At 43.8% G+C, this 1,153,433-nt stretch overlaps 6 protein-coding genes, 2 long non-coding RNA genes and 1 pseudogene across 42 annotated transcripts; 7 read left to right on the top strand and 2 right to left on the bottom strand.

The window, feature by feature from the left end:
• Window positions 1–78,129: 78,129 nt before the first annotated feature.
• LARP1 (La ribonucleoprotein 1, translational regulator) lies at window positions 78,130–157,091 on the top strand. Of its 4 annotated transcripts, none has more exons than XM_043490777.1 (19): window positions 78,130–78,803; window positions 125,302–125,363; window positions 129,250–129,315; window positions 134,011–134,179; window positions 135,976–136,140; window positions 136,739–136,891; window positions 139,080–139,242; window positions 140,185–140,329; window positions 140,712–140,886; window positions 141,462–141,631; window positions 142,198–142,551; window positions 145,804–145,927; window positions 147,422–147,627; window positions 147,780–147,886; window positions 148,554–148,705; window positions 149,486–149,630; window positions 149,988–150,097; window positions 150,913–151,040; window positions 152,771–157,091. In XM_043490777.1, the coding sequence occupies exons 1-19, from the start codon at window positions 78,314–78,316 to the stop codon at window positions 152,990–152,992; spliced, it is 3,306 nt and encodes a 1,101-aa protein (XP_043346712.1). In that variant the 5' UTR covers window positions 78,130–78,313; the 3' UTR covers window positions 152,993–157,091. The 4 variants fall into 4 exon arrangements, with proteins under 4 accessions (XP_043346712.1, XP_043346711.1, XP_038269336.1 ...); XM_043490776.1 differs by having other exon boundaries at window positions 78,131–78,803; window positions 134,008–134,179; XM_038413408.2 differs by having other exon boundaries at window positions 78,132–78,803; window positions 136,009–136,140.
• A 312-nt stretch (window positions 157,092–157,403) lies between these two features.
• On the bottom strand, window positions 157,404–183,552 carry FAXDC2 (fatty acid hydroxylase domain containing 2). 11 transcript variants are annotated; one of them, XM_043490778.1, is made up of 14 exons: window positions 183,363–183,552; window positions 178,921–179,032; window positions 177,956–178,215; window positions 177,526–177,606; window positions 175,280–175,437; window positions 172,235–172,300; window positions 170,805–170,852; window positions 168,350–168,441; window positions 168,125–168,228; window positions 166,276–166,397; window positions 163,674–163,879; window positions 162,773–162,878; window positions 161,935–162,101; window positions 157,404–160,541 (listed from the first exon to the last, which is right to left on the bottom strand). In XM_043490778.1, the coding sequence occupies exons 5-14, from the start codon at window positions 175,388–175,390 to the stop codon at window positions 160,385–160,387; spliced, it is 1,179 nt and encodes a 392-aa protein (XP_043346713.1). In that variant the 5' UTR covers window positions 175,391–175,437; window positions 177,526–177,606; window positions 177,956–178,215; window positions 178,921–179,032; window positions 183,363–183,552; the 3' UTR covers window positions 157,404–160,384. The 11 variants fall into 11 exon arrangements, with proteins under 11 accessions (XP_043346713.1, XP_043346715.1, XP_043346714.1 ...); XM_043490780.1 differs by lacking the exon at window positions 177,956–178,215; XM_043490779.1 differs by lacking the exons at window positions 177,956–178,215; window positions 178,921–179,032.
• A 99-nt stretch (window positions 183,553–183,651) lies between these two features.
• Window positions 183,652–195,149, top strand: CNOT8 (CCR4-NOT transcription complex subunit 8). 13 transcript variants are annotated; one of them, XM_043490786.1, is made up of 8 exons: window positions 183,652–183,760; window positions 185,161–185,262; window positions 186,196–186,322; window positions 189,403–189,596; window positions 191,191–191,352; window positions 192,225–192,369; window positions 193,331–193,441; window positions 193,748–195,149. In XM_043490786.1, the coding sequence occupies exons 3-8, from the start codon at window positions 186,206–186,208 to the stop codon at window positions 193,895–193,897; spliced, it is 879 nt and encodes a 292-aa protein (XP_043346721.1). In that variant the 5' UTR covers window positions 183,652–183,760; window positions 185,161–185,262; window positions 186,196–186,205; the 3' UTR covers window positions 193,898–195,149. The 13 variants fall into 13 exon arrangements, with proteins under 13 accessions (XP_043346721.1, XP_043346725.1, XP_038269356.1 ...); XM_038413424.2 differs by lacking the exon at window positions 183,652–183,760 and adding an exon at window positions 183,802–183,936; XM_043490787.1 differs by lacking the exon at window positions 183,652–183,760 and adding an exon at window positions 183,802–183,936 and having other exon boundaries at window positions 186,181–186,322.
• Window positions 195,150–196,589: 1,440 nt separating this feature from the next.
• GEMIN5 (gem nuclear organelle associated protein 5) lies at window positions 196,590–230,858 on the bottom strand. Its single transcript, XM_038412258.2, has 28 exons — window positions 230,714–230,858; window positions 229,650–229,804; window positions 224,423–224,604; window positions 223,236–223,387; window positions 222,876–222,992; window positions 222,145–222,277; window positions 220,601–220,763; window positions 219,748–219,960; window positions 218,061–218,146; window positions 217,239–217,333; window positions 216,558–216,694; window positions 214,964–215,037; window positions 214,207–214,388; window positions 213,169–213,308; window positions 210,482–210,653; window positions 209,990–210,208; window positions 209,466–209,579; window positions 208,838–208,966; window positions 207,874–207,969; window positions 207,446–207,583; window positions 206,777–206,924; window positions 205,778–205,897; window positions 204,900–205,110; window positions 203,869–204,126; window positions 202,812–202,974; window positions 201,675–202,239; window positions 201,088–201,184; window positions 196,590–197,254 (listed from the first exon to the last, which is right to left on the bottom strand). The coding sequence occupies exons 1-28, from the start codon at window positions 230,856–230,858 to the stop codon at window positions 197,087–197,089; spliced, it is 4,572 nt and encodes a 1,523-aa protein (XP_038268186.1). The 3' UTR covers window positions 196,590–197,086.
• Window positions 230,859–230,912: 54 nt separating this feature from the next.
• On the top strand, window positions 230,913–266,371 carry MRPL22 (mitochondrial ribosomal protein L22). 6 transcript variants are annotated; one of them, XR_006273738.1, is made up of 11 exons: window positions 230,968–231,072; window positions 231,158–231,203; window positions 231,839–231,974; window positions 235,094–235,159; window positions 235,625–235,702; window positions 237,580–237,649; window positions 246,399–246,455; window positions 249,899–249,971; window positions 261,061–261,102; window positions 263,679–264,961; window positions 265,521–266,371. XR_006273738.1 is itself a non-coding variant. In XM_043490796.1 (9 exons), the coding sequence occupies exons 1-8, from the start codon at window positions 231,045–231,047 to the stop codon at window positions 249,958–249,960; spliced, it is 543 nt and encodes a 180-aa protein (XP_043346731.1). In that variant the 5' UTR covers window positions 230,968–231,044; the 3' UTR covers window positions 249,961–249,971; window positions 263,679–265,484. The 6 variants fall into 6 exon arrangements, 3 of the variants coding, with proteins under 3 accessions (XP_038268190.1, XP_043346731.1, XP_038268191.1); XR_006273739.1 differs by lacking the exon at window positions 265,521–266,371 and having other exon boundaries at window positions 263,679–263,835; window positions 264,912–265,484; XR_006273737.1 differs by lacking the exon at window positions 265,521–266,371 and having other exon boundaries at window positions 263,679–265,484.
• Window positions 266,372–285,907: 19,536 nt separating this feature from the next.
• Window positions 285,908–368,358, top strand: LOC119860304. 2 transcript variants are annotated; one of them, XR_006273798.1, is made up of 4 exons: window positions 285,908–286,376; window positions 291,874–292,036; window positions 357,286–357,522; window positions 367,377–368,358. It is a non-coding gene; the product is annotated as an uncharacterized LOC119860304 (long non-coding RNA). The 2 variants fall into 2 exon arrangements; XR_006273799.1 differs by lacking the exons at window positions 357,286–357,522; window positions 367,377–368,358 and adding an exon at window positions 302,135–302,332.
• Window positions 368,359–411,130: 42,772 nt separating this feature from the next.
• On the top strand, window positions 411,131–423,701 carry LOC119860303. Its single transcript, XR_005294487.1, has 2 exons — window positions 411,131–411,522; window positions 422,445–423,701. It is a non-coding gene; the product is annotated as an uncharacterized LOC119860303 (long non-coding RNA).
• A 162,433-nt stretch (window positions 423,702–586,134) lies between these two features.
• On the top strand, window positions 586,135–1,118,245 carry SGCD (sarcoglycan delta). Of its 4 annotated transcripts, XM_038414953.2 has the most exons (9): window positions 586,135–586,469; window positions 795,587–795,759; window positions 915,528–915,713; window positions 999,621–999,722; window positions 1,031,952–1,032,039; window positions 1,035,209–1,035,328; window positions 1,051,844–1,051,916; window positions 1,116,899–1,117,022; window positions 1,117,923–1,118,245. In XM_038414953.2, exons 3-9 carry the CDS (start codon window positions 915,528–915,530, stop codon window positions 1,118,094–1,118,096), a joined length of 867 nt encoding a protein of 288 aa, XP_038270881.1. In that variant the 5' UTR covers window positions 586,135–586,469; window positions 795,587–795,759; the 3' UTR covers window positions 1,118,097–1,118,245. The 4 variants fall into 4 exon arrangements, with proteins under 4 accessions (XP_038270881.1, XP_043376208.1, XP_043376210.1 ...); XM_043520273.1 differs by lacking the exons at window positions 586,135–586,469; window positions 795,587–795,759 and adding an exon at window positions 850,703–850,893; XM_043520275.1 differs by lacking the exons at window positions 586,135–586,469; window positions 795,587–795,759 and adding an exon at window positions 902,502–902,764 and having other exon boundaries at window positions 915,528–915,584.
• Window positions 763,354–763,749, top strand: LOC119859898 (annotated as a pseudogene).
• Window positions 1,118,246–1,153,433: the final 35,188 nt, after the last annotated feature.

Genomic DNA, 1,153,433 nt, shown 5'->3' with positions numbered 1-1,153,433 from the left:
GTGATTAAAAGAAGCAATCCAATCAATAAGTCTTTAACCAGCGACGAGTGACCCGCGGTTATTTGAAGAGAGACTTGATTCTGTAAATGGGATGTTTTTAATTGAAAATGACATCAGATCTCTCATTTGCATGTACAGTTACTGCTACTGCATACACAGGAGGGGTGATTGCTCATGCAAATGGCAGGTTCTGCATCTATCGAACTTACTGTTTGCATGAGTTTTCCCAAGCTTTTCTTTTGGCCACACAATCTAGACATTTTGGGGTGCATTTTGTGCATATAATGGTTGGAAAATTAGGCAGTAACAGTCCGTGAAAAGAAGGATGGTCTCATGATTAAGATACTGGGCTGGGACTCAGAAGAGATCTGGATTGCATCCCTGGCTTTGACACTGATTTCTTGTGTGACCTTAGACATGTCACTTAGCACCTGATCCAAATCCTATTGAAGTCTATGCAAAGACTTCCACTGACGTTAATGGGTTTTGGATCAGGCTCTGTGTATCTCAGTTTCCCCGTCTCTACAATGGGAATATTAATCCTTTCCAACCTCGCAGGAGTGTTGTGAGTATTGACTCATTAATATTTTCTTGCTATTCAGATACTACGTGACTTTACATAAATAAATGAGCTTTCAAACTGAGAATTCAGGAGGGTGAAACATAAGAGTTCCAACATTGAGAAGCCACCTGTGGCTGTAGATCTAGCCAAGAAAGAGTGGAGATACCCTGCTGAAGGCTGTGGTTTGACTTTCTCCAATCCCTCTTGTCACAGCAGGTCTGCCTGAGTCATTCTCCTAGACTGTTTATTTTATTTTTCTCCCAGAAATCCCAAGGACACTGTTAGAAACATGAAGGGAAAAAACCCAAACCTGTAGTCCTTTAACCACTTCATCTAAGAGAATGCTACTCTTTTGTGAAGTCTGGGTCACTGTAGCACATGGAAAATGCATCCATTTAGCAGTTCTATTTCTTTAACAGGTCTGCTTTCATTACCTTTTAGTGCAACCAAGATTTATTCACTTCCCAGGTATTTTTAAAAGTTTTTTCCCTTATAACAGGGCTGTTCCTGCTTAGGAGAGATTAGGAGATCCTATTTTGTGGCTTCTCTTGGATTCCCATTCTAAGGCTCTAATGAACTATGGATGAGTGGGTGCAGTAATCCACTTTGTGCAGGAGCTCATTAAAGTCACTGATTCCATTGTCATAATGAGCTACATATGGTCAGATTGCTTCTTTAAATCACTGATTACTGTAACATAGTAGGGCTTGATCATGCACCCAGAAGGTCAATGGGAGATTTGCTATTGACCTCAATGGGAGCCAGGCAGAGTCCTGCTTTCTCAGAATGGGATGCTAATAAGGAACAATTTGAGCATTTCAGGCCAAAAAGTAACACGATTTCCTCTCGTTTGCTTGTCTCGGCAATTGCTGCCCAGCACGTGAGGCAGCTGTCCGAGTGCTATGGGAACTGGCTAAGCACTGGTTGCTAAGGAATTATCCAGTGAATTTAGCCCTTTAAAATACATACATATATATATAAGTAGGTGAATCATTCACAAACTGATCCTCATTCCTGCAAACATTTCCATTGTTCACAGAGATTTTCCAAGAAGTTTGTGCAAACCAATTTCAGCCTGTGGCATGTTCCCAAGCTGGTCACTTCAACAGTTCACTGTTCAGCTCAGTCACACTGATGGGAGAGTGGGTGCAAGATGGTGCTGGTTGCTGCCTGCATTTTAAGCTCCAGGTCACGCAGACCTGCTGTGAGCGGGGTCGGACACTGCCCTGCTTAAAACCTTAGCCTCTGCCTAGAGCCCAGCCTTTGCTATTCTTTATTAATTGGGTAACAAATGGCACCCAGAGGCCCCAGCCAAGACTGTGACTCTATTGTGCAGGGTACTGTATGTGCAGAGAATGAGAGTTAGTCCCTGCTCTGCAGAGCTTACAGGCTACACACACAAAGTCTGGGCGGGGAAACTGAGGCACAGAGAATTACAGTGATTGGCCCATGGTCACACAGTCATCAGTGATGGAGCCAGAAATAGAAACCCCAGTCTCCTGAGTCCCTGTCTCCTGACCTATGCGCTAGGCCACACCACCGCTGTGAGACCATCGTACCTCTCCTATACTAGCATTCCCACTGGTGAAGCTGACACAGGGGGAGCAACAATGGAAAATTTGGGATCTTGTGCAAAGCCCTGATCCTGCACTGGAGTCAATAGGTCTCTGCATGAGCTCCAGGAACTGGGTGCAGGATTAGGCCCAAGATATTTAACCTCTCTGCACATGGGTGTGCCCGAGGGCTTTGATTCTTGCAACGAGAAGTGCTCTAGAAGTGCAAAAATATTGTTTGTGTGCTTCCTACTTGAAGTCAGCTGCCAGCACTTATGAAATAGGCCCTGACCCTCACCAAATCATCAGCCCACAGAGAAAATAGCTTAACTTCTACGCCCCTGCTCCCGCACAGCCATGAGCATACTCATTTCTATCCACAATTCATTCATTATCGAAAAGCAGCAGCCACAGCAAGCCGTTCAGTTAATTCCAGAGGTAAGAAAGGCCCTTTCTGCAGCCAGCTCCAGCCACAAACACACACACAGAGAAATGTGTCTTTGTCTAGGGAAGCTTCAGAGAATGAAATTCCCTTTGGGGATAGAATTGTGTTGGTAAGATTTTAACCTCCCTCCCCACAAATCTGGACAATAACAGCTTCTGTCTAAGAGAATCATTCCCCTAAGGTACCAGCTGAGTCTGGAGTATTGTACTTTAGTACAGTAATTAGCGTTCTGCTGCTGATAAGGATGCTGACCTAAGCCACTTTCTGCTATGGACAGGCCAGTGAACTGAGTGTGCATTACCTTCTGCTTCTAACAGGACTCCCAGCTGCATCGTAATAGAAAGAAATGTAAACAACTGGAGATCTGTTGCTGAGGGAGCAGGAGACTGGGCAGTGGATGGTAGGTGGCACAATAACATACAGTTGGTAGTAGGCCTGATTCTGCTATTGGAGTAAATGGGAACTTTGCCTTTGACTTAAATGGGTACAGGATCGGACTGTAAATTAAGAACATAAGAACGGCCATAATGGGTCAGACCAAAGGTCCATCTAGCCCAGTATTCTGTCTTCTGACAGCGGCCAATGCCAGGAGCCCCAGAGGGAAGGAACAGACCAGGGAATCATCAGGTGACCCATCCCCATCACCCATTTCCAGCTTCTGGCAAACAGAGGCTAGGGACACCATCCCTGCCCATCCTGGCTAATAGCCATTGATGGACCTGTCCTCCATGAATTTATCTAGTTTTTTTTTTAACCCTGTTATAGTCTTGGCCTTCACAACATCCTCTGGCAAGGAGTTCTACAGATTGACTGTGCATTGTGTGAAAAAAAATACTTCCTTTTGTTTGTTTTAAACCTGCTGCCTATTAATTTCATATGGTGGCCCCTAGTTCTTGTGTTATGAGAAGGAGTAAATAACACTCCCTTATTTACTTTCTCCACACCAGTCATGATTTTATAGACCTCTGTCATAGCCCTTAATCATCTCTTTTACAAGCTGAAAAGTTCCAGTCTTATTAATCTCTCCTCCTTGCTCTCAAACTACTAGCTGTTTTCTGCAAGCAGCTCACATTCCAATCTGATTTAGGAGCGGGATGAAGCGAGTTTCGCTCATCTCAGCCTCATCTGCTGCACCAAAACCAGCCACGACACTGGCTCAGCAGCAGGTCTGGATCGAGGTGTGTTGATAGCGCTGGGTTGGGGGAGCCCATGCTCTGTTTGACTCCAGCCAGCACTCTGAGGTCTTAACTTTCAGAACCATCACATTCACCCAAACACATTCAAAGAAAAGACCCAACATTTTCTTTACCCTGTCCCAGCTGCTGGTTTGCCAAAAACAGTTGTCTGCCTTCTGCTCCATAGTGCTTTGCATCATAGCAAACTGTGCAGTTGTCCTCAATCCCTTCAGCAGTTGCAAAGGTTTTAATATTAGTGTAGCCTGGGGTTATAGGAGAGAGTTGCTGCAGAGAACTGCAAGGAAATAATTCCAAAAGGGACTTCTGATGATCTCATTAACCCATGAGAGCAGAGGAAAATAATTGCTTGTGGGTCAATGCAGTCCATCTGTAGGGGATTTTCTAAATAATAGGGGCCTAGAACATGGTTTTTAAGTTTCCAAACATTATAAACAACTTAAAACATTTATTAGAGCTGCAGCCTTGTCAGAAATCATTTTCGGCTACTAGCGTAGTAAAATAAAGGGATTTAAAGCATCTCAGATTGCCATTTCAACAGAGTTCAGGTGACCTACAGTCCCCAGAATGATTGAAGCAACAGAATAGTGTAATAAGGTCATGCCCCCTCTGAGAGCATGAGAATATGGCCCTTTAAATGCACTGAGCTTTGCTGTACTTTTGTCATATTGTTTAAAAAAAAATCATTTCAGGCCACCAAAACTCAGGAAATTGACTTAAAAATCATGAGATTTAAAAAAATTAATAATAAATTACTTTTTAAAAAATGAAAGTGGAGGTTCTCTCATAATCACATGAGTCCAGGAGCTGGGGATTTAGGAAAAACACCAAATATTGGGGAGTTGTGATAAAATCAGGAGCATTGGCAATACTGTCATTTAGAAAGCTAAATGGCAAACTGTAACAGTCTCCCTGGAATAAAAAACTTCACAGGCATCTTGAAAACACACACACACACACTCTCGCTCGCTCGCTTGCTCTCATTAAAAACAATGTTATTAAAGCAATGCTATAACCCCTGCAAACCTACGTCCTAACAATTTCCCAATGGAGTGAAACTCTTGTCATTTGTTGCGGCTTTGCCACGCCATCCTCCTTGGAGGAATCCTGAGAAGAAAGCAGCAGTAAAGAGACCATTTAAGGGCCTCATCCTGATCAGCGCCACTGAGCATCAAGTCCCTGCACGGTGGCTTTGGATGCCAATGGGAGCTGCTGGTGCTCAGCGCCACTCAGGATCAGCCCCTGAGCCTGTGACTGTGAGATATCCTATCTGGTAATTAGGGTGGGGGGAATACCTTCCTACACCCTTATCAGGCTGTACATTTAATCTTTCGCTTAAGAGGCACCTACTTAATTACTCCCTTTTCCAGTTGTATTGTTTAAACCCGGCTTTGAAAAAGCGATTCCTACTGTGATCATTATCAAGTTCTCTCCCCCCCGCCTGCTCGCCCCCTCCCCCTCCTTTCCTAATCACCAGGCTGGTGCCAGGGCCTCCTTCGCTAGCCTGCCAAGGGATCTGGTAGGAGCCAGCCATTGGGCCGCCGTGCTCAGCGTCCCCCGTTCCCCAGCCTTCCCCTGTCGTTCCCACTCCAGAGCTCCATCCCTGAGAAAAAACAGACCCCCCGGCCCTGTTCTCCAAAGCTAACTGCTGTCACACTGACCTCCACCCCGCCTCCCCGGCTGGAAGGAAACACTGTGCTCAGCCAGAGGGAGCAGGAGCGGGCGCAAAGGAGGCCATTTCAGTACAGCTGTGGCTGCCTCCTCCCTGCCCATCTTGCTGGGGCTTGCAGCATTATGGTTAGCGCCAACAGGCCAGTTAAGCCAATGCCTCTGTAAGGGACCAAGGCATGTGACATTGGCCAAGCCGATGTCACGCTGCTGACATGTCCCAGTATCACACAGGTATACACAGCCGGGGCTGGCCGTGCCCCTGAAAGCACTGGCATTTAACGAAGCCCAAAGGCGCTGCCAGCGGCTGAGTGGGAGGAGCTGCGTACATTGGGATTTGGCTGAGTTACAATCAGCTATTTCGGGAAGTCCTGTCGTTTTCTGGGCAGCTCTTCAAAACAAAACAGAGCCAGAGTCTGAGCTCCTTTACACCAGGACAATGCGGAGTAGCTGTATGCACTGCGGTGGAAGTACTCTGGAGTTAGACCTATGGAACTGTGCAACCAGAATCTGGTCCAAAGCATTTAAAATATGCTTCACGCCTTGTTCAAGTGCTGAGCCTTCCTTAAGTGGGCAGGCGTTTTAAACACAAAGCTTCCATTGGGCTTAATCAGAATGGCCCAGGTCTTTCCACCCTCTATTTATAGGAGAGAGTCTTTAATTTTGCTTCAACAGACTGGTTACTAGTTGTTAAAAACATAATAGTAACTAGTCATATATTACCTCATTTGCTCAGCCTCAATATATTTTAACAATTAGTTGCTAATGGGGTGGTTGGAAATTGTCACTTTTTTTAATGGAAAATGTTGATTTTTTTTTCTTCAAAATGAAATGCTTTCCATTTTCCCCAACCAAAACCAAATTTTTCGGTTCAAACTGCCGAAACAACAGCAACAACAAACTGATTTGCAATGAGAAATAAAAATATTTCAAGGAAAGTCGGTGCTCTCCATAAACATTTTAATTTACTCAAAAGTGCGATTTGCCATCAAAATTGATGGAAAACTTTTGACCAGCCCTAGTTGTTATTTCGTTGCCATACCTAAGCTTTCACAAAATGTAGTGCTATCATTAGTTCATAGATTCATATATTTTTAGGACCACAAGGGACTACTGTGAGCATCTAGTCTGAACTCCTGTATCATATGGGCCAGAGAATTTTACCTAATAATTCTTGCATCAAGTCCAATAACTTGTGGGGGAGCTAGAGTGTATCATCTAGAAAGAGCCATCCAATCTTACATCAAGTGATAGAAAATGTACCACTTCCCTTTGTGAGTTGTGCCAGTGGTTAATAACCTTTATTGTTAAAAATGTCTGTAATTTCCTATTTGAATTTTACTGACTTCAACTGCCGGCCTCTGGATCTTGTTATTCTTTTTTCTGCTACAGTAAAGTGCCCTCTGGCATGAAAGACATTCTCCTATGTGGAGGCACTTGTAGACTATGATCAAGTTCCCTCTTAACCTTCTCTTTGATTAAGCCAAATAGCCTGAGTTCCTTGGTTCCAACAGTGGCCACAGAGTTTGTTACTATAAATATCAGCGTGACTTTTAGAAAACATTCAGCTTCGGCATTGTTCTTCCAAATGTTTTCCCGTTTTTGTTTTTTTGTCACCGTTAGTTTTGATTGGCCAGGCAAAACACATAGTGTTTTTTGTTGCTGTTTTTCAAACTAGAAAATTTCCAATTTCAGCGATCCATCCAGAATTTCAGTAAACAAACAAACAAACAAACAAAATCAACCCATTGCAAAACACAACAGAGTGGAAAAACCACTTCTGAATTCCTAGGAGTCGTTTTCTATTTTTCCATGAGCTGTAGTTACACCCCTGCTGCCAGGAGCTTTGGAAAAAACAGAAAGACTCAAGCTTGAAGAGATACAGTCATGCCTCTTTAATTACACTTCACTGATACTTTATAACTGAATACAACTGTGGCTAAAGACAGTTACAGATGCTTGCTGACAAGCGCCGTGCTGTGTAGGAAAAAGAGTCTGCCTCACCAAAGCAGAGCTCAGCAACTCTCAAACAGAGGCTCAGCTACAGTATGTGATAAATCAGTGGGTGACATCTTTCTGAGTGAATTTCATAAGCGAAGGGAAAGCAGAGGTATTGTCATCAGCAGTAACAATAAACAACAAATCATGGCACACTGTGCACATACTGTACCGTTCAACGGATTAGGGATACACTAAGGCATGTAATTAGCAATGATCCTACAACTACATAGAACAGTCATCAGTTCCTTCGAACAAGGAACAGTCAGATCAGCAGATAGTACTTGTGGTGAACACGACAAGGCTCTTAAAACATTCTGAGTCAGGACACTGTCTGAACATACCATTTGGGTTCTTGATTCTTGAAGTCAGTGTGATTACCCATGCAAGTAAGGACCACTTACCTAAGGGATTGCAAGCCTAGACCCTTTTTATATATCCTCAGTGTGCTGGCTGTCCACACCTATCCAAGAAGATACAAAAGACAAGTACCCTGGCCCTATGGCTTTTGAGTTAGCTGTGTATGAAAAAACGTGGCAGAGCTTTTGTCTGATAGGCCCATGAGCTGATGGCTCTGTGGTTTGTTTTTCCCCAGCCTCAGATAGCTCAAAAATGGTTGATCAGATTTTGATCAAAAATTTTTAAAAATCGCTTTACAGCTGAGGTGAAAAAAAGGGCCATATTGGTCCAAAAGGAATGTTTCAGAGAAAGTGATAGATGATTGAAAGTTGGGATTCTCACTAAAGCTGTCAGCTTTAACCCTCACTATAATGTGGAGTAAACTGGAATAAATACCCGAGAGGAACATTTTCACATATTGTTTGTGTTTATGACCATAGCACCTAGGGGCCCTGGCTATGAAGCTGGAGGCCCCCATGGTGCTAGGCACTGTACAGACACAGAATAGACATCTATGTCAATCACTTTGTAAATGACTTTGGAGCTGAAGTCCTACGGCCTTTGAGCACACTTAGGTTCCTAAGCACCTGAATTGCTTTTTAAAATGGCTCCGAAATCACTTAGGCCCTTTTGAAAATGTTTCCCTGCCACTTAGCTGTGACTCTGCTATGCAGGAATAATGTGGCCTTCTCAAAGTCACGGCCAAAAACATGTGTAGCTCCCCAACACCACCAAATAGTCTGCATGTAACAGACCAAATGAATCCCTGGCATAACCCCAGTGGGGTATGGAAGAGAGGAATTTGCATTCCATTCTGTGTTGTGTGAACGGAAGTTGAGTGGCGTAGGCCCGAGTGCTAGTGTGGCGAAGTCTTGTGATGGGGTTGAGTTCATGCATGGAGTCTGGTATTGTGTTGGGTACCACTGCTGAGCATAAGAACACAAGGCCAGCCATCCTGGGTCAGACTGATGGTCCAGCTAGCCCAGTATCCTGTCTTCCGACAGTTGCCTTAATTTATAATCCCTTTGCTCCTCAGTGTTTGTGCTGTGAGGAAATACACTGGAACAACTTTAACTCTCAAGTTTTTTGAGTGGGAATTGGATATTATACAGGCCAATGTAATGATTCTCTATACCTGTATGTCTATTCAGCGGGGTGACATGCAGGATTATCACATGTCTGAACTTCACACCTAGCATCGCTACACCCATGTGCGTTTTTTTGTTTGTCCATGAGCAATATATGCCATTGGCGTTTTAGTTTTGGCTAATGTCCTTTCACCGCTTATTATATAAATAATATAAATAACTCATCCTCTGATTTCAAACATGCCACTTCAGATGTATGGCGGGAGATTACAGAGTTTGTTAAAGCTCATGTCTTCAATCATCTAGGCATCTTAGAGGCTGTTCACTAAAATAGAGATCAATGCTTCAATTTTATGGGAGGCCTGTCCCATGTGACCAGACCCAAATCCCTTATTTTATGGCTTGCTTATGCATTCCTGGTGAAAAATGGTTTACATTTTGGGCCCCGGGAGCTCTCCTAAATCAGCTGCCAGGTTTTTGCAGCTGGTAGTAGAGGGAAGCGCTGTCATCGGGCTGCCCGGAGGTGAACAAACGAGCCGAGATGTGTGTAAGTGACGGCCTTAGCAGGGGTGCTGAGCGTGCTCCCCCCGGTGCATGGAGCTGCTACCACGCTGAGCTGAGAGCGCTGTGGTTCCACGAAGGGGATTGCTGTCTGACTTACAGGGTATTGCCAGGCCCTTCCACCCCGAGCCATCACTCAACCTCCTGCGCATCAGAGAGCGGCACTAGTGAAGGCCAGAAAGGGATGAGCCTGAGCAGCGTTACTGTCTGCAGGCTGTTTATCACCCCTGCTGCTGCTTACCTTGCACCGGTGACTCCCTGACAGCAGCTTCTTGGGCTTCTGATCGAGGCAGATGAAAGGGTTAAGGAATGGCAGAGAAGCACGAAAGGACAGTAAGGTAGGAATGCAACTAGGATAACCCATCGCTACTAATATTGCTCCTACTGCTCATTCCTGATGGCTCTGTTGCAGAGATGGATCTGGACCTAAACTAGAACTGTGGTTTCAACTCCCACCAAGCTTTGGAAAGGTTCGGATACTGCTCCTGACCTCATGCCTCTCTCTACCAAAGGCTCAACTGGAACGCTGAATCCAACCCAGCTTCAGAGACATTGGGATTCTGGCTCCAAACTTCACAACTCACATCAGACCATTGTGAGGTAAATCAGAATTATTATCCCCGCTGGGGAAACTGAGGCACGGGGTGATTAACTGACCGGCCCAAGGCCATGAGGGTGAGCAGTCTGTGGTGGAACTGGATGGAACCAAGGAATCACGATTTCCAGGCCTCGGCATTAATCACCAGAGCATGATTCATCTTCCTATCTGGGATGGAGAACAATGAATGTTTGATTTATTAAGTATCCACCAGCAGCGCATGGTTCCCTGAGTAATGATGAGAATGGATTAAGACACAATAAAGACGTAGCATCACAGATGTTCTTCCAGAGTCAGCCAGAGAGACACACATTTAGGATACCTTGGTGTCACTCTCCTCTAGTGGAATCTGGGGATTGGGTATCTGTTGGAGTCACCCAACCCGTTCCTACCCAGTGGGGTTCAGTAAGATCCCTGCTCTCTGTTAGCAGTTTCCAGTTATGGTGGAATTTGGAGTTATCCTCTCAAGCTGTGAGATTGCAACACTGCACTGTAAGGGGTGTATTTCTAAAGGCTGCCCTTTGCTTGTCTGCATGTGTGACTCCTCACATGGGGTTCTTAGCAGGAAGGGGATCCAGTGCCTGGAGCACAAAGCCCAGACCCTGACTATATGAACTAACAGGAACTTCATTAGCTGGTAGCAGTAGTAGGTTTTTATCCTCTTAAGTGGGTCAGATACTGGGTGAGGGGAAATGTAACACATACTAAGTTAAACATGCCGATGTGTACATGCATCACATTGAGTCACACCTGGTAGATGCAAAAACCAGTATGTCTTACTAGCCGCTCCCCACAGCCTACCGAGGACAAGATATCAGAGATACTTCAGTCTTGGAATGGTCAGGGAAATTGCATCAGGGTATTTGAGTGCGTCTGTGGTGGTGAAGTGCATAAGTGGTGACTCGGTGGGTATTCCTCTGGGGCTGGAGAACCCAGGGGGAAAAAATAGTGAGTGCGCAGCACCCACTGGCAGCTCCTCCCCATCCCCGCCCCCTCAGTACCCCTTGCCTGCTGGTGGCCCCACCGATCAGCTCCTTCCCCTCCCTCCTAGCGCCTCCTGTCCACCACGGATCAGCTGTTCAGCGGCGTGCAGGAGGTGCTGGGGAGGGAGAGGGAGGAGCAAAGGTGGGGTGCACTTGAGGGAGGGGGCAGAATGGGGTGGAAAGAGGCAGGGCGGGGGTAGGGCTTGGGGGAAGGGGTGGAGTGGGGGCAGGGCCTGGGGCGGAGCACCCCCCGGCATCTCAGAAAGACAGCGCCTCCAGAAAGTAGGAGCTCCTTCTTGTCTTTAATGTCTAGAGACACCTGGAAAGTGCAACCCTACCCTTGCAAATTAAATCTATTTCTCTTATTTTAATGGGCGCCATAAGTGTATATCTTTTTCCATAAGAGAACTGCAAGCAAAGCCCTTGAAGTGAAGAGAAACAAAATCCGCTCATAAACCCAGTGTTGTTGGCTACCACCTAGTCCAGGGAGTTTAGACTTTGAATTATTGCCGTTGTGACTCTTTCCTGCTAAGCAAAGTGCAGAGTTGGTAGCAAGCAATAAACATAACTCCTCTGCAATGTACAAACACCTCCCCCCACCATGCACCCGTCTCCTTCCTGACTGTGCTGTGACAGAAAACAGCTGCTCCACTGGAAAGAAGCACCTCCAGAATGTGGGCAAGGAGAAAGGGGGACTTGACTAAGAACACATAAGGCAGTGGGATTAGTAAATGCACCTCTTCCCCACCCTCCACCTCCCACTGCATGGAAAAATTCCACCACCAGGGCTAAGACATTATTTATCATGGTGTCTCCAGGTGACAGCGCGTGCTGCCTGTATTTGCAGGGAGCGCCACCATTAGTAACTTTTAAGGATTGTAATCATCTGCCGGGATGGAACATAGCAAAGCTGCAGCCAGAGAGAGGAACAGCAAAGTGAAAGCAAGCTACATAACAGGTCGTCTGTGCCCTTTGCTGTTGTTTTGGGTTATGTGTTGATGGGTTTGTAAACTCTTAAAGCAATGAGCGATTCTATTGGGGTCTTACACTGGAAATAGCCTCACTCCCCTCTCTCGGTGCAAGCCCCTGCTGTGATCAAGGGAAGGCCTGGCTAGTAGCCTGCCTACTGGAACCCTGCCTCCAGTTTACAGATTCAGTGATTCCAAGGCCAGAGGGGACCGCCATCGAAGGAGGGCAGTGTGACATAGTAGACTGAGCACTGGACTGGGACCTGGGTTCTATTCCCAGCTCTGTCGCTGGCCAGCTGGGTGACCCTGAGCGAGTCACAGCACTGCTCCATGCCTCAGTTTCCCCAGCTGCAAACTGGTGATGATGCTGTTGACCTCCTTTCTGCAGCACTTGTGGGTGAAAAGTGCTATGTCAGTGTTTGAAAGGTAAAAGCAGGCGTTTTAGTGAAGGCACGTGGGTGGGAGTTTATCTCAAGAATCAGACCGTCCACAGATAATTAAACCCACCTGTTAAACCAGATACTGAATCTGCTAGAGCTGCTTTCTCTTCAGATACAATCTTCAGTGTTTGACATGACACACAGACAGAGACTTGATTGTACACAATGACCATTAGAAAAGGGCTGGTGGTGTGATATCTGGCTGGGCCCAGCACCTTCAGGGACTGCCAAAATACCCACAGGGAAGACGAGACTCTTGCCTTCAGCTGTCCTGTACCCAAAAATAACCCTATCCAAAGTAGAGCTGAACCCTGAAAAGGGAGCCGTGACAGAGCATCAGGAAGCCCATCAAGGACTTTGCTGTTGATTTTATTTGAAAGGTGCTCGGCTGCCACAATGATGGGCAGCTGAATAAAATCCTCCCAAACAATCCTCCTTAAACTTTCCACTGCAAAAGGTGAAACAGTGAGTGAATCAACGAACAAATGAACACGCAGACAGGAGCAACCTTTCAGCCAGGGAGCAGGGCCCCAATGCACCAGGCGTTGCACAAACACATGACAAAAAGACTGTCCCTGCCCCAAAGAGCTTCCAATCTAAGAATAAGGCAAGAAACAGCAGATGGATACAGACAGACCGATGAGGGAATACAAGGAGGCAATATTGCTCAGTATGACAGTGATCTCAGCACACCAGCATCACTGTCCTTCCATTGCTTCAGCCTCATAGCTGCATGATAACCTTCCTCAGTACCACCTTTTAAATACTGTTTACTGGCCCGACTCTCTCTGCTGTTACCAGGACCAAAATACCTGACATGAAGGCATCCGAGACACACACACTAGGGGGGTGGTGAAGCACTGGAATGGGTTACCTAGGGAGGTGGTGGAATCTCCATCCTTAGAGGTTTTTAAGGCCCAGCTTGACAAAGCCCTGGCTGGGATGACTTAGTTGGGGCTGGTCCTGCTTTGAGCAGGGGGTTGGACTAGATGACCTCCTGAGGTCCCTTCCAACCCTGATCTTCTATGATTCTCTGGTCTGAGAAGTTATGGCTTTGAGCCACAGGAGAGGGTTGGTGCAGGAAGGTTTGGCCTGGAGGGAGAGGAGGAAGCCAGGGCTTTTTACTGGCCGTAATAGCAAGCAACAGTGGGAGGGTGCAGAGAGGAGCAAGCAGAGGCTGGGGTCTTGGGGGGAAGAGGTAGCGTGGGAGCAGGGCCTCGGGCAAGAAGTGAGGCATGGGGGGCAGGGCCATGGCTCGGGTGCCTGTGGGCCCCCCAACACACACTTTTAGGGCACTTCCACTGCTCCGGGGAGAAGCATCCAGGAGTGGGTAAAGAATCTAGAGAGAAGGGGGCACTTTAAAGGAAAAGTAGAGGGGAGGTCTAGAAGAGAAGGAAGCAGGGTGTTGGAGAGAAAAAGAGAGCATTTAGAGAACGTGAAAGAGAGAATTTGGAAGAGAGGAAGGGACTACAGAAGAAGAAGCCTGATTCAGCAAACCACCCCTGTTCAGCAGAGAACTTAAGGACGTAGAAAAGTTCCATTGGCTTTAATGGGACTCAGGACCTGATCCAATACCCATTGAATACAAAACTTCTCATTGACTTCCAGGGGCTTTGGATTGGACCCAAAGCCGCTGAATTGGGGCCAAAGAGAGAGCTTGCCAGAGGTGAGAGAGGGAGTCGGCCAGGAAGGAAGAAGGGACTAAAAAGAAAAGCAAATGCTGCTAGAGCTTCACAGTTGGATAGAGAAACTGGACACATAGTGAGTGAAATCCTGGCCCATTGAGATCAGTGGCAAACCTCCCACTGACTTCCTGCGCGCTTAGTGATTTCATCCAAAATCACTGGACTTGGGTGCTGATCAGTGCAGTGGCTAAAGTGCTGTGTGTGGTTGGAGACCTGCTCCTCAGGAAAAAATAGGTGATTTTACTGGGGTCAGCGTTCAGTTTCAGGGAAAGCAGGCAGCATTGCTCACTCATATTTACTGGGCCTTCTCTTTGCTCTTTTGCAAACCTGTAGCTTTTTAAAATGGCTTAGTTCATTGAAAACGTAATAAATAAATTCCTTGCCAGGGATACCCTGCCCCCTTATTCATGTGGTTGCCTATTGCCGGGGTTAATTTGAGACAACAGGCAAGTTGTGGGGGATCAAGCTTCTTTATTGCTACACTTTAGTCTGGAGAGAATGTTTACAGCTTATAAAGAGAAGGATTGATCCTGAACTCAAGCAGCTTGCACTGAGCAAACGGTGCTGCTGTAATATTTAAAACACAGCATTTGGGTGGAAAATATAGAATCCACATGTTTTTCCATGTGAGTACTGCTGCTTAGGGCTTGATTAGGGGCAAGGCAGACAGCTGTTTTTATTTGTTCGGGGGTGGGGGGGGTGCTTCTCTTTGGGTTGTTGTGCTCTAAGTAACCATGATGCTGCTCAGACTGACAGACCTGGAGTCGGGCTTTTTTGATTCAGGTCCAATGCGGGCTGGACATGCTTTGCCATCACTGCCCAACTCGTGTCGCTGGAAGGGCCCTGGTAGAGGCAAGAGGTTTGGTCAGTCTCTAGGACCCTGCCAGACCCTGGCCACTCTGCTGAGACCACCACCCCAAGGACCACCCAGTGCTGCTGCTGCTTCTGTAATGCAGACATCTGCCCATTAGGGGCTGGACTCAGACTTCAAGCCAATAGCCCATCAGTCCCCAGGTGATAATGACTTCCAGTCACTGTAGACCAGGACAGGTTAGACTCAGAATTGAAAGGTTTCAGAGTAGCAGCCGTGTTAGTCTGTATTCGCAAAAAGAAAAGGAGTACTTGTGGCACCTTAGAGACTAACAAATTTATTAGAGCATAAGCTTTCGTGAGCTACAGCTCACTTCATCATCAATCTCAGAGATTGATGATGAAGTGAGCTGTAGCTCACGAAAGCTTATGCTCTAATAAATTTGTTAGTCTCTAAGGTGCCACAAGTACTCCTTTTCTTTTTTCAGAATTGAAAGACACCCAACTCCATTATCCTGGGCCTGTCCCAAGCCTTGATTTCCTAATTATGGGCATGATCTGGGGTGTCCTTTGGGTGAGCAAATCACACAGGGCAGTAGGGCTTATACAGCCACGATAGCTTTCTCTAACTATGCTTGTTTAATAAAAAGAAGAGATTCCCGGTTTTCAGCTCAGGTTTTCTTTCAGCACACACCTCGCCAGCCAGTGCAGTGGTATGTTCCATTGAAAGCTGAACTGAAAACCCAACTGAAAGCCCACACCCTGAATTCAGCTGCTTCTCCATTAGCCATGCAACAGCTGTTAGTCTCTCAGACACCCACAAACACTGAGTGGGGCGGTAGTTTCTTGCACGTGTCCTCATGTGACTCTAGGCACTTTGGCAACACCATTACAGGGGAAGCCCAGAGTCTGGACTTCAAGTCTTGCCAGCAAAAAGGGCTGGATCCTGCCCCCGTACCAATAGAAAATTCAAAATGTTGATGAAATTTCAAAATTTTGGGGGGACCCCAATACTCTGGAAACGTTCAATGAAATCTTCACCATATCCCCAAACATTTTTTAGCCAATGGCCAAGCTGGTTGGAACTTTTCAAATTTGGGGCATTCAATTTGATTATGAATTTTGAAATTCAGGGGGAAAATGGGAAATCAAGTCCAAAGCATATTTTGTAAATTTCTCTTCCTGCTTTTCCAGCAGTTCTACTTACTGGTACTTACATTGAGTAGCACTGTGCAAGTAGCCCCTCTGTTTTCAATGGGGCCACTTGCAGAATAAGACACAACCCTCAGAGTGGGTATAAGAGACACAGAACCTTAATATAATTTTGAGGCTTACATTGGGGATGGGGGAACCAATTTGATCTAATTTTGAACCCTCTCAAAACATTGTTGGTTTTAAATTTTCAACACAAGCTTGAATCTTACTGGGTGGGTGCTCTGCCAAAGAGAGACAATGATAAAAGGCATCACGAGGGGGGGGGGGGGAGAAAGGAAAGAACAGTGGGAAAAGGAGAGATACTGGGGTAAATCCTGGCCCACTGAAGTCAGTGGTGCAATTCCCATAACAAACGGGGCAGGATTTCACTCACAGAATATTAAAACTGGTTGAAAAATGGAGAATACAATTTCATGAAGAATTTTGAAATTTCAAAGTTGTTTCCATTTCACAACATTCAAAATGGACCCATTTTCCATTTTTTGCTAAATTTTCTATTATTTTTTTAACCAAAGTCATTTTCAGTAGTGTGATCAACATTTACTGTTTACCAAAAGTTAAGTTTTCTATAAGAAAACACAGTTTGGGGTAAATAAAAAAAGTTGATAATGATTTTGATAAAAAGGATATTCTGGAGAATTTAGGGAGGGAAATGGGAAAATGTCTAATGTTGACCATGTTTAGCACAAATATTTTGTTTTGTTTTATTTACAAGGTCATTTTTCTACTATGCAAAACATTTTTGATCTGCTTTACAGAATATATACTGCCTGCAGGCCAACTGCATGGTGCTAATGTGAGCTCAGGGTGGTGAATATAGGAGCTACTTCTAGAACCAATGTGACAGACACTTTCTTGTGTGTATGGTGCCTAAATACGGTGCTGATGGCTACTGTAGAAATGGAGAAAGACAGACAAGAGATCGGGGTTCTGCCCTGGATAGGGATACCCACATGGTTCAGAACTTTAGCTGACCAATCAGGCTTCTCCTTTTACCCAGCCTACTGCACGGATTGAGGACCTGCTTCCTGTGTGGCTGAAACGTGCAAATTTGCTTTGCAGAGCTGTCTATTCTCTGGTGCTCTGAAATAAATTACTAAGTATAAACAATGAGCAATAAACCAGGTCCTTCACGGCACAGACCTTTTGCCACCCATGATCCACCCTGCGCTAACCCTTTTCATGGTCAGCAGCCTACCGCATGATTTTCCCCCGTCTCCTGGAGCAGGGTTAGGACCTTTTCCTACCTTTTCCTATGATAGAGAGAGCTGGCATGACTCCAGCATGGACACTGCTGTGACACAATCCTTCCCCGAAAGATGAATGGCCGGCCAGTTTTCTTAATCCAGCCACTTTGGAAAAATTGTTTGTTCTCATCCTGTTTGAAACAGCTTCAAAGTGGCTTCAGTCTAGACTGTGCCAAGATAAATTACAAACCCAAAGAGCTGATATAAACCACAGGGGGAGCAAGTCATTTGCTTTAATGTAATTAAAACAAGATATAATAATGTATGTATGTATGTATGTATGTATATGTGCATGCACACTCTTGTCTAGCTGGAAGGTTGGGGAGGAAGACAAAAGCTCTGCTGGAAAGCTTTTGTTTTGCTCGCCCCGTGAAGGCTGAGATTTCTCCAGTGGAACCGAATTTTCTGGGGTTTGAGAAACACTGTCCCTTTAAGACTGGCAGGGTGGAGACCCAAGTTGATCCTTTCCCCTCCCACAGCTTCAGCCAGCCAATTAGGTTGTAGCAGGTGGGCTAGGCTGCATGGCAACAGGTATAAAAGGAGTAGGGCTATAAGAAAAATAGCAGGGGGTCATTGGTGATGTTGGGATGGGTGGGAGATACATTGTACTTTGACACAATCCCGGCAGCTAAGAATGAGGGAGTGGCATGATTTGGAAAGCGGAATATAGGACTGTAACAGGGTGATAGAGGCCCAAGGCCCTAGAAACAATAAGAGAGAACAACGGAAGATGAGAGAAGGAGAGAAATGGTGCCCTGCCCTTGGTGTGAAAACCAACGTAGAGCAAGACCAGATAGGGCCAATCATCACTAACAGCTCTCACCTTAGAGCATGCTTTTGATACCATATAATCCAATGTGACTTTTAGGCTCTGTGCAGACACAAAGACACAGTCTGTGCCACTGTAACTCATCTATTTGGGTATAGGGTCCAACTTTCTGGTTTGGTTTTCACGCTTGAAGCTTTAGACAGATGTAGATCTAAACATAATCTCAAAGACATAGTCTGTGTTTAAAAAAGAATAGCTTAAAAAGAACGAAGTTACTTTTACCATTATTCATCAGATCTTTCTGTTTATGTTGCACAAGCTGACGGAGACAATATTATTCACCAGAAGTACTGTACAAACTCAGAAATATAGCTCTATTAGCAGTAGATAAGGCAAAAGTGTTCTGAGTATGTCATCTGGGTCAGAGTTATGGCTGATTCTGAAACACAAAAGGTCAGCTGTTACATGTCAATAGTGTCATTAACTAATTTTGCTACACGAGCTGCTGGAATAATGGAAAATATCTGACGTTATTTCCTTTCTTTTGAATGTTTAAAGGGTAGATGTTGCTGCCTTTACTCACATGGTGTATCACCTTGCTCCACAAGGGGTCCCACTGATTTTATTGGGACTACTCAAGGGTTAGGTGCTACTCAGTATATGTAAGGATATTACACTCTGTCCCTTATTAGCCAGTTAGAATAAGGGTTAATCATTGGAGCAACTTTAACCTGACAGCTTTTCATGGGGTTGGTATTTATCAATATAAGTGTCAGCAAATCAGTTTTCAAAACTAGGTTCTGGAGCGGATCTCATTCTGTGAAGAGGATTGCACATGTAGAATAAATGGGCATTATTATTTCTAACAAACCATTCAGGGGTAATTCTCATATGAGGCTTTGATTATCTCAGTCCAAATATATCTTGATTAAACAGCACAAGAACTGACATACTCAGGCCAATACTCCATCTAATCTAGGTACCTGCCTCTGATACCACAAGTTTAAAAGGCAGGAAAAAATAAAAACCTAGCCTTCAGCTGGAAATTGTTCAGCATTCAACTGAATTTTCATCCTGACCCTTAGGAACAATCAGCCTGTGCCCTGAAGCATGAGGAGAGATAGTAACACCTGTCATTTTTGTATCCTTGCTAGTGTATCTGCCATTGCCATTCTTAGTCAAATCTGCTTAATCATTGCTTCTAAAATATTTGCCTCAGAACCATTTTTAATCTCTCTCTTTTTTCTTCTATGGAGAACAAGCTGAAATCTGCTCAGATAACTTTAAGCTTAAAATATATGGTTCCAGTTATTGTTGGGTTTGTTTTTCAACAAGCCACAGTTGAATCAAGAGGTGATGGTGAGAAACTAATAGCTTGTCTACACGAGGAAGCTGTATGGCTTTCGCTGTTGATATAGGTACAGCAGTAAAATCCTCCTAGTGTGAGCGCAATACTGTCAGTGTAAAGGGGTTTTATACCACTATAACTATTCCCATATGGGACGGGAATAACTCTATTGATATATGGTATAACTGTGTCCATACTAGGGGATGTACCAGCATAACTAGAAAATCACATCCCTAAGTGACATAGTTGTATTAGAAAAACTGCCAAGTGTAGACTAGGCCTAAGGAACAGCTGGGAGATGGCCTATACCATTGCTGCAAAAGGCTGGGGAGGGTTATTGTACTGCCTGTAAACTAGTAAGTGAACTAGCACTGGCTTTCATTTGCATGCCATTAACAGTGAGGATCTCTCTAGCTCTGGGTGGGGTTGCTCACCAACCCTGTGTTTGCAGGTGTCCTTTCTTCCCCATGCAAATCCTTTACCCTAAGTCAGGCTCTCTTTCCAAACGTGACATTATCTTCAATTAAAAACAAAGACAAACTGAATAGCAGGTGCTGACTTGTCCAGGCTACAATCAGCAGCATCAGCTGTGTGACTTATTTGGGGGAGAGGTCAGGGTTTTTTCTTGTTTTTTCTCCCTCTGTTTATTTCTGCTCCTGTATTTTCCAAATTGTATCTGCACAGGTGAATGGCAAACAAACTTTGCTCAGCTCAGGATGCGGGCAGCGCCCAGTTTGCATCCGACGGAGAAGGCCTTAGCCTGCCTCTTCTAGGACAGGAGCCTGCGTGTCTCCTCAGCTATCACTGATTGCAAGTGACGGAGCCCTAAAGCAGTAGTGCAGCCTGGCTGAGATGACAGGTCCCATTGCACGCCTTGATCCAAGCAGCCTCTAAGATGGAGAAGGCCACAGCCCCATGCTAGTGGTCAGGGTGAATGTGTGCCGCAGTGTAGACCCCCTGCGATTTCAGGACGCATTTTTGGGGCACTCCTGTTTTTGGCTCATTGTGCTGCTGTTTTTCATGGAGCTGTTTGAGAGCACAAAGCACTGCAATCCCCTTGGCTCAGAGAGAGTGAGCAGGATTAATCCTTCACACAGTGAAATGCATTCCCACTGGGTGATTGCTGTGTGCGAGCTTATGCAAATGCATTCTGGGAGGGATTTTTATCTCTTTCCTCTGAAGCAGCAGGGCCTGCTGTGGCTGGAGATGGGATGCTGGGTGGGGTGGGCCAAGGCTCTGAGGTGGTACCGGGCATCCTCTCTCTCAGGGGCTTGGCTGGCTGGTTCTTGTTCCCAAGCTCAGGGTCTCACCGATCACCATATTCAGGGTTGGGAAGGAATTTCCCCCAGGTCACATTGGCAGCGATCTTGGGGGTTTTCACTTTCCTCTGCAGCGTGTGTGCGGGACGCTTGCCAGGATTATCAGGGTACATCTCACTTAGCCGTTTCCCTGCCCTGGTGCACCTCAGGCCCTCCTGTTCTCTGCTTGTGGCACATCAAAGCCAAGCCTCCTGTGGGCTGTCATACTTGGGTCTATTTCAGTTGTTGGGTTTAGTGTGAGGGCGCTGGGTGGAGTTGGTGGCGTGTGCTCTATATAGGACGTCACTGGATGATCTGGTGGCTTTAAACTCTATCACTCTACGCCCATATTGCCTGCCACGTGTACCTATAGAATCCCTGCATTCCCAGCAACTTGTCTTATGGAGCAGGTCAGGACCTTGGGATTAGCTACTGCGCTGGTCAAAAAGTGCTGGGGGAACTTTAAAATTCTGCCTGGATGACCTACCCCCGCAGTGACAGAGGGAAGAGACCTCAATATAATGTTTCAACCAAAGGGCACCTCTGGCTCCTCTCAGCATGGCACGGGCAGTTTCAGTGTTGGGTATATGCCCAGGTTCTCTGGTGGGAGTTGGAGTGGGGGGTATTTGTGTCTAAATAAAATAACTTCTTCTGGCCCAGGCCGGGCAGGAGTCACTACTGCACTTGCCGGAGGAGTGGCTGCCAGACAGCAGCGTGGCCAATTCATTGCTTTGCAATGTACGTAAGAGTCCCCGGGGTAGATACAGAACCAGCTCTCTGGAGCCCCATTCTGTTCCATTTGCTTAATGATTTAAGCCTGCAAACCCCTGCAAACCTGCAACCTCCACGTCAGTATCGATGCGGGCTCAAGCATTCTTCAGCCACATAAATTTCAGGTCCGGGTGCTTTGAAGTTTCCAATGAGGACAGTTGTTTTTGTTTGTAGTGTTGCTTATCACTTTAATGCCCCCTCCCTGTCTCCACGCGGGCTGCACTCTCAATCTAGCCCCATCCTTCTGTCCATGCAGGCCCTGCTGCCAGGGACCGCAGTGCTGCCAGAGACCACTGATAAGGATGATGGATGGGGAGAAGGCTGGCTCCACCATGGCCCAGTGGCTTCCTGGGAGCTCGAGACAGTCTAGCTGTTCCAAAGCCCATTGGAATGCTTGTTTAGAAGCTGGAAAGCAGCTGGGGAGGGGGAAGAAAGGGGCAGAAAACACTGCCTCCATCCCCCGTCCCAGATGAATCCCAGATGAACCCTCAGCCTGGCTGCGATAGCAGATTTCAGCACCCTTCCGCTGCAATGATTTGCTCCCATGTTGACAAGGTTCCCTTTCAGCATCTAGCCCACCCTGTGATCCCGTTCTTCCAGGCCAGCCACGCAGTACGCGGTGGCTCTGCTTCACCCAGACGCTGGTGGAGGCAGCCAAAGCAAACCAAGGGATATAGCAGGGCCCAATTCACCACCACTTTCCCACTGCTGCAGCCAGCCCTCACCGTGCAAAGGGAGCACTCAGGAGTGCCAAACGTCAGCAGCTGTCTCAGTGATGGGAGAGTCCTGATTTGCTAGCATTTTGCACCCCCTTTGCACAGGTGTAAGTGACCAAAGCGTGGCCCAGGCAGGGGAGAATTAGGCCCACAGTTTAAAAAAAAATCTGATTCATTCCTGACTGGATTTCCTTGGGTTTTCCTTGGGTTTGGATCAGGCTCTTGTTGCCAAAGCTGGTCAGCGTCTGACAGCTGGTTTTTGTCCTCACAAACCCAGTGTTGTTTAAAACACACACACAACTTTAGTTCCCCTGCTCTCTGCCCTCTGGGATGAAACCGTTGTTGGGGGTGGGGAAATAACACCTCTTCCCTTTGACTGCAGGGCCAGCTGGGAGTGACTCTGGATCGGAGCAGGCTTCTTTCAGTGGAATGAGTGAGGTCGGTGGCTTTCGTCAACAGCTGCCTGTGATACGTTGCTGGAGTCTAGGTGTGTAGCTGGGGGTGGTGATGTGTCGGCCCTGCACTGATTGTCATTCTGTCTGATAGCATAAGAGAGTGCAGGGCTATGTGCAGAGAGACCTGCGGGAGGAGGATCCTGCCTTGTCAGGCCATGGACCAGGAAGGGGCTCTCATGTTTCAAATTGGCTTCCAGTGGCTACAGTCCAGTGTCTCCATATTTCAAGTTGAGTTGGCTTAACACCCATGGCTGCTTGCCAGCTGCCTTTGATACGGTGCCAGAGGGGTACAGCATACATCTGTGATCCAATGAGTGTTTCCACCTTCCACACTCAGGCTTTTTCCTTCTGCATGACCCTTGTGAGAAAGCCGAATCCTGTGGTTAGAGCACTGCAGCCCGTTGTCCTGGAGATGATGCTTATTGTCCTGGTGATGATGCTGATATCATGAACACAGCATGATGACTTTACAGCAGAGTTTGGAAGGAGGAGACAGCTATTTTCTCAGCAAAATGACCAGGGGACCATGACAGACAGTACAGGAAAGATTTCCTCCCCAACTGGGAAAGTCTCCTTTAAGAAGAACTTTGGTCCTCCAATTCCATGAAAGACCCACTAATGTCTCATGGGAAATCCTGGAAAGCATTGTTTAGATTAGACACATTTCTGCTTGCATCCATTTCCATTATTTCTCTTTTCTCCTCCTCCCTTTATTCAGAAGGAGGTCTGTGTCCAAACAGGGCCACAGAGGGTAGGATAGGCTGCTTGAGCATGGCCACCTTTGCTATACCCGGGCATTCCACTGGATTGCTGAGCAATGCAGATAGGGGTGAGGTGTGGCTCCCCGGAAAAGAAAGGGTTGACGAGCTGCAGGTGACTGCAGGGAAAATTTTGACCAAAGAATCTATTTAGGAAAGGGATTGATTATTATTCTTTTATGAATTCTATGTGCCCAGAAATGTGCTAGATCCTTCACAAAGGAAAGACAAGTCCAGACAAGCTTTCCGCCCCAGGAAGCTTCCAGCCTCCATTCTCCTGCATGACACAGCAAATGCGAGTCAGAAGGATAAAAAGCAGGATGGGGAGAGGACAACTCAAGGTGACCATGGTAAGATCAGCAGCTCAGCATTTTCTGCCTAGCACCTTTCATCCGAGGACCCCCAAAGCACGTTACAGACCTTCCTTAGGCCTCGCAGCATGCCTACAATGAAGGGCATTCTAAGAACTCTCCTTTTGTTGATCAAAGTTTAGGCTCCTCTGATTTGTGGAGCCCAATCTGAAACCCCCTTTGGGCCAGATTTTCAGAGGTGCAGAGCACCCGCACCTCCTATCAGGCCAGATCAGTTGGCATAAATTGGTATAGCCCCTTCCATGGAGCAAACACTGATTTACACCAGCTGGGGATCTGACCCCTTGACATCGACGGTTTTCCATGTGGCTTCAGCAGCTCGTTAACCCCTTCATGGCTGCAGAGCTGTGCCTGGTTTTATCTCAGCAGCAGGGCATGTGGACGGTTCGTGCACAAGGATGGAATGCCAGGACCTGACAACGGTGGTCGTGAGCAAGCAGCACATCCTAAACAGCCTGAGTGAGCAAAAAGCAGCAAGGAAAGCATTATGTGGAGGGCATCATACGTACCAAACTCCTGCTGAGTGCCAGTGACTTTGTCTGTACTTGGCATTTGCCCAGCAACTGCTGTAGCTCCCCCCAAGCGTAGAGAAGCAGGGATAAGCTCAACCAATGCAAATCATGGCTTTCCTTGTCTGCCCTTGGCATTCACCTTGGGCAGCTCCACAGCTCCATGGCCACTGATGCTGGAATCCCAAGAACTGAGCAAGCCAAAGAAAATGCTGCCCAAAGGCTATTCCCAGATCCAATATTTACTGTTCCTCCCCACCTTTTTCCTTCGCTGTTTGTCTCTGGCCTGCATTGTGGAGAGCTCAGCTCCTCCCGTCCCAGCTTCTCCCTGCACGAAAAAGGCTCCAGGAATCTCGAGCCCACTGGAGGAGTCTGGCTTCAGTCTCCTATAACGGGTAACTTAGCTGGCTGCTGTGACCCCAGGCAGAGTTTATGGATTACTTTGGCAATACCACTCAGCTGTTCTCCCAAAGCAGCACCAACCAATTCTTGCCAAATGCAAACACCTGATCAACTTGCTAATTGCAGCATCTCTGTCGGACAATGAAAAAGCTGGATGCGTTTCCACACCAGCCTTATTAGAAAGGTTTCTTAAATAGAGGTTGTGCTTGTAATTAAATAACTGCATCTTGTCTCTCCGAAACAGGAGGAAAGGGCAATTTAAAGATGTATTAAACCAAGTTTTTGGCAGGCCTCCTGGACTAAAAACAATTTGTGGATTTAAAGTGTTCTGTTTCAAATGTGGGACCTGGCTTTAAATACAATTAAATAAAGATGTGCAAGGCGGAGGGAAGGCAGAGCCTTCCTGGATGCTTTCCCCCCTTAGAATAGTGACGGAGGATTTAGTAATGTTGGATTCCAGGAACAAACTTTGAACTACCGTCTTTTCTCTGAGTGGTGGATGCGTGTGTGGATGCATCCACGCTACTAAGGTAAAGGCCGATTTTTCCAGCGTCTTCAGCTTGGCTTCTGCTCTTGCATTTTTGCACTCACGATCTTTTGCACACTCAAGTTAAAGGCTTGGCACATGCAAGTACCAGAATGCTCAGAGAAACACAGACCACTGACGTGATTATCTGAGGAAAATTACAGGCTCCTTTTCTCTGGCTCTGCTTTAACACATTGCACTTCTGTCCCTTTAAAGATCTTCTTCTGTGAAGCAAACAGAGAAAAATGCATTGAAATAGGATGGAAAAAAAAATGTAGTGGAAGAATCCAGCCATTTGCACGTTAAGTTCCAGAAGGTAAGATCAATATCCTTGTGATACAAGATCCATATGAACAGAGACAAAAATACATGTTGACTATTTGTGAAACATAATACATTTTCTACAGAAGATAACAATCTTCATTTAGCTTTAGACAGGGACATTTGTAGGACTCAGGTTTATATCTGCCCTAGTGACAGGATTTCTCACTAAAACTTTTATACATTCTAGGGTGCAGTGTCTGAATATATAGATCCCTTACAGAAAATGTATTTACTCTTCTGAAACAATAACCAGAATATGAAACTCATCCTCTTTGGAAAGTGCTTGGAGATCTATGGATAGATGGATGGAAAGCACTATGGAAGTGCTAAGCATTTATTATTAGTAATTATTTTAAACATAGCTTCCAATCTTTTTTTCATGGCAGAAACCTGGCATATGTCAGTCAGTTGTTCTCAGATTCTTTGTATTTGGCTTAATGCATTTCAGACACTGAGCATGCTCCAGTGCCAACCTCAGGGAGATTTATGGATGTATTTGTATTTGTATTCTCCAAATATAGGGGATAATCAGATAATCAGTCTGGGTCCCAGCAAAGCCAATGGCAACTGCCCTCTTCAGAGGCCTTGGGCACAGGAATCCTTACTCACAGGGGTTAGATGTGTCCTCGTGGAAACCAGTTAAATCTGCCCTGTGCTGTCTCAGCAGCACGCCTAGCCCACACCTCTCATTGTAGCCTACATGTTAGAAATCAAGTCAGGATTCACGGAATGGTTATTGTGCAATAATCTGATAAGCACTTAGTGACCTTAGCTTTTAGGCATGAACCCTCTGAATGATCTGAATTTGTGGTCAAATTCTCTCACAGTGTAAGTCCATTGACGGGAATGAGTTGTGCCAGCTGAGAATTTGGCCCCACTACCTGGTTACCTAGAATTGAGTGTGTGCGAGCGGGTAGCTGAGTGGTGAATTGTGAGGTGTCCTACTCAGATAAGACGGATAACAGGGTAGCATTTGGATCCCAGCCCAGATTCTGCTCCTGGTGGTTTGGGGAGATGTATTTAAGCCATCAGTTGTTGGCCAGTGGGGGTGGGGAAGGGCAAACCAACCAAAAAGGGGCTCTAAAGTGCACTACTTCTGTGGTTAAAGGTCCTTGGGTTGGTCCATAAATCCAGCCTGAGTTCTGTTTATTCTGTTTACTGCAGTTACCTAACCTGTGAGCCTCAGTGTAAATCATGGGAAGTTGTGATTTATAGAGAACCACATCTCCCCATGGAGTGTGCTCAGTGTCCCCGGCACAGAGCCTTTATGGAAACCTTACTCCTCCGGGAGAAAGGAGATAAGAGCAACAGAAGCCATATATCTATCCACACGGCTACTACTGCTTCATATTTCAGCATGATCAAGCATGTCATCAGCTGATGGGCACAGCAAGCCCAGCTTGATTTTTTTAGGTAGCCCCAAACTGAACTGACAAGAAGCTGGAGACTGGAACGGATTGTTTCTTCTGCCCAAGCCACCACAGTGAGCTTTGACGGTGCTGGTGCCCTCCAGAGTGATCATAACCCAACCAGTGCCTCAGGCAAACCCAGCGCCCCACAGCATAGCAATGGCTCAGAGAGAGGAGAGGAAAGAATGGGACTGCCTAGCCTGGGGATTTGACCTCAAGCATGTTATTTATGGAGACTCTTCTAATGAGCCAAGGAAGATGCAGCAGGAAGGATGTGTGTGTTATATACACCCTCGTCCACACAGATGTCGGTAAGAGCAAGTGAATGTAGATAGAGAAAATGGAAGGAGGCTTCTCAGCTTATTATCCCAATCTTGCAAATGGGAAACTGAGGCACGGAGTGTGTATGTGTCTTGCTTGAAGCCACGCAGCAAGCCAGTGGTGGATCCATAATGGGAACTCAGGAGTTCCAGGGTCTGAGCCCCTGTGCACCCTCCACAAAGCATTGCTGCCGTCAGAGCCCGTGCCTCAATGGGATACTGGTCCTGATATCTGATGTTGCTCTTCCAGACAACAAGGTGACCAGTGAGATAACACCTCCTGCTATTCCCCTGTTGATGGCAAACAAACCATCCTCACCTGAGAGGTGCTGATTCCTCATGAGTTGAAACTGGCAGTCAGATAAGAGAGTCCCTTCCAGATGACAGCAACCAGCTGTTCCTTAGGAGCCCCTAGCAGCACGCAGACTGACGGGTGGAAGTAACCCATATTATCTAGCAAAAGACACAGCCAGGAGTGGTAATCAGGATGACTCAGGTAATCACAGCAACAGGTGTTCAAAGAGTAAACGTCCCCCTTTTATCACCCACCTGGCTATGGTGCACCGCAGCCAAGGGGAACCCACAGCTGCGTGCGACGGGAGGAGAGACGTTCTGGACACTGTTTGGCCCTGGCAGAAGCATAGGCGGCTCATTGGAAGCTCTGCCCACGGACAGCATACCTTAACGCAGCAAATCCCTGGCAAACTGAAACCTGCCAAGTGGCAGACAGGAAGGAAGGAATGCCAGGGACTCCCCCATCGACAGCGCCCAGGGAACTTTCCACGACCACTGCCCGAGGCAATGCCAGCCACCACCAAGGTGAGCGGGAGGGGAACGCTCAGCCAGCGTAAGGATTCTTGGACATTTCATACCTAGCGCGGTGAGTGCTTCCCTCTCTTGGGTCTGCCTGGCTTCGCTTGGACCAGACAGGCTGCTCCCCTCCCTGCGCCCCTGTTCCCAATCAAGCCGCCTGATGAGTCCCCCGGCCCTTCCCGTTATGACTTTGCTGCCAGTTTTGATGCTAACCATTGCGCCCACCAAAACTCCTGTTTTAAGCAAGACGCAGGAGCGCCATGGTGCTGATTTCTCCTAGATAGCCTGAGCTGTCTGCACTGCAGGGCTTGTCTCACCAGGGGGGAGAATGAGAGAGAGATCAGGCTGGGTCCCCGCTGTTTAGTCTACCAATCAGATTGGTGACAAGGAGTCTAGCAGCTGGCAGAAAGCACTTTTACAATTGCTCTGATGCCTGTTTCAGACTGTTTGGCTGGTGGCTCTTTCTTTCTTTCTTTCTTTCTTTCTTTCTTTCTTTCTTTCTTTCTTTCTTTCTTTCTTTCTTTCTTTCTTTCTTTCTTAATCACTGAGAATGTAGGAGGGCAGGAAGAGTTACAGTGGAGAGGCAAAGCATCTCAACCCCCAATATTCATATCAAGGAAATGGAACCCAGCTTTCGTGGCACTGCTGACCCCAACCCCAAAGGTATTAACACAACCGAACCACTGGGGAAAACACAACAAACCAGCCGCGGAGCTGGCTTTTGTTTGTGGGTCAGCTCCTTGGCGCCAGGGGAAGGGACTGCTGGGGATCTAATGTTAGCTCCTCTTGCCTCCATGCTGGAACTCCCCGGGCCGACGGGGATGGACACGCTTCTTGGTAGTCCAGCCCTGAGTGTGGCTGGGTGTGTAAGCCTACTCCCGAGTCACTTTCTAAAGAAGAACATGTGGGATGGGGGTGGGGATGGAAGAGGTCTTAATTGCCAGAGCCTGTCCAAGTCTGCCCAGTGCAACGTCTCTTTACCTTCTGTTTTCATCAGTTGGCTGATGACAAAAGGGAAAAGAAAAATCACATCCACCGTGTTAATGCCCTGTTCACTCAAACAGGGGAAAGAGAAGCACCAGCATTTTAACAGGCCTCACAAAGCTACATTAAAATCCATTAAAGTCCTGGTCCAGTGCAGCTCCGAAGACACCCATTGACTTCCCATGTTAATGTTCACAGATATTAAGACCAGCAGGGACTACTGTGATCCTCTCGCCTGACCTCCTGCATAGCGTGGCCCAGACATCATCATCCTGCGAGCCTGCATGAAGCCCAACTGGAGTGTATCTTTGAGAAGGGGATGGCCAATCTTGATTTAAAGACTTTGTAATGGAGAAGCTGCCACATCCCCAACGTTTCGTGACCCTGACTGTTAAAAATCTGCACCTTATTTCTAAGTGACCTTAAGTGCTTTGCTACATCAGATATGAGATATGATTGCTCTCTATAAATATATCAGAGGGATAAATACAGGAGAGGGAGAGGAATTATTTCAGCTCAGCACCAATGTGGACACAAGAACAAATGGGTATAAACTGGTCATCAGGAAGTTTAGACTTTAAATTAGACGAAGGTTTCTAACCATCAGAGGAGTGAAGTTTTGGAATAGCCTTCCAAGGGAAGCAGTGGGGGCAAAAGATCTATCTGGTTTTAAGATTCTACTCGATAAGTTTATGGAGGAGATGGTATGATGGGATAATGGGATTTTGGTAAGTAATTGATCTTTAAATATTCAGGGTAAATAGGCCAAATCCCCTGAGATGGGATATTAGATGGATGGGATCTGAGTTACCCAGGAAAGAATTTTCTGTAGTATCTGGCTGGTGAATCTTGCCCATATGCTCAGGGTTTAGCTGATTGCCATATCTGGGGTCGGGAAGGAATTTTCCTCCAGGGCAGATTGGAGAGGCCCTGGAGGTTTTTCGCCTTCCTCTGTAGCAAGGGGCATGGTTGAATTGAGGGAGGCTTCTCTGCTCCTTGAAGTCTTTAAACCATGATTTAAGGACTTCAATAGCTCAGACATAGGTGAGGTTTTTCATAGGAGTGGGTGGGTGAGATTCTGTGGCCTGCGCTGTGCAGGAGGTCAGACTAGATGATCAGAATGGTCCCTTCTGACCTTAGTATCTATGAATCTATGAATCTATGAATCAGGGCCAAGGCTGCAAAGAAAAGCACTCAGAAAAACAATATTAACGGCCCTGACCTAGCAAAATATTTAAGCATGTGCTTAACTTTATCCCTGTGAGTCGTTCCACAGACTTCAGTGGAGCAATTCCCAGGCCTAAAGTTAAGCATGCACTTAAGTACAAGTTGCCCACACGAGAGTTTTTAAAATTAAATCTTTACTATGCTTTAAAAAAGATAAACTATAACAAAGAAATTCCCTAATGTGGCAATATTTGGAAGAAGCATTAAATCATTCTGGCGGCCATGCAGGGTGCAGACAGCTGTCCTTTTGTGTGGGGGGAAATTTCACCCTGAAAGGTTTTTGGTTTTTTTTTTAAATTGAACTAACTTGTCTCCAGTTGCTCTTTTCTTTTCCCTCTCACCTCACTGAGCTTAACCAATGGAACTCGGCTTGACTGTTTCTCTTCACTGTTTATAGTCAATTTCACTTCCTGCTTCTCATGCCGCATTAGGATGATGTTGAGTTTGGGCTTCGCATGCTGCAAAGGAGCTTTGAAGCAAAACCACAAAGCAGGAGCACTTTTCTCTTCTGTTTTGCAAATGCCGTCTACTTCCCATCTTATTTTTGGCAGCCTGCACTGTGGAACGACTTGACCATGTCCCTGTAATTTTTCATGCTTCATGACAGGTTTGTAAACTGCTCCGAGGTTCATCCTGTTGAGGACCAATAAGCTCATCAGACGTGCAGCCAGATACCACGGTGGTGGGGCACGATATAAGGACCTGAATAGACCAGTCTCTTAGCCGTGCCGCCAGAACAGCTCAGGAGGTGGCCTTTCTAATTCCAAGAGCGGGACGCTCGGAGGCATTTAGAAACTTACAAGCTCTTTTATAGGAATTTTCTAAAACTCATTTTGGGCTTGGTGCCTCTTGGCATTTTAAAGAGAGAAATTAAAAAGGGGCTGAGAGTCATTAAAGTCAGAAACTCAACCATTCCTGCAAAAGCAACCCTTCTTGTCCCAGCCGGGGTTTTATGACTGTTCAGCGTATGCAATCAAACCTTGCTGAGGCTGGCACTAAGGATGTATGGCTGGGGCAGCAGTCCAAACCGCATGTTCACGGGTGTGTTATTGATTTGCTGAAGTGCTCTTTGAGTTTGGAAACATTTAATTGAAACAAAAAGGGGGAAATCCTAGCTTCTTTGGTAGTTTGATGGGTCTCTTTATTTGAAATTAGATCTTCAATTAATAATAATAATTCATAATAATAAAGATCATTTCTGTAAATAAATAGAAAGGCACCTCCTCCCCAGACATTTTATAAAGCTAGCTGAGTCATCAAGAAAGCTAATTTCAGACTCCCTGGTGTCTTCTCGCAAAATTCGAATCAAAATCCAGATTTCAAATTCAAACTCAGGTGTGTTTAGAGCTTTGGCTTGCGATCACCTTCTTGCTGCTAATAACACACCGTTGGGAGACTGCACTGAAATGTGTCAGTGTTAATGACCTTACTCCTCAATTGCATGCACTGGGTTTGTATTGCAGAACTGTCCATGAAGGCAGGACACTGGCTGCTTCTCCTGCTCTAATCCAGGGGGCAGTCCAAAGAGCTTCATCACATCCTTTATTTTCCCACTCGGTCACCCATGCAGCTCCATCGTTGGGCCACAGAGAGGTCACCTGTGGGCACGGCAGAGGAGCTGTGTCCCAATGATTGCATGTCAAACCAGAATTCAGAAGTGAGTAAATTACCTGGTTTGGAGTGATCCGTTGTCACCCCAGCCATCACCACACAGAACCGCAAACGCGTCCGGAGAGCTGCAGACTCATGTCCTAATTTGGATCTCTCATACGCTGGCCCTTTGCTCTTTAACGCCATCGGGCCAATTTGTCTCTGTGCTGGTGCTTACGCGGGAATAGCGGGGAGGCAGCTCCCACTCACGCTGTTCAGGGATGGCTAGGGGCTAGCCTGGATCCAGTGAGGCCTCCAGTGGTCCCTATGGCGCTTTGCTGGAATGCGGAGTTGCGGGGGGCCAGTTCTGCCCTGGCCATGCCGCTTCCTGTCCAGCCGAGGCCCGCTCCTTCCTCTGGTCTCCCCCACCCCAGCCCAGAAAGTCCCCTGTGCCTTGAAGAGGTGCGGAGGGGAGCCAGAGCTGATGGTGCCAGGGGTAGTGGTGCCCTGTTCCTGGGGTATCCTGCCCTACAATCCCATCGTACCAGCCAAATTGGCACGAAGGGGCCCAAGAGCAACAGTGGATGGGGCCCACTGATTCCAGTGGGGTCACTCTTCATTTACACCTGGGTCAGGCCCTAAAATCTCAGCGCCCCCTAAAGTGATTGTGTCCCTCTCAGGAATTCTTCCTGGCCAGCTGCGGGGGTGATTTCCCAATCCGGGGACTGTAACGAGGAAGAGGGACCGGTCTGCTCAGAGTCAAACGCTTCCTGCCACCCCACAAACGGAAGCCAGCCACTGCCAGGAGCTGGGATTCGGATTCTTTCCACCCTCGCGCTGACTCCAGATGTGGCCGGGAATCCTTTCCCCGTCCCGCTGAGCCCCAGCAGCACGCGCCCTCTGCCTCGCCTCACGCATGACCTTCAGGGTGCATTTCACGGCCGAGGCAGCAAACCCAGCGCTTTGCAATGACCTTGGGGCAGATGGATCCTTGAGCCACTCAGCGGGATCAGGTGCTCTGCTGAAGGCTGGGAGGGGGGCAAAGGCTGGTTTCTCTCGCCATCTGGTGGCTGTTTCGCAGAGTGGCAATAAGAGGCTCCGCACCCTTCACCCAGGCCAGGCTGGGGATCAGCGCAAGACCGTCACTTGAACTCAGGGCCTCTGCACGTCAGCACGCGCTGCGCTCCCTCAGCGCAAACCAAACCTGCAGCTAAGGCCGGCTCGAGCTCCTCCGCCCCCTCTCGCCCTCCCTCGGGCTGCCTTGTTTTTCAGCAGTTTCGTTAACGTGCTACAGGACACCAGAAAATCAAAGCCAGAGGGCAGGAAAGATTGTGGTGCCAGGACAGAGAGACACAGCTCTGTGCTTGGGGTATAAGGCAGACCCAGCATGGGGCATAGGGGAGCTGAGTGGCTCCGTCCATGGGGCGTTGGGGACAGGGGCCCCGGGCAGCTCCGTCTGTAGGGCGTTGGGGACAGGGGGCACTATGGATCCTGGAGAGATCAAATGAAAAGCAGCTTTTTCAAATGAAATGTGTGTTATAAGGGTTTTATTTTTCTACAGCTGCCGTGGGTGGATCAGATCAGCGGCGACCCAGATGGGTCTGCCCAGCTCAGCCCTCCCTTGGCTCCCTGGCAGGATGGTAGGAAGTCGCTTGGGACCCAAGGTAAAACTGACATCACCAGCCTCTGCCAGGAGTGGGATGCTCTCCACGCCTGAGCCAGAGGAAGGCCAGGGGAGGTCGATCCCACCAACATAACGTGTCTGCTGGTGACGGGACCCCAGCTGCGGTTCTGTTCCAGGGCTGCTCCGTCTCTCTCCCCTCCCCTGCCTTGTTTTATGGCCCTGTTGCATGGCTGCATACACAGAATACACACGCAGACACACACACACATGCACATCTGGTTTCCATCCCCGTAGTGAGCCCTAATTGCCGACGATTCTTTTGAAGCGTTTCTCTATTGTAAAAAGGAAAGCGAGCCCTGTAAAGGGGGCAGCCTGCCGTGACAAACCCAGCAGGTCAATGATTTTATGAACTCACTGGCTGTAAATTTCTTCCCAAACAAATCACAAGCTTTCTATGCCCCACTCCGCCTCCTTTCCTTTCTTTCCCCCTTTGTTGCTGGCACTTGCATTCCTTGCTGCTGGGTGTGTGTGTGTGTGTTTTATATGCTGATCAATGCAATTCAAACCAAGGCTCAAGAATGTAACGCTGCACCCGTCTTTTCCTGGTGTGTGTAGATGTCCAGGCAATTTTTCAACAACACAAGGAGCTGTTTAGCGCCTGGGCTGGTATTTATAAGCTCTTAACCCCTTGACGCCCTGTTGCGGAGAAATCACTGCCCTTGCAGTGCGGGACTAATGACCCAAATGAAAGCCATAATGCACAGTCGTGTACAGGGTCTATGAGGCTTATTCCTGCAGAGAAAGCATGAGTGCCTTTCTTTTTTCCAACACCTGCCCCTCCCTCCTTCCTTATGCCCTTAGGGCCAAATTCTGCCCTGATTTACACCCTGTGTAAATCTCTGTTAAATCAGGGGAGGGGGAGGTCGCCCAGGGTGTAAATCAGGAGGTCACCGTCTGGCCCACAGTGGTGGTAATGCAGCAGGGTTTCTGCAGCGCCCAGAAGCTGTACCTTTAAACTAGCACAAGGTGGCGCTGTCTGAGAGCAGCTGATGGCGGTGCCAGTTTTGCCCATGGCACGCTCGGGCCAGCAGCGGGGTAAGAAATTAAAATAAGAACATCAAAGTCAAATCCCTGGCCCAACGGTCTGTTCCAGAGACACCCTAGCGTGTTCCCTGTATGTATATATCTCTTCTTACTATATGTTCCATTCTATGCATCCGATGAATCGGGCTGTAGCCCACGAAAGCTTATGCTCCAATAAATTTGTTAGTTTCTAAAGTGCCACAAGTTCTCCTGTTCTTTTTCTGGATACAGATTAACATGGCTACTACTCTGAAACCTAGCAGGGCGGGTGCCAAAACACCAGCATCAGGGGAAGGCATCCAAACTTCAGCGAACCGACACCACTCGGTCAGCGAGGCCCTGTGCAGCAAAGGGGGGGTCCTGAGCCCTGCTGAGGAGGTGGACCATTGGGCGGGCAGGCAGGTGAGCTGTTTCTAAACGAAGAGAGCATTTGGGTGTTTGGACAGAGAGCCAAGGGAGTTAGTTACAGGGAGAAGTGTTGGAGATTGACCAGAGCAGGAATAATAATACTTGATTATTATTTCTTAGGTGTATTATGGTGGAGCTTAGGAGCCACAGCCATGGACCAAGACCCCATTGTGCCAGGTGCTGTACATTATTTATTAGGTGTATTACGGTAGCACTAGGAGGCCCATTCACAGCCCAGGACCCCACTCCGTTAGGCGCTGTACAAACAGAACAAAAAGCCATGCCTGCCCCAGGAGCTCACACCGTCAGACCAGTGATGACATGCAGACACTGACAGATTGACGGGGCAGCCCAAAGAACCAACAAGACAATAGCGACCAGCACGGAGGCTGCGATCTCTGCATTTTGCACTGATAGCAACTTGCAGCCTAGGACCCCAAAGCAAAGCCACAGCTGGGGGGACAGGCAGGCAGTGGCCAAGGAGGAGCTCTACAAGGGTGATTAGTGATTTTTGGGGTGTAACTTGAGTTCTCTGCAAGGGGCCTGATTTTTACCCAGTCTCTGTAAATCAGGCCCCTTTAAGCTGTCACAAGTTTGGTCCCCACAATCACCAGCAGCTTTTGAAAACCTTGGCCTAGGTGGTTTATTCGGGGCTGTGCAGTGAAGCCAGCAGCAAAGCTGCAGCCTCATTCGGATCTGCCATCCCTGTAAATCGACAGTAACTCCACTGATATCGCCCAAGTGGCATTGGGAGGAGATGGTGCAAGACTCCGGCCAGGCCGGTATGTCTCCAGGTCCCTATTCTCCAGCTGTCCCCCAGCTTACATTCTGCACTGCGCCTCGCTTCAGAGAGGCACCCGGACTCCTGCAGGATGGCACTTGGTTGAATGTGCTGCACGGAGCTGGAGAAAAGGAGAAGGAACGGGACTGGCTAAGGAGGGTTCTCAGTCCACATGGATTCCTGCTGTAACTTCGCAGACCAGGACTCAATGGCCAGGATGCCTGTGACAAAAGCTTTCCTTCTTGTTATTTAATATTTATATTGAAGGACACTTAAAGGCCCCAACCTGCTTCATGAAGGGAAATCACAACAATATCCATCCATCAGTCTGGCTATCCATTCCCAGACATTATCTATCTATCTATCTATCTCCATACACCCCCTGTATCTATCTAGCTGTCCCCATACATCCCCTCTATCTATTTGTCCCTACACCCCCTGTATCTATCTATCTAGCCATCTATCATCATGGTATCTAGCTGATAGTATTTGGACTAGGTGTCCCACTTCTCAATGCACCCAAGGCCTTTGATATCCTGGTGAAGCCTCATCCTTTGTCATGTGCTATTGTTAATATACCAGGCAGGAATGTCATTTTGCCAGAGGCCCATCCCCCAGACTAGAGCTTCCCCCACCTCCAGACTTGGCCTTGCTCAGAGGCACCTCCCTGCCTGTGTCCCGGATGGCCCCATGTGTTGTTTTCCATCTTCTGCTCCCCCACATTCCCCTAGAAAGTCCCTGCTCCTGTGCACGTTGGTTTGTTGCTGGGTAGGGTTCTGATGAGCCCTGGGCCATTCACACTGGTTTGTTATTATAGGGTCACTCATAAGCCCTGGGCTGTGCTCGCTGGGTTGTTATTGAAGAGTCATTCATGAGCCCTGGGCTGCGCTCATGGATTTGTGATTGTAGGGTCACTCATGAGTGCTGCACTCATTGGGTCGTTGTTGACATAATAATGTATTGTTGATCGTATGTCCAGGGCTACAGAAAATGGTCTGTTGTTATGTGGTTGCCTGTGCGTGGTCCTTTGTTATTGTAGGGTTACTGACTTCCGGGGGGCATTGCGCAGCTTAATTCATTCACAGCTGTAAAGTGCCTAGAGACACCCCTGCCCCCCCCCATGGACAGGTGTGATAGAAGCACGATGTATCCTTGCAAAAACCAGTGAGGTGAGGCTCCATCCTGCCAGGCTGCTCTGTAAACCCAGCACCAAGTCATCTCCTGTGCTCTGCAAGCCAATGGGATTCCTGCCGCTTGTCCTGTCTGAAGAGCAGCCAAGGTGCAAAGCCGTCGGCACCACCCATAAAAAATCAATACAAAATCAAACCCTCAATACCTAATAGCAAACAGAGGTTGGGCCGGCAGGCTCCACAACTCTCTGCATTGGCCACAGCTTTAGCCAATTAACATTCCTGTGAGGTTTCAGGGCCAGCGCTGGGCCCGCCCCTTCACTCGCACCTAGTAAATGTCAGATGCAGCAGTCCAAGCAAGCCGTTCCTGTCGGGGTAATCCCATCAGAACCGCCTCCGTCGCCCTGGCGACAGCACCCACACTCCGCTCTGCACCTGGCAAGCCTGCTTGGGACGGAGGGGAGGAACACAGGCTCGGAGAGGCGGCAAGCCAACCCTCGAAACCCTAGATCCTCTCCTCCTTAGCTAAGAACCATGGTGCAACTCATTTCTGTATGTCTGTTTACCTCGTTTAACCTTGCAGACCACACTCATTTCTTTTCCTTAGGGCTTATCTACATGTACAGCTTCCCCACTGCAGCACATCTGGTGGAGATGCTCTATGCTGACAGGAGAGAGCTCGCCCATCGGTATAATAAAACCACCTTTGCAAGGGGCAGTAGCCATGTTGGCGGGAGAAGCTCTCCTGCCAACATAGCACTGTCCATACTGGCACTTATGTCAGTGTAACTTATGTCACTCAAGGGGGTGGTTGCCAACATAAGCTGTAGTGTAGACATGGCCACAGTTAATAAATAGTTAGTTTACTATGCAATTGGCTATAAGCGTTGTCTTTGGTGTGAGATCTAAGGTGCAAATTAACCTGGGGTCAGTGACTGGCCTTTTGGGACTGGGAGTAACCTGAATCTTTTGTGATCTTTGGTGTAAAGTGACCATCTATAACTCAGGCCGACTTGCCTGTGTGGCGAGATGCATCGGAATGCCCAAGGGGACTGTCTCTGACGCCTTGGTAAGGCTGTAGCCTCCTGGAGGAGTTTACACTTGTTTCTTGGCTGGTGAAACCAAAGTGTAGAACACACAGACAATTTGGGGCTTGTGCCCTGTTCCTGGACAATCTGCCCTGAGGTGGCACGCATGCTCCTAAGCCACTCCAGACAGTGTGACAGGTACATCTACACGGCAATAAAAAACCCACGGCACCGAGCCTCACAGCCTGGGCCAAATGACTCCAGTTCCCAGGGCTCAGCTTACAGCAGTGTATATGATTGGGATTCGGCTGGAGCCTGGGATCTGAGATCCACCTCCATCATGAGGTTTCAGAGCCCAGCTCCAGCCTGAGCCCAAATATCTACACTGAATCCCAAGCCCCAAGAGTCCGAGTCAGCTGACCCGGGCCAGTTGTGGCTGCGTGGTGGGTCTTTTGTTGCAGTGTAGCTGTACATCAAGGCTACTTGCTTTGGCATTGTTTCTTAGCAACCCTGGAGTGACTATTAGAAAGGGCATCCTCTCTCTTTCCATGGATGGGCTGGTTCTGCTATCCAGACAGAGCCCAAGGGGGAAATGTCCATTCCCACTCATGGGACAGAGACACCCACCTGTGTCAGATCCAGATACAATATTATTAACGAGTTCCCAGGTGTCACAGGGCACGTGGGACACGGCTTGAAGTTTTATGCCCCAACTATGAGAGCTAGAAATGTCTTTCTTTTTTTTTTTTTTTTTTTAGTGAAAGAGGAAATTTTAATGAAATCACGACTCCAGGACTGGGGCTTCAAGAAAAATCACCAAATAGTGTGAGCCTCAGGATGAAATCATGAGAGTTGGCAATGCTGTAATGTTTGCTTGCGGCATCTCTCAGGGAGACGTTTCCAGCACTGACAGCTCTTTAGAAGGAATTCCCTGTCTGGTTATGTTATGGCACTGGAGTTCCACACCTCCATTAGCTGGCAAGGAGCTGGCCGTGGATGCTCACCAGCCGCGGAGGTGCCCTCCTAGATGGGCATGGAAGCAGCTGGGAGCCAGAGGGCCTCCTGTGAGGATAGGGCGAGTTGAAATGCAGCCGTTTTTACCTGCTGGGTGGTGAGGGGGATTTGCCAACTGTTGGGATTCACTCCTCACAGGCCTGCAAGCCATCCTCACCAATCAGAAGATCCAGCATCTCATAACTAAATTCAGCGGCTTGGCCAAGCTGTGCCCAGGATTGAGGGGCATTGGCAGAGCTGGGGACTGGAGGACTGAGAATGTAGGGCGGGGGAAGGGAGATGCCACCTCAATCTGTAAATCATCCCAAACTCGCTCCCAACTTGTCTCAGGCTCCCGCTAAAGCCTGGGGAACCTGGTATGGATTTAAGGTTGATAACCTGAAACAGAATGAGATTCCCCCAGGCCTCTGTTGCGTTGTCTGTATTTTCACCCAGCTCTAGTTACAATCCAGATACAGAGAAGCAATAGCTGCCTCCCTTTGAGCCCTACCTCCCTCTCCCTCTCCCTCTCCGGTTTCCCCTTTGTGTTATGCACACTAGACCAGGCTCTCCCTCAGGAAGAAAGCACCTGGGGTTCCAGATCAACACAATGAAATGGTCCTGAACCAAACCTGGCATCCCATCGCACCCAAGGCCCGGTTCTGCACCGTCTTTCAGGCGGGTTGCACTAGTGTCCAGCTATCACCATGCCATGGAGAATCAAGCCCTCAAACTTTGGGAAGTTCTGGTATGATTGGCTGGCTCCAGTGTCACCAGGGCACCTTGGGTGAGCTCAAGAGGGCTGCAAGGAGAAGACAGTCATTGTGTCTCACCTGAGGGTGAGATGCTTCAGGACTTAGCTGACTCCAGTCAGAAGGGCCCTCACCCTGTGAGTGCTCTGAAATTTTGTTACTCATCCACGAGTGCTTCACATAAAACTCCCCATCCGCAGCCTCACTGCATCCCTCCATGATCCACCCTGCATGGAGTAGCATCGTCACTGTGCTGCCAAGCAAGTGGCAGAATTGGCTGCATGCTCTCCGGTGCTATATTAAAGAGGAGCACTAGTGACCCCGTAGTTAAGACTGAGCCGAGCGCTTGCATTAAGGGCTGATGTTTCAAATCGCTCTGAAATCTACGTGCATTCTCAGATTGTCTTGACCAAGGACTGAAGAGGGCTGGCGCGATCGCTGACCTTCAGGTGACTGCAGGAAGGGTCATGGACAGGGTGTAGGGCCATTCTGCACCCCAAGAAACCTAGTCACCTGCGTTGACAGGCTGCAGAGATCTTCTTGTCTCCTAGTTCCCAGCAGCAGTAGTTTGGGCGGGGGAGGCAGGAAGGGGGTAATGTCCCTTGTGGACCATGTATACATCTCCAGCAGCCTCAGCTGATCCAGCGTTAAAGAAGTGACCCTTTCCAGGGACTGTAGCTTGTGCTTTTCCTATGCATATTCCTTCACAGCTCTGTGTTCATTCCACCACCCTGTGCCAACACCCCTGGACTGGGCTACCATGGCTCTCAAAGCACTGGCCCCTTCTGCTGCCACTCACACTGATCGTGGATGGGTCCTTGCTGCCTATAGTTATGAATCATCAACAGCCCAAGTAAAAAACACTGCAGTCCCCAGGAATGCGAGTGTCCAAAGGGGAAAGCTTGTTGGTTACTATGGTCCCAGCTGCAGGGCAGCCGAGAAAGGGAAATGTACCTTGTCACTGCAGTTTGCTGCTCCCAGGATTTATGTGTCTGCTGCAATTCACTAGCACCGGGGAAAGTAATCGAGCTTCTGTGACTCGTTACTTCATAGAAAGGCCCTTTGACTGGGGCAGGGCCTGGTACTCTCAGGGCCCCAAGTAAATCTATTTCTGGAGAGCTAATGAAAAGAATAGAAGCAGGTGAAGAAAGCGAGCGAAGGCTGCAAGGAGCAATGTAACCCTTCATGCAGGCGCATGAAAAATCCCTCACTAGGGGAAGGGGCTTGCAAAGCTGGGAGGAGCTGGGATGTAGCCCTTGGAGCTCTGGATCACTAACTGATCAAAGCAGGAGCTAGCAGAGGCTGGGGGTGGTAAGTACCATTTCCAGGCTCAGCTGGGCTGCTACCTACCTGTAAAGCAGAAAGCAAGTTCTGGATGCCAACCCCTGGAATACGGCCCTGGGGAACTGCAGTGAACTTCATTGATGGAGAGAGGTGTCTGCTGCGCAGCAGGGAAACCTCCCTCCCCCGGCAAACATCTGTCCCGTCTTGTGCCAGGCCAACCAATGAATGCAATGGGTGTGCCTGGGTGGTGAGTCAGAGCCCAATGTGAGCCAGTGGACCAAAGCCTGCTGGCTTTATCCAGACCGAGGAGCCCGGTGACTTCACTGTCCACTTGGGGAAGGGGAGCATCATGTGGCGGTTTGAACGTTTGTGTGTCTAGACAGGAACGATCGGTTTGGGGGAAAATGTCAGCACAATATGTGTGGGTATGCCGTGGGGGAGGGGCGATCTGGAGTGGCCACGGGTCAGAGCTACGGGGGAGCCAAGCCTGGAAGAGATCAGGGTTGAGCGGGAGAGCGATAAAGGGGCTCCGGACGGGAAGAGCCGAGGTACTGCAGGTTGGCGCTCTGGACATTCACGGAGCTACGCTGGGAGGCCAGGTTGAGAAGCAGCAGGGGGAGAGGAGGCGTGAGCAAGGCTCAGACACTTGGCAAATGTCTGGAAGCAAAAGGGGGTTGTCCCTCGGTTGGTGGAGAGCATGACCCAGGAGGAACCAAATACCCCAGCTAGTGGATCTTCAGTGAGCAGCTCCAGGCTCCAAGATTGGGTGTCGTAAACGTAAACTCCCGTAGAGAACGGGCCCTCGGGTTTGGCCTGGAAAGCCACCACCACAGCTCGCATGCCCGGCTTCTCGGCCACCTCGGCCACTTTCTTCTAGAACGGGGAAGGCTACTGGAGCGGCAGGTTCTGGAGGCACTACCTGGTCCTTGGTGTATAAGGGGTTAACCTCAACTCAGCTGCCCCCTTCCTGTGGGCAGAGGCTCAGGGGAAGGGCTCGAAATTGGCACCCGTGGGGCAGTTGAGCTCCCACTGGGCTGAACTACAGCCTGGAGGGGAGAAATGTCTCGGACTCTTTTTTCCTTTGGCTCCTGTATGTGTGTTTTGATTTCTGGAGCTATGTCGGGTCCCTGGGGGGGAACCCTGGCTGTTGCACCTGGGCTCCCTTCTGCCGAGTCACCCCACCAGCTCCCAGCTGGGCTGAAGCCCTGGACATACGATCAACCACTTACCCTGTGCAGCGGAGCTGAGCCATTACAGACCCAATGCACCGGAGCCATGCTCATCAGCCTGGCTAGCATCCAGCGGGTTCAGAAGCCGGGGCGCTGGGTCTGGCCACGCGGCTCTTTGCATCAGACCCAGTGCTGGGGAAATGAGGCTGTGAGCCACCATTCTGCTTCCCTGGTCCTAGGGCTACCCTGGGACTGAGCTGACCCCTGGCGTAACTTAGAGCAGCCTCGGGGACTAGAACAAGACTCAGGACCCTGGAACAGCAGGAGCCTAAATAAGGATTGAAGGGGGGAAAGGGGGAAAATTTTCAGAAGTTCTTAAGTGGTTTAGGAGCACATGCTCCACTGAAAATAAAAGGGACTCCCGTTCCTAAGTGATCTAGGTACTTTTGAAAATTTCACCACGCCCCAGAGTTGAGTTTTAGGCGCCTGCCTTTGAAAACCTTGGCCCCAGTGTCAGCAAGTGTTTCCGATCATCTGGGCAGGGGAGGAGAGGGAGAGATCCCACCATCTGGGCTGGCAGTCTGAGATGAGATATCCACAGGCAAGTAACTGATCCTCTTCCCAAACACTAATGGGGGTTCTGAAGTTGTGACCTTGGCAGCACCAAGGGGGATTTGCTCCCACGTTCAGTTAGTCTCTGGCTCCCATTTACCTTTATCCATGGCTGATTTACCTTGCACTTCACTGGGCCACAGACTCAGTCCTGGGGCTCGCAGCAGCCCCAGCTACAGCCAAAATACACAACTGTCCGCGATGAAGACCTGCTGAGCTAGGGGAGTCTGTTCAGCCAGCTCACCGCAGGCTTCCTGTGCCACCCAGTGGACACCTGTGTAAATGAGTGGAAGAAATTGCAGGGTCAGCGCAGGAAAGGCTCAGGGTATCTTAGTTATTCATTGTGTGTCTTTACAGCAGGGCTGTCAGGCAGGTGACCCCCATGGGAATCAAGACTAGTGCCTGATTCACCCGTCACCAGCATCCGTGTAACTCAAGTGACGTCAGTAGAGTCCCTCCTGATTCTCATCAGTGAAGGTGAGAGGAGAGGCAGGCCCCTGGTATACAGAGGACTGGTAAGTCGACAATTCCATTTACTAGCCTTGTTCTGCAGGTGGCACCTGACCCGAAACTTGCAAGCCAGAACCACCCTTCATTGGTCTGTCCCCTATCATGTGATCCCAGGGTTAACTCTCAGAATCATGGCCCGGTGTCAGGGTGTGATGATGCCACACAAATGCTACTGTATGAGGACATCACGAGACCAGGTCTCAGGTCATTGATCTGACCCTTCCAAGAGAGAGGATTCAAGCATGATGACGTGGCATTACAGCCCCAGCAGTGTGGCTGAATGCCAATGGATTCACTTGATCCTTTCGTCTTTAAACGGTGAGCTGTGTGTTCTGTACTGTCTTTATCCAAACCCAAGCTCTGTGCGTGCCAGGAACATGGATGTGTGCCAGCATTAGAGGTAGAGACGGAGCTCACTGCCCTCCCGAGCCAGACTTGACCAGAGGTTCCCCAAAGCCCTCATGTGTCTTCCCATCTCCTCACCTGGTGATCCATCTCCTGTTCTCCATCTGCCATCCCTTCTTTACGTAACATGGGCAATCCATTGCCTCATTATCTTCTTCAGAGGCCTGTGTGTTGGTCTAGTCTCTTCATTTTTGATTGGTGTCTTCTTTCCCTGTACAATACCAACATACGTCCTCCCATACTTCCCTGTCCAAACTTTGGAGCCCCATAATTTGCCACGGATGGTTCTGCCTTCTCAGAAGAAGCTTATGGCACCATTGAAGGAGGTGTTGCAGAGCAGGGCTCAGGGATGCTGGTGGAGTTGGGGGGCAGGGAGATCAGGTCTATAATAGCAGAGGGAGCTTTGGCTCAGGAATCTGAGTTGTGGTGAGCAGTGGGCCTTTAAAGGTGTTGGCTTATAAGGTCTGCAGAAGGGGAGCTCTGCTCTGACAGATCTCAAGAGGCCCGCCCAAGTGGGACCCCACCCTCTGGGAGACATTAGCAAGTCCATAAGAGGTGTGTGTCTGTCTACATGGTTGTTACATCTATCCCAGGCAAACAATGGCTGAGATACCCTCTTATACAAAAGGCTGCAGGCATAAAGCGTTCATGAAAACGCAAAATCATCCAGAATGCAACGACACTGCAAATGAAATTAACCAGTGTCATGTTCTGCGTGGTCGTGCAGTCAGAGGCACCAACCAAGGATCAAGACCCTGTTGAGCCAGACCCTGTGCAGATGAGCCGCGTAAAGACAGCCCCTACAAAGTGCTGGTGCCTTCTAACAGAGTTATCACATCCTTCACAGGACCCCACACTCCCCTAGCGGGCAAAGCAGAGTTAATGGCTTAGCCAGCCCTCTCCCAAGGGAAAACAGCTTTGTTCCTGTGGGATGAATAAGCAAGTGTCCCATGATGAGCTCTGGGGTCTCACTGCCTGCACCCCATCCCGGCCTGCGTTCCCATAACAATGGCACTGTCTGTGGCTGCTCATGGGCTCAGTCCAGTGCAGTGACTGAATCTGCCGGCATGTCCCTTGGAGTGCGTTTGCTGGGCAGCGGTGCTGGAGTGGGGCTCATTGTCAAAGAGATCTTGGAGGTGCCATTCTCCTGCTCACATAGCTCCGAGATGGCTTGGCAAGGGGCACTCTTGGGCACCACAGGCCTGAAATGTGGGGAGCTAAACCCCCCGCTCTAGGATCTCATGACCACCAATCCCTGTTCAGCAGCAAAGTAGCTGCTGCAGCTCTCCCATGCCATGGGTGAGGGAAGTGACGTGGGGGAAGCGGTATCCCCCTGGACATTGCTCTTTAAGGGACATGTGAAAGCTGAGTCAGACAGTGGGGCCTGGTAGTAACCATTGGGGATCCTGAGCTGGGTAGGGAGCAGGATATACAGCCTGCTGCAGGGTTGTCCAGCATTTAAAAATCATGAGTCAGGCCCCAAAAATCATGTGATTGGCCTTAAAAATCATCATCATTATTATTTTAAAAAATAAATATTGGGTGGTTCCTTTTCTTTGCTCTCTGGTTTATGAGCCTTTAGGGTATATGCTCATCCAGGTCACATTTTCAAAGGTTTATCTGAATTCTAAGGGTTAGAAACTTACTTTGGTTAATGACAGGTTTCAGAGTAGCAGCTGAGATTCCCACCTAATCCCTTCTCTCCAGGGGCTGGGCTTGAAGAAAAATAATATATATTGAAATCTAGCAATAAAATCATGAGAGGTTGTAACGCTGGTGCTGCTATCCCTAGGCTTTTGTATTTTCTTTGGCTTAATTTGAATTTCTGATTTAAATGCCCCACTGATAAGGTTTGCTGCATTATATTAGCGCAGCAGTTCTTAAACTGTGTGGTTGCGACCCCAAAGTGGCCAGGGCTGGCTTAGATTTGCTGGGGCCTGGGCTCGAAGCCAAAAACCCAAGCCTAAGGGCTTCAGCCCTGGGTGGCAGGGCTCAGGTTACAGGTCCCCTGCCTGGGGCTGAAGCCCTCCGGCTTTGGCTTTGCGCCCCTTGCCCAGGGCAGTGGGGCTGAGGCTTTGGCCCCTCTACCCAGGGTGGTGGGTTCGGGCGGGCTCAGGCTTCAGCACCCCCTCCTGGGGTCATGTAATAATTTTTGTTGTCCGAAGGGGGTCGCGGTGCAGTAAAGTTTGTGAACCCCTGGTCTAGTGCATGAGAGCCATAGTGTGAAACTGACCAGTCTGGTCTTGTCTGAAATGAATCAAGTGCAAAATGTACATTCAAACATGCATTCTCTCTCTCTCTCTCTCTCTCTCTCTCTCTGTGTTGAGGGGAAGGATTGTCCAGTGGTTAGGACACTGGCCAAGTATTTGGATCAAGTCCTTGCTCTGCCAGTTACATCCTGTGTGACCTTAGTCAAGTCACTCAGCCTCTGTGCTACAGGTCCCCATCTGTAAAATGGAGCAATAACCCTGCTTTTCCTCACCGGATGTTGTAAGGATAAATACATTACAGATTGGGAGAAGGTCAAATACTCTGGCGCTGGGGGCCACCTTAGAGCGAAGGGCTGTCTCTTGGCAGATGTATGAGCTACAGACCCCTAGGGCACTGACAAACTACCTGGTGGTGCTTATTTGGGATTCAAGCCTTGACCTGTGTTTGAGACTTCGGACACTTCAGAGACTTAGAAGCAATTTCCTGCGTGCCTTATCAGCTTTGTCAAAATCACCCCAAAAGGGACAGTTTTAGCTGCAGTTTTTTCTGAACGCCACATCAGGTAGTTTGGGCCAGCAGGGGAGTTCGCAGAGATGAAAGTAGGGTGGGTGGGTGGGAGGAGGAGGGGACAGAATAGCTTGTGCAGGAAACATGGCAACAAAAAATGACTTAATGTTTCCCTTTCCATGAACCCAATGAAAAGGTTGATTTATTTGTTTATTCTCCCTTTCCTGCGGGGGCTGGGATGTTTTGCCCAGCTGTGAGTGCTGTACTGGACAGAACCAGGGCGTTTCAACCTGTACTGTGCAGGTAAATACATTACTTGGGACAGGTTGCAAATGTCCTGGTGTGTTTCTTAGGAGATCCCTGAGCTTTGTTTCTGGATGGAAGCCAGGCTGGGGACTTTGTGCACTCAGATTGCGGGCCCTGTTGTGAATGGAGATTGTTCACCTGCATTGGACTGGCTGGCTTTCAAATGAACCTTTTGGCTTTGCCAACAAATTTCTTGCACGTCCAGAGAGGAAAGGGCTTGTTTTAGCTGAGGAGACCAAAGACCAGCTCCAAACTGAGAAAATCTCCTTGTCTCTCTGAGCCTTTCTGTGCAGAGAGCATAAGGACAGGTTTCAGAGTAGCAGCCGTGTTAGTCTGTATTCGCAAAAAGAAAAGGAGTACTTGTGGCACCTTAGAGACTAACAAATTTATTTGAGCATAAGCTTTCGTGAGCTACAGTATCTGATGAAGTGAGCTGTAGCTCATGATAGCTTATGCTCAAATAAATTTGTTAGTCTCTAAGGTGCCACAAGTCCTCCTTTTCTTTTTGTGCAGAGAGCAGTTTCACAATGGGAGGAGTTGGCTCTTTGCAAACGGCTTTGCTCCCTCTGGACAGCAGGGGGCAGCAAATCCAGGCTAATCCCTGAGTCGCCCCTACTTTATCCAGAGGTTTTAATTTGCCTTTTACAATTTTAATCCCAGGGTAACTCCACTGATTTCAGTGGCATTACTCCTGATTGACATGGTGTGAGTAAGAGGAGACTCGGCCCATAGTTTCTAGCATGGTGGAGGCAGTATCTTTGTATAGGCAGATTTTGATTTCATCGAGATTTTACAGAAGTCATGGATCTCATCTCTGTGGTGATCTGCAGAGACGTCCACATAGCACTGCACTCGCCCTCATCAGCAGAGGTGTAGCCCTGGACATATGATCAACTATACAATATTGTTATTGTTGACATCAGACCAGTGTGCGCTTCCTTGGGCTTGTCAGCAACCCTACAATAACAAACCAGAGTGCGCAGCCCAGGGCTCGTGCGTAGTCTCCTGCTCCTAGACCACAGAGCTTGCGTTTGATCCTCCTGACGCCCCGGCCCAGGAGCATGGGGACGTGAAGATCTCAGCACATGTCACCTGACTGCGAGGTAGCTACGATTGTCTGTTGATGGCGAGCCAGGAGCACCGAGGGGTGAAATGACTTACCCAGGGGTCCTTGGCGGGCTGGGTGAATACAGGAAAGGAGCCCTGCCACCCAGTTCTGCACTACACCCGCTGGGCAAGGTTTCCACCCCATTACTGGGTGCCTATAGTGACCCCCAGCTGCATGTTGGAGAGAAGCTGGAAAACCCCCTACTCTGTCCCCCTCGCGCCAACGTACACTGGTCTTCCCTGAGTCTCTTTCTTTCTCCAGCCTGCTCTGCATTACTGGCGGCAGGGAGTTGTCTCTCACCATTGCTAATGCTGCATTAGCTCTCCCTATGGTAGCAATGGGGAAGGGGCTAGCACAGACGCCCACAGCAGCTAGCATTTAGAACATCACATTGTCTGACCCTGCTAAGAGCTGGCAGTGGAGGGAGCCTTGTCTACACTAGGGGTTTCAACCCTCTTCCTCCCAGAGCTTCACCAGTGTTAGCATCAGTGGGAAATTTGCCCTGCTTTATATGCAGCCTCTCTCTGCCTGTGTTTTAGGGCTCCAAGTTATCTCTGGTACATTGGCTGTTCGGTGTCTCTGCCGCCCCACCCAGCCTGGGCAGATGCAGTTAACAACTGTGGCTGCCACACATTGATTACGCGCTCCGGTCCTGCAGCATGCAGAGCTGGCTTTATCGTGGGCAGAGCGCTGCTGGCTCATTCATTCTCTTTGGCCGTGTCCTCCACGGAGCCCTGAGCGGACACGCTGACTGTGCTATCTCCCCAGGTCACGGGAACAGAGCTATTTGCAGCCTTCCTATCACACAGGCAGCACTGAGCGCTAGGCGGGGTCACTGGAGTGTGCCCTGGGAGCAAATGGGCCTTTTCATAGAATCATAGAATATCAGGGTTGGAAGGGACCTCAGGAGGTCATCTAGTCCAACCCCTGCTCAAAGCAGGACCAATCCCCAACTAAATCATCCCAGCCAGGGCTTTGTCAAGCCTGACCTGAAAAACTTCTAAGGAAGGAGATTCCACCACCTCCCTAGGTAATGCATTCCAGTGCTTCACCACCCTCCTAGTGAAAATTTTTTTCTTAATATCCAACCTTAACCTCCCCCACTGCAACTTGAGACCATTACTCTTTGTTCTGTCATCTGCTACCACTGAGAACAGTCTAGATCCATCCTCTTTGGAACCCCCTTTCAGGTAGTTGAAAGCAGCTATCAAATCCCCCCTCATTCTTCTCTTCCGCAGACTAAACAATCCCAGTTCCCTCAGCCTCTCCTCATAAGTCATTTGTTCCAGTCCCCTAATCATTTTGTTGCCCTCCGCTGGACGTTTTCCAATTTTTCCACATCCTTCTTGTAGTGTGGGACCCAAAACTGGACACAGTACTCCAGATGAGGCCTCACCAATGTCAAATAGAGGGGAACGATCACTTCCCTCGATCTGCAGGCAATGCCCCTACTTATACCTCCCAAAATGCCATTGGCCTTCTTGGCAACAAGGGCACACTGTTGACTCATATCCAGCTTCTCGTCCACTGTAACCCTTAGGTCCTTTTCTTCAGAACTGCTGCCTAGCCATTCAGTCCCTAGTCTGTAGCGGTGCATGGGATTCTTCCGTCCTAAGTGCAGGACTCTGCACTTGTCCTTGTTGAACCTCATCCGATTTCTTTTGGCCCAATCCTCTACTTTGTCTAGGTCCCTCTGTATCCTATCCCTACCCTCCAGCGTATCTACCTCTCCTCCCAGTTTAGTGTCATCTGCAAACTTGCTGAGGGTGCAATCTACACCATACTCCAGATCATTTATGAAGATATTGAACAAAACCGGCCCGAGTACCGACCCTTGGGGCACTTCACTTGATACCGGCTGTTACCAGTTACCAGTTATACATGGAACCATTAATCACTACCCGTTGAGCCCAACAATCTAGCCAACTTTCTATCCACCTTATAGTGCATTCATCCAGCCCATACTTCTTTAAGTTGCTGGCAAGAATACTGTGGGAGACCGTGTCAAAAGCTTTGATAAAGTCAAGGAACAACACATCCACTGCGTTCCCCTCATCCACAGAGCCAGTTATCTCGTCATAGAAGGCAATTAGATTAGTCAGGTATGACTTGCCCTTGGTGAATCCATGCTGACTGTTCCTGATCATTTTCCTCTCCTCTAAGTGCTTCAGAATTGATTCCTTGAGGACCTGCTCCATGATTTTTCCAGGCACTGAGGTGAGGCTGACTGGTCTGTAGTTCCCAGGATCCTCCTCCTTCCCTTTTTTAAAGATGGGCACTACATTAGCCTTTTTCCAGTCATCCGGGACTTCCCCCGATCACCATGAGTTTTCAAAGATAATGGCCAATGGCTTTGCAATCACATCTGCCAACTCCTTTAGCACTCTCGGATGCAGCACATCCGGCCCCATGGACTTGTGCTCATCCAACTTTTCTAAATAGTCCCGAACCACTTCTTTCTCCACAAAGGGTTGGTCACCTCCTCCCCATGCTGTGCTGCCCACTGCAGTAGTCTGGGAGTTGACTTTGTTCGTGAAGGCAGAGGCAAAAAAAGCATTGAGTACATTAGCCTTTTACACATCCTCTGTCACTAGGTTGCCTCCCTCATTCAGTAAGGGGCCCACATTTTCCTTGATGTTCTTCTTGTTACTAACATACCTGAAGAAACCCTTCTTGTTACTCTTAACATCTCTTGCTAGCCGCAACTCCAGGTGTGATTTGGCCTTCCTGATTTCACTCCTGCATGCCCGAGCAATATTTTTATACTCTTCCCTGGTCATTTGTCCAATCTTCCACTTCTTGTAAGCTTCTTTTTTGTGTTTAAGATCAGCAAGGATTTCACTGTGAAGCCAAGCTGGTCGCCTGCCATATTTACTATTCTTTCTACACATCGGGATGGTTTGTCCCTGTAACCTCAGTAAGGATTCTTTAAAATACAGCCAGCTCTCCTGGACTCCTTTCCCCCTCATGTTATTCTCCCAGGGGATCCTGCCCATCAGTTCCTGAGGGAGTCAAAGTCTGCTTTTCTGAATTCCAGGGTCTGTATTCCGCGGCTCTCCTTTCTTCCCTGTGTCAGGATCCTCAACTCGACCATCTCATGGTCACTGCCTCCCAGGTTCCCATCCACTTTTGCTTCCTCTACTAATTCTTTCCAGTTTGTGAGCAGCAGGTCAAGAAGAGCTCTGCCCCTAGTTGGTTCCTCCAGCACTTGCACCAGGAAATTGTCTCCTACACTTTCCAAAAACTTCCTGGATTGTCTGTGCACAGCTGTATTGCTCTCCCAGCAGATATCAGGAGATTGAAGTCTCCCATGAGAACCAGGGCCTGTGATCTAGTAACTTCTGTGAGTTGCCGGAAGAAAGCCTCGTCCACCTCATCTCCCTGGTCCGGTGGTCTATAGCAGACTCCCACCATGACATCACCCTTGTTGCTCACACTGCTAAACTTAATCCAGAGACTCTCAGGTTTTTCTGCAGTTTCATACCGGAGCTCTGAGCAGTCATACTGCTCCCTTACATACAATGCAACTCCCCCACCTTTTCTGCCCTGCCTGTCCTTCCTGAACAGTTTATATCTATCCATGACAGTGCTCCAGTCATGTGAATTATCCCACCAAGTCTCTGTTATTCCAATCACATCATAATTCCTTGACTGTGCCAGGACTTCCAGTTCTCCCTGCTTGTTTCCCAGGCTTCTTGCATTTGTGTATCGGCACTTGAGATAACTCGCTGATCGTCCCTCTTCCTCAGTGTGAGGCAGGAGCCCTCCCCTCTCGCGCTCTCCTGCTCGTGCTTCCTTCCGGTGTCCCACGTCCCCTCTTACCTCAGGGCTTTGGTCTCCTTCCCCCCCAATGAACCTAGTTTAAAGCCCTCCTCACTAGGTTAGCCAGCCTGCTTGCGAAGATGCTCAAGCTGCTGGGGGACTGGTGCTGCCCAAGTGGGTTGGGCCAGCAGTGACAGGGCTTGGCCCTGAGCTCATTTGTGCCACTTGTCACTGAGGGAGCCCCACTGACCTCAGCGGACGACCTCTGACTTCAACTGGCCTGAGACGAGAATCAGGCTCCTAGGCCGGCACCGTTGACTTGATTGGGAGCCGGAGCAGGCCATAAATGAGGACGCCGTCATGGAAACTGAAAGGTCTGGCTCTCCGTTATCCTGTCCCTTAAACCTGCCCAGAGCGAACGCAGAATGCCGCTAACTCGGGATGGCAGCATTTCACGCCCGCTTGGCATGGGTGTCAATGGCTGCACAATGGGCCGGGCACTGGGAGTCAGGCCCAAAGGCTCCCAGGACTGAGGGCTTTCCTCTCACTGGGCGTGCGGCTGCCCATCGCTGCTCTCCGGAGAGAGGCTTATCAAGCAGCAAGGTGCAGACGTGGGGCCACACCTGTCTGGGGTTGGGCCTGTCTCTTTTTCTAACTATGGAGCCCTTTCACCTCCGAACGGAGCCATCATCCCAGGTGTTGCCCTTGGACACCTCCGGCTGAATCCCTAGTGACGCCAAAGGGCAGCTCCTGACATCTCCTTTATTACCCTCTCATTAGACTTAGACCCTGTCTACGCTAATTTGGTTACACTGGAAGAAGCTCCGTGGGGCCACGACCGCCCTAGGAAAGACCGTGTGTCTTTGCTGCATGTTAAAAATCCTAGGCCCGACCTACACTAAAAACTTATGTCAACCCAACTATGTCGCTCAGGGGTGTGACAAATCCACACCCTGATCAACATAGTTAAGCTGATGACCTAAGCTGTCCAGTGTAGACAGGACACTACCATTGACATAGCTCAGGGAGGTGGATGAACTACAGCACCAGGAGAACCCTCAGAGAACTACTCTGAAGTGCTCCAGTGGTGCAACAGCAGTGTGTGAGTGTAGACATAGCCTTAGTCAGGACAAGGCAAGCTGCAGTTTAACATAGTCAAGGTGGGGGGAACCTAAGATTTACCTTGACCAGCTAACTCATGTTAAAACTGCAAGTTAGCCTTGTCCCCACCTTAGGATTTTCACCTCTTTGCTAACATTCAGTTAAAAAAACCCAAATCAAACCAGCTTTTTTCGTAGAGCATCCACCCCCTAAGCTTCAATCAATTTCTTCCTGACTTGAGCTAAACCACTGTGAGGCACTCTTAGTGTTTAATAACATCAGCACACAAACTTGTCTCCGTTTGGCAAAACCAATTGAAAACCACACTCTTTGTTAAAATGGTGCCAGTCTGTGTGCAGACTCGGCTGTCACTGCCTCGTGGAAGGCTTGTTATCGCCAAAGCGGGTTAGAACTTTTCCATCAGAACTTTTTTCGGTTAAAAATGGGCTTTTTGGGGGAAATTTTTTTTTTGGGGGGGAGAGGTTAATTAAAAAACAAACAGACCGTAGCATGAAGAAAATTTGGTTTGCAAATAACCAATTTTTTCCCAGCTTTTCATTGAAAAACAATTTGCAAATTAAAAAGAAAAAAAACAGATATTTTTTGTTCTCTCAAACTTTTTCTCAGAAACACTTTTCATTCTCTGACCAGTTCTTATTATCCCACGTCTCACCTCCTGACTGGTGCCTTAGCTTACTCCTGGGGCCATGTCTGTACTCTGGGGCCCATGGTGGTTTTTTTACTTCCTCCCCAGGGTGAGTCCAAGAAGAAAGAGAAGATGAAAAATAAGAGCCAGGTTTAGGAGCATCAACTCACAAATGCAGGGGAAGTTGCGTAAAAGTTACAGGGCAAGGACTGGGAGTGGGGAGACCTTGGCAAAGGATTTGACTTTTTTGGGACTTGTGCACATGCGTGAATGGGATGCAATGATCAGGTCCTTGCGGTCTATTCCCAGCTCTGACATGGTGATTCTGTGACTCAGTTTCCCCATCTATAAAATGGGGCTATTAATACCAATTCCACGAGGGGTCTTACAAGCATGAATGAATGAATGTATATAAAATGCACTGATTTCCCTGGATGAAAGGTGCCTAACCCTGTTTTATTCATTATTAAAATACAGCGCAGCTGTCAGTACAGGATTGTTATCTCCTGCCCTGATCTCTCAGCTCTACCTCAGGGACTTCCAAGGCTGCTATCCTCACAGTGAGTCAGCACATTTGGGAGGGCTGGGAGCTGTGACTTTGCCCCAGTTTTGTGTCCCTTTGGGGCCCTAGCCCTTGGCAGCGATAGCAGCGTTAAACTTGAATCTCAGTCATTTCAGCTAAGCTGAGCATTGTCTGATCCAGCCAGCTGGGGGAGGGAAGAGCGAGGTGGATGGCTGAGCAGGCAAGGCAGGGAGGTGCCTGGTTTCAAGGTGGATGGGCCTCAATCTGGGGGGCAACAGAGAGCTTGAACGCCGCCCAGGAGACACATTTACCTGTATGGTGCTTTTCAGTGGGAAAGTGGCAGAGCTTCACATGGCTGGACTGAGTGAGACAGCAGAACCTACCTACAAGCCAAGCACAAACCTGGCTCTGTTCCCCTGGCTTGTCCCTGAGAAGCCAAACCCGAGAAGCTGCCTCTGCGTGTATTGCCCTCATGCGGGTCAGGCCCGAGACTGGAGATATTAAAGGGGCAGCCCTCCATAAACCAGTGCTTGCTGTAATTTATTTTGGACTCTGATGACTTGGCTGGTGGCATCTGGTCCCATTCCCTGGGGGAATTGGCCTCTCCAGCCTAGGACATCACCAAGGAGGACAGCAGGACACAGCTACCAACCTCAGGAGCCAGAGAATGGGCAATCTGCAGAGTCCAACTGCAGCAGTAGTGGGCAGGATTTTCAAAAGTACCTAAGGGCTTGTCTACAAGGGAGATTTACTGGCAGAACTACACTGGAGTGGATGTGTCATTATACAAAGTAAAACTATTTCCTCATGTTTATTTTTCCCCCTACTGTTTCTCACATGTTTCTGTTTGTCAACTGCTGGAAATGGCCAACCTTGATTATCATTACAAAAGGGTATTTTTGTTTGTTCCCCCCCTACCCCCCACTGATAATAGCTCACCTGATCACTCTGGTTACAGTGTGTATGGTAACACCCATTGTTTCATGTTCTCTGTGTATATAAAATCCCCCGACTGTATTTTCCACGGCATGCATGCGATAAAGTGAGCTGTAGCTCATGAAAGCTTATGCTCAAATAAATTTGTAAGTCTCTAAGGTGCCACAAGTGCTCCTTTTCTTTTTACACTACTATAGTTATTCATAGATTCATAGATATTAAGGTCAGAAGGGACCATTATGATCATCTAGTCTGACCTCCTGCACAATGCAGGCCACAGAATCTCACCCACCCACTCCTGGTGATAAACCTCTCACCTATGTCTGAGCTATTGAAGTCCTCAAATCATGGTTTAAAGACTTCAAGGAGCAGAGAATCCTCCAGCAAGTGACCCGTGCCCCATGCTGCAGAGGAAAGTGAAAAACCTCCAGGGCCTCTTCCAATCTGCCCTGGAGGAAAATTCCTTCCCAACCCCAAATATGGCGATCAGTTGAACCCTGAGCATATGGGCAAGATTCACCAGCCAAATACCCAGGAAAGAATTCTCTGTAGTAACTGAGATCCCACCCCATCTAACCTCCCATCACAGGCCATTGGGCCTATTTACCATGAATATTTAAAGATCAATTAATTGCCAAAATCATATTATCCCTTCATATCATCTCCTCCATAAACTTACCGAGTTTAATCTTAAAGCCAGATAGGTCTTTTGCCCCCACTGCTTCCCTTGGAAGGCTATTCCAAAACTTCACTCCTCTGATGGTTAGAAACCTTCGTCTAATTTAAAGTCTAAACTTCCTGATGACCAGTTTATACCCATTTGTTCTTGTGTCCACATTGGTACTGAGCTTAAATAATTCCTCTCCTTCTCTGATATTTATCCCTCTGATATATTTATAGAGAGCAATCATATCTCCCCTCAACCTTCTTTTGGTTAGGCTAAACAAGCCAAGCTCCTTGAGTCTCCTTTCATAAGACAGGTTTTTCATTCCTCGAATCATACTAGTAGCCCTTCTCTGTACCTGTTCCAGTTTGAATTCCTCCTTCTTAAACATGGGAGACCAGAACTGCACACAGTATTCCAGGTGAGGTCTCACCAGTGCCTTGTATAATGGTACTAAAACCTCCTTATCTCTACTGGAAATACCTCGCCTAATGCATCCCAAGATCGCATTAGCTTTTTTCACGGCCATATCACATTGGCGGCTCATAGTCATCCTGTGATCAACCAATACTCCAAGGTCCTTCTCCTCCTCCGTTACTTCTAATTGATGCGTCCCCAGCTTATAACTAAAATTCTTGTTATTAATCCCTAAATGCGTGACCGTACACTTCTCACTATTAAATTTCATCCTATTACTATTACTCCAGTTTACAAGGTCATCCAGATCTTCCTGTAGGATATCCCAATCTCTCTCTGAATTGGCAATACCTCCCAGCTTTGTATCATCCGGAAACTTTATTAGCACACTCCCACTTTTTGTGCCGAGGTCAGTAAAAAAGATTAAATAAGATTGGTCCCAAAACCAATCCCTGAGGAACTCCACTGGTAACCTCCCTCCAGCCTGACAGCTCACCTTTCAGTAGGACCCTCTGTAGTCTCCCTGTTCATAGAATATCAGGGTTGGAAGGGACCTCAGAAGATCATCTAGTCCAACCCCTTGCTCAAAGAAGGACCAATCCCCAATTTTTGCCCCAGATCCCTAAATGGCCCCCTCAAGGATTGATCTCACAACCCTGGGTTTAGCAGGCCAACGCTCAAACCACTGAGCTATCCCTCCCCTGCCTGATTAACCAATTCCTTACCCACCTTTCAATTTTCATATTGATCCCCATCTTTTCCAATTTAACTAATAATTCCCCATGTGGCACAGTATCAAACGCCTTACTGAAATCTAGGTAAATTAGATCCACTGCGTTTCCTTTGTCTAAAAAATCTGTTACTTTCTCAAAGAAGGAGATCAGGTTGGTTTGGCACGATCTACCTTTTATAAAACCATGTTGTATTTTGTCCCATTTACCATTGACCTCAATATCCTTAACTACTTTTTTCTTCAAAATTTTTTCCAAGACCTTGCATACTACAGATGTCAAACTAACAGGCCTGTAGTTACCCGGATCACTTTTTTTTCCTTTCTTAAAAATAGGAACTATGTTAGCAATTCTCCAATCATACGATACAACCCCTGAGTTTACAGATTCATTAAAAATTCTTGCTAATGGGCTTGCAATTTCATGTGCCAATTCCTTTAATATTCTTGGATGAAGATTATCTGGGCCCGCCGATTTAGTCCCATTAAGCTGTTTGAGTTTCGCTTCTACCTCAGATATGGTAATATCTACCTCCATATCCTCATTCCCGTTTGTCATGCTACCGTTATCCCTAAGATCCTCATTAGCCTTATTGAAGACTGAGGCAAAGTATTTGTTTAGATATTGGGCCATGCCTAGATTATCCTTTACCTCCACTCCATCCTCAGTGTTTAGAGGTCCCACTTCTCTCTTAGTTTTCTTCTTATTTATATGGCTATAGAACCTTTTACTATTGGTTTTAATTCCCTTTGCAAGGTCCAACTCTACTTGACTTTTAGCCTGTCTCACTTTATCCCTACATGTTCTGACCTCAATAAGGTAGCTTTCCTTGCTGATCCCTCCCATCTTCCACTCCCTGTATGCTTTCTGCTTCTTCTTAATCACCTCTCTGAGATGCTTACTCATCCAGCTTGGTCTACAACTCCTGCCTATGAGCTTTTTCTCCTTTCTTGGGATACAGGCTTCCGATAGCTTCTGCAGCTTTGATTTAAAGTAATCCCAGGCCTCCTCTGCCTTTAGATCCGTAAATTCTTCAGTCCAGTCCACTTCCCTAACTAATTTCCTTAATTTTTGAAAGTTTGAAATCAGAAACCCTAGTCACAGATTTATTTTTGTTTATGCTTCCGTTCAGTTTGAACTGAATTAGCTCATGATCACTTGAACCAAGATTGTCCCCTATAACCATTTCTTCTATTAGGTCCTCACTACTCACCAAAACCAAATCTAAAATGGCATCCCCTCTAGTCGGTTCAGCAACTACTTGATGAAGGAATCCATCAGCTATCGCATCTAGGAAAATCTGAGCCCTATTATTATTACTAGCACTGGTCCTCCAGTCTATATCTGGGAAGTTAAAGTCTCCCATGATCACGCAGTTTCCATTAGTATTTACTTCATTAAAAACATTAAAGAGGGCTCTATCCATATCCAAATTAGATCCCAGCGGTCTATAGCACACCCCAAGCACTATCCCAGGGGAGGCTCTAGTAGTTTTCTTTCCCAATGTGATTTTTGCCCAGACGGACTCTGTCTTATCCATTCCATCGCTTCTTATTTCTTTATATTCTACTTCATCATTGATATACAATGCTACTCCACCACCTTTGCCTTTATTTCGGTCTTTCCTAAACAGCACATACTTTTCAATACCTGTAGTCCAGTCATGACTACTATTCCACCATGTTTCTGTTATTCCGATAATATCTGGTTTCACTTTCTGCACCAGTAGCTCTAGTTCCTCCATTTTGTTACCTAGGCTCCTCGCGTTGGTGTACTAACATCTTAATTTTTGCTGTTTGGCCTCGCTCACGTTCTGTACCCGATTAGGCACGGCCATTCTACAGCCAGTATGACCTATTAGACTGGTATCCACACTGCCCTTCCTCCTTATGTCCATTCTCCTACCCACGGCTGTATCCTTTCTTACTTTGTTTTCTTCCTTCTCAATGCTAAAATCCTGCGTGGAGATTACCTGGACATCTCCCAACCATCTCCCCCAGATCCCTAGTTTAAAGCTCTCTTAATCAGTTGTGCCAACATCCATGCTAGAAATCTATTTCCTTCCCTACTCAGATGAAGTCCATCCCGAGAGAACTGTCCTCTGTCCATGAACGTCTCCCAGTGGCCATACATCCCAAAGCCCTCCTTATAGCACCACTGCCTAAGCCATCCAGTACGGCTCCCCATGTGGACGCACTGATTCAGGAATCTGAGTGCTGTTTTCTTTTTTTGCTTATGTCACTTTGAAAGCGGTGTAATTATTACAGCTGGGAGAAAATTTTTAAATGGAACTTTTTGGGGGGAGTGAAAAATGGGGATTTGGTGCCACGGAAACATTTTGTGACGGCGTGTCAATTTTGTTCAATTGTTTCAGTTGAAGCTAAAATTAAAACAAACAAAAATTCTGAAAAAATCCTAGTGTTTTGTTTCGACACATCCAGAATGAAGCGTGTTTCGATTTTTCGATTTGAAATGACGTTTTGTTTCAAAATTTCCTTTAGTTTTATTTTTAAGAAATTAAAATCATTAAAAAATGCTCGACATCTGAACAAAAGGCTTCATTTGGGCTTGAAATGAAACATTTTGTTGGACCTGAAGTTAATTTTTTTTTAACTTTTCAATTTGCCAGAATGCTCCGAAAATTTCTTTCTGGTTCAATCAGAAACAATTGTATTTTTCAGTTTTAAGCCTTGCCAGAGAACCAAAAATATTGGCTATTCACTCAGCTCTAATAATTAAAGTGGGAAAAGGCACTTTTAATCTGGAATAAAAGCATCCATGTGGCAAGTTATGTCAATATAACTGGAGTGGTATAATTATACTGGTCTAGTTCTGCCGCTAACTTTTCCCCATATAGACAAGGCCTAAATGATTCAGGAGCACAAGGGCCGTGGATGTTTCTGAGACTGGTACTTCTGAGTCACATGAGCATGTTTGCAAATTCTGTCCTTAGGTGCACCGGCACTAAGGGAAAGTTCAATCACTGGGGAGAAGTGAAGGCTGAAAAGTGGTCATAGGGGAGAGGGATTCAGCCAGCCAGCTGCAAAATCTCTCAACCTACAATGTGGGAACCAAGGGAGGGGGCGAGTATTGACTAGCCAGCCTTGAACAATCACTGTGATAAACACTGGAACAATAGAGGCAAACAGTAAAGTGGGGAAGGCTGAGTAATGAGGCTGCGTTCTGGTGGAGAAGGGGAGCCCAGAGAGTTACACCAGGGATGAATTTGGCCTGGATGGGTTGTGTAGTGGGTGAGCCAGAGGAATAAAGCCCGGTGGAGGGAATCTCTGGCGAAAGCTTCTTGGGAAGCTGAGTCCATGTTCTTTTAGAGATTAATTTGGGGGGAGGGATAGCTCAGTGGTTTGAGCTTTGGCCTGCTAAATCCAGGGTTGTGAGTTCAATCCTTGAGGGGGCCATTTAGGGATCTGGGGCAAAAATTGGGGATTGGTCCTGCTTTGAGCAGGGGGTTGGACTAGGTAGATGACCTCCTGAGGTCCCTTCTAACCCTCATATTCTATGATTAACCTAAAGATGCTGCCAGACACCACTTTGTCAGCCTGTGCACCATTACAGTGCTGGGAACCTCTGAGATTATTGATGACAAAAATGTTTGTCGCCACATGCACAAAGTCGTCTGGATGCCTTAACAAGGCCTAATAAACAAAATTATTAAATTTACAATTAAGGCAATAAAGCCCAATGGATGACCAGGGATGGAACACTAATCACACTATTGCAGAGGACTATTTTTGTATCCTCGGGGGAACTTGCCTAACAAAAGCCTTCAAACCCACTGCAATAAGAATCATAGACTCAGGGACTTTAAGGGCAGAAAGGACCATCATGATCATCAAGTCTGACCGGCATGTCGCAGGCCACAAAATGGAGTTACTGAAGTCCTCAAATCATGAGTTAAAGACGTCAAGTTACAGAGACTCCACCAGAGACTTGATGATCTACTGGGCTTGTGAAGGTTCAATATACATAGTGTGTGTGTATGTGTGTGAGAGAAAAATTCTTCCCAGGAGCTGTGCAGATGGTTAGTGAGACATCATAACTAGCCATGCCCAGTGCAATATATGCTCTGGAGTGGACAGTGACCATAAGAGAAGCAGAAAAAAACAAAAGGATAGTTGCCATGTGATGCACATGCCTGAATGTGTTTGAAGCAAAGCAAGTGCTAGCACCAATGTATGATTCTTAGAGCATCAGTCTTCCATGCTTCCCAGCTATTGCAGCTGTTCAGAACAGCCCAATGAATGTGGTATGTTTTGACCATGTCAGAGCCCTGGAGCGGTGTGGGGTATGCTGGGGGACTGGTAAGGGCACGCCTGCTTTTACTATAAGCAAAGAAAGGAGAAGATGGTTTACCCTTCCCAGCTTTGGTGCACTGGTTGTGAGAGGCCAGGATGATGCTGTCAGACCCTACTGTGAAGGAAACATGGTGGTCTGGGGTCAGAGGCCGGTTCGATGACCCAGTGCAGACCAACAAGCTCCCTGTCCACAGCCAAGAAGGAATAGCCACAGTGGGGCAAGCCAGCTGTGCTAGCCACTGAGTAAAAGTCAGTACTCCAGCTTAATTTAACTCTGGGGGACGTGTGAGGAGGCCCTGGAGAGTTCAGGGTGACCCAGAGGTGTTCCAATAACCATTCGCCTATAACACAAATAGCACTAGCATTTTGCAGCTTTAATGATAACATGGCACTTCTGTCGCCCCTTCCCTCCAAAAGCCTCGGTCCTATTACAAACCCTTGGCCCTCAGCGGTAGGTAAATCCTGGAACGACCTCTGTGCATGCAGGGCTGAATTAAGGCATCGCAGGGCCCTCGCCACACCACAACACTCCCCACCCCTGCCCCTTCTCTTGTGTGGTTCCTCTCCCCAACCTGACTCACGCATGGGATTGGCAATACTGTCTCTCCCAGGAAGCCCATGGCAAAGATGCTGAATGAGCCCAGGAGCCACAGCCCCGCAGGCCAATCTTCCTCCACTTGTGCTCTGAGCCCAGGCTCCTCTATAGATGCTCCCCACCCCCACAAGTATGAAACACACACAGCGCCTGTTGCAACCTGGCCAGCAGGGCTTTTAAATTAGAAGCCAGCTCACATGACTGTTCACTTAGCAGGCACCTCACAGAGTCTTCTACTTCCTTAAGTTCAGATCAGTGGTTCTCAACCAGAGGTACGTGTTCCCCTGGGGTTCACAGACGTCTTCCAGGGGGTACATCACCTCATCTAGGTATTTGCCTAGTTTTACAACAGGCTACATAAAAAGCACTAGGGAAGCCTGTACAATTCCAGACTACAATTCCATACAGACACTCACTTGTTTATACTGCTCTATAGACTATACACTGAAATGTAAGTACAGTATTTATATTCCAATTGATTTATTGTATAATGATATGGTAATGAGGAGAAAGGAAGCCATATTTCAGTAACAATGTGCTGGGGCACTTTTGTATTTTTATGTCTGATTTTGTAAAGCAAGTAGTGTTTAAGTGAAGTGAAACTTGAAGGTGCACAGGACAAATCAGGCTCCTGAAAAGACATGAACATTCACTGTCTACAGCACAGATTTCTGTCCCCAGCTTTAAGTTAACGCCAGCTGTACTTGGGTCTTCCCTCGAAAAGACTTTCCTTTCCCCTCCAGCCCTTTTGGCTGGTTCATTTCAGTTCTCCTGGGCTTCCCTGCAGGTTGTACAGCTCTTCTGAGCTCAAAAGACCCAGGGATGTAACAGTGTGATCAAGGCTTTGGTGCATGTGCAGGAGAGGGAAGAAAAAAGACAATAAACCCACACTTGAAAAGCAGTGCTGCTTCACACCTGTTCTTCTTTAAGAACAAATATCTCACAAGATCTGCAGGCTATGAGGAAGGTGGCCCCTTCCCCTCAGTCCATGGGAGTACACTTCATTTTTTGGTTTAATGTGTCAACGCTTTAGGACAGAGACTGTGTTTGGAAAGCCCCTACCATAGTCTGGTTGTTACTGTAATCTAAACAATCAATACTAGTTGGCTGGCAGTACTGATACCCAGAGAAAGGGGTTTTTTGTGACAGCAAAAATGTAAAGGTAATCTACAAAGCCTGCAGTGGAGATAGGTTTGCGCCTTTTTCTCCTTTTCTCTGGTGCATAAGGAAGGCTTGAAAGCTGCTGGTCCGGTCTGCTAGTTTTTATGTTGTGGCTTTGGCTGCCTGGGATCACTCTGGGGTCTGGAGGACTAGTGGGGTTATGACATCTCAAGAAATGGGAAGCTGAGGAATGGAGATTTTCTTCGGACTGTATAGAACTTTGTGTTCGCTTCATTTTGATTTACCTTAAAAGTATCAACCAATTTGGAGGAAGGAGCTCTTTGTTAAAGAGACAGTCCCCCCTCGCGCTTCAATTAAAAGGACGCTCCCAGACCACACATCAGACCCCAAGAAGTCCTGCAGCAAAATCAGGGAAGAGCAGCCTTCAAATCATGAGATTTCTAAGGTTAAAAAGAAAGTAGAAAAACACACACGCAAACAACCTGCACCACTCTTGTATAAGCTGGGGGTGCCCAACCTACAGCCCATGGGCCACATGCGGCCCATCGGAGCGTTTCATAAAGCCAATGGCCTGCTTCAACACAACATACTAACAGCCAATTCATTAGTGTATTGTTGTTGTGTTTATATCATTTTAGTTTACACAAGCGTGTAAATAGTCAATACTGTACATAGAAACAATCTATCTAAATACATACGAAACGAGCTGAACTTAAAAGCTAAATCAATACAGGTGACTTTATATCTTATTAAAATACGTAGACTCTGTTTGGCCCACCCAAGGTTGTGCTTAGATTTACGTGGCCCTCCTCTGTAATAAGGCTGGGCACCACTGGTGTAAGCAATGCTGCTTCAGGCATCAAAATTGCACAAAAAGTCTTTCACGAGTCCTCTTTAAGCTGCTTCTTTATACTGTGACATACTGTAAGCATATATGGTGCTCTACAGGAAATTTGAAACACAAGATCTCTGCTCAAAGGGGCCCTGTTTTGTACAGCATCGATAATCCTGTAGCAGGAGAGAGAGTGTCCCCAAGTAGAGAGGCGATGAAACAGATGGCCAGCGGAGAAGAGAATAAAAAGTCAGAGTCGCACGCACCTAGCCCATGGGTAGGTCCCCACATTTTCATTTTTCTTAATTTGATTCCTACCCTAATATAAAATTAATACTAGCAAAAGAAACAGCCAAAAATAACTTCCAGGGAAATACGTGTGCTGGAAAATAGTGCATCTGCAGGGGGAGTTGTGTATGTGTGGGAAGTGCCACCTCAACGAGTGGGAGAAGTGTCTGCTTTCTCGTGGGCCTCTCTGTGGCTTTACAGAGACAAGTAGAGATGGCTACAGGAGATGCTTAATGGCTCAATTTGCATTTGTCTCTCTCTCAGACCGGGATATAAGGCTGTAGATTACATAAGGTGGGTGTAGTCTGTTAGCTAGGCACTGCTTTTTCAGATCTGACTGCACTGCATTATGGAAATCCTTGCCGTGGGGTTTTAGAGCTAGAGATGGGACAAGCCAGAACCTTCTGCCCTGGCTTTGATTATTCTAGCATTAAAATGCAGCTTTTCTGCCCGAGGCTCCTGCAATAGCAGTGGAATGATTAAGTGAGTGATACCCTGGCAAGCAACCCATGTCCACATGCTGCAGTGGAAGAGGAAAGCCCCTGAGATCACTGCCCATCCGAGCTGGGGGAAAATTCCTTCCTGACCCCACATATGGCGACCAGTTAGACCCTGAGCATGTGAGCAAGAACCAGCCAGCCAAGCCCCTGAGAGAGAGAATGCGTGGTGACCTGGCCCACCTTATCCATCACTCATCTCTAGTTGGGCCCATTCCTGATGCTTCAGAGAAACAACAATAATATGCAAAGACAGTGGAGGTCCATAGCACTGAGTGTCAGAGATCACAATGTGTGACTTTAATCCAGGCGTCTACGAGTTCCACAGGATTATTACTGATCTGGTGCAACCAAGTTATTAATCACAGGCAACCGCATGACTGCTGCCAGTCTGTGGCTGGGCAGTGAGTGACCCCTTCTGACCTCAAAGTCTGATCTGCAGGGCTTGATGTGTGGGGACTTTGTCTCCAAGGTGGGCAACAAGAGCAAAAACGCCCAGCCAGCGGTGGTCGGTGATGACTGCAGTCCTCTCAAGGCCAGTTCTCAATGATACATCCCTGTCACTAATAAAGTCAAACCATCTTATACCTAGTAGTCAGCGCTGGCAACGCATTTGAAATGCCTCCAGCCACCTGATGTCTTGTCTAAGCAAAGTCCATGTTTCAGAGCCTTATAAGAGGATCAGAAGTACACAGGTTTGATAAATGTGTATTTGTGTATATAGCTTCACCTTCTTTTGGCTTCTGACCCTGTTCAGGTCCTTCATGGCTGAGGCTGCTAAACTCATTCTCCTTAGGATGTCTGGCGGGGTGCGTCCATTTGATGACCATTTACTTCCTAGGCAGATAAAGTCATCCACTACTTCCATGGTTTGTCCAGCAGCACAGATGTCTTGTATCACAACTTTTGCATTGACACTCTGGATGTTTGTTTTTGCCCAAGAAATCCCTAGCCCCAGAGCCACTGCCTCATGCTGGAAGCTCTCTAGTGCTCCTCTGAGATCGTTTGCATCCTGCCTGCAGAGGACAACATCATCTGCATGATCCAGGTTGGTGACAGAAGTGGAATTGACCGTTATACCGATATTTGTGGAGATATTCAAGGAGCCAGTCCACTGCACGACGGAGCAGGGCTGAGGCCAGCACACGTCCTGCTTCACCCTGGAACTAGTGTGAAACTTGACAGGCCTATAGGTGCCGCACTGAACTCGTATCCCTGGACCACTTTGTAGGTCTTGAATTAGCCTCAGGAGGATGTTGGGAACACTGGTGCTTCGTAGGGCCTTTCACAAGATAGCCCTGTTGACTGAATGCAAGGTTGCCTTTACATCTACGTGTGCTGGTGTCAAAGGCCAGTTGACTTCACGATGGATCTCAGATAACAGACAGAGAGCAAGTGGAGCATCTATTGTAGATCACCCTACTTGCTCAGGGCGAGGACATTTCACAAGGAGAGAGTGGAGCGGAGTGAAGACAAGTGTGAGGATTTTTCCAGGAACAGAGAGCAAGAGTTGTTGGCCTACAGTTACTGCACTCATTGCGTGAGCCTTTCCCTGCATAGTGTGGGATAATGATCCCTTTCTCCTGCTCTACTGGTACCTTCCTAGTAGACCAATCCAAAACAAACAAATGCTGCACTGATGGAATCCTGCCTTCGGGTCCAGCAGCACACCTGTGTTGCAGTTTCAGAGGAAGGAGATTTAAAAGAAAAACCCATGGGGAGCTTTTGAAAGAAGACACCCATCTTGGGTGTGGTGATGGGTAACAGTACCTACCCCTCGCTTCATCTGTGGATCTCACAGCACTTTACAAAGGAGGTCAGCATCATTGTTCCCATTTTACAAGGAAACTGAGGCTCAGAGAGGTGAAATGACTTGCCTAAGGTCACTAGCAGAACAGTGGTTGAGCCAGGAATAGAACCCAGGTCTTCTGAGTCCTAGGCCAGTGTTCTAGCCACTAGGCCATCCTGCAGTGGGCATAGAGCCCATTATTATTTTATTTCATTTCACAGTAGTGCTTAGGTGCTGCAGCCATGGAGCAGGACCCCATTGTGCTAAGCGCTGAATAAACACAACAAAAATACTGTCCCTGCCTGAAGGAGCTTGCAATGTACCAGTAAGACGAGACAACAGATGGATACAGACAAACCAATGGGGGAGTACAAGGAAACAATGAGATCATACTGGTCAGCATGGCAGGCAGTTGTCTCAAGTTTGTCATTATTAGTTACTCCTACAGTGAACAAGCGTTGTCTGTAGCATCTTATTCCCGATGCCTTGTTTTTATCTCCCCCAGAATCTTTTCTAGTACTTCTCCATTACCATATGTATCAGCACCATCCATAACTCTTTTAGCATCATACAAGTGGCTTGCCTAGTATTGTGCAGAAACTTTTCCCCAAACTACGGTTAGCCCATGAGAAACTGAGAGTAAACTTTGGGTCCAAAACTGTGCTTTGTCCGGATGAAGTGTTCTCTGATTGGCTGGAGCGCACAAGCCCCAATCAGAATGCAGCTACTGAATAATGGTACAGTAACTCACCGCTGCAGAGCTGATTGTGTCCGTTATTTAACATGCATTACTAAAAATAAACTGCTTGCACTAGACTACAGTCCCAGCATCGCTTTTTCCAGCATTGAAAATAACCTTCTCGGCCTTACCTGGGTATTTAGTCAGCTGCTGGGGAATGCCATCCTGTGACCATGTTAATTTCCACCAACACATCTCTGAACCAGAGGAAGTCCCCGCAGTAGTTTATTCTCAAAGATATGACCATTCCTCGGTTTGCTGTCAGGTCCCAGGGGCTGGGAAAGTGTAGAGGCAGAGGGGTGACAAAGTCATCTTCAGTTGCATTAACCCTTGGTACATCTCCGATAATAATAATAACAACATAAACAGGGCCTCTGAATGCACAGAAAAGCCTTTTCCTTCACCATCCTGATGCCGATTCTGTATGAAAGCTGAGTCAGAGCTGTATCCAGTGGGTTTGCCGCTGTATGCTAGTTTGTGTGCCCTAAACTTGTTTGCCTCTTGAAGCTCTAGAAGTTTGCACACTACAATGAGGTGTTAACTACAAATACCCTGGTTTGTGCTTTTGTGGCTACTGTGCTTGGCATTTCTCTGATGCAGGGACAATTTTCGGGTGGCTACAGCAGCGCTTAAACGCATTCACTAAATAGTTGCTTTTCTCTGCAGACAGGCTGGATTCTGGAGCTGTTTAAGTATCCATGTATAGCCAGGACATTGCTTACATTTTTTCAGGTGCTGTGTCATTGTTCTAAACCCAGAGTCCATGGCTGGAATCTTCTCTTACTAAATGTTCATGCTGTGATAGACATGAACAATGGGACCCTGAAATTATGGAACGACTGTATATCACATTAGCTAGCATGGCCTAAAATGGGATGAGCTAAACATTTCATAGGGGACACACACTGTTCAGTTGTATTCCTAGGGAGGAAGGCAGGTCCGGGCGTTAGGGTCTCTTTCCTCTTCTCCATTCCAGTTGCGTTATAGCTTTCAACTTCCCAGCAGAGGTTGACTGGGCAGGGCTTGTTGTTGAAGCTATTCAGTCTAGTCGCTCCTCAGCTGTTCTTCTGTATGGCAATGCAGAGTGCTGCATTAGGCCTCCAAGCCAAGTCAGCAAAGCAAAGCCTGCTACCTCTGTGCAGTTTATTAAAGGGGGCTGCCAGAGTGCAACTGAAGGTGGCAGAATTTGGTTTTGTACGTTTCTGAGACCGTGACCCCAGTTAAGTACACAGGGCCAAATTCTGCTCTGGTTGATCCCAGGCAGCACCACTGACTCCTTCAGAGGGGTTGCATGGGTGTTGGGCCAGGCAAAATCTGGCCTACTGGGGCTTATTCTTTGGAGGGGGAAGTTTTTGGTGCAGGCTGGACAAGTTGGCTTACACTGTACCTCTGTGCTGGCTTCCCCCTGGATGGTTCCCCCCAATGAGCCCCTCCCCCCATGCCAGGCCAGGGTTCTTGCCATCCCATGGGGCAGTGGGTGGGGCTAAAATGGAGTTACTCACTGTGTGCCAACCTGCTCCGAGCTCGATTTTTATCACAGATGACTTAATTGGGGATAATGCATCAACGCAAACCCTTTCCACTGCAATGTTTATGTATACAGGCACGCTGTTGACATAGATCTCTTAATCCCTGCTCTGTGTACCATAGCCTGTGCTTATACAATAGTAGCCCATGGCCTGTTGCTGGCACTGCATTTTACTTCATTACTGAAACCCTTTTACCTCTGATTCACTGACCAGTTGCTGACAGGGTGTTATTGCAAGGCTGGAGTTGTTTAGCTTGGCATGCCACAGTGTCATAAGGGTCAGAGGGGGGGACACTTAGCTTAGTGGATCTTCAACTTCAGGAACTGGGGGGGGAGAAGGGAAGAGGGGGCATGGATCAGCTCACACTTCAGTGATCTGATGGCTTCGATGATGCAGGAGCTTAATGTCTGGGAAAGCAAATTAATTGCCTGTGAGGCTGGAGTAGCTTGTCTCCCACCCAAACCTCCTTGATCCCTCCAGCCGAACTGCAGGACACTTCCATTTAGAGCCCAAAAAGCCATAGTGGCTTGACATGTTTTTAGAGCTGCATCTGATCTCCTTTCCCCTGCTTTCTTACTGAAATATCCCTAGCAGCTAAACTGCAGCAGAGAGATGCTGCATGTTCAGCCCAAAGAGAGTGGCTGAGAGCATGCAGCAAGGACTCAGTGATATCTCAGTGAGGGGAAAGCTAGCTGAAGTGGGAGTGTCCCTTTCCCTTCTCCCCCACATGTCCTCCTCAGTCCAGCTCCTGGGTGAGCGGCCCCAGAGGTCTGTTATAAGAAAAAGCTGGAAAACTGAGCTCAGTGCAGCACCTCTGGAGCACAGACGGGAGAATATTGGTGTATAGTGAATAAAAACCCCACCCACACGTCAGAGCTCCAGGAGCTTCCTGAACTGCAATCTCCATCCATATGACACTTAAAAAGCCTACACTAAAAGAATGTTATGGTTGCAAAGCCAGCACTCAAAAGTTAATACCAGTCTTCAGGTTGCCTGAGCCAGCTTAATTCAGCCCCCTTGGCATACACCTGATACCATCTTTGATGACATGATCACATGCTACTTTTCCACAAGTCCCCAGGCTCATCCGGTGCATCCTTTGGCTCCCTAAGTGTAGGGTAACCATTTTGCACCCACCACCCCTAACCATTCAGGGCTCAGAGAGGGATATAGCATCATCTGGTGCCAAACTGATGGATTAAACTACACCTTTATTATGGGTTTGCACTGGCACAGCTACGCTGGTGGCCAACATCCTAGTGTAAACCTATGTCACGCTTCCCCCAACCCCAGGTATAAACTGGGCAGGAATACATTTTGACTGGAAATTGGAAGGTTTCTAACCAGTAGAGGAGGGAGGTTCTGGAACAGTATTTCCAATGGGACTACTGGTGAGGGGGGGAACCAAACTAGTTTTCAGATGGAACTTGGTAAATTTATTAACAGGATGATATTAGGGGGTTGCCTGTGATAGCAGAGGACTGAACTCAATGACCCAGGAGGGCCCTTCCAGTCCCTTGTTCCCCAGTCCAGTTACAGCAAAATAATGGCAAAGATTACACAGCAGCTTTCCAATACAGAAAGCTGTATTGGATGCTCACTGACTGCTGTCCTGGTGACTCCTTCTTAGTGGCAGGGAAAACATCTGCAAGCTGCAGTGGATCCTCCCACTTCTCTCCCTGGGGAAGGAGGTTGTTTACAACACTTGTTTCTAGCTGCGTGTAAATGGCCTGTTGAACTGTAGCCATGTGTGCACTTGTTGAGCGAGGGGAAGTGTGAGCGGGTCTGTTGAATAGTGCACGTGCAACACATCTACATATTGGCCTGGAAGACTCAGACTGCGAAGTTGAGAACCTGGCCCATGGTGTCCCCCTCAGCAAAAGCCCATCTATGGGAATACAAAAGGATTCATTTGCAGTGATCCTCTTATTCCATGGATCAAAAATTACTTTCCCAAAGCCATTTATTGGTCTGGATATGGTTGCCCTTCAAGCTGATCAGAGGGGTTTTGAGTTATAAGGATCTGCATGGAAGCAATGACAGGTTTCAGAGTAGCAGCCGTGTTAGTCTGTATTCGCAAAAAGAAAAGGAGGAGGACTTGTGGCACCTTAGAGACTCACAAATTTATTTGCGCATCAGCTTTCGTGAGCTACAACTCACTTCATCGGATACTCCATGGAAGCAATGTTATTTATCTCATAGGTAAGAATTTTACACCTTTCTGAGAATCACATGGCTGCAGGTAAAGAATTTTATGGGAGTGCCAGTTATAATCTGCCTGTTGTGTGTTGGTGTTAAAATGCAGAACAGGACTTGTGTGCATGCTTGGCTGCCGATTTTGCTTTTGTGCATGGCTGTGTCTGGACTAGAAACATGAACTGTTGGGAAACTAACTGATGGAACTGCACAAATGAAAGCACAGTGCTGCTGCAGAAACATTAGCCATCCTGATTTCAGTGGCCACAGTGCGTTGCAGCCACTCATGGCGCTCCCTGGTAGCATTATGGGGCCCATGGATTGTTTCACCTATTCCACAATGCCTGGCGCAGCTCCCTGGAGCATGGCACAGTGTCTGAGGTTGACATCTACTTGCACCTGCTTGTATTTTTTAGAGCTGATAAAAAATTTGGAATTTCTGTCCTACAGGAAATTCTGATATTTTGGCATTGTGTCTTCATCCTGATTTGGGACACAAATTTGAAATATCAAAATATTTTCTGGAACAAAATGCTGTGAAATTTTTCTATTTGGAGTTGGCAAAACCTTTCATTTTGGGCCAGTTCAATATTAATCTGCATCTGATCGGTGGCCTCACGTCCCTATTCTCTCCTGCTAGACTACATCAGCTGCGTCATTCCAGCCAGAGCAGAGACTGCAGTGCATCATGGGAGATGTAGTCCAGCCAGAGAGCCTGGCTCACAGGGAAGAATGAGGCATATGAGACAACTGAAATACATCTTCCATCATGCACCGTTGCAGCTTGGCCGTTGAACATCAAACTAACTCAAAATGAAAGGTTCAGTGTGGTTCAACACTCAAAAAGTTTTGATTTGGGTCTTCCTGAGCCAAAGGGAAATATTTTTGTTTAGATTTTCCCTAGAGAAAATTGTAAATTTTTGGCAAAATTTGGAGGGGGAAAAAAAGAAACCACCAGACACATTGTTACTTTGTTCCCTAGTCTAGTCAAGGCCCTAAGGTTGACCATGACCAGCTGACAAGAGTTAAACACTGTCCACACAAGATGAGAACACTTTTAAAAACAACACTTGTGTTAATTAAAACTTGGTAGCCAAGTGGTGTTTTAAAAAGGTGTTAGTATCTAATGTAGACAACATTTAACAGATGCGTGGTCAACCCTAGAATCTAGGTGTTTTCTAGACTCTAGACTAGGAAAAAACAGGGTTTGGGGGATTTTTTAATGCAATTATCTAACAATTTAGAACACCAGATAGCACCTAGTGGAGACACCATTTAATTCCTTAAAAAAATCTGTGTTAATGGTCGACTCTGAGAGGAGAGGGACTGGGCTAGGCTACACCATCACCAACTAACATGATTGTAAAGGTGTTTAAACTGCGTCTATACTGAGCATCCAGAGGTGTTTCAAGTCATCTTAGCTAACTTGATTTTAAAAAAATACCTTTTTTTTAACTCTAAACAAGGCCTAAGTGATAACATGTTTTTAAATACTGTTTAATTAAAACGTGTTAGCTGGGGTTTTAAGAAAAACACTGCATCTCATGAGACTCCCAATAAAATTTTGAGATGGCAACACTGCTCTCCCTAATGCAGCTGCGCTGGACCAGGGCAAATTGGGATTTACCCCAGTGCAGCCTCATTTAGTAATTTACCAAAGTAAGCTCCTATATGGACTAAGATATCTGGAGACAATGGAAACCACCATCCAAGGCAGTAGGCCACATGCAAGGCTGGCAACTGATTGCAAATACAGTGGCTCAGCCTTGGTCTTCTGTGTGCCAGAGGCAGAAAGAAAGGCAAAAAGCCAGCAGACAGTGAGAGAAGCAGTTGTGAACATGGCCCTGAGAAGGAGCACAGACAGGAGCTCCTTGGGGCACAGGAGTGGCTTGAAAATCATGAGCAAGGAAACTGCCTGCTGTGGTCTGTCTCTCCTGTGCTCAGGGAAACAGGGCTTTGGTGCATTCTTTGTAATGAAACAGGATTGTACCAAAGAAGTACCTGACTCATCGGAACATCACTTTCCCCTCGTATGGGAAACAACCTGACAAAGCCCCAAATATTGGCTGGCCACTCAGGCCGAAGGAGTAGTATTATTGTAGCCATTCCATACACCTTGCCACAGTGCTGCTGTGGGGAGCTGGGCTTCTGGCATATGCCCCAGGCCTACTGGGTTTGCTAACGGACTGAGCCTAGTTTGGTTCCATTGTAGCACAGTCAGTGAGATACCTAGTAGTTCAATAAGTCTTCCCTGCTGGGTAGTGGGGGATGGAGGAGAGGAACTCAACTAGCATCTGCGAGGTGAGGAAGTAGAGATAGGACTGGAGTATAGGCAGGTTGCTAGGAGTCTGTTTACACTAAACTTAGTCTTTGCCTGCTCTGAACACAGCTCACCTGCAGAGATAGAAGGAACTCTCCTCAACCAATGGGCTCAGAACATTCCTCCCTTAAAGAACAGTGATGCTTGAGAGAAGACCAGCAAAGCACAGTAATTGGACCAAGGCCATGTATCAACTTCATAGGTATGTAAAAGTGGCTCCCAAGGAAGAATGTTGTCTCTCTCTCTCACACACACACACACACACACACACACACACACACACACACACACACACACACACACACACACACACAAAACACCTGTTGAACTATATTGAGATACATTTTCAAAGCATCACATGGGTGTTTAGCGATGTTGCCAATTAAAATCAATAGGAATTGCATAGCATGCCAGACTAGGCTCTCAAGAATTCAGATGCCCTGCACATCAAAATTTTGTCCAGCAAAAATGAGAATTGTGGTTTTTTTAGCCAGAAATGGGGCAAACCAAATCCCATATATGAACATCCTCGAACCTTGGGAGAAGCTCAGATTGGATACTCCGACATTTGCCTGGGCCTGTCTATCTAGTTGTAACTAACTTTTGTGATTTACTTCCTGGTTTCTTAAAGCTATCCCAGAATGTGACACATACTATCAGAAGTCTCATTGCAATCCACAAGGCTGCATCATACTGTGACCTCACAGATCTGGAAAACCCTCAGGGACTCAAGAAGGAGCAAGAGAATCTCAGAGAGGGGAAAAAATGATTTTAAAAAGTTAGGTAAAACATGCCTGTGTGCTGAATGGCCCACACAGCCTGGTTCATGGAGTCATTTAGTACTTAAATCTAGCCTTCATTTTTCATTGCTTTACAGTTCATCCTTAAGGCCAAATTCTGAAATATGGGTGCCAAAATTGCATTAACTCACACATGATAACAGGTAACTGAGAGTACTATTACGGGTTCTGAATGTACAACTTGAGCACCACTGTTTGCAAATTTGGCCCTAAAAATATCAGTGTAATCGGCAGATAAACTCTCTAAAGCCCGGCACTTCCGAGGGAATGCTACCATTCTGTGTGCATTCTGTGCTGAAATACAGCAAAGAAAGCACAGCTTCTAGTTCTTCAAACTTCATCTTTCCATTCCATGTGGTGAGGCAAGTGCATTTCAGTGATATTGATGGTATGTTCCCCATCTCAGTAATCGCTGTTGAGCATTAAGATGTTAGCCGCTCTCTCTCCCCGCGCCATTCCGCTTGTCCTCACAAAGCCTCACTAAGATTTAATTTAACAAACCTTATTTAAGTTTTTCTTGGAGCAATCTCATAATGCTGCTTTACAGGGACTCAGAGGTGATCACTCGCAGAACCATGAAGACAAGAGCAGCTGTTTGGCTGGTCCATATGGGTTATAGCAATACAATTTGTCATAGACCGTCTCCTCCTATTAATGTAAGCACTAGAACAGGCTGGTAAAAGACCTAAGTGCCAATAACATAGACACAGAAGGTGCTCTGTAAATAATATACTCTCTGTAAATAATGATAGGTTTCAGAGTAGCAGCCGTATTAGTCTGTATTCGCAAAAAGAAAAGGAGTACTTGTGGCACCTTAGAGACTAACCCTAATAAATTTGTTAGTCTCTAAGGTGCCACAAATACTCCTTTTCTTTTCTCTGTAAATAGACACAGGTTGTACAGGGCAAAACTTAGGCTAAATGTTTTCAGATCTTTATACTCTTACCATAGAAACTCCATAAAGCGAAAACCCAGCCATGTTAGTCCAAATTAAAAAAACCTGCTGAATAACTAACCTGCTGAAAACCAAAGTTTGCAATGGAAATGACAGCTTAAAATATAGAGGTGCTGCTTGGGTGGTAACCTTCCATCTTCTGAACATCCCGCTAAAGGAGGAAGAGACTGAAATAAAATGTGTGCAAGTATTGTGCATACTCGTGTGTGTGTGCATGCCAATGCAGACTTAGTTGTGTGTTTCTGTATACTGTTTTTGTGCATAATGTATGTTTGAGTGTGTCTGTCCTATATTTATTATTTGTTATTACTGTAGTGCCTACAGCCCTAGTTATGGGCAAGGACCCCAGCATGTGTGTCAACATGCTCCTCCTTTTCTGGGCCTGAAAGCATAATCAAAAACATATCATCTTTTGGTATCCAGGCATTAGTTTTGCAGACTAAATATAGAAACAGCTGTTCCCAAAAAACACTGACAGGTAAGTATTACATAAGCAGAAACGAGGCGGTGGTAGCGGCAGCAGTATTCTCGTTTCTTTTAGCACACACGGAACAAGCTCCTGAGATGCCTATCTGTCACTTGCACCGCGCCCTGGAAATAGTCACATCCGAATGGCACCCTTTCCCTGAGGGTGGGTTTGAATGACTGTACAGTGCAGAGCAGACAGATTGTTACTGTGACAAGCTTAGGTGTGGCATGGACATGACAAATATTTCACAGGGGACTATAATGTGGCTGGAATTAAGGAAGGGTAAATAGGATCAGTTGCAGTGGCTATAGGCATTCCTTGCAATTTTGTAGCTATAATTTGACTGATGCTTCTACCTGGACAGTCACATAGACAGTCAGGTTTTTACATGTGAGCTCTCTATATGTGACATCATCAGGAAGGCATCACTTGTCAGGTTCTTGAGGATGGTGGTGGGTAAGGATTCATTTCCCTTCTCCCCCAGCCCCAATGGCTTTCTCATGTGGGACCCCATATGGTTGCATTTTGTCACCCCCCCCTCCTGATTATTGTTTGTTTGAAGCAGCTAGAGCAGACTGAGAAATTTTCAGTGCTGGTGACACTCACATCTGTGTCCTTTTCATCAGATCCAGACTTGGCAGTTTCCTTGCTTTTCCAGTGCCTGGCCTAGGACTTCAATAAGAATGAACTGGCTGAGACTCCATCCACATAAGAGAGAGGTGATGATGATCAAATGGGGGGGAGAGGGTGAGGGAGGAAAAGCAAAGAAATTGACAGGGTTTTGTAATGACTCCATCTCTTGCTGGAGTTTGCCCGCTCTGTGCCAAAGACGCTCACAATCTTGGGGCACTTCTGTGCCTCTTGCTTGTCCAACCACCCAAGTGGTCTTGGATTCCTAGATGGCAACAGTGGTTGGTCCCACATTCTTTTCCATTTGCAGCTAGCTGGGAGGTTGCCACTTTTTCTTACTGATGTGGACCTCACCACAATCATGCACAACTTTGGCACCGCTAGGTTGTACTGCTACAGTGAACTTTACTTAGGGCTGACCCTTAAGATAACTGGGAACCTTTAGCTAGCGGGGAAAATGCAGCTGATCCCCATGAGCATGTTATCTCTGTGCTCCACACACTGCATAGCTTCCGGTTTGGTTTTAAACACTATTGAAGTTGTTGGTTTTAATCTATAATGCCCTATTTGTCTTAGAGACCACAAACCAGACTCTCCCCTGGGTTCTGATTCTTTTGTGCCTCTTTGGCAGCACAGAGGGGGCAGAAATCATCTAGCTTTGGTCAGCTGCAAATTCCCCCAATGTGTGTGTGTGTGTGGGGGGGGGGGGCAGAGCCAGCATAGCTGGGTCCTGCACTATTTCCACATCCAGCTCTAGGATGGTGGGAGCACAGTGCACTCTGACAATTGCCAGCTAAGGTAGGTTAGAGGAACCCCTAGGACTGTTCTCTTGCCTCATGGGCCACTATGGTATCTGAACTGCTCCTGACAACAGCACCTAAGCGTCTCTCTTTGACAAACACTACATGGGGAATTGAATTGGAGACCTGCATAGCTGAAAGCACGTCTCTACAGCTTGAGCTAAGAGCCAGGTTCTGAACTGGAGGCTATAATGGACTTGCATGCTCTGTGGGTTGGGCACAGAAGAGGACATAATGACCAATGAGTTACAAGTACTGTTGAGGGCCGGAGGCAAGACATTCTCCGTGGAGGGTTCTTGACTATTTGAAACTCCTGCTGGGGGTCTGTTAGAACTTTAACCCCTATTGTCTTTCATAAAAGGTGCAAAGTTCATCTCTTCATCCAAGACTTTGTCTAATGTCTTTTCTTTCCTATTTTTGTTTCATTATTTTTCTTTCATTTTCTTCTTTCTTCCTAACAGCTAACTTTAAAACCCCCCTCTTCCCTTTTTTTCATGCACCACTACCTTGAAGCTAAGTTGTTGCTGCAACTTGTCATGCTTTCAATATTCCTAGGGGTGTCTCGACTCTGTGAGCGCAGATTCTATTATACATTAAATACCAGTTCTTCTAGATGAAAGGTAGCGCTGGAGAGAAGTAAAGCATTGCCTTATCTATTAAATATAGAATACGGGATTGCATGAGGCTTGTCATGGATATAGGATGCCTTGACTGAGAATCACTGCGGTATTAGAGCGGTCTTGTCGGCTGCAGCAATAAAAAGGAGACAGCCCCCCACGCCATCCTTTTTCTTAGGGGTTTTTTGGTTTGAAGTCCTACTCCCCCCTGTGAACTACATTAAATCGGATGGAAACAATGCGAGTTTGGGAAGATCATGGTGACAACCACCAATAACAGTTAAATTATACAGTGGTTTGAAATGTCTGGTATGGAAAATACTGCAGATTAGTTGATAATTAGCAGAACCTCCTCAAATGTATGTACCTGTACACAAGGGAGAATACTAAAGTAGGATGACAAGCTATTCAAATCCCATGCTGTATTTCCCATTCCTGCCCCTAAAAGCGTCCCCAGGGGCCATGCCCAGGGCCGTGCTGGGAATAGGGAGACAGCTGTGGGCTGGGGAGCGCGGGGGCCAGGAGGGAGGGTGACCAGACAGCAAGTGTGAAAAATCGGGGCAGGGGGGTGAGGGGTAATAGGAGCCTATACAAGAAAAAGACCCCAAAATCGGGACACCGGGTCACCGGGGGGGGGGGGAATCCTGGGGAGCAGCCAGGGGCCTGCACAGAGGGGAGCAGGTGCAGAGCTGGGGGGGGGAGAAGAAAGGGGGGAGCAAGCAACCCAGCCTAGCAGCCAGGGTGCCCGCAGACGCAGGCTGCCCCGCACCCCCGGGCTCCTCCCCCTCCCGCAGGCGCTGCCCCTTTAAGGAGCTCCTCCAGCCGCCGCGAATTGCATCAGGCGCGTGCGCGCCGCCGGCCCGGGCCGTCCCCCTTCGGCGTGCGCGCTCCCCCGGCCGCAGCGGGAGGCAGCGAGGAGGGGGGGTGTGCGCGCGCGCGCGCGCGCGCTCCCGTGCCAGTCGCGTGGTCTCCGTGCTTCTCCATATTGCTGCGGCTGGAGGGGTGCCGCGGGAGGGGGAGCTGGTGCAGGGAGCCCCCCCACTTGCTCCGGGCGGCGTGCGGCTGAGCAGGGCCCCGCCCGGCGGGGGGCAGCGCCTGGAGCAGGAGCCCGGGGGGGGGGGGACGCAGATGGCGACCCAGGTGGAGGCTCTCCTGCCCGGCAACCGCCTACTGCCCGCCGAGGAGCACGGGCTGCTCATCAAGAAGCCCCAGGAAGGGGCCCGGGAGAAGGGCGAGCCCCTCATGCCCCACGGGGAGAAGGCCACCGCCGAGGAGGGTAGCGGGGGCGTCCCGGACAGCGGCCCCAAGGCGGGCGGCGGCGGCGGCGGCGGCGTGGCGGGGGAGCAGCCCCGGCGGAGCGCGGCGCCCAAGCCCCCCAGCATCAAGCAGCAGAAGGAGGAGAGCAACAACCAGGAGAAGGAGAACCTGCTGCAGCAGCGCGGAGGGGCCGAGAACCGGCTGCCGGTGGGCGAGGCGGGGGGCAGCGGCGGCGAGGAGGGCGGCGAGCCGGGAGGAGGCGGGCGCAAGGAATTCATCGAGGCCCCCCCGCCCAAGGTGAACCCTTGGACTAAAAACGCCCCGGTGGCCGTGGTCACAGTCAACGGACAGTCCCCCCCAGGTGGGTCCGGGGGTGACCCCGGGGCGGGGTGCGGTGCGGTGCGGGGGGCGGGATCTCTGGTCTGCAGTACGGTGACTCTGGGATTTTTTTTTTTTTCTTGGTCCTCCAACCCCACCCTGCTCGGCTCCGTCGCTGTTTCATCTACCCCCTGCCTCGGGGTCCCGTCCCCGATCAGCCCCCAACGCACGAGCTGGGGGGGTGAGCTCGGGTGGGGTGCGAGGGACTGGGGGCGGCCGGAGGGAAGCGTGATCGCAAGGCCTCGGGCTCACACACACACTCGTCCAGGGCACACGGCAGCTGCCTTTTTTTTTATGAAAGGTTCCCCCACCCCCACCCCCCCGGGCCATAATACAAATGCTGAGAAGGGGGCCCCTCGTGTGTGTAAGGGGGGGTGGTTCGGAATAGATCATAGATCCCCCCCACCCCACCCCCGTTTAGCGTTGCCGTATTTCCCACATTGTAAATGTTTAGTGAGTCTGTTTGGCGTGGAGCAGGAGCAGAAAGCGCCCTCCGTGCCCTCGCCAGCTGGCTGGATTCGGGTGCCAAAGTTTGCCCGGCTGCTAAGAATATCGGGACTCGCTGACGGCAACCCGGCGTGGGGAGAACTAAACGTGTCATGTGGCCGTGGAGGGGGAGCCGATCGCACGCCGCCGCTCTCGGCCTTAATCCTCGCCGGGCGCACGTTTGGAGGGGAAGCGTGCCCGGGAGGGGGGGGGGGGCTCATCGGGGGAACGTGGGTTTATGATTTCTGAAGCAGCCCGGGCTCTCTGGGAAAAGGGGAGGCTTGGAGCCTGCGGGAGCCATGAGGGCGGAGAGCGTGTGTGTGTGTGTGTGTGTGCGGGGGGGAGCGGCGCCCAGGCGGAGCGGCCCGGCCATGCGGCGCTGGGGCCGGGGCAGGAGGCGAGGGCTGCTTTCGTGCCCAGGGTTCCCCGGCGCTGTTGCAACGTTCCAGGCCGCGGTGCGGACGTTCCACGGCGGCGGACTGAGCGTTCGATCTGGGCAGCGCGCGCGCGGGGTGTGGGGTGGGGGGCTGCGCCCGGAGCTTCCTCCCCTTCCCGGCATTCCACTGCAGCAGTAAAGACAACGTGGTTTCTTCGGCTGAGCGCGTGTGATTCTCTTCTCCCTTCCCCCCCCCCCCTCACCGCGGGGCCTTCTCCTCTCCCCCCCCTCCCCCTTTCCCGGCACGGATCGCCCCCTCTCCCGCCGATTTGCGCCCCAGCAAGAATCTGCAAAGCCTTAGAGGGTGACAGACAAGCTGTGCTACGGTGCGGGGGGGGGACCGCGAAGGGGAGGGGATCTGCCAGCCCTCGCCCATCCCCCACTCCCTACCCTGCCTCTCATGGGTCTGATCCAGTGCACCATTGATCGGAGCACGCTCTATCTTTTTTTTTTTTTGGGGGGGGGGGAGGGAATTCCCCTTATCCCCCACGTGTTCTCCGTTCTCACAGCGGCCCTGCGGTGTGTGGGGAAAGGGAGTCCTCTTCCCCACGTGTGCGTATTCTTCTGTAGCTTAATGCGGCTGGGCCCTTGACTCCTGTCTCCCTTACTTTGCTGGCACAGTGACATGTAGGCCTCAGTCCTTCATTTCTGTGCAGTTCCATAGCTAGAGTGCGTAACCCTCCCTTCCCAGCATTGAATCTGTGTGGAGGATGGGAAAGGGAGGGTGAATATGCTGGACAAACAACACTCCCTACCCCCCTTTTTGGAATAAATCCTTGGCCCAAAGGAAATTCAGAGTAGCTTTCTGGTAATTGTGCATGTTGCAATGCTGATTCTGTGGTGTAACTTCAGCCCCTTTTCCCCCAAAAGTCATTGGCGGGAGGGAGGGGTGGTTCAGTTGTAGTTTAGTAACAACTGCCTTTTTACATTGTGCGTTCTTCCTCCCACCATTCTTTTTAGGCCAAGATTGGAAATGCTGAACACTTTGCATTTCCTTGCACATTGTAATAGATATTACCTCCATCAGGAGAAATAAACTGTTTTAGCATAAAGGGAATCCCTGCCAGGAGAAAATATTGAGAATTTTAAATGGATCTCTCATTTATGAGGGCTTTTTAATTTTTCACACTTCCCTTGCAAACTTTAAATTACGTTCCCAGCTATGACATCTGGTTTCTCATCAGTGCACATGCCATCATTTTGCAAAAGTTGGTACCATCGAACATGATGAATCGTCATAGTTATTGATCTTTGGAAGATGGACAACTCTGCAATATCTGCTTGGAATACTTTTTTTAGTGGGAAAGAGCATATAGGAGATAACTTAATGGTGCACAGCAAAAATCTCCGTGGAGGCAAACTGCTCTAGTCTGTGAAACCATGGAGTGGTATAAGAATGACTTGTCTTAACAAAATTTTGACTCTTTTTTGCTGCCTCAGTTTACTACTTGTTGTATGACCTAAAGCTGATCTCCTCACATCTTCATGCAGCGGTGAGGATTCATAATGCTGCTTTGATGGGCCATATTCTGTAATAACCATTCTCTAGAGTTTAGCACTTGTAGCATTTTCAAAGTGCAGTACAAATATTTTGTGATTCAGGAGGCTGATCCAGTTAGTTGTGATGTAAGCAGAACAGAAAAGACTTTGTGCATATCATCTATGTAGAGCTTTGTGAATTACAATATTTATCCTAAACTCTAAAGCTATAGGACTACATACTTGCGGTGAGAATGGATTAAAAGTATACCCAAGATCTGCAATAAATGTCTTTTGACTTGCCTTCATCTCTTATGAATTAATATTTCAGGTTTTAAAGGACAAAAGACAGCATATTTTGGTATTGGTCCTGTTATCAGCATGGGAAAAAGTTTGTTTTTTCAAAGAAAAAATAATGTACTTCAAGAAAGATACAACCAGTGTTCAGCACTTGAATTGCAACACTACTAAGTTTTTTCTGGAGGGGGGGGAGAGAATCTCCACAACTTGTTCTTGTGAGGAAAATTTAGTTATTGAAAGGAAATAATATTGTAACAACCTGAATTCTGTTCCACTCAGGGTCAGAGTATTCCTTAAGGTGTTAAACAGTGAAATTGACTAGTAGGGCATTTTCTGGAGCTTGACAGTCCTATCTATAGTTCACACAATACAGGCCTTGTCAATATTTTGCTCTTGGGCATTGTTTCTTTTGCTGCCCATTAATTAACAGGAGGAAAAAAGATGTTTATTTTACAAACATGGTTGTCATAAACTACCCCAATGGACAAATTCATGGCTGAGAACTGCCTGATGGGCTCCATCTTGAATATATTTCCTTCATTTGTAGGTTTCAGTCACAGCGAGAAAAGTTCTTTAACTACTTATGGTAGAGGGTTTCTTACACTCACCAAAAGCTCCTGGAAAGTTGCAAAGCTTGTATGCCCATTTCATAGATACATGTGCTGGTTAGGTAAAGTTTTAGGTTGCATGTTAGAACAGTCTTTAAAGGTCTTCCAAGAAAATTGATTTTTGCACATGTTTAATGGTGGCGTTCTGAAGCTCAAATATTTGAGGCAGTTTAAAGTTATTTTTCAGAATACCCAGAATGACTAAGAACTTACTGTAGAACTGCTTTCAAAGCTGCATTTAAGTTCTAGAAGTGTAAAGTATCCTAGACCTGCTCCCTGCAAGCTAGTCTGCTTGGGTGTGAGCCCTTGTGGAGACCTGTGGACATCAGCAGAGCTCTGCAGAGGTACAAGGCTCCTTCCACATAGTTGCCTTTGCAGACTTGGGATCTTAAATAGTTAATTAAACTCCATCATGCATAGGCTATAAGCCAGTAGAACAGAATTAAGTGACTAAAGATGCTCTTTAGGCAAAGGCCTCTGCTCAGAATCTGAGTTTTTAGACACCATTCTGTGCTGATGGTATTTGAATTCAGACTTGCAGTACCCCTACAATTCCAGTTCTGGGCATTCCCCACACACAGTTGGTTAATTGTCTCGTGTTGTATAGTGGCTTTGAGAGGTGTGTGTACTGGGATTCTTGTGGGATACTGTAAAGCAGGATTTACAGCAGGATCTCCAAAGGTGAAGGGCTACTGCACCTGCTGAGGTGGCATAGAAGAAGTTGCAGAGAATTTGCTCAGATTCCGTTAGTATCCTATGCTCAAAGTCCCTCTGCCTAAAATTTTGACTAGTTATGCATTCGGGGAGTGACTCAGGGTATAAGGAAGCCGGGGAAATATTTAGTTGGACTTTTAAAGAGTAGCACAATGGTAATTTTAGGTTTCAGAGTAGCAGCCGTGTTAGTCTGTATTCGCAAAAAGAAAAGGAGTACTTGTGGCACCTTAGAGACTAACAAATTTATTAGAGCATAAGCTTTCGTGAGCTGTAGCTCACGAAAGCTTATGCTCTAATAAATTTGTTAGTCTCTAAGGTGCCACAAGTACTCCTTTTCTTTTCACAATGGTAATGTTTGTCAAATGCAGTAAGACTTGTATCTGAATAGTCTCGTAACTTACAGAGATTCTGGCAAGACTGGTAATGATTTCTTTTCTTTTTCTCCTTATTACGGTCTTGTAACAAGATCCAGGTAATTGTAGCCCCTTGGTACACAACTTACTATGTGTTCACTGTTATAGTCTAAATGAGCAAAGTCAGTAGCTTATCTTGCATAGACAACTCTATAATAATAGAGTGTATACAGAAGAAAGGAAAAATATCTTGAAAAGAAAAAGGGTAGTGCTTTTGTTTCCAGAGGTGGCTCTACACCAATTTTAATATATAAATTTCGAAAACAATGTATCAAGATATTCTTTTTCTAGGTAATTTTTTGGAGAAAAGGAATAATACCCGAGGAGAAGCCTTTAACAAATCTCCTCCTAAAATATTTTGTGTAAATCTTCCCCCAATTGTGCAGCTGCATTGGTGTTTGCAATGATGTATGCACTAGTGTGGACAGAGTTCATGTGTTTCTAGCACCCAGTTGTGGAAAAACTGCTGTACTTGCTTAAATAAACATTGTATCAAGGCACTTACTGCTCTTTAAGCACTACTATATTTTACGGCCTCTGTTGGAACCAAGACCTGCTGGGTTTTCATGACAGTGCCAAAAATGGCTGAGTTCTGTCTACATTAGCTCTTAGGCTATTACTTGCATTGGTGCAAGCGCACTGTTGCTGGAAAATCTGTACAGCATTTTCTAGTGTAGACATAGCATGTAGTGGTCTTTTTTGTTTGTTTTTTTTTCTTAATGCAGTTTCTAGCTCACTGTCTGGTGTATGATCTCTTTCTAGCTGATCTTGAAGGCCAAGTAAAGCTTTCCAAAAGACACCTCTTAGCTCCTTGGAGCAAGCATCAGTGCCCGCTGACTCCTGTTTGGAAAGGGCATAAAATAATGTGTGGGTAAGCACAGCTGAGGCTAACTTGCCAGATGAGAGGTGCTGTGTGGGAAGAGGAAGCGTAACCCTACACTGCAATTACACTCCCTTTCATCCCTTCCTCACTGTCCATGGGTATGCATCCCACAAAGGTGTGGGGAGAAGCACTTGGAACCAGCTCCCACCAGCGAGACGAGACACAAGTGAGAAAATTGCTTAGCTGTTGGCACATTTTCATCTAGGTAACTTTTCGTTAGTCACTGCTATTGTGCCGAGTAGCCAATGCTTGGTAATCCAGCATGCGCTGATCTCCAAGGTGTTGGGCAACTCTTATTCTGTTAAGGCATGTAGCTTTGTAGTGCTGTTGGCTTTGTTGCAACCAAGACCTAACGTCACAGCAAGAGCTCTGTTCCTCTTGATTTCATTTCTTCTGAAATGGCCTTTAGTCCTGATCCCACAACTCAGGTTTGAGTAACTTTTTGTGTGAGGGGACTGGAACTTCCTGCCCTGAAAGGTTAAAGGGATTTTTCTCCTCCCCCACACACCTATGCCCTTCAGCTTTATTCTGGACCTTTGCTCTGTTCGGCACTGTTTGTTTCAGGGAAGGTTGGGGAATGCAGTGTATTCAGTGAGAGCTGATTCGTAACCCCTTGTTGCTGGGAGTCGAAGTCCCTGATATGATGCTAAGCTCTAGATGTCCAGTACTAAGGAATTAATTCAGGTGATTCTTATCAATCTTTGCTTTAAACCCTTCAAGCTTTTTTTGGCATCACATCTGTGGTACGTGCAGATTGTGAAACTAGTGATCATTAAGGCTGAGATTAGCCTTGGACGCCTAACTCCTTTAGGCCCATTTGAAAATCCTACCCAGTAATATTTCTGATATCCACACACACAAATGAATTGAGCACAGACATGTCCGCAACACTAAATGGGCAACGGGTTGTAGGGTTCTGCCACCCGTTCCCTATTATGATCCTTAACCCTTTGGCATTCCAGTAAGTAATGTGAAATTGTATTTGGGGCACACCAAATACCACCCTAGACAGGGTGCAGTTACAGAGCTAAATAGCGGAAATATAGGGCTGCCTTTATTGAATCATTTTTGTTAAATGTGTCAAGTCTATATCCCTTCTCCAGCTCCACCAGAACTTGTTATAAGGGCAGATCAGGTGTTTGCACTTTACTGTAAAAATTTTTTAAAGGGCACAGCCACCATATTTCCAGCTGCAGATAATGCCCGCATCTGTAAATAGGGTGACTTTTTAGAAAGATCTGAACCGTAGTGAAAAATTAAACCTAGTTTAACCTAATTAAACTTGCATAACTCAAGACGCTAGAGGATCTTTAGGGTAGGCTTTATAAACACAAACTTAAGCCTCATAATATTCCTGTGGGATAAGTATTACCCCCATTTTACTGACAGGTAAACTGAGGCATGGATGTTGTCTTGATGAGGGCCATGCATTTAACCTCTGAGAGAACTAGGAAGAGAATAAGGTCTCCCAATTCTGTGTTCTTTTTAAACCTCAAGACCTCAATGAATCAGGATACTTGGGTTCTAATCCATTCCTAGCTCTGACATACACTTCTGTTGTGGCCATGGGGGACACTCCTGCTTCCCCCCCCCCCCCATTTTAATATTACAGGCTCTCATGCCCAAGGCTGTATGACCAGTTGCTGGGTGCTTAATGATTGCCATGTTTGCTCACCTATATGTTGGTTTCACTCTCTGCAGCTCTAATTCCTACTTTGGTATGCAACTGAGGCTGTCTTGGGTATGGAAGGTGTGCTGTAAAACCATATTCGTGAATCCCCTGGGCAGGCTAAGCAGTTACCGTAGAGCTGAAATCTTCTGTCGTTGATGTGCTAGGATATCTCGTTGTTATGCTGGTAGCATCAAGACTCCAATATTCCCAGACATCTTCTGTGCTGTTACCTGGCCTAAAGTAGAGATGTGGATGCCTTGTACAAATGTGTGGTCTTCCACTTCTTCGTGTTTCCATCTGCTTTTGCTGTGTGCTTCACTTCAGATCAGTGTTTTGGTCCCAACTTGTGTTCTCTGAATCCAAGGGTTAAAATTCTACTGAAAAACTATGCAGAGCTTTGTACTTGGTGAGCGTATTCCCAACCGTAAATCTGGGGAAGCTATTGAAGTAGTTGAAGTAAAATCCGGTAGTCAGTGATGGTCTCATGACCGCTTAGCAGGTAAGCGAGGGGGAGAGTGCAGATGAAAACGGTCTGTAACAAGTTAATGTGACACAGCAAGAGTTTATTTAAAACAGCTGTTTGTGTGTTTGAACATCTCTGGTCAGAACAAATGGGAGCTGAATGTGGCTGTTGAATAAGCTGGTTAGCAGGGTTCTTTGCAGAGGGAGTTTTGCAGAGAAAGGTCTGTGTGTGTCAGAATGTGTCAGAAAATTGGGATTAGCCTTTTGGAGAACTGAGTCTACTGGTGGCTGTACTGAGACTGTGCGGGGTGTATGGCTTCCTATGCCTGGCTTGGTAGGTATGGTTGTGGAGGCTGGTTTGTGGCCACATTCAGTGTCAACATGTTTCTAAACACATGGCTCATCCTTTAATTGCAAGTTTTTCAGAAAATGTCACTACCGTGTTTTTCTGAAATCCTAGCTGGGGTTTCCTCTTAATTTGCAAAGAGCACATCGTTTTCACTGTGATGGGATGGCTTGTGGAGGACTAGTGTGGACCGATGCCTGCATGGGCCCCTTCCCAAGCAGGTGAATGTCTGCTCTAGGGGCTGGAAGGCTGCAGCATGCCAGTTCCAAGACAGCTCCGAGCTGTTGAGGGTTATAATGTATAAAAACTAAAAGGGTCTGTTCTTCCCTACCCAGCCCTTCATTGTATTTTGATTAGTGCCCGTCATGTGGAGTAAGAACTCTGCATGCAGTGCTGACTGGGTTAGGAACTCAGTTCCCTCTAAACTGCATGGCCACGCACCAGCCTATTATGTGCTGCGCGGGCACTCAGGCTACAACACGGAGAGGTGCCTCGCCCAGCCCAGCCCCGGACCTGCTGCGGCTGGGGGAGAGGCGCCCTTCTCCCAGCCCCAACCCAGCCCTGACTCAGACCTGCCGCAACCAGGGGAGAGGTGTCTAGCCCCAGCCCCGGAGCTGCTGTGGCGGGAAGAGGCGCTCCCCTCTCCCCCCCCCCCCCCCCAGCCCAGGTGCTGCTGGGAGAAATCCTCTCTCCCTGCCGTTTGGAAGCCTGCACCCCCAAACCCCTCATCTCCAGCCCTGAGCCCCTCATCCCAGGCTTCACTCTTCTGCCCCGACCCTGAGCCCCCTGCCACACTCCGAACCCCTTGGCCCCAGCCCCGCCACTTGAGTTTTGTTATGTGCACCAGTATGGAGGTAATGTGTCACATACCATGTCCATATTGGTGCACATGACGAAATTCTTTCCGCACGTGTCGGGGGGGAACTACTGGAATCCTGGCTAGGGGTATTCTGTTATGCAAGGAGAGGGAGGGCAGCTGAGAATTAGTGACCTTGGTCTCAGACCTGTACCTTACCTCCAGATTAGTAGCTGATTAATACGGCTTTGTTCCAGAAGTTCATTGCAGTGGGAATTTCTCCAAAGCTTTCTTGCATTTGGGGTGCTGTCAGATGACAATATGGCTGGCTGCTGAGTGTACTTAAAATGCAGATGATTTTCTGTCATCACTTTTCTGATCCTTTTTGATCTCCACTTGGAAATGATGAAGAGCAGCCGCCACTGCAAGACCTCCCTATGGCTTTGGGCGCTTTTGGACTGGGTGATCTAATAGAATCAAATCAGTTAGAAGTGGAAAAGACCCCTTTAATGCAGTAGTTCCTGTGCCCTGGGATTTGGTGGGGAGCATGAGCTGATGCTGTCAATGTCAGCAGTTGCCGTAGTTAGACTAATTCCATTGATTTAGAAACATGGGGTCTGTTTTTCTTTTTTCAGCCTTTCAGTAGGTATGCTTTGTGTGTGTTGAATGCCAGTATTGCTAACTTTGCATGTGCTTTTGGGTATGCACATTCAAGTCCCTGATTTGCACATCTCTATAGTATCTGAATTGTGGTGGATGGTGCAGTGTTTTAAAAAGATGTAGCTGGTGTGATTACTCTCCATAGCCATGTGGGCCTACTTACCTTCCTAGCTGCTTGTCCTGCGGTGATGGAGTGCTGGTAATCGGTAGAGGCAGGAGACTTTCTGTGTGGGGAAACTTGGGTTACTGTCAGTTTCCCGCTCCCCTGGGATGAAGGTCATGGAGGGGAAATTTTGATCTGTTGCTCAACAGTTACCCTTCCAGTCAAATACAATGGTGTTGGCTGGCTCTGAAAAGAGTCCGGTATAGGATGGGCAGGATGCTGATTGCTCGGTATGGGCTTGGGGCTGTACACAAAGAGAAGTTTGAACTCTAATGGCATCTGTAGAAAGTGCTGGGAAGAGGTTTGACCTTCATGCCAATTGTAGACTTTTATCTGCTGCACTTTGGTTTGCCAGCCGGGTATCTTGGGGTTAAAGCATCAGACTTAACTTTTGGAGGGTTGGGGAAAGACGAGGTCTGGGTCAAGGGTACATTTGGAGCACACTTTTTCCAGCTGAGCAGTGATGTGTGCCCCTCTCTTAGTCACTTCACAGTCCTCAGTGCATTGGCAGAGGACCTGTGCAACAGAATAGTATATTTACTAATAAACAGTTGTGGAACCCCTTCTCCTTCCCAAGTTGGTGTAAAGACCCAGCAGATTCTCTTCTGTCCTCCCTGCCCACCACCTTCCCAATAGTAGTAGAGGTTTTTTTGAACTCGCTGTCTAGTATCTGTATGAATGTAACATGTTTTTTAATACTAGATACGTTAGGCTGTAATTTAATTCTGTTAATTAAAACTTGGAGCTATTCTAAAAGGTTAAAAGGCGAGTGTGGAGAACATCAAGGTTCTTACTGTGCCCATTAAGCATGTTAGGAGACACAGTTACAAAATTCTCAAAAACCTAGAGGAGAAGAGGAATGAGTCAGGTTGTTGGTGATAGCTACTAGGTGGAGTTGGCTGTGATAGGATGTTGGAGAAAGGGGACTAGGTGGAGTTGCGTGCTGTAAGAGGGGCAAAGTTTGCTAAACTAAAGCTATGGGAATGTGGGTAGGACATATGATGATGTGATTCTATACAAAACTGGCTAGTTCACTATTGATTTTTTTCTCCCCCTTCCCCCCCCCCCCCAAAGTCTTCAGTGTTTGAATTCACCACACGGGGTTCTCATTCCAACTGTAGTAAATGTGAAATGTGCTGGTCAATACTGCAAAAGGGTAATTAGTGATTACCAAACATAAATGTTACACTAATCTGGCTCACTATGCCTAAAGGTGAAGAAGTTGAAACAAACAAGTGATTCAGTGGAGTGAAGTAACGAAAACTGATTTATAGTTTTAAGTAAAATTCAAGATGTTAAGTAATGAGATGAAGGGATTCATGCTCATCTCTAAGTGCAGAAAAATCAACTGCTTCAGATTCTTCATGGTCAAATGTAACATTAGCTATGGAATTGGAAGAACAGGAACATCAAATTTGTTCCTGCAATCCAGACACTTTTTATACCACCATGCTAGAAAGGAAGCCATGATTGTATCTTCAAGTCCCTGTTCCAGGCCTTCCAGCTTCTCATAAAAATTAGCTTAATTCAGAAGCAACGTCTGCTCGTCTTTGACTCCCCCAACAGGAAAAAGATAAAGTATTGTAAAAGCTACTGAAAAGTAAAGACTTGAACTTGATCAGAAAGTTGCAACTTTCTTCTTCTGTGATAACATTGCCATCAGTGTAGCACAAGATGAAGTTTTAAGACGTGGCTGATGCACTTTGAACCTGTCTGGAGCAGTATGTCCAGGGAAAACTCAAGTTGTGTTCAAGTTACTGCAAGTGAAGAAATGGCAGAAAAATTAAAGCAAAGAACCAAAAGCATAAAGGATGACGTCAATGGAAGATAGTTGAACATGAGAAATGACCTAGTAGTGGCCACCATCAATACGGGGCCGGGGGAGGAAACGCATTCCAACTTAAAGCTGTTCCTTTTATCTGAAAAGGAAATGGCAGAATATTGTGCACAAGTTGCCTTCTTTGCTAGAAAGGCAGAGAAAAGTTAGATCAGGGATTTCTTTGTAATTTGCACAGACAATGAAAATAAAAACCCTGTAACTTTTCACAGGTGCAGTCATTCTGAGTTGCTTAGGTGTGGGTGCCCCGCATGCTGTCTAAACCTTGATAGAGAAATAATACATCAAAGTTCTTAAACCATGTTGTGAAAGTTCAGAAATTCCACCTTGGCCTCATGGTTGGTTGTGTGAAAAGAGGATTGATGCGCCGGCTTCCCAACAACCTTTGCAATCACACATGGGAAGATTGTGTATGTTTTTCATTTGCATCAAAGTGCAATACTTGTGTTGACATTTGAACTGATGGCAAGAAGGAACTTGATGCAAACGTGGCCCATATTTTAAGCAAGGGACTAAATTTACAAAAGCAATTTGAAGGAGGTTTCAGAGGGACTTGACAGCTTATAGGTTGATAACCCTGCAGTTGAAGTCTCAGTGGAAATCTGGCTTGATCTAATTAACAACAACAGAACTGGAACCACACAAGGACAAAATGGAGAAATAATTCAGAGATACTACAGAACTTGGTTTAAAGCCGAACCAGAAATTGCACACGAGGGAGGGTTATCTGAGTCCTTGTCTCGACCTGAAACTTAGGTCGACCTCGCTACATTGCTTCACGCTCCTGAGAGACGGCGTTGAGCTGACCCAAGCTTTGGTTATAGATGCTTGCTAGGCCAACAGAAGATTTCTCACCTCTGGGGTGGTGGTGGGTGAGATTTACTACAGCAATGAAAAAGCACCTTCTGTTGCTGTAGCAAGTGTTTCCAATGCTACAGTGGTGTTGTAGCACTTTGGGGTATCAGTAAAAACAAGCACAAGTGGTGGTTGTAGATGAAGGTTGCTTGGTTGCCTTGCCCGCCTGAAAGCCCCTTGACTTTCCCACTCCCCAGTTGTTTTGAGAAGGTGGTCTTTTCACGGGTAGTGAAATGAGCTCTGCCCTTTCCGGCTCCTGGGCAGGTCACTGGCAGAATGCTAACTGTCTACTAGGGATGTTTGGAAATATGGTCTGATGCTAGCAGTACCAGCGGGTGTCACAGACTGTCCTAGGCCATGAGATGACCATGGCACTTTGGTTTTGGGTAATTGGCTGTGCTTATGAACAGATCTTAACTCTATTTGGATGTTGGAAATCTAGCCACAGGGATTTGAGCAGTGACGTAGCCAGGTGGAGAAAACGGGGAGTGGAGATGGTTTAAAAGAAGCCCCACCCGCTTGTACTCACCTGGCGGTGCTCTGGGTCTTCGGCGGCACTTCGGCGTCGGGTCCTTCACTCGCTCTGGTCTTCAGTGCCACTGAAGGACACTCCCCCCCCCCCCCCCCCCGCCGAAATGTTGCTGAAGACTCGGAGCGCCTCCAGGTGAGTAAAAATTAGAAAGGTGCCAAAAAATGGAGAAGGTGCCACTTCTGCTCGGTGGGAGAGTGGCCGCTGCCCCCTAGCTACGCTACTGGATTTGAGATTGGAAGATTCCCTTCCATTCAGCCCCATTTTTTCTCCCCCTAGTTTTCTAGCTGTCTCCTTGGCAAGCCTTCCTTTGGCATCAGAGGGTGGGATAAATCTCCAGAGTTTACCCGCCACTGATGCCCTGAAAACCGCTGGATTGGTCCTAAATTGTCCCTTTTTATTGGGAATATCCGTGGCGGCCTCGTTATTTGGTTTCCTTTTTAATATGTAGTAGTATGACCAATATGGCACTTTTTTTTTTTTTTTTTAAAGGCAAAGTGTTATTCCCCCTTAGGCATCCCTCTCCCCAACTTCCATATAGGCTCCTGCTGACCAGCTGGATGGCTGCATGTTTCAAAGGGTATCACTTCAGGCTTATGGGTGATTAAAGGACTGAGGCAGGGAGCCGGGTCACCAGCTGCTTCATGGCAATGATAATCGGACATTACTTTTCTCTTGCTCTTTCCTCTAAGCTGCCTTATACTTTCCCTGCAGCTTTTCAGCTCCTGTCTTGATAGAGGGGCACTCTGTCTTTGTGGCATAGGCAGCAGGGTTTTACTGCTTATCCAGTTTGCCAGGTCTTACCGGCCCTGGATTAGGGGAGGGGTTAACTCTGGGAACATCCAGTGTCAGTACGCTCCAGTACAAGAACTGATAAATGGCTGGGAGAAAAAGCAGCCGTGACCGTACCATTACTTTCTCTTGGGCATGTGCTGGAATTGCAGGGTTATCTGTTGGGAGACCCCTTTTATTTTATTGGTCCGATGGAATCAACGCAGCCCTGAGAATGCAGTGGAAAAACCTTTTTGCTTTGCTTTGCCTTTTCCTCGTCAAGGCTTTTATAATTCACTTCTCCGAAGCTTGAGGTGCATAGTGCGCTATGGGTGAACACCTTTTATACTGCTTGCCAGAATTGCAACTAGCCCCATTAACAAATGGTCCTAAGTAAACATCCACCCCTGCACTGTGGTTTCCCTCCTGGAGTGGCTTTGAAAAGATCACCAGCAGGGGCAGTAAGGGCTAAGGTGACCAGACAGCAAGTGTGAAAAATTGGGACAGGGTGGGGGTAATAGAAGCCTATATAAGAGAAACCCCAAAATTGGGACTGTCCCTATAAAATCGGGATATCTGGTCACCCTAGTAAGGGCTTGTCTCCGCTTAAAAGTTGATTCAGATTAAGGTGGAGGGTGAGTTTAAAGCACAATAGCTATTCTTGAGTCATTCCATATGTGGACTCTCATTCTGGAATCCCAATGGGCTAAGCTAAACAGGATTCTGGAATAAGAGTGACCACAGGTAGAGTTGTTCCAGAATAGCTGTTCCTGAATAACGCCATGTGTAGGTAACACCTCCATTTCAGAGGTGAGACCTCTCCTGCCTAGGCATATACTCCTATTTAAATGTCTGACTTTGGTTTGAGTACCTCAGCTGTTCTTGGCTCTCGGGAAGTGGACTCAGGGAAAGAGGTAATGCTGAGGAATGCAGGACTGACACTACAAAGTCCTTTCTAGATTAAAAACGTGTCCAGTGGATTTGATTCTTTTCTCTCCTACTCCTGCATTGTCAATAGGAAATTGGTAACGGTACCTGTGCGCTGGTATACTTTCTTCTAATGGCATGAATGACCACGTTGGCTTTGAACGTGGGGCTGACAACTTGAGAATTTGCATGTGTGAGAGTTAATCCTCCTTTCGAGAAGGCCAGGAAATAAGTGGGGGGGCTCTAGCAGTTCCCTGCAAGTTCTGACAGACAATGAGGAAGGAAAGGGGAGAGATTTGGGAGCAGCTGGGAGGTTTGCGTGGTTTTAATTCTAGTGCGGACACTGCCTTCACTGTTTCAGTCTTGGTTTCCAGTCCAAGATGGTGGCCCTACCGTGACTGAGCAGAGGGCTGAGGCTATTTATTCAGGCTGCTTTTCACCTCAGGGCCATAATCTGAATTTCAACTGCCAACTAAGAGTCAAATATACTGTGTTTTAACATCCTCTCAAAATTTTAAAATACTTTGTGAAGGTCCTCTTCTCCCCCCCCAACACATAAGACTCTTCAAAATTAGGCAAGGTTCCATCCAATTCATCCCTTTCTGTGCCTTAAATCAACCCTGCCCAAGACTGCATGGCAGGCGAGTCTCAGACATGATGGAGGGGAGTGGGAAACTGACAGGGAATCCAAAAGGAAATGAGTGAGTCATGCTAACCTTTATGATTTGGGTTTCCTGCTTTGCCTTCTGCCAGGCCCTGCCCCCCGTCGATTGGGCACTGTTCTGAAGAGGTTGTAACATGCAGGCACGAACCACACTGCTGAAGTGATTAGGGATGTAAATGTAGTTTAAACAGGTACTTTTAAAAACAATTAAAATTATATCCGTTAACTATTTAATCGTTAACGTGACGGGGGTCGGGGTAAAGGGCTGCAGCCTGGCCCCATGCAGTCAGGGTTTGGGGTCAGGGGCTGCTGCCAATTTGTTTTAAATGTTAACTGCAATATATTAACAGTAAGATTAATACTTGTCAGTTAACCATTTAATATTTTACATCCTAGCAGCAATGATGTTTGTCTGTTCCTGGCTCTCTAGGAGAAGCAAAGTGGTATTTATCCAAGCTGAAGTGGTACCCTGAAAAATACTGATGCTTACTGCCTATTTGTAGAGGGAGAGTTTATTTGTAACTTGAAGCTTCTCTGTAACTGCATTGTTGAAGGTTGTCTTCACGGCCATAAGGAGTAGGAACAAAATCAAATTTAAATGCAGTCTATTCTGCAGAAAATAATGGTCTGGGTCATCACCTTTGCCAGGGTGCTTTCCACCACTCCATAGGATTTTACTTCCAAGTCCCTGTCCCAGTAAGGCAGTGCAGTCCAAAGGAGGTGCTTTTCTGTGTCTTCCTTTTTCTGCAAAATGTGGGTGGTGATTTAGTTACCAACTCCACAGGTAGATAGTGAGGACAAATTAGGTGGTGTGACGATGTAAAGTGTGTAAATGCGAAATACTTAAACTCTCATCCTTATGGTAGCTGACACTTGAAATGTGTGTGGGTCTCTGTCGCACTCTTGTATGATGCGGGGATCTTATAGCCGTGCCACCTGCATGAGGTGTTGCTATGCTGATGTTATGGCATGCCCCAGGTATCACCAGGTGCGTGTGCCTTCTAGCGGGGACACCCAGGTGAGATAAGGTGTGTTAAGATTTTCTGTCCTATGGGGTGGAAAGGTAACCTCAAGTCTGGGGGCCTATGTAGTGTACAGAACTAGCCTGTCTCTTCCCTTAGCGTAGTTTATGGCAATGTTGACCAGGATGACTGTTACAATCGTGGATTGCAGTAATAATGAGTTGGTGTGTTCCTCTTGCATCAGGCCTAATGAGCTTCTCTTCAGCCACTCCCATCCCCCAGTTTCTTCTTCAGAGAAGTGGGATCCATTTGAGAGAGAACATGGATTCCAGGCAGAAGGGAAGGAGGAGGACAGACACCAGGTGATTCAGGCCCATTGTACTATAGCTCTTACCTTTCGGCTAATGTGAGTGGAAAGCAGACTCCAAACAAGGGTGTCTGAATTTGGCACCAAGGTCCCAATGGAGAATAGTGACTGTTCTGAACAAGCCTGATGGGCAGCTTGCTTCTGCAGTAAGGAGGGGAGTAATGCACAGAATATGCCTGCCTCTTGTAACGCACTTCTGCAGATTGGGTGTCCTTCTGGACTTGTCAGCTTCTTCTGGAGTCCAGAGAGCAGCACTGGCAAAGGGCCTTTTTGACTCCATTTATTTTGTTTTCAATGCCCTATTGCCCTAGGTCTCATACAAGGTCTTCCTATTTATATTTAAAAAAAAAAAAGGCAAAAACCAAAACCTGCAGACAACAATTAGGAATCAGTGCCCTCCCCTTCCCCCACCCCACACAAAAAAGTAAAGATCTTCCTAGATTGCTTACATTTTATAGCATTCCCATCAGCCCCAGCCAGGGTCTCTGGTGTTGACCACTGGAGGTGTGGCCAGTTTTGGTGCTGTATACAAACATTAACAGATACAAAATGCATTTGTACACGCATGTCCACACATTTATACATCAGTCTTGTAAGTGATGTGTAGTGCCCTTCCTAAGCTCTTGCTAGTTACAGTGCTGGCTTTCCATCATTGATAACTAATCCCTAGTTTATGAGCTATCCTACACTCCTATCGTAGAGGCAAGCAAATAGATAACTGCATTGGTTGGTGCAGTATAAGACCCTGAATAGGGTAGGATATTAGTTTGCTTGGCATCTTTGAATACTCACTTTGGCTTGGCTGTTGTTACTTTAAAGGCATCCTTGGTGCCTGCAATGATGTAATTCTTCTTTTTGAAAGCCAGCACTTGGGCTCTTGTGGCCCCTAGTTGAAAAATCCAGTGCAGGTGCAGAGGAAGAGGAAGGAAATGTGAGGCTGAAATTTCCTGGTGCTTCCTCATTTTGCAGGCGTTGGGATGTTGTCCACCCACTGCTTGCTGATTATTTGTCCTGGATTGATGTGGTGTGGCACAAGCGTGTTGATCAGGATTGCGGACATCTAATTGTATCAAGGAAAAAAAATGATGGATAGGGAGCCTGTCTGGGTCAAACATCTTGGTAAGGCCCTTGCAGTTTTAGATTGATGTGAACACCTGGAGTTGTCTCTGTATTTTTGTGCTTCATGTTTTTAATCTACCTTGTGTGTGTTGGGAGGGGTGGGCTGGCAAGGGGAAGTCTGACTCTCCCAGAAACCTCGGTTTGGAAATCTGCTAAGCATGTTCCTCGGAGAGCAGCCTCTGTCTTCATCTTTGACCTAGCAGCCACCTGCATTTGTGCTTTCCTCCCCTTGTGGCAGGTGTGGAAAAAGAAAGTGTTGCCTGATTTAGACTCCTCTGGGTGCATGAGCTGCTGTTCCTAATTGGCAGGCTAATTTCTAATCTTGTCAGTTGTGCTTGAAGGAAGGAGCTGGGGAAGGTGCATCCCAGAGGGATATCCTGCCAGGCAGCTTTTGGCTTCCCATGTCTCAGGATTGCAGTTGTCCTCCATGCAGGTTGCTGTTCAGCTTTGCAAATAAACAAGTGCAGTTGACTAATAGTTCTGTAGCTGTTCGCTACTGTGGGCAGGAGGGAGATGCTGTTTGTGTTCAAAGACTGGCTCTTAGCTTTAGGAAGCTGAGTTCAAGGCTGCCTTTTAGTCACAGGTGAAATGAGTTTGGTGTTCCCAGCCTTCCTACAGATGAATGGCTGCAAATCAAGGGGTACTGAGAACTGGAAAATGAGGAAGTGCTGCTGCACAGATGCCATTGCTTTGACAGAGTTGTGCCAGGACAAATGTGAGCGACATCTGCCTTTGGCCATTGCAAAGAGCCCTTATTCTGAAGGGGCATAAACTGTTGGGCAGTTCTTGCCACCCACCTGCTCAGCCAGCCATATAGCAGATCGGATTTAAAATCAAATGGCCTAAATAGTGACCAATATGGCAGTTTTCTAGCAGGACCTTTGAACTTCCTTCAAGTGCAGAAGTGGGACTGTGGGGGGGAAATCACTGCAAAATAAGCACGACTTTTCACATCCTCTGAACAGTGGTGACTACGGCAGTGGTGGCTTACCTAGTTTCTTGTTGGTTCCAGTCTGTTCAGTCCTCCAACATCTAGTTCAGAAATCAGGTTTGCAGGTAACTTAAGCGTTCAACTGTGCACCTCATAGGATTGCAGGTGTGAATTGGGTGATTGGACACATGGACAGTTCTGGTCCCTTTATACTCTCAGTTCTCAGATTTGCATGAGCACTGTTAGTAATTGTGCATGCAAATTTGATGTATATTTTGCAAATCCATGGTTTTAAAACTCTGTCCCCCAGGTGCCTTTTGATAGGGGGAAGGACAAGGTGCCTCCCTTGATCCTGGATTTGTCAGTGTACAGTAATGTGTTCATTTAAAGACAACCAAAACCCATACACAAATAGTAGCACCAAGCCGGGCTTTCTGCTGCTCTGCTCTGGGTGGTACCTACAAAGAGGAATGAATGGTGCTGCTTAAATCGTTTTGTTGTTCTACTTAGTGGGTCGGTCTGTCCTGTCCCTTTCTCTGTCAAGGGTTTCGGTCTACCGTGGGCTGGTAGAGCACCCTATTTAAAGACACTGAGCCTACAACTGAAGAGACAAATTGCTGCTTGAACCAAGGTGGCAGCCTGCGGGTTTCTACACACTCTGGGCTTTGAGGGCATGTCTTGGTCTACTGCCATGAATGCATTTTCATGCACACCACCTGCTAGAAACTTAAGATTTGGAGCCAGTGGTTCCCTGCCCATCCTTATCCCCAGTGCTGAAGTTCCCTCCTGCCAACTCTCTGGGATTACGAGTACTTCCACCAGGAATCTCCTTTGGCTCTACCTGATTGAGCAGCGAGAACTCAGCTGATTGACCAGCATGCAGCTGGCCACTTGGATGAGGAACCCGAAGGGCAATCCCCTGAGATCCCGTGCAGGCTTTGCCACTAGTGTGGCATGTGCCAGTGATCCAGCAGCAGCTATGGTTGCCAAGGCCTGGAGTCCCCAGCTGGTGTGTGAAGGAATTAATTGCAAGCACCTAAATGGCCTGGATTCTGCACTCCAGTGCAGACTGGCTGGGCCAGCATTCTCCTGACCTACCATAAAGGGGGTTTAATTAAACTGCCCCAGATGGGCCTAATGGCCTCAGCCAAGCAAAGAAGTGGAGTGTTCTTCTCTCAGCTGGAACCTGTTACCCAGGTAATGGGTGCTTTTGTTCACCTGTGGGAGCCTGACCTTTGTGCTTAAATGTTGCAGCAAGATGAGCTATAGAAGACCTTAAATAAATCCGTAGCAGGTCTCTTCACTTCCTTAACCCTGGTGATCTCAAAGACCTGCAGAGGATCGCAGATTCTCCCCCAGCTCTGTGTGGGTGCAGACTGGCCCAGGAGGCTGTTCATTTCCAGAGATGCTGCTCTCACTAAATCAACCCTTCCTGTGACCCTAACCCCATGTAAAGGCAGGGGGGATTCTGGCATGAGGGTGACTTCCTCCTGCTGTGTGCAGTTGCGGGGCATCTCTTCCATGTGCTTGAATATGGGGTGCCTTCAGGGTGTGCTTCAAGGATAGAAAACTAAAACCTGTTTGGTACATTCTTGCTGTCTTTCAGATGGGCTTGGGGACAAGCCAGTGTGTGGGCTCTTTTAAGGGATAATAACCCAACTGCAGCACTCTTGTGGCTTTCCAGCTGAAGTAAGTGTGTGTGTCCCAGGAGAACCTTGACTTGATGTGCCCCCACCTGTATTATTTTGAAGTACCTAAGGAGAGTTTGAAAGGGCCCTTGCCTTTCAAAATGCCTTTTTTGGTAGCTATGTATTTAGCCAGAGCCTCCAGCTTTTTCAGACAGGGATCCATGCCTCCTCTCTTAGGGAAGAGTGAATGATTTATCTGTACCTTTCCACTGTACCTCGGGAAACTTTTTTTTTTTTCTGTCCTGCCCTTCAAAGTCATTAAGGGTCTTCATGTGTTGTGTGAAGAAGGCTTTTTGTCTGTGACTGAAAAGGGCCTGGGTATTCATGGGAGGAGGGGAAGAAGGGATTGGGTGACCTGGTTGTCTCAGAGTGGCCTAGCAGGCTCTGAAGACTTCAGAAGCTCAGTTGGAAGGACCCTGCAAAGAGGCTGCTTTTTATCCCTTTCTTGAACTGGGAAAGGGACTGCTCCCCCTCCAGGGCTCAGCAAAGTGTACCAGGGCGTCAGTCGGATGTGGCGTGGTACACGTTGGATGCTGCCTTCTATTAGCAGGTTGTTCGTGCTGACGTCTGCCGGTTTTCCAGATGCCCATTGTACGTTGCTGTTGGGACTGGGGCTGGCTTTTGCTGACCCCAGTGTCTCTGCAGATGGAGGGCTGCTGGAAAATGCAAGTTCCGTTTTGTTTTGGTTTCCTCAAGTCCCTCCATGTCATCCCATACATAACCAACAGAACCAAGCTCGGGTGGAGTTAGAACAGTTCTCAAACTTTCCGGGCAGATTTTAGTTTAATACAACTTGTAGTGCTTGGCAGGTCTGAATAGGCTCCCTCCACCTGCTCCCTGCACCGAGGGAGAGAAATTGCAAGTGTATTTTTCTCTTCCCGCTGTCTGCTGGTACAAAAAGGACTTGTCCCCACTACCTGTGTTTGTAGAAGCCAGGTTTAAAAAGTAAGAAATGATGACTGTGTCCAACCAATACAGGCTTGTGTGTTAATTCCCTTTCTTTAATTATTTTTGCCCCCTGCCCCCTCCCCCCCAAAAAATACCCCAACAATCCTGCTTTCATATGAAAAGTGATTGAACCGATGAAGGGTTCTAGCCAGTGACACAGTGACATCAATTTCCACTTGGCAGCGCGAAGAAAGGACTTCCTCTCTTTTAGTTTTAAGAAAACCCAAATAAATCCAAAACCTTCTAACTATAATTCAGACCCCAGCTGTATCCTAGATTCCTTTTTCACAGGTACCTCTCCTAGCTGTAGCTCATTCTGGTGTGTATACACTAGACCAGCTGCACTGTTGGGGGGGGGCCACACCCCAAAACGACACTTCTAAAGGTTGATTACAATTGTAGGCTGACTCAGCAAAAATGTATACACTTCCACTACATCAGCATTTGTGGGTGGCTTTTTAAAAAGGAGAAAAAGAAAAGCTCTAATTTCTGACTCTCTCCCCTTTAATACACAATCTGTATATATTACTGACATGTTCAAACCCCTCTGTATAATCCTAATAAAGGCCAGGTTGCCCCCCTTGAAACCACCGTAGCATGGCAAATCTTAGGATCCAGGTTGAAAGAAGCTTTCCAATGTAACAGTTTTGGGTGTGTAGTGGGTTTTTTTTTATTATTATTATTTTAAACATAATTCAACGCGTTACTTTAAAGTTTAAACGTAAAAATATAGCTCAGAGAACTTTATACTATGCAGTTATTTTCACTTGTCCAACACGAATGTTATTAGATATCTAGGTACATGAATCTGTATATTTGATCTCGTAGTTCCTTTTTTAAAAAAAAAAGTGAAATTCCTTGTTTCAATTATTTAAGTTTTTAACTGATTTGTTTGCAATAAAAACTTGCTATTTCCAATGTACATATATTAATAATGGCATGGGTATTTGCCTTGCCGTGCACATCACTTGACAGAACACATGAAAGCGAAACTCACCTGGCCCAAAGAACATACACAGTATAACTAGACAAATGTGATTGAGAGTGGCTCAGGCTAGAGAGAGCTATGAGGACTTCTTAGTAAGTAGTGAGGAGAGCAGTGTAGGCAGGCTTTGGCAAGAAAGCAATTTTGAGGAAGTGTGGAGACGCATTCCACTCTTGGAAGTGAGAGGCTGTAATCATCAGGGCAAGAGAGAGTGTGTGTTTTTTTTTTTTTTTTTTTGTTTTTGTTTTGTTTTTAAAGATACGTCTTAGTTCTTGCATCTTCACAATTGCTGGAGGCTTTTGCTCCATCGTGGTATCTCTGGCGAGCAAAGACTGGTCTTCTGCTAGAAATACCAAATACAGCCACTGAAATCTGGATGTTGGCGAGAGGCTGACATTAGGGTGGCCTTGTGGTTAAGGCACGAGAACAGGACACAGGAGACCTATGGTCAATTCCCAGTTTAGCCACCAAGTCCCTGTGTGATTTTTGAGCTGGTCACTTAATCTATCCTATGCCTTTAGTCTTCATCTGTAAAATGGGGATAATAGCACTTTCCTATCTCACTGGGGGTGTGTGGATAAAATCCGTTAATGATTGTGAAGCTCTGTTGCAGTGATGAGGGCTATATAAGTACTGGATAGACCCCAGTGTGTAAAAATAAAAGTGATTTTTAGTGAAATAACCCAAGTTTATTTTTTTCGAGGTTTGTATCACTAACATTCGGGGCAAATTTATTGTTGGCTTCATCAAAAGAAGAAAATGAGAAGTTGTTTTTCTCTTCTGCAGTGCTCCAGCGAGGATAAGTTGCTGCAGGGTATCACGGATCCTGCTTATGTTTTACAAAAACTGGTCTTGGCACTGGGATGTAAACCTCGGCGTTGTAGGTTTTTTCGCCCCAACCCATTTTCCTTTGCTTTCAGAATGTGCTGGAGACTGAGAACTTTGTAAACTGTGCTGCTGGAGGTGGTGATTAGCACATTTGATCACTGGTCCAGATCTGGAATGTTGGGTGTTACCACTACGTAAATAATAATGCATCTGACAACGTTAGAAGGAAATGATTTCCATAGGATTCTCCTCCAGGGCATGATCAAGACCTCAGTTTGTTTATTGGACTGGTGCTAGTGCAAATCATCGAGGGTGCACAGATTAGCTGAGCTGCTTTGCTAGACATTCCGTTCTTTCTGCTCTAGTAGCCTGCAACATAATGTATCAGAGACCCTATAGAGTGTGGGGTGGGGCAGCAGTACATATTTGCAGTAAATAATAGTAATATGTGCTTGTCAGTAAATGGAACTTATCTGACAAAGTAGTGTTGCCTAAAATGCAACCTATGGTTAAGTTGTTTTTTTTTTTTTTTTTAAACACACACACACACACCTTTTTTTTTTTTTTTTTTTTTTTTTAAACCGTGAATAGGGAAAAGGTTGATCTGTCAGCCCTAAAACACTGCTACTTTTGTGTCTGGCCATGTCTTTCGCTCTCTGGGCAGCCAGTCCGGGACCTACACAAAGCCATTGTTCAGAAAGTCCTTAAAGACAGCAGCTGTACTTTCTCTGTGTGTTAAGTCTATCTTGAAACTCTGCTATCTTCAAACTCCCAGAACTGTAAATGCAGCAAGTTCAAAAGGAGAACCTCTGGCTGTGGGGAAAGGGTCTCCTTGCTTACTGTGTAAGCCTAATACTGGTGGAATTTTTATTTTGTGTGTTGGGGGGTGGTGGGCGGAATGGGGACATGGGTGTTAGTTTGGCTCAGACTGTCCTGGTTAGTCTCTCATTGCTGGGGTTAGTCCAGGGGATTAACTCCATAAAGGCCACTAGCCATGATACCATGGCACTAAATGTCTCTTTAAAATGTATTGGTGCCCGTCTTCAAGGATAATTCTGTGTCCAGGAGTTCCTCGCTATCTAGGATTCACACTCTGGTTTAGGCTGAGGAGCCTGTCTGATTTGGCTAACAAGAATTCTGAACTCTTATAATCAAGACCCATAATCCACATGGGTTTGGAACTTGAGCCAAAATATTAAAATAGTCATTTTATAGGCACAACAACATACTATGTTCCCGTGTGTGTGCTTGATAATATATGGGTTCTGGAGACGTTCTGCCCTGTACCTAGTGTCACAAGCACAATAGAGGTGGGTGGGTGGTGGTGCCCATATCCTGGTTGTTTAATAATAGTGCTTGGAAATAAAACTGCTCTAAAGTTCCAGGGGAAATACTTCATGTGCTGGTGGAGTATTTTTCCTCCCACTTTATTCCATTTTGTGCCATATCTCTAGCTTTTTCTTCTGTGGAGAGAGCCTTTCCCATAGCCACTGGTGTCCATGTTTGAGGTGGGTGGAATCTTTGAGTTGAAGTGGCCCCTCCTGAAATGTAAACCTGGTAGGTTTGGGTTCAGTTTTTGGTACTCTAGGGGTATGTCTGCACTGCAATTTAAATACCCTGTGGCACCAAATCTGGGAGTTCAGGTCAGCTGACTCAGTCTTGTGGGGCGAAAAATAGCAATGTAGACATTGGGCCCGAGCCCATGCTTTGAAATCCACCCTCCTTACAGGATGTCAGAGCCCAGGCTCTAGCCTGAGCCCAAACATCTACACTGCAACTTTACAGTTTCATGAGTCGGAGCCAGCTGCGGCCATGCTGCAGGTCTTTTATAGCAATGTAGACATAGGGTATGTGCTACTTGAGCATTAGTTCTGTGGTCCCCAAACTGTGGGGCACGTCCCCAAACTGTGGGTGCAGAGGAATGTTCAGGAGGGGCCCTTGCCAGCACCCATGGAGGGTGGGGTGGGAGTGCCCCACTTTGCCCCCAGCCCCACTATGCCCTCATTCCCTCTCTGTCCCAGCCCAATCCCCAGCTCACCTTTAGCCCAAGCTCCGCTGTGAGGAAGCCTTGGCTGTGTAGAAATGGGCATGGACAGATTTGGTTAATGGTGAGGCAGGGCACGACTGGGAAAGTTTGCGCACCACTGCATTAGTCTGCCAGAACAGGAGGGGTGGGATTTTCCCTTTACTAACATATTGATGATGATATTGCAGTGAGTAACCAGTTAGCTTCGTGCTCTGGAGTTAGTGGAAGACTTTTCTGTATATGGACATGTGGGTGGTGGCCGCCTTGCAAGAAAGGATTAGCATGATATTCTTCATGCTTTGTAAAGTTCTGTCTTTATTTAAACTGTCCTCCCCTCTTTAAATTCCTGTAATTCTGATAATGGCTTGTAGTGTGTGTTTGCAAGAGATGGGGAAATGCACCTATATTTTTAGGGTTTGTTGACATGAGGGGTTTGAGCGTATGCTTGATGACAGTAAGATGGCAATGAAACCCAGGGGAGCGCCTACCCTGAGAGAATGTTGCTGTATTAGCGTATTCTTTTCTTTTAAAAAAAATCCTTAAATTTCCCTGTCGTTGGCTTAGTCTGCAAAAGGGTGGAACAGCTCCCAGGTGCAACACTGGGACTCTTGCAAGACATGTTGCTGTATTCACCAGCAGGAGAAAGTCCCAGTGCTACTTCCTTTTAAATCCTGCAATTACTGGCCTAAAGATGAGTGTTTTAACCCATTTTGGGAAGAGCACCTTGTTTACCTGGGTGGCCTAGTTCAGGGAGATGTACTAAACTTCCAGCAGGTTCTTTGTAGGTGAGTCAGACATTAACCCTTCCCCGTCCTTCCCTCTGTTGTGCTCACCCAAAATGCACTGAATCGCATTAGGTGTTGCTGACCCCGGGGTCAGTGGTGGGTGTTACTGTCGACCCCTCTGTGTCTCCAGGCAAATTCAGTAGCTTAACCTGCTAAGGATAAGAGGAAACTTTTGTTCAGAGGCTGCATGCATAGAATAGTTGGCATTTCCTTTGAAGGAACAAAGATTTTGGGTAAGAGGAAGAAGAAGGCAGAGGTTCTTAACTGTCTTATCTGGGAGGCCATGCCTAAGAGAGACCTTGCATTTTAGGCTGGAAATTCAAAAGGGAATGAAGGTGGGATTTGGGTGCAGGACTATGTACAGTGAAGTAAATTTTAACATGGTTTGAGTGACCTGAAGTGAAGTATAGATCCCTCCTACCTACTGCATTACTGGTCTATATCCTTTGTCCTGCTCACTATGACACTCTTGATCTTGACGGTTTCAGAAATCCTGAACCATCTCTTCCTGAGTGCAAGCTGTGTCAGAAAAACTTCCTTTGCCACTATGGTCACTAGCATGGCTGTGACTTAGCTACAGGTGTCAATGGCCTCGGAACTCTTGCTGCAAGATATATAGGGTTGAAAAGGTTAGATTTTTAGGGACAAGTGTCGGTAAAGATCAATTCCACTGTACGCACAGAGACCAATGGAAAAATATTTCATTGATCGTAATCGAAGTAAGAAAAATGCTTCTTCGGAACTTCTTAGAGACCCACCTTAATGTGTATAAAACAAGTTGCAATGGGTGCAGCATAAAGCACATATTTACAGCTCTGCTAAAACAGTTGGCTCCGGCAGTCACAAACCTGGAGCTGCAGATGTTTATGATGCAGCTTTTAGAAAGCTTTAACGTTTTGAATCTCAGCGTCTTCTGTTAATAGTTATTGTTTGACCCCCCTTATAATTTCCCACAGCAGTGAACGTTTAAATTGAACATGCTAATGGTTATTATTTTTCTATCTGTGGAAATTATTTAAAAAAAAATCGAATTCTGCCAAGTCTGCATGCTGTGGAGGCAGCTCACAGTGATTAAAGAATCCAGACCAATTTTGCGGCTGCAGGTGGTTCTTAGCAGTGATAATAAAAACCTGGAACAGTTTTTGAAAGCTTTTTCTTTTTAAAAGAGCCGTAAAGTAGCTTCTCCATTTCAACTGCCAATGGGCAATAGGCTATTGCTTCATTTTCTCTAAAGCAATCTGAGAGATTAGTGGGCACCTTCGAACCATGGAATAGACTAAATAATCTCTCTCCCTGTCCTTGCTGGATTGTTCCTCATGGCACATTTATTAATAATCAATTCCCTTCCCTCCCACCAGCTCTTTAATAAGAATCTTTATTTTTATCTTTACAATATTTTACAATTTTCTCCTCCTCCTCCTCCTCCCTTCCCCCCCCGCCGCAAACTCTGTGGTCCTTGTCTGCCTGCCAGTCGCTGCCCCAGCTCAGAACTGTACCTATTCCACTTCCTTGCTGGAAAGTGACTGATGACTATCTGCAGGAAGGACTAAGTGGCAAATAAATGTTGGTTGTACAGCACATCCTTTCCTGCATGCGAGTTAACACATTGTGTAGTAACTTTGCATTTCCCATGCTCTTCTCCCTCAAGCCGCTTCTGTCCCCAAACAGGATTTTCAAGAAGCTGGAAAACCAAAGCTGCCAGTCGGTTGGAGAGACTGCAGAGAAAATGTTCCAGCTATATTTTTAGGGTGTCTGGTAATGCCTGTGTCAGAAAATTCTGCTCCCCAGAGCCAGGAAGTTGCATAACAATGTCCCAATAGATTAACGGCTGAAGAACAAATAACTGAAGCTCCTGCCCCTATGGGGATCTAGTTTCGCTTCAGCAGCAAGACACACTGCCTTGAATGATACAGTGTGGTGGTGCATGTTGATGCCATTGTGCTCCATGAAACTGATTTTGAAGTGTCACATCGTCCAGCAGCCTATCATGAGGCAGCCAGGACTTAAGTTCATATCACAGCCTGTACAGAAATTTCATTAGGACTCTTTCAGTCTTTTTTCAAAAGAGGATTTTTAGTTGCACTGGAGTGCCAAGGAAGCCACTCGAACAGAGACAGAATATTAATGAAGTATGACTACAATTACACAAGTCTGCTCCCAACCTTATGTAAGCCTGTCTTCACTAAGGAGTTAGCACCAGTTTAACTAAATTGGTGTAGTCATACAGCTTTCATAAAGGCAGTGAAAAGGGCCTTTGTGAATGCTCTTAAACCAGGTTTATATCTGTTTGAGAGTTCATGAAGGAGTCTGCACTGGTTTAATTCTATTTTAAAATGATTTTTGGTGCTGGTTTTTTGTGTGACAAGCTCATAAATCACTCTTAGAGTAACCCCCTCCCCCCAAAATACACAGGGGAGGACAAAAGAGAGCAGGTTCTCCAGAAATTATTCTAGTCTAGATTGGGGGAGGTGGGCAGATAGTTCTTTCCCACTTCAATTTAAACATGACTTTTCATGAGTTACTTCATGCCCCCTAGTTAGAAATCAGTGCTTTGGGATCCACCTTAAAAAGGACAGGAGTTAAGGAGAGGCAGTCATATGTTCATAGCTTGGCTGGTTAATGGTCTTGGACCTTTTTATAATGATCACTGGCCCCTTGGTCTATCTATATTTATTTCTGGACAAGAGTCAAGTCCTGGGTGTTGGATGGGTGTAAAATTATTCAGACCCAGATATGAGAGCATGTGCTATTTTTGTGTAAGTATATGCTTACCGCACAATCCAGTTTTGTCTTAAATTAGTGAAACAAATATATCTACTAGTAATCTGTGATTGTGCAGCCGAATCCTGAATGTAGAAGATGTAGGGCATGACTTTCAGAAAGTGGCCTCCTTTTTTGTGCTTGCATAGGTATTAGTGCTGGAAAAGTAGGGGCACTTATTGAAGGGGGTAGAGTTGAAGCCCTTCTTTAGAAATCCCTTTTCTGGGGAGAATCCCGCTTCTTTACACCTTTTTGCTTTCTTTTTCTGGCTGGTGATGGAATAAATGTCAAAGTCGCACCATCTAATTCAGAAAAGTCTAGAGCTGCAGAATTGAAGGTTCCAAGAGCAACTTGAAGTGGTTGTGCCGCTCGCGTGGGGCGTGTTCCATTTCTATCTGAAATGTGTCGGTGGTTAAATACTTAACAGTGAAAGGTGGGATGCTTCAGAACAAGGTTTTGTCGGATTGCAAGTTCCCTATTGTAGCAGCAGAGGAGGTCGGACAGCCATTAAAGGGATTGAATTCATGTCGCGCTCCGGGCTTGGCTGTGTGATATGTTGACCGCTTGACACGTAGCTTCTGGGCAACACTGGCTGTGCTGTGTCCCATCAGCTGCAGTGGAATGCGGGCTGAGAATACCCATCTTGTGGCGTCAAGAGATTAATAATATCCGGGTCGGAGTCTTTATTTCTTTGAAGCATGCTCCTGGGGGGGAAAATTATGATAGTCCCTTTGGCAGCAGCAGAACTAGCTTTTATTGTTACGCACCTTGGGCATCCTTTAGGTAATTCTGTAGTGCACAGATGACCTCTGCACAGCTCCCTGGACTTTCCCTCCTTTCTCAGAGCTACCACCTTTCTATACGAGGGTCTGCTCTGAGTGGGTACAAGATTGGCAAATGCCCACACAAAGCATCTGAGAAGAAGAATCTGAGCCAGAGGGTGGGCACAGCCTGGTCTCTGGCAGGAGTGAATTCCCCAGTACTGAGTGCTTTGTCACTGCAAGCCCCCTGCATGTTGGGGTCCAGAAACCAAAGCATCTTTGAATACAGCTGCTGCAGCAGGTCACAGAGGGGAGAGTGGGTCACGGTAGCAGAGGCCCGGGAGCTTGGGTTGGGCTCATAATTTAAGTGCCACCTGTTGTGCCCCTTAGTCTCCCCTGCTTAGAAGGTGACCTGCTGCACGATTCCTTGCCACAGCCCACTTTCAGTCTCACTTTCTATTTCCACGTTCTGGGCAATGGAATGGCGTAGCCTTGTGTAGCAGAAACCACACCCTAGCTCTTGTCAGTCATGTAACAAAACTGCCATTCTCTGCACCTAACTCCGCTTGGGCTGATTAACTTTGCACATGGAGTGGCACGATCTTGATGAGACAGTAGCTTGACTCTTCACTTGGGGGTGGTCCTGTCAGGTCATCGTTTTTAGAACTAAATATAGTTGACATAAGACAAGGATTTTAAGTCAGGTGACTCTTTATCCTCTCCTGGGCGTCAGTCTGCGCTGGGATCGGGTATCTGAATGGGTAATAATTAACTGTTAACTAGCTTTGCATTAGTGTTTGGCAGACACCAGCAGTGTGGACTTTTGCAGAGGTAGGCAAGAGTGGAGGAGACTGTCTCCCCTCGACCCCCTAGAGTGTGGAGGCAGAGTGTTCGGTCATATCCCCTTTTCCCCCCTACCCCCCCTTTTTTTTTTTAAATTAAAAACCTTTGTAAATTGGCTGCTCTCTGTGTGGCAGGGAGGCCTGGAGTAGTGTGATCTTGTGCACATGTCCTGCCCTTGGCTGGGGGTTTGCTGGCTCACGCTGCTCACTTGGGTTGTGAACAGTCAGCTAGGAGGAAGATTTGACCCTTAGACTTTCCAGTGACTTTGCCCTCTGTATAGCCCTCCCCCCCCCCCCCCTCAGCTCTCTCCCTGAGCCTTGCTGGAGTGCCGAGGGGAGAACTCCCCTGGGGTGGGGGTTTATTCTTTTCTGGGTAGGATCTTCTCCTGGAATTCCCCCCCCCCCCACCCCACTCACACAATCCCTGTCTTGAGCTATGCTGTGGCTGTGTCCTGGTTCCTCGGCTCCCTGAGTGACAGCTGAAAAAACACTGGGCTTTTCCCAGGAGCCCCAGCACACCTCCTGTTAGATGGCCGCAGGTGGGAGGGCTAATGTGGCATTCAGCTGGGAGCAAAGCCCTCTTCCAGGGGCGACAAGAACCATCCAACTTCTGCCCCACCACCACTTTCATTAACTCTTCGTTTGGCAGGAGAGCTTTTCCAGGTACCTTCCAAGGCATCAGGCCCACGGGTGTTGGTGTGTCTTGATCCCTTGCCTGACATGGTAGCAGAGGAACCTGCCGGTTGCACAACTTGCTGACCAGAGATTCATCTGTGTTTGTAAAGTCCAGGCCGCCATTGACTGCTGCTGGACCTTCTGTCCTTCACATGCTCGAATTGCCCACTCAGACTCGTCCCACAAGAGCCACCCGGTCCCCTTCCCAAAGCAGTTGCTGTGGTGTGCTGGTTCAGAGTGACTGGGGTGCAGTGTGGGTCCCCAGTGCCGATAGAGCCTGTGCTGAGCCATTGACTTCCTGGATGATCGGGGGGAAAGTCAGCGACAGCATTGTCTCTTGAGTCACACCCAGCGGGAAACTTGCTGGGGACCAGACACTGCAGCTGATGTGAGCTTTCCTGGAAAAACATTGATTTATTTAAATTGGGATGGGGGGGGGAACGTCTTCCAGGAGCCAGAGTTTCTCTGACACCTCTCGCCCCGGGTGATGGCAGTGCCGCAGGGATTGGCGCAGGAGGGACACAGTGGCGGGCACGTGCTGTGTGTATCTTTGAGTAAAGATTCATAGAAATCCTGGTTGGTGAAGAGCTTAGTTGTAGAATGGGGTGGTGGAGGAAGGGGGAATTTAAGGTTTTTTCCAGATTGCTGCAGTGAAAAAATAATTCTTGTCCCCTTCCCCCTCCTACATGTGCACAGACTAATTCTTAGCCGTGCTTTTGGTAGCACAGCAGCTATGGGAACCTGTCAGCATTTCTTATTCTTAGCCCACATATTTAGGGTTTATAATGTGCCTGTAACTTCATCGGATTCTGTCCTGAGCTGAAGATAACTTGATTTTTTTTTTTTTTTTAAATGCGTCTTCAGTACAATTGAGGTAGTCTTCCCTGCCCCTCGGCTCCCCACCAGAAAGCAGAGAAAACAGAAATTACACCCTGGCTCACAAGGCATTTGATTCTTATTGGCATTTGGACAGGTTTTTGGCTCATAATGTGAGATCAGGCGTGTGTGTGTGTGTGTGTAAAGTGCTACAGTAGTTAAGTTACTTGCATTTTAAAAACTCTGCGTGTAAGCACTTTGAGGCAGGCGCTGTGTTAATGCGTGTGTTGTACAATGCCAGTGCCTAGCACAATGGGCCCCCAATCCTGACTGGGGTGTGGGGGTACTACTAGGTAAAAAATGAGCATATTATATGTGCATGCGACTCTCTTGTGCACTCCTTTTCCCCTGTCATTCCTCCCCCCCTCCCCTCCCCAAATGCATTTTGAAATCTTGTCCATATGATCCTTGTGAATTACCCATAGGATGAATAGGTTTTAGGTAGGGGGTTCTCTTTACTAGCGTGTTAAAGTAGCTGTTGATACAGTTAATATCTCTTTGGGACCAGTACTTTGCTGATTTGAGAAGTACCTACTTACCGAATTATTTAATGCACCTTAAAGATATCAGAATTCATGGATGGGTCTCTGCAGAGTAAATAGGGTAAAGGTGGAATTGCAGATCCCGGTTGGTTTCCTGCCTCCGCTGGTTTACCTGATACCTCTGCTGTTGTACCAAGCGCACACACAGTCTTTCTGCTAGCTGTGCCATGTATTTCCCCTGCTCTGAGAGAGGCACCAGGGATGTGTGCAGAGGTGGGAATGAACAAGGAGTCTTAATCAAGGAGAAGTCTATGGCAGAGGAGCTAAGGACAGAAAGGAGGTGTTTTTAAAATATATTTTGAATAAAAAGAATCCTAATGTTGGTATTGGTCCTTTACTGGATGGAAATGGTAGAATTTTCAATAATGCAGAAAAGGCAGATGTGTTCAATACATTTCTGTTCTATTTTGAGGGGGGATTATGTAGTTTTTTAAATCAGCAAGTCCTGATAACTCGCATCCAAGAGTTTTAAAAGACTTGGCCTAGGAACTTGCTAGACCATCAGTGTTAATTTTTAATAAGTCTTGTAATACTGGGGAAGTTCCAGAAGACTGGAAGAAATCTAATGTTGTGCCGATTTTATTTAAAAAGGGTAAATGAGATAACCTGGGTAATTATAGGCCTCTCAGTCTGACTTCGGTCCTGGGCAAGATAATGGAGCAGCTGATATGGGACTCGACAGAGTTAAAGAAGGGTAATGTAATTAATGCCAATCAACATGGGTTTATGGAAAATAGATCCTGTCAAATTAATTTGACAGGATCTTTTTTTTTGTTGCTATTACAAGATTGGTTGATGAAGGTAATAGTGTTGATGTAATATACTTAGATTTCTGTAAGGCATTTGACTTGGTACTGCATGACATTTTGATTTAAAAAAAACAAACAAAACAAACCCCTAGAAAGATATAAAATTAACATGACATACGTTAAATGGATTAAAAATTGGCTTACTGTTAGGTCTCAAAATGTAATTATAAACAGGGAATCACTCATTCAGTGGGTACGTTTTGAGTGAGGTCCTGCAAGGATTGATTCGTGGCTCTATGCCTATTAAACATTTTTTATTTAATGGTTTGGAAGAAAATGTAAAATCATAGTTTGCAGATGATACACATTGTGGGAATGATCAATAATGAAGTGGACAGATCATGGACACAGCAATCTGGATCGCTTTGTAAGCTGGACTCAAGCAAACAATAGGCATTTTTATACGGCTAAATGTAAACATATACATTTAGGAACAAGGAATGTAGGCCATGCTTCCAGAAGTTCGAGAGCTGTGCTCCGGCAGGCATGCCCCGCAGAGCTGAAGCCCTGAGACCTCCCCTCCCTGCTGGACAGAACCAGAGGTGATGGGGTGGGGTACATGTAGGGTCACCTGCGAGCTGCAAGGTGGGGCTGCTGAGGGTGGGGGGGCATGCCTGGGGAGGAGGTCATGACTCAAGTGTTGGGAGGGATGAATCTTTAAGTTATGCCCCCCACTCTCAGTAGGCACCAGCCATACCTGGCAGAAGCCCCTAGCCCCACCACCCTGCCGTAGGGCAGAAGCACCAAGCTTCCCCCCCCCCCCCCCCAATCTGGAAGGTGGAGATTGAGGGCCTGGGGAGGCCTCTGCGAGCTGCATTTTAACTGCAAGCCACGGTTTGGCCACCCTTGATCTATGCTATGGCGCTACAGGGCCACCAGGGTAGGCAAGCCCTTACTTAGCCTGCCCAGCAAGAAAGGGGTGCAGTCGGGCTTTAAAGTGCCTTCCCCAAGACCATTCAGAGAGTCTGTTGCAGAGCTGAGGATAGAGCTGCGGTGGCCTGCTCCCAGCCCCTGGGTCTGATCATTGCACTGTATTCGGAACTTCAATTCCACCGTGTTGTCATGGCGCTTAAGATCTCTGAGCTCCAGGGTGCTGAGATAGGAGACCTCCCATATGCTCCCTGCGTGTCTGTCAGATACCCTTTCTGAAGTTATTTTTAGAAAGTGATCCTTGCAGCAGTTGCATAATTTAAATTGTACATTGTAGAGAGGTGCAGGCAGCTCCTGGCTTATTTTGCTGTTGCAAAATATTTCGCAAGTAGGACTTGCGAGAGGGATCTGTCTCCCTTGGAGTTGCAGCAAATCGGTTTTAATGCTGTGAGCTTCCAGCGCCTGCAGCATGTCTTGCTGCTGCTGAACAGTTGTTCTACAAGCCTTGATTGTGCTGTTCCGCTCTGATGCTTAGGGCAAAGCCTTTTCTTGGGTCTGACACACAGGGGTTTGTGTGTCGCATGTACAGGAAGCCACAAGCATTGCAGGTGGTGCCGGACTGCATGCCACAATGCAGCACTTAGCCTTTGGAAATTGGCCCAAATGATCGGCTTCCCACAGGAGGGTTGATCACTGAGACGCAGGTGCTTTTGGGGTTCAGAAAGCTCTTGTATAATCGGGGGGTGGGGGGAGAGGCAACCATGCTCCCTGCAGATGTCTCCCAGCGGCTCTCCTGTTAATGTCCCTGTGTCTGCTTCTTTACATAGCAGTTGCCAGACTGGATCAGACCAGGTGTGCATCATGTCCACTATCCTGTCCCTGACAGTGGCTGCCTCCTGATGCTTCAGAGGGTGGTGCAAGAAATTCTGTAAGGGATCGTTCTGGACTAACCTGCCTGTAGGGAAGGGAGCCTGTGTCCACTGTTGATGTATGCGTTTAATCGGAAGGCTGTATACGCCTTGCTTTTATTTTTTTTTTTTTTTTTTAATCCTAGGAGTGTAACTGGGGATGTTCTCCTAAGCCATATCTTGTGACTCCCAAGCTTTGTAGGCCTTCTGTTTCCCCTTTGGATGAGTATCTCTGGGAGACAGTGGCATTGCCATCGTAAGGTCTCCTGGCACATTGCTGCTTTTCTTTCTTTGAATGAAAACAGGTTTTTTTGTTTGCGATTGAGAGCCTTTCCACTGCCAAGCAGGGTCTGTTTGCAGCCAAACAAGGGCAACCTCCTCACCCGCATGAGGTGTTAACTTGCAAACCTTGGCTGGAGGAACTGAGTGCTATTTGAGAGCAGGCAGCCAGGAAACCAAGCCTGGTTGGAGCTGGCACTTGTCTTTCCGCCTTGCCCCACAATCCCCTTCCTCAGCACAGAGCCAGACTTGCAGCCAAATCACAGGCTGATGAGAATGAGATTCTCTCTGGCCCGTTAGGCTTACCGGACTTTCTGCAGCCCAGTGTGAGCATTCGCCACCGCTGTATCCGGCGCTAATGAGCGACCAAGCTGGTTGGTGGGCACAAAGGAGAGGTGACAGGTCCCTCCCCTCTGGAGGTAGGTAGTAGGGCAGCCTGCACTACCATACTGGGTCAGACCAATGGTCCATCTAGCCCAGTATCCTGGCTTCTGACTGTGGCCAGTGCCAGGTGCTTCAGGGGGAATGAACAGAACAGGGCAATTGCGAGTGATCCATCCCCTGTTGTCCAGTCCCACCACCTGGGTTTAGGGACACCCAGAGCATGGGGTTGTCTCTGAGCGTTTTGGCTAATGGCTGTTGATGGGCCTATCCTCCTCCAGGAACTTACTAGTTCTTTTTCAAACCCCCCATTATACTTTTTGTCCTTCACAACATGCCCTGGCCATGAGTTCCACAGGTTGACTGTGTTGTGTGAAGAGATGCTTCCTTTTGTTTGTTTTTAAACCTGCTGCCTATTAACTTCATTGAGTGACCCCAGGTTCTTGTGTTATGTGAAGGGGTAAATAATACTGCCTTATGTGTTTTCCCCACACTAGTCATGATTTTATAGACCTCTATCATATCATCCTTGAGTCATCTCTTTAAAAACTCAGGATTGTTCAGCTTAGAAATCTCTTCTCATGTTCCATACCTCCTATCATTTTTGTTGCCCTTTTCTGTACTACTTCCAGTTCTTTATATATATATTTATATTTGAGATGGGGTGTCCAGAACTGTGTGCAGTATTCAAGGCATGGGTGTACCATGGATTTATACAGTGAAAATATATTTTCTGTCTTGTCTATCCGTTTCCTCATGATTCCTAACAGTGTTATCTTTTTTTGACTGCTGCTGCACATTGAGCAGATGTCAGAGAACTATCCTGTGACACGAAGATCTTTGAGTGGTAACCGCTATTTTACTTCCCATCATTTTGTCAGTGTAGTTGGGATTATGTTTTCCAGTGTGCATTGCGTTGTGAATTCCATTTGCCGTCTTGTTGCCCAGTCACCCAGTTTTGTGAGATCCCTTTGTAATTTTTCACAGTCAGCTTTGGTCTTACAAAAAACTTGGCCACCTCACTGTTTTTACCCCTTTTCCAGATCATTTCAGTGCATGTTGAAAAGCACTAGTCCCAGTGCTGACTTTGGGAGACCCTACTATTTACCCCTCTCTCCGTTCTGAAAACTGACTGTTGATTCCAACCCTTTGATTCCTATCTTTTAACCGGTTACTGATCCTATGAGAGGACCTTCCCTCTTATTCCATGGCTGTCCACTTTGCTTAAGAGCCTTTGGTGAATGACTTTGTCAGAGGCTTTCTGAAACTCCAAGTACACTGTGTCCACTGGCTCACCCTTGTCCACATGTTTGTCCCCCTTCAAAGAATTCTAATAGCTTGATGAGGCATGATTTCCCTTTACAAAAACCATGTTGACTCTTTCCCCCCCCCCCCCCCCCCCAACAAATTGTGTTTGTCATTGTGTCTGATAATTCTGTTCTTTACAACAGTTTCAACCAATCTGCCTGGTACTGAAGTTAGGCCTACTAGCCTGTAATTGCCAGGATTACCTCTGGAGGCTTTTAAAAAAATTAGCATTACGTTACCTATCCTCCAGTCATCTGATACAGAGGCTGATTTAGACGATAGTTAGCTAGTTCTGTATTTGTGCAGTATCTGATGTGTGAATGAATAGGCAGCTTCATTCTCTAGGACTGTCGCACCTCATTTACTGGGGATTTCTGACAGCGGAGTGGCTGCACTGGTGCAATTTGCTAGTGTAGATGGGCCAGGCCACAGTTTGTGTTGGTGCAGTTTGCCGCTCCTATGAAACTAAGCTACGTTGCACTTGAGCAAATAACTGCAACTTTGCTTTTCTGTCCTAAGGGTTTGCACTGATGGCTGTAACTGGGGCAAATTGGCAGTTTAAAGAAGGTTTCAATTCTGACTTTGTGCTTTAAAGAATTTTTAAACCTTGGGGCTCTGACTATATATTTTGTTAGTTTTTAGAATGTATAAAGCTGACATAAGACTCTGAAAAAAATATTTGTTACTTATCTTTTAGAAATATCCCAAGTGTGGGATTGGTTCTTCCTTGCATGTCCAGGAGTCTTGCCGGCAATACCTGGATTGCAAAGATGGAGGGCGGGAGGGAAGCCTCGCCTAACTTTTAACAAAGATGTCCTTTCTCCAAAGTGTTCCTTGGTTGTTGAAGTAAAGTAGACAGTGCCACAAACAAAACCACCAGCAATAAACAGGCTGATTCTTAATGCGCCTAAAAAAGCGTGCACACAAAAAAAGGTGCAAGTTCCACGCCCCACACGCTCCCATCAAGCATTGGTGCATGAATTGCCTGGCAAGGGTGGGTGTTGAGTCAGTGCAAAGCCCAGTACTTGTCTAACCAGAATATCTAGCGTTGCCTCTAGTCCACTGTCCTGCATCTGGTAGCTGCTTTCAGGGATTCTTGCATCGTCCTCTGAATAGAGAGTTAAGAAATAAGCTGTCCATAGAGAGAGTCTCCTCCCCTCTTCCCCCCCCCCCCCCCGTTGGTTGCTTTCTTGTGCCCTGACACATGAGGATTTATGTATTGTATTATAGGGGAGAGCTGATTTGACCTAGGTTTAGGTTGTCTAACACTTTCCATTATAAAGGATTCTTCAAGAAGCTCTTGCACCTCCACTGTTTGCAGCAGGCTTGCGGTATTCTCTAGCCCAAGGAGCCTTCCTGCCGTGAAGTGCCTCTTCTTTCTCCAATTAAATTCCGCTCAGATTTGGCTGAGAGATGAACTGTTAAAAATCACCATTTCCTTCCTTAGGACAGCCTTGGCAGACTGCCAGAATCCCTGATGATCTCTGGCTGGGCTGACCATGCTGTTGCAGTAGCACATTACTGCATGGGGGACGCCAGGGCAGCTGGGCTTTTTGGGGGAGGGAGCTGAGCCCTGTAGCCCCCCCAGGCTCGGCACCAGTGGCTCATGTACACGTGAGTGCACTCGCCGCGGGGATACTCCGTGGAGTAAGTGCTCCCTGAAGCCCTGGGCAGTTGTGGCGATGGGATGGTCTCTGTCCATTTAAATGTCTGGGTTTTAGAAATCTTGTTAAGCATCTAAAGTGCTGGTCTTCTCAAAGGAGACTAAGGGAGTTAGGTGTGCAAGGTGCCCAACTCCTGTTGGAATTCAGTGGGCTAAGAACACCTATCTATCTTAGGCTCCTTTTGAAATGCCCAGTCCCAGCAGATATCTTGGTGGCGGTGGTGGCCCTTTTCCACACTGTCGGAATAGTTTGCCAGGAACTGCCTGGCAATGTGCCGTTATCTAGCCGGGCAGCCTGGGCGATGGTACCGGGTGTGCCTCGCGGATTGATTCGACCCCTTAGAAAGCAGTCGTGAGCTGCTTGGAGAAGAAGCCAGGCTGGCTAAAGCTCTGTTTTTGATTTCCTCAAGCAGGTAATAAGCAAACATGTCTCCTAGCCTGAGCGTAATACTTCACCATTCCATAGCACAGTTCATCTTCAAAGCGTGTTGCGAACGCTGATGAGCCTGAGTTGAGCTGTGTTGCCGCATTGTCCTTGGTACCTGTTTCAGTGGCTGTCTTAACACATTCAGTTGAAAGGCGTTCATTAACCCGAAAGCCTGGGTGGACTATCCCACTTGTGGTGTCTGCCCATGACAATGCTACTTTCTCCTCAAACCATTTAGGGAAGCCAGACCAGTTGTCATTCTCACCCACCCAGCCCACTGAAATGACCAGCTGGCAAAACAGCAAGACCCAGAAATGGTGAGGCTGTATTGTGATCTGAAATTCCCCAGGAGTGAGACAGTGTGGGGGCGTAGATAACACCGTGGGCTGCGGCTTGAGGCCTGAGTTCTATTCCTTGCTCTGCCACTGACTTGTTCTGTGGCCTTGAGCAAAATCTCTGGCCCTGAGCTTCCCTTCCCATCCTTTGTCTTGTCTTGACTCTTCTGGGTGGGGACTCTCTCAAGTAAGTGTTTTGTACAGCACCTAACACAATGGGGCCCTAGCTCCATTCTGGCCTCTAGTTCTGGGAACACCAGTAATAAATACTAAGCAGGTACATGGTAATACACACAGATATTGCCCACATACACTTGGAAAGGAGTTGTGGCTTTGAGGTCACATGCAATAATTGAGTCTAGTGCGACTTCAGCCGAGTCCATTTGGTGCAAATGACAGGGCTCCCGGAAAGCTGCATTTCTGCTCTACCCTCACCGGAGAGCTGTCGTCTTGCTGCCAGAAGTCTCCTGACTTCTTAAATCAGGTTTGCAGTCGCATTACTTTGGTTCCTCCCTGTCCCCCGGTACCTGTCTCCAGTCCAGCCGCGAGACAGTTTGTGCTGGCATCTATCTGAGGTGTCTTCCTCCCTAAAGATCCCACACTCCACCCTCTCCTCAGTGTGCGAGCTGCCCTATCAATGCCTGCAGTGTACCAAGTTTGGGCTGGGTAGGTTTCTGCAGGGCTGGCTTGGCCCGGGTGGGGTCTGCCATCCTCTGGCATTTTTTGCTGTGCTGGTTTTCTTTCTCCCTGCACGTACTGTAGCGTAATGGAGCTGGACAAAGTACAGTGACGCGAGTGTTCCTAGGGGGTTCTAGCATTCCTTGGGCATATGATGAAGGCACAGAAAGGGCCGTGTGCAAGGGAGTGATTCAAACGGGTTTAATTTGGAATTCACGAGTGGCTCTGTTAGCAGGCCCTTTATACCATTTGCAAAATAAGGGACTGCTTATGGGTGGTGCAGGGACAGCGTAGACAACTGCAGCAGTCTTTATGTGCCCAGGAATAAGCTGGGGACATTCATCGAGTCAGCGCTGAGAGAGGGACGCTAGAGCGTGGGCTACACTAGGCTTAGATGACACCTGGAGCCCTATGTACACCAGCACCCCCACCCAGAACAACTGGGTGGGTAAAGTACCAAAAAAAAAAGCTTGGCTTAGTGCAGACGCATCCAGGCTGGTGATATCTGTCAGGCCAGTGTCGTGGGTTCTTTACTATGCGTGGGTGCAGGCAGGAAAGACCTCACTGGAATGTCTTCTCCAAAAAGCTTTATGGTACATAGTTCTCCATATGCATTGGTTTAAAAAGTATTAATTTCTGCTGAAGCTTTTGCAATAAGCTGAGTAAATCAGCCATAACAAGCGAATGAGTAAAATATCCGGCACAAATGCCTGTTCCTGGTGGCACATAGGATCCGCCAGGCTGACTTAAACGAGCCGAGGATGGTGAAGTGTGCAGCTGCTCATACTCTCAGCACTAGCTTATCCCTGTAGTGGCTCGGCAGGCTCCCCGGCTGCTGCATGTGTGTGTGTAGATAATTGTGATATGCAACAGTTGGCTGGGTCATGCTCCCTCTGTGTTCTCGTTTGTTGGAAGGGGCTCCGTGCGATCCACTCAGGTCTTGCCTGTGCCAAATGGAACTCGTGCTCGATCCCTTTGTCTCTCTTGTCGTCCTGTGTATTCTCTCCATTTGGATTTTAGTGGAACAGAGTGCTCAAAACTCTTATGGTAAGACCGTGCTTGGCATATTCTGTTTTTCAAGGGCCCCACAAACATCGTTCCTCTAAGCACCTCCATATGATACGGGAGTAGTATTCCTGTCTTCCAGATGAGCAAATGACAGGTTTAAATGATGGCTCTCAAGGCAGCCAGAATAGCTGAGTTCCTGGCTCCCAGTGCTGTGTTCGTTCCTTTCGACCATGCCTCCCTCTCCTGCTAGTTGGGGAAGAGGGCCTTGCTTCATGGTGTCCTCATCCGTGCTGCTGGGCATCCCTGAGGACATACCTATGAAATTGGTGGACCAGATTTGTCTTGGGGTGTCTCACTGAGTTGTAGGTGCAGGATTGCAGTGTGGGGGGAGAGCTGAAGTCTGGGGGGAGGGCTGAATGGATTATATTTGTTACAGTGGCAGCAGGAAGGGGATGGGGAAGAGGGGTCCCCCTCTCCCTCGGACACGCCCGCTAACAGTGTAAATTGAAGACACTGTGCCGTATAGTTAATTGGATGTGTTAGTGTCTTGACTTTTTTCAGAGGGGTCGAACATTCACCGCTACCGTTGAAGTCAGCGAGAGCTCCAGATGTTGTTGAAAAGCAGGCCCTGGATTTCTGTTGCATCTCTAGGTGCCTTTTTGAAGCTATATTTAGCCTGTGCCATCTGTGGGCGTGGAGTGGGGAATTCAGGGGCTGTTTGGAAATTGTTCTGCTTCCTACACTAAGCCTAATGGTGAGCATTGCTCCACCGAGCGGGTACGTGTGCTGCAGGCTCCACTTTCTGGCATCACCATCTGTGGGAGGACGGTGGATGAGTGCCAGCTAGCAAGGAGAATTCCAGAACCAGGGAGCTGCTGTCTATGCGAAATCCCACTCGGGAACTCTCTGAAGGGGGAATTGACAGGGCGAACTCTGCTTTGCCACTGCTTCTTCTGGCTCATTGGCACTTCAATGTGCACAGCTCGGCGTCCTGGCCCCACTCTTGGGCTTTAAGGCCTGAAAAGGACCATTTTGGTCGCCTGGTTTTGAGCGCCTGTGTAACGCAGGCTGGCTCCAAGGAGCAGTGAGCGTCCAGAGGTAACCAGGCAGGGTGTTGTGACGCAGCACGGCTCCCGCGGCGTGGCCCCAGCCACTTCTAATCTGCAGTTGCCTGGGGCTGCTAATGGGATATTTGTGCTCCTCCAGCCCCCTCTCTTACTGCCCTTCCTCGTGTTGAAATAAAGCCACTGAGCCAGTGTTGCAGGGGTACCAGTGCCCATCATCCTGTGGGCTCATCTCCGGCATGGTTGGTGCTGAGTGCACAGTACCTTTCGCTTTCCCCTCACTCGGCAGAGGATGGTTCCTGGGGATGGGGGGGATGGGGGTCTGCTGGCTGTCTCATGGATGTGCAGGCCTGCTATTTGCAGAGCTGATTCTGGTCTGAGTGAACTCTTACCTGCTTGGGAAGCTGCTATGGAGCTTGCAGGCTGGTAAAACTGAATTAAGGGGTTACCTTCATTTTCATCCCTGGCTGTCTGCAGCGCGTGGTACCAGGAGTGTGCTGCAGAGAGGTGGGGAGAAGTATCAGCAGGCGAGAGGGGTGCATATAGTTGAAGTGCATTTGTAGTCAAGCGCACATATGTGCCACATATGAGCCATCCCACTTTTAGCACAAAATCCATTGGGAGCAGGCGGGGGGGAAGGGAAGGGAAATAACCCCCCTAAGGGAAACCAGCTTCAAAATTTCAGGAGTTAAGTCATTTAAAAAAAAAATTATTTCGGTTTAGACACCCTATGTACAATATAACATGGTTGCGAGCATAAATGAAGTCCCGTATGTGACTCCCTGCTTTTAAAGCCACCTTCTCTGAACCAGCTCGCATCAAACCTTGTAAAACAATTTCACAACTAAAATTCCAGCCAGATGTTACAACCGCGGCATTGTGCTCCCCCTGGCCCAGGCTTTACTCAGAGGTGTTGAATCGTTTTCAAACAGTTTTAAAAACATTCTTCAAGTGCTGGGTCATGAGCCTTCCTCTGGGCAGAACAGTTAGTGCCCGGGAGGAAGTGCAGGTATAGTTCTTTGGACTTGGCGGATGAAAATCATCTAGGGGTGAAATGTTGGGACCCGCACCCGCGAAAGGTGAGGGGTGGAGCTGGAGTTAAGCCCAGGTATATTTTCGGGGTGGCTGTAGTAAACCTGCTGCGGGGTCAGTGGCACAGAGAAACTGGAGCTGAAAAACCCCACCCCAGTGCTGTCCTCCTACTATCTAGCAGTCATAAAAATGCAGGCCATTCCAGGGCATCTTCTGGATGTTAGAGGGGGACAGGGTTTTTTCCCTGCGGGGGAATGGGGAATGCCAAGTGTAGGTGAGAGGAAAAACATTTAATTCCCCCTATGGTCTCTTCTGCCACCCTCGCTCACTCCTGTGCAGCTATTTGTCGTCATTATACTAGTGCCCAGAGGTGCCAGGCTCCCACAGTGCTGGGAGACGGTCCCTGCCCCAAAGTGTTTGCAGTCAAAATAGACAAAGGGTGGGAGAAACATAAACAATTGGGACCCGATTGTGCTAGGTGCTGTACATATAAACACAAGTTGTATTGTCACCATTTTACAGCTGGTGATTGATGTCAGATGGGGAACTGAGGCACACAGAAATTGTGACTTGCCCAAGGGTACGCAGGCAGGCTGTGGCAGACCCAGGATCTGAACCCAGATCTGAACCCCCGTCAAGTGCCTTATCCACAAGCCCATCCTTCCTCGCCTGTGCAGTGGGTCATGGATGCTGGTCTGTCCTTCTGTGACCTTTTTTAATGAATGGAGACCATAGTTATCCTACTGGCACCGTGAAATGAATGGTGGCAACCATGACACATGGCAGTGCTCACCCGGCTTGCCTTGAGAGAGGCTATGGCTGAACCTCTTCCCTTCTCAGCCAGCCCCAAAAGAGTCTTGTGATTGCAATACTGCAGCTTCTGTGTGCAGCGGATGCATCTGCATGCTCGTCTTTACACGGCTGCGCCGTGGGTCCAGGCATGCAGTGTGGTGCCAGGAATCCCCCACAGAGCCGTGCTGCAGTCCGCCCAGTGGGGCAGCTATTTGAAACTGTGCAGTCCCAATCCAAATGGTCATGGCCATGGCCAGTCCAGGGCAGCTGATTCCCTCTGCCCACCTGCTAGGGGAGGGGACGGAAGCAGGGCCGGTGGAGACAGTTTGGCAGGTGGAGGAGCAGCCTCAGCTGCTCCCTTCCTGTGGAGCTCGGTCTCTCCAGTTGCTGCCTAGCAGAGGGCGCTCGCACAGCTGCTGCCTTTTGCTGGGACTGTGAGATCAGAGCAGTTGCAAGGAGCCGGGCGCACATGCAACATGCCGGGCAGCAAGAGCCACGTGTCCCTCATTAAAAGCGCTCCACCACCCTCTCGGGGAAAAGCCAAGCTCATCAAGCCTCGTTGGTGCCCAGCTGCTCAAGGGTAAGCTTGTTTTGCTGCTTACGCAGCAGATTTAAGTTTGCGTGGCACTTTACAGAACAAGCGGCACTTAACGGCCCCTCCTCCAAAGAGCAGCATCCAAGTTGAGCAAGCTGTCAGTCATGCTGAGCGTGGGAGGGGCTGTGTGTTGAGGACAGGTCTCCCAGCTGGTCTCCATCCCAGAAACAGTCCTGCTGCAGAAGCTAATTGCAGCAGGATAATTCCCCCTGCCGCCAACACAGCCAGTGGTGTGCCGTCCTGCAGCGTAGATCAGATCAAACCACCATGTGCTCGTGTCCGCTAACCATGCGAACAAGCTTTGTAGCTGTAGCCTAGGTTGTGGAGGGGTTTGCAGATGGATGACAGAACCTGGCTGAATCCTGTTTTGTACTGTAAGAGAGACTCTAGCACATCCCTGCGTATAGTTTAACAGGGTCCCCTAGCTTCCTTGTTCAGGTGGGCCCTTGTGTGGAGGCTTCAAACTCTGCAGATTGGAATATAGGCATAGCTGTGCAGTCAGGGGTGCGATCCGTGACCAGCAGAGACGAGACAGCAAATGTCTCTAGTGTGGATACAGCTATACTGACACAACCGTGCACTCATACCGGTATAGTTTTTTTTTCATTTGGGAGGTGAGGGAGGTTTATTGCACCGGTACAAAGCCAGTTTCTCTGCGTTCACACTAGGAGCGCTTTGCTGGTACCATAAAACCCTCCAAATTGAGTTGCCGTTGTTCCTTCGCTTCCTGGTCATCGTTCCTGTCAGCCCTGCCATGCTGGGTGTAATTCTGCCTCGTTTCCGGTCCTGGCATTCACTCCCTCAGTAATATCCATTGCAGGCATGTCAGTATTTGCTAGCCTTTTGAAGGGGGGGTAGCATTGGGCCTTTGTCCCTCCATGTTAACTTGAAGGGCCCTGACTGACCCCCCTGCAGTAATGTTGCTGTCTTTGGTTTGTGTGCTCACACTTCCTAGATGTCTGTGTTAAATCCCATCTCCCCTCCCCCCCCTCCCCCCGATTCCCAGCTGTCCTGTTCTGCTTGTGAATTCAGGTGAGACACGAGGCTGCAGGTGGCCAAGGGCTAGTGTCCCTGGCTCCTTTCCCACCTCTCGATTGGGCTGACCAGGCTGGGGCAGGACTGGGCACCCCGTTAGTGAGCAAAGCTGCACTCGTGAGACTGACCCCGATTCGTGCATTGCAGGGAGAGATCCTGTTATGTAAACAGAGCCCTCTTGAAATGGGGTGTGCAGTGCAGAGGTGGAGAACAGTGTGTTGGCCTGTAGGAAACACTGGCTGTCAGTCGGAGCGTAACTCTCCCTGCCTGCGGAGCTGGGTGATGAGTGGATTGGGGAAGGGTAGGTGGTGCTGGAAATTGGACCATGGTCTGCAGCCTCCATGACCATGGCTGTGGCAGGTGAAGTCTTTAAAGTCTGTGGCTCAACATCTGTAGTGGTTTGGCCCCCAGAGGTGAAATGGGGACTCAGTTTGAGTGATTTGGGTCGAAGCAGAGAAGGGTGGACTCCAGAGCGAATAGTTAGAGAGACACTGCACTCCGCCAATCCAGCAGAGAGTGGGCGCGCTCCTTTCAGAATCATGTTCTGGGGCAGATCAGTCCAACCTGTCCCATTTATAACACTTCCTCCTGGAATCTCCTCCTCTCCCACGAAAGGGGTTGGGAGCTTCCAGATGTGGCCACGTAGGGTTTGCTTGTGCTGTGTGCTAAGCCCAGGACACTGGGACCTGGGCGTGTGGACTCGGTGTTTCCAAGGCTGTGGTTGAGTTTCTGTCTGCACTGCATTGGTAACCTGGGTTTACAGTGGCTGGATCTGGTCTCACAGCTGTGCTAACGTGTCCATACTGCAGTGTGTAGATGCAGCTGGCCCTGCTTCAGCATTGCAAAATGCCAGGGCTTCTACCCAAATCACAGTGGCTCTGACCCACCCCGGAGCAGGGTCCTAAGATCCAGGGCTTGCTGACCTGAGTCGGGTTGATTGATGTGTGGATGGAAGTGGGGCTTGGGCCCAGTGCGGACATACCCATCCAGCCCTTAGAAAGGAGGAGAGGAAGGGTAGCTCACCTGGGTGCACTGTGGGGAAGAGAAGGGTCATTGGGAAGATCTAAGAGGGACTCTGGCCCAGGTAGGGAAAGAACTAAACCAGTGCCAGCATGTGGCCTGCTAACCTCAGTGGACAGTGGAGAGAACGCTCTAGCAATCCTTGGTGTTGCGTATTAACGCCTCTGTTCTATTTTTACAGAACATACGACTCCAGCCAAAGTGGTGAGGGCTGCAAACCCCAGGCAGCGGAAAGGAAGCAAGGTATGTCTGCCTCTACATCTTGCTGTTTCTGGTGGTGTATTACCTGGCTCCTGCTGCTTGTCTTCTGTATTGCAGCAGAGCACCTAGAGGCCCAGCCGAGATTCAACCCAGTGTGCTGGGTGCTGTATATACACATAGGGAGACACAGTCCCTGCCCCCAAGAGCTTATAGCCGCAACAGACAAGACAGGCAAAGCATTGGAGAGGAAGTGACTTGCCCAAGGTCACCTGACAGCTCAGTGACAGAGCTGGTACTAGAACCCAGGTCTCCTGGACTCCCAGGTCACCGCTCTGTCCCCTAGATCACGCTGCCTCCCATGCCACTTAAGGCAGTATTTTTGTTACATCACCGGGGAGCAAACTTGGCTCTCTGAGTAGGGTATGCATTTCCACTCCATAGCAGCTGGGGATGACTCTTTACACCCACACACCCTGCAGTTGTCCACAGCCTCCAGTTATGGGTGGCTGCCGGAAACTTTAGCGTGCCTCCAGCAGCATGTGGTGCTTCCATGGCAGTGCCCAGCTCTGGCCATGGCAGTGCTGCAGAGGGCATCTTTCTCCCAGCTGCTGTGTTTACAAGGGCACCTTCCTAGCTCCTGTCATCAGAGCATCTCCTAGGGCTCTACCACAGCGGAGCTTTTCAGCACCCGGAGAGGCAGGGTTCATGCCCATCTTGTGCCTCGATGCCACAGTGACAGGAACAACTTCAATTGGTGCCCTCCGCCTACCTGTGTGTTGGGTGCAATATCCGCTTGCCTCGCGGGGGTGGGTGAGAGCCCACGTGCATGTGCGGTTGGGTCGATGTCGGTGATGTGGATGGACAATGCACAGCGCCGTGTGGGTGCCTAGAACAACCACCATTCCCCACCCGCTTGGACCTGCTCCATGCTGTCCATTGGAGGCCATTGTTTCTTCTTCGAGAGCTTGCTCACGTCCATTCCATATTAGGTGCGTGTGCTCGCTGCATGCACCGGTGCCAGAAGCTTTTTCCTTAGCAGTATCCGTATGGGACCGGCTCTGGCGCCTCCTGGAGTGGCGTCCGCATGGCGCGGTATACGGGGCGCCACCGGCTCCCCCCACCCTCGGTTCCTTCTTGCCGTCAGTGACGGTGTGGGAACGTCTGCTGCTTCAGCCAGCTTTCACTTAGTTCAGTGTGTCTCAGGAGCGTTTCTTTGTAAAATAGTTGTATATAGTTCAGTATTTACCCTTCGTATTAGTTCTCGTTCGTTGGTCCTGGATGGGACTCCCCCTAGAGACAGGGCATTAGGGTGACCAGAGAGCAAGTGTGAAAAATCGGTACGGGGTGGGGGGTAATAGAGGCCTATATAAGAAGAGAAAGACCCAAAAATCAGGACTGTCTCTATAAAATCGGGACATCTGGTCAACCTATGGGGCATGCCCCAGGGATCCCCAGGCTTTAAACCATGTGATAGTTGTAAACAGCCCTTGCCCATCAGCAACCTGCACATTGGCTGTTTTAAGGTGCCTAGGAGAAGGACACAAGTGACAACTGTCACATCTGTAAGTCGTTCATACCCAGAACGAAAAAGGAGAGGGAGACATCCATCTCGCAACATTCCTGATGGAGTCTGCGTCGACCCCAGCACTGGAGCAGAAAGCTGAGTCGGCCCCGAGCACCGGAGTGTTGGTCCAGAGTGCCCCGCCTGTGCCATCTGCGAGCTGGCACCGATCCCCCTCCCCGGCCCTGGCCAAGAAGCCCAAGAGGTCTGCGAGGGGAAGATCCCCTACTTCCCATAAGGGAAAGGAGAGGGCCAGAGGAGAAGCCAGACCCGTGCTGGGCAGCTCAATGCCTCCGTCAGGGAGTCGGGCCCTAGCTCATGTCGAGTGGTCGAGCCCTGCCCTTACTAAGCTTGCCACGCCAGACAGTGACGAGGGCCTCCATCAACTCAAAGTCCTGTCAATGCCTGAGATCCTTCAGGCAGGGCAGGAGATCCTGACGCTATCGGTGCTGCCCACCTGTGAGCTAAGGTGGCACAGCCCTTGGGTAGCAGGTTTGAAATCCCCCCTGGCCTGGGGGAGTGGGCTGGGATCTGCTGAATGCAGGAATGGGCTGTTGAAGTGAATGGTGTGGTGGCAGAGAAGCTGGACCATGCCACTCGACTCTCCTTTTAAACCAACCAACCAATACAAATCCTCTGCAGAAAATTGCGCTGCGAGCAGAATAGCATAATGTCTTGTGTGACTCTCCCCCTGAGAACGCCGGGGACCTGCACTCATCACTGGCTGCTCCTCTTCAAAGGGCAACTGTGCTTTCCCCAGAGCACGATCTTCTGGTCCTCTTTCTTGAGTGTTAATGTTCCTCCCCTGCTTGTTTGGGAAGCGACATCCAAGCCCTGCCTTTTTCCTCCTGGAAACACCTCTCGTTCTCAAAGAATCAGGTTTGAAAACTAGATCAAGTGGAGACACCAATAAATGGTATAACTGCCCTGCAAACCAAACAGCTTCGCCGGCAAGCCTCACAAGGGAAGGCGCATGAATGGTGTGTTGTGAGGGGCCTTCGAGCTGCTCTGGGTGGATTGAATTGAAACCAGATGCCTATTCTTGCCGTCAATCGAGCACAGAGCTCTGCTGCTCTGTGCTGCTGCTGGCTCGTGTAATTGGCAGCACTTGATTGCAGTTGTGCTGTTTAATGTGAGTGAGCCCTGCAGTCATCTGCCACCAGGTGGCATGAGCTTTTAGAATGAATTTGAAAGTGAATTTGATATCCCAGCTGGATTAACAGCACTGAAGGCCCTGGTGCTCTTTCTGCTCCTCTTTCAGGGGAACTGGGGCTGTGCTGAAACCCCGCGGAGCCTTGCAGTTGTGGTCTGACCCCACCAGGCGGCACCAGGATCACAGAATCTCAGGGTTGGAAGGGACCTCAGGAGGTCATCTAGTCCAACCAACTGCAGGACTAATCCCCCACTAAATCATCCTACCAAGTACCATCCCTTATTTTTGCCCGAGATTCCTAAATGGCCCTCCAAGGATGGATTGAACTCACAACCCTGGGTTTAGTAGGCCAATGCGCAAACCACTGGGCGTGTAGGAGTTCAGCTCCAGACACTTGATTGCAGAAATAGAGGGGATTTAGAGACAATGAAATTACCTGGGGGTCTAGACCGAGCCTAGGGAAGAGATGATCGTTCCACACAGTAGTGACGCTTATGAAGAGGGGTGTCGGCAGCTGCTATTTCTGTTTTTTATTACCCTGCTCATCTGTGTGAGCTGTTGGCCACAGGGCTTGAACCTGACCCTTGTGGCTCTGAATACATGACAGTCTTTTGTCTGAGCTGAAAGACCCAGAGCTAAAAGCAGGATCATCAAACTGTCTGTGGCCAGCTAGCAGTCGGAAGGTACAGTGAACCGCCCAGAGTGGGTCTGGGATGCACTCATCCATCACTCAAGAATAGGGGGATATTCAACTAAATCCAAGGCAGTACATTTAAAACCACCGGGCAATAATGTTTATGCTGTGTATAACTCGCCCGTGAAACTTGTTGCCCATCAGGTCTTTGAGATCAAGCGCTTAACAGGATTTTAAAGAGGGTGACGCTTCATGTGGATAATCATTATCTACGCTTCTTAGACAGGATTTTAAGGCTATGCACCCTGAGGCTTCGGGCATAAACCAACCTCGGATCCCCCTGGAGTAAGCAGCAAACACCCCTTTAGGCATGTTAGTCCATAGCTGTCCACGAGGCTGTTTCTTGTCTTTCTCTGAAGCATCTGGTACTGCTGTCGAATGGGGTGAGAGGCTGTTAGTCTGATCCTCTAGCTCTGGAAGGGGAAGAAGGGATATGGGCCTATTGAATGTGAGGAAGCAGCCTTTCAGAACCAGCGCTTGAGATCACTGTACTAATGAGATCTGTGTTTTTTTAATAAAGGTGGGTGACTTTGGTGATGCCACGAACTGGCCGACCCCTGGAGAAATAGCCCACAAGAGCATCCAGGTAAGAAGCACGACCCTGCAAACAAAACACTCTACCATGCGGCAACATCCGAGCTTTCCCTGGCGAATGAGCGATGTCCCCTCTTCTCTCTGAAGGCAGAGAGCTCTAGAAAAGTTGACTGCTCAAGACCAAGATGTCCTGTGGGCTTTTCCTTTGGAAGCGAGCTCTCCTGAGGGCTTCTCTGTCCCTAAAACAGCTGAAATAGACACTGTCAGCTGAAATCTTCCTTTATCACATTTCAGTGCCTATTTTACCAATAACACCACAGATTATTATAGCAGGGTTTGGAAAAGTTACCTGAGATCTGCTAGTTGATGGACTAGTCCTGCTAGCCACAGTGGACAGAGCTAGGCTGCTACTCCCTGGAATACAAGCAATAAACACTATGTACTGTTTGTGTGTGTGTGTATCTTAACTGTCGCTCTCTGGGCAGATTCTAATGCCTTTACAATGTAAGTTTTTGTGTGAGTTGCTTTCTTTGTTCCCTTCGCTTTTCTTTTCTCACAGCAGGCCAGTGTATATTTCCCTGTGCTGTTTTCAGTGTCTGTTTTTCTCTGGTTCTTCTTCATACTGTTCTCTACCACCTGCCCCATAATCCTTCAGCTTCTGCTCTGTTTCCCTTCTATCTCCACCCCCGTTAAGTCTCTGTGTACTTCACTCACCTTTAATGGGTCCCCTCTGTCTTCCTTATACACCCTCTGGTTCTTAAAAAGAAAAGGAGTACTTGTGGCACCTTAGAGACTAACAAATTTATTAGAGCATAAGCTTTCGTGAGCTACAGCTCACTTCATCGGATGCATTTGGTGGAAAAAACAGAGGAGAGATTCACACACACACACACACACACACACACACACACACACACACACACACACACACACACACACACACACACACACACACACACACACACACACACACACACACACACACACACACACACACACACACACACACACACACACACACACACACACACACACACACACACACACACACACACAGAGAGAGAGAGAGAACATGAAACAATGGGTTTATCATACACACTGTAAGGAGAGTGATCACTTAAGGCAAGCCATCACCAGCAGCGGGGGGGGGGAAAAGGAGGAAAACCTTTCATGGTGTCAAGCAAGGTAGGCTAATTCCAGCAGTTAACAAGAATATCAGAGGAACAGTGGGGGGTGGGGTGGGAGGGAGAAATACCATGGGGAAATAGTTTTACTTTGTGTAATGACTCATCCATTCCCAGTCTCTATTCGAGCCTAAGTTAATTGTATCCAGTTTGCAAATTAATTCCAATTCAGCAGTCTCTCGTTGGAGTCTGGTTTTGAAGCTTTTTTGTTGAAGTATAGCCACTCTTAGGTCTGTGATCGAGTGACCAGAGAGATTGAAGTGTTCTCCAACTGGTTTTTGAATGTTATAATTCTTGATGTCTGATTTGTGTCCATTCATTCTTTTACGTAGAGACTGTCCAGTTTGGCCAATGTACATGGCAGAGGGGCATTGCTGGCACATGATGGCATATATCACATTGGTAGATGTGCAGGTGAACGAGCCTCTGATAGTGTGGCTGATGTGATTAGGCCCTATGATGGTATCCCCTGAATAGATATGTGGACAGAGTTGGCAACGGGCTTTGTTGCAAGGATAGGTTCCTGGGTTAGTGGTTCTGTTGTGTGGTGTGTGGTTGCTGGTGAGTATTTGCTTCAGATTGGGGAGCTGTCTGTAAGCAAGGACTGGTCTGTCTCCCAAGATCTGAGAGAGCGATGGCTCGTCCTTCAGGATAGGTTGTAGATCCTTGATGATGCGTTGGAGGGGTTTTAGTTGGGGGCTGAAGGTGATGGCTAGTGGCGTTCTGTTGTTTTCTTTGTTGGGCCTGTCCTGTAGTAGGTGACTTCTGGGTACTCTTCTGGCTCTGTCAATCTGTTTCTTCACTTCAGCAGGTGGGTACTGTAGTTGTAGGAATGCATGATAGAGATCTTGTAGGTGTTTGTCTCTGTCTGAGGGGTTGGAGCAAATGCGGTTATATTGTAGCGCTTGGCTGTAGTTCTTGACAAATTCGGCAGCCTCCAGTAACCAGAGAATCAAACGTACTAAAAGGCTCAGCTACCCTCAGGCAGCACTCAAGCCCAACCTCCCTCACCAGCTCTTGTTTAGCTTCCCGCCAAGGTGATGCCTCTGGACCCTGCTTGGAGCATGGTCTATCATTTTGTAGTCTCCTGCTAGTGGGTTCCTGAGTTTGAAGCCCCCTCTGCTTACTGGAGAGGAGCAGCGGTGTTGTGTGCTAAATTTAGCCTCCTTTCTTATAAAGACCTTTTACCCAGTGAAGAGCACTGGTGCACGTCTCAGCTGCTCGTTGCTTTTTCCAGCAGCAACATGAAATTGGCCGTTATTGGCAGTTTCCTTGTAACCCAGGGGGGTTCTGAATTGTTGCCATGAAATTGACCCAAACGCTTATTCATTTCAGGCTGCTGCTGTTGAGCAAAGCTCTGAGCAGCAGTGGCGGTGCTGAGGCTGCGGGCAGACTCACCAAGATGGCATTGCATCAGGTTTAAGCTAGAGTGATGTTTAAAGGTGATCCCTGCAACCGTAAGAACTAGAATCTCCTCTGAAAAATAAATAGCTAAAGCATAGATCATGCAGATCTTTTTCACTTACATTCCTAGATGGTTTTGCGTTCCAGTTCTGGAGGCTGCCGTGTTTGGGTTGGAAGAGCAGGGGAATGGATATTTTAAACCTCTGTTTGTCAGAATTGCAGAGCCTGGGTGTGTTGCTTAGGTTGGGTAAAAGATTGCTTTTACAAGTCCAGTCTCAAATCTGAACCATGGATTGTCCCTTTAATAATAATAAAAAGCTAAAGGAGCAGGTTGAGCAGTCAGTGAGGAACATTCTGTGCAAAGTATGAGTTGGAAGCACTTTCATCTACCCACTGAGAAGACGCTTGGCTGTTCAGAATACCCTAACTCAGCACAATTAAAGTGACCTTTGTGCCCGGGGGGGGGGGTGGATGCTGCTTTCTAAACCCAGCTTCCCAACATACCAGCTCCTGCAGCCTTCTCAAGCGAGGGAGGAATGAAGCCGGATGCCCTCAGCTTATGCGGCTGTTCTGAAGTTGGTATCACAACATGCTGCTTCCTGAAGTGAAGCTGAAATGGCATCTCTCCTCTAGCCCAGCTCCTCTTTCAGCCTGGAGTTCCTCCCCTTCCCTGACCCCGCCCACCCCCCCAAATTCTGCACTGTTGTCCTCTAGAATTAACCTTTGAGCTGAAAGTGTGTGTTTGTTTGTTTGTTCCTTCCTATGTTCCCTCTGCCCACTACTCTCAGAAACAGATAGAGATTGGGAGCTTTGCAGGCCAGAAGGATGTGATCCAGTTGTGAAGCTGGTGACCACATGCTGGTTAAAACTGCATTTTCATGACTGCCTTAACCAGCCCCCTCTGCGGTGTGTCAGCACAGATATTTCTTCTGCTGGGAGAAGGGCCTGACCAGAGCTCCCCGCAAAGCTTGCATCTAGTCACTGGAGCTGCCAGTGTGCCAGGAAGGCTCACGCCCTCCAGGTTGCTCCCTTACCACTTCCATACACGAGCAGCCCCTGGCTGGCTGTAATCCACATATGTTCTCCATGTGTTAGCGCGTGTTGGACAGTATGTTATGTGGGAGAGCCTCTCTGTGCACTGCTCATCTCGGGAGTAGGAGGCCCCAGGGGAATCTCAGCCAAGAGCATTCATCGGTGTTGTTTTCTTGTGTGTGTGTGTGTGTCAGAGCTGGAGTTCAGGTTATGGCCCTGTAGGCACTGCCTCACTCCTGTTGTAGCACTGGAAGCTCCAGCTGAGCGACTCTTTGGGGTGCTGGCCATCGGCTCCGGAGGCAGCCAGGAATAGCTTGCTGTGGTCCCGGGTGCGGAGGATTTCCTTTTAGGGATTCCCTGCATGTTGGGCTCCCTCGCTCAGCGGTGCTATTCTGGGACGGGGAGCCTGGATCCTGTTCTGAACCCTGGGCGCAGCAAGATGGGCAGGGAAGTTCAGTAAGCTGGCTCTCTGGTGCAGGGGTCGAGTTACCCAGGTGAAAACGGAGAGCTCCTGGCTGAGCAGTGGAACGGCCCATGGCTTGGTGCCTGCTAACGCTGGCCCTCATGAGGGGCATGGCCCCGTGCTGCTGCAGCCCAGATGCGGGAGCTGTCAAAGCCATTCTATTTTTGGGCACCTTCCTTTCAGCCTTAGTTTCCTGGCCATGCAATAGCTGCTGTTGGTCAGTGCCCCGTTGCTACCCAGCTTCTCCCCTCTGTGGTGAGAATCTTCACCAGATCCAGCATCCTAATGCAACAGGCACCTGTGAGCATCCCTTATGTCCCCTCCCTGATTTTAGGAATCCTCTCCCCACTGTTGCTCCCCCTTCAGAGGAACTCTTGTTGGTGCCGTGCCCAAGTGTGCGCTGGGGATGACGAGAGAGCATGCAAAGCTCACTCAGACTTGTCTTCAAGCCCTTGCTAGCTGAGCTCCTCTTTACTGGGACCTGTCTCCCCAGGGTGAGATGCTGGGATCCCATCCCCAGACTAGTGACAGTCCTTCTCGCTTCCCCTCTGTGAGGCTATATGGACATGGCCCTGGCAGGTGGATCTGACCAGCTCTGCATCTTCTGTCCTGAGCCCGCTCCCACCACTCTTTGTCTCACCTGCCTGGCTCTTGTCTCCAGCAGCCACCCAAACCCCAACCCCTCCGGAAGCTGCCCCTCAAGAAAGACATGAAAGAACAGGAGAAAGGGGACGGGGGCGATGGCAAAGAGAACCTGAAAACCAAATCAGACGAGTCCGGGGAGGAGAAGAACGGGGACGACGACAACCAGAAGTTGGCCCAAAAGAAGAGAGGTGAGAATGGGGGTGGGGTGGGCGAGATTCCAGGGGGCTGCTGGAAGATGGGGGATTTCGTTCTGGCCGAGCCAGCTTCTATGACGTCATGACCTTTGATGTCATGCTGCCCTGACTGTCCCCGTTCTCTGGCCACCGCCAGACAGGCAGTTGTAACCTGCGTCCCTCGGGCTGCATCTGAAATCCATTCACAAGCTGGTGCAGAAGCAAGGGGTGGCGCCTGCTAAGCAGAGAGTCCTGCTGTTTCGCCATCTGCCCTGGCTGCCCTTTGGGCTTCTGGATAGAATTACTGTTGATTTGCTTTTGGCCTATGAAGCCTTAAATGGCCTGGCACTTGCCAACCTGAGACTCCCACCACCGATTCTCTTCCCCTCTCCTCCTCCCCCCCCCCCTGCAGCCACAGCTACTGAGTGGGGTGCTGGATCCGCATCAGTTGTTTGCAGGGGTGTTTCCCATGAGTGTCCCTCTGCTCTGGGATTCGCTCCCCTACTCTGCTTGATCTAAAATAGTCCAGCTCGGTTGATCTCCAGGGGAAGTTTCTCCTTTTCTACAGCCTCTGGGGAGAGGGCATTAGCTCATCACTGCTGTTAGGGATCAGCTGGCGAGCTGGGTCTATTGCTGGGCGATGTTAGAGGCACGTGGAACCCGGTCTAGGCTCTACTGTAGCTGCTTGTAAACAAGAGATAATGGACAGGCATGAAAGGGAGTGAGGCTTTGTCCCTGGATCTGAGGCAGCAGCCGGTGCCGGGCCTGGAATCTGTGCATCAGCCACCTCTGCCTTCCAGGAGTCTTGGCATCTCTCCTGTTCCATCTCAGGGTAGCTGGGGTAGCAAAGAGTCGGGGGACGTCTGCACTTATACTGCTATAGCGACGCAGCTGCAGCACTCAGCATAGAGACTCCCTGTGGCGACGGGTGGGGTTCTCCCATTAACATAGTTAATCCACCTCCCTGAGAGAATTCATCCGTCAACCTAGCACTCTCTGCATGGGGACTAGGTCACCAGAGCTCTGTGTGTCAGGGGAGTGGATTTTTCACAGGCCTGTGAGATGTAGCTATGCCCGTGTAAGTTCCCCAGGTTGCAAAAAGCATCAGAACTAGAAAATCAGGAGCGTGACAATGCCGCCCCTCATCCCGTGGGTACAGGGACCCCTGGATTCAGTGCTTTCTTTAGACCTTGATGAGTTCTGGGAAAACCATAGCCTGCCTCTCGGATGGATGGATTGGCCCTATTCATCATCTTTCCTGGGGCGGTGCTGGCTGTGCATTGGGAGACGTCAGTTGCACTTGACCCCAAGAGATGGCTTTCCAGGGGCTTCGATCCCAGGGCGCAACAGGAAATCCAGCCATGAGCGGAGTGCGCACAATGGCAAGAACAGTCTCGGTCTCCTCTTTGTGCTTTGAAGTTCACCAGGTCAGGTCCGAGGTCTACGAGTGACTTTGGGGCCATGTGGAAGCGCCAAACGCATGGGGCAGAGAGCTTTGAAGTCCAGTGGTTCTAGCAGCAGCCCCATGGCCCTGAGCTCCCCAGAGCAGCAGAATCTGTGGGGAAGGGAGCAGCTCTGATAAGCCAGAGGGGAGCCACACACAGCCCTCCTGTGCTATGGTTCTGCAGCCTCCCTGAGGCTGTTTTCAGGGCATTGGGCCAGCAGGAGCCACACAGAGGGGGATCTGTGTGAGAGGCCCAAGCGCGTTCTGGCCTGGAATTGGATGCATCCTAGATTTTTGTCCCTGCTTGAACATGCAGGGAGAAGGGGAGGGTGGAGGTGGAAGCAAATATTTGTTCTTCCCTTTAAAGCTGTGTCATACCCAAATCCTGTCCCTCGTTCAGGCAACAAGCACAAGTGGGTCCCTCTGCAAATAGACGTGAAGGCGGAGGCGCCCAGGGACAAAACAGCCTCTCGGAACAACCGGCAGAACGAGCCACACAGGCACGCCTCCAGCAACCGTGGTGAATTGAAAGGTGGGCGGGCCAGGCTGGGCTGGGCATGGGGGGCAGGGTCAGATGGCAGCTCCTCCCCTTCCTCCCCCCCCTTGGCACCTGGTGGCACTGCTGCTGCAGCACTCCCGGCCTACCTGGGGTTCCCCTGCGGCATTTCCACAGCCATCACCTGGGTTGGAGGCTGCCTGATCTGAGCGCTTGCAAGGGGCGGGGAGTGGCGCCTGGACGCTGCGGTCAAGGGCATGCTATGAATGACATCCAGAGGGAAGCTCTCAGGACCGTGTCAGTCATGGTACGATAATGCCAGATGGGCCCTTTCCCAGCCACTCTCCTCCAACGCAGAAGGGGGTCGGGGAAAACCCGGACTCTGAAGCGTTTGCCCCCGAGGTAAAGAGCTCATCTGGGCGCAGAGCAGAGAAGGGCTTTAGCTGTGTCACTTGTTCAGGGAGCATTACGAAGAGGATGTAATTGCTTTAGATGCTAGACTCCTTCCAGGGACTCTGGTACCTGCCGAAGGACGGAGAGCAATGGGGGTGCAATCCGCAGGCCTAATTGCACATCGGAGCCAGCAGAGGCTGGCTTTCACCTCACCTCTAGTGTCCCCATTGCTCCTCCGCAGGCTGGCACCCGGATAACAAGCACGAGCGGAACTGGCCTGATCACGACGAAACCTCCAGTGTCAAGAGCGAGGGAGGAGCAGTGCGAGGAGCCTTCCGGGGCCGGGGTCGGGGCCGGGGTCGGGGCCGGAGCCGAGGAAGAGGAGGCACTCGCTGTACGTATAGCCCTGCTCTGGGTGTCTGTAAGTGGGCATGATGCAGTCAGCAGTGGACTGCACCTCGTTCTCGGAGCCCTTTTGTAAGGGGCCAGTGACTGACTGGCTGATGGAGTGAGCGGGGCTTGGAGCTGGTTTGTCCTTCAAGAAAGGATTTGCGGGTGGTGGTGGTGGAGTGCTCGTGGGAACAGTCAGGCATATCGCATTCCTCGCAGCCCTGTGTCTTCATGTTACCTGTGGTGCAAGCATTCACCACAGGCCACAAACCACCCGCTAGAAAATACCGTAACTCCATCCTGTGGAATGGTAGATGTGGCAGCTGATGAACAGCCCTAGTTTGGTACAGGTCAGCCACGGAAATGGATCATGCACAGACGGAGAAAAGTATCGTCCGTGCTCTGGGTACCTCGGCGTTTCTCCAGACAGACTTGGGTCCTGGCAGTTCAGGGACTGTTGGTTAGTGCAGCACCGGGGCAGGATCATGAGTAACTCTCCCCCTCGGACGCGGCTTTGGATGTGGAGGGCACGTTGGCCAGGATACCAGGGCTACCTGGTGTTTTGAAGTGTCGTGGGATCCATAAGTCATGTCTGGATGAGCATCCCGGGTGATGGTTAAGGACTGGCCCTTCTGAAGCGTTTATACGGTGCCCATTGCAGTAACGCCTGAGCACTCACAATCGGGGATGCATACACTAACGCCCAGGTGATCCTCCTCTGTAAGTGGGGAGCTGAGGCCCAGGGAGACTGTGACCTACCCAAGGTCACACAAGAAGCCTGGCAGAGTAGGGACTTGAACCCGGTACTGGTGAAACCCAGACCGGCATTGGATCACCTGTCTCCTCTCAGCAGGAGGCTAGCTCCTCCATCAGCGCATGGCTGGATCTGCTTTGAATATGAGCCTAAGCACTAGTTTGGTTAAATTTTCCTCCCATCGTCCTCAGGCCCTGAGATACAGCGCTGTGAACTTGCCATGATCCCCTGCATTTCTGGCTGCCAGAGCACTGCCCCGTTCAGAGAAATGAGAGTTCCTCACCAGCCCCTGGCTGGGTGCCAGTCTGTGTCCATGAGCATGACAGAATAGCTGAGGGGTCAGTGAGGGGTCTCTTGGGGGCGTGGGTGGGGAGGAGACAGCTGCTCTGGAGGAGCCAGCCGTGCCCATTCCAGCAAGAGGCTCCAAACCCCTGGCAGGCCTGCTGGGCCAGGGAGTGCAGAAGACGGGGTGTGAAAGGAAAAGGTGGCGAGGTGCCCCTTATTACAGAGCTGCCGTGAGTTGTGCTGTTGAGAGCTTCAGCCCAGAGCTGCAGCTGCTCCTAGGCTTGGTAGTCACCCCCTTGGGGTTTCTCTGTGTGAATGCAGCCTAAGCCCAGATGATGCCTGGCTGCACTTGTCTTAATATGAACATTTAGTTGTTTGTTTGGGTTTTTTTTCACATCCACTGTTTGCACCTGATTTCACCTCACCTCCTTTGTATTCCCCCCCGCACGGAGGGGGTGGGGTCGGGGGTCAGGAATGCTCAGGATTTCTTGGCTCTCGCTTCTCAGTCCTCTTCCTTGTGTTTGTCATGGGGAGAGAGGATTCCTGGTTAATGGACAGGCTCCAGGGGATGGGGCTGTTAGTTCATGTGGTGGTGATTTGTCGTTTGCTGGGCCCACGAAAATCCAGCTGACTTCGCTGTGACAATGGCCAGTGCTTTGTTCACCCGAAAGGCTCAGCATTCCAGCCGAATCAGAACGCTCTCCTGATGGCTAAAGCAAGGCAGGCGGGGGGTTTTCAAGCTCCCCATGCTGTCTGGGTCCCTGGTCTTGCTCTTTAAGGAGACAGCTGGTAGCAGCAGGGGCTTTTCAAAGCTGGAGGTGTCTTTACTGGAATTGCAGCAGTGTCTGGACACCTGTCATTAGCCCTTCTCCGGTTTGCCATGGTATTTACAGAGTTAGGGAACTGCTTCGGGGCAGGAATCCGTATTGGAGTGGCCCCCTTGTTGGTTCCTGTGCAGTTCTCTCTTGTGACTGTCCAGAGTGCTGCTGTGTTCTGGGCCCTAAGCTGGGATTGTTGGTAGAGCGCTGCTGTTTGTATGGTGGTAATGCCTGGGTTGTATCACAATGCCACACTCTCAGGAAGATCATGAAGACCCAGGGACAATAGATGTCACGTGTCCCCTGAAAGGCCTGCCTTTCTTCCTCTCTCTCAGCGCACTTTGACTACCAGTACGGCTACCGGAAATTTGACAGCTCGGACGGCTCGCGCACCCAGAAGTACGCCAGTAACATCACCTACTACTTCGATAACGTCAGCAGCACAGAGCTGTACAGCGTGGATCAGGAGCTGCTCAAGGACTACATCAAGCGGCAGATGTAAGTGCTGCCCTTTCCCTGGAGGCCGGGGGCGTCCCTAGCCAGCAGAGCCGGGGACTGGGATTTGTCCCCTCTTGACGTGGTGCTGTGGCGTAACATGGGGCAGCGAAGCTCCGTGAGCCTGCACTGGGGGCTGAAATCGGCTCAAAATGTGGCACCCAACTTACCTGGGCTACTCAACAGACGTAGTCTCGGGAGGGGCCACAGCCTGGGAGTCGATGCTTCCGTCTGCCATGGAGTTACCGAAACCAGAAGGGATGGGCTTGTGGCTAGGCCATGGGACTGACTCCAGACCTGGGCTCAGTTCCCTGCTTTGCCAGAGACTCCCTTGAACAAGGCTCTTGACTCTCTGCCCCTCAGTTCCCCACCTGTAAACTGGGTCTCTTGCCCACCCGTAGTCTTTGTTTAGATGATAAACTCTGTGGGATAGGGACTCTGTGTGGAGAACAGAGTCTGACGGGACCCCTGGCTGAGCTGGGGCCTTCAGGTACCCTGGGATGCAAGTAAGAGCTAACAGTCTGGCTGTGAGCAGCCGGGTTGCAGGTGTAGAATTCTGGCTGTAGAGGTGAGGGGGCAGAGAAGTAGAGGGGTGGTGCCTCTCCTGGGGTCCAGCCTTCTTTTGGAGAGATCATGAACTGATAGGCGCCCTCAGAGCTGAGCCACTACCAGAGAATCACGTAACTTCCCTGGCAGGGATTGCGCTTGAGCTCCTCTTAGCCCAGCACCGCTAACGAGCTGCTCCTCGTGCAGGTGGCGGCTGTGCAGGGCTGGCTTCCAGCATCTCTGCGGTTTCAGGGCCTGGCCTGAGCTCCTAGGGCGCCCGCTGTCACAGGAAAGGCTGAAGATCCCAGCGGGGGTGGGCCTGGCTCGTGGGGTCTGTGGTACCTGAGCAAGGTGGTGATAGTCTGTATCTCCCTCATTCATTGCCGGTGCTCCATGCAGAGAGTACTACTTCAGCGTGGACAACCTGGAGCGGGACTTCTTCCTGCGGCGCAAGATGGACACTGAAGGCTTCCTCCCCATCACCTTGATCGCCAGCTTCCACCGGGTGCAGGCCCTGACCACGGATGTTAGCCTCATCGTCAAGGTGAGGGCTCCTGATGGGGTCGCCTCTGGGAACAGGCTGGTCCATGCAGCTGCTGGGCAAAGCTCAGCTCAAGCCGCTCCCCTCCTGTCCGGTCCCCGATTCTCTCAAATCCGACTTTCCCGCTGACTTCCGGGAAGATGCTGCGGCAGTTGGGGGACTTGCCCAAGGTGAGGCCAAGCAAGTCAGACTTCCTGCCTTGCTCCACTGGTGAAACCTCAGGATACATGAGCCACTGGGAGCACGTTGCTCCCTCCCCGGTGCAGACGCCAGGGTTCTGTCTCCACCTCCCTGCAAAGGCAACCTTAGCCTCCAGGCTGGGGTTCACAGCCACCCCTTGAGGGGCATCTCTGAATTAACACTGCTCGGGGGGCTTGGTCTCCAGGCTCTGAAGGACAGCAAGGTGGTAGAGATTCTGGACCAGAAGATCAGGAGAAAGGAGCAGCCAGAAAAATGGCCTCTCCCCGGCCCCCCCATGGCAGATTACACACAGACTGACTTCTCTCAGCTCATCAACTGCCCCGAGTTCGTCCCCCGGCAGAGCTTCCAAAAGGAGACAGGTAAGAGGGGAGTGTCGGGGTGAGGTGGGTGTGTGTAACCGGGGAGAGTGTGGGAGGTGAAGCTATCTAGTGCTGTCACGAATTTATGGCATTAATAGCAGGTGGATGGATTTTTGGGGGTCAGTTTGTCCCGTAGCGACCCTGACTCTCCTGCTGAGGATGGAGTGGGGGCCCAAGCACCCAAGACCCTTTGGGCTGAGACTTCTCAGGGCTGCGTAAATTCAGTGGGTGTCCAGATCCCCTGAGTGGCGTTGCAAATCTCAGCCTTTCAATCTAGGCATGGCAAACTATGGAGAATACGACACATGTAGCAATCCGGCATTGGCAAGTTGGGTTCCCCTTAGCAGCCCTCTCCTTGCTGCAAGGCCTTTCCCTTCTCTGGACTTGGTGTTTGCTGTTGTGGCGGTAGCGTTCTCTGGGACTTTCCTTCCAGGTTTTTGAGAATAAGACCCTTGAATGTGCACAGACTCATGCTACTTGCCCTGGGGCCATCCTTACCTGCGTGGGTGGGTGGGTGGATGTGCAACACTTACATGCCATGTATAAAACCCTTGTCTGTCCCGAAATGTATCTAGAATCTGCCCCCGGCTCTCCCCGCTCTGCCAGCCCTGTGCCAACTAAGACTGAGGAGGTCAGTAACCTGAAGACGATGCCCAAAGGCCTGTCTGCCAGTTTACCGGACTTGGATTCAGAGACGTGGATTGAAGTGAAGAAGAGGCCTCGGCCTTCCCCAGCCAGACCCAAGGTACTTTGCAGCGTGTGGTGCTCTCCTCACGTAGCAGGCTGAACTGAGAAACGCCACGGGGTGGGAACGGCGCTGGGCAGTGTCTCGGAAATGGCTGGGTTTTGCTGGCAGTTGTCTGGCCAGCTCCAGCAATGAGGCAGGAGCAGGTTTAGTACTTGACTGGCTTCTGGGGCATGACTCCCGTGGGTGGCTTCCCTGTTTTCTCTTGTCCCCGTCCCGTTCAGACTTGAGGGTGTGGCGTCACTGCCTGATGTGAGACCTTCCTGGTTGAACGTGGGCTGTCGGCTTCGTGTGGTCTAGAGGGGAAAAGCAGTAAGCTGAAGGTGAACCTGTTCTTTCAGCAGCACAGAACCAGCTGCCTTTGGGACAGCGGGGTCATACCATGTGTTGTGCTGAGTCAGCACCAGGGTCTTGCTGGAGCAGTATTAACTCGCCAGGGCAGAAATGTGCAGTTCTCCCTGGCTCCTGACCTGAAAACCCAGCGGGTCTCGCGGTGACTGTTCTGCTGGAGCCCTAGCTGCATCCCCCAGGGCCTCCAACTCATCCTCTCCTCCGTCTGCTTTTAGAAAGTGGAGGAGTCGAAAGCACCGCAGAAACAGAAGGACCAAGACGAGCCTGAGGAGTTGGACTTCCTGTTTGACGAGGAAATGGAGCAGATAGACGGCCGTAAGAACACCTTCACCGACTGGTCAGATGAGGATTCGGACTACGAGATTGACGACAGGGACGTGAACAAGATCCTGATTGTGACGCAGACGCCCCCTTATCTGCGCCGGCACCCCGGGGGGGATCGCACAGGCAATCACACCTCCAGGGCAAAAATGAGCTCTGAGTTAGCCAAGGTCATCAATGACGGGCTGTACTACTATGAGCAGGACCTGTGGACGGAGCAGTTTGAGCCTGAATACTCACAGATCAAGGTGAGAGCTAGAGCCTGTGTCCCAACGTGTGACCCTACCCCTGGCTTAGTTAATCCAGTGCGAACCATACATGGGGGGCGCTCTCATTTCAGTTTGAGTAGCTGGCGTATTTCACTTGGATTTAAAACCTCTTCCTAACCAGGTTATGCTAAACGAAATAAACCTGGTTCAGACTGCAACCGCCGCGACTGTACTGTCTCTTGCACGGGTTGAAAATCACAGATGAGCCATGAGACAGGAGTGGGTGAGGGCATCACACGGTGCTCGTGAAAGTTGTCCAGCCGACAGTGCTGGATCTGGGACTCCTACCCGCCGAACAGGGTCACAGGTAGCAGCATGGCTAGCTTTGCCCCCAGCCCCGAGTTTGCCCTAGAGAGCTGCTCCCACTGTCTGCTTGTGCATCTCTGTTCATGCTGCATTCTATACTTGACAGTCGCTCCTTAAAACTCACTCTTTCCATCCCCCGTTCTGTCTTCCTCCTCACACGCCAGTGGCCTGCACCTTGGAGTCTGTTTCAGGCCTTGTAGAGCATCACATCATCTCTGGTGGTGTGTAAGCCTTTCTAGGGCTTGCCCTCCAGGCATGGCTAGGGGCCCGGTGCTCAGAACTCTGGGCCGTGGAAACCAGACTGGAAGCGGACGTGACAATACTGCCTGCAAGCTGCAGCTGGAAAAGTCAGGGTGACATTGCTGAGGGAGAGGCAGCTAGATGCTGAGAAGGGAGGGACTGAGGAGAGCAAGCTGCAAAGTGCTTCTGCTTCTCTGTGAAGTCGGAGGAGCTGACCCCTATTCAGGGAAGCAGGTGCAGTACCGTTAGCTGTCAGAGACCACCCCACACTCGTCTCTCCATGCACACGGGAGTCGGGTTAGGATCATTCCGCCCCCCAAAACATTCCTGCCTGGAGGGTGCACTGTTCAGAAGTCAGGAGGTGCCAGTTTAAAGCATCCCCTTACGCCTATGTATTGCGGGGTCGCTTTTATTTTCGGTATCCTATCGCGTCTCTGGTAATACAATCCTGGTTACAATTCTTTCCAGTGACCCATCCCCCTGACAGTAGCCCCTGCTCTGTTGCTGGGTCCTTGCTCTGTTTTCATTGCCACAATGACCTGTCGTATCTCCAGAGACTCCAGCATTTTGTAGGTGGTCTCAGGTCTCTCTGAAGTGCCACGTTGTGGGCAGTCGATTCCAAGAGTTTCTCTTCAACCCAGCGAGCAGTGCAACCGTTCAGGGAGCTAGTTGGGCTGCGAAGACTGGTAGCCAGCATATGCCATCAGTGGGGTTGCTACTGCACTGGGGGGGGTATGTGTCTCACTCGGGCTAGCTAACTGGGGTTAAAATAGCAGGGAAGACCCAGGAACTTGGCTTTTAACTCAAGTCAGGCCTTGTCTCGACGACAAAATTAAGTCGACTTAAGTTAGTACAGTCACTGTGGTGATTATGTCCACACTACACCCTCTCTGGTGGTGGTGCACGATAGCACTTCCACTGACTTAACTGTGTGGGGCACTGACAGCTGGAGCCTCCCTGCCCCCGGGGCTGACAGCCAACAGGCGATGTAAGCAACACAGTGTCTACATGGACACTGCCTCGCCCAAACGACATCACCCTAAGCAGGACCCCTCTTGTAGGTGGAGTTACCAGGTCGGTGTAGTGGGCGACTGACATCGGCGGGAGCAATGGCGCAGTGTAGTCACTGATAGGTTGATATAAGCTGCTTTCCGTCGACCTGACTCTGTAGTGGAGACCAGGCCATAGCCATTCATGTTCAACCCAGGCTCCCCTGTGGGCTTGACTTGGAGTTAGAAGCCAAGGTACCGTGTCTTCGCTGCTGTTTTAAACCCAGGTTACCTCACTCGGGATAAGAATACGCTTTCCCTCGCCCCCGAGAAGGCCGTAGTCTGCAGTGTGTTGCAGAAGAACGGTTTTACTGAGTAATGCTCACAGAAATGACTGCCATGGACTTCAGTGATGGTTCCCCGGGCGTACTCAGGGCCGTGCTTGGGACTACACTGTGAGAGGAAATAGAGCTGTGCCACGGGGAGCAAATTGAAGCTAAGAATGGGCAGGTGGAAGTGGGCAGGGGTGAGGAGCAGAGGGTCCGAGGGAGGTGCTGTTCGGGCAGCCCTGGGCAGAATCGCATAGTAAGAGGGTGGCGCGTGGTGTGTGCAATCTAGTGGGGCACCTGGGCACTTGCTGGGAGCATGCTGAGCCTGTATTAGTACCTCGAGAGAGGAGAGGGGCTGAAGAAGGTGCTGGAGGCCTGGGGGGAGGCTGGTCCCTGAGTGGCCTTGGAACCCAAGGGAGCTGTAAGACCTTCTGGAGGTAACTGGAGTGGGTGAGTGTGAAAGGAGCAGGAAGGGGGTGGTAACACCAGTGTCTTCTAGCGCTTTCATATATTTATCCTCACATCAATCCCAAGAGGGTAGGGAAGCGTTGTTACGGTCCCCATTGTACTGAGGCACAGAGAGGCTTAAGTGCCTTGCCCAAGGTCAGCAGGAAGTGACTGGAGCTGGGAATTGAACCTGGGTCTCCCACGGCCTAGGCTTATGCCCTGGCACCGGGCCATCGTTCCTAGAGATGAGTATGGCGCTGCTATGGAAGAGCTCTTCCAGGTTGGATTGAGAATTGGGCTGGCTAAGAGCAATAAGACGGAGTGCGGGTGACTGCCCCATCCCTGCAGAACATTGTCATGGGAGGGTTTCCCTTTTCTGGAGATGGGAAAGCGTAGCTGGGACAGCAGAAGTGCTAGAGATGCCAGGGAGCTGCTCTAGCCGAAGGCGATGGGTGCACATGGACATTGGTGTCACATGCACCACAAATCGCTCCTGTAGGGAGAGAATGGAAGGGTTCACTCGTCCTGTCCATGGTGCAGGGGGGTGAGCCATGCCCCTCGGCGCTCAGAGCTGGCACTTCCATGACTGGCACCGCTGCCACTAGCACAAAAGGGTGGGGCCCCTTTAAAAGCAAGTCCTAGACTAAGTCAGATTCCCTCTCCTAGTCTAAATGGGCTGGTGCTACAGTACTGACCTCTCACCAGAGTTACCTGCAGGGAGAGGGCAGTGGTGAGGGCATGTCCAGGCTGTGCTGGCAACGGGAGGGAACAGCTTGATTTGGGGTGAGCCACAGATGAAGTGTCTGCTCAGGGCCAGCGCAGAACCCCAGAGGAGGCTCTCAGCTGAATCAGGATGAACCATCCTGTCGTGGGCAGGGCAGCTGTGCTGGCTACTCCATTCTCTTTATCTTTAAATGCAGCAAGAAGTTGAGAACTTCAAGAAGGTGAATATGATTAGCCGGGAGCAGTTTGATACTCTGACCCCGGAGCCGCCCGTCGATCCAAACCAGGAAGTCCCGCCTGGACCCCCCAGATTCCAGCAAGGTAAGAGACGCGGTATTAAGGACGTATTTGTGTCACTTACTTCTAACTCTAGAGAATAAAACTGGCTGTTCCTGCTCCAGGTCCTGAAATCTGGAGAGAGGGTGCCGGTGGCATTGTGCTGCCATTAGCACGTTTGCCGAATGTGCGTTACCTGATGTACCCAAGTGATGGGAAGTGTTCCCATAGCTGGAGCCTAATCTGCCTGCGGAGAGCCTGGTCTCTTTGACCTGGCAGCTGTCCCTGGAGTGACTCCGCTGAGCAGCTGCAGGCTCCATAGCAGCTGATGAGAAGTGGGCAGGGGAGGCAGGGTGTCTTGGTGCTGTGGGTAACGAGCTGTGCTTATTGGGACCCATCCCCTGCTGGCCGGCCAGCTGGAACATCTTGAACGGGGGCCTCAGTCATGCTGGGGCTGGCATGCTGCTGAGCTGGGGATCAGGATAAGGACCTAGCATAGTGCTCCAGTGACCCCACTGCGGGGGGTGTGTGTCTTGGGGCGGGGGGAGGGGTTGCTCACCAACCATCCTGCCCGGGAACCTCTGAACCAGAGGGGGCCACTGCCCCACCGCCCCGCACTAGTCATCCCACCCGTCACGTCTGCAGTACAAGATGGGTCCCTCCACGGGTACCAGCCGCCCAACTCCTCAGGCTGGAGCTGCTCCCTCAACCAGGAGCAAAGTGTCCTGTCCCCTCTGGTTCCCCTCTCCCTGTTTCCACTGGGACAGAGGCGGTGCATGCTGCAGAATCCTTCCAGGAATCTCCCCGTAGAGGTGTGGCCTAGCTTGCCCTGGGAAACAGAGCAGAGCACTCGGGGTCCCAGGAGAAGGAGGAGCCCAAATTCAGGGGTCTCCCAGGCAATGTAGGAGATTCTTAATGGGTCTTGCCTGCGGGTCATGCTGCCAGGTGACATCTGTTGCACTGAGGGAGAGGTGATTTTCACAGTCGGATCTACTGACTGTGTCTTTCCTATGAATGAAATGAAGGGATCTGCATGTAGGACCAGGTTGGTGGTGCAGCTGGTCCAGTGTTCTGGCCGGGGAAGTGGTAGATGGGGTCGTCTCCTCCTCTTCTCCCTCTTCCCCCCCGTGTGGGTGTGTGTAGGGACGGGGTTCTCATTGGGAAGGAGTTTCTCCCCGGTCTGCAGTAGGAGACTGGCAGAACCACAGAGCCCTAGTCCCATAACTCTTCTTAGCCCCACTTAGCTGTTCTTCCCAGCTCTCTACCCGAGGCAGCTGCAGCTTCGTGGGAGCAGCCTCCTCCCTGGTGCTTGGCGTTGTCTTTCTGGAGGCCCTCGGAGAAAGGTCTGAGCTGCAGGCTGCTCCTCCAGGAGCAGGGGACAGCCGATTGCATGTCTGGTCCATCTCCTGAACAGGCTTTGGAGAGAGAGATCTCCATTATGCGGTTCCAAGTGCAACCAATGGGGCCCCTTCCCCTCAGCCAGAGCTTGGTATGAGCTGGTTTTTGGGGGCTGTTCCCATCCCCCTCTCCTTCCTGCAGTTCCCACCGACGCTTTGGCCAATAAGCTATTTGGAGTCCCGGAGCCTTCAACCATCGCCCGATCTTTGCCAACCACTGTGCCAGAATCACCCAACTATCGCAATGCCAGGACCCCCCGGACCCCTCGCACGCCTCAGCTGAAAGACCCAATGCAGACGCCCCGGTTCTACCCAGTGGTGAAGGAGGGCAGGACGATAGATGCCAAGGTGAGAGTTCCCGGGGGTTCGGGCTGCCTGTGCGGTTGACGATGCTTTCAGCTACCCGGGAGGTGTGTGGGACTCTTGCTTCCTGTCTGGGGCGGCCACGGGAGGAGGGGCCAACCCAGGAGAAAAGACGCTCACGCCGCTGTCCCTTGCAGACCCCCCGGAAGAGGAAGACGAGGCACAGTTCAAACCCCCCCCTGGAATGCCACGTTGGCTGGGTGATGGATTCCCGGGAGCACAGACCTCGCACTGCCTCCATCAGGTATTCAGAAGGGCCGAGGAGGATGGGGAGGGGCCCGTAGAGCTGACCACCAAGGAGCAGTGCAGTGGGAAGAGGCTGTCTGGCCCTGGTGCAGCACCAGCGCCCTCTGGCCCGAGAAGCCCGGCGGTCAGCGGGGTTAAAGGGCTCTTCCCTCTGTAGCACGCTCGCTCAGCGGAGCTGCCTCCTGCGAGGACGGTTGGTGACAGGGTTGGGGCTCCATTTAAAGGGAAGGAAAAGAATTGTCCCCCGTCTGTGCGAGACGCATCAGAGCAGCTAAATGCATGTGGGAAGCTAAACCAATGTGCACTCGTGTCAGAGGGTCCTGTTCACGTGGCCTGCGGCTCCGAATGGTGTCTGATTTCTGGAGCGTTCTGGGTGTGTACAAGGCTATAGACCGAAGACAGGGAGGGCCCTGGCCTGAGGCGTTCGTGCACCAGCCCCTTTCCATGCCATCCCCCATATGGTCAGGTAGCAGGATGCTGCAGGCCACTGTGCAAACCACGTGAACCTTGCTTTTCTCCTGCTGAGCTGGCTTGCCTCTGGGGTGCTCCCTCTCTCGCTCTGCTGCAGCCTCTCATCCCACGAGTGATGCTGCGGCTCGGGTTTGCACCTGGTGGTGCCCGAAGGAAGCAAAGGTGGGTTTGATTGGTGTCTCTTTTGTGCTCAGCTCCAGCCCCTCGGAAAGCACCCCGGCCATCGGGAGCTACGGCTGCACCCCCCAGTCGCTGCCCAAGTTCCAGCATCCTTCCCACGAGCTGCTCAAGGAGAACGGCTTCACGCAACATGTGTATCACAAGTACCGTCGGCGCTGCCTTAATGGTGGGTTGGGGGAGGCCCCGCTGAGCTCGCACCAGGGCTGCTGGAGCTCTCGCTTCCTCTAGCAGAGGATGAGGGCACCCCCTATGCAGCAACACACCTTAGCTACACGGGTGACGCATCGTCCTGCTGCCGTGCTCTCTGCACTGGCCCAACAGACGCTGCTGCTGTTGCTGTCTAAACCAGGGCAGGGACATGGATCGGACAAGCCAAACCTAACCCTCCTTCACCTTGCATTGTAGACTAAAGAGGGCACCGGGTTACTGGTAGCTAGCATCCCATCTCCATGCACGCAGAGAGAACTGACTTTGTGGAACTTATACCAACTGGCAGCACAGTCAACCTGTGGAACTCCTTGCCATGGGATATTGTGAAGACCAAAACTATAACAGGGCTCAAAAAAGAACTTGATAAATTCATGGAAGAGAGGTCCATCACTGGCTATTAGCCAAGATGGGCAGGGATGGTGTCCCTAGCCTCTGTTTGCCAGAAGCTGGGAATGAGTGACAGGAACTGGATCACTTGATGATTCCCTGTTCTGTTCATTCCCTCTGGGGCACCTGGCACTGGCTACTGTCGGAAGACAGGACACTGGGCTAGATGAACCGATGGTCTGACCCATTGTGGCTATTCCTAAGTGGTGGGTTACATTTAGGGCTGGATGCCCTTGTAAGCTTCTCCAGGGCATCTTCCCACTTCCTCCCTATGCCGCTGCTCCTGGCAGGGGTAGTCTACCCATCAGGCTGGAACCCAGAGTCACTGCTTTCCTTCCCCTCCCAACAGAACGGAAACGTCTGGGCATCGGTCAGTCCCAGGAGATGAACACGCTCTTCCGGTTCTGGTCGTTTTTTCTCCGAGATCATTTTAACAAGAAAATGTATGAGGAATTCAAGCAGCTGGCCTTGGAAGATGGCAAGGAGGGATACAGGTAGGGCATGGTCACCTGTGCTGTGAGTTGGGATGGGAGGCTGCATTCAGGTTACAGGGATGAGAGCGCCTGAGTGGGGTGGGGAGTAAAATGCCGGCGGGTCTTAGAGCAAGGAAGCGGGTGCAACCCTGGGGAAGGAACGGGAGAGGCTTAAGCTCCACCTCACACAGAAGCAGGGTATTAGCTGTGGTGTGTCCCCCTTGGGAGTGTTCCCAGCCCTGGGAGATGGCGTCATTCCCTGTTGACACGGGGCTGGGCCCAGGAGTCCGGGGCTAGTGTAGGCTTCTCACACGGCTGCGCTGAGCTCGTGTCTGCATGTGGTGCTCACAAGCTGGTGGCTGCTGCCATGTTCTGCAGGTACGGCCTGGAGTGCCTTTTCAGATACTACAGCTACGGGCTGGAGAAGAAATTCCGGCCGGACATATTTAAGGATTTCCAAGAAGAAACCATTAAGGATTATGAAGCTGGTAGGTGGTTCCTTCGGCCGCTCTTGAATCTTGTCATCCCGCCCTGCTCTCTGTGACTGGCTGTCCAGGGGCTTCCTCTGGGAAGTCCAGCCATGCTCTGTGTTCACTGTGGGAATGGTGACCGGGGAACAGCGCTGGCTATAACCGTCCAAGGGCTGTGTGGAGTAGAGCACATGGGAACCCTCAGCGACTCCGGGCCTAAAGGGACATCTGACTGTTTGGGACACAGAGTGGCTGGGGGCCTGGCACTGGGAAGGTTAATGGAAATAGGCTGTAGTAGATGTTCTCCAGATTCACCCTTTGTGGGACCAGGTCCTCCAGGGTTTCTCTGAGGGCTTGCAGTGACCCAACCCTCTGACTAAACAGGACCCCCTGTACCCAGAGCTAATCTCTGTCTCCCAGAGTGGGGGACCCAGTAGTGAGAGGTGTCCGGTCCTCTCCTCTCCCATGGTTCAGTCATGCTGCTGTGCTGTGGTCACGGCCCCTGCTGACCTAAGGAGTGACAGGCCAAGGCGGTCTCCATGTGTGGAAAGCAGACAGCCCCTCCTCTGCGACTTCACCTCAAGATACGCTCTTGGTGCCACGCGGTCGTTGTGCCGGGCCCAAAGGGTTTATTGAGGAGTCTCTGCACCCGATGGGTGGGTGCCATGTGGTTACAGGCAATCCCGGGTGCCCTTGGCGGAAGTCCAGGGTATCGCAGTGAGCCTGAGAGGCCCCTTCGCATGGTGTCTGTGTTCGGGTGGAGGGTGCTTGTTAGGCTCTCGGGAGCCCTTCATGGACAGCTCTGAAGACTGTAGCTTTGTGTCTCGTAACAGGGCAGCTCTATGGGCTGGAAAAGTTTTGGGCCTACTTAAAATATTCCAAAGCCAAAAACCTGGACATTGATCGCAAGCTGCAAGAATACCTCAGCAAGTTCAGGCGCCTCGAGGACTTCCGAGTGGACGTGAGTCGGCGCTGCAGCTGATCGCTCTTCCCATTGCTCTCCCCCCCCCCCCCCCAGTTCTCTGCTCTTCATCTTTCTTCTTCCCCACCTCTTCTCTCCCCGTCCCCCCCAAATCCCTATCCCTGACTGCTTCTCCCAGGGCAGGGGCGGTGGCTGGAAATTGTCAGAATTGGGGCCAGGTTTAACTCAGCAGCGACCCCTAGTGTGGTGTTCAGGTCATTGCAGCTGGGTGGGGGAATAAAGACATTCCCCTTGTTTCTGTGACCAAGGGCCCCCTGAGTACAGGGCTGTTCCTTGGCTACTCGGTCTCCATGGGAATAATATTTAGTTTTGTTTTGCTTCCCCGGCTCTGGACAGCTGTGAATTGCTTCCCTGCTGGAGAGAGGCATGGGCCCACGTGCTCTTTTGAAGCCAGGCTGTGTGTGTGGGAGGCCGGGGGATGCTCCCCCACACATTGTGAATGGGGTTAAGGTTCATTTTCTCCCTAGATCTCTGACGATGAGTCAGTGACTTTCAGAGCAGCTGATGTACAGCTCCGCAGCGCCTAAGGGCCGGCAGCACGGGCGTGCGAACGTCAGGGGCAGGAGATAGGAGAGAGAATTTCAGATGAACTTTGAAATAAAGTGGGGGGCTGGGCAGGAGGCTGCCACACAGATAGCATATGGGTGTTGGAGGTGGGGCAGGACAGAAGAACAGTCAGTGTTAGATAAGGAGAGAGAGAGAGGGGCCTGCCTGGTATGGTGGAGCCAGGAAAGCTAACCCTGCCCTGCTGGCATGTTGCTCAGCTTTCGGGGTTATCGCGGGCCTCTCCAATAGGAGGAGTTTTGCGTTGGATCAATTACCCTTCTGTACCTGCCAGCCCGTTTCCCCCATGCCCAGCCCTCATGAGGGTGCCACTGGGTTTGCATATTGGGAGCCAGGTTAAGCCTGTTTTTACAAACATTTACCCTATTAACCTCCCCGTCCCCAGGGAGACGGGTATGTATTTCTCCTCCCCATTGTGTCCACGAGAAAAACACAGCGCCCAGTTAGCTGGCTTGCTTGGTGCAGCCAGGTTTGGTAGTCAGAGCTGGTTCCTCGTCCTGCACTGGACTGCTGGACCGTACTGCTCTGCTGAGAGGCTGGGCAGAGAGGGGGAACCTGCAAAGCTGAGCAGCCCCGGCATTGCTGCATCTTCGCTGGAGGCCCCGATGCCGTACCTGCACGCGATTAGGGGATGAATCCTGGTGATGGTAGGTTGGCACCATCAGAGTGTTTAGAGCAGGCCGCATCCCAGGGGGACCTTGTGTCAGGAAGCGCGAATGATTTGCCTGCTGTCATGACTCAGCAGGAAGCAAAAGCAGCTCGAGCTGCTGCCTCCTGGGGAGAGGAATTGGGATTATAACAAGAAAGGGAGACCAAAAACAGCCCCAGGCCGAGGATTGGCCTAGGCCTGAAGCCAGTTTGCCCCAAAAGAATTCTTCTCTCTGGCTCCCTAATGCAGCCAGCGTGCAGCCCCTCCCCCTGAGCACTTGCGTGAGCAGATGGGGAGGCTGAGCTAAGGTTAGCTCCCCGGTCCCCCTTGTTCCCTGGGATCCAGGGAGGGCTCTTGTACCTGTCGATGGGGCTTCGCAGGTGACAGGTGCAGAATATGGATACGAGGGGGTGGTGGAGGCAAGACTGCGGCAGTGTGCGTGGGGGTGACTTGCTTTGAGATGGCTGCTCTGATGCCAAGGATCTTTCTCTTTCAGCCACCCATGGGAGAGGAAGGTGGTCACAAGAGATTTCCATCGACGCTGGGAGGAGATGGAAGGAAGCGCTACCCCTCCCAGTCTTCCAGCAAACCGGTCAGCCAGTCCCCATCCAGCCAAGCCCATGCCTTGTCCAGCCAGCCTGTGAGAGAGGATGCCAAAAACCTGAGCCACCATGCCCTTGCCACAGCAGCTGTGGAATCTCAAACACTGGGGAAGTAGAGAAGCTGGAGCTTCTGCTTCCTATTGGGGAAGGGGTGGGTTGGTGGGGAATTTGACCGGGGGAGGGGAGAAGTGCAGTGGGGAGGGACAGAAAGGGAGTCGGAACGTGGGTGTCCAAGAATAGGCTGCTGGGGGAAACTTCAACGCACACAACCTCTCTTGTGGCTGGAAAACAAGATGATCCCAATCCAAAAAGGATCCTTTGCTTGCTGTCTGTCACTGACTGAAGCCGGACCCCCTCCGCCCCCACTTTCATGTCTTAGCTTCTTTCTGGGTGGGTTGGGAAGGGGGAGATATTTTTTTTATTATATATATATCAAGTTTTAAATTATTGATAGAAGTTCGTCTGGATTTACCAAAATCACTCTGTGCTACGCAGCCCCTCCCTCCCCTCCCCCCCCCAACACGCACCCCTTCGGGTCAGCTATGCAGCCTGCTTGCAAAGCTATGAGGCTCTACGTCGAGTCGGCCTGCGGAACCACCAATGTTCCTGACCCGGCTGACTTCACCCATTCCGGATACAAGGATGCGTTTTAAAAACAAAAACCCAGCCAATACAGAAAGACTTGATTGTATTTGTCGCTCCTCCCGCCAGCTCCATTTCCTAGGGTGGATTCTCCCTCCACCCAACTAGCCCTTCCATCATGGACAATTGGAAGTCAACCAAAGGACCTTGACCAGACATCGCAATGGGTTCGTTCAACCCTTCTGTGCGACGACGGGATCTGCAGGCTCGTGCAGGAATGCTGACTGCACTAGAAGCAGGAGCTTTCTCTTCCTCCCCCTTTGAAAACCACAAAAAAAACAAAACAAAAAACCTGCAAACCCTCTTCACAGACTGCTCTCCCTTGGCTTTCTTCCTTGAAAATAATTGTTCAAAAAAAAAAAAAGTTGCCTTATTGTGGAGTGGGAGTTCTGTGACCCGCCTGACTTCCTCACGTGGCCTCGGGGCATGGTGTCTGCGTGGGACAAGAGCCCCTTCTTAGCCGCCTCCCTGTGGGACTCCTGCGGGGAACGGCTGGTGATCTCCCGGGCAACCCGGTTGCATTGACACAGACACCGGAGCTGCTTCCTGCAGCCGAGAGGGACGTTGTAGGAACCACGCTGGACAATCCCATTTCCCCCTTTGCTTGGAGGTGGGCTGTGGGCTCCGCTCTGGAGAGGATGTGGTGCTGACGCAGCTTAATCTAAGACTTAGCCTACGTAGTTGAAGCCGATGTAATGTATATACTGTTGTAGTGTCCTTCCTGCTACAGCAACTGTCCGTGCTATTGCCTCACTCAGACTTACAGGTGCACTGTCATTTTCTTTCTTCCTCCGCCCGTCCAACAAGTAGGGGCAGCGCTGGGGGGGGAGGGGGGTTGGTTATCGGCCTGCTGGGAGGGTAGGAGGCTAGCAGGAAGGGGGGACAGCCCCAGTGGCCGGATTTCTCAGTGCTAAGGGGGGGCGTGGAGCCGAGAGAAACGTGACTGTCCCGGAGTACATTCATGCTACGGCATGGCAGCCAAGGAAAGCGGATACCGAGAACCCATCTTGGACAAGCGCTGACCCCAGGGGCTGGCCAGGTGGGGGTGGTCTCAATTCAGGAGGCTGCCTGCGAAATGTGGTCTCAGTGCGGGTTTCCCTGTTACAGACTGGTGCATTCAAACCTCCTCTTTTCCCCCCGTTAGGGTGCACGGCAGGCACCACACTGCAGCTGTCGCGAAGCCCTGGGTTTTGTTTGCCTGACCACAGCACCACTGGGGCATTTATCAGACTCAGCGGTGCAGCGCAGGAGCCAGCTTCAGGGAGCAACTCATCCCCCAGCGCGTGCGTTCGGACTCTCCAGAACACAAGCTGAGCCTGGTGGGGTTTGCCCGGGGTGGGGAGCAGACGGGGCTGAGATGGCACAGAAGAAAGTTGCGGCTCACAAGGTGTTCTGCATCTCAGCAACGAGGCAGTGTGGAATTCAGGCCTGAAGGCGGAGGTGGATCCCCTGGGAGGGGAAGGGGTACTTCCCTTGCTGGTAATATGCTCTGCCTCCATGTGCTTCCACGTGTGCTTTGCTGGGTTCTGTGCTTTATCTCCTGCGTGTGCTGGCCTTGCAAGCCAGGGAAGAACTTGTTCGACAAGTATTGGAAACAATGTCTGTGTGCAGATGCTGCTGCCTTGGCCCACTGCTGTCTGGGCAGTGGGGGGGAACCCTCCCCCCCCAGCCCCTTGTTGCCCCGTCAGCTTTCAGTGCAATGACATGTCACTTCTGAGCATCCCGCTGATTTAGGGCTGCGTCACATACTAGGGCACCATGCCTGGCAAAGGGGGGTGTCTCTAGAGCTCACATGCTGCTTAGTAGCTGGGAACCCTGCCCTGTACCTACAGGAGGCCCAGCGGTGCTGAGGGAGGGGGGCTGGAGGGCAGCAGTTCAGAGCAAAGTTCAGTACAGCAAGCTGGGTGGATCAGCTGGAGTTTGTCACTGTTGGGTATCGGCATTGCCAGAGGCGGGTAATGAGAGGCCCATGAGCTGCTAATGTGCCCTGTCCAGCGAAAGCAACCAGCTTCTCAGAGTTGCACTGCTTAAAACAGGCTGCTGTGGGGAGTGGGGGCAGAGATGCTGGTTGTTTCAGAGCAGCTTTGGGTGACTCTACAGCCGGGCTGCTGTCGCTAGCTAGAGCCTAGCCAAGGGAACTGAGTGGCTGGTACTTGGTGTTCCCTCAAATCAAGATCTTGGTATATTCCATAACTAAAGCCTGCTAATGATTTAAACACAGAGGCCTGCCCCAGTGTCCTTGCCTTATTCTGCTGTCTGGGATAGCACAGAGTGCCCAGTTGGCCATGTGAGCCCCAACATGCAGGTGCAGTGCGATCGCATGTCAGCCTTGACTTTGAATTTCCCTTGTCTTGTGAGCTGGAGCCAAACCCTCACTCTTGCAGGTGTACTGGGATTTAGATGGGGGTGATAGGGAAGAGCCTGGAGGATATTGAGGAATGACTGCAGACGCAGAGCTCTCTGTTGTTGGGGGCGGGGGGCGTGGTCTCTGTTACCAGTTGTTTGCATCTGAACAACTCACACCTGAAATTAGGAGAAATGGGCTCTCCTTGAGGAGTGGTTGCTTGTGAAATCCAACAGGCTAAAGGAGCCATTGGATGGCAGAAGTGCCCAGGAACATCCCAGAGAGCTTCAGAGATCCAAACTGATTGATTAGCTGTTCTTTGTTTGTGTGACGCCCTCTCAAATTTCAGCCCAGAGCAGTTTGTTTCCCATTTTAGTCAGTGGTTTGTCATTTGTCGTCCGTGTGAACGAGGCCTGTCTAGAAAGAAGTCTCTGCAGGAGAAGCTTGCCCAGAAGAGAGATCCCAGCAGTTGTGCCACAGGCCAGGATTGACATGCTGTTGAATTGTAGCAGATTACAATAGGGTCAAGTGTGAGCTGTGTTTGCATGTTGCTGTGTGAGGCAGGCCCAGATCACTGGGAGAGGGAGAGGAGATGTGGAAATGAACCCGAGAGAGGCGGCTGCATTGTGTCATGTGTGTGGTCCTGAAGACTGAAATAAATCAAGGCAGCAAGGTCTTGTTTCACCCTCTGCTCTAGGGGGAGAGGAGACTTTTGCTGTTTACTCCCCGCAGTGTACAATGTATGCCACTTTCCAAAGAGGGGAGGACGATCTAGTATTTGGTGGCACCAGGAGTTACGAGTCTCTGGCAGCATTGCTCAGATGAGGGCTGACCCCATAGGGTTCTAGCCTGTGTCCACCGCCACAGAGCCCCACAGCCTGCTTAGCGGGCACCAGGTCTGAGGGGCGACTGAATGCTACAGTTGACCTCAGAGAGGTCTGCCATGCCTCATGGAGCACACAGGGTGAGTCTCCAGACGCACCTTCCCAAAGCTAAGTGAGACCCCTCTGCTATATAGAATATATATCTACAGCTAGAGGATTGCATGTGGCTGAACGCCCCTCTGAGGAGGGGAGGCGGCTGTTTAAATATGTTTCCCTTCTAGAGAAGAGCAGATGTTCTGACATTTGCATTGGCCTGATTTCCTTCCCCCACCACCGCTTTCCCGAGAGGAACTTGAACTCCCTTCTAGCCAGGGATGGTCCATCTTGACTATCCCACCTCCTTTTTAAAAAAAAAAAAAAAAAAAAAAAAACCAAAATAAAAAAAATTGGTTCTCTCACGTGCTGATCGGTTCTGTAGCTTGCAGTTGCCATGTCTGCGGTGGAGGGAGTCAGAGGCAGCTGTTAATGCAGAGCCAAGTCTGCCCCACAACCCCCAAGTAGGGGTGCAGTTGGTCTTGCCATTCCAGGTGGAAGAAATGTCTGTTAAATCATGTGCATCTCCTCTCTCGGACCCTGCACGTTGGATGTCCATCTTACAGACAGGTAGCTGTGGCAGGATCCAAAACACTGGTTTAGGGCTTGCACAGAGGTGGGGTGGTTTTGGGGTTTTTGTGGAAAACGTGTGTAGGTGCTGCTGCTCTGTCTGCTCCTCGTGGCTTGTTTCCCCCTCCTGGTGGTTATCTGTAATTGTTGGATTCTGCCCAGGTTCACTCACTCTGCTTCTGATTGGTTGACTGTACTGTAACAAATGACATTAACCTCAATACTCTGCCATACTTCTGTACATGTAGAATACGACAATGCGGAGGGGAGCCTTTTAGCTGTTAATGCCTTTCTGATCTATACTTTGTTTATCAAGCAAACACACACACACCCCCTGTATATGTAGACTGTTTGCACACACACCCACACCCACCCACCCCCGTATATGTAGCAGATTGTTTGCAACACTCTATATCCTCTGTGTGTGTCTTCTCCGAGACCTTGGGTTGTCAGCTCGCTTTCTTTTGGAATCAACGTTAGGCTCTTAATAAGGAGAGGGTTGCTACACTTGATGTTAAATGCCTCACTGACTTTTTAGTTTTAATTTCCAATTCCTATAATAATAGAGGAGAGTGGGTGTGGGTTTTGGTTTGGGGTTTTTTTTTTGTTTGTTCTTGTTTTTTGAAAACAGTTTCATCTCTGATGTGGATTGGGTGGAGTGACTTAAAAAAATTCTAGGGGTAACGTTTCAAAGAGTCGTTTACATCTTCAGTTTCTGAAGACACTTGAACATAGGACCGATGTATCTGTGACAAGCACACCCTATTGTTGGAAGCTCTCTGAGCGTGAAAGGGCATGGGCTTAAACCTATCCATTTTGGTTTTTATAGACACTTTTTTCATGTCAAAAGTCAGATGTATTTCAACTAACACCCCAACCCCTCCTCTTTATTCCTCAGTGGAACATTCCCACTTCTCATCACCTCCAGAATATCAGTCTTGTACAATAGGTTGGCTTGTACCAATGATATCCCTGGGAGACAGGGGCTTGGTATCATTTCATCCATTGGAGTCTTCCTGGCATAGTGTTGTGTGCCTGGGGGAAAGGATGGCTGAACTCTCTTCCCTTGCCAACCCCAGCCTTGGTTGGTCCCTGTGGAATGTACTATCATTGGGGTTGGAACCCCAGCCCATGGATTCCGACTTGGAAATTGACACTGAGTTTAACTGGTGGTGGTTGGGGCAGGGTGGGTTTTCCAGTGGTTTTTGTCTAGATGCTCAATCACTCAGCCAGAACAAAAGGGGATATTAGTTTGATCTGGCTACCCTTTCCAACCAGGCTCTGTCTCTGTCCCAACCGCATCCCTCTACTCCCAAAAACAAAAGAGAAAAAGTGTTTTGCAACCTTCTTTAGCTGCGTTTTATTGTAGAGACAAATTTAAAATGACTTCTCAGACCACTCATCACTGGGGAGGAAAATCTTGTTAATACAACCTACTCTGTGATCCATCTTCTGTTAATAGTACGTAATCTTAACTCGTGTGCCAGGATCATCATCCCATTTAAAAGGAAAAGAAAAAACAACAACAAAAAAAATGTAAAATACTTGAATGAGAGCTTGTATTATAACATTAATATTATTCAGAGTATCTGCTTTCTAGGCTGATGTGATTCATTATTCTAGTAATGCTTTAGTCCTTTGTAATTTGTGGTAATTATGCTTTTTCCTTTTTAATACAAAAAAATGTATAAAAATAAAAACCTCAAAAGACAGTGTGGTATGGACTCTCCTGTCCCTACAAACTTCCTTGCTCTTCTCAGTCTTGCTCTGGGGTCACAGGGTCTGAGCTACAGATCAGACACGTCTCATGTGGAATGAATACTGTGAAGGTGAGACGCTGATGGCACCTGACAAGTACACTGCAGCTGGGCACTATACCAAGGTCTCTGCAGAAGAGCTCTTGTAGGACTGCTTAGTCTCAATCCAGTGTACTCTTCCCTTGCTTGTTCCTGTCCCAAGCCCCCATACTGCTCTGCCAACACACCCAGTCCTGGCTTTCAGCACTCGCTGCTCTGGGTGCTTTGTGATACTTTCAGTTGTGTAGTGGTTTTCTGACAGGGAGGCCATTTTGTTTAAGGGTTTTGCAGCTCTCCCTACCAAACAGCTCAGGAGAACAGTGATGGCGGGGAGCTCGTCCATCATGTATAACTTTATGCAATCCTAGGGGTTTCCCTCTGCCTGCTTTGTTGTGTTGGAAGTGAGGTGAGTCCCTGTGGGATGGGGCAGTCAGCCCCTACTAGCTGTGCTAATGAGACTTCAGCCCCAGAGCCACCCTCCTAGAAAGTTCCCTTAGTGACTTGCATTTTGGCTTCATCCTCAGCATTGTTAAAAGGATAAAACCTATGTAGTGCTCCCAGTAATGCAGCGCTGGACTGTGTGGGGGTAGCATCTGCCTGACCCTTGCCGGTGATTAGTGACCATTTGACGTTTGAAGCCCTTATTTCATAGGTATGGGGAGTAACCGTACTGTGGGAAGTTGAGCTTTCAGGGCTGATGGTGCTGGTGAAGTGGTTACAAAGGGCCACATTGCCCCAATAAGCATGTTTCCATGGGGTGTTCAGGATGATTCTCCCAGGCCCAGAGTGCTGGGATGAGATCAGGCCAGGCTGAATGCCTGGAGTGCAGTGCTCTTGAATTCCCCTGTGACTCCCCATGCAATGCAGGTGAGATTTCGTCCTGGGTCCAAAAGCCTCAAGCAGGAAATGGGAGATCTGAACAGCAGCCATTTCTGTGGGGCTGGAAGGAAACCTGCACAGGGCAGTCTGTGGGCAGCTTGATCCAGGGGACTAAAAAAACCCTACACTCGCTTCAGGAGGCTCCCCAGCTGTAGGACTGCTGCCTGGAGCTGAGCTCTGCACTCCGGGCTAGTGGGGACTGAAGGGAAGCAAGTTCAAATGTCACCAGCAAGGGGTTACGGTTCCGCTTTGTCTTCGACACTTAGGATGAACAATAACCTGCTCATTAGAAAATTACTTGGCATAATCATGGTTCCTAGCTCTCATGATTCCCCTGTGCAAGCCGCAGGGGAGGCGGGTTCACTTGGCTTTCTTGGGTGAGTCGGGAATGCTCTCCGTGAGAGGGGTAAGGCTCAACAGGATGACATGCCTCTCGTAGGCCTTGGTTCGCTTGAAGAGCGTGTCCGTTCCATGCAGGCGGTCCAGCACCCCCAGGACTCCGTAGCACTGATTGAACCTGGCAGCCAAGCAGAAAAAGGGACCACACAGGGAACTGGAGGTTACGGTCGAGAAACAAGGTAGGCCATGCAGATCTCTTCCCTTTCACCCCCTCCCATAGCCTGTGTCCCTATCGGAGCCCTGCCAATCCTGCTGTACATTCTTGGTCTCTTCCAGCCTTTTGCTCTGTAGCCTGCGGAGGACTGTATGGGCTTTAGCCCAGAACCTGCCCGTTCTGCTACCTAGTCATCTAGGAAAGGTGTTGAGCCAGGGGTGTTCTCCATCCCCAGGCACTGCAGGCTGCCTTTGCAGCCATCACCAGCCAGGGAGCGAGAGAGTCGGACTCTGCCATACAGCCACAACTCCAAGCTCCTGGGGCCCCAGGAAGACCAGACTGCCTGTACACACACCTATGGCAAAGGAAGCTATGAGCTGGCCCTACAGCATTGCTCAATGCCATAGGGTCTGATGTCCCTGGTGATTCATGCTCCTGGAATACAGCATGATCAGCGTCATGGGGTGATATGCACTGGTTGATACGTCAGGTATCACCCCATCCTTAGGCTGGAACTGAACTGTCACCCCCATTCCTGCAGGAAAGGGGAAGCAGTGCTCAGGAAGCGATGCTAGCCAGGGAGCCTGGTCAGGAACCTGAGCACAACCCTGGGAACCAGGACCTCCCTTGGGACTCTACCTGCAGGCCTAACACTGCTTTGCTCTGCTACCTTTGTAAAAAGGTGCTAGTACTTCACTTCCACTGGGAGTCGGGGGTTAGTAATCATGTGCGCACAGCACTTTGACCAGGCGAAGCCAGGTTCCTGCTGTGTCAGGCTTTTCAGCCATGAGAACTCCATTGCTGCCTTTGGACAGAGAAGGAATTCAGCAGCCAGAAAGATGCTCCACAGAGCATTGTCCATGATGCCCTAGATCACTGCTAGGGAAGCCCAGGCTATGCCTGCTTCTCTGGACCCTACACATTTCCTCTGTCTAATCCACCTAAGAAACCTGAGCTCAGATTCAGCCTTTGGTTTTCTGCTTTGTAGCCAGTTTTCCAGCTCCGCGGACCGTGAAACAGAAAGGAAAAGGTCAGTGACTTGTCTGGAGGCTGCATGGTAGGTTAGTGGCTGAGCTGAGGGTAAGAAAGCAGGAACTGTCCAAGGCCCAGTCCTCTGCTCTGACCTCTCTGCTTCCTGTTTACAAAGGGTGAGGAGGCTGGATACATTCAAGCTGCCGTCAGGTGAACCAGACTGAGGTGGGGCAGATGAGTCCCAGAGTAGAGATTGACTAGTAGTCATGTCGGACTGTTTGGCCCTCACAAATGGGCTATGTCCCATCCCCGCCACTGATGACTGACCCAGTCTACAGACCATGGGGGGAGGGGCAGCTATATGGATAGTGTCCAGTGACCTTACTTGAGGTGGTGGAAGTCGTGGAATTCCGGCGAGGGGAGGAAAGGCAGGTGATAGCCGCAGTGCGAGATGGATGAAGCCAGAATAGCAAGGCAGAGCCACACCATGATGGAAGCAACATGGGATCCCAGGATTATCGGACCCACCAGCAAAGGCAACATGTTGGAAAACTGGAATTCAGACACAAGCCCTGCCTCATTAACATGCACACCCAAACCTTCTGTTCATAAGGCCGCAACCGGCATCTCCTCTTGTTGCTTGTGCTATGGGAGCACCTAGAAGCTAGTGCAGCCTGGTGCTGCTGTTGCTGAACGTGGCACTTGATTGAAGTGGAATAGTGAGAGTTGAGCGCCTTGTGGAGGTGTGATAAGTGAGCTAGTGCTGCTATGGGAGACTCATTGCAGAGTCCCTGGGCGTGTTCTGCCAATGCACTTAAGAGACTGGGATAAAGGAGATGACAGAGGCCAACTCCCACTGTAACTCAGTCTATGCAGCAATATCTTCCACCAGGTTCAAGGAGGCCCCATTCCATCATGCTCAAACCTGCTGGAGGCCCTGGCTCCCAAAAAGTTAAGTCTTGACAGTAGATTGACCTTGTTGTACCTGGCTCTACCCTAAGAGCTTGTAGTCCCAGTGCAAGAAGCCACAAGACGCTTCTACTACAGCAGCTTTTTGGAGATGCCACAAATCCCAGCTTCATCTCCCAACAGGAAGGGTCTGAAGTGCAGCTACTCTTCTCCCTTCCCACAAATCCTCACCCAGTGGAAATGCAAAGCCCACAGCAACGGGTTGGGTTTACTTGATAGGCTGCTGGGCAGTGACCCCAAGAGTGCCTGCTTACCAGGTGCTCGACCGGATGAGCATAGAGGGAGACTACACCAATGGGAGCGGTCCATTCATGGTGCTTCTTGTGTATGCGCTTGTACAGAAGCGGGTGATGAACAAGCCTGCATGGAGAGAATCAGAATGAAGACTTCAAGTCCAGTCAACCCTGAGACCAATGTCACTCCGGGTGCATCCTCAGTACTTTTCTAACGTATAGATTTTTAGAGCAGCCAAGTGGCCTAGTGAATTAAAGACCAGGGCTAGCCGTCAGGACTCCATGAGTCAAGGCAGAACCAGAAATAGAACCCAGGTGTCCTTGGGCAATTCACCCAGCCTGCGTGTATTCCTGCAATTGCTTTGTTTGCTGTTGAACTGCCTCTCTTTTTATGAGGTAGGCGCTTTTTTTTTCTTTGACTTTACTCTGCATCTTTTTGTGTGTGTGTAATAGTAGTGCTCAGAAGAGCTGGAGAGTCGGGAGCTGGGCCCCATCGTGCCAGGTGCTGTACATGTGTATAGAAGATCATGGTCCTTGACCAGGGAGTTCATGATCTTTTTGGTCTACACTCTTTCTAGATTTTCTTTGTCTGGTGTATAGTTCCTCCTATAAGCAATAGTTACAGCCTCCTCCCCCCAGCTCCAGTGCCTTTTCATCAACTTGCCTTTTCCATCCCTTAGCCTGTGGGCTAGTCCATCTCAATCCTCTTACTTTCATAATCTCTGGTTAAACACGGCCCCTGGTAGTGTTACACCACCAAGAGCTCCTAAAGGAAAGGCTGATGCCACTGACTGGCCAAGGTTAATGGAGGTGTTTTGTTGAGGGCACAGTCATAATTCAGGACAGAGCAGTTCACATTTCTTAGGGAGCTTAAAGGAGGAAGAAGCAGCTGCAGGACAGACTATTCTCTTGCCCAACTCACCGGTGTGAATAGTAGAAGAGAATTTCCTCCACCAGGGTAAAAATGGACAACTCCAGCAGGAACCAGTGAAAGGTGGGTAGTTCCTCACTGCAGGGCTGTCCCCGCCATTTCATGATGGGAAGCATGAGCATCATCATTGGGAGAGAGATGAAAACCTGATTAAACAGCACTGTTTGAACAGCCTGCTGCAGCTTCGCTGGGTCCACCTGCAAGAGAGGAGACTGCTAAGGCCTAACCATGGAGCCATGCAGCTCTGGGCTCCAGGGAGAGGGAACCTTTCCAGGACTCAGGCCTTGGATGTTGGTAAGTTGTTGGGTTTTTTTTGTTTTTTTGTTTTTCTTTTGGGGACCAAGTTTCACAAGTAGGCAAATAACCAAGAAACTGATCTGCCTAAAGTTCAGCGCCCTCATTTTTTGTGGCGCTGGCAGCCGAGTGCCTGGCTCTGCTGTGGGCAAAGCAGAGAACTGGAGGAGAGGGGCGAGAGGTAGGACTGACAGAAACATGTTTTCGGTACCCAGCAGCAGATCAACCTTTGCTGTCTAAGCAGGATACTTCCCTATGCCAGCCTGAGCAGCTCCAAGGCTGGAATTAAGTGAGCTCCTGTGCTTATGGCTCAGTAGGGCCACGCTGATGTAAGGCACCACTATTATTTCAAGGCTTCGTCTTCACTACAAAAAAGGTGGGTGTTTTATAATGAGTCAGTGATCTCTCTGTAAAGACACCTTTTGGCAGTGGAAGATAATGACTCTTGTACCCAAGCACAGCCCCCGGGGTGTGTTGCTCCACCTCGCTTCAAGGAGGAGCAATAAAAAAAAGCCAGGTGCCCTTCTCAGGGTTGTCTCCCTCCAGCTTTCCCCGTGACTTGCTGATCCTGCTTGCTCTCCCTGGACAAACAGCTGAATGGCTGTGGCTGAAATTTTCCTTTCTATAATCTTAATCTTTATTAAAGACCTTAGTGTACAATTTGAGGTCATATGCCAGGGCCAGGAGTCAGTCTGGTGCTACAGGAATATGTCTCCGCTCGCCTGCACAAAAGCTGTAACATGCTTTAACCTGCAGCCCCACGGCTCTAGGAAAGGGGTAGAACCCTTCCCTGCATCTGGCGGTGATTTCTCTGATGACTTGGTTCCCCATGCCCTGTTGATCACTGTGGCCAGGGCTTTGTGCACAGTGCAGTTATGCAGCTGTGTGACTGTAAATTGCTTTAAAGTGCTGCCTAACTACAGTCCAGCAATTGAAATGACATTGAAAGAACTCTTTAGCCCACACAGTTATGAAGAAACCTTCCAAATGTGATATGAATAGCAGCCAGCTGCTGTTTGCCTGAACCTGGCAGTGCACCGAGGTATGAAACTTTTCCCATTTACCAAACTGGGGTGTTAACGCTGAAGTCTGACAACATACGCTGTTCAGTTTAGCAATCAACTCACTCTGACATAGTTGCCCCAATGCCCCTGTATTTTTCACTGCATGCAAAAAAGGCAAGCACCTGATTGCTTGCTGTCAAAGGCAGGGGGAGAGGAGGAGTTAGTTAGCCATGGTCTATGCTTAATACCACAACTGTGTAAGTTAGAGGTGTGTGTATGTTGGGGAAACATACCCTAGCAATGTGGACAAAACCCCTAGTGTAGATGTAGCTTCTGGTGCCTTGGCTCATGGTTTTCAGTGACCTAGTGCAGGCTGCCAACAGAGCTATGCTGCCCATGGGCTCAAGCTCTCTCTACTCTATGGAGACTATCTACTGGCAAGGCAACACCAGCATAGCCCCGTAGTGTTGCTGTAGCCTATACTGATGGGAAGGGGTGTTTTTAATGGGGTAAGAACACAGCCTTGCCAAGAGACATTAGCTACATGGACAGACACATTCTGCTGTTACCCTAGCTATGTTGACAGTGGGGACTAGGTCACCATAGTGATGTCTGTCAGGAGCTGGGTTTTTCACACCCCTGGCTATGTGGCCCCAAGCCCTGCTGTCCATGCAGCTAGGTTAATGGAAGAGTGCTTCTGTCTACCTAGGTACTGTTACTCAGGGAGGTCGATTACCTATATCAACCGGAAAACCCCTCCTGTCACTGGAGGAAGCATATCTGCTACAGCTCATGCTTCCAAATGCCTCTTGGAGCACATGCAGCCGTGCTTCTAACTGGCATCTCCCCTTAGCTAGCTTAGGAAGCACCCCTTTCCCCCAACCCCACTAGCTTTTGTGGATCACAGACTAAGGTGCCTCACTCAGGCTTAGGACATCGTAGTCAGTTTTCTCGGCACGTAGTTAGTGTGACACCTAACATTAACTGCTTGGGGGGCACTGAGGCCTAAAAAATTTGCCCAAGGGCATCTGTGCCATGGCTGGGAACAGATCGTAGCTGGCCTGCATCCTAAGCCTTGCCCTAACCACAACCAGCCATCCGCTGTACATTGGCATGCCATGTAGAATTCTTGCCTTGATTCTACTCTGCCAGCCCACACTGTGGAAGAGCATGAAGTTTTGGGAGGGTGGGGGGAAGGAGATTAACAGCTCTGCCTCCCCCTCCCTTCCCCCCTTCCTCTAAGAAAACGCAGGTGGTATTCGTCCAGCTTGGCAGGCATGGCAAGAAATACCTACAGGGTCGTTTTTGCCCAACTGAATTCGGTACCGGGTGATGAAATTGGGCTTTCCGGTCCCATCTGCCACCATCAGGAGTCCATTGAAGCACCAGAAAACAAGGCTTGGAACTAAGGCCGTGCCTGTGGTAGAAAGAGAGAGATGGGCAGAGACAGCTTGTCAGGGTTCCTTCCCCACTCTGAACTCTGGGGTACAGATGTGGGGACCCACATGAAAGACCCCCTAAGTTTATTCTTACTAGCTTATGTTAAAACTTCCCCAAGGCACAGATTCCTTTCTTGCCTTGGGATCACTGCCGCCACCACGTGATTTAACAAACAATCAGGGAAAGGTCCATTTGGAGTCCTATTCCCCCAAACCTCCACCCCCTTTCCTGGGGAAGGTTTGAACATATATCCTCACCAATTGGTTACAAAGGGACTACGGCCCCAAGCCCCTGGGTCTTAGAACAATGGAAAAATCAGTCGGGTTCTTAAAAAGAAGGATTTTATTTAAAGAGAAAAGGGTAAAAGAATCACCTCTGTAAACTCAGGCTGGTAGTTAACCTTCCAGAGTAGCAGAAAATTCAAAGAGCACAGAGGAACCCCCTCTAGCCTTAGTTTCAAAGTTACAACAAAACAGAGATAAATCTTCTTCTAGCCAAGGGAAAATTCACAAGTTGAGAAGACAAAGATAAACTAATATGCCTTGCCTGGCTGTTGCTTACAAGTTTGAAATAAGAGAGAGTTGTTCAGAAAGATTTGGAGAACGTGGATTGACGTCCGGTCCCTCTTTGTCCCAAGAGCGAACTGGCCACACAAACAAAGAACCCAAAACAAAACTTCTCCCCACCTAGATTTGAAATCATTTGTCCCCATTGGTTCCTTTGGTCAGGTGCCAATCAGGTTACTTGAGCTTCTTAACCCCTTACAGGTTTCAGAGTAGCAGCCGTGTTAGTCTATATTCGCAAAAAGAAAAAGAGTACTTGTGGCACCTTAGAGACTAACAAATTTATTAGAGCATAAGCTTTCGTGAGCTACAGCTCACTTCATCGGATGCATTTGGTGGAAAAAAAAAACCCACCAAATGCATCCGATGAAGTGAGCTGTAGCTCACGAAAGCTTATGCTCTAATAAATGTGTTAGTCTCTAAGGTGCCACAAGTCCTCCTTTTCTTTTAACCCCTTACAGGTAAGGAGGAATTTAGGCTACCCCTATGGTTATGACACAACTGAAAAAAGGGGAGCCTTTGTCCATCAGAAATGATTGATATTGCAGTGGTGCCTGGAGGACACAGACAGAGACCAGGGCCCTGGTGGGCTAGGTACTGTCCAGAAATGAGAGTCTCCGGGCATAAGGTTTTCAGAGCAAAGACACAGCTCCTGAATGGGATAAAAGGATAGAGTGGGGATGAGATTACAGTAATACAGGCCTGCTCTCAGGCTGTAGGGACAAGGCACCTTGCCCCCTACCACCAAGTCATTATCACCAGGCTGTGTTCTGTCGACACTACTACAGGAGGAAACCTAGCTGCAATACAGGTACCACCCATCTAGAATATTACTAAAGTGTGTAGCTTTACAATAAAGTCAGTTCTATCCTTTTGGCAATAATTACTCCAGTGAGACCTGGGGTGTAATTTCATTTTAGCCCAATGAGGGACGTGATGGTTGGCTATGTCGGTCCTGGATGGTTTGGCAGTTACAAATACTTGCAGGGGAAAGGGTGGTCCCAAAATGTTAGCTGGACCCTGACCATTGGGGAGGCATGGCATGGATTTGGCAGCAATGCATGCCATTGGTACACAGAGCTCTGGGAGAGCTGGAATCTGGCTTTCCTGCAGCCGAGCTTTAGCATTCAAAAGAACTCACCTAGAAAGAAAATTGCCCATTGGTTTCCTCCAAGCAGGTGGAGCACTTTCTCCCATTGTGCCTGCCAGAAATTGCCCGAAGCCCCCCAGAACTTCTGCAAGTGCCTGGGGAGAAGGGCCCAAGAATTACACGCAGGGTTTAGCTTTTCATTGCAAAAATTACATCCGTCTTATCTCCCCACCCACTGAAATGTTGCTTCTCAAGCTATCAGGTGAGTGGTCTTACCAGGTGACGGAGTTCCTGAAGGCAGCAAACAGCAGCAGACCAGTGCCCAGTATGAAGCCAGTTGTCTTCATAGAGTCCCAGAGCTTCCCTGCCTGAGAGCAGGAAACAGAAGTTATTACACCTATGTCATGGAGTAGCCTCTGTTTTAGATCCAGTTCTAGGATCCCTTGTTTTCTGTCGCTAGCACTCTACAGAACTGAGTGGAGCCAAGTTGTTATCCACCCTGTCCACAGATGCTAGGCGGGTCAGGATGAGACTCTCTGAATATATATTACAGTCTGTATCTGTATGGTAAAATACACGTTTAAACTGGATCCAGATAGCAATCAGTCTGTGATTTCCTCCCTTCTCTTGTGTAACAGGTCATTATGATGAACAGAAAAAATAGCTCAAAACAGCAAAAAGAAAAGGAGGACTTGTGGCACCTTGGAGACTAACAAATTTATCTGAGCATAAGCTTTCGTGAACTACAGCCCACTTCATTCACTGGGCTTGCATAATTAAATAACATTAGTTTCCCTACTTGTCTGGTCCTGTGGCATTGCTAAGAGACAGGCAACAACAAGAGAAGTTTAATCCCTTACAACGGGATGAATGCAGATGTGTGGTGTAAAGTAACAGCCCCGAGTCCCCCTTCCTCAGCAGCCTTCAGTGCAATGCACCTGGCTGTCACTCCAACAGAAATAGACAACATCAGCCTCTCTAATGCTCCTGCTCCAGGATGCTTAGGAAATGATTATCTGGAATTGGATAGAATTTAGGTCATTTGCACTGAAGACTCCCAAGTGAAGTGGTGTTAGCCCTTTTCGGTCCAAGCGGCTAGTCAAAGTTTGAGGCCTTGTAGGTGGTTGCGGCTGGGTGTAGAAATTGATGATTGCACCTGGTATTTTCTTTGACACAATCTTGTTTATTTGCTAGGAATCTATAGTGTCCTGCTTCTGTGAACAGAGGAGGAACCAAGAACAAAAGGAGCAGTTTCTTTGCTTACAGGCCTAAGCTTCTCTCAGCTTACACCCTTGACCCTGAGCCTTTCTCTAAGCTTCTCCCAAGGCTGCACCATGCACAATTTTCTTGCAGTCTGCTTTGCTCTGGGTCTCTGGGGCTTGGTTGCACCTCCCCCCCCCAACAATACCCAGGGGAACCCTCCATTCGCAGGGTGCTAATTTCTGGGCAGACTCCATTATGTATTGGTTTAGGTGTGGCCCTTAATTCTCCTTACGCTGTATCTTAAAATGAAGGGAGCATTCACACCCATCAATTTCAATGAGGTTTTAACTAACCTATACCAAGGTTTAACCCAGCTCCTAACAGTATCAAACTACCAATCAGTCTGTTCTCGAGGACTTGAGAGAAGATTCTTTAAAGAAGTCCTGCTGTGAGTTTTCAAAATATCAGAACCCTACGATCTCGTATCAAAAATCAATGCCCTTGGCTCTCAGCACTAACGTTCAATTGTCCTTAACTATAGAAAAGTAGAGGTTGGTGGAACAGGCACTGTGTGGATCTGGATTAGATTTACTCAAGATTGTGGGTTTGAGGCAAATGGGTCAGTTTTTGATCTCTCGGCTTGTTTGTTTAGTAACTCCATTAATTCCCGTGGAGCATCACCCCATATATGCGTGTGTGAGAGCAATTGGTGAGGGCTACATTCTGCAACACCACCCCATCCTAGTTAACACTGCATATGCTTTAGAAGATGGTTATGGTACCCAGTACAGATTTAAAGCATTTTAACATGTTGGTAATCTGGCTTCATTTTAGACAAAAGATGAATTTACATAGCAGCTGGCTGAAAAACTTAGCTGAAGCCAACCTCCTCCAAGGAACTGACTCCAGTACAGTGTAAGCTTGGAGCTAGACAGAACAATACTTCAGTTTTCCTGTATGCCTTCCAGTTACTGATCTTAAAAAGTTCCCAACGCTATTGTATAAACCCTCACAACATCCCCTCCAGGTTAGAGCTGAGGTATAGAAAGTGTATGTGATTTGCCAAGGTTATGCTGCAAGCCTGGGACTGATCTACAAACGTAACCTTTCTTGTACAGCTCCCACTCCTGGGCTTCAGTCACATAGATTCAGCAATTTGTATATCTGTATTAAGATGCTTTTGACTAGAAATGGCCTTGTTTAATGGCTGTCTCTTTCTCACGCATATCAAAGGAGACACCAATTAAATTTAACAGAACCACTCCACAGTACAAGCGTAGAGCTGCATCAGCTATGGAATCTGTGAAGCTGCCATTGTGGGAAAGATTTCTTTGTTCATCTAATCCATCTCTGCACCAGGTTATTCCTTCCGCTAAGTTCTCTAGTGCTTTGCCCTGTCCAGGGGTAAATGACTGAAGCCACAGGGCAGAGACTGTTCACTTAGCATCACCAAGAGCCAATCAGGAAGCTTCCTGGCACCCAGCCACCATATAACATTTCAGTTGAGACGACAGCTTTGAGTCTTTACCTGCTTCTGCCGTGAGCCCACCGTGGAATATGCAGCATCTCCCTTCATCTGAAATAATAAATGATGCGAGTGAGCGAATGGGGAGCTGTAAAGAAAAAGGGGAGGGGGAGGAAAAGAGGATGGGAAAGCAGCCCCAAAGGAAGTTTTCACATGTTAGGATACAGTTGTCTCCTGGTGGCCTGACTGGTCTGGAATGTGCTGTGTTCAGTGACTGTCCCAGGCCTTCGGGACAAAAAAATCTGGTATAGCAGAGTAAATCACGGGGGCAAGGGATTAAAATTATAGATCACCTTGTGCCCTTAAATTACAGCCCCTATGGCCCTGTGCACCAAACATTGGTAACATGATAAGGGAGATTTTCACCTTTAGGTCACTGCTTTAGATCCACCCCAGGGGCCAATGACTGAAAATCGTTACCATCTGCTGGCTCTTCAAATACGAGCTGGGCAGGTGTCAGCATCATAACCAGCCTGGCCCTTGGCTCTAACCAGCCCCCTTGCTGACAGGCTCAGCAGAGAGGCCAAGGATTGAATAGAGAGAGAAAGCCTGAACTACCTTGCGCTCCTAGAGGTCAGGTGCTAGCGGGAGGAACCTTGTACTTCTGGTGCTTGTGCAGTGTCTACAGCAGGGCTAAGCTGGGGAGTTTTCATTTCCTAGATGGCCAACCTTTCCCAGCAACAAATTTGCTTAACAAAATAGTCTTTACAATTAATCTCACCTCAGCTTCACTGAATCTTCTTCAATGTTCAAATAAAAGACACTATAACAACCAGTACACAGACACCATGAGCCAGATTCTGCCCTTCGTTAAACCCTGGCCACCCCAGGGATATTAATGGGATTGCATGGCTGGAACAAAGGGCAGAATTTGACTCCTTGTGCTTTTAGAACTAAAGCAATGTAGCCAAGAAAAAGGCCTTCTTTTTACTAGGTCTTCTGGTGTACCCTCCATTCTTTACTGTGGTAGAACCCCACTGCAGCCAAGTCCATGGGACCTGCAAGATTAGGGTCTGAGTGCACAGTAAACTCTCTAAACTGCATTCTCCAGAATACCAACAGAAGCCACTAAAAAAGAAAGAACAGAATAGCTTTGTCTATTTATGAGGCAAGAACAGCCAGTGCCTCAGTAAAAGATGCAACCGTTAGTCTGCGTTCAGGGCCCAGCTGAAGTCACTGGTTTAGTACAGACGGTTCTGTAGAGCTCCTTAGCTCAATGCCGTTGTTCCTAGATCTGGCCATCCAAGTCCCATTAGCATAAGCTAGAGCAATGCCCACACCCCCGAGATCTGCAGGGAGAGCTCTTAAGAGGGGAGTTCATCTGGAATGGTCTGTGACACACTGACTCCTTTATAGTAGGAGCAAACAGGCTATATTACACAGAGCACAAAGTACTGACAAAATAAATAATTCAGAAGGTGATGGTGCATTACCTTTATGATGCTAATATTCCCTCTGGTGGGAGCTGCTTTTGTAGAGTTTCCTGGCAAAGGACCACACTGGCAACAAGCACAAAAATCAACCAGTTAACTTGGTGACAACATTTCCGTTTTGAAATTGTAAAACTTTAATGCCCTTTTTTTTGCGCCCCCTTAAAGCTTGTTAGTGTTTAAGCTCTGATGGTTTATAGTCCAAAATCAGACCCACTTCTCTGTCTGGGGTGTTATTTACCGACAGGTTAAAAAGGAAAGGTCTGATTCTCAGAGCTGCTACATGCTCACAGCTCCTAATTACTTCAGTGGGAGCTACAGGCACACAACAGCACTGAAATCTGGCCCTAAATGACTTGCCCAGTGACTGTAGTGGGGGTGGGACCAGAATCCAGCAGTTCTACCTCTCAGCCTCTTAGCTGGAGCACAAGGGCATGAGCTACCTGTGCTCAGTATTAACCGTGGGGAGCCAGCCTTTTCTAAACTCAGAATTGCAAATGGATTGAGTTAGCTCTGACGCGCTGACCCAAAAGAGCTATTGAAAGAGGCATCGTAAGAGGAAGCTGTTTAGATTTTAAACTAGTGTCTTCATCCCGTTTGCTAGCCTCTTCCTCCTGAATTCAAACTCCCCACTCCCTCCTGGGCCATGGGATGCTATTCTTTCCAATCTCTAAAATCTTCGACACACTGTTTGTTTCCAACCTGGCAGCCTAGTTTGCTAGCTAGGGCTCTTCTGAAAAAAGAAAATGACTTTTGATTCTAATGGTTCGTATCTCAGACTACCAAGCAGAAGGATCCTGCTGTCTGGAGAATAACTAGTGTAAATATCTTTGTTGCAGGCTCAAATTATCTGATTTTGCAAAAGGCCTTTTGCCCTCTGTAATGTACTTATCAAGCCACATTGTGATGTAATGCACCATCCAAATATAACCCCATTATCTCTGCGATGTTATCTATCTGTACAGCTGCACACACTGGCCTTAGTGAAACAGCTTGTACAATAAATAGCTTATGCTTAAAAAGCAATTTCTTTCTGAGACTTCACTTCATCTCAGTGCTGTTCATACAAGAAAATGGTCAAAAACCAAACCCTTTCGAAATGGATGCTCCATGAAGAACATATTAATTGAAACCGTTTTACTAGGACAGTATAGTATTAGCCCAATGGCCTTTTGTGACTGAGTAGAGTCTTTCCTTAGAGATGCTATGGGGATGGCAATGTTATAAGGTCCTAGATAGCTAGGTGTATAAAAGGGAAAGCCTCACTGCTCTGACCTGATACACAACAGCCTGCTTGGTAGCTGGTGCTTGAGAACATATCTTCTATATTGATCCAGTAGCTCAAATGCCCTCGAAACTGTGTCTCCAACAAGTCGGAAGGCTGGGAAGATTGCAAATTGGCTTTGAGTCCTCAGGAGGAGGCAGCAGGATTGCCCAATGTCATCTCATCTCTTGAGCTTTGGGGGAACTGTTAAAAGAACCACTGGTATGCCTCACTGGTATGCCGGGTCCCCTCCTGCCCTGTAATCAAAGTGCAGCATTCCTCTTTGACTTAAGGGTACTACGAGATCCACTATCACATTTAAAGGCAAAAGCCAAATTTAGCTAGATCCTGTTTTGCTCCCAGCACCACACAACACAGCATTTTTGCTGAGATGGCCCAGGACGCACCTACTAAACAGTGACATATGCCACTGAGCTGGGGCTATTCCACTAAACAGAGAAATAATGACGCCACCAGCCACTGAATTTGCACTGGCATATAAACCAGACAGTAGTCAATCAAACAAACATTAGCCCTCTCAGTGGGCTTCAGTTATAGCAGAGGCTGACATGAAATGAGATGCCGGAACTGACGCTGGTTTATTTTTTTAAATCCGCCTTTTAAAGTAATTTTTACAAAGCGTGTGAGACTGCTATTAAAACCAAGCCAATCCCAGCCAAAGTCCTTAACCCCTGAAGTAAAATACTGGCACAGCCAGGGCTTAATTTCAGCTAGAGCTGTCTGGAGCAGAGCTCCAGTAAGTATTTTCAAATATGCAGAACAGAAGCCATTGTGCCGCCTCCGCATGGGGCTAAAGCTCCAGACCCGCTCCCTGCAGCAGATGCCGCTAGCCCCACCATCCTGCCATGGGGCAGAAGCCCTGAGCTCCTGCCCACACAGGCTTTTAGACAGAGCGTACAGGGGGAGGCCCTCTGGGAAATATACTATGAGCATTTAAGCCATAGGCATGTCTAATGATCACATGTCAAACTTAAAAAAAAAAGTCTATAAAACATTAAATAATCTGAATAATTATTCCTGCAAAGTGGGTCTGGATTTCTACGACAGTCATTTATGGACCAACAAGTCCATATTCACAGAATTTACCATTCCAGCCACTGAAAGAGGCCCATGCATCCAGTTTATGTATTAAAAGTGATACTATGGTGTGATTCTTTGCAGGCACATGGACACTCAGGAGAATTTCCTGGCCTGGAATTGCAGCGGGTCTTTTGGCAGCAGAATGACGTGCTTGGCTTTGCCTTCTAGTCTGTGCTTTAGATGCTCATACTGCACCACCTCTGGGGCATCTGAGCACCTGCTTGCCCACAGCAGCCCCCTAAGTCTTTGCTCACAACCCTTTTGAAACACATCTCGCTTCCACTCCTCTTGCATTGGCTGTGGAAGGAAGCAGACAAAGAGAGAAAAGTGGGTCCCTCTCAATGGGGCGGGGGAATGAGAAGGGACAGCCCCGCCCCCAAATGATAGTCCTCTAAGGGTCAGCCAGACTCAGATTTGCAGTTCAAGGGCCCAGCCCTGATCAGCAGCTTAACTTCATTTTGCAAGACCTTGCAAAGATCACCACAGAAGGCAAAGGGCAGCTGTTATTAGTCAGCTGAGCTCAGCAGATACTGCAGCACTGGTTAGCCAAATCCAAACCCACTGCAGTGAAACCCACAGTAAACTCAAGCCAAGACTTAAATACACTGCAGATTTCCTGAGCTCAACAAAGTGCACAGAGACAGCTCCAGAGCTGGCTAGCTTTCTTCTCACACCATACACACAATTTTGGTCCAGTCTTCATACGCCACTGGCCGGCACTGCCACAGCAAAAAGCATCTCCGGTGGGCGGGGGTGCTTCCAGAGACACTCTTTAGTTGAAAGCTAATTCCCATGTTCGTGATAAGTGTTAGCAAAGAGACCGTTGTCGAGGTGACAGCAGCTGCGCCAGAGGGAAATTCTTTAGTAAATTTCCCCAGTGCAGATATTGCCAGAGGCGGGTACCAATGTCCCCACACCAGCCTCGCATATCACAGCTCCTCCCATCTGCTCTCGGGGCTAGACTCAGGTGAGACCCAAGACAAGAAATAAGTAGGCCAGGAAATAACTCCATGAGATTCATTAGGCAGGACATTCCTAGCTCCTAAATCCCATGAAGCTAGATTTGCAATACCAATACAATCAGAGCAAAGAAAAGTGAGTGCACATCAGGTTGGCGAGACAGCGGGACCAGTCTGTTTGGGTGGAAAGCGAAGCAGAGAGGCATCGGGCCTAGCAAAACAGGATCAGCTCTCCTCATCTCTGTGTGCAACTTGCATCCATCAGGTGGCAGGGTAGGTGGGTTGGGGACAGAGAAGTCAGTGCTTGGAGGGCTGGAGGAGTTAGTGTGCATACGGCATCAGTTATGGGCAATGGGGCATGTGTTGTTCACTAAACATATCCTGCCCCCCCCCGCCACATCTGAGCCTCATTCCCTCCTGGGCACAGGCCCCCTGTGTCATGTCTGCGCAACACAAGAAAAAAGCTGGGGACTGGGCTCGCAGAGCTGCAGCCACTCCTGCAGCTGGAGGCAGCCATGGCGGAGAAGAGAGGGTGGGGGGTGCCATCCCTCATTTGGACTATCAGTCAGATGTGCAGGTGCCAGCCCAGGGAAGGGGCAGCTCCCAGGGAGCCCAAGACAGAATGTATCATTCTTGTTTAATTTAGCAGAACCTTTGCAGAGCCCAGCTGGCAGCGCACCGAGGGAGGCCCGGGAAGTGCCTTGATGTGGAAAGGCGCTCCCAGAAAGTCAATGCTGTGCATTTAATACTCTTACATGCTGAGCTAAAGAATCAGACTCCCCTCCCAGCCAGTGACACCGATGGCTCAGCCAGGGGGACCAGATGTCTCTATCCAGTGGAACTGTCTCTCTTAACCCAATAGCCAACTCTCCAGCTGTTGAGGCTCCCTCCCGTTGGCAGGGCACACACTGCTGCTCTCCCCAGGACACCCTTCAGGAGTGGATTCTTGGCATTCCCATCTCCAGATTCAAACCGGCTTATGCCTTTTCTTCCATCATACCCACCCACATTCACAACAGAACTGCCCCCAACTGCAGACTATGTTACTTTTGCCTAGTCTCTGGGCATAGACCCAACGCTGAAATCATGCCAGGCAAAAAGATGCCCAGCTGGCTCTTGATGTCTGGTCACCTCAACTGCACTGCCAAGTTCTGGTGTACAGGGAGTAGCCCTCAACCACTGATTAATTCAGTCTTCATGACAGCTGGACTCAGCCCCTTATCTTCGCAGACAGTTGGCTTTTCTTCCCTGTACATCTGTCAAACCATCTTGAACACAGTGACCTATGCTCAGCCCTAGAGAGAGTGCAGCAAGGACGTTTCCCAGCAAGGACGATCTCTGGTATGTATTTATGTGGTGGTTTGAGGGCCTCCATCAGCTGGGTGTTGTGATGCATCAACTTGTTCCCCAGTTTGCCCTTCATATACCCCATTATCTCAGCAAGCTGGGCAGTCAGGGTATAGCTCTGCAGACAAGCTGCAGGATTGTCCATCACAGATATCCCTGATTCCATCCAGCAGATCACAAGGAAATACTAGATGTTCTTCACACAGTGCATCTGGATCACGCTCCCCCTGGCACTTAGCCTTGATGTGCTAGCACTCAAATGGCTGCTTCCTCTTGGGGTTGCCAGCTGGCACCAAAGTAATGCTCACTTCCCCAGGTGGGGAAGAGCTGGGCAGCCAGGAAGCCATGGCAGGCCAGGCACAGGCTCAGTGACACCGGCCAGCAAAACTTTTAAAAGCTATAGCATCAGTGACGCTTCTTCAAAAACTTATTTTATCAGTTTGATCCCCACCCCAACTTACTGTTATCCAACCTGAGGTCGAACAGCAGCCCTCTTCTAATTACACTGAGCCTGCCGTTCAGCTCTCTTTGCAGACACCAACTGGAGACCCAGCTGCTGCTGGCAGGTGCAGGAGCTGAATAACTGGGCATGTCTGTGGCAATCGATTCACTCCGTTACACACCTCCTTTCCCTTAGCCCTTCTCTCCTGATCCCTCTGGCATCAACACAGGCCGAGAGTCAGCTGCTGGAACAACAATCTCACCTGCGAAAAGAGACGATGACTATCTGTGACACCATAGGATGCAGCTATAGACTGGCCACCTCGGGGAATCACATACCTTAAAAGGTGCTCAGTAGACACCCTCTCTCTAAGGGTAAGCACAGAACTACCTTATGTGCTTCTGGTGACGCTATGTGCCAGACACTGCCCAAACAAGACGGCAGACACAGTCCCCACTCTGAAAAGCCTAAAATATATATTTTTTTTTAATAAATACATTCATAAAACAACAGGCTGTAAGTCTCTTAATGGAGTTGCCATCCCTAGAGTTTCCATCAAGTACCTCTAAACCACTGTGCCCCAGGGTGCTGGTTGCTCCCTCTTTGCTCACCTTCTGCCGGCTGCAGCCTAGAAGGGGGCCCTGGGTTGCTGGCCAGAGACCAATCCAGAACTCAATTCCCTGCCTTTCACCGCTGCTGTCGGTCCCTTTATCACATCCTCAGGCAAAGGAAGAGGGAGGTGTGCCTATAATTGTCTCCTCCCAGGCAGATCATGTGAAGCCAGCATTAGGTCATTACTGGTGCTGGCAACTGTTATGCCCTTTCAATCAGACAGTTTAAAGAGAAAGAGAGAAACAGTGTGTGCACGTGACTGAAAGAGAGAGAGAGAAAGTGTGTGTGTGTGTGATTGAGAGGAGCACATTCTTCAAGGAGTTTATTTTTGCTATAAAAGTAATTTAGCGATATCATTAAAAATCTTTTCACTTTTGTTTTCATAAGTTACACATAAATAAGTTTGCAGATTATGCATATTGCCCCCACCCAGTGCCCTAAACACAAATATTTAAAACCAGTGCAATTCAAGAGGTCAAAAGTGTATTTATTGGGACCAGGGAGAGTTACTGGGCAACGCTGCTTAAGTCCTTGGCCCTCTGTCTTGGCCCCCAAGTCTGACTTGTAGGGCAGGGATGGTGTCCCCAGCCTCTGTTTGCCAGAAGCTAGGAATGAGTGACAAGGGATGAATCAGTTAATGATTACCTGTTCTGTTCATTCCCTCTGGGGCACCTGGCATTGGCCACTGTCAGAAGACAGGATACTGGGCTAGATGGACCTTTGATCTGACCCAGTATGGCTGTTTTTATGTTCTTATGACTGTTCGCTCACATTGCATAAGCAGGACTAGAGAACAATGACTTAAAAGGGTTATAGCATGATATCGGCCCTATCTGTGTAGAAAAGATTAAATTGGCATTTCTTCATCCTTAACCACAGTATTTACACATAGTGAAGTCTGTAGCGTACATGAGAGCACTGGGTACTGCAGGTCTGGTAAAAAGTCACTTGTGGCAACCCTCACTTTTAGTATGCAGGTGTGGTCCCAGAAAATGCGACTTATTCCAGTAGATAGTGTGGCAGCTGATCCAAGCTCTAGGAGAGGTGCTGTTATCCATCACCACTTTCTGGCTTTACTATATGAGGAAGAAACAGAGACACCACAACACATGTCCACTTAGCCCTGCCAGGTCTGCAAGGAAGTAAACAGCATCTCAGTTAATGATGGCTAGAGCTCAGAGAGATCCACAAGTATGAGAATCACAAATGTCCCATAATCTGTGGCTAACACACGGTACTCATAACCACACAGAACTTTTCACCAAGCCATGTTCGGGGGGGGGGGGGGAGGTGCGTAAGAGAACGACGACACGACACCTCTTCAAACTCCATTCCCACATTCCCCCTAGAGGGCCACTTGGTACCTCAGCCACTTGCTGTGACTTTATTTCAGAGCTAAACTGCTGTTACATTTCAAAAACATTTTTGATTGACTGACACTAACTTCTGCATGGTGGGACGGGGCTCTTTCCTTTTTGTTGTTTTCTGTAGCCTCATAGACTCAAGGAGAAGTGATGCTGCATTTCACAAGTGGAAACACAGCACAGAGAATGGAAATACACAGCCTGAGTGAGAACAGGGTCGCTGAGCTTCATTATGACTGGTTCTTGTAGTGGGAGGGTTATCCTGCATACATGAAAAAGTAGGTGAAAGGCCATTGGAATCTCACCAAATTCCAGACTCTGGTGTTTTCCTTTAACTGTCACTTAAAGAAGAAACTGTTTTTAAATGAATCACTCTCCCAACTGAGGACTGGATAGTACAGGGGGTTGGTAATGGGCTAGATAAAGACTTTTCACTTTCTAAGTTGCTAGTTTGAATCCAATCCAGGTTGACAGTAACCAAAAGCATCTCCTATTTATTGGCTATTCAGTGTCCCATCTGAAATTAGTTTGGTTCCCAGTGGAGGGGTATCCAAATCACAAAAAATCGCCATTGCTACTGACAAACTCTGGACCCATGTAGGAAACTATCTGCATGAAAAGATTGGTTGACTTATGTCCTTGCAATGGTTTAATACAGCCATACAGACACTCAGTACTGCTTCTAACGGTTCTGTTTTGGCAGGACCTATTCCTGCGGGAATTCTGTGCCATTGCGTACGCACAGAATTCATGTGCCCTGCAGAGTTTTTTTCTCCGCAGAAAATACGTTCTACTGGAGAGGTGCTGCAATTATGCCTTTCACCCACCAGGGACTGCTGTGGTGCCAGAACAGAAGACAGCCAGCTCACAGGCCAGAGCATCCAACCATGGATAGGGAGGACAGTCTGTGTTCTTCACAGCACCTTGCCCATGGGGCCAGGAGAGGAGGCACAGGATATGGGATGGGGGGGGGGGGGGAATAGACAGAACAGGTCACACAGGGCTGCTGGGAGGGGGTCACATAGACTGGGGTTCAAAAGAGCTAGTGGGAGGACACACTGGGGTGATGGCTGAATGGGAGTGGGGATGCAGTGCCACTTGGAGACTGGGGGTAGGGAGTGGCTAAATGGAGGTGTAGGGACACATGGGGACAGGGGTAGATGTGTCAGATTGAATGGGAGAGGCTAGGAGTCAGCCAGGGTCTGCATGGGAGAGGCTCCCCAACTCCCTAACAATCGCCCCACCCCAAAAAAAACCTGTGCCACACTTCTCCCACCCACACCCAGGCTCCTTCCCAGCAATTACTTCCCTCTCCCTCAGTACCCCCGACTCCCCCAAGCCTTTGCACTGCTTCTGAGGGGTGAAGGATATAAAGTTCTGTATTGTAGTTCAAATGAATTATTACTCAAAGTTCTGTGTTAATATGCCTAATAAGGAATCTATTTGTCACAAAACATTTTCTGAATCTTTTTTTTTTGTCTGTATTGTTACAGACATACGCGACAGGTATTTTGAAATAAATTACCAAAATAATTGAAATTGGTGTGATCATACTAAGTTATATTGACAAATAAAATATGCAGAATTGTAAAATATGTGCAGAATTCTTAGTTTTTTGACACAGAATTCCCCCAGGAGTACATAGTGCATGTAATGTATAACTCATGCAATTCAAAGGCTATATACTGCAGATGGGAAAGCAAAAAGGGAATGAAAAACAACTAATCTGGAAGATAAGCTTTGAATCCCTAACAACCTCAAAGATCAAGTTCAATAAATACTGAGTTATAAAAGCTCCATTTCTTTGCTTGAGATAGACACCATGAGAATATGCTGACATGGAAGAGGTTGCTTGCCAGAAGGTGATAGTTAAATAAATTGCTTTCATAGTGCTTGAAGAGATGTCTGTGTGAAGGGGTCAATGTTAGGACTGGGATATTGAAATAAAACTGACGTGAAAGGAAACACATTCCAGAAACTTGTCCAAGTAACAGAGTAGCAGCCGTGTTAGTCTGTATCCGCAAAAAGGAGTACTTGTGGCACCTTAGAGACTAACAAATTTATTTGAGCATAAGCTTTCATGAGCTACAGCTTACAGAGTAGCTCACGAAAGCTTATGTTTAAATTTGTTAGTCTCTAAGGTACCACAAGTACTCCTTTTCTTTTTGTCCAAGTAAGGCACTGATCTGAAATTCAGTGGGAGAAAAGAAGCCACCTAACCCTGAATTGTGGGAAGAGAACAGCAACTGCTGTTATGTTTTGTAACAACCGTGGGACCCATGCATCCCGTCATTCAAGGGCCTCTGCTCCTTCAGTAAAGCCAGATGCAGAGAGGCTGTCTCCAAGTGAGATACCTGACTCAAGTGTAATCCAATTTAGAGCAGCAAAACCAGAGGCAAAATGGAGAGCACAGTCCTCTCGGACAGGAATTATGCTTTGGCAGCTAGATCTCGAGGGGACTTTTGTCTGCTGCTCACCTGTTTCATGAGGACAAGATCAGAGGCCTAAACTATATAAAGGAGTGATTCAGAGATTCACGGGGGTGCTTGTTCTGAGTTAAAAACCTGTGACCACAGAAAATCCCCGTGGCAAGGTTTGAAAGACTGATTACCTGCGAGAGCCCTTACAGGTGCTCTCTGGTAAGCTGCTTATCATGTGTGTAGATTCTTATTTCAGTATATTTTCAGTGTGATACTTTTCACCGTAAGAATAAATGTACTTCCTTAGAGAAACATCTACAGGGGCGTTTTGGCATAAGCCTAGGTGAGCTGATCTTGGCTCTTGAGACTCGCTGCCCATGAGGGTTTTTTCTTGTACGGACATCCCCTGGCTTGCTTGGGAATTGAGTGTAGACAAGGCACTGCGCACCCTGGACACCCGTCAGGACAGAGAGCGACACGGGTCTGTGCTCAAGAGAAGTGATGGCTGCAGGCTGGAAGCATAGTGTGGGTACCCTCATGTGGGGCCATTGCCCCAAGGGCCCCAGCTAACATCCAGAGGAAGGGGAGAACTGGGTCCTGTCACCCCCAGAGCCCCAGCTGGGAGCTAACAATGTTGAGAATGAGTACGTGTGGCACCTTAGAGACTAACAAATTTATTAGAGCATAAGCTTTCGTGAGCTACAGCTCACTTGCATCCGATGAAGTGAGCTGTAGCTCACGAAAGCTTATGCTCTAATAAATTTGTTAGTCTCTAAGGTGCCACACGTACTCCTTTTCTTTTTGCGAATACAGACTAACACGGCTGCTACTCTGAAAAATGTTGAGAATCTTTAAGAGAGGAATAGATAAGACAGAAAATATCATATTGCCTCTATATAAATCCATGGTACACCCACACCTTGAATATTGTGTGCAGATATGGTCACTTCATCTCAAAAAAGATATATTGGAATTGGAAAAGGTTCAGAAAAGGGCAACAAAAATGATGAGGGGTATGGAACGGCTTCTGTATGAGGAGAAATTAATAAGAAGAGGACTTTTCAGCTTGGAAAAGAGATGACTAAGGGAGATATGATAGACGTCTATAAAATCACAACCTGTGCGGAGAAAGTAAATAAGGACGCCTTATTTACTCCTCATAACGTAAGTAGTAGGCGGGTCACCAAATGAAATGATTAGGCAGCAGGTTTAAAACAAAGAAAAGGACGTATTTATTCACACAGCGCCCAGTCAACCTGTGGAACTCCTTGCCAGAGGATGTTGTGAAGGCCGAGACTATAACAGGGTTCAAAAAAAGAACTAGGTAACTCCACGGAGGACAGCAGCTATGAGCCAGGCTGGGCAGGGATGGTGTCCCTGGCCTCTGTTGGCCAGAAGCTGGGAATGGGCGACGGGGGATGGATCACCTGAGGATTCCCGTTCTGTTCACTCCCTCCGGGGCTCCCGGCATTGGCCGCTGTCGGCAGACAGGACGCAGGGCTGGACGGACCCTTGGTCTGAGCCAGTAGGGCTGTTCCTATGTTCTTCACAGGGCACGGGGTCCCCAGAGCCCGTTGGAAGCTGTGGGGAGTGGGCCCTGGGGCCCCCAGGGGTCCACCTACCTGGGATCCGGCCCCGTGGCCTCCCTCTGGGCCGGGCCGGGCCGGGCCGCCCACTCGCTATGGCAGCAGCGCGCGCCCAGCCCAAGCGTTTGGCTGTAGGCGCCGCCCTGCTCTGCCCCGCGCCGAGCGCCGAGCAGGGGCCCAGGCCCACTGAGGAACTCGACTACCGGACGTTGCGGCGGCCTTGCGCACGCGCACTTCGAACAAGACGCTCCGCTCCCCGCCACGCCCTTGCGCACGCGCATTCGGGCGGCCTATTGCCGCCCTACCAATCGCTTGACGAAGCTCGCGCCGCCGTTGGAACGAGCGGCGCGCCTCCTTCCCCTCCCCCCGACCTAGCCTCAACTCTCGCGAGAAATTCTGACGCGGCCCGGCGCTAGCGCAGCTGCGCAGGCGAGGTCCGCCCGCCTCGGGGGGAGGGGGGTGGTGGTAAGGGAAGGAGCAGACAAGCTAAGGCCGAGCGAGCGGCTAGAGCGGCCGGCGGGAAGTGGCGGCTCCGGGCCCAGCTTCCCTTCCCTAGCCCGCGCTCCCTGTCTGCGCGCCTGTGAGGAGACGGCCCTGGCGGAGAGAGCAGGTGCCGTGGGGGGAGGCCCCGGTAGACGCTCGCTGCGGGGGGAGAGGGACGGAGGAGGATGAGGGGGAGGGGGAAGAAAAGGCGGGGCTGGGGAAGAGGTGGGGGGGCTGCCAGGGTGAAAGGGGTGGGGGGGTAGGAGGGGGAAGAAAAGGCGGGGCTGGGGAAGAGGTGGGGGGGCTGCCAGGGTGAAAGGGGTGGGGGGGTAGGAGGGGGAAGAAAAGGCGGGGCTGGGGAAGAGGTGGGGGGGGCTGCCAGGGTGAAAGGGGTGGGGGGGTAGGAGGGGGAAGAAAAGGCGGGGCTGGGGAAGAGGTGGGGGGGCTGCCAGGGTGAAAGGGGTGGGGGGGTAGGAGGGGGAAGAAAAGGCAGGGCTGGGGAAGAGGTGGGGGGGGCTGCCAGGGTGAAAGGGGTGGGGGGGTAGGAGGGGAAGAAAAGGCGGGGCTGGGGAAGAGGTGGGGGGGCTGCCAGGGTGAAAGGGGTGGGGGGGTAGGAGGGGGAAGAAAAGGCGGGGCTGGGGAAGAGGTGGGGGGGGCTGCCAGGGTGAAAGGGGTGGGGGGGTAGGAAAGGATGCAACGGGGAGCAGAGCCCCCCGGCCATTGCCCCCCTTGGCTAGCGATGGGTGCTGCCAGGGGGGCTGTCAGCAGCTGGGGAACGGTGCCTCTGGATTATTTTTGCGCCTTTTTATTTCCCTTGTGAGAAGCGCAACTTCCTCTTTTTGAAAGAACGTGGAAGGTCGTTGGGGGCTATTTCGCTGCCCTCCCGCAGCCTGATTTAGCCCCGCTTCTTAGAGGGGATTTACATGCCCCTTCCTGAGCCAGTCCCAGGCAAAGAGCGTCTCCTGTTTGCCGCTAGATCATTTGGTGGAGGCCTGGTCCCAGATCACAAGGGTGCCCTCTTCTCGGGAACAGCAAACATAGTGCTTCTGACTGGTGGCAGATTGTGCTGGAAGCAGCAGATGCAAGCTTCCCCTTTGGCTGTGTACCCCATTCCTGAGCTGCCCACAAATCCTTGGAGGCTTGGCTGAGGCTGCCAATAGGTATGCCATTTACGTGGAGACCTGCCCACTAATAATGAGGCTAAGGTGACCATATGTCCTGATTTAAAAGGGCAGAACTGATATTCAGGGCTTTTTCATATATAGGTGCCTATTACCCCCCCCACAAGATTTTTCATTCTTGCTATCTGGGCACCCTAAACGAGGCACAGATAGTATCTCATCTCTTATAGGCTGCCAAAAAGCCAAAGATGGTAACAGCATAATCTCAAGGGTGGTGTGTTTCCTCTTCTATTTGTCATGGCAGTAAGGACATTCTGGAAAAACTAGAATTGGTAAGAACCAAAAGGCCTACATTGATGATATTAAACTTAACAAAAGTTTAATTCCTTGGCAGGTAAAACAATATTGATCAGTATGTGCTTTCATAAAGTTTCTGGTGGACTGTTTAGTTTCACTCTAGCTTCTGTAAATAACTCTAGATGCCTTTCATGTTGTAACTTGCTATAATCTTGGTGCTTGTCTACATGTGGTTTTTATACTGCTTTAACTATCAGCACAGTCCCCTAATGTGAGTGCAGTTATACCCACGTGTTTAGCCTCATAAATGTATCAGAATAATCTTTACTGTTCTAACTGTCCGCACTAGAGGTTGTACTGATGTAACTATATCCACATAAAAGCTCACTCCTTACTGGAATAAACTTTACTGGAATTAAACTTCTACAAAATCTTTGTAGAACAGGCCTTGGGGAATTCAAACAGAGCAGCACACATCTTTCAATAACACTGCAGTAGGGAGCTATTTACTCTTACTTTCTAGCCCTAACAGAACAACACTGTTGCAAAAGCTGTACAGAATTAAGGTATTAGTTCCCTTTAGGCTTGTAGAAATAGGCCTTACACTTGGAGTGCGGACCTAAAAAAGGAGAGACACTCACTTGTATCAATTGGACTTAGTGGTCCTAGATACCTTCTGCCAATTTAAAACAGGTTTTGCTTCTTTCTCTTACTGCGTATTGCAAGAATATTCTAAAATCAGAAAAGAATTTAGTTTAATAACTCAAATATGCCATCTGAAGCTGATACCCCAAACTAAGAACATGCCATTCTAACTTTGTTGTTGGGATCTGATTTGTCGAGATGTATTAATATAAAGTAATGTGTTTGTGTGTGCTGACTGCACTGTGCTGATTAGATTACACAGCTTGCGGTTCTACACTACCCTACTTACCATCCAACTTTGACATCAAGTGTTTCTACTCCAGTTCCTGCAAGATGCCAGCAGCAATTGTGGAGAACAGTCAGGTGATCTGTGAAGTATGGGCAAACAATCTGGAAGAAGAAATGAGGAAAATTCGAGAAATAGTTCTCAGCTACAGCTACATCGCAATGGTAAGTATGCTGTACTTCAATGATCACCTACCTGACTAAACTGAGGAATTTCAGTGTGGGTAACTTCATTGCTTGTATGTAAATATAAGTGTATTCTAATGTCAATTTAAGCTGAATAGTAAGTGGGGGAACGGGTTGGAAAGCTGCTTGGTATTTAAAATTTTATTTTTATTTTTTTATTTTTTTTTTAATATATGGTATTCCTCCAATATCTTGCTTGGCATTTATGTAGATTCTCTGTGAAATCACATAAGTATACAGTGAGGCTTGAGGCCACGTTGAGCAGCTGAGATCTGTTAATACTTAACAAGTAGGAATGTGATATTTTGTTCATTTGATAGAGTTTAAAATTAATTAAGATGCCTAGTTAGTTATAAGCTGTTTAATGTAGCTAGCATATTTTTCTTTTGAATGGCTAGTTCATATTGGCTTCATGCTGGTATATGGCAACAGGCACACAAGTCACAACTTGTTAGCTAATAGGATTGCTCACCTTTTATAACTGCTGCCTTATAGGAAAGGAAATGATTTGGGCTTGAATTTCACGTTACTGTTTTTTGTTCAGATAAATTTGTTTAAAAGGCCCAAGAATCTTGTTGAGAAACTGTTTCAGGAGGGGCGTTTTGTAGGGGGAACTTTCAGACCTTAACCCCTCCCTCCCCCCAGCTGTATGTTTTACTTCATGACATATGTCATAGTTACAGTATTTACAAAAAAAAACCCTTTATCTTCACTTAGTGTCTCTAAAACCCAATGTATCCAAATTCCTTTAGGAAAGCACACTTCAATTCTGAGTACAGTAGTAGCCATTTAAAAATGGGATACTTACCATCAATAGCCATATTTGCCTTTTGAAGGTAGAGAGCTCCATATATGCAGTGGTACAGAAAAGAGACAATTTTTAATGACACCCACTGTGCAAGTGTGTAAATATGAATCAGTTCCTTTACCACTGAAATGCACACGTCTGGATGGATTGTAAAGGTGCTGAAGCAGGAGCTTCCTCACTTCCTATTTATAACCTCTTCCTTTTTGAGCTTTCAAAGTTGAAATTTAAGTTGAATTTGTTACATGACAATTCCATGGCCACACTGGTGTCTCTGCTGCATTTTTGCCATTGTAGAATCAGGCAGAAGGGAGATGTTTGGCTGTGGAAGAGACTGTCAAATACATAAGGTTGAATTCTTCTTTTGTATACATTTCCGTTTCCCATTAAATTAGACTATAGAAGATGCATGAGGATATCTGTGGGTGGAATTTACCCCACAAATCTGAAATAATAGTAGAGAACACAAAAACATTACTGGCCAGATAAACTGTTTTTCATATATTATATTTTTTCTCCATTATTAATGTCCCTCTTTCTTTACATTTTGTTCATACAGAAGTTTCTGATCAGTTTAGGGCACCTGGGGTGTTGTCTAGTAGTGTCTCCCAAAAGCAATCATTATCTGCCACAGCATGGGTGATCACACAACAAATAACCACTGTGCTGATTTTTTAAAGTGTTTTGAGGACAATATGCAGTCCACCGATATAAAATAGGTTTTAGCAGATATTGGGGAGATGATAAAGGATTTATTCCAGGAGGGGAAAAAAAGTCTCTAGATATATGCAGCAACATTATAAACTGAAAGAAAGGGCGCCATTAATAAGTGAATAGTATTAGGAGCTAACAAACTGTATCGCCACAGAAAGATTATTTTTTAATGAAGGCCTGTGAATGAAATAGAAATTGTCTAAAATTGCAGTTTCTATTAGCATTCTTTAAACTTTTTGTTCACTTAATTCATTTTTATTCTAGTTATTCAAAGGGTATGAATTGTCCATCAGGTGTTCTAGTTGTTAAATATAATTGGGGGATTTGACTTTAAAACTGAGCAGACTAGCCTTGTGGCTGGGAAGTAAAAGTAAAACGGCAACTCTCCCTGAGAAGTACCTAAACTATTCAGAGAGGGGTATTTAATTTTTTGTACTTTTCCTTTACAAGTGTTTAAATCAGTAGCAGTATAGTGTGTGGTGCTGGTTTCAAAAACATAGCAAAGAAAAGAAAAATTCTTCATTAGGAAATGAGTGTAAACCTATTAAGTATATTTTTCCTGAATTTATCTCCCAGCTTCCTGACTTCCAAACCAAAAAAAAAGATTTTTGCTTATTATTAATGAAGAGACAGATTAGAAACAGAAATACGGAGTGACTGTTGCATTGTCAGTGTATTGTATGCGTTGGCCTGAGTGTTACCATTCCATACTGAAAGTTTTGTTATGGACGGGAATGCCTGTAAAATTCTGAGATTAAATGCTTGAAATAGACATGAACAATTTAGCTGTGGGCATCCTGTGGTTTATCAGCTACATCATCCACCCCCCAAATTTTAATATGGGTGTATACAGTCAATGAATAATATCCCATTTTGGTAGTACAAGAGTCATGGGAATAGTTGGATCATGTGATGTATAATATCACTTTGAGTAGTGTGCCCAGAATAGATTAAGGGCCCTGTTTTTCGGTCTGTGTATGTATCTTTGTGTTGATGGGAGAAGTGTGCACACACAACCCCCTAGGATTTCTAAAGTGTGCTGTAAAAGCTGTTCAGCTCACGTATTCTTTACCTCCCTCATACAAATGTTTAATCTTTGTTTAATGTGAGGAATCATTAACACTTACTAATTTGTAAAAGCAGGTAAATCTTAAGGGTAGGCAAAACTTCTTATGTGGAGCTATCGTTCTAGGTTCAGGGTGGCTGAATTATGGGGAAGTTTTCTTTACCTTACTCTCTCATCCTGTCTGAATTTACATTTTGGTTCTAAATATTATAAGATCTTATGTATTAGTATTCCTTCCTGCTCACTGTACTGCATCTGTATTGCTAAGGGGGCCAAGTATGGATTTCATGGTTTCTGTATAGGGGTTTAAGGTTGTGTAGCAAACAGCGCTGAGAAAAAGCTGGCAAAGCAAATACTTTAATTTTGTACACGTATATAAAGAACGGGAAGTTTAGTATTGAGAACTGCTAGTGTCAGACTGAATGTGCAACTTACTACTATAGCAAGGTTTAACTTTTCATGCTCCTTTCCTAGGACACAGAGTTTCCAGGAGTCGTAGTAAGGCCAATTGGTGAATTCCGCAGCTCCATAGATTATCAGTATCAACTTCTTCGGTGTAATGTTGATCTCCTGAAAATCATCCAGCTGGGCCTAACTTTCACGAATGAAAAGGGGGAATATCCTTCTGGAATCAACACCTGGCAGTTTAACTTCAAATTCAACCTTACGTAAGTCTTCTGAGTCAGAGAACAATCCACTACTCCCTGCTCTTCCCATTATACTTCGACCAGGTGACAGCATGTTTCAGCGTGTCCATTGCCAGCAATTGAGGCTGCACCAGGAAAATTCAGATCTCAGCACAAAAGGACTAAGTTGTGAGCCTTTCTGACACCATGGAAGATGTTTGACTTTCAGGAGTATTACAAGTCTTGTTAAAATATTGCTCTTGAACCAAGCTTTGTAACATGTTGTTTGCTTGATGGTACCGCCAGATAATTTAAGTCCAGACCTTGAGGTACCTTACATCTGCTTTTTGGAATCTGAAGGACTCTTCCAGGTTATGATTTTCTTTAAACTCCTTCTCGATTGTCCAGAAATAACAGATCTGCTCTCTCTTCTGGTTCTGCAACACTTAAAATCTATGCCTTTTCCCAGAGCTGTGCTGGAGTATTAGATGTGACCTAAGCCAAGAAATATTAACCAAACTCCATTAGCTATCCAGCAGCACTAATCTTGTCAAATGGAACAGGGCAGTGGTTCTCAATATTCTCCATATCATGACTCCATGTAACAGCTGAAATAAGTTTCAGGACCCTTTCACATCTAGCCATAAAGAAAGGGTGGGTGTGCACGATAGTAGAACTGGCTGGAAATTTTGTGACAGAATGTTTTTCTGTCAGAAAATGGCAATTTGTCAAGAGCTAAACGGCATGAATTCCAACAAAATTTCATTTTGAACAAAACAGAAAAATCCTGTCAGTAATGTCAAAATGTTCTGGTTTGTCCCTTTTGGAATGGAATGTTTCAGTATTTTTTTTTAAACTGCTTTTTGTTTTGATATTTCTTTAATATTAACAGTTTTTAAAATTATAAATGTCCATATGGATGAAACATTTTGATTGACCCAAAACAAATTTGTTTTGAGATTTCATTTTGTGGGAAACTTCAAAATCTTTGTTCTCGTTCTGTTTCAGAAGGGGGCAAAAAATTAACTTGTGAAACAGAAAATCCTGTTCCTGCCGAGCTCTATGTGATACATCCCTTCTCTCCCTTCCCGGTCCTGTTTGAGAGGCCACAGAATAGGCAATAATTAGGAGTGGAAAAAATACAATTTGATTTCTCAAATGGCATTGGAGATGAAGGAAAGTAATACATGCAGAGATGTGCAATGGCCTTTACTATAACACTCTCCTGACTCTAGTTGAGCCACATCTGCACACTTCTGAGACAAAAATCTGGTTTTTGCTAGCTAGCAGAGGCAACAATGCTCAGAAACTGTCAGCCAACACAGTAAAGGTGGGTTCTTCTGGCTTGGACATCAGCAGTGGAATTAATAACCAAGTTACAATTGCAGAATCGCTATTGTTGGGGCTGCACAAGCCAGAAAGATGGTAGGTGGCAGTTGCAGCACCAGCAGTTTAGAGAACATTTTTACCTGTAATCTGAATTGATATGAAGTTCCAGGAGACATAAAAAACAGTCCAGTGATGCCATTGTCAGTCACTATTAGTGTTTTGAACTGAAGTATTTGGAGAATCTTTCTTTTTAGCTATGAGCCTGCCAGATCAGCACATCTAATGCAAAGCTGCCTTTCTCTTTTAGGGAGGACATGTACTCACAGGATTCCATAGACCTCCTTGCAAACTCTGGGCTGCAGTTCCAGAAGCATGAGGATGAAGGGATTGATACCTTGCACTTTGCAGAGTTGCTCATGACCTCAGGGGTGGTCCTCTGCGAGAATGTGAAATGGCTCTCATTTCACAGGTTGGTGCAAGAGGAATTGAAAGTGCGTTGCTTATCAGAGAATATTGAAGCAGCAAAATGAATAATCTTCTTGTCAGATTCACTCCCACCTTTGATCTTAATGAATAAAACACAGATTTTAAGGAGATGAATTTATAACTAACACTCTAATTTCAGTTTTTCAGGTATGTAAACCTGATTGTAGCCAGTGCTGGCAAACTCTGGACTTTTAAAACTTTCCCCTTTGAAGGCAGGAGTTATTAACAGAAAACTGAAATAAAAGAATAAGGAACTGTTTATTAAACTCCGAACTCGTGCATTGTAAACTAAAGGTTTTGTTTTCTCTGACCCTACCACAGTACGGCTTTCTCTCTCTTAGGAGCATCGTTAGTATGTATGTTTACTGGACAGGGGAAGAGGTCTGTGTAGCTGAATTGCCCCTCTTGTAATTGGCCTCTTGAACTACTTAACTGCACAGCCACTTTCTAATCTGTCACTCATCCAAGTATCCCTTCTGGAGGCGAGGATGCAAGGCATGAGACCCTAGGCTTTATGCCTTCTCTTCTTACCTATTGCACATTGGCCTCAGTGGCTGGAGCAAGTTTACACGAGGAAAAAGGGTGTTTTTCTTCCAACAATATAGCTTTTTTGTGTGTTTCTCTCATTGTACAATCCTAGTGTAGACAAGGCAAGTGGTAGGGGGTCCTACCTTATGGTTGGTGGTTGAGGTGAGCCCTGCGCTTCCACGTGGGGAAGTTAGTGAAGTTTTATAAGCAGCTGAGATGTTGGGGTCTGAATGATATGCAATAGAGAGCCATCGCTGTGAGGAAGGGGATATTGCTTTTGGTTGTGGCTGCTGCTGACTTACCAAATTTTGCACAATTCTCTCTCAGTGGCTATGACTTTGGCTACATGGTGAAACTGCTAACGGACTCCAGGCTTCCAGAGGAGGAACACGAGTTCTTCCATATTTTGAACCTTTTCTTCCCATCCATCTATGATGTCAAGTACCTAATGAAGAGCTGCAAAAACCTTAAGGTATTTAGTTCCTATCAGTAACTGTGCTTAGCTTAGAACGTATTGGGATTTGCCTTGTTTATAACATTCTATACATAAGTGTGTAATAAGCCAAAACGGGTTGGTTGCAGATGTAAAGTATTTTAAAATGTAGTGGTGAGGGGTAATTCCTCTGGCTATAGCTATGTGTAGCCATGTAATGGCACTATGTACATACGACAGAAAGATTTGTTCTACCTCCTCTGCTTCTTTGACTAATCAGTTAGGGAATAGTTCACAGGATTCATAGGGTACTTATTTCTGAAGCCTGCTTCGACTGGGCATACTTGTCCTCTCTTTGAAAAGATGTGGATCAGCATTTTCCTTTTAAATGAATTACTGCATGACTTGGATAACTGCTAAAAGCTGAAATCCGTTCAACTTCTAAGCACTGTTTGGATTACCAGTCCCAGAGTTTTTCCCTTCTCCAGAACTGAGTTGTTGTTTCCTGTGATATGTCATCTGAGCACTGGCGTGCCCAAGTTCTCACCCCAACTCTGACAATGTGGCTTTAGGCAAATATTTATAAAAGGGAAATCCAATTGCTTCGCCAGGCTGTTTAAATCACTATAATATAAAACTAGAGCCTCTCTCTGCCTCACTTCCCTTGTCTACAAAATGGGAAGAACATGTACTTACTTCCCAGCTGCATTGAGGTTGTATTAGTGTTTGCAAAGCGCTTGGAATAGCCCCAAAGTTGCTAAATATTACTCTTTCTATGCTGTTGAACTGAGAACTCGGGCATTCCGGTGCTCAGATGACCTAGTATTTGTCACTCAGTTCAGGCTCTTTTTTTTTTTTTTTAATCAATATTGGTACATCAGCTGTGATTAACTCTAAAGGCAGCCATTAACCTTCACGTCTATAGAAAGCATGGTATGTGGTAGCACTGGGAGAGGAGAGATTCCAGGTTATTAAATCAGTGTTTTTTCTCTCATTGTAGGGAGGCCTTCAAGAAGTTGCAGATCAGCTGGATTTGCAACGAATTGGACGACAGCATCAGGCAGGATCAGATTCTCTGCTCACAGGAATGGCATTCTTCCGAATGAAAGAGGTATCCCTGGGTCCCTCTCCTTCCAACAGCAAGATGAGGGGGAACATGGTTTATGGCCTGACTTTTCCATGCCTGCATGCACTCCCTGGCATTTTCATTTTTGGATCCTTATTGTCAGTCCTTTAGGCCTTAGACTAGCCGTCGTGAGACTCGGTAATGTTGGCAAAAATTTCTTCTCCACCTATCCCCTCCTCGTGGGTATGCTGATTGCAGTCATTTCTGGGATGGAGGGTGGCATTTAATAGAGCTGAACTTTGGGGTCAAAGGCACTGTAAGAAATGGAGAAATATTATTTTCCCCCTACAGTTGTTCTTTGAGGACACGATTGATGATGCAAAGTACTGTGGGCGTTTATATGGCCTTGGCACAGGAGTGGCACAGAAACAGAATGAGGATGTGGACACAGCCCCAGAGAAGATGAGCATCTTGGCTATTATCAACAACTTGCAGCAGTGATAACTGGGTACCACTCAGCAAGATATGGTCCCAGAGTGGCAGCTGCAGTCCTAATCTGTTTCCAGCAGTCTCTCTCATACAAATGACGTTTAACAGTATGCATTTGGCATGAGGACTAGAGGTTTGCTGAAGACAAAAGATGCTCTTCATTTTGATTCAAACTTAGAAGAGGGGAGTTTATAACAATGCCAGCATTGATGACTTGCCATCTTTTTAGTACCAAGGACAGGAGAGACACAATTAACGTATATACCTCTGTTTTCTTCCTTTTAAAATGTACTGAATCTGCAAGGAAGACTTTACTCCAGAACATTCAGCAGAACTGAGGTTCTGAAATGCCAGTGAAATCAGACACACAAACGCATTTGCAGATTGTGCTTTAAGAAGCTTATTTTAAATTTTTTTTGTTGGCTGTAAGGTTGACATCTGCTCCTCACCCTTTCCTTGTTTTTATCTTTGGTATTCTGTAGAAATGACCCACTCGTTCATGGCAGAGTTTTGGGATAGGGTAATGTAAGAGACTTTCCCTGGAGCTAAAACATTCAAATAGTTGTGTCTTGGTAACAGTCAGACATGGTATATTTGGAGCTGAGGTGACCACCTTCGTAACTCCTAATTTTGTAAAATTTCCCACTTTCTTTAGGACTGTTGTGCCAGAGAGGTGTCCCACCTGTAAAACTAATCTATCTTCTCATAGATATTAATACAATAAACTGTTCTGCAATAGTTTAAAATGGCCTAGAAGTTTGCCTTTTCTAGAAGAGATTTGTAACAGTTTGGACCAAAATTGATGCTGACTTCAGCTACTTGGTATTACCTGATAACGTGGAAGATTTTACCCTTTTCATTACAGCATGAGCAAGTTTAGTAGGTGCATAAATGTGTAAAAAGTGGCTCTAGTTTTATATTTTAGTGATTTAACAGCCTGGCGAAGCAATTGGATTTCCCTTTTATAGAGATAATATCCCAAGGGTGGGAGGCTCACAATTCTGACTTTTTTTAAAATTAGATATTCTAAAAGTACATGCCTATATTTTTGAACAGCTTGGAAATGTTTAAAAAAAAAAAAAAACCCGAAACTTTTGCCCAGAGCAAATTAAAACTATTTCTGAGTCTTGCATTTTAACAAGCTTATAAAAATTCTTGATTTTTTTGCAATGATTAAAATGTTATAAGCTGGTATTTAAAATGCATGTAAATACTATTGATGTTTTTAATTTTGTAAAATAAAGATTTTTTTTTTTTAACCAGTTATAGCTTTTGGTTTTTCTACTTCGTTCTAACACTTACTGAAATTATTGAACTTGCAGCAGCACCTCATGGGGAGCAACCAACAGTTCTACCTTAATCTCTCTCTAAATTCTCTACAGGTAAATGCAGCAGGATGAGCATGGCAGCACTGACCAGACAGACTAATAATGCAACTGTGCTTCATCCAACAATTAATGGATCTTTACCTGCTGCACATTGCCAGTTCTGGGATACCCATTAACCAACTCCAGACAGCTAGCTTGTATCTTGAGACAGATTATGTTGGGAGGATTCTTCAGTTCAGAAAAGGGAATGAACACATGATTAGAGGGTAGCTCTACCCCAGCTCTAAATACTTAAGCAAGAGCTTGGTTGTTAATGGCAGCTGAAGTAGTTTGGCTGTTGGCTCCCAGGTCTGTTGAGGTGAGAAACAGTTTTCTTATGCTGTGTTCTCTTGGAGCTTTGCCAGCATGTAAGGCCAGTTTGCAATGGAAGGCGTCTGTTTCCCTTTTATATCATGTCTTATGATGATGGCAGCAGCTTCCTCCATGCATGGCTATTCCTTCCTTGGCAGAGGGTGAAGGGGACTTCCTTATGGAGCAATAGCACCCTCTTCTGGTTTCCAGGTGTCTTGCTTTGCACACAAGGAACACGTTTCAAGGGTTACCTACTTTGTGGACCACGTACAAGGGTTCATCAGATCACCTTTTGGGACTTCAATTCTATAAATTTTTTCCATAGTATAATGAATATGCAGCTACCTATCTCTGCTCTGCCAAAGCAGCTTTAATACTCTTCTATTCAGCTTTCCCTTTAAGTCAAGCTTACATGTTGGACCAGAACAAGTGGTGCATTCCCTGTGCTCCAGCTTTACTCATCTTGAATTTCCTTGCCCTAGCTGCTCCCTGTATGGAAATCCATCCCTCTGAACACTAGCTGGTCTCAATTACAGGGGTTACCTGAGTTGCATGCAGTGCTCTTACTCAGCAAAACTTGCTTATGCTGGGCTTCGAGGGAAGAACTGACGTTTCAAATTAAACAAGCAAAGCCTTATATGAATCCTGAGGCTAGCTGTACAGGAAATATTACAGGTCAAGTTACTTGGTTCACCTTTAACACTTACTGATTACACATACCAAAGGCCTTGATCTTTTACTGCCCACCTGAACTACTGTTAGGGCCAAATATACCATCTGTAGTAGCAGGAGAAAGCTACTTTCCTCTTCAGCAAACATTCACAAAAGGTTGCCGCTCCTACCTTCCCCTAAGATGACGAGACTTTGTTTAGTCTTGAAAAATTTATCGTTTAACAGAACTGAACCTAAAGTAGCATATGGTACAATGTGAATAGAACCTGACTGTCAGCTAAATACTAATACACTTCAAAAAAATAACCTCTGGTTCCTTTCTCCCCAACCACCTTTCAATTGAAACTCAAAGCTCAAAAGGTAAGACTTTTATTCAGAGAGGAAGCAAAACACTCTCCCCCTTAAAAAAAAAAAAACAAAACAAAAAAACCATGTGCCCAAGACAAACTGGGTTAAATAGTAAGTTGCTTAAAATTAAATCAAGTTACTGCTCTTTAATTAGATGGCAACTACAACCTTTTTACTGCCAAAATGTTGGTCTAATTTAGTTACAAGTGTTATGTAAATTCAAGGGCTTCTCTGGCATAATTTCCCCTCCCCAAAAGTTTAAGGGCCATAGCTTTCCACTTTTACAAGCACAGTATCAATTATGGAGCTGTAAAGGGCTGCTAGTAACTGAGTTAGTGGGAGTCTGTATATAAACTTGATATTTTGGTACTCCATTTTCTAGAACAAAGCATCCTCCAAAGTATGGTGACCACAGCGACAGCCCTTCACTTCAAAAAGAACAGTACAGCCCTAGCTTGGAGTAGCTGCTGGTAACTCAGGCTGCCCAGGCTTGAATATAACTTCACGTTAAGAACTTTCTGCTGATCTTTTCATAAACTTGAGCTCTGCTGTATTTTCTAACCAGGTCCAAGGCCTGTTGCTGCAGTTCTGGACTCAGCTCTGTGGGGCACTGGGATCCAATGTGAAGTAGCACAAGGCCACACTCCAGCACATCTGGGAAAGGGAAGACCTGCAAAGAGAATCATAGATGTTAGCTGCTCTTTAAACAGGGTGGTACTAGCATGTAAAGTAATTCAGGGAGAGGGAAACTATCTGGGGAAATATTGCTGACAGTGACACAAAGTGGAAGAGCACTTGGGAAAAACAAATCTTTTGCTGCAGTTTTATGCACTTCCCTTTTCTAATACAGAATATATGTGTGTAGCCAAGTTTGTTTCCTCCTTCTTGAGCTTGTATTCAGGATCAGAATGGCTACCTTCTACTTTTTACTACAGAATCCAGAAGGGTAGGGGATGGGTTTATATTGATTTTTTTAAAAAAATATCACCTTAATTCATCATCTAATTTTAGCTGTTAGTGCTGGGCTAGGAAGAAGTGTTTATTTACACACGGTGAATTACCTGCCACGTACAAAGGTGCAGACCTCTTGAGACATCTATACAGACTTATGTGTAGTGCTGGGGAGGAGCCACTGGTCATGATACACATAGGAACCAGTGACATAGGGCAAAGGTTGGGGAGAGAGTCCTTGAGGCCGCTGCTAGGTAAGAGATTGAAGTCCAGGATCTCCATGGTAGCATTCTCTGAAATGCTGCCAGTTCCATGTGTGGGGCCTGTTAGACAAACAGAACTGCAGGGTTTCAAGGCATGGATGAGACGATGGTGTTCAGAGGAGGGATTTAGGTTTATTAGGAATGGAGGAGTCTAGATGGAAAGGATGGGCTCCACCTAAACCAAAAGAGAATCAGAGTGCTGGCATGTAAAATTAAAAAAGGTCAGAAGTTTTAAAAACTAAAGTGTAGGGGAAAGCTCACAGGTGTGGAAGACAGACATACTTTAGGGGAGGATTTATTAAGGAGGATACTTTATATCCTACAAAAGCAGAGGATAGAAGCTGATAAAAAGTACAGATGGGAGCTGAAAAGGAACAGTCAAATGAAAGAGTTCCATTCAATTACATCAAATGAAGGCAGACTTTGACAGATTTTATAAGTGCTTGTCTACAAATGCAAGAAGTCTAAATACAAAGATGGGTGAACTCAAGTTCTTTGTACTAAATGAAGATATTGACAGAACAGGCATCACAGAAACGTGGTAGAATGATGATGATTAATAGGACATGGTAATACCAGGGTACCAAATATACAGGAATGAGAGTAGGTCGTGCTTGTGGGGAAGGGCACTATCTGTGAAAGAGTCAAATATAGTAAAAATCTTAAATGAATCAAGCAGTACCATAGAATCTCTGTGGATGGAAATTCCTTGGTTGAATAGAAAGAACATAGCAGGTTGGTAATGATTGTGAAATGCTCAGGGAGATTAGAGAAGCTTTTTTTTAAAATCAGCGCTACATTCACTATCGGCCAGTCACAGAAGCTGATTTAAGCAATAGGAGACATACTCCAGTTAGTAGTTCTGAAGGATCTCAAATATGAAATTGCAGAACTATTAAGTGAATACCATCTGGTCCTGGTGACGTACTGCTGTTCAATTTATCGATTTGTTCCAGAACGACTTCTATTGATACCTCACTCTGATAGATTTGTCACCTAAAAAGACTGGTTCAGGTGTGGGAATCTCTCTCATATCCTCTGCAGTGAAGACGGATGCAGAAAAGCTAAATGAATTATCTGCAATGACCTTGTCTTCCTTGAGTGCTCTGTTAGCACCTCAATTGTCTAGTGGTCCCATTGATTGTTTTAAAAAAAGGCTCCAGAGGTGATCCTGGCAATTACAGGCTGGTAAGCCTAACTTCAGTACCAGGGAAACTGGCTGAAACTAAAGAAGAGAACAGAATTATCAGACACCTAGATGAACACGGTATCAGCACGGCTTTTGTAAAGGGAAACCATGTCTATTAGAATTCTCTGAGGGTATCAACAAATGTGATCCCGTGGATATAGTGTACCTGGACTTTCAAAAAGCCTTTGACAAGGTCCGTCACCAAATGCTCTTAAGCAAAATAAGCTGCCAAGGGATGACAGGAAGGTCCTCTCAATGGATCTGTAACTAGTTAAAAAGATAAACAAATGGGTAGGAATAAATTATCAGTTCTCAGAGTGGAGAGAGGTAAATAGTAGAGTCCCTGAAAGATCTGAACTGGGACCAGTGCTGTCCAGCATACTCAGAAATGATCTGGAAAACAGGGTAAACAGTGAGGTAGCAAAGTTTTCAGACAAAACAAAATTACTCAAGATAGTTAAGTCCAAAGCTGACTGCAAAGACGTAAAAAGGGATCTCACAATACTGGGTGACAAAACGGCAGATGAAATTCAGTGTTGCTAAATGCGAAGTAATGCACATCGGAAAAATATAATCCCAACTATACATACAAAACGATGAGGTGTACATGAGCTGTCAACTCAAGAAAGAGCTCTTGGAGTCATTGGGGATAGTTCTCTGAAAACATCTGCTCAATGTGCAGTGGCAGTCAAAAATGCTAACGGAATGTTAGGAACCATTAGGAAGGGCATAGATAATAAGACAAAAAACATCATGCCTCCACATATATTCATGGTACATCCACACCTTGAATACTGCATGTGGTTCTGATCACTCCATCTGAAAATAGATACATTAGAATTGGGAAAAGTACAGAGAAGAGCAACAAAAAAGATTGGGGGTATAGAACAGCTTTCATGTGAGGAGAGATTAAAAAGAGTGGGACTGTTCAACTTAGTAAAAAAGACAAATATGGGGGGCTATGATAGAGGTCTTAAAATTATGAATGGCATGGAGAAAGTAAGTAAGTGTTATTTACTCTTTCACATAACACAAGAACCTGGAATCACCCAATGAAGTCAATAGATAGCAGGTTTAAAACAAACAAAAGGAAATACTTTTTCCACACATCACCCAGTCAACACCTTGCCAGGGAATGTTGTGAAGGCCAGAAGTATAACTGGGTTCAAAAGAAAAAAAAATACATTCATGGAAGATCAGTCCATCAAGAGCTATTAGCCAACATGGTCAGGGACACAACCCCATGCTCTGGTTGTCCCTAAACCTCTGACTGTCAGAAGCTGGGGCTAGACAACAGGGAATGGATCACTCAATAATTGCCCTGTTCTGTTCATTCCCTCTGAAGCATCTGGCACAGGCCTCTGTCAAAGACAGGATACTGGGCTAGACAGACCATTCCTCTGACTCAGTATGGCTGGTCGTATGTTCTTACATAATCACCATAACTAGTAAGGAATATTTTAAAAAGTACATGAAAGATTCATACAGGAGTGTAGTTCAAAATTCTAGCTAGCGAGAAGACTCCTCAAAGTCCTTCTAACTATACTGAAGAAGTCACATTCGAGGAGGAAATTACATCACAATAGTCTACAACACCTCACCCAACTAGGGAAGCTACTCATGTTGTGTGGCCCAGGAAACTTTTCTCAGTTTTAGTGCAAATAGTCTAACCAAGGAGATGATGACTGTAACCAACCAAACTCTCTCAATGCAACTTTTGTGTTGTGACTAGAGCCAATGGCAAGCTGCCATGTGTCTATTATTCATTTTTGGACTGCAGTGAAGTGGTTTCTCCTGTCCAGACATGATGGGGTACTTGTCTCTTTAAAGTGGCACAAACAAGTATATCCAGGCAAAAAGCAGCACTTGGCCCCTCTACCTACATCAGGTAGTGCAGTGATGAAACACTTGGGCAAGCCTAAATCTAGGCTGCTGCTTCCCTGGTGCATAAAAGTCAGAGGCCATTAACTTGCAGAACTGGAGAGCGCAATGGTAGCATAGCACTTGAAGTGCTATTTTCTTTGGCCAAGAAACTACCTTATTAGCAAGCACCAAAGACTGTCATCTTATTGACCAGTACTACCCCATTTTAAACCTTACCTTTAAACTCTCCGGAAATTCTGCCAGTTTCTGGTTTGCCTCTGTAAGCTGTTCCATCAGCTCCGGCAGGGAAACTGGTTCTTTTGCTGCTTCTTTACTGTCAAGAGAATACAACATGTTACAATAACTGCTTTACCCAAGTGTACTGTCCCCACCTTCAAAGCAGGGGAGACGGATGAACTAAACCAAACATGGCCACGTACAACTCTTGAATGACAAAGGCCAAACAAATCATGCACCAAAAGAGACAGAAATTCTTCTATCCAGCATGCCCTTTCCATTCTCCTGCCCTCCTAATGCATTGCTTAAGCTAAGCAGCATTAAGGCATTTTATATTTTAAGGGCATTTACTCATCTACAGTAAGCTTGGGAGTGTGGCAGTTCAGTTCAGAGTTCTCCGACAATCCTTTGCCATTGGACGTGAATTCTCATTTGTTCAAGTTTTTGAAACGGCCTGTGAACAGCTTCAGTTATTTTAGTTTCTCAGGATTGGTAGAGTGAGTGAATTAAGCTGGAGGCCAGAGCAAACGGCAAACTGAGAAAGCAGAATCTGATCTCACTCAGCAGCACGCTGTTTTGAAACCTACCACTGGCTCTGGCTGCTTGGGGACACCAGCCTGTCCGATTCAATCTCGGAGCTCGCATGCATCTTGCTTTCCTGTGCGCCGTCTTTTACGCTTTCCTGGAGGTTGTTCCTCTGGTGCTGGCGGATCATGTCTGCCAACGTCTGCTGGACCTCAGATACATCCTTCTGGGTGCTCTGCAAAGCAGCATGCACTTCGGAAAGGAGCATTTTATAGCCATTCAATTTCAACTGCCTCTCCTCCAAATCACTTAAGCTAGCTGTTGTGTTGCTTTCTGTCCTACTGTTATGGTCTGCACTGGGTAGGTTTCCTTCCATCTCGGCTGCAGTTTGATTAGCAGTTTCTTCGGGGGAAGAGACAGCTGTGAGATGGCTCTGGTCAACAGCTGTCTGCTCACTAGGACATGGCACAGAATCCAGCACAGCCTGTACTGAGACAAGGGAATCCTTGGGTAGGTTCCACCAAAGATCATACAGCAGCCCATAAGCCACAAAGCCCTCTAAACTTCTGTAAGCCGCCATGCTCTGAGTGTTTGTGCTGTCCAGATTGCGTCTCAGGTGATCACAACCTGAAAGGGGATTGGAAAAAAGCCATGTTAAAAGGGTTTCTCCAAAACTATACAGTTCTATACACAGAACTGCCCAATGCACATATTTTGCAAAGCTATACAGGGGTCCAGATTCACTCTGGAGTTAGCTTCGAAGTGAAGTGAGCAGATAGCGACAGCTTCCTAACATTTACAGAGACCCCACAACTTCCAGTGTTTTGGAAGCTAATTTATACAATAGGCATTGCCATTGTAGATAAACCCTGGGGTCCATTTAGCCAGTATCCTGCTCAGGCAGTACCAGAGCTTCAGAGGAAGATGTAAGTAACTCTGCAGAGGACAATGATTGATTAACCAGGTCATAGGGGAAGTTTCTTCCTAACTCTATGCAGTTAGTGGTTGGTTTACATCTTACATCTCCCTTACATAATGTTTTAACCTAACTAGTGTGAGCGTGTATGTGCTGATGGGAATGCCTCATTCTTTGCTAGATCTTAGTAGAACTCTAAAGCCCATTGCATGGACTGGAGTTTATGGAGATCCCGCACTGAAGAGCTGCTCACAACGTCAGAAAAATGAAGGAGGAGATTTACCTTTGGGAAGGAGGAGATTGCAGATTTCTTGCATAAGAATAAAATTCCCGGCATCATAGCTGCGGGTCACAGCTCCAAGAAGAGCCTTCACAGCTTCATCCCATGAAGCTATCTCATGGCTCAGCACTGCTAGGGTCAGATCGTGAGAGATATGGAACAGGAGCTAGAGCAAGCAACAGAGTCCTTGTTAAGAGTTTTGTTGCAAGCCACAGAAGTGCAGCCATATGCAAGGCTTGCAGGTTGTTTTCATTGTGAAAGGAAGCCAATAGAGTCCCTCAAAACAAATCACTTAACCCCAGCCAACTTTAACATGTGCCCCACTTAACTCTGCTACAATTTACATATCTTCTTTCAGCTGAGGAGGTCAAAGCACTTCCGAGTGGCAAGCAGGACTATGGGCTTTACAATGGCAAGCATGCACCCTATTCTACAGCTGGGGAAACAGGAGTATAGAAAGGTTAAGTAACTCATCCAAAGTCACACGGAGCCTGGAGCATAGCTGGACACTGAACTGAGATCTGGGTTTCAGTCTAGTACTTCAACCCTAAGAGCACTCTTCCGCTCCTAGCATCTCTTTATACAGTCTTGAACCATCAACCTGGTCGTGGGAACCAATCCAGTCTGCCACACAGTGAATGATCAGTGTTGTTGTGACCCCAGCTCTATAGTTAAAGTTGTGTTTGCATTATAGTAGAACCCCTATTTTCCCTACTGGAGATTTTTCGATTTTTATGAAATCCTCACTTAATAAAAAGGAACATCTCAAAATTACAGTAGGTCTGTTGCACAAGGTGCAGTACGGGGCACTGCCTCACTTTCTTCTTGCCCTTCACACCACAGCAATGAAGGCACCAGAACAGGAAGACTTGTTCTTCACAGACAGCATTTTCATTGTGTGATTCTTCCCTCCCTCCCTCCCCCCTTGGGAAAAATGGTTTGTATCACTGCTCGATCATAAGATCAGCATTTGTAAAACCAAGGTGCTATTCTATTACCTCATCCTGTCCCCATTTTCAGAGGTGTGAGTGCTAGTACACACAGATTCTAGATAAATTACCTGTTTGGGATGTGTGTTGCTGGTGGCAGGAGGATACTCAATACTGTGCAGCTGCTCAAATACAGTCTTGGCCTGTTCAGTGGTATTCACACCAAAAATGCTCCGCCACACCTCGCTCACCATCTCCAGGAAAGGGTCCTGGTTCCTCACAACCCAGCTGTGGTAGCAGGGCAGGGAGCAGCTTTTCCGTTCAGTTGGGTTCCTTTCGCTAAGGCATTTGCACAGCAACTCGTTAAGGCAGAAAACTAGTCTTTGTCCCTGCAAGCAAAATGGAAGAATGCGCTGAACGGTTGCTAAATCTGAGGATTAAGAAAAATCTTCAACGATACGAGAGCAGATTGAATAAACTCCCTTGGCAAGTAAGTTCAGTGAAATCTTATTTCACAAGTTCCGTGCTCCAGACATAGCTACTGTGGGATGATATTTATAGGCCAGAAGGGGACCCTTATGATCATATAGTCTGCCCTCCTCCAGAACTCAGGCCAGAGAATTTCGCCCACTAATTCCTGTATTAAGGCTTGGCTTGAGCTACTGTGCATCTTTTACGAAGATATTGAGCTACATATTCTTCCCACTGCTGACCTCTACTTTGGTAGAGTGACCCCACTGCAGCACCTGATCTTAGCTGTATATTTTTTTTTTAAAAAAGTCACAGGACAATTCAACAATGGTAATGCATTATTTAAAAAGACAAAAATGCTCTCCCAGGGTCCAGTTCTTCCCCCTCCGTGTGTTTTGGCATCTCTCTCCCTTTCACTCCTCCATGTTAAGATATCCTCATGCATACCTATCTAACTTAGATTGCAAACCATCTATGACAGGGTTCCTTTGCTTATGTCTGCAAAATGTCACATACACAGTGCTATAGAAATAAACCTCAGGCAAAACCTTTCCGTCAGGAAGAATCCCAAAGGGAGTTTTCAGCTGGATCATAGCAGTATCTGGAGGCTGTTCTAATGCAAGGCGAGTGTGGTTGCTAAATGGGTCTGTATCCGTAAGGAGCCTGTTGCTATAGGGGCAAGCAAACTCACCAATAAGCTTTCCTGTTGCTGAAGGACCTCCTGTGCCCCCACCCAATTCCTGGCCGATAGCAGCTCCTGAGCACATCTGAAAGAAAATGTTGTCGCCAGATCCTTTTCTCCAACTATCTGAGCCAGCTCCGCAGCCGTTTTAAGGGATGCCACATCCCCCTTTTTTGCCAGCACTTTAACTGCATCATAGGGAGAGGCAGCCCCCAAGTAACTAAAGAGAGAGATGAAAATTAATTAGCTGCAGGTTAGTATTAAGATGTCATTTTCCCACTACTTATTGCAGCAGCCCCAACCTGCGCTGTACGAGTAGTGCCTCAGTTCCTCATTTGTAAAATGGAGTTAACAGCACTTCCCTACCTCAAAGGGGTGTTGTGAGGATACAGACTGAGGTGCTCAGATACTAAGGTAATCAGGGCTGTGTAATTAGTCACCGGAAACCATGGCCTCAACAGAGACACTGGATTTATGGCTCATTACAAGTCTGTAACCCACTTATGCCCTATGACTGCAAAATGCCAACTTTTTTTTTTTTCCTGAATGGTCTCTTGCAACACGTTAACTCCTGATGTTTAACAATCTCTTCCACCTTGTATTTAGCTGTGACTCTTCCAGTACTTTCCCCTGACCTGAAGAAGAGCTCTGTGGAGCTCGAACGCCTGTCTTTTTCACCAACAGAAGTTGGTCCAATAAAGATATTACCTCACCTACCTTATCTCTCATTCCTCTCTCTGAAAATCTTAAGATGGGGCCATCAAAACCAACAGTCAATTTCTCAAAAATCTCAGCAATTATGTTTAGAACAGTCTCTCAAGAAGATCTAGGAATGTTCTCTCTTTTAGCCAGTAAGACAATGTTGTTCCATTCTTGCTGGCACCTACCATTTGGCTGCTGTGGAATAATGACCATCTTTTTCCAGTATTGCTGCCCAGCAGGTGTAGAGATCCTTCAGGACTGGATCTTCTGGACGCAACCTGGCCTTGGCTATTACAATCGCTTCCCTGAGGCAAACAAGAGAAACTCTTATGAGAGAATCCAGTTTAAAATATTACCTGCATACAAGACCACACACTTAGGCCCACTCCTTTCACCGCAGCAGTCTCCCTGAGGTTTCAAAAGGAAACTGGCTCAAGTATTTTAGGCCCAAGATGTAGGAGAGAATTCTCTCAATGGATCAAGCTATTGGTTCAATTAATTATGGGATTCCACCTCCTGTAGCTGCAAATACCTGATGCTTCTGAGGAAACCAAAAAATGCTAACACACCTGGCTAGCTATGCAATGCAGTATGCCTAGGGGGAAGTTTATTTAAAAATATGTATCCTGTTTACAGTAACTAATGGTAATGAGAATGTTTCCACTCATTGTTATTTCACTGCACCCTATTTAATTTAAAAAAGGAACACCAATTTGAAATCCAGTAAACTAAAGTAATAATGAGCTAACAGTATTTTCACATACAAAACCTGCCCAAGTCCCCTTGCCCACTAAGTATTATGATTTTGTCTTTTTCTCTATTTTGTAAAATGTTTTCTCAGTCAAGCAAACAAAAGAAAAAAACTGACTGGCTATACCAGGGAAAAAGTGTGACTGATTGAAAGCAAAGCACTGCCAAATTCACAAAAGAAAGAAATTAATATATATTTTTTCTAACCCTTTTCAGTTACATTGATCTTATGAGTTACCTGTAGCAGTAGTTAAATAAATTCAGACAGAAGTCTGATTTTAAGTTGACTAGTTCCTTTGAAATAGTCCACTGCAATGTCTGTGATTCAGATATTACAGTACCATACTAGTACCTCAGAGCCAAGAAGTGAAATTGACACCAGTCAGACCATTCCATTTGCATTAAAAACAGTCAAAAGGGTCCAGGGTAGTGACCTGTAAAAATGGTTCGTTTTCAGTAGCTCCACAGCATCGTACACTTTGTGAATGGAGAGGAGATGGGAGGCAGCCTTGACATACTGTTCTTGAAAGCACAGCTGTTTTGCGAAAACTTCTACTGTCCACACCCAGGCCTGATAGCCAGCTGCAATGCAGAAGGTAGCATAGCTAACGACAAGGACTTACACTTAGGAAGGATTCCCTGTAAAACTGACTTCTAAATTCAGAGACTTCTGCACATAACCCCTTTCTGCCTTAGGATAGCTCATTATGTTTTAAGCCTTCTAAATTGAGTCATCTAAACAATGGGACAAGAACAGGTTTGGAAGTGACCAAGGGGCTAGATGATACCAGGATCAGTTCTTACAAGTTTATTTAAACAAAAATCAAATGACTGAAAGGACCATCACATGTCAGAGGACAATTTGGTTTTGTGCTTGGAAATAAGATGATTGCTCTGTCTGGGAACCCAGAAGGAATTTACTGGGCATTCTTCCCTCCTCCCCTAATCCCAGAGGTTGTCTATGTGGATTTCTGTCTGTCTGTTTTGTATCCAGGTATTGTTAGCAGAGTGTTATAGACAAGACCTGCTTCTGGTCCTGCACAACTAACACTACGATACCCTTAAGAGCTAAACCCATTTGCTTACATGTTAGTAGAACATACCCATGGGTGACATTGCTACCAGCTGGTCTGTCAACTCTCCCCGTTCAGCAGCTGACTGGAGGATGCCGTTCAGATCTCCTTTCCACAACATGAGCTGCTGAAACAACTCCGAGTGCCCATTCTCCAAGTGGCTTTTTCCTATTTGAAACAAACATGCCTCTTGGTTCGATACCAGCATGACTGCAATAGTGCTATGCTGCACAGGGGAAAGTGCGTTCACCCAGGGCTAAAACAGAGATCTGCATTTGAGAGAAGCAAGCACAGTGCCTTCATCCAGGCACCATGTCTGGCTCCAGCCAGTGCTCTTGCACCCTTGTTTTAATGGACATTAAATTCACAAATTAAACAAGATTCAGGTCTCTCTCTATACCTGGAGGATAATGGAAACAATCAGAAATGATTCAAACCTGATTCATTACCCCACTTACCTTCCACCTCCATCATCCTGTACAGTGCAGCTCTATCTGTAAACATCCCCAAATGAACGTGATCCCCTGAGTCTGGGCCCAAACCCTCACTCAGGCCTACCAGAGAGAAAATAAAGAGAGAGTAAGAGCTATCTACATGCAGTGAATATACCAGGAGCAACCGCGGAACAGGGGGCGGAAAGGAGAAAGAGACCTTTAAATCCATTGTATAAATTACACTCCACTTTACCTTCAAAAATACTTATAGCAGATAGCTTCTGCTCCCTGTCCTGTATACAAAACAGATCAAATTGGTTCTCATATGCATATCATGTCTATATCTAATTTAAAGGACCTTCAGGGTGGAGCAAGAATATTTATCCAAATCCAAGTTCAGGTAGTATTTTGATTTGTGCCCTTTGCATCTAAGGAAATCATTGTGTGAACAGAGACATCTCCCTCACAGCCCAACTTCGCCTGCAATGAAGTCATAGTCTTGTGTTTGACACTAATCCATTGCTATGAATCAATAAATATTTGAGTTTGCTATAAATAATAAAATCTGTAACACAAACACAGACTAGGCTAAGGGGGAAAGCCAAAGTCATGAATTTTCATGCCTACAGGTATAAAGTTTTATCCCACCTGCACTGTTTAGACCCCAGATTAGAATGTGCGCAGTACTGGTAAGGGTATTCCAATCCCCCAGCCACAAAAAGTGGCCACAATGGCAGAAGAATGATGCATTATGGGAAAGATAAAACAAGATTTGTTCACCCATTCCTATGTAATGGCCAAGATTTTCACAAGGCGATGCTTAAAGTTCATCTCCAAAAGCCATATTTAGATGCCTCGATATGGATCCAGGAGCCCCATCTTTGACACCCATTTGTGAAAATCTTGTCCGCAATGCTTTTGGGGTGGGGTGAGGTAGGGGGATGCCCTAGCTGAGCAGGAAGAGGAAGCTGCAGCTTGTCTCCTGTACCTTTGGATCTTAGACGTGTAGCCAGCCTCAAGCAGTCCTGATGCAAGTCGTCTTTCGACCTCTGGTCCATAGATGTGCTGAGAGGTAGGATAGACCGAGGTTTTCTCTTCTTCACAGAGGCATCAGGGACTGGAACGAAGTTAGTCACATTTTAGTCATTGTTGCATAGTTTCAACACTAGCCATAACCAGTTTCTCCCTCCCACAAAAGAAACCAACTTATGACACAGTAAGAAATGGAAACTTAGGGTGCTCTAGAAACTGTGTCTAAACACCACAGACCCTGTTTTAGGTTATTTCTGCCTTATGAATACTAATCACTATGCACAAACCAAATGTTTTTCTGCCTCCTGGTTTATACTGAAGATAGCAACTATATGTACTGAGACATTCACATATCACACTAAACTTAGCCATTTTTCCTGCTTGGCGGGTCAGTTAAACCAAAAGTAGTTTGAACTAACACAATGAAAAGTTCTGAGAGCTCTCTCTCCAGACATTGCTTAGCTGATGTAACATTAATATGGGATGCTGCTCTTTTACAGGAAACAAGCCTCAAAGTGTGGTGGCTCTGTCTGGTCCCTGAAACCCAATCTGTGTCATGACACTTGTGCATGAAATGTACCAACCTGGTTTCTCTTTAGGGTGATCCTTTTTCACAGGAGTGGTTTTATGGTTCATGAAAGGTTTTGGCAGGTCAGACACAGAACAAACACGTGGATGCAAAGGGAGCTCCTTGGAAACTGTGGAATTAAATGAATGAAAGAAACAAGAAGCTATGGACAAGCCAAAGACATTAAAAGATGTAATGTCAAGGTTTAATGTAGTGTCAGTGATAGGTTGAGCAGCTTTTGTTCCAATGTAGGTTTAACTTCCTGTAGCTTGAAGTATTAACTGAAATCAGTAATCTGGAAGGAATCTGCAAAAGCTGCTCCAAGTTTGGTCAAGGGACAAACCAGAACTTGGCTGATTCCAGGATCATTTGAGAGGGGCATGAATGTGGCACAAAGCCACCTTCTCTTCTTCAGCTGTCCTAGGCACATCCAAGAATCTGGTCCATAGGCATGCTATTTCATGACTATGATCTGAATTGAGCTCTCCAGGCTACTAAGCCTCTTCCATTAACTAAGACAATCTTGGGACTGGTAATTACCTGCCAGGGAGACCTTGTCAGAGAACTCCTGCGCTTCCTTTTCTTCCTCATGGTCCGATATCCCATTCTCATCTAACAAATTGTCTACAAGCTCTTCTCCATTCACTGTGTCGCTCACATCCTGCTTTGCTGGAACCTTCCCCACGGGCTTTTTCTTCTTCTTAGCTTTGAATTTGGGTTGAGAGATCCTTTTTTTCTCCAAGTCTGTGCTCTTTTTGCCTGGAAAAGATTGCAATAATTATGTCTAAGAGAGAGCAATCTGCTTAGTTATTAGCATGTCACCTCTGGAGGTCAGAGCTCCCATTTTGGCTTAACTTCCTAAACTATAACACTGGAGGTCTCATCTACAGCTCCACGTGATCTTGGACACTGAGGATCTCCCTAAGAACTAAAGGGCAGATTTGAATTTAGAACAAACGTTACCACTGTCTATTTCATTACTCATATCACCACACCTCCCCAGTACAGAATCCTCTGCTCAGGTGTACTGACCTTGAGGGGGCCGGGTATACTCCTGCTTTGAGGTTAGCCATTTATGAACACAAAAGTCATCTGCTCCTGTATAAACAGAATCTGGATCCACTGGTGACCACTGAACACAAAGCAGCCGGCCCCGGTGCCCTCGATAATTGCACAGTGGCTCCTCCTTCAGAACATCCCACACCTAAAAACAAAAGCCCTTTTTTAGAGAAACCAAATATCTAAACAAGTCTGATACTCCTCTAATGTTCTGTATCCTCATCTTCACCCATCACCAACAGCTTTACACTGAGAGGTCTCCATAGTAGTCTAGTATGTTTCAAGAACCAGCAACCCAAACCCAACACATAGAAGCAGTTGCTGAATAGTCCCTTTTGTTGCTACTGATAACAATTGTACATTCATGTAACATCTTTCATCCTGAAAGATCCAAAAGTGCTGATGAAAGACCCAATTAACTGAAGCTGTGAATCAGTTTACCATTACTGAAATGCAGTCACTTATGGCTTTAAAACACAGCAACTATTAAGCAGTGTCCAGAAACACTGTACAACAGAATATTCTTTAATAGCTATGAAAAAGACCCCATAAAGAACCTTAGAGCTAAGGAGTTCTCCAATAGGATTAAGTGATTGAGTCTAATAATTCAAAACACACACATCTGAAAAGCTTCAGTGTCAAAACTGACGATACCTTCAGAAGGCTGGATGGCAAATTAAGAGGCCTTTATTTGTTAGAGATGTCTCACTCTATGCAAAGCATTGCAGACTTGAAACTGGATGTGTTTTGAAATTTAAGATCAAAGCTTGTTATCCACAGGGTAAACTCAGATTGACTACATGATCAGACTACAAAAACCCATTCCCTTGCTATCAGGCCAGGATTCTGCACTTTCCTTCTGTTGAGAGATGTGATCACCTACATCTAAAACAGAGATGGTTCTGTGCATGCATGTCTCTGTCTCTCTCTTTCCTCTTTAGGTCCAAAATCTGGCAAGTAAGTGAAAGGGAGATGATGTTCAAATATTTGATTCTAAAATAGGAATGTTTGTAAACAAAATCTTTTCTTCATCACATGGGCACTAAGATGTTTTAGTTAATCTTTAAGGCATCATGGTGGTGATTTTCTTACTGTAGAATCAGTGTAGTGTGAATATTTTCCCATAAGTAAGTTGCGCAGTACTGATCGATAAGAAGATAGCGCCAAGTTCTGCATTTCCGTTGCAGAACTTCTATAGAGTTGGATGGGAACTGTCCAATGAATATTTTTTTATAGTGGAAAATGCAGTTCCCATTTAGTTAAAATTTTTCATAAAAAAATTCAGGTTTTGCCAGAAATGTTTGAAAATTTAAACAAAATATTCCACTTGGGGTCAGGTTGAACAAATCGAAACATTTTGGTTTAACTTCGTCTGACATTTATCATGCAATCCACAGCAGTCTCCCCTCTGCTCAAACTGCCATGATGCATCATGGAAGATGTAATTCAGCAAGGGAGTGTAGCCCAGAGGAGCCTGGGCACATGTAGGCACTGGAACTACAATTCCCAAAAAGGCACAGCAGCAGCTCATGAGAACTAGATTAATATTGATTCAAGACAAAAATAAATGTTTCAATTCAGTTCAACAAACTGAAATAAAATATTCTGATTCTGGAATGTTGAAATGTCTAGTTTCTACATTTCTCAATCAATATTTTTAGAAATTTTCACTCCACAGAAAATTTTGATATTTTGACTGTTCCAACTTGTGAAGAAAATAAATTTTAAAGTATCAATTTCCAACCAGTTCTAGATGTCTACTTTCTCCAAAATGTTGAGTGCAGTTCTCTGCATTTTCATTCTACACAATTATTTCAGCGCCAGAGGCATCATTACTACTTGTACTGTTTCATTTTCTCCTCCAACCAAAAACACACATAAGAACAGCCATACTGAGTCAGACCTACGGTCCATTTAGCCCAGTATCCAACAGTTGCTGGTGCCAGATGCTTCAGAGGAAATTAACAGAAAAGGGAATTTAGCAAGTGATCCATTTCCTGTCATCCAGTCCCAGCTTCTGGCAGTCAGAAGTTTACAGACACCCAGAGTACAGGTTTGCATCCATGACTATATTTTGGCTAATAGCCATTGCTGGACCTATCCTCCATGAATGTATCTAATTCTTTTTGAATCCCGGTATATTTTTGGCCTTCACAATATCCCCTGGCAATGAGTTCCACAAGTTGACTGTGAGTTGTGTTAAGAAGTACTTCCTTCTGTTTGGTTTTTAAAACTGCTGCCTATTAATTTTTTCATTGGGTGACCATGGTCCTTGTGTTATTTATCCCTTTACATAACATTTCCTTATATACTTTCTCCACACCATTCATCTCTGGTGCTGCTAAAGAAGCAAAAGGAGTCTATCACTTTACAATTTTATCCTGCAGACTCCTGCATTCCCAGTAATGGTTTCATCTCTCACTCTGCAAAAACAGGAGGTGGTTACTGTTTGGAAACAGGTACTAACAGAAAGGTAGGGGAAAATCATGCTGTCCTTTTCGGCAGATTTCTATCGCAGAGAAGTTTTCAGCAATACCAGTTTATCTGGCAAAGGAGTGATCCCCAAATACTCTGCTGTCAACTCAGATTTTAAAAAATTGCAGAGGAAGGAGGATTTGAAAACAAAAGAAATGTAATAATAAGTGGTTCCACAACTATACCTGTGCCGTGCCATCATAGCAAGCAGATACTAATCTCCCCTCATGGTGCGGGCTCCATGCCAGACTGGTGATTTTAGCAGTGTGCCCCACCAGAGTTCGAAAAGGCTCTGTTAGCGTCGCAGGAGTTTTTGAAGAGCTCTCTGAAAGCAAACAATGGAGGTCAGGTAAGGCTGGGAGGACAAGTCACTCCGATGGAAATTGTCACATCAGGCCACATTCACAGTTGGCAAGGAGCCCTGGGGCACATCTTTCTTTGTCTGAACAAAGCAGTGGACAAAACTGCATGTTCAAATGTAGGTGAATCACATGCACATGCACCCAAACCATGTGTACTGAAAGCTTGGCTTACAATGTTCAACAATGCTGCATGCCGTTTTATTAATTACCTCTGTCAAGAGTTTTGGGAGAGGGTGTGCACGAAGGACTAAGCAAAATAAAATTGCCTTCTATTGGCTGCATTCATACCATAATCACACTAATTCACTTCTCCCCATATTGCAACTCACATTTTTTCTCGCATTACGTGCACGTTGGAAACTAACAGCACTGTGAAATATGCAAGCTCTTTTTAAACTGAGATTTCTCACAGTTCAATATGTCTCAGATTTCTCTACCTTTTTTTCATGTATTTCAAGACACAAGCAATAGGCAACTTTTTCAGAGAACTGAAACAAGTGAGCCCCCCTACCATAGGAATCTTGTTGCCAGCTGCCGAGCAATTCTGCTCCTTACGCAGGCCTCGGAAGGATCCCTGATGAGATACAAGGTGCCTCTCCTCATTCAGGGGTTATGCATGCAATCACTGCCAACAGTCCCAAATCCTGCTGCCTTGGGAAGCGAACATGAGAATGGGACCCCAAAACAACTAATTGTTGTTAAAAAGGTGAGGAAAAGGACAAAATCAACTCCCTTTGGAGTCAAGGAGTGAAACTCAGTCACAGAGCCCCCTAGGGAGTGTAAGGAAAGGAAAATACTGAAGAGGGAGGGCAGGAAAATCACATTCCTGCAACATCTGAAAGTATAAGTCCAGGCAGTTACCTATGACACTCTTTAGGTTATGCACATAAATGATGGCATTGATTGAGCCTGATGCTATCATGTAGCTCAGCTCTGGCTGGGTCCCGTGCTCATGATGCCAGCGAATAGCATTAATCAGTTTATGATGTTGCTGGATGGTGCAGAGCAATTTTAAGGTAGGAGCCTGAAATATTTCAATTGATCTGAAATTAAAACAAACAAAAAACACAACAACATGAGAAATTAGTGAAAACTGGGATTTGCTAAAGGATATATGTTTCATCCCTAATGTGAATATTCTGTTGTTATTGCACATTAACAGGGTATAATGACAGAATGTGGCTTGGAGTAGTTCAAGAAATTAATGAGATTTTCACCTCCATAAACTTAGCTCAAATCCTGGCTTAAGTCACAGGTGAAAACAAGTGTCCTGAACCTTATCAGTCACTTGTAAAAATCAACATACACTGTGGAATGATGGGTTGTGTGCGCTCATGAGATACCCAGCTCTGGGACGGTAGAGAATATTACCAATCAGGACTGAGGTGCACGAGCAGTGCCATGCTGGAAGCACCTGTCCTCCAGCATAACTGGTTCTAGGTAGAGCTGTTTCACTGACATGAAAACAAGAAATTCCTCCTCCCTCAGATACACGGACAGAGCTGAAGGTCAGAGATAAATCAGAGCAGTCACTATGCTGCTCTAGATGAATTGACGTAATCAGCTGTTAATTGCATATATGACATTGACATTAACCTAGGCCTTAAAGAAAACATACCCATCTTCGTTACCAAGAGCCAACATTTTGCCATCTGGTTTCCAGCTGATCTCAGTGCGTGCAGGCAATTTGTACTGAAGAAAGAAAACATACCAAAGAAAAAAACACAGAGCTGTTAGCAGTAACTGCTGCAAAGCCTACATTCTTTCCTTCCATGAAATTCAAGAGAATTAAACCAGTAGTCAAACTGGGAGTTTGCAATTAGAAAAAGACCATAAAAAGAGAATCCCCAGTGTTTGATTTCCAGAGCACATTTTGTAAGAGATGCATGCTTGAGTGATGATAAAATAGGTCCTATTCATAGCAGGACTAATTGCTGCAGGAAATGGTGACTCAGAGTTATCAATTCAGACTCTTAAAATCTCAAAGGAAGTTTCTCTGGGATCCAGTGGGATCTGGGCACCTAACCCCACTGAAAATCCTAGCCTTTGTGAACAAACTCATAACTTCTATTTCGAGTTTATAAAGAATTTTAACTATTGTTATAATTCCCCCAGTCAGACCTACATTATTGGTAATTCTCAATTTAAGATGATTTTTGTTTCCCGTTAGGCACGGATTTCCCCCCTTTTATCTCTAATGATGCTTTTGGTCAGAAAGACTAGACGAGAGCCTCAGCTGGTGTATGTCAGCAACGCTCCAAGTTGTCAATGGAGCTTTGCTGATTTATACCAAGTGAGGAACTAGCCCACTGTGTTTACTTCTTTGTTTTGCCAAGGCATAATTAACCACCCCTCTTCCCAGCTCTGATCACTTACAATAGCCTACTCTGCTCCTGCTGCAGTATGGTGTGAGATGAACTTCTCCACAGTACTTAGTAACCTTATTGCAACAGCATTTCATTAAAAAAAAAATTAGTAAACTGCACTCAGAGAGGTAGTGATCTAATAGGTCCAATGATGAGAGCAAAGGACTAGGAGCATTTTGAGTTCTCAGGTGGCTGACCCACTTTCATTCACTATGTGATCTCAGCCAAGATATTTAGGGGAGATTTTCAGATGTTCGAGTCTTAAATGCCATTTGTGCCTCTGCAAAACTCTCCCTCAGTGCACAAGGAAGTTGAATACAAAAATGAGACTGAGGTGTGGTCTGAGTACAGGACCTAGAGCTAAAAGCTTCACATTTTAAATCGCAGAGCTGTGCTTCAAGTGCTTTGCCTTGGTTTCCTGATCTGTAGAACAGTGTTAAGGATACTTGTTTGCCAACTTCAGAGGGGCATTGTGGATTTGAATTAATGTCTCAAATCTTTGAAGATGAAAAGCGCTAAAAACCAAGTATTAATTGTAGAAAGCCAAGTACTTCTCTGAAAACAAGAAATAAATTACAAAAACAGAAAAACAATTAGCGATAGCTTTATTGTGAGAGAAGATCTGCTGTCTTGCCTTAATGAAAGAGAAAGAACTCCTTCAGGGGCAAAAGTGTATGTATTTAGATGCGTTAAATGTCTTTGAAATGCATCTAGGAAGATTAAGAATGTCAGATGCTTTATTTTATTTGCTATAGATTCATCAGCAGGACAGAAAAGAAAAAACAGGGATGGAATGTTAACATGCAAGTAATTTCTACTCCATGACCCATAAAGAATTATACTCACTTTGATTGAATTAGTGTCTCTGATGACTTTATTGATGTCATTTGCCTCTCCACTAAGCTTCCAAGGATTGTGCTGTAAGACAATACCTTCCCCTGCACAGCTGTATAATGTTACAGAGGGCCTGTCACCATCGCCTCCTATACAACAGAGATAAAAACTAAATACAGCCTTTTCCTACACAGGCCTAAGTGGGGTAATTGCTCCCAGCAAAAATACAACCTCTGATTGAAAGAGTCATATGTGATTTGCAGTAAAAGATTCTCCTGCTATAACTCATTAAAAGGGCCACTTTCAATACTAGATATTTACACCTCTTAACACACTGACTATGCATGGGGTTTACCTCCCTCTAGTGGCCATCCCTGAGCAACATTAAGAGCTTGTTATTTAACAAGGGTCAACTCAGTTGCTCGTCTAGCTCAAGTGGTATGGGGTGGTGAGTTTGGTGCTAAAGGTCTCAGGTTTGATCCTCAGTGATGACTGCAAGGTCTATGTGTATATGTCACTACTAGTTCATTTCTTCTTGAGAATGAATTCATTAAAAAAATCTCCAAGGGCATAGGCGGCATACCCAGTGCACACCGACTCAGCAGGAGGGCTGACACCCCATCTCCACAGTATCCACATCCTCTACAAGTGGAAGGACTTCCTGTTTGCTATAGTATGGGCTCCAAGACTCACCAAAAGAAAGAGGGGGAATCGGAGGACCCCAGGCTAACGTATACACAGTCTTCTTGTGATAGGTGCTGGAGATCTGAGGAGGCCTATTTTTGATGCTGGATAGGGAGAAGAGCAGGGAAGAGCAAAATAAGTCACATTTCAGAGAGGTGGTGTAGTGAACATCCCCAGACAAATCTCACATACAGAGAAAGCTCAAAGCACAATGGCCATGAGTGAAAATGGACAAGCAGCTATTCAACTGCCCAAAAAGCAGAAATGCAACCAGCAGCACACCTCACAATTGCATCCTCAGGTACACTGCTTGTTACAGTTAAGGTTATAGCAGGACTTTTCTTGTACGCCACATTTGCACATGCTCCTAGTTCCCTGGAAAGTTCTGGCTGAAATTTTCTATGCCTGGTCTGCACCCATAGGTGATATTTGGTTGGGCAATTGGAGCAAACTTACACCAGGAGCTACTAGGCACAGCAGGGAGATACTGGCAAGATGGACACACCTCAAATCCAACCAACTATGCTACTTGTAATTTAATCCTACTCTCTGAGCAATAGCTTGCCTAAGCTAAGGATGCTGCAACAGAGACGAAGGTCACTGAGTAGGAAAGGCCTGAGTTTCAGCCTTGGCAGTGATACTGATTATCTTTATCTAATGCTATTGAATGCATGCAATGGAAAATCATCACTAGAAGCATCACAATAAGTGAGAAGTTAAAGTGTCACTTCAAACTGCCCATGAGTTTAAGAAGGTTCCATTATTCCCATCACCGTAGCAACTATAATTTGCTCATCAAAACACCGATCAACTTGAAAACTAATTTCTTACTTGCTGGAGTAGGTGTCGTACATGCCAACCTTTCCATCATCCGTTCCAAAGGCTAAGCAGCCTTCTTTCGTCGGATGCCAGGATAACTGCAAACAAAATAGTAATAAAAGGTCAAACAACCATACAGGCATATGGCTAATTCCTATCCCCTACTGCAATTTTTCCAGGGATTATATAGGAAAAAAAAGGAAAATCTTGAAATTGGGGAGGTAGCACCATCCTTAATAGATCAACCGCTTGCTACCAGGCCCACCAGCTAGATGCTTAAACTGAGCTCTTGTTGAGAATATGCAAGGCTCCCTCTCCGTTTATTGTGGGTTGGGAGAAACAGAGCTGGAGGCATCAGAATACTCAGAGTGGCAAAAGCAGTTTCTACTGAAGACATATACTGTTGTCTTGCCATCAGTGACCCTAACACTCACCACAGAGCAGGAACCTTTTGCTAAGCTGTGGTTGAACTATAACCGCAGTTAACTATGCCTTAGCACCCTGCTGCGAAAGGAAAGCCTAGCGACAGAGTTAGAAGATGAGAATGGGGAAAAAACGGCCAGAAATAGAATGCTATATAAATGGACCTGTGTCAGTTTTTCCCTACATCTCACACAAGCACCTGTAGCTGCATCAGTGTCTAGAATTCTGTCTCTAGACATGAAGAAATATGCTGCTTGCAAATGAATCCACACATGTGAGAACATGGGCAATATAAAGGTTTTATGTATCTATTAGCTAGATAAAACATTTTCCAGAAGGGAGGGATAAATGAATAAGTGAGACAGATATGGGCAATTTCCAGCAATAGACTTGAAAGACCATTTTATATTAAGCTTATGTATTATTGTGGGCCAGGATTGTATGTAACCCCTCGGGGTGGGGGGGAGATATGACAGATATAAAACCTGAGAGTTCAAAAGACTATACTGAAAACGTGCCAGACAAGTATGGACTTTTGGGACAGTAAGTGTGAAGTAGATTTCATGGGGAATCCCCAGGGAGATGTTAATGCAAATTCCCCAACTCTGGTTATGCAAAAACCCAGTCTTTTGAAGCTATGCCCAGAGGAGAGGGTAGTTATCTGCTGTTTAGCTGTTACAGAAGGCAAAAATCAAAGGCCCTGAGCTGTATAAAGAAATGGTTGATTTGCCCAGTCTCTGTTCTGGTTCTGGATCTAAGACAGATGAACTTATAACCACAGGGAAAACCCAGTTATGGGTTTTGATGGACTAAAACCTACCAGAGCCTGAGGTTGGAAATGGGGATGACCTCTGATAAGCTTTCTAGCAAGTGTGTAGGCCCTTTTATTGTTGTAATATGTTTTCTATATAATGGCTTTTACCGTACCAATACATGTACTTGATTAGAAGGAGCTGTGGGTTAACTTATACCTGCAGGCAACACATTGGTCACAGCCCTCTGAAAGAAAGCAAAGCACAGACACTTTCCTTTTTAAGCTGTCTAGCTTGCTGGGGACAGCCTAGTGTAGGCAGGAAGCAATGCAGCCTTAAAATCCCTAATCAGGAGGGAGTGAGATGTGGGTCTCTGCTCAAGAGAGGTGATGGCTAGGAGCTGGAAGCTTAAAGTGGGTGTCCTTGCTGGACCACAAAGGGAGAATACAGCTGCAATTGCCCTGAACTGTAACAAACAGCAGGAAACAAAATGCAAGAGAAAAGAGAACTAGAAGTGCACTCACAGCTGTGACCTTGGATTTGATGCCTTGCCAGAATGTTTTCACATCGTAAGTATTGCTCAAAGACAAGGTGTTCCACACCCGGATCATGCTGTCCCCAACACCTATGGCAAGGCAGCCTGTGTCCACAGGGGAGAAGGCCAGGCTGTAGACAAAGCCCCCAAGAGAAGGCAGAGTCCAGCAGCAATCTAAAGTCATCAGGTCCCAACACTTTACCTGGAGAAAGTTGGGAAACAAGAAACACCGAGGCTATGAGTTAGTAATGTAATGGCAATAAAAAGAACAAGAGCAAGACAGATACTGAAAGGGTCAAATTTAAGACTATACCAAGGATGCCTGGTCCCCCCTTCTGAGGAGTACACAACAGAGGGACGTCTCTGTATCATGTGGGAGAGTGCCCATTCATTAAAGGTGAGCAGTCCATAAGGATAAATTAACTCATCCTCATGGCCCTTCTCCAAAAATAACAGACTTCTTAGCTCCTTTAAGAAAGGCACCCCTCAAGACAGCGCTTTAAAATTATCTAGGCTCTACAAGCCACATATTACAGTGCTAATATATGTGATTTTAACAGGGAAACTGGGTCTTGTTAAAACAAGGAGACAAATGTATATATAAAGAGAAAAAATTGACATGTCCCACCGTTAAACATTTCTCCCTCAAGCCCAGAGGGAGAGCGAGATTCATCAATCTCATTGTTATAAAAGTCTGAGCTCGCAAGTCAACAACATAAATACATACAACCTGCCCCAGCTCAATCCAATTCTTAGGAGCAAAATTTGGGATATTCAGATTTAGCTGAAGTGAATGGTCTCAGATATTGTTATGCTATTGTAAGATGACAAGTGGTTCTTACATCCCTGTCCATTGAAATGGAAAGGAGTAGCTCTCTGCCGTGCGCCTGCACTGAACATAAATTGAACACAATCCTTGTGTGATTTTGCCCTTCTGAAGAAGATCCCAGAAGCGTCCACTTGCGTTTCCCAGATTGGGTCAAATCCCATAGCAGCAGCTCACCTCTGTGAAAGGAAAGTGCACACTTTATTTTCCATTGCACAAGAAATAGCTCTGTGCATATATGTACACCCACCGACCTGTGACAAACCAAAGTTAGAGTGAGTCACACAGCTTTCTCCCTCAGAGATCTCATGGACAAATATGTATCATTAGCAGTGATCTTTGGACAAGTCCCAGGAAACACAGAAGTTACAGTCTTGTAAAAAGAAAAGGAGTACTAGTGGCACCTTAGAGACTAACAAATTTATTTGAGCATAAGCTTTTGTGAGCTACAGCTCACTTCATCGGATGCATTCAGTGGAAAATACAGTGGGGAGATTTATATACATAGAGAACATGAAACAATGGGTGTTACCATACACACTGTAATGAGAGTGATCACTTAAGGTGAGTTATTACCAGCAGGAGAGCAGGGAGGGCGGGGGAACCTTTTACGTAGAGACTGTCCAGTTTGACCAACGTACATGGCAGAGGGGCATTGCTGGCACATGATGGCATATATCACATTGGTAGATGTGCAGGTGAACGAGCCTCTGATAGTGTGGCTGATGTGATTAGGCCCTACGATGGTGTCCCCTGAATAGATATGTGGACAGAGTTGGCAACGCGCTTTGTTGCAAGGATAGGTTCCTGGGTTAGTGGTTCTGTTGTGTGGTTGCTGGTGAGTATTTGCTTCAGGTTGGGGGGCTGTCTGTAAGCAAGGACTGGCCTGTCTCCCAAGATCCGTGAGAGTGATGGGTCGTCCTTCAGGATAGGCTGTAGATCCTTGATGATGCATTGGAGAGGTTTTAGTTGGGGGCACGATGGCTAGTGGCGTTCTGTTATTTTCTTTGTTGGTCCTGTCCTGTAGCAGGTGACTTCTGGGTACTCTTTTGGCTCTGTCAGTCTGTTTCTTCACTTCAGCAGGTGGGTACTGTAGTTGTAGGAATGCATGATAGAGATCTTGTAGGTGATTGTCTCTGTCTGAGGGGTTGGAGAAAATGCGGTTGTATCGTAGAGCTTGGCTGTAGACAATGGATTGTGTGGTGTGGTCTGGATGAAAGCTGGAGGCATGTAGGTAGGAATAGCCATCTGTAGGTTTCCAGCATAGGGTGGTGTTTATGTGACCATCGCTTATTAGCACCGTAGTGTCCAATATGTATGCTCAAATAAATTTGTTAGTCTCTAAGGTGCCACAGTACTCCTTTTCTACTCTGCTACTCTGAAACCAGTCTTATAAAAGTTAACCCACACGATAAGGCCAAAATCCTGTCCCCACACTAGTTCCAATATCACTTCTTCCCCAGCACACAGGAGGCAGGGTTTCCTACTCAATGCTTTCTTGGTTAGCAACTAAAATGTCCAAAGCTGTAAAACGTGTCCAAGCTGGTAAAACCTGCTCACCCAAAGCAGCTGGATACAATCTCTGTGGGATGGTCACAGGGCCAGTGAACAGTTAGCCAAATGCGCTCTTTAATAGCTGGGTCAACACCTCCACTTCTTCTCTTCAGAGTGGGCAACTTCAGAGTCATCACCCCTACAGTATCAAGAGATTAATTAGAATCTGGCACTGAGCACAAGGCAGTCCTCTGAGAGGCTGCCAGGCCTTGCTAACATGAAGCCTCAGACTAAAGCCCTAAGTGCATCCCCATGTCCTTTCAACTGATTTTTAACAATTTCCCAGTATGTCAGTGCCTGTCCCCCTGCTTTTAAAATCTACAATGTACTGTGAGAGTTCCTCAGAGCGGAGTCCTCTGCACTCTAGATTCAATTCGTGGAATCCCTCAAATGATGGTCAGAGCCACCATTCCCCACAACTGGTCAGGATTTCTTTACTTTCAGTAAAACATGTTTTGTGAGGTGGAGGAGGGTGCCCCTTCCGCCACTTACTCCAGCCCTGGGTGGCCTAGGAAAATAAGTATCTAGGGTGACAACAAAACCTGGGATTTGGTACACTAGGGGCAGAGCATATTACAGCACAATGGGGCCCTGATCACATTTGAGGATCTAGACACTATTAACATACAAATGAATCATCATCACATTGCTGAACTAGCAGGCTAGCAGACAGAGAGTGGACTTATCATGCCACACGCACTGGCATTATTTCTGCTAGAAAAGTCCATTGGACTTACCTCTGCCTCTAGCACAGCTCCAGATTCGGATGGTCTGATCTTTGCTTCCTGATGCCAGGTAACAGCCTTTAGTTACAGCTGCCTCCTGCATTAGCTCTCCATTTAGAACCTCGCCTTCTTCCAAGGGGAACATTAAATGGTGTTGAAATGATAGCACAGCATTTGAAAAACATATGGCGCTGTAAATATTAACAACTGCAATTACACTGCCCTGTGTCAGATAAACTTTATTTTTAACTCTTTGGCTGCCTTAGATCAGCTAGTGCATTTTTATTAATGAAATAAGGAACTTATCTGGCTACTAGCTGGATAGCCATATGAACTACAAGATACTTTGAAAGCACCTAACCGTTTATTTACCTTGAAGCTCTTCTTGCCGACTGTATAACACTTCTTCACCAAGCACAGGACACCATGCCAGAGAGTGAATTTCATCATCATGGCCTCTCAGTCTATGAACAACTTCTCTTTTCCTGCTGATGTCGATTATAACCACCATACCATCTTTATAGCTAAAGACAAATATTTAAAGTCATGGAGAAATATTTGGATTCTCAAATAAACACACAGGACAGACTCTTAGCTGGTGTAAACCAGCACAGCTCCACTAACTTCAAAGAAGCTACACCAAATGAGGATCTGGGCCCCAGGGCTGATGCTGCTGAGACACTGGCAGACCAGGTGCCAGCTCATGCCAAGGCTCAGAGCATCACTGAACACTGACAAATGCACAGCTGGAAACCAATCTGGCTTGCCTGTGGGTTAGTATAGTTAAAACAGATATTAGTGACACAAGAATGTTTGTAGCGTCAAAAGACTGAGACTTTGTTGATTGCATACCTCATTCCCTCCAGGAAGAAGAGGCCTATGCATGAACTCATCAGCTTGAATTCTAGAGTGAACGGGATAAAAATCCCTTACAAGGATAAACTGGGCCTTTATGCTGTCTGGACTCTGAGAGGCAAAGATTCCTAAACAAAAGCAAGAGATTTTCATGCTGCTTGGCATGGGTCACCCCTAAAGGACATATAGAGCTGCTTATTATAGAAGCTTATATTACCTTTTTAAATCTAACACTAACTCCTTTGTGTGTGTGTATGTTTCCCGTTTTAACCTTGTAAATAATTCATTTCTTTTCTTAGTTAATAATTTCCTCAGTTAGTTTATTACAGCCCACCCATCCCCCTAGACTTCAGAGGCCAAGTTCCAGCCCAAGCCCGAACATCCACACAGCTATTTTTCGCCCCATAGCATGAACCAGAGTCTGTAGACCTGTGGTCTGAGAATCACTGCCGCAGGATCCCGCTTGCTGTGTAGACATACCGTAAATGTCATTTCGGGTTGTTAGAAGCCACTATGTCATATACCAGGTCAATAAAATACTTAAAAAACAACTAGAATAACAGAAAAAATCCTTTAAGGTGTACTGGCCAAATCCTCAAACTACTGAAACTTCTGAAAGAATAAGCTTAGAATTGTATTACAGGCAAAACACACAATATCTACCTTGCAAAATGAAAGGGAGACACAATGTAACTAGTACTTACCCGATGGCCACCAAGTTCTCATGATGCGGGGAACAAGCCAGACAGAATATAGTTCTGGGCTCTGGGAAGAACTGCTGGCTGTCATTTCTGTTATACCAGTAACAAATGACTGTGCCTTTTTCATCACCGGACACAACCAAATCTTTCACGTGGGATGACCAATGCAAGGCTGAGATTGTATTCTGAAAAAATAGAATGCAGACTGATCAAGGGTGCCTACTGAAGCCTTGTCTTTAGGCTTGTTCTGTAGGCCCTTCGTCTAAAGGAATAATTTACAAACACACAATAGCAGGAAGCACATGGATAAATCTGTTTAAGCAGCTAGAAGGGAGCAGAAGCAGTAGACCAGAGTTTTCAACCTCGGGTCTGCAGATCCCTCTGAGTCCACAGACTATGTCTAAGATTTCCAAAAGGGTCCATACATTCATTTGAAAATTTTTACGGGTCCACAAATGAAAAAAGGTTGAAAACCACCGACATCAACTATTGTAGACAACACCGTGAGAGGATGATCCTTTCATGGGGCCACCTCCCCTACAGCCCCACTGTTTGGTTCACAAGTGTTTTGTTTGAGAGATGGCCAGGAAAGACCCCATGGATCAAACTGGAAGGGCATATAGAGTGGGGTCCTGCAGGGATCAGTTCTGGGTCTAATTCTATTCAATAGCTTCATCAATGATTTAGATAATGGCATAGAGAGTACACTTATAAAGTTTGCGGACAATACCGAGTTGGGAGGGGTTTAAAATGCTTTGGACAATAGGATTAAAATTCAGAATGATCTGAACAAGCTGGAGAAATGGTCTGAAGTAAACAGGATGAAATTCAATAAGGACAAATGCAAAGTACTCCACTTAGGAAGGAACAATCAATCGCACACATACAAAACGGGAAATGACTACCTAGGAAGGAGTACTGCAGAAAGGGATCGGGGGGTCATAGTGGATCGCAAGCTAAATATGAGTCAACAGTGTAACACTGTTGCAAAAAAAGCAAACATCATTCTGGGACTATTTAGAAAAGCTGGACGAGCACAAGTCCATGGGGCCGGCTGCGCTGCATCCGAGAGTGCTAAAGGAGTTGGCGGATGTGATTGCAGAGCCATTAGCCATTATCTTTGAAAACTCATGGTGATTGGGGGAAGTCCTGGACGACTGGAAAAAAGGCTAATGTAGTGCCCATCTTTAAAAAAGGGAAGAAGGAGGATCCTGGGAACTACAGGCCAGTCAGCCTCACCTCAGTGCCTGGAAAAATCATGGTGCAGGTCCTCAAGGAATCAATTCTGAAGCACTTAGAGGAGAGGAAAGTGATCAGGAACAGTCAGCATGGATTCACCAAGGGCAAGTCATGCCTGACTAATCTAATTGCCTTCTACGATGAGATAACTGGCTCTGTGAATGAGGGGAAAGCAGTGGATGTGTTGTTCCTTGACTTTAGCAAAGCTTTTGACACGGTCTCCCACAGTATTCTTGCCAGCAACTTAAAGAAGTATGGGCTGGATGAATGGACTATAAGGTGGATAGAAAGTTGGCTAGATTGTTGGGCTCAACGGGTAGTGATCAATGGCTCCATGTCTAGTTGGCAGCCGGTATCAACTGGAGTGCCCTAAGAGTCGATCCTCAGGCCAGTTTCGTTCAATATCTTCATAAATGATCTGGAGAATGGTGTGGATTGCACCTTCAGCAAGTTTGCAGATGACACTAAACTGGGAGGAGAGGTAGATACGCTGGAGGGTAGGGATAGGATACAGAGGGACCGAGACAAAGTAGAGGATTGGGCCAAAAGAAATCGGATGAGGTTCAACAAGGACAAGTGCAGAGTCCTGCACATAGGACGGAAGAATTCCATGCACCGCTACAGACTAGGGACCGAATGGCTCGGCAGCAGTTCTGCAGAAAAGGACCTAGGGGTTACACTGGACGAGAAGCTGGATACGAGTCAACGGTGTGCCCTTGTTGCCAAGAAAGCCAATGGCATTTTGGGATGTATAAGTAGGGGCACTGCCAGGAGATCAAGGGATGTGATCGTTCCCCTCTATTCGACATTGGTGAGGCCTCATCTGGAGTACTGTGTCCAGTTTTGGGCCCCACACTACAAGAAGGATGTGAAAAAATTGGAAAGAGTCCAGCAGAGGGCAACAAAAATGATTAGGGGACTGGAACGCATGACTTATGAGGAGAGGCTGAGGGAACTGGGATTGTTTAGTCTGCGGAAGAGAAGAATGAGGGGGGATTTGATAGCTGCTTTCAACTACCTGAAAGGGGGTTCCAAAGAGGATGGATCTAGACTGTTGTCAGTGGTAGCAGATGACAGAACAAGGAGTCACAGTCTCAAGTTGCAGTGGGGAAGGTTTAGGTTGTATGTTAGGAAAAACTTTTTCACTCGGAGGGTGGTGGAACACTGGGAAGCGTTACCTAGGGAGGTGGTGGAATCTCCTTCCTTAGAAGTTTTTAAGGTCAGGCTTGACAAAGCCCTGGCTGGGATGATTTAGTTGGGGATTGGACCTGCTTTGAGCAGGGGGTTGGACTAGATGACCTCCTGAGGTCCCTTCCCTTCCAACCCTGATATTCTATGATTCTATGCATTAGCAGGAGTGTTGTAAGTAAGACACCAGAAGTAATTCTTCCACTCTGCTCCAGTTAGGCCTCAACTGGAGTATTGTATGCAGTTCTGGGCGCCACATTTCAGGAAAGATGTGACAAACCGAAGAAAGTCCAGAGAAAAGCAACAAAAATGATTAAAGGTCTAGAAAACATGACCTATGAGCAATGTTCCCTCTTATTTTTGACAGGCTGCGTGCGCAAAAATTTCCTCTGTGCAAATTGTTGTGCGTGCGGCGTTTCGCCGTGTGCACGGGGTTTAGGATGTGTGCGCGTGCACACAGCTTAGAGGGAACAGTGCCCATGAGGGAAGACTTCAAAAATTGGGTTTTAGTCTGGAGAAGAGAAGACCGAGGGGGGTCATGATAACAGTTTTCAAGTACATAAAAGGCTGCTACAAGGAGGAAGAAAAAATGTTCTCTTTTAACCTCTGAGGATAGGACAAGAAGAAATGGGCTTAAATTGCAGCAAAGCCGGTTTAGGTTGGACATTAGGAAAAGGTTCCTAACTGTAACAGTGGTTAAGCCCTGGAAGAAATTGCTCAGAGAGACTGTGGAATCTCCATCACTGGAGATTAAGAGCAGGTTAGATAAACACCTGTCAGGGATGGCCTAGATAATACTTAATCCTGCCATGAGTGCAGGGGACTGGACTAGATGACCTCCCTTCCAGTCCTACGACCGTATAATGACAATACGAGAACCACTTCGCTGTGGCCTCTGTGAAGTCAAGGATGTAATATATATAATCTTCCTAGCAGGTGAAAGCCTGATGTCATACTTATGTGGCAGTTGGGCCAAGAAATCCACCATATATGCAGTCTCCTTCATACAACCAATGAAACTCTCGCATGAAATTAATATAAGGTGGATGTACAAGTGGTTGAAAGAAGAGTTCTTTCATACTCAAAGAAGAGTTATCAATGGTTCACTGTCAACCTGGAAGGGTATATCTAATGGAGTCTCGCAGGGGTCAGTTCTGGGTCTGGTACTATTCAAAATTTTCATTAAAAACTTGGATAATGAAGCGGAAAACATGTTTATTATATATATTACACCAAGCTGGCGGGGGTTGCAAGCACTTTGGAGGATAGGATTAGAATTCAAAACAAATATGACAATTTAGAGAACTGGTTTGAAATCAACAAGATGAAATTCAATAAAAACAAGTGTGAAGTATTTCACCTAGGATTAGGAAGGAAAAATCAAATGCACAACTACAAAATGGGGAATAATTGGATAGGTAGTAGTACTGCTGGAAAGATACTCACCATCTTGGGGGCGCGGGGGGGCAAGGCCGGGAACGAGTCATTGTGCACCGCAAATTGAATACGAGTGAACAATATGAAAAAGGTGTGAAAAAAGGCTAATATCCTTCTGGGTATTAACAGAAGTGCTGTATATAAGACACACGACAGACAATTGTCCTGCTTTACTAGTCAACGGTGAGTACCTCAGCTGGAGTACCATGTTCAATTCTGGGCGCCACCCTTAGGAGAGGTGTAGACAAACTGGAGAAAGTCCAGAGGAGAGCAACAAAAATGATAAAAGGTTTAGAACACCAGACCTATGAGGAAAGGTAGGGGAGGAAACCAAAAACAGGCATATTTACTCATGATAAAAGATGACTGAGAGGGGACCAGATAACAGTCTTCAAATATGTTAAGGACTGTTATAAAGAGGATGGTGATCAACTGTTTTCCATGTACTTCTTGTCTTACGTTAATGGAATGGCTTAATCTGCAGCAAGGGAAAAAACTTTCAAACTATAAGGGTAGTTAAGTTCTGGAATAGGCTTCCTAGAGAAGTTGTGGAATCCCCGTCACCGTAAGAGTTTAAAACCAGGACCGACAAACATCTAACAGCGATGGTCTAGGTTTACTTAGTCCTGCCTAAGTGCAAGGAGCTAGACCTGATGACCTCTCAAGGTCCCTCCCAATCCAACACTTCTATGATTCTGTGCAAATTAGCTGTAGAGTAAGGGTGGCTGAGTTATCTCTGATATCCCAATGGCCTAGGATTCTTGGCATGAGATAGATACATGCCTTACTGCACAGGTGTAATTTGTAAAGTCAAGATGGCCAAGAACTTAAATACTGGATAACAGACTGCGATTCCCAGTGATAATTAAACCAGGTGAAATTATAAACAAAAGATGCTTTCAAACATGCTTGTAGCGGTTTCATTACTTCACACTGACTCAGCAGACATTCTAGGCTTTGGTGTGACACACAAAGTGACAATCCTGGAATCTTACTACTATATATACACATTTTTTTGAAAATCTACCTAGAAATCAGAATTAGAGAGACCTCTTGATTTTGATTTCAGGTTATTTCACAGACTGAAGTACAGTTACAGATACACCAAAACATACATCTCTTCTACTGCTTCCAGCAGGAAAGGCAAATGATGTTATTTAAATGAGTTTCTAAACAAATGCAACTTTCAAAGTTCTGTTCTACAGTTTCTGTTTCCAAACTGGACCATGGACCTCATCTGGTTTGCAGCTGTCTGACAGGCATTGAGAAATTGGTGCAACTCTGTCTTTGCCTAAGAAAAGAAAAGATTTTGGAACCTTGTTTTAGAGTTTTTCCACAGGCAATGTAGGGGAATAGGCTACTATACCTGATGCAGCGTATGCTCAGTCACGACAGTCAGCGTCTGAGTATCCCAGATTTTCACAGTTCCATCATCAGAGCTGCTGGCGCAGAAGTTGCTCTGACCAGGATAGTGACAAAACGCGAAACCAGAAACCCTTTCAGTATGGCCTACAAGTTCCCCTAGGATTGCAAAAGCAAAAGACATACACAAAATAAATTCCAGCTTCAGAAACACAACTGTTCTTCTAAATTTAGACAACGATATTTTCAATATAGCTTCTAAACGTCACAAAGTCAAAACATCATTCATTGCAACATCCACTGATTACTGCTGCGAAAGCTGTTTAAAGCAGGATGATTATGAGAACACCACAACAGATCCCAAATTTGTTGGGGAGCTCAAATGTGGGCAGGTTTCTCAAGCCCAGGTGACATCCAATGTGCTAGGAAAACCTACATGAATTAAAAAACATTCTCTGGCGCGGGCCAGCTGATTTGGGCTTGTGGGGCTCAGGCTGTGGGACAATTTAATTGCAGTATAGACGTCTGGGCTCTAGCACCCCATGAGCCGGGACCCTTCCTGAGCAACTCCACGTGTGGACACTCTCGCTCTGGATTAAGCTGAACAGGAGCAAGTTACTCTGGAATAAGAGCGCCCACAAAAAGAGCTAGGCAGAAATACCGCCTGCGCTTTACACTCACACCCTACTGCGTTTCAAGAGCAGATAAGCCCTTAGGGTGCATGCAACTGCACAGCCGCCCTGTCTCGCACGTGCCCCGGAGAGAAGGACGGAGGGGGAGGGTGGGGGGGGCGCTGCTAGTGCCAGAGCCTCAGCGAAAGGCCGGGCTGGGGGGTAAGGTCCATGAAGGGGATCACTGCGAGCTCACTGGGCCCGGGGTCCCCAGCGCCCCCCACACGGCCCCGGGCTGAGGGGTCCAAAGCTCCCTCGGTCGCAGACCCCGGGGTAGGTTTGTGCGGACGCCAAAGCGGGGCGGGGCGGGTCCCCCCGCGCAGGGTGAGGGAGGAGGCGGGTGACCCCCGAGGGGAGGGGGGACGCGGGTCCCCGCCCCGCGAGGGGCAGAAGCTACCGTGGAAGGCGGGCGCGGCGCCGATCTCCAGCAGGTAGACGCTGTTCCTGGCCCCGAAGCCGAAGAGGCGGCCGGCCCCGCAGGTGTCGCAGCAGCGGCTGCAGTACCAGTTGGGGGAGGCGGGCAGCACCCGCTCCGCCGCCATCTCCCCCGGCGGCGCGGCCGGCCTCAGGGGCCCTCCCTTCTCCCGTTGCCAGGCGCTGCCGCAAAGCGCCGCTCGCGCGCTGTCGCACCACGACCCCTGACCTCCCGGCGCACGACCGCCGGGCTGGGGCCACGGGCGGCGCTGCGCATGCGTGGAGAGCAGCTGCTGTAAGGCGAGCCGGAGAAGATGGCGGCGCCGGGGGTGGTCGGAGCTGGTGGGTGTGAGGGGATGTGAGACGGGGGGGGGGGAGGGGCGTTTATCCGCCACTTCCTCACTAATTCTCCGCTTCGCCGTTGTAGGGGCTGCCTGGGCGCGGAACCTGCTCAGCTGGGCCCGGCCGCAGAGGTAAGCCTGACCCCTTCCCCCCCCTTCTCTCTGCAGGCAGGGTCGGACCTCCCGGGCTGAGGCTCTAGAGGCTCCTCGGGAGGGGGTGCCCCGGTTTGGGGGGGTGCCCCGCCTCTCGGGAGGGTGTGTGCCGGGGGGGGGGGGCGCTATAAGGTCAATAGCTAAAAAGCGGGCAAGAACTAGTTAAATTGCAGAGGTTAGTGTCTCCTTGCCAGATGATAGGATCCTTTCAGGCGAGTTCATTTTTATATGCAGGGACAAATGGATGGATTAAGTCTTTAAATCTGGAATGAGGTGTGCTGGCTGTGGTATTGACTGAAGTACTTTGGCAGCATTGATGGGCATTTAAGTTTGGAATAGCTGTACTCACTGCTCATCTCCGTGAGTTCCAAATTTCTCATATACACAGGAGAAATGCCCTTGGCATAAAGGCATATCTCTTATAACTTCCTTTTGCCAGTTGCTAATGTTTAAATATACATGTAAATTTACCAAACTGTTTTTTCTTTGCTGTTTAAACTCCTCTGGTACAGTCCAATGTTTCAGTGACTAGTTTACAGTCAGTTTCAGTTATCTGGATAGGGTCACACTGCACTGGTCCAGCAGCAAAACAATTAAAATATAGTTTCTTGCAGGTTACTAGCATCTTGCAGTATTTCTCTTTTGTCAAATATCCAAACAAGAACATATCGGCAGAATGTTGGGAGATGGGAGAAGAAGAACAGAATAGTTTACCCTCCGCAGCTGCCAGGAGAGCCTCGAAGACCAGCAGTAAGAATTCACCTGTGAAATCTCTCTACCTACTTATATGTAGCAAATAGTTGCTTCCAAGTAAACTGTTGCCTATCTCTGGTTAATTCCACAAGGCAATCACATATAACTAATTAGCAGACTCAGTCCAAGATTTGGGTATTTTAGGCATCTCTTAGTCATAACTGTATCAGCAAAGGAGGTTCATTTAATCTTAGAATTTAGAAATGGGAAAGAGCTACTGAATCCTCAAGTCTCAGCTTGGACCTCAGTTACTGTTTAATTTGATTGCCCAACTAATTTACGTGTTTTGCATAATACAAAGCTACAGTTTAAATAAGCCTTATTGTTGGTCACTCTGCCAAACTAACTAAATGCTGAGCCTTGAACTGACTGAGAAGAGCAACGTGAGAATCCTTTCTCTAATTATTTCCTTAATATTGCCTTCCTCTGCTGCTCGCTCAAGATTGTGTGGGAAAAGCTAGCTTAATTATGTGCATGCTGAGTCAAATTCACTTGGTAGAAAAATAGAATAATGTTTTATGTAGTTGAGTTCACATAATAAGCTTATTTTTCAAGATTTGAAATTAATTAATTGTGATTACATTACTAATTAACTAGTAAGGTAAGCTTACTTCTTTTGGCACTTAAGAGCTGGAAATCAGAGTGGATAAAAATCAATGATTTAAAAAAAATTTTTTTTATTTAAATAGGTTTTTTCCCCTCAAAAAAGCATTTTATCAAAAAATCCAATCTACAGATAGATGTATTATAGCTCAAAGATATCTTATCATGGAATAAGGATTATAAATTCTTATTTCTATAGTATGAGCCAATATATTCATGTAAAGTTTTATAAATGAGTCCCAGTAGTTCATGGGTTAGGGACCCAATCTTATGAGGTTCCAGGGGCTTCTGTATAGATTATTTAGGTTAATCTTTCTGTCTGCCCAATGGGGACTCAGTGCTCAGTCTAGAAGATACCATCAGAGATGCTTAGTTTGGCAGTTCTCAAACTGTGGATTTGTGTTTCCAGAGATAACATGCTTGTTAACAGCAAAATTGTTTTAAAATAAATACATAATATATAGGAGGTGAGAAATAACAGACTTCAACCCTACTGTCCCTCTGCAAATTTGTGTACAGGGAATCAATCCCTTACCTCTCTCTAAAAGTGAAAAGTTTCAAAAAGTTCAATGAATAGAAGATTATTGGGGGCAGAATAGGTCTGGACTGGGGGAAGAAGTCTGGAGATAAATGTGAGAAGGGAGGGACAGGCAATAGAAACAAAAGTGAAACTGTTTGAGCAGCATATTCCAGAAGTCTTGAGCTCTTTCTGAGTGTAGCCTTCATTGATTTGAGATCTATCATACCATTCTCTCACTAGAAGGGAAAACCTATAATGTCAGCAGGCCGTAAAAGAGACCCAGTTTTGAAATAAGAACTATTCAAGAAGTATATGTTTGCTGCTGATTTTTTTTTTTTTTTAAAGAAAGTCACACCAGTGAACTGGTGGAAGTCACTTAAGCACTTGGATTCAGAGACTGTTGAAGTGATGATCTCACTTTAAACAGCAGTAGCTTCTTCTGCAGATGTAGAAATAATATTTTCTTCCTTTGGACTAATTCATTCCAAATTGAGAAATCATTTGGAACCTGAAAAAGCAAGAAAGCTTGTTTTTTCTTTTTCAGATTATGAACAAACAGGAAAATGAAGGTGAAGACAACTGAGTTAGCTGCAGAAGCCAATATTTTAAGTTTCTCATGTTGACCTGGCTGACATAGTCGATTTTAATTTTTTTAAATATTTCATTTAACTGTTTTAGTTAAAAACCATTTTAACAAAAACAAACCTGATTTTTAAAAAATTGAATGTTTAACTAAATTCAAAAATTCATATGCTTGTTTTGTTAAAATATTATGTTTGCTGTTGAAGAAAAAAATCCAGAATATATAACGTTGTTGTTTTAGTTAAATAAAACTATTTAAATATCTGTCTGGTGATGTTCTCCTCATAGAGCATGCCAAGAAAATTCTCCAAATATTAATGATTAACCTGTTGAATTGGAGATAGATCACCTCCCAGTGACTTCATAAATATTTGCTTCAGTTACCTTTGGTAAATGAAATAACCAAACAATCATTCATTTTCTGATATATCTGTAAAAAGAATCTGAAAAGTTTTCAAAATCACTTAAAAATGTATAGTGTGTACCTTCTAAAATTGAAACCTACATCTATTTCTGAGTTGTGAAGAATATGTATTAAGGTTATAACAACCAACAAGAATGCACATTTAAATCAAATCCACCCTGCTGGAAATGTAGTTAGATATGCTAGGGTTTTTTTTTTCTGTCGGCTTGTGTTTAATGTATAACTAGATAAAAAACTAAATATTGAAAGGCTGGGAACTGGAAGAAGAAGTAATGCTACCTTTAAGATCTCAAAATTAGCAGCCTGCACTGAGATGTATGGGAAATTTTGGAAGGTTCATTTTAAAATTCTTCCAAGTATTCCACTTGGAACTAAAAATTGTAGTCCTGCATTTTTATAACTCTTCACCTAAAAGTAATGAATTTAGTATCGAGTGTTTGGATTGTTGCTCAGCAAAGCTTAAATGAAAAGCACTTGCATCTCAAAAGAATAGTAGATTTAAAAAAAAAAATGCACTTTATTTTGTGTGGGACAGGAACTTTTGATCTTAAGCCTTAAGAATATGTGCAGTGAGTAATGAAATGAATGAAACGTTAATTATATAATTTATTAAAATATAAATCTTCTTTTATTTAAAATTTTGCACTGATGTGTTAAATTCCACTTTGCTGTTTCTAGCCCTTGTTGGTGCAGCAGTGGTGTTCAATTGGCTCTTTGGAGACAGCTTTTCTTATCAATCACTGATTGAGAAGCCATCCTGCTTCTGAAGGATTAATTAGGTTCATTATAGCACCAGTGTGTAAAGCATTAATAAAATGCTTTGACCAGATATGTTTGACCTGGAGTTCTTGTAGTGTAGTAGCAGAAGTGGTCAGCTTGCCTTGTAAGATTATTTTTTCTTCTCAAGACATTATGAACATTCCATCTTCTCACTTTTACAGCCAAATCACCAGTATTCTAGCTTTAAAAAAAATCTCTTTTCCCTAGGAAATATTCCACTGTCGAAGGGACATAAAATACAGTAAGGACAAGATGTGGTATTTGGCAAAACTGGTAAGAGAAAATTTTAACTTTGTGCAATGTACTTGGTAGGAAAGTGTAAATATTTTTAATTCCTATATTTCAACTTATTGCTTTGGATAAGCAGAAGCCTGATTCAGCCAGTTTGTTCAGCTTTTGCATTGTAAAATCTCTGGAAAACTCTTCCCATGGTTTTGTATAAGCTTGCTTCATCTAGTGCAGATGACTAATATTTTGCATTTCTGTAGAGCCAACTAACTGCTGTTCAGCAGCGGATGGTGGTCAAGGACCATCCTTCCCTTAGGAAAAATTGTATGGCAATTGACTGATAAAACTTTTGCGCTAAAGGTTTTATTGTGTGGTGGTTGGGAATGGGGTGCTAAAATCTTTGAAATTTAACTACAATATTAGCATTGTTCCTGGCACTGCAATCTTAACATTTTTTTTCTCTTTTGTTCAGAAGAGTTTAATTTTTCTGTTAACTTTTCCTAATTCCAGATAAAAGGAATGTCAATTGATCAGGCTCTTGCTCAGCTGGAATTCAATGACAAGAAGGGCGCAAAGGTGATCAAAGAGGTATATTGTGCAATTCTTTAGCACTTCAGGGTCCAGACTTTTTCAAACTCAGACCTATATCAGAGTTTCAAGAGACTTTCCATTAAGCCCACCTGGAATATTTTGATCAAATTGTATTGGCTACACTAATTAATTTATTCTGCCCTAATTTGTCCAGGCATTAATGACCTCTGCATACAATATTTTAGTAACTAGTGGTAGTACAGTGCGTGAGTGTTCTCTGTTCATAATGACCAGCCTTCAAAAACATTTAAACTCATGTCTCTAAGATTATAGCTTAACACATGTTTTGAATTTATAAACTGTAGGGTACAAAAAGGGAGAACAGCTGAGTCTTTTATGAAAATCTCTGTTATTGGCTTTATGTTGCAAATGTCATAGGCCTCTTAAACAGGTTACCCACTTGCTCACTAGAGGAGGCATCAGTTTTCAGTACAAAAGTACTGAAGTAAGCATGTCCCTTTTCACCTTGAAACAGTGAACTGCAGTGCTTAATCCTGCATAACCTCAGAAATTGCATTTCTAGTCTAGAGTGTGACCCTTCATGAAGATGAACATAAGAACAGCCATATTGGGTCAGACCAATGGTCTGTCTAGTCCAGTATCCTGTCTTCAGGCAGTGGCCAGTGCCAGGTGTTTAGAGGGAATGAACAGAATAGGGCAATTTTCAAGTGATCCAACCCTGTCATCCGCTCCTTCTGGCAGTTAAAGGCTTAGGACACCGAAAGCATCAGGTTGTATCTCAGGTCTATCAGTGGCTCTTAGCCAAGATGATCAGTCTTCCATAAACTTGTCTAATTCTTTTTTGAACCCAGTTATAGCTTTGGCCTTCACAACATCCCCTGGCAACGGGTTCCATAGGTTGACTGTGCATTGTGTGAGGAATTACTTTTTTTTGTTTTTAAATCTGCTGCCTATTAATTTCATTAGGTGACCCCTGTTTCTTGTGTTGTGTGAAGGGGTTAAAAAAAGAAAAGATTTAAAGCTGGCACTTGCTGGAAAAACCTAGACTAAAATGAAGATTTATTTTCGGCAAATCCTTGTCTCCATTTAGCATAGAAGTTGGTCACCATCAGTTTGTGCCCCATATTTAACATCCCTCTAAATTGTTACTTCTAGGGGAAGTGCACAATATTGTAAATATTTAACTGTTTTTGTGAATCTCTTAAGCCCAGATTTTTAAACATATTTAAACATTGCAGCCCCTTTTGAAAATGAGATCGAGGCTCCTAAATCAGTTAGGCTTTGCAACACTGAGTGGTGCAATGCTTAAGTACCTTTTAAAAAAAAAAAAATCTGGGCTTAAATCACTTAAGAACTCTTAAACACTTTTGTGGCACCCATATGTTACATCATGCTACAGAGAGGGTTGTTGCTTATGTATGATCATCCTGCTAGTAACAGCATTAGAATGAACAGCGAAAAAGTATCCCATGAAGCAATCTTTAACTTTTAAATTAAATTTTATATCTCAATTTCTTACTGACATTTCCCTTTAGATAAAATACATCTGTGTTTAATTTGTTAAAACTGAACCTGCATCCAAATATGTAGGAAAAGAACCCCCTTCTAGAGTACAGGTCAAATTCATCACTGGCATAAGCATGCACAACTCCACTGATGCTAATGGAGATGACCACTTCCACCAGTGGTGAGTTTAGTCCTACATCTGTACCTGTATCACAACTACACCAGAGACCATCCCTGCCATTTTCAAAGCTTCTCTGAAAGAAATAGGCCCCCTGCTTGTAGTCTCATCCTTTTAGAATCCGTTTCTACTACTGATTTAAAAATGGAAACAATTACAGGTATCTTTACGGAGATGAGAAATTGCATTGCTTTAATTCATGTTCAACATTTCTTTTCTTTTGCTATAGGTTCTTCTGGAAGCTCAAGAAATGGCAGTGAGAAATCACAACGTAGAATTCAAATCAAATTTATATATAGGTAAAATTGTTTCTTATTTTTTTAAAATGGCTTCTGCCACCGGGGGGCAAGCAGAGCAGCTGCTGCTGGAGCCTAGAGGAGCACTCAGTGGCTGCTCTGGCAAGAGAGGTAGCAGTGACTCCCCACTCCTGCCCTGAGCACAGCTCCCCCTCCTCTCCCCTTCCCTCCCTCAGAGCATGGCTACCCCCTGTCCTGCCCCACTCACCACCCTGCCCTGGCTCCCGGGGGGGGGGGGGGTGGAGGAGAGGCACAGACTGGTAAGGAGGGGGTGACATTGAAAAAGTTTGGGAACCATGGTGCTACAGGATTGCAGCCTACTCCAGACACAATCCTCCTGCCTCAAGCTCCAGGCAGCTACTGACTTTGCTCTTCCCTGAGGCTCTTTTTATATGGGCCTGCTGGGCACTGATTGGCTTCTCCTCACAGCCCCTCTCCCATTGGCTGCTTCTCCTGCTGCATCCCTAGGGTTCTGTTAAGCCTGGGGTGGGCAAACTTTTTCACCGGAGGGCCTCATTGGGGTGTGAAACTGTATGGAGGGCCGGGTACGGAAGGCTGTACCTCCCCAAACAGCCTGGCCCCTTCCCCCTATCCACTTCCCGTCCCTTGACTGCCCCCCTCAGAATCCCCAACCCATCCAATCCCCATCCTCCTTGTCCCCTGACTGCACCCCCGGGACCCCACCCCATCCAACTGCTCCCTGTTCCCTTATCCAACCCCCCTGCCCCTCCCCCCTCCCCCCTTGCCATGCAGCTGGAGCCAGCTGCGCTGCCCGTGCAGCAGTGTGGCTGTGGGGGGAGGGGGGACAGAAGGGGAAGGGAGGGGAGCTAGCCTCCCCGGCCAGGAGCTGAAGCACTGGGCAGGACGGTCCCACGGGCCATAGTTTGCCCACCTCTATGTTAAGCCCTTACAGGCCAGCATGAGGCCAACACCATCGCAACTACAAATTTTATTCTTTAGCAAAATGCTAATGTTAATAACCAGAGAACCTCAGTACTCCATCTTCCAAGAGCAGCTAAGAATTAGGCAATCAAGCCTTTAGTCAGTACTTGCAGTTACCAGCACTTTCTGTAGCATTTAACACCATTTTTAGTAAGAGAGACATACATCCATCAAAATACCAGATAGAATCTCTACTAGCTGTATACGAATGGACAGTCTCATTTGGAGGAGGAGGCTTGACTTTAGCAAATAAGAAGAGAACTCAGTCTTACTTACTGGTACTGTTTCAGTGCTACCAGGTAGCTTTGACGATTCTGGATGAGTAGAGAGCAGGTTTCCATTCACCTTCAGTATTAATGCTAACACCTATGTCTGTAATCTACCAAATAAATTAATTTTAACTTGCCTTAGAAGCATCCCATTCAAGAGCAGGCACATTTTTAAGGTGTGGACCACATCTTAAGACTACTTGTGGAACACCTCCTTTTCCATGTACAATCACATAACAGGCCTAGGGAAACTACAGCAATGGCTTACATGGGATAATACTAGGAAAATATTTATATACCCTTAATTGTCTTTTCTGCAAAATAACATGTTTATTTAAAAACATTTATCGCATTGTCTCTCCAACTCTTTGTGCCATCTCTGCCTCTGATCCAGTCCCGTCTCTTCCTCAGTTTTTTTTCTGTTGCTTGGTGTCCTTCTCCTTTGCATGTGCTGTCTAGTCAGCTGGTGCCCTTCCCTCTGGATATTTTGCACACAAACACCTCCCCCCCCCCCCAAAAAAAAACCCAGAAAAATTCAGTTGTCCTCTGAAGAGTTATTGAATTAAATATGGAGACTGAATTTGGTAGTGTGAAATAACCAGATTTTTATCCCACTTTAAGTGCAAATCTGAACCCCCCCCAGCTGTGGAATTGTAACTGTTTCTAATGGGACACTGCCCTACAATACTTACCAATGATGGTGTCGTGTGTAGTAATGTGTGGGGTTTTTTTCTGTGTATGACTGCAGTAGTGTCACGTTTTCAAGGATCTATCCCTTCCGATAGTGTGTAACTTACATTTTAGATGAGGAATACTAGCCAATGGTTCTCTTACTTTTGAGTAGCTGAAATTCTGTCAACCTCTCATTAAGGTGAAAAAGATTCTAAATGAAGTGCTTTTAGACACAGCCTTACATGCAGTCTTCTCATTTGTCCCCTGTCAAATTTCTGCCATTACCTCTCACGGCATGATCAGTGCCATGGAAAGTTCATTTTGCTTTTGAACTTAGAAGCCAATTCTATTGCCTTTTTTCATCATTCTAACAAGGGGAAAAATAGAATCATAGAAGATTAGGGTTGGAAGATACCTCAGGAGGTCATCTAGTCCAACCCGTTGCTCAGGGCAGGACCAACCCCAACTAAATCATCCCAGCCAGGGCTTGTCAAGCCGGGCCTTAAAAACCTCTAAGGATAGAGATTCCACCACCTCCCTAGCATGTCACTTCATAATATTCATGATCTCTGAAGTGGACAGTTTGGGAGAAAGTGACTGAACTGATTGGTGAGTAACCCTCCCCCAGAAAGGAGTAAAAGAAAGGTGTCTTGTAATATTAAAGTTTTAAGGGAAAAATTTAACTGAAATGCTTGTTAATGGAGTACTAATGGGCAAGACAAGCTGTTTTAAAACTAAAGGAGTACTTGTGGCACCTTAGAGACTAACAAATTTATTTGAGCATAAGCTTTTGTGAGCTACAGCTCACTTCATCGGATGCATTCAGTGGAAAATACAGTGGGGTGATTTATAGACACAGAGAACATGAAACAATGGATGTTACCATACACACTGTAACAAGAGCGATCAGGTAAGGTGAGCTATTATCACAGGAGAGCGGGGTGGGGGCAGGAGAACCTTTTGTAGTGATGATCAAGGTGGGACATTTCCAGCAATTGATAAGAACGTCTGAGGAACAATGGAGGGGAGATAAACATGGGGAAATAGTTTTACTTAGTGTAATGACCCATCCACTCCCAGTTTTTATTCAGGCCTAAGTTAATTGTATCCAGTTTGCAAATTAATTCCAATTCAGCAGTATCTCGTTGGAGTCTATTTTTTGAAGTTCTTTTTGTTGAAGAATTGCCACTTTTAGGTCTGTAATCGAGTAACCAAAGAGATTGAAGTGTTCTCCGACTGGTTTTTGAATGTTATAATTCTTGACGTCTGATTTGTGTCCATTTATTCTTTTACGTAGAGACTGTCCAGTTTGGCCAATGTACATGGCAGAGGGGCATTGCTGGCACATGATGGAATATATCACATTGGTAGATGTGCAGGTGAACGAGCCTCTGATAGTGTGGCTGATATGATTAGGCCCTACGATGGTGTCCCCTGAATAGATGTGTGGATACAGTTGGCAACGGGCTTTGTTCCTGGGTTAGTGGTTCTGTTGTGTAGTGTGTGGTTGCTGGTGAGTATTTGCTTCAGATTGGGGGGCTGTCTGTAAGCAAGGACTGGCCTGTCTCCCAAGATCTGTGAGAATGATGGGTCGTCCTTCAGGATAGGCTGTAGATCCTTGATGATGCGTTGGAGAGGTTTTAGTTGGGGGCTGAAGGTGATGGCTAGTGGTGTTCTGTTATTTTCTTTGTTGGGTCTGTCCTGTAGTAGGTGACTTCTGGGTACTCTTTTGGCTCTGTCAATCTGTTTCTTCACTTCAGCAGGTGGGTATTATAGTTGTAAGTTGTAGTTGATAGAGATCTTATAGGTGTTTCTCTGCCTGAGGGGTTGGAGCAAATGCGGTTGTATCGTAGAGCTTGGCTGTAGACAGTGGATCGTGTGGTGTGGTCTGGCGGAAAGCTGGAGGCATGTAGGTAGGAATAGCGGTCAGTAGGATTCCGGTATATGGTGGTGTTTATGTGACCATCGCGTATTAGCACCGTAGTGTCCAGGAAGTGGATCTCTTGTGTGGACTGGGTCAGGCTGAGGTTGATGGTGGGATGGAAATTGTTGAAATCATGGTGGAATTCCTCAACAGTTCTTTTCCATGGGTCCAGATGATGATGTCCTCAGTGTAGTGCAAGTAGAGTAGGCGCTTTAGGGGACAAGAGCTGAGGAAGCGTTGTTCTAAGTCAGCCATAAAACTGTTGGTATACTGTGGGGCCATGCGGGTACCCATGGCAGTGCCGCTGATTTGAAGGTATACATCGTCATCAAATGTGAAATAGTTATGAGTGAGGACAAAGTCACAAAGTTCAGCCACCAGGTTTGCCATGACATTATCGGGGATACTGTTCCTGATGGCTTGTAGTCCATCTTTGTGTGGAATGTTGGTGTAGAGGGCTTCCACATCCATAGTGGCTAGGATAGGAAGATCACCGATGGATTGTAGTTTCCTCAGGAAGTCAGTGGTTTCTCGAAGATAGCTGGGAGTGCTGGTAACATAGGGCCTGAGGAGGGAGTCTACATAGCCAGACAATCCTGCTGTCAGGGTGCCAATGCCTGAGGTGATAGGGCATCCAGGATTTCCAGGTTTATGGATCTTGGGTAGCAGATAGAATACCCCAGGTCGGGGTTCCAGGGGGGTGTCTGTGCGGATTTGTTCTTGTGCTTTTTCAGGGAGTTTCTTGAGCAAATGGTGTAGTTTCTTTTGGTAACCCTCAGTGGGATCAGAGGGTAATGGCTTGTAGAAAGTGGTGTTGGAGAGCTGCCTAGCAGCCTCTTATTCATATTCCGACCTATTCATGATGACGACAGCACCTCCTTTGTCAGCCTTTTTGATTATGATGTCAGAGTTGTTTCTGAGGCTGTGGATGGCATTGTGTTCTGCACGGCTGAGGTTATGGGGCAAGTGATGCTGCTTTTGCACAATTTCAGCCCCGTGCACGTCAGCAGAAGCACTCTATGTAGAAGTCCAGTCTGTTGTTTTGACCTTCAGGAGGAGTCCACCCAGAATCCTTCTTTTTGTAGTCTTGGTAGGAAGGTCTCTGTGGATCAGTATGTTGGTCAGAGGTGTGTTGGAAATATTCCTAGAGTCCGAGACGTCGAAAATAGGATTCTGAGTCACCACAGAACTGTATCATGTTCATGGGGGTGGAGGGGCAGAAGGGGCACTAATTACACTACTCCTGAGATAGGGCAGATTCTTCTGCTGGGCTAAGAGTATAGTTGGATAGATTAACAATATTGCTGGTGGGTTAAGGGAACCACTGTTGTGGTCCCTTGTGGCATGTAGTAGTTTAGATAGTTTAGTGTCCTTTTTCTTTTGTAGAGAAGCAAAGTGTGTGTTGTAAATGGCTTGTCTAGTTTTTGTAAAGTCCAGCCATGAGGAAGTTTGTGTGAAAGGTTGGTTTTTTTTATGAGTGTCCAGTTTTGGGTGCTCATTCTTAATCTTTCCCTGTTTGCTGCAGAGGATGTTGATCAGGTGGTTCTGCAGTTTCTTTGAGAGTGTGTGGCACAAGCTGTCAGCATAGTCTGTGTGGTATGTAGATTGTAATGGATTTTTTACCTTCAGTCCTTTTGGTATGATGTCCATCTGTTTGCATTTGGAAAGGGAGATAATGTCTGTCTGTATCTGTACAAGTTTTTTCATGAAGTCGATAGATTTCCACTCCATAGGGGCTAAATTCAATGCCTTGCACAATGACAGGTTTTAGAGTAGCAGCCGTGATAGTCTGATCTTCAAAAAGAAAAGGAGGAGGACTTGTGGCACCTTAGAGACTAACAAATTTATTTGAGCATAGGCTTTCCTGAGCTACAGCTCACTTCATCGGGTGCATTCAGTGGAAAATACAGTGGGGAGATTTATATACACAGAGAACATGAAACAATGGGTATATAAATCTCCCCACTGTGTTTTCCACTGCATGCACCCGATGAAGTGAGCTGTAGCTCAGGAAGGCTTATGCCCAAATAAATTTGTTAGTCTCTAAGGTGCCACAAGTACTCCTCCTTTTCTTTTTGCGGATACAGACTAACATGCTGCTACTCTGAAACCTGTTTTAAAACTGTATTCCACCTTAGTTTCTTTATTGCCCAGTGACGCAGGTCCTGCTTACTACTCAATCACTTCATAAGGTGCTACATTGTGTTCCCTTATATACCCGTTGAGCTCCTTAAGGAAAAAATCTATGGCAAAGTAAATCAAGAATGAGATAAAAGCACAGATGTTCTGGGCCAATCCTGAAGCTGTGGCTTTAGCACACCTCTAGCCAGATGTAGCAAACAGCATATTCTACTTCAGATCATGCAGTTTGTTTGCAGTATCAGGCTGGTCCGGTTTGGCAAAGCTGGTACTCAGGAGCAGAAGTGCTAAAAAGCTGAGTGGAATTTGAGCAAAATCGGCTTTTGTTGTTGCTAGTGCAGTGTGTTGTGGGATTTTGTTTGCATCACAGCTCCGCCTTATTCCTGCATGTGCTACTTGGCAGCAAGGTAAAACACCAGAAGTAAAAAGTAGGGCTGTGGATTAATCTCAGTTAACTCATGTGATTAACTAAAGAAAATTTAATTGTGATTAAAAAAATTAATCACAGTTTTAATCACACTGTTAAATTTCAGTTGAGATTCTATTGTTTGTTAAATATTTTTGGATGTTTTTCTTCATTTCAAGTATATTGATTTCAGTTACAACACAATACACAGTGTACATGCTCACTTTATATTTATGTGTTATTACAAATATTGGCACTATAAAATGATAAACAAAAAATAGTATTTTTCAGTTCCCCCATTACAAGTACTGTAGTACAATGGGGGACTTGAAAAATACTATTTTTGTTTTTTACAATGCAAATATTTGTAATAAATATAAAGTGAGCACTGTATTCTGTTGTCATTTAAATGAATATATTTGAAAATGTAGAAAAATCCAAAAATATTTAAATAAATGGTGTTCTATTATTGTTTAGCGACACAATTAATTGTGATTACTTTTTTCAGTTGCCTGATAGCCATAGTAAAAAGCATTGTGTCGGGCCAAATGTCAGAAAGTACTCCAAATCCTACAAATGACACATTAGAAGCCCAGCACTCTGTTGCCGACAGAGCTGTGTATATCTTCTGCTGTAGCCCTCGAGGACATTTGCAGGTCTCATAACTGAATAAGTTACTTTCTAATGACAGGCCTTATTGCTTTGTGGTTAGTGCATTACACAGCGATCCAAGATCTCTCCTCTAAGCAACTCTTAGTCCTTGGACTGAAGGTGCTGTAGAGGGAATGTCATAAGATCTTCCTCGTGTTACCTTAAATGACCTTAGTTGCATAGCAGATAGGCTCTAAAGAGTCCCAGCCAGGCCACCGAGGTCAAGAAGAGTCAATGATTTAGATAATGGCAGAGAAAATACACTCAAAGTTTGCAGATAATACCAGGCTGGGAGGAGTTGCAAGTGTTTTGGAGGATAGGATTAAAATTCAAAATGATCTGGACAAACTGGAGAAATGGCTTGAAATAAATAAGATGAAATTCCATAAGAACAAAAGCAAAGAACTCCACTTCGGAACAATCAGTGGCACACATACAAAATGGAAAATGACTGTCTAGGAAGGAGTACTGTGGAAAGGGATCTGGGGGTCATAGTGGATCACAGGCTAAATATGAGTTAACAGTGTAACACTTGTAAAAATAGTAAAGATCATTCTGGGATATATCAGTAGGAGTATTGTAAGCAAGACACAAGAAATAATTCTTCCGCTCTACTCTGCACTGATTAGGCCTCAACTGGAGTATTGCATCCAGTTCTGGGTGCCAAATTTGACAAATTGGAGAAAGTCCAGAGAAGAGTAACAAAAATAATTAAAGGTTTAAATAACATGACCTTTGAGGGATAAAATTTTTTCTCTTTAACTTCTGAGGATAGGTCAAGCAGCAATGGACTTAAATTGCAGCAAGGGAGGTTTAGGTCAGACATTAGAAAAAACTTTCTAGCTGTCAGGGTGGTTAAGCACTGGAATAAATTGCCAAGGGAGATTGTAGAATCTCTGTCATTGGAGATTTTTAAGGGCATGTTAGACAAACACCTTTCAGGAATGGTCTAGACAATACGTAGTCCTGCAATGAGTGCAGGGAACTGGACTAGATGACCTCTTGAGGTCCCTTCCAGTTCTACAATTCTATGAGTGTGTGGTTGGGTGTTCAAGTAATGAAAATATCTGGTAAATTCAGTGAGTGCTGTGGGCAGAGGAGATATGACAAAATGGAATCTGTTAAGTCTCCACAAAGAATGGAGGAGACAGGAATCTGTTATCTTGTGTTAATAAAAAAGAAAGTACTTGTGGCACCTTTAGAGACTAACAAATTTATTTGAGCATAAGTTTTTGTGAGCTACAGCTCACTTCACTGAATGCATCCGATGAAGTGAGCTGTAGCTCATGAAAGCTTATGCTCAAATAAATTTGTTAGTCTCTAAGGTGCCACAAGTACTCCTTTTCTTTTTGCAAATACAGACTAACATGGCTGCTACTCTGAAACTTGTGTTAATAATTACTGATGAGAAGTTGGAGCAGTCATTAAAGGGACACTGTAAAATCTGGTAGGCCACAAATTAGCTTCTCTTTTTTTGGTGTTTTCATTCACTTTGTGCAAAGTGAATAAATTACATGTGCATGCTTTTTATAATCAACATTATAGTGGTCTTAAGGAATTCTCTCAGTCATGAGCTAATCTATAACAATTCATTATGCATGCAGTAAAATGGGAAAAAATGTCTGGAGGGAAAGGAATTTGAGGGTGTTTATTTAAAAAAAAAAAAAAAAATACCCTGCCAATGTCCAGTTAAAGGTTCCAGTAGCTCATTCACTCTGAGACTCTCCCATTTTTTTTCTCTTCTTCTAGCTGACTCCTTTTCTGGAAAAGGCCACTATCTGAAACGGATTCGCTACCATGGCCGAGGCATGTTTGGCATCATGGAGAAAGTCAAATGCCATTACTTTGTGAAGCTTGTAGAAGGCCCACCTCCCCCTCCGGAAACACCACAGACTGGATTTGACCAAGCTAAGGAATATGTGCAGCAGCTCCGAAACAGAACCATTATTCATACATTATGACACTCTAATCTAGCTGCATATATATTTTTCATAGTCTGAAAATATGTAAATAAAAATAAGATTGTAAGACAGTTTGTATTGTTTGGTTCTCAGTTTGCTATTGGCTTATGCAAGATCCACTGCATGATGCAAGGAGGCTCACAAGCTTATTTTTTACTGTTTAATTATAGCACCATAGATGTGTGTAACCCTTGGAAAGGCAATGAGTATCCCTTCTCCTGAGAAGTTGGCAGTCACACAATACTTTCTTTAAACATGTTTTTGGTATCTGTCTTACCAATTTTTCTCAGCCTTTAAATTGCCAGTTCTGTTCTCTGAATTTTATCCTGAAAATGGAAGAATTAAATCAGAAAATTCAGTTGTCTGTCCTTAAATGATCCACTAGTGCCTTGTATAGTAGCTGTTTTTAGCTCTCATGCTGTAAGTACATCTGCATGGGTACAAGGAACTTCTGGTGCAGGTCTAGTGCGCTCAGGGCCTTAATTAGTGAAATGTACATAAAGTTTTTAATTGGCATAGGTACAACAATGTGACTAAAGTGTAGAGTCAGAATCATGCTCATAATTTCAGACATGCTCATAATTTCAGTCTCAGATCTTCCATTTTATTTACTTTTAATAATCTGTTTGTTTAGCTTCTGACACACAGGAAAGCTCTGTAGAAGATAGTCTCAACTATGCACCTTAAGTGGATTTGTTGATTGTTGGGTGTCCCTTACTCTGAAGCATCTTTGACAAATCCTAAAGCACATCTTTAAGATAATTGATGGGATTGTTGTCCCTTTAGTTGTACTGGATGCTTATGTCCCTGTACATAATGACTTCTGTCATTAAGTCTCCAAAAGAGATTAGAGGAGGGAGAATGTTGAGATACTTAATCCAGGAGTTCTCTGGCAGGGAATTGCAGTTTCATTAGTGCCCTGAATATCAGTGCCTCATACACATTATAGAAAGAAGGGATATAATTTTTAGAGCCTGTTTCAGATCAGCTGCCACTGAGTAAAATAAGTCAAACTTCAGTTTGGGAGCTTTAAATTGAGTCAGTAGGTGGCACTGTCTAGTTTGTGAGTGGTAGGACGATGCTGAAAACTTGTAGTGTGTTAAAGCTCATTCTTTAGCCATCATGATGGTATTAACGGATACATGCACAGAATTCCAGCTGATCTCATTGGAAGCTTTGTACTGGTAGCAAGAGTACAAAATGGAACAAAGTTTTTGTGCTTTGTTGGTCACTAGGAGGAAACTAGTTTTTCTATATCATGCTTCAGACCAAATAGTGCCTTTGAGAGAGTTTGTGATACTGAGGCAAAGGAAATGCTCTGACCTTAATGGAGAATAATTTATTATATTATACAATCCATAGAGTGACTGTTATAAAACTCCATCTTGTTGCTGTTGTGTCTCACTTCTGTCTTTGAGAGAAAACATCAGGGTCTGCTTTATAGATGAGGATATTTCCTCCCTACTAGGCAATAGAAGTTTCTCCTCACTACCTGATGCTTTGAACATGAAAGATCAAATACAGGGTGAGTTTCTATGTGAGTCCAATACCTTAACACGAGGTAGGGATGGGGGGAATGATCTGTAGCATGTCATCCATGAATGTCTGTATTCCTGACCTTCCTTCCACCTCTGGAAGCTACCCAGTGTGAATGGAAGAGATTCAATTTCAGTTCTTATACTGCACCCATCACACAAGATTCTTCCCCTGCCTGGCTTAAGTTTCTATAACAATTGGATGATAAAGATTGCTATGTGGATACAAACAAACTGCAATTTTTATACAACTCCTGGATAGGTTTTTATAATCTTGAATATCTCAAGTAAAGCATAGCATCATTCTGCCATGAGGTGTGGTACATAGCATGTCTTGGGTGCTAAAATTTAAGCAATATGAGGTGCTAGGGGTCCTGAACAAATAGGAAATGTATTCCCAAACCGGTACCATCAATGAGTGCTTTTGTCCACTGGTTAACACTGTCTTGCATTCATGCAATAGGAGCAGCATATCTGTGATGTGGGGGTCACTCATGTAGTGAGTGCCTCCTCATGGCTGGGTGTGGTACTGCAGGCCTTTCCTCCCCCTACCTGGGGTAAGCTGTCAACCTCACTTGATGGCTCTTGAGCCACTCAATCAAAAATAAACAAACCCCTTCCCGGGTAGAAAAAAGTTAAATGATCTGCCTGCCCTTCTCCTAGGCTTCCCAACAGAGCCTTATCCTCTTCTCAGAGCTTAGGCCACTTTGCTGGTAGGACGGCAGATGGGAGGCCTGGGCTCACTCGCTACTCTGGGTCCCTGCACACAGCAGCCATGTACTACTACCTTCAGTTTGCTGTTCCCTGGGCATTTTCCCATGTAACCCCTTCTCTTCACCCTGACCTTAAGGCTGAAATTCTCAAATCCTTTTCCTTGCTGAAAGCAAGTATCACCAGAACCCATTTTCTGGTTCTCTTGGGCTCCTGTAACCAGCAACAAGCCCCCTTTCATGCTTTGGTCCCAGCCAGGAACTGATCTGTTCATGCCCTGCAGCTCCTTTTATCTGAGCCTGCTGGGCTCTGATTGGCTGCTTCCACAAGGCTCCTCTAGACATGCCTGGAGGACCCAACTCTGCTGCTTCTTCCTGGGGCGGGGTGTAGAAGGACCACAGGGCCTCCCCCATGGGGCCTCAAAGGGCCTGGTGCATCCCATCACAGTATCATCAATGTGATTCCATTTTAGTTTTTCCTGAATGGTACAACTCTAATAAAACAGGAAAGGCACACTCCTCTGCAAATCTCTGATGCACACTGGAGAAGCCCTTCCTCAAAGTAGCTGCATGCTGTTAGCAGCAGCGGCCGTTAACCAATCCAGGTGAAGTGACAAAACTCTTTTTTTTTTTAAATTCCTGTAGCATCCCACTGAATCTTTTATAGGGTAAATTAACACATTCAGGTGACTTAATCTGTTTGGGGTCACTTTTGTCTGGGGAGGGAAGATCATTGAACTACAGTGTACACCCCTCCAAATTAAACACCAGTTGTCATTTATTAAGCACTGTAATAAGTCTGCTCCCAGATACCCTTTCAAGTTAACTGTCTCTCTTGTGCACTAAAGGTTGTCCTCAACTTGCCCTTCAGATGTACACCTGACCTCCATACAAGGTTGTTTCCTTATATGAATATCATTGTTTTACTTAAATGCGATCTGCAAACCGAGGGGCAGTGTTGTTTATATTCTTTTAAGCTTTTTTTTATCATGCACTGCAGCCCAAAAGCTTAAACCAAATCCTCCTTTTTTATTTCCCATTAGAAATGCTGTTTGCGCTTGGCCTGGAATGCTTTGTGATAAATGGGGAACTACTGAAATGGTGACACTGCAAAAGGCAAGTCTGAACTACAGAAAGGAATTTCAAGTCATGGTCTAAAACTTTTAGGTAGGGGTGTTAGCATCAGGAACTAACCTTTGGGGTAAACATCTTTGTTAGAGTCAATGTTCCTGTCCTTTTTATTAAGGTGTGGGCTGCTCACAACGCACATGCTTTGCACCGTGCAGCAGACCCAGGAAAGAACATTCTCGTTTTTCTTCTTAGCAAAAGAAGACCATGAAAGAAATATCAAGCAGGAAAAACTCTATCAGAAAGGAGCACGAGCCCAATATCCTAAAAATCCTTCACAGGTTACCTTTCATTTCCATAACACCAGGTCATTGTACTCTCAGCTGATCAGATGCACCAAGAGCATAGTAGACATTGCAATGTCCACCGTAGAATGCGATAAAAAGGATAATTTGGGGGAAAGAATGAGCCTGGATTAGTGTGGCTGGCTGCTATCTTTCCACCAATAATAGGAGAGAAATGGCTCAGCAGTGAATTGGTTTTGTTAAATTGGTGCATAAGAGCTTTAATGCAGGAGTTAATCTGAATCAGCTGTGGTAAATTCACTACATCTCTAATGCTACAAAATTTTATGCTGTCAAGTCATATATATAAAAATAAAGTTTTGGAGTACTTTTTTTTTAAACTTTCTACTGTGCTTTCCCAGTCAATAATCTGAATTTCAGTTAAGTTGTTCTGAGACAGGTCTAGACAGAAAATCCTGTACTAAGTACTGTAACAAGCCTTTGGCAGAAGGTGATCATTGACAGTGACCTCCAATTAAATAATAGAATAGACTTGAATAGAGTCCTACCTTGAGATCAATACATGGTCCTCTACTAATTGTATTAATGAAACATAGGACAATATAAACTCAGCATTATGTACATCTATTGATACAGGTATTGGAGAGCAAGCAAGCATGCATGAAGGAAGAGGGACCTGGAGAGATTAGAAGTTAGAGCTGTACTCAGTGACATGGGATTTAATGGAAGGAAATTTGAAGCACAGTGAAACCTTTGCTCAGATCCTTCTCCAATAAGCAAACCTTTCAAACTGTCCCTGGGTTTTCTAGTGCACTGAAAAATTGAAGGTTCTCTATCCTTCAGTCAAACTTAACACCCTTCAGTGTAGATTCAATTTCAGGCAAACATCTGCTCAGCTAAGTGAGCAGCCTTTTGATTTTAAATAGTCACCATCAAGAGAGCTCACCGCAATAATTGTGGGAAGTCATAATCAGTTTAGATGCAAGGTCAGGGGATCAGGCTGCTATTTTGTAAGATAGAAGACAAAGCAATTTGAAGGTGATAAATGATAAACTAGATATGATCTTGCAATATACCTCTATGATAGTGGCCAATGCCATTCTTAGTCTTGGCTGTATATAAGATACACAGCCACAGATTTACTTTTGGCTGAGTTTGGCAAGCCTGGTGGCCATGCAGATGTTCCTGTTGGACTCCCCAGCTACAGCTGTTGCTTGTAGGGTCACATGGTGGAGAACATGCACATGGCAGAACTATCTTGGGAATGAGGTGACTCTATAAAATAGTTGCCTTTGGCTGCTCTAGTGGCTGGTCAGTGTCTGGTTGCTGACTGCCATTAGCCAACGTTCATGGGCATTATTCTGCTGGAATGAAATAGTTTTAGTGTAGATCAAGCATTGCCCATAATCCTGTCTGTCTAGTCAGGAGAGCAAAGGCAACTAGGAGGGGCCTGGTTTTTAATCCTTATTGAGTTGCCCAATGTGGTCTGGGGTTAATTAGGTACTGGGAGTTGCTACTCCTGAGTTCTATTGCAATATGGGAGTTAGTACCCCTGATCATTGTTGTTGTATCCGGCACTGACTCACTGCATGACGTTGGTCGCTCTCTAAACTTCTGAATGCTTCACATTTACCCACCTATATGAGGTACATAATCCCATCTACATCACAGGCATGACGAGATCAGTTTATAAAGCACTTGGAGATCCTTGGATTAAAGGGGCAAGAGAAATAAAAAGTGGTGTTTAGTTTCTGCCAGCCCATATGAAAAGCAGCCAGCGGGGATGATGAGAAAGTCCTATGCGAGCAGAACTCTATCTTTTCAATAGAACTAAGGTTAAGCCTAATATCCTTGATGAACAACAAAAATAAAGTGTGACGTCCTTTACCATATGTTCTCTAGACCTTGCTGAAAATACCCCTATAATTCTGGCTCTCTAGAGAACAGGCCATTGATTGCTGAGCGACATCTAGCCAGCTGCAGTTCAGCCATGTAATTTAAAATAATTACTAATTAAACAAAAATAAAAGAGTCTATAATAACAATAATCAACTCAGCATTGGTTATTAGCCAAGTTACTTTTTGCTGGAGTGTTACCTAGGGAAAATAACTTAAAAGGGGGAGTGGGGGGGGGAGATCTCTTAAACGGAAGGGGATGGAATGATTTCTGGAACTGCAGCCAGAGACTGACTTCTTGAGCATTAAGGCTCTAGTAAGAAATGGAGGGGATCTCCAGGGTGCACTTGGCAACCAAAGAGCTAATTTTGTATTCTATCGCTAACATCAACATTCTCTTCTTGTTTCAAGAAACTCGTACATTAACACAGAGGGCAGGCTGCCATTGAAAAGAGCAGGCCAAGGACAGCTTCATAGTTCTGTTCAGTTGGGCTAACATAGCCCACCTTGGAGTATTAGTTGAGAATCTGAGTTGGTGAGGTTCATTCTTTGCCCATTCTTCTCCCCTGCTGATTTCAAGAGTAGAGCATTCTTGCAACCAATGGGAAGATTGTGTGGCCAGAATGCGTGGCTGGCCAGTATGAATGTTCATGTATGCCGCTATAGACTGCAAGCTATGTGTCTTATTATGATATGAGGTGGCATTTTTATACAAAGGTTTCTAGTTTTTGGGAAAAAACCACCAGAGCATTAGAATTGATCTTGTGTTGTTTGTACATGATGCTAGAACACCCTCCAACCCCAGCTAAAATATAGGTCTGAAATAGATACCATCTGGATGTAATTTGTTACGGTTGAGTATCAACAAGAAAGGGTTAAAAATTAAATTCAGAAATATAGATGTGTGAAGTATAAATGCTTTATAGAAAACAAGCATGCAACATATTGGGGGTAGTTAGAAAGATATCACTAATGGGCAGGGGTAATACCCAAGTTATATGCCATGCATCTTTTCTGTTCATGGGCTATTTCTATCTGAAGCAATTTGTCGGATGACTATGGATGGCACAAAATCTCCCTCTATGAAAGCAGTCTCACTGCTGGGAATGGAACATAAACAGTAAATCTGAGAAGTTGCTCTCCTGTTAATAATCCAAGAACGTGGCTCATGTAGCTTAAAAGAGTGCCACAGTCAAAAGGTTCTGGTGATTATTATTTCTATACACTTGGACTACTTGCTCAATTTCTTTTAAAGTTCAGCTAAATATAGATGCATTTGGAAAATAAGGGTCTGATTCTCCCCTTGCTTACGTCATTTCAACTCTATTGACTTTCATGGAGTAACTCCAGGGTTATACCAATGTGAGATCATAATCAGGCCCAAAGAATTTCACAAGAGTGGAATTACAAACGGATTATTGAACCCTGGCACACACAATCCCTGTTATAGAGGGGGACCAGAGCAGTGAACTTCAGAGCCAGATGCAGATCTGGGGGGGGGTTTCTCCAGAGCTTCAATCCCTGACTTTGGATCCTGCATTCCAGCATTGATTCCTCTTTTCAGTGCAATAATTGAGGACTCTTCTGTCACCACTAAATTATTGGGTGGTTTGGATTATCTTCTCCTTTTATTCCTTTTAATGGGAGGATGCAAAACAGTTTTCTGTCCTGAGTTATTAATCAAAACCATAGAGTGGCCAAGAGTGGAATGAAGGCATTTATACATGTTACTAAAATAAGACTGCATCAGCATGAGCAGCTAATAAGCACGAAATGAGTCCATATATCACCTATTGATTATCGCCTGCAGAAGAAGGCAAACAGAAGCCCTTATTGTATGCTGTCCATGTAAACGAAAGCTTTAATTAGATGAAAACAGAATGGATGGCGAGATGGGCTGTACCCAGCCATTAAAGGGTTGTTATTCATAATTAGCTATTTTAGATATCTCCAGTTCTTGGGTCTTTTCCCCCCACGCGCTTTAAAAATTCCCAAATGCATTAAGATGAACACAGTAGTTAGTAAATTTCCCCCTGTGTATTGTACAAGCTCAAGGTTATGAGCGAGAACTCGTACTGTCATGTCATAAATCAGGTATAATGAAACAGCTTGAGAGCAAGCACAGGCGAGTCTTGCTTCCCTCATGCTGTGCATATCTTAAAGCTCTTAAGGTGGAGTCGGCAGTGAGACTACTTAAAGCACTAAGGATAAAGGGCCCGATTCTACCACACTTACTGGCCCGGAGTAGAACTTTATTCCATGGGTGGTTGCAGTGGATACAAGGTATGATTCATGCTGTGCAAGGGTGGCAGAATCCATCTAACTACTTAGATAGCCCCCCATTATTGTAGTATCTGAGAACCTCACGATCTGTAATGTATGTATCCTAATAACACCCTGGTGAGGAAGGGCAGGGCATTTGTCTCCATTGTACAGATGATGCCAATTTTTAAAAAGGGCTCCAGAGGTGACCCTGGCAATTACAGGCCAGTAAGCCTGACTTCAGTACCAGGCAAACTGGTTGAAACTATAGTAAAGAACAAAGTTGTCAGACACATAGATGAACACAATTTGTTGGGGAAGAGGCAACATGGTTTTTGTAAAGGGAAATCATGCCTCACCAATCTACTAGAACTCTTTGAGGGGGTCAGCAAGCATGTGGACAAGGGGAATCCAGTGGATACTGTGTAATTAGATTTTCAGAAAGCCTTTGATAAAGTCCCTCATCAAAGGCTCTTAAGCAAAGTAAGCTGTCATGGGATAAGAGGGAAGGTCCTCTCATGGATCAGTAACTGGTTAAAAGATAGGAAACAAAGGGTAGGAATAAGTGGTCAGTTTTCAGAATGGAGAAAGGTAAATAGTGGTGTCCTCCAGGGATCTGTTCTGGGCCCAGTCCTATTCAACATATTCATAAATGATCTGGAAAAAGGGGTAAACAGTGAGGAGGCAAAATTTGCAGAAGATAAAAACAACTCAAGATAGTTAACTCCCAAGCAGACTGCGAAGAGCTACAAAAGGATCTCAGAAAACTGAGTGACTGGGCAGCAAAATGGCAGATGAAATTCAATGTTGATAAATGCAAAGTAGTGCACATTGGAAAACATCATCCCAACTATACATATAAAATGATGGGGTCTAAATTAGCTGTTACCACTCAAGAAAGAGATCTTGGAGTCATTGTGGCTAGTTCTCTGAAAACATCCACTAAATGTGCAGCGGCTGTCAAAACAGCGAACAGAATGTTGGGAATCATTAAGAAAGGGATAGAGAATAAGACAGAAAATACCATGTTTCAGAGTAGCAGCCGTGTTAGTCTGTATTTGCAAAAAGAAAATTTGTTAGTCTCTAAGGTGCCACAAGTACTCCTTTTCTTTTTTAGAAAATACCATGTTGCCTCTATATAATTCCATGGAACGCCCACATCTTGAATACTGTGTGCAGATGTAGTCGCCCCATCTCAAAAAAGATGTATTGGAATTGGAAAAGGTTCAGAAAAGGGCAACAAAAATGATGAGGGGTATGAAATGGCTTCTGTATGAGGAGAGATTAATAAAATTGGGACTTTTCAGCTTTGAAAAGAGACGACTAAGGGGGGATATGATGGAGGTCTATAAAATCATGACTGGTGTAGAGAAAGTAAATAAGGGAGTGTTATTTACTCCTTCTCATAACACAAGAACTAGGGGTCACCAAATGAAATGAATAGGCAGCAGGTTTAAAACAAACAAAAGGAAGTATTTTTTTCACACAACGCACAGTCAGCCTGTTGAACTCTTTGCCAAAGGATGTTGTGAAGCAAGACTCTAGCAGGGTTCAAAAAAGAACTAGATACATTCCTGGAGGATAGGTCCATCAATGGCTACTAGCCAGGATGGGCAGGGATGGTGTCCCTAGCCTCTGTTTGCCAGAAGCTGGGAATGGGCGACACGGGATGGATTGCTTGATAATTCCCTGTTCTGTTCATTCCCTCTGGGGCTCCTGGCATTGGCCACTGTCGGAAGACAGGATACAGGGCTAGACGGACCTTTGGTCTGACCCAGTATGGCCGTTTCTATGTTCTTATGACTGAGGCACAGGGAGAGGAAGTGACTTGCCCATGGTCACACAGGTGGTATGTGGCAGAGCAGGGATTGTGCCTAGACATGCCAAGTCCTAGCCTTAACCCGTAACCACTGCGCGATCCTTCAACCCCTAGCTAAGCAGCTTGCAATTATAGAGGCTGGACTCTGTCTCCATGTCCCATGTTGAGTGGCACTTTACTCAGAGAGCAGCTCTAGTGAGACAACTCACGTGAGTAGCAAGAGGTTCAAAGCCCAGCCCTAGTGCAGTAGCAGCTGTTGTGTTGACCAACCCAATTTCTTTCTCGTGAATAACTCTGTGCAAAGTTTAATTCTCATGAACAGTACCAAGCAGCTGTTCACGTGTGTCTGGAAATCAGAGGTGAGGTGTTCTGAGGGATGGAGAAAATCATCTCTTTAAGGAACTTTTTCACCTCTAGTTGGATATTAGTGCCCTACCAGATACATCCTAGAGTTGGGACTTTTTTTGATACAGCTGAAAATTGATATATATGTAGGGGGCCAGATCCTCACCTGGTGTAAGCTGACATTGCTTCAACTGACATCAAAGAAGCCACATCAAAGTTGTGGAGAAATTGGAGAAAGTCCAGAGAAGAGCAACAAAAATGATTAAGGTCTAGAAACATGACCTATGAGGAAAGATTGAGAAAACTGGGTTTGTTTAGTCTGGAGAAGAGAAGACTGAGACAGGGCATGATAACAGTTTTCAAGTACATAAAAGGTTGTTACAAGGAGGAGGGTGAAAAATGGTTCTCATTAACCTCTGAGGGTAGGACATGAAGCAATGGGCTTAAACTGCAGCAAGGATAGTTTAGGTTGGACATTAGGAAAACTTCCTAACTATCAGAGTAGTTAAGCACTGGAACAAATTGCCTAGGGAGGTTGTGAAATCTCCATCATTGAAGGTTTTTAAGAGCAAGTTAGACAAATACCTGTCAGGAATAGTCTAATTATCATATAGTCCTGCCTGGAGTGCTGGGGACTGGACTATTGAGGTCCCTTCCAGTCCTACACTTCTATGATTCTCTGATGATTTACACTGCTGAGAATCTGGTCCAAAGTATTTGAGTCTAAGCATTTTATTGTCAAACTATTGTTGCTGTATTCTTTAAACAGAGTAACTTATCACTTGAAATAAACTTTAAAAAGCTACTGATCACAAACTTCTGTGAGGTAGAGAAATATGATTATCTGCATTTTACCAGTGAAGAAACTGAGGCAGAGAAAGTGAGGGATTTGCCCAGATTCAGAGAAAGACCCCATGGAAGAGCCAGTAGAACTGAAGAGTTCCTGCTTCTTATGAATAGTAGGATTACTCAAGAACAGACCTACAATGTGCTATGGTATGCTCTAGAACATGGATCTACCCCTGTTCCTACCATTTTGGACAGCTCCAAAAGTGGGAAAGGGTTTACTTAGCAGTTCTGTTGCAGATACAGCTAAAAACTCATGAGAATAGATGATCATAGATCCACAGATTTCAAGGCCAGAAGGAACCATTAGATCATCTAATTTGACTTTCTGCGTAATACATACAGGCCATAGAATTTCACCCAGTTACCCCTACACTGAGCCCAAGGGCCTACTTTTGACTACAGCAAATCCTTTCAGAAAGGCATCCAGGCTTGATTTGAAGTCTTCAAGAGATGGAGAATCTACCACTTCCCTTGGTCATTTGTTCCAATGGTTAAGCAACCTCACTGTTTAAAAAAAAATCCTTCTTTCTAATTTTAATTTCTCTGGCTTTAATTTAAGCCATTGGTTTTTGTTATGCTTTTTTACTCTAGGTTAAAGAGCCCATTTGGGCCTCATATTTGCTCCCTATTAAAGTACTAATACACAACGGATCTGCTCTAGTTTGAGCTGGCTAACAGTCTGCCCTTCTTTAAACAGAGCTTGCAAAGCTCTAGCCCTGTTTCCAGGGATTTTCCCTTCTGTTATAGCTATTATAAAACTATACAATTCATACTGTATTCTACCTGTGGCTAGTCTGCAGCCTGGATAGAAAAATGTCTCTGTCTACATGTTTCAGAGTAGCAGCCGTGTTAGTCTGTATTCAAAAAAAGAAAAGGAGTACTTGTGGCACCTGAGAGACTAACAAATTTATTTGAGCATAAGCTTCCGTGAGCTACAGCTCACTTCATTGGATGCATTCAGTGGAAAATACAGTGGGGAGATTTATATACATAGAGAACATGAAACAATGGGTGTTACCATACACACTGTAACAAGAGTGATCACTTAAGGTGAGCTATGGTTCATGAAAGCCATGTCAGAACACTGCTAGTAGCAACCATGTTTAAACACATCTGTGCTAACAGCTTCCTCTTTAGTATAGACAGGGCCTAAGGCAAATGTGCAGTTTGACTATAGAAATTTGGACAGGAAAAACGTGGCACCTTCTTTAACACTTTTCCTATTTTGATTGAAACTTACTTGCCAAAATAAAGACCATTCTACCCTATGCAAAACATTTGGGATTGCAGCATTCTTAGAGAGGAAGTGTGTTTGCCAAAGCTAATTTCTAAAGGCAATGAGGTCTGGGAGTCGGACTAGTGGAAATGACAGAACTCACCCCAGCTCAGACTCGGGTGAGTGTCCTAAGGGAAAGTATCTGGCATGGCTGCATCTCAGCTGCATCTGAGTTGCTGACTGAGTTAATACCAGGCTGGACTCCTGATTTACACAGGTTGCAGAGTAGCAGCCATTTTAGTCTTGTGGCACCTTAGAGACTAACAAATTTATTTGAGCATAAGCTTTTGTGGGCTACAGACCACTTCATCGGATGTTTTTCACAGCCACAGTTGTCTGCTTTTGTCTTCAGAGTGTTACATTTAAAATTGGGGATTTCCCCCTGTGCCCATCAGTTCTTAGATGTCTGTTATTTGCTTTTATTTTGCTTGTTTTGTGGAGTATATATGTGTTGTTTTGGGCCCGTGCTTGCTGCTTTTGTAGGGATGGATGGTTTTGAACCAATTATTTAGCTTGTCTTTCCCCATCTGTTCTTATGTTGGATATTTGTTTCTTTGGGGGCCTTTTGTGTCTGTGTTGGGAATGCATTTCTCTTTGCAATGTTAAGAGAGATTTATATTTTAATGGGTATTTGTTTTATCTATCACATTCTGGATTTATTCATTTGATAGACTTAATCTCTCAGCAATTCATGCAGTTTTTCTCGGTCCTGATCTAGCATGCAGGGATTTTATTCATTTAGTAGTTGGGCTTTTCAATCAGATAGCGATTAGGGCTTGATCCTGAGCGATGCTGACTGTGTTCGACTTCATAAGGAGTTGGAGGCGCTCAGCAATTTGCAGAAGGCACACAGCACCTTGCAGTTTTGGGCCCTAAAAAGATTTGTCTGCGTACAAATCATCTGCATAAGTTAGCGTATAATACACATCTTTCCAAGCTAGGTCAGATCCTTCATCAAATATTACTGAAGAAGATTTCCCTCTGGTAAACTGGATTGATTCATAAGCGAGGGATTGAAAACAAAGAAACAAAAATGTCCCCTTGAGCTGGATTAACCCCTTTTGGGGGCTCTGATTTGAGGCTTGTTTGAGCTTTATCCCCAGCCCTCTGGGGATCTAAGGAAAGACAGCTTTGTTTTGCAGGAAGTCCTCAAAGGAGAGCTGGTTGGAAATAGGATTTTTTTTCCTGTGGAAAATTTTAGACCAGAGCAAAATAAAAGAAGTTTTCATGTCAATTTTTCAGTTTCAGTTCTGACTTTGTCAGGACAAACTGATACTGTTGTCCTTGCAATTTACATCTGCAACTCATACACATCTCTCAACTTCTGCTTAGTTTTCTCGCAGTTTAAATCCCTTTGTCTGAGGCAGTGCTATAAACATCTGCATTTTTTTTTAAAAGTAAACCTGCATATGAAATCTTGTTCAGATATTACATCTATACCTTCAAGGTGAAATGCAGCAGCATCCCACAATTGGTAGTTCCTTTGGCACAGCTACTGTTTTGGTGGACTAGCATAATCCATAGCATTGACAGCATAAACATTTTGTGGCAGCTTTGCAAAGTTCTGCAGGCAGCCAGTTATTTACTAATGATCTCCATCTCAGGACTCTCCTCCTCCTTCCTCAGCTCTAGATAGGAAAATGTTTCAGTTTTATTTGGTCTTCTTGGACAGCGGACTAGATGGATTCTGGCTTCCAATATGCAATAACAGCAATGCCACCATAGGTATTTTTGATGTTGAGTCAGCCCTATGCTAATCACATTCCTCCTTTTAGTTCCCTCATTACCCAGGCTTCACTTGCAGATCTTGTTTACGTTTACAGTGACCTGAAGGGGGGATGCTTTGCAACTCTGATTACATCCAACCAGAGAAAGCACCCCCCTCAATAGCTCTCTTCTAACAAAGGAAATAGAAGAGCATGTTCTTCCAGAGTATTTCCAACAATTTGCCTCCCCAGACCTAATTTGTCAGGTGCTAGGACCCTGCACAAAAACGCAGTGTTCTTCTGCTGACTCACTCTGACAGCCAGACCAGATGGATGCTATTAGCTCCAGCTGAAGTATACGAAAAGTCCCTGTGCCTCTGAGGTAGGATAGGGAAAGAAAAGTCCTGCAGGGTGCAAGTCTAGAACCAGCTAAGCCCAGGAGGAAGCTTAGGGCTATGTTATGTTTTGGTTAATGAAAAGGCACATTCTAGGAAGGGGTAAGTTTAGAGCAGCTGCATAGTGTGTGTAAGGCGCAGAGTGGGAATGCCACTTGCTTACAGGTATATATATGTTCTTGATTTAGTGACTAGACATTTAGCTGCAATTTTCTAAATAAGAGCAGCACAGCTAAAACCCCAAGAACTAACCAGAGACTTTCTTTTTTCATCCAAATCCATAGAGGGCATGCATGTATCTATTTGGCGCATCCTGGAGGTTACAGGTAGGTGTGTTTCAGAGTAGCAGCCGTGTTAGTCTGTATTCGCAAAAAAGAAAAGGAGTACTTGTGGCACCTTAGAGACTAACAAATTTATTTGAGCATAAGCTTTCGTGAACTACAGCTCACTTCATCGGCTGTGTAGTGCTGCTTAGCTTAGAGGAAAGCACACAGCTTTTGAACCAGAGCCCTTCCAGAAATAGTTCCTGGCTTCTTTAGCAGAGTCCTCTGAAATTTTCCTTCTTAAACAATGACAGCAGTTCTTTATTGAGAGGCCTTTGAAACCATGACACCACACAGACATAATTCTCTAGACTCCATGTGACTTGACTCAGATAATCCATTCTCCCTTCGCTTGGTAAGGAGAGGGGTATCGCTTCCTAACTGATGACTATCCTGCAGCTCTACAGTGCCGTCAGCGACGGAATCCAATATAGAATTTTCAGCCAGTGACAGTGATGAAGTGGTTATTAAATGTAATAGAAATCACTCAGGCCTCTTTTCATTAAAAGCTTCATTCTTATCGCTGGCTCTCAACATTCCTAGGAACAGAGGTGGCTAGAATTACACAACTAATGAGAAAATCCTGCATTATCAATAATTTTACACACACACACACACTCTCTCTCTCTCTCTTTAAGCAATAGATTGACACATCATCTGCTAAATCTTAATCTTGAAAGCCTGCAGCCCCTCTCTCCAGCTTGTCACTGGGCCTTTGAACGATGATTGGAGTGGACTAAACTGTGTATAATTTTCGTCTTTTGGGTATTCATCATGGAGCAAAGCACCGGGGATTTGAACAATAATCATTCCATTTCACAGAGTGCATGCCCGAGAAAGAGAGAGTGGGAAAATGTCAGAGCCCCAAACATTATCCAGCTCTTTTGAATCTGAACATAAAGTATTAATTTAAATCAACTGAAACACATTAAAAACTTTATGTTCTCTCTTTGCCCCAGAAGTACGCTACTGATAAGAAATGAATTAAAAATGCAAGGTCTTCAAATAGCGGAAATGCTCTGTATTTCAAATGAAGCTGGTCTTTTTATGTGTGGTGGTTTGGACTAAAAAAAATTAAATGTACATAAATATGATTACTGTAAATGGTGGAAACATCAAAGTTTGGCATCAAAGTTAATTGAAAGCACCTGGAATTCTGTTTATTTGATCTGTGTATAAATAAACTTTAAAGAAAGCAGGGACCCCTTTGCAGAGTCAATGCTGGGTAGCAAGTCCACCCCCACCCCCAGCACTCCCAAGAGTACTCCTAAACTAGGTTGGAACATCAAATAAGGTCATTAGTTGGCAACTAAAAACAGGGACTTAAAGTGGAAATGCTTTGGTAACCTTAGCTACAGTTGTTGCTACCTCTCCAGCTAGAATGAAAATGGACTATTGTTGGGAATAGCACTTAGGAAGGGAATGCCATGTTCTTCTGTCTTGTTCTCACAGTGCAGAGAGAATGGGAGGACTTGTGGCATCTTAGAGACTAACAAATTTATTAGAGCATAAGCTTTCGTGGGCTACAGCCCGATTCATCGGATGCATAGAATGGAACATATAGTAAGATAGATAGATAGATATACAGATAAGTTGGAAGTTACCATACAAACTGTGAGAGGCTAATTAGTTAAGATGAGCTATAATCAGCAGGAGAAAAAAGCTTTTGTAGTGATAATCAAGATGTCTAAACGGACAGTTGACAAGAAGGTGTGAGGATACTTAACTTAAACTCTGAAACCTGTTAACGTAAGCTGTAGCCCACGAAAGCTTATGCTCTAATAAATTCGTTAGTCTCTAAGCTGCCACAAGTCCTCCTGTTCTTTTTGTGGATACAGACTAACACGGCTGCTACTCTGAAACCAGTCAGTGCAGAGAGAGTGCACTTGCTGCTGCTACTCCACCTTGGTCTTTGTTTCATTGCACTGGAGTTAAACATTTTGTCTCTCGGAGGGACGGACAGCCTGGGAGAAAGCACATCAGAACTATGCAGAGCAAGAAGGCAATGCCTATGGTTACAGCTACTTCAAGGCTTCTTCTGGGAGTTTGGTATGAGATCGCCTCAGAGCACTCAGTGGGGGAAGAGTTCTTTGAAAATTCAGCCTCAACCTCTGTGTGCGCACAGGGGTCTGTTTTTTCCGGCTGAGAAAACAGAAAATGTCTCCTTCTCCTGTCCTCTCCCATCAAACAGTTCCCAGGGTCATTATGCCTGGAAAATAGTTAACCAAAAACCCCACAAAAATTAGGTTATCATAATGCTCCCTCAGCAAAACACTGTAAGGCGGGATATAAAGATACTAGATCACTTCTGGTTTCCCGTTTTCTTCCAGTGAATATTGGGGAGGGAGGGGTGCACTTAATCAAAACTGCTGGCCTTTTAGTTAGACAAATAACACTAAGGAAAACACTCCCACCGGGAATGGAAACAAGCAGTCTCCTCAGCCAAGCTCCTGGAATTGGTCTGGTTAGAATAAGTCTGCCCTGTATTCAGATTTAGAACCAAACTCGACCTTTTCCAGGAATCCGTACTGTTTAAACTAATGTTTGTATTGTTTAATTTTCTTGCTTTGATCTTCTAGCCAGAACTGGAACCTTCAACACCACAAGGCTGAGCAGCAGCTGAACAGAAAATCTCAGGAAGAAATTTGTCTTTGGGGGATTATCAGTGCAGTTTTGCTGACTCATGTATTTTTGCAGAATGTGTGGTAATCTCCAGTTAGCATCTGATTAAAAGAGGTAACGTGGTGTAGTGGATTGGGTACTAGACTGGGAACCTGCTGATCTGATTTCCATTCCTGGCTCTGCCACTAAACAGCTGGGTGCCTTTGGGCAAGTCACTTCATTTCTGTGTGCCTATGTTTCCCTTCGGTCTGTCTTGTCCATTTAGATTGTTGGTTCTTGGTGGCCATGTGTTACCCTTACTATGTGTTCGAACAGCACAATGCAGCCCTGATCTCAGCTAGGGACTCTAGACACCTGTTGTAATATAGATCATAATCATTATTAATACTCAGGATTAAATCTCACGAAACACCCATTGACATCACTGGGAGCTTTGTCTGAGTAAAGACTGGGTAATAAGAAAGGGCCAAATTTGGCTTGGCTTGCAAGGCTGAGCATGGGTCTGTAAGGCCAGATCGCAGGTAGGAGCATTGTGCGGGGGAGAAGCGCCCAAGGGTCTGCTACATATCCACCTTGTGCAAGTGGGCATGAGCAGGTATGATAAGGCAGGGAGTGGTCTCCACCCCGCCAATATACCAACTAGCATAGTAATGCTGGGGGATTGCACTGCACCAGGCCTGCAGGATGCTTCCTCCATGGAGTAGGGGAAAACCAGAAGGCTGCTTGTGCTTCTCAGAGCCGCAGGCAGCTTCCTGAGGTACTTGTGGGGCGGTATGGTAATTGGCTGCCCCTTCCTTGGGGTTCATGGCAAAGCAACAGCTGAGCTCTGAGCACAGTAAGGAATTCTGGGGTTGGTCCAGGCTGAAGGGCAGTGATGTTGCCAAGAGTCTGCTAGGGTATCAGGATGAGATCGCCGGAGTATTTTCCTCTGGAGATGTAAGCCAGGATTTAAAAGTGAGCCCTTTGTGGTAGAAAAGTAATGTGCATCTGAACCCCCACACATGTATTAAAATAACTGGATTTTTTTTTTATTTTTTGTACCAGCTCCCACATTCTCTGCTGTTTCCATGTAGTGCTAAATTGAACTCCAGGTGCGATTGTAAAGCATTCTAAGAAAGGCTTGCATGAAAGGGGCTACAGAAATGGAAGACATTGTTGTGTCTCCGTATTGTAAATAAAATCTATTTCAGGTAGCCCAGCATTCAGTTATAGTCTATCTGCAGAACAACTCATCTTTCAGGTATGAAATTCACATGTTTGTGCTTCATGGACAATAGGTCCATAGGCAGGAGGGCTGGATGTTGTCATCTACATCTCGAACATGTCCTTGGTCGTCTGAAAGAGAGAGATGCTATAGATGTGCAATCAATCTCTTTTCCCTATGAGTTTAATTGACTTTTTGAACAATCTCATTTCAATGCCCCTTTGTTCTATAATGGAGTCCAGGCTGAGCTAGTTGCTCTGTAAAAGCTTTTTCAACATATGAATTAAGGATTTATCTTGACTGAGTATTCAGTCCAATTAAAACCAGTGTCTTCTGCTAAAGCAAGTGCAAAGGGAGCAATGGTGAATGATTTCATGAAAATCAGACAAACAATAAAAGCAAGAGGAGGGCACTGTATTATTCATGCATATTCTTAGAGTAATAATTGTACTTCCCCCTCCTAAAAAGCCTCTGCTCTTAGAGAAAATGATTCTAAATGCTTGTTTATCAAACTTGCCGTAACTGGAGTCCAGTGTGAATTATTAAAATGTATATGAAGTGCAGGCAGTTTGGTTGTTTCTTTTCCTTTTGACAGCTGTCTGTGAGAAATAAAATTAAAAGGAGAAAATTCAGCAAAGATGGTGATGCAGTGACTGGAGGAAAAGAGCTGGACTCTGGATCCAAGGTTGCGAAAGGCTGATGAAAATGATGAGTTACGTAATTATGAGACCTGTTGCCTGCATGGGTGGGAACTCTGGGAAGGAAGGTGGGGCAGTGGGAGGTAGGGTTGTAGGAAGTGACCAGAATGGAGGAAGGGTGAATGATATGGGGAGGGCGCTGTGGCAGTGGTGGGGGAGTTACGTCTTTCTCTATTTATATCTATAGCACCCATCACCATAGTTTCTAAGTGCTAGATAACAATGGCGAATGTGTGCCAGGGATTTCAGGGTGCACTAGGAATGGGCCAGTGGCGAGTAGCAGTGAGAAAGGGGAAATCCGGAGCAGTCAAACCAGATTCAGCCTTATAAGCAGATCATAGTCTAGACAAGAAAAAAGGTGACAAGAAATGAGGTGAGGACCACGTGACAGTTCGACATATGTTGGCTGTGATGTAATAAACATGAGGTTCTTTTGATTTGTCTCAGAGTCTTTTCACGTTTTCAATCTTTTCTCCCCAGCCATGAGGGTTAGATAACTACCTTTCACAAAAAGAAAACAGCACACGGAGCTTCTCCGGTCACCACCTGACTCTGGGGCCTGGGGTGAAAAAAAAAGTCACCAAAATATTGCAAGTCTTGCAATAAAACCATGATTCTCCAGCATGAATTTCTCTCAAGGATTGCTGGGTTCAGAAATAGGACAGATGAGCCCAAGAGATACCATGTAGATTCCTTGACTTCAGCCTGACCTTCTCTTTCATTAAGTCCATGAATTCAGGGGAAGGCCCTGAACCAGCAAAGCACTTAAGTACATGCTAACCTTTAAGCACAAAAAGAAAAGGAGTACTTGTGGCACCTTAGAGACTAACAAATTTATTAGAGCATAAGCTTTCGTGAGCTACAGCTCACTTCATCGGATGCATTTGGTGGAAAAAACAGAGGAGAGATTTATATACACACACACAGAGTAAAGTAAGTAAAACTATTTCCCCATGGTATTTCTCCCCCCCACCCCACCCCCACTGTTCCTCTGATATTCTTGTTAACTGCTGGAATTAGCCTACCTGCTTGTCACCATGGAAGGTTTTCCTCCTTTCCCCCCCCTGCTGTGGGTGATGGCTTATCTTAAGTGATCACTCTCCTTACAGTGTGTATGATAAACCCATTGTTTCATGTTCTCTGTGTGTGTGTGTGTATATAAATCTCTCCTCTGTTTTTTCCACCAAATGCATCCGATGAAGTGAGCTGTAGCTCACGAAAGCTTATGCTCAAATAAACTTGTTAGTCTCTAAGGTGCCACAAGTACTCCTTTTCTTTTTGCGAATACAGACTAACACGGCTGCTACTCTGAAACCTGTCTTTAAGCACAAATAATCCCATTGATTTCAATGGAACAACTCAGGTGCTTAAAGTGAAGCACCTTCCTGGATTAGAGCCGCTATGTATGCTGTTACTGTGTCCGCCAGTCTTTTCCCTTCATAGTTCCTGTTGTATGGAATCTAGATTTGTACAAGTGAGGAGGATGTTTGGCAAATAACTATTCCTAAAGTGTGTGTCATGTACAACTGTGGTGCTGCACATAGGCACCAACTCCATGGGTGCTCCAGGGCTCACGCACCCACTGGAAAGAAAAGGGGGTGCTCAGCACCTACAGGGCCAGATGAATCTTTTGTGGGCCCCAGTGCCCAGACCGTGGCCTCATCCCCCTTCCACCCGACCTCTGCCTAAGGCCCCACACCTGCTTGGCCTCTTCCCCCAAAGCCCCTCCTTGTTTGGCTCTGCAGCCCCGCCCCCACTCAGCCTCTTCCCCCAAGGCCCCACCTCTACTTGGCCTCTTCCCCCGAGGCCCCCGCCCATGCCTTGTACAGAGGGAGGGGACGGAGAGGAGTACTCACCGGCAAAAGCAAAAAGTCAGTGCCTGTGGTGCTGTGTGTGTACTCCTGAATGCTCATAATGTACCTGAGATCAGGCAGGCTTGTGTGCTGTCTTGACCCAAGTGCACATGAGTAGCATTGCTTTCATCGAAGTCCCTGGTAGAAAAATATGTCTGTGTATTGTTTCCTTCCCCACTATCACATCCTTAACATTTATAATTGAATCCTTTTAAAAAAGAAGTAAGAATTTCTCTTCTCCAAAGCAAAGGACAAAATGACTCTTGGTTAATTGTTCTTTCTTGGTCGCTTGCCTTGTAGGCATATAATAGCATGAGGCTTTTAGTGCAGTGGGCCAAAAAAACCAAACAAAGAAACCATCATTGTACTGACTGGTACAATTCCCTGACCAAAAAATTGCGAAAAAGGGGAATGTTTCTATCTATTTTTATCTGCTCTGAAGTCATTAACAGACACACTGGGAATTCTACAAAGCAACAGCTCAGAAAACAAACAGAATTGCTTAGGGCTGAATATGATTCTTAAAACATCTATGCTTTTAGAGAGCTGTACAGCTGGAATAATTCAGTCTGGGTTTTTCTCTTTCCCCTGTTGGCTCTCATTTTGGAATATGGTCAGGTCCTGAGAGTTTGGTTTTTGCATAATTGAAGCACCAGAACATATTAAATCGAGGGCTAATGGTGATGGGGTTTTTCTTCCAGTCTGAGGGATCAATTATGCATTAGCAGGCAATCAACGATCAAAGGGATTCTATTTTCTCAATTGAATTTGAGGATTTTGGAATTGGAACGGATGAAATGTAGCTAATGAGTCATTTCAGGAGGGAAGAGACAGGATCCTGGTGCCTTCGGCATACAGCACTGGGCCTGACTGCTTTGCAGAATGTTTTACTATGTCTGCGCGATGTACACATGTGTCCCCTGCCGCTCCAAGAGGGACAAAGGAGGGTGGGGAATGGGGAAACCTGTCCAAAGGTTACCAGACAATGAGCACTGTGAACTAGAGTCTTCTGCCCGGCAGTCCTCCTGACATTTGAAATAATAACAAGTCAAGCAACTGGAGCTGGCCCTGCCTCTTGTACCTGTAACAAATAACAATCATAATAGTTAATGATAATTACAATGACCAGAAAATACACAAGATTCTGACATGGGATTTTGCTGCTAGGAAGCACTTCACCTGAGCGGGACAGAGTCAATATAATTTTTGTTGTGTGTATATTGTCAGAGGTAGTTGATTGGCACTGTTTTGTTATGTGATTGACATGGCGAGCTCCATTTTCAAGCTAAGTAGCCCGCATTTTGATACAGAGTCCCACAGGTTAGCGCTCAGATCAGCCATTAAAAACTTGAAATGGGCATTTGGGCATCTCATTTCCAATCTCCGGCCTCAGCTCCACAAGGTACTTCATCAGGTTCCTAACTGCAAGCTCATGGGTAGTGCGACTGCCTTCAGTGCACTGCTCCCAGGCTTCAAGTTAGGCATGGGCTTAAATCGGGTGAAAGTAAGTCGAGTGACTTACCGGTACTCTGGGGCTAGCTCTGGCCCCTGGAAGGGGTGGGCCTAGGGCGGAAGGGGCTGGGTTGAGGGGGTCAGAGCCAGCCCCAGCCCACCCTGTAAGATAAGTGCCCCCCACCAGGGTAGCAGCAGCAGCCCAAGGCTCCAGGGGCTATTTAAAGGGCCCAGGGCTCCCCTCTTCTACTGCCCTGGCCCTTTAAATAGCTGCTGGAGCCCTGGGGAAGTGGCGGGGCTCCAGCAGCTATTTAAAGGACAGGGGTGGAAGAGGCAGCTGGAGCCCTGGCCCTTTAAATAGCCCCTGGAGCCTCCACTACCCCAGGGCTCTGGGGGCTATTTAAAGGGCCAGGGTGGTAGAAGAGGGGAGCCCTGGAGCTGTGGCGGCGGAGCTCCAGTGGCTGTTTAAAGGGCCCGGGCGGTAGAAGCAGGGGAGCCCCAGGCCCTTTAAATAGCTGCTGGAGCCCTGCAGCTGCTACCCCAGGGCTCCAGCAGCGGGGTTCTGGAGGCAATGTAAAGGTCCTGGGGCTCCAGCCACTGCTGGGAGCCCCAGGCCCTTTAAATTGCACCCTGGGGAAGCTGGGCTGCCCCAATACGGTGCACTGGCTCTTGCTGGTACGCTGTACTGGGGCGTACTGGCTTACTTTCACCTCTGGCTTAAGTATGCTGCGGAGCAGTGTCTAAGTACCCAAATGCACAACTGGGCACCTAAATGAAGGCACCCAAATTTGCAGATTGTATCCTTTGGTCGAGATCCCCAATTGGAATGTGACAGATGTGGGGAGGCTATGTCATCATTTTATAAATACTATATATGACGTTACTCAGAGAGACTGTGTAACTATCTTCAGGTAAGTGGAATAGTTGTTATACACCTATCTTGCTTTAATTCAGTCTGGGCTGTCTTCAAGAAGACAAAAGCTCCTAGAGAAGAACATCCCAACATCAGGGAAAGTTATTAGCCTCAAGGATCCTACATGCTGTCTCCAATGAAGTTGCAAGCCTTATTTTGCCAGTGCTGGGATTTTGCCATTCAAAGGTAAACAGCTAAAATGTGACTTGGACTGTATGAATGGGGATGATCAAAAGACTGAGCAGGATTTAAGGACACACTCCCTGAAGCAACAGGAACTGGTTTGTGAGTTAAGGGAGCAGATTATGCCAGTCAGACCCTAGAGGCATTGGGGTGTTACTCGGAAGTTTAGGCCTAGCAGAATCTACTTATGCAAGATGGATAGACACCTGGCAAGCGAGACGTGTATAAGCGGTTTATTGATTTCAGACATTTTCTCGTAAATGTTTCAGTTCTAAGTAAACAATACTTTGCTTAAGAAGACTGTCTGGTGACTGAATACCACTGGTCACAGCCCCCAGAAGGGAGAGAACTGCAGGTACTGAACCCTAGTCAGACCTGCTGAGGTAATCCGGGGGACTGCAGTGCAGGGCCAGGTCTGTGGGAGATTTGTGTGATTCCACTCTGAGGAAGTGACAGCTTGAGACCTGAGACTTGAGAGGGGTGCACTCTGCTGAGACCAGGTGGGATCAGACATGCAGTTAGCCCCATAACTGTGACATTGAAGAATTAAGTTCTCCTTAAAATGCGTTCAGTATTCTGTCCTACCTATTGTTTTGAATGTAGACAGAAATCTGTCTGTCTAGCGCATTCACTGTGGTGTCTGGGTTTCTGATAGAAGTGATCCTTTTTTACAAATACAGAAAATAGGCAATTATGACACACACAAAAAATCAAACTTTTTTGCCTTAAAACTCACCATTTTAATAGGATTTTAAATGAATTCCATGCTCATTGTTTCTTATTTTGTTTGGATCATGCCTTATAATAAGCGCTGTGAAATTAATGTGAACCTATTACTAAATTATAATGGAACCATTATGGAAATAATGAATTTATTATCACTAGTGCTAGTAGCATGAATATCAAAGCAAGCTCTAATGACCAGACTCTCTGTAGCCTTTATTAATATATCTATAGCAGAAAAACTGCTTGGGCTTTACATTAAAGATGGGCTCAGCCAAAACCCCAGACCCAAATATTTTCAAACTTAGGAGATACTTTGATCTCTAAAAAAAGAAAAGGAGGACTTGTGGCACCTTAGAGACTAACACATTTATTTGAGCATAAGCTTTTGTGAGCTACAGCTCACTTCATCAGATGCATTCAGTGGAAAATACAGTGGGAAGATTTATATACATAGAGAACATGAAACAATGGGTGTTACCATACACACTGTAATCAGAGTGATCACTTAAGGTGAGCTATTACCAGCAGGAGCGTGGGGCGGGGGGAGAGGGGGAGAAGCGGGAACCTTTTGTAGTGAAAATCAAGCTGGGCCATTTCCAGCAGTTAACAAGAATGTCTGAGGAACAGTGGGGGGTGGGGCTGGGGATAAACATGGGGAAATAGTTTTACTTTGTGTAATGACCCATCCACTCCCAGTCTCTATTCTACCAATGTGATATATGCCATCATGTGCCAACAATGCCCCTCTGCCATGTACATTGGCCAAACTGGACAGTCTCTACGTAAAAGAATGAATGGACACAAATCAGACGTCAAGAATTATAACATTCAAAAACCAGTCGGAGAACACTTCAATCTCTCTGGTCACTTGATTACAGACCTAAGAGTGGCTATACTTCAACAAAAAAACTTCAAAAACAGACTCCAACGAGAGATTGCTGAATTGGAATTAATTTGCAAACTGGATACAATTAACTTAGGCTTGAATAGAGACTGGGAGTGGATGGGTCATTACACAAAGTAAAACTATTTCCCCATGTTTATCCCCCCACTACCCTCCCCCCCCCTCCACTGTTCCTCAGACGTTCTTGTCAACTGCTGGAAATGGCCCACCTTGATTATCACTACAAAAGATTCCCCCCACCCCCACTCTCCTGCTGGTAATAGCTCACCTTAAGTGATCACTCTGATTACAGTGTGTATGGTAACACCCATTGTTTCATGTTCTCTATGTACATAAATCTCCCCACTGTATTTTCCACTGAATGCATCCGATGAAGTGAGCTGTAGCTCACGAAAGCTTATGCTCAAATAAATTTGTGAGTCTCTAAGGTGCCGCAAGTCCTCCTTTTCTTTCTATGGATACAGACTAACACAGCTGCTACTCTGAAACCTTTGATCTCTAGCAGACTTTTGTTTAATTCTAACTTCTAGTGGCTGCTTTCTGTCTATTACAGAACTTTATTGGCCTATCAAAACAAGTTAATTCTGAAGGTAAAAATAATAGAGCTGTTCAAAAATGGCAAAGGGCGTTTTCCAAATATTCTGAAAAAATTCTAAATATTGTTCATTCTGCAGGTTTTGAAACAGCATAATTTTTAATTTATATTTTTAAATTTATAATTCAAAATGTGGGGGAGGGTGTGTGTGTTAATTCCCCCTCTTTCTCTCCTTTTTGCCCCCTTTTGCCATTTTGCCAGATGGGGGGGAGGAGAAGGGAGGGAAAAACTGAAAACTAAAAGCTTTTCATCTTAGGGTTTCATCAGTGACAAAAACGGAACCTTTTGAAATTAATTAATTTCTTAATGAAAATTTGAGTTTTTGCAAAAAGACCATTTTCGATGAACAAAGTTTCATTCAGAAAATTTCAGCCAGCTCTCTCAAAATACTTAGCATCCTCTTTTGGAGTAAACAGGATTTCACTTACAGAAGGAGAGTGATTCTATAGCCAATATAATCAGTTTTATGGATTACCTCATTTCCAAGTTCTGAAGTCATTTCAGAAAACAGTACTGGATCAAATAAGCATTGGCAGGCCACTGCACTGCTGCTGAGCCTTCTTCATGATTGTGGGGCTCTTTAGGATGCCAGAGTCTACTTGCATGGATCTGAATGCAGGATTGAAGCCATAGAGCAGGGGTGTCCAAACTGTGGTTTGCGAGCCACATGTGGCTCTTTTACTATTAAAGTGTGGCTTGCAAGCCTCCCATGTTGCCCTTCTTCTCCACCTACCAGACTGGGAAGGAGGCACTCAAGACCTTTGCCTCGCAGTGGGGTCGTGGGGTAGGGCTTTAGCCCTGCAGGGCGCACCTGACACGGCTCGGGGCTTCAGCTGGAGTGGGGCTGAAGCCCCGAGCCCTGGCTCTCAAACTTCTGAAGATTGTCGTATGCGGCTCAGAGGCCCTGCCATAGAGTGTAATTGAAAAATATTGTTATGGCAGGTGTCACCAGGTGGCACTATTACATGTAGTCTTCCATGTTGTTTTCCTTAGCAGGTGAGCGAGTTTTGACTCTTTGGGAGACATGCTGTGTTGTTAAGGATTATACAAGGTTTGTGTGTAGAGGCAGATGTGTGAGCAGCAGGCGAGTTTGTTCTCTGCTTTGGGCTCTGATTAGAATCAATTCTTGAGGCAGAGCTGCCCCCAGGGAATCAGGTATTGGTGTTGGGCTGAGATCCCTGGAAGAAGGGATTGCCTTCCATGCTATTTGACCATCTACATCACTGTTTTCCCCTGCACTGGGATGCTGCCCTGCAAGGCCTTGGACATCTGCTACCACTTGGCAAAGGGGCAATGCTGATGTCTGAAAAGGACTCTGGAGTCAGAAGAAGGCCAAGGCTATCTTCAGTCTCTAAGTGGTAATAATAAGCCCAGGTGAAATGGTCCAATTAAGAGCAGTTATTTTATTCTGTCTCTTTAAAGTGTCTGTTTTCTTGTGCACTCTCCATCCATATTTTTGGTGCTCATGTTTCTTGGAGCCATGGATTGTGGTGCTTTCTGCTGGGTTTATGTAGGAAATGTTTGTGATGACCAACTCCAGGAGATCAGAACTCATCCCCTGCAACACACAAATGCACCAACTGTAAAGCATTATTTTAACAATCCCTTTACTGGCTGTGGGTTATTACCTGTGGCTGGATGTGTGTGTGTGTGTGTTTGAGAGTAGCAGCCATGTTAGTCTGAATTCGCAAATACAAAAGGAGTACTTGTGGCACCTTAGAGACTAACAAATTTATTTGAGCATAAGCTTTCGTGAGCTACAGCTCACTTCATCAGATGCATTTGGTGGAAAATACAGTGGGGAGATTTATATACACACACAGAGAACATGAAACAATGGGTTTTATCATACACACTGTAAGGAGAGTGATCACTTAAGATGAGCCATCACCAGCAGCAGGGGAGGGAAAGGAGGAAAACCTTTCATGGTGACAAGCAAGGTAGGCTATTTCCATCAGTTAACAAGAACATCTGAGGGACAGTGGGGGGTGGGATGGGGAGGAGAAATAACATGGGGAAATAGTTTTACTTTGTGTAATGACTCATCCATTCCCAGTCTCTATTCAAGCCTAAGTTAATTGTATCCAGTTTGCAAATTAATTCCAGTTCAGCAGTTTCTTGTTGGAGTCTGTTTTTGAAGTTTTTTTGTTGAAGGATAGTCACCCTCAGGTCTGTAATCGAGTGACCAGAGAGATTGAAGTGTTCTCCGACTGGTTTTTGAATGTTATAATTCCTGATGTCTGATTTATGTCCATTTATTCTTTTACGTAGAGACTGTCCAGTTTGATCAATGTACATGGCAGAGGGGCATTGCTGGCACATGATGGCATATATCACATTGGTAGATGCGCAGGTGAACGAGCCTCTGATAGTGTGGCTGATGTGATTAGGCCCTATGATGGTGTCCCCTGAATAGATATGTGGACAGAGTTGGCAACGGGCTTTGTTGCAAGGATAGGTTCCTGGGTTAGTGGTTCTGTTGTGTGGTGTGTGGTTGCTGGTGAGTATTTGCCACAGATCTTGGGAGACAGGCCAGTCCTTGCTTACAGACAGCCCCCCAACCTGAAGCAAATACTCACCAGCAACCACACACCACACAACAGAACCACTAACCTGGTGGCTGAACTTTGTGACTTTGTCCTCACCCATAACTATTTCACATTTGGGGACAATGTATACCTTCAAATCAGTGGCACTGCGATGGGTACCCGCATGGCCCCACAGTATGCCAACATTTTTATGGCTGACTTAGAACAACGCTTCCTCAGCTCTCGTCACCTAAAGCCCCTACTCTACTTGCGCTACATTGATGACATCTTCATCATCTGGACCCATGGAAAAGAAGCCCTTGAGAAATTCCACCATGATTTCAACAATTTCCATCCCACCATCAACCTCAGCCTGGACCAGTCCACACAAGAGATCCACTTCCTGGACACTATGGTGCTAATAAGCGATGGTCACATAAACACCACCCTATATCGGAAACCTACTGACCGTTATTCCTACCTACATGCCTCTAGCTTTCATCCAGATCACACCACATGATCCATTGTCTGCAGCCAAGCTCTACGATACAACCGCATTTGCTCCAACCCCTCAGACAGAGACAAACACCTATAAGATCTCTATCATGCATTCCTACAACTACAATACCCACCTGTTGAAGTGAAGAAACAGATTGACAGAGTCAAAAGAGTACCCAGAAGTCACCTACTACAGGACAGGCCGAACAAAGAAAATAACAGAATGCCACTAGCCATCACCTTCAGCCCCCAACTAAAACCTCTCCAATGCATCATCAAGGATCTACAACCTATCCTGAAGGACAACCCATCACTCTCACAGATCTTGGGAGACAGGCCAGTCCTTGCTTACAGACAGCCCCCCAACCTGAAGCAAATACTCACCAGCAACCACACACCACACAACAGAACCACTAACCCAGGAACCTATCCTTGCAACAAAGCGCGTTGCCAACTCTGTCCACATATCTATTCAGGGGACACCATCATAGGGCCTAATCACATCAGCCACACTATCAGAGGCTCGTTCACCGGCGCATCTACCAATGTGATATATGCCATCATGTGCCAGCAATGCCCCTCTGCCATGTACATTGGTCAAACTGGACAGTCTCTACTTTGTTTGCACACCCTTCAAAGGAAGTTTCTCCATTTCCTTTCAACAGGCTTTTTATCTTTTATTTTGTAACTTGAAAATCAGAGTGAAAAACAATAGAAGGAAGCATGTCCCAGGCATGGCATTTTATAGAACAATGATGACATAAAAAGGGTATTTATTTTCAGAAGAAAACAAATACAAAATCCACCTTTAAATTAAATGTAGTTGCAAAGAGCCACTGACCCCTCATGAAAAACTTTGAGCCAGATTCATTGTTAATGTAACTCCGTTGTCTTCAGACCATAGAATTGTCACATTAGTCATTTTCAAAAAATCATTTTGAGGAAACCAAAATGTTTCTTGAGAAGACATCCATCTGCTCCATATTTCATCTGGAAATGAGTACTTACTGGTGCACTGAAAATGGTGACTATAATAACTTCCACACTCCTGCTTTGCTCCTCATCTGATGAGTTCAGTTTAGTCCAGGGATGAATTTTGCACTTTTTTTTTTTTTTTTAGAGGCAAGTTGGCTTTCTTATATTTTCTGAATTTCTCTTTGGTGGGTCTGTATTAACTAGGGCCAAATTTTTGGCAGCTGGATGTTTCACCCTTAAGCATAGGTGCTGGAACTAAGGGTGCGGGGGGTGCTGCAACACCCCCTATCTTGAAGTGGTTTCCATTATATACAGAGTTCACAGTTTGGTTCAATGGTTCTCAGCACCCCCATTATACAAATTGTTCCAGCACCCCTGCCCTTAAGAGATCATTATCTCCTGTTACTTATTCCACACCTAGTGTTGTTAAGGGGCCCAATCCTCCATGTGCTGAATTGAAATGCCATACTATCCATTGCTCTGAAATGCCACTCGTGTTTGGATGATTTGCTGAAGTACTGGGTGGTGCCATTTTACCAGCCCCAGAAATACCTCTGCTAACAGTAGTTCTACTCCATGGCTCTATAGACCCTCACCTCTGTCAAAGGCACATTTTTCTTTTAGGTCTTGCTTAATATTGTCCCTCCATATTCTTGGTTGGCCACAAGATTGTACTCCAGAAGTGGACTTGTAGAAATGATACCACAGTGCCAGTCACTCAGATTTTCCGATACTGCTACCTCATTCCTTCCTTCACGGCTGTGTTTAGAGTAGATGTGGGGAATGCTTGCCTGCAATCTGCCCCAGATGGATAGGGGAAGTGTAGCAAGACACTCAGGAATCTTACCTGAGGGAGGGAGGTACCTAGGGGAGTGGGGAAGGCCAGGAGGTATGGAAGTGGCTCAGGGAAAGGCAAGAAGGTGCAGGGAACGGACCTTGGCTGCTGTGTAGATCCTTGAGATCCAGGTTTCCCTGCCAGTCACGGTGGGAATGGCACATGGGGCAGTGAAGTGGGAGACTGCCTGAGACAGCTGGGGAGCAGGAACTTTGATTAACCCCCATTCCCAGAAAGGGAAACCATTGGACTGACCCGGCCAGAGGGCTGAGTTGTGAAGAGGACTCTCTGGCTTCCTGGAGTGAGAGAGGGTCTACAGAGGAGAAACTGACAGGGTATAATCACTGGCAGGAGCGTTGCCTGACCGAGCTAATCCCCAGAACCGCATCATCCAGCAGTGAGCAGAGCTATCCGTCAAAGGCACAAAGTGGGACGTGTAACACTCACAAACCCTAGCCAGTAGATTGCAGGGGCATGAGCTGCTCCTCTGTGGTTAAAATCCCCTTCTTAATTCCCCCTTTCCTGGCTCTTTCCCTGTGGGGCTGCGGCGCTCAGCAGTGCCATTCCTTCCTCCACGCAGCAGCCACGGGAGATGGAGGGTCCATCTCCTCTGTTTGCCTGGGTTTTATTTGGTGCATGGTTAACCTTTAGTCAGTGCACTTATTTACTTTGGGTTTTAATAGTGTGAGAAGGTCACAACAAATTTAGACTCAGGCATTTTAAGCTCTTAGAGCAATAAATCACAATGTGTGGCACCCCAGCACCATCTCCCCAGAACCAGAGAAATCCAATTTGGTCCCTAATATAAAGGCAAGCTCAGTACCGTGGTGAGAGGGTTTTGACGTATGGTTCTGAAAGAACCTACCCATTTCTCCTCTATAAATTAACAATTCTTCCGCAGAGCTGACAAGTAACTCATATTCTTGGCACTGGTCCTGCTTTGGTTTTGTTCCCAATCACCCCTCATTCCAGCCTCTTGATCTTTCTGAAAATCCACAAGGAGGAAAGACATACCAGCCCCTAAGCTGGGTATTGAAACACTAGTGACGTTAGCAGAGCTCCTGGGTTCAATGAATGTGCTGCTTATGCACTGAATGCCAGAATCTCAGGCACTTGTCTCAGCAGGCCTTTATTCCTATCCCATAACACACTGAAAATTTCCTCCTTCCTAGACCTGACTCAGGACACCTTCCCCAGGTAGGGGATCAGAGCATCCTCTCTACTCTAGTGCATAGACAAAACACTGGAGAATATGCCCAAGGAAACTAAACTGCATTGGTCTAGATGGGCTGGATAACCTAACATATATGTCCCTCTCTGAATTCTATGGCCCTGGTTGCATTACTTCTCGTGTCTTGCTTTCAACACTCTTGCTAATACATCCCAGAATGATGTTTGCTTGTGGTCCACAATGTCCCCCAGATCCCTTTCCGCAGTACTCCTTCCTAGGCAGTCATTTCCCATTTTGAATGTGTGCAACTGATTGTTCCTTCCTAAGTGGAGTACTTTGCATTTGTCCTTATTGAATTTCATCCTATTTACTTCAGACCATTTCTCCAATTTGTCCAGATCATTTTGAATTTTAATCCTGTCCTCCAAAGCACTTGCAACCCCTCCCAGCTTGGTATCATCTGCAAACTTTATAAACTTTGTGATGTTTTGTGTGTTTCTTAAACCTCCAGCTCCTGGAGCCATATGACTCCATGAGAATCTTGCTTTCATCTTCACAGAAGAGTTTTTGGTCCTGATGCTTGGCCTCTGCCTAGGACTGCATATTGTCTTCCAGTGTTTTGTTTTAAATACCAGTAGTGTTACACATACCAATGACTGGGCACCACTGCCCCCTGTACCCTGCCTGGAGAATAGTCTCCTTCAGAATTCCAGGCATAGCTGTTTTTACCATCCTCTTTTTGCTCTCTAAATATGCCCATAATTTCTTCTTTCCAGTGAAAATCTAGTTATGGTGTTGCTGTAAAGCCAAGCTTCCCTTCCAACAAGCCTGTTCCTAAAAGAGGCATTTGTTCAAGAGGGAGATGGGCTTTGATTTGTGAAACAGAAAATGTTTTCGCTTAACAGAACCAGTCATGCGACGGGCCAATATTTTACCCTTTTTTGTGCAGTAAAAGTTTATTCTTATAATAGGTTTATCCCTTTTCAGCTATCCACTTCCCAAGGACTCACCTGACTGCCACGGCTGTGGGCTAGTGCACAGAAAATTAATTCTTTTTATAGCAGTCTATTCCTTTCACAAGCCCTCGTTTCAAGTGCAGTTTGACTGTATTACACATAACAGTGTGTGCTCCTAGCAGGAGCACCCAGACTCTAATTTAATCTTACACTGGGTGCTTTATAATGTCAGCACAGCAGAGCCAAACTTCTATTTGAGCTTTCCTTTACATCCCAAAGGGAATTCTACATGGCTCTATGTGTAAGGTACAATGATGCCACCAATTTGTTACCCCCTGTCACTGACTGGGGGCTTCGCTTTCCTCGGGTTTCATATTTTCTGGTATGAGCCTTCATTAATAAAAGCAAATGTCCACAATGAACACTTCACTTTAAGTATGAACTGGGAAAGAATTGACAGCAAAAATTATCAGTGATAGTTGGAGTTTTACACTGAGATATTATGCCCTGTAAAGCACAAAGTCTCATGTGAATATCATAAGCTTCCTTTGCCGACATATAACACGCTTACCAGTGATTCCATTTTGTGGGCCAGACTCTCAGCTGATGTAAATGGGTGCAATTCTATTGACATCCAGGGAACTACACAAATGCAAGAAGCCTGGGAAACAAGCAGGGAGAACCGGAAGTCCTGGCACAGTCAAGGAATTATGATGTAATTGGAATAACAGAGACTTGGTGGGATAACTCACATGACTGGAGCACTGTCATGGATGTATATAAACTGTTCAGGAAGGACAGGCAGGGCAGAAAAGGTGGGGGACTTGCATTGTATGTAAGGGAGCAGTATGACTGCTCAGACCCCCGGTATGAAACTGCAGAAAAACCTGAGAGTCTCTGGATTAAGTTTAGAAATGTGAGCAACAAGGGTGATGTCATGGTGGGAGTCTGCTATAGACCACCGGACCAGGGGGATGAGGTGGACGATGCTTTCTTCCGGCAACTCACAGAAGTTACTAGATCGCAGGCCCTGGTTCTCATGGGAGACTTCAATCACCCTGATATCTGCTGGGAGAGCAATACAGAGATGCACAGAGAATCCAGGAAGTTTTTGGAAAGTGTAGGAAACAATTTCCTGGTGCAAGTGCTGGAGGAACAACTAGGGGCAGAGCTCTTCTTGACCTGCTGCTCACAAACCAGGAAGAATCAGTAGGGGAAGCAAAAGTGGATGGAAACCTGGGAGGCAGTGACCATGAGATGGTCGAGTTGAGGATCCTGACACAGGGAAGAAAGGAGAGCAGCAGAATACGGACCCTGGACTTCAGAAAAGCAGACTTTGACTCCCTCAGGGAACTGATGGGCAGGATCCCCTGGGAGAATAACATGAGGGAGAAAGGAGTCCAGGAGAGCTGGCTGTATTTTAAAGAATCCTTACTGAGGTTACAGGGACAAACCATCCCGATGTGTAGAAAGAATAGTAAATATGGCAGGTGACCAGCTTGGCTTAACAGTGTAATCCTTGCTGATCTTAAACACAAAAAAGAAGCTCACAAGAAGTGGAAGACTGGACAAATGACCAGGGAAGAATATAAAAATATTGTTCAGCCATGCAGGAGTGAAATCAGGAAGGCCAAATCACACCTGGAGTTGCAGCTAGCAAGAGATGTTAAGAGTAAAAAGAAGGGTTTCTTCAGGTATGTTAGCAACAAGAAGAAAGTCAAGGAAAGTGTGGGCCCCTTACTGAATGAGGGAGGCAACCTAGTGACAGAGGATGTGTAAAAGGCTAATGTACTCAATGCTTTTTTTGCCTCTGTCTTCACAAACAAGGTCAGCTCCCAGACTACTGCAGTGGGCAGCACAGCATGGGGAGAAGGTGACCAGCCCTCTGTGGAGAAAGAAGTGATTCAGGACTATTTAGAAAAGTTGGACGAGCACAAGTCCATGGAGCTGGATGTGCTGCATCCAAGAGTGCTAAAGGAGCTGGCGGATGTGATTGCAGAGCCATTGGCCATTATCTTTGAAAACTCATGGCGATCGGGGGAAGTCCCGGACGACTGGAAAAAGGCTAATGTAGTGCCCATCTTTAAAAAAGGGAAGAAGGAGGATCCTGGGAACTACAGGCCAGTCAGCCTCACCTCAGTGCCTGGAAAAATCATGGAGCAGGTCCTCAAGGAATCAATTCTGAAGCACTTAGAGGAGAGGAAAGTGATCAGGAACAGTCAGCATGGATTCACCAAGGGCAAGTCATGCCTGACTAATCTAATTGCCTTCTACGATGAGATAACTGGCTCTGTGAATGAGGGGAAAGCAGTGGATGTGTTGTTCCTTGACTTTAGCAAAGCTTTTGACACGGTCTCCCACAGTATTCTCGCCAGCAACTTAAAGAAGTATGGGCTGGATGAATGGACTATAAGGTGGATAGAAAGTTGGCTAGATTGTTGGGCTCAACAGGTAGTGATCAATGGCTCCATGTCTAGTTGGCAGCCGGTATCAAGTGGAGTGCCCCAAGAGTCGATCCTCAGGCCAGTTTTGTTCAATATCTTCATAAATGATCTGGAGAATGATGTGGATTGCACCTTCAGCAAGTTTGCGGATGATACTAAACTGGGAGGAGAGGTAGATACACTGGAGGGTAGGGATAGGATACAGAGGGACCTAGACAAATTAGAGGATTGGGCCAAAAGAAATCTGATGAGCTTCAACAAGGACAAGTACAGGGTCCTGCACTTAGGACAGAAGAATCCCCTGCACCGCTACAGACTAGGGACCGAATGGCTCGGCGGCAGTTCTGCAGAAAAGGACCTAGGGATTACACTGGACGAGAAGCTGGATATGAGTGAACAGTGTGCCCTTGTTGCCAAGAAAGCCAATGGCATTTTGGGATGTATAAGTAGGGGCATTGCCAGCAGATCGAGGGATGTGATCATTTCCCTCTATTTGACATTGGTGAGGCCTCATCTGGAGTAGTGTGTCCAGTTTTGGCCCCACACTACAAGAAGGATGTGGAAAAATTGGAAAGAGTCCAGCGGAGGGCAACAAAAATGATTAGGGGATTGGAACACATGATTTATGAGGAGAGGCTGAGGGAACTGGGATTGTTTAATCTGCAGAAGAGAAGAATGAGGGGGGATTTGATAGCTGCTTTCAACTACCTGAAAGGGAATTCCAAAGAGGATGGATCTAGACTGTTGTCAGTGGTCATTGTGACAGAACAAGGAGTAATAGTCTCAAGTTGCAGTGGGGTAGGTTTAATTGGATATTAGGAAAAACTTTTTTACTAGGAGGGTGGTGAAACACTGGAATGCTTTACCTAGTGAGTGGTGGAATCTCCTTCCTTAGAAGTTTTTCAGGTTAGGCTTGACAAAGCCTTGGCTGGGATGATTTAGTTGGGGATTGGTCCTGCTTTGAGCAGGGGGTTGGACTAGATGACATCCTGAGGTCCCTTCCAACCCTGATATTCTATGATTCTATGATACACTCTATTACACCAACTGAGGAGCTGGTGCTAAGTCTCAGAAAAGGATCAGTTCTTGTTTCCCAAAGCCAAACCAGGATACAACACAGCCTGTGATGTTCCAGTTCCCAACAATTCCTGTATGGAAAAGTCTTGTAGAATGTAATAGGGATGAAACCTATCTGATTTAATAGCAGTAGAATAGGTTTCTATGGAAACTACAAATTCTACAGAATTTAATATAAAATAACCATTCTATAGGTGGCTTTTTTTTAAAAATCTATTCAATGGAATTCTAAGGCTGGGATAGAATTCTCAGTCAATTGCATTTGACAGGGTGGCTCAAAGGACCTAGAGGAAGTCTCTTTATTATATTGTAAAAGTCTGTTCCATACGGCTTTCCTAAATTTACGTGTCTGTAATCTTCCCTGGCTAGATCATCCCCTCTCCATACGTGAAATGATGTAACCCAGTTCTAGTGCCTCTGTCCGGGGGAAAGAAGGAGGTCTCTTGCCTTTGTGACGTAGACTCTAGATACTCCCCTTACCAATGTAAACTAGTCATGGTTTAGAGCTCAGTGAATTCTCATAATTTCTGGTGCTATAAGTTGCTTGGACCCTTGAGGATGGACCTGAGACTTTGAGATGCACCTTTACTACCTTGTTGCATGTCTTGTGAACTCAAGGGCCAGAGAGGGCTTTTCTGGGCTGTAAGAATTAGGTGACATTTTTCATCTGGCTTCAAAACACTGAAAAGGCCCCAGGTATTAGGGTATGACAGGCTCAGTTTTCATTACTGTTACACTTAGGGTTGCCACCTTTCTAATGGCTGTTAACTGGATCCCAAGGCCCCACCCCCGATCAACCTCTTCCCTTGAGGCCATGTCTCCTTCTCTGCCTCTTCTTGCCAGATTTTTTTTAAAAAATGACATCAGGGCTTGTCAATTGTCACTCTGATACACAAGTCAAAACCTAGACTGCCTGGGTGAAAACCGGAGAGGTGGCAACCCTAGTTACACTAGTGCCTCAAGGCCCCAACCAAAATCAGGGCCCCATTGTGCTAGGTGCTGCACATACACATAGTGAGCAACAGTCTCTGGCCTGTAGAGCTTGCAATGTAACTATACAAGATAGACAGAGGGTGGGAGAACAGTGTTGTTATTCCCCTTTTAAAGGTGGGAAGCTGAGGCAGAGAAATCCAGGGTCAGATTTTCAAAAGAGCTCAGTATGGTGGGTATTGAACTCTTTTGAAAATCTTGCCCTAAGTGGTTTGCCCAAGGTCACACAAGAAGTCTGGGGCAGAGCAGAAACTGAACCCAGAACTGCTGAGTGCCAGCCCAGTGCCTTAGGAGCAAGTCTGCTCTCTCTTTCTCTTTTCAGGTAACTGAATGTACCTGACTGAACGACACAGACTAGGCATGCACTACTGGCTCACCAGTGCACACACCCCTGGTGCTGCATTCCCTGCATCACCTACATAGCAGACAGCTACATTCAGATTCCAGAATCTTTATGGTGTTAGTGAGTGGCAGTAAGTAGACCGAGAATCTTTTCAGATGCTTTGGTTGCTCTTGTGTCGCTGGCATTTAGGGGAACTCTGACCTGATTTATAAACTGGATGTGACACTCACTGTGAAATGATAATCATGTAAATGCAAAGTATGATTCTGTGCTCACTTTTGTGACTGTCCCTCAACTCTACAGGGATGGTGCAGAAATCTAGCCTCTCTGATTATCTGGTTGCATTCCCGTGGCCTGTTGTAAAGGGAGCTTGTTTGCCGTGGCAAAAATAAAGAAATCAGAATTCTCCAAAACTGTAAATCACTCACAGCTCTCAGTGACAAAAAGGACTTCCCCCCCGCAAGGTGACTTTATTAATCTGGGCTTTATTCTCTAATACATCACGAAGGGAGGTGGAGAGAAATCAGTGATTGTGCGTGGCCCTGTCCGTGGGAGGAACAGGCAGCAGCTGTCTGTGAAATTGAGCACTTCCCATCAAAAATTAATTAAATTAGCTCAGATTCCATCAATAATGTAGCTGGATCCCCCTGCACCTCCCAAGAGAAGCTAGCTCTAAGCTGAGTGCACCAGGAGACTGTTTGTGGAAATTAGGTAATTATTAGTTTATCAAATTAATTTTACAGCATCAGAAAATGGCAAACATTAGAGGAGGAGCTAATGTGTGGCATGTGAAATGCTTTGGATTCCCTGAGGCCAGAGCCCAGAAGGGACTGGCAAGAGGGTCTGCATTTTGCATTGTTCACATATGCAATTTACACAACGAATCTTTCTGACCAGAAGCTGATATATTTATTTCCCCTTTTCTGTTTGATTCTGGATGGGTTCTTATGCCACCTTCAGCACCATAGTATCTGAGCACCTCCCAGGAGTGCCCTGAGCCACGCAGCTAACATCTGTCATGTGTAGTTAGTTTTTTCACCTTCGTGGAATAGTTTGTTTCAGCAGGATTATTATTTTTTTAATGCCCACCCAGCTCTGTAGTTTATAGGAGAGAAGGCCAGCTGAGGAAGTGCTCCTGGCACTTGGGGTGGGAGCGGGTGAGGTTTGTGATGGCCCCTTGTGCCTGGGGAAGTTGGTCCCGCTGTCTGGGACCAGCCCCGGAGAGAGCTCTAGCTCCTGCACCAATGAGCTTTTGCCTTGTAGTGGAAAGTTCCTTGTGCCTAAGGAACCTTATTTGTTCTCCCTTTCCCCCCATCACTTTAATTCAGCCTGTCTTAGTTGCTGCACGGTTACTCCTTCCCAGGGAGTAACATTCATCCATAGAGGTAGAAGAATATTTATCTGACTCTAGAGTATGGGTTGGTGTCTTCAGACAGTTTGCAAATGTAACCCACACACCTTCTGGGTGTGGTGTTCTGTCCCATCTAGTGGCACCGAGACCACTTTGCGAGCGAGAGATTGTCTGCTCTACAGCCTTAGCTAAGAGCCATATGGCTTTTAGTTCATGCAGTAGAGGCTCATGCATTTAGCTCCAGAGGTCCCAGATTCCATCCCGAAAACTGGGGGCTGTCAGCGTTACACAAACATTCAGGTGCAATTCCTGGGTTAAGGCCCTGATCCTGCAAAGCACTTAAGCACATGCCTCCTGTGACACTGTGTGCTCCCCACACCAGCTCTGAGAGGGCTGAAGTAGGCCAGGTGGGCCCAATCAGTCAATTAAGCAGCAACTGAGGGAGCTCACCTGTGAAGGAAGAGGAGGGGCCTGTATGAAGCTCAGGAACTCAGAGCAGCTAGGGGCTGGGAAAGGCTGCAGTTGCTCTCTGGGAGGAAGGAATTGGTGAACCCAGAGAGGGGGAAGTGCTAGATGGTAAGGAAAGGGCTCAGGGAAAGTAAGGTCTAGAAGTAAAAGGGCATTGGCTGCTGTGTAGAGAGGTGGGCTTGGTTTTCCTGTGAGCCCTGAGGATGTGACGTCATGGGGCAGTGAGTGGGAAGCCTGACTAAGACTGAGGATGTGGCGCCATGAGGCAGTGCATGGGAAGACTACCAAAGATTGCTGAGGAAAGACTTTGATACCCCCTAAAGGGGAAAACATGTTTTGTGACCTGGCCAGAGGGCCGAATCCATGAAGAGATAGCAGCAAGAGAGGAGCTGGAGACCGAGAGAGGGACAGAGAGATGGCGTGTGTGGGTAGGGATGTTGACATCGTGAAGCTAATCCCCAGAATGGGCAGGAGGCGGCGCCATCCAAGCGGTGAGTAGAGTTGTTCCATTGACATCACTAGGTCTCCTCACATGCTTAAAAGATAAACATGGGCTGAAGTGCTTTGCAGGATTGAGGCCCAAATCTTTGTTTCTGGTTGCCAAATATCGCCTTGGTGTCATATGATCTTCTCTTCTCTAATTCTGTGGGAAGAAAGCAGCAGTCCTTTTTCTCCTTAGAGCAGTGTGAAATCACATTTGGAGGGAAGTTCATCTCAGCATCTAAAATACAAACATGCAAACTGTGGCTCCAAATACACTTTACAATGTCAAACAGTGGCATTGCAGGGATTTCAGTTAGTGTCACCCACTTGCTGCAAAGTTACTGCATTTGTGATCCTGGCAGCAAGAAAGACCAAGGTCAAGACAGTACAAAAGTTACTATCTGATTATACTGGATCAATATCAATTTTTTTACATTCATTAGAACAATAAGGGGAGGCAAACTTGTTTTGACTAATATCAAGCTCACAAGTGCTGTGGGGTTCAACTCCAGATCCAATGTAATTGTGTTTGCATGGTTATTTATGTAGTTACAGGCAGGCCCAATGAGAGACATTTGGGGCTCTGGTATGTTGTGTTTCCTGGGGTCCCAACTCCTCCCACTTCTGTATTTACCAGACCTTTACAGATGTTTTGGGGGCCCCTGAGCTTGTGGCCATGGTACAACTGTTCCCCCTCTTCCCTCCCTCTTGTTAGCCCTGGTTACAGGGCATGTGTGAAATAAGACCTGTGCAGTCATCCTTTGGGATCTGTCTCTGTTTACGGAGACGCATAAAGCTACCTCTTTATTATTATTACTATTTGCAATTTTTCCTGGTTTGTTCTAAGGTTCATTTATTTTTAGAAATCAGAACTGGGTTTATATACTCTGCTTCCTTTAAAATGTATACAGCTGGTTCGTTTTAATCAGTTATGCTTTTTAAATTTATTTACTTACCATAAATTAACTTGCAGAGCACAAGTATTTGGAAAAAGGGACTCCTCTTGGTCGAAATTCCCTCTGCGCAGAGGGCAAACCCAAAACTGATGCACTGATTAAGTCTTCAAAATGAGGTTTATGTAGGACTTAAGTTGTGCCCAGTCCTTGAGCTGTCTCTCTGTATATAGTGGTGAATTTCATATTTTTGTTATTTCTTTGACCATGACGTGTCAATTACTTGACACATACAATTTTCACTTGAGAAAACCCTCTTTGTACATTTTGAATACTGCAGCCAAAACAGCTTGTGAGTCTTAGTGATTGACCAAAGAAACCATTTTTGCTTCACTGGTGCTTTATGAAAAGAAAAGGAGTACTTGTGGCACCTTAGAGACTAACAAATTTATTTGAGCATAAGCTTTCGTGAGCTACAGCTCACTTCATCGGATGCATTTATGGTTTCAACTGAGGAAAACCATAAGCTTTCCTCCACAATTCCATGCACGGGTTAGATCTGGGAATAGGGCTTGTTCCGTAGACAGAGGGGACACCATGACCTCAGTGGATTTTGAAAATGATTAGGTAACCTTAGCTGCCTGTCACCTCTATCCATGCTCGAAGTGAAAAGAGACACAAGGGAGCAGTTGGCAGGTAAATATTTAGTGCAGAATGCAGGGGATTGAGCTGTCCACATGACTGCTATTAATGCTAATGATAGTTGTGCAGCTAAATCCTCATGCACCATGTTGCAGAATTACCCCTTTAGGGCAACTGGGGATTCCTTGGAGACTCCCTGCTAACGTCTTCGCCCTCAGAAAGCTTGCTCTCCTGTGGAATCTGCTTCGCTGCTCTCCTGTAACCACCTTTCATCAAGTGGCATTCGGTCAGTGTCTACGGTCAGAGTCTGTAAATCAAATCAACAGTGGCTGAAACTGGAGGGGGACAAATAAGGAATCTCAATAAAATAGCTTCAGGTTTCCCAGTATATAGCAGGGAAGTATCACAGTTCTGATGCTGCATCTGAGTTCAGGGCAAAGGCAGTAAGAGCCTAAGCAAAATACTGTAGATTAAGGCCTCATTCATCCTAAAATAGATCACCAGAACCCTTTCATCATTACTATGTCTGATGCATATGTTATACCTCAGAGAAATGTGGATTATGAAAGAGCATGTTTTCACCAGAACTTAAGGAGCAGGGAAAAATGTTGAATGTTTCATAAGAGCTCTGCATACATTGGCTGAAAACTGATTTTGGGGGGAGGGAAGGAATGCAAAACACGGAAATATCAGACAGGCTGGTTATTGGCTTAACGATTACGAACTTTTCACAGCAGCTATAACTGAAGAGATATTTAACTCTCACCAGTTCAGACTGTTTTGCTATTTGAATAGTTGTGGTTAAACAGCAAAACCTAGAGCAACTTGACAAACTTGGAAAACCTGAAACCAGCTTAGAAACAGTAAACCGACACCTGAGTGTTAAAAGTAGTTGCCATCAAACCCCTGAGAGCGGGAGAGAGAACTTCCAGGCTAAGGGGGACAAATTCCAGCCTGTGTGCACAAGGTGTGGGAAAAAGTCCGATCCCAAGAGCTGATGCATGTCCAGCTGGAGACACGCAGTGCAATGTATGGACATTTTGCAGCTGTTTGCTGCACAAAAGCAGTCAGGGAGTTGACTTGTATTGCACACAGTCAGGAGTCAGTTTCTTGTGATGGCATGAATACTCAGTTTAACTCTCCAGGCATGTTCTGTGTCAAGACAACTGACTTTAAAATTCACTCAGGAGTGGGTTAGAGAGACAAGGTGGGTGAAGTACTATCTTTTATTTGACCAACTCCTGTTGGTGAGAGAGACAAGCTTTCAAGCTACACAGAGCTCTTTGTCGGGTCTGGGAAAGGTACTCTGATTGTCACCGCTAAACATAGGCGCCAACTCCATGGGTGGTCCGGGGCTGGAGCACCCAGGGGGAAAAATTAGTGGGTGCTCTGCACCCACCGGCAGCCAATCTCCCCCCGCCCCACTACCTCCTCTCCCCCTGAGTGCGCCACGTCCCTGCTCCTCCGCCTGCCTCCCAGCATTTCCTGCCTGGCCTCCACCAAACAGCTGTTTGGCAGCATGAGCATGCTCTAGGAGGGAGAGGGAGGAGCAGGAATGTGGCATGCTCAGGGGAAGAGGCGGGGCCGGGGCAGGGATTTGGAGGAGGGGTAGGAGTGGGGCCTCATGGAAGGGGTGGAGTGGGGGGGCGGGACTAGGGACAGAGGCGGGGTCGAGCACCCATGGGAAGGAGGGGAAGTTGGTGCTATGCCACTAAATACAAGATCGAACAAATAATTTAGCCATAAAGCAGTTAGCACATATTCTAAGGGCCCATTCAAGGTGAAGTGGCCCATTGATGGTAAGCCTACACTGCAAAGGAAAAACTGCAGTTGCCAGCTCAGGCTCACGCTGCAGGGCTGTTTCATTGCTGTGTAGACATCCGGGCTCTGGGTCCTGTGCCTCAGGACAATGGGTCATGCATAAAATAAATATTCTAAACCTTTTGGGCAAATTTTCCTTTGCTTTGTTTTCTGTGTTTTCTCTCTCTGCCATTTTGCCCTGCACTATCAATCGGACTCTAATATCATGGAATATGTCCCTTTAAGGTCACTGGTGATGTCCTGACCCCTGCTAGTGTGGTGGCTATCTGTATAGCTCCAGTGAGAGTCCAGAGCTACCAACTAGCTATTGCCCCAGCAACTGAGGGGCTGATTCTTCACTGCACTAGATGCGATGCTGGGCTCTAAGAAGGTTGTTTTGATATAGGAGACATTATAAATTGGCCTTAATTCTGCTTTGTGCTGCCAAAGGGGGACACAGCAGCCATCACAGACCAGAGGATCTTGAGTGATCTTTGACCCTTTCGGCAAACCTGAGCTGAATCCAGTGTGGACCAAAACCTGAAAGCAGATGAGTTTCATGTTCTGCTGCAGACACTTTATAGCGCCTTGCTTTAGAAATGGTAGGGACATTCTTTCTATAGGAAATGGTGATACCAAGCACCTCATCCTGCTTTCCAGATCCACAAGACTAGCTTAATACGGACCTGCCTCATTGAAGAGCCTGAAGGCTAAATTATCTTTGGTGTAATGCCACTGAATTCACCAGCATTACATCACAGATGAATTTGATCCCTAATGCTATTTTCTTACCCACTTAAGCATGTTTACTTATCTCTGCCAAAAAGATGCTGTGTGAAAATTGCTTTTATTACCAGAAAGAGAAGTTTGCAATGAAACCTGGTTCCTTGGATGCACTAATTCCATTTAATGAAGGAGGAACATATTGTTTTAATTAATCATATGAATGCAAAATTAGCATGATTATGTGAAAGGTGCTGTAAATCATTCTGATCCACATCACTGAACAAAGAGCATTTAGTTATTCTAGAGTTGTTAAAGATTTTTATCTACCCAAGTGAAAATTCAATTAGCACAAGCCAGTCTCATATAAAACTAAGGATTCTGACTGCAGGAAAAAATGCCTTGTGTGTGAATACTACCTTGTGCCAGTTTGATAAATTACTATAATTAACAGTATCCCACGCAAGCTAAACAAAATTTACAGAACTGTTGTACAAAAGGAATATCTTCTCTCTTGCTCTTATGGAGATTACTCTAATTTCTACATAATATTGCTCCAAGCATTACTTTTAAAATCGGGGTAAAAAATAACAAACCCAGATGATTCTAATACACATTATTTTATATCTTCCTCTCCATGCAATGGACACAGTCACAGCACTTAACATGTTTAAATTAAACAACATGAATTTAATTAGTTAACTCAGGAGACATTACTAGCAATAGGTAAACACACACACAAAGAGCTCTGTTTCATGTCTATGGGCCAGCAGAGAGAGAGACAAGGGTGCAATGCAATTTAAACAGAGAAGGCAGAAATATTGGTCATGGCAAACTATCTAAAAATACATATTTTTAAAGAGGGAAAATAAGTAGGTGAATTTCTCAGCTACATGGTTCCTCACTGGCTAATTTAGCCATCAAAGTCTAGACCCAGTCCTGCTGCAGCGGAAGTCAATGGCAAAACTCCCATTGACTTTAATGTATGCCAGGATCAGGCTCTTTTTAAGCAGAGGCTCTAAAGAGATTTATGATGATGTGGTTTATGAAGACCACTGCTGAGTGGAATAATAATTGGCCTGATTCTATCACCCTTATTCATGTTACATCATATATATATTGAACATTGAAATGAAGGGCTATTATCAGGGCCAGGGTGGTGGGATCAAACCCTATAATAATCTGTCATGCTCTTGCTTCAAAAGACTAACCCAAAGTTGCTTTACAGATTTCTGTATATTGAGGGTGAGAGAGTGTGCTGTATCAGGTAGTAAAATGCAGCTGCCTCTGGGATGGAATACAGACTGTTTATCAGCTCCAAAAACACAGCACAAGAATTGAGAGCAGGCAGTGAAGAAAACAGTGTAATTTACAGTAAGCAGCTCAGGTGGTAAATATAAAACTTGGCCAGGATACTGGAGGTAACTGACCCAATTCTTCTCAAAAGGCATATTGTCCACTTCTTGACCAAGAGTTGGTCTGGTCCTTGCTTCATCTCTGAGACAGACTCTAGCAACAAAGTTCCTCCTAATGAGTACCATGAAAAAGGTCTGTAATGAAATCCAAGACCTGAAAAATTTCAAGGGGGGAAGAGCTTCCCAAGCATTCAGGTATGGAGTGGTTCTTCTCCCTTCTTGTTAGGGGGTACATGGTGGTTTTGTCCGATTTTCACATTGAGTTTAGTGGGTTTGTTAAACTTGGGCCAGGTTTAAACTAAAAAGTTGGGTCAACCAAAGTGTGTCTCTCGGGGTGCAAAAAATCCATACTCTGGAGTGGTGCAGTTAAGCCAATCTAACCCCAGTATAGACGGCTCTAGGTCAAAGACAGAATTCTTCCATCAACTTAACTACCGCCTCTTCAGGAGGTGGATTAACTATAGAGATTGGAGAACCTGTCATGTCGCTATAGCCGAATGTCTCCACTGAAACACTGCAGTGACGCTGCTGTAATGGTTTAAGTGTAGACCTAGTGTCACAACCAGAGAGAGGCCTGAGCCTTGATTCTCACCCTCTTCAAATGTCAAGGAGCTTAGATTTGACTATCTAGATTCAAACCCATCCCTAGGGCTTGGGTTCTAGGAAAGCTCCAAACCCACAAAGAAGCAGTTTCCCTCTTTATGAGACTCAAGCTTCTGAAATGTTGCAAGAACAGCTAATCTTGTGACACTTCAGCCCCTTGGAGTTGAAAACTTCTGAGCTCTCAACATGGCCAAATCTAAATCCAAACTTTGAGTCAGCCTCAAACAGTCTGTATTGAGCTCCCTCCACTACCTTTTGCCCTGCACTCAAGCCTCAAGGCAGATTTGGTGGTGTGAATTCATCTATGTGAAATGAGGGGAAAGGTTTGTTGGACCAGATCCCTCTGCATGAAACCCATCAAGTTTTGCATATCTCCATCCTTAACATTGGCTCATGACTGATTCAGAGAGAAGAACACTAGCTACGGAATTACTAGCACCACTCTTATGCAGCACCCGGGTGTTTCTTGGAGGCATCACAAGAACGTATTGACCTGACCCGATCCAGCTTTCATCACCGCCCGAGTTTGATGGCCAAGCACAAAAAGTTCTGAGGCCAGCACCTCTGCCAGACTAAAATGAGCATTGCTCCAGCTGAGGTCTCTGAAGCTGTGCCATGTTATCCCAGCTTATGATCTGGCTCTCAATTTTTAAAGTAAAACATGGGCACATTTTAGCACTAGCTGAAGGGAGAAGAGGGATGCAATTGGCTGTAGAGAGAGGCAAGATGAGTATGAGCTTGGCATGGGGAGTGAAGGGGGAGAGGATGATAGCAAACATTTTAAGCAGCTGTCACTGTAATTTAGATCCAAGTGAAAATGTTTACCCAGAACAGGAGTAAAAGGTCTAGCTGTGCAGCTGAACATTACATTGGGGGATGTTCACTTGGACAGATGAGGGAGGGAATTCTTTTTCCATATATATATAATTTATTTTTTTAAATGGTTGGCTGGGGTATTGTTTGATTTAACTGCTGCCTTGGGTGGTAACTTTCCCTCCAGACTTGTGGAAGTTCCCCTTTCTGTCTTATAAACTTTCCCTCCTCATCATTAATTTTGCATGATGCCGCTGTGTGAACTGTGCTGCACTTCTGGTATTCAGTGAACTGAAGGATTCATCCTTTGTTTCCTTCTCCCTCCCCTGTTACAAAATGATCACTTGCACTCAGAGCTGTCACTCAGAAGGCACTGCATGTTTTACTGGTGACCAGTCTGTCCATACTGCACCAATGCACAGTGTGGTTATACTTACTGCCAGATTAGCAACGCTGTTCCCTGCTGGGTGAGTAAACAAGGGTCACTGGTATTTTCACTTGATTTTTTTACTCTGGTAAAAGAGACCCTGAAGCTGCACTGAGGATTGTGTAGCTCCAATAAACTCAGAATTTCTTTGTTGTACCGGATTCCATTTGATACCAGGGTGATAGGTTCCTTAGAACTACCTAAAATGAGTAGATTACCCAAGTAAGGCCCGGAAGAGAAGATGCATAGGTATAAAGTGAATGGGAATTTTGCCTGAATAAGGTTTGTAGAAGTGAGCGGCTAATCTACTGGCTTTATCATTTCATTTCTTAATTAGGGGCCACAGTTGGACCTTGTAGAATGGTGAAGCCCCCCTACTCACACCCAGCCTGCCTTTAAATATTACAGTCCTGAGGGGAATCTCTTCTGGGGTTTTTAAACATTAATTGGGATAAAATTCCCAACACTGGCCTCAACCTCTGTGGTTTTTTTGCCTGTAATTTGTAGCTCAAATAATATAATAATTATAGCTGAAACTTTATTTTAAGTCACTTGGAGGCTGCATGAGCAGTAAAATCAGATGTTCTTAAATATAAATTTCACTTCCAGAACTATGGCTGGAAAAAAAAAAATCTGGCTCAGCTAAAACCAAGGGGCTAATCTGGCCTGTTTAAATTCACCGCTGTCATCATGATTTTTGTTTTAAGGCACTTCTTTGTGCTGTTGCTTATAGCCCTGTATTGCATTAGTCTCTGCACGGATACACAGGCTAGTCCTCATTTGAGCGGGGAGGTGTTTCCCAGCTCACACAGGTAGCGCCTCGGGCAAGCCAGCCAATTACCTACGTGGGGGTTGGGGCAGGTTTGTGCTTGGCTGGCTAGCCCAAGCTACCCGGCTGTTTGTAAGTCTGCCAGCTGGAGCAGAGCTTACGAGCGTTGCTCTGTGCAAGCTGGGAATCGCCCGTCCTAGCTCCAATGTAGACATAGCCATAGTGAGAATCCCTGCCCCCAAGAGCTTGCAGTCTAACTAGATACAAGGTGTGAGGGGGAAGAGTAGCCTGGATAAGGTCACCCAGAGGCCAGCAGCAGAGCCCAGATCTCCTGACTCCCGGGCCAGTGCTCTTGCTGCTAAGCCACGCTGCCCCATGTGTTGCTTCTGCCTAGGAGCTTAAATGGCCTGATTTGAAGAGCCGGAGGGACGCTAGATGGCATCTCCATGACTATGGCTGCCCTAGTTAGGGCCCATATGGTTAGGAAGTGTCTAGACCCAACCAAGAGGAACCCAACCAGTGTCTTGTCCCCTACTCCCCCGTGCCCGTAGGCTGAGAGCTCTGTCTAGACTGACATTGGCTAATGGCAAGAAAGCCACAAGCAGGGGGGGCAGCCAAAGTTCCCTAAAGCCAGGGGACGAGAAGCAAGGATGGCCTTAGCTAGGGGCTAGGAGCCTAGCCACAGCATCTTTCGGCCAATGACTGGAAATGGCTAGACCCTCTCCCTGCACAGGGCAAGTGGCCAGCAACCCAAACACAGCCCTCCATTCAGCCCAGGACAAGGAATAACCATAGGCAGTCTCGGAGACCAGACCAGGAACATGCTAGAGGCAGCAAGCAGGAGAACGCTTCCTGCATTCTAAAGCTCATTCCATGCAGTCAGGTTTAAGTTCTGGTGAGCAGACATTTGCTCTCACTTGTGCTAACAAGGCAATGTGTCTTTGACCAATGCACAAATTAGCCCATAATAACATTTTGCATAACAATTCTAGATTTCTTTACCGTCCCCTGGCGCATACCCTAAACGTGGCTTGGAGCACGCTCAGCTGGATCTGCACTGGCTGGTCAGGTAATGGACCAAAGCTATTTGCAGAGCAGTGCTGACATCAGAAGTGATGATGATGCAGGAAAAAAAATGGAAACATTTCAAGCAAACTAACTCCTGCATTGGTTAGAAGCAAAACATTGCTGCAGAGTGCCTGGGACTTTGTGAGTGAAATGAAATGGAACCCAATTACAAACAAAAGCAAAATTGATCAGTCTGGTTACAATCAAACTAAGAAATGCAAATACAGACAAACTGCATAAAGAGTGAAACATAAGTTGGATTTTAAAAAAACATTCAGTTTGATAATCAAATGTGGTGTATGTGCTTTTCTTTTTGTTATCTTGGCAGCTCTTGACACCTTGTCGTTATTTGTACCTGTTTAAAGTGAGCATAAAACATGACTATACTGATCTGATAGCATTTCACATCTGCTTTGCACAGATGTAAATGACTCCGGAAGGTGCACTACAGGGCAGAATCAGCCCATATAGCAACATAACACATGGCAAACTTCTACATCTAACAGCTGAATTGTATAGCTCTTCCATAGCTATTCCTTACATTATCTGGGTGTCTTTTGTGAGATCTTAGCGCATGACTGTTTGTGTTTTTTTGTTTTTTTTTTTTAAATGCTCTGTGTTCCCAAAAGCATGTCTATCAGGTTCTTGGTTATCTAACTGAATACAGAATTACACCAAAAGGACATTGTTTTCCTAAATATGATTTTTAACCTGATATTACATATTAGGGGGCTTATTCCTTCATCCACTTACTTCCTGGTCCTTCTCGCATGAACAGAGCAACAATACCCAAAGTCCAAAGGTGCAAACAATTCAATGTTTGTTGGGGTGAACTTCCAGCAAGCATGATTCCAGTTTCCTTCCTTAGTGTCCCCCTTCCCAGCTCTGACACCACAGAGCCTTACACCTGTGTCCCTGTTCCATTCCTGTCCTTAGCCAAATATGATTCCAATTTCCCCCCCCTTTCCCATTTTTCCCCCCCACTCACTTCCTGACTGACTGCAGACTATCTAGTGAAACTTGAGTTCTGCTTAGCTATACTTTAACCAATCATTTTACTGAAATTCAAGTAACTAATCCTAACATTGTAACACGATTATGTAACCAATTAAATCCCACCACCTTAATTAGTTTACACCCAGCAAAATTAATTATACAGCAGACAGGAACAATCACAGAACCAGACAGATTATACAGACAAACAATAGCAAAGTGGGAACTATAATGACAAAAAGATACAGAAGTGAAGATTTCACATCCCAGCTATTGATAAGTGAGTTCTTGCCAGACAGGATGCTATCAAACGAAGTTTCCTTTTACATATTCTAGACACTTCCCTTTCTCTGGAAGCGATGGGCATCATCAGAACAGGATTGTATCCTAACAGCCCCATAGCACCTGATTTCAATGTGACTAGGTTGGAATGTGAGGAGGTGACCGGTCACTTCGCAGCTTATGGCTGCCTCTGTTGCTTAGCCAAAGGCCTCAGCCTAAGCACAGGGCCTCAGACTGTCGCAGTGAGAGAAGGCCCTTACACCGGCAGACAGTGACTTTGATTCTTTCTTTTATACCTCTATAACTAGCCAAGTGATAAGAATACACCTAAATTCTTAGAGTATAGGCCTTTATATACAGGCCTGAATATCTATATCCTAACATTACACCTTTAACAAAGTTCTTTTAATTCCAGTAACTCTGCTGGTTTCAGAGACCTCTCTGAAATGCTGCTGATCTGTGAATGAGGTGGAATTGCAGCAAGGGCAGCTTAGTCTGGACATTAGGAAAAACTTCCTAATTGTCAGATTGGTTAAGCACTGGAATAAATTGCCCAGGGATGTTGTGGAAAATCCACCATTGGAGATTTTGAAGAGCAGGTTAGACAAAACAGCTGTCAGAGATGGTCTGATAAGCCTTAGTCCTGCTATGAGTGCAGGGGACTGGACTAGATCTCTCAAGGTCCGTTCCAGTCCTACGATTCTAGAATAGAGGATAAGATGGGGATATTTGCTTATTTGTGTGAGATAGGAAAGGACACTTTTGTGATGAGAAAACTTGCAGCAAATTGAGTATAAACAAACAGCCCTAGTTTTTCCCGGTTCAGTGGTTTGCTGAATCCAATATATATATGTAAACCCTCATTTCTACCTGTGTCTACCAGTGTGTGCATCACCACTGGCAGGGGGGCTAGCCAAGTGTGTGCAAAACAGTGCACACTTTTCATGTGTATAACAGTCTCTAACAAAGGCACAATGGTCTGCCTCTAATGGCTTGTCCACAAGTTGAGGACTGTGCTATCCTGCCTGAGGTCATGGGTTCAAACCCTCATGATGGCTGGTTGAGAAGGGGTGTTACTTTTTTGCCAATTCCCTGCCAAGCAGTGCCCATTGGGTAGAAGGAGCCAACAAGTTTCCCCTTTCCCTCCATCCCACTTTCCTCCTTGTGTTGGTGCTTCTGGAAATCAATTATTTATTAAAAATTTTTCATTTCCCCCACACACTGTCTGTTTTCCCAGCTAACATTCACTTGTTTAATTTTACGGGCTGACAGGCTGTTGTGGAATTTGTTTGGCAAGTCACTTTCTGTTTTCCAAAATTAATTAGATAGGGATGTATTTAAGTGGCTGTGGAAGCCAACAATAAAACATTATGTTCTCATTAGCTGAAATAACACTGTTGCTTCTTGCCTAATCTAAACCATCTCAAATATGTAAATGAGATGTGAGAGTTGCAAGAGGAAACTTTTACGATGGCCTTTCCGCTGAGGGAAGAGAGCAGGGGACAGGCAGCTATAGCATGATGCCTTCGTGAAACAGGGCCTCTTTCTCAGCCAGAATTACATTGCCCATCAAGAAGAGGGTTCCCTGCACAAGTCAGAGTAGATCTAGAGCTATACTCAGTGTTTCTGAGCAGGCCTCTGAAATGTTGGAGTATCTTTTGCCCAACCCTAGCACTGCTACTCAAAAATTTGCCACCACTGTTGCCCTGGCAGCTCAGCCATTGTGTTTCTGCTGTGTAAGGAAGGATGAGGGTCGGGACTGCCCTGGGTTTGCCACGTTACAGAACTGTGCACCAGCTGCATACCATGGAATTTCCCCCTGAGAGGGCTTCCTGCAAGGCTCTGTACAGGGAGGGGCAGGACCAGAAAAGCCACGCCTGCTTGCATCCTTTGTTTTGTTGTCGGCTGAAGTATTCCCTCTGCTGTAGTCCCAGAGACACACTGCAGCCCGAGGGAAGGATTCCTTCATCTCCACAGTAATCTAGCACAGCCAGTTGAGCTTCCGCCAACATGGGGCTTTACTCCTTGTAAACTGTAGGCATTGCCAGCCTGGGATATATATTGCTTTAGAGGCTGAAAACTTGTCCTCAACGATGTATATCTAGTGATTAAGGTTTCCACATGTGGTATCGGTTTTCCAGTCATATCCTTGCCACCTGATCTATATGAATATCCCATGTAACCTTCCAAAAGCCTGATATCCAACTCTATTGTAACTCCAATACTTTGTAAGACTTCAATCTTGATTCCCACAAAAAATCAAAGCCAATGCATTGAGTAGCATCTAGGTTGTTTGCTTTTTTGGGGGGGTGGGGGAGAAGAGACAGCAAACCTATGACAAAAGGAGCAAGTTATTTGGGTGTAGCAATGGGTGAATTTGTTCCAGTGTGTTCAACACTGAAGGAGAACATCGTGGGTTCAAAAGATCAATGCTAATGTGTTGTGTTAGGAGAGGATGTGTATCGAAAGAATCGGGTGAAAACCAGTGGAGAGTGGGCAGAGCAGAAGAACCAAATAGAAGAAAGATACAAAATATAATACATACAGTAAATGGGACAATGTCATGTGTGTGGTCATTGTATCTTCAATACCTATCACTCACAACTTCTTAACTGTAAGAATAATGCATTGTTTTTTCAAATTGAGCTCCTATGGGGGTGGGGGACGGGGGAAGGCAACAGTTTAAATGACAGGAAGGTAGGATTGCAATCTCTCACTAGGCTGGAAAACCTTGCGTAGCTTGAGAGGGTCTTAATAACCCAGGTTTACCAGGTTGGTGCATTCTCCCTTTGGTGGAGAATGCAGATTTCACCGGTGGGAAGACATAATCCAGTGGAGAGGAGTGAGACCTGTGAAGATCAGATCTCTATTCTCTGAATAGAAACGAGATGAGGTGATAAACTTTATCAGAGATACTCATCTGGAGTGGGCACTCAGTACATAGCTGAGGGCAACTGTGTTCAGAAAAAGAAAAGGAGTACTTGTGGCACCTTAGAGACTAACTACTTCAGGGTAAATAGGCCTAATCCCCTGAGATGGGATATTAGATGGATGGGATCTGAGTTACCCAGGAAAGAATTTTCTGTAGTCATCTGGCTGGTGAATCTTGCCCATATGCTCAGGGTTTAGCTGATCGCCATATTTGGGGTCGGGAAGGAATGTTCCTCCAGGGCAGATTGGAGAGGCCCTGGAGGTTTTTCACCTTCCTCTATAGCATGGGGCACGGTCACCTGAGGGAGGATTCTCTGCTCCTTGACGTCTTTAAACCACGATTTGAGGACTTCAATAGCTCAGACATAGGTGAGGTTTTTCATAGGAGTGGGTGGGTGAGATTCTGTGGCCTGCGTTGTGCAGGAGGTCAGACTAGATGATCAGAATGGTCCCTTCTGACCTTAGTATCTATGAAACAAATTTGAGCATAAGCTTTCAGTGAATGCATCCGATGAAGTGAGCTGTAGCTCACGAAAGCTTACGCTCTAATAAATTTGTTAGTCTCTAAGGTGCCACAAGTACTCCTTTTCTTTTTGCGAATTCAGACTAACACGGCTGCTACTCTGAAACCTGTGTTCAGAAAGACTTGGAAAGCAGGAGTCAAGGGGTAGATGAGTGGCTTATGCAAATCACTGCAAAGGAATGTAGAGTACAGAAATGGTGCCAAGGAAAAAAATACATGGCCAGGGAATATACTGAAAGTGAATCGTACAGTGAAAAACACAAACCAGAGCAGCAATGGCTCTGGGGTTTTAGAGGATAATGGTGTGTTTTTGTTGTGTTTTTTCCTTGCAGAGTGTTCTGTATCAAAGACATTCTTTGAAAGTTCTTGTTTAAACTATGGGTCTAATGGAACTCCTACTGTAGCCAATGGGATTCTTTCCACTGACTTTAATGAGAGTTGGATTGGGCCATAAGGGCCAGATTCTGATCCTCCTCATTCATACTGAGCAGTAGCTTACTCCACTCAGGGAGTGGTCCCATTGATTCAGTGGGACTCTGAGAGCAGTAAGGTACAATTCATTGGGAATAAGGGTATCTGACTCTGGCACAAAATATAGTGATCTCTCTGCCTACCAAAGTGCTGCCACTTCTGGTGAAATTTGGCATTATGCTCGAGCACAGGATAGGAAATTGAAATCGCAGGAAGAATCTAGGCATGTAGAATGACAGGTTTCAGAGTAGCAGCCGTGTTAGTCTGTATTCGCAAAAAGAAAAGGAGGAGGACTTGTGGCACCTTAGAGACTAACAAATTTATTTGAGCATAAGCTTTCGTGAGCTACAACTCACTTCATCGGATGCATTCAGTGGAAAATGTAATTACCAAACTGGAATTTGACTAGGACTCTGGGATTAACCCACCTACTCTTAAAAATCCCATTCCACTCTTTCTAATGCTCACCATGGGTCTTCATATGGCATCTACATTATGGTAGTACCAGGGCACTGGCTGGTAATTGTCTCAGAGCTATGTGATGTATTGAAGTTCCAACACCACTCCTTGCAGCTCCTGGGTTTTCCTCTTACATCTTCCTTGAAGTGACTGACCCTGTCTAGCTCTCTTTAGCTTAAGCTCTGACAAGATCACAGTCTGAGGTGGTAGGGTTGCGGGATAGAATGTAAATCAGGAAAAGGCTCTGGGGGTATAGTTTATTGTAGAGAGACCGCAAGACTAATAGTAGTGGATCTGAGAAGGAGCTGTGGCCCAGAGTAGATAGGGCACTAAATGCAAAATATATTTTCATAATCAGGAAAAATAAATGAATTCTGGACTGTATGATTGGAGCTAATGAACACATGTGGGAGAACCACTGGAGCCTTGTGGCTCTTATCTGTGAATTCCAGGAGATCAAATGGGCTGCATTAGGAACACTGTGTGCTGTTCTGGATTCCTGTCTCTGGAAAGAATATTAGAGTGAAAAGAAGGACAGGCAAGCTGACTGAGAGGTGCACAAGTGAGGCCTGTATCCTTGGCAAAAGCAGAAATGCCAACTACACCTCCCTGAGCGCTTCACATATCTGATGGGAATAAAAATGAAAGATGTTCCCAGGTTCTTTGAAGTGGTATCAAAAACAATCTAGGGAGCATGAACTAAAGCTAAGGAATTGTTGCACCCTGAAAGAGTCAGGCCAGAGTTTCTTTGTCTGGGGATTGCAGTACAGTACAAGAAGTTGAGTAACTGAAGGCATCCATATATGAAAATACAAATACAACAAAAAAAAAATTGAGATTTGTGTTTGGAAAACAGTATTGCAAGGTTTAAATCCTAATTCAACACAAGGAATCAAATCTGTAATGGTTCCTGGATCATATTCCATCCTAATGATTTCCTGTGATTCCTCAAAGGTGTCCCATGGAGATGCCGAAGTATGACACTTGACCAAATAGGCCACAAAATGTTGAGACAAGAAGCTTTTCTACCAACCAATTGATGCGATAAAAAGCTAAGACTCCATTATAATAGATCAGAGAGCAGGCAAGATAGCTGAAGCATGAAAAGAGCAGTTTTTTCACATGCCTCTGCAGTTTCTCATGGATTCCCCACCATATGGACAAGTAACTTATATATGTCAATAAAGCATTTTGGAATTATTAAGAATGAAAAGTGCTTATCCACTCCAGCAGGGGCAGTGCCTCCACTTTCCCAGGATTTGGGGGCTGGAATGGGGGCTTATACGAGATCAAGCTGATTACCAAACTCATTCCTGATGAGATAGAAGTGATGCTCATTTGAGTGGGGGACCATTCTGGGTGTATGGGGGCAATGGTGTCTGCCCCATGTTTTCTGGGTCTTGCTGAAACCAGGAAGTAAAGAGACATTCAAGCCATGATCCAGCAAACACTTGACTCCAGTAAGGCTACTAGCATCCTTAAATGCTTTGCTAAATCAGAGGCTCACTGAACTTTTCTAAACCTCTGAAAGGTTTGGTTTGAATATGGGACAGTTATTTCATTCACACCTCTTGACCCTTCCCCAATTTCCTTGTATCTGCCTTCATCCCGCCTCTGAATCTCTTTGCTCTGTCCAACTAAGTAGTGTCAGCAAAGTGTGGTGTTGCTCCTAATGTTTGACAAAAGAGAGGGCATTTGTCCTCTTGCCTAGCAATGGGATAAGACAATGGCAAATCCACTGCCAGTCATTTGTATGCAGAGTGGACTATTTCATTAAGATGGGTTTCAGAGCAGCAGCCGTGTTAGTCTGTATCCTCAAAAAGAAAAGGAGTACTTGTGGCACTTTAGAGATTAACAAATTTGAGCATAATCTTTCGTGAGCTACAGCTCACTTCATCGGATGCATCACAAGTACTCTTTTTCATTAAGATGTAATGTTTAATGTTTCCTGGAAAAAATGAGGTTTTGAGTTGTTCAATTATATCATTAAAGTCAGAGAATTAGGCGAAGATTGCAAGCCGCTTGCATAATGCGGGCAAGTTTAATGGTAAAACTTGTAAATAAGCTCAAAGGAAATGAGCTTTGGTATCTTGTCTTTGTTTCCATGTTGCTTGCCTTGAACAGAATCTGCCTCATGCTAGAAGGTGAGGAATATGGAAAATGGCAGATGGAGAGTTAACAGGCTTTGACAGTGGAATGCATTTGTAGGTAGGGCTCATTTATCTCGGAGTTCAATAACAAGTGACAGCTGACCTGATAAAACACAGAGAATGCTCCTGGAAAACCAGCCTGCTGAGCAAACTCTGGAAGTGGGATCACTGGGAATAATACCTTGTGGAGACACAGATTTAAGAAGATGTCTTCTACTTTATTTAGCACAGCACTAGGTTCCAGTGGCATTGGCGTCAGGAGGTTGCAAACTCGCTTTGATTTGTTCCCTGTGATATCAGGCCTTTGTTCCTCCAGGTGCAGAGTTTCACTGCAGCCTGCGCCTTTTTCCAGGGCAGAGAGCTATCCACTGTTCTCTTATATACAGTACTCATGGACTTAACTGAAAACCAATAAAACATTAAGGGAGGGAAAGGGCACATTCTACTCGTTTGCAGGATGATTGTCAGTTTTAATTTAGTCCTTCTAGTATGAAATCAAGGTATAGAAGATGGTATTTCTCTGGTCCTGAACTCAAGAGAATTGGTGCCAATTAGAAAAGGGATCCTTTTGTCTATACAATGCAACCCTAGTTAACACAAGTCCCAGTTAACCAAGGTTCTGTTATCTTCCCCTTGGTCACATTGTACCTGCTCAGTACTGCCTGGTTAAGCCCACTTGGCTTGGTAGCATTCTCGCTGTGCTGTGGGTTTCCTAGAAGCTATACACAGAGCTACACGCTCCAACAACCTGCCAGCATCCCTCACTGCTTCTGGATTCCCTTGCCATAAACACCCAGGTGTCTAGTCAAGTTTGGCATTTGATAAGTTGTTTGGGTAATCAAGACACTCTGTGCCCCTTTCTGCTAGGGGTTACGGGCTCCATTTGGCTTTTCCAGCAACAGTGTGAATCTTCTCATATCATCTTGTTACTCGTGCCAAAACAGAACATAAAGTGAATTTATTAGGATGAATTCCCAGCAGAAGCTCAAGCAACAAAACACCTTTTAAAAAATAAACTGACCTGACAATACTGCATCAATAAATCATGTTAGATGCGTCTTGATTTTAGTGCCTTATACACTTTACTCCCAGTGGATAACCATTTCAGATGAACCACTATTCTTTATATCCAGGAAAATAAAAATCCTAAACTTGCATACTTGATCTAGACAAAATAAGTATAATATCTGTCTGGGGATTTTTTTTGGATGCACTTTTCTGTATTGTGTTTTATTCATGATTTAACAGCTTGTTGAAAGTTGTCCAGTGCACTAATGTTTCATATGGGCAAATAATTCATCCTGATTAATTTATTCAGCACAGTTTGCCTCTCCCAGCTTGTGAATGGCTCACAAATGGATTATCTTTTCTTGAGTTCATTCATTGCTCTAAATTATTTAATTTTGGCAAATAAATCTTGGTTTGTGGACTAGATGTGAACATTTCAGGGTGAATGTTTAATATTAAAAATCTAAATCAGTTTGGATTAGACATTCAGGTCACATGGTATATTTCTGTTGCTTGACTAGAGGATCAAAAGGGCTTGATTATCTAATCATTTTTCTTAACCTTCTGTGGCCAAATTTATTTCTGTTATATCATTTTTTTTGAAAAGGGGTGTCCAGAACTGAATACAGTATTCAAGGGAAGGACATCGTATGTGGGGGAGAGGGGATGAGAGAGAGAGAGAGGCATTACAATGTTTTCAGGCAATCTTTTTTTAAATGCAAATTAACACTGTTTGCTTTTTTTTTTTTGACCACCTTTCTGCATCCACCTGACACTTTCATTGCATTGTCAAGAACAATGCATAGGTCTTTCCTTTCCATTCCATATTATACTATACATGTAAATCTCATTTTTCCTTTCTGCCCAAGAAGTATTTGACTAGAACCCAGGAATGAATGGACTAATTATTGGAAGACCCTTGAGACTAATACTAGGTCAATATAAATTTGTAACACCAATATGCTGAACAAAAAGGAGGTAATTAACTAATTGAATGGGAAATGAGCAATTCAATCCATTAAAGTATCTATTTGTATTTTGGACTGGCTAGGAATTAAATTTTCCCTATGTATGTTGCCCATTGCCTTGTCTCACCGATATCTTCAATACTGCTTTTCAAATGTTGTCTATTGATAGGGACATCATTCTCTTCTGGAGTTTCCTAATGGAGCCTGTCCTTGACTTTTTGGGTATGAATTTATCGGTCCTTCTGAACTAGCACTTTCTGACACAATTTTACAGGTGACAGAATAAATGAATTCTACCATGGACTCCGATGAAGTGAGCTGTAGCTCACGAAAGCTTATGCTCAAATTTGTTAGTCTCTAAGGTGCCACAAGTACTCCTTTTCTTGTTGCGAATACAGACTAACATGGCTGGTACTCTGAAACTATGGACTTTGTGGGTGTATCTGTGATCTCTTGATAGATATGCCAAAAAATCACCATTGTTCCTCAAAAATAGATTACTTATTTATGTGTGTTGAGGTAGCACACAAGATCCCTAGTCCTGGACCAGGACTCCATTGTGCTCAGCACTGTGCAAACAGAAAACAAAAAGTTTACAATCTAAGTACAAGACAAGAGACAACAGGTGGAGGAAGACAGAGTGGGAGGGGAGGGCACAAGGAAACAGTGAGACATTTAAATAAACCTTTCATTGAGAGTCTTGTGTTCATTATTTATCCCGTCATTTTGGCCCTGATTCAGGAAAGACCTTGAGCAGGTGTTTAGCTTTAATCCCATTAGCTTCAGGGGACAAAGTTAAACATGCACATGGGTGCTGTGTTGAATGAGGGTCTGAGTCGTATTCTCTACCATCAGTCAGTGCCCTACCTAGATCTAGGACTGCACTGCAGAAAGTTACTCACCAACAGATGTTGTGGTCAAACCCACAGCCCATCTTAGTCCCTTTCTGTGAGCATTTGTACAAAGAAGCTTGTTTGCAGAAATGCCTTTGGAAAGTGTCAGGAACACACACGTGTGTGAACATTCATGGCATCTGCCTGAAAGCTCTGTGGGCTCAGTCGGGAAGCAGCAGGCTTGGATGGGTCTATGCAGTTGGAGGGGAAACTTCCCAAGACGCCATCAAGCAGCGGCAGACTAAGCACAAATCACACTAATCTGTGGATATGAGCCAGGCTGGCAGGGGACTAGAATCCAAAAGAATTACATATACAGATCCATGAGGAGAGGGCATGAACCACCTCTCCCCCAGACCATGCTGGGAGACCTCCCATCTCTCCTTTCCCTGGAGGCCTTTGCTTCCCCAGTCTTATGCAGGAAAGCCGAAATAATACCATGTGATGTAGATGGCCAACCACGCAGCCTAAACAGCAGATCAAGAAGAGCAAATATGTCACTGTCAACCACCTCCCACACACTCCTTTGTGGCCCGGGGTGGTTTTGCATCACCTGGCCTCAGTTTCCCCTCTTGGTTCCTCAGTAAACACAAAGGCTTTCACAAGTTCAATAACAGCCCTTCTTGGGGTCTGGTTTTATTAAGACAAAGTTCAAAACACACGGGGAAAATTTTTCCACGCAACCAAAAGCTGAGCACAGCTGAAAGCTTCCTCACAGAGGCACTGTCTCTCTTCCTCTGTGTGCTGGAGAAGACATGAGACCTGTCCAGCCTTCTCCTGAAAAGGAAACACAACTTCCAGCTGGATCTCTACCTAACCTCCTCAACCTTTTTCAAGGATCACTGCAGGAGACTGTCTCCCCCTGCAGCTTCACACTGCAGTTCCTACTTTTTGACTGTCCACAGACTTCCGATTTTCTACCCCCACCACAAGACTGGATGTCATATGACTTGCTGCATTCTCTCTACCTTAGGAGGCATATCAGCTGTGTCACAGGTGGGCTGAGACCCTATCTCCCTTTGGAAGGGCCAGCCCCCTGTGACAGTCACATGCCCTGAAACTCACCAACATTACAGAGTTGCATGGCCCCCTCTGTGCTAGGCTTTTAGCTGAGCTTTGGAACTACCGTTGCACCGTCCTACAACAGATGAAACTTCTACAGCCTGTTACATACTCACCCAGGTGTACCCATGCTGCAACAAACCCCTGCCTTTAAATACACTTGAAAAAACACTTAAAGTATGGTTACAGTTAAAATGGTTTCTACCACTTTATCTGTTTATAACTGTTAGCTGGGCTTAAATTGAGCTAAGGATGCACTGTAAAAAGATTCTTAGCCATGCAGCTCATTAAAATCAGAACTGGATAATTATCTCCCATGCAACTCTTTGAATATGTCTAAACCATTTTCTAGCTCAATCGTCTGCTTAGCCTTGGTTAAACTCAAGCCAAATGTGGTATTTACAACCTTGAGAGGCAACACATGTCATAAAAATGACTAGATTTATAGGATCCTCTTGGGCAATCCTCAGGCAGTATTACAGAGGGGAATTGTATTGTCTAGCAAATACAAAGGGAGATCTGGAGTGACTCTGTAGGTCTGTTTAGCTATCCCCAGATGAGACATTTGCAAGTAAATAATGCTATTTTTAAAATTACAAAATTAAGTCAAAGGTGGGATTAAGAAAAGAGTGCCTATTATAGTTCATTTCCCATCATCTTTGCATATTCAGAATGAGTGTGAATGAATCTTGCTTCCCAGAAAGCAGCCTGGGGAAACAGCATGAAAGATTTTGCTCTGTTACTACTAAGCCATTGAGAACATTTGGACTGATGGGGAAGTTCGATGGGCATCAAGTAGAACATTTTAAAAAAGTGCATGAGACCAGCTTTGTGTGGGATTCATTTTCCATCTTGAGCACGTTCCATATTGGAGGCAGGTTGGGAGTTTTAAAGGGACAAACCAGAATTTCTGTGGTAGAAGGCTTTGAAAACTCCAGTGAACAGCCCTTACAAAATGGACATCTCTGGATTTTTCTTGAAGAGTTAGTGGTTACGTGTCTATTGCTGCAAGGACCTAGGTGTGGCTGACAGCAAGAAGGGGACAATCAAATGAATGAACAAAAATGAATTTACTCTGGCATGGAGGCAACAAAGTTGTTCCAAGGTCATGTCACACCAGGGACAGGCTGGCCTTCGCCTCATTTTTATGCCCACGCATAAAGAGACGCTCTTCCGGCTGATATTTATGGAGAAGTCCTACAGTCATTTTAATTATGCACAACATACAATGCCTGCTTCACTGATCATAATTGCAACTTTGACCTGTTTTGTTTTTGTGATGTAGATGCCTTCTCTCAAGTGCCGCTCTGGGGGATGATTTACAGTGATGGGTAGGAGAAGCAAGAAGATGGCCATTTGCAATGCAGCTTCAGTAGTTAGGCTAAAATATGCTCTCTGGCTGTAGATTTAAGATGATGATGGTGGCACAAAGGGAGACAGACAGTATAACTTTAAGCTTCCATGCTGTGCCGGGAGGAGTTGAGAGGAGCGAGATACCAGTACGAGTCCCTGGGGGGGGGAAGAGCTGGCGGTTGCTTCTCTACCACCCTTACAGTTCACTGGCCACTCTCCCCTCAACTAGCTTCTTTTTGAGAGCAGTTGCCCACACTACCTAGATTGTGGTTGGTTCCTATGCAGGGGGCAGGCCCAAGAGATGTGGAAAGCACCTTGTATACCCACAACCCAACCCTCTGCACCATATCACTGGTAAAGCAGTGGAGTTTGAATCTTTCTCCTGTCACATTAAAGATTCAAGAACCAGAGAAATCCATTTCTTGTAAAACAAGGAAATCTGGGGCCATGGTATCTCATGAACAGCGGCGCTGCCTGCCTATGTCTCATAGTAAAAGCACCTCCAGGGAATGTCTGGCATAATTTAATTTTCTTAATGCCTTGTCATGCCATTATGTCACACTTTCATTTACTTGCAGAGGTGTCAAAAGACAAGTCCCATGGGCCTTCTGCCAGGTTTGGCACCACAGCATTTGTCACCTGTTAATTTTAAGTGGTTATCGAGGGGGAAGGCATGGGTGTCTGACAGAGAAGATGACATGTCTGTTTCTTTAAGAACATTCTCCCTGACAGAGCTTTGCACAGCAGGGTTTTATACAAATGTAATAAAAGCAAAAGACAGCAGGTTCTACAGAGATGCTCCCCCATGGAGCGTTGGTCTATAGAGCTTAATTTCTTCCACTTAATTTCCTCTTGGGTTCCCCTACCAGCCACTGGGAAGTGGCACAGGAGCGTTGGAGATGCCAGCCAGACAGCTGGTCCCAAGAGGCTTTGTTACTGTGGAAGGGAAGGCCTATATAATGATCTGGCTGGAAGGTTGAGTCATGAAGAGGGAGCACCCTGAGTTGTGAAGAGACGGGGGGAGGGGTGGTCACTGCTTGAATAACTGAGAGAAGAGGGCACCAGACAGGCCAAGAGCTGATCCCCAGAGCAGGCACAAGGAGGAACCACCTGTGGTGTGTGAACCCTGTCATAATCTGCCTTTCATCTTGGCTCTGGTGAACTTTTAGAAAAATACCCCCTCCCTAGACATGCACCCACCATTCCCCAGCCTGCTCTTGGGCTCAGGTCACCACGGTCATCTCATAGAAGATTAGGTTGGAAGGGACTTCAGGAGGTCATCTAGTCCAACCCCCTGCTCAAAGCAGGACTAACCCCAACTAAATCATCCCAGCCAGGGCTTTGTCAAGCCAGGCCTTCAAAATCTCTAAGAATAGAGATTCCACCACCTCCCTAGCTAACCCATTCCAGTGCTTCACCACCCTCCTAATGAAATAGTTTTTCATAATATCCAACCTGGACCTCCCGCACTGGAACTTGAGACCATTGCTCCTTGTTCTGTCATCTGCCACCACTGAGAACTGCCGAGCTCCATCCTCTTTGGAACCCCCCTTCGGGTAGTTGAAGGCAGCTATCAAATCCCCACTCACTCTTTTCTTCTGCAGACTAAATGAGCCCAGTTCCCTCAGCCTCTCCTCGTAAGTCATGTGCCCCAGCCCCCTAATTTTCATTGCCCTCTGCTGGACTCAATACTCCAGATGTGGCCTCACCACTGCCAAATAGAGGGGAATATTCACTTCCCTCAATCTGCTGTCAGTGATCCTACTAATGCAGCCCAATATGCCATTAGCCTTCTTGGCAACAAAGGGACACTGCTGACTCATATCCAGCTTCTCATCCACTCTAATCTCCGGGTCCTTATCTCCAGAACTGCCATTAGCCATTCAGTCCCCAGCCTATAGCAGTGCATGGGTTTCTTCTGTCCTAAGTGCAGGACTCTGCACTTGTCCTTGTTGAACCTCATCAGATTTCTTTTGCCCCAATCCTCCAATTTTTCTAGGTCACTCTGGACCCTATCCCTACCCTCCAGCTTATCTACCTTTCCCCCCAGTTTAGTGTCATCCATAAATTTGCTTAGTGTGTAATCCATCCCATCATCCAGATCATTAATGAAGATGTTAAACAAAACCAGCCCCAGGACCTACCCCTGGGGAACTCCGCTTGATCCTGGCTGCCAGCTAGACATTGAGCCGTTGATCACTACCCGTTGAGCCCGATCTAGCCAACTTTCTATCCACCTTATAGTCCATTCGTCCAATCCATACTACTTTAACTTGCTGGCAAACTGTGGGACACTATCAAAATCTTACTAAAGTCAAGATATATCGCATCCACTGCTTTCTCCATATCCACAGAGCCAATTATGTCATCATAGAAGGCAATCCGGTTGGTCAGGCATGACTTGCCCTTGGTAAATCCATGTTGACTGTTCCTGATCACCACCTTCTCCAAGTGCTTCAAAATGGATTTCTTGAGAACCTGGTCCATGATTTTTTGGGGGACAGAGGTGAGACTGACCAGTCTGTAGTTTCCCAGATTCTTCTTCTTCCCTTTTTTAAGATGGGGACTATATTTGCCTTTTTCCAATCATCCAGGACCTCCCCTGATCGCCACGAGTTTTCAAAGATAACGGCCAATGGCTCTGCAATCACATCAGCCAACTCCCTCAGCACCCTCAGATGCATTAGATCTGGACCCATGGACTTGTGCGTGTCCAGCTTTTCTAAATAGCCCATAACCTGTTCTTTCACCGCTGAGGGCTGCTCACCTCCTCCCCATACTGTGCTGCCCAGTGCAGCAGTCTGGAAGCTGTCTGGTTTGGCCAGCTACCCTTTGGATTGTAGCTGTGTCACTGTGGCCTGTCCCACTAAAATCTTTATAACCTGAAAATTTCAGCAAGGCAAAACTGTTGAATCTGTGATCCACTGATTGTGTACACCCACTGGTGCAACAGAGAACCACAAAGCTCCAGGTATGTACTCACTGCTTGCATGTGGTCAGCAAATATAGAATCTAACCCATTAGCCGTGCTACGGAGACTGTCTAGCATGAATCAAACTATACTATAGAATCTCTAGGGACAGAAATTCCATGCTTGAATTATAAGAGTATAGTAGTAGGACGATACTACTGACCAGGATGCTGATGGTGATAGTGAAATGGTCGGAGACTAGAGGCTACAAAAATAGAAAACTCAATTAATAATCCTGAATAGTGAGGTATTCCAACTATCCCCATATTGACTGGAACATGTTGCCTCAGGATGGGATGCAGAGATAAAATTTCTAGACCCCCATTAGTGACTGCTTCTTGGAGCATCTAGTCCTGGAACCCATAAGAGGAGAGGGAGTTTGTGATTTAGTTCTAAGTGGCACACAGGAACTGGTCCAACAGGCAAATATAATTGACCCATTCAGTAATAGCGACCATAACGTAATTACATTTAACATCTTTGTAAGCAGGGGGAATGCCAGAGAAACCCAGCACAGTAGCATTTAACTTCAAAAAGGGGAACTGCACAAAAATGAGGAAGCCATTTAAATGGAAATTAATAGGAACAGTCACATCCAATGAAGTGGGCTGTAGCTCATGAAAGCTTATGCTCAAATAAATGTTAGTCTCTAAGGTGCCACAAGTACTCCTTTTCTTTTAGTCACAAGAGTGAAATACCTGCAAGCCGCATGGAAACTTTTGAAAAAACACCATAATAGAGGCTCAAACTGAAAGTGTATCCCAAATTTATATTAAAAACAAAAGACACTAAGAAGATCAAAAAAGTGCCACCAGGGCTAAAAGGAGTAAAAGAGATGGTTAAGTCAAATCCTAGTGATGAAAATAGAAAGGAGCATAAACTCTAGCAAGTCAAGAATAAAAGTGTAATTAGGCAGGCAAAAATAAAATAAAATTGAAGAGTAGCTAGCAAGACACACAAATGATTAGGGAGGAGGAGAGAATAAAAATACTGGGAAGGGTCAACTTAGAAGAGAGACAACTACGTGGAGATATGATAGCGGTATATAAACCATAAATGGTGTGGAGAGAGTAAATAAGGAAGTGTTGTTTACATATCATCCAAGAACCATAGGTCTTCTAATGATATTAATAGGTAGCAGGTTTAAAGCTGACATAAGGAAGTCCTCCTTCACGCAAGCTACAGTCAACCTGTGGAACTCCTTGCCAGGGGATGTTGTGAAGGCCAAAAATATAACTGGGTTCAAAAAAGAATGACAAGGTCATGGAGGACAGGTCCATCAATGGCTATTAGCCAAGAGAGTCAAGAATGCAACCCCATGCTCTGTGTTCCCTAAGTCTCCAATGGCTAGAACTGGGACTGGACAACGGGGGATGGATCACTCAATAATTGCAGTGTTCTGTTCATTCCCTCTGAAGCATCTGGTACCGGTTGCTGTTGAAGGATAGGCTACTGGGCTAGCTGGACTGTTGTTCTGACCCAGTATGGCAGTTCTTATAACTTTCATCTGTTGATTTGCCAGGATAAACGCTTCAATCACTCACTATGTTGCATTGCTGAACAGGGCTTGGAATCCACAGCTGGTGGTGCCATCCTTAGCTTTGCAGCTCACCTCTCTCATGTTACATCTGTGGGCACGGTGCATTTACCTTTTATAGAAACAAACCATCACTTATTTTCGTTCTCGGCTCCTTTCCAATAGCCTGAGCAATCTTTGACCTAATGTTTCCCTCTTCCCTTTGTATGAAGAGTCTCTGTTGTAAAATGAGCCCTGACATGGCTTAAATATTTAAAGCAGAGCTACAGGAGAAGCAAATGATGCCGCATAATGAACACTTTAATTGCTGCAGAAATGCTCAACGAGAGGGACCTGATAGCCCATGGGAAGGGTAAAAGGATCTGGAACTTCTCACCTCTGGGTCATGGGTTTGAATCACAGATGGCTACTATGAAAATGACTATGAAGTCACATATTGATGGTTGTAACCCCACTTTGGGTAATAAGTTGTAGTAGAAGATGAATTTTTAAGAAACCAGGTGCATACAGGGAAGCATCCTTAATGCTAAAGAACAAGAGAACAGAAATGCAGAAAATATGGCCCCAATCTTGAAGAGAGCGATGCTGATTCAGATATACTCCTGCCTGGGCAGCAGCAGTTAAACACAATTCTCTACTGCCCCATCAAGCTTCAGTCATGACCTGGAGGGACCCCCTTGCTCAGTCTTGGTTTCCCTGGCCCAGTTGGTGCTGGGTCTGACTTAGGGGTCTCAATTCAGTTCCGATTATCCACATCTAATTCATTTCATAGGGGCCACCAAACTGACATTGGATCATAATGGTCAGTCACCATGATTGACCTCACCTGAATGCACATCCATAAAGTATGAGCAGAAAACTCCATGTTGCTTCATTTACTATCTCACTTATGCTACTTGGAGCCATCTTGCCCAACCATACAGCTACTTAGAAGTTGCAGTTGCTATAAGTACTGTCAGGGATTGTGGGTTTTGAACTCTGGTTTATAGAGCACTTAGATGCTTGTACATGCCAAACTGCTACCCAGTTACCTGCCAATAATTGTCTCAATAGAATCTGAACTCTGACAGACTCCAGTCTTGGGATCTGATTGGCAGAAAGTAGAAGGTCTTGATTGGTTCCTAGCTTCTATTTAAACTAGAACAGGAAGTTGCCCATGTAACTGGGTAACCCCCTGCTTAGGACTGCTTTCCTAGCAATATCTGCTCCTACTGCCCCTCGCCTGGTAATCTGGCCCTGCTTGCCTCCTGGTTTGCCCTCTAACCTCAGTGTCTGATCTCCTGGTATCGGACCGGGTCTGACTCCAGCTCTGACCACTAGGTCAGATGGCACACCTCCTGGTCGTGACAAGTATCTCAAGCAGCAGCTTTGCCTAGTGGCACGCTGAATAGCAAAACTTTTATTGTAAGTTTCACAAGGGTGAATGCAAGCACGGTACAGCTTTTCAAACCAGACTAGGTTTCCCTGGTGATTAGTAAAAATATCACAAGTTCTGAGCAAGCAGTAGTTGTGGCATCCCAAGGACTGGAACTTCCATCTCCCTGTGGAAGACATGTCCTGCACTAAAGACCTGAGATGGCTGCTTCAAGTGGGCTGCAGCTCCAAATTGTATGTATTGAATTGTTTGTTTGCAGAAGCGAATGTTCCTCAAGCTATCTCCCAAAAAGGAACAGCTCTTCCTTCTCTTCTTTCTAGTAGGGTGGCTAGAACTGCTGTTAAAAGGCAACACTGTAAAACTAAACCAAGTTTCCAATGGCCAGACTGTTTATGCAGTGTGACATGAGAGCATTTACATCTTTCTTTTTCTCCCTCTTTCCATTTGCCAACCGGCCTCCTCGGCCCACATGGACGCAACAAGTCCGCAGTCTCTGTTCCCAAAAGCAAACTCGTCACTAAGTGCAGCTGAAATCAAATGATAGCACCAATGGTGGCAGGTTCTTAAAGCAAATGTGACAGGTACAATAGGGGACATCACACAGATGGTGCCATCAAACCAAATGTGACAGTTACAATGCATTCCAGGTCCCAGTAATATGCGTAAGAGCCCCTGAGAACACCTCAGTGCAAACTAGGTTATGAATGATTGATTGGTAAGTGGATGAATGCTGCACAGATCACTACATGCCAGACTTACTAAATTCAATAATATCCCATCCAGCCTACCCTGGATCACAAAATGTGCAAAGGGAGAGGTGCTACCTGGTGGCTGTGGCCAGAGCAATATTGGGGGAGGCGGGGCTGGAGTCTCAGACATAGGTTTTTCGTAGGAGAGGGTGGGTGAGATTCTGTGACCTGCGCTGTGCAGGAGGTCGGACTAGATGATCAGAATGGTTCCTTCTGACCTTAGTATCTATGAATCTATGGAGTTCTGCCTCTCCACCCTCAGTGTCAGGGGCCTATTTCAGAAGTGTGTTCTGCAGCACCCAGATGCTGAGTCCAGAGTAAAGCTGCCGTTCTCACACTATGCAGAATATTGTACTTGATAAAATGGGTGCTATGGGCAGAAAGTAAATGATGATCCTGGAAATAAAACCCTTCATAATATGGTATCCATCGCCTCCTTACTCGTGCTACCTCACTCAGCGTATTGGCTGCTAACTCAATCACAGGTTTCAGAGTAGCAGCCGTGTTAGTCTGTATTCGCAAAAAGAAAAGGAGGACTTGTGGCACCTTAGAGACTAACAAATTTATTAGAGCATAAGCTTTCGTGAGCTACAGCTCACTTCATCAGATGCATTTGGTGGAAAAAACAGGAGAGATTTATACACACACACACACACACACACACACACACACACACACACACACACAGAACATGAAACAATGGGTTTATCATACACACTGTAAGGAGAGTGATCACTTAAGATAAGCCATCACCAGCAGCAGGGGGGGGAAAGGAGGAAAACCTTTCATGGTGACAAGCAGGTAGGCTAATTCCAGCAGTTAACAAGAATATCAGAGGAACAGTGGGGGGTGGGGTGGGAGGGAGAAATACCATGGGGAAATAGTTTTACTTTGTGTAATGACTCATCCATTCCCAGTCTCTATTCAAGCCTAAGTTAATTGTATCCAGTTCGCTTATTCCATGGTGGAATTCCACCATGACTTCAACAATTTCCATCCCACCATCAACCTCAGCCTGGACCAGTCCACACAAGAGATCCACTTCCTGGACACTACGGTGCTAATAAGCGATGGTCACATAAACACCACCCTATATCGGAAACCTACTGACCGCTATTCCTACCTACATGCCTCTAGCTTTCATCCAGATCATACCACTCGATCCATTGTCTACAGCCAAGCGCTACGATATAACCGCATTTGCTCCAACCCCTCAGACAGAGACAAACACCTACAAGATCTCTATCATGCATTCCTACAACTACAATACCCACCTGCTGAAGTGAAGAAACAGATTGACAGAGCCAGAAGAGTACCCAGAAGTCACCTACTACAGGACAGGCCCAACAAAGAAAACAACAGAACGCCACTAGCCATCACCTTCAGCCCCCAACTAAAACCTCTCCAACGCATCATCAAGGATCTACAACCTATCCTGAAGGACGAGCCATCGCTCTCTCTCAGATCTTGGGAGACAGACCAGTCCTTGCTTACAGACAGCCCCCCAACCTGAAGCAAATACTCACCAGCAACCACACACCACACAACAGAACCACCAACCCAGGAACCTATCCTTGCAACAAAGCCCGTTGCCAACTCTGTCCACATCTATTCAGGGGATACCATCATAGGGCCTAATCACATCAGCCACACTATCAGAGGCTCGTTCACCTGCGCATCTACCAATGTGATATATGCCATCATGTGCCAGCAATGCCCCTCTGCCATGTACATTGGCCAAACTGGACAGTCTCTACGTAAAAGAATGAATGGACACAAATCAGACGTCAAGAATTATAACATCCAAAAACCAGTTGGAGAACACTTCAATCTCTCTGGTCACTCGATCACAGATCTTAGAGTGGCTATCCTTCAACAAAAAAGCTTCAAAAACAGACTCCAACGAGAGACTGCTGAATTGGAATTAATTTGCAAACTGGATACAATTAACTTAGGCTTGAATAGAGACTGGGAATGGATGAGTCATTACACAAAGTAAAACTATTTCCCCATGGTATTTCTCCCTCCCACCCCACCCCCCACTGTTCCTCTGATGTTCTTGTTAACTGCTGGAATTAGCCTACCTTGCTTGTCACCATGAAAGGTTTTCCTCCTTTCCCCCCCCTGCTGCTGGTGATGGCTCATCTTAAGTGATCACTCTCCTTACAGTGTGTATGATAAACCCATTGTTTCATGTTCTCTGTATGTGTATATATAAATCTCTCCTCTGTTTTTTCCACCAAATGCATCCGATGAAGTGAGCTGTAGCTCACGAAAGCTTATGCTCTAATAAATTTGTTAGTCTCTAAGGTGCCACAAGTACTCCTTTTCTTCTGGCTGCTAACTGGCACTCTTTCCAGAGGCTGCCAAGCAAAAACTGTTTTGATGTAAAAGTCAACTAGCTTCTCCTATCCCTTCCGTTCCTCTAAGAATAAACCCGCAAGGGACCACTGGCACCCTGAATTGTCAATGTACAATGGGGGTCTCAACACTCAGAACATCCCTTAATTTAACTTAAAGAAAGAGATAAAACATCTGGGCAATGTATCTTCTGACTGTGTATCTACAATACAGTAATCATCTCAGGAGGATAGGCTAATAGTCTGGATAGATGTCTCTAGCAGAGTAAAAAGAAGGATGAACCTAATGCGCCAATGGGTATTTTCCATCTTGTATTTGCATGCCTCAGAAGAATGTTGGTGGTATGTATATCTCCTGCTTTTTATGGATGCTTCTTTTTCACTCTTAGCCTTTTGAGGTTAGCCAGTCAAATTAGGTTAGCAAAGTAGAGGCAGAAGGCAATTGATTAACCGTGGCACTTTATCACAATACAACTAGTACAAAATTCTCTGCTGCTGTCACCTTAACAGTTTCCTGATCTTAAATTCCCTAAAACTTTCAGGCACTCACTGCAAACAATCCTGTATTAAGAGAACTTTTTTGAGAAACAATGCCTTCCAGCCCTATTGGCAAATCTTCCTCCTCCCTTAGAATCCACTGTGATTCTCACATCTTCCGAAGTTGCAAAGCCACGTGGGCCCTAGATTTGACAAACACATCCTTTGGTATTTCCCCAGCTCTGATGTCCTGTTTGCAGGTTCTACATTTAAACCAGTTTCTTTGAAAATCACTTTGATAATATGGCAGAAGAGTGGCAGTAAATGCTGACAGAGCATGTTTCCCCTGGGACAGGGTTGCTATCATTCCTTTCGTTTTAAGATGCACCCATCTGTTGGCAGCAAGGAGAGCAGTGAACAGTGATGCAATCACTTGATAAAAGCTGGGGAGGGCCAGGGGTGAGAATTCATCTGTGTTCCATCTGCCCAGAGGGAGATATCCCCCAGTTAATAAAAGTTTAAGGATTCGTGTTCTCCCTCATTCCTGGCAGTGAATGCACCTATGAGCTAAAGAACAGGAGATGTTTGTTGATTAACACTATCAGTGAGCACTAGATGCTGAATTGAAGCATTAGCACCAGAACAGAGAATTCAGCTTTAGCACCCCGAAATGGGCGTTCCACAAAGCTGCAAGTAGGGGTATAACAGTCAATGAATTAGGCCATTTCTGTTGCATCACATACTACTGCTAGAGCATCTATGTGCTAAAGGGGGGTTGGCCCACCAGCACATCCAGCCAGCAGTCCCGATGCATTATGGATACTATTTTTAAGTCATCTGGAAGGTAAAACTCGTCAGCCGCCAAAGCTGAGATTTGTGGATTGAGTGCCGCACCTTGAGAAGGGGTCAGTCATCCTGAAGACCCCTGACAAGGGGTGGTGGTTTGAATTCACAGCCATTAAGATGGATCTGTTCTCTACCGGAAAGCAGGCTTGGACTGTCATAATTGTATAACAGTCAGCTAGAGAGGAGGAGGGGAATAGTGGCAGGGGAGAGGAACAAGCCCGTTCTTTTTGCTCAATGAGATGTGAGCTGTCCGCTGTCTAGAATAATCCCCTCAGAACTTGTTTCAGAGCCTTGTGCTTCCCTTGTCCATTCGGGGCTAGATCTACAGTGGGAGTAAATTGACAGTGGAGGTAAATGAAATCAATGGAGCTATGCTGATTTACAGCAGTTGGGGATCTTGTCCCAAGAGCCTCCCTCTGATTGTGCATTTGGGTCCTCCTTAACCTGTGTAACTGATGCGTAACTGTTTGGCTGGTCGTTAGAGGCACAACTGCAAACTCTCCTCCTCCTGAGTGCCATAAGAGCTCTTGGTTATGAACTCCATAGAGGCTTGTCCAGTGGTGAAGAAGAAATGGGGGGACGGCCAGGCAAGGATACTGAGGCCCTCATTATCATTCAGTGTATTTAGGTTGCTTAGGTGATCAGCAGCTTAGTACAGTGGTTGGACATGTGTCAGGATGAGTTCCAGACTAAATTTTTATTAGATGCTAAAATGTTTTCATTGCTCCTCTGTTGTGGACAAAATTTGAAGCTCTTTGGAGAAATCGGAGGAAGAAGCAGAAGGGAAATGTTTGTGGAAGCCTAGCTTGCTTGAGAGGAGCTAATCCCATCTCTGCAAAGAAGTTTTCCTCCTGACCATCATGCTCTTTAAGCATATCGCTCTCAGCACAAACTGTGGAGATGTAATGACATACTTATTGCAGTCACTGGTGCAAAAAACATCCATAGCTCCCCAACTGAAGCTTATCTCTAACCTGCTCTGTCATGAAATAAGTGGCAACTTGATGTACTCAAATAAGAGTACGAAAATAACAGCTTAAGAGGAACTTAAAAACTAGACCAGAATGTCAACTCTTCCAGTTGGAAAGAAGCCTCTGCTGTGGTGGCATCTGTGAAATATGATTTGGTGCAATATTTTCATGGATACAGTGCTCTCTGCTTAAAGTGGGTAAGAGATTTGATTTTTCTGACTCATATCCAGATAAGTGGCAAGAAGAACATCAGAGCAGCCATACTGGGTCAGACCAAAGGTCCATCTAGTCCAGTATCCTCTCTTCTGACAGTGGCCAGTCTTCTCATGTGGCTACACAAATGTTCCCCAGCTGGCAATAACAGCTGAATGAGTCACAGGTGGGGCTTAGACCCCTTACCTCTTAAAGGGCCAGTCACCCTGTGACGCTGTCTCACCGTGCGCAGGTGAAGGGGCAGCTTAGTATTTTATAAAATGCTAACTAATTGGCCAAAGTCAGCAGAGGGCAATGTGAGGGGTCTGCTAAGAGTGATTGCTGCTCCTCTCCGAGATCCTGAGGGGTGTGAGAGGTTCTGTGCCAGTTGGGAAGACCCCGACAAAGGTAGCTCTTCTTGTGGGGACTGAGCTGGGGTGTTCTGCAGCGGGTTGTGTGTGGCTGGGTCTATCTTGATTTTTAGAATAGCAGGACTCCCGTACATAGTGTAGATTAAAAAAATTACACCCTCTCTGACTCGGTGACATTGACAGTGGAAGCTGACCAGCTTCCATGCTCTGGAATTGGCCACCGCTCAACCCGACAGTCACCTACTGCCAAGCAGAGTAAATCACCTGGAGGATAATGAGGAGATAGGAGAGCCGTCTACATTTGTTTTCCACTGTAACCATGAAAGGCTTGAGTTTATCTAAGAGTCTCATTGTCAAATCAGCGGGTGTGATGCTGTTGTTGAAAAGCCAGATTGAATTTTCCAAGTGCCAGTTGAGTTATAGCTGCAGCGTTGACGTTGACGGCGGGGGTGGGAGGCGTGAGTAAACAATGGTCACCCAGGGAGAGGTTGGAATTGTCATTTCACTCTTTAACGGGAGACAAGAAAGGTAATTAACAGCCAGTGTTGTGTACAGATTTGTATTTCATGGGGGAGGTGACTCACTTTGGCTTCAAGCAGACGTGAGAACAAAATTAAACCAGTGCCTAGTGTCATGCCAGCAAGCAGCTCTGGCCTGTTAAGAATATCTTCCCCGCAGGTCCCAGTAGTGAGAGGACCATATTTTTAAAATCACTGCAAGCTGTACTTCAGGGGGTGGGGAACAGAAGTTCCCTAGGCCCTTATGTGGGTGAAACAGGAACATAAAGGGTATATTCCCACCTATAGCCAGGTTAATTTGCATACTAATCTTTTTAGCTCCTTCAATAGGTAAAAGGGGAGAGCTGAGTGGATGTCTCTACACCTGGCAGCGGAGTTTGCGGGTGCTTCAGCATTGCTTCACAAAGTGCTTGAAGGTGCACTATTTTTTGATTTTCTTTATGGGACATTTTTGTGGTAAGATTATTTATGGCCACACAATATTCAAGCACTCGGCGTTCTGGCTCCTTTCTTTGGTCTGCTCCACCTCTGTTAGGCCTTGTCCACGCTTGGAAATTCACTGCAATAACTATTCCGGAATAATAAATGTCCACGTCTAGACAAATCCTTAGAAAAGCCTCTCCTGGAGTGGAGGCATAGATCAAAGAAAAGCGGAGCTCCATGTTTTTCCTCCTCAGTCCTTCCCTTGCTTTCTCCCCCCCCCCCCCCCTTGGCTTTCACAGCCTCAGAGAAGAAGAAAGTGAGTTACAGAGGGACTGCCAGGGACTCACCCCATCCCTCTCCTAAGGGGCCAGAGCAGAGCTTTTGCAGTGACTAGCCTGGGTCACCAACTCATTGGACTTGTATTTCAGTGTTGTCACTTGACAAGTTCTGACCAGCTCTGGCTGGGCACATAGCCTGCTGTGAAACACCCACACACACACACAGGCTCCGGGACGAGAGTGGGGGGGGGAAGGGAGGTACAAAACATTTGATCTGTGCAGCAATATGACCTGAATAGACATGTTGTGGTTATCTCTATATAAAGGGAATCTATTAATTGATGAAATGGAAAAAAACAAACACAAAACATTTCAACAACGTCACCAACACAGACCTGGCCCAGGAAAATGGGCCTATGATCTCTTTATCTGGCAGTAGCCCTGATTGCTCACTGTGCTACTCCGGTTTTACACTGGAGTAACTCCTCTGAAATTGATGGAGCTACACTGGATGCAGTGATTGCTCAGGCCCAGAGTGTGTCAGTGTAATGTTTATTCACACTCCCTCAGGGCAAGTCTACGCTGCAGCTAGAGCATGCTTCTCAGCATGGGTAGACAGACGTGCTAGCAAACTAAGAATAGCAGTGTAGCCAAGGTAGCATGGGTAGCCGCTCAGGCTAGTCACCTGAGTACAAGCTCACCTGGACCCCCTGGCTACATACTCGGATGGCTAGCCTCAGTCGCTGCCCCGGCTACTCCCAGCTGCTCTGCTATTTTTAGTGTGGTTACACAAGTAGAGTCCGTGCATGTCTGTCTGTCTACGCTGGGAAGCACCCTCCCAGCTGCAGTGTAGATGTACTCTGCTTCATAGAGTTGCACGCTAAAATAGGCAAAATCAGTATCTGATTAGGAGGGAGTTTGCTTCGCCCCACTATAGTTGGTACAACTGGGTCAAAACCAGGGGTCCTGCTTATTGGAATGGCCAGTGTAACAAGAAAAAGGTCTCTGCCTATTCTGTAAGCAGGGAGATGATGTCGTAACCAAGCTTTTCACAGATAGAAGCAGAAGTCCTGGGGACTGTTCTACCTTGAAGTGACCTGGCTGCATGGAGTGAAATCCGTCTGTCAGCATGGCCGGTTGTCATCTTTTCCCACCACCAAAGTCAGTACTGGGAATCCTGTTTTATTTCACTGGGTCATGTCAAATTATAGCATGCCCCAAAACACACCAGGCAATTGCAAATGAAAGCCTTTCACCTAGGTGGAAACTCTGAAGATGGCTAACTTTTTAAATAACGTCTAGTGTTGGGGAGGAAAGAATCAGTAGCTCATTTCACTCATGTCATCAGAATGTGTAAGTTTGGTGATCCTGGGTATTCAGATCCCATGGCAAGTGTTGTCAGAGTTGGGAAAGATGCGGAAGAAGAATGTTTTGTTCGTTCCTTGTACGTTGTGCTTGCTACTTGGATCTTGTAGCAATGTTGCCAATAAATGGGTGGAAGCTGTTATTTATAATTTCAGTTGTGCCTAGGGGACCCAACCAAGATCAGGGCCAAATTGTTCCAAGGACTGTACCCCCCCCCACAAGCACGAGACAGTCCCTGCCCCAAATCACTTACACTCTAAATAGGCAAGACAGTGAAGGAAGTGGTGGTGTTCCTGTTTTACAGAGGGGGAAGTGAAGTGGAAAAAATTAAGACACTTCCCTGAGATCACACAGAAAACTGTAGCAGATCAGGGACTTGAACCTCCGAAGGCCTAGGCCAAGGTACTAATCATCCTTCCTCTCTAAAGGCAATGGGTTGTTCTTCAGTTTCTCCATGGGTCCTTGGTCTCCATTACGGTGCAGCCTCCAGGTTCAGTTTTTCTCTCCAGCTGCAAAGAAGCTGTCACTATACTAGTGAACAGTGAAATAGCTAGGCTTGGAAGGGTTAGATTTTTTTTTTTTACTGGTAAATGTTGATTTCACCACACACAAACAACAAAAACATATTTCCATCAATAATTGAAGTTGACACAGGCAAAATAAGAGAAATGCTGCTTGAGAACTTATTAGTTTTGTTCTAAGGATATTTACTTTGCATATTTTGACATGTGACATTGACCATTTGTATTTTAATGGTTGAAAAGCTTTAATGTGTTGATCATCAACGGTCATTAAATTGTCTGAGCTCCCCTATTGTCTGAAAAAGTAAATCAATAAACATAATGTATAAACCCATTAATTTTGCACAAATGAGAATTTAAGTAGTTAAAAATGAAAAAAAAAATGCTTAAAAATAAACATCGGTGTTGAGGAGATTTAAAAAAAAAAAAATCAAATTCTGCCAAGCCTAGAAATAGCCTAAGAATCAGTATTTCTAGACTCCGAGTAAGAAGCTCCAATACATAGAGTATATATTGGATGGAGATGCCATGAGGGAAAAGAGATTATGACAAATATTTATAGCAACATATTCATTCAGTGACATGAATTTACTCCATTTATTATCCTTGATGGGAAATGACAGCTGACAAAGCTCTCCCGTTAGAACTGCCCCATTCTCAGCTCAAAGCCATTTTTCTATGACTCTGCTCACTCTAAATGCTCTTTCCTTCTTTTCCCTGAACAATACATTTATTCTCTAATCTGTTCTTCTTCCTAACTTTTATGTCTGCCAACTGGCAGCCAGACACTGGAGCCAACATCACCAATTAGCAGAGCTGCTAACCGGCAACTCAGCTTGCTAAGTATGTGTGCTGTATACCACCATGGCCAAGAATTGAGCTGGGACCCTTTAGCTTGTAGGCTGCAGGAGAGCCAAAAGGGAGCTGCCTTCTAGCTGAGCTATTAGAAGCTTTGATAAAACTGTCTCAGCTGGAACCCTGCTGCTTTTTGCAGTCCTCCTACTAATGTATTTCCTAAGGTATTTCCATAGGCCTTGCTGTGGTATAGTTAAATGGAAAGCAGATTCTCCATTGTCCTGCACCTAATGTAATCATTTACACAAGTACAAAGTGGGTATAAAATACTAGCAAAGCAGAATGGCAGTGTTTTTATATTTGCACTGGTGTAAATGACTTCATAAGGTGCAGGTTAGTGGAAAATCAGGCCAGGCACAGTTTTGGAAACATCCTAATATAACCCGCCATTATAGTTCCATTGTGAATTCCTAGTAAAAGGCAAGTCCTCATAGGTAGGGAGAAAGTAATCTGGTAACGGGAGATGGCTTCCATAAATAAACCTTATTGACTGAATGAAAAAAAACCAGACACAGTCTTACTGCAGCAGGAATAGAATTAGGATAATGAGGGCAGAAGGCCAGGAGGGAAAGGTTACAGAACAAAGCTAAGGGAGCTAAATATAGAGAAGGAAGAGCTAACAGGTGGCCAGAGACAAAGAGTGGAGGGAGACTTTTGAGACAGTGAATAGAAATGTGATTGCATTTGTTAGGAGGCTTTTGTAATAGAGGAAAGTGTTTTGGGTGTAAAACAAATCCTATAAAGAATGATTTTAAATGTATTGTTTGCAGAAACCTGTCATCAATCTGACGCTCGGAAAGGGCTATTGCAATTATTGGGCTTTTCTCCCTTGCGCTCGTCGCAAAATCAGTTTTAAGAAATAGGGTAGAGGATGGCAGCAGATACTGGACTTGGCTTCTGATATGTTAAATGACTTTCAAGTCTCAACTGCATGTTGCACACAACCATTTCCTTCATTTTACTACCTGTTCTGACCTTTCTTTGTCTAATGGTTCATCCTGGGATTACAACACAAGGATCCAAGTACCTTCCAGAACTCTGCTGTGTCCCATATCTCCAGGGCAGGTTGCTTTTTTTGCATCAAAGCCAACTCTTATCAAAAGAGGTGTAAAGAAAGGAACTGGGCTCTGATGCAGAGGCATGAAAGTACCTACTGTTTTCACTTAGCATGATTGCAATTAACTCATGGAACAAGCAAAAGTTCTAGCTCTACCTCCCATGAATGGCATTAACAGAGCATTTAGGGGACTGACTCTGACTGAGATCTATCCAACCAAGGTGGAAAAGATTGGCCCAGTTTTGTGGTGTCACATATTTGGGTGCAGCTCTCAGTGAAGTCTGTGGGGGAGTATCCTCCATATCCCTGAAAGCCAAATTTGGTTCACAGTCAGTGATTTATCCTGGTGACTAACTCTGTTCTTGGTTTCATATAGGGGAATACTGATGCTGTCTCTGTATTTCTCTTTACAGGAATCCTGTAGAGAGAATTCCATATCTTATCCAGAAAATCTACCATGATTGGTCATCCGATAGGAAGGATGGTATTGTGCTTAAGGGAACAGATTGGGACTCGAGATCGGTGTTTAATTTCTAATTTAGTTATAGACTCCTGGGTTACCTTGAGCAAATCATTTAATCTCTCTGTATCTCAGGTCCCCAGCTATAAAATAACAGGTAACAGTACTTCCCATGCTTGTAAGATTTCTGAAAATAAATCCATTAATATTTCTTTGGTGCTCAACTAATATACTATGTGGTGATTGCCATAGAAAAGCATATAAACACTTGTCTTTAATCTGGGCAAAATTCTGGTCCCACTGAAATTAATGGGAGTTTTCCCATTGACTGACTCCAAAGAAGCAAGTCAGAGCCTTGGACAATAAACTGTGATCAGTTTTTCACTGAGTGGAAATACATTAAAGGTTATGCCCTCTCTTCTTGGGGAGATTGACTACCAGATTAAGGATGTATATTCTATACTAATTACTAGACTCTAATTCAGATTACCAGTCCATTGCATTCTAGTGAGTAAGTCTGAACGTGGGTTACTGTCTCTATCTTGATCAATTGTATGTACATCAGGATGAGGGTTATTACTTCATTATTCAGACAGTTTCCTGTGACTGAGATTCCAACCCACAGCATTCATCTGAAGACTACATTTTGGGCTCTCTAATTTAGGGATTTTCCCTTTTAATTTTTTCTTTATCATAATGGAGATTGCTGCGCTTTTTCAAAATATTGATTCTGAATGAGGCCATTTAATAGCCCAGACAATGACACAGACATTATTACATGGACAGTAACAGGGTTTTGTGCTTTTTTTTTTATATTATTCCTTAGCAAGATGAGTACCTCACGGTCATCTTTAGAAAAGAGACTGCACATAAAGCACCTGGTTTGTTGTTGTTTTTCTTTGTTTTGTTTTTTTTTCAGGGGAAACGCTTTAATTTTGGTCATCCTCTTATTCCAGAGATTGACCCTGTCTGAGTCTGCCCTTCCTTCTAATGCTGTACTGCCTTTGATTGATGCTATCTATTTTGGGGAATGACTAATTAAGGCCATTCTATCTAAAATCAGTTAACCTTTTAAAAAAAAAAAATCAAGCAAAGCTATCTTAAGTCTGGCATGAATCTGGGCAGTCCCATTGTACAACTTCAAGTTGTTTTTAATCAGGGCTACAAATAATCCAGATTAAAGCTACCAGTCTATTGTATTTTAGAATTTGCCCCCGATTCACTCTACTGTATATTTGTATTTAATCAAACCACTCTGTTTTCCAGTTACTGCTTTGGTAATTATACTATTGCTAACCTCTTTCTTTCATTTGATTCTTGTTAAAGAATTGTTAACTACTGACTAGAAATCCCTCGGTGAGAGAATGCAAAGAATATCCTTGAGAATACAATCTGGAACCCATTACCAGGTCAGCTTACTTTGGAGGTGTTCTTGGAGATCATTATAGTTTTGTCAGGAGCATTTTAATTCTCTGCCATCTTTATGTTTGTTGTTGTTGTGGATTGTCAAGAGACTAGAGTGAGTTAATTCTGTCCAGTTTCCTCTTGGTGTATTGTCCCTTATCTCCGGAATGAAGGCACATGAGAGAGGGACTGTACAGAAAATTAAACTTGCAGTGATGAGTCATTCTTGTGACCAAGATTTTATGGAGCATGGAAAAAGGCCTGAAACACCTTTGTGCACTCAGTCAGAATGATATATGAAGTTGTGTAAAAGGGAACTTACTTGTGCCAGTTGCGACCTCTCCCACTGCCTGTCACGTTTATGGCCAGATTGTCCATGGCATGCACTTACACATGCATAGGACAAGGGGCATGCAAGAAGCTGCCCCTGCCTCCTGGTGCTGCTACTCCTGGGCAGACACAATAGCAACCCCTGCTCTCTGAAGAACACAAGGACAAAACATGCCTGCCTGCCTCCCTCCCCCAACCCAGGCAGAAAGGTGGCTGAAAGGGGCTAGGAAGAGACAAGACCACAAACATAGAAGATTAGGGTTGGAAGAGACCTCAGGAGGTCATCTAGTCCAAGCCCCTGCTCAAAGCAGGACCGATCCCCAACTAAATCATCCCAGCCAGGGCTTTGTCAAGCTGGGCCTTAAAAACCTCTAAGGATGGAGATTCCACCATCTCCCTGGGTAACCCATTCCAGTGCTTCACTACCCTCCTGGTGAAATAGTGTTTCCTAATATCCAACCTAGACCTCCCCCATTGCTCCTGGTTCTGTCATCTGCTACCACCGAGAGCAGTTGAGCTCCATCCTCTCTCGAACTCCCCTTCAGGTTGTTTAAGGCTTCTATCAAATCCCCCCTCACTCTTCTCTTCTGCAGACTAAACAAGCGCAGTTCCATCACCCTCTCCTCGTAAGTCATGTGCCCCCTAATCATTTTCATTGCCCTCTGTTGGACTCTCTCCAATTTGTCCACATCCTTTCTGTAGTGCAGGGCCCATAACTGGACTCAGTACTCCATATGTGTCCTCACCAGTGCTGAATAGAGGGGAATCATCACTTTCCTCAATCTGCTGGCAATGCTCCTACTAGTGCAGCCAAATATGCCATTAGCCTTCTTGGCAACAAGGGCACACTGTTGACTCGTATCCAGCTTCTCATCCACTGTAATCCCCAGGTCCTACCCAAGTTGTGGGGTGGAGCAGGGGGAGGGAAGCATTCTACGCAATAACGAGCAGCAGATATATCTCACCAGTTCTTCCCTCAGGGAGACTCAGCTCTGAACTGCCTCCTGCCCTGGCTAACTGCCCATACTCCAACCCTGTATGACTCATAATGGAATTACTGTCTGTCAAGTGTGACAGTAAAAGTGATGGGCCTACAGCTAGCCACTTGGGCACTGCAGAACTTCAAGGGAGCAATGCAAAAAGGAATCCAAAGATTCTACCCAAGGTACTGTACCAGGCTGTTTATTGCAAGTGGTGCTTAAGATAGGCATAGCTGTATACAATTAACTACTCATGAAGGGCATTAAAATGATATATTGTTTTGTTACAGTGCAAGCAGATGATGTTACTGCCCTGTTCCCCCAAAGAAAGGCCCTTCGCTCTGTAAAGGGTCAAACCTCACCTTTCCTGGGTTTATTGTCAAGGCAGTTCAGAATAAATTCAAACTCCAGGCCAAGGCTTCTCGCTAGGCTTGACTACTCCTAGGGTCCTCCCTCCCTTTAGAACTTCTCAACCCCAGACTCCAACCTTCTCTGACCAAGGGACAAAGGAAATGGGACAGATACAATGTTACAATCACCATTTGCAGTAAGACTGGCTAGTTGAGCCATTGTTTATACTGGTGCATATGGGCTCAATCCAACGAAGCAGTTAAGCATGTGCTTAAAATTAATCATATGCTTAAATCTCATGTACTTCATTAGGACAGAAGTACATGCTTAAAGATAAGCAGAAGCTTAAGGGCTAGCATATTCATCACCATGAAAGTTGTGGCCTAGTGGACGGACCCCAAGACTAGGACTCAGGAAACTTGCGGTCAAGTCTTAACTCTGCTACTGGGAGTCCTTGGACAAGTCACTTCTCCTTTCTATGCCTCAAGTTCTGCCATATGAAAATGGGGATAATCATCCATTCTTCCTTTGTAACGTTCTTAGGGATCTGCTAGTAAAAAGTGCTATGTAAGCGGTAGGTCTTATTATTAAAGAAGAACATTTAGGTACTAACTAGGATATCATCCCCAGTATCTGGGTGGTTTGATTGGTGGTTTGTTTGAAGAACAGCTCATGTAGACATAGGAAAGTCAAAATATTATTGCAAGCAGAACAAATTTTCCCAAGTCAGTGTGATGGAGTATGCTCCCCACACTAGCCCTGCAAGAGCTGGATTAGGCCAAGTGGGCCCAATTAGCTAATTAAGCTGCAAATAATTTAGGCTGGAGGCAGCTAATTAGAGAAGCTTGCTGGCGAGGGACAGGTGGGGCTTCTGCAAAAGCCAGGAAGCAGGTAACAGAAGGGGTGGCTGGGAAAGGCTGCAGCTAATCCCTGGGATTTTTGGAGGACTGCAGAGACAAGTGGCCTAAAGTTACTCCTTGGGCGGGTACAGCCAGAGGAGTGAGGAAGGTCAGGAGGTATGGAAGTGGTTCAGAGAAAGGCAGCAAGATGCAGGGAACGGACCCTGGCTGCTGTTTAGAGGGTCCCTGAACCAGAACCCGGAGTAGAGCGTGGGCCTGGGTTCTCCTGCCAGCCACTGCAGGAGTAGCCCTGTGGGGCAGTGAAGCAGAAGACTGCCTGAGACTGCTAGAGAGAAGGAATCTTGTGTACACCCCCATAAGGGGAAACCACAATAGTGACCTGGCCGGAGGGCACAGTCACAAAGTGGATGCTGTGGCTCCTGAGAGTGAGAGAGGGGCTGTAGAGGAGAAACTGACAGGGTGTAACCACTGGAAGGGGCGTTGGCATGACTGAGCGAATCCCCAGAACCGCCAGGAGGTGGCATCATCCAGCAGTGAGTGCAGAGACCTGCCACAGTCCAGACACCCCTAAAAACACAAGCATTGCCATCAAGCCTTAAAATCTGGCTTTTTGCATTCAGCAGCAGGCAGGACCATGTGTTATTACTGTATTTTGACAACGTCACTCTGGATAATACTGACCTGCAGACAAGGATTGCTTTAAAAGCAGGCCCTTGTCTCTCAGTATTTCCTCAACACATTTATTGTTTGGCTAAGCTCCAAGAACTTTCCAAACACAAACAAGCATTTATGGTACTAAGCCTCTTTATCAGGTTATGCTCCAGCTGAACTTGGATATGGGCAGCCTTTCTAATACAGTGTATGCAGAAAGAAAAGGAGTACTTGTGGCACCTTAGAGACTAACAAATTTATTAGAGCATAAGCTTTCGTGAGCTACAGCTCACTTCATCGGATGAATTTGTTAAGGGCTTTCCCATCAGCCCTTGTAATACAACAGTGAAATATAAAAAATACTACAGCGTTTCTAGGTCTAAATCACCTGTGTTCCCAGATACTTCCAGATGTTCCAAATACCTAATAATTATCCTGTTCTTTTTATTTTAGGTTTTCATTGCGCTAAACTTATTCTTCTCTTCCCCTTCCCCCACCCCGCTGCCACCAATAAATGGATTTTTTGTGTGTAGAGAAAATATAAATTTCATCTTTAAATTGAAATGTAAGCTGTGTTGCTCGTGACCGATAGTGCCGTATAAAGTATTTAACCTCAGGGGCAGGAGTTCTACTCCCCTCTTTATTGGCAAGGACTCTATGGGGCTGAGGCTGTGCAATATCATATGACCTGTATGTCCAATTGTAATTTTTATTTATATACACACACAACAGATGGATCCCTCAGAATGGGCTCAAGTGACATGGGCAGGCCAGGGGGAGGAAGCTTGCATCGCTGCTGCTGCTGCTGCTCATAGTATACTTGTTGTGAGCTGTTCCACTGGCATCCTTTACATGAGCTAAATTCAGTACATTTTTAAAACAAATGTGTATTTTTTAAAACTGAGGACTTAAGGCAAAATATCGCTTAATCCTGTGTCCAGTGACTGACCCTCTTTATTATCAGTAAGGTACTACTCAGCATGAATAAGCTGGCAAAATCTGGCCTCGGATAATTCCTACCAGTCCTGTTCCATTGTTGGATGGTTTGCAGGCAGTTCTTTGAGTAGTCAAGATTTTGAGTTGTGCTGAGTTGCATGGACTGGACATATAGGTCACATGGTATTCTTCTGTTCCCTGATCAGATGGATATAACTCTCATCCTTAGATTTCCAGTCAGAATACTGCTGTGCACATTCAAAATTCACACTCTGAATAGTCTCTCTAATATCTGAAAATCTGTTTCTGTAAATTTTCCACAAAGAGGTCTCCATCCTGCAAGTAGAACCACGAAGGTGGCCCCTCCCCCGTGTGTAGCTTCATGGAAGTCAGTGGGGTCCGCCTATGCATTGTAACTTGCGGAATTGGGACCATAGCATTTTATGCTGCATGACAGTCTTCTCAGAGAAACTGGGGGATTCTCATCCTCAGAGTAATTGAGAAGGGGAGTGTAGAGAATCATCCTGCACTATGTTTAGCAAAATTATGCATTTAAGCTCCCAAAACTTTGCAATACACTAAAATTATGGACTGAATAGAGGCACTGGATTTAGGCTTATTACAACAATCTATAACCCACTAAACCTGCCCCCCACCATCTCCCCCTCCCATGACTGGAGAGGTGTTAATGGGCTACTACACCTTGAATGGTCCCTTGAAATATGCTAACTACTTATGATATACAATCTGTTCCACCCGGATTTAGCTGTCACTGTGAGGCCAGATACTACAGATCTATATCTGTATAACTTCGTGGTTCAGAGGTGTGAAAAATCCATCCCCCTGAGCGACATAGTTATACTGACCTAACCCGCAATAGCTTCTCCCATGGATATAGCTACTGCTTTTTGGGAGGTGGATTACTGCGCTGATGGGAGAAACTCTCCCATCAAATGCTACGGCATTACAGCTGCACCACTGTAGCACTGTACATGAAGACAAGCCCTTAGTACGTTTCCCGGACCTGAGGAAGAGCTCTGTGTATGCTCAAAAGTTTCTCGCGCACTCTCTCTCTCCAACACAATTTGGTGTAATAAAAGGTATCTCACCCACCTTGTTTCTCTAATATCGTGGTACCACCATGGCTACAACAACACTGCATACATTCTCTGATTCTTGTCCCATGAGAGAATCTTACAGGAGCTGCACTGCATTTACACAAGTAGAGTAACATCCTGGATGAACTGTGGCTTCTAGAGGTCTTTGAGATACAACACTGCCACTGAAAACCAAATATTTGAGTTCAACCACAGTTCATCTCCAAACCTGCAAGTTGGCCTGCGCTGTGCAGGAGGTCGGACTAGATGATCAGAATGGTCCCTTCTGACCTTAGTATCTATGAATCTATGTTGGAGGTCCCTGTTCCTTTCCTTTCAGGAATATTTATTTTTCTCACCCATGTCTTGTCAGCCCCTGTTGGTGAGCAGCTGTTCCTGTGTTTAAAGATGGAAAAAAACTGCATGTAAGTGAAAAGGGGATAAAAATATCAGCTGGGAATGAAGCCAGCATTGTCTTCCTCACAAACAACTCACTTCACCTTCTTGTGAAGTGTAAGTGCTTAGAAAACCGAGCAAATTGTGTGTGTATTCTTTACTCCAACCCAAGAAGGCAGTGGAATAAGTGTCTTTTATTTTGGAGTGGGGCGGGGGTGGAGAGAGAAGCAGAAATCACACACATCTCTTTATTACACTTCTCCTTTGGCGTGGGAGAGAGATGTTTCAGCTAGTTGATCTGTGGGACAGAGAAACTGTGGTTTGTAGACCATGGGTCACATAAAACAGTAATTCCCTTACATATGCTCTGGACAGTCATTCTTGTTGTAAGGTGTGGGGTGTTAGGTGGGAGAGCCCTTTCTATCTCTTATTGCCTTGAAAGGTTTTCTGCGGCTGCTTGGGATAGCTTTAGATCTGCTCTGGGCCGCGTCTGTCTCACAGGAGTGCAGATTTCTACAGCCACTGACTATGAAGAGGAAAAAATAACCCTGAGCCGGCTCTTCCCACATCCCAGCACTAGGGGCCTTCCTAGGTTGTGTTGGAGACAGGCAGAGGGTGGGCATCCCAGGGGTACAAGAGGATGTAGCTGTGGCAGGCCTATGCTCTGGATGTTTCCTAGCAGCCACAAGGCCCACAGAGACTATGGGCAGCTGTGCACAAATTGAGGGCAGTGCTCAGGGCTGCCCTAACCTACACTGGGGGCCGAAGTTTCCTCTACCCAGTAGATAAGAAAGTAAGGGACTGCCGACACCAGCCACCATGAAACAAAAAACAAATCAAAGTTAGTATTGCTGCTGTTTTCCCCCAGGTTGGCACAGTTCTGCATATCTGGCACTCTGTGGGAGGCTATACATTACGGTATACCAAGGCTTGCTCACATGGCTTCCCCTTCTAAGAGGGATTGCTGGCTTCTACATCCAGAAGGCTAAGGCCGTCTCTCCCCATAGGTAACAGTGCCTATGTCTCTCTGCCACTTCGTCAGTATAAGGGCGGGGGAATGGAGGATGCCTCTGCTGTAGTTTTCTTGTTCTCCCTCTCTCCTGTTATAGCAGCTCTTATGCCTTGCAAGGATCCCCTGAATTGGGGCAATTCCCCTATGGTCAGCAAGGCTGGCCGAAGGGCATCTTTGCATCAGCAGAACCCTAATGCAAGGAAAAGAATTGGAACCTAATTTTGTAAAATTGATCCAGGTCACACTGGGACAAGCACTAGTGCAAGCTGCTGATATTGCTCATTTTATAACTGTTGCCTTTGTTTCTGGACATGCCTGGGTTTTTTGGGGCGGGGGCGGAGATAGTGGGGGAGGAATATGGGAATAGCTGCCTGGTGTACCTGATATCTTCTGAGTCATCTTTCTAACTCTGATTATGTAGTCAAGCTGCTAAGGCCAAAGGTAGAGGCCCTATAATCTGGTGATTACAGAAAAGGGCTTAGAGCCAGTGAGATCTTCCAAGGCTTAGTCCCTAATACACTGTGTGACTTTAAGCAAGCCATGTCACTTCTCTTGTGTCAGTAAGCACGCGGGGATCTCTCTGAAAACCACTGCATCTTGGCATGAGCCATCTTGTGGCATGTAAGCTAGCTATATCGAATGCTATTTGCAGTTGTATGGTTAATGAAATGTTACCAAGCAATAGCTCTGTTGCAGTTTCCATATATGGAAAACTAGCCTTAAGTACCATTCCTCCCAAGATGTTTAGCTTTTTGTTGTTGTTGCCACTGCCGAAGGATAAAATGGATCCCTCCAGAAAAGCCGCCTCTTTCTCCAGCAGAGCTGGCTGTCACCTGTGATGGCTGGGAGCATCACTCATGGAGCATCTCAGTAATTGGACTTTGCTGGGAAAGAAGTAAATAAAGCTTTCCCTGTGAGGATTGCTCCTATCTCATGGATTTTCACAAATTGAAAACATATTGGCTTCTGATAGCTCAGGTCTTCTATAGACAAAACACCTACATTCCCATGAGTCCTGTGCTTAAAGTTTAAACCTTTCCCTCTACGATGAAGTCTTAATGCATTTAAGGAGGGGACAGAGCCTGATTTCCACTGCCTTTCACCTTGGGTCATCATTTACACCTGGATAAAATGGATTTAAAATGCTCCCAGTCTGACTTGGCAGTGTTTCATACTTACTTGGCATGGTATACATGACTCCTCAAGGGGCAAGGCAATGTGGGATCATGCCCCCAGACAAGGCTTCTGACAGAAGAACCGTGAAATGGGAATATTCTCTGGAAGTCAACAGAAGAGTCCTGTTTTCTTCTTTTCCGTGCTCTCTGCTGCATCCATCATAATGGCTGCTTGCAGTGACTGTCGGTTATGCTATTCCATGCATGCGCAATACCTGCCTTTGTGTATCCTGAGGACCAAAAATCCCCTGATTGACTTCTCAATGGGGTTATTTGTCTGAGTCTTGGGCTGAATGTCACTGACAGGTGGTGGGATCTGTGCTTTGATTTAGGTAAAAGCAGAGTAGGAGAATTACTTGGTGGTTACTGTCTCTTAACATCACTTTCCATATGAGAGGCAAGACTCATTGCTTTGTGCCACTTAGGCACTTTATAGTTGCGCTGAATTAGAAGGTGCTTTGTATCACATGGTGAATTTGGCTCATGGATTTTCCAGTAAATCACAGGAAAACTATTTATAGCTTGTCCTTCTTTGCATGTCTTCTGCTTCCCCTGTTATCTTATTCTCACTTTTGGCATAGCTAGTGGAAAATGTGGCAGCAAGGCAAATCTATGCTCCCTGTCTTTGTATAAATTGGGTTCATTTTTTGCTAGCCCCTGCCAGCAATAGCAAGCTGTAGGAGTAGGTGCAAGGTCATCCCATTAATGAGCAAGGTTATCAAAACCGATGGAGAACAAAAGACAATGTCAGATTAGCAGGCAAGAAAAAACTCACTAGGCTCCAGCAGTGGGTTTTTTGGTCTAGATCCTACAAGCTGCTGAATGGAGTAAAAGGATTGGGCTATTACTTACATTGTCTGTCAGTTAAAATTCTTTCTGCATGGACACAACTTGCACTTCAAGAGGTGACACCTAAGAGGAGGTGCCGCTTGCGAAGCGAGGTGGAGTCAGGATGTTGAGTGACAGACATTGTGCTGAGAATGTAGGGGGCTCTGAAAGACTAGTCACGTAGCGGACGGAGCCACTTCTGAGACTTGGGAATAATCTGAATCCTCCAAATTCCTCACGTTCAGAGTTTTAACCCAAACCCAGTCTAACTTGTCCTCATTCTAGTTGCCGAAGGAATGGTATGGATGGAATTAGATACCCTCCAAATAGCTGAGTGATATAGTGAAAATATTTATATCCCTCTAACCTTTCCTACTCAGCCTGTCCTGAAGAGAAGTAGATGTATTATGGGGCTTTAAAAGAACAGATACAGAATGCAGCGATGACTTTGAAATCAGGAAAGCAGCAAAGCTAGTTTCTTATGCCTACAACAGCGTAAATGCTTCATTTAGAGTAGTCAGTTATTATTCTAGGACCCAGAGATATTCATTTTAAAGTTTTTAGTTTAAATATTATATTTAAAGAACTATAGCCCTGATCATGCAATGAACTTCTTTCCAATCCCTGTGAGTGGTTACCTTGACAAGGAAATGTGAGGACACTGGTATTGCTGTTGATGTACAGTGCAACACCTCCTCCCTTTTTTCCCTGGCTGCCCTTCCTGAATAAGCTCTATACCACTATTCCAGTCATGAGATTTATCCCACTAATCTGTGATGCCAGTTATGTCACTTTTGCTTGTGTACTAAGACTTCCAGTTCTGCCTGTTAATTCCCCATATTCTTTGAATTTGTGTATGGCCATCTAAGACGTTGAGCTGATTCCCTTACAGTTTTCCCTCTTGTTACACCTGTGACCTTATTGTAGTTTTCCCCAACCATCAGCTCACTATGAGGGTCACCTTTTTTTTTTATATACTTACCTGTGAGCTATTGTCACCTGCCCCCTTTGAACAGTTTGACTCACTGACCTAGTGAGAAGGGCTTCAATGTCCCAAGATGCTCTTCCCCTTCTTTGTCAGGTGAACTCCATCCACAGCAGTCATCCTCCTTTGAACAGCATCCCATAGTCGAAGAAGCCAATGCCTTCCTGTTGACACCATCTACGCAGACATGCATTCATCTTCAGGATATGTTCATGCTGAAATACTTCTGAGTGCTCTTGCATTGCTGTGCTTTCACTCTTCCCAAGTTACCTGTAGGCCCTGCTCCACCAGCGGTCTGGAGAGCCTCCTTTGGCTGGAGATTGGGTCCTGGTCTGGGAGCTGATGGGCCAACGGGTGTGGGGAGTAGAGATATCTCCCAGCAGAGGTAACTGCTTCTGTGGGAACAGAGAAGATTAGTTCCCCTATTTCTACAGGAGTGAATCGGGTCCAGTGAGCTAACACATTTGGGGGTGGGGGAATCTAAAATTTTTTTTAAAATCCTATCAGTTTAAGCCTTCCTGTACTTCAGTTCTCTCTCTTCCCGCCTACTCCTGTTTCAGGATTTCAGGGGTTAGAAGGAGGCTGCATAGGCAGAAACAGCATTAAGATTGTGGAACGCATTCCTTTATCCAGAAAGCAGCTGTTGATTGAACCGGCCTTTACCAATCCATCACTGTGGAGTTGCTCAAATTACTATGATCTTCCTTCATCTGCCAGCTGGAGCCAAGTCTCGTGGGTAAAATGCCAGCAGTCAAAAGGTTAATAGTAATGGGACTGCAATTCAAGCTTGTCCAGATAAATGAGGGTATTGTGCAGGGGTGAGAGGGACAGAAGATTCTGTTACAATTTCAGAGCATTCTCATTTTGTTCTGAGGTCAAAAAGGAGATGAGAGGCAGACCATTTGAAAGCCTCTGGCTGAAGATAAAAGAGGGGTGGAAACAGGTGTGATATCATGGTATGGGTCTACTATAGATCACCAAATCAGGAGGAGGAAGAGGTGGACGAGGCATTTCTAGAACAAATAAGAGTATCCAAAATACAAAACCTGGTAGTAATGGGGGGGCAGGGGCTTTTACTACCCAGACACCTGTTGGAAAAGTAATCCAGCAAATGAAAAAATGTCCAGTAAACCTTGGAACATACTGGGAACAATTCCTTGTTTCAGATGGTAGAGAAAGTAACCTGGGAGGGGGGGCAGCCATGATCCTGACTAACAAGAAGGAACTGGTTGCAAATTTGAAGGGGGAAGGCAATTTGGGTGAAACTGATCATGAAATGATAGTTCATCATTCTAAGGCAAAGTAGGAGTGAGAGCAATACTAAGGACAATGGAGTTCAAAAAAAGCTGACTTCAGCAAACTCAGAGAGCTAATAGGTAATGTCCCAAGGGGGAAAAATCGAAGGGAAAAAGGAGTTCAGGAGATCTTGCAGTTTCTCATAAAGACAATATTACAGGTACAACAGCAAACTATCCCAGTGCTAAAGAAAGATGGGAAGAATAGTAACAGGTCAAGATGGCTGCATCAGGAGCACTCCAATGACCTGAAAATCAAAAAGTGTGCCTACAAAAAGTGGAATCCTAGACAAATTGCCAAGGGTGAGTTTGAAAGAATAACGCAAATTAGCATGTAGGGACAAAAATGAGAGAGGCAAAGGCACAGAATGAGTTACACCGAGCAAATGATCGAAAAGGCAATAAGCAGAGGTTCTGTAAATACATGGGGATCATAAGAAAGCTGAAGGAAAGGGTAGGTTCCATACTTAGGGCTTGTCTACACTGACCCTCTAAATTGGTGCCACTGCAATCAGTGCAGCGGCATCGATTTAGTGGGTCTGGTGAGGATGCGATAAGTCGATGGCAGAGTGCTCTGCCATCGACTTCAGTAGTCCACCTCCCCGAGAGGTGGAAGCTGTGTCAAAGGGCGAGCGTCTCCCACCGACTTAGCACAGTGTAGACACCGCGTTAGGTCGATGTAAGCGACGTCGCTCTGAAGTGATTTTTTTCACACCCCTGAGCAACGTAACTTATTTGACTTAAGCAGCAGTGCAGACCAGGCCTTAGTGGGGAAGGAGAGTTAATAATGGATGACATCAAGAAGGGTGAAATGTTTCTTGCTTATTTTGCTTCAGTCTTCTCTAAAGTTAATTGTGACTGAATGCTTAACACAATTAATATTAAACACAAAAGGGCATAAACCAGAATAGGTTAAAGAATATGTAAATAATTTAGATGTATTTAAGTCAGAAAGGCCTGATTAAATTCACCCTGGGCTACTTAATGAACTAGCTGAAGCAGTCTTGGAAACATTAGCAATCATCTTTGAGAACTCATGGAGGATGGGTAAGGTCCCAATGGACTGGAGAAAGGCAAACCTAGCACCTGTCTTTAAGAAGGGGAACAAAGACGACCTGGTGAATTATATACCGGTCAGTCTAACTTCAGTACCTGGAAAGATACTGGAACAAATTATTAAACAATCAATTTGTAAGCACCTAGAGGATAATAGGACTATCCGGCATAGCCGACATGGATATGTCAAGAACTAATAATCAAACCAAGCTAATCTCCATCTTTGACAGAGTTACTGGCCTAGTAGATTGTGGGGAAGCAGCAGATGTGATTTATGTGGATTTTAGTAAAGCTTTTGACAGTCCCGCATGACATTCTCATAAGCAAACTAGGGAAATGTGGTCTAGATTAAATCACAATAAGGTGGATGTATAACTGGTTGAAAGACTATACTCAGTCTTGGTTTGCTGTCAACCTGGGAGGGCATATCTAGTGGGGAAGTGCAAGGGTCAGTCCTCAGTCCAGTCCATCTTCATTAATAACTTGGTTCATGCAGTGGAGAGTATACATATAAAATTCATGGATGACACCAAACTAGGAGTGTTTGCAAGCACTCTTGGAAGACAGTATTGGCATTCAAAGTGGCCTTCAAATTGGAGATTTGGTCTGAAATCGGCAAGATGAAATTCAATAAAGACAAGTGCAAAGTTTTGCACTGAGAAAGAAAAAATCAAATGCATAACTACAAAATGGGGAATAACTGAATAGGCAGTACTGCAGAAGAGGGTCTAGGGATTATGAGCCAACAATGGAAGCAGTTGTGAAAAAAGCTAATATCGTTCTGGGATGTATTAACAGAAGTGTTGTATGTAAGGCATGGGAGATAATTGTCCTGCTCTATTCAGCACTGCTGAGGTCTCAGCTGTAGTTTTGTGTCTAATTCTGGGAGCCACAGTTTAAGAAAGATGTGGACAAATTGTAGAGAATCAAGAGGAAGGCAATGAAAAATTATTAAAGATTTAGAAAACCTGTCTTGTGCAGAAATGTTTTAAAAAAGGGATATATTTACTGTTGATAAAAGAGTGACTGCAGGGGTGGACTTTAAATATATTAAGAGGACAGTGATCAGTTGTTCTCCATTTCCACTATAGTAATGGGTTTAATCTGCAGCAAGGGAGATTGACATTGGATATTAGGAAAACTTTCTAACTAGAAGGATAGTTAAACTCTAACATAAGCTCCCAAGGGAGGTTGTGGAATGCCCATCATTGGAAGTTTTTTAAAAACAGGCTAGACAAACACCTGTCAGGGATGGTCTAGGTATACTTGGTCTTGCCTCAATGACCTCCCAAGGTTCCTTCCTGCCTTATTTTTCTATGATTCTAAGATCTCGAATGCTTATTTGCCAATCAGTCCTGTGTAGGGGAGAGAACTTTCTGCAGTGGCTTTCTATGGCCTGTCAATGAAGAGCACCTCTTGAGGTCAGGAGTGCTGGAAGCTCCCTAGAAGTGAGCAGGACACTGGTGCCCAAACCATGGCCCTGCCCCCACTCCTCCTCTTCCCCTGAGGCCCCGCCCTACGCTCACTTCTCTTTATTCCCTATCACTCACCCTTAAGGCAGGTAAAAGTGGAAGACCTCCGCCTTTTAAAAGTGATGGGGCCATGGCTCCCTGGCCCCTGCATTCTGGCACCCCTGCATGAGATACCCTAAAACATTAAGATGTGATGAGGCCTGGTCAGATTGCTTGGCAGGGGAAGTCGTACTTTCTTCCAAAGGTCTCTCCCCTATGAACTGTTGGCAGATCGGTCCGGTATCAGCCATCACATTATCAACCTACTGGGCTCTCACAGACAAACTGAATCATAGAATATCAGGGTTGAAAGGGACCTCAAGAGGTCCAACCCCCTGCTCAAAGCAGGACCAATCCCCAACTGAGCTCAAACCACCTACATTCAGATACATTATTCTTTTGTACATGCAAGATAAATGTCAGCACTGGCTCGGTGACTACTTTCTGAAGAGAGGGCCTGGCTTTCAAAGGAGCCACTTATTGTCCTCCCTGAAAATTTGAAAATGCATCACTTTTGCATGTCCACATGGAAGGATTGTGCAAGAAAATACATGCACGGGTAAGTATTGTGGGCAACGCTTATTATTCATTCTTCATCGCCGACGGTTATTATTTATTAAACACATTGGCAATAATAAAGTATTTATATTGCAATTTATTATTTATGTAGGGCTGAAACAGTACTAGATGCCTTAGGAGACTCATCTGAAAGAGAACAGTTTAGGAAGGAAGAGGGAAAGGTGCCCTTGTGGATAGGGGGACTGGGGAACTCTGGGTTTAATTCCTTTCTCTGCCATAGACTCCCTGTATGACCTTAGGCAAATGACTTAGAGCCAGATTTTCAGAAGAACTCTGCTTGCATTTACACAGCTAATAAAGAAGTTTGATTTTTTTCAAAAGCACCTGGCGCCTGAGAGGACTTTTGGAGAAGAGCCTAAATTAGGAGCTGAGCTGTCTTGAAAATCTGACATTAATCTCTCTCAGCCTGTTTCCCATCTGTGAAATGGGGATAACTGTAACTTCCTTTTTCCCACCCTTTTGTCTGTCTTGGCACATTCTAACCTCTGCCAGGAAGAGACAGTCTCTTTTTTTCATGTACTTACAGCGCCTAGCGGGGATAGGGGCTGATCTGCTGTAATTCTTCTTCTACCACAATTACAAAGTAATGATAAAGAAGTTCCTTTGAATGGGTGGGATCTCGGGTCATACATTGGACTTTGCACCATCAGATGATATTGTTTGAGTGGGCTATGAGTAGATTGATTGACCAGAGTTCAGATCACTTGAGAGAGTGATTTTTCTTCTGTTACTCACATTTGCGGAGAAACTGGGGCGAAAAGCACCTTTAGATTTAATTGGAGGGAAGGATTTGTGTATGCAGCCCCAAATACAAGTTGGCCCTTTTCTCCATTAAACTGTGTTTGATTTGACATCAGTTGATATGCCTGATAATTTCTTCTGGGAACTAAGAAACAAGAAAAGTCCATCCAGGTAACAAATCCCAAGATTTCAATTTGAAACGAGTAATTGCGTGGGCATACTGAGGTTCTGAGTAAATGCCTACTCTGCTGACCTCTGAAAATGAGCTAGGCCCTCTCAAGAGGCATTGGCCTGATAAAATGTTTTGTTGTTGCATGCTTTCTCTCTCATTGTTTCATCATTAGGAATTCATGCGGGCTCTCTGCAGATCATGGCCGCAGGCTGGAGTCCTCTGTGTGCTGTGGTCATTAGATTGTGGGGTAATGAGCGCTTGGATTGAAAGCCCTTCTACTGCCAATTTTTTAATATCCGGTTATGCTCTGAAGAAGAGCAGTCAGAGATGTTTTTTTCTCTCCTCTCCTCGATCTGGTTTGTCAGAAGGAGGGTGAGTGAAAGAGACACAGCCTCAGTCAAGGAAATCTGCTAATATCAGCTTCTCTGGTACAATGTTTTGTGCCTCTTTTCAATATGAGCTCAGGAATCAGCATCTTGATAGTCCAGACTCTTGGCTTTCCTCCCCCACGTGAAGAGCTACAAACTTTGCATCAGCCTAACCACATTGGTGCACTTAGACTGACGCAGACTTCGAACGAAGACATGCTGCACGGATGGGATGATCCATGTAGTTATGTGGTGCAAATTTCGGCAATGAAGTTCAGCCCTCCAAGGGGTTTTGATACAGTTTTTTCTCACGTGGGTTAGATCTAAATTTCACAATCCCCTTTCTAACTAGAGTTTTAAATGTCTGTGTGGATTTAGTGCTTGTGAAAGTGAAGGGCTGGCTGTGTGGGCAGGTGATGGTGCAAGTGTCCGCTACACATACACCGCAATCTAGACCATGTCCCACTCAGACAATGGACCCCCACATTGCCAGCTCTAAGTCCCCAAACACTTCTGTCTCTGCCTTTGAATCCTGGCTTTCCCTTTGTTGTCCCATTCCTGGGTGTGTTCTTTTGGAGTGAGTCTGCCCCGCATGGTGGTTCTGCAGTGTGGGTTGTCGTGACAGAGACTGGGCATCTTTCTTGAATGTGTTAAAACATGTTTCTAAGATCAGATTTAAGACCATTATGCCCAATGAGCTCTGTACGGGCAGTGCCCTGTTGAAGTGAAAGGGGCTTCATGCTAGGGCAAGGGTTCTGCATGGAGCTCATTGCAGGGTCAAGGCCCAAGTTTGGAAATGTCTTGGGTTTGTCTAATACAGAAAACTAAGACAGAGTGACCTTCCCATCCTTTCAGAAAAGACACCTTTTCCCCCAAGCCCATTGCTTCTTGATATTGGATGTGGGCAATAGCTCTGGTTTTATGCATTCCACCTCTCTTTTAGGTTTCAAATGTTTAAAAGTAATTTTATTTCATATTGAGCAGAAAGCAAGAAATCTACTTTATTTGCTAGTCTGTTAAAAGCCACATGTTTTCTTGCTGCTGTTCAAAATCACTTGCGTCCGTATCATGCCAAATTCAGGCCAAAAGGAATTACCAAGTTCAACATGAAACAACGGGCTGACCCAGTGGTTTAGCTGTAGCCCTTATAATCATGGGAGAAACCTGGGTCGATCCATTGTCCTGGTCTCTTGCTCCAAGAGACTGCATCTCTCCTCTCCCTGTGTTAAGCATGTTGTCTAGGCAGTGCTCCTTCTTTTTGGGAGAGGTATAAGCTAAATGTTGAATGGCATAAAAGAGAGAGAGAGTTGTCCTCGAAACTAAATAAGCCCTGACATCAGGGTACAGAAATGAATTGCCAGATGAAGCACGGTGGAGGTCAAAGTCCTTGATTTACATCCAAAATAGGCAGTCAGTGAGAATACCCTAATGCCACCCTGTCAGTGTCTCATCCCTAACCAGGAGGGACAACCGACAGACACGACAGGGCAGTTCAGACTGCATGCTGGTTCACTATTTGACTTTTGCTCAAAATAAGGCCACTTACCAGTAGATAGTCGCTGCCGCAATCGGTGCAGTGGGTGTCGATTCAGCACATCTAGTGAAAGCCCACTAAACTGACAGCAGAGCGCTCTCCGGTCGACTGCTGTACTCCTCCAGAAAGAGAAGAGTAAGTCGACGGGAGAGCATCTCCCATCGATGCAGCATGGTATAGACACTGCAGTAAGTTGACCTAAGCTACATAGTGTAATTTAGGTTGACTTACCGGGGTAGTGTAGAGGCTATTTAGTGCCAGTTGTGATAGTGGGTGGGTCTTTTTTTTTTTTTTTTTTTTAAGTGATGGGGACAACTATCCACTAAGAAACCAGAAATATGGAGACCTCACTTGCTTATTTCAGATGTCAACAGTTTTCTAAACACTATCAAGCCAGGCCAGATTTGAATCGGTGAAGGAGGTTCTCATTGCCAATCTCTGAATTCCCCTAGATGGATTTTTAATTTCTACTATGTGAGCTTTATCAGCATGGACCTCTTCTGTCTGATTCTTATGTGCTTTCAGAGCGTGTTCCCTTTAAAAAGTCAGACTCTCTGGCTGCTGCCTCTGTTTTAATATTCTATCCATGTCTACTAGTGGTTTTTGTGTCAATGTTGGACAAGCAGCAGTTTATTTTCATTCAAATTACGGACATGGGCTCTCCTAAGGAACCAGTTCTCCCTCCCCACCCCGTGGAATCATTTCCTGCTCAAGTCTAAAAGGTCAGCAAACCAGTAATTTCTTGGGGCTGCTGTTTTTCAGGTCCTTGCTTATACCAGGATGAACTGTAGACCAATGCGACCTTTTCATGTTTCAAGATAGTATCAGTCTTTTCCCCTTTTCTTTGGATTCATGACCAAAAGCAAATATAAGACCTGAGTGAAACTCTTGGAGAGCCAGCTTGCCCTGCAGGAAATGGGGAAAATAAATTCTTTCCTTTGGGGTGTCTGCAGAGGTGACAATCATCCTCTGAGAAAGATGCCAATGGCAGAGAAACAGGGTGAGGAGATGGCAACACATAGATATACTAAGAAACACCCAGTCTACCCTTCTGATCTCTTGTAAGCATGAGGTGTGGATGAGCAGAGGCTCCTGGTTAGAGCCGTGGGCCAAGAATCAAGACACCTGGGTTCTGTCTCTGGATCTGCATCTGACTTGCATCATGACCTTGGGCAAGCCACTTAAGCTCTGTGCTTCAGTTTGACCACCTGTAAAATAAGGCTGCTAATGCTTCCCTCCCAGAGGTATGTGAGGTTTAAAGGTCGATAAAGCACTTTGAGATCCTTGAACAGAAAGTCCAATGTACGTGCTAAACATTATTGCTGTATGAGCTTGGCTGCTCATTTGGATCAACAGAAGCTGGTTTACTGGAATGTCCATGGTATCAACTAAAATATCTCATGTTTGGGGTTAGGAGATATCTGCTCCACCAAGCCTCTGCTGAGGCTCCAGGTGCCACTTCACACTCTGTAATTCAGCTAAAGGAAAAGCTACTGGGAGGGTTTTCTCGAAAATTCTGTTCTCAGCAAAGCCACAAACGGGAAGATTTGGGGAATTTAGTATCATGGTGTATCACCCAATGGATAACTTTTTCTGACAATTTTCAGGCATGGGGCAAAAAAATCTCAACTATGTGCCACGTTTCCTGAACCCTTCTCTGTGGTTCATTTGCTGTCCTGAAAAGCCAGCTGCGTTATGCTTTGATCCGTTACTTGAGGAAGGAATGATTCCAATGTCATTAAGTTATATCTAGATGTATGTTCCATAGGATTATCCTAGGAATCCACCCCAGACCCAATTTCCTATTCAACACTGACTGCAACAATTGGAAAGAAGCAAAGTGTGATAGAAATTTGTGGTTAAGTGTCAATCAAGAATACTATGGGAGACGGTATCAAAAGCTTTGCTAAAGTCAAGATATATCACATCCAGTGCTTTCCCCATATCCACAGAGCCAGTAATCTCATCATAGAAGGCAACCAGGTTGGTCAGGTATGTCATCCATGTTGACCATTCCTGATCACCTTCCTCTCCTCCAAGTGCTTCAAAATGGATTCCTTGAGGACCTGCTCCATGATTTTTCCAGGGACTGAGGTGAGGCTGACCAGTCTGTAGTTCCCTGGATTCTCCTCCTTACCTTTTTTAAAGATGGGCACTATATTTGTCTTTTTCCAATCATCCAGGATTTCCCTCTATAGCCATTATCTTTGAAAACTAGTGGCAAATGGCTCTCTAATCACATCAGCCAACTCCCTCAGATGCATTAGATCCGGACCTATGGATTTGTGCATGTCCAGCTTTTCTAAATAATCCTTAACCTGTTCTTTCACCACGGAGTGCTGCTCACCTCCTCCCCATACTGTGATGTTCCAATGCAGCAGTCTGGGAGCTGACCATGTCTGTGAAGACCGAGGCAAAAAAAGCATTAAGTACTACAGCTTTTTTCACATCATCTGTCACTTGGTTGCCCCCCGCCCCATTCAGTAAGTGTCCCACACTTTCCTTGACCACTTCCCTTGTTGCTAACTTACACGTAGAAACTATGCTTGTTACCCTTCACATCCCTTGCTAGCTGCAACTCCAGTTGTGGTTTTGGCCTTCCTGATTACACCCCTGCATGCTCAAGCAATATTTTTATACTCGTTCCTAGTCACCTGTCCACATTTCCAATTCTTGTAAGCTTCCTTTTTGTGTATAAGCTCACAGAAGATTTTGCTGTTAAGCCAAGGTGGTCGCCTGCCATATTTGCTATTCTTTCTGCACATTGGGATGGTTTGTTCCTGCACCCTCAGTAAGGCTTCTTTAAAATACAGCCAGCTCTCCTGGACTCCTTTCCCCCTCATGTTATTCTCCCAGGGGATCCTCCCCATCAGTTTCCTGAGAGAGTTCAAAGTCTGCTTTTCTGAAGACCGGGGTTCATATTATGCTGCTCTCCTTTCTTCCATTTGCCAGGGTCCTGAACTCGACTATCTCATGGTCACTGCTGCCCAGGTTGCCACCCACTTCTACTTCCCCTTCCAGTTCTACCCTGTTTGTGAGCAGCAGGTCAAGAGAAGCATGGCCCCTATTTGGTTCCTCCAGCACTTGCACCAGGAAGGTGTCCCCAACACTCTCCAAAAACTTCCTGGATTGTCTGCGCACCGCTGTATTGCTCTGCCAGCAGATGTCAGGGTGATTGAAGTCCCCCATGAGAACCAGGGTCTGTGATTTGGAAACTTCTGTTTAGTTGTCTGAAGAAAGCCTTGTTTACCTCATCCTCCTGGTCTGGTGATCTATAGCAGATGTCCACCACGACCTCACCCTTGTTGCTTTGGCCTCTAAATTTAATCCAAAGACTCTCAATAGGCTTTTCTCCAGTTTCATATTGGAGCTCTGAGCAGTCATACCTCTCTCTTACATACAGTGCAACTCCCCTACCTTTTCTCCCCCGTCTGTCCTTCCTGAACAGTTTATACCCATCCATGACAGTGCTCCAGTCATGTGAGTTTTCTCACCAAGTCTGTTGTTCCAATCACATCATAGTTCCTTGACTGTGCCACGACTTTCAATTCTTCCTGCTTGTTTCCCAGGCTCCTTGCATTTGCGTACAGGCACCTAAAATAACTAGCCAATTTGGATTGGCTTCCACCTAGTCTACACTACAGAGTTAGGTTGACATAAAACTCAGTAAGCGTCCACACTAAAATGTAGTTCCCGCTGTTGTAACTTGCCCACTGCACCAACTTAATAACTCCACCTCTGTGAGAGGTGCTTAGGTTGATGTACTTGCTTATATTTACTGTTGCTGCCTTTCAGAAGCTGTCCCACAATGCCCCACACTGACAGTTAAATCGGTGCAAGCACTCCTGCACCACGGACAGAGGGAGTGTAGTGTGGACATGCCAAAGCGATTTAATTACTGCAGTGACTGTATGTCGATGTAATTTAGCAAAAAGAAAAGGAGTACTTGTGGCACCTTAGAGACTAACAAATTTATTTGCGCATAAGCTTTTGTGAGCTACAGCTCACTTCATCGGATGCATTCAGTGGAAAATACAGTGGGGAGATTTATACACACACACACACACACACACACACACACACACACACACACACACACACACACACACACACACACACACACACACACACACACAGAGAGAGAGAGAACACACACGAACGAACACAATGGGTTTTATCATACACACTGTAAGGAGAGTGATCACTTAATCAACTGCTGGAAATGGCCCACCTTGATTATCACCACAAGGTTTTCTTCCTTCCCCACTGCCCCCTCCCCTACCTGCTGGTAATAGCTCATCTTAAGTGTGTGTGTGTGTGATAAAACCCATTGTTTCATGTTCTCTGTGTGTGTGTATATAAATCTCCCCACTGTATTTTCCACTGAATGCATCCGATGAAGTGAGCTGTAGCTCACGAAAGCTTATGCTCAAATAAATGTGTTAGTCTCTAAGGTGCCACAAGTACTCCTTTTCTTTTTGCGAATACAGACTAACACAGCTGCTACTCTGAAAGATGTAATTTAGGTCCATTTAATTTGATAATGTAGACTTGCCTTTATTCAGTGCTTGAATCATAACATTACCAGCACCAGGGACTTGCCCTCACCGATGCTTCAGTTTTGCAGCTCCTCTGTGGCAGAGAGATGAGTGGAAATAAACAAGGGTGTGCAAATGGACAGGCAAATTAGTGTATGTGTGTCCTTTTTACATGCTCTGAGACCTTTGCCTCCCTGGGTTTTAGGCATCAATTATTGCCTCTTGTGTGGTGAAAGGTCCCTGGGATCCCCAGTTCCCCTGAGCATCACTTATTGCGGATGGTATTTACACTTGGGTAAACCATCGAACATCTTTGACCTTTATTTATAGATTTAGTGATTTATTATTTTTGGAGTTTAAGAATATTTTTTCAACTCTTCATCACATTATCCTTAAGTGTGGTGGTGTTTTTTGTTAAAGGGTGAGTCATTTCCCACAAGAAATAATTTCCTTGGAAACATGGTTATTTAAAACTTCATTTTCCTACTTAAAAACCTGGACCCTTTCTTCGGTGTGGGTGAGAGGGATGCAGATGTTGGCAGGCACATGGGAACTGTTGAACTGTTAGTTTAAAAATATTTAGCTATTTGCACATTCTGTTCTGAGGTATGTAAAATAAATAGAATCATAAATCATCCCGTAAATATCCTACTCAGTGCTGGGTGACTAAAAATAACAGATGGATGCTTACGAGCGGGATTTAATGTTACCATAAGTTAGAGATGGTTTGGAAATTGGAACACTGGATCTGAGCCCCTTAAAGCTGTGGAGCTATTTGCATCTGTCTTAGGTATGCCTGACTCACAAAGTTCCCATCTGAGACGGGTACTAAGAACTGTAATCCTCGGTCAGGACCTCCTTGAACTTTGATGGAGTTCGAATAGGGAGGCTCATGTCCATTTCTATTTCAAACAAATTGTCATGACCGTCTGATCTATTCCTATAGCAAAGATGTTATCTCTGGGCCTCAGCTGAAAATTCACAGTGAGCCCAAACCACTGGAGAGAGGAGGAGGGCCAGATCCTTGGCTATGGCCAAACTGCACCTTGTGTAAATGAGGCAGGAACAGATGCAAAGGAGGTGTGAAGCTCACCTTTGCACTGCCCTGATCTTGCGGATGCTGTGGGCAGGCTGTCCCTTTGCACTGAGGTATAGCAGCTTGAATGGTGGCTTCTAATGCCTCAGAGACTGGAAATCAAGCCAGAGATCCGCATGATGTAGAAGCCCCATTTAACACCCACACTGCTGTGCTACCAGCAGGGAGGTGGGGAGTGGCTTAAGATCTTCTTTGTCAGCAGCTCCATGCCACCTAAGGGGTCACTTTTACACTAGGGTGATTCTCATGGGGACAGGATATATCTGCCTTAGGGTAAAATACACCTGAGACATGGTGCAAAGCAGAGAAACGACCCCCGAAGTTTTTCTGTCTAGATTGAAGTTAACCTAGAACTAGAATTATACCCAGCACTCATCTGTTAATTTTAAATAAAGGTTAATCTGCAGGCAACGAGTAGGGACCCGTCTCCCAGAAGCACATTTCTAAGTGAGTAATGGGAACACATCTTGCAGGAATTTGGACTGCTGTGCAGGCAAGAGTCTTTCAGTTGACCCTTGTGTATCTGTGGGAGCATATTTGTGTGTCAAATATGCGGACAAACACAGCACTGTTGATTGGGGTACTAAAATCACTACATTTTCAAATTTGCAACATCAGTGTCATAGAATTTTTCCATTGTGCTGGGTGTATGTTGTATGTCTTGTATGCCTCCATGTGTCCTGCTGTTAGGACACAGTTTGTGGTAATACAGAAACCACAATAAATAGGTATAGAACTGCAATAGATCCTGGAGATAATCAGAAATAGTGGCTTTAAAGAAATCCACCCGCAGGATATGCACCAGAATCAGTTCATTAATTTCTAGTGTTGTTACACTAGGGATGATTTGGCCCAACATTGTTTGTGTATTCACATTTGAACGGCTTTTAAGTGTCATTCCCTTACAGTTAAGGTTATTATGCAGCTTTTAAAAAGATCCAAGGGTGGTTGTTTGAGATGTAGATTTGTCACATGGAAGGAAGGGGTGGGACTATGCATCTTCTGTGATCGATGTGTGTGGTGGGGGTAGGGTAGATGCAAAACTCACATCAGCCAATGGGAAAGTTCATTTACATTATGCACTGTCATCGGTGTTAGCGCTATCTCTTCTGCAGCATCTAGCCAGTGTGTTGTGTTTGGGGCATGCCTTTCAGCCTCAACTGAGCAGGTTTCCACTAATATATCTGGCAACAGCATCATCTGCTAACCCTTCCTCATTCAATTCCCTGTTTTGGTTTTATGTTAGTAATGGGTAGGGCACAGGTTTAAAAAAAAAAAAAAAGTGTCATGGATAAAGTAGTGAATTTCACAGTGTCGACCTTTACCCCTGACCTGATCTTGGAGGACCACAACTCGGGTCAAACTATAATCTATATGTTAGGAAAAACTAAGTTGTTTAAGGACATATTAATAACATCCATTAAAGTTATAATGCAAATAGGGGAAAATAAGATGTAAAAGTATTTGGAACAGGCATTACAATAAGCTTGAGGCCTAACGGGGCCTAGCAGTTAGCATAAAATTTGAATAATTAGGCTCAGTGCTTGTCCTAGGGTTATAAGATTTAGCAATCGGTATCTTGTAATAAACATAGAAACTACAAAATAACAGTTGGAGATTTACATAGATTTATTTTAGAAGCTTTTTGGTAGCCATGAAGCAACCGCATTTACATATTGAAATGGTTGGGAAACGTATTGCTGCAAATAGTTTTACATTAGCAGTTAGAACGCTAATTATGGTCCGCTGGAATGACAAACATGGGCAAGAGGCTGAGACCTAAGCAGATATGGTCCCAGGGATGTGGGAATGTAAGGAAAATGGTTGTAATAAAAGATTGTCAGACCAACTTCTAGTTGGGACATTGGGATGGAAACCTAATCATAATTCACACTTATGGTGCTTCTCCACTTCATATTCTTTGCATCTTTTCTCTTCTGATGGTCTCCATAAGGTTTTGAGTATGAGCAATGAAGGAGGCCGTTTTGCTATATTTATCCATCTTTTCTATGGTTTCAAGTGGTGAGTCAGGTACTTAGAGACATGGTGACTTTATTTACTACCAAAATATAGTCTTCATGTCTCTATGTATGTCTCACCAGTTTCATTTCCTATAACAAATCTCAAGTAGCTGCCTGAGGAAAAGACCCTGGTATTAGTGACACGTGCATTTTTGCAACCTCAATTCATCAAAGGCCACAATGGGATATGTATGGGATGCAGTTAGTGAAAGGTCACCGCTGCATTCCTTGCATAAAACTGGCTGCTGAGTTGTCTCCCAACTGCTGCAATTTTTTCCAGCGGCGAAGAGCCAGTGCACCAATCTCATGCTTAGGCCTGGTCTACATTACGAGTTTAGGTTGAATTTAGCAGCGTTACCTCGATTTAACCCTGCACCTGGTCCACACGATGAAGCCCTTTTTCGACTTAAAGGGCTCTTAAAATCGATTTCTTTACTCCACCCCCGACGAGGTGATTAGTGCTGAAATCGGCCTTGCTGGGTCAAATTTGGGGTAGTGTGGATGCAATTCGACGGTATTGGCCTTCGGGAGCTATCCCAGAATGCTCAATTGTGACCGCTCTGGACAGAGTCTCAACTCAGATGCACCGGCCAGGTAGACAGGAAAAGGCCTGCAAACTTTTGAATTTCATTTCCTGTTTGGCCAGTGTGACCAGCTCACCTGCACAGGTCACCATGCATAGTCCCATCAGCACAGGAAACCATGCAGTCCCAGAATCGCCGAAGAGCTCCAGCATGGACTGAATGGGAGGTACGGGATCTGATCGCTGTATGGGGAGATGAATCCATTCTGGCAGAACTCCATTTGAAAAGACGAAATGCCAAAATATTTGAAAAAATCTCCAATTGCATGAAGGACAGAGGCTATAACAGGGACCCGCAGCAGTGCCGTGTGAAAATTAAGGCGTTCAGGCAAGTCTACCAAAAAACCAGAGAGGCAAACAGCTGCTCCGGTTCAGAGCCCCAGACATGCCGCTTCTATGATGAGCTGCATGCCATTTTAGGGGGTGCAGCCACCACTACCCCAACCCTGTCCTTTGACTCCGTCCAAGGAGTGAGAGGCAACATGGAAGCAGGTTTTGGGGGCAAGGAAGATGATAGCTCACAGCAAGGAAGTGGAGAAACCGATTTCCCCAACAGCCAGGATCTGTTTATCACCCTGGACCTGGAGCCAGTACCCCCCGAACTCACCCAAGGCGGGCTCCCGGACCCTGAAGGTGGAGAAGGGACCTCCCATGAGTATACCTTTGTAAATATTATACATGGTTTAAAAGCAAGTGTGTTCAATGCTTAATTTGCCCTGGCATTCGCAGCCAGTACAGCTACTGGAAAAGTCTGTTAGTGTGTCTGGGGACGGAGTGGAAATCCTCCAGGGACATCTCCATAAAGCTCTCCTGGATGTACTCCCAAAGCCTTTGCAAAAGGTTTCTGGGGAGGGCAGCCTTATTCTGCCCCCATGGTAGGACACTTTAACACGCCAGGCCAGTAGCATGTAGTTGGGAATCATTGCAGAACAAAGCATTGCAGTGTTTGGTCTCGGTGTTTGCTGGCATTCAAACAACATCTGTTCTTTATCTCTCTGTGTTACCCTCAGGAGAGTGATATCATTCATGGTCACCTAGTTGAAATAGGGTTGTTTTAGTAAGCGGACATTCAGAGGTGCCAATTCCTGCTGGGCTGTTTGCCTGTGGCTGAGCAGAAATCTTCCCCACTGTTAGCCACGCGGCGAGGGGAAGGGTGAAGCCATCATCCCAGAGAATTGGGTGTGTGTGTATGTGGGGGAGGTGGAAGGGGGGTTAGTTGAGTTTCTGCTACATGTTAACCCGGAAACCGCAGCCCCTCCTTTTAAATTGCCAACCCATTTAAAATGGTCAACCCAACAGTTACTTCATATGGGAAATGAGCGCTGCTGTTTGAAACCATTCCCACATGTTATGAAGGTTAAAAGAAGCCAAAAGACTCTGACTTACCAGGCTGCCTGCAAGCCGAATTCTGCTGCCCAGCCCTGCATGAGTGATCTCTCACACCAAACCGGCATACCCTCGATAAGAGGCAAAATGCGACCTTGTGCGATCTCAGAGTTCAGGAAAACTCAATATGACCACAAGGAGAGGTGGCGGGCTGAAGATGGTAGGTGGCATCAGCTTGTTGAAAGAAGGCAGGAGTCAATGCTCAGGCTGCTGGAGGATCAAACTCGTATGCTCCTGTGTATGGTTGAGCTGCAGGAAAGGCAGCAGGATCACAGACCACTGCTACAGCCCCTGTGTACCCAACCACCCTTCTCCCCAAGTTCCATAGCCTCCTCACCTAGACGCCCAAGAACACAGTGGGGGGGCCTCTGGCCACCCAGCCACTCCACCCCAGAGGATTGACCAAGCAACAGAAGGCTGGCATTCAATAAGTTTTAAAGATTTAAAGTGCTGTGTGGCCTTGCCCTTCCCTCCTCCACCAGTCCTGCTGGGCTACCTTGGCAGTTATCTCTCTATTTGTGCGATGAATAAATAAAGAATGCATGAATGTGAAGCAATAATTACTTTATTGGCTCTGCGAGCGGTGATCGAAGGGAGGAGGGGAGAGTGCTTAGCTTACTGGAAAATAGAGTGAACCCGGGGGCAGGGGGTGTTTCCATCAAGGAGAAACAAACAGAACTTTCACACCGTAGCCTGGCCAGTCCTGAAACTGGATTTCAAAGCTCCTCTGATGCGCACCGCACCCTCCTGTGCTCTTCTAACCGCCCTGGTGTCTGGCTGGGCGTAATCAGCAGCCAGGCAATTTGCCTCAATCTCCCACCCCGCCATAAACATCTCCCCCTTACTCTCACAGATATTGTGGAGCGTACAGCAAGCAGTAATAACAATGGGAATATTGGTTTCGCTGAGGTCTGAATGACTCCGTAAACTGTGCCAGCGCACTTTTTAATGCACATTCTACCACCATTCTGCACTTGCTCAGCCTGTAGTTGAACAGCTCCTGACTACCGTCCAGGCTGCCTGTGTATGGCTTCATGAATCATGGTATTAAGGGGTAGGCTGGGTCCCCAAGGATAACTATAGGCATTTCAACATCCCCAACGGTTATTTTCTGGTCTGGAAAGAAAGTCCCTTGCTGCAGCTATTGAAACAGACCAGAGTTCCTGAAAATGCAAGCGTCATGTACCTTTCCCGGCCATCCCACGTTGATGTTGGTGAAACGTCCCTTGTGATCCACCAATGCTTGCAGCACCATTGAAAAGTATCCCTTTTGGTTTATGTACTTGCTGCCTTGGTGCTCTGATGCCAAGATAGGGATACAGGTTCGGTCTATGGCCCCACCACAGTTAGGGAATCCCATTGCAGTAAAGCCATCCACTATGACCTGCACATTTCCCAGAGTCACTACCCTTGATATCAGCAGCTCAGTGATTGCGTTGGCTACTTGCATCACAGCAGCCCCCACAGTAGATTTGCCCACTCCAAATTGATTCCTGACTGACCAGTAGCCGTCTGGCTTTGCAAGCTTCTACAGGGCTATCACCACTCGCTTCTCAACTGTGAGGGCTGCTCTCATCTTGATATTCTTGTGCTTCAGAGCAGGGGAAAGCAAGTCACAAAGTTCCATGAAAGTGCCCTTACGCATGCGACCGTTTCACAGCCACTGGGAATCATCCCAGACCCGCAACACTATGCGGTCCCACCAGTCTGTGCTTGTTTCCCGGGCCCAGAATCGGCGTTCCACAGCATGAACCTGCCCAGTTGACACCATGATGTGCACATTGCAGGGGCCTGTACTTTGTGAGAAGTCTATGTCCATGTCCTCATCACTCTTGTCACCGCGCTGCAGTCACCGCCTCCTTGCCTGCTTTCGCTTTTCTTGCAGGTTCTGGTTCTTCATATCCTGTTGGTTAACGCGCGTGGTGTTTATAGTGCTCATAATTGCCGCGGTGATCTGAGCAGGCTCCATGTTCCCAGTGCTATGGTGTCTGCGCTGAAATAAGGCACGAAACGATTGTCTGCCGTTGCTCTGATGGAGGGAGGGGCAACCGACAACATGTCTTACAGGGAATTAAAATCAACAAAGGGGGTAGCTTTGCATTAAGGAGAAACAGAATGGCCCCCTCAAGGATAGAACTCAAAACCCTGGGTTTAGCAGGCCGTTGATTTCATGGAGGGAGGGGGGAGAAAATGAATACAAAACAAATCTGGTCTATTTCTTGATGCACTTCATCTATCTTTATACATCTTAGCTGGCAGCAGATGGTGCAGTATGACTGCTAGCCATCGTCGTCATCTGGGTGCTCGGCAGAAGACGGTGCAGTATGACTGCCGGCAGGACTAAATCTCCATGAGATGAAACTTAAAAAGGGAAATGACCTGGCTGAGTCACTCCCATGTCTACCCAGGTGCCCCTGACCGACCTCACCGAGGTTGGCTAAAAGAGCACCCAGGAGTACGGCAACGATGGCTATCAGTCATACTGCCTTTTGGCAGCAGACAGTGCAATGAGCTGCTGCTGTGTAGCAATGCGGTACCGCGTATGCCAGCACCCAGGAGACGTAGAGTGATGGTGAGCTGAACAGGCTCCATGCTTGCCATAGTATGGCGTCTGCACGGGTAACCCAGGAAAAAAAGGCGCGAAACGATTGTCTGCCATTGTGGACGGAGGGAGGGAGGGAAGGGGAAGCCTGACAATATGTACCCACGACAATGGACCACACACGACAATGTTTTTGCCCCGTCAGGCATTGGGATTTCAACCCAGAATTCAAATGGGCGGCAGAGACTGTGGGAACTGTGGGATAGCTACCCACAGTGCAACGCTCCGGAAGTCGACGGTTGCCTCGGTACTGTGGACGCACTCCGCCGACTAAATGCACTTAGAGCATTTGTGTGGGGAGACACACAATCGACTGTATAAAAACATTTTCTACAAAACTGACTTCTATAAATTCAACCTAATTTCATAGTGTAGGCATCCCCTAAGTGTGTCTCATAATCCATGGCAGCATCATGGCAGAGCAGCAGTTTTTTTGGTGGTGGCAGGGGGGCTACTAGCTGCACTGGATTTGTGCACAGAGATGCCTGGTTCTGCCCCCTCACTGTTGGAAAAATCATGGTATTGGGCTAATTTGGCAATTTCTGCTCAGTCTATGAAATCATGATCCGCTATGCCCCCCCCGCCCCCTGGGCTCTAGTAATGAGAATCCTGGTAATGTTGCTGCTTATGTTGCAAAATCTGTCATTGATTTCATAGCAAAGGTGGTTTCCTCTCTCATCTTCCTTGCCACTGTCCCATTTCAGTACACATTTTTAGTATTTCTTTTAGCTCAAGGTGAAAGAGCTTCTCCAGTAGTAATCCTGCAGAGCCCAAAGTGCTCACTTGATCTTCCCTGCTGTGTCCTCAAGGCCAGCTCAGTGGCATTTGGCTTGCAAACCTCTCTACATTCTTTTACAGTTCAGCGTTGGCTGTGAGAATGCATCATCAGAATACCACAGTCATTAACAAAAACTTGCAGATACAGGAGAGATGGAGCAACATTGCTGATGTCAATTTCCAGACCTAGTACTCTTGGCCTGATGAGTAAACTGGATTTCTAATAGCACTGATGGTTTCACTCGCATTCCCTGGAGAAAAGTTATCGAGCATCCTCAAACTCTCTTGGGGATCAGTTATGAAGAATGGTATTTACAAGTCTCTAAGGTGCCACAAGTACTCCTTTTCTTTTTGTGAATACAGACTAACATGGCTGCTACTCTGAAACCTGAAATTTACAAGCGAGTAAACCATAAATCTTTAAGTCTTTTAGTTAGAGGCATTTAAAGATGCATTATTCTTCCTGGAGACAAGGCTTTGATAAAACTGTCAGCTAACTTAAATAATCCATGGACAACTGATTCCTTCACCAGAGAAGAGCAAAAATGACTTTTAGTTGATTTTTTTTAAGGTGATTGAAAGATAAATGTACTAGGCACTATAAAAGACATTTACAGAATGCAGAAGGCCTTTTAAGTCACTGTTGTATTCCCTTCTGATCATCTTGTCAGACTGGTGGTAGTAACGGGACTGTGGAGAGTTAAACAAGGGAATCTGTCTTTCAGCTTGTTATATGTTTGATATCTGCTGCCATATTTTCACCAATTTAACATCCCGCCTGCACTCAGACACACAATAGATTAGTGCATAGTATTTTGCTGACTAACTTTGATAACATCCCTGTTAAATTATTTAAAGAGACATTGTCATGTATTTTAGATTTTTGTTTGTTTTTTACTTTCCTTTAGTTACCTTTTTAAGTAGCTTGAAACTAACTTTGTTCTCTTTAAAGTGGTCTTAAACACTGTCATTTCTTGTCATTTGAGATTCGTTAGTTCATTAACAATTTTTTTTAACAGCTTGGCTCTCTAATTTAAATAGAATTTCAATACTATTGCTTCCTTTGAAGAGGTAAGAAAGTGTCTTAGGTCAAGATTTTCATATTGGCCTGGTCTACACACACATTTTGTACGGCTACATAGGTGAGGAATGTGATTTTTACCAAAACAGTTATACTAGTAAAACCCCTAATGTGGATATAGTTATCAGCATAAAGATGCCTCTAGGCTATTGGCTGCCTTGGAGTGGGTATTAATAATCGAATAGTCATGGGAGTAGGCACTGGAACCCCGGTGTCCCCCATCCTATCCCCCCACAGGTGAGCACCTTACGGGGGAGGGATAGTTCAGTGGTTTGACTATTGGCCTGCTAACCCCAGGGTTGTGAGTTCAATCCTTGAGGGGGCCATTGAAGGATCTGGGGCAAAAATTGGGGATTGGTCCTGCTTTGAGCAGGGGGTTGGACTAGATGACCTCCTGAGATCCCTTCCAACCCTGATATTCTATGCTTCTCACCAGACAACAGAGTCATATTCTCTCTCTCTCTCTCTCTCTCCAGCCTCCCAAAAAATATGTAATTATTTATACAAAGTGGCATCGCTCCAGCAGGAAGGATTGAGAGTGACCCATCCCAGAAAAGCCAATAGCCTGGTGGTTCAGGCACTCACTGAGGCCAAGATGGGGCACCACTGCCAACACCACTTCCATTTTGTGGAGTTAGCCCTTCATTTCCAAAATTTCCTTTGCTTTTATGTAAAACGAAACAGAACAAAACAAACAGTTAAAAATACCTGAAAATGAAACATTTCATTTGACCCAAAACACACTGCGGGGGGGGGGGGGGAATTTTTCATAACTGCCAGTGAAATGAAAAATCAGTTAATGGCAGTGTGACCGTAACTGCATCCCAGTGCAAGAGAATCACTGATGTCAGGCCAGCTGAAACTTATGACCGGCTCAGTTCTGTGTACCCCAATTCACTAATGTCATAATTTGTATCGAAAAGGTGTCACGTGAGATATCAGTAGAAAGCTAATAACATGGATCATTACTATTATTACCGGGTGTATATATGGAGGACAAAGTCAAAATGACAGACACTGGAAATTGTTATCAGAGCAAGTCTGCCAGGCAGTGCTAAAGTTACTCCACCCTAGAAAAAAGACTGTGGTTCTGCTGTCGCCAGTGAATTTCCAAAGTACTTTGAGACAATGGGAGTGCAAATTACATAGAAGGTAAACAGGACCAGCAACGAGAGAGGAGGCTGCAGGAAACAGATCAATTTGCATTTTAGCAAACACCAGTAGAAGAAGAAACCAGCATGAAACTCCATGGGTCACCTTCCTCACAGCTTGAATGAACTTTGTTTTTGGGAGTACCTCTCAGAAGAATTCATGTCAGCGGTTCACTGGACTATGCAGAGAGGGGCAGAGAACCCCAACTTACCTTTCACCCAAGAAGACAAAGGAACTGAGCCTTTCGGACTTTATGGGAGAGCCTGACCAGAAGGATTGGTCAGCCATCTTGCTGGATGGTAGATAGTTTCCTTATCAATCTTGAAAAAAGGCTGTAGCTTGTTCTGTTAAGTCTTGGCCTAGAATGCATTGTTTACTTTGATTTGCTGAAAGCTGTTTCTAACTCTATCCTTTGTACCTGAACTTGTTTAAAATCCTCTCTCCTTTTGTTAATAAACTTGTTTTGCTTTTAGCTAAGCCAGCTCAGTGCTGTGTTTGATTTAAAGTGAATGCTAACTCCAGGTAATGTGGCAAGCTGCTGAGTATTGTATCTTTAAAGGAACAAACAAACCTTAATATCTCTCTGGTCCAGGAGAGGTCAGGATACTGCAGAGCACACAGCTTTGGGAAAATTTGGGACTGGAAGTCTGTTGAGGTGCCCCTGCAGAAGGTAACTCGGTGACCAAGACTAGAGCGGGGTGATTGTGTTGCAGGCAGGCTGCTGGGGTCAGAGCATTGCACCAGGGCTGCATAGTACAGACACACTCAGGATACTGCCGGCTTGTCTGCTGGCTGGAAGCATCCAGGCAAGAGAACCACAGCAGCAGGGCATTTTGAGACACTTAGGGTTACAGGCCAGCCGATGAAGCAACCCCTCCCTGGTTTGGATTGCACCCCAGAATGTGACAGGCACATTCTAGTATAAACCACCTTTATATTAGTAAAACTGCAGGCACCCTAGCGGATTGTACTGTTTTAATTACACTGATATAGTTAAAACGGTGCAGCCTTTGTATGTAGAAAAGCCCTTAGGCTCCTAATAAGTGACCTGATTTTCCAAAGTGCTGGCCACCCTTGGCTCATACTGATGTCCAGGGGAACTGCAGTGTGCTCAGCATTCTTCCATACTAGATAGTTGAAGCGGCGTGGATACCACGGTCCAACCAGAGTGCATATGGTATCCACTCTATTGGGCCTGACTTAGAGGCCAGTCCAGGTCAGGCCCAGGGTGGCAACCCAGCAGCACTCGGTGTGCTTCTTGCCAAATGGCAAAGAGCTGTTGGATTCAAAAATCGCAAGAGGAAACAGAATATAAACCCATGAGCTTTACTTCCAATCTGAAGTGCACAGAAGCAGCAGTCTCGGTGCATGTGCTCCTGTGCCCAGCACCTTCGTTCTGGCACAGCACTGTTACTGGTAGAGGAAAACGCGCAAGAAGATGCCCCAGAGGTAGGGATGACAGATGCTGTTTAATCAAGGAGCTCTGCTTTGGACTTGGCCAAGTCATAGAGACATAGACTTTAAGATCAGAAGGGACCATTATGATCATCTAGTCTGATCTCCTGCATAACGCAGGCCACAGAATCTCACCCACCCACTCCTGCGAAAAACCTCTCACCTATGTCTGAGCTATTGAAGTCCTCAAATCATGGTTTAAAGTCTTCAAGGTGCAGAGAATCCTCCAGCAAGTGACCTGTGCCCTATGCGACAGGAAGGCGAAAAACCCCCAGGGCCTCTGCCAATCTGCCCTGGAGGAAAATTCGTTCCCGACCCCAAATATGGCGATCAGCTAAACCCTGAACATGTGGGCAAGACTCACCAGCCAGACACCCAGGAAAGAATTCTCCATAGTAACTCAGATCCCACCCCATCTAACATCCCATCACAGGCCATGACCCCGGCTCTTCTGCTACCTGGTTTTCTTTCCTCCTCCTCCTCCCCTTGCACATACTTCCCTGTTACCTTGTCATCCTCTTCCTCCTCTCCCTTTGTATATTCCTTTGCCATTTGGTTCACTTTCCCCCAGATACACTGAGCTGTTCCCTTCTCCTTTGGACAGGCCTATGCTGCTTGTGGCTGGCAGTTGCATTCCCACTGATGGCTCTGATCCCTCAAGAAGGTTTATTTCCTCCACTTTTCCTTATGTAGCAACATCCCCAGTACACGTAAGTAGGCTGACACATCCTTTAATTTAAGTTTAATTGTACCTTTTGTCCCATCACAGTCACAGGAAGTGCATGTGTGCACGCACAGTCCTAGATGTGAAGATGTGCTCAGATCCCGATCTGACTTGTCTCTGCCAAGCGAGGAGTTCTGGGAACCCTGTCTCTGTGCAGTGTCAAGCACTCTCCTATCTTGTACGAATCATGCTCAAATATTTGAGCATGAAAGCTTAACATTTGCTTTCTGAGAAACATTTATGCGAGATAAACTCAGTTCCTTTAAACAATGGTGGAAAATACATGTGGGGAGTGAGGGGGGAGAACACAGTTGAAACAAAGTCATTGAAGCTCTGACAATACAGTGGAATCAGTACAAGAGGCCCCACTTAGCATGAGACAATCTGGTCATAAGAGACCATGCCAAAGTATCCCCAGACATACTGTACAAGGTGTTCGGGGCTGACCTTCATTTTGTGGATGACATTTTGCATCTGCAAAATGTGGCTATAGAGAGAGAGTGTGTGTGTGTGAATATATACAGAAATACACTTTGTAAAGGAAAATAAAAGCTTGCAGACAAAAGCTCAGGTAACCTTGGAAATTCTCTCTTGCACATGTAAATGTGTGGCTCACATCATGAGGCTGAGCAGTTTTGAAGCACAATTATATTGTGTCTCACATTTCAGGAACCTAACAGGAGAAATTTTGCATCCATATTTTTTTTGTCTGAATTTTTTTAAACCTGTAATTAATTGTGGCAGCAAATAGTAGTTAGATGTCTAAATACCTGTGCAAATCGAATAAGGTTTAACTACTACTAATTGCTCCAATTACAAGTGCAGATATTTAGGGAGACACAAGCAGAGACAGGGCAGAGCCACCTCATCTAGTACAATCCTCCTCCACCTTTAGTAGGAAACCCATCTCCAATAAGCAGCAGATTTTTTGTTGCTCTAGTTGCTTGAGGCAGGTTTCTCTGTCAGTTTGTAGTGGGACAGCATCCAGCCTTTCGGTGTCCCTGGAGCCGAGATAATTGATTTTTTTCAGGTCTTTGATTGGGTGACTCACCTCTTTGTCTATAGAGGTTTGTGTTCTCACAGGTCACCATCTGCTTAATTCGCTGATGCTGTCATGGTGGCATTCCTACCATTGCCATGCCAAAAGCCTGCGATGATGAAAACACAGATTATGACTTCACTGCAAGAACAGCTGGGGATGAAGGAAAAACGCTTATTAGAACAGAACTACCCATTCAGAATACAAGCAGGACTAAGACACTCCGTGATGTGCTCTTCTTTTAATTTTTTTTACCCGAGTATAAAATTAATTTGCAGGTACCTGAACATTTATTTATAGACCAGAGGCTGGTTTGCAATACCCTCCCTTTTAAAATGGGCCCACAACACTCCTTACAGACTTAGGCTCATTTGGTGTCTCTCTCCATTTTTTGCTCATCACTTTAATGGGAATGCATTATGGTTTTGTTTTTATTGTATGTTTGTAAACTAGAGAGTCAGTTTTCCAAAGGACTGAGACTCAGCTACTGTTCTTGTGCCCACAATTTTGCATCCACAGGGTGATTTGCATAGGTAAATTGTAACACTTCTGCCTCCAAATATCTGACTTGTACTGTCAGTTGGGTAGTTAGAGAGACAGGACCCCACCTGCCAGTGCACAGGTATCATGAGTGCAGCTTGCACCCACAAAAGGAGGCTGATTGGAAAAATTGGTTCAAAATGTCAGGGACACATGCATTCTCAGTCAGTGAGGTAGTTCATATGATTTGGTTTTTAGTAGATGGGCAAGTGGATAAGGTTGCTTTAAATGCTTGTGCCTAGTGAGGTGAATTAGATATTTTAATCTTCCTTGCACATCTACTATGAAATGTGTCTATATAAATACACTTTATCAAGAAAAGCCTGCAGAAGAAAGCTCAGGTAACCTTGGAAATTCTCTCTTGCATGTGTAACTGTGTGCCTCACATCATGAGGCTGAGATGTCTGATGAGTAATTATGTTGTGTGTCACACTTCAGGAACAAATCCGCACAGATACACCCCTAGAACCCCGACCTGGGGTATTCTATCTGCTACCCAAGATCCATAAACCTGGAAATCCTGGACGCCCCATCATCTCAGGCATTGGCACCCTGTCAGCAGGATTGTCTGGCTATGTAGACTCCCTCCTCAGGCCCTACGTTACCAGCACTCCCAGCTATCTTCGAGACACCACTGACTTCCTGAGGAAACTACAGTCCATTGGTGATCTTCCTAAAAACACCATCCTAGCCACTATGGATGTAGAAGCCTCTACACCAACATTCCACACAAAGATGGACTACAAGCCGTCAAGAACAGTATCCCCGATACTGTCACGGCTAACCTGGTGGCTGAACTTTGTGACTTTGTCCTCACCCATAACTATTTCACATTTGCGGACAATGTATACCTTCAAATCAGCGGCACTGCGATGGGTACCCGCATGGCCCCACAGTAAGCCAACATTTTTATGGCTGACTTAGAACAACGCTTCCTCAGCTCTCATCTCCTAATGCCCCTACTCTACTTGCGCTACATTGATGACATCTTCATCATCTGGACCCATGGAAAAGAAGCTCTTGAGGAATTCCACCATGATTTCAACAATTTCCATCCCACCATCAACCTCAGCCTGGACCAGTCCACACAAGAGATCCACTTCCTGGACACTACGGTGCTAATAAGCGATGGTCACATAAACACCACCCTATATCGGAAACCTACTGACTGCTATTCCTACCTACATGCCTCTAGCTTTCATCCAGATCATACCACACGATCCATTGTCTACAGCCAAGCTCTACGATATAACCGCATTTGCTCCAACCCCTCAGACAGAGACAAACACCTACAAGATCTCTATCATGCATTCCTACAACTACAATACCCACCTGCTGAAGTGAAGAAACAGATTGACAGAGCCAGAAGAGTACCCAGAAGTCACCTACTCCAGGACAGGCCCAACAAAGAAAACAGAACGCCACTAGCCATCACCTTCAGCCCCCAACTAAAACCTCTCCAACGCATCATCAAGGATCTACAACCTATCCTGAAGGACGACCCATCACTCTCACAGATCTTGGGAGACAGGCCAGTCCTTGCTTACAGACAGCCCCCCAACCTGAAGCAAATACTCACCAGCAACCACACACCACACAACAGAACCACCAACCCAGGAACCTATCCTTGCAACAAAGCCCGTTGCCAACTCTGTCCACATATCTATTCAGGGGACACCATCATAGGGCCTAATCACATCAGCCACACTATCAGAGGCTTGTTCACCTGCGCATCTACCAATGTGTTATATGCCATCAGGTGCCAGCAATGCCCCTCTGCCATGTACATTGGTCAAACTGGACAGTCTCTACGTAAAAGAATGAATGGACACAAATCAGACGTCAAGAATTATAACATTCAAAAACCAGTTGGAGAACACTTCAATCTCTCTGGTCACTCGATTACAGACCTAAGAGTGGCTATCCTTCAACAAAAAAAGCTTCATAAACAGACTCCAACGAGAGACTGCTGAATTGGAATTAATTTGCAAACTGGATACAATTAACTTAGGCTTGAATAGAGACTGGGAATGGATGAGTCATTACACAATGTAAAACTATTTCCCCATGTTATTTCTCCCCCCCACCCCCCACTGTTCCTCAGATATTCTTGTTAACTGCTGGAATAGCCTACCTTGCTTGTCACTATGAAAGGTTTTCCTCCTTCCCCCCCTCTGCTGCTGGTGATGGCTTATCTTAAGTGACCACTCTCCTTACAGTAGCAGCCGTGTTAGTCTCTAAGGTGCCACAATTACTCCTTTTCTTTCTCCTTACAGTGTGTATGATAAACCCATTGTTTCATGTTCTCTGTGTGTGTATATCAATCTCTCCTCTGTTTTTTCCACCAAATGCATCCGATGAAGTGAGCTGTAGCTCACGAAAGCTTATGCTCTAATAAATTTGTTTGTCTCTAAGGTGCCACAAGTACTCCTTTTCTTTTTTGCGAATACAGACTAACACGGCTGCTACTCTGAAACTTCAGGAACCTAACAGGAGAAATTGTGTGCTAACGCTCCAGTTAGTTGAGATTACCCAAGGGGAGATTCTGCCACCTCCTGGCCATGTGGCAGTCCCTGAATGGAGTGCTCCTGTTGCATGTGGATTGGGATGATCTCCTCATAACCTAAAAGAGAGGACCTTTTAGGAGGCAAGACAAGGATGGGCCAGAGGACGGATATTGTCTGTGGACCCACGATTACGTAGCTCCATCAGCTAATCCTGACGTCGAACTCCAATCTCCAACATATCCCCACTGTAGCTGAATTGTCCTCTTCTTTGTGAGTGCATAACTAGGCACAGAGCCAACCTAACCTTTTCATCGTAGCTACTGGTTGGTTGTGGGTTTACAAATAAAGCTTTCTGGGTTTAAGGAGGAAATATTCTCTCGAGATGTTTGCTGTGACACCTGGAATAATCATTTATGATTCTCAAGCATTGTGCAGTAATATATCAAATCAAAATGGCATGGAGTAAACTACTAATGCTGATGGTTTAATAATAATGGGTATGCATTGGATATGGTTGCTAGGATCTCAAAGCTCTCTCTGCCCTTTACTTTAAAATTGAGAAACAGATGGCCCATTGGAGCTGCTTACTTTATTTCCCCTCCTCCCCCCCCCCCCCGAGTAAAAGCAGCCATAAGTGCTTATTTTATGCTCAAAGCAACTATCTGCTTGCTATTGCTGATCTATACCTGTTTAAAATAAATACAATAGAGTGGAAACCTACTCGGCATGTGACCTTGATGCTGGGAACATCACGCACCTATGTTTTCATTCTCCTTTTGGCACGTGTTTCTGCTGTTACATAGAAATGCATATTTAATAGCCTAACTGTGCAGCTAAATAGCCTGGAGCGGGTGCTGCAATATTACTGCATATATTTTGTTGTAACCTAGGGGAAAGTGCCTGTCTCTAATAGATATCTCACTGTGTCACTTTGCACAGTACAGCTGTGTTTCTCTTCTTTAGTTCTAAATATACCTAGCAGTACTCTTTTCCGCTCTCTGCCTTGTCCAGGAGTGTAACTGATTTGCCTGAAAATCATTAAATATGAATGGAAGAGCTATGTCTCACATTTTACTGGGCAATTTTCTCATTTAGAGAAGTGCCATACATAAGGCTTCAGAGGGCTAAAAGTGACATCTCGTTATTTCACACCGTTTTCCCCATCTGAGTCCTGAAGATTTCTCTTGGCTTTCTCACCCTCTTGCATGGCTCTGTGTGATGTATGCCAGGCTTTTGACCCAGGAGTTCTAAACGGGACACTCTCCAGGGTGACTCAGTTTGGTACCATCTCTAAAATACACTGGGCTATGTTGTCAGAATCTCCGGGCCATGTTGTCAGAATCTTCCTGTCATATTGTGGGGGCAATGTGATCCAACCACAGCTGTGTCCATGCAATTTTTCATGCCCAGTTGTCTCTTGGACCAATCATTCTGATGGTGAGCACTGGCCCGCTTTGTAAACAGATGCAGCATGTGCTTCTAAATTCAGGCTTTTGCCTGGGCGAAAGCATGACATACTCTGCGAGCAAAAACGTAGGTGCACAAAATAGAGCCTGGAGCATTAGAAGTTGACTTGGGGCCCATTTGAAAATGGCCTGTTGGGCTAAATTTACCCTAGATGTTAAATCGTGTAAGTGAGTGATGGATTTAACTGGCTGTGTTTAACATTTCCAGAGAAATTCTTGAGTAGAATAGATGGGCCCTATGAAGCAGTGTGTACTGACACCCCCACAGAAGTTGGGCACCATTTTTCTCGTGGAGGGAAATAATTGATCAGCAATAGCTTCCTTCACTACAGAAGACTTTAGTGCACTGACAGACAAATCCCTTCCCCGCCTCCACCCACTGATGTGTGCTCTCTCTCACAATGAAGCTTCTCCGAGTAAAGAGCGACTATAAAATAACAAGGACTGCTGTCCATCAATTCTTAGCGGCAGGTCAGGAGAGAGGTGAGCTTGCAGCATTCGGATAAAATCTTTTCAGAGAGAAATCGTAATGGGGGTGAAGTTCAATAAATAAAAAATGAAGACAGGCAACACAATGGAAAGGGAGCATAACAAAAAGGGAATAAAATCAATGAGGTGAATATAGCTGAGCCACTCAGTAATAGTGACCATAATGTCATTACATTTATAATCCGGGGGCGGGGGGGAATAAAAAACAGCAACCCCTGCAGTAGCATTTAACTTGGAAAAGGGAAACCACACAAAAATGAGGAAGCTAGTTAAACAAAAAATAAAAGGAACAGTCATGAATGAAAGGCCTGCAAGCTGCATGAAAACTTTACAAAAAAGTAATAGAGGGTGAAACTAATATATATCATCTACCCCTGCAAAAAAAACCTCAAAACAGTAAGAGGACCAAAAAAAAAAAAAAAATTGCCACCATGGCTAAAAATCAGTAAAAGTGGCAGAGACAAAAAGACATCTTTTAAAAATTGGAAGTCAAACTCTGAGGAAAACAGAAAGGAACATAAACTCTGGCAAGTTAAGAGTAAAAGTAAAATTAGGCCAATAATCAGGCATAAAGGATCCTTAAATTGCTTGCCCATCTCCTGACTTCTCCCGTTTGCTAGGTATAATGTCCTTCATGAGAGAGGGTTAGTAGTGCACTCCAGAGTTAATGTCACAACTCTCATCTATTCCAATCTTTCTGTGCTGGCAGATGAGAGAAGGGTTTGTGGTCTGTGCAGTCTGGTGCTCCCATCCTGACACTGTAACTGACTCCCTTTGTAGGAGCAGGTAAGTCGCTTTCCAGTCTGAGTTTAATCCATCTACAAAATGGGAGTGCTGCTGCTTGTCTGTATGACAGGGCATTTTGTGGGGTTGAATTAATGGCTTTGAAGATGGAATGTGCGGAGTGCTTTTACTATTATTTATTTGGGAGTGGCCACCAGAGCCCAGCAAAAGGTCACTATAGTGTGACTGTTTTGTTTGTTTCCTTATAGTGGATGAAGGTGACTTTCACTCCTTACACCTGATGTGCCATAAATGAATGCAGTGGAAAAAATTGGGTTATTTTCATTTAGGGCTTACAAAACTCAGTGGGGGAAAAGCAGATTTGTGTTTGTCCCTCATAAAGACTAGGCCCTCCTGTACACATCCACATATTTCTTACTACTGGAGTCAGAGCACTAATAAACCTAACACCAGCCCCTCCCATGCTGGCCAGGAACTGGAAGGGAGAAGGTGGTGGTGGGAAAATCACCTCATGCATTTTATAAATAAATCTTTTGCTTTAGCAAACGTAACAGTAATGAGATGCAAACAACAATAAACAAAACTTAATCTACTTCTTTCAGCAGGAGACAGCAGTTTTGTAGGTCAAACAATATAGACCAGTCACCCAGGCTACATACATGTATCCACTGCCCCTCCTCCCACCATATCCCCAGTCACTTTGCATACACCCACATCCCTCTTCTGTTTCTCCTTTCTCCATCTGTTCAGGAATGCAAAACCCACCCATTTAAAACTGTCTTACGGCGAAAGCAACAGGCAACTCTTTCCCTAGCTAATTTCTTGTGGCAGGGTGGATCTCTGGAGATCACTCAGGACCAGATTTTTGGCTCCTCTTCTGGCCTGATGTTGGTACCTCTAACAGGTAGCCCCCAAACACCCTTTGCCAGGACCTTCAAAGGGTGTGTCTTCACTAGGAAACAAGGTGTGTTCTTAATTCAAGTTAGCTAGCACAAGTAAAGTCCTAATGAGGACAAGGCAGTTGCTAGTTTTCATGTGAATTAATAGGTCAAATTAAAGACTATGAGGTAACCTAGGGTTTACCCTGATCTTGTTAACTCATGGAAAACTACAAACTGCCTTGTCTTCACTGGGACTTTACCTCATACTAGATAACTTAAGTTAAGAACACACTTCCTTTTCTGGTGAAGACCCTGGCAAAGGCCTGTCACAGTGGCTAATGATGCATCACAAAGGCCTGTTGAAATCAGTTTCTAGGGCACCAAGAATAGCTTCACTCTGACAATGGCAGGTTCAAGCCATTACCAGGTTCCCCACCATGATAGAGGCAAAAGGTGGCCTTCAGGTGATTATGATGATCTCCCTGCAGTCACATGGGATAGCAACAATTTCAACTATCCGGATTGTGTCACCACAATCATGTGGTCCCATACCTTGCTCTTAATGTCTGAGCTCAAAGACTAATACGCTTCTGAGTATGGCTGTTTCAACTGCTAGGAATCACCTGCAGTGGTAGCAGGTTGCACGAGACACACCCACATTATCCTGGGTCACATAGACTGTATTGGGAAAACCTGCCACTGCCAGTACACCTACACAGCAGGGAAGGATTAAAAATACCTATATTTAATATATCCACATACCCCGTTAATAAAGAATGCAGAAAACAATACAATACTCCAGAGGTGAATCTGCATCCAAAAAGATGCAACCGAATCTCAACAAATTAATCACTCTGGAAGATTTAATTAGTGACTGATAAACAGATTAAATCTCTTCAGTGCTGCTAGAGAGAGGCACAAAACATCAGCCTGGAATTTACCTGTGACTGTCGGAGGTGAAAAGTGCTTGCTAATGAATTATTTGAAATGAATTAAACAATGTGAATGTTGGACTATGTGCCTCTCCCTGCCTGTCACTAGTATGGGCTTTGTTAGCTAATTCTTTCCTTTGTGACGGAGTGAAGTCCTGGACTGGACTTCTATGTCGACTTCCCTGCAGTGGTGATATTCCACTCATAACCTTCTTCCCCCATATAGAATTCTGAAAGCTATGTTCCTCTGGTAAAGAGCACATGCCATTTGACAGTCTGTGTACTTGGTTGTACCCATTGTGTCTTTAGACTGTTTGTTCCTTGGGGCAGGTGCTTGCTGGTTTGTTTTGGCACTGTTTGGATACTATAAAGAGTCGTGCATGCTGGTAGCCTTGACATAGGTAGCCAAAAGGCATTTATAAAGCCAAAGGATGCAGAATCGTGCTGCTGGTTTGGTGTAGTGGAGAACTAGCACCCTCACGGGGTTATAGCTGCACCATTGTTCTCCTCTAGTGACTTGAGGAACCAGTGTGAATATTTTGTCTATAGTAGAATAATTCTACCACCTTTTTTTATACAGCCAATGAATACAGCCTAATCAACTTAGCCATGCAATACCTGTCTGTTTAACTCACGTTCTGATTATGCACTCATCACCATGGTGGCTCAGTGGCTGTGCCTATTCCTTGTGAGGTTGGGTTTTTGATTATTGGTCAGAAGCCTAAATGTGCTGCAAAGATGGCTGTTTTGGGGGTAAATCCAGCCTCCCTGGAACACAGAGTGCTACCAGTCCTGTGCGAGAGCTCCTTCTTGTGTTATTCCAGCCAATACTGCAGGCTTCAGAAGGATTAAAGCATCCCTACTCATGCAAATGGGATTTTTGAACATTTTGAGGTTTGCCCATCCCTGATTACAAGTGCTGTGGGGTGCTGATGGGGCATTATGATGATGTGTTCACAGGGTCACACGTCACTACAGTACAAAACAACTCCATTTTTGAAAACAAAGCAACACACTGAATTGAAAAGCTATATTCCATGATTGAAGCACCTTCAGCTTACACTCATTTCAACAATAGACTGCGTGGCTGCTGTTAAGTGGCTTCCAGTTTCCCTTTAAGAAAACAGGCTTTATTTACTGTCGGTATTCTATGAACAACATCATTTACTGCATTCCATTCAACGTATATTATTTATAAGATCAGTATTTTAAATAGAAACTTCCTTAGTTTGTGTATCATGCACAGTGAATTATATCTCAGATTTCTGGAATCCACTGAGCTAAAAATTCTTTTAGGGGGATCTCACAGACTAACAAATTTGTTTTAGTTTTTAGAGGACATAAATAAGGAGCTCTATTTATGATGCATTTGGCACTAATGTGCAGAATACCAGATTAGCCATTTCACAAGGTTGCATTGGTCATTTTTGCCTCAGTGGCAGAGAAACTCTTGGCTATTTCAACTATAAGGACATTTGACCAGATTGTCACAGTTGGGTCAACTTCTGTATAAACATCTTCACGACATAAACGTACTGATCACGGAAGGCCCAAAGAACACCAGATTGACATCTTTGATTCTCATTGTCCTTGTCAGCAGCTCCATATTAAGTAGCAGGACAAGATCAGAAATTAGGATATTCAAAGCTAAACCCAGCAACTGTGTCCATCAGTGTTTAGTTCAGTTTTGGCAGCTTTCTTGGTATAGACATACTAATAGAATGGAAGATGAATGAATTGTGAAGCGTTTGTACCAAGGTGTGCTTCTACGTGGCCGGCGATCATTTAGGCGCCAAAAGCTTCAGTTGCACAGTAAGACTGCCAGTGATGGACAGAAACTGAATATCCAGCCAGACCAACTTTGGGTGGCACTCAATCTGCAAGGATGCCACGTCCCTTTGGGATTTACCATGATGATGATAATGATCTGTGATGCATTGCTCTGCAGCCCTCTCAGCTCTCTGCTATAACTCCTACTGTATCAAAATTTGGCCTGTCCATATATGGAGCTCCTGAGAAAAGGCTTGAGCAGTATGCTTATCTAGGCATGATCTCTTCTGCAGCATAGACTAGGAATGAATCAAGCTAACATAGTCAGAAAGAAATGATTGTTCAGACATGAGCCAATCCTGAGCTATATCTGTACAATATCTGGGTACAAAGCAGATTACCTTGCATAGCAGTGCAAGATAGTGCCTTCCAGTGAAGAGGAGCTTTGCATCGCTCCCACTGGCTTGGTTGGTTCCTTACCTCTTAGAACTGTTGCCTTTAGATCACATGGGTCATGGTTCAGGTGCTGTAATGTGCAAGAATGTCCAAATATGATAAGCCTGGCAGCTTGACGGGAGACTCTTGTAATATGTTGTTTGCTCTGGGGTCCAGCTAACAGCTGGGGAACCTCACACATTGGCAGTTCTAAGCCAAGACACGAGTGCAGTAAGAGAAATCCTTCAGTACTTTTCCTTTGTACTGAACTGATACTTTGGTTTATTACTTCCCAAAAGGTCAGCTATCTCTGTGGGAAGTTTTTTGGTTTAATTAAAGAATGAGTCAGTCAAGTGATGTAGCTAGTCCTTGCAGCAACTAGTTGTGACTGGTTCCCCCTGGGATGCCACCTGGAACTGGGGTACCACTGAGGCCCCTGACTCACCAGTCTGGGTTCCCTCTCACACTGTGTTGCTGTGACAAGCCACATAGCCCTTCCGCCTGCACTTTCACCAGCATACATATAGGTAGGGATACACCTAGCTGTAGTTACATGCAGGCTTTCTGACCAGCTCCTCGGGCATGCACCCCCTATGGAGAATAAACCCAAAATTATACTGTCTTATGCTGCACAGGGAACTGTACAGCATAAGCTCATAAAATTCACCCCCTCCCTCAATGTGGAGAGGAAGATGCAACAGCCTTTTGCCCCTGAGCTAAGATTCCCATACACTTCATTCCAACTCACTGGTTTACATAAAGCAAAAAAAGTTTATTAACTACAAAAGATTTGTAAGTGATTATAAGTGATAGCAAACAGATCAAAGCAGATTACCTTGCAAATAAACAAAAAATGCACACTAAGATTAATATGTTAATCTAATTAAATAGACTGTATATGAATAGCAGATTCACACCCTAAGAGATGATACAAGCAGGCTGCAGATTCTTAAGGGGCAAGCTGCACTTGCTTGATAGCTTGGAATTTCCAGGTATTTCATTGACAGGCTAAAACTCCCTTTAGCCTGGAACCAGCACTTCCCCCAGGTCAGTCTTTGTTCCTCAAGTGTTTCCAGGAGTTGTCTTGTGTGGGGAGTGAAGAACCCCAGATGATGTCACTCCCTGCCTTATATAGCTTTTGCAAATGGTGGGAACCCTTTGTTCCCAAAGCTTGGTCCCCAGACCAGTCTGTGGAAAAAACCTGACATCCCAAGATGGAGTCTAGAAACATGGTCTCATCACATGTCCTTGTACAGTATAGCAGCCTTTACTCCAGAGGCTGTCTGTAGCATTCTGAGGAAGGCTCCCCAGGTGGGAGATAAGCTTCTCCTAAGGCCTGTTTTTTTTCTTAATGCCAATTGCCCTGGAGGGACCCTGCCCCACCTACTATCTAGACTGAAAGCATCTTGTCAAGTGGGTGTTACCCAGGTGTAACTACATTTGAAATACAGATACATAGTCAATATTCATAACTTCGGATACAAAAATGATACATGTATACAAATAGAATAATATTCAGCAAATAATAATTTTTCCAATGACACCTCACTTCACTTGTCTTGCATAAAATACATCCAGAGCCGTCCTTACCCATATGCAAAGTACGCAGCTGCGTAGGGCACCAGGAAATTTGGAGCACCACATTTCCTGGTGCCCTGTGCAGCTGCGTGCTGCTCCAGGCCCTGCTCCGGCTCTTCCCCATGACCCCCACCCCTGCTCTGGCCCTGCCATGCCCCCACTCCCCTGAGGACTCCAGAAGTGATTCGGCCTGCACTCATCGGTAAGTAGAGTGACCTGGCCCCCGCCTGCTCCACTCCCCTGGCTCCCAGCCGTGCCGACGACGAGTGCTGGGGGGCGGTTCCCCTCTGCCCCCAAGCCTGAGAACCAGGGGAGCAGAACAGGCTGGGGCTGGGTCACTCCACTTCCCGCGGGAAGTGGCTAGCCCCCCTTCCCCATCCCCCATGGAGGCCTGGGACCAGCCCCCCTCCTCCCGTTCCCCCTGTGGAGGCCTGGGGCCTCACACAGCCCTCCTGCGGGCGGTAGGGGGGGCTGCGTAGGGCACCAAAATAGCTAGGAACGGCCCTGAATACATCATTATTATATCATAATAATATCACTAAAAGAATACGGGGTCCAGTGTCACACTAGTAACTGAGCTTTGGTACATTAGTTTTAACTTTGGAGGATCAGCAAATGCATGTACAGTCATACATGGTACATTAGCCCAAGCCGATTAACACTTGAATAAACAGAGTGGACTTAACTGAATAAGATATAATTCACTGGGTTCTCTTGGGCTTTCTTGTGTTCACTTGTCTTCACTGTTTTTCTGAGACAACCAGTATTTCCTCTTGCTTCACTAAAGCTGGCGAGGGACTTTCTTGTCATGAAGAACATACTGAACACATTGAAGAAGAATGCATCCCAACCCTGCAGTACAACCCGAGTCTTCCTCCAAAGAAAGGTAAAGCCCCCTGGTAGTATATATGGAATTAAATTGGTACATATACTGGTTCAAGCTATAGTTAATTCAGGAGGCTTAGGTTGGTTTCACAGTTAACCTGAACCAGATATTAATGGACAATTTAACATAAAATGGCACGACCAGATAATGGTAACATAAATGGGTGATAGATAGTAGCAGCAACACTCCTGTGCTCCACTTTGAGTGTTCTCTCAGCAATGTGTGTCCAGACATTTGGTATCTGCATTTCCCTAGGCATGTAAAGATGGGCACTTAACAGAGGTGGGTATTTAACTAGCTATTTAAAGGGGTTGGAAATGGGTAGCAGAGGCTTTCAAACCTAGGCCACAAGCTGGAGTTCAGTTGTGATGAGACATCTTTTCCAGCTGGCTACACTTTGGTGACACAAAACAGTGTTCACAGTCTTACCTCTGATGAGCAGGGCTCTACATTAAAAAAAAACCCTACACTGTCCCTGTGAGCGCTCAATGGGATGCTTGATAGCAATGGCAGCTGAGAGGCCGAGGGATGGGGATGGATACTGAACTAACTTCTTACTCCTTCCAGGATAACTCCTACCAAGATGGTTTCTTGATATCATCTTTTGTTTTCTCAAAGGTTAATCCTCTTAGTTACCCTGTGACATCTGGCCTCCCTCAGCTGGGTCTCGAATGGATGACTTATAACTGCAGGAGGCAAACATCCTATCTGTTGATTTGTCAAATAGAATATCCCTTTGTTTAAATGTTAGCTGGAGCTGTGTTATTGCTCTCGGAGACAATAATCTAGAGGGGAATTAATTTTAAGAAGAGGTCTTCTGTCTTGTTAAAGGGACATTGGTTGGATGAATCACCTGCCTAATACCACCCCCAGGTAGTTTATTTCTTTATTTGTTCATTCATCTATTTGATTCTCTTATCTATTCCAAGGACCAGCGTTTGAGTCTTTCAACTGAGGTTTGGAAATCCTTGTGTACAATGAATGAAGGGGTTGTTCAGAGTAAGTGGTGCTATATTTATATGCCTGGGGCCTTTAGTGTATAATGCCAATGAACAGAGCCAATACCAGCAGACAAAGACAAGTTATAACTGGGTACCTGCTTCTCCTCTGGTTGCTTGCAGTGGCAGTTTTAGAAGCAAGTTTACTGAACATTGTGCATAGAAAAGAGGAGCTTACTCAGCCACAACCCGCACTAAAAGGCCTGAACCTGTTAGTGTGTAGAATTCAGGAAACTGCTGTTGTATAGCACTGATCTTTGTTTGTTGTCCAGGAATCCAGGACAATGTCAAGAAACGTGCTCTTCTCCTGAAACACTATCATACGTTATACCTTCTGGTGGTGGATTGAGCACATGGATCTTAATAGAATAAAAATCCCTTTGTTCATGTAAAACTGACTGAAAATAAAAAGGAACAAAAGTCACTCCAGTATCTGAGAATTTCCAAGGAAAGTGGTGGTGAGCTAATATTGACAGGGAATGGGTTTCCCAGCTGGCTGTTAGTTTTGCTTAGGTAGAAAATGAATAATTCAGGAATTTTTATCATTTTCTACCCTATAGCTCAAGCAAAATCCTTGACTTGACTTGATCCTTTATTAAGTATGCAGCTAGAAATTTAACTAACGATGGTAGAAATGTTACAGTATTACTACTTGTATACTACACCTCCAATGTCTCATCCTTCTTTCCTCCCTACCATTAAAAATAGCTGTTGATTACTGAAGGTTCTAAGATCTTTAGGGTATGGACTGTTTCTTCCTATAGATTTGTACAGAGTAGGACCCAGATCCTGACTGGGGCCTCTGGTCACTGCAGCAATATAAACATTCACAAATCATTGCTTCCCAAGAATGCTACAAAGGCGAAAGTAGCAAATTTCTTCATTTGATTGCAGCCTTATGAAGAAATGCAGGGACCCAGGCAAACAAACCCGTTCTAAAGATAATTGATTAGTTAATCACTTTAGGGTATTCATTATGTAAAACCTCTGAATGTGGCTGCTTTTGTTCACGACAACTTGTTCAACGTCTTTCTCATATAAAACCAGTCTGCTCATGGATTATTTGCGCAGATTTAGTCAAGCCAGGCATGTGACGTGGCTTTTCGGAACAAGTTTAAAAGCAGGAAGGTCATGTTAGACATTGAAATGATATTTCTTTAGGCTAGATCCACTAATACAGGCTTTATTTATCCATTTTAATTGGGACCTACGCATTGACACAGACATAAGAGAAATCTTCAGTGCTTTGTTCTGCTTGTGATTGTTGAAGGCTGATGTGTTCATTTAGAAATTATTGTGGTAACCTACGCCTATTTGAGCGGTATTAGAATACCGAAGGAAGATGCTGAATTATGAGTGTTGTGAGTAAAGCTTAAAGGTAGACAGATATGTTCTGTCCTCTCCTCCCTCAGACAAAAAATTCCCACAGGAAAACTCTATTAGAAGATACTGCCTACCTGAGCATAAACTATTAGACTTCCACAGTCATTTACCTGATTTTTTTTGTCCATTTCAGCTATGACTGGCATGTTCCATCATGCACTTACAACCTCTGTTGTAGCAAAGATTCCATCTTTGGAGATGATAAGAGTCTGGTTTTATTTAATAGTTAGTCTTCTCAGGGTTTCTTCCTCCAAAAATATTTTTTATTTTGATACTAGGCAAACTACCTCTTCCTACTGTTTGTAAACTCCAGTGAGATATACCCTGTGGCATTGCTTCGTCAGACCTCACTGCAAAGAGAACTTCTTACAAATCTACCTGTTAGATATGGCATGCTATATGAACTAGACAGATTAGAGGCCTGGTTTGCCCTGGAAAATGATTCATTGAAACCCCTGGTGGGACCTTAAACCCTAACCATAAAAGATTACGCCTTGTTCACCTCAGCAAGTAGCAAGTCATTAGGGATAGATTCACTTTGTATGGAGATTTCAGAGTAGCAGCCGTGTTAGTCTGTATTCGCAAAAAGAAAAGGAGTACTTGTGGCACCTTAGAGACTAACAAATTTATTAGAGCATAAGCTTTCGTGAGCTACAGCTCACTTCATCGGATGCATTTGGTGGAAAAAACAGAGGAGAGATTTATATACACACACACACACAGAGAACATGAAACAATGGGTTTATCATACACACTGTAAGGAGAGTGATCACTTAAGATAAGCCATCACCCACAGCAGGGGGGGGAAAGGAGGAAAACCTTCCATGGTGACAAGCAGGTAGGCTAATTCCAGCAGTTAACAAGAATATCAGAGGAACAGTGGGGGGTGGGGTGGGGGGGAGGAATACCATGGGGAAATAGTTTTACTTTGTGTAATGACTATGATAAACCCATTGTTTCATGTTCTCTCTGTGTGTGTGTGTATATAAATCTCTCCTCTGTTTTTTCCACCAAATGCATCCGATGAAGTGAGCTGTAGCTCACGAAAGCTTATGCTCTAATAAATTTGTTAGTCTCTAAGGTGCCACAAGTACTCCTTTTCTTTTTGTATGGAGAGTTTTCAGTTATTAAAAATTATACTGCTAAATGTTGCAACAGAAAGAAAAACCTCTGGTAAACTCAAAACTTCTCAATAGCCACAGGGACTCAATTGTTTCCACCTTTAGAGCAAATGCCTATCACAAGGCTTGTCATAGGATCCATGTTTTCTTTTAAATCCAAGCTGTTGTGGTCAATTAAGCAATCACAACACTTGAACTTGTGTTATTAGTGGCAACAGAAGTTAGAGAAGGATCTAGGGTTTCATGGGAGGGTTTTTACTTTTGTTAAGAGATAGTGTGATGCGTGTGCTGTTGCAACCCTTTTCCCATCTCAGAAAAAGCTTAACATAGCTTTTGCAGGTTTCAGAGTAGCTTTTGCAGGCTCAGCCAGAAGGATGCTTTCCTTTATCTTAAATGGCAAAGTAGCTGTGCCTGTAGACTAGAAAGATGCTAGTTTGAGTGTCACCTGCTGTGTGGTGTGTTAGTAGTTCGGTTCTTCTAAGCAATATTGTCATAGCATGTCCAGCATGGTAGATGGAGAACTTCACTGGTTAGTTAATTCAAGTACACATATCTGTCACTGCCTAGAAAATGCAGCAAAGATGATTTAGCCCTTAGTAATCTAGGGTTAATAATGGTGCAGCTCTATATGCAAAATCACTGTCATCATCCATTCTCCCAACACTATTGCACGCAAAAAGGGTGGGAGTGTTTGCTGGTGTCACCCTGCCAGAAACACTAGCCAATTATTTTTTATGCATTTCCTAATTTAAAAGGAGGCTTTCAAGGTTTAAAAAAATCAAACCAAAAACATTTGGAAATAATTTTTATGTCATTTTTTGCTTTTAAATAATCTCTTGGATGATAGATACTGAACATCAGTGTGGCACCACAGACCAGGCTGAAGTATGGTTTGTAATTTGGATGCCACATTATTGGAGGGATATTGAAGAAATAGAACACCAACCCCCCCCCCCCCCGCCCCCCCAGAAGAGGTTGGTAAAAGACTAAGAAGTTACAGCTGTCTGGAAAAGTTAGAGAAATTAAGCTGCTTTAATTAAACAAAGTTGATGCAGAGAGGCCTGAAATGCCCATAGAAATTAGATGTCACTCAAACTGTCTCACAGAGCAACAGGCTCAAAAGCAAGGAAGTGCACACGGTAGCTAAGAAAGCACTGGGCATGAAGGGAGTTTAAGAGAAATAAGTCTGCATAAAGGATAAGGGATGAGTGGAGCAGACTCCCAAGGGCAAGGTCCAAAAGTGATTGATGCTGACTCCTGTCTGTTGGCTACATAAGGATTGCAAGACAGCTTCTGGAAAGATGGGGATCATGGGACTAGAAGTAGTAAGAACATGTAATTCACTATTGTCATGCTGTTTGGAGAAGCTCATGACCATGAGTGCCAACTTCAGGGCAGACTGTCAAGAAGCATGGCAGGGACCCCAAACTGATCATATGTTCTGTAATTGAGTTTCCCCAACCCAGTAACAAGTGTGAACTCCTAAAGCACTTAATAGTCTTACCACTTTCCGCAAACTGGACACCATCAAATTAGGCCTGAAGAAAGACTGGGAGTGGATGGGTTTACACAATACACATTACACAAACTAAAACCTATTTCCCCATGCTAACTTTTCCCCCTACAGTTACTCACACCTTCTTGTCAACTGTTTGAAATGGGCCATGCTGATTACCACTACAAAAGAGATTTTTCCTCCTGCTGATAATTGCCCACTTTAATTGAATTTTCTCGTTAGAATTGGTAAGGCAACCCCCATCTTTTCATGTTCTCTGTATATATATCTTCCTAGTGTATTTTCCACTCCATGCAGCTGATGAAGTGGGTTTTAGCCCATGAAAGTTTATGCCCAAATACATTTGTTAGTCTCTAAGGTGCCACAAGGACTCCTTGTTGTTTTTGCTGATACAAACTAACATGACTACCACTCTAAAACCAGTCTTACCATGGAGTCACAGACAGGCCTCTTGGGCATTCCAGTTTATCTTGCCACTCAGGCAAACTGGACTTAGTGATAGATGGTTGCTATACACCAAAGATCACAAAATATTCAGGTTACTCCCAGTTCCAAAGGACCAGTCATTGACCCCAGGCCAATTTGTACCTTAGATCTCATACCAAAGAGAACTCTTGCAGCCAGTCCAATGATAACCTATCTAAGGATTTATTAACTAAGAAAGGAAATGAGACTTATTACAAGGTTAAAGCAGACACACACACACACACACACACACCATATGAGTTACAGTCTATGGTTTTAAAAGGTGACGGAGTTGTAATAATGTGTCAGCTCTGAATGTCTTTTAGGGCTAACCCAGGGGTTGATCCTGGGGGCATCTCTACTTCTGTTTTGTAGTTTCATCCCTTTGAGAGTCCAAGCAGCTATTTTTATTTCCTTCTTCCAGAATTCATGGGACGAGCCCTTTTGCACATAGTCTATGCGTGCGCGTAAGGGGGAAATTAACAGTCTTTGTATTGTGATGTCCCACAATGGCCCTTTTAGATTTGATAGGCCTGCTTGATGGGCAGGAGATGATCCCTCCTGACTGGGTTCACGGTTTCAGAGCAAAACATATATTTTATAGTTATAGAGCAAAAACTTAAATGTTACCTTATAGGAGGTGATAAAGAAATTATCACTGAAATTAACTCATGCAGCAATTTACAAGCATTTTGTAAAGTCTAAGCACTAACCACATTGTTATAAGTCCAATACCCATCTTAGCCATACTAGGACATGGGTGAAACAGACTGATTTACAGCAATGAATTTGTCAGTGCTCAGCTGAGGCCTAAAGACTTTGCAAGAACTGGCACCTGGTCTGCCAGCATCACAACCATCACCACCATTAGCCCAGTAGCTATAAGTGGACGTACAAGATAGATTCCCATGGCCTCCTTCCTTCCCAAATGCTAGTAACACATCCTGGGGAATAAATCGTAGTTTGGCTAATCTATAGGATTGAATCCTGACATCCTTCCTCAGCTTTTACTCAGGCAAAGCTCCCATTGAAGTTGATGAGTTTTGCCTGAATAAGGACTGATTTAAAAACTCAGGATTCAGGATTTGACCCATAACCTTCCTCCATCTAATTCTGATCAAGCAATATAGACTTAATAATTGAGAAGAATGAAAGGTCTGGCCAGATGGTCATGATCTCTGTGACTGAAAGAGGGTCAGGGAAATAGTGAAGCCAAAGGACTCTTGGGTAGAGTGTCAAATATTACAGTGGTGTGGCTGCGTTTTCACACTGCTGTTTGGCTTTTCCCTCATCCCAAAGGGCTCATAAAAGTGAGTTACTTGAGCTATAAATACAATTAAAGTTAGCAAAACACCTCTCTTAGATTTTTGCCCTCTTTTGTTTGTGCTCTAGGCCAGGCCCACCGACAAGAATTCCGGATCCAGGACAGTCTCTAGGAGTGTGCAGGGCCTGGGGCGGAAGTGACAAATCCGTCGCTTCCGGCGCCGACCACACTGGCCAATTGCGCCGGCCCATGGGGCCAAAGCGCGGGGCACGGAGCGGTTGCAGCCCCGCGCGCACCTAGGAGCCGGCAGTCAGAGCATCCCAGAGCCTTTTAAATCGCCCAGGGCCCTGGGCAGTTGCCCCCTTTGCCCCCTCTGCCCCCCCATCAGTGGGTCTGCTCTAGGCATTATGCTGTAGGCAGTCACTAAAATAAGACCTAATCCATTAAACAGCCCAAAGGCCCTGACTGAGCAGTCTATTTTATGTTACTAAGGAAAGGGTGAGCTATCAACACTTTATACCAGAGTAGTCAATAGGCAGACCACGGGCCAAATCCAACCCGCCAGATGCTTTTGAACGGACTGCAAAATCTTTTTATTTATTTACTATCATTATCGCTTTTGTAGTGTGTAAAATGTTTCTCTGGAGTCTGCACCTTGACTATACTTTGATCAAGAAATTTGGATCTTGACCAAAAATAATTGACGACTCCCTATATTGATGCCTGCTCAGCAGGGATAATGTGCTGATGATACTTGTGTTCAACCCAAAACCTCTTCCATATCTAGAAAGAAAGCAAGAGGATTAGAGCCCAGTTTGAACTGAGAGAATGCTTGCCCAGAATATAGAATAGATTGTATCTGGAGACTTTAGAGGACCTGCTTTTCCAAAACTTCAAAAGCCCAGACTCATGGATTAAAAAGATCTCTGTGTATGCCTAATTTGTATGCACAGTTCTGGTGGGTTGTATGTGTATGCATCATTTTTATATAGTCTTGAGCTTGGGCTATCTTTGGATACAAATTAAAATGTAAAAAATTGTAACCATTTAATGGGCAAACAAACCCTCCTGTTTTCCAGTTACACATTGTCAGTCTCCCTGATCCTACTGTATTTTTAGCTCATGTTTTAAACATGGACTTCGCATTTTCACGTTTGCCTTTGCTGATTTATGGTCATATGATTCAGGGTATAATCTTCTCAAGCAGGCCAATTTGCAGCTTTTTTTTTTTTTTTTTTTTTACAGCTAGCTGTTTCAAGCTATGCCCGCTCACTGCCTTAGACTGTAAGACATTAACTACCGGAGCTTCACAAAGACTGAATTTCTGGAGCTTCTAACTGGAAATGAAATGTTTCCAATAAAATCTTTTGTTTCTCTGCCCTCACCCAATGGTGAGCCAGAATCTACCTCATGTGCTCACAGTGGGTAGTACTTCACTCCATGAATAGTCCCACTTGAAACTCTCTAAGTATGGCTCAACATACATTTGGACAACAAAATCGGAATTCCAGTATGTAACAGCCCTGTTATATATCACTGTGGTAATAAATAGTTGATACACTTGTTCTTTTCAATTACCAGCAGCAATCATAGTTTGAAAGGATGGTAGCAGAGACCCTTAATTGTGGGAAGTGTTTAAAAAATAAGCATACTGGTTATATAATCGAACCTGCAACGATTTGGAAGACAAATATGATGGGTAGGATAGAAACAGTTAAGGTACAAGAAAGCAAGGAGGTTGGTTAGGATGTAGCCTTTGATTTTTTTATTATTTTCCTTTTATAATATTTAATACATAATTTTTCAGTGGTTTACTTTATTCTGTAATTCGATGCAGCAGTTAGAATATTTTTGATGTTACGTGGCAGTTTTCCTTTAAGAAATTCAAAGATCAGATGTTTTTAAGACTGGCTTTTCCTAGAAACATTTAAGTAATTACACCTTTAATGCCACTATTAATAATCCTATCATGGCTGCAGGGGAGCCCTCCTGTAGGCCTGGCACTGGCACTCAGCTGCATTGCTGTTAGGTTTATTTCCTTAGCAGCTATTAATTGGGGAGGCCTTCACTGTGCACGCGTAATCTGAATAAATGTCAACCCTGTGAACAGTTCCCATTGTACCGTGCGAGTAGACACACTAGAATGAGGATAATCATTTTGGGTCTGATCCAAAGCCCTCTGTAGTCAAGTGCAAGACCCCCATTGACTTCAATGGGCTTTGAAGACAGAAAAAGCCATGTGTGTTTACTGTTGTTACTGGGCCATATCCTGAAGACATTCTAGATCCTGGAGTGCGACACCAATATAGGCACCAACATTTAGTGGAAGCATTAAACTGACAATCTTTCATCTCTTATAGATGTCCAGGTAGGATTTGAAGAGTAAGAGAGAGCATTCTGTCTCTCTCTAACACACGTTCTTATGTCTAAGGCTACATAATGGTTACTACGTTTGTCTACACAGTGAATTTCCAGTCTCTAACTCATTACTCTACAAAACACCGTTTTAGCTATCTCTGCCTTGAATATGAAATGCGTTGTATAAGACCAAAATCCATTGCACTCTAATATCTATCTTACTAATCAACTCACTGGCTGGTATTTATGAACTTATAGCTGGAGGAATTTTTCTGTCATGCTCTAGGTCTTTCTCATATCAAGTGGCTGAAGTCTTTGTATGCATCAGTACAGTAAGAATATTCTCTGATGGTTGCTTTATGTTCTTCCGAAAATAGTCCTCTTTCATCATAGCTATTCTGCGACTGCCACTCAATACGTGGAAACAATCTCTTTAGTCCCTGCCTGCAGTATGTTGAAGTGTCCGTTCAGCAGGCCCTTGTACGTGGTTATGTGCCTAAGACCAGCATTACTTCTACTAATCACTTCTGTATCCTCCTCCAAAGTCTTCAGGAGCGAGAGGCAATTCCATTGCACATCTTGCTGCTGCATCATTTCTACGTTCTGGGATTTGCTTAAGAAATTCTACACCTGTTTGGCATGAGCCTATTGTCAGTAGAGGAAGGGACTGGGAGTCAAGATTCCTCCCTTCTAGTCCTAGCTCTGCCACCAGCTTTTGTAACCCTGAGCAAGTCATGTAGATCAACACTTCAGACTTGGTTGTCTAAAGTTAGAGCCCTTATATTCATAGTGATGCACCTTAATCTCAGGGGCCTGGTTACCAGAGGTTATTTCATAGTTGTCCACCTAGGGGTTTCTTACACCTTCCTCTGACATATCTAGTGTCGGCCATTGTCAGAAACAAGTTACTAGACTAAATGGTCCCTTGTGGCAATGCGTATGTTCCCAGATTGTGGCATGAGGCATTGTAGAGAAGGTTCAGTGGCCTGTTTAAGTGGTGCTCTGAGTTTCCCCTATCCCCTTCCTCCTGGAGCCCCATACCGGAAGTGTCTGGATCAGCTTCCACCTGGCATCATGTCAAGTAGGGTCCCATAACAGTTTTGTCCTGTAGCACATAGACACCAAAACATCAGAAATGATACGGCCTCATAAAATGAAATGCCAAGTTGTTGTTTATAACTCATCGGCAGTTATTGCAGGTGCATTCACATAAAGAATGAGGTATCTAATTCTAAACTACTTCATTGAACCTATTAAAGTCCTTCACAGTGAAATGTGCAACCCTGAAAATCAATGCGTGGCTGGTGCCAGGTTCCAACTCACTGGCAATCTGAATGCAGTGTAAATTATTGATCATGTATCTGGGCATGTCTCTATAGTGTGTTCCATAATGGCAAACACTGGGGACAACTACCCCTCAAGCTTAAGGAGAATTCTTGAAGCTTTGTGTTTCTGGTGTAATTTAGAACAGGCAGAGTGCGCAATGCAGAGTCTGGCCCCTAATGTAAGTACTGTCAGTAGTGTCTGTCTGTTTGGAGTGTCCTTTTAGACCCTCAAATGATCACTTCTGGTTGCTGCTGCCACTATTTACCCACGTTGTCACTTGCTTTCCCCTCATGGTTCCTCTATCATCTCCCTCCTCTGAATAGGAATGATGTCCCAAAAGGAACTGATTTTCCTTGCTTCCTGGGATGCCCCTACACTTTTAAGGGGCATCCCATTTCTACAGAGCTGTTCCTATTTATGAATCCACTACTCAGAAGCCTCTGTTTGAGATAAACCCAGATTATCATAACATTGGGGTCAAGTTGCAGGTCAGATATGAGACTTGCTATCTTGCTATATGCTAATCCAGGAGGAAATAGCTTGCGTGGTAGAAGATACTATTTGGCCAGATTTTCAAAAACACTCCACACCTAACAGCTCTCATGGTAAAAAGAAAAGGAGTACTTGTGGCACCTTAGAGACTAACAAATTTACTTGAGCATAAGCTTTCCTGAGCTACAGCTCACTTCATCGGATGCACCGATGAAGTGAGCTGTAGCTCACGAAAGCTTATGCTCAAATAAATTTGTTAGTCTCTAAGGTGCCACAAGTACTCCTTTTCTTTTTGCGAATACAGACTAACACGGCTGCTACTCTGAAAGCTCTCATGGTGACATTTACTTTGGAGCTTCACTGGGAGCTGAGGTCTTGAAATCTTGCACCCAGTTGTGGGGTCTGAGTTTATTTTGAAAATCCATAGGGCTCATCCTTCAACCCGTGAGGAGCTAGTCGGAATTCCCAGCTGATCATTCATTCAGACATTCAGAATCCTCAGCTGCTTAGGTATCTTTGTAGATCAGCAGCATAATGTGGTGGCATTTATCCAAGGGGGATAATGCAGTTTGCTTGGAGTCCAGACCCTGGCCAGCTCCCTGTCTCCTTTGTGAGCATGTCTCTGTCTTGCCTCTGTGGCACTGCTGATGAAGTGCTTCCTCCTTAGCCTAATGACGACTACTTTATTTTCAAGCAGCATCTCAGTGAAGTTGTCATGAGGGACTCTCTCCTTCACTCCATCCTAGCGAGGAAAGTTTGCTTTCCAAGATCACCCATAAATGCATGCATTGTCCCTGCTACCAAGCAAATCAGGCAAGGTGCAATAAAATGAACTAGCCCATCAACCAGCCAGAGACTTGCAAAGTTAGTAGGGCAGAGTTCTACAAAGCAAGGGAATGTAATTCAAAATACTTGCAATTCTTTACATGTCTCTTCTTCAGAATAAATAATGGTCTTTTAACATTAAAAAGAAAGTAAGGGGCAGTCCCCAAACTCTCCTTCTCAACAACCCTACTATAACTACATGGTGCAGATGGCCCCGCACGCCTGGGCAACCCTACAATAAAATCAGTGGTGTGTTTGAAAGGACGGAAAATCAGGTTCAGTCAGGAAACAGATTTCAATTTTAAGCTTGCAAGAGATTATTGTAAACCACCTTGAGAAAGAATGTATTTATTTTGTTAAACTCCTTGGAGTATGTTCTTTTACTGTCCCAAATCACCCTGTCTTTCCCAGCATTTCTGTGCTTTGGTTCTGGAATGTGAAGTTTAAATTGTCACAAAATTTTCTTGACTGTTACAAGAAACTTCCCTTTTCCTGCCTTTTGGTAAGCAGCAGATTGACCCATCTCCAATATTGATTTGCTCCAAAAGCCTGGAGACTTTTAGTGCTGTTTGAAAACTTCTCTTTTCCATGAGGCCCAAGGAGCTATCTATGGATTCACAGCTGGTTTTTAATCCTTTCCTGAGTGTCACAACTGATGCATGTTTTCTTTTTATAATATAATCCCTGCCACCCTTCCCAACCACAACTCAGCTCCCTTCCTTTCCCCAAGAGATAGGCATTTGAGATAGGCATAACAATAACCCACAGCACTGAATTCTCCTGTCCTGTGGCATTTTCACCTGTTGCTTTTTTGTTACCAGATGCATGTCTCTGATTGACAGAATTACTAATCCATTATAATCATATTTTCATAATTAGTCCCACCGAGCCTCAGATGATTGCGCTTGTACATAGGTAAACTACAGCCTGCCACAATAAATTTTTGCTTTCTGACAGCTCAGTGTAAAGGAAGTGTCTGTCTCGCACCCACAGTGGCTCTGAGTCACCTTTGTTTTTTCTTTCACTCTTCCTTTTGTTCTTCGCTGCAATTGTGAACTCTTTTTTGATTAAAGTTGCTGTTATCAACTCTTGATCCTCAAGAATACCAGGAAATGCCAAATTTTTTTATACCACCGCCATGGGGGATCAGAAACCTCAAAGGCACATTTGAATAAAGTAACACAAGGAAGTGCATCAATTATTCACCAGGTAATGCTTGAGCAGACACAGGTGCCTATGCCTGTTTCTGAATGATGGAGGATAGATGCCAGAGCTTTGGGATTTGACTTTCTACATCTTGCACATCCGCTCTTTTCAGTGGTGCTCTAAGTACTGTGAGCCCCTGCATCACATTCAGCCTCTCTCTGGCTTGGATAATGATGAGGCTGGATGGTCCCTCTGATATCACAATGACATTAAAGATTACATGGGAATCAAAAGGAGATCATTAAAAGCAGAGGGACTGTGCTGGACTCCTCACTCCTGGCTAGTTGCCACCTTGTTTGATCTCTGGAGCCATGAAGGTGGGCTCTGCAGCCAGAGTCCCCAGGAAGAGATCTGGCTGAGGCAGACAGAATTCCTCCCAAGGTCTCCCAGCCAGTGAATGTTGACTCACCTGTTGCACCCTGTTGCTACTTCCATGCTCAGCCATTTCTCCTGATGGGTGCAAAAAGGGGTGGGCCTACATCAGGAACCAGGGCCTGCAGCAAAGCAGGCTAATCTCCAGGCAGCCTCATCAGTACAGCTGGCCCCCACAGGCTGCCTGATTGGCCACCCCGCCTGACTGGCTGCAGGGGCCAGCAGGCCAGCACCCAGCTCTTAAGCCAGCAGCAGCTCCTTGGCTTCTCAATGCTCATGTTCACCACTGTGCCTGCTCCTACCTTACCTTGTTCCTGCTGCTCCTGCCTTGCATCCACCCTTGCACCCTCTGGCCTGCCCTTGCCTTGCACCCCTTCTTGCCTGTTACTCTGCTTGCTCCAGTTCCTGACCTCTGGCTTGACCCGTGTCTTTGGCTTCTGACCTCTGGCTCTGACCTAGTCCTTGGTTCCCCAATGCCTGCTCTGACTGCTAGGCTAGACCACCCTCATCCCAGTCGGCTGACGCTATGGCCTTGCTTCTCTGTGCACCCTTTCAGGGACCTAGTGTGAGGAAGGAGAAAGAGTAACGCTTCCCATCAGGATTCTGGCCACTCCCTGCACAAAGGCACAAGAGCTGGAATTGCTCCCTTATATGCCCCTACGTAGGCTGGCCAGGATCTGGCCTTCAGTTTTTCCTCCACTTGCTGAATATGGATTAAGTAAAGCCCTCAACGCTTGGCCCAAGATGCTTTGCTTCATTTTCTCCAGTAGCCTCTCTCCATTCAAATGCCACTAATCACCTTAATCCTAAAATCAGGGGCTTCAGTTAGGTCATGCGAGATAACATACCTAAGGGAAACCGGTCAGTGTCCTGCCCAGGATAGAGTGGTTAGCATAACTAGTATAGTTTGCACCAGGATCTTATGAGAAGCAGAGGACTATTATAAATTACCTCCTGTGTCTGCCTGCCTGTGTCTCATACCACACTCATCTCCATAGCATCTGATTATTATGTGCAGAACTGGCCTGGGGCAGGGGGGGTATGACTCCAAGGTGACTTTGGGGATTAAAGCTACAAATAGAGGAGGAGAAAATTGGGGTTTCTGTCACTTACCTGGGACTGGAATTGGCATTTTGAGAGATCGCCTTTCCCTCCACAACCAGGAGCTGGCTGTGGGGAGACAGCAGGAGGTCAGGGTCTCTCCCAGAAGGCTGGTAATGAAAGTTTCTTGGGGTACCCAGGGGCGGGGCAGAGTTTAAGGCAGTCCTGCAAGTAGGGGAGGTGGGCACAGTTTGGGAACAGGCCAGACAACCTCTCCATTATTTAGGTCCCGGGGCTGGAATTCACAGAGGAAGGAGGGTGTGAACTTCCCTTTGTCTCTTAGGGATCCCTGAGGGCTGTTGCTGTGAGAACCTGGAAGAAAGCAATGGCAGATCCTTGAGAGAAGGCAATGGCCCTGAGAGCTTAGTGAAGCATGGCTACTGGGACTGTTACCCTGATAGTTTTAGGTTTGGCCAGAGGGCTAAACTATCCAGGGAGCGAGGGAAACTGAGGCAATAGATGCACTTGATGATGGAAACGTAAGCCACAGGTACTGTAATAAGTGGGCTGATTATCAGAAATGCTGAGGACCTCTGTAGGAGCTGCAGGGACTCAGCTGGTTTTTACAGCTGCTGTTTTCTTTAGGTGCCATCTACCGTTAGACACCCAGGTGTTCATTTTGGTCAAACAGTGAATCAGTGGCACAGGAGGGAATATTACCCAGGAGGCCTGATAGCTGATCCTCTGTCCAGTTAGCAGACACATTGCCTCTTGGTTGCAGACACAGTTTTCTGTAAAAAGAAAAGGTGTACTTGTGGCACCTTAGAGACTAACAAATTTATTAGAGCATAAGCTTTCGTGAGCTACAGCTCACTTCATCGGATGCATTGAAGTGAGCTGTAGCTCACGAAAGCTTATGCTCTAATAAATTTGTTAGTCTCTAAGGTGCCACAAGTACTCCTTTTCTTTTTGCGAATACAGACTAACACGGCTGCTACTCTGAAACAGTTTTCTGTAGTGTCTTTATTTTTCCCTCTCCACAACCAAAAGGTTAAAAGTTTCCATTTTAGTCAGTGACTTCAGCTTTCTTTGGTATTTACAGCGGCGTTAAGGTGTCCTGTGTGCTCTGTTAATCCTCTCCGGGAGTGGGGAGGGAGCAGGATGCTAAATTCTCAAATATCTAAAACGTACACTAAACCAGCTAAGAACTCACAAGAGACTTTACCTGCGGCCGCCACTGCTTACTCTGTAGCTGAGCTCAGTTTCTGCAGTAGTAAAACATACACAGATCAAACACGCTCGGCAAGACTCGCCCGTGGGCTTTTTAAACAGGGCCAAGGGAGACTCTACTTTCTGCCCTCTGTCACCTCCTGTTCTATTCTGCAGCACTGGCTATGAAGTCTTCCATTGCACGTGGCCATCTAAGGAACTTTACGAGCTTTAAAGTGAACACATGCAGCAGTGGGGTGAAAACTGGACTAGTAAGTGCAATCTTCTGTTGAATTGAGGAAATCTGCACACAGTGGAATCCTTGTCAACTCTTAAACTCATCTCCAGTAAGACGCAGGGGACTTCAAGTGAGACAAATCCTTCTGCTGCAAAATCTTCCAATACTAATCCACCAGCCATAGACTGGTCTTTTGGTTTTGTTCTGTTTATTTAAGTCATACTGCTTTGAAATTGGCCTTTTTGTCTAGTTACCCAGTGCCCTATGTGTCTAATTGGGAATATAAGCTGCTTTGAGCAGTGGCTACAGCTGCCTTTGTGTCTTGTAGAGTGACTAACGCTGCCAGCATTTACTGAAACAAATCATACCACCTCCCACTGAGCAGCATGGCATTTTCAAGATTTCAGAAATTTTCCTGTTCCACACTGGGATGAAACCGAGACCTCTTGAATTTTTTGTGGAAAATGAGAAAAAGAGAGACACATGTCTCAGACTGTCCAGGTAGTTATAACGCTCACCTGGGATGTGACCCTTTTCCGTGAAAAGTTGCGGTTTCAACAACAAATTGGTATTTTCCATTGAAAAGCCATTTATAAAAACCCCGACCAGCTCTACTAGTGGGTTTTCCCCATCTCTACTTTCTAGGACTCTGCAACCTGTAGGTACAGCAACCTCATCTCATAGAAACTCTCTTGCTCTTGTTGTCACATCCTGTGCGTATGCCCCTCCCCAGGGGCCTAGTGCAACACTGACCTTACAGTCAACTATACCCATGAGCTTTGCTGACTCCTAGACTTCTGTGTCCCCAGTTATGGGGTTTGCACCAGTTCCCATGGGGAGGTGGTTCTGCAGCTTAACTGATCTCACCCATCATTATTATTAAGTACCACCAATATGCTAGACACTGTACTCTGACAGTCCTCGGTGCTCACACACAAACATAGGAATTCCCAGATTGGATCAGGCCTTTGGTCCACCAGCTCTAGTATCCTGTCTCTGACAGTGGTTGGCATGAGGTGCTTCAGAGGAAGGTGCAAGAAGCCTTTTTGTCCCTGGTAGTTAGAGCCCTGGAGTATGAGGTTTAATATCTCTTCCAAAACTTGTTAACATTAACTTTTATAGCTCTGGGTATTCTTGAATACTGAGATGGGCTGAAATACATAAGCTCTTTTGCATCCCACTTAATGTACAATGAAGCATCCATCTCGAAGGGAGAAAAGCCAGACTCTCCTGGAAATCTGCTAAGGACTTTGCTATTGCCAATATAATCAATAGGGATGATGTGTTTGGATGCCACACCTGGATGCAGTACAAAACTAAGGCAGAGAGACAGGAAGAAAGGTGGTTAATAATGGTAAAGTAGCATTTTGACTTTTCTCGTGTAAGACACAGGTGAGTGTTGGTTAATGAAGCCTGTGCTCGTGTTTGATCGAAAACTCATCCCTTTTAAATGTTGTCTGAATAATTCATTAGCAAACCCTTTAAAAAGTCTAATTCAGTTTTCCTTCCCATTGCCCCCAAAATGGACTCTAGCAGTATCCTTGGTTAGCACAAAGCCATTTATAACGAGTAGGGAGGGCAGATTCTTCTAGCTAGAATCCATCATTTGCTGTGGATGAGACACCAGGCTGCAGATTCAGATAAGTCTATGTTAAGGGATGGTTGCTTCCTGCATCAGTGCTCTTTCTTTCGAGCTCACTGGTTGCACTCCCTGGTTCTAGATGAAGGCCCAAAGCAACATTAAGATTCAAGGTTTGTCTGTATAGCAGTGCTGCTCTTCTGCGGCTTGTGTTCCCCCCCACCATCAAGTGCTCTAATTCTGACGACATGTTAATGTGGACAGACACCAACTGAGGCAGAAGGTTCATCTTGAGAGACATTGTCACGCTATTGCAAGATACCTCTGGTGCTCAGGGGCAGGAATTTTCAGATGTGATGGGCTAGCTTATTTTGTGTGGATGCGTATAATCAATCTCCGTTGTCTACATGTCCAGGGCACTAAAAAAACCATTAAGGAAGATTACAGCTTGCAGAAAATACTGTACAAGACAACAGATCAGTATGTGATTTGATACATAACTCATTTCTGTGGCTGTGTGTGTATATTTAGCGATGCCAACTCCTTTGTTCTACCACAGCAGTAAATCTCTCCATCCACGATGGAAAACCCCGTTGGCATATGGCAGGCTCATGGATGGACAATCTGTTGCATAGAATTCACTTCCAAGGTTCTATCTGCAGATCTGTTAGATGCTCAGTAATGTGCCCTGGCAGCAACACCTCAGCCAAGGACACCTGTGACATTTATGTGCATCGTGTCTCTTCTCATCCCCTGTCATAGATCGGGAAGGCTGAAAATCCCTCTAGTGTTTCGAGTGGTTGGTCATTGATAAAATGGTGCCTTTTGGAGGTGAAGTGGCTAAGCCAGTTACATCAAATATCCTCAGAGAAACAAACCAATATTGCACCTAGTATGTCACATGAAGCAATGGAAGGGGGCACATTGGGAGATAAAGCAATGTGGCAGGATATACACTGGTGTATCACAGGGTTTTGACAAACACCTGTCAGTGCAGGGAAGGTTCTATGTGAAATGGGCTTGGGTAGCTGCAGACATAATGGAGTCAGAGATGGGATGCTAAATGCAACAGAGAGAATAGTTTCTATGACTAGTCAATTCACACATTGGCTTTGGGATGGGGCTAGGGTCCAGAAGTATCCGATAGCCTTTTTTGGAGGGATTGGGATGAATAATTTTGTTCTGAAGGTGGAAAACTCACCTAATAAAAGAAAAATAGCAATAGCTGAAATACAGAAATCCCTTGTTCCCTCCCACCGGCAATCAGTGCTTATTAGTTCCTCGGATATTTCCTAGTACTTTGCCTAAGTTATTTAAATTGAGAAAGCACAATGAGATTTCTGTGAGCTCATTGATGAGTCCTGCTCTTGATTAAATAATTCAGAGATCTGGATGTTATAAAAAGGGCAATTTGTTGACCAAAACCAAACAAAAATCTTCTAACAGTCCACAGACAAACTTCAAGGAATGCAGATTTTCACAAACTTACCATGGCATGGAGGAGTCGAAACCCCTGGTCCAGAGTCTGTGCTTAGACCAAGTGACTCACCTCCGGACATCCTGCTAAGGTTACCTCGCCTTTGGATGGCTGTCCATCTCAGCAGTCTGTGTGCCAGGCATCACTTCCCCAATGTGAGGATAGATTTCTACAAGAAGAGGTGTCCCGCAAATTCTTCACATGTAGAGAGGAGAAATGGAAAGGGGAGCTCCTGCCCATGTAATAAAAGTAGCTCTGTTCTCAAGGATACTTAAATTGCAGCACTAAGACAGATTCCCAGCTGCCTGCCTCAAACTGACCTCCTGACAACTTTTCTTTTCCTGCTTCCCACAATTGTTTCTTTAATTCAGCCCTTCAGGAGGGTCTCCAGGTGGGATTAAGTACTTCTCTTTGCACAGCTTCCACCACTTTCTGAAGGAGACTATTTCCCAGTCTACTATGTCTCACTCCTAGACAGTTCGTCCTGATATGCAAGCTAAATTTCTCCATTCTCAATTTCATCCCATTAGTCTTTGTATTTCCAAGCACCCCTCCCTTCTCCCCTTCTCTTCCATGAGTTCCTAGTGCCTGAACTTCCTCCGGATGATTTGGCAGAATCTCTGGTTTGCATTGGTCACCATTGCAAACACTATTAAGTTCCACTGATTCCTGATAATGGATGGATTCGTTGTGATGGTACCCATTCCATCCACCTACTAGTTACAGCCCTGAATGGGAATCAGTCCAGCCAATCAGCTCCTCTGGCTGCTGTTGTTGGCCAAATTCTAAACCGGATCTGTATTTCAGAAAGGATCATACATGCTGGCACATTCAGCACAGTTGTTTGGCGAACCTAGGGTGAACAGATGTCCCGATTTTATAGGGACAGTCCCGATTTTGGGGCCTTTTTCTTATATAGGTTCCTATTACCCCCCACCCTCTGTCCCAATTTTTCACATTTGCTGTCTGGTCACTCTAGGCAAACCCTACAGGAGAATGCTTTACGTGGGCAGCAGGGGAGTTTTCTCAGTTATTGTATAGAGGAGAATAACACCAGGCTACTTAGTCACTCGTGATGGTCGATGCAAAATGAACAATCCACAGTCCAACAGTATAAAGGTGATTTTTTTTTTAATCAAATGAACAGCAGTATAAATAGGCTTCTGGACACTAAAGAAACCAGCCAGCCACAAGTTTTAAACATCTGTCAAGCCATCGCACACCCTCCATAATTTGCAGGAATTATGCAAGTAATGGTAACAGCAAAAGCCATCAAATTAGTTGCTTCAATTCACCCAAATTATCCTTTGGGGGAATATTTTTGTTTGTACCTGTCTGCATTGACACAGGGCTGCTGAAGGAATGGAGCAGCACAGTCGTCAGCCTGAGGCAACGTCCACAACCCAAGACTGCAAGGGAGGGTAACAAAGGGGGGGCCAAACACTTGTGTGGAAGAGAGACAGGTCATCGAATTCATGGATTCCCAGGCCAGAAGGGACCACTGTGATAGTCTAGTCTGACCTTCTGTAGGCCACAGGCCTTGGGACTTCCCCGAAATAATTCCTAGTGCAGAGCTTTTAGAAAAAACATCCAGTGGTCAATGATGGAGAATTTCCATGACGGGCCTCAGGATGCTATTTTTTAATAGTATATCCAGGTTTTGATACTGTATCTGTCTGAGAGGGGGCATCTCTTTGGTGCCAGCTGGTTATTCTATGCTAACTATGGTAGCAGGAACACAAACTAAAGCCTTTCTTTCAGACAGCACCTTACCTCAGAGCAGAAACCGCCAGTCACGCAGAACTGTGTGCATTTGTGATGTGTACAAAGGGACTATAGAACAAGATGACCAAGCTTGTTTTCACCTGTGCCTCAAACTTCAGAGGTGAAAGACTAGTGCATTAACCCATGTGCATATCACATACCTTCTTTGAAAAAACCCTTTCCTCCCCAGGTGCTCCCCAGGCAAATGAAAAAAGATGTCGAACACCAAGTTATAACTGGACAACTCTTCAGAGTGGGGAAAAATACCCACAGCAGGAATTTTCAAAAAGTCTTCTGCCATCCAGTAACTTTCCAAACAATTTCAGTTATGTGAAATTACCACCAGACAAATGTCTCCATGCATAAACAGTGTGAACGTTCTGTTACCAGCTATATTTACAATGAGATTCTCCTGGGTAGCTTTTGAATGCTTGCATGCTGCACTAGCATCTCCGCTTTAAACATTGGCATTTTATTGCTTTACTCATCGAAAGGAGCAACACAAATTATTCTTTAATTAGATGGACTTAATGGTGTTGGTTATGCAATGTTATCTCCCCTAGCGAGACAAAACTCAGAGGTCTTTCTGGCCTTGGTATGCATAATTTATTTCATCCATTCCCTGGGGGCTCTGGGTGTTACCTCATCATCCACTAAAAGCATGGGAAAAAATTGTAACTCAGAGACACTAATGCTGTTTGAGTGACAGGGAGTCCAAAAGAAGAGGATATTGCAGTATGGTGCAGGCAGGTTAGGTCACAGATGGCAGTTTGGGACATCATTACTGAAAGGGGCGAGAACATGAGAATGAAAAGCATGTCATTATCCAAACACAACAGTGCAACATGAGGAAGTGGAGTAAATTTATCTTTAAGTAGCAGGCTGACCTTATTCAGAACTGTAATTTAAATGTAAGGCTAACCTTTGAAAATAGATCAAGTGGTATAAATTATTAGAGAACAGACATTTGTCAGATAGATGGTCTCTTTTAGTAATTTTATGCATGAATGGTTACCTTGTGCAGTAGAGCTGATGTCTGGAAAGAAAAAAGCTGAAGAACGAGGTTATCCTTTACCGACATAAGTCTGTCTTTTAATCCATATTTTGCCTATCAGATCCAACGCAGAGACTGAATTCGGGTTTACTGTCTCCCTACTCAATATGGTGCCACAGTTGAAATTCTTTCCCAGCACAGAATCACTTGTGCTGCTGTTGTTGATGTGCCTGAAAAATGCCCCAGCCATTTTAGAGCTTGGCTAGATTGACCGTTTATCTTGTAATCTCAGCTGCTGCTCTCTGTGTACATTACTGAACTGTGGAGAACATCCGTTAAAGAACAGCTGACACCTCCTGGGTAAACTTGGGCAAAGGTCCCTGGCTGAGGGAGAGCGTCATCTCTTTGTTATGCAGGCTCACAGCTTTGGAGTTCTGTTAAGTTCTAGGCTGCCTCTGGTGGGCTGCAAAGCAGCTGCCACTGGGAGCAGATTTTCCCCCAGAAGGATGTGAGAACAACTGGTCAAACATGTGAAATTTATAATTGTGATGGACTTTTTTTTATCAATTTTTGCATTTGGAGGTGAAAATGTTGTCTTGTATTTTAACCAGTCCTACTTATCTCCTTTTGGATGCAAGCTGCATATCCAGACCTCTGTAACGTTGAGCTCACACCATCACAACAAACTCCACATCAGGGGACCTTTGGGAAGCCAATGTCTTCACAAACTGCAGCTGCCAGCCTATTGGCCCTGACTCTCCATTCCTCGGTTCCTGCGCTTGGCCTGATTTCTTGTGGGGGGAGGGAAAAGTGGATTTCAGCTTTGTATTTACAGCCTGGTCACTAGTGTTGGCTGGAGCAGCTTTGGTCCTCTTCCCTGTTCATCTCTGCTCCCTTTAGGGTATTGTGCATGCCCAAGCATGGATGCTGCTTTGTAGTTGGCCCTTGTGTGGGATGGGCAGACGGGGAGGATCCTGGAGCCCTTCCACCCTCCCCTGCACCCAGTTGGAGCCTGTAATATGCATGGTTTCAGAGTAGCAGCCGTGTTAGTCTGGGTTCACAAAAAGAAAAGGAGTACTTGTGGCACCTTAGAGACTAACAAACGTATTTGAGCATAAGCTTTCGTGAGCTACAGCTCACTTCATCCAAGTGAAGTACTCCTTTTCTACGCCACAAGTACTCCTTTTCTTTTTGTAATATGCATGGATATGTTCCAGGTACCATTTAAATTCACAGGGATTGGTTTCCTTCACTGCTGGTGCTAAATCCAATGTCTAAGGTAAAGTTTCCCAGCACTTTTCTTTTTCCACCATGACTCTTAGCCATTTCCCACAAGACCGGGGAAGCAAAATGTGCATTGTACGTGTAGCATAGCGCACAGTAGCCAATCTCTTCTGACACTTTTATTCACTCGAGAGGCAAGAGGGGAAGAATCGACAACATTTGGTCTCTGCAAATTCCCTTCAACCCCAGCAGACAACATAACCAATCATATCACAGTGTGCAAGGATTTCATCTAAGCAATTCCACAAGGGAGAGCTGGCTTCAAATGTTGCCTCTGTGTGTGGGCTTGACTGTCCATCCCAACAGGAACTCTCAATTTCTCCCTCTCTGGATGTCATTCCCAGCCACTCTCCTATCTCTGGATTAATAGTAAGCTTCCCTACCTATGGAATTACTAATTGATGGCTCTGTGGAGGAAATACCAGCTGAGAGAAGATAGATTCATAGATACTAAGGTCAGAAGGGACCATTCTGATCATCTAGTCCGACCTCTAGCCAAGCTCCTTAAGTCTCCTTCCCGTGTTTAAAAAGGATGAATTCAAACTGGAGCAGGTAGTAGAGAAGGGCTACTACGATGATCCGAGGAATGGAAAACTTGTCTTATGAAAGGAGACTTAAGGAGCTTGGCTTGTTTAGCCTAACTAAAAGAAGGTTGAGGGGAGATGTGATTGCCCTCTATAAATATATCAGAGGGATAAATACAGGAGAGGGAGAGGAATTATTTCAGCTCAGCACCAATGTGGACACAAGAACAAATGGGTATAAACTGGCCACCAGGAAGTTTAGACTTGAAATCAGACAAAGGTTTTTAACCATCAGAGGAGTGAAGTTTTGGAATAGCCTTCCAAGGGAAGCAGTGGGGGCAAAAGATCTATCTGGTTTTAAGATTCTACTTGATAAGTTTTTTGGAGGAGATGGTATGATGGGATAATGGGATTTTGGTAAGTAATTGAACTTCAAATATTCAGGGTAAATAGGCCAAATCCCCTGAGATGGGATATTAGATGGATGGGATCTGAGTTACCCAGGAAAGAATTTTCTGTAGTATCTGGCTGGTGAATCTTGCCCATATGCCAGGGTTTAGCTGATTGCCATATTTGGGGTCGGGAAGGAATTTTCCTCCAGGGCAGATTGCAGAGGCCCTGGAGGTTTTTCGCCTTCCTCTGTAGCATGGGGCATGGTTGACTTGAGGGAGGCTTCTCTGCTCCTTGAAGTCTTTAAACCATGATTTAAGGACTTCAATAGCTCAGACATGGGTGAGGTTTTTCATAAGAGTGGGTGGGTGAGATTCTGTGGCCTGCGCTGTGCAGGAGATCGGACTAGATGATCAGAATGGTCCCTTCTGACCTTAGTATCTATGAATCTATAAGACAAGTTTTCCATTCCTCAGATCAGCCTAGTAGCCCTTCTCTGTACCTGCTCCAGTTTGAATTCATCCTTTTTAAACATGGGAGACCAGAACTGCACACAGTATTCTAGGTGAGGTCTCACCAGTGCCTTGTATAATGGTACTAAAACCTCCTTATCCCTACTGGAAATGCCTCTCCTGATGCATCCCAAAACCGCATTAGCTTTTTTCACAGCCATATCACATTGGCGGCTCATAGTCATCCTATGATCAACCAATACTCCAAGGTCCTTCTCCTCTTCCGTTACTTCTAATTGATGCGTCCCCAACTTATAACTAAAATTCTTGTTATTAATCCCTAAATGCATAACCTTACACTTCACTATTAAATTTCATCCTATTACTATTACTCTAGTTTACAAGGTCATCCAGATCCTCCTGTATAATATCCCGATCCTTCTCTGAATTGGAATACCTCCCAGCTTTGTATCATCTGCAAACTTTATTAGCACACTCCCACTTTTTGTGCCGAGGTCAGTAATAAAAAGATTAAATAAGATTGGTCCCAAAACCGATCCCTGAGGAACTCCACTGGTAACCTCCCTCCAACCTGACATTTTGCCTTTCAGTAGGACCCGTTGCAGTCTCCCCTTTAACCAATTCCTTATCCACCTTTTGATGTTCATATTGATCCCCATCTTCTCCAATTTAACTAATAATTCCCCATGTGGCACGGTAATATTTATTCTCCTGTACATTTGTGAAGCAACTGTCAGTGCAGCAGTTGGAAATACATGCATTACTCCAGCACCTAGGAATGTTACAAACCTCCCTCATCCGCCTCTCTTCCTGTCTTCATTCTTCACCTGGTTGATTTCATGCGAGGGCAGATTCATGGCGTCTTGTTAGGGCTCTGGAAAGCTGAGTTTAATTTCAAGCTGTGTCACAGCTGTGAGATCTTTGGCAAGTTATTTAATCTCTTGGTGCCTCAATTCCCCATTTTGTAAACTGTCCATGTAGGGCTTGTCCACACTGAAAAATTATACTGTGTCAGAACTAAGTAACTAGTACCATACAAAACAGCGAGGGCCTGATTCTCATTTACACTATGGCCCCTTTACACCACTTTAAATTGCTAGAATGGTGTAAAGGGGCCTTAGTGTAAATGAGAATCAGGCCCTGGAGTGTCGTGCTTGTCATGGTTAACCCTAGATCCACCCTAAAATTAATACAGATGCTCCTCGGGTTACGCAAGGCCCGACTTATGCAAATCTGCACTTACGGAAAAATTTCCATAAGCTAGAAATAGGAGAGGTTTTTTTGCTTTGCTTTGTTTTGTTTTGTTTTGTTTTGGTGTAATGGTCGGGTATACGTTTCTGGCTTACGCAAAATTTGAGTTACGCAAGCGTTCCAGAACGGAACGATTGCGTAAGTTGGGGAGCGTCTGTACAGCAAATTGACATGATGTTAACTATGACCATCCTTGCCAGCACTGAGTGCTGAATCATATTTACCATAGTAGTTAATATGTTCTTACATGATGTAATTTTCCTGTACAGATAAGACCTTGGATTATTTTCAAGGCAGGAACTGTGTCTTAATAAGCCTATGTAAAATGCCTAGCACTTAGGGCCCTGAACTCAGCTGGTATGCCCAAATGCTGCTGGAATCCACAAGAATAAGCAGTCAAAGCTTCTCCATTCAAAGTCCTATCTGGAATGATAAATTTCCTGCTGATTAGAATTAGATCAAGACTGGAAAGTTTTATTCAGCACCCCTTCCCATGCTTCTGGCCTTTGCTGGTTCCGATAAAATGAAATTTGGCCCTAAGCCGTCCTTGGCTTTGGTTTTGCAAAACCCAAACCTTGGCCTCCTTGACTCATCTCTAATAATTCTAGTAGCCTTTCCAGAACTCTGTGGGACAGACTTCTCCCTTGTTCTAAATTTTGGGCTCTCTTCTCCCTTTGATCTGTAATACTGCTTCTTGTCACTCCCTCATCCCCATGCATCTGTTGGAGAACAGACCATATTTCTCACACACAGTACACCTATGGTAGGCTTTTCTTACACAAACAAATTGACTTTGCAAGTCTTACTCTGAAATCGAATCCTTAGTTTTCAAAGCAATCCCCAGAGTTTTAGATGCTAGAATCCCATTGAGCTTAATTGTAGTTACACAGCTTCATAGAAGCTTTCAAGATATTCCTATGGCCTTGCTCCCTCCTCTTACTTAGTTACATTTGTTAAGATATTATGGGCCAAAAGTTTTAAAGGAACCTCAACCTGTCCTCCAGTTTCTATGGGTGCAAATTTGTGCCTGCAATTAATTGTGGATGCAGATGTTAGCATTTAGACACTGAGCTACCTTATTTGCATGCCTAATCTAGTCGGTAGACATCAGGTTGGTGGCATGTGTGCTGTCAGTTAATTGTGGATGCAAAAACAGAGCCCATTTAACAAAAAATAAAAAATCAGGCCCTGCAGTTTTAGGCCCTTTCCTTTATTGTTTGCAGTCCTAGCATCTTAAATTTCCCGTGCTGCAGGAAGAGGTTGCATTTTTGTTCCCTTGTTTGTGTTTACAGGAATTCAGTGGTCTTCTGTGCACTGCAGGACAATTGGAACGTTAAAGTTCCAGGTCTGCTCCCTCCCTGTTTGTTGCATCCACTTGTTGTCTCTCATCTTACCTGGGCAAGGTAAGCTCTTTGGGGCAAGGATCGTTTTTTTGTTACATGTTTGTAGCATAACAGGGCTGTGGCCCCCAGGCACTACTTCAATACAGCTTACTATAGCTATGCATGGTGCGTTACAGACACATAAGAAGATGGGTAACGGCCAGAGAGGGCAAGATGCTCTTTGGGCAATTTACCCAGAGGATTATGGTCTGTTTCTACACTCTGGCTCAAATTTATATCCCTGGAAGATTATTTTAAAGCATCTCCGCTTCTGAAATTGGCTTATGTGAGCAGGACTCAGGACTCGTGGATTCTCTTCTTCCTTCTACTGACTGGCTGGGTGGCCATCGGCAGATTAACCTTTCTCTTTATCTGTTCCCCCTTCAGAAAAGCGGCCATAATAGGATTCGCAAAAAGAAAAGGAGTATTTGTGGCACCTTAGAGACTAACAAATTTATTAGAGCATAAGCTTTCGTGAGCTACAGCTCACTTCAATGCATCCGATGAAGTGAGCTGTAGCTCACTAAAGCTTATGCTCTAATAGAATCATAGAATCATAGAATATCAGGGTTGGAAGGGACCCCAGAAGGTCATCTAGTCCAACCCCCTGCTCAAAGCAGGACCAAGTCCCAGTTAAATCATCCCAGCCAGGGCTTTGTCAAGCCTGACCTTAAAAACCTCTAAGGAAGGAGATTCTACCACCTCCCTAGGTAACGCATTCCAGTGTTTCACCACCCTCTTAGTGAAAAAGTTTTTCCTAATATCCAATCTAAACCTCCCCCATTGCAACTTGAGACCATTACTCCTCGTTCTGTCATCTGCTACCATTGAGAACAGTCTAGAGCCATCCTCTTTGAAACCCCCTTTCAGGTAGTTGAAAGCAGCTATCAAATCCCCCCTCATTCTTCTCTTCTGCAGACTAAACAATCCCAGCTCCCTCAGCCTCTCCTCATAAGTCATGTGCTCTAGACCCCTAATCATTTTCGTTGCCCTTCGTTGTACTCTTTCCAATTTATCCACATCCTTCCTGTAGTGTGGGGCCCAAAACTGGACACAGTACTCCAGATGAGGCCTCACCAGTGTCGAATAGAGGGGAACGATCACGTCCCTCGATCTGCTCGCTATGCCCCTACTTATACATCCCAAATGCCATTGGCCTTCTTGGCAACAAGGGCACACTGCTGACTCATATCCAGCTTCTCGTCCACTGTCACCCCTAGGTCCTTTTCCGCAGAACTGCTGCCGAGCCATTCGGTCCCTAGTCTGTAGCGGTGCATTGGATTCTTCCATCCTAAGTGCAGGACCCTGCACTTATCCTTATTGAACCTCATTAGATTTCTTTTGGCCCAATCCTCCAATTTGTCTAGGTCCTTCTGTATCCTATCCCTCCCCTCCAGCGTATCTACCACTCCTCCCAGTTTAGTATCATCCGCAAATTTGCTGAGAGTGCAATCCACACCATCCTCCAGATCATTTATGAAGATATTGAACAAAACGGGCCCCAGGACCGACCCCTGGGGCACTCCACTTGACACCGGCTGCCAACTAGACATGGAGCCATTGATCACTACCCGTTGAGCCCGACAATCTAGCCAGCTTTCTACCCACCTTATAGTGCATTCATCCAGCCCATACTTCCTTAACTTGCTGACAAGAATGCTGTGGGAGACCGTGTCAAAAGCTTTGCTAAAGTCAAGAAACAATACATCCACTGCTTTCCCTTCATCCACAGAACCAGTAATCTCATCATAAAAGGCGATTAGATTAGTCAGGCATGACCTTCCCTTGGTGAATCCATGCTGACTGTTCCTGATCACTTTCCTCTCCTCTAAGTGCTTCAGGATTGATTCTTTGAGGACCTGCTCCATGATTTTTCCAGGGACTGAGGTGAGGCTGACTGGCCTGTAGTTCCCAGGATCCTCCTTCTTCCCTTTTTTAAAGATGGGCACTACATTAGCCTTTTTCCAGTCATCCGGGACTTCCCCCGTTCGCCACGAGTTTTCAAAGATAATGGCCAAGGGCTCTGCAATCACAGCCGCCAATTCCTTCAGCACTCTCGGATGCAATTCGTCCGGCCCCATGGACTTGTGCACGTCCAGCTTTTCTAAATAGTCCCTAACCACCTCTATCTCTACAGAGGGCTGGCCATCTCTTCCCCATTTTGTGTTGCCCAGCACAGCAGTCTGGGAGCTGACCTTGTTAGTGAAAACAGAGGCAAAAAAAGCATTGAGTACATTAGCTTTTTCCACATCCTCTGTCACTAGCTTGCCTCCCTCATTCAGTAAGGGGCCCACACTTTCCTTGGCTTTCTTCTTGTTGCCAACATACCTGAAGAAACCCTTCTTGTTACTCTTGACATCTCTTGCTAGGTGCAGCTCCAGGTGCGATTTGGCCCTCCTGATATCTTTCCTACATGCCCGAGCAATATTTTTATACTCTTCCCTGGTCATATGTCCAACCTTCCACTTCTTGTAAGCTTCTTTTTTATGTTTAAGATCCGCTAGGATTTCACCATTAAGCCAAGCTGGTCGCCTGCCATATTTACTATTCTTTCGACTCATAAATTTGTTAGTCTCTAAGGTGCCACAAGTACTCCTTTTCTTTTTGCGAATACAGACTAACACGGCTGCTACTCTGAAACCTGTCATAATAGGATTAAAAGTGCTTGCTTCACTGGGGTAACTTGAAGGAAATGCTGACTTTTTAATGCCAGTCACTGAAACTGTCTTGCAGGGAGTTATTAGGCTTGATGTTTCTGAAATGCTTTGAGTTCCTCCAGGTATGTCTACATAGCAGTTAAACATCCATGGCTGGCCCATGTCAGCTCTCTCAGGGTGCAGGACTCTAAAATTGCAGTGTAGACATTTGGGCTCAGGCAAAGTGCTAGGAAAGGGTACTCTTATATATTGTGGCTTGTTAGTGTTGGGGATTGTCTTTTGTACAGTACTTTGTGAAGTCTCCAGCGTGAATAGACTTCAGAAATACTGTTCCATCCTTCAGCCTGAGAAGGAAGACTTGCCTCATCAACAAGGTGCTGCCTTTGTATCTTCCTGTCTTTCTCATTTAATGTAGTAAATAATATAATTGTCAGTAGTTATGCTTAAAATCTTCCCAGTTTTGCCTTAGTTAACTTTACCCCAGCGTTTGCCAAGTTCCCTCTATATGATATTGGGAACACCCAGGGAACAGTGCAAATTCTAACAAAATTGTTTAGCTATCTAAGACAATTGACAACATCTAAGCTCGATCGCTGCATCTATTTCTGGTTGCTTCTGATCTCACTCCTTGCCATCTGTTTTGATTCTCAATTGTTCTGCATAGATAGACCTGCAGTGTTAATATCCTGGTCTGTTGATATTATTTTTAAGGAATATTAATGAACAGCTTCTGGGCTTGACATCTTTAAAAACTTCCATCAGTTTTTTTTAAATGGTAAAAGAACAGTGTTGAAGTGCCCTTTGGGTAAATACAGCTCAAAGTAGTTCATGCATTTTAATTAGCAAAGAAATCCACAGATAAGGACAAAACATTTGTCTTCCTCAGGCAAACCAGAGGAACATCAGGCCCACAGGTAGCATAATTTAACTCCAGAGAGATTCCATTTATATCTCCTAGTCTAAATCTTTAAAATGCCTTCCTGATACAGACAGCACATTTCCAGGCGATGTGCAAGCAGCTCCTCTGTGGGAGCTTTCAGGTTCCTTCTTGCTTCACAGCATTATGGTTTCCAATCAAATAAAAAAGAGTGGAAAATTGTTGTATAATTTGTGTGTATATTTGTGTGTGTGTCTTTCTCTCTGTATACTGTGTGTGTGTTAATGTATGTGTGTGTGCATAAATAAAATGTAAATGATTTATTCTATTGAATAGATTGCTCCTAGTTACTGTAAGTTATGTACTGGAAGATAGACAAAATATATTTTCATGTTGAAATGCCTAAAAATCGGACTATGCTGTTTCAAATATAAGGTACAGTGAATTTTTAAATGTTCTGCATAAGCAGGGTCAGCTCCTACTGACTTCAGTGGGACCTGCACCCCCTTATGCCAGGGCTGGGTTTGGTTTGGTTTCTTAAGCCATTTCAAACAATTAAAAACAGGCAGTTTTGTAATATTGTTATTCCCTGTAGAGTCCCCAGCTTCCCTTCCAGTGAGGAGCCAGTCCTCCTCCACACCCCCCATACAAACTTTACCACCCATCCCTCATCCTTGAAGGCCCCATATCACTCAGTGGGCTCCCTTTGAAGTCGGTTACTGGTCTAGAATCAACCAGAGAGGAAACTGAACAAAGAATAGACTATATGTTCTCTTACTGGGGTGTGGGGAGAGGGATGTGGGGCAAGGATAGGAAGGTGGTTGGGGAGAGCATGTTCTAGTTGCTAAAGCTGGATCCTGGAGACAGGACTCCTGGGTTCCTCACCTCTGCTACTGCTAGTTGTTGTGTAGCACAGGCAAGTCATTTATCTCCCTTTGTTTCAGCTCCTCTATTGGTATCAGGATAATACCTAACAGGCATGTTGTGAGGCTTAAGTATGTGGAAATCTTGCCACATCTTCCTCCTCTCCCTTCTGTGGGCACAGAGATCCAAAGACAGCAAACTGGTGAGATGCTGCTGCATAGAGGTGGTGATTGATTTGCAGGGCCTGCTGGGAGGGCTGGGGGGATATGCACTCCCTGTATGTTATGGAGCCTGTGCATTGTTGCATGGTGTGAGGACTGGGATTTGGGGCAAAGGTGGAGGACCTAGTGCTACAAAAATCTATTGGCTATTGTCAGTGCAGAGTGGGGGTGCTGGAGCTCTGGGTTCTCTGAAGTATCACAGGCCTGGTAGCAGCTAAGCAATACAGCCTGGAGCAGAGGATTCTTTCCAGTGAGCCCTCATAGAACGTCCCAGCTCTCAACCTGATTATTTGGGCTATGACCTATGGGGACAATTTGCATGAATGGCTCTGGGGAGACAAGAAGGGAAGATAATTGATAAACCCAAGAAAGCTCATCTCAGCTTCTGTAGCTTGTTTTCAGAAGTGTATCCAGTTTTCTCGCTGGGCTGTTGGCTAAGGCCCAAGGAAGTCTGGGTGACTTGCCCAAGGTCAACAAGAGAGAGTATGTCCTGACTGGAAGAACCCAAGATCCCCATGACTAACTGTGAGATGAGTGAATTGTGAATATAACCATTTACTCTTCCTTCTGTCCTCAGAGAACTGCCCTGGAGGCTGTGAAATGGCATGAGAACAGAATTATATCCAGGCCATGGTGGCAGTGTTGAGAGATTTGCAAACTTCCTGGCGGAGACCACTGTCAAAACCACTTTAACAGGTCTCAGATTAGTGCACCTGCAGCACATAAAATAAAATAACTGGATTATGCCTCACCACCTTCGTGTGGTAGGATGGGATGCGAAAAGACGTCTGATCCTGTGCTATGACAGACAACAGCTCAACTCAGAAGTCCCCTGTGTCGCGCTCCAAGAGGAGACTGAACACAACACAACACAAAACCTGGACAGGATCCAGTGTGACACAGGACATTAGAGCATCCTTGCGTAGATTTGCATTGTTTTATATAATTCAGTAAAGCAAAGCATTTCTGAATGGCACCACATCTAAATGCATGCATGATTTATTTGATTGTCAGACATTCCCAGTGCCTTGAGTATGGCTGAGCTGTGCTCAGCACAGGACCCGGGGAGGGAGGGAAAGGCAAAGCTGTCTGTATGCTAGCTCTGTCCTCCTCCGATCCTTGGGCCTCTGAGGAGCTGACTTGACACTGCTCTAACTTATGCCAACTGGTAACAGCCCCCAAAGGGCAATTACATTAGTTGGGGATTGCCATAGTGCAGCTGCTCTCTGTGGCACGTCTTTCTCGGCTATGCCTCCTGAGTCAAGGTTTCAGAAGGAGTTGGCATAGGGCTAGCGTTGTCATCTGAGGAGTCCACACTCTGGTGGCATCTGCACCTGTGTGCTTAGAGTAGCTTAGAGCTGGTGCACTATGGGGGCAGATTGGAGCTGAGGATCTGCCTTGTTGTGTGAGGCTTAAGGGAATAGGGCATCTTCAGGCAGCACCACCACAATCAGCATGCAGGATTATGTACTGTTGCAAGTGGGTGCATTAGAGAATGGATCAGGGATATGGATCCTTTCACCTCTTGAGCTCTTATCTGGAAATCTTTGTCATCTGGAAGCTCTTCAATGTGGTCTTATGTGAAAGGAGTTGGTGCTGCCTCCAGCCCAATTCCTAGTGCAGGAGACAGCTTTTCACTTCACCAAAACCACTAGCTACTCTGCCAGTCATGGTCTGGCCCCTTCAAGTTAAGACTAAGGTTTATCAGTGGGATGGACTTGCACTGATTTTTGAACTTTCTTTAAGTCCAAGATTTTCAAAAAGCGAAGCCTTAAATTAAGCACCCGTGTCTATATTTAAATGCTTGCCTGATTTTCAGAAGTGCTGAACACTCAGTTGTTCCCATTTGAAAACCAGGCAGGTGCTTACATATAGGTTTAGGAGCTTACCTTGGGGGTTCTCTCTTTGAAAATCTGAGCCTGACAAGAGAAGTTAGTTTTTCCAGTGGTCTGAATCTGGCAATTTTCAACAGGACAAAAAATTCAATCATGAATAAAAGAAATAAAAACAAATGGTTATTGTGGTGATGGGATAATCTTGGCATCCTTTAAAAGCCAGAAAGTCTTGTCTTTCTCTCTTCTCTACCCACCCGCTCCCTTAGTGTACAGACTTTACACTCTACTGCCAACCAACCAACTCCATTTTACATTTTTGTAGATCAAATAACCCGCAGGAAACAGGTATTATTTGGTACCAACAATATAAAAGATTATTTAGCCTGTTCTATGTGCACTCACACTTCAGTATCGGGGATTAAGTTTCTTTAAAGCCAATGACTTATTTCTAGTTCACAGTATTTCTTATGTAATTAGCAAGTTGGTTATATTAACTCAGTTGACAGATGATATTACTGATGATGTCAACTTCCACATGTGTATACAGGGCTTTATTAGTTGCTTGCTTGCTTATGAATCTCTCTGTCAACAGTAAAATTGATGAGTAAATGTGGAACATACGTGTCATGGTATTTCATTGTTTGCTTCGCTTATCAGTCAGTAACATACTTGTTGCAAATAAATAAAAGCGACAAGGGACCAGATGAGTTTTAGGGGTTTCTTTTGCCACTGTCGGCATTTTGTCATGTTGCTAAATTACAGCAGAGCCTGGCTTGTACTTTAGGGAGCAGAAAGTATTTTAAAATGTATAATGAACAGATTACCAGGGGCTCCCAAAGCCATTCTGCATGTGGCTATAAGATTGCAAGTGGACTCGGGAGACCCTCAGTGCAAAATGCCAGTGTACTATAAAAACAATTCCCATTGCTGCATCTAGTTACAAAGAAGAGTAAATCTAGAAAACTAGAAAATCAATCAATCAATCAATCAACTGTTGTGTCTTAAATGTAACAAAAACCAATAATTAACACTCAAATATGATGCTACCATTCTGATAGCCTGACAGAGATTAGCACTGAGAATGTGTTTGTATGTCTGAGACTTCAGAAACTTTAAAGAATGACTGTGTCTGATTAAAATGTATCATTTTCAAATTAGCATCTGTCATAAATATAAAGGAAAGGGTAACTACCTTTCTGTATACAGTGCTATAAAATCCCCCCTGGCCAGAGGCAAAATCCTTTCACCTGTAAAGGGTTAAGAAGCTAAGGTAACCTCACTGGCATCTGATCCAAAATGGCCAATGAGGGGACAAGATTCTTTCAAATCTGGACGTGGGGGAACAAAGGGTTTAGGCTGTCTGTGTGATGCTTTTGCCGGGAATGGATCAGGAATGCAACCCTTACAACTCCTGTAAAGTTAGTAAGTAATCTAGTTAGAAAATGTGTTAGATTTTCTTTTGTTTAATGGCTTGTAAAATAAGCTGTGCTGGAGGGAATATATGTTCCTGTTTTTGTGTCTTTTTGGAACTTAAGGTTTTGCCTAGAGGGATTCTCTGTTTTGAATCTGATTACCCTGTAAAGTATTTACCATCCTGATTTTACAGAGGTGATTCTTTTACCTTTTCTTTAAATAAAATTCTTCTTTTAAGAACCTGATTGATTTTTTTCATTGTTCTTAAGATCCAAGGGTTTGGGTCTGTGTTCACCTGTACCAATTGGTGAGGATATTATTATCAAGCCTTCCCCAGGAAAGGGGATTTAGGGATGGGGGGGATATTTTGGGGGAAGACATCTCTAAGTGGTCTCTTTCCCTATTCTTTGTTTAAAATGCATGGTGCTGGCAGCATACGGTTCAAGGACAAGGCAAAGTTTGTACCTTGGGGAAGTTTTTAACCTAAGCTGGTAAAAATAAGCTTAGGGGGTCTTTCATGCAGGTCCCCACATCTGTACCCTAGAGTTCAGAGTGGTGAAGGAACCTTAACAGCATCCTTGAAGCAAAACACACATACAAACAAAAGAACAAGAACACACTTCATCACAAGTTTGATGAAACCTCGTTTCCCCATTTTTAAAGGGGTTCTGACTCTTCTTTTGCATTTCAGACCAGAGCCCCCCAGTCGTTATGTGGCAGCTTCCACAGACAGATACATTCCAGTGATGGAGATAATGAAACAGCAACAGGTATTTCTTAAAGCTGTTGTGAAAGTTAATTCTTTGAACTGCTAACAAGCACCTAACTAGCACCTCGCTAGCTGCAAAATTGGTGGGGTTCTTTGAAATCAGTGGGAAGCATCCCTACATAAATGGGTCGGACCAATAGTCCAGCTAGCCCAGTATCTTGTCTACTGACTGTGGCCAGTGCCAGATGCTTCAGAGGGACTGAACAGAATAGAACAATTATTGAGTGATCCAGTCCCAGCTTCTGCTAATCAGAGGTTTAGGGACACTTGGAGCATGGGGTTGCTCCCTGACCATCTTGGGTAATAGCCATGGATGGACCTATTACTGCTTCCTTTTGGAGATTACAAAAGAACCTGGGGAGTCAGATTCAGCTTTCAGGGACCCCAGTACCCTTACAAGAGTTATACTTGTGCAACAGAAAACAGAACTGGCCACAAGTGTGGAGGTGAAAAATAGGAAAGCCTGGAGCAATAATGCTTGTGTTTATTTTTAGTTTGTAACAGGAGAACGTTAGTCTCTTGTTAATGAGAAGAATATGCCTAATACCATCTATTACAGGGTCAGCTGGTCGTTTGAGGAGGCTGGAGCTCAGCTGCACCTGTGCTAGGCTAAACCCACCTCCCCAGGTGAAGGAAATGAGGCCGGGGCCATATGGTGGGAGTAGGTGACTCAGACCAAGATCTGCTGTATGCAGAGAGACTCTCCTTCGCTCCCAGGCAGGTGGTTTAGGCAGTAAGAGAGACCTGCAGGGAATCCAGACTTAATCAGGGGAGAAATCCTCCATACAAGTCAGAAAGAAAGGCCTGGCTGGACCTACCTGCAATGAGGTCCAGGGGAAAAACCTTTAAGAAGGGTGTAATGGATTGGTGAGCTGAGGAGGGGTATAATGGACTGGCGAATCTCCAGGATACAGCTGAAAACATCAAGCCTTGGGTTGAGCTGTTGTTTTATATGAATAACCCCCTTCCCAGAAGGGGAGAGTAATGCCAAAGCACTGGATGTTGTTTGGGTTCTTTTTGGCTGTGGAAGTGGGGAAACTGAGGCAGCATCTGGCTCCAATTCAGCAGGAGGTGAGATTCTGCTACCCCATCTCTGGCTCACAATTTATTTTTAAGCTATTTTTCTATCCCTTTTTCCTTCTCATTTTCTTAATTGCTCTCCTTCATTTAAATGAGTATGTATTTAGTAAAAGTACTTGAGGTTGGTTGAATTCTGCTGTTAGATTGAATGGGAGGCAGATTACCTTTAAAGAACTTTTTGTAGTGAAGGAGGAAATACTTTTTAATCCATGTTGGAGACAGTGTGCTATCTTCACATGGTGTTTGATCTTCTCACCTGCTTGGGAGGAACTTTGTTACCTCCAGGTGCATGTCTTTCATAGTCAGGTGCTGGAGCTGGCTTGTTCCAAGCTCACTAGATTTCCTACTGTTATTAATGTGAGAGGTGTGTGTCTCACAGGTAGCCCTATGAACTGAGGCCAGCTTTAGAGTTACACTGTGTGTGTGTGTGTGTGTGTGTGTGTGTGAGGGCATTGGACAGTCTTCTGGAGAGATTCAGAAACACACAGAAGTCTTATTGGGGGAAGGGGGGATTCTTCAGTTCTCCCTCAAAGTTTGCACTGGGGGGGGGAACTCCTGAATACCAAAGAAGCAGGAATGTGAAGCCGAAGAGATGGGGCCAAGGAGAATCATAGAATCATAGAATATCAGGGTTGGAAGGGACCCCAGAAGGTCATCTAGTCCAACCCCCTGCTCAAAGCAGGACCAAGTCCCAGTTAAATCATCCCAGCTAGGGCTTTGTCAAGCCTGACCTTAAAAACCTCTAAGGAAGGAGATTCTACCACCTCCCTAGGTAACGCATTCCAGTGTTTCACCACCCTCTTAGTGAAAAAGTTTTTCCTAATATCCAATCTAAACCTCCCCCATTGCAACTTGAGACCATTACTCCTCGTTCTGTCATCTGCTACCATTGAGAACAGTCTAGAGCCATCCTCTTTGAAACCCCCTTTCAGGTAGTTGAAAGCAGCTATCAAATCCCCCCTCATTCTTCTCTTCTGCAGACTAAACAATCCCAGCTCCCTCAGCCTCTCCTCATAAGTCATGTGCTCTAGACCCCTAATCATTTTCGTTGCCCTTCGTTGTACTCTTTCCAATTTATCCACATCCTTCCTGTAGTGTGGGGCCCAAAACTGGACACAGTACTCCAGATGAGGCCTCACCAGTGTCGAATAGAGGGGAACGATCACGTCCCTCGATCTGCTCGCTATGCCCCTACTTATACAACCCAAAATGCCATTGGCCTTCTTGGCAACAAGGGCACACTGCTGACTCATATCCAGCTTCTCGTCCACTGTCACCCCTAGGTCCTTTTCCGCAGAACTGCTGCCGAGCCATTCGGTCCCTAGTCTGTAGCGGTGCATTGGATTCTTCCATCCTAAGTGCAGGACCCTGCATTTATCCTTATTGAACCTCATTAGATTTCTTTTGGCCCAATCCTCCAATTTGTCTAGGTCCTTCTGTATCCTATCCCTCCCCTCCAGCGTATCTACCACTCCTCCCAGTTTAGTATCATCCGCAAATTTGCTGAGAGTGCAATCCACACCATCCTCCAGATCATTTATGAAGATATTGAACAAAACGGGCCCCAGGACCGACCCCTGGGGCACTCCACTTGACACCGGCTGCCAACTAGACATGGAGCCATTGATCACTACCCGTTGAGCCCGACAATCTAGCCAGCTTTCTACCCACCTTATAGTGCATTCATCCAGCCCATACTTCCTTAACTTGCTGACAAGAATGCTGTGGGAGACCGTGTCAAAAGCTTTGCTAAAGTCAAGAAACAATACATCCACTGCTTTCCCTTCATCCACAGAACCAGTAATCTCATCATAAAAGGCGATTAGATTAGTCAGGCATGACCTTCCCTTGGTGAATCCATGCTGACTGTTCCTGATCACTTTCCTCTCCTCTAAGTGCTTCAGGATTGATTCTTTGAGGACCTGCTCCATGATGTTTCCAGGGACTGAGGTGAGGCTGACCGGCCTGTAGTTCCCAGGATCCTCCTTCTTCCCTTTTTTAAAGATGGGCACTACATTAGCCTTTTTCCAGTCATCCGGGACTTCCCCCGTTCGCCACGAGTTTTCAAAGATAATGGCCAAGGGCTCTGCAATCACAGCCGCCAATTCCCTCAGCACTCTCGGATGCAATTCGTCCGGCCCCATGGACTTGTGCACGTCCAGCTTTTCTAAATAGTCCCTAACCACCTCTATCTCTACAGAGGGCTGGCCATCTCTTCCCCATTTTGTGTTGCCCAGCACAGCAGTCTGGGAGCTGACCTTGTTAGTGAAAACAGAGGCAAAAAAAGCATTGAGTACATTAGCTTTTTCCACATCCTCTGTCACTAGCTTGCCTCCCTCATTCAGTAAGGGGCCCACACTTTCCTTGGCTTTCTTCTTGTTGCCAACATACCTGAAGAAACCCTTCTTGTTACTCTTGACATCTCTTGCTAGCTGCAGCTCCAGGTGCGATTTGGCCCTCCTGATATCTTTCCTACATGCCCGAGCAATATTTTTATACTCTTCCCTGGTCATATGTCCAAGCTTCCACTTCTTGTAAGCTTCTTTTTTATGTTTAAGATCCGCTAGGATTTCACCATTAAGCCAAGCTGGTCGCCTGCCATATTTACTATTCTTTCGACTCATCGGGATGGTTTGTCCCTGTAACCTCAACAGGGATTCCTTGAAATACAGCCAGCTCTCCTGGACTCCCTTCCCTTTCATGTTAGTCCCCCAGGGGATCCTGGCCATCTGTTCCCTGAGGGAGTCAAAGTCTGCTTTCCTGAAGTCCAGGGTCCGTATCCTGCTGCTTACCTTTCTTCCCTGCGTCAGGATCCTGAACTCAACCAACTCATGGTCACTGCCTCCCAGATTCCCATCCACTTTTGCTTCCCCCACTAATTCTACCCGGTTTGTGAGCAGCAGGTCAAGAAAAGCGCTCCCCCTAGTTGGCTCCCCTAGCACTTGCACCAGGAAATTGTCCCCTACGCTTTCCAAAAACTTCCTGGATTGTCTATGCACCGCTGTATTGCTCTCCCAGCAGATATCAGGAAAATTAAAGTCACCCATGAGAATCAGGGCATGCGATCTAGTAGCTTCCGTGAGTTGCCGGAAGAAAGCCTCATCCCCCTGGTCCGGTGGTCTATAGCAGACTCCCACCATGACATCACTCTTGTTGCACACACTTCTAAACTTAATCCAGAGACACTCAGGTTTTTCCACAGTTTCGTACCGGAGCTCTGAGCAGTCATACTGCTCCCTTACATACAGTGCTACTCCCCCACCTTTTCTGCCCTGCCTGTCCTTCCTGAACAGTTTATAACCATCCATGACTGTACTCCAGTCATGTGAGTTATCCCACCAAGTCTCTGTTATTCCAATCACGTCATAATTCCTTGACATCACCAGGACCTCCAGTTCTCCCTGCTTGTTTCCAAGGCTTTGTGCATTTGTATATAAGCACTTGAGATAACCTGTTGATCGCCCCTCATTCCCAGTATGAGGCAGGAGCCCTCCCCTCACAGACCTTCCTGCCTGTGCTTCCTCCCGGTATCCCGCTTTCCCACTTACCTCAGGGCTTTGGTCTCCTTCCCCCGGTGAACCTAGTTTAAAGCCCTCCTCACTAGGTTAGCCAGCCTGCTGGCAAAGATGTTCTTCCCTCTCTTCGTAAGATGGAGCCCGTCTCTGCCCAGCACTCCTCCTTCATGGAACACCATCCCATGGTCAAAGAATCCAAAGCCTTCTCTCCGACACCACCTGCGTAGCCATTCGTTGACCTCCACGATTCGACGGTCCCTACCCAGGCCTTTTCCTTCCACGGGGAGGATGGACGAGAACACCACTTGCGCCTCCAACTCCTTTATCCTTCTTCCCAGAGCCACATAGTCCGCAGTGATCCGCTCAAGGTCATTCTTGGCAGTATCATTGGTGCCCACGTGGAGAAGCAGGAAGGGGTAGCGATCCGAGGGCTTGATGAGTCTCGGCAGTCTCTCCGTCACATCACAAATCTTAGCCCCTGGCAAGCAGCAGACTTCTCGGTTTTCCCGGTCAGGGCGGCAGATAGATGACTCAGTCCCCCGGAGGAGAGAGTCCCCGACCACCACCACCCGCCTTCTCCTCTTGGGAGTGGTGGTCGTGGAACCTCCAACCTCAGGACATCGCATCTCATGCCTCCCAACCAGCGGAGTCTCCTTCTGCTTTCTCCCCCCAGACATATCATCTGGTCCACTCTCCGCATTGGTACCTGTGGAGAGAACATGAAAGCGGTTAGTTACCTGTGTCTGTGTTACTGGAACCCGGACATTCCGCTTACCTCTTCTGGAGGTCACATGTTGCCAAGCTTCTTCACTGGCCTCTTGGCTCCTCTGTGCAACCTGCTCTACATCTTTAGAGCTTTGTGCCCCTAGAAGGCTATCCTGAGTTTGGTCCAGAAAATCCTCAGTCTCTCGTATACAACGCAGGGTCGTTACCTGTTGCTCCAGACCTTCAAGAAGTGGTGACTCCCAGCCCTTCACAAGTGGGCATGTCCATGAGCACTCTTTCTTAAACAGCCAATATAAACAAGTTGTAAGAATGACACTAACATTAAATGTCCCTTTACAGAAGGGTCACAGGTTTAGCTTCAGTGTGATCTGGCCTAACTGTGAAGAGCCCTCTGTAGGCTCTGTTCCCTCCCTTGTCCAAGTTAGTTGTGGTGGTGACTGATTTGCCTCCCACAGATGGAGTCAGAATCACTGGGCATCTCTTCTAAAGGCTTTTGACAGACACACCACTTTGCTGTGCTGAGATAAATAGGACCGTTTTCTCTAGAAGCACTACCCTTCTGAAAATCTTAAGAACTTCACTAGGGATTTTTTTAAACTCATTGGAATCCAGTTGGATTTAGGGCCCCAACTCCCTTAGGTGTCTTTGAAAATCCCAACCTTAATAGGCATATGAAGACAGTAGGACGCATATGGAAATTAAATGTTTTTTTTTCTTTAAAACCCTATAGAACATAATAGAGCAGTGCTTTTCAACCTTTTTTCATTTGTAGACACCTAAAAAACATTGAATGAGAGGTGCAGGCCCCTTTAGAAATCTTAAGACATAGTCAGGGGACCCGGAAGGGTCCATAGACCCTAGGTTGAAAACCACTGTAATAGAGTAAATACCTTCTTAGTCTACTTTAAAGCAGTCCTTTAGAATTCAAGATTACTTCCATGCTCTAGAATTTTTATAGGTTGAATTAAAATTTCTACAGAAAGGTTCTCCTGTGCTGAATTCTGTAGGACTTTTCCCATAAAGGGGTAACTGAAAACCTGATTATTGAGGAATTAGGTGGGATTTCCTTAACATCGCCTTGGCATTTGCTTGGATGTGCCATAGGAAGGATAATCCGGTATATAGGGCACTGATTTGGGAATCAAGAGGCTGGGGTTTAATTCCTGGCTCAGGCCACAGATTTGGGCAAGTCACCCTCTGGTTCTGTATCTAATCTACAAAATGGGGGTGGTCCTTTATCCCACCATACTCCTGTGAGGTAAGAAAATCCATTAACGATTATGAGGTGCACAGATATTATGGTGATGAGGGTCACAATAGGTACTGTAACAGGGGTGGTCTGTCTTTTAAGGGATGTGGGGCCCTGGGTCCAGCCAGCCCTGTTCCAGTATATGTTCTTTAACGACAGGTGTTTGAGACTGGTACTTTGAGGAGAGACCATCACCAGACCCAGCAGGAGCCAGGTGACTAAGTCATGTGACTGCCCGCTGGGCATACAAAGGAGTACTTTTACCTCAGGTGGGAAGCCTGGTAGGAGGAGGGTGTGACTGATTCCCCCCTGGGGTAATACCTGGAACTGGGTACCACTAAGCCCCCCGACCCACCATCCTGGGCTCCCTCTCACACTGTGCTGCTGTGAAAAGCTGCAAAGCCCTCCAGCCTGCCCTTTCACACAGATAGGGACACATCCAGCTGCAGTTGCATGCAGGTTCTCTAACCACCAGCCTAGGACCCCACAGCAGTACCATCCTGCCCTTGTCAAATCTGGCCAGTATATGGATTTTACACCCGGTCCACCTCTCCCTCAGTGTGAAGAGGCCCAGCACACTTGTGGTCACTAAGCTGAGATTTTACCCAGACACCTTAGTCGAAAGCACATTGGCTTGAATTAAAACATAAAATAAGTTTATTAACTACAAAAGGGTATATTTTAAGTGATTATAAGTGATAGCAAACAGATCAAAGCAGATTGCAGTTTTGTTTGTTTACTAGGTAAACTGAGCTTAACATACTAGATCGGTAGTCTAGTCTAGTCTAATATGAATTAGCAAATTCTCACCCTGAATGTTAGGCTGGCAGATTCTTAAGGCACAAGCTACCTTGGCTCTTAACCTGGAAAACCCAAGCTGTTCGTACACAGGCTAGAAATCCCTCTAGCCTGGGACCGTCACTTCCCGCAGTTCAGTCCTTGTTCCTCAGGTGTTTCCAGGTGTGGTGTTGTAGGGAGAGTGAGGTACCATCATGTCATTTCCCCCTTTTATATCTTCTTCCCACTTGCTGGAAAGCTCTTTTGCTGTGACCTGGGTCAACCAGTTCCCATTGTGTAGTGCTATCTCTGAGAGGTTTCTATTGTATACAGTTCCTGGGTAATCCTTGTACTTTTGTGCATTTCCTCAGTGAGCCATTAACATTGTTTGGCCTTTTTACTGTTGTACCTGAAAGGCTGCTTGTGGGTGTGTTCAACCTCACAACAGGTTTCAGTAACACACACACAGCCAAACTTCATAACTTCACATGCGACGATAACACACACACTCCAACGAGATATTAATGTCTAGCAGATAAAGACCTTTATAATGACCCCTCAGGCATATTTTCTACAAAACGTATCCTAATTACATGACTGTGGTGAATATTGAGATGCCAGGGTGTGTCAGAGTGGTCTATAGGGAGGTTTTGTAGTGGGAGAGCCAGAGTGTTAGTGGGCTGGTAGTAGTGCTGGGTGACATTTTTCAGTAAAAATATGCAGTTTTGGTAATGCCAAAACACTTTGCGAATTTGTGTCGGTTTCCTCCAAGTTGTCCCTGTAAGGCAAACCAAACCTGCTGAAAGAGTCTAAATGTATTGTATTGACATTTGTGAAACTAAAACATGTCAATATTTCTTTGTTTCAAAGTGACTTTTTGTTTTGAAATTTTCTTCAGTTTTATTTTAAAGAAATCAAAAGTTAAATATATGCTCAAAACTTAAATGAAAATTTTAATTTTAGGTTGAACAAAAGTTTTTGTTTTTTTGTTTTTTGGACCCCAAAAAATTAATTTTTATTGTTCAATTCATGGAAAAATTTAGTTTTTGGTTCACTCTGAAACACTTTTTTTGGATTTGCCAGAGAATAGAAAAATCCATCATTCACACACTTCTAGTTGGGAGGCCTAAAGATTGGAGAAACTCACAAGAGGAGCAGACCCTGGTTTGCCTTGGGATGTAAACTAAACTGTCTTGATTTGGAGAGACAATTAACCTACCATGAAGAAAAGGGACTGAAATATTGCCACTGCTGAATGCTTTATTGATGCACTATTTAGAGAGTTAGCTTATAGGTACCTAGATATGAAGAAAAAGCAAATGAACTTCTGATTCAGAAAATATAAAATTCTCCTAGATAAGGTGGAGCAGGTCTGGAAGGTTGGTTTAGCGTCACAATGAGATTTTTATTGCTTGCTTTAACCTTTGGAGGCCTCATATTTAGATCTGAGCAGTTTTAGAAGAAGAAAGTTTCCTTGAACTTCATTTGTTATCAGTGTAAGGCTAACTTGTGTAACCCTTCCTCGCACTGATGAACACTGATTGCCCCATTAAGTTCACAAGTGTGAGAAAGCACTCACCAACTAGAATGAGGGTTGTTACAATCTTCCAGTCACGCTGCCTGGTATGGGCCATAGCTAAGAGCACCTTTCTAAAGCCAGATTGCCAAAATACAGGGCATGTACCCCAAACTGGTGGTAGGTCTAGCTTAAGATTTCACCAAGCCAGTAACAAAAGTGAGCTCATGTAGCACTACGCTATTTCACAGAGAGCCACACACCAGTCCCCTGGGCACTCCAGCCCCAGTTACCACCCAGACAACTGGACTAAGTGATGAAAGATTAGTAAAACAAAAATTCACCACACATTAGGTTCTTCCAATCCCAAATGATCAGACACTCACCCCAGGTCAACATGTACTTTCAAGATCTCACCACATACCATGCTGCAGCCAATCTTTAGTAAACTAACTAAAGATGTATTTAAAAAGAAAAGTAGAGTTATTAAAAGTTTAAAGGAATCATATATATTACAATTGATTCCTGAGTCTGAAGGTCAGGATAATATCAGTGACGGTAATTCTGCTGGTTTGCAATAAATCTCTCTGGGTTACCCAACAAGATTGGGAGGTCATCAGTCTTTTCTTCAAAGCTTCCTTCTTGTTAGAAAATCACAGTCTGGAGAACTGGAGCAGGAATAAAGAGGAGATGATGTTGCAGTCTGCAATTTATACTTCTTAGCCTGGGTGCATGGAAAGTTACTGGCATAAACATGGAGTCTTGGTCACATGTGCCTTGCTGAGTCATGCACTGTTCATTGACTGTGTGCTCCCTGAGGAGTCTTCAGGAGGGGTCCACTGGAAGAACTGATTCTCCTTAATGGGCCATCAGCAAACACATAGCTGTCCAGTTTAGATGTAAATCTGCCTGGTGGGTGTTACCTGAAAACACAACAAGACTGAGATACAAACACATAGCATATATTCTGAACTTCAGATACAATGATACATGAATTTAAACATGATAATACAGTGGTGATACATTAGTGTAAACATGGTCACCTTTCTTTTATATCGCATCAGACTTACGCTTTCATTAAAAAGAAAAGGAGTACTTGTGGCACCTTAGAGACTAACAAATTTATTAGAGCATAGGCTTTCGTGAGCTAGAGCTAACTTCATCGGATGCATTCAGTTTTTCCGCTGAATGCATCCGATGGTGCAGAGGGCGGTGTAGATTGAGCCCTGCTGAAGGTTAATTATTATTTTGCTAACAATGTATTCGGCTTGTACCTTATGTGTACAAAATTTAAGACTTATCTGCATAATTGTTTACTGCTGCACACAGCTGGATGGATATGAGGAGTGTGCAGTTTTTGAGACCCACTGTAAGTCAAAACTAGAAGGGGAAATGATTCTTTTACAGTCCATGCAAAGCAATTCGCTGTAGTCTGTCTGAGTCTGAAAAACAAAAATCCCTGAACCAGTTTTACTGTCCATGTTTCTGGGACTACATATTTTTGGTCCCTTATGGAAACAACTCTGTTAGAATTTAATACAGATAAGCGGTCAAGATTTTCAAAGGTGGTGGGTTCTTTCTGGGATGCCCAACTTGAGATGCCTTAAAGGAGACCAATTTTCAGAGGTGGTAGGAGGCTCAGCATTTTGTGAACGTTAGGGGACTTTAAGTAGAACTGGTCAGGAAGTTTTCGACACAGTGGTTTTTCTTTAGAAAACATCAATTCATCAAAACCAAAACTTTCCCCAGAAATGTTTCCGTTTTGACAAAACTTTCACTGTGAAAGATTTCTCAGGTTCAGGGTACAATTGAGAGAGAGAGTGACTGATTTGACTTGAATCTGGATCTCCCACATGTCAGGTGAGTGCCCTAAGTGCTTGGGCTACTGACTGCCCTAGGGTTAGAGTCTCTGTCTTTGGCTCTTGCAAAAGATTTTGCAAGGTCTTGATTTCATCCTGATGCAAAACGAGTAATTTTTTTAAATGACAGATTTTCACAGGATGGGGAAGCCATTTTCCATCCAGCTCTACCTCCTAAGGTGTCACAAATTGGGCACCTAAAATCACTAACCACAGTGAAAACCTTAGCCATTCCCAGTAGGGTTCTAGAACTGTTAAATAGGACTCTGCTTGTATGAATAGGAGTATACCAGTGTGAGGGTTCTGCAGTCTAGTCTCTAGTATTTGGGCTATAGTTTTTAGCAATGTATAAATCCTTTAAAAATTGACTATAGTATGCACCCGTGGGATGATCGCTGACATCTGCAGCCCTTTACAGTGAGGTATCTCTGCAGTAACACCTGATGCCAGTGGGATACCCCAGCCCCACATGAGTGGCAGGAGAGGGCTCCAGTTTTCTCGTACCTGCTAACAACACCACACTTTCACAGAAATAAGGTGTCTTCAAAAATTTAAATTCTTGGCATCTGTGCTGTTTAAACTGAGCATGTTATCAGTGTCGGAAAGTTCTGGCCCCTGGGTTATGGAATGAGAATGTGGAAGAATTAGGGAATGTAATGATTCAGTTATTAGTGCCTTAATCATCAAGAGCAGAACTTCTTAATTTAAATTCCTGATTATACAATGTTGGGAGTAGTCGTCAGCCTCTCTGATGTCATTAGCAGGAGTGGTAATGTATAATAATTACTTCTCTCTTCCATAGTCAGTAGCGTTCATTGATTACTTACGTGAATGAACCTCTTCACCATTGGTAGTATCAGTGTGAATCATAAATGCCGCAGAAGGGCCAGTCTGATGCAAGGCAAACGATACGCCAACTGATGGCAGGTTTTAAAGGGGAGTATCCAGATGCCTATTGGCTGCGACTCAGCTAGTATAAAATGGAAGGCATCCTTGTGTCTTAATGGCCACTGCTCTAAGACATTTATGCAGTTTAAAAGCTATCCTATGTGAGCCCAATCCTGCAGCTGTTATGCACGTATTATTCCCTTTCCCAATAATGGCAGCTTTTGGGCAACAACTGCAGAGTTGGGTCACCATGTGTCAGTTCCAGATACAGAAGCTTGGAAATGAAGTGGAATACGTGCATTTCAGTACCCAGAATGCTTTTCCAGCTCAAAGCTATTTCATTGAGGAGCTGGTGTTTGAACTCTGTTATTCTCATTTTGCAGATCTGCAAACTGAGGCAGAAATGATAAATGACTTGCCCAAGGTCGCAGAAGTTGAGAGGTCAGTGTCAAGATAAGAAGTTGGAAGAAGGACTGCTAGCTGGAGACTTCTCAGACTGATAAACACAACCTTCTGAAGCATAGTGAAAGATAGGGGGGTGTGCTTATGGTGGTGATCTGGACCAACACCTGCTCCCACTTATCCTGGTGTAAATCTGGAGTAACTCCATTGGTTTGAACAGATATAATGGAGAGCAGGATTGGGCACATTGAGTCTGTATCCTTTGCAAAAAAGACAAAACAGAAGCTTACAGTAAAAGCTTATTAGCGCTGTAACAATTCACATGCAAAACCTGTCTGAGTTCAGGGTCATACAGTCTTTTCAAAGGCTGTCATTCAGACATTTTTCAAAACGAATCTGTCTAATCCACTCTATCTAATTTACCTAATCCAACTAGCTACTTCCCTGATGTTGTTTGAGCATCACATGCTCAGATCCTTGTTGTGTCAGCCTCATTTTAAAATGTTCTAGTGCCCCAGGAAGGGGAGCAGGCAGGTATATTTTCTATCTTCCTACCGCAGAGCAGCCAGCGTACATGAACTAGCTACCCTTTGCATAAGTGGCTTAGCTGAACGTTTGCTGGGTGAAATTCACCCTTCTGCAGAGGACCAGCATAAAGTCCCTGCCCTTCTTAAGACCTCAAGATAGGAATTAAGTAGGATTTAAGCCTTGTGACAGGCTTCTGCAGAGTGCCAATTTTCACCCTTTGAGTGGTACTTTTGCTCCTAACGCCATCCCGGTGAAATGAATGGAACTGCTTAGTGAGCAAGGTGCTACTCACCATGAGCAAGGATGGCAGACTCTGTCCCTTAGTTTGCTTTGCTTAATCTCTTGGTGCATTGATTGCTGCAGGCTGTGATAGCCAATGGCAAGAAAACAGTGACAACCTCTACGCCAATCCTGGAAAGCCCTGCTTGTAAGGTACTGCTGTTGAGATCTGCTGGAGTTCTAAATGTGACATTCTTGCAGGATCATACCCTTTGTTAGTAAAGGACTCCAGTTTTATTTGAACCTTTGGTAGTAGGAGAGGAGGTAGAATTTTCTGTGCCAGGGAATGGACTTGGGTGAAAGTCGGGAAAATATGGTTAGGTTGGGCAGAGGAAAGACATATGGAAGATGGTCTGTGGAGGCTCTCCAGGTTTCAGATGAAGAATTCAGACTCCTGGTAATTATCCAAAATAAACTTCTGAAACTCTTAAGCCTGCTCTTCGCTAGCAGTATCCATTAACATTATCATCCTTGTTCCTTTTCAAATCTGGTACTAAGATGCCTTTGACATGTTGCAGCACGATGCAGTATTATGTTATGTCATGTTCTATCTCGCCACTTCCCAGTAACATGACCTAATACAAGTGAGATAATGTGCTTAAAATAGCTGAGATTCTGCAGGCTACCACCTGTATTCAAATCACACAGCTGAAGAAAATGCTTAGGAAAAATGTATTGTGTTCTGCTGCATTCTTAATAGATAGTATTAAGTTTGCAATGGGATGCAAGATTTAGGATAGAAAGTAGAGCCGGTTGAATTATTCATCGTGAATTTAGCCATTTTTCCTGTTAGTGGGTTTATCACAAAAGAAACCTGATTGCTCTGGGTTTAGTTTTCCTAAGTATTTGGCTTCTGCAAATGAACTTCAGCCTATAGAAGGTACATTTTGATTACTTGCTATTTGTAATAATTACTCAGCTAAGTAACATGTGGGTATTTCTGAACCTTGACTGGATGACTGAATCTTTAGAGCAGGAGAATGACAAACAGCGAGTAACACACTTTTAAATGTGAATACTTAGACAAATAATCATGCATGCTAAAATCAGTGAAACATTCATGATGTTTCATGAATCCTCACAATCAAAAACAATCACAACCCCACAAAGAACAACCAACTGAACTTGCTTCTGCTATTACCAAAAATATCTGCTGTTACTGATAATTCCTACAAATCACTCTGTACTACTCCAACAGCTTTCAGGCACAACTGCCCCTTGAAAAGAGGGGGTATTGTATTACATATGAAGTTCAGGGAAATCTCCTGACTGCCCTCACAGATAAGATGGTTCTTCATTAATGTCATCATTTATTAGCAAAAAAATTCAAGTGCAACCATAGGCAGGGTCTCTGTCACATAGGTGTGCTGGTCCTCCACTGTCTTGCACTTTTGGTCACTTGCACCTGAACAAAGCATAAAATGCTGCCAGTTCAGAACACTTACTCCATACATGTGTAAATACCCTCCACCAGGTGTCAGGCATGGGAGAATCAGTAGCCTGATTACAAGTAGCCTGGCTCGGGAAGGCTGGATAGGAGATGACAAAAACAAACGGGCCTTGTCAAAGCACAAAAGTTGCAAAGGTTTAGAATCTGTCCATAATGAAGCTAAAATTATTATTATTTACTTGGAGCACCTAGGACCCACAGTCACGGACCAGGACCCTATTGCGCTAGGGGCTATACACACACACAGAACTAAAAGCGCTTACAATCTACAGATAAGATGAGAGAACAGATGGATACAGACGGCTGGAGGGAGTACAAGGAAACAATGAGACAATATGGTCAATGTGATAGGCTGTGGTCTCTGCACACCAGCAGCCTAAATGTTGTCAATATTTTTGTAGGCTTCATGGCAAAGGAGAGTTTTAAGGAGGATAATGAGGTGGCTTTGTGGTTGTTTGGAGGGCGCTCCTCCCAAGCACAAGGGGCTGCATGGGAGAAAGCACAAAGGTGCTTGTTTGAAAACTGAACAAGTGGAGAGAGAGGCTGACATCCCAGGCCGGTCGGAGGCAGGGGTCAACCATTTAATACTGAATGGGAGGTGAGAGGTAGAGCAGGGATAGGTCGTGAAGGGCCTTGAAAGTGAAGGTTCATATGTCCACACGGGGATTTGCACCAGTTTAACTACATGGAATGAAAAACCGGTTTGTTAAACAGGGCAACTTTCTTGCCAGTGTTGAGGGGCACTGGTCTGTGGTACCACTGAAGTGACCCTGATTTGTTCTTGGGTATGCCCATTGGGATGCATCTCATTTACACTACTCTAGCACTGTAAAGGGGTTGGAAAACAACTGTCTCTCCACTGCGTGAGTGTGAAACAGATTCCTCAGTGGCAAAATCCATGCAGAGCTGTCCTATATTGTTCTGCCCTGCGGTCCCCAGCAGGGAAAGGGGTATATTGGCTATAGGTGCTGATTGAGTTTATAGGCTTGAATAGTGGCCAAGATCCCACCTGAAACTTCAAGTCCATGAAGTTGGAATTTGGCAGGGGAAAATTTTTTCAATTTTAGCACGTGTAGGGCCTGATCTGAAATCAATGAGTTTTTGGTTGACTTCGCTGGAGCTATGGATCTGGCTCTTAGTATTCAGACATGGAGCTGTCACTAACTCACAGGCAACTGCTGGAGCAAAATCTCTTCTTCACGCTTCAGTGTTTGGTTTTTCTTTCCAGTGCAGGATGAGAGAGAATCTTCAGTACGGCAGAGAAAAGAGCTGTCTTCAGTTTTTAGTACTAATCGTAGGCTCTTGTGGGAGGAGCTAGGGAGGGAGAGGCTGGCATGTTTCACTGGGACTTCGAGCCATTCTCATCCCACGTATAACAGTTGTCTATCAAAGCTGTAGTCGCCTCATTTTACTCCTGGCACAGCTTCCATGTGCCCGCTCTGCTTGCCTAACCACCCAATCCAGTTGCATGCATAAATATAGCAGCTGAAAGAGAACAAGGAAATAGTAGGGAAAGAGTGTATAAAATGTAAAGTCCTGTTGATTTATCACTTGCATGGAGATAAGACTTCACTCAAGGGTAATTTTTTTAATAGTAAGAGTTGCATGTGCCTAGACCTAGAACAGTCAGCCAGATGAGTTGCTTCTAAACCTTTTCCAGCCTGTCTGTCTGTGTTTTCTTAGTGTTATTTCAGGCAATGTGGAAAAATATGCATGTACTTATCAAAGTATGCAAGGAAAGAGGCAGCATTCATATTTCAGGAGTTTCTGATTTATCTCCAGAAACCCATGAACCCCATAATAAAAAATCAAAGCACCACCTTGAAATTTGCCACTCCAGCAGCCAGTCTCATTCTGAGTGTATTTGTTCTTTCTATAACCACCCACAGTTGCATTTTATAAATGGATGAGCTTTGGGTGGATAAACCTATCGGTGACGTGGTGAAACAAAGTTCTTCTAGTACCGAAATAGTCTTGAATGACATGACTTCTCACCCCACAAATAGCAAGAAAGGAAAAAATTATCCACCACCCTCAGACAATGTAGTAACCCATGTAAAATGGTTGATGTGTATGTTCTGCAGAAAGATCAGCATTTTGTTAAAGAGGTTGCCTAAGGGCCAGACCTTGCCCAGCTGTTCAACTGGTGCAGGTGCAGTTGTCCCTTACATCTGGGTACAGTGGCTGGGCTCACTGTAGTTCTTGCTCTTTCCTGAGCGCAGGGATTGTTCACTTTGTTCCCATTAGGTAGCGAGAGGCAGACCCTTGCTCCCCTGCCCACCGGCTGGGGGGAGTGTACTGCAGCCCCTGAAGGGGGCATCGCAGCAGGCATGCTCCAGCTGCATGCTAAAGCACTCTCCACCTCCCCAGCACAAGGCGGTGCCAAAATGGTGCTTTAGCCATAGGCACGAGCACTGTCTCACCATCCCTTCTCCAAATCACTCTATTACTACCGATTCTCTACCACTCTCCACTACTGGGTACAGGTACGTGGAAACTCTATCTAATTCCTGCCATCTCACTATCAGAAAGATATTAGCCAGATGGGAGAGAGATCACAAGAGCAACCGAGGTTATGGGGCCAGAGGGATTGATTTATGAAGACTGATTAAAACCATCCTTTGTAGCACCTGGACCATCAGACAGATTGTTGCAAGGGGGATGCTTCCATCTGGGACTTGCCATCATGATGATGTGGCACCTGTGTAAACAATGGCTGAGAGGTGGAGGCAGAGGAGAAATGTCTCTAAATATCCGAATATAAACATCGAGGGAGAGGGATTATTTCAGGTAGCGATGGGAATAAAGCTGGGAGTAATGTGATGAAACTAAAAGAAGAAATAAATGCTTCCTGATGGTGAGATGCGTTATATTCTGAAACGGGCTCCCCAGGAGAAGTGGCGGAAGTCCTGGTCTTTGGCACCCTTAAAACGAGTCTGGACAAAACACTATTAAATGTACAATAGAGAACAATCCAATGTTGGTAGGTCATTCTGCCCATCTCCTGAAGGGTATGTCTTCCCAGCTTGAGTAAGAGAGAGAAAGACACACACACACACACACACACACACCAGCTTTGCCCAAGTTAGCGAGCTAAAAATAACCATGTAGCTGGAGGTAGCACAGCTAGCCTCCCAAGTGCGTACTCAGGGGCTCCAGGCAGGTATCTACCCAGGTAGCTTGCCCCAGACCTTGCACGTGTCTTTCTACCCGATCTGGGAAACATGCTCCAAGCTGCAGTCTACGTACCCTAAGAATTCTTTTCCCATCTCAAGGAACTGGGAGATTATTCTGATTCACAGCGTTCATAAAACAAAGCCCTTCTTTTAAAGGTCTCTGAAATGCTAAAGGTTTGATGATCTGCTATCTTTAGTAACTATGTCTTGGCTGAGGTGGGGGGGGGGGAGTGAGAATTCCAGTCAAGACTCTTCACATTTTAATTATAGCATTAAAAAAAAATAAAGTCAACATTTTGGTCCGAGTTTTCCTGCCTCCACACTAAAAAGGGGTGGGTAGTGTTGGGAAAGGTAGAGGACTTCATATCCCGGTTCTTCTTAGAACTGAAAAGCTTGCGTAACCTGGGAGAGGAAATTGCAAAATAAACTGCATTGCCTGATGGATAATATAGCCATAGCCTAGAGATGTCTGAGCAATATATAAAGTGGACTAGAATTTACTTCTCTAAAGCAGCAAAAAGAAAAATGCCAGGTAGTAGCACTGTCTGGATTTATAATCAAATATCAAGCTTTCAAAAATGTGAAATCTTTGCTGTCCCTGGATTAGGCCCTGATCCAGCAAAACACAGGACATTGTGTTAGTACCAGATTGTGGAGTTGTGCCCTAGATTGCATTGGAACGGCTCATACGCTTAAAGTTAAGCAGATACTTGAGTGCTTTTCTGGACTCTTGGTAAACTAACCCCTTTGTGGATTTGGGTCAGTTCTCTTTGTCACAAGTTAGTGCCAAACACGTTCTGCTCAAACCAAGAGCCCCAACTTGTCAGCTCTGAGGAAATAGCTGGTCTGAGTTCTTGACTGACCGCAATAGACTCTAGGGTCAGAGTACCCATTCGCTACAGTTGACAAGGTTCCCCTAGGGATGGAATAAGAATAGGAGTGTGTAGTATCCCAGGTGACGGGCTAGTGAAGGAGAAATGGAGCTTAGGAACAGGTTTGCAGAGTTGGAAAATGAAAAAGGGGCTCAGCAGGTAGTCGCTGAAGGTGGAAGGGCAAGAAAGAAGAGAAGAGATGATAGTCCTATAGGAAAATGGGAAGAGTCAAGGGAGACTACACCAAATATGAGCCCCAGGAAGATGCAGGATAGGTTGAAGAGGATTATAAGGGAAAATAGGAATGGAAAGAACTTTCAGCCAGAGGGAACAAGGGAGAGACTGGAGAATAGCACCGTCACCAGGAAAAGGCAGGTCTATGTGATAGGGGACTCTTTATAGAGAAGAATAGACAGGTCTGTAACTAGAGCTGATCCTGAGAATAGAAGGGTGTGCTGTCTTCCAGGTGCTAAGATACGGGATGTAGACCTGAGGTTGAAAAGGACCCTAAAGGGAGCGGGAAAGAATCCCCTAATTATCCTTTATGTGGGAACAAATGATACGGCTAGATTCTCGCTGGAAAGTATTAAGGGAGACTGTGCTAGGCTGGGGAAGACGCTTAAGGAAATTGAGACTCGGGTGATCTTTAGTGGGATCCTGCCTGTTCCTAGAGAAGGACAACAAAGGTGTGACAAGATTATGACTGTCAACAGATGGCTTAGGCAGTGGTGCTATAAGGAGGGCTTTGGGATGTATGGCCACTGGGAAGCATTGATGGACAGAGGACAGTTCTCTCGGGATGGACTTCATCTGAGTAGGGAAGGAAATAGACTTCTAGGATGGAGGCTGGCACAACTGATAAAGAGAGCTTTAAACTAGGGATTTGGGGGAGACAGTTGGGAGATGTCTAGGTAATCTCCACGCCAGATATTAGCATTGAGAGGGAAGAAGAAGAAGTAAGAATGGATACAGCCGTGGGTAGGAGAATGTATATAAGGAGCGAGGGCAGTGTGGATACCAGTCTAATAGGTTATACTGGCTGTAGAATGACTGTGCCTAATAGGGTACAAAATGTGAGCGAGGCCAAACAGCAAAAATTAAGATGTTTTTACACCAATGCGAGGAGCCTAGGTAACAAAATGGAGGAACTAGAGCTACTGGTGGAGGAAATGAAACCAGATATTATAGGGATATCAGAAACATGGTGGAATAGTAGTCATGACTGGACTACAGGTATTGAAGGGTATGTGCTGTTTAGGAAAGACCAAAATAAAGGTAAAGGTGGTGGAGTAGCATTAATATCCATGATGAGGTAGAATGTAAAGAAATAAGAAGCGATGGAATGGATAAGACAGAGTCCGTCTGGGCAAAAATTACATTGGGGAAGAAAACTATTAGAGCCTCCCCTGGGATAGTGCTTGGGGTGTGCTATAGATCGCTGGGATCTAATTTGGATATGGATAGAGCCCTTTTTAATGTTTTTAATAAAGTAAATACTAATGGAAACTGCGTGATCATGGGAGACTTTAACTTCCCAGATATAGACTGGAGGACCAGTGCTAGTAATAATAATAGGGCTCAGATTTTCCTAGATGCGATAGCTGATGGATTCCTTCATCAAGTAGTTGCTGAACCAACTAGAGGGGATGCCATTTTAGATTTAATTTTGGTGAGTAGTGAGGACCTCATAGAAGAAATGGTTGTAGGGGATAATCTTGGTTCAAGTGATCATGAGCTAATTCAGTTCAAACTGAACGGAAGGATTAACAAAATAAATCTGCAACTAGAGTATTTTATTTCAAAAGGTCTGACTTTCAAAAATTAAGCAAATTAGTTAGGGAAGTGGATTGGACTGAAGAATTTATGGCTCTAAAGGTAGAGAAGGCCTGGGATTACTTTAAATCAAAGCTGCAGAAGCTATTGGAAGCCTGTATCCCAAGAAAGGGGAAAAAATTCATAGGCAGGAGTTGTAGACCAAGCTGGATGAGCAAGCATCTTAGAGAGGTGATTAAGAAGAAGCAGAAAGCATACAGGGAGTGGAAGATGGGAGGGATCAGCAAGGAAAGCTACCTAATTGAGGTCAGAACATGTAGGGATCAAGTGAGACAGGCTAAAAGTCGAGTAGAGTTGGACCTTGCAAAGGGAATTAAAACCAATAGTAAAAGGTTCTATAGCCATATAAATAAGAAGAAAACTAAGAAGGAAGAAGTGGGGCCGCTAAACACTGAGGATGGAGTAGAGGTTAAAGATAATCTAGGCATGGCCCAATATCTAATCAAATACTTTGCCTCAGTCTTTAATAAGGCTAAAGAGGAGCTTGGGGATAATGGAAGCATGACAAATGGGAATGAGGCTCTGGAGGTAGATATTACCATATCCGAGGTAGAAGCGAAACTCAATCAGCTTAATGGGACTAAATCGGGGGGCCCAGATAATCTTCATCCAAGAATATTAAAGGAATTGGCACCTGAAATTGCAAGCCCATTAGCAAGAATTTTTAATGAATCTATAAACTCGGGAGTTGTACCGAATGATTGGAGAATTGCTAACATAGTTCCTATTTTTAAGAAAGGAAAAAAATGTGATCCAGGTAACTACAGGCCAGTTAGTTTGACATATGTAGTATGCAAGGTCCTGGAAAAAATTTTGAAGGAGAAATTAATTAAGGACATGGAAGTCAATGGTAAATGGGACAAAATAGAACATGGTTTTACAAAAGGTAGATCATGCCAAACTAACCTAATCTCCTTCTTTGAGAAAGTAACAGATTTTTTAGATAAAGGAAACGCCGTGGATCTAATTTACCTAGATTCAGTAAGGCGTTTGATACCGTGCCACATGGGGAATTATTAGTTAAATTGGAAAAGATGGGGATCAATATGAACATCAAAAGGTGGATAAGGAATTGGTTAAAGGGGAGACTACAACCAGTCTTACTGAAAGGCGAACTGTCAGGTTGGAGGGAGGTTACCAGTGGAGTTCCTCAGGGATCAGTTTTGGGACCAATCTTATTTAATCTTTTTATTACTGACCTCGGCACAAAAAGTGGGAGTGTGTGCTAATAAAGTTTGTAGATGATATAAAGCTGGGATGTATTGCCAATTCAGAGAAGGATCGGGATATTATACAGGAGGATCTGGATGACCTTGTAAACTGGAGTAATAGTAATAGGATGAAATTTAATAGTGAGAAGTGTAAGGTTATGCATTTAGGGATTAATAACAAGAATTTTAGTTATAAGCTGGGGATGCATCAATTAGAAGTAACGGAGGAGGAGAAGGACCTTGGAGTATTGGTTGATCATAGGATGACTATGAGCCACCAATGTGATATGGCTGTGAAAAAAGCTAATGCGGTTTTGGGATGCATCAGGAGAGGCATTTCCAGTAGGGATAAGGAGGTTTTAATACCATTATACAAGGCACTGGTGAGACCTCACCTAGAATACTGTGTGCAGTTCTGGTCTCCCATGTTTAAAAAGGATGAATTCAAACTGGAGCAGGTACAGAGAAGGGCTACTACGATGATCCGAGAAATGGAATACTTGTCTTATGAAAGGAGACTTAAGGAGCTTGGCTTGTTTAGCCTAACTAAAAGAAGGTTGAGGGGAGATATGATTGCTTTCTATAAATATATCAGAGGGATAAATACAGGAGAGGGAGAGGAATTATTTAAGCTCAGCACCAATGTGGACACAAGAACAAATGGGTATAAACTGGCCACCAGGAAGTTTAGACTTGAAATTAGACGAAGGTTTCTAACCATCAGAGGAGTGAAGTTTTGGAATAGCCTTCCAAGCGAAGCAGTCGGGGCAAAAGATCTATCTGGTTTTAAGATTCTACTCGATAAGTTTATGGAGGAGATGGTATGATGGGATAATGGGATTTTGGTAAGTAATTGATCTTTAAATATTCAGGGTAAATAGGCCAAATCCCCTGAGATGGGATATTAGATGGATGGGATCTGAGTTACCCAGGAAGGAATTTTCTATAGTATCTGGCTGGTGAATCTTGCCCATATGCTCAGGGTTTAGCTGATTGCCATATTTGGGGTCGGGAAGGAATTTTCCTCCAGGGCAGATTGCAGAGGCCCTGGAGGTTTTTCGCCTTCCTCTGTAGCATGGGGCATGGGTGACTTGAGGGAGGCTTCTCTGCTCCTTGAAGTCTTTAAACCACAATTTGAGGACTTCAGTAGCTCAGACATAGGTGTGGTTTTTCGTAGGAGAGGGTGGTGTGGCCTGCGCTGTGCAGGAGGTCGGACTAGATGATCAGAATGGTCCCTTCTGACCTTAGTATCTATGAATCTATAGGTGTTGGCCAGAACTCTGCACCTCCACTGCCAATGTGATCCCCCCCCCCCACCAGGAAACCTCTGCTAGATGCGGCATCTGATTTCCAGCAAGGTCCTGCTAATTTACTAATTTTACAGCAGGATGACGTTGACCCATGAGGAAGTCAAGGGACTTGTCCAAGGTCAGACTGACTATATATCCTAGGTCATCTTAGCTCTAGATCAGTCTCTTCCTTTAAGCTGGAGGTCAATAGAAAATATCTTTAATGCCTTCAGAATGACACAAACTAGGTGCCTTATGTATGGGTTGGGGTCGCAGCCATTATCCTGAGTTGTCATCAATCTAACCAGAGTTACTGCAGAATTGCCATAGTTTCCAGCTGTGTTACCACCAATGCAGCACTTCTCTGGCTAAATAGCATTCAGTGTCTCATGAGCATTTAGTACATAACCAGGGCCCTACCAAAGTCACTGTCCATTTTGGTCAATTTCACAGTCATAGGATTTAAAAAATTGTAAATTTCATGGTTTCAGCTCTTTAAATCTGAAATTTCTTGCTGTTTGTTCAGGCTGGTAGCTCTCCAGGGCAGAGTATTCCTGTGTGTTTGTATAGCGTCTAGCAATATGCACAGAGTAGTACTTAGCACATACTGTATTACACATTCAGACCACTGCACAAACATTATTCTGACCTCACAATCACCCCAGAACTTAAACAATTTGCAAGTACTTATCCCCCATTTTTCAGGTTAGGTGGCTGAGGAATGGAGGGTGTCTGCACTGAGGCTTTTCTGAGATTCTAACGCTAGTGGCGCTTCCCTGGTGTTAACACCGGGAACACTAGTGTAGATCAGGAGCAGGCGTTTTTACCCCCGCCCCATTCAGAGTTGCACTGGTGCTAGACAATTGAGGGAAGAACTTGAAAATTCTCAGTGTAGGCAAGGCCAAGTAAGCCATGGAAGAGCCGGAGTTAGAATGTGGACACATGTGGGTCCCAGCCCACTGCTATTTCCGCTAGGCCATGCTTCCACTCTTAACAGTGATACATAATCACTTCAGGAAAGAACAGCTGAATCAACTTAGCATTTATTTCATTTAATATAAATGCTCTGATTAACCTTTGCATGACTGCACAAGGCTGCTAGCTCGACGAGAGCCCAGTGGGTCACTAAAACTGTCTGCGTGGGAGAATTAATTTTATAAATATAAACTGTGTGGACAGTTTGTTGGGAAAGGGCTTCAATTATTTAGCAATAGAAAGGTACTTACAGTCTTGAGAGTGCTGCAAATTGATAAGTGGACTTCAAAGAGGTCTACTGCCATGACTTAACTAATTAGACAAGAGCCACCCCAATGATCTGCTAAAATAGCACTGGAGGCAGTAAGTGCTTTTCAGCGAGTAGTCCTGATACAGCCAATGTGACTTACGAGCAGCAATAGGAGTGCCGGAGAGACACAAGCATGGCAACGTCAGCAGGAATTCATTCATGTTGTGCCTAGTTGTATGGGGCTGGATTGATCACATTCTGTTAGTCACCCACGAGGGGACCCAAAGTTACACACACCTCCACCCCCCCAAGCCTATCTAGGCTGTGGTTGATTCAAACAAATGAAGTCATCATGCACCTCCCAACTCCCTGCAGGTTGCCTTGCTAATGGTAAATGTGTTGGTTGCAATTGCTCAATGGTCAAATAAACAAGTTGACTATTATAGGCGCCTGACTCTATCCCGGAGTCATTGTTTCCATCAAGAAAACTGAATCGTGTAATATTTTCCTTAAACAGAACTAACTGGTCAAGCGAAGTGCCCAGCAGCCTCCACCAGAATGAAGAGAGTAAATGGGCAGGTTTAAAATGCCACTGCATAGCGGTGTCAAATCATTTCCTCACCTTTCCTCAAAGGACTTTGTATTCATAAATGAAGCTCAGAAGAGCCTTTGTCTCCGAAGCTTAGCTGCCTCTCATTCTTTCTTTTGTGTCTGACTTCACATAAGCAAGCTAAAGCACTGTTGTAATAATTGGGCCTACAAATTTACCCTAGCTGTGAGCTAGCCTAAGTGAGTGACTATTCGTAAAATGTCACAATGACCAATAACCATAAATGTTGATGGGAAAAGGTGCACAAGAAAGTCAGGAACAATGAATAAACTCAAACAAAAAGTCCTCTTGGTATACCTCGAGGGCAGTGTTAAGGTTTGCCTGGTAAACCAGAAAAGTGAGACTAGAAACCAGTGAGCCCAAATTGGTGTGTTGAAAATTAGGACCAACTGGCAGACAGTATAAAGAGGGGAAGGGATACTATTCTGCCTGTCACTCCTGTTACAGGTCCTTTTTAAAACAGCAACAAAACTTTATGGGGAAAAATGGCTTCTGCAACATTGGCCAATTAAAAATGGCAAAGGAGCAAGCTTCACCATTATGGCTACCACCCCCAAAGTCTCCTAGGACCCTGTAACTTCTTCATCCTAATCCTGAGAGATGTCCTGACCAGACCGGGTCAGAGATTGGGAGCTAGATGACATTGCCACCTCCAGTGACTTTGGTTCAACATGGGATATGAGACTCCCCCCAACCCCCACATTTCTTCTGTGTATTGGTTTCCTTCCTTACCTTATTTCTTCTTTTCATATTACTGTTCTTTTTCCTTCTCTCTTAAAAAAAAAAAAAAAAAAAAAAAAAAAAAAAGTCTGGCTTAGCCGGCCAAGACTGTATATTTTGTAAACCCAAGGTCACACATGAAGTCTGTTGCAGAATTGGGAATAGAACCCAGGTGTCCTGATTACAAGATCATCCTTCCTTAAATTAAAACATGTGACCTCCACTCCCCACAAAGTTCATATTTTTTTTCTTTCCACCAAAAGTAAATATTATTATCCTTCAAAGGAAAAATTAATGTACCTCTCAACTAATAACTAATAATAATTGCAAATAATGGCTTTTTCGGTTTGCTGGCATTTGCAGAAAGGAAAATTGTTTGGGGTTGAACAAAATGTCTCATTTTGAAACGTTTTAAGCAGTTTTTATTATGTTAAATAAACTTAAAAGAAATTTTGAAATAGTCTTTTGGAACCAAAAAAACTGAATGTTTCAAAAATGTCAAAACAAAACATTTTTAAAAGATATTTGGCAAAAGCAACACGAATTCATAAAATCTTTCAATGTCAGCAAATCTGCCTCTCTCCCTCCCCATCCCCCCAGGGGGAAAAATAGGGTCCCTGAAATTTCACCCAGCTCTAACCTTTACTGTCCCTGGTTTCAAGGGGCATCACCCAGTTTAGTCCCAAAGTTATCTGCATTCCACACAAAGTTAGTGTCCCCTCACTTTTATTGTTTAAAAATTATTTAGACCAGAACACAAGCTTATGGAAAGAGTTATTTACTTTGCAGGAAGGAGTCCCAGGTTGCTTTGGGTCTTCGGCATGAATAATTCTGTTACTTCATTTTAGTCACATATTATGTCCCATGTTTGGCCATGGCAATGGCACATCGTAAGCATGGACTGTTAAACTGTTTTTTAAAACGGAGGGGTTATACATTACCTGATCTTTTATTTTACACTGTACCTACGTGAGATGATCACTAAAGCCTAATTGGGCTTTGTGGATGCTGAAGATCCTACAGCACATTTCATAAAACTAAATAGTTCTACCTAGGTCCTAGTCTTAACTCTGTTCGGTCTGGGAATGCAACTCAGAGCTGCCTTGGATACTGGTTAAAATCTGAGATATGTTCAAAAGGAGCCTGATGTATATAAAGTCTTCAGCTCTTCGAGAAAATTTCTTTTAAGGGATCTCAAGTTGAGCATCCAAAAGTTGAGCTCTCCAAGTCTCTGAATTCTGAAAATCTTGGCCATTCTTGTTTGCTGGTAACACTGTACAAGCCAGAGGCTCCCGTTAAGATCTGAGCCTATTGTGTTAGATGCTGAACATTAGGCTACAGTAGAAGGGAAAGGAAGTTGTGGGGAGGAGAGAGGATGACGGTGGTAAGATTATGCAGTTACATAGTCTCTCAAAGTGCATAACGGGATTGTTCCAAATAATTACAAATGCTGTTTTAAAAATAGATGTCTGACTCTTTCTATTTTTTAACCTCTGCCAATATCTATTTCTGAGGTTTTACATTTTTTGTTAAACCTTTGTTTCCCTTTTTAAAAGTTGCTTGTGAGCGATCCAGACCTGGCACACATGGCATAACTCAATGTGGCTGCACCCCCTTACAGTTGGGTGTGAGCTTTGCCCCCTAGTTGCATGTTGGTCTTCCATGCATCGGGGACCATCATATTCCTAACGCTGCCAGGCAGTATGATGCTGCTGCTGATCACTCAAACTGATCACCATTATAGCTTAGTAGTCTTCCCAAGTCTCCTCTGAACAGTTGGTTCCACTGCTCCCAGGATATCTTGACACTAGAAAGAGGTGACCTGCCAGAAAGGGGGCAAATTGTTTAAGACTTACTGGTATGCCTGGCCTCCATTTAGTTATTGTTTCAACTAATATTGCTCAGATGGATTGTGGATTCATATGGAAAGCTGACACTACCTTTGGCATGAACTTAGTGTGTGGCCTAAGAAAAATGTTGTCTTTATAGAAGACTGTAAAAGGAAGGTTCTCTAGAAGAGCCTGAAGTTCCGAAACTCTCTTTGCAAAGGTGATTACCACCAAAAATGCTGTAGACAGTAATGGTAGAAAAGCCCTAGATTTGAAGGGGGAACCTATTAACCTGGATAGGACAAGACTGGGATCCATAAAGACTGTAGATGGGACACAGTAAGATAGATGTTGAGTGGAACCTTTAGAAATCTGACAAACGGGGTGGAAGAAGATAGAAAAGCCATCCACTGGCAGGTGCACTGCAGAGATTGAAGCCATGTGTACTCTCGCTGAATTAATGGACAGGCCCAAATTCAGATGTAGCAAATAGTCTAGTATACGTCTGTGCAAAGAGGCGGTAACTGGTGAGAGTTCATCTGGATTGAATACCGCTTAAAGCAACTGATTCAACCAGGAAAGACAGAAGGCATCTGTCATGAAACATGGGTGGCAGCCTGCTCTGGAGGAAAAACCTCCTGCATTTTGCTATTCAGGTTGTGCTTTCCATTAATAACTTGTTTACAGCCCACTGGTGACTATCAGGAGAAGAATGTCTTTCCTGATTGACCACTCATGCTGGTATCTAAAGATCAGACTGAAGGAATCCACAACTGTGTGTTGCTTACCTCTGGGAGGGGGGAAAAGCTTGTAGCAACACATTGTTTCTTATTCGGAGATTCCACAATCTGAGTGGAGCCAAGCCTGCAGAGGCTGGATGTGAAATCTGGCATGCATGGTCACATACATGCACAAGATTGGTGATCTACTCTTCTCTTTAATTAATGACCTGAATTTCAGAGCTCTTACCATTCGCATCAAAGTTGGTACGATTTCATCTCTGAATATCGAGCCATAGATTGTACAATGATATCTTTTAATATTACACCAGATTAAGATCCATTTTAAGAGCACAGGTAAAGAGGTAGCTTCCAGTGCTGAAAAGCATTGAAGTGCACAAAGGATTTTGATGTTAGCTAAACCAAGTGTGTCATCCAATTATTTTCAATTACCATTACAATCCTTCCTTTAATGTTTTCTTATGCTGATACCCATGTTGCTAATGTAGCCAACTCTGGCTTTATGATCTCTATTGTTGTAACGTGCTGTGTTTAATTGCTTTGTGTCTGTAACAAACAGACGTTCTGAACAATTAGACAATAATATGAAAGCAAGATAGGAAAATAGCTTGAGATCCCTTCATTTTAATTATGCTGATAGTGCACCCCGTGGTTTTTGAATCTATGCTGGAACAAAATTATTTTGATAGCCTTCAATAACTTTAAATGAGATATAATAAACTTGTATTTTTTATGTAAAGTTTCGGAGGAAAAAAACACATGCTGCTTTTCTCTCTTTAACTGAAGTTAAGACCTGTGATTCACTCACTCTGGTCCCAGTTCCACAGTCCATCCCTGTTCAATAAATCACTTAAGCACCTGCTTAAGAGTGCTGATTAGGGATAGACTTGAAGCACATGTTTAATTCTTTGCTGAATTGGGGCCTTCCTTTGGCAATCATCATTTTGTATTTTAGGAATTTTCAAAGATGGCAAAAGTGGCCTTAGATTTTTTTCATTCAAATTACAGTATGCTGCACTTGATTTTCAATTAAAAGTGAAATTGTCCTCAGAGCGGGGAAGGTCCCATAGAATGAAACTGGAGCTAAGGAAAAGCAGTACCCAGGCTGTTTCAGCCTTTCAAATTAAATGAACACAAAGGGCTATTAACTCAGCTGTACTGAAACTGATGGATAAGTCTGCTGTACTGTGAATCACAGCCTCGGATGCATACTTGGCTGCATAAATTTTCTTCACAATTGCCATAATAATACTATCGAGTGTCCTTAACAGCCAGCTTTCCAGTATGACATGAGACAAACATCATCGCCACTGCAATCCCTGCTCCCATTAATACAGTTGCATAGAATTACCATAATGCTTTACAATTTTATTTTAAAATTATTACTTTTGACAGCCTCCCTAACATAAACAAACACCTGTGGCACATGGAAACTTCCCTTCCATGAGCTGCTCAGTGCAACCTTTTAAAAAAAATATAAACAATTTAGGAAGTAATTTTTAAACTTCAAAAGAGTTGATGAGAAATCAGTTTCCCTCATTGAAAAATATACTGGTTGTTTAAGTGGAGGGCTGATTGTACTTTGTACTTTGTTTTTAATCAGAACCTCAGGGCTCATGTTGGTATCCTGCTCAGTTTGGGCATATTTGGCACATCTCACTCTCACTTTTCAGTGGAAGTCTTTGGCATGAAGGATTGGGCTCCACAAGCTGAATGAGGCTCCATGGGCCATTTTTCTGGTCCAAAATCTGCTCTGTAGAAGTCGGGAGTAAAGCTGACTTCCACACAAGTAACTGAGAGCAAAATTCATCTTTAAAATGCTTTTTAGTTTTGAGGAGTTCTCTTTTAAGGTATTGGATTTGATAACATTTTGGTGCTGGTGGCTAGAACTGTTTCCTGAAGCTCAGATTTGATTTGTCTATTGCAATGTAAGGAAAGAAGGCCTTTATAAGCGCCAGCTGCCTGAAAGAAAAGCCTCATCATTAGCCAAGGTAGCGACTCCTGAATGGCATTCTGGCCAAGACCTTTGGCTAACCTCTGGTAGACTGCTCTACAGACACGAGTATGGCTCATATGAACAAGGCATGAATTGATTTATTCTAAAATAAGGTCCAGAGAAATTACTTGACAAAAGCTTTTTTTTCCTTAAAATGATTATGAATTAGTTCAGAACACAATCAAAGTAGACAGCACAATACATAGTGGCAACAGGTGATTGGCTCAGAGGATAGAGAAGGGAAAGTGCAAAGACGAGGGGAAGCAATATCGTTTTGGGGGAAAACATAATATTGGCTTGAGATGAGCAGTATAGACAGGGCCTGGTCAACCTTCCCATATTCAGCACTGTCAATTCGGTTTAAATATAACCTGACATCCCCTGGCCATCCCAATGGAGTCCCCTTTTAAAGCAGTTGGGTGACATGAATGGATGAGAATTAGGCTGAGATTGCATTTTTACGTAAACTGAGGTTTGAACCCAGATCTCCGGAAGTGACTGTAGGGTGACCACCTGTGTTGGGCAGAAATCAGGGAAAAGCACACGAAAACCAAGGGACAACGCTTTAAGGGACGTTTTTAATGAAAATGGTATTTCCTTAGCATATCATGTATTTTTTTTCTCTCACATGTATATGTCTACTGCCCTCACGTATACAATGCAATGATCATAAGTTTCAATTTCATGTTTAAAATGGTACTTATTATCGATTTTAATATATTTCAATACATCTTAAAATAAGGGACAGGTGGTCACACTAAGTGACAAATCAATGAAATTATGGGATGGTCCCTTAAAATAAGGGACAGGTGGTCACGCTGCCCTGGAGTCCTGACTATCCGGTCCCTGCTCTAACTCACAGACATACTTCCTCTCAATAACTCTTTCTGCCTCCATAGACTCCCTCCAAAAAAGGACCTAAACCAAAATCAAAGTCTGACTTTGATTTATGATGCTGAGATAGACAAGTGCTTCCATTTTCCAGATTTGAAGCTGTTTGCTGCTAAGCAGGAGATTTAGCTGTCAGTGGGGAAAATTATTCGATATTGCCTGAGTTTCTCAACCAAAGCATAAGTGAAGTGCTTCTTGTATTAGAAAACATTTATGGGTAATATTCTTGGGTAATTGCCCTGCAATCACTGTTGTAAAGTCAAGGATTTCAGTCAGCTCTTATGAATCTTCCAGTAGAAATCCTGTGACTGGGGGAAAAAAGTGAACTGAAAAAAAAACCTTTGGGAAATTATATAGAGTCTGTTAGTTTGATCTGATCTGATGTTGTGTTCTGATGTACTGTCTTAGCTGCCTCGGAAGGCACTGAGAGTCGTCTCTTCAACTCCACACAGGAAAAATGGAGAGCCACTGAGATGATAAATTAGTTGAATGAAAATTTAAGCTAACAGCATATGCAGCACCTAAAAGCACACAAAAGAGCATGGCGGTCTTCAGATGAGTCTATTCATGTGCCACATATAGTTTGTAAAAGAACTGGGATAGATGAAGCCCACAGCCAAAGTGCCTCATTTTCAGAGATACCCAGTGCTGGTAATTGTTGTCTTTCCGTACAATGAGTCCTTTGCGATTTGTATTTGAAAAGACTAATAGCCAAAATGATCTGCTATTTTTGTCATATGTTCTCTTTTTAAAAGGGGAAAAAACCTACCTTGCCACCTGCTTGAAAAAATCCACTCCTTTCATTTCTATCTCTGGAAACTGGATCCTATTGGCAGATCCTTTCTTGCCAATTTTTCTTTATGATGCCTATTCTAAGAAAGTGGCACCTTTTGTTTGAGATCAACCCTGAGAGCTCACTACCTTCTCCTGCCTCAGGGTAAATATTTACTCTTTGCTGTGCCAGAGCACTGGCTTTTCATGCAGGCTGGACATATGGTTTATATAATGGTTGTCTAACTTGAACACTCCCTTTTGCTTGAAAAGTGGGAGTGGGAATCTGCTTGGTGTCAGAAGATTTCATGCTTCCTTTTTGCCCCTCTAGGTTGATGATCAGCAGCAGTGTATTATTTTTCCCCTGCTTGCAAGCTGTGTACTTTGCCTAGGTATATTTTGCCAAGTCACCACAAGCAGGCTCTGGCCTTTGTGACGGGGCAAGGCCAGATGGCTATAGAAAAGTAGTGGGAGATATATTAGCTCCAGGCTAAACAAATCCCTGACACCAGGATAAGTGAAATGGAAGCTGCTCCAGGTCAATTAAGACACCTGGGGCCAATTAAGAACTTTCCAGAAGGCAGGGAAAAGGCTAGGTTGATTGGGACACCTGAAGCCAATCGGGGGCTGGCTGAAACTAGTTAAAAACCTCCCAGTCAGTCAGGTGGGGGTGCATGTCAGGAGCTGTGGGAAGAAGTTGTGTGGTTGGAGAGGCTGAGTAGTACACACCATATCAGGCACAAGGAAGGAGGCCCTGAGGTAGGGGGGAAGTGGAGCTTGAGGAAGTGAGGGCTGCTGTGGGGGAAGTAGCCCAGGGAATTGTACATGTCATGTTTCTAAAAGGTCAGCTACCATAGCTGATACTATTAGGGTCCCTGGGCTGGAGCCCGGAGTAGAGGGTGGGCCCGGGCTCCCTCCCCACCTTTGCCCCCTGATTAATCACTGAGACTGGGAGACAACAGAGTCTGTGCAAGGAAGGATAACTTCTCCTCACCTCCCTCGCTGGCTTATGATGAAAATGGCTCAGTAGACTGTGACCCTTGTCTCTAGAGAAAGAAGGGTTACATGGAGGGTCACAGTGAGCTTCTGAGGCTAGCGAAATCCACCAGGAAACACAGGACCAATGGAGGCAAGGACAGAGCTCTGTCACACCTTGTAATTCTTGCTGTCCATGATACTGCGCTGTATGGTGTTCATAGTTCTACATTATTCTGTCAGTATGATTCATACTGAACTGGTTGTTTCTCACTGAGGCTCTGCTGCAAAAGTTCGGTCATTTAAAAATTTATCCCAAGGTGGCTGCAGCTTTCCTGACCTTTTTATTTAATTCTTTCATTTGTTTTTTCTTCTCCTGAGTGCAGCCCGTTCTTAAAGTCAGTCAAGGGGCAGGATATTTATTGGTGGACTGATTTAACCTGAGAAATCTGTACCAGGGAATAAGTTAAATAAGTGGGATTTCTCAGATGGTTTTATTCTTCTTTCCCGTGGAAGAACACTGGCATTTCTATGGCATTCACACAGACAAGTATTCAAAGAGATGGCCTATGTGGAATGAGTTAAGTGGGTACTCCAAGTGGGCAGATGTCCACATCACAAATAACTTCCCACCCCCATCCCGCCCTACCTCCGTCACCACTACACTCAGCACTACTTGGCATCCTCATTTCTCTGAGCAGAGACCCCAAAGACTGAACTCCCTCTTGCCAAAAGAGGCATCTCCTTCGGTTAGGCTTGATGCATGTTGATACGACCGTGTCTGGGTAGCTCGCACAGCCACTACCTGTGCCATGTGGATTCTGTGGATAAAAAGAGGTGTTTGGTTTCCAGGGCCACCAATTCAGCACCAAACGCCAACACTAAATACACACTTAAAAATACCCTTAAACCGGCTAGTAAACGGGTAATGAGAAGCAAGTGTTTCAAAGCCAGCTGCAGTAGGTTTTGAATTTTAGTCCCCCGATGACAGAGATGCTCCGTCTGAGACTTTGCCATCATATCTCTGTGGGCCTGACAGCTGGGACTGACTGCCCCCCAAATCCCACAACCCCAAAGGAGTCTTAGCTTGCTCCCAAACATGGACAGTTTTTTCAGTGCTCCACCCATCGATCCATTAGACCAGCTATGTACACTGTACTCCTGACTAAATTACATTGAATACCATCAAAATTGTCTTCTCTTTTGGATCACCTCTCTCACTTTCTCATTCCATGCCTCAGATACATCCAAGGCCCCCCTTCCTAAACAGAGCCTTGTTGCTTTCCAACAGGTGGAAGCGCTTCTGTTTGCCTTGGTTCTCCATAGCAAATGTTTTCTTTGAAACCTTATAGCCTGATGTCTGAGAACCTAGCCCCAGGGGATCCCAAAAGATAACCTATTTTGGTATTGCAGCATTGACAGGCCAGATCTTCATCTAATGGAAACTGGCATTGCGTCCCTGAAGTCAATGGGGCTATGCTGATCTATACCAGCTGAAAGTCTGGCCCATTGGAGAGACTGGTACCTCTTGTTTTCCCCTCATTTTCTTTTTTCCTTATCAATATTCATCGTGAAACCAATATTTGAAGTGCAGCAATCTTCTCTCTGCAGAAATCTCAAACTAATCCTGCAGTTTGTCTGTTTTGTGCATCACTGAGTTATGGAATGGATTTCCTCTCATTGTGTATCAAAATGCACAGATTCTCTGGCAGGCAGTGGGAAGAATCTAATGGCACCAACACCTCATTAGCTACTTGTCACTGATTACTTAACATTGGGAAAGGAGACTGTAAATGTTGACAGAATGGGGCCACTTTGTTTGGCCCCCATTTCACCATGCCCAGATTCACTGGTGAGTTGTTTGGGAGGTAGGGGTTTGGTTCTTGTTTTGGAAAGCATTCATATTCAAAACAGGAGGACATTTGTGCGTGATATGGCTGCAGAATTTAATGGGAGAAGATGTGGTATTTGTAACATGAACTTGTAGAAATCAATTCTATGGTTGAGGAGGATTCAATGACCCTAAACAGAGCTAAAAATAAGAGGAGAACTCTTTGAAGGGATCTCTTTGCGTTGTTGCTCTAAAGCAAGTATAAACAAAGAGGGAAACTGATACTGTTTGCACCACAGAATGTCAAACCTAAACATCTTTAATACCTGTGCAATAATTCTTACAGTTTTAAATAAAATGCAAGGTATTGCAAATAAACTGCTAAAAGTAATCCGCAAAAGTTTCTACAGTATCCCACAGCTGAATAACTTCAGAGCATATAACATTAAAGCCAAGCATGTTTGTGAGATTTATTGGAAACATATTAGCTTAAATTTATTGAAAAATATTGATTTTTGACATTCAGAGGTTAATGAGGTTTGCTCCTTCATTCAGCATTTCTGCTGTTGGGAGAATAATGAAATTGCCTGAAGTTATAAATCATTCAATTAAGATAAACAGATGACTCAAACACATCATAGTTGATTTCTTGTGTTGTTACCATTTTTATTTTGTGCATTTTAACTTCACAAGCTTTTTGATGTTTTAAAATTTGAACGGACTTAAGGAGGTACAAATCAGAAGTTATTTTTAAATTCCACTATGTACAGAAGCTAGAAAGATACACAACATCTATCAAGACTTATTGTGTTCAATATATTGGAAACCCTTTGTGTCTCATTGATACAAATACATTCAAAAAGAGACAAAATTACGTACTGTAGAATGACTGATCTGGATTGATTAGATATCCACTCTAGACAGAGATGATGGATACAGTAGAGGATAAGACAGACAGACAACTGGTAGGAGATAGCATCCATTTATTGCTCTTAAAACCATTTTAGTTGGTTTTCTAGTACAGTGGATGCTGATCAGAACCTGCTTTCTATATCATCTGGTCTGACTGTGTGTTTCTTATTTGATCACTTTGTGAATATGTCCAAAAAAACCTGAAAGTGATTTTTTGTTTAAGACGACCAACCCAGTAATTTCACTTCTAAAAGTGCCCTGTCTTTCCATTCTGTGCAGGACTGAGTCATAGATTCTAAGGCCAGAAGGGACCATTGTGTTCCTCCAGCCTGACTTCCCAGTATAACAGCCGGAGAACTTCCCACAAATAATTCCTGGAGCAGAGCTTTTAGAAAAACATCCAATCTCGATTTAAAAGTTGTCTTGATGGAGAATCCACCATGACTCTTGGTAAATTGTTTCAATGGTTAATTACCCTCACTGTTAAAAATGTACGCCTTGTTTTCAGTCTGAATTTCTCTAGCCTCAACATGCAGCCATTGGATTGTGTTAGACCAGGGGTGGGCAAACTTTTTGGCCCGAGGGCCACATCGGGGTTGTGCAACTGTATGGAGGGCCGGCTAGGGAAGGCTGTGCCTCCCCAAACAGCCTAGCCCCCACCCCCTATCTGCCCCCTCCCACTTCCCGCCCCCTGACTATCACCCTCAGAACCCCCGACCGAACCAACTCCCACTGCTCCTTGACCCCGGACCAGCCCCTCTCAGGACCGCCCCAACCACCACCCAGGACCCCACCCCCTATCCAAACCCCCCTCCCCGCTCCCTGTCCCCTGACTGCCACGACCGCTATCTACACCCCTGCCCCCTGACAGGCCCCCCCGGGACTCCCACGCCTGTCCAACCCCCCCGTTCCCCGTCCCCTGATCGTGCCCGCCCAGAACCTCTGTCCCATCCAACCACTCCCTGTCCCTTGACTGCCCCTCGGGACCCCCTGTCCCTTTATCTAACCCACTCCCCAACCCCTTACTATGCCGGAGCCAGTCACACTGCCACGAGCTCAAGGGCCGGGTAGGACAGTCCCGCGGGCTGGATGTGGCCCGCGGGTCATAGTTTGCCCACCTCTGTGTTAGATCTTTCTCTGCTAGACTGAAGAGCCCATTATTAAATATGGTTTCCCATGTAAATACTTATAGACTGTGATCAGGTCATCTCTTAACCTTTCACTAAATAGATAGAACTTTTTGAGTCTGACGCTACAAGGAGTGTTTTCTAATCCTTTAATTATTCCCATGGGTCTTTTCTGACCCCTTTCCAATTTATAGTCATTCTTGAACTGTGGGTGCCAAAACTGGGCACAGGATTCCAGCAGCAGTCGCACCAGTGCCAAATACAGAGATAAAACAACCTCTCTCCTCCTACTCGAGATCCCCCTGTTTATGCGTTGCAGGATCGCATTAGCTCTTTTGGCCACAGCATTGGACTGGGAGCTCATGTTCCTCTGATTATCCACCATGGCCCCCAAATCTTTTTCAGAGTCACTGCTTCCCACGATTGAGTCCCCTATCCTGAAAGTCTGACCTACGGTCTTTGTTTCTAGAGGTATTTGTTTACATTTAGCCATATTCAAATGCATATTGTTTACTTGCACCCAGTTTACCAAGTGATCCAGATTGCTCTAAATCAGTGACCTCTGTCCTCTTTTTGTTACTTACCATTCCCCCACCAGTTTTTGTGTACTCTGCAAATTGTCTTTCTGAGCACTGGTTAAGTGTAGATAATGGTGCTAAGAGGGTTGGAACACTAATGCCATTCACATATGTGAAATAGCTCCTCATTTTCGTTATTTCCTCTTCAAATTAGAAAGGACAGAATATGAGACTGTGACGACAGTCCTTTTCACTGGGCCTCTGGAGCCAAAAGCACGAGCTGCAGTAGTTTAGCTAAAGAGCCATGGCTAGGTAGCCATGGGCTATAACAACGCATGTATACTGTGAGTTTAAAAAAACATTGCATTAAATTCCTGCCCTGGTGATTCTGCGGATCCAGCCAAACTGTGCTTGGCACAGGAGCCAACATTTGAGAGAGGTACTCCCCTGATCCTGCCCATTGTAACTGAGAGCAGCTCTGTCTGCCAGTCCCCCTAGGGACTGTTCTGCTGGCTGGGGATTGCTAGAGGAGAGCCTGCTCCAACCCTAATACTTCGGCCCACCAGCCATAGTCTGGGTAATCCCATACACCAAAGGTGGGGGAGAAGGTGTCATTACATTACCCCAGGATTCCCAAATGGTGGGGGAATCTGTAGCTTTCCCTTCAGAGCAGCTTTCTGGTGGCTTTGCTCTGCTTGATCAGCTGCATCTGGCCCAAGAATACTGACCGTCATGATAGCGGTCCATGGGAAGACTGTGCATCTGGTGTAGTTGCTTCTCTGCCCAGGTGCAATGTTTTCAGTGATAATGTGTTCAGACCACATGTGGGCATTTTGAGTCCAATCCTTCTCTATGGCACCAGTGTAAATATGGACTGATTCTACTGACTTTAGTGTGGCTACACCCAGTGTAAATATGGAGTAGCTCAGAGCAGATATTGTCATCTCCATGTTTTTCAATGTGGCCTCCCTAGACACTCCACCATATAACTAGGAAAGATAAATTCAGTTTGTTAGCATAAATCTATACAGAAACTGGCACTTCTCTCCTGAAGCAGAGAGGTATTTAACCAGGTGCGATACAAGTGACCCTCTTGCCTATTCCTGTTGTATTAAGAGACCAGAGGACCCCACTCATCTGACCCTAGTGCCTAGCACTTTCCACATGTCGCATCCAAAGGAGTTTGGCTGGAACTTTGTGTGCACCTATGCTGGTTTGCAGATCCTCTGCTAAGTACCAGAAGAATTCCACTAAGGTACCAACCCTGCAATAATTTCTGTGCGGGCCTAGGGATCTGCCTACATAAAATTCACTGCAGGATTAATCACCACATTGACTACAGAAAGGACAAAAGCATCACCACAATTATATCACCCACTGTTGTTAAAATGGATGGATCGCTTTAAGTAGGCTTCACGTTTTCTGTTGAAGAACAAAGCAAAAAGGCATTTTGCCCCCAAGGTTATCCTTCTCCTTTCATCAGCCTTTTGGTTAAAGCTGTTTGTAGGCTTCTTTACTTGTGTGGAACAGATTGATGTCTTTTCCAACTGGACCTGATTCCTACAAAGAGACCATTTTCTGCTGGATTTCCTTCTTTATTTTTTAGCCTTTTAAAAGGGCAGAATGCGGTTTGTTGCCTAAATTATGCCTGATTTCAATTCTATCAAACCACTGCTCCATATAATGTGTTCTCCTTGCTTGCAGGGTTGTGGTCTTTCAGAAAGAAATGGCTAGCTGAGAAGGTGGTCAGGAAGTTTAACCTTGATATGTGCAACGTAATGTAGGGCTATTTTTCATTGGTGTGCTAAAGAGCTTGGGGCAGCTTTGGAACCAACTACTTGCAAATTCTGATTGTTGATTTACTTGCATGTTCAATGAAAACATTAGTAATTGTCTGTTCCCGTGGTAGTGTTTTTTCTGTGAAACACAGAATACGTTTGTGAGTAAATTTATAAAGCTAATTGCTTGTGACTTACAAACTTTCTTGAGAGCCCCTCGGGCCAATCTCACTTGGTTTGGGAATGCTTTGAAAGGATCATAGAGCATGTATTACCCTAAGTAGCTCATTAGGCCCTAGAAATAGTCTAGGGAGTGGGGAAATGACACTGAAAATGAGGAATGTGATGAGCATATAGAAATCCCCTGTGAAAAGCAGCAGGTCCTGGTTTGGATTTTAAGGAACTTTTACTCTTCCATTTTAGAGCAGGTAGCAACAGTGGTGATAATAGATCGGTTTTAACCACAGCAACTGACAAGCCAGAGACCACCTCTGGAAAACTCCACCTGACCGTCCAGGTGGGTTTCCCCTGCCCTCTTTTTTGTTTGTTTGTTTGTTTGTTTTCCCCTCGTATGACTCATTTTGGGAACTGGGGACTCATTTTTCAAAATAGCTCAACCCCACCACATGGGCACCTAAATGAAGTGGTGAGAGTCAGAGAACACTTCAATCTCTCTGGTCACTCGATTGCAGACCTAAAAGTCGCAATAATACAACAACAAAAGAGACTCCAATGAGAGACTGCTGAATTGGAATTAATTTGCAAACTGGACACCATTGACTTAGACTTTGAATAGAGACTGGGAGTGGATGGGTCATTACACAAAGTAAAACTATTTCCCCATGTTTATTTTTCCCCCCTACTGTTCCTCACATGTTTTTGGTCAACTGCTGGAAATGGCCCACCTTGATTATCACTATACAAGATTTTTTTTTTCTCTCCTGCTGATAATAGCTCACCTTACCTGATCATTCTCGTTACAGTGTGTATGGTAACACCCATTGTTTCATGTTCTCTGTGTATATAAAATCCCCCTACTGTATTTTCCACTTCATGCATCCGATGAAGTGAGCTGTAGCTCACGAAAGCTTATGCTCAAATAAATTTGTTAGGCTCTAAGGTGCCACAAGTATTCCTCTTCTTTTGGCAGATACACATTAACACGGCTGCTACTCTGAAACTTGAGCACTATCGAAATTCTGTCCCCAGTTGCAAGTACTGAGTACACCATTTCCTTGTTTTCTTTATAAATATTGTCTCACGTGCACACACACCCTGGAAAGACTCTGTTTAGTGCTTAGCCTAATGGGACTCAGATCCTGATTGCATCTTTAGGCACTACTGCAATACAAATAATTAATAATGAGTTCACCTTTCTCGGTCTTGGAGTATAATAGAATGCTGCTCTGGGCCTGGTATGTATCCCATCTATAAAGCAATAATACTTCGTACTGTAACAGTTCACTGCAAAGTCATGGCTTGACTCGCGGGGTGGGGTCAGGGGTCACTGCTTTTGCCACAAAGATCATAAAGCCATTCTAGATCTGTCTTTGCCTGCCCCTATTAGTTTTTATCCTACATTCCATGCGCGGCAGAACTCTTGCTTTTGTCTCATACTGAGTTCAGAGACGCATAGAATCACAGAAGCATAGGGCTGATAGGGACCTCTAGAGATGACGTAGTCCATTCCACCTGGGTTGGGGTAGGACCAAGTAAACCTAGACCATCCCTGACAAGTATTTGTCTCACTCGTTCTTAAAAACTTCCAATGATGGGGATTCCACAACTGCCCTTGGACATCTATACCAGAGGTTAACTAATCTTATAGTTAGAAAGTTTTTCCCAAAATCTAACTTAAATCTCCCTTGCTGCAGATTAAGCCCATCTTGTCCTTCCTTCAGTGGCCATGCAGAACAATTGATCAACCTCCTCTTTATGACTGCCGTTAACACATAAGAAGACTGTTATGAGGGGTCCCCCCCCCGCTCAATCTTCTTTTCTCAGTACTACAGATTACCAATTTTTTAACCTTTCCTCACAGGTCAGGTTCCCTAAACTTTTGATCATTTTTTGTCACTGTCCTCTGGACTCTCTCCAATTTTTCCACATCTTTCCTAAAGTGCGGTGCCCAGAACTGGACACAGGACTCCAGCTGAGGCCACATCAGAGCTGAGCAGAGAGGAACAATTATCTCCTAGGTCTTGCATATGATGCTCTTGTTAATGCACCCCACAATATGAGCTTTTTTCACAACTGCATCACATTGTTGACTCTCATTCAATTTGTGATTCACTATAACCCCCAAATCCTTTCATCAGTGTGACTATCTAGGCAGTTATCCCCCATTTTATAGTTGTGCATTTGACTTTTTCCTTCCCAAGTGTAGTACTTTGCACTTGTCTTTCTTGAATTTCATCTTGATGATTTCAGACCAATTCTCCAATTTATCAAGATCATTTTGAATTCTAATCCTGTCCTCCAAAGTTCTTTCAACCCCTTCTGGTTTAGTGCCATCCATGAATTTTATAAGCATACTCTCCATTTCCTTATTCAAGTCATTAATGAACATATTGAATAGTACTGGACCCAGAACTGACCCTTCCAGGACCCCAATAGAGAGAGATTCTCAGTTTGACATATGAACCATTTACACATACTGTCTGAATATTTTTTTCAACCAGTTGTGTACCCACCTTATACTATTTTCATCTAGACCACATTTCCCTAGTTTGCTTATGAAAATGTAATGTGGGACTATATCAAAAGCCTTAGTAAAACCAAAATATATCACATCTACTACTTTCTCCATCCACTAGGCCAGTAACCCTGTCAAAGAAGGGAACTAAGTTAGTTTGGGATGATTTGTTCTTGACAAATCTATATTGCTTATTACTTATAACCCTATTATCCTCTAGGTGCTTATAAACTGATTATTTAATAATTTGTTTCACTATCCATCCTTCATGAATTCTTGAAGATAATTATTAACAGTTCTGAGATTGCTTCAGCTAGTTCCTTAAATATCCTAGGGCAAATTTCATCAGGCCCTGCCGACTTGAATACATCTATTTTATCTAAGTATTGTTTAACCAGCACTTCCCTATTCTGGCTTATGTCCCTTCCCCCTTCTTGCTGATATAGATTGTGTTAAATATCTGGTCACAATCAATCTTTGTACTGAATATTTAAGCAAAATAGTCATTAAATACCTCAATCTTCTTGATATCTGTTGTTGGCTCTCTTTTCCCACTATGTAGAGAATCTACACTTTTCTTTGTCTTTCTCTTGACCGTAATATATTTATAGAACCTCTTCTTATTGCCTTTTATAACCCTTGCTTGGTGTAACTCATTTTTTGCCTTAGCATTTCTGATTTTGTCCCTTCATTCTTGCATTATGCTTTTGTAATCTTCTTTAGCAATTTGTCCATGTTTCCACTTTGTATAGGATTCCTTTTTGATTTTTGGGTAATTAAAGTCCCTGATGGAGCCATATTGGCATTTTACTATTCTTCCTAATTTTTCTTCACATCGGGATAGTTGTGCCTTTAATATGGTCTCTTTGAGAAACTGCCAGCTCTCCTGAACTCTTTTTTTCCTTTAGCTTTTCTTCCCCTGGGAAGAAAACTTACCCGTTTCTGCATTTGTTAAAGTCTGTTGTTTTTTTTTAAAGCCCATTTTCCTATTCTGCTGCTCTGACTGCTTCCTTTTCTTAGAATCATTAAATCTATCATTTCACAATCACTGCACCCAAATGGCCTTCAAGTTTGATGCCAATTCCTTCCTCTTACTCAGGATCAAGTCTAAAATGGCAGCTCCCCTGGCTATTTTTTCCCCACCTTCCAAAACAAAAAGTAGTCCCCAATATATTCCAAGAACTTGTTGGACATTTTGGGATTTGTTGTACTACTGTTCCAATAGATGGCTGGGCAGTTAAAATCCCCCATTACTACCAAACCTTTGTGTTTTGGATATTTGCTATTTGTTCTACAAATGCCTCCTTCACCTCCTCGTACAGATTTGGTGGTCTGTGGTCAGTGGTGCCCTCCAGTAGGCAGTACCAGCAAGATATTTTTAGCAAGTACAGGGTACCAGGAAGACTTGGGGCTAGCCCCCACCTCTGGAGGGGGTGGGGTGAAGCTGCACTCTGCTCCTTAAAGGAGCAGAATACGGTTAGGGAGGGCATTCATTCGTGTTATGGCTTTAACAGCACAATAATATGCTAACAAACTTAAATAAAGACTTTAAGTTTGTTAGCAATTGTATTACACTGTTAAGTTGGTCAGGAATCCTCAAGAGGGGAGGGGTGGGGGGGAATGGAAGGAGTTTAAATAGTGGTTTTGAGTCTGTTTCTCCCCATTGGTCTGAATCATAGGTGCTGACTCCGTGGGTGCTCCAGGGCTGGAGCACCCACAGGGAAAAAATTAGTGGGTGCTGCAAACCCACTGGCAGCCAAGCTCCCCTCCACCCCACACTTCATCCTCCCCGCTGACTGCCCCGCATCCCCACTCCTCCACCTACCTCCCAGTGCTTCCCACCCGGCCGCCGCCAAACAGCTGTTTGGCAGCATTAGCATGCTCCGGGAGTGGGGGGAGGAGTGGGAATGTGGCATGCTCAGGGGAGGAGGTGGGGAAGAGGCAGGGCTGGGGCGGGGATTTGGAGAAGGAGTTGGAATTTTGGCAGGGAGGAGGCAGAGTTGGGGCAGGGAATTTAGGGAAGGGGTTGGAATGGGGTGGGAAGAGGTGGGGAAGGGGCGGGGCCTCATGGAAGAGGTGAGGTGGGGTGGGGGCGGGGGCAGAGCAGGGGTCAAGCACCCATGTGAAAGAGGGGAAGTCAGCCCCTATGGTCTGAATTATCCATGACACATATACAGCATCACATCAAGTCCAAATCGTTGGAGGAATGCCTCTGCTTGCACTGACCAGAAGATATTTGGATTCTGATGTCAGCCCAGTTCTGCAGCCTGACAGGAATTAAGTGTTATCCCCAGTGTACATGGAATTCTTCTTTGCGGCCAAACTAGTCTAACATGCATTTTGTTAACTGGAGCAGCAAAACAAAGAAAACAAATGCCTCATTTTCCAGTTTTGTGGGCGAGAGAACTATAAGTGAAGATGATAATACCGGACACTGATTGCCTTAAAGCAGCTGCCTCAGGAATCTGCCAAGAACTTTGCTGAAAATATGTTTCTTATCTTAGCAACGGAGCTAAGATGTATCACACGTCTGCCCACCTTTAGTCGAATGATGCTCCTTCTGATCTGACAGCTCAGTCCTTGTGAGATTCATCCAGAACAATTTACAAACTTGGAACCTAATCCTATAAACTATTAATCATTTGATCAATCCTATTAAAGGCAATGGGACTATTTGCATGACCTTGGACCACTTTTGTGGTAATAGCTTCAGGAGTCTGTTCTGTTCCTATAAAGGAAGTTGAATCTACCATTGAAATGTAATGTTTAGGTACAATACAATAATGTAGGATACAGTTCTATTTGAATTTTGTCTTTAATAAGTCAGACATATGCTGAAATGACTTCTCACCCAACTCCCATATTCCATATAAAGAGACTGAAATGCTACATATTTGGGGGGAAAGTGAGTAGTTAACCATGTTGATGTTTGTATATACAAACACCCATTTCATCACTGTACTGGAAAATATAGCTGAGCTTAATTTCCTATGGAATTTGAAGTTTAACAGCCCCAGTTGTTTTCTGTGTTAATCGGTATGTACCTGAAAAAATTACATGCCTTCTAAAATGAAAGAATCAGTCCACACTGACTGGAAAAAAAAATCCTTTCAACTGCTATTCAGAAGAGTCCTACAAGACACATACATAACCTCATGAGCGGAAGGCAGAGAGGATACCCTCCCACATTTTGACCAGCAATAAATAAATAAATAAAATCTCAAAGAGGCAGAGGTTCACAGATTTGCAAATCTAAAAACCTGTGTTATGCTTTAAACCACCTCAGCACATACCAGGTTTATGAACATTAAAAAGTTACAGGTTTCAGAGTAGCAGCCGTGTTAGTCTGTATTCGCAAAAAGAAAAGGAGTACTTGTGGCACCTTAGAGACTAACAAATTTATTAGGATGCATCCGATGAAGTGAGCTGTAGCTCACGAAAGCTTATGCTCTAATAAATTTGTTAGTCTCTAAGGTGCCACAAGTACTCCTTTTCTTTTTATTAAAAAGTTAACTGCAAAGGAACACTGAAGCCCATTAACCTGAATGTGTGCCTGCCAGTCTGCCCTCACTGACTAAAGGTGCAGTCACACCTGAACAGCTAAAAATTAACCTTGCCCTTTTAGGCTAAAGAGTGTCATGTCACTGGCTCCATCTCTGTTACATAACAGAACTCCAGTGGGGTATGGTGCTGGCACATAGGTTCTCAGGTACGTGGTGTGATTTTTCAGACTCTCTTTTGGGAATAGTCATGTAGGTGAAATACCTGGTACTTATGATTGTGCTATTTCTATGCATGTATATTCATCTTGGTATCTGAAGTTATGAATATTAGCTATGTTTGCTCCTGTTGTAATGCCCACAAGGTATTTAGCCAGCAAATGAAAGGACACGTCAAGTTGAATGGCCTATTAAGGAACACTTAGCTCACAATGGACCCTGGAAAACACCTGACTACCCTTAATGGACTTTTTGTGAACATTCTAACTAGACTATGGGTGGGGGGGATGGAAATGTGACTTGCCCATGTGACTCCAAACACCCTCTTTCACAGTGAGAACAGATTTCCCTTTACTTGGCACTTGGCCGAAGCTAAAGGGTCCTGGCCAGGAAATATCTCCATTTTGCCTCTTTTCTGCTCCGGCCTCTTTCCTGCTCCAGCCTCTGGACTATGAAATCTACTAATGGGAGATTAGTAGGGACTGAGGACTTTAAGGTAACTTGGAGCCTTCCTATTTCCTTGATCCTTTGTAGATGGACTTATATGTTGGACATGGTACAGAGACTGTTCTAGCCTCATTGATTGCTGATTTCTCCCTTGCTGTGGACAAAGATCAGATGTCTGCTGACTTTCTCAGATGCGTCAGCAGCCTTTGATAACTGTGGTATGAGCAACATAGCCCTTGCTTGTGTGGTTTTGTTCTTTCCTCTCCAAATGTCAAAGCCTGTTCCTATTGAACTCAATAGCAAAACTCCTTTTGATTTCAATGGGAACATTGATTTGTCCCCAAAAGATCGGAGAATGTGATTTAGATCAATTGTTTATCTGTCCAGAGACAGTTCTCATGCATGTTCTGCCAGGCTGATTTTGGTTGCCCCTCCTGTATGTCATGCTGAGGAAAATAATAAAAAAATCTGGGCTGTAGTTCTATCAAGATGTACATGGCACACAGTTCTATGCCTCTTTTCCATCAAACCCAGATAGCGCAGCGTTTTTGCTTTCCTACTGCCTGGCGGAGAGCAATACTTAGATAAAGGCAAGCTGGTAGAAGCTTAGTTTGGACATAAGGGTGGCACTGATAGTGTGTTAAGGGAGAGGGGGTTTGAGTATCCTTCATAGCTTTCTATCATTTAAGAAGTTTTCAATTTTGGGGTGCTGCTGGATCCTTAATGACACCTGGAAGTACAGGTGGCACCAGGGGCCCAAAGCATCATTTTACAACTGCATCTGTTTAACATTTTGAGACTGGTAAGAGGGATGTCAGGGGACAGAGAGAACAGGGGGGGCCCCAGGCTGGGGGCAGGGTGGGGAGGAGTCACATGGAGGGTGACATGGGGCAGTCACCTGCCTCTCGTTGTGTCCCTCCCATGAGTGCAGTACTGGCAAGAAATTATTTCTACTTGCACCACGATCTGTAGTAGTCTCCTACCACAACATTGCCCTGTTCCCTCCCCCTCCCCCCCACTTTCAACTGGTCTGTCTCTCACCTCCTTCTGGACCTCAGAGCAAGTTGTATGTATATGTTCTTGATGTAAAATGCAACACGTCCTTCCATTTTTCTCCTGTCTGTCTTGGTCAAGTGGACCCCATCTCTTCCCAACAGTCCTCCTCCTTGGAACCACATCCCATAGTCAAGAAAGCCAAACTGTCCTGTAGACACCATCTGTGCAGCCACGCGTTCACCACTAGCGTGTGTGTGTCCCTGTCCTACCTCTATCCCGGTTTGCTCTGTGAACTAGCAGCAGCAACAGAAACAGAAGTATATGGGTGGTTGATTGCACGCTGTGGAATAGCTCCTGCATGTGTGAATGTTTCTTCTTCTGCACACCGCTGAGTAATGCGCCTGAGGGCTGCATGGGGTCCCGGGCTGCATTTTCGATAGCTGTGTTCTGGAATGAGAGCAAAGCGGGAGTCTTTCCCTCTGGCTGCATGCCAGTGAGCTTGGCTTGAAGAAGATTTTTATTTTTACGTTCAGATTCCATAGTGTATCATGGAAAAGAACAAACATTTGAAGTAATCAGCTAACCAAGTGGATGAGAGAAAGTATTATCTAGTGGCTATAGCAAGGGATGGCACTTGGGACTCTTTGGTTCATTCCTTGTTCTGCCTCTTTTTCACTGTGAGATCATGGGCAAGTCATTTCGTCTGTGTCTCTCTCAATGATAGTGACCATGTGTCCAGATGGAGGCAGGCTCAGCTGATTGATCTTTTTGCAACATTTTTGACTTTTGACTGAAAGGTGATATGGAAGTGTCAGGTATCTGTAACTCATTCTCTCTTCCTTGTGACAGGGAGAGCACAAGTTGTTGTGTCCTTTCTAGATCCTGTCTTCTTTACCAAAAGCTGATGGGACCCCCACCAGAGCTTTAAAGGTTTAGGACTCCTGCAGCATGAGCACAGAAACTTGGCAAACACCCCATGAAGAAACTGTCTTTAAAAGGGGTTGAACTGGGCTAGCTGGCACTTTGCCTTTCTTTCGTGGGAGGCCGCTGAGTGGTGCTCCACAACCTAAGCTTTCATTTAAAGACACCGAGTCTCTAGCCTTTAGGGGGCAAAGAAAACATTTGCTTGGGAACTGAATCTAAATCATTGCAGCGCGCTCTGCGTGAATCTGCAGGCAGCCTGAAATGATATTTCTCCATTCTACTTGATATGTGACCTGTCTATGAATCCTAATGATGATAACCCCAGGGATGACAGCACTGCTTGCAAGAAGGAGAGACTCCTTATGAGAACTGCACAAACCACTGTCATGGCATCTCATTTTGGCATCTGTCTCATTTGGAGACTGGTTTCTACACAGAGCTTAGGTGTATACTAGTTCCCCTCCCCTTGTCCACTCAAATTCCACCCCATCTTTAAACCTACCACTCTAATTAAAAATTCCACATCTGTTATTTTAATCTAGGAGGTAACGTATGGGGGTGCAGAATTCTAATTTGAGAACAGCCTTTAGGACTGCTCTCTCAAGCAGTTATCTTCTGCCAAACCTTCTTTGATTAAAAGATCTTTGATCCTTTGTTCACAATAGAGACTCTCCATCTTTTCTAACAGATGCATGCTTGTGCCTTAAAACTGACTCTTGCTCCTCATGCATCTAGTTCCTGCCAACAGCCCTTCTATTTCAGACGTAATATTTACCATTTTCCCTTCAGAAATCTCTAGTCCAAGTTAAAAGAAGTGTCCTGCTGTTCACAGCACACATCCCTGTTATGTCTTTCAAATGTTAGCAAGCATGTGCCATGTTGCTTTCAAAAGCATCACTTTTTTGTTTCGGGAGCACAGAGTTTTCTAATACAATAAACAAATCTGAAAAGAAAATAAGACACCAAGCAAAAAGCATAACAATGACTTTGTACAGAGTGGGCACATATACTCTATATTTAATGTTGGAAAAGCATTGTGCCTATGTTACAAAAAGCTTTCAAAAGCAGCAGAATATACAGCTGCTATGGTACCTGGGGATGGCTTTGACTCACTTTAGGGTCAGAAGTGGATTGTTGCTAAAGCAAACATTTTTCCAAACTCACCATTTGTGTGTAGATTTAATGTTCTTTTCGCTATTGATTTTTTTTTTAAATTCCACTTAAAAGTGGAAAGAGAGTAAATAACATGGCTGTCAGCCTGTCATATTATTTCATTGAATTCCAGCCAGTACCTTTATTCAGATAATACAAAATTTCCCCTCACTATTGCATGTGAAAGCACATCAGGTATAAAAGGAACTAATTGAAAGGCTCTAAGAGAATCAAGACCCACCCTCTCCAAACATGTTTTGGAATCAGTATGGGTTTAATGCTATGTAAATATACAGCATGGGCCTGACTGCCTGAGATGCTGAACCCAAGCAGCTCCTGCCAACGTGATTTGAAGTTGTAGGTGCTCAGCACTTCTGAAAATGCAGCAGTAAAGTGACTAGTGATTTGGGCTGTTTCGGTTTGGGGATGCCCAAATTTAAGACCGCTTTTAAAAGGCCTGACCGTCAGAAAGTACTGAGCCACCTGCATTCTGAAAGTCAAAACCCTTTACATATTGAGGAATCCCCAAATCATTCACCATTTTTTAAAAAACGAGGTCCATTTGTCTAGCAAATCAATCCCTATATGAACCTATGGACACACAAGGCTGAATTCATCCTTGGTGGAACTTGGTGCAAGTCAGTGCAGATACATCAAAGACAAGGTTTGCCCAATGGTACTGCATCTAGACAACCTGTCACCTTTCATCTCAAAGCACTCTGCATCCTTCCAATGCTATTCAACCAATGCACGGAGATTGCTTGCAGAACAACAATACGCATAGACAGCAAGGGTCCTTAGTGTCGAACATCCGTGACCACGTTGTGTAACTTTATTCCAGGTATCTAACCTGGCTGCACTAGGAGCTTTTAATCACTATCAACTGTGTGGCCACCACCGGTCCATATCCGGGCAATATCCCCTCCTGTCCCAGAACTCAAGTCCGATCTTCAGGGCTTGATGTGTGGTGACTTAATCTCTGAGGTGGGCTATATGACCAGAAAGGGCCAGCTGGGGGAGGCCCAATGTTGACTTCAATCCTTCTGAGGCTAGTTTTCAATATTACATCTCTATTACTGCTAAAAATCAAACCATCTTATGCCCATTTGTCGCTGCTGGCTGCCCCTATTTGAAGACAATTTACTACCTAGGTAAATGAAATCATCCACTACTTCCACAGTTTGTCCGGCAGCATAGATGTCTTGTATCACAATTTTCGTTCACTCTGGATTTTTGTTTTTGCCCAAGAAACCCCTAACCCAAGAGCAGCTGCCTCATGCGAGAAGCTCTCCAGTGCATCTTTAAGGTCATTATGCATCCTGTCATCATCCACATAATCCAGGTTGGTAAAAGAAGTTGAACCGACTGTTATACTGGTATTTGCGGAGATATGTTCAAGGAGCCAATCCGACTGGGGCAAGGGCACATCCTTGCTTCACCCCAGATCTAGTGTAAAACCTGTCAGGCGTAGGGGTCCCACATCCCACCTGTGCCCCTGAGTTATTACGTAGATCTTGAATTAACATCAAGAGGATGTCAGGAACGCCAGTGCCTCATAGGCATTCCCCAGGGCAACTCTCTGGACTGAATCCAAACCTGCCGTTAGGTCTACATATGCTGCTGTCAAAGGATGATTGCATTCATGATGGGTCACAGATAAAAGATGAAGAGCAAATATAGTGTCCATTGTAAATCGCCCAGCAGGGAAGCCGATCGCTCAGAGCGTCAGTGTTTCACAAGAAGCTGGAGCCGGGTAGGTAGGACACATTTCTGGGACAGAAAACCGAGTTATTGGCCTGTATCTCTGCACTCAGCCTTTCCCCTTTGAAAGCGGGGTGATAACCCTTTCCTTCCCCTCTGCTGCTACCTTCCCAGTAGTCCAAGCCCAAACAAAAAGTTGACGTATTGCTATACCGATGGGGTCTATGTGTGAGAAGTTCAGGTATTATGCCATGGGGTCCAGCAGCATGCCTGTATTGCAGTTTCTTTATGACAGAGTGAACCTTTTATGGCAGATGGCTTCACCCTTGTTGAAGTGCTGCCAGCTTACACCTGAAACATGGTAACTTCTTGATCTGCTGCAGTTTCACTTGAACCTGTATACCACCTGATTCCTCCGTGGGCACGTCGTGCTTGGGCGTCTCACTCTGCCCATCTGCAAGGTGCTCCTTCCATCCAATTAGACATGATTGGGACAGTTAAGAAACAGCCAGTCGGTCAAACTGGCCCATTCAAAGTGTGGCGTGATGTCTCAGTGCAGAGCTGCATATTGGGAGGCTGTGTTTTGCTTATTTTTGGCCATCTATCCCCTGACTGCATTCACCAGTGAACTCTCTCATCTCTGCAATGGCCAGGACATTGTAACGGTTTCCTTGCTGACCATCTTAGTAAAAAATGTAACTTGTTGCTGGTGATAGGAGGAATGTGGGGTGGGCTTAGGAGTAACCATTCCCCTGCAATACCATCCTTTCTCTGTCTGTCTCCACCTCTGCCTTCGCCCTTTCCTGTGGAAGGAGGAAAAGTGAGAAAGGAGGGAAATAAGCAGCTACTCCCAACACCGGGGAAGTTGTGCTCTGGATCAAGGGCAAAGCAGTATATGGCCCTAACTGCGTAGCCCTGATCCACAGAACCTAATAAGGAAACCTAACATGGGAATTGCATTAACACATCTTGCAGACCCTCCACTTACAATTTGGACTCCTGTACCCAATTTAAGATTTATTAAGCAGTGCCCAGTAATTAATAGTCCTTCATCCTAAGCTCAAACCTGCTCCTGAAGTACAAGTAATCATTAGATTGAGTCTTTTTGATAATAATATTACAGTAGTTCCTAGAAGTCCCAGCTGAGATCAGGGCCTCATTGTGCTAGGTACTGTATAAACAACAGTAAGAGACAGTCCAAGCCCCAAAGAACTTAGTGTAAATGGGTGAAGGGGAAACTGAGGCACAGAAGAGTGAAGTGCTCAAGGTTACACAGCAGATCATTCTCAGAGTCAGAAAGAGAACCCAGATCTCCTGAGTCCTAGTGCAGTGCCCTATCCACTAGACAGCCTCCTGTGATTTAAAGGTGAAAAGTTTTCTTTTCCCATCCATGCTCTTAATTCCAGTAACTGCCTCTCATTTTCATGAATAAGTAAACTCTCTCATTCAGTGAGGGAAGGAAAAAACCCATTGTGCTGTAACACTGGGACTGACAGCAAACAGCGAAAAGACTAGATCCTCAATGAGAGTTCATCAATGAGAAATTCAACCCTGGACTGAGAGCCAGAAGGGGGCCTCTGTGCCACTTAATTCCCACTTAAACCTTTGTATGAGGACTTAAGTGGTTCCAGGCCTCCTCCTGGCCCTCCGAACAGTCCAGAATTTTATCGTGCATGAGAATATCTTCAGACGTTTTTTTCAGTTAAACTTTGTGGAACTGAACCAATCTTAACTGATGACAGGTTTCAGAGTAGCAGCCGTGTTAATCTGTATCCACAAAAAGAAAAGGAGTACTTGTGGCACCTTAGAGACTAACAAATTTATTAGAGCATTTGTTAGTCTCTAAGGTGCCACAAGTACTCCTTTTCTTTGAACCACTCTTGACATCCATTATCATCAACTGGTATCTTTTCTATGGCAGTCCAGGCATAACACAACAACCAATTGGTGCCACAAATATCGCTGTGCCTCTCAATGCTGGTTTTTTTACTCTTCTTCCTACCATAGCACACAAGAACATTAGTACAACCATCTCACAGTTGGAAAATAATTGGTAGTCTTTGCTTAACCTGACAGACTTGTTAAACCTTGCCAGGAAAAAAATTATATTTTTTATTTTCCTCATGTTCGTAGTTTCAGCAACTCCCATTGCAACAGAGCTCTGGCTCGGTACAAACAAAGAATGACATCCTTATGCTAATGAAGAGAGTTTGCAGATTACAGTTCTCCCGTACAAAGGGTGGTCCAGAATTCAAAAACACGACCAGCATTCCATCCCTTGAAATAGGTCAGCTAAACACAGTTTGATTTGTATAGTGCTGGTCCACACGCGCCGCCCCCTCTCATCATTAGCAGTGGAAAAACTACTTTTAATTCACCCCTTAAAAATATCAAAGACCTGGGACAAGTTCCTTTGTTTGTGTCTTTTCTTTCTTTCCTAGGCTGTCTGCAGCAGCAGGGCATTCTAGGAATATCAGTATTCATCCTCTAGCCGTCAGAAGTTACCTAGTGTGAATATTATGAATGCCATTTAATAATCATGGAGATTAACCAAATGGAATAGAAAGGTCAAATACCAAAAAACAATTAAATGAGCATTTCCATCTACTGAAAAAAATCAATCAAGAATGAAATGTGGTTTTCCACTTCCAGTAACCTCAAACATATGTGAATTTATATATCCAATGGGCTGAAAAGATTTTGATTTTTTTTTTGAGACGTCAGGCGGAATGAAGAACCTATGGGTTGTTGTTGTTTTTTTTTTTTTTTCAAAAAGTTCTAAGCACCAGATTCTCCCATTGACTTGAAAATAGGGTTCCTGACACCTCTGAATATCAGGACACTCAAGTTGTATTTTTAAAGCATACTATTTTACTCCTCTTACAGAATTTTACAATTCTTAATTATCTACCAGCAGATTTATGCAATTCTGCCAGTAAGCTTCGCTTCTTGGAAAAATACTACAGAACTGAATAGAAAATACAAACCTTTCTATATGTTTTTTGGAACATTTTATAGCAATATAGCCTGGTTCAAAGAACCTACAGAAGGGTTAGCATTTTCCACGTGATTTAGATTGCCATTCCTACTATATTTCTCTACAATCCTGTCTGTTACATTCCAATACAATTTAATAGAGATTTTCAATATGGTTCGAAATAATCAGACACAGCCTTCTCCTAAGCAAGTATATTTTCATATTTCTGAGGGGCGGGGGTGGGATGTAGTGGGGAAAGGAGGTGGTACCTTATGGATAAGGTGGAGAAGAAAGATAAAAGCATAAAGAAATGCATCTTTTTCCTGGTGAGGAAAAATGGCAAAATGTGAGAACCCCAAAATTTTTTGCCCATAAAAACGAGGAGTCCAGTGGCGCCTTTAAAGACTAACAAATTTATTTGGGCATAAGCTTTCGCTGGTCAAAAAAACAAAAAAAACACGTCAGGTGCCATCGGACTCCTCATTGTTTTTTGTGGATACAGACGAATACGGCTACTTCTCTGATACCTCTGCCCATAAAGTTCATTTCATTTTATTAGATTTTTTTATTTTTATTTTTATTTTTTGCATTCTGTTACACAGGTTTAGTACAAGAACTTTCTCTCTGAAATCAATTGGACCTTTGCCTTTGATTTCAGTGGGAGCAGACACGCATAGAATCATAGAATATCAGGGTTGGAAGGGACTTCAGGAGGTCATCTAGTCCAACCCCCTGCTCAAAAGCAGGACCAATCCCCAAATAAATCATCCCAGCCAGGGCTTTGTCAAGCCTGACCTGAAAAACTTCAAAAGAAGGAGCTTCCACCACCTCCCTAGGTAACACTTTCCAGTGTTTCACCACCCTCCTAGTAAAAAAGATTTTCCTAATATCCAACCTAAACCTCCCTCACTGCAACTTGAGACCATTACTCCTTGTTCTGTCGTCTGCTACCACTAAGAACAATCTAGATCCATCCTCTTTGGAACCCCCCTTCAGGTAGTTGAAAGCAGCTATCAAATCCCCCCTCATTCTTCTCTTTCAAAGACTAAATAATCCCAGTTCCCTCAGCCTCTCCTCATAAATCATGCATTCCAATCCCTTAATCATTTTTGTTGCCCTCTGCTGGACATTTTCCAATTTTTTCACATCCTTTTTGTAGTTTGGGGCCCAAAACTGGACACAGTACTCCAGATGAGGCCTCACCAATGTCGAATAGAGGGAAACGATCACATCCCTCGATCTGCTGGCAATGCCCCTACTTATACAGGCCAAAATGCCATTGGTCTTCTTGGCAACAAGGGCACACTGTTGACTTATATCCAGCTTCTTGTCCACTGTAACCCCTAGATCCTTTTCTGCAGAACTGCTGCCTAGCTATTCGATCCCTAGTCTGTAGCAGTGCATGGGATTCTTCCATCCTAAGTGCAGGACTCTGCACTTGTCCTTGTTGAACCTCATCAGATTTCTTTTGGCCCAATCCTCTAATTTGTCTAGGTCCCTCTGTATCCTATCCCTACCCTCCAGCGTATCTACCTCTCCTCCCAGTTTAGTGTCATCTGCAAACTTGCTGAGGGTGCAATCTACACCATCCTCCAGATCATTAATGAAGATATTGAACAAAACCGGTCTGAGGACCGACCCTTGGGGCACTCCACTTGATACCGGCTGCCAACTAGACATGGAGCCACTGATCACTACCTGTTGAGCCTGACAAGCTAGCCAACTTTCTATCCACCTTATAGTCCATTCATTCAGCCCATACTTCTTTAACTTGCTGGCAAGAATACTGTGGGAGACTGTCAAAAGCTTTGCTAAAGTCAAGGAAAAACACATCCACTGCTTTTCCCCTCATCCACAGAGCCGGTTGTCTCGTCATAGAAGGCAATTATATTAGTCAGGCATGACTTGCCCTTGGTGAATCCATGCTGACTGTTCCTGATCACTTTCGTCTCCTCTAAATGCTTCAGAATTGATTCCTTGAGGCCCTGCTCCATGATTTTTCCAGGGTCTGAGGTGAGGCTGACTGGCCTGTAGTTCCCAGGATCCTCCTCCTTCCCTTTTTTTTAAAGATGGGCACTACATTAGCCTTTTTCCAGTCACCCGGGACCTCCCCCGATCGCCATGAGTTTTCAAAGATAATGGCCAATGGCTCTGCAATCACATCCACCAACTCCTTTAGCACTCTCGGATGCAGTGCATCTGGCCCCATGGACTTGTGCTCATCCAACTTTTCTAAATAGTCCCGAACCACTTCTTTCTTCACACAGGGCTGGTCACCTCCTCCCCATGCTGTGCTGCCCAGTGCAGTAGTCTGGGAGGTGACCTTGTTCATGAGGACAGAGGCAAAAAAAGCATTGAGTACATTAGCTTTTTCCACATCCTCTCTCACTAGGTTGCCTCCCTCATTTAGTAAGGGGCACACACTTTCCTTGACTTTCTTCTTGTTGCTAACATACCCAAAGAAACCCTTCTTGTTACTCTTAACATCTCTTGCTAGCTGCAACTCCAGGTGTGATTTCGCCTTCCTGATTTCACTCCTGCATGCCCGAGCAAAATTTTTATATTCTTCCCTGGTCATTTGTCCAATCTTCCACTTCTTGTGAGCTTCTTTTTTGTGTTAAAGATCAGCAAGGATTTCACTGTGAAGCCAAGCTGGTCGCCTGCCATATTTACTATTCTTTCTACACATCGGGATGATTTGTCCCTGTAAGCTCAATAAGGATTCTTTAAAATACAGCCAGCTCTCCTGGACTCCTTTCCCCCTCATGTTGTTCTCCCAGGGGATCCTGCCCATCAGTTCCCTGAGGGAGTCAAAGTCTGCTTTCCTGAAGTCCAGGGTCAGTATTCTGCTGCTCTTCTTTCTTCCTTGTGTCAGGATCCTGAACTCGACCATCGCATGGTCGCTGCCTCCCAGGTTCCCATCCACTTTTGCTTCCCCTACTAATTCTTCCCGGTTTGTGAGCAGCAGGTCAAGAAGAGCTCTGCCCCTAGTTGTTCCTCCAGCACTTGCACCAGGAAATTGTCTCCTACACTTTCCAAAAACTTCCTGGATTCTCTGTGCACCTCTGTATTGCTCTCCCAGCAGATATCAGGGTGATTGAAGTCTTCCATGAGAACCAGGGCCTGCGATCTAGTAATTTCCGTTAGTTGCCAGAAGAAAGCCTCGTCCACCTCATCCCCCTGGTCCAGTGGTCTATAGCAGACTCCCACAACGACACCACCCTTGTTGCTCACATTTCTAAACTTAATCCAGAGACTCTCAGGTTTTTCTGCAGTTTCATACCGGAGCTCTGAGCGGTCATACTGCTCCCTTACATACAGTGCAACTCCCCCACCTTTTCTGCCCTGCCTGTCCTTCCTGAACAGTTTATATCCATCCATGACAGTGCTCCAGTCATGTGAATTATCCCACCAAGTCTCTGTTATTCCAATCACATCATAATTCCTTGACTGTGCCAGGGCTTCCAGTTCTCCCTGCTTGTTTCCCAGGCTTCTTGCATTTGTGTATAGGCACTTGAGATAACTCGCTGATCGTCCCTCTTTCTCAGTATGAGGCAGGAGCCCTCACCTTTTGCACTCTTCTGCTCATGCTTCCTCCTGGTGTCCCACGTCCACACTTACCTCAGGGCTTTGGTCTCCTTCCCCCGGTGAACCTAGTTTAAAGCCCTCCTCACTATATTAGCCAGCCTGCTTGCAAAGATGCTCTTCCCTCTCTTTGTTAGGTGGAGCCGTCTCTGCCTAGCACTCCTCCTTCTTGGAACACCATCCCGTGGTCAAAGAATCCAAAGCCTTCTCTCCAACACCATCTGCCTAGCCATTCGTTGACTTCCATGATTTGATGGTCTCTACCCAGTCCTTTTCCTTCCCCGGGGAAGATGGACGAGACCACCACTTGCACCTCAAACTCCTTTATCCTTCTTCCCAGAGCCACGTAGTCTGCAATGATCCGCTCAAGGTCATTCTTGACCATATCATTGGTGCCCACGTGGAGCAGCAGGAAGGGGTAGCGATCTGAGAGCTTGATGAGTCTTGGCAGTCTCTCCGTCACATCGTGAATCCTAGCTCCTGCCAAGCAGCAGACTTCTCGGTTTTCCCGGTCAGGGCAGCAGATAGATGATTCAGTCCCCCTGAGGAGAGAGTCCCTGACCACCACCACCCGCCTCCTTCTCTTGGGAGCCGTGGTCGTGGAACCCCCATCCCTAGGACAGTGCATCTCATGCCTTCCAATCGGCGGAGTCTCCTTCTGTTCCCTTCCCTCAGATCTATCATCTAGTCCACTCTCCACAATAGTACCTGTGGTGAGAACATGAAAACGGTCGCTTGCCTGTATCTGCGCTGCTGGTACTTGGCGCTCCCCTTTCTTCTTCTGCAGGTCACCTGCTGCCAAATTTCTTTACTGTCTTTTTGTCCCCACTGCGCAGCCTGCTCTGAAGCTTCAGAACATTGTGTCTGTAGAAGCATATCCTGATGTCTGTTCAGGAAATCTTCAGTTTCTCTTATGCAACCCAGGGTCAATGCTTGTTTCTTCAGACCTTGAACCTTCTCTTCCAATATGGAGACCAGCTTGCACTTTGTACAGACAAAGTTGCTTCTGTCCTGTGGAAGAAAGACAAATATGGCAGTGTATGACCAGTGCAGGTCACAACAGCTGAACACTCCCCATCCATATCACCTTCCTTCTATGAGCTTCCTCAGGAGTTGTAGTAACTACTCAGAGAAGCTGGCAAGATGTAAGCCTCAAATTTGTCTGGATTATCAAGCCTTTAATAACAGTTGTCATCAAAATCACATTCCTGAACTAAGAGTTCCCTCAGTTGCGTAAAGGTGAGTATGTTCATCCTGTTCTTTTGAGGTTACATTTAAGAGAGCATCTGCTTCTACCAATAATAGCATGGATTCATTTCCTGACATTCAGAGCCCTAGAGGTAACTCTTTCAATTTAGTATTCGTTCTGTGGTGAATGTTTGTTAATTCAGACAGATGTTGTTTGTCAGGTATCCTTTTTATTTGTATAGTTTTGAGTGCAGCACATTGGAGACTAGAAAAGCTTTGATCTGAGGCCCATTACTGGCCAGTTGTAGCATTCTGACAGAGGCAGTTTTGCAGGGTTTGGATACAGAGTTTTGCTCTGCTCCAGTCAACCTGGCCTGGTACATACTGCAGGAACACCAGGCTATTGCAAGTGGATCACTGGGTCCAAGCCAGCAGGTCTGGGCAATGTCTAATCACTCTTTGTCTCCACTCTCCAGGCCATGTGCCCAGGCTCAGACCTCTTGCCTGGGCTCTTCATCAGCATGTTAGACTCTGTAGTTCTGACACCCCAGGCCCCTGAAACAATGCCTCAGATCTCCAGAGCTGCCCCTTTGCTTAAACCTGCTCCCTGGCGAGACTGACCTCTCCCACTCTGCAACAGCATCCATCTCTTGTACAGAATTTTGTAATTTGCAAAAATGTACTTTTCAGTCTTTTGAACTAAAAATGACACCTTATTGCTACAAGCCCATGCAACATTAAATGGTGCCCGGAAAGCTTTGATTCAAGCATCAGTTTCACAATTGCTCAAACACTGGCATATCTTTAACACACAGCAGTTGTTGTTATGCAGATCTTCCTCCTGGTTTGTTCCAATGATACAGTCGCTGTACAAAGATTTTTACCCTCCTGGGGCTTATTAATGTGGTGCAGCTAAAGTGTGAGCTGGAGCAAATACCAGTTTTTCAGAATAACAGATAATTAAGTTCTGGTGACTATGCACTAGTAATACAGCCATAATGTTCAACTAGCAAAGTATTATGGGTACTGCTTACATCATATGGGCTGTATTGAAGTCAATGGGAGTTTTGTCTTTCATTTCAGTGGAACCGGGATGTCACCCTTAGGGCTACTAGATAGCAAGTGTGAAAAATCTGGATGGGGGTGGGGGGTAATAGGAATATAAAAATATATATAAATATAAAAAAATATAAAATATACATATAAAAATATAATAGCCCCAAATATTGGGATTGTCCCTATAAAATCAGGATATCTGGTCACCCTAGACATTTAACATTATAGCTAATTAGTAGCATGAACCAACATCATCAATTATTAGTAGGCCAGGAATAAATCAGTCATTCAGTCATACATTAACCCTTTCGAAGTCTCAATTGATATCAATCATGTTACTGCATCTAAGGAAGCAAGTTTCAGGGCTTATCTGATTACCGTAGGTGTAAATGTTCTTCTGTTGGGGTAACAGTTGCAGAACACCATAGAGTATGTGCCTGATTCTGATCCTGTTGACACTGGTGTAACTCCACTGACTTCAACACACTGACTCCCGATTTAATTTGTTGTGAGATCACACTCATTTCCTATGTCCCCACTAATGGCAAAATGTTTGTGATGTCATAGAGCAGCAAAGCAAACTAAGACAGTTTAGATTGTGCTTGAAGCATTATACCTAGAAATTTGCAAAACCTTGCCCATACTTTGTAGTCTCACCTGTAGAGCTATTTGTCATCCTCCTTCAATTAGAACCATACATTACAATCTTAGCTGTCATTCATTGTTCATGTTGCAACAGCAATCGTCTTCCAGTGAATAACCTGATTATATTTTTACATACATGCCAACCTAATTATGTACCATCAGCTTTTAAAATACAGAAGTCAGTACCGTCCTATTTCTCCCCCCCTCACCCCCCCCGTAAGTTGGAGAGTTTGGTGCCATATCACTTTAAATGAAGGTGACACTTCTGGCATTAACTGTGACAGCTGACCTTTCTTTAGATCATTGCACTCCTAATGGATCTCTTAACATAAGTAGCACTGACACATGACAAAAACCCTTATGCATTAGAAAACTTTACACAAGTCAATATGATCTTACAGTCTACTGTCAGCTACAATCAACTCCCACAACCGCTACTGGGAATTCTGAGTATTTCTGCAGGTGATGGCAAGAATATGTCATCAAGCCAGTTGCCTGCATTGTGATCAAAGCTGGGAATACTGTCAAGTGCACTCAGCTAAAAAAAATCTGCCTTTCTGGATAAGCAGGGACAACTGAATAAGAATGCAGCCTAGGCAAAACATGAGTTATTCTTCTCCCCTGGCCCTGGAGTGAGAGAGAACTTATAGAGTTATATTGTATTATTACTTCTCGGGTAGCCCCTAGTAATTTAGGGGTTCAACAGTTCTAGTTCAGTAGTATCTGCAGGTATATAACATACATGATAATGGGGAGTAGGCTCCCAGAAATAAGGTGCATAGCAGGTAGGTAAGAGGACTCATATGGAGCATGGTATACTTTTGCAACGCCACCGAAACCCATGCTGAAATTATCTGTGCTGCTGAAATAACGTTACTTTTAATTGAAGAAGTCTTGTCTCTTATCATGTCCCCCTCTGCTCTGATGGGGGTGCTGGCCTTGAATTCACATTTGTCTGCTTCTCCCGCAAAACTCTCCATGTTTTCCTCCATGTGGCCCTTGTGCACAGAGCAGCCTTCCTGAACTAATTCATAAGGGCATTAACCTCTCCAACTGGTGCTATGATGCCCTGAAAGAACCAGCTGACTAACAAGGGCAAGTTGCAGTGGTAGCTGAGTTTTTTTAAAAATGTATTTAATTTTTAAAAATACTTTCAAATGATTTGGAGCCATCAGGTTATATGTATGGGGCTGGATTCACCCCGGTGTTTAAGCATGTGACTAGTCCAAGTGAAATCAATGAGATTCTCATGTTCTGAAAGTTCTGCACATGCTTCAAGTACCTGGCTGAGTCAGGACTGTGCTCAGCCTATTTAACCCATGTGATCTTGTAACTTCTCCTTTCACCCCATACTACTTCTACTGTCTGTTACACAGCACTGACTTATTCAAATCAGATTGTAAGCACTTTGGGACAGAGGGCTGTCTTTTCATATTCCTTTGTATGGTGCCTACCATGAAGGGGGCCTTTGTGCAAGCTTAATACTAATAAATACTAACAATGAAGTACTCAAAAGGCTTCTCACTAACTGATCATCCTTATTTGCATGCCTGTTAAAGGAGAGCTCTAGTTTGTAGTGATTACAGCTAGCTCAAAACAGATCCTCCGTCATCCATCCCAAGGTCATTGCCCTCTTCGCTGAAGTAACATTAAACATTCAAGGATTCTCTGGATCATTCATAGTGGATCCCCATTGTCTGACTAACCAAAAATGCAGCAGTGTTGTGTTTTAATGTAAATAGCATTCCCTGCATTGCCAATTGCCTCAGATGCTAGTGAAAGCTGCAGTAAATAAGCCCTGGATAGTACACTCACTTTTACATAAATCCTGACCACTTTAAGAAGCCCATTGATGAGTCTCAAGTATTATATGTGTCAGAGCAAGGAACCTCTTTCAATATATGAGAACTTTGTTTCTTACATGAGAGGCAAACCCAGTTATTGAATCACAGATGTTGCAAAAAGCCTCAACAATAAATGAAATTCCAACTATTGATCCCAACAGCTCTCTAGAATCTGCAGAACATGCGTATAAAGCGTGTGTATTCTATTGGGTCTAGCTGGAGATTGCATGTCTGCATTAAATTTTCATGTAAGTGGACTCGGTCCTGTTGCTTACGGCTTTCAGGTGCTGTAGGAATGGCAGTGCCTCTTCCAGAAAGGTCTTTTGGGGGACTATCAAATTTATGAGTGTTACTTTGGGATCTGGATGACTCAAGGGATTGGTAACAAGACACAGGCTCTTTCAATTCTGTGTCAAGTGACTGGCTGGAATCCAGTCCATGAGGCTAGTGACCAAAAATCATTGCCAGCTGACATCTTTTCACTGGCCAATGTGAAGTAACTTCCCAGTCTTGGTACAGTTTCTCTTTGGTAAGTGTCCAACCTTGTACCGTAGGTCAGAAGGCTGGCTTGGATAGCAGGAGTTGGGAGGCGGTCTAGACAGCAACAGGCCTAAGAAACTAGTTGGTCTGATGAAGGGTAGGGCAGGAGCAGGAAGCTTTATAACAAGGGGTTTCCATTCAACAGTCTGCTGCTAATCATCTGATCCCACTGCAATTCCCATCTCCAGTCTTTCAGTGCAATGGCACAGAGTGTGAGGCTGTTGTCTGGCAGCCCTGCAGACCTGGGTTTGAGATCTGTGGAACCTGGCACCTGATCAGATACTACAGTGATGGGTTTCAGAGTAGCAGCCGTGTTAGTCTGTATTCGCAAAAAGAAAAGAAGTACTTGTGGCACCTTAGAGACTAACAAATTTATTTGAGCATAAGCTTTCGTGAGCTACAGCTCACTTCATCAGATGCATTCAGTGGAAAATACAGTGGAGAGATTTATATACACACACAGAGAACATGAAACAATAGGTTTTATCATACACACTGTAAGGAGAGTGATCACTTAAGATGAGCTATTACCGGGGGAGGGGGAGAAAACCTTTTGTGGTGATAATCAAGGTGGGCCATTTCCAGCAGTTGACAGGAAAGTCTGAGGAACAGTGGGGAGTGGAGGGGGGGAAATAACATGAGGAAATAGTTTTACTTTGTGTAATGACCTATCCACTCCCAGTCTTTATTCAAGCCTAGTTAATTGTATCCAGTTCACCTGCGCATCTACCAATGTGATATATGCCATCATGTGCCAGCAATGCCCCTCTGCTATGTACATTGGTCAAACTGGACAGTCTCTACGTAAAAGAATAAATGGACACAAATCAGATGTCAAGAATTATAACATTCAAAAACCAGATGGAGAACACTTCAATCTCTCTGGTCACTCGATTACAGATCTGAGAGTGGCAATTCTTCAACAAAAAAACTTCAAAAACAGACTCCAATGAGAGACTGCTGAATTGGAATTAATTTGCAAACTGGATACAATTAACTTAGGCTTGAATAAAGACTGGGAGTGGATGGGTCATTACACAAAGTAAAACTATTTCCCCATGTTATTTCCCCCTCCCTCCAGCCCCCACTGTTCCTCAGATGTTCTTGTCAACTGCTGGAAATGGCCCAGCTTGATTATCACCACAAAAGGTTTTCTTCCTCCCCCTCCCACCCTTCCTGCTGGTAATAGCTCATCTTAAGTGATCATTCTCCTTACAGTGTGTATGATAAAACCCATTGTTTCATGTTCTGTGTGTGTGTGTGTGTGTATATAAATCTCCCCACTGTATTTTCCACTGAATGCATCCGATGAAGTGAGCTGTAGCTCATGAAAGCTTATGCGCAAATAAATGTGTGAGTCTCTAAGGTGCCACAAGTGCTCCTTTTCTTTTTACAGTGATGGGTATGGGAACAAAACCTTAAGATAGTTCAGCAACTCTAGGATGTGCATGAATATGAGACAGGAATACACCCTCTTGTGTTTTGCAGTAGCAACTTGAAGTGCTTTGGAAAAGTCCTTCATATATAAAGAGCTGAGCTGCACAAACTCCCCTAATACAACTTTAGTGGAAGCTGAACGGGGGACACTTCCCAGAACAGTTTGGAAACAACACAGGCTCGGGTTTTTTGCTCTGATTCCACCTGTTCTAATAAATTTAGATCAGGTGCTAAGCCCCCCTCCCTCCCCAACCTGTCTGCTGCTTAGGGGTCTAATGGCATTAGGAAGCTTGTCTAAATGAAATATCTTCACATCATATCATGTTACAAAGCATCATGTTGTAAAACAACATGACAGTGTCAGGATGTGACAACCGTTGATGTGATGCATAAGCAATGTAAATGAAAATGAGTTTGGACCGTGTTCATGCTATCAGTTGAACAGGCAAGGGCTTGATCTGACATGTGGATAAGTTAAGTATCCGAGATGAGATGCATAATTTATTTCTAATCACCAACAACAGTCTATCCAGGTGGGCACTTTATCTCTGGACACAATGCACTTAATTTATTTTAATGACTGGGTTGTTTAATAATACAATATACAATTTTGGGGTAGGGAGGCTGGCAGTACATAACTAACATTACCTGCTTTTAAGATGGACTTTAACAGCTTAAAAGAAATGTTCACACAACAAGAAATCACACTGCAACTGTTCTGAGCTTTTTTTACTATTATTGAATGCATTTGTGTTTTCATATGGACATGTAACTCTGTCAAGCTTCCCTTCCTACCTGATTTATTTCTGATGTCCTAGGGCTAAATTTTTCCTTTGGTTGTGCTGTGAAATTTTAGAGTAACTCCCGGTAATTCAGTGGAATGTCTGCCCATTAATTTGGTCAAACTGAAAGTAAAAATTTGGCCCATAATCTTCTGCATTTTAGAGACAGGCATGAACCAATCTTATTATGGAAAATTGGGGCAACTTTTATGGTGGTGAAAACAGAATATTATTCTCCATTTACCTTTTGTCCCTTAGCAAATTTGTAATCCACAACAGAACTTCACTCCTTAGATTGCTTAGTTTCTTAAAGTATTTTCCAAGACATCATGAATCAGAGGCTTTTTGAAAATTCAAATAAGTATTGTCATCTGGTTCTTATGTTTGCATTATTTTGCTGACTGTCAGGGAATTCTATTGGTTAGAGAGGCACGATTTTCCTTTAGAGAAGCCATGCTGGCATCTCCTGATTATATAATTTTCATCTAGGTGTTTTTATCATTCCATTTTTAATGATCATTTGAACCAATTATCCTTGGGCTGTTTGGTCCAAAATCACCTTTTGGTTAAACTTTTGGACCATCAGTAGCTGGCAACCAATTTACAACCTTGACATTCTCTTGCAAGAGAGAAACCTTGTAAAATGGTTTAAATATTTTACAACGTTACCTGCCTGGAGAGGAGGGGGAGAAGAAACCCCTTCAGTGGAAGGTTTCAAAATAATTGGTCAGCTGGTAGACTTTGAATTTCATAGATAAGATTTCAGAGACTAGAGAACTTATTTTTACATCAAACATATCATGGCAACCCCAAGCTACAGGATTTTTTTATACATGGAGCTGGGGTATTTAACATTTAATGTGCTATATCCACTCCAACTAAAATATTTGTATTTATTCATAATTTTATTGATTGATGATATTTGGACCTTAGAGCCAGAGAGAGAGCTATAGTTGATTGTTTTATATCACTAGAGCAAAGGGATTAAAAACTGACAAAAAATTACTTATAAATCGGCACCTTCTGCTTGGTAAGAAGAAAAAGGGTCTTCCCTTCCCCCCTTCGCCACGCTTATCACTTGTAAAACTTTACTGTGAACTCCTAATGATGGATTTGCAAAGGAGCTTAAATGAGTTAAGCATGCAGTGCCCAGTGAAACAAGTGCATACTCAGAGTATTGCAGGCATTGTTGTCAAAAAAGTCCTAAATGGTCAGCCTGAGAAGAGAGACAAGATGGGTGAGATAATATCTTTTATTGGACAAACTTGTGTTGGTGAAAGTCAAGCTTTTGAGCTACACGGTAGTGGTGTCTCTCTCACTAATGTGGTCTAACAGCACTGCAAACAAACTGAGGAGATGCAGTCATTTAATTAGCAGGATAGTCATTTTATTCATAGATTTCAAGGTCAGAAGGGACTGGTGTCATCATCTAGTCTGACCTCCCATATAGCACAGGCCAGAGACCTTCCCCAAAATGATTCCTAGAACAGCCATTTAGAAAAGCAGCCAATCTTGTTTAAAAATGGTCAGTGGTGGAGAACCCACCATGGTAAATTGTTCCAGTAGTTAATTATCTCATGCTAAAAATGTATGCCTTATTTCCTGTTTGAATTTTCCAAGCTTCAATTTCCAGCCTTTGCTATACCTTTCTCTGCTTGACTGAAGAGTCCATTATTAAATATTTGCTCCCCATATAGATGCATCTAAGTTGTAATGAAGTCATGTCTTTAAAGTTTCTCAAAAACTCTATAATTTCTACTCTGATGGACTGAGATTTTTCTATGTTCACTTTTAAAGGTTTTTTTATTTTGTAATAGATTAAATAAAGTTTTAACTAGGCTTTTGGTGCAATTCATCATCATTAAAATAACAAATGGCTAGAAAGCAGCCTTCTGTCTCATAAAAAGCTAATAGTATTAGTGGACCGTAATCCAGCTGGTAACTGATAGCTGAATAACTGTGAAACCTGCCATACTCTGAGCTGCTATCAGTACACACAGTACATCTTTCATGAAGTTTCAGAGTTGCTTATTAAAGGTGGTTAAGACACTGAAGCGTCTCAGGTTCCATTTGGAGAGGCATCCAAAAGTTCATATACTTATCTGAAGGTTTTTCCAATTTTTCAAATTTAATTTGGGTCTCTCTCTCACTGGATCTGGATACGTTTTGGTAATATTTTCTTTAAGATTTGCAGGGTTTCTTCATTCCAGCCTGACTGCTCATCCCTGGGGACTGCACTGTTTTGGTACTAACCATAGTCAAAGAAGGTGCAGATCTGTGTAACCGCCACACAGGGTTAATTTTGGTTTGGTTCACTTTTTAGGCAAAAGTCTGAATCACTTCCTATTTCATCCAATACACCCCTCTTTCTGACTCTATGATAAGGGAGGTATTTTCAAAGGATGCTTCTCTCTCCTTCATGTTCTGCTGCTTTCAACAGCATGGGGACGAGGAAAATTATCAAGTGTTTTGTTGAACAAGCAAGCCTAAGAACTCATACTTTTTCCAAAGAGCATGAAAAGATAGGCAAGAGTGGGTTTTGTTCTCATTTTCAAACTGCTATCAGACATTCTTAACCTAGCGCAGACTAAAGGGCCACTTTACCCCTTGAAAAGTTCAGCTGTCAGCTTTTCAAAAGAAAGAGCATCCATCTTGTCACAGACCATGGAACGCTCGCTCCACTTGGGCGATTTATAAAAGCGTGTCTGCTAAGGCTGTGATTCTGCACAGGCTAGAGTGTTGTTACCAGCACATGAACCCTTGGGTAACCACATCTGTGTGGGAGCCAGTAACCAGAGAGGTGTTGGACATTACAGGACCTGGAGCTGCTGGGGACAAAAAAACATGTTTGAGATCCGAACTCCTCCAAACTCTGTGTGTTTGGATCAGAGGGGTTGACTCTGGCCCACCTCTAGCTTTTGTTGTTGTTATTATCCACCAAAATGTTGGGTTTTCTCCCAGCTGCCCTTTTGCCGCCTCCCTTCCCACTCCTTAAAACAAGTTCATAGTCCCCAAGGACATGCTTTTCCTCTCAGCCCAACCCCTGCAATGCATTCCCCTTTACACCATTCCATCCGTGCAAAGGTGCCTTAAAGCTGGCACGTCGGACCACCGAGGAATTCCCCTGGCCAGCAAGAAGTCCCTAAGTGGTGCAGTGGCTCCACACCATCACCTATTGCGTCATCAGCAGAGGGGGCCTGGCACTTTAAGCGGGAACATGAGTGCACCCATGATTCATCAGGTGGCTTAAAAGAGGGCAGCTGGGCCCTGGAGGAAAGAGAGATCCATGGAGTCAGAGCTGCCTCAGTCATTGAGGAAAGGGCAGGTAAGAGCTGCTTGGGACTCAGGAGACTGGAGGAGGGCTGTGGGGAAAAGCTGCAGAAGGCTCTCAGCAGGTGCTTCCTGGAAAGAGGAAGGTGATTATCAGGAAGCCAGCAGAAGAGTCTAGCATGCTGACCTTCCTGAGCCAGAAAGCCATGGCCAGAGAAGCAGGGAGAGCTGAAGGCTGAGAGCAGCAGAGGGAGATGCCTGCTCTTGGCTTTCGCAGCCAGAGAGCTGACACCGGAGGGCCAGAGAGGCCCGAAGGCTGGGGATAAGGTGTGGTGAGAGACACTGGGGTTGGCTGTGGATGGACTCTTGGGACTTGTTTTGTTATGGTGTGTATGGGCATGGAACTTTGACAATAAATGAACTCCATGAGGGCTATGTTTATACCTGGGAAGATGGTTTGGACTATTTCTGGGGATTCTGAAGGAGGGAAACTGAGGCAGACGTATGGGTTGTGATGCAGCCTGCTGTAGGAAGGGTGCTCCAGGTGGGGCAACTCTATGACAGGGCCACAGGAGGTGGGGAGACCAGAGAGAATGCACTTGGCAAGGCTACTGGCGCATGCCAGTTATTTCTGGTTGTCGTAATGGCATGCCGTAGGCAGCTGAGCACGTTAGGGCAGCTCTGAGGCTCTGCTAGCTTGCCCAAGGAGCAAATCGGCTCTGGAATACAAGGTGTGCAAAGGCGGCATAGATCGTACTTGAACTTAGCCTACCTGTTCCGGTGACAAGCTTAGCTCGGTGCGAAGAGGGTGCTGGGAACATGATCTTCAGCTTTCCCCTCTCCTACTGCCTCGGTCTCTCCAGCAGGCAGTCAACTGTGCCTTCTGTTTTGCTGCTCTGGCTGGATCCTCTGACTGACAGCCCAGCTCTTGGGAGTCTGCTTTAATCTTCCCTTATTTACACAAATCAACCCCCTTATTTCCTCCCCTGTAGCCTTCATCCCAACTTTTCCCGATGGAGCACTTTCACATTCCATATTTTAGTATTTTATCTAGTGATCCAGCCTTTTGCAGCATGTTAGCAACAACATAAAACACGTCCTGGTGCTTTCTTTCCCTTCCGGACAGGGTGTGCATGACAGTAAGTTTGATGGATTTTTGGCAATATAAGTTATGAGATTTCATTTTTTTAATTGAAGTGCAGCACCACATAGGGCATGGCTACACTTGCAGAGGTAGAGCGCTTTGAGTTAAACCAGCCTTCGTAGAGCGCAGTAGGGAAAGCACTGCAGTCTGTCCACATTGACAGCTACAAGCGCACTGGCATGGCCACATTAGCAGCTCTTGCAAAAGCCATCGAGAGCAGTGCATTGTGGTAGCTATCCCAGCATGCAAGTGGCTGCAATGTGCTTTTCAAATGGGGGGGTTGGGGTGGAGTGTAACAGGGAGTGTGTTGTGTGTATGTGGAGGGAGAGAGAGTGGGTTTTTGAGGGGCTGACAGCATGTCAGCATGCTGTCTTGTAAGTTCAGACAGCAGTAGACCCTCCCCCACCAAGTCTCTCTCACACACAGCATTCAATACTAATGGTTGCTTTGTATCGGAGAAGATAAGCAGCCAGCTGTCAGAAACAGAGCTTTCAAAGGGCATATCCGCATTCCTCCAGAGAGTTCAAAACAGTGACAAGAGTGGCCACTTGACTAAAGGGGATTATGCGACATTTCCGGAGGCTGATCAGAGCACAGTAAAGCAACACCTCGTTCACACTGGCGCCGCAACACTCCGGGGGGGGGGCACAGCAAACGTATTCCACTGGCCAAGGTGGAGTACCAGCAGTGCTGTAGCTACGGAGTAAGAGCATTCTACGTGCCTTGCCAATGTGGACGGGAAGTGAACTAGTATGCCCGGCGCTCCTTTACTGTGCTGTAACTCGCAAGTGAAGCTAAGCCCTTAGTTTCCTCTTGTATTTTCAGTTCTCTTGTTTTCTTCTGTCTTTTGATTAATTTGGGCCCCTGCCTAAATACGGGAGAAAGATCTTCTACACCACAGAGATACAGTGTAACGGCTTGTCTAAACGGGGAAGTTAGTGCACAGTAAGCTAGGGTGTGAATTGAAAGCTAACTCCCCATATGGACAGTCTTAGAGCACATGGCAAGTGCCCTTGGGTGATTTAGCTTAGTGCACTTCCAAAGTGCATTAAGCTTATGCGCACAAAGGCACTCTTAGTGTGCAGTTAGTGTCCACATGGGGCATTAGTGTGGAGCAGTGAGTTGTACCAGCAACTGCAGGCTTTTTCCTTGTGTAGACAAGCCTGAAGTCTCCAAAACTGTCCCTTTCCTTCCTGCAATCCATAGTCATTGCCACTGTCTTCAAATCTCCTATTTGCATGGTGAAATGCTCTCAAAAGATATAGAGGGGGGGAATCCTGGCCCCACTTGCAAGCAAAGGGAGCTTTGCCGCTGGATTCAATGGAGGCAGGATTTTATCCATAATATTTTAGCATGGGCCCATCTTAAACTAATCTATCCTCCTACATGCAGATTATTGGGTCCATACAGGAATTTCCATGGTTACTTCTCATCTTCGGTCTCTTGTATCAACACATTCTAGATCTATGCAAGAAGCTTCAAGATCCCTTTGTTTTCTGAGGCTCTGACATTGGATCCTGGTTCTTTAAGACTTGCAAGGCACCTTGTCAGCTGGAGTGGCTGGAGTCTCCATGGGAATGCCCCCAAATCTCTCTTGAATTTGGTTTTCTTGCATCTCAGTCTTTGGGTTGTTAATATAGCTCTGAGTGATGGCAGAAAATAAGGGTGAACTCGGGGGAAATTTTATATCTAATCGAACTAAAGACATTTCATATTCTCCATCAGAAATGAAGAAATTCTCAGTCTGAATCTTGTGAGGTTCATCTTTAAGAAATGGTCTTCCAGTAGGCTTTGCTGAGGTGGATGGTGAGAAGGAGTTCAGACTGAGCAAAACCGTCCAATCATTCTTTCCAATCAGCCAACTGGTCTGTTACTCGTCTGGGAGAATCACTGTAAGCAAAAGGTTCAGAGGGAAGAGGAAGTGATTGGAAAGCAGCTCTAGCAACAGCCAAGTGAGGTGAGATTAGTGAGCATAACAACCTGGGGCTATGCAGGAGCATTAAGAATGGCCTGGAGAAGAGGGTGAGGAGGCTGGCAGAAATGCTGGAGGAAGTGGGAGCTGGTGGGGAAGGAAGGAAGACACCAGAAGATGAGAGAGGGAGAAACAGCATTATTTAGGAGCTCAGCCCTGGGAAGTGTTTCCATTTAAATGGACTGTGAGCTCAAATTTATTTATATATTTATTTTTTGTTCCTTCGATACACAGTAATTTGTATAGCTGGAAAAACAGATTTTGATTGCATCCTGGATAACGCTCCTAGAAAAGTAAATGCTATGACGCTCTTTTCTCCATACATAAATATTGCAAGCTATCTAGTGAGTTCTATTTAAGATACTATCAATGTCTTATTAAATCTTCATTAAGTTCATGCTCGAAAGCCTTTTACTGTTAAGTGTTACCTAGGGCTTCTTTTTCCACTCTCACAATGGGAGCTGTCCAGATAGTCTCGACTGTACAAAAAATTAATCTCTTTTTTGGGACGTTTTGGCGCCTGTTTGAGAGAGCCCCATGCAGAAGCAAGCTCCAAGGTCACTGTGCAGAGATCTACCAAAATTGTAAGTGTGTACACAGATTTTTTTTTTTAAATGACAGGAGCGTCTATAGCAGTGGTTCTCAACCTATTTACCATTGTGGGCCACATATGCAGCTCTCTGTGTGTTATATGGGCAGCATCCACACAATATATATACTACCTGTATGGCCCTGAGGATATTGCAGGATATTGTGTGCTGATTGGGCCACAAGCAGCCTGTGGCCCCAGGTTGAGAACCACTGGTCTCTAGTATTTATTTCACTGCTGCAGGATCATCATTCACTATCAGGAAGTTCCCTTTAAGTTTCTCCATTGTGCTCTCTAGGCCTTCTACTCTATCTGCCCTCAGGCAATCCTCTGAAGAGAGGGATTCCTTTCAATTCCTCGTGCTTCTTTTATCTCCTACCCCCTCCCTGAAAATAATCTTGGCTTTGTGCATCTCTTCTCCTCCAAAGACTTGAAAGGCCAAGAAGGACACAAGGTCTGAGAGAATAGAGGGATGGTCATCTCTGTTTGGCTCAAAAGAGGCTATGTGGATCATGTAGGGTTGGCAAGAGGACTTCCCTTGCAGAGCCTTGTATTGCTCACACATACAGCTTTGGAGTTCTCTGTACAACTCCATTTCTTTCCATTTAGGGATAAATGTAATGTTAATGAAAGGTGCAAGATCCCCATGGCTTTATTCATGGACTAGATACAGTACTAGGAGTGGCAGTGCAAGCTTAAGTAAGATATATTACCAATGTGCCTAAACCGTAATTAAAGAGATCACCACGTGGGGGGTGGGGGGGAAGGGTATTTCAGTTTCTCTAAGAACCCAGGGTCCTGTTCTGCCCTTGCATGGTGCATTGATTTCAGGGGGAGTTACCTCTGTCCTGTGGTGTGGAGAGAGACGATTGAGCTCCAGGAATTCCTTTCCCTCCACCCTTCAGCCCATGCTCTATCCACTGCCCCCAACCTCCCTCTGCAGTGCGTGCCTTAATGTGCTGTGGTTCTTACATCTCACCCAAATTGCTCCGCCACCCCCTGTCAACTCTGTGTCATGCAGGGATGTGTGAGAGCCGGATCTGAGTAGTTAAGAGACTGATTTCATTGATCTGAAGTGTTGGGTCATTTGGGAATGAGATATTGGGATCATTCTGTGCTATCGATGGGAATTCAGAGGAGAGGAGAGCAGCTGTGTGCACAAAGAAAAGTGAAAGTTCCTTATGTTCATACTTGGTTCATTAGTGCCCCACTGCTAGTGATCTGCAAGCACCAGTGGCTGAGTGGTGTTTGTGATCTGTGACCTGGCAGTCCCTTCTGGCCTTATACAGTATAACCAGTGGTGAGCTGGAGCTGGTTCGCTGGAACCGGTTGTTAAATTTAGAAGCCCTTTTAGAACCGGTTGTTCCGTGAGGGCTTCTAAATTTAACCGGCCAAAAGTGGTGCCTTAGGCGCCGACTCCAGCCCTGGAGCACCCAAGGGGAAAACTTGGTGGGTGCAGAGCGCCCAGCTACCAGCCCCAGCTCACCTCCGCTCCGCTTCCTCCCCTGAACGCACTGCCCCGCTCTGCTTCTCCGCCCCCCCCAGTTTCCCGCCAATCAGCTGTTCGCGCGGGAAGCTGGGGCGGGCTGAGAAGCAGACGGCGGCTTCCCGCTCAGGCCCAGGGAGGCGGAGGTGAGCTGGGGCAGGCGGGGGGCGCGAGGAGGGCCGCCCACGCCGCAGTAGGTAACCCGGGGGGTGGCGGGGCACAGGGGAACCACTCCCCGCCCCAGTTCCCCTCCGCTACCCTTGGCCTGAGTGTGAAGCTGCTCCCTGCTTCTCTGCCCCCTCAGGCTTCCCGCGAATCATGGGAAGCCGGAGGGGGTGGCGCGGAGAAGCAGAGCAGGGCGGTGCGTTCAGGGGCAGAGGCGGAGCGGAGGTGAGGTGATCTGGGGCTGGGCGCGGGGTGGGAAGCTGCCAGTGGGTACTCTGCACCCACCAAATTTTCCCTGTGGGTGCTCCAGCCCCGGAGCACCCTGGGAGTCAGTGCCTAAGGCGCCACTTTTGATGTGATCAGTGGGGGAGCAGCTGCTCCCCCCCAACTATGCTCCCCCGCCCCTAGGAGCCAGAGGGACCTGCTGGATGCTTCCTGGGAGCTGCCCCAGGTAAGCACCTCCGGGACTCTCCACCTCGCCCCCTGGCAGGTGCCTCTGGCTCTTAGGGGTGGGATGGGCACCCACTATGATGGCCTACAAGATCCTCCTGCCCGGTTCTGGAGGCAGTCGGGTCAGGAGAGGGGAGTGGATGGGGCAGGGGTTCTGGGGGGGTGGGTATCAAGGAACGCAGGGGGGTTGGATGGGGAAGGAGTCCCAGAGGGCAGGGGTGGGCAATGACCCCCTCGTGGGGTGAGGAGGGAACCCTTTGTTAAGATTTTGGCAGCACATCACTGAGTATAACCTCAGAGTTATGAACTGACCAGTCAACCGCTGACCTCATTTGGAACCAGAAGGATGCAATCAAGCAGCAGAGGAGACCAAAAAAAAAAAAAAAAAAAAGCAAATACACTACTACGGTACTGTATTAAATGTAAACTGCTACAAAAATAGAGGGAAAGCAGCATTCTTCTTCTGCATAGTAAAGTTTCAAAGCTGTATTAAGTCAATGTTCAGTTGTTCTTTCAAAAGTTTACAACCATAATGTTTTGTTCAGAGTTACGAACAACTTCCATTCCCGAAGTGTTCGTAACTCTGAGGTTCTATTGTATTGTCTGACTCTGTGACCATGCAAAGGGAAGCAGATATTAAAAGCACAAGTCAATATTCTTACAGCCTCGTTATCGGAGGGGAAAATGGAAGGATAAATGAATGGGGCATAGGGAGTAAGTAGGGGATTTGTATTAAACAAGAACCAAAGGGGCAAGCAGTGCATATTATCACTGCAGGCCTCACAGAGACAGCTGATCCTGACAGGCTTAGTGAAAACAAGTGCAATTAAATCCTTGGCAGAAACTCTGGCTGACCTGGTTTCGAGGAAACAAAACAAAAACTAACCACCACCACCACCCCACAACCTGCCCAAAACTGCTCTGGTAACGTAATGAGCCTGTCATCATGTGATAGCAACAAAAGCAAGGGAACTGGTAGAAACGTGACAGCTGACCTGCTCTGTCCATAATTACTGGCCTAGGGCTAGGCTCCTGGCAAGAAGAGGACGAAAACAAGCACTAACTAGGGAATTAAACAAAAGAGTGTTTTTAAATTTAGAAACTGTGCATGGTAGTGTTGTAGAAACTGCATTGGGGAAAAAGGACCACCCTCAGTGCTGGCTGTCTCCATCCCCCCTACTCTCCTAGCTCAACCAACCGGACAAAATTTACCTGCACTCTTAAGATCCAAATAATTAAGGCTATTCTGTGAATCTGCAACCTTTCAGAAATCAACTTTGATACATTTGCCATGAAAACACAAACATGCCATGCTCTGCTTGAAGATGCTGGACCAGTTAACTCCTCTCTATGCACAAATAACTTGTCATAAAAATAAAGGAAAGGGTTACCACCTTTCTGTATACAGTGCTATAAAATCTCTCCTGGCCAGAGGCAAAACCCTTTCACCTGTAAAGAGTTAAGAAGCTAAGATAACCTCGCTGGCACCTGACCAAAATGACCAATGAAGAGACAAGATACTTTCAAATCATGAGCGGGGGGGAAACAAAAGTTTATCTGTCTGTGTGATGCTTTTGCCGGAAACAGATCAGGAATGCAGTTTCAGAAACTCTGTTCAGTTAGTAAGTAATCTAGCTAGAAATGCATTAGATTTTCTTTTGTTTAATGGCTTGTAAAATAAGCTGTGCTTATTTTGTATATTGTATGTATGTATGGAATGTATATGTTTGTAACTTAAAGTTTTGCCTAGAGGGATTCTCTATGTTTTGAATCTGGTTACCCTGTAAGGTATTTACCATCCTGATTTTACAGAGGTGATTCTTTTATCTTTTCTTTAATTAAAATTCTTCTTTTAAGAACCTGATTGATTTTTTTCATTGTTCTTAAGATCCAAGGGTTTGGGTCTGTGTTCACCTGTACAAATTGGTGAGGATTTTTATCAAGCCTTCCCCAGAAAGGGGGTTTAGGGCTTGGGGGGATATTTTGGGGGAAGACGTCTCCAAGTGGTCTCTTTTCCTGTTCTTTGTTTAACACGCTTGGTGGTGGCAGCATAAGGTTCAAGGACAAGGCAAAGTTTGCACCTTGGAGAAGTTTTTAACCTAAGCTGGTAAGAATAAGCTTAGGGGGTCTTTCATGCAGGTCCCTACATCTGTACCCTAGAGTTCAGAGTGGGGAGGGAACCTTGACATAACTGCAGAATTGTTATGCATGAGGTCAACACACCTTTACTTCACAAGTTGCAAATGGCTCTGGGACTCTCAAGACAGCTGCAAGTTTGTGGCAGTCTGTCAGGGATGTCCCCCTCCTCTCTCCAGCACCTCGTAAACTCACAGCCCACATATTGGAGTAAGGTATGCATGGCTAGACTGGACAAGGGAAAAGACCAGTTAGGCCGGAAGAAGGGGAAATGTTGGTTTGGTCTCTAAACGTTTTAATAACTATCCATGCATAGGAAAATGAGTGGCCGATTGTGAGTTATATTCCAAAAGAGGGCAGAGATCAGTACTTAGATGTTCCTGTGACCTCAGTTGTGCATCCTTACGGCACAGAAAGGCAAACTTGGTGAAGATCAGGCTGAGACAGCTCAGTTGATGTAAACTGACATCATTTTATTGACCCTGCCCTGCATCTTTTGGCTGCTTTGTTCCCTAATGCAGTATCCTGACATCCCAGGGGGGCTGGGTTCAGCTCTTGATTGGAATGACCAATAGAGATGGGGTACATCTCTTCCTAGACCTCCAGTAGCGTCACCGAGAATCCACCAAACCTGATTCTCACACAATTTGGCAAGACTGGCTGCATCCGCTTAAGAGAAGCGCAGGCTGGGAGAGTGATGAACTGCTGTCATTCAGGACAGAGGTGACGTTAAGAGTGGAGGTTGTGTGGCACAACATGATATTCACCCAAAAATATTTTAAAATTTAAAAACACTTGTAATATGGTCCTGCTGGTACAAAAACTCTACCTCTATTGTTATTCATACGGCATTGTCTGTTACACTTCTTCCACCTTCTGTTTAACACCATCCTTGGGCACCAAAGTAGTATTACTATAATCATGAGAAAAAAGAACGAGGGGTACTTGTGGCACCTTAGAGACTAACAAATTTATTTGAGCATAAGCTTTCATGGGCTAAAACCCACTTCATTGGATGCATTCAGTGGAAAATACAGTAGGAAGATATCTATACAGAGAACATTGAAAAATGGGGGTTGCCATACACACTATAACGAGAGTGATCAATTAAGGTGAGATCTTATCAGCAGGAGAAAAAAACCTTTTGTAGTGATAATCAGGATGGTCCATTTCCAACAATTAATAAGAAGGTGAGAGTAGCGGTAGTGGGGGAAAATAAGCATGTGGAAATAGTTTTACTTTGTGTAATGACCCATCCACTCCCAGTCTTTATTCAAGCCTAATTTAATGGTGTCCATAAAGTAATTCATAAGGAGGCCATCTGCTGTTGGGAGCTGTCAGAGCCTGCATTATAACATGGGGACATTCTGGAGTGGGGGGAGCCCAGTTACCTATCAGCTTCCAAGTCTGTGCAGAGAGGTGTGAGCGTATAGAAATTCTTAATGGAATTAGTGACGCAGGAACATCATTTCAAGACTATTTTTGGATGCTGCTGTAATTTACTGTGCTTGTTATTTATAGGCATCTAAATTAAGCATTCATTTATTCTGTGTTTGGGATAAATGGAATCAACAACTTGCCTTGTGGTGAAGGAGCCACAGATGCAAACAGAAGCATGCACAGCTTTCAAGTCTTGTATTTGTTTACTTCAATGCATGTGGACTGTTAAACAATCCCCGCTGCTGATTATTTTCAATTAAAGCTTTAGGAATTTTAAGAGAAAACAGTCAAAATACTGTCATCTATGATATTATAGCCCTTGAATGCAAATCAGTTACCAAATTTAAAAACAGATTTACAGGATGTTTCAGATTAATTACCAGCTTCCAGTTCGAGATATGTGGGTTCCATCATGTAACTGCTGGTGGAATTAACACTGTGCATTCCCTCCAACCAGCGGGGCAGTAGGCTGAGGACATGGTGCATCTTATCTGGCTGGAGGAAGGAATGAGAACACTTCTTTGTCCTCAGAAGTTACTGCATGTCACTCTAATTGCTGTGCAAAACGTGTGCAAACCCAACTCACAATCCAACTAACCTGACCACCTGTATCTGCCCAGAGAGAGTCTATGACTTGGAACGTCAGGCAGCATCTGAGTTGTGATTGTCACGGGCGGGTCATGGGTGACTATTGCCTAATAGAGCCAGCGTCCAGAGTCACAAGACAGGAGTCAGCTGGGTCAGGATACCAGGAGGTCAGAACCATGAATCAGGAACGAGAGTCTGGCCAGGTCAGGATATTAGGAGGTCAGAACCACAAATCAAATGCTAGGAGTCAGGTTGCCCGTCAAGACCGAGGAGCAGGAGGCACAAGGCGCACAAGGCACACAATCCAAACCCAAATCCAGTTGTTTAAACAGCTTCCGGTTCCTTCTGCTAGCATAAGTCGGGCCAGCAGGTCAATCAGCTGCTTTGGGACTTGGCCAATAGGACTGCAGGGGCAGAGCCTCAACCTGGGGCTGGGCTTCATGGCTTCCAGGTGAGCAGGCTGCCAGATGGAAGGTTGGAGCATAGCTGTTCCTGCAGATCCAGGTTTGAGAAATATGGGCCATGACAGTGTTCCACTGAACAAATGGAGGGGGGTGAGCCAGGGTCAATATATGTGAGGTTGCTGAAGCTCAGGACTGAGGTGCAATGACATAGCTCCATGCACAGAAAGTTTGCATAATGACTATTTGTGCTAGTTAATGCTATTGACACTAGCGAAACCTATTGACTCTGGCCAAACTGTTAGTCTCCCTCACATTTAGAAGCACTTAAATTTACTTACAAGCTTTACAGAAAGAAAGTGAGAGAACTATTTCTTTTAGCTATCAGAAAAGGAGTACTTGTGGCACCTTAGAGACTAACAAATTCATTTGAGCATAAGCTTTATTTGAGCATAAGCTTTACAGCTCACTTCATTGGATGTATTTAGTGGAAAATACAGTGGGGAGATTTATATACACAGAGAACATGAAACAATGGGTGTTACCATACACACTGTAAGGAGAGTGATCATTTAAGATGAGCTATTACCAGCAGGAGAGTGGGGAGGGGGGGCGGGGAGAAAACCTTTTGTAGTATAATCAAGATGGGCCATTTCCAGCAGTTGACAAGAATGTCTGAGAAACCGGGGGGGGGGGGGGGGCAGGGGGGAATAAACAAGGGGAAATAGTTTTACTTAGTGTAATGATCCACCCACTCCCAGTCTTTATTCAAGCCTAAGTTAATTGTATCCAGTTTGCAAATTAATTCCAATTCAGCAGTCTCTCGTTGGCATCTGTTTTTGAAGTTTTTTTTGTTGAAGGATAGCCACTCTTAGGTCTGTAATCGAGTGACCAGAGAGATTGAAGTGTTCTCCGACTGGTTTTTGAATGTTATAATTCTTGACGTCTGATTTGTGTCCATTTATTCTTTTATGTAGAGACTGTCCAGTTTGGCCAATGTACATGGCAGAGGGGCATTGCTGGCACATGATGGCATATATCACATTGGTAGATGCGCAGGTGAAGGAGCCTCTGATAGTGTGGCTGATGTGATTAGGCCCTATGATGGTGTTCCCTGAATAGATATGTGGACACAGTTGGCAATGGGTTTTGTTACAAGGATAGGTTCCTGGGTTAGTGGTTCTGTTGTGTGGTGTGTGGTGCTGGTGAGTATTTGCTTCAGGTTGTGGGGCTTTCTCTAAGCAAGGACTGGCCTGTCTCCCAAGATTTGTGAGAGTGATGGGTCGTCCTTCAGAATAGGTTGTAGATCCTTGATGATGTGTTGGAGAGGTTTTAGTTGGGGGCTGAAGGTGATGGCTAGTGGCGTTCTGTTATTTTCTTTGTTGGGCCTGTCCTGTAGTAGGTGACTTCAGCCCCCAACTAAAACCTCTCCAATGCATCATCAAGGATCTACAACCTATCCTGAAGGAGTGGATGGTTCATTACACAAAGTAAAACAAGCAGTTCTTGTCAACTGCTGGAAATGGCCCACCTTGATTATCACTACAAAAGATTTTCTCCCCTCCTCCCCCGCTCTCCTGCTGGTAATAGCTCATCTTAAGCGATCACTCTCCTTACAGCGTGTATGGTAACACCCATTGTTTCATGTTCTCTGTGTATATAAATCTTCCCACTGTATTTTCCACTGAATGCATCTGATGAAGTAAGCTGTAGCTCACGAAAGCTTATGCTCAAATAAATTTGTTAGTCTCTAAGGTGCCACAAGTACTCCTTTCCTTTTTGCGAATACAGACTAACACGGCTGCTACTCTGAAATCTGTCTTTTAGCTATCAGTAAGGCATCCTGGTTTTGTGTTTAAACTAATGCGAAGCCAGAAGAGAAATAATTTTTCATTCTCCTTTACTGTTAATTTTTAAAAATTCCCATAAATCTCTCTTAGATCCCTACCACAGAAACTTCAGGCGTTAAATGGTGTGTGCATTTATTTTTAAGGCAATACGACAGAGTCATTTATTCCATAAACTGGTCCTTGTAATTTTCAGCAGATAGCATTTTTATTCCTCACGCATATTATTTATTATAGTTACTTAGGGGAATCAAAGTCATTTGCCTAAATAATGTTATCTTTAATGAATCTAAATAAAAGAAGCTTTCAGGGGCATTTCCCATAGCTCTGGTAGATTTATTCTTTATTGGTATTGTGGTTATTGAATACAGACATGGAGTTGGTGTGAGATTTTTCATACCTTCCTTCCACCGCAAGATAAAACCTGCACAGGGTGGATAATGTTTGCTGATTCACTCCAGTGCTTAAACTCAATATTGTTTAATAATACCACCAGGGAGTAGTTCATGGTAAATACAGACTATTCATGTATCTTCTCAGTCATCAGTATATGAAATGGGTAGAGAAGGGATGAATAGTGACTCCCTAGGTCCAGACACTTACAGTAAAATAGAATTTGGGTCCTGTATAGTACCTGCGTGTACTTCAAAGAATTTTACAAAGGAATGAGTTAGGGACCAGCAGTGCAGTGACTATGCAGAGAACTGAAGCAGGCACATGCTCAGTGATGCAATGCTGTTAACAGAAAGGAGTGGCACTTCCATCAGAATAATTGTGGGGACCCACCTGTTCTACTCCCATCTCCAAGGCTTCATTAGGAGCTTTGCAAGTTGACTTTTTTGCACAGAAAACTTCACTGACCAAAAACAAGACAAGTTTGGGCAGATTTCCAGAAGTGCTAGCCAACTGCAACTCCAACTCAAATCCATCGGATTTGCAGGTGTTCAGAAACTCTGATAAACCATGCCAAAAAGTGGTTCTACCTATAGCCTGGTTCTACCTATAACCTGACTAGAATAGTAAATGCACCTACAAAGATCATGCATGCCCTTTTGCATTCCCTACTAGGCAATATTAACTAAAAAGATAGTTCTGCTGGTCTATTTGTTCTATGTAGTTCTTTCTTGGGACAAAAATAATGATAAATGGGTTATGCACCAATGCATTAAAAAAATACCCCAACAGAATAGCAAGGAAGAAAAATGCTGACCATTTGCATTGTTCACAATGAGAACTTCATGGCTAAGCTATAGCTATGGGTGTTCCTTCAACATAAACAGAAACAGATTAATTTCTCCAGCTGTGTGGATTGTTGCGCAATACCAGTAGTTTTATGTCCAAAGTTTAATGTAGTAATCGGTCTTTCAAAGGATGATTAGCAATAAACAGCATGCACTATTTGGAAGAAGGACACCCTACCATGACCTATAGAATAGTAGCCATGATAGGCTGGTTTTAACATTGTTGAAATTCTTAATATTTAGTCTGAAAGTTAACAAAGGTGTTATCTCATCTAGGGATTAATATCATCCCCACTGAGACCAACTACTTCCATCAGATAGAATTTACTGCTCCAGAACTTTGTAATTTAAAAAAATTACTAGTTTTTAATTAAAAAAAAAACTACCCATAAACTAGTTTGTTTGTTCATCTCGGCTAGAACTATAAGAACGTGGTTAATGTGTAGAACTTCATGAGGTTGTCCCTAGCCACAGCACTCTCTTATCCAGACGCGTGGCTCATAGAAACGACAGTAACATTTCTAACACTACTGCAGTGCGCCCGTTTGGCTGCTTGGATCCAGGTGGAGCAGTGATGCGTGCAACCTATAGTTTACATAGGAAGCCCCTGTGTTAAAGGTGACTGAGGATGTGGTCTGTTCTGCTATAAGCTAATTAGATGAGGCCATTGGATTCCTGGCAAGTTGTCTATGCAGCACTCAATGAAGCATAGTTTGGACAGCACTGATCTATAACATTAATATATAATGTTATATAATTATATATATATATATAATAATAACATATAATAATATTTTACATTCATTTTCTGTTAGACTTCCATAAAGTGAGAAGGAATTAGGTGGTTTAGTGAATCAGTGCAACAGCCTTTTGTACTCATGGCCTAATCTCAGCTTTAACTATAAAAGTTTACTAGACTTATTCATCTACCACTAAAATGCAACTGCATCTGGGGTGGAGTGTAATAGCCAATACCACTATACAGCAGCTTTTAGAAGGGAGAAGAATACTTTCTCCAGCTGAAACAATAAGGGGATTAAGTAGGCTGAATGTGCTTATCTAAGCTGGAAGGTTTAGACATCAGTAATATCGGCCCTGCTTTTGTAAGTGGTACTGATATGAATCTTTACAAATTGATAAGTGGTCAGGACTTGTATTTTCAACTGACATTATGTAAAAGGCAGCAACTCTATGTGCACAGTGCTCCCTGTCACCATGCTGGGGCTGTTGTATAGACTAGCACAGCAACATGTAAATCTGCCATAGTGCCAGCTAGTAAACTTCCAGGGTGTATCTAACCATACCAAGGGCTTTGGTGCATTGCTAGAGCTGAGCAAATAGTAGGAGAAGTTCTGTTAACATTTGTTCAAATTCCACAGTGAATTTTGATCCAACTGTATTCATGATCCTTTCATGCTTGCTTTCTGCACACATTCCTTGCTCAAGAATTACTAGCATAAGTACTTACCAAAGGTGAGTATTTATCTAAAATCGAAGTCGGAAAAGTATAGTCAGATGGGGCATTCCCAACTTGCACTGTTGTTGTGAATTTTACAATAAAATATGCACGTCATCAGTTATAGTAAATCACACACTGTTACAAATCAGAATCAAATATGCTTTTGTGCTCGATTGCAACATTCATAATTCAAATAATCTTCCAACCAAGAATTATTTGCTGATGAGGTGAATAATTCTGAACAATCAATACATCTGAGCCTTCCACCATCTCATCATAAACAATTTACGTACATCAAGAAAAAAAGGCAAAATTTGTCGAATAAACTATCTGCTGTATTCTCTTTGCTTTATTCAGCAGCCACTCAGTGAAAATGGTATATGACGTAGTGAATCAACACCACCAATTCCTAAAGCAAGTGGGTTTTTTTTTTGGGTCTTCTACCCAATCCAAATCTGGACTATGTCCAGGTCAATTTGTTGATCAGGTCTGTTGAAATCACAAGCCAAGTATGCAAGGGTATTAGTAAATACTATTCTTTATCATTTCCTATATTTTGTGGCCAGAAGGGACCCTAATGAGCATCTAGTCTGACCTGAATTACACAGGTCATAGAATTTCAACCAGTGATGCCTGCATCAACCCCATAACTTCTGGTTGAAATCGAGCATATCTTTGGGAAAGATGTCCAATCTTGATGTCAAGACTTCAGTCTCTTATGTAGCTCCAGATATGTATCAGATTTGGAAAAGCTCTTGTTCTATTTGTAGTGGAATGAAAGGGAACTGAATTATGGTCCAAAAGGGGTGAGGAGCCAGGCAATGAAGCTCTGCTTCTTTATGGCATGTGGAAAAAGCACAGTGTTGAGTTTTAAAGCCAGCTCTACGAAGACTGACAGCTCCCTGCTAAAGATGAAAATAAAGTCAGGTCTTTACAGTAACCATGGGACCTATTCAGCCTGGCGTAAATCTTACTTTTAGAATATCTCACTGAAAGAATTTATTTTCCTTTCGATGGTGAACACTGACGGAAATGGTACAACACAGTCCTCCAAGCCAGGACAGACAGTCTGAAAGCATGAGAAACATAGTCGTAGGGGGAGCAGACAATGAAGGCAAGCCGCAAGCCATGCTTTGCAAATGGCCTCACCTTAACTTTTTTATGCATGTTTTTGAATGCTGGAATATCTGAAAACCAGGCCTGAAAATTCTAACCATGCGGTAGACAAAACTATTTTCAGTCACGAGAATTTCTTGATGTATTTTCACATTAAGCAGGAGGCCCCAGTTAATTCTGATTCTTGAAAGTAATGAGCAGCCGTTTCAGAGGCTACTGTGGAATAGATTTAGGAAAGGGATATAATCAATGGGGTTTGACTCATTAGATGCTTTATACTCCAGTGGCCATTTTCATTATAACAGCCAGAAGTTTGATTCAGCTACATTTAGCTACAAAAGTTATTGGTGTTGCTTATTTATATTATCATAGTGCCCAGAGATCCCAAACAAGGAGTAGAGCCCAAATGACAAAGGGGAACACCTGCCCCAGAAAACTTACCGTCTGGTTACAAATTTAGCTCAACGTTAGGGGATAAAAGACAGAATAATGCTTAATGTTTAAAAAGTGTTTCTTAATTAACTAATACTGAGCGAATAATTCACAGTGAATAACTGATAAAATTTAGGTTTTTTTTTTATGCTCACAAAATGTCCCTGAACTGATTAGAGTTTTTTAAATTTATGTTGTTACTAGAATGTACTAGATTCAATGTTTTGGCTTGGTTTTATGGGTTGACTGCAAAGAATATGTGAGTAATCGATGCTGGATACTCAAAATTCAAGCTAGGTTGGTTAGTTGCAATTGATCTCTTCCCTGATTGTATGTATGTATGTAACATAATTAGAAGAATGGAAGCAGCTAAAGTTTGGATCTCTCAAAGAGGGGCAGTTTAAAGAGTTGTGGCAGGTAAGAAGGATTATCGAATTTACTTTCTGGGGCCACAGACTGCATTAAGATTGCGCAGTGATTGTGTTTGTTTTGACACCATCAGTGAATAATTGTATTGGTGAAAACTTTTGTTTGGATTTAATCTTTGGTTTAAAATATTAGTTACTGTGTTATCATTTGCATTTGCACCCATGGCAATGCATGTATTTTATAATTAAATGGCTGCATTCCTCAATTGGAATTTCTTCATCTAGATCCTGGCAAGTCCCTTTCTATCCTAAATCTAGTGGTGATGCCAAGCCTGTGGCTAAAATAAGTAGATCCTGCCCTCTGTGGTATTAGTTTTGGTGGAATATATGGGCCCAAAGAGTCAAAGGTGTTAACAATACCCTGTCACTTTCCAACATTAAACACTGTTAAATGAAGTTTGGTATACAGAGACCTCAGCCTGCTCAGTACCATAGCAAACACACTATTAAAAATCTTTTCAATTTTCTATTAAAGATATGAAAAAGTTAATACTCTATATTTCAAATGCTTTAAATAAGGCTTTCATTTTAACAACATCCCTCGTTCCCTTGCCCTTTAGCTGGAGAGTTTTTAGAAGGAAAAAACATCCTATTTGACAATGTTTTAAGTGGTATTAAAGATGGTAATAACTGTCATTTCTCAGGAAAAGAAAAGTTAGTTGGGTTGTTGCTGCTGCTGTTAAAGTCCGATCCCATTTCCTAGAAAACAAAACAAGACAAACACACACAGAAGGGGGAGAGAAACGACCAGCAAAGAGAGAATGCAGCTTCAGTCTCTGGCATTAGCTTTTACTTGCAACCTCATTGCTGGAAAAACACAGACCCAGCACACGCCCTTATCGGTCACTCCAAGACCTGGCAAACATGTACCAGCAATGGGAGGTCTAAGGCATGGCATTTAGTTGCCCTCTCTGGTCACAGGCTCACAGCAGTGTTTCAAAACATGCAGCCTTGGCCAGCTATGCCTGATTCTTCTTAAACAGAAAGGAAAAAGGAGGGGTAGGAAAGAGAAGAAATAAGGTAAGGAAGGAAAAGAACACATGGGGGAGATGAAACCTCACAATCCAGCTTGAGTTTGCCAGCAGCTCTAGCTGAATCCCAATGTCATTTGGCTCCCTCTTTCTGGTCCTATCTGGTCGGGACATCTCTCAGGATCAGGACAAAGAAGGACCGTGGGCCCAGGAGATGGTGGGCAGTGATGATGGTGAAGCTCACTCCTTCTCTTCTTTCATCTTTCAGCCAGCCAGCAACTCAGTCCATTAGTTTTCCCCAAAAAGTCTCTTTTTGAGGACCCCGGAAGGGAGTGTGGGACAGTACAGCCCATCCTCTCATTATTTTGTCTACCTGTTAGGCCTAGTTTCCCACACACCAATTTTAGTTCATTGATTTCCAGTTCCACTTTTCTTGTTTACTCAAGGTGATCTTAACACAGTCCTCGAGTTATATCAGGAGGCCTATTTATTTGGACGAATTCAGTCTTTGTCTTTGTCTTACTTTTGCACCTTTTTCCGTCAACATTTATCGTCACAGGTTATTGTGATACCTTTTGAACTTTCCCTCACTTTTCACAGTTGGGCCCAGAGTTAGGATAGATTTGTAGGCTCAATTATCACACCACCTCCCACCCCTTCACCCCTCCATTTTGAGGGGATTTTATTACTCAGTTCAAAATTCCCCACGTAGAACAATGTTATCTTAGAGAGAGTGCACAGAGGGGACAGCTGGCCAGTGTTCTGCTGATGCACTAAGTGGTGCGTTTCATTACAGGGAGAGCATTGTCACTTTTTAATAGGGATAACACAGCTAAGTTTAAAAAGCAAATACCCTTTTTGGGATTAGGTATATGCTACTGGCTCAACTCATTTGTCTTTGTTACTGTTACTTGTAGCATCAACCAAATACAGAAGCACCTCTTGTTCGCTTGTGGCCAGACAGATGTGGCGTGTGCACCTACTGCCTTAGTTATTGGAGTGGTTTGCATGCATCTATTTTGGTGTATAATTGCAAACTGGGCCAGTGGGGTACATATAGAGAACTGCCAATTTGCTACAACCTCCCGTGTGGGCAGGCCCAGGTACCCTGACTCAGAGTTTCTCCTACTCCCACATAGTGGGTGAAATCCTGGCCCATTAATGTCAATGTGTTTTGGTTTTTTTACTTCAATGGAGCCAGGATTTCACTGGTGAGGTTATATGAGAAGAAAGGAGATGGGGCTGGGAGGTCACAGCTCTAGCAAATAGCATTTCATGAGCTGTTGCAGTGTCCTTCCCACAACTAACCATCCGGGGCCAGGGCTGTCGAGGCAATGTTGAAATACTCGTGCTCGATATGTGGTCAGCCAGCAGCTGGCATCTGGAGGTGACAGGTAACGGCTCCTTTGTGTGCTGCTCCACAGCAGTTAAAGGCAATCGCGTTACTTCCCCATGAGATGTTTTCATGTTTTGCCACAGGGTCTGCAGGCTGCTGCTCAGATGGCGACATAAACTCTGGGTCTGGCCCTTTCCCAGAGGCTAAACTTTAACAGTTGGAGCTTAAGAGCAAAATGAAGAGGAAAAAGAGGGAAAAGAAAACCCAAACCCTTGTGTCCCTCGTCAAATTAGCATAACATGAGGACAAGAAAAAGCAAGACGTTTGCAGGTTCCTTCTAACTGGGCCAGGGCATTTTAATATGCTGCTGTTAGAAATGTCTTAGTAGAGTCCTGTTGCTATTAAGGGGGAAAGACTTGATTGGCTTGGTTAACAAATGTTTTTCCTCACGTAGGAAAACTGACAGAGATCAGTATATGGACTCTAGGACAAGAGTGCCTGTCAGGTGCTGGAATCCACTGACTTGATCATATCATTCTAATAGAAAAGAAAGGGACCATTCTTTTAATGACATTATGGGAATTGCTGCATCAATACTAGGACCCTTGGAGATTTATATGATGGCCAAGATAAATGCTCTTATATTCTAATGACCAGAAGTGACCTCCCTCCAACCCTGCTATTGATGAAATATCTTTGATGTTTCAACATCAATACTCTAAGCAGTGCTGCCCAGTGACATTAATCAGATATTGCATAGTGTAAGGGAAGCAGAGCCAAAAAATATGTGCTGGAACCAGGAGAAGTTGCATAGTTTTACATCCAGACAGCACTTTTCATGCTTCCCCCACCAAGTGAAAGCAAGGCCTTGGGTATGGGATGACACAGTCATTTTCTCTTTAAATAGTAAAGAAGGAAATCACAGATGGCTTGGAATGTGCTCCCAGTTTCTGATGGCAAATGTAAATAGGGAAGATTTAAAAATCAGTTGGAGTGCAATGGTCACTTGTTTGCGTCTGCCAGGGTCCGATCGATTTTCTTTTCTACCAAATATCTTTGATTCCCTAGCACATCTTTTAACATGTAAACAGAGGCCTGGACTCTTGCAGCATGAAAATTGAGGTGCTGCCTGATTGATCATTTTAATCCGCTCAGGCTTTGCAGATCTGCAATGAGAAATCATGAGCTAGCTCTTTCTGCACAGGATTGCAGTGTAACCAGTCCGGCGGAGACTCTGGTTTCCCCACGGCGTCAATTCTCCCGCTGTCTTCGCTTTCCTAGCCTCCTCCTGGTCTCGGGATAGAACCACACATTTGTTTGCCACCTCAGAGAGCATTGCTGTACATTCCTAACTAGCTCTCCTAAGAATCTTCCTCACTGCTGTGCTCCTAGAGTTAAGGGAAGAGCTTAGTGCGCAATCAGCTAAAATATGGACATGGCAGATTTACAAGTAGTAATAGTGGGTCAAAGGTCATTCTCCAGAGATCTCAGATTAAGTAACAACACGGCTGGAACAGATCTCTTGCTAATGAGGATTAATTTTAACTTCATGTTTCAGACCATTCCAGTTCACTCAGAATGCATCCCCCTGGTATGAGCACACAACCATGTATGCCCAATGTGGGTCCAAACTTCTGTGAAGTTCAAAGGTATGGATTTGGGGCTCCTCTTTAAGAGAAATGTACTGCAATCACAGTGAGAAAAACAGACCTTTTCCACGCTATCCCCATTACATGTGTGAACAACATGCAGACCATGTGCCAGTATGTCTGTTGTGCAGATCAGGGTTAGGTCATGTAAAGGAAAGCTCCTGTGGAAAGAAGATTTCTTCCATCTTCAAGGTCATCAGTCCAGTACATCGTTTGTCTTGTCTTTATATTGCTCCCAATGCCCACCTTGCTGAGGTATTCATTGATTCACATTGGTCTTTCATAGGCCTAGTTATTCTGATGCATATAGGTTACTACCCTTACCCATGGCTTGTCACCTTCTTTAACATATAAAGTCTTGACTTACAATAGGAGTTGGACACCTAGTTGGATACCTAACTATTCTTTGAGTGGTTGAAAAGCTTACCCAACGTGATTAACATTTTTCAAAAAGGATAAGGTGTTTCTTGCAGTAGAGACAGACAAAAATCAAATACTTTTCTAATGTTTTTCTGTGTAAGCAATTGATGTATTTGTCACAGGACAATTAGACAGATGACATGACCCCTGAACATCACTGTGTGATAAATCACAGCCCATTGTGGATAAATTGTCATGGGTGTGTCTAAACTAGAGATTTCCCTCCTGTTTTAACTTGACTTGACTGCCAGTTCACTCAAGTCAACTAACACATTTTTAAATGCTAGTTTAGAAACTCCATGCTCAGCCTACAATAAAATAGAAGTGGCTTGTGCTGTAGAACACATATTGGTAGAGTGTCCAGACCAGCCTCTACAAATCTATTGGCTAACTGAAATTAAATGGCCATCAACTAGTGAGTTAAAATGAGCAAAAACTGTAATCTAGACTGTAGTGAGGCAGAGTGGGCTGCCTCCAAACCTGATGGGGAGGAACCACTATACCCCCTGGGTGGGCGGAGCCTAACCAACCCCATCCCCCACACTGGAAGCACGGGAGCAGGACCGGAAGCAGAAAAAGTGGGGCTTTTAGCTCAGTTAGATGGGAGCCAGGGAAGGAGGCAGATATCTCCAGCCTGCTGCAGAACTCTGAGCTAAAACTGCGCTGTGCAGCATCCTCCCCCAAGAAGACCCATGGGGAGTGGAGTTGCCAGGACTGCCGTCATCCATGTACCCTGAGGAGACGGAGGACCCTTGGACTATGGAGCCCTACACCCAGACTGTGGTAGAAAGTAGCCCAAAGAAACCAGACGTTAGTCTAGCTTTTCTGCTGCAAAGCAAGTCAGCGTATTTTAGTGGAATCACCACTGACACAGTGGCAGATGGTTCCACCACTGGAAGGACCCTGGGCTGGGACCCATTGGAATAAGGTAGGCCTGGGTCCCCCTACCACCTGCCATCAATCCCACCCGTAGGGTAAGGAGCTACTCACCCCTAGGCCAGAAGGCCAGTGCCTTGTTTGTAGCTTGCCCCCAGCCTGGAGGCTGTGAGCCCTGACTATGGTGCTGTGCTATTCGCTCCAGCCTAAAGGCTTGGGCTAAAGACTTGTCCCTGCTCTGCCCAGAGGACCAGAGCTCTAGCCTGTAATTGCTGTTTGCTCCAGCCTCCGCAGAAGCTAAAGACTGCTTGCTGAGCAGCCCCGCCCAGAGGGCCAACACCTGGAGACTGTTAATTGTCGTCTGCCTGGCCAAGAAGCCATGGCTCTAGACGTGTGTTATTCTGCCCACCTAGAGGGCCAGAGTGAGAGACTGGTGACTGACTGATACGGCGGCCTGCCACTGTGACCCAGAGTGGTCTCCCTCCAAACCTGACAGGGGAGGAACTGCTGCAAGACATACACAGAGAAAAGGGCAAATTTGTTGGATGAATTATTTGCAACAAATCAATAATGCAGCAAATGTGTCTGCCCTGCATTTCCTTTTGAGTGTGCATTTTGTACAACGAGAGCTGTACCTGAATATCCCTCGCCTTTGAAAGAATTCAGAGCTAGGTTTTGCAGGTCAGGTTCAGCTCAGTGTATCATTTTCTGCCCTCTCAGAATCCTTAATTACTGTAACTGGGAAACTTTCCCACTGGCAGCAGAGCTGAACAGTATTTCTGTCCAATCTTTTAAAATATCCAGCTGTGAGCGGGTTTAAATTAACCTTGAATTCTGGGAGTTATAACCATCTCCCAAACCCCAGAAAAGAGGAGCCTTTTGGCATGTTGATTTGACAAGGCCATGTTAACCTGAGTCTTCTGTCTGTGAGTCTGGTCACACTGTGGTCAGTGTTGATGGTCTGCATTAATCCTTGGCTCAACCCATGGATCTAAATTCATCCTGCAAGCAGTGCTAAGATCCTTTGTTAATCATTTCCTCTCTCTCCCTATGAAGCTATGTTCATGCTGTGAACAATGTTGATGCAACCAGGTTAATAACTATTGATGTAGCCATGTTAATAACCATTTCATTGCTCATGAAGCATTCTCCCCCCTACAGAAGCTCTGGATATAGCCCACTTAATCATTGTTTCTCTCTGTCCATGGGTCTCAATTTACCATGTGCACTTTTAATCACTCTGAATAGCTAATCACAATAATTTCTCACTGTCCAAGGCTGTAAATTTGCCCTCTGAACAGCTCTGGTGTCCTTGTTAATCATTGTAACCTCTTACTGCTCATGAATGGTGAAACACAATCAGGCCTGTGTTGATCATGCTAATGCCTCATTCTCTGGGGATTCAGGGCTGGACTAGCTCCCCACACATCACAGCAAGGAATGCCCAGGAGCACCATGATCTTCTATTCTGTGTCCCTGAAAATCATTTCCCTCAGCAACACAGATAGCTAATCAGTTTCCATGACTGCTTCCCTGCAGCCTGTTCTTTCTCTCTCTTGTGCACACTCTCTCTCTCTGTTGTATGTAGGGTGACCAGACAGCAAATGTGAAAAATTGGGACAGGAGGTGGGGGGTAATAGGAGCCTATATTAAAAAAAACACAAACCCAAAATCAGGACTGTCCCTATAAAATCGGGACATCTAGTCACCCTTGTATGTATGTATATATGTGACATATTGATTAACAGAGTGCAAAACAGTCGAGATCAGGTGACTACATGGTGCTTCAGAGACTATGAACTCAGATATGGGCATTAAGGTAATTAAACATTTCAGTTCATTCTGCTGAAAAACACCATTGCACAGACCTTGGTTTGATATTGCTGTAAAAGTAAATACAGGCTGATGTGGTGCCTTGCACTGTTCTCTTCTATGGATTCCAGCATGGGGCCCAGTGCTTTTAATTAGCACCTTGCCACTGTTGATAATGTCCCAGATCATCCCAGGAACCTGCTGGACATTGAGAATGGAGCTCGACCAGAACTTTAGGGCTGTAAAAACTCCATTTTCCCATCCCTCTTTCCCTCCGGCTCTGGGGAATGTGGCCCCACTTGAAGCTTTAGAAAGGAACATAACGATATCTGTTTCAACCAAATATCTCTTGGATAGTCTGTAAGCTCATGTCCCTGCTCTTAGGTACAACTACACAATTGTCACTGAAGCCAGCAGGAGCTGCACATCAGTATCTGAGAGAAGAATCTGACCCCTTATACATCTGATTTATAACAAATGCTGGGCACCTGCAGGTCCCAGTAGTGTCTCCTGCAATTATTGATGCTCAGTACCTCTGCAAATCCACCCCCAGGTATACCTTCCAGTGCAAGTACAATTACACAAACTTGGGATGATGCAGAAGGGTGACGAAACAGCAGTGCTGCTTAAAAAGGACTGGTGAGACACACTATAAGAAATAATACTCTGGCATGAGGTCTAAGAGGAACAACCTTCATCTTTAAAGAGCTGCTGTTTGTGCTCAGACAGCCATTCTACCAATGTACAAATACAATGTATGACCCCTTGTTGATAAAGGTTCCAGCCTAACCAGTCAGCAGAAATCTCCACTATTAAAAACCATCACCAATAATATTTTGGAGGCAATGGGTAAAGGTCAGCTTCCCTGCGGGAGCCTGATTGATTTCCCAGAGACCTTTGATTTAGTGTCTCTTGAAATTTTATTAGACAAGTTGGTAAACTTGTTGTTTGGGTTTCCCTGCCACCCCCTCAGTCCTTAAATTGGTTTGGCAGTTTAGATTAATAAATGGAGAAGCAGTTTGATTAAAAACGGCATGTGTTCTGCTGTGACGAGAGAAACTCAGGGGTACTGTATGCCTGCATTTTGAGACTAAGAAACCACTTTCACTCTCAGGCACAATGGTAAATAATTTTCCAGCTAAATGCCAAAGTACTTTCATGCAGATGATTTTGTGCTTTATAAAAGTCCAAGGGAAGGGAAGACTGGTGTGCTGGAAAATTAAATTTAAAAAAAGTTGGGGGGAGGTGAATGGGGAGAGACTTTCCTCTTCAGAAAAACAATTTAGCATAAAAGAAGCCCAATATGAAAAAGGGGAACTACCTGCTGCAAAAGTGTCAAATTCCAAGATGCAGAGGTCCACACATGACATGGCTGAGCCTGCTGTATTTTTAGAAAGGGAGGATTATCTATACGCCTCCCATGGGATTTGATGTGAGGGGCAGGCTACACAAGTAGAACTGGAGGGAGAAACAGATCATCTTAGACTGAGGAACCAAGAAGTAGGACGTGTGCTGCACCTCACTCATTTTGCCACACTTGTCACTTGGGTTAGGCAGTGCGGTCTGTGGTTAGGCGGGGGGCTGAGCTCAGCTCCCAGGTTCTGTTATGTGGTGAGGCAGCTGCCCCACACAGGTGGATGGCAGGTTAAAGCAGCCCTCAGGGAGGCTGTGCAAAACCCAACCAATGGGAGGAGGGCTTGTAGAGAGCTAATCCGGAGCGGGCTTGTTGGAGCAACCAATCAGGGCCAGGGAGGGCCATATAAGAAGGAGTACCTAAGCTAGAGCAGTGCTTAGCAGGGGTCAGGGGGAGAAACAGGGAGCTCTAGCCTGGGGACTGCCAGACTGAGGCCCCTGATACAAAGGGCCGGGAAGGTGCTAGGGCTATGGGGAAGTGGCCCACGGCAATAGGCAGCAGGAGTTGGAGGAGCGGCAGCATGTGATTGCTGGCTATGGGGTATCCTCCTTTTCCCTCACTTGCCACAGAGGGGGGTGGCTAGTATTCGGACTGCAGTTTGCCCCTTGAAGTGAGGGGCTAGACCAAAGGCTTGCAGTAGGCCACAGCGGCAAGTGGATGGACTAGAGACAGATGGTTCCCCTGGAATGGGGAGAAAGTGAGTGGGGCACAGCTGGAGTGCGTGGCCAAAAGAGGATGCCATGGTCCGGGGAGCGATGCGGGTCTTAGAGGTGGAGCAGAAGTGACGGCGGTGAGGACAACAGTAGAGGAAGCTACGCCGGCAGCCAAGAGCTAATTCCCAGCATGGCCAGCAGGAAGCGCCTAGGTGGCAATTCCCGCCCCATTACATGTTGACTTACAATGAGACTCAATCGTCTAAGTGCCTGTCACTTTTGAAAATGGGACTTAGGTGTTTTGAAAATTTGGAAAAACCCTGACGTCTCTAGGTTGCTGATTGCATTTATGTTGTATATACTGTTTACAAGTAATTCAAACCAACAGGACTGGCATCTGGCATTAACCCCAAGAAAAACAACAAGTTAAAGACAAAGCTGTGAGAACTGGTATTGGCAGTGTAAGCTACTTCAACTAATGTCTTGAGAGACAGAAGCTTGATTCTCACACAATGTGTGAGGTTTTTATGCAGTTCTGCCCTGTTATTCTATGATACATCCTCAGTCTCGGTAGGATACACACTGAGCACTGACGTAAACATTAAGGGCATCCATGTCTATTGAAGAAAAGAGGCTAAATGATCCTAATCCATTTAGGATGTACTGTGCAGAGTGCAATGTAATCGCTTGTGGTTAAATATCATATGTTCTTTATCATACCTCTTTTAGGGTGTATTTACATCTTCAGTGATTTGAGAAATAGAATCATCCAAATATATGAAGGCTGTGAATGTAGGGAATGAGTTCAAGGTAAAGATTAATTTAGTTTGGGGCATAATTATTCAGTTGTAATAGGTTTTGTCTACGTATATGCACAAATTCATCTCTATCAGCGTTCTCCTTGGTGTTTGGCTGTATGGTTGCTGAAGCTGAGTTTGATTCTCATGCTACTTTCTTCAGTGATTCATGGCTGCCACTGTTTCCGTTGTCATTATATTGATTACGGTAATTCCTAGAATCCCCATCTGAAATCTGTGCTAGGTGCAGTATAGGCACTTGGCAAGAGACACTGCCCCAGAAAGCTTGCAGTCCAAACAGAGAAGACAGACAAGGGGGAAACAGAGTCAAAAAGAAGCAAAGTGACTTGCCTGAGGTCACACAGAAAGTCATTGGCAGAGCCAGGAATAGAATTGAGGCTTCCTGAGTTTCAGTCTAGCCCCCTATCCACCAGACCACGCTCTTTCTCTTACAGAGAATCAGTTTCACCTTGCTGCATTGGAATTATTTAGTTTAGCAGCAGGTCATGTCACCCACCCACAACCTGCAAGCAAAAGACATAAGAATCAGTGCTGCTGCAATCTATGAATGGAGGCAGGGCCAATCTGAGGGAAGTACACACACAATTACCCTTAGACTTCGCACTGATGGGTCTTAATTTAGTTTTTTACCTCTGTGAATCAAATCCAGAGAGATGTTGACCTCAGCTGGAGCTGCAGGAGCTCGTCAGCTCTCAGAAATTGATCCTAAATATGCAACCCCCCGGTTGCCCCTGTAAAAAGCGATGATGGCATGAAGGGTATTTCCTGTGATGTACCTTCAGTGGAATGTTCAAGGGTTCCCATTGTAGGCAGTATGGATCTGAGGGAAGTATGTGCAGGTATTGATGCTCAGCATATGCCTCTTCTGTGACAGTTCAAAAATAGACCTTCTGATACAATACTCTTAAAATGGTATTGGAGAAATACCATTTTCTTCTTGCCAGATGGCAGATTATTTCCCCGTCTAGTTGACCCATCTGATTCTGGCCCTTTTGCTGGATTCCTCACTCCCTTTCAAGACCAACCCCCACCCCTTTTTTTTAATGCGAATGCTTACTTGTTATCAACAGCTTAAACTTGTAGATTATCAGCAGTTTGAATACCAAGTAGTTCTAACAGGAAAATCTTGGTATGCTGAGCAATTAATGCCCAACGTTTAAGTATTAAAGCCAAGCTGTACTTAATCCATTCCCTATCGCCAACTCCAACTGAAACTTGGAACATGCTCGAAGTCAGGAGATAACACAAAACAGTGGGTTTTCTGACTTAAGAGACTGAAGAGATTTTTCTCTCTGTAAATCCAACCATTTCTTGAGGCTGCCCCAAGATTTGACACCAGAATACTGTGTTCCAATCTCTGCTTAATACAGAGACTTTTCAGAAACTAAGATACAGAATCTTGATACATCTTCCCTTTCCCCAGCCGCCTTCCATAACAATGCTGCAAATAAGCTATCATTAACATGCATGGGCCATTGTCCAATCCCCTTTAGTGAGTTTCCTATGCAAACAGTATTCTGTGACCCATCCTGATAATTCAGTAAGCAATTCTGGTTACAGTTCTCCGGTGGGCTCTCGCTCCATCAAAAATGTGTTTATTTGAATTCTACAATCCCCTGCAAACTAGGTAGGGAGTGTGTGGTTCTTATGGGGCTGCTGTTATTCGTTTCCAAACGTAAGCCATCTCTGAAAAAACAAAGATTTACAAAATGAAATGAAGGAAAAAGGGCTGTCAAATAGATCACCACATTATCCAGTTAATTTTTTCAATGCTGTTTGGTTAATATTTTGCTGACATATCCAGCTCCTGTAAAGCTGTTACAGAAACTACCCCACAGAGCAAAAACTTCCCCACCCTGAGGATATGATTCACCTCCAACTTCACAGTGCCATTCTAAATTTAATACAATAAATAAACAAATGAGCAGTATTTTGTTCTTGAGGGCAAGTATTATTTTCCTTTTTAACAGTGGAAACCCTACATCCAACTGAGACAGAGTGCATTACATTTTTGAGGTCTCAACTGCCTACTAACCTATTTACAGCTAGTACTGCAGGCTGCAGGAATATTTTAAAGGCTTTAAGAAAATGGTTTCTGGGGTGGGTCATTTCTGGCATGGGTCAATTTAAGAAGATTATTATTTTTTTACAATTCCTTAAATCCTTGATTTCTTTCAGATTCTGGTTGTTTTTGTGTCAGCCAACCAGAGAGGCATAACTGCGTTTTACAATATTAACGATAGGCTTTAAAAACCAAACATAACATTTTTACAGCTCTTTAACAAATCTCTTATTATTGGGTTACAATAGTGCATATCAAATATGTATCCTCCTTAGTTTACTTTAAAACTTTTATAAGCAGAGACTCTGGCATGCCATTCTAAACTAATTAACTTTTATAAATATAGAACTGTTTTAAATACTTAATATTTTATACAGAAGACATAAAAACCCTGATTGACTATAACATTGTATATCAATCAACTAGCCCTGCCGACACAAACAGGACAAAATATCTCTGATAGTTTATGAACAGAGGCTGAATTATAGCTACTGCTGTAGGACTAACTTAGAGGACAAGTGTTACCATTTGTCATAATGAACTGAATCTTTATAAGCAAGTTGCACTGAACCATTTATAGAGCAGAGTTCACATTCCCAGATGCTGTCAAGCAGTGAAGTAGTTCCCTGAGATGTACAGTTGACTTGAGTATCTGGGAGTGTTGCCACAAGCTGGTCCTGTAAGAATATAAAGTTTCCAGAGAGAGTGAGAGCATGAGAAAGATGTTGGGGGGGGGGGAAGAGTAGCAATACAAGGGGCAGAGGAAAAGGGCAGGGCATGGACTATTGGATAGCAAAATATTGAGGCACTAAGTGCTTTCCCCGAATCGCTTAATAAAAGTGCTTGAGAGATAATTAAAAGGTGTTTTTAACAGCATTTGTGTGTTATATTAAATGACTCATGATAACATGGAGTGAAGTGAGAACTGACATCTTAGCTAATCAACTGCTGGCTTCCCCCCCTCCCTTTAAAACCAACAAACAAGTGTATAGTGGCTGGAATTTTTGAACAGCCTAAGGGAGTTAGGCATCCAACAGTTCTGCAAACCCCAGCCATAGTCTACAAACTTTTATCTGAGACTCTGGGTCATAGGTGCTGGACCTAGGGTACAACTGCACCCCCTGGCTTGAAGTGGTTTCCATCATTTACAGGGTTCCTGGTTTTGTCTAATGGCTTTCAGCATCCCCACTATACAAATTGTTTCAGCACTTCTGGTCTGGTACAGTCCTCTCTCCCTATAGCAGCAGGGTTTGAGACAATTTCTAATGGTTTAAAGCTCCGTGCTTTGCCTTGGGCCTCCCTTTTATCAAGAATAAGAACTTTTCCAGGGTCCTTGGGCATAGCCATTATTCTCCTACCTAGAGGGTCCCACTCAAAGGAAGCAGAAAGTTGAAATTCTCATCACCAGGATAATGGGTTGCAGATGTCAGCCTATAAAAAAGAATTTGCCAAGCCATGGGGAGTCATCTAACCAAATCTCTAACTGCTGCCTCAGTTTTTGTGAATTCTCAAGCTCCATTGACTTCAGTGATCATTGATTTCAATGGAGCTGTGACAATTTACACTAGCTGAGGACCTGCCCCAAACTTGCACAATTAATTGTCTAGAATAAAAATCTGTAATAATACCTTGCTCTTATACAGCCTCATCTCTAAAGATCTCCCTGTGCTTTGCAGATCATAATAAATGAAGCCTCGTGAGAGAGAGCAGTAGCATATTCCCATCCCATGATCCAATCTCTTTGGTGACGTGGACCCTATGTGTAGTTGTGCAGCACCTCCAAGGAGCAACATACAAAACCAAATGTCATCCTCACCTCACCCGTACAATGCAAGCATAGTCACGCTTTGTGAAGGACACTGTTTTACTTTTAAAATGCCAGCTTGTGCAGAGTGTGTGAGGCCATGCCACATGGAAGACGTCATTTTGTAGAGCAAAATGCCCTGGGGCCAGATGCATTTCGGGGGCCAGACAAAATCATCCCAAGGGCTGGATCCACTCTGTGGGCTGCCAAGTGGAACCCCCAACTTGCACAAGGTCACTCAGCAGGTCTGTGGCAGAGCCTGGATCAGAATTGTGGTGATCTGGATCCCCAACTTGTGTGTTAGCCACAAATGCATCCATTCTTCCCTCAAACCCTGTCAGTTTAGTGCAAAGTCTCAGGTCCCTAAGCTGTCTCACTTTACATTTTAAGAATGATCTTTAAACCATTTCTTAGTTTGTGAGCTGGAAAAATCCTGCTAAAATTCAGAAATATTTAAATAGTAAACATTGTGGTGATAGGAGTTATTTGTACCTCTTTTATCCCCATATTGTAAACCAGGATATTTAAATCAATCCGTATTTTGGGCTAGAGCCTCAGCTAGCATAAATGAGCATAACGTACATTGACTTCAATGAAGCTACGGTGATGTACAGCAGCTGAATGAGGATCGGAACCTTTACTTCTTGAATGGAAAGTATTGTCTCTTACTCTACTAGACCAGCTGCAAGCTACAACAGGGTTCACAGGTGAATTGGACATTGTCAGCATTAACAAGCTGCATGCTGGAATATCACACAGGATGAGGGGTAGAAAATTGTGGTGCATCTTATAATTAACGCATTAGCACAGGAAGTGTTTTGTCCTTTTAAAACAGAGATGGGGATGTTATTGAATATATTTCCTCCCTTTCCCTGCATATCACATGAATGATAACATCGCTTAGCACTTTTATACGGCATCTTTCATCCAAAGATCTTACAGCACTACCCAAAGGTGGGCAGCAACTAGTTCCATTTTATGGATGAGGTAACTGAGGGAGATTAAGTGACATGCCCCAAGGCACACAGTGAATGAATGGAAGAGCAGGAAATAGGATCAGCTTCCAGAGGAGTACTCTGCTGTGCAGAGACCAACTGTACACCATTTTGGTTTCTCTTGGGTGGTATATACCTGGCAGAGCCAAGATCATGTAATCTGTCTGCACAGCAAATGGAAGGTGTGATGTTAGCGCAGGTACCTGTGCCCTTGCTGCCTTTAATCTCACTAGCACAGGTAACAGTGGTAGCGAAGACATGTTGGCTTGGACTTCAGTGCACACTAGCAACCTGAGTACGTCTCCAGGGTTCCTGGTGAGCACGTACGGGGGATGGCTAGCCCACGCAGAATCGTGTGACACTGCATCTTCACCACTATTGTTACCTGTTCCGGTTAGATTAAAGCTAGCATGGGTCTGCCTACCTGCACTATAATCATACCTTTGTTTGCTCTAGAGATGCACCCTACCCTAAGCACTCACTGGGCAGCTGTGATAACTGCATGGAGCATGGTGTGTGCTTTGACAGGTGGCAGAGCCACCACTCTGAGCTGTTGGCAGGAGCGTTGTGGTACTGTGCTGAAAGAACAAATCGACTAGATTTGGTGCGGGTGGAGGTGTTTGCAAGACTTGCTTAGAATTGGCGTGGTCGTTGGAGCAGTTGGAATGTTAGGAGCACTTTTGTGTGTGAACATGAAGTGTTTTACAAGGATTACAGGCACCTGAGGCCATGCCAACAATCAGTCTTGCAGAGGGACCTATAACATCCCCTTGTTAAAAACCATACTACCGACACTTCTACCATTTCCAGCTGACCGGCCGGCCTTGATATTGTAAACCTCTGAAGGATCCACTTAGATAATCCGATACACAAGGCTGGTTGCACCTTTTTACTTTTTACTGGGATTGCAAGTGAAAAAACCTGTTTTGACTTGAGAGATGACACAAATTGCTGCTTAATTGCAACACATTGAAAAAATGGCAGAAAAGCTCTGAAATGATTATGATTTCTGGGCTTTCAAACCAAAAGAAGGGACTCACCGAAGCAATTTCAGTTCATTACACGTTTTCTAACCTGCCTCGGCCTAAGTGGGTTTAATTTTTTTTCACTTGCCACTTATCCGCTTTGAGAAACTTAATTGCAGCATTTGTGCATAATCACCAGGTGATGGAATGTTGAGGGAATTTTTTCTTTGCAGATACATTAAAAAAATAAGTTTTAGGGAAAGGAAAGTCTGTTTTCGAGCCAAGATCATTCCACTCTACCTCCAATACACACATACACACACACACGTAGGTCCTCTTCCCCCTCCCCCCTTTATTGTAATACCTATTGTTAAAAATTCCTCCAGGGGAAGCAAGATTTTTTTCAAAGAAATGTGTCCGTGGGCTGTAGGGACTGCAGTTCAAACCATTGAAAGAAGGACACAGCTGTGCACATCTAAGAAATTCACAACTGGGTAAATAGGAGGAACATTCCTACATCTGCCCTTATAAATTATCTTTCACCTTTCATATCCTTTGGCTTTCTGTTGTCTTGAATCACTTTACTCAGAGGGGAGAGCTGTATTTGCATTCTTCTCCTTCTCTTCACAGTATGTAGGTCAATGCTACCTAGAGAAGCACAAAAATGCAGTGTCGATTCTTTAGTGTCTTGTGGTGGTTTTCTTATCCTTCAAAGCCAAAGATCCTTCAGCAGAAGAACAAGGGAGTCTTAATGGCTGGTGCATAAGCCAATATACTGCGAAAGATAAGGGAAAACACAAACTATGCTTCTAAAAGAAAAGTTGTCACAAGTGTTATTTGCCTGAATGTAGCAAGGAGGCTATTTAAAAACACCATAACAGCGGCTCAGACTAAATGTGTACCCCAGACCAAAAAAATGTCACCCTGGCTAAACACCAGAGTAATGGAGATCCTAGAGACAAAAAGGTATCCTTTAAAATGTGGATGTCAAAACCTAGTGAGAATATAGGAAGGAGCAGAAACTCTGGCAGGTTAAGTGTAAAAGTATAATAAAGCAGGCCAGAAAGAACTGAGAAGCAACTTGCTAAAGACACAAAAATCAAAAATTTGTTTTAGTACATCAGAAGCAGGAAACTTGCCAGACAGGCAGGAGGGCCACTAGACTACAAAGGGGCTAAAGGAGCACTCAACAAAGATACCCACATGAGAGCTAGTCTTTTTGGATGACAGATCTGAAGTGCCAGCCCACTCTGATGTGTAAATAGCAGAGGTTTTAGTACAAATTGATAAATTAAACAGTAATAAGTCACCAGGACCAAATGATATTCACCCAAGAGTTCTGAATGGACTCAAATATGAAATTGCAGAGCTACTAACTACGGTATGTAACCTATCGCTGAAGCAAGCAAACTGTACCAGATGCCTGGAAGGTAGGTAATATAACACCAGTGTTTAAAAAGACCTCCAGAGGCAATCACAGGCCAGTAAGCTTAACTTCAGTATCTAAGCAAAGTGGTTAAAACTATAGTAAAGAACATAATTATTAGATGAACATACATGAACATGATATGTTGGGGAAGAGTGAACATGGCTTTTGTAAAGGAAAATCATGCCTCATCAATCTATAAGAATTCTTTAACGGTATCAGCAACCATGTAGATAATGGTGATCCAGGTGATGTAGTGTTCTTGGATGTTTAGAAAGCCTATGGACAAAGTCCCTCACCACAGGCTCTTAAGGAAACTAAGTAGTCATTGCGTAACAGGGAAGGTCCTCTTATGGATCAATAACTGGTTAAAAGCACCATCAGATTTTTCATGACCACAGATTACACATCTGTGAATAGTTTTTCATGACCAGGGTTTTGGAACAAATGAACACGGACCCCAAAGAATCTACACCTTAACTATATGCTGAGAACAGGGCATAAAAGAGGACTTTGGAAATAATTTGGTAAATATCCAGACAGTGCAGATATGTCTAATCAAGTTGATAGCTACTTCAGTGTTGAGCTGTTGGGTTAAATTAATCCATGGTGTTACTCAAGTGAAGCCACAGGGGTTATTCTAGGGATGATTTTTGTTCTTCTTGTGTTTAATTAAAGAAACTCTCAGTAATCTAGGATACCTCAAAGTCGAAAATTAGACCTCCCAGCATAGTGTAAAGTTCCACCCCTCCCATCCCCCCAGCACTGCACCTTAAATAAGAAACACAATGTTTCATCACAACTAATTGAAATATGTTTTTATTTTCACCAGAAATGGACCGTTTTGGCATTTTTTTTCCACATAATTTTTCAGCGATTCATTGGGGGAAAAAACCCACCCAAACACAGGTGGAAATGTTTTGTTTCCATGACAATGCCCAGTTGCAAATTCTGAAATAGAGTCATAGAGTTTAAGGCCAGAAGGAATCACCAGATCATCCAGTCTGACCACCTGTCTAGCACAAGCCACCAACAACAACTAGCACCCACACACTAAGCCCAACAACTGAAATTAGAGCAATGTATTGAAGCTCACAGGAGACTGCCTGTGGCAAATCATAGTCTAGAGAATAGGAGGGACCAAGGTGCACAAGTGCCAGAGGCCCCCACAATGTCAGGGAAATGATTAAGTGAGATAAACCCAGATAATCCTGGCAAGTGACCCGCATCCCCATGCTGCAGAGGAAGGTGGAACACACACACGCAGGTCGCTGCCAATCTGATCTAGGGCAAAATGCTGACAAAATTGGAGATTTTTCAAGAAAACGTTCATGCTATGAAAAACCTGTTTTGGGGAGGAAGAAAAATTCTGCCCAAAAGTTTATGATCAGCTCTTAGTTTTGTAGATATAAATACCTTAAATATTGGCAAATAAAGTATAACGATCAACAATGTTTGGTTTCTAAAGTATCAGCTGGGACAAAACACTCCTAGAGGTGTAATTCAATATTTCCTAACAAATGAAACTCTCTCGAGGATGTCAACATCTTACAGATATGACTGGAAGTGGAAAATGGGAATAGCCTGAGCTTGCTTTAGTCTAGATAGGCTAAAACAAAGGGAAGGTGGTCATTACTGCAACTAGAATAACAATATATGTCAAATGTTCACATTGAGTTGTGAGATAAGATATTTATTCTTACAAAGCAAACATTTATTTTTCTCACTTCTAATATTTTTCTAACAACTTCCCAAACAGAAAGCGCGCAAAGGGCCACAATTTTCTAATGTACTCTGTAAAATGAAGCCCTCGTTTTTGGATGGGAAACTTTTTTTTGTATGTGCAGCCTCTGTGTCCAAAAAACCAAGTCAGATTCTTTATACATTTGCTACCCTGTTTCCACACACACATTCTATTTTTTTTTACATACTACTTGTGAAACGTGTATGCAACGTTTGGCACAGCAGTTTTACAGGGTGGGTTTTAAACAGTGCTAGAGTTTTGCATTGAAAGTTTCAGAGGCCAGATTGAATCCTCTTTGAACATTTAATCCAATGTATCCTTGGGCAGTGAGAGAGAGAGATGGAAGAAATGGTTTTAGACACATGGTGGATGTGCCTCGTGATAAATGCTAGCTATCTGTTGTCTCAGTGTATAGCTAGAAGAAAAGGAGTACTTGTGGCACCTTAGAGACTAACAAATTTATTTGAGCATAAGCTTTTGTGATGCATCCGATGAAGTGAGCTATAGCTCACGAAAGCTTATGCTCAAATAAATGTGTTAGTCTCTAAGGTGCCACAAGTACTCCTTGTCTTTTGCGAATACAGACTAACGTGGCCTGCTACTCTGAAAACCTGTCATTATGTATAGCTAGAGCAATCCAGACAAGTTTCTTTTTCATTTTTGATCTCTACAGGATTAGCCTAATTAGAATTCAACATGACTCAGAGTTCACCACCACAAGGTAACCAAACAAGATCATGGTCTGAAATGATCATTGATGGTGGGAATGCTGGTTGTTATATGCTTGGTTTGTCCTCTAAGGTGAGGAATGCCCAGAAAAATTTGGGGCAACTATGTTATTGGAAACACCTAGAAATATATCTAGTTATAGGCCAAATCCTGCTCTCTACATACATACACTGGGATGGTCAGTGGGGGTAAACAGGTATGAGGAGAGAGTTTGTCCAGTATTTCTGTGATATAAGGTGAGGTCCAAAGTCTGCTCTCAATTACTCTGAGGTGAATGGAAATGCACTCGTGTTTCTGAGAGCAGAGTTTGACCCTATATCTATGCAGCATTTTTAACAGTGTTATTTGTGATCTAGTGGGATTGTATTTGACCGTACACAGGGCTTTCTTGAGCTAACTGCTGAATTACCTTGTTCAGTATCACAGTATCAGTATCATGAAATGTCACTCACTATAATCACTCTGCTCACTGCAATTAGCCGATAACTTTTATATCACAATATTTTCTGCCATGTCATGAGCTCAGTATTGTAATGGTGGTGTTATGCCCCTTCCTGTAAAAGACAGAAGCGTGAGAGTGTATGTGTGTGTGTGTGTGTGTGTGTGTGTGTGTGTGTGTGTGTTGGTGGGCTAAGACAATTATGTAGAAAATGGACAACTGAAAGATACAGTAGGCAAGTAATGTACAAAGACTGAATCTTGAGAAGCACACGCCATATGGCTGTAGACTTTATGGACCTGAACCAGCTTCCACTGATGCCAATAATAGAAGGCCTGGGCTGCCTTAACTTTCCATGATCAGTCAATCCATCGTTTCCCTCTTGTCAGTCCCAGGCAGGTCGCAATGGACTGTTGCCAGTTATTGTAGAACTGAATGTTGCCCAGTTATTGTAGATCATGGATATTTCTCCAGTTATTTTTCTCAACCTGTGAGGCTCGGTCTTCCATTTGTTTTCCTTTCAGGCCATCTTCCCTCCCTCCATTCTCTTCCCAGCACTTTCCTAGTACAGTCTATCTTGCTGTTTAATGCTACCACCTCCTTTCTAGCCAGTTGCTGAGAGAGGCAATTAGCTAAAAATACATCATCCTTCAGCTTTGAACTTGAAGTCCGCTTGCTAAGCATTTGATACAGTTTTAATAAATGAGGAGAGAGGGGAAAAACATAGCGGAGGAATGAAAATGGTCTCCTGGGAGCAGGGTTGGGTTTTTTTTCCAATAAGAATTTTATTGTAACACAGAGCAAACAGAAAGTTCTTGCATTTAGAAGAATGTATTTGATCGCTTGGTGGTGAAACGTGGTTTGTGCTGATGACGCAGAACTCTGTGTGGCAGAGGGAACTTGATTGTCGAATCATGGAATTGCTTGACTGCAGGTCTACGGCGCTTGCTAGCAGCAATCTCCTCAAACTTCATGATCTTAATAGAGTAAGCATGGGCACGATGGCGGGCACCCATATCACGGTAGCCATGGGCAAAATTCACATCAGATGCTGGTGCATGTACCAGGCACATCATCTGAATGGTAACATTTCAAAGGAAGTCTGCCGGTGCACTCCACTGCAGCATGGAAATTGAAGTGCAATCCAGCAATGAAGGTGATAGGATAATCCTAGACCTGTAGGGCTGGAAAGGAGCCTGGAGAGGTCGTCTTGTCCTATCTAAAGGAGCTGACCTTCAGTGCCGGGGGCTCTGCTTCAGATGCCAGTTTGGGACCTTGCATAAAGGTCTGTCTCATCTTTGTGCTGTATTATCCTTAGTCACAGGGCTACATTATGCCTCTCCTACTATTCCCTTTTCCATGTAATGGCCACTTAGCCTTGAAGTACCCACCTTCAGTATTAGTCAGAGACACATGAAAATGAGTTGATTGTCTGGGTACCAGCCAGGAGCAGTGGAAGTACCTTAGAAGTGGGGGGGGGGGCACAGGTGCCTGAGCCGCCGCCACTTCCCCCCGAGCCGCTGCTCCTTCCCCAAGGCCCTGCACCCATGCTGCATCTTCCCTCCCCACCACAAATCCCTGCTTTCTCCTCTCCTCTCCACTCCCTCCCCCACCATGCATCCTTAAGGCCAGTAAACAGTGGGAGGGTATAGCCCTCCCATTTTTGAAAGTTGGGGGGCCATGGCCCCCTGGCCACACTTGTTCCGGAGCCCCTGGTACCAGCACTTCCAGGTGGGTGTATTTTTGTTTGTTACATTTCCAAAAGGAGGGGCACTAAGACAGAGCAGTTGCTTCTGTCTTGGAGCCCTCATGTTGATACCTGGTATTCCACATTCCTATTTCCGGTCCCTCAGTCTGGCTTTTGTACATCCATGTGCAGAACTGGATTCCCTAACTCATGCATGAAACTTAAATTGTGCTTCTCATGGTGAAATCATCCCGGCCCTTCCATTCCTCCAAAACCTCATTTCCTCCACAGCAGTACTTGGAGGGCATGATGCTATAGCTTGAAAAGTAACCCCACAGTCATTTACAATGTCACCCCACAGAGTACATAGTACTTTGCATATCTTCAAAAGATGGTGGTAACTCGGCACGAGGAGCTGCCTACCAGTAGGGTGGCTAGTGGCTAGTTTAGGGTTGTGACAACGGGAAAAGAATTATTCTGATTCTTATTACTTTAGCAATCGAACATTCCACTTAGACACTGAGACTATCTGGGAGTTCATATGTTTCTTCCCTGTAACATAAGTTTGGCTGCCAAATAAAAGTTGGTACCAATTCAAAGGTTAAATCTTCAGTATATCACAATTCAATATTGTTATGTGTACAATAAGACTGACTATTGGAGCATTATATTCATATTTCTCCCTAGCTTTTGTGTGGGTGTGTTCAAAGAACACAATGAGATGAGAGGTTTTCCTTGCAGTGCCATAAAGCTGCTTGGTTAAACCGAGACCTTTGGATATATTTTTTTAAATTCTTTGGTTTGCAAGTGACTGGCTCTCAGGAAAGCAAGGAACTGATAGTGCTTATTAGACCTAGACACAGTGTGGAGGCCAGGTACAATGCAAGATTCTCCCAAACAGCTCTGCTAAATAATGCCATCTCAGTTGTGCCCTGCATATTCCTTGGACTTTCACACTGTGACTTGAGGAATATGTCTATACAATTTATAAATTCTCTGTGAGATTATGAACTCTCTATATGTATCTGTATCAAGCTGCAAACTCAATTTTGTATGTGCAGCCCTATGCCTTCACTGTTCTTTTATCTCCATGTTGGATATAAATGCCAGGTGTTAGGGATATAGGTCTGACAGTAGGGGGTCATTGATCTCTGGATGGTCCTCTGTTCAAATACAAACATCCTAGAAAATGGACAGGCTCCCAGTAAGGAGAGCTGGTTTGTCAGGGAGAGATTGACGGGCAACTAAGTCACCTGGTCTGTGATCAGCTGAGGAGGCTGATCCAGGAGAACTGGACAGAAGAACAGGAAAGTTGTAAAAGGAGCTTCTCTGCTTAGGGTCTTCGGACATTTTCACCAAGTCAGAGGGCAGCTGCTGCAGAAGCCTGATGAAGCAGAGGGTACCCTACCAGCTGAACTCAGATGGGGCATTGTTCAGGATGTTTGTTTTCTTAATGATCTGTATTCTCTGTGCTTTATCTCCTAAGTAAAGAGCAATGGTGTTTTAGAATCCTGTGCAAAGGCACTGGGTGTGTGTATGTTTTTGTTACACCTACCATGTGCCATTGAAGGGTTAACCTGTGGACCCACGTGGCTGGAGTTCTGGGACAGGATGGGTTTAAACTATCAGGGAAGCTGAGGGGTCAGCACTAGATTGCAGGGTCTACGCTCCCAGGAGGTGGGTGCTAGATAGAGAATCTGTATCCTAACAGCATGCTTAGGGACCCCATGAGAAGGTCAGTCCCTGGACTCTGTTCAGACTCCGGAGGCTTAAAGCACTTAGGATCCAGTGGTTGGTTCCCTCACAGAAGCCTGGTGAGTGCCCAAGATGGGGCATACACATCTCCCAATTAACCTCAGCGCTGACCTGCAATAGACATGTTGTTCTAGTTGGCCCCCTTCATGCCCCACCCTCTTCCCTGAGTAGAAGCTACTTAATTATTATTTGTATCACTTTAGTGCCTAGAGGCCACAACTGAGATTGCGACTGTTTTGTGCTAGGTGCTGTACAAACACCTAACATAGTAAAAGCAGTCCCAGCCCCAGTCTACACAGACAATACAAACACAGGATAGGAGGGGAAACAGAGGCACAGAAAGGGGAAGGGACTTGCCCAAGGTCCCAGCTCTGCCACTGCTGCGTGACTTAAATGTCCTGAGTCTGAGTCCAGTGGCCTGTCCACTGGACAACACTGCCTTTCAGATGTTCTGTGGCTTTGGATTATGGACATACAGAGACTAGGCTGCTCAAGGCTAACCCCCAGTTCTAAGTCAGACCTGAAGAGGCTCATGCCCTAACCCAAAGGATCTTGCAAGGTTAGGATTTTAAGCTTGGAATGAGGACCAGTAAAGTTTGTGCCGTACCATTTCTCCCTCTTCTCAGGATTATTTTCCCCAGTAGTGGGTTCACATGGTTCCACTTTCCTGCTGTCGTTACTGAACTGGCGTCAGAATTTTAATTCTTCCGCTCTCCAGTGAAAGACAAAGAGAAGCCACTCAGTGTGCTGCTGACCTTTTCACTTGTATTCCGGTGCGATTTGCCAGCTGAATCCTTTCTCCACACTTGCAACCTCAATAACCTGAGCAAAAGGTTGGATGGCAAAATGAAATACCCAAGGCTGAAAAAGTTGAATTATATGGGCCATAGGGGCTCCCTGCAGAACTCAGAAGTCGCCAGTGGGATCACGCCAGTGCCGGTGGTGCTACAGGTGCTGAGTTGCTACCATTGAATTCCCTGTGGGCAGAAAGAGAGGAATTTGGTGCTACGTTTGTAAGTTTATTCAAAATCTTCTAGGTTGGGCTGAAGGAATGAAATTATGATGGGTCATTCCTGCATCGGCCAAGAATAAGAAACAGTATCCATGTATGATATTCTGGTTACAGTTTGGGTAATTATATAGGGTCTTCCTTCTATGTGTCTCCAAGCATCTTGCCTGAATTCCTGTCCTGAAAGGGCTTCCTGACTAGGCGGATACGCTGGTGATTGCTCTAAAGCAGTGGTTTTCAAACTTTTTGAGTTACAATTTTTGGTTGTTTCTCTCCCTCTCCCCTCCCCCATTCTCACCTCTCTGCTGAGGTGAGTCAGGGGCATAGGTGGCACTCCCTCCCCGAGCCCTGCCATATGGGGCTGGCCCAAGCTCCCTTAGGGGAGCGTGGCCCACAGTTTGCAAACTTCTGCTCTAAAGTGTATGGCTGTGTTCCATTTCCCTGGCTATGGCCCCTGAACTATGGGCTGGGAGAGAGGTTGGAGTTAAGACCCACTACAGCAGCTCTATGCTACTGAAGGATTCCTCTACACCAGGGGTTCTCAACCTTTTTCTTTCCGAGCGCTCCCCCCTCAAATGCTATAAAAACTCCATGGCCCACCTGTGCCACAACAACTGTTTTTCTGCATATAAAAGCCAGGGCCGGCATTAGAGGGTAGCAAGCAGGGCCAGGGCCCCATGCTACAGAGGGCCCTGCAAAGCTAAATGGCTCAGGCTTTCGCTTCAGCCCCAGGTGGTGGGGTCTGGCTTTCTGCCCTGGCCCCAGCATGTCTTGGTGGACCCCTGGAAACCTGCTTGTGGCTCCCCAGGAGGCCCTGGACCCTGCTCTACACTGTGGGGAATTCCCCACTGGTCAGATCTGCCAGCTTTGTGCTGGGAGTCATGCCCAAAGCTGCCCTAGTGACTCAGAGAATCTGGCCTTTTAATTTCATGTGCCCAGCCACCAGAGCACTCCCAAAAATCTGTATCTAGCTCTCTCCAATGTGTATTTAAAATATGCACATCAGCACACTATGCAGCTATTGGTTTCAGAGTAGCAGCCATGGAATGCATCCGATGAAGTGAGCTGTAGCTCCCGAAAGCTTATGCTCAAATAAATTTGTTAGTCTCTAAGGTGCCACACGTACTCCTTTTCTTTATGCAATTATTGAAGCTCACTAGGGTGAGAATGAAAATACACATTTTTCAGAAATATGTTATTTGCAATACTAATCTTGTTTTAGAATGCACATTGAGTAATTGAATCCATAGTAACTAACGAGAAAACATACTGACTCATGATAGGCTGATATAGTACTGTATTTTATTATGTAGTTGACCAACAAGACAGCAGCTTTTTTCTCCTATTAAAAATAGGAAAGCTTACATTTTATTCTTATTATTTTTACCATGAGAAATAAGGAAGCTTTTCATAATGAAATCCAGCAATTCATTTGTATCCTGTTGCATATAGTAACAGCTATTGGGTATGGAAGGGTGGGGAGATAGATGAATGGTCAGACCAAAATCTAGTGAGTATTTCACTGATTATTTACTCATTCTGAGCAACTTCACTGTTAAGAGCAGCAGTTGGACCTTAGTTCACTATGCAAAGAGCCAAGTTATGCAACTGCACAGAATAGCAATGCAGCAGGGACAGATTGGGACTACATGATTTCTTTGTCGACAAGCATAACACACAGTCAAGCAATACACACTTGTGGATAGCACTTTAATCACAATATTCTTTGAACCGATATAGATGAATAATACATGAGCTGACACCACTTTATAGCCAAATAGTTACTCTACAGTCATCTACCCTCAATGCATAATAGCAAACGAACCACAAAACTTTAGACTCTGCCCTCTTGTGGAAACAAGCCAAAGTGGACGCAGTGTCACAGAATATATAGATAGCTGTAATGCTTTTTATTTATTTTTTGGTTTTTTCTAGCAGCCACAGTGCTGTAGTTGCAGGCTGAAGCCAGGTTGCTTTGACTATAATTTAGAGGTATGGAAAGAAAAGAAAAACATAACATTCTGAGTGGGCCAATTCCTCCCATTTGTGTCATTCCCTATTATGCAGAAGCACTTCTGAGTTTTAACAACCAGCCTTCAAAGCGGAGATTTAAGGCCCAACAACATGATGCGACTGACTTAGTCTAGTAACAGTAACACTAGAGACTGTCTTGATAAGAGTAGAAAGCTCATGGTGGTAATTACTGTTTTTCAAAAAAGCTTCGTGTAGGAAAATAGATTGCGCCAACTGGAAAAACTGCTGTTTCTATCACAAAACCAAGTTTGTCTAGGATAGGGCAGAAAAAAGATCAAGAAGTAAGACCCAGGTGTAGACATTAAGGGCAGAAGGGTGAAAGGAGAATAGATACGTAGGTATCTTGTTTGTGCTGGGTTCTAACCAGCTAGACCTTGCCCATGCCTTGTGGACTGTGTGGTTCCAACATGGGGCATGAGTGGCCTTGAGGGAATTCAAAGTGCATCTCAAATGGGAAGAGAATGTATATTCCACTCTCCTCCTATCTTGGCTCTGTCCTGAATGAATCCTTTTTGGCACCTCTGTCCTTAATTCCCTCTGTGTCTCATGAGCCCTTTGCCTCACTGGAACACAGAGGTAGAGCAGCTGAAGTCTCTGACATTTTATCCAGAACTGGTTCTTTCCTCTGCTTTATCAACCAAATATAAAGGCAGAAAATGTCAGGGAGATAAAAAAATAAAATCAGCTGCTCCTGCTTTTCATCTTTTGTCTTCAAAGAAAAGAAAATAATTGATCTGAGGATGTAAGTATCTGCTTCTTTGAGGTGTCCTGAGGACATACTGGCTGTATAAGCCTTTTTACTCCACTTTAATTACTTGTAATTATGTTGTGTAACTTATGAAGATACATACTCAGTGTGGGTGAAATGCTGCTCTTTTACACAAAGCCTGAATTAAAGGGCGTTGCACAGATGTCCAATACCCTCCACCACACTATCCATAACAAGGAGGCAGGGTACAGATTTCTGCACACTCAGGTTGTAGGCTTTATTACAACACCATGTGGTGTTTGTGGCCAGTGGATCTGCACATAGACCAAGTCACCACGCCCCCACCGCAATCCTTCTCGGTGCTCCCAGAGGAGGCAGTGGGGGGGGCATCTGATTCTCAGCACAGCAGAAACATACGGATCCCACCCTTCCATAGGCATAGGGAATTGGGTGCTGTCTGCTTGAAGAAGTGAAGAACCATTAGCATTTCCACTTGTCTGCATTACCCATTTCATTCCTTAGCCTCACCCCTTCCTCTACAGCTCTCATGCTGTGGTACTTCCAGAGAAAAGGACTAATTCTAGCATCCTAAACCAGACACATTTCTGCCACTCACAGATGTCTCCTGCTGGCATGGTGTTGCCAGCATACCGGCTTCCTCTAAACTAGAGTCAGACTAATATTAATGCAGCTGGAGAGCTGTCCTGTTATATATTGGAGTCACACTGAGATGCAATAGTTGGGGAAAATCCTGAAGTCTTTAGCAGGCCTCACTTGGGTAAAACTCCCATATTGAAGTCAATGTGTTTTACACAAATAAGGGCTGAAGATTTCTAGCTGCAAATAATAATCCCCCCACCCCCTTAAAGCAGAACGTTTTCACCTTTTTCCTAGCCGACTCTCACTAAAACACTGTATGTCTTTGGCTAGCCAATCAAGCTAATGGATGGATTTGTTTTAAATTCCCAATTTTCCTGCAGGGCAGCAACATCTGAATGTTGTGTGATGGCTTGCTCCATTATCCCATGAAGAGAGCCCAATGAAAGGCATTGGAGAGGTGAACAGGGGTCAAGGTGCATGACAGATATCACTGCTCCCGACCAACTGAGCTCCATCAGATGCCAGTGGCTATGCTCATGATGTACATTTGCAATGGCATTCAGACCATAGGCAGGAGGAGAAATTTGGGTACAATACCAGGCAAGGCCGAACTCTTCTGAAGAGTTCCATAGCATCTATACACAAAACAGGCAGGATTTCAGTTGTCTCTCGATTCAAAGCCCACTGAAGTTAAAGGGGATCTGTCTGTTCATTCGCGCCGATGAACTTTGGATCAGGCCCTTGCTCAGATCTCACTTGAAAGGTTCCCACACAGTAAATCACAGGAAACTCAACTGATTTATCTTGGAAGGATGAAGAGCTGTGTCCATGCTGCTTAGCTTGGAACTTGTGGATTCAGAGAGTCTGCATAGTTCGATGACCACAAAGCTGCCCCCTTCGGCACTAGGATGAATGCAATGTGGACTTTGCAGTGAGGTACAGTTGAGAGGTATGAAGAGTGCTACAGCCTTGCCAGGACTCTGGCTATTTTTCATTCTCTCTAGTGGGATTTTTCTGTGGTAGCTTGCCATGGAGAGATACCTGTGAAACCAGAGCATGGCTGGAAAAGAAGGAACAAGGCTCTGTGCTTTTGTAACTCGGAGTGATGAAGTTGAAGGATCTGTCAAGGTGCAGCAGAAGCCCTTTCCATTCCTTTCTGCCCAGTGTGTCACCACAGCTCCACTTTGGTGTGGTGTGGGGTGCACACGTCCTGCCTCCCAACCAGCCTCCTTCTTTCATACCTAGAGGCCTTCTTCACACCTCCCTGCGGTGCCACAGGTGGCATGTTTCTCAGCCTGTTTTAGTTTCTGAAACAAGCTGCAATGGGGAATCCAAAAATTCTGTGAAATAGCTTTATTTCCCAGAAGGATTGCTGCCTCCATTTCCCAAAGGGGCTGGAATGAGAGAGGCCTCTGTATTCAGACCAGGTCCTTCTCGTAAAAACAAGAAAATAAAACAAAACAAAAAAACTTTTAAAAATCAATGGGAGGAAACCTGAACTTTAAATAACAGCACTGCAATATGTATGTTTTTAGCACTGCGTGTAGAAGGCCCAAGTAAGCTGTTCAATCCCGCAGCTGAAGCATGGAGAAGACAGACACACAATGTTGCTTTTATTTTTTCCTTAAGCTGGATGAGTAGCACATGGTAACTAAGTCTAAATGCATAGAGCACTGCCATTCGGAATTAAGTAGCGCCTCTTAAATCCACATGAGCTATGGGCAGGCCTTCAGAGGATGACTGGATTTTGCAGTTAATCAAGTATGCAAAAAAGGGGAAAGTAGTAGTGGTGGAAAAAGAATGAAAAGCCAGCCTCCTTAAGTCTGTCTCTAAATCCATGAACCCACATGTGCATAACTCTCAACCATAAAGAGGTAGGTATGTCTCAGCTCAGGAAACTTAGCAGTAAAGCAATAAGTGTTTAGCAGAATCAGATTTATTATGAGGAATTATACCTTTCCAGTAATCAAAAGAACCAAATTACAAAAGGCCTCTTCTACACCCTCTCAAAAGCATGACGGTTAAAACAGTGTGAAAATCCCACCATTCTCCCCATCTGCCCAGGTAACCTACCTCAGGTTTTCCCCCTGGCCCTCTCAGGTTGGCATGATCTGAAAAGGGCCTGTAAGGTGAAGATGAGGAGACTTGCCATCAGGTGAGATTTACAGCATTACCCAGTAAAACCTGCACTACTTGAGCGAAATAAAAAAGCATTCTTTTTCCAGCCAGGCACACTAAATCCAGCCAGTTTCAGTAAATAAACCAGAATGCTGATGAAAAATTTACGGTGGTAGTAATCTGGCTATTCTGACAGTCAGCAAAGTCTACAATGACCCTTGAAAAATCCTTCCCTTTGATAACCTTGTATGGCACTGCAATATGGTCACATCTCTTACACTGGATGCTCTGCACTACATATTGATGATTGCTGAAAAAATGAAATAATTCTCAAATAATCACAACAAAAGCATTATTTTTCTCTTGTGAGAAAAATTGCCATGCGAGAAAATGCACCAATGCTAACAGACTACTTTTTTTTTTTTAAATGAAGACCTATATACTGATCTCCCATTAGCTGTGGAGTTTGTGACAAAATGAGCTTGAGCAAGCCTGCCAACGCACAACCGGCTGTTTAAGCTACATAATACATAACCGCATTACTAATAGCTAAAGAGCCATGTCTCTGCTATCATGTACTAGAAGAGTATTAGTAATATTGGCTGAGATTTTCAAAGGTGGGATTTAGATGCCCTGTTCCCATTAAATTTAATGGAAATTACACACCCAGATTCTACCCATAATAATTTTTTTACATGCCATTCATCACACAGAGAGAATCAGTTATATGAAGGATTCTAGGTTGGAGGCTAGTTAGTTTCTGTGAGTCGTGGATTTGAAACAGACTACTGGATCCAGATCTCCTCAAATATTGGGGCAGTTTGGATCTGGATTCAATTTCAGCTATCTCTGTAACATGGGTTGGAATAGTGATGCTGGATCCAAACCTCTTTGAGCTTTGAAAATTCTAATCCATATTCAGACTTCACAGTGCAGGCCCATCTTTAGTTTTTAACATGAGAGTTAAAGTGAAAGTCAGTCAGGGGGGATGAAGTAGATGGGACAGCACCTGTGAAAGCAACCTTCCCACCTATGGAGAGTTGTGGGGTGGAGACAGAATGAAGGCCATGAACTAAGTTTCATGTTGCCAGGATCCATATAGGTCACTTCTATAGTGTGTCTCTAGGTGGATTCACATCTCCAAGTTTTGAATGCACTTAATGACAAACAGCAGATATTTTTTTAAGTGTAAACAAAGCTAAAGATAACATGCTTCAGCTTTAACTGTGGCTTCCATTGTTGCTTTTTGAATCTACCATGCTCTTAATATTGGTTTTTTGTTTTGGTGTTTGCACTTATTGTTGAATTTGTGATTTTTTTTGTGAGAGCTGGAACTTAGGTTTTGTTTGCTAGTGTTCTTAGATCATTGTACTTAGGGTGCTAAAGTGGCTAACAAAGCCAATACTCAGTCAATTGGCAAAGCAAAATAACCTACAAAGTGTTAAGCAGAATTCACATAGGCATTAATCCAAATTTCAGCCAATCCAGAAGCATCTGAAATTCCTTTTTTCCAAAAAGAAAAGGAACTATGTGAAATGTAGTCACTGAAGAATACTGTCTTCAACATATGTTTATTAAATCTTTCAGTGCCTCACTCCTCATTCTATAAAATGGCATTTCTTCCAGTCTTTGTCTTTCTTGTCTACTTAGATTGAAAGTGACATGGTAGGTTGTGAAGGGAATTCCATGCAGCAAACAAACAAAAGGAGATATTTCTTTGCACAATACACAGTCAACCTGTGGAACTCTTTGCCAGAGGATGTTGTGAAGGCCACGACTATAACAAGGTTCAAAAAAGAACTAGATAAGTTAATTGAGGATAAGTCCATCAATGGCTATTAGCCCGAATGGGCAGGGATGGTGACCCTAGCCTGTTTGCCAGAAGCTAGGAATGGGGACAGGGGATGGATCACTTGATGCTAATTTGTTCTGTTCATTCCTTCTTAAGCACCTGGCACTGGCCACAGTCGGACGACAGGATACTGGGCTAGATAGACCTTTGGTCTGACCCAATATGGCCATTCTTACGCTCCTGTGCGGAGGCTCAAACGGGGAACTGTAGAAGTTGGCATGAAGAGGGAGCTCTGAGATTTCCCCCTTTGTCTTGTTCAATAGAAGACTTGTTGCCTGTTTGTGAAAAGTTGTTTTATTACCCAGCCATACAAAGAGAAGTGTACATTACTCAGACAGATGAACTAATGAGCTGAACTCTGTCTGCACCCTGTGGGGAGGAAGTGAAACATGAAGTTGCTACCCTTTCTAATCACCTACAAGTATTTTAAGGTTGAAGGAGCACAGAATTGGAACACTCTACTTCGCAGAGCTAGGGCTAACCTCAGCTGGTATTTCTCCATTGTGTCACATTGGGAGAGAAACAATAGACTTGCACTGAATTTTGATGGCAGTTTTTGCTGGAGTATAAGAGATGGCACATAAGATCAGGAGCAGATTTAAGAATAAGAGACCAGTGGGCAAATGAACTAGATGAGGAGAAGGTTGATTCAGTAGAAAGGCCCTGGGCTAATGAAAATGTGGTCCTCTCAGATAAGACCGTAAAAAAGCAAGGATATGTTTAAGATTGCATCCCCAAAGGGAGAGAGATTAGAGTGATGCATTTGTCCTTTCTGAGGCATGGAGTCAAATTAGCTGCAATAGTTCATCCACCGTAAATGGGTACTGTGCTCTTTTAAATATCAATGGCAGGAGAAGGGAATTGCTTGCAGCAGTTGACAATTTATGGTCTGAATTATGTGCAGTTGTTTCTTCTTCAAAATTTTATGTACACAGAATGGAAGCGTATTGCTGAGACTGTTACTACCTAGGGGTAGATTAAAATTTCGTTTTTAATACTGTTTAATAGACTGAAATGGACACTCAATAGTAAAAAGCCTTTCAGAGGGATGGTGAAGACAGTGCTTTATTCAGAAGCAATTTGCTCAGTTTAATTACAAATCCCCTCTGCATAGCCCAAGCTGTTGCTTTCCCCCCATTTCTGGTAGTTTCCCCAACTTTAAAGTCTCAAGAATGTACCATGTCACAAACCCTTGATGGAGAAACACTGACTCAGTGTGTGAATTACTCAGAGGACTGATCTCAGTTGAGACAGCTGCATCATCATTTAATGGCACTGCAGCTGGGGGGAAGGCCAAGGAAGAGGCAATGGTACCAATTTATTGATTATAAGATGTGTGCAATCAAAGCTTCCCTCCTCTGCTGTATTACTGTGTGATTGACAATGAGTGCACCATTGGAGCAGTTTATTATTGTGATCATTGTAGCACAGGGGAAAGTGGGACACTTTGAAAATGAAAAGGGCAGAAATGTTGCATTGACCCCTAAGGGTCACATGAATGTGACCTGTTTTGAGCATGGTAGAAAATAATTCAGGTGTGATGGGGTTAATAGCACCATGTAGAGTCAACAGTTGTTTCATGCATGTATCATTTCAGAATGTTTCCAACATGGGTTTGTAGCAAGGAAATCCTAGATGCAGTTGTTGCTGTGGGAAAAATCCTTCTTTAGTGAATGAGTTAGAACACCCAAGAGATACACATCCGCTAATTATCATGGTACACGTTAGATTCTGACACACTGTGCTTACCCTATATACTCATCCTGTATTTTGGGATCTAGTGAATCCAACTGGCTCTCTGTGTTTCAGAGAATCTTGGCCAGGGACCAGGCTTTACTGTAGTTTTGGGACCACCTAGTCCCTAGCCAGGAGATCAAAGAAACAATGTACCAAATGGGGTGGATGGTCCTCACTGACAAATCAGACATCCTACATTCAAGCCTTTCTCGCTGGAGTAATAGGGCGAAAGATCTTGAGAGAATACCCAACCGCACATTGATTCTGGTGATCAGATGTTAATTTTATCTCGTGAACAAGCTACTGGTGTACTTTTTTTGTTTGTTTGTTTGTTTTTGTTTTGGCTCCTTATGTTCCTTAATGCATTCTTCTTTGAGTTATGCAGAAAGGGAAGGCAGCCATCAATGAATCTGAAACTTGTAGGGTATAATTGTTTGAATTAAACCAAAGGTGGTGTTAGGTATATAAAATATGTTAATTATATTTTAATAGGAGACTAAGAAGTGCATAGTGTTGTAGACCGGATCTGCGATGTTGTACAGACTGAAACTACCAGGACTGTAAAACCAGTAAATACAATCTTTCTCTCTATTCTGTTAGAAATGATTCAATGAAACACCTCAGAACTCTTAATCTAGAAGAGAAAACTTAAAACATAAGAGACAATAATAGTAATAGTGTTGTCCATGGATCAGTCTTTTTCTGGCGTCATGTTTGATTTGTTCATGTACGGCTTCTGCCACACAGTCTTCTGGGAATGAACATTTTGTTTTTAAATAAATAATCTATGGACTGAATTCAGTGGATCAGTTGGGGAGGGTTCTGTTCTCAGTTACAGCAGTGTTAGGGCCCAATGCCTGTTAGACTACTTGCAAGAATAAAGACAATGGGTCTGATCAAAGTCCATTGAAGTCAATGGCTCCCATTGACTTCTGTGAGCTTTGGATCATACGCTATTCACTTGAATAAAGGTGTCAGTATCAAGCTCTAAATCCAGAGTCATTTACTGAGCCCAAAGGAGCAATTCTGAATTTACACTGGTGCGAATGAAAGAAGAATTTGGCCCGTTACCTTGATTACAGCATGAAGTAGAGATTAACCATTCAGTCTAATTGAGCAAAGCAATAGCATTCCTCTCTTCCCACAGTTCTCACTCTCTTGTTATTCACAAACATCCACTGGGTATGAAAAATAGGTTCTTTCGAATGACTCGTATAGTTAGTCTGATTTATAGCAATGCTGGACTAGTGGTTGTAAGAGAGACTGAACAAAAGAGAGAATGGTTGTAAAATTGCTGCCTTTAATTTATTATCCTGGATGGCAATCTAACGGGTTCTCCATGATGTGCTGTAGCACTAATAAAGGAATTCTGCAGTATTATTATAGCAATTTTAAAATCGATTCACTCAGTGAACGCTGCTACAGCACTGCAGGAGTCAAGTTATAGATATTACTTAAAAAAAAAAAGACACTCAAAACCCAGGCCTGGGTTTTCATCACCATAGAATCATAGAATCATAGAATATCAGGGTTGGAAGGGACCCCAGAAGGTCATCTAGTCCAACCCCCTGCTCAAAGCAGGACCAAGTCCCAGTTAAATCATCCTAGCCAGGGCTTTGTCAAGCCTGACCTTAAAAACCTCTAAGGAAGGAGATTCTACCACCTCCCTAGGTAACGCATTCCAGTGTTTCACCACCCTCTTAGTGAAAAAGTTTTTCCTAATATCCAATCTAAACCTCCCCCATTGCAACTTGAACCATGAAGATGTTAAAATGAAACTGCAGCCAGCAGAATGCACCTTAGGAAACTGGTGGTTGTGTGGAGAGAGGAGAATAACATGAATGGCGAAGTTTCCACTCCAAGCTTATCTTTAGGCTCTGGAGCACAATACACATTCTTCCTCCTGTTTTGCTTTTCTTGTCACTGCCCAAGTGCCCTCCTGGCTGAAACATCAGATCTAATCATAATTTTTCTTTGTAGAACAGATATGGCTATGGAACAAGCCATCATTATAGCAGCCAGAAGGCAAGTCTAGACCTTGAGTGAATTAAAAGCCACTGCCCGGGGTTAATGATGAGTTCAGCCTTCATGGCCCACAGAAGCCAAAGTCTGATATATATATACAGCACATCTCACCATTGAGTTACAGGCCTGTCATAAATATAAAGGGAAGGGTAAACACCTTTAAATCCTTCCTGGCCAGAGGAAAAACCCTTTCACCTGTAAAGGGTTAAGAAGCTAAGATAACCTCGCTGGCACCTGACCAAAATGACCAATGAGGAGACAAGATATTTCGAAGCTGGAGGTGGGGGGAAAACAAAGGTCTCTCTGCCTGTGTGGTGCTTTTGCCGAGACCAGAGCAGGAATGCAGGTCAGAACTCCTGTAAAGAGTCAGTAAGCAATCTAGCTAGATATGCGTTAGATTCTGTTTTGTTTAACTGGCTGATAAAATAAGTTGTGCTGAATGGGATGTATATTCCTGTTTTTGTGTCTTTTTGTAATTTAAGGTTTTGCTTAGAGAGATTCTCTATGTTTTGAATCTGATTACCCTGTAAGGTATTTATCATCCTGATTTTACAGAGGTGATTCTTTTACTTTTTCTTTAATTAAAATTCTTCTTTTAAAAACCTGATTGCTTTTTCACTGTTCTTAAGATCCAAGGGTTTGGGTCTGTGTTCACCTATGCAAATTGGTGAGGATTTTTATCAAGCCTTCCCCAGGAAAGGGGGTTTAGGGCTTGAGGGGAGGGGAAGATGTCTCCAAGTGGGCTCTTTCCCTGTTCTTTGTTTAACACTTTGGTGGTGGCAGCTTTTAACCTAAGCTGGTAAGAATAAGCTTAGGGGGGTCTTTCATGCAGGTCCCCACATCTGTACCCTAGAGTTCAGAGTGGGGAAGGAACCTTGACAAGGCCCATTTCTTTTTCATACTCTGGTCTATTCTCTAGGCCACATAATTTCCAACTCTTTTGATCACCGTCTCCCCTCACTAAAGGAAGACTGCTCCTTGATGTTCATTTCCCTGAAGAGCATTAAAGTATTTCTGTTATTGGAGCTGAGATCTTCCTGGTGGCTAGTTTTTCAGTCTCAAACATTTCCACGTTTTATTCCTCACTTGCAGAGATGAAGGGCTTGAAGGATTTCTGCCTCCCAATGTGTAGTGATTGTCTGGGGTCCCCCGAAATGATGACTCTGGAATAACTGAAAGATGTCACTGCTGTCCCAGTACAATGCTGGCCCCAGCTCAACACAGACATTTTCAGTGATCAAAAATAATAGTTTCAAACATTAGGGAATTATAGCAAAAAACAGCTTAAGTTGATAACAAGGCTATGCAAAATGGGGTCAATGAAATTAAAAAATCATGAAAATAAAGGTCTCATTTTGCCCGAAGGCAAAACATTGTCTTTTTTTTTTTTTTTAGTAAAAACCTAATTTTTAATGTAGCTCTGATGACTATCAGCTTTCCTATTAAAATATACAAAATTGGGCAAGGTGAAATCTAATGTTCAAGACAAACACTCCTATACCAACACAATGATGCTAAACTGCCAGGCAGTTCTGGTATATCTTTAAGAATAGGGAGATTATGGGCATAGAGACAGGGAGATGGAATACAAACTGCATTGTGTTGTTTGAATCAAGCCAGACACCCAGTCAGCATGTTTTGCTATCACAAGCATGTTGATAGATAACAGCTACAGTAAAAGGAACATTTCAGGCAGGTTCAGAACCCGTTGCCCAGCTAGAAGGTGAATATATGGGAGTAATTGACTTATCCTTTCTGGTTATTCTCCATGAGGGCTCGAAGGGTGATGAAATACAAATTCAGAGTCTACAGGCAGCTGAGGAGAGGGGAGAGGGTGGTGGTGTTTTGGTGTGGTTTGGTTTCCCAGATTAACAGGATTTAGGTGGGAAGACTATGACAGATACAGAGGCAGCAGTGGGAGTGACTCATGTCTTGGAAGACACGATGAAGATGACTGGATGTGGAAGCGGCGGAATGTACATGATCCTGGAGGGGGGACCTGGTAAGAGTTTTGTCTGCATGAAATGCTGTCTGATAGAGCTGATGGAGGAAAAAAGATCCGAGGTTTGGAGATGCAGGTGGAAAGTCTGGTTGAGTTTAGGAAGGGGTTTGAGCAGATTATGGAGCAAAGACATGAGGTATCTGAAGGGAAAAGCTCAGACTTACAGATGGAAGCAGGACTGAGGAATTCTGAGGGAAGACTGGGTGAGGAAAGTGGTCAGTGGAAGCCTGTGATGAAAAGAACCAGGCAGAGGAAAAGACGGGCTAGTGAAGGAGAAATAGAGCTCAAGAACAGGTTTGCAGAGTTGGAAAATGAAGAAGGGGCTCAACAGGTAGTCACTGAAAGTGGAAGGGCAAGGAAGAAGAGAAGAGCGGCTAGTCCTATAGGAAAAGGGGAAGAGTCAATGAAGACTACATCAAATATGAGCCCCAGGAGGATACAGGATGGGTTGAAGAGGATTACAAGGGAGAATAGGAATGGAAAGAACTTTCAGCCAGAGGGAACAAGGGAGAGACTGGAGAATAGCACCGTCACCAGGAAAAGGCAGGTCTATGTGATCGGGGACTCTTTACTGAGAAGAATAGACAGGTCTGTAACCAGAGCTGATTCAGAGAATAGAATGGGGTGCTGTCTTCCGGGTGCTAAGATACGGGATGTAGACCTGAGGTTGAAAAGGATCCTAAAGGGAGCAGGAAAGAATTCCCTTATTATCCTTCATGTGGGAACAAATGATACAGCTAGATTCTGGCTGGAAAGTATTAAGGGAGACTATACTAGGCTGGGGAAGACTCTTAAGGAAATCGAGGCTCAGGTGATCTTTAGTGGGATTCTGCCTGTTCCTAGAGAAGGGCAACAAAGGTGTGACAAGATTATGACTATCTACAGATGGCTTAGGCAGTGGTGCTATAAGGAGGGCTTTGGGATGTATGGCCACTGGGAGGCATTCATGGACAGAGGACAGTTCTCTCGGGATGGACTTCATCTGAGTAGGGAAGGAAATAGACTTCTAGCATGAAGGCTGGCACAACTGATTAAGAGAGCTTTAAACTAGGAATCTGGGGGAGATGGTTGGGAGATGTCCAGGTAATCTCCACGCAGGATTTTAGCATTGAGAGGAAAGAAAACAAAGTAAGAAAGGATACAGGCGTGGGTAGGAGAATGTACATAAGGAGCGAGGGCGGTGTGGATACTAGTCTAATAGGTTATACTGGCTGTAGAATGACCATGTCTAATAGGGTACAAAATGTGAGTGAGGCCAAACAGCAAAAATTAAGACGTTTTTACACCAATGCGAGGAGCCTAGGTAACAAAATGGAGGAACTAGAGCTACTGGTGCAGGAAATGAAACCAGATATTATAGGGATAACAGAAACATGGTGGAATAGTAGTCATGACTGGACTACAGGTATTGAAGGGTATGTGTTGTTTAGGAAAGACCAAAATAAAGGTAAAGGTGATGGAGTAGCATTAATATCCATGATGAGGTAGAATGTAAAGAAATAAGAAGCGATGGAATGGATAAGACAGAGTCCGTCTGGGCAAAAATTACATTGGGGAAGAAAACTATTAGACTATCCCCTGAGATAGTGCTTGGGGTGTGCTATAGATCGCTGGGATCTAATTTGGATATGGATAGAGCCCTTTTTAATGTTTTTATTAAAGTAAAATACTAATGGAAACTGCATGATCATGGGAGACTTTAACTTCCCAGATATAGACTGGAGGACCAGTGCTAGTAATAATAATAGGGCTCAGATTTTCCTAGATGCGATAGCTGATGGATTCCTTCATCAGGTAATTGCTGAACTGACTAGAGGGGATGCCATTTTAGATTTGATTTTGGTGAGTAGTGAGGACCTCATAGAAGAAATGGTTGTAGGGGATAATCTTGGTTCAAGTGATCATGAGCTAATTCAGTTCAAACTGAATGGAAGGATTAACAAAAATAAATCTGCAACTAGGATTTTTTATTTCAAAAGGTCTGACTTTCAAAAATTAAGGAAATTAGTTAGGGAAGTGGATTGGACTGAAGAACTTACGGATCTAAAGGCAGAGGAGGCCTGGGATTACTTTAAATCAAAGCTGCAGAAGCTATCGGAAGCATGTATCCCAAGAAAGGGGAAAAAGCTCATAGGCAGGAGTTGTAGACCAAGCTGGATGAACAAGCATCTCAGAGAGGTGATTAAGAAGAAGCAGAAAGCATATAGGGAGTGGAAGATGGGAGGGATCAGCAAGGAAAGCTACCTTATTGAGGTCAGAATATGTAGGGATAAAGTGAGACAGGCTAAAAGTCAAGTAGAGTTGAATCTTGCAAAGGGAATTAAAACCAATAGTAAAAGATTCTATAGCCATATAAATAAGAAGAAAACAAAGAAAGAAGAAATGGGACCTCTAAACACTGAGGATGGAGTGGAGGTCAAGGATAATCTAGGCATGGCCCAATAGCTAAACAAATACTTTGCCTCTGTCTTTAATAAGGCTAATGAGGATCTTAAGGATAATGGTAGCATGACAAATGGGAATGAGGACATGGAGTTAGATATTACCATAACTGAGGTAGAAGCGAAACTCAAACAGCTTAATGGGACTAAATCGGGGGGGCCCAGATAATCTTCATTCGAGATATTAAAGGAATTGGCAGCCAAAATTGCAAGCCCATTAGCAAGAATTTTTAATGAATCTGTAAACTCAGGGGTTGTACCGTATGATTGGAGAATTGTTAACATAGTTCCTATTTATAAGGAAGGGAAAAAAAGTGATCCGGGTAACACAGGCCTGTTAGTTTGACATCTGTAGTAAGCAAGGTCTCGGAAAAAATTTTGAAGGAGAAAGTAGTTAAGGACATTGAAGTCAATGGTAAATGGGACAAAATACAACATGGTTTTACAAAAGGTAGATCGTGCCAAACCAACCTAATCTCCTTCTTTGAGAAAGTAACATATTTTTTAGATAAAGGAAACGCAGTGGATCTAATTTACCTAGATTCAGTAAGGCATTTGATACCGTGCCACATGGGGAATTATTAGTTAAATTGGAAAAGATGGGGATAAATATGAAAATTGAAAGGTGGATAAGGAATTGGTTAAAGGGGAGACTAAAACGGGTCCTACTGAAAAGTGAACTGTCAGGCTGGAGGGAGGTTACTAGTGGAGTTCCTCAAGGATCAGTTTGGGGACCAATCTTATTTAATCTTTTTATTACTGACCTCAGAACAAAAAGTGGGAGTGTGCTAATAAAGTTTGTGGATGATACAAAGCTGGGAGGAATTGCCAATTTAGAGAGAGACTGGGATATCATACAGAAGGATCTGGATGACCTTGTAAACTGGAGTAATAGTAATAGGATGAAATTTAATAGTGAGAAGTGTAAGGTTTTGCATTTAGGAATTAATAACAAGAATTTTAGTTATAAGCTGGGGATGCATCAATTAGAAGTAACGGAGGAGGAGAAGGACCTTGGAGTATTGGTTGATCACAGGATGACTATGAGCCACCAATGCGATATGGCTGTGAAAAAAGCTAATGCGGTCTTGGGATGCATCAGGAGAGGTATTTCCAGTAGGGATAAGGAGGTTTTAGTACGGTTATACAAGGCACTGGTGAGACCTCACCTGGAATACTGTGTGCAGTTCTGGTTTCCTATGTTTAAGAAGGATGAATTCAAACTGGAACAGGTACAGTGAAGGGCTACTAGGATGATCCGAGGAATGGAAAACCTGTCTTATGAAAGGAGACTCAAGGAGCTTGGCTTGTTTAGCCTAAGGTTAGCTTAGCCTAAGAAGGTTGAGGGGAGATATGATTGCTCTCCATAAATATATCAGAGGGATAAATACCAAAGAGGGAGAGGAATTATTTAAGCTCAGTACCAATGTGGACACAAGAACAAATGGATATAAACTGGTCATTGGGAAGTTTAGACTTGAAATTAGATGAAGGTTTCTAACCATCAGAGGAGTGAAGTTTTGGAATAGCCTTCCAAGAGAAGCAGTGGGGGCAAAAGATTTATCTGGCTTTAAGATTAAACTCGATAAGGTTATGGAGGAGATGGTATGATGGGATAACATGATTTTGGTAATTAATTGATCTTTAAATATTCATGGTAAATAGGCTAATGGCCTGTGATGGGATGTTAGATGGGGTGAGATCTGAGTTACCCAGGAAAGAATTTTCTGTAGTATCTGACTGGTGAATCTTGCCTATATGCTCAGGGTTTAGCTGATCACCATATTTGGGAAGGAATTTTCCTCCAGGGCAGATTGGAAGAGGCCCTGGAGGTTTTTCACCTTCCTCTGTAGCATGGGGCACGGGTCACTTGCTGGAGGCTTCTCTGCTCCTTGAAGTCTTTAAACCATGATTTGAGGGCTTCAGTAGCTCAGACGTAGGTGAGAGGTTTTTCGCAGGAGTGGGTGGGTGAGATTCTGTGGCCTGCGTTGTGCAGGAGGTTGGACTAGATGATCATAATGGTCCCTTCTGACTTTAGTATCTATGAATCTAAACTTAAAATATGGTTGCCTTCCCTTCTAGATTCCCGCGTGGTAGTTCCTTGACAGTCTCCATTCATGGAACAGGGATAGGTGGGTGACAGATGGGCTACATTTTACATAAGTAGTGGGAGAAGAAGAGGCTAGTTTTGCACCAGAACAAGTAAGATCTCTGTGTTTCTCCCCAAGCAGAATGAACACTTGGTGGGTCCAGGTCCGGAGTGACCCAAGGGAGATCCAATACAGGAGATGTGAATTTTAAAATTCACCTGAGATGATTTCTGTTACGGACTAAAGGAAATGTCCATTTACAGATAGGGAGGAGCCAGGATGAAAAACTAAAGGACCAGATTCTTAGGCAGTGTAAATCAGTGTAGGTTCACTCACGTCAGTGGCGCTATCCTGGTTTACACCCACTGAGGATGGCTCAAAGAATGCCGCTAGCTTTTGATTAAGGAGAGTCGGAAAGTGCACAAAAGGGAAAGGACCAGGAAGTAAAATGACGATGACATGAAAATCATCAGAATAACAAAACTGCTAGTGAGAGCTGAAGAGATTTTTTTTTTCTACTTTTGAGGAGGTTTTTTCTCCAGCCGTTCACTTTTGAGACACAAATACATGTTGTGTGCGCTCAAATATTTCTACATGGACCTGTTTCGCCTCTTACATACATCATTCACCACAACTTAAGCTGCTGTAAATAGCCATAGCTCCATGCTGAGGATTTGCCCATTATATAAAGTGCAGTGGAGTTTGCCTGGTGTAAAATGGAGAGCAGAGGAGAATTAGGCTGTACAACTTTCGCAGTGTGCGCCAGTCCCACTTTAGAATGGATTTTTCCATTGTGAAATATGCCACCTCCTTGAAACCGGCAGATCAGTATAAAAATATAGGATGCCAAACCTGAGAGGCCATTATTTTCCTTGAGTATTAATACATTTCTTGAGGAGCTGAAGGCACATGAGCCTTGCTCTGCATCATAAGTATGTTAGTGTCCTCATGAAACATGGCCTGTTATATCTTATAGAGGTGCTTAGCAGGAAATACTACCTCAAACGACCTTCCTCTGTTTTCAATACTTTGCTTGGATTCCTAGTTGCAATAGGCAGATGGGAAAGAGGTGGCGGTTCCATCTGACAGATTTGCCAGCTTGACTGTATTCTGATCCCTTTCCCCTCACCAGCAGGGCCCATATTTATGATGGTGCATAAGCTTTACTTTTCTAAAACATTTTGACAGCAAATATAAAACAACATGTAATTGATTTATAAGCCCCTAGTCTACATGAGCATTATTCCGAATGCATAATTACATTTCAGGCAGCACATCCTTAACCTGGGATATGACACACTTGGAATAAAAAAACCCCTAAGTATGCACAACTGGGTGTCTTGTCTAAATCTGGCTGTGAAGAATTGAATGTAAAATTAACATTCCATTAGAAATGAAGGAAATACAGGTTGTGCATGTAAAGCAAGGCTATATCACTGTATAACTAGGAATGTGACATTTGTATGGCTGCATAAATCGCTGGCTTTATAGAGCAGAGATTCGTGAGAAGACCTGCTATGGGAGCAGAATGGAATAGGTTCCCCATGGTGGGATGATGGCCTATTGATGTTGTTTTGTCATGTGGGAAATCCTGGCTTGATTTCTGTTCCCATTCTCCTCCTGGGTCAGCAGGGGCCTGGGAGTGTTGAAGACTTTCTGTATCCATTTTCTTTACCTGGTGATTCTGTCTAAAAGCACGAAGCATGCAATCCCCCCAAAGGACAATGTTCTCCTTGATCTTCCCCCTACCTTCCTTACAATTTTTCAGCAGAGTTCTGCCCGGAGCCAGCAGTCTTGTACCTTGTCATTCCAGGGCCTCAGAGCATGTCTGTACCTGATGTTCTGTACCTCTTCTAAACATTTGTGCCAAGGTATTAATAATAATACTTTGTGCTTGTACTGATTCTTCATCCATAGATTGCAAAGTGATTTACATGGGTGGGTAAGAATCATGATTCCCATTTTATCTATGGGGTTATTATAACCATAAAGAAGTGAAGTGACTTGCCTGGGGTCATGTAGTAAGTCAGTCAGTTTCCAGTATCATCATCATCATCCATTCTTTATGGTTCTTGTAGGATTCAGGGCACAGTGTGCTGTGTTTTTAGAATTTCTTGTATGATTTTTTGAAGCTGCATCTTCCATACTGTACTTTACATGTGAATTATTGTACTGATCCTTGGAAAAATTCATCAAAATGAAAGGAGGGAAAATATGATCCACAATTCTCCCTTCTCTGGGATACTAGTTTAATCTCCCTGAAGTTGATGGAGGTTGCTCTTATGCTTCAGCAGGGAGGAGAGCAGGCTGTAGCCTGCAATCTGATCTCTGTGATTTCACCCCTACACCCAACTGGAGCCATTTTGACTTCAAGATCTGATTACAAGATTGCGACCAAAATTTGCACAGATTGCAGCCTTGATAATTGCCCCCAAAGGTGCCCATTTCACAGACACCCCCAAGGACAAATGTCTGTCCAGTCACACACCTGAAATGTGGCCAACACATGACCATACATAACTTGACAGGGGATCCATTTGGGTTCATATCTAAAAATCCAAAGCTGTAGTGCCCTGCCTTCAATTACAAATAGTCCCTACCTGCAGCAGTTCTGACCAGTCATCAGAAAACACATTCCCAATGTGAGCCCACTCCATCCTGCGGAGACTCACGGTGAAGGAAGTGATTCACTTTCAGGAATGTCCCCTAAAAATTCCCACCCTACCTATCCCCAAAAGAACGTCCGCTACACAACCATTTCAGCCCTCCCCAAATGCCTGCTCAAGACATCAAGAAGCCTGTCATTTATTTAAATGACAAAACAAGTACAATTTTTCACAGCCACTCTTTTGCTTCCTAATCAGGGCTCATCAGAACTGTGCTGGTTTTTCCACCCCACTACATTCATCAAGGTTCAGTTTAATTGTCATAGACACCCACACCCCCAAAAACACCCAAACTAAAACCAACCAAAATCCCTCGAAGTCAAATTGACAGCAAACGCTGGTGTTTAGCTGCTCTGTAGAAATGATTCATGCTTCTGAAATAGGGATAATAATGGTCTAACACCTTGATCATGTTACATTTTACATAATTTTACATAATTGTTCAGAGGGGCTACAATTAGTGAGACTGTGAAGTACAAAAGTATAGGAGGAAAAAAATCCCCCAAACTGATACATTTAGCAGATCTTTCTATAGTAATTGCCACTGGAAAAATAGACATTTTAACCTAGCGATACGTCATTGAGTTTAGATTTATGGGCTCCTGTTGCAGTGCCCGTAATCAAACCAAACCAAACCAAACCCCTTTTGAATCCACATGACAGCTCAGTGGGCCATTATTATGATGTGAGTCAGGTGGTTGTCATAAAAGGGATTAATTTAATCACAGTGTTGTGCACTTTGAAGTATACTGATTGCACCTCTATTGTAATGAAATTCAGGGCCATCTGTATGGGTGGGTGACCACCCAGGGGACCAGGGTCAAGAGCAGTTCTTAATTTTTAATGAAAGAGGTGCTGGGGCAATTAGATGCCAGGGCACAAGGAGTTTTTTTTACATTCATAACTGATGCTGCAAGCCCAGAGGTGCTGGGGCTATGAACTGCCGAGCCTAGAGGTGCTAGGGCTCAGCCCTGGCAAGTCCTGGCACAAATTAAGCACTGGTCAGGAGACAAGGAGCAGGGCAGGCCACGGAAGGGAGCGGGGGCAATGGGCAGGGGGTGGGGGGAAGGTAGCAGAGCCCAAGGGCCATGGGGGAGGTGAGTCAGGGAAGGCAGTGGGGGCCAATGGGATGGGTGGAGAGCCCAGGGAGTCAGCGGTGGCGATGGGGGAGAGGGTCCTGGGGAGATGGGTGGAGGGCCTGGGGGAATGGGTGGGGAGCCCGTGGAGGCAGTGGGGGTTGGGGGGGGAAATACAAGTGTGCTCAGGGTGCCATTTTCCCTAAGGCCAGCCCTGATGACAATGGAAAGGTTATGGTTGTCTGGATCACTGTGGTGATTACAGCAGAGCTACTGGGATCACTAGTAAATAGACACACACATGCAAATGCACCCACTTGAACAGGACCCTGACCTGTTAGTGTTTCCGCTGTTTGCCCTATTAGCACGATTTTGCTTCCAGGGTTGTGCTGAAATGTGCTTTTCTTGCTGCTCACAACACAGGGATTATTTTGTTGCTTAGCAGTAGCTCAGCTCTAAGGTGTGAGTAGATGAAAGTGGTTCTAAGAGGCATGCCTTACTTTCCTTCTTTAGGTGTGGTATTTTGTCTAGAAACTGTTCAGCTTCTATGCTTTTGGGGATTGTATTCCTGATGATTTATATCACGCTTATTAATTAATGATTTTGATTATGTGAAAACCTCCCAATAAGAACTCTACCGAGACCATCAATAACTTTTACACTCAGCAAAGAGGGACAGGGCATAGCTCCCACTGTTTGATCTGGCAGCCCAAAGCAACCGTAAAGCTGGCCAGCTAAGGATTCCCTTTTCATAGGAGAATCCTCCATTAGGGTATCACCGGCTCTACACCATCCTACTTGCAGTCCTGGTGGGGCCAGAAGAAGGGGTGTGGCAGGAGTGCCACAGGACTCCAACAGTCCCCGGCTTCCAGATTGCCCCTTTGGGCTGTAGATAGATGGGCACAAATTAGAGCAGCCTTGACGCTGCTCTAAGTTATATCAGGAGTCAAATTGGCCCCCAGCCAGCCCTAGAATCAGGGTTTACATAAAATTAGCTTAAAACCACTTTTGGATCACCTCTTTCCCCCTCAGGTCCTGGTGCAGAGCAGATGTCAGGCACAGCTGAGGGATGCATGCTGAGTTTCCCCTCCAGAGAAGCAGAAACCCTCCTTCCTCATATTAAAAATAAAATAATAAAAGCAGGAGTGAGGGAAGCAAGAGATAAGAATGACCCCTGACCTCAACACAGTTGAAATGTCATGCAAAATTCATCCTGGATTTAGCTTTACCACAATACATTTTACACATTCACACAGAATTCAGCAACCTGTTCACAACTCTCTCTTAAAGGGGGAGAGGTTGTTATTGTTACTTGGGAGGCACTCGGATATGGTAGTGATTCTTCTTTCTTTCTTTCTTTCTTTCTTTCTTTCTTTCTTTCTCGCCCCCACAGGGTATCTACCAGTTTCTGTCATTTATTTCGGTCTTGTCCTGGTCTGTTCAGGCTTCTGTGTGTCATGTTGATGGATCTGGCTTCTTTTTTTTTTTTTTACTGTTCTGCATAATGTTCTCTTTTTCTCTTTCCGAGTGGTGTCCACATTATATCACTTGACATGGAAGTTGTGTTGGTGTCCTCCTTAAAGTGTTCCATAAATATGTCTCCCATCTTCATTTGACCAGATATGATGCTTTTGATTGGTTTGCTCTACTTAGAATGTCAGATTTTGCAAGAAACTCTTTCCTCTGAAGATCTTCCACAGGCATTTACTTTGGAATCAGTTGATCTTCACAGGCATTTCTGTTGTAGATTTCCATGGCTCTGCTCCATAAAGGAGAACAGACTTGAGGCGCTGTTAAAATATAGTTGCAATGGAGATGTGCAGGAAGGCAGATAGATAGTCTTGGATGAGATCAGTGATGCAGCTCTGTTTATGGAAGGGTGCCAGCAGCCACTTATTTCTCTCGAGGAGTGAGAGTCAGTCTGGTCATTTTGTGAAACTAGCCGAGAATTAAAGATAGTGAGAAAGTGTGGCCAAGGGAAGAAAAAAGAACAGGGGAGTATAAAGGGAGAGGAGTGAAGAGCCAGAGATATCTTGGAAAGAGGAGAGGGATGGAGTATGGAATGAGCTGAGATGGAGCCCCAAGACCTATTCACACATCAGCGCTGAAGACAACCCAACTTTTTCTCTTCCTTCTCATGCAGAAACTTCTTTCTCAGGGTAGCAATAGCGATAAAGGTTGTCATAGCAACTGAGGGTGAATGTCACCCCTGTGCAGAAGGGCCAGCATGAGATTTAGGCACCACTTCAGCCCTCAGAATTGTGTTGCACCCTATTTTCAAGTGTAAGACGGCACTTGAATGTGGGGGAGGGGGTATAAGCCTTGTGTGGGCCCTTTGCACAGGAGCGAATTTCACCCCAAATGGGAAATAAAGTGCATTAATTAAAAATTTTATTGATCTTAAAACACTGACTCTTTGGAGAGAACATCATAAGCAGGGAGATAGAGGTATTCTTATGTAGGAGATGTTAGAAGTTGGGCCTCCAGCAGACCTATGTGCATCACTTTCTTGGTAAGCATTGTCATGCCTGGTCTTCAGAGCAACCTTCAGTGGGAAAAATCTTTGGTTCAGATCCACTTCCTCTTCTGGTCCAGTAAAGAAGAATCTTCCTCCTGTTTAATTCTTATAGTTGGGCCGGGTAGAGCCAAGGAATGCTGTGCTCCACAGAGAGACAACGTTTTAACATCCCAGGGAAACATTACCATCATCTCTACACCAGTTCATGGCTGAAATCATGAGATGGGAAAAACCTTGGGATGCGCTTCATGTGTCCAGAAGGAAAGATTTCACTATGCTAGGTCTGGGCCTATCTAGTTTGATGTTCTCTACTGGCCTCTGCAATAATCAGAGAAGAAAAGATGAGTAAGAATTGCATAGTGTTTAAGCCCACAAGAGTTCATTATGATAGTTTAGTCTGCCATCCTACATAATGCAGGCCAGGGAATTCCACCCAGTAATTCCTGCACTGAGCGCAGTAACTTGTGGTTGAATTAGAGCCTCTCTTTTAAAAAGACATTATTCCTGACTTTAAAAAAATCCTTTACTATTTTTAAAAACAAGAACTGCCCTACCCTGTACGTTCAGGAATTCTGAAAATCCTCAAAGCAAAAGGGGTGGGGACAGTTCTCCAATAATCTATTTTATCTTGAATTTCCTCTTCTTGTTTCCCCCTCTCTTGAGGTCAAATGTTTATGTAGAGCAGTTGCTGTTTTCAGGCATGGCTGTTCTGGCAGCTAGATTGGAAATAGATTTTTTTTTTTTTTTGCTGATCTTATTTTAGCCTTGATCTCTGCAAATTGACCTGCAAGGGATTAAATTGCCTTTATCTGATTTTTTTTAAAAAATAGATCAACTTCTTCATCCCTGTAACTGGTGAAATGGTCACTGCTGCCCCTGCAACAAGTTCCAGGGAGCAGCCAATAAGGAAATAGATTTGACTTGTGGACCTCTCTTATTGGTAGGTAGTAAGACATACAAGTTTCTTCTCTGTAGGTTCTGAAGGTTTTAAGGGCTCTACCATCCCCGCCTAACAGGGGCTGCTCTTTGCATGTCCCCTGTGTTGTAAAGTTCCATAAGTTTTCCTTCTCAGAGTAGTTTTCAAGAGAGGGATTCTTTCCATCTGCATTTATTGTTGTTGCTTACGTCAGTGGAGGATGAATTAGCCTTATTTGTATACGGCTAGATCCTTCTCTGTGGACAAGGAATATACAGCACAATTTGGGGGGGGGGATGAACAGTACAAGATTGGGGTGAAGCCACTTTTCTGCTCCCCATTTCTGGGCTGACTGTGCAACGGGATGATCCCCTGGTGTAGTATAGAGCCGCCCCAGGACTGCTGTAATTTACATTGGTGAGCAACCATAAGTTGCTGGGGCACAGTGAATCCTTGGCTACATACAGGAAAATGGGGTGGTACAGGAGGTGCTATGTCAACGAAGGACCCTTCCTCTATGCTGGTGATTTCTTCTCATGATTAACTGTGCTGACAGAGCAATGAAAAGCAGCTACAGTGCTGGAGAGAATCTGTAAAATGCTTTATTTGATTTAATATATTTATCTGAATTGATAATCTGTTTATAACAGTGTTATCTCCTGTCCTAGGGTCCTGTCCCAAAGGTGAAAACATAAAGAAGCATACAAAGGGACTACCCATCAGTATCCCCACCCCAGCCCCAAGCATCGCAGATAGTCCAAGTTGTTTTATTATGTGTCTTTAGTGCTGAATGTCAAGGTATATACAAGATAGATTAGTATGAACTGCTTGATGCAGCTGTAAATTGCCCCTCTATTAGCTAAATCCATATCTTGTAATAAAATGCTATGCCCTTTGGTTACATGTAAGTTCTACCTAAGCAGAAAGATCACAAATACACTTGTTTTAAGGTAATATTCTTTATCATCCTTCTCAGTTGTTTCAAAATTGCTCTGCATGGCACACTGTCATCAGTCATTCTGCAGCCACATACAGTAGCACTGTATTCATTGTGCTGGTTCCAAGTTCCATAGCCAAGGACATCATAGTCACAATGAAGCATAATCACTGCACTGTTGCCAGTTTCTGGACATTGTAATTTAGCAAAAATTTCTTGTGTGCGAAGTCCTCTAAAGTTGGAGTGTCTGGACGGAATTTCTCAGCATTCATTCTATCAGGTTCACGGCGAGTGGGCTAGCTTTAGAATTAAGATATCCACACATTCCTTAACTTGGTGCCATTATGCCTCTGAGTCATGTAGCACATGTGCTCCATGCTACCAGGTGTGACTCATATTAGATCCCTGTAATACCAAGGGATAGCAAGAGAGCTATGGACACAACAAAAGCCTTAACCTAGGATGAGCTTGATCCTTCTGGGTTAATATAAGTCGCATCTTTTCCATTACTTTCAGGTCTATGATAAAAGGGCACTACTAAGAAATTCTATGGCATGGAAGTTTTAGGCAAAAGCCTCATATCACATGAATATGTGAGATACTTTCCTTGCCATAAAATCAATGAGAAATGATCTAGTGGATAGGGAGTGGGGATCAGGAGACCTGCCTCTGCTGATAGCTTGCTCTATGATCTTGGGCAACTCACGTCCCTGCTCTGTGCCTCAGTTTCCACCGTGGATAATTATACTTGTCTCCTTTGTAAAGTATTTGGAAATACACAGATGAAAAAGGTTATCTATAAGATAGATGATGATGTTGATGCTATTTTTTATTTTATTATGATTGTGACAGTTTTATACAATGAAAATAATTTAAAGTTAATTTTAAATCTTAAATACTCTTAGTAACTACTTGTATTTGGGGTTCAAGTAACTCCATGCACTGGGTACAGATAAATGGAAAACATTGGTTTGTAAAAGTGGGGAAAAAATTAAAAGTGTCACATTCTGTTGAGGGGAGAAAGGGTGTTCATTTGGGGTTCAGGCTACTTCTAAAGTTTATGTTGGGTCTTCATAGTTTTTGTTTACCTGTGCTATGACTTAATTCACCCCCAAACATTTGTAAGAATTTGGCCATGCATTTGATGCACATAACAGTTTACTTCAGTGTCCTTTGAATACTTGAAGATGAAGGGGAAATAAACATAAACACAGACAGATTTATTGCAGTCTAATTTAGTAAAAATGTCAACAAATAAATGCACAGCCAGTTAGAAATAGCAACTATTCCCTTTAACTAAAGGAGAGGGAAGAACCTACATAAAACAGTAATAAAGTAGCTCTCTTCCATCGGAAGAGGAGTGACACAGGATTCTGTCTACTTAGTATTGCCAATCTCATGTATTCAAAAGCCATGAATCAGATCCTAAAAATCATGAGACGACTGAATAAGATTTTTTTTGGAGTTAAGTCTTTTTACTTGCCTTTTGATATTTGAGTCTTTAGGGAATCACATTTTCAAGCTTTTCTCTGCAACCATGAGGGCAGGGCCAGCCCACAACATTTTGGCACCTGAGGCGGGGAGCTCAAATGACACCCTCATGCCCCCATGGTTGGGCCAAAACTTTGAAAGGTCTCAATTCTGCCTTCTTCCTGTTCTACTCCTCTCATGGTACTGCTCTTCTACCTACCCCAATAAAGGAGAACTAACAACTTAAAATGCCTTGTTCAAAAAATTTAAGTAACACTTAACTTTCAGGTTTCAGAGTAGCAGCCATGTTAGTCTGTATTCGCAAAAAGAAAAGGAGTACTTGTGGCACCTTAGAGACTAACAAATTTATTTGAGCATAAGCTTTCGTGAGCTACAGCTCACTTCATCAGATGCATTCAGTGGAAAATACAGCAGGGAGATTTATATACTTAGAGAACATGAAACAATGGGTGTTACCATACACACTGTAACCAGAGTGATCACTTAAGGTGAGCTATTACCAGCAGGAGAGTGGGGGAGAAGAGGGGAACCTTTTGTAGTGATAATCAAGATGGGCCATTTCCAGCAGTTGACAAGAACGTCTGAGGAACAGTGGGGGATGGGGGAGATAAACATGGGGAAATAGTTTTACTTTGTGTAATGACCCATCCACTCCCATTCTCTATTCAAGCCTAAGTTAATTGTGTCCAGTTTGCAAATTAATTCCAATTCAGCAGTCTCTCGTTGGAGTCTGTTTTTGAACTTTTTTTGTTGAAGTATTGCCACTTTTAGGTCTGTAATCGAGTGATCAGAGAGATTGAAGTGTTCTCCAACTGGTTTTTGAATGTTATAATTCTTGACGTCTGATTTGTGTCCATTTATTCTTTTACGCAGAAACTGTCCAGTTTGACCAATGTACATGGCAGAGGGGCATTGCTGGCACATGATGGCATATATTACATTGGTAGATGTGCAGGTGAATGAGCCTCTGATGGTGTGGCTGATGTGAATAGGCCCTATGATGTCTGTATCCACATATCTATTCCGGGACACCATCATAGGGTCTCTTATGGGATTATCCCGTGCCTCGTAATCAAAAAGTCTTCTTCTTCGGTGACTCTTGTATTCCTGAATGGGTAGGAAGATAGGTTCAGTGTGAAGTTCCTCTGCCAACTTCTGTGCACTCTTCGGAACGTTTTGAAATCCCTCATCTGACCAGTAAGACTGTAGGTATGACTTTGCTTTGCCCATTTGTTCCATTGCTCCAGATATATCAAGGTCAACACCTTGGAGTCTCTTGCTTACAACATTTATTTCAAACAGTATGTCATGCCACAAAACTAAGCAACGCAGAAATTTGAAGTTATGTATGTTTCTGGTGATTCCATTTCCCTCTGCCACTGTTCTCCCATGAACAGTTCATGTCTTAGCATTATTCTCCATAATAGTAACTATGGCATCATCTATCCTCCCAATTTGGTATTTGATAGGCTTTATCGCCTCCACTCGACTTTTCCATCGTGTGGCCCTCTGGTTTTAGTGTCAGAGAAGATGTTCCCAGATGTTGCTTCAAAATTTGCCATTGATGAGTTGATGCAGAGAAAAATACATAGATGTTTTGAATTACATTAAAAAATTCAGCAGTCTCATGAGAAGCTGATGCTGCATCACTGACCACCAAGTTCAATGAATGAGAACTGCATGGGACAAAAAAAAGCTTGAGGGTTTAACTCTCGGATCTGTGTCTGCACTGCTCTTTTCTTTCCTCTCACGTTGGCACCATTATCGTAGCCCTGACCTCTCATGTCAGCTATCGCAATTCCCGTATCTTCCAGCTTTTTAAGAAGCACATTTGTCATACCAGCTCCTGTAGTATCATCAATGTCAATAAATTCTAGAAAATGCTCTCTGACAGTCACCATTGCAGGGACATTTTCAATAGGTTCTGTTGTTGTTACAAAACACACCATTAAAGTCATTTGTTCCGTATGGCTGATGTCAGGTGTGCAGTCTAGAATAACAGAATAATATCTTGCTGACTTCTGATCTGCCACAATTTTCTGTTTGACTTTTGTTGCCAGTAACTGTATGATCTCATTTTGAATTGTTTTCCCAAGTGGTGTATGTCCATTTCTTGGGTGGTGATTCTTCTTACATGCTTCTGGAGTACAGCATCAAACTCAGCCATCAGCTCCACAATTTTAAGGAAGTTTCCATTGTTTGGCACATACAGCTGATCTGAAGTGCCACGCAGTGCTAGGTTTTGGGTAGCAAGCATTCTCACAATGGCAATGAGCCTTTTCAGAACATTTTGCCAGTAAAGAGACTCTGATGCAATCTTCTCTTGATGCTGATCATCTACGGTGGCCTTTAACCTTAGTCTCATCTCAAGTTCTTTCCACCTATGGAATGCTCACTGGTGATTTGCTGCCTTCTCATGGCATGCCAGATTTCTAGCCAGTTTTTTCCAGTCCTTTGTTCCTGTAGAACCCAATGTGGCTGGAACATTAGACTGGAAGAGTTTGCAACAAAAACAGTAAGCAGCATTCTGGGTTTTTGAGTACATAAGCCATGGCCTCTCCACTTTGTCACCATTGGGGATTTCATGCCAGTAATGTGTTGGATGGAAACTTCTATTTTCATTGTCTTTGGGGAACATAAAGTTTTTCGCTTGCTGTCGCCCATGAAGTACAAGGAAGTCCCTCAGGCTACTGCTCAAGTGGGTCCAAAGTCCTGGATCATCTAGACTTAAGGAACTAAACTCAGCAGCAGCTGTTTCTTGCGCCTCCACCACACTCTTCTCTGATCTACACTTTTCTTCAGGAATGTGCATGGTTACATCCATTTGAGATGGAGATATGGATGCTGCAGTAGCTGCCAGCACTCTGACTAACTGGAAAATCAGGCATCTCCTCACCACTCAAATCCTCACTGGGGCCGGAAGGCTCACCGTGAACATTTATATCTCAGGAGAGCTCCTTCCTGCTTAGATAGAAAAGCTTCCTTTGCTTGTTTTTTTTTTCTGAATGCTGCCCCAAAGGGACGTTTTCTTCTTTCACTCATGACTGCTGTTCTGTGCCAGCTATCAGCACACAATTGAAGGGAACAAATAAGCAGGCTGGTAGCAGGGCCTGAGTGAGGGAAGATAGCAGCGTCTTAAGGGCCTAACTGGCTCCTGCTACTTCAGTTGACGGCCTGTTCTCCTCAAGTGGGTTCAGGGAAGCAGCAGGAAACAGGACACTCCCTGAGAAGCTGGTGTTAATCAGTCCAGGCTCCTGGGGGGGCTGGAGAGGTACATAAGAGGCTCCTTCTCCTCTCTCTCCCTGCAGCTCCTGCTGCTTTCTGTTATTCCCTCTCCCCTTTTCTCCTGCCTGCCTGTTCTGTCTCTTGTACCCTCCTTCCTCCAGCAGCTCTCCCCCATCTCTGTGCATCTAGAGCAGAGAGAATACAGATGTATCAGCAGCAGATGTATGTATCAATTTTCTACACTCTGGGTCCTAGTGGTACCCCCCTCCCCGCACCCACCCCCGGTCTGGCACCTGAGGTGGCCGCCTCAGTTTGCCTCATGGTAAGGCCAGCCCTGCACGAGGGTCAGCAATAGAGCTGGCCGGGAATTTTCAAACAAATTTTTTTTGGTGGAAAATGCCAGTTTGTCAAAACTGAAACTTTTCACAAGGAAGTGTTCTTACAATTAATTTCTCCTTTAAAAATTTTTTTGGAAAAAAATGTAAAAGTTGTTGAAATGTCCCGTATCCACATTTTCTAATCAAAACATTTTTTTTCTATTTTGAAAGACATTTTGTTTCCAAATTTAAGCCAATTATAGTAAAAACAAACAAACAAACAAAAACCCTAAAAATGGTCAAAATTGATACACAAGATTTCAATTGACCTGAACTGATTTTTTCTGGGGATTTTTGGTTTGTGAAAATTTTCCAGATTTCAAAACTTTGTCCCAGGTTTGGACTGGAATCTTTTTTTTAAATCTTGAAAATGTTCATGGGATGGGAAAACTATTTCCCAACCAGCTCTAGCCTAGATGTGGCCCTTATACAATGGTTGCCAGGAGGATGTTAACGGAAAGTGGTATCTGAAATACCACAATACCCTGTACACAGAATAGGAATCACCAGCAGTATGGCAGATACCATTGCATGGGGACCTTAAATAAATGCTGCCATGTAATAATAACTGCTGGGTCTTTTTTAATTCTGTGATATTTCATTTTAATGGGCCACTCCTCACGCAGTTAAATTCCTATTAAAATGGTGGTTTGATTTTCTTTAAAACTTGGCAGCAAACATGTACTGTTTAATATTATTTTTGTATTTAATTAATTGGACTAGATTATAATAAATTTAGGCCTTAACATATATTATCAGTTTCAAATTTAACGTTAAATAGGTTTATTTAAAACTAAACAAATCTGTATTTAATTTAAATACAAAAATCCAATTACTTTTTTTAATTGTTTTTAAATAATGGATTTTTAAAATCCTCCCTGCACTTAGAACACATTAACTTGGACAACCCTGTACCATCTGGTTCCTTTTTAAAGAAGTGTGACCTAATGGATTGAGTGCTGGAGTGGGAGTCTGGAGATGCAGTTTCTATTTCCAGCTCTGTCACTGAACTGCTGGGTGACTTTGGGCAAGTCACTTCCCTGCTCTGTGCCTCAGTTTCCCCGTCTGTAAAATGGGGAGAATGATACTGATGCCTTTTGTAAAGTTTTTGTAGCTCTCCTGATGAAAAGTGCTGTATAAGAGCTAGGGATTATTATAATTATTTTACTGATTTCTTTGTTGCTTATTTTATTAAAGCAATAACGAATTAATATTACTTAATTGTTATTTTTTCCACCTTGGGGCCTTAATCATGGCACTGTTCAAACCTGCTGTAAAAAGACCCGAGAATTTACAAACTTGGTTTACAAGCAGAAGCAACACATTGATGAAACAAGCCAACAGGATGAGATGAAGTAGCAGTACAAGTTTTTGCAAAATAGGCAGTAATCACAGCTTGGCACCTATCTAGCCATTGACATTTTGGCAGTTCACCAGGCACCAGAACATTGGTCTGTGAATAAGCAGATGACTTAAGTTTTCAGCGCTGTCAGTACAGCACCTTTTACAGACATTAATTTAATGTAGACACCATCTTTTATAAAATACACGAGTCGCATTTAAGCCTCTGGTGCACTCCGATTGGAGAGATTATTGACAGGTTGCATGGTAAAAGAGGAGGGAATTCTCTTGCCGCAGCAGTTTGCCATCTGGTGCCATGTGCCTTTAGGTTTGCTGGAGCAAGTATTAGTCCTGAGTCCCTGCTTTCTGCTTAATCTAGAGGAACGATCACAGCACTCACCTGTTAGATTGTAACATACAAGCCCAAGCGTGTATTAAGACTGATGTCAAAATAATTAATTTGGAGGTTGTTTTGCTGATATAAAAAACACTGTACTTTTCTCCCCTGGACAGTCAATTAGATAACAATCCTTCCTGTCACAGGTGCTATTGGAATGTTTCATTAGTTGGAGAATGCACCGTTGGCTGTTCCAGCTGCAATTTGAAAGGTTAATGGAGACCAGGGACGGGGATGGCTTTTGATGAAAACTTCTCTTTTTTAAGACATGTAAATTGCACTCGTGTGAGGGCTAATCCATTTTATTTCCATCATGAACATGATGATACTTAATCCTGCAAAAAGATTTACTGTAAAGGAACTTTGCCTGAAAGCACAGCAGAGTGGCACTGAGATGAAGAGGTGCTTTGCTGACTACATAGTAACAAGGAAATTATGGGTCGTATTTCATAAAGAAAACAGGCAAGTCCCCTTGCACCAGAAGACTTGGCCAGTCACTATATGCTTAGTCCTTTTGAACCTGCAATGCAGTAGAAGCTGTACAAAGAAGCTAATCAATTGCCTGGACCATACTAGGAAAACTATTCACAGAAGTAGTAGTAGTATTTGTATTTCCATAGCACCTACAAGGGCCATGGTCACAGACCAGGGCCCCATTGTGCTAGGCATTGTACAAACACAAAATAAAAAGACTGTCCCTGCCCCTAAGTGAACGGACTTCCAACCAAAAGTCTTACAATGGGCTATGAAACTGCTTAGGTGCCTGGAAAGATTTCTGTATGAGGAGAGGTTGAAAAGACTGGGACTGTTTAATTTAGAGAGGAGATGAAAAAGAAGGAAATGTTACAGAAGTATATAAAATAAATGAGTGTTACAGAGAAGATAAATTGCTTCCATTTATCCTTTTTCAAAACAAAAGAACAATTCAGAAGATCATTGAAATTGGCAAGCAGCAAATGTAAAGCTGATGAAAGGAAGTACATTTTAACTGGATACACAATTAACTTGTGGAACTCACTGCTACATGATATCATGGAGGTCAAGACCTTAGCAGGATTCAAAAAGGGTTAAACATTTATACAATAATGAGAACACTACAGTTACAGGTACCTTAGGCCCTAATGCTACAGATGCATATGTGTAACTTTACACAGAGAATAGTCTCATTGCATACTGAGAGTAGCCAGTAGGAGTCAGAGTTAGCACGAGTATATGTGTATGCAAGATTGGGACCTTAGACAGGATAAAAGAATGTTTTTACAAGTGAAATGAACCTTCCCATGTCTGGGCATAAACCAACCACTAACTGATGGGGCTTAGCAGGTAACTTCTCCTATTGACAAGTTATTCCATAATTGTCAACTATGGAATGTCTTACACCTTCCTTTAAAGTATCTGGTACATTCCTTAGCTAATCAGCTAATAGGCTCATTTGTCCTTTCTCTCCCATCAGAGTGGGTCTCTCTCTTACTTATGTAAAACCCATACTGCAGGGGTGCTGGAACAATTTGTATAGGGGGTGCTGAGAGCCATTGAAACCAGACTGTAAACCCTGTGATGGAAACAACTTCAAGTCAAGGGGTGTAGAAGCACCCCCAGCATCCTAGTTCCAGCAGTTATGCATCACTGTAATTGAGAATTTGAGTGCACAAAACAACAGCCGCTATTTCTGGATGGCCCTACAATATCTTTATTCTTCTGTTGTACAGAAAACAGTATATTGGCATCCTAACTTACAGCAATGGAACTTGGAAGAAAACAAGCTATGGTGGTTCCATGGTGTATCATAAACAGAAGGTGGGTGAAATATCATTGTTTCCCTCGTGGAAAGGGGCAAAATTAGGAAAATAAACTTATTTTTACCATACTTCTAAGAGTGTTATAAACAACAAAGTAAACCAAACTCAAACTCCAAATCTATATCAAGGATGTGAGAGTGGTTTTTTGAGAATGTTGGGGGATGCAATATGGCCAGGCACAATTAACTCCTGTATTATTAATTATTAGTAGTAGTAGTTATTGGTTTTTCGTTTTTGAGGAAGGCTCTCCAAACTATAACAAAGAATCAGGCCCCCAGTGTGCTAGAAGCTCTGCAGACAAGGTCCCTGCCTCAGAGAGCTCGGAGTCTAGATGTTAAATAGGATGCAATGTGGCTGAAAGAGACGAGCAGTGTGGGCATGAGAGTTTGGAGCTAACTCTGGTTTCATTCCCTGCTGGTGTCTGTTTCTGCACTCTGGCAGAATGTGACAATGTTCTTCAGTGCTCCCATCACTCTTCAGTGAGAACATTTCATGTATCTGAATCCAGTTTGCCCTGGATTCTTCTTACATGAGCCAGTTGTGAAGCCGTTAACGAAGTGCCCTGTTTCCTGCTCTGTTTCAAAACAGAGATGTGCCTGAACTGTCCCACCCAGATCTGATCCTTGAGCTAGTGGGGTTTTTAGAAAATGAGTCCTGATGAAAAAGTCACCTCTAATTTTTCAATCTCTTTAATATGCTGGATCCCAACCCCAGTTCCATGCCCCACTGCTCTTTGGGATGTTTGAAGTCTGGATCTAAGAATTGTTGCCTGGCCCCATCTTTTTTAAAGTTCCATAAAAGATCAGAAGTAAAAAAATTCCCATTATTCATGCAGTCAATTATTCACAACATCTTATACTGATGCCTCTCATCACCCTGCCTTCCATCGAGTATCCTTGGCTCTGGTTTATATTAGGGAAAAGAGCAGAAAGAAGATTTTTTTATAGAGATGTATTCAAGAAATGGTGAAACACATTTCTTTAGGGTTCCATTCCCTTGTGCTATCTGAACGCTCTAAATGCCATTGTCTTCTAGTGATGTATGCTAAGACAAACATCACTGCACCAGCTACCAGCTTCCTCAAAGCTGCGACCTGTCAGTGCCCGTTCCTTGCTTATTAAATGCCCTCAGCTTGAGTTCTGCAAAAGAGCCATAAGGGCAACCACTCTCCCTGCTGCTAAAGATTGTGCCTCTCTCCACGATCTTCCCCCCACTACCACTAGGCAAGACCGCTGGGCTGGCTCCAGAGCTGATGTCGAAAATGGAGACTGTTTCAATTACATTTGTTTGTAGTTGTCATCAGTGTCTTTTCCTTGTTTGTAAACTTGGGATGCAAAAAAGATTTAAGCCTGTTGCTTTAGTTCTCCCTTTCCCAGTGCTGAGTTTTTTGTTTTTAATGAGCACAGCAAAAATAAATAGGTCTGGTTAGTTTAATGGAGAGAGCCCTACATAGCCAAACTGCTTTATGTGCTAGCCTAATTGATGATAGAATGGCCCTGGGAATAGCATTTTTTAATTAACTGCTGCTGCAGAGACTGTAAACGGCACAGTTATGTAGGATCTAACTAAATTAGGCCTATTGTGGATTTTTGTTATTGTTGTTAATCCTTCATAACAGAGGCGTAAATTTTAAAAAAAATAATGTAGCATCATCATGTAAGCAGCAAAGTAACTTTAAATCTCAGGGATGGTTTGCACCCACATAACCCCTTCCTGCTCTGGAATGGGGGGATAGACCTTACTTCTAGATTTCTGCTGTGGAGGAGACAGGTTTTACATCCGCCAAAGCTCCTGAAACCTCTCTTTTGGTGAAAGGCTAGATCCTTAACAAGATATAATCACTGTGGACATAAACCTCTCCAAGATGCACTGTAGAGCTGAAGTGACTATTTCTCAAGGATTGCCTGTTTAGGAAGAGAGACTAGTAAGTCTGTGACCTCTAGAGTCACATGGTCAGATCCTGGCAGTGCTGACTCAGCCCTTCATCCTTGCAAGGCAAATCGGCTGAGTCACCATGCAGCTTATTGGTTGAATAGAGGAGGAGTTCTTTTGTCTGAGACCTTAAAACCAAGATCCAGTGTGCTCTGCTATTTTGTAAGAATACGGGGTTTGCCTTCCTATACCTGGCCAAAATTTCTCTTTCTCCTCTGCCCCATCCTTAGTGCTGTGCTGTGTTCAAGATGGTTGCCTTCTTGCACCCCAAAAGTGGGAGCATTTCACTGAAGATAAAAGTGTTTTGGAGACTAAAAGTTGCTCTAGGAATTAGAATGGTTATTCTGGAAGTTGGTCACCCAGAACTGCAGCAGGACATCCAATAGAGAGACCCACCCCATGGAGCAGAATGAGGAATTGTTCCCATATTTGGAGTAAGGGGAGGAAATTAAGAAAGGAAATGTATAAGCTGAAAATTAAGGAAAAGTTTCTCAGTGGCAGATCTGTTTGTCTATGGAATGGTCCTTTGAGGGCAGAGGTGGATTAGCACATTCAAGGAGGACACTGCACAATGTTCTACTATTGCACTTCATAGGCTGGGAGATGGACAGGGTGGCTGCGCCAAACAGGTACTTTCCATTTCTAATTTCTGTGCTTCTGTTTACTGAATTCTGAGGCAAGTCAAATCTGGAGCATAAAAAGCCTCTTTTCAAGTTGCTTCTTTACAGAAACATCTATTTTAGCTCTCCAGAAAGATCCTCTTGACCACTAGTTTGCAAGCTTCCGTTTAGCATGGTGTTGATAAATAGTACTAGCCCAAAGAGAAGATATTTTATATAAAGGGTGAGCAAAAATTCTGATATTTTCCTGTTAGATTTATTACAATTTCTTCCTTTTAGTAGGGCTGCTCCTTGCTTCAGCTGTGAGATGCAAATTGTCTCCTAATAACAGCAGTGAATTCACTAGATGCTCACTGAAACCTTGACAATTACTGGCCTTTTGCTATTTGTTTAAGCCTTGAATCACATTAATCACATAATGAAGGAGAAGCACATGACCTTTCTGTAGCCATCTTAGAAAAATCCCACATATTAAGAAGCTGTCTGCCGGCAGTAGAAACAAAAATGCCCAAGAACCATGAAAAGTTCTGACTCTAAAGACTAGAAGTTATAGCATTGGGAAACTAGTGTTTTGGACTCTCTCTCTCACCAATTCAGCCAAGTACTAACATGTCCCTAAATTTAAGCAGATGACTTCAGTGGGATTGCTCCTAACTCATTTTTCCACATTAGTTCCCAGGTCACTCTTTGCAAGAAGGAAAAGTTTCCCCAGTAATCCTCAGGTGGCGAGGGGTGATCACTGCTCATGACTGGTTAAGAATCACAAACTCTGAAACCTGATACAAACTATTATTCTGGCTACCCCTCACCCACTACCCTGACCCCCTTGTTTGTCTCATCCACCTGTTATATTGTTGTTCTGACTGGAAGCTCTTCAGGGAAGGGACTGTCATTTTGATATGTTTGTACAGCACTTGGCACAACAGGGACCAACCTGGTTTTGCCTTTAGGCGCTAACACCATATAAATTTGTGGTAATAAACACATGCTTTATGTTAAGCACAAGCTTAAAAATCTTGCTGTAACTAGAATCGATTCAGACTACATAGGAAATTAGCTAGTGCCAGTTGAAATTTTGACCAAAAATCATTGTCAGCATTTTGACTGAAACAAAAAAAAGGGGGAGGAGGAAATAAAATGTTGTGGCTGTTTTGCAAACTTTCCCCTTGTTTTTTCAACCAGCTCTAGAAAATACAGTTCAGGATTTACTGGTAACTTTCACCAAATCTAAAATGGTAGAACCATTTTAAGAAGGATGAACTTTTTTCCTGTCCTTCCTCAGTGCATATGCCTGAAACCAACAGGTATGTTTTAATGAATTTTCTCTCCCCTACCCCATTTCCCTTCAGGCTTTAAAGCCCTGACACAGTTGAAAAATATTCACTGAACTAGGTCAGGAAGAGTTTGCTGGGAGGGAGTCATCTCATAATGCGGCAATACTTCCTTTTTTGTTAGTGAGTCCTATTCACCTGTGCTAATCAATGATAGAGCCAAAACTGGAGTTTCTTGCCCCTTGTAAATGGATTTTATCTGACTACTCCTGCCAGCATTAGGTGGTGTTCAGAAAGCTCCAAAACAATCCCACTAGGCCGTCCAATTAATTTCTACTACAGCCATCTTGCATTAGGATCCACTAGAGGAGATGAAGTGGAGGCAGAGAAAAGCACCAGACTGGATACAATACTGCATAGCAATATATTGTAACTGAATAGGAAGTGAAATGTGGTAATCCAGATATGGACTCTACATTTCAGAAGAAAATTACAGGTGTAGAACATGTACACTTACCCTCATCTTCCATTAATCCAGGAGTCCCCTCTTTCCTGTCAAATTTAGGTTCCCCTTACGTTCAATATAGAGGAGTCTATGAAAGGGGATCAACCAAATATATTTGCTTCCCATTTCCTGTGCTTAGGTGTCTTCACCCTAAAACCACTGAAATTAACTGCAAGAACTCAATGGACAGAAACACCTGAACCACAGAAAGATGGCAGACCTTGGAGAAAAAAAAACAGATTGAGGGGTCCCTAAGATAAACCTCAAACATTTGTTATGTTGCAGAAAACCTATTTTATAAACCTTGCTGAAAAGTTTCGACATATGTAGTTTAATTAGTATTGTTCCACCTGCCAAAACCATGTGTCTTAGTTACCATACATCCAACTTCACAGGTCTCAGAGGGATCCATAAAATCCTTTAAAAATAACCTAAAATAACATTTCTATGCTTAAAAATAGATGCATAAAATAGCTATATAACAGTAGCTAACTGATGGATTTGGAAATGTAATTGTGACAGGGGAGGCATCATCAAGGGGAGTGTTTCTAGTGAGGTTCTATTACGTGAAGGTCTTAAATAAAGACAGGATGTCTCTTTCAAAGATATGCTCTAGCTCAGGGGTTGGCAACCTATGGCACGTGTGCCAAAAACGGCACGTGAGCCGATTTTTAATGGCAGCTGCTGTCTGCCAGGTCCCAGCCACCAGCCCCGCTCAGCCTGCTGCTGAACCCAGGCCAACAGTGGGCTGAGCGGAGCTGGCTGCCGGGCCCCGGCAGGAGCAGCGAGCCATTAAAAATCCTGCCCACCCTGGCCCGCTCTTCTCCACCCCCCTGCAGGGGCAGGGTAAAGAAGCCTGGTCCTGCCGGCTGCTGCTGCAGGGCAGGCAAGCTTCCCCCGCCCCAGCCTCTTCCCCCAGCGTGTGGGGTTCCTGCCCCTCCTCCTCTCCCTCCCTGCCGCCGATCAGCTGATGGCCCTTGCACAGGAGCAGCGGAGCCACAGTGTGCTCGCTGCTCCGGGGAGGAGGCGGAGAAGAGGTGGGGACAGGGACGGGGACGGAGACAGGGATGGGGGGTGGAATCAGGGCATATCGCCTCCAGCCCCCTGCCGTGAGCCACTCTGGAGCACCCCCATGACCCTAGCCCACACCCCCAACCCCTGCCCTGTCCTGACCTGACCCCTGCACTCCCCCCCCACACACTCCCAGCCCCCTGCCCTGACCCCTGCACCCCCACACACACTCCCAGCCCCCACCACGACCCCAGCCCTGACTCCAGCCCCCCACACATACCCAGCCCCCCACACCCCATGCCCTGACCTCTGCACCCCCTCACATGCCCCCAGCCCTCTGCCCTGACCTCTGCACCCCTCACATGCCCCCATCCCCCTGCCCTGACCCCTGAACCCCCCACAACCTTTGCCCTGACTCCAGCACCCCCCTTACATGCCCCCAGCCCTCTGCCCTGACTCCTGCACCCCCCACACATACCTAGGCCCCCCACATCCCATGCCCTGACTCTTGCACCCCCCACATTCCCACTCCCATCCTGAGCACCAAACAGGAGCTCCTGCACCCCCACACGCACATGCCTACCTGCACCCTAACACAAATGGGAGCTGCCCAGGTAAGCACTCCACACCCAAACCACCTGCCCCAACCCTGAGCCCCCTCCCTCATTCTAGCTCCTGGCCAGACCCTACACCCCAACCCCCAGCCTGCTCCTTCATCCCCAGCCCTGTGCTCAGTGCAGAGAGAGGGGAAGAGAATGGCTAGAACCAGGGAGAAGGTAGGTACCCACTCTGCGTGGGCAGGGCTGGGATCCCAGACTGGCAGTGGGCTGAGCGGGGCCGGCAGCAGGGACCCTGGCTGGCAGGAGCTGGCGGATGAAACCCTAGACCGGCAGCGGGCTGAGCGGGGCCGGCAGCCGGGACCCTGGCTGGCAGGAGCCAGCGGATGAAACCCCAGACCAGCAACGGGCTGAGTAGCAGCAGGCTGAGCCGCTCAGCCCACTGCTGATCTGGGGACCCGACCGCTGGTCCCGCTCAGCCCGCTGCTGGTCTGGGGTTCTGGCTGCCGGCCCCTTGCCAGCCGGGGTCCCGACCGCAGGCCCCGCTCAGCCTGCTGCCAGCCTAGGTGAATGGAACCCGAGGCTGGCAGCAGGCTGAGTGGGCCGGTGGCGTAAGATCAGCATTTTAATTTAATTTTAAATGAAGCTTCTTAAACATTTTGAAAACCTTGTTTACTTTACATACGGCAATAGTTTAGTTATATAATATATTGACTTATAGCGAGAGACTTTCTAAAAAATGTTAAAATGCATTACTGGCACGCAAAACCTTAAATGAAAGTGAATAAATGTAGACTCGGCACACCACTTCTGAAAAGTTGCCAACCCCTGCTCTAGCTCAAACCAAAGTTATGGATTGGATGCAGAAATTACTGGGTAGCTCCAACTGTTAATTCTGAATCCCACAAAAATGTACCTGAGCTTCTCGAAAATATGGCCCATATTTTCAGTGGCCATATTTATTTTATATTTTAGTGCAATCCCATCTGCTTGTGAGAAGATGGCAGCACCAAAACAATCTGCAGGACTGGGTAAAAGAGCAGCATATTGCCGATAGGCATGTTCTGTATTGGCTGGCTGGCTTCTGCGTCTGTGAGCAGAGTGGGGAACACGGGCCAGGATCCTTAATTTGGCTGTGTCGGTTTAATCCACCATCTCTCCTTATCTGGAAGCATTTGACTCTGATCTGTAGGAATAAGAGAAACATTCAACATTAGACAATCAGTGATGGCAAAATTATGAAGACTGTTCCTCTACAGATTTCCTTTTGGGCTGGAGGGAGCACATTAGGTATGCTTCTCTTGAAACACGTGCCTTTCAGAAATGCTTTGGATTTCAGGACTCCCTCGCATCCCTCCCTCTGTTCCTCACATTTGATGGCTCCCTGCTTTTAGATTTGTTTCTGCCTCAATATTCATGCTAGTTATCCTGGGCCAAATATATTGCTGTAAAGTAGGGCAATGAGAGTTTCTGCAAGGTCAGAGTATGGAGCATAGGGGACCCAAATGAATCTGCAAACAGCCAGTTTCAAAAAATAAAAGCGAAGTCAGAGAAAAAAGAGCTGAGTTGTGGAAGGATACAGTGTTTCTCGGAAGAGCCATGATGGGGAAGGGCTAGCCATTAGGGCCTGCTTCTGTCTTCCAATGGCATGGCATCTTTGGCCCAGGACTAGGGTAGATGAAAATGGTGACTTTATGCTACTTCTATGCTCCCCTGATCCCTGGGGCTGCTGAGACCCAAGTCAGCCCCTGGGAAAAATTAATCATATGGCTGCTGTAATTTATGGCCACCTGTCATGCCCCCAAACAAAGTCAGCACAGCAAACCCTGGCTTTTCTCCTTTTCTCCCAACATACCTGTAGCAAAGCTGATTCCACAAACATTACCAGGCATAGTGCTTACTACGATGAGTAATAGTAAGCACGATGTCTGGCGATAGCTTGTAAACCCTTTGGGGCAGGGGCCTGGTTTCTTACCTGTGTAAAGCACCTAGCAGGCTCATGGGCACTCTCCAAGTAATAATAATTAATAACAAAATCATTGCTTCTCTGCTAGTTTTATGCTTGTAACAGCTAATCCTGGATTGGGAGTAAACTTTACTTCTCTGCCAGATTTCCTTTGGGGTTATGGATATTTCACCCTCTTGTAATCTCAAAAACAAACAATTGGAAAAACGTAGTCGGGATAAGGACCAAACAAACACCACCAATGATGTTTTAATGTTTCATTAATCAGTTGTTTAACTACAAATAATTCCCTTGAGTCCTGTGTCCCAAGAAAATCCGGAATGCTCTCAAAGGCACAGTGGCACAGTTGATCGATGAACAAGAGGTTGCTAGCTGCAGAAATAAGACTTGAAGTAGCGATATCAAATGGTTAGATAATATCCATGGCAGTTTTTAATGGTTAAGGGTAGAATTTTCAAAGGCACCTAAATCCCATTTCAATGGACCTTGAGTTCCTAAGTCACTTAGGAACTTTTGAAGATGTTACTTTTGAATATGTAGGGTATATTCCACCAAGAACTGGAAATCAGGTTGGCCTTTTAGCCTGGCGTTCAGCATTACCAGCACTTTATGGATGCAGGTAACAGCGCAATTCGTCAGATATAGTGAAGTCAGTCTGTGGAATTCATTCAGAAAGGTGGTTATCTTCTCCAGCTGCATTTTAACAAGGGATGGATGTTATGACCACTATTATTTGTAGTTTTGCATGCTAAGATAATGGTAATCAAAGCTTATGCTTCAAAGCATAAAATTAGCTCTGCAGGGGTCAGAAAAGAAATTTTCCTCTCTATGCAAAATTGTACTGTCATTACTGGAGGATTCTTTTCCTTCCTTGGAAACATCAGGTATTGGCTGCAACTGGAAACAGGCTACTGGACATAATAGACCAATGATGTGATCCACTGCAGCAAATCCAATGTTCCTCCCAGTTCATATGCTGACATATTCCAGCACGGAGTGTAACCTGAGACAATATAGTGGATTAGGTGCCTGCCAGGGGTAGTGTCCTTGGAGTGTCACAGAGGATTTGAAATATAGCTAGCCGGAGGGAGAATGGTGAAGAGAGAGAGAGACAGTGCCCTCTAATGATGCTAAAGTGGGCCTGAAATTGCTTCCTCATGCAAATGCAAAGTCACATAACTCACCTAAGCTATCACCACCAACCAAAATTAAGCAATGTGTTTACCACTGTTTTTCATACACACAAATGTTACAGTTGAATACAGTTTATCTGGACAGGATTGTTTTAAAAATCATATGTTTGATATCCAATAAATAATGCAATGAAATGTGTAATAAAAGTCAAATAAATGCCAGGTATCTACTTGAAAGAGTATAATTCAGTATCTCAAAGTCAGCATGCATGCTGTGGGTGGCCAGTAGCGAATACTCCCTTTAAACTGAAAAACAGCCGGCCAGTTTAACTAATTCCTATGTAAGTGGTGAAAGTCCAAAGATCTGCCATGATGGCAGGCTTAATATATGAACTGGCTGGTACAATAATGCATTTTTAAAAATCTAGTATGTCCTACTTCTTTCTATGCTGCTAACTACAGCCAAAGAGAGTATGAAAAAAATCAAGGGCAGAGGACCCAAATCATGACATCTAGTTTGCATATGTAAATTAAATGTTTGCAAATGCCAATTGGAAATTTGTTTCTTTTGTTTGTTAGCTTGCATCCAGGGGCAGCTGGTCTTAGAAGCACAGGGATAGCTCTAAATTGGCACTCCAATTTAGACTTAAACTCTGTTCCAAGCCACTCCATTGGTTTAGCTGGTATTGTGCTGTGTCTCACAAGGAGTTCAGCATAGAGTGTTCTGTGAATCTTTTTCTTTGCAGCATTCTGAAGGTCTTTGTGGTCTGTTGGCAAAGTGGTTGCATAATGTGTGCTCTTTACTACCCGGTTGTGGCTAGATCTACGGAAAAGTACACAGTGTGGGAGAAAGCTGACACACCATTGGTTCCTTTGGCCAAAGTGTTAGGGGCTAGAATGCAGCTACTAATGCACAGCAAGGGAACGGGGTCTGAGAAGAGAAAACAGTTGACAGCAATGAAATTCATGTATAACCCCACTCAGCCTATGCCCAACTCCTTATCCCAACTTACCAACAGCAGCTTCTTTCCAGCTCTGTTGAAAACGGGAATTGTGCCTCCTTCCGCCTGTAACTCTGGACTCAAGTCATTATCCTACTTGTCAGTCGGCCTCTACAGAGTTCAGTTCTTCTTTTCCGAGGACCCTGTCAGCAACTGACCTACTGAGCCGTATCTAAGACCCAAATCCAGTTGTCTTAGGTAAAAGTCTGTTTTATTAGCGCATTGCAGAAATCGATGGGATGAGGGGGAGAACATCACCAAATAAATGTAGTTACGTCCAAATGTCGAGCAATATGGTGAGCAAGTTTAGTATATGTGGGCAATAAGATTAAGTTACAGAATACTGAAATTGTAATAATTCAGTGTCTCTTCACTGCTATACAATTCAGTGTAAGTGGATAGGTTAAGAGGCTAATTTTAAAAGGGGTCTCTGAGTGGTCTTCAGATATGGTTCCCTAATTTGTGAAGCTCTGTGCTTGTGCACTTTTATTTTATTTTTGGCAGGTAGATATTGCTGCACACACAAAAAATGTTATTGCATGAGCAAATTGGATAGGTAGGTGCTCAGCTGCTTTGTTTGAGTCTACAAATGCAGGCTGCACACCCGCGTCGACACTTCTGTATGTGAAGAAACAAAGATGACAAAACATAATTGAGAAGGAAACCTGCGGTACCAAAGAAAGTGTGCATAAGCTTTTGTGCTGTGGTAGGTGCTCAGACTTGGAGACCACCTCTCACATCTTGGTCCTTCAACATAAGGATCACATGTAACACGTTTTGGTTTCAACGTTCTGCTGGACAGGATGAAGGCTTCATTGCCTGCACAAGCATGAGTATGGTGTCCAGTGTGGAGAGGATTAGTGAATTAAAGAAACATACAGTAGTCACTCTGACATTTTCTTATTACAATGGAGCTACAGTGGGACTTCAGTTTTACTAGCTCTAACTAGAGTTTCTCTTGCAGTACAATCCCCTCCAATGATCACATGCCACCCCTTTACTTAAGCAATTTAAAAGTTACTATTTATTGTAAAAAAGGTAAATCTTTATCTGCAGCTGAGATGCTCTCAGTGGAGAGGTAGGGGCAAATATGACTTTATGCCACTTTTGTGCCTCTTGAACTTTGCCAGAGACTATCTTCAAATTACGCCCAGCTGTCTATAGCTCCAAGGGTCTGTTGATGAAGCCAAGGATCACTCTTACACAGGAGGAATATCTGGGGGGGGGATGGATACATGAGGGAGTGGACTGCTTTGCACCTCTACAGCAGTATAAAGCAACTGGACTAAGCCCGAGCACCTGGGCCTTTGAGTCTGCCTGAAAATGGGATGTGAATGAAGACAACGGCACTTATTTTTCTTTGATCCTAACTTTGCAGAAGTGACTTGTAGAAGCAAGTTCTTTGGTCCTCAGTTACACTTGTACTACCAAGTAACTTATGTGAGGTCTGGGCATAACTGAGGGCAGAGTTTGCCTTAAATAGGCTCCAAATGTTTTCAAAGCCCTTCCTATTCTTGGATGCACTACTATGATATTGCTGGGCTTGATTATGAGCTCACATACACAAGGATGAATAAGAGCAAACTTGTGCTTAGTAATTTTGGCAACCTAATGTTATTCTGCTTTCAATTACCTAAGCATCAAAGCAATTATACATGGTTGTTCTGCAGCACATCTCAGTTGTGTGGTCTTCACTGCAGACAATAGATGACCTCAGACATAGTGAAATACACAGATAGAGAGTGTAGAGTGCTTTCCTTCTCATCACCACCCTTCCCTTTCCCCTTGTGACATACCTGCTCCTCAGGAGGCTCTCTCTTTGATTCCAGGCATAGTGCTCAGTGACACATACTCATACAGTTGACCTAGCTTCCATCCAATATCTTGGATCCCACTGTTTATCCTGTTTCTTTGCCTTGAAATGTCTGAATTTTTTTAAAAAAGTGGATTAAGACTAAAGCTTTTTGGAAGGCTTAAAAGCCTGTACGCTAAAAATGATTTCTGAAAACTGATATGGATTACCGTTGTTACTCTGTGAATATGGCAGCTTTCCAACTCCTCTGCCAGGAGTGATCTAAAAGCTATTCTTTTATTGTGTCTTAGCGTGGGAGCCTGTCTTAAAAAGCCTTTAGAATTCTAATTCTTATCTCTAATCTGTTGGCATTGAGAGTTCAGTGGTGCTTCATCTCTAAACATCTGAGGTCACCAAAACCTATAAATGATGGAGCTGGGATCTCCAAATGTGCATGTCTGACCACTTAGTGAATTGAAAACATGGGGGATCTGTGGCTCATTGCATCCCTATCATCTCTGTGATCTCTTGCTCTTCAGGTGTTTCCAAGCATATTGTTTACAGCTTATGATTCACCCTTCTTCGTGGAATCTTTGCACCTGCTATTCCAGATCTGGAGTTAGCAAGAGCAGCAGAATGTAAAGGGCAGTCTCTTGAGTCTTGTTATCTTCTTGTGCACAGGAACATCACAGTCTGCATGCCATTCATAATTTTTATTTAATAATTACCTGGTGTGTATGTTAGGATTCATTTAAAAATAAAATCAGTGAAGAGCAGAGCAGGAAGATGAAGATGAAACAAAAACTCTTTCTAAAAACAGACCAATAACGCCGGTCTTCACCCACCTGCTGCTAAATATTTAGGAGTGTTCCTTTACCACTTAAAATTTTTAAAAATCACTTCAAAAAAGGAATCGGCGGGATGGTTAGATGGTTTATTTCCTGATGCCAAAGCGATCTGGCCAAAGAAATTAAGTTCTGAACTACTATGGAATTAACGTTGATCAATGGTTAGTGTTAGACTAGAGACTTGACATAAAAGATTATACATAGAAACATTTATAGTTTCTTTAGTTCACCTATATAACAGTTTCTTAGTTCAGCTATGATTAAAAGCCTGAGCTACGAAAACCATATGCATCTCTTCCTTGGGAAATCATTTATTTATAGCTTTTCAGTAGTGCTCATCACTGGAGTAGCAGAGCACCTCACAACACATCTCGGTGACAGGGAAGTATTATTCCAATTTTATAGATGGGGAACTGAGTGTTCATTTTTCTTGTTCAGGGTCTCCAGGAAGACTGAGCAGAGGTAGGAATAAAATCCAGCTCTCTTATGTACCGGTCAATGCTCTATCCACAAGATCATCCTTCCACCTTGCTCTTCCCCCCTGCAGATAACATCAAAAATTGCACAAATCCTCCCTCTTCCTCTGTGCACAGAACTTCTCCTGAGCTGTAGCTCACGAAAGCTTATGCTCTAATAAATTTGTTAGTCTCTAAGGTGCCACAAGTACTCCTTTTCTTTTTGCGAATACGGACTAACACAGCTGCTACTCTGAAACCTGCTTCTATAGTGAATCTTAAGGATGTGCAAAAATAAACGAGAGCCCTGGGGAACTCAGAGAACACAAAGAGCACAAAACCAGGCTAAAATGTCCAAATCATTGATGCGGGCCTGAGAGCACTGGAAAGCAAAATACCACCACAACGTGCTACACATATTTCCATTGAAATCAATGGAGTAATTGTCACTTTATAGGATTGGTCAGTTGTAGCTCTTTCTCTGCAAGTTTCCAGCACTGCAGTACTGTCGCTGAACACTTTGTTCCTGTATTAACTACCCGGCAGCCCAGCCTTTCCCATGGCAATTCTAAGGTTTCTCAGCAAAGATGGTTCAGCTGTTTTTCATCACATCCACCAGGTCCAGCCAATTAAATAACTAAAAAAATCCCCAAATGTCAAAAGCCAGGAATAGCTAATTAGAACAACAACTGCAACTGCCTATGAACATCCCAGATCCCTGGACTCCCCATGACAGCCATGACAAAAAATGAAGGCACAGCTATTGTATTTAATTAAAATTAGACCTGCTTTCCCCCATTCTATTCTTTTCTTCTTCTTCCCGCACCAGGTCTAATACCTCTGGCAAGATTCAACAGCAAGACGCTGTTAATTTTACGAGATTTGACAAAGATCATTCAGGAATCAATAGTGTGCCAAAAGCCAAATGATACATCCAGTAGGTTATAGATCATTTTACTCTTTCCCGCCCCCCTACCCCCACTCACTGGGATTTTGAGGTACTGATGGCAGAGGAATGAGGTATGCCTGGTAAAGTATGAAGACTTCAGTGATGTACCTTGCTTTGCTCACTGACTCAGCTTAATCAAGCATGACTTCCTGAATAGCAACAGCCATTGTGTTTTATGTGCAAAATCTGCAGATCTTTGTGCTCACTTGCTGAGTGCCATGTCATTTGGGTATATTTTTGGCTCTGTGAACTGCTGAGATAAGCAGCCGCAGTGCTAATTGGAGGACATACACTTGCTTAAAAGCAATCAGACTGGGAGTAGCTAGAGGGAGTAAGGCGCCCATATTCCACTGGGAGTTGGGTACCTAACTCCCTTAGGCTCCTTTGAAACAAAAGGTTCCTTAAAAAAAAAAAAGAGAGAGAGAGAGAGAAATTCCACAACAGGCAAGTTCTCATCTATGCAGATGAGTGTTACACAGAACCCAGGTTTAGCATCCTTTGGGCAGCCAGATCCATTTCTAAAGACCTTTGTATGTCAGCCAGTAATAACTCTGGCGACTGCTTCATAATGCACAAGTGCAGAAATATTTGAGAGCCTAATTCAAAAGGTAAAAGTTTGTTAACCAAACACACAGCTGCGATCTGCTGCATTGCCAGGTGTACGCAGCAGCATACTGACAAATCAAATAGGAACATGCATGTTTCCCAGTCCAGTTAGAAGTGCAGTAGAAGTCATTCTTGAACCCTTGTAAAGAAAATTGTAAGGTTGCTCTCTCTCTCTTTCTTTCTTTTTAAAATAGAGGAAACATTTGTTAGACCAAGTAAAAAGAGTGAGGGGAAGGGGAACAATGTTTAAAAAAAGAACTAGAGAGAACAAAAGGTTACTGTGCCCTTGCTTAGAAAAACAATGTTATGATAAGTACGTTTGTCAAACAAAATTGATATCACTGTTGATGGGATTGCACATTTGGTTAATGATAATAATTGTGTTGACTTAATAATATACATAGATGTGATTAAAAATTAGCACTTATACTTAATCAATGTAGCACATATTTAATGGATTATAAGCTTCCTAAATGATCAATGTAAAAAAGTAATTGCAAATGGGGAATCATAGCCCAGTGGGGTTATTTCTAGTGAGTCCCTGTGGTGAGCTGTTTTGGCCCAATGTTATTCAATATTTTTATTAATTATATGAAAGAAAATGTAAAATCATTGTAGTAAAGTATGCAGATAACACAAATAGTGGTGGAGTGATGAATAAAAAAAAAAGACAGGCTAGTTTTACAGAGGGAGAAAAAAGTTGACAAACCGGAAATGGTTCAGAAAAGAGCTATAAGAATCATTTGAGGTCTGGAAAACCCGCCTTTCAGTGACAGACTAAAGAAACCCAGGCTGATTAATTTATCCAAGAGGAGGGTAAGAGGTGACTTGATCATGGGACATAAGTGCCAACATGGATAGAAGATATCTTGTAGTAGAGGATTCTTTATTTTCTCAGACAAAAGCATCACAAATGAAATTAATAGGCAGCAGGTTTAGAACAAACAAAAGGAAGTATTTTTTCATATGGCGCACAGTCAACCTGTGGAACTCCTTGCCAGAGGATGTTGTGAAGGCTAAGACTATAACAGGGTTCAAAAAAGAACTAGATAAGTTCATGGAGGGTAGGTCCATCAATGACTATTAGCCAGGATGGGCAGGGCCGGTGTCCCTAGCCTTGGTTTGCCAGAAGTTGGGAATGGGCAACAGGGGATGGATCACTTGATGACTAACTGTTCTGTTCATTCCCTCTGGGGCTCCTGCCATTGGCCACTGTCAGAAGACAGGATACTGGGCTAGATGGACCTTTGGTCTGACCCAGTATGGCCGTTCTTATGTTGTTAAGAGGCAACATCTGAAAGCTGAAGCTGGACTAATTCAGATTAGACATAAGGCATAATATTTTAACAGTGAGGATAACTAAACATTGGAACAACTTATCAAAGAAATCTGATGGATTCTCCATTACTTGAAGCCTTTAAATTAAGACTAGATGTCTTCCTAAAAGATATACTCTATCTCAACCACAAGTTATTGGGTTAAATGAGTAACATAGTGAAATTCTATTGTCTGTTCTGCAGGAGGTCTGACTAGATGACCACTGTGGTCCTTTCTGCCCTTAAAATCTATGAAAGAAGGCTGTAGAAGAGAATGTGGTCTAGGAGTTCACTTCTGTCCCAATTTAGGAAAGCATTCCTGTTCAGGACAACACCTAGACATGTGCTTAAAATCCCTTTGAACGTGGCACTTAAGCACGTTTAATGTTAAAACGCATGTGCATAAATGCTTTCCTGAACCAAGGCCTTTAATTGTCTGTAATATAAATTCTCCTTTCTACATGTTCATCCTTCATTTGACTTCTCCCTCAACTTTTTTCTTCATCTCTTGTTTAGACAACACCTTCATGTGGGAGTATAAAATATTAGTAACAATATTTTCCATTTACTACCACCTTCCCTCTGAGGTTCTTCACGTGTAAGAGCTCATGCAAATCAGATGTAATTTTAAAATAGACTTGGGAGGTGGGGGGGGGGAACAAAGGGAAGCATAAGTAAGGTTGCATTGGAGAGGGCCTTGTTTCTGACCGGGCCCCTTACAGTAATCAGCATTTTACATTTGAACCAGAGGGCTTTATAAATATGATTTTAAAAAAATCTGTCCATTTCTGGATTCAAAAGTCCAGATGGATTTTTTTTTAAATGGAACAATAATCTTAGTAAAATAAACTTACATTTTCATGATGCGCTAAGGCCCTGATTCAGCAAAACACATCAGTACGTGCTTTAACCCCACTGGGATTTAAATACAAGGTCTGAGGCATGTACTTAAGTGCTTTGCTGTGTTGGGGCTATAAGCTCGTGCTTAACTTTAAACTTTAAACGAATCACAGGCTAAAAACTCATTCCTTTGGCATGACAGGAGATATTGGAAGTGTTTACTGATCACATTAGAACTCATTATTACAATTCACCTGTTTTGGGGAGGATACCGCCACAGGTGTTGTTAGCTCCCTTGCATGACACTTGTGCATACATTTTTAATGTTTTAATCTGGCAAACTGATTGACATTCTGTTTTTAAAACACATGGTGCTGTACAGCAAGGGAGGTCCTTTGTTCCTGTAGCTGCACCATCTGGGTGTGTATGGTGATGGGAAAAATAATGCCAGCTCAGAGATGCTCTTCTGGCTCTAACTACACACAGTTTGTCAGCGGTTTTCTAAAAAGGAGGAATAATTCAACTGCCATTAATGCAGTTTGCACTGAATGACTAGGAGGGTCAGGATTGTGCTGTGTTTATGTTCTATGGGCCAAACTTGCGGTCTTCTTGTGGCGCTCCAATATAGAGTGAGCAGAAAGGAAAAAGGGCAATTCCTCTGGTCTATAATAACCACATGGAGAATCCCCTGTGCACGTCTACCCCTTCCTGCATAGTAGTGGATGGGGTTGGGGGGGGAGTTACACTGCCTCCCTGGTACTGTCTCCTCCTTTTGACCCCAGTTTGTTCCCTCAGTGGAGTCTGGGATCCACAGCTGGGGAGAGACCAGAGGGACAGGCATCATTTCTGCCTTTGCCCTCCTGCCTACAGACTGAATCCAGCAAAGAGTCCACGATGGTGGATCTCGTGCTGATGAGCAACTTACCATAACACAGCAGTGTGCTCAGCTCCCTGTCACCAGCAACCTAATAACAAACCAGCAGGCACAGCCGTGAGGGAGGGGAAATATTTATTAAGCAAACTGACTGCAGTGTCAAGCTTCTAAGAGCCCGAGTACAAAGAAACAATTAACATTATGAAAAATACCAGGAACGCTTCCCTTGTAAGAAAGATGCGGGGACATTCCTCCCCCACCCTCACTGTGAAAAGGGTCAGCCCAGGGCCTGCTGGTCAACCCTTATCTCCTATTTCAGCCCTATTTTGAAGACTTGTGTGGTGCACAGACTTCCTCAGCAAACACTAATGGTTGTAACTGTGATTGCTTTTCTCACAGAATTCACTGTTTGGCCCTCAAACTGTGATTTTCCTCCTCAAAAATCTGCCTGCTGTATCTCCAGTCTGTGTCTGTTACCTTCATGTGCTTTAAATTCACTGCATAGCACAGCTCAGATAAATCTTACTCTACACATCCTCTCAAACTTGTCCTCCACTAGCACTCCCTTTACAGTTTTTTATCAAGTATGTGTAGTTATAGTCATTATTTTCCACTTACCATCTAACCAGAAGTCAGAATTCCTATCAACTCGGGCCCATTTCTGGCAATTTACCCACATAAAACATTCAAATGTCACACATCTAGCCGTGGCATTACAGGAGCTCAATCAGAGCAATTATGGGTGGCAGTCAAAATGCACTCCAAGTCCTTTGTATATAAATGGGAGAGGAGGGAGCCATGCAGGGGAGCCCTTAAATTCCAGAGCAAGACTATAATTAGCTGTAATGGTACCCAGAGTAACTTTACTGGTATAATTCTCAGCAGGAAAACAATTATATTGCAGCAGTATAACTAGACAGACATGCTGTAAATACAAAACATTCTTTGGAAATATATGCTCCATATACTAAATCCACCTAGAATTAAGGCAAACAATTCTGTGTTAATTGGGATTCAATGCAGACACACTTTTCTTTTTCTTTTAAAGCAGAGAACTGTCATCTTAGCTGATGACAATGGAATGCTTAGGGTCATGGAAATGCTGACTTGACCCTTGCACTCTATTCAAAACTCACCCCGTTGTGCCAAGGGATTGCTGGAGTTTGAGATCAATCCAGGTGTAAGGAGATGCTCCTGGATGGGCGGGTGGAGATTGAACCCTGGACCTCTGAATCTAAAAACACGAGCCTCTATTGCTTGAGCTAAAAAGAACCAGCTCTGTTTGCTCAAAGGTGGTAGCTGATTCATAAACCTCTCTGTGGCCCAGTCACTAGAGTGCCACACTGTATGGGTGGGTTACCCAGGTACAATCTTATCATTAGAACCCAAAACGGTTTAGGACCTCTCTGCCTGAGATGCCGCCTCTTGCAATAACCGGCCACAGCTGGGACCAGGCCACAAATGGGACCAACTTAAGATGAAGCCCTGCGGGCATAAATGAGAGTAGGCTACTGGCCAGGCCTCACTGTTCTGGAGTTCATGTCCCTCCCTGGTCCACAATAGCCCGAATCTGATGACATTCAGGGCACATGGTGAGGTTCTTCTTTTGTACCATGTGTTCGAAATGAGGGGAATGTCTTGTAGGGATGGGAAGAGGGATCTGTGGTGGGTTATTTTAAACTGCACTTGAGATGCGTTTCTAGACTAGTAGATTCCAAGGCCAGAAGGGACCATTATGACCATCTAATCTGACCTCCTGTATAATACAGGCCAGAGAACTTCTCCAAAATAATTCCTAGAGCAGATCGTGTTACAAAAACATCCAACCTTCAGAAAAAAAATCCCATCTAAGTTATGTCAAGGTTGGCTAGAGCATATGGAAGAGGAGAGGCACGCTTTTTAGCATCTTTATACCTTTAAATAAAGATGTGTATGTGATCTTATGCAGGAATGGGGCCCTGAGCTGCAGTGAAGGGGAAATCTGGCCAGGAGATACCCCCTTGTTCAGCCCTGCCACTCATTGATGGGGAATTAGGAAGGATCTGGACTGACAAAGAGTTTCGTCCTTCTCTCCCTTGGTTCCACAGCTGGATAGGAATATTTCTTTATGGAATAGTCTTGTAGGGGTGAAAAGGGTTCTATAGAAATCTCTCTGAAAAATGTATGGAATGTAATGGGAAATGCATATCCTTCTATAGGTGTTTTATGAACCATCCTATAGAATTTTAGAGACATAGGATTCTCTATTAACTTCTGTAGGATGGTTGAAAAGCCTACAAAAAGGGTCACATTTTCTGTTGAATTCTGTAGGACTTTTCCACTCAGGATTGGAGTCAGGTCTATTCAGCGATGGGCCGCCTCAAAGTTCAGGGATCCAAGCACTCAAATGTATTGCTTGGCCCTAAGGTTGGCCCTGAATGTGAAATGCTACTATATCTACCATGAGCTGTAGTCAAGGTTGGGAATAGAACCCTTAACTCTGAAATTCATAGCTTTGTGGGGGATATAGAGAAGAGCCTTCCCATTAACACAGCCTTTTGCATTACATTAGTGATCCCTATAATCTGCAAATAGTGACTATTCCTTGTGTGCACCAGGGAACCCAGCCCATCAGTATCAACTACAACTGCTAAATTTCTTCTGCCTAGTACTTGGATTAAGGCTTATAGGGGAATAGGTCTCTTTATTGTGTATGTATGTTTACATATAATCAGGCTTTTTTCCTTTTTTGCATAGACCTGATTCACTTTTTATTCGAAAATTGTTACATTAGAGGAAGATCTAAACAGTACAGAGAAAGTGGAGTAAAATAAGCAGTTGTCGTTCTGTTTGTTTGTTTTTTTTAAAACCACACTTTGGACCTATATATACACACTTCTTGCAGCACACAAAACATGACTCATCAACAGCAGGTGTCCTGCTGTTATGTTAGGCAGCTGAGTAACAGTAGGGAGGGGGCTGCTCCCCATATATGGCATCCATGTGGCAAGCTAAAAATAGTTTGTTGACTCCCAGCAAAGTAAAAGTAGTTGAGAGTTGTAGAGGAAGTCTGCTTCTAAAAGGTAAGAAACAGATGATCTTTTTAACGTGATTTAAAAAAAAAAAGTGTGAAGTTTGCCTTGGCAACTGGTAGGCAAATGATAACTGCAACAAGACTGCGAGTTTGGAATTATAAACAGTAGCTCTCTGTTTGTCTTCATGAAACCAGCTTGTGGAATGACCAGTTAATGGAAATCAACGTAATTTAGGGGCAATTGCTGCTGAAACAGAGACAACAGAGGAATATGTGCCTCCGTTAGAAAGAGGCCCCGGTTTTGCCTTGTTCAGGGAGCATTTGAAAAATACACAAGCAGCCACAGAAGGCAAATCTGCTGTGTACGGTAGACAAGAAATCTCTTGCATTACACCCTCAAGACATAGGGCCAGCAAACAAAGTTTCTGGAAACTTATAATAGTGGACTGTCAAAGATCTGACATCTTTGTACAGATGAGACTTGCGACCTTTGGGTTTTTTCGCCTTCCTCTGCAGCATGGGGATGCGGGTCACTTGCCAGGATTATCTGGGATTATCACTGAATCATTTCCCTGCCATGGTGGTGGCCTCAGGCATCAGTGCCCCTTGGTCCATTTTCTTCTGTGGCACATAACAGTTTAGTCTTTTGTGGACTGAAATACTTTAATCTAATTTTGGTTGTTTGGGTTTAGTATGCAGATGCTGATGATGGCCTGTGATATACAGGTCAGAGGAGATGAGCTGGTGGTTCCTTAGACTCTATGACTTGTACATTTCAGGAAATAGTGTGCGTGTTGTGTGGAGAAGCAGAGAAAGGTGAACATGCAGTCATCTTTGTAAAAGCCAGACTCTGTGTATTAATAACTAATTAATTAACTAATTAATAATAAGACAGACATATAATGGAATGAATGCTGTTACAGAAAGAAAGCTGGGTACTGTGTGTGTGCACACATGTGTGGCTCATGCACATGCTCTTCCTAGCAAAAAAACCGTAAGGACAGTGAATTCTAGCAGAAAGGAAGACAAAGAGAAACAGCAAACCATGGAAACTAAAAGAATTACATGAATTTGTGGATCTGTACCCTTGCTCTGACAGACAGAAAAAGCCAGTTTCTGTTCATGTTGAAGTCAATGGCAATGCTGTAATTGATGTAATGGGACTAGGATTGAAACTCAACTAACATAGGGTTAAATTGTGCGTTTTTACACTTGGTTGAGCAGTGAAATGAGGCACCTCATATTTCCCCCTTGCCTGGCCTACTGGGATCCAGATCTGGTGCCTAGTGCAGCTCCTGATCTTTGAATACATCAGAATACGTCCACTGTGACCAAGTGGGTGGGGAGGGACAGAGAGGAGTGTGGGTGGAGCCTTGGCCACATCCCCTGCCATACTCCACCCACTTGCTGGCCAGAGCAGGGAAATAAGCTGCACCCTTTCAAGGGTTGCAATAACTTACTCTGACCCCAGAGGAAAAGGGGACCAGGGGAGGAAATGTGACTGAGTCACACAGCCTTCCTTGGGCTTTTCCTAGGATGTGCTGTCATATATCACATGTTACTCATCAAGCAACAGTGGTTTTGTAGAAAGGATGGTCTTGTAGTTACTTATGGTACAGAGCTGGAATTCAGGAGGTCTGGGTTTTGTTCCTGGTTCTGCCACAAACTCCTTGTATAACCTTGGGCAAGTCACTTAATTTCTCTGTGCCTCAATTCCCTCTCTGTAAAATGGGGACAATAGTCCTTTGTGTGTTTAGCCTTTCTGGTTAGATTGTAAGCTCTTTGGGGCAGAGGCTGTCTTTTACTGAATGTACCTGTCCATAGCACAAAAGGACCCTGATCTTGGTTGAGACCTCTAGGCCAGTGGTTCTCCAACTTTTTTTTCCACCGACAACTTGAAAATTGCTGAGGTCTCAGTGGACCACTTGATCTTTCCAAGTGTTGCTTGTACTGTTAGATAACTATTGTAAAGTGCCTTGGATAGAAGCGCTGTATATATATAATACAGACACACAACTTTAAAATGTTTTTTGTTCTACAAATAAAAGCACACAACTCATATTTTAATATTAGTCATCTTACCTTTCTAATGCGATGGATGTGCCCTCTCTCCCCCGCTGCAGCAGCCCCCGAGCTGGAGCTGGGAAGGAGGGGGGGGTCTCTTCCCTGCCATGGCAGCCCCCGAACTGGGGCTGGGAAGGAGGGCAGTGTCTCTCCCCAGAAGCTGCAGCCCTGGAGCTGGGGAAAGTCATCTCTTTCTCTGGCCACTGCAGCCCTGACTGTCCCAAATTCCCCCCACTGCCTCCTCCCACCTACCCCATATTCCCTCCAAGGCAACCACCTCACCTTACGTGTGCATCTTCTCCAGAATCCAGGCATGTAATTAGTGGAGCCACTTATGCGCGGCTCCACTAATTAGGTGGGTGGCCCTTCTTTGTCTTGTGTGCGGCCACCCAGATGTGCACCTTAGAGGGAACTATCCGTGGACCACCTGAATGGAGCTCGCAGACCCCTGGTGGTCCATGGACCACAGTTTGAGAACCTCTGCTCTAGGCACTCTCATAATACAAAAATACTGAGTGCAAAGCCTAAAGACTATCTAGCCCTTGAAAGCAAGGGAAAAGGTAGATGAAATTGCATGAGAAGTGGAGATTCAAGATGAAAAAATGTGATTTTTCACATTCTTATTGGAAATAAGTCCTTATCAGTGACAAAGCAATTTAAACAGAAGCTGAATTCTAGGGTCATCCACAATGGACTAAATCCTGCTCATTTTATGCCCACATATAGTCCCAGTGACTTCAGTGGGATTACATCCAGGAGCCAGGTGGATAGGAATTAGCCTGGTGTGGCTGTAGAAATGTTTTTCATATTGAGTCTAAAGTTGAGAGTGGCAGAATTCAAAGTACAAAGCAGTGACATACCCGGGCACAATCCAGACTAGTGGAGAGCTGTGTCACCCCTGCTCTACAACCTTGGGTGCCTTACAATGCCTTGCAATAGTAGCTCCTAGCTGGGTCGCTCACAAACATGCCTTCCAGCATGCCAGTCACACACTGAGAGTCTGCGTATAATTGCAATTTACCAGCTACACCTTATTATCACCAGCCTGGGTTATTCTTCAGGGTGACCCCGACCCACCCCTAGTCCTGGATCTTCCCCCAGAAATGTATGTCTTGTACTGCCCAGCCCTCTCCTGGACAGTACAAATATATTAAGTCCACAATTCCTTTAAGAGAATAATATGACAGCTTATTACCTTAAATAGTTACCTAGACACTTCAACTTAAAAAATCCTGGATCAGATAACACAATAAAACAAGTTTGCTAACTACAAGGAGAGATTTTAAGTGAGTATAAGCAATGATGCATAAGTGTCAGACATGGTTATAAGAAAAATAAAGATAAAATGCTTACTAGTATCTACTTAAGAAACTAACTTAGTTGCAAAACAAACTTTCTCACCACATGCTCCAGCAAATTACTGACCAAACTCTTCAGGTCAGGACCCCTTCCCTAGAGTCTAACAGCTGTTTCCTCATGTCCTCTCAGGTGCAAAGAATGAGGTGGATGGAGGGATGAGGTGCCTTACATTGTTTGTCCCTCCTTTTTATAGTTTCAGTTCCCTGTCTTGAAAAACATTTCCAGCTGAAACCCAGGAGACAAAGAGTCTATGTGAAGGAAGTTCCCGGCTGTTTTCTTCCCCTGTTTGAACTTCCTTTGTTTTCTCTCCCGGCTGGATGACTCTTTTTATTGCTTAAATGCAACTTAAGGCAAGCACACATTCCTTCCTTTGCCTAGGACAGATCTGACTTCTGTCTGGGCAGGGCGGTAGAACATATGTTAATAATATCATACAGGGAAATCTATACATACAATATTGCCACACATATTTTATTAGGACAATGCTGACCAGCAAATTATGGGTTTTCAAGGCATACCTTGTTGAAAGATTATTTCAGGGGTGTGTAGGGTGTAAATACAGGGGAGTACTCTGTTACACAAGCGCTGTGAAAATTGAAATCTATATGCTCTCCTCTCCATCTGATCTTAAACACTGCATTAGTAGGTACGAAAAAGAAAGGGAATTGAAGGAGTGACTAGAAAAGGAGTACTTGTGGCACCTTAGAGACTAACAAATTTATTAGAGCATAAGCTTTCGTGAGCTACAGCTCACTTCATCGGATGCATTTGGTGGAAAAAACAGAGGAGAGATTTATATACACACACACACAGAGAACATGAAACAATGGGTTTATCATACACACTGTAAGGAGAGTGATCACTTAAGATAAGCCATCACCAGCAGCAGGGGGGGGGAAAGGAGGAAAACCTTTCATGGTGACAAGCAAGGTAGGCTAATTCCAGCAGTTAACAAGAATATCAGAGGAACAGTGGGGGGTGGGGTGGGGGGAAGAAATACCATGGGGAAATAGTTTTACTTTGTGTAATGACTCATCCATTCCCAGTCTCTATTCAAGCCCAAGTTAATTGTATCCAGTTTGCAAATTAATTCCAATTCAGCAGTCTCTCGTTGGAGTCTGTTTTTGAAGCTTTTTTGTTGAAGGATAGCCACTCTTAGGTCTATGATCGAGTGACCAGAGAGATTGAAGTGTTCTCCAACTGGTTTTTGAATGTTATAATTCTTGACGTCTGATTTGTGTCCATTCATTCTTTTACGTAGAGACTGTCCAGTTTGGCCAATGTACATGGCAGAGGGGCATTGCTGGCACATGATGGCATATATCACATTGGTAGATGCGCAGGTGAACGAGCCTCTGATAGTGTGGCTGATGTGATTAGGCCCTATGATGGTATCCCCTGAATAGATATGTGGACACAGTTGGCAACGGGCTTTGTTGCAAGGATAGGTTCCTGGGTTAGTGGTTCTGTTGTGTGGTGTGTGGTTGCTGGAGAGTATTTGCTTCAGATTGGGGGGCTGTCTGTAAGCAAGGACTGGCCTGTCTCCCAAGATCTGTGAGAGTGATGGGTCATCCTTCAGGATAGGTTGTAGATCCTTGATGATGCGTTGGAGAGGTTTTAGTTGGGGGCTGAAGGTGATGGCTAGTGGCGTTGTGTTATTTTCTTTGTTGGGCCTGTCCTGTAGTAGGTGACTTCTGGGTACTCTTCTGGCTCTGTCAATCTCTTTCTTCACTTCAGCAGGTGGGTAATGTAGTTGTAGGAATGCATGATAGAGATCTTGTAGGTGTTTGTCTCTGTCTGAGGGGTTGGAGCAAATGCGGTTATATCGTAGCGCTTGGCTGTAGACAATGGATCGAGTGGTATGATCTGGATGAAAGCTAGAGGCATGTAGGTAGGAATAGCGGTCAGTAGGTTTCCGATATAGGGTGGTGTTTATGTGACCATCACTTATTAGCACCGTAGTGTCCAGGAAGTGGATCTCTTGTGTGGACTGGTCCAGGCTGAGGTTGATGGTGGGATGGAAATTGTTGAAATCATGGTGGAATTCCTCAAGAGCTTCTTTTCCATGGGTCCAGATGATGAAGATGTCATCAATGTAGCGCAAGTAGAGTAGGGGCATTAGGGGACGAGAGCTGAGGAAGCGTTGTTCTAAGTCAGCCATAAAAATGTTGGCATACTGTGGGGCCATGCGGGTACCCATCGCAGTGCCGCTGATTTGAAGGTATACATTGTCACCAAATGTGAAATAGTTATGGGTGAGGACAAAGTCACAAAGTTCAGCCACCAGGTTAGCCGTGACAGTATCGGGGATACTGTTCCTGACGGCTTGTAGTCCATCTTTGTGTGGAAAGTTGGTGAAATCCTGGACGCCCCATCATCTCAGGCATTGGCACCCTGACAGCAGGATTGTCTGGCTATGTAGACTCCCTCCTCAGGCCCTTCGTTACCAGCACTCCCAGCTATCTTCGAGACACCACTGACTTCCTGAGGAAACTACAGTCCATCGGTGATCTTCCTGAAAACACCATCCTAGCCACTATGGATGTAGAAGCCTCTACACCAACATTCCACACAAAGATGGACTACAAAGATGGACGATCCATTGTCTACAGCCAAGCGCTACGATATAACCGCATTTGCTCCAACCCCTCAGACAGAGACAAACACCTACAAGATCTCTATCATGCATTCCTACAACTACAATACCCACCTGCTGAAGTGAAGAAAGAGATTGACAGAGCCAGAAGAGTACCCAGAAGTCACCTACTACAGGACAGGCCCAACAAAGAAAATAACACAACGCCACTAGCCATCACCTTCAGCCCCCAACTAAAACCTCTCCAATGCATCATCAAGGATCTACAACCTATCCTGAAGGACGACCCATCACTCTCACAGATCTTGGGAGACAGGCCAGTCCTTGCTTACAGACAGCCCCCCAATCTGAAGCAAATACTCACCAGCAACCACACACCACACAACAGAACCACTAACCCAGGAACCTATCCTTGCAACAAAGCCCGTTGCCAACTCTGTCCACATATCTATTCAGGGGATACCATCATAGGGCCTAATCACATCAGCCACACTATCAGAGGCTCGTTCACCTGCGCATCTACCAATGTGATATATGCCATCATGTGCCAGCAATGCCCCTCTGCCATGTACATTGGCCAAACTGGACAGTCTCTACGTAAAAGAATGAATGGACACAAATCAGACATCAAGAATTATAACATTCAAAAACCAGTTGGAGAACACTTCAATCTCTCTGGTCACTCGATCACAGACCTAAGAGTGGCTATCCTTCAACAAAAAAGCTTCAAAAACAGACTCCAACGAGAGACTGCTGAATTGGAATTAATTTGCAAACTGGATACAATTAACTTAGGCTTGAATAGAGACTGGGAATGGATGAGTCATTACACAAAGTAAAACTATTTCCCCATGGTATTTCTCCCTCCCACCCCACCCCCCACTGTTCCTCTGATATTCTTGTTAACTGCTGGAATTAGCCTACCTTGCTTGTCACCATGAAAGGTTTTCCTCCTTTCCCCCCCTGCTGCTGGTGATGGCTTATCTTAAGTGATCACTCTCCTTACAGTATGTATGATAAACCCATTGTTTCATGTTCTCTGTGTGTGTGTGTCTATAAATCTCTCCTCTGTTTTTTCCACCAAATGCATCCGATGAAGTGAGCTGTAGCTCACGAAAGCTTATGCTCTAATAAATTTGTTAGTCTCTAAGGTGCCACAAGTACTCCTTTTCTTTTTGCGAATACAGACTAACACGGCTGCTACTCTGAAGGAGTGACTGTATCCTTAGAAGTCCAAAAGAGCATAACAAGCTTAGCACTGCCTTTGTTAGATGCCAGGGGTTGATGTAAAACACAGTGAAACCTGAGCAGGCAATGCAGAGCTTCTGCTATGATTGTCATAAATGGTTGTCTAAATTTTCTGTGTAATTGTTGCTTTCTTCCCCAATAAACCACATTGCTTAATTCAAATGGCTACAGTTGATGTTCATGTATCTTTCTCTGCTGAGCAAGCTGGAAATGACAGAAGACAATTTAATTTGTTTTTTTTTTCCTCTTTGTGGAAGCAAATTGCTACATACACACTCAGTTATGCACCCTTGCAGCTTTGTGCTAGATCCCAAAATCTAATTCAAAGCATTTCCAGGAGGTCTGACCTGTTCCTTTTTGGCACACATTTAATCTTGCAATTTCTGACTACAAGCTGTTGACAAAAGAGCATTCCAGTATGTGGAAGCAAGGCTTAGGCAATGAGAGGATATTTTAATGGTGGCATGCTGAATAATCAATTCCACTTGAGCGCATAGATCAATACTATCTCTGAGATGTCTGAATAACCATTTAAAGCAAGCAATATAGGTCCAAGATGGTATGAAAAAAGATGTGGAGAATGATGTTCTTGACCATAGTGTGCGGGGTTTAATGACCCAGAAGTGGAAGCAGAAGTTGTTTGGAATGGGGACGAATTTTCTGACTTGTTTTGCTGATCATGACAACTCCCGGTAAGAACACTGGAACCAAATCCATACACAGTGAGTTGGCACGAAGGACTCCTCACATGTGCTTCTTTAAGTAGTGTACCTTTATGGGGTACAGTAATTTACTGGGTTACTTTTATTTAAGCTGGACATCTGTTTCACAGGGCTGGTCTACACTACTGCTTAAATCAATGTAACTTACGTCGCTTAGGGGTGTGAAAAAGACACATTACATTAACCAAAGCACTGTCCACACTGGTGCCATGTCAATGGGAGAAGCTCTCTCACCAACACAGCTTCCGCCTCTCATGGAGGTAATTATGTCAATGGGAGAGCACTCTCCTGTCACACTCTTTATGTGGTCCAAAGTTATGATTTCTGAGTGTTTGGGTTTGGCAATACTGAAATAGAAATAGGGGAAGTTTTCCTCAAATTTTCCAAAGACAGGGGAAAGAGGGAGGTTATCTCTTAACAGCAAAGTTAGCATCTCTTTGTTAGTTTGGAAAGCCTGCCCCAATGTTTCTTCTGCTTCTGCACCAAAGCTTGTCTGTGGTCAGCTGGTAGCTTTAGCAGTAGCAAAATGCAGGATAATTTAACATCCTAATACATCTTACTAAGTAAACACAGTACAACAGTTTGTGTTAACCAGGACATTGACTCACCTGGGGTTGGTAGCGCCAGCTGCTGTCGCTGATCCAGAACTTTAAACAATGTTTATTATGGCTGCAAGGCATTTGTGCGGTTATATGGCGGTTATGCGGTTAAAATGTAACTGGAGCTCACGCAACTTTTGGGATGGAGGTTAAGTCCCACAGCTCCGCTGGATTAATATTACATTTGGGGGACGTGATTGCTGGATTTAGGAAATGCGTGTCATTTTTATTTTAGCTTGCCTGTTGTATTCGTTCATTTTCCCCTTTATTCCTCACTGGAAAAATTGGTGACATTTAAGAGCGGTTTTTAACTAAACATGTACAGAGGGTCAGGATTTTTCATCACTCAGGATTGACATTTATTTGCTCTCATTCCATGCAGCAATTGCATTTCTGAATAACTAATCTGAATAAAAAAAAAATCAACCCAAGCAAACCAACCTGCTAAATCCAGAGTTTAATGGCATGATCAGCGAGAGACAGGGACAAGTTTTGGAGAGCTAGGAGAGAACTCACAAGCAACTAAGAGGGAAATCCAAAAACTCCAGGATTACATTCTTTGCTCGTATAACTTCATGGCGGTTAGTGAAAGTATGCCAGCAGAAATAATGGTCCTTTAGTGTTGTGCAGAAATGCTTTTTGTTGTTGTTGCCCTCATAGGGGAGGGAGGAACTAGAAAATATTTATGAAAATGTCAGAATTCTCAAGAAATTTCTGCATGGCAGTATGTGACACTACCATGAAGCTGAACAAACTTCTGGTTAACATAGAACTAGGTGTAGGACAGGGGATTCATGCCTGAATTAATGGTAAAGGACCTTTAGCCTACATTTCTTGCAAAGCCAGAGCATTCATTGATGCCAACAGGAATGTTGGGTATGCAAGGAATGAAGGATTTGGGCTCATGAGGTAGTGGATTAGAGGCATTACTTAACTAGGGTGAGGGGCAATAAGGCCTGTGACAAAAAGTTACAGGGCAGGTGCCGACAGGACCTGATCAGGGTGGTCCCCAAAATGTCATAAGGCTCCTAAACAATTCCCACCGAAATCAAAGGAAAGACTCCTATTGACTAAGGGGAGTTGGATCAGATCCTAACAGCTGTAGTATTTGCATCCAGGGATACCATTAGGCTTCACAGTGTGTGTATGTACTGGGAAAGGAAAAGAGCAGGATTTAGTTAATTGGGTAGACTTCCCCCTTTAATTTCCCCTCATCCTTTGGTCTCCATTTTGTGACTGTGAGGTCTACTGACCATAAGGACAGCATTTAAATCAAAATCAAAAACAAAGCTTCCCTAAGAATTCCTGATCAACATTCATAAGGTGCAATTTCTATGCCCCAAATGGATGTCTCTGTCTACCAGTTATAGTGGCAGCTGTTTGCTGGATTAAATGGAGAGGTGAAACAATCCCTTTTATTTGTATATCCTTTTTTTGTTGAAAGAAAAGGAGTACTTGTGGCACCTTAGAGACTAACACATTTATTTGAGCATAAGCTTATTTAGCTTATGCTCAAATAAATGTGTTAGTCTCTAAGGTGCCACAAGTACTCCTTTTCTTTTTGCAAATACAGACTAACACGGCTGCTACTCTGAAACCTTTTTTTGTTGCAAGCTCCCACTCCTCAAAACAAACAAATCTTCCTATCTTGGGGGGAGGGGAAGCATAAAGATGATCTAAAAAGTATCATGTCTTTAGCGGAGCATTTTGTTTCTTACATTTTCCCAGTGTAATAACATTTAAGTGGCTTCAGCTGGGGGTACTTATCCCCAGTCCTGGGTAAGCTAAACCTTTCATTGACTTGCACTGGAATGAGGACTCCTGGGTTGTATTGGGGCCTAGACTTTAGAGTTAATATTTCTCTGAGGAGAAAATGAGAGGAGAGTTTACACTTTGACTGTGGATATAAAATTAAAATACTTCTTTAGTGTGTTTTGCATGGTATTTAAATGTTTGGAGCTAAAGAAATACACACTTTCTGTTGTCTTAGAAAATGCACCAGCTTTTAGCGAGTAGAAAACAAGATTTTTGCATCTAATGGAAAATTGCTGACTTTTCTTTAGCTGGAAATCAATGTTTCCACCTCCCCTCAATATTAAAATTGAAAGGCCAATGTTGTCAGCTGTGCTATTTATCCTGGTACTTACATGGCTAGCACTGTAGTAGCTAAGACTGAGTGCCTCTTAAAAACCATTAGTAATTATCTTCCCAACCCTTCAGGCACCTATTCCACTCCCCCTCCCCGCATTTTACAGGAAGGGGGCAGAGGAACAGGATTTTCCCAACATCACAGAGGAAGGCTCTAGCTGAGCTGAGAACAAGTCTCCTGAACCTCAGTTCAGGGCCCCAGCCTTTCGAGCCTCATTCTTCTTGGGACCAAACTCTTGAGCGCCTCTGACTAGGAGGGAGATTTGAGGCTAGATCCCCTAGGGAAACCCGCAGGGGCTTCACAGCAGGGGTATTCACACCAGAACGTTATTTATTTGCAAGGGAGAACCAGCCTCCCATCACCTTTTGCAGTCTCCTTCCTGAAACTGGCAGCCTGATTCCCAGCCAGGGCCTCTTTGATTTAAATGCACCTCCCAGGGTGAGATTTGAAAAGAAAGCAAGCAACTGAGTCGGGGGAGCCCCACTTTCCTCTTCCCCACCCCCCTTCCGAGGAAGGCTGGTCCCTTCCGCCACCCTTTGGTGCGGGTGGGTGTGAGGCGAATGGGCGAGGGGGTAGGGAAACGCACCGAGCCCCTTTTGCTGCAGGGTGCAGCGGGGCCAAAGCGCCAGCGGCTCCACCCTCTCCTCAGCTTGCAAGATTTGCAAAGAGCTTTGCGACCCGGGCTTCCTGGAGCTGCGGGGGGGGGGGGGGAACCCTGGCTGGAGCGCGCGCGCGCGCGCCCCCCCTCCCGTCCAGCTGGCTCACGCGGGCGCGCGCACACACACACACACACACACACGCGCGCGCGCGCAGCAGGAGCCGGCACGTGGGCGCTGCTCCTGCTGCTGCTTTTTGCAGCCCGCCTAGCGCCTTCCCTCCCAGGGTTTGCCCGCAGCCCGGCGAGCCAGCAAGGGAGGGGGGGGGGCTCAGTGGCCGGGAGAGAGCGGGAACCCCGGCCCCACCCCATGCGTGCACCCCAGAGCGAGCCGCTCAGGCTGAGCCCCGCCGCCCCCCCGGCCGGAACGCATGTAGGAGCCGGCTGCATGGGCGCCCCGGGAAGGATGCTCGGGCTATAGGCGCCTGCCCCTGCTCGCGAGGAGCCCCCCAGGGCGCCCCCCGGCATGATCCCCTAACGGGGCTGGCCGCGTCTCTCTCGCCCGTCCCCCCGTGCGCCTGCCCCATGGACTTAGCTGCGGTCGCCGGCCGGAGCTCGTGAGCCTGGGCTGCCCGCCGCGCGGGGCCGGCCCCCGGGGTGAGTAACCGCGCGGGGCCCTCGGCCGCCCGCCCCGCTTCCCTGGCCCGCCGCGTGGGCTCGGGCTCCGCGGGACGTTTGTGCCCGCCCGGCGTTGGCTTCGCCGCCTCCCTCACAGGCGTCCGCGGCTCCCCGGCGGGGAGGCTCCGCGCCCGAGGGTGCTGCTTGGAGGGAGGCTCGTGGGCGACGTCGCTCCCGGCGGGTGGGCTCGGCAGCGGGGCCGCTGCCCCTGGCGCTCCCCTGGAGCGAAGCGGGGTTCCTCCCCGCAGCGCTCAGCCTGGCTCCCCCGGGCAGCCCCCCAGGTGGGGGGGCTATGCCCCTACAGCGCTTCTCCAGCCGGGGTACGCGTACCCCCAGGGATCTTCCAGCGGGGACAGCGGCTCATCTAGGTATCTGCCTGGTTTTACACCAGGCTGCCTACAAAGCACGAGCGAAGTCGGGGCAAACTGAGATTTCGTACGGGCAATGGCTTGTTTATACTGCGCTCTACGGTATGCGCTGCGATGGCCATGCAAACCTTCAGTTCCTATTTTCTGTGGTAAAGAAGAGAAAGTCCACAGTTGTTCAGCCCGAGTGTGCCTGTGGCCGTTTTGTATTTTTATGTCCGGTTTTGTAAGCAAGCCGTTTTTTAAAGGAGGTGAAACTTGGGGGTGCGCAAGACAAATCAGGCGCCTGAAAGGGGGCCGGTCGTCTGGAAAGGTCGAGAGCCCCTGGTCTAGAGCACAGGGTGTACTTCGCTAGGGATCAGTGGAAACAGCGCAGGAGAGAAGCAGACTGCAGAATGCAACGCATTAGAGGCAGGTCACGCCGGCTGACTATTAAAAGTGTGTGTGTGAGTGTCCGAGAGAGTTGGCCGTGGAGGAGCAGCAGGTGATCTGAGTCAGGGGTGGGGCTGAAGTCACTGCCAATGGGAAGACTCTTGTGCCTTGACACACAGCAAGGGACGCGTGGCTCTGGTTATTCCAGCCCCTGCCCAGCTCTTGGAAGGATGAAGTAATGGGTCTGGTTGGCTTGGCAGTGACCAACAGGTGGTGGTTTGGCAACTGATCGTTCTGCCTTCCTCCGTGGGGGTGCTAGGGGAAAAGGGTTCCCGATTGACACCTGCCACTGCTTTTATGTAGTATCTTGAATGGACAAAGAGATGTATGCTTTCCCTTCCGATTGACTTGTGCTAGACTGTATGCTGTCCAGATGCCATTGTCCTGAAGGTGTGCTGCGAAACAGCAAACTCCCTGTTGGATCGCTTTAATTGTTTTTGCAAGGATGATATGAACTTCAGGGCTACTGAGATGGAACAATAGAAGATTGCAGATTGGTGTCTTATAAATGTAATGTGTGTTTTCCCCCCCCCCCCTCCTATCCCAAAAATGTATCGGATAGGTCTAGGGAGAATAATGGACTTTGAATCATAAACCACGGAACTTCAGGAGCTTGTTGGTTGCATTGATACGACACTTAATTTTTTGGTGACTTTTCTGAAAGTGCAACTGCTATTCTAGCAGAAACTCTTGAATGTGTAGCAGTAAGAATGACCATTGAAGTGCCTTTATTTTAATTTCATTTTTAAATTCAAGATCTAAAAGGTAAAAAAAGCTTAAATACTATAATCATGTAGCTATGAAGCCCCTCACACCCTTAAGTCAGGTATCTTCTGTTAAGTCAGCTGTTGAAAACACACGTTCACGTGATGGCATCTCAGATTTTTTCTGGGGGCAGGGGGGAAGGGTTCAAATTGAATTGTCCAGATTAAATCAAATGAATTGCTTAGTATTGGGCAAGGTTGATAAATGAACCACTAAATCAGCACCTGCATGGTGTCTCATTGAAAAGAAAAATGAGCAATTCTGAGCCATATTTGGACAGTGTAGGTCAGCCACGTATAGCTTACTGAACTAGGTACGCATGCTAGCAGGCATGCTTGTTCTGTGATGTGATATACAGGTAAGCATAGAAAAGTGCTCACATGTCCTGCACTGCAGGAGCATGTTCTGTAAAGGATCCTATATATTCAGTTGGCGTAAACTGGTATAGCTCCATTAACTTCAATGGACTCCTACCCTGCTTTACACCAAATGAGTATCTGGTCCCATATTTCTAGCTGCCTTGCTTAGAAAGCATAGAGGCAAAATTATACTGACTTCAGAGAGATAAGAGGTGTCATTTTGGCTCAGTAGAATCAAGATGGGGTAGTAAAAGAGAATCATCTGTCAGAAATACATTATAAAAACAGCTTAACATCTAAACTCTTTGATTAGAGCAGATACAGATGGTACAATGTTCTGTTTGCCATTGGAAAATGGGCTTTGTCTTAAGTTCTTAAAAATTCTCACCATGGAATATAAAGAAGTTTGACTTTATTCACACTTGCTATTTGTAGCTTCCAGAAATTTTTACTGTTCAGTCTTAAGAATCATGGATTTGATAGTATTAATGTATTCCATTTGCAACTGTTATTAATTTCTGTTATTTGCAAACACTTTCTTGTTAAAAAAAATTGTTTTGGGGGAAAATGTTACCATGACAGTTTTCTTGTTTTGCCAACAAAAACTCAGTGTTACAATGTGTAGAGAGATTTGTCAAAGGCCCAGAGAGCAGTTAGGTTCCCTGACTTTCAAGGGGAGCGTGACAGTAGATCGATTGGGATGGGCTGGAGAGAGTTCAAAGGCTAACTAACTCATTAGCTCAAATGGTACAAAGGACTCAGGAAGGCAGTGCAAAGGAGTGAGGGGAGGTTGGCTTTTAGAGCCAGAGTCATGAGGGAGCACTCCCTTCCTTGCCTTAGGAGCTGATGGCTCCGTGTTACTGGTGGGATGAGGCTACGTTGTGTATAAAGGCAGTGGAAAAGAACAACGTAAACAAATGGAATGAGGTGTTGTACTAGAAGATGGTCTCCCAGCCTTTTGTGGGCTACAGGGGAGGTAGGAGTGAGTCTGCTCTGGTGTAATGCAGGTATGCAGGCATCTAACTTCCCTTGGTGATTTAGAAAATCTCAATAATACATCAGAATAGAGCAAGAGATAAAACCTACAAGCTTTCAGGCAATCAGTGTTTTTTTCGGTTCAGTTGTTTACAGTTAGATGATGTTTGCTTTCCTTATAACATACCTATAGTGCTCTAGTGACCATGGTGTATGTTGATACAATGCACATGCACAGATCCTTTATAAGACAAGTTATAAAGGGGGTGCATTAAAAGTTGCTTGAGGAAGAAAGAGAAAGCGTATCGTACGCAGTGGCGCAGATGGTTGTGCCTGACCCTCAGAAAGAGGAAGGTTCTGTATATGGAGATGTCTTTATATATCTATAGCATGTCATGGGACCTTGTCCTCTCTTTCTCGTGAGCTAATACGTCTCCAAATGTTCTCTGTGCATCAACAAAACCCAATTATAACTAAATAAAAACTCGCCTAATTGCCCTTAAAAATCAGTATAGCACATACTTAACTGAAAGCTTGTTATATGCTGCATAAGGTTATTTTGTTGTTGTCTGTCTTGTCATTCTTCTTTGAAATCGTAATGCATTCTTTTGCTACTTTGACAGTGACTTTAACCTTAATTTATCGGTAAATGGTAACTCTATGCTGGGCTAATCTGAAAAGCCACTGATATTTAATTGAACTGTTTTGATGACTATGGAAGAAATATATTAGGGACTAATGTGCATTGATAAAACCTCCGGGACACACATCTGGCATTGAAGTTTTTTATGGGAAGATTACTTTCCATGCCATCTACTTCTGCCTTTATTACTCCCGAGGAAATTCTGCACCAAAGAAATTAAAATTCTGTGCACAATATTTTAAAATTCTGCAAATTTTATTTGTCAATAAATACATGTGAAGGCTCCAGCATGGCAATGGGGAGCACAGGCCACTGGCTGCATGGAGGTGGGAGATCACCCTCTAGTCCCCCCATCCCGGGACAGGGACTCTGCGGTGAGGCTGCAGCCGACCCTGACACAGCACAAGTGCTGGGCATGCCCCAGAAACACCCGAAGGCCCTACCCCTGCACGCCAGGTTCACCAGATATGGGCAGGCAGGCAGGCTCAGCCCTGCAGGATACAAGTGTGGAGGGGCTCAGTGTGGGGGGATCCAGGGTTGGGGTGAAGGAGTTCTATGTGGGGCAGTCTGGGTGTGGGCGGCTCAGTGCGAGATCTGGATGTACAGGGGCATGTTGGGGAGTTCTGGGTGCAGGGGCAATTGAACTCTGGGGGGAAGGGGTCCAGATGAAGGTGGTTGGGACTCAGCAGGGGGTCTAGGTGTAGGGAGCTTGGCATGAGGGTTCAGGTGTAGCTGGCTGGGGCTTGTTGGGGCAGGGCTCGTCATGGTGGGAGTTCAGTGGGCCTGCTTAATGGGGGAGCCCCAGCTGCTGGTAACTTGTGGATGCCGCATGCCAGGCTCCCAATTTCCCTATCCCCTTCTCTTCTTCTCCCCCACTGCTCCACCTCTCCCCACCGTCCCCTGCCCCTATTCACCTCCCCTCGCTCCTATATCCCCCGCCCCCTGCCCTGTCCCACTGCATCTTCCCACCACCCCACCCACTTTTCCTCTGCCCCCCTCTGGCCCTGCCCCACCCCACGGGCACTCACTGTTGTACAGAAACCAGGATGACTCTCAGCATACAGGCTGGTAGCATGACCGGCACTAGGACCCAGGAGGCGGTGTCCAGCTGCAGACTCAGCGTGTTGAGCATCATCCTCCTTCAGCTGGGCAGCTCTGCGCTCACAGAAATGCGGGGTCGGGGAGAGCAGTGGTATGTGGTCCTGTGTGCTTCACATGCCTTGCCTCTGTTTTGGGGGGCAGTGCTCCCCGCAAACAACGCCCATGGGTGTCCCCAGGCCCCACCCCCTCGTGGCTTCCCTTTGCTTCCTTGTCATTTTCTGCGGGGAAGCAAAGAAGTATGCATGGGGACATGAATTCTACGCATGCACAGGGGATGCAAAATTTCCCCAGGAGTACTTTATTTCACGTGTGGGAAGTTCAGGCCCCTTCATCTGATTTCTTTAAATCCGGTAGATACACTTGAAATGGGAATTATCTTTGCCTAAAAGCTTGTGTGTTACCACCACCATCTGAATTAATTTTTCTTTGACTGCCGGAGGAAGTGCATTTCTGTTTGAGTCCTCTTAGGTTGTGGACCATCAGCAACTAGAACCTGAAAGAGCAAGAAGTCCAAGTAGGCCCGAGTTAAGCATTAAGAAATGCTTAATATGTGATTGTCAAAACAGTAATTGATAGGATATACTGATGCTTCACTAGAAGGTTCTGACACCATATTACTTTAGGCATTGTTTGACAAACTTTGATTTACAATATAATTGAAAGTGGTTGAATTTTTGTATTCAGAATGAATATGCAGCAACTTTTGGCATTTAACCCCATAACTTTTCAAAACTATATGCAGCTAATAACCTGTCTGCTTGTCACTGATTCTGATGGGATAGGTGGTTCTGAAAATGTCTGCTCTTGTTTGAAAATTTAATGGTAGATGCTTATGCAGTAAAGGCTGTTTTAAGTTTGATATTTTTCACTGTTTTTTAGACAGGACTATACATTTTAACTATATGACACTTTATCAGGGATTTAAAATTAATCTGATCTAAAGTTTGCGATTTGCTCAATTTGGGACTAATGCAAAAAATCATGATAATAAATCCCAGGTACTAATAATGGTCTGATGTTTTAGGAACCAGTGGGAATCTCAGCTTCTAAATAGGAGGAAGTATTTGGGCAAAAATTTCTGCCTAGTATAAACTGGTGCAACTCTATGCAATGAGGCTGCACCAATTTACACCAGCAAAGAATTTGGCTCGTTGTTTCTAGCTCTGGCAGATCTTAAGGTATGAAACCTTGGGCCTGGGCCAGCCTCTAGTAGTAATCAGCTGAAAGAATTAAATTGACTACACTGGATCAGGCTCAAAATCACAGTTCTGGTGTCAGTCTTGACTTTTTCTCTCTTGGTTTCTGATATAATTTCATTGAGTTTTGGGAGAACTGGAAACCAATGATTTATATCCTTTGAGAGGTGAGGCTCCTGCTTTTCAGTGAATTTAAAGCAGTGAGGATCATTACCTTTTCCCAAGCACTGATGCTAGACCAGAGAGCAGAATAGCTGATCCCTGAATAATAAGAAAACCTTGGAAAATCTCAGTGACTCATCCCATCTAATCAGCAAATCCTGCGTGATCATTGCAAGTTTTCTGTACATATGTATATGTTTGTGAATCTCATATTGCAAGTATCACAGTTGGAGTTACTGCACCTGTATCCTCCCTTCTGTGATCCACTAAAGAAGTTCCCAGTCAGGTCCCAGGTCCTTGCTGTCACCTGTTTCTGGATAGGGACCCTTGTCCCACTCCCTTCTGACCTGGGGGTTTTAAGGCTACACAGCTCTGTGCCTTACACTATGCTATCCCTTGCAAGCCAGTCTGCCTAAAGGCCAGTGCCTTTGCTTCCTCTCCAAGGCCCACAAACAGTATACTGCCAGCAAGCACATTTCTAAGCAAGCACATTTATTCTTAAGGCAAGAGCATTACTGAGAAAACACATACAAACAATAAAAGTTCCTACACACAAGTTCCTTACCAGAGGTCACCCATCAGTCTTATGGGGTACTATTTAGTCAAAATCACTCCGTCCCTTAGACTAGGGCTGGGGCCCCACCTTGGACAGAAGGTCCTATCCGTTTGCTGGATCCGAAAGCAGGCCATGAGTCAGTTCAAGTTCATCCTCACCAAGAGCCCTTTTGTTGTCTGAGTCTCAAAACCCAGCTTGAACCAGTATACACGAATCATTCCGGTGTCAGTACCTCTCTAGAATTGTTTAGTCTCAGTGATTCACCTTAATCACTACCCACAGTTTTTTCATTCCTACAGGAGCTGTAGTAACCCTTGCCCATGGAGTAGAACACAATTGTATGTAAACCATTCATAGGTTTAATACAGTATGGTCCCCAAAGATATTGCATGCGACTACAAGATCTGTCACGGCGAGATCTTGTAGAACGCAGTGATTCCAGCACATTTATAAAGCGGTGTTATGTGGTGGCATTTTAGAATATTTGATGAGAAGATGAAAAAGATTGCTTCTGTATTACTCAGAGTACCACTGCCTTTTCAGACACACCTCCTCCGAGCTATGCGATGGTGTTTCAAGGAAGCTTAGAGACAGTGGAAGTTTATCTAAATTTTGTACACTTTGATGCTTCCCTTTGATGCAACCTCAAAGCACGATGGCATGGATCATCAACTGAGCACTAACAATAAGCCATGTCAGTTCCGCTAACGATGTGAAGGTTTTGAAATGTGCATCTTTGATGCATTGCATTCATGCTGGTGACTCTCTCTGTCCCTGGAGGCGATGGGGTGTGTCAGATTTGGCAGTCTAAATGTTTACACAAATATTGAAAATGGGAGCAGTGCCGGGTACAGTGATGAATTCTTAGCACCCGGTATTCTAGAATAAATTTTAGGATGTGAAATTACAATGTGCTGTTTTGCCAGTCCATTTATGGAGGGCACATCATCAACACACTGCATTGTGGTTACTCCTTTGAAAATACGACAGTCAGTGTTTTTTAATTGTACTGTTAACACTGTTCTGTGGCCCTGTGTATGCTGGAGATTTGCCTTGATTACTGTCCCTATTGACCAGCAGCCAGGGAAGTTGTACTGGCACATACACTTACTGTAAACAGGCTAAGCTGCTGTTTGTACCAGTGCAGCTAGTGATTGGCTGCCGGTGGCTGGAATCGGGGCAAAATGACTGGGTAGATAAAGCCTTAGATAAGATAAGGCCTTTCCTGGTGCCAGCCTAGGTAGTAGGGATCCCTCATGGTGGTCCAAGCGAGGTAACTCTGTGCCCACCTGCTTCATGACAGCTTCATTACTCCTCGTCGCGCTTGTATCACTCAGCTGAGGGACAGTGGATTGCTCAGTAGACATGGCTGGGCACCAGAGAGCTCCAGCACAAGGTCCATGTCACCCAGATTAGCATCATGGTAGGGGAACCCCAAGGCCACCTTTACAGGTTGAATTGTTTCTGTTTTTAAAGCTAGTCTCTAAAGATGGTCTCCTTTATTTCACTTCCGATCAAAATGCACTGCCTCACTGTGCAGGCTAATGGGCCCCTGGGATGGCAGTGCAGAGAGTTGAAACAAAAAAGTCTGGGCCAAAACATAGGTGCTATACTTATGCAAATTTCCCGCTGGAGCCAACAGAGTACTGAGTGAATAAGAGCTGCAGGATTCTGCCGGAAGTGACTGAAGCTTCACTGCACACGCATGGAATAATCTGTAGGTTTTTTTGTTTTGTTTTTGTTTTTAAGATTCAGTTGAATTATTTGAAGTACAAAAAGTGAGCAGCCTGCATTTTGCACTACAGACCCTATTCTTAGCTGGCAAAAATAGTTTTGTAGTTCAGTTGATCTCAGTGGATCTGCCAATTCACACCAGGTGAAGATCTGGCCTTGTATGTTTTGGAGAGTCCCTTAATTTTTTTTTTAATTATGGAAGAGTTGACAAAGCACTTGATTATGAGAGTAAAATTTATGCATGTGCATTGAGATATGCTTTCTTAACTCCCCCATATCACTGAATGCAGAAATACGGGAAAAACCGAAGGTTGTGGAATCTCTATCATTGGAGGTTTTTAAGAACAGGTCAGACAAACACCTGTCAGGAATGGTGTAGATAATACTAGTCCTGAGGGAATTCTGTGCCACTGCACATGCGCAGAATTCATGTCCCCTGCAGATTTCATTGGTTCCCCGCAGAAAAATGACTTTCTGACAGGGAAGCAAAGGGAAGCTGCAAGAGCAGTCACACACCACTCCCTAGCAGTGCAGGTACATCGTTTCAGGCACCTGGAGCAGCCAGCAGAGCGGTAAATCACTGTGGGGCTGGGGACACCCCACCCTGAACTGGGCTCAGCTGCTAGTCCCGGCTGGGCTGGAAGCAGGAGAGGATGGAACTTCCTCTTCCCCTGTAAGCAGTGGCTGGGTCTGTGTCAGACCCACCCCCAGAAACCTCCTCCAGCTGCAGGGAGCTCAGCATCTTCCCCTGCTTCCTGCCCCCATAGCTCCACAGTTGTGGGGGGAGGGATCACTGTACGGGGAGCTGCTCCCCCATCCACCCAGCCCTCCGTGCATCCGGACCTCCCATACCCAGACACCCCTGCCAAGCCTCACTTGATACATCCAGAACCCTCCTAGCCCTCCATACCCGAACCCCACTGCACTGAACCTCAACTCCTTCATCTGGAACTCACTAGCACCCAGACCCCTTGCCTCTGGACCTCCTCCCCTGCATCTAGACCACCCCTCATTGAGCTCCATGCACTCAAACCCAGACTCTGATGCCCCATCCCCTGCACCACCCTGAGCCCCAACATCCACACCCCACCACCACTGACTGCCGACTAGCTGCACCCAGATCCCCACCCCACCAAGCCCCACTCCCCCAGCACATAGACCCTTCCTTCTGAGATCTCCACATCCAGACCCCTCCGCTGAGCCCCAACCACCTTCACCTGGAAGCCCCTGCATGGTCCTCACATGCAGGGCTAGAGAGAGGTCTGCAGGCAGGATGATGGTGCTGTCCGTGGTAATTGTGAAAGGAGGTGTGTGTGTGGGGATGCCTTGTGAGAAATATTAAGAGCTCTATTTTAGCAGTTGAGCTGATAGCTAGAAATCCATGAGGAGATGTCAGAGAGTGATGATAACCATTTTTAGATGGGGCCAGGGGCGAATTTTTGCTACTCTTTGATCAAAGGTTGTGGATGGATAGAGTAATATTTTATAAATAAATTAAAGTGTACTTTAGGGTTTGATGGAATAAATTACAAAGGATGATGGTGAGGGGACTAAAACTCTTTTGGGGGCTCCCCTTTAGGAGAAACTTGCTAGCTTGGCACAATCTAGTGCATTTCAATCTTAGCGCAAACTGTATGCTCTCTGGAAGCGTCTGGGAGCCAGGGCTAAAGATTGCCACCTTGGCAAGGATTGTTCAGCAATGGGTATCGTTCCCTAGGGCTTCATAAATACTAATTTGGCCCATAGACACAATTCCTGTCTCCTACTGTTTTCCACTGTCCACCCCCTTTTAAAACAAACAAACAAACAAAAAACCCTGGGATTTGTTCTTAGGTTTGACTTCTGTCTGCAGATAAAACTAGTTCTGTTGCATTGTTAGAAACCAATCTATATCGCTGCTTCTAGCCTGGATGTGCGGCCAGCTCTATCCCAGTGCACAAGCTTCCTATATCACCTTCACATATCAGATGTACTCTGCTAGAAGCAGGCAGTGGGAGCTATCGTATTGAACTGATGCTATTAACGGCGGCAGAAACACCTCTCTCCTGAGGAGGGTTCATCTCTGCTGGATAAGGAGCTTTTTTTGTCAGGAATGGAGCTATAGCTGTTGGGATCACAAATGAGGAACCACCACTGGACGTTTCCTACAGCCTTGCTGACACTTGGCAAAGAGCTAATTAAATGAGAGCTGCTTTTTTTTTTTTTTTTGGAGCCACTGGATTGCTTCTTGCCTCAAAAAGAAAAGGAGTACTTGTGGCACCTTAGAGACTAACAAATTTATTAGAGCATAAGCTTTCGTGAGCTACAGCTCTGATCCGATGAAGTGAGCTGTAGCTCACGAAAGCTTATGCTCTAATAAATTTGTTAGTCTCTAAGGTGCCACAAGTACTCCTTTTCTTTTTGCGAATACAGACTAACACGGCTGCTACTCTGAAACCTGTCTTCTTGCCTCACTTCCTGATAAAAGCATTTCATACGGTTTGTCCCACTCCAATAACTTTTTGAAGTCCATCAAATCTGTGTATAGCAACAGTCCTGGATTTTTATTCCAGCTTTTAAGATTCAGTGTGGTCTGCTACAAATGTAAGATCTAAAGAATGGCCTTGTTGACCAAAGCTCTGTCTGCATCTGAGACTATTCCAGGTGTGTCTGACAGTCATCGGCAATGGGTATAGCTGTAAGGCTGGGTATGGAAGGCTTGACTTGAGTTTTGAAAATCATGTGGAACAGAGATTTTCAGTTTTTCTAGTCTTTGAATTGCCTCAGCTGTGAGACTCTTTGTACATGCTAAGTGAGAGGCTTCTGGTGCAAAAGGTTAGCATGCACCTCTACACGCTTCAGATCTACTTTCTGGGCTTAAGGGGGATGTAAGTATAAGATAGATCTTGTGCTCTCAAGGCTAAATTTCACTCTTCTTACTATTCTTAGGACCATGTAAAAATTTAACCATGATTTTAGTTATCCAGTGTCATCCAGATTCCCAGAACCCTAGCTTCTAAACTACATTGCTGCTTATATTTTGTTTCTCCAAATCTAGATTCTGAAGTCAGACTAATATAATGTTTAACTGAATCATACTTTTCACCACGTCATTGAGACCGCGCATGGGTTGCTGATCTTGTATAGTATGGCTTGATGCTCTGATTGCAAAATGGTCCTGAATAGCTGGATTGTTTTTCAGTTTCATTCGTAGAGAGCCTGCGCTAGCATTTTGTATAAAATCATTAGCTATATTGCTGATTTGAGGCAAGCACTAGGAAATCTACTATTTGCCCTCTGTTCCTGTTTATTAGGGTATGTCACAGCAGCTTTGCCTTGCATGAAACAAAAATGTGATTAATGTGGTGGGGGGGGGGGATGATCAAACAGCAGTGTGATGCTTTGATAAATTGATTGTTTTAGTCTATTATTTTATATGTTGCCAGAAATAGATACTTGAGAGAACATAGGAGACTTGAACCAGGTATTCAGGAGCTGGATTTGAACCAGCCAATAGTGAAGGGGCTGATTCTGCAGTGATTGATGTCAGTGGAAATGTTAGAGCAGAATCAGGCTTGGAGTCATTAACTACTAAGAGATGATCATTTCTGAAAGTGTGAATACAAGACTTTTTTGCATTGGCTTGGTTGTCTAAGAAACAAATCTGTCATTTGATTTTTTTTTTCTGTTTAAATCTTCATTGAGAGAACTTTTTGACTGCTGCGCAAGGACAGCTTCCAGATTCATCTGCCAAAATGGGTCTGGTTTTTATTAATGAGAATCATAGCCCAGATCACTTGTGTAGACTGGAGCCCAGCATGCTGTTACACGCTTTAATTTCACACACAGAAAAATCACTTTGAGGTTTAGTCTTTCATTTAGTGTTACAGATAACAAGCTTTCCAAGTCTGTTGGGGGGGAAGGAGGGAGGAAATGTGTGCATCCACAGTAAAACTATTGAAAACTAAGGTAATGATGTCATCTTAGATGGATACATTTTCAGAAGGCCTTTTGTGGAAGTTAGCAGAGTTTAAAGATGAGTGCGTTGAAACATTATTACCAATTACACTTCCTTGTTTCATTGTAATGCTCTTACTTCTGACAAGGGATTTAAAAAGAAAATTCATTTTATATTAATATATTAAAATATTCTAAGGTAAACATGTGGAGAATGTTACAGGCCCTGTTAGTTGTTTGAGTTGGAAACAACAGAATACCTTAATCAAAACACATCATGTTAAGTATTCTTGACTGCAGTATATACTAAAGATTTACATCTTGTTGTCTGAGTAAGAACTCAGCAAAGGAAGGCTGTGTGTTTAGGTTTCATGACGAGAGAGCAATAACGCAGGTATGAAGTCTGTTGAGTGGTTTTTGGTTTTGTTTTTTTTTTTTTTTTTAGGCTAAAAGGACAAATTCCTTCAGAAAGCTCTTTCTCAGATGTTGAAATAGGTTATTGGTCTTCCTGGGTCATATTGTGAGAGAGAATTGTGTGGGATCATCTCTTAAAGAAGTTTTTGACTTGCCATGATGCTAGCCTCATCATAAGTTCTTATCTTCACGATGATGTCGTCGTTGTATTCCCTTGCTAATGGAATAGACAAATAATATTTCTTTGTATTGTGATAGTCCCCAGAGATCCCAGTTGTGGAATAGGGTCCCCTTGTGCAAGGCATACAATAATACAGATGTCAATTAGTGGTGAGGGTAATACCAGTCAAATGTCGCCCTTTAACGAGGGTAGGTTTTTTTAATCCTTTGGGGCCATAAACCTTCCCTGCAATTAATTCTTCCAGCTTGGGGTGCAATTCTGGGAGGGCATGACAGGCTGGGGGTGTAGTTGCTTGGGGGTGTGTTTGGGGGACAGAGGTGATAGCTTGGGGGTGTGAAGCTGATGGATGGGTGCAGAGTTCCTTGAAGTTGTTAGATTAATCTATTGATTTCTTCCCGTCCTCATCTTTCCCCCAGTGTGTTTGTGTGGTTTTTTTTTTTTTTTTTGGTCCATATAAGTGATTTAATGAAAACAGGGGTGGGAGGAAAGAATTGTTGGCTGTTGCATCGATTGGGTTCTCTGATCTCAGTAAACAGCCTGGAGTGGATTTTGGGATTGGCTTTTGGTGGCTGGAAGAAGGATTGTGTTCCCGCTGCCCGTTACTCCAGAGATACTCTGGCAATGAGGTTGTATGGAGTCGAGGGTAGATGAGTCCTGTGGGGTGTTGGTTACATACATGCTGGCTGTCTCTCTTCAGCCTTTGATGCCTCTCTGCTCTCAACCACAGGCCATTCTGTCTCTCTGGCTGGCACCTTTGATCCAGCACCAGCTTTCTCTCTCACGGTGGCAGCTTCGGCTCTTCAGGAAAGCAAATCCCAGCTCTCTGCAGTACCCCGGGCCTAGCTCTTTTGAACATGGGCATTTGTGTGGACTCAGATACTAAATGGCTCGTTTGTGGAAAGCACAGGTTTACATGAGATGTTCATGTACGTATCAGGCATACGCTGTTGGCCTATACGTTTCTCAACTAACGCTATTTCTTAAATTGGTGAGGAAGATGGTGGTGAAAATTGAATGATATTTTACTCTACCCATAATCCCCTTCTCCCGCCCCCCCACAGGACAAACTGAGGCAAATAGATTTTGTGAGACTGAAGTGCATCAAATTCTAAAACTAGCAAATGCACAGGGTATTCTATTGACATCTAAGGAGCTTTTTACTTTGGTATCTAAGTGACAGCATATTAAAGATAGATTTTGTGCCTGAGTTAATTGGTAGCCATGTATATTCTATTTTAAAAACCTTCATCTGCTTTGTATAAAGTATGGGCTTAAATACAAAACTGAGACCACTGTTTGGGGAGTGCCAGCATCCTTGGCAATGTCCTTTTAATTGACTGCAGTGTGAAGCTGTATGTGTTCAGTCAAATACCTGGAAAAAGGATCCTGAGCCCTGGTCTACACTAGGCGTTGAGGTCGAATTTAGCAACGTTAAATCAATGTAACCCTGCACCCATCCACATGACGAAGCCCTTTTTTCGACTTAAAGGGCTCTTAAAATCAATTTCCTTACTCCACCCCCGACAAGGGGATTAGCGCTGAAATTGGTTTTGCTGGGTCGAATTTGGGATACTGTGGACGCAATTAGATGGTATTGGCCTCCAGGAGCTATCCCAGAGTGCTCCATTGTGACCGCTCTGGACAGCACTCTCAACTCAGATGCACTGACCAGGTAGACAGGAAAAGGCCCACGAACTTTTGAATTTCAATTTCCTGTTTGGCCAGTGTGGCAAGCTGCAGATGACCATGCAGAGCTCATCAGCAGAGGTGACCATGATGGAGTCCCAGAATCACAAAAGAGCTCCAGCCTGGACCAAACGGGAGGTATGGGATCTGATCGCTGTATTGGGAGAGGAATCCGTGCTATCAGGACTATGTTCTAGTTTTCGAAATGCCAAAACATTTGTGAAAATCTCTGAGGGCATGAAGGACAGAGGCCATAACAGGGACCTGAAGCAGTGCCGCGTGAAACTTAAGGAGCTGAGGCAAGCCTACCAGAAAACCAGAGAGGCGAACGGCCGCTCCGGGTCAGAGCCCCAAACATGCCGCTTCTATGATGAGCTGCATGCCATTTTAGGGGGTTCAGCCACCACTACCCCAGCCGTGTTGTTTGACTCCTTCAATGGAGATGGAGGCAACATGGAAGCAGGTTTTGGGGACGAGGAAGACGACGATGATGAGGTTGTAGATAGCTCACAGCAAACAAGCGGAAAAACCAGTTTTCCCAACAGCCAGGAACTGTTTCTCACCCTGGACCTGGAGCCAGTACCCCCCGAACCCACCCAAGGCTGCCTCCCGGACCCACCAGGCGGAGAAGGGACCTCTGGTGAGTGTACCTTTTTAAAATACTATACAAGGTTTAAAAGCCAGCATGTTTAATGATTAATTTGCCCTGGCATTCGTGGCTCTCCTGGATATACTCCCAAAGCCTTTGCAAAAGGCTTCTGGGGAGGTCAGCCTTATTCCATCCACCATGGTAGGACACTTTACCACTCCAGGCCAGTAGCACGTACTCGGGAATCATTGTAGAACAAAGCATTGCAGTGTATGTTTGCTGGCGTTCAAACAACATCCGTTCTTTATCTCTCTGTATTATCCTCAGGACAGTGATATCATTCATGGTCACCTGGTTGAAATAGGGTGCTTTTCTTAAGGGAACATTCAGAGATGCCCATTCCTGCTGGGCTGTTTGCCTTTGGCTGAACAGAAATGTTCCCCACTGTTAGCCACGTGGTGGGGAGAAGCAAAATGCGACCTTTTAACGAAAGCACATGTGCTATGTATGTAATGTTAACAGCAAGGTTTACCGTGAAAGAGCGTACCCATTGTTCTATAAAATGTGTCTTTTCAAATTGTCTTTTTTTTTTTCAAATTTCAAAATGTCTTTTTTTTTCTCCACCAGCTGCATGTGTTTCAAGGATCATAGGATCTTCTCCTTTCCAGAGGCTAGCAAAGATTAGAATGCGAAAAAAATGCACTCGCGATGAAATGTTCTCTGAGCTCATGCTGTCCTCCCACACTGACAGAGCACAGACGAACGCATGGAGGCAGACAATGTCAGAGTGCAGGAAAGCACAAAATGACCGGGAGGAGAGGTGGCGGGCTGAAGAGAGTGAGTGGCGGGCTGAAGAGAGGGCTGAAGCTGAAAGGTGGCAGCAGCGTGATGAGAGGAGGCAGGATTCAATGCTGAGGCTGCTGGAGGATCAAACTAACATGCTCCAGCATATGGTTGAGCTGCAGGAAAGGCAGCAGGAGCACAGACCGCCGCTACAGCCCCTGTGTAACCAACCGCCCTCCTTCCCAAGTTCCATAGCCTCCTCACCCAGACGCCCAAGAATGCAGTGGGGGGGCCTCTGGCCACCCAGCCACTCGACGCCAGAGGATTGCCCACGTAACAGAAGGCTGGCATTCAATAAGTTTTAAAGATTTAAAGTGCTGTGTGGCCTTGTCCTTCCCTCCTCCACCACCTCTCCTGGGCTACCTTGGTAATTATCCCTCTCTTTGTGTGATGAATTAATAAAGAATGCATGAATGTGAAGTAACAATGACTTTATTGCCTCTGCAAGTGGTGATCGAAGGGAGTTGGGGAGGGTGGTTAGCTTACTGGGAAGTAGAGTGAACCAAGGGGCGGGGGGTTTCATCGAGGAGAAACAAACAGAACTTTCACACCGTAACCTGGCCAGTCATGAAACTGGTTTTCAAAGCTTCTCTGTTGTGCACCGCACCCTCCTGTGCTCTTCTAACCGCCCTGGTGTCTGGCTGTGTGTAACCAGCAGCCAGGCGATTTGCCTCAACCTCCCACCCCGCCATAAACATCTCCCCCTTACTCTCACAGATATTGTGTAGTGCACAGCAAGCAGTAATAACAATGGGAATATTGGTTTCGCTGAGGTCTAACCGAGTCAGTAAACTGCGCCAGCGCGCTTTTAAACATCCAAATGCACATTCTACCACCATTCTGCACTTGCTCAGCCTGTAGTTGAACAGCTCCTGACTACTGTCCAGGCTGCCTGTTTATGGCTTCATGAGCCATGGCATTAAGGGGTAGACTGGGTCCCCAAGGATAACTATAGGCATTTCAACATCCCCAACGGGTATTTTCTGGTCTGGGAAGAAAGTCCCTTGCTGCAGCTTTTGAAACAGACCAGAGTTCCTGAAGATGCAAGCGTCGTGTACCTTTCCTGGCCATCCCACGTTGATGTTGGTGAAACGTCCCTTGTGATCCACCAATGCTTGCAGCACTATTGAAAAGTACCCCTTGCGGTTTATGTACTCGCTGCCTTGGTGCTCCGGTGCCAAGATAGGGATATGGGTTCCGTCTATGGCCCCACCACAGTTAGGAAATCCCATTGCAGCAAAGCCATCCACTCTGACCTGCACATTTCCCAGGGTCACTACCCTTGATATCAGCAGATCTTTGATTGCGTTGGCTACTTGCATCACAGCAGCCCCCACAGTAGATTTGCCCACTCCAAATTGATTCCCGACTGACCAGTAGCTGTCTGGTGTTGCAAGCTTCCATAGGGCTATCACTACTCGCTTCTCAACTGTGAGGGCTGCTCTCATCTTGGTATTCTTGCGCCTCAGCGTAGGGGAAAGCAAGTCACAAAGTTCCATGAAAGTGCCCTTACGCATGCAAAAGTTTTGCAGCCACTGGGAATCGTCCCAGACCCGCAACACTGTGCGGTCCCACCAGTCTGTGTTTGTTTCCTGGGTCCAGAATTGGCATTCCACCGCATGAGCCTGCCCCATTAGCACCATGACGCTCACATTTCCAGGGCATGTGCTTTGAGAGAAGTATGTGTTCATGTCCTCATCACTCTTGTAACTGCACTGACGTCGCCTACTCGCCCGGTTTTGCTTTGCCAGGTTCTGGTACTGCATATACTGCTGGATAATGCGCGTGGTGTTTAATGTGCTCCTAATTGCCAAAGTGATCTGAGAGGGCTACATGCTTGCCGTGGTATGGCGTCTGCACAGAAAAAAGGCTCGGAACGATTGTCTGCTGTTGCCCTGACAGAGGGAGGGGCGACTGACGACATGGCTTACAGGGAATTAAAATCAACAAAGGGGGTGGCTTTGTGAGAAACTGAATGGCCACCTCAAGGATAGAACTCAAAACTAGGTTTAGCAGGCCGTTGATTTTACGGAGGGAGGGAGGGAGGGAGGGAGGAGAAAATGAATACAAAACAAATCTGGTGTATTTCTAGTTTTGAGCCACTTCATCTATCTTTATACATCTTGCTGGCAGCAGTCTGTGCAGTATGACCACTAGCCATCGTCACCTCCTGGGTGCTCGGCAGAAGATGGTGCAGTATGACTGCTGGCCATCATCTTCTGTTGGCTGCAGATTAAAAGACAGTGCACTGCCGGTAGGACTCAATCGCCATGAGACGAAACAAGGGAAATGACCTGGCTGAGTCACTCCCATGTTTGCCCAGACGCCCGGTTAAAAGAGCACCCAGGACTACATCGACGATGGCTACTAGTCATACTGCACTGTCTGCTGCCAAAAGGCAGTAAACTGCTGCTGTATAGCAATGCAGTACCATATCCGCCAGCATCCAGGAGACATGGTGACGGTTAGCTGAGCGGGCTCCATGCTTGCCGTGGTATGGCATCTGCACAGGTAACTCAAGAAAAAAGGCGCAAAACTATTTGCTTTTACGGAGGGAGGGAGGGAATGGGGGCCTGACAATATGTACCCAGAACCACCTGTGGCAATGTATTAGCCCCATCAGGCACTGGGATTTCTACCCAGAATTCAAATGGGCAGTGGAGACTGCGGGAACTGTGGGATAGCTACCCACAGTGCAAAGCTCTGGAAGTCGACGGTTGCCTTGGTACTGTGGACACAGTCCGCCGACTACATGCACTAAGAGCATTTATGTGGGGACACACACACTCGACTATATAAAAACGCTTTCTACAAAACCGACTTCTATAAATTTGACCCTATTTCGTAGTGTAGACATACCCTGAGTAGAAGCATTGTAAATAACAATAGCGTTTCTTATGTGATTCAGTGAATTAAGAGTTTCTGTGTAGGAGGACTGTTCTCAATAGTGGAATGTACAATAAGGGCATTTGTCATTCCTTTATGTTTGAGTTTGTTCATAGGGAAGAAAACGCCTTTACAGAAGCCAAAAATATTCATCAGCTAAAAAATGTCAAATTTTTTGGCTGAACCTTACATCTTTAGCATACCTCAGCAGCAGAGTATTCAAGACCATCTGAAAGTTGTAGGGGAAAAGGAGCTTGCAATGGTAGGACCAGTAATGGGGCCAAAGGAGGAACCTGCTATTGGAAATGTAGTGGAGGAGATGCCGTCAGTGACTGCCTCTGGACTCCTGAGCCACTTGCATTGCCAAGTGCAGGACAGTAAAGTCTCTGGTTGAGGGAGAGTCTCTGCTTGTATTGGGTGTTCAGAATTCCTGTCATCTGGGTCTCTTAGATCTCCAGACCCTAGTTCTATGTGAGAACATTCTCACAGAGATGGGAGACTGTGATCTGAACCTCTCCTGTATCTTACTCACTGGAAATATCTACCAGCTGCTGTCCTCACTTGCAGCTTCTGCAAGGAAGTGATCTGGCCTGTGTTATGGAGAGGTCACAATGGTCCCTACTGGTCTTGGAATCTATGAATCTATAAAGCTTCTGGAGGTGGAACGAGAGTGCTTGTGTCCCTCACAGTTTCTGTCCCTTCGTAACTGTGTGTGTGTGTGTGTGTGTGTGTGTGTGTGAGAGAGAGAGAGAGAGAGAGTATTATAAATGTAAGTTTGTGTCATTTTAACCCTTCCTGTCTTTTCCCTATATATCAAAACTGCCTCGGATGGCTCCCAGGGCACTGCTGTACAAAATTCTGAATGCCCAAAAAGTTTAAAATCGGAGGGTTTCAAGTTAGATGTGGATTTTGTGAACCATTCAGTGAAACATAGCATGAGGCCCTCAAAATATTGCAAAAAATAAAACTCTGGAGACTCAAGAATTGTGAGGAGTGAAGTGTTAAAAATTTTCACACACACACTTTCATCATTTTTATGCCCATCCCATAAATGAGAAACTTTTTGTTCCCTAGAGTCTGCATTTCTTTGGCGTGCAGAGCAGATAGTCTGCTTTCCTCTCCCCCTGCGTCAAGTCAGCCTCAGAATGCATGGTAGAACCATTCTGCTATGACCGGAAGATGGAGTAGATGACCTAGTAGGACTTTTCCATTTCTAACTTTTATGAAGTGACTTCAAAGGAGTTCTAGTCTATTCCATCATTAGAAATCTCATGCACTATTTCCCATTCTGTTACCCTGATAAGACCAAAGGTTATTTTTTTATTATGAATTCTTTGATTCCATGTCAGCTAGAAATTAGCGAAATGTCCTTCATGTTGTTATAATTAGACTCTAATTTCCATCTCACATAGGTTGAATCATCCTGCTGGTATTTCTCAAAACTTTTGAAAAGTTGTTCCTTGCCAGGTCCGTTACAAGGATATCTCCATTTTCATCAGTGAAACTGGGCAGGAGCACTCAGAATCTCCATGGTTAAAGATGATGGTTGTTAGGTGTTTCGGAGTTTAAAAGTTCCAGAAAGGAAGAATTCTTACTGGATGGGGAGAGAGGGAACCTTTCTTTGGTTTGTTACATCTTTGTTCATTTGTCGTTTAAACTACAACAAAATGCAAGGATTGCAGTGTTCAGATGCCAGCCTTCGTCAGTAGCCAGTATTGTAACAGTATTGTGTAAAAAATTTAACGTTAGAAGATTATCTGTGTTCTCAGTGCAAGAATATGAAATATATAAAAAATCTTGCAATGAAATGCAGTGAAAGAAAATCGCCCAACACTTGTAAATATCCACTTGTAACAGGCCTGGTAACATTCTCAAGCCCTTCCTTTTGTTTTCATTGTACATCCCTCCCTGAGTAATAGGTCATCTTTGTTTATAAACTCCTCATGACCTTATACTGTGAGACTAATAGACCTATCAAACCTTTCTGCTATAGCAACACAAAACAATTACTCACTGAATCATATCCTTGCTTAGGGGGAGAAAAGTCCTGTCCTGGTGACACAGGTCTATTGTAAATCAGTGCTGCATCCAAAGTATTGTTCTATCAAGCACATAGTGACAGTGCTGAATTTAAAAGGGCCATTCATTTGTTATGAAAGGATATGCTTCCTTTTTTATTGCTAAATCCTATATTTTTATTGTGGGATGATATTAAAAAGGCTTGCATAGCAATTTTTAAATCACATGATTAAATAGAGGCAGCTGGGCAGTGGACACCTATCGCATAAAATTAGGTAATAATTTCCACTTTGTTTCCTTGATCTAAGTCCCTTATTGTTTTTGCCATTTACTGTACCACTGTTGTGCAGCAGCAGCTAGAAGATAAACAAGATATCCTTCACAGACTAGCTGTGAGCTCAAAGACATGAGCTATCTCGGTGTATTTAGTGCCACAGAGACCAACATTTCTGTATAGTTGTTAGGGACATAGACAATAGAGCTTCAAAGTATAACACAAATGTGACATGGCCTTTGAAGTTGCTGCTGTTGACAGGAATAGAATTTCAAAGTAGAAACTGTGTGCCGCTGTCTCTTGGACTTAGACACCAAAATCATGCCATGTAGGGCTTGATTTGAATGATTAATTGGAGTTATCTATGTGCTTGAGTGAGCTGTAGCTCACAAAAGCTTATGCTCAAATAAATTAGTTAGTCTCTAAGTGCCACATGTCCTCCTTTTCTTTTTGCGAATGCAGACTAACACAGCTGCTACTCTCAAACCTATGTGCTTGTATCAATCAAGAGTGAGAGTAGACGCAGGGTCTCTCAAAGGATGCTAGCTCCATTTTCAGCCCTTAACCTAATGCACGCCTTCACTGAATGCCCTCCCCCACCTTTTGCTTACTCTAGGACAGGGGTGGCCACCCTGAGAAGGAGCCAGAATTTACCAATGTACGTTGCCAGAGAGCTACAGTAATATGTCAGCAGCCCCCTCACCAGCTCCCCCACCCTGCTCCCAGCACCTCCCGTACACTGAGAGCCCCGCCGATCAGTGCCTCCCCCTACCTCCCGATCAACTGTTTCGTGGTGTGCAGGAGGCTCTGGGGAGGAGGGGGAGGAGCGAGGGCATGGCAGGCTCAGGGGAGGGGGCGGGAAGGAGTGGGGGCAGGGCCTGTGGCAGAGCCGGGGGTTGAGCAGTGAGCACCACCCGACACATTGGAAAGTTGGTGCCAGTAGCTCCAGCCCTGGAGTCGGTGCCTATACAAGGAGCCGCATATTAACTTCTGAAGAGCGGCACGTGGCTCTGGAGTCGCAGGTTGGCCACCCCGATATAGGAGGATACCCAGCAATCATCCCCTTTTCCCATGCTTGGGTCTCATACTGAGACACTCAACTCCATCCTTGAATGAGCTGACACATGCTCATCCCCCTACCCCAGAATCTTGCAGGAAGTCCTTAATAGATCATAGAAAAATATCCCAGGACCGCCTTGTGGAAAAATTTAATAGTTAGCCATCATGAGTCATAACAAGTTCAATCAAGCTTCATAGAACAGATGAACTCACAATCATTGATAAGCTTTTTAATCCCCTGGGCCAATGAATGTTTGTCTGCTCCATTTGATTGTAGTGCTAATTGCTTGTTCTTATGTTTATAGTTCATGATCTTCCATACAGCTGCCAGACAGTTTAATGGAAGGAGGAGATTTAAATATGCATATGAAAAAATATACCTGAAGTGTGATTCTGGAGTAGAAATTTTGTTTCAGTGGATCACAGATTAGCTATTGTTTCAGAGTAGCAGCCGTGTTAGTCTGTATTCGCAAAAAGAAAAGCAGTACTTGTGGCACCTTAGAGACTAACAAATTTATTAGAGCATAAGCTTTCGTGAGCTACAGCTCACTTCATCGGATGCATTAGATTAGCTATTGTGAGGGATGGGAGGAGGTAATGACCACAGGTAGTTTGGTTCTGAGTCTTAATAGGTTTCCAGTTGCATGATGCAACCAAAAGCAAAAAGGAACGATCCATGCTCACTCAGTTTATAGCATTTGCTATAGCATCTACAGCATTTGCTCAAGAAACTCCCTGAAAAAGCACAAGAACAAATCCGCACAGACACACCCCTGGAAATCCGACCAGGTGTATTTATCTGCTACCCAAGATCCATAAACCTGGAAATCTTGGACGCCCCATTATCTCAGGCATTGGCGCCCTGACGGCAGGATTGTCTGGCTATGTAGACTCCCTCGTCCGGTCCTATGCTACTGGCACTCCCAGCTATCTTTGAGACACCACTGACTTCCTGAGGAAACTACAGTCCATTGGTGATCTTCCTGAAAACACCATCCTGGCCACTATGGATGTAGAAGCCTCTACACCAACGTTCCATACAAAGATGGACTACAAGCCGTCAGGACTACAAGCCCCGATAATGTCATGGCAAACCTGGTGGCTGAACTTTGTGACTTTGTCCTCACCCATAACTATTTCACATTTGCGGACAATGTAAACCTTCAAATCAGCGGCACTGCCATGGGTACCCGCATGGCCCCACAGTATGCCAACATTTTTATGGCTGACTTAGAACAACGCTTCCTCAGCTCTCGTCCCCTAATGCCCCTACTCTACTTGCGCTACATTGATGACATCTTCATCATCTGGACCCATGGAAAAGAAGTCCTTGAGGAATTCCACCATGATTTCAACAATTTCCATCCCACCATCAACCTCAGCCTGGACCAGTCCACACAAGAGATCCACTTCCTGGACACTACGGTGCTAATAAGCGATGATCACATAAACACCACCCTATACCAGAAACCTACTGACCTCTATGCCTGCCTACGTGCCTCCAGCTTTCATCCAGACCACACCACACGATCCATTGTCTACAGCCAAGCTCTACGATATAACTACATTTGCTCCAACCCCTCAGACAGAGGCAAACACCTACAAGATCTCTATCAAGTGTTCTTACAATTACAAGACCCTCCCGCTGAAGTGAAGAAACGGATTGACAGAGCCAGAAGAGTACCCAGAAGTCACCTACTACAGGACAGGCCCAACAAAGAAAATAACACAACGCCACTAGCCATCACCTTCAGCCCCCAACTAAAACCTCTCCAACGCATCATCAAGGATCTACAACCTATCCTGAAGGATGACCCATCACTCTCACAGATCTTGGGAGACAGGCCAGTCCTTGTTACAGACAGCCCGCCAACCTGAAGCAAATACTCACCAGCAACCACACACAACACGACAGAACCACTAACCCAGGAACTTATCCTTGCAACAAAGCTCGTTGTCAACTGTGTCCACATATCTATTCAGGGGACACCATCGTAGGGCCTAATCACATCAGCCACACTATCAGAGGCTTGTTCGCCTGCGCATCTACCAATGTGATATATGCCATCATGTGCCAGCAATGCCCCTCTGCCATGTACATTGGCCAAACTGCAGTGTCTCTACGTAAAAGAATGAACGGACACAAATCAGACATCAAGAATTATAACATTCAAAAACCAGTTGGAGAACACTTCAATCTCTTTGGTCACTCGATTACAGACCTAAAAGTGGCAATACTTCAACAAAAAAACTTAAAAAACAGACTCCAACAAGAGACTGGTGAATTGGAATTAATTTGCAAACTGGATACAATTAACTTAGGCTTGAATAAAGACTGGGAGTGGATGGGTCATTACACAAAGTAAAACTATTTCCCCATGCTTATTCCCCTTCCCCCCACCCCCCACTGTTTCTCAGACGTTCTTGTCAACTGCTGGAAATGACCAAAAGGTTCCCCTTCCCCTCCCCCCGCTCTCCTGCTGGTAATAGCTCACATTAAGTGATCACTCTGGTTACAGTGTGTATGGTAACACCCATTGTTTCATGTTACCTGTGTATATAAATCTCCCCACTGTATTTTCCACTCCGTAGCTCACGAAAGCTTATGCTCAAATAAATTTGTTAGTCTCTAAGGTGCCACAAGTCCTCTTTTTCTTTTTTCAGTTTATAGGGATTAAGAACCCATTTATAATTGCTGCAAATTCATTTGTCTATGTAATTACAACTAAGTCTTGTCCACTCAACTTGACCTTCAATGCCATTGCTGCTAGAGTGACCCTGGAATTAAGGGTAAGTGACTGACAGCAGCTGACTGCCCTGTGATGGCACCTCTTAGCATGAGAAAGCTGTTCTCTCTTCACAGCAAAAAGAAAAAGTACTTGTGGCACCTTAGAGACTAACAAATATATCACAAAAGCTTATGCTCAAATAAATTTGTTAGTCTCTAAGGTGCCACAAGTACTTTTTCTAACAAATTTATTTGAGCATAAGCTTTTGTGATATATTTGTTAGTCTCTAAGGTGCCACAAGTACTTTTTCTAACAAATTTATTTGAGCATAAGCTTTTGTGATATATTTGTTAGTCTCTAAGGTGCCACAAGTACTCCTATTCTTTTTGCGAATACAGACTAACACGGCTGCTACTCTGAAACTCTTCATAGCAGACACCTTGTTTTTGTTGTTCTCACTTGTCTACCTCTGCTACCACCGCTTCTTCAGGAGTTGTTAACAGAGACTTGGGTGTGTACAAAGCAATCAATTAATCACTCCTGTTCAACAAGCTACAGTAGGGACTCCCCATTGCTCTGAAATAAATTGGTTCAAATGGATTTGAATGTATGTGTTTCACAGTTGCCATGTAAATGTGACTTTGTGTAAGGCTTCAGTAACTAATTGTCGGCAGTTCTGTGAAAGTAGGTCAGTGGATGCCTTGGTACATCGCACACAGAATCTAATCTGCTGCTATAATTTTTACTGCGGTGCTGCATGAGTACACAACATGTGCCAGCTGATGGAAAGTGTCATCAATTGCCTCAGGTCTCACTGGGTTTCATTTCACTTGTGTACATAAAGAAATCAGTGCATTGGCTTTTCACACAGCAGGGCCGATATTGGCAGTGGCATCTTGTTAAAATGAAGGACTGTCTATCTTATTACAGATAATGCGAGACAAACTGCATTTTCTGCTTTGTGACAATACATGCTGCATGAGATAAGGTCCAGAGAGAGGTATATGTGAGTTGAGTCACTAGAATGCTGCTTTTCAAGAACGGCTATATTTTAAGATCGGTTTCAGAGTAGCAGCTGTGTTAGTCTGTATCCGCAAAAAGAAAAAGAGGACTTGTGGCACCTTAGAGATTAACAAATTTATTTGCGCGTAAGCTGTCGTGAGCTTAAGATGGTTTCTATTAACAGAGTGGTGGGAGACAGAGGCTTTTTTTTTTTTAAGATGTACAATATAGGGAGAGTTATTTCAAAGGATAAATATGCCAAGTACAGAAAAATGCACTTATGAAAGCTATGTTTGCAAGAAACAGTGTCATCAAAGTGATTTGTATTGATATTATCCTTAAAAGCATTTATTTATTTTGGCTCAAATACAACCATGTATTCTAGACAGCCCTGTTGGCATAATCTCTGCGGTGTGAATGTCTATTACAAGGACCTGTTTCTCTTTCTATATCTCTTTCAATTATATTTCAGATGGCAGGATATTTACTGTAAATTTGGGATGTAAAAATTCTCATCATATGAATGGTGACACCTTAAATTGCATATTTGATTGTGAGAATTTGTATATCCTGATTATCTGCTCCATTGTAGGTTTTCACAGGAGATGCTGCAGAGATGAGAGGAGGATCTTGGACTGTAGAGACCTGAATTAATAGATTTTTAAGGGCAGAAGTGCCAAGTATGATGATCTAGTCTGGCCCTCTGCATGACACAGGACATAGAATTACTTAACAATTCCTGCGTTGAGCCAATACATTTCTTTTTTTACTAGACTCTGGGGGAGATGTTGAAAGCCACAGAAGGGTATTGGGTGCCTAACTCCCATGGACTTTGAATGAATAGTTGAAGCCCAGCTGTGATTTGTGCCTTTGAAAATCTCCTTCCCCGTTATATTTTAGAAAGGTTCCCAGTGTTGATTTAAAGACCCCAAATGATGGAGAATCTACCATATCCCTGGGAAAGCTGTTCCAGTGGTTAATTTCCCTCACTTTGGTTAAAAAAAAAAAAAAAAAAAAAAAAAAAAAAAGTGCATCTCTTTTCCCGTTTGAACTTTGCTGACTTTGACTTCCAGCCGTTCGATCTGTTTTTTCGGCTAGAACCCTCCAGTCTCAACTGTCTACTCTCTATGTAGGCATGCATCCTAAATTCATAGATTCCAAGGCCAGGAGGGGCCATTTTGATCATCTAGCCTGACTTCCTCTCTGACACAGGTCATAGAAACTTTCCCAAAATAATTCCTAGAGCATCAAGTTGTAATCTAATTGCATTCTTTTTGATAGACTTGAGTTCCTTTAATCTCTCATTTTTCAGGTCTGTTTTTCAAATCATTCCTGTAGTTCTTTTCTGAATCTCTTTCCAATTTTTCAGTATCTGTTTAACGTGCATATGACCACATGGGATTTAAGGACTTCAATAGCTCAGACAAAGGTGAGGTTTTTCGTAGGAGTGAGTGGGTGAGATTCTGTGGCCTGCGCTGTGCAAGAGGTCGGACTAGATGATCAGAATGGTCCCTTCTGACCTTAGTATCTATGAATCTATGTAACAGTCTGTTCCTGGGCCCTGTTCCTTCATAGTGTGGTGTGCCTTCTATGGTGCGCTGAGGTCCTTCAGCTCCTACCTAGGTCAAGTTCATTGGGAGTGGAGAGATCCGTACTGTGCTGGGTTGGGCTTTTAGTTACAGGGATGAGGGTTGGCAGGACAATGAATATCTTTCACTGTACTGTGGCAGAAACCATGCAGAGGAGTCTAGAATATAGTAGTGGCCATGGGATGCTAGCTGCCACAGCTCAGAAGAAAACAGAATTCCCGCTGCAATGATACAGGGCAGGAGTGGTACGCAAGCGGGAGCAGGAGCGTTATGGTGAGTCAGCTCCCGTCCCTTCTCACCCCATCCCCGGGAGGAGAAGGTTGGTGAAGGAGGGGAAGGAGCTCCTCATGAGGGAGAAGTTCCTCTCCCTTTATGCCTTTTTCCTTTGATTTATACAGAGAGCAATAAAGTATATAGTTACTGATGTCTTAGTTTACATTAAAGGCAAGTGTCCCCCTCTGTTTGAAAACATGACCTCTAGTTGGCAATATTGCCATCAGTCACCAGGCATGCTGGAACAATTTTTATAGTGGGGGTGCTGAGAGCCATTGAACCAAACTGTAAACCCTCTATATAATGGAAACCACTTGAAGCCAGGGGGTGCAGTAGCACGCCCCCCCCCGCACCGCTAGTTCCAGCACCTATGTCAGGTACTCATCCAATCTGAAAGTCATTTGTTTTCCGCTATAACGTTCTATTGTTGTAACAATCTAAAAGTTTGTTCAGGATACAATGCAGTTGAAGGCAGATGATCTTTGCAGCTGCCGACCCAGCTGGGATTCTCTGACCATGAGCTGTGAACCTGAATGCAGTTTTTGTATTGCCCTAAGCAAGTTTTACATTAAAGAAGAGGCATGATGTTGAGTAATAGCATCTGTCGACATTTTTCCTTTCTTACAAATGACATGTATGTTTTGTCTCTGTAACATTTCTCATACTTCCAGAACAGAAATGAACAATAAAAATGACTTCTGCCATTGGATTTGCAGCTTCTTAACTTTATAGTTGGACCATGGGTCAGAATCTGCAATCGTTACTTAATTTATGTTTTTCTTATTCAGGTAAACTCCTTTACAAAGCCCAGAAAGTCAGTGTTATAAATTCAAGACTACTTAAATGTACTTAAAAATATGTGCATTATAGCTCTTACTGGAAAAATAAATTTGTAGTAGTATTCTACAAGCATTGCTTAGTTCATGGTAATTTTATTTAAATTCAGTTTAAGTCACCACTAGTATCTATAGGGTCAAATTTTCAAAGCTGCTTAACCTGGTCTCTAAATTTACTCCTATAAACTTTGCATAAGTCAGACCTCCATTTGATTTCACAGAGACGCTTGTGCACTGAAATTAAGAAATCAGATGGCTAAATACTGGGTTTATGTGTTCAGACAATGGACATTCCAATGCATGGAGAAAAAAATATGAAAATATAAATGTTATTTTTGACAGTTTGTCCCATTTTATGTACTAGCTAGTGCATGGATGCACCATGAAATGGGCCAGGGGGAATGTTAGGCTTGTTGTCTAGCATCTGACCTATGTTGGATATATATCTTAATGTCACTGCTCAAAGAGAGTCATCTTTTAGTACAAATGATAGAAGCAAATATTGAAACCACAAAGGTTCTTAATTTTTTCTATGCCCAATGCACATGTGCAGTCTGTGGTGTCTGTATGTGGCCAGTCATAATTAGGTACTCACAGAAGAAAAATAAGCAGGACAGCAATGTTAGCAACAAAGTTTACTATTGTCTCATGTTCTGAAAGGAAAATGTTTTTGAGAACACCTCATGTAAACTTCTTTTGGCAAATTGGCTTGCTCCATTTCAGAGGGGCCTTGGTTGCCAATAAAATCATAGAATATCAGAGTTGGAAGGAACCTCAGGAGGTCATCTAGTCCAACCCCCTGCTCAAAGCAGGATCAATCCCCAACTAAATCATTCCAGCCAGGGCTTTGTCAAGCCTGACCTGAAAAACATCAAAGGAAGGAGATTCCACCACCTCCCTAGGTAACACATTCCAGTGTTTCACCACCCTCCTTGTGAAAAAGTTTTTCCTAATATCCAACCTAAACCTCCCCTACTGCAACTTGAGACCATTACTCCTCGTTCTGTCAGTTTAGTGTCATCTGCAAACTTGCTGAGTGTGCAATCCACTCCGTCCTCCAGATCATTAATGAAGATATTGAACAAAACCGGCCCGAGGACCAACCCTAGGGGCACTCCACTTGATACCGGCTGCCAACTAGACATGGAGCCATTGATCACTACCCGTTGAGCCCGACAATCTAGCCAGCTTTCTATCCATCTTATAGTCCATTCATCCAGCCAATACTTCTTTAACCCACTGGCAAGAATACTGTGGGAGACTGTGTCAAAAGCTTTGCTAAAGTCAAGGAATAACATGTCCACTGCTTTCCCCTCATTCACAGAGCCAGTTATCTCATCATAGAAGGCAATTAGATTAGTCAGGCATGACTTGCCCTTGGTGAATTCATGCTGACTGTTCCTGATCACTTTCGTCTCCTCTAAATGCTTCAGAATTGATTCCTTGAGGACCTGCTCCATGATTTTTCCAGGGGCTGAGGTGAGGCTGACTGGCCTGTAGTTTCCAGGATCCTCCTCCTTCCCTTTTTTAAAGATGAGCACTACATTAGCCTTTTTCCAGTCGCCCGAGACCTCCCCCGATTGCCATGAGTTTTCAAAGATAATGGCCAATGGCTCTGCAATCGCATCCACCAACTCCTTTAGCACTCTCGGATGCAGCACATCCGGCCCCATGGACTTGTGTTCATCCAGCTTTTCTAAATAGTCCCGAACCACTTCTTTCTTCACAGAGGGCTGATCACCTCCTCCCCATGCTGTGCTGCCCAGTGCAGCAGTCTGGGAGCTGACCTTGTTCATGAAGACAGAGGCAAAAAAAGCATTGAGTACATTAGCTTTTTCCACATCCTCTCTCGCTAGGTTGCCTCCCTCATTCAGTAAGGGGCCCACACTTTCCTTGATGATCTTCTTGTTGCTAATGTACCTGAAGAAACCCTTCTTGTTACTCTTAACATCTCTTGCTAGCTGCAACTCCAGGTGTGATTTGGCCTTCCTGATTTCACTCCTGCATGCCCGAGCAATATTTTTATACTCTTCCCTGGTCATTTGTCCAATCTTCCACTTCTTGTGAGCTTCTTTTTTGTGTTTAAGATCAGCAAGGATTTCACTGTGAAGCCAAGCTGGTCGCCTGCCATATTTACTATTCTTTCTACACATTTGGATTGTTTGTCCCTGTAACCTCAATAAGGATTCTTTAAAATACAGTCATCTCTCCTGGACTCCTTTCCCCCTCATGTTATTCTCTAGGGGATCCTGCCTATCAGTTCCCTGAGGGAGTCAAAGTCTGCTTTTCTGAAATCCAGGGTCCGAATTCTGCTGTTCTCCTTTCTTCCCTGTGTCAGGATCCTGAACTCGACCATCGCATGGTCACTGCCTCCTGTTCCCTGTTCCCCTCCACTTTTGCTTCCCCTACTAATTCTTCCTGGTTTGTGAGCAGCAGGTCAAGAAGAGCTCTGCCCCTAGTTGGTTCCTCCAGCATTTGCACCAGGAAATTGTCCCCTACACTTCCCAAAAACTTCCTGGATTGTCTGTGCACAGCTGTATTGCTCTCCCAGCAGATATCAAGGTGATTGAAGTCTCCCTTAAGAACTAAGGCCTGCGATCTAGTAACTTCTGTTAGTTCCCGGAAGAAAGCCTCGTCCACCTTATCCCCCCTGGTCCGGTGGTCTAAAGCAGACTCCCACCACGACATCACCCTTGTTGCTCACACTTCTAAACTTAATCCAGAGTCTCTCAGGTTTTTCTGCAGTTTCATACCGGAGCTCTGAGCAGTCATACTGCTCTCTTACATACAGTGCAACTCCCTCACCTTTTCTGCCCTGCCTGTCCTTCCAGAACAGTTTATATCCATCCATGACAGTACTTCAGTCATGTGAGTTATCCCACCAAGTCTCTGTTATTCCAATCACATCATAATTCCTTGACTGTGCCAGGACTTCCGGTTCTCCCTGCTTGTTTCCCAGGCTTCTTGCATTTGTGTATTGGCACTTGAGATAACTCGCTGATCGTCCCTCTTTCTCAGTATGAGGCAGGAGCCCTCCCCTTTTGCGCTCTTCTGCTCGTGCTTCCTCCCGGTGTCCCACGTCCCCTCTTACCTCAGGGCTTTGGTCTCCTTCCCCCGGTGTACCTAGTTTAAAGTCCTCCTCACTAGGTTAGCCAGCCTGCTTGCGAAGATGCTCTTCCCTCTCTTTGTTAGGTGGAGCCCGTCTCTGCCTAGCACTCTTCCTTCTTGGAACACCATCCCGTGGTCAAAGAATCCAAAGCCTTCTCTCCAACACCGCCTGCATAGCCCTTCGTTGACTTCCACGATTCGATGGTCTCTACCCAGTACTTTTCCTTCCATGGGGAGGATGGCCGAGAACACCACTTGCGCCTCACGCTCTTTTATCCTTCTTCCCAGAGTCGCGTAGTCTGCAGTGATCCGCTCAAGGTCATTCTTGGCAGTATCATTGGTGCCCATGTGGAGAAGCAGGAAGGGGTAGCGATCCGAGGGCTTGATGAGTCTTGGCAGTCTCTCCGTCACATCGCGAATCCTAGCTCCTGCCAAGCAGCAGACTTTTCGGTTTTCCTGGTCGGGGCAGGAGATAGATGACTCAGTCCCCCTGAGGAGAGAGTCCCTGACCACCACCACCCGCCTCCTTTTCTTGGGAACGGTGGTCTTGGAATCCCCATCCCTAGAACAGTGCATCTCATGCCTTCCAATCGGCGGAGTCTCCTTCTGTTCCCTTCCCTCAGATCCGTCATCTAGTCCACTCTCCACAATAGTACCTGTGGAGAGAACTTGAAAATGGTTACTTACCTGTATCTGCGTTGCTGGTACATGGACGCTCCTCTTCTTCTGGAGGTCACATGCTGCCAAATTTCTTCACCGTCGTCCTGTCCTCACTGCGCAGCCTGCTCTGAAGCTTCAGAACATTGTGTCTGTAGAAGCATATCCTGATGTCTGTCCAGGAAATCTTCAGTTTCTCTTATGCAACCCAGGGTCGATACTTGTTTCTCCAGACCTTGAACCTTCTCTTTCAATATGGAGACCAGCTTGCACTTTGTACAGAGAAAGTCACTTCTGTCCTGTGGAAGAAAGACAAACATGGTACATCCAGTGCAGGTCACAACAGCTGAACGTTCACCATCCATATTACCTTCCTTCTACGAGCTTCCTCAGGAGTGGTAGTAACTACTCAGAGACGCTGGCAAGATGTAAGCCTCAGTGGGCTCTCCCCGGGCAAACTCTCTCTGTTAGCCTCTCTGCTGTTCGCTGCTCAGCTGGTTTGCAGCTGACTGGCTTTTTATAACAATAAGACCCACTCAAGGCTCACCTGGAACAAAGCACTCCCAATTCACACTTTTCAAACAACCAACCGATCAAGCACATGGTCAAACTGTCAAACAGACACTCAGATACTCACCAACACGCCTCCCTAATGCAGCCCTTAGCGTACATCCTCTCAGACAAATCCCAGGAAAACTCCCTCTGTTAGTTAGTCATAATAGTCTGATGTATTGGAGATGCTATCGCCTTATGAAAACCTCCATTAAAACTGAATTTCAATCTATTCCTGGATGCATCTTCATCATTGTGAGATGTTCGCAGAGGCGATGTCATCTTTAATTATATTTTACTGAGATTTCAATTAATTAGATATGCAGAAAAAAGAGTTATTCCCATAACATCGCTTCAAAAAGTGTAGTGGTCTGTGCTAGGCTTGGGTTGTAACCAGAAGGCCTAGGGCTTACATCGCTAGATCATATGATGGCATAATTGCAGTACGCTCAACCACAAGCACTCAAGTCATTTGAGTTGGGACTTCCAATATCCTGAGATTGACTTTAAAACATTTAAAGTTTGCAGCCTGGTCTATAGATTATGTATTAATTATATTGATTACTTAAGAATTTCCAGTTATCACTTTTGAGGGTTGACAGATTTGTGTTCTGAAAGCAGGCCCAGTATTATTCAAATTATTAATCAGTTGGGAACCCCGATGTGCACAGTTGCAACACTCACAATATAGGAACTCCTCTGTATTTATAAATAGTTTATTAATACATTTAGTACAATCACAAACACTCCAACTCAGTAAGGTAGCTAGAGAGACGACAGAATGTATATCTGAACATCTATACTCACGCCATCCCTTGCAGAACAACCTGAAATGTTAGCCATTATCTTCCTCATCACCATTCCTTTCATCACCAGTGGCTATCATCCTGGCATCTCTCCAGGGCTACATGTCTCTCTCCTACTGTGCATAAGCTGGGATACAACTTTTATAATATGTTATGCCACTCATTGCCATGGCCCTCTTATGGATAGGTATCTGCGGATGTAGCTCATGTACATGTTTTTGTTATGTACATCAGTTTGTTGCCATGATGCTCTTGTGGTTGGACTCATGTTCCCCTGGTCAGAAATTCCCCTTAAACACTATTTTCAGCTCCCCAATACTTGGGGTTTTCCGTTGGGCCATTTATCTGTGCCAAAGTTCATTGGCCTCAAGATTTATGCTAAAATTGCTGAAGCTAAGGTCTTACAGGATACAGGCCTGTAGGTTCCTTGCATTGCTGCTGAATATAATAAAGGCAAGTTAGCCCTATGAGCTACAAGTCTTTTTTGCCATCTGCTTTTTGAGCCTTTATGGTTCATCTTTACAAGATTTTCTTCCATCACCCACCAGGGCTAGAAACTTTTCAGTTTTAATGAAAGGTTAATGTGAGAACTCCGCTAACTCCAGGAACTGGGGCTTTAAGATAAACACCAACAATTGCGAGAATTGGCAGTGCTGTCATTGACAGAATTGCATACAGTTTGGAGAGCACATGCAGTAGATTGTTTGCCCCACAGCAGACTACCCTGCCAAACAGGGCCCTGTTCTCATGATGGGAATACATCTACCCACCATCCTCTTTCTGATACGTACCAGAGGGGTCATGTTGCTGTTTTGGGCAAGCCAAGGACACGGGGGGGTCCCACTCTGATATGGTCCTTCCTTTTAGTTCTTCATGGGGGGACAGAGAGGCCTTACTTGCCCTTGTGGCTCTACTGGGGCATGGACTACGGTGCCATTTCTGTTCAGGAAAATAGGGTCCAGCCATGGAGGCTGCTGCTCCTCAGGTGGCTGGGAGCCCTTTTTCTCCTCTGCTGCTCTCTGTCTTCACCAGGGCTGGGGTGTGGTGTAGAAGAAGGGACGAAGAAGTGCTTTCCACAGGTTCAGGACTTAAGTGATTCATAGGGCCAGTGACCATTTGCAAAGGCAATCTGGGTCTCACTTTTCCTTTTATTTTTAGGGATCTAATGACTCACCAAGTGAAAGTCCGACCTCAGGGCAAACTTAGCAACTCTGAATATGCTGAAATTTGAAATTAGCCATTTTCACAGAGAAACATCTGTTTCCCAATTTTTTCGGTGGAGAGATGGTAGTAGAATGACCCTGTTCCATGGGCAAAAACTGCCTTTTATTTCTGCTAAAAAATTCAGGAGAAAAGTAAGAGTTTTTTTGTGTGAGTGTGTGTTTGTGTGTGTGTGAATCCAAGAGAACATGGATGTTGGCATCTTGACCCCAGAGGCTGATTGACAGACAAATATTGATGGTTCAGAGCCATAGAAGTTATGTAGGCTATAATTGGCCACCATCTGTGGGCTGAGGGAAGTTTATGCATCTGCCTATACCCATGTTTGATTCATGACTTCTTTCCTAGTGCTTTGTATTGTGGAGGTAGTAAAAACAAAAATGTTTGCTGATGCCTTTTGGATAGTTTTTCTGAGTGCCTTGTCTTGACTGAATAATAATCACTGTCTGGAAACAAGAACAGGAACTCTCCCTTCTCTCTCTAATTAACACTGAAAATTAACGTATTGAATACAGCCAATTTGCTCTAAAATGATAAACTCCCTCTGCACCAGCTTTCTGAAACAGGACAGCTGATAAGCAGATAGTGGACATCCCAACATGGCAGAAATAGCTTACAAAATTTCTTCATGGCCTTTTAACATCTTGGGTAGTTAATACTTTTTGTCACTGTCAAATCTGTAGAAAATGTGCTATTTTTGAGGAGCCAATTAAAATAATGACTTGGGTGGTGAGTTCCTCTCGTTTTCCTCTGTGCTGTAGTTCCCTTCGTGTCAGAGAAGCGATATTTTAATTGGCTATTTTTCTCTCGCTCTTCCCCTCCCCCCGAGTCCTGCGCTGATAGGAGCGCACCTTAATTAAAAAGGAATTTGTGTTTATCTGTGAAATTTTCACTTAATCTTTTGTATATGTTTCAAAGGTGGGTGAGTTTATAGAGAACTACCTATATATTATTACTGTGGTTTGATTACTTAAAAACTGAATTCATTACACATGGACCAAAGGCACAAAGTTCAGATCTGGATGTGTTGTCCAACTTTGTGTATGTTCGCATCTGGACTTTGGGTTGGAGACCATCCATAGGATTTTGTCCTTGTTAAAGATGCTGGTTTGACAGCCTTGGAGACTGAAGCCCTTTATCCAGAGGAGGCTACAGAATCAGTAGTTCTGTAAAGCATTCTCTCCCCAACTCCACCAGTGTGCCTCAACTCTGTCTTGGAGTAACCATCCTAGGGGTGGCAGGGTTGTGTGGTGTCCATAAACGTTTAGTCTGTGGCCATTCTGCTGAGTTTTTGCATAGGACTAAGTGTTATCTAGACCATCCCTGACAGGAGTTTGTCTAACATCTTATAGTCACAGGTAGGGAAAAGGCCTACAGCAATAATACATTTCTTATAACCCAAGGATTTTACAGCCTTTTCATGATTAAACTCCCTTGGGCACCACCTCTCTTCCCAATATCCTCATTCCTCTCCTACCTGGTTCTCAAAATTTTTGTTTCCCTAAGTCACCAAGAAGGGCCTCATTTGCCAGTGATTCACAGATCACAATGTGAAAACTATTGACAGTGAACCACTGAACACTGGCAAATATTTTGGTCATTAATTACTTGCTGGAACCAGTGGCCTAGAGTCAAAAGAGCAGCCCATTAGCAATCTTCTGAGCCACCCTTTGAAGACCAGATCCTGGTGAGGTGCTTAAAACCTCCTGTATGGGGCCTTGGATAGCCTCAATTCCCATTGAAATCTGTGACTTCTTCACAGGATTGGCCTTTAAGGGATTCTTAAAAACTCACATCAAGTGAGGCAGTATCCAGCCATTTTGAGTTGATTTTCTGCTCCACATGTCAGTTGTTTAGCCAGGAGGGCTTTAAGCATAGTGTGTATTTTTGCTCAGGCTATGATAGGTATGTAGTGTTGCAAGCAGGAGCTGCAACTGGTATGATAGCTCATACATATTTCATATACCTGAAAGGGAAAAAATGTACTAGTATGCTTGTTTTAATTATTTTTGCAAATGTTAATACTTCATTATTAGAACAGTCTTACGCAAATGATTATGGAGTGGGATTGCATAATTACTGCTTCTGTGACATTGTTCTAACCATGAACAAAGTAGGAAGTCTCATTTTAAAAAAATGCTCTGGGGTATGTGGGATTAACTCACCGATGCTCTGTCACGTTACACGTCCTCGAGTCTCAGCATTAAGTGGAATGTTTTAACTCATAGTAGAGTTTTACAATTTACAGAATTCTGGCAGTGATAAGCAATGTGCATGGGTCTGTGACTTGGCGCCCAAGGGGGAAAATAATAAATCGACTCAGGTTAGTGTGTTGGGCCCAGGGAAAGAAGCTATTGGCCATCCTATCTCAGCCCGCTCGTCAAATCTTATGAATTTAGGTTAAGAAGCTTGTTTTTCCTCTACTTTATAGTGCTTTGATTAAGGTGTTCCTGTAACTATAGTTGTGCCCAGGTCCATCTGAGCTGTGCTTGGCCTGAAACTTAGGGTGTGAAGAAGCAAGGAAATTGTGCTCTCAACCACCTTTCTTCTCCCCAATCCTGGGGCTGACTGGGAATGGCCCCCTGCATAATTTAGAGCACCTTAAATTTCATGTACTGGTATAGAAATGAGAAAATGCAGTTGATGAATCAGGCCCTTGGTCTGTAATTTTCTCCTAAACAAGAAAAGGCAGAAGGCGACAAGAAGGGCTAATTGTCTGAAAATGTATTTGTTTAAAAAACCCCAATCCTAATCTATTCTTGAATGATAAAAGCACAAAAATGCATTTGGAGTTACCTTCAAATGGATTTTCTGTGCACTTGTTGCCACTTCTGCATTTCTTGTTCATCACTTACACAAGGGCAAATTAAAATCATGAAGATGACCAGCAAGAACATCTTGAGAAAGGGCCTCTGCAAAGTGATGGGAACAAAACAAGTAGGGAAGTGTAGAGTGACTGGAAAGACCTAGGTGATTTCACTCCCCCTTAATCTGCACCTGAGCTGAGGGGAGAGGAAAAGGAATACACCTTCCTCAGAGAGCAACTTGATTGCTATTAAAAGCCCAATAACGCCTTGTATTAGTTTATGCACATTTGCACTGCTGGGTTACTCTGTGTCTGGCACTTAGCAAAGCACAGATAACATTTAAATTGGGGAGTAAGTGTAATTAAGTACTACCCTTCAGCGCATCTCTCCTTTTAAGACATTTTTATACACCATGATTTAGAACATGACAATTGGGTGAGATTAAGGCAGCAAATTGTGCCTATAAAACAAGCACTGAGGATAGCAGGGAACTGTAAAAATTTTAGAGGGGAATACAGCACATGCCTCTGATCCGATAAAAATTTTGTGAGTTGGGAGATGAACTGTGAAATACAAATAAGGTGATACAGTATGTGTAATGTTCTGATGGTAAATTGCATGTTGTTATAACAGCATATTTCCTCTACCCAAAAGGCTCCTTATTTAGCATTTTAAAAAAATCCCACCAAGTTCATTAACCACTAGGGGATGTAGAGATGAAGTAAGAAGTAGGACAGCTGCAGTATTGAACAATATATTAAGCCTAATGAGAGAGATCCTCTGTACTGAAATATAGGCAGTCAGGCTCTCGACCTGCCCTATTTCAAATTCCCAACAAGACCCGCTAAAATGTTTCAGGTAAAAGTACCATTTTATGTCAAAAGTTAAACTATTGCTTCCTGAGTTGTTCTATCAGGCATTTGCTGCTGTTGGCCACTTGGTTTCTACCAACATTATAGATTTCTACCAACGCTGGATTTCTTCTCATGTACAGTTTGCAGTTTTGCTAATGAAACTCCTGGCCATTCAAATACATGATTGTTCACTTGTTTGCAGCATCTAAACTTTGTGTTGGGAGTTCATGTCGCTCCATTAAAATCAGGCTGAGAACCTGGCCCTGTCTGAGTTTCATAAATGGTTATAATGATTTCCCACGCTCTGGGTCCGTTGTCTCTTTCTGGGATGTGTACATCCTTATAGAAGGGCCTTGAAAATATACTATCTGTGCTGCCAAATTCTGTCATCCTCTCTCTCTGCTCACTTTAATCCCGCCTCGCAGAATCCTGCAGTGCTTTTCAGCCATGCTAGAGATCTAGTGTGTGCAGGTGGAGGAGAACTGCTTGGCTGCTTTGCTGCCTAGCTTACTCGTGCCACCCCCGCTGTCAGTCACCAGCTTCTCTTGCTGTCAGAAGTTTTCCAGCAATGCCACTAGCCTATCCCAGTGCTGCTGATGCTCCCCTTTCCTCACAGATGGCTTCTCTGTGCCTCTGGTTCTCCTTACAGTAGCTAGAACATGAACTTCAGAAGGGTTCCATAGCTCCTGCAGTAGACTTGCAATCAACAGGCTTATCAGAGATTTCCGTTCATGTTGCCTTAGTGGAAAGGCAGAGGGGAGAACTTTTCCTTCAAACAGCAGGCTACAGCAATATTTCTGTGATTGGGTGATGCACATGGTGGTGCGCATGGATGCTTGGTCTAATGGAATGTGTTCCTCTCTAGAACTACTTCAATGGAGAGAACTTGGAGCAGCTGTTCAAAGACTTGTTCATGTTCACCACTCAATTGAAGGGAAGAAGAAAATTTTTTTTTTCTAGAGCTGTTGATTAATGGCAGTTAACTCTCACTATTAACTCAAAACAATTAATTGTGATTAATCACAGTGTTAATTATACTGTTAAACAGTAGAATACCAATTGAAATTTATTAAATATTTGTGGATGTTTTTCTACATTTTAAAATATATTGATTTCAATTACAACACAGAATACAACGTAAACATTGCTCACCTTATATTATTTTTTATTACAAATATTTGCACTGTAAAAACGATAAACAAAATAAACAGTATTTTTCAGTTCATCTCATACAAGTACTGTAGTGTGATCTTGCTTCCATGCTGATGATGCTCATTTTTTTTAAAAAAAAAAAAGCATTAATTAAATTAGTGACTGAACTCCTTGAGAGAGAATTCTATGTCTCCTGCTCTGTTTTACCTGCATTCTGCCATATATTTCATGTTATAGCAGTCTCGGATGATGACCCAGCACATGTTGTTCATTTTAAGAACGCTTTCACTACAGATTTGACAAAATTCAAAGAAGGTATCTGTGTGAGATTTCTAAAGATAGCTATAGCACTCAACCCAAGGTTTAAGAATCTGAAGTGCCTTCCAAAATTTGAGAGGGACGAGGTGTGCAGCATGCTTTCAGAAGTCTTAAAAGAGCAACACTCTGATGTGGAAACTACAGAACCCGAAACACCAAAAAAGAAAATAAACTTCTGCAGGTGACACCTGACTCAGATGAAGAAAATGAACATGCATCAATCTGCACTGCTTTGGATTGTTATCAAGCAGAACCTGTCATTAGCATGGACGCATGTCCTCTGGAATGGTGGTTGAAGCATGAAGGGACAGCTAAATCTTCAGTGCATCTGGCACGTAAATATCTTGCGATGCCAGGTACAACAGTGCCATGCGAACGCCTGTTCTTGCTTTCAGGTGACGTAGACAAGAAGAGGGCAACATTATCTCATGCAAATGTAAACAAACTTGTTTGTCTGAGTGATTGGCTGAACAAGAAGTAGGACTGAGTGGACTTGTAGGCTCTAAAGTTTTACATTCCTTTCTTTTTGAATGCAGTTTTTTTGTACATAATTCTTCGTTTGTAGGTTCAACTTTCATGATAAAGAGATTGCACTACAATACTTTTATTTATGAATTGAATTATATTAGGTGAATTGAAAAATACTATTTCTCTTGTTTTTTACAGTGTGAATATTTGTAATAAAAACATAGTGAGCACAGTACACTTTGTATTCTATTTAATATTGGTATTAACTTTTTTAACCGAGTGATTAATTTTTTTATTTGCTTGACAGCCCTATATTTTTCTCTTCGTATTCGGTCAAAAACATCTCATAGCAAAGTCAGAATCGAGTTAATAATAAGCATGGTGTATTCAAAGCACTTTACAAAATTTAGCTTATTAAATTTATAATTATGTAATGACTCCTCCCCCCACACCTATTATAATATTTACTCCTGTGTAGATATATCAAGAGGTGCAAGGGTTTAAAAATTTACCAGATACTTGCTACAAAGAGGACTCAACTTCCTAGCCATCAGCAGATACAAAATGGGAAGGGGTTGGGGGAAGGACAAATGAGGCCCATTGCTTACGTCTAATGAGAAATCTAACTCCACATCAGTCTAGCTTCTGGGAAGTGAGATGGTGCTGGACAGAGCTAGTTGAAAAATCTTAGGTGGAACGGTTTTCTTGTAAGAAAATACAGTTGCACTGAAATCTAAACATTTTGTGGGAACGTATTGACTTCAACAAAAATTTTTGACAGGATGTCGAAATGAATTGTTCTGACTTTTTCATTTTGATCATGTCGAAACATGGGTGAGGTAAAATGTTTTGTTTCCAACTTTATTCTTTTTGTTTTGTTTTATGTTGTTGACTTTAATATATACCATAAATTTAACACTTATATTTTAATTTTTATAACCTTTTGACATTATTGAAATGAACTGTTGCAATGTTTCAGAATTGAAATTTTTCAGAATTTTCATTCTCTGAGAAATTTTGACTTTTTGATTTGGAGTGAAAACAAATGTTGACATTTTGGAATTTCTTGTGAGATGCAAGTTCCAGCTGTCTCCAGTGCTGGCATTATTGTTGTCCCAGGCCTTTGCTTGGTGTTTCCATTTTTCATACCAGTCTCTAACTAGCGGGGTGTTGTTATATTTGAGGCTCTGTCCCCTGTAGCTGCTGGAAGAGAACAAGCTCAGGTCTATCTTCAACCACACCTATTTGTCCCATTGGTTTTACTGGGATCACAAAGGAATAACTGGTGGCAGAACTTGACGCCATTGTGGTTTCAGTTCTGTAACTTCGGTTGTGTCAGTATCACAAGTCATGTGGCTATTGGTTCATTGAATCAAACCAGAACAGTTAAAATAATTCAAAACATCTGTAGGAAGCAATTAGCATATAAGAGATTTTTAAACTGAAGTCCTGGAAAATCAGTACAATATTATGACAAACTGTCAGTGTATAATGTGTCATATATGATCTAAATATGAGACAGGCTGCCTCTCCTGCTCATTGTGCTACTTCAGACATACAGTCATCTCCCTGTCAACTTTCAGATATATTTTCAAGGTACAGTATATTTGCTACTCCTTGGTCTCAAAGTTCACAATTGTCACTGTGTACACTTGGGAACATATCCTCCCACTTTGTGACCCATAAGGTCCAAGCAGGGGTACAGGTGATGGTCTGCTGTGCATCAGGAGGCCAGGATGCGGAGAGCCAGATTGGGGATTTGTCCCTAGTGTGTGTCAAGGAGCTACTCCTGTATTGTCAGAGTAGAGCCTTGGGTGTGGGTTGGGTGGAGGGATGGAGGTCTGGCTGGTGGATCTTCAACTATGGCGAGGGCCCTACCAAATTCATAGTCCATTCTGATCAATTTCATGGTCGTAGGATTTTAAAAATGGTAAATTTCATGATTTCAGATATTCAAATATAAAATTTCATGCTGTTGTAACTGTAGGGGTCCTGACTGAAAAGAGGGTAGTGGAGGGGTCGCGGTATTGCCATCTTTACTTCTGTGCTGCTTTCAGAGCTGGAACCTTTGCCAGCAGCCACCACTCTCTGGCCGCCCAGCTGTGAAGGCAGTGCAGACGTATGGGTGGCATAGTATGGTACTGCCACTTTACTTCTGCACTGCTGCTGGTGAGGCGCTGCCTTCAGGGCTGGGTGCCTGGCCAGCAGCTGGCCCCGTGCAGCCGCACAGCTCTGAAGGCAGTGCAGAAATAAGGGTGGCATTACCATGACTCTCCTACAAATAACATTGCGACACCCCCACCCCACAGTCTGCTTTTGGGTTGGGACCCCCAATTTGAGAAACACTGGCCTCTCCTGTGAAATCTGTATAATATAGTGTAAAAGTATACAAAAGACCAGAATTCATGGTCTGTGACATGTTTTTCACAGCTGGGGATTTGGTAGGGCCCTAAGTATGGTAAACCAGAGACCAGCGCACCCTCCAACTTAACCTACCTACAGGAGCATCCCTCAGCCAAGGAGCGGTAGCAGTTGTGGAGTAGCTCCTCTAGTGACACTTTGCAGCCAGGCAAAAGGGGGACAGATGCTACCTACTGCTGTGGTGACATCTCCCAAGCTTCTTTGCTCAGGCTTTATGCATGGAAAAGTATTTGGTCCATGGTGTTTTGTTACGAATATTTTGCCCCTCTGGTTTTCGGCAGGAAGAAATTATTTAATAGATGCTGGTTTTACAAACCACATGTAAGATTTTCTTAAAGTATCCTTATTGTCTTCTTTTGAAGCTATCTCCCAGCCAACAAATGTACACGCCTAAGTTGCATGATAGGAAGGGGAGGCTGTGCTCCATTACCAGAGGAGAGAAGCTATAAGAAGCCTGGGAAAAATATCATTACGTGGAAGAACACAACTTTGGACAATCATTAATAAATACATTGCCAGAAACTCTGATTAAAAATTAGCCTTGTATTAAACTGGCCTCCAATGGCTGATTCAGTGATCCAGCTCTCTTGCTCTCTCTTTGCCGTTCCTCTAATGGAATAAAAATTGGGCCCATTTCTCTCCTTATTTACATCTGTGTAACTCAGTTGTCTTCAATGGAATTGTTCCTGGTTTATAGCAGTGTATGTGTGAGGAGAATCTGGTCCAATGACTTAATATCTGTGGTTTACATGTAGTTTAGCATCTACGGCTCAGATTTTAAAAGCATCCCAAGAGAATTAGGCACCTAACTCCAGGGAACGTTAGTGGAAGTTGTGCATCTAATTCCCATAGGCTCCATTGAAAATCCCAGTTTTATGGTAGGTGAGTGAGTTACCCTGGTATAAAAATTGGTCTAATTTCATTGACTTGGGTGGAACATATTGGCTCGCTTACTGTCAAAGGAGTGGAATGGGAGGATAAGAACATAAGAATGGCCATACTGTGTCAGACCAAAGGTCCATCTAGCCCAATATCCTGTCGTCCGACAGCAGCCAATGCCAGGTGTCCCAGAGAGAATAAACAGAACAGGTAATTATCAAGCAATCCATCCCCTGTCACCCATTCCCAGCTTCTGGCAAACAGAGGCTAGGGACACCATTCCTGCCTATCCTGGCTAATAGCCATTGAGGGACCAATCCTCCATGAATGTATCTAGTTCTTTTTTAACATCTGTAGGATTCTTCTCTTGACCCTTGTTAGAAGGTGGTGCTGCTGGAAGATGCTAATTGGTTCCAGCTGAGTCATTGCTGTCAGTGTGGTAACTTACCTCCACCCTGGAAGTAAGGGAGATGGGAATCCCCAAGTGTGGGGTGGGGGCATGATTAGGTGAGGTTTATGTTTTCATCATTTATTGTTATGTGAGTTGCCAGTAAGAGTGTAGGTACCATTCAGATTAGAGTGGGAATTCTATCTACTTACAAAGAGACTGAAGTATGGGATGCAAATTGGCACTCTTAAAGCTTGGCTTACTTACAAATGTAGGGTAGGATTTTCAAAAGCAGGCAGCATTGGCCTCAGTCTCCTTCTCTGGTACCAGTGACAGCAATGGGAGTAGAGCGAGGCATATGCCAAGTGCTTTTGAGAATCTCACCCCATAACACGTAACCCTCACATCCTTACACGCTCTAACTTCCCACTGATTTTTAGTGAGAGTTTTGGGTACATGATCTACACATCATGAATCCCTGGCCTACATTTTGTGTGTGCTGAAAACAGTAAAGTGTTCAAATTCTTGGCTTACATATTTTTTTACATATTTTACATAATTTTTGGCTTACATATTTAGAGGCTGCTTTAAAAGAAAATTGACCTATAAAATCTATTTGACAAATCTGCACGTACTGTTATTGAGACACTTAATTTCCTTATTCATGTCAATTTGTAGTTGTGTTAGTGGGATCATTATCCACACTGATAAGAAAGCAAAATAGTAATTTTTTTTTTTTTAGAAGAATGGTGATAGGCCTTTTACATTTAAATTTAAAGCTCCTGAGATTAGAAGTATAGGATGGAAAGTGGACTGGTGTTAAAATATAGTTACAGAAATTTCTCTGATTATAACTTCAACCAGGCGCACAACTGTGAGGACTACAGTGTTCCATCATGTGTAAGGATTTATAAGCCTAACTCTGTTAGTGTTAATGGGAGCAACACAAGCAAATCCCCTTTCTGTAGATGGAAAATACATCTATTAACTGAAGCTGCCGTTTAGCAATTCAAACAGTCATTTCCCGCTACTTCCAGCAAAAAAACACACACGTTGGTTCTAAAAGATGCATTTTAATATCATTAGCATACCATTGCTGATTAGTGCACAGGCTGTGCTGAGAACATGGGGGGGCAATGGTTCTCAACCTGGGGGTCACAACCACCCTGGTATTACCCTGGGTTCAGGAGGTCATTATCCACCCTGCCCTCTGTTTGTGACAATTGGGCCTCTCACTCTTTGCCTGCTTGGGAATTAACCAAAGAAAGTAGGTCAAGTTATTTTTAGGGCCCTACCAAATTCACAGTCATGAAAAACACGTCACGAACCATGAAATCTGGTCTCCCCCATGAAATCTGGTCTTTTGTGTACTTTTACCCTATGCTATAAAAGTACCCTATACTATAGGGTAAAAGTATACAAAAGTACACAGGGTTTCTCAAACTGGGAGTCCTGACCCAAAAGGGGGTTGCAAGACTATTGTAGGAGGGGTCACAGTATCGCCACCCTTACTTTTGTGCTGCTCTTGGTGGGAGTGCTGCCTTCAGAGCTGGGCATGTGGCCAGCAGCCACTGCTCTCTGGCCATCTAGCTCTGAAGGCAGTGCAGAAGTAAGGGTGGCAATACCATGACCCCCCTACAATAGCCTTGTGATAGCAATAGATACAATAGCCTTTGGGTTGGGACCCCAAATTTGAGAAACGCTGAGTCTTATGGGCTTTATACGTTTATATTTTTTCATTTCCAAATACATATTTATGTTTTGTTACAACACTGTAAAATTTAAGATTTTAAGTATCTGAAATTCAAGATTTTTAAAATGCCATGACAGTGAAATTTACAAAAATGGACCATGAATTTAGTAGGGTCCTAGTTATTTTTAATGAAGTGTGTTATAAACAGGTGCAAGAAAAGCAGAATTAGTCCAAACAAAAAACCCTATGGATATATAGGGCCCTACCAAATTCACAGTCCATTCTGGTCAATTCCATGGTCACAGGATTTTAAAAATGGTAAATTCCATGATTTCAGATATTTAAATCTGAACTTTCATAGTGTTGTAACTGTAGGGGTCCTGATGCAAAAGAGAGCGTGGAGGGGTCGCGGTATTGCCATCCTTGCTTCCGTGCTGCCTTTAGAGCTGGGCCCTTTGCCAGCAGTCACACTGTCTGGCCACCCAGCTCCGAAGGTAGAGCAGAACTATGGGTGGTATTACCTTAACCCCTCTCCTACAATAAGCTTGCGACCTTCCCTCCCCCCCTTCCCCTTTTGGGTCAGTACCCCAAGTTTGAGAAATGCTGGTCTCCCCTGTGAAATCTGTATAGTAGAGGGCATAAGTATACAAAAGACCAGATTTCACACAGGAGACCAGCTTTCACGGTCCATGATGCGTTTTTCACAGCCGTGAATTTGGTAGGGCTCTAACTCAAGGGCAATGTTGAGATCATGCTAGGTGAACAAGAAAATGTGGGTCTGGAAACTAATGAAACAAAATTGCGGTGTCAGAAACTGGGCCTAATTGGTGGACAAAATAATGAGGACAGGTTATTCCACCTGTCACTCCACTTTTGGGTCCTTAAAGAAAGAGACTTCAGTGGGGGAAATAACTGGTGGAGGCTCCTGGGGCAAGCTTCACCACTATGGCTGCCACCCTGAGTATCTCCAGGGACCTTAGGCCTTCATCCGACTCCTGGGAGATGTCCTGACCAGACTGACCCAGAGAGGGGGAACTAGATGACATTGTTACCTCTGCCCGCTGCAGCTGAATCCCAAATACCACCTGGGATGAAACAGGATCTGACTTTAACAAGTGCAGCAATGACAGCTCCATCCCATCTCAACTAACTTCTGTTTTCCCCCAAAAGGTTGGTTATTACCATCTTTGCTACTATCTAAGAGACTGTCAAATGAGAGGGTTTTTCCTCTTAAAAACTCTCTCCAGCTAAAGGGATCAAGGGATATGGTTAAAGTGAAAGCCTTATTTAACACTTTACATTTCAAATGCTTTAACTGTATTTCCTTCTTTTCTTCATCTTGATAAAAAGTTAAAAGGATTTTGATTTACCAGGGTACTAAGCCAGGCTGAGGTCTCTGTGTACCGAATCCCAACCCTTGTTTAACAGCGTTTAAAATGTTGAACAGTGACTGGGTTGTATTAACATCTCTGGCCCATATATTCCATCTAAGTTAACACAACACTTCCCCATATTACTAAATAGGAAGGGGCTCCAATATGGAGAAGCTGGAGAACCACTGACTTAGGGTGTTCAAACCTCTGGAATTTTATCATGCCCACATTTGTGATTTTACTTTAAATAATCACTCCTCGTTTTCCCGCTGAAAGAAAACACTCCTAGTGTTAGTGACCCTCTTGAAATAGGTTATCTTGCCTGGAGAAGGGGCTTTAGGGAATGATGGAGCAGCTACGGTCTTAAATAATGCTAGTGTCACATTAGCTTACAAACTAGTCATTTATTGCTTGTAGCAATGATTTGTCAAGAATTATTGCTTAATTAAAGACTTAACCTAGAGCGAGCACAGCTTCATTTTTATTTTTTTGCCCAGATGAAGAAGGATGACGACTCAGGCACTCTGACTATAACTGCCCTAGAACACCCATTATGAATGTTAATGTATTGGGAAAAAAAGAAAAGGAGTACTTGTACATCCATTCGGATGAAGTGAGCTGTAGCTCACGAAAACTTATGCTCAAATAAATTTGTTAGTCTCTAAGGTGCCACAAGTACTCCTTTTTCTTTTTTGCGAATACAGACTAACACGGCTGCTACTCTGAAAAATGTTGTATTGGGCTCTTCTCAGAATCCTAGCTCATTCTCTGTCTCGTTTCACCCCTTGGTTGAAATTGTACATTTAAGGCAGCATTTTGTCTTTGGAGATAAAAGCATTATTACCTTAAATAATACATAGCATTAAAAGCTGACTCGTTTGCAATGCTTGGCTAATAGCTGACTTGTGGGTTAAGTAAATGTGTACAGAAGGTATATATGAAGCATGTTCTAGGGTTAATGTGTTCCCCTTGTGAAATGCATATTTGAAAGCTTTTTCATTTAAAAAAATAAATAACAAGCTTTGGTTTAAAAAGTATCCATCATGTGACTTGTGGGAAAGAAGGATTTTTCTGAGTAATTCCCCTTTACTGTCTGCATTTCTGTGATAAACTCTGTTCAGTGTTCGCCTGTGAGTCCCTAGGAATTGGCAATAAATCGTTTTATTGAAAGGTGCACTTTCCTACTTACCGGCCTAACTAAGACTGGATTCTTAAACAGTATAAAAACACATTATCAGTTTCTGGGAAGAACAATCGGAGGCAGATTCTGCTGCCAGATTTTCTACCCTGTATTAAATATGACTGTGTGACGTGACTGGTTATGGGGGGGAAGTTTCTTCTGCATAGGGCATTTGCATTCTGAACAATGTTTCCTTTTTTCTTTCATGGCTGGCTCTGAAGTGTAATACAGCTGTTTAGGAACCTGCTCTTGGAGGTGCAGCATAGGAAATATGTGTCATTTACACCTCCCCCCCATAAAAAGCTTACCACATCTGGATATTTTTGATCTCTCTTCTCACCAGATGTTACTCATCCCCACAGGGAGGTAGAGCTGTCTGAAAATTGTTGGCTTAGAATCCTATCCTTAACATGTACAAGTGATGCACATCCGTGGCTTTTTATATAGTTAGCCTCATGTCTGCCTGTTCAAATGGCATGGTGCCTCCTTTAAATTGGTAGGAAATTTCCCTATAGCATGTGTGCCAAGCATCGATGGGTTTAGATAGCTAGCTCAAACTGCAAATGCCATCTCTTCTGCAGAAGGCCCTGCCCTTGGGCCAGCGGTTAGGCATTGCCACCACATGCCTCCTTACACCTGATCACATTTGCACAGTCATGAATATTGCAAAATTATAGTACAAAGAGGTGCTAAGTTGCTAGGGACTCCTTTGTCTGTTTTGGGAAGCCATGCAGATATTTAGGGAGACAGTAAAGGGGGTGGCAAGAGAGAGAGAGAGAGAAACTGTGTCCTGAATGTACAGCCTGCATGCAGCCTTTTGGCAAAGTCACTGTGGAACTGAAACTGACTCCACTGACTCTGAAGAAATGAGAGTCACATATTGTGCCCTTGCCCTCATAAGTGCCTAGCTACCTAAAGAGGCATATGGATGAGTGGTCATCATCTGGGTATAGAGCTCTGCTTCATATGTGGGACCAGAGATTTTGCTCATATGCTTGAGACACAGCTGTTAGATACCACAGATCTTAAATACTACAGCGATAGAAAAGGAGTACTTGTGGCACCTTAGAGACTAACAAATTTATTAGAGCATAAGCTTTCGTGAGCTACAGCTCACTTCATCGGATGCATTTGGTGGAAAAAACAGAGGAGAGATTTATATACACACACACAGAGAACATGAAACAATGGGTTTATCATACACACTGTAAGGAGAGTGATCACTTAAGATAAGCCATCACCAACAGCAGGGGGGGGAAGGAGGAAAACCTTTCATGGTGACAAGCAGGTAGGCTAATTCCAGCAGTTAACAAGAATATCAGAGGAACAGTGGGGGGTGGGGTGGGAGGGAGAAATACCATGGGGAAATAGTTTTACTTTGTGTAATGACTCATCCATTCCCAGTCTCTATTCAAGCCTAAGTTAATTGTATCCAGTTTGCAAATTAATTCCAATTCAGCAGTCTCTCGTTGGAGTCTGTTTTTGAAGCTTTTTTGTTGAAGTATAGCCACTCTTAGGTCTGTGATCGAGTGACCAGAGAGATTGAAGTGTTCTCCAACTGGTTTTTGAATGTTATAATTCTTGACGTCTGATTTGTGTCCATTCATTCTTTTACGTAGAGACTGTCCAGTTTGGCCAATGTACATGGCAGAGGGGCATTGCTGGCACATGATGGCATATATCACATTGGTAGATGCGCAGGTGAACGAGCCTCTGATAGTGTGGCTGATGTGATTAGGCCCTATGATGGTATCCCCTGAATAGATATGTGGACACAGTTGGCAACGGGCTTTGTTGCCAGGATAGGTTCCTGGGTTGGTGGTTCTGTTGTGTGGTGTGTGGTTGCTGGTGAGTATTTGCTTCAGATTGGGGGGCTGTCTGTAAGCAAGGACTGGTCTGTCTCCCAAGATCTGAGAGAGCGATGGCTCGTCCTTCAGGATAGGTTGTAGATCCTTGATGATGCGTTGGAGGGGTTTTAGTTGGGGGCTGAAGGTGATGGCTAGTGGCGTTCTGTTGTTTTCTTTGTTGGGCCTGTCCTGTAGTAGGTGACTTCTGGGTACTCTTCTGGCTCTGTCAATCCGTTTCTTCACTTCAGCAGGTGGGTAATGTAGTTGTAGGAATGCATGATAGAGATCTTGTAGGTGTTTGTCTCTGTCTGAGGGGTTGGAGCAAATGCGGTTATATCGTAGCGCTTGGCTGTAGACAATGGATCGAGTGGTATGATCTGGATGAAAGCTAGAGGCATGTAGGTAGGAATAGCGGTCAGTAGGTTTCCGATATAGGGTGGTGTTTATGTGACCATCGCTTATTAGATGCCTTAAATAGCTTTATTGCGTGAAGCACTGATAGTGATATGAGGACAGCAAATTATCTGTTTTGTCCTTAGACCCTAATCACCTCCTGGATAGAAGTAGATTTTGTAAACTTAGGTCAGAATTTTAAGCATAGCTCTGCACCCACAACTGGGTCCAAATAAAAGGCTGGATTGTTGTTTTTCTAAGTTCAGCATATTGGGTACTGAACACTTTTGAAAATCGTAAGTGCATTTTACTTGTTGGATGAGCTGTGGAAGCTCCTGCCTGGGAAAGAGAGGGCTGTGAAATAATGGAAGGGGAGGCATTCCTGCCAAAAATCTGTGGCTGTTGATGGATTTGTCTATGTAGTGGGTCCGGGGGGGAAATCCATAAATTTAGACTAGTGGGTCAGAATTTCACAATTTGAATTTCCAGGTAATCTTTTTTTTTCTTTACATAAACCGATTTTTACACTAAGCCTTAAACAGCTTGATTTAATTGACTGGCAACTGAGTAACGGAAGGGAATAATCCTGCCAGATTAGTCGTGCTCACTACCCTAGGTGGTGAAAATAAGAGAGAAAGTAGAATGTGTTGGGGTACACACACAGCCATACCACTCAGCTCGTGTCTCCTCATTTATTTTGGATTATCATTTTGATTTGCCAACCTCCTAGCTTGACGAAAACCCAATGAATTATAATTTGTGCACTCAAAATGTTTCTTTAAGGTTTCTCATGCAACTAATGGAAAGCAGTGATAGCAAGGTGGTCTGGGCATGTCAAATTGACTGGATGTGGGTTTATTCCTAATTGGTTTGTGATGAAGGGACGGTATCATACCATTTAACTCTCTGTTAGCATTTCACACCATGTGATCATTGCTGATGTGTGCTGGCATCACATAGGTGGGTAAACATTTGAACGAGAGGTGACAAGGGTGTACGGTGAGGCATGATTCAGGCCTTGTCTACGCTACAGGGAAAAGTCGATCTAAGCTATGCAATTTGAGTTACATGAATAGAGTAACCCAAGTCCATGTAGCTTAGATCTACTTACTGCGGGGTCCACACTATGCAATGTCGCTTTCCTGTCAACTCCCCTTACTCATCTCGATCCGGTGGACTACAGGAGTCAACGGAAGAGCGATCTGTGGTCGATTTAGCAGATCTAGACCCGCTAAATCAACTGCCAATGCATCAATCGCTGCGCATCCATCCCCCAATAAGTGTAGACAAACCCTTAGAAAACTGAGTCCCATTGGTGATATGAACTTACCGTAGAACCTCTGAGTTACGAACAGCAGAGTTACAAACTGACGGGTCAACCATCCACCTCATTTGGAACCAGAAGTATGTAATCAGGAAGCAGCAAAGACCAAAAAACCCAAAACCAAACAAACACAGTGCAGTACTGTGTTAAACATAAACTACTAAAAAAATAAAGGGAAAGTTTTTAAAAACAGATTTGATGCCATAAGGAAACTGTTTCTGTGCTTGTTTCATTTAACTTAAGTTTCAGAGCTGTATTAAATCGATGTTCCGTTGCAGACTTTTGAAAGAACACCCGCAACATTTTGTTCAGCATTACAAATATTTCAGAGTTACTAACAATTTTTATTCCCAAGGTGTTCATAACTCTAAGGTTCTACTGTATACCTAGATAGCATATGTACAAAGGCATATAAAATACATGCATTGACTGGAGATTACAGGTCGGTTTGTTTACAGGCATGATACGCTGTAAATGCAAAGCATCCTTAATGGGCCAAATCCTGAACACCTCACAATGCTCTGCTGCCAAAATTCACAATGACTTTACTGAGGCTGATCTCCCAGTGACTTCAGTAAGGACTCAGTCATGCAAAGTGCTGAGTGAGCACAGCTCCTGGAGTGGAACGCACTCAGTATCTCACCTGAATGCTGGGCACCGGGCGGGATTGACTCCTAAGTAACTACCAAGGGCCTAGTTGGGGCAGAATTCCTCTCAGTATCAATGGGAACAGGGTTGGGCACTGAGTCAGAATGTCATGATTTGGCAGGGACAGCCAGAAATGGGAGCAAGCTGCTTGGTGTTCCAGCAAACACGTGGAGGAGTCAGTGTCCGAACACACTAAGGACTGCACAGCGCCAAAGGCAAGGCAATAAGCCGCAAGTGAGGCATGCGGCTTTCATTGGTTAGCCACTTTGTCACCCTTGAGGCTGCAGTTCTGTGCAAGACACCTCAGACCCAGCCAGTATATGTTACTGTCTAGATTGTGGCCGTGTTGGTGAAAATGTTGAAGTTGTAAAAGCTTTAGATTATGGATGCAGCTCTCACACTGGCAGCTCTAAAGAGGAGACGTTCTGAAATGTCTGTCTGGATCCTTCAGTATCACAAGGCCTGTAAGAATCTTCTGCTCTTCAAGGCTTCAGGGAACTCCTGCTCATCTTAGGAGGAGTTATTTAGGAGTTTATTTCAACAAACTGTTCTAAAATGTTTGATCGTCGCTCTCCAAGAGGTGGGCTACTCCTGAGCACAATGTCCTGTGCTTGACGGTGGTGAAAAAGTTACTAGTAACCAACACAAAATCATGTCAAGTCTTATTGCTTCCCTGCACCCCTGGTGTTCAGTTGATGATCAGTATCACTTGGCGTTTTAGGTAAAATACTCCGTTCATAGCGTGGGGTGGAGAAGATGAGAGCTGTGTGGTAGGAGCCTCTTCCTGTCATTTAATAATGAGTAATAGCCTCTGAGAGTTCACTGTTTTTCCAGATTGCCCTCAAATCTGCTTCTCAGTTCATTTCATTTAGTGAATTTGCTCTCACTGGTATTTTATTGGTAACACTGTGAATACGCCGAAGAATAGATTGTGGATGGCGTGGCAAAGCAGCCTTGAATGTTGTGAGGGAGGTCAGCTATTTCCAGTGTCATATTCATTTATGCTTAGCCTCCTTTCAGCTAGACAGCATCACCGTACATATTATGTTTTCTACTTGAGGAAGGTGTAACTGCTGTGTCTATCAGTGTCTCTGCTGTTGGTCAGGGAAGGAATGTATTTGCCAGCTAGTGACTGCAGGGATTTGACAATACAGCAGGAGGGAAATTTGGCACATAAATCTATTCCAGTTTAGTACCTCGCCTAGGGGAATACCTAAATACACAGTAGTTCCACTGAAGACTTTCTGTTATTTCTGCACTTTCATTTCCTGTCTTATGGTGTGCTTAAATCAAATTTAAGGTAAGAGCAGAGTTCCAGCTGACTTTTGGTTTAAGTCTGGTCCTTCATCATTTAAAGTCTAAAATGCCCCATAGGAAGCTAATGCTTTATGTAGACCAACTGCAGTCCTTTTTGCTACACAGATGATAATAAAGGCTCTTGGGGATTAGTGAAGGTTCCTTTCTGAATTAAAATATCACTTTTTGGAGGAAAGTTGTCTCCCTTCACTTGCTGTTCTGGCATAGTCTGTGTTTCTCTCTGCTTGGATTTTTGTCAGAGTTCTGACTCTGTTCTTTGCCTGATCCTGGCTGGTTTTTACAAAGGTTGCTTCGGTTGCATGTAGCTGAAGACATTGTGGGACCTTCTTCCCCCCCACCACGCAGAGAAAGAATAATAAACTGGAGCTGAAGATAGTTTCGCAGAGATTTGGCTCATCAAAATGACAGTAATGAGAAACTGAACAGAGCTTCATCTGCTTCTATTATTGATGTGCTTACTTTTAAACATGGCCGCAGAAATTTATAACTTATTTTAAACAGTTGTCGTGTTCCCTCCTCTCCCCAAGGAATAAAAAGTGAAGGCTGGAATTTTGTTCTTTACTGAATTTGCTGTCTCTGGCCAGTTCTGAGCTCCCTAAGACAATATGTCTTTCTCCCAATTCCCCTTGCCTCATCAGAGCATCAAGAGAAGTTGAGTGCTTACATTGTGACATTCTGTTCTACATATAGGTCTTCAAAGCAGTACTTGGAATAGGTACCCAAAGACCAGGGTGAAAGAATTGTTGTACTATTTGTTAAATGAATAAATCTAGCTCATCCCCCTAACCCCCCTGATAATTTTAAGCCTGCATTACTGTTTTTCCCAGAATTATTCCATATTTTTTGAGCTAAAAGGAAGCCTATTCAGGAATAGGAGAACCAGCCCCTACAAAATATGTTAGGCTAGCACAAGTGTATGGTGTACATTGCATATACACTGTATTCACCTGTACATTAGTTACCTTTTCCTCTTCCTCTTTTCACAGTCTCTCTGTATTAGTCCCACACTGCACACTCTTCTCTGCTCCATTTTTACCCCGTTGTTTCATTTGGATTTTTTTTCTACTAAACAGAATGTACAATCCCTAATCTTCAGTTTTCAGTGGACTCTCAAGCCCAGTGCTTGAGTGACCTCTGAACTTGGTATAACAAGTTTCAGCTGTCTACCCTGCTACCTCTGGGCCACTGAGAAGCACACGTGGAGCAGAAAGCTGCAAATCTCCCTTGGTGGAGATTTCAAGCCCAGGGTGTGGAATTGGGGACCACAACCAGCCAAAGCAAATTAGAGAACCTTATAGTTGCTCTAACTGACATGAGGGCTGGGCAGAACTGCCCCAAGGATCAGGGAGCTGTAACTAGCTTCCTTTTTCAACAGCACTTAGCAGAAGCTGGATGCCGTGGAGAATCTGGCCAATTGACTTCATTGGAGTTATACCAGTGTAATGAAGTGAAGAATTGGGCCTCTTTAATTGGTTTAATATTTTAACCTTGATATCAGTGACTAGAGATACGTGACACCAGTCGTGAAGAGAGAAGTGTTAAGCTGAAAATGCGAGAACGCATTCCAAGCTTTCATTTCTTTTCTCACACATCCTATGTGCACAATGAACACTGGTTCATTCAGTTGTCACAGGCCCGTAAGGAATGCTTTTTCTCCATAAGATTTTAAATAAGGAGAGACCCCCCGCAATAACACTCAGGCTGCCTTACTTGATTCAGGGTTTAAAAATAACATTCAAGTCATACTTTCTAATGGTGGCAATTTCAAAATATATAGAGAATGGTAATGAAAGAAGCTCCTAATCTGATAACTCAGTAAATGCAGCACATAAAAATGTTGCATCCGATGAAGTGAGCTGTAGCTCACGAAAGCTTATGCTCAAATAAATTTGTTACTCTAAGGTGCCACAAGTACTCCTTTTCTTTTTTGCGAATACAGACTAACACGGCTGCTACTCTGAAACACACAAAAAGGGAAGATGAATTAAGAATCAGCTCTTCTTTCCTGTCCCTTGCATCTTCAGATATTTCCATGTATCATCCTCTTAATTTCAGGGCAAAGCTGAGAAATATGGAATTACAGTTGTCATAAAAGTCCATTACTGTAATCTTTGTTAACTTCTTCTGTTGCAGAATTCTACTGAAATCGTTGCACCTCTACTTCTGAAAGGAAAAGAATAGCCTGCCTTGACTGTAGCTGCTGTCAGGTGTTTGAACTGTCCTCTTCTCAGTGCTTATTCAGAACACATTTTCTGTTCAGTTAGAAATACTATTACTAACTGATGAATGAGTCTGAACACTGAGCATGGCAAACAATTGATGTTCTTAAAGTTAATCATAGAACCTTTTTATGCAGAAGATGCTGAGGCTGCTCTGGATTCTTATATTCTGCTTCTTGGAGCAACTGGTACAGAAACCCACAAGGGGAGAGGCAACTTTCGATCTAGTCCTGAGTGGAGCGCAGGATCTGGTCCAAGAGGTAACTATAATAGGACTGCTTGGAAATAGTGACCATAATATAAGAACATTTAACATTCCTGAGATGGCAAGAACACCTCAACAACCCAACACTGTGCATTTAATTTCAGAAAGGGGAACTATGCAAAAATGAGGAGGTTAATTAAACAGAAATTAAAAGGTACAGTGACTAGAGTGAAATCCTGCAAGCTGCGTGGACACTTTTCAAAGACACCATAATCGAGGCTCAACTTAAATGTATACCCCAAATTAAAAAACATAATAAAAGAACTAAAAAAGAGCCACCGTGGCTTAACAACCATGTAAAAGAAGCAGTGAGAGATGATAAAGCACCTTTAAAAAAGTGGAAGTCAAATCCCAGTGAGGTAAATAGAAAGGAGCGTAAACACTGCCAAACTAAATGTAAAAATGTAATAAGAAAAGCCAAAAAGGAGTTTGAAGAACAGCTAGCCAAAAACTCAAAAGGTAATAACAAAATGTTTTTTAAATGCATCAGAAGAAGGAAGCCTGCTAAACAACCAGTGGGGCCCCTGGACGATCGAAATACAAAAGGAGCACTTAAAGACGATAAAGTCATTGCGGAGAAACTAAATGAATTCTTTGCTTCAGTCTTCACAGCTGAGGATATTAGGGAGATTCCCAAACCTGAGCGGTCTTTTGTAGGTGACGAATCCGAGGAATTGTCACAGATTGAAGCGACACTAGAGGAGGTTTTGGAATTAATTGAGAAACTTAACAGTAACAAGTCACCGGGACCAGATGGCATTCACCCAAGAGTTCTGAAAGAACTCAAATGTGAAATTGTGGAACTATTAACTATGGTTTGTAACCTGTCCTTTAAGTCAGCTACTGTACCCAATGACTGGAAGACAGATAATGTAACGCGGATATTTAAGAAGGACTCTAGAGGTGATCCTGGCAAATGATTTAGAGAAAGGGGTAAACAGCGAGGTGGCAAAGTTTGCAGATGATACTAAACTGCTCAAGATAGTTAACACCAAAGCAGACTGTGAAGAACTTCAGAAAGATCTCACAAAACTAAGTGATTGGGCAACAAAATGGCAGATGAAATTTAATGTGGATAAATGTAAAGTAATGCACATTGGAAAAAATAACCCCAACTACACATACAATATCATGGGGCTAATTTAGCTACAACTAATCAGAGGAAAGATCTTGGAGTCATCGTGGATAGTTCTCTGAAGATGTCCACAGTGTGCAGTGGCAGTCAAAAAAGCAAACAGGATGTTGGGAATAATTAAAAAAGGTATAGAGAATATGACGGAGAATATCTTATTTCCCTTATATAAATCCATGGTACGCCCACATCTTGAATACTGCGTACATATGTGGTCTCCTCATCTCAAGAAAGATATACTGGCATTAGAAAAGGTTCAGAGAAGGGCAACTAAAATGATTAGGGGTTTGGAACGGGTCCCATATGAGGAGAGATTAAAGAGGCTAGAACTTTTCAGCTTGGAAAAGAGTAGACTAAGGGGGGATATGATAGAGGTATATAAAATCATGAGTGGTGTGGAGAAAGTGAATAAGGAAAAGTTCTTTACTTGTTCACATAATATAAGAACTAGGGGCCACCAAATGAAATTAATGGGTAGCAGGTTTAAAACAAACAAAAGGAAGTTCTTCACTCAGCGCACAGTCAGCCTGTGGAACTCCTTGCCTGAGGAGGTTGTGAAGGCTAGGACTATAACAAGGTTTAAAAGAGAACTGGATAAATTCATGGAGGTTAAGTCCATTAATGGCTATTAGCCAGGATGGGTAAGTATTGGTGTTCCTAGCCTCTGTATGTCAGAGGGTGGTGATGGATGGCAGGAGAGAGATCACTACATCATTACCTGTTAGGTTCACTCCCTCTGGGGCACCTGGCATTGGTCACGGTCGGTAGACAGGATACTGGGCTGGATGAACCTTTGATCTGACCCAGTATGGCCATTCTTATGTTCTTATGGTATCTGACACCAGCAGTGAGGATTGCTGTACAAAGAAAAGGAGGACTTGTGGCACTTTAGAGACTAACAAATTTATTTGCGCATAAGCTTTCGTGAGCTACAGCTCACTTCATTGGATGCATTCAGTGGAAAATACAGTGGGGAGATTTATATACACAGAGAACATGAATCAATGGGTGTCACCATACACACTGTAACGAGAATGATCAGGTTAGGTGAGCTATTACCAGCAGGAGAGCCGGGGGGGGAGGGAACCTTTTGTAGTGATAATCAAGGTGGGCCATTTCCAGCAGTTGACAAGAACGTCTGAGGAACAGTGCGGGGGAGGAATAACCATGGGGAAATAGTTTTCCTTTGTGTAATGATCCATCCACTCCCAGTCTTTATTTAAGCCTAAGTTAATTGTATCCAGTTTGCAAATTAATTCCAATTCAGCAGTCAAGATGAGTGGCTATAAAATAATGAAAAAAACATGGTTTCCATGACATTATGGCATCACTTAAGTCACCTAGACTTTCCTGACTGGGAAACTACTACCTAAAGACCCAAGCTCACCATCATGGTAGGCTACATCTGTACTTTTAGCTAGGGATGTGATTCCCAGCTCACGTAGACTTACTCATGTTAGCTCTAATCAAGCTAACACGCTAAAAATAGTGGTGTTGTCTGGGCAGCAGTGACCTGCATATAAGCAAGAGAAGGCATGACTGAGCTCAACAAATACAGGGGTGATGTCAGTTAAAGGTTTTTCTAATTAAACAAATCAAGATCTGTTCTTCCTAAGAGATGGGCTAGTTGACTACTTTGTTTTTTTCTTACTGTTGGTAGGTACTTTTCTGGTAGGAGGAATAATGTTGAAACCAGCCATAGCAACGATAGTTGAGTAATAATAATACTTTGTACATATACTGCATAACACTTTAAGAGTCTGAGTGTTTTACAATATTGGAGATTTTCAAAAGCACCTAGGGGATTTAGGAGCATAAGTGTTTGTTTCAATAGGGCTTGTGCTCCTGGATCCCTTAGGAACTTCTGAAGAGCTCCCCTTGATTGCTAAAGTCTCTCAACACTGTGAGACAGGCACTATGGAGCTGTGAACATTGGCATAACCATTTCACAGTTGCTAAACTGAGCCAGTGAGAGCTTATAGGCTGGATTCTGCCACCCTTACTCACACTGAGTAGCGCCTTACTGCTTTGTAGTTGCATTCATTTCAGTGGGACTGCTTGAGGAGTAAGGTACTGTGCAGAGTGCAGAATCTGATTATCCGAAGTACCCACAGTGAGTCAGAGGCAAGGTTCAGAGTGGAATCCAAGCGTTCTGACTTCCCTTCCCCTATTTTGCAATGGGATGGACCAATGCTAGGAAGGAAAAAGCCAGTATTTTTTGGAACTTTTGTCAAAATCAAAACAGTAGGTGACAAAACATGCTCTGCTGTGCACTAGTGAAATGTTGGGAGCAGGCTGTGGTGGGTTCACATCCCCGCCCTTGGGGTGCCACCTGGAACTGGGGTACCACTGAGCCCACCAGCCTGGGCTCCCACTCACCCTGTAATGATGTGACAAGCTGCAGACCTGTTCCTGGTCTCACAATTTCACCAGCACACAGGTAGGGGACACACCCAGCTGTAATAACATGCAGACAGACTTTCCGGCCAGCCCCTGCATGGGAATGCTATACAGTTAGGGCACTAACCAGCTTCACAGGTGCACGCCTCCCCACCCCAGAGGGTGGACCCAAAATTATACTGTCTTGCGCTGCACAGAGAACTGTACAGCATAAACTCATGAAATTTGCCTGTCTCTCAATGCGGAGGAAGATATGTAACAGCTTTCTGCCCCCAGTTATGATTTCCACACACTGGTTTTAGAGAAAACAAAAATAAGTTTATTAACTACAAAAGGTAGATTTTAAACAATTATAAGGGATAGTAAACAGATCAAAGCTGATTACTTAGGAAATAAAAACAAAAACGCAATCTAAGCTTAATATACTAAAGAAATTGGATATGAGTAGCAAATTCTCACCCTAAATGTTGTTTTAGGAAGTTGGCAGGGATTCTTGAGGGCAAGCTGCACTTACCTGGGATTTTACGCTGCAAGCATAGCCTATGAGTGCGAACCCCCCCCATATAAATTAAAAGCACATTTTTTATATTTAACGCTATTATAAATGCTGAAGGCGAAGCGGGGCTTGGGGGTGGAGGCTGACAGCTTGTGACCCCCCACGTAATAACCTCGTGACCCCCTGAGGGGTCACAACTCCCAGTTTGAGAATCTCTGCTATACACCAACATCTCTCTCCATGATGATATTACTGCCTGCATCAAATATTTACAGGACAATAGACAACATTCAGATGTCCAGCAAACTCATCCATTTCATCTTTGCCCATAACTTTACCTTTAACAACAAACACTTTATCCAAACCATGAGAACAGCCATGAGTACTAGGATGGCTCCCCAGTAAGCCAACCTCCTCATGGGCCATCTCAAGGAAGAATTTCTGGAAAAATGGACCATGAAACCAATGATATACCTGAGATACATCCATCAATGATATTTTTCATCCTCTGGACAGATGACCTAAATTCCCCTCATAGATTTCCACCACAACTTCAAACCCCTCCTCCCCCGCACTTCCATCAAACTCTCTTTAGAACACTCCTGCACCAACATCAATGTCCTGGAAACCATGATCAGCTTGCATTCTCACGGACCACTATATTCAAGAAACCCATTGTTCACCACATCTACTTTCACAGATCCAGTAACCACCCCAAACACAGCAAGAAATTGGTTATCTACAGACAGACATTACGATAACACAGAATATGCTTTGAGGAGAGAGTCTGGGATACACAGTTTTAATGCCTTCACCAAACAAGGACCCTCCACCAGAGAAGTAGATTGCATCATCGCATGGGCCACCCAAATACCCAAAAGAAGCTGCTTCAATGTGCGGGGAAAAGTCCTGCTGACTGCACACCCCCAGTTGTCACCTACCGCCTCACACTGAAACCATATGGGGTACCATCAAACAATTACAATTGATGAAGAACTACATCCTGAAAGAAATCTTTCCTGAATCCCCTCTTCTTGCCTTCAAACAACTCCAACCTCTTCAAGCTCATCATCAGAAGCAAGCTCTCCGCAGATCAGGATACACCAACCCAAAGCAGCACCAGATCCTGACATAACAGATGAAAAACCTGTAGACGCATCTCCACTGCTATAAGAGCAATACCCCCTACAACGCAGCTTTCAAGAGCAAGGGTCCTACCACAACATGTGGCATTTGATGCACTGGATGTGATATACCACAGCAACAACTGTGTGAGTGAAACTAGACAATCACTATGCTTTCTAATTAACTTTTCACAGGAAAATGATAAAAGACAAAAACACCCTACCACCTGTCGGCAAACACTTTTCACAAAGCGATCACTCCATATTTGACATCTCAGGCCTCATCTTCAAAGGAAACCTGCCCCAACATCCTCAAAAAATGAGCCTGGGAGATAAATTCATAACTTTTCTAGGCTCTAAAAATGATGGACTCAACAGACACCCTGGTTTTGTGGCTTATTGCAACAATTTGTAACCTCTAACCTTCCTTTGTCCTATGAATGCAGAAGTGCTAATCGCCCATCTCATTTTAAGTGGTCCCCGGCACCATATGTGAACCGCTTATGCTTAGCAATCTGTCCCACCTTGTATTTAGCTGTGACGCTCTGATTACTTTTTCCAGACCTGAAGAAGAGCTCTCGGAATCTCAAAAGTTTGTCTCTTCCACCAACGGACACAGGTCCAATAAAAGATATGACCTCACCCACCTTGTCTCTCTCATATCCTGGAACCAACACTGCTACAACACTGCAAATTCTCCATAATGAACATATCCCTTTGCTCAGATATCCAGCTCCTGACTCCTTTGACTTTGTCTGGACTGGTTTCAAGCACTGGTATGTTCATTAATACAGGCTACCCTAGTCCCTATCCTCCCATTTTTGCTTTTGAGTTAGGCAGATTTGCTGGGAATGGCTTTGCTTAGCAAAAGGTCCTTGCCAAAGCTTTCATTGTTCTACTAAAATCAGTGTTACCCACTGCATTAAATGGATCTCTGGGATTGTGAAGTGTTGCTTTACACAGTTTGGCTTTATTGGTCTGGAGGGGAGGAAAGGGGCAGAGGTGGCTGAAAGGAAGACGGGGTTATATTTCTGCTTGGATAATGTCATAGTTAGTATGTGGTGGGGTGAAAGTGCATCTTCAACTACTTCTGTGACACAGGCACCATTTGGAAACAAAATTGTGATGGATACCAGTTACCTTCCAGTGAAGCTTTTTCCTTTAATTTTCATTTTGGGGAAACTGAACTATTATGATGGATGATTTTAATAATACCCCTTCTCCAGTGTGGTGTAATTTCTCTACCTGCATTTAACCTTCAACTATAGAGATGCTTGAAAAATATTTCATTGTGGTGACTATAGTGATGATAAGCCTGGAGGCTTTTAGGCAATGTTCCAAATGGCTTTTCACATTTCTTGCAACCTTTCTTGATGTGGAGGCTAAGGGTCCCTGTAGAAGCTAATACATTATCTGCTGTCCTATTTTTCATGCAGAACTAGTGTTCCCCGAGGATTAGGAAAGATTCCTATCTGAATTATATTGTCTCTTTGGGAAAGTGTTGCCTCTCTTTTATCCTTGGAGACTAACTTGACATTCTTCTACATTCAGAGCTGACTTGACTTGGCTGCTTGCCTATGCTTCTCGGCTTATATCGGCTCCTCATCCCACTGAACATACAAGCACAAAAAGAATAGCTTTTTATTTCTTGTGGGTTAAAATATTTCTCTCAATGAAACAAGATCCTTTAATATATGATTGTGACTTGCATATTAAGCAAAAATTCCCCTTACAGTTACTTCAGATATAATTGATGGATCAAATTTTGTTGTGCATTGCTGTTCTTAGACTAAGACAATTTAATTTCTAGCTGTATTGTGAAGGCATTAGACATTTAATTACTTCATGGGATTTCTACTGGTCAGTTTAGTTTGAGGTTATTACTATTTTATTAGAATTTATGAGAAGTTATAGTGCATAATTGTATATAATTGGAGAATCTACTGATTGCACATCCACAATGTCAATCATAAAATTGCAACCTGAATAAATTTAGTTGGTCTCCAAAACACATTCTGATTTAAATTTTCTATGCAAATCTTATTCTCCCTCTTCCCTTATTTCCCCCCCCCCCCACACAAGGATTTTGTGCAGTGAGAGGTACCAATAAACTGCTTGCTACTTTAGTCTATGTAAAAAACAAACAGAATCCACAACATACGCATTGATCATCAGATAGTGTGTGCATGGATGCTCTGTATTAGGAATGACACCAGTTTTTGAGCCAAATTAATCCTGAATGCAGCTTCACTGGGATCAGGGAGCTGACACCAGGACTTTAGTACTGTATGTGCAATGTATGTAGAGACGGGGATGGAGTCACGAGGAAACTGAGCCACAACTCCCAAGAGTTGCCCAGTGAGATAATGGTTTTGAAATATTTTGTTTTTTGTGCATTTGATATTTTGACAAAAAAAAAATTGCTGCAGAAATTGGCACTTTTCACCAAACCCCCCTCCCCCAACCAGCCAACCTACAACAACAAAAACATTTGGTTGAAAACAGTTTTCCATCAAGAAAAATTATTTTGACAAAAAAATTGACCAGCCTTAGTGGAAAAGTATACATAGTACACCTACATTTTAGTTTTGGAGGCAGGAATTAATCACTTTTTTGGCAGCCATAAATGAGGAGGTCGGAAACAAAAGCTTGAATAAGATTCCACTGGACCAGGTTTGTGATGATCAAGAACAAGTTTTGAATGACACAAAGGAAATAGTCCACCGCACCCCCAGTCTCTTTTAGTGAGTTATAGACAGTTTTTTCTGTGTTTTTGATTCCACTAAAATCTCAAATAACGTATTGCTTTTGTATGTAGAATTCATTAGATCAGAGAATTGCTCGTTAGGGCTTTTATAGTGTCAAAGAAATCCAGAGGCATAAGGGGAACAAAATCTAAAGAGGATAAGTAGATGAAACTGGAATTCAAGCTTTTGGATGGAAAACCTTCCATTGGTCCTATTGGCCTTTTCACCTGAAATTCAGTTCACCTGCCACAATGAGTGCCACCAGTTGTGTTCTTCCATTGGGATCTCTACAGCTCTGAATGTTTTTACTGAGCTCATGATGCCACGATTGTATCTCTCTAACTCTTTATAGGAGACCTTTGGAAAGGACGTCTTCCAGACGTTTAGTTTAAGAGGCAAGAAAGGGAGCTGTTACTTCTGCAGAGACGCAGCTTCATTGTCAAATAAAATAAAAGCCAGCTGATTCCCTCTCAGATTAAATGGCACTTGGGAGTAGAAAATGAGTTCTGCCCTAGGAAGAGTGCTTCTCTCAGAGGATTCTTAAAAATGGAGACTGCTCTACTGAAGTCACCAGAGTTAGGGATGGGTGTATCTCATCTCCCAGGCACTGTGCTCTCTTGCACTGAGACAGTACCCTGGGCCAGAGTATACATTATTTACAAAAATGCCTTCTGAAGACCTGGGAGAGCTGTCTGCACAGCATGGTCAGAATCCTCATGCTATCTCTATAGATAGCACATACTCTCCTACTAAGGTGGTTTTTTTTTTTTTTTTTGGTAGGAGAATCCCGCAAGGGGTTTGATAACAGATGCCAGTATGGCATGATAGCACAGGGCAAATGACTGGAGGAGAAGAAATGCAGCATAATTTTTTTCCTGGCTCAGAGCTGTCAAGTTAGCTCTTCTAGCTGTTTAGGAATCCTTTACAAGACATCGCATCTTAATAATGCCAGACAGCATCATGGCCAGAGCTTATATAAACTGGCAGGGGGGTAACAAGCAGTTCAAAGCTCCTTCAGGAGGTTCTCAGATGAACAAAGAACAAACGAATTCTCTCAATTCTCTGTGCATATTACAGGCCTCTTAAACTTAGAAACAGAAAGGGTCTGTAGGCAGGCAGTCCAGTCACTGGAATGGAGCCTAAACTGGAAAGTGGTGTATTTCACTGAATAGCAGGAAGGTGAGGCCATGCCTAAGGATGACCTGTTTACCAGGAGGCCTATCAGCTGGGTCCAAAGGGATGGGATCAGCAGGACGATTGCCATAGATGTCCTTTCACAGGAGTGGCTGAACAATTACTGTGCACATTCCCACCTATTGTACTGATAAATTGAACAATACAATAATAAAAAAGTAAGGCACAGAACTGATACTAATAAAATCTAAGAAGGTCTTGGCCGTCTGACTTAATAGAGACACCATTATTTTCTCTACTCATCTTCCATTTAAAGATGTATAGAGTATTGGTAGTTTTAAAAATTTTTACATAGGTGAGGTTTTTCGTAGGAGTGGGTGGGTGAGATTCTGTGGCCTGTGCTGTGCAGGAGGTCGGGCTAGATGATCAGAATGGTCCCTTCTGACCTTAGTATCTATGAGATTGGCATAAAAATGATGTGTGGGTGTTAATAGTAAAATTTTTCGTAGTGTTATGCCCAAATATTCTGAGCTGGCCTCCTTGGAACTGACAGCCTGACTCTTGAGGCAGTATGGCCTAAGGACAGAGCACTGGACTGGGATTCAGGAAACCTAGGGTGTATTCCTGGTTCTGTCAATAACTTGCTGTATGACCTGGGGCAAATCTTTTCCCCTCTTATCCTTTTGCGTCTCCTTAGATGGTAAGCTCTTCAGGGCAGAGGCTCTTTCTTTGTGTACAGGTTCCAGCTAGGGTGACCAGACAGCAAATGTGAAAAATTGGGACAGGGATGGAGGGCAATAGGAGCCTATTTCAGAAAAAGACCCCAAAATTGGAACTGTCTCTATGCAATCGGGACATCTGGTCACCCTACTTCCAGCACAGGAGGGCCCAGTTTCATCTGAGGCCTCTAGGTGCCATAGCAATGCAAATAAATAACAGGTATTGAGAAGGCCAGCTTCTGGAAGAGAGGATGGTCCATTAATTGGGCATAAGGGAAGGAATAGGATTAAAGGGCGTGTTTAAAGATGCAGGAGAGGGATGAGGGTATGAGTAGAAGTGAGGGAGATCAGGGTAGAGATGGGGTGGGGAGCATAGGAAGTCAGTGAGCAAAAGAGAGGAAGATAGACGTTTTATTGGAATTGAGGCTAAAGCAGGAGAGGAGAATACAAAGGAGGTGGAGGGAAGACAGAGGCTTAGATCTCAGCATTGGCATTGGTTTTCCCTTTGAAGAAGCAGGTAAGATCCTGGGCAAAGTGTTGGGTGGCATTCGAGGCTGGAGAAGAGGCAGTCGGCTGTAGGAGAAGGAATTGGTCATAGAGGAGAAGGTGACTTCTTAGCGAGGTGGGTGGCAAAGCTGATAGAGGAAATAACAAAGCGGTACTGGAAGAAGCCATGAACTTCCTGAACAGTGTGAACTCCTTTCACAGAAGGTGAGTAATAATGTGTCCAGTTTTCCAGGCAATACCAGACAATGAGGAGGAAGGTAGTGGCACAAGAGAGGCCCTGGATGCCTTTAAGGATTTAATATCAAAAGGGAAAAAATGAGAGATTTACAATTTTATTCATGACATTTCATCTCAAATGTCAAGTGTTAAAGCTTTGGAAATACCCTGTTGCAGGTGGATACAATGCTGCATAACAGAAACTGATGGAGAATTAAGCAAGCCCATACTTTCTGACCTTTATTTAGGAAAAAAAAAATATTAAAAGCACAGAATGTATCACAGAGTAGTGCTGCACAATCAGCTAAAAGGCAGTAAACTTTAAATCGCTTACAACAGAAGCAATGGGTTTTTGAGGAAGGAATGGGGATATTCCACATGAACCATTTTCTTAGATGCTGCGGGGACACACTTTGATGGAAACTACCCCTTCTCATCGTCATTGTCATCTTCTGTGTTCCTGAGCATAAAAAGTATCAACATCTGGAGAAATAAAATACAGAGCTAACATGGTCATCCATCTATGAGTCAGAATGCTCAGTGAAGCTTGTAGGGGAAGGTGGGCTGTCTTGGTTCCAGGTTCCTCCTTGGTATAAATTAGAGCAACCTGAAGTTATCAAGGAAGGGTGTGAGTATATTAATCAAAAGCTTTATAGTGCATAATATCACATGTATCTCTAGAATAATATTACTACATTTGTAACCCTGATTATTTTACCATTGGATTACTATTTGATTATTATTCCATTAATCTCAATAAAAGTCTTTAAGGCTACATTTGTCTTAGTGTGAGTGTCCTGTCATACACCCCGAGGGTCCTTGCAAACTCTGTGTAGCCTGATTCTGGGACAAGAACCTTATTATCTTCTGATGAGATTGATTGGTGAGCCTATAACCCATATTATCCAAATTAATAATATTAACCTCTTAAAAGCAGGCAACACTCACACACTTTATCTCTCTCTGAGGTTACTTGGCATACATAAGGATGGACAAGATAGTTACCCCTACCAGGATTTATTCTTTAATGTGAATTTAGTGCCAGTGAAAGGTCCTGGGATTTACAGACCTAGAAGTCCTCTATGTACCCTTAGAGGAGATGCATAACACGGCTGCTACTCTGAAAATAGACAGTGGCAGTTCATGCTTCCTCACACTGCCTTACCAATGTGCTTCAGCTTTGACCTGGGGGGAAATCAGAGAGTGGTGCAGTCCACGTGGTTGCTAGTTTCTTGGCTTGATTGCTGAGGCTGCCCAAACAGGTGCCGATTCTGATTGTGACATCTGCAAGGTCACTGTACTGAGATGACACCTTTTGTTATGGGCCACCAAACAGCTACTATCCGTTAAGAACATTTGGTCACTGTTGACTTCTGCAGGTTTTGAACTGGTGACTTAGAGGTGAATAGCTCTATACTTTATTCTTATTCCCTTGATCCTCACAGTCCTGCTAGAAATACATTAGCATTTTTATATGTTAGGTTGCATCTTTGGAAGAGCTCAGTCTGGTGGAAATGTTGGTTTTTTTTTTTTCATCCAACACTGAACTGCCCCCTATACTCATGCTGTAAGAGGGACATTAGGGACATGAAAACCCAGACATTTCTGTGTATTGTCCTCAGCTAATATTGTTTGAAGGAAATATGTGGAAAAGGAAGACGTGCATGCCTGATGTTGGAGAAAAGCCTCTTTGTGTCTAATTTGTTCAATAGAAGTTCATCCATGTGAAAACGTGCCCCCTCTAATGCTGACAAGGTTGATGAGTTCAGGGTTATCGGCTGTGTAAGTAGCTAAGGACTGTTTCAGGCACCCAGTTTTTTTGAGATTCTAGAGCAGAGGTGGGCAAACTACGGCCCGTGGGCCACATCCAACACGGGACCGTCCTGCCCGGTCCCTGAGCTCCTGGCCCCTCCCCTGTCCCGCAGCCTCAGCTCACTGTGCCACGGCGCGATGCTCTGGGTGGGAGGGGGGCTGTGAGCTCCTGGGCAGTGCAGCTGCAGAGCCCGGCCTGACCCAGTGCTCTGTGCTGCGTGGTGTGACTGCCTGTCCTGGTGCAGCCACAAGTCAGCCACTGGTGCTCCATGTAGCGTGGTAAGGGGGGGGGTTGGATAAGGGCAGGGGAGTTTGGGGGGAGGTCAGGGGCCGAGGGTCTGGATAGGGGTTGGGGCAGTCAGAGGGCAGGGAACCGGGGTTGAATGGGGCAAGGGTCCTGGGGGGGCAGTCAGGAGGGAGAGGAGGGGTTGGATGGGGTGGCGGGGTCAGTCAGGGGCGGAGTCTGGGGATGGTCAGGGAGAAGGGGTGGTTGGGGGGACAGTCAGGAAGGAGGGGGGTTGGATGGGGCGGCGGGAGGCAGTTATGGGCGGAGGGTTCGGGGGCGGTCAGGGGACAGAGAGCGGGGATGGGGCAGGTGTCCAGGTGGGGGCGTCGGGGCAAGAAGCGGGGGGGGTCATATGGGGGCAGGGGCCGGGCCATTCCTGGCTGTTTGGCAAGGCACAGCCTCCCCTAACCGGCCCTCCATACAATTTCAGAAACCCGATGCAGCCCGAAGGCCAAAAAGTTTGCCTGCCCCTGTTCTAGAGGTCCGAGACATAATTTGCTTGTCTGGACCATTTCCCCTCCACTTTGTATAGCTCGTGAGTTTCCTAACTATGCACCAAACATTCAAAGACAAAATATTGATACTGCATAATTTAAGCAACAGAACAGTTTTCCCACTGTGTACTCTGCATTATGCAAAAATCAGAGATAAAACAGGGTGAAAGCACGTTTCAGGTGTTTTACTTTTGGAAGCTCATCAGCATGACGAATGACCAGGCATATAGTACAATCTACTATAAGCACTCCTGGTTGTTTAACTTTATATAATGCACGGACTGGAAATATTACACAGGGTTGTTTTTTAGAAACTATTTTGTGTGATTGTTTGTTTAAATTCTAGCTTATCAAAAATTGTTTCCACATACTGAATGATAGATTCCAATATGCTGTATTTGGCTTGCAAATATTGTTTTTTGCCTGGGATCCTATATGCTCAGGAGTTATCAAAGGGAATAGCGTTTTCTGTTAGTATAACTATACCTATTCTAGTGGTATCACCATACCATTTAAGGATCATCTTAAATGTGTATTTAACATTTTCAAATGCAAGAACTTCAAAGACTGCTCCTTTTAATCACATTAAGAAATTGACAGGTGCATTTAACTTTTTTTTAATGTTTTTTTTCTTTCTAATAAGTATTCTAGCACATTTGTTTAAAAGAAAGATGCAGATTTTCTGTTTGTGGTTTCTCATGATCTTAAGAGCACCCGAGTGGCATAGATGCAGTAGTCATTGGTAGCTACTCGGAGAGCTATGAAAAATTATGTCATACATAGTTTAAAAATCTCATTTCTGGTGAAATATTTAATAATTTAAGTTGATTTTTTCTTTGGTATTTGTATCCACAAACTCTCAACTGCCCAGAGGAAAATTCATGTGGGGTCTGTGCCCGATGAAAATATCCCACCCCTATCCTCTTTTCCCTGGTGCTGTCTCAAAACAAAACACTTTTTTGAGTGTCCTTGCACCACCTACCTTGAGCTAACTTTGTCCTGATAGTCTGGTCTGATATTTTGCAAAACATTTAATCTGGTAACCTTCCTAGGATTTTAAAACACATATAAAAATTCCAAGCATTCCCTTGATTTATGCTTAAACCACTTTGTGTACCCTCGGGTCCAGCAACCTGAACTGCAATTCTAACAGTGTTGTACACTTGCTTCACATCTGCCCTCAGGGCTCTAAAGCGGTTTGCTAACCACTACTAAGTACATAAGTAAGAGGGTATCATTCTCCACATTGGACAGGTGAGGACATTATGAAAGAGTAAGTAAACATCACGTGGGAAGTCTTTGGCAGAGTTAGGAATAAAAATCAGATTTCCTGACGTAGAGCCCTTTTGTGTAACCCACAAGAGCATCCTTCCTGTCTGGATGGATGGCGTAGACCTTGTCTATGGGGAATGACAAGTAGCAGCACCAGTTTCATTTAGTTTGCTGTTGCTGGTCCATTGTGTCCTGACAGAGCCAGAGATTCAGTTGTGCGAATGGCCAGCTCTTGCCAGAGCCTCAGGTAAGCACAGATAAATTCATTGCTGGAAACCAATCTGTTTCACCTGTGTGTTTAGTATGGTTAAAATTAGCATTGGATTTATAACAATGTGTTTAGACTTGCTTGTAAGTTGCTACATATATTAATTTAACTTGTTATATCTTTATCCTATGCTATAAGGTAATATTTAAGTATTTGCTACATAGAAATGTTTGTTCTGAACTATGAAACTCACCAGACAAGAAAAAACTTTCCTTAGTGCTAACTCCCTGTGAAAGGTATTACCTCTTGTCTATCAGGAAGGACTATCCAAACTACGTGGGTCGTTGTGGGACATTGCAATACAAGACTTAGCTGTACAAGGGCAATTAGCAATGTGCAAAAGGACTCGTCCCATCAGCTTGAATTCTGGAAGAAGGAAATAAATATAGCTGACATGAAAATTTTTCATCTCTTTGATGTTTGGACTCTCACAGGGTTGGAGCTAGGAAATAGAAACAGAGATCCCCAGGGTCAACCTGGATTAGCCCAAAAGGACATTCTGTGCTGTCAGATTATTACAAGTCTGTCATCTTTTAAAACCATAGACTGTATCTCATTTGTTTATAGATGTTTTCCTGCTTTAACCTGTAAATAACTCTCTTTTATTTTTCCTACTTAGTAAATCCTTAGGTTTCAGAGTAGCAGCCGTGTTAGTCTGTATTTGCAAAAAGAAAAGGAGTACTTGTGGCACTTTAGAGACTAATGCATCCGATGAAGTGAGCTGTAGCTCATGAAAGCTTATGCTCGAATAAATTTATTAGTCTCTAAGGTGACATAAGTACTCCTTTTCTTTTTAGTAAATCCTTAGTTAGTTTGCTATATGATTGACTACAAGCATTGTCTTTGATGTGAGATCTGAAGTACAAATTGGCCTAGGATAAGTGCCTGGTCTCTTGGGACTGGAAGCAACTGGAATCTTTTGTGATCTTTGGTGTAAGGCAGCCAACTATCATTAAGTCCAGCTGGCCTGGGGGGCAAGATAGACTGGAATGCCCAAGGGACTTTCTCTGACTCCGTGGTATGACTGGTACAGTGCTTTAGGAGTTCACACTTTTTACTAGGTTAGGGAAATCTAATGAGAGGATGCACCACTAGCTTGGGGTGTCTGCCTTGCTTTTTGACAGTCTGCCCTGAGGTTGGCATTCATGGTCATGAGCCACTCCAGACTTCATGACAGAGGCCAACCCAGAATGCTTAGCATGGGTGATGACCAGCATGGGTGGCAAAGAATTCTGGGAAAAGATTAACCTCATTGAGCACAACAGAGTTGCTTTGTACACATTGTTTATGTGTATCTTCCCAAAATTGAATAGTCTTTTTTCCCCTATTTTTATTGTGGGATTGCTGTGATATTAACCATTATTTGGTGATTCCACAGTGGTTGTGTTCCTAATAAAGTGTAAAAATAAAGCTGACTACAAGAAGTTTGAAACCTAGATTAACATACACTGTAGCGGAGTCATTGTAAAATAATCCAAGCAAAACAAGTAGATTTATATAAAAATACATTTTTCATTACATGTGTCTCCCGCATACTGATTTCTTATCCACAGAATTTGCTTAATAGTACAGCTGTATATTTTAATACTGCTTCCCAATGGGGATTTTTGAAAGAGTATTGACGAATTAAGATAAATTAATGACTTAATCCTCTGGATTTTGCACTGGGAATAGTTCAGAGAGTATAGTATAAATACTGTTTTTTTTGTAAAGAAAACAAAAAAAAATCTGGTTTCAGAGTAGCAGCCATGTTAGTCTGTGTCCGCAAAAAGAAAAGGAGTACTTGTGGCACCTTAGAGACTAACAAGTTTATTTGAGCATAAGCTTTCGTGAGCTACAGCTCACTTCATCTGATGCATTCAGTGGAAAATACAGTAAAATCTGAAGCTAACCTAAAGTTGAAAATTGATTGTATCATGTCATGAAATGGAGAATGCTGTAATGAAAGTCTGAGATGTTTTGATAGCAATTTCAGATTCCACCCTTTCTATTCCAGAGTACTTGAAAAAGATGAAAAATGTAACTGTGAACACTGGTGCAAAACTGATTTTAGTTCCAGGGAAAGAAAAGTGACTTCAAATAGGGGAACAAAGGTATATTTCAAAAGAACTCAAAATCAGATTTTTAAGCACTCAGCACTCACCATCAAGGTCACACTTTCCAAAATGCTCATCACTCAGCTGCTTCTGAGTGATATGTCCAGATTTTCAAAAGAATTCTGCACCCAATATGCACCCAGTGTGCTGAGCTATTCAGAAAATATGGCCATTTCCTTTGGTGCCTAAATGGAAGCTGAGCTTTTCTGAAAATCTATCCCATAGGGCCAAGTTGTGCAGCCCATACTCATATTTCCATTCGCTTGAATGGGAGTTTTGCCTGACCAATGACATCAGCATTTATCTCCCTTGTAGGGTCAGGGTCAGTATCCATGCCAGTCCCATTTATTTCAGTCCCAGCAAATTGGTCCATAATGTTCAGTTGGTCCAATGGTTCAATGTTTGATATAAAGGGTGATGGCAGCAGAGGTCTGACACGGCACTGGAATATTCAATATTCTCAGCACTTGCTCTGAAGCTGTGGGAATAAATGATCACCTGATCTTAGATGTAAATTTTCAGGTTGATAAAGTGACTATGTTTCCAGTTTTTAAAAGAGAACATTTACCTTGTTCTGATGAATCGGGGTGATGTGTTTTGCATATTCCTGAATCCTGAATTCATGGCTTGTGTGTGCGATTTAGTTGATGGTTTTATTTTCTTTCTTTTGCAGCTCAGCTTTTCTGACTGAACCCATTTACTCTTTCATGTCTGTAGGCTCTGATAAATTGAGGCGCTTAGGGAGACTCTTTTTATCCAAGCACTTTCACTGGGTTGGTAATATTGTTGAGACCTGCCTAGACTGTAAAAGGCTCAGAAAAGGGACAAATATTTTTGCTGGTAGGAAGAAATGAGAGATGTTTTGGTGGTGACCTCCAGGGGGTGGGGGAGATGAATTGATTGGAATGCTACTGTATGCCGCGGAAAGATTGCACTGCTGTGCGTCTCCTGCTTGGACATGAGGAAGCAGGTTGGTTGATACTGATAGGTAAAAGCAGCATTTCCAAATCTTGCAGTGTCCTATCAAATCCAGTGTTGCCAGCTATTGCAATTTCATCACAAGTCTCACAATATTCAATATTTTTAATAAATCGCCAGCCACTGGAGTCGGGTGATTATGTGAGAATCTCAACTTTCACTTACCTTTTAAAAAAAAAAATAAAGTTTCTAGCCCACATGGATTGGGAGAAAAGTTTGAAGATATGAAGTCAAAAGGCTCAAAAACCAGTAGGCAAATAATAAAGAACCCCCAAATATACTATTTAAAAACAATCCCGCAGTTTTTAAACTATTCTCATCACTTTTTGGGGCCTGATTCTTGTGTGTGGGTGGTTTTTTTTTTTTTTTTTTGGTTTTGTTTTTTGGAGAGCTTTCGGTTGGCAATGCTACAGGATACATGGATGAATCCTGGAATAGGGTCTGAATGTTCAGTGCAGTTTAGCAAAAAATATATCAGCCTGAGATTTCAACTGTGCATTATTTTGTAAATTGTTTTTCCATGGTTCTGTCTGTGTGAAAGCAACATAACAATAATGGTATCTGTTCTGCGGTATGTGCTTATTAATTACACTGAATATATTATATTTACTGCCTCCAGCCAAAAGGCTGTCTTTCATATGAGGTTTCTATATTTAATTAAAATCTCTGCTGATTACAATCAGCTTCTTATGTTACATCATTTCCTTAGCTTTTATGGTACTTTTAATCATCTAGTGTCTCCGATAACACAATGGATTGTTTGCTGAGCCTCAGGGTGATGCCCTAACTCGTGTGTCTCAGGTCAAGCTCTTGAGTCCTCACAATACAAGTGTTACATTGACGTATCATATCTGGCTCCATGGTGACTGGCACAGGCCACAGAATTTCACCCTGTATTTCTTAGATCAAGCCTATATTTTGTGCTTGAGCTAGGGATCTAGCTTTGTGTCTGGTTTTGAACAGTTACCTACAGACCTGCTACTTCAAATCATGGTGGATAAAAGCTTTTTTTTTTTTTTCCCTCTTTCACTCACATGCGTGTTTGTTGTGGTCTTGCCTTTGCAATTCCATTACTAAATTGCAGACCCTGATTAGAAGTCTGCAGACAGCAGTTCTAAATGAGCACACACTGACACTAGCTCTTTGACAATGGTTTGTTTTGTTAAATGAGTCATCAGGCTTGGCTTGTAGTTGTTGTGGCAAGAGCCTATGGCTTGCAAAGAAAAAGGTCTAAAATGAACAATAATCCTAATATTCTGTTAAAGCAGTTTTAAAATATTAGTGGAGGTTATGCAACACACACACCTTCACTTGAGAGCATTTGACCTTTTATTTTTTCCAGGATTCCAGTCGTTCTCAGACAGGACTAAATTAGCTAAGGTTTTGTGTGATTATTGTGGTGCTATGTTGATCAGCCGTTCATGCAATCTGTATAGTATAAGCTAAATGGAACAATGGGAGCAATACCGAGAATCAAAATGGGATGATTGCTGCATTATTTTATTCTGCTTCTAATCCAATTCTTTTAATTACTTATGTCCCACTACCAATCTTTTTTGGTTTTGCCCACACACAGTCCCTTCACTGGCACCTTTCATGTAGTCTGAGAGCGTGAACAATGAAATTGAAGCCATCCCTCTCTTTTCTACAGTTCTCCCACTGTATTTCTTTTCACTCTGTCCCCTCATCCTGTTTTTCTTTTAAAACAGATTCTTCTCTTCTCCTCAATTTACAATCTCTTCTCAATGCAGAACTCAAGATTGAGATGAAATTTCAAACCCACGCAATTTGGAAACGAGTTTGAGGAAATGTTAGATGCTGTCAACATATGCAGTGCTGAACAACATGCAAAATAATGGCAGTCTCTTCCCCATGGGATTAACAGTCTAAATAAGACGTGGGCAAGAATGAGTGCCTGGATTGTGAGCTCTCTGGGGCAGAGGCCATATTCTTGTTACTTGTTTGTACAGCACCTTGCACAGTAGGACGCTAATCCTTGATTGGACACTGCTGTAATACAACAACAATAATGGATGCAGTGGGAATCCCAGAGGAGGCAAAACATGAGTTTATTTACTTACTTATTTTGGGCCAAATTCAGCTGGAGTTTTGCTTTTAAAAGGACCATGGAATTTGATCCTTATATATTTTAATATTTTCTATTGATTCACTTCTCATGAGCATCACAGGAAGAATGAGTCTTGGGGAACAGCCAGGAGGAGAGGAGAGTAAATGTCTTGGACACGATTCAGTAATACACTTAAGCACATGCCCATCTTCTAAGCACATAACTAATCCCATTAAAGTCAATGGGGATGATTTGTGTCTTAAAGTTCTGCCTTGCAGAATTACAGGATCCAGAGTAGCAACCGTGTTAGTCTATATCTGCAAAAAGAAAAGGAGGACTTGTGGCACCTTAGAGACTCACAAATTTATTTGAGCATAAGCTTTTGTGATCTACAGCTCACTTCATCGGATGTATTCAGTGGAAAATACAGTGGGAAGATTTATATACATAGAGAACATGAAACAATGGGTGTTACCATACACCATTTCCAGCAATTGACAAGAACGTCTGAGGAGCAGTGGGGGGGGGGGGCGGGAATAAATATGGGGAAATAGTTTTACTTTTTGTAATGACCCATCCATTCCCAATCTTTATTCAAGCCTAAATTAATTGTATCCAGATTGCCAATTAATTCCAATTCAGCAGTCTCTCGTTGGAGTCTGTTTTCACATTTGGGGACAATGTATACCTTCAAATCAGCGACACTGTTATGGGTACCCGCATGGCCCCACAGTATGCCAACATTTTTATGGCTGACTTAGAACAACGCTTCCTCAGCTCTCGTCTCCTAATGCCCCATCTCTACTTGCGCTACATTGATGACATCTTCATCATCTGGACCCATGGAAAAGAAGCCCTTGAGGAATTCCACCATGATTTCAACAATTTCCATCCCACCATCAACCTCAGCCTGGACCACTCCACACAAGAGATCCACTTCCTGGACACTACGGTGCTAATAAGCGATGCTCACATAAACACCACCCTATATCGGAAACCTACTGACCGCTATGCCTGCCTACATGCCTCTAGCTTTCATCCAGATCATACCACACGATCCATTGTCTACAGCCAAGCTCTACGATATAACCGCATTTGCTCCAACCCCTCAGACAGAGACAAACACCTACAAGATCTCTATCATGCATTCCTACAACTTCAATACCCACCTGCTGAAGTGAAGAAAGAGATTGACAGAGCCAGAAGAGTACCCAGAAGTCACCTACTACAGGACAGGCCCAACAAAGAAAACAACAGAACGCCACTAGCCATCACCTTCAGCCCCCAACTAAAACCTCTCCAACGCATCATCAAGGATCTACAACCTATCCTGAAGGACGACCCATCACTCTCACAGATCTTGGGAGACAGGCCAGTCCTTGCTTACAGACAGCCCCCCAATCTGAAGCAAATACTCACCAGCAACCACACACCACACAACAGAACCACCAACCCAGGAACCTATCCTGGCAACAAAGCCCGTTGCCAACTCTGTCCACATATCTATTCAGGGGATACCATCATAGGGCCTAATCACATCAGCCACACTATCAGAGGCTCGTTCACCTGCGCATCTACCAATGTGATATATGCCATCATGTGCCAGCAATGCCCCTCTGCCATGTACATTGGTCAAACTGGACAGTCTCTACGTAAAAGAATGAATGGACACAAATCAGACGTCAAGAATTATAACATTCAAAAACCAGTTGGAGAACACTTCTATCTCTCTGGTCATTCGATCACAGACCTAAAAGTGGCAATTCTTCAACAAAAAAGCTTCAAAAACAGACTCCAACGAGAGACTGCTGAATTGGAATTAATTTGCAAACTGGATACAATTAATTTAGGCTTGAATAGAGACTGGGAGTGGATGGGTCATTACACAAAGTAAAACTATTTCCCCATGTTATTCCCCTCTCCCCCACCCCCCACTGTTTCTCAGACTTTCTTATCAACTGCTGGAAATGACCCACCTTGATTATCACTACAAAAGATTCCCCCCCCCCCCCGCACTCCTGCTGGTAATAGCTCACCTTACCTGATCACTTTCGTTACAGTGTGTATGGTAACACCCATTGTTTCATGTTCTCTGTCCATATAAATCTCCCCACTGTATTTTCCACTGAATGCATCCAATAAAGTGATCTGTAGCTCATGAAAACTTATGCTCAAATAAATTTGTTAGTCTCTAAGATGCCACAAGTACTCCTTTTCTTCTTGCAGAATTAGAGGCTACTCAGTTTTATCAAAATCACCTCATTAATGATATATACACACACACACACACACACACACATGTGTGCTCACATGCGCTGTGCTTTGCTGAAGGTCAGTCTACAAAATAGCAGTGTTATCAGGGTTATAAGAACTAAGGTACAGGCTGCAATGATGGTAAAATAAAGGAGAGCTATGGCTAATAAGAAAAAGGGAAAATAATAAAAAAAAAAGAAAAAAAAAGGCTAGGTAGTGAGATCTCCAGTGTGACGAGATTTTTATTCTGGTAGAATAGCAGCAAGAGATGCCCCTCGCAACAGCTCCGTTCTGGCTGCCTTTCTTTGCCTGTCACAGTTGGATGTTTCTCAAGCTGGCATGAAGCAGTAGGCTCTCATTCTATTTGCCCCTTTTCATCTATTTCTGAAATTGAGTTAAATTTGTTCTGTTCATAGATCCTTAGATACTAAGGTCAGAAGGGACCATTCTGATCATCTAGTCCGACCTCCTGCACAATGCAGGCCACAGAATCTCACCCACCCACTCCTGCGAAAAACCTCACCCATGTCTGAGCTATTGAAGTCCTCAAACCGTGGCTTAAAGACTTCAGGGAGCAGAGAATCGTCCAGCAAGTGACCCGTGCCTCATGCTGCAGAGGAAGGCGAAAAACCTCAGGGCCTCCTCGAATCTGCCCTGGAGGAAAATTCCTTCCCGACCCCAAATATGGCGATCAGCTAAACCCTGAGCATATGGGCAAGATTCACCAGCCAGATACCCAGGAAAGAATTTTCTGTAATAACTCAGATCCCACCCCATCTACCATCCCATCACAGGCCATTGGGCCTATTTACCATGAATAGTTAAAGACCCATTAATTACCAAAATCATGGTATCCCATCATACCATCTCCTCTATAAACTTATCAAGTTTAATCTTAAAGCCAGATAGGTCTTTTGCCCCTACTGCTTCCCTTGGAAGGCTATTCAAAAACTTTACTCCTCTGATGGTTAGAAACCTTCGTGTTGTGTGATGGTTTTTAAGTGGTTTCCCTGCAGGTTAGCCTTAGAGTTTCCTGCACTTCTGACTTTGGTTAGCAAAGCAGAAGATTGCACAGTAAAAGCAATATTGGACCAGGATGGGGTAAACAAATACAGTTTATTGCATATTTCAGAGTAGCAGCCGTGTTAGTCTGTATTCGCAAAAAGAAAAGGAGTACTTGTGGCACCTTAGAGACTAACAAATTTATTAGAGCATAAGCTTTCGTGAGCTACAGCTCACTTCATCGGATGCATTTGGTGGAAAAAACAGAGGAGAGATTTATATACACACACACAGAGAACATGAAACAATGGGTTTATCATACACACTGTAAGGAGAGTGATCACTTAAGATAAGCCATCACCAACAGCAGGGGGGGGAAGGAGGAAAACCTTTCATGGTGACAAGCAGGTAGGCTAATTCCAGCAGTTAACAAGAATATCAGAGGTTTCAGAGTAGCAGCCGTGTTAGTCTGTATTCGCAAAAAGAAAAGGAGTACTTGTGGCACCTTAGAGACTAACAAATTTATTAGAGCATAAGCTTTCGTGAGCTACAGCTCACTTCATCGGATGCATTTGGTGGAAAAAACAGAGGAGAGATATAAGTGTGTATATAAATCTCTCCTCTGTTTTTTCCACCAAATGCATCCGATGAAGTGAGCTGTAGCTCACGAAAGCTTATGCTCTAATAAATTTGTTAGTCTCTAAGGTGCCACAAGTACTCCTTTTCTTTTTGCGAATACAGACTAACACGGCTGCTACTCTGAAACCTCTGATATTCTTGTTAACTGCTGGAATTAGCCTACCTGCTTGTCACCATGAAAGGTTTTCCTCCTTCCCCCCCCTGCTGTTGGTGATGGCTTATCTTAAGTGATCACTCTCCTTACAGTGTGTATGATAAACCCATTGTTTCATGTTCTCTGTGTGTGTGTATATAAATCTCTCCTCTGTTTTTTCCACCAAATGCATCCGATGAAGTGAGCTGTAGCTCACGAAAGCTTATGCTCTAATAAATTTGTTAGTCTCTAAGGTGCCACAAGTACTCCTTTTCTTTTTAGTTTATTGCATAGTTGTTTTCCAGTTCAGCTCTGAGATATCCTGGTCTGTGAAATAATTGCATTAATTCCTGTAAGCATCTACATGTAATTCTACTAATCAATTACAGAGGCAAAGGCACCTTCCACCAATCTCTCCTCTTTACCCTGCAGTCTGCACAGGTAGACCATGAAACTCTTGCTTATACTGAGGGGGGCAGTATGGAAACTCCCCCATGCTTGAAAGTTATTTGGGCTTCTCCCAGATACCCGTGTTTTGACTTGATGATATATAGACAATAGCAATACAGAGGTTATTGCCAGCTGCAGAGAGGCCAGGTGACTCCGGGAATGTGCTGTGGAGCTTTCCTTTCCATTAAGAGATTGTTACTTTGATTTATTTACTTACACATTTTATATTCAGTTAAAGAATGCAAATCGAAGCGGTGAAACATTAATAGAACGTAATACAGAGGGGTAAAAGGAGATACAGCAGTATGGCAAGAAAACCCGCATTGTCAAAACGGCAATAAAACACAAAGCAAGAGGCTTTTATACCTAAATAAATAAATAAAGTGCTGCTTTATCACAAGAGGTGAGAAAATTACCATATCAAGTTTAATTTGATAAGGCAAACTTTGTGCAACAGTAAAGTAATTTGAGATTGTTATCCCAGGATTTACTAACACAGCCATATCTCTGTCCCATTGTGTAATCTTCTTTTCTTTTGGATGTTGCCTTTCCTTAACTAACTGCCATACATTAGGGCCCAAAGTCAGTCTGTTGAGCTGTACCTGCTTACCCCAGGTCTGAACTGAAGCCATTGCATTTAGTTATGAGGGAAAAGAACTTTTGGAGAAGATCATTCTGGTTTTTCCTGATAACTGTAGCTGCCATCACTATGAAGCCATCCACTTTACATCATGTGACCTGCTAGAAACCCTCTTGTCAGAGTTATCAAAGGAGAACTGAAAAAGCCTGTCCTTGTGAGCTTTGATTGATGTCTCATCTTTGTGACCAGAATTGCTCTGTTACAGAGTAGCTGTTAAATCGTATATGTCTAGGAGTCCCAGCATTTGAATTTCAAGACCTACCACAATCTGATTTTGAGATTTGCCCTTTTCCTTCCTGCTGTTTAATAGATTCATAGATTCCAAGGCCAGAAGGGACCATTGTGATTGTCTAATCTGTCCTGTAAAACACAGGCCAGAGAACGTCCCAAAATAATTCCTAGAGCAAATCTTCTAGAAAAAATATTGATTTAAAAGTGGTCAGTGATGGAGAATCCCTCGACTCTTGGTAAGTTGTTCCCCTGGTTCATTACTCTCACTGTTTAAAAATGTACACCTTATTTCCAGATAAAATTTGTCTAACTTTAGCTTTCAGCCTTTGGATTGTGTTATACCTTCCTCTGCTCATTATCAAATATTTGTTCCCCATGCAGATACTTATAGACTGTAATAAAGTCACCCCTTAACCTTCCCTTTGTTAAGCTAAATAGACTGAGCTCCTTGAGATTATCACTGTAAGGCAGGTTTTCTAATCCTGTAGTAATTCTCGTGGCTCTTCTCTGAACCCTCTCCAATTTATCGCCATAATTCTTGAATTGTGGGCACCAGAACAGGACACAGTATTCCAGCAGCGGTTGCATCAGTGCCAAAGGAAAGATTTTTTTACAATAGTAAACAAACGCATTATTTCCCGGAAATACTGTGACCTACCTGATCTAGAAGGAAAAAAGTGTCTGTGTAGACGTCCTTGTTCAGTAATCTGGTCTGATTTAATTGGAATTAGATCAGTACAAAATGCGGTTTTGGCTTTGTTTTCTGCTGGTATTTTGTAATGAAATTTTGTGGTCTGGAAAATAGAATGTTTATTTACATATTATACCGATGGGTGTCTAATTTTGGTTTGCTTTTTGCAATTGTGTACATACTCAAATATTTAATCACTCCTGTTAAGCATTAAAAATATAACAAAACCATTTTAAAATAACCTCTCTACTTCTACTTGAGGTTCCCCTTTTTATGCATCCGAAAATTGCATTAGCCCTTTTGGCCACAGCCTTGAACTGGGAGCTCATGTTCCATTGATTTTCCACCCATATCTTTTTCAGAGTCACTGTTTCTCAGGATAAAATTCACCATTGTGTTCAGATTGTTCTGTGGGGGGCGTGTCCATGAGACAACAGTCTGAATGACTGCAAGAGGGAAGCGCTACTAGATAGTCCCCTGCCCCCCCTTTGCCTGAAATTTTGAGTTTTAATCTATTTCAGGCCTTTGAAAAGGTCAACCAGGTCAGAGAGCCAGAGCAGCCTGTGTATAATTCCACATAATTTTATTTGTCTCTGAATCAAATATCTAATCTTGGGTGAAGGCGGGGGAGTAAAAATAGTAGAAAGTTCTTTAAAAACAGCAGGATATAGTCCCATTGGACATATTCCTGCAGTCCGATGCATTCAGGCAGGCCCATTTGCCCTATAGAAATCGGTGGGACTCTGTATAGTTGCACAGATCTGATTGCAGGATTGGTACTTAAAGAAGTTGCTTTTAATGCCTTCAATTGCTCCCCATCTAGGAAGGATCCACAGATTAGATTACAATAACAGTGTGAGTCAAAGAGTTAGAACCAAATAGAAATACCATTGCTAGAATTCTATCAGGAATCCAGAGATATTTCTAAATGCTTAAGAGGAGTTGAGAGAGGCCGTCACAAATGCCAGTTCTATCTTAACTTTAAGGCTTCACAAAACCTTCCCAAGATGCATGGTATTAGCATCTTCGGGCTTCCCATATCTACTAATAAACCTACAAATGAGGTACCTAAATTATTTTTTGAATTCTGTATGTAGTTAAATATTTAAACACTCCTATTAAGCATTTAGAAATATCTCTGGATTCCTGACAGAATTCTAGCAATGGTATTTCTATTTGATTCTAACTCTTTGATTTACATTGTTATTGTAATCTAATCTGTGGATCCTTCCTAGATGGGGAGCAATTGAAGGCATTAGTTTTTCAATCTAAAGGAAGGATTTCTTATAATGGTAAACAAACCCATTATTTCCCCAGAAACATGGAGACCTTTCCTTCCTTTGAAGTTTTAAGGTCAGGCTTGACAAAGCCCTGGCTGGGATGATTTAGTTGGGGATTGGTCCTGCTTTGAGCAGGGGGTTGGACTAGATGACCTCCTGAGGTCCCTTCCAACCCTGATATTCTATGACCTACCTGATCTAGAAAAAAGTGTCTGTGTAGGCTTTCTTGCTCAGTAATCTGGTCTGATTTAATTGGAATTAGATCAATACAAAATGCAGTTTTGGCTTTGTTTTCTGCAGCTATTTTGTAATGAAATTTTGTGGTCTGGAAAATCGAACATTTATGTTTACATATCATATCAAAAGGGATCTAATTTTGTTGGCTTCTCTACAGAATGTATCTGATGAATGTAAAAAGCAACTATAGCCTATTGATATGAGGGTTTCATGATGAGTTTATATTTATTTTATTCTTCATTATTGCCTTGACTGTTAGTGGAATATGCTTGTCAATTTTTTTCATGAATTGTTTTATTAATCATAAATTTTGAAATTACAAATAAAATAAAATTGCAGAAAGTCAGTTAAATATCCCAGCATCCTTCTAAAAATAGTTTCCTAGTAAGGATGCAAACTTCTAATTGCCTTAAACACACCTCATTTATGCCTTTCACCTGTACTTACTGGATCAAATCCAGCCCAGGTTGGTAATAAGTGAAGGCAGATGATATATGATCGCTGGTACATATGAAACAAATTGGTGGACAGATGTCTGTGTCAAAAACTACCACAGATATCAGTAGTTAGCATTCGTCTAGTGAACACTGAGAACAGACTGTCTCATTCTGTAGATTAGGGATAGAGACTGGTGGCCGGACAGCTTGGGGGAGGGTACAGATTCTGTAGGGATTCTACCCAGGAAGCTTAGGTGCAAGGACTGATTCCCATGAGTAGGGCAGGAGGGAACGTGGCCAGGATGGATCTGTGCCCTTACATCCCTGCAATGGCCCAAAGTGGCCATTACAGTAGGGGCAGAATTTAGGGCAGTCTTCAGGATCCCACAGCCGGTCAACAGGAGAGGCCACAAATTGCTCCCTGTCCATCCATGTGCTGGTATCAGACAGGAATCTGCCCTTTGTACTCAAGGAGTCTTTGCAGCTGGCTCTCCCTGAACCATTGCAGCCGACTTGCTCTGTAGGGTGACCAATTCTGTTGCATAGAAATGAAGGAAAAACACAAAATAAGGAATGATGCTTTATCTTAAGGGACATTTTAAGGAAGCACTGCTTCCCTTAGTACAGTATATATTTTTCTCTCAAGTGTTCATTTCTACTGCCCTCAATCATATAATGCAATTATCATTCATTTCAATTTAATGTTTAAAATGGTCAAGGAACATCCCTTAAAATCAGGGTCAGGGAGGTCACCCTAGTGGTCTGTGGCCTGGTGGAGAGGGGAGCAGAGCTAGGGCCCCTCCCTGAGGAGTGTACAAGACCTAGTGCTTGCAAATGTTACAAGCACTTGTAAGCTGGGGAAGCTACCTACCTCTGCACCTGTATAAGTGGCAGTTACAACCCAGGATCCAAAGATCATTGTGAGGATAAATTCTTATTTCACATATTTTAAAGAGCCACTTTGGGCACTAAGTTCCTTTGAAGAGATGCATTTGCTTTATATGCAGGGTGGACAAGTAGATACACCTTTAAGAAAAGAAAATAGAACCATTAATTACATTTTTCTTGTCATTTTAATCTCTTTAATAACACAAGAAGCATTTATAAATAGTCACTGAGCTACTTTATTGGGGGTGATATTTATTTTCCCCGCATTGTTACAAAAGCTGGTGCCGAAGCATCTGGTATGGCTCTAGGATGCTGAACTGTCGAAGGTGGGGCTGTACATCCCATGACCAGTGATAGCTGGGATTGTGCTGGGTGCCAAGGTGCCCATGATGCAGCCAATAGCCGTAGGGGGAGCTACCACAACCATATATCAATTGTAGCGGGTGCTGCCTCCCGGAGCAGGGAGACATGACCACGCCCATCACCTCTCTGGGGCATTCAACTCCAGTCATATCATGAGCTGCCCATGCCCCCAGCCTTCCTCCGTGGGAACCCAAGCTGACAAATTGTAGCTGCATAGATGCACTTTTGCACTTCCCAACACTTATAAACCTTAAGGGTATTTTAAAATCCAACACTTTCTGCAGCCCACGGTGGGTTTTCTGGGTTAAATTAGGAACTCTTATGGCTGCACCAATTGCAAAAGACAGATGAAGAGATTTTCACAGAGCATCTGATACGCTGCTTGTCTCTGGGAAGAAGCATCACAAGCCGGTTTTACGGATGTTTCTGACTCGGTGTATAACTGTTAATTATATACAACTCCTAGACAAACACCCTCAGATGTTCTAAATGGCTGTAGAAGGAGTCCAGGTTTGGGATCGCTTCCTGGATTTGCGGGGAGATTTTCAAAGGACCAAAGAACAGGCTGGGAAAATCGAAGGTGCACAAGGGAGATGGATCTCAGTGCCACTGTGTTCGAATGGGATTCGGGCACCTAGCTGCCCTGAAAATCTCCCCCTTAAGCCATTATTATGACTAGGCAGTTGCACGCTTTGTTGCTTCTGTACGCTGAGTTTATTGGATACACTAAGGGGTCCATGCCCCCAGCTCCCTAAGTGTCATCCTCCCATCTCCCTTTATTACAGGGACTCCATTCCACTCTTTGTGCCCTCCCATTCCTAGGTCCCCCATGCTTCTATGCCAGTGGCATCCCCTTTCCCTCCCCTGCTCTCCGTGCCAGGGTTCTCCATTCTCCTCCCTGCCAGGGCTTCAGTGTCTCTCCCTTCCCCCAGTGCCAGAGGCTCTGCATGTGCCCCCGTTCTTATACACAAACTTCTTCTCTCTTTCAGGATGTCAGCATTTTAAGCTCAGTTGTAATATGGGCAGAACAAAAATGAAAGGTATTGTTATGCTGAAATGCACTAATTCTTTGGTCAATAGACGATTACAGAGGCAGCTGAAGCTGTCTCTATGCTAACTACGTGCCAGCAGCTCTGGGAGTGTGTGTGTCGCCCCATCCTCCCGTACCCCCCCCCCCGTTATTTTAACCCAGATCAATAGAGTTCTGTCCATTAATGTCTACAATGTTACTTGAAATTTTGGAATTGATCGGATTCAGCAAGTTTTTCACATCCATCCGCACAGAGAAATGCTATCAAGTTGCATAAGCGGGCCTTGCTAGCTCTGCCGATTTGTTTTATTATAGTATGTTCCTAGCACGGTTGGCAAACCTGAATGTGAATAGATAAAGATGGACTGAGCCAATGGCCTAGCTCTCAATATAACGCCATTTGCCGCACTAGGACCTGGAATGAATCTAGTCCAGTAGTTCTGAGAGGTGCAGTTAAAACAGAAAGCTAATTATGACTAGAGTTCAAAACTTGACTCGTGCACGGGGCAGGGGTGGAGTGCTGCTTTCTGAGCAGGACAGGGACCTAATCCTGCATTGGGAACTCAGTGTCAAGGACCCATCAAAGTTATTTCTGCCTAGTAAGAGGGGAGAGGCCTAAGAAGGGCCTAGGTAAGCACCTCATGTGAGTGCTGACAATTGTGCTTATTTCAGTTGATAAACTATAAACCCATTTGTCTATGGACACATCACTTCTCTGCCATGTTTGGATACCCTGAGCAACGCAGTATAATAATGCACATGGGACTTGATACCTATAAATGCTCAGTGCAGAGGAGTATGCATGATGCATAAACTTACTGTTATCTTCCCTCACACTTGCACTGAAGCCCACAGACTTGCAGGATCAATGCCTGCAGCTCAGATTCTTACTATTGTTCAAGGCTCAACTTTAGCAGCCTCTGGGCTGTTGTGTAACAAAATGTTTGCATCCCTCGTCAGCTTGAGCTGACTCTCCAATAGCAACTTGAATTCAAGAGGAGAAAATAAAATTAAAAAAGATACTTCGGAACAATTGTTGGGATTCATGGTATAGAAATCCAGGAGAAAGGTAGTCAGATTGTGCCAGCAGCAATGCGAAGTAAAGGAACCACGCTATGGCGGGAGGGTCAAGGCAGAACAAAACTATTTGAAAATATGCAAAACAAAGCAGGTTGTCATCTTAAAGAGAGCACCCACCACCGGACCGAAAAGCATTGAGTTAATTTCAATTTTAGTAGTCACAAGCAAGATTCTAAAAGTCAGGCAAAGTATCACCACTTACGGTAGCATGATGGTTAAACTTCAGTAAGTGGTTGCTAGCTAAGTATGTGCAGTAAATATTAATGAAGTGAGATTGCAGACTTTTAAAAAGAGCGTCTCCCTCTTGAGGACTGTCTTTGAAAAAGGCATACTTGAAATGTGTTTTTATAGCGTGTAATGTAGCTTTGTAAATAGTCTCTTTCCTGACATATATGCAGGATTTGCCATTTCCACAGAGGCCAGTCAGAAAAGTGAATATTAAAGTTCCTTGGTGTTTTTTAAAAAAATCTACAGTGCAGAAAGTTTGTGACTAGCTTAAAGGAAAAATATAGGGGCTAGGAGGGAAGAGAAAAGTGGTAGCCTTGTGGCATAGGATTTAATTCGATTTAGGAGACCCCATAAAGCCATGAGCATCAGAGGGGTGAGACTGTTCATGAAATTGCAATTTTATGAAGATTTTCTAAAATGAAGCAGTTTGCTGTACTGCTGAGTTTAATTTAATAAAAGATCAGTATCCTTTTCGTTAAGCAGAAATAATGTTTAAGTAGAATATCCATTATATCATGAGAACCACGTTCCTCTAAAAGCTAAATAATTGATAACAGTAGCTGAAAAACAGCGAACACTTTATATAATTTCATTGACTGTATCTGCTGAAAGCCACCAAATTGCTTTCTGTGGCAATTAATAATCACTTTAATGGCTTTGCATATTTATGCATTTATAAAAATAAATAAGACTTAATGCGCAGAGTAAGGATAAAATGTTGGTTCATAAACTTTATTTCAGAACAGTAATTAAGTGTTCTAATTACACCATTATGATTTATTGTGAATAGAGAAAGAAGGAACATGACCAAAAAAGTATGAGGTAGAGAACATGAACGTCAAGGGCTTCATCTCCCATGAATATTTCAAATAGCACAAAGCTGTTTAAAATGAGGTATATGATTGTGTGTGATTTGTTGCAGGACTATTTGGTGCATGGCTTGTTGCTGATGTAGATTTGTAACTCTAGTGGCAGTGCGTGGGGGCACAGGTTCAAATCCCCTGCAAGTCTTAGGGGTGGCTAGTAACATTTTCCTTAAAATGGATTAATCTATCAGAAATTAAAATCGGGTGACATTCTCTGGCCTGGGTTATGCAGGAATTGTCCTTTCTAGCTTTTAAAATCTGAGAACCAGACAGGTTTCAGGGCCAAAATCAGCTCTGCTACACTGGTGTAAATCTGAAGTAATGCCACTTAAGTCAATGGCTCAGATTTACACCAGGTGAAGATCTGGCCCATAGTGGATTTACTTTGCGCTTGCAGCGATGTAACTGGGAGCTTTGAGGGTTTTCTTTTACCCTGTAATAATTGCTGACTCTAATCATGTATTTTCTTATAACCAGTGTGCATTACAAAATGCTCTTTATTTTTACTTGACCTTTCCTAGTTGTTAAAAAATCAATAGGCTTCAATTCATTTATTAAATAACAAAAAATCTTGAGGATTTACATGCGGTGCCCAATGCTGTTATCGACGGAGGGAGGGGAAAAGAGGAGAAATGAATATTCTGGAAGAGCTGAGATTGGGACAGAGTGGATACTATATTACCTTGCCAGTCACACCTTATGTCTGTGTCTGCTGATCAGGTGCTCTGAGACACTGCGGCTTCCTCTTGCTTCTCTGCTTCAAAAGAGGAAACTAGCTCATATCTACACTTACAGAAAAAAAAAACCTGTCTTTTGTAATGCTTTTGTTGGACTCCTACTGTACTTGACATCTGATGGATGGGAACTGATGGGACTTCGAACACGGCTGGATAGCATTTGAGCATCAAAGAAATCCAAATGCTTAGTATGAGCCATATCAGGGGATGCCATGCAGATCTTCACATCAGACTTCCACATTCAGATTCCAGCAGATACAAAGAATAAGACGTGGCTAATAACAAGAGGATACTGGCGATTTTGAAGATTGTAGCACTATTAAAAATGGGGGCTCTCATTTAAAAGTATTGCTGTAGGAACTGGCAAATGAAATAATAAAAACAAAATTCTGCTCTCTCTCTCTTTTTTTAAAGTGATCCTTTGAGATAAGATTTACCCATCCCAGTTTCTGCAGAGGGAGATTGTGTTCTGTGACCCAGATGAACATTTATTAGTTAAGCAAAATTTGTTGCTCCAATCTTCCAAACTGTCATATCAGCAAATTCTGTATCTTAAAAATTTATCCTTTCTTCCTCTTTAGTGCCTCGTGCTATCTGTGATCAGCTGAATTTGCATGCAAATCCCCTTTCACGTTCACAGTGCTTGACTTCCTAAGTTCATTCATTACGTTATACTGACATTGGATTGATTGGTCTGGTCCAGTGCAAAACAAACAAATTTACTCATCAGGACAATCAGATCTGGTAAAGAAGTGTGCTGGATTAGTACAGAACTTCTTCCCTAGACACTGTAGCTTTAATTCTGTGGCTGGCATCCTTCTCTAATGATTTCTTCAGGACCACAGAAAAAGTCAATCTAGTAAAAGTTCAAGGTGCACTGGCTGGGTAACCTCACCGGAATAGGGCTAATAGTGATTACCTGTCGTCACTGCATTTATAATATACAGAGAGAACTTCCTATATTTACAAACCTTGGTTTTGGGATAATTCTGTTCACAGTTAGCTTGTAAATGGTCCTACTTACCTTCAGGTGGTTTGGCTCTCCCAGTGCCCATATTGACCTATGCCAATATCCTTAGAGCACGATCAGGGTATGGATATCAAAATCTCTGTCATGCTGGAGACTTTGTATTAAAGGGCCTGTCTACTTCTATCTCTTTGTCTTCCCCAAGATGAGATGTCAGCTTATCTGTGAAGCATCCTTCAGCGATCATCCCCAACAGACTGTCTCCAAGATCCAATTCCAGTTGTCTTAAACCAATTATAAGACACATTATGGAAATAAAGGAAAAACAAGAATGCAGTAAAAGGTTGGGTGACATTTACACTAGCCTGGGCTGATGATAAAAGCTCCACTAAGCAGGCTAACAGCTTCAGTTGGGGGGTACAGGGAAGAATTCTTTCAGATTCCTGAAAATCCAAAGTTGTAGAACAGACTTTGGTTTGCCCAAGAAAGGTCTGTTGCTTTCATCACTGAGTGTCATTTATTCAAAAGTGGTAAGTGTAAACAGAGCTCTTTTTTTCTCTTATAGCTCCGCTTCACTTGTCAGCTTATGCTAAGACAATGTCTCTTCATTTTCAAACATACACTGATGTTTACGGCCTGATTTTTTTTTTCCTTTTTGCATACCCCTATGCAGTTTGTGTGCGGAACACATCACAGCCATGCACATGGGCAGATCTATGCGTGGGTGGATCCCTGACTATCCCTGCTTTGCATACACATGTGAGGTGCACGTTCTTGGCATGAGATTGCATGTGGACATATCTGATTATGGAAACTCAGGCCTCTAAGCATCACAACAGCCTCTGAAACCAGTTTTAGAGCATGAGAAAAGGATTCTCATTAGGTTCTTCCTCCTTCCCCAAAAGATACAAATATTAGCCAATATCCTCTTTAAGGGGCCAGTCCAAGCCACACAGAGTTCAGCAGGAGCTCAATTGAACCCTGAGTGCCTGCTATGTATACCTACCTTTCAACGCTTAATGATTCCAAATTACAATTTAAGATGGGTCTTTTGTGAACGTGTTATTGAATCATCCCTTATGGACTAACAGCCTGGAAAATGTGCATCCCTCTGACTTTTACATCCAGATACCATTATCTGTCACATTCATTTTACTACTTTTATTTTTATATGTCTGTGAATGAGAGAGACATACTGCCCTGCACGTTTCAAGTCAATGGGTTTATTATGCCCCTGATGTTGGGTAATGTGCTTTTGGGAAGGTTGTAGATTAGAAAAAGATAATGATAAACTCTGCTACAACATAGTAAAGCTAGAATTCATATGTGTACTGCTTTCTTTTCTGCATATGACAGCGCTAACACAATGCCGTCTTGATGTGTCAACATGCATTTTGAATTGTCCCATTAGAAATGATTTGTAAAGGAGCAATGTCAAACCATAATGATCAACTTTAGTGTTTTAATGCTAAATTATTTATGATTTTCAGCTGCCATATAGAGACAATACTTGGAGTAGTTTAAAAATAAAGGATATGCCATTAAAAACAAGCTTCTATATTTCATATGCTAAGCAGCATTTAAAAGGAGATTTAACAGCATTTTTACCTTTTGAGTACACAATCAGTTGTCTAAACTGCAATAAAAGGGGAAATATATTCATAGAAAGCTGGATTAAGTGATTATTTTCTCTATAAACAGCAAAATGTTGTATGCCAAAATGTGTGAATATATTCCTTTTTGGGGGTACACGACTTTCTTTTTATCCCCAAGTTGTTTAATTGTCTTTGCTTGTGATCATTTATGTTTTTGCTATTTTTAATGTCAATTTAAAAAATGATAAATTTTAAAATATGGTTAGGTGGTTAGAAGGAGATCGATTTATAGCTTAGCTAAATGAAAACTAAAAAGCCTGGTTAAGAGTCTATAAATATTTGAAGGGAGTAAACATCCAGGAGGAAGAGAAACTTAAGCACAATAAATAGGGGTATAATTGGTGTGTTGGGATTTAGGGGTCATCTACACACAGCTTGTGCACTGATTTAACTAAATTGGCTTCTAGACCTGTTTAATCATTGCAGACTTGGTCGTGTGGATGCTCTTAAATCAGTTTGAACATTGATGCACACACTTGCACTGATTTAACTAAATCAGTTTAAAATAACGCCTTTAGTTAAACCAGTGCAGCTTTGTGTGTGGACCAGGTAAATGAGAGGGAAATTTTAGGCTGAATATGATGAAAACCTTCCTATTATTGGCATCTATTAGGCTGTGAGATAATCTTCAAAGGGTAGTAGTGAAGATGTCATTGCATGAGACACTTAGAAATAAAGAGGAGAAAATACCAGGAAAACTATACTAGGGAATATTCCAGGGTAATGTGGCTTCAGTCTGTGCTGACACTGTGTTTGTCCTGTGCTCTCAATCTGGCAAGGAGTCAGCCCAGACGAGACACATTTTTGGCCCCCCATTCTCCCCTGTTCCGCTACTCTGCTCCCTAGTTGTTTTTTGCCTCACTGCAAAACGGCAAGAGGAGACTGCTGGCTGTGAAGGCTCCTTTCCTTGTTCCTGCCCACCTTGGTTGGTTACAGGCATCAGGGAACAGAAACCGAAACAGAAGCAGCTGGGCAGGAGAGCACAAAGTAGCATTGTCCTTTCTGCTCAGTCAGAATAGTTCCCTCTAGCTGAAGAGGTCCTATGGCGTTTGTTGGATGTCTGCAGACTTCTGAAGGCTTTTATCTTCTCTGCTCTCCACCTTTCTGGAAATACCCTTTTCTTATTCATCCTTTTTTAAGGGTCTCTGTAAAGGGGAGAAACCTCCTGTCATGTCCTATCTTAACTCTTGCATCCAGGTGATTCAGTTTGTTCATTCTTGCAGTATCCTGCCCCCATTCCCACATTGTAATTGTATTGGCCAGGTATGGCATCACATGTGGCCTTCTTGGGGAAATTACAGCATTTTTTCTGCTGTGAGGCAGAGTGAATGTTAATAGGATAAGTGGCCAAAAAACCCTCTATAATATTCTTACACATATGAGAGCTCTGAATAAGCAGTTTGTCCAGCAGTGACTTTATTCCACCCATCCCCTGGCTTTTGTTGCTCATATTCTTTTCCGTTTCTTTTCTTGAATCCAGGTTGCCTTCCTTCAGCATCGAGTGATGGCAAAAGTGGATTGATTCCTTATCATGGTGATTAGCAGGGGTCTCTTTTTGTGTAGGTGCAAATACATAAGGTACAGCCTCTCTCTTTACAGAGAAGCGACTGCTCTGTCTTAGTGGGAGTCCTGTGAAGTCTAGACTGACCGGTTTTGATGAATGAGCTGGATAGTGGGGCTGGGAGTTTTGTTCTGATTCTAAATAACTATATCTTCTTGGTACGAGCCCCTAATTAATGCTGGGGAAATGCTTTCGTTTCCAACCTAACCTGAATATTTTACCCTTTGTGTAAGCCTCAGACTTGTGTAGATCACTAGTGCTGTCACTAACATCACAAAATATTTCTTTGGAACGTTACTCTTCAGTGACGTTTTCTCTGTGCAAATGTATGTCCCCACCAAGGTAAAGCTCGGATAATATAGGAAATGTAACTACAGACTAGGCAACTGCGGACTGAAAGACTGAACTGCCCTAGGCTGGGCCATTAAATATGCAGTCAAGTTCAAGAGGCGGCATACTCCCGATATGTGCGACTATTTAGTGTGTGTGATGACTTACCTGTAATGGTTTTTTCCTATCAATAGAGGTTGCCTTTTGAACCAGATCTTTCTGACTTGATGTGGTGGGAGTTTTTCCTATACGTATTTGTTGCTAGCTGATAATTGAGCCAGTAGACATCTGAGATCACCAGGTTAATTTCATTGAAGGTTTGGGGCCGGAATTATCGTTGCTTGTATTCCCAGAGGCAAGCCAAGAGCTGTAGAGTTGTATGAGTGAGCAACTCTTATAGCATCACTTCAGAGAGGTATATTGTACACTGCTTGCCTGTAGTGTGTACCCACAGCACATTGCAATAGTGCTTGAAGTACAGCAGTATGAGTGAAAATTCAGCAAATGGATCTCAGTACTTTAAAAATGTGTGTTAGAATTTAGGCTGACGTGTGAGTGATGGATATTTGACATGTCTTAAGTAAAGATGATAGTGAACCAAAATTTCTACATGTGAACATACCTCAATTTTGAGTTTATTTGAATCTAGGTCTGAGCTTTGTGGTTGGGTTTGTCACTACTTAAAACATAGTTTGATTTAAAAAAAAAAATACCACAAACCAAACACAAGGCAATGTGCTTTAAGGCGATAGTTGGTCTATCCAGCCATTTATCCCGGGTAAGGAAACAGTGATTAAAATAAAAGTCTTTATAGAACAGGCTTTCAAAAGTCCGCAGTGATTGAATTTGAAGTCCATACTTCACAGATAAAGGGACTGCCAATTTGGACCAACAATAATGAAAACAGAATCCTTTGGGACTTTTGGGGTCAAGCAATACTGCTGTTGGCTCCTGTTAGCTTGTTTGAAGTGAGAGCCTATACTGTACACATAGGATTGTTTCTTTAGAACAGCCGAATGCTAGAGGAAAATTAAATTTTAAAAAGATATTTTTCTTATTTTGATTTTTTTCCTCATCAGCAAATATTTGATGATAAAGCCCTTGAGCCCATTTGTATCATTGTTTTATCTCACAGATGGGGAGGCGGTTCGGGATAGGTGCCCAGAGCTAAGCCTCTGGCAGTGGCGGATTTAGAATTCGTGGGGCCCTTCTTCAGGATCCAGACAAAAAAAAAAATTCTCTCTTATTCTCCCCCCCCCCCCGTTTTTCATTCTTTTTTTTTTCATCCTCTTCCTATATTATAAGTAATGGGAAGTAAATGAAAATAACGTGAGATACCTTGATTGGGGCAGAGGGTGGAGGTGCGGGGTTTGGGCTCTGGGCTGGGGGAGGGGACTGGGGTGTGGGAGGGAGTGAAGGGTGAGAGCTCTAGGAGGAAGTTTGGGTGCTGGGTGTGGGCTCTGGGCTGGGGCAGGGGGTTGGGGTGTGGGAGGGAAACGGGGGCAGTGGTTACCTCAGGACGCACAGCTCCCAAAGCAACTGGCACACCCCCTATCCTCCGGCAGCGACTACTAGGTGGGGAGGGGGCAGGGAAGGAGGGTCTCCGCACACCCCTGCCTGCAGATGCTGCCCCCGCAGCTCCCACTGGCTGCAATTCCTGGCCAATGGGAGCTGCGGAGTCGGTGTTTGGTGCGGGGTCAGCACGTGGAGCTGCGTCCCCCCACCAGGGGCGTGCAGAGATGTGCCAGAAGCCGGCTGCTTCCGGGAGTGGCTTGGGGCCACCGGCCATGGCATGCAGACAGCCAGTCTGCCTGCCTGAGCCCTGCTGTACCACCAGCCGGGACTCGGGGGCAGGTTGTCAGATGAGATTTGTCCTGCATTTTGGGGTCCCCCCTGTTGTTGGGGGCCCTGTGCCACTGCACAGTTTGTTTCATGGTACATCCGCTCCTGGCCTCTAGTGCTTGATTAGTCCATATGTTCTCTGGCCGGCATATAAAATGGCGTTGGAGTGAATCATACTGCTTAATTCATGGGCAAAAGCTAAACTCAAATATTATGCAAGTGGGAGCTACTGTGGGTTGTTTCCCTACAGAAATCAAATAAAACAAATGGAACTGAGTTACAAATCCATGAAAATTTGGTCTTTACCATGAAAAAGCAGGTGAGGTCTTAGCTGCAGTGTAGCACCAAAATCTCTGCTGTAAGATGTTGACTTCCTATAATTGAGAACAGATCAGGATGTCATCCTGATTTATCCCCTCCCCCATTCCTGACACGATGTGGGATTATGTGGGATCCATATGGTTCACGTAGCAATTTGCTGAAATGTACACAATCATTTAGTGCATATTCAAAAGAAAACGAATCTAGGCTGTACCTTTGGCTGGTCTCCACATGTCATTATTTTGGCAGCTTGCAGTGTTAGTGCCAATTACTGTAACAAGGTAATTGAAAATGTGTTGAAAGCAGCTATGGAGAAAACAACACGAATTGCTGTGGTACCTTTATCTTTGTAGGTGAAGCAGCTGTTCCCTGGGATTCAGTGTTCTCCCCCTCTTTCTGATGCTGTAATTAGAATAAAAATGTAGAAGGAATATAGGCTCCATTCCTGCAGCAGCCTTCACATGGATGCAGGAGTCAGCCATAAACCCTCATACATCGAGGCATGAGCCAACCACTGATTAATGGGGGTTAGAAAGCAGCTTCTCCAAAGGGCAGGTTATTCCAGAATTGTCCGTTGTAGGGTTTCTTACACTTTTCTTTGAAGCATTTGGTGCTCGCTTCTGTCAGAGAGCGGGTATATGACTTGGCTGGCCCCCTGGCCGGATCTTGTACAGCAATTGCTATCTTCCATGTAGCCTTTTATTTTATTTAAAGTGAATTTAGTAACGTTGTATTACACCACTGTGGGTTTAGCTCTTGTGGCTACAGTTTGAAGCTCAACAGAATGAAATTTACCTCTGCTACTAGCTTCGGATTTAGAGTCTCTAGGAGAACATAAAGACCAAGGATAGTGACCACACAGACATTTACAAGTACAAGGTCTCATCTGTTTTATAAGTTTTATTGAAGTTATGATTACCCAAGCCTACAGAAATTCTAACAGACCTATGCACAGGCATACAGTCATACTCGCATCCTTAACGATATTCTTAGGGTCTGATGGCTGCCTTGCCAATTGATCATCAGTAGCGGAGTGGTTCCTGCTGGAGTTTTCCCATAGGGGAACTCAGCTTTCCCAATCTGGGAGCCCCCTTTTATCTTGTCGTTCTGACTACTCCTACAATCTGTGCCTGTGCATGAAGGTGTCCACCCTTTTCCCTTATTTGTATTGTGTCCCCCAAGAATATTGGGGTCCCCCATTTTTCGTAGGTTGGTTATAGCTCCTTTTATTTTCATTAGGATTTACGCATTGCTTACTGCACCCTGCAGATAGGACATGTGTTAGAACAATGTGACTACTGTGTATTTTGTAGTTAAAATTATTCTTATGGTTAATTTTTCGCAATATTATCCACAGGCACATCTTTTCCCATAATCTTGTGGCATATGGTCCTTCTTTGGTCACTTACTTATGTCAAGCATTTCTTAAGTCTATGGCCTAGTATGGCTAAGCTGACTCTTACAAGCCTTGTATTTCAGCCCTACTTACTTAGATACATACTTATCTCTTCTGACTGCTAATCAATCTTATACTTCTATAATCCTAAAATTTCAATCTATTTAGCGTACAATGATTATATATAACATGACACATTTGTTAATTATGACATCACAAAATGAATAAATGATAAAATGAACCAATGGGCTACACATGCTAACTGAACCCAAACCCCAGAGCCTTGTATCACACTGTTCTACACGACACTCATTGGCATCCACCTATGGCTGAAATGCTGCAAGAGTTTAACAAAGCACTGCAACAGTATATAGCAGAAGCCCAGAATAAGCTATATGCAGTTAGCCTTCCTGGGGCAGTCGGGAAGGAAGGGGGCAATTGCTCAGGGGCCTGGGCGATTCGGCAGTACAGCAGGGCTAAGGCAGGCTTCCTCTCATTCCGCACCGCTCCCGGAAGTGATGGGCACGCCCCTGGGGGGGGTCTCCGTGCACTGCTCCTGCCCCAAGCGCTGACTCCTCAGCTCCGATTGGCCGGGGACTGTGGCCAGTGGGAGCTGCTGGGGCAGTGGCCGCGGGCAGTGGTGTGCAGAGACTCCTCTGGGCCCCCTGCCTAGGAGCCACTGCCAGAGGGGTGTGCTGGTTGCTTTTGGGAGCCGCCCAAGGTAAGCGCCGCACTCCAGAACAACCACCCTGATAGGCTTGTGAAATCTGGGACAGGATCCAAGCATAATGTCAGTTCTGAGTTTTCTTTCAATTGGAGGTGAAGGTCACTTGAATATGTAAGTGCTATTGCTTGTTGCAGGCCAAGTGCATACGTTTCATTTTCAGTGTTTTGAAATTGTAGGGGTGGAACTTGGGGCCAGACTGTCAGCTAGGGTAAATCAGCAGAGCATCTTTGAATCGTAGAGTATCAGGGTTGGAAGGGACCTTAAAAGGTCATCTAGTCCAACCCCCTGCTCAAAGCAGGACCAATCCCCAATTTTTGCCCCAGATCCCTAAATGGCCCCCTCAAGGATTGAACTCACAACCCTGGGTTTAGCAGGCTGATGCTCAAACCACTGAGCTATCCCTCCCCCAAATTTGACTTCATGTCAATTTACACCACTGGAGAAAATGGCCCATGAAGGTCTGGTAACTAACTAAACTTGTGGTAGCACCATCTCTTCCCCCCCCCCCCTTTTTTTTTAAAGTTGTCTTAAATTGTGACATCAATATAGACTGTTTGTTTAAAAAGAAATCTGTATTAGCTTTGGCCAGTTATGGGTTTGTGTAGAACTTAACCAAAATCCTGGTGAGTGGAGCCATTGAAATCCATTCACCTGTTTGTGCTGGGTACCTTGGAATTCAAACAGAACTTCCAGAATACATAGGTGAAAACTGATGGTTCAAGATTCTTCTAGGGAATTTTAAACTTATGATGAGTGTGTTACAGGCTTTGGCCAATAAAGTACGGTTAGTTTAGGATTGGATTTCTTTCACTGCTGAACTCAAACCTCCTGTCAAGATGCTCCAATGTGTTTGGCTCTGAATAGCAGAGACATAAGTAACATCTGAGCCTAAATTATGAACCACTGGATACCTACCAGGGAAAAATCTCCTCAGTAATCTAGCATCATGGATGGGAAGAAATCTCATTTCCGGAGTGATTCTTGTAGGGAAGCCAGTAGTGTTTTCTTGCAAAAACATATGGTAAAAATCCATTCTCACCACAAATTAAAAGATTAAATGTGTTCGAAAATAAAGATTTTAATGACACACTTTGTTTCTGAGCCAGCTGTCGGTAATGGCCACCTTGCTGAACAGGGATGTCAGACTGAATTGTTTCCTGCTATGGTAAAGCCTGGGGGATCAGCAAGGAGCCAGAATCTCTGTAACCCTTGTCTTCTCTCCAGCATTTGGCTCAGTTGGCCATGTGAGCTGTGAGACCCTCTGGCGATGGCTGCTCAGGGACCTCCTTAAAAGTGAGCCCCAATGTGAAGGAAAAAGACAATATGAGCCCATTCTGTAGTTTTTCCTTCTAAACTCTGGGGTGTGGAGAATGATGTACGTACCTCTTGGCTGACCCACTTCTTTCCCCTCACTCACCCCACCTCTGCATGATCCCTGGACCCAGAAGAGAGGCCTCTGTGCAGGGGGGGATGGTGCTTTAAAGGTAGCTGAGCCTCCTTCCATGTGGTGGCCGTTATGGGGAAATACCTGTGCGCAGAGGGTCTCCACATGCATATCTGTGGGGCAGAATCTCCCTCCCATTGTCCATAACGGGGGGTGTGCAGGGGCCAGCAGGAGTGTCCCTGCACAATCTTTTCCAACTTGCTGTAATTGTGGTTTGTAATTAAAATCTTCAACATCTCAAATATAACTGGTAAGTTTTGTTATTAAACATCAGTGTTTAGTCTGGGTTTCCCAGCTATTCTATTAAAATCTAGAAATTTTAGTCTGAGATCCTTGGTGAGAAATGCCTCCTACTTTCTGACTTAGTTTGTGCGCCTTTGAACTAGGGTTTCCTTTAATCAGTGGAAGTATGTGTCCTGGCTGAAGTCCATTTTCAATAGCTTCTAATTAGAACAGAGATTTGATCATCAGGATGTTATTTCCGGGAACCTGAAGGTACAAGGGAACAATAGGGAGATGCAGTCAGATATCACAGGTTACTGTCGTCTTTGTAACTGCCACAAATCTAGTGGTACGTGAAACCATGCATTTGAATAACGACATTTTTGCTTAATTTCTGGTTTTCATGCTGAAAAATAGCTGTCAAGTTTGACGTATAATGATGGATTTATTTTATTTTTTTGTAGTGGTATGAAAATGTTCAGAACAGCCAAATGACATTTTGGGCAACTTCCCTGTGGGACATGGAGCCACTTAGATATCATTTTCCATTTGACTTTTATATAACAAAGCTGGAGCGAGAGTCGGGACAGTGAAGTGTAAAGTGGCCTCTCCTGACGTAATAATATGGTATGCATTGCAGAGAAAAGCAGGAGAGGTAAAGTGTTGAAATCATTGTAATCGGGCTATCATGTCTGAATAAGAAGAGAACTGCTCTGCTTCTGGTTTTCTGTCTGAACAGCAAAACTCTTCAAGTTTAGCCCGTGACTCATGGCCGGCATTTTTCTTGAACTAAGCTATTTGCTATCCTGGATACTAGATACTGGAGGTCAGACCTCATAAGTGATAGTTAATACTTACAGAGAACTTCTGAGCAGTGCCATGAGGGAGGATGGCCCGCTCAAGGTTCAAGCTTGCTGTTAATGTCTTCAGGGGAATAAACATGTCTGAGGCCATGTCTAGACTAGAAACCTTTCAGGGGCACAGCTATACCGATGTTGCTGTGCCGTTGTAAGGTCTCCCTTGTACCCGCACTATGCCGATGGGAGAGAGCTTTCCTGTCCACGTAATTAATCCACCCCGAATGAGCTGCGGTAGCTCTGTCGGCGGAAGAGTGTCTCCTACCAACATAGTGCTGTCCACACTGGCACTTCAGTCATTGTAACTTATGTCACTCAGGGGTGTGTTTTTCACACCCCTGAACGACATAAGTTATACTGACAAAATTGGTAGTGTAGATATAGGCTGACAGTCACATTCTTGTCAGCATGTTCTGGCCAGGCTAGAACAACCTATGCCTCTACTTGCTTGGTTCATCTCCCCCTCCCCCCCTCCAAGGGATCCAGTTCCATAATTATCTAACTAATGCATGGAGACTATTCTTAGAGGAGGCACCTTTAACAGTCTAGTCCCAGTAGACTTCTACTAATGTGAAATATCCCTAGAGAGTGCTCATCTTCTAGTACTAATGACATCTCAGCTAGAGGGTGCTATTCTGAAGATAGAAACTATTTAATGATGCATGCATGCACGTTTTTGCAACAATTCAACCCAGCTCCTGCCTCGATAGAGATAGTAAATCTGGTAAAACAATTCTTTCCTGCCTGCCTGTGGAGCGATTATTAGTATCCTGCTGGGCTTTTATAGAGTCTGAATGCTTGTCTTCACTTCCAAAGTGAATTAAACTAAACTGAATTAAGGCCACTTTAATTCTGAATGAGGGTGTTCACACAGGGGTTTAATCCAGTTTAACTAATCCACTTCAAATTCACAGTTTTAGTTAGTTCAGATTAACTTTCCCAAGTGATACCCTATAGCCAAACTCAATGTTTTCCTTTAAAATTAGTTTATAAAAATGTACAAGTGTCTCAAAGGAAATCAAGAGCTGTGAGCCACTGCTCCTCTGAATTCATTGGTGGCTTCTTGTGTTGAGTTCTTCAGTAGCATGAGAAGGCAATTGAAACTCCTTTTTGTTTGTGTGTGTGAAATCATATAGTACAGTTTTCAAATTGGTGCCTTCTCAGTTGGGGAGAGTCATTCATTCTACACAGCTCTTAAAATAGCTTTTGAATAAAGTCTCTAAATATAAATCATTGGCTTGTTTTCCAAAAAGCTATTTGGAAACTTCTCTCACATCTGCCAGTCAGCACTGCTGCTTTAGTGGGTTGGCTCTGAAGTGTTTGTTCAATTAGAGCTTCTTGTGTAGTTCTGTCTAGATGAGCTTTGTGCCTTTGCCAGTGAAATGCACATTTTGTCTGTAAAGTATTAGATTATTAGCCCTGGGCCTTTCGAGGCCATAGACTGTTAGGCAAAGCCCTTTACCAAGTGTCTAAGCAGGCAGAAGATAATACAATTTCTTTCCTCTCTCTGAATCATCTTAAATCAGGCCCCTTTTCCTTACGGTCCCAAGAATGTAGATTTTATTTCATTGAGAAGATAGTAAATGTGCTTTATCTCTTCTCCATCTCTCCATTCCTCCAGCCATTTCACTCTTCTGGATCCCATTGGCCCTACCATGACAGGGATAAACAGTCTAGAAGTGTTTTTTTTTCCCCCTGAAATTCCTTCTGCACAATGTCCCAGGGTATAATTAATCTGCTTCTCATCTCCTGGACTCAGAACAAGTGTGTGCATATATTCTTCATGTATAATGCAACACCTCCTCACTTCTTATCCTGACTGACCTTTCTGAACATGCTATATCCCTCTATACCAATATTCCAGTGATGAGACTTACCCCAGCAAGTCTCTGTGGCTCCAGTTAAGTCATAATTTAGTTTATATACTAATTCCTCCAGATCTTCCTGTTTATTCACCATACTCCTTGCACTTGTGTATAACATCTAAGTGTTCCCCCACTTTTATACCTTCTGTTGCTCCTAGGACCCTATTGTAATTTTTCATGTTGCCCCCAATGGCTAGCCCCCTGGTAAGGTTGCCTTTTTAATGCTTACCTGTGGGCTTTTGTCACCTACCCCCTTTGAAGCTAGTTTAAAGCCATACTCACCAGGTTGGCTAGTCTGTGCATGAAGAAGCTGTTCCCTTTATTGGTCAGGTGGACTCCAACTCTTCTTAGCAGACCTTCTTCCTAGAACAGCATCCCGTGGTCGAAGAAGCTGAAGCCTTCCCATTGACACCATCTTCACAGCCATGCATTCGTCTCCAGCATACATGTGCACTTGCCTGGTCCTTTTACTATCAACTGGGAGGACGGCCAACAACAGAACCTGTGGCCCTCGACTCCTTCACCCTTGCTCAAGAGCGCTGCCATCACTGCTACTCTGCTCATAGTAATATCTGTCAGTAACATTAATGCCTGTGTGGATGAGCAGCATAGGGTAGTCCCAATAAGGTCTGGAAATTGACGGCTCTTTGGGAGAAAAGACTCCCTATCAGTTTCCTTCCTTTTGTGGCTTTCAATCAAAACGGCAATATTTTAATTTTAAAATCCATTTTAAAATGTTAATTTTTAAAAAATGTTTAATTTTAAAATGTTTTATCAACTCAGTAAATTGATCTTGCGTGAGTAAAAGAAATTGCTTGTGCTGTAATATCATAAGTGAAACAACTGTACTTCTCCTAACTGAGTTAAAAGCCATGTGGAAATCCCATGCATACAAGTGAATAAACAAATTATTTGAGTCGATAATTCACAGTTACTATCAGCTTGTCTACAGATGAGGTTTTTTTCCCTTCTGCAGGGAAAAATGGGTAAATGCAGCTAATTTGTGACTCAGATGTGAATGTAAAGAGGAAAGAATGAATAAAATGGACAACAAGGAATTCTTTAGTTCTAACTCTTGTCTAAGGGAATTTTTTGACTCATCTGAATTCTGTGTCTTTGCCTGTTTTCGACTTGCTGCACAAGTGTTTAGGCTTTATAGCTCAGGAAACGGGTTAACACATCTTCTGCATAAAAATGTTTGACTGGTTTTGATGTCTTGTGATATCAGCTAGTTCTACCAGAGATATTTGTTTGATATTTCTTCCTTTGTAGAAAAAAAAGAATAATTATACCAGTTTAAATATTACTGGCTTTAAACATTTCTACCTTTAAAACTATTGAGCCAGTTCTCTTGTGATATTTGCTCCTCAAAAGGAGATAGTCTGGTGGTTAGTATACTGGTATTCTTGGTGGTTACGTTACTTGCCGGGTTTATGTCTCCACTGTATTTTCTAGCTGATGGTACCCTATACAGAGATATTAACACATACACACAGAGAATACATAATGGTGGAACCCAAAGTCACTAGTCACATGTGAAAATCTTGGACTGTCTTTAAATACAGGCATATTGTGTTAGTTTTTTTGAAAACTGGATATGCTAATATTTGGGGGAAACGTTTCACTGAATTAACGATTTCACAGACATCTGAAAAGGCATTTGACAGAATTCTTTATCTTCAGTTAAACAGCACTTCCTACATATTTGCAAGCTTCATATGTGCTCAATCCATATGGGATAGTTTATCTTCCCAAGTATAACAGGAAAAAAATAAAGACATACAATTAAAGAAGAAAGCTCTGTTCAATGTTTGGTAACAGAATCCTGTCACTACCCACAGAGGTTGCTTGGGAATATTTTGCATTGATAGCTTTTAAAGAAGAGAAAAACTAACGACTTATATCAGGAAAAAGATATGCAGGAAAAGGAAATAATATTTATTCTATCAACTTTATTCTATATTTAATTGTTATGTTTTTTTGTGGAAGCTTAAGTGGATTTAGGTCTCTTCAAAAGTATGGGGCTGATAAAATTAAGCAGTAACCAGGATGGGGCATGTATTGTTCACAGCTCTTGTTCGGACATCTTTCTCTACCTGCTGCACTTGGTGTTATTTGGACTTCTCTGAGACTGTGGTGGTTAGGGGTGACCAGATAGCAACTGTGAAAAAATGGGGCGGGGATGGGGGGTAATAGGTGCCTATTTAAGAAAAAGTCCTCAAAAAACGGGACTGTCCCTTTTAAAAATGGGACATCTGGTCCCCTAGTGGTGGGAGGAGAGATCACCACTGTTGCCTGACAAATGCACTGCATAATCAGCAGTGAAATGGGATTTAGAAGTTGGTCTACAAGGATACACAACATGCCAATATCAAATGTCAATTAAATCTCCTGTTCTTGATGATAAAGTTTTTACTCCTACTGCTATGTACTCAGTCGCAGCAACTGTTGAGTGGTAAATTGTTCCAAGACAGTTGGAACATGGTGGTCGTTGTTATGGGGAAAGGGTGATCTAGAAGAGACAGCTTGTACTGGAAAAACCATCAGTCATAGTAACAGAACTGGCAATAAATGCTACAAAACATCACCATCACTCTCGGTCATACAGGTGGACTAGCGTGAGCAATGTTCTTGCTTGTTCTTCAGTGAAGTCTGAAAGATAGTCACTTTGGGGAAAGAGCAAGCACCTTGATTTAGCTATATTATTTTATCAATTTTGCATAGATTTTTTTTTTAAAGGAATCAGTTTCAGGTGAGGACAGGCTTAGATGTTGCATGAGTGTCTGTCACAGCCAAAAGGTGCTAATAAAATGTCTGCTGTACAGCAAAATTAATATAATTGATTATTAAACACTAAATCAGGCTCTACAGCAATAAGATGTGAGGCGGACCTACCTATAAATAAATAAATTTTAAAATTTAAACCGTGCCGTGGATGAAATGTTAACTATGTATTTAAGGCGAGTACTGTTATGAAAAAGGGATACTGTATCACTAATTTATGGGCCCATATAAAATGCCACTTCAGTGATCTATATTGTCAGCGGGGCTATTTATATGATTAGGGTTCAGAGCTTAACTATCCTCCCTTTTTTTAAAAAAAAGAGTACTTGTGGCACCTTAGAGACTAACAAATTTATTTGAGCATAAGCTTTCGTGAGCTACAGCTCACTTCATCGAATGCATTGGATGAAGTGAGCTGTAGCTCACGAAAGCTTATGCTCAAATAAATTTGTTAGTCTCTAAGGTGCCACAAGTACTCCTTTTTCTTTTTGCGAATACAGACTAACACGGCTGCTACTCTGAAACCTCCCTTTTAAAGGAGGAGAATTAGCTACTGTAAAGTCCAATATGAGCTGCTTTAAATGGTGTGTGAGGACACTTCTCTGTCATAGAAATATAGTACATTGGGAAAGTGGTGTAAAATATCCAGGAAGGCGTTGGGTACTGTGTGTGCCTATTCATTAGGCATGCGGTACCCATCCCTGGCTCAATTTCTTTCTTCCTCAAGGGGAAAAGCATTTGGCAGAACCAATATATAGCTGTCAATAATAAGGCGGCTTCTGTTTCCAATACTATCAATCTGTCACAGCCTCCCCTTTTATGAGCACCTACATTATGAAAATAGGGCCTGCTCTGAGTTTTGAGCTTTGCACAGAAGCAGATTTTTAGAATGCTAGAAGGCAAGAGGGGCTGAAAAATCCCATTTGTTGCCCCTTTCCTTCTCCTCCTACTCCTTCCATATGCCCATTTGAAAAATAATCAGGTATCTGAGAGTTTGTTTTTTCCCCTTGCTTTAAGAGGTGGACAGATTAGGGTTCAGGTTGTTCCTGTGCAAACACTAAACATGCTAAGCTGCAGTTTCTGTACTGTTTGAGTCCCCAATTGGGAGTGTTCTCATTTGTTTTGAAAACTGTGTCTTTCTGGGGAGGGACTGACTACTAAGTGTTTGCATAGGGTCTAGCACACGAGGGGCCCATCCTTAGTTGGTCCTTAGGCACTACTCTAATAAACATGATTAATCATCATCATCATCATCATAATCATGATAGCACTTTTTAAAAAAAAGAATTTTCTTGTTGCAGAAGGCACTGGGTTGGCCATCCTAGAAACTTTCTGCTATCCACAAAAGCTACAGCAAAGACAGTGACTTGCAAGATTTCTCACACTACCTGCAACCCAGTACACCTAACTATGTATCAGGCCAGATCTTCAGTTGATGTCAATCAGCATGAGTCCATGAATTTCTAAGAATGGAGGATCTGGTCCACTATCTCAAGCGGTGGTGAAAGCTAGTTCGTTTTCCAGCCATACTCAATCCTTGGCCTCTGCTGACTTCCCACGGGTGTCAAATAGATTAGTGGTTTTTGTGCTGTGTCCATCTGACTCCTTGGTTTTGGATTGAGCTGCTCTCTTGTTGGATGATAATAATTTGTGGTCACTGCTGACTTGAATTTGAACTGATAAGAGAGAGGCTTGTTTTCCCACTACCTACCAATGCAATTCATCCCTATGATATCTTACTGTTTCACTTACTCCAAGGGATTCCTTATTTGCAGCTTTATTTGGTTTCTTTCTAAATAATTCTGTCTTCTGAGAACACCTGATGCTTTTATGGTTTTTGCTAACAATGCCTATTTCCCTTCCTTCAATGTCAGTAACAGAATTCACTTTCTGATTCTCTCCTGTGACCAGGGAAGCCATAGAACTAAATTTTCTGGTCATTCCTTCTCATCTTCTAAAGTTCATGGGGAACGCTTGTGCTAATTGAGGCTCTCAGAACATTATGCCAGGGATGTGTTCTGACCTTTTTGGGATTCAGCCTGCACTGTTTTGAGAAAACAGAAACTAGCAACACACAATGGGGAGTAAATTGAGAAATGACTGCAGCAGCATTAGGTAACCCTTCCTTTCCTTAGTCTGTTGCAGAGATAGTGTTTTACATTGAATTTCACCATTTACGGTACCAGTTGCTGACAAATTGATAGCAGATTCCGGAGTGTGCGTTTGGTATAGAACCACTTTCTCTTTAAATCACTGACTTCACGCTCCTGTACACTTAGAAAGGAATTGATAACGCTACAATATTTTATCAGTATTTATCAATATAGAAAGCCAAACACAGCAAAACCTAGACTGGAATTCCTGATGATTCATGTCATGTCCACCAGACACAGCTAAGGTTCAACCATTCATAATGTTTGCAGGAGACAGCTACGGTTAGGGTTCAGAATACAGAGAAGGATTCAGGTGTAAGCTGCTGTTGGACTGTAGCAGATCATCAGAAAAGTGAGCATTTCCCTTCCTGTGAATTATTTACAAGCCACTCCCTTGCTGGCCCTCCCCCAGCCCTTGTGCATTGGGGTCAGTTCTAGGCAATGTCCCCTCTAATTTTTGACAGGCTGTGTGCTCAAAAAATTTCTTAGGAAATTGTTGTGCTTCTGTGCAAATTTTTGTGTGTGCGGTGTTTCGCGGTGTGCGCGGAGTTTAGGATCTGTGTGTGCACTCACAGTTTAGAGGGAACAGTGGCTCTAGGGGTGTTCCCCGTGGGCATTATGATCTCAGGTCAATACACCCATTCAGAGAGAGATCTTTCCCTTTCTGAGTGGGGCTGAGTTGGATGCCCTTGTCCCGGCTCTCATGGCTTTGCTCCACAATCCAGATGTCCTGCGAGCAGCATTTCTCTTGCCTGGAGGGAGAGGAACGGTAGTAAGTAAGGGAGGGATGTTCTTGCATGTCTGTCGTTTTGACAACTGAGTGCCCTCTTCTGTCCTCTTGGATCTTTGCCTTTCTTCTGAGAATCAAGGGAACAGAAGGCAGAGTGTTGGTGTGCTTCAAAAATAAAATTCCTGATCTGCTCTTATCCCCCCCTCTTAAATGACTCTTAACCACTAATTCTCCCCATCCACAAAGTCTAAAATCTTCCTTGGAGGGAAATGTCATTCAGTAGTGAGAACAGAGATGTGTTTATTTGGGACTCAGATTTGAGATCTAGATTCCATACATGTACCTGCTGGATCATCCACTCCAGTATCCTAGGAGACAAGATTCCCTCTGGCTCCTGTAGATTCTCTTGGGCTTTTGCTTCTCCCTTGTCTTTCGGTGGAGAATCTTCTTGGCAGGTCCAGTGCCTGACTGGCAGCGGAGAGTCTGGTTTGGCAATTTCACCTGCAGAGATAGGGACGCCTGCACTGAGATCTCACTGGCAATGGTGCACTGGTCCAACGGCACAGGGTTTGTGAGGTGGATGGAGTAGGTGGGACCTGGTAGAGTTTCCCTATCTGTACTTTCTTGAATCTTCTTTAGCCTGTAATCTTTAGAACAGAAACTTGTTCTCGTAGAAGCTCTCTCTTTCTCTTATTTTGTGCATATGCCCCTCCTCACATACTCTCCCCAGGGGCCTAGTGCGACACTACCTTACAATCAAGTAAGCTTTGCTGAGTCCCAGACGTCAGTGCTCTCAGGTATGGGGGGTTCCACATGGGGAAACGATTCTGCAGCCTAACTGATCACACTTATGTAGTAGGCCAGGATTTTATTTAAGTACCATCAATGTGCTGGGTGCTTTTGCATACAGCAAAAAATAGCTAAACACAGGCCCTGCCCCACAGAGCTGGCAGTCTGAGCAGCTGGTACATAGAGATGGAAACCCTGCAGATTCCAGGGAATGATGAGAAGTTGATTTGGAAATTTCTGTCCCATCTCTTTGGATAGACTGCTTTCTTGTGGGTTTTTAAAAGAGACTTGAATGAAGAGGTGCTGGGTCTGGGACGGGGAGGAATGTTTCTGCATAAGGGACGGCCAAGAGGTCTTTTGGATTTTGATTTTTTTGGGGTAGGTGCTTAATCTTCAAGTACTGTAGATGAATGTTTTGGCGAATCCCATGCTCTTGCTCTGACCTTCAGTATCACTTCCCCAGCTAATATTAAATGCTACACAAACCCTGACACAATTTCCCATGTCTGCTTTAGGCACTGTAAGTAAAGTTCTTATTAATAGAGGAACCACAGGCGTTTCTGATTGAGCTGTTACCTCTGATTGTCACACTGTCACACTTAGGGTGTACTGTCCATTTCTCCCCATGCATTTCACTCAACTATAAAATGCTCCTCATATAGGGACTTTTCCATTACAGAACAGCTTTAAATGAGCTTTGAAATTAAAAACCTGTCTGTATAAGATTGACCTTTTAGAGGAGCGGTGTGTGAGGCGACAACCACATCGGGTATTAGAGAGGGTTGCATTTCAAAATGGAACTTTAGAATGAGCTGCACAGAAATTGAAGTTCCATTCTGTGGGCATAGCATCAAGGTAACTTACCCAAAAAGGAGTACAGTAAGATGCTTTTGCCAATAGATATAGACACTGGATCCTTATATTGTTTTAGGGAACATATAGGGGTTTAGCATGCAGGTGACTCTAGTAGTTCTTTTGATATAAACATTACTTGATTTCAGCACCGTCAGAGTGATTGCAACTTTCAAAGAATGTGTTCCTCAGCACAGATGTTTAGATGGCATAAAAGCCTACTTTTGACGTCCGTTTCATCTAATGATTATATTGACAAAAGAATGCCTCTCTGTTGGCTTGCTCTGTAAAACAACTTTAATATGGAACATCATTCCCTTAACTCTTGCTTGATTCTTAGACTCAGCACAAAACTCCCCTTGGAATGCAAACTGGTCAGCACAAAAAGAACAAGAAAAAAAAAAGAACAATGATATTTGAAAATATTTCACACAGCTTGAAAATTCAAAAGAAGATGGATGGCCCCTCACAGTGGTTCATTTCCATTGCAGTGGCTAACATTAGTATCTCAACATTCACTGCCCTGCGGTACTTTTATGTGCTGAATGTGTGACATTTCCATCTCCAGTATGAGGAGTACCCAGGAAGTTTCAGTGGATGCACTCCATTCCACATTTGTCTCAAATTTAGATTCTGAAACATCAAGTTTTTACAAATCTTGCTGTCATTAGGAATTTCTCCATTATTATTGAAACTTCACTGTAAACAGTAGTTTTTAAACAAATAAACCATCCCCTGAACACCAACATGGCAACACTGGAAATGGACCTCATTGATTTTAATTGTCCATGCAGAAAGGAAACAAACTCCATGAAGAGTGAAAAGTGACAGAGATTCCTGTGTCTTCCCCTGTTGCTTGGGGAGATGGATCTTGACTGGGGTTTGCAGGATTTAAGAGGGGAGTGATGCCTCCAGGGAATGCTCCCCTGTCCCTGAGCCCTGGACCAAAGCTCTGTGATGTTCCATTTCTCTTGATGAGGAAGGAGTTGGGAGAGCAGGTCTCACTCTTTTAGATTCTTCCCATCCTTCACCAAACACCAGGCATAACAGGATAAGTTACTTCAAGTAGTTGTTCTGTTGCAGAACAGCTGGGAAGCAGGAGGGGGTTGAGATCGATTGTCTTTGCAGGGCAGACTCCTTCACCCTGTTTCTCGGGTTGGGAATCAGACTGTCTCTCCTGCCTGCCATGAAAGAATTAGGGAGAACTCCCTATGTGCCTTTTGCTCCCTTGTTCCCGGAGCGGATTTTGGGGTCCTTAGTAACGTTTTTTATCGTTAGTGAACAGGGAGTAATTAAAATACTCTGTTGCAGTGAATCTGAAGCATTATTAGTAACACAGGTAGAGAAATTGGTTTGCAAGAAATTATATTTAAAACGTAATGGCTTTTAAGGTGACAGGTCTTTTTAACTGCTATGAGCGCTAGATGTCAAGATTTTAATGGCGCTCACAGTATGTACAAGAAATGCAATTACAATTCCTTGCGAGGCATTTGAAAGACACATGGTAGAATCTGTATGTATATGCAGGAGGTGGAGAATGCCATTTCATTTCAATTAGGGCTAGAGTAGCAAAGGACAATTATTTGGGGAGGATCAGGCAGAAGTCTTGTTGAAATGTTTCTCATGTCAGCTAACAGCCTTTAAATTCTGGGTGATGGGGTGTGTGTATGCACTTTGGGGATTTTCAGATCTACTCTGATATATATGGTTTGAAATTTCTTAGCGGTAACTAGCCTTTGGGGAACTCTATTGACAAGGTCTGGAAAGAGAGGTTCCTGTAGGGGGAAATACCAAAGCCAAGATCCATCACCAAGAAAGCGCCAGTAAACTGGCAAATCTCAGGCTTTTGCCTAGTTTGTAAAAGGTCAGTTATCCCCTGCCAGCCCCTCTCTAGCATGTCTTCTGCCAAAGCAGTTTTATACATTTCTGCCACAAGGCAAGCTGCACTGGAAACAAAATGGAAAATTAATATAAAATTACAAAGAAATTGCCAAAATGATGTCAAATTTCCAGTACGCTCAGTTTTGCTCCACTCTGATTGGGGTATTGGAAACAGTCATCGTTGCCTTGAAAATAATTTCCACTGAGATCAGAAAATTATGGGCCAGATCTTCGGCTGGTGTGAATCGACACAGCTTTTCTGGCTTCAATGGAGTGAGGCTGATTTTTGGATCATCGTATTTCTTTAGAAGTTGGAAAATGATTCACTTATTTATCTCCAGGTTTTTCTAAATATCCGCAAAGCTCAGGCTTCCTTGGGGTGCTCCCATCTCTGCTGAAGGTGGTGCTAGGTGTGTAGGTGTGCTTAGAATTTCAGTGATATTGGCCCAATTGGTTATCCCTGGTACCTTCCTAGGATGCCACAGCTCCTCTTAGGGGCGCAAAGTGGCAGCTGTGCTTACAGATAGTCAGTTGAGCATCCTAGTGGGGGGTTGGAGGTCCTGTTAAAGGTGCCCATGTTTGGAGAATTGGGCTTTGTGGTGTGAAAGTAAAATAAATCTTCTGTTTTCCTGTCCCCGAGGGGGTGAGGAGGGAGGGAGGGAATATATGGGGAGAGAGCAAATCTATCATTGAAACTAATTGTCTGTGACTGATGCCACTGGTGGAGACTGTTGCGTACTGTGAACCAAATCCCCTCATATTAAAGAAGAATTGTAATATGTGTTGCCTCTCTTGCCTAAAAGTCATAATAGGTTCTAAGGGGAAAACTGCTTGCAGAATTGAATTTTTGAGCACTGAAAATACGGAAAGGTGAAGCATTACATTTTTTATGTAAGCCCAGGTCTGTATGTTTGACGCTAGGAAGATGTGTAAAAATAGCTTAAACCAAAGCTCTGAAGGATGCTTTGTAGTTAACTGTATTCATTGGTATTGATGCCCCATTGTGCTAGGGGCTATACCAGCGCATACTAATCCCTACCACCAAAGGGTTTCACAGACTAAGTAAACAAAACAAAGGAAGCATTATTATTATTATTCCCACTTTTACAACTAGGGTGCTAAGTTACCAGAGATGAAATCCTCGCCCCATTGAGTGAAAGTTAAATTTTGCCTTTGACTTCACTAGGGCTCGGATTTCACCCAAGGATATTAAGTGACTTGACTGAGGTCACACCAAGCACCTGTGGTAGAACTGTGAATAAACCCTAGGCCAGTGTCTGAACTCCAAGACCATTTTCCTTCTCAATCTAGGAGTCTGGGGTAAGGTCCAGCAGTCGCTAGTCCCCGACTAATAAGAAGAAATGCAAATTGATATTTTGTTTAAAAGTAGTCCCTTTTAAAGTAAAGGGGAGTAGAAGCTCTTCTTTTGCCTGTCCCAGGGAACTCCTAGTGATAGAGAAGAGCATAACACAGCCCCTTCTCATTAGTAATTCTTACCTTTGGCCATAAGGATTCTGGTCTCAGCTTACCACTAGGATAAAATACTTAAATACAAAATATCTATAATGGCCCAATTTCATCTCTTCATTTTGTGCCTGCTTAACTAATGTGGTAAGTGGGATTCATTAGCACAGAGTCATTAATAACTCATCATTTGTTTGTTTGTTTTTTATCCCCTCAGAAAAACCATAAGGCAGAAATTCATTTATTTTTCAAAAAGATTTGGATAGTGTTTTATATTCCTATGGTTTTTTAATTATTTTATCTGTCTTCAGATTATACGTGCGTGGTAATAAACCAAGTGACTTTTAATTGCCTAATTTTTTTCCCTATTGCTTTTAATTATGCTTGCTTGCGGAACATGGTCTTGGTGAACTTGGGGAACATAGGGAGGAAAACACAAGCATAATTACTATACATGCTTTCCAGCTTCATTTGGTTCTCCCATAAAGCTGCTTCTTCCTCCAGCCATAAGTATTTAATAATGTAGTTAGTGATCATCACAAACAATGAGACGTTTTCTGTAAGAATTAAGGTCCTGATCCTGCAACTAAGGTCCTGATCCTGCGACCTGGCCCCATTGACTTCAGTTGGGTTCTGCACAAGTGTCTGCCTCTGCTTATTATATTGCAGGGTCAGTCTCTTAATTCTCCTCCATTTGGGGTTTTCTTTGGCTACTGCCATTGGGGAAAAAAAATCAAAGTTTATTTAAAAGATATAGGGTGAGATTTTTAAAAGTGCCTGTGGGGACGTCTACATTGCAAAAAAGACTTGTGGCAGTGAGTCTGAGCCCAGGTCAACTCACTCTGTTTCACGCTATGGGGCTAAATATAGCAGTGTAGATGTTTAGGCTCAGGGTGGAGCCTCGGCTCTGAAACCTGGGGAAGGTCATAGAATCATAGAACTGGAAGGGACCCCAAGAGATCATCTAGTTCAGTCCCCTGCACTCAAGGCAGGTCTAAGTATCATCTAGACCGGTGCTACTCAAAGTGGTGGTCCGCGGACCGGTGCCTGTCCACGAGTCATTGGCTGCTGGTCTGCGCACACATTGGAAAAAAAATTGCCGGTCCCCCACATCAGATATCTTGAGAAGCACTGATCTAGACCATCCCTGATAGGTGTTTGTCCAACCTGCTCTTAAAAATCTCCAATGATGGAGATTCCACCACCTCCCTAGGCAATTTATTCCAGAGCTTAACCACTCTAACAGTTAGGAGGTTTTTCTTAATGTACAACCTAAACTGCCCTTGCTGCAATTTAAGCCCATTGCTTCTTGTCCTATCCTCAGAGGTTAAGAAGAACAATTTTTCTCCCTCCGCCTTGTAACAGCCTTTTATGTACTTGAAGACTGTTATCATGTCCCTTCAGTCTTCTCTTCTGCAGACTAAACAAACTCAATTTTTTCAATCTTCCCTCATCGGTCATGTTTTCTAGACCTTTGATCATTTTTGTTGCTCTTCTCTGGACTTTCTCCAATTTGTCCACATCTTTTCTGAAATGTGGTGCCCAGAACTGGACACACTATTCCAGTTGAGGCCTAATCAGCATGGAGTAGAGCGGAAGAATTACTTCTTGTGTCTTGCTTACAATACTCCTGCTAATACATCCCAGAATGATGTTCGGTTTTTTTTGCAACAGCGTTACACTGTTGACTCATATTTAGCTTGTGATCCACTATGACCCCCAGATCCCTTTCTGCTGTATTGCTTCCTCGACAGTCATTTCCCGTTTTGTATGTGTGTGACTGATTGTTCCTTCCTAAGTGGAGTACTTTGCATTTATCCTTATTGAATTTCATCCTGTTTACTTCAGACCATTTCTCCGGTTTGTCCAGATCATCTTGAATTTTAATCCTGTCCTCCAAAGCACTTGTAACTCCTCCCAGCTTGGTATCGTCCACAAACTTTATAAGTGTACTCTCTCTATGCTATTATCTAAATCACTGATGAAAATTTTGAACAGAATCGGACCCAGAAACAATCCCTGCGGGACCCCACTCGTTATGCCCTTCCAGCATGACTGTGAACCACTGATAACTACTCGCTGGTAACGATTTTCCAACCAGTTTTGCACCCATCTGATAGTAGCTCCCTCTAGGTTGTATTTCCCTAGTTTGTTTGTTTGTTTATGTGTAGTTGGATTGTTTGCTCCAGCCCTAACCTGAATGTCTACACTGCTATTTTTAGCTCCATCACGTGAGCCTGGGTCGGTCTGAGATTCGCTGCCTTGGGTTTGTTTGGTGTTTTTTTGCTGCATAGACGTATCCATAATGTCTTAGGGACTGTCAGTGGGGATTGTGCTCCTACATTGTTTAGGTGCTTCTGAAAATTTCACCCTCTTTTAACAATAAAGGGGCAGGATGGGGTTTTTTGAGATGGTGGGATCCACTTATCAAGTTCTAGTCCTTCCCATGACAAAGTGATCATTTATTTAACAATGTGCTTGGGGTTATCCAAGATCCCAGAATAAAGAGTTCTAGTCCCAATGAGTTTAGACTAGAAGATATGACACAGAGGGAAACCCTGAGGAGAGAAATGATTTATTATTCATATTAATTTATTGCTAGCTTACCTCTTGTGGACACCTACAGTTTTCATTAAAAGCCAGGCAGTTCTGAATCAAAAGGGAGTTATCTCTATGGGGTAAAAAACAGATGCTTAAAAAAAAAGGCTAGGATATTCTTGACCTTGGAAACATGACAGCAAAAGTTCCCTCTTACAGAAAACTAAGGAAGATGATGGCAGTTTTCTTAATGATCTTCATCTAACATTTACCTTATCAAGATGGGTAGTTCTGTTAACTGCCTAACCTATTTGCTGTCCAGCTAGCTGATGAGTTAAGTAACCCACCTTGCGTATCCAAAGTTATTGCAATGTAAGAAACACGCAGGATGGTGGTTTCTGCTTTAGTTCTCTCAGTATTTTCTCTGTATTGTGCATTTCCCCGCCCATTCCTGAGAAAACAGTGGCACTCTGAAAACTAAGAGACGAACATGTATGGATGCTGTTTTCAGAACTGTCTTTCCTATCCCAATTGCCTATGTTTTGCTGGGTGGCTTGGGTGCCTCTTGCACAGAGGAAGCATTGAATGTTAATGACAATCTATATGCCTGTGACATTTAGATCACTTTATCAATCAAATGTGGCATGTTGTGCCAACCAAGCCACCTGTCCTCTTCCATCAGTGTCAGAAAGTCTTTCACCAAAGGCTGTGGGTGCCAGCTGTCATCCTGAAATAAGCACTGGGCCTGCCCTAGGATAAGTGTATTAAGGGAATCTCGTTAGATTGAATTTTCTGTCTTGACAGCCGCTTATGAGTTTTAGTTTAGAAAATAAAAATAAATTATAGGCTAATAAACAAACCAGCACACCAGTAACAAAGAACCAGGCCTGAGGGTTTGTAGCATTCTTGTCCACTCCTGAAAAATTACCATAAATCCCACTGACAGCGGGGATGTTGCGCCACTGATGCATTTGGTCCTCTCTCTGGTATTACTGAAATCTGAAACATTACAACCCGGTTTGTGGATCATGGAACCATTTGCCTTGGAAATCTTAATGTCCCCCTCCTTATCCCAGCAGTGGAGGCTTGACACAGCGGTTTTGTGTTTTCTATGATGTTTTGTTTGTTTCCATGATGCCCTCAGAAACTCTCACCTTGTTCTAATCAGGAAAGCCTCATGAATGGCGAGAGCTGGTGTCTCCCTGCTTCTGTGTAACAAAGATGTAATTTGTTTGAGTATCTCCTTGCTAAAATGTTAATACATTTGTGCTCCCCTTCAAGCTTTGGTTAAGCTGGGTTATAAATGGTGGTTTTAGTTCTACATCACTCAATGGAAAACCAGCACCAGCAGATTGGATTGCAATATTATTCAGGGAAAGCACCCTTGCCTCAGACTTTGTTACTTGGCGTAAATTTACAGGAGGATAGAAGCCCAAACTCCGTGTTTGCAGGTATAATGTGGGGCTGCGCTGGTCAGTGCAGGTTGCAGTCTGAGTTGTACTGATATTATCCAGGCAAGGCCTTTCGCTACCGGTGACTGTATCCCGGGTTCTGCAGACTTGAGCCAGTAGTACCCAAGAGGTAAGTCTGACCCCATGCTGTAAAACCCCTGCTGAACGAATTAGTCAGTGAATAAATGATCAGCTCCACCAAATACATCTCTAAACAGGCTGACTGAATCTCTTATATCCGCATTGCTGGGTCACGAAAGCCGATCTTTGAAGCGCGGCCACTGGAAGACTTAATGTCAAGAGAAAACTATTACAAACACGTTCATTAGGCCATTCCATAAACAGGCTTCATGTCTTGCCATAATTTCCATAGCAGAAGAGGAATCTATATTCTCCTCTCCACTGTTCTGAGCAACTGAGTGTTCATTTTAGGCATGAATTTTCAAACACTTATTAACGGTTTTCATTGCCTTATTTGTGACATTTAATGGAAGTTTTATAAAGTGCTAGTTCTGATTTTTCCTTAAAGATAAGGCAATTGGTTCTCCAAGTCAGGGGCCTTTTTTATATACTGATTAAAAAATTGCCCTTCCATGATTTTTATGTCTCCTCAGTCCCCATAGGTGAGATTTGTGTGTAATTTGGATTAAAGCCCTCAAGTGCTATTTGTATAGAACTTGTCCATTCAGATTCCTTATTTGTATCCTGTATGGAAATCTGATTTCCAGAAAAAGAGTCTCCTTTTCTTTTCGCCAGCGGGAGCCTCCCTCCCCCAAATTATATGTGGTATACAGTCAAACCAATATACAGAGGGGCTAGTACCTCCTGGCTCTGGGATGTAATGCTTCTGGATACAGCAAATTATTTTATAAGGTTATAATGAGTATTTTTCCACTATCATCATACATAGGTTATTCTCCTTATTGCTGCTTTCCAAGCATCTCATTGTCACTCTCCAGCATGTTTGTGCTTTCTATTATTTACCCACTGAATACAATCACTTGCATTTTTTTCCCAAGTTGAAAAGATGAAGTTCCTTTGAAAAGTGCAGTGGAATGTTCCCAGGTTGAAATGGGCCCCGAGCCCTGCTGATGGCATAGGGCCTTTAATTTACTAAATGTCAGTTGATTGATGGCAATTCAACATGACTGGTGATTGCACTGCATCATGTTATTGCCATGGCTGCAAAGGCTGTTTACCTTTTGAAAGACTGTTTGTCTTTTGTGAAACATTCCTAATTTTTCAGAACCTCCCCAATAGCTGATGTGAACACACAGCTGAAAATAAAAACCCTTATGCGTTCGTTTGTACACCCAGTAGGGGCACATCTGTGCTGCACACTAAGCCCTGGTCTGTGAGACCTGGGCTTGTGGACTAGTCATTTCTGGTGCAAGCGTGAGCATCCATTGCATTGTAAACCTGGGTTTACGATTGCTGGACCTGGGTGTCTCAGCCCTGCTAACATATCCATGCTGCAGTATGCAGACAGTCTGACTCAGGTCTGCGGCTTGACTGGCATCCACCCTGAAAAATGACAGGATTTGGACCCAAGTCACAGCAGGACTTGGACTCTCGTCTACCTGCTAGTAGGGTGGACCTGTGTCCTGAGTGCTTGTGGACAGAAATGGGGGTTGAGCTCAAACCGGAGTCAGAGCCTGGGCTCAGTGTGCAGTATAGACATACCCTAGGTGATCCTCAGAGCATAACTGTTTTGGGACTAACTTAAAAAAGAGAACGTTCCGTCAGAAGCAGTTTGCTGTGATCTGAAGTGACTCCCGTGGTGGTGTTGGGAGGGCGTTTGTCTCAGATTTAAAATTTGTCTTTCAAGTTTTTTTTCTCTCGTAACCCACCTTCCCCTATGCTTGACCTGATAGTGAAGTCATTGTCCTGTATTGGTGACCCTATAGTCAGGTGCTGTGGAAATAGCTCTGGTGTCCAAACTCAGCATTGGAACTGCATCATGGAATGGACTAGAAATGTGAGTAGATCTATGTGAGGTGGAAAACAGATGTTAAAGCCCTCCAGCTGTTCTCCATAGTTAGCCAAAATAATCACAGTGGTCATGCTGGGGGCAGTAAATGAATCTGTAACACTAGATATTGAAGGAAAGGAGTACTTGTGGCACCTTAGAGACTAACAAATTTATTAGAGCATAAGCTTTCGTGAGCTACAGCTCACTTCATCGGATGCATTTGGTGGAAAAAACAGAGGAGAGATTTATATACACACACACAGAGAATATGAAACAATGGGTTTATCATACACACTGTAAGGAGAGTGATCACTTAAGATAAGCCATCACCAGCAGCAGGGGGGGGGGAAAGGAGGAAAACCTTTCATGGTGACAAGCAAGGCAGGCTAATTCCAGCAGTTAACAAGAATATCAGAGGAACAGTGGGGGGTGGAGTGGGAGGGAGAAATACCATGGGGAAATAGTTTTACTTTGTGTAATGACTCATCCATTCCCAGTCTCTAATCAAGCCTAAGTTAATTGTATCCAGTTTGCAAATTAATTCCAATTCAGCAGTCTCTTGTTGGAGTCTGTTTTTGAAGCTTTTTTGTTGCTTTGTCCTGACCCATAACTATTTCACATTTGGTGACAATGTATACCTTCAAATCAGCGGCACTGCGATGGGTACCCGCATGGCCCCACAGTATGCCAACATTTTTATGGCTGACTTAGAACAACGCTTCCTCAGCTCTCGTCCCCTAATGCCCCTACTCTACTTGCGCTACATTGATGACATCTTCATCATCTGGACCCATGGAAAAGAAGCTCTTGAGGAATTCCACCATGATTTCAACAATTTCCATCCCACCATCAACCTCAGCCTGGACCAGTCCATACAAGAGATGCACTTCCTGGACACTACGGTGCTAATAAGCGATGGTCACATAAACACCACCCTATATCGGAAACCTACTGACCGCTATTCCTACCTACATGCCTCTAGCTTTCATCCAGATCATACCACTCGATCCATGGTCTACAGCCAAGCGCTACGATATAACCGCATTTGCTCCAACCCCTCAGACAGAGACAAACACCTACAAGATCTCTATCATGCATTCCTACAACTACAATACCCACCTGCTGAAGTGAAGAAAGAGATTGACAGAGCCAGAAGAGTACCCAGAAGTCACCTACTACAGGACAGGCCCAACAAAGAAAACAACAGAACGCCACTAGCCATCACCTTCAGCCCCCAACTAAAACCTCTCCAACACATCATCAAGGATCTACAACCTATCCTGAAGGACGAGCCATCACTCTCACAGATCTTGGGAGACAGACCAGTCCTTGCTTACAGACAGCCCCCCAATCTGAAGCAAATACTCACCAGCAACCACACAACAGAACCACTAACCCAGGAACCTATCCTTGCAACAAAGCCCGTTGCCAACTCTGTCCACATATCTATTCAGGGGATACCATCATAGGGCCTAATCACATCAGCCACACTATCAGAGGCTCGTTCACCTGCACATCTACCAATGTGATATATGCCATCATGTGCCAGCAATGCCCCTCTGCCATGTACATTGGCCAAACTGGACAGTCTCTACGTAAAGGAATGAATGGACACAAATCAGACGTCAAGAATTATAACATTCAAAAACCAGTTGGAGAACACTTCAATCTCTCTGGTCACTCGATCACAGACCTAAGAGTGGCTATCCTTCAACAAAAAAGCTTCAAAAACAGACTCCAACGAGAGACTGCTGAATTGGAATTAATTTGCAAACTGGATACAATTAACTTAGGCTTGAATAGAGACTGGGAATGGATGAGTCATTACACAAAGTAAAACTATTTCCCCATGGTATTTCTCCCCCCCACCCCACCCCCCACTGTTCCTCTGATATTCTTGTTAACTGCTGGAATTAGCCTACCTTGCTTGTCACCATGAAAGGTTTTCCTCCTTTTCCCCCCTCTGCTGCTGGTGATGGCTTATCTTAAGTGATCACTCTCCTTACAGTGTGTATGATAAACCCATTGTTTCATGTTCTCTGTGTGTGTGTATATAAATCTCTCCTCTGTTTTTTCCACCAAATGCATCCGATGAAGTGAGCTGTAGCTCACGAAAGCTTATGCTCTAATAAATTTGTTAGTCTCTAAGGTGCCACAAGTACTCCTTTTCTTTTTGCGAATACAGACTAACACGGCTGCTACTCTGAAACCTGTAGATATTGAAGGGTGAATGTTTAGCTGGGCTGAGATGCAGCATTCGTTTTGGGGGGCACTGAACATGCTCCCATAAAATGAACTGGCGCCAAATGGTGAGCCCTGGCTCCTTTAACAACCTGGTTTGGTGGCTGCAGTTGTGCAGTGTGAGGTGTTCTCAGATTTGTGCCCACAACTTAATTGTGTATACAAAATGCAGATGCAAATTGTGCCTGCAAAAAGGGACATTATCCTTCTGAAAAGTGCGTGTGTGTTTTTAATGTCCATGGAAAGAGTCAGATTGGCAATCCTGGAAAACAAAGTCCTTCCTTTATCCATGTGTAGTGGACAGTGCAGGTTTAGCCTGTCTACACTGCCACAGTTCTGACCTTGGAGAAACCACCTTTTTGTGGTTAAAAGAAAGTTGAGTCTCCATGAGGACTTGGTTTTGGCATGTTTAAGAGACGAGAGTCCAAAAAAAATATTTGTGTGTGTGTGTGATGGTGGTCACGTTCACTAGGAACACAGCTTTCACAAACAAATTCATTTAGCAGAGGCAAAGAAGGAGCTGCCCCAGTTTAATATCTTTTGATCAGTATCGTACTGATGGTCTAGAGAAGGAAAGCTCTATATCCTATTCCTAGTAGACATTTTCAAGTTTTCCGTCTTTTTTGAAAGTTGGACTTCAGACCTTACCTGGCAAACCTCTTGGAATTCCATGCATAATTTGCTGAAATACACCAAAGCTAGTCCTTATTAACCTGTGCCGCTTGACACACTGCTGCAGTTCCATAGACCATCTGTTGCTGGTGTGCCAGCATACTGAAGTATTAATGCACATGACTCACATCATTCTTATTGCTTCTGGTAAATCTATAAAAGCGATTACTAGCCTGCTAAAGATGATTTTATAGACTCTGCATCTGGCTTATTTAAAACTAGATTACTGTCAGCATTAGAAACATTTATCATCAATGGACCAATGAATAATAAATAATAATAATAATAATAAAGCCTGACTAGATTTAATCAGCTTTTGAGAATGCGGCTTTACAATAAAACACAAATTGAGAAGGCTCATATAGCTAATGAGTGTAACTTGGATGTTTAAACATGTAATATGAGTCATAAAGGTCCTGCATGCACCATAGTATTTTTGCCAGGTCACTAAAGACCAATATTTTTGTAAAACTTCACAAGAGGAAAAGAAAAGACATGGATGTCAAAGTATTTTACTCAGGGCAACTCATCCTTTAGCCACAGGGAAAATAAGAAATTGCTCTGAGCTGGAGCTCGAAATACTAAATGTCTGTCAGAGTTGTCTTTTTTTTTCTTTTTTTTAATCCGAGTTTGAAAGATTAATGTTCGGGCCATTTGAAAAATGTAGAGGAAAAGTCAAAATTCCCCTGAGCCAGTGGCTCTTTGGGCTGATGCGGGTAAGGCATGTCCATTTCACAGGCAGCTGTGCACAAGGGAGTGATGTGGCCAGCAAAAAAGGAAACGAAAAATTCAAGCACAGATGAAAGATTGTCTTGTGGGTAAGGCAATGGACTGGGACTTAGGAGATCAGGGGTCACTGGCTGGCTTTGCCACTGACTTAGTAGGTGATCTTGGGCAAGTCACTTAATCTCTCAGGCCCCCAGTTCCACGTCTATAAAAATGCATATAACAACCCTTCCTTCCCTAACCTTTGTCTATCTTGATAAACTTTTCAGGGCTAGTGTTACTGTGTGTTTGCACAGCACCTAGCACAATGGAGCCCCGGCTCAGTTGCATTCTATAGATACAACTGTAATGCAAATAATGAATAATAACAAAGTGCCCTCAGATACTTGGACTTGCTTTCATTTCCTTGAAAACAAACATACCCTTTAACCTTGGAGAGGCAGGCTGGGTGAGGAAGTGGGAATCTTGTAAATTACCTCAGATACGCTCACATTTGTAACAGACACTGGAACCTTTCCCTACTGCCGGAGTTTTTCCCTTTCCCTGTAGTGGGAAAGTCTGTAGTGGGGAGGCAGTTGGACACTGACTACTAAAAATCAGCATAGATGGGGAGTGACTGCTCGGGCGTGTAGAGAGTTGGGTCGAGTATGTACCTTAAGATGTCCTGGCTTTTCTTACTGTACCTGTCTGAGCAGTGCTTCTCCGTCTACACTGCTATTTATAGCCATGCTAGCTGGGCATACAGTGTATGTACTCAACATGCCACCATAAGCGTAGACCTGCCTTAAATTGACTTGCCCAAGGTCTCACAGTGAGTCTGTGCCGGAGTTGGTGGGTGAACCCAGATCCACTGAGTTTCAGCTGAGTGCCTTCTCCAGAGGGCTGTTCTCCATTTCTTTTCTATAGGAAATTCCAGACCATGGGAAGCAATGGTACTTGCTTTTTATGTCTACATGGCTCAAACACTGAGGAGCATGATGTTTATAAACTCTGTGTTTTAAAAAAGATTTTTTAAAAATTTATTTAGTCATAGATACCAAGGCCAGAAGACACCATTGTGATCAGCTTGCCTGACCTCCTGTATAGCAAAGGCCATAGAACTGCCCCCAAACAATTTTTGTTTGAACTAGAGCATCTCTTCAGTATCAAAATTCATTTTTTTGTTAAAATTCCCAGTTATGGAGAATCCACCACGACTCTTGGTAACTTGTTCGAGTAGTTAGTTACCCTCCCTGTTAAAAATTGACACCTTATATCCAAGTTAATTAGAATGTATACAATTCCAATAAAGCCATAAGCAGGTGTACAACTAATATGAAAAATTATTTTAGTCATAATCAGGAAAATAATCCTTTAGCTAAACTGTGTCTAACAAGTACCACAGTGTGTCATCCAATATTTCAATGTGCATATTAACTTCAAAGGCTAAACGACAAGTCCAACAGCTATTTGAATTTTTATACCTATAGATCAATTTGTTAGTTGTCAGAATTAAAATATTTTAGATCTCTTCTATTAAAATATTAAGGCCAATTTTTTCAAAAATATGTTCCTAGAATTTAAGCACATAAACTCAGAGGTGAAATCCTGTCTCCATTGAAGTCAATAATAGTTTTGCCTTTCACTCCAAAATAGCCAGGGTTTCACCCATAGTGATATTATTGATGAACTGGAGGCTATCTTTTAAGAAGCTATCCAGTATCAATTTAAAGATTCCAAGTGATGATGCATGAACTACCTTTGGTAATCTGTTCTACTGGTTAATTTCTCTCACTGTTCAATGGTTACATTTTATTTTTGATTCAGGTTTGTCTAAATTCAACATCCAGCTGTTGGATTTTGTCATGCTTTTGTCTTCTAGGTTTAGGAGATCCCTAAAATCAAATTTCTTCTTCCTGTGTGGGTATTTGTAAACTCTAACCGAGTCACCTTTCAATCTTAAAACATCATTTTAGCTTTTTGAAGCTTTAGGATAGATTGAGTCTTTCACTGTAGGTCAGACTTTCCAAATCTCAGATCATTTTTGTTGCTTTTTTCAACACTTCTCAATTTTTCAAGGTTATTTTAAAGATATGGACACTGGAACTGAATGCAGTATTTCCAGTGATAGTCTCCAGTGCTGTGCACAGTGATAATATCACACGCACACTCCCATTTGATAGTCCCCCATTTGGACGTCCAAGAATCATGTTAGCCTTTTTTGATGTAGCATTACACTGGCAGCTCATGCTCATTTAGTTATCTACATAACCAGGGTACCCGTGTATTCTGCAATTGCAGGATTTGCTGTTTGATGCACTCCTTATTGCAGAATTGTGCTCCAGAATCTCAGCTTGCCTTTTTAAAAAAAAACTACGGGCAGGTCTATACTAGAAGTGCTACATCAGCGCAGCTGCAGTGCGTCTGGTGAAGATGTTTTATATTGACAGGAGAGCACTCTCCCGTTGGCATAATTACTCCACCTCCGTGAGAGGCGGAAGTTTTGTTGGCAGGCGGGTGTCTCCTGCCGATGTAGTGCTGGTGTGGGCAGTGCTTAGGTCGCTGTAACTTGCGTAGCTTAGGGGTATATGTCTTTTTCACACCCCTGAACGATGTACATTAGATCGACTTAAGCGGTAGTGTAGACATGCCATAAGTTTCTATTTCTTATGGCTGCAGAGAGCCTCAAAGATGTGAACTAATGTTTTTCTGAACTTGCAGAGTTCCTGAAATAGTGATTTTGGGAGCTGTGAACTGACCAAGTCATCTGTCTTAGGAGCCTCTGACTTCTGTGGCTGTGTGGCCATGGAATCAAGCATTTTTCCATGACGCCAAAGAATTCTGCCTTGTGCTCCAGAATTAATTATTATGCTACTGATAGACACCCAGTGTTTTGTTTTCTGTTGCCTGACCCTGCTGGGATCCACTTGCAGCTGCCCCTCTGCACCTTTCCCTACTTGGGGGAATTAATTGGATTACATTGCCTGCTGCCTTAATCATTCTATACAAGCAGGCAGGTGGAAGGGTCAACAAGCCAGAACTAGGGTCCAGTTTGCAGGACCCAGAAGCCCAGGCTGTGTTGCTAGGCTGCTTAGAGAATACAGTAGCAGATGAAGCCTGGGGTGTTTAGAAGGTGAACTGCGGAAGTGGACTACAAGATTCCTTCTTCCCTGGAGCTCACAGGGCAGGAAGGGAGGCTCAAAGTCAGACCACACAGGCAACATCATAACTGCTAAACATTTTACACTTGCGGGAAAATGGAGGTGCTGGTCTCTCCTGTCTCATTTCATTCAAAAAATGCCTAGAAGCAAACCGGTAACACTGAACAGCATTATCGTTGTTCTCAGGTTAAAATGGCATGTGGAACATCATATGAGGTCAGAGCGCTTGCACTATATGTGCCTTTGTTGTCTCCGGAGGGCTGGCGAGTCTGCATGCCGAAGTATAAGTTACTAAGATGCCTGCCGAGTCAGGTCTTATAGGAGCGGTTAAATCCTGAGACTGGTTTCTAGCACAGTAAGGGGAGCATAAGTCCCTTGCCACCACAGTAAACCTAATTGTCACTGGGCCAGCCAGCACTGAGGATGGTGAGCTATGGAGTGCAAGGGTGGCGCGTATGCTTCGTTGGGAGTAGGTTCACAGCTGCCCAGATGCATCTCTGTGAAACTGGGACTTCATGCAAATGAGCCCCTCATCCCTCTGAGCAGTCTTCTGTGGAGCCCCAAGGCTTCAGTGCCAAATCCTGGCAGAAAGGACCAGAGACTATTTGTTGTATTAGGGCAGAGGGATGTCTGGTGTGTCCCCTTAATGGACTGGTGGGACTAGGAATTCCAAAGGGGGTGGGACTGGCGTCATGGCCCCATCCACTTCTGCCTAGTCCTGTAGAGTAGAGCAAGTGTCAGAAGGGTACATACTTTAACTTATTAAAGATGTGCTTCACCTGCCTTTTCCCCACACCTCTGCTCTCCAATGTCCCACTGGCCTGTGCCCCTACCATATGCTGTGGCTTCTTATTTGCATTGCAGGAGCGCCCAGAGGTACCCTTTCCAAGCCCCAGTGTACTGGGTGTTCTACCTGCACACAGCAAGAGACTGCTCCTACCCCAACGAACTTAGAATCTGATTCAAAAGAAGATGTAACAACAGGGCGTGGGAAATGGAAGAAATGGGGAATGGCGGGGTAGGGTAACAGTGGTAAGAACCCCTGGTTACCTAGGCTGGCTATGGGCACAGTTAGTAGGTTCTGAATCATTCAAAGGTTTTGTTGAATATTTTTTTATACTATAAGATTAGAATTAAAATAATAATACATCACAATGGAGCCCTTCCCATAGAACATAGTCTGGGCTTATTCATTTTTGCTTTGACATAGCTTAAAAGCTGCAGCGATCAGCCATTCGCTATCTTAAATGTGAAACCATTCTAGCCTGGCCTGTCTTTCCTGTGTCCTGCCTTAGGATAAGAGACAAAGCTCCTGCTAATCAGTACATTAATCTGGATCTGTGCAAATTAATATGCCATTACTCATCAGCCTTCTGCATAAACCTTCCTTTATATTTCAGAAGATGAATATAAAATGGTTATTTTATCGTCTATGGATTTTGGAGCCATTCAGAGACCTCTAATGTGCATTTGGAGTCTCTCTCACGTTTCTAATAGACAGCCGCACACAGAGTTAATTAATAGGTTATGGGAGGAAATCACTGATGGGTATAGACTGAGGATCTTCAGATACAAAGCTGCTCATTTCCTATTAAGTTTAAAGAACAGTCTTTGCTCAAGCCTGAACGGCCACTGTGATGCTTGACCAGATTACTGTGTGGGGTTTGGAATGAACCAAACCAAGGGTTTCAGGATGAAACGAGTCCAATTGACTTTAACCTCCTTTGCATATATTTATCTTCAGAAATTATTTTAATGACGCCATGTTGGTAATTGATCTAAATATTAACGCGTTTAATTTTTGTGAGGGAATGGATACAGCCACTGGTGCTATTAGCCTGACTTTTTTCTTGGGAGTTCTGTTCCCCCCCGCCCCTCCCAGCAACCCTCGACCAGTCAGTTTACTCTTGTCCCTGGGTCGGTTGACTGTTTTCTTCAGTCATTTGGGAAAATAATGCCCCATGTTAAATGCATTCCTTTAGATTCAGGCCTTTCTAACTTGCAGCGTATCAGGTAATGACAGTCCATTGGCTCAGGTCTGAGGAAGAAGGAAGAGTGTCACCTACGTGTTTACAAACACCAATTTTTGTGTCACCTAAAGTGGGCTTTCCATGATATCTCCACCCAAATACTAATCTTGCCTGATTGCTTAATGCATAGGATCTGAAAAGATCACACTTGTATGTTTTATGGCTGCAGGTTTTTAATGGAAGAATTAACATTTGAATCCTCCTGTTGGAAGAATACTTTTGCTTTCTTGACACCCCTTCCCCCTGCCCACCCTATCGTCCTTTTCTCTTTCCTTTTTTGGGGGTGGGATCTGGGGGTATCCTATCATCTTCCTTCCCATGGGCTTTTTTCCCTTGATGTAAATGTTGATCTATGTTAATGGCAGAGACTTTTCTCAGCCCATAATCTCTCTCCAGGTTGGAGGTTTAAGATGACTTTGACTCTTAGCACTTCCTACAACAGCCTCATAATATAAAAATAAACTGAAATATAAACTGTCATAGGGTAGGCAACTAACTAAAGCTTGAGCAGCTGAAAGGACTGGAACTGAGATGCAAATTTCTCATTGTGTACAGGTTTTGTTCGTTTAAAGCTGACTTGTCTCTTGAGGGGCTGGCTTTCCAAAAGAATTGTTATATTGGAGAGAAGTTTCCTATATCATAACAGTGCTATAGACACATGTTGTGAAACCAGCTGCCATGAAATTGAATTACAGGTGTTGTATTCTTCACTGCTTAAATTGCTCTATTATGTTATGGGCCTTTTTGTTTTGTTTTGAACAAATAACTGCAATTTGCTTGGATCTTAAGAGATGATGGTATAAGTGGGCCGGGGTTGTTTAAGGCTTCCATAATGATGGAAAATTACCCTTATCTGTCAAAAGTGTGGCTTCTTTTTCCATCCACTATACACAAAGTTGGATAGGGAAAACATTTTCAAGCCTTTATTTCTTTTTTTTTTTTTTTTAGTTTTCAAAAGACCTGTGCAAGTTTTCTGAATACTCGTAACATTGTAGCCATTCAGATTTAGTTATGACATTGCTGAATGCGTCAAATAATGACTTGAATAAATGGACCATTTGTATTATTCACTTTTAATTTGCTGAAGGAGATTTAGAGGCCACAAACAGAATTCACAAGCAAATTTACAAGAGGCAAAGCTTAGAAGGATGTCCTTAAGGAGTACTTAAACTATTGTAAGGAAATTTTGCAAGTTATATTAATTGTTTTAGAACAAAATTTCAAACCTGGAGGCTAACGGTTAGGCTCCTAAGTTCTTATCGAGGTACCCCAAAAAGAGACCTCTTTTCCAGAGGTGCTGAGTACCCACAGCTTGGACTGGATACCTCCCTCAGTGTACCCATTTTGGGGGCTGTGTATTCCCCTGTAAAGCTGCAGTTTGCAAGCATTTTGGGCTGTTCCCACCCTACCACCACACAGACACACACCGATCCAAATGAATTTTCGGCTATTGAGGGCTCTGAAATACAGCAGAAGTCGTCAGCATATCCTAGAGCAGCCTTACATGTCTCCAGTCACAATCCTTTTACTCAAAGGCCACTGTCGTGAGCAATCAACCAGCTCAGCTCAGCTCCCAAAGAGACGTTGATGGAATGTCCCAAACGCATCAGCGCAAACATTTCAAGGCCAGGAAAACACTTTGGTTTAGTGATGTGATTTGATGAATCATCTTTATTTATATGTGTATGCGTCTGTCATCTGTTGAACTAATGTTCATACAATAACTAGCTTTTTCAAATTATCGATCTTTCGCCCACAGTGGTAGCTGTGGATGAATTGTGATTTGTTAACGGCAACCACTGTAAAATGTGTGCATCCTTTGGTCTGATAGGCATTTCATTGCTAGTTTCATCTTTACTCCATCAGTCTTTGTTTCTGCTGTGCATTGTAACATTCGCTGCTGATGCTGGTGTTGGAATAACATATGCTGTCTGTATTGCTTGTTTCTCAATTCTGCAAGAATGTTTCAACCCCAAAAGATGGTGGTTGATATTCCTACTCTGTGATAGGCTTCCTGAGTGTGAAAGATTAGCTCATGTTTGGTGCTCTAGGATGGGGTTTTCAAAGGAACCTAGGTGAGTTAGGCAACCAACTTCCATTGCTAGTCTGTGTAATTTGGGCACCTCTAATCCCTTTGAAAATTTCATCCATAATGTACTGTTAAGAGGGTGCTAGTGTATAAACCTCACAGCTTTCTCTGCTTTTCATAGTGTGTCGTCATTTCTCTTCATCCTTTGAGGAATCTGAGCTGGCCCTCTTGACTTCTAAATTCCTTAGAAATACCAAAGGAAGATAATTTGATGGATGAACCAATGAAGTATAGTTGAATTTTCCAAACTCTATATGCTGAAGAACTTGAGAGGTGCTGCTGCTATGTATTTTCTGCCCGTTGCCACTAGGTTTTCACCAGTTTGCTTCAAAGCTTCATTTGTGGAAATCCTAGTGGATCTTCTTGAGTGACCTTATTTTGCCTATTTCCAGTAGCAATTAGGATCCGCATGCATGATTTTCATATTTGTGTCTGAGCTTTTGCTTATGGGTATTTTGGATTAGCAGTGGTTATGTTTATGGGTTTTTTTCTCTCTCCAGTTTTGAAGTGTGAGTTTTCACCACACATAGTTGGCCAATTAGTGCGTCAAACTTCTGCTTTGTCCGCTTCAATCAGCTGTGGCAACCAGGTACCCCTTTACTTTGAAGACAAAGTTTCTATTTCATAGCAGCCTTTAAATAGTATTTGCATTACTAAGTGTATTACAGAGGAAAAGGGACAGGCTTTGAAAGCATATTTTGAATGCAGATTTTCGTACGTTCTGCTGTTGTGCCCGTTGTTGATATGTTTGCCAAGCTCTCTTATTTCTTCATTTAAAGTGTGGTGTGAAAAGCTGGAAAAGACTTTCAAGGGTCTCCTTGAAAATTTAATGTATTAAGTAAAAAAGGAAAGCATTTATAATATTGATATATTTTTGTGTGAACTTGGTTTTAAGGGAAACTGTAGCTACGGTAATACTATTGATTTGTTGTAAATAAGCCCTGCTACTACCAACAGAACTGAGGAAGAAAACAAGTGGATGGGTTTGGTGGCCCAGTGGCGGTACATGATCCTAGTGAGCAACAAGTGAAACTGAGTATGATAGTCCCTGTTTATGCAAATTACAAAACCTTGATGGAGTTTAGGTCTGCTCAGCCAGCTCCACTTGGGACAACCCCAGTAGCAGTTCAGGACAACAATTCACTGGCAGAAACAAGTGGAGCACCCTGTTACAGTTCCTGTACACATTATGTGTGGCTCAAGCCTGTCCTGCAAGCTGAACCCTGGATGGCATATGCTAGCTGGTGTTAATCTTTCCAGATTCTCAGATGAGAGAGAGAGAGAGACAGAGAGACACACACACACACACACACACACACACACACACAGAGGAATTGATCCCCATGTTGTGTGTTTAGTGTATTCTTCCCAGAGATCACTGGTACACTGTGGTAAGACAGACTCGTGTGCTATTTCACAGATTTCTCACTGTCTCATCCTCTTCCTTCATGTGCTCAGTGATCTCCTGACCTTTTCTCACAAGTGATGGGCTCAGCATATGGTCCAGCCATTGGTTATGACCACGTTTGTGCATAGAGAAGCGTATCTCCTCTATCAGCCATGGCACAGGGTGTGATTCTGTCACCCTGAAGTTAAGGAACTACCTTACCTGTCAGTAGTTGCATTGATCCCACTCCTGGAGCAAAGTACCACTCAGTGGGAATAAGGGTGGGTTTGGGGCCAAAGAATTTAAGGATAACTAAGGGTTAGATCACATCTGTGAGGCACAGCCCTGCATTGGAGGGAGTGCAGCAGTGCTCCAGCCCGGAGGAGAGCCAGGCGGTGCTCGCCCTCTGGGAAGCAAAATTCCACACATCTTCCTTTTGCACACTTGGTATCGTGCTGCTACATGCTTTATGAGGTGCCACTTACACGCCCATTATAGGCAGGCTGGTGTAAAAGTGAGGTCAGAGTCTTCTCCTGTCATTCTACGGCGCATGATCAAAGGGAACAAGCACATAGAAGCCCCTCCCTTTCCGAGAGTGAATCTAGAGTGAATCTGGCCCAAACAGTGGCTAGCTGTATGTTTGTACAACCCCCGCCATGGTGGGATTTTTGGGTGCCAGAGCAATGTATGGATAATAGGGCTATATTCTGCCATCTTTGCTCTTGAAGAGTAGGGCCTTACTCTGTGAGTAGGCCTCTTGAAATCAATGGGATGGCTTGCGGGGAAAGTTGCTTCTCAGCTGGAATAAGGGTGGCAGACCTGAGCCCATTATAAATCAATAAATGTGAAACCTAAATAGGGGTCTGAAGGGAAGGCCAAACCAAACCAGGCAGTGGTAGAAAGACTCTGCTTGAGCTCACATTCTGGAAATGACAGCTCTCGCATTCACATGGATGTGACTGTTCAAAATCAATATGCTAAAAAAAAATGAAAAAATATCACTCCTGGAATATCCCTGGAAAGTGTTTGTGTGTGTCAGTGTGCTGGAGAGGCTGTCCAAGATTAGTTTATCCGAATGAAAAAGTTGCCATTGTAATACTCTCAAGGTCACTGTCAGTTTGGGTTATTTGACGGATAAGTTCCGGTCGTGCAAGTTAGACCTTCCCTGAGGCTAGACTAGCAAAGGAATCTGACTTCTGAAAATCTGGCTGTTTACTCTGAAATCTGTTTCTGGACAGATTGTGCCACCTTCTCCCCTTTACGTTTTTTTCTCCTACCTCAGCTGCAGGTCAGAGATGGAGTGGTAGCCCAGATTTTCAAGTTTAGCAGAGAAAAATCAAAGCTTTTCTAAGCATGTCTATTTTTGGAATTGTGTTTTATATATAGGCTCCATGGAAGGCACTTTAATTCAGGCTAGGGGAAGGGAGGGGCAGAAAAGTGAATAGGCTGAGGATTTAAAAAGAGTTTGCTTTTGAATCTGCTTCGTTTTTATACTCACTCCCTGAGCATTCAGGAGTGGGTGGGGAAGGCATACATAGGAGCAGAGGAGCCCTATAACTTGGTCATTTTTAAATTTTTTTGACACTAATAGCGGTTTTGCTATTTAGAGTGTCATTAGAATTGCATGTAATTATGATCGGGATTCAAATCAGAATGCAGATGAAATGGTAAGTACCATAGGAGCTGCAAAGCAGAAAGCCAAATCCTAGCTGGTGTCATATGGATATTCTGGAAATGGGAATTTTTCACCAGTAGCAATGAAAGGGGAGTAAATATGGAGCTACCACTTCCTAGACATTTCCAAGCGCTCAGAATGTAGCTAGATACAACGCGGCAGCTCTTCCCAGATCCCCGAGAAGAGGACAATAACCTTTCAATAGTTAAAGACTCCCCATCATCTGCCTCGTATGCATGTGCTGTTCTTGTCCTGGGGCTCGCTGGGGTGGAGATTAACACCGGCGTTTAAGTGTGGAACACGAACCATGTCCCACGAAACTGTACTACTGCACAAGGCCACAGAGTCATTCTCACTTGGGACTGAAGCCAATATCCAAAACTGGAGGTGGAGTCCTGGCCCGGCTGAAGTGAATGGCAAAAAGTCCCACTGACATCAGTGGGGTCAGGATTTCACCCCAGGTCTCTGGGACATGAATGGACTACATGCTGACCTCCTGGGCCACTTAACAGCTTGGTGCAACTGGGATGCTTCTGAGATGTTCTCCCTAAGCTGCGACTGTATCAATAGTTAATTATCCCTCTTAACACACCAGAGCAATGTCAGTTTGGGAATTTAACTTTTTTTTTCTTTGGGGAAAGGACAAAATGTTTCACACTGAACTCAAAATCATTCAGGATGATGAGATTTCCTAGACAGGGAGTGCCAAGTAAGAATGAGGTGGGAGGGGGCAGGTGGCAGGTGGAATCTTTTTTTTCCATGCTGCCAATGTAATATGGAACATGCTAATGCGATATGAAATACAAGTGATAGGCCAAGTGAAATTCACTCATAACCACCCCAGAATTCTCATTCCATCATCGACTTTTATATTATCATAGATATGACACTATTTGAAAGTCACTAGTTGCATTTTATTTTGCATACCTAAATCACTTGCACTTCAAATGAACTAGCCTAGATTAATTCTGATGTGTTTTTTTTCATGGTTCCCATAAACAGCAGACCCTGATGTTGAATTAGAGCTTGGGGTTGCCTTTTTTTAAAAACAATTCAGGAATGGCTGCGCAAGGAGACATGAGACAAATGGGTGTCTTGGCAAAAGCTGCCGAGGAATTGGGATTTTAAAAACTAGGTCTCCAGAAGTCAAATCGGGATGTCTGGTCACCTTGGAAAAGTGATTGGACTTTCAGATTTAAATTTAATGCATTTTTAGGCTCGAATGTTGAGTTGATATCTTTGGGGTTGTCAATCTGAATAACTGTGAAAGAAGGCTCTCTGTTTACCTGTAGCTCGGGATACTGCTCCAGTGGCCGGAGTCTGTGCTGGGAATGGCTGTGGGTGTTGGGGGTTGGGAAGAATTCTTCATCACAGGCTGCAGAGCAGCAGCCTAGCTACTCCATGGCTGCTGTTGCAGCTTTAGCCCCTGCAGTGGGTGCCCTTCCTTTCCTGAGCACTGGATCGGAGCAATCATAGATCCATTGGCCCTGCTCCTCTTCTCCCCTGGTCCGTTCCCTAGCAATCCTGAATGTCAGTTGTTCCCACAGAAGGGAGCCCTGCAGCACATGGAGATAGTGTGGCCTAATGGGTAGGGCACAGGACTGGACATTGGGAGACGTGGATTCCAATCCCAGGAATGAGATAAAATTAAATTTTTGCAGCATATTCAAACAGTTTATATGCCAGATTCTCAGCCAGTATAAATCAGTCTAGCTCTTTTGAAGCCAATAAAGCTGTGCTTATGTACACCAGCTGAGGATCTGTTCTTGCGACCTAGTTATTGTTGCAATATCCAGGGTATATTAGTATGGTTATTAAGTAAATATTTACCTTGTGATCGTACCCAAAGCCTGCTGGATACTGTGCAAACATAGAAGAGGAATATACTCTGCCCTAAAGGGCTTGTAGTGTAAAGTATATTCTCTCCATGCCACGTGCGAACTATATATTAATCTGGAATGCTCTCCATGCTGGGCCTGATGACCTTGTAGCTATCCAAAGGGGTTTGGAAACTACATTCTTTTTGCCTTAAAAAACGATCCAGCATTTTTAGTTCAGATGCAGTTGTGGAAAAGCATGAATATGGTCAAGATGTACCATGCTTGATGCCAGGAGAGGTCTGCATTGGGTAGACCCTCACATTCTAATTGGTCATCTGGGATACTGGTGTAAGGAGTGCCTTGCTACAGTAGTGCTCCAAACAGTATGCATACCTACATAGATCTGCTGCTCATGCAGCCCTTTCTGAGACTGACAGTTATTTCATATAAAAGAGTTGTTTCTCTTTCACTGCAGGCCCTTTTTTTCAGGGTCAAAAGGAGTTTTAAAAATATCTGCCTGCCCCACAGAACATAGTTCTGTACAGCAAAGGGTAATTTTCTTTGGGTAGTCTGTAAGGGGGGAAGTTCTGCTTCCAATTTTGTTGCAAACTACTTTTAAACAGTGGAGATCAGCTGCTGCATGAAGATTGGGGGAGGGGGGCACCTGCCCTGATGGAAGATGTTCCCCTTGGCCATTCCAGGAAGGCTTGACCTGTCCTCACATGGTTCCTCCCATGAACAAATATTCTCCAAAAAAGGGGAAGCATTCTCCATGACTGTTAAATGGGGAAAGCGTGGGGATTTGGAGGCAGCTGTATGCTGAAGGAGGGTTTGATTCTGTAAGGTGCTGAGAAACTGGAAGTTGAGGCTCAGTGCTTCAATCCTCAGTGCCTTATAGGATAAGGTCCCCGAAGTTCTGTAGTGAATAGTTCTTGAAGTTGAATAGTCCCTTTGACTGCTCTAATCTCCAGTGAGTTGAGAAGGAAGGGAGAATCTGGTAAGCTAGGTCTCCTTTTATCCACTGAGGCTGTCTGCTTATAGGCTGGTCAGTTTGTCTCCTAGCCTGGAAGGACTACCCCTGCCGGGGACTCAAAAAGAGCTCTGAGCTGCTCAGAGAGTACTTCATAGGGAGTACCCAATGCCAAGCAACAGTATGAATGTTTAAAAAAAAAAAAGAATACGGAGTCAGCTGTGAATATTGTACTTCAGAGACTTCTCCTTTCACCCTTTAAATTTACGGGGTCAGTGCCAATCCTACCCACCCCATTGCTATCACTGCCTCTTAAGTGGATGTGATGGGTCATTTTTTGTGTGCTCGTTTTGCTGTCCACCAGCCAACATGGTACTATGAACGTTCCCTGGCTCACTTTCTTTCTTTTTCCCCCCCTTCCCTTCAAAACTGCTTAACTTTCACTTCTGCCATTCTCCCTGTGGGGTTCCTGGGTAGGTCACAAAGGCTGCACCACTTCAAACTGCTAGGCTTAAGGTAGACAGGAAGGATGATCCAGGGGTCAGGGTGGGCCGGGGTGCGAGAAAGCTAGGTTCAGTCCCTGCTTTACCACAGAGCTCCTGGGTGACCTTGGGCATGTCATTTAGTCTCTGTGCCTCAGTTCCTCATCTGTACAATGGGGTGTTGTGAGGATAAATACATTAAAGACTGGGAGGCCCTTAAATAGTATAGTAACGTGGGCTGTATAAGTACCTCTGTAGATAAATAGGCATGGCAGTTTCTTTTCATTTGGTGATTTAAAAAATCCCCTCTTTATAAGGGAGGTAAAGAAACTCAGAGATCCTCCCTGGCCTAGAATTGTGAATGCTCAGTCAAGCAAAGGTGAGCGTAGCTTCAGAGCTGATTTCTCTTTCTGTAGAGAGTAATGTTCTGTGTAGATGAAATCATAGAATCATAGAATCATAGAATATCAGGGTTGGAAGGGACCCCAGAAGGTCATCTAGTCCAACCCCCTGCTCAAAGCAGGACCAAGTCCCAGTTAAATCATCCTAGCCAGGGCTTTGTCAAGCCTGACCTTAAAAACCTCTAAGGAAGGAGATTCTACCACCTCCCTAGGTAACGCATTCCAGTGTTTCACCACCCTCTTAGTGAAAAAGTTTTTCCTAATATCCAATCTAAACCTCCCCCATTGCAACTTGAGACCATTACTCCTCGTTCTGTCATCTGCTACCATTGAGAACAGTCTAGAGCCATCCTCTTTGAAACCCCCTTTCAGGTAGTTGAAAGCAGCTATCAAATCCCCCCTCATTCTTCTCTTCTGCAGACTAAACAATCCCAGCTCCCTCAGCCTCTCCTCATAAGTCATGTGCTCTAGACCCCTAATCATTTTTGTTGCCCTTCGCTGTACTCTTTCCAATTTATCCACATCCTTCTTGTAGTGTGGGGCCCAAAACTGGACACAGTACTCCAGATGAGGCCTCACCAGTGTCGAATAGAGGGGAACGATCACGTCCCTCGATCTGCTCGCTATGCCCCTACTTATACATCCCAAAATGCCATTGGCCTTCTTGGCAACAAGGGCACACTGCTGACTCATATCCAGCTTCTCGTCCACTGTCACCCCTAGGTCCTTTTCCGCAGAACTGCTGCCGAGCCATTCGGTCCCTAGTCTGTAGCGGTGCATTGGATTCTTCCATCCTAAGTGCAGGACCCTGCACTTATCCTTATTGAACCTCATTAGATTTCTTTTGGCCCAATCCTCCAATTTGTCTAGGTCCTTCTGTATCCTATCCCTCCCCTCCAGCGTATCTACCACTCCTCCCAGTTTAGTATCATCCGCAAATTTGCTGAGAGTGCAATCCACACCATCCTCCAGATCATTTATGAAGATATTGAACAAAACGGGCCCCAGGACCGACCCCTGGGGCACTCCACTTGACACCGGCTGCCAACTAGACATGGAGCCATTGATCACTACCCGTTGAGCCCGACAATCTAGCCAGCTTTCTACCCACCTTATAGTGCATTCATCCGGCCCATACTTCCTTAACTTGCTGACAAGAATGCTGTGGGAGACCGTGTCAAAAGCTTTGCTAAAGTCAAGAAACAATACATCCACTGCTTTCCCTTCATCCACAGAACCAGTAATCTCATCATAAAAGGCGATTAGATTAGTCAGGCATGACCTTCCCTTGGTGAATCCATGCTGACTGTTCCTGATCACTTTCCTCTCCTCTAAGTGCTTCAGGATTGATTCTTTGAGGACCTGCTCCATGATTTTTCCAGGGACTGAGGTGAGGCTGACTGGCCTGTAGTTCCCAGGATCCTCCTTCTTCCCTTTTTTAAAGATGGGCACTACATTAGCCTTTTTCCAGTCATCCGGGACTTCCCCCGTTCGCCACGAGTTTTCAAAGATGATGGCCAAGGGCTCTGCAATCACAGCCGCCAATTCCTTCAGCACTCTCGGATGCAATTCGTCCGGCCCCATGGACTTGTGCACGTCCAGCTTTTCTAAATAGTCCCTAACCACCTCTATCTCTACAGAGGGCTGGCCATCTCTTCCCCATTTTGTGATGCCCAGCACAGCAGTCTGGGAGCTGACCTTGTTAGTGAAAACAGAGGCAAAAAAAGCATTGAGTACATTAGCTTTTTCCACATCCTCTGTCACTAGCTTGCCTCCCTCATTCAGTAAGGGGCGCACACTTTCCTTGGCTTTCTTCTTGTTGCCAACATACCTGAAGAAACCCTTCTTGTTACTCTTGACATCTCTTGCTAGCTGCAGCTCCAGGTGCGATTTGGCCCTCCTGATATCTTTCCTACATGCCCGAGCAATATTTTTATACTCTTCCCTGGTCATATGTCCAACCTTCCACTTCTTGTAAGCTTCTTTTTTATGTTTAAGATCCGCTAGGATTTCACCATTAAGCCAAGCTGGTCGCCTGCCATATTTACTATTCTTTCGACTCATCGGGATGGTTTGTCCCTGTAACCTCAACAGGGATTCCTTGAAATACAGCCAGCTCTCCTGGACTCCCTTCCCTTTCATGTTAGTCCCCCAGGGGATCCTGGCCATCTGTTCCCTGAGGGAGTCAAAGTCTGCTTTCCTGAAGTCCAGGGTCCGTATCCTGCTGCTTACCTTTCTTCCCTGCCATATTTACTATTCTTTCGACTCATCGGGATGGTTTGTCCCTGTAACCTCAACAGGGATTCCTTGAAATACAGCCAGCTCTCCTGGACTCCCTTCCCTTTCATGTTAGTCCCCCAGGGGATCCTGGCCATCTGTTCCCTGAGGGAGTCAAAGTCTGCTTTCCTGAAGTCCAGGGTCCGTATCCTGCTGCTTACCTTTCTTCCCTGCGTCAGGATCCTGAACTCAACCAACTCATGGTCACTGCCTCCCAGATTCCCATCCACTTTTGCTTCCCCCACTAATTCTACCCGGTTTGTGAGCAGCAGGTCAAGAAAAGCGCTCCCCCTAGTTGGCTCCCCTAGCACTTGCACCAGGAAATTGTCCCCTACGCTTTCCAAAAACTTCCTGGATTGTCTATGCACCGCTGTATTGCTCTCCCAGCAGATATCAGGAAAATTAAAGTCACCCATGAGAATCAGGGCATGCGATCTAGTAGCTTCCGTGAGTTGCCGGAATGTGTTGGTTGTGATGCTGATGTGTCTTTAGAATTTAAAATATAATGAACAAAATCCTCAGCTGGTGTAAATAAGCGTAGCTCCATTCACGTCAATGGAACTATGCTGATTTACACCAGCTAAGGATATGGCCCATCATACCTGAGTTTGCTTCTGGTTTTGGGGGTATGTAAAGCTTTTCTCTGGTGGCGATTTCTCCATAGAGAGTAAATATTAAAACTGACATCTCCGGGGCTATCCAAGTAGGTAGGTCTTCAAGGTTCAGGCATCTAAGCACAGTCCAAGACACAGAGCTCCATAGCTCAGAGAGAGAAGGCCTGTGCTTTCTTTTTCAAAGTTGGGAGCCGTGGAGGCCAAGTTGTAAAGTGACACTGCATCCATAGCGCACCCAAAGACCCTGCACTGGTGCTGAATTAATCCTGAGCCTGCTACACCATCAAACAAATCACCCTATTCCTTTGTAGGTAATGGAAAAACGTTTTAATTTTCCATGTACAAAATCATCATAGTAGCTGGTTAAGTGAAAAATCTGTCTACAAGAAAAAAAATCAATAGGTGACGAGTGCTCAGAGCATCTGTTGTTTGTTGGCAATTTACAGCAAATGAAATAAAAATATCAGAATCTCGCTTCATTAATTTCATTTTTTTTATAATAGTATTTTATTTTGTTACAATAAAAGTACAAACCACATTAACACGCACATAATTGTATTTCATAAATATACATCCAACCTAACATATCTATATAATTCCTATTAAATTGCCTTGAGAGTTCTACATATTACCTATACAGATTTATTTCAGTTAATAAAATTATGTAAACAAAGAATTTATATAATTTTAGGCCCATCTGCAGCATTTTCTTTTTATTCCATTATGAAGGATCTTTAGGCTAATGTATAACAGTTTAAAATATAATTGTTCAAGATTTGTATTAAAAAAAAGTAGGGCTTTCATGCTAGTCTTTTTGAGGTTGTATTCTTTTTCCAGTTTCTTGTTCCTATATTGTCTTTAGAGAGATTCGGTGGCATAGCATGGCCATGTGCATATGCAAGCTTGTGCTGCTTTGAGTTAATCTGGTCCAAACCCCTGTGTGGACACTGTTATGTCAGTGTAAGAGTGATTTATCTGGTTTATCTTAAACCAATTCTGAATTGATTTAAGCTAAAGCAGAGTAAGTCTGGTTTAAATCAGATTGAGAGTATTCACACAGCCTTTTGCATCCGTTTAACTAATTTAGTTAAAAATTGCAACGTAAACTGGTGCAACTCTGTGAGTAGACAATCGTATCTTCTGCCCCTTAAATCCCACTCCTTTATTGATATTTGCTAGCATGGACCTGTACAAAGTGGCACTGATGTCAGTTTTTCTATAGCATCTGTCAAAGCATTGCACGTCACAGTAGTAAAGATTGTGAACCACAGTCAATCAGAAAAAATATTGCAAGGGGGTTTGTACATGGAAACTCTTTTTTCCTCTCCATTTTAACTTGAAACCTTTTACCTTGCACTTCAGCTTACAAGGTGTTCTTTATTTTTGCTGCGAGGGGGAGATCCATGTACCATTGATGCACCTCTGGATTCCACAGCATAAAGTGAAAGGTCTGTATATAAATGCAGCTAATGAAATTGGGGACTGTGTGGCCTCCAGCCATTTAAGGTAATGGCATGAGCAATCTCACTCCATTACATTTGAGTGGTAGCAGTTCATATGAAAGCACTGGTTCCCCGAGGAGCCAAGGAGCTCTGATTGAATCGTATTCACAAAATAGACTGAAAAGATAAGTGTGTTGCATGGCAGATGACAACCCTGATACAACAGCGACTGCAGGTCATCTGAGTTTTTGGTTTGATTCTGTAAATCTTTCCTTTTTTTCTTTCAGCACAGTCTCACTCACTAGCTCTTTGACAAAGGCATTGTCAGGAGACTCTTGTTACCAGAGGTGTTGTCTCAAGATACTCTCAATCCTCCCTGGCATCCATTGGAGTGAACTAGAGATGATATTGGTCCACGGGGTATTTTCCAGCAGAGTCCTTACGGTTTCATCCTTCTGGGATATTCATTGTTAAAGCTGAGCAAACGGCGAGTGGCAAACAGTTTATCTGGTGGAGTCTGTCCTGGAGTCGTGTCTATACACCATTCCTGGGGCTTGATCCTTGGCCCCTGCTCCAGTACAAAACAACCAGCAAACTGGCTTAACCAGCTAGCTGGGGATTCCCTTGGTGTGGTGGAATCCCTGGGTGGCTCCTACACCATATCCATTCCAGCTCCTGGTCTAGGATGCATGCTGGGCCATGGCCAGGAGGAAAGGAACATGGCCTGAGTACCACCACGGTGCTTTGGAAATCTGTGTCCAGTGTACTGTCATCTGAGGCTGCTCTAAAGTGTGTTAGGAACCAGGCTGGCATAGAAACAGCCTCAGAGTCGAGGAGCTGCTGATGGCTCCTCCATTGGGGTCTCTTCCTCTGCGCTCTGCATATTGGGCGCTGCTGAAAATCTAGAGCCTATGTGCAGGCCTGTGCCATAATGGCAGAGCCCTGTCATTTATTTCTGAAGGCGCATGGAGGTGAGATTCTCAGGTCTCTGCCAGTGAGCACGGATTAATCCAATAAATGCGATAATTTACTGGGTGAGGATCAGTGACAGAAAATGAAATTATTGCTCAGCCCAGGCTGTATATCAGAGAGACTGAGAGAAACACTCCTATTACTCATCCTGGCTAATGAACATTTCAAACTGCAGGAAGATTTGGAAACCAATGTTACTTAATTTGTGTTTCTAGCAGGAGGTAGAACTTTTCTGCTGCTTTTCACTATCTGTCTCCAAATGGGACAGCTGCACTTGCCTTTAACCAAGAATGCATGCCGGGGTTTCATCTGAATGTCATGCTTTGTTTAGCAAGGACACAACAACTGAAGTTGCAGCCTGTGCTTTTTCCGACCTGTGGACACTACTGCAATCCCAGAGCTTGCTGCTTGGATCTCGCTTTGCCATTCACAGCTAGGCTGGGTGGGGTTTGCTATCGTATTTATTTATTAATATTTTATACCTTTAAAAAACCCAAACTATAATCTGTCGCATTATGTGCACATGGGCTAGTCTAGGGCTTGGTCTGCATTTGTGTCTACACTGGGGGTTATGTTGACGGAAGAGGGCTGTCACCCTCCTCTTTCCTCTCACATTCCCTTCATTTGTTTGTTACACCCACTTGTTGCCTCTTGTCCTAAACTGGGTCCACTCTGCTCCACCCTTATTCATGCTAGCAAAACTCTACTTCACAAGTCGTCCTGTTGATGTGGCACGCTGGCCACATGGCCCCTCCTGCTCCTGGTGCATCTTTCTGCTTGGGGCATCCCAGGAGGGTGGCACAGGGTTCCCAGTGCTAGCCCTATTTCACTCCTGGCTCACCGCTGGGCTAGGGACCACAGCAGGGAGCAGAAACTGGTTCCTTATCTTCAGTTCTTGAGGAGATTCTGCAGTGCAGCAAGGAGACAGGGATTCCTTCTTATCCATCTGGTTATGGCTCTTCCCCTCCCTATCAGCTAGGACAGAGGATTACAGAAAGGTGAGGATGCCTTTGGACTGTAGCATTTAACACATATGTGCGTGATTGTAACCTCTGATTTCTGACGTGATTAGCCCAGTGGGAACCGATTTGGATTGGATTGGAGGTTCATTCTATAGGGAGTGAAACAACATTGAAATCCACTTAAGCAACTGAAGATGTTCACTCCATTCTACTTCACGATCACTCTAATGTTTGCTGTAAGAGAGTTCCAGCTATTCATTGTAAATTAATGTGATTTTTTTTAAACCTCCTGGGAGTAATTTTAAAATAAATTTTATAGGAGCCAGATTTTCAGAGGTGCTGAGCACAAGCAGCTCCACCTGCAGTCACTCGGTGCTCCTGGAAATCAGACACATACATAATAGTTAGGTGCCCCATGATTGTGGAATATGCAGCTAAATCCACCCTTTGCCACAGAGCTGTCCTGCAGAATCTAAAGTGAGACTTAGAAACCAAATGGCCCACCTTGATTATCACTACAAAAAGCTCCTCCTTCCCCCCTCCCTGCTCTCCTGCTGGTAATAGCTCACCTTAAGTGATCACTCTCCTTACAGTGTGTATGGTAACACCCATTGTTTCATGTTCTCTGTGTATATAAATCTCCCCACTGTATTTTCCACTGAATGCATCTGATGAAGTGAGCTGTAGCTCATGAAAGCTTATGCTTAAATAAATTTGTTAGTCTCTAAGGAGCCACAAGTACTCCTTTTCTTTTTGCCAACCAAGTTTGTACACCTTATGGTTGTGAAGAAAACCTTCTGCATTGGTGTACAGCGAGCCAGAAACGACAACTAAAGGGGAGATGTGTCCTATACCCTTTTCACTCAATGAGATGTTAAATTGGAGACCTTAATTACAGCCATTAATGTCAGCATTGTTGTCAATTTCACAGCTAAAATATCCAGCTAACATTTTAACCTGCAATACTAAATCACTTTTTTCCTGCCATAAACTTGAGTTTTCCCCTCCCAATTCCTCTGACACATGCAGGCATTTTTAATACAAAATTTTACAACATTTTGAAAGTTAAAAATTTAGGAGAGTGTTAATTAGTGTAAATATCCCATTAGGCCACACAAGGATCAATTGACAGTATTGATTGTATTGTTCATTTTCATGTTCTGTAAGGGCGTCCACCAAAGCCTACTGAAAGCAATTGGAAAATCTCCCATTGATTTTAGCAGGTCTTTCATTTTTAAATTTATCTGAGCCTGGCATGACATTTCCACTCTGCTACACTAGTGCACCATAGAATCCAGGCCCTTTCCTGCAGAATTAAATCAAGCTTATTGCAGAATGCATGGGGTCTTGTATTTAAGTATGCACACATGCTCTGCCAGTAATGAACTAGTAGTCTTGATGTGGTGAAGTTCTGGGGACTAGAGGTAGCTTCATTGTAAGTAGAAAACAGGCTGGCTGGTGCATCATGATTAGTTATATATGACCCAAGTGGCGAATACGAGTACCCTTCTGATCTTGTGAGCTATATAAAATAGATTGTATCTGCATCCGGTGCCTAAGGTTTGCTCAGAACCATTAACGTTAGCTTTAAAAATGGTGAACCTGTTCAGTGATGTGGCTGAGGATACATCTACACAGGGTAAAAGACCCACAGCATGGCTGCAGCTGGCCTGGGTTGGCTGACTCTGGCTCGCAGGACTCAGGCTGCAGGGCTAAAAATTGCTCTGTAGGCATTCAGAATCGCAGAGAGCCCCAGAACTCAGGCTCCAGCCTGAGCCCAAACACCTACACGGTGATTTTTCAGCCCCGCAGCACAAGTCCTGCAAGCCCAATCCCAGTTCAGCCATAGGTTTCTTATCCCTGTGTAGATGTAATTTCTGAGGAATTCTTTGTGCCTTTGCCAGGTGTTAAAGTCTCTCTTTAAGACCAATAGAGCCCTTTGTAATCTTCCATAATGTGAGGGAGGCACTTGCAAGATGGATTAAAAATAATGATTTAAAAAAATAAATAAAAATCAGAGTTCTCAATTTAAATTGGATTTTTTAAAATGTAAAAATTAAATACAGGTTTATTTAAAAAAATGTCTATTTAAAAATAAATTTTAAAATTGACCACCTATGCTGAGGCCTAAATTTATTAAAATCTATTAAAATCACTTTAATGTAATACAAAATTAATATTAAACAGTAGATATTTGTAGTCAAGATTTAAAGAAAGTCAAACCACCAGGAACTGGTGGAAGGCACTGGCTAAGCGCCTGGAACCAGAGTTTATTGAAGTGCTAAACCAGTTTTTGACAGCAGTAGCCTCTTCTGCAGATGCAGAGAGAATATTTTCTTCATATCAGTTTATTGAGCTTGTTCAGTTCACTTTCAATGAGTACTTCATTCAAAGCTAAGAAATGGATTGGGAGTTGAAAAAAAAATAGGAAAGCTTGTTTTCCTCTTCCAGTCTATAAATAAAAGCTAGATGTGAGATCATGAGATCTACTAGTTCTAAAATCTTGAAGGACATGGTGACCAGAAACAATGGATTCAGTTCCCTAACTTTTCTTTCTTTGTTTAATAAATCAATTAGTTTTAAACAATTAGTAGTAAAGCATTTTTGATAAACTTTGATAAACCTTTTTATATATCCAGCACACTTAGTTTTATTTAATTAAAAACGCTCGTTTTCTGCTTTTTAATTTAATTTGAATTTCCATTTAAATAGAGCTTGATACAAATCACAAGCAAATATCAATCTAATAAAAAGTTAAACTACATTATTTCTTAAATAAATGTGTATAGATCTTCCTGGTTAGCAAAAAGAAGCACCAAATATAGTTAGTTGAAAATCAACATTTTAATGGTTACCAACCAATGAGAATCGACATTTCTTCAGGAAAATAACTAAAAAGTACAAACGCAAAACAATATTCAATTATTTAAATCAAAGTTTCCTGCTTGCTGTTTTACATCATGATTAAAATCAGTGATTTAAATCGGTCCACCCTGCACCCATGCTAATTGGTTTGGATGTAGGGCGAAGGTATCAGAATAAGGGAAAGAAGACTACTATCTTTTTCGCTACAAGTTGCCCATCTGGAACTTGCTTCACCATTGGCAGGCTTAAGTTCCTTCCTTAAGGGAGCCTGATCTGTGTGACCTTTGGCAAGTAATGCCAATTGCATCACTACCTCTGATCAGTTAGTACCTGGATAAGAATCCTAAATATACACAATGGACCTAGACTCAGTGCATGACTGTGCATTTCAAATCCAGAGGTCATTTTGCACTTTTTCTCCCTCTCTCCATAAAAAAGTTACAGTGCAATGGTTCTGCATTCTGGGGACTTAGTATGCACCTTACAGCGATTTAATACATTCCAATTCTTGTGCAAAAAAAAGAAGAAAAAGAAAAAAAAGAGTAAAATTGCTCTCACCAAAGAACTATAATATTCAAATATAAATACATTTGACAAATGTGTACTTGCATGCATATCAAGACTGGACAGTGCTTGACTAGAATCATGAAGACTGACTTGAATCAAGACTCCCTATTAAGTAGAATGCTACAGAAAAAAGCTTTCCTGCTACCAGCCTGTATCAGGAAGAAACAGGACTTTTGCAAGACAAATAACAGGCCCCAAATGCTTATCTAGCAAAAAGACATTGAACAAAATAAACTTGACTCCTTCCACTGAATGTTTTGAGCTGACGAGAAAACTCCGTGAACTCTGCAGCAATGGGAAATAACGGGACAAACAGAAATAGATAAGGGAGCAGAGCTTGCTCAGGGTGCAAAATTGGAAGTGATGCTGTGATTATTAGTTTCATAGTAGCAGCCATGTTAGTCTGTACTCGCAAAAAAAAAAAAGGAGTACTTGTGGCACCTTAGAGACTAACACATTTATTAGAGCATAAGCTTTCGTGAGCTACAGCTCACTTCATCGGATGCATTTGGTGGTGCATTTTTTCCACCAAACGCATCCGATGAAGTGAGCTGTAGCTCACGAAAGCTTATGCTCTAATAAATTTGTTAGTCTCTAAGGTGCCACAAGTACTCCTTTTCTTTTCATGATTATTAGTGAGGCTAATTATTATTATTATTCCACAATCTCTCTGCTGCATTGCCCATTCATCCCACCATTGACTTGAGATGGTGGTCAAGAGCTTGCATGATGTGGGCACCAGCTAGTGCTAGCATATTGGAGATGTAAGGTTTCTCCTCCTGCACATGTCTTGAATCATGCTGCCCTACAGCGGCAGTGCAGCTCTGGGATCCTCTGTTTCTCTGTATTTTCTATAGTTATATTGAAATGGGAAGCATTCAGCCCTTGGAGACTGTGTATCTGATGTGTGTATTATCTATGATTCCCAGACAGAACTCTGTGTTAAGCTGGATGTAAGGTTGAGCATACATAATTTCAGGGTGAAAAAACATTACAGGGATTATTCCAAACCAAATATTTAGAAACCCAAGAAATTCAGAGTTAAGGTTAAATTTAAAAGAAATCCAAACAAGAAGACTGTTTGCTGTGTGGAATATATATATTCCATTCTATGCATCCGATGAAGTGGGCTGTAGCCCACGAAAGCTTATGCTCTAATAAATTTGTTAGTCTCTAAGGTGCCACAAGTACTCCTGTTCTTTTTGCGGATACAGACTAACACGCTGCTACTCTGAAACCTGTTTGCTGTGTGTTTCCAGTGTCTTTAGGGGAAGATTTTCAAAGGCACAAAAGGGAGATGAGTGCCTACCTACCCTCTGTGCCTTTGAGTCTAAATTAGCTGTTACCACTCAAGAAAGAGATCTTGGAGCCATTATGGATAGTTCTCTGAAAATATCTTGTCAGTGTGCAGCGGCAGTCAAAAAAAAAAAAAAGACAATGTTAGGACCCATCAGAAAAGGGATGGATAAGAAGGCAGAAAATACCATAATGCAACTATATAAATCCATGGCATGCCCACACCTTTAAAACTGCGTGCAGTTCTGATTGCTCCATCTCAAAAAAGATATATTAGAATTGGAAAAAGTACAGAGGAGGGCCACAAAATTGATTAGGGATATGGAACAGTTTCCCTCTGAGAAGATATTAAAAAGATGAGGATGGTCGAACTTAGAAAAGAGGTGACTAAGGGGGATATGATAGAGCAGCAAGTTAAAACAAAGATAAGGAAGTACTTCTTCACACAAACACAGTCAACCCGTGGAACTCATTGCCAGGGGATACTGTGAAGGCCCAAAATATAACTGTTTTCAAAGAAGAATTAGATAAGTTCATGGAGGACAGGTCCATCAATGACTATCAGCCAGGAAGATCAGGGATGTAGTCCCATGCTCTGGGTGTCCCTAAATTTCTAATGCCAGGAGCCAGGACTGGACGACAGGGGACGAATCACAAGATAATTGCCCTATTCTGTTCATTCCCTCTGAAACATCTGGCACTGGCCACTCTTGGAAGACAGGATACTGGGCTAGATGGACCATTGATCGGACCCAGTATGGCCATTCTTATACAAGGGGAAATGGACAAGCTAAACTCTCCTCCCCAGTCCTGGCACATACCCAATCCTCAGGGCATCGTCAGAGCAGTGAGCTGCTGCTGCTGAATGGATGTGGGGTGGCTAGGCAGTTCATTTGACTGACAGTATTCCAGGGATTAGTGGGGAGTGGGTTTGTCCGCTCATCCCACCAGAAATGAAGGATGTAGATTAGGGGCCATCTTGCTGCCTTCAGAAGAAAGCTTGGAAGGAAATGGCTGCCTCCTCCCTGCTACCTACCCTCTGTAAGAAGACAGCAGAAGATTAATGGATAAGGGGTATGGTGAGGCAGGAGAGGCTGTGGGTAAATACTTAATATTGGCGGTGAAAACATTTATTGTTAGTGCCCTTCACGCTAGCACAAGCTGACTATGAGAGAGAGTTTTGATGCAGTTAAGGAAAAGATAAAGAAAGCTTTCAGAGTAGCAGCCATGTTAGTCTGTATTCGCAAAAAGAAAAGGAGTACTTGTGGCACCTTAGAGACTAACAAATTTATTAGAGCATAAGCTTTCGTGAGCTACAGCTCACTTCATCGGATGCATTTGGTGGAAAAATTTTTTCTAATAAATCTAATAAATCTAATAAATTTGTAAGTCTCTAAGGTGCCACAAGTACTGCTTTTCTTTTTATAAAGAAAGCTGTGAGCTCAAGAGAATTGTATTGTTTTAAAAGAAACGAACAGGAAGAGGAACTGGATGATGTATTGTTGACCAGGGTTTTCGGGTTGGAAATTGCACTGCATAATACAGTATGTTCTGTAGGGAATAAGAAGTTTCTCTTTGATCGACAGTTAAATCCCAGGGATTATACTTTTACTGTATACAGCAGAGAACAAGGTGTATCATGCTGATGTTAATTCAGTCTTAGCGATCATGCTGCATGTAAACTACAAGCAACAGCAGGTGGCTTCTGAAGGAGAATGTAATTTCTAAGGTGTTATACTGGACAACAGGAGGTGACTTTGTGCTATTTCAGAAATTACACTGTATACCAAAGGGGAAAGAGAGCAGAGTTTGGAGTTGAAACTGAGTTCATTCGGATGTTTCCCACCAGTTGTCCAAGAAGTTTAGAGGGAGTTTACATGGCTTCCCGTTACATATGATTACTATTTTTTAAAGCATTTTACAACTGAAATAGTTCCAGCTTGTGGGAAAGAAAGAAGTTTACCTTTTCAGGCCTTTTTACATGCTACTGTTTGTCTCAAACAGTTGCTTAGATTTCTTACAATAAAGGTTTAATGTTCATCTAAACTAAAATGGCTGGCCAAATATTCCTACTCTCTGTATCCCACTGGTTAACTAAAGGATGTAGCACACACACAATGGCTGGTTCTGAACTGTGTAATCTTGCTAGGTATTCTTCATTATTATTTAATATTCTGATCTCACTTCAGTTGTAGACTAGTGTGATTCCATTGACTTCAGCAAAGTTACTCTGGATTCACCTGAGTAAAAGTAAGAGCAAAATCAGCTATTCGGTTTTCAGTACTACCCATGTTGATCTCAGCTGTGCTAATTTCGGTGGTAGATCTGGATATTAGTTAGATGAACTGGTTTGCCTTCACTACCACATGCCACCTCCTGAACTTATCCCATCTCTCTTCCATCTAAAGGATCTGGGCACAGAGAAGACTAGGCTAACTTTTCATTTCAAGTGGAATGTTAGAACAAATGGCATGGAGTGGTATCTCAGCACTGTTAGTCTTTTCGCAGTGGAATTTTTTAAGGGTGGCCAGCAATCTCTCTCCTTTGAATTCCTACAGAAATCCATCTCCGTTTAAGCATGTACTTAAGTGAATACAGGTGGACTTAAGCACATGCTTAAATGCTTGGCTGAATTGGGACCCAAGTGTCTTTAATTCAGATGCGTGTATGCTGGGTTTGGTTTTTTAATACATTTTGTTTTCGCCCATAAAAAAAAAAAAAACCCAAGAAAAAGAGTGTGAAGCATTGAATTGGTATTTGACTATGATACAGCAGAGTATGCTGAAAAATATGCATAAAATTAGATAAAACAATCACAATTTCTTTTACTTTTCTTTTTTTAAAAAAATTATTGGAAAGAATCGACTGTGTAGTTACTTTCTCTATGCTTCCTTGGGCCTGGACTCTTCAAAGCAGAGAACGCTTCTTTTCTTTTTTTCTCCCTCCAAATTGACACACACCTTTGAATTGTAATTTCTACCCTCTCCATGTGAAATATAGAATTTTCTTTTTAAAAAGCATTTGAATAGTATTTTCATATTAAAATTTATGGAATTAATTGCCTGAAGTCAGAATGAAATCAGGTATAAATAGACCTTCCAAAGTGGTGTTTCCTCTCTTCTTCCTGTTATATATTACCAAAAAAAAAAAAATCTCTGCAGCCATAACTCTGGTATTTGATGCAACAAAGGATATACACTGGCGACTGTAATACAAATGAGTGCCACTTTTTTAATTTCAACAAAATAAGGTCATTAGAAGTCCTCAGCACTTGTGTTGCCTCAGGTGATATATATTTTGAAATAGCAGCATGGTTCCTGACTTTTTAATAAGGAGACAATTGTATGAGAACAGTGACAAATTAGCATCACTAATCTTCCAGTGACCTACTTACCAGCACAAAAAAGATCCTGAATGTATAATGATTGATTGACTAAAACATCACAGCATGAAAAAAAATGTATGGAGTACAGTCATAGACATGTCTCAGTCAGAATAGTCCCTTTCTTCAGTTTATTGTGGTAAGTAGTGTAATAAACTATACCAAAGCTTAACAGTCCATTAGGTCAACTCTACTTCTAGTCTAGAAATACTGTTCTTGTCATGGAAAATATTAAAGATTGCCATAAGAAGTACATTAATGTTGGTATTTGCTTTCACTCCAAGCAAGGTATCTAATCAGACTTGACAAACCTTTTTCTTTCTTACTTGGGGAACTTCTAGATCGTACACTGTTTCCATGGAGCCTGGCAGTTGACCGGGATAACATTCTCTGGCCCATGCCTATTAGACTTTGCATACAGCGCAGTTACACAGGAAGTGCATTCTGGTACGTTTAAACCCATACATTGAAGTGACAAGAAATTTGGGCAACTTGCTTCAAATCCTTCATTCCTATTATGTGGCATATTGTTTGTAAATCTATTTTTGGGGGACTGATGGAGTTCTTGAGGTTTTTCAGTCTATTATGTTTTATATTTCACTTAATATTACTATTTGTTATTTGTAATAACACCCAAAAGCCCCACTCAGGATTGGGGCATCTTTGTACTAGACGCTGTAAAAATGCGTAGTAAGAGGCAACTCCTGCATGGAATGGTTTACAAGCTAAACATAAAAACGCATGAAGGAAAGGGGAGTTGGATACCACGTACAAGCAAAATGATTAGGGTGGTGATTAGCATGTATGCCCTGTTAGCTTACTATCTCTCTCTATCCCAGGAGAGTGGAGATGAAATGGGTGGGTTTGCGTAGTACGTGCATACATTAAGTATGTCTAAAAGTTCACTCTACCAAGCACACATGCATCACCAACATCCGTTTAAGCATTCTGGTTAGTGTACGTTTCCTGTGAGAAGAAAAATTACCATTAGAACTGCCACTAGAGGGGAATCAAAATACTGTGAGCCAAATTCTGGCCTGACTTACATACAGACCTTTGAGGCACATAGATAGCTATGTCAGGTCAGAGCACATCCCTTACTGAAATCAAAATCTGTTTCTAGCCCTTTCCTTGGAAAGATAACCTAAAATAAAAATGCAAAACTGAACAGAAAGGTTGGCAGTTTCTCACTGATCTGATGTTAGGTTTGCACAGGGTGTGAATCGAGGCAGGATTTGACCTTGAGTTTCCATATAATTTCATTATGCCTGTGACTGATGCAATTGTTTTGCACATTACAATATGGAGGAAAAAAACCCACTTTATTTTAAAGGATCAACTCAAGTAACAGGCCCAACAATATGATCTCTAATATTTCTCCAGAAAACAGCTTCTTGCTGCTATTTTTATTTGTCACTGGAGAGTAGCAGTATAGTGGCATGCATCAGGAATTGTGCTATTTGGCATTTATTTTCAAAGTGAGCCATGGGGAATATTTTCTGATATATGTTTACATGATCCTGTTCTAAGGCAGCCCTTGATCTGTGACTTCATAATTTGTCATTCTCGTTCACATGCCAGTGGGAAGCTGACCGAGGGATTGGGATATCTAGAATGACTAGGTGTGTGAGTAGCTCAGAAGCATTGGGAAAAATATGAAGGATTTTTCAGCCTACACTTAGCACTTATCTGAACTGATGAAACTTCAAGTAGCTAGGTTTTTATTGGCAAATAATGGTTACATCCCCAAGTAAGAAGGTTCTATGAGAGGGGTTTATAAATTAGGAAATTGTTGAAAAATAGAGGGGAATCTGAAAAAAATCATGATTAACTTTTGTTTTTATCAACACATTGAAAAAGCAAAAAAAAAAAGCAATTTTTTTTTTTTTTGCAGATTAATTGTTCTTGTTTTTCAACCAGCCCTTACGCATATCTTTTCCAATGAGTAGTCTCATCTACTTTGGTGAGTCTGCTTACAGACTTAAAGTTAAGTACGTTGTTGAGTGCTTTGCTCTATAAGGGCCTTCTATTTTCTTTTCCTTTTTCAGTCCCATATTTTTCTAATAAACTTAAAAGCTCCTCTCCTGTTTTGCTTCTTTTTTTCATTTCTTTAACCAATTAGAATTCAAAGAGAGAAATGACCAATTAGCATTAGCACTATAGAAGTAATATACTCTTAGACTGGTTTTGTTGATGCTAAAGGAAAAAAATAGAGCAAACAGAATGATTGATTTAAATCAAATCAATTTAAATCACCAATTTTAATCATGATTTAAATCAGGAAGCAGACAACTTTGATTTAAATAATTTAATCTTGTTTTGCATTTGTACTCATCAGTTATTTTCTTAAAGAGAGGCTGATTCTCATTGGTTGATTACCATTAAAGCATGGTGATTTGCAACTAAATATAACCTTTACAATAAATTTGTTGCTTCTGTTTGCTAACCAGGAAGATGCGCTATATGTATACACAATTGTTTAAACAATTATATAGTTTAACTTACATTTATTCAGATTCTTAATTTTTACCTTTTTATTATGCTAGAAAATAATGAATGATGGATTTTTTTATTTTCTAAATGATTATTTTTTGCTTGTTATTTGAGTCGGTTCTATTTGGATGGAAATTCAAATTCAATTAAGCACAAAAACAGCATTTATTATGTTTTTAGTAAATAAAACTAAAAGTGCTCAATACAGAAGAAAGAAAAGTTTATCAAAAAGTATATCAAAAGATCTTTTGCTTTTAAAATTAACTGTTTTATTAAACAAAGGAAGTATATTCTATAGTTAGTGAATTGAACTGATAGTTTATAGTCACCATGTCCTTCAAAGTTTTAGAATTTGTAGATCTCATATTCTCATATCTAGTTTTTATTTATCGATTGGAAGAGGAAAACAAGCTTTCCTATTCTTTCAATTGCCAGTCCTTTTTCTTAACTTTGAATGAACTAGTCATTGAACTGAACTAGTTGAATAAATTGAAATAAAGAAAATATTCTCTTTGTACCTGCAGATAAGGCAACTTGCTGTCAAAAGCTGGTTTACCACTTCAGCAAACTCTGGTTTGAGGTGCTTACGCCAGTGACTTCCACCAGTCACTGGTGGTTTGACTCTCTTTAAAACTTGGCAACAAACATGTACAGCTTAATATTATTTTTTGTATTTTAATTTAAATGATTTTAATAGGGTATAATAAGTTTAAGTCTTTAATGTAGGTTGTCAATTTAAAATTTAATTTTAAATAGGTTTATTGTAAAAAACCCAAATAAAAAAATCTGATTTTACATAAAAAGGCAGGTTTTTATTTATTTTTGAAAAAATCATTGATTGTTATCCATGCTGTGGGCAGAGTAAAAGACAGAGGCAAAGTTCCTTAGAATCTGCATCAGACTAAAGAGCATATCAGCAAACTGGAATAAGCCTAGTGCTTAATCTACTGAGGAAATGTGACAGAGAATTATAATGCATCTGCCCCATGTGTGCAATCCATTAATTTTCACTAGGACACTGGGCAGAAGAGCGACAGTAAACCAGAATACAGAAGTCCATCTAACCAGGAGACCAGGCAAGTTGTAAATCACTCCATAGACTCCACAAAAGATCACATACACCAGGTCACAAATAATCTGTGAGACTAGTGAATAAACAGCCTGCCGTTCTATACAGCATTCAAGGCCTTTCGGAGTTCAACGTTATAGCTATTGGGATGGAGTTGAATGGTATGGTAAGATAGCTCACAAATATACTGTACAACTTTTGTAGCATTCACTTGGTAGTTTAAATGTTAGTCTGTGAATATTGTATATACACAGATTGAGAGAGCGATTTTCAGTCTTCAGGACCTGCCTAGTCCATGCCTGCAAGACCCCCCATTTGGGGAACCTAGGAACACTAGGTAAATGCATCCGATGAAGTGAGCTGTAGTTCACGAAAGCTTATGCTCTAATAAATTTGTTAGTCTCTAAGGTGCCACAAGTACTCCTTTTCTTTTTGCGAATACAGACTAACACGGCTGCTACTCTGAAACCTAGGAACACTAGCATTCATTTAAAAATGGTAATATGTTTCTGCTAGCCATGCCAAAGTAAACCTGCAGAAACCAACTGCTGGGGGGTTGAATTTGTCATTGATCTTTCCTGAAGATCAGCAGTCCCACCGTCTGTCACTACCAGGGATAGCCTTTGGGATCTGTGAATCTCATGGGACAGGTCTCCTGATTTTGGGAGGACCGGTTAGTGGTGATGCTTGCAGGTGAGCTGAGACCTCTTCTGAGCACCAGGTGTGACCTCCAGAAGATTGGTATAGTACAAAGCAGTATGGTCTAATGGATAAAACATGGGATTGGGAGCAAAGGGACTCCTGAGTTCTGATATATGCATAGACATGCACAATGCTCACATCTACATTCTCCTTGTTTGTGCATCCAAATACCCAATGCACACAAGGGCTCGTCTACATGGCGAGTTACTGTGCAGCAGGGTGTGAATCTATAGCGCACCAGTTTGCTGAACTGACGCATCCTGTATGGACTCTGCTACAGTTCAGCGGAGTATGATGGACTCTCACTGTGCTGTAGCAGTGTCCCCATGGGATGAGACTCTGTAGCAAGCGGGTGTGTTATAGAGTCATGCTTTGGCTTGATGCACAGTAACTCAACATATAGATGTGGCCTGAGCAGCCTGGTGTTAGGTTCACACAAATGTGTGAATTCGGACAAACGCACTGAACTTTAACATTTAGCTGTGTATACTGAAACCACTATAAGAATCTGTGAGCGCGCTGATTTAAGGTCCATTATAGTAACCAAAAAAACCCATAATATAAAATTCTGATTCTCCACCAGGGATTCCTAAAAGGTATCTACTTCTGCAGCTTTATGCAGTACAGAAAGTCTATATGTTTTTAGTTGAATTCAGCCCTGAGGGTGAATGTGTGTCAGCCAAATTAACATGATAGTCTCTAAAGGCTCTGAATAGATTGCAAATCTTCTTTTCAAAGAGTGCTGCAGCAGTATTTATCTGAAGGCCAATAATGGTGAAGCTGTTTGGTTAAAAAAAGGTCTCTCTTCAATAACAGTATTTTTACTAAACTATGTATTCACTCAGTTAGTAAAAGTGAATTAGCTATATGGTCAAGTAGTTTATAAAGATAGCACATTCATGCCAAACCTCTAGTAAATGACACAGTAGATCTTTAAACATGCATAAATAAACTGTTCCATACCTGTGAAATAACCCACACGGGAGTGGGAAATCTCTGATTTTTAACTGAGTCTGTTGTATCCCGCTGTAGGGAAGGGTTTGTCCCCGAGGAAGAGCCGAAGAGTTTCACCCCTTACTCCTGTGGTTTTAGAGAGATTGAAGCTAATGGGCAGCAACTCCCTGCCTCTGCTCTGCTGCCTGGTTCCCCCAACCTTCTTTAATTGCAGCCCCCGGTCAGTAAGGGTCTTGTAGGAATTGTGGTGTCACAGAACCCCACACCTGTCCCTGTCTCCAGATCCCTCCTCTCAAAGTCAGTGCACTGCACAGAAGGGGGAAACAGCATAGGTTACTTTCAGGTATGACTTGGGGAAGGTCTGCAGAAATCAGCAAACTTCCTGTCCCTTCCCGGAGACCATGGCTGAACTCAGCAGAGCCCACATGAAACACTTCCTCTGGGGTGGGGAGAAGGGAGAGTGTTCCAGAAGTGACACTTTTCCCATCCCCCCTCACTTCCCTCAACTCCATCAGTGATCTGCAGAGGTATGCTTCCACACACTCACCAAAGGGACGGAAACCAGGGACCCCAGTTGTTTTCTAGTCCTGATGTGGAGAAAACCTACTTTTATTTTTACAGTTCTTCTAAAGTAGCCGGCTCATAGATGATGAATTAGAATAATAATTACACTCTGCATTTACATAGCCCTTGCTATCCAAGAATTTCTAGTGCCCACACATATGGTTAACATTGTATCAGTAATTGAGAGACGCCAATGCTGAGACATACGCTCTATCCAGCGTGCTGTAGCGGCTCAGTTTTGAGCTCCCTTACTCCGCAAGTAATCCTGCTGGCAATGGGAAGAGCAGCCTCAATTGCACTGAAATGCCCCTTCATGCACCTATGGGAGGGAGTGAGCGGCACCTTGAATCTGCCCTTTCCAATGCACCATCCAACATCATTGAACTGGCGCATCAGGGGAAGTAACATGCACCAGATATTGGGTTGGCATAGATGACTCATCCCCTCCTGCCCCGAGCAAGATGGGGACCAAGGTGACTCTTAGAGGTGCATCTGCACTACAAAAAAAGACCTGTGGCAGTGAGTCTCAGAGTCTGGGTCAACTGACTTGGGCTCTCGGGGCTTGCGCTATGGAGCTAACAATAGCAGTATAGATGTTTGGGCTTGGGCGAGAGCTGGGGCTCTGCAGCTTGGTGAGGGGAGTGGATCTCAGAGCTCAAGTCCCAGTGCCTACACTGCTATTTTTAGCCCCACCACGTAAGACCGAGTCAGTTGACTTCGGCTCTGAGACTCACTGCTGTGGGGCTATTTTTGCAGTGTAGACATACCCTCAGAGTTGTAATCTGGTTCCTGCTCTGCTCCTATGGCAGCGTAACTATGCACTGTCACTTGCCAGGGCTTGTGGCTAATTTACAGCTGAGCCTGAAATAATCAAATCCTCAGATGCTGTAAACTAGCATATCTCAATTCATTGCATTTATGTCCACTGAGGCCAGTTTACATCAGCTGAAGATCTGGCTTATTTTTATTGTACAATATATAACAATGCTTTAGTTAGCTGTATAATTTTAAAACAAATCTGTGGCTGTTTAGTGCTGCTGATACTGATCTGATCCAATTCCTGTGGCAATTAGTGGCTGGTGGAGTTTCTAGTATCTGCTGTTTGCAAAGGCTGGTTTGCAAATTATACTCCCAGATGTTTAATGATGTGTGTGCAGATTGCATTGTTTGATGTCTTTGGATAATACATGGCTCTTCTGAAAAGATGCCGAATAAATTAAGCTAAAAGATAGATTATTCTTGACAGAAGAATATACATAGCTCCTGGCAGCTAATTAGATCAAAAAGCAGCTGTTCAGCCAAATTCCAAATTTTAGGGGAAAAAACTTAGAAATAATGAAACTTGTCAAAAATGTTCCCCCCCATCCCCTTCTTATTTTTGAATAAAGAAGATGTTGCTTGTTTGTGGATAAAGTTGGTGGATAGTTGAGGGCAACGAAAATGATTAGGGGGCTGGGGCACATGACTTACAAGGAGAGGCTGAGGGAACTGGGGTTATTTAGTCTGCAGAAGAGAAGAATGAGGGGAATTTGATAGCTGCTTTCAACTATCTGAAAGGGGGTTCCAAAGAGGATGGATCTAGACTGTTCTCAGTGGTACCAGATGACAGAACAAGAAGTCTCAAGTTGCAGTGGGGGGGGGGGGGGGGGTCTAGGTTGGATATTAGGAAACACTGTTTTACTAGGAGGGTGATGAAGCAGTGGAATGGGTTCCCTAGGGAGGTGATGGAATCTCCATCCTTAGAGGTTTTTAGGGCCTGGCTTGACAAAGCCCTGGCTGGGATGATTTAGTTGGTGTTGGGCCTCCTTTAAGCAGGGGATTGGACTAGATGACCTCCTGAGGTCTCTTCCAACCCTAATATTCTATGATTCTAAAGTTGGCCGGATTACAGAATAATCTTTATAAGGATGATAATTGCTCTGAAAATTTTACAGTGGGGTTGATATTAAATTATCTGTTTATGGAGCAAAAAGCGATTATTGAAAACAAATAGGAGAACTTGTGTCTTCCTGTCTTGGGAGGTTCCCTCTGAGGGTACTTCTACACAGCAACTAGACACCCACATCTGGCTCATGCCAGCTGACTTGGGCTTGGGTTGTGGGCCTGTTTAACTGCAGATTAGATGTCTGGACTTGGGCTGGAGCCCAAGTGTAGTGGGAGGGTCCTAGAAGTCGGGCTGCCGCTGAAGCCTGGACATCTACTTTGCAATTAAATAGCCCTGCAGCTCGAGCCCTGCGTGTTTTTAATTGTTCTGTAGACACACCCTCAGAGTATCTCAACCTCTTCTTGTAGTGCCCAATTCGAAACCATTTATTTGTTTTATTTAGCATGTGTGTAGTCGTCTAGCCAAGCAATTGCATCTGCAGTGGTGTGATGCAGTTCTTCTAGGCCACTGCTGAGCCTACTCAGGAGGCTTTCATCGACAATGTGTGTTGTCATCTGTGTCATGCTGCAGCTGCACAAAGGCCGCAGCGATACTGGTTGGCTGCACAGAGACCTTACCTGGTCCAGAACCCTGTTCAACAGGGACCATTGGCGATGGGGTGGGTCAAAACCAGCGGGCAAATTGTGGGGTCGGCGACGAGGGACTGGTTTGGGATTATAGCAGATATCCATTCCTCTCACCAGTGTGTTTCCACCCTAACATCCTGGCATGGTGGGTGAGACCATAATGGGCAATGTGGCGGCAAACGTGCAACTGGTAGTTTAAAAAGGTCGTTGTGCAGTGGTGGGCTTGAGTTGGCATGTACTTTCTCCAGTAACTTGCCAGTGGCAACCTCTCGTCTGATATGGAACAGGAAGCCATGGCAGTGGAGTCGGACGCAGGATGCCGGAGATGATGCATATGGCAGCATGTCACTGCGTATCCACCAGTTTGGTGTGTAACGATGGACTCCAAAATGGTGCGCAGTACTCTGCCACCGAATATGAGGTGGCAAGTGCTGATGTGCGCAAAGTTCGAGCATGAGCACCCCATGACGAACCTACCAGTTTGCTAAGAAGATTGTTGCATGTCTTAACTTTAGCTGCTGTCTTCTTCAGGTGGGCATGGTAACTCAGTGTGCGGTCTAAGGTCACACCTAGATAGACTGGTTCTACTTAATACTTCACTTTCTGACCGTTCAGATAAACATTCAGTTCTCGGGTTGTGCTGGCGTGGTGAAGATGGAACAAACTGGAGACTGTTTTTATGGCGCTTGGCTGGAGGCGCCAAGTCTTACAGGAGTCAGCGAACTTTGTTTAAGGTGGCATCAGGCTTGTGAAACGTTTGGGCTTGGAGACCGCAATAGATGTCGTCTGCGTAAATGAACTTTTGTGACTTTGTTGTTGGCAGGTCATTGATGTAAAGGTCGAACAGGGTTGGAGACAGCACGGAGCCCTGGGGAAACCTGTTGCTCTGTTGTCTGCAAACACTCGTCTTCTCCCCAGTATGGACTCTGAACTGCCTATCGCGGAGGAACAGTTCAACGACACCTGTGACCCAAGGTAGCAGGACCCGTGATACCTTCACGAGCAGGCCAGCATGCCATACCATATCGTACTCTGCTGTTAGGTCAATGAAAACAGCACCTGTTTTCAATTTTCTCTGGAAGCCATTTTCAACAAATGTGGTCAGCGCGAGTATTTGGTCGCATGTGCTATGGCCTTGGCAAAAGCCAGCTTGGTCAGGGCTCAAAATTCTCTCTACATTGCGTAATATGTGCTGTAGGACCAAGCGCTCCAGTGCCTTGAAGAACACCGACAATGATATGGGACAATAGCTTGATGCTTGACTTGGGTCCTTTCCAGGCTTTAGGAGGCCAATAACTTTTGCGGTGCGCCATATCTGTGGTAGCCTCCCTTCACTGATGACCCTGGTGATGAATTTGACAGGCCAACGCTGAGCACGGGGGCCAAGGTTTTTCAGAAATTCTGGAGATACGTTGTCATAGCCTGCAGCAGTTCCATACTTGTTGCCACCCAGTGTCTGTTCCAGCTCTGTTACAGTGAATGGTTCTGGACAGCCTCTGATCTGGTGTACACGTTTAAACATATGCCATTTGTTCCTCACTTGTCTTCGCACCTGTTTCTCCAGAGGTGCTCTGGCCACTTTAAGTCGGTGTCCGGCTACCTGGTTGGATGTCACTGAGGGTCGGAAGAGTGCAGGTGGCTGCTGCGCTCCTCAAAGGCCTCAGAGCTGACTCCAACAATTGCGGCTGGAGTGGGTAAAGCTCAGCCTCTCGGTCATCTCCTCCCATCTGGCTTGGCGAGCAGCTTCCAATGATTCGATCAGATGGTCAGCGACATGTGGGTCACCAGATGCCTCCTACTGCTCAAGCAAGGCAGCGCTCTCCTCGTTCAGACGGGATGTAGACTGGCCGGCAGCCATGTGGGATGGCTGTGCAGGCTGCTTTGCAGATAACGCCACAGAAGCGACAGTAGATCTCATTTACCGAAACCCATTGAAATCAATGAAAAGCCTCTTGTTCATTCAGTGGGTTTTGACTCAAACCCTTAATTTCTGTTCTCACAAAACTCCATAGCATCCTGGCAAGTCTCTCATAGAAAGAGGAGATGAAACTCCTTTTGAGAATGTGTGACCCGTTCTTAAAGCAGCTGATTGAAGCTGCCCTTGAAGAATAGTTTTGTGAGAGATTTGCAAAATTAGGCTCAACCTGCAGTGATTTATACACATGCACTTTACCCATTTGAGTAATCCTGGTGACATCACTGGGACTAAGTCCCATGAAGTTAGAGAGTCAGGGCGCTATCCAAGGATTTGGGAAAACTAGGTACAATCCCCTGCTCTGCTGCAGACTTCCTTTGTACAGGGTCCGAGGTCTAAGTGAGTCTCTGTCCTCAGTTCTCCAATTGTACGGTGGAGTTAGCACTGCCCTACCTCACAGGGATGTGGTGAGGGTAAATCAATTAAAGATTGCGAGGTGCTTAGATGCTATGGTGATGATAGCCAGATAAGTACTTAAAACAGATGAAGTTAAGCACATAGAAGGAACACAGGAGAGGCACTGGATATATTTTCAGCAAGTTGGAGTTCAGCTTTCTTGTTGATAGATGGAAAATTTGCACCCTCACAATGAAATCTGAATATTTGTACTTCTGAATTGCACCAGCATCTGAGCAACAGGCACTAAAATACAAGCATAAAGACAGATGATACTTCTGAAAATGTACCCCAGTCTTTCAATTTCAATAAAAAAATAACTGAGGCCTAAAGACTGTCTTATACAGTATCTCGTTGCCAGATGTTGGTGACCTTTGCAGCACTACAGAGGGTGTAACGTTTTCACATGAACAATCTTACCGTGAATAATTTCTCTCAAGTGTTATGCCTCAGACTCTTCTGTAAATACCAGGCATGCATGTCTTATCCCAAATCACAAGTGGTACTGGGATGTGCCAGCAAAATACCTCATTCGCATTTGAGTTTCTCTCTTTCCTCCTTATAGTATCCTCAGGCAATAATGTGATCCGGGACAGATTAGTTGCATGGTGTTGCTTTTTTGTGAAGGTGTCTCCAAATTCTATTACACTGCAACAACTGATCACGTTTATTACTGTGCGCCTTCCTCTCAGGGTTGTTTTTCTTTCTTTTTCTGTGACAACTAAGGCTGATTATCTTTATTATTTGATTTAAAGGTCAGTATCTGGCAGCCTAATTTCACTAGCTGAGTATGAATTGTAGGGGCAGCTGTTATCTTAGCTAGGTGCTATAAATAAGTTGGACGGGCCCTTTTAAAGCATGATGAATAGTGCATAAGAAGGCAATGGGGTGTCTGGCTAACACACGCTGCCACCACTACTACAAGCAGGGTGGATTTGATTTAAATCACTAGTCAGGAAGACTCGATTTAATCATAGATTTCTACATAAAAATGCATTCTTGTGGTTGTTATAACCTTAATACATATTCTTCACAACTCAGAGAGAGATGTAGGTTTCGTTTTTAGAAGGTACACCCTATACATTTTTAAAGTGATTTATTTTGAAAACTTTTCAGATCCTTTTTACAGCTAAATCAGAAAATGAATGATAGGTTGATTATTTCATTTATCAAAGGTAATTGAAGCAGATATTTACGAAGTCATTGGGAAGTGAACTATCTCCAATTCAACAGGTTAATCATTAATATTTGGAGGATTTTCTTGCCATGCTCTATTAGGAAGAGAACATCACCAGACAGACATTTAAATTGTTTTATTTAACTAAAACAACAATGTTTTGTATTCTGGACTTTTTTCTTCAACAGCAAACATATAATATTTTAACAAAACAAGCATGTGAATTTTTGAATTTAGTTAAACATTCAAGCTTTTTTAAATCAGGTTTGTTTGTTTTTTACATTGTTTTAAACTAAAATAGTTAAATGAAATATTTAAAAAAAACCACAAAAATTAAATTGACTGTGTCGGCCAGGTCAACACGAGAAACTTAAAATACTGGCTTCTGCTGCTAATTCAGTCGTCTTCCCCTTTATTTTCTTGTTTGGTCATAATCTGGAAAAGAAGAACAAACTTTCCTGCTTTTTCAGGTCCCAAATGATTTCTCAATTTGGAATGAATTCGTCCAAAGGAAGAAAATACTCTTTCTACCCCGGCAGAAGAAGCTACTGCTGTTAAAAGTGAGATCATCACTTCAACAGTCTCTGAATCCAAGTGCTTAGGTGACTTGCACCAGGTCACTGGTGTGACTTTCTTTAAAACATCATCAGCAAACCTATATATCTTGAATGGTTCACTCTTAGCTCTGACGTTTATTATAGTTGGCATTATGGAGGGATGATTGCTGGATGTCCATGTCCGAGCCAACTCCTCTTCTTCAGCAGTTAAGGTTTGACCCTGGTACCAAGTATTGAGAATATTTGCAAGAAAATGAGCAGGAAATAGTGGGTTGTTCCATTTGTTTTTTTAATGCTTGTCATTTAACTCTGTCATTGCATATTTCTCTTTTTAAGATCTCACTCAGTTCCTTCCAAATTTCAACAGCGTCAGCAATAAAACAGTGATTTCCCTGCATTGTGTTCAAGGCTGCGGAAATAGGCTTCAGGACACTCAGCCTTTCTCTTCAGATCAACGGTGAGCACTTTGGCTGTGGCAGTACCATCTATTTTTTCATGATTTTGTTCACAAACTGTCATCAGATTAGGCCAGTTCTTGATCTAGTGCTCAAAACAGTCCACTACTGAGTTCCATCGCACGTCTTGTGCGAGAGTTAGCTTGGTTCCTCCCACTTTTTTCAGAGCAGCTGCTGCAAAGGGGTTGTTACGGGAAGTATTTTGCAATTTCAACAACGTTAGCCTTTATTTCTGGAACACTGAAGTCTTTGGCGAGGAGGTGCATCAAATGAGCACGGCAACCATATTGTTAGCTTGGGACTCTCTTCTAAACTTCTTATCTTGGATACATTTGCAGCATTGCCTGTTACCAAGCTGCGTACTAGACATTTGAATTTGTTTTCACAGTTTGTTATAGCTTTTACTGCTACTTCTTGTAAGTATTCTGCTCTGTGTGCATTTCCTGATGTATCAATTGTTTCTGTAAAACGCACAGCCAATTAGTGTTTTAACTATTTAATTTCCTTTTATAGCAGACACACCACTGTTACAGCATATGCTAAGCACAAATGGTTAAATTTTAACAAGTCTCTAAAGGACTAGTACTTGCTTAGCCAGAGCTTCCAAGTGGGTGCGTTCCACTTTTTCTGCCTAAAAGTCTTGTCTCAAGGCTTGCAACTTGTCCTGGGCCTAGGTTTAAGTTGCTGCCTAGTTCATAATCTATGCTTTTAATTGCTCAATTTTAGCTGTCAGGTACACATCTCTTCTTCTTTACTTCTCTGCTGATGTAACTAGGATTGACTTCAATGGGACAATTTGCCTGCTTAAAATGAAGCATGTGGTTAAGGGTATTGCTGGATTGGTGCCAGCATCCTCAGCATCTTGCAAGATCAAGCCCATAATTTCTAAGATAGTAACTAATTATTATGATAGTCCTTGTTAAAGCAACTAGCTGATCTAGCAGTCTATGATTGGGCTAGTGCAAGCATTGATCTGACAATTGCAAAAAGATGAATTGATATGAAGTATATCAGTGTTATGTTAATGACTCAAACATATGTGGCAGTTTTTACAAAATTCCAGGGTGGGCAGCATGTGGCCCCAGTCAGAGATAGATATTAAAGCAATTCAAGTTGTTATCCAAAGAAAGTTTAAGTGTCCAAAAGGAAGAGGAGCATATAAATTTAAGACTCAATTTAAAGGTCATATCAGTGACCTTATTTTTGTTTTCCTTGAAGACAAAATAAACCAGAATGTTAACATACGTTCCTGTGCATTCTTTTGATTTGCTAACATTCAAAGATCTCACTCTTTGATACAATTATGAGCCTGATTAGCTAGCTTATTAGACACAGGTATATTATTGTACACCAAGTGATTTAATTAAAATGCTCTACTGTGCAAAATCATGTGTGCCTCATCGGTTCCTTAATTCTCACCAGCCACGAATGGAGAGTGCTAATTGGATGTGTAACTTTAGTGCTGTTGTGTTGATACTTTCTCTTTGATTGTGAGTCTGGCTTTTATTCATCTATTTATTTATTTATTTTTAATTCTGCCTTCGGATATGCACACACAGTTCCCATTGAAGTTCCTAATCCTTCAATCCTCACCTGGCATAAATTGGTGTCGTTCTATTCTCTTCACTGGAGCTACGCCAGTTTATACCAGCTGAGATCTGGCCCTTGTTCCTTAAAATGTTAAACTCTCTAATTTGACTATCACTTACTAGCTAATGACAGATGCAATTAAAATCCAGCATTAGGAAGTGCATAGTAGCTATTTTCATCTAGCTTCTTCCCACATTCCTGTAATTCAATCATGCATGAGTACGGAGTTCAAAATTAGATTCTTCGTGTTGAGCCTTGTTGAAACAGGAAGATATAACTTGTTTAAAAGAAAATACTGAATTATTAATTGGTTTTCTAAATACTCCATGGCTCAGGGTAGAATTAAATACAACAGCTGTCTACATGAGTACACTGATGACTACTATGTTAGGTATGCACTAGTGGTGAAATTCACCACTTATAGGGAAAAAGCACAAGGCCTGTGAGACACTCAAGTCCCACTTAAGCCCTATTTTGAGCACTCCCAAATTAGGGCTTACACGGACAGAATTGTTTTGGTTAGGCTGCTGTTCGGCTGAGACCAGCCTTTCATGCTGACCGATATTGTCTCATGGTTCCTTTGTATTCCCCTGTCTGACTGTATCCATCTGTTGTCTCCTGTCTTATCGTCAGCTCTCTGGGGCAGGGACTGTACACTGCCCAGCACAGTGTGGTCCTGGTCAATGGCTGGGACTCCTAAGTGCTATGATGATACAAATAAAAAATAATAGCAGCTTTGTTTGATTGAACCTTCTGTATGGGGCAAGGATGAATTTCAATCTGTTGTCCTTGAGGGAACCCCACATAAAGAAGGGGATCACAGCGGTAAGCTAACTTTATCAATGCAGTTCTTTCCTGTCACTCACCTGACATATTGCCATGGCAGGCTCCTTTGGTATAATTATGTTAGCACATAAAATGCAGGAAACTTAATAATAAAATAGCTTCCCTAAATTTATTTCCCCACATGGAAGGAGCCTAGGAAAGGCTTGACGTTGTGATGGCAATCATTACGCACATTTAATAAAAGCGATTGTTCGTTTGTTAAATGTCAGTTGAATATTAAAATCGTATTATTAAAGATGAATCAGCATGTAATGTGTAGGCACCTGCTAAATATGTTTTTAATCAGTTTTCTATAAACACACAGTACATCACTTGGTTCTATTAAATATAAATTAATTGAATAATTCAAGTTTAGCATAATTAAAATTGCTGCTTTGGCAACCTCCCTTTATATGATTATTGCAGAGACTGCGAAGCAATCAAGCCAGATACTTGAGACGTTGTCTGCTGACTTGTCACTATTCTAGTCTCCCTTTCCTCTCCTTGTGAGGTGGTAGTGGTAGGAGTGGAACAGAGGTGGCATACTCAGTTAGGAAAGCTACTGCCTCTGTGGATACCGATATTCCATCGTTCAACTGGTATTAGCTGCTGCTACTGTTTGTTGAAGTATTGTGTGGATGCCCCAGTCCCTGATCAGTGCTAGGCACTGTGTGCTCATATAGCCAAAAGGTAGGGAAGGTTTTTTGCCGCTTTTCTTCAGTAGTGCAGCATGGCTTAGGGTATGATGTGTCACACTTTTAACCCTGATGGGAGACCAGCGTATGACCTCCACCAGCATCCTCTGATAGACCCATATCTTTCCTCTTCTCACCTGTATTACAGGAGCACAGGACTAGGAGCTGGGAAATCTGATTGGTTTAATTCAAGCTCTGACGATACTTTATGGAACCATTGGCTAATCATTTAAACTGCAGTCTCCCCATATGTAAAACAGTGACTAAAACTGGGGATTATAATACTGACCTTATGAGAAGAATCCAGTGATTTTCCAGAAGATGTGTCTAAAGGCGATTGAGTCAAGGGACTGGATAAACAGTACATGGGATTAATAAAGATTTCTCTCACCTTTGTAGCCCTACAGTTGTTTCTCTCTCATTCTCTCTGTGCATTATGAATTTGCATGTTTGCCAGGCAACTTTTGTTAAATAATGATAAGCTTTGAGGAGTACAACTAAAAGCACCTTTGTCACAGGTGTCGGAACAAGGGGGGGCCAAGTAAAATGGGGGAGCTAATGCTTCCCTGCCTGACCAGTGTGTTGTCTAGATTAATTAGTTAATATTTGAAAATACTGTGCAGATGAAAAACTCTGAGTGGTAGTGTCATGTTGTTATGTATGTCTCACAAAAGTTGAGGGGCTATGTTTGAGAAGCTTCCTACTCAATGAAAGCCAAACAGATCCTATTTACAGTGTGTGTAAGGAAAATAGAAAAGAAGTACTTGTGGCACCTTAGAGACTAACAAATTTATTTGAGCATAAGCTTTCGTGAGCTACAGCTCACTTCATCGGATGTTATGCTCAAATATATTTGTTAGTCTCTAAAGTGCCACAAGTACTCCTTTTCTTTTTGCGAATACAGACTAACACGGCTGCTACTCTGAAACCTGTAAGGAAAATGTAGGTGTTTAACGTGTGATTTTCAAAGTCGTGCAAGGAGTTCCAGATAAACAGGCCAGAAGCACCGGAAGCTTCCTAGAAGGCAGGGGGTGCCTCCAGCACCGAAACCATGGCCCCACCCTTCTCCGCCCCTTCCCCTGAGGCCCCACCCCTGCTTGCTCCTCTCTGCTGCCTCCTCCCTGTCACTCTCCCTTAAGGCAGATAAAAAGTGATGGGACCATGGTCCTCTGGCCCCCCTTGTTCCGACACCTGTGACAAAGGTGCTTTTAGTTGTACTCCTCAAAGCTTATCATTATTTAACAAAAGTTGCCTGGCAAACAAGCAAATTCATAATGCACAGAGAGAATGAGAGAGAAACAACTGTAGGGCTACAAAGGTGAGAGAAATCTTTATTAATCCCATGTACTGTTTATCCAGTCCCTTGACTCAATCGCCTTTAGACACATCTACTGGAAAATCACTGGATTCTTCTCATATGGACATCCTCTTCTCTAAAGCAGTTCAAAAAGGACTTAAAATGCAAGTCAGTTCCTTGGTGAGAGACTAAGGCTGTAATGCCATGGGAGGGATTCAGCGAGCATTAGAGAAACAGTAGTTTAAATTATGAAGATGGGGCAATAAATCACTGCTCTATATTAGTCCCGACCTTTGTCTCAGAAACCTTTTTGTGTTGACAGAATTAAAATATTAATTTGGTTTTCTCTGAATCTCTTTCAGCTTCACTTTATATTTCTGCCTGAAGTTTTTATAGATTTTGTCACTTTAAAAAATGTATTCCTAGCAGCAGAGTTTTAATTATCTAATTTCCTTTTCCATTTAAGATTCCAAACTGAGTTTCATCTAAAGATAATATCTATAAGGTATTTGATCTACATCCCATAATCAGTCATCTAAAGATATCTGTAGTGTCTGTCATATACATTGGAGAAGGAACTTCAGAAATGAATTGCTGCCCCCATTCATTTTGATGTATTCCATTTGAATGCAGTAAGTCAGGCAAGCAGATAATATCTGGACACACAACTGAAGCTGTGTCAGCAAATGATCACAAAAGAGAGATGAGGGAGAGTTGTGTGGGATTAGGGGAGGAAGGAAAGGGACAGGATTCAGAATTTACGCTTTTGAAACTAAAGTTATAAAGCAAGGAGAGCATTTCCAATTTCTGAATCTTTTTAGCTATATAGAGACTTAAAATCTACCTGTGCTTAACCAATAATTTCCCCTGTGACCTAAAAAGACGCTTAGGGAAGGTCAAGTTACTGTGCTTCAAGCTAGGGTGTGAATCTACAGTGCACCAGCTTGCCATGCAGTAACGTCCTGTGTGGACACTGAACCAGAGCACTGAATATCCTGGAATGCAGCATGGTTTGCTGTTGGGGCAAGGGATTAGTGGCATCATTGAAAGATGTTAGGCAGTATAGCCTTTCCAACTGTGCATGGTCTGAGGAGCCCCAGGGAACCCTTACCAAGATCCTGCATATTTCAGGACATCTCCTTTGAGTGCCTGCCCCTCCGTGTGTCATTCTCTCTCCCCTAAAACCCAGCATTGGCAGCATGACTATCTCAGTGGCCATGCATCTTTTGGCTGCTTAACTAACTGCTCTGCATTACTTCCCCTACGGTAGCTGTTCCCCAGAAAACGTCAATAAGAATCTCCCTGTATTCCTTCTTTCCCAGCCTGCCTGTGGATCTTGATTAGCTTATTTGTGTGTGTGTGTGCGCGCGCGCGCGCATGCGCGCACACGCACATGCCAGTGGATGTGTTGTGTCCATGTGTGAAGAACTTATTGAGGAGACTCTATGTTAAGGAGATGAGCTTTACATTTAGTTGTGAAACCAGAAATACCTATGGTCATTCTTATTTCTTGTAGTAGTGATTTCCGTAGCCTAAATCCAGCTCTTGTGACAATTCTGTCTCCCCCATTCATGAACCTCCCCCTATTGTCCTAGTGGAATGCAGTCATTGTGAGAGATCATGGTCAGGAAGAGAGAAGTGGTCTCCGGTAATGAGGACTAATCCTGTGGAGTCAGGGCTGGATTCTGCATTGGCTGGAGAGCCAGTGCAGAGCGTGGAACGCTGGGGTTATGTAATCATGGTAATCTGTGCTGCTGTACAAGTGGCTGCTGCATTTTGTGCCTGTTGGAGCTTTTCAAGATGTCTGGTTTCATTCCTTGATACAGCTGTGGGCGTTACCATAGCTGTGTCTGTCTTCAGGAGCACGAGTGTGATCTTCTAGCCAGTCACCGGTGGAAATGTGTTTTGCTGTCCTGGCTCTTAGGACATCCAGTGTGGAGTAATCCACTAGGCTGAGATGACAATGTGAGCACAGGTGTCTTTGATAGAAAAAGAGAGATTGTAGAGAAGGCAGGTTGTTCAGCCAGGCACTTTGAAGAATCACTCAGATAGTGTAATGGATCCACGTTTGTTGAGTCTGATCCCCAGGTTTGACAAATACAATCCCACCTTCAAGTAAATACATCCAGAGAATGCGATAAGAGTGATTTCAGAGTGATAGTAAAAGAATTGCTTTTTAGTTCTAGGCTTATTCATGCTATTTTAATAGACCATAAGGCTTTTATTTCACAATAGATGGAAAATGAAAATATTACCGCTCATGTGTGAAATAACAGTTGTTAGTGATCTTCTCCTACCTGCTGTGTGTGATGTCAGAGACAGGCGCAGCCTGTGAAAATGGGAAAAAATAAAAAGTAGGGAAAGAACACAACGAAGTGAAATGAGATGAGATGCAGAGCAATGAAACTATTTTTAGGTTAATACAACTGCACTGGCTGTGACTGCTTCAGATACCACCATGCTACTGTGCTGTCCAGGATGCTAGTTTTTATAATCACGAAAGAGGATCGATTTAGTAGGAAAAAATACATACTTGAAATATGCTTTCGTATGTACAGCACTCACTAACAAAGGAAAACATCTTCCCCTTTGGCCCACAAGATATCAAGACAAGCATGGAGCTGAAGCCCTGAAAGCCTCCATCAGCTCCCTCTTCCCTGCTGTATATTCAAATTCCTTGTCATTAGGTAAAATTTTCTGAAACGTTTTAGGCACTTGGGAGCCTAAATCCCATTAACTTGCAATGAGCTTTAGGCCCTAAAGTGCTTAGTTCACTTAGGTGCTTCTGGAATTTGTACCCCTTGTCTTCAAGGCCCCTCATAGGAACATAGAAATTCCCAGACTGGATCAGAGCCAAAGTTCATCTAGCCCAGCATCCTGTCCGGGACACAGGCCATCACCAGCTACTTAAGAGAGAAGTGCAAGAACCACCACAGAAAGTAGATGTGAAATAATCTGCTCCCAATTAAAATCTCATCCTAAACCTTCATATTTAGAGGTTGTTTTAAAATCTGATTTTACATCCTGTCTTCCACAATTCTTTTTTTATTAGCATTAGCTCAAAAGTTCCTGAATATCTTTGTTAGCTATATAAATGCCCATTCTCTCTTTGAGTTTTGCTAAGTTTGTCCAACTTCCTCTTCCTGAGATGACCTTTTTCACGCCGCGTCCCCACCCCCACCTTCTCCATTTCACCAGTGAGGCCAGTCTCAATACCCTTTGCTCACTTCCTCCACTGTCATCTCATGACTGGTTTCCTGTGTGTGTAAGGCACCAGTACACCAGGCCAATAGTCTCTCTTCATTCAAACATCTGCCATGAAGCATATAAGAAATAAGCCAAAGACTTTTTTCTGCATAAATAAATAATATAAAATTGTTGCACCATCGTGTGCCATCCCCCTCCCTATAGCTTATTACATCATGTCTGAACCTACACAGTAAGGTCGTCAGCGCAAATGACCCCACCTTTCTGTTCATGCTGTAATGGGCCACGGCCACTTGGGGCCCTCCACATTAAGAGCTGTCATCATCATATTGTAGCCGCCTAGTGATTTCTTTATATAGAGTAGCATCATGAATGGCATGTAAAAAATGGAGAAAACTGATGATGATTCCTCACTGATTTGCATGAGGCCATTTGAAAGCATCAAGGCAGTGCCAAGAGTTGCAAACTATTTACAGATGGGTCATTTCTTGGCACAGTGCTGAAATAAGCAACCTCTGGTATAGAAAATGGTATCCCTTATGACAGAACCAGATGTTAAGGCTCCAAGTTAAGCTGATGAGAGGAAGGGCATTCTGAATTAAGGCTTTCGCTCTGTGCTTAACTCACCCTGAGCTGCTTTGATGCAGCAGTTCTAGAAATGGGCAAGCTGTGCTTCTGGTAGGATTCTCCCCCCAACACTTTGCAACAAGCTTTCCTGTTCCCCCTATTCTAAATGAATGAAAGAGACTCAGGAATGCCACATCATCTGCATATGGGGTAGCAGCTTAGATCCCAACTCCACCTTGGAGGTGCAGGTGACACCTCTGTGGCTGGCCCACAGCTGTCCGTCCTGTGCGGAGCGGGATAGCAAGTTTGGGACTCAAACTTGGATCTCTGTGCACAGTGGTGATGGCAGCTGTTACCATTAATAGTTAATGTGTGGAGAGCACACTGAATACATAACACCCTATGTAAGTGCTACGTGTTATTTTATTATGAGACTCCTCGTCTGGTCCATTCTTGGCTCAGATTATCACAACCTCCATGTGGCTTTACAATACTAGGAGGTTAGCTGGAAGTGACTAATGCCATGGCGAATACACAGCACTGAAACCAATGTTCAATGGCTCACGCTGGAGGTATTGTTCAAATACAACAGACCTTGCTCTGTCCTTACCCAGAGCTGGATTGACCCCTTGCTCGTATCCTGAATAAGAGGATGGCACATAGCTTCATTGTCCCAGAGGATCCCAGGGAAGGAATGGCCATAATTCCTTCTCTCTTTCCCCCTTGCTCCAGGCAGGCAGTAAGATGCAATTTACTGGATGCAATTTACTTCCTTCTGGCATCAGCTCACCTCCTGACGGGAGCACTGGGAGGGAGCAGTCATTGCTCCATCCAATCCCTGCCCCATCTCCTTCCATGTGCTCGTATTTGGAAAGTAGCAGCCCTGAATAGTCTGCTGTCCTGCCCACCCCCAGACTCATGATCTGCCCATGCATTGCCAAGCCTTGGGGTGATGTCATTTGCCCCTTTATTCCTCTGTGTGGCCATGCTGGGCTGAGGTACAAATGAGCCTTCAGGCAAAACTCTCTGAATAAGAACTGTTGAATGTCCCCCCTACGGGATAGTGTACTGTGCACTATAACAGTACCTGAACTGTGTGCATCCATTGTATGGATGCCATGTTGGTCCCAGGATAGAAAAAGAACTCTGTTTAAAAGCTTTTCTTTCACTAACAGAAGCTGGTCCAATAAAAGAGATTCCCTCATGCACCTCGTCCTTTTCCATCATATGGAGCCATTCCTGTGTATTTATAGCACAGCATAAGAATCAAATGTTCGGGCGTAAAGAACTCAAGACTTAATAAACTCAGTGTCATTAGTAACTCTGCTATTTTACTGTGCATTGGTATAAAACGGCAGAATGGAACAATGCAAAGTAAGAAGTTAATGCCATTTTCATTTCATTGAAAAAAAATACTACATGCTAAATTGAACCTGACTATAAAAACATCTTTAAAACAACCAAAATGCTATTATATTTCTCTAACCAAAAATTCCAAAAACAAAAAAGTAGTAGCTGCCATCCAAACAGAACAATGCTTTCAAATAGTTCTGCTCAGATTCAAGGAGGCGAAACAGAGAGTTTAAAAGGCAGATGCTGATGGGGCCCTTTCCCTGAATGCCGCAGCTCTGTGTGAGAGTGTACTGCATAGTAATGCAGGATCAAACCACGCTGTGTGGCATTTACACAAAGCTTTCCTTTTCTTAGCTTATAAAAGCCTGGCCATAGATAAGCTGAGTGAATGTAGCATGCGAAACATTCCAAATTCTAGTAAGTATAAATGGGGGGAGGGGCTGTTTTCCCATTCCAGTGCCCTTCTCTCCAGTTCCATTCACGTTCATCAAGGGAATGTCCTAAAGGCACGTGTTGGAATTATGTCTTGTCGGCAGCGTCTGTACAGTGACTGGTGCAACGTGGCCTTGACCTTGTGGTGGCTTCTTGTTGCCACAATGACAGGTTTCAGAGTAGCAGCCGTGTTAGTCTGTATTCGCAACAAGAAAATGAGGACTTGTGGCACCTTAGAGACTAACAAATTTATTTGAGCATAAGCTTTCGTGAGCTACAGCTCACTTCATCGGACCGATGAAGTGAGCTGTAGCTCACGAAAGCTTATGCTCAAATAAATTTGTTAGTCTCTAAGGTGCCACAAGTCCTCATTTTCTTGTTGCCACAATGTAAATGTTTCTGAATATATCCTTATGCTCTGTTTGACTCCACCCTTAAGGAAGAAAAAAAAAGAAAATATGAGATGAGCTCTACATTAGTGTGGCAGTACAGATTCAAGTTGATGAATGCAGGATCCTGATCCAAAGTCAATGAGAGTTCATTGACTACAGTGAGTTTTGGAATAGGGCTCAGGCTTTAATTCTAACTCCAATCAGAATTGGAAACTAACTGGTTGTAGTTACTAGATTAGGCAGGGGTGTGTATTCTCTGCTTTAGTTAAGACGTTATTCATGTAATCCACTTTTTCTAAGTGGAAAAGTTTAATAAAATAATTGGAATGACATGATGGGCATGTTTAGATAACCCTCCTGTTGTTATAAGAAGTGAGGTTCTTCAAAGGAAATGTATTGCCAGGTGTTCCTTAAACTTTTCTTTTGTATTATCCTCTGGATTACTCTCATGTCTCCATTCTTTGATATGTTAATGAAATATTTTCCCTGATCAGAACTCACTGCTCCAGTGCTTAAAAAGAATTTGTTAGGAGTTAATGCCTAAACAACCCAGTTTTACTACTTCAGAACGGGAATCCCCTTTCTCTAACTGTATTTCTTCCGTCGAATGGAACCCTCACATTTTTATAGATTTTTTTTTTGGTGTAGTTAATAACACTTGTAGCTTTATACTAATATTCGTTGAAAATACTTTCCTGTTACCCCTCATTTATCTAAAAACAACTGTAAACAGGGTTTATTTTACTGAGTTGTTGTTAAATCTGTTTATTTTTGGATTATTTTAGGATTATTTCGGATATGTGAAGATTATTTTGTTTTAGAAATGCATATCAAAGCCCATCACCTATAGCTCAAGGTAAATGCAGCATGTACAGCCCTAACCTCACCCTTAGTTAACACTGAAATGAATATCCTCCTTGCCAAAGGCCCGCATTCAGGAAACCATTGCTGTTCAGGAAAACACTTAGGCACATGCTTAATTTTAAGCATGCTCTTAAATGCATGCTTAAGTGTTTTTATGGATTGGAGCCTGGGACAGGGGCATTATCCAGCAAGATTTCAGTAACATCATTGTAACACGTGCTATTCATAATTAAATGATGGATAGTAGTGATGATATGCACAGCCATTATTTGAATAGAATGAATTATATCTTCAAATCTCTGCTTGCCATTGTCCTAGAATCCTGAAATCTGCAACAGTTATCTGGTCCCAATCACGCAGTCTTCACAGAGGCAAAATGGCCATTGAATCCCTTGGACTCGTGTCTGAGGACTGCGGGGCTAGGCTTACATGGTGCTAAATTACAACAACCTAGCTCTAACCCTTTTCTTATTCAGTACTAGGTGAAAGCCCATACTGTCACATGGGTGTAATTCGTAGGGTGTAAAAAAGTGAAAAATGTCTGAGAACTTAAACACTGGACAGTAACAAACATCACAAATCCCAATGATGATTAGACCTAGTGGTATCCTGAACAAAAAGAGCTCTCGGCCATGGTTTGCAGCTGTTTTCATTCCTAAACACTGACTCAACAGACATTCTAGGTTCAGAGTGACAATCCTGGAATCTTATTACATAGACCATGCTGCAGGAGCAGTTTTATTTTTGATGCTTTGAAATTATTAAGGAAATAGGTTTAATAGGAGCTTTGGTTACATTTACAATAAAGCTTCAGTCAGCTCTTGTAATTTTTTAAACAGCCCTTCAAAAAACCTGCTGGCCACAAAGCTACAAATGTTATTGGTTGATCTCTTCAGTGCAGACAATGCCCCTGCGCAGACACACTAATACAGCAGGGCCTCATAAAAATTAGATGAAAATTAAAACTAATGCCTTGTAAGAGAAGCATGCAGGAGGCCATAATTTTGTTGTTCACTGCCATGTGCCCCTTATCTCTAATAACACCAGTAATCTGTTGTTATTACCAGACTCGGAGTCTCGCTGTGAGGGGCTTTCATAGATCTTATGGGTGCACATTCATTATATCAGCTGGTTCATTATATCCTCTACATCAGTGCTACTCAAAGTGATGGTCCGCGGACCGGTGCCAGTCTGTGAGCCATCGGCTGCTGGTCTGCACGCACATTGGAAAAAAAATTGCTGGTCCCCCACATCAGATAGCTTGAGAAGCGCTGCTCTACACAATATCATTACAAATGCACCCATTTCAGCCTCAGAACACATGGGCAGCAATTAACAACCTGTAACAAAGTACAACATTTAGGTTAAAGGAGAATGTCTGCATTCCCCTCTCCCAGGTTGACCAAACAGCAAATGAAATTTGACTCTCTTGGGCTACTTCCTCAAACCGAAGTCCTAAGCAGCCAGACAGAGGTCTTAACTCCAGCGGGCGCATGTGCAGTCTTGCAAGTAATTTTTGTTTTTACCACTGCCTTGTGCCAGGCCGTGTTACCATGAGCTTGCCCCTGACCCTCAAGCCCTTCCTAAATGGGCTGATGGGGAAGCCGGTGATGGTGAAGCTGAAGTGGGGGATGGAGTATAAGGATTACCTGGTGTCTGTCGACAGTTACATGAACATGCAGCTTGCAAACACAGAAGAATACATAGATGGTGCATTATCAGGACACCTTGGTGAAGTTTTGATAATGATGTAACAATGTCCTGTACGTCAGAGGAGTAGAAGAAAAAGAAGAAAGATGGAGATATGAGAGAATGTTTGTATATTTCTAGAAAATATAAGTTTTTCATAACTTTAAAAAAAAATCCCTCAAAAGTCAACAGCCTTGTGCTTGTCAGGCCAATAGTGGGAGTGATTTCCAGGGTCCAGGAATTTGTGCCCTACTGAAATAAAAGGCCAGCTTGGGGATTTGGATTTCAAAGCCAGCTTGGGGATTTGGATGCCCAATTCCAATTCATTTTAATGGAATCAGGTGTCCGAATCCCTTAGGTAGCTTTGAAATTCTCAGCCAAAAATGCCTTTATAGGGATAGACCCAAAGCAAAACCCAGCTCAGAAGAACTCTGATCCTTGAGAAGGTTCTTGACCTTGCTGGCCCTTATCACTGTGATGTCTGAAGGTAACCCCAGGATCCACACGCTCCTGAACATTGAGAAAGTTGAGGTCCAGAGATGAATTTCCTGGCTCCGATCCATCTCCATATTTTTCTGTCTCATCCTTCAGCTGTCCTATATTGTTGTGTGGTTGGACTAACTGGCAGAGACAGATATTTTGTGAGTAGAAGCCCTCCATTGTGTGACGTTGCTGCTATGTTCCACACCTATGTGCCATCTACCTCTGGGGGCTCAAGAAACTTCACTTCTACCAGGCTTCATGCAGCATTAAAATGTTTAGAAAAAGCTGAACATTGCAAGCCAGATGCTGCTGCTTTCCTTTTATCAGCTCAGAGAGTAGTTTCACTCCTGGGATGTCACTCTGCTCCTGTTAACTTATGCATGACTGCAAACGCTTCCAGTTCCTTTTCAGGCCTCCTGGCACAGACAGCATTTTTTGTAAAGGATTGTTTCTGTATTCACAAAAAGAAAAGGAGTACTTGTGGCACCTTAGAGACTAACAAATTTATTAGAGCATTAGTCTCTAAGGTGCCACAAGTACTCCTTTTCTTTTTGCGAATACAGACTAACACGGCTGCTACTCTGAAACCTTTCTGTATTCTGTTCTCTATAGGTACTTATACTGTGCTCATCACCGTTGTATCTGAGCGCCTTCCAGTGCATTAAGCAACATGATCACACATCTCTCGCATTTTGTTTGTTCTCAGCCTCTCCCCGGAGGGAGAAGCTGGTACTTGTGTCTTGTTTTGGTCCGGTTTTTTGTTTTTGCTTTATTTAAATGTACGTATTGCTATATATTCATGTTAGAGAAAGCAAGGTCAAAGAAATGTGTCCTGCACTTTGAACCGAACTTGTCTCCCGCACAAAGGAGCTTTACCCATAAATATACCCTGGTAGTGTACTCACTGCTTGAATCCACCTTTTTTGGTGGTTTTTGTTACAGCTGCAACACAGAAACAGGTAATCCTTTTTTTTTGTGAGGAATCCACTAAAACCTCCAAGACACTGAGATCTCCTTCTCAGCAACAGTTGCTATGATTGAGGCCTCGCCTACTAGGTCTTTATGCAATTAAACTGAGACCCTTATGTTGTCATTTTTCATGGAGTCTGCAGTAGCCACAAACGTTTACAGGGACTACTTCGGAGCAGAACTCTGCCCACCTTGAGTCGGTTTTCCCATTTCCGTGTTCAGCTGCTGCTCCTTTATTCTCTCCCCTACTCAGAAGGAGGAATTTTTTGAGATTGGAAGGAAGAAGCAGTCCCTTGGGGTCTTGAACACAGAAAGGTTACAACTCCGACAATAATTTAGGTCAATTTAGATGCCGTGTCGGTTTGGTTTAAACAAACAACTTTAACCTTTAGCTTATTTGTGGAACTGAAACTGGATATGGGATTCGGCACGTTGGCAGAGCTGTGTGTGAAATTTGCACGTTCCTGCCAGTGTTACTGTGGATAAATAGATCTCTTCATTCTTCAGGGCTGTCAAGACAGCATCTTTCACAAGTACTAAAAAAAAAAAAAGTTTTATTTTCTAGAGCAGCAGCCAGGTCTGTAAGAAAGGGTTTCCTGTTTTTGCAGATGGCCTTGAATTTGCCAGTCAGTGCCTTGTGCCTTGCAATCTGCTTCTATCAACTAGATCAGAGGTCGGCAACCTTTCAGAAGTGGCGTGCCGAGTATTCATTTATTCACTCTAATTTAAGGTTTTGCGTGCCAATAATACATTTTAACGTTTTTAGAAGGTCTTTCTCTATAAATATATCATGTAACTAAACTGTTATTGTTTATAAAGTAAACAAGGTTTTTAAAATGTTTCAGAAGCTTCATTTAAAATTAAATTAAAATGCAGACCTTATCAGTTTAGTGCAGTGGTTCTGAACCTGGGGTGAACGCACCCCTTGGAGATGCGAGATGCCCTTTCTGGGGGTGCGAGTCATGCGAGATTTTTTTAGAAGGTAAATCATTGAAAACACAAATTAAGCACAGGCACATAGGTTTGATGAAACAAAGTAGTTGTACTTATGTATTTATTAACATTATACATTTTTTAACTATTACTGTAATATACAAACAAAGTTTTTAAGTTTTCAAGTTTTTAAGCTAATTGTAGTGTAATTTTTGATAAGGGGTGAGAGAACATATTTTAAGAACTCCAGGCCGGCAGTGGGCTGAGCAGGGGCTGTGGCCAGGACGCTGGCTGGCAGTGGCGAGCCAGTAAAAATCGGCTCGCGTGCTGCAAGTTGCCGACCCCTGAACTAGTCTTTTGATCTTACTCAGAGGACTTCATGGGTATGTAGTTGCCCAACTAAAACTGAGGGGAGACTTCACCTGACCACTAACTGCCTAAAAGGAAAAATTAAAATACATTTGAACATCTCTTCTTGTGTTGTTACCTTGCTCCTTGTTTCAGCCAGAGGCAGTAGTCTTGTACTCTTTGGTGAGTCTGTTCTTCCAGTATTTCTGGTTTAGGAGATAATTTCATTAGATTTTCTCTGTGAACCCAGTTTACAGGCCAAAGGAGTTTGGATCTATTTTAGATAAGCAGCCAAGGCGTAAGTGTGGCCCAGTGGGCAGGGAAGTGGACTGGGTATTGCCCAGGTCTGTCCCCAGCTCTTCCACTGCCAAGCTGCAAGATCTTAGGCAAATCCCTTCACCTCCCTACAGCTCTGTTTTCTCAGCTATAAAATGGGGATAACGATGCTTACCTTCCTTTGCAAAGTGCTTTGAGACCTACAGACGAAAAGTACTCTGTGAGAGCTTGGTATTATCCAAACCGGGGACCACATAGCTGAACAGAAGTGTGAAGTTCCTCCTCACTTAGAGTGGAAATGGCTCTTTTGTCATTCCTGAACCACATGTACAAGCAAAAGCCCAGTCTGCTGCAAATTATCTGTAACTCAGCAGACAGTCAGTAAATCCATGGTGTTTAAACCTGAAGCTAAGCTCCTTGCAGAGGACACATTCTGAACCACATCCTTTCTCTGGGAAATCTTTCTGGATGTATTATTTCATGTTCTGTGCCAGGAGGATTGCCGCAAGAGATCCACTCCATTTCCTTCTCCATAAACATATTGTCCCACTCTCTGGTGTTATACCAAAAATTAATGTCAGCTTTCCTGTCTGCAGACAGACTGTGCTGCCATATATCTGCCGAAGGAAGTAAGGAAAGGAAGGACAAAATGATTCTTGCACAGAACAATGGGGATGAAAGACATGTTGTGGTATTTGGCACTGCAAACTTGGGGTGTGCTGACCACTGACAGCATAATTATTAGGAGACTAACTCACTCTTAGGTAAAGTAACCCTTGGAGGAAGGCAAATCTCTTACCCTCTGTTGAATAGTGATATATTCCTTATGCAGAATGAAATTGATTCAAAGTCTGTTGAAGTCACAGGAAAGACTCTTAATGAATTCATTGACTTTTGGATCAGACCACCCTAATCCTCTTCTAGCAAAGTCAATTGGAGTTTTGCCATTTACTTCAATGGGGACATGATCTGGGCCTTTTGTACTGGTGATTTTTATAAACAAGCTTTCCTATTTATTATATTACAGTAAAAGCTTTGTTATCTGGCATGTTGGGGAAAAGTGGGGTGCAGGTAAGTAATAAATTCCAGTTAACTAAGAGGGAGGGAGTTTGGGTGTGGGAGGGGGCTCAGGGCTGGGGGTTGGGATGTGGGAGGGTTTATGGGGCACATGCTCTGGGAGGGAGTTTGGGTGAGAGAGGGGGCTCGGGGCAGGGGCATGGGAGAGGGTGCAGGGTGCTGGATCCAGGCAGCGCTCACCTCAGGCGGCTACCCGCAAGCGTCGACATGTCCCTGCTGCTCCCGGCCAGAGCTGCGGAGCCAGCACTCGGGGTGGGGCAGTGCACAGAGCCACCTAGTTGCGCCTCCGCCTAGCACCCCACACCCTCTCCCCTCTGAACCCTTCATGGCCATTCCTCTGCCTAGGACCAGCAGCAACATGTCACTGCTTCCGGGGAGCCGTGCAGAGCCAAGCAGGGAGCCTGCTGTCCCCTCGCTGATCGGACTATAAACCGGACTTTCAATGAAGATCAGAAATGCTGGTTTATAGAGGGATCCATCCTTACTGTTGGCTAGAAGGACCTGGAGTGCAGAAGGTGTTCTAGCTGTAGGGGTGCTGATGCTCTGGCTTTTAGTCCCTTCTCTGATGAGGAGGAGTGTGGCTGAGAGCAAAAAAGCATCACTCGTCCCCCTCTGTGCAAGGGTAATAGGAGCAACAGGAGGAAACACTGTGTCTGGGCTCTCCTTTACGCTGTGCTTCTCTCTTCCCTGGCTCACTGCAGAGATGCATGCCAGTAGAGTGTGGCCACCGTGCATAACCCGGGGAGAGAAGAAACCAGACTTGGGCATAGGGTGCGTGGAGAGACATGGTAACCAGTCCCTCATCCACATTCTCTGCCTTCACCCTCCTAGATGGGGGAGAATCAAAGGGCCCACAGGAGTGAGAGAAGGAAAGTGCACGGATGGCTAGATGTAATGGCAGGGCATCGTAAGGACTGATTATTGTTTCGTTTATAGAGTGTTGTGAAAATGTAACTCGCCAGATATTTTCACTCTTCCAAACCAAAGTTGCAGCAGCCAAGTGTGGTGTTAACACCACCAGGGCAGCATGGCCTCTCTCTTAGTAACAATGAAGCTTTGAGCAGTACAGAAATTGCCTAGGGTTGTTAATAAAGAACAACTAAGTTAAGAGCTAGCAGAAATTGTGAAGATTTCTTATCTGGGTACAGGGATTCATGATTATCTGATTTGTGCTGGTGACATGCAACCGGATAGAATAAGATATGTGCATATTGCCTCATAGTAATCACCTTCCAATAGGCTATAATGGCAGAGAATACGAGTATCATAAGTTTGGTGAAGGCAGCAATTTATTTTGAATGTTCTCCTTCAGGTTATTATGTCTGTCTACATCTGCCATGTAGCAGGTATGTGATTAAAAAGCATGCTAAGGATGAATGTTCTCATTTTCAGTATTTATGCTCGTATAGATCATTACATCATTTTCAACAGGTCACAGCATTGTGTTCTTGAAGATTTTAAGTAAGCTTTCCCCTAGTTTCTCTCATAACTGTGTCATGCTCTGAAAATAGAATGCTCCCTCACTAGCAGGTTTTTTGTGATGGTGTTTAGCCGTGTTGATCCTAGAACATGAGAGACGCAAGGTGGGTGAGGATAATATCTTTTATTGGGCCAATTTCTGTTGGTGAAAGAGACAAGCTTTTGATTTACACAAAGCTCTTCTTTATATTGTGACAGAGTTGGGCCAGATGGCTGTAGGAGAGTAATAGAAGTCAGATATGTTAGCCCCAGGCTAAGTAGGTCCCTTTTCCCTAGGTAAGGTAACAGGGAAGGTTCCAGAACAATCAGGAACCTTCTGGAAACAATTAAGACAGGCTGATTAGAACACCTGCAGCCAATCAAGAAGCTGCTAGAATCAATTAAGGCAGGCTAATCAGGGCACCTGGGTTTTAAAAAGGAGCTCACTTCAGTTTGTGGTGTGCGTGTGAGGAGTTGGGAGCAAGAGGGCTAGGAGCTGAGGTGAAAACGCGGACTGTTGGAGGACTGAGGAGTACAAGCATTATCAGACACCAGGAGGAAGGTCCTATGGTGAGGATAAAGAAGGTGCTGGGAGGAGGCCATGGGGAAGTAGCCCAGGGAGTTGTAGCTGTTGCACAGCTGTTCCAGGAGGCTCTCTAGACAGCTGCATTTCACAGGACCCTGGGCTGGAACCCGGAATAGAGGGCGGGCCCGGGTTCCCCCCAAATCCTCCCAACTCCTGATCAGACAAAGGAGGAGTTGACCTGGACTGTGAATTCAGAAAAACGGCCAAGCTGAGGGCTGCCGTGGAGCTCCAAAGTGAGCAAATCTGCCAATAAGCACAAGACCCACCAAGGTAGAGCAGGAACTTTGTCAGAATACATATTTTTAATGGAAACTTAATTTGATATTAAATGAAGTAAATGCTGTGTAAATGTAGTAAAAGCTGGAATTAGATCTTTAAAAAGGTGATTTACTATAATATATGAGCATGTATCAGAGGGGTAGCCGTGTTAGTGTGTATCCACAAAAACAAGGAGGAGTCCATTGGCACCTTAAAGATCTGAAGAAGTGGGTTTTTCACCCCTGAAAGCTTATGCTCAAATAAATCTGTTAGTCTTTAAGGTGCCACCAGACTTTTCATTGAATATATGAGCAAGATTGTCAGGAGTCTCTTAGATGAACAGACCATTAGATACTGTGAAGACTCTGGGAGTTTCAGTATTAAAATGGAAAGAAACATGGCACAGTTTCTAGCTCTGGAAAGGAATTCTGAGATTTAGTGGATCTTTTAAGTTTTATTAGACGGGGGAACTCATTGCTACAAGGTATCGTCGAGCCCAGGAGCTTAATAGGATCAGTAAGGGACTGGAAACTTAAGTGGATAATGAGAACATTCAAGTCACAATAGTAAGAATTCAAAGAAAAAGTTTGGAAATAGTTTTAATCCTCATGCTTCAGGGTGTAAACCTGTTCTCTGAGTAATTGGGGGTCAGTGAGAAGCTTTTCCAATGGTTAGTTATTCCGTAACTGCCTACTACTGAGTTTTTGCACCTTTCCCTGAAGCATCTGGTTTTGATCACTGTCAGAGACAGGGTACTAGAGTAGACAGATCACTACTTTAATCTGGTATCTGGCATAACATATAAAGACATAGAGCAAGACACTACAACTTGTTTATCTCCTATGCCTTGTGGATTTCTTTTCTCCTGACTTATCCATAGTAGTCAGGCTGTTATTCTGCCTATCGGTGCAGGGTTCAAGTATTTTTAGGCAAACAGCAGATGTTAGCCACAATGAGTATTGTAGCCCTATCATAATTATATCATCTTTCACAATTTTGTCACCAAGACTAAGTTGTCCTATCTGTTCTTAGGATGGTGATCTTATCAGATAAGAGATCCTACATTTGTCCATATATATATATAAGTATGCGGCTATCAACTGGAGAGGCTCTTGTAGCAAAAATCACACACCATGAAGCCCTGAGCATTCTGTCTAGTTAAATCATTTGATAGAAGATGGGTGGCATATAGATTGGGCATTGAGAATTCAGACTGACCCCTTTAAGTCCTGTAGAATGTGGGGTTTAGTCAGGTATCAATTTATATTACATAGGCACTTTATTGTACATTTCTATGGATCTTCCGTTACAGCCTAATTATGGATACAGCCTTAACAAGAATGATAAGGGGTTATAAACTGTGAGGAGAGGCTAGGAAAATTATGTTTGTATTCATTAGAAAGGAAGAAATTAAGAAGGGTCATTACTACGGTGTGTAAAAATCCAAATGGTACAGAGAAAATTGATGCTACTGGAATATTCAAGAGGGTAAAGGCTCAGAAATGATAAGATGGCAGTAGGGAAACCAAAATGGTGGATAGACTGGAAGTTCAGATGCCTGAAGAAGAGGCATCTGATGCAGTTCTCAATGAGGAATGTGAGTTGTACTGATTTTTGGGAGTACCAGGGGACAGGTTATGAAATAGAGAAGTTTATAAGCAAGGGAAAATAGCATATTGCACATGGACAATGCATCACTGAAATACTTCAGAGCAACTTGGAATTGAGCATCCTTCAGCACCACACAAGGAGATCAGAAACTAAAGAAATGAATAAAAGGAGGCAAGGTATACTGTCTGAAGCTAAAAACTAAACATGAGATATAAGATGATGTTTTTTAAAAATCACCCACGTTCTAAGTGCCTTTGCATCATTATGGTTGTAGTTATTACAGTGGAACCTAAAGGCCACGACTCAGATCTGGTCCCCATTGGGATGGGCACTGGGGACTACTATAGAGGATACTCTGCTAGGATCTAGAAAGAAAGCAACCATTGAACTGAGATCTGATGGGGGCCTGGTTAGACATAATCACATTCAGGGGACAGTTGAAAATCAGTATGATTCTGATTGATTAGCTTCTGCTTGTTGGGGATTGCATTTTGACCCACAGAGAGATACAGCCAGAATAGCATCTCTCTCAGCCTGAACTCAGTAACCCTAACCACACCATCCTCACAGTGTGAGGTTTCTACTTGCGCCTACAGGAAGCTACATCTGTTACTCAGCATAATTAAAGGCTGGTAACTTGGACTGGTCACTCGCTTCACTTTCTCTGGAGGCATAAGGCTCTCTGAACTCTCTCTAAACAATAAGGGCCAGGTTTTTAAAGGTATTTAGGTGCCTTAAGTTGCAGATAGGCACATAGTGGGATCTTCAACATTGCCTAGGTGCCCAGTTCCTTTTAAAACCTGTCCCTAGGAGCCTGATTATCCATTGTCGTGCATAGTGTGCAGTCATTTACACCAGTGCAAAGAGAGCGCAAAATGCACCAGCCTGGAATGGTAACACCTTGCATCACATTACATTCATTTTGCACCGTTATAAACAATTACCCAAGGTGCAGGTCAGTGGAGAATCAGCCCCTAGGATAAATCCATGAAATGTGTATTCCTGTAAATATGCTACTTATTTCTTTGCTGCATTGTCTGGAAAATGAAAAGAAATCATGTAAATGAACAAATGCAAACCCCTCTGCCAATGGCATTGTGCTAAAGTGTGTTTTCATTTTTGGCCATCGTCTACTTCCCTGGTTTCTTTTAATAAACATTCTACAAATGTTCATCCAGAATTCATTCAAGATTTAAAGCTGAAACTTTGCTATTCAACAGAATGATATTTAGCATTTCAATCACTTTAGCTGAACACAAAATACGTCACTAGTTTCTGGCTCCATTAAGGATTCTAAGTGAGAGACTGCAATCTTAGACCAGGACGCAATTATTTTTAGATAATACATATTGAACTGCAAGATGAGCCTTGAAGGAAGTAGCAATAATCATTTAAGAAAATACATTCAGCTGAAGAGCGGAGAAGGGGTCCTGACCCCCAGTTTGAGAACCCCTGGTGTACGGTATGTCCTCCCCTGAGTACTGGGAGGCACATCGTAACTTTCTGAGCTGCCCCATACTCCATGTTCATGGAAAAGCCACTGTTGAGATCAATATGATCAGGCCCCAATATTAATGCATCCTTGAGGGATATTACTGGCCTGGCAGTGGAGCGCCTCATGTCATTACACTGCTTGTTGAGGTTCTGTCAGAAGGTTCTTTATCAAACCCTATTTGTCAGTGGTTTCTGACCGAGCTGGTAAAGATAAAAGCCTTGCTGAGTGGCAATGCAGCCACTCAGCCAATGTACTTTTCATAATGGCATGAGCTAAAGAAGAGTGTCAGCCCACGAGACAGATTTGTTTTGAATGACTGTAGTTTTTGTCTCTATGTGGAAAAATAATACCTGATTTGATTTCAGGTTGGCTTGTTTTACTTTTTTTTTCAATCCATAGCAAGGAGTTGGGAACAGATTGTGGCCAAGGCGAGATCTAAACTGTGCTGTGTGAATGGATGAAATTAATCCCAGTACTGAGGGCCCTTATTTTGTGGGTATAAGTGCGACTTAAGTGGTGCATGAGCCATGTGTTGGCTCTCTGCACCACAGTCAATTTCAACCATCGAGTTCTGGATCAGTTAAAGCAGAGTATGAGGTGTGAGCAGGTGGAGTGTAACTGTAAACTGCCGCAGTACTGGTTAGTTAACTGGCCTTGGGCAGGTGTTTTGTGTTCAGCTGGAAGATGTGGTAAGCTCAGAAAAACGTTGTGGTTTGGATGGTTAGTGAAGGAGAAATTTGTGGGATGCTACAAAGACTGAGTATTTGAGTGTACCTGCATTGAGTTCATTCTTCCACCTAGGAACTTAATGAAAATATATAGAGAAACTGGACTTCAGGGCTGTTCAGGAAACTACCAACTATAGTCAGTTAATTGAGGGGGTCAACTAATCAAGGTGCAGCGGAATTGTTCTTGGTACATTTGAGGATACTGTGGAGCAGTCCCTTAAAATGGGATTTTGCGTACCATGTGTGGCCTTCTAAATTGGTTTCAAGGCATTTAAAAACGTTGGGGGGCTGCCTAGACAGTGGAGCCAAGATTTTCTAAAAGTGTGCATGCTCATGATCCATAGGGATTTACACAGGTGTATACTTATGCATAGCCTGATTCAGGAAGACACTGAAGCATGTGTTTAACTTTTACTCCAATGGAATTTAAACAGGTGGATAAGTTCTTTCCTGGATAGGTTGTTTTCCTCAAGTGAGGCCCATATGCACCATACATGTATACATACACAACTGGGGTCTGCATACACTTCAACATGCACACTTTAAAAAAAACCTGGGCCTGTATGTAGAGATTATTTTTTTAAATAATCTACCTATTTTTGTAAATGTCTTTTTATTTTCAATTGAAATTGCTAAGTACAGCAGCAAACTCCTCTGGCTCCTTTCTCTCTCTCTGTCTCTCTCTCTCTATCTCCAGTGTATTTACCATAAAAAATCTTTGCCTCTGGCAGTAGTTTGTACTTCAGTGGAGTATCACATGTGGGAAACTTTATCTAACATCATACAAAAATGTAATAAGTAGGTGGAGGGAAATCCGAGGGTAAGTTTTTAAAAAGTTCTCTGAAAGATACCGTGTTTTAACAAAAAGAAAAGGAGTACTTGTGGCACCTTAGAGACTAACAAATTTATTAGAGCATAAGCTTTCGTGAGCTACAGCTCACCGATGAAGTGAGCTGTAGCTCACGAAAGCTTATGCTCTAATAAATTTGTTGGTCTCTAAGGTGCCACAAGTACTCCTTTTCTTTTTGTGAATACAGACTAACACGGCTGCTACTCTGAAACGTGTTTTAACATTTATCAAGCCTTTGGATAAACACTGCAGACTAAACATTCCAACTTTGTGTTATGTGAGCACAAAATTTGTGTTCTGTAATAAACATGTCCATAGGGCGCACCGAGTTGTTGCAATGATCCTGAATTACGGCAAAATTAAGAGAGCTGTAATAACCTAGCTGGAAGAATTTGGCACTGTAACAGCTAAATTCTCCTTAATACTCAGTGCGTACTCAAAACCACTTATAAAGAACATTAAATATAAGTGACTTTTGTGAATCTTGCTTTAGACAGTGTAACCATACTCATAAACAAAAGCCACGAGAGGATTAAGTGGCTGGGTGGCAAACTTAAAGCATTGTGATGTATTGTTGCTAAAAATAACACTTGCTAAACAATTATCTTCTGTTTGCTTCCCACTTTTATATTAATTGTTTGACATATAGTATCAGCATCCTTTAATAGAAACTATCCACCTCCAACTCTTTTGCTGTGATGTTAGTTGCTTAATCATATGTCACATATATGATACATATGATACACATGGTGTTCACCATAGTTGTACACATTTTGAATGTATATGCTGCTATGATCAGATTACCTGCCAAACTCATGGTTGGACATAGAGATGTGAGTAAAACCAGGCAAAACACTAGGCAGATAATACAGAATGCAGTAGCAGTGCTTGTGCCTTTTCAACACACTTTCAAAAAGCACTTAGTTTATTGTGGCCATGAGTCAAACAGCAAGCAAGGTAAACTGTTCAATATGGGTCTGATCCAAATCCCATTCAAGTCAAAGGAAAGACTCTCAATGACTTGAATGGGATTTAGATCAGGTCTACCAGCAGAAGATGCAAAATATACATTTGGTGTGTGTGAACCAGTTGCCTTAATTTCTGTCTCATTTAACCTGATCATAATTCTAACGCCTTCATTTGTAGGTTACATTTTGTGGCACTGCATTGAACTCTCAAGATGGTGAAACTTTAACATCACAAGTTGGCGTTTGTTGTTAAAACTTGCCTTCTGGCTCTTAATAATTTAGCAAAACAAATGGGCCCTTACGCATAAAGAAATGAACTCATACTGTCTGTTGCCATAACTCATAGGCATTGTGATGTTTACTTGTGAGTGTGTGCTATGCTTCTTTATTATTATTGAATTATTCAGTGCTGAATGATATAAATATGTCTATCCAGTTGGTGTCAGGAACAATTTCCTGCACAATTTATAAAGATAAGTCAAACTTTTGACCTGGGGCACTTGTGTTGTCTGCTGTATGTAGACAGGGACTTTCACTAAAACATCAGGTCAAAGAACCGCTATACTTTATATAAAAAATTCATATCTGGATGCAAACTTAGGGCTTTATTCTGATCTGCTACTGGTGAAAATCATCAGTAACTCCACTGAAGTCAGTGAAGTTATACGTGTGTAAAGCTGGTGTGAGTTCAGAATCAGGCCCATACTCCTTTTAATGTTGTTGTTTTAAATCTAATGCATAAATAATACATTGGGAGCTTTTTAGAAGAGCTGCCCAGAGTGGGAAGTAATAGATTTTGGCTCAGTTTGAGCCCCATGTTTGTTTTCAGTATTCAGCAAGTTTTCAGCGATAACCCAATGGTTTGTATAAGTTTGGTAGAAATACCTCATGACTTAGGTGCGTTAGAAGTAAACAATATCATTATATCCATTATTTTCTTATCTCCTAGCATATGTAAGGTCACAAGAAATTTGATTCCATTAGAAACTCTTTAGGCTAGATTCTGCTATGTGGTTTATGGGTACTCTTGGGACAAGAGAGTACGCAATCAGTCCTTCCTCCCACAAACCACAGGGCAGTTTCTTCACCTAATCTTCGAGAGGTTGCTAGGAGGGAAGGCCTGTCTGGAACACCAGGGCCCTTGGGGGATGTGGTCTGTCGGTGTTAGGTTGGTGTCCTGCCCATGCCTACTAGATTCTGTTTGCAGCATTAGCAAATAGGGCATGCACACAGCTCTTTTCCAAAGGGAAAGTGTGTCGTAGCAGCCCACTCTGAACCATCCCATACAGGACGGCTCTTGTACTAGACACACAGCAGTTACTGCCCCAACCCTCCTCCTCCTCCATCTACCCCATGTATCATTCCAAATATAAAGCATGGCATTGAAACATGGTAACACCTTTGTTCGGGACCTGAACTTTGTTTCTCCCCATTATATGTGATCACCGTCCTACTGTACCGCGCCAGTTCATTATTTCATTCTCTTTATCCTGTGTGCTAACGCAGACCTGTTAGCGGTCTCTAGTATAATGAGTCTTACATGGAAACATCAGGGGCTTGTCTACACTTTCAGCGCTGCAGTGGTGCAACTGCCCCAGTGGAGCTTCACTGCTGTAGCATTCAGTGAAGATGCTGCCCATGCCGATGGGAGTACTTCTCCAGTCAGCGTAGATACTCCGTCTCCCTCAGAGGTGGTAGCTATGTGGACGGAAGTCCTCCCTTTGATATAGTGCTGTTTACACAATGGGTTAGGTTGGTATAACTACATCGCTCAGGAGTGTGGGTTTTCCACACCCCTGAGCAATGTAGTTATACTGACATAAATTGGTAGTGTAGACCAAGCCTAGATTAAATGAAGATAGCAGTGTTCCATTCGGTTGCATTAGGAGACTGTGGCATGATGTCTTTTTAATTGTCCATTGACACCAGGAGATGTATCACAAACACGCAAATATTGCAAGTAGAAACAAAACGTGTCTACCATGAGCCAGACTTAGACATGTACAAGTGGGATTTAAATGCTCTTTTAGAGAAAGTGCAAATTAGCTTTTCATCACACGTTAATGTAACCCTAATTGCTCTGTAACCATTAGTAACCTAATTTTATTATTTTCAGGATGCATACGTAAATAAATGTTGAATATTTTAGTTATCTAGAACGAAGCTAAAATATTAATGAGGACATTGCCTCAATCAGAGACTTTAATATGAATTTCTGAAATTATATTAAAATGTAATTAAAAAGCTTTTCTTAATAGTTTCTTGTTACGGTCAGATGTTGATGCTAATGTTTTGTAAGAGTGTACTGAGTTCATTACATACCCAGAGCATACAGCTATGTAGTCTCAAGTATCACAGTGGAGGAATATGTTTCCATATTGCAAAATTCCACATGAGATGGGAGCGCGACTTAATTTTTGTTTGTTTGTTTGTTTATTTGTTGCTTTGCTGTGCCAGACTCACAGCCTATAGTTCCACTTTAGGAGCTCACAGCTAAAAATACTGAATACCAGGCTAGCTGTAGAGAGGGAGTCATTTTGGATGCCTATCTTTTTTGGTGTAGGCCAAAACCCAGCAAAAATAACATGAGGGGTGGATGGTTTGTGGATCTGGCCAGATCCCCAACTAGTGTAAATTCAGGTTGCGCCATTCACTTCAATGTAACTATGCCAATTTACATCAGTTGAGGATCTGACCCATTATGCAGCCCACTGGGTATGATTTCCAGGTGTTATGGTTGCAGGACTAGCTACGCCTCTAGCCCTTCCTGTATTACCCAGGTTTTTCAGAACCCAAAGCAGTGGTAACTTAACTGTTTCACTCCTGGCGGTATCTGGAATAAATCAATGGAAACACGATGCTTCCGGCTGATGAAAGATTAATACAAGTAAGCGTGCTCTTATCTAAAACTACTGTTTATTAGATTTACGCACAGAGAGGCATAAGCAATAGGTTTAGAGCATCCCAAATAATTACCTAAAATCTGAGATGGTATTGAGTAATTGGCAGCAGGTCAGTGATGGCCTGTCACTTCCCCACTGGGGATTATGCTGTCAGGAACAAAGTATCCCAGGATAGCTCCAGAGAACTGATCCAAAGAACTGGCATCTAGTCTTTTTATAACTAATTTTTACAAAATACATAGCTTATAGTCACCCCTACTGGTCATCACTTCTTCTAACTTCAATCACCTAGTTATCAACAAAACATTCCTAACAATCTTAGCCATAATAAGCTTCTATATCAAAGGCGCCCACACTCAAGTTGTCCATCCACTTATTTCTTTGTCACATGATTTGTTGACTCTTTTCTCCCCACCTCCCATTCTGATTAGCAGAAACTTTAAGCCTGCATCTAGTATTTGACCTTGCCTCCAAAAGCCCTGCTTGCCCAAATTAACCCATAACTATGTGGTGGTCTATTTTATTAATTCCTGGTGGATGAATGTACACAATATGGCTACAATTAACTTGATCAAATTCTGTGGTAACACCCTGGAATGGAGGGGTGTAACACCTGGTCTCTCTGAGAGAAGGGGTTAAGCCTCATGCCTTTACCTCTCCTGGAATGGAATTCCATGTCCATGACCGGTCGTCTTCTTTCGTATGGCTGGTGTAGAGCAGAAACTACAATTTCACCTAAAGTTGATGGAGCCAAATGGCTATATCAGGGGTAGCAGAATTTATTGCAGTGATGCCTCCTTCATATTTATAAATTGGGTGGTAGTTGGTGATATGTTCGATGGTCTGTCATGGGGAGCCACACTTGCACGCCGGGGAGTCCTTCATTTTCCATTTGTGCATTAGATGGCTGCATCTACTGTGGGTGGTTTGGATTCGGTTCATAGTAGACCAAGATGACCATGGAAGGTCAAAACCAGGAACTTTCCGCATCTGATTCGGCACAAGGTGCTTATTTTTTAAGTCTTGTTTAGCCCAGTCTGCTTTCCAAGCCTCCTCCTGATCGTAGCCTGATTGCATGAGGCTAAGCAAATGTTCCCAGAAAGTCTTGCAGGACTTGAGTGGAAGATGGCAGCCTTCACACGGCCCACTCTGTTAAGTGAGAATTTATGGTGAATGCCATCAACTAGGTGACCGAACAACACTCAGCAATCTCCCAGTCATCAGAGGAGCAACTCAAAATGACCAGTCATGTACAATGACAGCCATCTTAAACCAGTGTATTTTTTGTTTTAATAGGAGGAACAAAGTGTTTAGGAGAGAGGATTTTAAACAGCAAACAATCCATACATGGAACCATCCCTTTATGATTGCTTCAGCAGGTCCTATGTCAGCCTAAACAGATGCCCCAGCAACTTCCACTTCTCTGGAAAGAGACTTTAATTGTTTATAGTCCAGTTGATCTTCCTTTCCCAGTGTAACCTCTGTGCAGCAGGTTGTAGAATCTCCTCAGCTAATAGCTTGGCAATTGTCTCTTAACAATTCTGAACTGTTTATTGTGCAGTGGTTTATATTGAGCAGTTTCCCCTTCCTGCTTCTTTTTCCCAACAGCCCGGTTGATTTAATCCACTATAGGCATACATACAGTAAACATCCCAGTAACCTGGTCAACATACAGTATTCATAAATTATTACAGAGCAGCTCACGTCTATCACAACCTGTATGGAGTTTTGCATGCATATCTTCCATGATCTGAATGGTGTGGGAAACTCACCATCTGTCATGCATGGTACCGTCTTTAAGGAGAAAGGTGACTTTGGGGGACACTCTGTAAATGAAAGAAGTGTTTTACACAGATATCAGTGTAATCCATTGAATACAAGTAACCTGCTGAGAGAGACCGTATAAATCAGTTTATAAACTTTTTAAAATTTTTTTTGGCAGACTTAGGAAGCCAATTAGTTCGGTAATATATATTCAGCTTTAATGGGTAAGTAAATAATTAATGTTATTGCCTTTGTAAATTTAGCTTTTCAGTTGTAAATTAACATAATTAAGAGTGATGTTTCAGTATGCATTTTACCAACCAAATTTAAATCGAGCAATTAAACTGTAGGTTTCCCACATCAAATGAGCTGAGCTCATAATGATGCAAACTGTAAATGTAAAATTGTTTTTCTTGGTCAGATTCATTAAAAGGCAGGAAGGAAAATGTGCTCCAGTAAACATGATCAAGTAAATGCTCAAAAAACCACGAATGTATATTTTTCCTCTACTTTCTGTTGTCCATCCACATTAACAAAAAGAGAACCAAAGGGGCATGACAGCCTTTCTGCACATCAAGCTCTTGCATAGAAATACTTGCTAGTGACTTACTGTAGTGGTCATTGTAAAAGGAACTAGATAAAAGTTATCAGCACGCTCTGTTGGTTTGATCGTGAAGACACAATCTGGGGCAGCTCTTTAACAGATGTAAATTGCCATAGATCCATTGACTTAAATGGAGCTATGTTAATTCGGGCCAGCTGAGGAGGAGTTGACCCTGCAATTTTTCCTTCATGCTGCCTTATCGCTTCTTGCTTTACTGGATGTACATATGCCACCCTCCAAAGCCAGTCCTCAAGGTTTGGCTTAGTCAGCAAACGCAGCAGTCAGGGCTAACCGTGGAAGAAAAGACAAGTGATATGACTATCTGACTTGCTTTCTCTGTAGCTTGTACATGAATTAGGGATGGCAACATTTTAGACATCTTAAAAATATTTTTTTTTATTAGAGCAGGTCATGAGCCTCTAAATTCAGATCCAGTCTGATCTGGTCCAAAACTCGAAAGTTCACAGTAGGGGTTTTGGATCCACTCACTCTATAGGTGCGGAGCCATCTGCAATATTCAGATCCAGATGTGACATTTTCCCAGATTCAAGGGTATTAGGATTTGAGGTTGTGCTTTGGACCTGTCTCTTGTTTCTACTTGTCAGTCAGGAAACAAACTGTGTGAGATGACTTTAAAAAAAAAACAACATACACACAACCAAGAACTTCAAAAGTGAAAAATAATCTCAAATCAAACAAAATTTGGGAGCCTGAATTGGAACAACAGAGCTATAGAAATTTTTAATCTAGCAGACTTTGCAGACTGAATAGTCTATTTTCTAACTCTTCAAAATGTTACTAAGAGAGGCATTTTGCAAACTGCCCAAGATCTGCAGAGTTGTAATGAGAAGAGTTTCCTGATGCACAGACACACGCAAACATGTTAATTGATATTTCTACAATCTGTGATTTCATTTCAGAGTAGCAGCCGTGTTAGTCTGTATTCGCAAAAAGAAAAGGAGTACTTGTGGCACCTTAGAGACTAACAAATTTATTAGAGCATAAGCTTTCGTGAGCTACAGCTCACTTCATCGGATGCATTTGGTGGAAAAAACAGAGGAGAGATTTATATACACACACACAGAGAACATGAAACAATGGGTTTATCATACACACTGTAAGGAGAGTGATCACTTAAGATAAGCCATCACCAGCAGCAGGGGGGGGAAAGGAGGAAAACCTTCCATGGTGACAAGCAGGTAGGCTAATTCCAGCAGTTAACAAGAATATCAGAGGAACAGTGGGGGGTGGGGTGGGGGGGAGAAATACCATGGGGAAACACCACCCTATATCGGAAACCTACTGACCGCTATTCCTACCTACATGCCTCTAGCTTTCATCCAGATCATACCACTCGATCCATTGTCTACAGCCAAGCGCTACGATATAACCGCATTTGCTCCAATCCCTCAGACAGAGACAAACACCTACAAGATCTCTATCATGCATTCCTACAAGTACAATACCCACCTGCTGAAGTGAAGAAACAGATTGACAGAGCCAGAAGAGTAGCCAGAAGTCACCTACTACAGGACAGGCCCAACAAAGAAAACAACAGAACGCCACTAGCCATCACCTTCAGCCCCCAACTAAAACCTCTCCAACGCATCATCAAGGATCTACAACCTATCCTGAAGGACGAGCCATCGCTCTCTCAGATCTTGGGAGATAGACCAGTCCTTGCTTACAGACAGCCCCCCAATCTGAAGCAAATACTCACCAGCAACCACACACCACACAACAGAACCACTAACCCAGGAACCTATCCTTGCAACAAAGCCCGTTGCCAACTCTGTCCACATATCTATTCAGGGGATACCATCATAGGGCCTAATCACATCAGCCACACTATCAGAGGCTCGTTCACCTGCGCATCTACCAATGTGATATATGCCATCATGTGCCAGCAATGCCCCTCTGCCATGTACATTGGCCAAACTGGACAGTCTCTACGTAAAAGAATGAATGGACACAAATCAGACGTCAAGAATTATAACATTCAAAAACCAGTTGGAGAACACTTCAATCTCTCTGGTCACTCGATCACAGACCTAAGAGTGGCTATCCTTCAACAAAAAAGCTTCAAAAACAGACTCCAACGAGAGACTGCTGAATTGGAATTAATTTGCAAACTGGATACAATTAACTTAGGCTTGAATAGAGACTGGGAATGGATGAGTCATTACACAAAGTAAAACTATTTCCCCATGGTATTTCTCCCCCCCACCCCACCCCCCACTGTTCCTCTGATATTCTTGTTAACTGCTGGAATTAGCCTACCTGCTTGTCACCATGAAAGGTTTTCCTCCTTTCCCCCCCTGCTGTGGGTGATGGCTTATCTTAAGTGATCACTCTCCTTACAGTGTGTATGATAAACCCATTGTTTCATGTTCTCTGTGTGTGTGTATATAAATCTCTCCTCTGTTTTTTCCACCAAATGCATCCGATGAAGTGAGCTGTAGCTCACGAAAGCTTATGCTCTAATAAATTTGTTAGTCTCTAAGGTGCCACAAGTACTCCTTTTCTTTTTGTGATTTCATTGTAGTTTTGGTTTCAGAGTAGCAGCCGTGTTAGTCTGTATTCTCAAAAAGAAAAGGAGTACTTGTGGCACCTTAGAGACTAACAAATTTATTAGAGCATAAGCTTTCGTGAGCTACAGCTCACTCGATGAAGTGAGCTGTAGCTCACGAAAGCTTATGCTCTAATAAATTTGTTAGTCTCTAAGGTGCCACAAGTACTCCTTTTCTTATTGTAGTTTTGAAGTACCAGATCCCCAGTGGACAAATTTATCCCTGGTGAAAGCCCACAGCAATCAGTGGAGTTCTACTGGAGATGAATTTGGGTCAGCTAATTTTCTTTTAGTGTTGTTCAGAACGTTTGTAGTGTTTTATGCAGATACATAGCTGCAGTCTCCTATTTTGCAGTATCCAATTTGTTTAATGATGAATGGATTGAAAAGGGAGGAATTTGGGCTAATTTATTTAAATACACACAGAGCTATAGTACACTTTTGATTATAGAATTGATTTTTTTCACAGTGTAATTTCTGATTTTTAAAGTGCCTTTTTCAAAAGGCAAAACTAAATAGGCTTCCCTGAATATTAGCTAATGGGTCATATTTTTAAGGAGTCTCCAACTGTGCAAAAACAGTAAATTGCAGGTGCAACGAACTGTGAGTACAAGTAAGAGAATTTAAACACCTAGTACCTGAGTACAGGCACAGTTGGCTTCTGAATTCTGTTAACTGTGCGTGGAAACGTTCAGGAGTAGAGATTGCTTTAATATATTGGGCCCAATGACTGCAAATTTTTTATTGCTGGCAAGGAAGATTTCTTTTGCTGCCTCCCAACACCGCCTCTAGAAATTAGTGAATTCAGGAATGCTTACTTGGTGTTTAATGTAACATCAGCCACATTTCGATTTGAATGAGAGCTTAGTTGAGTTCTACAAACCAGCCATGAAGTTCTCTTTACAGTGGGCTTTGTCCTCTCAGGTCAAGTTCTACTGGAAGCTAGTGGCATGTTCTATGTGTTGTCCATCTAAACTGAGATTTTATTCAGAGGCCTGGCTCTTGAGCTGTGTGCAAAGAATGCTTGACGTTGTGTGTGTGTGTGTGTGTGTGTGTGTGTGTGTGTATACAATGGTGATTTTAAATTCCCCAGATTCTGTTGCTCTCCTCCTGTGTTCTCTAATTTAGGCCAGCTACTAAGAGCTTTAGGAGATTGATGGTAGCAGCTGGGGGTTGCCATGTGCAGGACAGCCCAGCCATACAGCCGGAAGGTGCTGCTTCTATTGTTCTCCTCCATTTGGGCAATTCCAGCGGCTGTCAAAGCCAACTTTGCCCCACTGAAGAGGTGTGAAGTTGCCCTATTGTATGGGTGAATTGGGCTGAGAGTATTTCCAATTGCTACAAGCATGTGTTAGTGATGGAGGCATTGAAGATTTATGCAGTGCCCAGGACTGCAATGCCTTCTGCAGGAATGCCGCTTTGTTGGTTTACTATTCACTGAAGTTTTTCATTAGCTAACGCATTAAAACTAGATATTCTGGGCTGGAAAGCATAGCACGGAACAGAGAGTATGGGGGGGAAAGCAATTATGGAAAGCCTAATTCTCATATTCCACCTTTATTTATCAATTGCAAACATATTGGTGCTCATCAACTATGAAAAGCTGGCTGTGCATAGAAAACCGTTTCTTCCTGCAGAATTTCTGAAAGCACTGGTTTATGGGGCTCACAAATGCTCTGTTTCTTTCCTGATGATCTTTTGGTTCACTCCCAACATTCCCCAAACCTTTCCATATTTCCCCAAGAATTCTCTGATGCCCCCCTTGAACTCCTAGTCCTCTCCGGTCCTCTCCCTTGTTCCCCAGGTCACTCATGAAAACTCTTTTCTGCTATTAACTATGCTGCCCCAACCCTTATCCATTCTCACTTCCTCGTTTTTCTGATGCTTTGTCAGACCTCTGCAGTTTCCTCTCTCCTGCTCCCCTATTTCTGTCTGTTTATACTGGTGACTGAAATTAATTCGCTTAAAGTTCCAAAGGGATATGGGGCTGATTTTGGTACAAACATTTAAAGCAGTACATAGATTGAGGAACTACATTATACAAACCTGGTGTGGTATTTTTCAAATTTAAATTACAGTAGAACCTCAAAAAGAAAAGGAGTACTTGTGGCACCTTAGAGACTAACAAATTTATTAGAGCATAAGCTTTCGTGAGCTACAGCTCACTTCATCGGATGCGTTTGGTGGAAAAAACAGAGGAGAGATTTATATACACACACAGAGAACATGAAACAATGGGTTTATCATACCCATTGTTTCATGTTCTCTCTGTGTGTAAATAAATCTCCCCTCTGTTTTTTCCACCAAACGCATCCGATGAAGTGAGCTGTAGCTCACAAAAGCTTATGCTCTAATAAATGTGTTAGTCTCTAAGGTGCCACAAGTACTCCTTTTCTTTTTGCGAATACAGACTAACACGGCTGCTACTCTGAAACCTGTCAGTAGAACCTCAGAGTTACTAACACCAGAGTTATGAACTGGCCAGTCAACCACACACCTCATTTGTAACTGGAAACATGCAATGAGACAGCAGTGCACATACATGCGCGCACGCACACATAGGTACGCAAGAAAAAGTAAATACAGTACAGTACTGTGTTTAAATTTAAACTACTAACAAAATAAAGGAAAAACAATATTTTTTCTACTGCAGAGTAAAGTTTCAAAGCTGTATTAAAGTTGTAAACTCTTGAAAGGACAACCATAATGTTATTTCCAGAGTTGCAAACATTTCAGAGTTACAAAAAACTTCCATTCCTGAGATGTTAGTAACTCTGAGGTTTTACTATATCAATCCATTTCAACACATTTTTCAACATAATAGATCAGATTTTTTTCATTGTCTGAGACTTCATTCACGGTTCTCAATTCCCTGTTTATAGACTTAGTTTGCGGTTGCATTATCCCAGTGTTGCACCGGTGCAGAACTGGAGTAATGCATTGGTGAGTCATGGTCTGTTTTTTTTTTTTTTTTAGAGTAACCCTAAAGTGTCTAAAAGTGTAGCTTGTTGAATAAAATTTTTGGAAGTTAGGAAAGTAATATATTTTTGCCACTGTATAACTAAAAATGGGTTAATAGACCGAAACCCTGTTTTGAAAACAGAATCAGAATTCAGGCTCCAAGTTAATGAAGCAGAAGTTTACGCTACATGTGATTTGAAGTGGTCGAGACATTAAAAATAATAATCTGAGTTTATAGTGGAAAAACCCACTCAGAGAATGTGGTTCTGAGATAATAGCAAGCTGACAATATGTCCCATATATCATAAAGTCCAGTGCATTTTTACTTCCTGTAACATTTTTTATACCAACTTACTCCCATATGTTTCTCAGAGATAAAGATTAAAGTTACAGAGTTAAAAAAATAACTGGAGAGAGAAATTAAGAAGCACAAATAAGATTTGTTATGAGGTGTCATTTAAAATCAGGGGAGATGAATGTTTTTCATTTATTTATGTATTTATTTTATCAAAAGACAGGAAGGGTTCACCTATAAGATAGTGACAAAAGCAACTGGGCAGCTAGAGATTTGCCATGTGTCAAGGCAGCATTTTCATATGAACGGTATGAGGGTACCCTATGATAACGCTCTCCCTGGTTTTAGTGGGAGGAAAGTTAGGCCACTGGCAACCAGTTTTGAAAATCTCACCTGAAATGTGCAAAAGGGAATGTCCGTGAACTAGAGGGAAAAATCAAAAGGAGGGAAAAAAAGGAGGGGGTGGAGTGTAGCTATGGCAGAAATAGAAATCATTGTACAGGCTTAGCTAATGAAACCCAAATGCCTTGAGGACAAGTATGACTATAATGCAGAATGGACAGGATAGTAATGCAAAGCTGTGGGAGAGAAGCCGCCTATGGTTATGTGAAGGTTACTTTTTAAGGCTCTGGTTCTATAATAGGATCCACCTGTATGGAGTCTATTGTTGTACCAGGGCCTAAGTGTATTTGAGTTTTCTTCCAGTGGTAAGGAAAGCTGTGACTCATATAGCTATAGAATGAGAAACTTCTCCCTATGTTTATCTTTTAAGGCAGGTAAAAGCTTTCTGTAGCAGGGACAAAACATGTACAATGAAGCCGGTCCAGCTCCTTTTGTGATGCCTGATCCTGCATTCATTTTAGTCAATGGCAAAGCTCTCATTCACTTTGTGGTGCAGGATCCAGCCTTTGGTGATGAACTTCTTTTCCAGGAATGAACGATGACAGTTTTAGCAGCCAGAATGAATAGTCTTGCTAATGTCTTAGTGGATTCCTGTGGTGGTAGAGACCAAAGATGAATTAAAGTGGTTTAGAAGGGGAGAATAAGACCAGGTATTATGAAAAATTGTGTTCCTGGCCAAATGATTAAAAAATGAGTGCTGAGTTCTTTTGCAAACCAGCCAATACAAGCAGATCCATCAGAAATGTAAAAAGGATGCCTTTTAAGAACAACTTTTACAACAAGCTGGAGAGAGGGCAATATTTAGTTTAGTTAATAGGGGGATAAAGTCTGAAAGTTGTTTCTGTTTGAATCTCTTGGCTCGTAAGAGAAGTGAGCGTACATCATCTAACATTGTTACAATCAGAGTTTAGCTGAATATTCCTTCTCAACATTCAAAATACTTGTTTATTTTTTTGACCATTTCTCAAAGATCTGTAGCTGTCAGATAAAACACATTTCATAGACCTTTCACTGAAAGGAATATTTTCTATTACTTTAGAGGCGGAGTGGACAGGGAATCATGTGTTTCTTCTTTGCTTTAAGAAAAGGAGGACTTGTGGCACCTTAGAGATTAACAAATTTATTTGAGCATAAGCTTTCATGAGCTACAGCTCTCTTCATTGGATGCATTCAGTGGAAAATACAGTGGGGAGATTTATATACACAGAGAACATGAAACAATGGGTGTTACCATACACACTGTAAAGAGAGTGATCATTAAGGTGAGCTATTACCAGCAGGAGAGCGGGGTGGGGCGGGGGGGGGGAACCTTTTGTAGTGAATTTGCTGTGTGTACCTTTGGTAGTACTGAAATGAAGAACCAAGAATGCCCTATGGATTGTAGTTTCTTCTGAATAAATCTAAAGGAGCCAGTTAATAACACATGTAACATACAAAATAAACCTCTTAATTTAACTTCCCCAATAAAATTAAGGACAGTTACTTTCATGTTCACTTTCAGTTGGGATGAAAGGGGGTGCGTTTACATAGGGGGGAATACACATATGATTATCATTGTCTCAATGTACATTATCTCACAAAGCATCTTCAAATATGTATCCGTTAGGCCTAGTTGAGAGAACTGGATTTTTTTTTTTTTTAGATCTGGCCAGTTAAGTGCATGTTGTTTGATACCCAGACCCCAATCAAGAAGGCATATAAGCCAATGTGCTTAAGTCCCCAGGCAGTCAAAGTGTAACATGTGAATATGCTTTCCCATAATCCCCCTCTTTATTACCTTTACTTTCAACTGAACTAACAGAACAAACGGTAATGGAACAAAATTCTCAAAGCGCTGAAGTGCTTTTCTCAATAGTTATGGATATAAATCGTGTACTTAAAATGCTTTCGTGCATTGATGTCCCAGAGACCTCCTGTACTTTATAGGTAATAACAAGGCTGTAATAATAATACTTAATAATATTGGTTAGTGTTAAAAGTTGGGGCAAGGTAGATCTCTTTTTGTCTTTTGAATCTAGACATTGTAGCGCTGCTAATACAAGCTCTTTTCTTTCGGAGATGCATGTTTTTATTTTACATTGCAAATATTTCCACTGATTTTTTTCTTTTTGCAGAAGTTATTTATTCTTTTGAAACAGTAACAAGCATGCTCACCACAGTGTCTGAGCAAGTTGTAGCCTTGGAAAGTATTTGCAGTGAAGTGATTAAAATAAATCAAATAACAAGCATGGCTAACCAGTGTTCTTATTTCATTTTACCCAGACACCTTTGGGCTGCACTGAAAAAAGAGAACAGCAGAATCAGAATATCTCATTAGATTCATATCTCAACATCTTTGCACCATTCTGTCATTCTTTGCAGCAACATCCCTTAATTTATTTAATGTGCAGAATAAGTCAGACTCTAACCCATCAGACTACAGCACCCCACGAAACTTTCCAATTATTTGCTACCCTTTGTAAGGAGACTTTGGTTATCCGTACATCCCTTGGATTACAGTGCTGCTGTTCCACCTGTTTTTCTGCTGCAGAGGAAGATAAAACACCACAAAACAGCCAAGTCTCAGTATTGCTGGAGACTCTTGTTTTATTTGTTTTTCACTGAGCCATTATAAATGACAGTCTGGCTGGGAAACAGTTGTCTGTGGTGTACTAAGTGTTGTAGTTGGAGAGGTTCCAAAGTTGCAATGCTACCAATTTTTTTAACATTAGCCTTCTGGAAGGAGGGATTCAGAAGTTTCATTTTTTTCCTTTCTTTACCAGCGCCACCTTTATACTAAATTCAAGGGAGGTAGAGGGAAAAGATATTGTGAAATGTAAAATGTGGGATCATTCAATATTTGATCCTGCAGGGTCCTGAGGACTCCTGTCAGGTGCTGAGCACCCTCCACTTTTATTAAAGTTGTTGGTACTTGATCAAGTGCCTTTCTGAGTCAAGAAATCCCAAAGCACTTTACAAAACAATGAGCTAGGTACCGGCTGCATGGGAAAATGTAATAACCATTACGCATTCAGCTGTAGCTTACACACAGCCTTGATCATTAGACCCTGGTTCAGTTAGAAGGAATATTTGCTGATGTAATCTCAATCTACTTCCAGAAAGTGCTTTGGGATCTTCAGTTTCCCCATAGACAAGCAGAAATGACCCTACTAAATGTTTCATAATGAGGATGGAGCCTCTACCTGTTCTGCACTCCTGTTGCTCCCTGCCCCAGCTATACTGCTCTGCCGTATCAGCCATAGGTGCTTGCCCAAGTCCAGCTATGGTTAAAGAGGAAAATTATGAGAATGTCCATATGCATACTTGCGTGTGCCATCCCTCTCCCATTTGTGTGCTTGAAGTCCCAGAGTGGCAGTAAAGAGAAAGATCTTGACTATTTAGCCAGAGGACGTATGGTTCCAGTCATTTTCAAGTCTCCAGATCCCCTAAGTATTTAATTTTTTTCATGCCCAACGTAATTTCTTCAGCTGCGGTTGAGTAGATTGTAATTAATATTTTAAGAGACGAGACCAACTGGTACATCTGTGACTACCTGCCGCATTGATATGTTTGCCTGCAGTATGTTACTCAGCTACTAGATGTCTTTGCACACTGTAGAGCGTTCCAGACAAGGTTCGATGACTGGTGGCCAAGGGAAGGGGTGGAATCAAGATGGTTCTTGAGCTGTGTGGATGTTTAGTTGTTTTGTATAATAAACTCCTCTCTTTAAGAAGGGCTATGAGTCCATGAGCCATGCAATGGAGCCATGTAATCCCAATGGAGCATTCACTCTGGACGGATGTGCACTGAACAAGTTACTCCTAAATATGCTCCTGGACTAAATACTGCTAAGCTTTGGGGAAATTCAGGCTTGACTCTAGTTAATCAGTGTGCAAGCTCCTGTAGTGAACTATTCTGCCTCTTCTGAGCCAAGAAGAACATGTATGTGCTAGTTTGTTTTTTGTGTTCATGGCCCGGAGACTGAACAAAGGCCATCACTCATTTCACTTAGGGCCCTTGTATAAAATTTAATCCAGGGTTTCAGACACTGAATACAAAAGTTTGAACTGGTGGGGCAGAAAGTGGTGAATAGCACAGTACATTTGGGTGATGCACGTTATTTTTTCATGTTGGACAAGGTGGAGTGAGATTTCTGCATGTCATGTTGTACCCTCGTGATAGCTGACATCATACCTCATTAATTTAGGCGTACACAGTGGCCACTAGAAGTTATATCTCATGCATTTTTTCCCAGTAACCCATAACATAGAAACATAACCCCAACTATATTGTTGGACAGAAACTATTTCCTTGCCTGCATCCATATATATCTGTGTAATAGAAATTCTTCAAATGCAACCCAGGCATGTTGCATTTGGATTGATGCACTTGCTTACTGCTGCTTGCAGCAGCGCTCATAACAGTTTGCATTTGAATATACTCCATGTGGATGTTCCACCATCACAGACACCTGAAATGGGAGCTGGAGAGATGGCAGTTGTATGCAATCATTACTTTTTAATTTGACTGAAGTTATTTTTCCCATTGTGTCCCCACCCCGCAGTGCTGAAGTGTAGTAACACCTGATATATACATCTGATGTATCCTCCCAACAGCTGGCTCGGGTGAATGCTTGGATGTAATCTGCAGCAGCGTTTTCCAGTACCTGCTGCTATGTTCTTATTCCCGTAACGGTAGTGGTTAGGACGAAGGGAAGGTTTCTGCTCTTTGCCAAGACTGAAAGCACACTCTTGCCTGCACCGTAATTTATGATCCACCCAGCAGTGCAGGAATTCAGACACAACAGAAACTCTGAGTGCATGCATTGTAGTGCATTAAAGCAATGTGCCAAGTCATAGAATCATAGAATCATAGAATATCAGGGTTGGAAGGGACCCCAGAAGGTCATCTAGTCCAACCCCCTGCTCAAAGCAGGACCAAGTCCCAGTTAAATCATCCCAGCCAGGGCTTTGTCAAGCCTGACCTTAAAAACCTCTAAGGAAGGAGATTCTACCACCTCCCTAGGTAACGCATTCCAGTGTTTCACCACCCTCTTAGTGAAAAAGTTTTTCCTAATATCCAATCTAAACCTCCCCCATTGCAACTTGAGACCATTACTCCTCGTTCTGTCATCTGCTACCATTGAGAACAGTCTAGAGCCATCCTCTTTGAAACCCCCTTTCAGGTAGTTGAAAGCAGCTATCAAATCCCCCCTCATTCTTCTCTTCTGCAGACTAAACAATCCCAGCTCCCTCAGCCTCTCCTCATAAGTCATGTGCTCTAGACCCCTAATCATTTTTGTTGCCCTTCGCTGTACTCTTTCCAATTTATCCACATCCTTCCTGTAGTGTGGGGCCCAAAACTGGACACAGTACTCCAGATGAGGCCTCACCAGTGTCGAATAGAGGGGAACGATCACGTCCCTCGATCTGCTCGCTATGCCCCTACTTATACATCCCAAAATGCCATTGGCCTTCTTGGCAACAAGGGCACACTGCTGACTCATATCCAGCTTCTCGTCCACTGTCACCCCTAGGTCCTTTTCCGCAGAACTGCTGCCGAGCCATTCGGTCCCTAGTCGTCCTCATCCAGGGGCTTTGCTTACAATGAGCATTGGTAGGCTGCGGTAAATTGAGACATTCAAAAAACATATCATTCCCCAACAGAAGCAGGGCTCTCAGACTCAGCTTGCAATGACAGTCTAGTCCCGTTGTCAAGTTTGGTCTTTTGCCTTTCAGCTCCATTGAAAGTAAAAAGAGGGGAAATAAAGTCTTTTTTCTTTTCCTTTTTTTTTTTTGCATTGCAACTTTCAGGAAACAAATGGAAGTAATTGCATTTCTGGTCCCCAAAGATAAACATCACTTAAAAGTAGAGGCACTAGATCTAGTTACTGCTCCCAGACCAAGCGTCTGCAGCGTCAGCCATTCCTACACCCACAGGTCACATCCACTTCAGTCTCACGTTGCCAGACTGGTTCTACAAATGCTGTTTGAGAGGTAGGGGTTTACGCCTCTGTTGGCAAGGAATATAAGATTTGAAGCTGTTCTACTTTTCTGCCTCCCTACCTGAGCCCACAGGATGACAGAAGAGAAGCAGTCTGGCAAATAAAAATAACACTTCCCTTTAAAGCCCTTCTCGACACACAAACTGCTGGCAAACAGTTTGGACTCTACCATCCTAGCTCAAGTTGCAGCTTGCACCACGAGCAGGCCTGCTGAAGAAAAAGGGGTTACTCAGTGGGCAGAGCAGATTGCATGGCCCTGGGGCATGGGTTCTGCAGTGGCTCTGGTTACCAAGTGGACTTCCTCTCATTGCCAGGATTGGTACAACTGCTCTGCCTCCAAGCTGAGGTGCGGATGCTTTTATGCTTTCACTCCCCTGCCCCCTCACTTCACACCCGCCTGGGTTTGCTTTTCCATTGCTGGTTGACTGAGTCAGTTTTCTACATCTCTTTAGCCCAATTGGTGTGTGTGTGTGTGTGTTGGGGGAATCTGTGGGAGGATGTAATAAGCACTGTGCTCTGGGGCTGCTGATTCAGACTTGACCCCTTTGGGACTGTCTGCAAGTAGTATGCTTTTGCTGGTTTTGTCTTCTCTTTTTCTGACTATTCCTGGCATAAAACTAGCATCTGTACATCTTTCCTGCAGCCATATTCAGACTAAGTTACAGATGTGACAGGCTGTGTTATCTCAGAAGTAGGATGCAACAGGGCCAGGGGCTGGGGAGCAGCTAGCCCTGTTCTGGAGAAGAGCCAAACTGGACAGCATTGAGTGACTGGGGCTGAGGATTCCTAGTCAGGGGATATAACTGAAGGGCCCAGCTCCATGATGAGCCTAGAGGAGAGGGCTCTGGGGGGACAGAAAGCTGCAAGAGGGCAAGTCTTGGGGGGGTGGAGGAGGGAGTTCTGACCATTAAGCTGCCAGAGGCCAGAGCACCCCACAGTCTCGATGGGGAGCAGGACGGTTGCTTGATGTTCTTGTTTCATGTTCCCTTTTATTTATTGTTTTTGAAGAATAAACAGGGCCCTGAGGTGAGGGCGACAAACTGACCTGAGTGTGGCTGATTGTCCATCCCATGCTGATGACTGGTCCACCAGCCTACACCATGGCTGCAGGACGTATCTGGATCATGTGTATCTGGATCATTGCAGCCGTTGAGGTGAGGGTACCCAGAAATTCAAACTGGGGCAGAGGCTGCAAGGTCCATCAGAAGAAGCACCGGACTGGGATTTAGGAGACTTAGATTCTGTCCACCAGCTCTGCCACTCCCTTGCTTTGTGATCTCCTACACCTTATATGTCTTGTCTGTTTAGATAGTAATTAGTTAGTGCAAGGACTGTCTCTTAAGATGTGTGTACAGCGTTGGTAGCACAGTGGAGCTCTTGATTTTGGTTTAGGCTTTTAACTGCCATTCTAATACAAATAACTAACAATAAAAATGGGCGTTAACTTCCTGACTCCTTTTCCAAGCCCTTCCCCCTGCTTGAGGTGTGATTTACAGTAAATTGCTCAGGCCGAATTTCTCAAACCCCACTGCCAGTGGTTAGGCACCTAAATCAAAGTGACTCGATGTTTCAGAAGCATTGAAAACTCCCAGCTGTGTGAGTGGGTGCTGCTGGGCGCTGAGCTTTTTCGACAATCAAATGATTTCAGGTGCCTGTTGGGTACCCATTTTTTAACATTTTGGCCAACAGTAGCTAACTCATAGCGGGGGGATTTGATTACAGTCTTCAACTACCTGAAGGGGGGTTCCAAAGAGGATGGAGCTCGGCTTTTCTCAGTGGTAGCAGATGACAGAACAAGAAGCAATGGTCTCAAGTTGCAGCGGGGGATGTCTAGGTTGGATATTAGGAAACACTGTTTCACTAGGAAGGTAATGAAGCACTGGAATGGGTTACCTAGGGATGGAATCTCCATCCTTAGAGGTTTTTAAGACCTGGCTTGACAAAGCCCTGGCTGTGATGATTTAGTTCGGGTTGGTCCTGCTTTGAGCAGGGTGTTGGACTAGATGACCTCCTAGGTCTCTTCTAACCTAATCCCCTATGATTCTATGTCATAAGGCCTAATTAATTAATGTTTCCTTATGAGCTTTGAGATATGTGAACGAACTGCACTGTACAAGTGCATTGAAGTGGTGTTTATTTGAGTTTCTGTCAGTGTTCTTAATTTTAAATCCCCTTAGTTTGAACGTTCTGTTCTCCCAGTGAAAGACTGTAATGAATAAGAATGTTCTCTAAAGTTATGCAGGAGTGTTGCTGTACTTCTGTGATCTCAGACTGAAATAAAGTGCATCCAGGCTGGCATTCATTTCCTGGTTTAGGGACACAATTAAAACACCATAAAGCCAAAATAGTTCTGCGCCACAGTTCTTGAATTCAAAGATTTCCCTGAAAAGGTGCCAATCATGATGGCTTGTCACAGACTCTTTGTCCTGGCTTGACATTTCATTGCTATCAGATGTTCCGATAGTCTTGCATTCTGTTCTGAATCTGCCAAACGACTGACCCTAGAATTTAATGCCACACCTTCTTCTCTTTTCTCTTTCTGAATGACATCTTTTCTGCTCCGGCTCCAAAGAACTGGAGAATACTGCAGCATCCTCAGGGACATACATACAGAAGGCTGAGCTGGAGCCTGTGTGGGACTTAAAAAGGACTTCCAGTTGGTGGTAGCCCGAGGAACTTCCTTTCACTCCAATGTTGCTCTGAAACTAATTGTCTCCAGAATTCTGAACCATCAGGTTTGCTAAGGTATGTGATTTTTGCCTTTGTTTGCATTCCTATATGTTTTCTGAACATCTGTCTATGGCACTTGTAGCTATGGTTCTGCATATTTATGTGTAGGTAAATGCAGCCCACAAACTGCCTCAGCAAATGTCCTGTACTCCTCGATTCAGAGAATACTTTGCAAGGTTAAGGTGCTTTTAAAGTCACTATCTGGATGAAGTACATTTTGAAAACCACTAATATCTGAAGATTTGAAGGTCAGAGAGGGGGGAAAAAAAAAAGCCAAATGTAAAAAGCAAAGAAAAGAGAGATCATTTCTCCAAAAGCCATATTCTTCTTTGTCACTTGTATTTCAACATTGTTGGCCTAGGATAAAATTTACTATACTGGTTTGTTACGTGATAGTCCCTTGGATAGGGGCTCATGTATTTGTTGTGTGCAGATTCTGATGTTGGAGCAGAAACTCACACGGCATAGAGCAAACAGCCCAGAGTTGCAGGTGTAGGGAAACACTTAGAAGAACACAATCTATGACAACCCATCTCCCTTTGTTTAATCCAAGTTATTTCCAGGAAGGAAATTGGGTTTATTATATTTTTGGATCATCAATTGAAAAGTTTTATTTAAAAAGCTTTGGAAGTGTGAATGCAAAACCTTAGTTCCTAGATCTACATGGATTTGTATCAAATGATAAAGTGATAAAAAATAAAGTATTTTATTCTCATTAATATCTAAACAAGAGAGAGACTTCCTACACATTCTGCAATAGCAATACAGTGTTCAAGCTTAATGTAGGAGTGTTGAAAAATCCAAACAGAAATTAGATTTTCATATATTTTTAAAGCCTCCAAGCGTTCTCTTACATTAATTCTTTTGGTGTGATCAGACTAATCCCACTTGTTCTGTAAATAGTGAAATTTAATTCAGATACCTCACTGGAGTTCCATTTTTCAGAGTAGCAGCCGTGTTAGTCTGTATTCGCAAAAAGAAAAGGAGTACTTGTGGCACCTTAGAGACTAACAAATTTATTAGAGCATAAGCTTTCGTGAGCTACAGCTCACTTCATCGGATGCATTTGGTGGAAAAAACAGAGGAGAGATTTATATACACACACACACAGAGAACATGAAACAATGGGTTTATCATACACACTGTAAGGAGAGTGATCACTTAAGATAAGCCATCACCAGCAGCAGGGGGGGGGGAAGGAGGAAAACCTTCCATGGTGACAAGCAGGTAGGCTAATTCCAGCAGTTAACAAGAATATCAGAGGAACAGTGGGGGGTGGGGTGGGGTGGGGGGGAGAAATACCATGGGGAAATAGTTTTACTTTGTGTAATGACTCATCCATTCCCAGTCTCTACAATACCCACCTGCTGAAGTGAAGAAACAGATTGACAGAGCCAGAAGAGTACCCAGAAGTCACCTACTCCAGGACAGGCCCAACAAAGAAAATAACAGAACGCCACTAGCCATCACCTTCAGCCCCCAACTAAAACCTCTCCAACGCATCATCAAGGATCTACAACCTATCCTGAAGGACGACCCATCACTCTCACAGATCTTGGGAGACAGGCCAGTCCTTGCTTACAGACAACCCCCCAATCTGAAGCAAATACTCAACAGCAACCACACACCACACAACAGAACCATTAACCCAGGAACCTATCCTTGCAACAAAGCCCGTTGCCAACTCTGTCCACATATCTATTCAGGGGACACCATCATAGGGCCTAATCACATCAGCCACACTATCAGAGGCTCGTTCACCTGCGCATCTACCAATGTGATATATGCCATCATGTGCCAGCAATGCCCCTCTGCCATGTACATTGGCCAAACTGGACAGTCTCTACGTAAAAGAATGAATGGACACAAATCAGACGTCAAGAATTATAACATTCAAAAACCAGTTGGAGAACACTTCTATCTCTCTGGTCACTCGATCACAGACCTAAGAGTGGCTATCCTTCAACAAAAAAGCTTCAAAAACAGACTCCAACGAGAGACTGCTGAATTGGAATTAATTTGCAAACTGGATACAATTAACTTAGGCTTGAATAGAGACTGGGAATGGATGAGTCATTACACAAAGTAAAACTATTTCCCCATGGTATTTCTCCCCCCCACCCCATCCCACCCCACCCCCCACTGTTCCTCAGATATTCTTGTTAACTGCTGGAATTAGCCTACCTTGCTTGTCACCATGAAAGGTTTTCCTCCTTTCCCCCCCTGCTGCTGGTGATGGCTCATCTTAAGTGATCACTCTCCTTACAGTGTGTATGATAAACCCATTGTTTCATGTTCTCTCTGTGTGTGTATGTAAATCTCTCTTCTGTTTTTTCCACCAAATGCATCCGATGAAGTGAGCTGTAGCTCACGAAAGCTTATGCTCTAATAAATTTGTTAGTCTCTAAGGTGCCACAAGTCCTCCTTTTCTTTTTGGAGTTCCATTTGTAACCTTTGCATACAGATTACATTCAGCTTTGGAATGGCTGCAGTTTAGAAATATGACTACAAGACTAGCACGATTTCAAACCATCTATGCCCACACTATAGTCTGTATAGATCATAGTTTGCTTACTGGACTTGATCATTGGCCTGGCAATAGACATACAGATCACAAGAGTGGGTTCCACATAAGACAGTGACTGGTTCAGAGCTGCAGGTAGCTCCTCTTCTATCTTCAGTGCCGCGAGAAAGAGAAAGGATTGAAGAGGGAAATGAAAGACAATTCCGTCACTCCCAGGGCCCGGGGTAGGGAGAAAGGAATGAGAGAGAAATTATGGGGCGGAATGGAATTGCCCCAGTTCTAATGTGACATTGTTTGTGATACTGTGATGTTGTTGCCCCCAATGCATGGTGAGGCTGAATTATAACACCAAGGCTAAGTCCCAAGACCAATATGAGCAGCCAATGCCAGGGCATGGCTACACAGGTATTTTGTAGTTCTCTGCACTGCACTTCAGTGATGCATTGTTCTCTGATTCCTCAAGCATCTCTACTGATACAGTCAAATGCAGTGCTCCACATACTATGCAGGACTGTCTACACGGTTTACAAACAAACTCCCATGGAAATTCCTGCCATTCAATAGTAAGTATTGCAAGCTTTTTAATCTGTCTAAATAGTGCCTGGTCATAATGACAGGAGTCCCTGCTAACCTTGTGAGTACATTGTCTGGAGACGAAGGCTAAAAGTGGAGTATTTTGCAATCAAGGAAACTCTTTCAATCCTAAAGGGAAATATTTTACACAGCTGTAGCCTGGAAATCAAATCAATTTGTTTTATTGCACATTTCTCTTTTATATTTGTAAGTGAAAGCGTGTAAATCTTCGGGTGTGTATTTTGCTGACTGCTCTGCCATGGAAAAGCTCAAGGCACCGGAGGATGGGCAGTGATCTATCGCCAGGCTTTGAGGACCATTATCTGATTTTCATGCAGAAAAGGAAACAAACAGACAAATACCCTGCAACCCTAGCGAAGTGTTATAACACACTGGCTGCTGCCTTTCTAGCTTTGATCCAGGATCCATGCAATAGCATTAAATGGCTTTGTGGTATGTTTTGACAATTTACTAGCCCATGCCCAAGAGCTATCCACCTGCCCATTATCATCATGTTAATGGTGCCTATCCAAAAAGCTTATTCACCCTGGCCATGTGCACAAGTAGAATTTTGCAAGGCCAACAAGAGGTTGCCAGGAGTGAATCATTTTGCCTGCTCTGACTTGAGTATGACGCTGGTGGAGAATTGGTGGAACTTCATGGGGTCTGCTGCATAGGCGTAAGAAATTTTCTAAGAAAGTGTTTCCCCTCTGCAGCTTTATTCTGCATTTGCCCTAGGAACTGCTTGTTCCCATTTCAGTATTGCCAACCTCAAGCATTCCTAAAATAATAGGAGATTTTTCAAAAGGATCATCTAGGGGTGCTTTTTATTTGCCTTCAGGCTTCTGAGCTTTTAGACTGTACTTGGGTCACCTTTTAAACTTTTCTCTGCAGTCATGAGAGCTGGAAACTTTATTTGAAAATGAAAGCAGAGATTCGCATGGAATCACAAGAATCTGGGGTCTGGAGTTTTAAGGAAAACCCCACATATTGTGAGACTCATGCTAAAATCATGAGAATTGGCAGTGCTGCTATTTTACATCCAATCCATCCATTTCAGGCACTTATATGCCCCCCCCCCCATACCATACTCTCTGAGTACCTCACAATCTTTAACATAACCTAGCAACATCCCCGGGAGGTAGGGAAGTGCTGTTGTCCCCCTTTAAGAGATGGGAAACTGAGGCCCAGAAGCTTGTCTGAGGTCACACTGGACATTTGTGACAGAGAAGGGAATTGAGCCTGGGTCTCCTTAGTCCCAGGCTCCCACTCTAATCACTGAACCATCTTTCCTTTCTGTACCCTTCGTTATACCACTGTCTAAATTTCCTGAGCAGCAGTGAAAGGATCATCAGTTAAGGGATAACAATGCCCCTGTGAGACTGCTGTAGAAGCCAAAGAATGAACAGGTGAGAAACAAGTCTGGCTGCAAGGTCCTCACCTTTGGTTCCTCCCATAACCCAAAGCAGCTGTTGGCTGCATTTGTGCCTTTCTGGAATAAAAACTACTGCAGAATCAGGGACTTATCTTTCTCATATTCAGTTCCCCATGGAACTGAAGCTACAGCACTCAGGTTACAACTGTAGCCAGCCCCAAGTCCTGAGTATTTCACCACTTGCTCTAAGAAAAGGAGTACTTGTGGCACCTTAGAGACTAACAAATTTATTAGAGCATAAGCTTTCGTGAGCTACAGCTCACTTCATCGGATGCATTTGGTGGAAAAAACAGAGGAGAGATTTATATATACACACACACACAGAGAACATGAAACAATGGGTTTATCATACACACTGTAAGGAGAGTGATCACTTAAGATAAGCCATCACTAGCAGCAGGGGGGGAAAGGAGGAAAACCTTTCATGGTGACAAGCAAGGTAGGCTAATTCCAGCAGTTAACAAGAATATCTGAGGAACAGTGGGGGGTGGGGTGGGGGGGAGAAATACCATGGGGAAATAGTTTTACTTTGTGTAATGACTCATCCATTCCTAGTCTCTAATCAAGCCTAAGTTAATTGTATCCAGTTTGCAAATTAATTCCAATTCAGCAGTCTCTCGTTGGAGTCTGTTTTTGAAGCTTTTTTGTTGAAGGATAGCAACTCTTAGGTCTGTGATCGAGTGACCAGAGAGATTGAAGTGTTCTCCAACTGGTTTTTGAATGTTATAATTCTTGACGTCTGATTTGTGTCCATTCATACTTTTACGTAGAGACTGTCCAGTTTGGCCAATGTACATGGCAGGGGGGCATTGCTGGCACATGATGGCATATATCACATTGGTAGATGCGCAGGTGAACGAGCCTCTGATAGTGTGGCTGATGTGATTAGGCCCTATGATGGTATCCCCTGAATAGATATGTGGACAGAGTTGGCAACGGGCTTTGTTGCAAGGATAGGTTCCTGGGTTAGTGGTTCTGTTGTGTGGTGTGTGGTTGCTGGTGAGTATTTGCTTCAGATTGGGGGGCTGTCTGTAAGCAAGGACTGGCCTGTCTCCCAAGATCTGTGAGAGTGATGGGTCTTCCTTCAGGATAGGTTGTAGATCCTTGATGATGCGTTGGAGAGGTTTTAGTTGGGGGCTGAAGGTGATGGCTAGTGGCGTTCTGTTATTTTCTTTGTTGGGCCTGTCCTGGAGTAGGTGACTTCTGGGTACTCTTCTGGCTCTGTCAATCTGTTTCTTCACTTCAGCAGGTGGGTATTGTAGTTGTAGGAATGCATGATAGAGATCTTGTAGGTGTTTGTCTCTGTCTGAGGGGTTGGAGCAAATGCGGTTATATCGTAGCGCTTGGCTGTAGACAATGGATCGAGTGGTATGATCTGGATGAAAGCTAGAGGCATGTAGGTAGGAATAGCGGTCAGTAGGTTTCCGATATAGGGTGGTGTTTATGTGACCATCGCTTATTAGCACCGTAGTGTCCAGGAAGTGGATCTCTTGTGTGGACTGGTCCAGGCTGAGGTTGATGGTGGGATGGAAATTGTTGAAATCATGGTGGAATTCCTCAAGAGCTTCTTTTCCATGGGTCCAGATGATGAAGATGTCATCAATGTAGCGCAAGTAGAGTAGGGGCATTAGGGGACGAGAGCTGAGGAAGCGTTGTTCTAAGTCAGCCATAAATATGTTGGCATACTGTGGGGCCATGCGGGTACCCATCGCAGTGCCGCTGATTTGAAGGTATACATTGTCACCAAATGTGAAATAGTTATGGGTGAGGACAAAGTCACAAAGAATTATAACATTCAAAAACCAGTTGGAGAACACTTCAATCTCTCTGGTCACTCGATCACAGACCTAAGAGTGGCTATCCTTCAACAAAAAAGCTTCAAAAACAGACTCCAACGAGAGACTGCTGAATTGGAATTAATTTGCAAACTGGATACAATTAACTTAGGCTTGAATAGAGACTGGGAATGGATGAGTCATTACACAAAGTAAAAGTATTTCCCCATGGTATTTCTCCCCCCCACCCCACCCCACCCCCACTGTTCCTCTGATATTCTTGTTAACTGCTGGAATTAGCCTACCTTGCTTGTCACCATGAAAGGTTTTCCTCCTTTCCCCCCCCTGCTGCTAGTGATGGCTTATCTTAAGTGATCACTCTCCTTACAGTGTGTATGATAAACCCATTGTTTCATGTTCTCTGTGTGTGTATATAAATCTCTCCTCTGTTTTTTCCACCAAATGCATCCGATGAAGTGAGCTGTAGCTCACGAAAGCTTATGCTCTAATAAATTTGTTAGTCTCTAAGGTGCCACAAGTACTCCTTTTCTTTTTGCGAATACAGACTAACACGGCTGCTACTCTGAAACCACTTGCTCTGTAATTCTAATGGAAATGACACCATATGTCTAAATAACGCTTAGCTGAAGACATTCATCTTTGCAACACGCTGTTGCTTGCTCATGTGTGACAGACTGGTTTCATTTTAACAACACTTATGTAATTGTGCTGATGATGATCTTGTGTACGGAATTTTTTTAAACTGATCTATGGATGCACACACTAATATTTTGTCTTCAGATTGCTTGTTGTTAGATTGGTAGGGATTATATAACCCTTTAAAAAAATCTCTTTTCTGCCGAAGAAGTGCATTTAATTAATACATAGGAAATTGTTTTTTTAAGTGCCCATTAAATGTAGTTATTAAATTTTATCTTGCAAATATAAGTGAAATAATCTGTGTGTTCATTTGATGTGTTTTATAGCTCATATAGCAGTTAATTGTCTTCGGAACATTGATTCTTGGCCATGTTCTCCTTTTTCAGGTGAAGTCATTATCTGAGTTTAACCTTCGCTTATATGATGGATAAAAATCAGTCTTTTTAATTTTTTTAATCAGATTTTTTTAAATTTAAATACAGGTTTATTTTTAAAAATACACCTTTTGAATATTTAATTTGAAATTGTGACAGCCTACATTGAGATTTAAATTTACTAAAATATATTAAAATCATTTACATGAAAGGAAAAGAATAACATTAAGCAGTACCTGTTCAGTGCTGCTGAAGTTTTAAAGACAGTTAAATCACTGAACTGGTGGCAATCACTGGCTAAATACCTCTAACCATGTTTGTTTATGTGCTAAACGAGATTGTAACACCAGTAGCCTCTAATGCACATGCAGAAAGAATATTTTCTTCATTTCAGTTTATTCAACTAGTTCAATATAAGTCAGGGCAGTACCAGTTTAAACCACCTCAGATTTCCAAAATAATAGCAAAGGCATTCTGAGTGAATGCTTTCCTACAATTGCTGATCAAATTTTAGCACTTCAAAGACTTTGTTCTAGGGAAGTAGGCCTGTATACAGTATCTTTTCCTGTGTGTATCTCACGAATAAAGGCGTGCAGCATTTTTATACAAGTAAAAATATTCATATGAATCTTTTCTGGACTTAGTTTTCTAGGGTTTGGAAATAGGATGGCTTTTATATGCTTTGGCTTTTATATTCTTTGTATATTCTTGGAAGATCAGCAGCCTTGCTGCTAACATATCAAGTCTTCCAGTGGCACTACTGTTGCAGCCCTGTTCACCCAACCTGTCCTGACGGGGCTTTCTCTGACTCTGTTCCACTGATGTATGTTGAAGCACATTCTCTAATAACAAATATTTCAGTTGAGTGAGAGAGGATATCATCAGTGGAACTAAGATGAATTTATAAGGAATTCTAAACCTAACATGGACCTTGAAAGAAATCCATCAAGAAACAAATGATATCTTGATGACAGTTGTATAGTCCTTTGACCTATACTTGAAAATACCATAAAGCATACTCTGTTCTTGGTATGTGGTGTTGGTTACACTGTAAGACAAATAATATATAACAAAGTCAGGGGCCCATTGTACACAGAAGAGACAATCCGTGTCCCGGAGAGCTTACATACTAAGTAGACAGGACAGTAAAAGCATGGACGGGAAGACAGAGGTTAATTGGCTTGCCCCAGGTCAGAGGGCAGAACAATGACTCTCACAGGAATAGATCTGAGGTTGTCCCCTGACTGCCAGTCCAGTGTTCTCTCTTCAGGACCTCATGGCTTGCAGATGCAGTGTTGCTTTAGAAAATATAATGAGGCTAGAGTTTTTCTCCTATATGACATGTTTTACATTACTTACAGTGAGTTGAAAACCTGGTTTTAATTACTTTATATCCTAGCAGTGGAGAAGTTTGATGACTTTTTTACAAATTGCAAATACTGAGTTAAAAAAAAAATTAAGGAAAGTTCCTTTCCTGTGAATGATGTGCCAGTTCTTTCCACCGTCTCAGCTTCTTGTTCTCTGAATGAGCCTCTGAGGAGAAACAATGACAAATGCTCCCTTTTTTTACAATGGGCCCATAGTCAAGCCAGGTAGTTCTGAAATGCCTAACTCCCAATCTGCTTTCAGTCTTTGGCCATCTGCCTCCCCCACCTGTATCCTGGCTTGCTTGTTAATCTCTTCCAGGTGTTATGTCTTGTCTTTTAGGTGGTAGGCTCATTTGATGCAGGGACTGTCATGAATTGTGTGTTTTTACAGCACTTTGCACTCTGGGGCCCAACCTGGTTAATGTATTCTATTGCCTAACCTGCAGCTAGATGTTAAATAATACTAATAATTGATAGTGTGATGCTTCATGCTCTACTGCAAACTCATGCTTGGAAACACATTCAGTGAGAGTCCAAGTGGTGGTTCACAGTTCAGAGCATGGCAAAGAGGAGGGCAGCCAATATTCAGAGTGGAAAATTAATTATGCTCTGCCATCCTCCTGCCCTGTGCTCAAGCCAGTTCTGTTGTCCAAGTTCTCTTTCCTGTGTTCCAGAAACAAATGAGAATATTATGGATTCATTCCTGAAACAACGGGAATTTTGCCTGAGCAGGACCTGAGGGAGAACTTCAGGAGCAGGACTGGGGTTGATCATTCAGGACGTTTGAGTACACTTTCTGCTACATCTGCAGCTGTAGCAATGTCTAGATTACCCTTAAATTGGGCAGCTGTGTCCGCTTCACTATACATCATAGACTTTACAGTGTGTAGACATAGGCTCATGTTGCTGGAGCACAGTCAATGAACCTCTGCAATGATTGCTCAGAGGAGTGGGCCCACCAGAGTTCCTATATTCACAAGGAAAAACCCGGAGGCTGCTGCCCCTTAAAAAGACACAGTTTGCACTCCTCTCCCTCACTGGACATTTCCATTGCTTCATTAGCCTGCCTCCTCCCTGCCCTCTTCAATAGCAATTGCCTCCCTTCTGCTCAAGAGAATACAAGGATTGCAGCTGTGTCTGCCTTCTGCTCCTTGCACTCTTCCCCAAATTGCAGGTCCAGTATGGTCCTTAATAGACATGAACCTCAAGATGCAAAGCTCAGGAGTGTTTGGAACTGGGGTATTTGCATGGGTCTCTTCCTCTCTCTCTCTTTTTGTTTTTTGTTTGGTACAATGTCTACGTGTTTTGTATTACCTAGTGGTCAAAAAAAAAAGTTACATAGCTGAAGGATACAAGCTCTCAAATTCCTCCCCTTTCTCCCTCTTTTTTTCCTCTCTGTGGTCTCCCTTTTCTGTCCAGTCTTCTTTATTGTCAGTCGGTCAATAAATAACAGGGAGAAGTTGCACTTTTGTCTTCTCCACTGAAAATATAAACAAAATGGGCCATTGATGCTACCTTATGGCTTTTGCTATCTTAGTAGTTCAAGATCTTTTCCATTTAAACAGGGAGAACCCTTTGCAGTTTGAAATCTGAAACCTGAATTAAATTCCATGTTTTCCCCTTGCACTTTGAGCTCAGAGTGAATAATCCTTGTCTTCCATCATTTTTTTAAGACTGCTACAAAAACTTCAAGAACTTGTTGGAAAAGCATTCCCAAAGGGCTGCTTAAATGGCCAGTGTCAAGGCTAAAGCATTATACCAGTTTCAGCATTTCAGGACTCAGGCCTGCATGTTAGGCTGTTCCTTTGTTCCACAGCTGCCTAGTTGATGCTTGTGCATAGGAAGGGCATTGAGAACAGTCCTATTTGTTTTGATGCAAGAACAGAGTCAGGGTCAGAAATAGAGCAGAGCGAGGGGGAAGAACATGCCCACGTGCATCAGCTGCCACAGACCAACCCAGTGATCTCCTTAGTTAGGGGTGGATCACCCAAAGTTGTTGACCTAAGTATGGGTATCCAGTGACTAACATGGGAATGACTATGCTAACATCCCTGCTAAACATCAGTGCACGCCCAGTCTGAGAATATCTGATTTGAGGTCTTTCTAGAAGTCAGAGCACATTCAGTCTTAAGGCATGTCTACGCTACAGACTGCTGCCAGCATAGCTCTATGGTTAGGGGTATGAAGAGGTGTGGTCCTTGCCTGACAGAGCTGTGCTGGCAGAAGCCCCTAGTGTAGATGCAATTATACTGGCAACACTACACTTTAACTGGAAGAGCTTGCTTCGCTTGTGGAACATGTGGGGCATTAGTCTGTCGGTACAAAGCACTGCTTTGATGATGTATCTGGATCCACACTTGGCATGCTTTCCAATATAGTATACAGATATAACTATACCAGTGAAGTACCTTACTGTAGACCTGGACTCAGCTGAAGTCTTGCACAGGTAACTAAAATGCTATGCCTTCTTTCCAACCAACGGAACTCCGAATACTTACTGTATATACAGTTGACTGTACCTTAACAATGTTGTAGCCCTTGTCCATGGTGTACGCCTCCACCACTTCTGCTGCAACTCTGCTCTCCTGCAACTCTGCAGAAGACAGTGCAGTAGGACTGGTAGCTGTTCTCGTCGGACATGTAGCTTGGCCGGGGGTTCTGGGAACGTCTTCCCTGCCTGGCTCCTAGCAACCTCCAGGGCATGGTGCATGGCTTCCGCTGCAACTCTGCTCTCCTGTGAGCTGGAGGCTTCTGCCTCAGGCTGCTCTCCCAGCCGGCAACACCGCATGGTCACGCCTACCCCTTGTTCCCATGGCTCATGAAGCCTGGACAGTAGTAAGGAGCAGTTCAACTGTAAGTGAGCAAGTGCAGAATGGTGGTAGAATGTGCATTTGGATGTTTAAAAACTCACTGGTGCTGTTGGTCAGACCTCAGCGCAACCAACATTTCTATTGTTATTGCTGCTTGCTGAGTGCTCCATAATATCTGTGAGAGTAAGGCGGAGACATTTATGGTGGGGTGGGAGGTTGAGGCAAATCGTCTGACATTCGATTTTAAGCAGCCAGACACCAGGGTGATTAGAAGAGCACAGCAGGGCACACTGCGCATCAGAGAGGCTTTGAAAACCAGTTTCATGACTGGGTAGGCTTTGGTGTGACAGTTGTGTGTTTCTCCTTGATGCAAACCCGTCCCCTTTGTTGATTTTAATTCCCAGTAAGCCAACCACCCTCCTCTCTTTGAAATAAAGTAACTATTGTTTTGAAACCATGCAGTCTTTCTTTATCAGTTAAAAAAACTGAGATAACGGACAAGGTAGCCTAGGTGGGATGGGGGAGGAGGGAAGGACAAGGCCACATTGCTTATTGTAGCCACACTAAAAATCAAACTGTTTGAATGACAGCCTTCTGTTGCTTGGGCCATCCTCTGGAGTGGAGTGGCTGGGAGCACCGGCCCCCCACCCACCCCCCGCATTCTTGGGCGTCTGGGTGAGGAGGCTATGGAACATGGGGAGGAGGGTAGGCAGTTATACAGTGGATGCAGCAGGGGTCTGGGCTCCTGTTGGCTTTCCTGCAGCTCCAACAGACGCTTCATCATGTCGGTTTGCTCCCCCATTAGCCTCAGCGTCATGTCCTCCCTCCACTCTTCGAGCTCATTGAATTCTTTCCTGGCCTCTGCCACTGAATGCCTTTATGCATTAAGTTGTGCCCTATCAGTGCGGGAGGACTGCATGAGATCAGAAACATGTCATCACACGTGTGGTTTTTTCGCCTTCTAATCTGCAATAACCTCAGGGACGGAGATGATAGGGGGAGTGTAGAAACATTCTAAGCTCTATGATTCTGGGGGAACTGCACGGTCACCTGTGCTGCTGCGTTCGCCACACTGACCAAACAGGAAATGAAATTCAGAAGTTCCCGGGGCTTTTCCTGTGTACCTGGCTAGTGCATCGGAGTTCAAAGTGCTGTCCAGAGCGGTCACAATGGAGCACTCTGGGATAGCTCCCGGAGGCCAATACCGTTGATTTGCATCCACACAACCCCAAATTCGACCCAGCAAGGTTGATTTTAGTGCTACTCCCCTCATCGGGGAGAAGTACAGAAGTTGATTTTAAGAGCCCTTTAGGTTGATGGAATGGGGTTGGTTGTGTGGACGCAGTCATTTTTAAATCGACCTAATGCGGCTAAATTCGACCTAACCCCATAGTATAGACCAGGGCTAAGACTCACCAGCTGGCATCCATTAGCATCTTTCAGCATAACACCACAACCAGTATAACACACATGCAGACCAACAGTAATATGATCTCTGTGCTATTCAAAAGGAAACCACATCAAGAAACCACCTTTAAAGAGTGCTGTTTGAAAGTGAAATTTTACAATTAAGGTGGATCCATCCCATAGGAGTCTGTAAAAACATTGTCCTCCCAAGTGTAGCTTCATGTGTGCTTTGCTTTATGGTGGTGCCTTTATTATTAGCTGGCATCTCATGAGCCGATGAATTGGGGGGGGGGGTCTTATGAAGCTGTTCACATTTGAGAGTTAATGAGAAAACTCCCATTAGGATGACATGCCATTTGTTTCATAATGAGCCACAAAAGCTGGCCAGTGACGGGAAAAAAATAATTAAAATGCTTGACAGACACCATATAGACTGAAATTTAATTACATAAATGAACAGTTGTATCCCAGAATGAACTCACTGTTTTAAACAATAACAAAATAATTGCTGAAAGCTTTAACTCTTTTATAGTCTAGATTCCAGCCGAATTCTCTAATTACCTGCCCTATTCTTGTAGTGTTAGTTGAGCTTTGGGGAATTGACACAGTACCTGCAATCTATTTGAATGCCAAGGACATACTTTCTTTGGTAGTTATGCATTACGCATGGGAGAGCTTAGAGAAGTTTGGGTTTTGGAAAATCCTTGTAGCCGTTCAAAACTGACATCAAAGAAGGTTGCTCTGAATGTTAATTTCTCGGACTCAAGATACTCTAAGGCCCCATCAAAACAAACAGATATGCACGTGCTTCACTTTACACATTTGAGCAATTCTGTTGACTTCAGAGTAAGTTGGAAAGGTGTCTGAAATGTCTAACAGAAACAGCCCTTGTGCAACTGTGGTGTAGGTCTGTGCTAAAGAGGCATGGAACCTTGTTTGCTATGTGGAGCCTCTTTTCACAGTAGACTGGACTTTGTGCCATTCAGGCCTTTGCGGATAAAATCATAAATTTTATCTTAATAATATAATAGCAAAATAGCTTTAAGGCCTAGTTAGGGTTAAAGGTCTTGCAGAACGGTTGACGGATATTGCGGTTAAGCATAGAAAGCCACAAACAGCATGTGACGATCTCGATACATAGCACAATCATGTGACTGTGAAAGACTGTCAGCTTGTCAGAGATGTATATAAACAACACAGACTCTCATAGCAAACTGTGCAGTGCATCATCTTAGACTGATTTAAAGGTTGCCTTAGTCCCTCTGGAAAAGTCCTGTCTGAAGGTAGCTTGCTATCTTAGGGCCGAAGTACGTAGGAAATTAAGGAGTCACCTATTGGAAAAAGTCCTGTCTGAAGGTAGCTTGCTATCTTAGGGGCGAAGTACCATAGGAAGTAGACAAAAAAGAAACCTAATTAAATCGTCTATATCAGAAGGCCACACCGAGAGACATCTCACACCGGCTTGTCTTAACTGCCTGCATCCTAGCCGCCTTTGTAAGTACCTACTTGTATTGGGGTTAGTAATAGTATAGTCTAAGCTTAGCAATATAATCTTCTCTTCACACTTGTATACGTAAACCCCCCTATTCTTGTTAAGTTAAGTTTTCTTAATCCTTTAGTTATCGTGTGTCGTTGAATAAAACCGCTATACTATTTCTCATCATTTTTTGTATTGACTCATTCATTCCACACATAAATTAAGCACTTCCTTAAATCGGTCCTCCAGACCCCATCTTAGGGGTCCCCGAGGGGTCGTTATTATGTGCAGCCTTCAGCCCAATGCATACGAATCAGCAGTGCTACAATCCCCCTGAACTCTTTTTTACAATGGAAACAGTTACTGACTCAGAACTAACATATCCTGAATGAAACACTACAATTAATACTGAAGATGTTACTAAATGTGAAAGTACTCCAGCCCCAGCTAGAGTAAGTCAGCACAGCTCCATTGACACCAGTCGGACTAGTCACGTGTTAAGTTGGAGTTACACTGATTTGCTCCGGGTGAGGATCTGGACCACAACTTGAGCTTTCTCCCTGAGCTCATCTGCTGCTCTCAACTTGCTGTTTCCTTGCATGGACTTCTTCCTAGTATTTTGACCCTGTCCTGGTAATTACCTTGTAGCGTTGGGGCCTATGTTTGGAAGCTCAGACCTGTTGTGCTTAGATTAAGATGTCTAATAAGTTATTGCAAAGACATTTTGCTCTTATAGGGAAAAAGCACAACCATATTGAAAAGAAATGGGAATGGTAGGGAGATTGTGTACGGCCACATGAAAAGCAAAATAAACGTTAAGTAGCGAGCTGTTTTCCTTGTTGATATAATTTTAATAGGAATGCTTACTTTCAAGTCTGTGGTTTGAAAAGAAAATAGCACAACCAAAAAGGCTAAATACCTGGTGATGGGTAGAAAGAGAAGTGACCTACTGTCTTTCATATTTGGGAGAAACAAAGGGTTTTGAAGCCAACAGCCCACTGCTGTCCCTTTGTATAAAGCGAACCACAGAGCTTCCCTTGGAGCGCTGGGAAGGAAGCCAGTGGAAACCGCACTGCCTGTTTCTCTATGATGGATGGCATGGAAGTGCATAGATAACAAAACTTGGTAATTTTTTGTTCATTCCCCACTGGAAGCTCAATCTGACCGAATTCACGGTTAGCATTGTGTGGCCGGAGTGTTGTAATTGTATGAGTTTTCTTCTTGTCCAGTATCCTGATTATAACGGGCTGTTTTCAGTTGTCTATTCCCTCTCTCCACATTTGGGCCAGGTGAATCAACATAGCTGTATTTACTTCAAGCTAATCAATTACAGTGGCTGTTAGCTTCAAGGGACCGATGTCACTTTTTCCAAGATGAGGATTTGGCCCCTGATTCCTTTGCCACTTCCTTACTTACCCATTTTCTTTATTCCCAGCATTACTTTTCCTTCCAGTTTTAGTGTAGAATTATAAAGAATTATAGTCTTGCATCTAGTGTAATATAATAGGCGTGGACTGGAGGGAGCAATCTCATTTGTTTCTCTGCACTCAGGCTGTGTAATGATGAGACTGTAATCGACATGGATGGAAAAGCCACGAGCCCAAACATTAAGGAGAAGGATTGTAAGGGCAATAAAAACAACACTGTAAAGCATGCCGTTGCGTTGGCAGATTTCTCACCTTTATCAGGTCCTGGAGGCACTCAGCTTTCGGCCGGAGGCCTGGCAATGCCCCTGAGGTTCTGTGCGCTCTGTTAACATACTGGAATGAAATAAATATAAATAAAACACGTGACTTTGGCAATGCTCAGGAACATTACAATATCCATTTTTGTACTAGGGTAGGTATGAAAAATAATGCTGACTGCACAGCTCCATAACAGACCTCAGAGGATGATACGTGACTGAGAACTGGTTCCTGAGTGTTCTTTTGTTGATGACTGAAGCAGGGCAATAATAATCTTTCTCTCTACAGCTCTGGTACAGCAGCACTGGGCTTTGGTTCTGGTGCCTGCAGGCCTGATCCAAAGGGAAGGGACGCTTTCCTTGGACTTCAGTGGGTTTTGGAGGAGGTCCTATGTTACCAGAAAGACACTAGCATGTTGGAGGTTATAGAAAAGCACCCAAAGTGATCAAGCTGCTGGAGAAACTGATTCATGAGGAAAGAGTAAGAGTGAAGTTTTTGTAGCAAATAACTAAGCAGTTGCCATTGCCGGGCAGATGTTGAGCTGTGACTATTGTTTTCTGTACAAAACCTGTTGGTTTCACTGTCATCTTGTCTCTCCCCCTCTGTCTGTTTGTTTGTTTGAACTTCTTACCTCTTGCCATAAACCAAGTTTGTAAGCTCTTTGGAGCAGGGACTGTCTTTTGACTTCATGTCTGTGCATAGCCCCGTGGGGTTTCTGGACACTATGGGGACACGTATAAATACTAATAATACATGGTAACAGAGTGCGGATCTATGAAGAGCGTCACTGTTGTTCAGGGAGTGGAATTATTTGGTGTGATACACAGATAGAACCATAGGATTAGAAGGGACCACAGGGTCATCTAGTATAACCCCCTGCCAAGATGCAGGATTTGTTATGTCTAAGCCCTCCAGGACAGATGGCTATCCAGCCTCCTTTGGAAAACCTCCAGTGAAGGAGCTTCCATAACCTCCCAAGGCAGATATATAACTAGGAATAGAAGAACAAAGTTAAGAAAGGAAAACTTGTCATTCCGGTCTATTAGACAGTGAAATAGTCCAAGGGAAGTGATGGAAGCCCAGTCATTCAGTACAATACCACACAACCGTGACTCAAATTGGAACACGTCAGTCCATCTTTCATCTCTGCTCAGGAAACTCGCAGGAATCGGAGGAGAGCAGGTGCTGCATGTCAGGATGAATTAGCAAAAGTGTCTGGGATAGTACAGGAGCCGCAGGTTGAAGAAGATGCATCGACTAAGTTGGAAAGGGGGACACTGGAACAGGCTTGGTCTTGCCAGTTGAGACTGAAGTACATTGTGTGGGTGCCAGCATTGGAATAATGAGGAATGCTGCCAATTAGAATTAGGGGGGATGGGCAGCGCTGTGTAGGAGGAAACCTGGCAGTGAACCTGGGTGCACTACTGCTGACTCAAACCAGTGCTTCCATCTTCTTTACTCTCGGAGTCCTAAACATTTCCTTCACAAATGTTTCTTAAAGACACGGCTTTTTTAAAAGTGTTGCTTGTCATTAGCACTAAGCTGCTTCTCTATTAGCTTGCAGACAAAGTTAAAGGGGCGCTGGTTAGTCTTGCTCTCTTAGTGCTTTCTGTCTGGGAAGAATTTCTAATTGTTAATGATTAATTCAAACATTCCTTGCCATGAGTACAGTGTGCATGGAGTGATAAATCTGTGATGGGTTAGAGGTTGAGGTTGCTCAGTGCTGACAATTAGTTTGAGCCACAGGCTTTGCTTTCATTGGCATTTTCACAGCATTAACCCAGACCTTGCCAATTAAAATCCAGACACATTTTGATGAGGGACATCTCCCTCTAATGATAATTGTAATAATATCACTTTTATTCATTTAAGACCTGTCAGGCAGGCCATGCTTCATGGAAGATAACTGCCTGGGTTTCACATTGCCTAAGTGTCTGGGAGGCTGCTTTGAGTTTCTAAGGTGACATTTTGCCAAGCGTCAAAAGTATCTAAAAGCAAGTCAGTCTGTAGCTACCCATCTTTAAATATTCACTAGCTTCAATTAATGCAGTTTGCCTGTAACTCGAGGCTACTTGAAGCTGGTTTTCAAGTTCTGGAGCTATAAGCTTTTGATCGTTGTCTAAAGACCATGATGTGGGTTTATTTTATCTATATTTGGCTTTCTGTGGTTCTCAACATCATAGCATTTGAGCACTCTCATAACGTGAATCAATTTATGCTCACTATCCCCTCTTGTGAGGTATGTATTTTTAGCTGCATTTTATTGGAGGGGAGGAGGGAGAGAGGGGAACTGAGGCACAGATTGGTTAAGTAACTTGTCCAATGTCACACAGGAAGTCTGTAGCAGAGCCAAAATCCAGATCTCTTGACTCATTCTAGTGCACGAACCACAAGACCATTCATGTATATGCATGGATCTAAATGTTGTTGTTATATTTTTAATCTGTCCTGGAGACTGAGTTGAGGTAAAATTAGATGATTTGATCTCATTTGAAAACTCTTTGATTGCTAACATTGCATACAGAATAAAAAGTGGCAGTCACGTGTACGATTTCTCTGGGAAAATACTTCTCAATTCTCGATGGTAGAATGTTAATGAGCTAAGTCAATGAGTAAACACTGGAACATGGGGAGCTTATGTTCAGGCAAAGATTTTGGATAAGTCAAACACTACGCTATAGCCCCTAGCTAATACTAGGCGTATGTATTGCTATGCAGTTACCTCTGCCTAGGAGCCCTAGGGATGGATTTTAAAAGAGGAGGAGGAAACTTGGAGTTAAAAGCAGAGCTGAACTGATTGAGGGCCAACAATGGTCCATAAAGCCATCACTAGTCTTAAAAATAGAGTAATATCCATGTATTTGGATTGTAAATTCCTTGGGGGCAGGGGCCATCTTTTTGTTCTGTGTTTTTTACAGGGTTTATTACAATAGAGCCCTGACCTTACTGGGTGGGGCTTAGGTGCTACTGTAGTAATAATAATAATAATAATAATTAATAATAGTAACAAAGTTGCATTATTCCTATAGCAGCAAGAGTAATGGCCCCGCCATTAGTACTTCTGAAGTAGGGGCACAAAATGCGTGGTGAGCAGGAAAGCCAGACACAATATATTGTAGAAGGAGAGAGTTCAGGAATAATAATTGAGAAGTAAATGGACTTGTGCCTCTCTTGACTGTATTTTGAAAGTTCATGGTTGTCCTTTTTGGTAAAGACAAATAATGAAAATTCTTACTACCTGTGTTCCCCCCCCCCCCCCTTCCACCAGGGAATTACCAAGCAGATAATCTGAATTCCAGTGGATGCAGAAATGGCATGGAAAACATTACAGTCTGAATGGTGTAAATATTACCATTTTTTTCCAGCAAGACTTTTAGTCAGTGAGCTGTGTATTTACATCTCTTGTTGCTTTTGTTATAGGAGAACATTTATCAGCATTAGGAGTGATCAACAGAACCTGACCTACTCTGGTCAGTTAAATATGCTTGATTTGAGACTTACAGATTTAAAGGTATTTGAATTGTGAGAGGTGATTTAAGGGCAAAGAGGAGCCATTTCTATGTCAGTTTGTTCACCTTTTGGACCTGTTAATGGAAAATCTGGGAGCTGGCACATTTGAACATGAAGTTGCATTTTGCAATTTATTGTGCATTCCACGATCTAGGAGCTGACTTTTTTTTAACCTTGCAATTTATTGTTTTATATTGAAAATGACCACAATTATTTAGACATTTGGATAAAGCTCAGTCTAACAGCTGGTGGCAAAAATACTACATGCAGGATAGGCTTTCCATAAACCTGAATCCAAACAGCACAGTCTTTTGGTCTTCTTTAAGGAAATACAGCAGAGGAGAGGGCACAAGGGAAAAATTGCATGAACAATTTAAAAACAATAGTAAACATCCAAAATTGAGTATTTCCAGAAGAACGAATTCCAGTCAGCAATGCACGTATTCATAGCATTCCTGGCACTCAAATGTCAAGTGCTCAACAACATCTTTTGTTATGCAAACAAAAAAGAAAAGGACTACTTGTGGCACCTTAGAGACTAATTAATTTGTTAGTCTCTAAGGTGCCACAAGTACTCCTTTTCTTTTTTGCGAATACAGACTAACATGGCTGCTACTCTGAAACCTGTTATTATGCAAACAAAGTAATTTTGAAGAAATTTCTATGAAAACCTCTGTGAAGAGAATTGTGGGTTTCATAATGTTAGATAATATGCAGTATAAGCCCCCAGGTTCCTGTAGGACCCCATATGAATCCCATCGGAGTCAATGGAAAGAGTGCATGCAACACCAACACTCATGGAATGGGCACGTAAACCAGAGTGTCCTGAGTGGCTGAGAAAGAGTCCAGTTGCTTTATTCTCCTTCAGAGAATAAACACTCCTTCAAGTGCCCTGAATCCACACCCATTTCCAAGGATTGTGCATACCCCTGTGCAGCCCTTTGCTTCTTACTCCTCAAGTTCATAGCCGACTGCTTGGCTATGGTACGGTTAGTTCCCTGGCAGCAGAGGTGGTCGTGGAATCTTCTCTGACAGAGAATGCAGAACACGGAGATGGAGGGTTCAAATGGTGCTGTTCATCATTAACTTTCACCCCTGCGTTCACAGGAGTGAATCAGGCCACGCATCAAAAGCATGCGAGCAAGGGGGCAGCATTACCATTGCGAGTTCAGTCTTTGCTTTACTTTCACTTCCCTTGACTTTTGAGTGTTTAAATCAGTAAGCAAATATTTGGTAATGAAATGTAAATGTTGTATAGACATAAGTTTGGCAGGCCTGGTTTAGCCATAAGTAAGTTACTGCAGCAACCACAAACAAGTGCCAATGAAACCTTCATACCATGTGAAATGACTTGCCCAAGGCTATATGGAAGTTTGTGGCAGAGTCAGGAATTGAACCCAGGACCCCTGAATCATAATTCATTGCCTTGAGATCCAGGAAGGACCATTCTTCTTCATCCACATGTTTTAGCAGAAGGCAGTAAGAGCAAGGGATGGATGCTCTGAACGTTACCGTAGGTCACTATTACTTAGGTGCCCAAATATTAATTTAGGTGCCTAATGTTAGGCATCCAGGCCAAACATTGGCCCTAAATTATACATACAATAGTTTAATTGCCAGCATATTATTAACAATTTCTGTTGCAGTAGCACTTCAGGGCCACAATCAGGCTGAATCTCATTGTGCTATAGAAACATACTTGTTAGTCCTTGCCCCAAGGAATCTACAGTCTAAACGATAAGACATAATAGGTGAATGAGACAAACAAGTGAGCCCAAGTGGGTGGCAGGGAAGACGCAGGAAGAAATATGGGATGTACAGGAGCTAGTGCATAATAGGGTGTGTGCAATTATTAGTTATTCAAGTAGCAGAAATCACAACTTACATGCATTTATACATAGGAATAACAGCTTGGTAGAACAGTGATTTTCAGGGAAAGTTTTTTCACATTCTCATGTATATGCCAAATCCTTAAAACCACAAAATATAAACCATTTATAATAAGGATTCTTAGCGCTGTGTGTGGAAGATTGTAGGGCCCTGTAAACCCAACTGTAAACAGAGGCAACACGGTTTCTGAGCAGGCAGGACTTAGAGTGAACGTTGGTAAGACTGAGACACTGTGACTGAGGGAATGCTCCCACAAAGGTTATTTAACAGGCAGAATGGCTTACAAGAGTGAAAAAAATGAAATATCTAGGATTAGTGGTTGCTCATAAAAAGAAAAGGAGGACTTGTGGCACCTTAGAGACTAACAAATTTATTTGAGCATACGCTTTTGTGAGCTACAGCTCACTTTATCGGATGCATTTTCAGTGGAAGTGTGCCCTGCTGAGCAATGCCTGGCAAAGCTGCTTGGTGCAAATGGCAGGAGCTGACCCCAGTTCTCTGTGATAAAAAGATGCCAATAAAGTTAAAAGGCAGAGAATATAAAACTGTTTAACTCAGTGCATCCTGATCTACAGAACAGCGGGTTGGGCAACCACGGGAAAGGAAATCCGTATGCTCTCCACATAGAAATGAAGCTGTTGAGATGGCAAATGATTGGACACTCTATGATGGGAAACAGAAAGAGATTAAGAGGGACCTAATGTGTATTGCTCCAATTGAAAACAAGGCTAGGCTACATTGGAATGGGCCTATGTAGTGGAGACCTGACAGTTATATGGGTAGGATGGCCCTGGCAATGCTTGTGGATGGAAGACAACCAACGGGGAGACCAGCGACTCGGTACATGAACAGGATATCAGCAAACTATAGAGAGATCAATTTGTATGACAGCTAGACATACAATCACTAGTTTTGGAAGAAGGCTATAAAAATCACAAGCCCTGAATAAGGAAGTGACAAGAAAGAAGAAGATAGGGCAGGATTTTGTGACCTCTTGAGATCCCTTCCAACCCTACATTTTTATGATTCTATGATTCTATCATGAGAATTCTAGAATCTAGATCAAAATGATGGTAATAATGTTCATGTCCATATGTAACCTTATCCTTGAGCTGCTGCTTGGATATGTATTATATGTATCTCTCTGCTGAATAGATTTTATTCTACTAATGTGTGCAGAATGTTGGACACAGACCTCTTTGGTGGATATACATATTTAATATACTGTAGTTCCATCAAATATTCCCCTCTATAAATATGCACAGTATGTTTTTAACCGTTGTTGCCGTCTTTTCATTTTATATATAGTGACCCTGTGCCCACTGATTTTAAGGTTTGTGTGAACTCTCTTTGTGTACCAATAGGTACCTGTATGTATTCACCTTCTTTCCCCAAGATCTGAGACTGTTTTCCACTGACCTGCCAGCTGAAATTTACCCTTCCTGGCATGAAGCCATAGCCAAGTGCCTTTCAGCAAACTCTCAGTAATAATCCTGAGCTGATTTCTGGGATGCAATTCACGGGTAGTCTTATCATATCAAAAGGCTTGATTTGCATTTCTTGCACGTCTCAGAATTGCCTGCCTCTGAGAATGCCGGAGGGGGAAAGTTAATGCAATTTGATAAAATAACTAAAATGAGTCTATTTACAGTCTTGCAGCTTTTAGTGTGAGGGAATTTAAAGGCAGACACACAGCCACCAGTAAATGTAAACTCATATGTACTGTACTTAGGCTGTGCATGGAGAGACTTTTTTTTGACCTAGGAACAAATATGAATATTTTATCTAAAAGTTGAATATTTCGAGGGCTGTGTCCTTTCATTTGTGGGTTTCCTTTATTTTGATTTCTTCTGTTCTCCTCAAAGTCTGTTTCTGTCCTCTGTATTTGTCCACAGTATTTGTGTATGCATTTTATCTTATTTTCATTTTCACCTGACCCTGATAGCCACATGATTTCCTCTGTAAAATGGCATTGAGCAATCACGCCAGCATCATTTGTACAATCTGAAGCACTTTCCTCATGATATTTTGAGCACGTTCATGCTGGAAATGCCACAAGAATGGCAGTGTTGCAGTATTTTCTGCTAATTTGTATTCAGCTGTTGGTATTTGTATGCAAAACCAAATGTGAATAAGGCCTCATGTTCATTTCCAAGATAAGATCAGATATAAATACTATGATTGGGGCCAAGTGAATTGAGAACTGACTTTGATAGAAATCCCCAAAGGTGCATAGCACTTGAACGCTGATAAGGAATCTTTCAATTTGTGTGTGTATCTCATGTGCAGCACACGTTTGCCTTTAAAGAGTGTAGGGATTTCTTTGTTTAGTTTAGGTGATTTGAGTTATGATGTTAGGTAGCTCTGAGCCCATCTCCTGCTTCTAGTCTAACTGATGTTTTATTTACTGTTTTTACAAGGACCTTTTTTTTACTTATTCATTGTACTGCAGAACTCTCAAATATGTTACCATTCGTCACTTACATTTGAGCTTTTGGCCCCGCACATTTGCATCTAGCAAATTTGCAAACATCTGTCAATTTTTGCAGGCTCCTCACTGCCTGATGAGAGCTCCCTACAGACTTTTACATAATCCCATTTCAGGTTTTATTTATATTTGTGACTACAGACCACATGTCTCCAAAATTTACTTTCAAAGTCAAAGTGCAGGATTTGTAGAACAGGGTGTTGCTTTTCCTTTTATTTTTTTCCTCTTTCTGTTGGATTTTTTTTTTAGAAAGGTTTTTGATTTCTTTAGCTTAACATAGGAAAAACATGCATGGGTGTGTGCTTATTGATATGTATATTATATAGCTATCTATCTATATAGACTTTATATCATTAATGTGCTTTGAAAACTTGATTAGGTGACATTTAAATTTAGCAAAATCAACAGTGGGGATTGTGTGGGGAAGCCATAATGAATATTGTTGAAAGGGAGATCAGAGCTACTGCTCTCTCACCTTAACTGTACAGATACAGACAGACATCATCTTCCTCTCCAATATTTAAATTTGTTAGTCTCTAAGGTGCCATAAGTACTCCTTTTCTTTTTGCGAATACAGACTAACACGGCTGCTACTCTGAAACTTAACTGGCTTGTATGTCTGACCTTCTCTTCTTACTGACCTTGACCATTTCGTGCTGTTGTCTTTGATTCCAGCTTCTCTTTATTATTTTTTTCCCCTTACTGTCTGCTAAGATTTACACTGCCTGTTAGGATCATCACACTGCAGTGTTTGAATCTTAATAGAAGCATACTGGTAAGAGATTGCACTTACCTCTTCAAATTGATGCGTCTCTCTTCATGTATGATTTCCAAAAGAGAAGATCATTTTTAATTTTGGATCCTGGAAATTAGAAACCAACGTTCTAAAACACTGCTTTACCCAGAAAGAATGAATACCTCAGTGGAATCTAAAAGATCAGTGCTTGCCTAGTACCTTAGTGGAAGTATAGTTATTATGCAGGCTATGTTAAAGGGCAGTTTCTTGTATTAACTGATCTGTGATAAAAATGGAGAGTGCCCTGCGTGTCATGGATTTTTTTAAAGTCGATATCCTTAGGGAGTTGTTAATGTTCAGGGCTTTTTACCTTGATATTTTGGACAACTATGTGACAGCACAAGTGCACCTATTAGTCTTCTGCTGGAAACTGACTTCAGCAGAGAGCTTGATAGATAATGGCCACACCCTCCAGCACTGGCTAGTGTTAAATGTCAAAAGAATGCCTAAGTGCCTTATGTATAAAATAAAACACTGGTGCGCATAGAAATCTGTGTGGAAACACAGGAAAGGAAATGTCATGAATTCCTTGTTCCTTTCTCTTTAAAGCTGCTCTTGGAAGCCCTGTATTTTATGTTCGAACGATAGTGCCGGTTGTGATGTGGGAATCTAGAATGTATTTCACAGGAATGGGAGCCAAAGGGCATTCACCTTGTATCTCAAAGGAAGCTTTAGAACAAGAGACCAGCTCAGCTGAAGACAGAGGACCATTTCTTTGTCTGCTCAAGAAACCTGAGTCTCCCCTTCATTGCACCTTGGGTTGTCATTTACACCTGTGCCACGTGCATGTCAAACAGGGCAGGTTAGCTCCTCAGCTGTGCAGAGCTTATGTTCAGTGCGACGGAGAGAATGGTAGAAATGTGGCTCCAAGTCCTTTCTGCTACCCTGATCATGGAGCCTAAGGGATAGTGATATAGAGATTGTTTCACCAAGTGAGGAATGGCAGGTATGCTGTTTGTACCCCTCCCCAAAACAATACACCTGCTCCCCACCTTGCCCTGCCCCAACACACCCCTTATGTTCCATCGTGGCAGGCACTTTACAGAAACATGGTAAGAGACTATCCCTGATCCAAAGAGCTTTCAGTCTAAATAGACAAGGCAAAGTGTAGCTGAAAGGGAATATGATTATCCCCATTTCACAGAGGAGGAACCGAGGTACTGGGAGATTAATGGTCAGTTTCTGCCCCTTCTTTCCCCCCCCCCCATACTCTTACTGAATAGTTACCTTATTCTGTGAAAGGGTGGCAGAATCTGGCTCTATGTGACTTGCCAGAGGTCACCTGGGGAATTTGTGGCAGAGCTTCATCTTGTTTAACTGTTGCAGAACACTTATGCTTGGGAGAACACCATGAACATGACTGGCTTTGGTGACTAGTTACTATGTAGGCAGTGCCTAAACTCCGGTAGTTATTCAGAGGAAAAAACATTCAAATCAGTTATGCAGGCTCTGATCCTTACAGGTATGTAGGCTTCTAACTTCCCCTGATCTGCATCTAAGTGTCCAAGTTACATGTGGAGCACAGGTTGTAAGTATCTCTGGCTAATCATGGAAGTGAAATTGCACCAAAGCAACAGTGATAGACAGGACAGATGGTTCAGTGGTGAGAGTTCTAGTGTGTGACTCAGAGACCTGGGTTCAGTTCCGTGCTCTGCTGCAGGCTTCAAGTGACATTGGGCATGTCACTTAGTCTCTCTGTGCCTCAGTCCCCCACCTGTGCAATGGGAAGATAGCCCCATGCAGGGCTGTGTGAGGATCAGGACATTATAGATTGTGAAGAGCAGTAATGGGGGCCACACCTAAGATAGGTGGATAATACAATACACTTCCAATCGTCCGAATAAGGGGGGTGGGTGCATGGGTTTTATTCGGATAGTCAAGAGGGCAGGAGCCATTCGGCAGCAGGGTGACCTCCCCGGCCACTGGGGTTGGTTGTCTTCTTCCTCACAGCCCTGGCCAGGGGTCTCTGCTCCACTCGCTCACTCCTATGACAGGGGTGGGGGCCTGCAGAGGATTCCCTGCTCTGCCGGAGGGCTGGTGATACCCAACCCCTGAGGGCGCAGGGAGTGGAGGGAGGGGAAGGCTGTGATCTTGGCAGGGCAGAGCCAAGACCCCCATCCAGTGCTCTGCTCTGCTCGCACCACCAAGACAGCAGCCTTCCTTGCAGGGATCGGGTGTCTCAGCTCTGTAGCAAAACAGGGAGTCCTCTGCAGAGGGTGTGTATCTCATGCTGAGGGACAAGGAGGGGATTTGGATAATGCGGAGGTTTTGGATAAGCAGGAGAATGCTGCAATAATTAATACTGCTGCAGATTAGGCTTAAGAACCTAAGATTTGAAGCTACAAATTTGCAAGCATTTCCTCCTGCATTCACAAAAACAATATGCCAAAGAAACAGCTCTAAGCCTCATGTCTAATAATTGATCTTTTAGCTAAGGTGTTAGTTTCTGCAGCCAGAAGGCTTATGCACTTTCCCGCTGTCCAATATTAAACCTAATTGCCCCCAGGTTTCCTGATTATCTGTAACACAGCTGTCCTGTTTTCACCTTCAATAATGAGCAGTCATCACACGCATGAACTTCAAGAGGTTTGTTTTCTGGAAATAGGCAAAATTATTGCTGAGCAGCTCCGGCCGGCTTCCTGAACTCGTCAGAGTAGCATACCGAAGGGGGCCCATGTTGCTTTTATATGACATGATAAACTGTTACTCAGGTTCACTGTTGCATCATTTCACATTATTACCCTCTAGCTCTTCCAGTATGTTGCGGTTGCTTAATCCCTTTATAAGAAAGTGGCATCTAACATTTGGATGTGGGAGTCTCCATTCCGGGGTTCTGTTCTTCTGACTCAATGTGTGACGTGGAGCAAGTCACCCAACCTCTCCGTGGCTTGTTATGACTCAGGTGGCAGTGGAGATAATGGGTATGTCCACACTGCAATTAAAAACCCAAACTGACTGGGGCTTGGGCTAAGGGGCTGTGTAATTGTGGTGTAGACTTCTGGTCTTGGGATGAAGCTCAAGCTCTAGGACCCTGCGAGATGCGAGGGTGCCGGAGTTAAGGCTTCAGTCCAAGCCTGGAAGTCTATGTTGCAATTAAACAGCTCTGCAGCCCAAGCCAGCCGTGGGTTTTTAATGACAGTGTATGATTTCCAAAAGAGAAGATCTCTTTTATATAACGTCAGCAAAGTGCTTGAGACAGGATCATCTTTGGCTCAAAATGGGCAGTTAAAATTTCACAAAATCTGGCAGAATGGCTCATTTTTCAAGTTCAAAACAAAGGTGACTACTCCTCCCTTCCCCCACTCAAATCCTGAATGAGCTATTCCCTTTAGTTGGGAATATTTGGCATGTTTCTATCTGGGAGTGATCCTTGGATGAATAGTACTATGGGAGAGATTCTCAGAAGTGGCTGAGGGAATTAGGTGCCCAGCTCCCACATGCTTTCCTATGGGAGTTGGGCAACTAACTCCCCTTTGTGGCTTTGAAAAACTCCACTGTGGCCTTGATTCTACCATTGGATTAACATGGGCATGACCTCTGCACACGCGCACACAGTCACACTGGTTCCAATGGGGTTGCCACATGAGACAAAAGCTCCTCCTGCCTGGCTCTGATTGCAGGTGCACGGCCTGCATATGTACAAAGAATTGTTCTTGTTTTATTATTGCTATGGGGGGTGCATTTTGAGATATGAGTGAAGGAAAAATTGCTCTGTATTAGTGATCAGTTTTTGTTCACCGCCACAGGGAGGAAATTATTTGGGAAAAGGGAAAAAACCTTCAAATGCTGGGAAACCTCCCCAAAGCAACGTGTTTGGTGAGATGTTCCCCATACTAGTTTAGTTGTGGTCCAGTTAGTGCAGCAGTGTAAGGGCATAAGAGGGTGACCTTGCATGTGCTGTTGACATGAGGGGTGCCAGCATGGGAGCGGATGCAAGCTCCGCATTGCCAATTTATCCGTCCTGGTGCAGGTGGAGGAAAGGGGATTTAAGGGAGTTAGGGGATGAGTGGAACCTTGTCTCTGCCCCTTCCATTGTTCTAGGTGACAGAGCTGCTCTGGGTACATCTGGCAGAATACCCCATGTTGGATACAGACCCAGAGCAGCTGACACTCCTTCAAGAGCAGTGGGAGATTGTATCTCAAAGAGATCTAGAGATCTACCTCTCTCTTACTCCAGGTAGATCATTATCTCTCAATCTAAACCTCGGGGTGGGGGCAAATCTTTTTAGTTAAGTTCAGTTTTTTAAGAAGAAGGAAAAAAAACAAATCCAAAATAACAAAACCAGAATTGGTAAAAGAAATTAATTTCAGCCCTCAGTTGACAAGTGATCATTGTGCACAGAGTAAGTTTTTAAAAAAAAAAAAAAAAAAAAAAGGTAGTTGTGAAAAAAAACCTTCCACACTCTACTCAGAACACTACTGATATTGATGGCAACCAATGAGAAAAAGGAGCAAAGCCACAGAGCATTAATTTAATCTTTCTTCAAAAGACAGTAAAGGAAATGGTTGCTGATTGGCAAGGTTTATAGAAGGGTATTGTTAATAGTCCAAAGGAGGAGTGAAGGAGAGAATTATAAAATATAGCTATACACAAAATATGGTGCTAGAGTGGGTCTAGCATTTTAAGCATACAGGAAACAAGTGATTTTCTGTAGGGATGGTCTGCGTTTCACAGTGGTTGCTGTTTTGAGTGGAACAGCTGTCACCCCGATTTCAAAACCATCTGGGGAATCCTTGTCACTGGAAAACTTCAAAATTGGCTAGAGAAGGACCACAAAGGAGTTATTTCCTCTGAGGAAAGGTTGAAAAAATTGGGCAGGTTTAGTCTTGAGAAAAGAGCAGTGTAGAGGGGGACCTATTAACAGTCTTCAAACAGTTAAGGGTCATTATAAAGAGGATGGTGATTGGTTGATCACTGTGTCCGCTGAAGATAGGATAAGAAGCAGTGGGCTTAATCTCAGCGAGGGACATTTAGGTTTCTAACTTTATAACTCTAAGGGCAGTTAAGCTTTAGAACAGGCTTCCAATGAAGGTTGTGGAATCCCCATCATTGGAGATTTTAAAGAACAGGTAGGACAAACTCCTGTTAGGGGTGGTCTAGGGGGCTGGACTTGACCTCTTGAGGTCCCTTCCAGCTCTACCTTTCTATGATTCTCCCTATTTATTTGGCTGAAATGATGCATTAATATCACCTGGGGCGAAAGGTGATATTAATGCTTCATTGCTCTGCAGACAGCTTGCTCCCTTCATGCACAGAAGGGGGCTCAGCCAGCTCCAGAGTACCAGCAGTGGGGTGAGGATTAGCTCAGGAGAAGGACAAAGATTGGCCAGGCTGGAGGCTGGGAGTGGGCAACCCAAACTGGTTGGTGTCAGCGCTAGGATGAATCATGCACAGAGGGTGTAGAAGAAAGGAAACACAGGCTGGGGTTCTATTACATGTTCTGAGGAGCCATCTCTGCAGTGGGGATAGTCACTTCCAAACAGGAGAAGGTTCAAACTGATACCTAGAAAGCAAAAGGCTCTGTATTCTCTTACTAGCTCCCTTAGCATGTCACTCAGGTGTGTATGAAAGGGGAGAGGGAAGACATTGCCGTTGTGTTAAAATGCAACAATATGACAAGGGGAAGACATTCATTAGCATGATGAAACTCCTGTAAATGCAAATGATCGTAAGCAAGGAAAGATGAGAGTGCGTGTGTTTATAGGTATCCTTGTTATCATGTTAGCTTGGATCTTTAGGGACGAAACAGCCACTCACGCATGAAGAGTAAACAGACTTACAGTATGCATAAATAATGTTTGAAAGGGTGTCTCATGAACGCAATTTCCATCTTTATTTAAAAAACTGCTACTTAGGCACATTATTATAATTCAGATGACACTAACTAATCCCTCTGTTAATTAGGACAGGAAATGGCAATGTATTCCATGAAAATGGTCTTGATATTTCACTTGTCCAATGGTACTTCACTCATCTCAAAGAATAAATTGTCATTTTGCCCAGAGTTCTAGGAAGGCTATAATTTAGCTGATTAAAAAAAAATAAGAAAATTTCTTAGAGTTAAGTACTATGTATTGGGCTGACAGCATTGCACTAAGCTCACTGTGAACTAAGTTTAGAATAATATAATTAGTAACACTTTCAATGTTTCTTTATCTTGTCTTAGTGTTGCTGATTATGTAAATAGTTATATTAATCCCATCTCGTGTCAGTATCAGTGCTTGGTGTCCTCCTGTTAACTCAGCCATTCTCAAGTCAATGAAGTCATGTGGTCTGAATATTAACATGCATTCTTTTGTTGTTCACTTTGGAGAGCTTCTCGACAGTGAGGCATAACGACGTGCTTAACTGGTTGAAAATAAGCATGTCTAGGAGATAGCTGGAACTGCAAAAACTAAGGACGAATTTCTATATATACCTATGGCTATTGCTATTTCAATATCAATATACTGCAGGTTTGAATTAGGCGGAAAAATGAATGAATAATCCACTTCGTTTTTTAAAGGGACACCATCATGCTGTAAAACATGTTTTCATTTCAAGATATTGTAGCTGCTGTTGTTACAAGTAATACTTCAGGTGAAATGTGGTGATCCCCAGGCAAAATGGTCTTTAGGGGCCACAGGAAGCTGGACACAATGTAGAGTAGTCCTAGTGAATGCTCTGAGTTACCGCGGGGAAAGATTGAGAAGCTGCAGATGTGGCGTAGAGTCCCTTTTTTATGCCCTCTTCTGGCCCTGCACCAGGGCTGTTCTTACCCATATGCAAAGCATGCAGCTGCGTAGGGCACCAGGAAATTTGGGGCACTACATTGCCTGGTGCCCTGCATTGCTGCTCCAGCCCCTGCTCCGGGTCTTGCCTAGGGCCTCCACCCCTGCTCCGCCCCAGCCCTGCTTCTTCCCCCCAGCCCCTCCCCCGCTCCCCTGAGCTCTGCAGCAGGTCCAGGGCTGCAGTCACCGGCAGTGGGAGTGCAGCAACCCAGCCCCAGCCGTGCCGCCGGTGAGTGCTGGGGGGGGTTCCCCTACCCCCAAGCCAGCCCCCCCCCCACCCTGTGGAGGTCTGGGGCCTGCCCCCCCGCTCCCCCCCTCGCAGAGGCCTGAGGCCCCACATGCACCCCCCGCAGCGGGGCTGCGTAGGGCTCCAGAACAAGTAGGGACGGCCCTGCCCTGCACCATCCACATCTTAGCTAGACCAGAGATCTAGCCCCAAATATGTGTAGCTTGATGAAATGACAACTGAGTGATAAAACCAGCTATGGATATATGAAAGGGATCTAAACTAGCAGGAGGACTTATTTGAGATAATTTAGAGCAGGATTAACTAGAATTTGTGTGATGAAACTGAGCAAGATGTAAAATATCCTAAAAGTCAGGCCAGTTAGCCTGTGTAGTGGTCTTCCATGACAAGAAGTGGAATTTCAAACCCTGTGGATATTTAGTCCATATCCATCTATCCTACGCCCTACTCATAAATGGTCTGTAGGGTGTTATCCATCCTTGGCAAGGGCACATACTTTATGATACCCGGCTAAGTCTTGTGAGCAGAACTTGACAAGCTGGCCAGAGTGTGTGGTGGTTTTCTTTTGGAGGCAAATGAGAATAGGTTTGAGACTACCAGACATAATTCACTTGTGACCTAAACCAGGTTTGAATTTAGGATTCCAAGGAGAAAGTCAAGTGCATTACCCACATTACATCACGTGCCCCTCCTAGAAGGTCATTGCCAATGAAAAATTCTCTCACTAACCTTTTACAAATGGCTTTTCTGTAATTCTGCCTCCGCTGAAGGGTAAAACTGTATCCAGTAACAGAATCAGTGGTGCATGCTGACTGAAACTTTGCAGAATGAAATTACGGGACCATAATGAATTGTCTGTGTTTTCCTTTCTTCCTTTCCCTCTGTTATCTTCTTTCACTTTCCTTCTCTTTCTTGTGTTGTTTTTTTGAGTGGTTGAATTGGCATGCAAATAAAGTTGTGAGTTGTCTAGTAATTAAGGCAAACATTGGGATTAAGGAGGATCCTGATTTTTAATCCGTGTTGAGCTGTTTCTTGATCTCTTGGTTCCCCAGTCAACCCAGTGGCTAAATTGTGGAAAAAGCAGGAATCTCCCTAAACATTAGAGACCAGATTCCCCCCTCATGGTGTAGTGATAAATTACAGGAGCTGTTTGGCTGTTCTAACTCAAAACAGGCAGGCAGCAGCTGTACAGAGCTGTACCAGACCATTTGAGTATAAAGAGAAGCTCTAAGCCATCATGACACAAAATTCCTGAGCTGCACTGTGTGTAAATCAGCCACATTCCAGGGTCTGGCCCTATTTACAATGTGTCCCTAGCCTCCGTTTGCCAGAAGCTGGGAATGGATCACTTGAATCCCTGTTCTGTTCATTCCCTCTGGGGGCACCTGGCATTGGCCACTGTCGGACGAGAGGATACTGGGCTAGATGGACCTTTGATCTGACCCAGTATGGCCATTCCTATGTTCTTATGTGTATTTCAAGTCAACATATCCTCGCTTATGTGAAGGTGTTCATTGTAGTGGTGCCTTCATCAAGGACAAATCCATCTATAAGTGAACTAGGAATAAGATGATGCACCTCCTCTGTGTCCTCACAGACAGCTGCGACAGCTGCAACAGCTGCAGCGGCACAGGAGCTAGCAAACAGAGCTCTAAACAGGGGAGTTTGAGTGGGAGTTTGTATTGTGGTGCTTGTTTGGGGTTTGCTTTTGCTGGGGGGGGGGTGGTCTTTTTGGTGTGGCTTGTGTTTCCCAGATTAACAGATTTAGGTGGGAGGGAGATGACAGATACAGAGGCAGCTGTGGGAGTGACTCCTGCAGTGAAAGACACATTGAGGATGACTCGATGTGGAAGCTGTGGTATGTACATGATCCTGGAGGGGGGAACCGGTAAGAGTTTTTTCTGCATGAAATGTCGTCTCATAGAGCTGATGGAGGAAAAGATCCGAGGTTTGGAGATGCAGGTGGAAAGTCTGGTTGAGTTTAGGAAGGGGTTTGAGCAGATGATGGAGCAAAGATATGAGGTATCTGAAGGGAAAAGCTCAGACTCACAGATGGAACCAGGGCTGGGGAATTTTGAGGAGAGACTGGATGAGGAAGTGGTCAGTGGAAACATGTGACTCAAAGAACCAGGCAGAGAAAAAGACGGGCTAGTGAAGGAGAAATAGAGCTTAGGAACAGGTTTGCAGAGTTGGAAAATGAAGAAGGGGCTCAGCAGGTACTTGTTGAAGGTGGAAGGGTAAGGAAGAAGAGAAGAGAGGCTAGCCCTATAGAAAAAGGGGAAGAGTCAAGGGAGACTACACCAAATATGAGCCCCAGGAGGATACAGGATGGGTTGAAGAAGATTGTAAGGGAAAATAGGAATGGAAAGAACTTGCAGCCAGAGAGAACAGGGGAGACACTGGAGAATAGCACTGTCACCAGGAAAAGGCATGTCTATGTGATCGGGGACTCTTTATTGAGAAGAATAGACAGGCCTGTAACTAGAGCTGATCCTGAGAATAGAAGGGTGTGCTGTCTTCCGGGTGCTAAGATACGGGATGTAGACCTGAGGTTGAAAAGGATCCTAAAGGGAGCGGGAAAGAATCCCCTAATTATCCTTCATGTGGGAACAAATGATACGGCTAGATTCTCGCTGGAAAGTATTAAGGGAGACTATGCTAGGCTGGGGAAGACGCTTAAGGAAATTGAGGCTCAGGTGATCTTTAGCGGGATCCTTCCTGTTCCTAGAGAAGGGCAACAAAGGTCTGACAAGATTATGACTGTCAACAGATGGCTTAGGCAGTGGTGCTATAAGGAGGGCTTTGGGATGTATGACCACTGGGAGGCATTCACGGACAGAGGTCAGTTCTCTCGGGATGGACTTCATCTCAGTAGGGAAGGAAATAGACTTCTAGGATCGAGGCTGGCACAACTGATAAAGAGAGCTTTAAACTAGGAATTGGGGGGAGATGGATGGGAGATGTCCAGAAAATCTCCACGCCAGATTTTAGCATTGAGAGGGAAGAAGATGAAGTAAGAATGGATACAGCCGTGGGTAGGAGAATGTATATAAGGAGCGAGGGCAGTGTGGATACTAGTCTAATAGGTTATACTGGATGTAGAATGACTGTGCCTAATAGGGTACAAAATGTGAGCGAGGCCAAACAGCAAAAATTAAGATGTTTGTACACCAATGCGAGGAGTCTAGGTAACAAAATGGAGGAACTAGAGCTACTGGTGCAGGAAGTGAAACCAGATATCATAGGGATAACAGAAACATGGTGGAATAGTAGTCATGACTGGACTACAGGTATTGAAGGGTATGTGCTCTTTAGGAAAGACAGAAACAAAGGTAAAGGGGGTGGAGTAGCATTGTATATCAATGATGAGGTAGAATGTAAAGAAATAAGAAGCGATGCAATGGATAAAACAGAGTCTGTCTGGGCAAAAATTACATTGGGAAAGAAAACTAGTAAAGCCTCTCCTACGATAGTGCTTGGGGTGTGCTATAGACCTCCGGGATCTAATTTGGATATGGATAGAGCCCTTTTTAATGTCTTTAATAAAGTAAATACTAATGGAAACTGCGTGATCATGGGAGACTTTAACTTCCCAGATTTAGACTCGAGGACCAGTGCTAGTAATAATAATAGGGCTCAGATTTTCCTAGATGCGATAGCTGATGGATTCCTTCATCAAGTAGTTGCTGAACCGACTAGAGGGGATGCCATTTTAGATTTAATTTTGGTGAGTAGCGAGGACCTCATAGAAGAAATGGTTGTAGGGGACAATCTTGGCTCAAGTGATCATGAGCTAATTCAGTTCAAACTAAATGGAAGGATTAACAAAAATAAATCTGCAACTAGGGTTTTTGATTTCAAAAGGGCTGACTTTCAAAAATTAAGGAAATTAGTTAGGGAAGTGGATTGGACTGAAGAACTTATGGATCTAAAGGTAGAGGAGGCCTGGGATTACTTTAAATCAAAACTGCAGAAGCTATCGGAAGCCTGTATCCCAAGAAAGGGGAAAAAATTCATAGGAAGGAGTTGTAGACCAAGCTGGATGAGCAAGCATCTTAGAGAGGTGATTAAGAAGAAGCAGAAAGCATACAGGGAGTGGAAGATGGGAGGGATCAGCAAGGAAAGCTACCTAATTGAGGTCAGAACATGTAGGGATCAAGTGAGACAGGCTAAAAGTCGAGTAGAGTTGGACCTTGCAAAGGGAATTAAAACCAATAGTAAAAGGTTCTATAGCCATATAAATAAGAAGAAAACTAAGAAGGAAGAAGTGGGGCCGCTTAACACTGAGGATGGAGTGGAGGTTAAAGATAATCTAGGCATGGCCCAATATCTAAACAAATACTTTGCCTCAGTCTTTAATAAGGCTTAAGAGGATCTTGGGGATAATGGTAGCATGACAAATGGGAAGGAGGATATAGAGGTAGATATTACCATATCAGAGGTAGAAGCGAAACTGAAACAGCTTAATGGGACTAAATCGGGGGGCCCAGATAATCTTCATCCAAGAATATTAAAGGAATTGGCACCTGAAATTGCAAGCCCATTAGCAAGAATTTTTAATGAATCTGTAAACTCAGGAATAGTACCGAATGATTGGAGAATTGCTAATATAGTTCCTATTTTTAAGAAAGGAAAAAAAAGTGATCCGGGTAACTACAGGCCAGTTTTCAGAGTAGCAGCCGTGTTAGTCTGTATTCGCAAAAAGAAAAGGAGTACTGGTGGCACCTTAGAGACTAACAAATTTATTAGAGCATAAGCTTTTGTGAGCTACAGCTCACTTCATCGGATTTGACATCTGTAGTATGCAAGGTCCTGGAAAAAATTTTGAAGGAGAAATTAGTTAAGGACATTGAAGTCAATGGTAAATGGGACAAAATACAACATGGTTTTACAAAAGGTAGATCGTGCCAAACCAACCTAATCTCCTTTTTTGAAAAAGTAACAGATTTTTTAGATAAAGGAAATGCAGTGGATCTAATTTACCTAGATTTCAGTAAGGCATTTGATACCGTGCCACATGGGGAATTATTAGTTAAATTGGAGAAGATGGGGATCAATGTGAACATCAGAAGGTGGATAAGGAATTGGTTAAAGGGGAGACTGCAACGGGTCCTACTGAAAGGCGAACTGTCAGGTTGGAGGGAGGTTACCAGTGGAGTTCCTCAGGGATCGGTTTTGGGACCAATCTTATTTAATCTTTTTGTTACTGACCTTGGCAAAAAAAGTGGGAGTGTGCTAATAAAGTTTGCAGATGATATAAAGCTGGGAGGTATTGCCAATTCGGAGAAGGATCGGGATATTATACAGGAGGATCTGGATGACCTTGTAAACTGGAGTAATAGTAATAGGATGAAATGTAATAGTGAGAAGTGTAAGGTTATGCATTTAGGGATTAATAACAAGAATTTTAGTTATAAGTTGGGGACGCATCAATTAGAAGTAACGGAAGAGGAGAAGGACCTTGGAGTATTGGTTGATCATAGGATGACTATGAGCTGCCAATGTGATATGGCTGTGAAAAAAGCTAATGCGGTTTTGGGATGCATCAGGAGAGGCATTTCCAGTAGGGATAAGGAGGTTTTAGTACCGTTATACAAGGCACTGGTGAGACCTCACCTAGAATACTGTGTGCAGTTCTGGTCTCCGATGTTTAAAAAGGATGAATTCAAACTGGAGCAGGTACAGAGAAGGGCTACTAGGATGATCCGAGGAATGGAAAACTTGTCTTATGAAAGGAGACTTAAGGAGCTTGGCTTGTTTAGCCTAACTAAAAGAAGGTTGAGGGGAGATATGATTGCTTTCTATAAATATATCAGAGGGATAAATACAGGAGAGGGAGAGGAATTATTTAAGCTCAGCACCAATGTGGACACAAGAACAAATGGGTATAAACTGGCCACCAGGAAGTTTAGACTTGAAATCAGACGAAGGTTTCTAACCATCAGAGGAGTGAAGTTTTGGAATAGCCTTCCAAGGGAAGCAGTGGGGGCAAAAGATCTATCTGGTTTTAAGATTCTACTCGATAAGTTTATGGAGGAGATGGTATGATGGGATAATGGGATTTTGGTAAGTAATTGATCTTTAAATATTCAGGGTAAATAGGCCAAATCCCCTGAGATGGGATATTAGATGGATGGGATCTGAGTTACTATAGAAAACTCTTTCCTGGGTATCTGGCTGGTGAATCTTGCCCATGTGCTCAGGGTTTGGCTGATTGCCATGTTTGGGGTCGGGAGGGAGTTTTCCTCCAGGGCAGATTGGAGAGGCCCTGGAGGTTTTTTTGCCTTCCTTTGTAGCATGGGGCATGGTTGACTGGAGGGAGGCTTCTCTGCTCCCTCGAAGTTTTGAACCATGATTTGAGGACTTCAATAGCTCAGACATGGGTGAGGTTTTTCATAGGAGTGGGTGGGTGAGATTCTGTGGCCTGCGCTGTGCAGGAGGTCGGACTAGATGATCAGAATGGTCCCTTCTGACCTTAGTATCTATGAATCTATGTCCTAATTCTCCCACCGGAATCGCACAAATGAAACTGGTTTTCATGCCTACAGTAGTCTGGATGGAGTTCAGTTTCCCATTTTAAAGTACAATCTTTTTTAAACCATCTCAGAATACGATATCCGTCCCAGCAGCTGTTCGACCTTGCCCAATGAGTTTCAACTTCATTTCAGAGAGGTTTGCTTGGGGTCTCCTCGTGGGGCCAGTGGCAGATATTGTCTCAGTCCGGTTTCCATCACTACTGTACAAGATCTCTCTTAAATCTTGTCAGTTTGATCATGAAATGTTTCCAGTGTGCCACTCAGGGGTCCCTTGATGGGACTTCAAGTAACATGCCGTGGGACAATGAGGCCTGAGCTGCTGGAGTTCTCATTTTAAGATAGTGTCTGTGCTTTAGGTTCCCTTTGACTCTCCTGTCATCCTCACAGACTCCATTAAAACATCTCAGAGTTCAGGGTGACACTGAAGAGAATAAAAAGCCTGTGAGTGCTTAAAAATAATATATATTTATGCCGGAGATTGTGTGGCTGCCAGCACGTGTGTCTGATCTGTAAGTAAGGCTACATTTTAGTCACGGGTATTTTTAGTAAATGTCATGGGCAGTAAACAAAAATTCACGGCACCTGACCTGTCCATGACTTTTACTATATATCCCTAACTAAAACTTGGGCGGGGGGCTGTGGGTGCTCTGCGGGGACAGTCCGGGGGCATATGGCCCAAGACTTGTGCTGGTCAGGCGGCGGGGGGGCGGCAGCAGTGCGCAGCCCAGGAAACCTGCTGGTGATGGGGGGATGGTTGGCAGGGCTGGCAGGCTCCCCACCCGGCCCGGTGTGTCCCTGCAGCTCCTAGGGGGAGGGACTGCTGCGAGGCTTTGCATGCTGCTTCCACCACAAGCGCCAGCTCCGCAACTCCCATTGGCCGGGAACCGCAGACAATGGGAGTTGCGGGGGCAGAGTCTACGGGCAGCATGCAGAGCCCCCTAGCTCCTCCGCCTAGGAGCTCTAGGAAGACGCAGGTGGTAGCTGGGGAGCCCCTCTCTCCCCCCTGCCCTGAGGTAATCGCTGCCCCGCACTGCAACCCCCTGACTCAGCCCTGAGTCCCCTCCTACATCCAAGCTGCTGCTGCTGCTGGCCCGGGGCTGCCCAGCTCGTCCTGCCTCTGAGCCAGCCGCACCGGATGCTGCAGAAGTCACAGAAAATCCTGGAATCTGTGACTTACATGACCTCCGTGACAGACATGCAGCCTTATCTATTGGCAATTACAAACCTCACGGAAGCTGATGGGGCTGCCCACCTTCCAGGCTAAAGGAGGGAACAATTACATACCCCTTTGTTTTGTGATAGTTGAAACAATGGAAGCCACTGCTCAAAGACCGGACTGAATGCAAATGTAGGGTCTGGGGATTGATTTGATTGCAGCTGTCTATGTGTGCATGAGTAAAAAAGGGAGCCAGGGAGCAGACTGAAAGAGCAACAAAAAGCCAAGAAAAAGCAGCCTGAAAGCAGCAGACAGCAAGAGAAATACTGATAGCATGGCCATGAGAGAATGCCAAGGGAGAGAGCTTTAAGGGCAGAGTGCTGGCTGGAAAGGCAGGCTTGGAATTTTGAACAAGGACATTGCTTCCTCTTGTTTGATCCTCCTGTATTCAGGGAAACAGGACTGTGTGTACATTCTGTGTAAATAAGCAGGATTCCATCAAATACCTCACTCCATGATAAATTTGTTCTCTTAATGCAAACAACTGAGGACAGGCCTGAATATTGGCTAACTGCTCAGGCCAAAAGGGGCAACAATAACATGTGCCTCTTTGATCTCCAACAGAACTCAGTGAAAATGCGTCTTCTTTTCTTCATCAGGATTCACAACACCTGCACCTCATGTCTCTTTCTAAACCGTTATTTTCATGCTTTGAAGAGTGTTCTGCAACTGACTTTTGGCCAGTAGTCCACCGTTGTTCTACTAAATTGAGCCAGCCCATCTAGAGTCATTGCTTTACTGACTCTAATAATATATCCCTATGTATTGACCGGAGGTGCTGCTGCTTGCACAAAGCTCTGATTCTGCTCTTATTAAAAAACAAACCTAACCAAGACCTTTTATATTCTCTGCAAGGCTCTGAGCCCCAGGGGGCAGCCATCTTGTTTCCGGTATATGCTAGTGGGCTGAATCACAAATTGTATGGAAAGTTGAAAGGTTTGGATCCAGGGTCATTGTAGGGTCTCTGACTTTGGGTGTCCTGTAGTGGTTTGCAATGTAAAGAGCAGTATATTTAAGTGCTGAAAGGCCAGGGGGCAATCCAGGAGTATATATCAATTTATCAGCCAGATTCCTTTATTTTCACAAATATACTTTGTTTTAGAACATCAGCATCATATGCATATGTCATAGCTTTTTTTCTTAATAATTAATCAGCCTGTATCTCTCAGGCAGCTCTGCTTGTCAGCAAGGATTACAGTCTGGCGGTATTTAATCATCTTGTATTTCATAGAACAGTAACAATCTCCATTTGCAAAAAGAAAAGGAGTACTTGTGGCACCTTAGAAACTAACAAATTTATTTGAGCATAAGCTTTCGTGAGCTACAGCTCACTTCATCAGATGCATTCCTCCAGGTTTATGGATCTTGGGTAGTAGATAGAATACCCCAGGTCGGGGCTCCAGGGGTGTGTCTGTGCGGATTTGTTCTTGTGCTTTTTCAGGGAGTTTCTTGAGCAAATGGTGTAGTTTCTTTTGGTAACCCTAAGTGAGATCAGAGGGTAATGGCTTGTAGAAAGTGGTGTTGGAGAGCTGCCTAGTAGCCTCTTGTTATATTCCAACCTATTCATGATGACGACAGCACCTCCTTTGTCAGCCTTTTTGATTATGATGTCAGAATTGTTTCTGAGGCTGTGGATGGCATTGTGTTCTGCATGGCTGAGGTTATGGGGCAAGTGATGCTGCTTTTCCACAATTTCAGCCCCGTGCACGTCAGCGGAAGCATTCTAGGTAGAAGTCCAGTCTGTTATTTCGACCTTCAGGAGGAGTCCACCCAGAATCCTTCTTTTTGTAGTGTTGGTTGGAAGGTCCCTGTGGGTTAATATGTTGTTCAGCGGTGTATTGGAAATATTCCTTGAGTCGGAGACATCAAAAATAGGATTCTAGGTCACCACAGAACTGTATCATGTTCGTGGGGGTGGAGGGGCAAAAGGAGAGGCCCCGAGATAGGACAGATTCTTCCGCTGGGCTAAGAGTATAGTTGGACAGATTAACAATATTGCTGGGTGGGTTAAGGGAACCACTGTTGTGGCCCCTTGTGACATGTAGTAGTTTTGAGAATTTAGTGTCCTTTTTCTTTTGTAGAGAAGCAAAGTGTGTACTCTAGATGAAAGCTTATGCTCAAATAAATTTGTTAGTCTCTAAGGTGCCACAAGTACTCCTTTTCTTTTTGCGAATACAGACTAACACGGCTGCTACTCTGAAATCTCCATTTGCTTTCTCTTCTCTCCTCTCCTTTTCTTTCCCTTGTCTTCTCTGAGCACATAGCACAGCGTATGCTGTGCCTGTTTATCGTCTTTATATATAGAGTGACAGGTCTTTTTGGCTTTGTATTCCTTACATCAGCAAGTAGTCCTTCGAATGGACTGATTGACTGTGATACAATCAAGGGCTGGGAAGGATCCAAGGGCCAACATTTGAGAAGTTCAGACTCTTGCAGAACATCAGCACTGGCAATACTCCCAGGAGAGTGAACTAGAGCAGCACATCAGGAGGCTCTGTTGATTGTAGGCAAGTTGCCTGGTCCAGTGATTTCGGACTTCATTTCTCATAACTGACCAGCATCCTCAATCCAGCACTTTTGTTAGAGTGCTAGACATCCTTTCGCATGAAAAATGACTCATTACCCCTTTGCTGTCCTACGAGTAAACGAAAAGAACCACGTACATAGTCCGCGTGTGGACTGTGGCCATGTACATTTTCCTATTCAGTTGAAATCAGTGCAGTGCAAAGCAACCACTGAGGTCCTGAGCATGTGTTCTCGGTGGCTCTCAAAGGGCATAATGGAGGATATATATTGACATATTCCCATTTTCACAGAGAACATAGGTTGCTAATTCTTCAAATTAGATTAAAATAACCGTCACCATCTTAATCCATTTTGGCCTCCTTATTAACAAAGGGAATGCAAAATGCAGAGCCTGAGTTGACAACTTTTTCTTAGTTCTTAAGTAGCAGCCATGTTTCTGTAGGCAGGGGAACACAACACTCAATGGGCAACATGGCTGCCATGATGTAACAGGGGGTCTGATGTGGTCTGTAAATGACTTACTACATTCAAATGCCACCGAGTCCTAGATTTAATGTTGCCAGCCTCTTTTAAAAAAATCAGAGAGTGGGCCAAATTTGTGGTTTATACAGCTGGGTACAAAATAGGAATTTTTTAATTTTTTTTTTTTTTTTTTTGCAAAATATGGTGATTTATTGTGTTTAAAACAGAATTAGTAAAAATGTGGAGCAAAGCACTGGGTTGGGTCCCAGGAAAATTTATCATGAAAACACACTCGGAAGATGTGAAATAATAATTAGGAAATGTTGAGTGCAAAGATCACTTCATTAAGAAAATGTCTTCTAGAAGAGAGATGGAGGAGGGGCACATCTCTTACCAAGAAAGGGGTCTGCAGGCAAAGGATGGATGTCTAGCAGAGCAAGTGACCATTAGATGAGTTTGCAAACAGAGAAGGGCAAAATCAAGTAAAAATGTGAGGAAAGAAAAGGAGTCAGGAGGAAGTGAAGAGCAATGCTTTGTAGATCTGTTCGCCTGATTAGCCTTTGTGCTCTTATTAGCATACCAACGTCTTTGAAGTGGCGGTTGGCTCTCTTTATAGTACAATCCTCTGAGCACCACATATGGGAGAAAGCGACACTGACAGAGGGCCCAGAGGGGAGAAAGTGGTTTGATGTCTCAGTAGCGAATCTTAGTCACATGGAGAAGGGTCCCTTGTTTTTTCAGAGGAAGTCTAGGCTGGAGGGGGAAGGTGGGAGGAAATGCAGAATGGAGTGTGTGTTTCCTCAGCTTTATGGCTCCATGCAGATTCTTCCAAAATCTGTAAAATTAATGAAGTTCAGCAAAGATTGAGGAGTCTCACAGACTTGTTCCTTTCTGTACTTCCCGCTGAACTGTTCACCAAACCTTTCCCTAAAGATCTAGGCTGTGTGTGCTGGTAATAAGGAAACATTTATTGAAGATGCACACATACCCCCATGAAAGATACCTCTATTGTTCTCACTTTCTTTTTTTACAGTCAGATTGTGGCAACTGTAACTAGTACACTGGGGGACATGGTGCATTGAATCCTTTTCTCTTCCTCCCTGCAGGAGGCAATCCTAATTTGAGAGCAGAGATGGGGCTGGTTAGTACAGCTAAAAATTGTAGCAGTCCAGAAAGGGGAGCATCGAGGCAGGCAGTCATGGCCCTGCCCCAACCCCTATGCTCTAGAGACAGTTGGCAGGAACCCTGGCCACACTTCTGTAGAAGAGCGTGGAGCATAGCTGACTGGTGTCTGCAGATTACTCGCTCTTTGTTCCTTGGATCAAGATGGTGAAGCTGTGAATAGGTGCTGCAGACCATGGGCACTGCTCCTCCGTTATCGTATGCAGGCAATTTGTATAGCAGGGGTAGCATCCCCCGCACTCCTAGATCCAGCACCTATGATTCTGTGCCAGCCAAGATTCCAAGCACGTGTGTGTGTGTGTGTGTGTGTGTGTGTGTGTGTGTGTGTGTGAGAGAGAGAGAGACTGATAGGAAGGAATAATTATTTGTGGGGGGTTTTTTTTTGTTTTTTTTCCACTTTGTCAAACTGGCATATTCCCTTTCCCCCATTCAATACAAATGATTGCATTTACACAGAGCCTTCCATTGGAGAGATTTTTCTTCTCCAGAAACAAGCTGGCATTTTTTAGCTTTACAAAACCTTCTCCAAAGTCTCACACTAGCTCTCTGTCACTGCTCAGTACAAAGTCATAGGCATGACCACAGACATGATGAGAAATCTTGTGCCTGGTGTCATGGAAACAGTTTAACAAAACTCTGACCATTATTCCAGGTTAGTTTTGTTTAGTTTGGGTCAAATCTAAGCACACTTTCATGAACGACACATTCGGGTAATATCTAATCTCCTATATCATAACTTTGCTGACTGTGACTTTTACAAGAGCTTAAGAGAGTTAGGTGCCCAAGTCCCATTGAATTTCAGTGGGATTCAGGCAACATCCGTTGAAAATCCCAACCAGTGTATTTTGTTTTTTAAAGCTGTAGTTTAATGTCTCTCTGGATTTTCTTACTGGGACTAAAGTGGCGCGGGGGTGCTGGAGTGGCGGGGGGCTGAATTTATCACTTACATAACTTCTTTAGTGAGTTCGTAGCACCAAGTGGCCTTCAGAGATGGGACCTACAAGTCAATAGTTTTACAATGGCATGAGTGTTGGACCCACCCTCTTTCTGTGTTTGCAGTCACTTATCACCTCCTTGCCAGAAAGGGATGGTGTGAGGAATAATTTATTAATTAATACCTGGTGTAGTGCTTTGAAAAGGCTAGATCCTGTATAGTGTATGTCAGTGCCAAGGCTCGTGTGATCACTGATCTCTCCCAAACCTCTCCTCCTTCTGTCTACCCTAGAGGGCTGATGAAATCTGGACAGCTACGCTGAGACTTCTCCATCCATACGTCCCTACAGAGCCTTTACTTCCCTCTTGCTTTGAATCTGATGTGCTCCAGTGCTCACCCTGATGCTGGGGAGAATGAAAATGTTAATCGGAATTAACCATGTGGGAATATTTGGCTGTTTCCTGTGGGCGACAGGGTCCGACAGTCTGGTGTCATCAACAAATTCATTTCATTTCCAAAGTCACTTTGGGCCCAGATTTATTTTGTTAGTGCCAAAACCAGAAAGACTGAGAAATAAAAAAGCCACTGTGAGAATTTGCCAGCAGTTGTTTTGCATATGCTCGTACCCTAGAGATTTTCTGAGTACATTGTTAAAGGAGAGTAATTACAAACAGTGCTCAAGGAGGAGGATTGGAGCTGCCAGTCAGGCTCACATCTCAGCTGGAATCAGCCAATCAGTCTTATGGCTCAGCTGGAAGAGCACCTGGCTGGGAGATAGAAACCTACAGTGGGTACCAAAAAATCTGAGTGAAGTTCCATCTGCCGTACACCGAAAACAATCAGCCTTTCGTGGTAAACGAAAATAATTTTATTGTAGATTGAATGTCAGTGTTGGTGAAACGCATTTGACTAACAGCAGTCGGAACTAGGGTACCTGATAATACAACAGGAAGTGGTAGAAAACTTTACTCAGACTGTGAGATTGATGCCTCAATCCACGCCTGGAAAGGTCACCTCTAGAGATGAGAGATGAATAAAGTTTCCATAGCACACTCACTCAGTCATGCATCTCTCTGGTGAGATTGCCATCAAAGTGTCACCTGTAACAATGTTCTTTGTGATTAAGGCAGACGTTCACTACCAGTGACTTGAGTGGGCTTAGGATCAGGTCCTTGATGTTGCTTAAAACACTCAAATTCCTTTTGGGCAGATATTGTCCATAATAATAAGACATGAAAGCCTTAACTCAAAGGCATATTGTTTGTTTGTGTGTTTGTTCTTTAAATTGGTCAAAATTGAGTGAACCATTTAAAAATTATTTAAAATGTGAAAAAAGACAATTCCCCGGAGTTCTGATAAGGTAGCACAAAACCCATTTGTATCTAGAAAACTTGGCTTGTTTTGCAGATTTTATTGGGGCTGAAAAACAAGAGAAAATGAGTTCAGTACTTTATCATTAAGAAACTTTAAAGTCAGCAATTTTGAGCATGTATGTTAGAACTTACTGATAAGTTTGTTTTTTTAAAAAATGTATTGTAGGGGTGTGTTTGTTAATGGCACACTTGCTCAGAACATCCCACTCAGCTGATAAAGCTAGCAGAACTAGCTGTGTACCACAACCCAAATAATTGCAGCATGCTGGAAGCTAAGCAAGCTTTTAAGTTCCAATGTCTGAATAGCTCTGTATCAAACACCATGGGTGAGATCCTGATAAGAGTTTACTTACTCTAGTTTTACACCATTGGTTTAACTGGAATGACTTGATTTATGCTGGTGTAAGTGCATGCAGATTCAGACCCTATATTTTAGAAAGTCAGTTGAAGATGATTCTGTTAGTCACCAGGGCTGGAAGTCTGCAGACCTTTTATATGGCACCCAAAAGTACATTAGTTGGGACACATTCTGTACTGTGTAGTCAGCACTCCACTCTGTGGTTGCTTTGTTCTGGCCAGGTCTTAAGGAGACCCTGTGTGGTGACATAAGGCAGCACAAGATGTGTTTAATTGGGGTATTGGAGCTTGAGGATGGGGTAGAACTACAGGTAGTATTTGCTCTGTGTACATTAACCTTAATAAGAAATCTCCTTTTTTGTATTAATTACAACTGAGTCTTGCCTCTTCTCTGCTACAAAATACACTAGAGGTCCCTGCCTCAAAACTCTTGTAGTCTAGGGCCCTGATGCTACAATCAAATCCATGCAAAGCCCTACTGTGAGAGTCAGTGAGATGTTGCATGGGCATAAGCATCCATGTATACAGGTCAGATTCCAGGATTGGGGCCAAAATAGAAGAAATGCAGCAAATGGTTAGGAGACATAGAAAAGACAGGAAATTCAAGGTGATGTAGTTGTTTCTACTATGTTAACTTAGCAATGATGCATGTCAGTTATATCTTTGATTCCTCTTTTATTTATCAGATAAATATAAACCTTACTAATCTGTATCATACAGGATATGTAATGAGGCTGAGTTAACATTGAAACTTCTTAGCATTTAGGGGCAGATCCTCAGCTGTTGTAAATTGTCATTCCTGCATTCATATTTCCACTTTCACATTGCATTGCATTCTGTTTTTCCATGCAGTTACTGCTAAGACTAATAGTCTCACTTAATTTTCCAGATTGGTTATAAAATTTGCCAGCCAAAATATTGCTAACGTTCCTTATACTGGGGGGAAAACACACAGCATAAACCCAATTCCACCCTCCCCAAATCCTAGCTATCCAATGTATTTATAAAAATCATTACCAAAATACTGTTTCCTCTTTGGAAAGATTATTTTGTGGCCTTATGGATTCTATTGTTGATGTTGCTATTTTAGAATTGCTAGCCACTTGGTTAATATTCTGTTTTGATCTTTTATCCTGTTCCCTAACAAGTGCCAGGTTGTCTGTTTTACAAAGCCATTATCTGTTTCCATACAGAGAGGACTATTCATTACTGCTCCCACATGCTTCCATATGGTGCACATTAATCACAATTTAGCTATGTAAACAAAACTCACATTTTTTCTTGATACAGTTACCCAGATTAGGGTGAATGAAGGATTCCATTTTAATAAGTCACATAAACACACCTGAGGCTCTGACAACAAAGGGGCAAGAAGCTCTGTTCTATAGAATACATCACTCTGTTAATTAGAAGTCTTGTTTTCTGCTTAATGTTTGTCAGGGTTTTTTTTAATGTCCTGGAATGGTATTCACCAGGTCCGGAACGTTACTTTTTAAAAACTCCTCCCGCCTCATTCCCCTGTTATTTCATTGTGTTGAAAAGTTAGTACATGCTTTTGAGCTATGATTTCCACATATTAAATCTCCAAACTGTTTAAAATTGAAGTGTTTTCAATTGTATATTTCTTGAACAGCTTGAATTTAATAGCTGAGCTGTGGTGGAAATAAAAATAAATAAGATTAAAGGACCATTGAATCAATAAAAGGGAAAGAAAATTCATCTTCAGGGAGAGAAGTGGCACCAAATGTATGTTAAGTCCCAATCAGGAAGCCTCAGATCTGTGCTTTTGTCTAGAGCTGGATGAATAATTGATTTTTTTGGTTTGCTGACCAAACTGAAAAATGAATGTGTCGGGGAGAGGGATAATTTTGGGTCAAGTGAATACACTTTTCTTTTTGTTTCCTTAGTGGAACAAAAAACAGGAATAAAAAATTGTTTCAAGTTAAACAAAATACTTTGGTTGACCCAAAATGAAATATTTAATTTACATTCTGAGCATTTTAAACATTTTTTTTAAATTAAAAGAAAGCAAAATTGGTAAAGCCATTTACAAAACTGGAGGAGGAGAAGCAAGGACTGGAACCCGGGTGTCCCCTTTCCAGGAGACCACCCTAAGCACCAGGCTCCAGGGTCATTCTCTCTCCCTGTCTCTGGCCTAGTGAATATTTAATTATTATACAAAGTGGAGCAACTTCAGTAGGAGTGATTGAGAGGGACCTATCCCAGAATACCCTATAATTCAATGGTTAGGTCACTCACCTGCAACATGAAAGACCCATGTTCAAATCCTGTCTCTAAGTCAGGAAGAGTGGGGACATGAAACAGGGCCCCCTACCTCCCACATGAATACTCTAACCAGAGGACTATAGTTTATAGTAGGATCTTCTCCTTTGGATTTTTGGAAGGACAACTAAGTCTCCTTGTGAATTTAGCTCCCAAAATATTTTTTGGGACGAAACTATTGGACAACTTTGTGACCAATGGTTTTGGTCGACTGGATACTACATTTTTTGGCGACTATTTGTCCAAAAATTTTTGCCCAGTTCTCCTTTTGTGTGTGTTCACATTCCCATGAAGCTAATTCCTTTAGTTTTGCTTTGATTGCATACATCAGTGTACGTGAGGGACCAGACCACGCAAAATCTTATTCTAACATAATCCCATTGACTTCAGTAGGGCTATTCACGTAAGAGTTTGCACAAGACAAAACATCAGTTACAAGGGATTCATGTACAGTATTGTAACATACTTTTTCACCCAATCAGCATGCTCATGAATGAACAGAATGGAACTCATTGCTGTAGAATGTTACTGAGGCCAAAAATTTAGAAGGATTCGAAAAGGGATGGGGCATTTATATGGGTTAAAAGAAAATCCAGAGTTACAGCACAATATTAACTAAAGGGATTAATTAATTAATTTAAGGAATTAAGCACAATAAAATAAGAGTTTGGAAGAGATTTAAACCCTTCTGACTCCAGGACACAAGCCACCCTAACTAATGAGAGGTTAGGAAGTGGCTTTCCCTTTGGGTAGATTGTTCTGTAGCTGCCTGCTTCAGTTTCTTGCACCTTGTTCTGAAGCATATGTTGCTGATGAATGTTGGAGACAAGATACTTAACTAGGTGGATCCCTGGTCTGATCCAACGTGGCAATTTTTATATTAGTGTACTGTGTGTTTCTGGCGAAGGGTGTTTGAATGTATGCCGGAAAATACTGAGCCAAACTCTTGTCTGTTACATCAGTGTCAACCTGGAGTAAAGTCAATACTTTGGATTTATAATGGTGTGAGAGCAGAGTGTGCCCTACTGAATTATTATTATTTATTATTTGTATTGTGGTAGTGCCTATACACTGTACAAACATATACCAAAAGAGAGAGTCTCAGCCCCAAAGTAGAAAACTAGATGTTAATGGCCTAGAATAGGGTGATGGAGGGAAGCCCACGGGAACAACGAGACACAATGATGTGTGGATGTGTGTATATGAATGTACAGTAGCTATGGGATCCTCCTATGTATATGAATGTATAATAAAAGGGATATTCCTATCTACATTATACCGAAGATATAGATAAAGTAAGAAAGGGATTCTTATTGCTTCTCTGTTTTCAACTTCCTAAATTCAATCCATTTTTTCAGGGCATTATGGCTACTTAGAATGATAGGAGCACCAATAAAAGGCATTGGTATATGGAAAGATGTTATCAAACAGGAATGTTTCCTTCATTCCGAGCTTTAGCTCAGAACAAGGCATTTAGGAGGAAAATGCTGACACAATGTCCTTTGGAGCACAGCTAGAGCATTCTGTTCTAATATGCAAAGTAAAGTTGTCTCACATTGACATTTAAGTAAAACCGTAGGAGCCTTTTGGTTAGAAGCCTCAAAAGCCACAAGCAACAGAGAAAGTGCCAGCAGCAGAGATGGGAAGGACTGTAATGATTGCAAATGAGTCTTGTCGAGGACAAAATGTGATTAGTGTTTTCTAAGAGTGAAGTGTGTTGCTGAAATCTGATGACTGCCTTGTGTTGGGGGTGGTGGGAGAGGGAAGAATCCCATAATTCGCCAGGTTTTATTTAATAAGAGGTTCATCATTTTCCATTTTCTCAGCCTGAGCTGGGGTGTTTGGGAGTTATTATGAGATTTGAAAGAATGCTGAGTTTTTGATCTTGTCAGGGCTGAAAGTACTTTATAAATGTCAGAGTTGGTATGTGAAAATCGGGGGCACTGCTCTGCTACTTAGCTTGTGAGAGATGGCTAATGAGGCCAGCGGAGAACAGCTTGCAGTGCAATAGCCCTGCCTTGGAGAGCAGCACACTTTTTAGCTCCTTGCCGAAAATGATGGACTGTTCCTATGTGTGTATATATACATAAATAATCGTAAACAAATTGCCAGCCTTAGATAACATTGTTCTGTGCGCCATTCTTATTAGCAACCTTTGGAATGTTTACTATACAAACTAACTTTTGTAGGTGACGTTTTTGAGTAAGAGGTCATAAGGTTTCCTCCTTTTGTTCCAATTCTTAGTACACAATTGGATCTGTGTTGACAGCCGGGTGATCTAAGGCAAATGTATGGGTGAGGTGGCCTGTCTACTGTAGCTGAACCTCATTAAAGCTGGTCAGAGAGTAGAGTTGTCTATAAATAAGGCTGCTGTGACTGAAGTTTTAACAAAAGGTCTGTAAAAATTTCCGAAAAATAAGGAGAAGGAGACAGCAGTCAACCCAATGTCAGGTGTATAAAGTTAAATGAGAGACCGTTAGTTTCCCTCGCACACCCTTCCAAAGTTTCATAAAGCTGCACATCAGAGTTCTCAGTACACACTGTCCATCTAAAAATAAAAATGGCAATTGCAAATTTTCACAATTTAAACAGACCAAAAGTGGTGGCGTTGCTGATTTATCAACTGTCACTTGTCAGAATGACTGATTTAATAGGGATTCTGGCTGTAGCCAGGCTTTGAATGTGCTTTGCAAGTATAATGACTTTCATTTTCAAATCTGCCTAGATGCTCTTGTGCCCAGTTCTCATTCATCTTAATGTAAACTGGGTGTCAGTATCCTAGTGGCGGTTTTGGAAAGGGCAGCCATACAGTGCAGGATTTATTAGTATTGTTGTAAAAAGGCCAGTTACCAAACCCTGTTCTATCTTGATATCTTTCCACCACTGAAAAGATATAGATCCCTTCGGTCTTTCCAGGTCTCTTTCGTTTGTAATTTATTAACTCAGGAAAGTTTAGCTGATCAGCACTATATGGTCAGGTCCTTCCTGAATTTATTTTTTAAAACTTAATTACTGGCTGGTTTGACTGAGGCAGACGGTTGCCAAGTGACTTGACTGAGATCATTGTTTGGTCATTTAGCAGACTTTAGGGCCAGATCCTCCACATCAGCTGAGAATCAGGCCCCAAATATCATCTTGACTTCTATTGTTTGCTCTACTTCACTGCTATTATTTAGAAAAGGCTTCTGCATTTGTTGGCTGGGAGCAGAACCTGTGTTAACTACTTGGAAGGCAGCTATGTTAAACAAACCATTCTATGGCAGCACCAATGCAATTTCACATTGTTGTGCTGTGCTCCATAGCCAATTGGGAGTTCAGTGAGTCAGTTTCTGTTGAAAGGAAATCAGTCACCTTATCACGTTTCTCACGGCAAAATAGCATGCAAAGCAAGGATTTGGCATTTATTCTGACAATAAAATGTGTCTTTGACCCATAAGCGGTAGAGGTTAAAAACACACACGCACAAAAAGCCAAGGAATCAAACATCATCAAAGTAACCTGTGTTAGAAACAAACCTTGAGACATCTGTCATGAATTTTGCATGTCCATCCAATGAAATGCTTTTCAAAAATACAATCTCAGAAGTATTACATGCCTGAGTTCAATTAAGTTTTCAATTAAGTTTCCAAATATGTACATCTGTTGATAAAGGGACTTTTGTTAGGAATGACTGCACCAAGTTTAATTTAATTTACTGAGCCTCATAGTAGTTTGATTTTTTTAAACTTGCAATGCCAAAGAAAAACATTTTATATGCATAGGTTTTTCTCAAAGTCAAATCACGCTTTTAAGAAAGAATTATTTTGCAGCATCTTTGAAGAATTGGTGGAAGATTAGCAAAAAATCCCAGGACTAATTATTTTAATATTGATGTACTGGGTGAACAGTAATAACCTTTCTTTGAGATGGTGGCATGTCCTGTAGAATCAATTAATGGAAGATGCATTTATGATGCCTTTTTGTTAGATTTAGGGCACTAAATTTCAAAACATTGCACTGCTTTGGAAATGAGCCCTAATCAGACCCATTTGTCTTACACCTGCCCATTTGGATAAAGCCCTTTCTGCAGTCCTTACACGCGTAAATTCCTATTGTCTTTACTGGAAGTTTTGGGTATATAAAGAATGCAGTACGAGTTTCAAGTTAAGCACCTGCTTAAGTGCTTTGCTGAACTGGAGTTTACATTTTAAGGAATGATTCCATCTTTGGCTCCTAAAACCATCTCTGTATTGAATCCAGTAAATATTAAAATGCTCTTGAATTAGAGGATATATAAAAATAAATGTATGTGTAACATTCTGTCTGGATTGTTATATTGTATGCTGTGCTTTTTGGAACAAGCCAAAACTCTGGTGATACTCTTTTTAGTATCTCATAAACGTGCTGGGAAAGAAAAGCTATGGCTGGATTTAAACGAAAGAAACCTATGGTTTAGAAAAGACAGGATTTGCATTTTTTCCTCACATCTACCTAGGGCAGAGGTGGGCAATCTGCGGCCCGCGGGCCACATCCGGCCCATGGGACCGTCCTGCCCAGCCCCTGAGCTCCTTGCCTGGGAGGCTACCCTCGCAGCCATGCCACCGGTGCAACGCTCTGGGTGGCCGGGCAGTGCGGTTGCAGAGCCGCAGCCTGGCCCGGTGTACTCGGCAGTGCGGCTGTAGCGCCACCAGCCACCGGTGCTCCAGGCAGCACAGTAAGGGGTTTGAATAGAGGGCAGAGGAGTTGGGGGGGGGGTGGTTGGGCGGTCAGAGGGCGGGGAAAGAGAGTTGGATGGGGTGGGGGGCCCGGGGGGGGCAGTCAGGAAGGAGATGGGGGGTTGGATGGAGTGGGGGGTCCGGGGGTGGTCAGGGGACAGGGAGAAGGGGTGGTTGGATTGGGTGAGGGGTCCGGGGGTGGTTGGGGACAGGAAGAAGGGGTGGTTGGATTGGGTGAGGGGTCTGGGGGTGGTTGGGGACAGGGAGAAGGGGTGGTTGGATTGGGTGAGGGGTCCGGGGGTGGTCAGGGGACAGGGAGAAGGGGTGGTTGGATGGGGCAGGGGGTCCCGGGGGGCAAGGCAGGAATGGGTGGGGGGTTGGATGGGGCGGCAGGGGGCAGTCAGGGGTGGGGTGGTCAGGGGACAGGGAGCAGGGGGTGGTGGATGGGGTTAGAGTCCCCGGGGGGGCCGTCAGGGGACGGGGCGTTGGATGGGGCAGGAGTCCCGGGGGAGCCATCAGGGGGCGAGAAGTGGCGGGGAGGGGGTCGGATAGGAGGTGAGGGCTGGGCCACGCCTGGCTGTTTGGGGAGGCAAAGCCTCTCATAACCGGCCCTCCATACAATTTTGAAAACCCAATGTGGCCCTCAGGCCAAAAAGTTTGCCCGCCCCTGACCTAGGGTCCTTGTCTCTTTGGTCCTTGGCCAGTTGGATCAATATTTCAGTTCTCAAATGTGTTTCCAGCATGATGTCTCTGGGTGTCCAGATTCCTCCGGTGACTGACATGTACAGCAGATGTAAATGCCTAGCGTATGTTTGTTGCATTCATTGTGAAGGAAAATCAGCTGGTTTGCTGACTTTCTTGGCGTTGCACCTTGCAGTCACTTAGAAAAGGGGACAATTTGTTAAAGCCATCAAAATGTACATAGTCTCAATTTTGGGGCAAATTTATCCATCCTACCCTCACTTTCACTGGTGAATATCACTAACGTCAAATAGGTTATATGAATGTAAGCCAGGACAGACTTTGCCCCACTTACGCTTTTTTAAAAATTTGTTTTCATTTGGTTCTTGGCATAAGAATGGTGCCCACAGTCTTGTAATGATTGGAGTCCACGAGCACAAGCAGTTACGTCACAGATAGGGAATTTTATGTCACATATGGGGTGTATTCCACTCAAGTCATTGCCTCCACATGCAGTATCTTTATTCTCTGGTTATGAATGAAGAAGTTTTTGCAGATTACAGGCAAAATTTGAATATTGACCCTGTACCCCAAGGGCTTGACCTCCAGTGATATTAATTGCTCTCACTTTGAAAATGTCACAGGTGGTGGACTATATGTTACCGGAAGAATTGCCTTGTTTTATTTGATATGCACATCTAAGTTAGTACACACTTAGCCTTTGGTGTCACTTTTATAATACTGTATTAGATCTCCAATCTTTGGTTCCTGGAATGCCATCTCTGCATATAAAAGTTTCTAAGAAAGGCTTAGAGTGTGTGTGTGTTTGTGTGTGTGTGTGTGTGTGTTTTTCTGTGTAAATTGGAATAAATCTGTAGGAGGAAATACAAGCCAGTGCATTGCTACCTTCTGAAGGATGGGTAGGAGTTTTTATATGTAGTGTAATTTCACACACATTGTAACTGTCACTGTGATTCAAGGCTTTTGGAAAGAGAGCTTCCAGTTTTATTTGTTGTTTGCTTAGCAAAGCTTTGACCTTATGGGTATGTATTTCAGATTTTTTTATGTCATGGAATCATTTCTCTTCAGGATTCTGATTTATATTTCAGCGAGATGGTAAGGCACCTTGGAGTTTGCTACATGAGTTGATTGTTTTTTAACCTTAACCCAGTGTGATATGCACTCCAAAGAATATTTTCATGTAATCCTGCAAAGAGGAATAAAGATAACACAATTATCTGGCACTAATATTGTAACTCTAAAGCGTGTAGTGACAAGTCTGGCAAATATACTAAAATAATCACAAGACAGGATTGTTTCTGAACAATAAATGCCATTAAGCTTCACTTTTGATTCTGACATCCAACTGCATTCTATACCCACTGGATTCAATTTACTTTTTTCTGGTTTTTTTTCCCCTCAAAGAAGTAATTTAACTTTAATTGTGAGTTGTGTTCCAACTAAAATAAAGGATTCCCAGATGTCTTCCGTGCTTTTCCCTGGTAAACTTGATAAGAAAGGAGCTGGATCCTCTCAACACCCAAAACTGAGCCAAGCTGCGTAATGCTTCCAGTGATGCCCTCAAGGTTCAAGGACAGCCAGCATCCATTCATGTCAATAGATGTTCATGTGTTAAGGGCAAAAGGTGGCCCATTTAATATGGCTGTGAGCAAGGAAGGTGACATTCACCCCTGTAACACAAAGCTGATGCATCACTTAAAACAGGGCACCAGTTGTTCATAGGATTTGTGTTGATCCTCTTCACAGGGATAAGTTTCATTAGGTGCCATTGTGGTTATGATTTCAGAACTGAATTTATCATGGAAACAATTATACAATATTCTCCTTGTATGATTAGCAAAGAGGAAAATGTATTCTTGATGTACACAGTTAAAATTGACTGAGAAATTTGCTGGTATGGCATCAACATGGCTAGATTGAAAGGGGTAAAAAGCCTAATGCAGTCTATTGTCAGTTTAGAGAGAAGAACGTTTCCCCTTCAACTCTGAAGAGATATTGTTAAAAGATTATTTAAAGTTATCTAGGAAGCTTGGCAGAGGCGGCATAGAGAATAAGGGTTAATCATACATAAAATTGTGCTATAATTGCTTTAATGCCAAATGGAGATTCAACTGAAGGAACTGTAGCTTTCTTCTAGCAACCCTTCTGTGCAATATAAAACCAGCCCTGAGCAATGTATTAAACTGTAAGTCTAACATAGGCTGAACATGGTCCTGCTGTACTGCAGTTGCCCCAAGGAAGCATGATGCACAGATTCAGAACCTAGCCTGGACATCAGATGGTAGATACCTCAGGGGTTCTGGCTATAGAGGAGCAGACAACATCTGCTTCAAAAACCAGTAGTAAGTATCACAGCCATGGACTAAGCCACGTCGGGTAGGCAGAAGCTGAAGGGGGGGTCAGTCTAGATAGAAAATAGTCTGGGAAAATAGCCTACGTTCTATCATTTGACGCAGCCCAGTCATTGTATTGGCTGAGGAAATGAGGCATATAAATACTTTTTCTTACCCTTTCGATCATTGACATGCTAAGAGTGTTGAAGTGTTGTAAGTCTGTGACTCTTCCCAGACAAAAGAGGGACAAGTGGATGATTTAGTCTTGTGCTGGAAATGATAGTGATGTAGCATTGTCCTTGGAAATAAAACAGTAGATGTGCAATGATAAGCTACAGACTGCTGTAATAAATTGCCACATTACACCTCAAAGGTAGGCTAAATAATCTGACTATGATCCAGATCAACTGGCTCCTCTGAGTGACCATGCCAGAAATGACAGCATAAAAAGGCTCTTATTTATTTAAACAGCTGGCTTCCCAATTCCCGGAACTGATCCCGGACCAATGCACTATTGTTAGGGGCTTTGACATGAGTCAGTCCTATGGGCTAAGGATCCTGGAACTGTAAGGTCAAAACAGGAGTAGCTGCTGCCAGAGTTGCCCTAATAGAAGGAAAGGCATGAGGTTGTCCTGTTGTTATAATTGGCCCTACAAATTTACCCTAATTGTGTGCTCAACCGTAAAAAGTACTTGAAAGTTTGTAAGATGTCACAATAACCTATAACTTTTTAACCTGCTTAGGAATTGACGATGAAAAGTAGGTCAAGTTATCTTCCATAAAGAATGTTATAAGCAGGTGCAAGAAAACCAGATGGAGAAACAAAAAAGGCCTACAGAAATAACTCAAGGACTGCATTAAGATCATGCTTCATAAATAAGAAGATACGAGTCTGGAAATTAATGGATCAATGTGTTGGATATTAGGCCTAATTGGTCGACAAAATGATGAAGGGATCAACTATGCCACCCTCTCCCTACCCCCATCATTTGGGGTTCTTAAAAGGAGACTTCGAAAAATTATTGATTTGTATGGTGTCCTCCTATCCTAGCCTAAAGCAACTCAGTTCAGCACATCTCTGCTTGACTCATCTCTTCCCAACACAGCTCGTCTCGTGTGATTTTTCCCCAATCCCAGGACAGAAGGACCAGACCAAAGGGGTTTCCTTCTCACAGGAGCCCATCAGGCCTTGCTCTTCTTTAAGGAACTTTGTTTTTCACCTGTGAGGTCACATCATGACACCCAGCCCTCAGCCCGGTGGTGAGGATACTTGATTGTCAGCTCTGCAGAAGCATGTAAAATCCTGTTCTGCCTCCCTTCCCTTTTGTGTTACTTTCTGCTCCACTATTTTTCATTCTCTCCTATCTCAGCTTTTCACCAGATCCTGATATCAACTGTACTGGACACATTATCACAGTGAGATAAGACGGCCCATCAGGCCCTGCCCTGCCTGAGGAGAAAGGATCCAACCAGATGACATCCCTGACTGCAATGCGAGCCAGGATTCAAACAACAGTTGTTGTAGCCTACCTGCCAGTCAAAGCATCCGTTCACGATTGGCCAGCTGCCCAGTGTTCAAAGAACCTCAACAAAAGCCCTATTTCGCCCCGCTTTTTCTTTCCTCTCTCTCTCTTCTACCTTGCGTCTGTCTCTTGCAAACAGGAGGAGTGAATACTCTTTGCACATCAGGACTGAGTGTAGATTGAACCATTTCCCTTTCATCAAAGAAAGATTGTTAAGGTTGTTGGTGAAAATAAGAGACTGATATTTTGCTGCCAAGAGGAGAAATACTTTGTTTTGATTGATTTGCAATTGTTTTGCATAATTAAATAAGTAAGTTTTGCATAAGTAAATGTGTGTTTTGATGTCTGCTTCTTCCTTGTGTTTAATCAATAAACTTCTCAACTTTAGAATGAATGCTTTTGGGTGTTTCCCCAAAAACCAAGTAAACCAGGGTCTCTGTAGGAAATCCCCTGAACCTTTGTAATACTTGTTCAGTATTGGACAGTGGAAGAGTTTATAATGCCTTTAACTCTTTTGGCCCTTGAGATCAACACAACAGTCCTGTAACTCTGATTGGTGGTGTTTTATTTTCATTCAGGTTACTTTGAAATACAACATGAAGGGTGGGTTGTGCTAATCTACCTGGGAAAGATGATAGAAAGTACCAAATGCTAAACAGCTTCCATTCACATCTCTTGGAAAGGCTCCCCGACAAAATTCTTCATGGGGTGGAAGTAAGGGACTGGCTTTAATTAACATTGTGTGCTGTTGACTCATAGGCCATGTCTACACTACGCACCGATCCGGGGATCAATTTATCACGTCTAGTGTAGACAAGATAAATCAATCCCCGATTGCTCTGCCGTCGACTCCAGAACTCCACCACAGCGAGAGGCGGAAGCGGAGTCGACGGGGGAGCGGCGGCCGTCGATCCTATGCCGCGAGGACGCGAACTAAGTGATTCTAAGTTGATCTAAGATACGTTGACTTCAGCTACGCTATTGAAGTTGCGTATCTTAGATCGATTCCCCCCCAGTGTAGACCAGGCCATAGACTCACCTCTCCACCCTGTGTCCTCTTCCTCTCGCATCAGATTTACATTTCCTCCTGGGTATCCTGTTGATGGCTCAAACACAACAGCTCAAAAACGTAACTCTTCATCTTGCCTTCAAAATCCTCCTGACACCTTCCTTTTCCCACTAAGGTTAACAGCTCCCCCGCCTTCCCCTATCCCACAGAATCACAACTCTAGTGTCATTTTTTACTCTTCCCCACATGTTGATGTTGCTACTAAATCCCTGCTGGTTTTCTCTGCAAATCACCTGCCAAGTGCATGCATTGTTCTCCAGTCCCACCAGTAAAATCTTTTCCAGCCCCTTATCTTGTGCGTCATCTACAGCATCTTCCTTCTTTCTGACTTCTCTGACTGTCCCCTACTATATGTATAAATTGGGGAGAGTCTACAGTATCATGCTGTTGCATTGATTTTTCCTTTTCTTTCCTTTCTGTTACATACATACGTGGGGGTGAGATCATGGGAAGCCGGTTTTAAATTCTGAACTTGACAGGATTGTGCTGCCTTGTCATTATTCCCAAAGGAATATATCTTTTTATAGTGAGCCATACTTGAGATTTCTTGGGCACATCATGCTTATGTTTGACTTCTGTGGTAGGTGCCACTAAACTTTGTGAAGTAGAATACAGGAAATGTGTAAACTAACAATGACCCCGTTTCTCAGAATCACACTTGCAGTGGTGTGATCCAACATTTTTTGGCTGACTTAGAATAACGCTTCCTCAGCTCTCGTCTCCTAATGCCCCTACTCTACTTGTGCTACATTGATGACATCTTCATCATCTGGACCAATGGAAAAGAAGCCCTTGAGGAATTCCACCATGTTTTCAACAATTTCCATCCCACCATCAACCTCAGCCTGGACCAGTCCACACAAGAGATCCACTTCCTGGACACTACGGTGCTAATAAGCGATGGTCACATAAACACCACCCTATATCGGAAACCTACTGACCGCTATTCCTACTTACATGCCTCTAGCTTTCATCCAGATCATACCACTCGATCCATTGTCTACAGCCAAGCTCTACGATACAACCGCATTTGCTCCAACCCCTCAGACAGAGACAAACACCTACAAGATCTCTATCATGCATTCCTACAACTACAATACCCACCTGCTGAAGTGAAGAAACAGATTGACAGAGCCAGAAGAGTACCCAGAAGTCACCTACTCCAGGACAGGCCCAACAAAGAAAATAACAGAACGCCACTAGCCATCACCTTCAGCCCCCAACTAAAACCTCTCCAACGCATCATCAAGGATCTACAACCTATCCTGAAGGACGACCCATCACTCTCACAGATCTTGGGAGACAGACCAGTCCTTGCTTACAGACAGCCCCCCAATCTGAAGCAAATACTCACCAGCAACCACACAACAGAACCACTAACCCAGGAACCTATCCTTGCAACAAAGCCCGTTGCCAACTGTGTCCACATATCTATTCAGGGGATACCATCATAGCGCCTAATCACATCAGCCACACTATCAGAGGCTCGTTCACCTGCGCATCTACCAATGTGATATATGCCATCATGTGCCAGCAATGCCCCTCTGCCATGTACATTGGCCAAACTGGACAGTCTCTACGTAAAAGAATGAATGGACACAAATCAGATGTCAAGAATTATAACATTCAAAAACCAGTTGGAGAACACTTCAATCTCTCTGGTCACTTGATTACAGACCTAAGAGTTGCTATCCTTCAACAAAAAAGCTTCAAAAACAGACTCCAACGAGAGACTGCTGAATTGGAATTAATTTGCAAACTGGATACAATTAACTTAGGCTTGAATAGAGACTGGGAATGGATGAGTCATTACACAAAGTAAAACTATTTCCCCATGGTATTTCTCCCTCCCACCCCACCCCACCCCCCACTGTTCCTCAGATATTCTTGTTAACTGCTGGAAGTAGCCTACCTTGCTTGTCACCATGAAAGGTTTTCCTCCTTTCCCCCCCCTGCTGCTGGTGATGGCTTATCTTAAGTGATCACTCTCCTTACAGTTTTCAGAGTAGCAGACATGTTAGTCTGTATTCGCAAAAAGAAAAGCAGTACTTGTGGCACCTTAGAGACTAACAAATTTGTTAGTCTCTAAGGTGCCACAAGTACTGCTTTTCTTTTTTCTCCTTACAGTGTGTATGATAAACCCATTGTTTCATGTTCTCTGTGTGTGTATATAAATCTCCCCTCTGTTTTTTCCACCAAATGCATCCGATGAAGTGAGCTGTAGCTCACGAAAGCTTATGCTCTAATAAATTTGTTAGTCTCTAAGGTGCCACAAGTACTCCTTTTCTTTTTGCGAATACAGACTAACACGGCTGCTACTCTGACACTTGCAGGCATTACTGATGGCATGTCTTCTCTGAATTACAGTACCTCATTCGGGTGCAGTAAGGTTTGTTTAATTATTTAAGTGAATGGTTGTAAAGAGCTTTGAGATTCTTGGGTGCAAGGGTATAGGGGGCTGTGTTTGCCCTCAGTAACACTCGTGCTGCTCCAGTAAAGTTAATGATGCTGCAGGGATACAACCAAGGTCAGTATTTGGCCACCTAACTGCAGTTTTCCTGTTAATAATTTGTATAATTTGCATTGTTCATCTTGGGGAATGTCCTTAAGCAGTTGATCTCCCTCAGTCATTAGAGGTGCATTAGAGGTGCTAAGTCAGTATATGCATTCACAGTCAGTATATGCATTCACAGGTCATTCTGAAGCAGATTTAAGCTGAGTTGTGAATGGTTATTTGGGTATGTTGGTTTCAGAGTAGCAGCCGTGTTAGTCTGTATTCTCAAAAAGAATGCATCCGATGAAGTGAGCTGTAGCTCACGAAAGCTTATGCTCAAATAAATTTGTTAGTCTCTAAGGTGCCACAAGTACTCCTTTTCTTTTTGGATATGTTGTTAATCTTATGGTCAGTGTTTGAATCTGTCATTTCAGCCTCGACTATTGGAATAAATAGACAGCTCATCTGCTTACTTTTAGTTCTTGATTATGGTGGTTATTACTTTGCGGTTTGATATTGATGGTCCCATTTCCGTTAGTCTGGGTGACTCAATCTACTGGGATGAGGCAGTGAACATTTGCGTTGCTTCCTAAAGTAATAGTATTGGATGCTCTTGGTGTGATTTGATTTGCTTATTGTCAGAGACTAGGATTTTAAAGGTTTCAGAGTAGCAGCCGTGTTAGTCTGTATTCGCAAAAAGAAAAGGAGTACTTGTGGCACCTTAGAGACTAACAAATTTATTAGAGCATAAGCTTTCGTGAGCTACAGAAGTGAGCTGTAGCTCACGAAAGCTTATGCTCTAATAAATTTGTTAGTCTCTAAGGTGCCACAAGTACTCCTTTTCTTTTTAGGATTTTAAAGGGAGCTTATGGGAGTTAGGTGCCCAAATTCCACTGAAATTCTAGTGGCTTTAGACACCTAACTCTTCTAGGCTCCTTTGAAATCTAAGCCACAAATACTATTGAAAGGTGAGATGACTTCTGCAAACTCACCTAGATGATTTTGGAAATTCCACTCTCAAATCCCATTGACGTTCAAAAGGAGTTGGGCGCCTAACTCCCTTAGGTTCCTTTGGAAATCTGTCACAGTTTTCAACAATTAACAGATCATGTCCCTGTAGCAGTTCATAGCCTCAGAGGCCAGAAGGGACCATCATGATCATCTAGTCCAGTGGTTCTCAAACTGTGGGTTGGAAGCCCCAATTGGGTCACTACCCCATTTTAATGGGGTTGCCAGGGCTGGCGATAGACTTGCTGGGGTCTGGGGCTGGAGCCAAAGCCCAAGCCCCCTGCCCGAGGCCAAAGCCAAAGTCTGAGCCCCAGTGCCTGGGGCCAAAGCCCAAGGACTTCAGCCCTGGGCAGTGGGGCTCAAGTTACAGGCCCCCTTACCCAGGGCTCAAGCCCTTGGGCTTTGGCTTTGGTCCCCCTGCCTGGGTGGCAGGGCTCGGGTGGGCTCAGGCTTTGGTCCCTCCTCCTGGGGTCATGTAGTAATTTTTGTTGTCAAAAAGGGGTCGTGAGGCAATGAAGTTTGAGAACCCCTGACCTAGTCTGATCTCCTGCACATTGTAGGCTGCAGAACCTCACCCACCCACTCCTGAAACAGGCCCATAACTTCTGGCTGAGTTACTGACGTTCTCAAATCTTGATTTAAGGACTTCAATTACAGAGAATCCACCATTTACTCTTATTCAAAGCAGAAAGTGACCTGTGCTCCACGCTTCAGAGGAAGGTGAAAGGGGGCTTTGTAGAGATAGTGAACACATTTTACTTTATGCATACTTGGTTGATAGTTTTATCATTTAAATTCTTTCTGATATTTTCCCTAATCCCAGAATCACGTAGATTTTTCCCCCTAAGAGAAAGGATCTTGCAAGACTCAGGCCAAAATCCATAATTTTTGTTGCTTTTTCTGTTTACTTTCATTGGTTAGATCAGCTGTAACTTGGGAGAGGTTCTGTATTACACTGTTTCGTTGATTTTCCTTTAGATACAAGGTGTTCATTTGGAAGTACATAAAGAAATATCCTTCAATTAAAAGAAACCGCAGGAGACTTGCTAAATAACTGTTCTCTTCGCCTTTTATGGTGTTGCCAGGGTACCAGTGCAGCAAAATATAGCAAAGCAACAGTAAGATGTGCAAGACTGATATAGGCTATACCCAGAGGCTATAAAAGACACAATGACACATTTCAGGCTTTATCAGCAGTAAGGCAAACATGTGCACTGCCCTGGAAGAGCTTCTGCCTTCAATATACTTCAATAAAATGGAGTAATTAAAAGGTACATTCTGTTTTAACATTCAATACTCAAACGTCATAACAAGAACAACACACAGCATGTGTGTCCTTCCATCCACTGTAAAAGGTGCATTGCTTTGCTCACTGTATCTCAGTTCACCGATTGACGAGAGCTCATATAAGAAGCTGACACAGTCAGGGGCAAACTGAGATCTAGTAGGCATGAGGAAAGCATATTGCACTGTCATGTCAGAGGTGCAGACAGGTCAGGGGATATTGGCCTGGTCAAAGCCCAGTAACAGAGCAGTGACAGCATAATTTCCCCTTCTGATAAATGACCTAGATTTACATCCTCCTTTTAATTATTGTTTTAACTGGGGGGCAGACTGCGATGCCCTAACTCAACTGAGTAGCATCCAACTCCATATGAGTTCAGTGACACTGCTGAAGGAGGTCAGTGGGTGAAATCCTGGTCCCATTAAAGTCACTGAGAGCTTAGCCATCGACTTCAATGGGGCCAGAATTTGACGAAGTGTGATTAAAAGTATCACCGCCTAGCCCTAAAGAAGCCAATTAATCCTCATGCTCCAAGCAGTTTCTTCGATAATTTAGGTCCCCTCACAGCACAGTGAGCATTGCCCAGGAGTGAGCGTGGGGACATGCCTGCAGTTCAGGATGCTAGCCCTATTACATATCCTCTATTCCCCCGGGGGGGTTGGGGAGGGAAGTCTGCATAACGCATTGGCCACACAAAAAATGTGGGTGGGGCCACGGATAAAGGAAGGGCCTGTATAAATTGTCTCCTCCTCTTTCCCAAGACTTGCAAGAGATCTGCAGTTCAACCAGTGGAAAATGTGTAGTGGATGGGCATCTGAAAGTGTTGAGTCCCAGTTACTCACATATCCACTATCTGTACTTCATTTTCTAGCCCCAACCGAGGATTGCTGTCTAGTCTCTGGGGCCTTGAGTTTGAGAGTGAATGCATAGGCTATGTGCCAGTGTATTTCTTTGTTCCCCTCGGCAGGCTTTTTTTTGCCTTAAGGGAATCTACAAATAGAAAGTGATCAGCTGCATGTTTTGCAAAAGGCAGGCATACTCTATTGTTCACTTGTTCCTCTGTGTTTGTCTGACAGTTCAACACTACATTTTCCAATATAGTGCATAGAAAAAATTTCAGATCAGTGCATAGAACTATGCAAACTTTGACAGGACTGCTGATGGCCATGAGGGAATATACCTTTCTGGGCCACCAGAATAATTCAGAGCTATCTGACATAGACATTGATTGTCATTGATTATGAACTGACTTCATGCTTTAATTAATGTCTCTTCCCCCTCTTTCCCCTCTCGCTCTCCCCCCCCCCAAAAAAAATTAAGGTTAAAGGTTTAAGTTGAAACAATTTTGCCTGTATGTGGAACGCTCTTTGGAAAATACCCTGAAGTGTTTAAAATACTCTCTAACCTAACATAAGCAAGGATTGGCCTGTCCAATCCCTCAGACAGAGACAAACACCTACAAGATCTCTATCATGCATTCCTACAACTACAATGCCCACCTGCTGAAGTGAAGAAACAGATTGACAGAGCCAGAAGAGTACCCAGAAGTCACCTACTCCAGGACAGGCCCAACAAAGAAAATAACAGAACGCCACTAGCCATCACCTTCAGCCCCCAACTAAAACCTCTCCAACGCATCATCAAGGATCTACAACCTATCCTGAAGGACGACCCATCACTCTCACAGATCTTGGGAGACAGACCAGTCCTTGCTTACAGACAGCCCCCCAATCTGAAGCAAATACTCACCAGCAACCACACACCACACAACAGAACCACTAACCCAGGAACCTATCCTTGCAACAAAGCCCGTTGCCAACTCTGTCCACATATCTATTCAGGGGATACCATCATAGGGCCTAATCACATCAGCCACACTATCAGAGGCTCCTTCACCTGCGCATCTACCAATGTGATAGATGCCATCATGTGCCAGCAATGCCCCTCTGCCATGTACATTGGCCAAACTGGACAGTCTCTACGCAAAAGAATAAATGGACACAAATCAGACGTCAAGAATTATAACATTCAAAAACCAGTCGGAGAACACTTCTATCTCTCTGGTCACTCGATCACAGACCTAAGAGTGGCTATCCTTCAACAAAAAAGCTTCAAAAACAGACTCTAATGAGAGACTGCTGAATTGGAATTAATTTGCAAACTGGATACAATTAACTTAGGCTTGAATAGAGACTGGGAATGGATGAGTCATTACACAAAGTAAAACTATTTCCCCATGTTATTTCTCCCCCCCACCCCACCCCACCCCCCACTGTTCCTCAGATATTCTTGTTAACTGCTGGAAGTAGCCTACCTTGCTTGTCACCATGAAAGGTTTTCCTCCTCTCCCCCCCCCCCGCTGCTGGTGATGGCTTATCTTAAGTGATCACTCTCCTTACAGTGTGTATGATAAACCCATTATTTCATGTTCTCTGTGTGTGTATATAAATCTCTCCTCTGTTTTTTCCACCAAATGCATCCGATGAAGTGAGCTGTAGCTCACGAAAGCTTATGCTCTAATAAATTTGTTAGTCTCTAAGGTGCCACAAGTACTCCTTTTCTTTTTGATTAATTAATATGATCATTCCCCTATAAATCGTACTGAGGTCCAAATACTCTGACTAGTGAGGCCAGACAGCAATAAATGGCTGCATTCTATGTATATATTGTGACATCATAGCACATCTCCAAAGATACACCTTTCTCAGGTGAGCTAGAATAATTGGCAACTTGAGGAAAGAAGCTTCCCTTCTGCCTGGATTGTTGATGACCTGTTAAGCACGCTGCAGGCAGTTCTTTTGTGATGATACAGACATCAAATCATTTACATTTCTTTGGCTGGTCCCATTAAAGTCATTGAGAGTTTAGCCATCGACTTCAATGGGGCCAGATTGCCCTTTTCTCAAATTAATTGCACTTTTAATGATGTGCACAGCAATGGAAATTGGTGGAACATTAACACTGCATTGGAGGGGTATCATTCTCTCCCCATGAAAAACAGTGGGCTCCGTGACATTCCCCTGAGCACACCTCTCACAGGGCTCCATAGCAGAGTTCTCCATCCCAGCCTCAGGCCCACAGAAGGCTGTATGTGGTCAGATTTGGGGGGGCAAAGTGGACACTTTTCCAAGCTGTGCCCACATGCCAAACACTGCCTACTCCTCCTGGCACGAAATCAACATGCCACTCAACGGTAGATTGTGCAGATCTCCATGATATGATTGCCCTCCCCTTCCCGATGTGATCTGATCAGCCGTGAAATCGTTGACAATGACGACATTGAAATTAGCATGATAAGTCTTCACAGTTAGCACCAGAACTGTCTAGGGATGGGATTTTGTTCCCATGTTTTGCTTTGAGAGTGTTCGTTGTTGAAACAGGCTGCCTCCTGCAAACAGTTCTGTTTTGTTAAAAAAAATCAGAAATAAAATGAAAAAATGTAAACTGGCTCTCGTCAGCACCATGCTCAGAGGTGTGGGGCATCTCATGCCCCAGCCCATCAGAACTACTGTTGTATACACCACTGCGTCAGATGTACTTCGTTCACACTGTCGAAGGATCCACATGGGAGAGTGGACTGGCTGGAGGTTGGGCAGTCACCCTTGAAAGGGTTCCCCCAAGGGATTCACTGGCTGGAGAGGGAGCTGCGCTGCTAGAGAGTAAGGTAGAGAGGGATACTGAACTCCCATGCAGATGAGCCCTGCAGCTCCCTGACATTTCTGGGCAGGCTCTACGGGAAGATGCATCCTTTCTCCCTGGCACAGATACCACTGATGCACCTCTGGGTCATCCAATGAAGTGAGCTGTAGCTCACGAAAGCTTATGCTCAAATAAATTTGTTAGTCTCTAAGGTGCCACAAGTACTCCTTTTCTTTTTGTGAATACAGACTAACATGGCTGCTACTCTGAAACCTCTGGGTTGTGCTTCTGGAGGGACGACTAATTGGGTCTGGTTTAATCTAGCACGTGTTGGGAATCTCAGGAGAAATAGCTGCCATAGGAGGAAGACAACACAGGGAAAGCTGCCCTGTGGTCACCCTCCACTACTTCACAGTTGCTTTAGATACTGTAACTAAGGAAAGTCAAATGTGGTATTTGCACTATTCCCAAGGCACTGTCTATACTGAATGTAAGAAAATATAGGACATACTACAGATACAAGTTAACTGGAAAGTTTTATAAAGGCCATCTCTGTAGGTGTTATTAAGCTGATCAAGTTTTATTTGCTATGCCCATCTGTGGGATTTAATGTCAATAATGTAATCTCTAGGGATTTGGTCAGGTGCAAAACGTGATGTTTATTTTCTAGATTAAGAGCGAAACTCACCCTTTGGGCCGTTTACCCTGATTTTAAAATAAAAGCTCAGTTCAGGAATTCATTATTCAAATCCACAGCTTTCTTGATGAGTTGAGCTCTACTGAATTTAAAAAAAGTTAAGATAACAGGCCAGATCTGCAGCGGCTGTAAATCAGTATAGCTCCATTCACTTCACTTTTCATCAGCTGAGGTTCTGGCCCAGCATAGGAACTTCTCCATCACCCTTTCCTCTCTCTAATGCTTTAGCTTACGACAGTGTTGTCCAACCTTTTCAGATATGAAAGCCAAATGTATCATTTCCGAAAAGTCAAGGGGCCAAAATCGGTACTTTAAAAGTGGTCAGAAACATTTTTTTTTCCTGCTGGAAATGTCAACTTTTTGGCCAAAAATTAAAAATCAAAATCTTTCAGCTGAAAACTTTTGATTCAAAAATGCCATCACAATGCTCTATGGGAATAGTAGTTCAAGTGCCTGATGTTTCCATTTTTGTTAGGGTTCCCTCCCCACTCTGAACTCTGGGGTCCAGATGTGGGGACTCGCATGAAAGACCCCCTAAGCTTATATTCCACCAGTTTAGGTTAAAAACTTCCCCAAGGCACAAATTCCTTGTCCTTGGACGGTATTGCTGCCACCACCGAGTGATTTAAAAAAACATTCAGGGAGGGGCCACTTGGAGCCCTATCCCCTCCAAAATATCCCTCCCCCAACCCCTTCATCCCCTTTCCTGGGGATGCTTGAGAATAATATACCAACCAAATAGGTTAACAAGGTGAGCACAGACCAGAACCTTGGGTTTTTACGACACTAAAAACCAATCAGGTTCTTAAAAGAAGAACTTTATTTAAAAAAAAAAAAAAGTAAAAGAAGCACCTCTGTAAAATCAGGATGGAAGGTAACTTTACGGGGTAATAAAAAGATTTAAAACACAGAGGATTCCCTTCTAGGCTTAACTTCAAAGTTACGAAACAGGAATAAACCTCCTCCTTAGCATAGGGAAAATTCACAAGCTAAAACAAAAGATAATCTAACGCATTTCCTTGCTATTACTTACAATTTCTGTAATTTTAGATGTATCATTTCAGTAGGAGCTGGATTACCTGCTTGGTCTCTCTGTGTCTTAAGAGGGAACACACGGACAGCACAAACAAAATCTTTACCCTCCCAGATTTGAAAGCATCTTCTTTCCCCATTGGTCCTTCTGGTCAGGTGCCAACTGGGTTAATTGAACTGATTACCCCTTACGGTAAGTGATTCTGTACCTTTGGCCAAGAGGGATTTTATATTACTGCATACATAAAGGTTGTTACTCTTCCCTTTATATTTATGACAATTTTCATCTATGGGTGGGACTCCTGGGCCAGACTACATTTCCCATGATGCACCAACATCTCAGGAGATCATCTAGTCGAACCCTCTCCAATCCCCAGTTTTTGCCCCAGATCCCTAAATGGCCCCCTCATGGGTTGTGAGTTCAATCCATGAGGGGGACATTTAGGGATCTGGGGCAAAAACTGGGGATTGGAGAGGGTTGGACTAGATGATCTCCTGAGGTCCCTTCCAACCCTGATATTCTGTGAATTAGGCCTTCAATCTCCCCTGTTAGTCAATCTTTGTGATGTGTCATGGAAATCACATTCCACAGTAATTAAGAGGAGATGTCCAACGGGGGAGCCTGGCCCATAGTGGAGAATGGGGACAAGAGATATCTGAACTACAAATCCCATAAGGCACCACGGCTGCATTTTGCAAATGGAAGTTTTTGGTGGAAACCTTTTGGTTTTCGGGTGTTTGGCTTTTTGACAAAAAGTCATAATTTTCTGTGGAAAACCGACACTTTTTTCAAAGAAAAAAAAAATCTGTCTGTCAAAACCCCAATTTTCAATCACAAAACCTGTTTAGATGGAAAATGTTGAACCAAGCCAAGCCGTAACTGTTGGCCTGGGCTGAGGTAGAGCCAGTCAGGCTTCTACGCTGTTCTCCCTGGAGCTCCCACAAGTGAGCCGGGAAGCAGCTATTAGTGCAGACAAAACCTGCTTTGTCTTCCGTCCTCCGTGATACAGCAGGGAAAGGAGAGCAGCTACTCAGCAAGCCCTGGTTCACACCAGAGCTGCTCCTGAAGCCATACGGGTGAGGGAGAGTTAGGGAAGTGCGGCCCCAATCCCGCCCTAGAAATGAGCTCGGTTCAGACACTTCTGTTTCAGGAATGCAGGGAGCACAATTTCAATTTGTTTGTCAAAGACACAGTTTATTAGCCACAGATTGGACACTGCTGATTTAAGTGAATCCAACATATCGTCAAGGAAATGACCAAAAGTTGAAACATTTTAATTTACCACTCGGTGCTTGCCAGCTAAAAACTTGCTAAATAAATATGGAACTGGATCTCCAGGACTGATTGTTTGGAACCTAGCACTCCTCAAGTGGGGATGGCAAAAGGTGTGTCATGCCTGTGGCACCACCTTGATCCTCAGGCCATCTGGAGTGAGCCAAGAGTGAGGGGGATGGGTCTGTCCCTCCCCTTGCTGGCAGGTGTTCTCTGCCCCCTGATGCACAGACTGTGCTGTCATAAGTTAGCCTGAGGTTTTCAAAACAGACTCATCAAAGCAACCTTTTTTTTTAAACAAACACCACAAAATCTGTGTGTGCTGAGCAAACCTCCATCACTGCGGTGATTGAACAGAGAATCTAATTTCAACCTCTTTCAAAGGAAATCCAACAAACCCCGATATCTGGTAGAATCAGGCTTTTGTGTTGCAGGGATTAAATCAATGAAATGCAGTTCTAAAAAGGTGCCTCACCAAGAAAAACAAACCCACGCAATGCCACTGGCTGTTGAAAAAGTTGCTTAGCACTTTTACAATAGGAACAGCTTTTTCCCAAACCACCCATGCATCAAATATAGCTGAAGTTGTTACTTAGCTGAAATTGTATTAGAAAAAAAAAATCACCTGCAAGCAAAGATCAGTTACAACTACATCAGGAGAGTTGTGGGTCTTTCTCTCTCTCTAATGTCTGATCCCCCAAACAGAATAAGAGCCTACTACAGCTGTCTGCTAAGGGCTCTTCTCCTTTAGGTCATGGATTAGAGGCTTATGATTTTAGGCCCTCAATTCAACAAAGTAGTTAAGCACTCAGTTGAGTCCATTCCAGTTCAGCAAAGCATGTAAGCATGTTCTTACCTTTAGGCACATCATTGGGACTTCAGTGAGGAGTCAATAGGGCTTAAGCATGCTCTAATGTTAAGTACATGCTTACGTGCTCTGCTGAATTGGGGCATTAGTCGTGACTGTCCTGGGTTCAGATCTTCCCATTGGCACAGGCAGGGGTGTTACAGGAGCATGGGAAACATCTGCTAGTGATGGAGTTTATTAGATACAATAGTTGTATTTTTCATCTGCTGAATTTGTTCCTGTTTTCTGAATACTCACAGATATGAGGATCTGAGCACAATTTTGAAAGATATAGATGCTTACCATCCACTTGCATGAGAATCCACTGTATTCTGTTGGTGACAGTCTGTATTTAGGATCCTCTTTTTCATGTACCAGACCTTATAGTATTAGCATCCATTTTTGCCTGTAGAACATATCACCGTATAAAGTGCTTATATCCTTATTACCTTATATCTTGTATCAATGCTATTGTAGTGAGGGGGTGTGGCCTCCCTCCGAGATTGACAGGGAGGCATGGCCATGCATTCTTACAGCTTCTCTGCCTTCAGAGTAGAAACAGCACAGTGGCAGAACCAAACCAACATTTTAAGCACTTAAAAAAGTCTTTATTTTTATCCATTTCTCTATCAAATTTAATTGGGACCATCTCGGAGAACTTTGGGGGTGGGGAGGAAGAGGAAAGAGAGAGAGAGACATTCTGCTTTCCGATTTTTTCCCCAGACTCCATCAGTTTTACTTATAATTTCACTGCAAATCTTATTTTTCAATAAAATCATTTGAAACATGCATACAGCCTAGTGTAAGTGAAACATGAGCCTGCGGAAGCCACCAGATGGTACCGTGCATTTATTTCTAATATCAGAGGTGGCTGAGTTTCATTAAAACAGAAAATGATTTACATTGAAACTGCCATTAAACTTGGGGTACAAATTACTCTAAAGAGACGCATCCTCAATTGACCAAGTCAAAAGCCGCTCGTCAGAGCATTAGAGATGAGACTTTCAGTTCAGATACAACTATAAATATCTGGTAAATATTTGGTAAGTAATTGATCTTTAAATATTCAGGGTAAATAGGCCAAATCCCCTGAGATGGGATATTAGATGGATGGGATCTGAGTTACCCAGGAAAGAATTTTCTGTAGTATCTGGCTGGTGAATCTTGCCCATATGCTCAGGGTTTAGCTGATTGCCATGTTTGGGGTCGGGAAGGAATTTTCCTCCAGGGCAGATTGGAGAGGCCCTGGAGGTTTTTCGCCTTCCTATGTAGCATGGGGCATGGTTGACTTGAGGGAGGCTTCTCTGCTCCTTGAAGTCTTTAAACCATGATTTAAGGACTTCAATAGCTCAGACATGGGTGAGGTTTTTCATAGGAGTGGGTGGGTGAGATTCTGTGGCCTGCGCTGTGCAGGAGGTCGGACTAGATGATCAGAATGGTCCCTTCTGACCTTAGTATCTATGAATCTATAAATCATTTCTCTGAATGTGATAACTGCTTTCACCAATATTTCAATCTGCCTTCAAAATCTGACACATTAACAGCAACTTGAAGTTATGAAGAGGAGCTACTAAGCATAATTTATATATATATAACATATACAGTACAAGCCACACAAACATCTCTTGATATTTTTCTATGATATTTGATGTTGTTTGTATTTCTTCCATGTTCTTTTATGGAGTGTACTCTCTAGTTAGCTGATGTTGCGTGAGCTAAGCACATGTTCCTCTCAGCTTTATAGCAGGATCATAGAAACAAATCACGTAGCTGAGGAAGTACAGATTATATATAATATGAACATAGCTGTGGAAACATTTTCTGAGAGGGAAAAATATTGCATTATATATTTTTTTTAAAATTACAAAATACTGATATGGGCCATTAACACTTGTGGGAAGACAAATGAAATTCTTAAGGGTTTAAGATTCTGTCACTGTATAGGCGATTGATGCAGCTAACTCTCACTCATACTAATTGGTGGCAAGCATGAAAAGCCCCTACACAGTGATGGCAGAATTGACCTCTTAGTCTTTTACAGAATCATGTCATAGCTTTTACAAATGTTTCCAAGATGAAGAGCAGTCTGGAACTGGATCCACAGCTATTGTAAATTGACATAGCTTAATTGAAATCTGCGGTGCAACACTTATTTATGGTAGCTGAGGATCTGCCATTGGTGCATAGCCACTGAAATTTTTTAGGGCCCAACTATGATTTACTCAGACAAATCTGCTGTACTCAGGTAAACCATCCAGTGAGCCTGATTCTGATTTCACTTTTGCCAGCGTAAAGCAGGAGAAAATGAATAGAAGTCAAATAAATGCATTATATGGCAGCATGAATCGGAACAGAATCAGACCCGCTGTGAGTTAGGCCCTTGGGCCCAAATCCTAATAGCCTTGCTCAGGAGAGTAATCCTACTGAGCAGAATGGGACTACTCATATGAGTAAAGCAGGGAGGATTTGGCTTGCTTGTTCTCACTACCATCTGCCAGTGGTGTGGAGAAATAGTGCACTGTCTGATGGTAACCCCAACATCCTCTGGTCACATTCATAATTGAATTAGGTCTTTGACTCTGTAACAGGAATGGCTAGCACTTGTAAGAGACATGCTCATAGATGCAAGAGGTAGTGGAAAATCAGCTGTACAACACACTGCAGTTTAAGTTAGAAGAAGTTTCTACATGTTCTGGCAGTTTTCCAGTTCCAGACTTCAGATAAAATTCCTGTGAAAAAGAAGGCACCCAAACCATGAATATCTACCGCTTATAGCTTAGTAATGACCATTCGAGAACTGCTGAGCGTCAGTTCATTTGCAAATTGGACACCATCAGCGCAGGATTAAACAAAGACTGTGAATGGCTAGCCAACTACAAAAGCAATTTCTCCTCCCTTGGGGTTCACACCTCAACTGCTAGAAGAGGGCCTCATCCTCCCTGATTGAACTAACCTCGTTATCCCTAGCCTGAATCTTGCTTGCATATTTATACCTGCCTCTGGAAATTTCCCACAAAAGCTTATGCTCCAATATGTCTGTTAGTCTATAAGGTGCCACAGGACTCTGCCGCTTTTACAGATCCAGACTAACATGGCTACCCCTCTGATACCATTCTAGACATGAAACACATAATTATTCTTCCAGCACTGAGCATTTCCACTAAGGAATATTACTGAGTAACATTCAACAGCATTCTTAATTAGCATACCCAATAGAGAATCACCAATCAGAGCCACTGTTCAGTTGCTATATAACATGATTTTTTTCATTTACAGCATTTCATCATTAATTTTAGAAAGTGGATCTGATGATAATTATACCACCTCTGTATTGCACTTAACGACTGCTTTCAGAATAAAATTAGCCTGTTACCAAATGATCCCTTAAAGCTTGCCACATATAGCCACCTACACTAATAATAATACTTGATATGTACATAGCAGTTTTCATCCAAGCAACTAAAATACTTTAATTATTTAATTAAGCCTCACTATGCTTCTGTGAGGTTGCTCAGGATTATTATACCTATTTTAGATGTGGAAACTGAAGCACACAGAGGTTGAATGATTTGGCCAAGGTCTAAGAAGAGATGGTAAATTCACCATGTGACAATCAATAGATACAATTGCCTCCCTGGGAAGCAGAATGGTGTTTATTTTTTAACTGTATAAACAGATCTCAAAGTAATTGTTTCAGAGTAGCAGCCGTGTTAGTCTGTATTCGCAAAAAGAAAAGGAGTACTTGTGGCACCTTAGAGACTAACAAATTTATTAGAGCATAAGCTTTCGTGAGCTACAGCTCACTTCATCGGATGCATCCGATGAAGTGAGCTGTAGCTCACGAAAGCTTATGCTCTAATAAATTTGTTAGTCTCTAAGGTGCCACAAGTACTCCTTTTCTTTTTGCAAAGTAATTGTTATATCCCATGGATATGTTGTGTTACAGCATTCTATAATGGTGCATCTCATTATCAGGAGCTATGTATTAATACTATAGTAGCATAGGCAGGGTATATATGATACAGTACACAAAGCCGATAGTGACACCAAGACTGCACAAAACTTAGGTCTTTTAACAATCTCATTGTATTTGATTTTGACATTCACTTCACTGAATACCATTTTAAAAACCTGTAAACTTTGGCTGTTCTTTAGATTCTTTGGCTATTCTTTAGAATGACTGGAAGATAGCTAATGTAATGCCAATATTTAAAAAGGGTTTTAGAGGTGATCCTGGCAATTACAGCCCGGTAAGTCTAACGTCAATACTGGGCAAATTAGTTGAAACAATAGTAAAGAATAAAATTGTCAGACACTTAGAAGAACATAAATTGTTGCGCAAAAGTCAACATGGTTTCTGTAAAGGAAGATCATGTCTTACTGATCTATTAGAGTTCTTTGAAGGGGTTAACAAATATGTGGACAATGGGGATCCAGTGGACATAGTGTACTTAGATTTCCAGAAAGCCTTTGACAAGGCTCTTACGTAAACTAAGCTGTCATGGGATAAGAGGGAAGGCCCTTTCATGGATTGAGAGCTGGTTAACAGACAGGGAACAGAGGATAGGAATAAATGTTACATTTTCAGAATGGAGAGGGGTAACTAGTGGTGTTCCCCAAGGGTCAGTCCTAGCACCAATCCTATTCAACTTATTCATAAATGATCTGGAGAAAGGGGTAAACAGTGAGGTGGCAAAATTTACAGACAATACTAAACTGCTCAAGTTAGTTAAGACCAAAGCAGACTGTGAAGAACTTCAAAAAGATCTCACAAAATTAAGTGATTGAGCAACAAAATGGCAAATGAAATTTGGAACCACGGCCAATGGGAGCTGCAGGGGCGGTGACTTCAGACAGGGCAGTGCACAGACCCCCTGGCCGTGCCTCCACAAAGGAGCTAGAGGGGGGACATGCCGCTGCTTCCAGGAGCTGCTTGAGCTCCTCATATCGGTACCTATAGATCATGACCCAATCACTTCTTAACTATCTGCTGTTACTTCCAAAAGACTGCTAAGCACACCTGAGAGGAAGTCTCTGAGATGGATGAGTCACTGAGAGGCTGTCTAGTTTCAGGGCTACATTGAGGGAGTCCCTTATGGGCCTGGTAAGAGTAAGAGGTGGCGGCTTTAAACCATTGCAACCACCCTTTCTGCTGCACGTTCTGCCCCGAAGGTTATGTAGCGGGATCCGTGTCATCAAAAAAATGACACAAATCTCACCTGAAGCTGGCCTATAAAGTTTAAAAAATTCTAACAAAGTGGTAAAGATATGTATTTTGTCTGGTATTAAACTCATTTTATCAAATGATTCCTGGCACAAGAATTATGTTTTTAAAAATGTGTTAAGATGGGGCCATATTGCACAATGAATTTTTGAAGCAAAGTTCCCTATTGGTTTCAGTGGGGAGTTCTGCTGCAGTGCTTGCTGTAATAACAAGGCACATGGGGAGTAGCACATTTCTGTGTTGTCAGAGTTTTAAGTGAAAATAAAGTAAACAAAAAACATTTTAAAGTTTCTTTTTTTCAGGAGGGGGGAATTTTAAAGTGGCAGCTGCCCATTGAGAATTCTGCTGCTTAGTTATAATTACGTTCCTGAGCTCGAGAATTTCATGATTTTCCAATATTTTCACCTGCAACTTGAAAATTGGCATCTTGCTTGCCATCCTCTACTAGCTAGAGAAAATAATATTGCAGGTGCATTTGGACTGGAATATTTAGAAGTGTTTAATGTGTAAAGTGTTGCCAACTTCCATGATTTGATTGCAGCTCTCGCAGTTTTTGTTGTTTTTCTTAAAACCTCAGTGGCTGGTATCAAAAGATTGCATGGAAATCTCAACCTTCCTTTAAAAAAAAAAATTCTCTAGCCCTCATGGTTATGGAGAAAAGCTTCAAAAATGCAAAGTGAGTGCATCCCAAAAGCCAAGAAACCTGGAGGCAAATAAAAAGAATCCCACATTTATTTATTTTTTAATATCTCATGATTTTTACTTCAGTCTCATGATTTTGTGGGGGGGTCTTGATTCATGACTTTTGGGATAGACAGCAATGGTAGACGTCTCAAAAATTAAGACGCTGAGAATTCAGCTGGTGCAGAGTAGAGCTGCCTAAACTGATTAGTGGAGCAAGCTGTCCTAAGCAGTCTATCCCTGAAACTTGTGGATTGCAATGGTTTCACGTTTGCTTCTGGGTGCAATTCCAAGAGCGAATTTTAGTCTATATACTAAAGCAAAAGATGTTTGGAACTTGGCTGTGTACCGAGACTGGACTCTCTCCTATGCACCACCATGACTGCTGAGATCAGCTGGGATGCATCTGTGGACCATCTCTAGATCCATACCATAACGATGGAATTTGCTCCCGCTGATGGCTGCAAAAGCTACAGTTGGGTGGTCTTAAGAGCATTGAATGAAGCGCACCTTTTAGCCCAGCATTTGTTTTGTCTCGGAAGTCTGGAGTGGAATGGTGGGCCAGTGGTCAGAGCTCTAGCCTGGACTGTGGGAGACCTCGGCTTAATTCCTGTTTTGCCACAATTCCCTTAGTTTCTCTATGCCTCAGTTCTCCATCTGTAAAATGGGGGTACTAGTATTTCCCCACCTCACAAGGGTGTTGGAGAAGATCAATAAATTAAAATATTGTGTGGTGCTCAGATACCACAGTGGTGGGGCCAGATAAGTAAAAAAATAAAAATTCTGTCTGGTGGGTTGAGTTGGCTGATAAGGGAATGTCCTTCCTGTATTTCCCAGCACAGTGGTTCTCCAATCAGGGGTCCGGGACAGCATAGGGGGCCGCGAGCAGGTTTCAGGGGGTCACCAAGCGGAGCCAGCATTAGACTCGCTGGGGCACAGGGCAGAAAGCCAAAGCCCTACCACGTGGGACTGAAGCCTGGGGCCCTGAGCTCCACTACCTGGGGCTGAAGCCAAAGCCTGAGCAATGTAACTTTGTGGGGGCCCCATTGGCATGGGGCCCCAAGCGATTGCCCTGCTTGCTACTTCCTAACACTGGCCCTGGCTTTCATATGCCGAAAACCAGTTTTGTGGCACAGGTGGGCCGTGGAGTTTTTATTGCATGTTGGGTACACTCAGAAAGAAAAAGGTTGAAAACCCCTGGCCCAGCAGACTGTGTTGACATCTTGTCCTTAATGGATACGTAAGAAGCCTGGGCACTGGGTATCCACACACGTTATTACATAATAATGCTCTATTGAAAAGGAAATATATCCGCCATTTTGTCTGTTGCCAATTTAGACCCTTCAGGATTCAGCAATACATGAGCGACACCTGTCATCACTGCCCATGTTACTCACCCAGGTGTACACATGAGACAAGCCCGGGATCAAATGTGCTGTGATGTTGTTCAATTATCTCCTATTATTACACAGTCACCTTTCTTTAACAAGCAGCTTTCACCCAGCAAGCTGCATGAAGCCCACCAGCCACGTACCAATTATCTTCCAGCCATCTGCTCTACCGCATTTTCTTTTCCCTTGCCTAGAAGCTCTGATTTTTTTTTAAGGGGGGGGGGAAATCAGCCTTAAATGTGATGTCCTGTATCTAGTTTGACAGTATTTACACAGTCAGTTAAATTGTGCATTACAATCACTGCAGATGAAAAGCCTCTTGTGGAGGTTTTAAAGTAGATTGTGAGGGGTGTTTCTGAGAGTGCATGGGGGAAGGGTAAAGTGCAAGCAGTTCCCGCTGCCTCCCACGACACACACTTGTGGCTTGTGAGTGCAACCCGAGTGTAGTCCAAACATTCAAAAGTCAGAAGACAAACAAAAATAACTCCAGTTTGGCTTTAAAATCATGAGATTTTTTAAAACGACCAATCTTGTGATTTTCTTGCGACTTGACTCATGGTTTTTTGAATTCCTGAGGTGAGCACCCCTGCGACTGTGGCCAAGATTTTCAAAAGTGACAAGTGATTTTCTGTTCCCAACTTGAGATACCTTAAAGGGGCTTGATTTTCAAAGGACTGTTGCTCAGGCTCCTTTAAGGTATATCTTTGGGCACAGAGTCACTTCTGAATCTCTTGGCCTGTATTAACAAAATATTTGATGATGTTTTTTATTGTTCACTTATAACTTACTGCCAGTTTTCTACCTTAAAGTAATGCTGTTAGGGTACATTTGGCCCCAAATTTAGGCTTTGTAATAACAAGCTTTTGGAAATCTAAGCTCACTGGATATATTTCCAGTAAAGAAAGAAAAATTCCAATGGGAACTCCCCCGCACTCTGTTTTTTCCACCAAATGCATCCGATGAAGTGAGCTGTAGCTCACGAAAGCTTATGCTCTAATAAATTTGTTAGTCTCTAAGGTGCCACAAGTACTCCTTTTCTTTTTGCGAATACAGACTAACACAGCTGCTACTCTGAAACCACACATAAAAGCGTTTCCCTACTGTTTTGAAAGTGCTTTGCTAATCTGAAAGTGAAATTGACTAGAAACAGACTATAAAAAATGGGTATGGGAATCTGTTTTATCTACATTTGTTTCCCAAGGTGTCAGATGAATGAAAAACCCCCACAAAAAAACAAAGAACATAGAGCAGATAGAGAAATACAAATTTTACTTTTAAAATCCTTTCAGCTTTTATAATCTAATGTATTTAACATAGGTAAGGCAATTCATTTGTGGATGTGAGTCATTACACAAAGTCAGGTTTCAGAGTAGCAGCCATGTTAGTCTGTATTCGCAAAAAGAAAAGGAGGACTCCTTTTCTTATTACAGAAAGTAAAACTATTTCTCCATGTTTATCCCGACCCCCCACTGTTCCTCAGACCTTCTTGTCAACTGCTGGAAATGGCCCACCTTGATTATCATTCCCCACCCCCACCCCCGCTCTCCTGCTGGTAATAGCTCACCTTAAGTGATCACTCTGGTTACAGTGTGTATGGTAACACCCATTGTTTCATGTTCTCTATGTATATAAATCTCCCCACTGTATTTTCCACTGAATGCATCCGATGAAGTGAGCTGTAGCTCACGAAAGCTCATGCTCAAATAAATTTGTTAGTCTCTAAGGTGCCACAAGTACTCCTTTTCTTTTTGCGAATACAGACTAACACAGCTGCTACTCTGAAACCTGACAGTATCTCTTTAATTTCTTCTTGCACTGCTGTGAAAATTCAGCCATTAAATAATCTCTGGCCAGTAGATGTTTTTTCTTCTTCTGGAATTAGAGTAATTCAGACAGAACCTGTACTTTCTTTTAAGCTTGTATATATAGTTGCTCAGCCATTTTATTCTGTGCAATAACTGCAGCTGCAGCTGGAGGGCTGAGTTTTAGGAAATGGAAACTTTAGGAGTAGTTCATAACACATGAAGTCAGGCAAACTCTGAAGAACATTACATGATAGCTGTAAGTCTATGGAGACCTATGGAGAAGGTCTGTTGAAGCCTGTGTAGGTTGCTCAAGGGTTTGAGCGCTCCTATGAGTTATCCACAAATACATTTTCCTGTGTCTGTGAAAGAGAAAAAAACATGAGTGAAACCCTTTCAGCTGGAAAACCTCTTTCCTTCTTGTGAGAGTAGTAGTGTCAGACAGGTGTATTCATCGATAGTGTACTAATTCTGGTTTCTATGTGCAGAAAGAAGAAGGTTACAAGAGATTGCTGTGGTTAGAATAAAGTAGAATATATGCACTTCAGGCTTTGAAAACAAATTCTGCAGCATAATAAAGAGAACGTTTTACCTTTTCTTCATTCCCCTGCACTGCCTAAGTTGATTTCTTTGTTGTGCTTTGCAAGTTGTAGTAAAACATTTTCTTTTAGTGACCAGTTGAGCTTACACAAATGTGTAAGAAAACACAGTAACCATCACAATTTTACTTAGGATACATTTATAAATAATTTATAAAGAGTTTACAACTGATTAACAGATGTTTTAATACATGGTTAATTGATCATTATAGAGTCCAACAAGTCAATATGTTGCTTATAATCACCTTCAATAGATGTGCTCATAACCTATTATCATGCATACTATTCATGTCTTTAATATGCTTGTAACATCTATTAACCCTTTATAAGTGTTTCATAAACGGAGCCTTAATACAAAGTGTATCCAAAATAATTATAGACAGACATGCATTACAATCTTACTTCGTCACACATAACAGCATTCCTCTCAAACTAAAGCTAGGGGCTAAATGTATTTTATGCCAACTCTCTTATTAAAATTCTAGGAATACACGGGTCATTCCTCTACCTTCTGCTGATTTGTTATTAAATATATTGATTATGTGCTATATACTGTTATAAATCTAGTTAAGGGAAACAAAATTTGTTAGTCTCTAAGGTGCCACGGGTACTCCTTTTCTTTTTGCGAATACAGACTAACACGGCTGCTACTCTGAAACCTGAAATTAATCCTTGTCCTGGAACCCCAGCTCCTTATTTTAATTTCCCCTGCTCCAATTTCTTTTACCCTCCTTTCTCTCTTCTCTGTTGTCATGTTGAACCTCCTCCTCCGGTGCTTTTGTCTTCTCTCTTCCCATCACCCTTACTTTGTCTCCCAGTGATTCCTCCTGTTTCTCTCTCTTTCTCTGTATTTTCTTTCCTCTTTTCTATCCCCTTCCCCACCTCTCATGCTTGGTTTGATTGTCAAAGTTCCGCTGTAATGCAAATTATATTAGTAATTAAGGTTTTCATTGGAGCCTTTGTATTATCTCACTTTTTGCGTGTTTAAAAATACCACACTGTGTATAGCCCCGATGTACTTTTTTGCATTTGTGTTTTGAAAACATGAATAATATTAAACAAAGATCAGAAGCTCTGGGGAAAATTCATCTTAGTTACACTGGTGGATCCCAGTTGACTTCAATGTACCAGTGTAATCGAGGAGAATTTCACCCTGTGTTAGTATGAAACCCAGCTGTTAAGACTGTGAATGGCCATAGGAAGTGGGCTTGAGCCAGCAAAGCATTGGTTTTCCAGCCTGAGCTATTGGCGGCAGCAGAGAAAAATAATAGTATTGTGCTGTTATTTTCACAAAAAGGCAAGTCCTGAAGGATGGACTAACTATGGTAGTATTCTCTGTCATTCACCTTAAGTCTTCAAGGGAAAACGGCCCTGAATTTAAAATATAACGTAGCATTTCTCTTTCCTCTGAGTTGCTTGCTACAGGGGAAATTACACGGACTTCCTTCTTCAGTTTGTTGGCATGTGGAAGTACTGTGTACTTTGAGGATCCCAGTCTGAGTGACCTACAGCAGAGCAGTTGTTTGAATTTGACAGGACCTGTGGTCAAACCTGTGAACTTTTGAGGTATTTGAAAAAGGGGCTGGCATTGTTATTTTGATAGAGGCCCAGTTTTGTTTCCTGTGGAAGAATTGTCCAGACTGAATTATAAGATGAGTCACGCCTCACTTGCAATTATCCATTATTCGTGTTTGCAAACATTACAGCACGAGTTTATCAATGTTTCAGTTACTGAATTCTTAACTGTTGAGCGCTATGATTTGTTACAAAATGCATTCCCCTGTTCGAATTTCTCCCTGCTCCTAACTTCATTGGAATCTTTTCTAGAGTCTTAGGGGTTTAGCTGGCCTCATTTCCTCACAGATTGATGTTTCCACTGAGATGGCACACTGATATTTTAAATGCTTTCTTGGGAAGTGGCTGATGATGCTTCAGCAGAGAGAGATGTTCTTGAGATTCCCATTAGAGATTTGTCTATCCTTTCCTTCATTTAATTAATGGGTGTTTTTCAATGCCACTAGTTTTCCTTAGTATAGATTTTTAAGGCTAGTAGGCACCATTGTGATCATCTAGTCTGGCTCTACACAGCACAGACTATAGAAAATCCTTAAATAATTCCTAGAATAGATCTTTTAGAGATTTTAAAATTGCCAGTGTTGGAGAATCCACCACAACCCTTGGTAAATTGTTCCAATGGTTAATTACTTTCACCGTTAAAAATGTATGCCTAATTTTCAGTCTGAATTTGCCTAGCTTCAAGTTCCAGCCATTGGACCATGTTATTCCTCTCTCTGCTAGACTGAAAATCCCATTATTAAATATGTATTCCCCATGTAGATACTTATAGACTGTAACCAAGTCACCCCTTACCCTTCTTTTTATTAAGCTAAATAGATTGAGCTTCTTTAGCCTATCACTATAAGGCAGGTTCTCCAATCCTTTAATCATTCTCACTGCTTGTCTCTGAACCCTCTCTAAATGGGGCCCTGATATGTTTGAACAGCATCTAACACAATGAGATCCAATCTGGGTTAGGCGTCTTGGTTCTGCCACACTATAAATATTAAGGTTTCAGAGTAGCAGCCGTGTTAGTCTGTATTCGCAAAAAGAAAAGGAGTACCCGTGGCACCTTAGAGACTAACAAATTTATTAGAGCATAAGCTTTCGTGAGCTACAGCTCACTTCATCGGATAGTAAAGGTGCTTTTAAACTGAATAAACATTAGTTTCAGAGCTTCAGTACACAAAAAGTGTGTACTTTTTGTATCCATGCATTTCTGCATGACCTACTTGCTTTTGATATGCTGTCTGCAAAGTCAGTTTTTTCAGGCGAAAACAATGGTTAGACGTAGAATTAATTTCTACTTTTGTTTTAATTAATACTGATTTTAGCTATTCCTACACTTTTAATTATCCGAGCATGAACTTCTTCAGAAACTGAGCTCTAAAATGAAAAATCTGTTGATTAAATTTAATATTATAAATATATGTACACACCCCCTATAAGTTATTACATTTAAGTAATTAAAGTTCAAAGATGTGAAATAAAGATGCCATGTCAAATATGATGACATATCAATTGAGCTATGCTGTGAGAATGATGCAATTGAAAGAAGATTATATTCAGAGCTCCTTTATAATACTGGGAATGGTTAAGAAGTTATAGGGCTGGATAGTTGAAAGTGCTCATCATTCCACGACCGGAGCTAGATTTTCAAATGTGTTGTTCATGGTTATAGGGCTAGCTTTACCTCCATCCCTTTTCTGGTCTCTGAGTGATCCCACCCCCTTCAGTGTCAGGCCTTATGCCTTTATCTATCCCAGGGTAGAATTCTGCAAATCTCCACTGTTGGGCCAGGACCTGATGCGGTACCCCGTGCATAGTGGACAATTATCACCCTGCAGATCTGACTGAGTTTTGGGCATCTGTGTTTCCTCCCTTCATTCCTTTGACCAGTGATAGTGACCAACAGCCTCCTTAAAACAATAATTGGGCATGAAGAAACAGGCGAACTAAACACGAATACACCACTTGAACAGATGGTAGAAAATCCAGTCATACAGCTACTAAGTTGGCTGTACATCTGAAAAGAATGGAGCATGGGGTAAGATTCCTTCTCCATATTGTGCAGGAGGTCAAGGTAGATGTTAACAGTGGTCCTTTCTGGCTTTAAAAATCTGTGGATATAAGGAAGGTTGGAAGCCAGACACAAACTCCCTGCTCCCAAAGAGCAGCAACTTTGAGAATAGAAATGATGTTGTCAAATATTAAAGTAAAACCTCCAGCAAAATATACACAATATTGGAAAAGGCTGCATTCATCCCTGCAGTACCCTCACGCACTTGAGTGAAATTACAATGTAGATGAATTTGCTCTAATGTCTGTGTGGGGCTTCAAAGCAACCTTTTGACTTCAGTTTATAGGTAACCCATTGAAAACATCATAGGACACACCCACACCATGCCAAGTTCTTTCTGGTCAGATTCTTACCCTGTCTCCCCTTGAAATCAGTTAGTAGTGGCTTGTATAACTGCCTCCACTATTCCAGAGTGCACTGAGTGGGGAAAAATGTACAAATTCTGACACCCCCTCACCCACCCAGTGCACAAGTGCTGCAAGTTCTGCCTTAAGTGAAATACAAAGGACTGGTAGCATCACATTGTAGCTTCACAGACTTTACACAGGAAGAGTGTTCTTGTGGTTACAGTGCTGAACTGGGTCTCTGGAGATCTGGGCTCAGTTCCCAGCTTTGATACAGACTCTCTGGGTAACTGTGGGCAAATCACTTAGAGGCCAGATTTTTAAAGGTATTTAGGTGTCTAAAAGGGAAGATAGGCCGGTCCCACATGGAATTTTTAGAAGTTCCTCAGCATCTAATTTCCAAGGAAGTCAGTGGGAGTTAGGCATCTAAGTGCTTTTTAAAATGCTGCTAGACATCTATGTGCATCTTTATGCACCTAAATACCTTTAACAAATCTAGCTCCTAATCTGTTTGTGCCTCCAGTCCCCAATCTGTGAAATGGGGTGAGTAATATTTCCTTTCTCCTCCTCTTTGACCTTGTCTACGCTTGCAGTGGCATGTAGGGTATATGCAGCTACACACTACAGAGAAAGGCAGGCTGTGTCTACACTCGCTGTGGTGTGTAGCTCCCCATGACAGTGAAAGCTCCAACAGCGGGGAAAGGCTCTAGCAGCAGGGAGGCAGCGGGACACTACACTGCTAAAAATAGTTCTGTAGATATTGAAGGCACTGCTTTGTTGTGTAGAGAGCTGCATGGGGGGGTATATACCCTAGGGGTTCAGTGCTATTTATATCCATGCTAGCTGCTTGTGTGGTATCTGTACCCTCCATAAGTGTAGACCTATCCTGTGTCTGTCTCATCTGTTTATCTCTTCAAGGCAGGGGATTATCTCTTACTCTGTGTTTTACAGCACCCAGAACAATGGGACCCCAATCTTAGCTGAATCCTCAAGATCAGGGGTCGGCAATCTTCAGCATGCGGGCCATCAGGGTATTCCGCTGGCGGGCCACGAGACATTTTGTTTATGTTGACCGTCCGCAGGCACGCAGCTCCCAGTGGCTACGGTTCGCTGTTCCCAGCCAATGGGAGCTGTGGGAAACGTCCTGGTGTGCCGAAGGTTGCTGACCCCTGCTCTAGATGATATTGAAAAACAAATAATAAGAATCCACATTACAGTGTTGCTTGAGATGCTGGGCAAAATACAGAGTTGATATTGAGTGCAACTCTTATGGAATTCACTGTGACAAATTCAGTGGCTGTGTGTGGTAACGGTGGTTTAAGTTCCACAGTTGGTGGAAGACAGAGAATGTGTATAAGTGGTAAAGTAGTGTAACTCGCATGATTTGCTATCCAGTGGGTGTGCAAAATGAGTGTAACAAATCCTGGCTTCTCAAGGGTGACGCTGGCATGAAGAAATCCCTGGATGTTGGGGCTGGTCTAAAGCAGGGGTGGCCAAACTGTGGCTTGCGAGCCACATGTGGCTCTTTTACCATTAAAGTGCGGCTCATGGAGCCCCCTAAGGCTACCCCCCCCATTCTCCACCTACCAGACTCAGGCAGGGAGCGGGGGGGAGGACGACTCAGGACCTCTGCCTTGCAGTGGGGTGGTGCGGTAGTGGCTTCTGCCCAGCGGGGAGGGGGTTCTTGGGGCTTCAGCCATGCGGGGCACACCTGCCAGTGCTCGGGGCTTCAGCAGGAGCAAGGATGAAGCCCCAACCTACAGCTCTCGGCAGGTGTGTCCTGGCTCTCAAACTTCTGAAGAGTGTCATATGTGGCTCAGAGGGCCAGTAAATTTGGTCAGCCCTGGTCTAAAGGATGTTTCGGGGGTGTGGCCTGGAGAAGGGTTTGTGGATGTAACGCATTTCACTCCAGTGATTGTTGTATTATGCCTTTGGGCCACAGCCTGCTAGCATAGTCTAGACCATTTGGCTTGGGGGAACCCTTCCACAGCTGTGTCCAGTGCAAACGGGGTGAAGCTGAGAATCTGGACCAGTGAGAGGGTGGTATGGGGTGGGGTAGCAGCAGAGGATGTGAGTAAGAGAACCAATAGCATCTTAATGTGCACCCTGTTGTGCCTTGTTGGTAGCAAAAGGTAAAGCGGGGTGGGGGGAATGAAAACCCCTTGCTGTAAGGGAGGCTTTGCTTCCAGCTCCCACTACCAAATTCTTACTACCTGCAGTCCTTTTTTGAAATAGACAGAAAATAAATTGCTGCTGTCAAACATTTTACATGCACTTGCAGAATATTCATCAAAGAAGCAACAAAAGGCATCAGAGGAACGTAATCAGAGCTCATTTTTCTTAACAAGTCAAGAGGAAGTAATGCCAAAATCAGTGATAGCAAAGGATTTTTGACATCATGGAAATTCTTCTCACAGCACCTTTCCAGCTAACTCAAACCCAGTGTTATTTCTCTCACTTTGAATCAATAGCAACTTCTTGCACTGCTGCAGTTTCTTTACTAGTGACTATTCAGAACAGCTTCATCATTTGAATCTTTGCATTGAAGAGGCAGACGGAGAGCTAGTTAAATTTATTTCATGCCCGTCCTTCTGAAGCATTGGCTCAGGAGGAGGGAAAGTATTTTGCCAATGCATTCCTATCTAGATTCTTTGCTAAGGTATTTGGGGTGTGTGATTACTTTGGGGAGTTTCCTAACAAGTACTTAAAAAACTGATAACCTATTTTACAACTTAACTATTCACCTGGATGAAATCTCATTGGATTGCAGGAAAAATGAAATGGAATTGATAAAAAAAAAAAAAAGCATTAACTCTTCCTCATAGGTAAAATTAGTCAGAGATCGTCTCAGCAGCTGCAATGCAGGTAACTCGAGACCTCAACCTAAATTTCATAACCAAATGCCTCCAACATGCTGAGCTGGAGCTGAATTGCATGATTAGCTCCATCTTTTTCATGGGCTGAACCAGACCCATGGATCCAACTACATCTAAAAACGTAGGGAATGTTTGACTCTGAATCCAGATCTGAACTTCATAGCTTGGGTCCATCTCTAATTGCAGATGAAGGCTGGTATACACTTAAAGCTTTGCCGGGATGACTATGTCAGTTGGGAGTGCAAAAAAATCAGACACCCCATCCGACATTGCTATACCATCAAAAGCCTTCGTGTAGACACAGTCACACCAGAAAAAACAGTTCCCGTGTAGCTTGTTTTGTTTGGGGAACCGATATAAACTATACCCCCAAAAGAACTCTTTTGACAGTATAAGCCATGTCTCCACTAGGAGAATTTGCCAGAGCAGCTATATTGGTGTAATGATACCGGCATACCCTTTTTATCATAGTGCAACTGAGCCCTTATCTGCCACTGGTTATTTATGGCTTTGACGAGACATTAGACACAGTGGGCTAAATTCACCCTTGAAATGATTCCAGTTACAAAATGGAATTTTGTCCAGTGTGCCTAATTTTCAAATGTGTAACCCTAGGAGCGCAGGTAAACTTTGCATCTGCAGGCTCAAGTCAGCGCACAGGCACATAAAATAGGTGAGTGCATGCCTAAATTCTGATGTGGTTATCCCAAACGTCATGCTGGAATGGTGAGGAAACTAGTCTTAAAAATGTCAGCTTAACAGTGTTACCTTGCAGTGGCAGTATTCTCTGTGCTGTAGAAGTGGTTCAGATTCACCTCTGGTGTGTCGTCTTTGGTTTCAAATGTCCATCGATCCAGGCATCCTTTGACTATAGCTTTACCTACTTCTCTGTCTGTCTGATACCTCACCATTGGAAGTATGGTCCAGTGACTAGGACACCAGCCTAGGATATGGAAGATACAGGTTCAGTTCCCTCCTCTGCTCAGATTTCCTGTGTGACCTTGGACAAGGCACTTAGCCTCTCTGTGCCTCAGTTCCCCACCTGTGAAAAGATGGATAATAGCCCTTCCCTACCTTGCAGAAGTGTTGAGACGATAAATACATTAAAGATTAGGAGTCCTTTGAGATCTTCTGATGACAAGCACTATAGAAGAGCTAAGGATTATTATCATCATCCGTCTAAGTACTTATATGGCCTTCAGCATTATAGTATCTGAACATCTCTACTATCATAGAAGCTCCACAGAGTGACTGGGGGCGGGGGGGGGTTGTGTTTCTTGTTACACCGCAGCTAAGGATTAAACAGGCATCTCCTATCTGTTTTGTAGCTGTTCAGAAAGAAGTTAAAGATCTGATTGCACTTTTTGAAAAGAAACAGGAATTCAATGTAGTGTCCTAACTGAAATTCCCTCTCTGAGGAACACAGGTTCCAGGTCCAATGCTGCGTATGGACTGTTACTGAAGGCATCATGGCTGCTACATTTTTCTACACATTTTGCCGCTGATCCTGCACAGATTTAAGCTTATGTGTAATTTTACACACACACAAGCAGTCCTATTGACTTAATCTTCCTCCTCTGCATCGTTGTCAAGGATAAGAACTCAGCAACAATCATAGAGCATCTTTTACCATTTAATTATTATGAAATTACAGTTTTATGTCAAAAATACTATGATATGTTGGCTGACATGATAAAGCTGCAGGTAAATATGTGGGCTTGCAAAGCCTGGACATAAATATACAGCTTGATAGTATTTTGGAAACAGTAGACTCTTTTTATGTTCCATAAAGAGACTATCCTTGCCTTTTAATTAGTTTATTTTGAAATTAGTTAAATTTACTTAATGATATTTTTTGTTTGATCATAAACACTATTTGCGGTTAAAAGATACAGGTGTGGATGGGTTTTTTTTGCAGCTAATCATGCAAATTTGCATGTAGGAAGGTGGGAGGATTTATGCAGTTATTTTTTCAAGTGTTAAAAATTCAAACAGGATGGTTATTAAAAATGGATCACTGAGGCAAATGATATTTAGCTTTTTTCTTTAGGATCTGAAATAGAACCAATAGACCTCAATGTACTAATGAAGTTCAAGTGTCAGGTTCTCAGCTGGGGTAAATGGCTGTAGCCCTACTGAAATCAATGGAGCTATGCAGATTCACACCAGCTGAGGATTTGGCTTTGTGATTTAGTTTAGCAAAATACCCTAAACAAATAGACTGTGGATTTATGAGTAATTTTGGCAGCAGCATGGCCTGGTGGACAGAGCACTGGACTGGGAGTCTAGAGACCTGGGTTTTAATCCTGATTCTGCCGTTGTGACTTTGAGCAAGTCACTTCACATCTCTTGCCCCTCCCACCCTTTCTTGGTCTTGTCTATTTCTACTGTAAATAGGGACAGGATTCTCTTTCACTTCAGCCATGTCTTCACTGCACAGTTAACCTGGGCTCTTACAGGGAGTTTTAAAGCCATTCACACATACAATCCTTTGATATGGGGTTAGAGGTGCTTTAAGCCTGGGCTAGCTGACCTGACTGGAGAATTGGTTAGAGCCCCAGCACTGCTTTCACTCAGACTGAAACCTGCCTATTTTGCAGTGAGAATGCAGCTAAAATCACTTGAGAGTACTGATGATTCCTCCCATGTCTTTCCCCAATACCCGGCCCGCCCAGAAGGACAGACAGATTCTCTCACAATGTGCACAATGTATACTGGGGAAGACTCCTGGAGCATCTCAGTGCAAAGAACTATGGGATATGCCCCCCGTCTCTCCCCCACCCCACAAAGGTGAGTGCAGAAACAGTGAGGATACAATAACATGGGGAAGGCTTTGGTGTTCACTCACACTTGGGCTAGGCTAACCTTGATTCTCAGACCCGAGTTACCTGTGTAGTGATGGCTTACTCTGTGTTTATACAGTGCCTAGCATGCTGGGGATTTGATCTTGGTTGGAGCCTCTAGCCTCTACTATTATTTAATAATAATTGTAAGAATGAACAGACTTCAAATCAAAATTATTACAAAGTTGTTTTGTTAGCAAGGACACATGATTCTAAATATCCCTGAAGAGGAATGTATCTGTTTATGGAAGATTTCCTGCCCCCCACATTTAAAAGTACTTGATAGCTAGGTGGTAAATTTGTCAGCTATTGGAGGTTAATTGCATATCAGGAGTGTACACATGCCAAACATGTTAAGCGTCAGAGAGCTTTAGGGTAAGTTTCACCACTGTGGAATTGGTGTGAGATCAGAATCAGGCCCAATGATGGTACCTCTTTGCAAAGTGCTTAGGAATCCATAGAGGACAGACCCCGAGGGTGAAGTATTCGTTTTGCAATGTGCTCTGATGCTATGAATAAAGAGACACAGCACAAGTTTCTTGTTAATTGCCTATTCAAAGTAATCATTGCTTTGAAGCATGTAGGTTTCTCTTGCTGTTCTGGGACATGTCATGACATATTAAATAAATCGTGAGTGCACAAAGGCACATCTAGTGTGTGTGTGTGTGTGTGTGTGTGTGTCCATTGATTTGTTTTTAGAGTCTTCAGCCACTATAACTTTGAATGTAAACGTACCATTTCTTGTCAGGTTTCAGAGTAGCAGCCATGTTCGTCTGTATTCGCAAAAAGAAAAGGAGAACTTGTGGCACCTTAGAGACTAACAAATTTATTTGAGCATAAGCTCAAATGCATCCGATGAAGTGAGCCGTAGCTCACGAAAGCTTATGCTCAAATAAATTTGTTAGTCTCTAAGGTGCCACAAGTTCTCCATTCCTTGTCAGGAGATCTGAGCAGGACCCCCTCTGACCCACCCAGCAAACATTGTGGTTAATTTCACATGGAGACTGCCATCCATGTGAAACGCTCTCAGGCAGCATGTGTGAGACTATGCAGTGCTGAAGTATAGCAGCACAAAATCCAGTTGGTTTGTAAAGCTAACAGATGGAGGTGGCCTTGTCCGAGTTTTTCTGCATCCCACTCCCCTGCCATGTTATTTCCTCTGTCTTTTCCCCTTCCATCTTTCCTAGGGTCTTCATAGAATCATAAAAAGAAAAGGAGTACTTGTGGCACCTTAGAGACTAACAAATTTATTTGAGCATAAGCTTTCATGAGCTACAGCTCACTTCATCGGATGATGAAGTTAGAATCATAGAATCATAGAATATCAGGGTTGGAAGGGACCTCAGGAGGTCATCTAGTCCAACCCCCTGCTCAAAGGAGGACCAATCCCCAACTAAATTATCCCAGCCAGGGCTTTGTCAAGCCTGACCTGAAAAACTTCTAAGGAAGGAGATTCCACCACCTCCCTAGGTAACCCATTCCAGTGCTTCACCACCCTCCTAGTGAAAATTTTTTTCCTAATATTCAACCTAAACCTCCCCCACTGCAACTTGAGACCGTGACTCCTTGTTCTGTCATCTGCTACCACTGAGAACAGTCTAGATCCATCCTCTTTGGAACCCGCTTTCAGGTAGTTGAAAGCAGCTATCAAATCCCCCCTCATTCTTCTCTTCCGAAGACTAAACAATCCCAGTTCCCTCAGCCTCTCCTCATAAGTCATTTGTTCCAGGCCCTAATCATTTTTGTTGCCCTCCGCTGGACGTTTTCCAATTTTTCCACATCCTTCTTATAGTGTGGGGCCCAAAACTGGACACAGTACTCCAGATGAGGCCTCACCAATGTCGAATAGAGGGGAACGATTACGTCCCTCGATCTGCTGGCAGTGCCCCTATTTATACATCCCAAAATGCCATTGGCCTTCTTGGCAACAAGGGCACACTGTTGACTCATATTCAGCTTCTTGTCCACTGTAACCCCTAGGTCCTTTTCTGCAGAACTGCTGCCTAGCCATTCGGTCCCTAGTCTGTAGCGGTGCATGGGATTCTTCCGTCCTAAGTTCAGGACTCTGCACTTGTCCTTGTTGAACCTCATCAGATTTCTTTTGGCCCAATCCTCTAATTTGTCTAGGTCCCTCTGTATCCTATCCCTACCCTCCAGCGTATCTACCTCTCCTCCCAGTTTAGTGTCATCTGCAAACTTGCTGAGGGTGCAATCCACTCCGTCCTCCAGATCATTAATGAAGATATTGAACAAAACCGGCCTGAGGACCAACCCTTGGGGCACTCCACTTGATACCAGCTGCCAACTAGACATGGAGCCATTGATCACTACCCGTTGAGCCTGACAATCTAACCAGCTTTCTATCCACCTTATAGTCCATTCATCCAGCCCATACTTCTTTAATTTGCTGGCAAGAATACTGTGAGAGACCATGTCAAAAGCTTTGCTAAAGTCAAGGAATAACATGTCCACTGCTTTCCCCTCATTCACAGAGCCAATTATCTCATCATGAAGGCAATTAGATTAGTCAGGCATGACTTGCCCTTGGTGAATCCATGCTGACTGTTCCTGATCACTTTCGTCTCCTCTAAATGCTTCAGAATTGATTCCTTGAGGACCTGCTCAATGATTTTTCCAGGGGCTGAGGTGAGACTGAGTGGCCTGTAGTTTCCAGGATCCTCCTCCTTCCCTTTTTTAAAGATGGGCACTACATTAGCCTTTTTCCAGTCGCCCAAGACCTCCCCCGATCGCCATGAGTTTTCGGAGATAATGGCCAATGGCTCTGCAATCACATCTGTCAACTCCTTTAGCACTCTCGGATGCAGCGCATCTGGCCTCATGGACTTGTGTTTTTCCAGCTTTTCTAAATAGTCCCGAAGCACTTCTTTCTCCACAGAGGGCTGGTCACCTCCTCCCCATGCTGTGCTGCCCAGTGCAGTAGTCTTGAGCTGACCTTGTTCATGAAGACAGGGGCAAAAAAAGCATTGAGTACATTAGCTTTTTCCACATCCTCTCTCAGTAGGTTGCCTCCCTCATTCAGTAAGGGGCCCCCACTTTCCTTGACTTTCTTCTTGTTCGTAACATACCTGAAGAAACCCTTCTTGTTACTCTTAACATCTCTTGCTAGCTGCAACTCCAATTAATGTCCATTTGGCTGTGGTGTTGTTCCTTTCTGTGGCCTCTGTCATATCTTACACAGTTACTGAAATGCTGGTGATTGCGGGCTGCTAACTATTATAAAAATAGCACACTTCGGGCAATATAGGGCATTAAAATTCTGACTGTAGCAAGGTTGGTTCTTATCCTTTCTGGACAGGCCTGTTAACCTTTGAAAGATTTGCAGTGGAGTTTCTGCAGTAGAATAATAAAACCTGGTACGTGAACGGGGACACGAGACTGGGAGATAGTTTGTATCAGATGAAAAACCAGCAAAACTGTGGCAGTGTTCCAGAAAATACTCAATGTAGTGTTCCCTGCACCCGCCACTTCTTTTCTTTGGAAGGCCTAAAAGCCTGCGTGATTTCTGTGAAGGCAGCGGAACCCTTTGCTGTTTTGTTACAGTGAATGGATTTAACCTCTCTGTGGTTGTGGCGAATGGGGAGTTCTGCAGTCAATGTCGTGCCGTTTTGTTTTTTTATTTCTGTGATGATGAATAGCCAGAGTGATAGTTAAGTGAGACTGTTCAGTGAGGCTCAATGTGAGAACAGGCCAGTGCTATTTCAGGCCAGTAGTTCAGATACTCATTTACTACTCTATTGAGAAACTCTCAACCTCTGGCCTTCTCAGGCAGTAGGCTGCTGCTGCAGATGTTATAGGGCATCGTGACTACACAGTAGGTTACCTGTTACTTAAATTTCAACATCCTTTAAAAAATGTTTCATAAGCAATAGTGAATAAATGTCCCGCATTGATTTCATCTATGCATATCTTCTGTAAGGTAGAATGATGCAAAACCATTAAGCCATTTGTTAGATTAACTTTGTATTTGGCAAGTGGTTTAGTGGGAAAGGGATTTAATTTAACACTTTGGACTATAACTGCGTCTTACTTCCTTATTTCTAAGCGTGGGGGAAGTTTACTCCCATGCCACCATACCATTTAAGTGATGTGGCATGCGGTGGACAGGCCTTGCTGAATGATTAGAGGATGCCGTAAAGGACTTTTAACTACCAGGGTAAAAATGCAATATCTCTTAGGGCTAGATTGTGATTTTAGGTACAGCCCTGCGCCAAGGGGTGGTATGTAAGTGGTACCAGCCCAAGGGAAGTCCTAGGAGACATTGCTCCCTGTTATACTGAAGGTAAATTACTGTTATCTCTTGAAAAGAAACAGCTTACTTGTCTTTGCGCCTGCTACTCTCCCCAACAAGAGTGCTTGGGTGGAGGAGCCAGTGCTTCAACTATCCCTCAGCCCTGCTTGCCTTTTCCTAATCTATTGCTCCCATTGGAGAGTATCTGGAGCATATGGGGGTTATTTTTAGCATTAAGGGTGGGGCATGACATGCATCACTGCTGTTCATATCCGGATACTTCGATTGGCAGCGATGAAAATTCCAAAGCAGCCAAACCTGGAGAGGTTTCCACCTGTATTGTGCATTTGGTTACAGCAGGAATAAAGCCCAGCCGTAAAGATGAACTTTTAATTTATCCACAGTAGTTTGTTAAGGAATTAAAGTGCATCTGTTCTTCCAGGACCATTATCATAAATATAAAGGGAAGGGTAACCACCTTTCTGTATACAGAACTATAAAATCCCTCGTGGCCAGAGGAAAAACCCTTTCACTTCTAAAGGGTTAAGAAGCTAAGATAACCTCGCTGGCACCTGACCAAAATGACCAATGAGGAGACAAGATACTTTCGAAGCTGGAGGGCGGGGGGTGGGGGGGAACAAAGAGTCTGTCTGTCTGTGTGATGCTTTTGCCAGGAACAGAACAGGAATGGAGTATTAGAACTTGTTAGTAAGTAATCTAGCTAGAAATGCGTTAGATTTCCTTTTGTTTAAATGGCTGGTAAATAAGCTGTGCTGAATGGAATGTATATTCCTGTTTTTGTGTCTTTTAGTAACTTAAGGTTTTGCCTAGAGGGAGTCTCTGTGTTTTGAATTTTATTACCCTGTAAGATATTTACCATCCTGATTTTACAGAGGTGATTCTTATACTTTTTCTTTAATTAAAATTCTTCTTTTAAGATCCTGATTGCTTTTTCATTGTTCTTAAGATCCAAGGGTTTAGGTCTGTGTTCACCTATGCAAATTGGTGAGGATTTTTCTCAAGCCTTCCCCAGGAAAGGGGGTTTAGGGCTTGGGGGGATATTTTGGGGGAAGACGTCTCCAAGTGGGCTCTTTCCCTGTTCTTTGTTTAACGTGCTTGGTGGTGTCATTGTAGGGTTCAAGGACAAGGCAAGTTTGTACCTAGAGGAAGTTTTTAACCTAACCTGGTAAGAATAAGCTTAGGGGGTCTTTCATGCAGGTCCCCACATCTGTACCCTAGAGTTCAGAGTGGGAGAGGAATCTTGACAACCATAATAAAGATTTCAGCAGTCTCGTATGAGAGAAGGTTGCTGGAATGTGAACCACTGTGCTCTTAGACAATCCATGATTATAATTATAGGCTCTCCTCCGAGAAAGAAGTTTAGAAGAAAAAGAAAATTGCAAGGACTGAATAGTGAATTGAATCTTAAATCTTTAGAGGAAGAGAAGGGAATACACACATCCCCCTTCAACTATTGTCTTGAAACTATATATTCTTCTTCATATGCAGATCCATTGATTCTTACCATGGGTCTTTAGTTAACACAGAAATTTGGAGGCAGTACCAGACCTGTCTATCACTGGAGTGAAGACTAAGGGTCAAATTTTTAAAGGTAGTTAGGTGCCTAACTCCCATTGATTTCAATGGGAGTCAGGTGCCAGAATACCTTTTAAAAACCTGGCACTAAGCCCCTCCAGCTGATGAGCTAGACAGTTTTTTCCCTCCACCTCTGCCTGGGAAGGGTCCAGAGCTCATTGCCATAACACTATAGCTGCATAACCCTGGGTAACGTGTGTCACACTGGAACTAAAGTCTGCAGCGGTCTGGTGCGGTGGGCTGGAAGAGCTGTGGCAGCTTTATTTATAACTCTTAAACAAGAAAGATACTGTCTTTGAATTGGGGCAAAGAGTCTGGTTGTTGTAGTAGATTTCCATAGGCAGGGACGGTCCTGGTTGATCCTCCACTCCAGGAAAGCTCAATCCCCTGCCCAGCTTGGTAGGGGGAGAGAGCGTCTATCACTGCACGCCCTCCACATCAAGGGCAAACTCAGCAGCAGCAGAGTGGAGCCTCAATCCAATAGCATTCCCCCTCTTAACAGAAAGATTTGGATAACTGAAGATAGACCTTCTTTGAACCCCCAAATCATTCACAAGACACACATCTTCTTTGCCCGTCTCAAGGGTCTCTTTTCAAAAGCCCTCTGGACTTTCTATTCCTAGCAGACCCAAAAGACTGCCTTTCTGACTCTGTCTCAGCCAGAACTTTGCAAAAGATCAGATGGGACCCGGCACAAATTTTCTCATTGTCCTATTCTGGACACTAACTCAGGGTCCAGTAGGTCATCCAGAACCAGAAGGCAAAATTTATGTGCCTGTAATTTGAGAAGCAACAGTTACAGCGGAAGAGAAAAGGATTCTCCATTCAAGTGATTTCCATGCTGTCAGACATTGTGCCAGTAGAAAACACTCCTCCATTTGGTTGGATTTCAAACACAGATTCAGGGATCAACAGATCTGATGCAGATCTGTAAGGATCGGTGAGATTCTGGAATTTTTGCCCAATGGTGTCTCCATGAACTTCAAGGTAAACACCTTGAAAATATATCCCTCACCCCTATTGAGAGTTCTGGAGTCATCGAGACCAGGCAAGATTTCCTCTCAGCCAGTCATCAAAAGGTTTCTCAGAGCATTGCCTCTTGTTCTCCACTGGTCCCCAGGGGACATTGGTCTAGTTCAATGATCATGTCAACCACCCTTTTAAGCTTTTCTCTCAGTCTCTTTTTACTGAGACTTGATATATTATCTTGAGAGGCACAACAGTATCCCCCCCTTTTCCTCTATACCCATATAGAGCCATGAGATCTGCTATGTACCATTGCAGGTGTCTAATCTCCTCTTACTGATGAGTTGCAGGGTGGCTGCAGAGAGGAAGAATCTGCAACATTTGGCCAAAGGTGCATGTAACTCAATTAGTCGCACTGTCATCTCGTTGCCGCAGGGTCTGGATTACAAACCCGACACCTGGCGGGGTACTGACCTCATGGCCCATGGCTGACACTGCAGCGGGAAGAGGATTTGGGCGATGCTCATTTAGCAGAGTGCTCCCCTTTCCATTAGACACACTGCACCATGATCAGTTCTGCTCATCTCAAGAAGCTGTCAAGAAGGCAGTGAAAGATTCCATGGAATTATCTGCAAGTCCTGGCATCCAGGATGAGGTACCCCAGCTCATAAAACTAGATGGCAGCGTCCGAGGTGGTTTGTGGGTAACAGATTGTCTGTCTAGTTACTGTTCTACCAATATCTCATTCATTGCTTTGTAAAAATACAGAGATGCTGCTTATGAAGAGTGCTCTGTAGAACCAAATTCTCTTGCATCAGATGGTCTCATATCCCATGATATAATAAAAGTACAGCGAGTAACAGAAACAAGCGCAGCTTTCTTTCCCAACAGAATAAAAGTAATGAGGAGTGGAAGGGAAATGACTGTGCTATACACAGACTGCTAGTTTCTTTTTGCAGAGACAGACTAACACGGCTGCTACTCTGAAACTAGTTTGACCAGCGACTGTATCTGCATTAAATTTAGGTAGCACGACATGTCTGTACTCAGAAAGAGGAGCATGATGGAACCTGCAGGGAAACCGAACCTTTCACCCCTGAAAGATGATTATTCCAGGCCAAGGTGGAGATTTTTCTTCATCAGAATAGTATATCAGAAGAAGCTTGTAGAGCAGCTGCATGCATTTAACCTGATTTGTGAATGAATAAGGCCAGGGGGTGCTCACATAAGGGTAATAAATACAGGCAACGTTAAGACTTTAATAGAAGAATAATTATTGGCCTTGCCAACAGAATATTTGCTCTTACATCTGTATAATATTAATCATGAAGGTCTCTTTTTTGCATTTCTCATGACAGCCCTGCTAAGAGTAGGGGGAAGGGTGGGTAAGGTTGTGTGTCTGTGTATGGAGACATGCCTTCTGTTTAAAAATGTAAATGAAGACATTTCATGCTATTGGTGAATATCATCTAGAATGTAAGAAAGCCCCATGCCCCCATCTCACGGAACAGGACTCTCTAATGGTAATGTTGCCTTGAAAATTACAGCCTACGTAGTGTTAGAATGATTCAGGGTAATTACATTAGTGTTGCCAGAGAAATGAAAAGGAACACTTTCCATATTACCTAATAACAAGCTCTGCTGGTCTGTACGCCTTAAATTATTTCCACGAAGAACCTGCAAATGATAGAAATTATCAGACTAATTAGCAGGTGTGGGTTGGTGGGGGCGGAGTGTATTGCATGACAATCGGTGTTTGGCTGAAGAGGCTGAAATACTGGGGAAATAGCCTTGGTGAGACATGATGCAGAGGTTTTCTGATTAGTGAACCTATGATCTATAAATGAATTCAGGGAATTCACAGGTCCTGGACCTGGAGAATTGCCTAACACAAGTAGTTTGGGTCAGCATGTATAACACTGAACATTGTCCACGTTATTGGCAGGTTATACCAAGTCAGAAATCTCCCTTGCCTCCAGCCCTTCTCAGTGCAGGCAATGAAAGCTCTGTGGGTATGTCTACATTGCAATAAAACACTCACGAATGGCCCGTGTCAACTGGCGCAGGCAGCGGGGCTATAACGTTGCAGTAAAGACATTCGGGCTCAGGCTGGAGCCTGGGCTCTGGGACCCTCCCCCATGCGGGGTCCCATAACCCAGGCTTCAGCCCAAGCCCAAACATTTACACTGCAATTTTATAGCTCTGCAAGCCCATATGTAGGCCAGCCGAGGCTTTTCATTGTAGACATACCTCGCCATACCCACTGCCTCCTCTCTCAGCTTCTAATCCACCTCGGATGCCTGTCTGACAATGGGAGCAGGAGTGCAGAAGGGTCCGCTGTCAGATCCAGGCATTTGGCAGCAAGTGTGTGGTAATGGCAATGACCTGATAATTCTCCAAAGGCTGAGTGCCAACGTGCTAAATCTCTGTCTGCCTAGCACCTGGGAATGTGATGCTTGTTTTGTGTCAGCTGGCCCAATGTGAGACGATTGTGGTCATCACATATCAGAGATGGGAGGATTTGTACCTTTCGGATCCACTTTCACATTGTTGTCCCCAGTCCTTAAGGCAAATCATGCCGGTCAGAGCCTCTCCGCTCTGCATACAGGGCCAGCTTCTGTCTAAATCTGGGGGAAATCCATTGGCTCTAGTAAGAAAATTGAGGTCATTGGAGTTGCTCTGGATTTACCGAGGTGTAACCAAGGACAGAATCTGCCCCACAGGCCTCTTTTAAGATTTCGGTTTTTGTTTCTCTCAGAATGGGTCTGATGGAGTGCCTGTTATTTTAGCAGCATTATGGAAGCCACTCAGACTACTGGACTAACTCAGCGTTATTGTCAGCACTGCTTTTAAGATGCTTAATTCTGTGGACCCGTTTTTACCTTGTCTTGCTTTAGCTGTCAGCGTGCTGCTGTGTGTTAACTACAGATGGGGACAAATTGCAAAAATCAGATCCAGAATGCTTTGAAGCCAGGGGATAGGTAAGGCTGGGATTGTCACATACGCCTTGTACACGGCAGGTTGCAGGGCTGCTACTCGCAGGTCAGGCTTCGTTACCAGATATGGACTGGTAACAGAGCTTCCTTCCTTGAGAGAGACACTGCATGTCAGGGAGGGTCTCAGAGCCCGGGCTCTATCCCAAGCCCAAACGTCCACCCTGCAGGTGTTAGCCCCATTGCCCAACCCAACTGACCAGGGCTCTGAGACTCAGTGCCGGGATTTTTTATCTCAGTGTAGAAGTACCCCAAGGTGCTTTAACACTAAGGTATGTTACACACAGCACCACACAGAGGCTGAATAGTATAATACAGTTTAGCATTCTGTTACAGGGATCTTATGTCAGGTGCATATCCAGATTCAGTGGGGCTGCCCATGTGCTTAAAGTGAAACGCATACTTGAATGCTTTGCTGGCTAGCAGAGGGCCAGAAAGGTCCGCATCCCCCCTCAGCACTGCTGGGAGAAGTCGTTTCACAGTGCCAGTATAACCTCCTTTCTTTTGTTTACTATCCCTGGCCAAAAGAGTTAACTTATCAGAGAGCTCATTATCTACATTACCTCTGAATTTAAAGAGACAGGGCTCCCGTCAATCCTAGACTTTTGTCCTGCATGAATTCATTTTTCAAGTATGAATAATTGTCACACATCTGTAACTAAGGTCCAAGCCTGCAACTGATTATGAACACATTAAAACTGAGATAAAATGTGTGAGAAATTACCCTTTCTCCTTATTCTCATATTTTGAAATAGTTAATGGGTTAATACTTATGAGTAGTCAGAGGATGGGAAAAAACTAGAGATTGCTGAATTATCTAATTCAGAATTTAAAAACGCTTTTTGCTGATTTCTTCCTCCACCTCAGGTGCCTACACACTGTAGCTCACCTGGCAGGTGCTTTCTTTCTGTTTTGTTGTGGTTTTTATATGAAAGTTTTTGAATGTCTCAGTGAGACATTGGAAATCTCACTCCTTGAAATTGTCATAGCACAAGAGCTGTGGGTATAGGGGCAAGGTGGTGGTGATGCTGGTATGCAACTAGGTATTAGCCATTAAGCTGAATTAATTGTGTATTTATATATCAATGGCATGTATTGAAGAACGTGGTTTCAGCTACCACTGGATAACACTGTGAGCCTGACTACAGGTCAAGCTTAAATGCAACAAACTTTAAGGAAAAGTTTCCTGTTTTACGAGTATTATGAACCTGTTGTGTTCTGGTTCCAGCCAGTTTTGTGCCTGATTTTGGCCTTACACTGAGGAACATCTTAATATACAAATGGTCCCATTGAAGCCAAAGATGCTGCTTGTGGAGCAAGGTGCTACCCAGTATGAATAAGGGTGGCATAAGCTTCCCCCCTGTTAGTAACGCACAGTATTGTGGACCTTACATGGATAACTTGAGTGCAGCAGCCAGAGCTTCTGTGAATTGCCTGGTGGAGAAGCTTTGCCATACAAAATGGAAATCCTGACGCATTTTGATCTCTGATTTCTAGGAAACTGGAGCTTTAATATTATTGATTGCAGAGATCTCCAATGTTCTTTGAGTCCTCCAAGCCCTGTCAGCACTGAGACATAATGGTAGGTATGTAGATAATTATGTCAATATAATCTCAAGTTTATACTTGCACAGTTCATAGAGCTTAGGTAGCATTGGAAGCAATACAAAGGACGGCTCAATAATTATAAACCTCAGTGCTTTTAAGCCACAGTACTGAGGCTTGAAAACATTTAAACATAATGTGTACAAATGAGAAGAGATGAAAACAACTCCGGCAAAATGGCTGAACTCCAAGGATCTTTCTATGTGTTTCTTGATGACAAAATAGTTAGACAGTAATGCAATTCACATTCAGGTTCCCTTAAGTACCAATGCAGTTTGTGTGATGCCTCACAGCTTTAATGTCAATATTTATACACTAGGCCTACTAATTACACCATTGCAAAAAAAAAAAAAAAAAGGCAATATTAATGCTGTCAACCCTCCATGTGTATACTTGCGATCATGCCATTAACACAGAAAATATGCTATAATTAGGAATTATGGTATGACAGACTGACAATGTTTAGGACTAACCTTACAAAATTAAGATAAGCTTTATGGAATTAAGTTAAATCTTATTGAATTAAGTTTAACACCTTTGGTGTCCATTATATTAAAAATGCAATTGCTTCCTTGTTATTATAGGATTATCTGTAATTTTTCTAGGGATTTGACTAATGTAAATGTTAGGAAGTTGCAAAAACTGGGACAATATGTGGGAAGTGAGTTTCTGAGGAGGTACTCGGAAGGCCTTTGGAAACTAAGCCTTGCGGAGAGACTCATTGTCTGCTAACTATGTACTCCTGGACACTTCAGATCAACGTTTCACCCGGGACTATATAAAGGGTGGACTAAACTTTTCATAGGTTTCAGAGTAGCAGCCGTGTTAGTCTGTATTCGCAAAAAGAAAAGGAGTACTTGTGGCACCTTAGAGACTAACAAATTTATTAGAGCATAAGCTTTCGTGAGCTACAGCTCACTTCATCGGATGCATTTGGTGGAAAAAACAGAGGAGAGATTTATATACACACACACAGAGAACATGAAACAATGGGTTTATCATACACACTGTAAGGAGAGTGATCACTTAAGATAAGCCATCACCAACAGCAGGGGGGGGAAGGAGGAAAACCTTTCATGGTGACAAGCTGGTAGGCTAATTCCAGCAGTTAACAAGAATATCAGAGGAACAGTGGGGGGTGGGGTGGGAGGGAGAAATACCATGGGGAAATAGTTTTACTTTGTGTAATGACTCATCCATTCCCAGTCTCTATTCAAGCCTAAATTAATTGTATCCAGTTTGCAAATTAATTCCAATTCAGCAGTCTCTCGTTGGAGTCTGTTTTTGAAGCTTTTTTGTTGAAGTATAGCCACTCTTAGGTCTGTGATCGAGTGACCAGAGAGATTGAAGTGTTCTCCAACTGGTTTTTGAATGTAATAATTCTTGAAGTGAAGAAACAGATTGACAGAGCCAGAAGAGTACCCAGAAGTCACCTACTACAGGACAGGCCCAACAAAGAAAATAACAGAACGCCACTAGCCATCACCTTCAGCCCCCAACTAAAACCTCTCCAACGCATCATCAAGGATCTACAACCTATCCTGAAGGACGAGCCATCGCTCTCTCAGATCTTGGGAGACAGACCAGTCCTTGCTTACAGACAGCCCCCCAATCTGAAGCAAACACTCACCAGCAACCACACACCACACAACAGAACTACTAACCCAGGAACCTATCCTTGCAACAAAGCCCGTTGCCAACTCTGTCCACATATCTATTCAGGGGATACCATCATAGGGCCTAATCACATCAGCCACACTATCAGAGGCTCGTTCACCTGCGCATCTACCAATGTGATATATGCCATCATGTGCCAGCAATGCCCCTCTGCCATGTACATTGGCCAAACTGGACAGTCTCTACGTAAAAGAATGAATGGACACAAATCAGACGTCAAGAATTATAACATTCAAAAACCTGTTGGAGAACACTTCAATCTCTCTGGTCACTCGATTACAGACCTAAGAGTGGCTATACTTCAACAAAAAAACTTCAAAAACAGACTCCAACGAGAGACTGCTGAATTGGAATTAATTTGCAAACTGGATACAATTAATTTAGGCTTGAATAGAGACTGGGAATGGATGAGTCATTACACAAAGTAAAACTATTTCCCCATGGTATTTCTCCCTCCCACCCCACCCCCCACTGTTCCTCTGATATTCTTGTTAACTGCTGGAATTAGCCTACCTGCTTGTCACCATGAAAGGTTTTCCTCCTTCCCCCCCCTGCTGTTGGTGATGGCTTATCTTAAGTGATCACTCTCCTTACAGTGTGTATGATAAACCCATTGTTTCATGTTCTCTGTGTGTGTGTATATAAATCTCTCCTCTGTTTTTTCCACCAAATGCATCCGATGAAGTGAGCTGTAGCTCACGAAAGCTTATGCTCTAATAAATGTGTTAGTCTCTCAGGTGCCACAAGTACTCCTTTTCTTTAAACTTTTCATATGTGTGCTAGTTCTCAACTGAGACTGTTATGAACTTATGACCACAAAAGACACCTCTTTGGGTGTAGGAAGGGGCTTGCCTGCCAGAGCCCATGCTGGAAACTGTTTGGGGGCAATTTCCAGTAATCTTGCGTGTAGATTATTTTATTGTTTTAATAAGTTTTTTCTGTAATGCCTATACCCTAAGAATAAATATACTGGCATAGGAAGTGCTATGTGGTAACTTATAACCACTGGCTATCATTCCGCTGTTAGTCTCTGAAGAGAAGGAACGAGAAGCCTGCTTAGGCAGCCTGTTTTGCTGGGAAAATCACGGTATAGTTGAGGAACTGTCCAGTCTAGAGATACCCTGATCAGGAGGGAGTGCGAAGCCTGTCTCTATAAGAACATAAAAATGGCCCTACTGGGTCAGACCAAAGGTCAACCTCGCCCAGTGTCCTGTCTTCCAACAGTGGCCAATGCCAGGTGCCCCAGAAGGAATGAACAGACCAGGTAATCATCAAATGATCCATCCCATCGCCCACTCCCAGCTTCTGGCAAACAGAGGCTAGGGACACTATCCCTGCCCATCCTGGCTATTAGCCATTGATGGACCCATCCTCCATGAACTTATCTAGTTCTTTTTTGAATCCTGTTATAGTCTTGGCCTTTACAACATCCTCTGGCAAGGTGTTGTGTGGAAAAAAATACTTCCTTTTGTTTGTTTTAAACCTGCTACCTATTAATTTCATTTGGTGTCCCTTAGTCCTTGTGTTATGAGAAGGAGTAAATAACACTTCCTTATTTACTGTTATATCAATATCCTCATTTAATACGAGGCACTCTAGTTCACCCATCTTATTATTTAGACTTCTAGCATTTGTAAATAAGCACTTCAAAAACTTGTCACTTTTTAGCTGTCTGCCGTTACATGATGTAATTGAATGGGACTTTTTTCATTTGGTTGTTTCTCATCAGATACTACCTGTATTTTATCATCATCTGTTCTCTCCTCTTTACTAGGACCTAGAGAATCTCCATTAATAGATCCTCCCCCCCACCCCACCCCACCCCTGCAAGGAATGCCTCTGTCCAAACCAGGTGGTACTCTGCATCTGTGTGCTTTCCCTCAGCCCTTAGTTTAAAAACTGTGGACCTGATCTGAAGCCCACTAAAGTCAGTGGACTTACCATTGACTGCAATGGGCGTTGGATCAGACCATATACAAGCCTCTCACTTACAAGGTTTGTATACTTTTGACTCTTGACTGTGTTTATGTCTCATATAAACACTCCCACTGAACTATGCGCCTCAGTAACTCACAGAAAAGAATAAACTGATGAAACTGGTCTACATGGTTTAGAAAGAGAACGTGAAGGGAAAAAATATTACTCTCGCTCTTTAAACTATCTCTTTTCTGTATTGTTACCTTGACAACTCTGCTGCTGTTGTTCGTCTTTGGTGGGGCTTAACTGTGGTGAAAGAGGGGGACATCCATGTATGTTTCCACATCTACCCAAGCTGCCTTCACAGGCACGTGTCAATTACAGGGCATCTAAAGCAACCCAAAACCCTTTCATTATGTTGACCTATGGTGTCATCTGGAAATTATTACAGATACTAAGAAGTGGGACCCATTTTGATTAAAGGTACAACATTATGTCTTTTTGTTTAAGCCAAGATCACAGTAATGTTAATTTCCTGGAAGAAGAGATCCAAAGTGCTTTAAATATTTTTTAGGGTTTAGCACAGCTAAAGGAATGAAAGTGCTTGAAAAATAATTGTATTATTTTTGGCATAAGCAGCTACAGGAGTGTATGTCAAGATTAGGGCACAGCTCTGATGTGCTGAGCTGAATCTAGAGAGGATAAAAATATCTTTTCTTTTCTTGCAATTGAAATTTCACGAGAGGCAGAGGCAAAGGTAAGGGGAATGTGGTGGAGAACTGAAATTTGAATCACTATCTTTCTTTGCTTTTATTAGTGCTGGGAAAGCTGCCTGCTAACCTAGGTCAGCCCAAGACCATTGATACTGGCAAAATGTTAAGAAACAGTAGAGATATTAGCTGCAAAACCTACCACTCTCAAGAAAAGTTGTTGCAGAAAATGACTCTAACATTCAAATTTGTTGCCAAAATGGCTTGCTTTATAGTTGCACACAAAAGACATGCATTACCCCCAGGCTCAATGCAGAGGTGTGTCGGGGGGAAGGGTTCTTGAATGCAAAACACATGTGTTTTCAATTGATATCTGGAGCCAGACCAGTAGCTGTAACTTGGCCTGACAAAGCCTCATTGAAGTACAGGCCGAGTGTAGTTTCAAAGCAGTTAGAAAAAGAACGGGAATGCTGTTCAGGAAATTCTTCAGGCATGGGCAGGGACTTGGCTACAATTCTGCTGTTGGAAAATCTGACAGGGGCAGCTTCTGAACACAGGATAGGCCTCGTGCTGTTCTGAAAGCAACAGTGCATCTTCTTGTGTAACCCCAGCACACGCCACGATTGTATATTTTGCATCTGTCGACTGAAAGAGAGGTAAGAGGGATATTGTTCGTTCTCTGTACAATTGGTTTGATTTGCTGTTCTTTTGTTCTGGTGCAGGAGAAGCTGTTTCCTTTCAGCAAATGGTTTAGAGAGGAAGAATTTGGGAATATGCGATTGTGGCACATTTGCTAAAGAATCCCACTAGTTTTGAGTGGGGTGTCAGTTTCTTTCTAACTTTTCGTTCACGCTCATCCTGCAGGCAATTCAACTCTTGCCTCTGCTTGTGCAGAGATTTTCAGACACACTGACCAAAAGATTCCCAACTTTTGTTTTCCTAAGGCAAGTCTGAGTGCAGCCAAAGAGCATTTTAAGGGTATCAGCATGTGTCTGTGTAACAAAAAGACAAGACAAAAAGTACTGTAGTCCAAATGCAATCAGTGGATATTATACACAGCACATTGTCTGCAATGGTAATAAATGCATATGTAAAGTAGCATTTTTTATGGGCTTGGGGGGGGTGTAGGGATTGGCTATTGCTAAGTGTTCCTGTTATGGATTCACCAAATAATATATCTAGATTGTTAGAACAGGAGGTAATCCTATGCCAGTCATCACTTTATGATTTTTCAGCAATGTTTTTCTCTTTTCCAATATTTGCTTCTGTATTTGGTAGAGCACCAGCCAAATAAAGCACACTAGAGAACACAAAACCCAATCTAGGAGATCAGAACTAAAGACTTTAATTTAACTTGTGTTTCTGTTCTAGCTGCACACTTTCTTAGGATTAAGCTTCTTTCTAAGAATAACTAAGACACATTCATGACAAATAATTTCCCTGTTTAGTAGACTGCCAGATTTGTGTTTTACTCCCCTCTCCATTGCAGCATTAAAGCCAGAGGCTTTCCTCTGCTGTGATAGCATCTCCTTCTATGCAGTGTTTGTGTCTGGAAGTTAGGGTACGGCATGTTTTCCAGGGCCGATGAATGTCAGAAGGGCATGCTCTTTTCTAGCTTCAGCCTGCGTCGCCTCAGACACTCTTCAAGCTGATGTCTGATGTGCTGAGGAAGCTTTATAGCCATGCTAGGTAGTAGGATTAAAAAGAGAGGGTAAGATTGCACTGCATTACCAAAAGGGATGGGGCAAACGCGGGGCTGAGTCAACTGCAGTTCAGGAATATAGACCCAGAGCCTGATTTTCCTGTTGGCCAGCAGGACCCAACATACAGTAGCCGAGTGGCCTCTCCCTTCGGTGACCCACGGCATTCTGAATGATGAAATGAGGTTGATCACCAAAGCTGATCAAGCCCAGCATGGGATTGACCGGAGCCTCGCTCTGTGTTGCCAATGAAGGACTGCTTTGTAGGCTGAGCCAGAACAAGGCTAAATAGTCAGGAACCCATGGGTAGACACGGTGTAAAGTAGATAGCAGATTTGTTCTTTGAATGAATTAATTACTGGCCAAATTTTGGGCAGCTTTGGGGGGTGCATTACACCATGAAAGAGCCAGTCTAACAGAGCACAGAGAGGCAACCAACACACCCATGTACTCCCTAGCTTCAGAACTGGGGAGAGGGGGGATTTATGGGGGAGGTGTGGCAGCTTCCTCATTGGCTGTATTGGCTGCTGCTTCTTCCTTTGCTGGAGGCTGTCTGCAGACTCAGGCAGACGTCAGTGCATAGGTTATGTCCAGGTAACGTGTTCAAGATTTCCTTTGCAACCAGGAGGGCCTGAAACATATTCTTTTAAACTGAAATTCCTGCAGCATCTGAGGATAAAATACTGCATTTGCTGGAGAAGGTGACAACCCAAGATAGAAGAAAATGCAGCATCCTGTAGCTGCATTAGCAACAGCTGTGTCCAACATGGATTCTGGAGTAGCAGCTGGAGAGAAAAGATTCATGTGGCCTTGTTCAGATTTTCATTTGGTCCATCAGCAGAGAGACATTGGTTTAAAACAAAGGCTTGTGCACTTCACTGAGCAAGATGAGCACATTTTTTACAGGGTCACCTGTAGTTACTATGGAAATTACATTAGCACTCAAGATTATAGAATAAGATGGCTGGAAGGGAGGAGGTGCTGGATTCTAGAGACTATCAAGAGATGAATTTGTGTTAAGTGAGTCCATTTACATCAAGAGTTTTCAAAACAGAGCTTGGGGGATTTGAAAATTTTTGATCTATCAACAAATATTCCTGTTCCGAATTGGGACAGAGTTGAAATCTTGGAATTTCTGAAAACAGAACCTCACTCCCCCACCATCCTTCCCCCCCCCCCCCAAAAAAACCCTGGTTTGGGTCATTCAAAAAGTTTCTTTTGATAATTTAGGTTGTTTTGATTTTGACCATTTTCATTTTTAAAAACTTTTTTAAAATTCTAATATGCTTAGTTTTTGAACCAAAAAGTTATTTTGAACAGACAGTTAGTATTCTTCATTCTGAAAATTTCAAAATGTTCTGTTTTGACAATTTCAAATGTTTTAAAATGTTTTTTTTTTCTGAGTCGACACATTAATCAAAACTGTGACCTCCCATGAAAAGTTTCGGTTTTGACAAATTGGTATATTTTGACCAAAAAAAAAAAAAGTTGTGACAAAATATTCCTGACCAGTTTTATTTCAGAGGATTGTGGAGGAAGAGAGAGATTAGTGCACAAAGTAGATCAGTAATTATGTTTTCTGACTGTGGAGACAGAACAGATTAGTGATATCCTTACACTTGCCAGAATCAGGATGGGTATTTTAAAGAGCATAATGTCCTTTGTTCACAGTGAAACTCACCAATAAGGGTTACTGAAAAAGAAATAAAAGGTTCCCATAAGAATCAGTTGTTCCCCCCAAACCACTCCATGCACCTCACAGTTATGAATACAAGCAGATATGCAATGAGCAGAGAATGAACTAGACAGTGTTGTAGAAAACAGATATAGGAGTAAAATATCTTGGGATATATTTCACTCTTGTATCTGCTTCTCGTTGTTCAAGCTGTGCTAGGCAAGGTGGAGGCTGGAATTTATTGCTGCTTTCTAGATTCTTCATGGAGGAGGCTTGTACTATGGTTTATCCCAGGTATAAATAATGCATATTAATTGGAATGGGTTTTTAAGTGGTTCTGGCTAATGATACTAATGGGTTAATGCTCTGAGGGGAGGGGAGCAGGTGAGAGGGAGAATGCTTCATGGCTAGAGGGATACCATTGATAGAGAAAGTATGGTTTCTTGGTAGTTCAAAACTGCATTGTCTGAGCCAAATTCTGTTCTCAGCTGTGCGTAGGAAATTCACATTGCTTTGCAAACCATGGTGATGAGCACTATATAAAAGCCTAGACAGTGTTACATGCATATATTGAGGACAGAATTTGGCTTTAATGCCGCCGAATAGAACCTTTGGGGACAAGTGAAAACAGCAACATTATGGCAGAGTGTTTTAATGTAAAGTACAAAAGAGGTCTTTATTGCACTCATAATAATGTTGGAGGTCCAAGTGCTTTGATGGAATATCTTTTGCCAGTGCATAGTTCTGTTGTGGCGAATGTACCAAATTCATCCGTTTAACTTCTTTGAGCAGCTTTGCTGGAATTACACCTGAGAGGCATTTGATTGAGAGTGTTTGGAACTGTATTTTTTTGTCTGTGTGAAAATCCATGAAAGGTTTGTGGGGGAAAAAGAGAACAGCTTTGAAACTGCTCTGTTGTGACTCATCCCATGCTCACTGCTTTTCTTGGGGCACCTGTTTCATTCACAAAGAGTGAAGCTGAATGCAGGTTAGGATGAACAAGTGGAACTTTATTAAACCCTGTGCATGGCTCCTTCCCTGTGGCTGAGTTGCTTCCAGAGTCACTCCCCACATTTCCTATTCTGCTGGTATCCCTTGATAACAGTCACTCCAGCAAACACGGGCCCTCTGACTCCATTTTCATTGATCATGGTACAGCACTTGCAGCTGTAGGAAATTAACTAAACCTGCACATTTATACAGTTTGCATTATGGCAGGTATCACCTGGAGAAAACAAGAAGGAAGTAGTTGTGTATAGGAATGTAACCACGTGCTTTCACACAGGTAAGGAATGTGGTTTGATGCCATAGTTTGCTCCCTGTGCAAGTTGCTTAAGACTTTGTTAGGTCAGACAATAAACTTCTCCGACCATAAGACACACATACCTGGATGAGTCAGTGTGTTTGAATGCAGCAGTGGCATAAAGGGGAAGGAGTGGAGGTCCTGTTTTCATACAATGCATGACTGACCTGTGGAACTCACTGCCACAAGATATCAAAGCAAGATTTAAAAAAAAGGATTAGATGTTTATATTGGTGCTGTGGGTGTTTGTCCCTGCTTGCTATATGGTTTGGAAATGGTGGATCATAGAGAGATGGAAGAAAAGAAGATACAGGTAGTAGCAAATATTGGGGTGACTGGCAGGCAAGTGGAGGTTAAACAGAGTATGCATGGGAGAAATTAGAGGGAAGATGAACTTGGGATTCTCAGTAATAGACTGGAGAACACACATTTAAGGTGAGTTGAACATTTGATAAAAATGAGAGAAGAATGGCCAGCAAAGAAAGCATGGGAGGAAAAGGATCAAAAGAAAGGACATAGAAGACTGAAAAAAGAACAGGAGTACGTGTGGCACCTTAGAGACTAACAAATTTATTTAAGCATACGTGGGCTACAGACCACTTCATCAGTCTTCATAGAAGACTGAGGATATGTTGGAAAGGCTCTACCAAGAGAAGTTTGAAGAGAAAAAGACGGGAACTCCAAGACCTATAAACCAGGGCCATGGGCAGGAAAGAGTGGCAAAGAATCATGGGCAGCTCTGACCCCGTGTAAATGGGAAAAGGAATCGAGAAGTGAAAAAAAGTGATTATACATTTGTATAGATAATGAGAACATCCATAGTTACATAAAACAGGTTGAGCTATAAAAGAGGTATAAATCCTCATGCTTCAGGATATAAACCCGCCATTAGTTGTCTGGGGTTAGAAAGGAACTTCCTTTATGGCCATTTATGCAATAATTATCTATTATGGGGATTTTTCCACCTTCCTCTGATAATGGTCTTTGGGATAGCAGTTCCCTTGTCTCTGTGCCCAAGCCCATTCTGTAAATCAGTAGAACTGCTGCAGATTAGAATTTAAAAGATCCTTGATCAGTCCACTAACTCATGCAAACTCAGGCAAATACATAAATATCCTGCAAAAGTATTGAGCCAGTTTTGTAGCTCCAGCCTCTGATTCATATGCATTTGTTTTGTGCAAACAAACAACAACAACGTGTAAGCTCAAGTGGCTGTTTTGCCCACTTCGATCATCACAGGGAAATTGCAGGGACAAATGCTGCCTCTCTCAAATCCCATGGAGTTCCAGATCAGGAGCCCTTCCTGCAAATGAGTGTGGAAGTGCACTTCTGGGGCACTGCTTAGAGGTATAAGATGGTCAGCACCTTTTATCACAGACTTCTTGTGACAGGTTCCCCCCGGGGTGCCACTTGCGACTGAAATACCACTGATCCCACCTGTCCCACCAGCCTGGGTTCCCGTTACTCTGTGCTACTATGACAGACTCTGAAGCCCCTTCCAGCACCACACAAAGGTAGAGGCACACCCAGCTTCAGCTGTATTCACACAGATGCTGAGATCAGCTCTGCCTGGAAGAGCTCAGCGAAGGAATTGCCCAGCACTCAAGTGCACTCCCCCTCTGGAGAGTAAACCCAAAATTGTATTGTCTTGCGTTGTGGAGAGAGATATGTATAGCTCCCCCCACCCCCAGTTATGAATTACACAAACTGGGTTTAAAACAAAAACAAGTTTATTAAGTACAAGACGTAGATTTTAAGTGATTATAAGGGATAGCCAACTGATCAAAACAGATCCCCTTTGTAGATCAAGAAAAACCGCAAACTGAGCTTAACACACTAGATAGGTAGGATATAAATTAGCAAATTCTTACCCTGAGTGATAAACAGGCTGGCAGATTTTTAAGGCACAAGTTGCCTTGGCTTTCCCAGGTTTTCATGCACAGGATAAAGATCCTTCTAGCCTGGGACCATCACTTCCCACAGTTCAGTCTTTGTTCCTCAGGTGTTTCCAGGTGTGGTGTTGTAGAGAGAGTGAGGCCCCCCCCATGATGTAATTCCCCCCCTTTTATATCTTCTTCACACTTGCTGGAAAACTCTTTTGCTGGGACCTGCGTCAAACAGTCCCCATTGTGCAGTGCTATCTCGGAGATGTTTCTTTTGAACACAGTTCCTGCGGTAATCCTTGTGCTTGTTCTTTTCCTCAATGAGTTTTACCTGAAAGGCTGCTTGTGGGTGTTTTCAACCTCACAACAGGTTTCAGTAACACACACAGAGCCAAACTTCATAACTCCACATACGACGATAACACACACAATCCAATGAGATATTAATGTCTGGCACATCACCAGGTATATTTTGTATAAGGCATATCCTAATTACATGACAATGGTGAAGATTGGGGTGTCAGGGTGTCACACTCCTCTAGCTCAGTGGTTCTCAACCAGGGGTACATGGAATATGCAGAGACCTTCCAGGGGCAACATCAACTCATCTAGATATTTGCCTAGTTTTACAACAGGCTACATAAAAAATACTAGCAAAGTCAGTACAAACTAAAATTTCATACAATGATTTGTTTATACTGCGCTGTATACTATACAGTGAAATGGAAGTACAATATTTATATTCCAATTGATTTATTTTATAATTACATGGTAAAGATGAGAACGTACGCAATTTTTCAGTCCTAGTTGGCTGTGACGCTTTTGTATTTTTATGTCTGATTTTGTAAGCAAGTCGTTTTTTAAATCGGAATGCATCCGATGAAGTGAGCTGTAGCTCACGAAAGCTTATGCTCAAATAAATTTGTTAGTCTCTAAGGTGCCACAAGTACTCCTTTTCTTTTTTGCGAATACAGACTAACACGGTTGCTACTCTGAAACTGGATAACTTAAGCAATCTTTGCAGACAGCTCTGTGGAGATTGTATAGTCCCTTCTGGATCCATCCCATATATGGACACAAAATAATGTAACACTTATTTGGCAGTGTTTAACTGACGCCCATTTTGGGCTTAAACCCCGAGCAGTCTAGTTAGGCCCGTGTTGTAGAATGATGTTAGTATAGTAAATTAAAGCTTCAGCTGGGGTCTGACTGCATTGGGTGAGAAGAGAAACTGCTTCTGCCTCAGTTCTTCACTTCAGCAAGCGGCTCTTTGCAGCTCTGAACAGATGAGTGGGTCAGTATCGGAGCAGGTCGTTTCCAAGAACGCTGGTGAGATTGCAGTGACAAAAGATGCAGGCCTCCCAATGGAGGCAGAACTCCCCTGCCCTCAGTGTATTTCCTTTCAGTTTGAAATCATTTTGGTGCAAAACATTAATCATTTAGGCACGGATAAAAGAAACCCCCACCCTGGGCACAGGAATGGCATTGATTCCTCCTCTTGGGGCTCACTCCATTCTGAGCCCCGATTTAGCTAACTCAGCTTTTCCCGCCTGTAAATCTGCAGGAAATCTGATGACACTGGGGTTTCCAGCGGAAATGTGAGTTTATTAGATTTTTTTTTTAAAATCCTTCCCTGTAAAGATAAAACAACTCCTGGTCAATAAATTGACAATGTAGATACTGCAGCCAGAGTAAGACTAGCTCCAGCTGCATGAAACAGGAAATCAGCAATCTGCTATTTCCACCCAAGCGGGGCTTGATAAAAGCGAGAAGGCGCATGTGAGACTGTAACTAAAGAGACATGGTGTGATTTATAGAAAGTGGTTTCTATTTGTTTTTTTATTTGAGATCCCTTTCGGCCGAGTCTACCTTCGGCAATCCTCAGCCCATAACAACTGTTACAAAGGCCTCAGCAGATACCAAGGCCTTGCTGCAAAAAGTTGCAGGGAGCAATCTGTGTGGAACTCTCCCAGGGGCCTTTAAAGGTATGTCTATCCCCTGCTCTTGTGTGCATCCTCTCGCTAGCTCTCAGCGAGCCAGCACAAGTAGAAATAGAGGTGAGAGCTGATGCGAGTATGCATACATGAGCTGCAGGATCACACCCCTAGCTTGTAGTGTAGACTTAGCCTGAGAAGTAAATAAAGCTGTCTCATTGTGGGTCTGATCTTCAGCCCATTAAGTCAGTGGAAAAGCTCCCATGGCTTCAATGGACTTTAGATCAGGCCCTATTTGAGGTATATAATCTGGTATAAGGAGTCTCTAGGGTATACCGCTAATATTGGGGGTAAGGCTGTCTGAGGCAAAACCGAAAAGTTGTAAAGAGCAACCACTGCAGTTCTGTATTTTGAGCAGGGTTGTAAATGTGGCAATGATTGTCTGATACGCCACACAAGTGTCTTGAAACCCAATGTGTGGAAAGGTGGGGCACTTTAATGCTGCCTTTTTCAATGGGTATGTTACTTCTGTATTTTTACCACTTCTGTTAGAATATTAATTTTTCACATGCTAACGTACAGTCAAACACTAGGCATGTCTATCCTTTCTCGAAACAAAAACCAAAAAAACCCTAAAAGCTCAACAAATAACCCCTCCTCCAAATTTTCCTTTACAAATCAGTATTATGTATTTATAAGGAAGAATCCTTGCAAAATAAAACTCTCTTTCCAGATAATACTGTCTCTTGTGGTGCTTAGCTTTCTGCTTCATGTTTAAGTTGGGAGAAATTGCCAAGATGTAAACTATAACTAGCATATTTTTCTCTCCCACATAGAGTTAGAATATTGATAGCAGATGCCTTTTGCTGTTTTTGTAGTTGCCTTGCAAAGCTTTTCATTCTACTCATTTGTTAATATCCCTCAGCACTGTAAGTCCATCAGTATTTCTTTTCCTCTAGATAATGGACAATCTGAGCATTTTATTTTGTTGTCAGTGCAGTACATTCCTTCTGTGTGAATCCTGTGTTATGCTCTTGTTATAAATGTAGGGTTGGTTAGTACTTCAGTGGCACATACATGCTGCAGTACTGTACATGATACATCACTGTTTAGAAGAGAGCTGCACAAAAGGTTTGATGTGAACCACAGAAACACTCAAAATCAGCCTGTTCCTGTTGCTATGTGCTGTTCCCATAGAAATCTTTTGGTGTCTGCACATTTACCTAAGTTGGACGTGACATCTTCCCCACTCTCTGAATCAAAGCAAAAAAAAAAAAAGAGGAAACTTTTTTGCAATGTACAGAGAGTTTGGAGCTGGATTGAAGTCAAGTGTTGAAGTCATATGGTACTTGTATTTGGTTCATTGACTGGCTGAGCCTGCAGCATGATTCGATGGGTTAGAGAGACAGTTGTGTTTCCAAGGGCGAGAGAGTTGCATTTAGTGTGTGCTTTCCAGGATACGCTGTTTAGGGTTCCTAACTTTCTATTCTCACAAATCCGAACACCCTTGCCCTGCCCCCTGCCCTGTCCCTCTGCCGAGGCCCCGCCCATGCCCCGTCCCTTCTCCAAGGCCCTGCCCCCCACTCACTCCATCCCCCCTCCCTTTGTCGCTCGCTCTCCTCACCCTTCCTCAGTTGCTCATTTTCACCAGGCTGGCTCAGGGAGTGGGAGTGCGGGAGGGGGTGAGGGGTCTAGCTGGGGGTGCGGCCTCTGAAGTGGGGCCAGGGATGAGGGGCTTGGGGTGCAGGAGGGGGCTCCGGGCTCTGGGGTGGAGCCGACGGGTTCGGAGTATGGGGGGGCTCTGGGCTCAGGCAGGGGGTTGGGGTGTCAGAGGAGGTATGGGCTCTGGGCTAGAGGTGCAGGTTCCAGGGTGGGGCCAGAAATGAGTGGCGGGGGGGAGGGCTCTGATATGGGGCTGGGGATGAGGGGTTTGGGGTGCAAGAGGGGGCTCCTCACTATATTTAAGTGTATTTTTGCAAGGGAAATCACAGACCCTTTGTCTCTGGGTTTATCTACCTTCTAGAGACATAGATTCCAGCTTCTGGATTGCTCTTAGATATCACTGCCTGGGAATGGCTATTTTTACTGACTGACATTTCTGCACCTCACATGATTCTAGGTTTAGTTTTGCAAGGAAATACAGTCCCTCGTGTCTGAAAGATAGTAAACTAAATCTTGCCGCTGAACAGGGCTCAAAGTAGGCGGAGGAGATTATACTGTGTTGCCTGGTTGAGTCTTGTGAGAGTTGGTGTTTTATAAAGTCCCACCTCCTGGAGCCATGTTATTACTTGAGAATCAGCTCTCATTGGTGTTTTTTTTAAGCAAATGTCTAGCCCTCCAGGTTGTGGAGAAAAGTTTGAAAATGTGACCCAAGTGTACTCTCAGCTTAAAAACTAGAAGGCAAATAAACACACACACCTCCCCGCCAACATTTATTATTTTCAAAATCTTGTGATTTTTAAACCAATCTGACATTTTTGGGGGCCTGACTCATGAATTTTGAATGCCTGAGTTGGCAGTACAGACGCTAAGCCACCTTACCAGAGCCAGGGGCTGAACCTGTCATTGGTATGAGTTGGAGGGGTACAAAATGGATGGGTATAGTGACTCGGAGCCTAGGTGTGAGGTGTAATGAAGGAGGAGGGAAAGCCTGCTGATCCCTCACTCTGTGAATGAAAAGCTACTATTTAGCCATCCTGTTTCCCATCCCAGGATGCACACGATACCAAAAGTTGGCACAAAGGCCAGAGAGTGTCAGCGATTCCTAAACTAGACCCTTTCAGACTCCCTTCTAGAATTGCCATCACCTGTGTCCTGGGCTGTGGTGGATAGCACAAAATGGCCAAATAGCTCCAGCATTAGAGCAATGAGTTGTTCCGTTGCCAAAGATGCAACATGAACTTCAGCCCTGAAGCAAATGGAGTTATACAAAGGAGGAATTTGCCCCCCAGGGACTCACGGTGGGCTCTGCACCGCTACCTCCCGAGGACTGTGCCTTAATAACACAATCTGGCCCTGGGAATACAAAAGCTCTCAGCCAAAGCTCCTCCTAAAAGCCAGCAAATACCTAATAGTGGTAATAAAGATGTTGCTACCAAATGACTTCTCATTTCCATTAGGTTTTTGTTCTCACCATCTTGTATGGAGGAGGACTTAGGTCACTTCATCTTCTGTTGCACCTTTTGTAATTCATGTAAAACAAAGACTGACGGAAGATGTAGCGAGCAAGGAGGCAGTGACCGTGAGTCTGTAGCTCCAGAGAGCTCCTGGTATCCTCTTAGTCTGTCTCTAGCAGGCTAATTGCAAAACATTCAGCCAGCGATTTGGTGTTAGGAATTTTCAGTTATCCAGGGATGGTTTAGATAATTCTTAGTCTTGCTTCAGTGCAGGGGAATGGACCAGTTGAGGTCCCTTCCATTCTGACATTTCCATGATTCTGTGGTCTTCAGCGTGTGCCTGCAGGCCTGCAAACATAAGAAGCAGTTCCCTGGGGAAATCCTATGAAATGGTTACAAAACAAGTCAGGAAACTTTTGTCCAGCAGTAGTTTAGTTCAGCAGGCAGTGCTCCCACCGTGGTTAGGACATTAAGGGCCAGATTGTGACAACCGTTATATTGGGTGTACAGGGGAGAAGGGGTGTACAAGGAGCGTGCGTGCACACACTCACGTGCATTCTCTTACACCTGAAGGGCTCTTGCTAGCACCTCCTAAAGCAACAATCCTTGTGCAACCTCCATGATTTGGAAGAGCGGAGGTTGCTCCTTCTTCTCTTGGGAGCAAGATGCCAGAAAGAAGGTGCAAAGGGGCACAGGAAGCCAGCATGTTGGAGCTGGCAATGGCTAATGCAACATTGCCCACCCTCTCTGTGCCCAGGAAAGCACCAAAAGAGATCATGCCTCAGGCAAGCATAAACTCTTTGGTGCTCCTGCTGAAGGGATGCAGACCTGCATGGCTCCCTGCTCAGGATTGTGGCATATATGCAACATTCTAATCCTGTGACCATAATTGTGCACCCCTTACAAATGGGAGCCTTTACTCATGCTAGAAGTCCCATTGAAGTCCACGGGAGAGTTTTGCACGGGTAAGAAACTAAGGGTTGCGCAACCAAGCTCTTGGTGGTGGAATCAAAAAATCTGTGCGTTTTGCAGGAACACCATAGAGCTGGTGTTCTGAGACACTTTAGTAACTACACCCTCTTCCTTTCCTCTCTCCTCTCTTTTATCTCCAAAACCCTTGCCTGGCTTTCCCAGTGCGCTGCCACAAACACACAGTGCATCCCTGTTCAGCAAAGCAAGTGTAAGTGGCAGAGCCAGCAATAACAGAAACCTCCGTTCGATGTAAATCTTTCAGCAGTAATTTGATTGGGGATGCGCAGCTGGAGAACTTCACATTTTAAGTTTCCCTGGGGCAAGGGGTGGGGAGCAGGGAGAAATAAAGAAGCCAAACGCCTCCCCCTTCTCCTTTTTCTTGGCCACCAAGAATAATTCTATTTGAGATGATTTTTTTTAATGAAAGCTTTTGAGAAGTAATATTGCATCTTCAAACCAAACTGCTGAACTCAACTTCTTTTACCAAGCGCATGCAAAAATTTTACTCTCCAGATTTTGAGAGGGCCCGGAGTGCCTGCCTTGCAAAAAACAGAGCTGCTAAGAGAGTCACTGGAGAGTGGTCTCTATGGGAAGCCCTTACACAGTGTGCGCTTTTAAAAACTGTATTATGATGTATATAAAATGAGCTGTGAAAGGAACAACGCAGAAACAAGCCACAGGGAGAGGCACTGTCCAGCTGGTAATTTCTGAATTTAAAAATGCTCTAATCAGCATAGATCCATGTCCCAAGACAAGTCATTCTCACAAGACATTTCTCACCATCTGATTCGTCCTGCAGCATAATGGTCATACTTATTTTTCTGTGCTTGTTTCAGATGCCTCAGGAACAGTATGCACACAGGAGCACCATGCAGAGCTCGGAAGGCCCGCATGTATACAAAGTGGGGATTTACGGCTGGAGGAAGAGATGCCTCTATTTCTTTGTGCTACTCCTAATGATTTTAATCCTGGTGAACCTTGCCATGACCATCTGGATTCTCAAGGTTATGAACTTCACAATTGTAAGTAGGGATTGCCAAAACGGGGAGTGAATATTTGGGGAGGCCAGTAGAATTTCTTTCAGGCATCATATATAAGATACAGCTTAATGGTGTTTGGATTCCCAAGGAACACATTATGGGCCAAGTGTGAAGGTCCTCAGTAATCTACTTCATCTCCTGGAGAAGGATTCTCAAGGCTGTGTGCAGTTTTATCAAGCCTAGGCATTCAAAAATCATGTGTTAAGTCCCCCAGAATAATGAAATTGGCTGAAAAATCATATCTGAAAACATGATAGATCTGGGATTTTTTTACTTGGTATTTGTCTGTGTTTTTAAGCCTTTTTGCTTCACATTTTTCAGCTTTTCTTCATGAGGGTTAGAAGCTTTTTTTTTAAATGAAAGGTGTGATTCTAACGTAATTACATGTCTCCAGGAACTGAGGCTTTATGGAAAATACCAAAACATTGTGTAACTTCTGAGAAAATAAGAGCTGGCCACATTGCATATCTTATTTAGATTAAATTAGTAGAGCATAGTCTGTTCCTCTGGATGCAGGAGTTTCCATCCGGTTCTCCTGTTAATACGTTAAGCAGGAGTTACCTGCTGACTGGGATCCAGATATAGGGCCCAATCCAACCCCCACCAAAGTTCAATGGATAAACTCCTGTCAAACTTAATGGGAGATATACTACACAGGGGTCCATTTCACCCTCTGGAGCCAGTTCTATTTATGCTCTTTTGTGAGGAGTTAAATTGTGCATAGACCTTTGGGTGGGCTCTCTGCATGGGAGTGAGTTTCACCTATAGTACACATGGAAATAGACTAAAAGTCAGCATACAGTGAAACATCGCACCATGACACACTAAATCCACATATCAGGAAATTCTGTTATAAAGCCACTCACCATACTCCAGTTGATAAGTGAGCTGAGCGGAGTAATAACGATAGGATTGCTTCTTGAGGAAGGGAGAACTTTGTCAAACTGATCAGGTGGAAATTGCTTAGGAGCATCAAGGTCTTTAGGAGGAGCTAACTTTGAAAATGAAACCACAGAGCTATCTCATGAGACAGCTGGCAAGAGCAGATTCCACCTGGTCAGTTTCTTAGATCTGGGGGGTCCTGATGTGAGTAGCATCTTTCTTTTTCCCCTTTCTTCACTTGATTCTGTCCAAGCTCTGATCAGCCCTAACCTACGTTATCTCTTTGACAGTCAGTGAGAGGCTGAATAAATTTATTGTATCCAACAGACTAACTGCTATGCCATTATAATTTGTCACGCTCATATTCTCTAATAATTGCACTTTCAAGATGTACAGTAAATGGTAATGCATATGTACTGCATGTGTGCTTTGGGAGCAAAACATTTTAAAGCAATAATCTAGAAGAAATTAGCTATTACCCACAGTTAACTAAGGGGTGAGCCAAAATTAGGAGTGATTAAAGCTTTACCAAACCAGTTATTTACTTTGATGGGATTAGTGCCATTATTAAGTAAAACTTGTGTCTTCTTATAGTAATACATTTTAGAAAATAGCTGCTCAGACATGAATTTTGCTGCAGTCTTGGAAAACTGATCTTATCCCAGCTATTGATACCTGGTTGTAAGCCAGTGTTCTAACTCACCAGCCTATGCACCAAAGAACATTCGCCAGCCACTGGATTTCAGTCCCGTTTTCTTCAGAGACTCAGCTTTATTTCTGCAAAATAACATAAGTTCAACACATCAATCATATCCTTTTTCCCCGGCCAGGGTCTTCTGCAGGGGCCTATCTATGCCCTGCAGTATTATGTTCCACAGGCCCTCTGTCTGTGAATCCAGGTGAGCCTCTACTTCCTTCTCGATTGTACTCTGCTGGGCATCTGCTTGATATGTAAACTGGGTTCTTCCTCCTGACCCAGGGACTCTTGCAGGAGCCTGCCTACAGCTCTCCAGCTCAACTGAGCTACTTGCTGGCTTGCATGAAGAAGAGGTGATCTTCAAGCTATCACCTGATCCCTGGCCTTACAGCATCAGTGAATTGGTCACAGGTAGGGCTAGGCCCAACTCCCCTTAAAAGGCCAGCCACTCTGTGACACTGGTTTTGTACCAGTCCCAGGATAAAATAGATTCCAATAGGTATTTAATTCATTCATTTTCATAAGTGTAAGTTTAGTAGGCATGAACAGTCTGTGTTGATGATAATACAGGCTATAAATCCTGAAGCCTGAAAGGGGAACTGTTTGGTAGGGGTTTGTAAAACCTATGCTCAGGTATAAGGAGATAAGTTTGAATCACGCCATGAAATGAAATGCACATGTACACCAATTTCCAAACTGTGTCACAGACACAGAGCCACAAAACCCAGGGGAATGCTGTGTTTCAGTGGACACAGTACTTTCAATTTTTACTTTTGCTCCCAAGCATTGCAGCCTCGAATAGGTGTGTGTGACCTGGAGTGAATGAATCAGTCCCTGAGGAAAGAGTTCAGTACTATTAGGTATCCGTGTAGAATCAGTTCTGTTACCCAACTGTCCGAGATGGGTCTGGTCCAGAAACACACATTTTTGGAGTCCTTTCCTCTCCCCTCCCATGCTCCTTTTCTCCTAGTCTATGAATGGGTGGGGCCAGTGAGTCATGTTTCATGTGCCAAGTGCTGGGTAATAACATGAGAGGATTCCGTTCTTATTAAATTAAACTGGCTCACTATTAAATCAATTATGTATGGAACTGCTCAAACTGCAGTTTATCCCCACCCCCTCCTTGTCATATGCATGACACCCAGAATGTCTGGTGTCTTTTCCAGACATTTCCCTCCTGCAACCCATGATCTTCCCTCCAACTTCCATGAAGGTTGCTACAAGTCAGGACGTGTGTTTTAGAGATGCAGGTTTGAAGTCCTGCCTGGATCTTTCTCCTCTGGTGTACCTGTTCCAGTTCTTGCCGCTGAATGCAGAATGATAATGGCATGTCTGGAATCCCCTAAAGGATGATGTGTTTCTGTTGTAAAGACAAAACTCTGTGTTGAAGGAGGAGATTTGTCATCTGCAGCAAAGGAAGAAGCACTGCTGAGTGGAGAGGAGTTTTTTTGGCTTTTGGCTGGTAGGCAGTGAATGAGGATATTGATCTGAGCAAGGCTGGCCCCTGAGAAAGACATTGCTGTGGCAGAAGCTTTTAACACTGCAGAGGAATTCTCAGCGTTTCCCTGAGGGAGAACTTAATCTTTCTGCCTGCAAGCTCTTTTGATAGGTGTTGGTGTCCCCAAGCTGGGGCAGACCAGCTCTTTGACTTCCTCGGTGAACAGCTCTTGCTCCAGACTGGAGCTGGTGAGAAGCACCTGTGGGAGAGGATAGCTGAACCTGATGGCGATGAGGCATTAAAGCAGCTGGCATGGCCGTCCCTGCTGGTTTGGTAGGGACCTGGCAGATTCACATGGATGGGTTGCTGAGGGAAGTTCTGGTTCTGCTTGGTGTTGTGTCCTGATGCTGGAGCAGAGAGAGTCGGGTGAAGCCAAGGAGACAGCACTGAAAACAGACAAGGAACAAACAGACGTGGTGGGTCCAGGCTCCTGCAGCCACTGCACTTCCTAGGGCTCTGCACCACTGCGTTGCAGAGCATTACAAACTGTGTGTCGGAGGGCGGAGCTGCATCTGAGTTGCCCTTGATGGGAAGTACTCCTTTTCGGAAAACCCCTTTAAGTACTTCTGCATTAAATACATTTAGGGTCAATTTTAATTTTTAAGTAATGAAAGGAGTAAAATTCTCCAGCTAGTGGCTGCAGATAGGCCACTTAATTTTCCCCTGCTCTGGTACGAGTAGGTGAGGGTCATTCTAGGGAGGCAAAACAATTTAGACAGGATGTTAGCCACAGAGCCTGACAGATCTGAGCTACCTGCAGGGAGGAGGGACATCCCTTTGGCAGGCTGCCAGCCCTTCCGGAAGTAGGAGAAAGTTGTTCTTCGAGAGCTTGCTCATGTCGATTCCATTCTAGGTTTGTGCATGCCCAGGTATGCTGTTGTCTGAATTTTTTGCCTTAGCGGTATCCATAGGGCTGGCTCTGGTGCCACCTGGAGTCCCATGCTCATGCACCAGTGTGTATGAAGTGCCGCCAGCCCTACACCCTCTCAATTCCTTTTTACCGGCCGTGATGTTTGGTCGGAGTGCCTTCCTCTTGCTTTGCAAGTGTGATAGTGGTTCTATTGCCTACTGGTGATTCCCTTGTATATAGTTGATAGATAGTTAGTAATTAAGTATTAAGTGTGAGAAGTTACTAGTTTGTTAGAGTCCCAGCAGGGACTTTGCCCCAGGGTGGGGCATGGCCCGGTCCCCGGGCTTCAAACGGTGCTACACTTGTGGTAAGCCTATGTCAGTTAGTGAGCCTCATAGCATTTGCCTAAAGTGTTTGGAGGAGTCGCACACAAAAGAAAAGTGAAAAATCTGAAAGAATTTCAGGCCAAGGACCCAAAAGGAGTGGGATATTCGCCTAAGAGCCCTCCTCATGGAGGCCACACTTCACCTGGTGTCCCTGTCTCACCCCGCAGCTCTCCCCATAGAGCTCCAGTGACCTGAGCTCCACAGGGAAGTCCTTGCAATACAATGAGTGCACATTATATCCAGCAGGTCTGTTCGTTGCACAGCAAACCTTCTGCTGGAGAAACCTCAGGGATGTAATGAATGCTGATAATGGAGAGTGGGGAAGGGAGTGGTGGAACCCCTTCCCAAAGCAGAACTGTTCTTATGGAGATAACAATCTACTCCATTTGCACCAAAACAAGTGAAATACCTTTTGCACGTCTTTAATCCCACATATTCTTTTCCCCCCATTCCTGGCTTGCGGAGGCATGCTTCCCAATGCAGGCCTTTATAAAATCCAAGTCTTAGCTGTGGGACATTTGAACACTAGTGCTATTGAATGAAGAGTGCTTAACTCATGTAATTTGGTATTTTGTAAGGTTAAATGTTCGAAGGTTTAAAACAGAAACGAAATATCTGCACTTCTCTTTTTGCAGACTGATTTAAACAGCAATTCCATGTTCACACGGGGCCTGTTTTCCATTGCTTTGCATCTGGGGAAGTCATTCACGCCTGTGCGTAAGATTTGACACCTGGTTTGCACAGCAGTGAATGGCTGCACCAGATGCAAAGCAGAGGATAATCAGACCCACGGTGTCCAATGGGCACATATTCTTATGCCTGTGAAGAGCCCCGTGATGCGGCTCCAATTGCAGGATTGTAGCCCAAGTTCCTAATTGTCTTCCAGTTTGAGTTCCGCTTTTCATAATGTCTAATAAGGTAGTTCTTTAACAATGGACCTTGCTGTTAACTACCTTTAATGAATACACACATACTACGTACATAGATGCTTGGTCGTTAGATGCTAAGGACCTGTGTTTTGACAATTACTGTAATGAATTTAGACCATCTTTAAATAGTGTTTTGTTGTATAAATTTTCAAATATAACAATAAAAGATGTACCTATTTAAGCACACAAGAAAACAGGTTTCTAATTTAAAATACCATGAGGCCAGGTAGGCTCATAGAATGAGGAATGACAAACCATTGGCCACCTTCCACAAGGCTAGAATCAGATGCCTTTTATTGCAAATAATGTAACAGTTTAAAACATTTCCCATGAGGCCCATCTGTGGAGACTCTTGGATAACAGCAAGACAGCTAAATAGAGTTGATAAGAGAGTAATGGCCAATAAGCTGCATTAAATGCCAAATGTCAAACTGCACTTCTGCTCATAAAGCTAATCAGGATTGGCTCACTGCTTGCTTATTCTCCCCCTGTGTTCCTATTTGTTATAGCCTCAGTCAGTTATTTCATCATATTTGTAGATTGTAAGCTCTTTGGTTAGGGGCTGTCTTGTCATATTTGTGTAGAGTGTCTAGTGGCCCTGATCCCTGATTGAGGCCACTAGACACTATCATAATACATATATTTGTTCCAAAGTCATCTTGCAAGATGACAATTCCTGCAAAGCACAGACCCTATAAAATCATTTACAAGGAAACTATTTTGTAACTTCCAACTTCCACTAGTCCCTCAAATCAGCACCACAGGGTAAAGCCAGTGTCTCCTTCCAAATGCACGTGTGCCAGCATCTCTCATCCACATGGGTAGGAGAACCCAAAATATAGGGAGATTAGGTTCCCTGGCCACATTAACGCTCCATCCACACCCTGGCTCCATTTCCCCCTGGTACAGGAGGGTGTGACGTTGTTGCATGCAAAGAGCAGAGAGGGAGTTGTGAGTGTTGCGTGGAGATTTCTGCAAGTCCAGGCTGACCTGATTTCTGCAAATCCATACCTGCCGTGATACATCCTGTGTTCACCTTCTGGGAAATGGAACATAGAAATTGCCAGATTGCATCAGACCAGTAGTCCATCTAGTCCCATAACCTATCTCTAATAGCGACTAAAATCATAGAATATCAGGGTTGGAAGGGACCTCAGGAGGTCATCTAGACCAACCCCCTACTCAAAGCAGGACCAATCCCCAACTAAATCATCCCAGCCAGGGCTTTGTCGAGCCTGACCTTAAAAGAATCCTGCTGTAGGAAATTGAAGTAATCTGCCCATACAAAAGATTCTTGCTAACCCCTGTCAGTCAGAGATTTACCCTAATCATAGCTCACAGAAACTCCCCATTTTTTGAGAAACTCCCCATTCTCTTTCCTGTGCCCCTCAAGGATTTATAGGATTTGCGGTTTTTAATACCAGCTTCTGATATCTCTTAACATTGAACATTGCAGAGGAACAAACCAACGCATCTGTTATGTTTTTTTGTTTAAATAAATTAAGTCTCATTTAAAGCTGAAAATGTATATTTAAATATTGCAAGTGAATTGTTAACAACTTAAAGAGGTTTCAGAGTAGCAGCCGTGTTAGTCTGTATTCGCAAAAAGAAAAGGAGTACTTGTGGCATCTTAGAGACTAACAAATTTATTTGAGCATAAATTGTAGCTCACGAAAGCTTATGCTCAAATAAAGTCACCTACTACAGGACAGGCCCAACAAAGAAAACAACAGAACGCCACTAGCCATCACCTTCAGCCCCCAACTAAAACCCCTCCAACGCATCATCAAGGATCTACAACCTATCCTGAAGGACGAGCCATCGCTCTCTCAGATCTTGGGAGACAGACCAGTCCTTGCTTACAGACAGCCCCCCAATCTGAAGCAAATACTCACCAGCAACCACACAACAGAACCACTAACCCAGGAACCTATCCTTGCAACAAAGCGCGTTGCCAACTCTGTCCACATATCTATTCAGGGGACACCATCGTAGGGCCTAATCACATCAGCCACACTATCAGAGGCTCGTTCACCTGCACATCTACCAATGTGATATATGCCATCATGTGCCAGCAATGCCCCTCTGCCATGTACGTTGGTCAAACTGGACAGTCTCTACGTAAAAGGTTCCCCCGCCCTCCCTGCTCTCCTGCTGGTAATAACTCACCTTAAGTGATCACTCTCATTACAGTGTGTATGGTAACACCCATTGTTTCATGTTCTCTATGTATATAAATCTCCCCACTGTATTTTCCACTGAATGCATCCGATGAAGTGAGCTGTAGCTCACAAAAGCTTATGCTCAAATAAATTTGTTAGTCTCTAAGGTGCCACAAGTACTCCTTTTCTTTTTGCGAATACAGACTAACACGGCTGCTACTCTGAAACATCAAATAAATTTGTTAGTCTCTAAGGTGCCACAAGTACTCCTTTTCTTTTAACTTAAAGAGCCTAAATGTTGCTGCTGTATGCGATATAAAGGCTAAGTAGTAGTACTATCTTGATTTCTTTATTAAAAGACCGTAAAAAAAATAAGCTTTGTAAAGTTGGTTATAAAGAGTTATTTTAATACAATTAGTCCCCCTGGTGTGTAAAGTACCTGCCACATTTTAATTACGTGAAACAGTAGAGTAATAACACAGCAGTGAAGATGGATTAGAGTCAGGAAAACTCATCTCAGCGAATAGGCGGGCTTCTCTTCCTAATGGTTTAAAGTAATAGGGCTTGTTTTAATTCTTTTTTTTTTGTTAAAAAATTATTCTGAATAAAATGTGATCATACAGTCTGGGCTCCCTTGTCACTGGTTTCTCTGGGGTCTCCCAAGAGGTAAGAAGATATTTTGCTCTGCCAGCATTAGAAGCAAAAATACTCAGCCTTGCGGCTTCAAGTTCTCCCTTTATATTTTACAGCTACTGTAATCAATCAGCTAAAAGTGATTAGGTTTGGAATTAGATTTAAAGTTGCATCAGCTTTATTGCTGCAGGGGCCATGTTTCTCCCTCTCTCACAAAAATTGTACAATTTCCCCCTCTTACTACATTTTGTTCTTTTTATAAGATGAGTAATACATTTTTTGAGCTTTTCTAATTGACTAAGGCAGTTTGTATATTTCACCTTGTTTCAAGTTCACCTCTCTCCAAATTCTACAGAACTGCTTCTCTAGATGTAAAGGCCCAAATCTTATAAGGCACCAACCATGACTACAATGCAATGTCTGATTTTCTAGTGCAGTGGTTCTCAAACTGTGGGTTGGGACCCCATTTTAAGGGGGTCGCCAGGGCCAGCGTTAGACTGGGGCCCAGGACTGAAGCTGAAGCCCGAGCTCCACCCCGGGGTGGCAGTGCCCAGGCTGTGGCCCCCTCTCCCCCCCATCCAGGGCAGTGGGGCTCAGTTTCCACCCTCCTCCCAGGGTGATATAGTAGAAGGGGGTTGTCAGAAAGGGGTTGTGGTGCAGTGACGTTTGAGAACCCCTACTCTAGTTCTATACAACAATAGAGTCTCATTGAAGTCAATGAGAGTTTTGTCGGGATTTCATCCCATGGATTTTTCCTTGGAATTCTGCACACCAAGTTTTCATTTACTCCCTGGTAGAATGAGAAGTGTTTTTTTTCCTGGTTTCAGAGTAGCAGCCGTGTTGGTCTGTATCCGCAAAAAGAAAAGGAGGACTTGTGGCACCTTAGAGACTAACAAATTTATTTGAGCATAAGCTTTCCGATGAAGTGAGCTGTAGCTCACGAAAGCTTATGCTCAAATAGGATTTTTTTCCTGTTATCAGAGATCAGATCTCCTTGTTGTACCCTGTATGAAAAAGAGGCTCACCCCTAGAGTCTTTTTAAGGGTAAATACAATACTTGTTAGCCTCTAGTCATTTGGTATCTGATGTAGTAGGTGATTTTAATGCACATTTTTGTTAGTAGCTCACCCTTTTCATTACCAAGTTTCTGCCATCCCCATGGTATATACCATCCAGTCATGATGACCCGCTGCTCTTCAATTCATCTGTTTCTTTTGGCACCTCAATCTCTGACATTGCCTCATCTTTATTACCAAAAAAAAAAAAAAGCCTGTATTCTGGGATTCGCATCTCCCCAGCTTCCTCTCTTGTGAAGTTGTGCAGTGAGCTGCACTGTTCAACCTATTGAATGAAAACGGTCAGTTTAATGATAGAGCAGATTATGCCAGTGCTGAGATGTAAAGGGCAGGGTAGCTAATACAAAGGAGATCCAGTAATCAAATATGTGGAACTTTTTTCTGTGCTTTAAATCGGATTACAAGGGCAGATATGCCGCTCCCACTCAGTACATTTTCATATGAGAGAATGCGCTGTATCACAAGCCTGCAACACGTGGTGCTTTCAACATGTGCTTGCAGTTCAGTGCATGCGTACAGACTTTAGCTCTTCTGGCAGATCTGGTGTCTAGGCCCAGCTATTGAGTTGAACAGCCAGGTTCCTGCACATCTACACAACAAGGAAATACACAGTATGCCACTTTGAATCAATACCATTACTACAAACGGGCCAAGAATGCAAAATTTCATTTCCCCCAAAGTTTCAGGAGTCTTGGTTCAACCCATTTTTATAGAGAGGGATGAGTCAAGAACTTTCAGTTCCAAATCCCCCTTTGCCAAACTTCTGGGGTCTTGTTCTGGACTTGTCTCTTATCTCTTAAGATGAGAGAGTTCACGTTAGCATTCTTCTAAGTGCCAGCAAAAGGCAATCTTCAGACTAGAATGTCCAAAGTAGACATAGATCTGTATCTAAGAGAACACATAAAAGATATTCTTATAAAGGTGCATAGCATTGGTAAAATGCTGGCAATGGGCTTGTTCTGTGAATAATGTATAATCTGATTTTCCTCATATTCTTGCCTTCTGATATAAGAAATGACTTAATTCAGAAATTTGTAGAAGAACATCGTAACAGAATTGATCATTTGGATAGTTAGTTTTGATAATCTCTGTTGTTTTGATACTTCTGGTCTATCTGGTGCTTTCTGTTGTCCTCCTCCCCATATCCTGTTCATCTTTACGATGAATCACCTAACAGGCATAGCTATATGCAGAATTTAGTTGTTCTGGAGTACCTTTTCTATGTGGTTTTCCTAAAGGCTAACATGCCGGTTGGGTCAATTAGCATCTCCCTCTGAGTGTCCATGATTTATGCCCAGAAGTACAGAGCCATCTTGTAAAGAACTCTACTGAAAAAAAAAAACTGTCCATTTGCAACAGGACTGCAATTGAGGAAGGAAGGAAGTTGAGTTGCAGGAAGAGTTGAGAGTGAAGTGGGTTTGGATGTAATAGGCCTCCATTTGGGTTGAAACAATTTTTTGTTTTGAAATTTAAATTCATTGACAGTAAACTTTTTTTAAATGTTGAAAACAAAACATTTAGAAATGATTAAAATGAAGCATTTCAGTTGACCTGATTTTTATTTTTTACAAGAGTTTTTGAGATTTTGACTTTCTGTCCTGATGCGGAATGGGAAGTTTTTCTGAAATCTCAAATTCTTGTGGGACAGGAAAACTGTTTTCCTTCCAGCTCTGCTGCTCCATTCTGTCTGGGTACAGTGAACTCAGTATTAAGTGAATGGCATGGAATTTAAGGAAGTCTACTTAACATTGTCTGGGCTTTGGAGATCTCAAAGAAAGATAAGAGAGAAGAACTGGGACAAGATTCTGATCTCAGAATGGTGTAAATGGGGAATAACTCCATTTAATTACACTTGTATAAAAGAAAGAAGATTCAGGTCTTAAAAATTTGGACCCTATTCTTTGCATGCTATATAGTCATATACAGCTGGCCAAAGGGGCTGGAAAATGCTACCATTCTGTATGTCTAAATTACTACATGAGATGCAAGGAGCCAGGCAGTGAAGAACCAGGTCATCTGTCTCAAAGCACCAATTTACGTGTCTTACTGTTGCAGACTAGCAACAGAGCTGTGAGATCACACTCCATTGCAGTGGTATGAAGGGACAACCCGGTTGGTTAACAGCAAAATGAGGTGAACACAGGCAGATTTATAAAAGAGGAACAGATTCAAGTAGGCCTACCCTAGCAGGGATTTGAGCCTTTTCCTTTTGGATTCCCACCATGTTCTCATCCACCCAACAGTGCTGCACTCTTCTTTTCCTTTTTAAATGAAATAGTAACTACTTGTGAAATTACAGCAATCTCCTATATGAAATTTGTGATTATTTGCGTATAATTAAAGGCTGCTCCTGAGAAAATGAAGGGCAGCTTAACCTCAAAGTGTAAGCCTCTAGTCTACGTCACCAGTAATTCCTTCTAAGTGAAGTTTTTACAGTTCCCCAAAAACCTGTTTACTCCTTCAGCTGGATCCCTGAAAACTCTTTTATTCAAAATGACCAGAGGATTTAGATAAAAGATTCTTTAGTATAGCTTTAACCAGATCATTTATAGTTTAATTCGTCAAAAGCCAGGGCAGTGGTGTGTTTCTGAAATGTGCATATTTAATCTTCTTTAATTGCCCAAATGGTTATTCCATTTACACAGTAGCCTATTCAGGGACCTCCTGTTGCAAAGTGTTGCAAATGTATCTGTTTCCGCAGCTCTGTTAAGGGTTTCATTTCCTTTATAAACGTACACAGTTTTGTGCAGTTGTTGCTGACTCTTTGTCAGCTGATTTTCTCTCCTAGGAGCAATTGCAGAAACAGCCGGAGCTTAATTCTGTAAAAGCAACAAAATGGATGAAATCCTTTGCTGGGAAAATCAGTCTAACTCCACTGATGCTAATTTACACCATCTGAGGAATACTGTATTAATTTTGATAGACTATAAGGGTCCAAAGAGTCAACGTTGTTAACATGACTCTGGAACTCTGCAACATGAAACAATTTTAAACAAGGTTTGGTATCCAGAGACCTCAGCCTGCTTAGTCCCATGGAAAACACATAATTAAAAATCCTTTAAACCTTTTATTAAAGATACAGAAAATAATGAAAAACACTTAAAGCGTTTGAAAAGTAAAGTATTAAGTTGGGCTTTCATTTTAACAGCATCCCTTGTTCCCTTTAGCTGGAGAGAACCTTTAGAAGAAAAAAACAAAACCTTGTTTGACGGTCTCTTAGTTGGTATTAAAGATGGTAATAGCTGTTCTTTTGAGGAAAAGAAAAGAGTTTAGTGAAGCGCTCTCCTTCCCTTGTCTTTTAGTCAGCGAACGTTGGCATTTCATCAGACCATATTTCCCCCCCAAAGTCTTTCTTTGAGGACCCTAGAAGGGAGTGATGGGCAGAATAGCCTGTCCCCTCTGTCATAGTTCAGGGCAGCTGTACCTGTGTTCCCCCTCTGTGGTCCAGCAAGGGTTTCCCTGCTCTTGCCTCTCTTGGGGGCAGACACGTGTGTCTTTCCCTTCTGACTGGGGTATTTAGATTCCAGAAGGAACCACTGTGAACATCTAGTCTCACCTCTTGTATAGCACCGGTCAGAGAACCTCCCCAGAATAATTCCTAGAGCAGATCTATTTCCAGGCAGCACAGTTCCCTGACTATACTGTGATATCCCCCGCAAAAGACAGGATGCCTAAGCAGGCTTTTTTTGCCTTCTCTTCAGAGACAGTACACAGTGTAGCTGCCATAATTATAAGTTACCACAGAGCTCTTTCTAAGCAAGAACATTTTATGCTTAAGATAAAAGCATTACAGAGACTACATATTGAAAAGAATAAAAGAACCTACATGCATGCTAATAAGCTTACCAGACATCACTGCAACTCTAGCGTGATCTTTGGCAGATGAGCAGTCTGTCAAAACCTCACACAGAGGTTTTCCTGTGGTTTCAGGCTCACAGCATGCTTTGGCCCAGAACAAGAACTCACATGAGGACTGGAGTTTCCAGGAGCAGGTAATCAGTAGACAATGGGGTTTTTCTCCCCAGGGTGTAGCTTCGAAAGACCTCCTTGGAAATCCACTTCACATGGATCGTCCCAAACAGATCTCTACATTTATAATGCTGCCCAGAGATAGCATTAATCGTGTCTTCCTCCTCCTAAAGAAATTCCAAACAATCCACAATAATGTATAAATGTTTTAATACAATGAACTCCTAAAGTACTTAAACTTAATTCAGTAAAACTTGACCTAATTTAATTCAATGTGGTTGATCCAGGATATTGTCGTGTTTGTCACACCCTCATTATTTTGTCCACCAATTAAGCCTAACCTCCGACATGCCAAGTTTTCAGTCCTGCACTTCTCTTGTTTACCAGACATGATCTAAACAAGTCTTTGAATTACATCTGTAGTCCTCTTTGTTTGGACTAATTCAGTCTTTCTGACTCCCCTTTGCCCCTCTTCCCATCAATATTTATTGCTATAGGTTATTATGACACTTTTGATAAATAAGCGAGGTACATATGTAGGCCCAATTTTTACAAGACCCCCAGGCCTGCACATGGAGACGCTAGGTGCAGCATGAGCTTCCTTTGTCATTCCAGGATGCACTGGATGCTGAAGGAAGTGTGCTGCACAGAGCATCTGTTCCCCACCCTTGTCAATCTCAACTTCAAATCCAGTGGATCCTTAACCCAACAGAGTGGATGTAAAGAAGCTGCTGCAGTGGAGGAGCGTGCCAGGCTGGGCCCATTGCTTCCTTCCATGGCCCTGGAGAACATGGCCATAAATTTCTTTCTTCTTTCATCAGAACTTGATCCTGTAACCAACTTTCATCCCAATCCATTTGCTGCAAAAGGCTGTGGAGAAGCATCCGGAAAAGAAAACCCCCATAGGATGCACTAAGTTTGGGAAAGACGCTCAGATACTCTGGTGATGTGAGCCAAATACATCCCTACATTGGGCTAGATAGCTAGAGCCATGGAAACCCTACAGCGCACACATCTAATATAGACACTCTTCGTGCTTTTGTACGTTATCTCGCCGTGCCATCATGAAGTCTCCACCGGTGGCCATGTGATTAGGACACCCATCCGAGACATGCTTCTGCTAGATAAGCACAGAATAATGTTCCTAGTTAATGCTAAGAGCTAGTAGTTCCCTTTCCATATCATGTCCTGAATTTGGGAGTCGGTGTCAGCCGGGCTCACATGGATGTGGGTGACCAACCCCTGACACCCTACTCATTACTGTGGCCCCTTTTTTGATACTTCCTAATGTCCTGTGCTGCTACATCTCACAGCGTTCCTTCCACAGCGAGTGTGCCATGTAGCCAAGCATACCATATGCTAAGTCACTGTGTGCAGTTCCCATCCACAGCATGTAATAGCAGGGAGCGCATGGATTTTAAACTTCAGTTTCATTTGTCTCTGAGATTATATACCATCCATTTGGCATTATCAAAGGAGTTATGCCTCTTGCTTTGAGAGGGTTGATTTCACGTTGAAAGTCACTATATATGGTAAAGACGTCATCACAGTACATCACATACAAAACCACTATCTTAGTCCCAGGGGTGTCTCACTTGAATTACAACTTTCATCTAATTACATCTACTGATGCTTTCATATGGCCATTGGCTGCTTCCATTGGAGGTACAGCAGTTGTAAACAAGGCCTTTGACCATATTAGAATCCCTTCCTGAACTATGCAGCTAAAGACAGGTACTATACAAATAAAAATGAATAAAATCCATAAATTAAAGCAGTATAAATGGCCTTTTCTCATTGTTTATTCTCTGTGAAATATATATGAATATTAAAAAGTCTTCTGCATGAATGTATTCTTGCAGGGTTCATTAACATACAATATAATATAATTCAACAGGAACATGCTTCCTGTACCTGTCTTATTATTAGCCTGAGGGATACAATTTTGTTAAATGTATAATGAAATACATTAAATATTTAGCAGGAATGACTTCTCCTTTCAGAATCAGCTTAGTGTGCCGCAGTTGGCTCAGACATGGAGTTTCATTGTTTGCCAATTGTATACATAAAAAATCCTAGGGATCTCTTGATCCTGCTGTTATGGGTTAGCAGTTGAAAAGGGATGTGACCTTTCAGTGTTCTTGCTTAAGAAGCAGTCACACTTCATGGTAAAAAGGCTGCTTTTCTTAAGAGGCCTTTTAAAAATAGCTTTAGTCCTGCATAGTTCCATGAAATAGTTTTTTTTTCTGATGTGGGTGAGGTCAGTTTTGCTAATCCTGGTTCAGATGACTTAGCAGGAAGGTTTGGTGTCTGGCAACAAATAGTCTTTCAAAACAGAATATTAAAGCAATTTGTTTTGGGAAACCTAAAAGAATAAACGCCTTTTACATTCTGACTTTCTTCCAGGGGCTAAAGAGGGAATTTGTGCTTTATATATTTGCTGAATTAAGGGTTTGTTTTATGTCCAGTTTTCACCAAATGGGAAAATGACACAGCAAGTTGTGCAGAATAACTCAACTTCTTGCAAAAAAAGTGAAAACTTAGCCTGAGCAGCTAGTGGCTGGGATACAGAAAGGATGGGAATGAAATGTCTGTATTTCATATGTGCTATTTGTTTCCCTAACACAGTGAATGAGGCATCAGGAAAGCAAAACAGTGTAATGGGATTGGCAAATTTCATCTTTTGAAGGCAATTGTCAACAAGCATTGACCACAGATATTTGTCTTAGTTAGTAAGTGATGTAAAGGTTGCACAGTATCATGCATTGACCGAGGAAAATATAGATGTTAGAGGTCAACTGAAATTGAAGGCAGTGATAGATAATTCATCTCTTATTTACAGAAGGGTTGCATTTATTGTTAAGTTCTCTATTCCAGTAGGAAACTCTAAGGAAAAGACATGCTGGTTTGCTATTTTCTTTATTTAAACAAGAGCAGAATGTAAGTCTTACACAACAGAGTGGTAGTCTGTATCCACAAAAGCAACGAGGAGTCCAGTGGCACCTTAAAGACTAACAGATTTATTTGGGCATGAGCTTTTGTGAGTTAAAAAAATGTAGATACAGGCATAAATACACTGGTATATCATGTACTAGTATATTTATGCTTGCTTCTGTAATTTTCACTCCATGCATCTGAAGAAGTGGGTTTTTTACCCACGAAAGCTCATGCCCAAATGAATTTGTTAGTTTTTAAGGTGCCACCGGACTCCTCGTTGTTTAAGGCTTAAACAGGGCTGGATTGTGGTCCTGCCTAACATTGCACCAAAAGGGTGAGGGGGTAATAAAGAGTAAGAATCCCACTACCACTATGCTGCTGCATTAACTCTTCGCACATTGCAGCTGAAGCAATGGGCAGAGAAAAGTTGCTGTGCACCCAGTACAGTACAGTACTGTGTTCCCCCAAGCAGGTAGGTGGGGTGGGATTAGAACCTAGGATTTCTTCCCCGCCCACTAGAGCACCATGGAACATAGCTGACTGCGCAACCAGGCGGAATGTATTTGTACCCACTAAAAAGGGCTGGAGTAAGTTACTTGCCCCGGAAGCAAAGGAGGAGTGAGAAGCATAGGCATAGTTTGACTTCTATATTTGGCGGGGGTGGGGGTTAGCTCCAATCAGGCCAATGGGGCTGTGTGTGTCTGGGGAAAAGTTCTGCGCCTGCCCGAGTCTTGCATTTTGGGGGGCAATGCCTCACCCAGCTATCCCCAAACTACGCCCATGGTGAGATGGAGAGGTTCAGTTTTTGGAAAAATGCATGCAGTGTGCATAAGGTCAGTATGTGAAGCACACAGGTCTCTTATTTCTCCTTTTGCCTGTATAGTTTGTTAAATGGTTATTTAATAACCATTCCTCTGATGCAGGACTCAGTTCTCCTCTCAGGCTGATGTAAATCAATGGAGTTGCTCCTGATTTACATCAGTTTAAGCGAGATGAGAATCAAGATGATCCAGTGAGATAATGAACAGCTTCCAGAAGCTGAGGCAAATTCCAGAGGAAAGGGTTTTATGCCTTGAACGGTATACAGCATGTATGCCATTGAAAAGAAAAACCTCTGCTGTTTTACCATAAGGAACAGAAGTTATTGCTGCTTTGGGTCAGCAATAAATAATGTGGCAACACATTAAGCACCTATTAACTTTGCCAGTCTAAAACACATACAGATGTGTTGTGGAAATCTATGCAGCATATATCACATACAGGGTTCATCATGAAGTCTTCTGTGCACAGGACACCTGTTGAAATCAACCACAGCTATATGCATAAAAAGCTTATAGGAGAGGGTTCTCAGTGCACCGTTTTGGAGAACATACGTCTTGGGAATGTGCCATTGGTGGGGCAATAACATATGAATTCTGGTAAATGGAAGTCAATCGTTGTTGTAATCTTTTTCTTTTTTTATCTATATCATTTCCTCTCCTTTTTTTAAACTGAATCCCCTTTTAATAAGAGACGTGAAGTTAAAAGCTAATTCACTGCTTGGTCATACAATTATAATTGCTGAATGTATACAGGATAATCTGGCTAAAAACCTTATTGAAACCAAATTTGTATAGATGATGAAATGCATCATGGTTAGATCATTACAATTCATCCAAAGCCTTTGCATTTAAATTGTTGGCAAGATATATAGAAATTTATACTGTGGCAAAACCTGCAGGGTGCTCTGGCTTAATCTTGAGATCTTTCTATTGTTTTAACAAGAGTCTGTGGAAAATCTGTTTCACCGTGGAGAATCCCACTAACACCTGCCAGTTCGATTTCACTTCTTGTGTTACAATATATAGAGTAGAAAGCAGATCTCCCGGTGAGACTCATTCTGACTCCTTAGAAGCTGTGTGAAATGTCTCGGTAATACACACTAATCAACTTACTGAAGCTGCCAGCCTCCTGTGCCAATTTCTAAAATAATCCACTGAAATGTAAACAGTCAGTAGGGCAGCCTTTGTCTTGCACCAGATTTCAGTGCCATGATGCTACCTGGGATAGACCCCACATACAACTGAGACGGCTCACAAATGGCCCTCTAGTAAGTAGTCTTCATCTCATTCTAATTGTTGAATCAGGGTTTTCTTGCACCTCCCTTTTTTATTCTGGATCTGATCAAGAATGATAAGCAATCTATTTTCCATCTCTTTGCAATGACTCAGCAAAGTAAAGGTTTAAGGGACTTAAAATTGTCTCTAGAATCAGCACACTCCTATATTCCTTTGTCTTCATAATTCATCTGTGTTTATGAATGCAAGATAACAGGTCTTCCAATGTTTATATTTAATAAGATAACTTCTTCATTGCGTTTCCCCTCATTACAAACAGACACAGGCATAGCAAGTGAGGTGCTGAAACATTGTCTTGTTATAATCAAATAAATTAACTTTTTGCTACTTAAATACATTTTTTCCCCCATTGGCATTCATCAACCTAATTGGACTGTAGTCATCTGGAATCAAAGTGCAGTGCTGATCCATATGCTGTATTTAAAAAAAGACATTGTGTCAAGTATGTTTATAACGTTCTTTGTTTTTTTCAATATACTCTTCAGTGTTTGCAGCATCCCATTAGAACTCTGGGAATGTATAATTCAGAAACGTTATTCCCTTCCTGTTTTGCCATATGTCTTCAGCCCTGTTTTGCCATGGAAAAGTCTTATAAATAGCAATAAAACCAATAAGGCTCTGTAGAAGTAACACTAAAAAATCTACAGAATTTAAATAAATATATGCCTTATGTAGGCTTTTTTTTTAAACATCCTGTCCAGTTCTATGGCAGGTGTATAATTTTCCATGATTGTACAAGAAGGCCATTAGAAAGAATATAATTCTCTATTCATTTCTATAGGATTTTCCCACAACATGGTTTTTCATTTGGCAAACACTGGCCCCAATCCTGCAGACACTTATGCACATACTTAACTTGCTCAATAGGACTTATTCAAAGGATTAAAGTAGAGCTGGTCAAAAAAATGTTGATGGAACAGTTTTCCATCAGAAAATGTTGTTTAGTCAAAATCGAAACATTCACAAGAGCTTGTCGATTTCGATAAAATTTTTGACAGAAAAATTTCAAAACAATTTGAAATTAAGAGGGAAAATTTCATTTTGATTTTCTCATTATTGAAATAAACGATTTCAGTAAGATAATTTAGCTGTTTCTGAATAAAAATATTTCAGAATTTGTGTTCCACTAAATATTGAGACAATTTGATTTTTTATTTATTTTTATGTTTTTGGTACCAATTCAGGACAAAAACAAATTTTGAAATTTCCTTCAGGATGGAAATTCTGTTTTTTGACTAGCTCTAGCTTAAAGTTTAAAAGGTGTATGAGTGATTTCAGGATCAAGACCACTGTGGGTGTCTTTATAGAATGGAAGTTACACAACTGGTTTTTGTTTAAATCAAACAGTATGTTTAACAGTAGTTTCAGCTTAAGTTGACACCAGACCAGCAATAGCATTCATGGGTGCCAAAAGGACTCATTATATAGCTTCATGTATATCTTTTTATCATGTACATAAATAAGACTCTCTTCACATGCTGTAATGATCTAAGATTACTTGGAGATGCCACTCCAGAGATTCGGGTTCAGATTCTTAGCTCGGGAAGTCAGTGGAGCTGTGCAACAGCTGTGGATCTGGCCCCAGTTATGCTAATTAATTGTAGAGTTAAAAATGGAAAGGGAAGAAGCCTACACTAATTTAACCTGATTTCAGCAGGCTTTACCTACCAGGCCCTGGAATATAAAATTATTGCTTTTGCTCTCTGCCCTGTTTTTATCCTTAGGAGGTTTCTGATGGGTTTTAGCTAGTTAAGGCAGCAGTAAATGTCTAACTGGAAACTATCTGGCATTCATAACCTCAAGCTATTTAGGAAATCTGAAAGTTTGATTGGATTTTTTTTTTAAATGGAGAATAGAGCACAAGCAACTGCCTACTTTTCAGGTGAATTCCACTCAGGATGAAAAACCGTCTGAATTGAACCAAAATGTTCTTGATGGCCCTCGTCAAAAGGCCTATTACAGGATGTCTAAGTCCGCTAAATTCCTTTCTGCTTTAAATCATTAATGATTAAGTATTTTATGTCTAAAGTGATTTGCACTTAAAGGGCATTTTTCTGAAAGGTTAGCCAGACTTAAAAATGGGTGCCTGAGCTGAGGAATACTGACTCTTGAGTGACCTTGTGCTGTTGAGCTGGTAAAACCAGTACATTGTCTCTGCAGGAGACTAAATTTTATGGAGATGTGCCACCGGTACACCTGGCAAAATTTAACAGCAAGGAGATGCAGTAAAGTGGTGGAGCTGAGAGAGGAGAGAATTAGCCTGATGATGTAGTTTATGAAGCAGCGTGATTTACAGAAAAGTTACACACATAATTTGTTATTCAGTTTGGAAAAATAGACTTGTTTAGTATACATAAGGTGACATGGGGACTTCTTCACCAAAGAGATGGCATGTTACATCCCCAGTCCTGCAAAGACGTCTGCATGTGCTTGATTTTAAATACTTGCATAAGTGTTTGCAGGAATGGAGCCCAATGTGTGTTGGATAAGCCAAATGCAGTTAAGTTAAAGCCATTTTACAGTAGTATTAGGATATACAACTAAAAAAATGATGGTGTTAATGGAGCCATAACTGCACAAGTATAAAAGTAGAATTAACCCCTAAGCAGATGTAATTGGAAGCTGAGATAATAGAATTTTATTTTGACAGTAAAGCAGCCTGTGGTTAGAAGGTCAGCTGTGGTGTAGTGAGTGAAGCTTGGAACTGAGAGTCAACAGATCTGAGGCCTGTTCTATGCTATACCATTGACTTGTGTGTGGATTTGTCATCTCTCTCTACCTCAGTTTTCTCATTGCTTTAAAAAGAGAAAGGGAATGGTACTTAGCCATCTCTGTAGCTATTGGACTTGAAGCAGGCATTAATTCAGGGTTGTCCTATGGCCTGTGTTATGCAGGAAGTCAGACTAGATTATCACAATGGTCGCTTCTGGTCTTAAAAGTCTAAGGATCTATGTACAGTATCATAAGGACCCAGAATAACTTTGCCTCCAGTTCAGAGGAGTTTGTTGGAAACCAATGGTTTTTTTTTTCCCCCATCCACAAATTCCATATTGCAGAGGATTCATGCAGTAGAGTTTGCCATAGTAACTAGCCACTAATAATATAACATAGGGGACCCACATTTTCAAAGTCAGCCTCTCAGTTTGTATGTCTTAAATTACATGCATTTTTTAAAGTGCACTTTTCCATGCACATGCAAACCCAAATTTTGGACAACTAATTTTGGTACATAGCTCAAATTCAGAGGTAGATCAGAAGCCAGTTTGAAATGTGACCCAGATTCTTCACTGAATTTTTTCTCCCTTTTAATTACAAAATATGGGCCTGATCCAAAGCCCACTGAAATTAATGGAAAACACCCATTGACTCCAGCTGGCTTTGAATCAATCCGTGTGTTAGTAGGTTCTTTTGATACTGCTTACCTCGTATCATTTTGATAAAGAATAGAATATTTCTCAAATTTCCATGTTTACAAATTCTTTGGAGGAAGATAGACAATAATGACTCATAATAAATTGGTACAATTGTATAATGCACATTTAACAATCTCAGCTTGGATTCGGATGTTAATATTTAAGTCTTCTGCTGTGATGCATTCTTGCATTTTATGAAATGCAATTCAGGAAATTTCAGTCTCTGACAGTGGCACAGTTGCATGATATCAGAACTTGATGCAAAGTTATGGAGTTTTGCTTTGTTTTCTTTTTCCCTGTCTGATCAGAAAGTAACCAACTACTATAAAGTTATGAAGCCACTAGTTTAGTGTATCCCAAATCCGCACCCTGCAAGGTTAGGTTGGGATTGTCAAAGGGGCAGAAGAGTGTTAAAGAGAGTAGACTTCTCTGGAAATCCTACACTTGATCTGGATCAGTGTTCATGTAGCAATCTGTTCTAATCATATCACATTCGTCACCACGGCAGCTGAGCAATTACAAACACTCTACTTTGTTCAGGCAAGATCATTGTTATGCCCATAAAACCCAATATCTGTGACCAAGCACACATCTCTCTTCAGCTAATGATGGGCTAACAAGCAGTGCAAAGAGAGAAACCACACCTTCAGCCCTACCCAGGATTCCTTTCTCCAGGCATGGAAGAGTTTGGCTAGAGTGGGAAATGTTAGGGTCAGTCCCATAATGAAATAAGGGAACTGAAATGCTTGTCTGGTGCATACATCCAGAGGCAGGAAATCTTGCACAGAAGGCTGCAGGAAATGAACATTCCTTTTCCTAAGTATGCCAGAGAGCTGCATGTCATACTTTATTTGCAGGTTCTCTGTAGCTGGGACCACCAGACTTCTGACATAAGTGCTCCCTCTCCCACCCTTTCTGTTGAACCTTTATTTAAAAAAACAAGCTAACTTTCTCTCCTTTTCTGACAGTACAGGCTGATGTCCTGGCAATAGAAGTTCTCAGTGGGTATTTTACACATACGTTGCCCCAGGTTTGTTTGGAATGACATTAATGTGCATTCCTGGATTCGCGTATTGCGGAAGTCTGGCTTCTTCAGAATGCTCATATTCCCTATAGTGTCACTTCCCCTTTGGTATCTGATTAGTCAGCAGGCCTTTAATTGCATAGTCCTCTTAGACTGGGTGTGTTCACTGTCAATGTGTTAAATATTTGATTTCCCTGACTTTTCAGGTACAGCAGGGCCTGATCTTGGATGAATTATGGGCCTAATCCAAAATCCATTGAAATCAGTGGAAAGCAGAACGTGGATTTCAGTGCTAGAAGCTTCAACCTCAGTGAGCTGCAATAAGTCAGCAGTTTGTGTAGCCTTTTACCTCTCCCAAACAATCACACTGATTTAAATTCAGTCTTTCTCTGGGTCAAGAAGATGGCTACATAACTTCTTCACCATCAGCAGGTTTTTGTGTTGTGCTTGTAATGTGTCGACATGGGAACTCAGGCTTCTTCACCAGGCTACCGTTTTCTGAGCAGCAGCCTCAGGATTTAAGCAGATAATCTGGATCTACTAGAACCTTGTTGGGGGATACTCCAGGAGGAGGAGTCTGGTTCCAGATTAATGCTCTTGCGGTACCTGCACCCATGAAATAGTATTCACACAAGGAGTTTGGGCTATAGAGACCCTTCCCAAGTAGCATACATCATAATAGCTCCTAGGCTGTTCTGTGCCAAGAACAGCACATGTACACTATGAGAATCCAGGAGTTTTAACAGATTCCCTGACAACCGCCTTGTCCTTGAAAGAGCAGTTCTAAACCCCAGTAGAGAATTTGGACTATAACATACCTGTACGTTTTGTTTTGTGACCTGTGTCCATGTATCCATAGTATTTAGTGGTTTATTATACCTTCGTGTTTACCGTTTTGTCTCAATATGCCTTAGAAATTATTCTCAGCTATGATTTATATATTCCTCTTTTCCATAAGAAGGAACTTCTGTTGGAGCTATTCTTTTTGATCAATAATTGATTTTAATTTTAATGTTTCCTGAACTGATAGCAGAAAAGGAATTAAATAGCAGAAACCGGATCGCTTTTCATTATCTACACACACTAAAGTATTCCTACCTTTCTTGTAGCAAGCTGAATTTGGAACGTGGCCACTTAATGTTTTAAATTTAATAAGGTTAGGCTCTAGAAGTGTGCCTATAAAGGCCGTGCCTTTCGAACTACGTGAAAGGAGAGAGCTATGTGACCTCATCTGAAAATAACAAGACAATTTTGAATTAACGGCAAAAAAAAAAAAATCAGTTGCCATTGATTGGCATGGTCCTGCCTACTACAGTTGTTACTGAAAATAAATCTGTTTCTTTCTTCTCCACCCATCATCGGAAATTCTGAGAAATTAAAATTATGTTTAGTTATGCTCACGAGAATTTTTCAGAGACACAAAGGGTAAGTTAGGTGTCCAGCAACCATTGCCAGGATGTCTAACTGCCTTGTGCCTTTAAAAATCTCCTCCTAGTTTGTGTTAAGATACACTGCGGGCAGGCCTTGATACCAACGTATACATCCTCTTGTACTAGGGCAGGACTGTGACAACAACTAGACTCTATTCCATGGAGAAGACTGTCTAAAATATGTTTCTGTCCATCGGCCTGTGGACATCATTTGTCTGAAGCTTCATTGAATCTGTATTTCTAATAAGAGCATGGGCTCCTTTTTAGTAACTACAGTATATAAAAGAACAGCAGGAGCCATAATGAGCAATGCATATTTTGCAACTTGTTACTGTTCAATCACAAAGAGCAGCCTTCACCTGTGGGTAGTGCTTGGGCAAAAAGCACTTGATTAGATTAATAGGAAAAGAGTGGTAAAACAGCTGCACAGCTTTGCCCTGTTAATGGTACAAATCTTGTCACTTCTAATGCACAAAAAGCTGTTGCCCATGTGTGCGCTGAGACAATGGCATGAGATGATCCAGAAGGTGCCCTCCCACGGAGATAAAAATAAACAATCTGACTCCTATCAAAAGGATAAAATAAATGGAGCTGCTGCTGAAGCAGAGCAGTGCACGCCAGAATGATCAGTTGGGTGGAAGTGGTCTCTGAAACAGACTTTCAGATTTTATTTATTTATTTTTTAAAAAAGATTCGGAACTAAATCCTGGCCTGAAGCACCATCCAGCAATACTGCAAAAGAGATGCAGCAGAACCCATGTGAATAGATAAGCAGAGGTTTCTTTGCATTGTTTGAAACACCCACTTGCTGAAGAATTGGAGCTGGAAGACATGAAAGCCTGAGAAATTGTTGGAGACTAGTTTGTCCATATGGAACTTTGACCCCTGTGATAACTATGCAGGTCAGGGACTCCTAAACTGTTCTGCATGAATGCCACACAGGCAAGGTAAAATTGTCTATCTTCAGCCAGAATGCACATAACTAGGTTTTCCAACACAGAACAGGCCTGATTCATGGCCCCATTCCACTGGCAGACTGGTGTAATTCTCAGCGTCAGTTCCCAGTGTAACTGAGACTCAGGGCCCAATGTGTGCAACTTGATTCATTGGACTTGCTTGTCTTGTAGTTGTTGTTTTTGTCCCATCACTTCTTGACATGTTCCTTTCCTCTGCGAGTTTCCAGTTCCCCCAGGGGAAGCATGGCATTATTTGCAGAGAGCATGCCAAAACAAGAGCTTCGTGTAGCATCGTCTTTGCATTTAAATGATGCAAAAGTTGCATAAAACATGTTGCAGTGCATCGTCGTCATTTCTTTTCACATTCAGACTCAGCAGATGAATCATCACCTCTGCATGTTCGCTGTCATCTTGATGCCTTATTTTCATGAACACGCCAGTCTCCATTCTGGTGAACGGAGAGGCATGTACCAAAACTGCCAGGTAGTCCACCTATGTCCATGTTAGTGCATAGACCAAGTTGAAAGGAAGAAAGAGCTGTTGACCAAAGTATTTAAGCCGAGGACAATCATATATACAGTGTTTCAACTTTAAAATGCAATGTCGGCCTCATTCTTGAGATCCTGTAAAAATGAATCTTTAAATTTCACAGCTACTACTTTGGCTTCAGTCAGCGTTGTCTTCAGATAGTCTATTAGAGCAGTAAATAACACGGGTGAGACAATGCATGCCTGATATACTCCTGATTCGACTGAAATCCAGTCTGTAATACAACTGTTGGCCCTCACATAGCGAAACGTACCGCAGTACAGTTCCTCCACTTGGCACACTAGTTCTTCAGGCACCCCATACCCTGTGGCAGCATCTACATTGCTGACCAAGGCGCTGAGTTAAAAGCAGCTGCAGAGTCTATAAATTCAGTGTTAACTTCCTTTTATTGCTCTCGACTTCTTAAAATAACATTCCGCAGAGTATGTATCGCCTGAATTGTAGATCAACATGTACAGAAACCACACTGGTTGTTTCTCAATTTTGGGATGAGACAGCATTTCACATTCATACAAATACTCTGTTCTAGATTAGGTGATAATGGAGTTTGTCGTTCTATCCAAGCATCTTAACTCCAGAGAATGGTTTTTTAATGAAAGTGGCTTCTAGTTACCAAAACTCAGTGCCCATGTCAGTGCAGATTTTTACAGAGCCAGCTTACCTGTCTCCTGTTGATAACAAAAATTGGAACTATTGGACCTTCAAAGCTGTGGAGAAAGTAATGGGTGACCAGCTGCAACACAAATGAAAAAGTAATCTATAGTGTAATTACTGCCAGTCAACCTGAGCCCAGCTGTGAAATATTAATGGGTTGCTTGATCTGTCCATACAGAGTTCTCAGTCATTCTCCTAGAGAGCAACACAAATCCAACAGAGGGTTCAGGACCCTGGGTCGGCCCGCTTATTGACAGGAGCCGAATAAGATGTGGCATAATATTCAGTAATGAAAAATAAATGTTGTTGGCTTCTATCGCAGAGCTGTTTTTTTAAAAATATTTAGAATTTTAAGGTGGTCTATCTTAACAAATTCCTTTGATCTTTTGTTTAAACAAACAGCGTAACGCGTTTTGCCAGAAATGAGGAATGGCAGCTCTGCTCAATAGTACTCTAAAAGACACCGTTACAAAACTTAGCAAGGTGTAACTCTGTTGTGTTACTGTCAGAGAACAATTAAATACTCAACGTTTTGTTATTAAAACCAAGCCAGGTGCCTTAAAAAACAGAATTGAACTGAAATTTTTAGAGCCAGGAAAGATCAACAAGATGCGTTTTAAGGCCTGGATCCAGCAAATCACTGAAATACGTGCTTTTCTTTGGCCAGGTGAGTATTCCCATTTGCTTCAGTGGGGCTATGCATATGCTTAACCACTTTGCTGGATTGATGCCTATTCGAGTAGAAGTCCACCTGCTCCATAGGATATACACAAGAGACAGGTCTGCACCAGATTCATCCTCCCCATCTCTTAAACACTGGGGAAGTTCAGGTCCAGAGCCAAACATTGCAATTTATCCCTACCTCTCTAAGAGAACTCATTTGGTTTTGGTAAACCGAACACCGTCAAGCTTTTGGTAAGTTCACATTCAGCTCAGGTGGCTGTGCATACTTTGTGACTTGGGCCCAACTCCAGTGTATAATATAGCTGAATAAATGAGAGGAATGAATCTGAGCAACAAGCTGGGTCATCAGGGAATCCAGGTACAGTGAGGAAGAGGTCTCCAATTGCTTCTCTATCCAAGTGCATTAGCGTGTTGGAGAGTCAGGACAAAAGATGCTATGTGTTTTCTTTTTGCTCTGCACCCCCAGTAGGACCAGGGACAGTCTGTCTTTAGGGTTCGTTTTCTGAAAAGGTTGATGGTTACCGTTACAAAATTTAGCGAGATGTGTCTTTGCTGTGTTACGGTTACTCATGCATCCGGAGTGAGATAATTTTATTCTTAATGTTTTTTCCTAGTTAGTGGTTTTCCATATCTGGACAGTTCAAAAAACAGCACATAGATGTGCCAGATATGGAAGAATGAAAATTGAGCAGCACCAAGCAGGAAAGAACAAAAAACAGTCTCTGGGCTGCTGAAGAACCCAGCAGTAAGGGCTTAAAATCTGGACCTGCAGAAATCCAATGAACAAAAAAAAAAAAAAGGTATGCCAAAAACTGGGGATGGGGGGTTGTTTCCTAATTCAAGAAGTCAGGGAAGCTACCTCTCCTTGGTAAGATAGAGCACAAAAGTCATCCCTGGCTCATCTCCACTCTATTCAATGGGATGAAATTGGCCCACAATTGTTTTTTGACTAGTGGAGACGTATCATGGTCCAGCTGATAGGATGTTGGTCTAGTGCTTAGGAGGACTGTGCCACTGACCTGCTGTGTGACCTTGGGTAAATCACTTCATCTTTCTGTGCCTCTGTCTCCCCTCTAAACCTTTGTTTGCTTTGATTAGTGTTTTGATCAGGGACTGCTTGTCATTACATGTGTATACAGCATCCAGTACAACAGGGCCCAGATCTCAGTTGGAGCCTCTAGTTGTTACTGTAATAGTGGCTAATAATAATAGTAGAGTTAGTGCAAAATTCTCAGCTGATGAAAATTGGAATAGAGAACTCCACAGAAGGCAGTGGAGCCATGCTGATTTACACCAGCTGGGCACTTGGCCCTTAGGTAGCAAATCTGTCTAAATCTGATCAAATTAAATTTAGATGTAGAGCTTCCTCCTGGAAGAGACTATTAAAGCCTATCTGCTTTGCCAGACTTTTGCCTGGTGTCAGACTTTGTTGCTGCTAGGGTTTTAAGGTCATATTTGTAGGTTCCTGAATGTTGTTATTGGATATTTTGTTCTTCTCTCTTTTCTGTTTAATTCAATTATTTAAAATTATTTAACTCCCCCGAAAGACAAGTTTGCAAAATCATCCAGGTCCTTGGTTAGCATTCTCAATTTGTTGGCAGAAATTTTAAAGCCATAGAGACTCTTGAGTTGTACCCTTTAATTTCAGTTCAAAATGCAAACTGACATTGAAAACATCTGTTCACAATCTCATTTGAGTGGTCTGTGACCTCAGCATTTCTTTTCTGTTACCCTCCATAAAACACTGTAGTTTTTATAAAGTTAATGTGTAACATGACTGCTTCTAATCCAGAAATCTAAAAACTCTTCTTCAGACTAACCAAAGTCAAGATCCAAGCACCACATTAGTTGTTGTCAGTTCTCTTTTTCGTCCCCTGCTACTCAGCTCTTTGTACAGAATTGTATTTCAGCAATCTCTAACAAAGAACCTACACCAATATGGCAGACTAGCTCACCAAGAGGATTATTTGAGAGAAATTTATTCTGTTAATCCTCAATTTGCTTTCTTCAAAATGTATCAACTTAACACAATGCTACCAAATTCAATACTGTCCTCAATTGCCAATGCCTCCAAACCAAGGCAAGATGTCTTGAAATACAAAAGCAGTAATGCAAAACCTTCCCAGAAAGTAGGAAGATTGGAAGCAGTGTAGGGGCTTCCAATAGATAGGAAGTGGGAGGGGGCAGATAGGAGGCAGGGGCCAGGCTGTTTGGGGAGGCTCAGCCTTCCCTACCCGGCCCTCCATATAGTTTTGGAACCCAGATGTGGCCCTCGGGCCAAAAAGTTTGCCTACCCCAGTCTAGTCCCTGCCCATTAATCCTCTCCTCCCATCCCATAGGTCTAGCCCAGAATGCCCAGATTTTCTGATCCATGCCCTACCCTAATAATATCCCCCCATCACAAGGACTTAAAAGAATTTTCATTTTCCCCCCTTTGGTCAAAAAATTCTGTATTAATTTTTCCAGGGCAAAGACATGAGTATATATATACAACACAAAACATTTCAGTCTGGTTTTGATTTGCTGTGGAAAAGAAGTAAAGTAAGATCAGTCCATAAATTCAGTTTTGGATGTAATGCCACAGCTTTAAAAGATATTAAAAAGCCTGTAAATGAAATATATTTATTTTATCTGAGTTATGATGTCAAGAGCAAGGTAATTTACATAAGAGGTTTGATAGACTATCAGAGAGTACGATACTATTAGGGAGAAAAGCCTATTAGATCTTAATCCAGTTGATAAGCATAGTTCTTTTACTAAAACTCCTTAATATTCTGTATAAATAATTCTTTTTAGCGTAATTGATTATTTTATAGGAGGAACAAAGATAGCTACAGTTGGAGAAATCAGCTACCAGACATATTTTAGAGATTGTTCTGCAGAAGATAGACTTTCATGAGTGCCACCTAGCCCAAAAGATGGGATATTAGATGGATGGGATCTGAGTTACCCAGGAAAGAATTTTCTGTAGTATCTGGCTGGTGAATCTTGCCCATATGCTCAGGGTTTAGCTGATTGCCATATTTGGGGTCGGGAAGGAATTTTCCTCCAGGGCAGATTGGAGAGGCCCTGGAGGTTTTTCGCCTTCCTCTGTAGCATGGGGCATGGTTGACTTGAGGGAGGCTTCTCTGCTCCTTGAAGTCTTTAAACCATGATTTAAGGACTTCAATAGCTCAGACATGGGTGAGGTTTTTCATAGGAGTGGGTGGGTGAGATTCTGTGGCCTGCGCTGTGCAGGAGGTCGGACTAGATGATCAGAATGGTCCCTTCTGACCTTAGTATCTATGAATCTATGAATCAAAGAGTTACACAAAGGAAGCTGTTTGAAGCTCACAAGGTATGGTGTTGGTCCTACAAAACTCAGGAACTACTATACTATATATTCTTCAGTGCCAGCTACTAGCATCTTACCTATTAACTAAATATTTACACATATACAGACACAGAGCATTCCTGTAACAGAATATTCATTTGCTGTCTTGTACAGTAGCTAGAGTTTAATCAGAATATGGCATTTACTGCTCTACCAAACAGGTTCCCTTTTATCCACGTACTGCTTTAGCCAGTAGCCAAGTGGAAAGTTTGGTGAGAATTAATAGATCAGCTTTCTCCTGATGCTAGACCCTCTCTTCCAGTTAAGGCAATGATGTAGTGCCAGGTCACTAATATTTCCCATGGAAGAGAAGAAAGAAGAGGAAAATAGGTTCCTTTTGGCAAATATTTGTTGAAAGAAAGGGGATTGAGGCCATCAGATATTATGGAGATGGGAATAGCATGAGATAGATAGGACAGATAGATAGATAGCAGCATTTGTTCGGACCTTGGAAGAAGGCCTTTTTGCAAACTCTCTATGGTTGGGCTTCTGCAGATTCTATAGGAGTGTTGCTGAGGGGTGGGGGGAGATAGAGCCAGGGCACAGTCACTTTCCCCTGAAAGGCCACAGGGATTTTCCTAAATTGATTCTGGAGCTTATTTGAATAGCTGCTCCAAAACCTCAAATTTCCCTGAGAAGAGGTGGTTGGGCCAGGTGTGAAGATTGTGAGGTCCTGGCAGTACTGCAGATACCATACAGATACCCAGATCTCCAAAATTCATGCATGATCTGCAGGAATCCTCGTGGCCTCTGGGCGTCGCCTGGGTGACCCTGTGACCAGTGTCAAAGGCCGGTCCCTACTCTGCCAACTGCATGATGGAGCAGAAGTTCTGTACTTTCTGAACCACTGAGTATTTGTGCCAGACTTCGGCTTTCCAATAGGTTTTTCTCTGACAGGGCCATGATCTGAGCCATACTCACGAAAGCTTATGCTCAAATAAATTTGTTAGTCTCTAAGGTGCCACGAGTACTCCTATACTTACCATGTTTACTTTTTTCAGTTTATTTTGGAGTTGCTGTATTTTTGGCAATGGTTATGTTAGGGGGTAATTTATGTACAGTAGCTTCTGGAATCATACTCTATCTAAAAACTATTTTGAGACAAGTTTGTGGATTTTTTAAAAAGATGCCTGGTTTTTATTTAATAAATCAGGTAGATTTGATTGAAATTTTTCCATATTTGAAACATATTTTTCAATAGATTTTTAAGTGGAAGTTTTCACCAGAAGAAATTATTTTCACTTTAAATGGTTCACTTCTCATCAAAATAGCAAAAAATGGCATTTTGATGAAAACCAAAAAATGTTCATTTTCTTTTTTTAGATCAGTTTTCAGATGCTGAAAACAAAACAAACGTTTGCAGGGTTTTGCGGGGAGGGGGCTTTTTTTAACAAAAAACAAAACAGGTAATAAAAATAAAAGCAACAACAATAACAAAAAGTATCTTTTTCATCAAAATGATTTGTAGGTCAAAATAATTTCCTGGGCAGCTCTAAAATTAGACTTCTAACGTAGTTTCCTGGAGATGAGAGAGTCCAAAGTTAAAATACCTGCGGATAATGGCGTTCCTTGACCCACATGGATAAAGTGCAGGTCCAGAGTTCAATACAATGCTTATTTGTAGGGTGCAAAACCTTTTGTCTCTCCATCATCCCCTGTTTTTGTCTTACTTTTTCTTTCATACTCCAGTTTCATCTCTGTTTCTAGCCGAAATGTTACTACTACTATTTTTTGCAAGCTTTATGATTCCCCGTTCTCCTCTTGTTTATTTCCCATAGCAAATGGCTTCACATATTTCATTGTGAAATGTAATATAGCCAAAGTGTACAAAAAGATGTATTTTTATGTGTGAAGACTTCTAAAGGTTCTGTTTAAAAGAGTGTGCTGTGTTAAAGCAAAAGTATGATCAATGTGTGGTGACATTCAGATTCAGTTTCTACACTCAGAATTTAAATGTTAGATACAGAAACAACTGTTGTCTTCATTGTGCTGCACCATGGAAGAAGATTCATGCATCCTGAGCTAAAATAATTGTGGAGGGTGGTGCCTGAGGAAATACTAAAGATATTTTTAATTGCAATATAAATGTCATCCCTTTTTAATTCAGGTTATACATGGGAGGTTGCTTTAATGCCAAAGGGCCTGCAGTCATGATGTATTGCACCCGTGAGCGGAGCCAAAGTATAAGAACAGCCCAGCTTAAGCTAAAATATTCTTTGCTAACTCTGTTTTAGATGAAGATTTAGATGTTGATGCATGACATCCCCTTATAAAATCAGAAATATCATTTGCATAAATGGCTTACTGAGCAGCATGAAGGAAATACAACATCATTAGGATCTTTTTTAAAATGCAAAATATCTCAAGAAAATTGAAGTTGAGGGATTTTGGTATTTGGGTTTTGCACAATTCCCAGTACAGGGGCACTAAGCTGATGTTTTCTGCTTAATTATTCTCAAGTATGAGGAAGACATTTTACAAACTTAATTTGCAACTACAGCTATAGCAATAACTCTAACCATTCTTAGGACTGTATTAACATTCTGGGGAAATACTGCAGAGCCTTAGTCACAAGGATTTAGTTGGAAATTATTTAGTTGGGGATTGGTCCTGCTTTGAGCAGGGAGTTGGACTAGATGACCTCCTGAGGTCCCTTCCAACCCTGATATTCTATGATTCTATGACTTGTTTGAATTCTGGTGAGGTGTTTAGTTCATGATCAACCCATTGGCTGAAGCATGCTTGCATAAAGTATTTGTCTAACAATTGCAAATGACAATTACATTACAAAAAAATGAAGTGGGATGGTTCTTGACATGTGGACAAGAAACAATGGCTATGTTTGCCAATTAAATTGCTTGCAGTGAGTACTGGTAGTCCTCGGATTTATGACACAACTGGTTCCTTAAAATTGCATCATAAGTCGGAACGTTGTAACTCGGAAATGCAATCTACTCCATTGCGGGATGAGTAAGTAGAATCAGGGTGTCAATCTAGAAGCGACTTACGGCAAACATCGTAAGTCCGAGGACTGCCTGTACTTCACCCGGTTCTCCTTGGGATTAAGTTAGGTCACCATTCTTATACAGTGCAGGAATACATTTTTCACCATTTGAAATTATGACAACTATTGTGTTGTGACAGTTGCATTTTCTGTTGGTGGATTATTCCCCACCAGCAACACAGCTGCACTACCAAACTAGTGTCTCACAAGCCCTCAGTTTGGGCTCAAATCTTAATTGTAAAGGTTAAGAGTGATTGCTGAATTCATACCAGCTTGCCTGATACCTCTGAAATGCATTTATAACTTTATTTGTTTTCTTTCTAAAGAGAGTGAGTGAAGAATCTGGAATTAATAACCAATCCTCAACTAATGTAAATCAGTTAAACTGCCCTGATTTACTCCAGCTGAGGATCTGCTTCATAATAGTTAAGGTACATTTATCATAATTACAAAAAGCATTCTTGAGCGAGGACAGATGCAGTACTTGTTTGGGAAAAATAAATATAAGCTACAACTTTATTAGAAAATACACCCATATCATGGTAATTTAGCCAACATTCAAATGCTGAGAAAGAGGGTGAAGTTCCTTCTGTGCAGAGGGCTAGTGCATGGCTTCTGTACTACTTAAGTCCCACTTAAGTCCTAGAAAGTGGTGATGTATAAGTCTTGGGCTGGCCTCTGTGCAGGGATGAATGTCACCCACACAATGCACAACTGAATATGTAGTCACTCCCATTTGATTTGTATGTGCCCCTGTGGTTATAGCATGGGGAAATTCAGCAGATGCCACTGTGTGTATCTGTCCTTGAAACACAAACCCTTAATCCCCTGAAAAAGTCTGTCTGCAAAATTAGCTGGCTTCATTTTGGTTGGTGTTGTGTCTGGCTGGTTCAACCACATGTGAACTATGGAATGCCAATTTTTCCTTTAAATGTTTTTGTATGGGTGGAAGAGATGGAGGAAACTATGAAGAGTATCTGATAGGAAATTGTTGTATTATGTGAGAACACCTAAAGGATATTAATTTGATTCAGTGGGGAAAATGGAATCAGAAATCAATTAATGACTGATGACTGTTTCTTTTGTAAATTGATTCAGATTTTGGCAGCCTTGAGGAAAAAGGTCTGCCAGAATCAATGAGCTTACGATGTTAAAATACAGACAAGAACATGTGTCAGTTAATTACTCCTGATCTCTTAATTTATCCTGAAATGCTCAAGGAGTGAACAAAAGAAAAAACATAAACAAACAAGAAACGCTTTTATGTGCTTTCATTTTTATTTATGTATTGGTACCCTTATTTTCATTCTTTTACTGTGCTTTCTTCTAAATAATTGTTAAAATAGGCAGTTTTGGGTTTGGGTCAGAATGCTCTCCTCATGCATATCGTATGTCCGACTAGCACGTTAATTGCTCATTCCACTGTGAAAGCAGAAAGGGATTATTTACAAGAGTCCACAAATATACAGAGCCTAATTATGAAACCCACAGTCATGTTGATGAGCACTTACAAGAGTAGCTCAATTAAATTCAATTTAAACATGTACTCCAGCCCTTTGCTAAGTAAGGATGGATTTACTCATGTGCTTAAATTTAAACCTGGGCTTAAATGTTTTGCTGAATTGGGGCTTGGAGTTGCACCAATGGTAGTAACTTTTCCTGGTAGCTGTAACAGGAAGAAGTCCTACGGGAGGGTACCTGGGAATGGACTCTCTCAAGGAAACAGAAGTTCTAATGCTGTTTGTTTTTCATGAAGAGCAGCTCTATAGTCTAAGGATCAGATCCTGATAAGTGCTGAGTTCTCTCTTTTGTAAGGGGCTGAGCCTTTCAAATTGTCTTGACTTCAATGTCAAGTTGAAGATGCTCAGCGCTTTGCAGGATGAGGCCCTGAAAACTGTGAATAGTTAATACACTCCAAGCTAATGAATCCAATGTGCTATGACAAAGAAAGTAACAATATTTGTTCCTGAAAATTTGAGAACGAGAAAGTGACATCAAGAGGAAAGTAAAGTTTGCCAGAGGATAAACAGTTTAGTGAGAGCTGTGAACTTGTAAATATTATCCAGCATTTTATAAACTAAGGAAGGTAAAGGATTCCTGTGGCAGTCTGAATACTCTGAATTGTTTAATGAGAACTATTGAAGAAAAGAGAATTGTTTTCTTGGAGGGAAAGGGCCCTCCTATATCTGGCAATCTAAGCACAGAAATGGAGGGAGGAAACTTGCTCCCAACAATTGCCTAAAAGCAAAGATTATAGGCTAAAGATTTTATCTCATATCATGTACAGTGTTGAAGAAGTTTTCTCTCTCATGACATGCAATACAAAATTTAAATGAAAATGTTTAGGGCCAAATTTAATGCACTTGCCAAATTTTCAGCAGCAAGCCACTGCTTTTGCAAATACAAGCACGTACACATGTACGCAGAGGTGTTTATGCCTGGGAATACAGCCATTTAATTTGCTTGTGTTTATGTATGTAAATATGGAGTTTTGCTTGCACCCTCAATTTTTATGAGTCTATTAATAGTGGAATTAATGAGAGTTAAGAACTGGGCACTTTTGAAAATCCTACTTGGCATCTATCTGCAAGTTTTGGTGCCTAAATAATTTCAAAAATCTGGCCCTCATATCTTACTTATTGAGAGATGGAACTGGTTGATACTGCAACTCCCGATACTTGTGGGTGTGCTGCATGGATGCAAAATCAGACTAATTATTGCTGTGGGGTGCTTTATAGAGGTGAAGTATATTTAAGAAACAGTGAAAGTAGACAAGGAGATGTGAGCTTGTAAGTCACAATGTGAGTCAGATGATCACCATCAGCGATTTAGGCATGGATGATACTTAGGTATCCCTCCAATATTCGTAGGGTTTGACTGGCCATTAGAGGTAGAAAGGTGTTTGTTTCTTTCAACACCTAAATATGAGTCAGATGCCATTCGTGACCATAGGTAAAGTTCCAAACATTCTGTGCTTGGCAAAGTAAACACATCCACTAAGCCAAACCGTTACTTCTCCTCTTCAGTAGTTTAAACCAGGGGTTCTCAACCTTTTTCTTTGCACCCCCTTCCCACCAACATGCTATAAAAACTCCACAGCCCACTTGTGCAACAACTGGGTCAGCATTAGTGGGGAACAAGCAGGGCAGTTGCTCAGGGCCCCACACCAAGGGGGCCCTGCAAAGCTAAGTTGCTCAGGCTTCAGCTTCAGCCCCAGGCTTCAGCACCATGTGGTGGAGCTATGGCTTTCTGCCCTGGACCTCAGCAAGTCTAATGCCAGCCTGCTTGGTGGCCCCCAGGAGGCCCCAGACCCTGGTTTAGAACCACTGGTTTAAACCACCATGCTCTGAATATGGGCGGCCAAAACTGACTTGCTATTGATTATCAAGTGATAATGATAGTAAGCTTGTTGGGACAGGGGCTGTCTTTTTGTTTTGTATTTGTACAGCACCTGGCACCATGGGCTCCTGCTCCGTTCCTGGGATTTCTGGGCACTACCACAATGCAAATATTACTACTTCACATTAATAATAATGTCCTAACACATTAGCCAAGCACCTTAGATGACACAAGATACATGTTTTCTTTCTGTGTAAACTGGGAACTGAAGTATTTGGTTTTACACGGTGGAGACACCATTAGTGCAGTTGGAATTCCTACCTGTCACACTCTAGTTTTTATTTTCAAAGTGGCATTCACCTTAAGCAGCCCATGAGTAGGTGACAAAAGAGTAGACTCAGGGAAAGCAGAATCTAATTTAAAAATAACTAAACCTGAACTATTATTGCTGTTTTGACACCCAAGGTTTTATTGCACCTCAAAGGCCTCACTCCTTATTTCATAAGTTCTGAAAGTAAAACCTCATTGACACCATATTAAGACAAAGTTTGCAATATTAATTTTAAGGATATTCTCCTCCAGAAGCTGATTTTTCACTAACTCTTTGTCATAAAGTAACATACATTACACCAATATAGAATGAAAGTTTTTGCCCCGTGGCAATGGGATATTACTTTTGATACTGTCTTCAGAATTCATACACTGTTACTATCATGCAGGGGAAAATTAATATCAGTGTGGTGAAACAGCCAAAATAATATTTCATTTCTTCTTTAGCATTATCTTTCTGATAGGTGTTAGGATACAATGAAACAACTGCCTCCACAGACCGCATATGGTTTGGCATTGTTAATCCTGTGCCCTATCATTTATCATGTATAAGTAGCTGTATCTAAGGCTGTGAGAAAAATATTTCAGGGAATTTGGGGCCGGATACTGAAAGTTCAATATGAGTTACAGTTGCTTGCAATCTCTCAGAGTTTGACTCTTGGGACCCCATCTAGCTAAGCACTTAAGTCGTGATCCAATTTAAGCGTGTGCTAAATTTAAGCATGTGCGTAGTCCCACCAAAATCAATGGGACAAACTAAAAGTGAAGCAGGTGTTGAAGTGGGATTTAAGGAATATTTCTACTGACTGCCCAAATGGAAAAAGAATGTTGCAGCCTTGTGTTCTTGCTGAACTTACAGTAGTTTTATGTGTAACATTTCAGATACATACCATATGCTTTTCAGGTAACCCATCTTCCCTTCTAGTCCTTATGTAAATTTTAGAAGGAAGATGATGCAATTTCTTCTTTTGTCCCGTCATTGGATATGTTAGCTTTGCCTGCCTCTAATAGGCTTCCCTGAAAGGTGACCTAAGCAAACTGCCTTGCACCAGGGATGTTTAGTTGGGCTATCTATATAAGATTTAGGTAGCTTTTATTCCGTGGATGCATCTTCTTGTGATGAATGTCAGTGGCAGGTTTGGCATTTGTAAGTGTGTGACTGAGGAGAAGACGTCCACGTGCAGAGGTTAGGAAATCTGTCAGCAACTTGCCTTGAATGCAAACAGTGGCACAAAACCTGAGAGAACCCAATCTGTCAAATCCCACCGCACAAATAGGACTGTTCAGTCACTACAGCTGTCAAGGTCACAGTGAGTGTGCGACAACAAGTTTCCTCTCTCCAACTTGAAATGTAAGATCTCAGGCTTCTTCTCTGTGTTCCAAGAGCCACCCTGTCAAGTTACTGTGCTTCTTTAAGAGTATCAAACGGTATTTGCTGTCAGATAATTTGGGTGTTCTGTGTGGTACATCTCTGGTGGGGATACGTAGATTTTGGCCATCTTTCCACTGTTCCTGTGTGATCCTTGGGGCTGCTCTAACTGTATGTAATGCTCCTATGGTCTCCAGCACACCACTGCCTAGCAGGTAGGGTGTAGACTGGCTATGCTCACTTTACATCACCCAATGGATCCTACCTTTAGGATAGCTTTAAGTCCCCACTGAGCTGCCAGAGCAGTGTAGAGGGGATGTAGCACAGGGCAGAATCTGACCCAGTGTTTGTAAGATATTTGATCGTTATAAACTGCATCCCTGCTTGTCAGATGTCCCTTAGTGAATTTTATATTTCTCTTTTCTTTTGGCTTCTCTGACTTCTGTCTTGTTTCTCCATCTCCTTTGCTGACACTCCTTCAGTATCTCCTTTAATGGCTCCTCATCCACTCCTCTTCCTCTCTTATCTGTTGATGTCCCTCCTCTTCCCTCTTTCTGCTCTCATACATTGGCTCTGTTTTCTCCCATGGCCTAACCCACTCCATTCACCATGGTGGGATGACCTAATTCATGACTCAAGATACAGGTTCATTTCTTCCTGTCACACTGCTAACTTGGTTGTGTTACCTTTCATCATATGAAACTGATTTCCTTCCTTATTTGCTGTGTAGCTGTATCCAGGTTGTTCCCAAGATATGAGAGAAACAAGGTGGCTAAGGTAATGTCTTTTATTGGACCAACTTCTATTGGTGAAAGAAAAACAGGTTGTCTCTTTCACCAACTGAAGTTAGTACAATAAAAGATATTACCTCACTAATCATTTCTTCCTTAAATTGATTGATGCTAAATTTTCCTCTTTTCCTGTTTCAATGTTAGCTGTAGATACCAGTGAATATTAAATAAAAGATTTTCCCAGCTTCCAATGAATACTTTGATCTAACGGGTGCAATGCCAGTATATTGTCTTAAGAGGCTTATATAAAATCTCACTGAGATCATTGGCTGACTTCTTCAACTTTGGGAGAATGCTTCATTACCATGCAAATGCAGGAAGTCTATTGTAGCGAAATTTTAGAACTTTACATTGTAAAATCACCACCATTCATATAGTCTGTGCAGCCCATCTTACACAAGCCAGACCCAATCTGTTACATGTTTAAAAAGACATCACCTCTCCTTTCCACTCAGATATGCATTTAGGGTCCAATCCAGCTCCAATTAACATCAGTGGAAAGATTCCAGTTTTGCACAGCATACTTAGTGCAAGTACCTCTGACCACTTTAGACCAATAAATAATATAATTAAAATTTATGTCCCATAGGGCTTACAACTAAGATTTTAAGAAAGAGTAGGTAGGTGTCTGGCTGACAAAATGCCTGAGAGTCTGTTTAGCGGAGACCTATTATAAGTTTGAAAACTTAAAGAAAATAGATACAGCTATAGAGCATAATGAGGTTAGCATCTCTAAGGGGTCCTGGGAAACATTGATTAAGTTGGTAGCTTCATTTTAAAAAATGAGAAATTCTCCATATCCGGTCCATGAGGCCAAGAGATTTCACAGTATAGTATGAAAAGCACAAGGAACCACATCTGTGTTGGAGTTATTACCTAAAGTGCAACCAGGACCAAGTGCAGAGACCAACCCAACTTGGGTACAAGTGTAAGTATATTGCATGAAGAAAAGGAGTACGTGTGGCACCTTAGAGACTAACAAATTTATTAGAGCATAAGCTTTCGTGAGCTACAGCTCACTTCATCGGATGCATTTGGTGGAAAAAGCAGAGGAGAGATTTATATACACACACACACAGAGAACATGAAACAATGGGTTTATCATACACACTGTAAGGAGAGTGATCACTTAAGATGAGCCATCACCAGCAGCAGGGGGGGGAAGGAGGAAAACCTTTCATGGTGACAAGCAGGTAGGCTAATTCCAGCAGTTAACAAGAATATCAGAGGAACAGTGGGGGGTGGGGTGGGAGGGAGAAATACCATGGGGAAATAGTTTTACTTTGTGTAATGACTCATCCATTCCCAGTCTCTATTCAAGCCTAAGTTAATTGTATCCAGTTTGCAAATTAATTCCAATTCAGCAGTCTCACGTTGGAGTCTGTTTTTGAAGCTTTTTTGTTGAAGTATAGCCACTCTTAGGTCTGTGATCGAGTGACCAGAGAGATTGAAGTGTTCTCCAACTGGTTTTTGAATGTTATATACAGTATGCCAACATTTTTATGGCTGACTTAGAACAACGCTTCCTCAGCTCTCGTTCCCTAATGCCCCTACTCTACTTGCGCTACATTGATGACATCTTCATCATCTGGACCCATGGAAAAGAAGCTCTTGAGGCATTCCACCATGATTTCAACAATTTCCATCCCACCATCAACCTCAGCCTGGACCAGTCCACACAAGAGATCCACTTCCTGGACACTACGGTGCTAATAAGCGATGGTCACATAAACACCACCCTATATCGGAAACCTACTGACCGCTATTCCTACCTACATGCCTCTAGCTTTCATCCAGATCATACCACTCGATCCATTGTCTACAGCCAAGCGCTACGATATAACCGCATTTGCTCCAACCCCTCAGACAGAGACAAACACCTACAAGATCTCTATCATGCATTCCTACAACTACAGTACCCACCTGCTGAAGTGAAGAAACAGATTGACAGAGCCAGAAGAGTACCCAGAAGTCACCTACTACAGGACAGGCCCAACAAAGAAAACAACAGAACGCCACTAGCCATCACCTTCAGCCCCCAACTAAAACCCCTCCAACGCATCATCAAGGATCTACAACCTATCCTGAAGGACGAGCCATCGCTCTCTCAGATCTTGGGAGACAGACCAGTCCTTGCTTACAGACAGCCCCCCAATCTGAAGCAAATACTCACCAGCAACCACACACCACACAACAGAACCACTAACCCAGGAACCTATCCTTGCAACAAAGCCCGTTGCCAACTCTGTCCACATATCTATTCAGGGGATACCATCATAGGGCCTAATCACATCAGCCACACCATCAGAGGCTCGTTCACCTGCGCATCTACCAATGTGATATATGCCATCATGTGCCAGCAATGCCCCTCTGCCATGTACATTGGCCAAACTGGACAGTCTCTACGTAAAAGAATGAATGGACACAAATCAGACGTCAAGAATTATAACATTCAAAAACCAGTTGGAGAACACTTCAATCTCTCTGGTCACTCGATCACAGACCTAAGAGTGGCTATACTTCAACAAAAAAGCTTCAAAAACAGACTCCAACGTGAGACTGCTGAATTGGAATTAATTTGCAAACTGGATACAATTAACTTAGGCTTGAATAGAGACTGGGAATGGATGAGTCATTACACAAAGTAAAACTATTTCCCCATGGTATTTCTCCCTCCCACCCCACCCCCCACTGTTCCTCTGATATTCTTGTTAACTGCTGGAATTAGCCTACCTGCTTGTCACCATGAAAGGTTTTCCTCCTTCCCCCCCCTGCTGCTGGTGATGGCTCATCTTAAGTGATCACTCTCCTTACAGTGTGTATGATAAACCCATTGTTTCATGTTCTCTGTGTGTGTGTGTATATAAATCTCTCCTCTGCTTTTTCCACCAAATGCATCCGATGAAGTGAGCTGTAGCTCACGAAAGCTTATGCTCTAATAAATTTGTTAGTCTCTAAGGTGCCACACGTACTCCTTTTCTTTTTGCGAATACAGACTAACACGGCTGCTACTCTGAAACCTATATTGCATGAGTATCTCATCAATTACCCAATGATAGAACTACTGTTCTAATCAACCTGGCCTGATTCTTATTTCTTAGCTGAGATGTTGCAATTGTCATGAAAAATCAGGGGCTGTTCAGGTGCCCACATTTTTGTGTATGCACAGTTGATCCATGGAGGAGGTAAAGGCTTTCATTACTGATGGGCCTGAGCCATGAAGTTCAGATATAAATCTTAGCCAAATCTCTCTGTAACAGGGCGCACACCATGCCCCTCCAGTTCGGCCCTTCTCCCCCTTTTCTCAGAGACTCAGGGACACTTCAGGCTGGTGCAATACCCGGGCTCTTTATTTGTGATCAAGTTCCCACCATCAGTCTCCAGCTACATACAGGCTTTTTACAACGGCTTGTCCTACAACAGGCCTGGCCAGCAACAGGCTAGGAGATCAGGGCTTTGGAGCAGAGCCCATGGAGCAGCTCCGGAGCAGTGGAGCTGCAGGTTTTTGCCTAGAGCTGGAACGGAGCCGGAGCACAGCTCCAAAGCCCTGTAGGAGATCTCCCATTAAATGCAATGTAAATACTGCCATTGACTTTAATGGGTATTAGATCAGCCCCTACGTTGTTCACTGGGATATTGTACAGATATCATTGTTCACAGATATAATTTTACAGATATTGCCCTTATGCAACTGACAAAACAATTAGCTGTTGGCTATAAATTCGTGACACCAAAAAGTGAAATACAGTAAAGCCAGAATTATTGGAGACTGTAGGAACAGTGAAATGAGAAGAGTCATTTGGAATATTTTGAGGCAGGAACTATTGGTGTAACATTGTTTATAAGTGGTTATTATTCTGTTATAGCTGGCTGATGTTTATGGCATTTAGGATTTAGACAGGGGGGTTCAGTTCAGTTCAATCAGATGTCGATGAATAAGCATCTGTGATGCTTAAGTTTCCTAGCTCCTTTCCTTATTTTCTCTCAATCAAATGCTTCGTTCAGCAGAGCCTGAAAACAAAAACAAACTCCAAATGGTCTCCTTGGGACATTTTGGAGACAATGCTGTGAAAAGATGTGAACAAATTAAAATGGAGATTGTAAGAGTTCATTAATAAGCACAGGTGATGAAAGTTTGCTTGCTTATGATACACAGGGATTGAATACCAGTGCAAATTCTTCCAAAGACAAGAGGGGGAGTGGAGATTTAAGACTACACCATTGAGCTCATTAAGGGACATTGCATTCTAATTTTTCTGATGGGAAGATGCAAAAGCCCCGCTTTTGAAATGGGCATCATATGGAAAGACCCCCACGAGCTCATGCGCATCAGCACAGGGAGTCCCCCAACAGAGAGCACCATGCTGGAGCCGATGTCTGTGGGTATTATCAACCCTCTGTGTACTTCCATTATATTGGGTGCTGAATATCTCCATCATGGGAGGGACTTTCAAAAGAATTCAGGGGAGTTAGTGCTCAGCTCCCACTGAAAGACAACAGAGGTTGAACATCTAATTCACTTATGTACTTTTGAAAATCAAACCACATATTATGAAGGATCTGGTTCTATTGCAATAGTTTTGGGGGGATCAGTAGTTATACCGCCAAGGAAAAGTTCTTCCATTCATGGGGGCATTTTTCTAAAAAGTTAAACTAAAAAAAGAAAACAAATCGTTATGCAGTCTGGCCAGATACTCGCTCTTGCCCATGCTGCAGGCATAAGCTAAGAGCTAACACATTCATAGCTGGAGACCAGACCAGTTCACCTGCATGTTAGTTTTGCTCAAAATAGGTATTAGTCTTGTAAGAATGTATTTAGTGTTTAGACTCTGTGAAATGCTTGTCAGTTGCTGCATGCATTTAATCATACTTGTAACGTCAGTATTCCATGCTGTAAGAAAATACATATGTTTTGCTTTGTAACTTTGAGAATGTTTGCTCTGAACTTGTGAACCCAGGCATGGGAATTGTTCCTCTTCCCGCCCTCCCAACCCCGTGTCAATCCAGAAAGACTGACTAAATCAGATGGGCCATCAAGGAACATCACAATACAAAGGGACAGGACCCAGGATGCCCTGCAACCCCCTCTGCCTTCCCACAACTCCTAGTGGCAGAAGAGGAAGAGGTGCTCTGTGGGCTAGCTGCCCAAAGTGCACCACTCTTAATACCGCTGCAAGTGCCGTAAGTGTGAACACGCCATTGCACAGGCAGCAGACAGTGTGAATACACAACAGCGGTTTCCCTTCAGTGCTCTCTGAGCAGCTCTGTAACTCTGCCAGTATAGACATACCCTAAGTCACAGGAAAATTTTCCATCTTTTTGGCTATTTGAACTCTGAAAGGGCCAGAAACTCTAATCTGAAGCCAGAGATCCCCGGGGCTGCCTCCTTGGTGCACCCTGAAAGATACTTTGAATTGACAGATCACTACAAATCTGTCACTCTAAGGATTTAGGTGGTTTCTTATTTGTGTGTATATGTTTGCTTGCTTTAACCTGTAAATAACTCTTATTTCTTTTTCCTAGTTAATAAACCTTTAGAGAGTTTATTACAGGACTGACTATAGGTGTTGTCGTTGGTGAAAGATCTAAGGTACCAATTGATCTGGGATAAGTGATTGGTCTCTTGGGATTGGAAGTAACCTGAATGTGATGTGATTTTTGGTGTAAGTGACCATTTATCACTAAGTCCAGTTTGTCTGGGTGGCAAGATAGACTGGAGAATCTAAGTGAACTGTATGACTCCATGATAAGACTGTTACAGTGATCCAGGAGTTCCCATTTGTTACTGGCTTGTTGAAATATAATCATGGAACAGCCCCCCAATTTGGGGTATCTGCCCTGTTTTTGACACTCTGTCCTGAGGCAGGCATTGACAGTCGTGAGCCGCTCCAGACAATGTGACGAAAGTATCATCGCTTACTTGGAAATTTTTATTATTTGTATTACCTAGCATCTGGAGGCCACCACCAAGATCAGGTCCCACAATGCTAGATGTTGTACAAACACATCTGAGATAATCCTAGCTTCTAAGAGTCTAAATAAGCAAACAAGAGTGTGAGAGGGAAACAGAGAGGTGAAGTGACGTGCCCAAAGTCATACAGCTGGTCATTGGCAGAGCCCGGAACAGAACCCAACTCTTCTGACTCTTAGTCCTGCACGCTATGCTAGATCATGCTGCTGCTTTGTATAGAGATTTTTTTCTCTGAGCCAAGGGATACAGAACTCTAATTGGCCAGTGCTCATCCATCTCTTGAAAATGAAGCCAACTTAATAAATTCTCCATGTTTTTCTAAGGCACCTGACCTCTTATTCTGCAAGAGAATCATTGTCTTTCTGTGAGATCGCTTTTTCACAAAGGCATCCTGAAAATTCATAGACTTTAAGGTCAGAAGAGGCCATAATGATCATCTAGTCTGCCCTCCTGCACATTGCAGGCCACAGAACCTCACTCACCTACTCCAGACATAGACCCCTAACCTCTGGCTGTGTTTGAAGTCCTCGAATCATGATTTAAAGACTGCAAGTTACAGAGAATCCACCATTTACACTAGTTTAAACCTGCAAGTGAGCCGTGCCCCATGCTGCAGAGGAAGGCGAAAAACCTGAGTCACTGCCAATCTGACCTGAGAGAAAATTCCTTCCCAACCCAAAATATGGTGATCAGATAGACCCTGAACATGTGGGCAAGACCGGCCAGCCAACTCAGCCCATTCCTCTTCATTGCAAAATAATATTTAATGATTCAAGAGGTTAAGATATCTGGCTTTCGAAGAATAAAACCAAACCACAAAACCAAAAACAGCCAGAGTGTTGCAATGGACATAATCACTCAACAACCTCATTGAGACAATGTGTTCATGCCTATTGTACCAAATTTGTTTCATATACTAGAAAGCTTATCAGCACAACATGGGCTTTCTTTATCCCCATGTGCACATGAAACTCTCTCTAACACAAATAGCATTTTTGTTAAATCAAGGGGAGTCTGTATCACTGCATATTTTGTGCAATCCCAGGAGATTTACAGCGGTTTAAAGGGGTATCTATATAGTCAACTGCTCAGGGCAATGCAACTAGCACACTGATGACACCATGCAAATAATGTAAATAATATTCACAATAAATAGCTTAGTCTATTTAGTTGCCTAAAAGGGCCTTTCCAATTGTCTCTGCAAAATGAATGAGCAGGGTGGTTCTAGTAACTTTTTTATAAATGGCAGCTGTCTACCCAGTTGTACATATTCATTAGCTCTGGTATGATTTCATTAGCCAATGTACATTAATTGCATATTAAGCAACTTATGCTTTTGTTCCTAAACAAGCAGTGATGCAGCTTCTTCTGACTGTACTTATTAACTTATCAGTTCGGATAAACTGTTCTTTATTTATATTTTCAATTTGTCATTACCCGTGAACTGTACCAGTCAAAGGATGAATGTAAAAAGGTAATTAGGAAGGTTATGTTTAATTAGTTTTTGTTTCAAATTGTACTCTGTGCCACAAACCTGGCCAACCAGACTGATGAGTGCTAATGAACGAAACCACAAGATTAAACCATCTGTCACTGTCCTAAAGGGTCGATTCAGTGCTTGGATTGGCTTCTCAGTCAGAGCATGAAGTCTGCCATGGAAAGCCAAATTGGCCAGACTTAATGTTCTTTTAATCATTAGCTGATTGACTTGACAGTGATGGGTAGCAAACATGCACCAATAAACAGTGATGAAGTCGCTTCTAGATCAGTTCTACATAGGTTTATCAGGCTAATGAGATAGTCAAAAATGTTAATTTAATCAAAGGAACACGTATTCATTAGAGAAGGTGTGTAAGAGAGCTGAAGTAGAAAATTAACTCAGTCAAGAGGTAAAATATAGCTTCTGATTAAATTGTCCAGATTTAAAAAGTAACCACATTTGTGTGCCTTATTTCCTAACCCCCCCACCACCACCAAATTTAGTGCAAATATATCCCTAGTGTAAGTCTGAGGCTTTCCCAAGGATGAATTTGAGCCACCTGATCATATTGGTACAGGTTTTCTGTTCTCTTTTTAAATACTTAGTGGGAAGCAAGGAGTAAATTAGATATTCAGTCTACATTCCAGATGGTGTAATCCACTATACTGCATTATTTTTCAGCTGGGTTCATTAGCTTCTGACTTCATGGAACTTTATTTAGCACTGGTATAATGTGGTTGTGCTTGTGTGATTTCATGCAGTGTCTGATGTGTGAATCACAACTGGAACAGTTTTGTTAGTGTTGTTGTTATAATAGAAATGTAAAGATGGTTCTTCTGCAGTGGATTTTGAAAAAGAAAAAAACAGATTTGCGACCAGTAACAGAGCAAAAAATATAGTGTAACAGATGAATATCTCCTCTATGTCTGATGAAAAACATGTAAGATGGTTTTCCAAGAATTTCATGTTAATCATAGGCTCCTAAGTGCTACTGCAGTACAATTAATAAATGATCATAATTAATTACAATAGAGGATCCTTTTCTAATCTTTTACCCCTTTTTAACACAAGCTGTATTTGTTTGGGAGAGATTTGTTTTGCAGACTTAAGGGCTGACATTTTGGCAATATTCACAGATACTGACTTCACTTTTAATAGGAAACCTCATCCTTAGCAAGAAAATCCTTCTTCAGCCCCTTTCAAAAAACATAAATACTTTCTCACGTGTGTGTTAAGGCCATTTCCAAATGGAGAATCATGATGGGTCTTTGTGAATGTTTCTGCATGTTGTGAAGAAGTACCAACAGCAAAATAGGAATGATAACATTTTTTCTGATTGTGCAGGTTTGCATTCATTGAGTAGCTATGGGTCCCTTCTTTTTGGAAATTGTTTGGTGTTCTGAGCCAGCGGTTTGCTTTCCTAAGACGTTTCCCAGAAGACGTTTTTCTTCCTTGATTTACTGTTACTAGAAATCGCCATTTTAGTCCATCCAGATGATACTTAGCTACCTTACGAATACATAAGACAGATATTTAGATCTTGGGAGTGGCTAGAACCGGATGCTTCAGAAGAAAGCAAAATTAAAATAATACAAGTAGCAAATTGTACAGATCTCTACATAGGAGAAAAAATATACTCCACTCTAAAAAGTCACCCAGTAATATTGGTCTTAATGACCACTTATAGCAATCAGGCCAGGTCCTCAATGATATTTAGGTGCCTAACTTCCATGGATTTTAGGGTTAGGAAGAGAGCATGCTCCACTAGGTATCATTGGTTCAGCCCAACAAGAAGTGTTCCATACATTTCTGATTCTTTATTTGGAAGATGGTTGGAGAGAAGGAATAATAGCATGTGTTATCATATGTGGATTAGTTGCCTTTATAACATAATTTTCATTGTAATGGTTCATGGACTCATTATAATTCTTTTAAAGTGAGCTGTGAGTTGTGAAAGGAAGTTGACAATTATCCTTTTTATTGTTTGTTTGTTTGTTTTTAAGTCTGTGATTTCTTGGTTGGATCTTGTAGGGTGGCAGATGGTGGAAGGGAGATTGAGGAAGAAATTAAGGTTTCTTATTATAACTAACAGTTTTTATGGTTTGAAATACAGGCCTCATTTCTGTGGTTAAACTGTAAATAGTTTTCATTAACATCCAAATTTAACATAATTTTCAGGAAGATGCGAGTTCTGATAACGGGAGGAGGTGATTGATATTGATCTAACACGAAGGAAGAAACAATTAAAATGCTGAATGTTAAATTTGGGGGAGAGATATGAAGATGGAGTCTTCTAATTTGGGGTAAATGAATGGATGGTGTGCGTGACTTTGCTTGGAAATGTATGATCTTGTTAAAAAAATGTTTTTGAATAAATTACCAATGCAGCTGTATCATAAGTAGCCAAGAAATTCAATATAATTGGAACACATGGGCAGAACAGTTATAGAGAAGGGTCTAAAGCAACATTTCATGGGGATTCTTGCTCAATATCCTGAAAAATGGATCAGCAGTTTGGGGTGCCTTAATTTTTGCATGCACAACCTGGATACATTAAAGGGATGTAATTTTCTGTGTGTGTGTGTGGGTGCTCAGCTTTTTCTGAAAATCATACCCTTTTAAAGAGTCTCAAAATGGGCACCCAGAAACTGGCTTACCCCAAATCCCTAGGCACCTTTGAAAATCTTGACGTACTGTCTGAGAGGCAGAGAATTTGCTGTTTTGAGGAAAGGAGAATTAAAGGGAGATGGAAGTCTTACCTACGTGTGTTACGTTCAGGATCTGATTCTGCATTATTTGGGCAAACCTCCCACTGAAGATAGCAAACAACTATCATTGTACTAAGGAAAAATACTTGTCCTGTGTGGCTTTTGTACAGTGAGGGAAAGGATTTTTCTTATTCTGGGAATAATAGATATGGATGGATGGAGATTTTCAAAAACACAAATGTTAGGTAAGTGTCTAACTCTCCATTGAAAGAAAAGGAGGACTTGTGGCACCTTAGAGACTAACAAATTTATTTGAGCATAAGCTTTTGTGAGCTACAGCTCACTTCATCTCACGCACCATTGAAACTCATTGGGTGTTAGATGCCTTGCAGCTATTTGTGCCTTTAAAACACTCCCCTGCTGTAAAGATTGGCTGTGAATTGATCCTGGCAGGAGGCCTGTATAAACCTCATCGTAAATTGCTATTGCCTTTTTGGTTACTTGAATAGTGCTAACAATATTACAGGTTTCAGAATAGCAGCCGTGTTAGTCTCCATCCGCAAAAACAATATTACAGCCAATCTTAGCTATTATGTAGACTCTCTAGCAATGTCATAGAATCATAGGGGTGGAAGGGATCTTGAAAGGTCATCTATCCAGTGCCCTGCACTAATGGCAGAACTAAGTATTATCTAGACCATCCCTGACCATTTGCTTGCCTGAAGAGGAGGAGGAGGGAAAAAAATTATTTCAGCATAAACAGAGCGCTGGGCTGAGCTGATTGAACGCTTAGATGCAAAATGGTACACGTGGGCCAACCAGATAAACCTGAAGGGCTAGATCCCTTGCTCCAGTATGGCTCCTTTACATTACACGGGCAGCTCAAAGGGATTTTGAAATTGCCGTAATGGGGTACCTAAGAATTCCCCCACAGCATGGAACCCCCAGGTGGTGAACAGCCAGAGTAGCTATCTCTATTATTCCTCATTGTAGCCTCCAGCAATGTGAGTGGGGGATGAGGCAGGGCCAAGCGGAGCTGTGCTTGGGTGAGTTCTGGCCTGTCACCAACTGGTTCAAGTTAACACCATTGAAAGAGACGACAGTGGAGCTACCCTGATTTACAGAAGCTAATTTGGCCCTTCATTGACATACATTTTTTTGTTTTATATATAGCTGGCTGAGCTAGACAGTCCATTTTTGATGCTCTCCATGCTCAAGGATTCCACCCCTTCATTTGAGTCCCTTCTTATTTCTTACATTCCTACTGCCTGTCAGGCAACAATCATTATACGGATGTACATTCACATCTCAAAAAGAAAAGGAGGACTTGTGGCACCTTAGAGACTAACAAATTTATTTGAGCATAAGCTTTTGTGAACTACAGCTCACTTCATCAGATGCATTCAGTGGAAAATACAGTGGGGAGATTTATATACACAGAGAACATGAAACAATGGGTGTTACCATACACACTGTAACCAGAGTGATCACTTAAGGTGAGCTATTACCAGCAGGAGAGCTGGGGGGGGGGCGGGAAAAGCTTTTTGTAGTGATAATCAAGGTGGGCCATTTCCAGCAGTTGACAAGAACGTCTGAGGAACAGTGGGGGGTGGGGTGGGGGGAAGATAAACATGGGGAAATAGTTTTACTTTGTGTAATGACCCATCCACTCCCAGTCTCTATTCAAGCCTAAGTTAATTGTATCCAGTTTGCAAATTAATTCCAATTCAGCAATCTCTGGTTGGAGTCTGTTTTTGAAGTTTTTTTGTTGAAGTATTGCCACTTTTAGGTCTGTAATCGAGTGAACAGAGAGATTGAAGTGTTCTCCAACTGGTTTTTGAATGTTATAATTCTTGACGTCTGATTTGTGTCCATTCATTCTTTTACGTAGAGACTGTCCAGTTTGGCCAATGTACATGGCAGAGGGGCATTGCTGGCACATGATGACATCTATCACATTGGTAGATGCGCAGGTGAACGAGCCTCTGATAGTGTGGCTGATGTGATTAGGCCCTATGATGGTATCCCCTGAATAGATATGTGGACAGAGTTGGCAACGGGCTTTGTTGCAAGGATAGGTTCCTGGGTTAGTGGTTCTGTTGTGTGGTGTGTGGTTGCTGGTGAGTATTTGCTTCAGATTGGGGGGCTGTCTGTAAGCAAGGACTGGTCTGTCTCCCAAGATCTGTTGGAGTGATGGCTCGTCCTTCAGGATAGGTTGTAGATCCTTGATGATGCGTTGGAGAGGTTTTAGTTGGGGGCTGAAGGTGATGGCTAGTGGCGTTCTGTTGTTTTCTTTGTTGGGCCTGTCCTGTAGTAGGTGACTTCTGGGTACTCTTCTGGCTCTGTCAATCTGTTTCTTCACTTCAGCAGGTGGGTATTGTAGTTGTAGGAATGCATGATAGAGATCTTGTAGGTGTTTGTCTCTGTCTGAGGGGTTGGAGCAAATGCGGTTATATCTAGCGCTTGGCTGTAGACAATGGATCGAGTGGTATGATCTGGATGAAAGCTAGAGGCATGTAGGTAGGAATAGCGGTCAGTAGGTTTCCGATATAGGGTGGTGTTTATGTGACCATCGCTTATTAGCACCGTAGTGTCCAGGAAGTGGATCTCTTGTGTGGACTGGTCCAGGCTGAGGTTGATGGTGGGATGGAAATTGTTGAAATCATGGTGGAATTCCTCAAGAGCTTCTTTTCCATGGGTCCAGATGATGAAGATGTCATCAATGTAGCGCAAGTAGAGTAGGGGCATTAGGGGACGAGAGCTGAGGAAGCGTTGTTCTAAGTCAGCCATAAAAATGTTGGCATCCTGTGGGGCCATGCGGGTACCCATCGCAGTGCCGCTGATTTGAAGGTATACATTGTCACCAAATGTGAAATAGTTATGGGTCAGGACAAAGTCACAAAGTTCAGCCACCAGGTTAGCCGTGACAGTATCGGGGAAACTGTTCCTGACGGCTCGTAGTCCATCTTTGTGTGGAATGTTGGTGTAGAGGCTTCTACATCCATAGTGGCTAGGATGGTGTTTTTAGGAAGATCACCAATGGACTGTAGTTTCTTCAGGAAATCGGTGGTGTCTCGAAGATAGCTGGGAGTGCTGGTAACGAAGGGCCTGAGGAGGGAGTCTACATAGCCATACAGACTAACACGGCTGCTACTCTGATACCAATATTAACTAAGGCCATGTCTAGACAACAAGCACCTACAGCAGCACAACTACAGCTATACCTACGCTGCTGTAGTGTTGGCACTTACTACATCCACAGAAAGTGTTGTTCCATCACCGTAGTAAATCCACCCTCTCGAGAGACAGTAGCAAGGTTCACAGAAGAATTCTTCTGTTGACCTAGTTGCATCTAGAGTGGGCATTAACTATGTTGCACAGATTGCAAATTTTTTCGCAGCCCTGAGCGATGTAGCTAGGTTGGCCTAAGTTTAGGTGTGGACCAAGCTTTAGGTGACAAGCATGTGTCACCTAAGGGACCCAAGAGACTTTTAAAACAATATAAGCAAAGGAGTGAAGAAGAACTTAATATTACATAAGTGAACTGATGTGGAAAACAGCCTTGAAATATTTCAGAAAATCCAGTACGTCGGCTGGAACTTGCGTGAGTTCCCCTACTACCAGGTCTCCGCATGCTAGATGGGGAAAGTCTGTAATGTATGCTATAACTAAATTGTCAGTTGAAGTCTAGATTTATAAGCTGGAGAAGAGCCTGTCAAATGTCTTCTTTTGAATTCTTCCAAAAGGCTGATTCAGAATACACAAGGCAGGTTAGTGCCAAAACTCCTCCTTGATTGATTCTTGGGACAGATAAAATGGTCCTTGGAGGTTGAATAACGAGGACATTTGAAATGTCCCAAACGTTGCAAGGAGCCAGAACTTGGAAAGCTTAAAGTTTAAAATAACTGGTTTTGAAAATCAATAGCAAACTTTACAAGTAGTTAATAATGTAGGAAAATAGGCTTCTCCATATGTATTGCCAGAGATGAGCAGCAAAGACTTTAAATAACTTATTGTATAACATTACACTTCGGGTTGATCAACAATTAAAATAATTAAACAAGATTTTTTTTTAGCCATTTGAAAATTTCTTTCTTTCCAGCAAACAAACAACATGGCTGGTCAGGTATTTTTAATACTTTGGGAAAATATGCTTTTGATTTAGCAGACATATCAATCATTTAAAAGTAGCTGCTATGCAGGGATAGCAATTACGTTTAATGGTGTAGCAAACTTAGGTTCAGCTCATTATCTGTGAAAGAGGAACTGTAGCAAGATTTCCTGTAAACTTCATTGATGTACTAGAAGCTCCAAGCACATGTTGAAGTTTGACAGCGTTTGTTCTTTTTACGATTTTTTTAAATGTACAGTTTCTTAGGATAATAATAATAATAAACCCATAATAAAACCATGGTGATAAGTGAACTGCAGGGGAAGAAACAGCCAAAGGGTCAAAATGACTTCAGAAGAGAATATGCAGTCAGTGGAGCCTAACACAAGTGCATTCACGTTGAGGAGAAAATAAGTATAGTTAGGGCTGTCAAGGCTGAATCCCCACTCTGGCACTTCAAGTGCAGAAGGTGGGGGCCCGCAAGGATTCTAAAAATTAATAATGGCCACTCCAGGCTTGTATTAAACTCCCAAGGTTACAACTTTTCTCTGACCTTAAATGCCGCCGCCACCCAAATGCAAAAAAGCCCCCTTGGACCCAGGAAGGAGCATTTGGGAATTCCTCCCTGTGGGGTACCCTCAAGCTCTTCTAGGTGCCCATAAAAGGAAGCTAGCTCCCCACATCTCCTTTCATTTATCACAAGAGCTAAACTTGGAAATGCTTATGTCCAGAAGAATGGTTATTCTCACACATAGTTCTATTCAGAGGTGTAAGTAAGGGGTTTGCATGTCCTTTTAAGGAGTAAAGCTTCCTTCGCTGGCATTTGTGGTCCCTACCCATGCACCCTAATTAGCAATTATGTTGTCATTGTCCTTCTGTAATTCCTCCTTTGGAAGGAAAAGTCCTAGCCATGCAATAATAAACACCAGTCTGGTGGCTAAGGTTCCACTGCAAATCATTCTCAGAACTGCAGTGAAGGATCACTTCCATTCAGAGACCTATTTTTGACAGTCCTTGGAGTGGTTTCACATGAATGGATTAACATTCCTGTCAAAGTACAGCAAGACTTTCTTCTGCCAAATGGGAATTTTAAGGAGTTTCAGTTCAGAAGAAAGTCAGAAATGAGAGAGAAAACCACTCATCATGGGCTGTTCTTCCTGATGGGCCCGAACTTTCCCAGACAAGGTTGGCCAGTCTCACCATCTCCTCGCATTTGATTCTAAAACTTAGAAATCAATTTGCCTCCCTGTTTCAGGCTATTAATGCTTTTGATCCCTCCATTGGGTCATGTCTGACTTCTTAAAGCATCCATGGAGCTTTGTCTACAACGTCAGTCTTGCTGAGAAGACAGAGGATGCTCACGTGCGTATTTTGTCCAGTTTGACTGGATTTCACCTCCTGTGTATATTAGCCTACATAAATCCAGCAGCTGAGATTTCCTTCACTTTAATGTGCTATATGCTGTGGAGTTAAACAAGATTATCCTGAGCCTTCAGCCTACTGGTTTTAGTCCTGATTTCTGACTTCCATTGTTCATGAAAGGTTATTTCCAGTTCCTCAGCCCAGTTTTAACGTGCACAGCTAATCTTTCGTTAGCTACTGCCAATCTCACAGTATGTTTCAGATCTGTTCTGAATACTCAAGTTCTGAAGAAGCTGAATTTACCAAGGGACATTGTTGCCAATTATCATCGCAACCTTCCTTACCTACCTGAGATCACTAGAAACAGCAGTGACCATTCAACCTCAAGAACATCTGAAGCGCCATGGCTTTAATAACTCATCTCAGTGAGAATTTCAGCTCTTCTGTAGTTCAGACACTGCTCGAAGTTTGTAACGATCTGCTCTACTTTAGGGAGCACTCTTTTCTGCTGTCTTTTTAGTTTATATACCGCTCCATTCAATACTTTGGATCACAGCATGTTATTAAGGAACCCCAGGATTTCCTTAAGCTTCTTTCTTTGTATTTGAAGTTGTATAATTAGACTGGACGTCACACTTTTATATTAAGATTCTATTTACAAATAATTAAAAGTATAAATAAATGATTACTAGAGGAGACTACTGCCTATTATATGGCCTAATATTGTCTCATTGCTTTCTTCTACACCCCATGGCCCTGTCAGACCGTCTCTATCTGCCTATTGTCTCGTTTTACTCTTATTGTAAGCTCTTTAGGACAGGGATCATCTTTTTGTTCTGAGTTTGTACAATACATAGTACAATTGGTCCATGACTAGAAATCTTAGGTGCTACATTAATACAAATAATAAACAATAATGATATGTTATAGATGATTATAAGCCCATAAGAAGAAGGCATTATTAATGTTTATAAGCCACAGTAATAATTGACCTCTTGAACGCACTCTATAACAGTTGAGTGCTATTAAAATATCTATTAAACATTTATTCCCCCTTTATAAGCTATGATCACTTTAATATAAGTATGACTGGTTGGACTTTAATCACCTTTTGTTCCCTTCTGTATTAAGCCCATTGCTTTTTAGGAGATATTTATTATTAGCAGCCATTGTTTCAGTTAATCAAACCATTGTGTAGCTGTTATGCCTTGAAAAGCTGGTCTTTGAATACACAGGTAAGCACTCAGAGAATCAATGCATATGTAAAATGGGTGCAAATCTCTATGTACAAATCTTCTTAAAAAATGTGAGTATAAGGGCTATTCCACTTACTCAACTTTAGGCAACTAATATAGCATAATGCCCTAATGTAAGAATTGCTTGGTTCATGTAAACTAGTTACTAAGTCATCCTAAAGATGTTTAAAAATCTGGTGCTACATCACTTCTGAAAATGGGATTTAGCTATCTAAATTGCTTAAGCCTTGCAATGCTAAGAACAACAACACGTCATACCTTTACAAATCTTGGCCAAACTGCCTCTAGACAATAAGATTAGGAGAAAGACCCTTCTCAAAAAACCAAAGATGGGGAAATCCACCCAGTCATTGTCTTTATCTGACCTTCTGGAGGATCCGAACTAAAGAAATGTATAAACAAGCAACAGTGTAGGATCTCAGTAAGGAGATTTGAGGGGTTAAGCTCACACAGTGTGTATACTCATTATTATTATCAATCATTGAATTGTGGTGGCACTTAGAGACCCCAACCCTGTTATGATAGGGACTGTACAAGCATATAACAAAGGGACATTCCCTGTCCCAAAGAGCCCACAGTCTTAGTTATCTAAATTCACATATGTGTTAGGTAATCTGAGAAAATATTTAGGGTCCAGCCAAGATGTAAAATCGCTCCACAACCCTCTGCATCTACCATTCTGACTTTTCACCAATTTACATCCCCTTCCCAAATGCTGTTGGCCTTGGTTTTTCATCATCTTTCCTGAACTCCCATCTCCCCACACCCCAACCCACTCATCTCACTTGGGGACAAGTCCAATGGAGATATTTTCCTGGATTTCAACCAGCTTCTGATCAGGCCCTGTCACTCGCTCACCCAGAGATATGCTGCTGGTCTAAGTGACATAAAGTTCCTTACAAATAAGAAGGACCATCTGTGCTTGGAATTTCTCTTTTGCTCTGAAGATAAAGTGAGATTTAAAATGACCTGACTTCAGAACTTTTTACTACTGGAGCTGAAATAATTTGATTACCATTTAAGGAAATAATGAGTATAGAAAAGAGGACTAAAAACTGCTTCTAGATGGAAAGCAATAATATTCCTCGCTTTCTGAAGAGTAGGTCCAATTACACAATGCATGCTCACATCAACCAGTAAGATCTCACACAAGTAGTTCTACTTAGTTCGTTATATTTAAGGAAGTTCTCTGACCCCCTGAGTAACACCATATTTATGAACAACATGGTTTACACAGGTTTCAGAGTAGCAGCCGTGTTAGTCTATATTCGCAAAAAAGAAAAGGAGTACTTGTGGCACCTTAGAGACTAACAAATTTATTTGAGCATAAACATTCGGATGCATCCGATGAAGTGAGCTGTAGCTCACAAAAGCTTATGGTCAAATAAATTTGTTAGTCTCTAAGGTGCCACAAGAACTCCTTTTCTTTTTTATGGTTTACACAAACTGGTTTCAGAAATTCACACTGTGTGCTTGTCAGAATTTTGCTTATTTTCTTTAGTTGTTCCGAAGATCACAAAAGATACCACAGGATTCTGCCAATAACACCTTATAATTCACAGCATTATGTGCCACTGATGGTGCTAATCCTAACTCTTGAATTGCTTTCTCATTAAGAATAGAATAGGTATAATTAATGTAACGCTTGTAACCCAGACCAGTATCACAGAAAGATAGTATCCAAGAGTAATGTACATTATAAAATGCACATGACCTGAAGGCAAATCCAGTGGCATATCACAATTAACAGAATCCAGAAAATACTAAGTATTTCTTTAGATTTCATAAGTCGTGAATTTACTGCTGGTGAAAAGTGCTGGTGATTGAGGTTACATACAGCTGATAAATAAACCTGTATATTGTAAATCACTGAATTAATTCCAGATGCTGTACTGCTGTAGGGGATGCTTGCTGAAGAAGGGGGAAATGCCCCAAACCCCCAATAAAATGGATTTTTGTAATGAGGTGATGCACAGAGATGTGCTCTTTTAGGGGCAGATTCAGTTTAAAAAAAGAAAAAAACAAAACAAAATGTCTCTCTCCAGCTACCACTTTCCAGAATCTTTGAAAAAGTGACTAAGAAAAGGAGTGATGCACAGCCCTGGCCTAGTGTACAGTAGGAACTAAATCCTTCTGTACATTTTTGAATTTGGTTCTTATATGTTTCATATAACAGCCTGATTTTCATGCATGTAATATTGTACTCCTGACTGTCAGGAGTGTATGTCAGCTTTCTAGGACTCAGTAAGCACCCTTGGTATAAATAATCTGAAATTAAAAATAGCATAGAGATGGCTTGCTGATATGAAAAGATGTGACTCTTTGCCTTCCTTTTTCTCAGAAAATAAACAGTAGAAAAAATTCCTCATCTCATGACTTACATTTGCTTCACAGTTCTAGGACGTGTAAACTACCATGATAATATTGGAAATTAGGTTAGGAGGCAGCACCTTGCACTTTGGGTCTGGACTCCGGCTTTTGATGACTGTTAATGGACCTATTTTCTTGCTGTGTAATTTATCCCTATTTATAACTCCGACCAAATACTGTTTAGAGCGCACTTTAATAAAGGCACAGAAAATAAGCATTATACAGATTTTAAAGATGCAAAGCAAAGTGTAAGCAAATAATAATAATACCTCACTCTTGTCTAGCGCTGTTCATCTAAGACCTCAAAGCGCTCTGCAAAAGCAGTCAGTAACATTATCCCCATTTTACAGGTGGGGAAACTGAGGCATGACTAATTGAAGGGACTTGCCCAAAGTCACCCAGTAGCAGGGCTGGGAATACAACCCAGGTGTCCTGAGTGCCAGTACAGTGCTCTATCCACTCAACCGCATGTTTGAAAGTTATTGATTTCTTCTTTTATTCCTCACAAGCGGGAATCCCAGAGTTTCCCAGCTGTAGCACTATAAGAGAGGAAGGACAATGCAGTGATTATGGCACTAGCTTCGGGCGTGAGAGACTTGGTTTCAAGTTCCTGTTCTGCCACAGATTTCCTGCATGACTTTTTGGGGAAATCACTTAGCCTCTTTATACCAAATCACTGAAGTTTCCGCATCTAATGTGTCAATACTCAAGGGTCTCATCTCATTTCATTTAATTCCCACTAACTAGACTTCTTAGTTTGGTTCCTTACTGAACTGGGGGCCAGGTCCTTGACTGATGTAAATTGGTGTCGCTCCATTGAAATCAAATCAGTGGAGCTACACCAACTTATGCCAGCTAAGGATCTGGTCTGTTGCTCCACCTATCACAAATAGTGACAGTGGACCCCAAATATATATAATATACTTTTCCTGTTTCAGGTTTCAGAGTAGCAGCCGTGTTAGTCTGTATTCGCAAAAAGAAAAGGAGTACCGGTGGCACCTTAGAGACTAACAAATTTATTAGAGCATAAGCTTTCGTGAGCTACAGCTCACTTCATCGGATGCATTTGGTGGAAAAAACAGAGGAGAGATTTATATACACACACACAGAGAACATGAAACAATGGGTTTATCATACACACTGTAAGGAGAGTGATCACTTAAGATAAGCCATCACCAGCAGCAGGGGGTGGAAAGGAGGAAAACCTTTCATGGTGACAAGCAGGTAGGCTAATTCCAGCAGTTAACAAGAATATCAGAGGAACAGTGGGGGGTGGGGTGGGAGGGAGAAATACCATGGGGAAATAGTTTTACTTTGTGTAATGACTCATCCATTCCCAGTCTCTATTCAAGCCTAAGTTAATTGTATCCTGTTTGCAAATTAATTCCAATTCAGCAGTCTCTCGTTGGAGTCTGTTTTTGAAGCTTTTTTGTTGAAGTATAGCCACTCTAAGATCTGTGATCGAGTGACCAGAGAGATTGAAGTGTTCTCCAACTGGTTTTTGAATGTTATAATTCTTGACGTCTGATTTATGTCCATTCATTCTTTTACGTAGAGACTGTCCAGTTTGGCCAATGTACATGGCAGAGGGGCATTGCTGGCACATGATGGCATATATCACATTGGTAGATGCGCAGGTGAACGAGCCTCTGATAGTGTGGCTGATGTGATTAGGCCCTATGATGGTATCCCCTGAATAGATATGTGGACAGAGTTGGCAACGGGCTTTGTTGCAAGGATAGGTTCCTGGGTTAGTGGTTCTGTTGTGTGGTGTGTGGTTGCTGGTGAGTATTTGCTTCAGATTGGGGGGCTGTCTGTAAGCAAGGACTGGTCTGTCTCCCAAGATCTGTGAGAGTGATGGCTCGTCCTTCAGGATAGGTTGTAGATCCTTGATGATGCGTTGGAGAGGTTTTAGTTGGGGGCTGAAGGTGATGGCTAGTGGCGTTCTGTTGTTTTCTTTGTTGGGCCTGTCCTGTAGTAGGTGACTTCTGGGTACTCTTCTGGCTCTGTCAATCTGTTTCTTCACTTCAGCAGGTGGGTATTGTAGTTGTAGGAATGCATGATAGAGATCTTGTAGGTGTTTGTCTCTGTCTGAGGGGTTGGAGCAAATGCGGTTATATCGTAGCGCTTGGCTGTAGACAATGGATCGAGTGGTATGATCTGGATGAAAGCTAGAGGCATGTAGGTAGGAATAGCGGTCAGTAGGTTTCCGATATAGGGTGGTGTTTATGTGACCATCGCTTATTAGCACCGTAGTGTCCAGGAAGTGGATCTCTTGTGTGGACTGGTCCAGGCTGAGGTTGATGGTGGGATGGAAATTGTTGAAATCATGGTGGAATTCCTCAAGAGCTTCTTTTCCATGGGTCCAGATGATGAAGATGTCATCAGTGTAGCGCAAGTAGAGTAGGGGCATTAGGGGACGAGAGCTGAGGAAGCGTTGTTCTAAGTCAGCCATAAAAATGTTGGCATACTGTGGGGCCATGCGGGTACCCATCCCAGTGCCGCTGATTTGAAGGTATACATTGTCACCAAATGTGAAATAGTTATGGGTCAGGACAAAGTCACAACAACAGAACGCCACTAGCCATCACCTTCAGCCCCCAACTAAAACCTCTCCAACGCATCATCAAGGATCTACAACCTATCCTGAAGGACGAGCCATCACTCTCACAGATCTTGGGAGACAGACCAGTCCTTGCTTACAGACAGCCCCCCAATCTGAAGCAAATACTCACCAGCAACCACACACCACACAACAGAACCACTAACCCAGGAACCTATCCTTGCAACAAAGCCCGTTGCCAACTCTGTCCACATATCTATTCAGGGGATACCATCATAGGGCCTAATCACATCAGCCACACTATCAGAGGCTCGTTCACCTGCGCATCTACCAATGTGATATATGCCATCATGTGCCAGCAATGCCCCTCTGCCATGTACATTGGCCAAACTGGACAGTCTCTACGTAAAAGAATGAATGGACATAAATCAGACATCAAGAATTATAACATTCAAAAACCAGTTGGAGAACACTTCAATCTCTCTGGTCACTCGATCACAGATCTTAGAGTAGCTATACTTCAACAAAAAAGCTTCAAAAACAGACTCCAAGGAGAGACTGCTGAATTGGAATTAATTTGCAAACTGGATACAATTAATTTAGGCTTGAATAGAGACTGGGAATGGATGAGTCATTACACAAAGTAAAACTATTTCCCCATGGTATTTCTCCCTCCCACCCCACCCCCCACTGTTCCTCTGATATTCTTGTTAACTGCTGGAATTTGCCTACCTTGCTTGTCACCATGAAAGGTTTTCCTCCTTTCCCCCCCCTGCTACTGGTGATGGCTTATCTTAAGTGATCACTCTCCTTACAGTGTGTATGATAAACCCATTGTTTCATGTTCTCTATGTGTGTATATAAATCTCTCCTCTGTTTTTTCCACCAAATGCATCCGATGAAGTGAGCTGTAGCTCACGAAAGCTTATGCTCTAATAAATTTGTTAGTCTCTAAGGTGCCACCGGTACTCCTTTTCTTTTTCCTGTTTCAGTAATTCTTTGTTGGCGTTTGTAAATAAAGAAATAGAAAACAATGTACTCTTTGGGACAGTCTCTTACAACTCCCTCATTTCTATGCTTTCCCCAGAGCCTTCCTGCTAACAATGTCATATACAAACTATAGATAACTGTGGGGAACAGTTTAAATTATTTTTCGGTATACTCTGATAGTGAAAGAGCAAAACTGTATATTTTTCTTGACACAAACAGATATAAAAATTCTGTGGTGGTTCCTTAACCAAGAAGGCAGCTTCTTACTCAAGGAACTAAGGTTGCTTTTCAACTCAGAGAATCTGATTTTTTAAGGCAAGTTCCTTCCTACTGATCACTCATAAATAAACTGTTAATTCTACACAGTAAGATTTATTGAATAGGGTGGGGGCCTATTAAATTAATAAAATAAATTAATCACTCACTGAAATGATGGTGGTGGAACAATTTTTATAGTGGGGGTGCCAAGAGCCATTGAACCAAACTGTATACCCTGAATATGATGGAAGCCAGGAGGTGCTGCTGCACCCCCAGCACCGCTAGTTCCAGCACCTATGGAGACTACAAAGCACTTGAAAGTTTGATTTCTAACATGTTTAAAATTCAGGATCTTGAAGATCCCAGGCTATTCAAATTAAATAATTTTCCACAGGATCGGAAACGTATCCAGATACCTGCATTCATGTCTCTTGTAGCATCATTGAGACTTGTTGCATAGAAGGGATTGAACGAGAGTGGACCAGTTACGCAGTCCTGCTTAATACTATTAGTGTTAGGAAATGGGTCAGACAGAACACCATCTATGCAGGCTCGTTTGAGCATTCTGTCATGAAATAGCTTCAGAATGTTGTCCAAGGTTACCCAATAATAGTCAAAGCCTAGGTTTGCTGACAGTGTCAAATGCTTTAGCCAGGTCAGTACAGACAATGTAGAGATTCTGTTGCTGTTCTCTGTATTTCTTCTACATCTGACTGGCTACAAATATCAGGACTGGCATTCCTCGTGTTGGTCTAAAACCGCATTGTGATTCCAGTAGCAGGTGGTTAGCGATGTTGTGTAGCAGACGATCAGAGAATACACTGGTCAGAACCTTTCTGGAGATGGAGACTAACAAGATACCATGATAGTTACCATGACTGGATTTTTCGCCTTTCCTCTTGTATATGGTTACAATGATGGTGTCTTTGAATTCTTGCATTCCATCTTCAGTACTCCATATATTGAGAAATAGTCCGTGCAGTCACATTAGCTGGATCTTACCTCCATACTTGAATATTTCTGCAGGAATGCCATCGGATCCAGGAGACCTGCAGTTCATGGCACTGATTGTGGTGCTGACTTCGTCAAGGGTCGGGGCTACATCCATGTTGTCATTACATGTTGGCTGATCCACTACTCATATTAGTCTCTCATCTGTGATGTTGGATGGTGTTGTCGAATGTGAGCGCCATCTCTGAAGGAATTTTCCTCAGCCAGTGGTCAGTGTTAGGCCATCCTTACTTTTCAAAGGCACTGTAGTGGTATGTGTAGGACAATATACATCTTTCAAAGCAGCATAGAAGTCCTTGGTCTCATGACAGTCAGTGAAGCCCTGGATTTCATCTGCCTTGGCATTCCACCATTGATCCTGAATATGTCTAAGCTTCGATTGGATGTCATGACACGAATTCTTGTATGTTATAACTATGCCTACAGGAATACGGGAAACAAGAATTTGATGATGCATCTCATGTTTTTTATTGAGTAGCTATTGAATTCCTGCTTCATTCTTGTCAACCAATCTTGATTATGTCATTTTGTTGTACCCAAGATAGTGAGAGCAGTTTGATATACAGTGTCACAAAGAGTCGCCCACTCACTGTTTACATTAGCATCAGTAGCCAAGCCAGCAGGGTCAGACAAAGCTGCTGTAATACTACTTTAGAGCTGTGTTTCCATAGCTGCTTCTTGTAACCATTTTCTGGTGAACTGTCTGATTGGTTTAGATGATGACTTGCAATGCACTAGCCAAATTACTGATAACAGTTTGGGGTGGATCATGCCGTGGTTCATCCAGCAGTTTGCCCTGTGCATAGCTTACAGAGATCTGTATATCCTGTAGATCTTGCCGCTGGTTGATGATGTCATCGATAAGATACCATTGTTTGGAACTTGGGTGCATCCATGACATTTTCTTTTTGTCTGGTGAGCAGGAAAAGGTATTTATGATTGCTAATTACTACCACCCCTTAAGTAGGAGAGTTCTATTGCTATTCTCTTTCCCAGTCCCATCCTGTCTGACGGCAGGCTGCCAGATTACCACATTATTTCCAACTCCTACATTAAAGTCCTCCATGATAATCAGTATATCTGATGTCGATGTAGACACGAATAGTTTGTCTAAGTCACTATAGAACTTTTCTTTCTCATCATCGGCATTTGTCATGGTAAGAGCATAAGCAATGATGATAGTTAAAATATTGGTTATGTTTCAGTGGCAACCATAGAACCATTACTTGTGTCTTTAGGTAGACTTTCAAGTTTGGAAGCAATGGAGTTACTAATGGCAAAACCAACTCCCAGTTGTTTTGGCTCTGAGGAGGGACGACCTCACCAGAAGAACATGGACCTTGCAGCAATCTCTGTGAGTTGCCCTTCATCAGGGAGTCTAGTTTCACTGAGTGCAGGAGTGTCAATCTTATACTTGTCCAGTTCTCTTGCAACAAGTGCTGTGCCTCTCTCGGGTCAGCTGGCAGTAGGATTGCTACATAAAGTCTTCACATTTCACAAAGCTAACTGGTGTCATGAGCCTGTTACATGCAGATCTCCAACTATGATTGCCAGTTTCATCACAGCTTTTGCTTCGCCACTTGCCCATCACGGTGAGACTTTCTTCCATCATCAGGACACTCTCATGAATTGTTTTTAGTGTGATGGCTTATGTCGCTCCATCCATGCTGTCTCGCCTGTTCATCTGTGCTCCAGTGACCTGCATTTACAAGATGACTGGCAGGGGTTAGGGTGTAGTCTGTGCCTGCATCCACTTGCTATGCCATTGTAGAGTGTAATGCTCGTCTGCCATAGAAACCATTGAGGTCTTCACTGTCAACTCAGGAGCTGGGGGGCATGGATTAGTGAGTGTCAGGGCATGTCCATGCACCAGTTGGCCTGTTCACACCCTTCTGGGGCCCCATGCTGCTCCGAGATCCCTTGCAGAATTTGCCTGGAGCTTGCCCGGGGAGAGGCTATGTGCCATCAGGGAGGACTTATGCACCCTCCTTTTTATTTAAACGAGGCAAGCTGGTGGCCAGTGATGATGGTAGTAGGATCACTACATTGATCACTGGCACTAGACGTTACACACAGACTATGCCACTAACCATACTGTGGAACTAACTGACCATTAATTGCTCAGGTAGGTAGGCAGATTTTCCCTCAAAAAACCCTGTTATTTGGCTTCTTATTACAAACACACATGCACTGTTGACAGCCCATGTTTTGTGGCTACAGTAAAAATCCATTTATGGAGATGTTCCAGTAGAATTAAAGTTCCGGGTGGTTTCAGTGTGTCTCAGTAGGCAAACTACAGTTCCAACCCTATGCTTACAGTGAAGTTGTTCTGTAAAAAAAAAAAAAAAAAAATGAGAGAGAAGAAAAAAAGTCCACTATATGACAATTGTACTGTATTCCTTTCATTTCATATTCCTTGAGCTTGTAGCAGCATGCCCTAGAAAAGGTCACAGCTTCTTGGGGGACATCTCCTAACCAGATTGGTGATGCGAAGGGGGCACTGCCCTAGCACACATTAGAAAACTACCATGTATCATATGTCACAGTTGTTTCATTTTTACTCACAAGAGGTCTAGGGCCTAGAACAGTTGTCAAGTACAAAGTCAGGACTGCCATGTTTTCGCAAAACTACTTGTGTTGGGGAGTGGGAGCCAGGGGAGTTTTACACCACATCTACTAGCACTGTGCCTATCTTCAGTTCATGTAAAGAGCCCTACGGCATGAGAAATGTTAACGGTCCAATCTAACTGATGGAAAGGCTCCCATTGATTTCAAAGGCAGTTGGATCAAACCACAGATGCATCCACAGAGAGAAAGAAAGAGGTTCATGATTTAAAACAATATGGGCTAAATTTATCACTGGCATTAAACTCTTGACTCCCGAGGAGTCATGCCCGGAATGAGTTTGGCCCAATATATTCATATTTTTAAAAAATTGTGTTTACTCTTTCCTTCACTCCATGATTGACCGTGGTTGAAATTCCCGATTAGAAGAACATAATGTATCAAATCTGCCTTTGAGACGCCGAGTGCATTAGGGGCAAATTTATGTGCTCGTAGTTTTGTTATTAAACTGCTGCACAGAAAGCACAGTGCACGTTCCGGCTAGTAATAGAATTTTTTTTCCCTCAGAGAAAGCGAATTTCTGTAGGGTGGGAATTTCTTCCTTCTAATTAGCATGAGCACGGTAATAAATCAGACTAAAAAGTTGGAGAATTTAAGGGACATGTTTGGAATTAATGTTGAAATTATAGTATGAAATCTCAATATCAGCTGTTGGAGCAAAAAAGCAGAAAAACGCTTAAGAGAAAATGGATCATTTTATAATGCTTTGGTGGCAAAATGTTCCATAGCAAGGAATTGGGATGCATGGGACAAATTTTGATCTATTTGCTACAGTATTAGTGGAAAGGAAGATATTACCCTAGAGAGAAATTCTGTATAGGTGTTCTGTTGTAGTAACAATGTTGGAATTCGTAATCAGTTTTCCAGTATGTCAACTAATCCTTTTTACTGTAAAAACTTACACTCAAATTGGGTGGCATATTTGATAGAAGTTATGGTTTTACTATACAATACATCACAGCCCTGTGATCTCACTAGGGATTCTTTTTTAAAAGACACACATTATGCCTAGAATAGCTCTAATATGATGCAGTGTATTTCTGAACTGATAGTTCTTCAAGCACTGGGAGAGTGATTTATTTTAAAATGATTCTGGTGTTAATTTGGGAACTTTTTAATTGCTTTTCTCAATGGTAAGTTAATTGAAAAAGTAACTTGAAAGTACATTTGGTATTTTTCTTCTCTGTACTTAAGGAACTTCTCAAATTCCTTCCATTCTAACTCCCACTAAAGTCAATGCAAATATTCCCATTGACTTTAATGGGAATTGGATAAGACCCTAAACTGACCATTCAAATCAGTGGTATTCTTTATTGAATTCAATGAGAACACAATCAGCTCCTAAAACAGCACACTGGGGATAACCACCAAGGAAACATGGGTTTGATCAAAATCTGTTGGGAGTTCACCTCGATGTTTGGAGGAAGGAGATTTGGGCCCGGTCTAGGTGGGGATCAGAGTCTCGTTTAGAGCAGCCTGAGTAAACCCAAATCACTGAGGGACTGATGAGCTTTGGTTTAAGTGAAAAACCAAGAGCTGCAGAACCCAGTTGTTTTGTATTGCAATCCACTACCTTAAACCACAAGACCAGCCTTTCTCTTCTTACAGTCTGCTGCCTTATTTTCTACACACTTCTGAACTTCTACAGCAAATGGGGCAGGGTCTTACAAACAGCAGGAGTTCGCCACTGTGAAAATGTTTGTGAGCTTTTTGTAAATGTAATTTTAATTGCACATACAGAATCACAGGGTGGATTGATTTAAATCAAAGTGGTTTAATCACCAATGTTAATCTTGATTTAAATCAAAGTGGTTTAAATCACCAATGTTAAATAATTTATTTTAATCTTGTTTTCCATTTGTTCTTTTTAGTTATTTTCCTAAAAAAAGGTTAATTTCCAATGGTTGGTAACTACTAAAACATGTTAATTTGCAACCAAATATAGCCTTTACACTAAATTTGATACAATTTTTTGCTAAGGATACACCATAACTATACATATTTATTAAGCAATTATATATTCAATTTATTCTTATTCTTAATGATCAAATTTTGTACTGTGTTAGAAAATGCTGACTAACCCATTTCCTGTTTATTCAATATTATTTTACTCAGGGTTAGTGTCAAGCTGCATTTGAACAGAAATTAGAATTCAATTAAATGTTCAAAAGAGCATTTTAAAATGGATTTTTAGTAGTTAAATAAAATTACCTTAAATGTGCTGGATATATAAGAAAAAGGAAAGTAAATTTATCAAAACTTAGGCACTTAGGAGCCAAAATCCCATTGACAGCTAGTGGGATTTAGGCTCTTACGTGTCTAAACCACTTTTGAAAATGAGATATAGGCTCATAGAATTAGTAGGTCCCATCCTCTCCCATCTGGCTTTTATTCATAGATTGGAAGAGGAAAACACTTTTTCCTGCCTTTTTAACTTCCAGTCAGTTTTCTGCTTTGAATGAGAAGTAGTCAATGGATTGCCATAAAACTAGACCAAAACAAGCATGATTGGTCCACAAACCTGAAAAACCCACAAAAAAATGCAGGGGCTGGGTTTGCATCAACTAAACTGAAACCAATAGTAATTAAGGCAAAAGCATTTCTGCACAACAGAAACCGAAAATGCTTACATATGGAAAAGGCAGAAAACAATATTGGTACTTGTTAACTGCAGTACATGACATTGTGACATATTCATAAAGCTTGATCTGTTAAGCATTGATCTGATAAGTTAAAGATGTTTTCCTCCTGATTCTGTATATAATTTTAAAAGCCTCACCCTTTAAATCATTGAGATTTGTGGAGGGCTCATTGATGCTGCATTCTTCATTTATTTAAATCATTTTAATAGATTGTAATATGTTTAGGGGTCTTAACACAAGCTGTCATAATTCCAGATTTAATTTTAAACAGGTTTACTTTTACAAAAAAAAGTATTTAATTTAAGTTTTAAAAACCTGATTTAAATAAGAGTAATATACTTTTTTAAAAAATCATCAATTTTTCTCTACCTTTCAGTATTAGCAGTTTCCCTTTCACACAATACTCTTTGGTTAACTAGCAGCCACCTTAAGTCCATTGCATCATCCTTATAACTTCATAGCATATACAGCTTCAACAGTAGCCTGTATGGGTCATTTTTGGGTGGGTAAGTGGATAACTAACACAGCTGGTGCTCGCTCATTAATTCAGTTCTGAGCCTTCCTGTGTGTCTGATTGTCTCAGCTGCTGTCAACAGCTTATGGAGAAAAGCCTTCTGTGAGTCAGTTTCTCCCATTTGCATGTTAGTGTTGCAGTTATGGTTCATAAGATCGGCCGTTCTGGGTCAGATCTAAGGACCGTCTAGCCCAGTGTCCTGTCTTCCGACCGTGACCAATGCCAGGAGCCCCAGAGGGAATGAACAGAACAGGGAATCATCAAGTGATCCATCCCCTGTCACTCATTCCCAGCTTCTGGCAAACAGAGGCTAGGGACACCATCCCTGCCCATCCTGGCTGATAACCATTGATGTATGGTATTGTTTTACTCCGTTGATTTGGTGCTAGCATTCTGGACGTGTCATGTCTGAATCTCCCTCTTCCACCAAACATGGGATATGTATCTCCTCACAGTCAGGTTAAGTATTTTGGAAACCTTCCTCCCTTTCCCTTCTTTCGCCCACAGGGTGTCACCCTATCCTACACCACATTAATTGCCATTAATTGGAACTTCTACCTTTTTATCTGTGATACATCTGAATCAGAAACCCAAGGACAATGAACAGAAGGGATATCTCTCTTTCTTCACAGTGCTCAGTCTGTCCTGGCATTTAAAACCACAGTGCATGCCCTGACTTTTCAAGGCTCAACGACTATTATTTGTTGTTTGTGGGAGCTTCTGATTAACCCAGAATATAACTGATAAAACGTACACCACCCCTTATTCTAACATGCACCGAGCTATTCAACTGCACCGCCTTTGTTTTAAGATCATACTAATTCAAAATTTATATGATATTGTCAGTTCAGATGGCACCTGCCAGAGTATTTAGCCACTATATTGCGCTCGCTTGATGTGCATTTGCAATTCCCAGTGCACATGTCTGCAAGTTGAGGATTTGCACATGCTCATATTTATAAACCCACAATTCTGATGTATGGTTATTCACCTTTCTTGAATATGTACACTTTTGAAGATTTGGGTCCAAACCATATGTCCCTATCTGCTTATGGAGGTTGGAAATGATAGGCTGTTTGACTTGTCTCTGATTGGCAAAGAGATCCAACAGCCTTAGAAATACCATAGGTTAGATTAGATTAAGTTGAATTACAGTAAAGCAAAGTAGATAGTGGAACTGTTCCTAATCTCAGGGTCCAATCTGTCTCCACATTTGAAACCAAATTAAAGAAATAATTGGTTGTCATTGCTTCAGTTGTCTTCAAAAATTTCAGTATATTGCAATTTATTGCAAAGCATCCTGCAGTTCATCTGTGATGAACACTGTATATGTGCATTTTGTATTAGTTAAAACAAAGCAGCTGGATATGACACTGCTCTAGCATTTAAAGGAGTCAGTTGTTTTTTATTTGACTTTGTCGTTGAGTCTTACTTTCTTTAATTAGCACTTAAAAAGCTACTCTAGTCTGGGCATTGGACGCAGGTATGCAGGCCAAAACAAAGCTGAGTGGCCAGAACTCAACTGTACTCAAAAGAAAAAGACCATATGTACGCGGATCCATAAAAGCAGTCTGACTATGATATTCGTGCTGGCTAGGCTCCTCTCTAAACTGCACCCGGTCACCAAAGACAAGTCCAGAAGTGGCTAGCTCTGAAAATAAGGTGCCACCTCGATCAATCAAAGAGGAAGAAGCAATCACAGAGACTTCTGCTTATTTTGGAAATGCCTGTGTTTTAGGCCCCTCAATTTAAATATCTATAATTTAACAGGAACTGGGACACTGGATGCTGCTTAAGCCCTCTTGATCCCAAGGCTAAAATTCCACTGCAGATAGGTAGCCAGATACTTGCACTGCATTTGATTCTGAAATTACGTGAAGGTAATGGGGGCAGGCAGTTAGAGCAAGAAGAGGATTAGATACCAGGTAGAGCAGCTGATTTTGGAGGCTTTAAATCTCATATCTTAGATACAGGGGGAGCACAGGAATCCTCCAGTGAAAAACCTGTTCTGCATTAACTTATTTGTAAACTTTGATTTTATTGAACTGTATAATAACTGTACATATCCACAAGCAATGCAGAACAACAGTGATCGATAATACAAGCAATGATAATCAGACGTTACAGCAGTCTGACATGAACACAGCTCTCCAAAGATAATTCTGTCCCACAAGGCATTACCCAGTTTAACTTCAGCTCATTCCCGTGAAAAACTAAAGCTGCTTTCCCATGCAGAGGAAAACCTTGTAGACAGTTTTGCTCCTGAAAGGTGACCAAGAGGAGTAGATAATGGTGAAAGGCAGCCCGCTCCCTTTTCAGGAAGGGCTTGTATTAGGTCAACACTGTCTGAAAAGTGGATGAGGCTGGCTGAGGAGGGGCATGGACAAGGCAGACATGCATGTGTGGAAACCCCAGGACAGTAGTGGAAGCACAGAGGAGGCTTGCTTAATTAATTAATTTGCAACGTTCTTTTGGATCCTTGCATGAAGAGCTTCATGTAATAATAATACCTACTGCTTCTATAGCACTTTTCATTAATAGATTCCAAAGCACTTTACAAAAGCGGTATGTATCATTATCCCCATTCTACAGATGGGGAAACTGAGATACAAAGATATGCCCAGGTTACCCAGCATTCCAGTGGCAGGCTGGGAATAGAACCTGGGTCCCCTGAGCCCCAATCCAGTGCTCTCTCCAGTGCAGTGTTGTAATTGCTGCTTTGATTTTATATTTGGAAAAACCTGTGGAGGAAATAATCTGTAAAATTATAAGATTTAAAGTCAATATAAAGCCATGGGAGGAATGCTAGACTCCTAGATGTGGAAGGGACCTCAAGAGGTCATCTAGTCCAGTTCCCTGCACTCGTGGCAGGACAGATCATCCTATGGCTTAGTCAGAAGACCTGGGTTCTGTTTCTGGCTCTACCAACAGGGGAAGTCACCTGCCTTCCCTGTACCTCATCTATAGAATAGGAACAGTAGTAGCAATGGTAGTAATAGGGGGGTTGTGAGGATTAGTTCATTCATAAGTACTTTGAGATCCACAAAGGGAAGATACTATAGAAGAAAAATGTTGTCTTTATTTATTTTCTTAAGGCAAGATTTTACAAAGGCATCCAGTTCCCCTTGGAAGTTGATGTTTGTTGGGCACCCAAGTCCTGTTGGAAAATATCCCCCCTATTGTGAAAATAGCTGTCGGGGTGAGAGTGTCTAAAACAACTTCCAGATGTCTACTGCAGAAAAATATCTGTCTTTGATGAGTGTCTGGTGGATAGGAAGTTCCATTGACTAAATCCCTCAGCTACAAAAGATAAAATTAAAAACAAAGTATAAAAAAATGCATAGCCTTAAAAAAACCAAAACACTTGAGACTTTAACTAGAAATTCAGCCCTCACTTTCCATACAAGGCCCACAAGGAACTTAGCTTTCAGATAGCAGCAATATAGAGTCTTTCCCCTACACTAACACCATCATTTTGTAATTGGTTGTTAAACTGAGCTCCTTTCAAGCTAATAAAAACCCTTTCTCATTCAGCAACATTGAATTGACATTTTTGTAATGCAGGATTTTACCATCACAGTCCCATTTACTACGTAGCAGCCAGCAGCAGCACATAGGTTTTTATGCCTGCCCATTAGAAGGCAGCGTATAAAAAGAAAGGTGGTTTAGATGATAACATTGATGTGAAAGTTTTCACTGTATCCTACTGAAGAACTGAACAATTTAAAGCGGGTGGTGTTGAAAAGATCTAATACCTCATTTTTGCCAAGGGTCAGCATGGTGAAATAAGATTTTAATACAAAGCCATTGTTCTAGGCAACTCTTGTACCAGTGCCAGCAGCATTGCGTCATTCATACTAAAAATTAGGAAATATTATGAGAACAAAAAAAAAACCAACCCAAAACTATAACTGAAACTGCCCACGCAGTTTCTTTTTCCTGCTGCTTTCCAGATAGCTGTATACATTTATATCTGTATTTATTGCTTATAAATTTGTTTCTCCTATCGTAGACCTCAGTTCAGCAAAGCAACCATCTACAGGACAACTCTTAAATATGTGCTTAACTTTTTTAACTCAGTTAAGCACCTGCTTAAGTGCTACCCTATATCAAGATGCTTTCTTGAACTGAAGTCTGATAGGTGCAGCTAATACATTTATTGACTTTAATAGGCCTGTAAGCTCTGATCCAGCAAAGCCCTTCTGCATGTGTTTAGCTTTAAGCATACGAGTATTCCCTTTGAGGTCAGTTATACTATATCTGTGCTTCAGTAATTTAGTTGATCAGGACCTTGCACTCCTGGCTCATTACAAAACTTGACATAAGACACAATTGCAATAAGTTTACAGAACAGGCACTCGAGGGTTACATCTGAAAATCTTAAAAGAAAACATATACATAATCATCACTGCCAGTCAATCTAGCACCCATCTAGGGTGACCGCCTTTTCAAAATGCAAAAACAGGACACATGGGCAGCCCCGACCCACCCACCAGGAAGAGGCTGGTGCCGCCCCTGAGCCTTGGGCAGGTGCAGAGCGGCGCCTCGGGGAATCCAGAACAAATGCTTTCCTGGAGTCATTCACACTGGGACTGGAACTTGAAATGTATGTTTCAGGACCGTCCTGCCCAATTAGGGCTGGGTGGTCACCCGTCATATCACCAACAGTGATTCACTATCACTCATTGTTGCATTACTTGTATCCCCCAAGGGACAGGAAGGCAGGCTGGGCAAATAAGGATATATATTTGTTACAGACATAACTTTCAATAGAGAAGTCAAGGTCTTTTTCATCCTGGCCAGCTTGCTACTGAGCAAGGGTCCATGAATTTTTATAGGTTTGGTTCAATATATGTTCCGTGTAGAGGAGTATGGCTGTTAAGTGTCTTTTAAACCATGATTAACATGCTTATTAAAAACAAGTCACACTAGTCAGTCTTTCACAAAAAAAACAAAAAGAAAAGGAGTACTTGTGGCACCTTAGAGACTAACAAATTTATTAGAGCATGCTCTAATAAATTTGTTAGTCTCTAAGGTGCCACAAGTACTCCTTTTCTTTTTGCGAATACAGACTAACATGGCTGCTACTCTGAAACAAAAAAAACATTGAACTATATTTTATATGTATTTTGGAATCTTTATATGATTGTCACAGTTGTTTAATTCTTTTCTAATGGAACATAAACTTGACTTTATTTTAATTAAGTTACTGTCTGTCAGGACTTTCCTTTTTTATTTGAAACTGAAATGATGACATTTGCATTTTTAGCCGTAACCCATGACTTCACCATGAGAAAGAGCCAGCCTTAATCAGGAATGATACTGTTAGAATCAGATGGTTAAGGATGGTAACACCTTTAGAGTTAAACACTGGGTCCAAAGGCCAATGGGACCAATGGGACGGCTGGGTCCAAAGGCCAATGATGTTAACAGGTGTCTTTCCATTGTCTTCAATGGATTTGGATCAGATCCTAGAACACAGGGGGTATGTCTACACTGCAGTGTAAGCCTAGGGTTCAAATTCAGCCTCAAACCTAACCCACCTTCTGCCTACACACAAATCACAGTAACCCAGGACTTGGACCCAGTGTCCCAGGACCCCACTGCGGATGGATGGTCCAAGCCTGAGTCAAACCAGGACCCAGGGCTCAAGCCCTATTGCTTAGCAGTGTAGATTCAGCCACACTGGACTCCTGCTCTGGCAAAAATCCCAAAAGTATCCCACAATCCCATGGGCCAACTTTCTTAACAGTCAGGTTTGGTGGACAGTCAGGTTTTCCCACACTGCACCACAAACTAAGGGCTAGAGCAGCCACATTTTGGGACAGTGTGAAGAAGTCTGGGTCCGCAGAAAGCAGTGTAGAGACTGCAGCCCCAGGTTGGGACTCAGCCCAACAAGTCCTAACCTGGAGTAACACATGAGTGTGGACGCTCTAGCTGTAAGTCAGCAAACCCAGTTGTAAGCCAGCAAACCAAAACCTAGCTCACTTGAGTGCTACTAACCCGGGGTTTACACTGCAGTTTAGACATACCCATGGTGTCTGATGTGCAGGGGTTTTGAGTTGGGGGGTGCTGGGAGCAAGGAGAATGGGAGATGCAGAGAGGAAGAATACTGAATCGGGGCTGCAGTGAAAGTATCAAAGCATGGTGATGAGTGCCGCATGGTGGGAACTCAGGTGAAAAGGGCCAAGAGAGAGAAACATAGCAGCGAGAGAGAAACAGAGACAAGAGGACAGAGACAGAAAAAAAGAAAACTCATCTCATGGGTGTGAGTGTCACTGTCAATGCCTGCAGAATAACCATGTCAGGCACTAGACAAAAAGAAAAGGAGGACTTGTGGCACTTTAGAGACTAACAAATTTATTTGAGCATAAGCTTTTGTGAGCTACAGCTCACTTCATCGGATGCTGTACTGTGAAACCCCGGAGAGCATGTAACCTCACTGAAATTCATGGGATTTCAGGCACGTTTTTGTAGAGCTTTTTTAGCATTACAAAGGTCAGTTCTCTCTCAAGGCTACGTCTGCAGATTCTCAGAGTGGGTCATTGTCTGTCTGTAGCTCCCCCCCGACCCTCTCCTGATTGCTCAGATGACAGGTTCTGAGGCTGGCGGAGAAAGGTCCAAGCAGGAAGCCAGGGCTGTGTTCCTCTTGCTCTGTGTCCCTGCCAGAGGTTGCAGAAGGAGAAGTTTGTGCTTCGTGCTCTGCAGCTGCCGGGTCCGAAAGGTTTTGCTTTGGGCGCCTTACCCCAACTGTGGGGAGTCTGACAGCCAGGCTGCAAATGTCTCAAAGGACAGCAGGAAAATGAAGAGGGCCCTTTGTTATATCAATGGGCAGCAGCCCAGCACAGGGAAACCATAAAGAGGACTGGCTGAATCTGCCACAGGCAGAGCAAGAAGTGGCTGGTAAGACCCGACCGCACACCTTCCTGCTGCCTAGGTCTCGGAACCACCCCCCCATCCCTTGTTGGGGATTTTCAGGGGAGAAACCACAAATTCTCCCAGTTTTGAACACAGCAGATTCTGCAGACAGCCGCAGTAATTCCTGCTCACTCAGAATAGCAGAGCATGCCACTATCGAAATTTTATCTGAATTCTTCAGTGCAAACCTAATCATATTTCACTCATTTTCCTTTATACTTCTGCTTAAGATAAATGCACTCCCTTCTGCATCAACAGCAACTCGGAATTCATAAGCCAGCATTTTTCACTTGGGACAAGAAATGTAGCAACTTGCACTTTATTACCCATCTCTCATTCCCCTCCCTTCAAACAATCAATATAGTTCTCAGCATATGGCTCTTTTCAAAGGTTGTGTACAGTTTTCATTTCAAAATGATATGCTGGCATTCATTTTCACCGCCCTGACCCGGCTTTGTTCTGAAGAAATCTTATCCTCGTAGAAAGAAAAGGAGTATTTGTGGCACCTTAGAGACTAAAAAATTTATTAGATTTATTTATTAACAAATTTATTATTTATTTATTAAAATTTATTATTCATAAGCTTTCGTGAGCTACAGCTCACTTCATCGGATGCATGCTGTAGCTCACGAAAGCTTATGCTCTAATAAATTTGTTAGTCTCTAAGGTGCCACAATTACTCCTTTTCTTTTTGCGAATACAGACTAACACGGCTGCTACTCTGAAACCTATCCTGGTAGAGAGTCTCTTTCCCCATTCCACTGCAAAATATAGCAGCTAAGTGAAACCCCCTCATTGCCACCTCAGTGAAATACAGGAATACCTGGCAAATGGCAAGCTTGGTTTATGCTGTTCCAGACAGCATTGCTGGGACATTTGCATGATTGTACTATATGTTTGACATTATCCCTCTAAAATCATATCTCCTTCTGCACCTTGCACTAATAATTCATACAAATCAGTTTGGGTTTTGCATGATCCCTTCTTCTTTAGTAGCAATCCCCATTCTTGTTCTGTCAGATGAATACACAATCCATAGCTGGAGAGGAAGATGTTTGGGAGTTGTGGGAGATGGGGGAAATGGACAGCAGTGTTCTATTTTATGCAGCTTAATTGAAGGACACTATTCAGCTCAGAGTAGATTTCGCCTGCTTGGATTGTCTAAGTCTTCTCTAGTTGCTCAATCCTGGAGGAGTTGCAGAGAGAAGCACCCCATCCCAAGAGATCCAAAGATGCCATGGGGGACCTCAGGGGGACACAGAACAATTTATATATTTAAAGACCAGTATAGTTCTTTCACCCTTCCTGATCCCCAGATTCCTGAGGCCAGCCTCACCTGTAACCCTCACAACCCTCAGCTTCAATGTCTGTCATCGCCTCTCCCCACAGCACAAATGCCACCACCTCCTCGTTCTTGTCCCTGGCTGTTCTCTCCCAGCCCTCCCCTTACATCGAGCAGTAGATGACCTCCCTACACAGAGCTACTGTAGGCTCTGTTCCATTCTGCTCCCAGCCTGAAAGCCCAGGGAATGCCACCATCCCTTTGCTGTTATTGTCTTGCGTAGGGAAAAATAACAACATGAGATGGAGGTGAGATCAATTGGGAAACTCATTCCCAATGCGAGCACTCACCTGGACACAGAAAGAAACCTTCCCTTCCATGGGAGTCCACACACACACACACACACACACACACACACTCTCTCTCTCTCTCTCTCTCTCTCTCTCTCACTTAGGAACTGGTTAAACACCAGATCTTAGATTAAACATCTGGAGACAGATCCTCTGCTAGTGTAACTTGTCATAGCCTGTTAACTTCAATGGAGCTAGAACAGTTTATACCAGCTGAGGATCTGGGGAACAGTCTTAAGGGACTGTACAGCCTTCAGAACTTTGTTTCAGCAAAGTAAACCTACTTGCCTTGCACTTTGAAAACTTGAGAATTGTTCTGAATGTTCAAAATGGCATTTTGCATTTAAATGTGGTATTTGATTATACATTTATATTGACAATCTCCTCTCAGACATCTTTTTTTCTTCAAGTAATTACAGCTTAAATGAGCCTAAAAACCCTGTCTTAATAAAAGATCTGACTTTTTCTCCCAAGCTAAGAGGAAATGTTTTTAACTTGGGCCATTTCTGCTGTGTTCTGATGTATCTGTATACCTGTCTCATTGTATAAAACCCATAAGAAAAACTTGTATAGAATTTTGACATATATTTTGTTTGCTATTATAGTTTGTCAGACATTTCATTACATCTTGGAAACACACAACTAAACAATTTCTAAAGGAAATAGACTATTTGCAGTCATCTGCTGGAGGCCTGCAGCCAATAATTCACACCATTTGTCAAAAAGATTTTTCACATCTAAGCACAAGGAGCTTTGGGGACGGTGTGCAGCTATCATGTGAGTAGGCCTAGAGCCTGGGAGCGCATTACAATGCTATGCTGGAGAGAAGATGGGGACTGATAGCTATGAAGATCAAATCTGAATGGGGAGAGGGTGGAATGTGCATTACTTCAGTAGTTTAATGCCTGATCAGTGGGATTTCGTGATGGGAGTGGAAAAGGCAGGAGCCTCTGATAGATCAAATAACAAATCTGAATATGTTGAAATAGAGGTTCAAATTATTTGCATTTTTTCCCTATGGAAGGAATTTGATTTATCTTGTTATCCCTTGCAATGCCCAGGGCTGGGTTTGCAAAAACAGAGGTGAGATCCACCTGCAAAAAAATTGCCTCTCCCAACTCAGTGCCACTCTGGGCTGTACGTCACGCTGCTGGTCCCAGCAGGTGGAAGAACCGAAAGGATGCCACCATCCCTCTGCTGTTCCTCATAGAATCATAGAATCATAGAATATCAGGGTTGGAAGGGACCCCAGAAGGTCATCTAGTCCAACCCCCTGCTCAAAGCAGGACCAAGTCCCAGTTAAATCATCCTAGCCAGGGCTTTGTCAAGCCTGACCTTAAAAACCTCTAAGGAAGGAGATTCTACCACCTCCCTAGGTAACGCATTCCAGTGTTTCACCACCCTCTTAGTGAAAAAGTTTTTCCTAATATCCAATCTAAACCTCCCCCATTGCAACTTGAGACCATTACTCCTCGTTCTGTCATCTGCTACCATTGAGAACAGTCTAGAGCCATCCTCTTTGAAACCCCCTTTCAGGTAGTTGAAAGCAGCTATCAAATCCCCCCTCATTCTTCTCTTCTGCAGACTAAACAATCCCAGCTCCCTCAGCCTCTCCTCATAAGTCATGTGCTCTAGACCCCTAATCATTTTTGTTGCCCTTCGCTGTACTCTTTCCAATTTATCCACATCCTTCTTGTAGTGTGGGGCCCAAAACTGGACACAGTACTCCAGATGAGGCCTCACCAGTGTCGAATAGAGGGGAACGATCACGTCCCTCGATCTGCTCGCTATGCCCCTACTTATACATCCCAAAATGCCATTGGCCTTCTTGGCAACAAGGGCACACTGCTGACTCATATCCAGCTTCTCGTCCACTGTCACCCCTAGGTCCTTTTCCGCAGAACTGCTGCCGAGCCATTCGGTCCCTAGTCTGTAGCGGTGCATTGGATTCTTCCATCCTAAGTGCAGGACCCTGCACTTATCCTTATTGAACCTCATTAGATTTCTTTTGGCCCAATCTTCCAATTTGTCTAGGTCCTTCTGTATCCTATCCCTCCCCTCCAGCGTATCTACCACTCCTCCCAGTTTAGTATCATCCGCAAATTTGCTGAGAGTGCAATCCACACCATCCTCCAGATCATTTATGAAGATATTGAACAAAACGGGCCCCAGGACCGACCCCTGGGGCACTCCACTTGACACCGGCTGCCAACTAGACATGGAGCCATTGATCACTACCCGTTGAGCCCGACAATCTAGCCAGCTTTCTACCCACCTTATAGTGCATTCATCCAGCCCATACTTCCTTAACTTGCTGACAAGAATGCTGTGGGAGACCGTGTCAAAAGCTTTGCTAAAGTCAAGAAACAATACATCCACTGCTTTCCCTTCATCCACAGAACCAGTAATCTCATCATAAAAGGCGATTAGATTAGTCAGGCATGACCTTCCCTTGGTGAATCCATGCTGACTGTTCCTGATCACTTTCCTCTCCTCTAAGTGCTTCAGGATTGATTCTTTGAGGACCTGCTCCATGATTTTTCCAGGGACTGAGGTGAGGCTGACCGGCCTGTAGTTCCCAGGATCCTCCTTCTTCCCTTTTTTAAAGATGGGCACTACATTAGCCTTTTTCCAGTCATCCGGGACTTCCCCCGTTCGCCACGAGTTTTCAAAGATAATGGCCAAGGGCTCTGCAATCACAGCCGCCAATTCCCTCAGCACTCTCGGATGCAATTCGTCCGGCCCCATGGACTTGTGCACGTCCAGCTTTTCTAAATAGTCCCTAACCACCTCTATCTCTACAGAGGGCTGGCCATCTCTTCCCCATTTTGTGATGCCCAGCACAGCAGTCTGGGAGCTGACCTTGTTAGTGAAAACAGAGGCAAAAAAAGCATTGAGTACATTAGCTTTTTCCACATCCTCTGTCACTAGCTTGCCTCCCTCATTCAGTAAGGGGCCCACACTTTCCTTGGCTTTCTTCTTGTTGCCAACATACCTGAAGAAACCCTTCTTGTTACTCTTGACATCTCTTGCTAGCTGCAGCTCCAGGTGCGATTTGGCCCTCCTGATATCTTTCCTACATGCCCGAGCAATATTTTTATACTCTTCCCTGGTCATATGTCCAACCTTCCACTTCTTGTAAGCTTCTTTTTTATGTTTAAGATCCGCTAAGATTTCACCATTAAGCCAAGCTGGTCGCCTGCCATATTTACTATTCTTTCGACTCATCGGGATGGTTTGTCCCTGTAACCTCAACAGGGATTCCTTGAAATACAGCCAGCTCTCCTGGACTCCCTTCCCTTTCATGTTAGTCCCCCAGGGGATCCTGGCCATCTGTTCCCTGAGGGAGTCAAAGTCTGCTTTCCTGAAGTCCAGGGTCCGTATCCTGCTGCTTACCTTTCTTCCCTGCGTCAGGATCCTGAACTCAACCAACTCATGGTCACTGCCTCCCAGATTCCCATCCACTTTTGCTTCCCCCACTAATTCTACCCGGTTTGTGAGCAGCAGGTCAAGAAAAGCGCTCCCCCTAGTTGGCTCCCCTAGCACTTGCACCAGGAAATTGTCCCCTACGCTTTCCAAAAACTTCCTGGATTGTCTATGCACCGCTGTATTGCTCTCCCAGCAGATATCAGGAAAATTAAAGTCACCCATGAGAATCAGGGCATGCGATCTAGTAGCTTCCGTGAGTTGCCGGAAGAAAGCCTCATCCACCTCATCCCCCTGGTCCGGTGGTCTATAGCAGACTCCCACCATGACATCACTCTTGTTGCTCACACTTCTAAACTTAATCCAGAGACACTCAGGTTTTTCCACAGTTTCGTACCGGAGCTCTGAGCAGTCATACTGCTCCCTTACATATAGTGCTACTCCCCCACCTTTTCTGCCCTGCCTGTCCTTCCTGAACAGTTTATAACCATCCATGACTGTACTCCAGTCATGTGAGTTATCCCACCAAGTCTCTGTTATTCCAATCACGTCATAATTCCTTGACATCACCAGGACCTCCAGTTCTCCCTGCTTGTTTCCAAGGCTTTGTGCATTTGTATATAAGCACTTGAGATAACCTGTTGATCGCCCCTCATTCCCAGTATGAGGCAGGAGCCCTCCCCTCACAGACATTCCTGCCTGTGCTTCCTCCCGGTATCCCGCTTTCCCACTTACCTCAGGGCTTTGGTCTCCTTCCCCCGGTGAACCTAGTTTAAAGCCCTCCTCACTAGGTTAGCCAGCCTGCTGGCAAAGATGTTCTTCCCTCTCTTCGTAAGATGGAGCCCGTCTCTGCCCAGCACTCCTCCTTCATGGAACACCATCCCATGGTCAAAGAATCCAAAGCCTTCTCTCCGACACCACCTGCGTAGCCATTCGTTGACCTCCACGATTCGACGGTCCCTACCCAGGCCTTTTCCTTCCACGGGGAGGATGGACGAGAACACCACTTGCGCCTCCAACTCCTTTATCCTTCTTCCCAGAGCCACGTAGTCCGCAGTGATCCGCTCAAGGTCATTCTTGGCAGTATCATTGGTGCCCACGTGGAGAAGCAGGAAGGGGTAGCGATCCGAGGGCTTGATGAGTCTCGGCAGTCTCTCCGTCACATCACGAATCTTAGCCCCTGGCAAGCAGCAGACTTCTCGGTTTTCCCGGTCAGGGCGGCAGATAGATGACTCAGTCCCCCGGAGGAGAGAGTCCCCGACCACCACCACCCGCCTTCTCCTCTTGGGAGTGGTGGTCGTGGAACCCCCAACCTCAGGACATCGCATCTCATGCCTCCCAACCAGCGGAGTCTCCTTCCGCTTTCTCCCCCCAGACATATCATCTGGTCCACTCTCCGCAATGGTACCTGTGGAGAGAACATGAAAGCGGTTAGTTACCTGTGTCTGTGTTACTGGAACCCGGACATTCCGCTTACCTCTTCTGGAGGTCACATGTTGCCAAGCTTCTTCACTGGCCTCTTGGCTCCTCTGTGCAACCTGCTCTATATCTTTAGAGCTTTGTGCCCCTAGAAGGCTATCCTGAGTTTGGTCCAGAAAATCCTCAGTCTCTCGTATACAACGCAGGGTCGTTACCTGTTGCTCCAGACCTTCAATCTTTTCTTCCAATATGGAGACCAGCTTGCACTTTGTACAGATCTGATCTCATCTGAGGGAGGAGGCAGAACCAGCACTAGATAGCGGTAGGATCAATGGAGAACACATACCAAGCAAGCATCTTCACCTGGCAACACTTCCCAGCAGACAGAAACTCTTCTTTCTAGCAGTAGAGCGACCCCGGAATTCCCTACCATCCCCACCTTTTATCTACCCCAGGAAACTGCCAGTTCCCAATTGGCTTAAATACCTGGGCACTAACCAATGGTCAGATATTGCAAACTTTCTAGGTGTCCTAAGTTAAGATTTTCAAAGCCACTTAGGAGATTTGGACAGCAATTTCCATTGCTTTTAAAAAGGAATTAATCATTCAAATCTCTTAGGCAACTTTGCAAATCTCATCCATACACTTTATCTCAGCAACCAAAGCAGCTACTTGCTAACATGAGTATTGTTCTGAATATTGAAAATGACATTCAGCATTTGTATATTTTCTTAGCTGTTCTCTGTGTGTGTATATAAATCTCCCCATTGTATTTTCCACCAAACGCATCCGATGAAGTGAGCTGTAGCTCACGAAAGCTTATGCTCAGATAAATTTGTTAGTCTCTAAGGTGCCACAAATACTCCTTATCTGTATTCCTGTCTACAATATAAAAGGTATGAGAAAAACTCATACAAAATTTGACACTGATAAAGTACTTTTCATAACTTTTAAAATTTCTTTCTTTCTCACTATTGTTTATAGTTTCAGGGAAGAACCAAAGAATTGCATTGCCTTTGCTGAACCATATATAAAATAAGAGAGGGGTCAAGTTACACGGTGTACTTAATTACAATGCTGTGACAGAAGTAACATAAGCGCATAACTACAACTACTGCGATTTTTATAAAGCTATTTTTTGTGATTTTTTATAAAGTTAAACCTCATTTTTACTAGTTTGATAACTGGAGAATTAATGTCTTTTTGTTCTATATGTGGACTCATCATGAGTGGAAAGGTAATATCAACATACGGACATATTACAGTGAGCAGTTTCGTGTTAACATAGAATGTCACCTTATCATCTCTGTCTCTGAGCAGTCTAAAAGGGCATCTTTCGTCTGTGTAAATGGTTTACCAGGGGGCATTGCAGATTGCATGGAATAGAATTTTCTCACAGAAATGGAGCTAAAAGGATAATACAAGTAATTGCATTATGCAATGCCTCCCAATGTTTTACATGTTCTTCTGCACATGAAAAAACTACAACAATAACTTTGTTTCAGTTTTTGACAGCCTCACTCAGGTATTTAAAAATCATAGCTAATAGGTTTTTTTTGTGTGTGCGTGTGTGTATTTCAGGATGGAATGGGGAACCTGAGAATCACAGAGGAAGGTCTGAAGCTAGAAGGAGATTCAGAATTCTTGAAACCTCTCTACGCCAAAGAAATCCGGTCCAGACCAGTAAGTTAACCAGAAAAGAGAAAGCATGATCACATTTCTGTACTCTAAACACTAGAAAATATGTCAGTAACAATGGCACCTAGCCAATTCACAACTATAAATTAGCTTGGCTATACTATGCAAGGCTACTTTGGGGAATGGGCCAGTAGAGTGTCTGTTGTGTAGTTACATGCATTTTTGCATGAGGAGAAGGCAGTGTTGTTTGAAGAGCAGATAAAATGCTTCCAGGACATCTAAGATTTCAGATAGGCTTTTCTCCTCCTTTTGATGTAGGACACATATTAATAAGAAGTCCTCCTTGCAGAGTTCCTCACTTTTCATGGGTAGAGAGATAGCAGATAGTTGTGAAATCCACTCTGCAGTTTACTAGTTATCATCAATACTGCCTGAGACCACAGATGTGTGATCAGTACATGTGGGTCTGATTCAGCCACGTTTAATCACGTTAAACTATTTCTTATCATGGGCTCAATTCTACAAGGTGCTGAGGACTCAGCAATTTTTGTATTAACATGCAGCTAAGACTAACAGCAAACGTGGGAAAATTACTAAAAGTCTAAATCACAAGTGTGATTAAAATAGCATCTTTATGGTAAAATTTAATTTACTGTCAGCTCTTTCTGAACATCCTCATGCAACTTTGTTTGGCATAAGCAGCTTTGAAAGACTCAATAGGTTATATGCTGCTTCTGTTTCCTATTGATACTTCATGGAAGGCATCATACATCCTGTTTCCTGTTCAGAAATGTTAATTTGAATTGGATAGCAACTTCCCACTTGATGACAGTGGCAGTTAGCTAATTAAATATTAACATCGCTTTAGCTCTACATTTCCGTGGTCTTGTAGCAATTTGAACTTTTTGGAGCAATCAATGCAACATCCAATACAATATTTGATTTAATTACTGAAGGTTGTAATGGCTTTTGATTGATTTGTGCGATCATTCTAGTTTAGGAAGAGAAGCAAATGAAAAAATATTGATATATATAAATGTTTCCATTTGGAATTTAAAGGAGGGCCTTAGAACCCTATACATGTAACTTCATTCACTTAGCATGGAGTACATGAAATGCATCATATAAGTACATTTATTTTGTTAGATTTTGGAAACAATATTTGATTTTTAAGAGAACAAAGAGCAAGTTGCATTTATTGCTTCTGAGAAGTTTATTCTTTAGTCCTCATCATCTTAATCTACATATCAGTATGGTAGAGGGACAAAAGATATCTTCTCATGCTAGTTGAGGCTATGACACAGGACTGCATGCTATGATTGGTGGTTTTATGAAGGCCAAACAGGAGGTAATAGAAATCCTGTGTGAATGTTACTTCCATAGAGGACTTTTTCCTCCTTCCAATATATTGCTGTTGTTCTGAGAAGACTTTAGCTGTGAGTTCAAAGGGCCTGATCAAAAACCCAGTAACGTCAATGAGCGTCTTTCCACTGACGTCAGTGAGCGGTGGATCAGCCTCACAATCTGTATGGAACTTTACCACATGAACAGATCCACTGACTTCCCATTGGAGTTGTGTGCAAAAATTATCCAGCTCTTTCCAACTGTCAGATCACATTCAGACCTAGTGGTCAGCAGGTGCAACTCTGGTGTCAGTGAAATTGTGCTTTCTTATGCCAGGTCTGAATTTGATTCACCATATCCAAGTGAGACTCTACTGCATGAGGTGATCCTTTTGGAATATATGCAAGAACTTCTAAATTACCAGAACTGTAATCTTGCATACACTGGCAGTAGCTTGTTTCTGATCTAACCAGAGCATTCTTGCAGAATGAAATATATTACCAATTATTGAGCTTGAGGAATATAGTAAAAACTAAGTGCTAAACTCAATTCTCAGTTGCATCTCTGAAAATCAATAATAACTCCATTACCATTGAGTTATTTAGGATTTTCGCTAGTGCAAAATGTGGTTTTAAAAATGCACAGTGTAAGAGACAAGAACTTTAAATACTGGTAAATAATAAAACATGCCAGGACTATGTTAATGTATAATATTTTCATGTGTTTTATTAAACAACCTAAGAGTGCAGTCTACTAGCTTAGCTAATGGTTTTATTTATTGCTCATCTGACTTGCAAATGATGGTTATTTATCGTAGGTGAAGTACAGCCAAAGATAGAGAATAATATTTCAGAGTAATTTCATCTAGTAGCATAGTTACAAAATCAATCCAGTGTTATCTGTATGTAGTAGAGGTCATGTGGTCAGACTCGTGGTGAGGGTAGTTGCGCTCCCATGATCTCAGTGAAGTTGTGCCAGTTCTCCTTTTGACCACATGGGTGAATCATAGAGTACTCCCTATCTTTATGAATCTCTCTCTCTGTGGATAGAACGGGGTAATCCCTGTGGAAATTTCTTAGGAATGCATCTCGATAAGTGGTGGTAGCCTCAGTTCATCAGCCACTTCTTTCCTTCTTAGATGCATCTTTAATTCCATCATAGATCATGATTAAAAGCATCTACATTTTCCTTAGAAAGCAGAGCCTCAGACCTAAAGATAGCAGAAGTTCTCCATTTAAAAGATGCATTTAATTTTCATTATGAAGCCAGATTGCCTCCTCTTGGGGAAAAACCATGGGTTAGGAAGAAGAAAAACCCCACCAGGTGCACAGGAACCCTTTGGCTGCTCTAATTTATGCTGAAGCAGCTGTAAAGCAGCTGGTTTCAGAATAAGTGAGTTGTAACTGGCTACCTGATGCCCCTCATCCTTTGTGCTGAGTGATTGAGTTCAATCTGATGGCCTCTGGAAAGGTGTGTCACAATTGAGGTCCTGCCACTGAAATTGCACCCGAGCATAGTCCATAGTCTACACATAGCACTGATGCATGTGATTTATCATGACTGAAGGGAGACATATTTGTGGGATCGCCTTTATGAAATACTGGCAGAATATTACTGGGCATCAGAGCATCACGGGCAGTTTCGTGAACACTGAGGTTGTTCTAGTCGTAGTTTTGAGAAACTAGTACTAATTTTGCTGCAGTGATGGGTGCATCCTTTAGCCTTGTTTTAAAGGGAAATGATAGATGCACCAGATTTCTCCAGAAGTGAACAGAGCATCTTCAACTCCTAGGTGAACATATTATACACTAAACATTATTTTCCATGCCACTTGCATGGAACATGAGTATCTTGCTGCCTTTAATTAAGAAGTTAACTGGACCATGAAGTATTGCCTGAGTAAATAAAAGTGATTTGTACTTTGCCAAGAACGCACATTATCTTTTCATTTCTTTACTTGCACATAAATTATGGAGATTATTAAAAATTGGAAGGGTCATCTATAAGCCCATCTGCAGCCCAGATTCATTGCTGCTTTCAAAAGGTAACTGTCTTTCTAACAGTTGTAATTTATTTTGGACAATTGTGTGAACCATCTGCTTACTTTTTAAAATAAGACAAATTCTCTTCTAGTGAAAGTTGCACATAAGATCACAAATGTTAATATTATGTGCTGGAAAGCAGTGAGAACGTTTTTTTGTGGTCTCAATCTGCTGTTGTTTTGATTTGACTAGAATTTTAAAAAGTGAAAATTTCATACCTCTTTTGAGAAGAGCTGTTAACGGGCAGGTTCCCTGAAGCTAAGCGTTAGCCTTCTTTAATGCAAATTATTTGTTTTATTTTGAGGTTTGCTACTTCCATGTCTACAGGCAATATATAAGGGAGTTTGGTATGTAATGTGGTTTATTTTCTGCCCTGATAATAACAGAAATAAAATAGTGTGCTAAGGTTACACAATAAAAGTATAGACTTGGCTGAGTAACCATGTGACAACTAGTGAGATGATAATCTCAGCATTAGGAAACAGGAAAAGATCTTCCCATGTCCCAGATTTAGGATTCACAAATGCTCATTCACGAGGTAAAGGCAATTCGGTTTATGTTATTTAAAACAAGTGATGATTTTGTCTTTTACAGTAATCATTTCTAGTTAATATGTGGAAAATTAGATGCCAGTCCTGCAAATATTTATGCACGTGCATAACTTTCCTTGCATGAGTAATACCGTTGAATACAACAGGAGTACTTATATGAGCAAAGTGTGTGTTTGCAGGATCTGGACTTATGCATTATAAAAGTATTTACCCTGACCCTGCAATCATATCCATATAGGCAGACACTCATACCCTCCCGCAGCCCCATTGGCTTCGCTGCGACTCTGTGCAGGTGGATCGGACCTGGCAAGAGGTCGGATTACAGGATTGAGCCCTCACCCAGAAAAAAGTATGTCCATTTGTCTCCCCTTAGTTACACACCCATGCAACTCTAAGACACAATGATGTTGCGCTGGTGTAAATGATGGCAGAATTTGATCTGTATTATAAAGTATTTTACAGATTATATTTTATCATTTTCATCATTGCACTGGAACACACAGTTCTTTCCTTTTTTAAAAAAAAAACAATCCCAATCTTTAAAGCTATTTTAAACAATTTCTAAAAAATTAATTGCAGATTTTGAAAGCAAAGGGGTTAGTGCAAAATACAGCGCTGCTATCTTGATTTTTATTTTCAGAGGATGCCCCTTTAGGCCCTAATACTGCAAGCTGCTTAGTCGAGGAGGCTTGCTGTACCTGTGCATAGTCATGTTGACTTCAGTGGCAGTCTGCCCATTCAGAGTAGCTTGCAGGGTCAGGGCCATGAAACATAACACTGTCAAAACTCCCACTGACTTCAGTGGGACCAGGATGAGACCCATTATTAACACCTGGGCCTGATCCTGCAATAGGAATCTGCATGGTGTGGGTGTCCACAGTGGCAGATCCAGTTTTAAGATTAAAGAAAAGGAGTACTTGTGGCACCTTAGAGACTAACAAACTTATTAGAGCATAAGCTTTCGTGAGCTACAGCTCACTTCATCGGATGCATTTGGTGGAAAATGCATCCGATGAAGTGAGCTGTAGCTCACGAAAGCTTATGCTCAAATAAATTTGTTAGTCTCTAAGGTGCCACAAGTACTCCTTTTCTTTTTGCGAATACAGACTAACATGGCTGCTACTCTGAAACCAGTTTTAAGATTGGAACCGACAAAGGTTTTCTCTTTTTTCTAGAGTTCAATCAGTTGTTGTCAATGCAATATCTTAAATAGCAGCTGCATACAATGTGATTTCATGCATTTTCCATTTCCATTAATGATTCCATTTTCATTAGTAAAAACTCTTCCCTAGGCCAACATTTCAATGATACAAGCCGTAAAGGAAGCTTTTAAGGCTGATATATAATTATTTTGCACATGACTTGTCTCTCAGTGTACATGTTTGGAATGGGGAGGTGGTTTAAACTTCATAATCCAGGTATTGACTAGTATTATTTGCTCTGCAGTCAGACCTGCCCCAAAGTTAAAATTGCACATTCATAAACAGTAAAATATACATGTGGAACTAAACAGTGACATGCACCCACAATGAGACATACCTGCCTCAGAGCCAAAAACACATATTTATAAGCACTAAAATACTAATTTGGATTAAAAAGCAGTGTCCACCCACAATGAGAGGCAAGTGCAGATGGCAAGATAATTGCAACTTTCTGCAGTCAAGCTGTGGAGTTAGAATTTAGCCTTTCAGTTAAGGCTCAGATAGCTCACACGAAAGGAAAATGTTTGCAGAAAATGTATCATCTTCCTTTCTCAAAAAGAAAGGAGGACTTGTGGCACCTTAGAGACTAACAAATTTATTTGAGCATAAGCATCATTTGAGCACTTCGGATGCATGAAGTGAGCTGTAGCTCACGAAGGCTTATGCTCAAATAAATTTGTTAGTCTCTAAGGTGCCACAAATCCTCCTTTTCTTTTTGTGGATACAGACTAACACTTCCTTTCTCAGTGTTTACAGGACAAGAAAAAGGTATTGATCTAGCTTCCTAATGATTAAGGCGCTGATCCAGCAAAGCATTTAAACACAAGAACAGTCCAATGAAGTCAATGCAAGGCAAAAAAAAAAAGGTTCATTTCACCCCCTTAAATCATCAATTCCCCCACCCCTTCCCATCCCTGAACTCCCCCACCACCCAGCCAACACTTAAGTGGTCAATTCCTCCAGTGTGGACATGGGAAGTAAACTCTTAAGAGAACAAATGGAACTTGCATTGTGCTCTGACAGGTCAGTCATAAGTGCTGAGGGCCCTCCATTGACAGTGCTTTCATGTCAGGTGCTTGATCTTTAAATCTAGGGGCCATCAGCTGAAGCGCCTCAGCGGCCATTTTGGCTTATGAGGAGAAACGCATTCTCTCAGGTAGTCAGGATCCTCACAATGAATGGCAAAGCCATGGAACAGAGTCTGAAGTACAGTATCCCCTGTAATGACACAGTCCGCCAACTGCTGCCCGTCTCAGTAAAAGTCAGGTAGCAGAAGTTGCCAGAATATTATTTAGAAACCTTGACAAAAGGGCGAATTACCAACTCTAACAAAGTGAGCCCTTCTCACAGCCACCCCCCTGGCTGAGGCTATCAGACATACACAGCATTGTCATGTGTGTGTATTTGCTTCAAGGCAACACTCCAACTGTCTCTTTCTGTTCAGTCACTTCAGAGTCCTGCTTCCCCACTAGCTGTCAGCGCGGTAGAGAGCAAGCAACCTGAAGCACAAACATGACAGACAGAAGCATTTAATGCAGTAGCAATGTGAACTGCAAGAAGTGTCGGCTCGGCACAAGCACTAGCAGTTGATGCTGACGCCTCATTGCCATGATGTGTGGAGCAGGTTCAGCTGTGCAGAAGACGGTTCAGCAGTCAGCTGTATATGATTCCTCCCCCCCCACCCCCCATTTCCATTCTCAAGTAGTGAAATCCGCAAAATGGGACTTCAGTCTGTTTGCTGGGGCCAGAATGCAGTTAGCGGCACAGGGCTACCCTACCTGCTGAAGAGCTGGACGATTAAGATGACTTTCACAGTGACAGTGAAAACTGTGTCCTAAATGGATAACAGAGCTGGTCAAAATGTTCCAAAATTTGATTTTTCAAGAGAATTTTAGATGTTAGCTGAAGGAATACTGAACGTGGCATTGGACTTAAACTTTGTTTTGCAGATTCCCCTTTCTTCATCTATTCAGTTGCTGCAATGACTGAGCAATCCCTGGCAGTTACATGCATGTGCTAAGGGGAAAATAGGCTTCTTACATGGCTTTGTCCATCTTTCTAATGCTGCGCAAGTCACCAGAAAAGACAGAGAGGAAGCTCTTCCATAAAATGCTTTTCTGAAATAATTCCACGGGTTACATTTTGAAGTAAAGTCTCACTGAAGCATTTTGAAAAGAATTTCATTAAAGGTTGCTAACATGTCATAAGCTCCCTTAAATGGAAGGGTAATGGCTCAGAACATTTGTAAGCTTTTTAATTTCATGCAATATGAGCAGCATAATCAGCACCTGTTAAAGTCAATCAAGTGTGCCAAGTTGGGCTGTCTACCTTGGCATTTGTCTGTATTTTCATAGTGGGCACACCTCTAAACAAATACTCGGAACAATGTGTTTGTACTTCTGTTGTGCTAATGATAGTGTGTTGTACAGCAAGGAAACACCTGCTATGACCACTGCAGAAGTATCTGAATTCATAAGTCGAATAAACACTTTTAGTCAGTGCCTTCTCTTTCCATTGAAGAGAATTAATTAACATCCACAAAAGTCAAACATCAGGGAGGAGGAGACTGAAGGAAAACTTCTTAAACAACTCCCACAATTTGGCTGATTCATTTCCTTCCAGTATAGTGAAATATAACAACCTTGGTTTTTGATTTTATTTCCCCTTTGGGCTGAACTTTGTGGTTATAAAATTAAGGACTTACACTACAGCCTAAAGGCCAGAGGCTAAGTTTGGACTAGATGCTAACTGCTTCATGGATTTTTGCATTGCATCTCAACCTTGACCCAATAAACTTCTCAGCAGGTCTGCTACTGAGCCTCTACCAGGGAGAGGACATTAGCTGTGTGGAAGTGTGTGATGGTATTATGTTTCCTCTGGAACTAAGTTGAAAACCAGGTAGTCTCATGTTGCCATTTGAGTTGTGTGTCCTGATACACAATAGGGATCCTGAAAAGTAAATACGTATTTGATTTAGTTTATGCTTACAAAAAAAGGACATAAAATATTTATTTTTAAGTCAAATGAGAAAGTTGCTGAACAGAATGAATCCTATCTCAGTGATTGGTTTGGACTTGGATTGGACTTTATTTTAATGCCTTATATTTATTTTAATGCTAGATATTCATGTCTAGTGTCTGGCAGTCATGTGTTAACCCCTTTGTAAATTAACAGGGGTGGTGCCATGCCTCTCAATTTTCTCTTCTATCTTTTCATTCCTTTTCCTTAGCAAATTCATAGGGTCAATACATCGTTCCTAGCTCTATTTTCTTTCTTCAGTCTCCTATCAAAAGCTGTTTATTTCTCTTAGACCATATGCTTTCTCTGTAGATAAGTCAGATGGGTATTTGGGCTACCAAACCTGTTGCTTAGTTAGTAGCACTGGGTGGAGTGACTGTTAAGAGAGAGATTGGATAGGCTATTGGGTAGACACAGAATGAGACCAAACCCTAGGATCTTATACTATGGGATGAAGTCTTGAATTCTGAATCCAGGACCAGATCCAAATTTTGTAGCTTGGGTCCATCTCACCGAACCATAGATTTGCAGAGAAGCAACCTTTACAAACAGTTGAGTCAGACTCAGAGCTGCTCAGAGCACAGTCTGTGCTGCTGCAATGTGCTGCATTTCTTTCTCTCAAGGGAAAAACCTTGAGTTTAAGGATTTATTAAGTCTAGACATCTACATTGTTAAACAGGACGCTGGTTGCTTTGGATATACTTGAATATTAAAATAGCCACTGTATTACTTTACATTACATTACATTAAAGAGTGATGGAGCTTAGTGGATTGTGAAGAGATAGAAGTTAGACATGTAGACAAATGGAAATTTGGACAAATAGAAATAGGGACAGAGATTATATAGAAATATAATCATATTTTCTATGGATTTTCCTTAGGCTGTGATATTTTTGAAAGCCATCATAGCAAAACCTCATGCTCTCCTTTCAGAGGACAAAGACTGTTCCCCCAGCAGTTCTTTTTCTCAAAACTATCTCAACAGCAGAGCTGCACATTTTACAGAACAAGAGTTATTGGATTCATCGAACTGCACTGACATTACCAGGCTCAACTAGATGTGGCCAGACTCACAGATAGTTCAGTACTTTACTTGGTAACAGGAAAAGAGAATCAGGCACTCATTATCAACTGTTTTGCCAGCCATAAAAATTACACAGGTCTTGCTAGTCCCTGAGGGATAAAAATCAGAGCTCAGAAATGAGGGACACAATTAGGAAAAATAAGAACCATCCTGAACTCTCACTCTTTTGAACAAAACCTTTTGAACGACTTGGAAGCGTTTGACTAGCTGAACTTCAAAGAAAAAGCACCTTATGTGTTCCTTTGTGCTTCCCAGTCCTGGCTGGAATAGAGTTATTTTCAGTGTCAGCAAATGGTCTGAATCTGAGTCTCTAGAAATCTTACTGAATCTACCTGACCCCTTCTGCCCTTGTATCTGGAAACACATCTCAGGAAGGAACATTGTTCTGTGCTGTTTCTAAAGGAACAGTGCTGTAATGCAATATGCTGCAGTATCTGCATGCTGTTTGTATGTTATCTGATACTGTGGTCAAAAGACAATACTGTGGGTCCAGATCGAACAGGAGAGGGGCATATACTCTGGTCTGCAAGTGAATCAGTGATTTAAGCCTCTCTGCAGTTACACACTTAAGCACATGCATACTTTAAGGATATGAGTAGCTTCACTGAAATCACAGATTCTCAGGGTTGGAGGGACCTCAGAAAGTCATCTAGTCCAACCCCCTGCTCAAAGCAGGACCAATCCCCAATTTTTGCCCCAGATCCCTAAATGGCCCCCTCAAGGATTGAACTCACAACCCTGGGTTTAGCAGGCCAATGCGCAAACCACTGAGCTATCCCTCACATGCATAGTTAGGCACAGGTATAAGTGCTTTGCTGGATCAGGCAATATTATATTACTTACGTTACAGCTGCACCCAGAAGCCACAACTGAGATTGAGACGCCATAGTGTGGGGCTCTGTATGAACAACCAGTAAGAGCTGCCCCAAAGAGCTTACGGTCTAAGCAGTTAAGACTGACAAAGATGGAAGGGGAAACAGAGGCAGAGATAGGTGAGGTGGTTTGCTCATGGTCACATGGCAGATCAGTGCTCCATCTGCTGGACCACGCTGCCTCACATGGGAAGCAGCATTAGTGTAAAACTGTTTTAAAATAACATACTAAAAAGTGTTTAACTTTTGGCTCTTTTGGAAAATGACAATTTTCATTGAACCATTTTTTTTTGGTTTGTTTCATTCTTGATATGCTAACTTCTGAGGCAAAATATAGCCTGTTAATTCATTTTGTTTGACTAGTTACCATCCTATAACTGGTTATATTTGATTTTGCTTGTAATCCTTATGCTTAAAAAGCTAGTTGATTTTCCATGACTGATTACACATAACTGTACTTCGCGGAGAGATAGGGCCCCATTTCTCTTCTACAGGGGCATAACCTACATAGGGGAGAGAAGAGTCTATGTGTTTCAACTCACATTCTTCCATCAGGGCAGGGATGCTGTTTGCCTTGCATGAAAAAGATGGAGGCGCCACTATTTGAATCCACGGCTTCCCAGGTATCCTGAGTTTCGTCTGCCACCAGATCCCTCCCCCGGGCTCCCTTAGGTAGAACAGCATGGGCAGACTACCTCTACCCTTGTTCCCAGAGCTTCTCTTCCAAAGAACGGAAGAATCAGAAGAGGGAAAGGATGGTGCAGTGGTTAGAGTGTTTGGCGGAGCCCCGGGATCAATTCCCTGCTCTGCCACAGACACCTCATGTGACCTGGGGGCCAGTGACTTAATCCCTCAAGATATCAGTTCACATCTGTGAAATGGAAATAAAAGCACTTCCCGACCTCACAGGGTGTTGTGATGATAAATATAAAGAGCACTTGTGAGGCACTCAGATACTACAGTGATATAGGTACCATAGATCATTTGGGGGACCATAGGGCATAGAGGAAGGCAGCCTTGGGCTGAATTCATTTGCATTTCTTTCCCCTGGGGGCAAGAATCCAGAGGAGCCAGCCAGGCTGCCCTAGAGGGGTTTGATGAAGCCAGGGAGCTTGCCACAGTAGTAGAACCCCTTCTGTAGGCACAGGCTTCCCTTATCAGCCCCCTTCCCAAAGGTTGGGTTTCTTTGTATGTCTAGAACTTTGCTGTATAAAATAAACCACCATAATTTAATTATCGACAGATTAGAGATAATGCGACAAGAGACCCACAAGTTGTGACAACTCCATAACCGGACTAAGTGGAAACAATTCAACAATAAAAAGGAAGAAAGGGACTCAAGCCAACAAACCAAGGGCATTAAGAGCTAAATCTCTGAGGTTGTGTACAGAGAACCCAAAAAGGATAGGAGAAGAAAAGTAACAGAACAGTTCAGAGGGCAAACAAGCCTGGTTCTGAATTACAAAAGGCTGCTGGCACTTAGGGAAAGGAGTATATCAGGGAGATTTTAACCCTGTTCATTTGGGAGGGGAAACAGATGCAGAAAAGAAGGCAACACAAATAGAGTAATAAAGAGAGGAGCTGAATAATAATGAAAGAAAATCCAGCTGAAGAAATTCTTCCCACAGATTTCAAAACAGGCCTCACTCTAGAGACACCAATGCTAGCCATCAAAAGCAATCTTTCCCTGTTGTATCATTAAATGTTGCCTAAATACTATTGCAAACCTTAAAGTCACTCTGTGGAAACCTTTCTCAGAATGTTCTTTGTTATGCTGTCCCATCAACAGATTTGATTGAATGCATTTATTTCAAACACTGACTTTTAAAAACTGGCTTTTAACATGACAGATAAACTCATTTGCAAGCACGGCTGCTACTCTGAAACAGGTCTGTAGAGTAAAGCTGTGAGAGTGAAAATGACCTTCCATTTCAAAGGATCCCAGAAAGCTTGTTTTCTTTCTTTCTTTCTTTCTTTCTTATAGAGCACCCCGCGGGATATCCCTGTTTTAAATGACAGTGGGTGTGTCATCCTATATTTAATAAGCACAAGCAGTTAGGATCTCAGTTCTGTACCTTGACTGAAAGACAGGAACACCAACAGAACAGAGCCCCCTTGTATCTAAAAGGAGTACTGGTTAGCAACTGATTCAGAGGGGAAAATGAAAAGGAGTACTTGTGGCACCTTAGAGACTAACAAATGTATTAGAGCATAAGCTTTCGTGAGCTACAGCTCACTTCATCAGATGCATTTGGTGGAAAAAAAACCACCAAATTTTTTTCCACCAAATGCATCCGATGAAGTGAGCTGTAGCTCACGAAAGCTTATGCTCTAATAAATTTGTTAGTCTCTAAGGTGCCACAAGTACTCCTTTTCTTTTTGCGAATACAGACTAACACGGCTGCTACTCTGAAACCTGTCATTATGCAAGAGGGGAAAATGTCACTCTCTGAATCGCCCACATCTTTCTTTGCAGTACTTGGCTTTTCCTTGACAGTCTCCAACCCAAATACTAAGCAGGCTGAGCCCTTTCTAGTTGATGAGATCTGACAAGATCACAGCCTGAGGTGATACACCTGAAGATTGAGATGTGTTTTTGGTAAAGAGGAGCCTTGTAAAACATCAATACCTTAAAGGAGAGAAATAAATAAAATTACTGACAATCAAATTGATTGGAGAATAAGATAGAGGCATTTGTCTGATGGAACTGGCATAACTCCCCCCGTTGGGACTCCCAGTCCTTTTCTGTTTCTCTTCCCTTTGATTATGTCTACTCAGGGGGCTGTTGACTGTTTATTGTTTTTGTGCAAGTTAATATTTCATTTTTGGGGTTTTTTATGGTGTTTTAGAAGCATGACGAGTGTATAATTGTTCAGGGCCCAGAACTGCAAATAAGGGTAGCTTCTCTTTATAGTAAAATTGTTGCTCTCTTGTAAACTTAAGTGAAACCACGTGTAGGTGGCTAAATAATACACTTACAAAAAATAGTTGCTTTAAAGACCAAGACATCCCTGCTGACTCCAAAAGGGCTAAGCAGGGATCACCACCTGGCACTATAGAACTAAGACAGTCACTGGGGTCCAGGCAAATTTTTTTTAGTAGGCAATTTGAGAGGGGCCTGTCATCATACTGCAAATATAGGCAAGACCAGTGAAGTTCTTATTACTTTAGTTTAATACAGTGGCTTGTTCGAGCTGTTTTGTTGTTGATAGGTCCTGAATTAAAACCTGTATTGAATTCATCCTTGGCAGTTTGTAAGATGAAATGATCTGAGTCTTCATAAAACTTTGCAAAAAGAAAAGGAGTACTTGTGGCACCTTAGAGACTAACAAATTTATTTGAGCATAAGTTTTCGTGAGCTACAGCTCACTTCATCGGATGCATTTGGTGGAAAATACAGTGGGGAGATTTATACACACACAGAGAACATGAAACAATGGGTTTTATCATACACACTGTAAGGAGAGTGATCACTTAAGATGAGCATCACCAGCAGCAGGGTGGGGAAAGGAGGAAAACCTTTCATGGGGACAAGCAAGGTGGGCCATTTCCAGCAGTTAACAAGAACATCTGAGGAACAGTGGGGGGGAGAAATAACATGGGGAAATAGTTTTACTTTGTGTAATGACTCATCCATTCCCAGTCTCTATTCAAGCCTAAGTTAATTGTATCCAGTTTGCAAATTAATTCCAATTCAGCAGTCTCTCATTGGAGTCTGTTTTTGAAGTTTTTTTGTTGAAGGATAGCCACTCTCAGGTCTGTAATCGAGTGACCGGAGAAACTGAAGTGTTCTCCAACTGGTTTTTGAATGTTATAATTCTTGACGTCTGATTTGTGTCCATTTATTCTTTTATGTAGAGACTTTCCAGTTTGACCAATGTACATAGCAGAGGGGCATTGCTGGCACATGATGGCATATATCACATTGGTAGATCTACCAATGCCCCTCTGCCATCAACTGTTCCTCAGATGTTCTTGTTAACTGCTGGAAATGGCCTACCTTGCTTGTCACCATGAAAGGTTTTCCTCCTTTCCTCCCCTTCCCCTGCCCCCCCCCCCCCGCTTGCTGGTGATGGCTCATCTTAAGTGATCACTCTCCTTACAGTGTCTATGATAAAACCCATTGTTTCATGCTCTCTGTGTGTGTATATAAATCTCCCCATTGTATTTTCCATCAAACGCATCCGATGAAGTGAGCTGTAGCTCACGAAAGCTTATGCTCAAATAAATTTGTTAGTCTCTAAGGTGCCACAAGTACTCCTTTTCTTTTTGTGAATACAGACTAACACGGCTGCTACTCTGAAACCTGTCATAAAACTTTGCTACTTATAGCAACATGGCATTTCATCAACCCTCGGAGTTGTCTCTTATATGATCTCCAGGAATTGCTGCAATGTGGTACAGGTGTGCAGATAGCACAGAAATGCCATAGAATCTAATCTTGGTGGCTGTTGAGATTGTTTGCTAACTCTTCTGAAGACCCAAGCGCAGAGCTTGTGTGGATTAATTTTGAGATCTTGGTGTCCTGAGACGAACATTGCGCTCCTGGGGTAGATATATTCAGAATACAACTCCTTGGTCTGTCAGGCTATCAGTCGTAGCTTTGTGTCGGAGCCAGCAGGAATCTAACCTTCGGGTATTTTAGGCTGATGATTACTCCGTAAGTCAGGTTTGGACAGAGAATCTATCTTACTGTTTTCCAGCTGTACCTTCTCATAGGTCAAAATTCAATCCTCAGCTCATCAAAAGATTTCATAATCATTTCTTCCTGGTTTACAAAGATTATTGTTAAACGGGTTCCCATTAGTTTGGTCCATTTCGCTTCTCATCTTTGCAGAGCATCCTTTGCTGCTACACTGAAGTAAACTCCAGTGAGACACCATATGGTGCAAGGGCACTTATATTGTCAATGTTGTTTCATGTTTACTTTCATTTAAAGCCAGGATATTGCACCTACTCTTCTAATTCAGTAGGGTACTGATCCTGTGCCATGCTGCAGACCTCAGATGCTTAACTCTCTTTTGCCCACATGCTCCCACTTGCTGACTGTAAACTGACCATCGCTACATGTTTCCTTAAGAGCTTGTCTGTTTTTATAACTTATTGGTCTTGATGTCATTACTCACTTGAGAAACCACCAGGCTCTTTTCTCTTCACAGATTTGCCCATAGTTATGCAGCATACTGTAGATATATGAGGAGGATGAAGCAGAAGAGGCTGGTAGGGATATGCACCCTCACCCCCCACAAAAAAAAACGACCCAAATCCCACCATCCTCTCTCTTGGTTGAAACCAGTGATCTGTGATTTCTTCCCTGATCAGTCATGTTCCTCCAGGGTTTCGAACGCAGGAATAAAAACACCTGGTGTTCTGTTTAAAAATGGATGTAACCCCAACCCAAAGCGTAATCCTGGACCCTCTACTTTCATGTGATTCCCCAACCTCCATTTTTCCCTTTCCAGGCCCTGATCTCCTTAGTCAGCTCTGCAGCCCCCTATTCCCAAATCACCTGCCCATCAACTCACTCTGAGCCTTCCAGCCAGCACTTTCCTCCTCTGCTGTGCATGGCCAGGAGCAGCTGCCTCTCTTCTTCTAAGCCACATGCACCTCTTTCGCCCCAAAACAGCACCCCAACCCGAATGCCTTGTTGGCCTGTTGGTGAATGATTTGTGTTCACTCCTCAGCCATGCATCCCAGGAACATCCTGCTTCCGTTTCCTTTCCTTCCCCACAGCCGCTCAGATATCTAAGAAGCCTGAGTGTATGTTGAATGGCAGTAGCTACATGCAGCTTCTAATCTCCCCAGAGTTCCCCCGTACTGCTTACCTGCTTTTTTCTCTGCACATGCATCATACTATTTGCTCTCAGAATATTTCTGCAGGTAACTTTGGGATTTCTGGGTCAGAATGCCCAGCATGATTTCGCCACTGTACCCTGGATTAATCCACTGGTTAAAATGGTGCAGCCAGCTGTGAACTACGGGACTGTATCTCTGTCCCCTTTCTGATCTCTCTGAGTGCATCCCCTCAAGTGCTAGAGGTGGAATTTTGCAAGTCTTCCACTCTTAGATGGGGCCCAGGGCTACCGTCCCCCATGTATCAATCTTTTGTTTCAGAGTAGCAGCCGTGTTAGTCTGTATTCGCAAAAGGAAAAGGAGTATTTGTGGCACCTTAGAGACTAACAAATTATTTGAGCTCACGAAAGCTTATGCTTTTGTCTCTAAGGTGCCACAAGTACTCCTTTTCTTTTTGTATCTATCATTATTATCCTGCAGGTCTGATTGAGTTTGGACACCTGCTTTTCTTCCTTTCCAGAACTGTGACCGGGGTAAACAGAGTGACAAAACGGCATTCTTAACCCAAAATAGTGTTTGTTGTAACCATAGCCACCAAGCATGTAGGGAAAAATGGTTTTAAAGCAGTAGTCTATATGCATGTTTATCTTATATAAAGGCTCTTGAGAGAAGGTTCCTTTTAACCCTCCCAGAATTATTTTGTTCTCCTGTGTTTGTAGACCTTTTCCTCTCCTCGTCAAAAACACTTTTGTAGGTATCTGAAGAGGAGGAAAATCAGCAAAGCTGGTAGTTTTGGTATTGTTCCTTAAATCTTAAATGTTTGCCAAGAGGTGACTTGTCTAGACCCATTCTATTCCTTCCTGCCTGCTTTCCCACATAGCCTGCTATTGAGTTAACATGAAACATGAATACAGTAAAGATCCCAATAACCCAGTCAACATACAGTATTTATAAATTATTACAGCACAGCTCCAAGTCTGTTAGACCAGCATATCACAGTTACAGTTGCTCAGAGCCACTAATAAAAACTAGAAGTTGAGTGAAGACCAGAGTTTTAGGTCATTGGGAGAGCTCTGGGCAGGGACGTAATGGAGAGTGAAAGTACTTTGAGCCCTTCAAACCTGTTTTCCAGTTAGATGCCCATACTTCACTCATTGTCTGCTGAATCTAAGACTGTGGAGTGATGTGAAGGAGTGTTGGCATTATGATGGGAATTATAATCGGGTTTAATGTCAGTGGACGTTCAGAAGCAATAGAGCCTTAATGTTTGTAAGCAATAGATAGAGGTGAGCATGGCAGTAGATAATCATAAAAGTGAAGATGGCCATACTTACCTCTGTGTCTCCCTGCTTTCCAGGCTTAATACAGTTGCTTGTGCGATATAACTGCTTTCTTTGCAGGGCTTCTTCCTATTGATTCTCCTTGTGGATTTAAACCATTTGGAGATTGGAACAAGACTGCAAGCTGGGTCTGCATCTTAGTGTTTTTTGGGTTTGATTGTGCATGCAGTAGTTCCATCCTAGAGATGTTAAAGGTATACAGATACCCTCCCTGCACAGCTAATGCATATATTTGGTGTAAGCATGCAGGTTGGATCATATAAGTTCAAAATATAAATAATAATGTTTTTCCTTTGGCAACGTGCATTTAATTTGGATCTGTCTGCTAGGAAGCAGGTTACATGCTGACCGTCTTCAGCATGCTTCATAAATGCTGTACATCTGCAACTGTTGAGGATGATACAATCCCATAACAACACCATCTGCTTGTTCACAGAAAACTTCTCGGAGTTGAAAAATGTGAGGTGTTAATCATAATTAGGCAAGTTGCATGCTGTGATCAGTGATTGATTTGATTTCTGTTACCAGCTAAGCCACATATGTCTGTGTGTCCATAAGTATTGTGTGCATAGCAGCATACTGATGCAGATGAATCAGACACTCATGAATTCCCTTGCCCAATCTAACCATGTGGAAATGTTTTCTGTTCTTATTAGTAGCAGTAGTAGTCATATTTCAGTGGCATCTGAGAGGGATTGGGTGGGGATAGTCTTGTTATGCGTGTGGACAGTGCCTAGTGCAGTGGGATACTGATCCCTCTCTGGGGCCTCGAGATGCTATCATAATGCAAACAATAACTAATACTAATCATCATAATAGTGAAGCATTACTAGTTCCGTGTAGTCTTAATAGTGTCTTTAAATATATTTTATATAGAGAGAGAGTTGGATATGTTTTATTAAATAGCTTTAGAGATGTTTAAGAAGGGAAATAACTGTGCCTAAAAGACCATAAAACGAAAACAGATGAACACCCGGTCTGCGCACACACCTTAAGTAAAAGTTCTGAGCACTGTAGAAGCTATATAAATAGCTGATTTAGAATATTTGGAAAGCTTAGCTCTCTCTCTGTCTCACTCTCTGATGCACATTGATAATGCCTTCGTTTCATTGGGAGATCTGTCACCATTAGATTCAGAATGTAGCTAGCATTGCCCCAGGAAATGGATAGGTTATATCTGAGTAGTACAAATTCCTGGTCCTCATAGTGTAAGCCCCATATACGTAGTGGGATAAAACCATGTCCTAGAGTACCATTGCAGTTTGTTATTCCTGAGAGAGAATTCAATTTAATCAGCGTGTTCAGGGAATTCTTGGTTGCTTTCTGCTACACGGTGGTGGTTGCCTAAAAGTGTGACTACTCTCTGGAGAATGTGGAAGCACTACCATTCTGTTTGGGAATTACCTTGGGTTTGTTTCATTTAATTTGTGTCAAAAAGAAAAAATCCTCAATGATGCAGTCATGGGTTTAGTTAGTCATCAGTGTATATTTGAACCATGTCCACAGATGAGTTCTGAATGATGTACGTGTTTGAAGCATGTTTGGAATGACTTGGTCATTCTACAAATCACATCGCAGTCTGGCTCAGGTTCAGAGGTGCTGCTGTCTCCAGAGTATGTATTTGTCTATGAGCGGCTTGCTTCTGGAACCCTGGCTTCAAGCATGCGTCAGTGCCAACAGCTTTGGATTCCAGTCCAGGAAACACAGCAGTGCCGCAGTTTAGCTTTTACCAATAAAGGAAATTTCCTGAACTGTGCAGCAGTCTTCAGAGGTTAAAAATGTAGATCCCCAATACCATGGTTACTGAACTAAAACTAGAACATGAGCAGTTACGTTTTTTTTATTTTTATTTATTTTATCTATTTTTATTTATATTTCTATCCATTTTGACTTGTCAGCTGTGGTTTTCTTCAAATTACAGACCAATTAAGTAAAGAATTTGGCAAAGAAATTGAGTTAGATGAAACGGGGCTTTTTTTTTTTTAGTTTTGTTTTTAATGTCAGCAGACACAATATTATTAATTTTCAGCAAATCTCAGCTACAAAGCAGCTGATCAGGTATCTTGAAGAAAAAGCAGACTTTCTCTAAGCAAAAAGAAAAGGAGTACTTGTGGCACCTTAGAGACTAACAAATTTATTTGAGCATAAGTTTTCGTGAGCTACAGCTCACTTCATCTGAATGTATCCGATGAAGTGAGCTGTAGCTCACGAAAGCTTATGCTCAAATAAATTTGTTAGTCTCCAAGGTGCCACAAGTACTCCTTTTCTTTTTGTGAATACAGACTAACACGGCTGCTACTCTGAAACCTTTCTCTAAGCAGTGTGTTCAAGATGTAGTAATATTATAGCTACCATTGTAAACAGGGAAGCCCCTGGACTGCAGAAATAAATCTTTTCTAAGGATACAAAGCCCCTCTAGTTGTCAGCCAAAAGCATGGCCCAGTCATTTAGATCTCACATCACAGACCTGCCTTCTTTGAGTTTAAAAAAAAACAGTCATTGATTATAATTGCTTTAATGTATCCTTTATTTCTGTCATTATTAAAAAAAAACCCTCAAGAAATGTAATAAAAAAAAGAGCTGATTTTTAGTAGATATAAAATTCCAGTGTCTGTAGTATCTAGGAAGCTATAATACATGCCAAATGTCATTACCTAACCCAGTTCTAACTAATTCCTGGAATCATCTCTCTCTCTCTCTATTAGCACTTACAGGTGAAGGATTTAATACAAATATTTCTGAGAATAGAAATTCCATTTCCTTGTACGTGTGTCATTCTGGCTAAAAGGAACCTGTCATTTTTGCGCAGGAGGTATTGCATTCCTTTTCCCAGTCATTAGTACAACTGATCAAAAATTTGGGTGAAACTGCAAGTATCAGCTGAGGTGTAGATGTGCCAGTGTAGACCTCCAGCCTCTATCTGTGGTATTTCTATATGCAGGTACCACAGTCCTTCCCTACCTTTTTATTACATTCAAGGTCTCTGGACCAGTTAACCCAGGTTGCTCTTTCTTCCTGTCTAGAGGGATGAGATTATCCCGTCTACCTGAACATCCAGTCAGCATAGTACCCGCACAATGCCAGACATGTGCCAATGATGGCCTTTATTATACTTCATAGCCATCATACACATCATTCTCCCTGGGGCACAAGGTGAGCATGCTTGCTGTGTTATGCCCTCTCCTCCCCAGTCTCACAGACCTGCTGGCTAGTGCAGAGTGGGGCCTGGGCCAAGGGCCCATTTTGGGATGGCTAGCACTCATCCCGGTGCTATTCTTGCACAAGAGCAGCAATTGTGACTGTCCCCTGCTTGAAGGATTTGGGGTTGGGGAGGCTCTTTGCCTCCATGCGCTTCCTTGCACAGCTGCTCAAAGGTTGGGCACGGCCTGGCCCAAAAGTTGCAATTAAATCAGTTGCTGTTGATTTAACAACTCAGGAGAAGACACCCTTAAAATCAACAAAATGCATTAAACTAACTCCCCCTTAGTCATGGGCTGCCAACAGCCACGCTGGCATAGGTTATGAGATTAGTCACAAGGGTCAAAAACTGGTAACTGGCCCTATGTGTTAGTAGCACGCTCTTGTTCTTTCAGCCCAAAGAGCTCACCGCTTCCATTAATTCTCTCCTCTGGAGCTAACAGCCTGTCACATCCACTTAGCTCAAGATAGGATGGTAATGACACCCCCTGCCCCTTTCCTCTATATAGGTTTTACTGTGGGTGATAGAAGTGAAATGTCCTCATTAGTATGCTTAGATACAGCCTTCTTCAGTCCATATATAATACACAACTACAATTCCACCCCCCTCCTCACCCCCAGTTTACAAAGTACTGGCTAAATCTGTGGTCTCTGGATATGCTTGCTTTTCCCTTTCCTTCCTGGTTGTATGTTCAGTGCAGAAGAGTATGGGTTTGTTTCAAGGAACTCTTTTTACCCTGTGTGTGGTTGGCATCTTTGTACTGTCTCAGAGGTGGATCCTGTATTTTTCCACAGGCTATGGTAAACATATTTGCCAGATCCGTGAGTTTTTTGTTCTATGAAAATGTTATGTTGAAACTTCTCTGAAAAGCTCCACCTTAAAATCTGCAATGCATTCATAAAAAGACATTTAAATTGAGATTTTTCAAAGGAGCCTAAGAGAGTTAGGTACCTAACTCCTAGACGCTATTGAAATCCCAGCCTTCAAAAATACTTCTTGTTTCTGTGTTATCTGTCAGTGTCTGATCACAATGCCGTGTAGGAGTGAGACAGTAACAGAGAAGTGAGTTAAAGGCAACCAACGTGTTAGATGGTTGTAATATTTTTCCAGAGAAAAATCATCCCATTCTTTTTACTAACATTTAAATCATCATTATAAAATATTTGTCATCTCCAGTCCTTTCAGGGCAGTCGGTTCCATTGCTGTGGGGTGAGGTACGCAGAATGCATCATCTCCATTGTGGAGAAGATGTTGGGCTCTCTTTTAACCCTGATAAAGAGAATCTGGTTACCACAGTGGTAAGGACAGTGGTACAAATCATCATCGTCATCTCAACAATGCAAAAACTATATAAACCATGACCTAGTCCCCCCTTCCATTAGCAACATGCACAAGGACGTGACAATTATTCCCCAGAATACTGAATTATAATTCAGTTATCCAACAGCTGGAAACATACAGCTATTAGACAAAGCAATAAGGAAGGAGCTGAGGAAGATTTGTCCTAAACCACAAGATTGCAATTAAATGCTTTCAGGATTAACACTACTGTACTCCAGGAAAATTAAATTGCCATTCTGCTTTGAAAAGTGACTGTAAAAATGGCATCTGGTGGTTGCATGTTTAGGGCCTTTCAATAACTTTCAGAACAAATTTGTTCAGATTATAAGTAAAATATTGTTTTTATTTTCTATATGCCAACCCTGCAAACTCTCCTTAGGATATAACAGTCAAGTTGCGTTCTTCCTGGATCTAGGATCAGCAACAATAATAAAGACCATACAAGCCAAATGCTTCCAGTGTAGTCTCCTTGGGGTTTCACACATATAACTAAAGGCAAAATCTGGCTCTGCATTTGAAACTAAGGGTCAACACCTACATGAATATGCTAGGATGATGGTGATTTGTATTGTAGTAGTGTCCGAAGGTTCCAATCAAGGTTGAGGTACCATGGTTCTAGCTGCTGCTCAAACATATGGGAAGCCCCAAAGACTGATAGGGACAAACCAGTCTTGTTTATGTAAGGGAAAATTGTGCTTCTCTAATCTGTAGGATTCCTTAAGCAAGTTAGCAAGGTATGAATAAAGACGGACTAGTTAACATCACGTATTTGGTCTTCCACGAAGCCTTTGACCAGCAAGAAGCTATCAAGGAAACTAAGTAGTCATGGATTGAGAGGTAAAGTGCTGCCACAGACTAGAAAACTGGCTATAGGAGTAACAGGTAGTATATAATTTTGTTTTTGTCTCTAAAATAAAGTAAGCATCTATACACAAAGGAATTGGTTCTATTTTCTAATACAATGTTAATTTTTCTGACCATAACTCGACTTTAAAATGCATCTTCCCATAGCAATTACTGTATCTTTCATGTATACAGTTTTCTTGTCTGGGGAGGAAGAATTGAGTTTTTTTAAAACATTGAAATACCTGATGTTGGGGGAAAAAAAGAAAAGAAAAGGATGAAGGTATCATGCTGCATGTTGAGTCAGCTCATAATAGAGACTTCACATAGAAAGGACCCATAATTACTTAGACGTAACAATGGCAATTGCAGGTACAAACTTATACCATCTCCACACTGATCACAACTACATGGTATGGCTGTATTTCACTTCTGAGAAAGAGTTGTTTACGGTTGGAAAAGGATAGAGAATACATTTTATTACCTTTATGCTAAACCTGTTGCTTCCTTCCTAAAAGCAACCGTCTTCAGACATAAATATGGCATGTACTGAGACATTGTATAGCATTTGTTTTAATCTGCCAGCATTATCAATTCAGTTCACAGATCATGTTCATTCTTCTTTGAAAAGCTTACATTGTCAAGTTGGAAATTTTGCTAAAAAAACATTTAGTTACATGAACATCGTGTTCAACTGTTTGAAGGACAAAGTCAAGAACAGAAGAGGCTCAGTGATTAAACAACAAAATATGTGTTCAAGTAACATTAAGGGATGCATTTTCAGTGTAATGTCTGCAGATTGAGCTACATGATTAATTTGTTTACCAAGGGTATTATGGGCAAACTCCCACCTTGCTGTTTGGAATCATGGCAGGAGTGAGGTGAGAAATTGGCCACAATCGGGTTCCAAGGCTGCCTTCCAGTGCAGGTCAGAATGGCTGAGGGGGGATGGGGAATCCAAAAAGAAGTAGCGTGCACCCTTCTGCTAATGTATGCTGTGTGCCATACTGCACCCACTGGTGGACTCGGTTACAGTCAGAGCAGTGAACAGAGGTGACGTTTTTTGTGAGATTTCACTGGAAAAGGTTCCCCTCCTTGTTGCAGGTGAAAGTGTTTCTAAAAATACTGCTTTTCCTCGCCATTTAGAGACAGTGGTTATTTGCCCCTTGAGAGTAGGCAGAAGTGTGAACAGTCACCTCTCACTCAGAATGGCATATATACTCATCACATTTTGTATGGAATTGGAACAGTGGCCATCTAGGGCATTGTTCTTTTGCGTGCCCAGGCAAGTCAAGAAGTTGGTAGATAGAGAGACAGCAGCAGAAACCGTACATGTGAGTATGGCATATATTACTTACCCTGTGTTTCTTCCACCCAGAACTGACGTAGGGGTGCTCATACAAGTCCTTGGTCCAACCATTGGCTCATAGGAACATTATGAGCTGTGATGTGCTGCCAAAATTTCAACATCTGGCTGCTTCAAAAAATTTCTGCCTCAGTCAGTGATGTGTGCAATAGTTCCTGAGGAAAACGCTCTTCTCCTGTAAAGTGCTGTGAGATGTCTGGATGAAAAGCTGTATAAAAGATTGAGGTGGTATTATCATTCTCTCTCGCACACTCACCCAGCAGTGCTACATTCTGCCCTGCTGTGACTACCACCAAAAAATCCATCAATTCCACCCTCTCCACGCATCCAAAGCCATCAGTCCTTCCACTCCCCCCAACCTTAGCTAGGTACTTCTTTATCCATCATGCTCCCTGCTCCCCTGTCACAGAATAGAATCATAGAAGATTAGGGTTGGAAGGGACCTCAGGAGGTCATCTAGTCCAACCCCCTGCTCAAAGCAGGACCAATCCCAAACTAAATCATCCCAGCCAGAGTTTTGTCAAGCCGGGCCTTAAAAATCTCTAAGGATGGAGATTTCACCACCTCCCTTGGTAACCCATTCCAGTGCTTCACCACCCTTCTAGTGAAATAGTGTTTCCTGTTATCCAAACTTGACCTCCCCCACTGCAACTTGAGACCATTTTTCCTTGTTTTGTCATCTGCCACCACTGAGAATAGCCGAGCTCCATCCTCTTTGGAACCCTCCTTCAGGTAGTTGAAGGCTGCTATCAAATCCCTCCTCACTCTTCTCTTCTGAAGACTAAATAAGCCCAGTTCCCCCAGCCTCTCCTCGTAAGTCATGTGCCCCAGCCCCCTAATCATTTTCATTGCCCTCTGCTGGACTCTCTCCAATTTGTCCACATTCCTTCTGTAGTGGGGGGGACCAAAACTGGATGCAACACTCCAGGTGTGGCCTCACCAGTGCCGAGTAGAGGGGAATAATCACTTCCCTCGACCTGCTGGCAATGCTCCTACTAATACAGCCCAATATGCCATTGGCCTTCTTGGCAACAAGGGCACAGTGTTGACTCGTATCCAGTTTCTTGTCCACTGTAATCCCCAGGTCCTTTTCTGCAGAACTGCTGCTTAGCTGTCTGTCAGTTGTTCCTCACAGCAGTAGCAATGGGGACAGGTTGGTCACCCTGTGATTGCGGGCAGTGGGGTGCAGAACACATCCACTCTGGTGATGGTCTGTTTGTGAATGGATCACCCCCCCCCCTTTGGATCTAGCACAGGACCAATTCTGACTTCTGGAGCTCTCTCCTTGCTGGTGGGGCAGTGGATTGCCCCAGGCAGATGGGAGGACTATTGAAATGAGCTTTTCCCATCTGGTAATCCTAATATGATTTTACAAAGCAGGTCATTTCCTTTCTCTACTTCAGCAAGAGGTATGGTAGTGACACAGGCACTGCTCACAGGCTGCCAGTTGCCACTATGGTTCATGTCTTTGTGTTGGATTTTTCTCATGAGTTCTACAAGACTGGAGGTCATATAGTTAACTCCCCTCTTCACATTGACTTGTTCCAGCACTTCGTGTTCAGATTTCGTGGGCTCCACTGGATCCAATTTAAACTACTCCTTTTTGACCTTACTGACTTTAAAAATATTGATGTTGATATATTACTTTTAAATTACCTGTTAAAATATAATAAGATTTCCTACTTATTTTTATAATCCTCCAAAACTAATCCAAGGAAATCTCTGTAAAATATCTAATTCCCTTAAACAGAGCATAGGTTTGGATTGCATGAGCTGTGCATCAGGGGTGTCAGTCAAGATGGTGTTATCTTTGATCAAGGAGCTTTTAGCATCTGTTCTGAAGTGAGTCAGAAAAAGGCACCTGGCAAAGTGTTATGATTCATTTTCCCATGTATTGAGCCTTCTGAACAATCAGTCGATACCTTTTGCAAAATCTCATATATTTTACTGGATAGCTCTCTGATTAGTTAGGAAACAAACTGTATTGTATTGACATATTTGCTGCACCTTTCAAATACTATATCCTGTAGCGTATGTCCCCATATTTTAATAAATTGAATATCTGTGGCATCTACTAGTACATGTCCATGAACATTTGCTTTAGTGCTATGCCATTGAGGGTGGTGGTAATGCAGAGCAGGAGTCAGAGATGGAGTTTTTATGTTTGCTAGAGAAAAAGATTAGAGCTGGGGGTTTCAAAGGGTCTAAGGAATTAGGAACCTAGTTTCCATTACAATGGTAGGTAACTGTTTTGAAAATCTCATCCTAGACTTGCCCCCTGAAATGGAATTAGAAGCATCCTGTCATGGAACCTTCATTAAACGGTTTACAAGGAGGATACTTGAAATCCGTCAGGAGCAGACATGAAAACATGCAAAAGGGAAGCAATGGCATTTTTGTGCGAGCCCATGCCTCCAATTCTCCAGAAGTCGGATCAAATTAATCACATAAAAGAAACAAAAATGTAAAATAGTGCTGTTGGGGAGATGAATGCTGATTTAATGGGCAAAGAAAGTTAAATCAAAGGCTATTGTTCAATCCAGTGAGTGCTACGGGATAATTAACATACGAAAGATTTTCAGCTTTTGGCAACATCTTCACAATAACCCAAGTGAGCTGACAGTAGAAGGAGACAAAAGTTAGAGTGCCCATGTCTTGGCATACAGATAGAACTAATGTTAGCAAATGGACTGAACGTCAAGGCATAGTGTTGTTTTGGGGTCTGGGTGATAACTTTCGTTACATGTTTTATTGTGTGTAGGAAGAACAAATGGGGGAAATGCTGAAGATTTCATAATCTCTCAGACATTATGCAGGCAGCTAAAGTGGAAAGCCATAGACTGAAATCGTGTAGATTATAATGCTACGGGAATGGCAACACCAGGTGTATTTTACCTTTTAATTTGACTCCTCTGAAAAAACTAGATGAAGCATCTTGGAGATACAGAGAGACCTTTTTTTCTACTGTTTTTTTTTCATGACACACTAAAGAGCCGTAGAGCCCATTGAAGTTGATGAGAACCTTTCCATTTACTTTAGTTTTCATTGGATCAGGCCCTCATCTCTTTATCGGTATTCACCTGGAAAGATCAGAACTGGGCTGTGACATGAAATACACATTTCCAGAGCTGTTTCATATTACATTCTAGAGATTTGGTGTGTCTCCTACTTACGTTGTTATGACTATAGTCAGACCTGGCCCATGTACTCTAAATTTAGGTTTAATAGGTTACAGAACCATGTATAGGAGTACTTGTGGCACCTTAGAGACTAACAAATTTATTAGAGCATAAGCTTTCGTGAGCTACAGCTCACTTCATCGGATGCATCCGATGAAGTGAGCTGTAGCTCACGAAAGCTTATGCTCTAATAAATTTGTTAGTCTCTAAGGTGCCACAAGTACTCCTTTTCTTTTTGCGAATACAGACTAACACGGCTGCTACTCTAGAACCATGTATGAGAGTATTATTCTAGTGTGGACTGAAGCTCTGAAGCCCAAACTACATATAATTATTTTTATTGAGGTGATGATACTGTATCAATCTATATCTCCCGGGGCGCTAGTGCATTGGAGTAATTAATGTTCGACCATGTTAACAAGAAATAGTAATAAAAATGTAAGAATGTTTCCCTAATCCCATTTCCTGATTAATTGCTTGTTTTAAAGAATGGGAAAAAAGTGAGTCACTAACATTTGATTTAGTTTGGTTAATGAAAGAACTGGGGGATCATACCTGAATTTCTAAAAGGGGCCAAGAAGTTTTTAAAGGGCCTTGTATGAGAGATGATTGAGTTATATTGTGTGTGTAAGTAAAAGAGACATTTTTTAGTGTGCACAATTTCCAGTAGCAGGGAATATTTTTCTAGCCTTTTATTCATTTCCAAATGGAAGGAGAGTTATGGAAATGTGAGGGGGCGTTACACTAAGTGTTTGAAATATTCCTTCCCTACAGACTAATAAAAGCATGCTTCTTCCATCAAGCAAATTTAGTTTTCTGAAAGCCACATGAAGAGAGAACCCTGAATTAGTGAACTATACAGCTGCAGTAGGGTCAGCATTTGTGTTCTGTAATGTACTCTGGTGAGGGTGGGCATAACCTCTTAGCTTATCTAGTCGTGTTCTCTACAGTATCTTATTATGTAAATCAGTAATGGAGTTTGAAACCAAGCCTGTCATGTTATTCTTTGGACTATTTTCCTGCCTTATGGAGACTGAAAGGCATGCTAACCTTTTCAAAATGCTTAGTCTATTTGCATCCCTCCAGTAACAACAGTCAAATGGGATAGGTCAAAAATGTGACCTTCCTTGTTTATAATGCGGTTATAATGGTTATGATGTCATCCATGGCTGTAATTTCGTATGGATTCTAGACATCTGTCTTTTTAAAAAATCCAACCTTCAGTCAGTGTGAAATTTAAATTTGCAATAGTAATAAACCTGATTTCAAAAGCTGTTTGGGTTAGGTTCCTGCTGAGGTCACTGAGGATGCCAATGCATAAACGAGGAAATAATAAAGTGGAGCTGAGTTTATTTCTGTTTCATTAAAAATACAGGACAAAGAATCAATATTTCTTTCTAGGCCCTTGGTAGGGGAACATAAATAATTCAGGGTAAAATGGAAAAAAATAATAAAAAGGAATTGGCAGTGCTCTTTTACTCTTTTCCTTTCTGGGGGAGTTTAGATGGAGCTGCTCTGTTGTTTAAACTTTCAGACGTTTCCTGGTTTTTGTTCAGATGCTCTTTTGTATTGGGTCCATGTTTCAGACCTGCTGTCTTAGAAATAAAATATAATGTTTGGTGCTTATATACTTTTCACGTTTCATCTAAGGATCTGCAAGCACATCTCAAAGGTAGATGAGAATGATTTGTCTTCACCTGACAGACGAGTAAAATGAGACACAGTGAACTTAAATGCCTTGTCCAAGGTCAGACAGTGAAGACTGGAATCAGCTCAAGTCTCCAGATTCTTATTATACTTTGTTTGTTTTCTGTAATTCTTCTTACCATGTTTGCTCATTTACAAAGTTATGGGCCAACCCAGAAGTCCCTTACTGTGGGAAAACAACTTAACTGGGAGTTATGCCTGAGGAAGAACTTCAGGATCTGGCCCATTGAGTTTTAATAAGGGCTATCATACTGAATTTGTGACATCACATTTGCTTCTGTGGCTATTGCTACATCATTTATATAGAATTATGACCACTACTTGGTCAAGTGAAATGAGACTCTGGGTTAGAACAAAGCGAATAATTCACAATTCATTCAACAAAGGTAACCTCTTTTAATGCTTGCGGAATATCCACGAGCAAATCAGAATTTCTTCCAGTTTATGCATTATTCAAGTTTATTTCATTAATACTTCTCATTTTTTTATTCCGTTGCTGAATTGGGAATTTTCAAAATTTAAGCCGGGTGTCTTAATTAGGATCAGTCAGATAAATCACATGGTATTCTTTTCTGTTTGCTCACTGGTTGAGCACATAGGTACAAGTAGCGCCAGTACTTGTGTCTGTGTAGTTAACTTCGGGGTTCTGTGCATGTTTGTGACCTTGACATTGTCTTTCTTCACACATTGTTGTCAGGAAAACTGGACCACTCCAGTGTTCACAAAAAGTGCACATTAATACCCCAATCCTTTACAGAGCTCCATAGACAGATCCCTGCACCCAGACGAAGACCTGTTTTCCACACAGGCATTGCCTGCAGCAGGTGCTCTTTGCAGAATGGAGGGAAAGCGATGCAAAGATGGCCAAAGTGACTTCCTTAATGCTTATGGAAATATCTGTTGCATTGCCACTTAAGTGCTAGCCAGGGTGGTGAAGGAGAAAGTTGTTATGCAGCACATATATATGCAATAAGAGTGAAAGAAATACACATAGTGTCTTGCCAAATAAATTACTTTTCATATAATTATGTGCTTTTTTTACCCCAAGTTTCCGCCCGTCTGATAGTTACTCTGTGACATCTCTTAAGCTCCTGGACAAAACACTTAGTTGTTCTGATCCACAAAATAATCCTGCACAGAGATGAGTGGCCATCTTTTGTACATTAGCACCTCTCTCTCCCTGACACAGTCATACACAACTCTGTTCACGTCACCTCCTGAATCCTTTCATGAGCTTCCCAGTTTTCCACTGCACCAAATAAAAGAGGAAGCAGTGTGGCCTAGTGCATAGATGCTGGATAGATAGTAAGGAGTTCTGGGTTCTACCCCCATCTCTGCCCCAGGGCCATAGTTTTTAATCTGATCAAGGCCAAAGAGAGCCCTTCTTCCTCCTGAGCTAGGCACATTGGGCCAGAACTCAGCTGGCGTATATCGGTGGAGCTTTGGTGAAGTCAGGGGAGTAACACTGACTGACACCAGCTGGGGATCTGTTCCCTTGAGTTCCATGCCAAGTGGCTGTTTTCAGATCTGACCTTAATAACAGGCTTGCTGCTGCTCCACATAGACATTAGAAGTCCCATGGCAATATTCTTAAGGAAAGGAGCTGGCCCAAGAGTCCTCATTCAAATTAGTGCCCTCATCTCCCATTGCTGTGCAGGGTGTTGTATGCCAATAATGCAGGGGGCTGCAGCCTGCCACCCCAGATGTGACTGCATTTCAGTGGTTCATTAAGTGATCACTGTGAGTGGGATTTTCATGAGCTGTTTGAAATTGATTTAACTCCCTCTTCTTGTCAAAGTCAGTGCTAAAACTCCCACTGGCTTCAGTGAGAGCAGAGCTAGATCGCTGTTGAAAATTGCATCCTATATGTGCATTGTAGCATGCTTTGGGATCCCTATGGATGAAAAGTGCTATCTAAATGTCAGATATGCTACAGACTGCAAGGTTGGGGGGTTAAGAAATATATGGTGATAGGCAGGGTCCCTGTTCTGCTCCCACTGAAGTCAAGGAAGCCTTTGAAACAGTCTTCAGTGGGAAAATATTTGGGCATCTAAGGAAGTACATTAGATAAAAAGAATCACAGAACTGTTGATATTGTTATTGCTCTTGTGCAAATTTTAACTGTTAGTGTGGTTTAGGCAGTTGATGAATTTCCCCCTTAAACTCTTCTGGAAATAGTAGCCCTGCACAGTTGCCTAGGTTAGACACCATGCAGCTGAATACTGATTGCTCATCTGGAAAGATCATTTCCACCACATGCATTAAGTTTAGATATGGTCACCCTATTGATGCCTTTGGTCCCAGCAACCACTGAGAAATCCATGTGGTATGATCTGTGGCTGCTGTTAGTGAGAAGCTGTTGGAGAGTGCTGACTAGTATGTGCCCTGCATGTGGTTTTAGAGAGAAGGAGCCAGCTGATTTCCACTGCCAGTTTCCTTTGGCTTCCTTCTGTGGGTACCTGGAGAGGCCCATGCCAGGGAGCCACAGAGTTCCCACATTGCAATAGCTGCTCTTATTTATTTTTCCCCACTGATGAATTGAAAATGGAATATTTAAGAATGGCCAAAAGCCTGTGAGCTAAAGCAATAGGGTCAAATCCAGCTGTGTAACTCCATTGAAATCAATGTGTTGAATCTGGCTCAGAGTGCTCAGCGCTGTGGGCTGTATTTAAATGCTACGTAATGGTATGTATGGTATGCCTCATAAGTGGATTGAGAACAAAAACTGTTTTAAAATGTTATCAAGAATCTCTCTCATTCATATTTCCCCCACACTCTCACACAACACACATGTTCCCACACGCCACACTTACAAAATAACACCGGCTCATTTAATTTGGAGTTTTATGCAGATGTTATAGGTTTGATTACCAAATATGCTGCAGTAACTAAGGAGAGGATCAACCTGAACCCCAGATCCAAATATCCTAAAACGTTGGGAAGTTCAAATCAGACTCACCTCGCACAAATGTTTTTAAATAACAGGTTGGTCAGATTACACCAGTAATAAAGATGACAGTTCCTATAGTATGATTAGACTTTAGTGCACTATCCAGGGTAAAGAGGGAAGTGGGATTGATCATTTAGGCCTGTGCAAAGTGAATGTACTGTGGGTGTGAAGCACTGTCCCCGGACACTGGTGGGGATATGTAACATCCACTGCTCAGTCACTGCATTGGTGCATGTTCTGATGCAGGGTTCAATCCGAACATAAACTAACACACACAAGCATCTTACCTGCACTTCAAACAGACTTCTAACTTTGTGACCATTTTTCAAAGATCAGGAGAAACTAGAAGCCCCATGGCTGAGCACACACATCCTACAGCTTTCTCAAGAGTGTTCTTCTTTAAGCTCCCTTCTTATTTGCTTTCTCTTGTGCTCTTATTATAGGGCAATCCATTGTACTTCCAATCTGCCAGAAATGTTACAGTGAACATTCTCAATGAGAAGACTAAAGTCCTTACTCGTCTTGTAACAGGTAAGGAAGAGAAAACACCAGAGGAAAGAATTAAGAAGATGTAAAGGACCCTGTGCTGTGGGATAATTTACAATCATTAAACAGTACAGAGGAGGGTAGCTAAGGCTTCTAGTGAAGTACAAGTTAAAAGTTAGCTCCGCTTTTTAGAAACGAAAGATAAGAACGTTAGAGCTGTGCTGGAGAAGAAGCTGACTGCACATTTCTAATAAGGAAGCTGAAAATCACTGTCATTTGAAAGTCAATCCAGAGACAAAGGGTTAGTTGTATGACTTCAGGGTCAGGAAGAAAATATTCAGTCTGACATTTCATTTGTAACAGGCACAGGATTGTCCCAAGATACTTTTAACTTGCCTAAGATCTCTTGAACTCTGTCGGTTAGCACCAGCTGTGCACAGATGCTCTGCAATTGAGTGTTTTTTCCAAACCCGAAGCTCCTTCTGCTGCTAAAGAACCCTTATTCTCAGGAGCATTAGCACTTCGTGTTTGATGAGGAAACCAATGTTTCAGAAATCCACCACATGGGTATGTCTTTGAGAGCATGTGTGATTTGTGTCGAGAGAGCGGCATGTAAAATGCTTAATATATAAACAGAGCAAGCTGTGGCCAGGGAGAAGTATTGCTGTGTGATGGAGCCAGTAATCTGTAAACATGTTTTTTCCACATGAGTTTGGATTGTCTGGCTGGCTCCATCTCACCTCCAGCCACAGTGCTAAATAATTAACCAGCTTCAGTAACCAATGACTTAAGGTACATGTGAAAATTGTCTTGAGGAGGGAAATAAATTCAATCCTGGGCTCCCAGATTTTGCCATTCAAAAGGAACTTGTTTACTTTGTTGATCATTTGACATTTATTTCCCATGGAATCTTTGTGTCACTCAAGTGACTCTGTTTTGGTAGAGCTTGGAAGTATCTAGATGGCTGTTAGTAGAAGTTACAGCAGCTCTGTCACACACGCACACACGCACAAAGCACACACATACAAAGCACGCACCATGCCAACACCGAAATGAGACCGAAAACAGCAAATGGCTAGTAGAGATGCAAGCTCTAATGAAGACATGGGAGGTTGACTTTTGGAAAAGACCATAAACTTACTGCTGCCAACCTGTTTGGCTTGGAATGTCACATGCTTCTTCACCAGGGGATCAGTGCAACATAAATAGAAATAAATTTTATAAATTTTATTTTGATGTATAAAGGCTGCAATCAAGACCCATCACATGCTCTGGGTATCTTTGCATACACTTAAAAGTCATGGTAAATTATATGATACTATATAATATAACTGAATCTAAATATAACTACTCTAAAAATCTCCTGCTCCATAGATTAGAAACCAACACCTGATGACAGCAGTAATCGTAATCGAATATAGTAACATCGTGTGTGTCTGTCAGCCCACATCCCCCTTACATGCCTCAGAAGAAGGCTGGGATAACACAGCATGTCTCAAATACAAATTCTTTAATGAGGAGTAGGAAAGAGAATTCCACAATTGAGGGGTTTCCAGTTTAAGCAACTCTGCTGATCTCAGCTGAGGTGGAACGGCATGCAGAGCGAGGCTGTCTTCTCAGGGAACCAGATTCCACATAAGGCTTTACCGGTTAACACCGACACCTGGAATTCCGCACGGAGAACTCACAGGCTGCCAACACAGCTCATGGAAAGCTGATGATGTGAGATCTGAGTGTGACACTCTGATTAGTAAGCAGGGTGCTGCATTCCGCACCAGAGTCTGTTCCGAGTGGTCTTAAGATGTAGTCCCGTATTGAGTGCATTGCAGTCGTGGGTAGGTAGAGAGAGAAATTCAAACCTAAAAGCTGCCAAAAATTGTGAGATTTTCTCAGAATGATTTGCAGGATCCTTTAGTGTTTCCACACAATTAAACAGTTTCTACCTTCTGTGCTCACCATTGTGCACACAATTAATTGTTTGTGCACTCAGGCAGCATTGGCGTGCATAATGCTAGTGCACACAACTGCATGGGCAAGCAGTTGTGAGCACACAGTGTTAGAGCCCACATTTAAAAACCTTGGCCCTTCAAGAGTCATTTCTTTTCTCTTCTGAGAAGTGAGACTAGTCAGGGGGCAGAGAGAGAAACATTTGGGTCTGATCATGTGCCATGAGCCATGGCAAATCAATCAGGTTTTGTTGTGCATGGCGTGGGATAGGTAGGAGAGGAATGTTAAGTGGTGATTTTTACAAGCTGAGTCCTGGTCAGGTAGCAGAAGGGTCAGCTCTTTGCACTGCTGAGCCACAGACTGGCATGGAATGGCCACAAGGGCAGGTAATGTTTGTCAGGCTTTGGAACAAAAAGCATTACCAGAGACTTTTCAGCATTAGATTGCAGAGCACATCAAGAGACAGCAGTAGTATTAAGATAAGAGCTAAATACTGGGGAAGTATTACTCATATAAAACTTTCTGAAATATTAAAGGTGACTGCCCTTTATTTTGTCTTGTACACGTTTGAAAGCCAGTCACTTAGGGCTTCATCCTGAAGAAGGCTCATTTGAAAATGCTCGTCCCTTCTCAGGGTCAGACTCTTAGTACTGTACGTAATTTGCTCCTATTGATTTCAGTGGAACAGGCCATTAGTCTACAATTCAAAATGAAGCACTTGTTCCTGATTTTTATATTCCTTTTCAATTGGAGCATGTCAGATACCAGCATCAGTTTATTCAGGGTAAATTGGATTTATATGGAAGTGAGAGCCAAGCAAAGAAAGGGCAGATGTTGGACTTGCTTTCTTTCCTCCTTTTCATACACTCATGCCTTGCAAAAATCTTGGTACCTTGTACAGCTGTGCCAATGCACTTAAATCAGAGCAGATAACACACTCTGCTATTTCATGCCTGGGTCTTTCTTTAGCAGAAACTCCCAGTTGTGACAAGTTGCTTGGGGGTTTTGTAGTGTCAACAAACGTTCATTAAGGCATAGGAAGAAATCATGGTCATTTTTATAGGGCGGTTTAAACATCATGTTATTACCCTTTCCTAAGGAGAAGTCACACTCTCAAGAGGAGAAATCTCTCTGAGTGGTTGATCAAATTGTAGATCATACAGGCAGAATTACTAGGATAATCTCAACACTCAGGTTTATTGCATTCATAAAAGTACCATATGATTTTCTTCAGAAAACATGGGCTAAATCTTTTCTCCCGTTCTAGGTCCCCAAGCAGTGGAAGCACACAGCCAAAAATTCGAGGTGAAATCCCTCTCTGGAAAATTGCTGTTTTCTGCAGATGACAACGAAGTGGTCGTGGGAGCAGAGAGACTGAGAGTTTTAGGTAACAGCTCTTAGACAAATCAACTGTTCTAAAACTGATCTAAACTTCTCAGAAAGTTTTCTAAGAGTTTGGTCGAGCTCGGTTTGAAGTCAACACCAAAACTCTTGTTGACATCAGTGGGGGTTGGTCAGGCCTTGGGAGACTGGACTGCTCATGGGATTGGTAATTGGACTCACTGCCTTGCACCTACATCCTTGCTTTGAATGTGCCTCAAGCTGATTGTGACCATTGCTGTCATGTGATGGCTGTTGACTAGCCTTCCTAATAAGTTACTAGTGGCTGCAATCCAGGTTCACTGGAGAAGTAAATAACTAGTTTTGACAGTCTTAACAAAGAGGTCAAACACTGGATGATTTCGGAGACTGAGCTACCCACTCAATCCTTTGGGTCCAAGATGACAGATGATAATGGAGCAGTGTAGGGGAGCTTTGGCGGCCACAGTCACTGTCCTGGGGATAAACAGAGGACTCCAATCCTGTTGATCTGGTCCTTTCACCAACCATACATTCATTCTAAAGCAATACGATTTTTAGAAGAACTGCTTCCCACATTGTATTTTTAGTCTCCATACTCATTTCCTTGATAGTCTATGAGCTTTTATCTTATATTGCCTAATTTTTCCTTAATATCCATATGAGAGTTTGCTGTGTCTTGGAGTCCAATTTGGCTTTTTTGCTGGCATGACTTAATCCGCTAGACACAATAAGGGATTCTCACACACACCCCTTGGCAGGCAGCCAGACTCTCCGCTGTTGTCGTCCACTGGAGTTCTTCAGTAATTCAAGGTAGGCCGGGGTAACACGAACTCCCACCAGACTCTGCAGGAGTCGTACTGGCAGGATTCTCTGTTGGAAGCCACAGAATTGGTGCATTCCTCTGCTGCTCCTCCTCTCTGACTGGCTTAGTTTTCTTTGAGGACTGTGCTTGCTCTGAAAAACCCCTCCCCTATAAACCAGGGATTTGTCTCTTTATGCCACTGTAGCCTGGATCAGCGTAACTGAGTTTCCTGCACCAGGTCCTTCTGTCAAAGTTTATGCTGGCATTAGCTTGTGAGTACGAGTGGTCGAATGCCTGAGCAGCCTTTGTGTTTATTTCAGTTAGGTGGAAAAGAGACTGTTGAGGTGTTTTTAATAATTTTTAAACATTTTTTCCCATAGTTATATATTGTAACCCCTTTAGAAGCATGAAGCCTTTTCACCTTCCTCTGCAGCATGAGGCACGGGTCACTTGCAGCTTTAAACTAGTGTAAATGGTGGATTCTCTCTAACTTGAAGTCTTTCAATCATGATTTGCAGACTTCAGTAACTCACCCAGAGATTAGGCAGGTTCTGTGGCCTGCGATGTGCGGGAGCTCAGACTAGATGATCATGATCATAGAATCAGAATCATAGAATATCAGGGTTGGAAGGGACCCCAGGAGGTCATCTAGTCCAACCCCCTGCTCAAAGCAGGACCAATCCCCAACTAAATCATACCAGCCAGGGCTTTGTCAAGCCTGACCTTAAAAACCTCTAAGGAAGGAGATTCCACCACCTCCCTAGGTAACGCTTTTCTGTGCTTCACCACCCTCCTAGTGAAAAAGTTTTTCCTAATATCCAACCTAAACCTCCTCCACTGCAACTTGAGACCATTACTCCTTGTTCTGTCAAGGAGTAATGATGGTCCCTTCTGCCATTAGAGTCTATGAGCCTAAATCTGTTACCTTCCAGTACAGTGTTTGCTGTTTGGTTATAGTAAACTTGCAAAGGAGTATTGGGTGGAGAATGTTTTTAATTGAGAAAAAAGAGCATGCAAGTGTTCATTTAAAAAATAAAACAACCTACATGTCTATTGTGACAGGGTCAGGCCAGATGGCTACAGGAGAATAACAGAAGGCAGATATATTAGCCCCAGGTTAAGTAGGTCCCTTTTCACTGGGTAAGGTAACAGGGAAAGTTCCAGAACAATCAGAAACCTTCTGGAGACAATTAAGAGAGACAGGCTGATTAGAACACCTGCAGCTAATCAAGAAGCTGTTAGAATCAATTAAGGCAGGCTAATCAGGGCACCTGGGTTTTAAAAAGGAGCTCACTTCAGTTTGTGGTGCCTGTGTGAGGAGCTGGGAGCAAGAGGCGCTAGGAGCTGAGAGTGAGAACGCGGACTGTTGGAGGACTGAGGAGTACAAGCATTATCAGACACCAGGAGGAAGGTCCTATGGTGAGGATAAAGAAAGTGCTGGGAGGAGGCCATGGGGAAGTAGCCCAGGGAGTTGTAGCTGTTGCACAGCTGTTCCAGGAGGCTCTCTAGACAGCTGCATTCCACAGGGCCCTGGGCTGGAACCCAGAGTAGAGGGCAGGCCCGGGTTCCCCCCAAATCCTCCCAACTCCTGATCAGACACAGGAGTCATCAAACTGGACTGTGGGTTCAGAAAAACGGCCAAGCTGAGGGCTGCCGTGGAGCTCCAAGGCGAGCAAATCTGCCAATAGCGCAAGACCCACCAAGGTCGAGGAGGAACTGTGTCACACTATGTAATACACCTATCTATATCTATCACTTTCTATATGGAGTGTGTGTGTGTGTGTGTGTGTGTGTGTGTGTGTGTGTTTATATGGATTTTGTAATTTGGTGCTTTCCAGCCTTCATGGTGTCTCTTTCTTATTAGAAAATTTAAAAATTGACGGTTAAAGCAAATGTGCAGTTTTAGAGCAGTAGAATATATACCACAAAATTAGGCTCTTAATACAAGTCTCCTATCCTCCACTGCATTTTTCAGAGATATTTGATCAACTCAATTCTTATGAATTCAGGAGATGATCAGTCTAAGTATTCTCCTGGAGATCTCAGAGTAGAAGGATATTTTAGACCATTTTTCTTGGTCAAACCAAGTGATAATTAGCTGATAAAAAGTATTCCACAGGTTGCAAATACTTCTTTTCAGATGACATAGCTCAAAAAATATTTGTCTGTTATTTACTTGAATTGCTCTGAAGGAACCAGCAGTAGTTTTAGATATATCGGTTTGATTTTATGCCTCATTGTAGTCACTGGAACATAAGGAGTGGGGAGCTTGCTAATGCTATCGTGCATTTTTATTTATGTTTGCAGTAGAATCTCTCTCAAGGTTTTATCAGTCTTAGGTAGAGACATGAAAGAAGAAAAGATATGGTGATAGGAGAATAGAGGTTATATTATACAGTATTTCAGTTACTTTGAGCTGCAACGTTTTCAGTATTTGTGTTGGGCTTTGATTTTTTTCGCCCTCGTTTCTGTAATCTAACTGTGTCTCAAAAAGTGGTTGCCGTAGCTGCTTACCATGCCAGGAGATGTTATACTGTATCTTTGTATTCCTTCCAATATTCTTGTCTGGACCTGAGGGTCAGGATCCTGGATGAAGATAGGCAGGAGTAGTGGCAGGTGCCGAAGCCAGGGGTCAGAGCTGGTGTCGGAGTGAAGCTGAGGGTCAAAGAGTCTGAGTCGGGAGTCAAGCCGAGGGACAGAACTGGAGGCGGGAACAAGAATTGGGCCAGGAGTCAATACCAGGGATCAGGATAAGTGCTGGGGCTCCGGGGATTGATGGAAGTCAGGATCTAAGTCAGAGCTGAGGTCAATTCCAGGAGTTCAAAGACAGAGAAGCAAGACAGTCGTGGCAGCTACCTAGGAATCCACATTGTTGCCTGGACATATCTCTTTGCCTTAGGTATTTATATGGCCCTCGTTACCATAATATTTGAACACCTCACAATCTTTAATGCATTTAAAGGTGAGGTTTTGCATGGCTATTACCCCATTTTACAAATGGGGAACCGAGGCACAGCAAGATGAAGTGATTTGCCAAAGGTCACACAGGGAGTCTGTGGCAGAGTGGAGAATTTAACCTGGTTACTAGGCTGGTGCCCCAACCACTGGATCGTCCTCTATACAGCGGGCTATGGCTTTGATTCACAGTCAACCCCTCAGAGGCAGAATCTGCCACCGTTACTCCCACTGAGTAGAACTTCACTCCTCATTGAGTCCCACGTGGCAGACATTCTCTGAGGAGGACATCTTAGGGTTCCCTGTATCCTCCCCCACACCGTATAGCTTGGCACGCACCAAAAAGACACAATCTAGTGCTGATTTGGGTATCTTCCAAGGGCTCATAAACTCTCACACTCTGAACAGTGGAAGGAGAAACAAACTGGCCCTAACTAAATTCACGTTGTGCTGTAAACAGTTCCCCTCTCTCACATCCCCCTTCCCCGCCCCCGAAATAAAACAAATTATGCTAATCTAAAAAATGTTGTATCGAAGAGATGCTTCAATAAAAGAACATTGAAAAGTAACTTTGATATACATTAATTACCAATTTTGTTTTACAACACATTGAACATTATAGCATTTATAAACAAAGGATAATCATAAAGCATTATTCTAACTGTTAATTAGCTCTATTTATTCTCCAGATTAGTTTTTAAATATGCCCTCTAGATGCCACTTGATACTAATTACCAGAGTTACATTATTATCTCTATACAAAAGCATTTTTAATTAAATCTAAAGCAATTTAAATTAGTGAGAGTTTTTACAGAAATTAAACTGTGGTCAGATTCTTAATTTAGCCTTTTAAAACAACATCAGATGGCATGCTAGAATCAGTTCTCCCAAAGGCCTTGACATCTTTTTGGACGTTAGATTTCAAAGTTTGTTTTCAGGAAAGCTTGCCAACAAACTCTGGTAATTAATATTTATGGTGGAAAATGAATTGATGTTTTTCTTTTACTGACTGTTGGTGGAAATCCAGATGAATTGTGATGATCTTAAACGAGACAATATGGAGAGTGCTTATGCATTGTACTGGCTGTTTTGATCTCTGGTTTTGAATTGTAGAGGAAGCGCTAATATAGATGTGTGGGAGTCAGGTTGAGGTGCAGTGGGACATATGGCACATATGTACAGTGACTATTTGGTGATTCTCGTGGTATGACAAAGATCACTAATAAGGCATCTAAGAGTTTCCTTTGATTTCAGTGGGCTTTGCATAAGGCCCCTATTGTATAAAACATACGAACTCCAGGGCAGAGATTGTCCCCAGGTGAAAGGAGTCCCAAACTTGACTACCATAATATAAATAGTTACTATTGCTATTCCTAAACACTGGGTTAAACCCCCTCCCCATGGCACAGGCCAGCTAAAGTGGCTGTGCTTTCCTGAGGTTATGGTGGGATGGAATCCTGCCCCCCAACCTCCCAGGCTCATGACTGCAGTAGCTCTTCTGCAGGGGAGTTTGACCCAAGTCTCATTCTGCCCACAGTACATCCCTACACACCAGAATGTCAGAGCCCCCTTGGAGCTGACCTGATCCCTTTCATTGTCTCCTTTCCTGTAGCCATGTCTGTGTAGCAAAACTGCTCTGGTTCTACTGTGCTCATCTCCTTCTATGGCCCTAAGTGGGGGACCCATGGTAAATTCCATGTGGACCATGAAGTGGAGCATCAATAAACAGAATTTGGGGGTGTTGCTAACCACACTTGCTTTCTGGACCATTCTCTGTTTTGGGATCATTGTTCTTATGAGCAGTTTTTTCTGCTGATTTGATTTCACTAATGTGTCTAGTAACTCAGGTGGAGTCTCAGGTGCTGAAATGTAATTGCTAATTTATTAATAGGTCTCTAGTCATTTGTTCCAAAGGCACATTTCTACTTCATTATTTACAGAAGAAGTGTATTAACACAGTAAAGTTTTTAGTTAATAAAGCAATACAAATGGAAAGCAACATAACCTGGCATGCGTGTGGTTAAAGAACTCTCTACATAACGGCCTCACAGAACGATCACTTTAAACCAAAGGTTTGGTTTTGGTTTAATCTGTTTTGAATTTGCAATCTTGTGTTCACAAGTATTGGACTGCCACTACACAAGAAAGGATGAAAAGGGAATTTGCATTGCCCCCAGCGCTTTCCAGTTTGGTCAGGAGGAGGATACGGTTTAACATGAATGTGATGAACTAATATCTCTGTGTAAACCATCCCAGCTGTCTCAACAGCTTTGCATCCTCAAACATTTTCAGTAGGTCTTGTGTTGCCATGGTCTGGGAGGAACAAAGGACGTGCTACAGTACTGTCCAAGCCTGATAGAGAACAGATAAGCCTCCTGATTCTTTTAGTGTTGCACTTTTAGTAAATTCTTGGCATATCCTTTACATACTGGGCTAGTTGAGATTTGTACAGCAGAATGAGTATAATAGTATAGCTGAGTTTTTATTTGCTTGTCAGGTACTTTTATTGCAAAGGTAAACGATAAACGCAGGACCTTTCAGGTGGAGATGGAAAAAGATGGAGAATCTTATGCGTTATAGTAATTTTTTATCATATACACTTCTCTGAGGGATGTTTGTTTCTGTCTAAAATGTTCCGGTCAAGACCTTTGCTTAACCTTTGCAGTGGTAATTGTGGCTTTCAGAATGGCTTTTGGCTGGAGTCTGCATGGCAGTATGAGCAGTAGCACTCGTTTCCCACCTTTGGAGGCAAAGCTTTCAAGTCTGGTATGAATCAAAATGAAATGGACCATGTGCTCTCACCATTATGTCCACTGAAATGCTGTGTGTGTGGACAAATAGCAATCTTAAATCCCAGTGCTGAAATAGAGAGGATTGTGTGTGTGTGTATTCCTGAGGTAAAACATCCCGGCCACAGTTCCAGTAGTTAGCTCTTCCAAAAGAGGGAAGACATCACTGGAGAGGATTAAAATGTCTTGCCAGTGGTGATAGTTGTCCTTTGCAAACCATCAAAAAGATGATTGTTTCTGATTAAAATAAGGCACTGTGCTGTAGATGGTGGAAGACCACTTCTTTAGGAGGCAGCTGTGAGCCTACAACACTCATTCTCAGTTTCTGTCCAGTTCTGACTGAGCTCTTGAGGACATTAAGTAGTACTAATAATGTAACCTGGGAGTGAGAGCCACATTCTGCCATCAGGGCGATGAAGAATGGACAAAGAGAAAAATTAAGTTACTGATGAAACATTATGACAAGTGTAGATAACAGATTTTAGCCTTGGCAGCACTAAGGCGGGAAATAGTATTCATTTCCTTTATTCGTCAGACAAAGCTGTGTGACTGGAGTCTTATCAAACCTCTAATGTGTTTTCTTTGCATCACTAAGGTGCAAAAAAATTACATTTAACAAAGGAAAAAGGGATGCGATGAGAAATCAATACACTGTCCGCCAGTAACTAAAGGCATGAGAAAAGGTGATCCATTTGCACTGTTTGGCTAAGAATTGCAGTTGAGCTGAGAGGAAATGAGGTTTCTTCCTCACTTTCAAATCCTGTGCGCCTGTAGAGACAGATTAAGGACCAAATCCTGACGTCTTGATGTTTGCTCAGACAAACTCTGAGTGACACTCAGGAATTTTGCCTGTGTAAGCACTGAATACAAACTGAGGGCTCAGTCATGCCGTGAGATCCATGCATGGAGAGGACCCTCAGCCACTTTTGCAACAGCGTTCCTTGATTCTATAGGGACTCTTCATGGGATGGGGTGGGCCGCAGGAAGAAGGTACATACTCTCCACTGTACCTAGTGGAGCTCACAGCACAAAGGTAATGTAGTCAGGCCAGCTTTCATATCATTGGTCCCCTTTTCTGCAGTGAGGATCCTCCTTTAGCGGTGTGCCCTAGGGGCTGCTTTTGGCTGCAGAAGTCCTGAGAGGGTGCACTGAGTGGGACTGCTGAGAGCACAGATCCCCTGGCCTCCAGCTGCTGATACCTTGACGTACCTGGGGAGCTCAGGGCATCATTGGCTTTGTGATTGGGAAAGGGGTGAGGAAGCAAATCCTGCCTTCCAATACAATGGCTGGAATCACTCACAGCGATCTCCCCTTTCTCTCCTTCCCATGGGTTTTCCCAGGGAGGCGCAATCTGGCCAGGGCTAAGGACTTTAGGATCTGGGCCTACGTAGTTTGAACAGAAGTAGTAAGAAATATATTCAATGTTTTTGTCCCTCAGTGGCCATCTTTGTCCTTCAACCCTAAGGCTGGAGCTGAACACGGCAAGAAAACAGCTGCCTTAAGCCAGTATGTTAAAACAAAATCCCTGGGCCCAAGAGACTTTCCCATAGAAAGGGCAGTCTGGTATAACTTACTGATAGTGCAAATAAAAACAATGTAATTTACATATCTGTTTTATTGGTGCCAGATATAAGAAAATTGGTTTGTCTGATTTGTAGAAAAAATCTGTGTTATCAGGCCCATGAGATTTATGGCATTTTTTTTCCTTTAAAGGGAATTAGTACAGACAATAATTATTTGGTGCCAAGGTAATCATCCTGGATTTTGGCTTCTTTAATGATTTTGTGGGCTTTCAAAATATTTCATTTTATGTTTTTATTAAAAATAAACACAATTGTCAACAGTACTATCATAAATATAAAGGGAAGGGTAACCACCTTTCTGTATACAGAACTATAAAATCCCTCCTGGCCAGAGGCAAAACCCCTTCACCTGTAAAGGGTTAAGAAGCTAAGATAACCTCGCTGGCACCTGACCAAAATGACCAATGAGGAGACAAGATACTTTCAAAGCTGGAAGGGGAGCGGGGGAACAAAGGGTCTGTCTGTCTGTCTGACGCTTTTGCTGGGAACAGATCAGGAATGCTCTTCAGAACTTCTGTTAAGTTTGTAAGTAATCTAGCTAGAAACGCGTTAGATTTCCTTTTGTTTAAATGGCTGGTAAATAAGCTGTGCTGAATGGAATGTATATTCCTGTTTTTGTGTCTTTTTGTAACTTAAGGTTTTGCCTAAAGGGATTCTCTATGTTTTGAATCTGGTTACCCTGTAAGGTATTTACCATCCTGATTTTACAGAGGTGATTCTTTTACTTTTTCTTTAATTAAAATTCTTCTTTTAAGAACCTGATTGCTTTTTCATTGTTCTTAAGATCCAAGGGTTTGGGTCTGTGTTCATCTATGCAAATGGTGAGGATTTTTATCAAGCCTTCCCCAGGAAAGGGGGTGTAGGGCTTGGGGGGATATTTTGGGGGGAAGACATCTCCAAGTGGGCTCTTTCCCTGTTCTTTATTTAACACGCTTGTTGGTGGCAGCATAGGGTTCAAGGACAAGGCAAAGTTCGTACCTTGAGGAAGTTTTTAACCTAACCAGGTAAGAATAAGCTTAGGGGGTCTTTCATGCAGGTTCCCACATCTGTATCATAGAGTTCAGAGTTGAAAAGGAACCTTAACAAGTACCAATAATTTTCTAATGTCAGTCTTAAAAAGATGGTGACAAAGCAAAGGGAACAAAGCAGAGTTAAAGCAATATTGGTTATGGCAAAACAATGGCTAGTCTGAGAAAGAAAGAAAGATTTATTACTTTTTTCCACTACCCTCGCTGAATCTAGCCATTTCATATTGGTGAGGCACAGAATGGAACTTCTATTGATTTCAGATTTGATGGGATTACACGGGGAGCAATCACTATTACTGTGTTCACCCATTTAAGAACATAGATTAAGGATGAATAAGGCTTTTAAAGTAGCTCTGAATTAAAAGAAGCAGGCACAGATCATTACTGACTCTGTTGTATTGGATTTATTTCCCTCGGATCTGTGGGCACTGTCGTTAACTTTCTAAAGAGTCTAGCATATTGACCTGCTGGGACCCACAGAGTAGAACCTAGTTACATGGTATTTTAATAAGTGAGTTGCTGAATGCACCCTGATAGATAATAGTGACCACAGAAGCTTTTTGGAAATCACAACAGTGTACATTTTCCTCTGACTATCTGAAAAAAATTAATTTCAGATTACATGAAACTACAGGGAGTTTTTTAAAGAGAAGTTCAAACAAGCTTAAAGTAATTAAGAATTTCTTCATAGAACAGTTTGACTCCTATTTTATTGTAAAGCAGTGATTTACAGTACTAAAAATGCTCCTTGGATGTAGGGTTATTAATAGAAGAGCAAATGGAACAAGAAAGAAATGTTGACCACAAAAAAGAAAAGGGTGGAAAATAACTTGGAAATGTACCCTAGTTCTTTTTATTTGGGCTGTGACCTTGTTTCTCTTTGTACACGTGCAGTTTGCCCCTACCAATTGAACTGTAGTCACAACTTTGAGTTCTCATGGCCAAGATTTTCAAAACTGGCCTAAAGTTTTAGCCTCACTGCAAATAATTGGCCTAATTTTCAAAAGTGCTAAGCACCCAGCTCCTCCCACTGGCTTTTCAAAGCTCGGCTACTTTTTAAGATGTCTAAGGGCTAGTCTACACTAGAATTGCTGAAGTGGTGCAGCTGCAGTGCTGCAGCACTGCTACTGCAGACGCTCTATGCTGATGGGAGAGAGCTCTCCTGTCGGCATTATGAATCCACCTTATTGAGAGGCAGTAGCTATGTCAGCAGCAGAAGCTCTCCCACTGACATAGTGCTGTCCACACTGGCACTTAGGTCGATGTAATTTACATCACTCAGGGGGGTGCCTTTTTCAAACCATGGAGCAACATAAGTTACATCAATGTAAGTGCTAGTATGTACAAGCCCTAAGTATGGATTTAGAGGTCCAACTTTAGTCATTCAGTTTTGAAAACCTTAACCTGTCTTCTGATGAGCTGATTTCCAGTAAGCACTGTCAGCAGAATAATCCACCCGTTGCCTACTAGTGCAACATCTTCAGTTGTCCATCTCTGCACATGCAAATTAATAAAGGTGGAAATCTGGTTTCACTGTTTTTGTATGGAGGAAGGAAATGCATGTGCATTGACACTCACCTGATAAATGTGCCAACAGCCAACTCTGAAAGGAAGGATCAGGAATAAAGCCTTCTTTTACAGTCGACAAGGATACAATATAAGATGTCACACAGCATGGTGCTGAGCAACGAAGAAGCAGCCCCATTGTGTGCAAGAGGCAGGATTCATGTCATAAGGCAGGTCAACTGCCAGAGCCTCAGCCTGTTGGATCACTTGCTGCTTCCACTTCTGAAGTGTAAGAGCAACTTCTGGGTCTACAGCCTACCTCCAGTGGTGGGATAAAGGGCCTGCTCTTTGACTCCACCGGCAACAGATGAAGCTGTTCAGAAAAGATGGAAACTGGCAATGGCACTTAATTCTCGAATGGAGTTGAAGGGATCTGGAAGCCCGATTTAAACTCAAGCAGCTGCTTCTTGAAAGTGTGCTGTTGAGATTATTCTCACCCCATCTTTTTTTGCCTATCTGTGGTGGAGTGAAGGTATAGAGAAACCCAGTGCAGCAGCAGATGTAACAAGCCAAAAGAGCTGGTATCAGGAAGTCGGCCCTTTGTACAGAGTGGGATAAGTCATAGAACCCATAGAATACAGTCTTAAATGAAAGAAAAAAATACGTGAAGTTGAACAGCAATCATTCCCTTAACATAAAAGTCTTGCTTCTTGCTAATGCAGTAGCTCAACACATGCAAAATATTTTGCCAGGTTTTACCCCACCAACTTATGCCAGTTCAGAGAAAAACAACTCTTGGGTGGATCTTCATGATCATTCAAAACACTTCAGATAGATCCTGTCACATGCTGTATAAGCACCTGATTGATTGTGTGGAATTAAGTTATTGGACAGAGAACCCACTAATGGAAACACATTGATGAAATCATTTTTGAGGGATATTAAATGGAATTTAAAATAAAGCTGAAATGGGTATATAGATTTTTCACTCAAACTGTTTAGAACATTTATCGCTGGTAAATTACAGTCTCAAAAGAGAGAATTGGTAGGCATGGATTTTAATAGAAGTCTTTCTGAAATAATAAGAATACAATAATTTATTATCTAGGGACATACAGTACGTATGGATGCAAATTATATGATTTTTGTCTGCTTAATTGTATCTGGCTGTTTGTAGACAAATGAGGATGTGCTATGTTAGATAGTCTTATAAGATGAAAAAATACTTCCAATACTTTAAAATGAAACAGCATTTGATATTATAAATCTTTCACAGTGGATATGAACTGTTTTAATAACATCTACCAGGAGAAGAAAATAATTTAGTAGTAAATTTCACTTAACTTTGCTTTTGCTTTATGTTCAATAAAAGTGGAGGAAGACTGAGATACCTCTAACGGGGGAGAGAGGTGATGGATGCATGTGAAAGTTTTCAGATTGTACATTTACCACATTTGCCAAAGATCTGCTTTCCTCAACTTAAGCAAAATGAAAACAAGAACTGAGAGGTTTGCAAAGCTGATGTTATTGAATTCTAGCAACAGAATTCCAAAGTAGCTAACAGGCCAGAGTTTTACAGGAATCCCAGTCTGGTTAAATGTATCTAAAGTTGTAGCGTTATTAGTATACGTTGCAGGAGTGAGTAATGTGAAATGCTACTCTCACAATAGGAAGACACAAAACGTATGGAATAGAAGTATGTGCAATAAGTGTTTTGTTTTTTCTTTTCAATTTGTAACCAAATGCAGGTCAAATATTCATAACTGAGGTTGTTAAGGAACAGACGCAAAGGGAAACGAACTGGTTGTGGCTGGGCGTAAACTTATGAATACTACCCACATTTTGCCCAATTGTTTTGGGCCATCTCTATTCTCAGGTTGTTATTCACTTTTCAGCACAGCCTGTCTATGGCCCAGTCTAGAGTAGCAGGAACTGCCAGAGTTCTAGGGAGAGTGCATGTCTCATAGGACTGGTTATGAGATACAGGATTTTCCACCTTTACTGTAAATCATCTATTTCCAACTCGCTTGGGTCAGGAATTAACCCCAGTTTGCAACTGTGTGAGACCTGGCCCGTGACCTGTGTGACGTGGGTTGATTCGCTCATTCCAGTTCCCACTGTATAAAGTGTCTGTATCACTATTGAGGAAAAGTAGTGCTTAAGGTATCACAGCAATGAATATCAGAGAAGGAAGACAAGGAGATGGCTGATTTTCTGAAAGGAAGTCTGACTCCAGTATAATAGATGTTCTTAGTTTGAGCCTTTCCAAAATCTCCATGGATTAGAAACTTCATTGGTTGTGTTTCAAAAATTGCTTCCTCATCCCAAATTAAATAACGAATTCCTGGTAAACTCCAGGCCATTATAAAAGTCCACAATTTAGCCACCAGGCCCAAATCATCACTGGCCATTTACATGTCTCCATTACTTTAACTAGTGTAGTTTACTTAATATTTAAAAAAAAACCTAATGAGAATTATAATTGTAAACAACAGATTTCAGAGTAGCAGCCATGTTACTCTGTATCCGCAAAAAGAAAAGGAGTACTTGTGGCACCTTAGAGACTAACACATTTATTTAGCTCACGAAAGCCTGTGCTCAAATAAATTTATTAGTCTCTAAGGTGCCACAAGTCCTCCTTTTCTTTTAACTGTAAACAACAGTCACAGTGTGAGCATAAACCCAATAATACAAGTGGAAAATGACCAAGAATATTTATGTGCACCACTGTCAAGCCCCCAAATATGCCCACTCACTCTCCCCACCCCAAAAATCCTCATTTTATTATTCAGTTATGTGCAGGCTTCTGTTTTTGCTATTTTGATTGCAAAGTTACTAACTAGTACCATTGTGTGGGATAAACTGAAACTTACATTATTTGGAAACAGTTTGGAGAGGACAAATCAGATAATAGTAACCTTCAAGGTTCTCAAGTTACAGATACTTTTGACAGCTTGTAGCAATAAAGGCTTATAGTTAAGTCAAGAGCTAAATATCTTATATTGGGCCATGAGATCAATTTTAATTCTCAATGCTTCAAACTTTAGACTACTCTTTATCATCTCTGAGTTTACAGTGTTTTAAAAAGCATGAGTTTGGTTCTGTAGCATTAATATTAGAAAACTTGTTTTAATTCTCACTTTTCCTTAACGTAGTGAGTGGGATACACTGGTGTAAGCCAAATGTAACTCAGTGGAATTTTTCCACTATAAGCTGGTTTCAATGCGAGGCGTATCATGTTGTTGTTTTTTCCTGGGGAGAAAGCTTGGGGTGGTAACCTTGAGGTTTTTCTTTTAGTGCTGGTCTCTATAGTATTCACTGCGGGTGCGCATGTACTTCTTCAGCATGTACGTTGATCCACACCTGTGCCCTCTTGCCTCCTGGTGCTGTGACCGACCCCCTCTTCAGATCCTTTCTACCACTGGGACAGAACACTTCCACTCTGTAGCCTTCTAGCTTGCTCGATCTTTAACTTGTGAATATTGCAAATAGTTTTTATTATCATACTCCTCTTTTAGATAATTAGTAGATTTATATCTAGTTAGCAGAGAATGCTCCCACCTGCCTTTTATTGCTCCAGTATTCAGAATACTCATGCCCAAAATCCCAGGCTTCAAGCCTGGCCTTGTCTGCCTTCAGGTCTTCCTGGTAAGCAGTCCACACGAGAGCTTCCTGTACTGTCTCAAAATGGATTTCCAACTGCATCCTCCTCTGCTATAAGATGATAGGAGCCCCTCCTTCCCAAACTGTCAGAGTTCCTTATGCCTTCGGTTCACAACACAAGGAGGTGCAGGCGTGGACCAATGGATACTGCTATTGAAGAATTTCCAATCTCGGGTATGCAGAGCACATGCACACCCACAGTGAATACCCATAGGGCCCACATATTTTGAAGAGTTCCAGTTACTATGAGGTAAGTAACCTTACTTTTCTTTTTCATCTCAAAAAATATATACATATTGTTGTTCAAAGAATTTCCTACTGATTAGTTTATGAAGTGCACATAGGAATAATAAGTATGTAGCGCATATTGAATCTATTAAAAACCAGCTAACTGATGGATCTCACAATGTAATGGAAAGGGGTTGGTTTCTAGTCATGGCCCCTAGGGATCTGTTCATGGCACAATGCTATTCAATATATTTTATCATTCATCTGGAAGAAAATATGAAATCATTGCTGGTAAAGTTTGCAAGATGCCATTAAAACTGGTGATGAATAGTGATAAGGTATACAGGATAGTACGCAAAGTTATCTGGATTTCTTGCTAAGCTGAATTTGTTTCAACATGTGTGTTAATACAATCAAATACAAGTTTATAGATCTACAAACAAAAAATGTAGGTCACACTTACAGGATAGGGGATTGTAGGTTGGAAAGCAGTGACTCTGAAAAGGTCTTAGGCCCAGATTTTTAAAGGTATTTAGGCATTGCAGCACTCGGCCTTCCAACACCTAACTGATTTAAGAGCCTAAATCTCATTTTCCTAAGGGATTTAGGCACTTATGGATTTTGGCTCGTAAGTGTGTACATCCCTTTTTAAAATCCCACAATGCTGAAATACCTTTAAAAATCAGGGCCTTGGAGATCATGATTGATAACCAGCTGCACATAAGCTCCCAATGTGATGCTATGGGTAAAGGGGACAATGTGATTCTTGGATGTATAAGCAGGGGAATACTGAGCAGGAGAAGGGAGATGGTGTTACCTCCATAAAGCATTGGTGGCACCACTACTGAAATCTGTGTCTAGTTCTGGTGTTTTCACTTCAGAAGGATGTTGGAAACTGGAGAGGGATCAGAAAAGAGCATGAATGATTTGAGATCTGGTAAACTGACCTCAGTGAAAGATTTAGGAAGCTCAATTTATTTAGCTTATCAAAGAGAAGATTAAGAGGTGACATGATTCCAGTCTATAAGTACCTACAAAGGGAGAAGATTTCTGATAGAGGGCTCTTTAATCTAGCAAACCAAGACATAAGATGGAAATTGAAGCTCGATAAATGCAGACTTGAAATAGAGTGCAAATTTTTGACAGTGGAGGTATATCTTCATCATTAAGTACTTAAATCAAGATTCTGTCTTCCTAAAAGATGCGCTATAGTTCAACCACAAAATATTGACTTGATGCAGAGATTACTAGATGAAATTATATGGTCTATATTATACAGGAAGTCATATTAATTTATCATAAGGGTCCCTTTTGTTCTTAATATTTATAAATCTATGACTCATAGTTTGCACTTGCCATCTGGAGATCTGAAAAAGGTAAGTAAACCATTATCATCCCCAGTGTACAGATGGGAAATGTGAAAGAGAGAGAGAGCAAATGACTTGTGCAAGGTCACACAACAAAATCAGTGGCAGAGCTAGAACTAGACCCCAGGTCTCTTGCCTTCTTGTCCTGTAGTTTATTCACTGGACAGCACCACCTCCCTATTCAGCATGCAAGTCACTGCGAACCATTTGAGGTGGCTCTATTAACCTGGGATTTTGTTCACTCCTTTAAGTCCATCACAGCAAGAAAACATAAATCATTTCATGATATGCATCTGTATTAGCTAATGAAGTGTGCATCTGTACTAGAGACATTTATGCATAACAAGGGGTCAAATTTTCCAAACTGGCTATCTGAATCTTTTTCATCCTCAGAACAGAAGGAATTGCATTGTGCAGAGTGCACCCAGGTTCTGGGTGCAAATGAGACAGCCAGCTTTGGAAATTCAGCTCAGCATTCTAACCCAACTACTTGTGAGGATGGAGTGGGGGCATGCAGGGGGTCAGATAACCTGTAAATTGTGCCAAGTGTGATTTGAGAATCACTCCCCTGATTACAGTTTGTAACATCTACAACTTGTGTTCTGTTTTGTTATTTCAGGAGCAGAAGGCACAGTGTTCCCTAAATCTATAGAAACTCCCAGTGTCAGGGCAGACCCCTTCAAGGAACTAAGGTAAACTTTGGAATATGATTTAAACATAACTCAGTGGTGCCTTGTTGAAATTCTGCAAACTGAGTGGCGGCATTTCTATCCCTGCGCAAGCAGTTGAGGAATTTCCTTTGGAATGCACTGAGCCGAGGTTACAGGCACTAACATCACGGAGAAAATGCCATGGAATAGAAGAAAGGCAATAACACTTTCAAGCAAATCTCTATGACTGAGTCAAAAGAAAATATGGGTCACGAGAGCTTCCTTTCTCCTCTGCAACACCCTCCACTTACCCAGTCTTTAAAAAGGAAAATAGAAACATTTCCTTGGCTGTAGCAACTAAAGGTACAGGAGGCCACATTCAATCAGAGAGAGTGACTGCAGGCAAAAGGATGATGCACTCATAGAATTTTCTCCCTTATGGAGATGTGAAACCCTTCTCTGACCCGGTAACTGCGACTAGCTTTACGCGCATGCCACTACCACTGACATTCACAGAAATATCACCCACAGAAAGCAACACTTAAGGGGAATAAATAGCACAGCTCTAGAGAATCAGCTTTGCCCTCACTCGAGTGCAGGATTTTATTTATTTCATCACGATAATTCCTAGCTCTTATGTAGCACTTTTCTTCGCTACATCTCAAAGCACCTCACAATCTTTAATGTATTTATCCTCACAACACCACTGAAAAGCAAGGCAAGTATGCCCACTTCACAGATCAGGAACAAAGACACCAAGAGGCCAAGTGACTTGCCCCAGGTCACACAGGTAGTCAGTGATAGAGAAGGGACTTGGTCTCCTAAGTTCTAGGCTAGTGTCCTACCCAGTGGACCAGCCTTCCTACATACTCTAACAATGGGCAAACTCCAAGGTTTGGTGTGCAGGTTCAGTCTGGATGAGCAGCCTCTGGAAGGGAGAGATTTGGGTGTGGGGACTGGTTCTTGATGGAACAAACTAACTCTTCCAACAGTATCTGGTTATTTTTGATGAATATGGGGATGCAGCTGGAAAGGGGTACTTGGCCAACACTGAGAATGCAGAAGGCAACAAACACACCACTTCACAGTCTGGCTTTCATTCTGTTTCAGTCACTGAGGTTCTAGGTGCACTGGGAGAGCTTTGCCCCACCACTTGTCAGCTAGATCCCCGCCCTTTGTCATATCTGGAGAAAACCTCTAGGTCTGTTATTGACTAGGTGTTGTTAATGCCTCCACCAAGAGGATACAAAGTCAGCCAACTGATAACGAACCCCTGCTCAGGAAGAAAGTCTCTAGAGATAGAGACAACCTTGTCATTTAATCTTTGGTCTCTAACCTTCCTTTCTCAGGAAAGATTACTGAGCAAGCAGTGTTAGAACAGCTGAAGCCTGGTTTCATTTGGTGGCATCGCACCAAAATGGAATTGGTATCTATTGTTAACTCTCTCTGTCCTGATATTGTAAGTAGTAGTTAGGCCCAGCTAGATCACCATGGATGCTAAAGAACATCTTTGTTTCCTTCCCTTTAGTATCTTACTGCCTTTTACCGTCTCTCAGGAATGCCTCTAGTTCTTCCGTTTAACACACCAGCAGCCCGCTTGTTAGATCAAAAAATACAACAGGGTTTTGGAAAACCTTGGTTTTCCTCCTTCCCCCCCCTGCTGCTGGTGATGGCTTATCTTAAGTGATCACTCTCCTTACAGTGTGTATGATAAAACCCATTGTTTCATGTTCTCTGTGTGTGTATATCAATCTCCCCTCTGTATTTTCCACCAAATGCATCCGATGAAGTGAGTTGTAGCTCACGAAAGCTTATGCTCAAATAAATTTGTTAGTCTCTAAGGTGCCACAAGTCCTCCTTTTCTTTTTGCGAATACAGACTAACACGGCTGCTACTCTGAAACCTGTCGGGGCAGAAAGGGAGTGATGATGTGGGAGCACAAAGCAGATGCTGCCTCCCTTCTAGTGAGCTCTGCAGGCAGCCTGCATAGACAAGATGTGGGTGGCATTAGCAGGAAGAGGGTCAGCTGGACGGAAGATGCACTGGTTCAGCACATCCCTGCCGCAGCCTTCATAGAAAGGATCATGACCTTGGGTATATTTTTCAAAAGTACCTATGTCCCATTTTCAAAAGTGGCCTAAGTACTTAAGAGCCTAACTTTCATTAGGCTTTCTGCAACTGGGACTTAGGCTTCTAAATCACTTAGGGGCTTTTGAAAATCATATTCGTTTTCAGAAATTAAAGCTGTTCTACACGATTGTAACCTCCAAGGGAAGAGACACTATGGCACCACTTGTGCACAATGTTCCAGACAGGCTCAGGACAGCAGCATGTACGCGTCCCTAGCCAGCAAAGGTGATTTGGTCTCCACAGGTACATGAGTCTCTTGAAGCATAGGGCAGCTCAAGCTTCTTATGTGAAATGTTTTCTTCTGGGGGCAAAATATGGTTCCAAGAGAAAGTAACCTTAGCCTTGGGGGGGGCACTTTCTAGTGTCTTCCTGTTGTTTGTAGGAATGCTGTACCTCCTCAAAATTACATAACCTGCCCCTTTAGAGTAATCCAAAGATTCTTGGCTACTGTGAAGTGGGACTGGATGAGTTGCTAATCCTGATTTGCTCTGCACGTCTGGGAGATCAGCATGTTATAAACACCTATGCTAGGTAGCTGGCTAGATCACTGGATAAAGGGATGCTAATTGTTACTGCAAAATGATTGTGAAAACCCTGTCACATTATACAGTGATAAAAGAGCAGACTTTTTTTCCCTTTAAGTTTCAAGAAAAACAACAACCCAGTTTTCAATTAGCTAGTCTGGTGTCCACAATTGGAGAGGGCTCAGAGAAGAGCCACGAGAATGATGAAAGATTTAGAAAACCTACTGTTGACAGACGTTTGGCTGCATGTGTGTGTTTTTTAAGCTTGCTGTCCCAGCTCTGTGCAGATAGCAGAGACAGCAGACTTCAATTGAACTGCCCAATAAATCCACTGTCTCAGTTTTTAGCTAAGGCACCCAACCAGGTTTATTATCAACAAGGCATGGTCCTAGTATCCCGCAGACTCTACAGGACCACTAACACACGTACCATTACAATGGATCAGCTCAGTGAACAGCGGGACTTTCTGTTACCACCCCCCCCCCCCAAGGCCATACAAAAAGACTCCCTCTGAGATAACTTTTTATACACCAATACAAAGGAGTTACGTATTGCCTCGGGGTATCGGTGCCACCCTTTGACATATCTGGGTGCCACCCTTTGCCTTGTACCTGTTGGTTCGATTAAAATATCTCTATCCATCATGCTGTCATCCTGACCCTATCTTTAGGATGGGTCAGCATGTTCCTGTTCTCTTTCTGGGATGGGCTGGTATCATGGTATTCTGGTACCACCCTTCTGGAATGTTTGCGTGTATTCTTGTGATAACACTACTTAGGAATGTGTTTTTCTGCAATATCAGCCCTGTTCTTGTCAGATTCTTTGAGCAGGGCCTGCCTCTTGCTCACAACCTGACTTTGCTTTATATCAGCAAAGCTTTCCCCACTACTTTAGTTCAGGCCTCAGGTCTCTGATACAAGGCCTTATGTCTCAGGCTCTCTTTCTTCTACACATACCTTCTAGAGATAAGCTAAATAGACTGAGCTCCTTGAACATAACAAAGAGAAGATTGAGGGGTGGCTTGATTACAGTGTGTAAGTACCTACATGGGGAACAAATAGTTAATAACAGGCTCTTCAATCTAGCAGAGAAAGGCATAACACAATCCAATGGCAGGAAGATGAAACTAGACAAATTCAGGCTGAAAATATGGCATAAACGTTTAATGATGAGAGTAATTAGCCATTGGAACAACTTACCAAGGGTTTTGGTGGATTCTCCATCACTGACCATTTTCAAATCAAGAATGGATGTTTTTTCTAAAAGCTCAGCTCTAGGAATTATTTTGGGGTAGGTCTCTGGCCTGTGTTCTACAGGAGGTCAGACTAGATTGTCACAATGGTTCCTTCTGGCCTTGGAATCCATGACTCTGTTGTTGGCCTGTCTTCTTGTATCCAAGTGCCATGTGCTTTGTTCACTCCTCACAGACCAAATGACTAAAACTCACTGTCTAGTACATCATTTTGCTATTTCTGATTTTATATCGATTTCACTACTTTTCCTGTAGGAGACTTCAAAATAAGGTGATAGCTACTGTCATTACCAAAAAGAGAGGAGACCACCTGCTCTTGTCACCACTGGGGAGTCAGACCATCTGTATTTCTTCCTCAGCTGCTTCAAATACAAAGTGATTTCTCTCCTTAAAATAGACAACACCCCATAATGTCTGGCTCCCTCACTCCCCCTTTCCTTCTTTTTTCCCTACCCATCCCCCAAGCTACCTTTATTAGTGTCTGTCTGTCTCTCAGAATACGTTCCAGATGATTACATAAGCATCATTTTCAGCAGATTTTCTTAGGTTTCAGAGTAGCAGCCGTGTTAGTCTGTATTCGCAAAAAGAAAAGGAGTACTTGTGGCACCTTAGAGACTAACAAATTTATTAGAGCATAAGCTTTCGTGAGCTACAGCTCACTTCATCGGATGCATTTGGTGGGAAAAAAAAAAAAGCTTTTTTTTTTCCACCAAATGCATCCGATGAAGTGAGCTGTAGCTCACGAAAGCTTATGCTCTAATAAATTTGTTAGTCTCTAAGGTGCCACAAGTACTCCTTTTCTTTTAGCAGATTTTCTGCCTCCTTCTTCCTGCTGAAAAGTCTTTGTTCATACAGGCTTTTTCACTTATTAGTCACTGGCTGCTTTACAAGTGCATGGTCATCTTTCCAGAGATCAGACAATATAACTGTTCTTTGTTGATCAACATTAGCTTCTGCTTGGTCATCTTCTTTTAGTCTCATCTTCCGATGTCTTTCGCCTGGGATGGCTTAGATGGAGAGAAATTGTTTCATAGCCTCCCTCTGAAACATCAGACACATGGGTATGGCATTTGTCATTTCATGTTAGGGAGATCCATAAGGTCACAAGAATTGGTGTCATGCTGTATACATAGATACATCTGAGAGACATTGCTATTTTTTATCTATCTGCACGGGTTGCGATGAATCTCTCCCATGCTGCAAAAAGACTTATACTCCATGAGCCAACAAAAATTCGGATGGGTCCGTTATCAGTTTTGATTTTGTTGAGAATGCCAAAGATCATGAATGCTTTGTGTAATGCAGTGATGATTGTTGTTAATGTTACATATTCTGCTAAATGGTATCTTAAGCACTCATCAATAATGACTAGCAGGTAGAGCTGGTTGAAAATGGTAGAAAACCTTTACAATATTTTTATCTCAAATCTTAAAGTTTTGAAAGTTTTCAAGCTTCTTTACCCTCAATTATATTTGCAAAAAAAGTATGTCAAAAGTTTGAATATTTAAATTTTTCTGACCAAGTATACTAAAAAGTATTGGCCATTCTGTCATAACACATAATAGTGAGGTATTCAGAAATTAATTTTGTCAATTCAAGCACTTGTAATGATCCACGTAAGCTTGTTTGTGATACAGGTTGGTATTCTTGATACATTTTGATGGGATCACTTACTGGGTGATATGACGGGGAGTCCTGTTTGTCGAGCCGGGCCGCCCCCATTGGCCCAGTACGTGGTTGGTGCACCCAGTTGTCGGGATTCCCTGTTCGATCAGGTAATTGCAGTACGCTGGGCTCCAGACCTCTTGTGGGGCCAAGCAAACAAACAGTCAGTAGCCCCTGAATCTCTGGGCTGGGGCTGACAACGACAGTTGCAGTTCTGGTTTCCTGGATAGGACGGAACAATGGTCACCCTGTAGCCCCCGGGCAGGGTTGGGCAAACAAATAGTCTATGGCCCCCACTCCTCCTGCCTGGGGCTGGCAGTAGCAACTCAGGTTCTGGCCAAATGAGGGGGCCAGAACAACAATCAGTCTGTAGCCCCTGGACAAGGCAGAACAAACAAACAGTCTTTGTTCCCTGAGCCCCTGGGCTGGGACTGAGAACAAACAGCAGCCATGCCTAGCAGTCCGTGGGGTGTGATAGGGGAACCCGGCCCCTCCCGCTCCATTGGGTTCCGAGCCAGGGCCCTATGAAGCTGGGGACTTCCCCCCTGAGGGTTTAGGCATCTGCTTCCAATACATCCCCAGGGTCACTTCCTACCACAAATTGCATCCCAGGCATCTCCTCAGCTGGCAGTGACTTGGCATCCCTGTCAGTCTGCGCCATTGGTGAGTTGCCCACAGCGTAGTCCAGATCCGCGGGCTCTGACGCTTGGAGTGTCACCGGCCCCTCTGGTGGAGCTTGTAGTACACGTCCTTCCTCCTCTGCAGCCAGCCCTGACTGAGCTGGGCTGCCTCCTTTTATCTGGCTTTTCCAGCTGGAGCATGCACAGCAGGGGAAATGGGGCATGGCCTTCTGAGCCCACTGTGATTGGTCCGCCCCCTTTGGACCAGTGCGGGGTTGGTACACCCCGTCACAGGTGATTACAGGAAACACCTTTTTCTGCGGAGTTGTTTTCTTTAAACCATTCCCAAATGATCGACATTTGCTCCATTAATGATCCTCTTCTTGAGAGCTACAGCTATCACCTCACTTTCCTTTAGTTTTTGTCTCGTTGCCTGAAGATGTATATATCCTGAAATGGTCATTCAAAGTTGCCTGGAAATCATAAGTTCAGAAGTCTCAGTGGAGGAACATGCCATTCATTTACTCTGAGGGCTTGTCTACACTTACAGTGCTGTAGCAGTGCAACTGCACTGGTGGAGCTGCGCCACTGTACCGCTTAGTGAAGACACTGTCTATGTTGACGGGAGAGCTTGTCCCATTGGTTTCGGTATTTCATCTCTCTGAGAAGTGGTAGCTATGTTGACAGGAGACGCCTGTCTACAGCTCTGTCTATGCCGGGGGTGAAGTCTGTAGAACTATGTTATAAGCCACACCCCGAGTGACGTATTTATACTGACATAAATTGGTAGTGTGGACCAAGCCTTAGGAGCATAGGAATGAGGAAGACTTTTGGAAGAAATGAGCTGGGAAAGAGACAAAACAAAATGGATAAACCCGAATGGGAAGAGACTTGATAGGGCACTGTTAGTCTTGCAGTCCTGATGTCATGAATTAAGTACTGCTCTTGCCATTTCTTAGCATACATGTAGCATATCCCCTCCCCAATAGAAACAAAATTTGTTTGCACCCTTCACAGATGATCACCTCCAAAATGCATGTCTTGTAGCAACCTACAACCTCTGTCTATGCCTCACCCCTCAAAAGTGCTGTTTACCACATCCTTGCATTGCAGTATGAGTTCCTCATATACTGGGTTGAATTTAATTATCAGCCATTGATGATACTAAGAGCAAAGTGGGTCTTGTCTTAGAACAAAACCACACCAAAATACCATAGCTTAATTAGCCATGTTGATTCCACACACATTTTTATGTTGCATAACATGAAAACTTTCTGCTAGGCAAAGACATGCGAGTTTAAGGTACTTCAGTGCTAAGAGCAAAGTAAGAAAAAAAATCATACAGCTTGAAATCCTCTCCATGCAGTGGCCAGTACAAGGACTTAAATGGGACTTAACAGTTGCATAAGCCTTCTGGTGGTCCCCTGCACAGGGCTGTCTTTCATCCACAATTGCTATAGCATAAAAACATCCAGCACAAGCCAACCAAACCTAGGTGACCGTTCTTTCTTTAATATGCAAACACAGTTAAGGGAAAATTAATCCCTTGGTGTCTGAAGAGGTAATTTTAATCAAAGTTAATTACGAACCCCTAAAAATACCAAATGGCAGATGAAATGCGCTTACAGTATGATTTTATTAGTACAATTCTCCTGTACCATGTAAAGTACTAAGCTATCTAAATAGTCCAAGTGAGACCTATTGTGCCAAAGAGCAATTTAAATACATTGTTCAGCTAATGTGGCAATATTCATTTTGTAAAATAATTATTCTCAATGAATTAAGGGTTCTTTTCATCTGTGTTTCACTAGACAGCATAGGTATTTTCAATAAATGGGAACACAAATAATATCTCAGTCTAAAATCCATTACATTCATAAAGATTAACAGGTCAAAAACGAGAGGAAATGTGAATAAGAAATGGTATTGAATGGTGAAATAATTGGTGGGAAATGGAAGCACTTCATTAGGGTGTAATACCAAGCCATATTTTAGAAGTGTGCAGTAAACACATGATGCTAGATCTTCAGTTCATGTCAATGGTGATTGACACCAGGTATGAGTCTGGCCCCTGCAGATGTTAATACTTTTAACACGAAGGGCCAGATTCCGTTCTCAGTTATACTAGGCAACCCTGATGATGGTAGTGGAATTGCAGCAATTTAACTGACAGCTGAATTTGGATCTATGAGAGAATTTTAGTTCTGTCATCATAACCTATGTTGGAGCCCTATTCCCCTGTCACTTACACTGGTATAAATCAGCCATTAATGCCACTGAAATCATTGAAGATCCACTGGTGCCAAACTGGTCTAAAGGCAGAGGAGACTCAAGCCCCTGGTTTGTAAAGTGCAAGACCAATCAAATGATGAATTTATTTGGATTTCTCCCTGTTATCTGGTCATTTATATCAATACCATAGTTTAATGTATGGTTCATAAGTTTCTTACCCATTCCAGTGCACTCTCCAGGCTCAAGGGACAAGTTGTTATTGCAGGGGCAACAAAGCTGTCTAAAGTGCATGTAATGTGAGCTGTTTTCTCAATTATATACAGTAAGTCATTGTTAACAATTGGGACTCCCCCAGCCTTTCAACACATTAGCCTAATATAAGGCTAGCATGAGAAAGGTATCACCTCCAGATCCATCAAAGGCATTGATTTTACCTTTTAGGCCATTGAGTTTAAAAGCAATCTAGGACATTACATGATATTAGTTGATGTGAGGAAAGATGTGCCATTACTCTTACGTCTAAAACTATACCATCAGAGGATCACTGTATATTTCTGTGCCAGCTCCAGCTAGGGTGAGGCAGGCTTTCGTGAGCACCTTGTACCTTTTCTCAAACTTCTGCATTGGCTAGCCATTTTCTTCGGTATTGTTGGTTATAATCTTCAAAGCTGTTTTGCCTTTTGCTCCTTGCACAACAGAAAGAAACCACATGAGCACAGCTGGGTTCCAGATACTCATGTTTTCTAAATAGACAAAATCATGTCAGGCCGTGCTACACACACTCTGGTGTCTGGAAGCTTCTAGACCCTAGAATGCAGGGAGCACCACTACAGGACTCTCAAACTATTTAAAGGGATGCTAACCTTATTCTTATCTCGGAGACTACATCTCTCTTAATAGTCACTTCATGATAGCTTAGATTAGCTGAGATGCACGTGCAGTTGGACTGTGCTTTCCAGGACCAGCATGCAGTGAGGTTTCTCAGTGGAAGTGCCTTGCCTTGAACTCACTCCTGGTGGCTCTCCAAAGCCAACTGTCAGTGTGCCATGGGATACGGTCCAAAGCCCAGAGATGTCAACAGGCTCTGTATCAGGTCCACTGCACATCTTCGGTCAGACTTTCGAATAGGAAAGTGATCTAGTTGCTGAGGTATTCGTGTCTCTTGTGATGGAGCAAGGCCAGATGGCTATAGAAAAGTAGTGGGAGATATATTAGCTCCAGGCTAAACAAATCCCAAGTACCAGGTTAAGTGAAATGGAAGCTGCTCCAGGTCAATTAAGACACCTGGGGCCAATTAAGAACTTTCCAGAAGGCAGAGAGAAGGCTAGGTTGATTGGGACACCTGAAGCCAATCAGGGGCTGGCTGAAACTAGTTAAAAGCCTCCCAGCCAGTCAGGTGGGGGTGCATGTCAGGAGCTGTGGGAGGAAGTTGCACTGTTGGAGAGGCTGAGTAGTACACACCATATCAGGCACAACGAAGGAGGCCCTGAGGTAGGGGTGAAGTGGAGCTTTAGGAAGTGAGGGCTGCTGTGGGGGAAGTAGCCCAGGGAATTGTACATGTCATGTTTCTAAAAGGTCAGCTACCATAGCTGATACTATTAGGGTCCCTGGGCTGGAGCCCGGAGTAGAGGGTGGGCCCGGGCTCCCTCCCCACCTTTGCCCCCTGATTAATCACTGAGACTGGGAGACAACAGAGTCTGTGCAAGGAAGGATAACTTCTCCTCCCTCCCTCGCTGGCTTATGATGAAAATGGCTCAGTAGACTGTGACCCTTGTCTCTAGAGAAAGAAAGGTTACATGGAGGGTCACAGTGATCCTCTGAGGCTAGCAAAATCCGCCAGGAAACGCAGACCCACGGAGGCAAGGACAGAACTTTGTCACACTCTCTTAACCTACTCCCATTGCATGGGAAAGCATTGTTCCCTTCAGCAGATAGCCGTAGGGAATCCTGTCCTGGCTGGCAGTCACCTTCATCCCCACTCTCCCTCTTAGGACTGGCCACGGCAGGATTTAGCCCATGAATGAGTTTTCTTCTCTATTTTTAGCAGTGGAAAAACATAACTGGGTCAAATTCTCCCATGGTATAAACCAGTGATGCACCAGTGAAGTCAGTGGAGCTTATCTAAGAAACTGGCCCCACCGTGTTTAAATCAGAGCACTGGCCTTGTTCGCACTGATATGAATAAAGTCTACACACAAAAGGTCAGATCCTCCTGTAAGAACTTTCAAGAACATCTATAAATAGCGAAAGCAGGCACTGCAGGAAGAGGCGTTTGGAGCAAATGTGTCTCAAGTATGTTTCTGAGATAAAATGTGATAAGCTCTAACGAGAAAAATAAAAAGAAAAGGAGTACTTGTGGCACCTTAGAGACTAACAAATTTATTAGAGCATAAGCTTTCGTGAGCTACAGCTCACTTCATCGGATGCATTTGGTGGAAAAAACAGAGGAGAGATTTATATACACACACACACAGAGAACATGAAACAATGGGTTTATCATACACACTGTAAGGAGAGTGATCACTTAAGATAAGCCATCACCAGCAGCAGGGGGGGGAAAGGAGGAAAACCTTTCATGGTGACAAGCAAGGTAGGCTAATTCCAGCAGTTAACAAGAATATCAGAGGAACAGTGGGGGGTGGGGTGGGGGGGAGAAATACCATGGGGAAATACTTTTACTTTGTGTAATGACTCATCCATTCCCAGTCTCTATTCAAGCCTAAGTTAATTGTATCCAGTTTGCAAATTAATTCCAATTCAGCAGTCTCTCGTTGGAGTCTGTTTTTGAAGCTTTTTTGTTGAAGTATAGCCACTCTTAGGTCTGTGATCGAGTGACCAGAGAGATTGAAGTGTTCTCCAACTGGTTTTTGAATGTTATAATTCTTGACGTCTGATTTGTGTCCATTCATTCTTTTACGTAGAGACTGTCCAGTTTGGCCAATGTACATGGCAGAGGGGCATTGCTGGCACATGATGGCATATATCACATTGGTAGATGCGCAGGTGAACGAGCCTCTGATAGTGTGGCTGATGTGATTAGGCCCTATGATGGTATCCCCTGAATAGATATGTGGACAGAGTTGGCAACGGGCTTTGTTGCAAGGATAGGTTCCTGGGTTAGTGGTTCTGTTGTGTGGTGTGTGGTTGCTGGTGAGTATTTACTTCAGATTGGGGGGCTGTCTGTAAGCAAGGACTGGTCTGTCTCCCAAGATCTGTGAGAGTGATGGGTCGTCCTTCAGGATAGGTTGTAGATCCTTGATGATGCGTTGGAGAGGTTTTAGTTGGGGGCTGAAGGTGATGGCTAATGGCGTTCTGTTGTTTTCTTTGTTGGGCCTGTCCTGTAGTAGTAGTGTTTACAAAACACACTTTGCTTCTCTACAAAAGAAAAAAGACACTAAGCTATCTAAACTACTATATGCCACAAGGGGCCACAACAATGGTTCCCGTAACCCACCCAGCAATATTGTTAATCTATCCAACTATACTCTTAGCCCAGCAGAAGAATCTGTCCTATCTCGGGGCCTCTCCTTTTGCCCCTCCACCCCCACGAACATGATACAGTTCTGTGGTGACCTAGAATCCTATTTTCGACGTCTCAGACTCAAAGAATATTTCCAACACACCTCTGACCAACATATTAACCCACAGAGACCTTCCTGCCAACACTACAAAAAGAAGGATTCTGGGTGGACTCCTCCTGAAGGTCGAAACAGCAGCCTGGATTTCTACATAAACTGCTTCCGCCGACGTGCACGAGCTGAAATTGTGGAAAAGCAGCATCGCTTACCCCATAACCTCAGCCATGCAGAACACAGTGCCATCCACAGCCTCAGAAACAACTCTGACATCATAATCAAAAAGGCTGACAAAGGAGGTGCTGTCGTCATCATGAACAGGTCGGAGTATGAACAAGAGGCTACTAGGCAGCTCTCCAACACCACTTTCTACAAGCCATTACCCTCTGATCCCACTGAGAGTTACCAAAAGAAACTACAGCATTTGCTCAAGAAACTCCCTGAAAAAGCACAAGAACAAATCCGCACAGACATACCCCTGGAGCCCCGACCTGGGGTATTCTATCTGCTACCCAAGATCCATAAACCTGGAAATCCTGGACGCCCCATCATCTCAGGCATTGGCACCCTGACAGCAGGATTGTCTGGCTATGTAGACTCCCTCCTCAGGCCCTTCGTTACCAGCACTCCCAGCTATCTTCGAGATACCACTGACTTCCTGAGGAAACTACAGTCCATTGGTGATCTTCCTAAAAACACCATCCTAGCCACTATGGATGTAGAAGCCTCTACACCAACATTCCACACAAAGATGGACTACAAGCCGTCAGGAACAGTATCCCCGATACTGTCACGGCTAACCTGGTGGCTGAACTTTGTGACTTTGTCCTCACCCATAACTATTTCACATTTGGGGACAATGTATACCTTCAAATCAGCGGCACTGCGATGGGTACCCGCATGGCCCCACAGTATGCCAACATTTTTATGGCTGACTTAGAACAACGCTTCCTCAGCTCTCGTCCCCTAATGCCCCTACTCTACTTGCGCTACATTGATGACATCTTCATCATCTGGACCCATGGAAAAGACGCTCTTGAGGAATTCCACCATGATTTCAACAATTTCCATCCCACCATCAACCTCAGCCTGGACCAGTCCACACAAGAGAGCCACTTCCTGGACACTACGGTGCTAATAAGCGATGGTCACATAAACACCACCCTATATCGGAAACCTACTGACCGCTATTCCTACCTACATGCCTCTAGCTTTCATCCAGATCATACCACTCGATCCATTGTCTACAGCCAAGCGCTACGATATAACCGCATTTGCTCCAACCCCTCAGACAGAGACAAACACCTACAAGATCTCTATCATGCATTCCTACAACTACAATACCCACCTGCTGAAGTGAAGAAACAGATTGACAGAGCCAGAAGAGTACCCAGAAGTCACCTACTACAGGACAGGCCCAACAAAGAAAACAACAGAACGCCACTAGCCATCACCTTCAGCCCCCAACTAAAACCTCTCCAACGCATCATCAAGGATCTACAACCTATCCTGAAGGACGAGCCATCGCTCTCTCAGATCTTGGGAGATAGACCAGTCCTTGCTTACAGACAGCCCCCCAATCTGAAGCAAATACTCACCAGCAACCACGCACCACACAACAGAACCACTAACCCAGGAACCTATCCTTGCAACAAAGCCCGTTGCCAACTCTGTCCACATATCTATTCAGGGGACACCATCATAGGGCCTAATCACATCAGCCACACTATCAGAGGCTCGTTCACCTGCACATCTACCAATGTGATATATGCCATCATGTGCCAGCAATGCCCCTCTGCCATGTACATTGGCCAAATTGGACAGTCTCTAGTAAAAGAATAAATGGACACAAATCAGACGTCAAGAATTATAACATTCAAAAACCAGTTGGAGAACACTTCAATCTCTCTGGTCACTCGATCACAGACCTAAGAGTGGCTATCCTTCAACAAAAAAGCTTCAAAACCAGACTCCAACGAGAGACTGCTGAATTGGAATTAATTTGCAAACTGGATACAATTAACTTAGGCTTGAATAGAGACTGGGAATGAATGAGTCATTACACAAAGTAAAACTATTTCCCCATGGTCTTTCTCCCCCCCCCCCCCCCCCCCCACTGTTCCTCTGATATTCTTGTTAACTGCTGGAATTAGCCTACCTTGCTTGTCACCATGAAAGGTTTTCCTCCTTTCCCCCCCCTGCTGCTGGTGATGGCTTATCTTAAGTGATCACTCTCCTTACAGTGTGTATGATAAACCCATTGTTTCATGTTCTCTGTGTGTGTGTATATAAATCTCTCCTCTGTTTTTTCCACCAAATGCATCCGATGAAGTGAGCTGTAGCTCACGAAAGCTTATGCTCTAATAAATTTGTTAGTCTCTAAGGTGCCACAAGTACTCCTTTTCTTTTTGCGAATACAGACTAACACGGCTGCTACTCTGAAACCTGTCATTATGCAAGAGAAAAATAAAGTGACCCAACCTTACAAGAGCTTGAGTGCGTCATTCTAGATGGATTGCTAGTAGGATAGCCCCGACACCTCTAAGCATAAAAATTCATTGGGACTGTGCAGATGAAATTGCTCATCTGATAGGCCTCTGTACAAAGACATGGGTTCAAAATGCAAAGCATACTTGCAGCATCTATCTGGGGTACTGGCTTCCATCACATAACGAGGGTATTAGTGCTTTGTAATGCTGACTCAGGTCACATGACTGGAATCTGGAAATAATGCAAAAGTGTTTCTTGCCAGCTCTCCTGTGACTCACGTTTTTATGCCACTTACTATATGACACGGCCCTTTTGTGCTACCTCACTCGTGTAAGCCAGCATTGAATTTTCTGGAAGAAATGCTTTAGTTAAACACAAGTTACTGGGCTCAAAGCAAGGGTAAGTGGGTGAAACACTAAAGCCTGTGTTATACAGGAAGTCAGGAGAGATGATCCAATGGTCCCTTTGCCCTTAAAATCTAGGAACCCCTTATCAGTCCAGTGGAAGGGTGATCTTCCAGTATCATACAGCCAACTTGGTGGCTCTTACACCACATTCCCTTCTTGAAGCTAAGTAGCAGAGGAAAAGCAGACATGGTCAGGATGCCCCTGGGCTGTGTTTTAGCCACACCAAATTAAGGACCCTATAATCTTAAAGTTAAAGATATTTAATCAATAGTCAAAGATTTTGACCCATTGCAGAGGACTTCCCTCATCTTCAGTACTTTTCTACTTTGCTCTCTTATTTTGTTTTGTTTACCGCTGAACCCTAGTAGACATGACACGATTCCTTACCAGTGTAATTTATATGAGACCAACTTAGATTAGAGGTTAGTGACCTGGCAATTCATCTGTCAAGAATTGTGTTTATTAGGGCGCAAGTTTAAAAGATTTGTTGCTTTTTGCCACTGTAATTTTACTTCACTGCTCACCCCTTCAACTGTGGAGCCCTGAATTCTTCTTTGAGTGATTGCTCATGTGTATTCCACAATAGGTGTGCATGCTCGCCACATGCACTGGTGCCGGAAGTTTTTCCCCTAGCAGTATCCATAGGGGGGAGTGGCGCCTGCCTGGTGCGGTATAAGGGGAGCTGCGCACTCCCCCACCCTCAGTTCCTTCTTGCCACTGATGAAGGTGCGTCAGAACTGCTCTGCTCCAGCTTTGCCGTAGCTCATCCCCAGAATTGTTCGTTCAATGTTAGCTGTTTAGTTAGTCAGTGAGCCCAGGCCAGGGCATGCCCCGTTCCCCGGGGTTTAAGCCGTGCGGCTCTGGTAGGCATTCTATGTCAAGAAGTGACCGGCCCGCAGACTGTTAGCGCTGTTTGGGAGAAACCCATATCAGCAAAAGGTGCAAGATTTGTAAGTCGTTTAAGCCTCGGACCAAAAGAGAAAGGGACATTAGGCTTCGGGCCATACTGATGGAGTCGGCGCTGACCCCGACTCCGGCACACCGCCCCTAACCGGTACCCGGCACCGCGGCATTGGTATGCGGCGACCCTCCGGTGCCATCAACCAGTCAGCACCACTCCCCATCCACAGGGCATGCCAAGAGGGCCAGGAAGACTCCCTCTTCGCAGTGGCACCGAGGGAAGTCTGGGATAGAGGCTAGGCCCATGTCAGGCAGTCCTCGATCCCCACCAGGCCCCAGGCCTCTAACTCACATTGAGCAGAGTAGCCCGGCCCCTTCGGAACAGGCCTCTCCAGATGTCTGGATGCCATCCACGCCTGAAGCCCTCCAGTCGGCCCGGGACGCTGGCGCCCCATGGGGACGACGTCGGCCCCATGCTCCAGAGGCAAGCCGCCACTGGGATCTCCGCAGTTGCCACCAGCCCAGTACCGGTCTTGGTTGAGGGAATGTTCCCGATGCCGTTCACTGCCCAGCGACTGTTCGGGGCAGAGTCCATGTGGATCACCCTCGACGCCGACCAGACTGGCTGGCAGGGTTCCGGCCGGCCGGGACTCTCAGCACCGCTCGTCCTCAAGGAGCAAATATCGACGGGACCACGGCGGACCTTGCCAACGGTCCTCGCCTCGGAGAGAGCACCGCAGTCAGTCACAGCACGGTCGTCGATACCATTCCCGCTTGGACTCCCTCTCCAAGTCTCCACCAAGACATCGCAGCCCTGGGCGTTGATCACTAGTGTCTAGCTTTCGTGTGTCCGCCTGTCAAGGCCGTTAGTGGAGCAGCTGCTACCATCGGTACTGGTCCTCCACGTCGAGAAGGCGGTCCTGTGGCCGATGTAGATCCCAGCACCACCGCTCCTCCTGGTCCAGAAACAGCAGCAGATCTTACACCAGCTTGGCCTCCATTCGTAGCCATCCTTCAATGGGCCAGGCCAGCCAATCCAAACAGCCGGCCCCACCGGTTCCACAGCAGGTGCAGTGTCACCGAGCGTCGTGGCTGGCCCAATGGTACCAGTGGGCACCGTGGCCTCCAGCGCAGCCCCTAGTGGGAAGCACTGTTGGCCTCTCTCTCCAGACCCCCGAGAAAGGAGTCGGTGGGACGTATGTCCTCAGTACCATGCCCAGAGTCTGACCAGGTGGTGGACCCTCCAGTGCCTGCCGGTACCCAGAGCACTGCACCGGCCTCCTCGCCCCGCCTGGAGGAGGCAATTGCGGCCCACCCCCCACCACCCTGCAGGAGGACTTCAGGGCCCACCAAGAACTCTTAAAGAGGGTGGCAGCAAGTCTCCACCTCCAGGCAGAGGAGAAGGAGGAGCCCTCAGACTCCCTGTTTAACGTGCTGTCCCCATCGGCACTGGGTAGGGTGGCCTTGCCTCTCCATGAAGCAGTGGCTAAGATTTCAAATGCTCTGTGGCAAACACAGGCCTTGTTGGCCCCCATTTCTAAGAAGGCAGAATGCAAGTACTTTGTACCCACTAGGGGGCATGAGTACTTGTATACCCATCTAGCACCCATCTCCCTGGTGGTCGAGTCGGTGAACCAGAGGTGCCGGCAGGGTCAGCCAGCCCCGACCCCAAAGAACAAAGACTCTCGGAGACTGGACTCTTTCAGAAGGAAAATTTATTTGTCTTTGAGCTTCCAGTTACAAGTGGCAAAACATCAGGCTCTCCTGGGCCGGTACGAACTCAATCTTGGGGCTCCCTGCCCAAGTCTGAGGACTCCCTCCAGGAGCGCGATAGGAAGGAGTTTAAGGCGCTAGTGGAGGAAGGGGCAGCGGTCGCTAGGGCGTCCCTGCAGGCAGCCTTGGATGCTGCGGACACAGCCGCACTATCCATGGCCTCCGCGGTGTGCATGAGACGGGCGTCATGGCTCCTGCTCTCGGGGCAGTCCAGGGAGGCGCAGTCCTCCACGCAGGATCTCCCATTTGACGGGAAAGCTCTGTTTGCGGAGGAAACAGATACAAGGCTGCATTGCATGACAGACTCCCACGCGAACGTCCAGACTCTGGGCCTCTATGTCCCGGCTCCGGCAAAACCTAAGTTCAAGCCGCAGCAGCCTCCCACCCAGGCTGCCCTCCCGAAGTATGAGGCCACCCGTAAGAAGCAGCGGGACTATAAGAGACGCTCTCAGAGGTGGTTTCGGCCTGACCCCCAGCCTGGGTCCTCCAAGGGCAAGCAGGCAGGGAAAAGGAGCTTTTGATGGGACACTTGGGGGCATCCCACCAGTTCTCATCAGGGATCCACCCCCAAATAAAGCTCCCCTTCATAGAATCATAGAATCATAGAATATCAGGGTTGGAAGGGACCCCAGAAGGTCATCTAGTCCAACCCCCTGCTCAAAGCAGGACCAAGTCCCAGTTAAATCATCCTAGCCAGGGCTTTGTCAAGCCTGACCTTAAAAACCTCTAAGGAAGGAGATTCTACCACCTCCCTAGGTAACGCATTCCAGTGTTTCACCACCCTCTTAGTGAAAAAGTTTTTCCTAATATCCAATCTAAACCTCCCCCATTGCAACTTGAGACCATTACTCCTCGTTCTGTCATCTGCTACCATTGAGAACAGTCTAGAGCCATCCTCTTTGAAACCCCCTTTCAGGTAGTTGAAAGCAGCTATCAAATCCCCCCCATTCTTCTCTTCTGCAGACTAAACAATCCCAGCTCCCTCAGCCTCTCCTCATAAGTCATGTGCTCTAGACCCCTAATCATTTTTGTTGCCCTTCGCTGTACTCTTTCCAATTTATCCACATCCTTCTTGTAGTGTGGGGCCCAAAACTGGACACAGTACTCCAGATGAGGCCTCACCAGTGTCGAATAGAGGGGAACGATCACGTCCCTCGATCTGCTCGCTATGCCCCTACTTATACATCCCAAAATGCCATTGGCCTTCTTGGCAACAAGGGCACACTGCTGACTCATATCCAGCTTCTCGTCCACTGTCACCCCTAGGTCCTTTTCCGCAGAACTGCTGCCGAGCCATTCGGTCCCTAGTCTGTAGCGGTGCATTGGATTCTTCCATCCTAAGTGCAGGACCCTGCACTTATCCTTATTGAACCTCATTAGATTTCTTTTGGCCCAATCTTCCAATTTGTCTAGGTCCTTCTGTATCCTATCCCTCCCCTCCAGCGTATCTACCACTCCTCCCAGTTTAGTATCATCCGCAAATTTGCTGAGAGTGCAATCCACACCATCCTCCAGATCATTTATGAAGATATTGAACAAAACGGGCCCCAGGACCGACCCCTGGGGCACTCCACTTGACACCGGCTGCCAACTAGACATGGAGCCATTGATCACTACCCGTTGAGCCCGACAATCCAGCCAGCTTTCTACCCACCTTATAGTGCATTCATCCAGCCCATACTTCCTTAACTTGCTGACAAGAATGCTGTGGGAGACCGTGTCAAAAGCTTTGCTAAAGTCAAGAAACAATACATCCACTGCTTTCCCTTCATCCACAGAACCAGTAATCTCATCATAAAAGGCGATTAGATTAGTCAGGCATGACCTTCCCTTGGTGAATCCATGCTGACTGTTCCTGATCACTTTCCTCTCCTCTAAGTGCTTCAGGATTGATTCTTTGAGGACCTGCTCCATGATTTTTCCAGGGACTGAGGTGAGGCTGACCGGCCTGTAGTTCCCAGGATCCTCCTTCTTCCCTTTTTTAAAGATGGGCACTACATTAGCCTTTTCCCAGTCATCCGGGACTTCCCCCGTTCGCCACGAGTTTTCAAAGATAATGGCCAAGGGCTCTGCAATCACAGCCGCCAATTCCCTCAGCACTCTCGGATGCAATTCGTCCGGCCCCATGGACTTGTGCACGTCCAGCTTTTCTAAATAGTCCCTAACCACCTCTATCTCTACAGAGGGCTGGCCATCTCTTCCCCATTTTGTGATGCCCAGCACAGTGATTCTCCAACCGGTTGTGTGCTTTCCTCCCGGAATTGTCACAGCTAAACTTGAACTGATGGGTCCTCAACACCATCTCCCGGGGTTACACCCTCCAGTTTACTTCCTCCCCACCCAACCACCCTCTGTCCCTCTTGGGGGACCCCTCGCACGAAGCTCTGCTCGAGCAGGCGGTGGGGCGGCTCCTAGGACTAGGAGTGATACAGGTCGTGCCCGAGGAATTCATCGGCAAGGGGTATTACTCCCATTATTTCCTTATCCCGAAAGCCAAAGCGGGGCTCAGGCCCATCCTGGACCTGCGAGATCTGAACCAGTACATGGTGAAACTCAAGTTCTGCATGGTCTCCCTGGCCTCCATCATCCCCTCCCTGGATCCCGGGGACTGGTACGCTGCCCTCGATCTACAGGACGCGTACTTCCCTGCAGCTCTTGGGTCACATGTCTGCGTGCACATACATGGTCCGTCACGCCAGACTCAGGATGAGGCCCCTCCAGCTCTGGTTGGCCTCGAAGTTCTCCCAGGCCACGGCCAGGATGGACAAGGTCCTCACCATGCCGGACTCTGTGATCACCTCCCTACAGTGATGGTCCGCCCCAAACAACATGCTCCAAGGGGTCCCGTTCACGGACAGAGCCCCATCGTTGGAGCTGGTGTCCATTGCGTCGGACCTGCGTTGGGGGGCCCATGTGGGGAACTTTTAGACCCAAGGCCTGTGGTCGGCTCAACATCTGACCCTACATATAAACATCAAGGAGCTCAGGGCAGTGCGGCTGGCATACATGGCCTTCCGCTCGCACCTGGAGGGCAAGGTAGTCAGGGACCTCACGGCCAACATGGCCTCGGTGTTCTATATCAACAGGCAAGGCAGGGCCCAATCCTCTGCCACAAAGCCCTCAGGGTGTGGGACTTCTGTATAGCCTACAACATCCACCTACTAGGCGCCCAGAATGAGAGGGCGGATCGCTTGAGCAGGGACTTTTCCTCACAACACAATTGGTCGCTCCACCCAGAAGTGGCCCACCGGCTTTTCCGAAAGTGGGGAACTCCCCAGGTGCACCTATTCGTGACTCGGCAGAACCAGCAATGCCCCTGGTTTTGCTCCGGGGTGGTCTAGGGAGGGGCACTATCTCCGATGCCTTTATCCTGTCCTGGTCAGGCTGGCTTCTTTATGCCTTTCCCCCATTCCCTCTAATCAGCAGGGTCCTGGAGAAGATAAAGATGGACAAGGCCCAGGTCCTCCTGATTGCCCCGGCGTGGCCCAGGCAGCATTGGTACGGCACCCTCACAGGCCTGTTGGTAGCTTTGCTGTGGCCATTGTCACTCCGCCCAGACCTGCTCTCTCAGGACCAGGGCCGCCTCCTCCATCCCAACCTAGCTGCTCAGTGGCTGGTGGAGAGGAAAGGACATGCTCGGAAGAGGTTCAGCGCGTTCTCCTTGAAAGTAGATGGCCCTCGATTCACCACGCTTATTTGGCTAAGTGCTCCTAGTTTTCTAGGTCTAGGTCAAGGTCTAGGTGTCTTCCTGTGGCTGCTCCGATCCAGCTTTATCCTTGATTACCTCCTCCACCTGAGGACCCAGAGCCTGGCGCCCTCATCAGTCAATGTGCACCTGGCAGCCGTATTGGTCTTCCATCCGCCGGTGCAAGGCACAAGGTATTTTCCCATGCTATGATTGGCTGGTTCCTTAAGGGTTTGGACCGTCTTTTTCCATATTGTAGACCCCGGTCCCACAGTGGGATCTAAACCTGGTGCTGGATTGTCTCACGGGGCCCCCGTTTGAACCACTGGCCACATGCTCTTGATCTCACCTCTCATGGAAGGTGGCCTTCCTGGTTGCAATCACGTCAGCCAGGCGAGTCTAGGAGCTCAGGGCCCTGACCTCAGAGCCGCCATACACAGTCTTTCATAAGGACAAGGTCCAGCCCCGGCCACACCCCGCATTCCTCCCTAAGGTAGTCTCCGCCTATCACATGGGTCAGGACAATTTTCTATTGGTCCTCTGCCCCAAGCTTCACGCATCCAGTGAGGAGTGCTGTCTCCACATGCTCGATGTGCAGCGGGTTCTGCTTTCTTCTTCGAGCAGACCAAGCGGTTCAGAAAGTCCTCACAACTGTTCGTCGGCTCGGCTGACCCCGCGAGAGGCCAGCCAATTTCCACTCAGCGGCTTTCCAATTGGATCACTTCCTGTTATGAGTTGGAGGGTGTCGCCCTGTCACCCATTGTGAGGGCACACTCGACTCGGGCACAGGCCTCGTTGGCTGCCTTCGTGGCTCATGTTCCCATCCAGGACATTTGTAGGGCTGCCACATGATCTTCAGTTCACACGTTCACCTCGCACTATGCGATTGTTCCCCAAATCAGGGATGATGCCGGGTTCGGCAGGGCTGTCCTCCATCCTGGGAACTTGTGAACTCCTACCCACCTTCAACAGATATAGTTTGTAATCACCTATTGTGGAATACACATGAGCAATCACTCGAAGACGAAAAGACAGTTAACTTTTCTGTAACTGGTGTTCTTCGAGATGTGTTGCTCATGTCTATTCCACACCCTGCCCTCCTTCCCCTCTGTCAGAGTTGTCTGGCAAGAAGGAACTGAGGGTGGGGGGAGCACGCAATTCCCTTTATACCACGCCAGGCAGGCGCCACTCGAGGGGTCGTGGGGGGTGCCCCCCCACGGATACTTCTAGGGGAAAAACTTCCGGTGGCGAGCACACACACCTTTTGTGGAATAGACATGAGCAACACATCTTGAAGAACACCAGTTACGGAAAAGGTAATTGTCTTTTTTTTAAGGGTAATCCTTCCTAGATCAGAGACGAACACATGGTAAAGCCGATTGATTCTCTAATCAATCCACTATGTACGATGTATAAGTAGATGGCTTATGGAGATGCATGATGATATTTTTATCTGGAGATTAGAAAGTCTTTGAGCCATAAAATTCCACATGGCAAACTGGGAGAAAGAGTGTTTCCATAAAGAGTATTAGCCCACTGAATGTGCTATGTATGGTGTGCAGAGATGCAGTCTGTCATCAAAAAGAAAAGGAGTACTTGTAGCACCTTAGAGACTAACAAATTTATTAGAGCATAAGCTTTCGTAGGCATCCGATGAAGTGAGCTGTAGCTCACGAAAGCTTATGCTCTAATAAATTTGTTAGTCTCTAAGGTGCCACAAGTACTCCTTTTCTTTTTGCGAATACAGACTAACACGGCTGCTACTCAGAAGTGTGTCATCACCATCCCTGTGTTGATTTAAATTAGTAGTAACATGTCTGTGTCAAGGAGAAAGGCTAAACCTCAGGATATGATAAGCAGATGATGAAGCCCTGGTGCTAAATTGAACCTAGTTAAGCATATTGAATAAAGGACAGTGAACAACTGCAACCATGCGAGTGTAGTGGGAGTTTGCATTTAAGAAGCTCCTGTCAGACTGGCATCAACAGCTGTCTTTAGATTCACTTGTTTCCTCAGCAGCTCAATATTGTGTGGGGCGGGCGGGGGGGGGGGGGGAGAAAGGCCTGCTTTGCTATAGCTATGGGACCTTCCTATTGAATATAGTGTGGACTGAGAATAAGGAAATAAAAGAGGCAGGCAGTTTTGTTTAACTCGGGGTTTTCCATATCAAACTGGTGCCAAATGACATGGCAGATATGATGCAGTGTGCAAAGGAAATCGGTCTCTGCTTGGGTAATTGGTCATGAAATGCACCAGCCACTGTCCTCATGTGCACAGTCATGCAGCATAATCACAGTAAAGTTACACTTAACCTGTGACGTTGCCCCAGAGATGCTGCAACATAAAAAAATACTTTATTACTCGGTCTCTGCAGTCATTCTATAGGGAAGACACGTCTCCAATAAACCAAAAAAGCCTGTTTCTGTGGAGATATTAATCTTCATTCCTGCTCTTTCTCTCTCAGATTGAGCATTTGTTTAGATTCACAAGATTGAGCAGTGGATCCTTTGGGATATAAGAAAAACGTATTCATATGCATCAATAGAATCTAATGCAGTTCTTCCTTCTCTCAGTCCCCACATCTGTACAGATGGGAAGGGATGTGTGCACACATCCCTTCCCTTTAGAAGTAGGCTTGATTTTTTTTTTAAACTATTGGGGCTGCACACCACTAACCTTGAGTAGAAAATAGATGTTGATAAATGCAAGCCTTGAAAATGTGAATTACAGCCATTTCACACTTCATGGCAGACTCATACTGGTGAAATGGTTTAATACTTAATTACAATGCTTGTCCTTCCCTCAAGTGCAGATGACATTCCTCAGATAGATTTTGCAATAATAACTGGGGAAGTAAATCGAGAAACTAATTAGTTACTCATATAATCCAGAATATTGATGATGCACTGATTAAAAGGATGTGGTGACACCCATTCCAACATTCTTGATATGTCTATTCGTTTAGTCTACTCCCTGAGGTGGTGTTTTTTGGAAGGTTCTATGGAAAATGATAAAAATGCCCTCCAGCTTCCGGAATGCAAATGTTTATAGAAAGCATTTCTTTTTGTTTACATTTTGTTGACCATTAAAGTGTGGCAGCAGAATAGTTTATGACTCACACTCCAGGGGCAATATCTGATCTGTGGTGCCGTAGGACCATTTTTGTGGCATCAAGCTATAATAGGATCTGTAGGTTATTGACTAATCACAACCATAAACATCTTAAGAGCGTGTAAGGGGATCCAGAGGACTAGAACCCAGGTAAACAGGACACTGGGTGACCGATTCTTCCACACTACTAATCATTAGCCATGGCAGAACTGTGATCCATACACTAGAAACCTTAGGGGACTAAGCCTCACAAAAGCCCAGTGATCTCTGATTTGTCCTGATGCACTATTTTAACATGGAGGGAGATCCAGGAAGCTTGGCAGTACCTTGCCTGTTACTACAAGACCCCTCTCTCGTTCCCAGCTCTGTTCTTTGGCTCTGGTTCCTGGCTTGACCCCTGACCTCGGCTCGCATACCTGGCTCGACTCCTGCTTCCTGACTTTGGCTCTGACCTCACTCCTGGTTTCTGACTCCAGCTCTGATTTCTGGCTTGACTCCCGTCTCCAACTCCTATTCTGACCACTAGGCCTGACTCCTGGTCCTGTCTGCTAGGCCAGAGAGCCCACGTCCCAGTTGTGACAAAGCAATTGTTAGACAACTGCCTAGAGTGGAGGGCAGGCAAGCCAGCCTAATTGTTTCAGTACAAGTTCTGTGATGTGCGCCTCATTTTTATGTAGGTTAGCCCAGAGGTAATGTACTGTAAATCAGTTCTTGTACAGGTATGAGATGTGACATTTTTAATAAACTGAGAGATTCCCAATCATTATCATTAGCATCGCAGCATTTATGTTTAAATTATAGCTGTCTGCACAAAGAGTATTACTGTTCATCGAATAAAACAGTAAGTGAAGGGTGGGATGGAAAATTGCACACATGCCTCTCAGTTCCATGATGATAATCGCAGTACATCCTTTGATTTCTTTGTATTCTGTTTAGGACTGAAATATTCTGAGAGACATGTCAGGGCACCTGTAGGGAAGAGGAAATTTTACTTTGAGGTCACCTTTCAGCTAGAAATTAAACCGGAGGAATGGAAAGCACCAAGCATTTTGTATAGAAAAACACACTATTTAGTTGATGAGAATTGGCGAGAATGGCAGTCCTGTTTTTATTAACTGAATCTTTGGTCCCTGGAGGAGCGTGTCATATACACTCATGCTAATATATTTGAGAGGAAACTCCGTGGGTCAGAGGCTCAGACCTGCTCACTTCCTTCTGCACTGGGGATTCTACTTGCATGAAGGAATTGTTCAGTGGCATAAATGGCTCTCCAACAGCTGCTCCTGATCACACCCCCATCTCGGGGGTGAGATAAAGATGGGCCTGGCCAGACTGCCTGGCTGTCCAGGGATCTTGAATTGGAGGGGAGGGATTATTCCATTCAACCCAAGATAGAGCAGCCCTGGGCCTTCTCTAACTTCTATGGGGAATGAATTGGTCCCACACTTCCCCCAACCATCAGCGGTGTTTAATGCTATGTGTCTTACTCTCATCTGGAAGGATCCTGTAATGGCTGGTTTCAGAATGTGGAGGAAAACAGTACAATAAATGTCTTGGGCTCACCTGGCATGACTCCTGGGGTTTAAAAAAACATGTTTGGAAAGGTCTGCAAATGTAGGGCCCAGTCTTGCAATCTTGAATCAGGCAAAACTCCCATTAACGTCAATACACAGTTCAGTGCAATCACTTCCACATTTGCCTGGCTAAGGGCAGCAGCCATGAACCATGGTCCTTAAAACCAATTCTTTAAAACTGACTTCTAATTAACCTGGCGCAAAAGGCAACTCAAAGATGTGTCACTGATCAAGCCAGCATTGCTCACAGTGTCATCTCTTAATTTTTTTTTTCCATTCAGAATTAGTTTTAGATTCTATCAAAGCAAAAATACTTAATAATTGAGCATGTTTCTTTGCGTTGTACCCAGTCCATTCTTATTACGTTAAAGAGAACTATTTTATAGATATTTTATTGGCACTGTAAACTGCAGCCAGGAAACAATAGCCATTTCATGTGATATCTAGAAGAAAAATGTATAAGTTAAACTATAATGGGATTTTACTTTATTTTCAACTGGCATATTTTGTATATTCATGCCGAAGGATCATAAATATCTGTTCAGAGTCTTTATCCTCGGTTAAATTGTACATAGCATGAATTATTGTTGTTTTCCTCCCAGATCAAGCAGGAATAACTACATATTTTTCTCATGGTTTGAATTGATTTTGTCTTTTAAGAACAGGTTGCTGCCCCTGAACTGTTCTTCACAGATATATTGCTGTGCAGATTTAATCCCCAGGATACTGTGGAAGCCCTGGCCTTTTTCATCATGTTAAGTTTCTAGCATTTGTATGGTCATATAAGAGCAATCCCATTCTGTATTTTTCAAATCACTTTTGGGTGGTCTGCCTAGCACAGAGGTGGGCAAACTACAGCCCGCAGGCCACATCCGGCCCATGGGACCGTCCTGCCCAGCCCCTGAGCTCCCAGCTGGGGAGGCTCTCCCCCGGCCCCTCCCCTGCTATTCTTCCCTTCCACGCCCACGCGGCTTGTGCCCACCCACCTCCCAGGCTTTCTAATAAGCCTGTCCTGCTGCTCTGAGTGGCATAGTAAGGGGGCGGGGGGAGAGGGGGTTGGATAAGGGGCAGGAGTGCCCGGGGGACTGGTGGGGGGGCAGTTGGATGGGGCGGAGGTTCAGTTGGGGGTGGGGGGGTCCCAGGGAGCAGGGGGAGTTGGATAAGGGTTGGGGTCCTGAGGGGGCAGGCGCCAGGCTGTTTGGGGGGCACAGTCTTCCCTACCCGGCCCTCCATACCGTTTTGCAACCCGGATGTGGCCCTCGAGCCAAAAAGTTTGCCCTCCCCTGACCTAGCAGCACAGAGACAGCACAACTAATGGGGACCCATTTGTGAATCTATGTCCATCAGGCTCTGGAACGGTGCTTTGTTTATTTTTCCACCCAGCACAATATGAGCTCAGTGTCAGAAATGACTGCCTTAGCACCATGGTGGTTCAATCCACTCAAGCGAAGCACATTAACCAAGAAGCTGTCATTTCAAAACGTATGTGGAGTGGGTTCTTTCCACACATGGGCATGAATTATAAGCAGATATGGGTAGGGAAGATGGATCCTTTCACTCTTGAGAGCTGGAACTAAACCAAAAACCCTTCCTCCTTGGGACCTTCAGACCCAAAGCCAAATGTGGTAGCTTTGGCCTGTCCCGAAGTGGGGGTTGTTTTCACATCACAGGGTAGCAAAGCAAAATTTCAGCCTTAAAAAGGTTCAGCTCTGAGGTTTCACTCTTTCCAGTGTGAAGGTGCTTGGGAATCCTGGCATTTAGGAAGGTTTGTTTAAGGGCTGGATTGTGCCTTTCGGTACAGACGTAAGCAAGGTGCAGGGGTTGCAGTGACCCTGGGAGGCATTAAGTCACAATTCCTCCCCTGTTCTCGGGCCGCATGTAGCATTTTGCTTCTGGCCTATTTGCATTTGCTGCAACAAATTACATCACTACCCGCCCCAAGGTGGCTCAGCCGCATGGGCCAGGAAGAAAGGGAAGGGGAATCAATGGCCCTTTCCTTGCCTGCTGCTGCGACAAGGCAGCACCGTGTATGGGAGGTGCCTACTCCTCTCGAGAGAGGCTCGAGGAGTATGACCCCATCGCTTAAGAGTCAACAGTCTGATTTCCAAACTCTGCTAACATTCCAGTTATGAAACTGACAAGCCCCTGCTAGTCATATCCAGAGGGGCTGGTTTAGTGACAACTACTTGAGAAGAGCGACCAAGTTCTCTCTGGTCAGACAAGTATAAGGAATAGTTAAACGCTGAGCTTCATTAGTTTCAAATGTAAAGTGGCAGCAGCTGCTTCTCCCATTAGCCAAAGTGACCGTTATAAATACATATCTAAGTACGTATACACTGCCTCGTTGGCAATGCATTTCATTTTAGCTACACAAGGACAATGTCTCCTTGGATGGAAGAAGCCAAGTGACTATTATAGCCACGTATTTCATATAGCGTCGTGTGGCTTCAGGGCCACGCAGAAGATATGAAAGCAGAAATTCAATTATAACCCAGTAATAGGCAGAAAGCAGATGAGTGGCTCCAAGAAAGTCTGAAATGCAGCTAGATTCACTGTGGACAGGGGCAAATTTCACAGGGGTGGACTGCAGCTTCAGAAGGCGAAGAGGGTCTCCCTCGCTTGCTTAGAGTAATTCAGAGTATGAGCTAACCCATGAAAAGATGTCAGGAACTGACAGCTAGTTTACTTGCTAAAATTCTCTCATATGATGCATTATTTATTTTTTTTTTGAATGTGTGACTCAAAGCTAGTCAGACAATGGCATAGACCATCAAATACAAAAGGTTGGGCCGGGTTCGCTCCTGGGTCTGTGCCAGCTTCTGCTAGCGTGAGCTCGGTGGCAGAGGGATCATGGTGGCTTCTCCATCACTGGCAATTCTTAAATCTAGACTGGCAGGTTTTTTCCAAAATGATCAGGTGGCTGGACTGGTGGAGCCAGCAGTGCCTAGACACTAGTTTGTGCTAGTTGGGACGGGATAGGCACTGCTGTGCAACCAGGGATATTGCCAGTTCAGCGCGTACGCTCACACACCAGGCTCTACTAACTGGACTTTTGTGGCGCCCTGGCCCTAAACCAAAGCTGCCTGCCCTAGGCAGAAAGTGCCCTGGCTATTCTGCACTATATTCAGGTTCATATATAGCACTCCGAGTTGTAGTAACTGAGTGCCCAGGGTGCAGGCTAGTGCAGGACGGTGTAATTTACACCTCTGCATGGCAGGCTCTGTGAATCTGGGCCATCGAGTTGGTTTGTCTGGGCAGGCTTCTTCAATTACCATGAAGTTTCTAAGGTCCAGTGGGGGTGCAGAGTTAGCCACACACAGGGACGATTTGAAAAAATATTAAAGGGAGCAAGGCTTGGCGTCCAGAGAGTGGGCTCTGTGCTGTGGGGTACGGGTGGGAGAGCAGTGCTGAGCCATCGACCTGGGGCTGAGCAGCATACCATCCAATGAGAGGAGCAGGCTCTGCAGTCAGTGGCATGTCCAGGACGCTGTGTCCAGTGTAGGTCATGAAGCACCTAGCAGCTCGCTGAGGATACTGCTACCTGGGAGCCATTAGTATCATTTCTGCAGATGGCGCCCACGTCTGTCTCACTTCTTTATAAGGGCAGCTCTTCCACACCCAAACGGGCTTGCTGAGATAATGAAAAGGGCTACCGCGGGCATCAGCTTGATGCCTAGCACTGCATTTAAGCAGCTGTGCCCTGTCCATGCCCTGTATTCACCTTGTCATTCCCACTTCCCTCCCATGCCCATTACATATTGTAGGTGTACAGCTTTTAGCCACATAGCTGAGCCCTGAGCATTTCTCGGTGCAATGCTGAAGCCTCTGAATGAACGCTTTGCCCCTCCATCAGCACCCAGCAGGATCAAGCCCAGAAGTCAGCTGTACCATAGTGTTCACCCCTTCACGCACTCTCACCATAGAAGCCAAATGGCAGTGAGCGCTGAAATGTAATGTGCAATTATTTTTTCAGCCAGCCATGCTCAGTTGATAGGAGAAGGGGAAAAAAAACTACATAAAACAGAAATTATAGTTTATGTCGAAATAAATAACAGATTGTAGTCCAAGCAAAAAGGGGGAATACACCATAGCAGATAATTGGAACTCCTATTTTACCATAAACATGAATTATGTGGGTACTGCCTGTGCCACACTTAGGATATTTTATGAAGCTAGGCTCTCAAAACTAGCCTCAGCATGTTGGAAAGCTGTAATTGCCTTTCTGATGACTGTACATTGAACCATCTGCAGTGACACAGATCTTTTTTCATGAGTTACAACTAATTCAGAACCTATTAAAGTGACTGCACGACTGACAGTATTCTTTCCAAAATGCTTCACCTTGCACTTGTCGCCACTAATTTTTACTTCCCACCATGTGGTTATTACGATTATGGTTGCCCAGCATATCCCTTAATAAGCCCCCATTTTTAATTGCTTATAATTTTCTATCGCCATCTGGATAGTAATTTTCCATTCCAAAAATCAGACTGATTTTGAAAATTTCAACCAAACTGATTCAGCATTTTCGAACACCACGATTAGAGTAAAATACATTGTTTTGCCCATATTAAAAAATTCTGGTGACCATTCCTTTGAGAAGCTCTTGCACCTGTACTTTGGAGAATGGACTTGACCTTTGGCAGAGGGGTGGCCTTTTGACAGCCACGTGAAAATCGGCACAAAGTCAGCCAAGTTATAAGCTATTGAAAACAATCACAGTTCACTTATGCTCAGCAGAGACTAGGTGGATCTTTGTAACTAAAATCTGCAAAGAGTCCAGCTTCACTGCACATGTTTCAGCCCGAGATTGAGGAGGACTTTCCCCACAATCGCAACTCTGAGCCGCTGCACCAGAACTGAGAGCAGGGAGACCAGCATCTCTTCTGTGCACTCATCTGTGCCTCAGTTTCCTTGCTGTGAAAACAGAAATAATACCACCCCTCACCTGCAGAGGTGTAGAGAGGATTAATAAATGTCTATGAAGCCCTCAGATACTACAGTGATGAGCTCCATAGAAAAGCCCATGAGGAAATTAATTATTCTGTCTTTGGAGCAGTGTTTGAATAGTGTACAGTGAATAGGACCAACAACCAACCAATGAGGCAAAAACAAAATTAAGAACCATAGACCAATGATCCATCTAGCCCAAGGTCCGGTCTTTCGACAGTGGCCAATGCCAGGGGCTGCAGAGGGTATTAACAGAACAGGTCATCGTCAAGTGATCCATCGCCCATTCCCAGCTTCTGGCAAACAGAGGCTAGGGACACTTCAGAGCATGGTTTTGCATCACTGCCCTTCTTGGCTAATAGTCATTGATGGACCTATCCTCCATGAATTTATCTAGTTCTTTTTTTAACCCTGTTATAGCCTTGGCCTTCACAACATCCTCTGGAGTTCCACAGGTTGACTGTGCAGTGTGTGAAGAAATACTTTCTTTTGTTTGTTTTAAACTTGCTGCCTATTAATTTCATTTGGTGACCCACCCCAGTTCTTGTGTTATGAGAAGGCATAAATAATACTTCCTTCAAACCAGTCACGATTCTATCATATACCCCCTTAGTCATCTCTTTTCCAAGCTGAAAAGTGCCAGTCTTATTCATACTGAATAATTGTTCATCTACTGGGCACCATCCACCCTAGAGAGGCAGGGGTCCTGTGGCAAAGGAGCTATGTGATCATGTAATTAAAGACAGTATCAAAATACGTATGCATAAGGGGCTGAATGAATGCCTAGGTCTGGTATTTCCTAATTTTTCTGTTTGACTTTGCAACCTTAACTATGTTCTTTGAATGTGGAGTTTCGCATGCATGTATTTATATTGACATATCCGACTGGTGCCCTAGTGTGCTGGGCGTTGTGCAGTCACGTGGGGCTTGATCATTACCGCTCTTACTTGACCATGCAGGGGACGGCTCAGATTGTGGCTCTAGCCACAATGGGGCATGCAGAGGCTACTCACCCGGTACTCTGCACTGTCTGCAAATAGAGGAGCCCTGACTGGGCCCCTGCCTACCGCACTTGCCCATCACTCGGTTGGGGGTAAACTGCTCCATGGAAAGAGGTAAGGTAAGCCATTCTTTCCTCAGTGCGGGCGGGGAGCAGGGGAAGAATTGTGACTTTGAGGGTATGTTTGCACTGCAGTCAGAGGTGTGACAGCAGCACCTCTAACCCAACTAGCTTTGATCTCACTAGCTCAAACAACACTAGCAATGAAGCTGGGGCTAGCAGGGTTCTGGATGGGGTTGTACAACCTGTCGTGCTGCCCATGGTGCCTCAGCTTCTCTGCTGGCATTATTGGAGCTAGTTAGATCAAACCTAGCTCGGGTATGTCTGTGAGTGCTGCAATCACAGCGCAGTTGGCAGTGTAGACATACCCTGAGACACAGTTCATCCCCTTCTGGGTGGGAGCAGCTATCTGCTGCCCCTTATTCATATCAGATGGTAGCTGGAGTCTAGTAAAAGTTTCCAGCCTCAGGCTCAGAGTCTGTCTCTGTTACCGTCACACTGAGTTGACTTTAACTTGTGAATAGTCTCCTCTCCTCCACCAAAAAAGTTCACTTATAATTAATGGAAGTGGTGGAGAAGGCTCAGTCTAACAGGTCACAAAAATAAGGAGTAAGTTAAGAAAGTAAACAAAAAAGTCTTCAGTCATCAAGCCGAATACTGAATTAGGTTGTAAAGCAGGGAAAGCATGTCCCCAGCCGTACGGCGAAGGGGCTCAGGTAATGAAGGGACATGCAGCTAAGATGAAATGTTCTCTGCCAGGGAACTTAATGAACAGCTACTTACATTTGATATAATAAGGCCAAAAACTAAGGGGTGACATTTTTATGCCTGGCGCTCTGGACTTTGCTTAGCAAGGATAAAAATGTGGCATGTCCTATGAGGTTCCTTAAGCATGAACATTTTAAGAGACCAAGAAAGAAGTAACATAAAGTGTCATTTTTTTTTTATTATTATTAAGAATTTGGTGTCCTAGCTTTAATGAAGGAGTAATAAATATAAATGGATGTTAATGGTATGTTATTAGAACTGTTCATTTTGATAGATGAAATGGAGTATCTTCTCAAAAGATGTCAGAGGTTAAAGATTATTACTGCGTCATAAGGCTTCTGAAGTGAAATTCTTTGTGTTACGACCCACAAGACATTAGAGAGAGAGAGAGTGTCTGTGTGGAATAGTTTGTAATATATTAAAATTGCTGTAAAAGTCTCTTTCTGAACACAGGATCTCTTACCAGAATCTGTTTAATGTAGATAACTCATAAAGACGGCAGTTTTTTCAAGAACCTGAAGATTTTACATGAGGAATCCTTAGATGTGTGCTAGAAGGAGCACCCAGAGGCAATACTAGCCCTTGGGGAGCCCTAAGCAGGAATAATTTGGTGGGACCCCCTCACATAACACAATAAAAAGCAAATAGGGACCCCCTTGAGCTGATTGAGGCCCTAAGCAACTGCTTAGTCTGCTTATGCTCTGGGAACGCCTGACGAAGTTCTGAAACCCTAAGGTCCTGATCCAGAAGCCAATTGTAGATTTCCCTGGGCAAAATCTAATTGCATGAACAAGCACCAAGGTCCTGTGTGGTTTATACCCTTCTAATGAATTAAAAATGACATTTCTGATGCCCCTTTAGGGCTAAAAATTTGAGTTCCCTCATAATTGCTGTGCATTTCTATCTGCTAAAGCCTCCACCCTGTACCAAGTTATCCGACTCTCACTCTTATAAGGCACCAAGAACTGTGCTGGGAACACCATGGAAGAAGTTAGTCCCAGAACTGGTGTTCTAGGCGAATTCATGCACTCTGTATCTATTCATAACGAAACCCGAAGCATCAGAAGTGTTTTATACAGCAGGTAATAAATTTACTGCTGAGGGAATTCTGTGCCACTCCATGTGCACAGAATTCATGTCCCCCGCAGATTTCTCTATTTCCCCACAGAAAAATGACTTTCTGATGGGGAAGCAAAAGGAAGCTGCAAGAGCAGTTACGCACCACGCCGTAGCAGCGCAGGTACATTGTTTCAGGCAGCCAGCAGAGAGGTAAATCACTACGGGGCTGGGGACACCCTAGCCAGTGGCTCCTACCCTAAGCCAGGATCAGCTGCCAGTCCCGGCTGGGCTGGAGGCAGGAGAGAATGGGACTTCCTCTTCCCCTGCAAGGAGTGGCTGGGGCTGTGTCAGATCCACCCTCAGAAACCTCCCCCAGTTGCAGGAAGCTCAGCATCCTCCCCTGTTTCCTGCCCCTATTGCTCCTCAGCTGCAGGGAGGGATCACTGTGCAGGGAGCTGCTCCACCATCCCCCCAAGCACCACGTATCCTGAACCTCCCATACCTAGACACCCCTGCCAACCATCACCCGGTACATGCAGAACCCCGCTAGCCCTCCATACCCAAACCCCATCCCACCAAACCTCAACCCCTGCATCTGGAGCCCCCTTGCACCCAGACCACCCCCCACTGAGCTCCCTCCACTCAAACCTCCACCCTGATGAGCCCCATCCCTTGCACCCCCCCCGAGCCTCCACACCACTGACTCCCAACTAGCTGCACCCAGACCCCTAGCCCACCAGCCCCACTTCCCCAGCACCCAGACACTTCCACTGAGCTCCAACCACCTTCACCTGGAAGCCCCTGCAGAGTCCCATTGCCTCTGCACCTGGAACCTCCACAACAAACCTCTGTGCATCCAGATCCCCACACACCTAGACCCCTTCCCCCCCACTGAACTGCTTGCATCCAGATTGTCCCACACAGAATCCTCTCACCCCACACCTTGATCCCCCCACACTGAGCCCCTCCAAACTTGGATTCTGCCTGGTTGAGCCTGCCTGCCCCACACCTGGTGTACCTGGCACAGAGGGGCAGGGCCTCAGGATGTTTCTGGGGCAGGTCCAGGCCTTGTGCTGTCTCAGGGTTGGGTGCAGCCTCACCGCTGAGTCAATGTCCTAGGAGTGGGAGGATTGCAGGCTGATCTCCCACCTTTGTGGAGCCAGTAGCCTGTGCTCCCCTCTGTCACATGCTGGAGCCTCTGCATTTTAGTTATTGACAAATAAAACTTGCAGAATTTTAAAATATTGTGTGCGGAATTTTTAATTTTTTGGCTCAGAATGCCTTCAGGAGTATAAATTAATTGGCACTTACTTTCTTATGCCCCATTTTCTTTGGTAATGTGGAATCATCTGCACATTCTTAGTATTATTATTGGCCCAAATCCTGTAGTCTTTAATCCTTACTCAAGGAAAGATCCCATTTGAAGCCATAACATCATAATCCTTAGCACTTATGAAACCCACCCCTGAGGCGTGTCTGCAGCCTTCTCCTTTTTCTCCTCAGGGGTATAGGTCCTGGGCTCAACTCTAAGGATGCCTGGTGCCTCCACCCAAAGAAACCCCTGCTGGTGCAGAGAACACAGAGGGCCTGTACCTTCGAAAAATATTCAACACCCAACCTCATACAGCTGAGTATCAGAGCATACAAAAATAAAATAGTTATCACAGTTCCCAGAATAACAGAACAGAGACTGAGGCTGTATTAGGTATTGGGAGCTCAGGATAGGGGACAATGAGATTAGGGTAATGAAAGACAAAATTAACAATACATAAACTCTTCCTCCCTCCAACATTTCTAGCCAATGCATACCACGCTGCTCCCTCCCAGCACCTGCCTAGGCAAATAGTGAGTTTAGATTCAGTTTTTGATGGGTGATACAACACTAAAATGGGTGGCCAGCATAGAACACAATATCAAACTAAACAAACAAAGGTGTTCTTGCAAAGTAAAGGATGGTCAGATTGTTCTTGTGGCTCTCTGGTCTGGATTCAGATGTGAAGTTAGGCTCGCATTTGGTAGCCTGACCTTGACTCTCATCTCAGGCTCCTTATTTCTCCTCTTTGCTGGGCTGACATTGTTTAATGTCCCAGAAATCCCAGAAGGACTCAACGTCTTCCCTCGGGTAGGAATGTGGAATAGAAGGTTCCTCCCGGGCTATACTCCAAACTTTCCCTGCTGTACTCTGAACACAGCCAACAGAAAGTAAAGTGAGGCCCTTTTCTCTGAGTCCTGGCTTATCACTGGTCCCAGTAGTGTTGCTAGCCCATTCTCTCTCTCTCTCTCTGCCCTGGACCACAGGCAATCTGGGAAGCAGAGTCCTGAACTTCTGCCACCATTACTGGTGTAGTCCAGGGGTGAGTTCTCTAGAAGCCCAATGTGGTATTTCAAGAGCACCCCCTCCAAAGGGGATACACTTATAAGTACTTTTTAGCCCTAAAGCAATTGCAGACACTACATGATTAATCCTCACAAGATCCCTGTGGAATAGACCAGTGTATATTATTGTTACCCCATTTTATAGAAGAGAAAACTGAGGTTTGTCGGTTATTGTTGATCCATATAGACTTCACTGCAAGAAACCAGGTTAAACACACACTGCACATTTTTGTTCATCCAGAACAAGACACAGGTACAAATTTAGTCCTGGAATTCTGGCCGGCAGTTACCATATTTATACCAGGGCATGATTTGGACCCCTGTGTGCAATGCACACTTCCACAAATACTCAGCCTCCATAGTCACAGGAACCAGATGGATTCTGGGCAACAGCGTTAACACTGATCCTCATATCTGTCCATCTCCTTGCTTCCTCACAAAACAGAAAGAGAGACTGTGCATGCCTAATCCATTGCAAGCAGTGTTCTTTGTGAAAATACCAAAGAAGGAGCTGCTAATGGCAGCTAAGTGGATACTCTGTTGGCTTTCTACTCCCCGTACCAGGTCTTTCCACTACAGCGCACCTGCCAACTTTTGTAAAACGCCCAAAGATATGTTGACTTTATTTGTTCTCAGATACTACAGTGATGAGCATCAGCATAAGAACCTAGATGGATGGATTTGAATAAGAGAATTGAATCAAACTATGACTTCATTAGCATATTCTGCCAAACCATAGGATGCCTATTCAAGTGACATCCAAAAAGAATCTAAATCTACAAGAGTCAAACGATCAGTTATAACTAGAAAGAATAAATCAAGAAATAAAGGACGCCTATTAGAAGGGATGCCACCTTTGAAATGAAGACACTTTGGAGTTCATCTCACACACACACATACACATCCTTGTTAGTCTCTAAGGTGCCACAAGTACTCCTTTTCTTTATACACATCCTCAGACGTTCTTGTCAACTGCTGGAAATGTCCCACCTTGATTATCACGTCAAAAGGCTCCTCTCCCCCTGCCCTCCTGCTGGTAATAGCTCACCTTACCTGATCACTCTGGTTACAGTGTGTATGGTAACACCCATTGTTTCATGTTCTCTATGTATATAAATCACCCCACTGTATTTTCCACTCTGCAGCTCACGAAAGCTTATGCTCAAATAAATGTTAGACTCTAAGATGCCACAAGTCCTCCTTTTCTTTTCACACACATTCAGTCTCTCCGCTTGCCACCCGCCTGAAATGTATTTCCAAGACACTCCCATATTTTATGCAGTAGCCTGTAATACAGAGGTGGGCAAACTACGGCCCGCGGGACCGTCCTGCCTGACCCCTGAGCTCCTGGCTGGGAGGCTAGCCCCTGGCCCCTCCCCCGCTGTCCCCCTTCCCCCACAGCTATGTGGGCAGCACAGCTTGCGCCCGCCAATAAGCCTGTCCTGCCACTCTGAGTGGCATGGTAAGGGGGCGGGGAGAGGGAGGAGTTGGATAAAGGGCTGGAGGTCCCAGGGGCAGTCGGGACAGGGGGTGGTTGAATGGGACAGAGGTTCGGGGTGGGGGAGCAGGAAGAATTGGTTAGGGGGTGAGGTCCCAGGGGGTCAGCGGGGACAGGGAGCGGGGGGGGTTGGATGGGGGTGTGGTCCTGGGGGGTAGTTAGGGATGGGGTCCTGGGAGGGGGCGGTCAGGAGACAAGGAGCAGGGGGGCTTGGATGGGTCGGGAGTTCTGAGGGGGGCAGTCAGGGGGCAGGAAGTGGGAGGGGGCCAGGCTGTTTGGGGGGCACAGGCTTCCCTACCCAGCCCTCCATACCGTTTTGCAAGCCCTCGGGCCAAAAAGTTTACCCACGCCGCTCTAATAGATACATGTGTGCAATAATAGTACATCATATACCCTGTGAACTGATGTGATATGAGAGGACCTGTGGTGTCAATGCGAAGGGGATTTTGCACGTAGGAGTGAAGACCTACCACAGTGCACATTATAACTTATAACTTCCCCAGCGACTCATGCCATATGTTACAGCATATATGTGATACCGGAGAATGTCATTCTCCCGCTCATTCATCTCATCAAGGAACCTTTCCCTTAGATGGATGGCTGATCTTCAGCTATAAGCCAAGAGTCAAGTAAACACAATATCATTTTGTGAGCGTTTGGCCTTTCTCTAAGAAACCTTGTAGACTCGATTACAGATTTCAGCATTTACTGATTTGCAAACATGTATACAAGCATACAGCAAATGCAACTCCGTGTTTGACATTTTCAAAGGAAACTCAATTTAAAAAAAAATCCTTTTTTGTCACATCTTTTACTTAGGATAATAAATAGCAAAATAGAGGCCTTAAGAACTGGACTGAAACATCAACTAATTTCACAGAGGCCACAGGACAGCTGTCAGCTGCAATGACTTTCGCTCACTACCCAACTGATCTGGATTCAAAACTCGTGACCTAGAAATGAAAGGCTTCTGTATCACATTAGCAATTCCCTGAGCCATAACCAGTCCTCCCACCCACGCTGTTAAATGTGTGTGCCATATATGGAGTGGATGGCTCAGGGGGCTGGTAATGGGCTATAGAACCTTTTATCTCCAGCTCCCCACTTTGAATCTAAACCAAGTGGGTAGTGACCAAAAGTAATTACCACCCAACAGCTGGTCTTGGTGAAATGGCTGTACGGTTTCAGTCCAGTTCATAGTCGGCAGATATCCACACTGCACTGAAAATCACCATTGCAATTACTACTGATTCCTGCCCCTGCCTGGCAGGCTCAGCAACTAGGCCAAGAGATGGAGAGTGAACCCAGAGATCACCCTTGTTAAGCAGAGCTGATGCACACAAGTGTGCAAGTTCTTCTGCCCATTCACCTGTTTGATAGATAAGGTGATGTTTTTAAGCTTTCAGCGCTGTCAGATTAGAACCTTTCATGAGCATAAAATTAACTTTAAAAATATACAGCCCCTTAAGATAGGCACTGTGTGTATGTGGGCAGGAGGGGTGTTTGTAATCCTTTGAACAATCCCTTTGAATAGTTGTGGCAACCAACTAGAATTTATCATCAAGTCTTGCAGGAGAGAAAATTCTATAGCTGGAGTTTATGCCACTCAAGAAAGTTTGATTATGAGGGGCGTGCAGGGCCAGTCCTTAAAACTGACCCTTTCCTCCCTTGATTGCAAGTAGCTGTCATGAATTAACAACTGGGACAGAGATTTATTAATGTATCCAAACCACTGCTGCTGTGTGTTCTGTTTTTCAGAGATAAATGTCCTCAGCAGCTCCGAGCTCACAGACTATCCATCAGAGCCACCTGCTATAACAATCATCCACTCTAGCTATGTTTCATTGCCATCAGAAAATGCAAATTCCCCCGATAACTGACATAAACTGGAATAATGGACTTAAAGAAGCGCACTGTGATAAAGTATGAAGACAGATTACAAGCAAAGCAGAGCAGGCAAAAAGCAGTGTAACCTAGAGTCACATCAGTAAATTAGTCACCTCTAGAGCTAGTATTATTTATTATTAGTGAGGATTTTCATTTGGCTAGTGGTTTTTGGGTGTCTAATTCAAGACATCTCAGAATCAGGCCGCTTTAAGAGGCTGGATGGCTCAGCACTTTCTAAATATCTGGGGTCTCAAGGTGGGCCCTCAAAAACACTTGTGGCTTTTCAAAATCGCAACCAGCTCAGGCATTTTATACTTACAAACGCTGAAGTGTGCCGAGGGTGTCTAGAAGAGGCTCTGGAAGGGACTTGGATTTAGTTTTCAGGCAGTCTAGAAGCTTGCAAAACTATGGTATATTTGTTACCATAAGGAATAATCTTCACTCAAGTACCTTTGCTTAAAGGTGTTTTAAGCAAGTCCAGCCCTTGAGACCGTCACTCAGTATGGAGAGAAATGATGAAGTTTTTCTGAGTGAAGGGATGGAGATGGTTTTGATCAAGAAAGACAAAGGAGGTGAGCTGCTAGTGCATAGGATCAATTATGGTTTTAGTCATGGTCTATGAGTGCAATTGTAGTCACAGAAATCAGGCCTTAGTTAACCAATGTGCAGTGGGCGCACTTTCACAAGGGGTCCCATCTCAAGTCTGACCCGGTTGCCCTTCCGTCATGACGAGGGGCAGCCAGGCCAAACCTGAGTGGTGCTGCAACCCCATATTCCAAGTCACAATGCCCAGAGCAGGGAGCTGGGCCCAGCCCCACAGGACAGGAGCTGCTGCTGCAGGATGAGTGTAGGGTGTGCTCTCCCTCCCTCTGGGGCCTCCCTTCTGCACCAGGTCAGGATTAGGCTTGCGGTGCTGGGGCGAAGAGTGCTGTTGCAGGTGGTGGGTGTCCCGTCAAGCAGGCATTTTTCTCTGGTATTACTAACAAAGTTAATGAAGTCCAGATGTCTGATGTGTTTAATGTCTGTGAATTCGAGAGTTGGAGCAGCATGGCAGTCAAGTGAAATACTCAATGCATTTAAAGCTGGTGACTGTTCCAGCATTACTGATCATCTGAATGGTCACCATTTCATTCTGGAAGAGGAAATTAGAGCAACCCTTGTGACATACTGTCTTTTCAATTTCAGACTTTAATACTCCCAGGGAGACGGTGACAACATAGTATATAGCAAAGTGATAGTAGCTTTGAGTGATCTATAGGAATTGATAGATTGGACAATGGAAAAGTTACATTCCATGGTCTACGGGTATTGATGGCCATATAGTCAGTGAAGCTACAGAATGCAAATTAGCGTCATGTCTACAAGGGAAATCAGAGACATGTCTGCTACAAGGGAAATGTCACTCAGAGACATACCGCCAGCTTTGCTATTAGCACTGTTGAGCCATTTCTATTTCTCAGAGATAAATATTCTGAGCTGCCCTAATACGCACTCAGCCCATCATCATGGAAATTTAACTGAACCTCCATCTCTTTTTTTGCGCTGGGATTAGTTATTTTAGAGCCACTGACCCTTATTCCCATAACCACGACACAGTGCATGACACGAACAACACGAATGAGCCATCACAGTCACAGGGCTAGCTACACTTCCATTCCCCCCTTTGGGGTCTCTCTGCGCATGCCCTTGGGTGTCAGGCCTTGTATCTTTCCCTTTCTCAGGGTGCAATCCTGTGATTCCCACTCTCAGGCCTGGCCCTGGGCTACGTACACTGTATATCAACCAGCAGGTCCCACTAAGTCCAGCCACTTGTGGTTCTTCCCTTCAGGAGTCTGTGACTGGAGGTGTACAATGATCAGACAGCCATCTTAAAGCCAAAGTCATGTTTAATTTTAACAGAAAGTGCAAAGCCCTTAGAGAAAAAGGATTTTAAAACAACAGTCTACATGCATGTCCATCTTACCATTCCCTGATGGTAACCTAGTCAGGTCTAAATTCTTCAGACTCCTCCAACAAGGTGTCATGTGCCTCACTCTGGTTCTCCCCCAGCAACTCCCACCCTCCTTTAGAAAGTGTTTTAAACCTGCCAATTCTTTTGACATGCTGTGTTCAGAGGTCTCTTCCTGCCCTGGTTCAAACCAGTCTTGTACATTGGCTGGAGAGGATGCAAAATCTGTAAAGTTAATAGTCCTGGCATTGTCCCATCACCGCCCTCAAATGTTTGCATAGAGATGGCTTATCTTGAACCATTCTTTCCCTTCCTGCCTACCCAGTCTCCTGTTGTAAGCCAGTGTAGTCATACAGAAAGCATTTCATCAACCAGGATAGTATATCATATTTATAAATTATTACAGAGTAGTTCCAAATCTGTCACACTGGATGGTGAGAGAAATGAATTAGACATAAAACTAAATGGGGCACAGATTGTGTACTCTCTGCCATCTAGCATGAGGAAGACATGACTGTACATTTTCAGTGTAGAATGAAGGTGGTCCAATTTCCAGCAGACGGGTGTTTTATCACAGAAACAGTTTTATAACTGGTGCCCTTGTTGGCATTCTCAGTGGAGAAGTCAAGGTTGGGACTGGTAAAATACCAGCCCATGGCAAAGTGCATGGCATTATTTGCCATGTCAAGACTTGATTCCTTCTCCTATACTTTGCCCCTCGTAGCGGAAAGCAAATGTAAATATCTTTTTCTGAGTGCTCAACTATGTTTATTCTCCATGCCACCTGGCCTGCAGTGCCATTAATGTCCTGAGAGCTTCTGAACTGAATTATTTTCCAGTTGCTGCTTGCCTGCATTGCTCCTGTCAATCATAGTGGGAACAGCAAAGTCTTTTGGGGTGTATTTATGACATTGTAGGTGGGTAGGATCTGGGGACACAGGCACCGTTAAAATAGGCTTTGTCTATGCACACAAGTTGTAGCGCTTACACTACATCAGTGTAGTTCAAGCAGTACAACTCTCCTATTGTGAGTGCAGTTATATCAAGGTAAAGATGCTTTGGACCAGTGTAGCTATTCACCTACAGGAATACCCTATGGGTAGTACTGGTATAATTATTTTGGGCAGTGGGGAGAGATCACACCCTGAACTGCAACAGGTTTCAGAGTAGCAGCCGTGTTAGTCTGTATTCGCAAAAAGAAAAGGAGTACTTGTGGCACCTTAGAGACTAACAAATTTATTTGAGCATAAGCTTTCGTGAGAGCTGTAGCTCACGAAAGCTTATGCTCAAATAAATTTGTTAGTCTCTGAACTGCAAATGTTAGACTGGTACAATACTGTGTTGACCTGGCCAAAGACATGGGCCAAGATGACCACAGTTATTTCCTATACTAAGCATAATGAAAAACAGCTTGCTATGGGTAGCCATTGACAAATACTAACTTTTACGTGGCAACCACGGTATTGTGGCTCGGAACTGGAGCAGACAGGCAGTTGGCCTGGGAAGAAGCAGAGACTTTGTCTCTGGATGAGAGGTGTGACATCTCCATTGGTACCAAGATCGTGAGGCACCTCACTACCACCTGCCCGTAGCATGAGGTGGCCTTGTTTGTACCTGCCAGGGGGTCAGCTCCATGACTCCACAACCCACAGGCAAAACAAGAACTCCTCTCTCAGCCTACACAGGCTCAGCTGTCCCTCTGCATGCAAGCAATAAGTGCACTCAAGCCTCCGAGCGTTCCCCGGAGTGTCTAACCCCTAGTCCACTGGCCGCTCACAGATCTGCTGCTCCCACAGGAACAATGCACGTCGGCTTACAGGTTTCATCTCAGGTGTCGCAACTCCCCTCACCTCACAGCCCTTAGAGGTGGTAGTGAAAAATATACGCTTATTTAACAAAGAACAGTAATTGCAGGTAAGCAGACATACTGGAAACATTTGGTTACATGTAAAATAAGATCATCATGTGCCTTCCAGAGCCTAGTCTTAACTAGCAGGACACACTCCTGTTGCATATGGGTTAGCTCATCCAGAGTCTTTCTCCAGGCTGGCTCTGACCCCAAGCTCCCTGACTGCCATAATAAAATATGGCTTGTGGACATTGCATTGACTGCAAACGGCAGCCAAATTTTCACAACAAAAAAAGTTTCATTTTTTGAAGCCATCACAGTTTGCAGGAGCAAAGAATGCCAGGTTGTCACAACGCATCTTACAAGAGCCTCCGCTGTTACTCCAAACTTCTATCCAGCGGTTGCTGAAATGCTGTCTTCTCGTTATGTTGGTAAGAATCAGATTCTGAGAGATCTCAGTGAATTGCAGCTCCCAGGACTGGAGAGAGGAGGCTGGCTGATAGGGTTTCCTGCGACTGAGGGGCCTATTTCCGATCCTCCGTCTGCTCATGCATCCGGGCAGAGTCCATCTGGATGGCGTCTGCTGACTCCCTTGACACCTTCGAGGAGCAGTGGGCACTGTCCAGGGTTCTCTGCTCGGTGTCTCCATCAGGTTCCCTTCATTTAGCCCTGTGACCTCACGCCTGTCCCTGTTATATCTTTAGTTGTCCCCCGTAATTAATTGATATCCCGGATTTTGTGGATCCTCCCCTTAGGCTTCCACCTGCCCACTTCCAGGATCCCAACAGGATCAGCCTGTTTGCAAAGCTGCCTGCCAAACTGTTCAGTCATCTCACAGTGGCATTGTACAGTTCAGTGTTGCTTTCCCTTTAATTAAAAGGGGAAGCCATGCAAACTACTGCCCTTAGATAAAGCAGAATCATCCAGAATACATCCCTGTATGTATGCATTAGGTTGGGACATTGCATAAATGATGAAATTTAACCCTTTACAAAGCACAAGGAATAGGCACCTCCTGGGAGCCACCTAATCCCTGCTCTGAGGCTTTGTACTGGCCCTCTGTACAGTGGTGGATTTCTCCCAGAGAGAGACTATCCAAAATGAAAGGGAGGACTTGTGGCACCTTAGAGACTAACATGTATTTGATCATAAGCTTTCGTGAATGCATCTGATGAATGAGCTGTAGCTCACGAAAGCTTACGCTCAAATAAATTTGTTACTCTCTAAGGTGCCACAAGTCCTCCTTTTCTTTTTGCGAATACAGACTAACTCGGTTGCTACTCTGAAAACTATCCAAAATGTTCATTTGGTAGTGGATAAGAACTGGTATGGATAGCCCTAAACAGCTGATGGTGTGAGAAGACCCGGTTGCCTATTACATTACCAGTTAGGGCCAGATTTTCAAAGTTATTTAGGCACCTAGCAAATTAGGCACCCATAGACTCAGTGAGAGTTAGGCTCCTAACTCACGTACATGCTTTTGAAAATCCATTAGGCACCTATCTGTATCTTTAGATGCTTAAATACCTTTGAAAAGCTGGCCCTTAGTCCAAGGTAAACCTGTTCTGCTGTCTTCATGACAGGCATTACATTCTGACTGCAGCTTAAATTTTAGGTTTTTTAGTAAAGCTTGTGATTGTCTAAGACAATCTCATCCATGTAATGCAATAACACAAGGGTCCTTCTATGACCAGTCATGGAAAAGAACTGTTAGCACAGATGAAATATTTTTAGACTTACTGTTACATTGTAATCATGAAAAACACCAAGTCTAGGTGCTTGCATTTAGAAAGCAAAAAAATCAGTGAAGTTAGCATTCTACCGACAAGAGTCCTGAACCACTGACTTTTCAAGCCCTTACACTGAGAAATCAGTGTGAGTGCCTGTACGCTGCTCAGTCAAGACAGGCTGCTAAGTAGAGAAAAATGTACTTCGAGAATATGGTACACTGCTTACAGGAAATCAAGGCTCTTCACTGTTTTCTTCATGGTCTATAATTCAATACTCAGACCATATAGTAAAGTGGCTGTTAGAACTTCACTTTCTCCCTTTTGCTAAAGCCTGTCTGCATGGCTCAATGTCAAAGTCAGGAATGAAACCCCATCCCAAAAAAATAAGGACCAGGCAGACTGGAAAGAAGCCATCGCTCTTCAAACAGCAGCTTTGGGATTAGAGATTCCAACACTTCCCTGACATAAGATGTATTTTTTTAACTTTATAAACAGCAACCAAATCTAGATGCATAATGTGATGCAGGCAGCACTTTAAAAGTTTTGTTTAGGCATTTGGGAAACATGGACGTTTAATCCCAGAAATGAAGGGAAACACTGGGAAAATTTGTGATTCATCCATGTTGGGGAAGTTCATTATCAATTTTAGAGTGATTCAGAGAACAAAGACAGAATTGGAATTAATTGGCTTCTAGCACTGCAGTGTTCCTAGAGAAACCACTTGCAAAAAGACTTATCTAGCTCTTACACCAATTCTTTTATCCTGGGTTCCTCCATAGCCCCTGTGCCAACCTCTCTGTTTTTTCCCATGTGCAGGCCATCTGCCAGATCCTGAGATGGTATAAATATTTCAGTTGACCTAAAATAAATTATTTTGGAATTTTGCTTTATGAAAAAAATTAAATTTTGTCTGTTCTTCCTAATTCGGGACAATTTTCCCCTCCCCAAAATCTCAGTGTTTTTCATGGGATGGAAATGTGTATTTTTTGGCCGGTTCTAAACATAACCCTCATTAAGTTTTCTCTTGCAGTATTTCTCCACTGATTTTGCAGGTGGGGGAGGAGGGATGGTGGGGGGCACCAGCCAAAGAAGGATTAAGTTTGACTCTAAAGATTAGATTCCAATCCCAGTTACAATGTGCTGTGTGGCCGCTCAGAGTCCTGCTCTCCCCCTGAAGTCAGTACGGCTTGCATCTGCATGTGAGGGTATTCCCCCCACACATCCTGCAGCCTCCCTGCAGTTCAGTTCCATTGTGGGTTACTGACTCGGGGCTCCAAAGCACCACATCAGTACAGCCCTGCAATGGTGGCATTGTGGAGCTGCACTCTCCCTGATTGGGAGGCACTTTGCCATTTTGTCTTGACGATATCTAGTCCATTGTGGGGTCTCTATTCAGGTATTTAGGGTCCAATTTTGGCTGGCCCTGAAAGGGTTGCGGGGGGGAGGGCAGAACAGGGGCACACCACAATGGCAGTCCTTGCCAGGCTCTTGTGGCTATGAGCAGCCACCCCAAAGAGCTCCAGGAGAAAAAAGGATGAGGGCATTGGGCTAGAAAAGGTGGAAGAGCTCCCGCTCCCACTTTGTGCCACTCCAGAGCCCCATGTAGAGTTCTGGCTGAGAATGACTCTTGGGAGTCCGAGCGCTGCGGCATTTCCTGCTTCCCTTAACACAGGGTGTAAATCACAAACTGGCTGTTACTAATGGTTGGTACGGATTAAATTCTCCCGCCCCAATATGCATCCATGTCGTTGAAGGATATAGGTGTTGAGCATTGCTCACTGTGGGGGAAGGTCATGAGCATTGTAGAAAGTAGAGTGGGCTCTGACTAAAACAGCACCCCCTCCTCTGTGTCCAGCTGGCCCCTAGCAGGCTTTGGACTAGTTAATTATGTTTCTTTTTGGTCACATCTCCTGACTCATGAAAATGAGTCACTGACGGGGCTTGAGGCAGGCAGCTGGGCTGGAAGCTTCACAAAAGTAGTCTACCGTGTCCCTGGCCAATCTTCCCAGTCCTCCAGCAAACAGAGACCGGTGCCAGATCATTCATTTGCTCTGTGATGTGGTGTGTGTCTTTTAATATATTTATCCACAACAGTCAAGACAAGAAGACAAAGCGTAGGAGAAAGGAAGCCTTATTATTATCAACCCACTTTACAGAAAGAGAGAGAGATTAATCAGTGTGCCAGCAGTCACACAGGGAGTCTGGCGAGGCTGGGAATTAAACTCAGATTGCCAGTCCCTTAACTACATGACCATCCTTCTTATGTGATTGAATGGTTGTTTTTTAAAATACAAATAAAATGAAAACCCAGCTAAATCCCCATGCTGGCAGTTGTGCTTCTCTCACTGAAAGTTGTTCCATTTTTTTAATCCATTTTACGTCACCTCCATGAGCGGCGGGTGAATGAGCTGTTAGGGGACACTAGCCCCCGTCCCGTCCCCACCCCTGCTGCCTGAAACCCCCACCCTCTCCTTCAAGCCCTGCTCCCCTGCCAGAGCCCAGAGCCCACCCCCTCATCCCCCCAGCCGCCAGCTCCCCTGCACGCCCCAGCCCCAGCCCTGGGCGGTGTGGCCGGAGCGCGCTCCGCCCCGGAGTACTGAGCGGGCGGTGCAGTCCCAGCTCCGGGTGGATAGGCAGGTGGCAGGGCATGGCCTGAGCCCCCCAGCCCCAGGCCTTGTGTGCACTGGCCCCACCCTGCCTGCCCCAGCCTCTGGCCCACAGAAGCGCAGAAAGCAGGCAGCCTGGGGCGGGGGGGATGGGGGGAGGCCATGCCAGGCTGTTTTGGGGAGGCACAGTCTTCCCCTGCCTATGCTACCTGTCACTCATGGTCACCTCAGTGTTTCTCTCCCCTCTTCCCCCCACCCCCCATTAGCTGCTTTATTGCATCATTTCACTGCCCACTGAGAAATCATTGAATGGAGTTTTTTAGAAACCAAAAAATGGCTTTGTTTGAATAGGGAGGGCTAGGGGAACAACGTGGAACTAGAGGAACTGGTGGAGATTACACAGTGCTTTTTATGTTATCGGAAGTGATTGAGCTGGAGAATAGATTTTCTTATACTTTTCAAAAAAACACAAACTTTATTTGAGAGTGATTGCATGTAAAAATAAAAAACAGAACAACTAAAGAGAAGCTGCTGTTAAGAACAAGGCAATCAAAAGCCCTAAAAAGTTAGGCTAGTCCTATCAGGGTGCCTTATATACATGTTTTTTCGTAGCCCTCTGTTGGCTCCATTGATCTTCAAAATCCCTCTGTTTTCTTCTCTGCTGCATTATCTACCTTATTTTGCCATCTGATTGTTCTCTGTATCTTTCCTTATTTCCACAGTAACTCCTGAGTGAAATAGAATAAAGTTAAAATCTGAGAAGGATTCACAACCCCGTGATATTTAACTAGGTAGATGATCAGCACAAACAAGTTCGATTTCCCTAGCTCTGAGCTACTGTTTTCAACATTGAATTGTTTTACTTTTATCAGGGTCTCTGAATTTGCATTCATAGAACCTGCATGTGCAATTGGAAGAGACCCAACTATGACACTGCTAGGCAATTTAATAGTCTAATTCATTTGGCCTGTAAAATAGATTTTTAAAAATTATATTAGAACATTGAGATCTTTTTAACATGTTTTTGTTTTATTAAATGAATTTTGGGCTAAATTCTAACCACAATTACACCCAGTTAACCCCTTTGTGAAGTATAGTATGGATAGCAAATGGCATTTTCTTCCATGAAAAAATGTGTTCTTTAAGTTACAGAACTGATGCAATTACAGACCCTTTTTGCAGTATAGTGAGGCTTCTAAAGATTAGATTTTATCAGTAAATTTTGGTAAACAATTATTTCACTGTACACACACAAACGGACAGCAAATATTTCTATCTATAAATAATCAAAATGTACAGATAGGCAAAGAAAGAAAAATGCTGCTTGAGAACTTATTAGAATTTGATTTAAAGATATTTAATTTGTTTATTTTGATGTGATGTGACAATTAGTGTTTTAAGAGTTATAAAACTTGAACTTTTTGAATCTCAACATCTGCTGTTATTAAGTAATTGTTTGCCCTCCACCGACAATTTCCTGAAGCTGTGAAAATTTAAATAGACAAAAATTGGAAAAAAATGCTTAAAAATAAATATCTATATTATCTGTCAAAATAATGAAAAAATAGAAATAGAATTGTGGCAAGTCTAAGTGTAGTATGGGTAGCAAATGGCATTTTCTTCTGCATAACAATGAAAAGTAATTGAAAAGCTATTACAGCTTCTATACACTTCTGATCAGAGGTAAAAAAGTGACTTCACTCCTACAGATTCATTCTTGAAAAGCTTCAGAAAAGGTCCAGTGAAGTGTAAAAATTGACATTTAGCAAATAACAACTCAACCTTCATTTTCGTAAAGTTGCATGAAATAAACAACAGGCCTCTAACAAAATATCTGGCCACTCATGATATTAGATGGTGCTTGGCTCATTACTGAAGTTAATTAAGAGGGGGGACAAAAATCTAAGGTCAAAATGAGTAAGATTGTTCATACAGATTTAATTTAGGGCAATCATTATAAACGGACTATGCAATCAATGTACATACTACAGGAGTATCCATCCCCATGTTGTAAGGTCTGTAAGTGCATTTGCAGAAACAGCCATCAGGCTGTAGGCATTTTGTCATGCTAAATAAGCTCTTCAAATCAAGTTTTCCAATGTACAGTATGGATATCACCACCAAATATGGGGTGCATGCACAGGTACACACACCCCTTTTCCGTAATGGTTTTGCATCCTAAAATTTCTGAGCTTTCAGAAGAGTATTTTTTCCTTTCTGGTTTGAGTATCTCTTTGCTTCTTGTTAGTAATCTTTTATTAATTGCCATCTCTTTAAAAGTAACAAAAACAGAAGAAAATGAAAAGTACAACATGGTCCCAGAAATGATATTATATCGTACTTTGAAATTCTATATCAGTGGTTTTCAACCTGTGGCCCACAGACCCCTATGGGCCTGCAGACTATATCTAAGGGGTTTGCAAAAGGTTGTCATTACCATAGAACTAGTGGTTTTCAACCTGGGGCCTGGAGACTAAGATTTCCAAAGGGGTCCACACTTCCATTTGAAATTTTTTCAGGGTCCCCAAATGAAAAAAGGATGAAAAAATCACTGTTCTGTTTCATCCACATTAGATTTTAACCTTAATGACCCTTCTCTGTGAGGCAAGGTGGGTGAGGTAAAAAAAAAGATATCTTAGCTCTCTAATATCCTGGGACCAACACAGCTATAGCTATACCCTATACCTCCTCCATTATGTCTGTCCAAATGGCAACTAAAACTCCATGATTGTTTTCAAAAAGAGAACCTGGTTATTTGGGTCAACATTCCCTCTCCTCGTGCAACAGTTCTGATGTTGAAGTCTGCATGCAGACTGTTGTGGATAATGGCTGCTGCTTTTGCAAAGCACTACACATCTAGCATTTAATTCAGTACTTTGAAAGTACTGGATTATTTGAGTTAGAGCTTTGCGAACAACTGATTTTTCTGTATGGAAACCAAACCGTAAAATTGGGAAAAAAATTCTTGTATGTGATCTGAAACAAAAAAATGTTTAAATTTTTCTGGCAAAATGAAATGTCAAAAAGACCTTATTTTGATTCTGAGAGGTTTTTTTAAATGTTTTATAAACAAAATTGATGGAAATTCCAAAATGAAAAGTCAAAATATTTCATTTTGATTTTTCCCCCCCAGCCAAAACCATGTCCACAAATCAACCTGAATTTGCTGATTGTTTCAATTGACCCAAATCTGAACGTTTTTGGCAAAAAAAAGTTTTTTCTGGAAAAATGTCACCCACCAGCTCTACTTTGGGACCTTGAGTATAAATAACTCTATAAACAGCAAAATCCTAGTCGATTCAGCAAAATTACTTGGCACAGTCAAACAAGGAACTGTAAGACAAACGTGGAAGATGCATCATGTATGCCACTATGGAAAGGGACTAAAAAGTAGTAAAGCAATAGCAGGTTGGCCCGAGTTAGCAGAGTAGGCCAATCCTTGGCTATCATGTAGAGGTGCTTCCAAGTTGAAACCAGGGTATTCTGCATGATATACCAAGGACCATCCTGCCATGGAAGGCTCTGTCACCCCAATTCACCTGTAACAATGGATAGCGAGTGCAATTCACCCCTACACAAAATGCTCACACAAAGCCGGCCTCAAAATAGGGCTTAAGTGGAACTTAAGTAGCACGTAATCTTTGTGTGGTGCCTTTGCACAGGGGTGAATTTCACCCAGGTTCTAGAAGGACAAGCCCACTTGGAGACTACTATTTAGTGCTATCTTCCTTACACCCATTATAATTTCTCATAGCTGGGATGAAATGTGTTGCCTCCCCATTGGGTCTGCAGTACCCATTGTGATGTACTCACTTATTGCTGTACCATGATACAATTTTTTGGGAATGAGGTGTCAGGGTGGTGGGAAGGGGCATTTAAGAACTAGAAAGTGTTGTACTCTCCTTGGTTTCCTTCCTAGCTTGACAATGTCCCACGAAAATGATAACCAGCCACAGATCCTTTATCCCAAATTCAGACTGACATGGTCTCTTCCCGTTTATGCTTTTCAGTGAAAATCTTTCCAAGTTTGATTAGCAACTTTGATTAGCCCGACCTTTGTTTCCAAAATTGCGTTTGGGGTTTGGTGTGTTAACGTAGCGTTTCATAAATTGATTTTCTTAATGTGTGAAATCAATGCACTCATATACTAGAAAGAGGGAATTTTTTTTTAAAGTTTGTATTAACAAGTGAATGTAACAAGGTACAGTAGATAAGATGAACAGGAAATATTCACTGACCCTTAACCAAAATAAGTCATCGGTAAGCTAAGACAGCAGGTATAGTGTGTGATTCTGAGAGCATATGGGAAAATACAGACGCCATTGTTTTTCTACTTTAAGAACACACAGTAACTGAAGTCAGTGGGAGTTGAGGGGGCAGAGCAGGTCACAGCATCAAGTCTTTTGATTAACACAGACACAAAATAACCGGGAGGCTGAGACCTTCCATGCAAATTTTGGCCTGGGCTACAATTTTAGGCCAAGTTAGAGACATTTGACGATAAGGAATTATAATCAAAACACTTACAGGCTCTTAACTTCTGTACAGCGGTATCAATGACACGGCTGCGGTTTATTGTTGTACTAGCTATTATTGTACTTGCTATGTGTCAATGTCAGTTAGCATCTGTCAAATCTACACATGCCAGCAGTCCACACTTCCATTCCCAGCTCGTAGGCTCTCCAGAGCAGGGATTCCTCTTACTGTGTGTTAATGTTCTGTCACACAGTACCTTCTGCGATTTATAACCTGGCATGTTTTTCTCTCCAAGCTCTCCCTCTCCGTCCCGTGTGGAATTGCTATGGTATTTTTCATCATCTTCCTCTGTTCTCAAAACTGCTGTTTTGTCAGCCAATGAAGACTTAGGGCCAGGTCCTTAGCTGGTGTAAAGTAGGATAGCTCAGTTAAAGTCAACAGTTACACCAGCTGAGGTTTTGGGCCGCGAGAGTCAGCCTCCTCTCACTGCTCCAGCTGGGTCCTGTTAAATAAAGGCTCCCCAATGTTTCTGATGAAACTGCAGTGCAACATGTGGCTGTTAGATTAGTTCCATCCTGTGGTGTTGAATCTTATCTTTTAAGCAACCCTCTGCTCAGGTCCATGAGGGGTTCTGAACAAGACCAATGTGCAGACATTCCACTGGGCAAAGAGGGAGTGGAACTGCCATCATCCTTACATTTAAAAAAAATGAGTCAGTTATTCTGTGGCTGTGAAATCCCTTCCCATCCATTTGAACAGACCATCTTTTCAAGCCACATCAGTATGTATCACATGTCACTTTAGACTTATCTCCCAGTTTCTATGGTAATTTTCTTTCTTCCTTGATTTACAATCAACATTTTTAATTATCCGGATGATTTTAATTTTCACATCCCTATCTCCTCTTGGTTAAACATTAATTTCATACTTTCTTTCTCAGACAATCTCTACCCTTGTGCCAGTCCTCCAATTTACAATAAAACTAGATCTGAGTAGTTTTTCAAAGTATATCCTCCCTAGCTGCATTTGGTATCTTGTGTCTGATCTTGATTAGTCTCGTTTTAGGTATGGTAGATGCCTTCATGTAAACCACCCTAGAGGTTATTTAAAATTTCAAAAAATCCTAAAACATTTTGGACAACTTTGCATGATTACATTTTTTTCAGCAATTCCCCTAACACAGCATATTCATCTATCACAGGAAGGGCTGTTGAAGTAAATTCTGTACACTTCTGTTCCTGTATGCTCTGCTGCATGTAGCACTTTATGGTGGCTCTGAGTAACTTACTGCAACATTACGAATGTGTAAACTGTGCCTAAAGGATAAAAATGATGACATGTATTTAGGTTTGGGGACATAACATGAACTATATATAAAGAACTTCATCCCTATAGTGAGGGGTGGATGAGGCATCACTCAAAATAGGACAGGTCCTCATAGGTCGCCAAAATATGTTTAATAAAAGGTTTCTTCTTTTGAAAACGAAAGCAGAGATTCTCCTGCTCTGCACAGCCAACAAAGGGCCCCTCTAGCTCATTAGTACATATGGGGCATGTTCTTGCTATGAGTATATGAATCTAGTCTCTCATTAGTTTAGAACCGCCCAGGCCTTAGATCAATTTCAACTAAGCATTATGCTAATCGTGATTTATAACCTGTGTTATAATAGTTTATAACTGTTAACTGCCAGGCAATTACTACTTCTCTTATATATTTACTCTCTGCAGTAGTTTAAGTTGTTTCCCTGGTATGGTCAGGAGAGTATTATGCTAACATGAGCTATGCTTGGGGAAAGTACACTAGAAACAGGGGCTGAAATTCAAGGTAGGAAAAAACAAACTAAATTGACGCCATCAACATTAAGCTAAAGTTAGCAAAAACAGCTGCAAAGGTATAATGCTTTCTTGGGATGAAATGCAAAGCAAAAGCAAAATGTATATGCAGCATGTGACATCTCTGTGGAGAAAGGCAATGGGGAGGGAAAGAGAAAAGGAAGATTTTAAAGTGAAATTGAAGACAATGGAGTGAGATTGACTTAGGGGCACAGAAACAGGGGAAAGTGGTTGACCTTTATGACGGATGCGGCAGCACTTACAGACGGACTGGCACCCTGCTCCACACGCACCCTGTGGAGAGTTCAGCAGTTGGGAATAGAAGGAAGTCTAAAATTAGAGGAATCTGGGGTAGGAAAGAGGGCTGGACAGGTGGGGTGAAGAGACTACAGTGAAAAACATTGAACGGAGCAATAAGCCATGATAGGCCACGTATTAGTAGGTCATTGGTCCATACCTCAGGTGTAGTCGTCTGAGACATGAGGTTTCATTGCTTTTACCACCCAAGTAGTGCAGCAGGTGCCCCAGTCCAGCAAAGCACCTACAGACACGTGTGACTTTCAGCACATGAGCAGATTCATATTACTTTATCAATTCCTAGTCTCTTTCTGTTGGCTCAGTTTGGTACAAAATCCTTTAGGTTCTGCACTGTCCCAGGACAGAAGTAGCAAAGTTTTTGCAGCCTTCCCAGTTTGAGTTAGACTTCTTCCTGGCTTAATTAGGCACCACAATATTAATACTTCCAAGCAAATATAATTAGACATGTAGCCTTTAGCATGTATTGAGAGGTAAACGAGCAACATTCACCAGGTTTGTCCTAGAAATTAGCCAAGGATTTGCAGATTACAGCTGAAAGAATTTTCATTTGCAGTCTCCTCTACAGATTACCCTAAGAATTAAATATACCTTCAGTCGACAGTACAGAATAACCTGCTTCAAAATGACAGGTTTCAGAGTAGCAGCCGTGTTGGTCTGTATTCGCAAAAAAGAAAAGGAGTACTTGTGGCACCTTAGAAACTAACAAATTTATTTGAGCATAAGCTTTCGTGAGCTACAGTTCACTTCATCGGATGCATTTAGTGGAAAATACAGTGGGGAGATTTATATACACAGAGAACATGAAACAATGGGTGTTACCATACACACTGTAACGAGAGGGATCAGGTAAGGTGAGCTGTTACCGGCGGAGGGGGGAGGGACCTTTTGTAGTGATAATCAAGATGGGCCATTTGCAGCAGTTGACAAGAACATGTGAGGTTTTTTGTTTCCCCTCCCTGCTGCTGGTAATAGCTCACCTTACCATACAGATCAGGTAAGGTGAGTTATTACCAGCAGCGGGGGGCAGGGGGGAACACAAAAAACCTCACATGTTCTTGTCAACTGCTGGAAATGGCCCACCTTGATTATCACTACAAAAGTTTCAAACCCCCCCACCCCGCCGGTAATAGCTCACCTTACCTGATCCCTCTCGTTACAGTGTGTATGGTAACACCCATTGTTTCATGTTCTCTGTGTATATAAATCTCCCCACTGTATTTTCCAGTGAATGCATCCGATGAAGTGAGCTGTAGCTCACGAAAGCTTATGCTCAAATAAATTTGTTAGTCTCTAAGGTGCCACGAGTACTCCTTTTCTTTCTGCTTCAGAATGCAGCTGCATCTGAGTTGTCACTTGCATAATGGATTTGCAGCATAACCGTTGGAAATTGAATGGTGATTAATGCTGCCAAACAGAAGAATATGTTGCAATAATATTGTTGAATGCAAAGATAATAATCTACTTTGTTTACATCAGCAATTAATGTAGTTCAAGAAACCTTGCATATATGAGATTTATCTCTACTGAATGAGATTACAATCATACATCGCTATTCATACAGTAATTGATGCATTTCATTAGAACATAATTGAAAACAAGATTTATACCAACGCCATGCAAAAAGTAACATTGATAAATATTTTTATTATTAGCCATGATTTCTGCTGTGAGCCTGTAAAGTACTTACTGCATCTGTGTTGGGGTTGAGTACTTTACATCATATGAACTGGAAGTCATAGATTCATAGATACTAAGGTCAGAAGGGACCATTCTGATCATCTAGTCTGACCTCCTGCACAACGCAGGCCACAGAATCTCACCCACCCACTCCTACGAAAAACCTCACCTATGTCTGAGCTATTGAAGTCCTCAAATCGTGGTTTAAAGACTCCAAGGAGCAGAGAATCCTCCTTCAAGTGACCCGTGCCCCATGCTACAGAGGAAGGCAAAAAACCTCCAGGGCCTCTTCCAATCTGCCCTGGAGGAAAATTCCTTCCCGACCCCAAATATGGCGATCAGCTAAACCCTGAGCATATGGGCAAGATTCACCAGCCAGATACTACAGAAAATTCTTTCCTGGGTAACTCAGATCCCATCCATCTAATATCCCATCTCAGGGGATTAGGCCTACTTACCCTGAATATTTAAAGATCAATTAATTACCAAATCACATTATCCCATCATACCATCTCCTCCATAAACTTATCAAGTAGAATCTTAAAGCCAGATAGATCTTTTGCCCCCACTGCTTCCCTTGGAAGGCTATTCCAAAACTTCACTCCTCTGATGGTTAGAAACCTTCGTCTAATTTCAAGTCTAAACTTCCTGGTGGCCAGTTTATACCCATTTGTTCTTGTGTCCACATTGGTGCTGAGCTTAAATAATTCCTCTCCCTCTCTTGTATTTATCCCTCTGATATATTTATGGAGAGCAATCATATCTCCCCTCAACCTTCTCTTAGTTAGGCTAAACAAGCCAAGCTCCTTGAGTCTCCTTTCATAAGACAAGTTTTCCATTCCTCGGATCATCTTAGTATCCTTTCTCTGTCACAATATCATGATTAGGGATAAGAAACTGCTAGCATTTCTTCCCTTATACAGTGCCTTGCATAATGACATGTTTCAGAGTAGCAGCCGTGTTAGTCTGTATTCGCAAAAAGAAAAGCAGTACTTGTGGCACCTTAAAAAGAAAAGGAGTACTTGTGGCACCTTAGAGACTAGCAAATTTATTAGAGCATAAGCTTTCGTGAGCTACAGCTCACTTCATCGGATGCATTTGGTGGAAAAAACAGAGGAGAGATTTATATACACACACACAGAGAACATGAAACAATGGGTTTATCATACACACTGTAAGGAGAGTGATCACTTAAGATAAGCCATCACCAGCAGCAGGGGGGGGAAAGGAGGAAAACCTTTCATGGTGACAAGCAAGGTAGGCTAATTCCAGCAGTTAACAAGAATATCAGAGGAACAGTGGGGGGTGGGGTGGGGGGGGAGAAATACCATGGGGAAATAGTTTTACTTTGTGTAATGACTCATTCATTCCCAGTCTCTATTCAAGCCTAAGTTAATTGTATCCAGTTTGCAAATTAATTCCAATTCAGCAGTCTCTCGTTGGAGTCTGGTTTTGAAGCTTTTTTGTTGAAGGATAGCCACTCTTAGGTCTGTGATCGAGTGACCAGAGAGATTGAAGTGTTCTCCAACTGGTTTTTGAATGTTATAATTCTTGACGTCTGATTTGTGTCCATTTATTCTTTTACTAGAGACTGTCCAATTTGGCCAATGTACATGGCAGAGGGGCATTGCTGGCACATGATGGCATATATCACATTGGTAGATGTGCAGGTGAACGAGCCTCTGATAGTGTGGCTGATGTGATTAGGCCCTATGATGGTGTCCCCTGAATAGATATGTGGACAGAGTTGGCAACGGGCTTTGTTGCAAGGATAGGTTCCTGGGTTAGTGGTTCTGTTGTGTGGTGTGTGGTTGCTGGTGAGTATTTGCTTCAGATTGGGGGGCTGTCTGTAAGCAAGGACTGGTCTATCTCCCAAGATCTGAGAGAGCGATGGCTCGTCCTTCAGGATAGGTTGTAGATCCTTGATGATGCGTTGGAGAGGTTTTAGTTGGGGGCTGAAGGTGATGGCTAGTGGCATTCTGTTGTTTTCTTTGTTGGGCCTGTCCTGTAGTAGGTGACTTCTGGGTACTCTTCTGGCTCTGTCAATCTGTTTCTTCACTTCAGCAGGTGGGTATTGTAGTTGTAGGAATGCATGATAGAGATCTTGTAGGTGTTTGTCTCTGTCTGAGGGGTTGGAGCAAATGCGGTTATATCGTAGCGCTTGGCTGTAGACAATGGATCGAGTGGTATGATCTGGATGAAAGCTAGAGGCATGTAGGTAGGAATAGCGGTCAGTAGGTTTCCGATATAGGGTGGTGTTTATGTGACCATCGCTTATTAGCACCGTAGTGTCCAGGAAGTGGATCTCTTGTGTGGACTGGTCCAGGCTGAGGTTGATGGTGGGATGGAAATTGTTGAAATCATGGTGGAATTCCTCAAGAGCTTCTTTTCCATGGGTCCAGATGATGAAGATGTCATCAATGTAGCTTTCGTGAGCTACGATTGAAGTGAGCTGTAGCTCACAAAAGCTTATGCTCTAATAAATTTGTTAGTCTCTAAGGTGCCACAAGTACTGCTTTTCTTTTTCCCTTATACAGACCCTCTGTCAGCTTTAAAACCACGCTCTCCAGTCCCAATATCACTTACTCTTCCCCGTCTCTGTCCCCATTTAATCTTGGGATCTTTTCACTCTCCTCTCTTCTCTCTCCCCATCCCAAATATGTGTTACATTTTTAGTTTGTTTCATTTTTACGAATCACCAATGCAAATGCACTGCTAGACAGCCAGAGAGGGAAGCCAATGAAGTGTCACAGGCCCTGTGCTTCTGGGAAGTGGCGAGGTTTTGGATTGAACCAGCTGCTTTTTCCATACTGGTGAGAAGTGTGGGGTGTAAACCCTGCACCTAGCCTCATTTTTGCTACAAGAATTAGTTGGAAACTCCATAAGGAAGAGTCTGTGAAGTCTTCCTCACAGTCAGTCATAGTTTGTCCCCAAGAAGGACCTCTTAACCCCCATTCCTTAGTAGGGATGCTTTTACCTGTTCTGTGCCATTATCCAGCAGAGCTAAAACAATACAATTAAAAAAATATCTAGATGTGGCCTTCTACAAGACGAAATTAACCAGAGGTTTCTTGGCGATTCAACAAAAACTAACTTCTAATCTAATCAATGGAAAAAATCTTATTGTGTTTTCTGTTAGGGGAAAAAATAGGTCCTTTGGAAGACAGCTCATAAGTAATGGTATCACAGATACAAGTCATTATGAATGGGTGATCCTGTTGATTTTAGTGAAACAAAGGAATCAAAACAGAAACTCTCATTCTAAAATACTGGTTCATTGCTGGCAAACTGATGTGGCTTTTCATTTATTTGCTAGTATAATTTACCAATTGTATGAGACATAAGCAAGTCCAATACTAACAGTGACTAATTTTATGCCCAACATGAAGTCTTATAGCTGGTCTGAAGGATACTGTAAAAAAGTAATTAGAACCATTGGAAATAATGGCCCACAGCTTCAGTAATGCATGGGCTAGTCTCAATTTGCAGTTTTCTCAATTAAATTAAATTAACTCATGTTGCTACAGCACTGTATCATATGTCGATGACCTATTAAAAGTAAATTAATCCTTCTTCCATATAGAGAGCTGGGATTGTTCCCTGTGCAGGGAAGTCACATGTGGGGAACGAGAAACTTCATTCCCACCCATGGAGTGTCTGCTGGTTCATTTCTTTTGGGGAGAGGGCTCAAAGAATGGGTCAGGGGTTGCCCCTTAACCACATGTATTCCCTAAAATTCATTCAAGTCTCATGCTAGGTCCTCCCAACACTCCCTGGATCCCCTGTCCACAGTGACAGCCCTGTTTCTGCAGGAGCCAAGCTTTCCTGGGTTCCCCCCAGAAGCCCCCTACATCTCAGCACTAACGGGGAGTCTGTGGCTCAGGGTGGTCGGCAGCATCTTTCCCTTGCATTATCAGCGAATCACACGTACTGCATTATCCAACACCTGCCCACATGCCAGTACATTTTCCCCATGCAGGAGTTACATTAAGCATTCTTTTCGGGAACAGCGTCCATTGCATCAAAACCACCGCTGGTCTGTGGCAGGGCAGCCCCCAACTGCTGCAGACGCAGCCTTAGCATCAGCAACAAATCCTCCTTGCTCACCAAATTCAGAAGAAAAGGAAGACCTGTGGCACCTTAGAGACTAACAAATTTATTTGAGCATAAGCTTTCGTGAGCTACAGCCCACTTCATTGGATGCATTGAATAGAACATAGAGTAAGAAGATGTGTGTGTGTATATATATATATATATATATATATATATATACACACACACACACACACACACATACAGAGAAGATAGAATTTGCCATACAAACTGTAAGAAACTAATTAATTAAAATGAGCTATTATCAGCAGGAAAAAAAAACTTTTGTAGTGATAATCAAGATGGCCCATTTAGACAGTTGACAAGAAGGTGTGAGGATACTTAACCTTGTCAACTGTCTAAATGGAAAAAGAAAAGGAGTACTTGTGGCACTTTAGAGACTAACAAATTTATTTGAGCATAAGCTTCCGTGAGCTACAGCTCACTTCATCAGATGATGAATATGCTGTTGTGGCACCTTAGAGACTAACAGCATATTCATCATCCGATGAAGTGAGCTGTAGCTCACGAAAGCTTATGCTCAAATAAATTTGTTAGTCTCTAAGGTGCCACGAGTACTCCTTTTCTTTTTGTGGATACAGACTAACACGGCTGCTACTCTGAAATCTGTCAAATTCAGAAGGTGGCTCATAATAGTAAGAAAAGCAGCACTTCATTCGGCAGGGGATGAGGGGGATATGGGAAGAAAATAAGATCCAAGCTGCTGAAGTGATTAATGGGGCTGCTTATGATGAAGGAAATGAAAAGTAGAAATCTGGGTAAGCAATGACTGTTCCAGGAGAATGAATTTCATTGGAACTACAGAACAAACGGATATGCCGACATCCCATCAGTTACTACTGGAGTTTTAAAGCAAGCCCTGGGATAGCGTTTCAAGTTTTGGTCTCTCATTGATTCATGGCTGCACAGAGTTTCCAGCGCCAACGTAAGAAGGCTTTGCCGGGAGATACACAACTGCCACCACTTGTTCATTTTTAATGCGGAGACATCCTAGAGATAAATTTGAATGAAGGGGTTTCAGTAGCACATTTAGCACTGCCCATTAAGCATGAGTGAGACAGAGAAGGATGAAGTTCACCGATGTACATGCTGACGTGCATTTCTATGCAGGCAGAGTATGTTCAGTTTCTGCATAACAAGACCTCGACAGTACTTCTGATTCGGGTAACGGCTGTTTGCAGAAAGATTGGTGTATCCCCACGCCCATCTTCTATCCATGGCACTTACCTGGGCCCCATTACTGCAGTATCTGAGCACATCTCACTTGCTGCTATATTTATCCTCACAACATCCCTGAGCAGCCGGGAAGCACTGTTATCCCAGGTGAGGAACTGAGACTAAGGGCCAGAATATTTAAAGTATTTAAGCACCTAAAGATGCAGAAGGTGCTTTGTGGGATTTTCAAAGGCTCCATAGGCACCTACCTCCCATTGAAAGCCATTGAGGAGAGGGCTCGCAGAACAGGAAGGGGGTTGCCCCATAAGCTCATATGCTTTAGGGCAGCATTTTTCAAACTTTTTGTATTGGTGACCCCTTTTACACAGCAAACCTCTGACTGTGACCCCCACTTATAAATTAAAAATGGGGGATTTAATTTAATGGGGGCTGAGGGATGTCAGCCCCACAGACCTGACAGTTTGTGACCCCCTTGTAACCACCTTGCCACCCCCAGTTTGAGAACCCCTGCTTTAAGGCAAAAGCAGCTCCAGTGAAGCGGTGTCTGGGGAAAGCAGTCATCTCTCAGGGCCTGCTTCTGATCTTGCTTTTACATCAGGATAACGGCATTAACTTCAGTGCAGTCACTCTCACTGGTGTAAGTATGATCAGAATCAGGCCCTTGAGAGCCCTCAGCACAAAAGCAAAAGAAAAAAAAAGGGCGCAACTGCCAGTCACTAGGATGGAAAAGGTAAAAGCAAACAATGAAGAGATCTAGTGCAGGGGTAGCAACCTATGGCCCGCATGCCAGACGCGACACACAAGCTGATTTTCAGTGGCACTCCTACTGCCCAGGTCCTGGCCAACGGTCTGGGCTCTGCATTTTAATTTAATTTTAAATGAAGCTTCTTAAACATTTTAAAAACCTTATTTACTTTACATACAACAATAGTTTAGTTATATATTATAGACTTATAGAAAGAGACCTTCTAAAAACGTAAAAATGTATTACTGGCACGCGAAACCTTACATTAGAGTGAATAAATGAAGACTCGGCACACCACTTCTGAAAGGTTGCCGACTCCTGATCTAGTGTCTCACTCAGTCACCCTTCTACCGCTGTAAGTGAAGGCTTATTCCAACCTGCCAGCCTCTGGGTCCTACGGAAAGCTCCACAGAGCCGCCATGGAAAACAAATGTTCATTCTGAATGATCTGCTCATTGCTAAATCATTTCCTATCATTATTAGCCTCCAGATTGGTTCTGCTCTGGGAGACAGAATAAGGTTTTAACTCAGAGGAAAGCAATTGCGTCTTAAACGATTGCTTCAAATAAAAGTATTCTGTAAACATTACTCAGACCCCCTCTTGTGCATAAATCCCCAACTGCACTGCTTGGCTTTGCATAGATTTTCAGCTGCTGGTTTAAAGACAGGTGTCTGAGGGATTCATTCAGGAGATCGAAAATAAATCATACAATAAACCTCCTGCAATCCTGAGTGCCAAAAATTAGTATGGTGATTCTTTTCTCACTTCCACCAGCATAAAGTCCTCTGAGGGCAGGGTGACCAGAGAGCAAGTGTGAAAAATTGGAACGCTTTTTTCGGGGGCGGGAGCATAGCTGCAAATATAAAACTAAGCCCTTCATATCAGAACAGTCCCAATAATATCAAATGGGTGCGAGAGGAGAATTGGACCCAGATTATAAATACAAACGTGTATTCGTTAAGCACAGTCTTAGTTTCACTGAAAGAGCCATGGTTTGTAATTATATCACTCACATTCATTTACATAGATATAAGGATCTCATATCTTTGGTTTAAGTATGATTTTTAAAAAAAAAGTTAAATGGATGTGTCTCAGTTCATAGAGTAGCTGGAATAAGATGGCCTCAGTCTCTGCTAATTAAGAGGACATAGGGTCTGTCTACACTGCAATGAAATACTGCCGGCTGACCCACGTCGGCTGACGCGGCTCACAGGGCTGTTTAATTGCACTGTAGACATTCAGGCTCAGGCTGGAATATGGGCTCTGGGACTCTCCCTCATCCCAGGGTCCCAGAGCCCGGGCACCAGCCTGAGTCTGAACATCTACAGTGCAATTAAACAGCCCCAGAACCCCAGCACTGCAAGCCCTAGTCAGCTGACCTGGGCCAGCTGCGCGTGTTTAATTGCAGTATAGACAGACCCATAGTAACTGCCTTAGGGCATCATAGCAGGGAGCACGAGAGTAGAAAGAACCTGAGGAAAAGCAGACCAGACTTCTTCTTTGGGAAGAAGGAGCAGCTTGTTTTCTGCAGACCTTCCCATGGCAGCATCTCCTTGTTAACAGCAGTGCTTGTCGGGGGGCTCCACCAGGCTTTGGGGTGAAGCAGAGCCAGGGGACAGCCATTTTGTGTTGAGTTCTCCCTGCCACTGCAGCAGCATTAATGTCTGTGCCTTCACTCCCTCTTGGGGAGGCAGGTGAAACTAACAGCAGTAAGACTGCTTAGCCTATGGCTTCACTGACAAAAGAGGTGTCTTTTTACTGTAGGTTTCAGAGTAGCAGCCGTGTTAGTCTGTATTCGCAAAAAGAAAAGGAGTACTTGTGGCACCTTAGAGACTAACAAATTTATTAGAGCATAAGCTTTCGTGAGCTACAGCTCAAATGCATCCGATGAAGTGAGCTGTAGCTCACGAAAGCTTATGCTCTAATAAATTTGTTAGTCTCTAAGGTGCCCCAAGTATTCCTTTTCTTTTTTTACTGTAGGTAACTAACACATGGTAGCTATCACAGTGTAAACACGGTTCAGACAAAGCTCTTTAGTTTTACTGAGAGAAACCAGGCAAGGTCAGCCACAGGCTTAGGGTGGGCAGGGATAGGGCCAACCTCACGTAGCTGTCTGACAGTGAACACTAGGATTTGTTAATTTGCTGTGAAAAATACACCTTTGCATCAATGGAGACAGAGCCTTAGTGAGCCATGCAGCCAGGTGAAAACTGGCGAGGAGCAGGAGAGGGGCCTCCTCACCACAGTTCTCCAGAGAACTTGGCCCACCATGCAAGACAGAAGTGTACACCCTGTACCCACTATGCAAGGCAGCTGACTCCCTTTTGAGATTAGAATGCTTCTGAACCTGCAGGAGCTTTCATCGATTGAGCCATTAAGACACTAGGCCCACCCATACCTGTGGGGTTTTGACAAGTAGGGACAAGCAGCCCTTAATCTCTTCCTAGCTCTGAACAGCTGAACTTTCCCCAAGGGTTTTCATTCCAAGGACCTCCTGACTTTGAATCCTTGTTCACAGCCTCGGGCACATCATTTAGACCTTTCTGCTGCAGTATTCCCATTACTTAAATAAGCATAATACTTCCCTGCCTCTCAGAGATGTCATGAGGATTGGCTTGTTCATGTTGGTATGGTGATTTGAGGATGCAAAGTGCTGTGTATCAAAATTATAACGTTTTGCAGGTTGTGGTATTGATTATTTAACAGATGTTTGAACTTGTGAGAATAGTGAGCAAACTGATCAGCCTGCGAATCTGAGTTTCCGGTGCCTTGCACCCTCGTTTCTTTATCTACATCTGAGCAAAGTAGGTGTGAAATGCTACCAGATTAGAATGGTAAAGATTTATACCCACTTTGTACATGGAGTCTTGCCACTAACCTCAATGGGTTTTGGATCAGGCTCTCAATGAGTACCTAAGGTGCAAGGCATTGGGGAATCGAGCGGGGTGAGAAGAAACGCTCAGATTTAACATCAAAGTGCAGCTGGTGAGATAATCCCATCTTGACTGCATTACAGACTCGAGTCACCCACACGCTCTTTGGTGATGGAGGCTCCAAAGGGAATTGAAATTAACGCAGAGGCCGGCAACATGGAAGCCACATGCAGGACGGAGCTGAGGCTGGAATCAAAAGATGGAGAGGTAGGAAATGGAAAACAAACCCTAAATTAAACCAGAACCAACCTTCACCTGCAGATTTATAACTATCTCATCCATTTAGCAACCCCCTTTCACACAATGGTTTAAAAACAATGGTGAAGCTGGCCCAGATAGGATAGCAGTGACTGAACACATTGTGTGCAAACTAGAGTCCCTCCATGGAGAATGCTCAGCTGATTCATTATTTTTAAAGTGCTCAGATAATAGCATCTGTTGTACAAGGAGATTTATGCAGCTTTAAAATTGCACTATGCTCCTAAATTCTCTGTTTGGTTGTCAGTTTAAAATGAGATTTACTTGGTTAACATAATTCAATCTTAGATCATGAATTTTGCAGTGAGAAGAGCTTAATTCACCTGTATAGGTCTGCAAAAACTTTTGTAACTGGCTGTTTTGATTTTTGAAGGAATAGTGTCAGGAAAAGTTAGACAGCTATATCAGTCAACTACCAGAAGGCAAAAAGAGGGTTAAAAAATGGGAAAAACCTAGAATTGGGTGAAATATTTAAGATTAGTAGTTTATTTCCCCCCCCCCCCAATGCACTTTTGGGTAAACTGAAACTGCAAATTCAGGTTGAACTCGGCGAATAGTTTTGACCCCAAAAAAGAGAAAATATTTTTTTGACAAAGCTGAAACATTTTGTTTCAACATTTTCTAAATGAAACATTTCAACTTCTCATTTTGAAATGATGTTTCATTTTAAAGTTAGCTAGATTTATTTTAAAAAAATATGTAAGTACAGCTGCCACTGCTGGACCCATTTGCATGAAAAATTCTATTGCTAGCATCTCAGTTTTGCAATGAAAGTTATTAATTTAGCAGTTAAAGATTACAACTCATCACTAATTCTCTCTCTGTCTCTCTCCCCACACTCCACTTCAGATTACGCTGAATGCTGCAAATATCAAACTGCCTAGATTGCCTCTAGCATCCCACTCCTCTACCGGATCCAGGCAAAAAATCTACGAGCTGTGTGTGTGTTCCAACGGGAGGTTATTCCTGTCTCAGGCAGGAGCTAGCTCCACCTGCCAGATAAACACAAGCATCTGTTCTTGAGAGACGGTTCGCAGCAGGCAACACAAAGGCCCTGTTCTGGTCTCACAGATAGCAGCTCCCAACTATTTTTGCTAGAACCCAGAAAGCCTATCAAAGACTTTTTTGTGTGTGTGCGCGCGTGTGAATATATATATATATATATATAAATATATATATATATATATAAAATATATATATCCTCTGTGTAAAATGATGTTTCAGTACAATGAATCCCAGGGTGACCCTATTACATTCTGTTAAATTGGACTCACTACTCCCTGAACCCTTCTGTATTAATATAGTCTAATGGTCCTGCCTTATAACTCACCATCTCCTCATAGCAGTGGAAACAATGTCTGATTAAGTACATGGACTGATGTACTCCTAGCATCATACAAAAGAAGAACAACAACTCTGATAATTTTTGCACCATTAAAATCAGTGGCAACAGAATGGCCAGCAAGGCAGAGCAAATGGCCTCAAGAACTCCAAGACGCCGGTCACTAAATGACACTCTATTTTTAATCTAAAGTAGAGCAACCTAATTGGGAGACTCTACACTGCCCTCCAGGAAAACTGGGTTTGATTCCCAGTGCTGGTCTCCCACCACTTAGCCTTTGGAAGCAGGGAATATAGGCCCCAATCCTGTTCTCATTGGAGTAAATGGCAAAACTCCCATTGACTTAAGTGGTACTGGATCAGGCCCAGAGAAAGTAGAGAATGGCATGCATCATTCAGCTGTGACACACTCATCCAGTGAAGGGGCGATGTTTGATGGGCTCTGAAGGGAACCTCTTTCAGTCCTCCTTGGCAGATAGAGGTATAAATGATCAGGGAATTTGACATTTATGTGGGGGGTCCCTGCCTCTGGGAGAAAAATGAAATTAAGGCTAATTCTGTTTTCCTGGGGTTTACAATAGAAATCCCTGTTTGTGTAACTAACATTTCATTACGTTACTTTGCATCAACAGGAAAACTAACTGTGTGAATGTCACATCCCGTTAACAAAAAAATTCTTTAATTTAAAAAAAAGAAAAAAACTGTTGCAATTACAAAAATACCAGATCTGCATAGCCATCAGGTGTTCTGGTTCACCCTAGAGCGTTCATTTCTACACTCTAGGACTCTGGGGTAATTCTGCTTTTAAAATAAACCACCTCCCTCCCTCTCTCTTTCACACACCCACCCACCCCTTGCAAAGCTGAGAACGTGTAAGATTTGGCCGGAACCTGTATGAGAGACAGTGAAACTCACACAAAAGAGATGCATTGTCCAAATTCTCTGCAGGGATTTTTTTTTTTAAATAAAACAGGGAGGGCAGTCTGAGGTCACTCACTTTTTATGGAGATTGCAAATATCAGAGATGCTGATTATGAAACAGGACTTTTAAAAAACATTTTATAAAGATTATGACCAAATAAGGTCACAGAAAAGTAAGGTTTTGGGCTCTGGGTCATCCTGAACTTGAACCCAAATAACTCAGTATTTGAATCTGTTTTTCATGAGTGGGGTTTTTTCTCCTCCATGAGGCATTTATGGGGAAGGAAAAATGTGAGATTTGAGCTTGTCACACTGTTTCTATTATTCAAAAATGGGAATACCATGAGCAGTGTGAAGATCTCATAGTTACTGGGTTTCAACTCCATCAGTGGCTCCCCCAGGCATTTAAGAAGCCTTTGAAAAACATACAGGGTAAATTTTTCAAAAGTCCCTAAATCCTGTTAACTTTCAATGAGACCTGGGTTGCTAAGTCATTGCTTTTGAAAACGTTGCCCCTATACAAATACTCAAACCTGTGCATACCTCTGGTGATATTGAAAATACATTAATCTCCCCCAAACAATTTTCAAGATTAAATATCACAAAAACAAAATGTTTAGAGACAGTTTGGCCAATTTCTACATGAGTCACTTGTATTTTTGGGAGGGACTCGAGAGTGCCAGGTTTCTGGATTTTTTAAATGTGCGTATAGGGCATAATCCAAAGCTGGTTGAAGTCGATGGAAAGATTCCCATTGACTTGCATGGAATTTGGACTGTTAGAAAAAACCCATCCCACTTTGGTCCTTCTGGTTGTTTTGCTCGCTAACAAAGCACACTTGAGGACACGCATAAAATGTTACACTTGACAGAGGTTAAAAATGATTAGTTCTACAATTTTCTTAGTGATACGGTTAGGTTAATTATCAAGTTCAAACTATTTGTTAATTAATGCAAAGGGTCACCCAGGATAACAATTGTATTGGGACATAGGACTATACCATCTCTGTTCAAAGAGGGGAAATTGTGCCTATGCCTTAAGTCAATGCACTCAGCAAGGAGAAGCACATCATATTTATCTTGTTATTAAAATGACTTTATTTTGTGGGGGGACAGTTGGAAGGGAGGGTGGCGGCTGTCAACAGATGTCATAGGAGCCGATTGAAGCAGATTTAAATGAAATCCATAAAGGCTATGAGGGCTGCTGGAGTGAGTATAGTCTTTTTACCATATTAAATATAACAAAAGACAATGTATGTTACCTCCAGACCATAGCTGAAGTCCCACTCATAGCGCCAAGTGGAATACATTTACTGTAGTATTTTTTTCTCATTTCGTTTTGTATTGGACAGTAATTCATATCATATGCAAGGGCCGATTCATAAAAAAATTTGTCCAGGGTACACAAGGTTATAATGAAGTTTGAGCTGCAGAAAGAGTGTATCGTGCAAAGGTCTGCTTTTATTTCACTTTTCTCCCCCAATGATGTATTCTAGTGCTAATGAAAGATGCTAGGCAAAGCGCCAGAACTGGCATGGGAAGGGTTGGGGTAGTGTGTCGTTTCCTGTACTGTACTGCCAATATTCCTCAACCTGGCCTAGCAGGTTCCACCGCTGTGTTGAAGGGTAGCTCAGTGTTTACCTTCATTCAGTCTTTGCCCTCCCTGTTAACGGTTTACTGCCATGTGCAGTGATAGTTCTAGTGAGATAGATGCTTATCTATGGGAAACTGAACTGAGATCATCACGCTCATTTCACAAAGGCTATGAGAAAGCCTTGAGGCCATTTTGTCATTTACCAGTCTGAGCTGGATTTGAACTGGTGACCTAAGTACCTGTCCCTATCACCATGACAGTTTGTTGTGAGTGCCGGTCCTCTTTGTCAGGTAAAAAGAGTACCTTAGTTTTGCATAGATGAGGAGAGCCCAGCTTTTTATGCATATGTAGAAAAGAGTGCATTTCTAGCTTTTAAAATGTTATGCTGTTAAAGAAAAAAAAATCACTTTGCTCTAACAGGTGAAATTCACCCCTGTGCAGACTTACGCACCTCTTAACTTCCACTTAAATCCTCACATTAGGGCTTACGTGGTATCCTAGACCTTGTGTTGTCCCCCTGCACAGTAGCCAATTTCATCCAGTTAGAGACAAGGTCTTCACTAAACAGTGTTCAGAGTAGCAGCCGTGTTAGTCTGTATTCGCAAAAAGAAAAGGAGTACTTGTGGCACCTTAGAGACTAACAAATTTATTAGAGCATAAGCTTTCGTGAGCTACATCGTGATCCGATGAAGTGAGCTGTAGCTCACGAAAGCTTATGCTCTAATAAATTTGTTAGTCTCTAAGGTGCCACAAGTACTCCTTTTCTTTTCACTAAACAGTGTGTGTAAGTTCCTGCAGCTTCTGAGGAGCAATCACTTTGCTTGGCAAAGATTGAAGTAGGGTTAACACCCTTAAGTGTGACATACTGAACTGAAGCATCCCTGCCCAATGAGAATAGTATGTCTGTGATATAAAGCACCTTCATGCAAGGTATAGTACATGGGGGGTGTCATTTTTAGCATAGGTATGTTACCAAGCAGCTCCTGTATTAATGAGAGTCACATGTGCAGTGACTTAAATTTTACCATTTCAGTGCTGATGGGAAGACAGGTCACAAAAAAACACCTATTTCATTTCTTCCCTCTATTCATCTCCTAGAAAAGGATCCCCTTCCTACTCCCCTGGGGGATTATTGCTTGCTTGAGAACAATGAAAACCTTTGCTTAAAAAGGGAAGGAATGTTACACGACACAAAACTCTGAGGGTGCCCATTGGTGGTTGTCAGGAAACAACAGTACACTATGGCCAGTGGTACTTCAGTAAATGGAGATCTAGTCAGTGCCACAATTGTTGGTCATACAACAGTGTGTGCCATGTGGTAAGTTTAGCTTGCATATCTCTTTGAATAATTATTTTCACTGTATAAGATTGTTTCTGCCCATAGCCCTCTCATATCCTAATAGATCGCTACTCAAGACTTGCTTAGTTTCAATTTCATACAAACAAACTGTCCACAGAAGTTAAAAGAAAATTGCCAGCCAATAAACTGATACATTTCTTTATGAATCGGACCCACAATTTGGTTCAGTTGTCATCATTTGCTCATGAAGGGCTGGTATTTATCTCAAATAAGGGTTCCTTTTATCTCTCGTGACTTAGAACAGGCTGGGAGGGATAGGGAACTAGCTTCTATTGAAGTCACTGAGATATATACCATTGACTTCAGTGCCTGCAGGATCCAGCCCAGGGTCTTTCTGGGTTCAGGTTTAGGCCACTGAAGTCAGTGGGAACACTGCCGTTGATGTCAGATGTTGCAGGATTGAGGCCGGACTCAGAATTGTACACAATTCTGCACCGAAGCTATGTGCATTCAAAATACTTGCTAATTAAGGGACTGCGTTATTGTCAATATACCTTAGGCAACCATGAATACTAAAGCTAAAGATAAATGCTTTTATATATTGTAACTCTTGACTTTACTAGAGCTTCAGTAACATGCTACATTTGCTTTAAATGCCACCGTTACTAAGCAGTAGAGAAAATGACTATTAGTGCTTGTCTTTACACAATACGTTATCCATATTTACAGTATGAACTCCCTGCCATAACAGGTATGTCAGGGCGGTCTTTAAAAGCAAGAAGACTTTGCCATTAGCAAAACCAGAGTTCCTAAAACTGATTATATATCTGAATCCACTCTCCAAATTTCATTTAAAGTATGTATTATCTAGCAGTCAGCATAATTACTACCCTGAGCGTTCAGATGAGACTTTAGCAGTAAAGAAACTGTCATGCAAAGGGGAAAGCCAGGGATACTAAGCTGTATATTAGAACTCCCCTTTTTAGAAAGGTTAAAGTAGCGCAAGTGTGGTCTACATTTGTTTCCTTCAATCATGTGTTTTCAATCAGATTTTTTTTCCAATACAAATATGATACAAAAAATAAAAATTATGAACTTAAATGACCAACTGCAACATTTGGCATAGCAAAATGAGGTTTAAATCCTACTAACCCTCCAGTCAGTCTTTGAGACTGTTCCATTGTTAAAGAGGGAGCTTCTCTGTGGTGCTTGGGAAGATGTCAGGTTTGTTTGAGCCCCATAGCCATGCTTAAGCTGAATGAACCGGTCTGTAATTGTGGCACTCCTTGAATGCGCAGGGCTCTTAAGTGGAATTGGCTTTGTTTGAATTGGGGGGTTTTAATATTTGTTGTTATGGCTTTAGGTTTCATATTATAAAGGGGAGTGAGTGACAGACCAAAGACTGTTAGAAGTGCAGCCCCACACCCACTGTGTTAACTTAATGGTGCTTATTGGAACTGGGCAGGAAACCCAGAGTTCATTGCATAGCTTCTGTGCACTAGACTAGAACAAGGAGGAAAACTGAAATTCAATTAATAGGGGAAAGAAAGTAAGTGTAATATTTTCTGTGTTGTGTACAAAAGGCAAAGAGTGGTCTAAAAACTGAAAGAAGAAAAAATGCAGTATCGAAGCAGGCTGTTAATATCATAACATTTCTGTTGGGGACGGATAAATAAGTTAAATGTTGTTAGCTGCTCATGTGCGTTCTTGCCTTGATATGTGTGGAACTCCGAAAGCGCTAGTGAGACTTACCCGTGTAGATCAAGGAGAGCCCTATAGCCCTAAGCTTGAGCTTCAGTAATGGCCATTTCAAGTGTTTGGCTTGCTGCCAAAAGGCCATCTGAAAGTTGGACCTACGAACACCTAATTGTACCTGCAGTGTAGAAGAGTAACTACGCTGTGACTGCTCAATCTTTAACATCCATACAGTTAAACAGAATTACTGTTTGACTACTTTTTGGTAATTTTGTTGACTTTTTTAAGTTTGAAATTTTATAATTCAAAAAACAAATGGGGAAGAAAACTGGTAATAGATTTGTGAAGCATTTTCAACCAGTGGGTTGCAAATTTTCAAATCTGGAAATTTCAAAATATTTTAAATTTTGCAAAACAGAACATTTTTAAGTCTTAATTTCCCTCCCTATTTTCCCCCCTGCCCATCTCTAAACAATTACCACTGAATATTTAAGCAGGCAAAAAGCGCTATTGATGTGTGATTCAAACACAGTCCTTCCTTCCTCTCTGCACTCTGTGCTTCAGTAGAAACCCATCTACATAGGACTCATTATTTTCACAGCTGACCTAACAGATCTTATGGTTGAGACATGGGGAGGGTTAGAAATTGGCCTGGCACTGGTACCATAGATTGGCCTACCAAGACAGTGATGAAGTGAGCAGGGAGAAAGCATGTTAATAGATATCTCCTTAGTGATATTGATAAAGTGATTCTCTTTTGTCTAAAGAAAAGGAGTACCCGTGGCACCTTAGAGACTAACAAATTTATTAGAGCATAAGCTTTCGTGAGCTACAGCTCACTTCATCGGATGCATCTCTTTTGTCTGTTTACACTATTACCTTTAAATTAACAACAAATTTGGGATGGATCTGATTGTGATTATATTCAATCCTTGTTTGGACAGTGCCACTTATCCCATTTAAAGGCTGTTGTCTGACCCATTCTTGTCAGAACATTGGGGAGTTTATTTAACGAGGAGAACAAATTTCCATCCACATTAAACACAATGGTTTGGGATTGGGTTAGAAAAATAGAACGACTAGCTGGTATTTAAACAAACTGTCATATTTGAAAAGCATGTGGTGATATATATATATACAGCCCTGAAGCTTTCTAAAGCTAATAATTTCCTAATATGCAAATTGCATTCTATTGAGTCTTTTCCAAAAAGAAAAAAAGCCACGTTTTTGTTTTGCGGGAAACATGTATTTATTTAAAGCTCCAGCACTATGTATCCACAGAGAAGGGGGAAAAATCCTCAATCATAATTCCACTGAGATGTCCCAAGCATCTCACTTTAAACGAGAAGTGTGAGCCTCTGAAAAATTAATTTTGCTACAGGTGTAATGCCTCTGTGAAAGTCAGCATCATTGTCACTTTCAGGAAATGTCACATCTTATTGTTGCCACTCAGAGTCATCCAATACCTATGATTTTCTGTCACAAGCCTTCTAGTAAGTTAATAGCATCATACTACCTATTCAGAGGAGTCTGGGATTTCCTCTGAAGCATGTCATCCCTTTTTGAAAGGGCATAGGAAGGAGAGATTTGTGCAAAAAAAAATACTAAATTTGCATTGTGCCCTGCTCCCAAATACTTAGGATAGAGACATGCTGCCTTAGAAAACAGGTCCTTTATCAGAGAGATTTTTAAAAAGGCACTTTGGGACCTTTCATCAGGTTCTCTTGGAACAAAAATGGTGAAACTTTCCAACACATTAGCCATCATAGGAATAAGCCCACCGCAAATCATGTGTCACGTGCATCTTTGCTTGTAACAAGAATTTAAAATTGCATTGTGCTCTTGCATTTCCCTCCCCACACCCCAAAAGGCTTGACCACTGATAAGAAAGCAAGCATTTTGAAGCCTGCTGCAGCTTGCTAAATGTATTATCACTTTCTAAAGCAATGTGATTTCTATGTTCCTTTAAAAGATCTCTCATAATGGAACCCTTGAAGCCTCTTGAAGCAGGCTTGAACTGGAGAGCAAGGAAACCAATTATTTATGGGTGGTCCCACTTTTATGTATGATTGGATTACAGGAACTGAAAAATCAAATGATGCCCTTCTGGTGCCACTCACACCTTGTTAGCTACCGATATTTTTCTCTCCTAAACTTTTTAACTAGATTTCTTATACAATAGTGCCTACAGAGTAGGAAAATTAGCATCTTATTTTGAAAGAGAGTGGACATGCCTGCTAATCATCCTTATCTAGAACTGAAGAGGACCCGGATATGGACACTATTATTATAATAATTTGACTTTTGGGCAGTATTAATGATGTTGGTAATGGGGGTTAGACTAGATGACCCTTGCGGTCCCTTCTAACCCTGTAATTCTATATTACAGATTCTATGTATACAAAGCCTAAGTGGTATAAATAGCAACAAGAAATACTATACCCTAGTCTTGCTAGCCATCTTGCACCCCTCAAGCATCTGTATTAATGCCAGAAGGCCAAACGGGGCCCGTTCCTAAAACTAACTCTGCTTTCTGCTCTAATTAAACGTCTATTTGGACAAACAGAAAAGTGCAGAAAGCTCAGGAATAAGGAAAGATGAAATGTTTCAAATACTCATCTAAGAACATGAACTCTGTGAAGTTTGGGGATTTTTTACTTGCCTCATCAGGAGCTAGCTGGGCAAACAGTCTGAGATGGAAATAAGAGTGAGGGTGATATCGAGTGACTAGATTGTAGCTTGGTAGCAGTTTACTAAATCCTGCCCCATGCAGAGGGTCAGATTCTCAGCTGGAGCTAATGCCACCTTCCACCATTACTTCAGAGCTGTGCTGATTTACACCAGCTGAGGATCTGGCCCAGAAAGCGGGTCACCTTTGAGGACATTGAAAAGGAAATTTTTGCCACCTACTCTAAACTACAGCCTGTTAATCGATGTGTGGAAATGAAAAAAGAAAATCAAAGTGGCCAAATGGTAGCCTATATTCCTTCTCCATCAGTGAGTCCCCACTATCAGATTGGGTCAATTAAGGAACAATGGCAAGCTTTCCTCAACCCTATATCTGAAAATCAAGACATGTTCATTCTGCTTTCCACCTTATCACCAGCAATCGGAGTTTAGCTGGTAATTGGGTAAATAATATATGAGGCAGGGAAGGATACAGCTTGATCTTTGGCATCTATTTTGGCTCCACAGAGCTGACAGTGGATGTATTTTCCACTGAATGCATCCGATGAAGTGAGCTGTAGCTCACGAAAGCTTATGCTCAAATAAATTTGTTAGTCGCTAAGGTGCCACAAGTACTCCTTTTCTTTTTGCGAATACAGACTAACACGGCTGCTACTCTGAAACCCAAGTGCTGACTATAGTAAGAACTCGATTTAGGGCCAGTTCTGCAGCATTTACTGTGAAGAGCTCTTACTCACATGAGCAGTTGCACTGATTTTGGGCGTTGTCCAGTGAATTATCTATTCCATTCACATCTCTGGGGCTACTCAAGAGATCATACGCTACTCAACATAAAGGAGGATTAATTCATTTACTAACAACGGAATGAATCTATGACTCAGAAGGCATAAAAAGAGCAGCAACCGGTCTCCAACAATCAGATCCAGATCTGGATCCAGATCTGGAGTCTGTAGAAGTTTGAGGTGCAGGAGACTTGGATCCAATGTTCTAGTTCAGATGCATATTTTTATTTTTAGTCATTTTTTCTGACCTTGCCCACCCTTTATTTTAATAACTTGCCTCGTGCAAATTCTAGTGTTTGACAGCCCATAAAATTGTTTTTGTTAACCCAGTAAAATGCTTTTCATAGGGAGAACTGACTGCAGGACATAGCCTCTGCTAGTTTAAGCAATGATATTTATACCGTCAAAACCCCATTCATCTACGTCATCAGAAAGCATGTTGATATGCTATAGCAGTTTTTCATCTGTGATAGAAAATGCTTTCTCTGACCTCTATCCCAATGACCTTGATAGTGTAAACATGACAAAATGAGTGTAAACTCTTATCACGGTTATCATTAATAAATTCATATTTGTTTGGCACTTTTTTTAATTTATGTATGTGTGTGGTTGTGTGAGAAAATATAAAGCTTTTTTTTTTATCAAATAACATCAATCCTTGCACACTCTATGCAAAATTTTGTAAGCATTGCAATAATGCTATGAATTACACAAGGAACTATTTTAACTTTATTACACTTTCTGTATAAAAAAGATTTGTATTTAAATGATTTCAACTGCAAACTTGTAAAATATATTAATAAAATAATGATTGTTAAGAAGCGAAGAAATGTTCTTTTTTTTTTGCTGGGGGAGAGTGGGTGGGGGCATGTTACCAGTGAGCTTAAACTTTTATAGGTACCTAGGGTTTGCCAAACAGTATGAGACCAGTGGTCCATCACCTCCAATATCCTGTCTCTGATAGTGACCAACACCAAATGCATCAGAGGAAGTTAAAAATTGCATTAGGTAGTTATGGGAAAACCTGCCTCCAGAGAAAGTTTCCTTCTGACCCCTTTTATCTAGGCTTGGCTTATGACCTGAAGCAAGAGAGTTTATCTTCCTTCTAAAACTCTTGGTGTCTTTAAGTCCTTACTATTATAAAAGTCTGGATGTTCTGGTTATCAATATAAATGTCCAATCCTTTTTTGAGTCTTGCTAATTGTATCATGTGGCAACATATTCCACATGCCAACTATGCATTATTTGAAAAAAAATATTCCTTTTGAATGTGCTTTCCCTCCCCCTCCCCTGAACATCCCCTTTTTTGGGGCTATGAGAAATAACTTCTCCTACTCTAGGGATCTTACATGTTGTGAGAAATTGCCTGAGCTTTCCCCAGTCACTTCTGAGCCTGGTCATAGAGAAATGATGGACTCATCCAACAGTTTTAATGATCCAGCCAGTCGTGTTGAATGGCTAATTAATCAGTTGTTCATGGGTGACTCCATTCCAGGCAAACACTTGTGAGAGAAGTCATCCTGCTTGAGATTGCATTTTAAATGTGAATTTGTTTTCAGTAAATTTCACAATTAAATGAAAGGATTGATTGGTGTTCATGATCCAAACCAATAGCTAGAATTCAACCCATCTGAAGAATCGTGCAGGCCTAGCAGACTAAAAGTAAATGCAAGCTCTAATGATCACAGCCTCCGGATGTCCAAAATTCACAAGCTATTGCAGTTTATTAACTACATTGTATTGGCTTCTGCAAGCTTCTATCAGTGGCGTTCCTTACTCCCGTTCATGCTCTGTGTTTAGTTAACAGTGGTTGAGTTGATTTTTCCACTTCAGCAGCTGCAGCTACAAGTCTTGCCCTCAGCTTAGAATTTTCAGCAAGTTGGCAAAGGAGTAATTTCTAGGTTCATTTTGACTCAAGACTGTGCTCCCAGTGACTTCATAGGAACGACATATGCGAGGAAGATCTGATAGGCTGAGTGCCTCAGGTCCAGTCCTGCTAGGTGCAGTGTGCCCACAACTTCAACTGAAGTCAGTGGACCTGCTCCTGCTCCCATTGAAAAATCAACATAGCAAATTAATCCGGGGCAAACAGGAAGTTTTGCAGCCCTCAGCAAAGGGGTGAATTTCACCCCTAGCAGTAGCATAGTTTGATGCAGTTGTTACAATGCCATACTAGCTGAAAGAGTCTATCACAGCTTCAGTGACAGTAAAATGCCCCATGAAATATAAACCACTTTTTTTTAAATAATAAACCAAACATATTTTGAGTAACTCCTGCAGTATAATCTGGATACTAGACAAAAGAGGGCAGCATGACACCAGGGAATATCAATATCTGATTGTCCACCAGACACAATAGGATTCATACAACAGTAAAGCACATGCCAGCAAAAGAAATTCAAGTCCCAGTTCTGCAGCTCTTAATCAGGGCAACTTCCACTGGTGTAAAGAGGAAACTGGGTGAAAAAGGCCACACGATCAGGCCCTGCAGCGGCTCAAGAACTAAGGAAAAGTTGTCAGCAACTTCTTCAATTGAGGGTAGGCTCAGCGGTGGCCTAACTCTGCTGCCATGGAAGTCAGTGGGAGTTTTAGTATTGATTTGCATAGGAGCAGAGTTAGACCAAAGCTGAAACCCTTATCCACAATCTTCCCCTTCCAACGAGCCAGGAAGTAGTCCAGCCAAAATTTTAGACCAGTGTATTTACAGATTTTTGTCCCCACCACCAACAAATAAACATATTTCGCCGCACAAAATCCAGTGGTTGGCCTCTCGAACACTCTTGCCTGGATAGTGGCTCTCTCTTTTGCTCAGTTGTTTTTCCCCCTTTTAATTATTTCCCCTTGAACTGTCCGCCCAGTAAAAGGAAAAGTCTATTTTAACTCCTTCAAATTCCAGCCTGGGGCTACATGATTTTTAACACAGACCTCCCTCCCCACTTCTCTCCACGAGTGCTGGGAAAGTAAGTGACTAGTTCTGGGGGTGAGACTTTTCCAGAGGAAGGGAAACCCTGCCCCACCACAAGAGGTTGGGTGGGGGGGATATGAAAGGGGATCTTTGCAGAGAGTCCCCTGCCCATCTCTCTCTCTGATGAGATGGGGAGCTACAGGCCACCTCAACCTGAAACCTCAACATGATCCAATATCTTATGATAATTACTAGTTAGTAGAGACTATGGCACATCAACATTTCTTCAATGCAAAGGGGGCTGTTTGCTCAAAAAAAAACCCTGACTTTGCCAAAAAATCAAAATTTTTCCACAGAAAATGGTCAGTTCTCACATTTAATTTTTTATATATTATGTTTAAATAATTTCTGAGTTTTCTCCTTTTTTTCCTCCTAGATAAATTATGAAAAATTGAGTTTTTTAAAAAAATAACTATGGGGAAAGATGAAAAGGGGGCCAATTAAAAACATTTGCATACTATTCTTTATGAAAAGGTCAAAAAAACCAAAAGTGGGACCATGCCGAACCCTGCAAGAATAGAAACAGCTTCAACGTTTTAAAATTTTATGCACAATTGGTTTTCCATTTTTTTTAAACCAACTCCTGTTGAGCTTATTTACTGTTGAACTTCAGTTGTTTAAACAAAGTGATCCTTTTCATTGATATGAACGCTGAAAAGTTTCCAAAAGCAGTAAGGAAATGAACATTTTTAACAGTGCTAGTCCTACGCCTACTCCCAGTAAAGTCAGTGGAAAAATTCTCTTTGACTTCAGTGCTTTTAGATCAGGTTCCCCCTATAGGAGATGCCAGATAGCTCCCTATATGAAATCTCCCACAGGAAATTCACACTCTTATTTAACATGCTTCATAGTGGATCAGAGCTGCTGAAGGATACAGCAGGCAGCGAATGAGAGAGTGAGGCTAACCAATTTAGAAAAATGTTGCTTTCTGCTCCCCCTGCTTTATCTGGCAACCTCCGAACCCCACAGCACTCTCCATATGAGTCGTGCAGCTCAGCCAGTAAGATTCCTGCGTTAGGCAAAGCTTCCCTGTCTCCTGTCAAGAGAACTTTATGTTTTTTGGCAAATGCAGGCCAAGGACATTGCAGATTTATGGGCATGTGCATCTTGTATCATGGGAGAATGTAAAATAATATTAGGACAGGGTGAGAGCTGTTGGGGTACATTAGTCTCAGGAGAGAGAAAGGCAGCATATATTTGGGACATGGCCACCTGCTTTCAGCAATGATTAACGGCCCTTCTTACTGTCGCTATTTCCGCGTACAAATAAAGGCCTCTATGACATCTAACAAGTGTCTTAATTTGGTTTGGCACCATTTCCTATCGCTAAAGCCGTGAGCTACGGTCATTGACATTGGCCACGTCCATGATCTTGCAAAGCTGGAATTATTTCGCTACAAATCCTTCATTCCCTCGTATCCCTTTCATTGGAGAAACGCTCCTTTACTAGCCCTCGAGTCCTTGGGTGTGGAGAAGTACAAATATTAAGGACTTTTTAATAGATTTAAAAAAAAAATGTTTTCCAGACTTCCATTCCTCCTGCTCCCCCCGCGTGAGGGCACTACTTCCCTTATTTGGATTGTGAGATCTCTATAAAGTGGCTTCCAAGGGAAAGTCCAATATGGAATCCAGAAGCAACTGTGCAGAATGAACCCCCTCCCCCATATGTCAATCAAGCTGCCCTGGCCCCTCCCTTGTATGAAGCAAGGGGTGGGCCTAGCAGGGTAAGTGAATGTCTGGCTAAGACACACATGAGCAGAGGTAGAGAGAGTTTAACCCCAGTTCAGCCCCAGTTTCAGTATATGCTGCTCTCACTGAGGTCCATATGAGCTGGGCCTGGGCCCACCTTTGAATTTCCCCTCCAATGTTTATAGGAGCGAGAAGCCAACTTACTGTAAAAGAGACCCAGTGTCAACTGGAGCCTGAGCTGCAAAGTTGGGATCCAAATTCTCCCAATGTTCAAGCTTGTTTGGATCTGGAGGTTGGGTTTGGGTCTGTCTCAGTGTCTTTGCAGTTCAGGCCTAGGACCAGAACAAAAATAAGGACCATCTGGGCTTAAGAGCAGGAGTGGGCTAAACATAAAGGTGCACTCTTGAAAGATCAGAAACAGCCTTTTACTCTAGGTGTTTGCATGCTGGGATGCTAGCTCAGTGCAACTGACAAAGCCCGCTCTGTGTGGCTCTCTCTAAGATGAGCTGCTTGTGCAGAGGGCAGCAGCCTTCTGCCACTCACACACTTTCCACTCAGTGTTTCGGAGAATCTGAATTCCTGGGGAAACAGCCCAGCTGGGTGCAGATGGGTAAGTCTTGTTGTGAGCATGGTTAATTAGAGGAATAAGCTCTGAGTCACTCACTGTGCTGCCACACTTATAAAAGTATTTTCCGGCCAGCTTTGAATAGGGACTGCAAGGAGGACTTTAAGATAAGCATTGGTAGGATTATAAGAAGACAGGCAGGCTATTTAAGATAAAAAAGGCATTCAATAGGTTATAATGAATTATTTGCAATTAAACAACATTTATGATCTGTTAAATGCAGTTAACGTTGCAGAGCTGTATAAAGTGACCCTAACTGCACATTAAAGAAGTGCCTTTTTTTTTCAGTGCATAAAAACTAATTAGCTGAAGAGTGAGTCACTCAGACTGGACCATCATTTGGGCAATAGACAGTGAGCTGAAAATTATGCATGCACTGTGGTGCTTTTAATTTCAACAGTGTGTTGCTGAAAATGTATCCAAGCAGAATAAAAATGCAACTTGCTAGGAGTCTCTTCATGTAACATTTCCATAGGTCAAATTTCCTCCACCCCCTGTTCGATCTGCCCAACCTCTAAAATGGCATATCAGCCATATGTGTTGCAGACATTTGCTTTTGCTGACAGGCAGCTGTGAAGTTAAACGGACTCTAGAAAACAATTCTATCTGATCTGAATGTAATTACGCAGATAATTCAGCAGTGCAGTTTGCATTCAATGATATTGCTCCTTTGCTTTCTACAGGGAAAGCAGCACTGGCGAAAGGTGACCGATCGACAAGGGAAAACAAAGCCCTCTCTTTACCCACAGGGAAAGGTACAGCACAAGGAGAGGGGAGTACCAGCATCTTCACATATTGCCTTTCACTCCTGACCTAGAGGGGACCACATGTAGGGGTGAAAGGTCAGTCCAGACCCACACATTAGGAAATGGACCACAGCCAGCTACCGATTGCACATAAGCCAAATGCCCACTGGCTGGAAACTATGTCTGATCACCAGGTTGAATGTGAACCCCTAAAGTAGACACTAAAGCGTGGGGATCCTAGCTTCCCCTGAATGCCGTGTCAGGGTATTTTTTTATTTTGGCAACGTTTCTCACAGAGCTGGTAGCCTGCCCAGTGAGACACCCTCCCTGCAGCTCAGCTAGTTCTAGGGAGCGGGGTCTGATGTTAGTTCTGCTTTGCAGGGACGCAGACTTACCCCCCTGCATGGCGGCTGAGCAATTGCAGAGGTTTAGTCACATAATTGTCCAGGCTGCCTTGAAGCTGCCTGTTGCCCAGAAGTCCTGCTTAATGGAAAGCTTTCCTGGCGAGAGGAGATCATTGGCAATCTCCCAGGGGGATTTTGCTTAAAGAAGGAAACACTTAATACTTGTCAGTTTTCACTTAAAAAAAGCAAACAAACCCCTCCTGTAAAGCTAAACACAGAATTCAGAAACTAATTTTCGTGCATACAGAAGGAATCCAAACTCACGTTGGCATTACGGTCAGACTATAGCACTGAACATTCAATCAGTATGTACCAAAAAGGGAGTAGGCAACATTTTTACTGAGTGTAAACTGGCAATACTCCATTGATGTCAATAGAGTCATGCCAAGTCACACCCAGCCCACGATTAAATGCCAAGGCACTATGAGAAGCTGCATGGGCTATACAAAGCACATGCCTTTAAAATATTTAGCCTCAGACGTACATTAGCCATCTTGCGGTAGGCACCACAGCTTGAAATAGGATCAGCTTCTCTCTAAGAAAGAACTTCTTTAGGAATAGTTAGGGTCAGATCCTCAGATGGTGTAAATGACCATGGCTCCCCATTGAAGATCCTGACTATGGACTTCAACGGAGTTACACCAATTGATACTAGCTGGTAATTTGGCCCTTACATCTCAGTGACTGCATGCGCTAGACAGTTGAAGATACGGAATAACTCCTGCGTATCTGAATCAGAAAGGGAATGCAAAACTCCCCATTTGGCAGATTGGATTTCAGAAGGCCACTCTCAGTGCTGCTCCCCCCACCTAGTTTTGGTTCACTTTTATCCTGCTGTCTTTGCACCTCTCTCCCAGTGTCATGTGAGAGGTCTTACCGTGGGTTACACAGTGGCATGTAATGTACTGTGACACCTCAGAATTACAGAAAAACAGATTTATTGAGCGGATCAGAAGCATATTGTACCTGCTCTCAGGCAGCGGATTTGAAAAACAGTTGGAGCCGTGAAGCAGACAGGTGAGTGATGGGCTGAGAAATTGCAACGCCACTTGGAATTTGTCTGCCACAGCCTGGAGTTCTTGGTCGGGTTGGCAACATCCAACTTGAATTCACTATAGCCAGTAACGATCATGGCTCTGATCCACTGCCACGCAAGACACTGGGAAAATGACCATTGATCTCGGTAGGACAGACGCTGCCACTATATAAGAATGCAGGAAAATACATGTGATTGGAGGGGCCACCCCATTGACAGGAAGAGCCTAGAGGGTTTCCAGTCAAAAAGCTGCATGCTGTACCGATCATTTGGTGTCATACACCCCACTGGAAGGACGCAGATGTTACAATTTCCATGTCCTCTGTTGGCTGGAAGTGGGTAAACTAACCTAAACGAAACTCCATATTCCCCAAATGAGAACTCTGTTTACCCTCGCCTCATATCACAGGCACCTCGAAGGATCTTCCGTTAGCTCAAGAGGTGACGTCCTGTGCTAATGGGGATGGCAGGTAACAAGGGCTGCACATTTGTGGTTTAGCTGATCGCGCACACTGTCATTTGTACCACCTAACCACAAGAGCCAGGCCTCGCTGTCAAGGGGAGATTGTTCTGCAGTTTATTCCTCTGGGAAACCACAGTTCAGCTGCAGAACTTGTTAACAGAGGAAGTTCCTGCTACAGTTCCTCTCTTCTGCCAGGATGGCTGACAACAGCACACGAGATCTGTGGAATGGATGCCCCAGACTGACCAGAGGGTGACCAGATATCAAGTGGGACAGATGAGGGCACTTTTTTCAGGGGTTGGGTGGGGTTATAGTTGTGTATATAAGACAAAGCCCCGAATATCAGGACATCTGGTCACCCTCATGATGCACAGTGGGGCAGTTGCATCAGCCAGGATTATAGTCCAAAATCTTCTGTTTAACCATTAACCCTCTTCAGTCCGTAGAGAAACGAAAAGCAGGGGGAAGCAAGGAAAAAAAAAAGGAGGAAAGGTTGACTCTGCTGTGACCCTGAATCAGCAAGTTTCCTAGCCGGTGTCTGAGCAGGCGAGAACCACGGAAGTGAAACTGGAATGCCGACCATCGCACTCCCATACTTCCAGCTAAGCACAGGTTTGAGAGCCAGCAACGAGCATAGCGGATGGATTGGGGGTGGATCATACCGAGAAACGGACACCGCTGTGCCTTCCTCACACAGGTTTTCTAGTTAACCAGCAACAAGCAGATTTGGGAGCATATATTTTTGTTGCACCCAGAGCCTCCAGAGGAATTAAAATCCCTCGTTAAGTGGTGCCTGAGCCCACCTGCTCTCTCAATAATAGGTCTGGCATTGTTTTGGCTGGAATGAGAATTTAAAGGCTCCCGGCTCCCACCCCCCACCCCGGTGAGAGGTCCATTAAAAGACATATCAAATGAAATACGCACAGGCATACTGGACTCTGGGGAAAAAATTGGCTCCTTGAATAGCCTAGGAAGATCCATAAAAGCCAGAGCTAGCCTGGGGCAAGCGCCTTCTCCCATCAAAGATCAGCGGTTCAAAGCCACGCATTGGCACTTCGATGATTTAGTTGGAACAGGGCTTGCAAATCGAGAAGGAGGTGCTGGTACTTTGCTTGCTGCAGCGGCAGTGCTGCCAATGACTTCATGTGGCTATTTAAAGTGATTGGCTCAAATTGCCAAGTGGCCATGCTTGAACAAACAGTGCTAGGATTACAGTCCTTTTGGAAAATAGCATGGATTGTGTCCCAGTCTCTCAGAGAGGAAGCTGGTATGGTCTTAGTAGGAAGGGGGGGCTTGAGGTCAAACACATCTGACATCTTGACATCTCCCCCACCAGGATTTCCCTCACAGTGAAAGGGTTGATGAGGGGAAAAAGATGGAGGCTAGAGCAGCTTTCACAGAGGTGCTCTGTTTCAACCTGGATGAGTGTAGTATGGGCTGAATGAGTAGCTGCCAGGCCAGCAGTCAAACCTGGAGAGGATAGGAGTACTTGTGGCACCTTAGAGACTAACAAATTTATTAGAGCATAAGCTTTCGTGAGCTACAGCTCACTTCATCGGATGCATTTGGTGGAAAAAACAGAGGAGAGATTTATATACACAAATGCATCCGATGAAGTGAGCTGTAGCTCACGAAAGCTTATGCTCTAATAAATTTGTTAGTCTCTAAGGTGCCACAAGTACTCCTTTTCTTTTTGTGAATACAGACTAACACGGCTGCTACTCTGAAACCTGTGATTATGCAAGGCACTGAATTTAGCCGTATAGAGTGGAAATCTGTCAACTTCATGAAAAAACTGGCACAGATACAGACAGACATCATCTTCCTCTCCAAATGCAAACAGATGGACATCATACCGAAAGGACTGAAGGTAAAAAATCCATTACAATCTACATACCACACAGACTATGCTGACAGCTTGTGCCACACACTCTCAAGGAAACTGCGGAACCACCTGATCAACATCCTCTACAGCAAACAGGGAAAGATTAAGAATGAGCTCTCAAAACTGGATACTCTCATAAAGAACCAACCTTCCACACAAACTTCCTCGTGGCTGGACTTTACAAAAACTAGACAAGCCATTTACAAAACACACTTTGATTCTCTACAAAAGAAAAAGGACACTAAGCTATCTAAACTACTATATGCCACAAGGGGCCACAACAATGGTTCCCGTAACCCACCCAGCAATATTGTTAATCTATCCAACTATACTCTTAGCCCAGCGGAAGAATCTGTCCTATCTCGGGGCCTCTCCTTTTGCCCCTCCACCCCCACGAACATGATACAGTTCTGTGGTGACCTAGAATCCTATTTTCGACATCTCAGACTCAAGGATATTTCCAACACACCTCTGACCAACATATTAACCCACAGAGACCTTCCTGCCAACACTACAAAAAGAAGGATTCTGGGTGGACTCCTCCTGAAGGTCGAAACAGCAGCCTGGATTTCTACATAGACTGCTTCCGCCGACGTGCACGAGCTGAAATTGTGGAAAAGCAGCATCGCTTACCCCATAACCTCAGCCATGCAGAACACAGTGCCATCCACAGCCTCAGAAACAACTCTGACATCATAATCAAAAAGGCTGACAAAGGAGGTGCTGTCGTCATCATGAATAGGTCGGACTATGAACAAGAGGCTACTAGGCAGCTCTCCAACACCACTTTCTACAAGCCATTACCCTCTGATCCCACTGAGAGTTACCAAAAGAAACTACAGCATTTGCTCAAGAAACTCCCTGAAAAAGCACAAGAACAAATCCGCACAGACACACCCTTGGAGCCCCGACCTGGGGTATTCTATCTGCTACCCAAGATCCATAAACCTGGAAATCCTGGACGCCACATCATCTCAGGCATTGGCACCCTGACAGCAGGATTGTCTGGCTATGTAGACTCCCTCCTCAGGCCCTTCGTTACCAGCACTCCCAGCTATCTTCGAGACACCACCGATTTCCTGAGGAAACTACAGTCCATTGGTGATCTTCCTAAAAACACCATCCTAGCCACTATGGATGTAGAAGCCTCTACACCAACACTCCACACAAAGATGGACTACAAGCCGTCAGGAACAGTATCCCCGATACTGTCACGGCTAACCTGGTGGCAGAACTTTGTGACTTTGTCCTGACCCATAACTATTTCACATTTGGTGACAATGTATACCTTCAAATCAGCGGCACTGCGATGGGTACCCGCATGGCCCCACAGGATGCCAACATTTTTATGGCTGACTTAGAACAACGCTTCCTCAGCTCTCGTCCCCTAATGCCCCTACTCTACTTGCGCTACATTGATGACATCTTCATCATCTGGACCCATGGAAAAGAAGCTCTTGAGGAATTCCACCATGATTTCAACAATTTCCATCCCACCATCAACCTCAGCCTGGACCAGTCCACACAAGAGATCCACTTCCTGGACACTACGGTGCTAATAAGCGATGGTCACATAAACACCACCCTATATCGGAAACCTACTGACCGCTATTCCTACCTACATGCCTCTAGCTTTCATCCAGATCATACCACTCGATCCATTGTCTACAGCCAAGCGCTACGATATAACCGCATTTGCTCCAACCCCTCAGACAGAGACAAACACCTACAAGATCTCTATCATGCATTCCTACACTACAATACCCACCTGCTGAAGTGAAGAAACAGATTGACAGAGCCAGAAGAGTACCCAGAAGTCACCTACTACAGGACAGGCCCAACAAAGAAAACAACAGAACGCCACTAGCCATCACCTTCAGCCCCCAACTAAAACCTCTCCAACGCATCATCAAGGATCTACAACCTATCCTGAAGGACGAGCCATCGCTCTCTCAGATCTTGGGAGATAGACCAGTCCTTGCTTACAGACAGCCCCCAATCTGAAGCAAATACTCACCAGCAACCACACACCACACAACAGAACCACTAACCCAGGAACCTATCCTTGCAACAAAGCCCGTTGCCAACTCTGTCCACATATCTATTCAGGGGATACCATCATAGGGCCTAATCACATCAGCCACACTATCAGAGGCTCGTTCACCTGCGCATCTACCAATGTGATATATGCCATCATGTGCCAGCAATGCCCCTCTGCCATGTACATTGGCCAAACTGGACAGTCTCTACGTAAAAGAATGAATGGACACAAATCAGACGTCAAGAATTATAACATTCAAAAACCAGTTTGAGAACACTTCAATCTCTCTGGTCACTCGAACACAGACCTAAGAGTGGCTATACTTCAACAAAAAAGCTTCAAAAACAGACTCCAACGAGAGACTGCTGAATTGGAATTAATTTGCAAACTGGATACAATTAACTTAGGCTTGAATAGAGACTGGGAATGGATGAGTCATTACACAAAGTAAAACTATTTCCCCATGGTATTTCTCCCTCCCACCCCACCCTCCACTGTTCCTCTGATATTCTTGTTAACTGCTGGAATTAGCCTACCTGCTTGTCACCATGGAAGGTTTTCCTCCTTCCCCCCCTGCTGTTGGTGATGGCTTATCTTAAGTGATCACTCTCCTTAGAGTGTGTATGATAAACCCATTGTTTCATGTTCTCTGTGTGTGTGTATATAAATCTCTCCTCTGTTTTTTCCACCAAATGCATCCGATGAAGTGAACTTATCTAGATATTTTGCTTAGTTTTAAACAGTCTGCATAATAAAAGGACGAGCAAAGTCAGTACATACTTACATTTCATACAATGACTTGTTTATACTGCTCTGTATACTATCCGCTGAAATGCAAGTACGATATTTATATTCCAACTGATTTATTTTTAATTACATGGTAGAAATGAGAACATCAGCAATTGTTCAATACTAATGTGGCTGTGACACTTCTGGATTTTTTTGTCTGATTTTGTAAGCAAGTCGTTTTTAAGTGAGGTGAAACTCGGGGGGTGCACAAGACAAATCGGACTCCTGAAAGGCGCCTGGTAGTCTGGAAAGATGAAGAGCCACTGCGCCAGTTGCTAAGGAGTATGGCTGAGCTGCTAGAGGATAAGCTTTGCTGTAGTCAGCACTATTATCAGCAGACTAAGGCTCAGGGCTGCTGTCAATCAGCCAGCCACAATCAGTGCCCACTGTCCCTCCTGGAGGAATAAGGCACTAGACTAGCTGGGAAGCCCTGGCTAAGTGGACAGAGAAAATCAGATGTGATCCAGACGTCAATGAAACACTGTGGTGCTAAACACGTTTTTCCCTTTGTCTGACAGTGTCCTACTTTAGAGCTCTCACTGGGGACGCAACGTTTTTCAGGCTGAACTGTTATCTGATTTTTGTCATCTCTCAGGTAATGATCAAACCTGAGTAGAGGTGAAGTATGTACAACATTAAGGCTGGGGTGAACAGTGATTAACCTTCACCATGCTCCGGCTTGACCCTTTTTGTTCTGTGGTACTACCTTATAGGATGAGATGGGAAAAAGGCTAATAAAGGGTAAGAAGATTGGGACATTTCAGCCCAGCCACATCGGACAAGGCTGAGCCTAGTGACTGGGAAGGAACGGTTCAATAATAGAAGTGTCTCTATTTCTCTTTCCTCTTTTGTTTCGTATGTATCAGTGGTGACATAAAAAGCTTTGCAAGTAATTTACATTCCTGTTCGGTTTGTGTATTCTCTACATGACTTTAGGCGCAAACTTAAGGAAAGGAATGTTCTGGAACCATCTCAGAAGGCAATCTACCTTGAGACCCCCTCTGAGTCTTTCAAGAGTGGGCAGGGGTGGGGGGGAATGGTAATTTACCACTAGCTTATACCAGCCGCAAATTATTATGACTCTCAACCGTGTGCTGCATCAGCTACTGTGGCCAGTGTGTGGGGAGCCAAGTCTCCCTCCAATTACCGCCCTTCCCGCTGTCCACCAGCTTGAAGGAGGAAGTAAACAGACAAGTAGCCCTGTCTATCCCTGTGCACCTGCTCCTATGGTCTGGGTAGTCTGTAAGGGAGGGTTCTCGCTCCCTCTCACTCCATTGCATGGACACACGTCTCAATTTGCCCTGCAGCTAGCCAGCACCTGAAACAGTAAGAGGAAAAATGGTGACAAAACACCAGGCTTATGTGTTATGTGACAGACCCTGGAAACTGGGACATTCCTGGTTCTTGGGGGAGATGTGTTGATTCCATTTGTTATATATCCAGGGTAGCAAACCCCTATTGCTAGTGTCATGGACTTGGACCCTCCGTTCCCTATTTAGCCCAACTGCCAAGGTCTTGTGGTTCTTAGAAGCACATGGCCAGGCATGGACTCTAATACTGACCTCTTCATTCTTTGCTTATTTCATCCAAGATGTCCTCCCCTTTGGATGCTGTTGCTTTGCTCACCTGTTAGGGGAAGGTGGCCAAGCTGACTTTAACAATCAGCAATTCTGTTTGTGGCACAGAAGGAAGAGGCGTGTTATGCCAGGCCTGCAGGCCAAGGTTTCCGAAGCGTGACTACTGAACCTGAGTGCAAAATCTGGACACCGATGCTTTTTTAATAACATGGCTGGCTTATCCATTCATTCTGATTCTAATTTCTGTTGCACTAGTTTATGCTGATCTAATTCCATTGACTTAAATGGAGTCTCTCCTGATTCTTAATTTCCCTTTCTGTTTTAAGGATTCTCAGTGGAAATCCGACGTTTAGTCTCATTTTATCATGTACATTATTCTTCTGAGGAATTATGGAGATCCTACACGTCCTGGTCATTTGTAAAAGGCTTCCTCTGGCACATATTTGTCTTCTATATGTAAAAGTTATTTGGGCAGCAACTTCTTTTAAAGGGACAAACTGTCTGCCATCAATAAACTGAGCATTTCTCTTGATTGATGTGCATATCAAATGACCACAGCCTGAAAAGTACAAACACCCATGGTCCCAGGAAATATGCAATTTCCTTAACAGGCTTGAAAGGTTAATGACATTTCATCAAACTAACATGGTTCTGGAAGTCCAAAAACACTCTTCACTCGCCTCTCCCTCAATACTTTATATGGCAATACAATATGGGCAACAGAGTTAAATGAGTCATCTCCAGGTATATAGAAAATCTATTATTCTTCCATACGATCAGTATTATGAGTAACTTTGACAGCTGTTTCGCTTTCCTTTTCTCTATGAATGGCACCCAGAGAAAATTACGACCTTTATGTGCATCTAACTTTTAAATATCCTAGGGTCTTGTATGTTATGGGATTGTATATCCCCTCCTCCTCTTACTGTTCTCAGCAAAGGGTTAGGATTTTCCCCATAAAAGAAGAGTTGGATGATATTGACTGATGAGTAAATAGCACCATCATGGCATCTCACTGATCTGTTCCTTGCGCATCAAATCCTGGTCTGATTGAAATCAATGGGAGCGTTACTACTGACTTCAGTGGAACCAAGATTCAGTCCCTGCTGCATTCCAAATAGTGTTGCCTTAGTTCGTTGAAAACATTTGTATTATTGTTGGTCCCAAAGAGACAGGCTAGTTGCTGACGTGTAAAAGCTGTATTCTAGCCTGTCTCCTACTTCACACCAAGCAATTGCCAGCTAATCCTGATAACTGCTGCTGGTGATGCTGCACAAAGCTGAAAGACTACAGCTTCATTTATAGCTATTGCATTAAACTGCACTGGCTGTGCTGTGGGCAGCAAGACAGTTTTTTCTGTGAAATTGTAAACCAGGTGAACTCAGCAAGGAAGGAGGTAGATGGAGAATAATACAGAGCACTGAGATGTCATTTGACAGTCACTCAGATTGTTTGTAAAAAGAAAAGGAGTACTTGTGGCACCTTAGAGACTAACAAATTTATTAGAGCATAAGCTTTCGTGAGCTACAGCTCCGATGCATCCGATGAAGTGAGCTGTAGCTCACGAAAGCTTATGCTCTAATAAATTTGTTAGTCTCTAAGGTGCCACAAGTACTCCTTTTCTTTTTGCGAATACAGACTAACACGGCTGCTACTCTGAAACGTGGAGAGGATAGAAGATCAAGGGCAAATATTGTCCCCTCTGGAAGTGACCAAGAGTCCAGGGAATTATGGACAGCCAGCAAGTTCAGTTTTACAGGAACATTTTAAGTCCTGATAGGAAGCATGGTCTTGTGGTTAAGGCATAGGGCAGTAAATCAAGAAACTTGTGTATAGCAGCCCTGGCTCTGGCAAAACTTTGTACAGGACTTTAGGCAAGTCCCTTAACATCTCTCTGCCTCAATTATCTTTAAAATGGAGCTAGTAATCCTGATCTATTCCGACAGGTATTCTTAGCCTATTTGAAGTGCTTTGAGAAGTCTTACAATCAAGATATGAGGACTTCCTTAACTCAGCCAGAGGTTATGGGCCTATCACTGGACTGGGTGGGGGGTTTCTGTGGCCCGCCCTGTGCAGGAGATGATCATGGATGGTCCCTTCTGGCCTTAAACCTATGAGTTCCCCAGAAGGAAGGTGCTACAGAAGAGCTAAATAATATACAAAAAGAAAAGGAGGACTTGTGGCACCTTAGAGACTAACAAATTTATTTGAGCATAAGCTTTCGTGAGCTACAGCTCACTTCATCGGATGCATCAGTGCATCCGATGAAGTGAGCTGTAACTCATGAAAGCTTATGCTCAAATAATTTGTTAGTCTCTAAGGTGCCACAAGTCCTCCTTTCTTTTTGTGAATACAGACTACACAGCTGCTACTCTGAAACCTAAATAATATGGTGTCACCAGGTGGTGCCGTTAAACATGGTCTTTTCAAGTTCTTAGTCTCAGCATGCAAGTTTTGACTTTAGGGAGATGCGATGTGTTTGTTAGGTTTAGGGGTTTACAAAGTATTTGTGGAGAGTATTGAGCTTGGGGAGCAACAGGAAAGTTTGTTCTCTGCCTTGGCCTCCGAGTGGATTAATTCTGGAGGCAGAGTTGTTCCCTGCAAAGCCGGCATTGATGTCGGGTTGAGATTCCTGGGAGAAGGAATTTCCCTGCAGGCAGGTCGACTATCTCATTTCAGGACTGGTGCACAGGTGTAAATAAAGCAAGTTATTCTTATAATTTACCTAGACTCCACATCACTGATTTCTCCTGCACCAGGAAACTGACCTGAAGGCCTCAGCCATCTGCTACCCGGCTGCAGAGGAGAGAAACTGGAGTCAGACAGAGGGCCAACACTCCTCAGATAATAGGATTTGGCACTTGTACATTAGGTAAATAGCACCACATCCTGGAGAGAAGCTGCTGGCTCTTTTCTGTACAGTGACTTTTTCCAGAAACCGACATTAGCTTTGCAGCCATCCAAACCCCACACAGATGACTAACCAGCTGTATTAAGAATCCACAGTGCTGCGGGCGCTAAGTGCAGCTAGTGGTAAATCGCATCAGTGCAGCCAAGCCTGCACGAAGCAGAGCTGAACAGCAGGTTCCCCCCGCCCACCCACACACATACACTTTGCGCAGAGGTTTGGAGACCTTCCGGCCGAGCGTGTTATTTGCTCATTTAGGAAGCCTCACTGCTGGGAAACTATAAAAATTGTGTAACAAATCTCTGAGCAGCCAAGCACAGCATGGATTCCACAAACTTGCTGCCAATGACACTGTCCTTACAGTTCCTGTTCCAGAGAGCGTGCTCATGTCCCTTCGGTTAACCGCTCAAGGTTAAATAAGGTGCCTGTGAGTGTACTTAAGCACATGCCTGACTTCAAGCTCTTAAAGGCTCCAAGGAACCCATGCAGTGCAGGCAATGGAACTATTCGCGTGGGCTTCTCCTATGTACTTGGCAGAACTGAGGGTGTAAAAGCCCATTACAATAAACTTGCAGGGTGTGCAAATCACTATGTAAAGTCAAACTCCCTCCAACTATGTTTGCTGCTAGCCCTCACAGTCTGGACCAGCACACAGTTTGTGGAGCAGAAATGCAGGCTGATCAGGAATAATTCTGCAAAACATCCAGAAAAGGCAGCTTTGAGAATCATAAACAATAAATTCAACAGAATGCAATAGCTGTAGAACAAAGCTAAATGGTGCACTGGTAGCATGCAGGTTTACTATTGCCATTTGTGGTTAGATGTTTGGCTGAGTGTGTGTGTTCTCCCTGTGTGCTGCCCTAGCTCTTCACAGACAGCCAGCACAGCAGACCTAACGCGAACCACCCAATGACCACAAGATCTGTTAAGGTATGAAGGCACCAGACCAGGTTTATTGTCGAAAGAGCACGGTAATAGCCCCTGGCAGACTCTACGAGAATACTAAGACATGTATGCCTGTGACAATGGATGCAGCTCAGCAAATGGTGGGAATTTCCATTCCCCCCTTGGCTGGACCAAGACACTCTCTCAGAGATACCGCTTTATATCCTGAAACAAGCAAGTTACTTAAAACTCTGATATAGTTAGTCACTTCCCCCGCCGTGGCTAGTTATTACCCATTTTCTTGTAAATGTTGATTCGATCAAAATATCTCTATTCATTACATTGTCATCCTCACCTTATCTTTTAGGAGGGGTCAGTGTGTTCCTGTTATCCTTGGGGAATGTTTTTGTACCATCCTTGATATCGGGATGTTCTGGTACCACTCTTCAGGGACGGGTTTGTGTGAGTACTCCGTGCCTAGCACTTCTTAGGAATGTGTGCTTCTGCAATATCGGCCCTGTTCTTGCCAGATTCTGTGAACTTGCAAGCAGGCAGAGCCTGATGTTTGCTCACAGCCTGACTTTTGCTAACTTTGCTTTATATCAGCAAAGCTTGCCCACTACTTTAGCTAGGCTCTCTTGCTACTACCCCATTCACCTCCACTGTTTGGTCATTTCACTCCAGCATTGATTCCCCTTTCCTTTGAGCCAGATTGCCCCCTCCCCTGCAGCACTCAATGTATCAACTTGCAAGGAGCCCTGAGAAAGAATATTAAACCCTAATAATAATGAATTAAAAGATGCAATCAAAATTATCTATATGAAGCAAATAAATGCCAATCTCTGCCTTCGGTAGCACCCATTCCAACCCATTGAAGACAGCGACAATTTAACTGAATTTAGCCCCAAAATAGGTATTAAGGAGTTCCCCAAATGTCTCTAAAAGAAAAATAAGGAAGGTCAATTTGGCATGAGGTTTGGGGGTAGCTTGGAATAGTTCTGGTTTTCTCTAAGCTGGTTTACTGATCCTTAGTTTTGAGGCCACAATTGAAGTGAGGTGAGCTACAAGCTTATTAATAGGATACCAAACATGCTGAACAGCCCAAGTCATGCTGTTTTCAATCACCTGCTTAGCAACCCACCTGATGCCCTGGGGCATTTGAACAAGTATCTTGGAACAGTCTTCATTTCAGACATTCAGCTGGGAAAGAAACGTGATGGGATACCAGGCTCCAAGTTGTTCACCACTCTTCCCCTCTCTTCCAACTGGCAGCAGGCGAGACCGGTCAGCGTGGCTTCCCCAGCTATACCTCCATAGTGGATGCAGTGGACATCAGGGCCGATTCCTAGTGCACGAGGGTGTAGAGGTGCAGCGGCCCATTGCATGGTAGAGGCAAAAGAGCAGCATGGATTTCATTCTGGTGACAACTCACTACTGCTTTCTTTTTGGTCTGTACAGAACACAGCTTCAGCATTGCAACAGTGAAATGACTCCCACTGTCAGCCAGGCTACACCTTCCTGGGTGGATATGCAAAGCCTCTGCTAAACTCAAGGAATGATTAATTATATGCTTATTTAGTTTCCTTGACAGTGCACTCAGTTTCCATTAATTATCAGTTTATATTGTACAGAAAATTATTATGTCCTTGCTAATGACTCTCTCATTTTCTTGTCTGCTCCTGTATGAGAGGCTCAGATATTCCACACTCAGTAAAAAAGCTTTTAGACGCCTCCAAATTGTAGACTTGAAAATATTGTGTTGTTACATAAATTCTTCAAATAGTTCTCTTCATTCAGCAGTACGCAGACACGGATCTTAGTAAGGCCCTGATCCAGCAAAGCAGTGAGGCAAACACTTAGCTGTAAGCAAATGAGTAGTCCCTGCCAATGGGGCTAGCCGCATGCTTACAGATGAGCAGGTACATAAGTGTGTTGCTGGACCACAGATTCATAGAGCTTAAGGCAAGAAGGGACCATTAGATCATCTAGTCTGATGTCTTGTATATCGCAGGCCATTCAATTTCACCCAGTTGCCTCTGCACTGAGCCCAATAACCTCTGTTTTGGTCAATGCATACCTTCCAGAAAGGTTTCAGAGTAGCAGCCGGGTTAGTCTCTATCCGCAAAAAGAAAAGGAGGATTTGTGGCCCCTTAGAGACTAACAAGTCCTGGCTTGAAGATATCAAGAGATGGAAAATGTACTACCTGCCTGAGCAGTTTGTGCTAATTAGTAATCACCTTCACTGTTAAACATGTGATCCTTTTAATACAAATTTGTTTGGCTTCAGCCTCCAGCCATTCATTCTTGTTATGTCTTCCTCCACTAGAGTAGAGTCTTTTAATGCTCACATAATTTTCTCCCACAAGAGGTACCATATACACCATAGGCAAGTCACCATTGAATCTGTTTTTTGATAATCTAAACAGATTCACCTCTTTAAGTGTCTCACTGTAAGGCTTTTTCTCCAGTCCTCCAACCGTTTTTGTGGCTCCTTTTCTGCATCCTTCTCCAATGTTGCAACATCTTTTTAAAAATGCAGACATCGGAACTGTACACAGTATTCCAGTATCCGTCTCAAAGCTGTGCACAGAGGCAAAAATCACCTCCCTGCTCCTACTCATTACTCCCTTGTTTATACATCCCAGGATTATATTAGCCTTTTTGGCTAGAGCATCACACAGGGAGCTCAAGTTGAGCTGCTTGTCTACTGTGCTCCCTAAATCAGAGCCTAAACTTCTAACGGGGGTCTAGATTAGAACTGGGTGGAAACAGGTTTCCCAGCTGTGAAAGTTTGAGCGTGCAAAAAATTTTCCCATCCCAAATCAGGACACAAAGACAAAAATCTCAGTTTCATGAGCCAAAAAGCCCTCCCTCCCCCCCAAAATTGTTTTTTTGAACAGTTGCAATATTTCATTTTGAAATGTTGTTCTTTTTAAGTATTGCAGATTAAATTTTGAAATGTGAAGTTTCAAACTGGAAAAACTTCTGTTGAAAAGTGTCAAAATGAAACATTTAGACCATTTAGAAACTCTTCAAAAGTTTTAAGTTAAAACTTTTCTCAAAACGAAAACATTTTGTAGGAAAGATTGGTTTTGGCCAATTTTTCTCCCCCAGCTCTAGTTTATGGCTCATCTACCCAGGGACACCCAGGGAAGTTAATCCAAAATTAACTAAAAGCGTGAATTTGAAGTGGATTAGTTAAACCTCTGTATGAACACACTCATTCAGAATTAAAATGGCTTTAACATAGAAGCATAGGACTGGAAGGGACCCCAAGAGGTCATCTAGTCCAGTCCTCTGCACTTCAGTTTAGTTTAATTTAATTTACTTCCAAAGTGAAGTGAATGCCACTTTAATTCTGAACAACAGTGTCCAGGCAGGGATTTAATGCAGTTTACCTAGTCCACTTCAAATTCACACCTTTAGTTCATTTGGATTATCTTTCCTGGATGTCCCCGTATGGATAAGCCTCTAGATACAATCCTTTCTTAGGGGGAAGGGACTAGCTAAAAAGAATGTGAACAACCCTGTAAGGTTTAGTAAAGCAACACCACCACTTCAGGAACTATGCTTTCACAAGACTCATGCTGATGCCTGATACAGCCCTGCTATTCACCACATCCCTGTGCAGTATAATATCTTTATTTCCACAACAGATCTTGATCATTTCAAATTTCCAAAGAGAGTCAAAAAAAGAAAGAGGAAGTAACAGTCTGATAGGGCAGAGACGATTAGTTCTGGCTTCTTTCAAAAGGAAAATGTCATAAATTCTCGCTGAAAATCTATATACTGAATCAATCCTGAAGTCCCTTCCAAGGATAAAGGCACTGCCCAACATTTACTGCCCCCTTTGAATTGAGATCCTGAATACAATTTCTGGTTGGAACCTTAGCCTCCCTCGTTCAATCTGGTAACTGCAACTTGAGGACAAAGGTGATTAATAGACTGTAGAGGAACCAGTTGTGCATGGGAGGAATGATCTAACAACATTAAAATGTCAGTTTCTCTAACTATGGGAGTGCTATCAGAACACCCTGTTTTAGATGTCAGGAATAGCCTGTCAAGCAATGGCCTTATTCTTTAATAATAGATTGTGGGGTTAATAATCCTTTTATAAATCTACAATTCTACTTAAAATGAGACAAGCGGCATGCATGAATATTTTTTTGTTGTTGTTGCTAAACATCACTGTATCTTTGCACTGAAACGAGCTTTGATGGAATGTATGGCTAAATGAAATCAAAGCATCTCAGTGCTGTGTCCTCTGGAGGTTTCCAGATTAAAGTAGTGGCTTAAGATCATTATAATTCAACGCACTTTCAATGCAAATGATATGTTAATACTACAACTGAGACTACAGGCAAGTGTAAACAAATTCATGCTGTCAGGCATCAGTTTTTTTAGGCACTGCTTTTAAATTAATCTACGTGAGTTAAATCTGCAAATCCTTGCAAATTGGTAAATGTATGCCAGTATATAATGTAGAGGATATTTAATCAGCAAGACAAGGGATTGTAAGATCCTCAGGATTGTGTCTTTTAGATGTCTGTATAACACCATCCATCACCGGGGGACTCCATACGTTATTAACAACAGTCCAGATACTAAAATATGCATTGTGCAATTGCATATGTAAAAAGACATGTATAGAACTTGGCTGTGCAAACTATCATGATTGCAGGTACAACTGCAGCTGCTGAACATCCAAATTACATGATGCATTAAGAAAATACCTTTCTCTCTGGACCCCAATGAATGTCTTGGGAGATGCCCCAAAAGCATCATCCTTTTTTAGGAAACATTCAGAAGCTCAATTATTCCTTTTCTTTTTCTTAAGGAAGGCCCATTGGTTTAAATGGGAGTTGGATCAGGTTATCAGTACTCTATTCCCCTAGATTGTGGCAGATGCTCTAGGGGATGCTTTTTATGACACATAAATCAGTTCAGTTTTGGTTTGAGAATGCCAGACTACCTATATCTGAGGCACAGCAACTCACCTGCTGGAGATTGTGTGTGCAGTTAATTTGAATTAACAGAAAAAAATCTGTAGCAACTGTGACCCATTAGAGAACAGTGAATTTAATCAGTCATTTTAAACTCCCAGATAGCTGCTTCCAAATGGCACTCTGTTATACACAAAGAAGGGAGGGGGAACACCACAACACAAGCAGAGTTTTGTTAATCCTATTTGAGTTTCAGCTGTTAGCTGGAGAAAAATATAACAGGTAATTTTGAAGGAGAAGAATGAATATGTTTTTTATAGCGACAGTCTCTGGGGAACAGATCTTCGGCAAACATTCACAGCAGTGAGCCATGTATACACATGCTAGTTAGCTTTACTGACAGCATTTTTATCCATGCTTCAAATCCTGGCAACCAGGTGCCATTAATTGAATTTTCAAATTCACTTCCTGCCCTGCACATCTTAAAGACATTACATTAAAAAAATATTCTTCAGGTTGATATAGCAGCTATGGTGTTTTCAAATTATGGACTGTATACATTCTAGGTTTTTGTCGTAAGTGAGATAGAACAAATGAGACCACAACTGAGAATTACAAAACTCCTATTGACTTCAGAGAAAATAGGATTTTTCAGCAAAACTGAAATTCTTCAAACACTAAAACATCTAGATAAAGATTATTTGTTTGAGTGACTGATCTGGAAAAGAGCCACAGGTGATAATCTCCCCAGAAGGTTTAAAATGCACTTATTTGAGCCAATCCCTGTCCTCTTTGTATCTATCCAAGTTCCTATATTGTAACTCATCACCATGGTATCCAAGCTCCTTCTGCCATTGAGGTGCAATTCCAATTAGTTTGGTAGGGTTGTAGACATGTAACCGAGAGCAGACTGCAAGCCACTGTGCTAGAAAATAATGCTCCAATTAGTTGTTCACTCTCTCTTGTCTAACAATGTATAAAGTCACATTGTGAGGGATTATTTTCAGGAATTTGCTGTCCGCAGTTGTCACTCTATCCTCTTCTTTTATTCTCCCCACTAGAATATTGACATCATGACTTGGCAGCTTTTCATCTGCATTGTACATTGGCACTTAAGCCACTGATGATACTCAGTAAAAATCATGCACTGCTTATATGCATTATCCATCACAAAATTGAATTTCCGTGCATCTACTGTGCTGACTCAAAGTGAGGTAGGGACACAGGCTGTAATTTTCCTATGCGTGGCCATTTAAAACGGAGTATCCATCAGCTCAAACTTCTTGTGGCATGTTCTGCAAGCATAGAAGCCATTGTAAGTTAACAAGTTGCCATGTTGTCGTGACCTGCAAACAGATTTTTTTTCCCCACTTGGTGCATGCAGTATAAACAAGCTGCAACCAGATTTCTTCACGGCTGACAAGATGGCTGATGGCCCAGTCACAGTGCAGAGGATCAGAAAGATTGAGGCAACTTTGGAGATAAAGGGACTTTCTAAGGGTGGGCATTATTTTGACAATCAACAAAAATCAGACATTCCTGATTAAGAATGCAGCACTCAAGACTTCAATTCTTTTTCCATTTGTTCCGTCCTATTCCATTGGAGTCATTATAATTATTGGTTAGGTTTGAGGCTATTCCCAAGAACCTTCTTCCAAACAATAATCAGTACTTTTACTTCTACCTTGCAGACCCATAAACAAAAGAATGAGAAAGACGGGGCGGGGGAGGGGACTAATGGCTCTAGCAATACCTTGACTATTGACTACTACTCTACCTCTATCCATAACATTCATTTATCTCCTCAGATTAATTTGTAAACACCACTCCCTTTCTTAAGTTGCTCAAACATAAGCCAAGATTTTTCAGAAGAAACTAATGATTTTGGATGCCTCCAATTTTGGGATGCTTAACTTGAGATGCCTTAAAAGGTCCCAATTTCAAAAGAGCTCAGCACCTTCTAAAGAAATCAGACCCTTTGAATGGCCCTCAACTTAAGCACTCCAAAACCGAAGCACACACAATCCTAGTCATTTTTCAAAGTCTAGACCATAAGACATGGAATTTTGTATCTCCTGTTGTCATGTGATGCAATTACAAAGAGGCATTAATGCTAGACTCTTCTGGCATTTTTAGCCATGTACAAGTCAGTACTCTAGGTCAGTCAGAACATGAGTATCACTGGGATATTTCCAGCCCCATGGGAATGGAGTACATGGTCCTCAAAGCAGACAGAAAATGTTTAAGGAGTTAGGGCCCAATTCAGTGACCATTGGAGTAAGGGAGTATCTTTTCATGTCCAACAGTGCATTCTCTACAAAGCATCAAAAAGAGAGCTGGTTTGATACCAGAGAAAATCTATTAAGGGAATAAGTTCTAAAAATGTTACCATTACTCGTTAGTTGAATATTGCAAGCACAGAACCATAGACACTGGAGGGAACAGGTTTGAAATCTCATTTATGATTTACTGATTTCTAGTAATAGTTCAATGTACATTAAGTACCTAGATTTGTTGAGGCAAGGATCCATTCCCCACCAAAAAAGTTTCTCAGACAAAGTTATCTCACAAACCCCTTGACCTGATGGCACGCTAATGGAGAACACAGTATGGGACTCAAATCCCAAATAAACTCCATAAAATAAAACAAAACATAACTGTACATATAGGTTTTTTAATTGATGAGGTCAGTTTCTCTGGCATAAATAATGTGGTCATTATTAATTTTTTAAAAATATTATATGAAAGTAGTGCCTAGAAACTCCAAGGTTGTGTCCCCATTGTGCTCAGCGCTAGCAATAGGCAGTCTCTGTCTGAAAGAGCTTACAATATAAATAGACCAGAAAAGGGAAGCCTACAGTCATATGGCAGAACCAAAAATAGAACCCTGGTGTTCCAACTTCCCACCTGTGCCCTTTCCACTAGGCTACGCTACCTACCTTGTTATTCCGCTTCAACATTTCTGAAGTTGACTATTTCAATAATGAAATTGAGCTGCCCAATACATTTGTTACATAAAGCCAAATTTGGGACTAAAATGAGGGATGTCTCATCTCAAACAACCCTTTGCATATGAATTTATCA

This window comes from Dermochelys coriacea, chromosome 8 (genome assembly GCF_009764565.3).
Source record: "Dermochelys coriacea isolate rDerCor1 chromosome 8, rDerCor1.pri.v4, whole genome shotgun sequence".
Classification (NCBI taxonomy): domain Eukaryota; kingdom Metazoa; phylum Chordata; order Testudines; family Dermochelyidae; genus Dermochelys; species Dermochelys coriacea.
The sequence above is the reverse complement of the archived record's forward strand: the minus strand, read 5'-3'. Positions and strand labels throughout refer to the sequence as shown.

Bases quoted from the DNA above. Each gene is read 5' to 3' on its own strand.
- LARP1 (XM_043490776.1), top strand. From the start codon at position 78,314: ATGGCGACCCAGGTGGAGGCTCTCCTGCCCGGCAACCGCCTACTGCCC. The intron at 136,892-139,079 runs GTACGTATAGCC...CCTCTCTCTCAG, and splicing joins AGGAAGAGGAGGCACTCGCT to CGCACTTTGACTACCAGTAC. The intron at 150,098-150,912 runs GTAGGTGGTTCC...GTCTCGTAACAG, and splicing joins CATTAAGGATTATGAAGCTG to GGCAGCTCTATGGGCTGGAA.
- FAXDC2 (XM_043490778.1), bottom strand. From the start codon at position 175,390: ATGGGAATTAGCTTTCAACTAAAGAGTGTCTCTGGAAGCACCCCCGCC. The intron at 172,301-175,279 runs GTGTGTATGGTG...GCTTGTTGCCAG, and splicing joins ATGAAGACTGGACCAAAATT to TGTGGTCCTTTGCCAGGAAA. The intron at 160,542-161,934 runs GTAAGGTCACTG...CTTGGCTGCCAG, and splicing joins CACGACTTCCACCACCTCAA to GTTCAATCAGTGCTACGGAG.
- CNOT8 (XM_043490786.1), top strand. From the start codon at position 186,206: ATGCCAGCAGCAATTGTGGAGAACAGTCAGGTGATCTGTGAAGTATGG. The intron at 189,597-191,190 runs GTAAGTCTTCTG...TTTCTCTTTTAG, and splicing joins AACTTCAAATTCAACCTTAC to GGAGGACATGTACTCACAGG. The intron at 192,370-193,330 runs GTATTTAGTTCC...CTCTCATTGTAG, and splicing joins AGAGCTGCAAAAACCTTAAG to GGAGGCCTTCAAGAAGTTGC.
- GEMIN5 (XM_038412258.2), bottom strand. From the start codon at position 230,858: ATGGCGGCGGAGCGGGTGCTGCCCGCCTCCCCCAACTGGTACTGCAGC. The intron at 213,309-214,206 runs GTAACTGCCTGG...GTTTGCTTTCAG, and splicing joins TAACCTAAAGAGTGTCATAG to AGAGCTCTTCAAAAACTCCT. The intron at 210,209-210,481 runs GTCAGTACACCT...AATCTTTTCCAG, and splicing joins GTATACCCGGCCCCCTCAAG to GCAAAAAGAGCACAGACTTG.
- MRPL22 (XM_038412262.2), top strand. From the start codon at position 231,045: ATGGCGGCGCCGGGGGTGGTCGGAGCTG. The intron at 231,204-231,838 runs GTAAGCCTGACC...AGTTTCTTGCAG, and splicing joins AGCTGGGCCCGGCCGCAGAG to GTTACTAGCATCTTGCAGTA. The intron at 237,650-246,398 runs GTAAAATTGTTT...CTCTTCTTCTAG, and splicing joins CAAATCAAATTTATATATAG to CTGACTCCTTTTCTGGAAAA.
- SGCD (XM_043520273.1), top strand. The intron at 999,723-1,031,951 runs GTAAGTTAACCA...CTCTTATTATAG, and splicing joins AAGAAATCCGGTCCAGACCA to GGCAATCCATTGTACTTCCA. The intron at 1,035,329-1,051,843 runs GTAACAGCTCTT...TTGTTATTTCAG, and splicing joins AGAGAGACTGAGAGTTTTAG to GAGCAGAAGGCACAGTGTTC.